Source organism: Gopherus evgoodei, unplaced genomic scaffold (assembly GCF_007399415.2).
Source record: "Gopherus evgoodei ecotype Sinaloan lineage unplaced genomic scaffold, rGopEvg1_v1.p scaffold_34_arrow_ctg1, whole genome shotgun sequence".
In the NCBI taxonomy this organism is placed as follows: domain Eukaryota; kingdom Metazoa; phylum Chordata; order Testudines; family Testudinidae; genus Gopherus; species Gopherus evgoodei.
In genome coordinates, this window is record NW_022060016.1 from 5,390,172 (window position 1) to 6,534,246 (window position 1,144,075).

Genomic DNA, 1,144,075 nt, shown 5'->3' on the forward strand with positions numbered 1-1,144,075 from the left:
CTGAGCTATCCTTTCCCCCAGCAGAATCATGTGCTGGTTCCCCGGAACGGACAGGGATGAGGCACTAGCAAACGGTCCTTGTTATCCTCCTCATTCAGCATGGGGTGCTGCCTTACTGCCTGCCACACAGATGAGTAGAGCCCCCGGGGGCCTCTGCATGGCTCCTCACCATGGCGGCTGGACATTCCTGGACTGATCTCCACATCACCCGCTATCTCTGAGAGCACAGGATCATCGCCCCCACCTTACAGAGGGGGAAGCTGAGACAGAAGCCTCCTGAGGCCACATGCAGAGCCAGCAGCAGGGCAGGGGTCTGGGTGAGGAAGGGGGTCAGGGCAGCCCAGCCACGTGGCACCTCCTGCAAGACGACAGGCAACTGGGACCATGTGCTGGGTGGGAGAGGGTGCAGGGCAGGGCAGCCCAGCCATATGGTTCCCCCACAGGATGATGGGCCACTAGGACCGAATGCTGGGGGCGGGGCAGCCCAGCCACATGGCTCCCCCTGCTAGATGACGGGACACTAGTGTTCGGCAGGGGGTCTGGGCAGCCCAGCCCAGCTGGCTCTTTTCACCACAGGGAAAGGCCAGTGACTGCACTTGCTGCTTCTGATTTAGCGACACAGCGGGCCTGGCCCCGCATGCCCTTAGCCCATTATTATTGTGGCTACTGCTGAAGTTTTGCTGACAATGCAAGTGGGGGGGGGGGGGGGAAGGGAAATGGTGATTTCCCCACAGCTCAGCTAAATGTGAGCAGAATTTCATGGGGAGAGGTAATGCCCTCCTCCAGCCCAGGCTCTCTCCCTGTCCAGCGTCAGAGGCCTGCTGCAAACACGGGGGTGGCAGAGCCCCTATAAAAAGGCAACAAAAACCTTTAATAATGGAAAGCATCAGGCAACTGAACCGTGAGGTCTCCACCAGCTCCCCTGACAGATAGGTTCTGAAACGGCCCCCAGGGGTTGCAATAGGAGACAATATTCACCCAGAGCCACTACAGGGTGACAGGAGGCACCAAGAAACTGACCCAAAAGCTGCTCTGTGGCTGGCCAGGGGCTTCTGGCCCATCCTAATAAGGGGGCAGCACTGCATAGCCCCCTCTCCCCTGGGGCCTACTGGTAACACTACACAATGGGCCTGGGGAGGAGATGGGGCCCTGCTGTGTGCTTGGGGGGGCTCTGTGGGGAGGGAGGCCCAGGGGCTTCATAACCCAAGGCCCCAGCAACCCTAAGGCTCTCATCCCCAGACTGGGGGGTGCACTGGGCAGCGCTGGGGAACCAAAGCCAGCTTAGCCCAACTCCTCCTGGTCCACCTGGACCCCCTTGTCCTTCCCATGCACATAGCACCCTCTGCTCCCAGGGCAGGAGGGGACGGGGGGCTGGCCGGGTCCAGCTCTAGGCTACCTGCTGCCTCCACCCCAGGAAACCAGCTGGGCTCCTCGTAAACCCCCACCCCTCCCAGTGGAGTCTCGTCCCAGGCGAAGAGTGGGGCAGAGGGATGGGGATGCGGCAGGGGAGGCCCAGAGATCAGTTGCTGCCCAGTGCTGCCCCCGGGACACGTCTCTACCTGAGAAGCCAGAATCCTTCTCTGACTCGCTGGCTGGCGGGTGGGGACCCGGGGACTTCCTGCTGCCCTCGCCCGCCATGTCCGGCTTCTCCAGCAGCCCCGTGCGCCCCTTGGAGCCGACGGTCGCCGCTGCTGTACCCCCCACCGCCATGCCTCTCTCCATGGGGGGCTGGCACGCCCTCTCTGTGGCGGGGGGCTTCTCCGCAGGCATCTCCGAGCCTGAAAGGGAAAAGCAGAGGATCAGGCGCCAAGGATGGGCTGCCCCAGCTTCCCACCCCCAGCTTCCTGCTGCTTGAGGGAACCTGAGATAGCAAGTCCCCTCACCCTGCCCCCACCTGCAGCACTGCATGGGGGCGGGGGGGGGCAGCCAGATGCTACCCAGCCGGCACTGACCCCTCTGTTCCAAGGGACTGGGGGAGGGAGGGGAGGAAATGCTTTTTGGGACATATGTATCCCTACCCTGCCCCTCCCAGCCACCATAGCCCCACACAGCCCCCCCCCGACTCCCTGCCACACCCCCTATCAACTCCCCGGCCCTCCCACCACAACCCCATCCGCCCCCCGGAGTGGGAGCACGGGCCGGTCCCTTCCGCAGCCACAGGAAAACCCACAACAGGTCTGTGCCCCCCTCACCCCACAGCCCCGCCCCGCTTCTCTGGCAAGTCCAAAGGCGCCCAGCCGCCTGCACCCCCCCCCGGAGAGAGACCGGGTCCGCGGCCCTCCCGCGCGCGTGCACCGACACGTGCGCGCTCCTGCCCGCCCCCCAGGTCAGGGGTGCGGCCCCGCAGCGCGTCCCCGCTCCCAGGGCAGCGGCCGCTCGCTCCCCTGTTACGTCACTAACCCGCCCCCGCCCGCGGGCAGGCCAAGCGGCGGCCGCGGGCTGGCGGCGGTGCACGTGCCCGGCCACGCGGGGCCCCACGCGCCGGCCGGGAGACACGCGGACCCCCGGGCGGGGAGGGGCAGGCGCGGCGCGCTCGGCTGCGCACGCTCGCGGACACGTGGTGGGGGCAGCGCGGCCGCGCAGTGACCGGGGGCGGGGGAGAGACACCTGTCCGCGGCCAGAGCCTCGTGCCCCGTCCCGCCGGCCTGCGAGCGTGAATTCAAGGGGAGCCGCGCTCCGGGGGGGGGAGGGGGGCAGCCCCAGTAGGGGCACGGGGCAGAGCCGGGGCTGGGGGCCGGGCAGAGCCCTGGCGGGGCTGGGACAAGGGACCAGGCAGAGCCCTGGCAGAGCTGGGATGAGGAGTCGGGCAGAGTCCTGCCACTGGGACAAGGGGCCAGGCAGGGTGCAGGGGAGCCAGGCAGAGCCCTGGCGGGGCTGGGACAAGGGGCCAGGCAGAGCCCTAGCAGAGCTGGGATGAGGAGTCGGGCAGAGTGCTGCCACTGGGACAAGGGGCCAGGCAGGGTGCAGGGGAGCCAGGCAGAGCCCTGGCGGGGCTGGGACAAGGGACCAGGCAGAGCCCTAGCAGAGCTGGGATGAGGAGTCGGGCAGAGTCCTGCCACTGGGACAAGGGGCCAGGCAGGGTGCAGGGGAGCCAGGCAGAGCCCTGGCAGAGCTGGGATGAGTGGTGGGGCAGGGGAGCCAGGCAGAGCCCTGGCAGAGCTGGGATGAGGAGTCGGGCAGGGCACAGGGGACCCAGGCAGAGCCCTGGTGGGGCTGGGACAAGGGGCCAGGCAGAGCCCTAGCAGAGCTGGGATGAGGACTCGGGCAGAGTCCTGCAACTGGGACAAGGGACCAGGCAGGGTGCAAGGGAGCCAGGCAGACCCCTGGCAGAGCTGGGTTGAGCGGTGGGGCAGGGGAGCCAGGCAGAGCCCTGGCAGAGCTGGGTTGAGCGGTTGGGCAGGGGAGCCAGGCAGAGCCCTAGCAGAGCTGGGATGAGCGGTTGGGCAGGGGAGCCAGGCAGAGCCCTGGCAGAGCTGGGATGAGGACTCGGGCAGGGCACAGGGGACCCACGCAGAGTCCTGGTGGGGCTGGGACAAGGGGCCAGGCAGAGTCCTGGCAGAGCTGGGATGAGGAGTCGGGCAGAGTCCTGCCACTGGGACAAGGGACCAGGCAGGGTGCAAGGGAGCCAGGCAGACCCCTAGCAGAGCTGGGTTAAGCGGTGGGGCAGGGGAGCCAGGCAGAGTCCTGGCAGAGCTGGGAGGAGGACTTGGGCAGGGCACAGGGGATCCAGGCAGAGCCCTAGCAGAGCTGGGTTAAGCGGTTGGGCAGGGGAGCCAGGCAGAGCCCTAGCAGAGCTGGGATGAGCGGTTGGGCAGGGGAGCCAGGCAGAGCCCTGGCAGAGCTGGGTTGAGCGGTGGGGCAGGGGAGCCAGACAGAGCCCTGGCAGAGCTGGGATGAGGACTCGGGCAGGGCACAGGGGACCCAGGCAGAGTCCTGGTGGGGCTGGGACAAGGGGCCAGGCAGAGCCCTAGCAGAGCTGGGATGAGGAGTCGGGCAGAGTGCTGCCACTGGGACAAGGGACCAGGCAGGGTGTAAGGGAGCCAGGCACACCCCTAGCAGAGCTGGGTTAAGCGGTTGGGCAGGGGAGCCAGGCAGAGCCCTGGCAGAGCTGGGATGAGCAGTGGGGCAGGGGAGCCAGGCAGAGCTGGGATGAGGAGTCGGGCAGAGTGCTGCCACTGGGACAAGGGACCAGGCAGGGTGTAAGGGAGCCAGGCAGAGTCCTGGTGGGGCTGGGATGAGCGGTGGCGCAGGGGAGCCAGGCAGAGCCCTGGCAGAGCTGGGATGAGCAGTGGGGCAGGGGAGCCAGGCAGAGTCCTGGCAGAGCTGGGATGAGCGGTGGCGCAGGGGAGCCAGGCAGAGTCCTGGCAGAGCTGGGATGAGCGGTTGGGCAGGGGAGCCAGGCAGAGCCCTGGCAGAGCTGGGTTGAGCGGTGGGGCAGGGGAGCCAGGCAGAGTCCAGGCAGAGCTGGGATGAGCGGTTGGGCAGGGGAGCCAGGCAGAGTCCTGCCAGTGCTGGGACAAGGGACCAGGAAGGGTGCAAGGGGGCCAGGCAGGACTGGGATGAGTGGTCAGGCAGGGCACAGGGGAGGCAGAGCAGAGCCCTGGAGGCGCTGGCCAGTGATGAAGGAGGTTCTGCACTGGTGGGCGAGGAAGCAGGGACACTTGATTTAAGAACTCCCCATGGTGGAGACCTGCCCATAGCTCAGGGGGTTACACTCACTGTGGTGGCTTTCCACGCTGAGGTTTCAGTCCAGGCATTGCAGCAAGCTGACCCTTTGCAACATGACCCACTATCAAATCTTGGGCTTATCGGTCCTTCCACACTGATTATCATCCCTTACCCATCTTCCTTGCTAAGCTCCATATGCTGAACTCCATGACCCCCTCAGTCCTTCCATCATCCTCATGGCTCCTCTCTGACCCTCTCCACTTTACCAACCTCCGCTGGGAATCATGGACACAGAACTGCACCAGGAGTTTAGCAGCGGTTGCACCAGAACCCACTCCAGAGGGAAACTAACCTCCCTGCTCCTGCTTGAGGATCCCATATTTGCCTTCCCAGATCATATTCACCCTCTGGGCTCACACGGCACTTGGCAAGCTCGCATTCAGCTGATTCTCCACCCCTCTGTCGGCAGGGGCCTGGCGCTCGCAGGCATCCCTAGGTCTCAACAGATGCGCCCCCCAGGCCATCACCACTTAGGCCAGGGCCCACATGTGCTAACAGGGACACAAACCCCCCATCAGACCTTTGATCATCTTCAGCCTCTCTTGGCCTGTTCCCATGTGGACAGGGAGCAGCCTGCCTAGGATTCAGAGAGGAGTTGGGGGTGCCCTCAGGGCCACTGCACGGCTAGAGTGGAGCCAACCAGACTGGCATCAGCCACCCCCAACCTGGCCAGAGAGAAAGGACTTGGCTTGGAGCTCAGTGACTGAGCTACCACTGCCAGCCATGGGGTGCTGAGGGGGCAGTGTCCACGGAAGGAAGTGTGGCCCAGTAGGGAGGGAACAAGGAGACTAGGGGCCAGGCCACTACTCTGCCACCATGAGCACTCGGTCACTTAGCCTTTGTGCCTCAATCCCCTCTGTGGGACAGGTGAGCAGCCCGGGGGCACAGGATACAACGTATTGGGAGTGGGCAGGCACTACCGTGATGGGAGGTCAGAGCAGGACCACTGGCACAGATTAAGGAAATGCAGCTGCAGAGTCAACTTCCAAACAATGGAGCAGAGTAAGCAGTAGGGCTGGCACGGGCTCTTCTGAGCTATCCCAGAGCAAGCAACAACCAGCAGCCCCACCCCCAAACACTGCAGCTACAAATCACAAAGGGAAACCATTGTGATCACCCTATCTGACCTGCCCTGGCACCCCACCCAATGCCCCAGCGGCTCAGGGGAATCCCTCGGCTTGCACCCTAGTTCAGCTTTGCACTGCGCTCATCCCCACGGGACCTGGGCACCTAACTGCCTTGGAGAGGCACGCTGCCAGGTGAACAACTGGAGAAGGGCAGCAACCCAAGGACATTGCTACTGGGCCTGGGAGGGGGTGTCTCCGACACTTCTGCAGGACATTTCACCAGCTGGACAGCCCAGGGTGGCACAGCCACTCACTGACTCCCACAGGGAAATCACCACCCATTTTCAGCCAGGGAGGTGAAGCCACTTGCCAAGGTCTCACACACTGGGGCAGATCTTCTGCAGCTTGGCACCCAGCACAGCCCACTGGGGGCAAACGCAGCCCAGCGAAGCTGTGATAAAGAAACCAGGAATCCCCTGCTCTGACCACAGGACCCCCTTCCCCCTGCCACTGACACTGTTGAAACATACAAGGTCCGGAGAGGGAAGGAGGCACAGACAAAACAAACGTGGATGAGAGAGCGTGCCTGGAGAAAGGCAGCTGATTTCCCGAGCAGAGAGCAAATCCACAGCAGGGCAAGCAGTGGGATCTGGCCCTGGCCATGATGGGCTGCAATAGCAGAGCCCCCACCCCACCACCCCACCTTCATACAGCAGCATCCACCCCCAGTCCCCAAGTGCCAGTCCCCAAAGGTGCCCTGCAGCCCCACTCTCCTTGGCATCCCAGTGCTCAGGCCTCAGCTGCATGGTGCAATCCTACCAGCAGCAACCCCCTGCCTCACAGCTGCCAGGTGTGGGAAGAGGGCCACCCACTCTACTCCAGCCCAGAGCCGCTGCCCTGAGCTCCGCCAGCCACACAGGGCTCCGGTGGCCGCTCTGCACAGACACGAGGGCGGCTGCTGAGTGAGCTGCGTCAGGTGCAGGGCCACGTGTGTGTGTTTACACCTTGCCTCCTCCAAGTGCTCCCAGCTCACGCCATTGCACTGCAAACACCTAGGAATGGGCAGGGCTGGGACTACCAGGGAGGGGCCTCAGCCAGTGCCCCAAGCGGGGTGCAATGAAGCTAAGGCAAGGGGAGCAGGCAGCCCCCAAGATGCCGGTAGGGGGTGGGGAAGGACATCCTCCTGGCCTCCCCGGGCTACTGCTGCCCCAGGCCTCAGCTAGGCCATAGGAACGGAGCTCACCCGCAAGCACCTTGCCCAGCCGGACCAGCCCAGCAGTCACTCCCGGGCTCCCCAGTCCCGCTGCCTTCACAACCCCTGCACCCCCACACAAAGGAGCATGTCCAGCCCGATGCAGCGTCTCCTAGGGGAGCCAGGCAGGTGGTGCCCTCCCTGAGACCAGATACCACCAAACCTAACCCAGGGACCGCAGCGCAGGCTGCGAGAGCAGGGAGGCCCAGCTGGCCCAGGTGCTAGGGGACAATGCCCACCGAGGACGCCCAAGGGTGCTGTAGCCTAGGTGCACCCACGCTCCCCAAGAGCCTATAGCCAGTGTGCTCAGACAGCAGCCACCTCACCTCATTCTACACCAGGGGTCGGCAACCTTTCAGAAGTGCTGCGCCGAATCTTCATTTATTCACTCTGATTTAAGGTTTCGGGTACCAGTCATACATTTTAACATTTTTAGAAGGTCTCTTTCTATAAGTCTATAATATATAACTAAACTATTGTTGTATGTAAAGTAAATAAGGTTTTTAAAATGTTTAAGAAGCCATCAGAGCCCCACAGAAGGTGGGGAACAGCATTTGCCCCACATCACAGCAGCCCATGTGGGGAGAGACCCACCTCTCCAGCCTGCCTCCCCCAAGCCACACTGCTACCTAGTCGGCTCTCCCCCAAACTCTGGACGACTGGGGAAGGCCACCCACAAAGGGATTTGGTGTCCAGCTTGCTCAGGGTGGGGGCTGTGGCTGGATGGGGGCAGTTTAAACTCCCTAGCTGTGAGGAATGGAGCTTAGAAAAGGAAGGGGTGGGGGGGCAGAGGAGCAGGGGGACATGCAGCCCAGAGGATTGTGGCACCTGAGGAGGTGAGGGCTGCAGAGCCCCCCAATCATGCCACAGGCTGTGCCCACCTCTGCCCCTTGCAGCCCACCCTGCAAGCTGCCTGGCTCTCCCCATGCCCACTCCAGCCCTCGCCAGCCCTTCAGTGGCACTGCTAGAGAAGGGCCCTTGTCCTGCTCAACCCATCCCTACTCCTGGCTCTGCTTCCCCGCCCCACCCAACCCGTGGGTCACTGCCCCTCCCCATGCTGGGAAGGATTCCAGGGCCAAGCCAAGGGACTGTTCACCCCGGCCAGCCAGGCGAGGGTCCCAGCCTGCAGTCTCAGCTAGACATGCTCTCAGGCACAGCTCTCATGGCCCCCAAAGCTGCTTCTTTCCACTGCCTGTTTAATCCTCTCCAGGGGCTTCCCAGTAGCCCAGCCCCAGCTGTCTGGAGACAGTCATGCAGCGGAAAGGCCCAGCTCTGTCCATGTGGGAAGGGTTGAGCCACACGTAGGGGAGGCTCTTCCTTCACCCCACTCCAAGGTACTGCACCTTTCAGACATGCAGGGATCCCAGTGCTGGCAACAAGCAGGCCCAGGTGGTCCCGGTGTAGGGACACCAGGGAATTCAAAGGGGCTGCAAGCTCCACTGGTGCTTCGCATACAGCCCCCTTGGGGAGAGAAAACTCAGCTTCCCATGTCCCAGTCAGGAGCCAGGGATCAAAGCTAGGCCCCACCTCCTCCCAGAGCTGGAAACAGAACCCAGGAGTCCTGAGTCCAAGCCCCTGCTCAAACCACCCCCACCCCCACCACCACACACACTCCCATCAGTAATGTCACTAGTTCATTCAAGCTCTGACAACATCCAGATCCATCACTGAACAGTGAGTGCGAGGACGTCTCTAGCTCAGGTTGGATCCACACAGAGCAGCCACCTTGTCTGACACATGCAGCAGCAGGCCAGCAGCCAGGCTATTCCAAAAGGTCCCGTGGCTCTCACCTCCCCCAGACACCGAGAGCTCTGCTCCTGCCCTTAACACTGGCACCCCCTGCCCTCGAATTTTGTCTAGGGGAGGCCAGGCTGGGAAGTTCCCGCTCTCTGGGCAATACAGCTGCCCAGTCCTTGTGGAGAGGAAAAGGACTGCAGGAGACAGGGACAGGGGCTCCACCTGCAGGTACCACAAACAGCAGCATCCTCCAAGGGGCTGCCCTGGAACCAATGCCAAGGGCCTCCCGAAGCCAGTCCATGCAAAGCCTGGAGAAGCAGCACGGCCCGGGGTGGAGGGTGGGACTGGGAGGCAAGGCTCCCAGGTACTGTCCCGACTCTTGGATCCTGCCCCCGTCCCTGGGATAATGCCCTCTGAGTGCCAGTCCTGGGGAAAGAAGTGCCCAGTGCAGCTGCTGCTGTGCACGGTGGGGGCTGGAGCAGAGGCTGTGCAATGCTAGACTTGGTGGCAAGGGCTTAGTTGCCACTTGGTTGGGCGAGTTTCATCCCCTCTGGGGGGTCACTGTCCCTGTCTAGGGCATGAGCTAGTGGTCATGGCAAAGGCAGAGGCTCCCCCAACTCCGCTGTCCAGTTTCACCACAGCTTGTGCTCCGGGGAGCAAATGGACTCCAACGACAACCCATCAACTACTGCACTGTCCTCTCAAGCCAGTGGCAATTGCTCCCACAGAGCGGCCGCGCCAGGGGCAAGCAGCCCCCCTGAAGTATCCAGTCATCTCTACACAAGTGGCACAATGGAGATATAACCCCATCCCAAGGCCAGACCTACAACCACAGCCTAGGAGCCAACACAACTCCCCCCACTGCCCAGTCCTTCCCACCTGCCTCATGGCAGCACACGGGAGATTTGGGGCCATGCAGAACGGAGCACACTCTGTAGCAGACTGGTCGGTGCAGACAGGGCAAAGCCTGTCCCATGGAATTCCCCAAAGCCCTCCAACCCCAACGGGCAATGGCCGCATTTCCCCAGAGCTGCAGCTTCCTCTGCCCAGCAGCAGGTCCCTGGTGGACAGTGTCTGTCTCTTCCCCGCATAGCAGATCAGCCATACTAACTGCCAGCTCCCAGAGCATCTCCAGCCTAGCACCTGCTGGGGGGTCGCTATGCAGACCACACAGTCAGTCCAGGGAAGGGGGTGTGTGTGTGGTTTGCAGTCTCATGGCCTGGTACCGAGCTGGTATAGGCTCCAGGCATGTCTGCTGGGAGAGTCACTCATGCACCTTGCACTCATTCCCCATATCAGCCAGACACTGACTTCCTCCCCACCCCATCAGCCCTCACTCCACACCTGTGTCCACCAACACCTCAGAGGCACTGAGGTGTCCAGCACGTGCCTTGGATTCCCGCTGGCCAAGGCATGTTCTGCATCCAGCTCATCACCTCTCCCAGGACACACATTCCCCAGTCACAAGCTGGGTTGTTCCCCGGAGGAGTTTGCCTGCCCCACAAGTCAGTCCTCAGGGGTCCCTGCCGGGCTGAGACTCAACCCCAGCAGCTCCCAGGAGATGCAAGAGGAGAGCGTTTACCCCAGCATTGACCTCCTGGGCCCTGGCTTGGGACACACAATGGCTGTCCCGGGAACACCCAGACCTACAGCAGGGAGAGGGGGCTGGGAATTCAGCCAGGCCCCAGGCCACTCACTCTCCCTGCACAGGAGCAGGCTTGGCACAGCCAGTATCCCCTGCACAGTACAGCCTGGCCGGTGTAGGGCACCCCAGGAGCAGGGGTAGGGCATTCTTCCTGGCAGCAGGTCCCCAGCTGAGCCTGGCCCTTAGCTGTATTCTGAGGAATCAGCCAGGGGCTGCAGGGCCTGGGTTACGCTGCACGACAGAGTCCCTCTGGAAAGGCATTCAGCACGCCCTCCCCCGTCCTTTCACCGTTTTACAGTGCGGGGGAGAATCTGACACCGCCCCAGCTCCACTGCCCCCACCCCCACCTGCCAGAGCCATGGCTAACCAGTGGCAATAGCACCCCCAGGACTCAGTAAAGGAGACTGAGCTGCCTTTGGATTGGGGTGTGAACGGGGGCAAAGCTTCCCTGCACCATGCAGCCAGCCCTGCATTGGACAGGGCCCTGGAAGTGAGGTCCTCAGCCAACCCAGAGGGAGGGGCCGCTCCCTCACTCACCCACCTCATAGCTCAGCCCCCCACACCACAAAGGGCATTTCAACCTACCAGTGGGTGCCCAGGGTCCGGCTCTGAACTGAACAAAGCAACAACCCCATGCGAGCCACCCTGCAATAGCCTCAGGCCAGCTTCCCATGGCCCCCCAGCAGGTAACCCCTGCCACACACACTCCCCATAAAGCAGCAAGTGGAAGTCCTAAAATGTCCCCAACGTCCCCATATCCCAGGGGGCACCAACATCCTGAGTCCCCCACTCCATATCCTAGGGCACCCCCACACCCACATATTGAGGGGGAAACCCACACACATGCACTCATCCTGAGTACCCCACCTCCACATTCAGGGAGAGCCCCATCCCAGGAGGAACCCAAGCATCTGAACAGGTGTTGGGGGTATGGGAGGGAGAATTACCCAGGGTGCTCTGGTATCTATTGCTCGCTCAGGAGGGCTAGAGTTCCCCAAGAACCAGGCCAGGGGGGAATCAGGTTCTGACACGGAGGGATTAGGGGGATTCCATGCAGAGTTGGGGGCCAGGAGCAGTTGGGGGAGTTTTGGGGGGCTAATCCCTGCCTCTGTCCCCAGGGAAGTTCAGAGGGGGCAGGGGGTTTGCAGGTTATGAGGGGTTCCAGGAGGCTCAGGGGTTCCCTGGGGAACAGGGAGGTCCCTAGGGTGTCAGTATCTACTTCTCACCCCACGGGAATTCAGAGGCCACGGGGGTTAGAGGTTTCGGGTCATTCCAGGGGACTAGGGTGGTTGCTGGGGCTGGTTGTACCTGCCTCTCACCCCTGGAGAATTCAGGGGACCCAGTGGGTATGTGTGGGTGGAGGATTGGGGGTTCTGGGGGCAGGGGGTCCCAGTGGGCTAATACCTACCTCTCACCCCAGGGGAGTTCAGGAGAGCCCAGGGGGTTTGAGGAGGGGAGGACCGAGGGGCTCCAGGCGAGTTGGGGGGGCAGTACCTGCCTCTTGCCCCAGGGGAGTTCAGAGGGACCCATGCGGTCAGGGGACAGAGGAATGGGGGGTCCCAGGAGGCAGGGGGGGTCAATTCCTACCTCTCGGCTCAGGGGTGGAAGAGTATTGACAGGCCCCAGGGGTTTAAGGGCAGAGGACTGCGGGGCCCCAGGAAGTTAGGGGCAGAGGACTGGGGGGCTCTGGGAGAGTTCAGGGACCTGGGGGGTTGGAAGTGGAGGACTGGGGGGCCCCAGGGGATCAGGAGCAGAGGACTGGGGAGTCCCCAGGGGAGTCTGGGGGGCCTAGGGGGTTGGGGGTGGAGGACTGGGTGGCTCCGGGGGGTCAGGGCAGAGGACTGGAGGACCCTGGGGAGTTTGGGGGGCTCCGAGGGGTCAGGGGCAGAGGACTGGGGGGGGTAGAGGAGTTCAGGGGACCCAGAAGGGCGAGGGTAGGGGCGGAGGACTGGGGGGTGGGCCCGGGAGATTTCGGTGGGCTCTGGAGGGTTGGAAACAGAGGACTGGGGGGCCCCAGGAGAGTTCCAGGGACACCAGGGGTTTGGGGTGGAGGACTAGGGGGCCCCAGGGGGCTGGAGGACTCGGGGGCCTGAGGGGGGTCGAGGAGTGGAGGTCCTTGGGGAGTCAGAAGCAGAGGACTAAGGGGCCCCAGGGGAGTTCAGTGGGCCTAGGCGATTGGGGGCGGAGGACTGGGAGGTGGACCCGGCGGATTTCAGGGGACTCTGGGGGGTTGGGAGCGGAGGACTGGGGGGCCCTGGGGGAATTTGTGGGGCTCCGGGGGGTAGAGAACGGAGAACTGGGGGAGTTCATGGTAGCCAGGGGTAGACGACGGGGGGGGAGCCTGGGGATCAGAGAACTAGGGGAGCTTGAGGTAGCCAGGGGGTCGAGGGCAGAGGACGGGGGGGAGAGGATGGGGGGAGGTCAGGGGGCCCGGGGGGTTGGAGGCGGAGAACCAGGGGGGTCCGGGGAGTTGGGAGCAGAGGACTGGGGGGTCAGAGGAGTTCAGGGGGCAGGGGCAGAGAACTGGGGGGCCCCGGGGAAGGTCAGGGGGTCCAGGGGGTTGGAGATGGAGAACTGGGGGGATCAGGGGGGTTGGGAGCAGAGGACTGGGGGAGTTCATGGTAGCTTGGGGTGGAGGACTGGGGGAGCTCAGAGTAGCCAGCGGTTGGGGGCAGAGGATTGGGGAGTCTAGGGGGTGGAGAACTGGGGGAGCCCGGGGGGCCCCGAAGGGTTGGGAGCGGAGGACTGGGAGGCCCCGGGGGAGGTCGGGGTAGCCGGGGGATTGGGAGCAGAGGACTGGAGGGTCTCGTGGGACATCGGGGAGCCCCGGGGGCAGAGAACTGGGGGGGCAGGGGAGGTCGGGGGCCCGGGGGTTGGAGACGGAGGACTGAGGGGCCCCACGGGGTTAGGAGCGGAGGACTGGGGGGCCATGGGGGAGACTGGGGTAGCCGGGGGTTGAGGGCAGAGGACTGGGAGGGCCCCGGGAGGTTGGGGGCGGAGGACTAGGGGGCCCTGGGGATTTGGGAGCAGAATACTGGGGGTCCCGGGGGAGGTCGGGGTAGCCAGGGGGTTGGGCACAGAGGACTAGGGGGGCTGGGGGAGATAGGAGGGTTCCGGGGGGTCGGGGACAGGGGCTTGGGGGGCCCAGAGGAGGTCAGGGGCCCCGGGGATCGGAGGCGGAGGACTAGGGGGCCCCGGGGGTTGGGAGCGAAGGACTGGGGAGGCCCGGGGGAGGTTGGGGAGACTCGGGAGAGTTGGGAGCAGAGGACTGTGAGGGCCGGGAGAGATCGGGGGTTCCCGAGGGTCGGGGGCAGAGGCTTGGGGGGGCCCAGAGGAGGTCAGGGGCCCCGGGGATTGGAGGCGCAGGACTGGGGGACCGGGGGAGGTCGGAGTAGCTGGGGGCTCGGTGGGGTCCCGGGGGGTCGAGGACAGAGGACTGGGGGGCTGGTGGAGGCTGGAGTAGCCGGGGGCTTGGGGGGGGTCGGCGGGGGTCCCGGGGGATCTGTACCTGCCTCGCACCCCGATTCTTCCGCCGCACAGACTCAGACACAAAGACTCCACTATGACTCCGCCCCTCGCTCACACTGACAGCGCCGGCAGCCAATTGGCACCTCCGCCGCGAAGGGGGCGGGGCGAACGGCGCGGCCCCGACGCCACGTGCGGAAGCGGAGCCTGGTGCGTGTCCACGTGAGGGGCGTGGAGAGAACGCGGAGACATGTGCGAGGGCGGGACTCGGGGAAGAAGGGGCGGGGCCTCTTGGTCATACTCCTGCGTGGGGGCCTGGCCCGTACTCACAGCGCTGTGGGGCGCCCGGGGGAGCCGTAGTATCGGTCCCCCCGGCATCCCCCAGGGCTCCGACTGGGCTGCCAGCCCCACCCCAGCAGTCCCTCCAGCACCCCCCAACTTGGGCTGCCAGCCCTGCCCCTCACCAGCCCCCAGCCTGGGCTGTTTGCCCTGTCCCCCAATAGACCCCCTCTCCTGCCCCTAGCAACCCTCCAACCCTGAGCTAGTGACCCTGTCCCCTAGCAGCCCCCCAATCTGGGCTGCTAGCCCTGCCCTCAGTAGCCCCCTTCTGCTCCCCAGCAGTAACCCACTCCTGACCCTGCCACCCCAAAAAGTGATGGAACCCCATCTGTACTAGAAAACCCTTTCCCCTCAGTGGCACTTCCTGGGGGCTAGTCTACACTGGCAACGTGTTGTCTTCGCAGCAGAGCGCAGCGCTCTAAAAAAAGCACCTCCTAAGCGAGAAAGTTGCAGCACTGTAAAGTGCCAGTGTAGACAAGCCCTAAGCCAGTATCACCAAGCTCAAGAATTCAGAAATCATGAATCAGGTCCCACAAATCATGAGTCTGGCATGAAAATTTAAGATTTTTTTTTTTTAACCAGTAATTCGCACGTGGCCTGGTTCTTTGCTTTCTGAGCATTAGTGCCATCTTCATGTCACATTTTCCAGCTTCTCCAGAATCAGGGATGCAGGACACTTTTCTCTTCAATGAGGTTCTGCTGTTATCCCCTGACTCCTGAAGTTGGGACTGCGTGAGCTACGCCAAGAACTGCTCAAGCCTCTAGAGAATTGGCAAGACTTCCCACCCCCACTTCTATCAGGGACCCATCTGCAAACCCCAAATCCAGATGTATACATCTAGGAACAAGGAATATCAGCCAGACCTACAGGATGGGGGAACCTATTCTGAGAAGCAGTGATTCTGAAAAAGACTTGGGGGTGATGGGGGAGAATCAGCTGAATGTGAACTCCCAGTGTGATATTGTGGGCAAAAGAGCTAATGCCCCTGGGATGCGTAAACAGGGGATTCAAATAAAAGCAGAAAAGTGATTTTACCTCTGTATTTGGCACTGGTCCAAGCGCTGCTGGAATTCTGGGTCCAGTTCTGGTGCCCACCCTTCAAGAAGCATGTTGATAAATCAGAGAAGAGTCATGAGAACGATTAAAAGATTAGAAAACCTGCCTTAGAGTGAGAGACTCAAAGAGCTCAACCTTGACAAAGAGCATTGATTTCAGGGGTGACTTGATCACAGTCTGTCAGTACCTACCTGGGGAACAAACATTTAATAACAGTCTCTTCAATCTAGCAGCAAAAGGTCTAACATGGTCCTATGGAAGCTGGAGCTAGACAAATTCAGATTGGAAATAAACCCTAATTTTTTCCTGATGAGGGTATTTAACCTTTGAAAAGGTTGCCAAGGGTCACGGTGGATTCTCCATCAGCAGCAATAAATCAAGGTTGAAGGACAAGATTTTTCTAAAGCTCTGCTCTAGGAATTCTTGTGGGGCAGTTCTCGGGCCTGTGCTCTCAGGGAGTCAGACCGGACGATCAAAAAGGTCACATCCAGCTTTATAATCTCTGAACCCCACCCCAACAGGGACCCACTGCAAGGTAAGGGCTGCATCCAAGCTGTGAGAACCCCACATTTAGCATCAGGGAAGTGATGCACCCTGAGAGTATGGCTACACTTGGAGATGTGCAGCACTGGGAGTTACAGCTGTGTAGGGAAAGCGCTACAGTGTGGCCACACTGACAGCTACCAGTGCTACAGTGTGGCCACATTTGCAGCATTTGCAGCGCTGTTGGGAGTGGTGCATTGTGGGCAGCTATCCCGGCGTTCAAGTGGCTGCAACGTGCTTTTCAAAAGAGGGGGGTGGGGTGGGGTGTGACAGGGAGCGTAGGGGAGACAGAGAGAGTAGATTTTTGGAGCTGACACTGTTCTCAGCTCCCTGCCTTGCAAGTTCTAAGGACTGGAAGATACACAGTGCCTACCTTCAATCATTTTAAAAGTTTTGACCTTTCACCCACCTGTCTCTTATTCACTAAATGCAAATTATGCACTCCTAAATAGTCTTTAGACCATATAAGCAGCTGCTCAACACTACCCCTCCCCTCTCTCCTCAAGCAAACAGCTGTGAACATTCCAAAGCAATTCCCCTGCCTCCGCTCGCTCGCTTGCTGGAGCAAAGAGCAGCTGTGTTTGTTTTTTAGCTAAGTAGCTATGGGGAGATCGGAGTTCAGCCATTCTTCCAGTTTGTTGTGGACAGGAATTCTGGGATACCTCCTAATACCCCGGAGGCCAATAACGGCGCTTTTGGTGGCTACACTTGATGACCAGTGCTGCATCACCAATGCTGGAATCACTACACCCCAAGCAAACCAGGTGTACAGCCAGTACTGCAACCAGGGAGTGGTTTGCAAGTGTGGACACAGAGTGAGTTGCAGCACTGTAACCCCATCACCAGCGCTGCAACTCTCCAGTGTAGCCAAGCCCTCAGATGAAGGGGAACATGAAGGTCGTGCAGTTCAGCTCCAGAAGACCAGGAGATGGCAGCGCACAAGCTGCCTGGCTAACCTCACTGCTGCCCTGGGACCTGGGTTGGGCCATTCTGTCTCCAGCTCCCCAGCGCAGCATTACAGTGCAGGTTTCCCCACCTCATAGCTCAGCCAGGGAATTGCCTCGCCAGCGCCGGGTAGCACAGCCCAGCTCTCAGATGATGGGAAGTGCCAGGCTGACAGTTAACCAGGGAGCCTTGACTCGGCCCCTTGTGCATCCCTGTGCTCTGGCACAGCTGCTTGCTGAGAGCAGAGCGCTGGGGAGCCTAAGGCCCTGGCTTGCACCCACACTCAGCAGGAATGGGCACTGCAGTGGGCACAGGCAGTAGCGTAGCTAGTGGGGTTCAAAGGCAGCAGCTGCTTCTCCCCAGGGCGGCAGACATGGAAGTGGTGCCTGCCGGCCGGCGCTGCCAACAACACAGCTGGAGGAGCCATGCAGAAGTGGCAGATGTGGCCGGAGGAGCAAGGGGGCCGGCTCCTCGGCTCAGGGCTTGGTGGCCAAGCGCTCCCCGCCCCCCCCTTGCTAATGCGGCGGGAGGCGAAAGGGCCCCTGCGCCTTTAAGGCCACCTGGCTGGCGAGCCCCGCATGGAGCACGCCCAACGCTGGATGCAGGCCGGGGACAGGCGATGACTCAGAACGGAAGGTGAGCGGGGAAGAGTCTGGTTGGGGGGCATGGCCAGAGGAGGACCCAATGGGGGCGTGGCCAGAAAAGGAGCCAAGGGAGGGTGCCTTTTTTATGTTTGCTCCCCCTACACTGAAAACCTGGCTACGCCACTGGGCACAGGCCCTCTGTCCTTGTCTCCCCTCCCCTTCAGCCTGCTTCTGTCCTCTACCACATGCCCCGGCTTCTGCTCCTTCCTGCTCATTCACCCCCAGCTCCTGCTCCTCTGCCCTACACATCCCCAGCTCCTTTCCCCTCCTCTTCTGCTTCATCCACTCCCCAGATCCTGCCCCCTCCCCCATCCCTCCTCCCCATCCACCTCATCATCTCCTGCTCTTCCCCCTCCCCTTCTGCCATATCCACCCCCTCCCAGCTCCTGCTCCCTCTCCCTCCGCACCATCCGTTCCTCAGCTCCTGCTCCCTCTTCCTTTGCCCTATCCAATCCACCAATTCGCCCCTGAATACCACCTCCTCCCTCTCAGGGGCTGGTCTAGATATAGGTAAACTAGCTAGCTGCCTGGGGCGATAGAGAGAGAGAGAGACGGGTTGTCCCCCTTAGGATGCCACCTGGTGTACAGAGATACCACTGAGCTCACCTGTTATGCCAGTCTGGGCACCCTTTTTACCATTCTTGCTGAGCCAGGTTATTAAGCCTCCTCCAGCACACACAGAGGCAGGGCCACACCCAACTGCAGAACGAAACAGACACTGAGATCAGTTCTGGGAAGGCTCAGCTTAAGGGACTTGCCCCAGCACTCAGGTGTCCACCTCCCCTGGAGTGCAGACCCAAAGGTATATTTTGAAATCCACCTCCTCCCTCAATATGGAGGAAGGTATGCACAGCCTCTTACCGCCCCCACATTATGAATTGCACAAACTGGCTTATATTATAAACAAGAAATAAGTTTATTAACTATAAAAAGTGGATTTTAAGTGGTTAAAGAGACAGCAAACAGAACAAAGCATATTACTAATCAAATAAAACAAAACACACCGGCTAAGCTTGTTTCACTAAAGAAATTGGTTACAAATAGTAATTTCTGACCCTAGATATTGTTGCTGGCAGATTACAGAAAGTCTTAAAAGGCAGCTGCACTCGCCTTCAGCTGGAAACGTCAGGTATTTCCACTCACAGACTGGACATCCTCTCAGTCTGGGTTCAACCCTTCTCCCCTCAGTTCTTGCTTCCAGGTGTTTTTCAGTGTCTCTTTGGATAGGGAAGAAGAGGAGAACCCCGATGATGTCACTTCCCTGCCTTGTATAGCTCTTGTGTATGGCAGGAACCCTTTGTCTCCCAATGGAAGAACACTGGCATCCAGTACAGGGTGACCCAGACCCATGTCTCTGCAGAGCTGTGGCAGCCATTACTCGTAGGCTGTCTGAAGAGTCTACAGGAAGACTAATCCCTTTCACAGTCCATTGTCCTTGCTAATGGGCCATTATCCCTGTCTGTCTTTTCTATTGTATCTGAAGGGCTAGTTGGGGGTGACCCCAAAGTAACACATTTGAAATACAGATACATAATCAATATTCCTAACATCGGATACAGAAATGATACAGGCATACAAATTGGATAATCACATTCAGTAAAGTATAACCTTTCCAATGATACCTTACAAGACCCATCTGGCATAAAGTATATCTCAGTTATGTCATATCCATATTATAAGCATATTTTCATAAAGAATATGGAGTGAAACATCACAGATAGATTAGATAAGACTCATGTGCATGCTGCTACCCTGAGCACAGAAGTACCTTCTGCCACTTATCATACAGGATTCGTAAAAGTAGCCTCTGCACAGCCAGGCATGAAGCACATAGAGGCTGTCAGAATTAATGGCAGGGAGCACCTTGGGTGGGAAGACACAGGTGCAGAAATTTCTGTGGTTAGGAGAAGTAATGTACAAGAAAATGACATGCTGCCAGGACAGATGGCAGAGCTTTTATTAGTAGGAAGTTACAAAATCCTTGTTCCTTTGGCTAAAGTGCACATAGAAACTGAGAATTTGGAAGCTGTATTATCTGTAGCATAGAATATTAGGGTTGGAAGAGACCTCAGGAGGGCATCTAGTCCAACCCCCTGCTCAAAGCAGGACCAATCTCAACTAAGGGTATGGCTACACTTACAGTTTTGCAGTGCTGGTAGTTACAGCTGTGTTAGTACAGCTGTGTAGGGCTGTACAGCGCTGCAGAGTGGCCACACTTACAGCAACCAGCGCTGCAGTGTGGCCACATTTACAGCACTTGCAGCGCTGTTGGGAGTGGTGCATTGTGGGCAGCTATCCCACAGAGCACCTCGTCCCATTTCGGCGCTGTGGCTTGTGGGAAGGGGAAGGAAGTGTGAGGGTCTTTCCGCTTCCTGTTCCAACGCCCCGTGGTGCTTTGCTACACATTCCGAGCAGTTTGGCGGCATTGTGATTCTACAGCGCTTTTTCTGCAATTTTTGTTATAAATGGAGCCTGAGCTGCTGACGACCTTGCTGATGAATGTTGCCAGCACATCACGCATGGCAGTGGAGCTATTCCTTCAGCTGCAAAGTGAGAATGAGAGTGAGGAGTCAGACGATGATATTGAATCGCCTGACGATGAAGACACTAAATTGCTTGTGGCAGTAACAGACGTGCTCAGCTCCGTGGAACGGCGCATTTGGGCTCGGGAAACCAGCACTCAGTGGTGGGATCACATCGTCCTGCAATCCTGGGATGACGAGCAGTGGCTGCAGAACTTTCGGATGAGAAAAGCCACTTTCATGGCACTGTGTGCTGAGCTCGTCCCTACCCTGCGCCGCAGGGACACTGAGATTGAGAGCTGCCCTGCCAGTGGAGAAAGTGGGTGGCTATTGCAATCTGGAAGCTGGCAACTCCAGACAGCTACCAATCGGTCGGGAACCAGTTTGGAGTGGGAAAGTCGACCATTGGAATGGTGCTGATGCAAGTTTGCACAGCCATTAATCGCACCCTGCTAAGAAGAACTGTGACTCTTGGGAACGTGCAGGACATTGTGGATGGCTTTGCAGAAATGGAGTTCCCTAACTGTGGAGGGGCAATAGATGGGATGCATATTCCTATTCTTCACCATCCCACCTGGCATCAGAGTACGTTAATCGCAAGGGGTATTTCTCCATGGTTCTGCAAGCGCTTGTGGATCACCGTGGGCATTTCACTGACATTTACTCAGGATGGCCTGGAAAGGTGCATGATGCATGCATCTTTAGGAACAGTTCCCTGTTCAGGAGGCTGAGGGCCGGGACTTTTTTCCCAGACCGCAAGATCACAGTAGGGGACGTCAAAATGCCCACTGTGATCCTTGGAGACCCCGCTTACCCCTTAATGCCATGGCTCATGAAACCATATACAGGGAAGCTTGACAGGAGCAAGGACCGGTTCAACTACAGGCTGAGCCGGTGCAGAATGACTGTGGAGTGTGCTTTTGGCCGTTTGAAAGCCCGCTGGAGGTGTCTTTATGGGAAGCTAGACTTGGGGGAAAGCAGCATCTCTGCTGTTATATCCGCGTGCTGAACCCTCCATAATATTTGTGAAGGGAAGGGTGAAAGATTCAGTGAGAAATGGACCTCCGAGGTTCGACGCCTAGAGGATGAGTTTGCTCAGCCAGAAAGCAGGGCTAATAGGGAGGCCCAGGAAAGGGCTTCAAGGATTAGGGATGCTTTAAGGGAGCAATTTGATGCTGAGAGCCAGCAGTAATGTTTGATGCATTTGATGTGCTTTGCTGTACCTTGGTGTACAATATTTACCACTTCCAGCAATAATATAACATAGTGAAAGAGAAAAAAAATCCTTTATTCAACATACAGTACATAAAAGGCAAGGGGGTTGGGGTGGTGGGCTGTACATTCACAGGTTTGAATATGTCCTATTTTGATCACTATTCAATGCCTGCTGCACTTCAGGATTACTATGCTGCAGGATAATGGGGGTGGAGTGAACAGGGTAAGAATTATACTTATCAGGGCTGGTAGGTGATCGTACAGGTGTTGGGGGCAGTTGGGGGTAATAAGAAACTGGCTGCTGGAGAAAGTTGTTTTGTGGAAATACTGGGGAAGAAGAAAGAGGGCTTTGGGAGGGCTGTGGGTTACAACGGTACATATTTGTCTGCATGGCTACGAGAGACTCGAAAGACTCAGTTTGGCGAGCCAGGAGGCTTATCATCTGCTTTGTGGGTTTTTTTGGCAGACAATTCCTTTCTCCTGCTTTCTGTTTACCTCCATTCATGTACACTCTGTCTCCATTCATACATTTTCTCTCTTCATTCCTGTGTCTTCCTACTTTCTCTGTTGTAGTGACTCATAACTGATTTGATCAATTCCTCTTTTGATTTTCTGGGATTTCGTCTCAAGTTCTGCAATCTACGTGAGGCCGGTGATCCGGCTGCATTAGTCAAGGTCACTAGAAAAAAGAGAGATAGAACCATGTAATACACAGAGGCTACATTGTTTATCATCACACAGTGAAGGACTTTTTAGACTTTTGGTAGCATCCTTCTCACATACCTCACATAACACAGAGAGGGCAGGGAAGCTAAGTCATGGTGAGCAATGGGGTGAGTGGTTTTCCCCCGATTTCCCCTTGGGAGTGGGAATTGACCAATGGGTCACTGGGGTTTATCTGCAATGGGTACAGGAGGTAGCTGGTGTCCTGAAGAGGGGACAGTAGTGAACAGGAAGGTGGTGAGCTGCTTGGGGGGGGGTTGGGCTTTGGTCCACGTTCACGCCGTCATGCTGGTGGGGGGGGGGAAGCACCGCAGTGCTGGATGCCTGCTTGGAGGGGGGTGCATAACACCGGAGCACACCGCGTGGCTGGCTACGTGCTGGGAGGTGGGGTGGGGAACACCGGAGTGCACCTCGGTGCTGGATGCCTGCTTGGAGGGGGGTGCATAACACCGGAGCACACCGTGTGGCTGGATACATGCTGGGAGGGGGAGTAGGGAACACCGTAGCGCACCGCGGTGCTGGATGCCTGCTTGGAGGGGGGTGCATAACACTGGAGTACACCGCGTGGCTGGATACGTGCTGGGAGGGGGGGTGGGGAACACCGGAGTGCACCGCGGTGCTGGATGCCTGCTTGGAGGGGGGTGCATAACACTGGAGCACACCGCATGGCTGGCTACGTGCTGGGGGGGGGGGTTAACAACAGAGCGCAATGGGCTGGGGAAACGCGAACCTGGCGCCCTGCACTCAAGTATCCCTAAATTCTCAACAGGGTTTCCTACTGCCAGACATATCACTGCTGCGTGTTACCTGGGAAGAGAGGGAGGGTCTTCTACAGCAATGTGGATACCGCCCTGGCCCCTATGCAGCTTGCCTGTGTGCAGCCATGGTCCCCCCACCCCTCGCTGCACAGTGGATCGGATGAGTTAGCCTGACCGGGACAAGGACGACGGTGGCTCTCCCGATCAACTTGAGAAAGCAAATTGCAAACGCTCTTGCTGCAACTTTTCAAGAGATTACCGAGGCAGATTACAGAGACATGATAGAGCAAATCAATGGGCTATTCCACGTTTAGGCATGCATGCAGGCAGCCATAACCAAAACCCTCCTCTCCCAAAACATAAAAATCTACTTACCCCGAGCACGATCCTCAGTTTCTTCCTCACCATCAACTTCCTGCTGCTGCGACTGGCTAGCCTCCTCCTGGCTTGAGAAGAGCTCCTGGCTGCATGTGTACTTGGACTCCGGGGTGTCTCCCTCCACGTCAGTAGCCTCACTGTCGCTGTCCTCTACAACCTCCCCCACTTCTCCCTGCTCTGAACTTTCCATCGTGCTCCTAGGATTGGCAGTGGGGTCACACCCAAGTATGGCATCCAGCTCCTGGTAAAAACGGCAGGTCGTGGGGGCAGCTCCTGAGCGGCGATTTCCCTCACGAGCTTTGCAGTAAGCACTCCTCAGCTCTTTTATTTTGACCCTGCATTGCAACGCATCCCATTCATGGCCCCTTCTCATCAAGGACTGCGATATCTGCCCATAGGTATCATAATTTCTCCTTCTGGAGCACAGCTGTGCTTGCACAGTCTCCTCTCCCCAAACACTTATGAGGTCCTGCAGCTCTGCATTGGTCCATGCTGGGGCTCGTTTGGTGCATGGAGGAATGGTCGCTGATTGATTGATTGATTAATTGCACTCCACACCTGGCTGAGCAAACAGGAAGGGGATTTTTAAAATTCCCAGGGCATTTAAAGGAGGGGTCAGGTGAGCCCAGGGCAGTAGAGTTTGCATGATTACCAGAGAGGCTTCTAAGGTATGCTGGGATACCTGCTTATGGCACAGAGGTCAATAAAAACGCTGGTGGGTGTCTACACTTGCTGACCAGCGCTGGATCACCAGCGCTGGATCCTCTACACCCGAGGCTCGACCGGGTGTACAGCCAGCGCTGCAACCAGGGAGTTGCAGCGCTGGCCGTGCTGTTCAAGTGTGTACACATCCTAAGTTGCAGCGCTGTAACCCCCTCACCAGCGCTGCAACTCTGTAGTGTAGCCAAGGCCTAAAGCATCCCAGCCAGGGCTTTGTCAAGCTGGGCATAAAAACCTCTAAGGATGGTGTGATAAATGAAAGGGGGAGGGAGATAGATCCCTTTTATGGACACCCAGCCAGCCAGTTAGCTATAAAAACCCTTTTAGTAGCTGTTCTCTACATGCTGTAAAGAGTTAAAAAGTCTCCTGCATAGGTAAAAGGAAGGGATTGGACACCTGACCAAAAGAGCCAATGGGAAGGCCAGAACTTTTTAAAATTGTGGAAAAACTTCTCCTTTGTCTGTCTGTGTTGTTCTCCCAGAGAGCAGAGACTGGGCTGGAACTATGCTGTGAGCTTGGGCCAGGTATGAAAACACATCAGATCTTACCTAGAAACTGCTCATTTGAAACCCCAAATATGTAAGGAGATCAGGAAATGCCCAGGAAGATGCGATTAGGTTTATTTCTTTTATTTCTTTGTGGCTTGTAGATTCCTCTGTGCTAACCCCAAATGCTTTTGTTTTGCTTGTAACCTTGAAGCTGGACCTCAAGAAGTTATTTTGATGCTTAATCCTTATAAGTGGTTCTTTTTAAAAACTAGCACTAGTCTGAGTTTTGAGATGTATTTTCTTTCTTTTTGTTTTTAATAAAATTTACCTTTTTAAGAACAGGATTGGGGTTTTGTGTCCTAAGAGGTTTGTGCACATGTTATTTAATTAGCTGGTGTGTTACCAGAATTGCCTGTTACTTTGGGGTATGCTCATTTATTACTCTTCGGGGGAGCGGGGGGTTCTGTAATTCTATCAATGTGCTGCCTGTGTCACTTGTGTTTTCATAGGGGCTCTACTTCTCCCTTGGGCAAGTCCCCTCCCAATGGAGCTACCCTGCAGGACCTAGGTTCTCCAGCGCTGGGTTCCTCCAGCCTCAGAATCAGATGAACTCACACACAAACACACATTAACAGAGCAAGTCAGAGTGGACTGGATCCATCAGCACTCTCAAGCTGACCCCTTATATGTCCCTGAGACTCAGTGGGCTGGATCAAGCAGCACTTCCACACTGCTACCCTTATATGCCATAGGTACCCCCCAAGAATAGAGGAAGCCTGAGCAGGCTGGGTCAAGCAGCACTTCCAAGCTGCCACCCTTATATGCCCCTGGACTCAGTAGTCTGGAGTCAAGCAGCACTTCCAAGCTGCCATCCTTGTATGTCCCTGGTTCAGCACGTCCCTATCCCCACTTTCACGTTACTATTGTTCTGGTAGTAACCCACTTGATGAGCAAACCCCACAGTATTTTGGGGCGCTGCGGGGATCTTTAGCTTAGGTAAGAGGAGTGTTGCTGCAGAGTAAATGGGGAAGCCAAAACAACAAAAGAGTAAAGTTCAGAGAGAGAGAGAGAGAGAGGGAAACAACCAGCTTAACTATAAAAGTTATTTATTGTATAATAGTGATAACCACAGGAGGAGCCTAAACAGACACAGCAGTTACATTATTACAGATTACAAAGGTCAGATATAGAAAACTAGACCTGATCAAACTAGTCAGAGTTAAAAAGTTATACCTGAGGTAGAGAAGAAAACACAGAAAGAGAGAGAGAGTGCTGGGGTCTCACCACTCCATGAAGCTTGAACTGGTCGGGGTTCCCAGGTGATGGTGGTAGCTCAAGGTCCTGAGTACTGGAGACAGGCAGAGCCCCCAGCACGATCAGTCAGGCGAAGACAAAGTCCCAGTGGAGCTAATGCCGAGTTTGGATCCAGGCACCAGAATCCTTAAATTGAGCTTGGGTAGGGGTTTTGTAGGGAAACAATAATGGCTCAAGGGAGAACACAAGATTCGTTTATGGGTAAACTGATGACTAGGGTGACCAGATGTCCCGAATTTATAGGGACAGTCCCGATTTTTGGGTCTTTTTCTTGTATAGGCTCCTATTACCCCACCCCCTGTCCCGATTTTTCACATTTGCTGTCTGGTCACCCTACTGATGACTCAAGGCCAGACAATAGGAGCTGATCACTCCTAGCTATGGGCAGTGTTCCTTCAAGGGAGCTCACAATGCAATTAGGCTGCTTCAGTATTTTGAATATCAGTGAAGGATTTATTACTAGAATTGGTCTGATAATTGCTGAGCTGGGTGTGTGCAGACCTGGGTTCACTGACATCTGAAGCAGAGATACCCCATGATGCAGTGTGTCCCTGCTTTTCTGGTCCCAGAGTTTAGTGTGGCTCTTGCCTTGCAATCTCTGTTCTTCATTCTGTATGCTAATAGAGATGCCTCCCTGTCCCAGCTCTGATGCAGATGAGGCTAGGGGAGTTGCCTTAATCCTGTCACCCTTGTCAGGAGGGGTTAAGGTGTGTCTCCCACAGCCTTTTCATTGCTTTCTGTACGTCTTTCTTCTGACTAGTTTTGGTTTAAGCAGAGGCTGCAGGGGGTGTGCGTGGGTGGGTATCCCCTTCAGACAGGCTGAATACTGCACCCTGGTTCCCGTTTTTTTATTTGTTTGTTTGCTTTTTCTTTCTCAGCTCTTCCCGGGAGGGGGAGTGAAAGGGCTTGAGGGTACCCCACAGGAAGAATTCCCAAGCGTGCCTTTCTGGGCTCTCAAAGGTGATTTTTGGCACTTGGGTGGTGGCAGCATCTACCCATTCAAGGTCAGAGAAAAGCTGTAACCTTGGGAGTTTAATACCAGCCTGAAGTGGCCAGTATTAATTTTTAGAATCCTTGCGGGCCCCTGTCATAAACAGATAGCTAAGGGTTAATGTCTCTTTCACCTGTAAAGGGTTAACAAACAGTGACCTGCAACACCTGACCAGAGGACCAGTCAGGAGACAAAATACTTTCAAATCTCGGTGGAGGGAAGCCTTTGTTTGTGTTTTATGGGTTTTGCTTTGTTCTCTCTGGGCTCTGAGAGTGACCACATGTACCTACAGGCTCTCTAATCTTCTATTCCAATTTTGTAAGTAGAAAGGCAGAAAGGCGGTATAGTCTTTTTATTTGTTTTCCTTTATGTGCAAATGTGTATTTGGCTGGAAGTATTTTAAATTGTATTTCTATTGGAGGAGGCTGTTTCTCCAATTTCTTAAGCTGACAGACCCTGTAACTTTTTACCATCTAAATTGCAGAGATAGAAAAAAGGTAAAAGTTTTTCTTTTTATTAAAAGCTTTGCTTTAAGACCTGTCTGATTTTTTTCTCCTAGTTAAGGCTCAAAGGAACTGAGTCTGTGTACACCAGGGAATTGGTGGGGAGAAGGGAAAGAGAGCAAGAGGAAGGAAGGAAGAAGGGGGATTCCCTTTGTTTAGATTCATGGAGCTTGAATCTGTATCTCTCTCCAGGAGCGCAGGGAGGGAACACCTGGAGGGGAGGAGGGGGAAGGGAAATGGTTTATTCCCCTTTGTTGTGAGACTCAAGGAATTTGGGTCTTGGGGTCCCCAGGGAAGGGTTTTTTTGGGGACCAAAGTGCCCCAAAACACTATATATTTTTGGGTAGTGGCAGCTTAACAAATCTAAGCTGGTAATTAAGCTTAGGGTAATTCATGCTAGTACCCAAATTTTGGACGCTAAGGTTCAGAATTGGGAATTATACTATGACAGCCCCACCTTCTGCACTCAGAGTGCCAGAGCGGGGGGAATCAGCCTTGACAGATGGAGATTCCATCGCCTCCCTAGGTAACCCATTCCAGTGCTTCACCACCATCCTATATAGTTTTCCTAATATCTAACCTAGACCTCCCCTACTGCCACTTGAGACCATTGCTCCTTGTTCTGTCCTCTGCCACCATTGAGAACATCCGAGCTGCATCCTCTTTGGAAACCCCCTTCAGGTAGTTGAAGGCTGCTATCAAATCCTCCCTCACTCTTCTCTTGTGCAGACTAAATAAGCCAAGTTCCCTCAGCCTCTCCTCGTAAATCATGTGCCCCAGCCCCCTAATCATTTTTGTTGCCCTCTGCTGGACTCTCTCTAATTTGTCCATATCTCTTCTATAGTGGGGGCCCCAAAACTGGATGGAATACTCAAGATGTGGCCTCACCTGTGCCAAATAGAAGGGAATAATCACTTCCCTCAATCTGCTGGCAATACTCCTACTAGTACAGCCCAATATGCCATTAGCCTTCTTGGCAACAAGGGCACACTGTTGACTCATATCCAGCTTCTCATCCACTGTAATCCCCAGGTCCTTTTCTGCAGAACTGCCGCTTAGCCAGTCAGTCCCCAGCCTGTAGCAGTGCCTGGGATTCTTCAATCTTAAGTGCAGGACTCGGCATTTGTCCTTGTTGAACCTCATCAGATTTCTTTTGGCCCAATCCTCCAATTTGTCTAGATCACTCTGGACCCTATCCCTACCCTCCAGCCTATCTACCTTTCCCCCATCTTAGTGTCATCCGTGAACTTGCTGAGGGTGCAATCCATTCCATCATCCAGATCATTAATGAAGATGTTGAACAAAAGCATCCCTAGGACAGACCACTGAGGCACTCTGCTTGACACCAGTCGCCAACTAGACATCAAGCCATTGATCACCATCTCTTGAGCCTGCCCATCAGTTCCCCGAGGGTGTCAAAGTCTGCTTTTCTAAAGTCCAGGGTCCATATTCTGCGGCTCTCCTATCTTCCTTTTGTCAGGATCCTGAACTCCACCATTTCAGGGTCACTGCTGCCTAGGTTGCCACCGACTTCTACTTCCCCTGCCAATTCTTCCCTCTTTGTAAGCAGCAGGTCAAGAGGAGCATGGCCCCTAGTTGGTTCCTTCAGCACTTGCACCAGGAAGGTGTCCCCAACACTCCAAAAACTTCCTGGATTGTCTGTGCATTGCTGTATTGCTCTCCCAGCAGATGTCAGGGTGATTGAAGTCCCCCATGAGAACCAGGGCCTGTGATTTGGAAACTTTTGTTAGTTGTCTGAAGAAAGCCTCGTCTACCTCATCCCCCTGGTTAGTGGTGGATGATAACCCTGTAGATTTATTACTTGGAAATTATTTCTTATGTGGAGCTCAGGCTGTCTAGGGGTCTGCCTGCAGCAAGGAGGAGTATTATGCTGAAACCCTGGAGGAAAAGGGTAAAGTCCCAGAAACTGCTGAGGGAATGGGAGTAACTCTTGATTCCTCTGCAGCAGTGGAAAACTGAATGCTTCCAGACATGCGAGAGGTTGAGACCAGCTCCTGCTCTGTAGCTAAAGGTGGCATCTCCTCCAGGCGGGATGGAAGTGTGTTGCCTGTCAGTGAGAAAACTGTCCAGGTTGGTAGCTGCCAGCAGAGTGCAGATAAGAAAGGGACAGACCCTACACTAGGGTGCCTAGGGAGACATGTCCTAGAGGGGAGCCCAGAGAAGGGTGATGGAATCATAGAGAGAACTGAGGAGGTCAGTGAGACACCTGCCCAGGCTGTTAGCTGTGAGCTCAGGGGATAGAGCCAACCCTAGAGAACACAGAGGTGTGTCTCTTAGAGGGGGTCCTAGAGGAGGAATCTGAGAAAGAATTAGTGGGAGTACAGGAAGGTCTCCTTACTGATTACATGGGGAGGGGGTTGCCCAGGACAGAAAGGCTGGTTCAGCATCTGTGTACCCAGGTACCCAATCTGTGGCTCAGGTTTTGAGAAGGAGCTATGTAATTGACCTCCCGGAAGGGACGAGTCACACAACTGACCTCTTGAGGATAGACAGAGGGGTAATGGAGAGTATCCCAACCCAGGTTCCACTTTTTCAGGACGCTGTTCCTGGTGTACTTGTGAAAACTAACTGTCTCTTTAAGGCAAGATGGAGATCTTACTGAAGAGTTGTTTGTGAAAATCCTAATGACCCATCAGACAAAGAGAAGGAGGGAATTTCATAGGCTGGTAAGATACAAATAGCAGCTGTAAAAGAGCTGCTGAGAAAAGACACCTCTTAGCTCAGAGAACACAGATCACAACAACCGTCTAGGGAAAGGGGGTGGGGAAAGTCCCAGTGCTGGAAGTGGAAATCATAAGGAACCCCCAAGAAGGGGGTGTAGATTTTTTTTGGATGGCATAGACCTGGAGATCAAATGCAGCTCCACAGAGGACCAGCCCAACATACAATGTCCCCTCACATCCTTACTTCACCAAAACCCCAAAGACTCACTTAAACTGAAAACCCTTACTGAAGGGGGACACTAGACAAAACACTGAAGGGGAAGACTGACCAGTAACCGAACACATGCTGAGGTTCAGGGAGGAGCTGAAAGGCACAATGGGTGTTGAAGAAACTAGACTGTCTAAACAGAAGGTGTGGTATGATAAAGAAACTTGGAAACACCTGCTTGTGATCAAAACTTCGGTGTTATTGTTATATCTCATGATACAAAGTTTGTTGTTAGTGATAAACCTTATGACAAAAAAATTGGTGCTGAGGAGTAACATGCATGATCATTGGGAAAAGCTTTTGGACGTGCTAGGAGTGGTATCACCTATAAGGATACTTACTGCTTCTCAGCTAATGCCTGTAAATAGGCTTGTTACAGCAGGGAAACCATAACAAACCTGGTCTGCTGTGTGGAAGGGGAAACTGAGGCACACCACATCATGGCATTAATGGCTAAATGCCACGATACCTGCACCAGATGTTTTCTGGCAACCCAGAAAAAGAAACTCAGAACTTTGCAACACCACCTGTGGGTGACACCACAATGTTTGGTAACACTTGGAAGTTGTATAGCCAAAACCTGAAGAGAACCTTAGGCACATACCTCCACATTAGTCAGTGACTTAACCCACCGGCAGTAAAGTAAGTGGGGAGGTATGATGCTCCACAACACGGAGTAACCGGGCGATGCTCTGGAACTACTCCATATGAGCCAGTCAGGACTCTGGGGGAGCCTCCTCTCTCTGAGCAGACTGTTGCCAAGTAAGCAGCTTACCCAGCTTCGATCTTCCTGGGTCTGACCTCGGCGCATTCAGCATCCCCTTCCACACCATGCACTTCCCGCAGCGAGTCCGCACAGGCAGGGCTCCTGGAGAAGCCAGAGGGCCCCGCACCCCAACTCTGCAGTCAGCAGTGACTCTTAGCCAGCCAGTAAAACAGAAGGTCGACAGGAACACAGCATAGAACAGAACTCCAGTCACTGACTTTCAGCAAAGTCCATCTTGGCGAGTCCTGGGCCAGACGCTCTGGACTCCTCCTCTTCCCGTCCCCCCATGCAGACTGCCCAGGTTCCAGCGACCCAACCTCAGACACCCCCGTTGCTCCTCTTCCTTGTCGTTGTCTCACTTCCCAGGCAGAGTCACCTGTTTGCATCCCCCTCCTGGCTCTCAGATTATGAAGGGCACTAGCCATAGCATATAGAGGCCTCACCTGCCCCAAGGGTGTCACAGGCAAAGTCACACACCCTTATTTCACCAGCGAGGCATTGGTGCAGCACACAGGGAAACTGAAGCGCACACAGTATTAATGTAACACTCACAGGCTCACCAGTAAGTCTCACATAGGCTCACATACAACATAACAAGGGAAAATCTCCACTTCATCCCATCTCTTCCCCCTTTGAGAGCAAACTGAGTGAGGTCACTTTAGCCAATGACCTAGGAAAGTTCAGCCCCCCCTCTCCAGAACAAAACATCAACTATAACATTTGCACTCCCCTTCACATGGCCCACCTCCACCTCATATTCCTTGAGGGAGAGACTCCACCTCAGGAGCTTGGCATTGGCCCCTTTCATCTGGTGCAGCCACGGGACGGTGAGTGGTCAGTGTACACAGTGAAGTGGTGTCCTAATAGATTCGGCTGCAGCCTTTTAAGAGCTCACCCTAAGGCCAGGCATTCCTTCTCTATGGCTGCACAGCCATGCTCCCAGGTCAGCAGCTTCCTGCTCAGGTACACGATGGGGTGTTTCTCTTCCTTTGCATCAGGGTGCATCGGCACCGTGCCCAGCCCTGTGTCTGAAGCATCGGTGAACACCATAAAGGGCCTGTCAAAGTCTGGGTTTCCCAGGACCGAGCCCTTGACCAGATCATCCTTCAGCGCACAGAGAGCCCTCTGGCACTGCCCGGTCCAGACCAGCTTGTCTGGCTTCCCCTTCTTGCATAACTCCATGATGGGAGCTGACACAGAAATACAGTGGGGCACAAACCGCCAGTAGTGCCCGGCCATCCCAATAATGGCATGGGCTTGTTTCTTAGTCTGGGGTAGAGGCCAATCTCTGATCGCCTCCACCTTGGCCAGCTCTGCCTTTAGGCAGCCGCTCCCCACCTTGTGGCACAGGTACAACATCTCTTCCATCCCACGTTGTGCTTGCCAGCTTTTACAATAAGCCCTGCATCCTGGAGGCAACCCAGCCCCCTCTTCACCTGGGATACACGTTCCTCCTGGCTCTAGTGAACGACACAAATATCATCAATGTACACAAGGGTAAAATTCTCCGTCGCCTTCAGTAACTGATCCACCTGGTGCTGGCATCTGACCGGTGCCTCCTTGAGGCCGAAAGGTAGGACCAGGGATTTGTACAGCCCCGAAGCAGTGACAAAAGCAGGTTTCAACCTGACGTCTGGATGCAAAGGCACCTGCCAGTACCCTTTGGTCAGAACCCTGGTAGTGGGATTCCCACCAACTTGTCTACAGGCACCAGACATGGTGATGGCACTGAGCTTCCGATAGGCCAGATAGAATCAGATTGACTCATTTTTTCTGGGGACCAGCACCACGGGAGAGGCCCTGGGGCTGGTGGATGGCTGGATCACCCCTAAAGCCAGCATGTCTCTGACTTCTCCCTCCAGGGCCTGGGCTGTGTTCCCAGTTACTCTGAATGGGCAACACCTGATGGGAGGGCTGGCTCCTATCTCCACCCAGTGGACAGCTTGGTTAGTGAGCCCAGATCTCTGCCTGCTGGGCAGGGGTTAGATTGTTAGAGAGGAATCTGGTGGCACCTTAAAGACTAACAGATTTATTTGGGCATAAGCTTCCATGAGTAAAAAAACACTTCTTCAGATGCATGGAGTGAAAATTACAGAGGCAGGCATAGATATACTGATACATGGAGAGAAGGGAGTAACCTCACAAGTAGAGAACCAGTGATGACAGGGCCAATTCAGTCAGGGTGGATGTGGTCCACTCCCAATAACAGATGAGGAGGTGTCAGTACCAAGAGAGAAAAAATTGCTTTTGTAGCCAGCCAGCCACTCCTAGTCCCTGTTCAAGATTAAATTAATGCTGTTAAGTTTGCAAATGAATTGTAGCTCAGCAGATTCTCTCTGAAGTCTGTTTCTGAAGGGTTTTTTTGTTTTTTTTAGAAGTGTTTTTTTACCCATGAAAGCTTATGACTAAATCAATCTGTTAGTCTTCAAGGTGCCACCGCCCCTGTTATTTTTGTGGATACAGACTAACACAGCTACTCCTCTGATACTGGTCAGAGGGATGTATTGATTCCAGCAAGGGGCCAGCTCCTGTCTCAGGGAAGAGACCCACCAGGGGCTCTTGACCCCTCTCCCACTGGCAACGCACGGCCAGTACCAGCCTCTCCCTGTCACAGTACGGCTCCATCATATTGACATGGTCCCCTCGGTGGCTGTGAGCCCGGTTGGGCAGTTCCATCATATCGTTCTCCTCATTCAGCCGATTGGCACCTTATAGACTAACAGACGTTTTGGAGCATGAGCTTTCGTGGGTGAATACCCACTTCCTCAGATGCATGTAATGGAAATATCCAGGGGCAGGTATATATATGTGTGCTAGCAAGCAAGCTAGAGATAACGAGGCTTGCCAATTACAGAACCAGTTTCTCCTCTCTTGGTTTTCACACCTCAACTGCTAGAACAGGGCCTCATCCTCCCTGATTGAACTGACCTCGTTATCTCTAGCTTGCTTGCTAGCACACATATATATACCTGCCCCTGGATATTTCCATTACATGCATCTGAGGAAGTGGGTATTCACCCACGAAAGCTCATGCTCCAAAACGTCTGTTAGTCTATAAGGTGCCACAGGATTCTTTGCTGCTTTTACAGATCCAGACTAACACGGCTACCCTCTGATACTTGACATCCCAGGCAGCTCGCAGCTTCTTCTTCCTCACTGGGATGACAACCATCACTTGGTCCCTGATGGCACAGGAGTGGGCACGTCCTGAGCGGTTGTACCAGACTTTCTGCCTCCCTTGGGCCCTGGCTAGGTTCTGCCTGGACAGACCCATGAGCTCAGCGAGTTTTCCATTCTCATTCATCCCTCACCAAGTCCAGGGTTCCCTTCACTCTATTCCCACACAGCAACTGCAAAGGAGAGAACCCCATGGATTCCTAGGGCCCTTCCCTGTACAAGAACAGGATAAATACTTATCCCAGTCCTGCAGATGCTGGCCCAGGAAAGTCTTCAGCATCATCTTCAGGGTGCCATTAAATCTCTCCACCAGCCCGTTGGACTGAGGGTGACACGCCGAGGCTCAGGAGTGCCAACCGCACACGTCTCCCACAAGCACTGGAGCCGGGTTCACATGAAGTTGGACTCCTGGTCTGTAAGGACCCACTTGGGGAAACCCACTCTGCTGAAAATGGTCAGCAGCATGTCTGCTACAGTGTCTGCCTCGATAGAGGACAGAACCACTGCCTTTGGGTAACGGGTACCAAGATTTATCCCCACCAGAATGTATTTTTTCCCCTGCCTGGGTCGCCTTGCTGAGGGGCCCCTCTATGTCCATGGCCACCTTCTGAAAAGCTCCTTTATGACAGGCAGGTGTCTCAAGGCTGCTTTACCCTTGTTCCAGGCCTTCCCCACCCTCTGGCAGGGGTTGCAGGACCTGCTGAACAGTGTCTCAGACTCTGGATCAGTAAAGGTTCTGTAGCAGCCTCTGCCTGATGCGCTGGATCCCCTGGTGTCCCAAGAGAGGGACATCATGGGCCAGGTACAGCAGCCTCCAGTGGTACTTCTGGGGGACTATCAGCTGCCTCTTGATCCTCCACGATTCCTCTTCCCCTGGGGGATCCCAATCCTAGTACAGGAAACTTTCCCTGCTGCAGCCTTCCCCATGCTGTAGCCAGCAAGTTTCTCAGGTCTCAGCTTCTCTAAGGAGGGATCCTTCTGCAGCTCAGCCTGGAATTCAGCAGCTGGAGAGGGAAGTGAAACCAGTTCCCTCTCACTGCCTGCAGTCACAGCCCTCCAGACTGGAGCACTGGGATTTGGGCTCTCTTGGTGAAGAGCCCCCATCTTGACCTTGGCCACCCTTTGACCAGGTGTCTCTGTCACCAGCAGCACCCTTTTAGCTGCTCCCCCTGCCCTGGGGCCTCTTGCACCTCTGGACAAGGCAGCCCTAGCTGGCAGCCATCCCGCCCTGACTGTGGTTCCCCACACTGAGCTGGGGTCTCCGATCCCCCCAGACTCAGCTTCACCCCTGCTGCTCCAGTGAGGACAGGCAGCGAGCCTGCTGCTTTGCTCACAGCATCAGAGCCAGCATGAGCCATCTCCCCCGTGTTCAGGGGAGTGGGGAGCATCTCTCTGTCCCACTCAGCTCCAGGGCCCTGGTTACAGACAGGCAGGGCAGCTGAGCTTAGCGACTCCTCCCCCGTGCCAGCCAGGTTATTTGCATTCACATTGACTGCTTGTCTCAGCCAATTGGTTCCCTGAATTCAAGCTTGTATCCTTGGCTGTTACAGGAGCAGGGCCTGGATCCTGTCCCACAGAGAGAGAGAGTCATCACAGCTGGTTGTGAGGTTCCCCTCTGGTGTTATCTGGACTGGTGATCTGCTAACACACCCAGGGTAAACACAACTAGCCCAGAGAGCACAAATCACAGCCCTCTGAGGGCACCTTTCCCAGCAGCTTTCCCATAACTGCTTTGTGTGTCTCACTTTCCTGAGGAAAACACCCCCCTCTCTGGCCGTTGGACCATCTGTATTCTGGCAAACTACCACCTGGCAATTTCCTGGTCCCAGCTCCTCTGATATCACAGGCATTGGAGTTGCATCTTGGTTTAAAGAGACTCAGTTACTTTCCAAAAACTTGTCAGAACTAGCATCCTGAAAAATTGGGATCTGGATTGGGTACCCTCCGCCACCCCTTTCTCTGTCCCTGAGAAGTCAGCGGTGTGACTGCTCCCCTCCAGGAGGTCAGGTACACAGTTTCTTCTCAAAACCTGAGTCACAGGCTGAGTGCCTGGGTGCACAGATGCTGACCCAGCCATCCTCCGAGTGTCCTGGGCATCCTGCCCCAAATGACTAGTGAGGGGACAATCCTGTACCCCCACTATTCCCTCCCCAGTTTCCTCCTCAGGGCCCCCTCCTAAGACACAGTTCTCTGTGCTCCTTAGGAAGGGTTCAGTTGCAAAAATCTGCCAGCTAACACCTGGGACAGTTTCCTTAATCACTGACAACACCTCTCCTGCCCTTGTGCCTGAAGGCATGTTACCTTCTGCTGGAAAGGAGTTAGTCTCAGCCCTTCCCTAGGTGGAAGCACCCTGCTTCCCTGTGTTACAGAATCACAGGAATCCTCACCCACCTCAATGGTTTCTGAGATCCCCTGTCCCTTCTGTGGGCTCTCCTCTGGGACACACTGCTCTATGCTCCCTAGAGCCCTCTGTCCCGACTCTCACCCTATCCTCTCCACCCATCCTGCTGCCTCATTCTCTTCACCCAACCCTCTGTCACGGAATCACCCGGCGATGCTCAGGAACTGCTCTGTCTGAAGCTAGTCAGGACTCTGGGGTAGCATGCCTCCTTGGGCACTTGCACTGTTGCCAGGGCAAGAAGCCTACACGGCTGTCCTGCGTCTGACCTCTGAGCATTCAGCACCCACATTCACTGTGCGTTTCCTGCAACGAGTCCACCTGTGCGGGGCTCCTGGGAAAACCTAAGGGCCCTGCACCCCAATGCTGTGGTCAGCAATGACTCTCAGCTGGCATTGTAAAAGGGAAGGTGTATTAGTCGACAGGAATACAGCATAGAACAGAGCTTGTTAGCACAGTTTCAACCAACTCCATCTTGGGGGAACCTTGGGCCAGATGCCGTGGACTTCCCCCTCCTCGAGTCCCCCACAGCAGACTGCCCTGGGCCCCGCTGCTGGCCTTCAACATGTCAGTTCCTTCCCCACTGGGCTTTGTCCTGCTTCCTGGGCAAAGTGTCACCAGGTCACGTCCCCCTCCTGGGTCTCAGGTTACCAAGGGAATAGGCCATCCCCTACATGCAGGCAGCTGGGCAGCCTCACCTGCCCGAAGGGCCTCAGAAAAAGTCTCACACCCAATTCCCACCACCTTGGCATTGGTGCAGTACACAGGGAAACTGAGGCACACAAAGTATTAATACAGGGCAGTAAGACTCACATGCAACATAAGGGGAAAAATTCCACTTCATCACATCTCTCCTCCCTCTGAGACCAAACTGAGCACGATCACTTTAGCCAGTGACTTGGGGAAGTTCAGGCCCCCCTCTGCATGACAAAGCATCAGCTATAATGTTGGCACTCCCTTAACACGGACCACCTCCATATTGTAATCCTGAAGGAGCAGACTCCACCTCAGGAGCTTGGCATTGGCCCCTTTCATCAGGTGTAGCCACATCAGGGGTGAGTAAAGCACATCCCAAATAGATACGGCTGCAGCTTTTTAAGGGCCCACACCATGGCCAGGCATTCCTTCTCTATGGCCCCATTGTTCTGTTCATACGGGGGCAATTTCTTGCTCAGGTACCCAATGGGGTGTTTCTCCCCCTTCTTGTCAACCTGCGTCAGCACTGCACCCTGCCCCATGTCTGAGGTGTCGGCGAACACCATAAAGGGCCTATCAAAGTCTGGGTTTACCGGCACTGGGCCCCTGACCAGAGCCTCTTTCAGAGCACGGAGAACCCTCTGGCACTGCTCAGTCCAGACTACCTTGTCTGACTTACCCTTCTTCCATAACTCCGTGATAGGAGTGGCAATGGAGCTAATGTCAGGCACAAACCTCCGGTAGCGCCCTGCCACCCCAATAAAGGTTTCTTAGTCTGGGCAGAGGCCAATCTCTGGTCACCTCCACCTTGGTTGGCTCCATCTTCAGGCAGCTGCTCCCCACCTTGTGGCCCAGGTACAATATCTCTGCCATCCCCACTTTGCAGTTCCCAGCTTATACAGTCAGTCAATCTTGCATCCTGGAGCTGGTTCAGCAGTTGTTTAACCTGGGACACATGTTCCTCTGAGGTCTGGCTAAAAACACAGATATCGTCAATTAACACCAGGGCAAAATTGTCCATCCTCTTGAGTAATTGATTCACCAGGCGCTGGAAGGTGGCAGGTACCCCCTTGAGGCCCGAAGGCAGGACCAGGAACTCAGAGCCCCAGAGGGGTGATAAAAGCAGATTTCAGCCTGGCATCTGGATCCAGCGACACTTGCCAGTAAGCCTTGGTGAGATCCATAGTAGCAAGGTAATGAGCACACACACACAGCTTATCTAGGAACTTGTCAGGTCTAAGCATGGGGTAGGCATTGAACACAGTGATTGCATTGAGCTTCCGGTAGTCTACAAGGCCCGTGGGCTGTTGAACTGCTGGATCACCCCTAAAGCCAGCATATCCTTGACCTCTGTCTCCAGGTCCTGGGCAGTTTTTCCCATGACTCTGAATGGAAAACACCTGATCGGAAGGTGGGCTCCTGTCTCCACTCTGTGGACAGCTCAGTTAGTGAGCTCAGGCCTGTTGGAAAACAGCCGCTAATAGGATTGCAACACCTCTCTGATCTCTGCCTGCTGGGCAGGGGTTAACTGGTCAGAGAGAGGAACTGATTCCATTGGGAGGCCAGCGCTTGTCTCAGGGAATAGATCCACCAGGGGATCATCCCCTTCTCCTCCCACTGGCCACACATGACCGGTACCAAATTCTCCCTGTCAAAGTATGGCTTCATCCTGCTGACATGGTACAATCAGTGGCTGTGAGAGTTCCACCACATAGCTCACCTCATTCAGCTGCTTGATGATCTTAAAGGGTCCATCCCAGGCAGCTTGTAGATTGTTTTTTCTCATAGGACTGAGAACCACCACCTGGTCTCCGGTGTCATAGGAGTGAGCATGCACTGTGTGCTCATACCAGATCATCTGCCACCCTTGGGCCCAGGCGAGATTCTCCCTGGCCAAGCCCATGAATTCAGCAAGCTTTTCCTGAAACCTCTGTACATATTCCACCACTTATTTTCCATTGGCGGAGCCCTTCCCATCCCATTCATCTCTCAGCACGGGTCCCCTCACTCTCCTCCCATACAGCAACTCAAAAGGGGAGAACCCTATAGATTCTCAGGGCACTTCCCTGTACACGAACAGGAGGTGGGATAAATACTTGTACCAGTCCTGTCAGTGTTAGTTCATAAATGTCTTCAGCATCATCTTCAGGGTCCCAATAAACTTCTCCACCACCCCATTGGAATGAGGGTGATAGGCCAAGGCTCAGGTGTGTCAAACCCCACACTTCTCCCACAAGCACTGGAGCAGGGTTGACATGAAATTGGACCCCTGGTCTAAGAGGACCTCCATGGGGAACCCCACTCTGCTGAAAACGATCAGCAGTACGTCTGCTACAGTGTCTGCCTCGATAGAGAACAAGGTCACTGCCTCAGGATAGTGAGTAGCGAAATCTACCTCCACCAGAACGTATTTCTTCCCTCGCCAGGTCGCCTTGCTCAGGGGACCCACTATGTCCATGGCCACCTTCTGAAAAGGCTCTTCTATGATGGGCAGGGGTCTTAAGGCTGCTTTACCCTTGTCCCAGACCTTCCACACCCTCTGACAGGGGTTGCAGGACCTGCCGTACTGCTGGACTGCACCAAAGATTCCAGGCCAGTAAAAGTTCTGTAACAGCCTCTGCCTGGTGCACTGGATTCCCTGGTGTCCCAAGAAAGGGACATTGTGGGCCAGGTACTGCAGCCTGCAGTGGCACATCTCGGGGACCACCAGCTGCCTCCTGATCCCCCACAGTTCCACAGTCCCTGGGGGAGCCCATTGCTGGCACAGAAATCCCTTCTCCCACCGGAATCTTTCCCTGCAGCCTTCCCAAGGGGTTTCGGCAGCTGTGGCCAGCAAGTTCCCTCAGCGTCTCTAAGAAGGGATCTTTTTCTGCAACTTGGCCTGGAATTCAGCAGCTGGGGAAGGAATAGGAACCTGCTCCCTCTCACTGGCTGGGACTGGGGTCACAGCTCCACCAAGCCCTGTCCTTGGTGGATACTAAACTGCTTAGGATAGTTAAGACCAAAGCAGACTGAAGAACTTCAAAAATATCTCACAAAACTAAGTGATTGGGCCACAAAATCGCAAATGAAATTTACTGTGGATAAATGTAAAGTAATGCACATTGGAAAAAATAACCCCAACTATATATACAATACGATGGGGGCTAATTTAGCTACAACTAATCAGGAAAAAGATCTTGGAGTCATTGTGGACAGTTCTCTGAAGATGTCCATGCAGTGTGCAGAGGCGGTCAAAAAAGCAAACAGGATGTTAGGAATCATTAAAAAGGGGATAGAGAATAAGAATGAGAATATATTATTGCCCTTATATAAATCCATGGTACGCCCACAACTCAAATACTGTGTACAGATGTGGTCTCCTCACCTCAAAAAAGATATACTGGCACTAGAAAAGGTTCAGAAAAGGGCAACTAAGATGATTAGGGGTTTGGAGAGGATCCCACATGAGGAAAGATTAAAGAGGCTAGGACTCTTCAGCTTGGAAAAGAGGAGACTAAGGGGGGATATGATAGAGGTATATACAATCATGAGTGATGTGGAGAAAGTGGATAAGGAAAAGTTATTTACTTATTCCCATAATACAAGAACTAGGGGTCACCAAATGAAATTAATAGGCAGTAGGTTTAAAACAAATAAAAGGAAGTTCTTCTTCAAGCAGCACAGTCAACCTGTCGAACTCCTTACCTGAGGAGGTTGTGAAGGCTGGACTATAACAGCGTTTAAAAGAGAACTGGATAAATTCATGGTGGTGAAGTCCATAAATAGCTATTAGCCAGGATGGGTAAGGAATGGTGTCCCTAGCCTCTGTTTGTCAGAGGATGGAGATGGGTGGCAGGAGAGAGATCACTTGATCATTACCTGTTAGCTTCACTCCCTCTGGGGCACCTGGCATTCGCCACTGTCGGTAGACAGATACTGGGCGAGATGGACCTTTGGTCTGACCCGGTACGACCATTCTTATGGTGGCTCCCTTCCTGCTGCGGTAGGGCCCCACGCCCCCCTGCAGGGTACCCTCCCCAGTGTCCTGGCAGAGTGACTCTAGCTGGCTCTGGTTAATGACTAGGGCACTTTGGGGTCCACCTGGCCAGTCCTCCAGGTGAGACTCCATCAGCACTTTGAGTGACAATGATGGTGCACCCTCGGCCCCTCATTTCAGATGTACCTTCGCCATAGGTATGTTAATTGGGGCCCACACATGCCAATCAGGGTCAGGTAGGTGTAGGGCCCCAACTGGTCCAGGGCCACCACCTTGGGCCAGGCCAGTGTCACCTCAGCGCCCGAGTCCCAGTACCCCTGGATCTTCTTCCCATCCACCTTCAGGAGAATGAAGCACATGCTCCTCAGGAGCTGCCCTGCACCCACCCTGTAGGTCTGAGAGCCTTGAAACTTGAGCATCAAGCCTCCTCAAGGAGCTGGCCTGAGAGACTCCTCCCTCTAGGGCCATTGCTCAACTGCCAGCCGCACCTGCCTGGGAAGCCTGTCCTTCTTCGGGCTGGGCCCCCACCCACTTAACCCTTAGATGAGGGCTTGGCTCACTCATCTTGTCCCGGAGTTTTTGGCATCAGACCCATCTGTGGCCCCTCTGCCTACAGTAATTACACCTCAGTTCCCATTGGTCCCCTGGGGCAGTCGGTCAGCTCTAGTACTGGCTGTCTCCCTCAGGAAGAGTTTATCCAAGTCCTCCTTGTGGGGGATTCTTGGTGACCCCCCTTCTGCAGCTTCTGGGAACCCATTCTATATCCTGACCTGCCGTCTACACTCATCAGCCAGCCACCCTGCGCTCTGCTGGTCCTTCGGCTTCTTGTCCACCAGCCACAGTCTCAGGTCAGGGGACTGTGCTCATGTAGTCGTTCCAGCCCCATCAGCTCAAATCCGTCCTCCCTGGTCAGGGTCCCGGCCCCAAGCCCCACTAGCGGATGCATTCCCCTGTCTGGGTTGCCAGTTCCAGGTAGGTCAACCACTGGGCCTTCTGCAAGCTCTGGAACCTTTTCCTGTATGTCTCAGGGGTCAGCTCAAACTTGAGCTTCAGGGCTTTTTTGAACAGTTCATAGTCCCCTGCTTCCATCGATCTGGCTATGGCCTTGGGGCCCAGTAAGGGGGTGAGATGCCAGAGCCTGTTGCAGGGTCAGTCTGGTTCAGATTGCAGGCCTGCTCAAAGGCAGTGAGGTAGGTGTCTATATCCTCCCCTTCCTTAAACTAGAGCAACAATTTTATATCAGGGTTCCCTGCGGGTTTGGCCAGCCTGGGCCCATCCCCCACTCACCCCGGCAAGGGTCCTTCTGCCTCTCAGCTCTGCCATTGCCAGTTCATGTTGCTTGTCTCTCATGGTCCTCCAGCTCTTTCAATCTCAGCTCCACCGATGGGGAACTCGGCCATGAAGACCCCCTGCTGGTTGGGGAGGTGGGTCCCCATGTTGCCAATTTAGCTACTTTGTCACTCGCTTTAGTGACTTTTGAGTTTCAGTAGCGAGAAAATAAGTGTCAGTGACCAGTGACAAATCTAGTAACTTCCACTGCCAATGACAGTGACATTCAGAGAAAGACATCACCAATATGTGTAGCCACAAAACCATTCACAAGCAGCTCAGTATTGTTATCCATTCCATGCTTTTCTTACTACATTCTGCTGCACACCAAGTCAATGTCGTTGTGTCTCAACTGAGCACGTCCTCAGAAGGAATCACATTCCAGAGCTTCTTGGGCTGAGATCACTATAATCTGCAAGCAAGGAACAGAAGTTTGTGGAGGCTAATTAAATACTTCGCTGAAACCAGGCACACTTTGGAGAAGGCAGCACATTTGACAGGGCTTGGTTTATTTTTTTGAAGAATGGCTACTTTTAAATCTGTTATTGAGCATCCAGGGAGATTGAAGTGTTCTCCTGCTGGCTTTTGTGTGTTACTATTCCTGACGTCTGATTTATGCCCATTTATTCTTTTACGTAGACTGTCCGGTTTGGCCAATGTACCTGGCAGAAGGGCATTGCTGCCCCCCAACTCTCACAGTCCTTGGGAGGCAGGCCAATCCTCACTTACAGACAGCCCCCAAATCTGAAGCAACTACACACCAGACCACAGAAACATTAAGACAAGAACCAAACCCTGTAACAAGCCCCGTTGCCTTCTCTGTTTGTCCCCATATCTACTTTAGTGATACCAGACGACCCAACCACACCATCAGAGGCTTATTCACCTGCACATCTACTAATGTAATATATGCCATCATGTGCCTGCAATGCCCCTCTGCCATGTACATTGGCCAAATTGGACAGTCTCTACATAAAAGGATAAATGGACACAGATCAGACATCAGAAATGGTAACACAGAAAAGCCAGTAGAAGATCATTTCAATCGCTCTGGACATTCTATAACAGATTTAAAAGTGGCCATTCAACAAAATACCTTCAACAACTGACTTCAGAGAGAAACTGCTGAGCTACAATTTATTTGCAAACTTAACACCATTAATTTGGGCTTGAATAGGGACTGGGAGTGGCTGGCTCATTACAAAAGCAATTTTCCCTCTCTTGGTATTGACACCTCATCAGTTATTGGGAGTGGGCTGCATCCACCCTAACTAAACTGGCCTTGTCAACACTGGTTCTCCACTCGTGAGGTAACTCCCTTCTCTTCATGTATAATAATTCCTGCATCTGTAATTTTCACTCCATGCACCTGAAGAAGTGGGTTTTTTACCCACGGAAGCTTATGCCCAAATAAATCTGTTAGTCTTTAAGGTGCCACCAGACTCCTCGTTGTTTTTGTGAATACAGACTAACATGGCTACCCCGCCTCTGATACTGAAAGGCAAAGGATTCCTGCCCTATGAAAACCCTATTTAAGGCAGGGGAGTAAGATAATCAGGATTCATTCTTTACTGAATGCTTGACCAGAATGACTGCTGGAAACATCTAAGAAACAAGACGAAGGGGAGAGGGGAGAGAAGAGATGAGCCCAGGCTGGAAAAGGTGTCTGGCCTGCAAAAGAAATGCCTAAAACAACATTTAGGGTGAGAAATTACTACTTGCGACCAGTTTCTTTAGTGTATTCGGCTGAGTTTGCATGTTTGTTTCAGTAATCTGCTTTGATCTGTTTGCTATCCCTTATAATCCCTTCAGATCTATCCTTTGTGGATAATACACGTTTTTGTTTTCTCTAAAATCAGTTTGTGGAATTTGTAATGGAGGGGAGGGGGCAAAAAGCTATGCATGTCTTCCTCAGTACTGAGGGAGGGATAGCTCAGTGGTTTGAGCATCGGCCTGCTAAACCCAGGGTTACGAGTTCAATCCTTGAGGGGGCCACTTAGGAATCTGGGGCAAAAATCAGTACTTGGTCCCGCTAGTGAGGGCAGGGGGCTGGACTCGATGACCTTTTGAGGTCCCTTCCAGTTCTAGGAGATTGGTATATCTCCAATTATTACTTTATTACTAGGGAGGTGGTGTTTTTCAGGAGCTTACAATGTACAGTTCCCTGTGCAATGCAAGACAATACAGTTTGGGGTTTGCACCCCAGAGGGGATGTGCACTCGAGTGCCAGGCAATCCCCTAGCTGAGTCTTTCCGTGCAGAGCTGATTTCAGTGTTTCTTTCTGCAGCTGGGGGTGTCCCTACCTGTGTGTGTTCTGGAGAAGGCTTGAGGGCCTGGCTCAGCAGGACAGCGTAAGGGAGCCCAGGAGGGTGTCAGGTACCCTGGCGGGGGGCCGAGGGGTGTAGCCTATCACAGCTGTGACTGCAAGAAGAGCCCCTGATGGCAGTATTTGAGAAACACTGTGCTAGGCACTGGTGGGCCTCAACTGGAGGACTGGGTCCAGTTCTATGCACCAGTTCAAGAAAGATGTCAACAAACTGGAGAGAAACCAGAGGAGGGCAACAAAAATGACAAAAGGTTTAGAAAACCTGAGCAGGGAGGACAGGTTAAAAACTGGGTGTGTTTCATGTTGAAAAGAGACTGAAAGGGGACCTGAGAACAGTCTTCAAATACGTTCAGGGCTGTTATAAAGAGGACAGAGATCAATTGTTCTCCACGTCCACTGAAGGTAGGAGAAGTAAGGGGCTTAAGCTTCAGCAAGGGAGCTTTAGGTCTGATATTACAGAAGATGTTTAACTCTAAGGATAGACAAGACATCCGTGGGAGGCTGGGGAATCCCCGTCACTGGAGGTTTTTAAGACCATGTTGGACAAACCCCTGTCAGGGAGGGTCTAGGTGTCGTCACAGTGGAGGGGGACTGGATTTGATCTCTCAGGGCCTGCTCCAGACTGGCATTTCTGGGATTCTAGATTAAGGCCACAGCACTGCACATGATGGGCAGCTATTCCTGAGCACAGGATGGCAGCATGGGAGACCACATGAAGAGGGACAGGGGGGCAGAGGTTGACAGTGGGATGGGGGGCTAAATTTGGTAAGAGGGGCAGGGCAACATGGCCTGACAGGTGAAGGCAGGGAGCTTGTGGGTTGGAGGGTGAATCAAATAGGCCAAAGCTGGGAATCTGGCAATTATTTCTTGTTAGGAAATGCAGCGAGAGGAAAAGTTTTCTAGAGCACAAGGGCTCTGGGTCCGGCTTCACCAGTGACTCCTTCTAGAGCCTTCAGCAAGTCACTCCAGCTCTGTAGCCCGGCCTGCTTTAACTGAGGAGCAACAGTCCTAAACTTCCCGGGGATTAGCAAAGGCACCAGTTCCTCCACTTCAGCAATGAAAATGGATAGACAAGCTTCCGAGCCAGGATTCCTGCCGCAGGAAGCAGAGGCCACCGGTCCAGCTGCACCCGACTACCTGTCCTGTGGCACTTGTGTTCCCTTGGCTGGCAAGGGCTTAGTTTCACCACTCTTCAGGGGCAGTAGAGCTTCTGGGCATGGCTGAGAAAAAAGCACCATGAGCACATACCTGGCTGCTGCTGTGGGTGCATCTGAGGACAAGACAGCCCCTCCGAGCCCCAGTGCAGATACTCAAGGGCTTCCCCTGCGAGTTAGTTCATTTTCCAGCTCAGTTCACTGCCGCAGATGCGGGGTGAGTTGGTGTTTGACATGCCAGCCCCTGAAATGCCATCTCCCTCTTCAAACAACCTCCCTGAGCACGATGTGAATGGCACATTCTCCATGGCTCCGTAGTCCTGAGATCTGCCCCACTGGGACAGTGGCTCTTCAGAGGGATACCTGCGGGGGCAGAACTGTATTTTCTGAATGTTTCAATTTATGTTCTTTCGGGCACGTGCGCTAGACTCCTGGAGCCTGGCTAGGGGTCCGAGATGCACGGGAAGCAGCAGCTGCTCATTTAATAAGGTCTCATTTAATAACAGCAGAAAACCTGGATGCCAGCACCAAGGCTATGAATTGAATCGACTGCTAAAACAATGCTCTCTCCTCCACACTCCCTTGGCAAAGGCACCTGCCCTCAGCAGCCCACTGAGCACCAAACGCCAACAGTGGGCTTGCAGGAGACACAGGCATGGGCGTGGACGGGAATGAGGCCTGTATGGAGTAAAGCAGAGCAAGCTTCCCAGGCAGCCGCTCCGAAAAGCCGTCACAGCACAGAGCTTCAGGCCACAGTGGCAACGCAGGGGCAGGCAGCACGCCCGTCTCACAAGCAGCAATCCGGTGCTGAAATAACAGAGGCCAGCAGCTGCAAAAAAGCTCCTCAGAAGTCACCCTCCACCCATCACTATTAGGCTTATGCTCAAGCCAGTGTCCCTAAAGCAGGCCAATGCATCTGCCCCGCAGATGGCTGTAATCAACCCCCCTGACAATTAAGGAGAGTGACCAGTGACAAGTGGCAGCGCAGCCCTTAGCCAATTCCCATGGTCCAAATGGAGCAGACACACACGCCAGGACAGGGCACATCACACCTGTTACTCACCCTTGGGCACTCTGAACATGGCTCTGCTCACCGCAGACGAGGTCCTGTCTCCTCAAGCAGGCACATCCACTGACTGAACTGCCTTGGACTCCTGCCAGCCCTGCAGAGCCAACCCAACAAACCAGCAAAGCCAGTGTGGCTCTCGGAGGGCAAGCTGGGTTGGCACGGCTTCAGCTGGCACCTCTGCCCTGGCATCACCCTCACCCAGCTATCAGGGGGCTCCCGGAGGCAGCTCAGCCTGCTCAGCCAGAACTGCATGCTGCAAGGTGATTTTTGAAAACAGGGTTCTGGATGCTGAAGTTAAAAATGTCGTTCCTGGCACTGATAACATGCCAGTCACCTGGCTTGACCCATTTCTGGGAGGTGCTCAGATGGGAGAGGTCTGAGAACATTAGCTAATTCTGGCTTGCATAAGGAATGGGACAGCTTTAAAATGTTCTCTGCATTACTTATCTTACCAAAACTCGGTGGCACGACCTCATTTGGACGCTGTGTGATCATCTCATTTTAGAGGACAGTGCAGAACTAGTGGGGAACAGAGAATGATCAAGGCCTGGAAAACTCTCAAATGAAGATACCAAAAGAAAAAACAAGCCACCCCAAACCCCCAAATTGTAACCTTGGAGGAGACAAGATAAATGTCTATAAAACAGTGACAGGTCCTGGAGAAGGTGCTTCTGTTCTTGCTGCCTCCTAACACAAGAACAAAGACCTTCCACTGAATTAGAAGGCGGCGCATTCAAAACCACCAAGGAAATAATTTTTCACACAACGTGTAATTAAACTGTGAAACTCATTGCCACAGGAAACCACTGAGGCTAAGAACTTAAGATTCAAAAAGGGACTGGACATTTATGGGAATTAACAAAAAACCCCATACATGCGGGTGGGATATTAAACCTTGGCTTCAGAGTTTAGAGACCAGGTTGAGACCTGAGAAGGAGATATTATTCCACCTCTGCTACTAGGGGTTCTCACACCTTTCTCTGAAGCAGCTGATGCTGGTGGCTGGGCTAGATGGGGCTCAGTTCTGATCCAGTCTGGCAAGTCCTATGTTCCCAGAGGAGCCTGCATCCAGGGCAGATGTGTAGAGAGATGAAAGAAGGAGGCAAGGTTTAACTTAACACCCATATGAATTTATTCAATCCAGAGTCCATAGTAGAGTGCAATGCTGAGAAATGGGACTTGTTCGGATAATCAGCTCTCTTTATGAAACAGAGACAACTCTGAGAAACTCCTTAATGTCCTAAACACCTGCACAATGGAACGGCGCTCACAATGATTACTGGATGAGTTTGACTTTAAATACAGAGATACGGGGGTTCTCTCCCATGGATACAGCACATCACATGAAGGTCACCAAATTCTCAATCCCTACCCGCCCCAAAGTTACTGGAATAGAAAATAAAAAGCTTTGGAGCCAGAGGACCATAGCAGCTTCCCCACTTCGCTTTCTGTCCAGTATCCAAAGGGGAGAGTGGAAAGTTAGGCTTTGTTTAAAAATTAAAGTTAGAGCAGGTTAGTCCTTTTTCTTGTCCTCTGCTGTTTTCTCCATCTGGGCCCCAGGGGAGCCATCGACCACGTTCTCCGTTACTGGTGCAGGGGAGCCATCAGCCAGGCCCTCCTTTATCACCCCCTGCATGCTTGTTGCCTCCCCATCGGGTAGCAGTGCAGGGGCACAGTCCGCTGGAGTGGTACCTTGTGTTAGCTGAGGGACTTGGCCCTCCCCACTTATCCCAAACTCGTTGACACGCGTCAGATCCACCCGGTAGATCCAGCGCTGATAGAGGTAAATGAAGAAGATGACATCTGTGGGAGGAGAGCAGAGCAGAGCGAGCGTAAACAGCAGGCAAACCCCAGGCCAGATGCACACCTCTGAACTGCCCAGTTCTCAGTACCCCGTGGCCTATAAGTGCCTCGTGAGCTGCTTGGCAAGAGACCCCAGGCATGAGTGACAGCATAGCTCAGCTGCAGCCCACAAGGGAGTTGCTGAGGCCCTGGGACAGAGAGGAGGAGGAAAACTCTTTTCTCATCCTGCATGGGGAACTCACAGGCCAGCTCATGGAGCCATCACTGGACTCCTGGAAGGCTCAGTGGGAGAAGGGCCATGCAGCTGCAATAAGACGAAGGAAGTGGGGTCTTAAGTGCTGGGTTCAGACACTGGTAGAGTCCCATCTAAGCCTGGGCAATCCCCAAACTGGCTGGGGAGACACACTGACATGCTGCACCCTCATCCCCAAGTAGCACAGCATGCTCCAAGCCTGTACGACACATTCGTAAAGGAGACGTGTTGCCATCCTTACAGACAATGGCAGGGAACGGGAGGCTGGCACTGAGCCCCTTACCGTCTCGCAGGCAGCCTATCCTGTACATCATGGGCATTTTGATCACAAAGGCAAAGAGGTCATCGATGAAGGTGTTGAGTGCTTTGTAGGTGAGCATCCTCCAGGGCAGGTGGGCTACTGATTTCAGTTTGTAGTTAATGAACAGCTGCGGAGTCATCGTAATGAAACCTGGTGGGAAAGGGGGAGAAATCAGGCCGTGGGCCACTAGGCTAACTCCGGCCAGTGTGCATCTGGGACAGGCTGGATGCCAACAGAGCTGACCTGGGCCATGGAGTTACATCCTGGCAGAAATGAGGGCAAACCTTGTGCACAGCAGCTCTGCCATAAAGCAGGCCCCAATCTCTACGGAGTTCGCTACACTCAGAGTCCCAAGAATAAATGGCTGAGGCAGAGGCGGGGAGGAGAGACCTTCTCCGCTATCTGAAATGGCAGAGCCACGCTTTTAGCAGCGAGGCCAATCAGCCACGGAACAAGCTACTGAAGGATGGGGTGCATTCCTCATGACTTGAGCCCAGGCTGATGTGCGCTAGTCCAACCACAAGCTGCTGGGCTGGACAGAATTCTCTGACCTGTGCTGGGCAGGTGATCAGACTGGATGAGCAGAGTGGTTCCTTATGGCCTTAAAATCTATTAAACACAAGAAGGCTGCTCAGGCACTGCAAGGAAGAAGGCTCCTGAGCCAGTAGTGGTGAGATTACATGAAGGGCCCGAGGCAGACAATGTTAAGAGCAGAACAGCGGGAGGCAGAGAGGAGGAGAGAGGCAGGCAGCCACAAGCCACCTGAAATCTGAAAGGAAAAGGGAACGGTAGCTTTGGGAGGCTGGTCAGCAGCAAAGCAAGCGAAAATAAAGGGAGTTTGGTTTTCAATGCAGGTCGAGTGTTCTGTGGGTAAATTGCAACACATTAGCTAAGGGAGGTCATGGCAGCCTTGCAGAGACCAGGAGACCGCAGGTCAGGATGGACTGATTTAAATCACCTATCAGGAAACCTTGATTTAAATCACTGGTTTTAATCTTGCTTTGCCATTGGCACTGTTTAGTTCTTTTCCTAAAGAACCTTCAATTCTCACTGGTTGGTAACAATTAAAACATGCTGATTTGCAACTAACTATACAGCCTTTACATTTCATTGGTGTTTCTATTGGCTAGCCTGGAGGATACACTGTATCTATACAAATTTTAATCAGTTATATAGCTTAACATATATTTATTCAGATTCTTAATAAAAGATTCTACATTTAGTCTTAACCAGGGGTTTTGCCAGCATAGCTATGCTGGCTAGGGAATGTGAGAGTTTCCCCACAGTCCTAGGGAACAGAGCTCTGCTGGCAAAACTTTGCAGTGTAGACTAAGCTTATGTGAAGAAGAGATCCCGCAAGCTTGGGAATAGCTTCTATGATCACAGCCTGCTTGGATTCCATCAGTTCATTTAGGCAGAAAAGGTTCCACCCGAGTTCAAACTAGCAAGGCTGGACTTTGACCTACACAGAAAAGGCAGTTGCCCAGCAATTCACCAGCACACACTGGCAACGCATGGGATACAGCAGGAAACAGAACCTCTCTGAAACAGAAGCTGAAGATTAACAGAGTCTGAAGTTGCTACAGTAGCTCCCCCAAGAGCAGGGAGTATGGCCAGAAACAGACAAGTGTTACTAAGTGAGGGACAGTGAAACCTAATCACTGCAGGCGAAGCCCATGGGGAACGTCAATACCCAGAGTCTGAAAGGAGATTGGAGGTGCCTACACAATACCGCAGGGCACACTTCAAAGTTGGGGTTAGGAGACAGGAACAAAGAAACAAGAAGACTGCAACCATCTGCTCTGGATTGTGAGAAAGAGCACGAGAGAGAGACATGAGAACATAGAACATAACAAGGGCAATACTAGGTCAGACCAAAGGTCCATCTAGCCCAGTATCCAGTCTTCTGACAGTGGCCAATGCCAGGTATTCCAGAGGGAATGAACAGAACAGGTAATCATCAACTGATCCATCCCATTGCCCATTCCCAACATCTGGCAAACAGAGGCGAGGGACACCATCCGTGCCCACCCTGGCTAATAGCCCTTGATAGAACTATCCTCCATGAATGTATCTAGATCTTTTTTGAGTTTTTATACTCTCAGCCTTCACAACATCCTCTGGCAAGAGTTCCACAGGTTGACTGTGCATTGTGTGAAGAAATATTTCTTTTTGTTTGAAACCTGCTGCCTATTAATTTCATTTGGTGACCCTCCTAGTTCTTGCTTTAAAAGGAATAAGTGAGACTTCCTTATTTGCTGTCTCCACACCCATCATGATTTTATAGATCTCTATCATATCCCCTTAATCGTTTCTTTTCCAAGCTGAAAACTCCCAGTCTTATTAATCTTGCCTCATGTAGAAGCTGTTCCATACTCCTAATTTTTGTTGTTCTTTTCTGTACACCTTTTCTAATTCCAATTAATCTTTTTTGAGATGGGGTGACCACATCTGCACGCAGTATTCAAGACATGGGTGTACCATGGATTTATATAGAGGCAATATAATATTTTCTCTCTTATTATCTATCCCTTTCTTAATGATTCCCAAACAGCAGATGTGAAGCCAGGCCCTTTGCATGCGATATCAGGAGCTGGAGGGCTCCTTACTGGTAAGTGCAACTCATTATCTCTTCTCCCTGCTGAAAGCTCATCCTAATTCCAGCCAGACACACGTGACCAGCCTCTAACACGTCCAGAGCACTATTCACAGCCTCCCCCAAGTGCGGGCGGACCCCAAAGCTGGGCGCGAGAGGCTGAGAGGGGGTCAGGAGGCCTCGGACGGGGCCCAGTGACTCCAGCAAACTCAGGCATCCAGAACGCTGTCTTGTGGGTGCTACTCACCGAACGTCAGAAGGAAGCCATAGAGCATGCTCAGGACCCACGAGTACCAGCCCTTGTGCTCCATGTACAGCAAGCTGTACACAGCGTAGCAGCCGAGCAAGGGGAAGAGAATCCACGAGAGATACCGGAATGCCATCTGGGGAGGCAATATTCAAAGGTGACCAATCAGCTGGGAGCCACACAGAATCCTGCTCAGGATCGGGGGGCAGGGTGTGTGTGTGTGTACAGGGGCCCACTAGTCACAGACCCACCTCTTTGCAGGCCTGCTGGTTCTCAAGCCCTGGCTTCACAGTGGGAGACTTTTTAGAAGGGGGTTTCTGAACAGTGCTTGGGGTCACAAGGTGCTGGACACATCCCATCTCACTCACTCGTTAGCGCATCACAGCAGGGCTGGAAGCAGGGTTCAGTCCTTTTTCCCCTTCTGCCACCACAGCCACCAAGGAGTGAGCATGCTCCATGCCCCTTGAACACCTGTTGCTCCACCTCTCAAAGACAGGAGAGCGGGGGGGGGGAAGGGGGTACAGCTACCAGGGGTTCTCAAACTGGAGGTCCCAACCCCTCAGGGGGTCACAAGGTAGCCACTGACAGCCCTTAGCCCCCATAAAATTATGCACCCCTTATTTTTAATGAGGGGGGGAAATCACCTTCAGAGGCTTGCTGTGTGAAAGGGGTCATCAATACAAGAAATTTGAAAGCCATTGAGCTACACTCATACACCGCCAACCTGGCTCTGGGGATCAGACCAGCAGAGTGGCCAAGAGACGCATCTTGGGCACTCTTTAGCAGTTCATGACTATGACATTTTGCTGAGATTCCCGGCCGCATGAGGGGGGGACTGCACCATCACACACACGTGGTTTAATGACAACTATGCCTCAGCACCTGCAGCCATGCCAGAAGGAAAAGATTGAAGGATGTAACTTGGGGCAGCAGGGCCTAGTGCAGCCACTGGGCCACACACTGAGCTGATGGAGGGGATACCATGGCTGCAGACAGGCACATGGAGGGCATGCGTCACTCAGGCAGATGCCAGGGGTCAGAGGTGAGATAGACTCAGGGGAGTGGCGAACTGGACACATGAAGACCCACGCGTCCATCCAGCAGAGAGGAGAGGAGGAACAGAACTCAGGGCAAACAAGCCAACACCTAGAATGTGCTGTGGGTTCAGCTCTCTTGCAGGGCCCAGTGTAGCCCAGCTTAGCAAGGGAGCTGCTGTCCTGCTGGGAGAGCAGCAGCTTCCCAAGGAATAAGCTAGAAAGGATGACCAGGGAAACACTATCCAGGGCACCTTTCCTCTTTTGGGAGCAGGATCCTAATGCAGGGTATACTTGGGTTCCCTTTCCCCGGTCAAGGGCTCCCATGTCCAGTGGTGTAGGAATCTAACCCACACTACCCCCACCTCCCAGAGGGATCCTACCACGCGCTGAAGGAAATCCCCTGCCAGGCATTGGACTTACATCATCGTAGACTTTGGTAGACGATTCTATATATGTTGATTTGTCTTTGAAGGTTAAACGTGGAAAAATCCCAGCAACTTTGTCGTCTCGATCCAGCTGTTTATCGACAAGAGCAGAAGTTAGAGGGGAGGCAGTACATAATAAAGGCCCCAAGGGGGCTCCTCCTGAAAAGACAGCCTAGCTGGGGGTGTGGATCTCACATTCTCTAGCTTTCTGCTTACTCTGGCAAGGTGGAGAACTGGGTTTTCTACACAGGGCACCCCTTCAGTCTAGCGTGTATGCGGCCCACAATGTATTACCTGGGCTGCAGGGGCCAGGGCAACAGCAGCCCTGGACCCCTGACTCAGTGGGGCCTGCATGGCTGCCCTGGACCCTAACCCTGTGCAGCTGCCCTGACTCTGGACTCCCACCATATGAGGTGGGCTGGCAGCCCTGCCCCCTCCCCACAAGGCAACGGGAAACCCAGCAGACCCTGGGCATATGGACTGGGCTTTAGCACACAGCTGTGGGCTAACTGGGCCATATGCAGCCTGCAGGCTGAGAACCACTGGTGTAGTGCAATGAGCCACGTGCTTACCCTGACATCCATGACTTTTGTGATTTTCCAGAGGTCTATGAGGAGCCCGATGAAGACGCTGACTTGAACCACAAAGTTAGTTTCATTGTCCAGGATGTAGAGAAGGACCACAAGTGACTGAAATACCCCGAAGAACACAGAGCGGACGGAGAGCCCCTCTAGAGACTGCCTGCTGTTCCAGAACTGGATATCTAGGGGCCAGAGAGAAGAGCATAGAGGGAGAACATCCTGAGCATAGGGGGCCCTTCAGGGGCAGCCAGAGCCCCACTGCAGGAAGGAGTTTCCAGCTTTCTCCTCTACCTTACGAAGGGAGCAGAGCACAGGTCTACTTGCTAATGCCTTTCACCTCCATGAGTGGGAGTGAGTTGTGTTTCCCAGCTGTATGAAGAAAATGGCCAGGCCAGCTCTGTGGGCCATGATGGCGGTTCGGAAGAACCTGGCCAGAAACCCATCCACTGTCAGCAGCAGACTGACTTTGCCCTCTCCATTATGTTGTGGATACAGACTCTCCTGTGGCCAGTAGGTGTGTGGCTAGTATGTGATCACGGGGTCATTATACAGACCGAACTCCCAGCAGCGTCAGAGGCATGAAGCTTGCTGCCCACAGACTTTGTAAGGGAAGCACTTGAAGTTTGCAGGCCCCCCCAATAGCTGAGGAGAGTCTTGTGAAACTGGTGGTTGGCAGAATGGAGAGAGTGCTCCTCCTGCCCTAAAGCACATGGGGGGTGGGGTGGGGAGAAGAAGACGGCAAGGAGCAGAGTGCAGAGAGTTATGGCAGGTAGCAGAGGGACAGGCCAGCTGAGTCACCCCTGTGGGGCCTCAGCAATTTATCACTAGAGAGCCTGGGCCCAAGTGAAAACAACTATGTTTTCCATTTAGTCGCATTCATGCTCTTCACCTGTCCCAGACGTTCTTCCTCTTACATTCATATTGCCCCCCACAACAGGGACATTGAACAACTCTGCGAGGCCAGTGCAGACCCAGGTTAAAAACCTTTCCTAAGAGAAGGGCTGGAGCCAAAAGGAGATCTTCACTACACAGCAGAACTTACCGTTTTTGAAGGCAAGAAACTCAAATATGCTGTGAACTATGGAAACGATAATGGTCAAAGCCAGTAGATATGGATTGGTCTCCAAAAGAGCAACCTGGAAAAGAAAAAGACGTGAAGGGCCTATCCTGCCCCTCCAGCCAGGCCCCACCCAAAGGGACCCAGAGAAGGCAATCCAGACAGAACTGAGGGTTTCAGGTGGACAAACAGGAGCACCCGCTTGTGGAAAAATAACCCAACCCAGAGATGCTTTAGTAGGAACAATTGGGGGAAGCACAAATGCCAACAGATTTCAGAGTCACAGGAAACAGGAAGTTAGATTACATCTAAGTGTGTGGGAGGTACTGTGGATAGTCTCCCAGGGACTGAGCAAAGCCCGCTGTGTCTGGCTTTCACTCCAGCCACTGTGGTGGTGGACTGTGACAGCTCAGAATAAAACTGCAATGAGTGGCACAAACATTATTTCCTGCACTAGTCTCAGAACTTATTTCTGTAAAAAGGGATACAGCATTAATAGGATTAATTTCTAAACTAAAGTGAAAAGCTTTTAAAATAAACTATGCACTTAAATTAAAATTACATGTGTACCTTTTGATGTAAGCCTTTTGTAAAACTGCATATACTGAACACTATGTCTCCTGAAAACAGTTAAAGGAGACCAGCGCTGCCCTGATTCCTCGTGCCCTTCCCTACACTCAGACATTGCTAGATTAGGAAATGCAGATCCCTGCCACCACGGGTCCCTTGGGGAAAGCACAGTGCCTGTCTCAGACTTCACCAACTGGCTGCAAATACTGCCCAGATTAACAGTGCTGTCCAGAGCACAGGGAGACTCTATACGAACAGCAGTGCTGATCTGAACCCCAGTTGGGCACAGAGGAAGTGGTGGGCTTTGCTAGGGAGGGCTGAGGTCGTGCTACAGGCCCAGATTCTGCTGCCAGCCTCACAAAGAAAAAGCTAAGGGATCACTTTCCATCCCAATTGACTTGTGTTTTCCAGTGATGGAGTTTGGGGGATGACACCCCATAGTAATGGCAATGCCCCAGGCAGCTGTTGATGGGGGGATGGGTTGCAGTGGCAGTCAGAGCCAGAGTTTAAGGCCATAAGAGAACAGTCTGACCTCATTTCCATCACAGGCCACCAATCCCCACACCAGAACCCGCACATTAGCCCAGAAACCAAAATGAGACCAAAGCATAACAGCCCATACGAGAATGGACAGGTAAAGAACAGGAGGAACTGAGGGACACAGTGCCCGAGGCCCCTGCAATAGCAGGGAAACAATCAAGTGAGATACACCCAACTAATCTTGACCCACTTGACAAGTGACCAGCACCCACACACAATAGAAGGCAGCAAACACCACCCCCCCAAAGTCCCTGCCAATCTGACCTGGGGCAAAAATTCCTTCCTGACCCCACATACAGCCATCAGTTCAACCCTGAGCATGAGTCAGAACCAACCAGCCAAGCACCTGACAGAGAGAATGCTCGGTGCCACCCCAGAGATCTGGAAACCCCTGCAACGTCTTATCTTCAGCTCTGATGCTTCAAAGGAGATAAGATAAAACCCTCCCAGAATACATTGAGGGGCAGGGGAATAAATCTGTCTGACCCCTGGCTGGCGGCCAACTGAAACCTCGAAGGATGAACTTTAGGAACATAGGACATAACCCCCCCAGGTTGCTGAGCCCTGTCCCCCTCCCTCCCATCCCAAACAACCCCATCAGACATTTGCTCTCAAATTTGTTCAGCTCTCTCTCAAAAATAATTGTTTGCTCTAGCAACACTGAACCTCACCCCTCTGATGTTTAGAAACCTTCTTCTAATTACCAGCCTGAATTTGTTTCTGGCCAGCTTATATCTACTTGTTCTTGTGCAAACACTGTCCTTTAGCTTAAAGAGCTCATCACCCTCTCCATGTTTACCCCCATGCTGTATTTACAGGGAGCAATCACATCGCCTCTCAGCCTTCTTTTCACTAGGCTAACAAACCAAGCTCTTTTGGTCTCCTCTCAGAAGGCAGGCCCTGCATTCCCGAGCAGTCTGGTAGCCCTTCTCGGCACCTGTCCCAGTTTGAATTAATCTTTCCTGATTACCAGAATTGCACACAGCCTTCCAAGTGAGGTCTAAACAGTACCTTGTACAATGACATTAGTACCTCTCTGGAGATACTGGAAGTGCCTCACCTATTATCCTAGCATCGCATTTGCCTTTTTCACAGCCACACCATACTGATTGGTGGCTCAGCCATCCTGCAATCGACCCATACATCCAAGCCTCTCCACACACCCACCCCCAGTTGCTTCTAATTGATGAACCCCCAGCTTGTAGCAGATTCTTATTATTAGCCGATAAGTGCATGACCTTGCACTCTGTATTGTTGAATTTCATCCCATTTCTGCCCCTCTAGTCTTCAAGGTCATCCCACTGCCAGCTCTCCAGAGCCCCATAGATCTAACAGCTGGGGGAGTCCCGGCCTGTCTTGAGCTAAGGAGACAAGATCCAAGAGTAAATCCTGTGACGGTTGACACCATTTCTACAGAGCACTCTTCAGAGCAGAATAGCACTGACTACACTGGCCTCGGTTTCCTTGGCAATAATATCCTGGGGCCTGTCCTGTTGTACCAGTCACAGGAGGCACCGATACAGCTTAAGGCTGAAGCCCTTCATACATCCCAGGCTGAGTTCATCCCGCCACACCGGAAGCACTGGCTGAGACCAGAGCGCTCAAAGCTGCCCTGTCCAGGCAAAGAGTGCTCAAAGAATCATCTCTCAGTCCTTGCTGAGGCCAGTTCAAGACTGGGCCTGTGCATACTTGGAGCACGTCCTGAAGCCACGGAGTGGCTGATTCTCTATCCCAGAAGAAGAAAGGAAGGTGTTGGGTAGAGAAGGCAGGAATCAAAGCAGGAAGCCAAGGGGACCTGGGCAAGCCCAACAGTTGCAGGGCCAGAAGGGAAGTGCTGGATCTTCCAGATTTATGCAGAATGCAGCAGCACGATCCAGACTCTGCTAGGATCTGATAGAAAAAGGAAATTGAAAAAGGGATCCCAGATGGTGGTGATGTGTGGGCCAGAGGAGAAGGATCAGGAGGGGGTAGGCCACTTGGGAATGTTCTGAAAAGTGCCTGAGCTACTTAGGGGCCTAAGATGCATTTTCAAAAGTGACTTTGCCATTTGCAAGGCTCCTAAGTCACTTAGACTTTTGAAACTCTTACCCCAGCAGCTCAGGTTTGGCTATGTGAAAATTAAGCTGACAGTATGAAATGAGGAGCTGTTGGAAAGTCAGGCCAAGACGGGGCTGGATGGAGGGGGATAGGCCAGGAGTGGAGAGGTACATTTGGGAATCATCCACACAGGAACAGCAGTTGAAGCTCTGCGAGTGGGTCAGAAAGGGTGGAGAGGTACAAGCCTAGGACCGAGGCTTGTGGGACCTCCGAGGAAAGTGGCAGAGAGAGGGACCCACCCAGAGGAGATTTGTCAAGGCTGTCTAACCTTTACAGAATCCTGCTCCTCATCCGATTGCTCGTACAAGTCCTCTCCCAGGAAGTTCCACAGAGACTTGGTGCTCTGTGCGGCATAGAGCTGCCAGCGCCACAGCGAGAGTGGGCAGAAGGAGAGGCGGAAAGGTAGCCGCTCCGCTGTCTCGTTGATGGGGAAGTAATCCTTCTGCAGGTTCCAGTAATCGTTGAAGTACAGGATGGGGTAGTAGTCACCACTGACCGCATCGAACTTCACATCTGCAGCAATGGGAGAGAGCGCAGAGACAGGCCTGAGAGAGCCAACAGGAACGGGATAGCACAAAGAAAGCTACCTTCACTCACTAAGACAGACAATGGAGACCCACCTCATCCTGCAACTACAAAAATCATCCTAGACCAGCACCAACAGAAACCCCAGACCAGCAACTGCTTCTGTACAGCTGGCTAGTACATGGAGCCTGAGCTACCCGGCCTTCCCTCGGGAGAAAGATGCCAGCTCCTACAGCACACAGGGCACTAAGCGACGACCAGAGTGCGAAGGAAGGGGTCTTGCTTTGCCACAGAGGGACGGGAGAGTATAGCACCTTTCTCTCGGTGCCCAGAGCTCAAACCCATTCCCTCTGTATATTACTGACCAAGTGCAGACTCAGGTATTGAAAGCAGTCTGACAGCATCCAATTAACACCCCCTGGAAATCAGGCCATTTGTAGGATTCCAGTATATCAAACTGGCTTCCAGAAAGTTTATGGTGCCAGCTATTTTCTTCAAAGAGCGTTTGTGATTTGAATCTCAAACTGATGGATAGCGCTGGTCTAACAACTCTGGAGATGGATGTTCATTTAGCCACAGAACAGCATGGAAAGCAGCAGGGAAAGTCTGCCACAAACATCTTTCCCTGATAGCGTAACAGAGTCCTTACTTAGGGGGCCACCTGGTGAGAGTTTACGCTCCATGACCTATTTGGTCCTGGGTTGCCAGTGAGACAGGCAACACGGGGCCCAATTACAAGGGTGAATTGGTTGGGGGTTTTGGGGTTTTTTTGTTTTGTTTTTTGCTGCGGAAGCCTGCCTCTTACACGCTGCACTGAAGCCATTAACTCACTTCCCATAAGCAAGCTTGGTAGAATTCAATTTGTTTTTTTCAAAATAACGTTGACAGCTATCAATGCTCATTTCTTTAAGTGTTTATCCAATTTTTACCTATTTATTTTTTCACAGTTGCAGGATATTATGGAGGGAGGAGTCTGACAATTATTTAAAGACAGACGTTGAGATTAAGGAAGTTAAAGGTCCCTAAAAAGGTGCTCTGCTCTAGCTCTGCTAATGCTGGCATTATAACACCCTCTTAAGCACGTTATGGTTGGACTCAAGTTTTCAAGCAGCATTTTTCTTACTTTGTCTACCTATCAATATCAATCATCATTGATGGAAATAGGTCTGTGGGGGGAGGGGGGGTGAAATCAGTGTTTACCAACATATACTGCTAAAACTCCAATCCTTCCAAGCCTACTCACAAGGCAATGAACAGACAGGAACAATTTACTTACTACCAACTTGGGAGAAATTTATACTACTGAACTACAGGGAAAGTCTCCAATATTCCATTCCCAAGCCCCTCAACTGCCCAATCCACAAGCATGCTGAAGAAATTAAGCTAGTCCAAAGCAGACATAACCAACTCCACTCGCATGCAACTACTACATTACAACAAGTGTCCCAGAGTGGGCAAATAACAGAGGGAAACTCTGCAGAGAGCTGAGATGAGAGGAGATGACAAGACCAGCTATAAGAACCAGACAGATAAGCTGTGAAGAGACGAGTTCTTGGAGCAAAAACACACATTCCAAAATGGCATCTCAGAGAACGGGAAGTGCTGGCAGATCCCAAGTTCTTACATTGGTCCAGAGGCGGTGGCACGCTACCCTTCACCCAGGGAGTATGATCGTCCACTATGTTGATGGTGAGATTAGGGTGCCAGTGTGAGATCACCTCCACAGGGCCAAAGTCTTCTGCTCTCTGCAACAAAAACACAAAGTCACATTTGTTACAGGATACTGGGGCATTTCATTGCTCTAGTGATAGCAAGAGGGCGCCACATATACAAATAACAGCCAGTGCAGCTCATTAGATTTGGTCCTGGGGAAAGAGAACACAGATAAAGGCACTGGACTTCCATAATGCAGCTAGAGAGACTATCTGACAGGGATGTAAGGACCTGAGGGGTTTAAGACCATGAAGGAGACAAAAGGGAAGACAGTTTCATCCAGATCTTGGGCAAACATGGGCAGATGTAGATAGATCCTAACTGTCAGAGTAGTTAAACACTGGAATAAATTGCCTAGGGAGGCTGTGGAATCTCCATCTCTGGAGATATTTAAGAGTAGGTTAGATAAATGTCTATTAGGGATGGTCTAGACAGTATTTGGTCCTGCCATGAGGGCAGGGGACTGGACTCGATGACCTCTCGAGGTCCCTTCCAGTCCTAGAGTCTATGAGTCTATTAGAGGAGATAAACTTACTCCTGGAGGAATTCTGCATCATCGCGCAATTCAGAATTTCCTTTTCCCCACAGAAATGAGCTGCAGTGCTAATAGCCATCACTAGGGGTCACTGGACTCTGCAGAGCCCAGCTCGCACATAGGAGAGGAGGGCAGGAGAGGGAGCTAGAGGGTTCCTGGCAGCTGCAGCTCCCAGCATGCCCTGGGAAGGAGAGGGCAGCATGTAGGAAGCACTGTGCAAACCTGGGACAGAGCATCAGGCTGTTTCTCCCTCTGGATCCCTGGGCTGAGGGGGGGGGGGGGGAAGGGCATGATTATGTAGTGTTATTTTGACAAAATTTGTAGACTTTTAAAAGATTGTGTGCAGAATTTTTAGTTTTAAACTAGGAGATTTTTTTACAATTTAAAACCCATAAGAACTCTGCTAGGTTTTAGGTAGCAAGGGTCTTCGTAATACTGCATCTGAGGAAGTGGGTATTCACCCACGAAAGCTCATGCTCCAAAACGTCTGTTAGTCTATAAGGTGCCACAGGATTCTTTGCTGCTTTTACAGATCCAGACCAACACGGCTACCCTCTGATACTTCGTAATACTAGTTACTAACCCTTCTAAAGGCACCACTTTGACAGGGCAGCTCCAGCCCAAACTGAAAATTTCTGAACCAGGTCAGAGTATGTGTCTGGGAGCTCACTTTACAGGCCTTTGGTTCCACGTCTCACTTCAGCCAATCAACCCCTTCAACTGTCCATCAGTTTTCCCCCTCCTATGGGCTTTTTTGGGTCTTGTGTTTTTGCCATCTTTGTATTCCTCCAGCCAGGAGGGAGCAAGAGATTAACACTAGTACATAATAATGACCAGACCAGGACAGGCCAATGGTCCACAGCCCACTATCCTGTCTTTCGACAGCAGAGGGAATGAACAGAACAGGGCAATTTACTGAGCAATCCATCCCAGGTTCTAGCAATCAGAAGTTTATGGACACTCTTTAACAGAGTTCTGCCTGGGACCCTTCTCCTCCTCAGTCACAGACTGCTGTCACAGGACTAGAGAGTTGAGGCGAAAAGGGGAGATCCACAGGAGAGGCAGTAGGAGAAGTGATATAGCAGCAGCACACACATAGGAGCAGGAAAAGGTAGTTGAAACAGAGTCAGAGTCCCCCAGTGCAATTGTCTGATAAAGGGGTGAAGGAAAACCTTGTATAAATACATCAGAGGGGGGACAAGGTAATGGTTCATTAAAGAGAAGGAACAAAGTACCACCCTGTGTAGGCAGAATTCCACAGAAACATCTCCGCAGTACCAAGGATCAAGGAGGGTGAACCAACAAACATCTACGGAACATTTTGGACTTATTCACTGCTGAGTCCAAATTCTACTTCCCACTGTTTGGGAAAAGCATTAACCCACAGCAAACAAAGGGATACACGGATGATTAAAAAAAATGATTTCTTAATTTAAATTATCAATCCACTTGTAGCAAAGCAGCTATTCCCAGGGCAACGATACCTGGGATACAGGAAATTCTGCAGATGTCCAAGTTGTGCTAGGGAGTTAAGATGTACTTTGAAATGTCTTTACCATGTGTTTTACAAGTCAATTTGCTTCACGGCCTCTCTGGGAAATGCTGTAGGCCAGTGTAATCGCTCCAACACCCCACCCCAGCAGAGATCCTGACCATTCATCCTATTTTCTCTCGAAGTGGAAGTTAGTACCTGACTGCAGCAAAGCCTAAACTTCTCTCCAAGCAAAGACGCATCTGGGTGTGGAAGCAGAGATGAGAGAAAAGCCAGGGCCTTGCTGAATAAGTAAAGCAGTTAGATACCTTTATCATTTCTGGATCTGCTTCTGTCTCCCCTGTCAGAAGATTCTTGGTTTTCTGGAACCGTCGACGTTTATATTTATTTATCACTAGAAGGAAAGAGACAGGCAGGCAGAGGTGAGTAATGCTGAATTCTTCCACTTATCAGTAACACTCTGCAGGAAGCAGCCGCCCAAAACAGATCCACTTTAAGCAGCATCTCCCTGCTTCTCCTGAGCTCATGATTTGGGACAAAGTGGACCACTGATCAGGTGAATGAAAAGCATCAGTCCTTGGCACTTCCTGAACATCCTTCATTCAAACTGGACATCTCGTGACCACCCCCCTCCACATAATAATCTTGTGACCGCCTGTGGGGTCACGACACCCAGTTTGAGAACACCTGCTTTAGATGTATACAAATATTTAAAAACCCTGTTCAAGGCTCACAGTAAATTAATATAAGAAAAGCATCCAGTGGAGACAGAATAGCTCCTTAAGAACATAAGAATGGGCATACTGCATCAGACTAAAGGTTCATCTAGCCCAATATCCTGTCTTCCAACAGTGGCCAATCCCAGGAAATGAACAGAACAGAGAACCATCAAGTAATCCATCCCGTCATCTATTCCCAGCTTATGTCAAACAGAGGCTAGGGACACCATCCCTGCCCATCCTGGCTAATAGCCATTTGAACCCTGTTATAGTCTTGGCCTTTACAACATCCTCCGGCAAACAGTTCCACAAACTGACTAGGTTGTGTGAAAAATATACTTCCTTTTGTTTGTTTTAAACCCGCTGCCTACTAATTTCATTTGGTGACCCCGGGTCTTGTGTTATAAGAAACAGTAAACAACACTTCCTTATTTAACTTTCTCCACACCAATCTTGATTTTATAGACCTGAATCATATCCCCCTTAGTCGTCTCTTTTCCGAGCTGAGAAGTGCCAGTCTTATTAATCTCTCCTCATACGGAAATCCTCTGACTCCCTGTATAACACAGGACTTCACCTAGTTACTCCGGCATCAAGCCCAACGGTTTGTCCGGCTAAAGTATACCTTCCAGAAAGGCAATCAGCTGGAGAATCTGCCCCTTCCCTTGGCAGTTTGCACCCATGGTTAATCACCTCACTGTTAAATTTGTGCCTTATTTCTAATAAAAGCGTTTGGCTTTATCTCAGTAGCAGCCTTGCATATTTCAAAGATGGTCTCTGCAAAAGCAACATTGGAGAGATTTCTATAAACCTCACTGAGATTATGCTCAGATGACATTCTACCAAGCTTCATGTTACATGACAAAAGACAGCCACATTCCCATCCTACGCAGCACAACACACTCCCTTTCCAACATAAAATTGCACCCACTCACTTCTGATTCATAGCACATTGCTCTTCTGTAACTCTCTAGGATCACCCCAAACTTCTTCACGACTTCTCAGAAATAAATTTCACTTACCATTCTCCAGAAACCAACGCCTAGGTCTGTTCATGCCCATCTGTTTGTTTTAAACACACAAACGTGTCCCTTTCCAAAGGGCATTTATTCAAATTTATATAATAAAAATAGAGACAGAGTTTAAAGCCAGAAGGGACCAACGATCTCTAGTCAGACCGTAAAAGGCCCTTGAATTAATTCCAATCTTGATTTTAAGAGAGTCAGTGATGGAGAATCCATGAAAACCTTGTGACTTTACTAAAAATAACTGGGGGGAGGGAATGGGAGTGTGCAGAGGAATGATTGCTGGAGCCCTATGGGGGGGAACCCCTCCGCCACAGGGAGGCACAGAGCCCCCGCTCCAGCCCACAACCGTGGTGCATAGTCCTGGCTCCAGCCCTGGGATGCACAAACAAGGGAAAGTCAAGTACAAGTAGAGAGGTTCTTTTGCCTCTGTATTTCCAACTGGTGTGACCACTGCTGGAATAGTGTGTCCAGTTCTGGTGCCCACAATTCAAGAAAGATATTGATAAATTGGAGAGAGGTCAGAAAAGAGCCATGAAAATGATTAAAGTATTAGAAAACCTGCCTTTTAGTGACAAACTCCAGGAGCTCACTATTCATCTTAACAAAGAAAAGATTAAGGGATGACTGGATTACAGTACCTACCTGGGAAACAAATATTTGATAATGAGATTTTCAGTCTAGCAGTCTAACATGATCAATATTTACGTGTTTGTCTAGCTGCCAGGGCAAATTGTCCCGATGTTTTGCACTCCGGTGCACAGGCGGAGGGGGCTCATGCCCCCAACTCAGCCCCGGCCCCACCCTGACTCTGCCCCCTCCCTGCCCCATTGGATCCCTCCTCAAATCCCCGCCCTGGCCCCGCCTCTTCCTCAAGCACTCCACATTCCTCCTCCTCCCACCTCCCTCCCAGGCTTGCGCAAATCAGCTGTATGGCGGCGCAGGCACTGGGAGAGAGGGGGGAGAAGCAGGATGCTCAGGGGAGGTGGAGATGAGCTAGTGTGGTGGGGGCGGGGAGCTGTCGGTGGGTGCTCAGCCCCCACCAATTCTTCCTATGCTCCAGCGGCTCTTTTTTTCTTTTAATTTTGTTCCACCGGCGCCCCCCCATGTCCCGATATTTCATGTCTCTCATCTGGTCACCCTAATCCAACGTCTGGAAGTTGAAGTTAGAAAAATTCAGATTGGAAAGAAGCTATACATTTTTTAACGGTGAGGATAACTACCCACTGGAACAACTAACAAAGGGTCATGGTACATTCTCCATCACTGGGAATTTTTAAAATCAAGGTTGAATATTTTTGAAAGTAAGAGATTTTCTACTTCAAAAGGAATAACGTTGGGAAAGTTCACTGGCCTGTGTTGTACAGGACATAACAGTAGTGGTCCTACTACAGACAAAAAGAAAGGGGCACGATCAAGTAAGTTTGAGAGCCACTGCGGTAGAATCACACCACAGCTTGCCACACAAAGGGTACATGTCACCAACACAGCACTATGGTAGCCTCTCAGTTAGTTCTTCCAGTATTAGAACACTTCTGTACTATGACACCAGTTATCACACACAGCTCAAGCACTATGTACATAATCAGACGGTCATGGAGTTTAAGGCCAGAAGTAGGGTGACCAGATGTCCCGATTTGATACGGACAGTCCCGATATTTGGGCCTTTTTCTTATATAGGCACCTATTACCCCCTTAATTTTTCTCACTTGTTGTCTGGTCACCCTAGCCAGAAGGCACCATCTGTATTCCCTATAAACTGCACACGTGGGCAGCTGCATGGGAGAGATTCAAGGGCCGCCCAGCTGACTAGCAGAGTCCCCACAGCCAGCTGCATGTGTTCAGGTGCCCCTCCCCCAACGCTGATTTCCCCAGCAGCCAGCTCACACTCTCCCCCCCACATCCCCATGTACCCCATCTCTGCAGAGCCGGGGACGGGAGACAACAGGGCTCATGACAGAGCAGGAGAGCTTTCCGTGTGTGTCTTAAAGAGACGGTGTACGGTTTTCCCCAGCAACCAGCACACACACACACCTCCCAACACATACTTGTATTATTGCTGCTGTTACTCCTTGGTACTTCCTGCAATGCACACGTATTCTCTGTAATTTTATTATTTCAAAGTGCGTTATTTTAGTGTTTTGACTGGTTTATACATTTCATAATTTTTATTTCTCTTTAAATTTGATTCTTTGAGTAGCGAGTTCTAAAATGCCTAACCTGTCGTGGTGGAGTAATTATCCCTATGGAAACTTTTTAAAAATATATACAGATTGTCTTTAGGTTTTTTGTTTCTACTGGTGGTGCACATCCGCACATACCTTGGTACACAACATTTATTCCGCACATGGACAGAAAAAGTTAGAGGGAACACTGGGGACCGCCACCTCAGAGTCTGACCTCCTATATATCACAGGCCACCAACAGTACCAGCAAACACACAGTAAACTCAACAGCCAACATTAGATCTAAGCATTACAGCTCACAGGAGACTAGACTATTTCATGCCACAGGCAGAGAACAGAAGGGACCGAGAGGCACCAGTGCCCAAGATCCCCACAACTGCAGGGAAATGATTATGTGAGATGCACCCAGATAATCTTGGCAAGTGACCAGCACCCACTGCTGCAGCAGACAAAAAACCCCAAGATCCCTGCTACACTGACCAGGGGGAAAATTCCTTCCCAACCCCATGTATGGCAACCAGTTCAACCCTGAGCACGTTGAGCAAAAACCAGCCAGCCCAGCACCTGAGAAAGAATGCTCGGTGCCACCTCAGAGCCCTGGCCCACCCCAGCCAACATCCCATCTCCAGCCATGACCATCCCTGATGCTTCAGAAGAAGGAAATCAAACATTGTTGAACCCCACCACTCATGCCAGCACGAGCTGTCTTACTTCGTGATGTGTGAACCGTAGCAAGTCTTCTGTACAAGTTCTTCTGTTTGGGATCCGGATGGAAGCCACTCTTCGTAAAAAACACATGGACATACATGGAGCCATTATGCTGCACGCTCTGAAATCACACACACCAACAGGACGGTTAGCCTCGTCATTCCCTGCACTGGAAAACCAGGAACGACATTGCCTAGGCTATGCAGAGCAGCAAGCAGCAAGAAGTGTTCTGTTCCTGTCAAGACACATTGCCTTCCTCTTCTGGATGGCACTAATAGTATCCGTTATGCTCCAGTGAGTCCACTAGCCAATCCAAAGTGATATGGCTACTCCCTGTGCAATGAAAAGGCTTAATACATACAGTCTGTACGAGGGGAACATCATGACAGCTGGATTTATAACTAGATTTACAGATCTCTACAATTCTAAACATAAAGCTTCATCACTACACAATCGTTGCTCTTTCCAGGAAAGTGTCACGCCCCCCTACTCCAGTCTGCTGTTTATTTATATTACTACAGTGCCAAGGAGCTCGTGTCATGGACCAGGACCCTGTTGCGCAAGGTGCTGTACAAACCTGGAACAAAAGACAGCCTTGCCCATAAATTAGCTCTGGGCATAATACGTATGAACACCGGGAATGGCTGCTCTTGGAATGCTATTTGTCTAATCATGAATGGCTAAAGAAGGTTTCCCATGCACTGTCTGGCTATAAGAAAGGCAGGAGCTCACTCTTAACCATACAGAGGCTGCAAAGTATTAAAGCTTTTGGGGTTACTCAAGAGATGAACCTGTGACAGATGAATAAGACTGTTCTGTATTACAGTAACACCATGGGGCCTGAGGGAGATGAAGCCCCATCGTGTGGGAGCCGTTCAGACATGGATGGTTTGAAAACGTGCAGCTTAATAGCAGACAAGACCAAGTGGGCATAAAAAAAAGAGAATGTGGGTGAGAAGTTGAGAACAGCGATGGAATCACGTGGCCCCACCACCTCAATGGCTCCCCTCGCAACCTGGCCCCACCACATCTTATCTTTGGCTCTACCCAAAGCCCAGCCCAGCCCACTTAGCGGCTCCAAGTAACTTTGGTGTTTTTTTTTTAATGTTTATAAGATTAAAAAGTAAAAGACGACCAAGCCAGGCCTTGGTAATCCCCAAGGGCCATTTGTCCGCCATTGCAGTGGTGAATGTCTTGCAGCAGCAGATTTTTAGGCGTGGTCTGGAGAAAGATTGGGTAGTGGCTTTACAGACCAATTTAGAGATGATGATCCATGCCTGCTTACGGCCCAGAAGCAAGCACTAAGGGAGCTACAGGCAGGCAGGCTATTGAGGCAGACACTGCAGGAGGAGTGGCAGGAGACCACTTGCTAGCAAACAGTAACAGCTAGGAGGAGGGCCCTGAAGAGTGACAGTATGCAGCTGAAGTCTGACACAAGGTGAAAGGGGGAGCTAGCGGAGCAAATGGAAGAGGGAGAGTAATATAGTCCAACTGATGTACCAGGAACACTTATCTGAACAGCGGCATTTTGAACTGGCCAGAGGTAGCAAGGAGCCAGAGTCAGGATGGGACATGAGGGGCCTGGGTGAGAGTTTTAGTCATATGGGCAGAGAGAGATGGCTGGGTTTGAATAAAAGAAGATCACAGAATCATAGACTATCAGGGTTGGAAGGGACCTCATGAGGTCACCTAATCCAACCTCCTGCTCAAAGCAGGATCAATTCCCAACTAAATCATCCCAGCCAGGGCTTTGTCAATCCTGACCTTAAAAACCACCTCCCTAGGTAATGTTCTAGACTTCACCATTACTGGCAGAGCAGCAGCTCGCCACCACCCAAAGACAGCACCCATTTGCAAATAAGAAAATGGGGCTGGTTTTGCAAGCTGACCAATGCTTTGTGCAGGTACACCTCAGCATCTGACTCCTGCTCTGGAACACAAGGACAGAAAGGACACTGCAGGCAGGGGAGTTTATTGCTGGCCAAATCAGGAGAGTGAAACTCAGGCCTGCAATACAATGCGAGCTACACCTTACTTATGGAAAGTTCAGTCACTCCATAAGATCCCTGAAGGCTGCAGAGGGAAAGCCTGCAAAGCCTTAGCCTAAGCATTTCAACTAAGGCTTTAAAAGGAGGAGGACAGAGCAAAAAAAGGGAGAAAAAAACTCATCTCCAAGTCAGTGCTCCATTCTATGGCCCAATATCCAGCGTCAGGAGAAAAACCACCTAGAAAGAGAGAAATCACAGTTATGTACTAACCTCAGGAATGTCTAACTCTGCATAGCGTTCATAGCACCCATCCGCATTCTCACCACTGGTCCAGTCACCATAGACAAGGTCCCGTTGCTCCCAAAACAGTGCTGAGGTGACATTAAAATCTGTAAAGTGCTCATGCTCTGAGATATAAACATGAAGATCCTGCAGGGAGAAGAGAGGAGGGTTGCTTCTGGCAGGCAGTTCAGCATGATGGTGACATCAAAATAGTGAAGGGAGGGTGTGTGAACGGGGATACTCCCAGGAGCAGATAGTCACCCCGGATGGAACTCCAACTGAAATGCTGTTTTACTTACCTGTGAAGTGCGGTTCTGCTCTGACAAGTGGCCCTTTTGTCTCAGCAGATGGCTCACAAGACAAAAGAGTTAGCACTGCTGGCTAACGTAAGTTTCTCCTGCTTTTGACTCCTGTTAACCATGCAGAGGCAGCACAGGAATGAGAGGGGAACCGGGAGTCTGTTGAGGCTCATGTGTCATCAGGATCTTTAGCTGCATGGCAGGACTTGGCAGTTAGCCTCTGTCATAGCTATGTGATCCACGCAGGGCAACACAGTTGCAAAAGTTTACATGACTGTACAATCTTTATTGCTGAGCCAGAAAGACCCCAGCTTGACTCTCAGATCCCACGATGAGTTTGCAAGGAAAATAGCTCTATATCTGTAAACTGAGCAGGTTAGCTATGCAATCACTAAGGGCTTGTCTACATGGAAAAGTTATACCAGTATAAGCTAAGGTCTGAATACAAACAGCTATAGTTATACTGGTATAACTCCCTGTGCAGACACATTCATATTCCCATAGAACAGGGCCTTTTTTAATTTAGCTTATGTTGCTTGGGAAAGGGTTTAAACTAAACTGAAAAAACCCACTCTTATTCTGGAATAAGAATGTCTGCACAGGGAGTTACATGGGTATAGTTACACTGGTTTAATTATAGCTGTACAACTGCAAACACTTTCCTAAGCAGACAAGCCTTAAGGGATTTTACACAAAGCACTTCAGTGTAGATGCTACCTTCATTGACAGGAGGGATTCTTCCATCGGTGCATGCAATCCACTTCCCCCAGGAGGTGGTATTTAGGCTAGAATTCTTCCATCAACCTGGCACTGTCTACACTGGAGTTAGGCTACATCTACACAGCACACCTTACAATGGCACGGCTGTGCTGCTGCAGCCGTGCCATTACCAGATGCGCTGTGTGGCTGTTCTTCATCATCGTGAGAGTGCTCTCTCGGTGACAAAATAAAACCACCCATAACGAGGGGCAGCAGCTTCGTCACCGGGAGTAGCACTGTCCATACCAGCTCCTTTTGTTGTTAAAACTTTTGTTCTTTGGGGGTGTTTTTACACACCCTCAGCAGCAAAAGTTTTAGCAACGAGAGTGCTAGTGTAGACATAGCCTTATGTTGGTATAGCTATGCCTCTCAGGGTGTGGATTTGTCACACCCCAAGACACTTAGCCACACCGATGTAAAATTCTAGTGTAGACAAGGCCTAAGATAGAGAACGTGGAATAAGTTCTGTGATGTGACAAATCCATCTATGCTCTGAGGCCACAGTGCCACTCAGAAGAACTGCTGCAAATCTACATGCTTATGACACTGTCCAACAACAGACTTCAAAACGCGAGAGTCAACCTACAGCGGGAAATGCACTAGTGTTATCTGGTCCCTTTTAAAGTTAAAAAAACGGAGACAATGAATGAGCACCTTGCTTCAGCTGCATCATGGAGTAGAGGGTTAGGGGCAGGGCACCACATAGTCGATGTCAAGCTGGGACAACCTCCATGGCAAACACCTCCCTCCACTCATCTCCCTGGGTCTCAGCTGCTGAACCATTCTCCAGTCAGCCTTGGTCACCACATGCACTTCCAGCTTCCCTGTTGCCAACTAGCCCCCAACTCTTGCATCTGATCCCTACAGCTTGGTCCCATGGAGCAGTGCAGGGAACACATGCTGGGATCCAGTCAACTCTCCACTCATGGGGAATGCTGCAGAGCAAAAGGTGGGTGCAGAAAGGATCCAACAGAGCAGGGAGACAGGACAAAACATCAGCACTCAGTCACAGCAAAACCAACTCTGCAACATCTTGGAAACATGCTAAGTTTGCAGATGCAGAACCGTGGAGTCCATAGGGTCCTGAGTGAATGGGGATTCACACCTTAGAGCTATTTCGTTGGCTCTCTGCAGCCCTGCACTGGCATCACAGAGGTAGTTTCTCCTTGTCTCAGTTTTAAGGTTATACGACTAGAAACATACATTTAAAAAAAAATGAGAGTTGAGAATCTGTGCCCAATTCTGCAGCAAGAGGCAAATACTCGGGGCCATGGTTAGAGGCATAGGCCTAGGAGACAAAAGACTGCAGCTTGACACTGGTCTGCCACAAGTTTCCCACATGACTTTTGACAAGTCCTCTTGGTGCTTTGTTTACCCAGTGTGAAAATGAGGGAGGAGGGGATGATGTGCGGGCAGGAAGTGAGTGCAGCTGCACAAAACCAGGGTGACATGCATGGTCAGTCAGCGGAAGAGAACGGTGAACCTGCAGTGTCCCAGCCCCACAGCAGAGCCTGTTGGCACAGACCCATTTGAGAAGTGCTGATCTGTGAGAAGCACGGAGCTCACAGGGAGCAAAGTCAGCTGGGTGAACATGTTACAAACTTTGCTGGACGTGCTCAGTGTGTGATGTCCAAACCCAGTGTACTCTGAAAAGAGGCAAGACACCGTTCCCTAGCAAGGGCTAGCCCAGCTTTCAAACCTCCACTACTTCAGCTCCAGGGCTGCTCGAATAAAGGCAACAGGAATCTGGCAGTGGCAGGTGAGGGTTCATTTCCCAGAATTCTGTTTTCACTTCCCTCCTCCTCAAGCTGTACAAACTTCAGAGCCTGAGCCCCCAAGTTTCCTAACCAGCACCTGGCTGATTGCTGGGGGAAGAATGTTTCCCTACCACGTCCTTCTCTGCGTCCCACCATGGATAGAAATTGGAAAGAACTCTTCCAGACTCCTATCCGTTAATGGAAGGAAGTTATTTCAGGTCTCAAAACCACTAGCCAGAAAATGGTGGTTTGGGGACCAGGGTGTTCCTTGCACACTCAGGACAAGATTCCTCCACTGGCTCCCATTTTTCCTCCCTTTAAACCTCTCACTCATTTCCCTCACCCCCACATGTTCTCCCTCTTCCCCACCTGTTATCTTCTCATTCCCACTTTACTCCTGGGGGAATTCTGCGCCACTGCACATGTGCAGAATTCATATCCCACAATTACTTGAATTCCCTTTGCTTTCTGACGGGGAAGCAAAGGGAAGCTACAAGAGCGGTCATGTAACCCACCCCAGCAGTATGTTTTGGGTGCCCAGGGAAGCCAGCAGAGAGGTAAATCACTGCAGGGCAGAGGGCAGGACTGGGGAAGACCCAGTTGGTGGCTCCTACCCTGTGCTGGGCTCAGCTGCTAGTCTCAGCTGGGCAGGACAGGACTTCCTCTTCCCCCACACAGCCTCCAGGGCTGGATCAGACCCACCCCCAGATTTCTCCCCAGTCTTCAAGAAGCTCTGCAAACACCTCCCCCAACATCCTTTTTGCACCCACTTGCTCGTCAGCTGCAGGGGGAGGGATCATAGTATGGGGAAGATGCTCCCCCATCCACCCAACCCCCATGCATCCAGACTCCTGCATACCCAGACCCTCCCTCCGAGTCTCACCCCCCCCCACACACCTAGATCCCCACTCCACTGAGCCCCACTCCCCCAGCATCTGGACCCCACACTGAACCCCTTACACCCAGACCCCCCTGCTGAGCTCTATTCCACACACCCCAGACCCCTCACCCACACTGAGCTCCAACTACCTTCACCTGGACCCCCCTGCAGAGTCCCATTACCCTTGCACCCAGATCCACCCCACACCCAGATCTCCCACTGAGCTGCCCACACCCAGATTGCCCCACACTGAACCCTCTCAACCCACACCTGGATCCCCCCCATGCTAAGCCCCTCCACACTGGGATCCTGCCAAGCTGAGCCTGCCTGCCCACACCTGGCACAGAGGGGCAGGGCTCTGGGGTATTTCTGAGGCAGCCATGGTCCTTGTGCTGCATCAGGGTCGGGTGCAGCCTCACCATTGAGTCCACGTCACCGGGGAGTTGCAGAGAGATCGCCCACCTCGATGCAGCCAGTGGCCTGTGGCCCCCAATGCCATGCTGGAGCCTCCACATTCATTTGACAAATAAAATTTGTAGAATTTAAAAATATCGTGTGCAGAATTTTTTTTTTTTTTTTTTTTGGGCACAGAATGCCCTCAGGAGTACCACTTCAATTCCCCATCTGAGAGCCAGGCCTGGGTTTTCCCGCTCCCTAGCTGCTGCCTAGCGTTCCTACAAGTGCTGCTCCCTTCAGCTCATCATCTAGCCCTCTGCAGCAGCTGCACTGCTTGCCCTGTTGGCTGTGACACCACCTCTCAGGCACACTGATACTCAAACTGTACTTCCCTCACAGGGACGATCCCAGTAGCTCCCACCTGGCCATGCCCAAGAGAGACAGGAAGGTATCTGGGCTAGTTTATATGCAGGAGAGGAAGGGGTTGCTAGGTTCCCTCTATGTTAACCTTCAGCACCAAGAAACAAGGCTGCTCAGGAAGGGCCCTTTACCCTGGGAGAAGTCCAATATGGAGAGAGAGGAGCAGTGACTATGTAGCAGGCTAGGAACTGGAGACACCCTTGGGAGTAGAAGAAAGGGAAATGAACTCCCGACCCCTAGATTCTATTTATGGCAAAATCCCAGTGGGACCTGGAACTAGGCTCACATAACTCAGCTGAGTTCACTCCAATCAGAATACACTGAAAAAATTGTCCTTGCCTTTGGAATTCATCAGCTGCACAAAGTTAAATGTACCAAAGCATGACCTCCCCCCTCCAGCCCACCAAAACAGCCCTTTCCTCCCAAACGCTTCCTAGAAACAGTCTCCTTAACATGTCCCCCTTCCCAGAATTAGTCCTCTCCCCTCCATTGCATCATTCGCTTTTTCAAGGTTATTTTCACACCCACAAGGACTAGAAGCCTTTTTTTTTTTTTAAAAGGAAAGCTGAGATTCTGGAAGACGTTTATGATACAGGGTAGATTCTGCAATTCTGTGCAACATAGGAGACCCATACTGCCCTTTTAAAGCATCTTGGGGATTTTGGCCTGTGTCAGGTACACTGACTAATTCAGTCTTCCCACCCCTGGGAGATGGTATCATTTTCCAAGTAGGGGCACTGAGGTGACATGACTTACGCACAGTTTAGTGCAGGGTTCATTTCCCAGAGTTCTAGTCTTAGTGCGCTGCCCCAAGCACTAATTACTGTCCTCCTAGGACAGGATGATACAGACACAGCCTGAGGCCATATTTGCCCTATCTCTGAGACTGGCCGTAACAACTGTCTGATATCCATGCAGTTGCAATGGCTACCCCTGCTCAGAATCTGGGTCAGCTAACAGGCCTGCTCCTTTCACCATTACCATTAAAGTGTCTTTAGGGAAAAGGTTGCGGCTCGGAACGCGGGGTGCTCCGCCAGCGCTACTCTGATCCTGTGGTGCCGGCCCACGACGGAACCAACTGCTGATGGCCCAGATGATGAAGATCCTATGGAAGAAAGAGGGGGAGTGAATTAACACTGACATTTTACCCAATCCTTTCTGACACAGCCAAATGCCCTCCTTAATCACATAACAGAAGCCCCACACCCCAAGCCTTCAACTGAAGTGCTGACAGATCTGCTAGGAGGACTGTGCTTGCTGTATGGCCAGCCAGCTCTGTAATGAAAAAGCTTTCACTGGTTTCTCTCAGCCACGTTGCTTTCTCAGACTTACAGCCTGTGGTTATGAGGCCCAGCCAAGGCAAACTGGTTCTGTGCCAGTTCACGGTTACAGACTCCTGCTGAGCAACACTATGAAAAACTGACTAGGTCTGTGCTGCAAATTAAAACCAAGTATGCTCAGTATGTGACATCGATACAAAGAGCTGAGAGAACACCCAGGGAGATGAACAGGCCATTTCACACCTTTGCAGGCCTCATATGGGTGTGCAGAACATGGACCCCTATGTTAGGCTCCAATATAGGGTCCCAAGTTTCTCCTGCCATTTGCTGTCTCTAGCTGGTAGATGTACTCTTCATAGCCCCTCTACCACCACTTTCCCTCCTCCCTCTAGCCCTTCTAGTTCTACCACAGAGAGGCTGGGCAGCATTGGTAGCTGAGAAAGAGCAAGATGTGCCCAGCAGGAGGCTCCCATATGCCCCAACCCCGCAGGTGCCCCATAGTCATAACCTCTTCACTGTCACCACCACTTCAAGAGAAAACCAAAGGAAATTCACAGCCAAACAACTAAAAAGCAGAACAGTAGTTGCCTTGTTTCCGACAAGATCCTGAACGAGGGGCTACATTTGTTTTCAGAAGTTTTAAGCTTAGCTTTTCTCCACATTCTAGAAGGGTACAAGGCAGCATTCACCAGGCAACCTGAGCTCTGCATTAACAAACCTCTTCAGCCATCCAAATAGTCCATGAAAAAGCCACATACGTGAGAGGTGCCCAATGAATTCTCACACTGTTTGACAGGGCAAGGCAATAGAGTAAGTGAGAATTTACTGGGATACACAGTCCACAGAAGTTGGCAGTGAAGTCAGCTTTTAGTTAAGTACCCCAAACCTAAACGCACCTATAGAAGGCTGTGCTGACACTTGAAAACAAACTATAGCGATACCAGGGACTGACAGAAGCCCTAATGACACAGAGAAATCTGCAGTACTGGATCCCTACCTAGTAGATTCCCAGATTCCAAGGCCAGAGGGGACCACTGTGATCAACTAGTCTGACCTCTTGTATAGCCTAAGCCAGAGAACTGCCCCAAGATAATTCCTTTTGAACTACAGACTATCAAACGCTACTCAGCCCTTTGAGCTGAGAGAGGGCATGCCAAGTAGTTATTACAATGGATTTTGTACACTTAACACTGAAACAGCTAACTATGCGTTGCACATTTCCAAGCGGAAAGTCCTTACTGCCAGCCCTTCTGCAAGCTAATTTGCCTTAATAAGTCGAAAAGTTCAAAGTTCCAATTCTTTCAAGGTTCAGTACCATAGAGGTATGCCAGTTACAATTCTAAGTGCCATAGCCAATAGTTACACCGAAGGCTTCGAAGGTAGGAATTTATTTTCTAGAGCAGTTAGCCACAAAAAACTTGCTAAAAATGTGTTAAAGAGACAGAACTAAAAGAGGCAGGACATTTCAGGCACTGAAGGTGCGTGCTGAAATTTGTGTCCTGCAAGTCTCGCATCTACTCTGAGTGCCACATTCCAAGCTCAACTTCGTTATCTGACCAGCCCAACTCAGCCCCCTCCGAGTCACTGGGCTGAATTCCCACATCCGCTCTGTTGAATGTAAACTTCCACCCTTTCCCCTCTAAGACTCTGCTCTACTCTCATCTCACCTGCTGTCCCCACCCTCGCTGCAACAGTGCAAGCCCCAGAGTACACCTACACCCTGATTAAAAAAAACAACCCACACCACCAAGTCTCAGAGCTCAGGTCAGTGGCTCAGGCTCATGGTCTCAAGCTGTGGGACTAAAAATAGTGTAGCCACACAGGCTGGAGCCTAGGCTCTGAGACCCTCTCCCCTTCTGGAGTTTTATAGCCCTGCAGCCCAAGCCCTTGAGCCCAATTCAGCTGATGTGTCAGTGACGGATGTGCCATAGGTCTTTTATCGCAGAGCAGACATACCCTCAGAGACCTTACTGTTCCACATGCCAGCCTGGCCCATGCATGGAACAATCCTCCAACTCTACTACCCCTATGACTAGACAGGTTTGTTCAAATCTCAGGATTTTTCAGGAAAGCAAAGTGGCCGAAGATTTAGCTCTCTCTCCTGGTTCAATGATTCTTTTTCCTGGCCCACTGGCAGGAAGCTGAGTTGTGATCACTCCCGATGAGAGTCTGCCAAAGCAGAAGAGAGTCAGAGCACCCCATGAAAGAGAAAGAACATGATCCTGGTGGTGTCAGGGAAAAAATAAATTCCTCCTTTTTGAGAACGTGGCATGGGGAGGTAGGTTATTCTGAGGAGGCTGGGTGCTTTGTAGAGGGAAGGCCAGGGCATGAAGGGCCTATGAGGCTAAAAAAGGGTGGGGTGGGGCAGATGGGGGAGAGCTCCTTAGAAAATGGTGGGCAGTAGAAATCACAGGGGAGTTTGGATTCTGCCGCCTCTGGTGGAGATCCTTAGTCTGCTGCCCACTATAGCCATGTCATTGCCACCTTAAGGTGACTCGGGGGGAGCACAACGCTACCATGTGCTGGATATGCAGAGACTCAAGGGCAGGGTGGAGAGCAAATCAAGTCCTCAAGCCTGTGGGTTGTAGTAGGACAAGTCAAAGCGCAGAGAATGTGTACAAGACAAAAAACAACAGCTGTGACCACAGCTCATCTTGCTGATCAGAATTGTCTCACTGGTGCCGCATGCTTCCCCATCGGTTTCTGGAATCTACCATGTTGTATAATGTCTGTCTTTGATTGTAACCTCTTTGGAGGCAGGAAGATTAATCGATTCCAAGGCCAGAAGGGACTATTGTGATCATCCAGTATGACCTTCTATATACCACAGGCCAGAAAACTGCCCCCAAACCATTGCTAGAACAGAGCTTTTAGAAAAACATCCTGATATTAAAATGGTCAGTGACGGAGATCCCCAACCCTTGGTAAATTGTTCCAGTGGTTAATTACTCTCACTGGCTCAATCTGAATTTGTCTAGCTTCAACTTCCAGTTATTGGATCACATTAGAGCCTATTATTAAATATTTGTTCCCCATGTAGGTATTTATAGACTAATCAAATTGCCCCTTAAGTCTCTCTTTATTAAGCTAAATAGATTCAGCTTGAGTCTCATTACAAGACAAGACATGTTTTCTAATCCTTGAATCATTCTCATGGCTCTTCTCTGACCCCTCTCTGATTTATCAACATCCTTCTTGCATTACAGACAACAGAACTGGACACAGGGTTCCAGCAGCAGTCACCAGTGTCAAATACAGACATAAAAGAACCTCTGCCCTACTTAAGATTCCTGTTTATGCATTCTAGGATTGCATTAGCTCAGGGGTCCCCAACTCGATGCCCACGGGTGCATCTTTATGTGCCCGTGTCCTGGCCCCTGGGAGAGCACCCGCCAAAATGCCGCCGAATTTCAGCGGCACTTCAGTGGGGACGCCTCTCGATGACGATGCTTGTCACCAACAAGTGATGTTATCGAGAGGCGTCGCTCCCAAATTTCGGGGGCGATGCCTCTCGGTGACGTCACTTGTCGACAGCAAGCAGCGTCATCGAGAGGCGTCATCGCCGAAATGCCCTCGAAATTCGACAGCATTTCAGTGGGTGCTCCACTGCCACAGTCGTCCTTCATCTGGCGCTCGCAAAAAGGCTGGGGACCACTGCATTAGCTCTTCTGGACACAGTGTCATACTAGGAGCTCATAGGAGCTGATCCTCCACCATCCCCAAACCTTTTTCAGAGTCAGTGCTTCCCAGGATAGAGTCCCCCATCCTGTAAGTATGGTCTAAGACTCATCAAGTCTAAGGGGAAAAACAATTGAAGACAGTTGGCAGTTTTTCAAAGAGACATTATTAAGGGCACAAGAGCAAACTACCCCACTGTGTAGGAAAGATAGGAAGTATGGCAAGAGACCAAACTGGCTTAACCAGGAGATGTTCAGTGATCTAAAACTCAAGAGTCGTACAAAAAGTGGAAATTTGGTCAAATTACAAAGGATGAATATAAACAAAACAACACACGTGTGTAGGGACAAAATTAGAAAAGCCAAGGCACAAAAGGAGATCAAACTAGCTAGGGACATAAAAGGAAACAAGAAAAACATTCTACAAATACATTAGAAGCAAAAGGAAGACCAAGGACAGAGTAGCCCTGTTACTCAATGAGGGGTGGGGGAGAGACAGTAACAAACAATGTGGAAATGGCAGAGGTGCTTAATGACTTCTTTGTTTTGGTGTTTACCAAGAAGGTTGGTGGCGACTGGACATCTAACAGTGAATGACAGTGAAAATGAGGTAGGATCAGAGGCTAAAATAGGGAAAGAACAAGTCAAAAATTACTTAGACAAGTTAGGAGTTTTCAAATCACCAGGGCCCGATGAAATGCATCCTAGAATTCTCAAGGAGACGACTGAGGAGATATCTGAGCCATTGGCAACTATTTTTGAAAAGTCATGGAAGAAGGGAGACAGTGCGGAAGACTGGAAAAGGGCAAATCTAGTGCCCATCTATAAAAAGGGAAATAAGGACAACTTGAAGAATTACAGAGCAGTCAGCTTAATCTCTGTACCAGGAAAGATAATGGAGCAAATAATTAAGCAATCAATTTGCAAACATCTAGAAGATAATAAGGTGATAAATAACAGTCAGCATGGATTTGTCAAGAACAAATCATGCCAAACAACCTGATAGATTTCTTTGACAGCGAAACAAGCCTTGGGGGGGGGGGGGGGGAGAAAGCGTTAGATGTGGTACATCTTTACTTTAGTAAGGCTTTTGATACTGTCTCACATGCTGTCTCATAAACAAACTAGGGAAATACAACCTAGATGGAGTTACTATTAGGTGGGTGCATTACTGCTTGGAAAATCGTTCTCAGAGAGTAGTTATCAGTGGTTCACAGTCATGCTGGAAGGGCATAACGAGTGGGGTCCTGTAAGGATCGGTCATGGGTCCAGTTCTGTTCAATATCTTCATCATTGATTTAGAAAATGGCATAGAGAGTACACTTATAAAGTCTGCGGACGATACCAAGCTGGGAGGGGCTGCAAGTGCTTTGGAGGATAAGGTTAAAATTCAAAATGATCTGGAGAAACTGGAGAAACAGTCTGAAGAAAATAGGATGAAATTCAATAAGGACAAATGCAAAGTACTCCACTTAGGAAGGAACAATCAGTTGCACACATACAAAATGGGAAATGAATGCCTAGGAAGGAGTACTGTGGAAAGGGATCTAGGGGTCATAGTTGATCACAAGCTAAATATGAGTCAGTGTAACACATTGTAAACAGGACATGAGAAGTAATTCTTCTGTTCTACTCCACGCTGATTAGGCCTCAACTGGAGTATTATGTCCAGTTTTGGGCAACACATTTCAGGAAAGATGTGGACAAATTGGAGAAAGTCCAGAGAAGAGGAACAAAAAATATTAAAGGTCTAGAAAATATGACCTATAATGGAAGATGGAAAAAATTGGGTTTGTTTAGTCTAGAGAAGAGAAGACTGAGAGGGGATATAACAGTTGTCAAGTACATAAATGGTTGTTACAAGGAGGATGGAGAAAAATTGTTGTTCTTAACTGCTGCGGATAGGACAAGCAGCAATGGGCTAAGACTGCAGCAACAGTGGTTATGCACTGTGATAAACTGCCTCGGGAAGTTGTGGAATCTCCAACATTAGGGATTTTTAAGAGCAGGTTGAACAAACACGAATCATAAGTGTGGCACCAGAACACACTAAGAACCATTGTGTTCTACACAGACAAGCACTTGCAGTTAAAAAAATACCAGCATATCGGAAAACTGTGCTCGATGAAGCAGTGCAAATTATCAATTTTGCCAAATCTTGACCACTTCAATTCAGGTTATTTAAAATTTTGTGTGAGGAAATGGGTCGTCAGCACAAAGCGCTTCTTTTACATACAGAAGCGAGGTGGCTATCCAGAGGAAAAGTGCTTGTGAGGCTTTTTGAGCTTCGCAGTGAACTACTGGTATTCTTCACTTCAGATAATTCAGGAGGAAAATTTAATGACTGTCTGACAAATTCCTCATGGCTAATGAGACTTGCGTATCTTGCAGATATTTTCGCAAAATTAAATGAGATTAATCTGTCGCTGAAAGGAAAGAATGTGACTATTTTTACTACAATGGATAAAATTTCATCGTTAAAGAAACTGGAATTCTGGGCATCTTCAGTAGAAGAGTAACTTTGACTGCTTCCCTACAGTCCATGACTTTCTGACTGAAATAAATTCTACAGTCCATGAAGTTTCCAACCTCATTTTACAGCACTTACATGACTTGTAGGCCTCTTTATTAGAATATTTTCCTACGACTACTGATGATAATGTTTGGGTTCAAAATCTGTTTGTAATTACAACCAAACCAGTCAGCTTTACCGCACACGATTATGAAAGCCTAATAGACTTAATTTCTGACTCTCATAGACTCATAGGTCAGAAGGGACCAATATGATCATCTAGTCTGACCTCCTGCACAAGGCAGGCCACAGAACCCTACCCGTCCACTTTTATTCTGATTTGAAACAAAAGTTTAAGGATTTCCTGCTGAATAATTTTTGGAGCAGCATATCAGAAGAGCACCCTAATGTGGCTAAACGTGCAGTTTGAGTGCTTCTTCCTTTTGCTACAACTTATTTGTGTGAGACAGGATTTTTGTATTATACTGCAACAAACCAAATATAGGAATAGACTTGATGCTACACCTGACATGAGGATTCAACTTTTGAGCATTATTCCTAATATTAAGCAAATCTGTGACAGAAAAACGCAGGAACACCAATCCCATTAAATCCAAATTTGTATCTTTGTTTATAAAAATAGATTTTCCCAGTAAAAATCTAATTTGTTTGGTGTTTGTGTATATATAAAATAGTTTTTTTTAAAACAGAACACTAATTTTGACTCTCGCACTTGATTTTTGTATTACTTTATACGCGCTTTCCAGTTAGAAATTGTTAGTTCAAGTTATTTTAAATTTCTATTTTTGCTTTGTTTTATAAAATAAAATGTATTTGAACATAAATAACGCAATTTTTATTTGAAAACCAAATGACTACAAAATAATAATATAAGCGTTCTGTAACAGGCTAAAAAGTGTTTCATGGCCAAAAAAGTTTGGAAAACGCTGGTCTAGATAATACTTAGTCCTGCTTTGAGTGCAGGGAATGGGATTAGATGACTTCTCGAGGTCCCTTCCAGTTCTATGATTCTATGACTTGTAGGCTCTAAAGCAGGGGTCCCCAAGCAGTGCCCGCGGGCGCCATGGCGCCCGCCGCGGAGTCTAACTGCACCCACGTACTGGCCACTGGACGAGCATCTGCTGAAATACTGCCAAAATTTGGTGGCATTTCAGCAGCAACACCTCTGGATGACGCTGCTTGCCACCGACAAAGAGCGTCATGCCGCTGGATGACACCACTTGTCAGGGGCATTTCGGTGGATGCCTGTCCGCTGCCACGGTCCTCCATGGCTCGTCGTCTGGCGCCCGCCAGACAAAACAGGTTTGGGACCCCTGCAAAGGTTTGCATTGTTTTGTTTTTGAGTGGAGTTATGTAACAACAACAAAAATCTACCTTTTAAAGTTGCACTTTCACAACGAAAAGATTGCATTACGGTACTTGTATGAGGTGAATTGAAAAATATCTTATTTTTACAGTGCAAATATTTTAATAAAAACAAAAAGTGATCACTGTACACTTTGTATTCTGTGTTGTAATTTAAATCAATATATTTTAAAATGTAGAAAAACATCCAAAAATAGTTAATACATTTCAATTGGTATTCTATTAATAGTGTAATTAAAACTGTGATTAATCGCAATTGCTTTTTTTGCATTAATCGTGTCAGTTAACTGCAATTAATTGACAGCCTATTTTCAATCTCGCCTCACACGGAAGCTGTTCCATGCCCCTAATCATTTTTGTTGCCCATCTCTGTATCTTTTTCAACTCTAATATCTCTTTTTAGCGATGGGGCAACTAGACTGGCAAACAGTATTCAAGACATAGGCATACCATGGATTAATATAGAGGCATTATAATATTTTCTGTTTTATTGTCTATTCCTTTACTAATAGTTCCTAACATTGTTAGCTTTTTTGACTGCAGCTGCACATTGAGATGTTTTCAGAGAACTAGCCACAATATCTCCAAGATCTCTTTCTTGAATGGTAACAGCTAATTTAGATCCCATCATTTTGCATGTATAGTTGGGATTAGATTTTCCAATATGCATTACTTTGCACTTAACATTGAATTTTACCTGCCATTTTGTTACCCAATCATTCAGTTTAGTGAGAGCCCTTTGTAACTCTTTGCAGTCTGCTTTGGACTGACGTATTTTGAGTAATTTTGTATCATCTGCAAATTTTACCACCTCACTGTTTACCCCTTTTTCCAGATCATTTATGAATATGTTGAAGAGCACTGGTTGCTGAACAGACCCTGCAGGACATTGCTTTTTACCTCTTTCCATTCTCAAAACTGACCATTTATTCCTACCCTTTGCTTCCTATCTTTTAACCAGTTAGCAATCCATTGGATCCCTCTTATCCCATGACTGCTTACTTTGCTTAAGAGCCTTTGGTGAGGTCCCTTGTCAAAGGCTTTCCGGAAGTCTAAATATACCATATCCACTGGATCCCCCTTGTCAACATGTTTTGATCTCTCTCAAAGAATTCTAATAGATTGGTGAGGCATGATTTCCATTTATAAAAGCAATATTGACTCTTCCCCCAACAAAGCATGTTCACCTGTATGTCTGATAATTCTGCTCTTCACTATAGTTTCGACCAATCTACCTGGTACAGAAGTTAGGTTTTACTGGCTGTAATTGCCAGGATCGCCTCTCCAGCTTGGAGTTTAATTTAAGACGACTGTTAGCTTGGGAACCTGTCTTAAATAGAGGACTGTTCCAGTATTGAATGAATGAAGTTAACTTAGAAACATGGCAAGGGCCTACACCAGCCTGGAATGCTTATCTAGTCTGTAAAAGACTTGCTCTGACTCTGGGGGCTGGGAGCTAAAGAGCATCAAGCTGTATGGGAATCTTTAACCTAAGCTATTTCAGTTCCTATGGGACTTTTATTTTATTTTTTCCCCTGTATTTCCAATGCTCCTGACTCTCCACGTTTCTTCATTACAATATTAGAGCCCACAACTCTCAATTCACACACAAACTGCTCTCATCACCACCAGCACCAGTGGTAGAAATCTCATCTGAAGCTGATCACGTATGTCAATTTTTAAAAAAAAATATTATCTCACAGTGGCCGTGCAAATGTGGTAGAGTAAAAAAAAATTATTTAACATCTGCAAAACCTCCAGCAACAATTTCTTTCAGGTTAACAATTAACCTGATTAATCCACATTCTTTCCACACACTGGCTGCTGTGAAGCTTTCCTGTTCCCAAGAAAACTGAGCAGATTTTGCTTGAACTGTCTGCAGCCATAGAAGCAAGACAATCTCTGAAGGAAATAGACACTTGGCTCTCTCCAGTCACATCTTGACTAGCATTGTTCACTCAGATTCTGGATGTCCTGGGACAACACTCTACTCAACTTTTACTTTATCTCCTCCTTCAGTGCTGCTGAAGGCTAGTTGAGAACACTAACATCTACTTAGAGAAGGGCACGATGCTCACTGCTCTAGTGGAGGAATCTCTTCAGACTCTGCTCAAAAGCTCTCACTTGATGCTGATTGTCACTGGAGAGACTAATACCTATATTTCCATTTTTGGTTATGAAATGGAGAAGCTGTGATGAGACATTCTGAAGTAGCTCAATGCCTCGCACTTCCAACTGACAACCAGGGCTGTGACCTGGGTACGTACAGAGACACGGCTATCTCCTTTCAGTAATGGATACACATGAGGTGCCTGTGCCAATACTAGATCATAGACTCATAGACTCATAGGTCAGAAGGGACCAACCTGATCATCTAGTCTGACCTCCTGCACAAGGCAGGCCACAGAACCCCACCCATCCAATTTTATAACAACCCCTATCCCAGGATCGAGTTATTGAAATCTTCAAAATTGGTTTGAAGACCTCAAGCTGCAGAGAAACCACCAGCAAGCGACCCGTGCCCCACGCTGCAGGGGAAGGCGAAAAACCTCCAGGGCCCCTGCCAATCCGCCCTGGAGGAAAATTCCTTCCCGACCCCAAATATGGCGATCAGCTAAACCCTGAGCATGTGGGCAAGAGTCACCAGCCAGCACCCAAGAAGGAATTCTCTGCAGTAACTCAGTTCCCATGCCATCCAACATCTCCCCGCAGATCATTGAGCAGACCTATCTGGTGGTAATCCAAGATCAATTGCCCAAATTAACAATCCTATCATAACATCCCCTCCATATACTTATCAAGCTTTGTCTTAAAGCCAGGAAAGTCTTTTGCCCCCACTACTTCCCTCGGAAGGCTGTTCCAGAACTTCACTCCCCTAATGGTTAGAAAACTTCGTCTAATTTCAAGTCTAAACTTCCTAATATCCAGTTTATACCCATTCGTCCTCGTGCCTACATTAGTACTAAACTTAAATAATTCCTCTCCCTCCCTAACGTTAACCCCCCTGATATATTTATATAGAGCAAGCATATCCCCCCGCAGCCTTCTTTTGGCCAGGCTAAACAAGCCAAGCTCTTTGAGTCTCCTTTCATAAGGCAGTTTTTCCATTCCTCGGATCATCCTTGTAGCCCGTCTCTGAACCTGTTCCAGTGTGAATTCATCCTTCTTGAACATGGGACACCAGAACTGCACACAGTATTCCAGATGGGGTCTCACCAACGCCTTGTATAACGGTACTAACACCTCCTTATCCTTGCAGGAAATACCCCGCCTGATGCATCCCAAAATCGCATTTGCTTTTTTAACAGCCGTATCACATTGGCGACTCATAGTCATCCTGCTATCAACCAGCACCCCAAGGTCCTTCTCCTCCTCCATCGTTTCCAACTGATGCGCCCCCAACGTATATCCAAAATTCTTATTATTAATTCCTAAATGCATAACCTTGCACTTTTCACTATTGTATTTCATCCTATTTCTATTACTCCAGTTTACAAGGTGGTTCAGATCTTCCTGAATAGTATCCCTGTCCTTCTCCGTGTTAGCAATACCCCCCAGCTTCGTGTCATCCGCAAACTTTATTAGCACATTCCCGCTCTTTGTGCCAAGGTCAGTAATAAAAAGGTTAAATAAGATCGGTCCCAAAACCGATCCTTGAGGGACTCCACTAGTGACCTCCTTCCAGCCTGACAATTCACCTTTCAATACGACCCTCTGGAGTCTCCCCTTTAACCAGTTCCTTATCCAACTTACAACTTTCATATTCATTCCCATCTTTTCCAATTTGACTAACAGTTCCCCGTGCGGAACCGTGTCGAACGCCTTACTGAAATCTAGGTAAATTATATCTACCGCATTTCCTTTATCTAAGTAATCCGTCACCTTCTCAAAGAAGGAGATCAGATTGGTTTGGCACGATCTACCTTTACTAAATCCGTGTTGCAATTCGTCCCAATTACCATTGACCTCTATGTCCTTGACTACTTTCTCCCTTAAAATTTTTTCCAAGACCTTGCATACTACAGATGTCAAGCTAACAGGCCTATAATTACCCGGATCACTTTTATTCCCTTTCTTAAAAATAGGCATTAGTCTCTCAACTGCAGTGCATGGTGGAGTGAAAAAGCTGAGCTCAGGTGGCTCTGCTCTTCTCCCTCCCACCTGAAGGAGCCCCAGATTAGTGTTAGGCATTGCAGTTAGGGGACTGCAGCATTCTATGCGATACGAGACTGGTGGCAGAGCTGGCGGGTGAAGCGTTGAACTGTGGGTGAAGTGCTGTCAGTATGCAGATGACCCCAACTTTATAGCTTTGTCTCAGACCAGAACATGTCTTGCTCTTGCAGCAGTGACTGGGCTGTGGGGTTTCTCAAGAGACCAGAGGAGCGGGAGTTTTTAGTTGGCAATGTTCCCTTGCTGAATGGCAGTTTTTAACATAGGATGGGATCTGTTGATGTTTTGTTACTAAATGTATTTGAAATAACTGTCATAGCACCTACAGCCAGGGGCAAGGGATTCAGAGGCCAAATTGAAATTAACATCAGGTTTTTAATATGTGATGAGCATAGGGCAGCTGGGGAATCAGCCAAGGCTCACCTGAACAAAACTCCTTTGATGACCTGCCAGGCATTGGGAGCTTGTTGCTGGGGCTGGTTCTGCTGCTGGGTCTCTGCAGTCGGGGCCCCCGCCACGGTTCCATTACTCGTTACCTGCTTTGGAGGGAGGAGCAGATACTGGCTGCTAAGCAGTGCACAGGGCAGCAGGTTATCTGCTTTTGCTGGTGGGAAACGGCCATATGTTGGGCAGGGCCAGGTGGCTCCCCCAGCTGGCTACGCAGGACAAGCCCCCAACCAGGGCCGCTGGGGGAGCCCAGAGCCCCAGTCTGGAAACAACACAGGGGCTCCCATGGATTCCAGGACTGAAGAACCTGGGCCATAACAGAAGGGACAGAGTGGTCCAGGGAGATGAACCCGGGCAGGAGAGGAGGCTAGAAGCTGAGTCAGGGCAGCCTGGCGAGGAAGGGGACTAAGGGGCTCAGGAAGCAGAGCATGGGGGGAAAGGGAGCAGGTGGGGAGCTGAGCCTAGGGATAAGTGAGGGTAAGGGGGGCCCAGCCGAGTGGAGCCGAGCCGAACACGACCAGGGCAGAGGAGGGAGGAAGCCACGGCCAAGGGAGAGCAGAGTCAGGCTGAGGTGGGGAGCTGAGAAGCCCTGGACCAGCGGGGAAAGGGGGGCCGAGGCGAGAGAGAGCGGAGCCCAGTGGGCAGGGGCGGGATGGGGTGGGAGCTGAGCCGCCCGGCCCGGTAGGGGAAGCGACGGAAGATCCAGGGAGGGATCCGAGCCCAGGGAGAGCGGAGCCCAGCGGGCAGGGGCGGGATGAGGTGGGGGCTGAGCCGCCCGGCCCGGCGGGGGAAGGGGCCGAGCCCGGGGAGAGCGGAGCCCAGCGGGCAGGGGCGGGATGAGGTGGGGCTGAGCCGCCCGGCCCGGCGGGGAAAGGGGTCGAGCCCGGGAAAAGCGGAGCGCAGCGGGCAGGGGCGGGATGAGTTGGGGGCTGAGCTGCCCGGCCCGGCGGGGGAAGGGGCCGAGGGGAGCCCAGCGGGCAGGAGCGGGATGAGGTGGGGGCTGAGCCGCCCGGCCCGGCGGGGGAAGGGGCCGAGCCCGGGGAAAGCGGAGCGCAGCGGGCAGGGGCGGGATGAGGTGGGGGCTGAGCCGCCCGGCCCGGCGGGGGAAGGGGCCGAGGGGAGCCCAGTGGGCAGGGGCGGGATGAGGTGGGGGCTGAGCCGCCCGGCCCGGCGGGGGAAGGGGCCGAGGGGAGCCCAGCGGGCAGGAGCGGGATGAGGTGGGGGCTGAGCCGCCCGGCCCGGCGGGGGAAGGGGCCGAGCCCGGGGAGAGCGGAGTCCAGTGGGCAGGGGCGGGATGAGGTGGGGGCTGAGCCGCCCGGCCCGGCGGGGGAAGGGGCCGAGCCCGGGGAAAGCGGAGCGCAGCGGGCAGGGGCGGGATGAGGTGGGGGCTGAGCCGCCCGGCCCGGCGGGGGAAGGGGCCGAGGGGAGCCCAGTGGGCAGGGGCGGGATGAGGTGGGGGCTGAGCCGCCCGGCCCGGCGGGGGAGGGGGCGGCAGGGCCCAGGGAGCGCAGCCGAACCCGTGGGGAGCGGTTATGGGGCCGGGGAACCGACACCGGCCCAGGAAGGGGAGGCTCCAGGGACCCGGCGACACGCCACAGCGCCGCTACCTGCTCCGGGCCGGAACCAGGAAGCGCCGCCTGCGTCTCCGGCGCCGCCATCTTGCTGCACCGATACCTGCGTTGATCTCGCGAGAAGCTGCTCCCGGGCCCGCCCCCTTTGGAGATCACATGATGATCTAGGCATGTGACCGTCCCTCGCCGAGGAGCCACGCCCACTTCCGGCAGCGAGTTTGAGCTGGGGCCGTGACGTAATGCGGGGGGAGGAGCTGAGCGGAGGGGAGCGGTGCTGAGCCAGAGGGGGCAACGGGGGGGCGGAATATAGTGAGGTCACGGGGGAGAGCTGAGCCGGGGGGAGCAGTGGGGTGGGGGGGAGCTGAGCTGAGGGAGTAGTGGGGGGAGCTGGGGCTGGGGGGGAGCTGAGCTGGGGGGAGTAGTGGGGTGGGGGGAGCTGAGCTGAGGGAGAAGTGGGGGGAGCTGGTGCTGGGGGGGAGTTGAGCTGGGGGGAGTAGTGGGGTGGGGGGAGCTGAGCCAGAGGGGGAGTAGTGGGGGAAGCTGGGGCTGAGGGGGAGCTGAGCTGGGGGAGTAGTGGGGTGGGGGGAGCTGAGCTGAGGGAGTAGTTGGGGGAGCTGGGGCTGAGGGGGAACTGAGCCAGGGGGAGTAGTGGGGTGGGGGGGAGCTGAGCTGAGGGAGTAGTTGGGGGAGCTGGTGCTGGGGGGAAATGAGCTGGGGGGAGTATTGGGGGGAGCTGGGGCTGAGGGGGAGCAGTGGGGGGAGCTGAGTCGGGGGGAGTAGTGGGAGAAGCTGAGGGAGCTGAGCCAGAGGGGGAGTTGTGGGGGGAGCTGGGGCTGTGGGGGAGCTGAGCAAGAGGGGGAGTAGTGGGGGGAGCTGGGGCTGAGGGAGAGCAGTGGGGGGAGCTGGGGCTGAGGGGGAGCTGAGCTGGGGGACCGTAGTTAGTGGGGGAGCTGAGTCGGAGGAGGCGTAATGGGCACGAGGGGATGGGGAGCTGAACTAGTGGTGAGGTGAGGGAGACGACAGTTTTAATCTCTTATTTTATGTGCCGTTAAATGTGTGTCTGCTGCTACAGCTAAAACCTGCAGTGTGAGGCCCCTAGTGCTGGATGCTGAATCCAGAGCGGGCTGTTCAGTCTCTGCACCTTGGCTTCCCATCCCCACACTGTGGATATAGCACTTCTCTATCTCACAATGGGGTTTTGAGGCTCTATGCAGAGGTGCTCATAGTACAGGGCTGTGGGTCAGATAAGGACCTTAGGTAAACAGGTTACATTGTTTTAAATCAAAGCCATTTAAATCACTGATTTTAACCATGATTTACATCAGCAAGCATGAAATCTTGATTTGAATAATCAATTTTAATCTTATTTTGTATTTGTAGTGTTCAGTTCTTTTTCAAAGGATAGGTTTAATCTCATAGGCCTGGTCTACACTGAGGAGGTGGGCTGTCGATGTAAGATACACAACTTCAGCTACAGGACTAGTGTACCTGAAGTCAATGTATCTTATTTTGACTTACCTGCCGTCCTGTTGGTGCAGGATCGATGGCCGCAGCTCCCCGTCGACTCCGCTTCCGCCTCTCGCCCTGGTGGAGTTCTGGAGTCGACAGGAGCGCATTTGGGGATTGATTTATTGCATCTAGATGAGACGCGATATTATGATCCCCAATAGATTGATCGCTACCCGCCAATCCAGTGGGTAGTGTGGACCTACTCATAGGCTCCTAACCGTTAAAACATAGAATCTTAGAATATCAGGGTTGGAAGGGACCTCAGAAGATCATCTAGTCCACCCCCCTGCTCAAAGCAGGACTAGCTATATCTGAACTAAGCATCTAGTCTTGCAAAAATAGTAAGTAATAGCAGAAAAGAAACGGGTTAGATTACCTTTTGTTTTAGCTTGGGAATTTTTCCTGTGCTAAAAGGGAGGTTTAGTCCTGTTTTTGTAACTTTAAAGTTTTGCCTAGAGGGGAAATTCTCTGTGTTTTTGAGTCTTTTGTTATTTAGTAAAGTACTTACCATCCTGATCTTAGAGGTGATTTTTTAACCTTTTCTTTAATTAAATTATTTTTTTTAAGAACCCGATTGATTCTTCATGGTTCTGAAGATCCAAAAGTTTGAGTCTATGTTCATCTGTACCAATTGGTGAGGATGTTATTTTCAAGCCTCCCCAGGAAAGGGGGTGTAGAAGCTTAGGGGGATATTTGGGGAAGGTAGGGCTCCAAGTGGCCCTCCCTGAATGTTTGCTTAAATCACTTGGTGGTGGCAGCGATACTAAGGCAAGGAAGGAATTTGTGCCTTGGGGAAATTTTAACTTAAGCTTTTAAAAATAAGCTTAGGGGATCTTTCATGCACATCTCCACATCTGTACCCCAGAGTTCAGAGTGGGGAAGGAACCCTGACATGGTGGCAGCACAGTGGGATCATTTTGAACTAAAAGCCCAGTAGGATTTTAAAAGAACAATCCCCCCCCTTTTTTTTTGTTGGCTGCTTGGAAAGCAGAGAGGGTTTTTTTATTTAAAGCTGTGAGCAGCTGGAGATTTTTTCCTCTGCCTGAGGACAGGGTAATTAACTTCCTACAAGGGAATTCACAACTGGTTTATTTTTTCTTTCTAACTTTCGAGTTAAGATAGGATGACAGAAAGTGACGTCCAGAAAAAACTGGAATTAGCCAGATTTGAAGCTGAGGAAAGAATAAAAGAACATAATAAACAAGTGGCCAGGGAAGAAGCTGCCCACAAGAGAGCTGTGGAGGCAGAGGAAACTACCCACAAAAGAAACTGCCCTGCACAGAAGAGTGGCTCTATAGACTGTGGCCGCTAGGCCACGCTGCCCTGCCCTGAAGGGCTGCTTTATAGACTGTGACCACTAAGCAATGCTACCCTGACCCTAGTGATGTAGACTGTCACAGTGGCTTTATAGACTCTGGCTGCTGGGCCCCACTGCCGTGCACCAAAGGGCTGCTTCATAGACTCCGGCCGCTAGGCTGCACTGGCCCACACTGAAGCTTTATAGACTGTGACCGGTAGGCCACTCTGCCCTGACCCTAGGGCATGGACCGTCACAAGTGGTAACAGCTAATTTAGACTCATCATTTTATATGTATAGTTGGGATTATGTTTTCCAATGTGCCTTACTCTGAATTTATCAACATTGAATTTCATCTGCCATTTTGTTGCCCATTTACCCAGTTCTGAGAGATCCTTTTGTAGCTCTTCGCAGTCTGCCTGGGACTTAACTATCTGGAGTAGTTTTATATCATCTGCAAATTTTGCCACCTCATTGTTTAGCCCTGTTTCCAGATCATTGATGAATATGTTGAATAGGACTGGAGCCAATATAGATCTCTGGGGGACACCGCTATTTACCTCTCTCCATTCTGAAAACTGACCATTTATTCCTACCCTTTGTTTCCTATCTTTTAACCAGTTGCCAATCCGTGAGAGCACCTTCTCTCTTATCCCATGACTGCTTATTTTGCTTAAGAGCCTTTGGTGAGAGACCTTGTCAAATGCTTTCTTAACATCTAAATACACTATATCCACTGAATCCCCCTTATCCACATGCTTGTTGACCCCCTCAACAATTCTAGTAGGTTGCTGAGGCATGATTTTCCTCTACTAAAACCATGTTACTCTTATCTAAAAATTATGTTCATCTATGCGTCTGACAATTTTGTTCTTTACTTGTAGTTTCAACCAGTTTTCCCAGTACTCGAGTCAGGTTTACAAGCCTGTAATTGCCGGAATCACCTCTGGAGCCCTTTTTAAAAATTGGCGTCACATTAGCTATCCTCCAGTCATCTGGTACAGACGCTGATTTAAATGATAGGTTATAGACTACAGTTAGTAGTCCTGCAATTTCACATTTGAGTTCCTTCAGAACTCTTGGGTGATACCATCTGGTCCTAGTGACTTATTACTGTTTAGTTTATCAATTTATTTCAAAACCTCCTCTAACGACACCTCAATCTGGGACAGCTTCTCAGATTTGTCATCTAAAAAGAATGGTTCCAGTTTGGGAATCACATCCTCAACTGTGAAGACCGATGCAAAGAATTCATTTAGTTTCTCTGCAATGGTTTTATCGTCCTTAAGTGCTCCTTTAGTATCTCAGTCATCCAGTGGCCCCATTAGCTGTTTAGCAGGCTTTCTGTTTCTGATGTACTTAAAAAAAAATTGCTATTACTTTTTGAGTCTTTGCCTAGCTGTTCTTCAAATTCTTTTTTGACCTTCCTAATTATATTTTTACAATTCACTTGCCAGAATTCATTCTCCTTTCTGTTTTCCTCACTAGGATTTAACTTCCACTTTTTTAAAGGATGCTGTTTTGCCTCTCACTGCTTCTTTTACTTTGTTGTTTAGCCACAATGGCTCTTTTTTGGTTCTCTTACTGTGTTTTTTTAATTTGGGGTAAATTGAGTCATTTAACTCGAGCCTCTATTATGCTGTCTTTAAAAAGTTTCCATGCAGCTTGCAGGAATTTCACTTTTGGTGCTGTTCCTTTTAATTTCTGTTTAACTAGCCTCCTAAAGTTTGAGTAGTTCCCCTTTCTGAAATTAAATGCTACAGTTTTGAGCCACTGTGGTGTTTTCCCCCATCACAGAAATGTTAAATTTAATTATATTATGGTCACTATTACCAAGCAGTCGAGCTATATTCACCTCTTGGACCTGATCCTGTGCTCCACTTAGGGCTAAATAAAAAATTGCCTCTCATGGGTTCCAGGATTAGATTTCCAGGAAGCAGTCATTTAAGGTGTCAAGAAACTTTATCTCTGCATCCCATCCTGAAGTGATATGTACTCAGTCTCTATGGGGATAGTTGAAATCCCCCATTATTACTGAGTTTTTTTTATTTGAAAAGCCTCTCTAATCTCCCTGAGTATTTCACAGTTACTATCACCACCCTGGTCAGGTGGTCGGTAATAGATCCCTACTGCTGTATTCTTATTATTGGATTAATTAAATTTATTAATTAAATAAAACTGCCTTAAATGTTCTGGATACATAAGAAAAAACTAAATTTATCAAAATATGTCTTACTTTTAAAAGTAACTGATTATTCACCAAGGGAAGTATGAGCTGTTGTTAGTGAACTGAACTGATTGTTTTTGGTCACTATGTCTCTCAAGATTTTAGATCTAGTTTTCATCTCCTCATATCTCATTTTTATCTGTTGACTGGGAGAGGAAAACAAGCTTTCCTGTTCTTTTTTAAGTTCCAGTCAGTTTCTCGACTTTGAATGAACTAGTCATTAAACTGAACTAGTTGAATAAAGTAAAGTGAGGAAAATATTCTCCATGCACTGCAGAAGTGCCTACCACTGTCCAAAGCTGGTTCAGCATATCAACAAACTTTGTTCCCAGCATAGGTGCCAACTTTCCCCAGTGCCAGTGTGTGCTAGCACCATTTGGTGCTCGCGCTGCCCCTGGCCCTGCTCTGGCCCCACCCCCATTCTAACCTCTTCCCCAAAATCTCCGCCCCCTCCCTGCCCCTATTGGACCCCTTCCCCCAAATCCCCACCTCGATCCCGCTTCTTCTCCAAGTGCGCTGTGTTCCCTGTCCTTCCCCCTCCCTCCCAGTGCTTGCCGTGTAAATCAACTATTCTGCCACGCAAGTGCTGGGAGCTGGGGGAAAAAGCAGGCACGCGATGAGCCCAGGGGAGGAGGCAGAGGCAGAGGTGAGCTGGAACAGTGGGGCAGGGAGCTGCTGGTGGGTACTAAGCACCCACCAGTTTTTCCCCATGGATGCTCCAGCCCTGGAGCACCCACAGAGTCGGCACCTATGGGTCCAAGTACTTAGCCAGGGACTCCCCCAATTCAGTGACTAGACTGTCTTTAGAACTTCGGCAGCAAACTTGTTGCTTAAATGATACTAGACCATAGAGAGTTTAGACCTTGATATACGTTGTCATAATTTCATTTCAGATAGGTTTATTTTAAAAAAGAATGATGTAATTAAATAAAAATCCATTATTTTTAAAAATGTTATTTGTATCCACCCTGACAGATGGCAGTCACTAATTTTTAATGGCTTCTGAACACTACCAAGTCCCCAAAGGTTCCCATGAGATTAGCAGGTGATTAGCCCTTCTGAATATGGTTCAGGTGCCTACAGTCTGGTAATTACAGCCTGTGGCTGTGATTTTTGGAGGGGGTGAGGGCTGACACACCCGTTGATTCAAACCAACTGGGGAGTGCTTAGCACCTCTTAGAAAAAGACACAGGATGTGATGTCAGTTTTCAAGATCATGTACCACTGCCTTACATAGCATTTTTGTGTGCTGCATGTGTGGGATCAACAAGCAGCCCCCCAGGTAAAGCAGAGGGTGATTCTCCCCACTGTCAGGCACGGTTGCAAGATGTTTTGGGTTAACCTACTTGCCTTTCAGCTCTGAACAAACAGGTATATATCCGTGCAAATAAGGGTCTGAAAATCTGGCTCAAGACCAAAATTTGCAAAAGTGGCCCCCAAGTTTAGGTATTTTACTCTTCGGTACAAAACTTGAAATGCTAGAATGTGATTATAGTCAGGCGGTGGCACCATTATAGAGACTAGTGGAGACTAGTTCACTGTTCAACTGTCAGTTTTTCTAAGTGCTCTAAAATCTATGTGCAGCTTTAGCTTTTCTTTACAAAACATGACATCTTCAGGAGGATCTAGAGTAGCATTAATCATAGGCACCGACTCTGTGGGTGTTCCGGGGCTGGAGCACCCGTGGGGAAAAACTGGTGGGTGCTCTGCACCCACCGGCAGCTCCCTGCCTCACCCAGCCCCAGCTCACTCTGCCTCCGCTCCGCTTCCTCCCGAGTGCATTGCTTCTCCCCTAGTTCCAGTGCTTGCTGCTGCAAAACAGCTGTTTCACGGCAGCAAGTGCTTGGAGGGAGGGGGAGCACAGTGTGCTGGGGAAGAGGCATGGCCAGGGTGGGGATTTGGGGAAGAAGTCCAGTAGGGGCAGGGATGGGGTGGAGTTGGGGCCGGGACTTTGGGAAAGAGGTTGGAATGGGGGCTGGGCAGGGGTGGAGTTGGGGCAGGGCCAAGGGGGTGCAAGCACCCACTGGAACTGGGAAAAGTTGTCACCTATGGCATTAATGGTCCAAACTTGAGGTCAGTTGAGCCAGGGGTTCCTAACATACAGCACCCCTAAAATAATCACGTGACATACAAATGTTACAGTTCTTATCCCTTTTTTTTGTCCACACTTGAGGTTCAAACTCCGGCTCTGATCCTTTCCAAACTGGAAAGTCTCCAATGGAGACTGATCTCAAATAATACACTGTATCCACTGCCCCTCTGAGGAAGCAACAGGCTAAAAGTTGGACTTCCACTGAAGCCCAAGCCATGCTGAGGAGCTAGTGTGAAAGTCATTTGCATGGGAACCAGAGGATGACTGGGGCTCTAAGTCAGGGTTCATGGGCAGCCTGACATCAGAGTCAGTGAGTGGCTGAAGGTGGCTTGCTGTGGCTATTGAACCTGCCCAGCACGCAGGTACTGTGTGAGTCCTGCCCTTCACAGCTCTCTGAGGGTGTGTGTTGTGCGTGTTAGTTACTCTCTGCCTCTGTTCTGCAGAAGCTCATTCTAGAAGTTTTGCTCTGAGAGCAAAGCTTCTAGGGTAAGAGATGATGTTTGAAAGTGCTCGAAAGTGCCCCGCCCCACTCCCAGATTTTGTATTACACATTTGGCCAAGGCAAACAGCATTAATTAGATGGGGAGTGAAAGATTCTAGGAAGCAGCAGCAGCATTCGGGGGCTGTAATTATGCCTTGTGCTCCTTCCTCATTTCCTGAACAATGGGACTGAGTGTGATCAAAGAAAACCAAGTAGCTGCAGTTCATCAATGTTGGCATGATCACAGGGGTTGCTGAGCAACAGAAAATGTACCCAGAATAGAGAGCCCTATTGTAATGACTGACGCAAGGTCAACATTGACTAATGTGGCACCTGGGTACTCTCCTCAGCCCAAACAGTAACTTATGTTCGTTGTGAAAAGTAAACACAACATAATTTGCAGCTTTCTACAATAATTCATCCAGTGTACACAAACCAGGGGGTCATGTCTCCGCATGGCCCCTAGAAATGTTGGAGCTTCTGGGAAAAAGGGGAAAAAAAGGCTGGCTGTCTAGGTTGCATGCAGGGTCTGGGAGTGGGGAGCAGCTTTCCCTTGCAATAATTAGCCCAGGGGATGGGGCACTCAGCCAGGATGACACCCAGTTCAAGTCTCCCCTCCTCCTGAGGTGGAGAAGGGATTTGAACAAGGGTCTAATCACTAGGCTATAGAATGATTTTAACTTTCTGGCCCAGTTAATATTGATTTATTCAATTTAATTAAAGTGGAACAACTTCATATGCGAGATTAAGAGAGGCCCATATTGGACTACCCTGTAGAGCTGTGTGGGCACTCACCTGAGGGGGTAGGTCACCGCTCAAATCTTTTTGCTTCATCAGGAGCAGGGGAGACTTGCCCTAGGGTCTCCCAAGTGCAGGGTGTGTCCCCTAGTCATTAAGCTAAAGGTTATAAGGAAGGGCCTCCTACAGCAGCCTTGCCCTGCAACCTTAACTCTGCCCTTTCCCTATTAACGGCCTTGTCATCACTAGATTTGACCTTGTATTAGTTACCTATGTCGTGTTCACTAATGCTACAGGGTAACAGGAGGTGTTCTTATGAGTGGCCTGCCTGACCCTGATCACTTCACCACCCCGTGCAAAGCTGCCCTGTGTTCCCACTCCTTGTCCTAAGGATCCCTCTGGAACATCTGCTCTTCAGTTCACAGGCATGGCTCCCACTGTTACAACACCTCTGGCCACAGACCATTGTACTCTTCTCTTTGCACAACCCACATAGGCCAGGTCTTTTGGGTGCAGGTGTCCCTCCTCTCACATTGCAGCATGACCACCTGCTGCAAGCAATCCCTGACCAGTCACTGCAGCCATCCCTAGTGCAGCAGGGGGCATTTGGAACAGCTGCAGAGAGAATATGCTCGGGGTCCCCCACATCAAGGGCACATTTCCTCTGCCTTGTTACAGGGCAGTGCTTGCAGGTGCCCACCTGCAGTACATTCCCTGTGGCTCAGAGCAAAGTGAAGGTTGCAGGGCAGGGCTGACGTACCAGGTGTGACAAAGTTGGGGATTTTTGTAGGGTTTTACATGAATAGTGTGTGCGTGCTTCGGTTTCCCTTTGTGCTACATGTTTAATGAGGTGGGGGGAGACGGTTTGTTGTTGCAGAGGACCAGGTGTGGCCTCGCCTAGCAGCTGGGACCCCGGCAGCCAGTTCTGGCCAGTGGGAAGATAATGGGCTGCGGAGAGAGGACCCCGGTGTCCTGACCAACCACTTCCAGCCAGAGGAGGAGAGAGGGCCCCAGCGACCTGTATACCTGGGATGGAAGACAAAGGACAGGGGAGGAGCGGTTGAGGCTGGTGATATAGCATGCTTGGCTGGAAGGAGGAGGCTTCTGGACTGGAGAGAGAGCAGCCAGTGCCCACCTGGAGGCTGGACACACCTAGGTGTACTGTGCTGAGGGATGCTAAGCCTGAGGGTCCAGAGAGTTTCCTGTGCTGTGTTCAGACATTCAATAAACCTCCTGTTTTACGCTGGCTGAGAGTCACTACGGTCTAGAGCTCAGGGTTGCATTATTCCCTCTGGGTATGGAGGCCCCGGGGTTCAGAGCAAGTGGACTCCTTGAAGGGGCCCATGGTGAGAGACAGGTGTGTGGTGCTTAGGGCTCAGAGAGGTGCGGATCCAGGAGGGAGAAGGGCTTACGGCTTAAATCCTGAGACAGAGTGGACCCCTGAGAAGGGCTGTTGCTCTGAAGGGGGTTCCTCCCAGGGACCGTACGGAGCCAAGAGAGCAGGCGGGGGGGGCAAGTGGGGCAATTTGCACCAGGCCCCGGGCCCCGCAGGGGCCTCCATGAGAATTTTCGGCGGGTCTTTGGCGGCAGGTCCTTCAGTGCCGCCAAACACACCCGGATCTAGTGAAGGACCTACTTCACTGCCCAAGACCTGGAGTTTCTTCCGCTCTGGGTCTTCATTGGCAATTCAGCGGCAAGGGCTTCTTCTGCTCCAGGTCTTCGGTGGCAGTTCGGCTCTGAATCCTCTGGGCGGCCCTGCGAGAGAGTGCACGAGTCCGTGACACCAGGACTCAGTGTCCCCTGGGTTTCAGTGGGTTCAGGCTGGGTGCATTTGACATTCCTGACAGGTATGAGATGCTGCCAGACAACTCTAACTCTGCATTAATGAAGTTTGGGCCAGTAAATTTTCAGAGGTGCTGAGAACCCATTGGCATCAGCTACTCAACACCTCCAAAAATCAGGCCCAAGATTTTTCAAGAGCGGCTTGCAAAACCTGAGACTGCAAACCGAGCAACCGCATGCGTTGCCTAAGGAGGTGGAGCAGCCCAGTTGTGCTCATTATAACCACACAAGCCATTCCTGGACCTCTTCTTCCTCCATTTAGCATCTGCTCTGGTTTGAACAAAAATTCATTCAGGGGAGTTACATGACCTGTGTGACGGAGGATGTCACCATATGAGCACAGTGGTCCCTTCTGGGCATAGAATCTATTAATATTTTGTGCCTTGTTTTAGATGGTAATGAATGCTTCAGGGCAGGGACTGTGTCTTCTGTGTGCTTGTACATAGCCCAGCCCCATGCTCTCTAATGCTTTCATACCATGGGTCATGTTTTAGTAGAGTTTCTCAGGGACCTCCCTGCCACGGCCCATTTGGTGACTCCCTATGGCAAGGGATTACTCTGGTAGAAAAGGAATAGTAGGAAACTGCTTGCATATTTTTAGATTCTTTTAATGCAAATTTGTAGCAGTGGAAACAAAATAGGAAGTTGTGGCCAGACCGTGTCACTTGCCACCTCTCCTGGCCGGAATGAATCACCTGCCTCCTCCCCTGGCCGAACTGTGCCACCTGCCTCCTCCCCTGGCCGGACCGTGTCACCTGCCACCTCCCCTGGCCGGACCGTGTCACCTGCCACCTCCCCTGTCCAGTCGGTGCCACCTCCCCTGGCTGAACTGTGCCACCTGCCTCCTCCCCTGTCCAGACTGTGCCACCTGCCTCCTCCACTGTTGGAATTGATTCACCTGCCACCTCCCCTGTCCAGTCGGTGCCACCTCCCCTGGCTGAACGGTGCCACCTGCCTCCTCCCCTGTCCAGACCGTGTCACCTGCCACCTCCCCTGGCTGAACTGTGCCACCTGCCTCCTCCCCTGTCCAGACTGTGCCACCTGCCTCCTCCACTGTTGGAATCGATTCACCTGCCACCTCCCCTGTCTGAACTGTGTCACCTGCCACCTCCCCTGGACTAGCAACAAGTGCTAAACTGACAACTTGTCCTCTGCAGTAGCCACTGACCTAGCACCTACTCAAAGCCAGTGAAAGGAATAAGGCCGGGCCGCTGGGCCCTTCCAGTAACTCACCAATGGGCTCCCCCAGGCCAATGAGATCAGAAATGCCAAGCAGGGACTGAAAGGCGGGTGCTGCAAGGTCCTGGGCATGGAAATGCTCTGGGTGCTTGCCACACTCACTGCCACCTCCCTGGCCCTTCTGCCAGCCCAGGCCCTCCTGTCCCCGGCCCGGACCCCCTCCGCTGGCCGCCCCCTCGCCAGTCCGGGCCCCCTGCGCTCCTGGCCTTGGCACCACGTGTCCGTCCCTTCTGGCCAAGCCGCTCTCTGCCGAGCAGCGGCCCCAGCTTCCGGAGGCCGGGGAAGAGCTGTCGGGTGTGGGGAGTCGGCGCCCCCCGCCCGGCCCTTCCCTGCCCTGAAGGTGGCCGGGAGCCCGGAAGCGCTGCCGAGCAGGGAGGCGAGATGCGGGCGGCTTAGGGGGCGACCCCAGCGTGAGGGCGGCGGAGAGCGGGCACTTGGCCGGCGAGAGCGCTGGGTAAGGCCAGGTTTGGCCTGAGCTTCCTCCCGCCCGGGGGGCGCTAGTCCCACAGAGCAGGGGGCGCTGGGCTAGCGGGAGGCGCTGGGGGCAGGAGGCGCTGCGGGGCGCGGGCGGGGGGCTCGGGGCGCAGGCAGGGGTTTTAGGGGCGTAGGATGGGGGCTCGGGGCGCTGCGGGGCGCGGGCAGGGGGCTCGGGGCAGGAGGGGCGCGGACAGGGGTTTTGGGGGCGTAGGATGGGGGCTCGGGGCTGGAGGGGCGCGGGCAGGGAGAAGGGGGCGCTGCGGGGCGCGGGCAGGGGGCTCGGGGCGCAGGCAGGGGTTTTAGGGGCGTAGGATGGGGGCTCGGGGCGCTGCGGGGCGCGGGCAGGGGGCTCGGGGCGCTGCGGGGCGCGGGCAGGGGCTTTGGGGGCGTAGGATGGGGGCTCGGGGCTGGAGGGGCGCGGGCAGAGAGAAGGGGGCGCTGCGGGGCGCGGGCAGAGGGCTCGGGGCAGGGGCTTTGGGGGCGTAGGATGGGGGCTCGGGGCTGGCGGGGCGCGGGCAGAGAGAAGGGGGCGCTGCGGGGCGCGGGCAGAGGGCTCGGGGCAGGGGCTTTGGGGGCGTAGGATGGGGGCTCGGGGCTGGAGGGGCGCGGGCAGGGAGAAGGGGGCGCTGCGGGGCGCGGGCAGGGGGCTCGGGGCGCTGCAGGGCGCAGGCAGAAGGCTCGGGGCAGGAGGGGCGCGGACAGGGGCTTTGGGGGCGTAGGATGGGGGCTCGGGGCTGGCGGGGCGCGGGCAGAGAGAAGGGGGCGCTGCGGGGCGCGGGCAGAGGGCTCGGGGCAGGGGCTTTGGGGGCGTAGGATGGGGGCTCGGGGCTGGCGGAGGTCCCCGGGCACTGGCCGGCCGGCCAGCTTCGCCAAGCCCAGCCGGAGCGGGCCGCCTTCCCCAGAGCGGGGCTTTCCCGTTTTACGGGGATGAGCTCACCGGGGCCTGTAGCCAATGAGGCGGCGGCAGCCGGCGGAGCTGGGGAATTCCAGAGCCGTCGCCTCCTCGCCGTCTCCCTTGACTGGGGCTTTGGGGGAGCGAGCCCAGCGCGGGGAGCCGAGCTCCAGGCCCCGCCATGCGGGACACCAGGGGACGGCAGCCGCGGCCGGAGGAGCTGCCTCTCCCGCGGGGTGAGGGGATGCGGGGTCGGCGCTGCAGGCGGGGGGGGAGGGAGCTGCGGGGCAGGGGCGGCTCCTGCCAGCGTTGGGGAGGGTCAGTGGGGATTGCAGCTTGGCCCAGGGGGACCCTTAGGCCTGGGGTGGGGGGCGAGCGACCCCTGTGGGGAAGCGGCCGGGAGGCGCCCCGGGGAGGGGAAGGCGCAGGGGCGACCCCCGGGGGATCGGGTTTGCTGTCCAGCGCAGCCTCCCCGGTATGAGCATCTGGGACCCGTCAATCGCTGCTTGGTGCCACCAGGCTGGCGCAGCCCCTTGCCCGCTTTGCCTGGCACAGCCCCTCGCCCGCTCTGCCTGGCGCCAGGGACCGGTCCCTAGCACTGGGCTCTCTGAGTCAGTGCTAGGGACTGGTCTGGGGTGAGGTCTCTCCTTGCTGTCTCTGCTCACAGCTGGAGCCTAGGGTGTTGCCTCCTTCTGGGCCAGGCGCTTGCGGGGCTCAATCTTTCTGGGATCTCCCTAAGCACCTGCCACAACAGCCGGGAGCCACCTGCTGATTCCTGCCAGGTGCTGTGTGGGGTGGCAGTGGGTGGAGCACAAGGCTGGTTGCTGTTGATTGATGGGGTAACAATGGGTCCTGTCTTTTTAGGTGCTGCTCTTCCAGACCCTGGCCTGGTCATGGCACATACAGCGCAGGCCTCTGGTAAGGGAGCTGCGATCTCAGATGAAGGTAATCCCCTTCCCCGCTAAAGCTGATATTGCTTCTGCCTTGGCTAGCGCTGTCCATGGTCCGAGCATGGAGCAAGGATGAGAGCATGAATCTGTCCAGCAGCCCCATCGCATGGACAGCATCATTGCCCCCATTTTACATATGGGTAAACTGAGGCACAGAGAGAGGCCAGGCCATTGGGGCGGGTGGCAAAGCCAAGTTAGAATCTAGGAGTCCATTCTCCTGGGCTTGTGCTCATTTATGCCAGCTGTACAGCCTCCCCGCTCCCACGTCTGTAGTCTCTTTCCGCCATGCCTGGCTTGGGCCTGTTGGTGCTGCTCCCTCTCCCTTGGCAGCAGGGTTTCACTCCCCAACCTGATCTCCCAAGGGGGCTTGTGAAAAACGTGCATTTCAGTCATGCCTCTACATTTCCTCCCACTCCCCTGCAGCAGGGAGAATTTTGCACAGCTGCAAGAGTGCTGAACTTCAGCACTGTCCCTTGTGCAGCTCTCTGACACAAGGCAGAATCTCTGCAGCGTTGCATGGACATCCGCCCCCCAATACCTCTCATCTGCGTTGGCACTTGCTGTTCAGCCCTCTGTCTCCTGGGGGTAGGGGCAGCTCTTGCTGGTTAAAGGCTCAGTTTGTACTTTCACTGCAGGCTGAGTGGTGCCAGCAATCCCACAGGGCTGAAACTGCCACATTGCTCCCATGTCCCTGGAGCAGACCGGTGCCCCTTGAAATAGGAGTATTCCCCAGCGTAGGGACCACCACCACAATGCTGTCATAACTATAAAGGGAAGGGTAACAACCCTCCTGTATACAATTCTATAAAATCCCTCCTGACCAGAGGCACCAAAATCCTTTTCCCCGTGAAGGGTTAAGAAGCTCAGGTAACCTGGCTGACGCCTGACCCAAAGGACCAATAAGGGGACAAGACACTTTCAAATCTTGGGGGGAGGGAAGGCTTTTGTTTGTGCTCTTTGTTTTGGGGGTTGTTCGCTCTTGGGACTAAGAGGGACAGGACATCAATCCATGTTCTCCAGATCTTTCTGCACAAGTCTCCCATATTTTAAACTTGTAAGTAACAGCCAGAACAAAGTAAGTCACCAAGCAAAATAAAATAAAATGTGCAAATTATGTCTAATTAAACTGAATACAGATAATGTCACCCTCAGAGATGCTTCAGTAAGTTTTTTCCTCAGACTGGACACGTTTCAGGCCTGGGCACAATTCTTTCCCCCGGTACAGCTCTTGTTCCAGCTGAGGTGGTAGCTAGGCAGGACCGCCCAGAGGGGGAAGCAAGTGGGGCAATTTGTCCCGGGCCCCGCAGGGGCCCCCATGAGAATATAGTATTCTATAATATTGCAGCTTTTTTTATGGAAGGGCCCCCCGAAACTGCTTTGCCCCAGGCCCCCTGAATCCTCTGGGCGGCCCTGTAGCTAGGGGATTCTTCATGATGGCTCTCCTCCTCCTTCGTTCTCTTCCACCCCTTTATATATCTTTTTCAGTGACAAGCTAAATTGTTTTTTTTCTTTCTAACTCTCGAGTTTAGCTGGCTTAGACCCAGAAAGGCTAAACACTGAATGCTATAAAAGTCTCTGTTAACTAAGCAGTCCCTAAGATGAGTGCATCCCAGTTTCAGTGAACTGCAAAGGGGGTGTGACCCAGCACAAAAAAGCAGGAAAATAAATACCAGTAATGCCGCTAATAAACTAGAGCTGGCCAGACTAAAAGCACAAAAAAATTTAAAAAATCATAAAAAACTGCTTGTATTAAAACTCACCAAAAAAAAAAGCTTATAAAAAAGTAGAGAAAGCCAACGAGGCTGCCCACAAAAGAGCTATAAAGGCAAAAACAGCCCAAAAGGCTGCCCACACGAGAGCTATAAAGGAGAAAGAAAAAAAGATGGAGGAGAAAAAAAAAAAGAGAAAGCATAACCTGAAGTTAGAGAGGGTAAGGGCTAGGCAAAATATACCAGCCAACCCTAGCAAACCCTCTCCAGGTACCACTTCCCATCCCAAAAAATTCCCCACCTACAAGGCAGGCAATGATTCCGAGGCCATCTTAAAAAATTTCAAAAAGGGCCTGCCTTGGGTACAGCATCTCTACAGACTGGTCCATGGTAGAGCTGAGGCCGCAGCTCAACGGACTCTTAACAAAGGTGGTGGCTAAAATGCCTAAGAAAAACATAAACTTTTTAAAAACAAAGAGCACAAACAAAAGCCTCCCCCCTACCCCCAGACTTAAAAGTATCTTGTCCCCCTATTGTCCTTTGGGTCAGGTGTCAGCCAGGTTACCTGAGCTTCTTAACCCTTTACAGGTAAAAGAATTTTTGTGTCTCTGGCCAGAAGGGATTTTATAGAATTGTATACAGTAGAGTTGTTACCCTTCCCTTTATAGTTATAACAAGCGCTCATACTTGTTCTCTGGGATCTGCTGTTGTATTGTCTCCAGCTGAGTGGGTGGCAGCCTTTACTCAGCCCTTCTAATGTGGGGAGGGGCTGGTTTGAGACGTAAACATTTAAACACCTGAATCAGAAACGCTCTTGCTTTCATTTCCTTTGCAGATGAGTTAGGTGAGTGGACTCTGGGAAACGGGGGTACAGCAACCTCAGGTAAGTGCAAATGCTCTAGGCCCATGCGAGTGCAGACCCAGTGCAAGGAACCCTGGCTGGAGCAAAGGGGGCAAATCTCATGTAAGTGTGGTCTGCAGGGGAAGGGACAATGCAAGGCAAATCCTGCAGTCCTGCCTCATGCACCTTCCCCATGAAATCAATTCCAGGACTTCAGCGTTGGGCCCAAAGAGCAAGTAAGGGAATTCCTGGGAAATGGGACCACATACAAGCCACTGCTTGCAGGGATGCCTCCTGCAGCATCCCAGGGATCCACCTGCATGCTTTCCAAACTGCTGCGGGGCCTGGCAGCCAGGAAAACAGTGAGGGTGCTACAAAGCTCACACAAGCTGAGAAGAGTGATCTCATCAGTTATCATTCCATACATCCAACTTCTACCACTAGGAAAACAGTGGGACGTCCGGGAATATGAGAGGCAAACAAGTACGTTAAGAATGCTTGGCCTTCACCTCCGCTCCTGGCTCCTCAGCCAGCTTTCTGGCCATGGGATGATATTTGTAGCCAAAAAGCCACTGCCCTGAGCAAATACCAGCTTCGTGCCCATGAGAGAGAAGAGGCAGTTCTTAACCCTGGCACAGGCTGTCTCTTTAAGGCAGGACCCACAATTAAGAGGGCTCTGTCAGAAACTGGGTTAGGACTTAAAAAAATTGATTGGTTAGTTTAAAAAAAAGGGAGTTAATAGTGTTCCTTGAACGGAGGCTCTGATCTAGTGGTAAAGCAGAGTGGAAGCTCTGGCGTTGTTCTCTCCTTACACTCTCTTAGGCCGATGCTTCTCCATATGGCCTGGTCCATACGCAGAGTTGCACCGGTTTAGCTGAAAGCATGCCACAAAGTGCAGTGTTTGTGTGGGGACGCTGATGTCAGGTTCCACCTGGTTTAGCTCGCAGTGATGCCAGCCATGTTCAGACTGAGAGTGGACGAGGGTCTGCACTCAGAGTTGCACCGATGTCTCTAACCTGATACAGCGTCACACCTTTACCTGAACTGGTGCGCCAGGGGCCTTTTTCATAGTCCAAGCGCAGAAGGAACCATTGAGATCATGTAGTCTGACCTCCTGTATACCAGAGGCTGCAGGGCGCCCTGAATGCTAGGGCTGCAGGGAGGTTGGGCAGACAGTTCTAGTGGGAGAGGTGCCTGAGTGTTAGGGCCATGAGGTGGGCAGGTGGGCAGGCCAGTCAATTGGGTGAAGGACCTGGGTGGTAGGGCTGTGGGCTGGCAGGCCTAGTTGGTAGGGCATCTGGGTGCTAGGGCTGTGGGGAGGGTGGGCCAATCAGGTGAGGCACCAGGGCTGCGTGGCGGGTGGGCTGATCAAGTGAGTTGTCTGTGCGCCAGGGCTGTGGGGAGGGTGGGCCCACTGGGCGAGGTGCGTGAGTGCTAGGACTGCTGTGAGGACGAGGCACCTGGGCGCCATGGCTGCGGGGAGGGTGGGTCCATCGGGCGAGGCACCAGGGCTACATGGAGGGTGGGCCCATCAAGCAAAGGGTTTGAGCACCAGGGCTGGGGAGGGGCCCATCAGGCAAGGTGCCTGAGTGACATGGCTGCTGGGAGGACAGGCTGATCAGGTCTTGCGCCCAGGCCCCAGGGCTGCGGGGAGGGCGAGGCACTTTGGCCCCAGAGGCCGGGCCAATTGGGTGAGGCACCTGCATGCTAGGGCTGCAGGGAGGGCAAGGCACCTGGGTGCCAAGGCTGCGGGGAGGGCAGGCCGATCGGGTGAGGTGCCCAATGGTAGGGCTGTAGGGGGGGCGGCAAGGCCCATCGGGTGAGGCACCTGGGCCTCAGGGCTGTGGGTAGGGCGGACCGACCTAATGCATGAGGTGAGTGAGTGAGGGGCAGGGATGCTTAGGCAAGTGCCGTGAAGCATCTTGGCCAGATTCCCTGCTGCTTGGCGCGTGAGCAGTCGCTGACTTCAGTATAAAGTGTCCAAGTGTTATTCTTCAGTCAGGACTGAGGTGTTTCTGAGAGACCTGCTCTAGCTCGAACAGGAATGAATTCATGGAAGCCCTGTGGCCCCTGTTACATGGGAGGTCAGACTGGATGTTCAGGATGGTCCCTTCTGACCTCACACTCTTGGTCTCTGTGAAGGCAGATGTGAAACGCTCCCAGAGTGGAGCAGGAGCACTCGTCTCTGGCGTAGCTGGCACTGGCCCTGCAGGGCAGCGACAAATCAAGCTCATTGCTTTTTGGTATCTCCTGTGTATGTCCACTCACTCATGCACGCACCAGAGTCAGCGCAGTACAAAGCTCTGAACCCTCCAGCCCTTGCCTGGGGATCTGCTGCCTTGTTTGCTGGGGCTGGCACAGTGGTGGCCCTGCAGTGGTACATGGCTCCTCTCAGAGGGTCCCTGTTCCTGTGTTTGCACATGGAGGCAGGACATTCAGAAGAATATCAGTTTAGGCCTGCCCTTTCCCTGGGTCTTGCTAGGGCAGTAGTAAGGATGGAGGTTGGCCCATCATGGCTCTCCTCCAGCCCGTTCTCCTGTCTCACTCTCTGGTTCTGTCCCCGTCCTGCAGAAATCATCGAAGAGTTAATTAAGGAGGATGGATTTCAGCCACAAGCCCCGCCCTTTCTCTCCAAGTCATCTCCCAAGGGCACAGCCAAGCTGGTGCCCAGGGGCTCAAACCCAGCCGTGCCCACTGGGATGCTGAGGCTAATGGAGCCGACAGGACCTAGCCCACTGCAAGGCGGCTTGGCCTCCTTTGGCAGCTCTCGTCCTGCCGCGGCTTGCGTCCTGCTACCAGACTCTCAACGTCCCCTGCTCTCACAGAGCCTCAGTAGCCTGCAGCTGACGCCCAGGCTGGTACCCAGGGGGACGACTCCACCCCCTGCCAGCCGGCACCACTGGGCTTCACCCATACGCTCACCAAAGGAGCAGTTGGAAGACATGCTGGAGCCTCCCACGCTAGTGATCACTGAACAGCCGAAGCAGCGGGGGATGCGTTTCCGCTATGAGTGCGAAGGCAGGTCAGCTGGCAGCATCCTGGGCGAGAGCAGCACGGAGGCCAGCAAGACCCTGCCAGCCATCGAGGTGAGTGTGAGGGAGGAGCAGGGGCCAGTCTCCTCACAGCAGGGAAAGGGGCTGGGGGAAGGCCAGGGGCAGCCTTGGCTGCCTGTGCCTCGTGGTGGGGGCAACTGTTCCTCTACCTGTCCATTAGTGCCCCCCTCAGAGGAGAGGCAGGGGCCGGGGACTTGCCCCACTCCCCTTGCTCTCTTCCTGGTTCTTGGCGCCCCACCAAGATTAGGGGAGGGATACCAAGGGCCCTGGCTGCTCCTGCTGAGTGCCCATGCTGCAGTCACAGCCCCGGCAGCAGTGCCGGCACCTGTGGGCTTGGAAGGGCCCTGTGACTGCCAAACCTCGCCTCTCTCTGCACAGTCCTGGCCAACCTAGCACCGCTGCTGGTGGTGGCGATCCGGGATCCTTCGTTCCCAGTGACCAGGCCTGCCCTCGGATGATCTCTGTGGGTTTTGTTGCCATTTCATGCTGCGGCAGTCAGGATCCCTGGCTGGAAAGTGGGCTGGGCAGCCCAGCGGGCGCAGGGTCGCTTGCAGCCTCTAAACTGCTGAAAGGAGCGGCTGTGCCTTGAGCTCTGCCCCCTGTGGAGGGGGGCAGGCAATTTACTGGGCAGGTTAATGACACATTGAACCCAGAGTCTGGTCTCTCACCCCCTTGGCGTAACGGGGGACTCCCACTGTGGCCTTGGCTCTGATCTCTTGCACTTTCCCCAGCTGCTGAACTGCCAGAAGATCCCTGAGGTGAAGGTGATTGCGTGCCTGGTGTGGAAGGACTGGCCCTACCGCATCCACCCTCACAGTCTCGTGGGGAAAGACTGCAACAACGGGCTCTGCGAGGTCACCCTGAGGCCCCAGGCCAACCCCAAACACAGGTACCAGCTCCCTGCTCGGCACAGGGACTCCAGGGCTGTCTCCGGGGAGGGGGCTGCCGCGGCCCCACATGCAGTGCAGCATCAGAGGAGCAGGCGTGGTAGCTCTTCTCCACACGTGACCGAGACCAGGCTGTGAGCTGGTGCTAACAGAGCTCACGTGGGGACAGGGCCTGCTGCTCATAACTGGGCGCTGCGCTCCCCCTCGCCCTCTCTGCGAGGCTGAAGGATTTTGAGGAGCTCACGCACAGGTAGTTTCAGGGTGGTAGTTACCCAGAGTGCTCCCCCTCCCCCACCATGTGATCAGCACCCAGTGTCCCCTTTGGGGCAGAGTGGGATATCTCAGGCCACATCAGTTGAGCTGCTCCAAACCTCCCCAGTACTAAGAACAGCCATACTGGGTTGGATCAAAGGTCCATCTGTGGCGGAGTCACGGGTCTGGTGCTCTGGCTCTGCTCCGTATAAAGTCAGACAGGACTCTGGGTAGACGCTGTCCAGGGCAAGGAGCCTCTTCAGTTACAGCCTTCCTGGTCTGACCTTGGACCATTCAGCATCCCTGTTCACACCGTACACTTCCCTTTGGTGAGTCCACCTGGACGGGACCCCTGGGGAAGCCAGAGGGTCCTGCACCCCCACTCCACAGTCAGCAGTGACTCTCAACCAGCATTATAAAACAGTTTATTATCGACAGGAACACAGCATAGAACAGAGCTTGTGGCTGAAGCCTGGGGCCCTGAACCCCACTACTCGGGGCAGAAGCGGAATCTTCAGCAGTGCGGCTTCGTAAGGGCCTCTGCGGCATGGGGCCCTCGGCAGTTGCGCTGCTTGTATCCCCTAATGCCGGTTCTGACTTTTCTATGCAGAAAACCAGTTCTTATGGCACAGATGGGCCATGGGATTTTTATAGCATGTTGGAGTGGGGCCTCAGAAAGAAAAAGGTTGAGAACTCCTGCTCTAGCAAACTGCCCCGGAGCTGTGTGTGTGTGTGTGTCGAGGGGGACTTCCTTTACTTCAGAGGAAGTTAATTAGACATCTGTTCAAGCTAAGGCAAAGTGAGGTGCCCTGACCTGATGCCAGAGAATCCGCATGAGGACTGCTCAGATCTCAGTGAGCCGTGTGCCCAAGAGAACACTGTGAGCACCACTGTCACTGCCATGCAGGCGTGTCCCTCCCTGACGTGGATGCCCTGATTCTGGGACAAGAGCGGCCTTGTCCTAGGGCAGCCACACCCAGAGCACCCTCTTGTGGCAGGCCATGGCACAAGTGCACCTGCCTCAGTTTCCCCTCTCAGGTAATCCAGTAGCTTCACTTCAGGCTTTTCTCGCTCAGTAATACCCCTCCTTGGGGCTGATTTATTACAACCCCCCCAACAGAAGTCCTATATTCCATTTCTCATACCCAGGAAGGTGTGTGTGGGGGGGAGGGGGAGCGGAGGGACACGACAACAGATATCCACAAGTCTCTGTCTCTGTTAAGGTGCAGGCCACTCCCTGGCAGGCTCTGGGCACCATAAGTGAGAGCCTAAGATAAGCAGTGTCCCTCCAATCTCCTGACCCTGATGGAAGGGTTGCTTTGGCTGAAAGGGGGGTGATGCCCAGGCCCTCCCTGGGCTGTGGTCCCAGGTGGTGGCACTTCCTGTGCAGAGCTGAGATTCCTCTCGTGTGGCACCTGGCAAAGCCTTGGCTGGTCCATGGTGGCTGGCCTTGACCCCAGCCCCAGCCTTGCCTGCCACGTCTCCAACACATCTCCCCTTTGGTTCCTGGCAGTTTTAACAACCTTGGTATCCAGTGTGTGAAGAAGAAAGAGATCGAGGCAGCCATAGAGAAGAAGCTGCAGCTGGGGATCGATCCATTTAAAGGTGCGTGGCCTCAAGGAGCCCTGCCCCCCTGCTAACCAGGCAACTCCATCGTGACGCGTTGTCAGTTTGGGAGCTGTGGGAACCATTGGACCCCTTTAACATCTCAGCTTGGCCGGCCTTTCCTGCACTGCTCTGTTGGTGACTCACAGCCTCTTCAGGCCTTGTGGCAACCACCATGACAGCAGGTGGCACCACACACCCAAACTGAGAGACCTGAGTGCCTTACTCAAAGACAGGCAGGAGCAACAGCCAGTTTCCCAGCTCCTCCCCCCTGCACCCTTGCTGGAGTATAAACCCCAAATTGCACCATCTTGCATTGCACAGGGATCTGTACAATGTAAGCTCATAAAGTTTGCCCTCCTCTCAATGTGGGAAGGATATGCACAATACGCTTGTGTTAACCAAGCTGAGATTGTTCCCTAGACATTTCACTCAAAGGTACACTGGTTTAGATAAAGCAAAAGCAAGTTTATTAACTACAAAAAGATAGATTGTAAGTGATAAGTGATAGCAAACAAATCAAATCGGATTACCTAGTAAATGAGCAAAACCTCAAACTAAGCCTAAAATACTAGAAAGATACTAGAAAAATTTAGTCAGTCCAGAAGTCCTGACCTGCTCCCCGCAGCGCACACGCACACACGCACACGGCCCTGCGCCTCTCCTTTGTTCTTGTTCCCTGGCAAACATCACCATGGTCATCTTCCTTAGACCTCCAGCTGCTCATAACATCTGGCTTCCTACAGAGGGCCTGGGTCCCCCTGGTCTTTAGCTGCTAGATACCAGATGTTCAGGCCATTGTCTGGTCCCTGGCCCCAGACAGGTAAGCGACAGTCACACTTGGATCTCTGTGTCTTTGCAAAGAATAAACACCCTTTCCCCCTGACCCAGTTAACTATGCAGCACATAGGACACACACTATTCATACAAACATTACGAAAAATTCCCACTTTGTCCCATCTCTTTCCCTTTGGGACTGAACTGACTGGGGTCACTTTAGCTGGTGACCTGGGGAAGTTCAGGTGCCTCTTTCCGTGACAAAGCATGTGCTCCCACTAACATGAATCATTTCCTAATCATAAGCTTAGAGGATCAGACTCCAGCTCAGAAGCTTGGCATTAGCCCTTTTCATTTGATGTAGCCACCAGGAAGGGCTTGCCAAAGTCTGGATTTACTCGGACCCTGGCTTAGAGCTCCCTTCAGTGAACAGAGGCCCCCCCGGGACTGCTTGGTCCAGACCACCTGGTCAGGCTTCTCCTTTTTTGCACAGTTTAGTGATGGGAGCTAAAGTGGAGTGCAAACCTCTGGCAGCACTCCACCATCCCAGTAAAGGCCTGGGCCTGTTTCTTGGTTTGGGGAGTGGGCCAATCTCTGATCGCTTCCACCTTGGCCGGTTCTGGCCTTATACGGTCGCTCCCCACCTTATGGCCATCCCTCTCAGTAATGAATCCACCAGGCGCTGGAAGGTGGGAGGCGCCTCCTTGAAGCTGAAAGGTAAGACCAAGATCTCAGAGAGTCCTATAGGGGTGATGAGAGCAGATTTCAGCCTGGGATCTGGGTCCAAAGGCACCTGCCAATAGCCCTTGGTGAGATCCATAGTAATGAGGTAGTGCTCCCTAATTTGTCTGGAATCTCGTCAGTCCTGAGCATAGAGTAGGCATGAGACATGCTGGTGGCATTAAGATTCTGATAGTCCATGCAGAATCTGATAGATCCGTCCTCACTACAGGTGAGGCCCATGGGCTGGTGGATGCTGGATCACACCGAGGGCCAGCATGTCCTTGACCTCTCTCTCCAGGGCCTGGGCTGTGTTCCCAGTGACTCTGAATGGGGGAACACCTGATGGGAGGTTTAGCTCCTGTCTCGACCCAGTGGACAGCTAGGTTAGTGAGCCCAGGTCTGCTAGAGAACAGCGGCTGGTAAGAACACAGCACCACTCTCCTCTCTGCCTGTTAGTCCCGGGTTAGCTGGTCAGAGAGAGGAATTGACTCCAGGAGGGAGGCTGGCTCTTTTCCCAGGGAAGAGATCTATCAGGGGATCATCCTTTTTCTCCCACTGCCCACACACAGCCATTACCAACCTCTCCCCGTCAAAGTACGGCTTCATCAGGTAGACCTAGTACACTGGCATCTCTTAGCCCGGTTGGACAGTTCCACCACATACTTCACCTCCCTCAGCTGCTTGATGAGCTTAAAGTGCCCAATCCAGGCAGCCTGGAGCTTATTCTTCTGCACTGGGATGAAAACCATCCCCTGGTACCATAGGAATGGACACATGCTCTGTGGTCATACCAGACCTTGTTTCGCTTGGGCCCTGGCTAAATTCTTCATGGCCAGACTCATCAGCTCAGTGAACCTTTCCCTAGAAAGATAGGACATTCTGCACCACCAGTTCTCCATCAGGGGAGGCCTTCCCCTCCCTCTCGTCCCTCATCAAGTCCAGGGGTACCCTCCCTCTCCTCCCATACAGCAGTTCTAAAGGGGAGAACCCTGTGGATTCCTGGGGCACTTCCCGGTACGCAAACAGCAGGTGGGGTAGGTACTTGTCCCAGATCTGTGGGTGCTGGTCCATAAACGTCCTCAGCATCATCTTCAAAGTCCCATTAAACTTCTCCACCACCACATTGGATTGAAGGTGGTATACAGAGGCCCCAGGTGTGCTGGACCCCACATTTCTCCCACAAGCACCGGAGCAGGGCAGACATGAAATTGGACCCCTGGTCTGTAACAACTCCACGGGGATCCCCACCCTGCTGAACATGGTCAGAAGCACATCTGCCATGGTGTCTACCTCAACAGAGGATAAGGTCACTGCCTTGGGGTAGTGTCCAAGTAGCGAAATCTACCACCAGCAGAATGTATTTCTTCCCTGACCAGGTCACCTAGCTGAGGGGACCCATTATGTCCATAGCTACCTTCTGAAAAGATTCCTCTGTGATGGGCAGGGATGTCAAGGCTGCTTTACCCTTATCCCAGGCCTTTCCCATCCTCTGGCTGGGATCACAGGACCTGCAGTACTGCTGGACTGCGTCACAGTCTCCGGCCAGTAAAAACTCTGCAGCAGCATTTGCTGGGTGCGCTGGATCTCCTGATGTGACAAGAGAGGGGCATTGTGGGTCATGTACAATAGCCTGTGGCGGTTCTTCTGGAGGACCACCAGCTGCCTCTTGATCCCCCACGGTTCCACTTTCCCCTGGGGAGCCCATTCCTAGTACAGGAATCCCATCTCCCACAGGAGTCTGTCCCTGCAGGGTTCCTTAAGGTGGTTTGCAGCATTATGGCCAACAGGGTCCTCAGCTTCTCTAAGGAAGGAAGGATCATTCTGCAGCTTAGTCTGAAATTCAGCTGCTGAAGAAGGGAGTGGAACCTGGCTTCACCTGCTGGCTGGGCCTGGGGAGACAGCCCTCGCCAGGGCCGGCTCCAGGCACCAGCTTATCAAGCAGGTGCTTGGGGTGGCCACTCTGGAGCTGGGCGGCACTTTCAGGTATTTGGCAGCAATTCAGCGGAGGGTCTCTCACTCCTGCTCAGAGCGAAGGACCTCCCGCTGAATTGCCGCAGATTGGGATTGTGGCTTTTTTTTTGGTTTTTTTTGGCTGCTTGGAGTGGCAAAACCCCTGGAGCCGGCCCTGGCCCTCGCTGCTGTGCCTCAGTTTCCCCACCTTGGGACAAAGCTCTTTCCCCAGTTGGAGGCTCCTGAAGCCCTTGCTGGGTAGTCTGCCTGGCACCAGGCCAGGGTGGCCTTCTCTGGGTAAGGACCAGGGCACTGTGGGTGCTGCCCGACCACTCCTCCAAATCATTCCCCATCAGCACCTCCAGTTGTTCCCACATCAGTTCCCAGACAGCTAGATCAGTCACACCTGGATCTCTGGGACTCTGCAAAGAATAAACAGCCTTCCTTGTCGCCCCCAGTTAACCATACAGCACATAGGGGAAGCCGAGACACACACAGTAGTCATGCAAAACATGAAAAGATCCCACTTTGTCACAAATCCATTTCAGAACAAAGAACTCAAGCCACACTTACAGGATGGGGGACTCTATCCTGGGAAGCAGTGACCCTGAAAAAGATAAGGGGGTCATGGTGGAGAATCAACTGAACATGAGCTCCCAGTGCAATGCTGTGGCCAGGAGGGCTAATGCGATCCTGAGATGTGTAAATGGCATATCGATTAGGAGGAGAGAGGTGATTTTACCTCTGTATTTGGCAATGGTGCAAATGCTGCTGGAATCCTGTGTCCAGTTCTGGTGCCCACAGTTCAAGAAGGATGTTGATAAATTGGAGAGGGGTCAGGGAAGAACCACAAGAATGATTAAAGGATTAGAAAACCTGCCTTTGAGTGATAGACTCAAGGAGCTCAGCCTGTTTAGCCTAACAAAGAGATGGTAAAGAGGTGACTTGATCACAGTCTATAAAAGTATCTACCAGGGGAACAAATATTTAATAATGGGCTCTTCAGTCTAGTGGGATCTGATGGCTGGAAGTTGAAGCTAGACAAATTCAGAGTGGAAATAAGGGGTATGTTTTTGTTTCCACAGTCTAGGTAATTAACCATTCATAGAATCACAGATATTAGGGTTGGAGGGGACCTCAGGAGATCATCTAGTCCAACCCCCTGCTCAGAGCAGGACTAATCCCCAAATGGACCCCTCAAGGATTGAGCTCACTACCCTGGGTCTAGCAGGCCAATGCTCAAACCACTGAGCTATCCCTGCCCCCTCTCCCTTAGAACAACATACCAAGGGGTGTGGTTGATTCTCCATCACTGGCCACATTTAAATCAAGATTTAGTGTTTTTCTGAATAATCTGCCCTAGGAATTACCTTGGGGCAGTTTTCCGGCCTCCTTTCTGCAGGAGGTTGGACTCAATGATCGTGATGGTCCCTTCTGGCCTTGGAATCTACGACTCTGACTCTGGGAGGTGGGACTTTAACCCCCCCCCCACATCTCACAAGAGTTGGTAGCACTGATTTTGTCCCTACCCATTGGCCATCATATGGGGTGGGAGCTGTGTGGGAGGAGGTCCCTGCTGGCTAGTGGGAATGCATCATTGGACCATTCTAGGCTAAAGATTGGTGCTGTTCGGTTCAACTTCCCCTGTGATGAGAGGGTGGCCGGAGGAGAGAGACTCCAGTCCCTAGCTGGCCTGGCTGTTTGCTCTTTGTTCTCTCATAATGTCAAGGGGTCCCAGTCATACACCAGGAACCAGAAAGTCCTGCCCCAAGGACCTTACAGCCTAAGTACAAGCCAAGAGGCAGCCTGTGGATACAAACAGACGGGAGAGCACAAGGAAATGGGGGTCTCTGCACACCCGCAGCCAAACTGGTGTCAGTTGTCTGTAGGCATCACGGCAGAGGAGGGATTTGCAGGAGGACAGTGAAGGAACTTTGGGAATGTGTACAGGGAGCTGCTCCCACGGGTGAGGGCAGCAGGTGAGAGAGTAGGAAGGGGTTTGTCTGAAGATGTCACCAGTGGGGGATGGAGGCTGGCGTCATGGGCTGGTAGGAGGTGAGCATCGACAGCTCAGCTGTGAATGATAGTTGTGGGGGACAGGCTGGGAAGGGCTTTGGTGAAGATGAGCAGTATGTTGGATGCCATAGAGCAGTGGTAGCCAGTGGAGGGATCCCAAGAGAGGGGTGATGGGGGCAAGGCGATGGGCTGGGAGAATGAGCTTTGCAGCAGCATTCTGCACGGCACAGAGCAGAGTGAGGATGCACCTATCAAGGCCAGAGAGAATGATGTTGCGGTGTTCAGGACGCGAGATGCTGAGAGCCTGGAGGAGTTTTAGCTCTGGAGGGATGGGAAAGCCCGGATCTTTGAGATGTTCTGCAGAAAGAATTGGCAAGACTTGGATGCGTCCTGGCTTGGGTCAGCTTGGGCATAGCCCTGGGATGGCTTTCCAGACTCTGTAAGGGTGCTTTCCTCCTGGAGCCTCAGGATGCAGAATGCTCTGTTCTCTCTCTGCAGCTGGCTCCCTGAAGAATCACCAAGAGGTGGACATGAACGTGGTGAGGATCTGCTTCCAGGCCTCGTACCAGGAGCCCTCAGGACAGATCCGGCACTTCAGCCCCGTCCTCTCCGAACCCATCTTTGACAAGAGTAAGTAGCTGGACTATGGCAGGGGAGCGTGGGGCGGAGTGGAGTGATGCAGGGGGCCATGGTGATGCCAGAGGAGGGAACGTGGCCGAGCCCACATTCCCTAGGATGACAGTGCTGGGCAGAGGGCAAGGTCAGCACTGCAGCCATGTCCTGGCACGTCTGGACACCCAGCCTAGGCAGGGGACTGCGGGGTGGTGAGGTGTTTCAGAGGGAAAAGGAAACTCACTGCAATAGCTCAACCTGCCCTGGCTGAGTGAGAGAAGTGTCACTAGGCCGGAGCCTGCACGGTCCTGGGCCCTGGCTGAGAGAACCAGGCTGGGCAGCCCAGTGCTGCGCAGGTTGTTTGTATTGCTGTGGTGTGTGTGTGCCAGGTAACCTCCTGCTGGACGGGCTGTTTGGGGCAGGGCTGGTACTGCAGCGGTGCCCTGCTGGGGGTGGGGAGCCCTGTGCCAGAAGGGCTGTTTGGGGCAGGGCTGGTATTGCAGCTGTGCCATGCAGGGGGTGGGCAGCCCTGTGCCAGACGGGCTGTTTGGGGCATGGCTGATATTGCAGCGGTGCCATGCAGGGGGTGGGCAGCCCTGTGCCAGACGGGCTGTTTGGGGCAGGGCTGATATTGCAGCGGTGCCATGCAGGGGGTGGGGAGCCCTGTGCCAGATGGGCTGTTTGGGGCATGGCTGGTATTGCAGAGGTGCCATGCAGGGGGTGGGCAGCCCTGTGCCGGACGGGCTGTTTGGGGCATGGCTGATATCGCAGCGGTGCCATGCAGGGGGTGGGCAGCCCTGTGCCGGACGGGCTGTTTGGGGCACGGCTGGTATTGCAGCGGTGCCATGCAGGGGGTGGGCAGCCCTGTGCCGGACGGGCTGTTTGGGGCATGGCTGATATTGCAGCGGTGCCATGCAGGGGGTTGGCAGCCCTGTGCCGGACGGGCTGTTTGGGGCATGGCTGATATTGCAGTGGTGCCATGCAGGGGGTGGGCAGCTCTGTGCTGGACGAGCTGTTTGGGGCACGGCTGGTATTGCAGCGGTGCCATGCAGGGGGTGGGCAGCCCTGTGCTGGACGGGCTGTTTGGGGCACGGCTGGTATTGCAGAGGTGCCATGCAGGGGGTGGGCAGCCCTGTGCTGGAGGGGCTGTTTGGGGCATGGCTGGTATTGCAGCGGTGCCATGCAGGGGGTGGGCAGCCCTGTGCTGGACGGGCTGTTTGGGGCAGGGCTGGTATTGCAGCGGTGCCATGCAGGGAGTGGGCAGCCCTGTGCTGGACGGGCTGTTTGGGGCATGGTTTCTGTTGCAGCGGTGCCATGCAGGGGTTGGGCAGCCCTGTGCTGGACAGGCTGTTTGGGGCAGGGCTGGTATTACAGCGGTGCCATGTAGGGCTGGGCAGCCCTGTGCTGGACGGGCTGTTTAGGACATGGCTGGTATTGCAGCCATGCCATGAGGGGGCTGGGCAGCTCTGTACTGGACGGGCTGTTTGGGGCGTGGTTTCTGTTGCAGCAGTGCCATGCAGGGGCTGGGCAGTCCTGTGCCAGACAGGCTGTTTGGGGCATGGTTTCTATTGCAGCGGTGCCATGCAGGGGCTGGGCAGCCCTGTGCCGGACGGGCTGTTTGGGGCATGGTTTCTATTGCAGCGGTGCCATGCAGGGGCTGGGCAGCCCTGTGCCGGACGGGCTGTTTGGGGCATGGTTTCTGTTGCAGCGGTGCCATGCAGGGGCTGGGCAGCCCTGTGCCGGACGGGCTGTTTGGGGCGTGGTTTCTGTTGCAGCGGTGCCATGCTTGGTGCTATATGGACCAGTAGGAAGAGGTGGTGTCGGCACTTGAGGGTCACAGTAGGGATGGGACATGTGGAGGGGCTGGGGGTGATGGTTAGTGCAATGTTTTACCTGGTGTATAGGATCTTTTCCCACTGGCCTGTGGATCTGGCCATCTCCCGCCGCCATGGCAGACGGGAACTCCTGGGGGGATCTGAACGAGGAGGAGGGAGTGGCTTACAGGCCAGTTCGTGGGCAGCCACTGGCCTATCCACTGGTGTGCATTAGTGCACTCTACTTGGAGGAATGGCAGCCTGCCTCCTGTGTGTCATGGGCCCTGCACTGCCAATGACTGAGGGAGGCTCTTGTGGGCATTTGGAGCCGGCTGCCAGCGCCGCGAGGCTGGGTGGCTGTGGGGGGCAACACAGTCTGTTTCCTGGCACAGGGCATCCCCACCTGGCTCCAGAGCTGATGCCACCCAGGTCAGGAAAATAACCAGAATGAATTTTAAAAAGTGTCAGCACAGCCCCATTGGCCTTTTCAGAGACTGCAGGTCCCCTGTGCCAGCTAGCCAGCCCTGCATGGTGGGGCAGGGGCAGGGATGGAGGGGGAATGCCCTGTGCCTGCCTGCCAGCCCTGCATTGTGAGGCAGGAGTAGAGGGGGGATCCCCCATGCCTGGCCAGCCCTGTGTGGCCGGGAAGGAATAGGAGGGTCCCTCGTGCCAGCCAGCTAGCCCTGCATGGTAGGGGATAGGACAGGGTGGCTCCCTGATGCCAGCTGGCCCCATGTGGCTGGGGAAGGCCGGAGCAGGGCGAGGAGATCTGTGCACTGGCTGAACTGAGTCTTGTCATCTGCAGAATCCACAAACACATCAGAGCTGCGGATCTGCCGGATGAACAAGGAGTGCGGGCCCTGCACGGGCGGGGAGGAGCTCTACCTGCTCTGCGATAAAGTCCAGAAAGGTAACGGAGGGGAAGCAGCTCCATAGGACTGGGGAGGTGGGAGTGGGTCAGCTAGAATGGGGGGGTGGGAGGAGGCATGGAGCTCTGGTAGACGGAGAAGGGAAATGGGGGGCAGATGGGCTGGTTCTGGAGCCCTGCTAGAGTGAGAGGTGAGGGGAGGTGATGGTGTGGGGCCTATGGGGGACACATGCTGACTCAAAAGTTTGTAGAGCTCAAGGCAGGAGGAGCCATTAGATTAGCCAGTCTGACCCAGCATCGCACAGGCCATTGCATTGTATGGAACTGCCCTGTGCTGAGCCCAAGGACATAGTTACCCCAAAGGGTTTCAGTCCTCGGACACTGCGCTACTAAGAGCCATGGCCAGAGGACTGGGGAGACCCAGGTGCCCCCAGTGTTCAGGCCCCTGCCACAGCAGAGAGTTGATTAGATGAAATGTGGCCAGCTGATCTACACCCGTCAGCTGGGAAAGGCGAAATGCCCCACAGTCCCGTCAGTCTGACCTGAGGGGAGGATTCCTGCCCTGCTCCAAACCTGGAGGTCAGCGTGACCCTGAGCAAGTGTGTGAGAGCCAGCAGCCAGACAAGTAGGCAGGGAGTTCTCTGTGCTACCATACTGCGAGGGCCTGGGGTCTCCTCCCATTGAGCTGGATCTGGGCCCCAATCTGTCCCCATCTCCTCCCACCCAACCCAGTCTCCTGGGGCACCCCCTTGCCTGCCAGTCACCCAGTCAGGTCTCCAGCCCTCACCCCGCATCCCCCGCAGAGGACATTGCCGTGGTCTTCCGGAGGGACGCATGGGAGAGCAAGGCAGACTTCTCGCAGGCCGACGTGCACCGGCAGATAGCCATCGTCTTCAAGACACCCCCGTACCAGCACCTGGACATCCTGGAGCCGGTGGAGGTGGAGGTGTATCTGCAGCGCCTGACAGACAGCGTCTGCAGCGAGCCCTTCCACTTCACCTACCTGCCCAAGGACCATGGTAACTGCCTCTCCACAAAGCCCTTCACAGCCCCTTGGGCAAAGGGGAGGTCGGGGAGGGCCCAGAGCAGCCCCTCAGGGGAAGTGGGGTCTGGGGAGCCCAGGGCAGTCCTTGCCAGACACAGCCCCTCATGGGTAGAGGGGTCGGGGGGCCCAGTGAAGCCCCTGCCAGTCACAGCACCTAGGGGGAGGGGGAGGACTCAGAGCAGCCCCCACTGGTCACAGTCCCTTGGGGAGAGGGGAGGTCAGGGGAGGGCCCAGAGGAGCTCCTACTGGTCACAGCCACTCAGGGGTAGGGAGAGTCAGAGAGGCCCAGCACAGCCCCTGCCAGTCACAAAACTGGGTGACTGGGCAATAAAATGGCAGATGAAATTTAATGTTGATAAATTCAAAGTAATGCACATTGGAAAGCATAATCCCAACTATACATATACAATGATGGGCTCTAAATTATCTGTTTCCACTCAAGAAAGAGATCTTGGAGTCATTGTGAATAGTTCTCTGAAATCATCCACTCAATGTGCTGCAGCAGTCAAAAAAAAAAGAACAGAATGTTGGGAATCAGCAAGAAAGGGATAGATAATAAGACAGAAAATATCATATTGCCTCTATATAAATCCACGGTACACCCACAGCTTGAATACTGCATGCAGATGTGGTCGCCCCATCTCAAAAGAGATATACTGAAATTGGAAAAGGTTACAAAAAGGGCAACAAAAATGATTAGGGGTATGGAACGGCTTCTGTATGAGGAGAGATTAATAAGACTGGGACTTTTCAGCTTGGAAAAGAGGCGATGGGGGATATGACAGAGGGCTATAAAATCATGAGTGGTAGAGAAAGTAAATAAGGAAATGTTATTTACTCATTCTCATAACACAAGAACAAGGGGCCACCAAATGAAATCAATAGGTAGCAAGTTTAAAACAAACACAAGAAAGTATTTTTCCCTCAGGGAAAGGGAGGTCGAGGGGCCCCCGCTGGTCACTGCCCCTCAGGGAAAGGGAGATCGAGGGGCCCCCACTGGTCACTGCGCCTCAGGGAAAGTGTGGTCAGAGGGGCCCAGAGCAGCCCCCGCTGGTCACTGCCCCTCTCTGGGAAAGGGAGGTCGGGGGGGCTCAGAGCAGCCCCCGCTGGTCACTGCCTCTCAGGGAAAGGGGGGTCAGAGGAGCCCAGAGCAGCCCCTGCTGGTCACTGCCCCTCTTTGGGAAAGGGAAGTCGGGGGGCCCCTGCTGGTCACTGCCCCTCTCTGGAAAAGGGGGGTCGGGGGGCTAAGAGCAGCCCCCGCTGGTCACAGCCCCTCAGAGAAAGGGAGGTTGGGGGGCCCAGAGCAGCCCCTGCTAGTCACTGCCCCTCAGGGAAAGGGGGGTCAGAGGAGCCCAGAGCAGCCCCTGCTGGTCACTGCCCCTCTCTGGGAAAGGGACGTCAGGGGGGGCCCCAGCTGGTCACAGCCCCTCAGAGAAAGGGAGGCCAGGGGGGCCCAGAGCAGCCCCCGTTGGTCACTGCCCCTCAGGATGGAGCAAGGCATGTGCCCAGCTGGTGCCAGGCAGGTTTTGGGAGCCCTTGGGCAGAGGTGTGTGGCAGTTTCCCGTGATTCAAGCCGTGCCCTCCTCTGCCTCAACTTCTGCAGACGCATATGGGGTGCACGTGAAGAGGAAGCGGGGGATGCCTGATGTCCTGGAGGAGCTCTCAGTGTCAGGTGGGTGTGCAGGCCTCACACCAGGGCAGGCTGGGGGGCTGCAGGGATCGGGCTACCCTGGCCATGGCCCTTGCAAGAAGCTCTTGGCTCCTGGGCCGGTTCTGCCCATGCCAGGGATGACTGATGACACCAGCCTGGGTGCTGGAGTTTCCGGTGGGATGGGATGAGGGGCTGGGTTTCCAGCTCTGCCTCTGGCTGGCTGGGGAGTCACTCCCCGCTGTGTGCCCCCATCTGCAGAACGGCACCAGGGATCTGACTCCTTGGCAGAGCACTTGAAAAGGTGGGATTTATTGCCTGCCGCGCACTGAGCTGATCTGTGAGGGTGGCTGCTGCCCCCACCCCTGCTCAGTATGGAGTCCTGATTCCCCACATACAGCCCTACTTGATGTGAGGGCCTGATCCCCAGCCCGTTCAGCATGACGGCCGATCCCCCCATCCACTCAGCTCAGCATAACAGCTGATCTCTCCCCATCCACACTACTCAGGGTGATGACATGATCCCTACTCCCATCCACACCGCTTAGCGTAACAACTGATCCTAGTCCCTCCACAGCCCAGCATAACAGCCAATCTCCCCCGATCCATACCACTCAATGTGACAGCCTGATCCCCCCACCATCGACACCGCTCAGAATGATGACCAGTCCCCCCCATCCACCCAGCCCAGCATAACAGCTGATCTCCTCCCATCCACATCACTCATGGCCGCTCCCCCCCGCATCGACAACACTCAGCATGACTGGTTGATCCCCCACATCCACACAGCTCAGTGTGACGGCCTGATCCCTCTCATCCACATGGCTCACAGAAAATCCCCCCCATCCACACCACTCAGCATGACTGGCTAATTCCCGCCCCCATCCACACAGCCCAGAATAACAGCCAATCTCTCCCCATCCACACCGCTCAACGTGATGGCCTGATCCCCCCACATCGACACCACTCAGCATGACGACCAATCCCTCCCATCCATACAGCCCAGTATAACAGCTGATCCCCCACATCCACACCACTCAGCATGACTGGCTGATCCCGCCCGCCCCCCATCCACACAGCCCAGCATAACAGCCGATCTCTCCCCATCCACACTGCTCAGCGTGACGGCTGATCCCCCACCATCCACACCGCTCAGCGTGATGGCTGATCCCCCCCATCCCGTTCAGAGTGACGGGTCAATGGAGTGCAGCCTTCAGGCTCCTGCTGTCTGAGGAGACAGGGGAATCCCGCAGGGGCTGCTCCCCCCAGGCTTGCTGCTGCAGTCCTAGGCGGCTTTTTGGCTCCTTCTGGTGCCCATTGTGGGGCCAGGCTGTGCCCATGCTAGGGCGCTGTGAGGTGCCTTCTCTTCTTGTCCTTTAGACCCCCACGGGATTGAAGCCAAGAAGAGGAAGAAGAAGCCAGGTTACATGGACCATTTCCTTGCGCCCCAGGCAGCAGGTCAGTTGTCTTGTGTCAGGACGTGGATTGGCATGTTGCTGGCTGGTGCCCCTGTGCAGTGACACCCCATATGGTGTATTTGTCTGGGTGTGTGTGTGCAGTGTTCCCTTCCTACATATGGGAGGGGTTCAGGGGTGCTATGACCCCCTCCACACTGGGTAGGGGGAAGGTGGGGGCATCCAGGGGTCACAGTGACTCCCTCTACATGGCAGGGGCAGGTTGGGGCATCTGGAGTTGGCATAATGACCTCCTCCACATGGGGGAAGATAGGTGGGAGCCTGAGGGGACACACTGATCCCCCATGTGGGGACCTGTGGGGCACAATGAATCCAACACATAGGGGGCTGTGGGGAGCCTCTTTTCATGGTGGCAACAATGTCAGGACCTCAGCTCCCAACTCCCAGTGGAGCCAATGTGAGCTGGGGTGCTCTGCCCTCCTGAGAATTAGCCCAAAGGCATCCTGAGCTGGGCTCCCACTGCTGGAACCCCCAAGACATTGCCCTCTGCCTCCCCAGACAGGCAGCACTGCAACCCAGCCGGCCAGCTCCGTCCCCAGGAGCCCTCCAATGATTGCACTCCCCTCGCTGGGGTCACTCCCCACTGTGACGGGATCCCTGGGGTGCAGCCTGGGACTGTGGGACCGCCGTGGCCTCTTAACTCTCCAGCCTGGGCTGTCTCTCACAATGCTTTGCTAGTGACAAGCAGCAAACCCCTCCAGATGCTGTGATCACTCAGCACAACCACATGTGGAGCCCCACACCCAGATAGATTGCATGAATCACACACAGAAAGGCAGCAGAACCAAATCCCCGCCAGCTCCCAGCCTTATAGCTCAGGAATACACTGTCTTGCACTGCTCAAGACGCTTTCTTGAGCAACGCAAGTGTATTAATTGGTTCACCACTTCATCAATGGAAAGTGGATATACACCAGTCTTCGTAAACCTGAGCAGATTTACCAAACACTTAAGGCAAATACATTGCTAAAGATATACAGTAATACAAGTTTATGACTACAAAAGATACATTTTAAGTGATTATAAGTGATAGGCAAAAAGTTAGTTACCAAAATAACATAAAATGTAAGCACACAGTCTAAACTCTCAACCCTATTAGCCTGAGCAACATCTACATTAAGCAGTTTTTCTCACCCCACTGGATATTGCAGTTCATAGTACACAGATTTCACCCTTAAAGCCTGGGCCAGTCTCCTCTGTTGGAGTCTTCAGTCTTCTGAGCATCCTTGTTGCTTGCAGCATAGGTAGGGGGAGGAGAAAAGGCCAAGCAGGTGCCACTATGTTCTGTTTTATCCCCTTAGTCCATATGCCTGGAGAACACAAGTCCAGGCATGTCTGATGGGCACTGCTGAGTCCCCAGGCAAGGTTGAGCAATTCACCTGGTATGGCCTTGTGTAAGGGAGTCATTGCATTGTAGCTTCCTTGCTGGACAATGGCTGGTGATATCTGTTCAGCCCACCCACCTGTGCATTGGTTACCTCCCTTGTCGTCGTCTCTGGAGAGCTGGTATCTGGGCACATCCCAAACCCACAGCATATTTTAGTGGAAACCATACAAGAAAATTCTTATAATTTTATATGCATTAATGATACACGCATTTAGATGGAACAGTGGGTTTCAGCAGATCTTAACTTTTCCCGTGACACCTCGCATGGCCTGCTTTATATGAAATATCGCAATTATGTGCAAATGATGAATATGAGAGGTTACAGGGTACGCCCCCGAGATATGGAGTGTCACATCCATGGACCAACCACGGGTATTGCCTCGCTCCAGCCCAGACTGCGGCTCGACATGCTGGCAAGGTGCAGGCTGTTCCCTTTGGGGGCCTGTCTGGCCACATCCCCACTGCCTCCCCACCTAGGCGGATGCCCGTCGCCTTTCCCTGTCATCCCAAGGCAGCCTGGGCACCACGCTGCATTCGTGGGCAAGCAGGGCTCTCTAGCTGACTGAGCCATTCCTGTTCTGATTGCAGAGGAAGGCTTTGCCCTCCACCCCAGCCTGGAGCACATCACGGTGCCTGAGCCCTTCGATTTATGCCTGGGCCCGGACTACGCCTCCTACAGCTGCCTGAACCAGAGGGACATGCTGCCCACCGCCTGCTCTCCCATGGAGCTGCCAGGCTGCCTTGGCGCAGAGTTCCTCTTGGACACCTACAGCTCCGCGCAGAGCAACCCTGCCCCATTCCTGGCACCTGGGGACAGTTCCACGGGCGACATTGAGGGTACGGCCAGTCTGGTTGGAAGTAACATGTTCCCCAGTCAGTACAAGGAAGCCTACGAGCGGGCATAGCTGTACACGAGGTTGGGAGACGTGTGAGGAGCAGTTGAGCCTCGTTTCAGACCTGCCCCGGCAGGGAGCCCCTTGTTCTGGCTGGGCAGGGCCTGGAGATGGGAGGACTGGGCCACCTGGTTGTTGGCAGAGCTTCCCGGGCCTCCCGGCAGCGAGCACAGACGAGACTGTCACTGCAGGGCCTACCTCCAGAAGACCAGCTGAGACTAAGGGGTGTGGAGAGAAAATGACAGCACTCCCCTCCCCTAAGACTGTGGGCCATGAGGAGTGTGGCTGCCTGGGAATGTTTCACCTGGAACTGGAGGGGTTCCATGTCCCAGCCTCCTCGCTGTCAGCATATTCACTCTGCAGTTCCCCTTTCTGAACTCCCTCCAGGGCTCAGGAGCTGGCTCGTTGGGGCAGGGCCTGGCCACAGGGGCTCTGCAGGGGCACTGTGCCCAGGGTTTGACTGCATAGGCTGCTGCAGGGGGTTCACGCTTTGCACTATATTTATAGGGGTTAGTTGTAGGCACCACTTCCCTGCCATAAATGAGGCCAACTCAGGGCAAAGGGGGGCGGGACAAATAGGGCGGCCACACAATCACTGTCTGGCCCCAAATCCTGGCCAATCAGGGCTGAAGAAATTTAAGGTCTGCTCCTCTTCCTGTTGTAGCCAATGGCCAGGCTCCCCTGGCCGGAGCGAGGACAGCTGGGCCATTGGCTTTGCTATTGATAAGGGGATGGTTCCAATATCTTCCTGAAGGCCATGTCTTGTGCAGGCTGGGTGCCCTCTCCGCAGCTGTCCCTGCAGCTGCTGACCTGAGGAGAGTGGGATTAGAGCGCAGCCTCACACCTGGCAGTGCTGAGATGCCAGCTGGAATGGAGCTGCTGGGGAACCAGGAGCCAGGACTCCTGGGGTCTCTCCCCGGCTCCACCACTGACTCATTCTGTGGCTCTGGGTAGGTCACTCACCTCTCTGTGCCTGTTTCCCAAGTTGTAAAATGAGGGTGCGTTGAGATGGATGGTAATAAAAACAATACAAATATGTCTCTACTGTCTCATCCTGAAACACTTTACGAGCCCATATACCACCTCTAGAAGGGGGGGGGGCATGTCGTTATCACTACAGTGCGTCCAGCTCTAGGATGCAACCCAGCAGACATCTCATAGCAACCAGCATGCCGCAACTGAGGGCAGGACACAAGATAACTGTGGGGTTGGGAGATATAGGGAGACCGAACAGAATTACTCAGGCTCTGGGCATTAATATTACTCATCTTACCTGTCCTCCACCCAAGCAGCACTGGTACTATACTGACACAGAGGACAGAGTGCCGCCCACATAGCAATGAGGCCTGATGCCGCCAGCTGTGAATGCTGAGAAGCTGGCAGCACCAGGTGCTAAGGCAGCAGGTTAAGTGCCCGAAGACCCTTTTGTAGCCTTGGCTAACTCTGTCCCCCCGTAGCAGCAACTTCACCTATAGAGATTTGTGCTGCTGCTGCCTGGGTGCTAACAGAGCAGCTCCTACTAGAGCATGTCCTGCAGGCTGCTAAGTTGCATCATTGCCAGCTGGGTGTATCATTCTGCTCGACATTAGCTAAGTGTTGTACTGTTAACTCTAGGTGGTTCTCCCCAGTCAGAGCCATTAGAGGGCCTACTCCCCATGTCCTGGGGAAACCTGTGCCCACAGCTACTCTCTGGGACAGGCCCGCAGGGAGCCTGTGACCGCCCCCACTTCTCAATGTCTCTCTAGCTGCTGCCTCACTGCTCAGGAGGCATCCAAGGGCCCCATGGCCTCTCCAGCTGCCATCCCATCACCCCCTTCTTGGGGTGCTGTTCTTGCTGCCTCGACTTCTTCCCCAGTTCCTCCTGGCCCCCTGCAGGTCTTTTGAGTCTTTGTCTATGTGGATCTCACTGATGGTGCACGTGTCTCAGCTTTGTGTGTACTGGGGCAGCGCTGGCCCCCTGCATCCGCTCCTACCCTCCACCTATGGGCAGAGTGGCTCACCTCCCACTTCCCTTTCTGGCTGTGGCAGTGAGATGTAGCACCGGGGTGTCCTTTGGCTGGTAGGTCTCAGTAGTGGCTAATGCTCTGCTTGCTGGAGCCGTGCATCCTCTGGCTCCTTCCAGAGGTCTCTAAGGCCACTCCATGATTCCATGGTATCTGGATGCTTGCTACCAGGAGGAAACCTTTTGAATATCAAGCCTAGTTCAGGCAGAGAAGGGTGGGTTGTGGGCTTCCCACTGACAAAGCATCTAGAACCACAGTTACTGTATGGTAAGTTCTCGCTCTTTACTCGAGTCCCTGTACATGTGGAGTCCACTCCAGCGACTAGCTAGTAGCTCCCAGACTAACCAGAGGAGGGTGTGAGGAGTCCTAGCTAGAACTGACTAAGGATTGCAGAGCTGCTCTCCCAAATCTGGCATCACAACTAGTAACCAGCCCCCCAGTGTAATTTGCGATGAAGGCGTGGGCTGTGCTCCATCTGTCTGCCCTCGAGGTCTCTGAGAGGAATACTTCTGAAGCGGTTGCCTGGGCTCTAGTAGAGGGGCCCTGCAGACTGAGGCCAGGGGCACGTCTGCTAGCTGGTTACAGATTGTTCTAACTGAAGGAGTGAGCTCTGAGAAGAGACGGCTGGATTAACCCATCGCTTGGCCCTAGACAAATGCACACTTCTGGGCTCCTGCTTTCTAATATGAACACCAACAAACAGCCGTATAGGACACTCTGCAGCCAAGCTCACCCGGTTGTGGATCTGCTGGGCCCGGCTCTTGTCTCACTGCTGTGGGTGCTGCTCACCATGTTGGGGGCGTAGCCTGGCCAAACCTGAGTGGTGCTACAACCCTGTCAGCCGGGTCGCAATGCCACTCACTTAGGTTTGGCCCACCCACCCCTGTCATGGTGAGCCTCACGCCCAGAAGCAGCAGGATGAGCAGCTGGTCTCAATGGATCCACAGCAAGGCCAGACCGGCCATGAGCAGCATCCTGTATAGCTGTTTGTTGGGCCAGCCCCTACCTGCCTGGGTGCCAGGCACATGTCTAGTTTGTCTATGTGTTAATCCGGCCCTGTGAAGAGTTGGCCTGACCTTCCGCAATGCTAAGAAATAAACAGGGTGATTTCCTGAATGGCTCCATGCTGCCTAGAGCCCTCCTTGATTACTTGAAATGAGGAGCTTGGATTCTCCCAGGTTCAACTGCAGCTTGGGGAAGAAAACGGTGAGGTGGATGGTTTGGTTTAAATGAAAAATCAGACACCACCTCGATGAGGTGCTTACGGTGGGGTCTCAGACCCATCTTCTCCCTGTGGATGACAGTATAATGGAGCTGTTATTAGTGCCTGACTCTCACAAAGCCTCCTAGCTGGGGTGACAGCCACCAGGAAGGTGGTTTAGAGAGTGAGATGGTGGCGATGGTACCCGGATAAGGGTCAAAGGGGGTTCCTACCAGGCTCCATAAGAACTACATTAAGGGTCCGGGAAAGGGGGGCTCACGGACCAGAGTTAGGTGTGGACCAGTCCTTTTAGAATGAAACAGCCGGACAGGAGAATTAGGGTGATGAGACAGCAAAATGAAAAATCGGGACAGGGAGTGGGGGGGGAGGAGGGAATAGGAGCCTATATAAGAAAAAGACCCAAAAATTGGGACTGTCCCTATAAAATCGGGACATCTGGTCACCCTAAGGAGAATACTGTACAGATTTGCACTGGAGCATGGCTAATGGTGAGGCTCAATAGCCTGAGGTGAAGGACGTAGTCCAAAATCTTGGCATCTAATGGGCTGACACTGTATTAGAAAGGAAGCCCAGACAGAAAATCTTTCCCGCTACACGATCAATCTATGGATCAGGGTGCTTCCTCCTCTCTATAAGGATTTTTTTTGTCTTCTGTAAAGCAGACCCTGGCTGTAGTGCACAATCAGCCAATCTTCAAGCCATGAGATGTAAAGAGGTTGGATCTGGAAGGAGAATTTGCCTCAGCTCCTCTGAGATAATACATCTGGCAGACTGGAGCCTTGCAGACAGTGCAGTAGGTCTGTGAAGCAACACTGATGCTACAAGTATTACTGTGGTCACATCCTACTTGATCTCTTTTTATGACGCTGAAGATCAGGGAAACGGGAGGAAAGGCATATAGAAGGCCTTGAGACTGGGATATGGGGGAAGCATTTAGGAGGGAACCTGGGCTGGTACCTGCTCTGGAGCAGAAGAGAGGGCATTTGTTGTTCTTGTTAGTGGCAAACAGGTCTACCACGGGGAAGCCCCCTCTGTGGAACACAGGCTTGAGAACAGAGACCACTGGTGGCTGGCGGAGTACTGTCATTGAGGTAATCCACCCGGTTGTTATTTGCTCCTAGTCGGTGAAGGGCCATGGAAATTTCCACAATTTGATTCTCTTCGCACAGAGCCCCCCACCTCCTCTCCCACCCAGACCTGTTGATATAATACATTGCAGCGGTGGTGTGTCTGTCAGGATCTGTACTGTGGTCCCTTCTGTGACGAAGTGGGACTGGTTTTAATGTTTCCTCTGAATACTGTGTTGGTGCCTCACCTCTGGCTGACCCTCTGTCGCCTGGCAACTAATGGCCAGGCCCTTCCTCCCAGCAAGGGGATGCTAAAGGTGTTGGAGATAGAGAGATCAGGTGACCTCCTGGCCCGGGAAAGAGACGAAGCTGAGAGAGGAGGGGCTGGAGGGGATTTGGCAGTCTGGAGCTGGCTGGGGACGAGGAGTGAGGGCAGACGTGGGGGTCTGCCTCGCTGGGCCCCAGAATGGATTTGGCCGAGGGGACTGGTTCTGTGTACCTACAAGCTCTGTTTTAGACCGTGTTCCTGTCATCGAATAAACCTCTGTTTTACTGGCTGGCTGAGAGTCACGTCTGACTGCAAAGTGGGGGTGCAGGACCCTGTGTCTTCCCCAGGACCCTGCTGGGGCAGGCTTGCTGTGGGAAGCGCACAGAGGGGCATATGCTGAATGCTCCAAGGAGAGTCCCAGGAGGTGAACACGTGTGAGCTTCTTGCCATGAAGATACTCTGCTCCAAGGGAGAGGAGGCTCCCCAAAGTCCTGACTGGCTTTGTGGGGAGCCATTCCAGAGCATTGCCCAGGGATTCCGTGACACCTTCCAGCACAGTATTTCTTGTGGTCTCAGGTGGGCTGCTGCTACTGCCAGGCATTTTGTGAATACTCCTGGGGTATAAACAGGCTGGACGGTCATACTCAGTATTGGTAGCTGTTGTCTCCCACTGGAAACTGGAGATATTTTCTGTGGGCTGAATGAATCACTGTGTGAAACAAGCATCCTGAAGGCTGAGGTGGCAGAGATTCTCTGTCCTCTATGCCCTAGTGTGGGGGACACATGGACATGCAGGACCCAGGCATGGACCCAATGGACAGTACTGGTCAAAAGATTGCAACCTCATGCATGCGAGATGCATGCGCACCATACTGGATCCAACTGGACAAAATATCTAGAAGAACTCCACTTCCTGCAAAGGACAATAGAACCTTGATTTTACAAACTCCAGCTTTGGGAACGACCAGTTTCCTGAACCCCTTTTCCTGACCAGGAAAAAAAATCCTCACATAACAAAAGTGATGTCGATGAAGACTAAGTCAATATCCCTTCACATTCTGATGCCTTCAGTGCACTGGAAATTGCTCTGCAGTGGCATGAAGGACTGGAAGAAAGCAATATAGTGCCCTACATCACAGATCCACAGGGTCTGGTCTAGGCCCCAACCTGTAATCAGTGACATGGAGTGACCCTTTTAGTGTGCTGGGCCCCCAGCATCCACACACTTCCACAGGGGTAGGACCGTGGACTCCATAACTGAAACTGGGCCTTTGGGTACCAGTGATCCCTGTGGTTCCCTGCTGCAAGTCCAGACTCTTGTGGGAGGCTTGTACAGTGCCCCTTCAGGACGCAATGCTCCCAGTAAGCATTTACGACACCAGGCGGCCTTTTCAAAAGAATGTAATCTAGTAGTCACCTGGCCTACAAATCTGATAGTCGTTAGAGGAAGCAAAAGTCAGGACAGAGTTCAGCCTGGCCAACATCAGGGCTCTACCCCAACAAGCTCCTGTAAGCTCCATTTTGGCCCTGTCTCTGTACCTCTGTGTTTGGTTCCACGTGTGTGTGCTGTAGGTATCTCTGAGCTCAGCTTTTAACATGGCCACCAACCACTTTTCCCCTTTGTTCTCCTGCTCGGAGCCCTTGCTCAGCTTCCCTGCAGAGAGGTGGGGGGAAATCTCCTTCCTCATGCCAGTTGGACACTCGCTAGGTGGAAATATCGTGGCCATTGGGGTTTCCATTTTCTCTTTGGCACTTTCATTCACACATGTAGACTTTATTCAGTTATGCCGCCCCAAGCACCCGCTTGGCGCGCTGTGGCTGGAGCCGCCCTGGGCCTGCTGTAACCATTGTGTGGGCACCGCTCACTGCACCAAAGGGCCGTGCCAAGGTCACCAGGGACCTTCTGGCCAGGGCTAAGCCATCCCCTGACCCAGCTTCACCCCCCCACACCGGGAGTTGTGCTTTGCCTCCCTCCGCACCGGCCCCTCCCTTCGCCCAGTCCCAGGCGCCCGCCCGTTCCCGCCACACGGCATCGGCGCCAGACCCCCAGAGCTACTGCGCCGCCGCCGCCGCCCAGCAGGGGTCAGTCACCTCAACCCCGCCAGCTGAGCCCAGCACGGCCCCACCCCGCGGGGCGGGGCCCAGCGGGGCAAGAGCAGCCATTGGCTGAGGAGATTTGTTCACGTGATCGGCAGCAGCGACACTCTCACTCCCCCGTTTCCGGTTCCGGGTCAATGACCGCGGCCCTCGGAGGTGAGTGGTTGGTGGCGCCGCTGGTAGGAAGCTTCCGTGCGGGGCAGGTGGGGGCCGGGGGGGGGGGGTGATGGGAGCTGGGCACGTGCCCCCCCATCTCCCCCGGGCAGGGCGGGGCGGGGGGGTGATGGGAGCTGGGCACGTTCCCCCCCCATCTCCCCCGGGCGGGGCGGGGGGTGATGGGAGTTGGGCACGTTTCCCCCCCATCTCCCCCGGGCAGGGCGGGGCGGGGCGGGGGGGTGATGGGAACTGGGCACGTGCCCCCCCATCACCCCCGGGCGGGGCGGGGGCGGGGGGTGTGATGGGAACTGGGCACGTGCCCCCCATCACCCCCGGGCAGGGCGGGGGCGGGAGGTGTGATGGGAGCTGGGCACGTTCCCCCCCATCTCCCCCGGGCGGGGGGTGTGTGATGGGAGCTGGGCACGTTTCCCCCCCCATTTCCCCCAGGGAGGGGCGGGTGTGGGCCAGGGGGGTGATGGGAGCTGGGCACGTTCCCCCCCCCCATCTCCCCCGGGCGGGGCGGGGGGTGTGATGGGAGCTGGGCACGTCCCCCCCCCCCCCATCTCCCCCGGGCGGGGCGGGGGGTGTGATGGGAGCTGGGCATGTTCCCCCCCCATCTCCCTCAGGTGGGGCGGGGCGGGGGGGTGTGATGGGAGCTGGGCACGTTTCCCCCCATCTCCCCCCGGGCGGGGTGGGTGTGGGCTGGGGGGGTTGATGGGAGCTGGGCACGTTCCCCCCCCATTTCCCTCAGGGAGGGGCGGGTGTGGGCCGGGGGGGGTGATGGGAGCTGGGCACGTTCCCCCCTATTTCCCCCAGGGAGGGGCGGATGTGGGCTGGGGGGGTTGATGGGAGCTGGGCACGTTCCTCTCTATCTCCCCCAGGCAGGGGGGGTGACGGTAGCTGGGTATGTTGCCCCCTCCCCCGGGTGGGGACCGAGGTGTGTGTGACAGTAGCTGTGCACATTCATATCTCCACCGGCCCCATGCGGGGGTGGGGGCCAGGGTTGATGGTAGTTGAGCAGGCTCTGGGGGTAATGGTACCTGGATATGTGTCCCCCTCACCCTCCCGGTGTCAGGCGAGTAGAGGATGGGGCTATCAGTAGCTGGGTATAATGATATAAATTGGGTTCTCAACCTTTTTCTGAGACTGTGTTTGCTCTCCCCCCGCTATAAAAACTCCACTGCTCACCTGTGTCACATCTGCTTTTCTGCATATAAAAACCAGGCTGGCATCAGGAGGTAGCAAGAAGGACAGTTCCCCAGGGTCCCAAACCAATTGCTAAGGCTTTGGCTTCAGCTTTCTGGGCCCCAGTGAGTATAATGCTCGCACTGCTTGGTGGACCCACTGAAACCTGCTCCCGCTCCCCCAGGGAGCCTCAGATGCCCTGATTGAGAACTGATGATATAAATAAAAGAATAAAGTAAGCTGAGTGAGTTCAGGCCACTGTGTGATGTGAATGGGGAGAAGGCTGAAAGTAATCTAGGTATGAGGTGGGATTTGATAGTAGCCTTCAACTACCTGAGGGGGTGTTCCAAAGAGGATGAAGCTCAGCTGTTCTTAGTGGTGGCAGATGACAGAACAAGAAGTAATGATCTCAAATTGCAGTGAGGGAGGTGTGGGCTGGATATTAGGAAAAACTATTTCACTGGGAAGGTGGTGAAGCACTGGAATGGGTTACCTAGGGAGGTGGTGGAATCTCCATCCTTAGAGGTTTTTAAGGCTCATCTTGACAAAGCCCTTGCTGGGATGATTTATCAGGGAGTTGGACTAGATGACCTCCTAAGGTCTCTTCCAACCCTAATCTTCTATGATCCTAAAATGTAAATGAATGTTTTGCTTCAGTTTTCAGTAAGGATTGTATCCTGGAAGATGTGCAGGAATGTGCCTGGGAGACTGTCCTGGAAAGCAGTTACCCCTGAAAAAAATGTGGGTGTTGTGGGAGCTAATCAGCTGACCTCACAGTGTGATATTATGGCCAAAAGAGCTATTGCATGCCAGGACTATATAGACAGAGGATTCTCAAGTAGGAGGAGGGAAGTTCTTTTACCCTATGTTTGGTGCTGATGTGACCATTGCTCTAATTCTGTGTCCAGGTCTGGTGCCCACAACTGAAGGATGTTGATAAATCAGCGAGGGGTCAGAGAAGTGCCACGAGAACAATTGAAGGATTAGAAAATATGCCTTATAGTGATAGGCTCAGGGAGCACAATTGATTTAGCATAACAAGGGGAAGGTTAAGGGGTGACTTGATCACAGTCTACAAGTGCTTACATGGGGAATGAATATTTAATACTGGGCTCTTCAGTCTAGCAGACAAAGCTATAACATCCAGGGGCTGGAAGTTGAAGCTAGATACATTGAGACTAGAAATAAGGCTTACATTTTTTAGTGAGATTAATTAGCCAGTGGAACAATTTATCAACGGTTGTGGATCTCCGTCACTGACAGTTATTAAATCAAGAGTGGCTGTTTTTCTAAAAGATCTGCTCTGGGAATTATTTTGGGGAAGTTCTCTGGCTTTTATTATATAGGATGTCAGATTGGATGGTCACAGTGGTCCTTTCTGTTGTTGGAATTTATGAATTAATAAAGATATTGAATAACATTGGTCCCAAGACCAATCTTTGAGGAACTCAACTAATAACCTTTCAGTTCATCTTTCAGCACAAGCTATTGTCTTCTCCCCTTAAGTCAGTTCCTTATCTGCCTTACAGTGCTTATCCTGATCTTCCCTAATTTAACTAATAATTTCCCATGTGGTATTGTATCATATGCTTTACCGAAGCCCAGGTATATTAAATCTACTGAACTTCTCTTATCTGAAAAATTGCTTATTCTCTCAGTGAAGGATATCTGATTAGTCTGGTGTGATCTACCTTTGGAAACCCGTATTGCATTACATCCCCATCCCCATTTACTTCTAGGAATTTAATTATTATTTACTTCACAATTCAAAGCCTTGCATTTTACTGAGGTCAGACTAACAGGTCTGCAATTGCCGAAGTGATTTTTTTTCCCCTTTCTCAAACATAGGCCCAATGTTAGCTGTTCCTTGGTGATATGGTTCAATGCCTACGTATGTATATTTATTAAAAATTCTTGCTACCAGATTAACTAGCTCATATGCCAGTTCTTACAGTATTCTGGGAGGGAAACTATCCAGTCTCACTGATTTGAGAGTATTAAGTTCTTTAAGTTCTTGTTCCACCTCAGATGTGATAATTAGCATTTCTAGACACTCATTTCCATCAGCTGTGCTGCTTTCGTGCACATGTTCCATGTTCTCCTCGTCACTGAAAACCCAGGCCAGTATACATTTAGTTTTTGGGCCGCACCTAGATTCTTTAGTCTTCTTCCCATCTGCACTGCATAGTGGCCCACCTCCTCCTTTCCTTATTTTCTTTTAATTTATATAACTAAGAAAGCGCTACTTATTTAGTTTAATGTCTTTGGCAGGAGCTAATTCAGCTTGACTTTCAGTAAGCCTCCCTTTATTCCTATGTTTTCTTACCTCCATGATGTAACTTTCTTTGCTTTATTAACCCCTTTTTCCATTCCCTAAAAGTTCTCCGCTTACTCCTAGTAACCTTTTTAAGGTGACTATTTATCCTGCTGGCTCTGGAGTCTTTCCCTTTCAAATTTTTTTCCCTTGTGATGCAAATTTCAGATAGTTTTCGATTAGGTGATTTGAAAAAATTCCAGGGCTCCTTCACATTTAAGTCCTTGAACTCCTCGGTTCTGTTGACTTTAACGAATTCCCTTAATTGCTCAAAAGTCTGCCCTTTTGAAATAAAAAATCATAGCTGATGACCTGGTTTTGATGACCTTTCCATTTAGTTTTAACTCAGTCAATTCGTGGTCACTTGTTTTACGTTATTTCTTACAACCAGCTCTTCTGTGATGTCCTCATTACTTACCAAAAACATGTCTAAAATTGCATCACCTCTTGTTGGTTCAGAGATGATTTGATGAAGAAAAACTGCTGTCATCACATCCAGCAATAAGTGGGCCTAGCTAGTAGCTTTTATTCTGTAATCTACAGTACAACCTTAGAGATATGAACACCAGAGTTACGAACTTACCGGACACCCTGTGGAACCGGAAGTAATCAGGCAACAGTGGAGACAAAGAGCAAAAAAACAAACACATACTGTTCTGCCTTGGGGTTTAGCCCTGGGGCTCAGGGCTTCAGCTGGTTGGGGCTGTGGAGTGGGGTGGCTCAGGGCTTCTGCCTCATAAGAACACTGAGGTGCACAGCTGTAGAGGGAGGAGCACTGGGACTCGGGGCTTCAGCCCAACAGGAAGCGGCGGGGCTTGGGGCTTTAGCTACAAGATGAGTGCTAGTTTCATCCCCAGTGTTCCCCCTGTAGCTAATGCCCCAAGCCCTGGCATCCCCCATGCTGAAACCAGGAGCAGAGCCACAGGGCTGAAGCCCCCAGCCCTAGTGCTCCCCCCAGGTCTAAGGCCCCGAGCCCTGGTGCTCCCCCAGGGCAGAAGCCCAGAGCCATGATCTTCTCCCCCCCCCCGCCGCCTGGAGCACTGACTCCATGCCCACCGTGGCTGAAGTCTGTAACATCTTGTTCAGAGTTATGGAACATTTCAGAGAGAGACCAAGGACAGGGTATGCATGTTAATCAAGGAGGCAGGAAAAATAATAACAAAAAATGTGGAAATGGCAGAAGTGCTAAATAACTTTTTTGTTCGTTATTGCCAAAATGTTTAGTAGTAATTGGACATCTAACTTAATGAATGCCAGTGAAAATGAGGTAAGATCAGAGGCTAAAATAGGGAAAGACCCAGCTAAAAATTGCTTAGACAAGTTAGATGTCTTCAAGTCACCAGGGCCTAATGAAATGCATCTAGAATACTCAAGGAGCTGACTGAGGAGATATCTGAGCCTTTGGTGATTATCTTTGAAAAGTCATGAAAGACTGGAGAGATTCCAGAGGAGTGGAAGAGGGCAAATATAGTGCTAAACTAATAAAAGGGGACCAAGGACAACCGATGGAATTGCAGACCAGTCAACTTAACTTCAGTAAGATAATGGATAGTGGAGCAAATAATTGATTTGAAGACACCTAGAAGCTAGTAAGGTGATAAGTTAACAGCATGGATTTGTAAAGAAAAAAATTGTGTCAAGCCAACCTGAAAGCTTTCTTTGAGAGGGTAACACGCCTTGTGCATGGGGTGAGGAGAGCGGTAGCTGTGGTACATCTTGACTTTAGTAAGGCTTTTGATACTGTCTCGCATGACCTTCTCATAAACAAACTAGGGAATTACAACCTAGATGAAGCTACTGTAAGGTGGTTGCACAGCTGGTTGGAAAACCATTCCCAGAGAGTAATTATCGGTGGTTCACAGTCAAGCTGGAAGGGCATAATGAGTGGGGACCCGCAGGGATCACTTCTGGGTCCAGTTCTGTTCAGTATCTTCATCAGTGATTTAGATAATGGCATAGAGAATACACTTATAAAGTTTGCGGACGATACCAAGGCTGGGAGGGGCTGCAAGTGCTTTGGAGGATAGGAATAAAATTTTAAATGATCTGGACAAACTAAAGAAATGGTTTGAAGTAAATAGGGTAGAATTCAGTAAGGACAAATGCAAAGTACTCCACCTAGGAAGGAACAATCAGTTGCACACAGACAAAATGGGAAATGACTGCTTAGGAAAGAGTACTGCGGAGAGGAATCTGGGGGTCATAGTGGACCATAAGCTAAATATGAGTGAACAGTATAACACTGTTGCAAAACAAGAAAATGTTATTCTAGGATGTATTAGTAGGATTGTTGTAAGCAAGACACGAAAAGTAATTCTTTTGCTCTACTCTGCGCGGATTAGGCCTCAGCTGGAGTACTATGTCTAGTTCTGGGTGGAACATTTCGGGAAAGATGTGGACAAATGGAGAAAGCCAGAGAACAGCAACAAAAATTATTAAAGTTCTAGAAAACATGACCTATGAGGGAACAATGGAAAAATTGGGTTTGTTTAGTCTGGAGAAGAGAAGACTGAGAGGGGACATAACAGTTTTCAAGTACATAAAAGGTTGTTACAAAGTTGAGGGAGAAAAATTGTTCTCATTAACCTCTGAGGATAGGAGAAGAAGCAATGGGTTTAAATTGCAGCAAGGGCAGCTTAGGTTTAACATTAGTAGAGCCCTACGCAGATACGAAATTTATATCTGGAAGCGACTCTCACGTTCCTGGACAGGAGTCCCTCCATGCAGTGGTGCGTGTTTCCTGACCAGGAGCACTTGCGCACACACAGCGTGAGCTGAGACAGCTGCCGGTGAGCCTGATGCCCACCCGGTGGGCGGGGCTAGGGGCAGTACAGCCACAATGGAGGAGCTGCCTGGACTGGCCACTAGCTCCTGCGAGCGGCAGCCCAACCTGCTGCTGCTGCCACCGCTGCAGTTCCTGGTCGAGCCCTGCAGCTCCACAGATATAACATTTGTATCCACGCAGGGCTCTAGACCGTGTTTCTCAGATGTTGCCACTGTGGCCGCAGGCTTTTCTTGCAGCCACAGCATCCTGTGGTGGGGGTAGGGTGGCCACAAGGAGGGGTTGGGCCCCTACCCCCAGCCTGAGGCACAGATGCTGGATGAGCAGACAACCGGTGTGAGTTCTTCACCTTTCTGGGGGTGGTGGGGCTCAGGTTTCCAGCTTCAGCACTGGTGTGGCTGGCGGCAGGTTCTGGCTGTGCGGCAGTGGGCTCCAGCCCTGGGCTCTGAGTGTGGGGCTTCGGGCTCTAGGTTTTGGCTGCCAGGGCTGAGTAAGTCTGCTGTGAAAAGTGATATTTGTATGTTTGTTAATGTCACTTTTCACTGTCTCCCAGCTAGCTAACAAGTCTGCTGCTGTGAAAAGTGATATTAACAAACATACAAAGCAGACTTAGGAGGTAGCAAGTCTTAAAAAACCAAACACATGACCTCAAAGGCAAAGGAAACAACCAAAAGAAGAAAAGACAAGATTGTGCAGAGCACCCTATTTGGGTTTCTACTCTAAAGAATAGAGACAAGTGTGTGGTGTTTTGAATCTGCCAAAAAAAACCCCAACAATCCTACATAAATAAATTACAATGATTTGGACATGGACACGTGCATATTTATTTGTTTTTTCCCTAAAGTTAAGTATTTTAGGAAAAATCGTCAAAGCGGCCACCAGCAAGAGTTGGTGGCCGCACTCTGAGGCCACCAAAAAATGTGTTTTGAGAACCCCTGCAAGACATTGGGAAAAACTTCCTGTCACTGTGGTTAAGCACTGGAATAAATTGCCGAGGGAGGTTGTGGAATCTCCATCATTGGGGATTTTTAAGAGCAGGTTAGACAAACACCTGTCAGGGATGGTCTGTATCAGTGGTTCCCAATCTATTTACCATTGTGGGCCACATGCAGCCCATAATGTGTTATGTGAGCCACATCCAATGCTACCTGTATGGCCCTAAGGATGTCACATGGGCTGCAGCTATGTGCTTATTGGGCCGCAAGGGGCCAGCGGGCTGCAGGTTGAGAACCACTGGTCTAGGTAATACTTAATCCTCCCTTTCAGTCCTACGGTTCTATGAAATTTGAGTGTGATTGTATGACTGGGTTGCTTTTAATAGGGTAGGGGACAAGGCTCAGCAGCCCTGGTGCTCTCTTCTGATTTGTGTGTCACGTTCCTAAAAGCTCGTGCATCAGGGCTTCGGCCAGCTGCCTGCTGGGGTCAGGAAGGGATTTTGTTTTCTTCAAAGTATTCTGGGCTTTTTTTTTGGTCTGCTACCTCTGATTCCTCAGGCATGGCTCTAGGTGGAGAGGGGATATTGGGTGAGGATGGCAATGAGCACTGTCTCAAGTGCTTGGCTGGCTGGTTCTTGCTTACAGGCTCGGGGTCTCCCTGGTTGCCATATGTGACGTGCAGGAAAAATTTTCTCCCAGGTCAGAGTGGCAGGAACCTTGGGTTTTTTTCATCTTCCTCTGCAGCATGTGGTGCTTGTCGCTTGCCAGGATTATCTGGGTGTATCTCACATAATCATTTCCCTGCCATTGTGGGGGCCCCTCAGTCCCTCCTGTTCTCTGCCTGTGGCATGTAATAGTCTCGTCTCCTGTGGGCTGCAATGCTTAGGTTTCATTTCGGTTGTTGGGTTTTGTGGTGTTGGTGGCCTGTGACACAGGAGGTCTGACTAGATCATCTGGTGGTCCCTTCTGATCTTAAGCTCTATGGGTGCTGCTGCCCCTCCCACCAGTTTGGTGGGGGATGCAGGGTGCTGATGTCGGCACCGTCTCCCTGGTGTGGGGCGGGGCATAGGAGGTTGCCAGTGTGGGAGGGAATGGGGGGGTGCTGGTGTCTGGGCACTGCCCCCTAGTGTAGGATGAGATGGGTGCTGCTGCTGTCTAGGTAAAAGCTACTCAGCTTTAACTTTTGCCTATCCTGTGCCCTTTCCATGCAGGAGCTTGTCAACTTCTTCAAAGAGAAGCAAGATGTGATGTAGCCGCCGCCGCTCTTGGATTGGGAATATTCCTTCAGTAGGTCCATTAACAGTGAGGAAAGCCTTCTGCCCTTAACCTCAGGCTGGAGATGGCAAACTTGGAGCTGACAGAGCCGGGCTCTTGGGGGCGGGGGTCCCTAGTAAGCTTGGAGTAGAAGTAGCAGCAAAGTCTGCTGAGCCAAAGGAGCTCCTGGCTAGCCTAACTCTCCTCATGTCTTGGCTGTGATACTGAATATGAATGTGTGGGTCAGGGCCCGTAGTAGAGACCTTTTCCCTGCAGAGTGGGAAGAACTCCTAGGCCAGGGTGGGGGCAGCCCAGCTCCTGTTTTGTGCTGGGGTCAGTGAGGTGATTCGAGTGAACCTGTGCTGAGGGCAGAGCTGCTCCTGCACACAGTGTGTCCCCTTGAGGGAGGGACCCCCATTCCCCCACGTGGACCCCTGGCCTTTGCTCTGTTTGTTGTAGCCCTGTGGTGTTCCTGCCCAGGTCACTGACCTGGAGTGTTCTCTTTGTTCAGGCTCCTCTTCCCTTGGCTCATGGGCTGTGCTGACTGAGCACGCGGCTGCTGTTCCCAAGTCTCCACGCTGTTGTTCTGTGAGTATCGCCCTCCTCCAGCTTGTGACCTCTCTGAGGTGTCTCTTGAGATTAGCCTCCTTCGGCGGGGCACTCAGAGTATCTCTGTGGAAGGGCTGGGTAACTGTTCTGGGGGGGAATTTGTGGGAGGTGTGAAGTAGACTGGAAGGGAGCTAATGGGGCTTTTCAGTCCTTTGACGCCAGCCAAGGGCTCTTGAGGCTTGTCCTGATGTGAGCACAGCCCATGTCTGCAGGGTATCTTTGGGATGCTCGTGATGCAAGCACCAGTCTGGCTTGGCCATCCTTCCTTTGAAGGCTGAGAGCCAGTGGCAGCCCTGGGATCAATTCCTGCCCCATCACAGACATCCTGTGTGATTCTGGGCAAGTCACTTCATCTCTCTGGGCCTCAATTCCCCTCTGTGCAGTGGGGGTAATAGTCCTGCCCTGCCTCACTGGGGCATGTGGATAAGTACACGAAAGACTGAAATGCTTAGATGCCATGGTGATTTGGGGTGGGGGGGGCGCGCGGGGGAGGGTGGCAGAGAGGTACCCTGACCGCGTAGGTGTTCCTGCTGCCCTGCTCACTCCCTCTTGTGGTGTATTTCCTTTGAATTAGCTGTCCCTGTGCTAAGATGTTTTTCTCCTTTCATTTCCCGCCTGTCTCTCTAATCTCTATGCATTGTCTTGCACCAGTAACCTCACTACTGTAATATCCTTCCAGCCTAACTGGCCAGCCTCAAAGCCAAGAGGCTGTTTTTCACCTGCTCAGGCACAGACCAAATAGACCCCTTGCTGTAGTAATTGCCAGATGCTGGGACTGGAGGACAGGGGATGGATCGCTCCATAATTCTGTTCTGTTCATTCCCTCTGAAACGCTGGCACTGGCCACTCTCGGAAGACAGGATATTGGGCTAGATGGACCATTGGTCTGACCCAGTCTGGTTATTCTTATGTTCAGCCCACTTCTCTAGGATGCTCCGACTCTCCTATTCATGGCCCTTGCCTGATGCTCTCCTCTGTACTCTTCTGCCTAAGACTTTGTGTTCCTGGAGTCTCTCAGGGCAGGTGCAGTGTAGGAGATTTTAACAGCCTCTCATTCCTGGTCCTGGAACGAGGAGAGCAACATGATGCTCTTCTGCCCTAGAATACTTAGCCTGGTCTACGCTCCAAACTTACATTGGTATAACTGTGCATCTGACAAAGTGGGTATTCACCCACGAAAGCTCATGCTCCAATATGTCTGTTAGTCTATAAGGTGCCACAGGACTCTTTGCTGTGTTGCTCTGGAGTATGGAAAATCCACACCCCTGAGTGACGCAGTTATACTGACCAACCTTCTGGTGTAGACAGCACTATATCGATGGCAGGGCTTCTCCTGTCAACGTAGCTACTGCCTCTTGTAGTATTTTCACTAAGTGCTTCAGCAGCACAGCTGCACCAGTGTAGGTGTAGACAAGCCCTTAATGTCTTGAACCCTGTGACTGGCTCCCTGGGGCTGAGGCTTGGGGGAGTATTTGATTGCAGCCATTGGCGATGGCTGTGGCATCCACTGCAGTGTTCTGCAACCATGTTTGTTCCTGGCTTAACACATAACGCCCAGTCACTGTGCTTGCTGGTGTCTGTGCGCAGAGTGGAGTCTGCGTGTCTATCCTCAGCTGTGTGCACACATCCTAGAGGGCCCCCCAGTCTCTGGGAGTGCTGAGAGGTGGTTGGTTTTACTCAGTTCTGTATTCCCTCCCTTTGACAGCTTTCAGAGAGCAGGATGTGGCACGAAGCCCGGAAACATGAGCGCAAGCTCCGTGGGATGATGGTCGATTATAAGAAACGAGCTGAGCGGCGGAGAGAATACTATGAAAAAATAGTGAGTGTCCCTGCACAGTCCTGGCCCCGCCCCTGCCGTCCCGATCTGTGGCCCTTGCTTTTGGGTTGGGTAGCGCTCCCATTGCTTTCTCTTCGCATGTCTGGCTTTATGCAGCTTTATATATTGCTGCTCAGTTGCAAAGCATGCACAGGAAGTGTCCAAGGTGTGTGTCTGCTACTGCTGGGACCTTCGGCCCTTCCTCATTTCTGTGACTTCACTCTTGCATTAAGTTTTTGCCTTTAACGGTGGTTAGGCCAGGACAGGTAGTGCCAACTCTGTTTGTCTCAGGCTAGAGGCACCTCTGTACTGTGGGGTTTTGCTGTAGATCAGGTGACTACAAACCAAATTATAGTGTCTCGCAGGGAAAAATTAAACAGTTGAGTCTCTGAAAGTATCGGCTTTCCCTGTGCAGAGTGTGGGCCTGCGCTCTGAGCTCCGGCAATATTCATTGTGCCTCCCTCCAAAGCCGAGGAAGGAGAAATGGAATGAGGCCTTGTGGCAGCCACTCCTATTGCTTTGGAAGCTCAGTCCTCCCCTGACAGCTGCAGTCCCCCTTTTCCTAAGTGAATTGATACATGTTGAATCCCATACCAACATCTGACTTCCTGAGCAATGGCTGCTTCAGGATGCAGAACTGTCCCAGAGGTGCTGTGACCGCAGAGCAACATGCCTGCTGTTCCAAGGAGAGAGATGCAGAGTTGTGATGCTGACTTGGGGGCTGTGTGGTTGTCATGGTTTATTGGCCTGCTGTGCTCTTGTGAGGTATTACGTAGACTTGAATTCTTGCAGGCTCAGTTTCCTTTCTGGAAGAACAGCAGGATTACAGGAAACATGCCACATGCAGGAGTGCCTGATCTGCGGCATGACTCTTTGGCCTGCTTCCCTGGGGTGTGTCCCTCTCTAAAATGCAGTCCTGCTCTGAGCCATGGTTAACACCATATCAAGTCTGCTCAGTTTACATGTAAAGTGGCTTTTTTCCTAGCTGCCAGCATCACAGAATTCATCTGGGATCTGTGAGCAAACCCTGATTCTTTTGTTGCACAGCAACACCAGTAACAAAGGTTCTGCAGGCCAAGCTGGGTCTGCTGTACTGCGTGTGCAGTCCCGTAGCCTTTCCTGAATGTGCTTAAGTGCAGCTGCCTGCCACGTAGGAAGCAAACTGGGTGACACATACGAAGGAATTAAATCCAGCTCCTTCCGTCTCAGCTGTGCTGGCTCTGCAGGGCTAAGAGCAGTGAGAATTGTTGTCACTAATGGCATCATGCTTGCCCATGATAAGCACATGAAGCAGATTCGAGTAAGCAGGGACTGCTTCTGTTTTTGCTGTTCGGTGTAGCTTGGCATTTTAACTACTGCTGCCTGAGATCCCCAGGAAGTGTTTAACACCCCCTTTCACATGGTACTGTCAGACTCTCTGCTCTGGAGGGATTTTACTTGTAGCTTTAATGAATCCTCAGACATCTTACAATGGCTTTGGACTCAGCCATTCAGTGTCTGCATAACTTGGTGCCTTGCTCAAACTGACCAGATTCCGTAAAATGCCTGCTTTATACATCTCGGTGTTTGTGCTTCTTCCAGAAAAAGGACCCAGCTCAGTTCCTCCAAGTGCATGGCCGGGCGTGTAAGGTCCACTTGGATTCTGCCGTTGCTCTTGCAGCTGAAAGTCCTGTCAACATGTGAGTAGCTTGAGAGGGCCCTGCCTGCTAGCTCTGCACTGACAGGCTGGGAGCATAGTGAAGCAGATGGGGATTGTGGCTGGAAGGCCCTCGAAGGGGCACCATCAACTTGTTCTCCCTTCGGTGCGGCTGTTGTATTACTAGTGGGATCCCCTAAGGTGACCGAGTGAAGGAGAAGAGGGGGAAGGTCTGGAGTGTTCCTGTTTGTCTGCTTTTGTGGGTGGTCCGTGATGCTGGGTCCCTTCTGTGGTCAGTTCCTTCCCCTCATGTTCACACAACACTTAGAAATCTCTTTAAAAAGTGGGAAGAAGTGGCTGTAAATCCCCCAGAATTGGTGGGAGGCTTGAGGCCCGTTGCACCTGAAGCTCCTTTTCTGTCTGCACTTCAGGCTGACTGTCCCTTGAGCATGCTGCCTGCCAGCACAACTACGCAAAGATCAGTGTTGGCTTGCCAGGAGCATGCCATCTTGTGAGTACAGTTCTGCACCCTAGGGAGTGACACACACACACACACACACACACACACACACACACACACACACACACACACACACACACACACACACACACACACACACACACACACACACACACACACACACACACACACACACACACACACACACACACACACACACACACACACACACACCCCTCCCTCCCTCCCTCCCTCCCTCCCTCCCTCCCTCCTCAGGGCATATGATCAGCAACTCAGCACAGGGATCTTGGGTCCAATCCCCAGGAGCAGTGGAGCCTGTGGAAATGGCTCCCTGTAATATGTCAAGGTACATGAGTAGGGCCCTGCCAAATTCACAGCTGTGAAAAACACATCACGGACTGTAACATTTGATCTCCACTGTGAAATCTGGTCTTTTGTGTACTTTTACCCTATATTATACAGGGGAGACCGGCATTTCTCAAAGTGGGGGTCCTGAACCAAAATGTGGATTGGGGAGTGAGGGGGTTTGAAAGGTTATTCGAAGGGAGTGGCAATAACGACCCTTACTTCTGCACTTCCTTCAGAGCTGAGTGGAAAGAAACAGCGGCTGCTGGCCAGGCGCCCAGCTCTGAAGGCAGCACCACCAGCAGCGGCACAGAAGTAAGGGTGGCAGTGGGCGGCTGCTGGCTGAGGGCCCAGCTCTGAAGGCAGCACCACCAGCAGCGGCACAGAAGTAAGGGTGGCAGTGGGCGGCTGCTGGCTGAGGGCCCAGCTCTGAAGGCAGCAGCTAAGAAGTAAGGGTAGCAATACCATGCCATACCATTCTCACTTCTGCGCTGCTTCTGGGCTCCTGGCCAGCAGCTGCCACTTTCTGGCTGACCAGTTCTGAAGGCAGTGCCGCCAGCCGCTGCAGCACAGAAGTAAGGTTGGCAATACCACAACCCCCCTACAATAACCTTGCAATGCCCCCAGTACCCTCTTTTGGGTCAGGACCCCTACAGTTACAGCATCGTGAAATTTCAGATTTAAATATTTATGATTTTTAAAATTCCGTGACCATGAAATTGACCAAAATGGATCATGAATTTGGTAGGACCCTGGCAAAGCAAGGCCTTAGCCAGACCTCTCTGTGGAGCTGGGGTCCTGCTTCAGGTTTGTGTTGGGGATGGGAGACCACAGGGAACTGTTCTCTCTGGCACAGGCTGACTATGGGACAGTGGTTTGAGGGGAGACTGTCCAGGCTCAGACCCTCCCTCTTCAGGGCTCCTTCTGACTCTTTATCCTCCCTGAGGCCAGGTGGCCTCTTTTCAAACTGAAGCAAGTTCAAAGATGTTGCCCATTCCCACTGCTCCCCAGGAGTGGGGCAAGTGCTGGATAGAGGCACCTCTGAAACCATGCTCTGCCTGGCGTTTACCTTTAGAACAGTGGTCCCCAACCTTTTCGTCTGGTGGGTGCCAGACGAAGGACCACTGCGGCTGTGGAGCATCCGCCGAATTTCGGCGGCAACGCTTCTTGATGACGCTGCTTGCCATCGACAAGCGTCGTCATCGAGAGGCGTCCCCGCCGAAATGCCTCTGAAATTCTGCCGCGTTTCAGCAGGTGCTCTCCCGGGGGCCAGGACCTGGGCGCTCACGGGCACCGCGTTGGGGGCCACTGCTTTAGAAGAAGCAGGAACATCCAGTCAGCTCTTCCCCACGCTTGTGGGGCACTCGTTGATGGGTGGGCAGTCAGCTGGACTGGCTGCATTCTTTGCTCTTCATTGGAGGGCTGGGCATGTCAGATCTTTCTGTCAGCTGCCAAGTCTGAGTGAAATACCCGGGAACAAGGAGTTCTAAGGTGTTTGGCTCCTCCTCCCTCCCCTCCTGAGTGCTCAGTTTTCACGAGTGTTTTCCAGCAGATTGAGTACGCTGTGTGGACAATTCCTAATGTAGTTATTGAGCAGAGACCCCTCCCCTGCACCTTATTTTAAAGGACCCCACAGGCCCCAGGATTTTCCTTTGGCAGCACCTCTGAGGAGATACCCGTTACACGTAACAAGTTCACTTGTCGTCCTCCCCACTGGGGGGTAAGTAAAGTACAAAAGTCCAAGTGCACCAGTGTTTTTATGCTGGACCATTTCCCCTTCTGAGGTGAAGAACAAGACTCTCAAAGGGAGGGCGCTAAGGCTCAGGGTAACAGGTGGCCGCTGAATTAAGGGGGGAGAGATAGCTCAGTGGTTTGAGCATTGGCCTGCTAAACCTGGGGTTGTGAGTTCAATCCTTGAGGGGGCCACTTAGGGATCTGGGGCAAAAATCAGTACTTGGTCCTGCTAGTGAAGGCAGGGGGTTGGACTTGAAGACCTTTCAAGGTCCCTTCCAGTTATTATTAAATTAATTTAGGTGGAATAAATGGGTCAAAGAATCAAAGGTGGTCACGTGACCTGGTCAGAATGTTAAACAAGGTTCAGGGTTTGGTATGCGGAGACCTCAGCCTGCTCAGTGCCATGGCAAACATACAGTTAAAAATCCCTGTAGCCTTTTATTACAGATAAGAACAAGTAGAAACAATTGAAGCATTTGAAATGTAAAGTATTGAGGCTTTTATTGCAACAGCATCTCTTGTTTTCTTTCCCTTTAGCTGGAGACCATTTTTAGAAGGGGAAAAAACCCTTGTGGGATAGTCTGTTAGATGAAATCAAATATAAATCTTTTTTGGGGAAAAGAGAAAAGACGGGCTGGAGCTGTTGTTGTTAAGGTTTAATCCTGTTTCCTAGAAGACAAGACAAATACTGTTAGAAAAACACAGGCACACCGCATCATCCTATCAGCCCCTTTAAGACCTGGCAAACTTGTACCAGCATCAGGCTATGTAGGGCCTTTCCTTTAGTTGCCTGTCTGATCACAGGCTTACAGCGGTGTTTGCAAAATACACCTCTACCCTGATATAACGCGACCCAGTATAACAACAAATTCGGATATAACGTGGTAAAGCAGTGCGGCGGGGGGGCTGCGCACTCCAGCGGATCAAAGCAGATTCGATAGAACGTGGTTTCACCTATAATGCAGTAAGATTTTTTGACTCCTGAGGACAGCGTTATATCGGTGTAGAGGTGTATACAGTCTTCGCCTACTAAGCCAGATCCTTATTAAACAGAAGGCACAGAGAGAGGGATAGGACAGAGAAGGACAAGGGTGCACAAGGAGGTGCGGGATAACAATCTCATATCCCTGATAGTGTTTTGGGATTTAGCTGGTGGAGGTGGTACTGTCATCCGAGTCCCTCTCTCTGGTCTGGTCTGGGATTAGAATTCTCTTGGGATTAGAATGCCCAAGGCTCAGCGGTGGTATGGTGGATACCAGTGTTTCAGGAGGTGGTGGGGGTAGCAGCCATCGCTCCTCGATTTAGTCACCCAGCATTGTTCTTGTTGGTTTTTTTTCCCACCCAAAGTCATTCCTTTTGAGGACCCCAAGACGGAGTGATGGAAGGAATAGTACACCCCTTCGTTATCTTGTTCATCAGTTTGGCTTTGTTGTTGGCACACCAGTGTGGGGTTATTGATTTCTGGTCCCACACGTTTTTGTTTACCTGACATGATGTCCATCTCACATACTTGAGTTCTATCAGGAGGCCTTTCTATTTAGACTCATTTTGTTTTCTCTGTCTCACTTTGGCACCACTGACAGTTATTGTTCTAGATTATTGTGACATTTGATGAAGTTTTAGCCACTTTCCCACAATTAGGCTTATCCTTGGGGTAGGCCGACTAGACACCGATTGTCACTGCGAACTGGCTCTGGCTAAGAGTGTGTCCCATTGTGTACCATGCAGCAGAGCCAGTGCACAGACGTCACAGGACTGAACTGCATTGGATCTAGACTGACTTCCTCAGCACGTCTGGCTTTCTCTTCATAGCAGTTTGTCTTGCCGGCAGGTCTGTCATTTGTACCCAGTTGAGGTGCCAAATGACCTTGGTTTGTCTGTTGCTCTCTTGCCTGCAGGATGCCCTGGCAAGGGGATACGAACAACATGATTGACCGGTTTGATGTGCGAGCTCACCTGGACTACATTCCCATGTACACCCCACCACTGCTCAACCCAATGTAAGCCATTTCCATGGAGTACTGCTTGGGAGCTCTTCTCCGGAAGCCCCCAACCTCTTCCTTTCTAGCAGGGCATAGAATGCTGGGTGATCAGTGCAGGCCAGTGGGATTTGGGAGCATTCTGTGTTGTTGCTGTTGGTATCCTTTAGGGCATAGGGTTGGTAAATGTAACCTGACCCCTGACTTTTCAGACTGTCCAACACCGATGGTGATGGGGAGCTGCAGTGGGTTCTCCAAGGGTGGATCTGCTTCACATGGCTCTTGAAGGACCATGTGGCACTGGGTTTCCATGTTTCTGATCGGTTCTGGGTTAAGTGTGCTTAGCTTCCAAGTAAAACGACTGTCTCCTCCATCCTCCCTCCATCTACCTGCTCTGTAGACCTGAGTCCTACCGAGGTCTCTTTTCACATGTCATTGCTATAATGTTCCCTCAAAGAAATAAGGGGACCAGGGCAGCTCCCTGGGCTTGCCCAGGTATGACTGGTGGGAACAAAGCAAGCAGGACTGCTGTGGTTGAAGAAAGGATCGGATTCAGCTCCCTTAGCTCTGTTGGCTCTGCCGCACTAAGGAAAGCCAAAATTCATTGATGGCGGGAGGCCCTAAAGCCAGCTGAGACTGGTTCACACATGGAGCAGAGCTAAGTAGAAAGCTCCATTTACAGAGTCCATTTTGGAACAGAACTTCACTAAATGGGGTTTTTCCCTTGAACAACTGATCTCTGGTACTTGCAGCTCTGACCCTGGCATTAAAGGGAGCTGGGATCTACCTTAGTTTAAAAATTTGATAAGAATTGCCAAGGCAGATGACTCTGGAATCTGCCAGATGAAAGGAGCAGGCTCCGTCCCTGCACAACTCTGCCCATGTGGCTCCCTGCTTCCCATCCTGGTGTAGAGAGAGCTGCATTGGGTGGACTGGGCTGGAGGTGGTTTATTTGGCAAATGGCCAGTAGACTTCTAGATGGGTTCCCTTCCTGCCCATCCCTCCATCTGCCACTCCTCCCATCCGGATTTCAGACTTTGCAAAGTCTGTAACAAGGCCTGCAGAAACAGCTTCAATAGCTAAATTTCACTAGCCAGCTCTCCCCTCTCAGAGCTTGTCGTTACTGAACTTAATGTTTCTAAGCCAAGTCAGCTGTAAGTGAGGACGACCCTGCATGTCTCCCAAGCACCCCAGATTTCCCAGAACTCCAGGCATGTTGTCACCCGTGAAACTTTAGGCCAACTGGGTTTCAGGGGAGGTAGAGTTGCACCAAGTTTGTAAAGGAGAGCTGGCTTCTGCCTTGCCTATGGAAACTCCCGTGTAATCGTGCAACCTCCTGCTGAACTCTGTTAATAGCCCAGGGAAGTCATTGATGCACGGGGACAGCCACCAAGGGGTTAATGTTGCACTGTTTGAAAAATGGAGTTAGCAGAATGCTGCCGCAATTGCTGTAGGGTCCAATTTCCATAAATGCTTTGCTGAGATGTGACGTGGGAGCCTGAATCTCACAGGAAGTGACTTGTGGAAATGGACCATGGGCTGCTAAGTCACTGAGATGCTTCTGAGCCAGTCACCTTTTAGTTCTGTCCCGTCTGCCCAGTCGTCTCCTGGTGCCAGTGTGTGTTCTTCCTTCTCAGCTCTCCTGAGCAGGAGTCGGACGAGAGGAAATGTAACTACGAGCGCTACAGGGGTCTGGTGCAGAACGACTTCGCTGGCAGTAAGTGTCTGTTGGAGACCACTGTCCACTGGGGCACGGAGACATCCCTGGGGGTGATGCTGTGAAGAGAAGCTGGCTCTGGTGAGAGGTATCAGCTGGCAACAGCAGGGCATGGTTCCTGACACCGCTCTGTGAACTTCTGCTCTGCTGTGCTCTCCCAGGAGCCCCCCTGGAAGGGAGGGAGGGACCCTCCTTCATGGCCCATTCGGCTCTTGGGTTCTCTGCCAAGAATAACACTGAGGGGGCAGTTAGTGCACATTTGGTAACTTGCACATCACCCAGCCCTTCACCTTGGAGTCCACAAGCAGTCATCAGCTGGTAACAGCTTTTAGCCGCTCCTGGGCCAGGCTGCATTCCAACCAATGGCTTCTAGGATTCAGGATCAGCAATCCATCCCCGTTCCCCTATGCTCTCCCGGCTCTCGAGGCAGGGATCCTGCTCTGCCCGTGTGGTTTGATGATGCATACAGGAGAGGCTCCCTCTTACCTGTATCACCTCTAATGAGCCCCGACGCTCAGCTATAATCAAGGCCTGTTGGCTTGGGTGTTTGCCCTCAAGCTGGCATGTAACTCTCTTGTCTGTCTGTCTGTCTGAAGTCTCGGAGGAGCAGTGTCTCTATCAGATCTATATTGATGAGCTCTATGGGGGACTCCAGAAGCCCAATGAGGATGAGAAAAAGAAGTGAGTATGGGGGCTCGGTGCTGGTCCCCAGTGGCGTGCGTGCTGAGCTGCCCCTCTAGGCATGCTTTGGAGGAGACAGAAGTGAATGTATTTGTGCCCCAAGTTGGATCAGAATGAACAGCCACTGCCCTCTGAGCCCCATCTCCCCGGGCCTGTGGGGAATCAGTCCTTCCTTCCTGTCCTGCCTCGAAATTAGGCTTTCCAGAGAGTGTGGGAGAGGCTGATACGTGATGCTGCAGAGGAAGTCCTCCCCTCCTCTTCCTGAATAATAAAGCTGCTGGACGGGAGTAGCACCGGGGACAATTCCTTCCGGGCCCTGCGGTGCTCAGCTTGTCCTGAAGCCGGAGACTGGGTTATTTCTGCCTCGGTGCCAGTAGTCCGACTAGTCAGACTGCATGTGTAGCACCACCAACGTGGTGGCTGCTGGCCAAAGCCCTGCGGGAGGGCCCTGCCCAGCGTTTGGGAGAGCTGGAATGTGAAAAAAGGCAGCCCTTTTCCCCTGGGCCTCCTCGCCTGGTGCCTTAGCATGGCTTCAGGGGAGGGCAAGGTGATTCACTTAGGTGTCTGGGGCCAGGGGAGGCCTTCGGTGCCCAGGGGTCTTTCTGTAGTGGTTCTCCGTTAACTACGCTTTGGGTTTTCAAATGTAACCGGGGCAACAGGGGGGTCAACAGAGCAGCCCACTGAGAGCAGAGGAGGCTGGTGCTGCAAGACTCCAGGGACCTCGGGTGGGTGCCCCGGGCCCTTGCCCTGGCAGCACACGTTCACAGACAGTGTTTGTGCCCAGGCTCGCAGAGAAGAAGGCCTCGATTGGCTACACATATGAGGACAGCACCGTAGCTGAGCTTGAGAACTCCTTGGAGAAGCGGGGAGACGAGGAGGACTCTGAGGAGGACAGCAACACGGATGAGGACGAAGTCATTCCGGATATCGGTGTGTCTCGCTTGCCCAGGCAGTCCTGCCTCGGGATATCGCCTGTCCAGGCTGTGCTTGGGCAGCCCCATTGCCCCACCCCACATGCACAGACCGACTTTCCCAGGCTTGTGCTTACAAATTCATCCTTCTGGTGCCAACTCCCCAGTGTGTTGGGCACATGCCTGTTTTACGTGGTGCCTGGGTGTATCTCTAGGGGAGGGGTGTAGGGGAGCAGTGTGTTGCAGTGCAGTTGTTCTGGGGAGTCCTGGCTAACATGGGGAACCCCAGCTAACCCTTCCCAGTCGCCTCCTCCCTTTGTGCATCGGTGGTGTTTGCAGGAGCCTAGGGTGGTGGCTGGGGTTGTGTGCTCCCCCCTCCCCCCAGCAGACCTTCTCTGCTGCTGCTTTGGGGATTGTAAATAGCTCCTGGGGAATAGGAATCTGGTGGCTGACCTCAAAGCCCCGGGTTGGGCGGGAGCTGCTGTCCCTGCTTCCCCAGCTGAGCTCAGGTAGAGCTGCTGCCATGTGTTCCAATGGGGAGGGTGAGAGGGGCTGCTCCCCAGCTCCACCCCCTCAATCCTGTGAGCAGTAGGTGGAGGACCATGCTAGGGAGGGGGCATGTTCACTGAGCACAGCACCAGAAATGGGCCTCCTGAGAGGCCCAAGAAAGTCCTGTGGCCCCCAGTTTCAAACCTCAGCTGCACTGTGGTACAGCAGATACTCCAGCAACACCCCAGGTGGCCCTGGGGCAGCTGGAGAGCAGCCCAGCTCTGCTGTCTGCCCCGAGTGCTGGCGAGGTCTGCAGGCACTCTGACGCCAGTACTCTGCTTGCAGATGTGGAAGTTGATGTGGATGAGTTAAATCAGGAGCAGGTGGCTGACCTGAATAAACAGGCGACCACGTACGGGATGGCTGAGGGGGACTTCGTCAGGTAAGGCCCACATGTGAGTCAGGGCTCAGAGCCAAGCTCCAGGCGCACCACCTCATCTCAGAGAGCTTCAGATGCTCTGGGGGGTTGGATTTCCGTAGTCACGAGCCACATAGGGGAGCTGTGGCTACTGCGGGCTGTAGCGGGCAGATGTCCCCACTGTGGGTTGGTGTGGGGGCTCCCCTGGCAGCAGGTCCTTGGCAGCCCTGGCTTATGTGAAGCTGCTGCTGCCCCTCTGCCCACATGCACTAGGAAGGTTGCTTTGGGGCAGATGTGTGCAGCTGTCTGGATGCTGTAGATATTGGCCAGAGGCTGGTGCAGCCTCAGGGCAGCCTCGTGTGTTTGGCTTGGCTGGCTGCCTGCTGCATCAGCTACGATACGTGTGAAGGGCCAGCCCTCGGTGGGGAGGAGCATCCAGCTCTGGCATCAGCACTGCTCCCATCGAGGGGCAAAACATCAGACCCAGGTGGCAGGAGAGCCAGGGAGATGTGCAGGATTAAACGCAGCTCCTCTCTTCACTGTTGCACCTGGGGCAGCAGTGGCTGCTTAGTTAATTTTAGTGTAAGACCCTTTGGATGGCACCTGTCCTGCTTTCCAGGGGCAGCCCAGACGCTGCTGCTGCTGCTGCATGGGCTGCTCCAACGTGGAGCTTCCTCCTGTGTGCCAGTGGCACCCTGGTACCGATGGCACTGTTCAGCTGTAGGCCCAGCTTAGCCCTTGACTCTTCCATTGAAGGCCCAAGCGCTCTGGTAGCAGCCTCTGTGCTAGAAGCAGATGCTGGGGCTGCGTCAGGGTGGGGGCAGAGCAGAGGCTCTTGTTTGCCATCACTTGTTGTGGCAGTGAAGTCCCTTTGTCACAGCGCACCCATGCCCCCGCGCTGTGTACCTCCATCCAGGGGCTGGGCAGGGCAGGCTCTGCGAGCGCTGGAAACAGCCACACTTAGCCAGCTCTCTTTCCTTTTCCGGAAGGATGCTGCGGAAGGACAAAGAGGAGGCAGAAGCCATTAAACACGCCAAAGCCCTTGAGGAGGAGAAAGCCATGTACTCGGTAAGGCGCAGCCCTGGGGAGGGCTGTCCCAGCCAGGCCTCTTCCCGGCCCTGCTCTGATCTGTCTGTATTTCCCAAGCCTGGCAAAGCTCCTTTCTCCATGGGTCAGCAGTGCCCTCTGGAGACCTCTTATGCTTTCCAAGTAGGCCCTGCTTCCCGAGGGTTAGCAGTGGGACGCAGAGGAGGTTTTAAAAGACCTGGCCATGTTAGCTAGGGCTCCCCACAGCTGGCCTGCACCGTGGCTGGGGCAGCTCAGCCCAGAGGAGCTGGATGGGGCAGACTCTCGTTTCCCACCTCCTAGTACTGGGATAGAGCAATGGAAGTGCTGAGCCTTGGGCTGGGAGTTCCTGGCAGGCTTTCCTCCACCACTCAGTGCTGGGCCTTTCTCATCTAGGGCCGTCGCTCTCGCAGACAGAGGAGGGAGTTTAGAGAGAAGCGCTTAAAAGGAAGAAAAATCAGCCCTCCCAGGTAAGGCAGTGACAACATAACGACCCCCTGCAGCAAACTAGTCAGCCAGAGGAGGCTGGTGAGCAACGGTGCTGGGGCGGGGCCTCTGGCACTGGCTGTCCTGGGCAAAAGGGCTCTTGTCTCCCGTGTCTGGCCCCTGCTGCACTGTCAGGGCAGCTCCCCCGACCCTGAACACTCCTGCTGGAATCGTGGTTATTTCAAACAACCGGCTCTGAAAAGGCTCCGTCCACATGGATTCTGCTAGTGCAAGCTTGCCAAGGGGCCAGGAGGTGTGATGCTTTCTTTGGCCAGGGGTCTGTGTGTAAGGTAGGGACTCTCTTGCTCTCTCACGAATTTATAAGTCAGTGATCTGGTAAATTCCCTAGCTCTGTCCCTTAAGGCCTCGGGGCGGCTGGCTTAGCTCCAGATGTTCCATGTGCTCTCCTTGTCTGGACTCTTCTCCTCTGAACCCCTTTAGGAGGGAGGCTGGTGTCACCGTTCCTTTGTGGGTCACAACTGAGAATACCAAACAGAGGACAAACTGCTGAGAAATAGGGCAGACACCCCTCAAAACTGGTGGTTATTCTCCTATAAGATATATCAAACCAGCAACAAAAGGAAACTTCTATTTCACCATTTTCACCACACTGACTAACAAGAAGTCAGAAAAGCAGTCTCCTTAGCCATTCCAGTCCTTGTATCACCATCAAAAACACTGGACTTAATGAGTGGTTATTCAAAACCAATTTCATCAAACAAAGGGTTCTTTACCCAATAATCATGCTGTTGCCAATCCTTTAATACCTAAAATCTAAAGGTTTATTTATAAACAGGAATGTGAGAATTAAAATTGGTTAAAGGAATCAAGTACATACAGTAATTGCAAAGTTCCTGAATCAGGCTTGTAGCGATGATGGAATAAAGTGCTGGCTTAAGTCAAGTCTCTGGCTGCTTCCAAATCATTGGAAGGTCCTCGAACCCTTGATTAGAATGCTCCCATTAGTATGAGTTCATAGTCCATGGGTCTGAGCAGGCTAGAGGCAAAATGGAGATGTTTCTAGGGCCTTTCATAGCTTCTGCCAAGTGAAGGGAAACCCATTGTTCTCATTGTGGAAAATTACAGGGAACAAGATGGTGTTTGGAGTCACATGGGCAAGTCACATGTCTGTGCATGCTTTGCTTCGTCATAGTAAAGGCTGTCACAGGAGGCATCTTCCCTTGTGAGTTAAAGCAGCAAAGAGTCCTGTGGCACCTTATAGACTAACAGACGTATGGGAGCATGAGCTTTCGTGGGTGAATACCCACTTCGTCGGATGACATGCATACATTTACAAGCATTTTTTGTCATGCCACGCCTCTGGCTCAAGACTGTTGAGGTTTTGGCATTTTAGGGTTAACTTGTGGCTTCCATTAGCAAGATGAAGTTTTTTCCTTCCTCCCTGTCCTGAAGGGTCAAAATCTGACCTCTTTTGTGTAACAGAAACCATTGGCTGACTAGGTGTGTCCTCTTTGCTAACAGCTATGGTATGGGCAAGCCTTTCTCCTCGCGGCACCCCCCCCCCCCCCCCCCCCCCGTCAGACAGGTAATTTGCATCAACACATTTTCAGATTCTTAACCATTACTAATTGCAAGACTGGATTCTGTCCTAAAGAGATACCATCCATTTTCACTAGCATGTCAGACTCAAGGTTCTTTTGTCCTTCCATTACCAACTTCTGCTTCCACACAGAATCAGATGTCAAGTCCACTAAGACTTTTTAAAAGTCATATCTGAAGTGTCTAGGAGGGAAAGTTTGCCTGCCATCCCCTGTGTTCTCAAGAGATTACAGAGCAGGACAGCTGTGGAGTTGATTCAGCTACTCAGTCCTCCCTCTGAACTTGAGTCACAGACTGTTCATTCACAGAATCGGTATCAGAGGGGGTTGCGTGTTAGTCTGGATCTGTAAAAAGCAGCAGAGTCCTGTGGCATCTTAGACTAACAGTTAGCCTATAAGGTGCCACAGGACTCTGTCGCTTTTTACAGAATCAGTATGGAGACATTCATGTTCCAACAACGTCGTCTTCCCGAAGCTGGTCAAGCACAGCCACTTGGTCTTTGTCATAGGGCCATTCAAATTCCCTGACAATTTTCATTCCATCTGACGCCTTCTCTAAGTTATTCACACTGGGTTTTTCTAAAGCAAAGTCAGTGGATCTGTTTTCAACAGAAAAATTCTGGCTGTTAGGAACTGAAACAAATCTCTCAACAAACTGTTGCCTTCTACGGACAGAAATTCATCCTGATGTACCTCAATTAATTCACTTCCACACCCCTCAGTTACAGCAAACTGCATTGCAAAAACAACCATGAGGATTCCTCTCCTTAGGAGCTTCTTTAAGCAACAATTCACGTTTATCTTGCTCCACAGAAGCATTGCACTGCGGAGCCACAACCAAACTCCTTCTGATTGTCCCTTACACTCGGTCACCTCTGGCCCATTAGGATTTTTACACAACACCTTTTAGGCAAGCTGCTGGACTCCATAGTTAGAGGCATTCTCCTTCCCTTTGCAGCTTTCCTCGGTGGCAACACACAGGTTACCAGGCTCAACACACACTAGCTTAGTTACAAGTTTCCACACTGTCAGTGGGTAACGCAGTTCAATCACTTTCATGCTCTCCTTATGCCCTGGCTGTGATATCAACCCAATTAAACAAAGTTGTCATATCTTTACCCAGCAACACACTAGCAACAGGCAAAATAGAAGCACCAAAATCGTCTGGTCCCAGGGACTAACTGGATGTGACCTAGTTGCAATGTCATTCTCCCCAGCAGACACAAACTTAGGAAACTTCCTTCCTGGGCTTTAGTTAAATCCAGAACTGATTCTGATCCAACTGATAATTTTTCAACCATCATAGGCCGACAGGCTTCTTCTGTCCTCTCACTCTATGTGATGCACAGTGGTTCTCAGCCTGCAGGGACGCATGCAGCACAGTTAGTGCACAGCTGTGGCCCAGCTCAGCTGTGTGCTAAAGGCCAGCCCGCATGCCGGGAGTCTGCTGGGTTCTCTACTGCCCAGCGCGGAGAGGTCTGGCCGGGCTGCCCTGCAGGGCCATGGCTCCCAGCCCCACCCCTCGTGAGCCCTGAGGCTGCCGCTGCCCTTCCACCCAGCCAACGCAGCCCAGATAACACATTGTAGGCCGCAGCTGGTACCTCGGTGTTCTCCTCTCCATGCAGAGCCAGTACAGGCCGTGTGCACCAGGGTTACCTTCCCTCTCTGGGAGAGGGCTCTGCTCCATTCAGTAGATGAGGTCTGTGGGGGGCTGTGACCCTAGTGGGGCGGGTTAAACCCAAGAGGAGTAGCTCTGCCCTGCGTCCTGCAATGAGTGGGGCACTGGGGAGAGTGAGCGGCATGGCTGTGCTGCCAGCTGGTCACACTGCAGGGCACCTGGCTGCTGGTCATGTGGCAGGCTGTGCTTGGATCTCTCCATGGTCATTGCCACAGGCTCTCCATAACGTGTTCTCTCTTTGCAGCTATGCGAGGAGAGACAGCCCCACATACGATCCCTACAAACGGTGAGTGCCTGTAGCTGCTGGGCATGGCAGGAGTGGTTTGCTCTGCCTCTGCTACTCCTGGGGTAGAGGCCACTGCAGCGACAGTCTCTGGGGATTCTTGTAGTTGACAGATTCTGGCTGTTTCTGAGGGACCCTTGGGCTGGGGGAAGGTCACCCCCTGCTGGAGCAGGTGCTGCAGTACATGCTGGGTCTGCTGCCGCCCTAGGAAGGTCCAGCAGGGGTCCAGAAACTGCACCTACCCCAGTGTGCTGTCCCTCTGGGGGAGCTTTTGGTAAATTCCACCTCCCACAGTGAAGCAGCCCATCTGTTCTCCCTTTATTCACAGGTCACCTTCAGAATCCAGCTCCGAATCCCGCTCGCTCTCTCGCTCGCCTTCCCCAGGCCAAGAAGAGAAGATCACGTTCATCACCAGCTTTGGGGGCAGTGACGAGGAAGCAGCTGCTGCTCAAGCTGGAGGAGTCCCTGGGAAAGCTGTCTCCCTTGGCAAGCCGCGCTCCACCCAAGTGCATCAGGGCAGCGCTGCAGCAGGTCATAGCGCCTCCTCCCGGTCGGTAACTCCCTCGTCTGGCTCGCTTTCCCAAACCTTAACACCAGAGACTCAGCAGGGGCTAACGGCCCATCTACGTGATCGGCCTGCACCCTCTGTGCCCCCGATGGGCACCAAGCCAAGCTGCCCCTGTTTGGAGACCCTGTCCAGTGAGAGCTCTAGGCATCCAGTCCTTTCCAGCTGCCATTTCATTGTCAGCCCTGCCCGTGGGTTGGCCAAGTGCTGTGTGGGGTGGCCAGTTGCGGGCACTCTCCAGGAGACTGAGCAAGAGGCCTGTTTGGGTAAACAGTGCCTGGAAGGCCCTGAGTAGCCAGATCCTTGACCTGTGAGAGGAACTCTGTGGAGGAGCCTGTCCTGAGGCCCAGGGAAGGGACCTGGCATGTCAGTGAGGGGGAGAGATTCTAGGACATGGGGGATCTTGGCAGCTGGAAAGGGGCAGCTCTCCTACTTGCCCACAATATCCCTTCCTCTCCTCTCCTTGCATTTTCTCCCCCCTCCCCCGAGTTGCCGTACTTCTTGCCCCTTTTCTCAGTGCACTGGCCTGTCCCAGCTCTCTCTCCAGAGGAGCAGGGCACATGAGTGCAGGCTGAGAGCTCACAAGATTGTCAAGGGCCTTGTATGCACCGTATAGACCAAGCTAGCGCCTGGCCTCGGGTCCGTGGCTGCATCATTGCCATTGTGTGTCTGTGGCTAACTAGCTTGAGCGGGAGGCTCCACGCGCACCCCGTTGCACAGTGCTTGGCCAAGGCTGTGTAGGGAGATGGAGCTGCAGACACTCTGCAGAGCCCCTGGGTGGTGCCCTCAAGTGGAACTGCATGTCCTGGCGTCTGGGCTGGGACTGCCTAACATTACTGCCCCTCTCACTGCCCCCCTGCAGCATTGCCAAGAGCCAGAATCCCAGTTTGCCCCAGTAGCTCTGCCCCATGGGAGAGTCGTCACATGTTGGAGCCTTCCTGTGGCCCATGTGGCAGGATGGTGATGGTCCACTCCCCCAGCCCTCAGAACTGCTAAGCCACTTGTCTGTCTTAGGCAGTGAGGCCATGGGAGGGGGCTGTGAGAAGAGCCCAGCGTTCCCGTCGGTGTTTCTCAGAACCACTTCACTCCTAACTCACTGTGCCAGCCAGAGCTGAGCCCGGTGTGGCGCCTGTAACTTGCTGGAGGCCTCGTTGGAGGACCCAGGCCTGGGCACGGTCTCAGCCCTTAAGGGGAGGGGCATGATAAGACTTCAGGCTTTTCCCCAGCATTGTGGTAGAATGGTGTAACCAAACCCACATTGAGCCAGGGCTGACTAGCCTGTACCATTACAATTGGGTTTCCCCTGCGTGCTCTAGGACCATGGAAATCACTGCTAGCCCTGTCCTCCGCAGGGTCTTCTGGGGCAGATGGGAAAGACCAGAATGGACTTTCTAGCCTAATGAGCCTTCGCAGCCTCTGGCTGCACGAATGCCTTGGCCTCACCATTCTCCCTGCAGCCTACCTTTGAGGGTCCTCAGTGGGGAATGGATGGTGGAGGATTCTGGTAATGGAAGGACAGACATGAGTTACTGAGCCCTTAGCCCCTCCTCTTGGAGGGCGCCCCCTGTCAGTGAGCCCTGGACACCCCCAGATGCTCTCTCACTGTGCACGAGGGAATTGGGCAGCAGGCAGTTGCATTGCAGCCACTGATGTGCGAGCCCTGCCCCTGGGGACTGAAGTGGAGACGCTAGCCACCAGGGGGTGATGGTGCAGAGTAGGTGGGGCTGGTCCACAGGGTTCTCTTCGCAGCTGAAGCATAGGGACGCTGCTGGGGGAGCAGGGGCCACTGAACATGCTGAGAGTCATTTGGGGCACTGCTGTCTGTTTCTTAGCCCTCTCCTGGGCCAGCATGCAAGGATCCTGGCAGCAGTGAGGTGGAGGGTTTCTGATGCCTTTGTGTGGCCCCGCAGCCCACTTGCCATTGTCTCCTGGCTCTGAGGAGCTGCTATATTGAGAGTGGCTCGGATCTGGCCTGGGGGAAGAGCTGGTAACAATCATCACAACATGCTTGTTTCTCCTTCATGCCAAGCCCTGCTTCTTGGCGCTGGCTGTGCTAGCTGGGGGCAGAGACCAGGGGCTGAGTCTGAGCTACTTAAGGGTAGGGCAGGGATCTTGGCGCGCTGTGGTTCTTTGGCACCCCGTGTCACGTCTCTGCCCTCTGTGAATGGCTTGCGTTGTCTCTGTCCTCTATAGGAGACACTCCTCCTCCTCTTCCTCATCCCCATCCTCCTCGTCCTCTTCGAGCTCCCGCTCCAGCTCCCGCTCCCACCGAGCTGGTGGGCACCACCACCGGTCCAGCCGATACCGCCGCTCCCACAGCCGACGGTATTCCCGCTCCCGCAGCAGGAGCCGGCGCTACTCCGGAGGGGGCTCACGGGATGGCCGCCGGCGCTCCAGATCACACTCAGCTGATCGGGGCCGCCGGTACAGCTCCCGTCGCAGGTCCAGGTACGTCCCACCCGGAGCTGTGCAGTCAGCCGGGTGGGGGATTGCAGGAATTTCCAAGCATGGCTTGTTCATCCTTCAATGGGGCCCCGTGCTGCTGCAGCCTGCAGGAAGGCGCCTCTGGAGGCCGAGGTAGGGATTGGCTGGGTGGGGGTGAGATGGCAGCTTTACACTCTGGGTTCCTCCTCCCTTCTCTGTACCTCGAGGAACTGCTGCAGCCCTGGCCAGAGGCCACTGACCCTCTGGATGGGGCTATGGTAGACAACGTCACTTCCCACAGTTATCCGCAGCTGTGGAATTGGCAACCCTAATGCCATGCTACTGCTCCACTTCCAGTGGGAGGGAGGCTAGCATGCACGGTGGCGTAGGGAAGGCCTGGAAGCCTGCGTTCCCTGGCTATGTCCTTTGCACTTTTAGGAGCCATTCCCGGTCCGGGGAGCGCTATCGCCGGAGTGGCCGAGCAGGGAGACACTGGAGTAGCAGTCGGAGCAGCAGGAGTGCCAGCGATTCACGAAGCCGCAGCAGATCAGCTTCTCCAGCAAGAGAGAAACTGCTGAGGCCTGCAGCTTCCCCAGCCGTGGGGGAGAAACTGAAAAAGTTAGTGAGTGGAGTCCACTCTGTTCTAGCTCTTCCCCTGGCCTCCCTTCTGCATGCTGTGTTTGGCCTTGAGCCCTGCAGCAGAAGGGGCTTCCCCTGCCCCTGCCCTGGGGAGCGCTGGCACCCAGCAGTGTGGGTACGTGAAGGAGACTTAATGCTGAGCTCTGTGTGAGCTGCCTGGTCTTCCCGTGTCTGATGGGGGAGGTTAGTGCTGGGCCTCTCTCTCCCAGACAAGGACATGGCGTCCCATCTGCTCCACAGTGCTTCTGATCACAGCTCTTTTCCCTCTCTAGGGCTGACACTGCTGGTGGTAAAGAGACAGGAGCTGCCAAAGTCAGTAAGAATTTAACCTCACCTGTTTAATTCACATCACTGCAGAACAAACTAAGGGACCCTGTAGTTCACGGGAGTGAGGAGATGCAGGGACTTGTCTGAATGAAGGGCTCCTTGACTGCGTTTGAAACCCAAGTCCCCTATCCCTGGGCTGGAAATCCTGAGCCCTCTCCTCAAGGTGCAGGCCTGCCAAGCCCAGTAGCTCCTTAGAACTGAGAATGGATGGCAGCCGTCATAGGCAAGTGCCAACAACCCTGCCTCCGGGCAAGGGGGTTAACGGAGGAGTCTCAGCTCTGAGTGACAGGTGGGGATGGGTTTCGGGTCACTGTCCCTTTTGCTGAATTCCTGGGAATAGAAGACACCTTCCCTGCTCCTGGCTCCACAAAGACCCTGGTCCGCTGGGTAGTAGCCAGTCCATAGTGTAGGGGGGTGGGGCTGGCCTGTAAGGGGGCTAACCCTGATCCCCTACCTTGAGTGACCCCTGTAAGTGGATGAACCTGTGTCCTCTATTGCACTGACTAAGCTAGAATGCAAGAGTGCCAAGATTTGGGATCATTGCTGTCCCTGAAAACCAGCCTGGTGCCTCAGACCCCCTGGCGGCTTCACACCCACCCCTCCCTTGCCAGCTGCGGTCTCCAGACCCTGCTGGTCTGGGGCTTGGGCTGCTCTGCAGCGAGTGCCTCGTGACTGTGCTCCTGCTGCCTGCCTGGGTGCAGGTGCACAAAGCAGTAAACAAAGTGCCGCCAATAGGAGCTTTGGGAGACTCATTGAGGGGAGAAGGTGCTTTGAGCTGCCAAGGGGGCTGGGGCCAGGACACGCCCTCCCTTCCCAGTTGTTCGGTTCCTGGAACAAACCTCCTGGTGTTTTCGGACTCCGGGCCTCGCAGCTGTGGGATCCCTGTGTCATTCTGGGTCCTGCTGCCCGTTCCTGGGCGGTAGGTTGGAGTGGCTTGACCCAGGGTTAGGCTCCTGATCTAAAGCATGGCCCTCCCAGCCTGCATGGCCCTGACTCCAGATGAAGCCTCTAGGAAGGAGTTCCAAACATGGAGGGAGAGGTGCTGGATTGGAAGCAGGGGGCCCTGCTGTACTCTGCAAGGCCATTTCATGGCCAAGTCAGCCCGCAGCGCAGAGAGGCGCTTTGTGTTCTGTTGACCCTTGTGTCCTTGAGATCCCGAAGAGGAAGGGAAAGCAGGCTCACTGCATTCCTACCTAGGATCCAGGTGCGCACCGGCTCTCCAGGAATGGGCAGCAGGTTGTTGGCTTCCCTCCATGTGTCTGGGAAGGAGTGGCAACCAATGAACTCCTGATGGTCTAGATCCCAAGACTGGGTCCCTAGGGAAGCAAGGCGCCTGTGTGGGGGGTGTGCAGTGGGATCTTCTGCAGAGCAAGGGAGGGCGTGCCCTAGGGGTTACCCTGGCATCTCTCTGCCTGCCGCTCTGCAGGTCATCTCCAAGCCATCACTACCATGGGGAGCCTTTGTGTGACGCTTAGGGCTCGGGCTGTCCGATGGATGCTGTCTGTCAGAAAGGAACGAGCGAGGGGTGTATATAGGCCAGGCACCTTCTTGGTATGATTTGAATGTGGGGAGCTGGTTCTAGCCCCAAGGCAATTGTCAAACATGTTTTCTTGTCTGCTTAATATGCTGGGCTAATCGATCAAATTTGCTAAAGCGCTGGGGAAATGTCAATCCACATGACTGACAGCCAACAACAGCAATCCACACCCTCAGTCTTGGTGGACTAACTTCTTGCATTCAGAGAGAAAGTCTTGGGGATGAGCTTCTGCACTTCCGCCAGTGGGCTAATGGAGGTGAAGTCCTGGCCAGCCTGGCCCTCCGTGAATGGAGCTGGGCTAGGGAGGCCAGGGCTCCCCAGCACTGCAGGTGTTAGACACATTCTTTCTTGGCTTGAATCCCTGCAAGAGATCAGTGCTGTCCCCAGAAACATGGAGCTGCTGCACGGGTTCACTCTGATCCTGCCTGTGATAACTCTTGGTGCCAATGGTCAGGAGAGCGCTAGGCTGAGCATAGCAGTAATGTAGCAGGAGTCTAGTATCCAGCTGCCCCACTGTGGGTTGATCTGGCTTGCCATAGGAGCACTTTCAGGGCCCTACCCTGAAGGACTGCAGTAGTCCCATGCTACTGGCAGATTGGGGAGGGCTTGTCAAAGCCTGGGTGCACTTTTGTGGCAGTGGCATCCTGAGTGCCGGAGGGCTAACCTGTCTGTAACCTGTAACTTAAGGCATGTTAAAGCTGCCCAGGTCACATGCTGGGCAGACTGAATTTCCATGTGGGGTTGGAGGGTGTTAAATCAGAGGAGTGCTCCAGGGCTTGGCTTCCTTTGCTCCAGGGAGCCCAAACTGTGGCACCAAGGCTGCTAGCTGGCCATGAGTTCCAGGGTCTCCCTTAGCTGGGATTGAAAGCTGCACACTCTAGCAGCCCCTGGAGTATTGCTGGTGCTGGTCTCCCCCTGGCTGCATGAACAGACGTGGCTGGCTGGGCTGATTTCCTCCAGTCCCCAAGCCCTTTTTGTGGCTGTTAGAGGAGCAGCAGCCTCTGCCCAGCTCCCATCTGCGCTAGAACCAACTGGAGAGTGGCCCTTGGCCCCTCCTTTGGGTGCCACTGGGTGCCTTTGAGTGGGTCCCTGCTGGCCTAAGTTGAGTTGCATATTCTGACCAGTGAAGCCTCTCGTTTCTGGCTGCCTGTCCACAGGGCCGTTCCCCAGACCTGAGAGGCCCAGCTTGGCACGCAGCCTGAGAGTGCTCCCAGAAAAAGGCAGAAAAGTACATTGTCCTCCCTCTCACCCACCTTGGAGTGATGTAACTGCAGTGTCCAGTCAGGCCAGGGACCCAGGCACCATTGCAGGCAGCTCCAAGGAGAGCCCTCTTCAGTGCACTGCTGCAGCCAAGAGAACAAACCAGGGGCTAGGGTGCAAAGGATGGGATAGAGATTAACGGGTGCAGACTGTGCAGCACGGGTCACCCCATGTCGCACAGGACACCCTAGAACAGGAGGTTCAGAAGAGAGGGGGGACTTGATCACAGTCTACAAGTACCTGTGTGGGGAACAAATATTTAATAACTGGCTCTTCCATCTAGCAGCGAAAGGCCTAACACAGTCCGATGGCTGGACGTTGAAGCTAGACAAATTCAGATGGGAACTGTGAGAGTCATTATCCATTGGAGCAACTTACTAGCATTCATGGTGGATTCTCCATCACTGGCAACCTTTAAATCAAGATTGGATGGTTTTCCAAAAGCTCTGCCCTAGGAATTATTTTTGGGCCGTTCCCTGGCCTGGGTTATACACACTGGTCCCTTCTGGCCTTGGAATCTACAAATCTGTAACAATGGTCAAAACTCTTGGCTGGAGGGAGGGAAAAGATTTGGCTTTATTCCCTTAGGGTATGTCTACACACTGCAGTTGGAAGTGGGATTGCAGCATGTGTAGATACGCCTGAGGTGGATTTGATCTAGCTCCCTTGGTCCCTAGAAGCAGCTGGCCTATGCCTCCACCCCTTCCGCTGTGACTTCAGTGCCATTGTTACTCAAGCTAGCTTGGATCAAATTCAGTAAAAGCTAGCTCGAAGATGTCTACAATCTCACGTCTTGGCTATAGGGTAGACCTTCCTCTAGAGGAGGTGAATAAGAAGCGACAGGAGAAAGTCTGTGAATTACTGACTGGTCGAGAAGGGAGATTGGGAGCATTTCCCTGCCTCACAGCACAGGAAGGGAACGTTCCATGAAATTAGAAGGTGAAAATTCCAAACTGATGAGGACATCCACAGACTGTCTCATATTTTATTCAGAAGGAACTCATTGACACAGGATATTGCTGTGGCCAAAAACCTGGCAAGATGCAATGAGGGACTGGCTGTTTCTGTGGCTGACAAGAATATCCTGAGTTACTCTAGTCAATGCAACACAGAACATTGGAAGTGGGGGAAGACTCTCCTCCTTCAGGGTCTAACCCAGTCTGTAGGTGTCAAGGATCAGGATGAGACCTGCCGGGGCAGGTTGCTCCCCCATCTGTCTGGTGCAGGGTTTCCTGTCTCTTCCTCTGAGGCATCTGGTGTAGGAGATGCCCTCCTCAGCAAGAGTGCGTCCGGATCTGATCCCGTCTGGCAGTGCCAATGTCCCTGTGCCTTCCCTTAACATGTCTCTGTTTAACTTTCCTTGTAGCCAAAGCTGACTCCGCAGGAGAAGCTGAAGTTGCGAATGCAGAAGGCTCTCAACAGGCAGTGTAAGCAGGACTGGTTTCATCATGCAGTTCACTTGCCGCTTTGGCCTGGCCTTGTGGCAGCTGCTTAAAATCTCTCTCTATCTCTCTCAGTTAAAGCTGACAAAAAGGCAGCACAAGAGAAGATGATGCAACAGGAACATGAAAGGCAGGTACGTGACCCAGCTGCACCTTGACATGGATCAGTCTCTCTGCCTCTAACCACTGGGTTGCACCACTACTCCCATTTCACACCCCTGAGTGGAGTGTCCGGCCATTTGGAATGGCCTCTCCCTGCAGACCCCGCTGCCTGGTTAGGAGCGCTCATGAATGTGTTACCCAAGAGCAGAGGTAACATCCACAGCGGTGGTCCAGGGGCGCAATAGGCAGGAGTGGGGAGTGAAGTCAGGGGAGCACTGCTGTGCTGAGGGGAGTGTGTGTGTTTTGGGGTTCACTCTGAGCTTGGGAGGCTGTGCCTCAGCTGAGCTTTGAAGGGCTCTGCCCACAGAATGAATGTGTAGCAGCTGCCTCTTGGGGCCACCTCGCTGCCTGTGCATGCCACGTGGCGGTTGGCTGATCCGTGCCTCTCTCTTTCAGGAGCGAGAAGACGAGCTGCGAGCCATGGCCCGGAAGATCCGAATGAAGTAAACTCTCTTCCTTCCCCTGTTGTGCTCTGGGCGTGTTCTCTGCAGGTTGGGCACTAATCCCTCTTGTTTTCCTGCAGGGAGAGAGAGAGGCGAGAGAAGGAACGGGAAGAATGGGAAAGGCAGTACAGCAGGCAGAGCCGCTCCCCATCCCCACGATACAGTGAGTACCCACTGCTTGGCACCGCCCTGGCAAATGACTCCTGTGCTGTCAGAGAGTGGGGGCAGGGAGTGGGATGGGTTCGGTCACAGAGACCCCCTTGGGACTGTCACCTCGTGCTGAAATTACCTCTGAGCCCGTTTCCCCTGCCAGCTTGGGCCGCCAGAACTCTGCCTTGTGGAGCCAGACATGTTAGCCTGCTGCAATACAGACCCAGGGTCTGGACCAGGCCCCCAAAGCTGCCGGCTTTAAGTGAAAACCACTCAGCAGGTTACTGGTCTCCAGCACCCAGTTCTCAGTGGGATCCGTTTTACTCTGTAAAAAAGTTTATACAGGGTAAACCCATAAATTGTCTGCCCTTTATATCACTGATGGAGAGAGATGCACAGCTGTTTGCTCCCCCAAGCATTAATCACTTACTCTGGGTTTACTAATAAACAAAAGTGATTTTATTAAGTATAAAAAGTAGGATTCAAGTGATTTCAAGTAATAACAGACAAGTAAGTCATCAAGCAAAATAAAGCAAAAATATGCAAGTCTAAGTGCAATACATTAAGAAACTGACTACAGGTAAATCTCACCTTCAGAGATGTTCCAGTAAGCTTCTTTCACAGATTAGACTCCTTCCTAGTCTGGGCCTAATCCTTTCCCTGGTACAGCCCTTGTTAGTTCCAGCTCAGCTGGTAACTAGGGGTTTTCTCATGACTGGCCTCTTTGTTCTGCTACACCCCCTTTCATAGCTTTGGCACAAGGTGGGAATCTTTTGTCTCTCTGGGTCCCCACCCCTCCTTCTAAATGGAAAAGTACCAGATTTAAGATGGATTTTAGTATCCTGTGACATGGTCACACATCCTGTGAGACCCCCAACCTCCATTCTTCCAGGGCTGGCCCACACGTACACAGGAAGGTTTGCAGGTAAACAGAGCCATTTACAGGTCATTGATTCTGAAGCGCCTTAATGGCTTCCCTGTAATATGTTTACATCAGTAATACAAGTTTATAGCGTAGTCTCCTAACTCCAGACAGAGAAATAATACATGCAGACAAATAGGATGAACACACTGAGTAGATCATAAGCTTTGTAATGATACCTTACAAGAGACGTTTTGCATAAAGCATATTCTGTTTACATCATATTCACGAATTCATGAGCATATTTTCATAAAGCATATGGAGCCCAGCGTCACAGGGAGCAGCTGTGGTTTGAGGGCTGGCTGTCTGCAGAACTGGGGAGAGAGCTGCTCCTCGCTCCAGCATTTACTGTGATGGTGTTGCAGTGGCCGCGGGCTAGGCTGGGAGGTGACTATGCTACATGTGTCCAGCAGATGTCACTTTTCATCCTCAGCCTGTGCTCTGGATACTGGCTGGGTTCCCAGAGATTAGGGCCTAAATCTTCAGAAATGGCCAGTGATTTTGAGGCCAGTGGGAGACCCCTCCCCCCTACTCCCAGTACCCTCGAGGTCAGTCTCCTGCAGTCCCTCAGAGCAGCTTCTTCAGAGGTCCAGGTGTGTGTGTGAGGGGGAAGCATGATGTGTGGTGTTCTGGGGGAACAGTGCCATTTGAGTAACTTCCAGCCTCACTAATGGCTCGTGCCCCTGGAGAGCCAGCACCCCAGTGGGAGTTGGCTGTATCCAGGGCTTCCCTTTTCGCCAGGGGTTAAGAACATAAGAATGGCTAGACTGGGTCAGACTAAAGGTCCGTCTCCCAGTGTCCTGTCTTCCAACAATGGCCGATGCCAGGTGCCCCAGAGGGCAGAGCTAAATCAAGATTAATAAAAACAATCAATATTTTTTATATGTGAGAGTTTAAAAGTGGAATTAGCTTGTTCTGTTTCCATCTGACTAGTAGGACTGCGAGAGTTAGGTTACCTTCCCCTGCTTGGAGGGTCAGGCCTGTACCATTCAGTATGTCCTTTCCCCAGAGCAGTTGGCTGATCTCCCTATCAGCCAACTGCTTCCCGGTTAGTCTCCAGTTGCTGAACTGGATGGCTCATGCTTGACTCCGCCATTTGCTAACTGTTAAGAGAATTTCAGAGCTTACATAGCATTTTTTCTACTAAGATGTGTCACTCTTAAAATGCTCATCTGTTCTGAGAGAGAGGGGGGCAGGGCATTGTTAACATCCGTTCTGAAGTCACATGGGAGCTTCTGGGAATCCCACCCTGAGATGCCTAAATATAGGCTTCAGGGTCTCAACTTAGGCCTCTACTTCTGAAAATATTGGCCGATGTATTTAAAAAAGGAAAAGGTCTTTGAGATGTGTTGCTCATGTCAATTCCAATTAGGTGCGTGCCTGGCAGCCGGAAGATTTTTCCCTGGCGGTATCCATTGGGTTGGCCTGGGCGTCCCCTGGGGTTGCACCTTTATGGCACTCAATATAGGGCCCTGCCAACCTGCCATCCCCTAAGTTCCTACTTACTGCTAGTGACGGTTAGCCAGAACCTCTAACTCTTGCTTTGGCAAGTGCCTCCAATCTTGCAGTGTCTTTTTGTAAATTGTGACTATAGTTATCCTACTTGTTGTGGTAAGTTAGATCATTAGGTAGTTTGCTAAGTTTCATTTTGGGAGTACCCCTCTCCCCCAATGCTCTCCTGGCATCGGGGCATGCCTCAGTCCCTGGGTTTTAAAGCCTGCGAGGACTGTGGCAAGTCTGTGCCCAGGAGCAACCCACACACTTTGTGTCTGAAGTGTTTGCGGGAGCACCATCAAGAGCTCTGCAAGATTTGCAGGGGAGTTCGCCCCAGAACCCTTAAAGACTAGGACCAGTGTCTCAAGATCCTCCTTATGGAGGCTGCGCGCCACGCTCAGTCGGACCCCGGCTGGGCAGAGCCGACCCTAACACCTGGTGCGGAGTGCGCTGGCGCCGAGGAAGAACTCTGAGAGACCCTCTGCACCACCCTGGCTCTGTCCACAAGGCCTCGCCACAGGGAGGCACCGATCTCAGTCTCCGGTGCCCCAAAAGAAGAGGAGGCTGGAGAGGAGATGCTCTCTTCCAGCTGAGCTCAAGGAGCAGTTGGCTGAGAGACCCGCGTCACGCCACGCCACTTTGGCCCCGCCACCAACCAGGGTCACACCGACTCCTGCCCCCACAGGGATCCAGTCGAGTCCGGACCCTCATTGCTCACCAGCCAGCCACAGCTGAGAGCTGCAGCTCCCCTCCACACCAGAGGGGTGTTAGGTGGCAAGGGACCTGCTGGAGCTTACAGCACCGTCCTCCCCTCCAAGGAGAGACAAATCACCAGGGCCAGTTCGACCTTCGGTGCTGTCGAGGGACAAGCCATCACCATTCTGCATTGCCCTGCCACTTATTAAAACTATCAGTGAGGCCACTAAGACCTTGTGGCAGACCCTGGCGCCTCTGCCTCCCATGGCAAAGAGGAATAAGCAAAGGTACTTTGTTCCCTCAAAGAGAGATGAGCACCTTTATACGCACTCTCCGTCAGATTCCCTGGTAGGGGACACGGCTAACCAGCATGAGCACCAGGGCTATCGGGCGCTCCCAAAAAAACTGGAAGGTGAAGAAATTAGACCTGTTTGGCAGGAAGGTCTATTGAATGTGGGGGTTGCAGCTCCGCATTTCAAATCAACAGGCCATCGTCAATGGATACAGCTACAACACCTGCGGAGTGATGGCCAAATTTGAGGAGCTGCTGCCACAGGACTTCTGCGCAGAGCTTTCTGTGCTGGTGGAAGATGGCAAGCTCATCACTCGAGCCACCCACACCATGGCAACAGGGGGTAGCCATGATGAGGAACTCCTGGCTGCAAGTCTTTGGTGTCCCCTACGAGGTCCAGCAGACTATCCAGGATCTTCCCTTTGAAGGCTCGGCCTGTTTTTCAGAAAAGACAGACGCAAGGCTCCATAGCTTGAAGGACTCGAGGGCCACACCCCAGTCCTTTGGCCTGATACCCTCACTATACAGCGGGAACATTTCAGGCCACAACCTCCATCGTGGTTCTACCAGCCACAGAACAGACAGGATGGCTCTTGGAGGAACAGGAATGGCAGGAAGAGGCCGTACCCTTCCCCACACCAGGGCTACGGCCAGTCAAAGCCGTCTTCAGGCCAGAAGACGACCTTTTGAAGGCACGCTCAAGGACGGCGCACCAGCATGGACACTGGATCCACCCCACCTTACCTTCTTGAACAGATTGTCCCCTTTCTACCCTGCATGGACCCGTATTACGTCGGACCACTAGGGGCTCCACATGATAGGAAGGGGATACTCCCTCCAGTTCTTGGCCCTTCTACCCCCCTTCCCTGTCCCTCTTCAGGGGCCCTTCTCAAAAGCAACACCTCATACAGGAGGTGCATTCGCTCCTATTACTGGGGGCAGTGGAAGAGGTTCCTCAGGAGCTGAAGGGCAAGGGCTTTTATTTCTGGTATTTCATAATACCAAAAGCCAAAGGCAGCCAATTTTTGCATGGTCTCCATTCTCCCTTCATTGGATCCAGGGGGCTGGTATGCCACCCTCAACTTGAAGGACGCGTACTTTTACATCGTAATCACAGTCCCACAGGAGGTACCTCAGATGTGTGGTGAACCACAATCACTACAGTTCACGGTCCTCCAGTTCGGCCCCTCAGCAGCGCCTTGAGTGTTTACCAAGTGCATGGCAGTCGTGGCCACGTTCCTGCACAGGCGACAGGGTGTTTCCATACCTCAACGACTGTCTGATCAAGGGCTGCTCCAGAGAGCAAGTGGAGGCGCAAGTCGGGTTCATAACAGCAGCTTTCGACGAACTAGGCCTTCTCCTGAATGTGCAAAAGTCAACTCTGTCCCTGGTCCAGCGGATCGAGTTCATAGGGGCGTTATTGGACTCCATGAAGGCCAGGGGATACCTCCCGGAATCGCAGTTCCAGGCCCTGGGCAACACTATTTGAAATCTCAGGCAGTTCCCTACCACAACTGCAAGGAATTGCCTAAAGCTTCTGGGACATGTGGCTGCTTGTACCTATGTAGTACAGCACGCCAGGTTCAGACTCCAGCCGCTCCAATTGTGGCTGGCCTCGGTATATTGGCCAGTTCGGGACAATCTGGACAAGGTCGTCACCCTGCCTCGTCTGGCCCTTGACTCCTTCCTGTGGTGGTTCGACCCCAGATGGTATGTGTGGGAGTTACCTTCACCAGACCTGAGCCATCTCTTTTGTTGGTGACAGATGCATCAGCCTTGGGGTGGGGTGCACATGTGGGAGACCTCAAGACACAAGGTCTCTGGTCTCAGGCGGAGCTCACTGTCCACGTCAGCTTAAGAGAGCTGAGAGCACTCTGCCTAGCATGCCAGACATTCCAAGTTTATCTGGAAGGGAAATGTGTATTGGTTATGACAGACAACACCACAGCCATGTTTTATATAAACAATCGGGGGTGCACGCTCCTCTCCCCTCTGCCAGGAAGCTGTGGGACTTCTGCATAGCTCATTCGATACAGCTGGAAGCATTGTACCTCCCCGGAGTACAGAACGAGTCAGTGGACTATCTCAGCAGGTCGTTCCACAGCCACAAGTGATCCTTGCACCTGGATGTTCTGAACTCCCATCTTTCAGCAGTGGGGGTTTCCCCAGATAGACCAGTTTGCCACATAATGTAACAAGAAAAATCAGTTCTGCTTCTTCCTGAACCACAGCCCAGGCTCCATTGTGGGCACGTTCCTCCTTTCATGGGAGGGTCACCTCTTGTATGTGTTCCCTCCCATCCCTCTCGTTCACAAGATGCGCCTCAAAGTTCAGAAGGACAATGCCTCAGTCATATTGATAGTTCTAGCCTGGTCCTGTCAACATTGATACACATCTGTCCTGGAAATGTCCATGGAAGCCCTAGTCACCTTGCTGCTCTTCCCAGATTTTATAATTCAGGATCCAGGTCATCTCCAGCACCCAAACCATGAAGCGTTGCATCTCACGATGTGGAAGCTCCATGGCTGAGTCCAGTGGACCTGGTCAGACAAGTCCTCCTTGGCAGTAGGAAACCTTCCACGAGGGCTACTACCTGGCCAAGTGGAAGAAATTTTCAATCTGGTCAGCGCAACCCTGTCTGTCTCCAATGCTCGTGTCCATTCCCCTAATACTGGACTCTCTGCTCCACCTCAAATAAGGGTTGTCCATGTCGTCAATAAAGGTTCACTTGGCTGCCATTTCTGCCTTCCATCCAGGTGCAGAGGGACAATCATCTTTTGCCAACCCCATGGTCAGTCATTTCCTGAAAGGTCTCAACAGGCTGTATCTGCACATCTGACAGCCAGTCCCAGCCTAGGACCTCAATCTGGTCCTTTCCAGACTAACGGGGCCACCTTTTGAATCGCTGGTGACATGTTCTCTATTGTACGTCTCATACAAGGTGGCATTTCAGGTAGCAATAACATCAGCCAGGAGGGTGTCTGAACTTAGGGCCTTAACATCAGAGCCTCCTTACACTGTGTTCTATAAGGACAAGGTTCAGCTCAGGCCTCATCCGGGTTTCCTTCCCGAGATTGTCTCCCAGTTTCATGTCAACCAGGACATTTTTCTCCCAGTTTTCTATCCTAAGCCGCACTCAAGCAGCAGGAAGCAGAAATTTCACTCACCAGAGGTTTGGCGGACATTGGCATTTTACATTGAGCGAATGAAACCGTTCCAAAAGTCACATTCAACTGTTTGTTGCCGTAGTGGACAGAATGAATGGGCTTCCAGTGTTCTCCCAGAGGGTCTTGTCATGCATCTGGGAGTGCAATGGCCTGGCAAAGGTACCTGCCCCTCTGCTTACAGCACACTCCACCAGGCCACAGGCCTCATCAGCAGTGTTCCTGGCACATGTTCCAACCCAGGAAATATGCAGAGCAGTGACATGGTCATCATTACACACTTTCACCTTGCATTTAGAGTTACCCAGCAGGCCCGAGACAATGCAACCTTTGGTAGAGCGGCGCTTCAGTCAGCGAACCTTTGAACTCTGACCCCACCTCCAAAATTTAGGCTTGGGATTCACCTAATTGGAATTGACATGAGTAAGCACTCAAAGAAGAAAAAACAGTTACCAAGCTTCTTGTAACTATTGTTCTTCGAGAACTTACTCATGTTCATTCCAATACCCACCCTCCTACCCCTCTGTCAAAGTAGCCGGCAAGAAGGAACTGAGGGGGTGGCGGGGTGGCATGGCCCTATATTGAGTGCCATGAAGGTGCAACCCCAGGGGGTGCCCAGGCCGACCCGACGGATACTGCTGGGGAAAAATCTTCTGGTGGCCGTGCCCACAGCGAGCGCACACCTAATTGGAACCAATATGAGCAACCCATCTCAAAAAACACTGCTAAGAAGTGTTTAATGAAACTGCCACCATCGCCTGCAGTGCTGCAGACACTTACCTGCCTGTTCACCTTGCAGGGTCAGATCTGTACTGTTCAGTACGTCCTTTCCCCAGAGCAGTGGGTGGAATCCCTGCATTTCGCAGTTAGTTCACTATAAATCAGCCTCCCCGAGCCTAAAGCTGCTGGAAAGGGCTGTCCCACTCTCCAGAGCAACCAGGTTATCCTTCTCCTGCCCACCAAGCAGCTGCCCTGTGGGCACAATAGCATCTCCTAAGCCCGTGCCTGCCAGTGCAGAGGCTTCATCTCCAAGTTGTAACCCTTGCCCTTTGCTTTGCAGGTCGGGAATATGGTTCCTCCAGGAGGTAGGTTCAGTCTCTTTTCACCTGGGATGGGGTAACCAGCTGCCTGCAGCTCCAGCCGTGCCCATGGGGGAGCTGTGAGGGCAGCCAGTCCTGCGCCTTGGGGCAGGTGGGCACAGGGAACCCATGACACTCAGGATCCTGTCCTCATAGACCTGGCGTGTCCTGCTGGCCTGTGGCACTCAACGGGCTCCTCCAGTCACTGCCTCATGCTGCTGGCCCTGCTCACACCCTTGGCTGTTCAGCTGCATGCAGAGGCAGGGAGTGTCCTGCCCCTGCAGCGGGGGGGGGGGGGGGCAGGACTGGCTGTGTTGAAGGCAGGCTCGGGTGCACCTGGCCAGCGGTGTCCATGACAGCTTGGCTGCTGCGTGCAGAGCAGTCGTGCCTGGGCAGGAGAAGTGAGAGGAGCTGAGCCCAGGAGGGAGCCGTCACTGTGGTGCTGCTTGACTGAGGCAGGCAGCGGTTTCAGAGTGGCCCAGTCCCTGTCTCACCTCTGACTCCCTCCTGCTGAACCCAAACACAGTGAGGCCTGTGTCAGACTTTTTCATGACCAGAGAGATTGATGTAGCTCTGATGCCCCTTATAGGGAACTGGGGGGAGTGCTGTGTGGCTGCTAGTGAGCAGCTGGGGACCCTCCTTGCCCCAGGGCTGCCCCGGCTGCACATTCCCCTCCTTGCTTTAACCAGCCTGTCTTCTCCCTTTGCAGGCGTTCACGCTCCCGGTCCAGAAGCCCTCACTACCGCCATTAGAGCATGGGTCCCAGCGCAGCACTGGTCTCTGCCCCCTTGTGGTGCGATCGGCTCAGCAGGCCCTGCCAGCCCTGCTGTGTAGCAAAGCTGTACATTGCAGTTCTGTTTTTAAGATGCCAGTATCGGATAATAATAAAAAATCCGCCTTAGTCCTTGCAGGAGCCTTAAACTGGGCAGCTGGGCCAAGGCCTCAACTCTGTCTCCCCTTTGTGTCTGCAAGGACCTGCACCCAGGGTAACTGCAGAGCTTTCCTGTGACACGGGACGGGGGAGGGGTGGAGCTGAGCATTTTGACTTTGGGAGGAGGGGAGTGGGTCTGCAGTGTAAGGGAATTGGGGCTAGGGGTCAGTATCTGGAAGCCGTACCCTTCCCCCTGGAATGGCTGTGGCCTGCCCCTGCAGGCAGCAGGGACACGGGAGGAATGAGGCTTGGAGCACACAGGGTGGCTTAGGCTGTGGCTTTCCTAAGGAAATGCCAGTTCCCTCCACCCCTGGGCCCTCTCTGCTAGATAGGCTAGTGGGTGCCCTTAGGGGATGCAGGCCCAGAGTGCTGAGAGGGGAGGCTCCTTCTGGGGTGTTAGAGGGCTTATTCCTTTACCCTCTCACTTCCCTGGTCCTTCTCGTGTGAACAGAGAGCAACAATACCCAGAGTCCGAAGGTGCAAACAATTTGATGTTTATTAGGGTGAACTTCCAGCAAGCTTAAATCAAAGTTCCTTTTTCCTTATTTTCATATCCCGCCTTAGTTCCTGTTTGCCCCTAACTTATATAGTAATAATCTCAGCTAGACCTTAACCAATCATTTTACTGAAATTTACCTAACAAATCCTAACATTGTAACATGATTAACTAACCCAGGGGTGGCCAACCTGAGACGGAGCCACAATTTACCAATGTACATTGCCAAAGAGCCCCAGTAATATATCAGCAGCTCCCCATCCCCTGCTGGTAGCCCCGTCAGTCAGCACCTACTCCCATCAGCTGTTTCATGTGCACAGGATGCTGGGGAGGAGCGAGGGCAGGGAAGAGGCAGGGGCTTTGGGGGAAGGGTAGAGTGGGGGGCAGAGCAGGGGGTTTTTGCAGTGAGTGCCCCCCAGCACATTGGAAAGTCAGCATCTATAGCTCCAGCCCTGGAGTCAGTGCCGAGGTAAGGAGCCACATCGTAACCTCAGAAGAGCCGCATGTGGCTCCGGAGCCTCAGGTTGGCCCCCCCTGAGCTAAACCACCTTAATTAGTTCATACCCAGCAAAATTAATTCTACAGCAGACAAATAATGCAAATAAACCATAGCAGAGTGGGGACTATAATGACAAAACAACACAGAAGTGAGGATTTCACAGCTACATCTATAAAGACATGAGGGTTTCCTAACTGTCTATTGATAAGTGAGTTCTTACCAAACAGAAAACTATCAAACGAAATTTCTTTTTACATCTCCTAGGCTCTTCCCTTTCTCTGGAGGTGATAGATCGGCTCACTGCTCTAACAGCCCCCCTTGCCTTATTTCAATATGACTGGTTTGAAATGTGTGCGGATGTGACCGTTCGCTTCCCAGCTTATGGCTGTTCCCACTGCTTAGCCAAAGGCCTTAGCTTAAGAGCAGGGCATCAGACTGTCACAGTGAGAGAAGGCCCTTAGGCAGGCAGACAGTGACTTTGAGTCTTTCTTTTATACTTCTATAACTAGCTACATGATAAACATACACCTACGGTCTTAAACTACAGGCCTTGCAGACAGGCCTGACTATCCATATCCTAACATGGGGCAGTAGCTCTCCATGCACTAGCCTGGGCCTTTTCTCCAGAAGGTTCTGTTCCAGTTGGGTATGGACCTCTGGCTACGAAACCTGTACGTGGCAGGTGCGAGTAGGGTTTAAACTGATGGAGGTGTTAAACCAGAACAACTTATGCATGCGTGCAGATCAGAATCCCAACCAAGTGCCTGATCTGGTACCTGCAGCGTGCTATTACCTAGCTCTTTAAATGCCACTACGCCACTGCGAGGAGGCTGGGTAACAAAACAAGAAGAATTGCAATTCATAGAACTGGGGGACTGGATGGGACTTCGAGTGGTCATCTAGGCCAGTCCCATAAGTATTATCTAGACCAACCCTGACAGGTTCTAACCTGTTCTTAAATGCCTCCAATGACAGAGATTCCACAACCTGCTTTGGTCATTTATTCCAGTGCTTAACTGCCCTAAGAGGAAGTTTTCCCTAATGTCCAACCTAAACTGCCCTGGCTTCAATTTAAAGCCATGGCTGCTTCTCTCCTCCTCAGAGGTTAACAAGAACAATTTTTCTCCCGCCTCTTTGTAACAACCTTTTATGTACTTGAAATCTGTTACGTCCCCTCTTTCTTTCAAGACTAAGCAAACCCAATTTTTTCAATCTTCCCACATAGGTCACGTTTTCTAGGCCGTGGCTCCGAACCTTTCCAGACAACTGTACCCCTTCCAGGTGTCTGATTTGTCTTGTGTACCCCCAAGTTTCACCTCACTTAAAAACTACTTGCTTACAAAGTCAGACATAGCAATACAGAAGTGTCACCACACTATTACTGAAAAATGGCTTCCTTTCTCATTTTTACGATATAATTATAAAATAAATCAATTGGAATATAAATGTACATTTCAGTGTATAGTACATAGTATAAACAAGTCATTGGCTGTATGAAATTTTAGTGTGTGCTGACTTTGCTAGTGCTTTTTACGTAGCCTGTTCAACTAGGCAAATAGCTAGATGAGTTGCTGTACCCCCTGGTAAACATCTGAGTACCCCAGGAGCACACGTAGCCCTGGTTGAGAATCACTGTTCTAGACCTTTGATCAGCTTGTTGCTCTTCTCTTCACTTTCTCCAATTTGTCCACATCTTTCCTGAAATGTGGCACCCAGAACTGGATACTCCAGCTGAGGCCTAATCAGCAGAGTAGCAGAATTACTTCTCGTGTGTTGCTTACAACACTCCTGCTAATTTGAGCTGATTGGTATTAGTGAAACCTGCAGGAATGATTTGCATGCTTAGGATATTAAAGATCAATGGTTGTAACCTATTTAGGAGGAGGAATAAAATGAGCAAAAGGGGAGGGGAGCTTGATTGTCAAAAGGGCATTACCTGTTGGAGACACTGATAACAGAAGGTGGTGATGGTGAATGCTTATGGATCAACGGCTAACATAAAGCATGAGATGGGGTATGAGTTGGTGTCTGCAACAGCCCACCATACACTAGGGAACAGGCTGACTGGCTCCTTACACATCTATCTAGAAAATGTAGGGAAAAAACAGATCCTGGGAGACTTCAAGTGACATGCTGGAGGTCTCATGCTGCCTGTATTAAAACATCCTTGTGTTTTGGGGGTGGGGGGGGCAGGGCTTGCTGCTTGGCCCCTCTTGCTATTTAACATCTTTATTAATGACCTGGAACAATTAAATTATCACTGAAAAAGTTTGCGGATATCAAAATTGGGGGAGTGGTAAATGAAGAGGACAGGTCACTGGTTCAGAGCAAGCTGGATTGCTTGATAAACTGGGTGCAAGGAAACAGTGCGTTTTAATACGGGCCATCCCTACAGGATGGGGGACTAGCCTGGGAAGCAGTAACACTGAAAGTGTGTTTTTGGGGATGGAGGAAATGCTGGATAATCAGCTGAACTGAACTCCCAGACTAATGCTGTGGCTGAAAGAACTAATGTGACTCTGGGATGCATAAGTAGGGGACCCTCCAGCAGGAGCAGAGAGGTTCTTTTACCTCTATTTGGCACTGGTGCCAACGCTGCCAGAACCCTGCGTCCAGTTCGCATGTCTGCAACTCAAGAAGGATGTTGATAAATTGCATAGGGTTCAGAGAAGAGCCATGAGAATGACTAAAGGATTAGGAAACCTGCCTTATAATGAGACTCAAGGAGCTGAATCTATTTAGCTTAACAAAGAGAAGGGTAAGGGGCAACTTGATCATAATTTGTAAGACCTCCGTTGGTTCTTAATTCAGACATTACCAGTCAAACCATCCAGTTACTCAACTGTAAGTCAGACTTCAAGTCTCACAAATGAAATGAGGCCAGAGGGAAGGAGAAGAAATGTTACAATTGTGGTAGAAGCATGTGTAACAAACAAGAGGAGTTGGAAATGCTCGTGTGAGAGAAATTCTGACGTGGTGTAACTGAAACTGGCTGGAATATTAAAATCACTGGCTGCAGCTCCGGTAGGAGGCTGAAGGGGAATAGCTAGCCTCTTACATTATTTATCATACACACCACTTTTGGGTTATCTGAAAACCTTTTCAGTGATGGTTTTTATGTTCTCTTCCAGGGCCTTAATAAAAATATTCAACAGCACAGGGCCAAGAACTGGTCCCGGAGGGACTCCACTGGAAATGGACCCACTTGATGAGGATTCCCTGTTTACAGTTACATTTTGAGACCGTTAGCCAGTTTTTAATCCATTTAATGTGGGCCATGTTCATTTTATGTTGCTCTGGGGTTTTTTTAATCAAAATGTGTGGTACCAAATCAGATGTTTAACAGACATCTAAGTATATTTCGTCTCCCTGAGTACCTTTATCAACCAAACTTGTAATCTCATCCAAAAAAAAAAAGATGGTTAGTTTGACAGGATCTGTTTTCCATAAACCCATGTTGATAAATTGTTTGCTGGTGGCAGAGAACAGGAGGCGCTGAGGTGCACAGTGCCTGAGGCATTTGCAAGGGTCTTTGAGATGTACCCAGAAAACCCCAGCAAGTAAGCTGCACTGCTCACTTCAGAAGGCGGCAAAAAACCCCAACCCTGCCAATCTGACTTGGGAGGAAAATTCTTTCCTAACCTCATATATGGTGATTAGTTAGACCCTAAGCATGTGAGCAAGAACCAGCCAGCCAAATGCCTGAGAGGGGAAAGTAACAGTACCTAGCATCCCGCCCCGTATCCCATCGCCACTTGTGGCCATCCCCAATGCTTCCAAGGAAAGAGACAAACCAATAACACCATCACAAGCCCATGCCGACTACACTGGGGGAAAAATCCCTGACTCCCAGTAAAACTAGACTAGATCCAGAAAGTGATGAGAGAGGTCTGGGAAACTTGCCTTACACTGAGGGCTTGTCTACATCAGAAAGTTGCAGCGCTGGTGAGGGAGTTACAGCGCTGCAACTTTGAAGGTGTACACATCTGCAGGGCACCACCAGCGCTGCAACTCCCTGTTTGCAGCGCTGGCCGTACTCCCGTTTTGTCTCGGGTGTAGAGGATCCAGCGCTGGTAATCCAATGTAGACACTTACCAGGGCTTTTCTTGACCTCCGTGGAAGGAGGAAGCCTCTGGTAATCAAGCTGGTCTCCTTTCCCGGTTTGCTCTCTCGTTCCCGGAACCCCGAGCAAGCAGGTCTCCTTCCCTGCGGTTTGCAGGGTGGTTCGGGGAACGCGAGAGCAAACCGCGGCGAAGCTGGTCTCCTTTCCCGGTTTGCTCTCGCGTTCCCGGAACCCCGAGCAAGCAGGTCTCCTTCCCTGCGGTTTGCTGGGTGGCTCCGGGAACGCGAGAGCAAACCGCGGCGAAGCTGGTCTCCTTTCCCGGTTTGCTCTCTCGTTCCCGGAACCCCGAGCAAGCAGGTCTCCTTCCCTGCGGTTTGCTGGGTGGCTCCGGGAACGCGAGAGCAAACCGCGGCGAAGCTGGTCTCCTTTCCCGGTTTGCTCTCTCATTCCCGGAACCCCGAGCAAGAAGGTCTCCTTCCCTGCGGTTTGCAGGGTGGTTCGGGGAACGCGAGAGCAAACCGCGGCGAAGCTGGTCTCCTTTCCCGGTTTGCTCTCGCGTTCCCGGAACCCCCCTTGAAGCCGCCCAACAGCGCTGCAGTGTGGCCACATCTAACACCACTTGCAGCGCTGGTTGCTGTAAGTGTGGCCACTCTGCAGCGCTGGCCCTATACAGCTGTACTAATACAGCTGTAACAACCAGCGCTGCAAAATTTTAGCTGTAGACATGGCCTGAGACTTGAAGGAGCACAATATCTGTATTTTAAAAGAGACCATTAAATGGTGGCTGGATCATGATCTATAAGTATCCACATAGGCAGAAGTTATAAGATACTAGAGGGCTCTTTAATGTCACAGATACAGGCAGACTAAGACCCAATGGCTAGGAGTGCAGACCAGTGGATTGGAACAGGATAATTAATTTACTAAAGGTTGTAGTGGATTCTCCAGCACTTAGAATATCAGGGTTGGAAGGGACCTCAGAAGATCATCTAGTCCAACCCCCTGCTCAAAGCAGGACCAATCCCCAGACAGATTTTTTACCTCCATTCCCTAAATGGCCCCCTCAAGGATTGAGCTCACAACCCTGGGTTTAGCAGGCGAGCTCAGTCCCAAGTTTGGAATGCAGGAATCTTGCCGTGATCCCCTATGGTTTAAAAACATTAAAATTTTTAAACTCTTCCGTTTTAGCAGAAACATCCAGTGCATGTGCTTACCAAGCAATCCCAAGAGCCAGCTACAGCTACCAACAACCAGTCCTCCATGATAGGGTTGTTCTCCCCTATTCACAACACATCTATGGCTCACTATGCTGAAGCTGGGAGGACACCATAGAAGTGTCCAGCAAACAAAATGGGGCCAAGATGCCTGGCTTGTCTCATTTTCACAATTCACTTGAAGCACAAATATTCCCCAGGCAAATGCCAAGCACAAACTCCAGCTGCTCAGTGCCTGGGGGGGAGGGCCCTTGTTTTAGGGGCCTGATCTTCAGGGTCCTCGGCAGGTTCTGAAAATCAGGTCTATCTAAGACATCTCCCATTGGATTTCCAAGGAGTGCAAATGGAACCTTTAGTCACTACTGAAAACCTTGGCCAATTATCTCATTTCCAGGTCAGAGGGGTGAGCCCCATGGCAGGTTCCAGAGGAGAGACTGAAATCCCTGCTCCACTGATGCCAATTCACAAAGTGCATTAGCTTGCCAACTTTCATCTCAAACAGCTAGGCTCGACCGCTCTGCCCCGTCAGGCCAATAATCCATGCAGCCACGATAACTTTCAGCCTCCCCCTGCAAGCCAGCAGGGTCCTCTTGTCCTTCTAAACTGGCCAAAAGGAACCAGGGAGATCAGATATTAACTACAATCTGAAAAATTTGAGCTGGAAAATCCTATTGCATCTAGTGAGCTGCCCCTCCGCCCATGCCCGATGGCGCTCTGCAGACTTCTACCAGCTTCCCAGGAGACCAGTGCACAGCCTGAGACCTTGCTCCTGGCTCAGCTTCATCCCATTACTTTTCAGCCTCACCTCAATCACAGTCCAAACAAGGGCGGACACATTTTCTAACGCTGCCTAGGCCACCACAGTGGCACAGGCCTCACCTCTGTACATCCCAGCTCTGTTCTGCACCCTGCCCCACACTATGTTCTACAGAGGCCCAGGGGGCTGGCAGTTCAAATCTTACAGCAGCAGAAACTGGGAGACTTTGGTTTTACTGCTGCAATATCCTTCCCTCCTTCATGAATCCCACACTGGGCTGTGTGTCTAGACAGAAGGGAGGAGAGGGGTGCAGCAGTGATAGAAACCTGAGGAGCCTTGTCTTTTTTCCGCAATTTGAATAAGTGCTCATAGTTACTCACAGGCATGCCAGGTGCTCACCTACCCACCCAGACTGGTAACCTTCAGTGAGCAGATTTGGTGATCATGAGCTATTTGCAGAATGATCACTTTGGCCTCTGTGCTCCAAAGTGGTGGAAACTTTTCGGGGTTCTATTCAATGGGGCCAAGTGGATTATGAGATATCACGTTTCTATAACTAGCAGTTAAAAGAAACAGAGATGAGTAGTGTCAAATGGATGCTGCTCCATGCACCCCCACCCCCAAGCTCATTTCCACTCCAATTCAGGGCCATCTCCAGAGCAGCACAAATGGGTGGAGGAGAAGCATCACTTTCCAGCTATGATGCTGGGGCCTGCAGATTCACCTCCACTCTGAAAGGTGAAGTAAGGACTCTGCAAGCTGTACCCAAGTGTGTTTTTATTAGAAAGCAGGACAGGTGGGAGGCAGGGTGCCTGTGGCAGTCACAGCTCGAAGGTGTAGGAGATGATGTCCGAGCAGCGGAGCAGCGCCTCCCTGTGCACACCCAGCGGGGTCTGCAGGTCAGACACCTGGAAGTTCAAGATGTCGATGTCTGAGGCGTCGAAGAAGGCCGAGACGTTGACTCTTTCGTACATTGTGAAGTGGATGGTGTGGCCAACCATGGCAATCAGGCTGCGCAGGTACTGCTCCCGCAGAGCCACGCGGGCCTGCTGCTCCCGCTCCAGATCTGCCTCATTCCCACAGCCCATAGTGGAGATGCTGATGGGGCTCAGAGCCTGGTACCGAGCGGAGTTGGGGTCAAAGCCACGGCTTGTGCCATCCGGCCCATGCGGCAGGCGGATCACGCTGACTGACACCTTCATGGCAGGCTCCTGGGGGCAAAGGCAGCAACACATCATCTGGCAGCACAAGTCCCTGTGCTAGAGCAGTGGTTCCCAAACTGGGGTTCATGAACCCCTGGAGGTTTGTGAAATGCTACAGGGGGTTCTCGGGAAAAAAATCCCTAATGGCGGACAGAGCTGTCCCTAGGGACCCCGGGCAGCAGGGGACCAGCAGCCCGGAGCCCCTGGACTTTCGAGAGATAAGCAGATCAAATCAAGCATCTCTATCATGCTGAGGAGATTGAAACTCCAAGACTCCTTATAAGAAACAGAAAGGGAGGTGAATATTTTTTGCTGTTTTTTAAATTAAATAGGCAGCTAGGATTGTTTTTTAAATTATTACGAAGAACAAGTTTAAGCTTTGTTGTAACGTGCCCTGTTTGCCTGGACTGCTCAAGACCTGAATGCTTGTATAGGAGGAACTCTTTTGAGTTGGCTTCTTAAATATCTTCCTGCTGTTTCACATCTGATACTCCTTGATGAAACATGGGAGCCTTGTGTTATAACAGGCTTATTCAAAGTGATACAAGCTAGAAAAGTGAGAGCTTGGAAGAGTGTTGCCGTTTTTATAATGTAATAAAAATACTGTAATGATACATAATAATAATAAATAGTGTGTAATAAGCATGTCATAAAACAAATTTTATATTTCCAAGATCACTGCTTTTACAATTTATACTCAGGTAAAGCAGAAAATCCCGGGAAATATTAATTTTTAAGAGGGGGTTCGCGAGACTTGACATGCTAATGAAAGGGGTTCATTGGCTGTTAAAGTTTGGGAACGACTATTCCAGAGCAATGCCTTCCAAAAACTAGGGATGTAAATAGTGGTTAAAAAATATAACTGTGTAACCGATTACAATTTTATCGGTTAAATGTTTAACCAGGGAACTAGCAGTGCGGGGGGTGCTGCAGCACCCTCATGTTTCACACAGGGCCCTACCGCCCGCGCCCAGGGATGTCCTGAACTCCAGCTAGCAGCAGACGATAACTGTTAACTGAAATCAGTAAGACTCATGCTTTTCAGTGAACTGGCTAAATAAACTTTTACATCACTACCACAGACCTGCCTAGGCAGGGCGGCCAGAGATACCTGGGCCCCTGGCTGCCACCCTCTCCTCTCCTCTCCTCCCCCCAAAGATACCCCTGCCTAGCAACCCCCCTGCATCACCCAACTTCACCCCCCAAAAAATACTCCCCCCTACACCACACCTGGATACACTCAGCCCCTGGCTGCCACCTACCCCTCTCCTCCCCCCAGAGATACCCCTACCAGCAACCCCCCTGCATTACCCAACTTCACCCCCCCAAAAAAATACCCCCCACCTGGATACACTCAGCCCCTGGCTGCCACCCTCCCCCCAGCTCCTCCTGAGATACCCCCAGGAGCAACCCACCCCCCAAAAAACCATTCCCCAGCTCCCACCCCTACCCAGCTCCCTCCGGAGAGACCCCACCACTCTACCTCCGATACACACAGAGCCCCAGACCCCAACCACTGCCCCCTAGTCCCGCCCTATAGCGCCTCCCCCCACCACCACTCCGGCTCCCCCTGCTGGCCCCCAGCCCTGATACCCACCCCCCAGGCGCCACCGCCCCGAGATCTCCCCGCCGGCCCCCATCCCGATCCCCCCCGCACAGCGTCACCCCGAGCTCCCCGTGAGGTGCCCCCGTTCGCGCCGCAACCAGCCCGAGTCAGACCCGAAGGCTCCGGCCCGGCCTCACCCCGCAGCCCGCTGGCGGCTGCCGGAGATCGATGGGCTCGGTGCGGCAGCGAGCAGCGCCCGGCCGGGAACAGGAACCGCCCGCCTGGTTCCGCCCCGCGCCGGGCCGCCCCCGGCATGGCCCCTGCCCCCCGACACCCGCCCCCCCCCCGCTCCGCAGCCCCCCCTGCCCGGACACCTGACCCCCCTCCGCTCCGCAGCCCCACCTGCCCCCTCCCGCCTCTGCCCGGACACCTGACCCCCCCCCGCTCCGCAGCCCCCCCTGCCCGGACACCTGACCCCCCTCCGCTCCGCAGCCCCCCCTGCCTGGACACCTGACCCCCCCCCGCTCCGCAGCCCCCCCTGCCCGGACACCTGACCCCCCCCCCCCGCTCCGCAGCCCCACCTGCCCGGACACCTGACCCCCCCCCCGCTCCGCAGCCCCCCCTGCCCGGACACCTGACCCCCCCCCGCTCCGCAGCCCCCCCTGCCCGGACACCTGACCCCCCCCCCGCTCCGCAGCCCCCCCTGCCCGGACACCTGACCCCCCCTCCGCTCTGCAGCCCCACCTGCCCCCTCCCGCCTCTGCCCGGACACCTGACCCCCCCCCCGCTCCGCAGCCCCACCTGCCCGGACACCTGACCCCCCCTCCGCTCCGCAGCCCCCCCTGCCCGGACACCCGCCCCCCTCCGCTCCGCAGCCCCCCCTGCCCGGACACCTGACCCCCCCTCCGCTCTGCAGCCCCACCTGCCCCCTCCCGCCTCTGCCCGGACACCTGACCCCCCTCCGCTCCGCAGCCCCCCCTGCCTGGACACCTGACCCCCCCCGCTCCGCAGCCCCCCCTGCCCGGACACCTGACCCCCCCCCCGCTCCGCAGCCCCACCTGCCCGGACACCTGACCCCCCCTCCGCTCCGCAGCCCCCCCTGCCCGGACACCTGACCCCCCCCCGCTCCGCAGCCCCCCCTGCCCGGACACCTGACCCCCCCCCGCTCCGCAGCCCCCCCTGCCCGGACACCTGACCCCCCCTCCGCTCTGCAGCCCCACCTGCCCCCTCCCGCCTCTGCCCGGACACCTGACCCCCCCCCCGCTCCGCAGCCCCACCTGACCCCCCCTCCGCTCCGCAGCCCCCCCGCCTCTGCCCGGACACCTGACCCCCCCCTCCGCAGCCCCACCTGCGCCCCCCGCCTCTGCCCGGACTCCTGACCCCCCCCTCCGCTCCGCAGCCCCACCTGCCCCCCCCCGCCTCTGCCCGGACAAATGATCCCCCCCGCTCCGCAGTCCCACTGCCCCACCGCCTCTGCCCGGACACCTGACCCCCCCTCCGCTCCGCAGCCCCACCTGCCTGCCCCACCGCCTCTGCCCGGACACCTGACCCCCCCCTCCGCTCCGCAGCCCCACCTGCCCCCCCCCGCCTCTGCCCGGACAAATGACCCCCCCCCCCGCTCCGCAGTCCCACTGCCCCACCGCCTCTGCCCGGACACCTGACCCCCCTCCGCAGCCTCACCTGCCCTGGAGCAGCCTCCATGCTGGGCTCCCAGCCTCAGACATAGCTCCTTCTGTTACTAACTCTTTTGCTAAAACATAGTGCTCAGCTGGGGAGAGCAATACGCTTTCTTACAGAAGACTGGGAGCATCTATTTTAGCAGTCAAGCATTATATTTATTGCACAATAATTAGTAATGCACTTGCACAAATTAAGTGAAAAGGAATGTCTGTGCAACAACTGCAAAAGTATCTAAACGAGGTATATTTGTTAAAGAACTGGAAAAATCAGACCAAAAGCATAGATTCTGTTATAGAAGACTTGGTCCCTATTACAACTGAAGACAAACTAAGTTAATCTGTGTATTACATGTGGGTACAAGATAAATGTAAAACAAACAAGCATTTTATGTTAACCAAATCAGCTGTTTAAGGATGCATCCCACAGACCAAAGGTACCAGAAGAGATCAGTTTCAGAGTGGTAGTCGTGTTAGTCTGTATCAGCAAAAACAATGAGGAGTCCTTGTGGCAACTTAGAGACTAACACATTTATTTGGGCATAAGCTTTCGTGGGCTAGAAACCACTTCATCAGATGCATGGAGTGGAAAATACAGCAGCAGGTTAAATACATGAAAAGATGGGAGTTGCCTTACCAAGTGTGAGGTCAGCCTAATGAGACAATTCAATTAACAGTAAAATACCAAGGGCGGGGGGGGTATAACTTTTGTAGTAGTATTGAGAGGGGCCCCTTTCAAACAGTTGACAAGAAGGTGTGAGTAACAGTAGGGGGAAATTAGTATGGGGGAAATTAGATTTAGGTTTTGTAATGACCCAACCACTCCCAGTCTTTATTCAGACCTAATGTGATGGTGTCCCATTTGCAAATTAATTCCAGTTCTGCAGTTTCATGTTGGAGTCTGTTTTTGAAGATTTTTTGTTGAACAATTGCCACTTTTAGGTCGGTTATTGAGTGTCCAGGGAGACTGAAGTGTTCTACTCGTTTTTGAATGTTATAATTCCTGATATCAGATTTGTGTCCATTTATTCTTTTGCATAGAGACTATATGGTTTGGCCAATGTACGTGGCAGAGGGGCATTGCTGGCACATGATGGCATAATCACATTGTTAGATGTGCAGGTGAACTAGCCCCTGATGGTGTGGCTGATGTGGTTAGATCTTATAATGGTGTCCCTTGAATAGATACATGGACAGAGTTGGCACCAGGGTTCATTGCAGGGTTTGATTCCTGGGTTGGTGTTTTTGTTGTGTGGTATGTAGTTGCTGGTGAGTATATGCTTTAGGTTAGGGGTTTGTATGCAGGTGAGGACTGGCCTGTTTCCCAGGGTCTCTGAGAGTGAAGGATCATCCTTCAGGATAGGTTGTATATTCCTGATGATGCACTGGAGAGGTTTTAGTTGGGGGTTGTAGGTGATGCTAGTGGCATTCTCTTACTTTCTTTGTTGTAGTAGGTGACTTCTGGGTACCCTTCTGGCTCTGTCAGTCTGTTTCTTCACTTCACCAGGTGAGTATTGCAGTTATAAGAACTCTTGATAGAGATCCTGTAGGTGTTTGTCTCTGTCTGAGTGATCGGAGCAAATGAGATTGTATCTTAGAGCTTGGCTGTAGACAGTGGATCATGTGATGTGGTCTTGATTAAAGCTGGAGGCATGTAGGTAAGTATAGTGGTCAGTAGGTTTCTAGTATAGGGTGGTGTTTATGTGACCATCGCTTATTAGCACTGTAATGTCTAGGAAGTGGATCTCTTCTGTGGACTGGTCCAGGCTGAGGTTGATGGTGGGGTGGAAATTGTTGAAATCCTGGTGGAATTCCTCAAGGGCCTCCTTCCCATGGGTCCATATGATGAAGATGTCATCAGTGTAGCGCAAGTAGAGTAGGGGACAAGAGCTGAGGAAGTGTTGTTCTAAGTCAGCCATAAAAATGTTGGCATACTGTGGGGCCATATGGATACCCATAGCTGTCCCACTGACTTGAAGGTATATATTGTCCCCAAATCTGAAATAGTTGTGGGTGAGGATAAAGTCCAGCCACCAGGTTTGCTGTGATAGTATTGGGGATGCTATTCCTGATGGCTTGTAGTCCATCTTTGTGTGGAATGTTTGTGTAGAGAGACCAGCACACAGAGAAGAAATCCCCAGGTATCAGGAACAGAAAAATGAAAGTGCTTTATAAATAACCAACTGGTCAACTACACCTCAGTCTACCATATATGGACAATTAAGTAGGAAATCAGCTAGAAACCACTAGCTGGATCATGTCCAACTGCCATTTAAACTGTATATTATTAAGCAAAGTAAGTTCACGTGCCTGTGGTTTTAAATCTTTATCCCAGAAATATGTACGAATTTGGCTACTGTGTGAAAACAACTGTGTTATTGCTGTACACTTTTACAATGTACATAACATTGCTAAACGCTTTAACCAAACAAGTAAAAATTAACAAATTAATGACAGCAAACAACATGAAGGCAAGGAAAAAAACAATTGGTAAAACAGTTATTTGTGCTATTTATGGAAGTTCCGTAGTAAATACCATAACCAGCCCATTGGGGAACATTAAAAAAGGAAAATCACCTTATCTTATTAGTAATAAACAGCTCACTGGCATTGCCCTCAGTGTATAGCAAAAACACAGTGGTAAACTCGCAATATGTCTAATTATGTAGACAAATGCCCAGTCAGTACCAGTCATAATTTGGGGTCAGTGACACGGAATAACATATGCCTCAGTCAGGATGCAAAACAATCTCATTCAGTGTCGGGTCATTAATATTAAATTGTGGCATAGCAATAAATTAGTTACTGTCCATTCAGTAGATTATCTGGAAGACAACATCTACAGGAAACAACTGGATTTAAGTCAACCACTGATGTCTCACAGAGCAATGCAAACCTAAAGAGCATCGCACCATGGCTTGATATGCCAAGAACGTTCTTGACTTTGCAACTCCAGTGTGGCCACAATAATTCAGGCCAATCCAATCGAACAGAGAAGATAGCTGCTCCTGTCCAGGAAAGATTACCAAATGGTAACAACAAGTAGTAAGGGTAAAGCCTATAACATGGATGGAAAGTGCTGTGTAGTAACTAATCACAAGAAATTTATATATGAAGGCCTCATTTGTGATATCGCTACTCCAAATGTTTTGTTTTACTCCTCATATGCACAGCATGGTGGGACACACTGTAATAGTGCCTATCCCAGTATTTTAGAACAACTATAAAGCTACATTCCTCAGTCAACGTCCCAGACCTAACATCCTCAGGCTCACCGCAAGGCACTAAAAACAATTGGAAAGTAAGAGTCTGCGTGATATTAGGACCATGCTTTGTTAACAGTAAATCTGGCCAAGTACCTATGGTCTTCTTGGGTGATTCAACTGAGGTTTGTGGTACCAGCTCCCTCGCCAGAGTTAGTGCAGCATGCAGAGAGAACACACATGCAGACAACAACTGACAACACGCAGCACTTTCCCTGAGGTCTCTCTCAATTATAGACTCATAGACTTTAAGGTCAGAAGGGACCGTTATGATCTTCTAGAAGTCCTAAACTTGTGGTTTAAAGACTTCAAGGTGCAGAGAATCCTCCAGCAAGTGACCTGTGCCCCACGCTTCAGAGGAAAGTGAAAAAAACCCAGGGCCTCTGCCAATGTTCCCTGGAGGAAAATTCCTTCCTGACCCCAAATATGGCGATCAGCTAAACCCTAAGCATGTGGGCAAGACTCACCAGCCAGACACCCAGGGAAGAATTCTCTGTAGTAACTCAGATCCCACCCCATCTAACATCCCATCACAGATCACTGGGCATATTTACCGCTAATAGTCAAAGATCAATTAATTGCCAGAATTAGGCTTTCCCATCATACCATCCCTTCCATAAACTTATCAAGCTTAGTCTTGAAGCCAGATATGTCTTTTGCCCCCACTACTCCCCTTGGAAGTCTGTTCCAGAACTTCACTCCTCTGATGGTTAGAAACCTTCGTCTAATTTCGAGTCTAAACTTCCTGATAGCCAGTTTATATCCATTTGTTCTTGTGTCCACATTGGTACTGAGCTTAAATAATTCCTCTCCCTCCCTGGTATTTATCCCCCTGATGTATTTATAGAGAGCAATCGTATCTCCCCTCAGCCTTCTTTTGGTTAGGCTAAACAAGCCAAGCTCTTTGAGTCTCCTTTCATAAGACAGGTTTTCCATTCCTCGGATCATCATAGTAGCCCTTCTCTGTACCTGTTCCAGTTTGAATTCATCCTTCTTAAACATGGGAGACCAGAACTGCACACAGTATTCCAGATGAGGTCTCACCAGTGCCTTGTATAACGGTACTAACATCTTCTTATCACTACTGGAAATTCCTCACCTGATGCATCCCAAAACCGTATTAGCTTTTTTCACAGACATATCACATTGGCGGCTCATAGACATCCTGTGATCAACCAATATGCCGAGGTCTTTCTCCTCCTCTGTTATTTCCAACTGATGCGTCCCCAGTTTATAACAAAAATTCTTCTTATGAATCCCTAAATGCACTTTTCACTGTTAAATTTCATCCTATTACTATTACTCCAGTTTACAAGGTCATCCAGATCTTCCTGTAGGATATCCTGGTGTCCCTCTCTATATTGGAAATACCTCCCAGCTTTGTGTCATGCACAGACTTTATTAGCACATTCCCACTTTTTGTGCCAAGGTCAGTAGCAAAAAGATTTAATAAGATTAGTCCCAAAACCAGTCCCTGAGAAACTCCACTAGTAACCTCCTTCCAGCCTGACAGTTCACCTTTCAGTATGACCCATTGTAGTCTCCCTTTAACCAGTTCCTTATCCACCTTTCAATTTTCATATTGATCCACATCTTTTCCAATTTAGCTAATAATTCCCCATGTGGAACTGTGTCAAATACCTTACTGAAATCGAGGTAAATTAGATCCACTGCGTTTCCTTTGTCTAAAAAATATGTTACCTTCTCAAAGAAGGAGATCAGGTTGGTTTGGCATGATCTACCTTTTGTAAAACCATATTGTATTTTGTCCCAATTACCATTGACCTCAATGTCCTTAACTACTTTCTCCTTCAAATTTTTTTCCAAGACCTTGCATACTACAGATGTCAAACTAACAGGCCTGTAGTTACCTGGATCACCTTTTCCCCCCTTTCTTAAAAATAGGAACTATGTTGGCAATTCTCCAGTCATATGGTACAAACTCTGAGTTTGCAGATTCATTAAAAATTCTTGCTAATGGGCTTGCAATTTCATGTGCCAGTTCCTTTAATAATCTTGGATGAAGATTATCTGGGCCCCCCTGATTTAGTCCCATTAAACTGTTCCAGTTTGGCTTCTACCTCGGATGTGGTAATATCTACCTCCATATCCTCATTCCCATTTGTCATCCTTCCGTTATTCCTAAGCTCCTCATTAGCCTCATTAAGACTGAGGCAAAGTATTGGTTTAGATATTGGGCCATGCCTAGGTTATCCTTAACCTCCACTCCATCCTCAGTGCTTAGCGGTCCCACTTCTTCTTTCTTTGTTTTCTTCTTATTTATGTGGCTATAGAACCTTTTACTATTGGTTTTAATTCCCTTTGCAAGGTCCAACTCTACATGGCTTTTGGACTTTCTCACTTTATCCCTACATGTTCTGGCCTCAATAAAGTAGATTTTCTTGCTAATCCCTCCCAACTTCCACTCCTTGTAGGCTTTCTGCTTTTTCTTAATCACCTCTCTGAGATGCTTGCTCATCCAGCTTGGTCTACAATTCCTGCCTATGAATTTTTTCCCCTTTCTTGGGATGCAGGTTTCTGATGGTTTCTGCAACTTTGACTTGAAGTAATTCCAGGCTTTCTCCACCTTTAGATCCCCAAGTCCTTCAGTCCAATCCACTTCCCTAACTAATTTCCTTAATTTTTAAAGTGAGCCCTTTTGAAATCAAAAACCCTAGTCACAGGTCTATTTTTGTTTATCCTTCCATCTAGTTTAAACTGAATTAGCTCATGATCGCTCAAACTAAGGTTGTCCCCTACAACTATTTCTTCTGTGAGGTCCTCACTACTCACCAAAACCAAATCTAAAATTGCATCCCCTCTTGCTGGTTCAGTAACTACTTGATGAAGGAATCCATCAGCTATCGCATCTAGGAAAACCTGAGCCCTATTATTATTACTAGTACTTGTCCTCCAGTCTATATCTGGGAAGTTAAAGTCTCCCATGATCACACAATTTCCATTAGTATTTACTTTAAATATAAATAAAACATTAAAGAGGTCTCTATCCATATCCAGATCAGATCCCAGCGGTCTGTAGCACACCCCAAGCACTATCTCAGCAGGAGCTCTAGCAGCTTTCTTCTCCAATGTGATTTTTCCCAGACAGACTCTGTCTTATCCATTCCATCACTTCTTATTTCTTTACAGTTAACCTCAACATTGATGTACAATGCTACTCCACCACCTTTGCCTTTATTTCTGTCTTTCCTAAACAGCACATACCCTTCAATACCTGTACTCCAGTCATGACTACTATTCCACCATGTTTCTGTTATTCGTATAATATCCAGTTTCGCTTCCTGTACCAGTAACTCTAGTTCTCCGTTTTGTTACCTAGGCTCCTCGCATTGGTGTACAAACATCTTAATTTATACCGTTTGGCTTCACTCGCATTTTTTACCCAATTAGGCTCAGACGTTCTACTGCCAGTATCACCTATTAGAATTGTATCTACACTACCCTTCCTCCGTATGTCCATTCTCCTATCCATGACAGTATCCTTTCTTTCTTGCTTTGTTTTCTGCCCTCTCAATGTTAAAATCTGGTGTGGAAATTACCTGGATATCTCCCAACCATCTCCGTCCAGTACCTAGTTTAAAGCTTTCTTAATCAGTTGCACCAGCCTCCATCCTAGAAGTCTATTTCCCTCAGGTGAAGTCCATCCTCTGTCCATGAATGCCTCCCAGTGGCCATACACCCTAAAGCCCTCCTTATAGCACCATTGCCTGAGCCATCTGTTGATCACCATAATTTGTCACTCCTTTGTTGCCTTTCTCTAGGAACAGGCAGAATCCTTTAATAGGCAGCAGGTTTAAAACAAATAAAAAGAAGTTCTTCACACAGCGCACAGTCAACTTGTGGAACTCCTTACCTGAGGAGGTTGTGAAGGCTGGACTATAACAGTGTTTAAAAGAGAACTGGATAAATTTCTGGTGGTTAAGTTCATAATGGCTATTAGCCAGGATGGGTAAAGAATGGTGTCCCTAGCCTCTGTTTGTCAAAGGATGGAGATGGATGGCAGGAGAGAGATCACTTGATCATTACCTGTTAGGTTCACTCCCTCTGGGACAGCTGGCATTGGCCACTGTCGGTAGACAGATACTGGGCTAGATGGACCTTTGGTCTGACCCAGTACAGCAGTTCTTATGTTCTTATTATATAATCCCACTGAAGATCACCTGAGCCTCGATTTCCTTAAGCATCTTCCCCAGTCTGGCATAGTCTCTCTTGATATGTTCCAGCGAGAATCTAGCCGGATCATTTGTTCCCACATAAAAGAAAATCAGTGGATTCTTTCCCGCTCCTGTTAGGATCCTCTTCAGCCTCAGGTCCACATCCCGTATCTTAGCACTGTGCAGACAGCACAGCATTCTGTTCTCTGGTTTTGTGTTAGTATTTTATAATTAGAAAGAGAAAAATCTGAGGTTTTGTGTTAGTATTTTATAATTAGAAAGAGAAAAATCTCAGGGCATGTTAAATTAATAATAGATAACTGGAGAGAAAGTGGAGCAAAATTGTGGAGTATTTTATATCCATCATTGATATTTGTAGAGACATCGGTCACACGTTACGCATTCGATAATATGAGAGAAAACCACCAAGATCTGAGGGAATTCTATATTGATACTAAATAACTAAGGGGAAAGGGAATTTATATGACTGTCCAATATATAAACAGAAAGTAATAGTTTCCCCCCGCCACCAATCATTCACATGGGTAGTAGGGCGCCCTTTGAGGAGCAACTTTAAGAAGGCAAGGGGGAGTGGGGGCTGGAGCAGTCAGGAGGCACTGCCCTGCTCCTGTTCACACCCACTGGGCTAAGAGTCACAAAGGTGGTGGTGACATCTCCTCTCGCTGGGTATTGCCTGGGACCCTAGCCCGTGGGCAAGCTCAGAGGTTTGCCCCAGACGTCCTGGGTGACCTTAGTCTCTCTGTGCCCTGGTTCCCCTCCTATACAATGGGGTAAGAACTCCACCTGACAGGGGTTTGATGTGGCTAAATATGCTAATGGTTGTGAGGTGAGAAGGCTCTACAAGGCCCAAAGAGGTTTGCAACTGGGGAGCCAGGTGGGATGGGAGAAGGGGGATTTCTACACAGAAGGGGATGGGGAAGGTGAGCTCTGCAGGGGTTGAGGGGCTGGGGCAGGAGGATGCCTGGGTGGGAAGGGAGTTGAATAGAATTTGCTGCTGTTTCTCCTTTTCCACCGCTGCAGGAATCTCCAGGTGGGGTGTGAACAAGAGCAAGGCGGAAGCTCCTGTCCCAGCTTTTTCTTTAAGCTGTTCTGGCTGAATACCCCAGGCCCAATCCAGCTCCCACTGAAGCCTGTGGCTAATCTCCCTGTGTGATGCCAGGGCTGCAGCCAGCTGGCGGGGGCTGAGGAGGTCGAATGGGGGCTTGTTTTCCCCCTGTGCCGGCTCTCCCTGCTCCCCGCCGGCAGACTCCAGCTCTGCCTCTCCCATCACTTTTGTTTGTGTCTGAGGAGCTGAAGGTGCCTTGGGGACCCCTTCCTGGCTCCATGGCCAATAGCAGCATGTTGACCTTTGCTGGTTCCAAAGTGCCTTGCGCTCCCCGCTCAGCTGGTAGAAGGAGGAGGGGGTGTCTGGGGGTCAGGCAGGCAGTGGGGTGCAAAGACGGACCTGGAGCTGGGCAGGGGCTGCAGACAGGACTCTGGGGGAGGGGCAGAGAGCTCTGAGGGGTCGGGGCAATGGGATGGGGGAGGGAAGGCGGGTGTAGCTGAAAATCCGTGTGCTGGTGAGGTAGTGGAGGGAGATGCAGGGGCTTTGCGGCTGGGGATGTGTCTGCTGAATGAACCAATTCCGCCGCTCTGCTGGGAGCCTTTGGTCAGCACCTTTGCTCCAGCACAGGCGTGGGGATGGGGTGAGTGGGGGATGGGGCCTTGGACAATGGGCAGGGCTAAGGATGTTTGGTTTTGTGCGATCAGAAAGTTGGCAACTCTAGTGCTAATCATCAGCGGTGAGCAAAGGAACTGCCAGGGCTGCACCCCAACCAGCGAGAGAGCAAGGAAGCAGGGGGGGTGTCCCATTTGTTCCCTCTCCATGGCCCACCAAGAGATGCCTCCCAGCGCCTCCTTCCAGGGATGTGCCCTTCAGTGCTGGGGAGCTCGGGTGGGATTAGTTCTTCAAGAGGATCAAAGGACATTAGCAGTTCCTGCTCCAAAGCACCAAGAGAAGTATTATTGGCTAGCAGCCAAGAACCTGCAATTTCTGCCCCCTTGTTTTTTCTCCACCAGAGCCCCCTGCCCCATCTCGGGCACCAGCTCCTCTCCCAGGGGATCCCGCACCCAGCTGGTGCCCAGGTTCTGCCCAGGCAGGCTCCCAACAGGGTACGCTCAGACATGTGGGCCCCAACTACAAATCTTACTCCAATTTTACCGTGCAGGGGTGTACGGTGACCAGATGTCCCGATTTTTGGGTCTTTTTCTTCTATAGGCTCCTATTACCCCCACACCCTGTCCCGATTTTTCACACTTGCTGTCTGGTCACCCTACAGGGGCAGCACCAGCATGTTCCTGGTGGGCAGGCTGAGGTGCGTGTGTGTGTGGGGGGCTGAGCTGAGCCTTAGCCCTCCCTCACCACAATGCCTCACCCCTGAACCTCTTCCTTGGCCCACTTGGAGGACAGTTCGGGGTGCTGCCTTGGGGTCGGGAGCAGGGAGAGAGAAACAGGAAGCAGCGACCGCAGGGGGCAGTGCCCAGGAGTGGGTCAGTCCAGGTCACTGTGGGCCGCCCCGGTCCGGATCCTCCACCTGCTCTTGGTGGTGCAGCCCGGCCCGTGGGGACATGGTCCCCACCCGGCTTATTCCTGTGCCACTTCTGGAGCTCGGCGCCCACCAGCGACTGCCGTTCTCTCTACTCTTGGAGAGCAGCAGCTGCTATGGGGTGGAGGAAGGGCTAAGACAAATTTTGGGGTGGCCTGAGCCCCCGCAAGTTGGTCCCCAGCACCGCCCCTGCCCCAACACCCCCAAACTGCCTGCTTTTCATGTGCAATAAGTAGGGCCCTACGGAATTCACGGCCATGAAAAACGCGTCATGGACTGTTCGTGAAATCTGGTCTTTTAGCCTACACTATACAGATGTCAAGGGGGAGACCAGCGTAGCTCAAATTGGAGGTCCTGACCCAAAAGGAAGTTGCAGGAGGGGGTCTCTCCCCTGGCCCTGCCTGGAGTGGGCCCCGGCCACCCCCTGCCACATCTCCCCCCACGCGTCTCCCCCACTGCACCGCTGCATCCCTGCCTGAGAGAAAGAGGCGGCTCTCCGGTGCCTGCTTGTGCTGCGGGTGTATACCCTACACTACGCCAGCTCCTGGCATCAACTGCTGTCTGCTGCCCCAGGGTCCTCGTGCCCCCCACTCACTAATGGCAGGGCAGGCTGCCCTTACCCTGCCCTTCCGCCTTAGCCCTGAGCCTGTCCAACGCCCCAAACCCTCATCCCCAGCCCTCGACAGAGCCCTCATCCCCCCACATCCTGATCCTCTGCACCAGCCCTGAGCCCCCTCCTGCATCATGAACCCCTCATCCTCAGCACCAACCCTCATCCCCCCGCACCCCAATCCTCTGCCCCAGCCCTGAGGCCCCTGCATCATGAACCCCGCATCCTCAGCCCCAATCCTCATCCCCCCACACCCTAATCCTCTGCCCCAACCGTGAAGCCCCTCCTGCATCATGAACGCCTCATCCCCAGCCCCAACCCTCATCCCCCCACAATCTAATCCTCTGCCCCAGCTCTGAGCCCCCTACTGCATCATGAACCCCTCATTCCCCCCACAATCTAATCCTTTGCCCCAGCCCTGAGCCCCCTACTGCATCATGAACCCCTCATCCCCCTGCACCCTAATCCTCTGCCCCAGCCCTGAGGCCCCTTCTGCATCATGAACCCTGCATCCTCAGCTGCACAGCTCTCACCGCTGTACCCCCTCCTATCCCCAAACTCCCTCCCAGGGCATGCACCCCCTCTCCCTTCCCACACACCCCTGCCCCCAAACTCCAGAGCCTGCATCCCTCACCCCTTCTACCCCCCAACCCCTAGCCCAGAGCCTGCACCCAAACTCCATCCCAGAGCCTGCACCCCTCCTGCATGCTAATCCCCAGGCCAGGATCTGCACCCCAGATCTCCCCCCAACCCAAACTCCCTCCCAGAGCCTTAGGCAGGTGGGGGGCGGAGTTTTGGGGGGGCAGGTTCTAGGCACCACCAAAATTTCTACAAATCTGCCACTCATGGCATCTTTTACTTCCCTCCAAACCAGAACCCCCCACAGGACCCCTGCCCCTGCTGGTGCTGAGCGGGAGGGTCTTGTGGCTCAGCAGCAGAGAGCCCATTTGGGAAGGTTCCCCCAGGGAAGGCTGGAAATCAGGGTTCCTGTCACCAGAATAAAGTCCCCAGGAAGGATCGACTAAGTCTGGTACGAGGGATTATTTTATTAGCAGAACCACGGCCATCGGCTACGCGGCACCCAGGACACAAAGTGCTTACAAGGGGAACAAATTCCTCTGGCGGAGGGGGTACAGGGAGGGCGCCCCCTAGGCAAGCTGGGAAGCTGGGAGGTGGGTGACAGCAGGAAGCCTGGGCCTCAAGGCTGAGACTCACCAACTCATCACAGCAGTGGCTGCACAAAGCACCACCAGCTCCTGGATCTCTGCACCCCCCTCCCTGCTGCAGCCCTGGTGGGGGAGTCACTGCAGCCCCCGCCGCCAGGGGGCTGTCTGGTCACTGCAGGGCACGGGCGGGGGGCGGGGAAGCTTTCTTCTTGCGCTCTAATTGGTCAGGGCTCTGTCTCCGCTTCCTATTGGATGTGTCGGGGGGCGGAGCTTCCCAGGGCGGGGTTCGGAGGCGGGGGCGCCCCGAGGCGGCTCTCGAGCAGCACGTGGGGCGGACTGGAGCGAGAGAGGGTAAAGGGGGGGGGGGGGCCCCCCCGCTTAAATACACCCCTGCCCCCTCCCCACGTGCCTTCACCCCCCTCTTCTAGCCCCTGCCCCCAGTACCTCCCATCCCCCTCCTCTTCTACCCACCCCCAATACCTCCTATCCCCTCATCTCTTCTAGCCCCCTGCCCCAAATTCCTGACATCCTCCCCCCGTCTAGCCCCTGCCCCCAATAACTACCATCCCCCTCCTCTTCTACCCACCCCCAATACCTCCCATCCCCCCCTTCTAGCGCCCTGCCCCAAATTCCTGACATCCTCCCCCCTCTTCTAGCCCCTGCCCCCAATAACTACCATCCCCCCCTTCTAGCCCCAACCCCAAATTCCTGACATCCTTCCCCCGTCTAGCCCCTGCCCCCAATAACTACCATCTTCCCCCTCTTCTACCCACCCCCGCACCTCCCATCCCCCTCCTCTTCTATCCCCCAGCCCCAAATTCCTGACATCCTCCCCCCTCTTCTACCCACCCCTCCACCTCCCATCCCCCTCCTCTTCTAGCCCCCAGCCCCAAATTCCTGACATCCTCCCCCCTCTTCTAGCCCCTGCCCCCAATAACTACCATCCTCCCCCTCTTCTACCCACCCCCAATAGCTCCCATCCCCCTCCTCTTCTAGCCCCCTGCCCCAAATTCCTGACATCCTCCCCCCTCTTCTAGCCCCTGCCCCTAATAGCTACCATCCTCCCCCTCTTCTACCCACCCCCAATACCTCCCATCCCCCACCTCCTCTAGCCCCCAGCCCCAAATTCCTGACATCCTCCCCCCTCTTCTACCCCCAACACCTCCTATTCTCTCCCCTCTTCTAGTCCCTGCCCCCATATTCCTCCCCCCTATTCTACCCACCTGCTCCCAAATACCTCCCATCCTCCCCCTCTTCTAGCCCCCACCCCAAATACCTCCCATTCTCCCTTTCTTCTACCCACCTGCCCCAATACCTCCCAGCTCTCCTCTCCCAGCCCCCCTCTTCTAGCCCCCTTCTTCAAATACCTTCCACCCTCCTTCTCTTCTAGTCCCCTGCCCCCCAAATACCTCCCATGGCTTCTCTTCTAGCCCCCCCCCCCAAATATCTCCCATCCTCCCCCTCTTCTTGCCTCTTGCCCCCAATACTTACCACCCTACCCCCCTCTGCCCAAATACCTCCCATCCGCCTTGTCTTCTGGTGATTTCGCCCTCGATCCAGCGCTAGTCCCGGTGGGAGTGCCTGGACTCAGAAGGGAAGGATCCCCAGCCTGAGCCCGGCTCTCCAGGTTGTGCCTCCTGGCCAGGGGGTGCTGCTGTGCAGGTGGCAGCTGATGAGCATGAGTTGGGCCTGAGCAAATATCAGGGCAAGATTAGGCCAGTCCGGAGTCCTGGGTGCATCATGGCATTGGGCTCTGCTCCCCTTGCTGTGTCTCTGCCCCACCTGAAGTGACAGGGGTGAGGCTCCCCTCCCTGAGAGGCAGGGGCATTGGTATGGGGCCCTATCCCCAGGAGTGGCAGCAGGCCCTCTCTTCTCTGGTACGGCAGGGCTGACAGCCCTTGCAGGGGCCATACTACCCCCAGCAGCTGGGGTGTGTCTTCTGGGGTGTGGGCAGGTACTCTCCCCCTCCTGTCACACACAGCTCTCAGAGGGATGGGCTTGGCCAGGCCCCCTGAAGCAGTAGGGCTGGGAGTCAGCACCCAGTGAAGCTGAGGCAGTTCCCCCACACTCAGACTCTCGGTGGGCTCTGGCTCTCGGCAGACTCAGGCAGCGTCAGTCACATCCCGAGTAGCTCCCCCCTTGCAGCCATGGGCTCAGGCAGTATTGTCACCTCAGTTACGCTCGGGTTACATTTTTTTGAGCTTTTCTTGCTAACCCCAAGAATAATAATTTCCTTTCGGGTGCAAGGTCAGGTCCTGCTGGGGTCTTGTGACTCTGGGAGCTGGGGGCCTCTGCCATCCCCCCTGGTGGTTTGGGGACAGGCCGGGCACATCGCAGGGAGCTCCCAGTAAGTTTAACCAGGCGAGACAGATTTGGACCCTGTTAGTAAGTGGGGAGAGCCGTGATGGGGGCGGGTGTGTGGCTGCAGGTTGTGGGGAAAGCTGGACATCATGGCATAGTGTGGGGCTGGTAGAAAGGGCTGGGGTTGGATGGATGGTGTGGCATAGTGGAGGGTGAGGGTGAGGCTGGGGGTGTGGCTGGCTGGATAGCATGGCCTAGCCTGGGGATACAGGGGGTGGCTGGAGAGCTTAGTATGGGGTGGGCAGTGAGGCCGGGGTGCAGTGAGTTTAGCTGGAGAGACTCATGCCTGCATTTCCCCCTACCCTGTGCCAATATCCATCCCTGGTGTCAGTCCCCCTGCAGAGCCCTTGTCTGGGCCCATTCCGCCCTGTGTCCCCTGTGAGTGGCTGTTCCTGAGAACGTGTGCCAGAAACCCCAGGGCACTGCTCACTGCATCCAGTGCTCCCCGGCCAGCTGCTCCATATGGAGACGGGGAACCCAGGTGAGTGTGAAGGTCACGCTGAGCAGAGCAGCACTGGGCAGTTGGCCCCATAAAGCCAGGTGGGGACCCCAGAACCCCCAGCCTGTGCTGATAATGCTGAGCAACAAAGATCTTTAATCTCTAGAGAGTTAGTGGCTAAATGGGGAGTAGAACCCAGGCATCCTGGTTCTCAGCCCTCCCCTTGACCTCCTGCTGTAAGCACTAGACCCCCCCCCCCCAAGCGCCTCTGAGAACTGGGGAATAGAACCCCAGAGTCCTGGTTCCCAGCCCCCTGTCCCCCGCTCTAACCACTAGACTCCCCTCCCCTCCCAAACCGGAGAATAGAACCCAGGGGTCCTACCTTGTGCAGGGAATGCTGTGGTGCTCCCTAAAGCGACCGCTCCTCCTGCCTCTTGGGACTGGCAGCACTTTCTCTCTTGTCCTGTAGCCTCAGAGCAGTGGCTAGAGGCCTATTTCCTGAGACCTCAGGTCACAGGCAAGAGCCTGGTGTCCCCAGGCAGCCCTGTCTGGCCCCACTGGGCCCAGTCCTGGGGGTTCCCCTAACTCTTCTCCCCCAGCCGTGCCCAGGCCTGGGCATCCCTGTCTGGTCCCATCGGTGCTTCCCATGCCACGTGCCCCTCCAACCCTATTGCGTCGCTCTGAACCCTGCCCTCTCCCAGGCCTTCTCCTCTGGCCTCTCATGCCACATGCTTCTGTGCCCTGCTCATGATTTCCCCCCTCCCGGCTCTCCATGGTGCCACCCCCCAAACTGTGTGCCCGGTCTGACCCCGTCGCGCTGCTCCCCCCAGCTCCCTGCGTGCCCGGTCTGACCCCGTCGCGCTGCTCCCCCCAGCTCCCTGCGTGCCCGGTCTGACCCCGTCGCGCTGCTCCCCCCAGCTCCCTGCGTGCCCGGTCTGACCCCGTCGCGCTGCTCCCCCCAGCTCCCTGCGTGCCCGGTCTGACCCCGTCGCGCTGCTCCCCCCAGCTCCCTGCGTGCCCGGTCTGACCCCGTCGCGCTGCTCCCCCCAGCTCCCCGCGTGCCCGGTCTGACCCTGTTGCGCTGCTCCCCCCGGTGTGCTCAGTCCCTCTGCTGCTGCCCCCCATGTGCCCAGTCTGACTCTGTTGCACTGCCCCCCCCGTGTGCCCGGTCTGACCCCCACCTGGCATAAGGGGGTTACACTGACACCCATCCCCGCAGTGTCTGGGCAGAGTTCTTCGATGCCCAGGGACCAGATCTGCTCTCTTCACACTCCCCATCCCCCTGCTGCAGAAAATGTGATCTCCCACGTGCATCGTTGTGCGGCCCTCACCAGCGACACCTTCGACCGGCTCCTTGCAGGGGATCCGCAGTACTGGAGCTGTAAGAGCAGTGTGGCAGCCTTCATCCTGGAGCGAGGTGAGGCGCATCTGGCAAGGCCAGGCACTGCCAGCCCCCCCACTACCCCACAAGGCTGGATGGCTGCAGGAGAAGCTCACCCTTCCCCTTGAAGGAACCGGTTGAGCAGATGCATCCAGGCGGCAGATGGCCTGCAGGGGTCTGACCCAGGCTGCACTGTGGTGTGTGTTGATCAGAGGTGGCGCTCTCCCCGGCAGGAGAGAAGCACTCAGCCCTGTGGGGTGGGAGGTTGGGGTCTATGGACTGGGGAGAATCCTCCGCAGGTGAAAGAACAAATGGGTGGCTGATCATAGATGGGTTGGTGCGTTCCCTGGTGCTTTGAGCCAGGTCTCCTGGGTTCTATCCCCAGTTTTCAGAAGGGAGTGTCATTTAAGGGTCGGAGCCAGGAATATAAGCTAGGAAACCTGCCCGCTTCCTTCTCCCAAATTCTAAGTGATGCAGAAGTCCCAGAACCAGGAATAGAACCCAGGAGTCCTGGCTCCCAGTCCCCTCCCCTCTTTAACCATTAGAGCCCACTCCCCTCCCTGAGCTGGGGCTAGAACCCAGGAGTCCTGGCTCCCAGCCCCCTCCCCTCTTTAACCATTAGAGCCCACTCCCCTCTCTGAGCTGGGGCTAGAACCCAGGAGTCCTGGCTCCCAGTCCCCCAGCTCTGATCACTGAACTGGAGGAGTCACAGTAGTTTGAGGCTGGGGCAGTGATGAGGGCAGGTAACCCCTGGCCCCACTGCCTCCACCCTCCCTCCTCAGTCTTTGTCCTCCTGGTGCCCCAGCGCTGTGGTTTAACCCTGCCCTGCAGAGGTGATGGACACGCAGCAGGATTGGAGGGAGAGCTTTGAGCTGGTGGCGCTGGGCACTGGCGATACCTGCTACGGTGGCTGGCTGGATTTCAGAGGCTGGCGGCTCCAGGACATGCACGGCCTGGTGGTGGCTCGCCGGGCACTGCAGAGGTGAGATGTGCTCTGGTCACTGAGCTGCAATGTGAGGCTGGCTGGACGGGCTAGAGATGGGGAGGGGCCAATGGGGTCTGGAGGAGCCAGCCCATAACAGTCAGGGAGGGGCCCGATTCTCCTTATCGAGGCTGGAGCCTAGTAGTTATAATAGGAGACACTCTCCCATAGCAGGAATCAGACCCTAACTCCCAGCCCCCCTGCACTAACTACTAGACCCACTCCCCTCCCAGAGCTGGGTATAGAACCCAGGAGTCCTGCCTCCTAGCTCCCCTTCTGTAACCCACTGTATGGACAGGATGGACGAGTCCTTGGGGGAGGAGATGAATTTAGGGTGTTCTGTGGGCTGGAGAAGTTGAGGTGACGAGTGCTGGGTTTGAAATTGATGGGGGGCAGCGAATGGGATCTAGTCGTATGTCCAACTGAGGGGGTTTTATGGGTGGATGTGAAGGTTGGGGAGATCAGTCCGGTCCTGTGGGGGTGGGGGCAGGGGTCCAAGCTCTTGTGGGACCAGTCCTGGCGGTGATGGGGGATCTCTGCTTCCCTCCCCGGCCCAGCAGGTACCTATACAAACAGCTTCTGCTGTGGTGCAGCGTGAAGGAGCCGGTGGACCGGGAGAAATGCATCTTCCAGCCCTCATCAGAGCAGGGGCTGCTGGCCCTCAAGCCGAAGGTCTTTGTGCACCTGTATCTGAGCTGTGTGCCCACAGGGGCCTCCGAGAACTTACCGTGAGTCTGGGGGCTGGAGGGCAATGCTGGGGAGTGCCAGGGGACACAGGTGTGGGGTGGCATTGCTGTGGGAGGGTGAGCTGGAGGGTTAGAGCTGGGGATCCACAGTGTGGTGATGGAGGCAGAGGAGTGGGAGGGAGCTAGGGGGCAGGGTGCTGCCATGGTGTAGAGGAGCATGGCAGAGATGGGGAGTAGTACTAGGCTGTGGCGGGGGCCAGGGCAGTGAGGTGGAGCTGAGGGGCAGTGGGGTGTCAGGGAGGTGCTGGGGGTGTGGTGCTGAGGATGGTGGGGATCTGCTATGGGGCAGATGTGTGGGTTCATGCTGGGGGCTGCTGTCATGGGGCTGGGGCCTGTTCGTCTTTTTTCTCCCTAGAAATCAGCCCTTTTTCTAGTGGCTGATAAACCCCAAGTTGCCCCCAACCCAATGGCCCTGTCCCCTGCCCCCCTCTGACCCGCCGTGCCTGTCCCCCCACCCCACTCACTGCAGCATCCCGTTCCCTGGGAGGAAGCCCTTGGGCAGCCTCTACGTCCATGCCAAGGGCGTGCTGACGCCCGTCTCCAGCTGCCCTGCAAGCCTGCTGGCCGCCTGCGTCTGCTGCGCCTCCGGCAGCGACAAGCTGAGCCGCTGGAGCGTGCTGGGCCTGCAGGGGGCGCTCCTCAGCCACTTCATGGAGCCGCTGTACCTCTCCAGCATCATCCTAGGTGAGAACTGAGGCTGCTGTGGGCAGCGGGGCTGAGTGGGGGGTGCTGTGCTGCAGGGGGCTCAGTGGGGAGGTGTAATGCATGGGGGGGGCATCAGTAACAGTGCCAGGCTGCAGGGAGTGGTGTGAGGGGCTAGTGGGGAGCACAGTCGTGCAGGGGGGTTCAGTAGGGGCACTGTGCTGCAGGGAGCAGAGCATGGAGGGGGCTTGATGGAGGCACTGTGCTGGGAGAGTGGAGGGGTGTGCTCGGGAGAGGATCTGTGGAGTGGGGGCCCAGCAAGGGGCGCTGTGCCGCAGGGAGAGAGGGGACAGGGTCCCAGCAGGGGGCGCTCTCCCTGCACAGCACTGACGCCAGCGTGGCACAAGGGGGCGCTGTGCCACAGGGAGAGAGGGGACAGGGTCCCAGCAGGGGGTGCTCTCCCTGCACAGCACTGATGCCAGCATGGCACAAGGGGGCGCTGTGCCACAGGGAGAGAGGGGACGGGCCCGGCAGGGGGCGCTCCCCCTGCACAACGCTGATGCCAGTGTGGCACAAGGGGGTGCTGTGCCACTGGGTGGGGGGCTCAGCAAGGGGCGCTGTGCCACAGGGAGAGAGGGGACAGGGTCCCGGCAGGGGGCGCTCCCCCTGCACAGCGCTGACGCCAGCGTGGCACAAGGGGGCGCTGTGCCGCTGGGCAGGGGGCTCAGCAAGGGGCGCTGTGCCACAGGGAGAGAGGGGACAGGCCCGGCAGGGGGCGCTCTCCCTGCACAGCACTGATGCCAGCGTGGCACAAGGTGGCGCTGTGCCACAGGGAGAGAGGGGACAGGGTCCCGGCAGGGGGCGCTCCCCCTGCACAACGCTGATGCCAGCGTGGCACAAGGGGGCGCTGTGCCACAGGGAGAGAGGGGACAGAGACTCAGCAGGGGGCGCTCTCCCTGCACAGTGCTGATGCCAGCGTGGCACAAGGTGGTGCTGTGCTGCAGCGAGGGAGGGGACAGAGGCCCGGCAGGGGGCGCTCTCCCTGCACAGTGCTGATGCCAGTGTGGCACAAGGGGGTGCTGTGCCACAGGGAGAGGGGACGGGCCCGGCAGGGGGCGCTCCCCCTGCACAGCGCTGACGCCAGCGTGGCACAAAGGGGCGCTGTGCCACAGGGAGGGAGGGGACAGAGACTCAGCAGGGGGCGCTCTCCCTGCACAGTGCTGACGCCAGCATGGCACAAGGTGGTGCTGTGCTGCAGCGAGGGAGGGGACAGAGGCCCGGCAGGGGGCGCTCTCCCTGCACAGTGCTGATGCCAGTGTGGCACAAGGGGGTGCTGTGCCACAGGGAGCAGGGCAGGGGAGCTCAATGCCTTGGAAGGGGCCACACAGCAATGGCCTCACAGCTGCTTCTGCCTCTCTCCTCCCCCTGCCCAGCGGACCCCAGCCCCACCCAGCCTGCCCTGAACTGGGTCATCAACGAGCGGCTGCAGCTGGGCCCCGAGGCCGACCTGCCAGCCCCCTATGCCCAGCACCAGGTCTGCTTCTTCCTGGGACCCCACGTCGGCCCCCTTAGCTCCAGCGCCGAGTGCAGCAGGCTGAGCCTCAACTGGTGCCGTGGGGACGCAGCCCCAGAGCTGGTGGACGGCACCACTGGGCTGCCTGTGCCGAAGTGAGTGGTGGGGTGAGGATCACGGTGCGGGGGTGGGAATTAATCTCTGGGTCCCCTGAGTCCCCTGACTGGTCCTCTAGTGCCAGCAGGATTGGGGATGCTGGGGAATGATCCCCAGTGGATGGGGGTGGGGGTTGTACCCCAGGGGCTCCCACGTGAACACAGTGCTTGGGCTCCCCCCCAGATGGTGCCTCTGCCTCCTGCAGTGCCCCCATCTAAGCCCCCCTCCCTGGTGCTGGGGGTCTCCGGAAATGAGCACTGGAGCCTGGTTCACCCTCCAGTGTGGCTGTAGCTGGGTGTTCGCCCAGAGCCGCCCCAGCCCAGTGGCCTGTGTGTGACACGAGCGAGTGTCTCCGTTCCTTATGGCAGAGAACAGTCAAGGTGCCGGTAGTAACTGGCCCCTCTGTGGCTGGCTGTGGATGGGTTTGGCAGGTGGCGGGGCACTGGGGCCGAGGTGTGTCTGTCCCCAGTCTGTGGATAAAGCCGGGTCACTAGCACCCAAGGCTGTTAATCAGCAGCTGGAGCTGCCTTTGCCCCCTCTATCTGAGCATCTCCTTCACACCCTCCCCTCCAGAAACCCCGCCGCGGAGGACCAGGTCTTCCCCAGCCAGATCTGCAAAGCCGCCATGCTGCGATACTTCAGGGAGGTGGCGCAGCAGATGAACAGGAATGCCCTGCTGGCACTGCCCACTTACCACCAAGCCAAGGTTGGGTGCTACGGGGGGCAGGGATGGGGAAGGGGGCATGTTATATGAGGTGAGGGCTGCCAAGTGTGGAAGGGAAGACACTGGAGGGTGGGTGTGTGGCTATGTCAGGAAGAATGGTAGGATTCTGGACTCCTGGGTTCTGCTCCCAGCTGTGGGAGTGGGGAGAGGGGTATAGTGGTTAGGAGAAGGGAGATGGGGACTAAGGGGCAGAACTCCTGGGTTCTGTTCCCATCTGCCACTGACTCTGCATGTGACTTTAGTCAGATCACTTCCCCAGTTTATGCCTCAGTCCCCGTTCTGGTCCATTCCCCCGCCCCCAGCTCCGGCTCTGTAACGTGGGGCTGATTCTCACCCCCGTCTGACTGCGAGGCCTAAACCCTTTTGCTCGAGTCCTTTAGCCCCGCCATGCCCCGCCCAGTTCACAGTGTGCCTCTTTCTCCCTCTTTAGAGCCAGGCTGAGTCTTACCAGAGCGCCAAGGAACAGCTCTTCGCTCACCTGACCTCCCAAGGGCTTGGCAAGTGGCCTCAGAAGCACCTGGTGGACAACTTCACCGGTTAGGCAGTGAAATAGCCCCAGGGGGGTGTGGCCACCTGCCTCCTGGAAATGCCCCTGGGCTGGGGGGGAAGGAATAAAATCCAGAGACTGTTGCAAATTTCGGGAGTTGGGGTTAGGGCTTTTAAACTCTGTTTGCCATGCTGCGTGGGGAAGGGGCAAATGCCCACTTTTCATTTGATTTTTCTTTGAATTGCGAGGGCTGTCGATTGCCCGGAGTGCTCCTGCTGGTTCAGCCCTCTTGGCGCAGAGCAGCTGCCAATCTGCTTTCACGGATGGGTTAGTGCCGGTGCATTTAGCCCAGAATTTCTCCCTCTGTGTCAGCCTTGTCCAGTGGTTAATTACAATCCTGTTACCTAGATTGAGCTGCTTTTAGTCTCACTCACTCTCGGGCAGATTTTCCAGCCCTGGAATCATTCTCGTGGCTCTTCGAGCCCTCTCCAGTGTGTCCACAGCCTGTCTGAAGTGTGTCCATCAGACCTGGACATGTGCCCCAGGCTGCGTGGAGAGGTCCCACCCCCTGTCCTTGCTCCTACAGGATCCCCCTTGGCTGTTCACCCTCTGAGCCCCGATGGTGCCCGAGTGCACCTGTGCAATGGTCTGCTGCCAGACGCAGCGCAATCCGGTTGCTGCCTGTGGCATGCCAGGCTGCAGCCCCACCCCGAGACGGCTGCATGCGTGCGATTGTGGGCCCTTACTGGCTGGCCGGCCTGTGTAGCTGCCTGCACTGGTCGGAGTGAAGCGTGAGCCCTCGCATTGAATATTATGCAGCTGCTTTCTGTGCTCAGAGGGTTTGGCCTGGCTCCTGAAATCAATAGGAAGGGGGGCATGGTACCCTGGGGCAGTATGTGTGGGTGCGTGGCTGTATGCTGGGGGAGGGAGGGGACACACCAATAAGTGGTACGTGCCTAAATACTTTCAATCGGAGGGTCGTGGCCCTTACACAATCAGATGCTTTGGACGACGGTTGTACTCAGCTGCCACGGCCACACCAGGAACTAAATCCATGACACCGTCCCGTCTCTCTCTGCTCCCTGGATAAATTAAAGGCTCCCGAGTGGCCAAGCAGAGATCCTGGCCCCTCAGGACTGTGCCTTGGTTAGCTTTATGCTTTGGACTCCTGTCTGGCTTCCCGTTCCACAGCTGTGCATGGCTCGCTTCACTGGCCCGTTTATTTTAACCTTTCGTTCTGCTCCAAAGCTGTTTGAGTCACTGCAGTCTGGCCTTAAGAAACACAAGAACCTCAAGGAGCGAGCTGGAGCCTGCCGGGTGGGATGCAGGCAGGAGGGAGCATGGCCCAGGGGTTGGAGCACTGGACACCTGATTCTGTTCCTAATGCAACGCCTGGGCCTGCTGGGGGACCATGGGTGAGTCGTTTCCATGCTCCTTGCCTCAGTTTCCCCATCTGTAAACTAGAGACAAGGCTGCTGACCAGCTTTGCAAAGTGCTTTGAGCTGGACTGATGCACAGCTGTAGCTGAGAGCTAGGAATCAATGGTAGGTGGAGCCTTTAATTTATAAGGTACCAGCAAGCCCTGCAATCTCAGCAGTGTTAAATACTGGGAATAAATTGCTGGCCCTTGCCAGCATGTGCCGTTTCTGGGCCCTACGACCTACTGCCAGTGGTGGCTGGTGACAGTCGAGCCCTGGCAGACAAGCTCATGTTCAGAGCATTAATGTTATTTCAGAGGCTATAAGATAAATACCAAGAACAGTTTTTCCATGGAGTCCATTAATCCAGCTGCCCGTTCCAGCCCTTCCTCACCAACACCCATCACTTCCAGCCCCATCAAACACACATCTCTTAAATCCCCCATGCCTCAGGACAGGGAACGTCTGGCTCTCTTCGTCCCTCCGCAGGAGCTCTCGGGGGAGGGATCCATTCTCGTTCTGAGCTGTTCCAATGGTTCCCTACCCACCATGTTACAAACCTGCATCTCATTTCCCAGCTGAGACTCCCCAGTCACGGGTTCTCTCTCTGCATTAGCAAGACGCCGGCTGTCAGAAATCACCTGCTGCTGCAGGTCCTGTGACACCCACATTGCTTCACCTTTCAAGTTTCGACCCAAGCTTGAATTTTCAAGCTACCCTTCCAGCCATACTCAGCCTTGAGCCTGGGGCGGGAGGAGGAGAAATTCAAGCACTCATGCTCTGCCTGCAATGACATTTGTGAAGAGACACAAATTGGGTGCGGGAATATCATTCGTTGACACACTTCACATGCTCGGAGTTTAGCTGATCGCCATATTTGGGGTCGGGAAGGAATTTTCCTCCAGGGCAGATTGGCAGAGGCCCTGGGGTTTTTTCACCTTCCTCTGCAGTGTGGGGCACGGGTCATTTGCTGGAGGATTCTCTGCACCTTGAAGTCTTTAAACCATGATTTGAGGCCGTCAGTAGCTCAGACATAGGTTAGGGGTTTGTTACAGGAGTGGGTGGGTGAGATTCTGTGGCCTGCATTGTGCAGGAGGTCAGACTAGATCATAATGGTGCCTTCTGACCTTAAAGTCTCTGAGTCTGATTCTTTCAGGGCTTTGGAGTTTCACAGGGCTCCTCGTCAGGCCAGCTGCAGAAGAGCTCACTGCAGCCCCACAGCAGTCTCTCATCAGCACAAGTTGGTCCACTGAACCATGTTCCCTCCCGTACCTTGTCTATCTAATGCCCCAGGACCAACCCAGCTATGCCAATGCTGTTGCCTGAGCCGGCAAGACAATTTCACCCCCCTCCCTCAATTCAATTTCACACCAACTACATGAAGAACTACAGTCCAGGGCCATGTCAGATTCATCCCTCAGATGAACCAAGACACTAAACAGATCTATGCTCCTGTGAAGGCTGCGTTAAGAGGAGATGCAGACTATGGAGCACCTTGAGAAGATTCCTGCTTGTCCTGGGCATCGGAGCCTAGGTCCTCGCTCCTTGGGCTGCATAGCTGCATTTCCTTAACAAGAAGCCACCTCCAACTCCAACCAGGAAGGTGCTGCGCTGTGCGTACTCCAGCATTCAGGGATTCCTTCCCGGATGGTTTGGAGCATCATTTCTACCCCAAGATCTCCCCCCACACACATCACCAACCCCGTCTCGCTCAACAGCATCGCTCCCTGGGTGGGGCTAGCTCATTTTTCCTACAGGAGCTGTGAGCCAGCTGGAGCTGGAATTGGTGCTTCCTTCAGCTGCTGCCCCGTGACACCCAAAGGGTTAATTTAGAGGGCGCTGATTTAGACTCCAGGATGGACTGGTTGATTTCCAGCATCTTTATGGTTCCGACCCATGTTTCTTTCGGAAAGAAATATGAGTCGATAGCCCTTTGAGACATTTTATAAATATGACCAAACAAATCAAATCACTAAGGCTGAACCGATATAAACACTATGACACTAACTATGGGTTGAACACAGTTGTCAAGCTACGGGCAAATCAGTAAATCAGTCAGCAAATGATATTGCATTCGAATCAAGACATTGGTTTAGTCGAAGGATCAGAATAACACAACAGATAATCCACATTCATAAATCCTAAAAACAGTCATCCAAGGAGTGGCTGCCTGTTCAGATATAAACCCCTGTCAGAAAAGTTCATCCAGGCTGTGCAATCCACACTGAACTGGCTGAATAGTTCAATTATTGAAACCAAATGATTTCATGTTTAAACTACAATCTCAAAGCCAATTAAAGCTTCATCCTTAGATTGCACAAATGTGTGGGTAATCTTGTTCCTTCCCCCTCCAACACAAATACAGACCTTAGTGAGGCTTTAATAAGCAGAAGTTTAACGGTTCTCACTGAGCCGTTCATACCTGACAGCTTGGTTTCTTTAGATGCTTTCACAGGATGAGGAACGCACAGTCAATGATTTTGTAGGGCAGAGTATTAGGAGTAGTTAGATTTGGGGAACTATTCTTTCCCTGTGCAGATCTGATAGGTGATCAACACAGATGCATGTGAAATACACATTGGAGACACACACTGTGGCCCAATCTAATTAGAATGAGCAGACTTTGGGCTAACCTCAGTTTGGAAAAGTCTCCCGTAACTCAGAAGTTTTCTTAATATAGCGGTTGTTACCAACCATAGCATGGACGTGTGTCCGCCAAAGGTAGCAAAAAGGAAAGAAAAGCCCGGTTTTGAGGCGGCTTCCAAAGCTTGGCCTCAGACTTTAACAGCCGGCCTCCTCGAAAGGAAAAAGGGTCCCTGCTCTCCTCAAAATAACTGGTTGCAAAACTTTTTAACAGAAAAAACTACCCACTGCATCATGCATCCATCACCATTCTTAAAAACAAACGTGGACATTTCATGACAGATGTCACCTCTCGTATGCAAATAAATAAAACCTGAACTTAGCATAATACAGCTGTCAAAACAACAAATATGCCTTTTTGGGCCTTATGGTGAAAATGAGCATGTGAGACAGGGTGGGGGAGAGCAAGCGACTGAGGAGGGGAAGGAATGGAGTGGATGGGCCAGGAAAGAAGCAAAAATAAACTAAGAAATAAAATCTCTACATCCCCTATAAACCTGAACTAAATTTTGTCAAAGTTACATGACCAAACAGCCTGCAGTAAAGAGAGAAAACCTGCATCTCAAAGAGGTAAAAGACACTTTCGGTTTCATATAAAGGCACGTTCCAGAGCAGGGTAAATGTGATGATTCTGAACTAGGACAAGATTCTCCCACTGCGGTCACCTCTGACCTATTCAAACCCGTTTCACTCAGCACTGTCTCATTATTACGGAGTTGTGTTATTTAAGAAAATTTTATCATCATCATCCTAATGGGAAAAAAACAGCGAGCCTTTCCTTCGGCAAATAATCCTAACTCAGCAGGAAAATGACCAGAAGTGGCTTTGGAAATCGAGCCAAACTGGGATTTAATCTCATAATGCTCATGTCATGTTTGGGATTAATTGAATTCCCCTTTCCGGTTGGTGACTCTTTAATCTGCAGCCCTAATGAGTCCGATTTCAGATCACAGAAATTAAAGTGTGAGCCCCAAGCACAGAGACCTGAGAACACTGCATCCACAGGCGCCGGCTTCCAACTGTCCTGGGGGGGCGCAAAACCCCCACTCAAACCCAGACGCTGTCCCCCACTCCACCCCTTCCCGGAATGCCTCACCCTCCCGCCTCTTCCCCATCTCTTTCCGCTTCCTCCTCTGAGTGAGCCCTGTCCCTGCTCCTTCCCTTCCCTCTCAGTGCCTCCTGCATGCTGCAGAACAGCTGATCCGTGGTGGGAGGGGAGCTGGAGGGAGGGAGAGGAGTTGATCGGTGGTGCCATTGGCAGGTAGGAGGTGCTGGGAGAAGGTGGGGAGCTGGCTGCTGGTGAGTCCTAAGCACCTGCTAATTTTTATCCATGGGTACTCCGGCCCTGGAGCACCCATGGAGTCAGCACCTATGACTGCATCATATGACGCTTGAGAGGTGGAGGGCAGGATGTGAAGAAAATAAACTCCACGGTGGCTCTGACAGATGGTAACATTGCTGTGGTGATGGGGAAGGTGGGGATCTAGTTCAGGTGTCACAGAGACTGAAACAACACTTTTCTTCCTGTCCCTGTGTCACGGAGTTCCCGGGCGATGCTCTGGAACTGCTCCCCACAAAGCCAGTCAGGACTTTGGGGAGCCTCCTCTCCCTAGGAGCAGACTGTCTTCAGGGCAAGAAGCTCACGCTGCTTCACCTCCTGGGTCTCTCCTTGGAGTATTCAGCATATGCCCCTCCGTGCACTTCCCACAGCCCAGGCAGGGTCCTGGGGAAGCCAAAGGGTCCTGCACCCCTACTTCACGGTCAGACATGACTCTCAGCCAGCCAGTAAAACAGAGGTTTATTTGATGACAGAAACATGGTCTAAAACAGAGCTTGTAGGTACCGCGAGCCGGACCCCTCGGCCGGGTCCATTCTGAGGCCCAATGAGCCAGACAACCCCGTCTGGCCTCACTTCTAGTCCCCAGCCAGCTCCAAACTGAAAAATCCCTCCAGCCCCTCTTTTCTGGCCTTTTCCGGGCCAGGACGTCACCTCATCTCTTTGTCTTCAACACCTTCAGTTGGTACTTTGCAGAGGAGGGGCTCAGGCCCTCAGTTGCTAGGAGACAAGAGTGCCAGGCATTTATGCTCACTGGCCCTTTGCTCTGCAGCAATCACACACCCTTATCCCACCACCTAGATACTTAAGAACTGCATAGGGGAAACTGAGGCACCCACATAGTCTTCAGAGAAAACATTAAGAACATTCCCAGTTTGTCACTCCCTGGTCCTGCTCTTTGTTATATTTAAAAATATTTTAAAAGATAAAAAAAAGGTACACAAAAGAACTGCTGTTCAGCTCCAGGCGGTGCAAGTGGGAATGAGACACCCTGTCCCAAGAGGGGAACTTGGTGGCTCTAAAGCAATGGGAGGAATAGTAGAAATGAGATATGATGGGTTTCTTTAGACTAGGAAAATGATGGCGGGTAGGTCAGGTCAAGAGGAAACATGCTGAGTAACCCCAGCCATTACAAATGGGCTATGCCTTTATTGCAGGAAGTTTTGGGTTTTTACGACGGGATATTTAACTCAAACCAGCTATGGCCATGGAAAATCCTTGTGGAGATCCATGTAGTTAGTTGAGGTCATCCTTATCTCTCCCACCTGTGGCTGATGGACATTCCTGGTAGGACTCATAGGACAAAGCAGTTGATAGAAAGGACTGTGGGCTACACCCTGAAGAAGGGCAAGCTGCAAAAGGCAACAGTGGGCAACTTATCTGGGGGACCTGCGAGTGACACAAATGGTGCAAACAGCCTTAAAGGTCACTATGTGGTACTGAAGAAAAACAATCTCTTGTCAGCTCTAGACAAGGTTTTGGGGGGATTCTCTGTTGACAAAGAGCTGAGCTCTCATGGAAGTGTTTCAAACCACACTAGAACAGTGATGAGCTGCCAAAATCTTAGGAACCGGTTCCCTACCGGGTCTTTGACGGCATGGCTCTGGCGGGTGAAGGACCCGCCGCCGAAGACCTGGTAGGGAACCGCCCGGCGAGTACACCTCCCACCCATGTCCTGCCCCCAACTGCCCCCTCAGAAACCGCAACCCATAATCCCCCCTGTTCCTTGTCTCCTCACCACTCCTTCCCGAGATACCCAACCCTAACTGCTCCCCAGGACTCCACCCCCTGCCCAACTCGCCCTGCTCCCTGTCCTCTGACTGCCCCGACCCCATCCACCAACACCCTGACAGATCCCCAGAACTCCCACGTGGCGCCTACCCAACCCCCCCTTCCCCATCCCCATCCCCTGACTGCCCTCCAAGAGCCTCTGCCCCATCCAACCCTCCCCCCCCCAGCTCGCTGTCCCTGCCTTATCCAACCCCCTCAACCCTGGCCTCTTACCCCCGATGGGGCCAGGCTGGAGCTGCGCCACGCAGCCAGAGTCGGGGCTGGGGACCAGAGTCAGGGCCCGACCGGGGCCGGAGCCAGAGCCGCGCCACGTAGCCGCAGTTGGGGCCTGGCCCGAGCGGGAGACTCGCGGCCGGAGTCGGACCCGGGGCCAGAGTCAGGGCTTGGGCCGTGGCCCGGCCTGGAGCTGCGCCACGTGGCCAGAGTTGGGCCGTGCGGTGCCTGGAGCCCTCCTCGCTCCCCATCCCCGCCCCAGTTCACCTGCAGGAAACCCTGCTTCCCGCGAATCAGCTGATTTGTGGGAAGCAGGGGAGAGGGAGGAGAAGCCGGGGGGAGCGTCAGAGGAGGAGGCGGAGCTAAGTGAGCTGGGGCCAGGGGCAGGCAGGGAGCTGCCACAGATTTTGTTAAATTTAAAAGCCTTTTTCGAACCAGGACAACTGGTTCTAAAAGGGCCTCTAAATTTAACAGCTGGTTCCCGTGAACTGGTGGGAACCGGCTTCAGCTCCCACTGCACTAGAAGCACCTACATGTTCTCTGTCCTATGTGGCTCTTCTGATATGCAATAAGGAGTAAATGCAGAAGGAAAGTTTCACTGCCCTCCCAGCATTCATAGGGGCTCTATGTGTAAAAGGGTTTGCACTCAGACTGAAGGTTTGACTACACTCCCAGCATTCATAGGGCCTCTCTCCTGTGTGGAGTCTCTCCTGTTTAACAAGGCCATTGTGGCAACTGAAGTTTTTCCCACACTCAAGGCACGTGTTGTTTGTCTCTCCTCTGGGAATTCTCTGCTTTCTTTGAGGTCCTTTTGTGTTCCCTGACAATTACGGATTTATCCACTTTCTCCCCTGCTTGGTTTCCTGGCTGTCTTCCTGGCCTGTGCTGACTTTCCCAGGTTTCCCCCTGCTCGTGACTCCTGGACACATCCCCTTTAGATCTTTGTGATAATGTTCTGTTCAGTTCCACTTGCTCGGCATCTTCCTGCGGAGAATTCTGTTCTGCATCCTCACTCACCATCCCACCACCTGCTGGGAAACCGAGAGAGAAAAGCCTCAGAAGCAGGGACAGAAAAGAGGAGAACAAACCAAAATAAGAGCTTCAGAGCTGAGGAAATAAATCAGGAACTGATCTGAGAGCGACAGGAAGACTCAGGAAAAAGCAACAACAGGAAATGTGGAAATGGCGGAAGTGCTAAATGCTTTTTTTTGTTTCAGTTTTCATGAAAAATGTAGCAGCAATTGAACACAGTGAACACCAGTGAAAATGAGGTCGGATCTGAGGCTACAATAAGGAAAGAACAAGTTAAAAATGATGTAGACAAGTTAGGTGTCTTTAGGTCACTAGGGCTGGATGAAATCCGTCCTAGAATACCCAAGGAGCAGACTGAGGAAATATCTGAGCCATTAGCAATTGTGTTTGAAACCTCATGGAAGACGGATGAGATTCCAGAGGACTAGAAGAGGACAAATATAGGGCAGGCCTGCAATTAAAATGCTGCACTGGCACAGTTGTGCTGCTGTAGTGCTTCAATTAAGATGCTCTAAGTCAACAGGAGAGAGCTTTCCCAGTAGCTAATCCCCTTCCCCAAGAGGCACTAGCTATGTCACCTGGAGGAAACCTGTTGACATAGCACTGTCTACGTGAAGAGTTAGGTGGGTGTAACTGTGTCACGCAGGGGTGCGGTATTTCACCTCCTGAGCAATGTAGTTATACCGATAACTGTAGTGTAGACCAGACCAGAGTGCCAATCTATAGAAACAAGAATAAGGACAATCCGGGGAATTACAGACCAATCCGTTTAACTTCAGTACCTGGAAAGATAATGAAGCAAATAATCAAGCAGTCAGTTTGCAAACACTTAGAAGATAATAAGGTGATAAGTAATAGTCAACATGGATTTGTCAAGAACAAATCATGTCAAACCAACTTAGTCAGTTTGTGGAATTCATATCTTCCTCCACATTGTGGGAGGGAGCGAATTTCATGAGCTGATGCTGTACAGTTTTCTGTGCAGTGCAAGACAACACAGTTTTGGGTTTGCACCCCAGAGGGGGCGTGTATTTGAGTGCTGGGCAATTCCTGAGCTGAGTCATCCCACACAGAGCTGATGTCAGTGTCTGTGTCTTTCTGCAGCTGGGTGTGGCCCTACCTGCAAGTGTGCTAGAGGAGGCTTGAGGGTCTGGCTCGGCAAGGCAGTGTAAGGGAACCCAGATGGGTGGAACCAGTGGGCTCAGGGGTACTCCAGTACATCAAGTGGCACCCCGAGGGGGGACAACCTGTCACAAGAGGGGTTAGGTTGGACATTAGGAAAATCTTCCTAACTGTCAGGGCAGTTAAGCACTGGAACAAGTTACCTAGGCAGGTTGTGAAATCTCTGTCATCGGAGGTGTTTAAGAGTGGGTTGGACAAACACCTGTCAGGTTTGGTCTAGATAATACTTAGTCCTACCATGAGTGCAGGGGACTGGACTAGATGACTGATCGAGGGCCCTTCCAGTCCTACACTTCTATGATTCCCTCAAACTCTTCCAACTAAGGGAGAGAAGAGGGGAGCAATTTTCCCTCCACATCCCATGCAAATACTCAGGATGAAGGGAGGTGAGGGAGGGAGCTACTGACATAAATCAGTCGGGGTGGGTAAGAACCCATGAGCCATCTCTGCCTGGAGGATATGACACCTACTGAAGACAATCCTAAACTCAGAGAGCTCACAAGGTCTTTGTAGGGAATCCCAGCTGTTTCCGTCAGGTACTGACAGTTTTTGAGTTGGCTGAATGATTCCTGTCCTGTGCTGCTGCCTCTCAGGGTCTCTCTTTCTCCTGAGCCCTGGAGATCTGGGACCCATGGCTCCTCCTCCCATTCCAGCTGGGAGATCACAACAGGTTTGGAAACAGGAAACCCTGCCCAGGGGAAAGGAAACAATGGAGATCAAGTAAACTCTTGAGACATTTGTCACAAAAAATTTCCTTTGTTTTAACCCTGGTCCGTTGTAAAGCCATAAAATCCCAGGAACAGATGCCCAGGTGCTCAAAAGTGCAAAGCTCTCTGCTTATGAGGGATTTAACTATCCTCATCTGTGCTGGGAACACACACAGCCAGATGCTCACCCTGAAAGAGGCCCCTAAGACACAGAGAAGGTAACTCTACATGCCAGATGGTGAGGACTCTAGGAAGACGGACATTGCCCCAGAACTGCTTCTGACTGAGATGGAAAGAGGCTAAACGACAATGGGTGAGGCATAGGTAAGGGTACAGCTCTGTCATGGAGGTTACAGAATCCGTGACTTTCTGGGACCTCTGTGACAACTTCCGCAGAGGCAGGGCTGGGGCAGCTGGCAGCCCCGGACAGCGGCCCCAGGGCTGAAGCAGCAGCTGGGATTGGGTCAGCCCTGCGGGAGCTGGTGCAGTGGTGGGGCTGGAGCAGCTGCTGGCAGTCATCCCCAGGGAGCAGAGACCATGGAGCCTCTGGAGCAGCTGGCCACCAGTCAGCCCCGGGATTACCAGAGCAGCTTGCCAGTGGTCAGCCCCGGGGCCACCAAAGAAGTTGGCTGGTGGGCTGACCCTGGAACAGCAGCCACAGGGTTGAAGCAGCCGCTGGAGTTGGCTCAGCCCCTGCTGCAGGAGCAGTGGCGGGGTTGGACAGCTGCTGGGGGTCAGCCCTCAGCAGTGCTCCAACTGTTAGTCACTGCCCCCAGGGTATTTTTAGTAAAAGTCACGGGCTTCCATGAATGTTAGTTTATTATCCACAACCTGTCCCTGACTTTCACTAAAACTGCTCAGGACAGAATTTGAACCTTAGTCCCATGGAAGCACATGAAAAGATGGGAGTTGCCTTACCAAGTGGGGGGTCAATGCTAATGAGGCCAATTCAATTAGGGTGGATGTGGCAACTGTTAGGGATGGGCCACATCCACCCTAACTGAATTGGCCTCATTAGCACTCACCTTCCACTTGGGAGTTGCCTTACCATCTTTTCATGTGCTGTATATTTATAGCTGCCTACTTGTTTTCACTCCATGCATCTGATGAAGTGGGTTATGAAGTGGGTTATAGCCCATGAAAGCTTATGCCCAAATAAATTTGTTCGTTTCTAAGGTGCCACAAGGACTCCTCATTGTTTTAACTGTGGTATGTAACCTATCACTTAAACTAGCCTTTGTATCAGATGACTGGACGATAGCTAAATAATGCTGATTTTTCGGAAAGGCTCCAAAGGCAATCCTGGCAATTACCTGCTGATAAGTCTAACTTCAGCACCAGGCAAATTGGTTGAAAGTATAGTAAAGAACAGAAATATCAGACACATAGAAGAACATGATATATTGGGGAAGAGTCAACACAGCTCTTGTAAAGGGAAATCATACCTCACCAATCTATTAGAAGTCTATGAGGTTGTCAGCAAGCACGTGGACAAGGGTGATACCTGGACTTTCACAAAGCCTTTGACAAGCTCCCACTCCAAGCTAGCCCGACCATTGGTCTGACCCAATATGGCCATTCTTATGTTCTTATGAAGAAGGCTGTCACTGCACACCACTGATCCAGACTCCCAAAGGTGTCTGCATTCAGCCTGACTTGCTGGGTAAGCATGGTTGATATATAGGGTATTGTACCCGGAGCCTGGTCTAGGAACTGGAAAACTGTAATTCCACTCCAGAAGATAGACTCATAGACTTTAAGGTCAGAAGGGACCGTTATGATCCTCTACTCTGACCTCCTGCACAATGCAGGCCACAGAATCTCACCCACCCACTCCTGTAACAAACCCCTAACCTATGTCTGAGTTATTGAAGTTCTCAAATCGTGGTTTAAAGACCTCAAGATGCACAAAATCCTCCAGCAAGTGACCCGTACCCCATGCTGCAGAGGAAGGCGAAAAACCTCCAGGGCCTCTGCCAATCTGCCCTGGAGGAAAATTCCTTCCCGACCCCAAATATGGCGATCAGTTAAACCCTGAGCATATGGGCAAGACTCACCAGCCAGACACCCAGGAAAGAATTCTCTGTAGTAACTCAGGCCTTGGCTACACTTGGAGGTCTGTAGTGCTGGGAGTTACAGCTGTCTTCGTACAGCTGTGTAGGGAAAGCGCTGGAGTGTGGCCACACTGACAGCTACCAGTGCTGCAGTGTGGCCACATTTGCAGCTGTGTTGGGAGTGGTGCAGTATGGGCAGCTATCCCACAGAACACCTCGTCCCATTTTGGCGCCGTGGGTTGTGGGAAGGGGACGGAAGGATGCGGGTCATTCTGCTTCCTGTCCCAACGCCCCGTGATGCATCGCTTTGCATCCCAGCAGTCCCTGTTTTTCCATCCACGTTTGGCGCTATTGTGACTCTCCCAACGGTTTCTGTGCAGCGTGATTTCTGTGGGAAATGGAGCTCAAACTGCTGAGGACTTTGCTGATGAGTTGTCACCAGCACATCACGTTTGGCAGTTGAGCTATTCCTTAAGCTCCAAAGTGATGAGGAGTCCGACGATGATTGCGAGTCGCCTGACACGTACGACATGACATTGCTTGTGGCTTTCATGGAAATGCTCAGCACCGTGGAACGCTGCTTTTGGGCTCGGGAAACAAGCACTGAGTGGTGGGATCACATCGTCATGGAAGTCTGGGATGACGAGCAATGGCTGCAGAACTTTTGGATGAGAAAAGCCACTTTCATGGGACTGTGTGCTGAGCTCGCCCCCACCCTGTGGTGCAAGGACACGAGATTGAGAGCTGCCCTGCCAGTGGAGAAGCGGGTGGCTATTGCAATCTGGAAGTTGGCAACTCCAGACAGCTACAGATCTGTCGGGAACCAATTTGGAGTGGGAAAGTTGACCGTCAGAGTCATTTTGATGCAAGTTTTCAGGGCCATTAATCGCATCCTGCTAAGAAGAACCGTGACTCTGGGGAACGTGCAGGACATTGTGGATGGCTTTGCACAAATGGGTTTCCCTAACTGTGGAGGGGCAATAGATGGGACGCATATTCCTATTCTAGCACCACCCCACCTAGCATCCGAGTACATTTATTGGTGCTTGTGGCTCACCGTGGGCGTTTCATTGACATTAACACAGGCTGGCCTGGAAAGGTGCATGCTGCATGCATCTTTCGGAACACTGGCCTGTTCAGGAAGCTGCAGACTGGGACTTTTTTCCCAGACCAGAAGATCACAGTAGGGGACGTTGAAATGCCCATTGTGATCCTTGGAGACCCCACTTATCCGTTAATGCCTTGGCTCATGAAACCATATACAGGGAAGCTTGACAGGAGCAAGGAACAGTTCAACTACAGGCTGAGCTGGTGCCGAATGACTGTGGAATGTGCTTTTGGCTGTTTAAAAGGGCGCTGGCAATCTCTGTATGGGAAGCTAGACTTGGGGGAAAGCAGCATCCCTGCGGTTATATCCGCGTGCTGTACCCTCCATAATATTTGTGAAGGGAAGGGTGAAACATTCAGTCAGGCATGGACCTCTGAGGTTCAACGCCTGGAGGCTGAATTTGCACAGTCAGAGAGCAGGGCTACTAGAGAGGCCCAACACAGGGCTTCAATGAGCAGGGATTTCTTGAGGGACGAATTTGAGGCTGAAAACCAACAGTAATGTTTGGTGCCTTGCATGGGAATGAAGTGCAGTGGTTCCACTGTTAGTAGGAATCTGTTTTTCCTAAGCTGATTTGCAGTGCCTGTTTCTTTCCTGGGCTAAGGTATCTTTGACTTTCTGCAATAATAAAGACTGTTTTCAAAGCCAAGAATTCATTTATTGAAAAGAAAATAACTTTATTGACAGACGCACAACATTTTGGGAACCTAAAAGGGCAGAGGGGTGGGGTGGGGAACTGTACAGTCACAGGTTTGAATATGTCCTGTCTGGAGTGCTGTGCAATGACTGCTGCACTTCAGGATGCCTGTACTGCATGGTGAGGGGGGTTGAGTGCAGAGGGTAAGGGTCGTAGTTCTTAGGGCCGGTTGGTGAATGTACAGGTGTTGGAGGCAGAGGATAAGGGTCGTAGTTCTCAGGGCTGGTTGGTGAACGTACAGGTGTTGGAGGCAGCTGGTGGAGGTAAGACCTTGATGCTGGGGAAGGGGGTTTGGAGCTGACATTGGGGCACAAGGGAAAGAGCTTTGGGATGGGGCGGGGTGGTAGTGCTCTGCCTGCATGGCTACGAGCGCCTGGATAGAGTCCGCTTGGCGCGCCAGGATGCTTATCAGCTGCTTTTTGCTTTTCTTCCTGGCCGCTGCATTTCTCTGGCGGATCCTGCTTTCCCTTTCCCTCCAGTCCTGCAGTTTTTTATTCTCTCTGGCAGAGTGATCTATAACTGTCTGCAGCTCGTCTTTGCTTTTTCGCGGCTTCTTCCGCAGGTTATGGAGTCTTTGAGCTGCTGTTGACACGGGCAGCTGAGAACTCAAGGTCGCTTGTGGAAGGAAAAAAAGGCAACAGTTAACAGAGGCAGCTTTGTTTATATCTCAGACAGTTATTCCCACACAGTGAAGGAGTTTACAGTCTTCACTTTAGCATAATTTTCTCATACCAAGTAGAGTGCACATAACCCACAGGAGCCCTGAAATGGTGAGTAAGGGGGCCTGATTGCTTCAGGGCTGTGCTGGGGTTTCTGTGCATTGGGGAAAGCAAACAGCTGTGGGGGGCACCTACACTGAACACTCTCCCAACATTTCCCACAGAAGTTAATCGTGGAAGATATCTCGCTGCTTCGGGTCACCTGGGAAGGGGGACTGATTGCTTCAGGACTGTGCTGGGGTTTCTGTGCATTGGGGAAAGCAAACAGCTGTGGGGGGCACCTACACTGAACACTCTCCCAACATTTTCCACAGGAGTTAATCCTGGAAGATATCTCGCTGCTGCGGGTCACCTGGGAAGAGCGGGAGGGTCTTCTACAGCAATGCGGATTCCGCCCTGGGCCCTTTGCAGCTTGCCTGTGTGCAGCAATGGTCCCCCCACCCCTCGTGGCACAGTGGCGCGGACGCGTTAGCTTGACTGGGACAAGGACCACAGTGGCTCTCCCTATAAACTTGTGCAAGTGCATTGCCCACGCTCTGGCTGAAACTTTTGAAGAGATTACCGAGGCCGATTACTGTGACATGATAGACCACATCAATGGGCTATTCCACATCTAGGCATGCATGCATGCGGCTATAACCCTCCCTCCTCTCCCGAAACATTTCCATCCTGAAAATAAAAGCTGCTTACTGGGAACCCGCTCCTCTGCTTGTCCTTCACCAAGTACCGGCTGCTGTGACTGGCTACCTTCCTCCTGGCTTGAGAAGAGCTCCTGGCTGCATGCCTCCTGGGACTCCGGGGTGTCTCCCCCCATCCCAGTACCCTCACTCTCGGTTTCCTCCTTCCCCCCACCTCCGTCTCCACCTCTCCCCCTCGCTCTGAAGTGACCATTGTGGTCCTCGGATTGGCGGTGGGGTCACCCCCAAGTATCACTTCCAGCTCTTTGTAAAAACGGCAGGTCGTAGGGGCAGCACCAGAGTGGCAGTTTCCCTCATGGGATTTGCAATAGGCACTCCACAGCTCCTTCACTTTAATCCTGCACTGCAGTGCGTCCCGGTCATGGCCCCTTTCCAGCATGGCCCTTGATATCTGCCCATAGGTATCGTAATTCCTACGGCTGGAGTGCAGCTGGGACTGCACAGCTTCCTCCCTCCAAACACTGATGAGGTCCAGCAATTCGCCATTGCTCCATGCTGGGGCTCGTTTGGCGCGTGGAGGCATGGTCACCTGGAGAGATTCACTGACTGCACTCCACACCTGGCTGAGCAAACAGGAAGGGGATTTTTAAAATTCCCGGGGCATTTAAAGGGTGGGTCACCGGAGGCCAGGGCAGAAGAGTTCGAACTGATGAGCAGAGTGGCTGAACAGGCATTCTGGGATACCTCCGAATACCTCTGGAGGCCAATTACAGCACTTTTGGTGGCCACGCTGGCAGAGCAGCGCTGCATCAGCAGTGCTATAGTCGTTATTCCCCAGGCCGAGGTGGAGTACAACCAGCGCTGTAGCCCGGAAGATACAGCGCTGTAGGTGCCTTGCAAGTGTGGACGGTGAGTAAGTTGCAGTGCTGTAAACCCACCACCAGCGCTGCAACTCTCCAGTGTAGCCAAGGCCTTGATCCCACCCCATCTAACATCCCATCACAGACCACTGGGCATACTTACCTGCTGATAATCAAAGATGGAAAGACCAGAGGCCTAACACCTGAGGGGGGTACTCGGAGAGAACAGGAAGGGAATAGAGATACAGCTAGCCCTGTTACTCACTCTGACACCCACTTCCCTTCCCCCCACTGCTGCCAGCTCTCCCCAGCTCCTGGGACCCCAGGAACATCCACTTGTGTTTTCTTCTCTACTCCTATTGTCCTCAGTGCTTCTATCTACCAGTTCCCTCAAATTTCTGGCTCCCCAACCACTTTCCAACCCCCCTTCCCATTGTCCCAAGTGTTCTTTGCTCCAGAGTCCCAGGAGCTCCTGCCAAAAAAAAGTATTCCTCCTCCCCCTTCCCTTGCTAGCACCCCCTTTCCTGGAGCAGCTACCATCCTCTATTCTCACTATCACCAACCCTCCCAGCTCCTTGAGATCCTGGTCCAGCACTGTCCTATTGCTCCCAGCCGATCACTGTATCCCAACTCCTTACAGTACCTACTGCATGGAATCCCCCCTTCCCACTGTCCCCAGATCTCTTGGCTCACTGGTGAGGTTTGCCCCAAGCCTCCCTGCACCCCAGCCTGCCACCATTCAGCCCCTCCCCTAACAGCACCTAGTAGCCTGAGTAATGGCCCAGGATCCCCTTGTGCAGGACATTCTACGAACACTGAAGGAAAGGACAGGCCCTGCCCCAGAGCATTGGCAATTTAAGACTAAGATGAGAGACAGATGGACACAGATCGATGCAGGTGGGGAAGGAAACAATGAGATGTGTGGGTCACTCTGCTAGGCAGTGCTCTTAGCACACCAACATCCTAGCCATTGTTATATTTTGATAGGCACCATGGAAAAGGTGAGTTGTGGGGAGGGATGGGAAGGAGGACAAGGAGGAAGCTTGGGGGATACTTTTGAGGAGCTCCTCCCAAGCATGAGGAGCAGTGGCGAAGGCACAAAGGGGCTTGTTTGAAATGTTAACAAGTGGGTGATGGAATATGGCACCATGGTCCGGTAAGAGGTCAAAGTCAGCACTGTGACCTTTGGTCTTAAAAGTTAAGATTAGCAGCTTATGTTTGATTCAATAGAGGCAGGGGAGCCAGTGGAGAGACTCAAAGGAAGGGCTATGTCATGCATTGTCAGTGTCTTATATGCACCATCCTTTATACAGTCTCTCTCGGGAGCACCTCTCCACTGCATCAGGGACCAAACCTCCCATGTCCACAGACTTGTTGGTCTGGGGGAGTGTGGGCTCTTAAGCCCACCCACCCCGACCTTGGCTTGAAAGCCTGAGCTCCAGCCCAAATCCAGCCCCTGAGCTCCAGACCTGTAATGTGTAGATGTAGCTTTCTTTGAGGCCATCTCCCACAGCTTTACTATTCAGAGACCAGGCCTCCTGGTGGCAACACCCATTTTTCTCATTGTGGCTCTCCAGGGAGTCCAAATGATTTCAAATTCCTGCTAATCACTCGCTCACTGCAGGAGGAGATGTAAGCAGTAGGTATTGACAGCATCACAAGAAGAACCTGGCCTTTATTAAACAACTGGAATAAGGAACGGAAGGGTCATTAGGTTAGTCTGATGAAACAAAACAAATCAAAATGTATGTTGGTAGAATCATCTGCCCAGCTTTTCCAAATCCTCCTCAATTTCATCTCACTCCCCTGTTTCAGTCCCTGTGGTCTCCTGGGCAGCAGCAAACTCCTATTCACACCCAGTCCCTTTATCCCAGGTTGCACTTCCTTTGTGTTCCCATGTTCTGCTTCCCTTATCTCCTAGTCATTACATATTAGTGTCCAGTTGTTGTTATTGCAGTTCAGGGTGACTGCACCTGTATTCCCTATCTGTGATCCACCAAGGGCACCCACACTCAGGCTTCGAGCTCCCCAGCTGTCACCTCTCTTGGGCAGTGACACACGTCTCACTGCCTCCTGACAAGGGTATTTCCAGGCTGCGCTATCCCCTGCCTAGGCTCTGAATTCCCCAGCAAGACATACTGCCCTAGCAGGCCTGCCTTGCCTTCCCTTCAGAGATAGTAACTATGTAATTGTACACGGATCTGTCTAAGCAAGCGCATTAATTCTTAAGGAGAAAGCAATACAGAGAAAATATTTATTAAAACGGTAAAAGAACTTACATGGCTGCTAATAAGCTCACCAGAGATCAATCGCTGCAACTCCAACAAGCTCTGTGGCTGGTAAGCATTTCTTCATGCAGACAAAGGGTTTATCCTGGGGTGGGCAAACTACGGCCCACGGGTCGCATCCAGCCCACCAGCTGTTTTAATGCGGCCCTCGAGCTCCCACTCTGGTATTCCAGCTGAGGAGCAGGGTTGGGGGCTGTTCTGTGCAGCTCCCGGAAGCAGCAGCATGTTCCTGCTCCGGCTCCTACACGTCGGGGCAGCCAGGGGGTGCCGCTTCACATGCTGTCAGTGCCCCAAGTGCCGCCCCCATTGACCAGGAACCTCGGCCAGTGGGAGCTGCTGGGGCGGTGCTTGTGGACAGGGCAGTGAGCACCAGAGCCACTGGTGCCTCCACGTAGGAGCTGGAGGAGGGACATGCTGCTGTTTCTGGGAGCTGCTTGAGGTAAGTGCCACCCCAAGTCTGCACCCCACACACCAACCCCCTGCCTCAGCCCTGATCCTCTCCTGCCCTCCAAACGCCTTGGTCCCAGACCGGAGCACCTTCCTACACCTCAAACCCCTCATCCCCAGCCCCACCCCAAAGCGTGCACCCCCAGAGGGAGCCTTCACCTCCCCCATGCCCCAACCCCCTGCCCCAGCCCTGATTCTCCTTCCACCCTCTGAACCCGTCAGTCCCAGCCCAGAGCACCCTCCTACACCCCAACCCCTCAGCCCCACCCCAGAGCCCACACCCCCAGATGGAGCCTTCACACCCTGCCCCTGCACTCCACCCCCCGCCCCACCCCGAAACCTCCCACCGCACCCTGAACTCCTCATTTCTGGCCTCACCCCGAAGCCCTCACCCCCAGCCAGAGCTCTCACCCCCTCTCGCACCCCAGCTCCAATTTAATGAGCATTTATGGCCCGCCATACAATTTCTTTACCCAGATGTGGGCCTCGGGCCAAAAGTTTGCCCACTCCATGTTTATCGTTTGGTTACAAACTCAGAAGATGCACTCTCAATTTTATGGGGCCATAAGTGCTGGAACTAGGGATGCTGGGGGTGCTGCCGCACCTCCTGCCTTGCAGTGGTTTCCATCATATGTAGGGTTCACAGTTTGGTTTGATGACGCAGCAGCCCCACTACATAAATTGTTCCAGTGCCCCTGTACGGGCCCTCAGTAGGCCAAAGTCTCTCCCACTAAGGATTGGGCCCCTCTTGGACCAGCGTTCCTGTGTTCTCGATGAGAAAGAAGGGCATGAGTCAGTTTAAATTCAGGCTATTGATCCAAACAGCCTTTCTGCATCTGTTGGTCTCTGGAGAACCCAGTTTGCATTCTATATGTGAGCCTCTGCAGGTGATGGTGTTTTTCTGGTGGTGTTACAATATGAATAAATTTGCCTGAGCACTGCTCTTGCCTGGAGGAACTACCCTTTCTCATTGTAACCCTTCTGCCCGTCTGAGTTGACAGCAACAAGGGCTGGGTTCAGTATCTAACGGTTCCGTTTCAATAATGCAATGCAAAACCGGCTTGGGTCCCCACCCAGTGACCTGGGACAATTACATACCACCCCCCTGGGCACCTCTAAGAGGCAATGCTTCCCCTCTTGCAAGCAGAGAGTCTGAGTGTAGCAAAAGCCTTTTAATAAAGGAGGGAAACAATGCAGCATTATGTTGGGGAAACACCACAAACTGGATTCATAACACAAACCATGAGCAAAAGACCCACTCCCAAGTAAGTTTGGCAATGTCCTTTTCCCCTCAGGGTCTTAAGTCCAACAACCCAAAAGATCACCCCAAAGTCCCAAAAGTCTAACACTCCAAAAGTCTCTTGAGTCCAGCAACCCAAAAATCACCCAAAAGTCCAACAACCCCAAAGTCTCTGTCCCTAGTCAGTGCAGCTCCAGTGTTCAAAAGTTTATCTGCAGAGTTTTACCTCCCAGACAGGGGGGCGGGGGTAGAGGTGTTAAGGGGCACCTTAACACGGTCCAAGGCCAACTGCCCCACCTTTCCATGGGGGTTCTGCTGCAGCCTTTAATGCAAGCCACTCCAATCATCCCACAAACTGCTCTGCCAGCTGCTCAGCAACATATCTTCAGGCCCCCTCCCAGCACTCAGTGATTTCAGCTTGAAGTAGTGAAGCCTCAGTGCTGGAGCACCATTGGCCCAAAGTAAATTCAGCTCAGCAGCCTGTAACTACTCTTCTAAAATCAGACCCTGAAGTTCTTTTCCACAACTCACCACCGGATGTCAGGGTAGAGCTCATCCTGACTCTGCTTACATCAGAGCAATAGTCCCTGTTCCGCATGGATACATAAACAATTCATGCAATAGACTCCAAAGACATTGAATTTCATTCAATAAGGTGTGACCAGGATATTGCAGGAAATTGCTATGCCTGTCACAGCTAGGTCTTCCATTGTCTCTTCAGGGCGCTCCATTTGTATGTGGGCAGTTCTTGATAATGCATGTATAACAATCTAGACAAGCCTACATTACTGAGTCATTCGTTCCCATGTCCCAGAAGAGGAATTAACTCCTTCACACCCAGAGCATGACAATGCAAAGTGAGAGTGGAAGCAGACTCATACATATTTTCATTTAAATAAATAAATAAATAAAATACTACCAAACCGTCCCACTTTCTCCACAAGGTGATGTGGTCAAAGCAAAGGGCTAGGATAATGAATCATAAAATCATAGAAATGTAGGCCTGGGAAGGACCTCCAGAGGTCATCTGGTCCAGTGGTTCTCAAATTAGGGCCACTGCTTGTTCAGGGAAAGCCCCTGGTGGGCTAGGCCGGTCTGTTTACCTGCTGCGTCCACAGATTCGGCCGATCGCGGCTCCCACTGGCCACAGTTCGCCACTCTAGGCCAATGGGGGCTGCAGGAAGTGGCGCGGGCTGAGGGATGTGCTGGCTGCCCTTCCTGCCAATTGGCCTGCTGATCCTACTTAAACCAGCACCAGGAACCGGAAGCTGTCTGAATAACTGGGATTCACCCTGCTCTGGATTGAGTATCTTGTGGCTCTCATACTCACTCCCCTGGCTTGACTTCCGGGGGCCCTGACCTGGCTTGGCTCCTGGCATCTGAGCTGTGGTTCTTTCTGATTTGTCGCCTGCCTTTGACTCCCTGGTATCCTGAGTTCGACTGATGCTGGTTACCAACTTGTGGTTCTGAACTCTGGTTTGTCTCCTACCTCTGATTTCCCAGGATCCTGACCCAGCTAGCTCTTGGCTCCTGACTGTGGACCCCAGCTCTGACCACTAGGTCTGGTTGTCCATGACCCAGGCCTGACATCAGTACAACAATAACTGGATGAAGTTCTATAGCCTGTGTTATACAAGTCAGACTAGATAACCTAACAGTCCACCCTGGCCTTAAAATCTGTAAATCTGGACTAGATATTGGAATACCAGCATTTCTCCGCATGCCCTTCAGCTGTGTGCACTGTGTCAGCGGCAACGATAGGTGAATGGTGGAGGGATTAGAGGAGCAGCTTGACAGAGTTGTGACTGTGATAAAGGACAGGTGTATGTCAACCCCGAGGGAACGGGGGTGCCTCATTTAAGTGCTGATTATTGTAGGTTGTGTCAGTAAAGGGGCACAGGGATTAAATAAATTAAGGGAGATATACCTATCTCCTAGAACTGAATGGGACCCCAAAGGGTCATTGAGTCCAGCCCCCTGCCTTCACTAGCAGGACCAAGTACTGATTTTGCCCCAGATCCCTAAATGGCCCCCTCAAGAACTGAGCTCACAATCCTGGGTTTAGCAGGCCAGTGCTCAAACGACTGAACTATCCCTCCTCCCCTGTCAGCAGTTTGGTGGCATATACACAAGGGTGAAGAGGTGGCAACATTTTGCAAGTCTAAGCTGGTTCGTGTGGATTGGGCTCACTGGTTCAGTGCAGGCCAGGTGTAGGAAACTTCCATTCACTACACCAGACCCAAACCCAAGTTTGACCTTTGCAAAGAAGAGGTGTTAGACTGTGCTATGCTGCTCCCGTGCTCTGTTCCCAGAGTGCTCTGTGGCGTGGAGGGCAGAGTGCTTGTATATGTGTCATTGGCACATGGGGATGTTGCAGAAACAGGATGTTGCAGAAACAGGGCAGGGCTGGCTGGAGTTGCACGGTGAGGGCGTGAACCTTATCTCTTCATTTCTCCTTCTAAGAACTGAGGGGACAAGAATCCTCACCCAGCGAGGTCACATTCTCATAGTTCTCCTGCATGACGTCTCTGTGGAGGGCTTTCTGAGCGGGGTCCAGCAGAGCCCATTCTTCCCTGGTGAAATACACAGCCACCTCCTCGAAGGTCACCGGCCACTGAAAGAGCAAGGGTCCCCCACTCAGTGCCTGCTGCCCAGTGACAACCCCCTATCACAGGAGGAAAGGTCCAGTCTTATAGAAGCTCTGGGAGGTGGGCCGTCAGCAGAGTGCCACCCCTACCCCACTCACAGCAGCCAGGAGACATGGGGGCGGGGAGAGACCCCCTCACCCCTCCCAGAAGACAGAGGGGGTGGAGGTCTTTGCATTCCTCACACACCTACTAGCCAGAGGCAGATGAGAGGTGCCAACTTTCTAATTTCCCCAGGGTGGCTTGATCCCTGCTTCACCCCAGACTCTGCCCCCACTTCACCTCTTCCCCCAAAGCCCCACCACTGCCTCGTCTCTTCCCAACCCGCCTCTTCCAGGGCCTGCTTCCAGCCCCGTTCCACCCCCTCCACCAAGCATGCCCTGCCCTTGTTCTGCCTCTTCCTGCCCCAGCTCCTCCCCCTCCACTGACCAGCTGATCCTCGGTGGGTAGGAGGTGCTGGGAGCCGGAGGGAGGGGGGCTGATCAGTGGGGCTGCTGGTGGGTGCTAAGCACCCATTGTTTTTTTCCTGTGGCTGCTCCAGTCCCGGAGCACCCACAAAGTCGGCACCTATGAGGCAGATACAGGAAACAGAGCTGCTAGCATGGTGCAGGGACAGCTCCCTGGTAGGAATCTCAACCCCCTTCCCATTGCCATCAGCCGGATGTGAGGGGACGGGTTATCTCCCCTACACCTCACTGATGGGGGTCCCCTTCATATCTCACAGCAGCCCCTGGTTAGTAAATTCACATGCCAGCACTTAGAGGCTGGGGAGTTTTCCCAGTGCAGTCCAGGGGGTTCTTTCCTGTTCCACAGTTCAGGGCTTCTGTACCCCCAAACAGGGGCACTGAGACAATTTTTATAGTGTGGGTGCTGAGAGCCACTGAACCAAACTGTAAGAAACTATTTCAAGCCAGGGGGCACTACCCCACCCCCAGCACCCCCTAGTTCCAGCACCTATGTCCCCAAAGCTCATGGGTCTGTTCCTAGGACCCAGCCCTCAGGTCAAATCATTCCCAGCAGGTTTGTCACACCCTGTCCCCTCCCTTTCTCCACCTCTCCCACCTCCAGGCCACACTGCCCAGCAGATCCCGTCTGCTCTGTATTCTCCTCTGTCTCACACAGGAGCCCACCAGCAACACCCTGATCATCCCTACCTGAACTGGCTCCACAGCCGCCATTTCCCTTCCCTGTCGCCCGGGAAGAGGGGATGAGCAGGAGCGAAACATGGATGTTATTCCGCAGCCTGTCAGGACAAAAAGGGCAAGTGGGCAGATTGCAGAAAAGGTTTTATTTCAATTTACTTCACGATTCCCCATAGGCTCTTTCCCTGCAGAGCTGTTCTCGACTCTGCCATGTAGGACAAATGCTTGGTCACTTTATCACAAAGCAGGCCTGGCCCCCTCTCACCAGCACTAAACCCGCTGAGACATTTTTAAACCCTCCCAGGAACAAAGTCTCTGAACCAAATGCTGATCTCATTTGTCCCTATGTTAATCTGGAGTCACTCCTTGTACTTCCCTCCAGTGACTCTGGATTAACATTAGTTTCAGTGAAACAAGGCTTTGGAGCGATGAGGACAGAATCCTTTTAAACAGGTCACATCTGGCGTAAGGACTCAGGGCAACAGTTTTCCCTCCAAAATGTGAAGTTCCTGCAGTACAAAATGTGAAGTGCAGCAGTGCAGCAAAAGTTGTGATGATTGTAACAGAGCTGGTAATTTCCTTGGTAAATGTTGCTGAATGAAGTAAGCATCTTTGGAGACCATTGCATGAAATGCAGAGGTTCTGTATTATTGTGGGCCAGATAGATCAAAGGACTATATTGAACAAGGTGGCTGACAAGAATGGTCTTTGGGGACAAGATGTGTGAACTGGATTTCCTGGGAAATATCTTGAATGCAAATCCCCCACCCCAGTTTATGCAAAATCCCAGCCTTCTGAAGCTATGCCCTGAGGAGTGGGCCTTCATCTGCTGGCCACCTGTTATTTGAGGCCAAGATCAAAGGCCAAATCTGTATAGAGGCAAGACTGAACTATTTGTGGTTGTTCTGGTTCTAGTTAAGGCTGTTATGAACTTGTAACAACAACAAAAAAGCTTTGTGGAGTTTGAGGGCCTTGCTCCTACTACAGCCCCTGCTGGAGCTGGGGGCAGGGGTCGATTTCTGGTAAACTTATGAGCATGCATGTAGGTTTTTATTGTTTTTACACTGCTGATAGCCTCCGGAGACAACGCAAAGTGCAGACACTGGCCTGTGTAGGCAGTGGTGGCTTGCTGGGGATATCACAATGTAGGCAGGGAGCTGTGCAGGCAGGAAACACTGTGTTCAGGAGGAAAAGAAACACTGGACACTGCATTAGAGAGGTGATGGCTGGGAGCCAGAAGCCTAAAAGTGGGTGCCCTTGGTGGACCATGCAGTGGAGATACATGTGCAGTTGCCCTGAACTGTGAAAGTGATTTCATATCAGTATTTGCTAAAAGGATAGAACATTAGCTCCCCACCTGCTGGCCACTCACGCAGGGAGCACTGGGTGATGCTTTTTTAACAGGAGAATGGAGGGTGTGAAATTTCCATGCCGTCACTGGCTAACAGTGGCCACTGATCCACCCCAGAGGTGGTTGCATCTCAGCACTGGGGAAAGCAAACCTTCATGGAGACCATTTGTCATAAGATTTTGGGGATACTTGTGGCTAGTCATAGGGTGTAAGGCCAGAAGAGATCAGTAGATCACCTGGCTTGACACCCTGTATATCACAGACCACCAGCACCAGGCAGCACTATCACACTAACCCAGAGACTGAAATCAGACCCCAGCATAACATCCCACGGGAAAATTAACTATTATGTTCCAGGGACACACTAGGAGGGAGTGAGGACCGTCGATGTCTGAGCCCTCTACAATGGCAGGGAGATGATTCAATGAGATACACAAAGACAATCCTGGTGATTGACCAGCACCCAACACTGCAGAGGAAGGTGAAACCCCCAGGGTCACTGCCAGTCTGTCCTGGGGGCAGAGCCGGTGCAAGGAAGTTTTGCGCCTTAGGCGAAACTTCCATCTTGCACCACCCCCCCCAGCTAATCCCGCCCCTCTGCATCAGCTAACCCAGCCCTCCTACCCAGGGAGCCTCCCCCCCCCGCAGCAGCTACCTGCCTCTGCAGCTAGCCCCACCCGGGGAGACCCCCCCCCACTCCGCGACAGCTAACCCCGCCCGGGGAGACCCCACCTCACAGAAGCTAACCCAGCCTGGGGAGCCCCCCCTGAGGCAGCTAACCCCACCTGGGGAGACTCTCCATCCCTGCAGAAGCTAACTCTGCCCGGGGAGCCCCGCCCTCTGTGTCAGCTAACCCTGCCTGGGGAGATTCCCCCTCCGCCATGGAAGCTAACCCCACCTGGGGAGATTCCAATCCGCCACGGAAGCTAACCCCGCCCAGGGAGCCCCCTCTCTGTGGCAGCTAACATTGCCTGGGGAGACCCCCCCCGCAGCAGCTAGCCCCACCTGGGGAACCCCCCCCTCCCCTGCGGCAGCTAACGCCGCCTAGGGAACCTGCCCCAGCTCACTTCGGCTCTGCCTCCTCCGCTGAGCACGCTGGCGCTGCTCTAATTCTCCTCCCCTCCCAGGCGTGCAGGACCGATTGGAGGAGACTTAGAGCGGGGGCTGTGTGCTCAGCAGAGGAGGCAGAGTGGAGGTGATCTGGGGCAGGGAGCGGTTCCCCTGTGCGCTCCCCACTGTTACTGTGGGCCCCCCACCCCAGCTCACCTCCACTCCACCTCCTCGTCTGGGCGGGCCTTTAGGTGCCCCCAACCACTAGACACCCTAGGCGGCCACCTAGTTTGCCTAAATGGTTGCACCAGCCCTGCCTGGGGGAAATTCCTCCCTGACCCCAGATCAGAGCCTGAGTACAAGAACCAGCCAGCCAAGCATTTGAGAGAGAGAACCCTCCCCAGTGCCACCTCAGAGGCCTGGGCCTCTCATTCAGTGTCCCATCTCCAAACATGGCTGTCTCTTACAAAAATCAAATCCCATGGAGGAAACTAGAACGAAACATTAACTGTGGCAAGTCATGGGAAGTAAAATTAGGCAGGGAGGCCGAAAATGAATCTGAAGAACAATTGGCAAAAGACACACAAACTAAGAGCAATTGTTTTTAATGCACATCAGAAGCAGGAAGCAGCCAATGAGTGGGGCCACTGGACTATCAAGGTGCTGCAGAACACTCAAGAAAGACAAGCCTATGGAGGAGGAGCTAAATGAATTATTTGCATAAGACTTCACTGCAGAGAATGTGATGGAGATTTTCACACGTGAGCCATTCTTTTTAGGTGACAAATCTGAGGAATTGCTCCAGACTAAGGTATCAACAGGAGGTTTTGGAAGAAATTGATGAACTAAACAGTAATAAATCACCAGGGCAAGATTATATTCAATCAAGAGTTTTGAAGGAACTCAAATAAGAAATTTCAAAACTACTAAGTGTGGTATGTTACTTACTGCTTAAATCAGCCTCTGTACCAGATGAGTAGAGGATAGCTAATGTAATGCCGATTTTTAAAAAGGCTCCAGAGAGGATCCTGTCAATTACAGGCCACTAAACCTACTTTAGTACCAGACAAGTTGATTGAAACTCTAGTAAAGAACAGAATGATCAGACACATAGAAGAATATGTTAGGAAAGAATTATCACGGCTTTTGTAAAGGAAAATCATGCCTCACTAATCTATTAGAATTCTTTGAGGGGGTCAACAAACATGTGGACAGGGTGATCCAGTAGATATAGTGTACTTGAACTTTCAGAAAGCATTTGACAAGATCCCTCACCAAAGGGTCTTAAGCAAAGTAGGCAGTTCTGGGACAAGTGGGAAGGGATCAGTAATTGGTTAAAAGATGGGGGGCGGGAAGGTAGGAATAAATGTTCATTTTTCAAAGTGGAGTAAGGTAAATAGTGGTGTCCACCAATGCTATGTACTGGGTCCTGTGCTGTTCAACATATTAATAAGTGATCTGGAAAAAGAGGTAAAGAGTGAGGTGGCAAAGTTTGCAGATGATACAAAATTACTCAAGATGGTTAAATCCAAAGTTGACTTTGAAGAGACACAAAAGTATTTCACAAAAGTGGATGAATGGGCAACACAATGGCAGATGAAATTCAATGTTGATAAATTCAAAGTAATGCACATTGGAAAACATAATTCCAACTATACATATAAAATGATGGGGTCTAAATGAGCTGTTTCCACTCAAGAAAGAGATCTTGGAGTCACTGTGGATAGTTCTCTGAAAACCTCCACTCAATGTGCAGCGGGAGTCAAAAAAGCAAACAGAATGTTAGGAATTATTAGAAAAGGGATAGATAAGACAGTAAATATCATAATGCCACTATATAAATCCACAGTACGCCCACATCTTGAATACTGTGTATACTTCTAGTCACCCCATCTCAGAAAAAGATATATTAGAATTGGAAAAGTACAGAGAAAGACAACAAAAATGATTATGGGTATGGAACAGCTTCTATATGAGGAGAGAATAAAAAGACTGGGACTTTCATCTTAGAAAAGTGATGACAAAGGGGAGATATGTTGAAGATATATAAAATTATGAATGGTGTGGAGAAAGTGAAGAAGGAACTGTTATACACCCCTTCACATAACATAAGAACCAAGGGCACCCAACAAAATTAATAGACAGCAGGTTTAAAACAAACATACGGAAGTACATCTTCACAAAGCACACAGTCGACCTGTGAAACACATTGCCAGAGGGTGTTGTGAAGGCCAGAAGTATGAATGGGTTCAAAAAAGAATTAGGTAAGTTCCTCGACGATAGGTCCATCAATGGCTATTGGCCAAGATGGTCAGGGACCCAACCCCATGTTGTGAGTGTCCATAAACCTCTGACTGCCAGAACCTGGGACTGGAGAACAGGGGATGGATCAGTCAAAAAATTGCCCTGTTCTGTTCATTCCCTTAAAGCATCTGGCCCTAGCCACTGTCATAAGACCACATACTGCGTTAGATGGACCATTGGTCTGACCCAGTATAGTCATTCTTATGTTAAAGGAAGGAGACCAAAAAAAAAAAAAGACTTTACTGGGGGGAATCCCTTCCTAACCCCTGCAGGTGATTGGCTGAAGCCCCGAAGCATGAGATTTTAGGAACATAAGACAAACTGGATTGGAGCCCCAGGGCTGCCAAGCCCTACCCCCTTTCATCAGAAGCAACCTGAAATACAATCCTACTCATAAATTTGTCAAGCTCTCTCTTAAAACTAATTAAGTCCACCACCTGCCCCTGAGGAGAGTGAATCAAGGTTGGTCATGGGGAATTGAATCCCCCAGCAAATTCCAGCAGGGAGAATGACTCAGGTTCCATTGAAAACATGAGCTGTTGCTGTAATTAAAAGGCCTTGGGAATACCTCCAACATGGAGAGGATTTTTTACCTGATATTTCATAATTATATAGAAAATGGCAAAATCTGAGGTTCCGTATGAATGTTCAGTAATTAAAGAAAGAAGGGTGGAAATGGAGGTATTTTGAATCAATCTTCACAAATAAGAAAGGAAAGTGGGAATATGAGAGGAATTGTATGTTAATAGGTCACAACAGGAATAGAAGCAAAATTTGAATTAATTTTCTTATCAGTATTTTATCAATAGAGAGAAACCCCCCCCAACATTTGCTATGCAATCCTTGAAATGTTCAAGAATTTGAGGAAATGGCAAAATCTCAGGAGATTTTAATGTTAACATTTTATAATGAGAGAGAGAGAGAAATATCACAGCAGATATTAAATGAGTATTAGATAACTAGAGAGAGAATGAGGCAAGGCTTTAAGGTATTTTATAGCAATCTTGGGGAGTTTTATGTCAAAATTGGGGAGAAGTGGGTCAAAAACTAAATATTTGATAATAGGGAGAAACAATAAAATCCGAGGGCATTTTACATTCATATTCAACAATGAGAGAGAAAAGTGGGAACACTTGAAATGATTTTATATGACTGTTTGTAACCAAACACCGCCCTATCCCCGTCACACACACATTCACAGGATGAACAGGGAGTCCTTTGAAAAGCTGCTTGAAGAGGACAAGGCAGGGGAATATGGAGAAGGATGGCTTCCTGGCAGCATGGAAGGGGCAGCATCAGGGGACGAGCAGGTGACTGGTGGGAGCTGCATTAGGCAGTTGAGGGGGGCAGTTGTTGGGACTGGGTAACCTGAGGCTGGGTGGGAAGTCTCCACTGGGGACTCTAGTTCCTCCCTTCTCCTTCTGTGCATCTTTCATGCCCGATGGCTGTCAGAGAATGGCCACCATATCCCACCCCATCCCACGCCCGCGGCGGCTCCAGGCACCAGCGCACCAAGTGCGTGCCTGGGGTGGCATGCCGTGGGGGGCACCCTGACAGTCCCTGCGAGGGCGGCACTCAGGCACTCTTTGGCGGCATGCCTGCAGTCCCGCGGATCGGCAGCAATTCGGCGGTGAGTACACTGAAGCCGCGGGACAGGGGACCTCCTGCAAGCAAGCCGCTGAAGGCAGCCTTCCTGCCGTGCTTGGGATGGCAAAAAAGCTAAAGTCGCCCCTGCCCACCCCACAGGCAGCCGGATCTCGAGGCTCTCCCAAGCAGCACCCACTAACCCCCTTCCCATCTGGGGAATGACACAGGACAACAATTTCCTGCCTAAACAAGGACAATCTGCTGCAAAGAAAATGGGCAGGGAAATATCCAAAATCTGAGGAGATTTGAAATTGACACTGGAATTACAGAGAAAATGGGGCAGACTCTAATAGAAAAGGGGTCAGTCATTTGAGAACAAAGTGCACGGGGGGAAATCTACATGGATTTTACCTCCATATTCAATAATTAGAGCGAAATGGGGGAGAATTGGAGAGAATTTTCATCAGTATTTGGGAGGAAAATGGCCAATTCTGAGGTGATTTCATCCTCCTTTGTCCCTGCTATCCTATGTTCTCTTCTCCTCTCGCTGTAATTTCCTGACTACAGAGAGATAGTTAAATCTACGTCTCTCTCCCCTCTCCCTTCAATCTCTGTTTTATTTTGCCTCTCTTCCCTTCCTCACAATTCCACTCCCAAACTCAAAGGGGGAAACCCACTGGAGACAGGTCTCCTTGCTCCCCCCCTCCATTCCAGTTTTGCTCCTGGAGCAGATCCTGACAAGAGCTGAGAGCCACAGTGTCACTGTTGTTAACACAGCTCCAATGACTCCCGCAGGAGCATTAGCAACAAGGGAGCAGATTCTGAGGCCGTGAAATGTGACATTCCAGGAGCATTTGTGCCTGTCCAGTCCCCAGCTCTTTCACTGAGGTTTCACTCCATCACCTGGTGTCCCCAGCTCAGCGGTTGAAGTCAGCAGAGCCGGGAGCTGCCCTAGGGGGCTGGTTCCAGCCAGGGAAAGTCCCCACCTACTGCTGGGCTGAGGGTACGTTGATGGGGCATCATGCCGTGGTGCGGGAGAGGCAGCAGGGGCCTGTGCTCTTGCAGCCATTAGAGACAGGAGTTGCTGGAACAGTTCTCTCTGTTGGGCTCTGTCCTCCTCCCTTAGCCGCCGTTCCTGTTCCAGGAACTGCTTTGCAAGTGCCTGCTCCCTGGCTGAAACGCTCGCCTCCAGCTGGATGGCGAGCCTCAGCCTCTCCACCTGCCTCTCAGCACGTCGTTGTTCCAGTCTTTCATCCCTCTGCTTCTGGTAGTGCACCTGCTGCTCTATCCGCTGAAGAACATGGGCCATGACTTCGTCAGGGAAACGCTTTCTTTTGGACCGGTCTGCGAGGGTACGCTGGGCCAGGGATGGAGTTCCTGAAGAACAGCAGGCCATGTAGCTTGAGGGTCCTGAAACAGGACAAGGAAGAGAGGGTTAGTGTCTAAACTAGCTCGGCGGAGGAGACAGAATCAATAACTGAGGAATCCCAAGGACATTAAATGTAACAGTTCTGAAGTGAACCTACCCATATTGTGAGGGGGACACTTCAGTCCTCACACTGTCTCTTGACACAGCCTTGTTAATCACAGTGACAGATATGTAGAAGCAAAAGTTTAAAATTAACACCTTTACTCTGCTTCATAAAAAACTTTGTCACTTATTGCAGTATGGGGGAGGGGTGTATAGCGCCCTCGCTGCAAAAGGCTTTTTCTGTCGTTTCAGACCTTTCCTATTTCAGAAGGCATAACAGTTCTTCTGGTGCCCTCATGGCAGAGAGAGATGTTATTCCAAGCTGCTGGAGGGAAACCTGTAGTGTAAGCAGCAGAAGTATTAAAATTGGCAATTAATCTTTGTTTATTAGTAGGTAAATATGCCCAGTGGTCTGTGATGGGACGTTAGATGCGGTGGGATCTGAATTACTACAGAGAATTCTTTCCTGGGTGCTGGCTGGTGAGTCTTGCCCACATGCTCAGGGTTTAACTGATTGCCATATTTGGGCTCGGGAAGGAATTTTCCTCCAGGGCAGATTGGCAGAGGCCCTGGAGGTTTTTCGCCTTCCTCTGCAGCATGGGGCATGGGTCACTTGCTGGAGGATTCTCTGCACCTTGAGGTCTTTAAACCACGATTTGAGGACTTCAATAAATCAGACATAGGTTAGGGGTTTGTTACAGGAGTGGGTGGGTGAGATTCTGTGGCCTGCATTGTGCAGGAGGCCAGACTAGATGATCATTATGGTCCCTTCTGACCTTAAAGTCTATGAGTCTATGTAAGTGATGGGGGAGGGATTGGGGAGAGGGGCCTGGAAAATTCGCTCTTCCACGCAGTGTGACAAACTCTAGAATTCCTGCTTCAGGAGAGGTTTGGAGCTATGAGTAGCTAGGATTGGGTCAGAATCTATGAAGGAATTAACATGATGCTGTGTTAGCTCACACATGGCTTATCCTGTTAGTACTGTATGCAAAATTTTCTGAAATCTGCAACTTTACTCCACCCTTGCCTGGATTATCTCTAATGGAAATGGACTAGATTTGGTCATACAGAATACTGTTTCCCAAATACACACACACTCAGTTCGTTGTTTGTTGACAGGCAGCTGCATAAACCTAGGAGTGATTACAGAGTGGCAAATTACTAATTACTGAAAGGAAAACAAGAATGACCATGGCAAATTGCTGTGACTTAAAATAACCATTACAGCTGCTGTGTGGAAGTTGGAAATTCCAAGCCCCCACTGTGAACTCCACGTGATGGGGGAGAGGAAGGGGGGGATGCCTATGGACTGTAATACAATCTGCCGTTACTAGCCAAACACTGGTAGCTCAGGGTAGCTTACTGGTTTTGCATTGCTTCTTAAAGCAGAAATCGCTCCCATTACTGTAATAATACACTTTGAATTGGAACCATACACTTACCGGCGGGTTCTAGGGCTGCTTCTGTCTCCACCGGGTTGTTGGCAGCAGACTGTTCTTCAGAGGCAGGAGGATCAAACAGCTCTTCTGAGTGGGGACTGAGAATTTGGTGTTGAGCCTGATCCACCGCCTGCTCTGGAACTGGCTGCATTAAAAAAGTCACTTCATGATTCTGGCTGGGAACCTGCTGCTGCCTGGATTTGGGGGACAGCAGGGCACCATCCCCACTCACCAGGTCATCATGAAGCACAGTTGGCTCTGTGCTGGGCACAGAGCTCAGGACCCGGTCAAAGTCATCATAAAATGGGCATGTCATTGGTGAGTTGCCCAAGGAGCAATTCTTATCCCTGGTCTTCCTGTATTCTCTCTTTAGCCTTTTAATCCGCCCTGCACTGGTCACTTGTCCGGAAAATCTGCAGAGCTGCCAGCTTTTTAGATATCTGCTGGTACAGGTGGTCATTTATGGTGCTTTTGCTGAAATCCACAGTTTTACTGGCCTCACACCACAAATTCACCAAAATCTGGCTGTGCTCAAGTGACCAGGAAGCAGCTCGCTTTATAAAAGGCTTGAATGGATCAGTCTCCATTGCACACCCTGGAGGATTTCTGATCCTGTGCTTGCAGATCAGTGCTCAGAAGACAACTGGTTAACTCTGACTTGCTGCCATTCGCAAGGGGGGGCTTCCGTTTGCAATAGAGTGCATTTCAGATTGCTAGCATAGAGAGGACTAAGGAAGTTGTCCCTATGAACTCCGGGATACATACACAGACTCCCAGAACCTGAATCAAGCCAGGGTCATGTCTACACTGCAAAGCAATAGGGCTCAGACTCCCAACCCTTCAGGGTCCTGGGACCCTGGATTCAAGCTCAGGGTTAGCACAATTGCAGTGTGGAAGCCAGTGGGCTTTGCATTGAGCCTGAGGTTTATATTGCAGTGTAGAGACAGCCTTGGTCACTTTCCTGTTCCCAGGGCATTCACTCTCCTGTAGCTGGATTAGCTCCTACAAGGGCTAACAGGAGCCAAAAGCTGTGGTGTGTGTGTCAGTAACGCAGCAGCTCTGGGACTCACAGATGCAGGAGGAGGAGCAGAGATGGGGACTAGTTCCCTCTGGAGAAAGTCCCTGTCAGTGTGTGTGGCACGCTGCAGCCCAACCCAGGCTGGTATTGAAGGAGACATGAAGAGGCTGGAACAGCTGGGAGCAGGGGGTGCTGGCAGGGAGGAAGCAGAAATAACAAGACACCGAGCAGCTCCTGGCTGTGAGTGCTCTGTGAAACACAAGGTGCTGCTACCTCCAGTGTGACCAGGGAGCCCTGGCTGAGCAGCTGCTGCTTTCCCAGCCAGGTCTGTGCTGGGGAGAGACCTTCCTTAAAGTTCTTCCTGTGCCCAGCTGAGGTGGGGATTTTCTCCAGCTGGAAACACCCCCCTGGGCAGCCCCAGGCTCTGCCAACACCAATCCCTGAGCCGGAGACACCAGCTAATTGAGAGAGACTTGGGGAAAGGGCTGGAGATGGGCTGGAAAATGACTTTCAGAGTTCACAGCCTTTGGGAATCTGCTTCCTTGTTAACGTGCCTGGATTGTAGGTGCCTTGACAGCAATGAAATTGCCTTCAGTCTGCGTCCAGCTGCAGTCAGGATATGCCCAAGGGGCACTGGCCCTAGCTGCCCTGAGTCTCAGACATAGGCTGGCCCACTCTAGCCCCAGCCTGAGCCACGGGGGAAGAGTGGGAAGCAGGAAGGGATCTCGGGGCAGAGTTTGGGCAGGGACATGCCTGATTGCTTGGGGAGAATGGTACAGGAACACCCAGAGTTCTCCAGTAACTATATAAATACCTCCTTCAGAGATGGTACAGGAATGCACTGACCCCTCATAAGACAAGGCTGGGATGAGAGGACAATGGATGGGGATGTTTTGTTTGAACTTGCGTACAAGGTGTAGGGTTGGTAACTAGCCACGTCTGGCGTGGAACATGTAACTTGTCTGTATCAGTGTATAAAAGGAGAAGTCATAGGAGGGGCATCTTTGTCCAGCCAACGGGGCAGCGTCCTGGTGCCCTGACTGAGCTGGTACCATGGTCAGGGGCATATGTGTGTTAGTGCACCTGTAACCGTGGAGCCAGGATGCTGGTATCCTGCTTTGCCGACAATAAACCTGGCCCAGTGCCTTTGTCTCTGAACTGTGCCTATGGTCTTTCCTTATGAGTAACACCGAGAGCTGCTGCTGAATGAACACGCAGCATGCCTGCGAGCGCAGCTGACATCGGGGCTCCAAGAACCGTAACAAAGCGGCTGCAGCAACAACCCTGGGAAGCCTGCTCAATAACATCCGAAGCCGCTGGCCTCCCTCGGCCATTACTGCCAGCAGAATCTACTTCCTGCTGAAAATGGGGCTGTGAAAGGAGGCAGAGGGGGCAAATCGGAAGGGAGGGAGGGGGAAGAATTTGTGCAGGGCAGGCAAGCTGAATGCATTGGTGGGTCAAAATGTGGAGGCATGGGAAATGGAGGGGCAAAGTCAGGGCCAGGGAGTAGACATGGGGTTAAGAAAAGGGGAGGTTCCTGGCAGCCAGTGACAGAAGGCATGCCTGGGAGAGGGAGGGGTTAGGGGATAACAGTTACCTCACAATGCAGGGAGCTTTCTGAAGTGTTTGCACTCAGTGTGTGGAGGCAGAAGGATGTTCTATCTCCGTACCCACTCTCCAAAGCTGTGTTCCCGAAGGCACAGTGCATCCCTAGGCCTAGACGAGGCAGCTGATCCCGGTCTGAAATGATGTATGGAGCTGCTGAAGGAGACTGGAAGCAGTGACATATTGTTTACACACACAAACAAAGACAGACCATCACACCACAGACACACCCACCACAGACACACACCCACCACAGACAGACACAGATACATGTGCATGCATGCACACGTGCACACACACACACACATACACAAAGACAGATGGACACACCACACCACACACACACACACACTACCCCACCCAGACAGACACAGATACATGCACACACACCCACACCCACACAGATACACACCAGAGACAGAGACAGTGAGAGAGAGAGACACCCACGGACACACACGTACACAGCACACCACACACAGACACATCACAGACACATACACCACACCACACACATGCACACAGACACACCACATCACACACACTAGACACAGATATAACACACAGAGACATACCACACCACACACACCACATCACCACCCCACAGACACACACCCCACAGACAGACAGACACACAGAGACACCACACATGTGCACACAACACACAGACACGCACAACACGCCGCACACAGAGACCCACACACCACACCACACCCATGCACACAACACAACACACACAATAACAATTTGTAATCTTCATATGTGTTTTTGGTGTTGAAACATGAGCATCCTCAGTGCCAGCGAGGGAGCAAATGGCACAGGGGAGCAGTTTCTTAGTTACTGTTATTTCTATTCCCTTGGCCCAAGAAGCCCTAGTCGCACAGCCCAGGACCTGCTGTGCTAAGCATGGTACAGGCCCAGCCCTGAAGAACTGACCCCCCAGGCACACACAGGGTGGGGGGAGGGGCAGCAATGTGATGGCAGCAACTGGCATGTTAGTGCCAGTGGTGGGTTAGCCATTGGGCCAATGCTGCCCATGGTCAGGGACCAGGGGCGGCTCCAGGCACCAGCACACTAAGCATGTGCCTGGGGTGGCAAGCCATGGGGGGTGCTCTGCCGGTTGCCGCGAGGGCGGCAGGCAGGTTGCCTTCAGTGGCATGCCTGCGGAGGGTCCGCTGGTCCTGCTGATTCGGTGGACCTCTCGCAGGCTGCTGCCGAATCCGCGGGACCGGGGACCTCCTGCAGGCACGCTGCTGAATCCGTGGGTCTGGGGACCTCCCGCAGGCACGCTGCTGAATCCGTGGGTCTGGGGACCTCCCGCAGGCACGCTGCTGAATCCGTGGGACTGGGGACTTCCCGCAGGCAAGCCGCCAAAGGCAGCCTGCCTGCCATAGCTTGGGGCAGCAAAATACCTAGAGCCACCCCTGTCAGGGACCCTGGTCAATTGGGGAGCCCCGGAAAAATGGGCACCCCCCATGCCCCAACCTGCTCAGCACGCCTGGCACTCCGGCCGGGGAGTGGCAGGAGTGCCGGGCAGGCAGAGTGGGGAAAGCCCCTATGCCCTGACCCCACTCCCCAGCAGGAGTGGGGGGAGGACAGGGGTGACTGCAGGAGGAAAGGGTGAGGAGAGGCCCCCACTTGCTCTGGCCCAGGGCCCCACCAACATCTAATCTGCTCCTGGTTAGTGCTACCGTTTTTTTGGGGGGGGGGTTAATTAGCTAAAGGGGAGGGAGAGGGACACTGAAGCGAAGGGCTGATGGGGACAGGGATGGGGAGTAGAAGAGGAAGAGTCAATATGTGCACTCTTCTCTACAAGGAGCAGGTCAAACTCCAGAGATCTACAATGCTCTGAACATAAGAACGGGCATACTGGGACAGACCAATGGTCCATCTAGCCCAGTAACTAGACACCGAGCCATTGACCACTACCTGTTGAGCATGACGATGTAGCAAGCTTTCTATTCACCTCATCCAATCCATACTTCTTTAACTTGCTGGCAAGAATACTGTGGGAGACTGTATCAAAAGCTTTGCTAAAGTCAAAGTATATCACGTCCATTGCTTTCCCCATATCCACAGAGCCCGTGATCTCATCATAGAAGGCAATCAAGTTGGTCAGGCACGACTTGCCCTTGATGAATCCATGTTGACTGTTCCTGATCACCTTCCTCTCCTCCAAGTGCTTCAAAATGGATTCCTTGAGGACCTGCTCCATGATTTTTCTGGGGACTGAGGTGAGGCTGACCAATCTGTAGTTCCCCAGATTCTCCTTCTTCCCTTTGTTTAAGATGGGCACTATATTTGCCTTTTTCTAATCGTCTGGGACCTCTCCCGATTGCCACAAGTTTTCAGAAATAATGGCCAATGGCTCTGCAACCACATCAGCCAACTTCCTCAGCACCCTCGGATGAATTGCATCTGGCCCCAGGGACTTGTGCATGTCCAGCCGGAGGCTGTGTTGGGCAGACGAGGAGAGGTTGCTAGCACGGCAAAGCAGTGTAAAAGGCATCCCAGGTTGGAGAATTGAGGGCACACAGCTGTCCGCCAGTCTAGATTTTACCCTAGGTAATGTCACAGTCACTCAGAGCATGGTGGGTCCCATCCCTTCAGGGTTGAGTTGTTGCTTTTACACTGGAAAAGAAATTTCCTTTCTCTGACTCCTCTCCATGGGGTGCTGGCTCTGCTGAGTCAGGCTGGCTCAGCTCTCACCCCTGGCTGGGTCAGGGGGAGGGGTCTCTGTGGGTTCCTGGCTCTGAGCCCTGTCCTTGGGCTCAGATACCCAGGAGAATTATGGGAAGCAGCCTTCAACTACCTGAAAGGGGGGTTCCAAAGAGGATGGAGCTCGACTGTTCTTTGTTAAGGTGACCAGACAGCAAGTGTAAAAAATCAGGACAGGGGGTGGGGGGTAATAGGTGCCTATATAAGAAAAAGACCCCAAAATTGGGACTGTCCCTATAAAATTGGGAAATTCCCCATCTTAGTGGTGGCAAATGACAGAACAAGGAGCAATGGTCTCAAGTTGCGGTGAGGGAGGTCTAGGTTGGATATTAGGACACACTATTTCACTAGGAGGGTGGTGAAGTACTGGAATGGGTTACCTAGGGAGGTGGTGGAATCTCCATCCTTAGAGGTTTTTAAGGTCAGGCTTGGCAAAGCCCTGGCTGGGATGATTCAGTTGGGGTTGGTCCTGCTTTGAGCAGGAGATAGGACTAGATACCTCCTCAGGTCCCTTCCAGCCCTGATATTCTATGATTCTATGATTTATGAGGTGGCGGGGGGGACTCACTAGGATTTCCAAGGGCAGGAGGAGAGGGTGCTGTCACTTGCTGACAGACGCTCACACGGGATCCCCAGTGATGGGCTCTCAGCTGAGTCTCTCCAAACCCTCTTTATAGCATTAGCCCAGCCCCTCCCCTGGCCCCACTGACCTGTGGGGAGGGGTCAGAGCAGGATGGGGATGGCAGGCAGGCTGGCAGCTGCTGGTCTGGGCCAGAGTGAGGAGCTCTGGGACTGGGGTGTGCATGGTTTGCTGCAGAGCTTGGCACCAGCCCTGAATATGAACCTGTTTCCTGAGCTGGCCTGGCCATACCACTGGGGGCCCTGGGGAGAGACAGAACACTGGTGCTGATGGCCCAGACTTGGCGTCATGGAGGCCACAGGCCTGGCCCTGTGGAACCATGTCAGGCCTTGAGGCCTGACCCAGTAATGGGGCTCACACCTGGGGGACCAGTTAGAGCAGGGGTTGGCAACCTTTCAGAAGTAGTGTGCCGGGTCTTCATTTATTCACTCTAATTTAAGGTTTCGCGTGCCAGTAATACATTTTAACGTTTTTAGAAGGTCTCTTTCTATGTCTATAATATATAACTAAACGATTGTTGTATGTAAATTAAATAAGGTTTTAAAAATGTTTAAGAAGCTTGATTTAAAATTAAATTAAAATGCAGAGTCCTCCAGACCAGTGGCCAGGACGGACCCAGGCAGTGTGAGTGCCACTGAAAATCAGCTTGTGTGCCGCCTTTGGCACCCGTGCCATAGGTTGCCTACCCCTGCCCTAGAGAGAGCTAGAGCAAATGAACTCCACTTAAATTCTGAATAAGAGCATCTGCATGGGGGTTTAATGCAGTTTAACTAAACCACTTTAAAAGTTAATTGGGATTAATTTTCTTGAATGTCTCCATGTAGAACTGTAGGTTCATGTTTTCTAGCTTCTTTTTACAGCCATAAGGGTGAGGAACTTGCTTTTATTTAAAAAGGAAAACTGAGGTTTCCATTTAATCCCATAATTCCAGGAGCTGGAGTGTTAAGAAAAACATTAAATATTGCAACACTCATAATAAAATTCCACAAACTGGCAACACTGTGTAGTCCTGCTGCTATGTGCTCCTAGCTATTGAGGGGTTATTGTGACTAAGGGTTCATCATGTTTGGGACCATTAATGTTAGGTTGTGGGGCCCAGTTGGGCAGTTTGTACCTTGGGGATTTATTTCTAACTAGCCAGTTCCCCCAGCATGGGGCTGGATCAGAGCCTGAGACCCCTATAAGGAAAAAACCCTGTAGCCCAGTGCCCTGAGCCCCCCAAACCATACTGAAGTTTCATTTCTGGCTGATGCTGGAGAATTGAAGCCCTGGCTCTCTGGTCTCTGTTTTTAGCTAAGGCTGGCATGAGATTCCCTGCTGGGTGGGGTTGTCAGGGTGTTGTTGTGATTTAGGGGAACAGAACCAGAGTGGGAGATTTTTTTTTCCTGTTGAGAAACCAGTCCTTTCCTTATGCTGACTTTTAAAACAATCTGTTGTGAGGGTGGTCACAGGGATATTACATGGGTGCTAATGGCAGGGGAGGTGTCCGTGAGACAGTCTGTCTGTTACAGTCAGCTCCATAGGAGGAAGAAATTCACGAAACCCTGACCTAGAGTCAAAAAGCAAGACAAATTTGCACAGTTGCATTTATAGCTTTGACCAGTAGATGGCGGCATTAATGCGTGTCTGGAAAAAATAGCCAAGGGGTGTGGGTGGGTGGGTGAGTGTGTGTGTGTGTGTGTGTGTGTGTGTGTGTAGATAATATCATTTATTGGACAAGCTTCTGTTGGTAGGAGAGAAGTTTATGAACTTGCACAGAGCTGTTCTTCAGGTCTGGGCATGGAAACACATGGAAGCAATAGGTAAGGTGGAGTTTTGCAATGGGATTGTTGCAAAGCCCCATCTAGTGAGTAGGTAGGTGCCCTCACCAGGAAAAGGCTGAAGAGGTCAGATATGAAACATTACCAGGGGTTTCTTCTTATCTCTGCTCCCCTATTTTAAGAATTGTGCGTTGTTTATAAACCCCACAATGGACCCTGGTACCACCATCAACGTTGCCAGATGTGAAATGCAGCTAACTGTGTGTCACTGAAGGCCCATCTCAGGGGGGCATGTGTCCTTCCAGTGGTGGGAAAGACCCCTTCATCCTACACAGGTTAGCCCTGACTGCATTTTGCCTTATTATTTATATAAAAGCATCCTCGGGTGAAGGGGCATAACCACATGGGGGGCAGGTGGGAAAATCTTGACTGTGGGGGAGGGGAGAATCACAGCCTCCCTATCACAACACAGTGAGTGTCTGGCTAGTTTTGAACCCAATGGCAGGAGTTTGGGGGCCTCTCTCCTGCCCTGTGAGTGCCATGGGGCTGAGAACAAGACGTATGCTGATGGGGGGGTGCCCTGGTAGGGACCAGCAGGTAGTTCCCCTAGTGTGGGGTGGGGAATCCTCACACAGCATGGGGCCCAGGGGATTTCCCAGTAGGGCAGAGCATCTGAGCCAGACACCAATTCCCAGATTGGGGGGAGGTTCCCCCTCTGGAGTGAGGTGCAGGGTCATTGGGGGGATATCAAGGTCCCATTTGCCTGGCCTGCCAGGGTCACTGATGTTCATCCATCTGCCAAAGTCTAGCAGTGTTTGGGGTTCCCTTGCAGCCCCAGCTCCCGGAGCCCTGGGATCTGGGTGACACGAACTCACAGATCGTGCCCACTCTTGGTCCTGTGCGATCTGTGTGTGTGTGGGGGGGTGCCCCTTTCAGTGCGACAGCCCTTCTCAGGGGTCCACTCTCTCTTGGGCTCAGGCCCCTCCACCTCCTGGAGCCGCACCTCTCGGAGGCTTAGCGCACCTGTTTCTAGTCCCCTCGGAGTCCACTCGCTCTGGACCCCCTCCCCCGAAGGGGGTGATGCAACCTGTTCTCTAGACCGGAGTGACTCTTAGCCAGCGTAAAACAGGAGGGTTTATTGAGCGTTGAATACAGCACAGGAAACTCTCAGGGCCTCAGGCCTGGCCTCCCTCAGCACAGCACATCTAAGTCTCCTCTGCATCCAGGTGGGCTCTGCCTGATCCCTCTCTCCAGCCCAGAGACCCCCTGCTTCTCAGCTGGGCATCTGATATCACCGGCCCCAAGCCCCGCCTCTGTCCATTGTCTTCGATCCAGGTAAATAGGGTCGTAAACAGGGTCGCCTAAGCCTCCTCTCCTCTCTTCTGTCCTCTGGCCCCCTTTGGCTGGAACCAGCTGGTCAGGTCACTGGGGTCCTCTTTACAGCCCATTGTTCTCCCACTGGCCAGAACCGGCTGTGACTCCTGAGCTGGGCCTCTGGGTCACCAGTCGCTGAGGTATCCGTCCTCCAGGTCATTGGCTGGGGTCCCAGGTTCCCTCACTGGTCCTCTGTAGCAACAAACTCCCTCTCCCCTCACCTCGTTAAACCAGCAACACCCAGGGAAACTGAGTCCCACACCCTCTGAATGCAAACCATTGGAAAACAAGGAAAAAACAAGAAAATCCCCCACTTCGTCATACTGGGCTGTCCCTGCTTTTAGTTAAACAGCCCTAGAGTTTGGGAAGAGAAGTGGAAACGGGGGCCCCCAGGAGGCTCTGATGCTGAAAGAGCAGAGGGATTCCATCCTGCTTCTCACTGGTCACAGGTCCTGGAGCCTCTGCACTAGGCATCCTGCCGAGATGGGTTGACCTTTCTGTGGCCTGCTAGGGGCGCTCACCCTCTGGGCGGCAGGACTCCTGGCTAGTTACCTGCAGAGCTGCAATTGGAAGAGAGAGCAGACAGCAGTGATGGGGACAGTGCACAGTGAGATAGCAAAAACTACCATGCAGCCAACAGGACTCACCCCAGAGGGGCTGCATCTGAGCACCAGGTGAGGGGTTCCTGTGTAAACAGCCCCTATGCCCCACCCCAGAGGTGGCGGCATCTGAGCACCAGACGAGGGGTTCCTGTGTAAACAGCCCCTATTTCCTACCCCAGCGGCTGCTGCATCTCAGCACCAGACAAGGGGCCCCTGTATAAACAGACTCTATCACAGAGGGTTGCTGGATCAGGCCCAGAGTCCCAGCAGTTAATTGGAGCTGCTTGTCAAGTGGGGATTTTTGCCAAGTCCCACAGACTACGGAACGATTCCCACAGACTAGAGCCAGGCATGTGCGCCACACAGCTCCACTAGGCCTGGCTACCACTGGTCATAGTCACACCCCATCCCCCCCAGCAGCCCTGGGCTCCCAGCCAGACTCAGGGTGCTCAGCCCAGCTCTGTCTGGTTTCTCGCTGCACAGCGGCTGGTTTCAGCCTCTTGTGTTTTTAGCACGGTTCTGGGAAAGGTAACCATGGCTCTGTAGCTGGCTCCTCATTTCCTGGTGCTTGGTGTCCCCACCAAGGGTATTAATACATGATGTGTGGCTAGGTATTAATACATGATGTGTGGCTGCCATCGGCGTCTACACCGCAAGGGAGATGCTCTCAGTTCCTGCACACGTTGCCAAGTGTAGCAGCATCACACACTGTGTAATAGCCAGGCAGGGGAGAGCGGCGCGGCCGGAGACTGCCCACTTCTCCAACCCCCACGGCTCCAGCACACAGTCATTACATTACTCTAGTTGTTATTGCTAGGTCCTGGTCTGTGGGGAGGTTGCTTCTGATGATGAGGTTGGAGGGTTGTTTGAAGGCCGGAGGAGGGGGTTCAGGAAAGATTGCTTTCAGGATGGGGTCCCTGTTAAGTATGGGATGTCATTGTTTGATTATACCCTGTATGAGAGCCTATGTGGGGTGACAGGTGACAACTCGGGATGTGTGGTTGGAGGGAGCTTCATTTCCATATTGAATCAGGTTCTCTCAAGGTATTTCGGTGACTCATTCGATGGGGTGAGTTGGGTATCGTCAGACGTCACCGGTGTGGTGCTCTGCTCTGTTCAATGTTGATAACAGTCGGCTGCGTGCGTGTGTTCCCTCTGTGTGCTGCCCTGGCTCTGCGTAGATCGCTGACGTAGCAAACCTCGAGAGAACCTCCAATGACCACAGACTCCGATAAGGTACGAAGGCACCCGGCCAGGTTTATTGTCAAACGACACACAGTCTCTAGCTCCCCAGATCAGATGTCTTCGGTTCTGCTAGTACATATGTGCTTCCTGACAATGGACGCAGCTCAGTCAGTGGCAGGAATCTCCACTGGCACCTTTACTGGACAAAGATACCTCCTCAGGTGCGGATTCTTATAAACAGGCACAAACAAATTACACATCACTCCTGACATACTGAGGTACAACCCCTCTGTGAGTTGGGGTGCTGCCTCTCTGCTGGTACATGTTGGTTCGAACAAACAACTCTATCCACCATATTATCCTTTTGACTCTGTCTTTTAAGATGGGTCAGCCTGTTCCTCATGATCTCTGTGGAATGTGTTCGTACCAGACTACTCTGGTGACATCCTGGGACATGTTTAGCCTATTTGTGCTTTAGATATGTGTATACGTCCAATTAGCAGCCTTCTTCTTGCCAACTTCTGTCAGCAGGGCCTGCCTCTGGCTCACAGCTTAACTCTGCTTTATGTTAGCAAAGTCTTGACCATTATTTTAGTTCAGGCCTCATACCAGGCCTCATACTTAGGCCTCATACCAGGCCTCTGATATAAGGGTTTATGTTTCAGGGCCTCATCTCACGACATTGGGTACCATGGACATTGCATCCCTGAGGCTGGCGGAGGGAGTGGGGGTATATGGGTGCCACCACCAGCATGGCAAACCTGAGGCTGGCAAGGGTGGTGGTGGGTGGAGTCAGCCCGTTGCTGCTGCCACTTGATCCCTGATGGAGGGGCAGGCCTGGTGTCACCACCACCGGATCGCTTAGGCCAGCGTGGGGATGGGGGGGCAGCCAGATGAAGCCACCAATGGATCCATGGTTCTGGCTGGTGGATGGCCAGGTGCTGCCGCTGCCTCTACTGGATCCCTGAGGCCAGCGAGGGGGCAGGGGAGAGCTGGGTGTCGCCCCCACAGGGATTTGTTCAGAGGGGACACAGATGGGTTGTAGGTGGGTGTTACTGCCACTACATCCCTCTGTGTGTGTGTGATGTGTGAATCCTTGGAGGAAGGGTGCTCAGATTCTGCTGCCATTAGATCCCTGAGGCTGGGCGCGGGGGGGGGGGGGGGCATGGGGTCACCATGATGGGATCCCTGAGTATGTCAGGGAGGGTAGGAGTCATCTGGTGGTTGCCTCCACCACTTGGATCCCTGAAGCCACGTGGGGGAGCCATATTCAGGTGACTCCCACTCCCAAAGGACCAGTCACTCGCCATAGGTCAATTGCACCTTAGATCTCACACCAAAGAGAACACTTATAGCCAATCCTGTAATAAACTACCTAAAGACTGATTCACAGGAAGGGGAATCAAGCAGTGATTTACAAGGTTAAAGCAAGTGAACACACCCCCACCCACACACAAATGAGTTCCACGCTTAAATTTCCAAAAGTAATAGAAGCTTCTGTGACAGGCAAAGTCTATGTGTCCTTCAGGGCTAACCCAGGCCAAGCCCTGGGGGCCTCTTGCTTGTTCCCGGGAGAGCCCTGTGGTTCAGTGGATACTAGTTTCTATCTGCAGATGTCTGCATCCACAGATAGAAATTTGTGTCTGTGCAGGGCTCTACTGAGGGAGGAGGTCAGACTGAGTGACACAGGGTCAGAGCTTTGAGCTCTGGCTACCTCAAATGGGCTCTGCTATAACCGTCATTTCTCTGTGCTCACCAAGGGCTTCCTGCACTGGGGGCCAGTCGACTGATAAACCTATGTGTGTGACAGCACTGGCTGTGTGTCCCTGCACATTCTGGTGGAGAGGTGTGTTGCTCCCTATGATTGCACAAATCTCCCTCAGGGGTCTGTCTCAGTGGGACTCCCTGAACGGAGCTCATGGGGTGGTGCAGAGGGGCTGACGGCCCAGAGGTCCAGCCTAAGGAGGCGGTGAGGCCATGTAGCTTACGCTGGAGAAAGAGTAGAGAGGGTCTGGCACACTGACGGGTTCCTCCCAGGGACTGTTACAGAGCTGGGGCCATAGCCCCGATCCTGTGGATCTGTGAGAAAAGTTTATAAAGCAGAGTCAGAAGAATTCCCCAACCCTGCAGGAAGCTGCTCCAGGCATTAGTTCTCCTCATCCAAAATCTGCACCTTATTCCCAGCCTGCATCAGTCTGGCTTCAGCAGTGGGTCTGGCTCTGCCTTTGCCCCTGGGGGAGCACAGAGCCCTGTGCTCTCTGAAATCTCCTCCCTGGGCAGGTATCCAGAGGTTGGGATCACGGTTCATCTGACCCTCCGGGCGGAGACACTGAATCCAATGAGCTGCTTCAGCCTCTCCCTGCCCGGTAGGTTCCCAGCCCACAAATCCTTCTTGTAGCTTTTCTCTGACCCCTCTCCACTTGTCCCAGTGAGGACACCCAAGCTGGGCCCAGGGCCCAGGAACAGTCTCTCCCCGACCATGCTGAGTTCCCTTTGCTGATCCAGCCCTGCTGTGCGCTCGCCCCCTTAGCCACAGCCCTGCGCTGGGAGCCCCTGGCCAATGGGTCACCTTGACCTCAGCGTGCCCCCCATGGCTGGGCTCATCATCCATGACTTGCTGTAGATGCAGGCAGGCTCCTTTGCCCACCCAGCAGGGGCTGGTGCTGTCGGAGGGGAACAGGCTCCTTGAGCCCAGCCCTTGGGCCTATCTGGCTGTGGCAAGTGCAGCTCCAGAAAGCAGCCCTGGGCTGCCCCTTCGTCTCGGGATCCTCAGCAGGAACTGATTGGGAAGGGGGCTGAGGAGACAGGGGGCTGGCAGGGGATGGAAACTATGGCAGGGGGTGCTGGCTCCCCTCCCTCTCTGCTCCTGCCAATGCCTCCTCCCTCTGCTTCTTCCTCCCCTCCCCCCACCTCTTTTCCCAATTTGGACTGGGGCTTGCTCCCCCCAGTCTGGGCAGAGCTCTTGGTTGGGGAGTCTGTGCCACAGGCAGCGCCTGGGCTGCTTCGGGGCTGTTCCTGACCATGCTGCTCTCTGGCCAGGCTCCGGCTGTGCCACTGGCCCCCCAGTGCCCCAGCACCATCCGGGTCCCGGAGGCTGCTTGCCAGCCAGACCAGGGGCAGGTACTTGTGCACCTCGATGGCTGGGCTGCGGCGGTTGGGGTCGAGGGTCAGTAGCCGCCGGAACATCTCCTGGGCGGCGGTGCTGAAAGCCCTCCAGGGCGCCGGCGCCTCCCCTGGCACTGTGCTGTTCTGCCAGGCGCCAAACTCCTCAAACTGGGGATCGGCGCTGACAGCCACGTCCCAGGGGAAGCAGCCGGTGCAGATGCAGAAGAGCAGCACCCCGAAGGCCCACACGTCCAGGCTGGCGTCCAGCTCCAGCGTCTCCGAGGCCTCGAGCAGGCAGAGCTCGGGCGGTGCGTAGGGCAGAGTGCCCGACATGGCGCAGACGGGCGTGCCCTCCAGCCGCGTCAGCCCGAAGTCGCCCAGCTTCACCCGCCGGCACTCGCAGTCGAAGAGCAGCACATTGTCCAGCTTGATGTCCCGGTGCACCAGGGCTTTGCCGTGCATGAAGTCCAGGGCCTCAGCCAGCTGCGCTGCGCAGCGCTTCACCTGGGCCTCTGGGAGACCCACCTGTGGGGGCACGGGGGTTACACAAGGGCAGCCCTGGCCTCCCACCAACAGCGCTCCCTCTGGGGACCTCCCCACACAGCGCCCCACCAGGGACCTCCCCCACACAGTGCTCCAGCGCCCTCTCCTGAGAACTTCCCCACACAGCACACAGTGCCCCCTCTGGAGACCTCCCCTGCACAGTGCCCCCTCTGGGGACCTCCCCACACAGTGCCCCAGCGTGCTCTCTGGAGACCTCCCCCACATAGCTCAAAACGTCTCCTCTGGAGACCTCCTCCACACAGCGCCCCCTCTGTGGCCTCCCCACATTCTGGAGACTTCCCCTACACAGCTCACAGTGCCCCCTCTGGGGATCTTCCCACACAGAGCCCAACGAGGGACCTCCCCCACACAGTGCCCCACGAGGGACCTCCCCCACACAGTGCCCCAGTGCCCCCTCTGGAGACCTCCCCTGTATAGCACCCCAGCATCCCCTTTGGTAACTTCCCCCACACAGCACCACAGAGCCCCCTCCAGAAACCTCCCCTGCACAGCACCCCAGCGCCCCCTCAGGGGACCTCCCCACACAGTGCCCCACCAGGGACCTCGCCCACACAGTGCCCAGCATCCCCTCCAGATACCTCTCCTGCACAGTGCCCCAGCACCCACTCTGGATACCTCCCCACACAGTGTCCCACCAGGGACCTCCCCCAGACAGTGCACAGTGCCCCCTCTGGAGACCTCTCCTGCATAGTGCCCCAGCGACCCCTCTGGAGACCTCCCCCATACAGTGCCACAGCATCCTCTCTGGGGACCTCCCTGCACAGTCCCCCAGCGCTCCCTCTGAGGACCTCCCCCACACAATGCCCCAGTTGCCCCACCAGGGACTTCCCCACATAGCACCCCAGCACCGCCTCTGGGATTCCCCACCCAGTGCCCCAGCACCCCCTCTGGGGACCTCCCCTGCATCCTAGCACCCCTTCTTAGGACCTCCCCACACAGCGCTCCCTCTGGAGACCTCCCTGTCACAGTGCCCCTTACCCCCACAGCACCCTATGCTCCCTCCATCCCCACTCCCTCAGCACCCCAAAGTGCCCTGTACTGTAACCCCACAGCACACCAGTGTCCCCTCCAGCATCTCTCATGCTGCACCCCAGGTCCCAAGGCCTCCTGCTGAGAACCCATCCTGCATCCCTTGCTCCCCCGCCCCGAGATCCCAGCCTACCAATCCCTGCTTCCCAGGAACCCTAAGACCTTGTACCACAGCAACCCTGTCCACTGAGCCCCCAGCCACGTACTCCTGAGACCCCCAGCACTGATCCCCCATCCTCCACTCCCCAGCTCCCTGCTTCACAGGCCCCCACTGAGACCCAGTGCCCCATGCCCCTGCTCGGAGCTCCCCATCCCATCCCCTGCTCAATGGCCTTGCTGACTTCTGATGCCCCATCCCCTGATCACCACTCCCCAGAACCCCCTGCCACCCTGTCTCATGCCAGCATACCCCATCATGCACGATGGCACACAGGTCCCCAGCGGGCGCGAGTTCCTGGGCAAAGGCAAAATGGGTGGGGCTCTCGAAGGCAATGGGCAGAGTGTGCAGGAAACCGGCATGGGCAGACAGGCAGAGCGCAATGCAGTACTCCCGCAGGAATTCCCGCCGCTCCGTCCTCTCCTTCGGCATCAGCTTCAACGCCAGGGCCATGCCTGGGTACAAAGGGAGGGTCAGTGTGTCCTAGCAGTGGCCAGGACGTGGGTACAAAGCGGGGTCAGTGTGTACCAGCAGGGGGTGGGACCTGGGCACAAAGCAGGGGGGTCATTGTGGTCCAGCATGGGGCAGAGCCTGGGTACAAAGTGGGGGTCAGTGTGTCTCAGCTGGGGTCAGGGTCTCGATAAAAGGGGGCGGTGAATGTGTCCCAGCAGAGGAGGGACTGGGTGAAAAGGAGGGTGTCAGTATGCCCCAGCAGCGGGTGGGGCCTGGGTACAAAGGGGGGGGTGTCAGTGTGCCCCAGCAGGGGATGGAGCCTGGGTACAAAGGGGGGGTCAGTGTGCCCCTGCAGGGGATGAAGCCTGGGTATAAATGGGGGGGTTGGTCTGTCTCAGCAGGGGGCAGGGCCTGGGTACAAAGAGGGGGTCAGAGTGTGTCAGCAGGGGGTGTAGCTTGGGTACAAAGAGGGGGTCGGTCTGTCTCAATAGGGGGTGGGCCTTGGGCACAAAGGGGGGGGTTGGTGTGTCTGAGCAGGGGGCGGGGCCTGGGCACAAAAGCGGGGGTCAGTCTGCCCCAGCAGGGGCAGAATGGTATCTGGATGCAAAGGTGATCAGTGTGTCCCTGCAGGGGGCAGAGACTGGGTACAAACTGGGGGTTGGTGTGCTCCAGGAGGGGCAGGGCCTGGTGCAAAGTGGGGGTCAGTGTGTCCCAACAGGATGCGGGGCCTGGTACAAAGTGGAGGTCAGTGTGTCTCAGCAGGGGGCAATGCTTGGGCACAAACAGAGGGGATGGAGGAGCCCCATAGGTGGGCTCAGAGAGTCCCATTGTGTCAGTAGGTTCTGGGTGTAGAGGGCCCCGAGTGGGATCATTCCCTTCTGCGGCTGCCCCTCACTTCACTGACTGCTCCCCCGGACCCCTGTGAGTTGGCAGTGGGTGCCCGAGTGGGTGGCATGGGGCCGTTGGTGCCTGTGCCAGGAGCAGTGAGCAAAAGGGAGCCGGCTACTTTGAAGTAAGTGGTGTCAGAGACCAACTGGGTGAATCCCTGAGTTCCTGCCCCACTCCCTGCAGCTAGGGTGACCAGATGTCCCAATTTTATAGGGACAGTCCTGATTTTTGGGTCTTTTTCTTGTATAGGCTCCTATTACCCGCCACCCCCTGTCCTGATTTTTCACATTTGCTGTCTGGTCACCCTACCTGCAACACCGGCCCCCTAGTATCCCCTGGGGCTAAAACTGACTGCTAGGGAGAGCGCCCCCTACTGAGCCCTTGCCCCCTGCAGCACAGCGCCTCGTGCTGCCCCACTGGGGCCAGCACTGACTGCTAGGGAGAGCGCCCCCTACTGAGCCCTCACCCCCTGCAGCACAGCGCCTCGTAGTGCCCACTGGGGCCAGCACTGACTGCTAGGGAGAGCGCCCCCTACTGAGCCCTCACCCCCTGCAGCACAGTGCCTCGTAGTGCCCACTGGGGCCAGCACTGACTGCTAGGGAGAGCGCCCCCTACTGAGCCCTCACTCCCTGCAGCACAGTGCCTCGTAGTGCCCACTGGGGCCAGCACTGACTGCTAGGGAGAGCGCCCCCTACTGAGCCCTCGCTCCCTGCAGCACAGCGCCTCGTAGTGCCCACTGGGGCCAGCACTGACTGCTAGGGAGAGCGCCCCTACTGAGCCCTCGCCCCCTGCAGCACAGCGCCTCGTAGTGCCCACTGGGGCCAGCACTGACTGCTAGGGAGAGCGCCCCTACTGAGCCCTCGCCCCCTGCAGCACAGCGCCTCGTAGTGCCCCACTGGGGCCAGCACTGAGTGCTAGGGAGAGCGCCCCCTACTGAGCCCTCGCTCCCTGCAGCACAGCGCCTCGTAGTGCCCCACTGGAGCCAGCACTGACTGCTAGGGAGAGCGCCCCCTACTGAGCCCTCGCTCCCTGCAGCACAGCGCCTCGTAGTGCCCCACTGGAGCCAGCACTGACTGGGAGGGGACAGAGCTCTCTGCCGAGTCCCCACCCTGCTCCCTGCAGGCCTCCAATGCAGGCTGCGGCTACTCAAGCCTGGCCCACCCAGGAGCAGCTGGCGCTGCCCTCACCTCGCTCCCGGTGCTCTGCCAGCAGCACATTGCCGTAGGTGCCGCTGCCCAGCTCCTTGATGATGGTGTATTGATCCTGCATCTCCAGCTGGGGCAGGCTGCGCGAGGTCACCTCCATCAGCCTCTCCAGGAACTCTGCGTTGTCCTCCACCTCAGGGAGCTCCATGCCACGTGCTGCCCGTGCCTGAGTGGGGAAGGCAGCGCCGGTCAGAGGAGAGCTTACCCCTCCCCCCGCGGGACACCCACTGCACCTGCCTCCTGTCGCCTAGAGCCAAGGGAGGGCAGTGGGGCTCCTGGGTTAGAGTTGGGGGGGAAGGGCTGGGACACCTGGGTTCTATCACAGCTCCGGGAGGGAGTGAGGTCTGGTGGTTAGGGGAGTGTGGGAGCCAGGACTCCTGGGTTCTATTTCTGGCTCTGTCCCAGCTGAGCTGAGTGAATTCCCTTCAGCTCTCAATTTCCCTGCTCTGGGAAGTGCTCAGATATTTGCAGGCCTGAGCTGAGAGGAGTGAAATAAACCCAGTGACGGATCAGCTCTTCTCATTGCTGTTGAGGCCCCCGGCCCCAGCACTCCGCTTCTGGCCGTTCCCCTGGGGCCTGCTGCTATTGATTAGTAATACAGCTAGCTGGGAGGGGAGCCCTGGCCAGACTGCATGGTAGGGGGCTGCCCCACTTGCTGCCACCCCTTGCTGCTGAGGGATGCGTGTCTGCACATGGAGTGCTGCTGACTCAGATTTATGGGTCCAGAATCCCACCCAGCTAGCTCAAGCGTGGGGCGGGGGGGCACTGAGATGGGCAGGGCTGGGTGGTTCTAGGGGGCACTGAGATGGGCAGGGCTGGGTGGTTTTAGGGAGCACTGAGAGGGGCAGGGCTGGGTGGTTCTAGAGCAGGGGCACTGAGAGGGGCAGGGCCGGGTGGTTCTAGTGCGGGGGGGGGCACTGAGAGGGGCGGGGTGGTTCTACCGGGGGGGGCATTGGGAGGTGCAGGGGTTGAGTGATTTGCTCCCCAGCTCATGGGATGTGGAAACTGTGCAGAGTGCTGCTGTTGGGGAGCAAAGGCTGGGGTGCCCTGGACCACATCCATGACCAGGCCTGTGCCTGGCAAAGTCCTCACTGAGTGTCCCTCTGTCCCCCCTCCATGGCAGGCCCCTTATCCCCTCAGCATGTGGGACCCCCTGCCCCTCCCCGCCCAGACAGCCTGGGGTGTCAGTGTGGGTGGCATCAGTCCTGCTGTCTGAGAGTTAGATGAGGAAGACTGGGGTCTAGATGTTAGAGCAGGGAGGGCTGGGAGTCAGGACTCCTGACTGCTAAATTCCCTCTAAGCTGCATGGCCACCAAGGACTGTGCAGGTGCACAGCAGGCAGAGGCGCCTCTCCCCTGGCCACTGCCTCAGCTGCCACAGCGGGAAGAGGAGCTCTCCCCCAGCCCTGGGCTGCTGAGGCGAGAGAGGGCTAGGGGGAGTCCTCCCTCCCCGCTGCAGCCTGGGGCAGCCTGCACCCCAAACCTCTCATCCCCAGTCCCATCCCAGAGCCCACACCCTCAGCCCCCTGCACTCTGACCCCCTTCTCCAGCCCTGAGCCCTCTCCCACTCTCCGAACCCCTCAGCCCCACCCCCCATCACATATCACTCCATAGTGGTGCACAAAGCAAAGTTCATTCCGCACATGGATGTAAAAAATTAGAGGGAACATTGCTGGGTTCTACCCCTGGCTGTGGGAGGAGATTGGGGTCTAGTGGGTGCTAGGGGTTGGGGCTGGGAACTTGGGCTCTTTCCACAGCTCTGGGAAGTAGGGGTGAGGTCTAATGGTTAGAGCAGGGGGCTGGGCCCTGCCCCTGGTAGCCAAGCCCCCAATGCTGTTGCTGCCCCACACAGGGCTGATGGGAGGAAGTCATGCCCACAGGGGAAATGCAGCATGGGGTGGGGGCAGGAGGGAAGGCTGGTGCCTCTTTGTGCACAAGCCCTGCTGCCTGCCCAGCAAAGGTCACCTGTGAGTTTGGGGTAGATGCTTCCTGCTGATCTGGCCCCGGTCCTGATCCCATTCACCATGCGTCCCTGGCCCCGCGGAGGAGACTGTCCCCCGCTGTGGATCTGAGCCCAGGCCCCAACCAGGGCGATCGCCTCCCTAGGTCTGGGACTGTCCCCACCCAGACAGGGGCTCCCTCTGCCTGCCAGGCTGCTGGATTTTCCTGTCTGTTACCCAGTACTCGGTAATGCTCATTGTGACTGGCCTGTGTTCCCAGGACCTCCTGCTGGAGCTGGCATCTCCGAGTGTGACTCGTGTGGGCAGCCCTGGAACCTCTCTAACACCGCAGGGGTTACAGAGCAGGAGCTGCGCCCGCCTGCGGGCCTCGCCCCAGTCCTCTCCCCTGTCCCTCCGCCTGTCTGTCTGTCTGTCTCACCCGCTGCAAAACAAGGGCTTCCCAAAGCAGAAAAGCAAATCCTACCCGAGCGACCAGGGCTGGATGCACAAAGGACTCAGCGGTGCAGCGCCTGGTGCCTCGCCTCCGGTGGATTTCACAGACCAGAGCTCCTCGGCCCTTTCCCTCTGAGGCAGTGTGGTGCCCAGCTCAGCTGGGCTTTGTCGGCCGGGACCCCTGTCCTGGAGCTGAGTGCTGAGCCAGGTCAGCCCTGTCTCATGAAAACCCCCAAAGAGAGCCCCCTGATTACAGCCCCTAGCCCAGTGGGTAGCACCCTTGGCTGGGAGAGGGGAGAGCTAGGTTAAAATCCCACCGCTGCCGTGCAGATCTCCTGTATCCCAGTAAGTGCCCCAGCCACTAGGCCACATAGTCAAACTTGCTGGCTCTGTAATTATTTAAGTCTTTACACTATAGACCAGCTTCAACAGTAGAAACTAAGGGCAAGTCTATGCTACAAAATTTAAGTTGACCTAATTTACATAGATGTAGAAGCATTGCAGTAATTCGGTTGTTTTTTCACGTCCACACTATTCTCCTTGTGTCGGTGGTGCGCGTCCTCACCAGGAGCGCTTGCCTTTAACTGTCAGCCTGGAGCATTGCAGGACGGCTTCGGAAAGGTGGCAACAGGCGATCTCAGTAACAGAGCGTCAATGCTGACACTGTGTCGACGTAACTCCACTGACCCAAACGCTACGCCGCTCGTGGGGGAGGAGTTATTAAGTTAGTGTAGCAGGCCAGTGGCTCTCAAGCTTTCCAGGCGACCGTACCCCTTTCAGGAGTCTGACCGTACCCCCGTTTCACCTCACTTGAAAGCTACTTGCTTACAAAATGAGATATAAAATTACAGAAGTGTCCCAGCACACAAGTACTGAAAAATGGCAGATTTTCTCATTTTACCATATAATTATGAAATAAAGGAATCGGAATATAAACACTGTACTTACATTTCAGTGTATAGTATATAGAGCAATATAAACAAGCCATTGACTGAATGAAATTTTGGTTTGTACTGACTCTGCTAGTGCTTTTTATGTAGACTGTTGTGAAACTAAATGAGTTGCTGCACCCCCTGGAAGACCTCTGTGTATCCCCAGGGGTACACGTATCTCAAACGCGGCAGTGGGGCACTTACATCAGTGGGAGCTACACTAGTTAGTGCCGACGTTACAGAGTTAGGTCGATGTAAGTTGCCTCAGTTTGACCTAATGGTGCAGACCAGGCCTAAGGGCTTGTCCACACTGACAGCAGTGCAGCTGTGTCACTGTAGAGCTTAGTGAAGACGTGAAGAGCTTCTCCCATCAGCGTAGGGATTCCACCTCCCGCAGAGGCAGCAGCTATGTGGACAGGAGAAGCCCTCCCATCGACATAGCGCTGTCTCCAGGGGGGTTTCGGTCGGTATAACTGCGTTGCTCAGGGATGTAGATCTACCCCTGAGCGACGTAGTTTGTAGAGCAGACCAAGGCGAAGGTTATGTCTACAGCGGCACTGCTATAGCGATGAGAGGGGTTCTCCTGTCAGCGTATTCCGCGGGAGGCGGCAGCTAGATGGATGGAAGATTCCCCCCCTCCCCGACCTATCGCTGTCTGCCCCAGGGATCAGGCTGGCTTAAGGATGCTGCTCAGGGGGTTGGATTTTTCTCACCCCTCAGCAATGTAGTGATGCCAATGTAAGTTCCCAGTACAGACCAGCCCTGAGAGAGATGCTGCTGGAACAATCTGTAGCCCAGTGATCAGCTCTGAGCAGCTGAGAGAGGAGCCTATTCAAATCTGGGGAGGATGTGGATTCATCTCTCCTCATATACACTGTCTGTCCCCCCCACATACTCACACACTTTCTCCACACATCTATCTATCTATCTATCTATCTATCCCCCCCAGCACTACAGTCAGGGAGGGACTCTAGATTTACCAGCATGCTGGCTGCTGTGAGGTTTAGTTGATGGAAAAAGACCGTTAGCTCTGTGCTGCAGGATCGGGGCCATGAAGACGCAATGGCAGTGCAGGGCTCTAGAATTCACAGACCCTCATGGGGGAATGGAACCAGCGCCCCACCAGGGCTGGGTGGTGGTGCTGTGTCACGCCCTCCAGCACTCTGTGCACCTTTGCCATAGAGTGAGCCTAGCCCTGTGCCAGCCTAGCAGGGAGTTGGGAGTAGCCAGCACCCATTGGGTGCTAAGGCACCCTCCTCTGCTGATGCGAGAACTGGCAACAATGTGGCGTCCAACCCTGGCTCTCTGAGCCCCCACAGAGACCTGGGGACATTGCAGCATCACTCCCCGCATGCCCTGTCCTGCAGCATGTGAGGGGAAAGCATTTCTGCTCCCTGGGCGGGAGGAGCCAGCTGATGCACCTGTAGCCTGAGATGGATACCAGCACCCGTTCCCCCAGCTTAGACAGCATGATGGCATTCGCAAGCAGCTCCCCAGGGCTGTGGGACAGGGTGTGTATGGGGATAGATAGATAGATAGATAGATAGATAGATAGATAGATAGATAGATAGAGTGGGTTATGGGGATAGATAGAGGGGGCGTGGGGATAGATAGATAGATAGATAGATTAGATGATGGATGGATGATGGTGTTTGAAGGTCTTTCTCTCACCCTAGTGTCCACACTGGGCCTGGCTGGTGTCTCTCAGGAGGTGCCGTGCAGGGATCCTTTTGCTGGCATGCACCCAGGGACCATGTCGGTGAGCTCCGTATGCAGGGACTCTGTGCTGCTGGGTCTCCGTGTCTCTCCCTTCACTGGGCCAAGCCGCGAGCCACCGGCTAGCTGTGCAGTCCCCAGGAGCTGGAGCTGTGACTCAGACTTTCCCTGCTCTGGCCCGCGCTCTCTGTCCCCGGGGCTGTTCTGCGCTGGGATAATCTCTCCCGCTCGCGGAGAACATGTGTCATTGACTCAAACACAATTCATGCCGACTTCCAAACATAGGCAGGGAGGCTGGCGCTGAACAGCCCTGACAACAATGAACCCAGCATTGCTGCCCTGTGCAGGGATCCAGCCCCAGCCCCCTCCCCACAGCCCTCAGCAACACTCCTCAGCTCCCCGCAGCTGAAGGGCGAGGGCAACCGGAGAGAGAGTGATAGATCAGAGAGCACTGTGCTGGGGACAGACAGACAGCATAGAGCTCTGTGCTGTAGATAGATAGATAGATAGATAGATAGATAGATAGATAGATAGATAGATAGAGGGGGTGTATGGGGATAGATAGATAGATAGATAGATAGATAGATAGATAGATAGATAGAGGGGGTGTATGGGGATAGATAGATAGATAGATAGATAGATAGATAGATAGATAGATAGATAGATAGATAGAGGGGGTGTATGGGGATAGATAGATAGATAGATAGATAGATAGATAGATAGATAGATAGAGGGGGTGTATGGGGATAGATAGATAGATAGATAGATAGAGGGGGTGTATGGGGATAGATAGATAGATAGATAGATAGATGGGTTGTATGAGGATAGATAGATAGATAGATAGATAGATAGATAGATAGAGGGGGTGTATGAGGATAGATAGATAGATAGATAGATAGATAGATAGAGGGGGTGTATGAGGATAGATAGATAGATAGATAGATAGATAGATAGATGGGTTGTATGAGGATAGATAGATAGATAGATAGATAGATAGATAGATAGATAGATGGGGTGTATGAGGATAGATAGATAGATAGATAGATAGATAGATAGATAGATAGATAGATAGAGGGGGTGTATGGGGATAGATAGAGGGGGTGTATGGGGATAGATAGATAGATAGAGGGAGTGTATCAGGATAGATAGAGGGGGTGTATGGGGATAGATAGATAGATAGAGGGAGTGTATCAGGATAGATAGCTAGATTAGATAGATACGCTCAGGGTGGCCATAGTTAGAGAGTGATGCGTCTGGGGAAAGAAGAACAGGTGCACGAGCAGGCTGGCTCTGCTGGGCCTATGCTGAATCCCATGGCAGGGAGTCCATGGAAGTGAAGTTGCTGAGAGAAGGAGTGAATTGAATGAAATCATGGAGCATAGACAGCATGATCCCTGTGAGGGGAGCTGAATGCCTGTTCTCACTTGGGGCTGCCCTGGCCGGGGGGGGGGGCACTTCTGTTCTGGCCTGGCAGAGACCACCCCCTAGAGCTGGCTAGATGTGCTTCAGTATCAATTACCCCCCAAGAAAGCCAGCCTGGGGGCGCTGGGAGTGCCAGAGCACCCAGGAACTGTGACAGGCAGGGGAGAGCCGCACGGCACAGGGGCTCAGCCGCATGGCCTGCACCAGCTGTCTGCAGCACGCCGGGCAGAGCCATGGCAGGCAGACAGCTGGAGCTCATCCATCTGCGTGGGTGGGCAGGGAGGTGTTTGTGGTATGTGTGTGGGTGCTGGCTTGTGCCCTGTGTGGGCATTTGTTTGTGGTAGCTCTGCGGGGTGGCATTTGTGTGTTTGGGGCTGCGTGGGGGGGGGGGACTGTATGTGTGTGAGGGTTTATATGAATGTGTAGGATGGGAGTATATGTATATATATATATATATATGTGGCGTATATTTATGTATATGGGTGGGTGTATATGTAGGGGGTGTATATGAGAGGGGGCTGGTGTGTATATGTGTGTAGGGGTGTATGTGTAGAGGGCTTCTGTGTATATGTGGAGGATGGTGTATAAGTGGAGGAGTGTATATGTGGGAGTGTAAGTGTGTGGGGGCTGTGTGTATATGTGTGTGTGGGATGTATATGTGTGGGTGGGTGTAGTCATTTGTGTGTATATGGGGTATATATGTGTTTGTGGGGATGTATATAGAGCAGCTTGTGTGTATATGTTGGGCTAGGGCTATATGTGGGTTGTATTGGTGTGGAGGTGTATATGTGTGGGGCAGGTGCATATGTAGGGTGTGTATATGTGTGGAGTTTATATGTGTTTGTGGGACTATGTATACATGTATATGTGTGGGGTGTGTGCATATGGGGGTATATAGGTGGGGTTGTATGTGCATGAGGGATGTATGTACACAAGTGTATATGTGGGGTGGTGTAGTGTGTGGGGTGAACGTGTCTTTGGCCGTGTATGTGGGGGGGGTATGTCTGTGGTGGGGGGTGGGGTATGCATGTGTGCAGGGGGGTAACTATGTGGGGGGAGGTATGTGTGTGAGGAGTATACTGTGTAGAAGGAGGTACATGTGGGGGTTGCAGTGTGTGGAGGGATGTACATGTGGGGGGTTATAGAGTGAGGAGGGAGAGAGGTATGTGAGAGGTATGGTATATGGCAGGAGCTACGTGTGTGAGGGGTACAGTGTGTGGAAGAAGGAACGTATGTGAGGGTGCAGTGCATGGAGGGAGGTATGTGTGTGAGGGGCATTCTGTGTGGAGGGAGGTACGTGTGTGGGGGTAAAGTGTGTGGAAGAAGGTAAGTGGGGTGCATAATGTATGGAGGAAGTAACACATGTGAGGGGCATAGTGGGTGGAGAGAGGTACGATTGTGGGGGGTACAGTCACGTGGGGGGATATAGTGTGTGGCTAGAGGTACATGTCCGAGGGGTACAGTGTGTGGAGAAAGGTTCTTGTGTGAGGGGTATAGTGGGTGGAGAGAGGAAAATATGTGAGTGGTATAGTGTATGGAGGCAAGTACGTTTGTGAGGGGTACAGCTTGTGGTGGGAGGTATGTAGGGGATATAGTGTATGGAGGGAGGTATGAGTATGAGGGATACAGGGCATGGTGGGAGGTACAAGTGGGAGGGGTACAGTGTATGTAGGGAGGTACATGTGTGAGTGGTATAGTGTATGGAAGGAGGTACGTGTGTGAGGGGTATAGTGTGTTGAGGGAGGTACATGTGTGAGGGGTATAGTGTATGGAGGCAGGTACATGTGCGAGGGGTACAGTGTGTGGAGGGAGGGGTATAGTGGGAGGGGTATAGTGAGTGGAGGGAGGTAAGTGGGGAGTATAATGTGTGGCAGGAGCTACATGTGTGTGGGGTACAGTGTGTGGAGGAAGGTACTTGTGTGAGGGGTATAGTGTGTGGAGGGAGGAAAATATGTGAGTGGTATAGTGTATGGAGGCAGGTACATGTGTGATGGGTATAGCGTGTGGTAGGAGGTATGTAGGGGTATAGTGTATGGAGGGAGGTACGAGTATGAGGGATACAGGGCATGGTGGGAGGTACAAGTGGGAGGGGTACAGTGTATGTAGGTATGTGTGTGAGGGGTACAGTGTATGGAAGAAGGTACATGTGTGAGGGATATAGTGTATGAAGGCAGGTACATGTGCGAAGGATACAGTGTGTGGTACAAATGGGAGGGGTATAGTGTGTGGAGGGATGTACGTATGTGAGGGGTGCAGTGTGTGGAGGGAGGTATGTGTGTGGGAGGTATAGTGTATAGAGGGAGGTACATGTCTGAGGGGTACAGTGTGTGGAAGGAGGTATGAGTGTGGGGGGTACAGTGTATGTAGGGAGATACATGTGTGAGGGGTACAGTTGTGGAGGGAGGTACATGTGTGAGGGTTATAGTGTATGGAAGGAGGTATGAGGGTGGGGGGTACAGTGTGTGGAGGGATGTGCCAGTGTGGGGGGTATAGTGTATGTAGGGAGGTATGTGTGTGAGGGGTACAGTTTATGGAGGGAGGTACATGTGTGGGGAGTACAGTGTGTGGAGGAAGGTACGTGTGTGAGGAGTATAGTGTGTGGAGGGAGGTAAGTGGGGATATAATGTGTGGCAGGAGCTACATGTGTGTGGCGTGCAGTGTGTGGAGAGAGATATAGGGGGTATAATGTTTGGAGGGAGGTACGTGTGTGGGGGGGAGATACATATGTGAGGGGTATAGTTTGTGGAGGGGGCTGTGTTTGTGAGGGGTGTGGTTTGTGGAGGGGGCTATGTGTGTGAGGGTCATAGTGTGTGGAAGGAACATATGAACATAAGAATTGCCCTACTGGGTCAGACTAAGGGTCCATCTAGCCCAGTGTCCTGTCTTCTGACAGTGGCTAGTGCCAGGTGCCCCAGAGGGAATGAACAGACCAGGTAATCATCAAGTGATCGATCCTTTGCTGCTCATTCCCAGCTTCTGGGAAACAGAAGCTAGGGACACCATTCCTACTCATCCTGGCTAATAGCCATTGATGGACTTATCCTCCATGGATTTATCTAGTTCTTTTTTGAACCCTGTTATGGTCTTGGCCTTCACAACATCCTCTGGCAAAGAGTTCCACACGTTGATTGTGCATTGTGTGAAGAAAAACTTCCTTTTGTTTGTTTTAAACCTACTGCTTCCTGTTTCTGATGTATTTTTAAAAACATTGCTATTACTTTTTGAGTATTTGTCTAACTGTTCCTCAAATTCTTTTTTGGTCTTCCTAATTGTATTTTTACAGTTCATTTGCCAGTGTTTATACTCCTTTCTATTTTCCTCATTAGGATTTAACTTCCACTTTTTAAAAGATGCCTTTTTGCCTTTTTGCCTCTCACTGCTTGTTGTTTAACCACAGTGGCCCTTTTTTGGTTCTCTTACTGTGTTTTTTAATTTGGGGTATACATTTAAGTTGAGCCTCTATTATGGTGTCTTGCAGAGATTTCACTTTTGGCACTGTACCTTTTAATTTCTGTTTAACTAACCTCCTGATTTTTGTGTAGTTACCTTGAAATTAAATGCTACAGTGTTGAGCTGCTGTGGTGTTTTTCCGGCCACAGGGATATTAAATTTAATTATACTATAGTCACTATTACTAAGCAGTCCAGCTTAGGACTAAATCAAGAATTGCCTCTCCTCTGCTCCAAGAAGCAGTCATTTAAGGTGTCAAGAAACTTTATCTCTGCATCCTGTTCTGAGGTGACAGGTACCCAGTCAATATGGGGATAATGGGAAGTCCCCCATTATTATTACTGAGTTTTTTATTTTAATAGCCTCTCTAATCTCCCTGAGCATTTCACAGTCACTACCACCATCTTAGTCGGTAATATTCTTACCGCTGTCCTTACTGCTATATTCTTATTATTAGAGCATGGCATTTCTATCTATAGAGATTCTATGGCACAGTTTGATTCATTTACGATTTTTACTTCATTTGATTCTACGCTTCCTTTCACATACAGTGCCACTCCCCCGTCAGCACGACCTGTTCTATCCTTCCGATATGTTTTGTACTCTGGTATTACTGTATCCCATTGATTATCCTCATTCCCCCAAGTTTCTGTGATGCCTATTATATCAATATCCTCATTTAATGGAAGGCACTCTGGTTCACTCATTTTATTATTTAGACTTCTAGCATTGGTGCATAAGCACTTTTTATTTGATTGTTTCTGATCAGACCCTACCTGTATTTTATTATTTTCCATCCTCTCATCCTCACTAGGACATAGAGATTCTCTATTAATAGATCTTCCCCTAAGGGATGTCCGAAACCCGTGCTCCTCTGCACCTGTTGGCTTTCCCCCAGCCCTTAGTTTAAAAACTGCTCTATGACCTTTTTAACGTTAAGCACCAGTAATCTGGTTCCATTTTGGTTTAGGTGGAGCCCATCCTTCCTGTATAGGCTCCCCCTTTCGCCAAAGTTTCCCCTGTTCCTAATAAATCTAAACCCCTCCTCTCTACACCATTGTTTCATCCATGCATTGAGACTCTGCAGTTCTGCCTGTCTAACTGGCCCTGTGTGTGGAACTGGGATCATCTCAGAGAATGTGACCATGGAGGTCCTGAAGTTCAATTTCTTACTTAGCAGCCTAAATTTGGCCTCCAGGATCTCTCTCCTATCCTTCTCTAGCTCATTGGTATCTATATGTACCACGACCACCGGCTCCTCCCCAGCACTACACATAAGTCTATCTAGATGTCTTGAGAGATCTGCAACCTTCGCACCAGGCAGGCAAGTCACCATGCAGTTCTCCCGGTCATCGCAAACCAAGCTATGTTTCTAATGATCGAATTGCCCATTACTAATACCTGTCTCTTCCTAATAACTGGAGTTCCCTCCCCAAGAGAGGTATCCTCAATGTAAGAGGATACCATGACATCAGGAAGGAGGGTCCCAACTATGGGATTGTTTCCCTCTGCTCCAGTTGGATGTACTTCTTCCCCGAGACTTTCATCCTCTTCAACAGCACAGAGGCTGTCAGACTGGGGGTGGGACCATTCTACTGTGTTCCGGAAAGTCTCATCTATGTACCTCTCTGTCTCCCTCAGCTCCTCCAGTTCAGCCACTCTGGTCTTCAAAGCCCGTACATGGTTTTTGAGAGCCAGGAGCTCTTTGCCTAGCAGGCCGCTAGGCTCAGCACACACACGGTCAGCACATGGTCCCCCAAACAAACAAACAGAGCATAGGGTATATTTCAGAGACGCAGCAAGCACACCACAAACATGGATGCACACACTATATACATGTATGAAGGGTACTGTGTGTGTGGGGAGTTACGGGTGTGGTGGGCACAGTGTGTGGAGGGAGATATGTGTGAGGTTACAGTGTGTGGAGGTATGTGTGTGAGGGGTATAGTGTGTGGAGGTAGGCATGGGGGTATGGCGTGTGGAGGGACGTATGTGTGTGAGGGGTATAGTGTGTGGAGGGAGGTACATTTGGAGGGGTATAGTGTGTGGAAGGAGGTACGTGTACATGGGCAGTATGTAGGTGTGTGGGGAGGTATATGTCTGAGTATAGTGTGTGGAGGAAGGTACATGTGCGTGGGGGGTATGTATGTCTGGAGGGAGGTACATGAGCATGGAGGTATCTAAGTGTGGGAGGAGGTGTTAGGTGGTCATTTATGTGTGTGAGAAGTTCATGTGGGATAGGTATAGTGTATGGAAGGAGGTCAGTTTATCTATGTGTGGGGGTATGACGTTATTGACATGAACTGTGACCACATAGATCATTGTTGCAGCCAAGGTCCTACAGTTGCACCAAATATTGGGCAAAGGAGGTCAGGTAAGGTGTCTACGAAAAGGTTATGATTTGCTGGCTATCATTATGCTATCTGTATGCATGTATCTTTTTTGTATTTAAAGTTATAAGTATTGGCGCTATACCTCTTTCAAACATGGGCTCCTGGGGTAGCACCCACGAGGTAATCAGCCAGATATGCCATGTAAGATATCTGCACAAATGTTATAATTTGCCAGATATGAGAATCTTGTTTATATGTTTGTATCGCCTTTGTATTATGAGTTGTAGATACGTCTGTATGTCTGTATTTCAAGCTATGCTTCTGGGTGACACCCCAGACAGTTTGGTGTCAGCACTGCCTAGCCTGCTTGATGGCCCATTAAGGACCATCCGCTACACAATTGACCCATTGAGAGAAGGCAGATACATCTTGTGACTCAAAAAGGCAGGCAGGGACATGCCTATGGAGAGAACTCGAAGACTTCCAAGCCATGTGCTGGGCAGCTTGTGTTTGAAACAAAGGAAGCACAGACCGCATGGCAAGAGACTATAAAAGGCCCTGGAAACCCCTCCATTTTGTCTTCAATCCCGCTTCTGACCTCCGTATATCTAAACTGGGATATATCATGTTTGTACTCCAGAGACTAGATTGGTTTAAATCATCAGTAATCCCATCAAGCCTGAAACAAGTCTGAACTAAGAACTTTGCAATTATTGTATGTATTTGATTCCATTTAACCAATTTTAACTCTCCTCTATATTTTTCCTTTTATGAATAAACCTTTAGATTTTAGATTCTAAAGGATTGGGAACAGCATGATTTGTGGGTAAGATCTGACTGGTATATTGACCTGGGTCTGGGGCTTGGTCCTTTGGGATTGGCAGAACCTTTTTTCTTTTACTGGGGTATTGGTTTTCATAACCATTCATCCCCATAAGGATGAGTCTGCGCTACAGCCTTAGCTAACAGCCAGTTGGCTTTTAACTCATGAGGTAGAGGCTCTTGCGCTAAGCTCCCGAGGTCCCAGGTTCGATCCTGCCGCTGATGACCAGGGTCTGTCGGTGCTTGCATGTGTTGGGCCTTTGCAGGGAGTTTGTGTTAGGGCTGCGTGGGTGGGTCAATGCTGGGTGTGTATATTTGCGTGTGTGTTGGGTGGGTCATCATTCCCATCTCTGCAGTACGGTATCTAGCGCTGTCACACACAGGCCCTGTGAGGATGTGGGCTCCATCTTTGTGGCCTCACACCTTAGGCACTGCTATCATACTTTTTGTATCATTTGAAAACTAATAACTCACACTGGTCAGTAATATCCTGGTGGAATGTGTGTAGCAACATTACTTGAAAAGTTCTGAATCCCCCTGCAGAGTCTTGTTAGGACATGTTCAAACCCAGCCAGCAGTCTGTCTGTCCTATAGACACATCCCACTGCCCAGCTCTGTCCCCAACCCGGTCTCTCTATCTGTGGCATGGAGACATCCTCCTGTTCCATTCTGTCCCCAGCCCCGTCTGTCTGTCTTTCCCATGGAACATCCCCGTGCCCTGCTCTGACCCCAGCACCGCCTGTCTGTCTGTCCCATGTTCACATCCTCCTGCCCTGCTGTGTCCATAGCGCTGTCTGTCTGTCCCATGGACACATCCCCCTGCACTGCTACATCCCCAGTCCTGTGTGACGAAGTGGGACAGTTCTTAATGTTTCCTCTGAATAGTGTAGGGGTGCCTCAGTTTCCCCTATGCATTTCTTAAGTCTCTAGGTGGTGGGATAAAGGCCAGTGTGCATAAATGGCTGACACTCTGTCTTCTGACAACTAATGGCCGAGGCCCTTCTCTCCTGCAAGATGATAGTGTTGGGTCTAAACTTTTGGTGAACTTTGGAGCCAAAACACACCCAGACTGGCCGTCTCTGCATAATCCTTTCTGAACCCTTTATCGAACAAAGCACTGACCTGCAAACTACTCATGACACCCCCTTTATCAAGTAGCCATTAGCCTTTATCTCTATGCATTTACTTGTTAAACTTGCTTTTCCTGTAAAATCTTGATTGATTATGCATGACCACTATCTTTTATTAATCACTTTGTTTACTTCTGTGTATAAATATTGATGCTCACCCCTAATAAAGGGGCCACACTTATTCTAAAGCTTTTGGGTTAGTGTGAGCCCGTTGATCAACGCATTTGTGTCTGGTCTCTGACAGAATTGTGTGCCCATAGCCTCCCGCACGAACTCGGGTGCTGGAGAGGTGAGTAAGGACTTGCTTTATTACCTAACAATTTGGGGGCTCGTCCGGGATACCTTCTGGTGCGGTACCTCTGTCCAGTGGTCAGACCACTCATATATGAATTGGCAAGGCGCCACAGGAGATTTCTCCCAGCCAATTCAATATTGAGGGGTCGTGTATTGGACAGCAGGGTAAATGCCAGTTGGAGGGCTCCTGTCAGACACCATGGGTCAAGGGACTAGCGTGCCTCTTGAGAGTCCGTTGGGGATTGTAAATAAGTTATGGAACGAAGGGAAACTCCCAGTACAGACAGGAATGTCTAGGAAGAAATTGTACACACTATGTGTAAGGAATTGGACTGGGTATACCGCGGTATTGGCCGACCCGGAGATAAGGTGGCCTTCGTATGGCTCTTTCGAAGAGGCTGCCTTAAGAGGAGTAAAGAGCCAGATCGAAAAAGACCATCCGGGACAGTTATGTTACTGGTTTTGTTGGGACACAGCAGCAGAGCTGTGGAAATCTTTAAAAATTATGGCAGTCAGGTACTCTCCCGAGAGTGAACCCCCTCCAGGTTATTTCGATGAAGGGTGTAGACCACGGCGTGTTTTGACTCGTCAGCTGGTCCCCTCTGCACCTGCCCCTATTCCTCCGCAGGGGGACTCTCTCCTTGTAGCAGAGGGGAATCTGCAGGATACCAGATTGGAATTTGTGCAGAAGGATGAGGAGGAAATGGAGGGGCAAACCTCGGGAGGAGTAGTTACTAGGCTTATGTCCAAGCAGGTACGGCAGGGTGCATGCCCCCCCCCCCCGAGGAAAGTATAGTTAGAGAGATGCCTTTACAGGTGCATGATCAACCTTATATGGGCAATGATGGACGGTTGCAACATGCTAGTATTGTGGAATATAAAGGATGGCTAGAATGGGACTTGAAAGAGTGGGGACAGTTGTCAGGGTCTTTTGGGGAAAATCCCCGAAAGATCATAGAACTTCTAGACAGATTGTTTTTAAGTTATAATCCTACTTATACGGATGTGGATCAGTTGTTAAGTAGAGAGAAAAAGGAAGAATATAAGCTGATGGCTTTAGCTTTTCACGGCGGTGTTCGAGGCAAAGGCCGTGGCCGTGGCAGGGGATTCCAGGGTGCCCGAGGAAGAGGGTCCTGGCGACCCCAGCCATCAGGAAATTGTTTTCAGTGCGGACAGCCTGGTCACTTTAAACGTGAATGCCCCTGGGGACGCCCAGAGGGTCTGGTTGCATCCGCAGATGCTTACACAAGTGAGGAATACACCCCTGCACCACCAGCTCAGCCAATTCCCCAGGCCTGGATCAACTACGGGAAACAGCAGCAGCTGCAGCAAACTCAGCCTCCTCAATGACGGTACCCCGGGGGCGAAGGCAAACAATGTGATGGTCTTATTTCCTTAATGTCTTTAGCCGGCTCCTTTCTCACTTTCTCCCCTCCCAGCAAAGAGCCTCGTTTAACCCTTTCAGTCCAGGGACTGCCTGTCTCTTTCCTCATTGATACTGGGGCTACTTTCTCTCTTTTAAATCATGCCCCCTCTCCCTGGCTATCCTCTGAGGTTAAAACTGCGACTGGGGTGGAGGGCAACCCACAGCCTCTGGAACTCACTTTGCCTTTGAATGTTGTTTATGCTGATAAATGTTTTCCTCACCGTTTTCTTTTTTCCCCAGCTTGTCCGATCCCTTTGATGGGCCGGGATTTACTCTGTAAGCTTGAGGCTACTTTAACCTGCACTCCTGAAGGGGTAGGATTATTGATGACAGTGTTAGGAGATTCGGCCCCTACTCAGGGTAATTGGGAAACACCCCTCTCTCTCTCCCCTGACCTCACTGACTTGCCTTCAACCCTCTGGGGAATTTCTGACACTGATGTTGGCCTGCTCCTTTCGGCAGAACCCGTAAGGATTCAGGTGAAGCCTTCCTTAACCCCCCCGTCAGTCCCTCAATACCCCCTGTCGCTGGAAGCCCGGGAGGGCATCCGCCCCATTATCAAGGGATTCATTGCACAAAAGCTAGTCCGCCCTCAGCGCACTCCCTGTAACACCCCTATACTGCCTGTCAAAAAGCCTCCTAAAAAGAACGGAGACCCTGTTCGTTGGCGCTTTGTACAGGATCTACGAGTTGTTAATCAGTATGTGGTCCCTCTTCATGCAGTAGTCCCTGACCCAGCTACTATCATCAGCCAAATCCCCTGGGATGCTGAGTGGTTCACTGTTATTGACTTAAAATCAGCTTTTTTCAGCATTCCTGTGCACCCAGACTCTCAGTATCTCTTTGGTTTCACCTGGGAGGGACAAAGTTATGTCTGGCAACGACTTCCTCAAGGCTACAGAGACAGCCCCACGATTTTCAGCCAGTGCCTCCGCCACGACTTGGAAGGTTTCACCAGTCCGCAGGGATCCACATTGGTCCTATACGTAGATGACATCCTATTAGATAATCGCGAAGAAGCTGCCCTCCGCATCGATGGTAAGGCACTTTTATTATACCTACACACCAGAGGCCACAAGGTAGACCCTAAAAAGATTCAGTGGGTCTCACAGAAGGTCCGATATCTGGGCTTCCTGTTAACCCCAGAGGGAAAACAGATGGACCCAGCCCGCATAAAGACTATTCAAAACTGCCCTCTACCGAACACCAAGAAACAACTTCGAGGTTTCTTAGGATTAATTGGCTTCTGTCGCCCCTGGTTGCCATCCTGCGGGGAGTTAAGCAAACCGCTCCACCGACTCACTGCTAACCTTGCTCCTGACCCTTTGCAGTGGTCCCCGGACACTATTAAAGCCTTTCAGTTACTCAAGGACAGTGTGGCCTCCTCCATGTCTCTCCGCCCCCCCAATTACAGCAAACCCTTTCACCTTTTTGTCCACGAGAGGGGTGGAATTGCTAGTGGTGTCCTTACCCAGCTGAGCGGGCCCCACCATTTCCCGCTTGCTTTTTACTCTCAGCAAATCGACCCTGTCGCTCAGGAAACCCCATCCTGCACCCGGACTCTGGCAGCAGCTGCCCTGCTGATCACAAAGGCAAAGAGCCTAACCCTGGGTCATTTTACCACGGTTTGGACCTCTCATGCCTTGTCAGCCCTTCTGCGTAGGGGCACAACCCAAGTCTTTTCGGCCCATCGTCAGCAACAGCTAGAGGCCAAACTCTTAGAAGACACTAACCTAATTTTTGAAAGGTGTGGACCCCTTAATCCAGCTACCTTGCTTCCTGACCTGCCAGTCCCCCAGGACCAGCACGACTGTGTGGAAGTAGTTTCCAGCATCTTACAGATAAGGGACAACCTGTTTGACGTGCCACTGGACAATCCCGATTGCATCCTCTTCTCGGACGAAAGCTCCTTCTATGTTAATGGCAAGCGTTTCACTGGTTATGCTGGACATTCAAGAGGCCACCTCACTGCCAGGCAACTGGGGAGCCCAAGCCGCTGAACTCTATGCCCTGGCCCGAGCTTGCCAGTTGGCCGCTAGTAAGACCGTTACCATTTTTACTGATAGCAAATATGCTTTTGGAGTTGTGCATTGTCATATCCACCTCTGGAAGTTTCGAGGTTTCCAGACAGCTGCCGGTAAACCCATTCAGCACCTCCCCCTCATCCACAAACTTTTGGACGCCCTCCAAAACCCTCTGTCCTGGCTGTAGTTCACTGCCGGGCCCATACTAAAGATAGTAGCCCCGTTACCCGTGGGAATGCCCTGGCTGACGCCTCCGCCAAGAAGGCTGCCACCTTACCTTTAGCCATGCCCACATTGGCTATTGCAACCTCCTCCTTTACTCCACCGCACCCCGTACCAGTACCCGCTGCTGAACTACAATCGTGGGAGAGCCTCGGGGCCACTCTGGTCAAAGGGACCTGGCTTATGCCAGATGGCCGAGCCTGCCTCCCTCGCTCCACATACCCCGTGGCAGTTCGCTGGCACCATGATAAAGGGGGTCACTACGGCACGCACGCCCTCGTGGACACTCGCTCGCTTTTGGTATGCTCCAGGCATTCAACCCTATTGCCTATCAATAGTGAAAGCATGCAGCACATGTCAGCGTAATGGACCTGCTCCGCCTCTTAACAAAATTAAGGGTGGAAGACCTCCGCCTGCTGCTCCATTTCAACATCTTCAAATTGACTTTGCAGATATGCCAAAGGCTTTTGGGAAAAAGCACCTCCTTGTTTTGGTTTGCCCTCTGACTTCCTGGGTCGAAGCTTTTCCTACTGCTAATTGTACTGCTGCCACAGTGGCGAAGATTCTCCTTAGAGATATTGTACCCCGTTTTGGCATCCCTCTTGTGCTCGACTCAGATCGCGGACCTCACTTTACTGGTCATGTCCTTGGCCGTTTAGAACAAGGACTGGGCATTTCACACTCCTTTCATACACCCTACCACCCCCAGTCTAGCGGGAAAGTTGAGCGTATGAATAGGAAACTTAAGTTTACATTGGCTAAATACTGTCAGGAAACAGGATTAAAGTGGCCTCAGGTACTTCCCTTGGTCCTGTTTCACCTTCGTACTCGCCCAACCCGCGCATTGGGATTATCCCCCTTTGAACTGCTCTATGGACACCCCCCTTTCAAAGGCGGGGCGCTACCACGTGCTGATGTTTCACTATTGGGAGGGGATCATATGACCGCGTGTCAGTTTCTCTCCCTACAGGCTCGCCTCCGTACCCTTTGGAAAGCCTCGCAGTTTTCCCAGACCGTGCGGCTGGAGGAACAAATCCACCCGTTCCAACCAGGGGACTTCGTCTGGGCCAAAAAGTTCCTTCGTGACGACACCCTCCAGCCAAGGTTTACTGGACCCACCAGGTTCTTTTGACAACCCAGACTGCAGTGTTCCTGAAAGGACGCAAATCTTGGATCCACCACTCCCACGTCAAGCCAGCCGTAGTGGACCACAGTGACGGACCAGCAGCTCTTGTCACCACTGAGGACACTGCCTTCGACCAGTGGACCAGCTTACCTCTCTCAGACATTAGACTTAAATTAACTCGGAAAAAATGAGAGGACCCTTTATTCTGACAACTGTATGTTTTTTATGCTTTTTTAGTTTATTTTCTGCTTATGAAGATAATGCTTTTATTAGATATTCCCACGAGGTTAAAACTCGTATTTTAGAAAATAGAAGTAATTGCTGGGTATGTACTCAATTTCCAGTAAATGCAGCACAGGGACTCCCCTTCACACCCATTCCCCTAACCACTGCTAATATGACTTGGATGCCACCGACTAGAATAAAAGATCCAGTCCAACCCAATCTTACATGGGACAAAACAGAAGTGCTAATTAACAAATATCTCAGGGTAACCAATCAAACAGGATCACTGTGTTTTGTTAAAGAAAAAGGGTCAACTTTTGTGGGAACAAGTAAATGCAACATATATTTTAATGGCACCGCCTTCTCGCATCTCCCTCACTCCCCCTCATTTTCCCCACGTTCGTAACATTCGTGAAACTGACAGAGATATTAATCTCCGTGATGGTTTGTCCTGGCAGCGGTGGGCTGGTCACACTAGCTTGAAGGGTGCTATCATCCGTCTACAGGGACTATTAGAATCTTTGACCAATGAAACTGCAACCCTATTTGAAAATCAGGCCGGGAAAATGTCCCAGCTGCGCCAGTTAGCTTTGCAAAACAGAATGGCTTTAGATATGATGTTAGCAGCCCAGGGAGGAACTTGCGCCCTCATAAATGAAGAATGCTGTGTTTTTGTAAATGACACCTACTCTGACACTTTTCAACGTACCAAACACCTAAGGGAAATGGCTAAAAACTACTCCTCTGGCCAGCCACCTTATGATTGGTGGGGAGCCTTATGGAATTGGCTGCCTGGACTTGGGTGGGTTAAAAACCTCTTGGTGGGTGTTGTTGGGGCCATAGTAGTCCTTATAATACTGTGTTGCTGTATTCAGTGTGTCCCCTCCCTCATAAACTCATGTAAGTCAGTTTATTCTTTTCCCACTTCAGCTAAAAGCCTTACTCTCTTCGAATTGGCCCAGGCTGAAATTGCCAAGCGGCCCTTGAGATCTTGAAATAGGGTGTAGCTTTTTGATTAATAGTTATCTCAAAGCTACAAATGGAGGAATGTTGGGTCTAAACTTTTGGTGAACTTTGGAGCCAAAACACACCCAGACTGGCCGTCTCTGCATAATCCTTTCTGAACCCTTTATCGAACAAAGCACTGACCTGCAAACTACTCATGACACCCCCTTTATCAAGTAGCCATTAGCCTTTATCTCTATGCATTTACTTGTTAAACTTGCTTTTCCTGTAAAATCTTGATTGATTATGCATGACCATTATCTTTTATTAATCACTTTGTTTACTTCTGTGTATAAATATTGATGCTCACCCCTAATAAAGGGGCCACACTTATTCTAAAGCTTTTGGGTTAGTGTGAGCCCGTTGATCAACGCATTTGTGTCTGGTCTCTGACAGAATTGTGTGCCCATAGCCTCCCGCACGAACTCGGGTGCTGGAGAGGTGAGTAAGGACTTGCTTTATTACCTAACAATAGCTAAAGGTGTTGGAGAACAAAGGAATCAGGTGACCTCTTGGCCCGGGAAAGGAGAAAGCCCAAAGGAGAAGGGGCTGGAGGGTGAGTCAGTTTGGGGCTGGCTGGGGACGTGGAGTGAGTGAAGATGTGGGTGTCTGGCTCACTGCCCCCCAAAATGGATTCGGCTGAGGGGTCCTGCTCTCTGTACCCACAAGCTCTGTTTTAGACTGTGTTCCTGTCATCTAACAAACCTGTTTTACTGGCTGGCTAAGAGTCACATCTGACAGCAAAGTAGGGGTGCAGGACACTCTGGCTTCTGACCTGCCTGGGTGGACTCGCTGTGGGAAGCGCATGGAGGGGCAAGGATGGTGAATGCTCCAAGGTCAGACCCAGGAAGGTGCAAGTCTTGTGAGCTTCTTGCCCTGAAGACAGTCTGCTCACAGACAGGAGACTTCACCAGAGTCCTGACTGACTTTGTGGGGAGCAATTCCAGAGCATCACCCAGGAACTCTGTGATACCCCATCTGTCTGTCTGTCCTGCATGGGCGACAGGTGAACCTCCACTCTGGGGAGGCTAGCCTGCTGGCCCTGCCCCTTCTGCCTGAGATACCCCCCCCCCACATGCTGGAGCCCCAAAACCTACCCCCATAACTGGAGGAGCCCTGATACCCCCTCAACCATAGATGCCTCAGCTCACCCACACCAGCCCCCCCGTGCCATCCCCCCCAGACCCAGGCCGAGTGCCATGCCAGGCCACTCCCAACACCAGGCCTGGCAGAGCCACACCCTCCAGAGTGTCAGGCCGGGCGAGCCCAGCACCAGGCTGAGTCGAGCCACCGTCCTCTGCTCCGGGTGGTGGGCCAAGCCACTCTCCCCCACCTCCCTCCAGAGCGCTGAGCTGAGCCATTCCTCCCCGCCCCCTGGCTGAGCACCAGGCAGAGCTGCCCTCCACCTGAGTGCCAGGCAGAGCCAGCAGCCTCTGGCCCTAGGGTGACCAGGTGTCCAATTTTCGATCAGAACACCTGGTCAAAAGGGACCCTGGTGGCTCTGGTCAGCACCACTAAATGCAGCAGGTCTGGCTCCTAGGTGGTGGGGAGGGGGGGCCACAGGGCTTCACACACTACTCCCGGCTCTGCACTCCCATTGGCCAGGAACAGGACAGGCAGGAAGCCTGTCTTGGCCCCCCAGCTGCGCTGCTAACCGGAGCTGCCCGAAGTAAGCCTGCACCCCAACCCCGAGCCCCCTCCCACACCCTGAACCCCTCTGTCTCACCGCCCAGCCTGGAGCCCCCGCCTGCACCCCAAGCCCCTCCTTTCTGGCCTCACCCTAGAGCCTGCACCCCAGTTTAGAGCCCTCACTGCTTCCTGCATGCCAGCCCAGAGAGCGTGGGGGAGAGCGAGCCACTGAGGGAGGGGGAATGTAGTGAGTGGGGGAGCAGGGCCTGTGGGAAGGGGTGCAGAAGGGGGCATGACCTCGGGGAAGGAGCAGGGCTAGGGTGTTTGGTTTCATGCGATTAGAAAGTTGGCAACCCTAGCCGGCCCCCCCCCGAGCCGGCGGCCCCAGTGCCCAGAGCAGCTGCCTCACTTCCCCACCAGACCCCGCGATCGCCACTTGCTTGAAGCCTCCCTCCTCCCTCCTGCCCCCAAGGAAAAGCAACCTCGGGGGGAGGGGATGTGGAGTGCAGGTAGGCAGGTGGCAGCAGCAGCAGAGGGTGGATGCGGGGGGCCTCGGGGAAGGTGTGGGGCCACTGCATCCCAGGTGTCCCTCGGGAGGCGACTGCACCAGGGAAGACTTGGCCTTCCCAGGCCTATTGTACCCGCCACCCAAGGTCCCATGGACGTGTCCTTTGAGCCCTCTGGTCAGCTAACAAACATGGGCAAGGGTTGATCAACAGAGCCGAGTGCCATGTGGACCGGACTCCGGAGCAGGGCCAGAATCCACCCCCTCGCCTTGTAGGGTTGCCAGTTTTGGTTGGACGTATTCCTGGAGGTTTGATCACATGACACAATCTTTCATTAAAGATTAACCCATAGGCGCCGACTCCATGGGTGCTGCCGGTGATCAGCTCGGAGGGAGGGGGAGGAAACCAGAAAGTCGGTGCCTCTGGATTAACCTTTAAATCCTGGAGACTCCAAGACAATCCTGAAGGGTTGGCAACCCTATAGCTGCAGAGCCAGGGCCCAGAGCCCCTGAGGGCTCCCCTCTGAGGAAGGGGCTTGCTGAAAGGATTAATCTGCTTGGGAACAGCATAAGTTAGGATGCCGACCCTGAAACTGTTTCCTCCAGCCTTGGGCTGCCAAAGGACCCTGGGAGCCACACACAACCCTTCCCTCACTTGGCACATGGGAGGACCCAGGCTCTAGGGCTGCCCGGGTGGGGCAAGTGGAGCAATTTACCAAAGGCCTCGGGCCCCACAGGGGCCCCGAGAGCCCTGGCCCGGCAGCGGTCTGGGTCTTTGGCGGCGTTTCAGCGGGGGGGGTGGGGGTGAGGCCTTCAGTGCTGCCAAAGACACGGAGTTACTGAATGGCCCTCTGCCGCCGAAATGCTGCCGAAGATCCGGACCACTGCCGGATGAGTACAAGCACCGCAGCTCCTCCGCTTTGCCCCAGGCCCCCTGAATCCTCTGGGCGGCTCTGCCCGGCTCTCAGCAGAGCCTGGCAATCCCCATGTCCCCCTTTCCTGCAGGACATCTCCTGGGGCTGGGGGTAGGGAAAGGATCATATCAAAAGTGAGGGGCAAAAACTGATGGCGTGACGCTGCCAGCCAGAGCTAGTACCGGGCAGAACAAACTGCCCCCACGCTCCCAGAGCCTCGCCGGTGCCTCTCAATCCCGACCCGCAGCCCCGGGCTGCCTGGTGCCCCACAGGCCCCTGCTACAGCTCACAGCTGAGCCTCTCTACGTGGAATGCGGGGGTCTATTTCGGGAGGCGTCTATCCTGGCAGTGCTCTTGGCAGCACAAGGGTAGTGTGTCCTGCCAACAGAGTATGATTGTATTGAACTCCAATGTCTAGTTGTTAGGGGAGAAGGGGCTCAGACCCTACACTGCAGTGGTCTTCTAGCAATAGCCTGATAAACTGGAAGCCAAGATTACTGGGGTCTATCCTTGGCTCTGGAAGGGGAGTGGGGTCAAGTAGTTAGAGAAGGGGGCTGGAAGCCAGGACTCTGGGGTTCTATCTCTGGTTCTGAAAAGGAAGTGGGGTTTACAGTGGATGCTTGGGGAGAGAGAGGGTTTCACCTGCAGTAGAGATAGGGCCCACTCCATGCTCCCAGAAGGGCCTGAAAACTGTGCATCCTTAGGATGGGCCTGTGTCCATCCAGCCTGGGGCTCCTTGTTCCCTTCCCATCTGATCCATCACCACCCCTGCCAGCTGCTCAGGGGCTCAGTGGAGAGGAATTAATACTTGACAGTGCATTAGCAGCACCTGGGCTTGGCTGGAGGCTGAAGAGGAAAGGTCAGGCAGCTGCGTCCCAGCAAAGACTTCCGTGCGGCTGCCCTTGTTTGCATAGCCAGCTAATGTGTTTACTCCCTGAGAGAAGATTGATGGCTGGGGATGGAGGGTGGGAAAGTTACCAGCCCCACCAGAATGACAGAGAGGGAGAAACTCACCGCAATTACCCACCACCCGCTTCCTCTGCTCTAACTTTCCAGCCCCCATTGCCCTGCAGAGCTAGGATGGAACCCAGGAGTCCTACTGCCTGTATATAACCAGTTCTTTCCTGCTCAGCCCTGGGTGGGGCGGGAGAATGTAGGTGTCAGTCCCCTGGGGAGGAGGTGATGGCATTTGCTGCTGAGCTTGCCAGGAGATGTTGGAGAGAGTGCAGTGGCCAGGGATGGTGGAGTATAAATAGCCACGTGGAGCTGAAAATAAGTCCCGAGTGGTCAGGCTGTGTGAGGGGTTTGGCTCGGGCATCAGTGCACCAGTGTTGTGCAGCTGCTACTCCTGGGTGACCCTTGCATGGGGTCATGAGGAGCAGGGGCGGCTCTAGATATTTTGCCGCTCCAAGCACGGCAGGCAGGCTGCCTTCGGCAGCTTGCCTGTGGGAGGTCCCCGGCCCGCGGATTCAGCAGCACACCTGCGGGAGGTCTGCCAAAGCTGAAGGACCAGCGGACCCTCCGCAGGCATGCTGCCAAAGGTAACCTGCCTGCCACCCTCGCGGCGACTGGCAGAGCGCCCTGTGGCTTGCTGCCCCAGGCACGCACTTGGCGTGCTGGTGCCTGGAGCTGCCTCTGATGAGAAGGGGCTGGGGGGGACAGTGACCCCGGGGGGCTAGTACAGGCTCCCAGCCCCCCTGCTCTAACCAACCAGGCCCCATTCAATCTGGGGGAGTAGGCTGGCACAGGGGGGCTGGTGGATGGGGCATGATCCAAAGGGGACTGGTGGGGGTGTGGCAATGTGGGAATTTTCTATAATGTTTTATGTGGCCTATGTGTGCCTCAGTTTCCCTTATGTGTGACAAGGCATGGCTACCCAGTGGGGGGAAAGGGGTCGCTGTGTGTGTGTGTGTGTGTCCTCTCCCTGTCTGGGTGGAACAAGGAGTTTTGTTAGGTGGAACGAAGAGGCTCGTTAGGGAATGGTTTGAAACTGACCCAGATGAGCCCAGGGCCAGAGACACAATGTCAGCTCCAGTGACTCCTGGCTCAGCGCTCTCAGGAGGGAAGCTGGGCACAGACCCCAGCCAGAGAACAAGGGACGGAGAGGTGGGGGGATATGAGTTAGCTTCTGGAAGATCCTTGGAGCTCTGCCCCCCGGGAACTGGCTTAGGCCTGATCTATGCTAGGAAATTAGTTCAGGACAACTATGTCTCTCAGGGGTGTGGCAACTCCACCCCACTCAGCGACACAGGCAACTCGACTGACTGAACCCCATGTAGCCATTGCTAGGTTAACAGGAGAATTCTCTTCTCGGGGGAGTGGATTGATGACACTGAGGGGAGAACTCTGCCTGTCAGTGTGGGCAGTGTCTTGACCGACACCAACGATTTAAGTGCAGACAAACCCTAAGGAAGAAAGACCCAGACCCTGAAAAAGGCGTTCCCCATAGCTGCCAACTCTGTGGGTGCTCCGGGGCTGGAGCACCCATGGAAAAAGATAGGGGGTCCTCAGCACCCACCAGCCACAGCTGTTTGGCGGTGCCCCCAATCAGCTGTTTGGTGGCTGGGGAAGGGGCTGAGGGGAGAGCGGAGAGCAGTTAGCGGGTGGAGGCCTCAGGGAGGGGGCGGGGAAGGGGTGGAAAGAGGTGGAGTGAGGGCAGGGCCTCGGGGAGGAAGGTGAAGTGGAGGAGGGACGTTGGGGGAGGAGTGGGGCCTCGGGCCAGAGCAGGGGTGGAGCATCCCATGAGGAAAGGAAAAAGGTAGCTCGGGCTGCCCTAAGGACTCCCTGTGCTGCGTGCCACGAGCTAACAAACCTGACTGCCCATTGTAATAGGGGCCTGGGCCAGCGACTTGGGCACCGAACCCAGGGCTTGAGACATCTCACTTTATACAATAGACCCTCCCAGCGCCTCCAGCCGAGCCCCTGCCCCACTCCCTGCAACACTGGCCCCCTAGCACCACCCTGGGCATTGGGGCCAGCACTGACTGCCGGGGACAGTGCCCCCTACTGATCCCCCTCCTTGCTCCCTGCAGCACTGGCCCCCTAGTGCCGCCCTGGGCATTGGGGCCGGCACTGACTGCCGGGGAGAGCGCCACCTGCTCATTGCACAGTGGGGTTGGCTGGAGCTGGCTGCCATGGGGCTCCGGGCGAAGGAGGGGGTAGGGGCGGGCAGGGGGCGATTGTCCAGAGCTTGGTTTTACTCCAATTCAGAACAAGCCCAAATTTCTCGATATTTTTTGAGACTCGACAAGCCCCGAAAATGCTGGTTGGTTCTGTTATGATGGAGGTAGAGGGCCACTGAACAGGGCTGTGAACTCAACACTGGCGGGGGCGGCAGGGGGCTTTGCACCAGGCTAGTCTAAGCCAGGCTGGTGATTTGGGGCCCCAGCCCCACCAAGAGCTGCTCTGCCTGGCTCCTCGCCCTGCAGCACCGCGACCCCTGGGGACAGTCACGGGGCAGGGGCCAGAGCCAGCAACAGGTGGCAGCTCCGGGGGCTGCGGGGGAGGAGTGGGATTAGCTGCCAACCAGCTTTCATAATGGGGTCAGAGATCAGGACGTGACAGGACTTGAGCAGCATGGGGGTGGGCATGTTGGGCCCTGCAGCATGGGCTGGGGGGAAGGGAGGGGTCCCTGCAGCTGAAGGCAGAGTGTCTGGGGCACCTGGCATTGGCCACTCCAAAGACAGGATAGTGGGTTAGATGCCCAGTGCGGCCGTTCTTATGTTATGCTCTGGGTGTGGGTTCCCTGCCCTCCAATATGGACCCGACTGAGGGGGTCCTGTTGTCTGTACCTACAAGCTCTGTTTTGGACGGTGCTCCTGTCGCCTAATAAACCTTCTGTTTTACTGGCTGGCTGAGAGTCAGGGTGAATCGCAGGAAGTGGGGGGTGCAGGGCCCTGACTCCCCTACACTCTGTGACACTGCTGTCTCCCCAGCCCCCCCTCCTCAGGGCACAGGGTCAGCTCCCACCCCAGCCCCTCTCCCCTCCTTGGGGCTCAGGGTCAGTTCCCTCCCCAGCACCCCTCTTGGAACACAGGGTCAGCTCCCTCTCCCCTACACGGGGCACAGGGTCCTGTCCTTCCCCAGATCCCCTCCCCTCCTCAGGGCACAGGGTCAGCTCCCTCCCTGGACACAGGGTCCTGTCCTTCTGCAGCTCCCCTCTCCACCTCCTCAGGGCTCAGGGTCAGCTCTGTCCCAAGCACCCTTCCCTCCTCAAGGTGCAGGGTCAGCTCCCTCCCTAGAGCCCCCGCTCCCAGACCTGTGGAGGTCAGGAGCTGCAGAGGGTGCCAAGAAGGGGAGGAAATGGCTCCCAGACACGTTGTCCCCCCTTCCCTGACTGTAGGGCCCCAACCACTCCCTCAGGTTGGGCAGGGGAGCTGTGCACGGGGGCATCTCCATGAATGGGGAACCCTTGGGTGGAGGAGCTGCCCCATCTGCACCAGAACAAAAAGAGGCTGCCCGTCCAGCCCCCAACTCCAGGACACATGGTCACAGCCCGGAGATGCTGGGAGACGTTACACTGGCCCAGTGTCGGCAGGGACACCAGCCAGTTGTGAGGGAATGGGGACAGCTGCTGAGAGCTGGGGGCTTGGAGCCAGGACCAGGGCCGGCTCCAGGCCCCAGCGCGCCAAGCGTGTGCTTGGGGCGGCAAGCTGCGGGGGGCGCTCTGCAGGTTGCTGGGAGGGAGGCAGGCGGCTCCGGCGGACCTCCCACAGGCATGCCTGCGGAGGGTCCGCTGGTCCCACGGCTCTGGTGGAGCATCCGCAGGCGTGCCTGCGGGAGGTCCACCGGAGCCACGGGACGGGCGAGCGGCAAAGTGCCCCCCGTGGCGTGCTGCCACGCTTGGGGCAGCGAAATGGCTAGATCCGGCCCTGGCCAGGACTCCTGGGTTCTATCCCCAGCCCCGGGAGGGACTGACTGTGATGAGTGGGCTGTGTGCTGTCATGCAGACAGTTGCCATCTACTGGTCGAAGCCGGGACTCCCAAAGCCTGCAGAAGCTCGCTGTCTCTGGGCCAGTTCTGGAGGCAGCAACTTCCCTCCTTAGGGCATTGCTGTGCCTGGCCCCTGCGGACCCCTCTGCCCACAGCTCTCAGGAACTGGGCTGTTCCCAGTGCGTCAGCCTGTGGACCGGCTGGGGTGAGGCCTGCGCCGGGTGCTTGTTGAGGCCTGGGCCCACCTGTGCAGTGCTGAGCAAATGGCAGACACAGGCAGACACAGGGCAGTCGGTCATCCAGCTGATTCAGCTCTTTATTCACATCTGCCCAGCTTGCGATGGCGTGTGGCACATGGGGCTCTCCCGCTCCTGCCTATCCATGCAGTACGGACTCATCCGGGGGAGACAGTCGTGTATCCCGGCCCCCGAGAGTGGGTGCAGCCCCACCCCGGTGATGGCGGGGTTTATCAGGGATGGCTCCCTTGGTCGCAATTGGAGCAATGGTCCAGGAGACCCATGCTCCAAGCGGGGCCTGCCAGGGCGAGCTGCCCCACTGCTAGTGAGACATGAGCGCCAGTCTGTGCCAGCTTTGTGCTGCAGCTCACAGAGTGTGATGCCCAGTGGGAGGGGAATTCCCCGGGCACTCACCAAGCCATGCCCCTGCACAGCCGACAGAATCCCCGGGCTGGGCGGGCAGGGATGGGGAGCCTGGTAGCAGATAGGAAAGGCCTGGCGGCAGGGGGGATGCACTGAAAGCTCAGGGGCTGGGGGAATCAATGGGAGGCCGTGGAAGAGCTGTGGCCAGCTCAGTTGTCCTGTGGGATGAAGAGAGCAGGGGCGGTTAGGGAACACTGCCCATGGCCTCGGGCGAGGGCTGCAGGGAGCGCCAGGTACCTCACCCAACTGTGTGCTTCTTTCAGCCCCAGCCTCATCCCTTCACTGACACAGCCAGTGACTACAGCCACTCCCTGCCTGGACCCAGGAGTCCTGGCTCCCAGCCTTCCTGCTAGCCACCTGGATCCCACTCCCTTCCCAGAGCTGGGACAGAACCCAGGAGTCCTGGCTCCCAGTCCCCCTGCTCTAACCCACTGGACCCCACCCCGCTCCCAGAGCTGGGATAGAACCCAGAAGTTGTGGGGCTCCCTGTATCTCCCTCTCCCTGGGTGTGGGCATGCACCTGGCAAACCACGCTGATGTCCTCCCTGTGGGTGCAGTCGTGGTAGCTCCAGAAGCGGTGGGCACAGTTCTGCAAGGTCTTCTCGGTGCCTTTGCAGCGGATGTCGTCCAGCCAGATTTTCCCTGTACCCTGGCCAAAGCGGGGCCGGTCCTGCAGCTTTGGGGCCAGTGGCTCGGCTGGACCACAGCCCAGCTCCCGGCAGACCACTTGGGCGTTGGTCTCCGACCAGTCGTCGTCACACACGGTGCCCCACACTCCATCATACCGCACCTCCAGCCGCCCAGAGCACTTGCTTGGGCCGTTCACCAGCTGCAGTGCGAAGGGCTCTGCGAGGAAGAGGGGTCATCTGGGTCGGTGTCCCAATGCATGCTGGGAAGGCCTGGCCTGGCTGGTGAAGGGGGCTTGCCTGGCACTGACCCCCACATCGCAGGGGCGCCAGTGCTGTGCTGTCTGTGCCCTGTGTGCCCAACCAGGAGGGGCAGCTGTTGCCAGGCTCAGCTGGGGCCACAGCACACGGTGCTCCATGGGCAAGGAGGCTGGGGATGTGCCTGCTTCAAAGGGACCAGCTTGGCACTCAGGTGGCAAAGCGCAGCCAGCCCTGCCTGACCTGACCTGGGCCTCTGGCAGGGGGTGAGGGCCTGGTGCCAGCGCTGCTTTCTCACCTTGGCACATGACTCCGGTGTCCCGATGGTGGGGGCAGTGTCGCCCCTCCCAGGCTTGGGCTTGGCACTGGGTCAGTGAGGCCTCCCGCCCGGTGCACTCCAGCTGGCCCAGCAGGACAGGTGCTGAGCTCCGACTCAACTTGCTGCAGTGGTGGGTGACATACCGCGGGCTCCCACAGCCCAGCTCCCGGCAGAGCACCTTGGCGTCAGTCAGGTCCCAGCCCAACCCACACACGGCACCCCAGCGGCCATCATAGTAAATCTCCACCTGCCCACTGCAGCGCGTGTTGTTGCCCACCAACCGGACAGGTGGCTTTGGGAGTTCTGCAGCTAGAGATGGGAGAAGAGAGATAAATGAGGATCAGGGAGAGATCAGGGGCTGCAGAAAGCAATGTACAGAGCTGGGAAAGACCCAGGAGTCCTAGCGTCCAGCCCCCTGCTCTAACCACTAGACTCCACTCCCCTTGTAAAGTCTGAGGACTTTTTTCTGCAGCAGTATTAGGAGAGCAGCAGCCATGAGCCAAGAAGCAGAAAGTCACATCCTCACATTGCATCTAAGCAACATTAAAACAATGTAGTAGTGGGCTGTTAAGAAGGCTCCTGTCCTAATAGTACCCACCATTACCAGATAAAGAAACAGATCTTAAGATGTTTAAAGAAAACATCTAGCTTGCATTTGGTCTGGCAAGAAACCACTTATCAACACTTGTGGGTGTGAAATCTCTACTTCTTTATAGCTTTGCCTTTATGGTCCCCACTTCTCTCTTGCTTATCTGTATGGTCTCTGTCTGGTTTGTTGATTGGTTCTGTCTGTTGCATAATTAATTTTACAAGATTTAAATCAGCTATGGTGGTGGGGGGATGACTGGTTAAAGAATTGATTCATAATGGGCTAGGACTGTGAAAAATACTGTCATGTAGTACTTTAGTTTAAAATGATCGGTTAAGGTATAACAAAGCAGGACTCAAGTTTCACTATATAAACTGGGATCCAAAAGGAAGTTCTTTGGAATCAACTCCAGAACACAGCACCAAGATCAAAGCTGCCAGACCTCCACACCCTGCCAACCACACTGTGCAGAAGCTAGAGTCGCCAGATGACCTGATCCTGACTGGCCAGCAGAAAAATTTCATCTGCCTTATTGGAAGTGATGAGCATTGTATGCTTAGCCTGTGTATTCTGTGTTAGTCACTATTAATAAATAGAGGTTAAGGATATTACTGTGTAAGGCTCTTTTCCTGGAAGGCCCCACAAACCCACAGACGATTACTCCCTGAGCCCTAGGAACTGGGTAAGGGAAGGTGTCTTTCTCCCAGAGTCCTAGGAACAGGTCGTGATGCCTAAAACAGCCAGGTTACACCTTGAGCTCTAGGAACTGGGAAAAGGTGGGTGCCCTAGAGTGTAGAGGTAACAGTCTCCCAGAGCCAGGAATAGAACCCAGGAGATCTGACTCCCAGCCCCGCAACCCACAAGAGCCCCCTCCTGTCCAGAGCTGGCAATGGAACCAAGGAGTCCTGGCTCCCAGCCCTGTTGGGGATGTATCAGTAGTGGATGGTGTGTGCGGACGCTGACCCTGCGACATGAGGGCATTTTCCCTTCATAACCTTGCCCCATGGCACATGACTGGGAGCAGAGCCCAGGCCCTGCTTGTCCCACCCTCCGGACCTGTCAGGTCCCCTCCGCGCTCCCCGGGCAGACTGTGCAGTGCTCACCCAGCAAGGCCGCTCAGTCAGAACTGAGCCCCCACATTGGGACCCCAGGCATCCTCCCGTCCCTTCTCTAGGGCAGGGATCTCCAGGCTGGCTCACCTTGACAACGGGCCCCCGCGTCCTCATCATGCTGGCAGAGGTCCCCTGGATCCGTGTATGAGCAGTTCCCCAGAGCTGCCTCTGTCCCCTGGCACTGCACGTCCATCATCAGGACAGGGTCCGACTCGGAGCCCGGGCCAAACACTTTACTAGTCAATGATTTCAAGGCCGGCCCGCATCCCAGCTGCCTGCACACCACGGCCACGTCATTCAGGTCCCAGCCATCGTCACACACGGTGCCCCAGCGCCCGTCCAGCCGTACCTCCACCCGCCCGGCACAGTGGTGGGGGCCACCTACCAGCCTCACCTCTGGCAAAGAAAACACAGCTGCTAAGACACCTGCTCCGGGTCTGCGCGGGAAGACCTCAGGGGCTGCAGGCCCAGCTCAGCACGAGGCATTGCCAGCGAGTGCAGAACAGGGCAGAATGGGCTTTCCCGCAATATTAACCCTGTGTCCGCACCTCCCTCCTGCCACATGCTGCACAGACAGGTCACTGAGCCCCAGGAAATGGCGCAGCATCAGTGCCCCTGCTTTGCAGAGGGGAAACTGAGGCACAGAGACAGGAAGTGACTTACTCCAGGTCACACAGTGAGCCTTGTGCAGAGCAGGGAATAGAACCTGCCCCCCTGGCTAGACACAGGGACAGAACCTGTCCCCCTCCCCTTGCTATAACCATCAGACATTGGGACCAAGACAAGGGTGGATCCGGATTCCTGGCTCCCCATCCTGTCCCTTATCCATAAGCTTGTTCTCCTCCCCATTACCCCCTGCTCCCATTTCTACTCTGCAGCATGTGCATTAAACACCCTGAGCTTCCAGTTGGCCATGTGGTCACTAGGGAAAGATGGGTAGTCTCCCCTCGAGATTGCCCAGCCCCCTGCAGAGCACACGGCTCCTGGGGTGACGGGGTGGTGCCCCTCCTGTGGCGCCAGGACTGGCAGCTGGAGGGGAGAGACCCTGGCTCCCTTGAGCAAGGTGTGCATGTCCCTGCCTGCCCCTACTCATTTGCACACACACTGGGAGGGCCATCATGTGCCCTGTGCTGCCCAGCCTGGACAGTCTTCATGTGCCATGCTCACAGCACATGGTCCGTGTGCTGTGTGAGGGCAGGGATGCAATGGGGGCCCAGGTCAGTGTGACAACAAGCAGGTTCCCCTTGGAGAGAGGGGCCACCCTGACTTGGAGGACAGGGGCTAGATTAAGTGTGAACACACAAGGGGCTGGCAGTTTCTTGCTAAGAGTTGCAGGGGAATAAGGGGTGTCAGGGCAGAAGAAGGTGGTAAATAGCTGGGGTTTCTGCTCCCTTTGATCTAACCCAGTGGGGCTGGCAGATCCCAGCGCTGACCGAGACAGCAGCATAGGGTGAAATCAGAGCTGGTAGGAGAAAAAGGTGACAGGGTCTTTCCAGGGGAACGTGCTCCATTGCAATGAGTCACAGCTCACATAGGGGCAGCTCTTAGTGCCTTGCTCCCCTTCTGGGCTTGACCCAGGCAGCCGCCTTGCTCCCGTTGCAGGCTGGAATCTGCGCTCGGTCAGTCTCCTCGCTCCTGTTGCATTCTGTGACCCAACCTGCCTTAATACCGTTGCGCTCTGGGACCTGTGCTTCGGCAGCTGACTCTCCAAAGGGCGGCCGTGGTCACCTCTGCTCAGGCCCCAGCCATGATGCCAGAGGGGTTGGGATCCTGGCCTGGGCTCTTGCAAAGGGCACCCCCCTGGGGGCCAGACATACATACCTGAGGAGGAAGAGGAGACTCCCAAGTCAGCAGCTGGGGAGAGACAAGGGAGAAACTGTCAGGAGCAGAGAGGGGCCCGTGTACCCTAAAGCTTTCCAGCCCCAAGGCACCTGCAGGAAAGTGGGGCAGGGTGAGACAGAGCCCAGAGCAGTTAGATCCAGACACGGCAGACACATGCTGGGACCCCGGAGAATGGGGGAACCCCAGACCGGCTGCCCATCAGCTGTTCTGCCTTGCTCCTCTCCCCAGTGCACAGACCAGCCCCATGAGGGCACTGCCTGGCCCCACCAGCAAACAGACTGAGGCTCTCTCCCTGTGGGGGGACTCAGCAGGGTGGGGCTCAGCCACATTCCCTAGTGGGGGGAGAACAGACAAGCTGGTTGTACCCCCACCAGGGATACACCCTAGATGCAGGGGCTGCCGAGCTGGCATCTCCCCCCGATGGGGTATCTTCCACACCAGAGGGGCCCTCACCAAAGCAGAGCAAGAGGCACAGCCGCAGATCCATGGCTTCCCCGGGGTGAGCAGCTCTGTCCTGCTGTGATCCGGTGCCAAGAGCTCCTCTCACCCCCCCAGCCTGGGAAGCCCCTTTTAAGGGCTGGCACAGGACTGACAGGTCAGCATGGGAGGAACTGGATTGAGGGGCCGGCCCATGGACTGGTCACAAGATCATTTCCTGGCACCCCATGGCACTGGGCACAGCACGTGTCCCAGGCCTGTGGGGAAGGAGGGCAGGGGAGAGACACTGAGGTCAATGTTGCCTGCAAATGAACCTGCTGATGTGGCAATGGATGGTCAGTGCTGCAGGGAGCAGGGCAGGACCGCAGTGGGGGGCACTCTCCCTTTACAGGCAGTGCTGGCCCCAGTGCTGGCCCTGGCTTGGGGAGGGGAGTGGGGTCTGGTGGTTAGAGCAGGGGGTCTGGGAGCAGGGACTTCAGAGGCACTTCCCTACTCTGTGACTGTCCTGAGTTCCATGGCACTGGCCCAACTTTCTGACTGCTTCCCCTTCTGATTCTGGCTGGAATCTCTGCAGCTGGCTTCACTTCCTTCTCTGGCTGAGCTGGCTCTTTGGGTCGGATGGGGGGCTCCCCCCACCATGGCAGCTGGGTGAGTGGGGAGCCTGACCCAAAAGGGGCCCTATGCCTGACTGTCTTCCCCTCCCAGCAGAGAGATCATGGGGGCAGCATGGACACCAGCGCCAGAGATGCTCCCCCTCCACCCCGAGACAGGACAGCATAAAGGGGGGCAATCGGCTTGGAGCTCGGACTGTGAAGGGAGAACATCCTCTACTAGCCGCTCCCCTCCCTGCAGCATAGGCCCCCTAGCTCTGCTCTGAGGCATTGGGGTGAGAGGAAGGTGCCCCCTGCCACACTCCCTGCAGCTCCATCTAATAAGGGGGGCCTAGGAGGCCTGCCTCAGTTGTAGGCTTGAAAGTGGGGAAAAGAGCATGAAATGTCACACACCACTGCTGGGGAAGGGTCCCAAGGGACCCAGCCGCTGGCTGAGTTCAGACAAACTGGTCTCCAACTGTCCAGCTGTAACTCAAGGCCGATGTTGTGCTCGTGCCTGGTGAACGAGGTGTGACTGTTGCATGGATGCTATGGCTGTCCCTTTGTAACCTGAGATCCAGGAGAGGGATGTGACCAGGTGACTCTTGGCCTGGGAAGGGAGACAAAGGCCGGAGAAGAAGCAACGGGCACGGCAGGGGCCAGGCAGCTGGAAGCCGGTCAGTCTCAGCTAGCTTGGGGCACGGGAGGAGGGCCAGAGTCCCGCTCTGGGCTCCCCTCTCTCAAAGATGGACTTGGCTGAAAGTCACTGATTCTGTGCTAACAAGTTCTGTTCTATGCTGTGTTCTTGTGGACTCATAAACCTTTTGTTTTACTGTCTGGCTGAGAGTCACGTCTGACTGCGCAGTTGGGGTGCAGGGCCCTCTGGCTTCTCCAGGGCCCGACCCAGGCGGACTCGCTGTGGGAAGCACACAGCGTGGAAGGGGATGCTGAATGCTCCGAGATCAGACCCAGGAAGGCCGAAGCTGGGTAAGCTTCTTGCCCTGGTGTGACGTTATGTAATTTAGTATCTCATTGAAAGGTGATAGGGCCAGAAAGAGTTAATTACCTCACAGACTGACCTGACCCATGGGCGAACTTTAGGGACTGGTTAGGAAGATATGTAAATAAATAGAGCTTTGAAATGCAAGTCTGCATTGTTAGAGATAGAAGGGTAGGTGTTTGCTCAGGTCTTGTGATCAGGAGCGGCGCCAGGGTTTTTGGAGCCCTAGGCGCAGGGCCGGCTCGCCGGTGACCTCCCGCAGGCGTTCCTGTGGACGGTCCGCTGGTCCCGTGGCTCCTGTGGACCTGCCGCAGGCATGCCTGTGGATGCTCCACCAGAGCCGTGGGACCAGCGGACCGTCCGCAGGAAAGCCTGCAGGAGGTCCACCGGAGCAGTCTGCCGCCCTCCCAAATCCGGTGCCCTAGGCGACCACCTAGATTGCCTAAATGGAAGTGCCAGCCCTGCTTGTGATGTAAGCAAACAAGTCTTGTCTATTGCTATAGCTTTGATTCAGAGATCAAAAAAGAAGTATTAGTATTTAGGAAGACACTTGAGGGAAAGAGTATTATTGTCTATGTGTCTCTTTGAAGGTTGAGGTAACCTGTATCTAAACTGTTTAATGGATAAATCATCCTGTGCTAATTGCCATAATGTTTAGAAGAAGAAAAGTTAATTTTATTGTTTTCTGAGGCCAAAAGTCTGCTGAAAATGTATAAAAACCTTGGGACTTGATCTTTCTTCATCTCAGACCTGCTTTGGGTTTCAAGAGAGGGAAAGGATTGAGCCATAAGAATTGAGATCCCCAGTCACTGACAGGAGTCACCCTGAATATGGACATTGGACTATAACCTGTGGACTATTTCTAAAAGGACTTTTGGCAACTATAAGCTCATCTCTGCTATGTATCTGAACCACAAGAATTGAATTCAAGTCTGTCTGTATATTGATCTTTTAACCAACTTTCTCTTTTCTTTTTTAATAAATGTTGGCTTAGTTAAGCAGGATTGGCTCTAAGCGTGTATTTTGGGTAGGATCTATGTGTGTGGTTGACCTGGGTGTGTGGTTGACCCTTTGCAGTTGGAAGAACCTTTTCTTTTATATGATGAGATAATATTTTCAGTAATCATCATCATATCTGACATGTGTGTCTGGATGGAGGCCTGAGGCTGGGCACTTTAAGGGAACTGCCTTGTTTGGACTTCCAAGTAACCAGTGAGGAACTACAGACGCTGTTTTGTGCTGGATTGGTTAATCTAAGTATTGGAATATCCACCAGCGTTAGGGGTTTATCAGCCCCATTCTGTTTGCAGTTCATCCTGACTGAGTGACCTCAGCTGGCTCCCCGGCAACATCGTCACACCTCGCGACAGTTTGCTCAGAGAGAGGAGGCTCCCCCAGAGTCCTGACTGGCTTCGTAGGGAGTAGTTCCAAAGCATCGTCAGGTGACTCCATGACATGAGGGCAGTGTGGGACCAGAACCAATGAACAAAAGTGGGAGATGTGCAGCACCTGGGCCTCCTCGCTCAACAGAGGGACTGGGCACTTCCACCCACCATCCGCTTGCAGGCATCTTAGAAGACAACTTTGGAGGAGGGATCCAGCTGGGAGATGGGTTGATCAGAAGGAGGTCGCTCCCCCCGCCTGGCTGTCCCCCAGCTCCTGGGACCCCGAGACTCCCTGGGACACACTTGGCCTGTTGTTCTGAGCTCAAGAGAGATGTCCTGACAGACCAGGCCAGGGTGAGGGACCCACTCGCAGCACCACTTCCACCAGCCCCCACGAGGGAGGTGAGTCGGGTTCCTGCTGACACCCTTCTCTCTTGTCATGGGTCCTGTGCCTGCCTGCCATGTTGTGTCTCTACCTTGGCCTTCCCCTGCTGCCTTGGGTCAGTGAGTGTCTGGCTGGGCCAGCCTGGGCTGCATCTTCTGGTGTGTGGATCTCTCCTGCTTCCAAACCAGGCCATGCAGAACCTAGGCATCTCCAACCCAGCAAGGTGAGCTCTTCCCCTGGGATGGCCAGCAGGGGCAGGAAGCTCCCCTCCCCCAGCTGCAGGGCAGGGCTCCTTTTCATGTAGGCCTGGGGGCTGCATCCCAATGGGGCTGCTGCATGACCTTGTCCCTGGCCAGAGCCTGGGGTGGGGGTGGGGGTGTGCAGTGCCCAGGGGATTGGGAGAAGAGCCCAGGGGTTGGGCGGGGGGTTGCAATGCTCAAGGGATGGGGGGCAAAAGTACAGGGGTTGATGGGGGTGGGGCACAGAGCCAAGGGATGTGGTGGGGAGCAGAGCCCAGGGGATGGAGCACAGCATAGGCGCCGACTCCATGAGTGCTCCGGGCTGGAGCACCCCCGGGGAAAAATGAGTGGGTGCTTTACGCTCACTGGCAGCCAAGCTGCCCTCACTCCCCATCCCACCTCCTCCCTGGAGCACGCCGCCTCCTCAGCATATCTCCCAGTGCTTCCCAACGGGATGGTGACAACAGCTGGCGGCCTTAGCATGCTGCAGGAGGGAGGGGGCTGAGGGGGGGAAGAGGTGGGGCCGGGGCGGGGATTTGGGGAAGGAGTTAGAATAGAGCCAGGGAGGGGGCAGAGTTGAGGTGGGGATGGTGTTGGAATGGGGGCAGGACAGTGGTGGGAAGAGGCTGGGCCTCATAGATGGGACGGAGTGGGGCGGGGCTGGGGCAGAGGGGGGCTCGAGCACCCAGGGGAAAGAGGGAAGTCTGCATCTATGGGGCACAGAGCCCAGGGGATGCGTTGGGGTGCAGAGCCCAGGGGATCAGTGGGAGTGTGTGCAGAGTTCAGGGGATGGGGTGTGGCACAGTGCCCAGGGACTGGGGTGCAGAGCCAAAGGGGTGGGGCACAGAGCCCAGTGGATGGGGTGGGAGGAGCCAGGGCATCTGTTCACCCTTCATATTGCAGCCCATCACCCAAAGCTTCACCTGGCCCCAGGGGGTGATGAAGTGGGAATTTTCTGTGTTATTTTTATGACTTCTGTGTGTGCCTCAGGTTCCCTCTGTGGTTTGTATCACTACCCAGCGGGGGCACAGGGGTAACGCTGCTCTTGGAGCCGAGCAGGAGCGAGGCCCCTCGCTGGCTGGGTGGCATGACTGGGTCGCTAAAGAACTGAAACCCAAATCAGCAGAGGGCCCAGAGAGCCAAGGGAAGCCCCAGTGCTGATCACGGGACACTCACGTCTCCCTGGCCTGCTGTGAACTCAGCCCGGCCCTGCCTGGCTCCAAAGGGCTGAGTGGGGCAGGCGATGGCTCAGAGCTGCCTTTGGGGAGAGGCTCCGGGTTCACCTGGGATTGACAAGAACACCAAGAGCTCAAGCCTGGACAATGGTTCATAGATTCATAGACTCTAGGACTGGAAGGGACCTCGAGAGGTCATCGAGTCCAGTCCCCTGCCCTCATGGCAGGACCAAATACTGTCTAGACTATCCCTGATAGATATTTATCTAACCTACTCTTAAATATCTCCAGAGTTGGAGATTCCACAACCTCCCTAGGCAATTTATTCCAGTGTTTAACTACCCTGACAGTTAGGAACTTTTTCCTAATGTCCAACGTAAATCTCCCTTGCTTCAGTTTAAGCCCATTGCTTCTTGTTCTATCATTAGAGGCTAAGGTGAACAAGTTTTCTCCCTCCTTCTGATGACACCCTTTTAGATACCTGAAAACTGCTATCATATCCCCTCTCAGTCTTCTCTTTTCCAAACTCAATAAACCCAATTCTTTCAGCCTTCCTTCATAGGTCATGTTCTCAAGACCTTTAATCATTCTTGTTGCTCTTCTCTGGACCCTCTCCAATTTCTCCACATCTTTCTTGAAATGTGGTGCCCAGAACTGGACACAATACTCCAGTTGAGGCCTAACCAGAGCAGAGTAGAGCAGAAGAATGACTTCTCGTGTCTTGTTTACAATACACCTGTTAATGCATCCCAGAATCACGTTTGCTTTTTTTGCAACAGTATCACACTGTTGACTCATATTTAGCTTGTGGTCCACTATGACCCCTAGATCTCTTCCTGCCATATTCCTTCCTAGACAGTCTCTTCCCATTCTATATGTGTGAAACTGATTATTCCTTCCTAAGTGGAGCACTTTGCATTTGTCTTTATTGAACTTCATCCGGTTTACCTCAGACCATTTCTCCAGTTTGTCCAGATCATTTTGAATTTTGACCCTGTCCTCCAAAGCAGTTGCAATCCCTCCCAGTTTGGTATCGTCCGCAAACTTAATAAGTGTACTTTCTATGCCAACATCTAAGTCGTTGATGAAGATATTGAACAGAGCCGGTCCCAAAACAGACCCCTGCGGAACCCCACTTGTTATACCTTTCCAGCAGGATTGGGAGCCATTAATAACTACTCTCTGAGTATGGTTATCCAGCCAGTTATGCACCCACCTTATAGTAGCCCCATCTAAATTGTATTTGCCTAGTTTATCGATAAGGATATCATGCTAGACCGTATCAAATGCCTTACTAAAGTCTAGGTATACCACATCCACCGCTTCTCCCTTATCCACAAGGCTCGTTATCCTATCAAAGAAAGCTATCAGATTGGTTTGACACAATTTGTTCTTTACAAATCCATGCTGGCTATTCCCTATCACCTTACCACCTTCCAAGTGTTTGCAGATGATTTCTTTAATTACTTGCCCCATTATCTTCCCTGGCACAGAAGTTAAAGTAACTGGTCTGTAGTTTCCTGGGTTGTTTTTATTTCCCTTTTTATAGATGGGCACTATATTTGCCCTTTTCCAGTCTTCTGGAATCTCTCCCGTCTCCCATGACTTTCCAAAGATAATAGCTAGAGGCTCAGATACCTCCTCTATTAACTCCTTAGGGCTTAACCCTGCCTCTCCATGCCAGCCCTGGGCTGCGGGACGCTGTGGCCAGGTGACTATTAGCCCTGCTCTCTATGCCAAGGCTGCTGGCAGAGCCGTAACTAAGGATTTTTGTGCCTGAGGCAAGGATCGGGACGGCATGTCCGGCTCTTCGGCGTGCCTGGGGCGGCAAGCCACGGGGGGGCGCTCTGCCGGTCACTGCGAGGGCGGCAGGCAGGCTGCCTTTGGCAGCACGCCTGCGGAGGGTCCGCTGGTCCTGCAGCTTCGGCGGAACTCCCGCAGGTGTCCCGCCGAATCCGCGGGACCGGGAACCTCCCACAGGCAAAGGCAGCCTGCCTGCTGTGCTTGGGGCGGCAAAATACCTAGAGCCGCCCCTGCCCTCCAGACCCCTCTGCCCAGAGCTTTTAGGATCCCAAAACTGCCCAGAGCTTTTAGGATCTGGGCTGTTCCCAGTGCGACAGCCTGTGGACCGGCTGGGGTGAGGCCTGCGCCGGGCGCTGGGTGAGGCCTGGGCCCACCTGTGCAGCACTTGGCAGACGCAGGCAGACACGGGGCAGTCGGTCATCCAGTGGATTCAGCTCTTTACTCGCATCTGCTCAGTTTGGGATGGCGTATGGCACGCAGGGCTCTACCCTTCCCTGCTCCTGCCTGTCCATGCAGCATGGACCCTTCTGGGGAGGCAGTCATGTATCCCGGCCCCCGAGGGGGGGTGCAGCCCTACCCCGGCGATGGCGGGCTTTATCAGAGTGGCTGCCTTGGCCATAGTTGGAGCAATGGCCCAGGAAACGCGCGTTCTAAGCAGGGCCAGCCAGGGCGAGCTGCCCCGCTGCTAGTGAGACGGCACTGCCTGGCCCCACCAGCACCCAGACTGAGGCCCTCTCCCTGTGGGGGGACTCGGCAGGGCAGGGCTCAGCCACATCCCCTGTTGAGGGGAGAAACAGACGAGTTCATTGTACCCCCACCAGGGAGGAAGGGGACATGACTGGGAGCAGAGCTCTCCAGGCCGGCTCACCTTGACAATGGGCCCCTGCGTCCTCATCATGCTGGCAGAGGTCCCCTGGATCCTCATACGGGCAGCTCCCCAGCACCGCCCTGTCCCCTGGCACTGCACGTTTGTCATCAGGATCGAGTGTGACTCGTTGCCCTGGCTGAACACTTTACCACTCAGCGCTTCCATGGCCTGCCCGCAGCCCAGCTGCCTGCACACCACGGCCACGTCGCCCAGGTCCCAGCTGTCATCACACACGGTGCCACAGGGCCCATCCAGATGCACCTCCACCCACCCGGCGCAGCGGTGGGGGCCACCTACCAGCCTCACCTCTGGCAAAGCAAACACAGCTGCTGGGACGCCTGCTCTGAGGCTGTGCGGGGAGACCTCAGGGCCTGCAGGGACTGAAGGCCCAGCTCAGCGCAAGGCATTGCCAGCGAGTGCAGAACAGGGCAGAATGGGTTTTTCCACGACAAACCCATTTCCCTGGGCCCTTCCCGCACCTCCCTCCCACCACATGCTGCACAGACAGGTCACACACACTGAGCCTTGTGCAGAGCAGGGAATAGAACCTGCCCGCCCCACACCACTCCCTGGCCAGAGACAGGGAGAGAACCAGGCCCCCTCCCCCTGCTCCTGGCCCCCTTTCCTTGCTATAACCATCAGACATCGGGACCAAGACAAGCGTGTATCCGGATTCCTGGCTCCCCATCCTGTCCCTTATCCATAAGCTCATTCTCCTCCGCAGTATCCCTTGCTCCCATTTCCACTCAGCAGCATGTGCATCAAACCCAGGATGCAGGGGCTTACACATGCAGAGAGGCCCTCACTGAATCAGAGCAAGAGGCACAGCCCCAGATCCATGGCTCGCCTGGGGCGAGCAGCTCCATCCTGCCATGATCCAGTGCCAAGAGCTTCTCTCACCCCACCAGCCCAGGAAGCCCCTTTTAAGGGCTGGCACAGGACTGCCAGGTCAGTATGGGAGGAACCGGAGTGAGGGGCCGGCCCATGGACTGGACACAAGATCGTTTCCTGGCACCATGGCACTGGGCTCAGCCTGTGTCCCAGGGCTGGTGGGGGGAGGAGGGCAGGGGAGTGACACTGCGGTCAATAGTGTTGTCTGCAAATGAACCTGCTAATGTGGCCAGTGCTGCAGGGAGCAGGGCAGGAGCTCAGTGGGGGGCACTCTCCCTGTACAGGCAGTGCTGGCCCCAGTGCTAGCCCTGTCTCTGGGATGGGAGTGGGGTGTAGTGGTTAGAACAGGGGGGGGGGCTGAGAATTGAGACTCATGCCAACAGTTCCCAGGTGCCCTGCCTGGCTTGCCAAGCCCCTCTTGCCCTCTGCCAGGTGGACCAGAACCACCCTTGTAGCCCCAGCACACACCCTGAGAGGGGCCTGCTGCTTCCAAACGAGGCCATGCAGAACCTAGGTGTGACAAAGTGGGACTGTTCTTAATGTTTCCTCTGAATACTGTGTGGGTGCCTCAGTTTCTCCTATGCATTTCTTAAGTCTCCAGTGTGCATAAATGGCTGGCCCTCTGTATCCTGGCAACAAATGGCTGGGGCCCTTCCCCCGGCAAGGAAATAGCTAAAGGTGAACAAAGAGATCAGGTGATCTCCTGGCCCGGGAAAGAGATAGGGGCCAGAAAGGAGGGGCTGAAGGCGTAATCTGGTGTGCTGGATCACATATGTGCAGGCTGCCATATGCCCCAACAGTTTCATGCCATGTTGTGGGAAATCAGTGAAGGTTTTCGATAATGTTCATGAGTGCTTGGAAACGAAGCTCAGGCAGGAATGTCCTGGCCTGTGTGGAGTCCAAGAGAGCTCCTATGAATTCTATTCTCTGCATCGGGGCTAGTGTGGATTTGGGCACATTCAATATGAGGCCCAGCCTGCGGAAGGTGGCCCGAGCCAGACACACATGCTCTGTGGCCTGTGCTTGCGACTCGGCCTTGATGAGCCAGTCGTCCAGGTATGGGAATACTTGCACCTGATGTTTGCGGAGGAAGGGTGCCACGACTGATACCAGTCAGGTCTGTGTTTTTGGGGAACTAGGGCACAGTATCCAGCCTGTCTGACTCATGAAAAAAACCCTGCTCTACCAGTCTCTGCTTAAACCAAAACCCATCAGAGAAAAGACTTGCAGAGAGCAGTGAAAGGTGTTGGGAGACATACCTAGACCCTTCCTGACAAGGGTGACAAGATTAAGGCATCTCAATTGGCATACAGAATGAAGAACAGAGACAACTCCCCTAGCCTCATCTGCATGAAAGATGGGACAGGGAGGCATCTCAATTTGCATACAGAATGGAGAACAGAGAACCGCACTGAATTCTGGGACCAGAAAAGCACTGCATCTTGGGAATCTCTGCTCCAGATGTTAATGAACCCATGGCTGCACACACCCAGCTCAGCAATTATCAGACCAATTCTAGTAATAAATCTTTGATTGATATTCAAAATACTGAAGCAGCCTAATTGCATTGGGAGCTCCCTGGAAGAAAACCCCACCCATAGCCAAGAGTGATCAGGTAGAGAGGAAAACAGAGAGAGAGAAAGAAGGGGATCTCACCGTTCCCAGGTGATGGTGGTAGCTCAGGTTCCCAAGGGCAGGAGACAGGTAGAGCCCCAGCACGATCAGTCAGGAGATGGAGTCCCAGTGGAACTGATGCAGAGCTTGGGTCTATGCATCAGAACATTTACTGGAGGGTGAGTGGGGATTTTTGTAAAGAAAATACAATGGTTCAAGGGAGAACACTAGATTTGTTTATAGGTAAACTGATGACTCAAGGGTTTTCTTTAGGTTAGGCAATAGGAGCTGATCTGGCGAGGAGGAGGAAGAGGCCCGTGGGACTGGGTCTTCCTGCCGAACCACTGACAGTGCTGGGGGCCTGACCCTGAGTCTGATGATTGGTCCAAGGAGTCCAAAAGGGCCATTGTACTGGGACCTGCCACTGGGGTGGCCAGGAGACCGCCGGTGCTAATGAGTCCACAACTCTGCAGTGCTGGGAGTGGGAGCGGCACTGGCTGCGTCAAGAGACAGAAGACTTGGACGAGTACTCAGTGCCTGACACGGGGGTGGTGGGGAAGGGGCAAAGTGTGATGGTTCTGGGGAGCGGTACCAGGGTGATGGTGAGCGGTGCCATAACATTATGGGCTTGCTGCAATGGTGAACCAGGGACGCTGCGGCCATCGGTGTCAAAACCGGTGCCGGAGCCATATGCAGCGCCGCCACAGATGCTGCAGCCAGTTCTCATCAGTGCCGCCGATGGTGCCTGAGCTTGCGGTGCTGGAGTTCGCACCTGCGAGGCTGGGGTCTGCGCCGTCATGGCAGTAAGGCCCCATGCGGCCTTGCAGGTGTCCGGCATGGAGGGGAGGTCGAGATCTTCCTTCAAATCCTCCCGAGTCAGGGAGTTCACCAGCACCAGACAGGTCTCCGGTTGGGGGCAGAGTCAACGATGCTGGGTCTTGAGGTCGAGACCATGGGTGTCCCACCACAGGACACACCCTACTGGAATCCTCTCGCGGCTTCTTGACGGGGGAATGACCCCTGTTCACCTTATTTTTCTTAGGCAGCACTGGGGACTGTGAGCAGTGCTGCCTGGTAACACTGGGCTTGTGAGCAGGGGAGCGGTGCCAGTGCTTCCTGGAGGAGTCCTTTCTTGGTGCCAGGACACCAAGGCCGGGGCCCTGTGCACCAATGATGCCGGTGCCATTTCCGGTGCCGACTGGGAGCGAAGGGCCGATTCCATCAGGAGGAGCTTTCAGTGATATCCCGCTCTCTTAGTCCTGGGTCTGACGCTCCTGCAAATTGGGCACTTGTCTGTCTGATACTGTCTCCTAGGCATTTGAGACAAGGAGCACGCGGATCGTCTGTGGGCATAGGTTTGGCACACCTCTTGCACGACTGAAACTCCTGTGACCGAGGCAGGCCCAGGTGCTGGGGAAACTGGGGTGGGGAAAAGCCCCCCAAAGTCAGCCCAACTTACTAGAAACTACTATATAACTAACTAGTAACTATCTACAACTAAGAAAAGGGACCCATTAGGTAGGCACTGGCGAATGCAAGAGACTGAGCTGCTCCAATGACCGTCATTGGCGGTAAGAAGGAACTGAGCAGGCAGTGGGTTGGCAGGGACCTATATACACCGTTATGAAGGCGCCACTCCAGGGGTATCCACAGCCGACCCGACGGGTACCGCTAGGGGAAAAACCTTATGACGATCATGCACGCGGTGCTCGCACACCTATTGGAATGCACATGAGCAATCACTCAAGAACACAGCACCTCCCACTGACAGGTCCGAACCGTCTCTGCAACAGCCTGTTTGGAGTTCACTCCCTGTCAATTAATCACAGTTAACTCACGCCAATAACTGAAAAAATGGTGATTAAACTAATTAAATCACAGTTTTAATCACACTGTTAAACAATAGAATACCAATTGAAATGCATTAAATATTTTGGATGTTTTTCTCTGTTTTCAGATATATTGATTTCAGTTACAACACAGAATACAATGTGTACAGTGCTCACTTTATATTATTACAGTTAAAGTTGTTTCTTCTGGCATGTTACAGGAATGGGGGTGCCGGTAAATGAAAAATGCCAGTTAACTAAGAGGGAGGGAGTTTGGGGGTAGGAGAGAGTGCGGGGTTGGGGGTTGGGTTGCGGAACTGGATGTGGAGCATGGACTCGGGAGGAAGTTTGGGTGTGGGAAGGGGCTTGGGACAGGCAGTTGGGGAGCAGGATGGAGTGCGGGCTGCCGGATCTGGGGGCACTCACCACAAGTGGATCTCCATAAGTGGCAACTTATCCTGGCTGCTCCTAGGTGGAAGAGTGGCAGGGGGCTTGGCGCGCTCCCTCTGCCCGCAGGTGCCTCTCCCACAGCTCCCACTGGCCATGGTTCCCAGCCAATGGGAGCTGTGAAGCTGGCACTGGAGGGTGAGGGAGAACACAGAGCCGCCTGACGTGCCTCCACTTATGAGTAGGCAGAGCCTGGGACAGGTCACTGCTTGCGGGGAGCCATCTGAGGTGAGTGGCCCCCAGATCCAACACCCCACACTCCCTCCTATGTACTAAGCCCCCTCCCCCACCAAAAGTCCCTCTCAGAGCCTGCGCTCCACGCCCCCTCCTGCACTCCATCCGCCAGCCTGACTGTAAATCGGCATTTCAATGAAAATCAGAAATGCCAATTTATAGAGCTTTCTGGTTGGTGAAGTGCCGGAAAAAACAGCTTTTACTGTATTTTCGATTACAAATATTTGCACTGTAAAAATGGTAAACAAAACAATATTTTGCAATTCACGTCATACAAGTACTGTGGTGCAATCTCTTTTTGTGAAAGTGCAACTTACAGATGTAGATTTTTGTTTGCTACAGAACTGCACTAAAAAAACAAACTAAAACAAAATTGGAAAACTTTGAGCCTACACATCCTCTCAGTCTTACTTGTTCAGGCAATCGCTCAGACAAACAAGTTTGTTTACATTTCCGGGAGATAATGCTGCCTGCTTCTTATTTGCAATGTCACCCGAAAGTGAGAAGAGGCGTTCACATGGCACTTTTGTAGGTGGCAATGTAAGATATTTATGTGCCAGATATGCTAAATATTCACATGCCCCTTCCTGCTTCAGCCACCATTCCAGACAACATGCTATCATGGTGATGATGTTCGTTAAAAAAATATATATGTTAATTTAATTTGTGACTGAAATCCTTGGCGGGAGAATTGTGTATCTCCTGCTATGTATTTTACCTGCATTCTGCCATATCATTCATGTTACAGCAGTCTCGGATGATGACTCAGCACATGTTGTGTATTTTAAGAACACTATCACTGCAGATTTGACAAAATACAAAGAAAGTACCTGTAACACTTTGTACTCTTGAGGGATAAGCCAGCACCCCCGTGTTCATCTTTATACAGTGGTTGTGTGGCATCCAGGGTTGGGTATCTTTGGAAGGCTTATAAGGAACTGAGCATTGTTGTTATAGTGATGTTATATAATTGTTGTTGCAGTAATGTTATAGGTTATAATTTCATGTCTGTACTTATGAGGCTGAAAATATATCGTCATGGCTTAAAATAAACCCAGGTAAAAAATTCTCCAAGAGCGGAGCGGCAGTTCACACCTCATCAAGGCATGTATGGGACAAACCCAGTCCAGCCTCACAGGAACAAAGAACACTGGCCTAGGTAGCAACAAAAGGATCTGTTGTACTTTCGAGTGAGTCACCCCCCTTCCTTTGGTCAGTTTGGGACTGCAGTGAAGTAATGCTCACCTGACTCTGAAGCGGGGGGCAAAGCCAAGAGGGAAGAAAGAACATGATAAAAGGGAGAGACATTTTCCATGGTCTTTTTTCTCTTTTCCACCTACATCTACAGACACCACTATCATCATCAAGTGACTGAAGCGCTGATCAAAGAGGGGAGCCTGGCTGAAGAGCACCATCCAGCCTGTGGTGAGAAGCATCTGAGTTTGTAAGGGCATTGAAAGTTAAGATCAGCTTAGAATGGGTTTTCCTTCTATTTCATTTGACCAAATACGACTTGTTATGCTTTGACTTATAATCACTTAAAATCTATCTGTGAGGGTTTACTCCCCTGGTTGCTGGGCGGTACAGCTCAATGGCCAGAGTCTCTAGGGTCGCCCCTGGCTGCGGGCGGTATGGCCCAATGACCAGAGTCTATAGGATCGCCGCTGGTTGCAGGGCAGAACGGCCCAATGGCCCCAACGACAAGGTAGGACCTTGCCAGTGGCTCAGCGGGGGGGGGTCCTACCGAAACACGCTGAGGCTTACCGGGGGCAAGGTACCGTCTGTCACCCCCCCGGTCGGTTCCTACCAGCATGAGAGTTGGAGTCTCTCGTGAGTCTCTAGGTTCTCCGCGGGTCTCCAGGTCTGTCGCCTCCTCGGGCTCCTCCCGCAGCAGGGCTTCATGCTGGACAGGAGAAGCTTCAGTTCCCCGCAACTTCAAGGGTGATGGCTGGTCCTCCGCAGGAGCTTCCCGGGTGGGTCCTTCCCGTGTGGCCGCCAGCCCAGACTGAGCTGAGTTCCCTCCTTTCATACTCTCAGAGCACTTGGAGCATGCCACTACAAACGGGACTTCCTCTGTCAGAGCTACTGGTTTGACGCTGCTGGGGCTAGTGCGGGACGGGTCGGCCCTGTCACACTATCTTTATAGTTAATAAATCTGTTTGTTTATTGTAGCTGAAGCAGTATGTTTGGTTTGAAGCATGTCAGAGGCTCTTCTTGGGATAAGAAGCCTGGCACATACCAATTTCTTTGTTAAATTGACAAACTCATGTAAGCCTGCAGTGTCCAGTGGGCATTACTGCAAGACGGAGGTTCCTAGGGTTGTATCTGGGACCGGCGATATTGGCTAGCGTAATTCAGTTGCACAATCCAAGGAGCAGCTCACATGCCAGAGGCTGTGCGTGAACAGCCCAGGAGTGGGGGTTCTCACAGCACAGCAGGGTAAGTGGCTCCCAGAGTCAAGGATTGGAGTGATCTAGTACATCACTGATCCAGATAACACCAGTGGGGAACATCACAGAACCAATGTGAGATTTCTAAAGCTAGCTACAGCACTTGACCCAAGGGTTAAGAATCTGAAGTGCCTTCCAAAATCTGAGGGCTTGGCTACACTGGAGAGTTGCACCGCTGTAAACCCACCACCAGCGCTGCAACTTACTCACCGTCCACACTTGCAAGGCACATACAGCGCTGCATCTCCCTGGCTGCAGCGCTGGTTGTACTGCTCTGCCTCAGGTATAAAAATTGCAGCGCTGGTGATGCAGCGCTGCTCCGCAAGTGTGGCCACCAAAAGTGCTGTAATTGGCCTCCGAGGTATTCGGAGGTATCCCAGAATGCCTGTTCAGCCACTCTGCTCATCAGTTCGCACTCTACTGCCCTGGCCTCAGGTGACCTGCCCTTTAAATGCCCCAGGAATTTTAAAAATCCCCTTCCTGTTTGCTCAGCCAGGTGTGGAGTGCAATCAATCAGTGAATCTTTCCAGGTGACCATGCCTCCATGCGCCAAATGAGCCCCAGCATGGCGCAATGGCGAGTAGATGGACCTCATCAGTGTTTGGGGGGAGGAAGCTGTGCAGTCACAGCTGTGCCCCTGCTGTAGGAATTACGATACCTATGGGCAGATCTCAAGGGCCATGCTGGAAAGGGGCCATGACCGGGACACGGTGCACTGCAGGGTTAAAGTAAAGGAGCTGTGGAGTGCCTATTGCAAAGCCCGCGAGGGAAACCGCCGCTCAGGTTCTGCCCCCACGACCTGCCATTTTTACAAGGAGCTGGACGCGATACTTGGGGGTGACCCCACTGCCAATCCGACAACCACGATGGACAGTTCAGAGAGGAGAGAGGAGGAGGAGGGGGAGGGGGGAGGAAACCAAGAGCGAGGGTACTGGGGTGGGGGGAGATACCCTGGAGTCCCAGGAGGCATGCAGCCAGGAGCTCTTCTCAAGCCAGCGGGAAGGTAGCCAGTCACAGCAGCCGGTACTTGGTGAAGGACAAACAGAGGAGCGGGTTCCCGGTAAGCAGCTTTTATTTTCAGGATGGAAATGTTTCGGGAGAGGAGGGAGGGTTATGGCTGCATGCATGCATGCCTAGATGTGGAATAGCCCATTGATGTGGTCTCACGTCGTGGTAATCGGCCTCGGTAATCTCTTCAAAAGTTTCAGCCAGAGCGTGGGCAATGCGCTTGCGCAAGTTTATAGGGAGAGCCACTGTGGTCCTTGTCCCAGTCAGGCTAACGCGTCTGCGCCACTGTGCCACGAGGGGTGGGGGGACCATTGCTGTAAACAGGCAAGCTGCAAAGGGCCCAGGGCGGAATCCGCATTGCTGTAGAAGACCCTCCCGCTCTTCCCAGGTGACACGCAGCAGCGAGATATCTTCCAGGATAAACTCCTGTGGAAATGTTGGGATAGTGTTCAGTGTAGGTCCCCCTGCAGCTGTTTGCTTTCCCCAACACACAGAAACCCCAGTACAGCCCTGAACCAATCAGTCCCCCTTCCCAGGTGACCTGCAGCAGCGAGATATCTTCCAGGATTAATTAACTCCTGCGCCCATTCCCCCTTACTCACCATTTCTTCCCTGCTGTGGGTTCTGTGTGCTCTATTTGGTATGTGGAAAGTATGCTAAAGTGAGACTGTAAACTCCTTCACTGTGATTATACACAATGCTGCCTCTCTGTTAAATGTTTCAATTTTTGTCTTTCTAATAACAGGGTCCTTGAATACTCGACTGGCCATATCGGAGACTGCTGAGAGGCTACAAAACCTGAGGAAGAAGACACGAAAAAGTAAAGAAGCTATGGTGAAAGCAGTTATGAATCAGTCTGCCAGAGAGAGTAAAAAACTGCAGGACTGGAGGGAAAAAATGCAGCACTGGAGGGAAAGAGAAAGCAGGAGAAAGGCAGTGGCTAAGAAGAAAAGCACGAAGCAGCTGATAAGCATCTTGGTGCGCCAAATGGACTGTATCCAGTCACTCGTAGCCATGCAGGCAGAGCACTACCGTGCTGTGCCCCCACCCCCAGTCCCAAAGCTCTTTCCCTTGTGCCCCAATGTCAGCTCAAAACCCTCTTCTCCAGCATCCAGGTTCTTACCACCACCAGCTGCCCCCAACACCTGTACGTTCACCTACCAGCCCTGAGAACTACGACCCTTACCCTCTGCACTCAACCCCCATCACCATGCAGCATTTTCATCCTGAAGTGCAGCAGTCATTGCACAGCACTCCAGGCAGAACATATTCAAACCTCTGACTGTACAGTTCACCACCCCACCCCCCTGCCCTTTTAGTTATTTTCTTTTCAATAAACGAATTCTTGGCTTTTAAAACAGTTTTTTTAATTGCAGAAAGTGAAAGATACTAGCCCAGGAAAAAGACAGGCACTGCAAATCATTGTAACCACTGCACTTCACTCCCGTGCAAGGCACCAAACATTACTGCTGGCTTTCAGCCTCAAATTCCTCCCTCAAGGCATCCCTAATCCTTGTAGCCCTGTGCTGGGCCTCTCTAGTAGCCCTGCTCTCTGGCTGTGCAAATTCAGCCTCCAAGCGTTGAACCTCGGAGGTCCATTCCTGACTGAATGTTTCACCCTTCCCTTCACAAATATTATGGAGGGTACAGCACGCAGCTATAACTGTGGGGATGCTGCTTTCTCCCCAAGTCTAGCTTCCCATAAAGAGATCTCCAGCGTCCTTTTAAATGGCTAAAAGCACACTCCACAGTCATTCGGCACCGGCTCAGCCTGTAGTTGAACCAGTCCTTGCTCCTGTCAAGCTTCCCTGTATATGGTTTCATGAGCCAAGGCATTAACGCGTAAGTGGGGTCTCCAAGGATCACAATGGGCATTTCGACGTCCCCTACTGTGATCTTCCAGTCTGTGAAAAAAGTCCCGGCCTGCAGCTTCCTGAACAGGCCAGTGTTCCGAAAGATCCGTGCATCATGCACCTTTCCAGGCCAGCCTGTGTTAATGTCAATGAAACGCCCATGGTGATCCACAAGCGCCTGGAGAACCATAGAGAAATACCCCTTCTGATTAATGTACTCGGATGCTAGGTGGGGTGATGCCAGAATAGGAATATGCGTCCCATCTGTTGCCCCTCCACAGTTAGGGAAACCCATTTGTGCAAAGCCATCCACAATGTCCTGCACGTTCCCCAGAGTCACGGTGGTTCTTCTTAGCAGGATGCGATTAATGGCCCTGCAAACTTGCATCAACACGATTCCAATGGTCGACTTTCCCACTCCAAACTGGTTCCCGACCGATTGGTAGCTGTCTGGAGTTGCCAGCTTCCAGATTGCAATAGCCACCCGCTTCTCCACTGGCAGGGCAGCTCTCAATCTTGTGTCCTTGTGCCGCAGAGTGGGGGCGAGCTCAGCACACAGTCCCATGAAAGTGGCTTTTCTCATCCGAAAGTTCTGCAGCCAGTCATCCCAGACTCCCATGACGATGTGATCCCGCCACTCAGTGCTTGTTTCCCGAGCCGCAAAGCGGCGTTCCACGGTGCTGAGTATGTCTGTGAATGCCAAAAGCAATTTCATGTCGTACGCGTCAGGCGACTCGCTATCATCTCAGACTCCTCATCACTTTGGATCTTAAGGAATAGCTCAACTGCCAAACATGATGTGCTGGCGAGACTCGTCAGCATACTCCTCAGCAGTTTGGGCTCCATTTCCCACAGAAATCTTGCTGCACAGAAACCGCTGAAAGAGGCAAGATGGCGCCAAACATGGATGGAAAAACAGGGATTGCTGGGATGTGAAGTGATGCATCACAGGGCGTTGGGACAGGAAGCAGAATGACCCGCACCCTCTGCCCCCTTCCCACAACCCACGGTGCCAGAATGGGAAAAGATGCTCTGTGGGATAGCTGCCCATAATGCACCACTCCCAACACCGCTGCAAATGCTGCAAATGTGGCCACACTGCAGCGCTGGTAGCTGTCAATGTGGCCAACTGCAGTGCTTTCCCTACACAGCTGTATGAAGACAGCTGTAACTCCCAGTGCTGCACACCTGCAAGTGTAGCCAAACCCCAGGTTGTTAGCTGCCAGCAGGTCGCAGCTGAACTAGAGGCAAAGCCAGCTCTAGGGAGCATACAACAATGTGTCCCAAAGGAGAGCCCACGGAAGGGGCAGGGATCTCAGAAACCACTGAGGTGGGTGAGGATTCCTGTGACTCTGTAACACAGGGAAGCAGGGTGCTTCCAAGTAGGGGAGGGGCTGAGACTAGCTCCTTTCCAGCAGAAGGTAACATGCCCTCAGGTGCAGGGGCAGGAGAGGTGGTGTCAGTGATTAAGGAAACTGTCCCAGCTGTTAATTGGCAGAGTTTTGCCACTGAACAAGAGACAGAACCCTTCCTTGGGAGAACAGAGAACTGTGTCTTAGGAGGGGGCCCAGAGGAGGAAACTAGGGAAGGAATAGTGGGGGTACAGGAATGTCTCCTCACTAGTCATTTGGGGCAGGATGCCCAGGACACTCGGAGGATGGCTGGGCCAGGCTTTGTGCACCCAGGCACTCATCCTGTGACCCAGGTTTTGAGAAGGAACTGTGTACCAGACCTCTTGGAGAGGAGCAGTCACACAGCTGACTTCTCAGGGACAGAGAAAGAGGTGGCGGAGGGTACCCAATCCCGGTCCCAATTTTTCAGGATGCAATTCTGACAAGTTTGTGTAAAGTAACTGTGTCTCTTATAATCAAGATGCAGCTCCAACACCTGTGATAGCAGAGTTGAGACTAGGAGATTGTCAGGTGGCAATTTGTTAGAACCCAAATGACCCAACTGGCAGAGAGGGGGGTGTTTTCCCCCAGGCTGGTGAGATATAAAGAGCAGTTATGGGAAAGCTGCTGGGAAAAGGTGCATCTGATCGAAGGGTAAACACACCTAGCCCAGAGAGCACAGATCACAGCCCTTAGGGGGCAAAGAAGGTCTCAGTGCTGAGACAGGAAAAACACCGGGTAACCCCAAAAAGGGAGCTAGATTTTTTGCATATGTACAGCTCTGGGGTTAGGAGACAGCTCCCCAAAGGGCCAGCCAATGTGCAAGGGGGCAGTTCACACCTCATCAAGGCATGTATGGGACAAACCCAGCCCAGCCTCACAGGAACAAAGGATGCTGGCCTAGGCAGCGACAAAGGATCTGTTGAACTCTTGAGTCACCACCCTTCCTTTGGTCAGTTTGGGACTGCGATGAGCTAATGCTCACCTGATTCTGAAGTTGGGAGCGGGGGCAAGAGGGAAGAAAGGACATGATAAAAGGGAGAGAGATTTGCCATGCTCTTCCTCTCACTTCCACCTACATCTACAGACACCACCACCAAGCAACTGAAGCGCTGATCAAAGGGGAGGGCCTGGCTGAAGGGCAACCAGGCAGCCTGTGGTGAGAAGCATCTAAGTTTGTAAAGACGCTGAAAGTGTTAAGAGCAGCTTAGAATGTGTTTTGCTTTTATTTCGTTTGACCAAACCGATTTGTTATGCTTTGATTTATAATCAGTTAAAAATCTATCTTTTTAGTTAATAAATTTGTTTGTTTGTTCTACCTGAAGCAGATCTTTTGGTTTGGAGTGTGCCAGAGACTCCCCTTGGGACAACAAGCTGCTACATTTACATTTCTTTGTTAAATTGACAAACTTATATAAGCTTGTAGCGTCCAGTGGGCATAACTGGACACTGCAAGATGGAGGTTCCTAGGGCAGTATCTGGGACCGGAGATATTGGCTATTGTCATTCGGTTGCACAATCCAAGGAGCAGCTGCCATGCCAGAGGCTGTGCATGAACAGCCCAGGAGTGGGGGTTCCCACAGCAGAGCAGGGTAAGGCTGGTTCCCAGAGTCAAGGATTGGCGTGACTTAGCAGATCACCAGTCCGGATGACACCAGAGGGGAATGTCACAGGGGTCTGTCTTTCAGTGGGGGGCAGTGCATCTCAGTGGGAGGGTCTGTCTGTCATGGGGGGCAGTGCAGGTGGGGGGGGTCTGCTCTCAGCAGGGGGGCAGTGCAGGCTGGGGGTGAGTTCAGGCTGGGGGGGTCTGCTCTCAGAGGGGAGCAGTGCAAGGGGTGTGTTTCTCAGCAAGGGGGCAGTGCAGGAGGGAGGTCTATCTCTCAGCAAGGGGGGAGAGTACAGGTAGCGGGGGTCTGTCTTTCACCAGGAAGGCAGTGCAGGCTGGGGGTCAGTTCAGGCTGGGGGATGTCTGTTTCTCAGCAAGGGGCCAGTGCAGACCGGAGGCCCGGGGGTCTGTCTGTCAGCTGGGGGGAAGGGGCAGTGCAGGCCAGAGGGGTCTGTCTCTCAGCGTTGAGGGGGGGGAAGTGCAGGACGGGCAGGGTTGTCTCTCAGTGTGGGGTTAGTTCAGGCCAGGGAGGGGGCCTATCTCTCAGCAGGGGGGCATCAGTGCATGCCGAGGGGGCACCTGCCTATCAGCGAGTGGGGGGAGCAGCACAGGGCAGGGAGGGTTATCTCTCAGTGCGGGTTTAGTTCAGGCTGGGGAGGGGGTCTGTCTCTCAGCAAGGGGGGCAGTGCAGGACAGGGGGGGATTGTTTCTCAGTGAGGGGTTAGTTTGGGCCAGGGAGGGGGTCTGTCTGTTAGTGGGGGGTTAGTTCAGGCCGGGGAGGGGGGTCTGTCTCTCAGTGGGGAGGTTAGTTTGGGCAGGGGAGGGGGGGTCTGTCTGTCAGTGGGAGAATAGTTCAGACCGGGGAGGGGGGTCTCTCAGTGCGGGGTTAGTTCGGGCCAGGGAAGGGGTGTCTGTCTCTCAGTGAGGGTTTAGTTCAGGCCGGGGAGGGGGGTCTGTCTCTCAGTGGGGGGTTAGTTTGGGCAGGGGAGGGGGGGTCTGTCTGTCAGTGGGAGAATAGTTCAGACCGGGGAGGGGGGGTCTGTCTGTCAGTGAGGGGTTAGTTCAGGCTGGGGGGAGGTCTGTCTGTCAGTGGGGGGTTAGTTCGGGCCAGGAAAGGGGGGGGTCTGTCTGTCAGTGGTGGGTCAGTTTGGGCTGGGGGGGGCTGTCTGTCAGTGTGGGGTAAGTTTGGGCCAGGGAAGGGGTCTGTCTCTTATTGGGGGGTTAGTTCAGGCCACGGAAGCGGGGGGTCTGTCTGTCAGTGGTGGGTCAGTTCGGGCCGGGAGTGGGGGTCTCTGTGTCAGTGGGGGGTTAGACTGGGCCAGGGAGGGGGGTCTGTCAGTGGGGGATTAGTTTCGGCCAGGAGGAGGGGGTCTGTCAGTGGGGGGTTATTTCGGGCCGGGGAGGGGGGGGTCTGTCTCTCAGTGGGGGGTTAGTTTGGGCTGGGGAGGGGGCGTCTGTCTGTCAGTGGGGGAATAGTTCAGACCGGGGGGGGGGTCTGTCTCTCAGTGCGGGGTTAGTTCGGCCTGGGGAGGGGGCTCTGCCTCTCAGTGGGGAGTTGGTTCGGGCCGATGAGGGGGGGTCTGTCTGTCAGTGGGGGGTTAGTTAGGACCAGGGAAGGGGGGGTCTGTCTGTCAGTGGGGGGTTAGTTTGGGCCAGGGAAGGGGGGGGTCTGTCTGTCAGTGGGGGGTTAGTTCAGGCCGATGGGGGGGGGTCTGTCTGTCAGTGGGGGGTTAGTTCGGGCCGATGAGGGGGTCTGTCTTTTAGTGTGGCTCTTTGGTAGGCAGGTATCAGGTGAGGCTGTTAGTGGGGGGTGCAGGGCCCTGCCTATGCCACGCTGGAGGGGGGGGCTGGCTCTGCCCCCGAAGCACCTGGCTGGGCAGCTCCACTACCAGCTGCTGTAAAGCCCCCGCCAGCTCGGCCAGGCTGCCAGCAATGGCGCCCAGCAGGGGGCGCTCCTGCCGCTGGGTATGGACGAGGGCACGCAGGTCCCCCCGCAGCGCCCGCACCACCTGGATCAGTTCCCGCAGCTGAGGGGATTCGTAGCCTGGCTCCCGGCAATCCCCCCTGACTGCCCCCAGCCCTGCAGCTGGTATGGGGGCTCTTGTCTCCCACACCATAGTCACTGCCCCCTTGGCAAGGGGCAGAGCAGGGGGGGTGCTGGCCCGAAGGGGGGTGGTGTGGGGAGCAGTGGCCAGGGATGGGAGGGCCCAGGTTGAGGGCATGGTTGGGGGGAAGGCAGTGGCTGGGAGGGCATGGGTGGCAGAGTGTGGCATCTCCAGGACAGGTCCCTGAGGCTGGTCTGGCGCGGGGGCAGCATCTGTAGGATGGGACACAAGGAAGCCACCTGTAAAGCTCCATACTGGAGAGACACCCGCCCACACCCCCCGCACGCCACCACGGGGCCTGACCACCAGCCACTCATCCACTGACAACAGCCTTGTCTGCTACTGCACACACCAAGGCAGCTCTGGGAGGGGAGTGAGATTTAATGGTTAGAGCCAGAGGAGGGGGAGCTGGAAGCCAGGACTCCTGGGTTCTGTCCCAACTCTGGGAAGGGGCATGAGTTACAGTGGGTTAGGGTGGGAGAGGGCATGCTGGCCCAGACTCCTGGGTTTTCTCCCCAGCTTAGGCACTGACTCACTCATGAGTCTGTGCCTCAGTTTATCCACCTACAAAGGTGAATAGTATTTTCCCCTCTGTAAAGGCCTGGGGATCCCAGAAGTGGGACGATATTGGGTGGGTGTCACTGCGGTGAAGGATGAGTTATTGGAGGGCCAGTCTAGGGAGGATGCTGCTAGAAGGGCCTGGTAGAAACCCCATGACACACAAATATGCTGGCATTTCCAGTCAGCCTTGGCTGTCCACACACTCTCTGGCCCAGGCCTTTGGACTCCCCTTCCTTGGACCCACCCCTACCTGTCTGTGCAGCCGGGGTGCCTGGGAGCCAGGGCGTTGCAGGTGTCTTGGCACAACCTGTCCCATTAACTGCTGGGCTGGCATACTGTGTCCGAATACCAGGAAGCTCGCCCTGGGGCTGGGAGGGAGAGGCCGGGCCTATATGGGTGCTGTGGGTCTCATTCTGCAGCTGGGTGGTTGTGGGGTGTGGGGGAGCTGGGCCCATCCGGGCGCGGTGGGTCTCATCCTGTGGCTGGGTGGTTATGGGGGGGGAGGGAGCTGGGTCCATCCAGGCGCTGTGGGTCTCGTCCTGAGGCTGAGTGGTTGTGGAGTGGAAGGGAGCTGGGTCCATCCAGGCGCTGTGGGTCTCAGGCTGGGTGGTTGTGGGGTGGGAGGGAGCTGGGCCCATCCGGGCGCTGTGGGTCTCGTCCTGAGGCTGGGTGGTTGTGGGATGGGAGGGAGCTGGGCCCATCCGGGCGCTGTGGGTCTCGTCCTGAGGCTGGGTGGTTGTGGGGTGGGAGGGAGCTGGGCCCATCTGGGCGCTGTGGGTCTCGTCCTGAGGCTGGGTGGTTGTGGGGTGGGAAGGAGCTGGGCCTGTCCGGGCGCTGTGGGTCTCGTCCTGAGGCTGGGTGGTCGTGGGGTGGGAGGGAGCTTGGCCCATCCGGGCACTGTGGGTCTCGTCCTGAGGCTGGGTGGTTGTGGGGTGGGAGGGAGCTGGGCCCATCCAGGGGCGGTGGGTCTCGTCCTGAGGCTGGGTGGTTGTGGGGTGGGAGGGAGCTGGGTCCATCCGGGCACTGTGGGTCTCGTCCTGAGGCTGAGTGGTTGTGGGGTGGGAGGGAGCTGGGCCCACCTGGGCACGGTGGGTCTCGTCCTGAGACTGGGTGGTTGTGGGGTGGGAGGGAGCTGGGCCCACCCGGGCACGGTGGGTCTCGTCCTGAGGCTGGGTGGTTGTGGGGTCAGAGGAAGCTGGGCCCATCCGGGTGCTGTGGGTCTCGTCCTGAGGCTGGGTGGTTGTGAGGTGGGAGGGAGCTGGGCCCATCTGGGCTCTGTGGGTCTCGTCCTGAGGCTGGGTGGTTGTGGGGTCAGAGAGAGCTGGGCCCAGCCGGGTGCTGTGGGTCTCGTCCTGAGGCTGGGTGGTTGTGGGGTGGGAGGGAGCTGTCCGGGCGCTGTGGGTCTCGTCCTGAGGCTGGGTGGTTGTGGGGTCGGAGGGAGCTGGGCCCATCCGAGTGGTGTGGGTCTGGCTAGGAAGCTGGGTGGTTGGGTAGGAGGGAGAGGTGGGGGCCAGGCCTGGCCACATGCTGTGGGCCATGTTCAGAGACTGGGTGGTTGCTGGAATGGGGAAGCTTGGGTCTGTTTGGGCTCTGTGGGTCATTGTGAGGATGTGGGTGATATTAGGGGAGACAAGGCCCATCTGGGTGCTGTGGGGCTGGCTGGAAAGGGGAGTGGTTGTGGGGATGGGGGAGGCTAGGCTGGTCCAGGCTCTCTGGGGCTGGCTGGGATGGTGCGTGGTTGTGAGGATGGGGGTAGGGGAGGCCAGGTACATCCGGGTGCTGTGGGGCTGGCCAGGAGGATGGGTGGTTGTGGAGGTAGAGGTAGGGGAGGCTGGGCCAGTCCAGGTGCTGTGGGGCTGGCTGGGAGGAGGGGTGGGAGTAGGGGAGGCTGAGCTGGTCCAGATGCTGTAGGACTGGCCAGGAGGGGGGGTGGTTGTGAGGGTGGAGGAGGCTGGGTCCATCCAGGCGCTGTTGGGCTGGCTAGGAGGCTGGGTTGCGGAGGCCACAGTCGTTAGGGTGCTGTCCCCAGGCTGGCGTGGGGGACGAGGCATGTGGGGGTCAGTTCGGGCCCCAGCGCGGACCCTGAGGGTGGGGGTGGCCACAGGAGCTTGGAGCTGGACGGCGTCTATGTAAGGAAAGAGACAGACACATGGATGCAGGTTTCCAGAGCACTCTGGGGACAACTGGATCTTTCCAGCCCTGCCCCGCCCCAGTGGGCTCTGCCCCATGACACCTCCCAGCCTGTCCCACACCACCCAGCAGGGGCAGAATGCACTGACCCTCCCCGGCATTATGCCAGGACGCCAGGGTTCATACCCTGCCCCACTGACTGTAACAACCAACAGGCCCCCTTCAACACCTCCCCCGATGACCACTGTCCTGCACCACAGCCCAACTGGTGCAACCCTGGGCATTGGGGCTGCTGGCAACAGCGCCCCCTACGGAGCCCCCCACTCCCGGCAGCACTGAACCCCTAGCGCTGCCCTGGGCATTGGGGCCAGCACAGACACCCTCTCCCATAGACCCCGAGGGCAGGCCCTGGCCACAGCATGCCGCGCAGTGACACTGGTACCTGTGCGTGTCTGCAATGGTTTGGGGCGAGGCCGCCGGTTCTTCGGGACGAGGCGCTGCACCCCCAGGGCTCCAGGCCGTTCTGGACGGAGCCCATCCTTGGGCCTGTTCACACGCATGGCAGCATCTGGCACAGCCTGGGCTGTGGGGACAAAGCCGCACAGCTGGAAGGCAGGTAATGCTCTCCATGCAGAACCCCCCCCCACTCTGATCCCCCTGCCATCTGCAGCCCCAGGGGCTGGGTCCAGATGGTAGGGTCCCGCAGGGACGTGCATAGACACCAGGCCGGCACCGGCACAGTGAGCCGCTCTCTGGGCCCTGCCAGCTCCACAGGGTGGGGGACAGAGAACAGGGCCCCGCTGCTCCAACCAATGGAGACTCCCCTCCTCTGCCTACAGTGCAGGGCCTCTGACACAGAGCTGTGGTGCCAAATCCCTCCTGCTCCCCACACCGTACAGCCCAGCCCCAGCTTAGTCTGCTCAGGCCTGCCCCACACAGCCCAGCCCACCCCGGCACTGCCCCAGATCAGTCTGCTCAGGCCTGCCCCACACTGCCCAGCCCACCCCGGCACTGCCCCAGCTCAGTCTGCTCAGGCCTGCCCCACACCGTCCAGCCCACCCTGGCACTGCCCCAGCTCAGTCTGCTCAGCCCTACCCCACACCATCAAGCCCACCCCACCCTGTCCTTGCTCAGTCAGCTCAGCCCTACCCCACACCACCCAGCCCACCCCGGTGCTGTCCCTCCTCAGTCTGCTCAGCCCTACCCCACACCACCCAGCCCACCCCGGCACTGTCCCTGCTCAGTCTGCCCAGCCCTACCCCACACTGGCCACCCCATCCCAGCACTGTCCCTCCTCAATCTGCCCAGCCCTACCCCACACTGGCCACCCTATCCCGGCACTGTCCCTCCTCAGTCTGCCCAGCCCTACCCCACACTGCTCAGCCCACCCTAGCACTGCCCTTGCTCAGTCTGCCCAGCCCTACCCCACACCACCCAGCCCACCCCGGCGCTGTCCCAGCTCAGTCTGCCCAGCCTGGCCCCGCACCCTCCACCCAAACCCAGCTGTGCCCCAGCTCAGTCTGCCCAGCCCGCCCCACACTGCCCAGAGCAGCACTAAGATCCATGGCCCTGTATTTGAAAGGCTGAAATAAACTGAACTATAGAAAGTTAAAGTCTCTTGTAAATCCCCTGTTAACAAGAACATAAGAACAGCCATACTGGGTCAGCTCAGTGGTCAACCTAACACACCCATTGCACAACACACTGCCCCACACCACCCAGCGCAGCACTCACACTGTCTGTCTATCCCAGGGGTCAGCAACCTTTCAGCAGCCATGTGCCAAGTCTTCATGTATACACTCTAATTTAAGGTTTTGGGTGCCGGTAATACATTTTAATATTTTTTAGAAGGTCTCTCTATAAGTCTATAATATATAACCAAACTACTGTTATATGTAAAGTAAACAAGGTTTTCAAAATGTTTCAGAAGCTTTATTTAAAATTAAATTAAAATGCAGATCTTATTAGTTTAGTGTGATCCCTGCCCGTGCTTTTCCTTGTTGAGTTTTCCAATGTCTGGTGGCACATATTTGGATCCTTTAAGCTGCACACAGGCTTCTGAGTTATAAGTCGATAAGCGGTGGGCAGGAGGTCAGTGGCTGGAACCCCAGATCGGTAGCTGAGGTGAGTGGAGCTGGGGGCTGCTAGGGCTGAGCAGGGCCTGAAGCCTGGACCCTGTCCGGCAGGGGGCCTGAGGTGGAACTCCAACTGCAAGCAAGGTGAGTGGGGCTGCAGTGGGGACCCCGGCTGGTAAGGGGCCAGCAGCCGGAACCCCAGAGTGGCAGTGGGCTGAGCGGGTCAGCCCACCCAGCTCTGGGGTTTCAGGGTTGGGCTGAGCGTCTCCGCCCACCCCCGCTCTGGGGTTTCAGCCGCCGGCTCCCGCCAGCTGGGGTCACAGCCCATTGCCAGTCTAGGGTTCCTTCCCCCAGGCCAGCAGAGGGTGATGAGTTGGACCGGCAGTGGGACCCCGGCTGGCAGGAGCCGGCAGTGGAAACCCCAGAGTGGTGGCAGGCTGAGCGGCTCAGTACGCCGCCACTCTGGGGTTTCAGCTGGCGGCTCCTGCCAGCTGGGGTCACAGCTCACTGCCAGTCTAGGGTTCCTTCCCCCAGGCCAGCAGTGGGTGCTGAGTGGGACCGGCGGTGGGATGCCGGCTGGCAAGGGGCTAGCAGCAGGAACCTCAGAGCGGCGGCGGACTGAGCGGCTCAGCCCACTCTGCGCGCCAGAAAAAATCGGCTCGCGTGCCACCTTTGGCATGTGTGCCGTAGGTTGCCGACCCCTGGTCTATCCCCATACAATCTATCTATCCCTATGCACTCCCTCTCTCTGTATGCACACCCTCTATCTATCTATCCCCATACACCTAACTATCATCTATCTATCTCCTTTGTAGCCTATGTTAATTAGAAATTAGGGTTTGGCCTAACTCTTTCCTCAAGGTCCTACTCCAGCCCTATCGCTTCCTGCCCACACTCCACCCTTGCCCTGCGTCTTCCCGCCCAGTTCCACCCCCGCCCCCGAGCGTGCCCCATCCCCGTGCTTCCCCCTCCCTCCCAGTGCCTCCTGCACACTGTGGAACAGCTGATCGTGGCATGCAGGAGGCCAGCTGATTACGGCGTGCAGTAGGCACTGGGAGGGAAGCTGATCAGTGGGGCCACCAGCAGACAGGAGGCACTGGGGGGGAAGGGCGGGCGCGGGCTGCGGTGGGTGCTAAGCACCCACTAACTTCTTTTCATGGGTTCTCCAGCCCTGGAGCACCCATAGAGTTGGCACCTATGAAAGAAACAGAATAGCAGTTAACTTCCAAAGGGCACCACTAGGTCCCAGGGTTACGCGGCTGCACTTCACTCTGTCGTCAGTGGTACACCCACCCATCTTTGGGTGCGAGTATAACGGCTGTGCTGCTATGTGGCAATCACATGCCGTCTTTACTGAAAAGGAAAACGATCAGTTAAGCGAAGTCTAGTTTTATCCCTCCAAAGTGCTGCCGTGTGGCTTTCTACTGACCATGGCTTGTCAGCTCTCCAGAGGCTCGATCCTGAAAACCAAGCTGGGTTTCACTGCACCTTTATCCCTAACAATTTGATATTAACAGTAATTGGGAACATTTCAATGTAAAGATTACAAAAGTTTGCGCCCCATTAACCCACATTCCCCATACACCTCATCTGTCCAGCCATCCGTCCCCACGTGCACGCCCCAATAACAACACTGCTCCTCCACTCTGCCCTCTCCATCCCTAGATCTCACAGCACTTTACAGGGAGGTGGGCAGCCACTGCCTAGCCCCGGCCCATGGGGAAGGGGGCTGGGAGATAGGTCAGGCAGGGGACTGGGGTGGGCAGAGGGCCAGGGCGAGGATGAGGGCATAACCCAGCCCTGGTTCATTGCCCTGGGGCTGGATGGTGGCCCTCCAGGGGCTGAGGCCCAGCCCAAAGGGGCGTCATCCACAGCACTAGCTGGCCCCTGGCTGGTCGCTTTGGCAATAAGGCTGGCACTGTTCGAGCTGAAGGCATCCCCTACAGAGGGAGAGGAGATAGGGAGGGTCTCCCGGAAGATGTGCTGGGGAGATCTGGACAGACAGCAGTGGAAAAAACAGGTGCTCCTGCTGCTGGGTGCCCAGCCAGCAGCAGAGGGACAGCCTGGCGGCAGGGATTGCAGGGCTGGCTGGGGTGTTTGGACTGCAGGGGTGGAATGAGGGGCAGACGGGGGGGCTGAGGACTGGCTGGGTGGGGCAGGATGGGGGGGCAGATGGGGAGCTGTGGGCTCCCTGGATTAGACGGGTGGAATGAGGGGGCAGATAGGGGGCTGAGGGCTGGCTGGGGCAGGATGGGAAGCTGTGGGTTGGTTGGACTTCAGGGGTGGAATGAGGGGCAGATGGGGAGCTGAGGGCTGGCTTGGCGGGAGAGGGTGGGAGGCGAGCAGATGGGGGCTTGGCTAGGTGGGTGGGTGGGATGGGGGACAGATGAGGGGCTGAGGGCTGGCTAGGTAGGTGGGGTGAGATGGGGGCAGATGGGATGCTGAGGGCTGGCTGGACTGGAGGGGTGGACTGGAGGGGCAGATGTGGAGCTGAAAGCTGGCTGGGCAGGAGAGGGTAGGATGGGGGGCAGATGAGGGACTGAGGGCTGGCTAGGTGGGTGGGGTGGAACAGGGGGACAGATGGGGGCTAGGGGCTGGCTGGGGCAGGATGGGGAGCTGTGGGTTGGCTGGACTGGAGGGGTGGACTGGAGGGGCAGATGTGGAGCTGAGGGCTGGCTGGCCAGGTGGGGGAGGGATGGGGGGCAGATGGGGGCTGAGGGTTGGCTGGGTGGGTGGGGGTGGGGTCGGGCAGATGGGGGGCTGAGGGCTGGCTGGGTGGGTGGGGTGGGATGGGGGATAGATGGGGGGCTGAGGGCTGGGTGGGTGGGTGGGGTGGGGTGGGATGGGGGACAGATGGGGGGCTGAGGGCTGGCTGGGTGGGTGGGGTGGAACAGGGGGACAGATGGGGGCTGGGGGCTGGCTGGGGCAGGATGGGGAGCTGTGGGTTGGCTGGACTGGAAGGGTGGACTGGAGGGGCAGATGTGGAGCTGAGGGCTGGCTGGTCAGGTAGGGGAGGGATGGGGGGCAGATGGGGGCTGAGGGTTGGCTGGGTGGGTGGGGGTGGGGTTGGGCAGATGGGGGGCTGAGGGCTGGCTGGGTGGATGGGGTAGGATGGGGGATAGATGGGGGGCTGAGGGCTGGCTGGGTGGGTGGGGTGGGATGGGGGACAGATGGGGGGCTGAGGGCTGACTGGGTGGGTGGGGACGGGTTGGGGCCGGACTAAGGGCTAGTGTGCCAAGGCAGGAGTTGCCTGCGTGGCAGTACCCTACTGGGCTAGGGAGGGCTGCCGGGGTGCGGGGGGGAGAGGAAGCTGCTCAGGGGGCAGAGCAGGAGAGAGGAAACCACGGGTGGTTCCTTCAGAAGCACGGTTCCTTCAAGGGAGCCCTGGCTTGGCCATCTGGACAACATCCTGCTACCCTAAGGCCTGCCCCACACCAGGCGTCGCTGTCAATCCCGGCTGAGGTGCAGGAATCCCTGCAGGGCGGCCCAGGCTCTCCCAGGAGTCTCTCAACTGGGCTCACTGGGCAGAGCTCGCCGGCTGGAGCAGGAGAGCTGGAGCCCAGAGGTTCAGTCTCGGAGGCGGTAAGGCCAGTGTGGCTGACCCTGGAGGAAGAATGGGACCCCTTGGGGGACTGACACACTGATGGGTTCCTTCAAGGGACTGTCTAATGCAGGATCCTGACTCAGGATCAAGGACAGATAGGTTGGGAGCTAGCAGGGGGATGGCTTTGGCAGGGGATGGGGCAGGTTGAAGGCTGGACTAGGTTGTGGGTTGGGGACTGGGTGGCCAGGAATGGGGAGGCTGGCTGGGGAGAGTAGTCCCCACCGCTCACTCACCTGGTAGCACTGCCTGTGGGGATACCTGGGCTGGTGCTTGTGTCGCCTCCTGTGCCGCTGAAGGAGGCCGGGGTCGGGGCTTCTGCATCCGTGGTTTCTGTGTCCGTGGCTTCTGCATTCGTGGCTTCTGCATTTGTGGCTGTGGGGCCATGGGCTTGGCAAAGCGCTGCCTCACATGGGCCAACTCGTCTGTGAAAGAGATGGGAGAGATCCTAGCAACCTAAGGGGGTTGGCACAAAAACACTCCCAGAGATATACACACACTGTGCACGCTATACACAGACACACTGCATGCAGATACAGCACTGTGCAAAAACACCACTGCACATGCACAATTCACACTGCACCCACATGCACACCCTGCACACAAGCTCCACTGCGCAAATGTGCATTGCACGCACACACCCACATTGCTGCACACATGCAGATTGCACACTGCATGTGCACACATACACTGCACAAACTGCTGCACACACATTGCACATGCATGCATACGCTGTACACACACACATACGCTGTGCACATGCACATTGCACACACACGCACCGCTGCACACACAGACTGTACACTGCATGCACATGCATACACGGCACACATGCACATTGCACACACACACAGTATGCATACACACAGTCACTACTGCACACATGCACCGTATGCACACACACACTGCACACACAGATTGTACACTGCACACACATGCATACACTGCACGCACACACAATGTACACATACACACACACTCACCACTGCACACATGCACCGTATGCACACACACATGCTGCATGCACATACACATGTGCACACATTATGCACATTCATGGACAGCGCACACGGTAAGATGTGCAGAGGTCAAATATGCCTAGAATAGCTTGGTAAAGCTATACGCTCCCCTGCCCCTTTGATCAGGTGCTCTCCCTCTGTTCTCCTAGCAAGCGAACTGAAGAAGGTTGCTCATCCCATCTCTTGCTCACAATCTGTGGGCAAGCAGGATCTGAATGAGCTCTGCCCTATCCTCTAGCGATGAACTAAAAGATCTGAGGAACAGGCTGTATTTGTATAGACACGCCTCCTCTGCCTAGGCGCTCAGCAGACAGCTGCTTGCCCAAAGTGATCCATCTGAGCGGTTAAGGGTTAGAAAGTCTTGGACACGGGGCACCAATCTGCTGTTATCCTTATTGCAGGAGCAAAGGGCAGCAGGCCTGTACTTAGCCTGCCCTGACTGAGAGGGTCTCCCTAATCTCCTCACTAAGCAGGCACAGTGATGCCAAACCTCAGGGGAAAGCAACAGGGGCTGGAATAGGGGTTTCTAGTTGGGGTTCATTAGTTACTGTTTGATCCATCTCCAGGGTGTAAAGAGAGCATCGATCGGGCTCCGTGGAGAGGCCTGGCTTCTGCTCAGCGCTCACTACAGCGGGACCTGGGGCTGAGCCGGTCTCTGAGCCTTGGAGCAGGTGTTGGGACAGTGGTGTGGTGAAAGCAAGGCAGAGGCTGCAGCAGCGAGGTTCCTCGCTGTCCTGGGAAATCCCTACAGACAGGGCATCAGACCACAGCACTGCAGCTAGCGGCAGGGCCGGTGCAGGGATGTTTTGCGCCCCTAGGCGAAACTTCCACCTTGCGCCCTCTCCCGTTCCCGAGCTCCCGTCCTGAGGCTGCCTCGGTCGCTGCCAAAGAAAATGGCACCCCCCAAATCCTAGCGCCCTAGGCGACTGCCTAGGTCGCCTAAACGGCTGCACCGGCCCTGGCTAGTGGCAGTGATAGAAGCGCAGTAACAGAGGTATTGCCCAGCCCCCCTTCAGGGGCAGGAGCTGAACCCTGTGAGTGCCCCCCCGAATTCTGGGAGTTCACCCACCTCAGACAACCACCGCAAGTGGGGTGCAGTGCAGGGGGAGGGGAGTGGCGTATTAAAGGGACACTTGTCCATCGGAGTTTCACACTGCAAGGTGGGAAACTGAGGCAAAGGACACTGCCGGGCGGGTATTCTGCTTACTGATTGCTTACTTGGGAGTCACTGTTGTGATATCTTCTCAAATTAATGCTGGGTTCCTTTTGCCTTTTCTTAGAAGTTTTCTCTGCTATACTGAACGCAGACTCAGAGCTTGCGAGGGGGAAGCATTGCGTCTTGGAGGCACCTGGGGAGGTGGTAACTTTTCCCAGATTTCTGGGTGGGGGCTAGATATTGAACCCGGCCCTTGTTGCTGCCACCACTAGCTGGCAGCCGGGTTACTCGCCTTTTAGACATGTTGGCTAAGGAATTTCCATGAGCCCAGGAGTAGGAGATGTGATGGTTAAACCGAATTTACATCCTGCTCAGTGATCAAGCAAGTCTGGCAGCCACCTGGGGCAGAGCTTCTCTCCCTCTGCCCAACTAGAGAGACCCGCCAAGGCTGAACACACAAGGGAACCCCGGCTGTCAGGGGTAAGTCAAGCGTTAGAGAGGAGTGTAAAAAAACCCTCGAAAGAGCTCATGCACCCCACGAAGTGGGTATTCACCCACGAAAGCTCATGCTCCAAAACGTCTGTTAGTCTATAAGGTGCCACAGGATTCTTTGCTGCTTTTACAGATCCAGACTAACACGGCTACCCCTCTGATACCATGCGCCCAGACAGCTGAACGGCTCCACGAGCAAACTAGCTGAACTCCAGTGTACAGACACATATCTCATGCCCAGCTAGCCACTGTTCCTTTGTGTGCCTTACAAACCCCATCGACAGCTCTCCTTGGGCAAACCCTTGGTCATGTTCTGTCACACGGTCACAGGCCAGAGAACTGCCCCCAATGGATTCCTGTTTGCACTGCAATAAAGTGCCTCTTGCTCTCCATTCAGTATGGGCATGTCCAGGCTGGGCCCTGCATTCAGAGGCCTGATCCCGGGTTTTGTTTCTAGTTGGGCGTCCTGCTCTAGAAGTGTGATGAGGGGTCCAGTCCAGGGAGGGGAAGGGAATAATGCCAGATCTTGGCTCCAACCCTGGGTATAACTTTGGAATTAGGGTGACCAGCGTTCCGATTTTATAGGGATAGTCATGATTTTTGGGTCTTTTTCTTATCTAGGCTCCTATTACCCCCCAACCCCCATCCCGATTTTTCACATTTGCTGTCTGGTCACCCTGTGTGGAATATTAAAAGAAACTGCTTAACAGAGTGATCCCAATGAACCGTCAGGCTAATTCTGATTTACATGGAATGAAGCAAACCCTCTGGCTCACTGCAGCGTGGAAGAAACGTGCCACACACTGGCACCATCTACTGATGGAAGCAGCAGAGAAACCAAGAGAGATAAAATCCAAGTTCTGGTGGGCAAGAGCTCAGTACAAGAGAAGAGAGATTCTGCCGCCCCCCTCCCCCTGCACACACTTTACCTGTACACACCACACCAGCGTCCTCCGCATGCTGGCAGTCGTGCACGCCCCATGGTGCAGCCAGACACCGGCTCAGCGCCGACTCATTGCCCTGGCACCGCACGTTGTCCAGCCAGATGGGACCGCTGCCCTCACCAAAAAAGGCCCCCCTGGGAGCAGAGAGTGGGTCCCCGCAGCCAAGCTCCCGGCACACCACAGCCGCGCCTGGCAGTGCCCACATGTCATCGCACACTGTGCCCCAGCGGCCCTGGTGGAAAACCTCCAGCCGGCCGGAGCAGGAACTGGTGCCACCCACCAGCCGCAGCACAGGACCCCCTGGAGAGAAAGCAGAGATCAGCACACTTGGGAAGAGAGCAGGGATCAGTGCCCCCCACCCCGGGAAGAGAGCAGGGATCTCAGGGGGTAGTTTGTCTAGGGGTAGGTAGTTCTGGGGAGGAGATAGCTCTCGGGGGTAGTTGGTCCTAGGGGGCTTGGTAGCTTTGGGAGGTAGGAAGTTGGTGGGGGGGGAAGGTAGTTCTTTGTGGGATAGTTCTGGGAGGGGAAGGTAGCTCTGGGGAAGTAAGTAGTTCTGCAGGGCGGGGGGTAGGGGGGTGTAGCTCTGAAAGATAGTTTTTCTTAGGGTGGTAAGTAGCTCTGTGAGGTAGGTGGTTCGGAGGGGGAGGTAGCTCTGAGGGGTAGTTGGTTGTGGGGGTTAGTAGTTCTGGGCAGGAGGTAGTTCTGAGGGACAGTAGATCGGGGGTAGGTAGTTCTGGGGGGGAGATAGCTTGGGGCAGGGGTAGCTCTGGGAGGTAGTAGGTTGGTGGGGAGGTAGTTCTGGCGCGAAGGTAGCTCTGGGCGGGGAAGTAGCTCTGGGCAGGAGGTAGTTCTGAGGAGTAGAATATTGAGGGAAGGTAGTTCTGGGGGGAGGTAGCTTTGGGGAGAAAGTAGCTCAGTGGGATAGTTGGTCTTGGGGGGGGTCAGTAGTTCTGGGCAGGTGGTAGCTCTGGGAGGTAGTAGGTTGGTGGGGAGGTAGTTCTGGCACGAAGGTAGCTCGGGGTGGGGGTAGCTCTGGGCAGGAGCTAGTTCTGGGCAGGAGGTAGCTTGGTAGTTTGGGGGGGGCGGAGGGGAGGTAGCTCGGTGGGACAGTTGGTCCTGGGGGAGAGGTAGCTCTGGGAGGTAGGTAGTTCTGGGTGGGGAGGTAGCTCTGGGCAGGAGGTAGTTCTGAGGAGTAGAATATCGAGGGGAGGTAGTTCTGGGGGGAGGTAACTCTGGGGAAGTAGGTAGTTTAGGGTGGAGTGTAGCTCTGGACAGGGAAGTAGTTCTGGGGATTAGTTTGTTGGGGGAGTGGTAGCTCTGGGGGGGTGGTAGTTGGTCCTAGGTGGATAGGTAGCTCCTGGGAGGGATAGCTTTGGGAGGATAGGTTGGTCCTAGGCGGATAGGTAGCTCTGGCGGGAGGTAGTTCTGGGGAGTACTTTGTTGGGGGGAGGTAGTTCTGGGGAGAGATAACTCTAGGGAAGTAGGTAGTTAGGGGTGGGGCATAGCTCTGGGGGGAGGTAGTTCTGGGGAGTAATTTGTTGGGGGGGGTGATAGCTCTGGGGGGGGTAGCTCTGAGGGGTAATTGGTCCTAGGCGAGTAGGTAGCTCCTGGGGGGGGGGTAGGTAGCTCTGGGGAGGAGGTAGTTCTGAGTGGAAGTAACTCTGGGGAAGTAGGTAGTTCGGGTGGGGTGTAGCTTTGGGGGGAGGTAGTTCTAGGGAAGTAGCTCTGGGGGATAGGTAGCTCTGGGGGCAGGTAGCTCTGGGGAGGAGGTAGTTCTGAATGGAGGTAACTCTGGGGAAGTAGGTAGTTCGGGATGGGGCATAGCTCTGGGGGGAGGTAGTTCTGGGGAGTAGTTTGTTGGGGGGGTGGTAGCTCTGGGGGAGGGGTAGCTCTGAGGGGTAATTGGTCCTAGGCGGGAAGGTAACTCCTGTGGGAGGGGAGGGATACCTCTGGGGGTTACCTGTGCAGATGACGCTGGCGTCCTCGTTGTGCTGGCAGTTGGTGCGCCCCCAGGGCCGTGCCCGGCACTGCCACAGGGACATCTCCTTCCCACTGCAGCCCACGTCATCCAGCCAGATGGGGCCAGTGCCAGTCCCAAAATGCGCCCCCCTGGGGGCAGCCTGAACTGCACCACAGCCCAGCTCCCGGCACACCACGGCACCCTCCAGCAGCCCCCAGCCGTCATCACACACTGAGCCCCACTGTCTCCCGTGAAGCACCTCCAGACGCCCAGCGCAGCTGTGGGGGCCCCCCACGAGCCGCAGGGGGGCGCTGCCTGCAGGGCAGATTATAGGTCACCAGGGGATGGGGATCACAGAAGGGTCCCATAGACCAGACTAAGAGGCTGGGGGCTCTCTGTAGAGGGAGGGGCACCACAGGCTAGGCTGTGGCATGGAGGGTCTTTGAAAGGGAAGGGAGCCCAAATGCCCAGGCTGATGGGTGGGAGCAAGTCTCTGACAGGGTCATGGCTCTGGCACACTTGGTGACATCAGGGCGGACAGAAGGGGAAGCTCATAGATTCATATATCCCAAGGCCAGAAGGGACCACTTTCATCATCTAGTCTGACCTCCTGCATAGCACAGGCCAGAGAACACCCTCCAAATAATTCCTCGAGCAGATCATTTACAAAAACACCCAATCTTGAGTCAAAAATTGTCCATGATGGAGAATCCACAACCACCCATGGTAAATTGTTCCAACACTTCATTACTCTCACTGTTAAAATGTATATCTTAGTTCCAGTCTGAATCATGTTAGACCTTCCTCTGCAAGACTGAAGAGCCCATTATTAAATATTTGTTCCCCATGTAGATATCTATAGACTGCTCATTCTCCCTTAACCTTCTCTTTGTGATGCTAAATAGATCGAACTCCTTGAGTCTATCACTCTGAGGCAGGTTTCCTAACTCTTCAATCATTGTTGTGGCTCTTCTTTGATCCCTCTCCAATTTTATCAACATCCTTCTTTAATTGTGGGCACCAAAACTGGACACAGGATCACAGTAGTGGTTGCATCAGTGCCAACTATAGAGGTAAAATACCTTTCTACTGCTACTTGAGATTCCCCTCCACCCCTGCATCTCATTAGCCCTTTTGTCCACAGCTTTGTGCTGGAAGCTCATGTTCGGCAAATTATAGAACATCAGGATTGGAAGGGACTTCAGGAGATCATCTAGTCCAACCCCCTGCTCAAAGCAGGGCCAATCCCCAGATAGATTTTTGCCCCAGATTCCCTAAATGGCCCCTTCAAGGACTTAACTCACAACCCTAGGTTTAGCAGGCCAATGATCAAACCACTGAGCCTGGAGGTCCACACGAGAGGTCCACTTCCTAGACACCACGGTGCAAATAAGTGATGGTCAGATTAACACCACCCTATACCGGTTCATTCACCTGCACATCCACCAATGTAATATACGCCATCATATACCAGCAATGACCCTCTGCTACGTACACCAGCCAAACTGGACAGTCTCTATGGAAAAGGATAAATGGACACAAATCAGATATTAGGAATGGCAATATACAAAAACTTGTAGGAGAACACTTCAACCTCCCTGGCCACACAATAGCAGACCTTAAAAAGGTGGCCATCCTGCAGCAAAAAAACTTCAGGACCAGACTTCAAAGAAAAACTGCTGAGCTTCAGTTCATCTGCAAATTTGACACCATCAGCTCAGGATTAAACAAACTGTGAATGGCTAGCCAACTACAAAACCAGTTTCTCCTCTCTTGTTTTTCACACCTCATCTGCTAGAAGAGGGCCTCATCTTCCCTGACTAAACTAACCTCGTTATCTCTAGCCTGCTTCTTGATTGCATATATTTATATATATACCTGCCCCTGGAAATTTCCACTGCATGCATCCGACAAAGTGGGTATTCACCCACAAAAGCTCATGCTCCAAAACGTCTGTTAGTCTATAATGTGCCACAAGACTCTTTACTGCTTTTACAAACCACTGAGCTATCCCTCCACCATGAACTCCAAATTTCTTTCAGAGTCAGTGCTTCCCAGGAGAGAGTTCACCATGTAAATATGGTCTGCATTCTTTGTTCCTAGATTAATATATTTACATTCATACATATTAAAATGCATCTTGTTGCTTGCACCCAGTTTATCAACTCATTCAGATCGCTCTGTATCTGTGACCTGTCCCCTTCAATATTTACCACTCCCCCAATATATGTGCCATTTGCAAACTTTATCAGTGATGATTTTATGTTTTCTTCCAGGTCATTGATAAAAATGTTAAGGAGCATAGGGCCAAGACCTGAACCTAGTGAGATTCCACTAGAAACACTGTTGCTTGTTGATGATTCCCTGTTTACAGTTACATTTTGAGACCTATCAGCTAGCCAGGTTTTAATCCATTTAATGTGTGCCATGTTAATTTCACATTGTTTTGTTTCATTCTAGTTGGTCGTAGAATCATAGAAGATTAGGATTGGAAGAGCCCTCAGGAGGGCATCTAGTCCAACCCCCTGCTCAAAGCAGGACCGACACCAACTAAATCATCCCAGCCAGGGCTTTGTCAAGCCTGACCTTAAAAACCTTTAAGGATGAAGCTTCCACTACCTCCCTAGGTAACCCATTCCAGTGCTTCACCACCCTCCTAGTGAAACAGTATTTCCTAATATCCAACCTAGACTTCCCCCATTGCAACTTGAGACCATTGCTCCTTATTCTGTCATCTGCCACCACTGAGAACAGCCGAGCTCCAGTCTCTTTGGAACCCCTGTTCAGGTACTTGAAGACTGCTATCAAATCCCCCCTCACTCTTCTCTTCTGCAAACTAAACAAGCCCAGTTCCCTCAGCCTCTCCTCATAAGTCGTGTGCCCAGTCCTCTAATCATTTTCATTGCCCTCCGCTGGATTCTCTCCAGTTTGTCCACATCCTTTCTGTAGTGGGGGGCCCAAAACTGGACACAATACTCCAGATGTGGCCTCACCAGTGCTGAATAGTGGGGAATAATCACTTCCCTCCATCTGCTGGAAATACTCCTACTAATACAGCCCAATATGCTGTTATCCTACTTGGCAACAAGGGCACACTGCTGACTCATATTCAGCTTCTCATTCACTGTAATCCCCAGGTCTTTTCTGCAGAACTGCTGCTTAGTCAGTCGGTCCTCAGCCTGTAGCGGTGCATGGGATTCTTCCGTCCTAAGTGCAGGACTCTACATTTGTCCTTGTTGAACCTCATCAGATTTCTTTTGGCTCAATCTTCCAATTGGTCTAGGTCACTCTGAACCCTATCCCTACCCTCCAGCATATCTACCTCTCCGCCCATATTAGTGTCATCTGCGAACTTGCTGAGGGTGCAATCCATCCCGTCATCCAGATAATTAATAAAGATGTTGAACAAAACCAGCCCCATGACCGACCCCTGGGACACTCCGCTTGATACCAGCTGCCAACTAGACATCAAGCCATTGATCACACTTGTTGAGCTGACAATCTAGCCAGCTTTCTCTCCACCTTATAGTCCATTGATCCAATCCATATTTTTTTAACTTGCTGGCAAGAATACTGTGGGAGACAGTATCAAAAGCTTTGCTAAAGTCAAAGTATATCACGTCCACTGCTTTCTCCATATTCACAGAGCCAGTTACCTTATCAAAGAAGGCAATCATGCTGGTCAGGCATGACTTGCCCTTGGTGAATCCACGTTGACTGTTCCTGATTACCTTCCTCTCCTCCAAGTGCTTCAAAATGGTTTCCTTGAGGACCTGCTCCCTGATTTTTCTAGGGACTGAGGTGAGGCTCCTTCTTCTCTTTTTTAAAGATAGGCAATATATTTGCCTTTTTCCAATCGTCTGGGACCTCCCCCGATCACCATGAGTTTTCCAAAATAATGGCCAATGGCTCTGCAATTATATCAGCCAATTCCTTCAGCACCCTCGGATGCATTAGATCCGGACCCATGGACATGTGCATGTCCAGCTTTTCTAAATAGTCCTTAACCTGTTCTGTCACCACTTGCAGCTGCTCACCTACTCCCCATACTGTACTGCCCAGTGCAGCAGTCTGGGAACTGACTTTGTCTGTGAAGACCGAGGCAAAAAAAGCATTGAGTACTTCAGCGTTTTCCCCATCATCTGTCACTAGGTTGCCTCCCCCATTCATTAAGAGTCCCACACTTTCCCTGACCTTTTTCTTGTTGCTAACATACCTGTAGAAACCCTTCTTGTTACCTTTCACATCGCTTGCTAGCTGCAACCCCAGTTGTGTTTTGGCCTTCCTAATTACAGTCCTGCATGCTTGAGCAATATTTTTATACTCCTCCCTAGTCATCTGTCCAAGTTTCCACTTCTTGTAAGCTTCCTTTTTGTGTTTAAGCTCAGCGAAGATTTCACTGTTAAGCCAAGCTGGTTGCCTGCCATATTTGCTATTCTTTCTGCACATTGGGATGGTTTGTTCCTGTGCCCTCAATAAGGCTTCTTTAAAATACAGCCAGCTCTCCAGGACTCCTTTCCCCCTCATGCTAACCTTCCAGGGGATCCTGCCCATCAGATCCCTAAGGGAGTCAAAGTCTGCTTTTCTGAAGTTCAGGGTCCGTATTCTGCTGCTCTCCTTTCTTCCATTGGTCAGGATCCAGAACTTGACTATCTCATGGTCACTGCTGCCCAGGTTGCCACCCACTTCTACTTCACCTACCAATTGTTCCCTGTTTGTGAGCAGCAGGTCAAGAGCAGCACGGCCCCTAGTTAGTCCCTCCAGCACTTGCACCAGGAAAGTGTCCCCAACACTCTCCAAAAACTTCCTGGATTGTCTGTGCCTTGCTGTATTGCTCTCCCAGCAGATGTCAGGGTGATTGAAGTCCCTCATGAGAATCAGGGCCTGTGATCTGGAAACTTCTGTTATTTGTCTGAAGAAAGCCTCGTCTACCTCATCCCCCTGGACGGGTGGTCTATAGCAGGCGCCCGCCATGACATTATCCTTGTTGCTCTTGCCTCTACTGCTCCCGCCACAAGTGCTGGCTGCCACAGCTCCCATTGGCCGGGAACCAAAGCCAATGAGAGCTGTGTGGGCTGGGCATGCAGACACGGGCAGCATGTGGCGCAGAGACTCCCCACCCCTCTGCAGCCTAGGACCTGCAGAGGGCCCATGCCAGTGGAAGCTGGGGAACACCCCACCCCAAGGTAAGCACCCCCCGCACTCGCCAACCCCCTGCCCCTAGCCCTCTCCCACACACCCAAACTACTGCTGCTGGCCCAGGGGCTGCCCAGCTCAGGCAGCCCCTCAGCCAGCACCAGCTGATTCAGAAGTCACGGAGGTCACAGAAAGTCACGGAATCCATGACTTCCGTGACAGACTCACAGCCTTAGTCATGAGATAAGTATCAGGGGGTAGCCGTGTTAGTCTGTATCCACAAAAACAACAAGGAGTCTGGGGACAACTTAAAGACTAACAGATGAGATAAGAAGCAGAAAGACACATTCCCTCTAAATCATGTCAAAGCAAAGTAATATTGGGCTTTTAAAGAGGTGCCCCTGTCCTAATAGTACCCACCATCACCAGATAAAGAAATGCTTAAAGAAAACGTTGTTTGATGCATTCTGTCTGACAAGGAACCACTTATCAACAGTTGTGGGTGTGAAATCTCGACTTCTTGATTGTTTCACCTTTATGTTCCCCACTTCTTTATTGTTTATCTGTATGGTCTCTCTCTGGTTCTTTGATTGTTTCTGTCTGTTGCATAACTCATTTTGCAAGATTTAAATCAATTAAGGTGTTGAGGAATGACTGGTTAAAGAATTGTTTTGTAATGGGCTAGGATTGTGAAAAATACTATTTCGTAGTACTTTAGTTTAAAACAATTGGTTAAGGTATAGCTAAGCAGGACTCAAGTTTAACTATATAATCTGGGATCCCAACTCCAAAAGGAAAGTTCTTTAGAACCTAACTCCAGGACACAGCCCAAGATCAGAGCTGCCGGACCTCAACACCCTGCCAACCACACTGCACAGGAAGCTAGAGCCCTGGACGACCTGATCCTGACTGGCCATCAGGAAAATTTCATCTGCCTTATTGGGAGTGGTGAGCACTGTATGCTTAGCCTGTGTATTCTGTGTTAACTTTTAAGGATATTACTGTATAAGGCTCTTTCACAGCAAACCCGCAGATTACTCCCTGAGCCTTAGGAATGGGGTATGGGTGCCCTGAGCCCTAGGAACTGGATAAGGGTAGGTGCCTTTTGCCCAGAGCCCTAGGAACTAAATCAACCAGGTTACGTCTTGAACCCATGGAAGGGTAAAGGTGGGGTGTCCTAGAGTGTGCGGGTAACAGTTCATAGACATGCTCAAGTGTAAAATTCCCCCATGTTGGCTGCAGCACTCTCTGAGTTAGGAAATTGTCATCTACAATATTCTGAAATTCCTATGACATTTTGATCCCGGCAGCGTGAGACCTCCAGGATAGGTCACTCCGATTGGAGGTTTTTCTCAAAGCTCTGCTCTAAGAATTATTTGGTGGACGTTCTCAGACCTGTGTTATGCAGAAGGTCAGACTAGTCATTATCACAATGGTCCCTTCTGGCCTTGGAATTGAAAAGAATTGAAGTCCCCAAGGATGCAGCTTTTCTTCCACACACTGTAGATCAGTGACTCAGAAACAAGCAATGCCACTTTTGAGGTAGGGTGTCTTCCTTCCCTGTTTGCCCACTCAAGGCCTCCTACATAGGCTCTAACCCTTGATTTTAACATTCCAGTCCTGCGGCTCATCCCACCAGGGGTCAGTAATACAGCTAGCACCAATCAATGCTCATAAACAAGCAATTCCACTTCCCCTGGGATGAAGCCCCAGGAAGTTGGGGAGATGGAATGGAGGGAGTCATGTGCCAAGGATTGGAGGGTCAATAGGAGTAGGGGTTCCCTGGAGGGGAACTGGCTTGTCTGATACTCACTGTGCTCTGGTGTGGTGGAAGCCGGCCTGGCTGTGCTCTGTGCTGGGGGTCTGTGGTCCCCAAGGGCCGGCTGCACCGAGGGCTCGGTGGTGATGACAGGCAGGAAGCGGTGGGCTGTGGGCACAGCATGGTCAGACAGAGACACAGAGACATGGCCACCTGGAGAGTGTGACCTTTGTGGCTGGCACTGCTCCTTCCTGGGCCCAATGGGCACTGAAATGGAACAGGCCATATCACCTGCACATACCCAGAGCCCCAGCCACACCACGCTGTAGCAGGACACAGGGCCTTCTAGGGGCATCTGCTCCACTCTGGCCCAAGGCGGGGACTGGCTGGCTCAGGGGGTGGGGAATGGGACATGGGGCCTGTCCCCTATAGGGGTGCCCATTCCACTCCGGCCCAAGGGTGGGGACTAGCTGGCTCAGGGGGCAGGGAATGGGACATAGGGCCTGTCCCCTCTATGGGGAACCAGCTCCCATCTGGCCCCAGGTTAGGAATGGCTGGCTCAGGGTGGGGAATGGGACATGGGGCCTGTTCCCTCTATGGGGCACCAGCCCCCATCCGGCCCCAGGTTAGGAATGGCTGGCTCAGGAGGTAGGGAATGGGCCTGTCCCCTCTATGGGGTGCCAGCTCCCATCCAGCCCCAGGTTAGGAATGGTGGGCTCAGGGTGTGGGGAATGGGACATGGGGCCTGTCCCCTCTATGGGGCGCCGGCTCCAACTGTACCAGGGCCAGATACCACCTGGCACCGCTGAGTTTTTCCCAGCTGCCACGTCACACACTCCGGCTGGCCCCACCTGAGCACACAGCGCTGGCATCCTCCTCATGGCTGCAGACATGCTGGCGCCAGCCCCGGTGGTGGCAGTGGCGCAGATGTTGCTCTGAGCCCTGGCACCGCACCTCATTGAGCCAGATGGGGCCAGTGCCCTCTCCAAACCAGGCGCCCACCGGGGCAGAGAGTGCAGTGCCGCAGCCCAGCTGCCTGCACACCACGGCTGCGTCGGTCAGGTCCCACTCGTCGTCACACACTGAGCCCCAGCGGCCCTTGTAGTTGATCTCCACACGCCCCACGCACTCACTGGGGCCCCCCGCCAGACGCAGCAGGAATGGGCCTGCAGGGATGGCACAGCCTGTCAGACCCACAACCCCTCTCTCATGGCCCCTCTGCCCCATTGGGCCATCCCCTCTCCATCCAGCCCCACTTCTTCCTCCCAGGATCCCAGCCCCTCCCAGGCCACTCTGCTTCATGAGACTGCTCTCCCCTAGCCCTACCCCTACCCCTCCCTCCCAGGCTCCCACTCCATAATGGGGCTGTTCCTCCCTGGGCCCATCACCCCATGGGTCACTCCACCCTGCTGAGCCCACCCCCATGATCCTTCACTCACCTGTGAACGTTCAGCCCCTTTGTGCCTCCACCCCACTGCAACCCTCCATACCCCACTGCAACCTTTCACCCCACAGCAACCCTTTACACCCCCTGCAGCCTTTCACCCCACAGCAACCTTTCACCCCACAGCAACCCTTCACACCCCCTGCAGCCTTTCACCCCACAGCAACCCTTTACACCCCCTGCAGCCTTTCACCCCACTGCAACCTTTCACCCCACAGCAACCCTTCACACCCCTGTTCACCCCACTGCAACCTTTCACCCCACAGCAACCCTTCACACCCCCTGCAGCCTTTCACCCCACAGCAACCCTTTACACCCCCTGCAGCCTTTCACCCCACTGCAACTTTTCACCCCACAGCAACCCTTCACACCCCCTGCAACCTTTCACGCTCCAACTCTCCACAGCACTGTGACCTTTCACCCCACTGCAACACTTCACACCCCCCCCCCGCGACCCTTCATATACCTGCCCCACATGGGCTGCAGTTGTGGTTGCCCGGACCCATCCCCATCACATCAGAAACCCTAGAGCCAACGAGAGCTGGAGGTGCAGAGGGGACCCCCAGAGACAGTGCCAGGCTGTGCTAGGATGAGACAGGCAGGGGTGGATGCACCCACGGCCAGGGACACACTGGCCAGGCCTACACGCAGAGTTTGCTGGCACAACTGTTGGGCGAGGTGTGAAGACGTGTCACTCCACCCAACATGGCTCTGTCAGCAGGGCCCAGAGCGGTACCTGCAAGACAGAGCTTGCATCGTCAAGGAGACTCAGCTGGGCTGGGCCAAGCACTGATCTGTGAGCTGCATCCACACCAGGCCCGCACAGGTCCTATGTAGTCCCAAGCCCCACCTCCCTCGACACACACAGGTTCACACACACAGGGATAGGGGCACCCACACATAGGGGCTCACACAGGGACACATACAGGGGAACGAGCACACACACACATACAGAGGGATACAGACAAAGGGGTGCACACACACACACAGAGCCAGATAGTGACATACACACACACAGAGCCAACAGCAACACATACACAAGGACATGCACACACACACAGGGGTGCGCGCTCACACCACACAGAGCTGACAGGGACACATACACAGAGACATGCACACACAGAGGAAAGTGCATACAGACCCACAATACGCAGTTACCTGTGTAGTGAAATTCCAGGAACCCAACTGAAAAACAAGAGCGTAGCAGGTGAGCAGAGCCCAGCAGATGGCCAATCTCCTGCCCAGTGGGTCAGGGAGTCAGGACTGTCCAGTGTGGGGGCCTGGCTGGGTGTGGGGGAGCAGCCAGTCTGAGTCCCCCACCAAGGAAGGACCAGCATAAGCAGCACTTAGATTAGGGGTAGGCAACCTATGGCACACGTGCCGAAGGCGACACTCACACTGCCCGGGTCCTGGCCACCGGTCCAGGGGACTCTTGCATTTTAATTTAATTTGAAATGAAGCTTCTTAAATATTTTCAAAACCTTATTTACTTTACCCACAACAATAGTTTATATATTATAGACTTACAGAAAGATAACTTCTAAAATCATTAAAATGTATTACTGGCACGCGAAACCTTAGAGTGAATAAATGAAGACTCGGAGTCAGCACACCACTTCTGAAAGGTTGCCGACCCCTAACTTAGATAAACACTGCAAATGCCTGCAAACCGAGTGAGCCCTGGAGTGCCAGGCATCTAGATCTCCCTGCCTGGGATTTTGAAACTGAGTGTCCCCTGCCCAGTGCTCAGCACCCCCTGCCCAGCGTTCAGCACCAGCTTCCAAGTGCTCAGCAACCTCTGCCTGGTGCTCGGTGCCCCCTGCAGCCTTCAGCATCCGGGAGTTCTGACACTGCCTGAGCTGGGACCCTGGGGCTAGGCAGGGGCTGGGCTTCCCTGGTGCCTGAGCCTTGCCCCCAAAGCAGCTGGTACTCACCAAGGAGGAGCAGGGGCAGCCACATGGTGGCTGCTGGGGAGAAGCCCTGGGGCCAGGTCTGCAGTGTGTCAGGAAGGGCTGTTTCATGGAGCAGGACTGGCCAGGCCAGGGGATGACTCAGCCTGGCCCCAGTCTATAAGCAGGGAGTCTTGTAACGCCCACAACTCAGGGTGGTGACCTTGGAGTCAGGGAAGCCAGAGGCCGCAGGGGACCCTGTGCACAGGAGTAGGCAAGCATGACATCAGGGATGCTGGACTGGGCAAGCCCTGCCAGGCATGTGTCCCAGTACAGAGAGCAGCATCCTTCAGCCAGGCCACTGGCAGGCAATGGGTTAATGAGCAGCAACAGAAACAGCTGCAACAGCTGGGCTCACGTGTGTGCAACGCAAACCAACGTCCAGGGCCACACACACCCAGCCATCCCCGACCTGCACACCCATGTGTGTGCAAATATATATGCAAAGGGATGCACACGCACAGACACACACAGGTGCTGACATACATGTGTATACACACTGACACACACACAGTCAATTCGTACACATGCCGAGACACACGCACATATTCTCAGTCATTCACACACATACACACACTGACATACTCATACGCACACAGCTGGCCTCATGCCCTGGGTGCTGTCCCGTGTTGTCAGGACTAAGGGGTGTGATGGGATGGGGAGGAGGGGTCCTTTCCTGCCATGGGGGCAGTGTGGGGCCGTGGCCTGGCTGATGCTCATCTCCCCCGCAGCCCTGGGGATGTCCTGGCTGCATGGTCTCAGCCGGGGGCGAGTCATAGAAAGACTGAGTCAGCGCTGTGCGAGCCAGGCTGGCCTGCAGCCCGCAGTGCCGCAGGCAGAGGGACGGCACAGCCCAGTTCTCTGGGACCCTGCCTGTAGACATGGGGCAGCCCTGGGGACCCTGTCCACCTGGCACCCCATGCCAGGCACTGCCCCTGCCCAGCCAGCTGCACCGCAGGGCAGATGGAGCTCCATGGCCTGGCTGGTCCTCAGCCTCATCGCTGCTGAGGGCTGTGTTTCCAGGATACTGGCAACCATAGCAACTTGTGTTGTCATACAAGCAAACATCCCACTCTAAACAGCAGCTGCCTGGCCCGCCGTGGATGGAAGACTGCCAAGGAACAGGCAGGCGGCTGCAAGGAGCAGGCAGGAGCTCTCTCCCCTCGCAGTCGGTGCCCCAGGGCAGCACTAGGGGGCCTGTCCTGCAGAAAGTGGGGTGCTCAGTAGGGGGTGCTCTCCCGACAGTCAGCGCTGGCCCCCAATGCACACTAGGATGGGAGGAAGGAATATTTGCTGTTGTAAGAGCACGTCTGGAGAGTCTGGAAATCGAGAGACAGCTCCCAGTGGCCTTTCCCTGCAGTGACTCTCCTGACGACCCCCCCAGGCTGCGTAGATCCCCTTCTTGTGTGTTCCTGCTGGCTGGCTGGCTGCCAGGGGAGCTGTTCCTGGCCCGTGGGGATGGGAGATAGATGGAGCTACAGTATCTGCAATGGCAAGATTTATTCACACACATGCTCGGACATATATGTACCCACCGATGGCTGGTAGCCTGCGTAACTGCAGCAAGGTCCCATGGCCCCGGGGTGAGACAGCATGAGCTCAGGGTGCTTGGACAGGGGCTGCCAGACCGCAGGGGCGACTGAAAGCTCCCGAGTCCTCATTCTCCTGGCTACAGCAATGCAATCCTCAGCCAGGCCCAGGAATTTGCTCATGGCAAACAATGGCCAAATGACTCCATCACACAGCCAAGCAGGTGCTGGGGAGAGCCCACTCTGGGACAGGAGAGACACTCCTCCGCAGCCCTGCTCTAATGCTGGGGTTCCACCCTCCACCCCTGGGGCAATGCCTGCATCTCCACCCCAGGGGCAGGACTTCCCCAGTCTCCAAGCTCAAGTTCCCTTTTGCTCTGTTCCATGTCAGGGTTGCCTATCCTATATCCCCTTCCCCAGAGCAGTCACCAGAGAGTCTGTGATCCCCACCCACCACAGTCACAATCGGGTCTGTGATCTATCCCCCCAAACCCCCCAGCGATCGCAGTCACAGTCACAATCACAATCGGGTCTGTGATCTCCTCCTCCCCACCCGCAACAGTCACAATCACATCCGGCCAGTCTTGTCCAGCTGAAGCTCCAGCAAGGGACTCATTCAAAACAGGCTGTTTCCAGTCAAGGAAGAGGTGGCACTGCTGTCCTGGGAGCAAAGGCCGGGGCTGCCGCACCCCAAACCCCATGTCCATGGAGCAGAGGGACTCCTGGGCATGAGGATGGATGCGGCCCGCCAGCCCTTGGCCAGAATTGCTCCCTACAAGTCATTCCCCTGACCCCGCAGAAGGGGAGCAGGGGGTGCTAGAGCTCCTTGCTGAATTCCTGCAGGATGGTGTAGCCCAGCCAGCTGTGCCCGCCAGTGGGGTGGTAGCCACTGCTCTCAAAGAGGCTGATGGCAGCCTTGGTGACCACAGGAGGGTAGAGCACCACGCGCTCGTAGCCCTGCGCCCGGGCCTGGGCCTCCAGGAAGGCCAGCAGGCGGCGCCCCACGCCGGAGCGCCGGTACCAGCGGCTGACAGCCAAGCGCCTCAGCTCAGCCATACGGGTCACCCCCTGCAGGCAGGGCTGCAGCGCCACGCAGCCGCACACGTCGTCGCCGTCGTACACCGCCACCCAGATCCCACGCTGCCCCGAGCGGTAGTATGTGCCCAGGCAGCCAAGGTCCGGCGAGCGCCGCAGCAGCAGCTTGAGGGCCAGGATGGTGAGGAGCACGGGCCCCAGGAGCGCCGCTACAAAGGAGTTGAGCAGGAAGCGGAGGCCGCTGCTCACCACGGCCAGGAGCAGCAGCGCCAGGGGCCGTGTCAGGACATACAGGATCAGCCGATTCTCCGTGTCCTTGAACCCATCCTGGGGGGAAAGGGCATGTCAGCAGGGCCTGGCACAAGGACAGCACAGCCAAGACAAGCGGGGAGGTGGGGGAGAGAGTGCAGCGTAGGGTCAGGCTGTAATGTCAGGTTCGTCACAGGCAGCAGCTTTCCCTGAGGGATGTGACCCCACCTAAAAGGGCACCGCAGCCACAGGGGGTGGTATTGAGGGCAGGGCAGGGTGCAACACAGGGCCTCAATCCCATGCATTTCTCACAGGTACTGCACACAGAGCACAAAGGCCAGGGGTAGAGGGAAAGGAGCAGCTGGCAGGACTCCTGGGTTCTAGCTCTGTACCTTGGAGACCAGCAGGGTCTAGTGCTCACAGCAGAAAATGGCAGGTAAAAGGCAGGTCTTGCGCTGACCTTGTGTGACTTCAAGGATCGGTTGCCTCAGCTCTCTGTGCCTCAGTTTCCTCCATGAATAATGGTATTCACAGTGACCTGCTACACCAAACTAGGGGCAGGGGGACATGCAAGATCATTAACTAGCTTTGAGATCCTCACAGGGCAGGTGCTAAAGGCAGGCAGAGGGTTAGAGCTTGGACGGACAGACAGACAGCTCCAAGGTCGGACAGACAGGCACTGACTGGCCCCTCCCCAGACCTTTAGCAGCTCCAGAACCATCTGCTCCTCATCTTCCTGCATCTCACGGATGACGAGCTGGCTAGGGTCCAGCATGGGCATCACGTCTGGCGGGAGTGAGAGCACCTGTAAGGCAAGAGACAAGGCTGAGTGCTGGAGCCTTCTCTTTTCCCTCACAGGTCTGGTGAGAGAATGGCTCACTCTCCCAGCATTGAGAGCAGGGCCTGCTGAGCCAGCTCTGCCCCCAGGCCGGTGCCACCCATCACTGCACTAGACTGCAGCACAGAGAAGAGCTGGGCAGGCCCAGGAGGCTGAATCCACAGGGTGTTCCCAGGCAAGAGCAGAGACAGCACCCCCTAGAGGGGAAAGGCCCCATGTCCCCTTCCCCCACACCCGAGCCAGCCATTCCCTGCCCTGGGGCCAGGTGGGAGCCAGCGCCCCCTAGAGGGGGAAGGGCCCCATGTCCCATTGCCCCCCACCCAAGCAAGCCATTCCCTGCCCTGGGGCCGGGTGGGAGCCAGCGCCCCCTAGAGGGGGAAGGGCCCCATGTCCCATTCCCCCCCACCCGAGCCAGCTGCTCCCTGCCATGGGGCCAGGTGGGAGCCAGCACCCCCTAGAGGGGGAAGGGCCCCATGTCCCATTCCCCCCCACCCGAGCCAGCCGTTCCCTGCCCTGGGGCTGGGTGGGAGCCAGCGCCCCCTAGAGGGGGAAGGGCCCCATGTCCCATTCCCCACCCCTGAGCCAGCCATTCCCTGCCCTGGGGCCGGGTGGGAGCCAGCGCCCCCTAGAGGGGGAAGGGCCCCATGTCCCATTGCCCCCCCACCCGAGCCAGCCGTTCCCTGCCCTGGGACCGGGTGGGAGCCAGCGCCCCCTAGAAGGGGAAGGGCCCCATGTCCCATTGCCCCCCACCCGAGCCAGCCATTCCCTGCCCTGGGGCCGGGTGGGAGCCAGCGCCCCCTAGAGGGGGAAGGGCCCCATGTCCCATTGCCCCCCACCCGAGCCAGCCGTTCCCTGCCCTGGAGCCGGGTGGGAGCCAGCGCCCCCTAGAGGGGGAAAGGCCCCATGTCCCATTGCCCCCCACCCGAGCCAGCCATTCCCTGCCCTGGGGCCAGGTGGGAGCCAGCGCCCCCTAGAGGGGGAAGGGCCCCATGTCCCATTCCCCACCCGTGAGCCAGCCGTTCCCTGCCCTGGGGCCGGGTGGGAGCCAGCGCCCCCTAGAGGGGGAAGGGCCCATGTCTCCTTCCCCCCCACCCGAGCCAGCCATTCCCTGCCCTGGGGCCGGGTGGGAGCCAGCGCCCCCTAGAGGGGGAAGGGCCCATGTCTCCTTCCCCCCCACCCGAGCCAGCCGTTCCCTGCCCTGGGGCCGGGTGGGAGCCAGCGCCCCCTAGAGGGGAAAGGGCCCATGTCTCCTTCCCCCCCACCCGAGCCAGCCGTTCCCTGCCCTGGGGCCGGGTGGGAGCCAGCGCCCCCTAGAGGGGGAAGGGCCCCATGTCCCATTCCCCACCCGTGAGCCAGCCGTTCCCTGCCCTGGGGCCGGGTGGGAGCCAGCGCCCCCTAGAGGGGGAAGGGCCCATGTCTCCTTCCCCCCCACCCGAGCCAGCCATTCCCTGCCCTGGGGCCGGGTGGGAGCCAGCGCCCCCTAGAGGGGGAAGGGCCCATGTCTCCTTCCCCCCCACCCGAGCCAGCCGTTCCCTGCCCTGGGGCCGGGTGGGAGCCAGCGCCCCCTAGAGGGGAAAGGGCCCATGTCTCCTTCCCCCCCACCCGAGCCAGCCGTTCCCTGCCCTGGGGCCGGGTGGGAGCCAGCGCCCCCTAGAGGGGAAAGGCCCCATGTCCCAGGTGGCAGAGGGGTCAGCGAGACAAGGTGAGGCAGAGGCAGCTCTCAGCACTGCTGTGACCTTTGCTCCCCTGCTGCTGTCCTGCCAGAGGAGCCCCCTCACAGCGAGAGCTCCCCCCACCCCAGGGCCCTACAGATAATGGCTATGCCCCTCCCCCCTTTAAAGGGAATGGGACTGCCTATCCCTGCCACCACTGCCCATCACCCCTTTAAAGGGAATGGGACTGCCTATCCCTGCCCCTCCCCCCAGTAAAGGAAGTGGGATTGCCCGCCCCTCTGCAACCGCTCCCCCATTAAAGGAATGGGACTGCCCGCCCCTCCTCCCCCCCAGAACAGAATGGTACAGTCCTCCTCCCAGAGACTGCAGCCGCTGCAGCACAGGTGATGGAGCGCCCCGGCAGCCCACAATGAATAATGGAACCTCCCACCACCCACGCCACCCCCAACCCCCACGCCGCTGTGAGCAGTGGACCCGCTCCACGCTCTCAGAGCCTCACCCCAGCCCCGTGCGCAGCCAGCTGCAGCCTCGCTCCTCCTGCGCAGTACGCATGCGCCGCAGCTCACGCCTCTGAGTCTTCCCCCACCCGCCCTGGCACTACCTGGCAACCGTTGCTAAGGTAGCAAGTGCGGCCTAGCGGGCCGCATAGGGCCTGCCTCGCAGTGAGGGGGCGCGAAGAGGCCGAGTCCCGCAGGAGGACAGTGGGGTGTGTGCAGGGATGGGGGCTCCTTCTGGGGGAATCACCAAATGGGCGCCAATCCCTGGGGGGGCATGGCCCTGACCTACAGCACTGTTGTGAGGGCTCTTGCGATGGCCTCCGCAGAGCCAGGCTCCTGCCACGCTCGCCTGCGTGTTGGGACAGGATGCCGGGACTGCCCCTTCCGCTTGCCCGATCTGCTGCCTGCAGCCATGACCAGGCCATCAGCACCACCGCTCGCCTGGGGCGGGAAGGCCCTGCCCAGCCTGCTCCAGAGACCTCCCTGCAAACCGCCGTCAGCCAGCCTGGGTCCTTGTGGATGGATGCGCCCTGGGGCACCACCCAGCGCCCCAGCCGGCAAGGGAGCAAACTGGGCTGTACTCAGTGATCCACCCGGCAGGCCGAGCCAGACCCCTTCACCCATGAGTGAGGGGCGGGCCAAGCCTGACCCAGTGACACATGAGTGAGGGGACAAGCCGAGCCAGACCCCTTGACCCCTGAGTGAGGGGGTGGGCCAAGCCTGACCCAGTGACACATGAGTGAGGGGACAAGCCGAGCCAGACCCCTTCACCCATGAGTGAGGGGCGGGCCAAGCCTGACCCAGTGACACATGAGTGAGGGGACAAGCCGAGCCAGACCCCTTGACCCCTGAGTGAGGGGGTGGGCCAAGCCTGACCCAGTGACCCATGAGTGAGGGGACAAGCCGAGCCAGACCCCTTGACCCCTGAGTGAGGGGGCAGACCGACACAGACCTAGTGATCTGGCCAAGCCGAACCTGGTGGCTATTGAGCGAGGGGGTGAGCCAGCCTGGACCCAGTGGGACCTGGTGACCAATGAGTGAGAGGGCGAGCCACTCTGGATCCAGTGACCCGGTGTGAGGCTGACCCAGATCTAACAACCGATGACTGAGGCAAGCTAGACCCACTGCGTGAGCTGAGCCAGACCCAGTGACCGAGAGGGGACAAGCTAAGCCAAACCCAATGAGTGAGCTGAGCTGCACCTAGTGAGCCAAACCAGATCTGGTGACCAGTGAGCAAGAGACAAGCTGAGCTGGACCCAGTGACCCAACAGGCAGGCCCCACCCTACACACAGTCAGGAGTCAAATGTACAGTGCAAGATATGGGGGGGGGGGGGCAAAGGGGCCTTTACTGAGCCCCACCCCTCTCTCTGCAGTACAGGCCCCCAAGCACCATCCTGGAGCATTGATTGACCGACCAGCACTGATTGCTGCAGCAAAGCCTCGCAGCCCCCAGCACAAGAATTATCTGATGAACACTCTTCAGGGCCGGCAGGTCCCTGGGCCCCTCTCCCCCAGCTGCTCCAGCACAGGGACCCATCTCTGCGTCTGAACACATACTGATCTGTCTCGTGCACCCACAGCTGCCAGGCTGACCCTGCAGGCACCCACCAACCACAGCCAGGCTAGGAACGGGGGCTGCAGCTGTGGTGGCAGCAGGAGGGCACCATCTACCAGCTGGGCCCAGCTCTCATGCAGCCCTGTGTGGTACCTGCTGACTCAGCCCTCGTGAGAGGGGAGTGGAGGTGAGGCTGCGTCCTCACCATGCATTGAACAAACCAAACAGAGGCATTTTTGAAGCAGTCATTTATTTGCCTTCTAGTCTGAAGGAGCCACACCCCCTGGGGCAGCGCCAGGCGCCAGCATACACGGTGAGCTCTGGAAGAGACTGGAGGTGCTCTGCCTACAGAGGAGGCCAGGGCTTCAGGAAGCAGGTATTACCTGGTTGCCAGGACAGGGATACAGGAGGTGGCAGTTGCTCTCATGCCAGCCTTCTGCCTGCCAGAGCCATGGGAACCCCCCACCCCTGTGGAGTGGCAAGTGCCAGCTGCTCCCCTCACCTGGTGATTGCAGAGCTCCCACCTTTTATTCATGCACTCAGCCTCCCAGCCCTGAGTGCTGGCCCCGACCCACAACAGTGAAAATGCCACAGCCAGGGAGGGACATGCTCAGCGCCACCCAGCCAAGAAAACCCAGCCGTCCTAGCTCCCAAACCATTCTCCGTCCTGCCCTCCCCACATACACTTAAACCACTAGACCCCACTCCCCTCCCAGAGCCAGGGACGGAACCCAGGAATCCTGGTTCTCAGGCCTGTGCTTCAACTATTAAACAGGAGTATGTCACTGTCCTTAGGCCTGACACGGAGGAGTGTCAGGAAATGGCAATGGATGAGGGCCCTGCTCAGGTCACCCCGCTGACCCCACCAAGGGGTGGGCAAAGGGCTCCTTTTGTGTCAGGCCCTGCCCTTCCTAGATCACAGCGCTGCTGGGCAATCCTGTCCCAGCACAGTTGATGCCACTGTCGCTCAGACTGCGGCACAGACACCAGCCCTGCAACCCAGGAGGCTGCAGCCAGGATAGCAAGGGCGAAGCAGAGTTAGGCTGCCTGCACGAGTTCCACAGCTTGCTGCCCATGCTGGTTGTTATGTGGGGGCATTCCACTGTCTCCGGGCTGCATGGGCAGGACAATGGGGGTGGAGGACGCCCACTGGGAGCAAGAGCTCTGGCAGATCCTGTGATGCCAACCCAAGCTGCACACCCTCTGGCTAGCATCTGTGGCCAGGTGCTCAGAAGGTGTGAACCAGCTGCACGCTGGGCACTGTTTGCACAATCTGGATGGAGGACAGTTCCTGTGGGGGTGGCACTGGACTTGGCAGCAGCTGTACCATCTGGGTGCTGGTGGTAGAGGGCTGCCCACCAGGTGGCCCCCCCCGCACCACACCACTGCCAGAGCTCACATTCTCGAGCACTTGCAGGGTTTGCTCACCAGGCGCACTGCGAATGATGAAGAGCTTCTGCCCTGAGGATGGTGCCAGACCCCCCACCCCACTGTCTGGGGGCAGCTCCTGCAGGTTCTCCACCTCCTGCACACAGAGTCGGGTCTGCTCACCATCAGCACCACGCAGCACCAGCACGCTCTGCACCCCCTCCTCTGTCTGAAGTGTCTCCAGATGCACACCTACCTCGCCACCCGACCCCAGCAGCTCCTCCCCTGGCCCACTCTGCACCACCAGCAGGTCCTGGCTCTCCTGCAGGCCCGGCACCTCTGGCACAGAACCCACGGTGCCCGGAAGTGCTGAGGAGCAAGGCAGGGGCTGCTCCTCACCCCCTGTTGGGGGAGGCTGCGCCAGGGTTTGCAGCTGCATGCTGCCTAGTTCTGGGGGCTGAGGCAGAGCCTGCATGCTGGATGCCTCAACAGGAGGTGGTGGCAGGGCCTGCAGCTGGATGCTGGCCACCTCCTGAGGCTGAGCCTGGATCCGGACACCAGACACCTCTGCAGGGGGCTGCTCAGCCACGTTCTGCAGCACGATGATGTTCTGCCCAGCTGGGAGGACTGGTGCCCGCTGTGTGCCTGGCAGCCCCTGGATCTGCACACTGGGCAATGCTGGCCCACCTCCCGGCACCAGGATAATGTTCTGGGGGTTGCCAGGCGCTGCCGGCTTCCTAGCCTTGCTCTGCTGGCGCGGGGCAGGGTTGCTTGGTGCCACAGGGCTGCTGGGCACCAGTGTGAAATTAGGAGTGTTCTGGAGGATGGGCACTTTCTGCTGCGTGGGCACCAGCTGCGGGCTGGGCAGAAGCAGCAGTTTCTGGGGGCTCTGCTGGATGCTGGGGATGAGCTGCAGCCCCTGAGCCGTCTGCACCAGCAGGAAGGTTTGTGAGTTGGGGGCACTGGGGGCGGTGCCCACCTCCAGGTTGAGGGTGGCCTGCAGGTTGGGCACAATGTGCACCTCCTGGGTGGCAGGTGGGGCAGGAAGACCTGGGGCCGGGCCCTCCCCCTTGGCCTCGGTGGCATGGGTGCGCAGGTGGCGCTGCAGGTAGGAGGCCATGACGAAGCCCTTGGCACAGATGGAGCACTTGAAGGGGCGCTCGCTGGAGTGCGTGCGCTGGTGGAGCTGCAAGTTGGAGGAGTGGGTGAAGCTCTTGCCACACTCCTGGCAGCTGTAAGGGCGCTCGCCCGTGTGGGTGCGCTGGTGCTGCCGCAGGTTGGAGGTCTGGGTGAAGGCTTTGCCGCACACCAGGCAGGCGAAGGGGCGCTCACCTGTGTGCAGCTGGCGGTGCCGCCGCAGGCACGAGGTGTTCTTGAAAGCCTTGCCGCAGTCGGCACAGCCATAGGGCCGCTCGCCTGTGTGCAGGCGCAAGTGGTACTGGTAATGCGACGACCACTTGAAGGTGAGGCCGCACTCGGCACACTTGAAGGCGCGCAGGCCGGTGTGCACACGCTGGTGGATGGACAGCAGTGAGGAGCGCTTGAAGGCCTTGCCACACTCCGAACACTTATAGGGGCGCTCGCCGGTGTGGTCGCGCAGGTGGTAGCGCAGCCCCGATGAGCCTTTGAAGGCCTTGCCGCACTCCGTGCACTTGTAGGGGCGCTCAGCCACCTCGGGAGGCACGGGAGGCGGGACCGGCTCAGCTACGGTCTGGGGACATGTGACCTCGGCCTCAGCCTGGATGAGCTGCTGCTCGGCTGGGTGGCTGCGCTGGTGCCCCAGCAGACTGGAGAGCTGCACAAATGTCTTCTCGCAGATGGAGCACTTGTAGGGGCGCTCACCCACATGGCTGTGCTGGTGGCGTGCCAGGCCTGAGGCATTCCTGAAGGCCTTGCCACAGGTAGGGCAGGAGTAGAGTGGCGGGATGGGCGGCTCAGCAGGTGCAGCAGGGGTCAGGTGGCTCTGCTGGTGGCCCAGCAGCACCTCCTCGCTGGGGAAGGTCAGCTCGCATTCCCCACACTTCCACAGCATCTCCACCGTCTCTACTGGCTCAGCCGGAGCCAGAAAGAGCTCGGCCGGTGTGCAGGCCAGCTCCGCCTCGCCATAGGGTGTCAGCGGCTTGGCCGCGTGTGTCTGCAGGTGTTTCTGCAGGTAGGCGTCCGAGATGAAGGCCTTGCCGCAGGCCTGGCACTTGTGGGCCCGGCCCCCGGCGTGGGTGCGCTGGTGCAACAGCAGATTGGAGGAGTGGGTGAAGGTCTTGGGGCACTCGGTACACTGGTAGGGTCGCTCGCCTGTGTGGATGCGCTGGTGCTGCCGCAGGTTGGTGGACTGTGTGAAGGCCTTCCCGCAGGCGGCGCAGACGTAGGGACGCTCACCCGTGTGGATGTTGCGGTGGCGTCGTAGGCTAGATGAGTTCTTAAAGGCCTTCTCACACAACGTGCATTTGTAGGGGCGCTCGCCTGTGTGCTGGCGCACATGGTACTGGTAGTGTGATGACCACTTGAAGGCCATGCCACACAGAGCACACTTGAAGGCGCGCAGGCCCGTATGAACGCTCTGGTGGATCTGCAGCAGCGACGAGCGTTTGAAGGCCTTGCCGCAGTCAGCACACTTGTAGGGGCGCTCGCCTGTGTGGCTGCGCTGGTGATAAAGCAGTGCTGACGAACCCTTGAAGGCCTTGGGGCACTCGGAGCACTTGTAGGGGCGCTCACCCGTGTGCGTGCGCTGGTGGTGAATCAGCCGCGATGACCACTTGAACACCTTGCCACACTCCAGACACTCATACTGGTGGTCGCTGGTGCCTGGCTGTGGCATTGGTGCTGGCTGCATCTCCGTCATCTCCAGCTGCTGGGCTCCCACCATCTCAAGCCTACAGGGAAAGAGGGGGCAGGTCAGCAGAACAACAACAACCAGGCCAGAGCCCGCAGTTACCCACAGCCCACATCTACCCAGAGCCCACTGCTAGCCAGAGCAAGGCCAGAACTCACACCTTCCCAGAGCCCACTGCCGGCCAGGCCAGGCCAGAATCTGCAGCTACCCAGAGTCTGTAGCCCACCAGAGACTGTCGCCACCCAGAGCCAGCCACGATGGCAGGGTAACTCCAGATCAGTCTTGGGGAACTGAGATCAGAATCCTGATCCCCCAGCAATCAGGGGATGACTCCACTTTATTCTGGAATACAAAGCGGGGGGATTTGTCTTCTAATTATGAACTTCATGGTTCACAATAACCCCTTGGTTGCTGGGACTCTCTGCAGCATTCTTTCAAAGCAGGCTTAGTAAAGGAATCAGTCTTTCACCCACTGCTCTGGCTCCCACCTGCTTACCACGCAACCGAGTACAGCCTGCTGTTACCTGAGTGGATGCTGACCCCACTTTGGGAGTACTAGCCAAGATGCGTCCTGCTGCTGCGTTGGTGACAGCCTAGCTCCCTGGGAGCACAGCCTTGAAATGCAGCTGCCTCTGGTCTGGGATGTGGTGGCTGTTAACAGATCCAGCAGTGATTTCTGAGATCCAAGCAGGATTTTGGCTGGAAACTTGCTAGATGTCACAAAGCTGAACCACATCCCCACTCATCCCTGTCACTGGGACTGGCACGTCCTGTCCTGACTCATGCTCCGCTGCTCTGTCATGCTGTTAATGAGATTCAAAGGCCCAGGAAGACCACTGTGATCATCTAGTCTGACCTCCTGCATAGCACATGCCAGAGACCTGTCCCAAACTAATACCTAGAGCAGAGCTTTTAGAGAAATATCAAATCCGGATTTAAAAATTGTCAGCAATGGAGAATGCATCAAAACCCTTGGTAAATTGTTCTAAGGGTTAATTAATTTCACCTATAAATTTATACCTTATTTCCAGTCTGAATTTGTGCAGCTTCAACTTCCATTCATTGGCTCATGTTCTACCTTTCATTGCTAGATTGAGAGCCCATTATTAAATATTTGGTTCCCACATAGGTACTTATAGACTGTAATCAGGTTACCATTTAACCTTCTCTTGTTAAGGTAAATAGATTGAGCTCCTTGAGTCTAACACTCTGAGGCAGCTTTTCTATCATTCTCCTGGCTCTTCTCTGAGCCCTCTCCAACTCATTAACCTCCTTCTTCAGTTACAGGCACCAGGACTAGACATAGGATCACAGCAGTGGTTCCACTAGTGCTACATAAAGAAAGAAAATAACCTCTCTGCTTCCCCCTGCAATGCTCTAGCTATTCCAGCACAGGGTCCCATTGGCCTCCCCTTGCTGCAGCAACATGCAGGGAGCTCGTGTGAAGAGCTATTTGCCCCCCACCTCCTCAGTGTTACACAACCCTGTCCCCCAGGTACAGCCCTCTCTAGTTATACAGCCTTCCCTGGGTACAGCCTCCCCTCTCCCCCCAAGTAGAGCTCTCCCAGCATTACACAGCCCCCTCCTCCCATCAGTAGAGCCCCCATGCCACACAGCCCTCCAGGTACAGTTCTCCCGCCCATGAGTACAGCCCCCACTCTGTGTTACACAGAACCCCTGGGTACAGCCCCTCCATCAACACAGCCCCTCCCCCCATGCAACACAGCCCCCCAGGTACAGTTCTCCCCCCCATGAGTACAGCCCTCACCATGTTACACAGCCTCCCATGGGTACTGCCTGCTCCCCACATGAGTACAGCTCCCCACATGAGTACAGCCCCTCAGCATTACACAAGCCCCCTCCCCCATGAGTACAGCCCCCAGGTACAGTTCTTCCACTCATGAGTACAACCCCCCCTCCGTGTTAGACAGAACGCCTGGGTACTGCCCACTCCCCACATGAGTACAGCCCCCCCATCAACACAGCCCCCCAGGTACAGTTCTCCCCCCCATTAGTACAGCCCCCCCTCTGTGTTACACAGCCCCCTTGGGTACAGCCCCCCAGCCTCCTCCGCCCCATGAGTACAGCCGCCCCTCCGTGTTACACAGCAACCTTGGGTACAGCCCCCCCATGAATACAGCCCCCCCTCCCTGGGTTACACAGCCCCCTTGGGTACAGCCCCCCCTCCCTGGGTTACACAGCCCCCTTGGGTACAGCCCCCCCATGAGTACAGACCCCCCCGGGTTACACGGCCCCCTTGGGTACAGCCCCCCCGTGAGCACAGCCCCCCCTCCCTGGGTTACACAGCCCCCTTGGGTACAGCCCCCCCATGAGTACAGACCCCCCCGGGTTACACGGCCCCCTTGGGTACAGCCCCCCCATGAGCACAGCCCCCCCTCCCTGGGTTACACGGCCCCCTTGGGTACAGCCCCCCCATGAGTACAGCCCCCCCTCCCTGGGAACAGCCCCCATAACGTTTCTCTGGCAGACACCCTCCCCCCACTGTCTGGAGGGCAGTAAATAAGGAGACAGCTGCCCCCTGGGGGAAGGGCCTACAGCACCTCCCCTTTAACGGCAGCACCGCCTGCCCCTTTAACCCCCACGCCGCCCTTGGGCCCCAACCAGCCTCGGGCCGCACTGCATCTTTAAGAGCCTTTCGCCCCGCCCCTTGGCACAAGCCAGCAGACACACAATCGGCGTCGCGCGCCTGCCCCTTTAAGAGCGGCCCCGCCCCTTTGAACACAGCGCCCGGCGCCGCCCCTCCCTCTAGGCCCTGCAATCTCACCTGCGGAGGGGAGGGGCTGTTCGCCCGCCTCGCTGCCTCGTGCCCGGGCCCCTTCCCAGCGGGGGGGAGGGCAGCCGCCTGGCGGGGGGAGCGAGGGGGCGGGGCCGCTCCTGCCTCCCAACGGCCGCCGGCGCGAGACACCCAACCTTTACCGCGCGCACACTAACCGCCGGGCCGCGCGCGGGCCCTGCCCTCTCCGCTCGCGCCCATTGGCCGGCTACCTTCGCGCGGGGCAGCCTGGTAGACGGAGTCCGTTAGACGGCCCGAACGAGGCGGGCGGCCATATTGGGTGAGGGCAGCTGGGGGCGGGGCTAGTCCGAGCCTGGGATGGAGAGAGAAGCCCCGCCTCGCGGTGGGGTGACGTCATCGCCCGTTGTGGACGTCACCACGCAGTGATGTAAGGCCTCCCACACCCACCGAGGGATGACGTCAGGGTGAAGGTAGCCAGGGTGACTGGCAGGGAGGGGCTGCGGGGGGTCCAGGTGGAGCATCATGGGACTTGCCCGCCAATGACCCCATGTGGTGACCCCTGACCCTGCGGTGACCCCGCCAGCTCGGCCCTGAGGCGCTTCAGCTCCTGCCCCCACTTGGGCCTGGCGGGTGGGTCCCACCAGCCGCCGTCTGGGGGCACCAGGCAGCTCCATCCCCCGGCGCAGGAGGCTCAGCAGTGTCGCCCCTCGGGCAGCCTGGGCCCGGCCCCACTGGAGCCTGCTGCCCGCCCCGGGCGGGAGGGAGTCTCCCGGAGGCGGAGCTGCGGCGGCAGCGCCAAGGGCTCTGCAGCTGGGGACGGGGTGTCTGGGCCCGACGTTGGGTCACGTCGCTGCTGCCCGGGCTCCAGGTGCCGTTTGCCTGGCCCCCGAGGGCGGCAGGGCCCGGAGAGAGTGCGGCTCGTACACCAGCCTGTGCTTCACCGGCGGAGAACCCAGGTGGCCTGGCTCCCAGCCCCTCCCCAGGGTTCCTGCCCCTTAGGTGACATGCCGCTGGGCACTTGGGGTACTGCCCCCGCAGGGTGTGACCGTATTGAACCGGTCGTGATCCACATGACCATAGACTCCCAGGACTGAACTGGCCCCTCTTCTCCCCTCCCCTCCCTCAGGCCTTGCATTGCCCCCTTGCTGCTCCAGCTCCTTGGCCACACATGTGTCAGCTCACTGAGGCCTGTCCCCTCAGCTCCTCCATGCCTAGGGGCTCCCCACTGTCTGCCTTGGGACCTTCCTATCACACACATGGCACCAGGGATCCTAGTTCGGTGGGACAGGCACCTCAGCCCATATGCTGCCATGACCCCCACTGGCAATGGTGGGGGTTCTTCTGAGGAACCACAGCTTGTCAACCTCCCCAACACTCCAGTGCCCAGGGGACAGATCTTGCACCCCCTGTCCCTTGCTGACTGAGTCCCAGTACCAGCTGGGCAGGGTATAGGGCACACAGCAAGCAGTTCCCCCTCCAACCTGCAGGGGGCAATGGGAGGCAGCAATGAACACATACCCAGCCCCCCCGCCCTACACACCAACCCCTCCACAGCCAGCTGTGTGCACACACAGTTCTACACACACAGAGCTATGCACACTTACAGCCCCCCAGTCAGCTACACACAACTCTACACACACATACACGCAGCTCAGCTATGCACATTCACACACAGCTATGCACATGTACACACAGCTGTGCAGACACACAGCTCTACACTCGCGCGTTACTGTCATGTATACACTGGCAAGGTGTCCTGCAGTGGCTGAGGCACATGAGTACCAATCTCAGGGCAGACTGTTAAGAAACAGGGCTGTGATTTCTATACTTAATTTCACAAGCCAAATATCCAGTGTGAACTCCTCAAGCACTATATAGCCTGAGCGTGGAGTCACAGACAGTACCCTTGGGTTCTTCAAGCTGTCTTGCTGCCCAGATGTCTTACCTCTGTGATAGATAGGCCCAAAGATCACAGCAATATTCAGGTTACTCCCAAAGGACCATCACTTACCTCAGCTTAGGCAGCGAGTTATATGGCCCCAGGGTGCCCCTGCTCCACCAATATTCAGGAACATGGGCCTGGCTCCACCAATGTTTGGGCTTATATTTAATCAGAGGATGGACTGGGGCAACCACCCTGGACCCTGTGCTTTGGGGGCTCCACACTTCAGGGGCACGCAGGGTCCTGGGCGGCCTGTGGGATTAGCGGCGGGCCTAGTGATGGCAGCAGCGAGCAACCCGGCCCCAGCCCAACCCGCCTCTTCCCGCCCCTGCTCTGCCCCACCCTGCCTCCGCTCCACCCCTTTCCCCAAAAGCCCCTGCCCTGCCCCTTCATACCCCTGCTCTGCCCCCTCCCCACCCCCATTCTACCCCTTCCCCCAAATCCCCACCCCGCCTCTTTTTGTCTTCTGCCTCTGAGCAACACCAGGAGCCGGTGAGGTGGGGCAGAGCGAGCTGGGGCCAGGTCACTTGCTGCTGCCGGTGCTAGGCTTCCCGCTAACTCCCCAGGCCGCCCTGGACCCCACGTCCCTCTGAAGCGCAGGGCTCCCAAAAGCACGGGGCCCAGGGCGTTTGCCCTGGTCCATCCTATGGATGGGACAGCTCTGCTTGCACCCGTTCTGGGCACCACCAGAAATTACTGCCCATGTACCACAGGTCAATTGCACCTTATATCTCACACCAGAAACTGATTGTAGCCAGTCCTGTAATAAACTAAAGATATATTTTATAGGAAAAGGAAATCAGAGTTATTTACAAGGTTAAAGCAGGTACACAAATGAGTTTCTGTCTTAAGTTTCAAAAAGTAATAGAAGCTTCTATGACAAGCAAGCTCCGTGTGTCCTTCAGGGGTAACCCGGGCCAAGCCCTGGGGATCTTTTACTTGTGCTCATTGATCCTTGCCCTTCAGGCAATGTCTCCACAGCAGTTAGGCACCTGGGGCTGGCCCATGCCAGCAGACTTGGACTGTGGGGCCGTTTCATTGCTTTGTGAACTTCCTGGCTCAGGCGGGAGGCCTAGTTCTGGGGTCTTCTCGCCTCACAGAGTCCAAGAACCCAGACTCCAGTCCGAGCCCAGAAGTCCACACAGCAATGAAACAGCCCTGCAGCCTAAGCCCCTAGAGACCAAGTCAGGTGGCACGGGCCAGCCATGAGTGTCTAGTTGCTGTGTACACATACTCTCAAAGTCCAAGCAGCACACATTTCCTCCTTGTTAGGGCTTTGTATTCTCTCCCTCTTGCTTTGAGCTGCAAATTCAGTTGATGAAATTCGCTTGCTATCTCCTCTTTGCGAGGTGAGGGAGCAAACAACAAAGTCTTTTGTCCTCTGATATTGCACAATAGTTCCTCTGGTGTTGATGGGCCTTCTTGTTGGACAGGGGATAACACCTCCTGTTGGGAACTAGTATTTCAAACTGGTTAATGCTCCTCTCCTGGCTGGAGATTTACAGTTACAGAGCAAACGCTTCAATATAATCTTATACCGTGGGATACAGCTGTTATAAATGCAATTCATGCATGCAACAACTCACAAGCATTTCACAAAGTCTAAGCACTAAACACATTCTTATAACTCTGATATCTATTTTAACAACACTAACACACAGAGGAGCCAGACTGGTTCCAGCGATGGGTCTGTCGGCTTTCAGTCAAGACCTAGGGGCCTTGGCATGAGCGGACGCCTGGTCTGCCAGTGTCACAAACACACGTAGAGTTATGCACACACATACGGAGCCTGGCAGACCAGTGGCCAGCATGCTGATCCCTGGAATGGTGATGAGAGATCTCACCCACACAGCTAAATTTGTTGCATATGAAGCAACACCCCTCCTCCACCCCCCGCCCCCCTGTTACACAACAGCCCTCTGGCTGCCCTCCAGCCACGGCAGGAGTGCACCAAGGGCATGGCTGGGCCCTACGACCAGTGGGCCCATGCTGTAGCTGGGGTGGAGTGGGGTGCAAGGCTCAGCCCCTTCAGGGAGCTGCAATGACACATCAAAAGGACCTCGGTTTTGCCTCATCTCATATTCCCATATGTCATTGCACTAAAGCCAGCAGTGACTGTGAGGGGGGAGCGTCCCCAACAGACCCCCTGCCCTGCTCCCTGGGGGGCTGGATTGTCCCTCCGCACTGTGACCCAACTAGGCCCTGCTGCACTAATGAACCGTGCAGCCCAGGCGGTAACAAGGATGCATCTGCCCCCTGCTGCACACAGGTGCTGCCCTGGTGAATTGCTCCAGGTGGGGCAGCACTGGGCTGGCTGCTCCCATGGGACAGGCTGCAAGGGGGGCAGGGGTCAGGATGGTGCGGCAGGGCCCCCACTACAGAGCTGCCCTGGACCAGCTGGAGCTCTGTCAGCTTCCCTGGGGAGCCAGTACTTGGGGCCATGGACCCAGGCATCCTAGTGGGCTGGAGTAGGGCAGCTGGGCACAGATTGCAACTGCCAGTGGGATCTGCAGGGGCCTTATGGGGTTAGCAGCATGAACATGCTGTAGGTCACTGTGGGTGACTCCATGTGGGAGGGATCCTGTCGCTCCCCGAGGAGGGGAGAGGGGTCACTGCTGTCCCTGCCAGCAACTGGAAACCGCTCCGGAGACGTCCCCTGCCCAGGGTGGCTGGCATAGGCTGGCGCAGCCAGGGACCAGAGGCCTAGAGACAAAGAAAAGGTGTCTGCTGTGAAAGGGTGAATGCATCCTGAGCGAGGGGCCATCAGACAGACCTGACCTTGGGCCAAGGTGGGAGCTGCACTGCTGGATCCCTGCCAGAGCCTCGGCAGGCGGTGGGAAGTTCTGCTCCGAGCAGGGTCTGGTGAGAGCTGTCTGTTCTCTGGGAGGTGTTTCTCAGACGTCTGTATTCTGCTGGCTGCTCCCCAGACACCACTGCCATTGCTGGGCGAGTGGCAAGCAGGTGCAGCCTAAACCCCTGCTCTGGAGGGCGTGAGACGTGGGACCCTGCCCAGAGAGAGCCCTGAGACCGGAGGGGCTTTTCTGGAGCAGACCATGGAAGGGCGCTCAAAGGTGCAGTTACCCAGAAATTGTGTCGGAAGGCCTGAGTTGGCAGGGTCTGTGCTCTGCCCTGCCTTTTTGACACGCTTCTGGCCGACAGCCTGTTTTTCTGCTCAGCACTGAGCTGTTTAGAAGCTCAATCCCAGCAGGAATCGACACCCCAGGGAGCATGTGCAGCGAGGAAGCGTGGCCCATTCAAGACAAGCCGCATTTAATAGTCACCTGGACCCAGCATGGGAAAGTCATTATCACAGCCTGGGGAATCTGCACTGCAGACAGTCACTATGGGAAGGAGCATTTGCCCCCCTGGCTCCTCACCTGCCCCCTGGCTCTGCCTCCTTGGGATCCACCTTGGCTCTGTCTCTGTCCCTGTGTGTCCAACAAGTCCAAGCTCCTCACATCCTGGGTTTCTCTGGCACCTGATAAACAGCCACTGACACCTCCGGCCTCTTCCCCCAGTTGTTGTCCGGCTTCCCCGACATTGGCTCCAGCTGTGTGTGCTGATTCCAGCCAGGCGTTGTGTCACAGATCTGCAGGATCAGCTTCTAAACATCCGCAGGAGGAGCCACTTCAGCTTGCCAGACCCCCAGGAGGAGCCACTGTCATAAACAGATAGCTAAGGGTTAATGTCTCTTTCACCTGAAACACCTGACCAGAGAACCAATCAGGAAACCGGATTTTTTTTCAACTTTGGGTGGAGGGAATTGTGTGTCTTCATCTAAGTCTACATCTAAAATTTTGCAGCGCTGGTTGTTACAGCTGTATTAGTACAGCTGTATAGGGCCAGCGCTGCAGAGTGGCCACACTTACAGCAACCAGCGCTGCAAGTGGTGTTAGATGTGGCCACACTGCAGCGCTGTTGGGCGGCTTCAAGGGGGGTTCCGGGACCGAGAGAGCAAACCGGGAAAGGAAACCAGCTTCGCTGCGGTTTGCTCTCTCGGTCCCGGAGCCACCCAGCAAACCGCAGGGAAGGAGACCTGCTTGCTCAGGGTTCCGGGACCGAGAGAGCAAACCGGGAACGCCGCGGTTTGCTCTCTCGGTCCCGGAGCCACCCAGCAAACCGCAGGGAAGGAGACCTGCTTGCTCGGGGTTCCGGGACCGAGAGAGCAAACCGCGGCGAAGCTGGTTTCCTTTCCCGGTTTGCTCTCTCGGTCCCGGAACCCCGAGCAAGCAGGTCTCCTTCCCTGCGGTTTGCTGGGTGGCTCCGGGACCGAGAGAGCAAACCGCGGCGTTCCCGGTTTGCTCTCTCGGTCCCGGAACCCCGAGCAAGCAGGTCTCCTTCCCTGCGGTTTGCTGGGTGGCTCCGGGACCGAGAGAGCAAACCGCGGCGTTCCCGGTTTGCTCTCTCGGTCCCGGAACCCCGAGCAAGCAGGTCTCCTTCCCTGCGGTTTGCTGGGTGGCTCCGGGACCGAGAGAGCAAACCGGGAAAGGAAACCAGCTTGATTACCAGAGGCTTCCTCCTTCCACGGAGGTCAAGAAAAGCGCTGGTAACTGTCTACATTGGATTACCAGCGCTGGATCACCAGCGCTGGATCCTCTACACCCGAGACAAAACGGGAGTACGGCCAGCGCTGCAAACAGGGAGTTGCAGCGCTGGTGGTGCCCTGCAGATGTGTACACCTTCAAAGTTGCAGCGCTGTAACTCCCTCACCAGCGCTGCAACTTTCTGATGTAGACAAGCCCTGAGTCTTTTGTCTGTCTGCCTGCTGTCTCTGAGCTTTGGAGAAGTAGCTCTGTTTTCTAATCTTCTGTTTCTAAGTGTAAGGACAAAGAGATCAGATAGTAAGTTATATGGTTTCTTTTCTTTGGTATTTGCATGAATATAAGTGCTGAAGTGCTTTAATTTGTATTCTTTTTGAATAAGGCTGTTTATTCAATATTCTTTTAAGCAATTGACCCTGTGTTGTATCATCTTAATACAGAGAGAACATTTGTATTTTTTCTTTCTTTTTTATATAAAGCTTTCTTTTAAGACCTGTTGGAGTTTTTCTTTACTTCAGGGAAATTGAGTCTGTACTCACCAGGGAATTGGTGGGAGGAAGAAATCAGGGGAGGTCTGTGTGTGTTGAATTGGCTAGCCTGATTTTGCATTCCCTCTGGGGAATAGGAAGGTCCTTTTTGTTTCCAGGATTGGAAACGGAGAGGGCAAGTTACTCTGTTTGGATTCACAGAGCTTGTGTCTGTGTATCTCTCCAGGAGCACCTGGAGGGGGGAAGGGAAACAGGATTATTTCCCTTTGTTGTGAGACTCAAGGGATTTGGGTCTTGGGGTCCCCAGGGAAGGTTTTTCAGGGGGACCAGAGTGCCCCAAAACACTCTAATTTTTTGGGTGGTGGCAGCAAGTACCAGGTCCAAGCTGGTAACTAAGCTTGGAGGCTTTCATGCTAACCCCCATATTTTGGACGCTAAGGTCCAAATCTGGGAATAAGGTTATAACAGCCACAGAGCGTCACCATCTGGGTCTACACTCCGAAGTCAGGTCGCCCCAGCTCCATGGCTCAGGGTGTGAGAAATCCACACTCCTGTGGGGCACAGGTAAGCCGACCTAACCCCCAGTACAGACAACGCTAGGTCCATGGGAGAGTTTGTCCATCCACCTAGCTACCACCTCTCGGGGAGAGGGATTGCGGAGAGTCCCCTACTGCTGTAGTGAGGGGCTACACTGCAGCAGTGAAGACATAGCCTGAGCCTCTGGCCTCCCTCCCTCCTGCTTCACCCTGCGAGCTCTGCCCAGGGAGTGCCGCTGAGCCAGACTCCTGGGAGAGCCTTGTCCGCGCTGCAGGAATTCATGCACCCACACAGATTTACAGTGCTACCAAGTGGCATCCAGGCTATTAAGTCCTTAACTTAACACAGAGAGCTGAGGTTCAAGCAGAGCCCATTCTGGCCCACCTGATCTGTAGTGAAGTGTTCAGGATCTGTGTGTCTCTCTGACTTCCTAAGTCGTTCCCAAGTGAGAGCCCCAAGCTTTCTTCCAGACCCAGAATCCCACACTTAGTCTCAGCCCCAGTCCTCTGTTCTCCAGTTGGGGTCTGTGCCCAGCTTCCCTGCTCAAAGTGTCATTCCAGGACTCAGAATCATAGAATATCAGGGTTGGAAGAGACCTCAGGAGGACATCTAGTCCAACCCCCTGCTCAAAGCAGGACCAACCCCAACTAAATCATCCTAGCCCAGGGCCTTAAATACCTCTAAGGAAGGAGATTCCACCACCTTCCTAGATAACCCATTCAAGTGCTTCACCACCCCTCCTAGTGAAATAGTGTTTCCTAATATCCAGCCTACACCTCCCACACTGCAACTTAAGACCATTGCTCCTTGTTCGGTCATCTGCCACCACTGAGAACAGCCGAGCTCCATCCTCTTTGGAACCCACTTTCAGGTAGTTGAAGGCTGCCATCAAATCCTCCCCCACTTTTCTCTTCTGCAGACTAAATGAGCCCAGTTCCTGCAGCCTCCCCTCGTAAGTCATGTGCCCAGTCTCCTAATCATTTTTGTTGCCCTCCGCTGGACTCTCTCCTGTTTGTCCACATCCTTTCTGTAGTGGGGGACCCCAAACTGGACGCAATACCCCAGATGTGGCCTCACCAGTGCTGAATAGCGGGGAATAATCACTTCCCTTGATCTGCTGGCAATGCTACTAGTGCAGCCCAATATGCCTTTAGCCTTCTTGGCAACAAGCGCACACTGCTGACTCATATCAAGTTTCTTGTCCACTGTAATCCCCTTTTCTGCAGAACTACTGCTTAGCCAGTTGGTCCCCAGCCGGTAGCAGTGCATGGGATTCTTCCATCCTAAGTGCCAGACTCTGCACTTGTTCTTGTTGAACCTCATCAGATTTCTTTTGGCCCAATCCTCCAATTTGTCTAGGTCACTCTGAACCCCTATCCCTACCCTCCAGTTTATCTACCTGTCCCTTCAATTTAGTGTCATCAGCGAACATGCTGAGGGTGAAATCCATCCCATCATTAATGAAGATGTTGAACAAAACCTGCCCTAGGACCGACCCTTGGAGCACTGTGCTTGATACCGGCTGCCAATTAGACATTGAGCCATTGATCACTGCCTGTTGAGCCTGACGATCTAACCAGCTTTCTATCTACCTTATAGTCCATTCATCCAATCCATACTTTTTTGACTTGCAAGAATACTGTGGGAGACCGTAATCAAAGGCTTTGCTAAAGTCAAGATATGTCACGTCCTCTGCTTTCCCCATATACACACAGCCAGTTGTCTCATCATAGAAGGCAATCAGGTTGGTCAGGCATGACTTGCCCTTGGTGAATCCATGTTGACTGTTCCTGATCACCTTCTTCTCCTCCAAGTGCTTCCAAATGGATTCCTTGAGTCATTGGAGCTGGCATTGTCTCTCTGGTCCCCTTGCTAATCTGGGTCCATTTCAGCCAATTCCTTAATGACTCAATTCATTGACTGTTCCTGATCACCTTCTTCTCCTCCAAGTGCTTCCAAATGGATTCCTTGAGTCATTGGAGCTGGCATTGTCTCTCTGGTCCCCTTGCTAATCTGGGTCCATTTCAGCCAATTCCTTAATGACTCAATTCATTGCACCCAGACTGGGAGGTGACACACACACACGCCAGTGTCTTTTAGCCTGTCCTGAGAGCAAGCTTGAACCTGTGTCCCCCCACTGAGTAGCCATGCAAAGATTGGGGGGAAACTGAGGCACACAGCTGACTAATAAAAATATTACAAAAAATTCCAAATTCATCACATCTTGTTAATGTGTTTGGTCCCAACCCAGAGAACGCCCATGACACTCAGCTTGAGCTAGGCCAGTCCCACTCCACAAGGAGAAATCAACCCATACCCAGCCAGTGAGGAGCCATGCACTGGGAGTGGGGAAACTGAGTCATGCATCGTGTTATACGGAACGTCAGACTAGATTATCACAATGGTTGCACCTGGCCTTGGAATCTATGATTCTGTGATTAGTTTTCATAAAAATATTGCAAAAAATAAATCCCTCATTCTTCACAGGGGACCAGGAAATAGAGCAGGGAGGGAGAAGTGCTGCTGGAAGCCAGGACTCCTGAGTTCTGTCCCTTGTGCTGGGAGAGCAGTGGGGTTTAGTGGGTTAGAGCAGGGGCTGGGAGCCAGGACTCCTGAGTTCTATCCCTTATGCTGGGAGAGCAGTGGGGTTTAGTGGGTTAGAGCAGGGGCTAGGAGCCAGGACTCCTGGGTTCTGTTCCTGGTGCTGGGAGGGGAGTGGGGTTTAGTGGGTTAGAGCAGGCAGCTAGAAGCCAGGACTCCTGGGTTCTGTTCAAGTGATGGACTCTGTAGCCGTCCCTTTATGGGCCTCAATTTTCCCACCATGGCTGGGCTGCAGAGTGCAGTGGCTCCTGCTGCTCTCCATCTGCCATGGCCCCCAGTGTGGGCAGGAGGCACTGGGTGGCAGAAGCTCCAGCCCCCTGACTATAACAGGGTTCAAAAAAGAACTAGGATAGGTCCATCAATGGCTATTAGCCAGGATGGGCAGGGATGGTGTCCCTAGCCTCTGTGTGCCAGAAGCTGGTAATGGGCGACGGGATGGATCACTTGATGATTCTCTATTCTGTTCATTCCCTCTGGGGCAGCTGGCGCTGTCCACTGTCAGCAGACAGGATACTGGGCTAGAGGGACCTTTGATCTGACCCAGTATGGCGGTTCTTATGTCCCTTGTGTCATGGACTCATAGATCATGCCCACTCTTGGCCCTGTGCGGTCCGTGGAGGGTGCCTCTTTCAGTGTGACAGCCCTTTTCTCCCCCATAGGAGACAAGGAAAAACAAGAAACTCCCCCACTTCGTCACACCCTGGACGTAACCAGCTTCATGCAGTGGGATTCCATGACATACATGGCTCTGTGCTGCTGGGCGCTGATAAATCCAGGACACAGTCAGTGATTTATGGGCTGTGCCAGGGCCAGACCTCCATAGGGCTGAGCAGGGAAGCTGGCTTGCTGCCAGGAGCAGAATTAGAAATGGCTGGCACAGGGTCGGGGGAGTCGTAACGCAGCTGGACGCTGCACAGCCAGGGAGCACAGAGTGAGGAAGGGGGAGGTGTGGGGGTTTGGTGCCCCTCAATCCCAACCTGCAGCCCCTTGGCCCCTTCTAGCCTTGGGCTTCACTCCAGGCAGTGCCCCTCAGTCCCAACCCACAGCCCCTGCTATCCCAGCCCTGGGCTCCCCCTCAAGTTCTCTGCCGATGCCCCTCATTTCCGACCCCCAGCACCTGCTGCGGCAGCTCCCCACCGCAGCCCTGGGTCCCTTGGCTGATCTCTCGCTGTCATGCCTTGAGCCTGCAGGTAGTGACGTGTCTCAGCGATAAACAGAAGTAGTTTGGGCCGGGGCTGGCAGGAGAGTCGATCTGCCTGGAGCAGAGCAGGCGGGGGCACGGGGTGTTGGCTCTGCACCTGACTTCCCTTTAATCACTGACTCAAGGCAGGGACGGGGATTAGCCAGTGCTCCCTGGAGGGACAGTAAGTCTAGCCCAGTAAACAGGGATGGGGGTCAATGGCCCTGGGGCGGGTGATGGGATTCAAGGGACAGCCCGTCCTGCTGGGATGCAGCCAGCCAGGGAGCCCAGTGCACCACGCTGCCATGGTGCTGTGTGTAACCCCTCAGCCTGTGGGCCCCCTACCCACATGAACACCACACACCAGGGTGTTGGTGCCCGCTGCCCAGCAGGGAAGCACTGGGCCCCATGAGGCAGAACTGTGGTTACACAGGCAGAGCCAGAGCCATCACATCTGTGCCACAGGAGAGAAAGGATACAGGGTCCTGAACTGTGCCCAGGGCTCTGGAAGTTCGAGATGCCCAAACCCCCACAGCCAGAGCCTTCTCATCCCCTCCACGGGGAAGGTGAGAGGGGGAAGGGGGCACTGCCCCTTTTGTGGGACCCTGGCCATGCCTGTTACCCAGAGAGAGGCGTGCTGCTTGCTGAGCCCTGGCCCAATGCAGTCTGGTGGCAGGGAGTTCCCCAGGTTCAGTGGGTGTTGTCTGAAATCAGCTTCCCTGGGAGCAGCCTGAAATGCATGGCTCTGTTTTACTGCTTACCCCAGCTCTGTATCACCACCTGCCCACGGAGCCATGCGCCGAGCAGCACTGCCTAGAGAGCTGCCCAGGGGCCTGTCTCTGAGCAGGGACATTTAGTGCAGAGACAGGGAGGGGTCTGAGGAGGTCAAATGACCCCCCAACCCACCAGGTGAATGACTCTGTATCAGCCCCAGAGACCCACAGCTTCAGCAGCAGAGGGACAGCAGCTAGGCATGGCCAGCCTTTCCCACAGCAGCTGCAAGACCTCTTGTGTGTCATTCCCAGGGGGCTTAAAGCACAATGGTAATGCAACATTATTTAAATGTGGCCTGAAGAGCTTCCCACCAGGCATCCTCAGCAACGCCTGGGCTCTGGCCCTCCAGCACGGTCTGCAAGCTGCGGGACTGACTGCACAAGCTGGCAGCAGCAGGAGACTTATCCAGGATGGGTGGGGATGGGCCATGAGGGGCAGGTGCTCGGGGTGCTCAAGGCTCTCCCCCTCATTAGGGGCTCCCCCAGGGCAGTGTCTATTGCTGCTGCTGCTGCTCCAAGGGTGTTGGCGTGAGCCTGGCTCTTCACCATGTTCATGGCCAGTGATTATTTCGGCTGCTGCCCCCTTTTCCCTGCGCCGGCGAAAGACGGGAAATGGTGGATTTTTAACACGTATTTTGGCCAAGCCCAGGGGATTTTCACTGGCAGAAAAGGCACTGCTGGAGCCAGGGGCTTTCTTTGCCAGATAGCAAAGGCCTGCAGCAAACTGGAGGGGGGTGGAGGGTGACAAGAAAGAAATCTTTTAGAACAGATGGAAGGTGTAAGGCAGAATAAATACAGGGTGCTCCCCATTGCTCCTAGCCAGGCATCCTGCAGTGCCCTGGCACCTGCTGTTCACCAGTTTCTGCTCAGGACAGGACAGGACTTGACCCTCTCATGCTGGCACCACCTCAGCCTGGCCACCGTGGCCCCTGGGATGGTTCTTGGGGTGCCCAGGGCTGGGTGTCACCATGTTACCCCCTGTTGCCTCCAGCCACAGACTTGCTGGTGCTTAGTCGGGTGTCAGCTCCCTGATCCCTCCAGCCTGGCAGCCATTTGGCCAGCCTACCCTTTGCCTCGTGGGTGAGCAACAGCTGGGCCTGAGTCCCTCAGAAAACCTCCCGCTGTGGGGTGCTGCCCTCTCTCCAATGCTGCAGCCCCCATGGGACCGGGGCACACACCAGCGTGTCCAGATCCGCTGCAGCCCCTTGCACAACACCCTGCCCTGAGCTCTGGTTCCAGAGAGCACACGGGGACGTTTAGTCCCAGCGAGGCCAGTGAGGAAGGACAGTGGCAACAGAAGGGTTCCACATAAAACAAAAGCAACACACGCTGTCTGGAGCCAGCCCTAAAGCCACCTGCCCAGGCGAATCTGGCTGCAGGATGCGCCTCTCACCCGGACGTCCGCGGCGTTTTCAGCCAAGATAGACAGAGTTCCAGAGTGTACCCACACTGCCCGCTTCTGCCCAGATGCAGAACAAAGGCGGGTCTTTCTGCCTTCTACTTATACCTCAAAGTTCATCCTCTATCCTCCGAGTCTGGATAGCCCCCTTCGCTTATTGTCAGACATGTTGATGCCCTGTTGATTTCACCAGTGCACAGACTGGGTGCTGGGTTCCCCTCCCCCCTGCACACAGATTTGGTGCTGAGTCCTCCCCCATGCCCCATGCACAGACTGGGTCCCATGCACAGACTGGGTGCTGAGCCCCCCCCCCCATGCACAGACTGAGTGCTGAGTCCCAGCCCCCATGCACAGACTGGGTGCTGGTTACCCTCTGAGCATGTGCTAAGTGCTGGATTCCCCCTGCAAAGAGACTGGATGCTGGGTTCCCCCCTGCCCATGCATAGATTGGATGCCCCTCAGTCCCAACCTGCAGCCTCCAGCTGCCCCAGCTTTGGGGTCCTCGCCATGTCTTGGACCCATTTGCAGTACGGAAGCTGCCGGGGGAGCCCCCCTCCCCAGTTATATTTAGTGGCTGTGTGCAGCCGCATGCCTTGGCTACTTGTTGACAGTTTCCAATTACAGCTGCGCCCGGAGGTTCGTGTCTTGAGGCCTTTGGCATCTGGAGTAAGCCACAGGCCGCATTCCGGAAACACAGCCAGGATGCAGGGTGCAAGGCCAGCCCCGCTCCTGTGCAGGATGTGGACCATGGGGCTCAGTCCCGATGCCCCATAGCCTCCGTAGGAGCTGACCCCACTGCCCATGCAGCCCCACCATAGGGAGTCTCAGACCATACCCAGCCTCACCCCATGCACCTTCACTGCAAGGTGCTTAGTCCTTGCCCTCCTGCCCCATACGGCCCCAGGTCTCAGTCCCTGCCTGTCTGCCCCATACGGCCCCGGGTCTCAGTCCTTGCCCTCCTGCCCCATACTGCCCTGGGTCTCAGTCCTTGCCCTCCTGCCCCATACGGCCCCAGGTCTCAGTACCTGCCTGTCTGCCCCATACGGCCCCGGGTCTCAGTCCCTGCCTGTCTGCCCCATGTCTCAGTCCTTGCCCTCCTGCCCCATACAGTCCCAGGTCTCAGTCCCTCCCCTCCTGCCCCATACAGCCGTGGGTCTCAGTCCCTGCCTGTCTGCCCCATACGGCCCCGGGTCTCAGTCCCTGCCTGCCTTCCCCATACGGCCCCGGGTCTCAGTCCCTGCCTGCCTTCCTCATACTGCCCCGGGTCTCAGTCCCTGCCTGTCTGCCCCATACGGCCCCGGGTCTCAGTCCCTGCCTGTCTGCCCCATACTGCCCCGGGTCTCAGTCCCTGCCTGTCTGCCCCATACTGCCCCAGGTCTCAGTCCCTGCCTGCCTTCCCCATACAGCCCCGGGTCTCAGTCCCTGCCTGCCTTCCTCATACTGCCCCGGGTCTCAGTCCCTGCCTGTCTGCCCCATACTGCCCCGGGTCTCAGTCCCTGCCTGCCTTCCCCATACGGCCCCGGGTCTCAGTCCCTGCCTGCCTTCCCCATACTGCCCCAGGTCTCAGTCCCTGCCTGTCTGCCCCATACTGCCCCGGGTCTCAGTCCCTGCCTGTCTGCCCCATACTGCCCCGGCTCTCAGTCCCTGCCTGCCTTCCCCATACGGCCCCGGGTCTCAGTCCCTGCCTGCCTTCCCCATACAGCCCCAGGTCTCAGTCCCTGCCTGTCTTCCCCATACTGCCCTGTGTCTCGGCCCCTGCCCTCCTGCCCCATACGGCCCCAGGTCTCAGCCCCTGCCCTCCTGCCTTCCTGCCCCATATGGCCCCAGGTCTCAGCCCCTGCCCTCCTGCCCCATACAGTCCCAGGTCTCAGTCCCTGCCCTCCTGCCCCATACATTCCCATAGTGGGCAGCTGGCTCAGCTTAGAGAGTTCATGGCAGCTGAGTGAGGCCAATAACATCAGCCTGGGGCCTGTGGGACGAATCCAGCAGCTGAGGAGCGAGGATGGGACATGGGTCTGATCTGGGGCTTTGTGGGTCATGGGGGGCGGTGTCAGGCAGGTAGCCCCATTGCTCTGGTATGGTGAAGGAAGCTCCGAGCCGTTAATGTTAGGATTGTGCTTTTATTACCCCTCCTCCGCTCACGCCTTCTCTGCAATCCCCCAGGCCAGGCTCCCAGCACCAGCCTCTGGCCATGGTCCCTGCTAAGCAATGTGTCCTGCAAGTCCTTGGTCCCTGCGTCCCCTTGGCCATGGCAGGTGCCTGTGCCTGGCGGCAGTGCCCATGGGCCTGGGGCTCAGCGGCAATGGCTGCTCCTCAGCAGAGTCCTGTCCGCACGGGCAGCGCCCGGCTCCTTGGGCTCCAGCCAGGGGCACTTGACGTGGGCCATGGCAATGCTGGCTGGACTGCGCTGGATGGGGTCGGGGTGCAGCAGCCCTCGCAGCATCTCCCGGGCCTCGTAGGTGAAGCGCCCCCAGTGGGGTGGGCGCGGGCGGATGCGGGGGCTGCGATGCCAGCGCTCAAAGTCCCGGTAGTGCCGGTCGGCAGCCGTGTGCCAGGGGAAGAAGCCAGTCAGCACGCAGAAAAGCAGCACGCCCAGCGCCCAGGCATCCAGGCTGGGCTGGGCCGGCAGGCGGGCCGAGGGCCCCAAGTGGCACAGCTCGGGTGCTGTGTAGGGCAGGTTCTCAGGCAGGGCCTCGATGGCAGTGCCCCGTGGGCAGCTCAACCCGAAGTCGGTCAGCTTGACACGCCGGCACTCAGGGTCGAGCAGCAGCACGTTCTCAGGCTTGACATCGCGGTGAACCAGCCCCTTGGCCCCCATGAACTCCAGGGCGCTGGCGAGCTGCAGAGCACAGCGCTTGACCTGCAGCTCTGCGATCCCCAACCCCACCTAGGGAGAGAGGTTACACACAGTGCCCTGGAGGGGAAGGGCTCCGGATCCTACTGCCCACCTCCAGGCCAGCCAGCCCCCACCCTGGGGCGGATGGGAGCGGCCTCCTCAGTGCGGAAAGACCCCTGTCCCATTCCCCGTGCCTGCCCTGGGCTGGATCTGAGTTGGTGCCCCCTAGAGGGGAAAGGTCCCATGTCCCAATCCCCATCCCTTGAGCCAGCCGGTGCTGGGTGGGAGCTGGCGCCCCCTAGAGGGGAAAGGCCCCATGTCGCATTCTCTGCCCCCTGAGCCAGCCAGTCCCCATCCTGGGGCCAGGTGGGAGCTGGCGCCCCCTAGAGGGGAAAGGCCCCATGTCGCATTCTCTGCGCCCTGAGCCAGCCAGTCCCCATCCTGGGGCCGGGTGGGAGCTGGCGCCCCCTAGAGGGGACAGGCCCCATGTCCCATTCCCTGCCCCCTGAGCCAGCCAGCCCCCTGCCCTGGGGCCAGATGGGAGCTGGCGCCCCCTAGAGGGGAAAGGCCCCATGTCCCATTCTCTGCCCCCTGAGCCAGCCAGTCCCCATCCTGGGGCCGGGTGGGAGCTGGCGCCCCCTAGAGGGGACAGGCCCCATGTCCCATTCCCTGCCCCCTGAGCCAGCCAGCCCCCTGCCCTGGGGCCGGATGGGAGCTGGCGCCCCCTAGAGGGGACAGGCCCCATGTCCCATTCCCTGCCCCCTGAGCCAGCCAGTCCCCATCCTGGGGCCGGATGGGAGCTGGCGACCCCTAGAGGGGACAGGCCCCATGTCCCATTCCCTGCCCCCTGAGCCAGCCAGCCCCCTGCCCTGGGGCCAGATGGGAGCTGGCGCCCCCTAGAGGGGACAGGCCCCATGTCCCATTCTCTGCCCCCTGAGCCAGCCAGCCCCCTGCCCTGGGGCCGGATGGGAGCTGGCGCCCCCTAGAGGGGACAGGCCCCATGTCCCATTCCCTGCCCCCTGAGCCAGCCAGTCCCCATCCTGGGGCCGGATGGGAGCTGGCGCCCCCTAGAGGGGACAGGCCCCATGTCCCATTCCCTGCCCCCTGAGCCAGCCAGTCCCCATCCTGGGGCCGGATGGGAGCTGGCGCCCCCTAGAGGGGACAGGCCCCATGTCCCATTCCCTGCCCCCTGAGCCAGCCAGTCCCCATCCTGGGGCCGGATGGGAGCTGGCGCCCCCTAGAGGGGACAGGCCCCATGTCCCATTCCCTGCCCCCTGAGCCAGCCAGTCCCCATCCTGGGGCCGGGTGGGAGCTGGCGCCCCCTAGAGGGGACAGGCCCCATGTCCCATTCCCTGCCCCCTGAGCCAGTCAGTCCCCATCCTGGGGCCGGATGGGAGCTGGCGCCCCCTAGAGGGGACAGGCCCCATGTCCCATTCCCTGCCCCCTGAGCCAGTCAGTCCCCATCCTGGGGCCGGATGGGAGCTGGCGCCCCCTAGAGGGGACAGGCCCCATGTCCCATGCCCGTCCCCAATGTGGCTGCGTCGGAGGCTCCGGCTCATAGTACCTGTGGCTGCAGCAGGGAGAAGAGGTCCCTTGCAGGGGCAAGCTCCTGCGCGAAGACATAGTGGTGCCTGGTCTGGAAGGCGATGCCCAGGGCGCTGGCGATGCAGGGGTGGGCGGCCAGGCTCAGCGCGATGCAGTACTCGCTCAGGAAGTCCCGCAGCTCAGTGTCCCGCTTCTCAATGAACTTCAATGCCATCGGGCTGCCTGGCGGGGAAGGACATGGGGAGGGGTCAGGGCTACTGTCCCGCCCCCACACCAGATCATACCCCTCCCCCATGCTGGATTAGACCCTTCCCCTGCATTGGATCAGACCCACATATTCTCTGCCCCCCTATCTTGTGCATCAGCCCTCCCCCCACATTCTAGCTCAGCCCACCCCACCCCCCCGCCCCATGCTGCTCTGTGGGGACAAGGGCTGTCAGGCTGTAGGATCCCAAGGCCCAGCAGCTAGCCGGGGTGTGGAGTCTGGGGACAGAGGGGCACAGTGCTCCATGTCTGGCCCTGGACAGGGCTCCCCCTCCCCAGCCGGTGCCCGTCAGTTGGTGGGTGTGGTGCTGGCGCTGCTAGGGGAACAGGAGCAGTGGGACTCTGTGGGAGGTGGGGCCACATGGACACAGACTGCCCCCCCCCGCCAGCCCTGGCAGCCCAGGCCCTACCTTGCCGCTGGTGCACAGCCAGCAGTACGTGGCCATAGGAGCCACTGCCCAGCTCCCTCAGGATGGTGTATGACTGGGTGACCTCCAGCCAGGGCAGGTTCTGTGCTGTCAGCTCCATCATCTCCTCCAGCTGCTGCTCCGCTTCCCACGGTGTGGGCAGGGCCATGGCTGCGGGATGGGGAGGGATGGGGTTGACACCGCCAGGAGCAGTGTCCAGATGACCGCCCGGGGACACGGACATCACCAGCCCAGCACTGAGATCCAGCCTGCATTGGCACCTTTGCTTTGCCGTGCTGGCCTCAGGGCTGCCCACGTAGGGTGACCAGGTGTCTGATTTTTGACCGGAACACTTGGTCGAAAAGGGAACCTGGTGGCTCTGGTCAGCACCACTGACTGGGTCATTGACTGTCCAGTTGGCAGCAGGGCCTCAGAGGAGGGGCAGGGCATGGGGCAGGGCAAGAGTGTTCAGTTTTGTGCAAGTAGAAAGTTGGCAATCCTATGCCCATACCATGCCCAGCTGGCTAAAGCACCCTGCTCTGTTTGGGGACGGCTGCGAATTCCATCTGGGTGCCTGAACCCCTGCACAGCGGACAAGCCTCCCCCAGGGCTCTGGCTCAGTTGGACGCTCTGGGCAGAGCTCACAGGGTGGAGCAGGAGGCTGGAGCCCAGGGGCTCAGTCTTGGAGGCGGTGAGGCCATGTGGCCTGCCCTGAAGGGAGAGTGAGACCCCTCGGGGGTTTGGCACTCAGGCTTCCTCCAAGAGATAATTTAAAAGCTGGGACCTGCTTCTGTGGATCCATGACAGCTGCTTATACAGGGCTCCCTCATCCAGTGCTGAGATGCGACTGCCTCTGGGGAGGGGCACGGGGGCTGTTTGTACAGGGACCCCTTGCCTGGTGCTGAGCTGTAGCCACCTCTGTGGTGGGGTGCAGGGGCTGTTTCACACAAGGTTACATCCCATGGAATAACGGCCCCTCCCAAGCCCTTTGGGGCCTGACAGCAGCTTCTCTATCCCTCTCTGCATGGGCCAAGTCATGGCTTCCTGTAGCTGGCCAGTTGCGGACCAAGGGGACATAGCCCCTGCACTGGGCTCTCCTTCCAGCCTGTGGAGGCTGGGCAGACTCCAGGTCCCACTGATGCTCTGCCTTGGCGGAAGAGCAGCTCCCTTGCTTTAGTGACACCTCTCCCTGCCCCGCTGAGCCTGAACTTCCCCAGGCACCTCTACAACCCTGGGTTCCGGGGCCAAATTCATACCGGCAGCAAACCTTATATAACTTGCAAGTGAAGGCAAGGCCTTAATCAGAGGCATCCCAGGAGTCCTGGCTTCCAGCCCTCCTGCTCTAAACACTAGACCCCACTCCCCTCCCAGAGTTGGGAATAGAACCCAGGAGTCCTGGCTGCTACCTGGACTTGCTCAGGTGAGGAAGTGGCCCTGGTGTCAGAGCCCCCCCCGCAACAAGTGCAGTGAATGTGGGACCAGAAGCCATGGACGCCCCTTGGCATCTTCAGGCTGGGAGCTGCCAGCAGCAAGAGAGGGGCAGCATCGAGAGGCAAAGCCACCTAGATGAATCAGTGACGCCCGTGGGCTTGGCGGGCACCAGGCTGCAGAGGGGCCAGATGGAGAGGGACCCCGCTTACCTGCCTCCAGGAGCCGGAACCCCACAGTTTGCACAGGAGAACTGCTGATTCCAGCCCTCTATCTTCCTGTCTGTCTGTCTGCTGGCCTGGGATGAGCCTTTTATCCCATCCACTCTGAGCTGAAAAGGGTCCCGTGGTGGCTGGCAGGTCCCAGCTGGCAGTGTGAGCCAAGGGTCAGGTGCGGTCAGTACCGGGGGCTGACACTCGCTGGGCCGGGATTAGTAGGCACTTATCTGGGTTATTTTTACCAGCTGGCACTGGATACTCCAGCCAGCCAGCCCCCACTTTCATTTACTCTTCCCCTCCCTCTGGCCCCCCACTACCTTCTGTTCAGGATTAGCTTGTCCCAGGTGTTCCTGGAAAGTCAGCTCCCGATGGCAGGGGAGCCCCCCACCCTGGAACCCCACTGGGGAGCTGGGTAATGGGGAGCACGGCAGAGACCCTGCTGGAGTCAAGCTCCAGGGAACAGCTTACCCCCAACAGAGCCCATAGCACTTTCTACCACTGTACACAGGGATCCCTTGCCTGGCACTGAGATACAGTCACCTCTGGGGTGTGGCATGGGAGCTGTTTATACAGGGAATGCTTGTCCGGCACTGAGATTCAGCCACCTCTGGGGTGTGGCATGGGAGCTGTTTATACAGGGAATGCTTGTCCGGCACTGAGATTCAGCCACCTCTGGGGTGGGTGTGGGAGTGGTGGACTAGCATCCGGACAGGCTACATGGGCACAGGGAGGTGAAGATGGGGACATTTCTGAAGAAGGAAGGTAGCTGGGATTGTCAAGGACGCGAGGTTCTTGCCGAGACATCAGAGAATATGTCCCTCCCCACCCTGCTCTGTGGGGACCCCACAAACAGTCTGGGCCTGTGGTGTTACTTTTGGTAAGACAGATATGAGGCCACACGGGGGCACTGGGGGTAAGCACTGACTGCTGGGAATTGCCCCTGGCCAGCCCCCCATCCCAACACTGGGTTGCCCTGGTAGGATCTACCAAGGGGGCTGGGAGCCAGGACTCCTGGGTTCTATCCCCGGCCCTGCTGGTACAAGCTGCCACCCCTTTACCTTCCCCATGCCCCCTGCAGCTCCTGCTCTGCCTGCCAGGCATGCTTCCTGCTGGAGACTCTGGCTTGTGGGGGGCAGCATGGGGGGCCTTGCCAGTCTGGGGAACTGCAGAGGTTGGGGTTGGCAGGGGAAGCTCTGGGACGCTCATGAGCAACTGAGCCCTCCCCCAACCAGGGTGAAGTCCCGGGGGGCTGCTCCCACCTCCCTCGGTTGTTTGCCTGAGTCTCTGGGTGGGGGGAGGGCAAGGGAGGCCTGGGGGCAGGGCAGGGACGGCTCAGGTGGGCAACAGAATCTTCCTGTTCCCAGAACCATGGCAACATGGCCACAACAAAGACCTATTCTGGGATCCCCTCGGGGGCTCTGTGCTTGTGTCATGGCGACGGCCCCAGATACAGCGTGTGGCATCTGCTCCGGGCGGGTGGTGGCAGGGACAGCATGTGACTCCCCCATCACCAGCCCCCCACCTTTTGAGCCACACACAACCTCCTCAGCACGGGGCCTTCCCCTTGGGAACAGGTTGGCTCGGGGGCACCATGCCCGGTGGTAACAAGGCCAGACTGGGCCGCACTTCGCAGGCACCAGATGCCAATGAAGAGGGGGCTCCTGACCTGGTGAGGCATGGCCACCCCGCCCCCCGCCAGCTCCCAGGCATGACAACTAGGGCCACGCTCCAGCTCTCTGCCCTACGGACACCAAACCACCTTGAGGTAGCAGGGACTTTATACAGGGACCCCTTCCCTGGTGCTGAGATGCAGCCACCTCTGGGCTGGGGCAGCTGTTTATACCAGGACCCCTCGCCTGGTCCTGAGATGCAGCCACCTCTGGAGTGGGGCAGCTGTGCATACAGGGACCCCTCGCCTGGCGCTGAGATGCAGCTGTGAAGGTTTGTCCAGGCCCCACATTTCACTCCCAAACTCCAGGGGAAAACGCCTTCCACAACAGTCAGAGTCCTTAATGTTAGTTTTTCAACACCAGCCATCAGGCCCAAGAGGAGCAGCCTGGGCCAGCAGCGACTGTGAGGGGCGAGTGCCCTGTGACAAAGGTGGGAATTGTCGTAGCATTTTATGAACTGTCTGTGTGACTCTGTACTGCTCTCCTTGGACAGTATTCAAGACAGAGAGCCGTCAGGAGGACTGGCTGGGCTGGTGTGGGCCCTGGGAAGGCAGAGCCGGGCTGGCATGGTGCCGGAGAAGACAGAGTTGGGTTGGCTGGGCTGGTGAGGCACCAGGGAAGGCAGAGCCAGTTTGGCATGGTGCCAGGGAAGGCAGAGCTGGGCTGGCTCCGCTGGCATGGCATCAGGGAAGGCAGAATGGGGTTGGTGTGGCGCCAGGGAAGGCAGAGCTGCGTTGGCTGGGCTGGCATGGTGCCAGGGAAGGCAGAGCTGGGTTGGTGTGGTGCCAGGGAAGGCAGAGGTAGGTTGGCGTGGTGCCAGGGAGAGCAGAGGTGGGTTGGTGTGGCACCAGAAAAGGCAGAGCTGGGTTGGCGTGGCACCAGGGAATGCAGAGCTGGGCTGGCTGGGTTGGCGTGGCACCAGGGAAGGCAGAGGCGGGTTGGTGTGGCACCAGAAAAGGCAGAGCTGGGTTGGCTTGGCACCAGGGAAGGCAGAGCTGGGCTGGCTGGGCTGGCATGGTGCCAGGGAAGGCAGAGCTGGGTTGGTGTGGTGCCAGGGAAGGCAGAGGTAGGTTGGCGTGGTGCCAGGGAGAGCAGAGGCGGGTTGGTGTGGCACCAGAAAAGGCAGAGCTGGGTTGGCATGGCACCAGGGAAGGCAGAGCTGGGCTGGCTGGGTTGGCGTGGCACCAGGGAAGGCAGAGGTGGGTTGGCTGGGCTGGCATGGTGCCAGGGAAGGCAGAGACAGGTTGGTGTGGTGCCAGAGAAGGCAGAGCCGGGTTGGCGCGGCACCAGGGAAGGCAGAGCTGGGCTGGCTGGGTTGGTGTGGCACCAGGGAAGGCAGAGCCAGGCTGGCTGAGTGTCCTGAGCAGAATCTCAAAGGTGGAGAAGAAGTTCCTGTTTGTTTCATGCTCACAGACCCATAACAAAATAGTAAAGGGGGGAGGGGAGAAGAGTGTGTAACAGGGAAAGTGCTCGGACAGGACGTAGGTCAGTTCCCAGCTCTCTCCCAGGTTTGTGGGTGAGATCTAGGGCAGGTCTCTGTTGGACAAAGGACAGTCCTTTGCTCCTCACAATAATCTGTATCCATGGGAGAGAAGGGCTGATTCCCTCCTTGTGAATCTCAGCAGATCCCTGGGAAGTAGCCAGTGCTCTTCTCTGAGGATCTTCTCCTGGGCCTCACAGGAATCTGATGCTCTCACTCCCCAAGCTGGCCTGGGGCCTTGGAGTTATGGGAATAAAGGGAAACAAGAAGACTTTTTATCAATACATTAGAAGCAAGAGGAAGACTAAGGACAGGGTAGGCCCACTGCTCAATGAGGAGGGGGTAACAGTAACGGGAGACTTGGAAATGGCAGAGATGATTAATGACTTCTTTGTTTCGGTCTTCACTGAGAAGTCTGAAGGAATGTCTAGTATAGTGAATGCTTACGGGAAGAGGGTAGGTTTAGAAGAGAAAATAAGGAAAGAGCAAGTAAAAAATCACTTAGAAAAGTTAGATGCCTGCAAGTCACCAGGGCCTGATGAAATGCATCCTAGAATACTCAAGGAGTTAATAGAGGAGGTATCTGAGCCTCTAGCTATTATCTTTGGGAAATCATGGGAGACGGGGGAGATTCCAGAAGACTGGAAGGGGGCAAATATAGTGCCCATCTATAAAAGGGGAAATAAAAACAACCCAGGAAACTACAGACCAGTTAGTTTAACTTCTGTGCCAGGGAAGATAATGGAGCAGGTAATCAAAGAAATCATCTGCAAACACTTGGAAGGTGGTAAGGTGATAGGGAATAGCCAGCATGGATTTGTAAAGAACAAATCGTGTCAAACGAATCTGATAACGTTCTTTGATAGGATAACGAGCCTTGTGGATAAGGGAGAAGCGGTGGATGTGATATACCTAGACTTTAGTAAGGCATTTGATACAGTTTCGCATGATATTCTTATAGATAAGCTAGGAAAGTACAATTTAGATGGGGCTACTATAAGGTGGGTGCATAACTGGCTGGATAACCGTACTCAGAGAGTAGTTGTTAATGGCTCCCAATCCTGCTGGAAAGGTATAACAAGTGGGGTTCCGCAGGGGTCTGTTTTGGGACCGGTTCTGTTCAATATCTTCATCAACGATTTAGATGTTGGCATAGAAAGTATGCTTATTAAGTTTGCGGATGATACCAAACTGGGAGGGATTGCAACTGCTCTGGAGGACAGGGTCAAAATTCAAAATGATCTGGACAAGTTGGAGAAATGGTCTGAGGTAAACAGGATGAAGTTCAATAAAGATAAATGCAAAGTGCTCCACTTAGGAAGGAACAATCAGTTTCAGACATACAGAATGGGAAGAGACTGTCTAGGAAGGAGTATGGCAGAAAGAGATCTAGGGGTCATAGTGGACCACAAGCTTAATATGAGTGAACAGTGTGATACTGTTGCAAAAAAAGCAAACATGATTCTGGGATGCATTAACAGGTGTGTTGTAAACAAGACACGAGAAGTCATTCTTCCGCTTTACTCTGCGCTGGTTAGGCCTCAACTGGAGTATTGTGTCCAGTTCTGGGCACCACATTTCAAGAAAGATGTGGAGAAATTGGAGAGGGTCCAGAGAAGAGCAACAAGAATGATTAAAGGTCTTGAGAACATGACCTATGAAAAAGGCTGAAGGAATTGGGTTTATTTAGTTTGGAAAAGAGAAGACTGAGAGGGGACCTGATATCAGTTTTCAGGTATCTAAAAGGGTGTCATCAGGAGGAGGGAGAAAACTTGTTCACCTTAGCCTCCAATGATAGAACAAGAAGCAATGGGCTTAAACTGCAGCAAGGGAGATTTAGGTTGGACGTTAGGAAAAAGTTCCTAACTGTCAGGGTAGTTAAACACTGGAATAGATTGCCTAGGGAAGTTGTGGAATCTCCATCGCTGGAGATATTTAAGAGTAGGTTAGATAAATGTCTATCAGGGATGGTCTAGACAGTATTTGGTCCTGCCATGAGGGCAGGGGACTGGACTCGATGACCTCTCGAGGTCCCTTCCAGTCCTAGAGTCTATGAGTCTATGAGTTAGTACTCAACAGAACCAGGCAGAGCTGTGTTGTCGAGCACCAGCGCCTTCCCTCTGTCCCTGAAGGAGGCAGGGCCCCAACACTGCACTGCCCTGACTGCCCTGACCAAGGGTGGCCCAATGCGTTCTCGGGTAGCAGGACACAATGGAAACTTGTGTCACCCAGTCCCTCATTTCCAGACCTCCCCAGGGTTACGGTAAAATTCCTGTCGCCTCTCCCCATTGTGCTCAATTCCCTGATGTGCTGGAGTTCGTGCTGGGGGTTGCTGTCAGCAGGCTCTTCAGCATGGCATCCATGGACCAGAGGCCTTCCTGCTCCTGGGACAGAGGAGTAGGTTGATGATCTACCTGCCTATGCCCCATGCTTTATACTCCATGCAGGGAAGCGCACAGGAACTGTTCCGGATCTAATGGCAGCTTCAGAAGACTGTGTATGAGACTTGCAGTTGGAAGGTCAGATTGGCACTGCTATGGATATGGACGTTTGAGGAATAGGGCATAGGAGTGTTGTACCAATAAAATAAAAACCAACAGGATCTTTTAAAAGAGGATGAGGCAAAATGCCACATTTACTGTGAATACAAAAAGAAGCAAAGTAAACAAGTAATCATAAATATCCTATCCCATGTACTCACATAAAATACCAAAAGAAGCAAAGCAAGTAGACACTTATATTTACTACATTCCATTCACTCTCACACATACACATACAAGTTCTACAAAGTAGTTATAGTTACCAGCCTAGAGGTTGCTCGTGCCAAGTTACTGGCCAGGTAACCTGGGCACGAGGGCGGAGCTGAGCCTTTGTCAGAGGAGCATCCAATGCTCCTGGAGGGTGGTTGCGGAACCAGACTCAAAGTCCTTAGTCTTTTAGGGTCTATTTTTATAGGAGTTTATTTCTATGCCAGTCTATGGAGGTGGCTTCATCATGCTGAATGGCACATCCATGATGGCTCTGTGATAGCTGCCAGATGTTATCTTGTTCTTTGGTTCTCCCATCCTTGGGGCTGTTGGGTGGATTCCAGTCTGCCCTCCAGGGGTCATCCGGTTATTGCCACTTAGCGCATTCTTCAGCCGATTGATACTAAACTTGTAACTCTTAGGCTGGTACTCTTAACTATTCATCTTCTATTCACACACAACATCCATTCCTGAGCTTTATTTCAACATATATCTTTTTTGACTTTAACCACTCTTAGGGTGTAACAAAACTGCTTAACCCCCTGACCATCTAGCATACATAACAAGCAAGATAAAGAACACGAGAAGGGTGGGAGTCTCTGTGTGCTGTTCCGAGGAACAGTTGTACCTGCAAGGTCTTATCTTTTCTGAGATCAGACTCTCTGTCCCAGGATGTGCTGACCAATTAGCAGTTTGGCCTTGTAAACTGCTCACAGGGAGAAGAAGAAAAAGGCCTTCTAATTAACAATACTTTGGGATCGCTAAATTATGGGGGCAGGGGTGGTTACATTCAATCTATCTACCATACATCTCCTTATGGCATTAATAGAGAAATCATACAGAAATCCTTTGGTATAGTCCAACATAATCCCCCTTTTGACACTATGATTTGCAATCGGCAGCGTCACTTTTTATGCAGTCTATTTAGGAGAAGATATGGGAGGCAATATGAGTTTGTGACTCCAATTTAGCATACATTCTTTTCATGCAGCAACACATCCCACACATTGCAATTAAACAAATACAATTCAATACCAAAACAACTAGCAAGGGATGCAGCATTACCGATAGTATGCCAGTGGTGGTTGGGAACCATCCAGAAAAGAAATCATACCAGTAGTACGTTGTTATTTGTTTTTCTGCGGTTGCAATTCTTAACATGTCCCCATTTGCATGTATGATATGAATAGTTCGATTTCTCATCTGGTCATTTGTTTGTTCTAAGAACTGTATTACTGCCTTGCTTTTTATTAAACTGTCTGTGAGTTCCTGCCATTTGACCCCAAGATTAACAGAATGCTCAGTCAGCTCGGCGTTCAAGGTTGAGGTAAGTAATATGTGTGGTTTCTAGTAAACACAATACTTATATTACATCTACATTCATCTACTGGGGGACTACTAATGCTTCCATCTTCCCAGAATACTTCCTCCCAACAGTTAATGCATACACATTGTCCATTATACAATACTTTGGTGTCATTGTCCATTTCATCCCACATACATGATCCTAACGAAGCATCTTTACTACAGGGCTCTGGGGCAACAGATAAGGTTAGGCACACCCACTTTTGAGGGGTCCATTCGGTACACACTCTATTGTCCAATAACTTTCCTTCCTCCCCAGCCCACTGACTTGAGGTCTGGGGCAACCAGAACGAGCCCATGTGCAATATGGGGAGTGGGCTAACCTTCCATACCTTTGCCTCCAGGGCTCGCTGGTGTGCAATTTTAACAATAATTTCTCCACTCAGTAGGTCTGGTCTCACCGTACTGGAGACATACTGCATCCATTCATATTGATAGGTATCAAACAATGATTTTTTTTCTTTGTTTTAATAGATGCATTAAAACCTCTGTGACAGTGTACCCCATAAGGCTTTATGGGGGGGTGCTTATAAATGTATGTATAATATAACTGGAATAGGGTTTTGCCACATATGCCGTGTAACACATCTATGTAAAGATTTCGGTCTACTATATCTATTCACCCTATTTGTACACATATATCATTTTGTACTTGAGGTTTAGAACATTGGTTGTATACTTGCTTGGTTTCTAAGTCAGCTTTGTGAGGCATTTGGTCAGCTTCTTTAGGAAGGAATTCGCAAGTACCCGATCAGGAAGCACTTGGGGAACAATGCATCTTGGAATGCTCCAGTCTGTATATGAAGTCTTCCTGGAGATATACAAGATACCATGTGGACAGTGGCCACCGCCTGTAAAGACTGTGAGTCATGCATGGACATGTGACTTGCCCAGGGGACTCCAGAACTCCATCTTGGAGCTGGACTTTGCATAGGAGAGAGGAGTGGGGTCTCCACCCACAAGAGAAAGTCTGTTTAAACCCATGGGAGACCCCTCCATTGGGTCTTCAGCTGGCTAAAGAGGGAGCCTCTCCACCCCCCAGGATACTTGGAAGAAACTGGAACAAAGGAGTGTGAGTGATTGCTGGACCCAGGCTAAAAGGAGATTAGTCTGTAAAAGGGAGCATTCTGGAACTGGTGAGGATCTTACCTGTATTCAGTTTGTTTAGACATAGATTTGCACATTTTATTTTATTTTGGTTGGTGACTTACATTGTTCTGTCTGTTACTACTTGGAACCACTTACATCCCACTTTCTGTATTTAATAAAATCACTTTTTACTTATTAATTAACTCAGAGTATGTGTTAATACCTGGGGGAGCAAACAACTGTGCATCTCTCTCTATCAGTGTTATAGAGGACAAACAATTTATGAGTTTACTCTGCATAAGCTTTATACAGAGTAAAATGGATTTATTTGGGTTTAAACTCCTTTGGGAGTTGGGCATCTGAGTGCTAAAGACAAGCACACTTCTGTGAGCTGTTTTCAGGTAAACCTGCAGCTTTGGGGAAAGTAATTCAGACCCTGGGTCTGGGCTGGAGCAGACGGGAGTGTCTGGCTCAGCAGGGCAGGGTGTTGGAGTCCTGAGCTGGCAGGGGAAACAGGAGCAGAGGTATTCGGGAGGGACAATTTGTGCGTCCTCATCCAGGCTGTCAATACTGGGAGTGAAAAAGGCGTACACTTGGGCTGTACCTTTGAAACATTTAATTGTGTCCAATCCATAGCAATTTTTACTTCTACTAGAAGGAGGCTTACAAAACTTTTACTGGGGTAGTCTGGATTTTGAACAATGCAGGTTTTGTCATATGTATTGGGGGTATTCCTCATAAATGCTTGTTCTTTTTCCCATTTCTAGTCACATCCATCGGGGAATGTCAGGGCTGGTGTGTGTCTCGGACAGTATACGACAATTACTGTCACAAGGGTCCCTGTTTTCACAAATCGCTCCCATATGTATGGGAACGAGGGGTAATCTGAGATCATGGTGGTGTCCTCCATATACCCTTCTGTTCGTACGCCTACCATCCAATGCCTTCCTTGTTCTTCAGGGACAGAAACATTTACTTGTAACCTTAACTCTCCCTCCCTGACATATACATGAGTTTCCCCTAAAGGTAACAGTGTGAGTTTAGTACTTAAATCAACCCACCTTAGGTGAATATTTGAGTCTTGCAGCGGAGTCCATGATGTGCTGTCTGTTTCTGAGTTATTGTGTATCAATAAAGTGGTGAGGATTGTTCTACCTTGTCCCAGATATCCTGGAGCATGGCTGTCATTGTTGAGGGTAGGCGTAGATGTATTGCAGCCCATCATTATCTCTGAAATCAGTTGTGTTCTCACCACAACAAGGAAGGTGAACAGTTTTAATCCATCTCCTGAGCTGCCACGGCTGGTGCAGGTTTGTTCTCCATTCCATTTGGAACATTGCCCTGCTCTTTCCTCACTGCCCCTACGAAAAACCGAAGGTATATTCGGGACTGGTTGTGCAGTGAGTACCCGGAGCAAGGGGAGTAACAGTAACACAATCCTGTGCCTAATAATCCTGTGAGGATGACAAAAACACACCACGTCCACGGGTCCTGGTACGTGATTGGCATCAGGGCATTGTGTCTGAAAATATAATCATAATAGAATTAGTTCATGCAAACAGCTTGATTTGTGAAATGTGAATGGAGGGCAGGGACTTGGGAAGCAAGAGAAGAGGATCAAACACATTCTAAATGTGGGTCAGGATTATCTCCACCTTCAGAGATGTCCCGAGAAGTAAATGGCTTTTTCTTCCATGAGGGAATGGGGTCTAAAGGTCCCACGCTGGAGCTTTGCGAGTTGCCCTGATTTGTGTGTCTCACATGGATCCATTGCTACATGGCATAAGGAGAATCCCAGGGTGGGTGAGATAATGTAGGATTGTGGCTCTGGATGTGTCTCCGCTCCTTGTTCCCCTAGCTGATACCTGAGGCTCAGAGAGGAGACCACTGGGTCAGTGAGCCAGACCCTTGCTGATTCCTTGCTCCCCATAGAAGCAGAGAAAGGAGGGGGGTTTGCCCAATGCCATTGCCAGTCAGGAAGCAGAATGTCCCAAGCTGGGAACTGGGTAAGGGACACAGTGAACTCCAAAACCACTATGGACCACCTGTGCCCACCTCACGCCTCTGGACTCAGCCAGGGAATGACAGAGTGTCTGGACCTCAGCCACTGTTCCAAAGAAGCCCATTGTCACTGACCCAAGTTACGGCTACTTGATACACAAGTAGAAAATTAAAGTCTCCTCTTTGCATTTCTGCAGTGAGAACATCCAAACCCTCAAACACCCCATAATACAGTGCCCTAGAATTGGAGTCCAAGGTGAAATGGGGGATCTCAACAACATCACAAAGGAGGCCTTGGAAGGGCTCCTGGATCGACAAGTGCAACTACAGAATGCTGCTCTGCAGACTCCACGTGAGAGAGACTGCTCTCCCAGGAGATGTCAGGGTGATTGATGCCCCCATGAGAAACAGGGCCTGTGATCTGGAAACTTCTGTTAGTTGTCTGAAGAAAGCCTCATCTACCTCATCCCCTTGGTCTGGTGGTCTATAGCAGGCGCCCACCACGACATTACCCTTGTTGCTCTTGCCTCTAAACTTAACCGAAAAACACTCAACAGGCTTTTTTCCAGTTTCATATTGGAGCTCTGAGCAATCATACTGCTCTCTTACATACAATGCAACTCCTGTTCCTTTTCTCTCCCACTTGTCCTTCCTGAACAGTTTATACCCTTCCATGACAGTGCTCCAGTCATGTGAGTTACCCCACCAAGTTTCTGTTACTCCAATCACAACATAGTTCCTTGACTGTGCCAGGATTTCCAGTTCTTCCTGCTTGTTTCCCAGGCTTCCTACGTTCATGTACAGGCACCTAAGATAACTAATCGATTGCCCTACTTTCTCAGTATGAATCAGGAGGCCTCCCCTGTTGCACCCTCCTCCTGGTGTTTCCTCTCGGTATCCCACTTCCCCACTTACCTCAGGGCCAGGAGAGGCGCCAGGGTTTTTGGCGCCCTAGGCAGGGGTCCTTCCACACTCCTGGTCTTCGGGGTACTTCAGCGATGGGTCCCGGAGCGAGTGAAGGACCCGCCGCTGCCAAATTGCAGCCAAGGGCCGCAAAATGCTGCCCTCCCAAATCCTGGCGCCCTAGCGGTTGCCTAAATGGAAGCGCTGGCCCTGCTCAGGGCTTAGGTCTCCATCCCCCGACAAACCTAATTTAAAGCCCTCACCATTGGGTTAGCAAGTCTGCCTGCAAAGATGCTTTTCCCTCTTTTCCTTAGGTGGATCCCATCTCTTCCTAGAAATCCTTCTTCCTGGAACAACATCCCACGGTCGAATCCAAAGCCCTTTCTCCAACACCACCTGCACAACCACGCATTTACCTCCACAATTTGATGGTCCGTAACTGGGCCTTTTCCTTCAACAGGGAGGATGGATGGGAACACGACTTGTGCCTCAAACTCCTTTATCCTTCTTCCCAGAGCCACGTAGTCTGCAGTGACCTGCTCAAGATCATTCTTGGCAGTACCATTGGTGCCCACGTGGAGAAGCAGGAAGGGGTAGTGGTCCGAGGTCTTGATCAGTCTCTGCAAACACTCCATCACATCCTGAATTCTAGCTTCAGGCAAGCAGCACACTTCTGGAGTTTCTCAGTCTGGATGGCAGATGGATGACTCTGTCCTCCTTAGGAGTTCCCGACCACCACCACCTGTCTCCTTCTCCAGGGAGTGGTGGTTGTGGACCCCCCATTCCTAGAACAATGCATCCCATGCCTTCCGGTTGATGGGGTCTTCTCATCCCTTTCCTCGGATGACTTTTCCAAACCATTCTCCATTGTAGTACCTGTGCAGAGAGCTTGAAAATGGTTTCTTACCTCTATGCACATTGGGGGTACATGGGTTCTAATTTTTCTTCTTCTGGAGGTCATATGCTGCCAATTTTCTTCCCCGTTCTGCATGGCTCACTCTGATTCTTCAGCATGCTGTGCCTGCAGTACCAAACGCTGACTTCTAGCCAGAAAGTCTTCATTTTCTCTGATGCAGCACAGGGTTGATACTGGAGTCTCTAGTTCTTTAACCTTCTCTTCCAATATGGAGACCAGCTTGCACTTTGTACACTGTGATGGCTGGATCACAGAAACCCTCTTAGGAGCTGCCACCTGATGTGCCCTGACTGGTTAGAGCCAGACTCACTAGCCTGCTGCAAACCCAGACCCAGGTCTGAATCACGTCCCCTAACAGCTGTAGGCTTACCTGAAAGCAGCTGACAGAAGTGTTCTTGTCTTTAACACTCAGATGCCCAGCTCCCAATGGGGACTAAACCCAAACAAATCTGTTTTACCCTGTATAAAGCTTATCCAGGGTAAACTCATAAATTGTTCACCCTCTATAACACTGATAGAGGTATGCACAGCTGTTTGCCCACCCAGTATTAACACATACTTTGAGTTAATTAATAAGTAAAAAGTGATTTTATTAAATACAGAAAGTAGGATTTAAGGGGTTCCAAGTAGTAACAGACAGAACAAAGTGAATTACCAAGCAAAATAAAATAAAACACACAAATCTATGTCTAATCAAACTGAATACAGATAATCTCACTCTCAGAGATGAGTCAGTAAGTTTTTTTTCCTCAGACTAGACATCTTCCAGGCCTGGGCACAATTCTTTTGCCTAGTACAGCTCTTGTTCCAGCTCAGGTGGTAGCTAGGGGATTCTTCATGATGGCTCCCTCCTTTGTTCTGTTCCAGCCACTTATATATCTTATATATAAGGCAGGAATCCTTTGTCCCTGTGGGTTCCCACCCCTCCTTCTCAGTGGAAAAGCACCAGGTTAAAGATGGATTCCAGTTCAGGTGACATGATCACATGTCACTGTAAGATCCCAAGCCTTCAGTCCTCCCAGCCTGACTCACAGGAAGGCCTGCCTGCAAGCAAGCAGAGCCATCTACAGCCAATTGTCCTGGTTGATGGGAGCCATCAAGATTCCAAACCGCCATTAATTGCCCACACTTTACATAATTACAATAGGCCCTCAGAATTATAGTTCATATTTCTAGTTTTAGATACAAGAGTGGTACATTTATAGAAATAGGATGAACACACTCAGTAGATTATCAGCTTTGCAATGATACCTTACAAGAGACCTTTTGCGTGATGCATATTCCAGTTACATTATATTTATTCGTTAGCATATTTGTATAAAATTATATAGACTGCAACGTCACAGGAACATCCTGTGCAGGTCACAGCAGCTGATCGCACACTATCCATATTGTCTTCCTTCTAAGAGCCTCTTCAGATGTTGTATTTACTGCTCACAGAAGCCTGAAAGGCAAAAAAACTCTGTGGGAACTCCCCCAGGTGAACTCCCAGGCAAACTCCCTCTGTTTGCCTCTCCTTTGTTTGCCTCCCCATCTCTGATTTTTCATCTTTTTCAAACGTGGACACCAAAACTGGATGTTGTATTCCCATATCAGTCTCACTGATGCTGTGTCACCTCGCTGACCTACTCACCGCTCTGCTCATATGTCTAAGGATGGCTTTAGCCCTGTTCACCACAGCATCACCCTGGGCACTCATGTTGAACGGCTTGCCCAGTATGCCCCCCCCCAGGGCCGGTTCAAGGATATTTTGTGCCCTAGGTGAAACTGACACCTTGTGCCCCCCACCCCTCACCCTGGAGCTTCGCTTATTATAAACTTTCAAAAATGAATACTGCATAATGTGGCATTGTTCATTAGAATTAATACACATTCGGCTTGAAAATTTATTAATTTCATTATTTAGTCTACATATATAATGAAAATAAATGAATAACCTGGCAGGGTGTGGGGCTGGCTGGCTTCGGGCACGGGGGTTGCGGCAGAGGCTCGCTGGAGACAGGGGAGTGTGGGGCTGGCTGGAGGCAGGGAAGGAGGTATGGCAGGGGCTGGCTGGAGAGAGGGGAGTGTGGGGCTGGCTGGAGATAGGGCAGGGGATTGCGGCACGGGCTGGCTGGAGACAGGCAGTGTGGGGCTGACTTTGGGCAGAGGGGTGCGGCAGGAGTTGGTTGGAGACAAGAGGTGTGGGGCTGGCTGCAGGCAGGGCAGGGGGTGCAGCAGGGGCTGGCTGCAGGTAGGGCAGGGGGTACAGCAGGGGTGGCTGGAGACAGGGGGTGTGGGGCTGGCTGTGGGTACGTCAGGGGGTGCAGCAGTGGCTGGCTGCAGGCAGGGCAGGGAGTGCGGGGCTGGCTGTGGGTAGGGCAGGGGGTGCAGCAGGGGTTGGCTGCGGGCAGGGCAGGAAGTGCAGCAGGGGTTGGCTGTGGGCAGGGCAGGGGGTGTGGGGCTGGCTGTGGGGGTGGGGGTGTGGTGCCCCAGACCTCTGTGGAGGGGGTGGGAGTGGGAGGACCCCAGGCCTCCATGGGAGCTGGGGGAGGGGGTGCCAGGCTTCCGTGGGGGCGGGGCTGGCTTGGGGGGCAGGGGGAACTACCCCCCAGAATTCCCCGGCGGCGCGGCAGGGGCTGGGTCTCTGCACTTCCCCCCGCCAGTGAGTGCAGGCCCGGCCCTGCTGCAGAGCTCAGAAGAGTAGGGACGGGGATGGGGCAGAGCAGGAGCACGGCCCCTGGGGCAGAGCCAGAGCAGCAGGGAGCAGGGCAGCACCCCCGGCAGCCAGAGGAGGAATGACATCACCTCCCGGCCGGCCGGAGCTGATCAAAGCCTCGACGCCCCTCACACAGCATTGGGAAGAGGGTTACACGTTTAGCTGGCACCGAGTGAGCTTCCCAGACAGTTTGGGGGCACCGCTTTTTGGCGCCCTCAAATCTTGGCACCCTAGGTGGCTGCTTAGTTTGCCTAATGGTTACACTGTCCCTGTGTGTACCTAAACTGCCCTGTCTTTTTCTCCTAGGGCCTTGTCCTATTTGCTCAGCCTGGCCCCTTCCTGGCTTGTCCCTGACTTTAAGGGATTATCCAAGCCCCTCTCAGGCCTGCTTTTCTTGGGGTCATCCTGCACCTGGGACAGAGGTGGAGGTTGATGATCTACCTGCACATGGTGAGCATGGTGCAGGACAATGCTCAGGACATACAATTGCAGCTCCAGATCCAGGGCCAGCTTCTGTTTACTGGCAGGAGACTCTGTATGAGACCCTGCAGGTTGGGGACTGAGATAGGCACTAACAAGGGCATGGAAGTTTGGGGAATAGAGCATAGGCCACTGCTGGGCTGGGAGAGCAGGGACCTGGGGAGCAAGAGCTTTGTAAATGTGGGTCAGGCTTCTCCCCACTTCAGAGAGGGGGAACGTGAGGCACCATGTGGGAGTGGAACCTGGCTGATTTGGCTGAGTGTTTGAATAATCACTACAGCAAAAATATAAACGCTATTAAGTGTCAGAACATTCATGATGATATTGGAGAGTTCATGCCTGACCAGAAAAGGCATAGCCTATGGGGGGAGAGATAGCTCAGTGGTTTGAGCATTGGCCTGCTAACCCCAGGATGGTAAACTCAATCCTTGTGGGGGCCATCTAGAGAACTGGCGTAAAAATCTGTCTGGGGTTGGTCCTGCTTTGAGCAGGTGGTTGGACTAGATACCTCCTGAGGTTCCTTCCAACCCTGATATTCTATGATAAACCAGTACACCCTCTGCCACCTTGCTGGTCTTGGAGACAGGGGTATGTCTCACAGACCGGGGTTGGGGCAGAGTGATAATTTTTGCAGGGGGGGCCACTCCACAAATTTTGGTAAGTCATTACATGTCACATATTTTTACTATATTAATGGAGGGGGTGCGGGGTCTGGGAGGGAGTTTGGTGCAGGAGGGGGCTAGGAAGGGGGACACGGGGTAAATACTCTGCAGCGTTGGTGCTAGGAAGGGGGACGCGGGTAAATGCTCAGTGGTGTCAGAGCTGGGAGCGGAACACTGGGGAACAGACTCTATATGCATATAGAGATAAGCCTGGCTGGTGTGAAGGGTTTTGGGATGTGCTTGTTTGGAAACTAACCCCCAAAAACATCATAGTGTCTGTGCTTCGGACTTCTGGTCTTTTGCTGCATGCTGTCTGCGTGACAAGAACCAGGGAAGTGGAAGGGTTGAGGGAAAGCCCTCTAATAATGGGGCCGTGGTTTTTTGTTTTTTTGACCGTGACCCATCCATGACTTTTACTAAAAATATAATTAAATTGTAGCCTTAGCTATATTTATTGTATTGCCATGGGGTGGGCGGAGAAAGAATCCCCCACTTTGCTTTCTATCTGCTGGGATTTGCAACATTGTGGAATGCTTCTCTATCACTCTTTCATAAATGATTTTACTTTAAATCAATACAAAAATAAATGAAGAAGCTGGATCTGGCTGATGCAGGGTAGGCTGATGTCGTGTTTTGGGGACATTTACCAATACTGGCTCTGACTTGGTTTGTGGCGGGGGAAGCCCTTGATATTTTAGAAATATTGGAAAACCTAGTAATTTTCCAGGCAAGTGGTGAGATCCCATCAAAGTTTGCAGAGGAGCTGTCATAAACAGATAGTTAAGGGTTAATGTCTCTTTTACCTGTAAAGGGTTAACAAACAGGGACCCAAACACCTGACCAGAGGACCAATCAGGAAACAAGATACTTTCAAATCTAGGTGGAGGGAAGCCTTTGTTTGTAGTTTTTGGGTTTTGCTTTGTTCTCTCTAGGCTCTGAGAGTGACCACACATACCTACAGGCTCTCTAATCTTCTGTTCCAATTTTGTAAGTACAAAAGTAGAATGACAGTTTAGTCTTTTTAATTGTTTTTCTGTATTTGCAACTGTGTATCTGGCTGGTAGAGTTTTAATGTGTATTTGGGTGAAAGTACTTTAAATTGTATTTCTGCTGGAGAAAGCTTTCTTTCTATTGTCTATAAGCTGAAAAACCCTGTAACTTTTTACCATCTAAATTGCAGAGATAGACCTTTTATTTTTGCTTTTTTTTAATTAAAAGTTTTGCTTTTAAGATCTGTCTGATTTTTTCCCCCTTGTTGAGGCTCAAGGGAATTGAGTCTGTACTTAACAGGGCAGGAGAAGGTGGGGGAAGGGTGGAATCCCTTTGTTTTAGATTCACGGAGCTTGAATCTGGATTGCCTCTGGGGGAAGGTATCATTCCTCTCTGTGTGGTGATTCAAGGAATTGAATCACGGTGATCTCCTAGTGTACCCAGGGCGGGAAAGATCTGGGAGGAGGTAAAGAGGGGGGAGGGAATGATTTATTTCCCTTTGTTGTGAAACTCAAGGAATTTGGGTCTTGGGGTCCCCAGGGAAGGTTTAGGGAGACCAGAGTTTATCAGGTACTCAGAATCCTGATTGGTGGCAGCCTATCAGATCTAAGCTGGTAATTAAGCTTAGGGGAATTCATGCTAGTACCCATATTTTGGACGCTAAGGTCCAGATTTGGGAATTATACTATGACAGGAGCTATTCAGGGAAATGGTGCGTGAACAACACATCAGTGAGTGCAATGGTGTAGTAAGCTACCAGGGACAGGGGGAGGGGAGCCTACAAAATTCTCTCTATCCAGAAATCAGAAAAAGTGATCTAGAATTCATGCTCCATGAAAAACGTCCAAACATCACCTTCCAGGAGAGGAAGGAAATCAGGACAAAAATTAACAAACGTTTGGATTAGAATGCAGTCTTCTGCAGGCAGCAGAGTGGATTCTCCCCAACCCTCCTTCCGAGCCAGGCAACAGAAAAGTCAAGATGACCCAGGGCAAAATAATGCCTGCTGCACAACGCACCATCGAAAGTTGCCTTCCAAAGAGTTAAGGAGAAGCCAGGATAAAAAGGGATTCAAAATTCACATTGTTCCTGCTAGGTGGGGTAACAATTTGCTACCCAAAAATATGCATCTGAAGCATTAGATCAACGTATCCAATATAACTAAAAGCTCAGCCAGCCCCACCCCAACACACCTGCATCCGATGCACAGACTGGGGGAGGATTTAAAAGGGAGCAGAACAGCTCACTTGTGGGCAGACCAGGCAAGAGGAAGACCTCTACCTTGTAGGTCCTGAGGGAAGACAGGATCTCCCCTTCTGCAGCTGCCTGAGGGAATGGGGGACCTGTCTCGGTCATACCCGGAGAGGGAGGCTAATCTCCCCCATGCCTACTAACCAGCTGTTGGGTGTTGATTCCCTGGATTTTGTTTATGGACTACCCTGGAAGGGGAGAAGCTTGAAACTGACCTGGCTGGAGGGCCAAGTCCTGAGATGAGGCAGCTGCAACTCCAAAAGGGAGAGAGCTGCCTAGAAAGTTAGCCCTTTCAATGCACCAACTGTAAAAATGGCTGGTTGGGACTGTCCTCTATTGGTCCTTACTGAATACAGTCAAGTCATGATCACTGGCCCCAGGGCAACCACTAACATCCAGTCCAGAGATCTGTTCATCTTTCTCCACCACAATGAGGCCCACAATATAGTCGCCCCTAGTTGGAGCCAAAACTTTGTGTTAGAAAAGTATCTATAATTTTTTTTTAATTTCCAAGGATAATTTACCACTGGCTACGTGAGACCTCCCCGATCTGTCTCCCAATAGAAAGTCCCGCGGGCTAACCCAACTGTCTTCCTACAAGTCACAGACTGGTGCTAAAGGAGAAACATTCCCTGCTTCCTGGTTTGGATTCAGTGAATTGTACTAGCCCCACACTGGTTCCCCTGCTGGGCTGTGTTAGCTGCTGATTGACCCCTGTCCATTTGAGGTCCTGGGGTTGTCTATAACCAAGAACTTTAAACAGGCAATGACATGTCTAATGTCAAGTGCAATGGAGCTCACCGCTTTTATCCTCTTTCCCCTTCCTCTATGGGTTGTAACCAATGACACTAACTTTCCAGTCGTCATACACATTGTCCCACCAGGTTTCCCAGTTCTATCCACTTTCCGCTCCTCCAGCTAGGCAGAGCAAGCAGGAGCGGCTCCAGGCACCAGCAAGCCACTGGTAGTGATCTGTCGGTAGCTGCGAGAGCGGCAGACAGGCTGCCTTCGATGGCTTGCCTGCAGAAGGTCCACTGGTCCCGTGGCTTCGGCGGACCTCCTGGACCTCCGCGGGACCAACGGACCCTCCGGCAGGCAGGCTGCCTTCGGTGGCTTGCCTGCGTGCTTGAGGCGGCAAAATGCCTAGAGCCGGCCCTGAGAGCAAGGCTGGCTGGGCTGGACTCACTGCCGGGAGCCACGGAGAGAGACAGGGATCGTGGCTGCCCAAGTCCCAGGCTGGGACTTGTGGAGGTCCCGGGCCTGCCCCTGTGGAATGGTGTGGTCCTTGGGGCCTGGCACACTAACAGGGTGACTCCCAGTAGGCTGGTAACAGGACAGGCTCTGTGACCGCTCCCTACTGAGCCTCCCCTGCTACCCACAGCACAGACCCACAAGCGCCACACTGGGACATTGGGGACCTGAGAAGTTTATGGAACTCCAATAGTGGGGTGCAGGATATGCTGGGCCTAAGCTACACCATCAGTCAGACAGACGTGGTGCTGGGTTCCCCCTGCGCAGAGACTGGGTGCTGAGTAGGGTGACCAGGTGTCCAGTTTTCAACCAGAACACCCGGTCGAAAAGGGATCCTGGTGGTGCCGGTCTGCACTGCCGATTGGGCTGTTAAAAGTCCTGTTGGCGGTGCTGGGAAGCTGAGGCAGGCAAGTCCCTACCTATCCTGGCAATGCGGTGCACCCCGGAATCAGCCAGCAGGTCAGGCTTCCAGGTGAGGGGGGGCATGGGACTCAGTGCGCTCCCCCACCCTGAACACCAGCTCTGCACTGCCATTGGCCAGGAACCACAGCCAATAGGAGATGTGGGGGCGGCGCGTGCAGGCGAGAGCAGCACGCAGAGCCACCTCCCCCGCCTAGGAGCCAGACCTGCTAGCTGCTTCTGGGGTGCAGCATGGAGTCAGGACAGGCCTCCCCGCTGCGCTGCTGACCGGGAACTGCCAGAGGTAAGCCCATGCTTCAACCCCCTGCCACAGCTGTGAGCCCCCGCAAACCTGGAGCCTCTCCTGCACCCCAAACCGCTCATCTCTGGCCCCACCCCAGAGCCTGCACCCCCAGAGGGATCCCTCACCCTCCCCTGCACCTCAACCCCCTGCCTCAGCCCGAAGCCTCCTCCTGCACCCTAAATCCTAGACTCATAGAATATCAGGGTTGGAAGGGACCTCAGGAGGTCATCTAGTCCAACCCCCTGCTCAAACAGGACCAACCCCAACCAAACCCCTCATTTCTGGTCCCACCCCAGGGCCCGCACCCCCAATCAGAACCCTCACCCCCTTCCACACTTCATCCTAGTGAAAGTGAGCGAGGGTGGGGGAGAGCGAGCAGGGCCGGCTCTAGGGCTTTTGACGCCCCAAGCAGCCAAAAAAAAAAAAAAAAAAGCCACAATCGCAATCTGCGACAATTCAGTGGGAGGTCCTTCGCTCCGAGCAGGAGTGAGGGACCCTCCGCCGAATTGCCGCTGAATACCTGAAAGTGCCACCCTGCTCCCGAGTGGCCGCCCCAAGCAACTGCTTGATAAGCTGGTGCCTGGAGCTGGCCCTGAGAGCCAGCCACTGAGGGAGGGGAAATGTAGTGGGGGGGGCCGGGTTTTGGGGAAGGGGCGTGGTGTTGTAACAACCAGGCAAGGTACTAACTTCAACAGGACTTTATTTTTAAAGTGGACATCTCTTTACCCAGCTGTTGCTGCACCCTCTGTAACTCTCACCCAGCCTCCTCAAGTCCTCCCACATCCTTCCTGTTTCCTGTCCTTTCAGACTCCCAACAGCCAGTGCTCCCAGTTCTAATAATTACATGCAGCATCTAAACGCCACATTCCCTCCTCTCTTAAGAAACTTTCCTAATTAAAATAAACATTGTTATTCTAACCACAGGAACAAATAGGACACAAGACACTGTACTGCTGGCAGAAGTATTACACTGAAAACATTGTAGATACTTCATAGACTCATAGGTCAGAAGGGACCAATCTGATCATCTAGTCTGACCTCCTGCACAAGGCAGGCCACAGAACCCCACCCATCCAATTTTATAACAACCCCTATCCAAGGACCGAGTTACTGAAATCCTCAAAATTGGTTTGAAGACCTCAAGCTGCAGAGAAACCACCAGCAAGCGACCCGTGCCCCACGCTGCAGGGGAAGGCGAAAAACCTCCAGGGCCCCTGCCAATCCGCCCTGGAGGAAAATTCCTTCCCGACCTCAAATATGGCGATCAGCAAAACCCTGAGCATGTGGGCAAGAGTCACCAGCCAGCACCCAAGAAGGAATTCTCTGCAGTAACTCAGTTCCCATTCCATCCAACATCTCCCCGCAGACCATTGAGCAGACCTATCTGGTGGTAATCCAAGATCAATTGCCCAAATTAACGATCCTATCATAACATCCCCTCCATATACTTATCAAGCTTTGTCTTAAAGCCAGGAAAGTCTTTTGCCCCCACTACTTCCCTTGGAAGGCTGTTCCAGAACTTCACTCCCCTAATGGTTAGAAACCTTCGTCTAATTTCAAGTCTAAACTTCCTAATATCCAGTTTATACCCATTCGTCCTTGTGCTTACATTAGTACTAAACTTAAATAATTCCTCTCCCTCCCTAACGTTACATAATATAGTCTCTAGTAGTGACGAAGCGGGAATGTTCTTGATGTGTTATTTGAATGCTGAGTGGGGAGTATTGACCTGGGAAGGTTGCAGGGGAGTTTTGCTGGGACGGCCTGCATTGGGGAAGGGAGGATACCTGGACATGTAACATGAGAACCCAGGAGGGGGGTTGGAGGCCATGTAACACCTCTGCTGGGGAACCAGACAAAGGACACAAAGGCTGGGGGAGGAGCCAGGGGGAGGCTGAGTGAGAGGCTGGAGGGAGTTTCAGTTTGGAGCAGGCTGGGAAAAGAGGGGCGGCCCGACCAACAGGGCTGTGGCCTCCCTGGGGCCACCAGAAGGACCTAACTAAAGGGGGTCCTGTTGTCTGTATTGGCAAGACCTGTTTTTGACTGTGTTCCTGTCATCTAAATAAACCTTCTGTTTTACTAGCTGGCTGAGAGTCACGGTGAATCGCAGGAAGCCGGGGTGCAAGGCCTTGTCCCCGCCCACACACTCCGTGACACTAGTCCAGACAGGTGGTCATGTGGGTCTGACAGGTCATCTCTCAAGCCCCAGTTCCAGTGCAATGTCTTGTTGTGTTGGTACTGCGGTGAAGTCATCCAGTGCAGACTGGGTGTTGGCATAATCTCCTCTTGGTGCATAAGCAGGTGCAAGATAAGACACATTCCATACCCACCTATCAGAAATTCAATAGCCATAAGATCCCTTCTTCTCTATGATTTTAAGAGGAGCTGCAAATTTATGGTCCCCTTTGCATAAAATTCCAGGCTTTTGTATTCTAACGAAGGAGCCACATTCAAACTTTGGTTCCTTAGCAACCCGCCGCTTGTCTGTGAAAGCCTTAGACTTTGCTTGGTTCTGTTCAACTGTTTTTCTCACATCATCCTCAGTCAGGGCATGAGATCGTGCCTTTAACAATCCAGCAATGTTCAGTTTAGTATTCATCTGTTTCCCATGCTGTAACTCTGCAGGTGATCTTTGTGTTGTGGCATGTCGTGTAGCCCGGTATGCTTGCAAGAAATCAGTAGTGAAGGGTATCCGCAATCAACCTTCCAGTTTAGCTGTTTGCAAACTCTCTTTCAAACTTCTGTTAAACCGTTCAATTTCCCCATTGGCTGGAGGGTAATATAGGGATGATCTTCTGTGTAAAATGTTCCTCTGCGCTAGAAAAGTTCCAAACTCCAGGGAAGTAAATTGACTACCATTATCGGAAACCAGTTCTTTGGGGTTACCTTCCCTGCTAAAAACTGAAGAGAGGAACTTAATTACTGTAGCAGAAAAGATTTGTGATGTAAACGCTACCTCAGGCCATTTACTGAAATAGTCTATTAAAGTGATAGCATAACGGCAGTCGATTGGAGCAGTATCAAAAGGTCCCACAATGTCAATCGCCACTTTTTCCCATGCAGATTCAGGAAGAGGAACAGGCTGTAATGGAGGGGTACATGTCACTGCTGTCTTATCATGCATTTGACAAATGACACTGGATTTTATGAGTCCTTCAGTTTGAGAGTCCATCCCTGGCCACCAATACAGATCCCGTAGTTGTTGTTTGGTTCGGACAATTCTTTGATGAGTATCGTGGGCCAGATGTATGAGTTTTGACTGTAATTCTTCTGGCACAAAGAGCCGGTGTGTACCTTGTAGCACACAGCCATCAAGCAAAAAAAGTTCATCATGAACTCTAAAGTAAGGCAGCAAAACTGGGTCAGGGTTTTTAGGTTTATTGGGCCATCTCTTTGTCAGAAATTCCTGTAGTTTTTGTTGAATTGGACACGCTGAACAAGGAGATTGGAATTGTTCTCTTGTAACTGCAGTAAGAGTGCTTGTGATAAGCATAATTACTACATCCTTATCCTCCGGTGGACCATCTGGTGAAGGCAAAGGCAGGTGAGAAAGGCAATCAGCTATATTTCAGGTTTATATTCCAGTTCATAATTGAGAGTAGTCTTGCAGACCATCTAGCAATATGGTATCCTGCTCTTCCCAGTCCTTTTGTGGTGAGCAACGTCATCAAAGGGCGGTGGTCTGTGCGCAACTTGTAACGTGCGGCCCCACAGGTAAGTTCTCCATTTTTCAGCAGCCCAGACACAAGCAAATGCTTCTTTTTTGACTGTAGAATATTTTCTCTCACCATTACTTAGTGTCCTTGAAGCAAATGAACAGTCCTCTCTGTGTTGTCCTCATGAAGTTGTGAGAGAACAGCCCAAAGTCCATAATCAGAAGCATCAGTAGTTACAATTGTGGTCAATGCAGGACTGAATAGTGCAAGTACTGGACTATGTACAATCAAGTCTTTCACTGTTTCGAAACTACCTTGTGCATCAGTTGTCCACACTAAGGTTGAACTTCTCCGTAGTAATTCCCATAATGGTTCAATGACAGAAGCATAATTCGGAATGAATTTTGCATACCAGAAGGTAAGACCCAAGAAGGAATGTAAGGTTTGCAAATCTGTTAGAGGAGGGGCAGTTGAAATTGCCAGGATATGATCTGGATCAGGTTTTAGTCCAGCCTGTGAAATTATATGCCCCAGAAAGAAGAGTTCAGTTTGTCTAAATTTGCATTTGGACCTATTGAGCTTGAGGTCTGCTGTGCTGATGCAGTTTAGTACAGACTGCAAGTTATTGTCATGTTCCTCAGAAGTATTTTCAAACATGATAATATCATCCAGATAGTACTGAACTCCACGTTGAATCTTCAGTAACAATGACATCGTTTTTTGGAAGGCACTTGGGGCAGATGTGAGACTGTATGGAATATGTTTAAGACGGAATAGCTCTCACATGTAATAAATGCTCGGAGGTCTCTGCTATCTTCATGCAACATAGCCTGGTGGTATGTGCTCTGCAAATCAAGAGTAGAAAACATCTTTGCTCCACGGAGTTCTGCAAATACTTCTTTTATGTGAGGAAGAGGATGGCTGTCAATCCCAATGGCTTTATTTGGCTTCAGCTGTAGCTGACTCAATCTGAGTGGCAATGGCAGCAAAGAGTCCTGTGGCACCTTATAGACTAACAGACGTATTGGAGCATGAGCTTTCGTAGGTGAATACCCACTTCGTCGGATGCATGTAGTGGAAATTTCCAGGGGCAGGAATATATATGCAAGCAAGAAGCCAGCTAGAGATAACGAGATTAGTTCAGTCAGGGAGGATGAGGCCCTCTTCTAGCAGTTGATGTGTGAAAACCAAGGGAAGAGAAACTGCTTTTGTAGTTGGCTAGCCATTCACAGTCTTTGTTTAATCCTGAGCTGATGGTGTCAAATTTGCAGATGAACTGAAGCTCAGCAGTTTCTCATTGAAGTCTGTTCCTGAAGTTTTTTGCTGCAGAATGGCTACCTTTAAATCTGCTATTGTGTGTCCAGGGAGATTGAAGTGTTCTCCTACAGGTTTTTGTATATTGCCATTCCTAATATCTCATTTGTGTCCATTTATCCTTTTCCATAGGGACTGTCCAGTTTGGCCAATGTACATAGCAGAGGGGCATTGCTGGCATATGATGGCATATATTACATTGGTGGACGTGCAGGTGAATGAACCGATGATGGTGTGGCTGATCTGGTTAGGTCCTGTGATGGTGTCACTGGTGTAGATATGTGGGCAGAGTTTGCTTCGAGGTTTGTTGCATGGATTGGTTCCTGAGTTAGAGTTACTATGGTGCAGTGTGCAGTTACTGGTGAGAATATGCTTCAGGTTGGCAGATTGTCTGTGAGCGAGGACTGGCCTGCCACCCAAGGGCTGTGAAAGTGGAGGATCATTGTCCAGGATGGGTTGTAGATCCCTGATGATGCGTTGGAGGGGTTTTAGCTGGGGACTGTATGTGATGGCCAGTGGAGTCCTGCTGGTTTCTTTCTTGGGTTTGTCTTGCAGTAGGAGGCTTCTGGGTACATGTCTGGCTCTGTTGATCTGTTTCCTTATTTCCTCGTGCAGGTATTGTAGTTTTGAGAATGCTTGGTGAAGATTTTGTAGGTGTTGGTCTCTGTCTGAGGGGTTGGAGCAGATGCAGTTGTACCTCAGTGCTTGGCTGTAGACAATGGATCGTGTGGTGTGCCCGGGATGGAAGCTGGAGGCATGAAGGTAGGCATAGCGGTCGGTAGGTTTTTTGATATAGGGAGGTGTTAATGTGACCATCACTTATTTGCACTGTAGTGTCTAGGAAGTGAACCTCCTGTGTCGATTGGTCCAGGCTTAGGTTGATGGTGGGGTGGAAGCTGTTGAAATCGTGGTGGAATTTTTCATGAGTCTCCTTCCTATGGGTCCAGATGATGAAGATGTCATCAATGTAGCGTAGGTAGAGAAGGGATGTGAGTGGACGAGAGCTGAGGAAACGTTGTTCCAGGTCAGCCATAAAAATGTTGGCATATTATGGGGCCATGCAGGTGCCCATAGTGGTGCCACCGATCTGGAGATATATATTGTCATCAAATTTGAAATAGTTGTGTGTGAGGATAAAGGCACAGAGCTCAGCAACCAGTAGTTCTGTGGCATCATCAGGCATACTGTTCCTGACAGCTTGTATTCCATCTGTGTGTGGGATGTTTGTGTAGAGAGCCTCTACATCCATGGTGGCTAGGATGGTGTTTTCTGGAAGGTCACCAATGCATTGTAGTTTCCTCAGGAAATCAGTGGTGTCACGGAGATAGCTGGGAGTGCTGGTGGCATAGGGTCTGAGTGGAGAGTTCACATATCCAGACAGTTCTTCAGTGAGTGTGCCAATGTCCGAGATGATAGGGTGTCCAGGATTTCCAGGTTTGTGGATCTTCAGTAGTAGATAGAATAACCCTGGTTGGGGCCCTAAGGGTATGTTGATTTGTTCTGGTGTTAGTGTAGGGAGTGTCCTGAGTAGGTGGTGCAGTTTCTTAGTGTATTCCTCAGTGGGATCTGAGGGAAGTGGCCTGTAGAATTTGGTATTGGAGAGTTGTCTGGCGGCCTCCTTTTGGTAGTCAGACCTGTTCGTGATGACAACAGCACCTCCTTTATCAGCCTCTTTGATTATAATGTCAGGGTGGTTTCTGAGGCTGTGGATGGCATTGCGTTCTGCACGACTTTAAGTTATGAAGCAAGCAATGTTGTTTTTCCACCATTTCTGCCTGTGCACGTCGGCGGAAGCATTCTATGAGTAGCAATGGTTATTGCTTTTTCTAGTGTAAACTGTGGTTCTAGAAGTAAGCGTTCTCTTACACGATGCATGGTTGTTTTCTCAATGAGTTTGTCTCTAATCATCTCATCTGCCATATTCCCAAAGTCACAAGTTACAATCAGACTCCTCAGGGAAGCAATATACTGCATTATAGTCTCCCCTGGTTTCTGCTCACGCTGGCGAAATCTGTAGCGATTAGCTACTACATTCACTTTTGGCACAAAAAAGTTCTTTAATGCAGTGAGTGCAGTCTCATATTTATCATCTGCAAGGGGAAAAGTGTAAAATATACGCTGCCCTTCTGCTCCAAGGCAGCGGACTAGCAGAGCACGCTTTCTTACTTCAGAAAACTCTGTAGCACTGATTACAAGCAGATATGTCTCAGACATATGGACCCAGGCAGTAAAAGCAATTGGAGGCTCACCTGGGCTTTGCAGAAAGGGTGCAGGTGGCTTCAGAGGCAGAAGATCCATCCTCGTTCCCAAAATGTTGCAACAACCAGGCACGGTACTAACAAACTTCAACAGGGCTTTATTTTTAAAGTGAAAACCTCTTTACCAAGCTGCTGCTGCACCCTCTGTAACTCTCACCCAGCCTCCTCTACTACTCCCCCCTCCTTCCTGTTCCCTGTCCTTTCAGACTCCCAAAAGCCAGTGCTCCCAGTTCTAATAATTACAAGCAGCATCTTAACACCACACATGGCTACGATATTTGGTTTTTTGTGATTAGAAATCAGCAACTTTAGTGCTGGGATCCCCCTGTTGTCAGGGACTGGGTGCTGGGTCCCGTCCCCATCCCCCTCTGCTGTGCAGAGACTGGGTGCTGGGTCCCATCCCCCCGCCCCTACTGTGCAGAGACTGGGTGCTGGGTTCCACCACCCCTGCACAGAGATTGGGTGCTGGGTTTCCCCCCACTTCCCACTGCACAAAGACTGGGTGCTGGGTCATCCTGCCCCCCCTCCACCCACCTCTGTGCAGAGACTGGGTGATGGGTCCCCCCGTGCTGTGCAGAGACTGGGTGCTGAGTTCACCCCTCCCCTGCTGCACAGGGTCTGGGCCCCCCCTAGGATGACCAGACAGCAAATGTGAAAAATTGGGATGGGAGTGGGGGGTAATAGGAGCTTATATAAGAAAAAGACCGAAAAATCGGGACTGTCCCTATAAAATCGGGACATCTGATCACCCTAGTCCTCTGTCCGCCCCCCGGCCCCACCCCGCCCCGCCCCGCCTGTGCTAAGGTGCTGAAATGGGCGTTGCCGGGGCACAGCAACACCTAGTGGCCGCTGGAGGAAGCACAGAATCAGAGGGGGAGGGATAGCTCAGGGGTTTGAGCATTAGCCTACTAAACCCAGGGTTGTGAGTTCAATCCCTGAGGGGGCCATTAAGGGAACTGGGGTAAAAATCTGGGGATGGTCCTGCTTGGAGCAGGGGGTTGGACTAGATGACCTCCTGAGGTCCCTTCTAACCCTAATAGTCTATAGTCTATGAGATGTGGCAGACAACAGGGGGTGGCTTACAAGCTATGAAATAGCAAAACAAGCGAGGGGCAATGTAGAGAATGGTCCCTGTCCCCTTCTCACTGTCCTTCTCCCAGGTCACAAGGGAGGCGTCCCCCCTGTGACAGGGGCAGCAGGCCACGTGTCTGGGCTACACTGCCCTTTCTGTGCATCTGTCTGTTTAGCTTTGTAATAATATGGGGCATTTGTAGAGCACACACTACAGTGTGCACCGGGCACGGGCAGGGCTGGGCAGACAGCCAGGCCAGGCACACCGTGCACCGGGTACAGGTAGGGCTGGGCAGACACCCAGGCCAAGCACAGCGTCCACTGGGCACAGGCAGGGCAGACACCCAGGCCAGGCACAGTGTGCACCGGGCACAGGCAGGGCTGGGCAGACACCCAGACCAGGAACAGCGTGCACCAGGCACAGGCAGGGCAGACACTCAGGCCAGGCACAGTGTGCACCGGGCACAGGCAGGGCTGGGCAGACACCCAGGCCAAGCACAGTGTGCACCGGGCACAGGCAGGGCTGGGCAGACACCCAGGCCAAGCACAGCGTACACCGGGCACAGGCAGGGCAGACACCTAGGCCAGGCACAGTGTGCACCGGGCACAGGCAGGGCAGGGCAGACACCCAGGCCAAGCACAGCGTACACCGGGCACAGGCAGGGCAGACACCTAGGCCAGGCACAGTGTGCACCGGGCACAGGCAGGGCAGACACCCAGGCCAGGCACAGTGTGCACCGGGCACAGGCAGGGCAGACACCCAGGCCAGGCACAGTGTGCACCGGGCACAGGCCGGGCTGGGCAGACACCCAGGCCAGGCACAGTGTGCACCGGGCACAGGCAGGGCAGACACCCAGGCTAAGCACAGCGTGCACCGGGCACAGGCAGGGCAAACACCCAGGCCAGGCACAGCGTGCACCGGGCACAGGCAGGGCTGGGCAGACACCCAGGCCAGGCACAGCGTGCACCGGGCACAGGCAGGGCAGACACCGAGGCCAGGCACAGTGTGCACCGGGCACAGGCAGGGCAGACACCCAGGCCAGGCACAGTGTGCACCGGGCACAGGCAGGGCTGGGCAGACACCCAGGCCAGGCACAGTGTGCACCGGGCACAGGCAGGGCTGGGCAGACACCCAGGCCAGGCACAGTGTGCACCGGGCACAGGCAGGGCTGGGCAGACACCCAGGCCAGGCACAGTGTGCACCGGGCACAGGCAGGGCAGACACTCAGGCCAGGCACAGTGTGCACCGGGCACAGGCAGGGCTGGGCAGACACCCAGGCCAGGCACAGCATGCATTGGGCACAGGCAGGGCTGGGCAGACACCCAGGCCTGGCACAGCATGAACTGGGCAGGTCAGGGCTGGGCAGACACACACTGTGCAAGGCACTGCTAAGATCTCATCTGGAATCCTGTGTGCAGTTCTGGTCCCCCGTGTGCAAGACAGATGGATTCAGATGGGACCAGGTGCAGAGAAGGGCTGCTAGAGTGGTTGGGGGATGGAGGTCGGTCATAGGAGAGGAGCCTGGAAGAGCTTGGCTGGTTTAAATGGCAAAGTGCAGGCTGAGAAGGGATCTGGTTGCTCTGTTTGAATCCATCGGGGGAACCCCAGGGAGGGAGAAGAGCTACTGAAACCAAAGGACAATGCTGGAACAAGAGCAAGTGGGGATAAACTGGCCAGGAGTCACCTTAGACCGGAAATGAGAAGGTTTCTACCCCTCACAGGAGGGCAGTTCTGGGACAGCCTCCCTGTAAGAAGAGGGTGATGGACACCCTGACTGATTTTCAAGTGGCGTTTGGTAAGTTTACAGGGGGCTGATATGAAGGGTTGGCTGCGATAGCAGGGACTGGCAGGGCCGGATTATGACACTGTAAGGCCCTAAACTATATCAAGTGTAAGAGGCCCCATATCATAAAAAACAATGAATTTATTATTTTCACAGAAAGGACGTTGAATATATAAACACGAAAGCTCTCTATCTGCATATATACAAAGGTGAAGTTGTAGAAATAGAATAATAATCTTCATTTTCAGCAGCCCTCTCTAACGATGACATCTTGACAAAAATAAATTTTAGACAAATTATTTGAACTAATTTCATATGTAAGTAAAGTAGAAGTAAACAATACAATATAAAAATACAAAATAAAAAACCCAGTAAATAATACAATTTACTAGAAGAATTCTCAGGAAATTTTTCTTCTCTGTTGGGGCATCTAAATATGGAATTCCTTGTCTGAACACGTAATGAGACTCTTACAGGGTATAAAATGGCAATAGAGGATACAAGAGGCAATAGAAGATATAGGATACGGATAACCAGGGCTGGCTCCAGGGGTTTTGCCGCCCCAAGAAGCCAAAAAAAACCCCCCAAAAACCAAAAAGCTGCAATCGCAATCTGTGGCAATTCAGTGGGAGGTCCTTTGCTCGGAGCGGGAGTGAGGGACCCTCCGCCGAATTGCCGCCAAATACCTGAAAGTGCCGCCCCGGAGTTGCCACCCCAAGCACCTGCTTGATAAGCTGGTGCCTGGAGCCGGCCCTGCGGATAACCCACAAGCTTAAAGCTCAACTATTTGTTATATTGATATGAATTCCACCCAGGTAATACGCAACCCATCAGAAAATTGTATCCAGGTTGTATTTTTCCAATAAATTGATTTGTTTTGTTTTTATAGAAGGTTATGCTGAATTACCTAATATCGGTACTAAAATTAGTAGCAGAATACTGGTTTTATTAAAACCAGTAAATATTTAATTTTATATGATAAATATTGAGATTTATATATCTATACAACAACAAATAATATTTTATTAATATATATATGCCAAAAACTTGTGTTACTTTACCAGGATATTTCTGTGAAAGTTAGTGCTATTTTGTCTATGTTCTCACAAGACAAGATATATCATTTTTTTTAAACCACGAATAAGGAAAATTACCCCTCTTTCCATATGAATAAATGAAAATATGTTTGATTAATTTTTTTAGGGAAATACAAAGTTTATCCAGACTATATATAAAATATATTTACAAATGCTTATGCTGATTTTCACTACAGAACAACAAAATTTTGGGACAACAAGCTATACCTGCGAAAGAGAAAGAAAGACTTTACCAGAAAAAAACAGACTGGTAATCTCTAGACAGGCATTGAGAAAGTGAGAAAAACTAGCCTATATTCAAGCAACTACAATTAATATTAGAGGCTTTAATAGCCTATAAATCACATATGCACATAGTGTGAAATAACTTGCTCACCAAGTACTCAGAATATTTTGATATATAGATTCATAGATTCTAGGACTAGAAGGGGCCTCAAGAGGTCATTGAGTCCAGGCCCCAGCCCTCATGGCAGGACCAAATACTGTCTAGACCATCCCGGATAGACATTTATCTAACCTACTCTTAAATATCTCCAGAGATGGAGATTCCACAACCTCCCTAGGCAATTTATTCCAGTGTTTAACCACCCTGACAGTTAGGAACTTTTTCCTAATGTCCAACTTAAACCTCCCTTGTTGCAGTTTAAGCCCATTGCTTCTTGCTCTATCCTTAAGAGGCTAAAGTGAACACGTTTTCTCCCTCCTCCTGATGACACCCTTTTAGATACCTGAAAACTGCTATCATGTCCCCTCTCAGTCTTCTCTTTTCCAAACTAAACAAACCCAATTCTTTCAGCCTTCCTTCATAGGTCATGTTCTCTAGACCTTTAATCATTCTTGTTCCTCTTCTCTAGACCCTCTTCCTTCACTTCTCTCAAAGCCCTCATTTATCCTTTCATCAGCACACACTGATATTTACAGTGTAGGTTCCTGAAACTGGTGGAGGGAAGCCAACACAAATTTATCCTCCTCAAGATCCACTCGACCCAAGTCCATAAGACGAGCACCTGCAAACTCAGTCATGTGAAGCATGGATAGCGCATGAAGCAGAAAGTGGCATGCACACTAAAATACACAAAGGTACGTACGTACAGATCAAAAGAAGAAAGAACACACTGACACACAAGTATGAACTTGGCAGGATTGCTTCACAACACTGCCATCTCTGACCTCATATTTTTCCCGATTTTATTGGCAGTGCAATTATTTATTTATTTAAATAAACTATGAAGGCACGGTCAGAATTTTACTAGTAGCAGCTGGTCAACAAAACGCTGCTTTAGGAGACTGATAGCAGACTTACTCGTAGAAATACTAATTGTACTAGTGCAGTTATCGTTTTTTTCTCAGCCCTGGCCTCCTGCCTGTCACTAATGAACAATTGATGAAGGATAAGAGTATGGATAAGGTATGTGTAGCCAGATGTGTATATTTGTCATATTTGAACAAAAATGTCTATATTTAGAGACGTATTGGAGCATGAGCTTTCGTGAGTGAATACCCACTTGGTCGGATGCATCCGACCAAGTGGTTATTCACCCATGAAAGCTCATGCTCCAATACGTCTGTGGCAGTAAGGTGCCACAGGACTCTTTGCTGCTTTTACAGATCCAGACTAACATGGCTACCCCTCTGATATATTTAGAGAGAATCTTCTTTCCGTATCTCCTTTATTTATCAATCAATTTTGATAAAATATGAAATGGCGTAGTCCGTTTTTTATTTTTTAGAGGCCCCTCATATTGCGAGGTCCTAAACTGCAGCTTAGTTAGCTTATATCTTAATCCGGCACTGGGACCGAACTCCATGACCCAGGAGGTCTCGTTCAGGCCTGTGTTCCTAGGCTCACACTAGGAGACCACAGGGATCCCTCTGGCCTGGGAATAAATGAATTGCTGACTGGGGTGGGAGTGGGAAGGCGCTAGGGAAGAAACTCACCAGCTGTCTCTTTGGATCAGGAGGCAGCTCGATCACCCTCCTAGCTGACGTTATGGCTATGATACAAACAGTTCCCATGGAGAGACGATGTCAGGAACATTCTTCCAAGGGCTAAAGCGAGGCCCCATTAACTGGGTTAGACCCACATAAAGGTCCCAAGTAGGAGGCAGATCCCTGCTGGGAGGGTGGGTACTGACGAGATCCTTCAAGAGCCTTTAACCACAGCGTGGCCAGACACAGGGGTTCTGGACCGTGGGGCAGGAATTGCTGCTAGAAGCTCCATGGCTGAGGAAGAGGAGAGCTTCTGGGGTTTGAGATATAAGAGAGACTCCAGTATGGGCTGCCCTGGAGCTGCGTTTCATCTGCATTCATGGGGAGAGTTGCAGCCTCCTGGTAGCGTCCTGGAGTTCAGTGCTGCTTCTCGCACCCTGCAGCACAGTCCAGCTCTGATGCAGGTAGATTCCCACAGTCCAGGCTGCGAGATGGAGCGGGACCGAGTCTGGGTGCTGGATGCAACCCCTCTTTGGAGTGAGATGGCCTGGAGGCAGGGAGCTTCCTGAATCCCACTGGTGTCTGGCCCAGGAAGGGCTACTAATATTAACTAGGAGGGTGATTGAACTGCCTTCTGACCCAAAGAGACAGCTGACTATCTTCTTCCCCAGGCCTCCCTCCCGGCCTGGAGAGGCTCCAGGGCAGAGATTCATAGATTCCAGGGTCAGAAGGACCCTTGTGACCATCTACCTTTCTCTACATTAGGGTGTAAAATGGCTCAGAACCTATTGTGCCAGACCTAACCTACATGCCTATGCCCTGGGGCAGAGGGTGGGATGTGGATTTGGGCTAGGGTTGGGGTTAGGTTAAGATTTAGGGATACCGCTAGGGCTGGGTTAGGATTAAGTTTAAGATTCTGTCCAGGGCAGTTTTAGTAAAAGTCAGGGACAGATCATGAGCAATAACCCAAAAAATCACGGAAGCCTGTTACCTGTCCCTGACTTTTACTAAAGATACCCGGGGGGATGAGGAGGACAAATAGACTACTGCCAGGGGTTTGCAATGGGCATGTCAGACAGTATAAAAGTGCCAAATAAAGAGGTAAAATAACCACTCTACGCCTACTCAAGATTCCCCTTTATGCATCCCAGGATCACATTAGCCTTCTTGACCACAGTGTGGCACTGAGAGCTCATGTTCATCACCACTCGCACCACATCTTTGCCAGTCGCTGCTTTCCAGCATAGAGTCCTCCCTCCTGTAAGTATGGCCTGCATTCTTTGTTACTAGACCTTTACACTGAGCCATATGAAAATGCAGATTGTTTGCTTGCGCCTATGTTACAAAGTGTTCCAGACTGCTTTGAACTAGTGACTTGTCCTCTTCATTATTTACCACTCCCCCAATTTGTGTGTCATCTGCAAACTTCATCAATGATGACTTCATGTTTTCTTCCAGGTCACTGATAAAAATGCTAAAAAATGAAGAGCCAGAAACTTGTGAGACCTCCCACTAGAAACAGACTCGCTCAATGATTCCCCATTCACAATTCTATTTTGAGACCTATCAATTAGCTGCCTTTTAATCCACTGTATGTGTGCCATGTTAATTTTATATTGTTCTAGATTTAAATCAAAATGGGCTGTACCAAGTCAAAGGCCTTAGAGCTGTGTAAGTATATTACATCAATACTATTACTTCTATCAATCAAACTTGTAATTGCAACAAAAATGATACCAAGTTAGTTTGACAGGATCTATTTTCCATCAAGCCATATTGATTGGCATCAATTTCATTACCCTTGTTTAATTCTTCATTAATCAAATCCTATATCAACCTCTTTCTTATCTACCTGGGGATCTGTCAGAATGACAGGCATATAATTACCCAAGTCATCTTTTACCCTTTTTAAATATTGTCACAACATTAGCTTTCTTCCAGTCTTCTGGCACTTTCACACTGCTCCAGGACTTACTGAAAACCAACATTAATGGTCCAGGAAGCTCCTCAGCCAGCTCTTTTAAAACTCTTGGATGTCAGTTACCTGGACCTGCTGATTTTAAATATCTAATTTTAGTAGTTGCTGTTTAACATCCTCCTGAGAGACTAGTGGAATGGGAAGAGTGTTGTCATATAATATGACTTCATTATCTGTTTTTATAGCTAGGCTTAGGGAAAGGCTAGAATTAGGGTGAAGGGCAGTTTTCACATTAGATTTAAGGATAGTTGTCTAAATTGAATGTATTTCCAATATAAAGTTCACAACATTGTTTAGTTTATTATTTTAAATAGATTTGCCTTAAATGGTGAGACTTAGCCACCATTTGCAGATAGCAAACACACTCCCCCCACAACCATACTTTCTAACACACACCTAGTACATCTACTAACGTGTAAACAGTCTCACTAACTCTCTTACTCCCATTTGACCAGTCCTGGCTCCCTGCCCTTTACGAGTCAGTTCTGATGTTGTCATGCAACTCCCATCTCTTCACTGGATCTGCTGCTGCTCAGGGTTTGTACAGGGTGTAGGGGAATGGGAGCAACCAGATCCCCCTGGAGCTAACACTAAGCAATGAACAAGGCTTCACATCCAACCCTCTTGTCTATATTAGGGTGTGGAATGGGTCAGGGCCCACAGTGCCAAACTTAACCTACATCCTCGTGTCCATATCCTGAGGAGCTAGGGCTGGGGCTGGGTTATAGTTATGGATATGATTTTGTCACGGTAAAATTAAACAAAGTCATGGTACAGTCACGGGAAAATACAAAATGAGGGTCTGGTGATGGTGGGGCTGAAGCCAAAACCAGAGCCCCGCTGCCCAGCGCTGAAGCTCAAGCCCGAGTGGGGCTGAAGCTGACTGAAAATATCACAGAGATCTGCAACCAAATCAGATCCTTAGTTGTGGTTAGGTCTCGGATATGGTGACCAGATGTCCCAATTTGATAGGGACAAGCTTGATTTTGCAGTCTTTTTCTTATATAGGCTCCTATTACCCCCCATCCCACCCTCCCGATTTTTCACACTTGCTGTCTGGTCACCCTAGTCTCGGCTGAGCATTCGAATGGGGTTAGGGTTAGTGTGAGGGTCAGGGCGAGGTGCAGGGTTAAGGCCAGTTAGTTCTGGGTTAGCTGGATAAACGAATGGGTTTCCAGCAGAAAACGTCCCAAACCTTTTCTAGATTATTGAATAGATTTTGGCTGAAAGGACCAGATTTGGCCAACACTCGGTGACAGCACCCGTGACAGCACTCTCACCCCCACCCGCCGCGCACAGGCTAACGCACCCCCCGGCACACCCACTAATACACGTGCGTGCACAATGCACAACCCCACCCGCGGCACACCCACCAATACACGTGCGTGCACAATGCACAACCCCACCCCCGGCACACCCACTAATACACGTGCGTGCACAATGCACAACCCCACCCCCGGTACACCCACTAATACACGTGCGTGCACAATGCACAACCCCACCCCCGGTACACCCACTAATACACGTGCGTGCACAATGCACAACCCCACCCGCGGCACACCCACCAATACACGTGCGTGCACAATGCACAACCCCACCCCCGGCACACCCACTAGTACACGTGCCTGCACAGTGCACAACCCCGGCACACGCGTACACAGACCCACAAACACCGCCCCAGTCCCGCCTCCCGCCCCCTCTGTCCTCTGCCCACCGAGTCCTGCTGCACCCGGTCCCCGCCCCGCCAGCTCAGACCCCGGAGCGTCCCCCGGCCCAGGGCGGCCACGGCCCCCCCCGCACGCGCGGTGCACGCTGGGACAGCGAGGCATTGTCCTGCCCCGGCTCCCGGCCGCGGCGCGCGCGGTGCATTGTGGGGGAGGAGCCTCGGTGCCCGGGCCCCCGGGCTCGGGAGGGAGCTCGGCAGGTAGCGGGGGGGCCGGGCCCGTCGCCCGGAGGGGGGCACGGGGGGCATCGGGGAGCCGGACCCATTGCCCGGGGGGGGCCGTCGCCCGGAGGGGGGCACGGGGGGTATCGGGGGGGCCGGGCCCATTGCCGGGCGGGGACACGGGGGGGGATCGGGGGGGCCGGACCCATTGCCCGGAAGGGGATTCGGGGGGCCGGGTCCGTTTCCCGGAGGGGCACGGGGGGCATCGGGGAGCCGGGCCCGTTGCCCGGAGGGGGACACGGGGGGCGTCGGGAGGCCGGGCCCATTGCCCGGAGGGGGACACAGGGGGCGTCGGGCGGCCGGGCCCATTGCCCGGGGGGGGACACAGGGGGCGTCGGGCGGCCGGGCCCATTGCCCGGAGGGGAGCACGGGGGGCATTGGGGGGCCGGGCCCGTTGCCCGGAGGGGAGCACGGGGGGCATTGGGGGGCCGGGCCCGTTGCCCGGAGGGAGGCACGGGGGGCATTGGGAGGCTGAGACCCGGCAGCAGGAGGGGGCCGGGCCGGGCAGGCTGGTTCGGGGTCGACAGGAGGCTGCTTTCCCCCAGTGCCCAGCTGACGCTGGCTTGTATCCCCTGTAGCAGTGGCGGTGGCTCCCCACGCCCACCCTCCGCCCGCAGGGCCATGGGGGACCTGGGTCTGGGCCAGGAGTTCCACACGTGGCATCAGTTCAGCAGCTTCTTCGATGACTGGTGCGAGAAGCACAAGGTGCTATTCATCATCGCCAGCCTCAAGCCGCTGATCTCGCTGCGCCAGAACCCGCTGCACTACCAGCCCAGCCTGGCCGCCACCCTGCGCTTCCGCTTCGTCCGCCTCATCTGCAAGCACAGCGGCACCTACGTGGGCCAGAGCACCGTGCAGCGCAACCGGCTGTGAGTGGGACGCCCTGGGGCTCGCTGTGGGGCCGTGCCCCCCCCACCCGCCCCCAACAAGTCCACACTCTGCAGCATTTAGGTTCTGCTGGCAGATCTTTCCCTCGCTGTCCTGACTCTGCTGTTACATGGCGCTCTGCTCTCCCCCGGGTGTGGCTGGGGGCCTGTCATGTTCCCCCGGCTGTGGTGGCAGAGGGGCCCTGCCTGGGGGAGCTGCCATTAGCCTTGCTGGGGGATTGCTGGGCATTACTGGGTTGCATTTGGCTTGGCAAGGAGGTTTCCAGGCTGGGCCATGTCCAGTGTTAAATGTGCCAGTGATGGGGCTCCCCCGCATGTCCTGGAGGTAGCAGTTTGCTGCCTGAGCACCTCTCCCTGGTTTTGTGCTCTGTGGCACCCAGCAACAACGCCCTGTGGGGCCACGGCCACTCTCCATTTAGTCCCCCCAGATCAAGGGATGGGTTGGGCACAAGGTGGCAAGGTGAGCGGCTTGCCAGAGTGACTTCCACTGCCCATATCACTGGCAGCAGTGGGTGATCTCTTTATCTGCTTCAGGCTCACCCCTTCTGCCAGACCCTAGAGACTGTCCCCACCCCCCATTCCCTCCCACATGGCTGCCCCATGCTGACCGCTCCGTTTCCCCTCCCCAGCAGCGAGAAGATTGACTGCCCGGCCTCCATCACGCTGCGACTGGGCCCCAAGAAGGACCGTCTGGTGGTGATTGAGGCCAGCCTGGAGCACAACCACAAGTTGTCAGAGGTGGAGTTTGCTCACTACTTCAAGCGTCACCAGCTCGAGGCCAGCATGGGGCTGCCCATCCGCATTACCAACAGTGTGTCCAAGAGGTTCCTGGCACCCGACCTGATCTGGAACCTGGAGGACTACAGCAAGGCCAAGGACAAGGGCATGTGCGAGCTGCTGAGCCAGTTGGACGGCCTCTTCAAGAGCGACCCGGGCGCCAAGGTCAAGCTGGTCTTCCAAGAGGATGTGGCCGTGCTCAACAGCATCTTCCTGGCCACGTCGCACATGCGGGGCCTGGTGCAGCGCTTCCCTCGCTGCCTCTACATGGACAAGGCGGCCTGCGTCAACAGCGAGTTCGAGCTCTACTCGGTGCTTTGCCAGGATGGCAATGGGCGGGGACGCGAGTGCGCCTATTGTGTGGCCCGCCGAGGCGTGCCCGATCTGGTCATCTTCATTGTGGCCTCCCTGGTGCAGAGCGCGCCTGATATCAAGCTGAAGGTGAAGTGCCTGACCGTGGGGGCGGGCATTACGGACGTGGACGCGGTGGAGGAGGTGCTGCCTTGTACCCGTGTGCAGATCTGCCGGCTGCAGGTGCTGGAGGCACTGTACCGCAAGGCGCGCGAGCTGGCCGTGCCCAAGGAGGACAAGGTGCGCAACCTGCTGCACAACATGGCCAATGCCAGCTCGCCCCGCGTCTACAGCCAGTACCTGAGTGACCTGGAGGACGTGGCACCGCTGCCCTTCCTGCAGTACTACCTGGAGCACTGGCACCACAACAAGGGCATGTGGGCAGAGTGCTGGGCCTTCGAGCGCAACTGCGACTGCCCTTTCCTGGAGCACATGAGCTTCCACCAGCAGAAGCTGTGCTCGGTACTGAGCCCGCCCCTGGGGCTGGCGGCCTGCGTGCGGGGGCTGCTGGAGCTTCAGGTGCTGCGGGTGGAGATGGCAGCGCTGAATGAAGAGCGGGTGTCGGAGCTGTACCGCGCCGTGTGCCCGCCCGACAGCGCTGCGCTCATCGCCGAGGAGCTTGGCCTGGCCAAACACGCCAACTACCACGTCAAGGAGGTGCCCGAGGGCTTCCTGCTGGATGGCGGCATCTGCTCCTTCCTGGTGAGCCGCGACCTGACCGTCTGCTCCTGTTCCATATATGTCTCAAGCCGCCGGCCCTGCCGCCATCTCTTCGCCACCCGCCTCTGGACTGGGCAGCCCCTCTACGACCCCGGCTTGCTGCATGCCCCATTGGGCAGTGAGGGACAGGACACCTAGCGCCAGGGGTGCTGCCCAGACTGGCATCTCCTAGTGCTGGGGCATGGCATGGTCCCACTTGGCTGCCTCCTAGTGCTGGGGGTGCTGCACAGACTGGCACCTTCTAGCACAGGGTTGCTGTACCCCCTGCCAGGCACTACTGGGGCCAGCCACTTCCTAACCCCTGGATGCCACGTGGACTGACACAGCCTCAGAGCTGCTCCCACAGCGCTGCTCTGGGGGTGGAGAGGAGGAGGTGCCTGGGGGCAGAGGAGTGAACTACCTGCCAACACGTCCAGGGTACAGGACTGCGGGGGACGTGTGGGATGGGCAAGTCCCCATGGCACAAGGCTGGGGGTGCATGGCCTCAGGACAGTGAGAAGGGACGTGGGGGTGCCTGAGAGGGTCAGGGAATGGAGGGTGGGTCTGGTTGTGCAGGTGACTCTTTATAAACTTCCCATCAATAAAATGCCTTTGGGAAAGTGCTGTCTGTGACACGACCCAGCCAGGGGTGGGGTGGAGGCGCCCTGCTCTGCCCTCAGAGCCCCGCCCCTGCCCAGCAAGTCCCAGGGAGACAGACTTCGGGGAGAGAGGGGTTCCCTCCGCAGGGGCAGGGCACCTCAGCTGGGATCTACAGTGCCGCTGGCCAGCGTTGTGAAAGCTGTCGGGTTTGTTACTCAGCTGCACACAGCACAGACTGTCCTTAGCTCAGAACAGAGAGTTGGAGGTTCAAGCAGAGACCATTCTGGTCAGCCCAGAGCTCAACTGAGCTATAGGGAACTCCATTGTTCCAGCTCTATCTCCCCCCGTCTGACCGCCTTGATCTGTTCCCAGGGGAGAGTCCCGATTTCTTCCAGCAGCCAGCCCTTATCTCCCACCTCCCCAGTCTGTGCCCAGCTTCCCTGCAGAGATCGGGGGAATCCATCCCCCTCTGGGGTGTTGGGTGCTAGGTGTCCATGTCCTGGGCACTGGGTTTGCCACTGTCTGCACGGGCGATTGGCCTTTCAGTGACGCATCCCGGCTCAGACAGCTGGGTGCCATTCCTACCTATGTTTCTTAGAGCATGTCTGCACTGCAGTTGGACACCCACGGCTGGCCTGTGCCAGCTGACTCCGGCTACCTGCCTGTTCAATTGCAGTGTAGGCTTCTGGGCTGGGGTGAGCTCTGAGCTGCTCTCACCCTGCAGGGTCACAGAGCCTGTTTGCCAGCCTGAGCCTGGAAGTCTGCGCTGCAGTTCAACAGCTGAGTCAGCTGGCAGGGGACAGCCGTGGGTGTCTAGTGTGGACATACCCTTAGCGGGCCCTGAGAGCAAACAATCCCCACCATAATAATGTGACAGAGAGGGGAAACTGAGGCCCACATTGGGGTCAGATATTACAGGACATTCCCACTTCGTCCCAGGGACCTCACCATGGCCCCTGTCCAGCGAGAGGCCAGCCCCTCATTCTGCCAGTGGGGACAGCCTGGTAGCCCTTCAGTGTACCCCATGGATGAGCTCTGAACTCTCGTCATCGCAACTTGGACCCAGGCTTTGCTGTGGTCCCAGAGTGCCCTGGGGCCTGCAGAGGGAGCAGGAGCAAGGAGTGGGACCCTCAGCCAAGTGCTGCCCTGGCCTTACGGGGGACCCTGGGAATATCAGTTCCTCTGCCTCAGGGAAGAGCTGGGCCGCAGTCAAGCAGGGAGGGCAGCAAGGGCGACCTTCCACCCTCATCCTGGATGCCAGCCCCACCTCACCCGGCAAGGGCAGGTGGGTTCTGGTCACAGTATTGGCCCTCTTCCCTTTGAGGGTGGTGGTACCCAAGTGGAGAGCCCCTGCCCACGGGGCCTGCTCTGTGTGTGGCCAGGGAGGGGAACGAGAGGAGCCCCATTTGCCAGAGGTGGAGTGGGATGGGAACAGGTTACGTGGTCACTATCACAGTGAACTTGCACCCCTCTCACCCCAAGATCTGCAAGTACCACTGAATCGTGACACAAGCCCAACTGTCCCAGTGTCCCCTACCCCACTAGATAACCACTCCCATTCCACAGCCAGGAACAGAACCCAGGAGTCCTGACCCAACCTCCCCCCCCCCCGCTATAACTGACAGCAATGAGTGCAAAGCAATTGTGTTATAGGGACAATTAAAAGTGGGGACTAGTCACCCCTGGGAGGTGTCCTGCTGGGCTCTCTTCTCGGCCCATGGCTGGGCAGTGGCTGTATTGAGGAGCTGGAAGGAAACATAGGCCCACTGCTAGTGAAGCATTCAGGTGAGACCGTGCGGAAGTGGTGAGTAATGCCAGGGACACACAGAACTGCAGAGCGAGCTGCACCGTTGGTACAGTGCGTGCATCCAAACAGCATGCTCCTCAGTATGGCCAGGGGCAAGGGCACACCTCTAGGAACCAAGAGGAGGGGTCACGTGCCAGATGTGGGGCCTGTGTCCTGGAGAGCAGGTACGCCGGAAAGGGCGTCAGGGTCCCATTGGAATTGAACTGCCCAAGGCTCCCAGCGTGGGGCTATGGCTAAGAGAGTGAGTGCGTGGCTGGGCTGGATCAGCCTGGGGAGGGGATCGTGTTAGTGAGACTGGTACTGGGTACGGTGTATATTCATAGTTTCATGCAATTTAAGGTCAAATGGGCTCATCCGCACTGATCTGCATGGCTCAGGTGTTACACTGCACGCAGACGCCCCTGGACCAAGCCCAGGGACTTCAGTCAGATGAAAGCATTTCAGTCCTCAAGGCACTGATTTCTGTGTCAGGCAGAGAGGCGAGACCGAGGGCGATGGCAGGGAATTGATCAGGTGAGATCTGCCCAACTCTATCCCAGCAGGTAATCCCTGCCTCAGGGTGTAGAGGAGGGTGAAACCTCCCAAAGTCCCTGCCAGTCTGATCTGGCAGGAAATTCCCAGTGGATCCCAAACCAGGTGACCCACGTATGAGAGTGAGATAGCAGCCAGGCAGCTAGACAGCGGATATCCTCACTGCAAACAGGACAGGGACAAGTGGGACAGGGTTGGAGAAGAGCTACAAGAAGGAGCATCTGGGAACCTGCCGAGCAGGTAGAGACTGAAGGATCTGAGAGGACTCAAGTGTCTCTGTGTCTCTGAGTACCTGCCTGGGGAGGAGATTTCAGAGAGCAGGGGTCTCTGTGCTCCCCCAGCAAAGGCAGAGCCTGGCTGGAGCTGATGCTGGATAATCCCTGGACTAGAAATAGGAGGTCATTGTTTACCAGGGAGGGGAACTGACAGAACAACTGGCCTGGAATGTGGGATTCTGCATCCCTGGCAGTCAGTACATCTGGACCACATGTATTTGCTGTAGCCCGGTCAGAGGTCAGTAGGCAGAGCTCACTGGTTGGGTTTGCCCAACCTGGGTGATGCGGAAACCAGACTGGGCCCCTTCTGGCCTATTAACTAAAGACACTCACAGGCTGTGTCTAACACCGCAGACTTTGGTCCATGCACGTTACACAAGGCGTACAACTGCTAAAGTTTGTATATTTGTCGGGCGTGTGCGTACTTGGCTCCTTGTGTTGGTGCTGTATACCCCACAGGAGTGCTTGTGTCGCTACATAGTGTGGTGCACCACGGGCAGGTATCCCACTGTCCGGCACAATGCCTTTTGGGAAATTTTCACAATGTATTGTGGGACTGATGCAACTTGCCCAGGGATCTGAGAACTAGGGGGTCAAGTTCCCAGCTTGCAACTTTCTCCATCCATATCCCATCATTTTTTTGTCTTTTTTTTAAATCCCCAACCCCTTGTGTCACTCTTCTGTCTCTGCCATCTGTGAGAGAAGGATGGAGCCTGCAGCACTCTGCACTGTTCTCATGAACATTGCAAATACAGGAAGTACAGTTCTGTATGTTCAGACCTGCAGGAAGAACCACAACAATGGGAGACATGAGATTTCTTCGAGGACACTGCTGAGAGACAGCAACAAACCGTTCAGCATTGTCTTTGGCAGTCACACTGGAGCACTGCTTCCAGGCCCAAGAAATGAGCACTGACTGGTGGCATCACATTGTAATGCAGGTTGGGACGATGAGCAGTGGCTGCAGAACTTTCAGATGTGAAAGGCCACGATCCTGGGTCTATGTGCTGAGCCTGCCCCAGCCCTCCAGTGCAGAGACACCAGAATGAGCGCTGCACTGACAATGGAGAAGTGTGTGGAGATCACACTCTGGGCGCTTGCAATGCAGGATTGTTGCCAGTCAGTAGGAATCATTCTGGAGTTGGAAAATCCACTGTGGGAGTGTGATGGGCCTTGGGGCCCTGCCACACCCATCCCAGAAAAGGAGCAGTAGAGGAGTCCTCCAAGCAAGGTACTGGTTTAAAGACGCACCCACCCAGGAAAGGAGGTGGCTGCTACGCCATTCCATGGGGCCATTGTCATGCAGCATGTGGGATTGTTACTTGCCTCCTGCGGTGCAGAACTGTAGCTCTCAGCAAGGTGCAGGACACACCGGATGGATTTACAGCACAGGGTTCCCAAACTGCGGTGGGGCAATAAACAACATGCATATCCCTATTTTGGCACCAGCCCGCCTCGTTACAGAGGACATCAACAGAAAGGGCTTTTTTATGATCATGCAAGTGTTGGGTGGATCACCAGGGATGCTCCACTGACGTCAGTGTAGGCTGGTCAGGGATGGTGCATGACACGTATGTCTTTAAGAACACAGGACTGTGCAGAAAGCTGCAAGTAGGGACTTTCTTTCCTGACTGGCAGATTACCGTTGGCGATCTTGATATGCCAATAGTGATCCTGGGGGACCAGCCTGTAGGGGAGAGAGAGCCTGAAGTCCTGGGCCTGGTATAAGATTTAAGGCCTGAAGCAGAGGCTGAGAATCAAAGTTAGGCCCTGTGTTAAAGCAGCTGCTTACAAGTTTAATGTATGACCTTTGCAAAAATATTGCTAGCGTTGCTAAAATACAGGCCCCCCCGGAGAAGTGACAGATACGGGGTATGTGTGAAAACACACTCCAGATGATTAGACCAGGGCCATCCTGAGCTAACACCAGACAAGATGTTTTGCCCCAGGCATCTGGAGCATGATACAAGGGGAGGTAGCAAGCAGATGTCATGAACCAGGGAGAGTTATTTGTCTCAGTCGATAAATGTTGGGGTGCCTCGCTTTCAGGGCTCGCGTTAGGACAGTTTACCTGATTCTCCCGAATTGGGCCCTGTGCCCCTAAGAGGGCCCCGCAACGTCCCTAAGGACCCTCCGCCGACATGCTGCCGAAAGCACTGGCAGCCAGTTGAGCTGCCGCCGAAGTCCCGCTGCTGTCTTCGGTGGCAGCTCTTTTGAATCAGGCCCCACAGTGCCTAAAGCCAGCCCTGCTCGCTTTATCTCTTTGTGCGGCTTGGGGGACAGCAGAAATTCTTGTGACTGACTGACTTGCTCTTTGCCACAAGGAACTCGTGTTAGCACAGCTGTAGCTCTTATGGGGCACTAGGATTGTGTCTTGAGGGCACTAAACCCAGCCGAGTGCCTTTGTCACAGAGCAGTGCTGGTAATCGTTCTTGAATAACACTGAGGTCTGTGGAATTAGAAAGGGGCAGTTTATGCTTGCATTGAGAACACTGGCCTTTTTTTAAGGCAAAGACATGGAGCAGCTGTAACAACTCAAAGCAGCCCTGGACTGTGTCACCACAGCAACACTTCAGCCTTCTGCATTTGACAACACAGACTAGCCCTAGCTCATGAAGCTGTACAACAGCCACATCGACAGCACCAAGGAAGGGTTCAACTTCTTCTGGGGTCAGCAGTTGCAGAATAACAGCTGAATGTGCTTTCGGTAGACAGACAGGGCACTGGCATTGTTTACTCAGAAGGTTGGATCTCTGTGCAAAAAATATCCCCCTGGGTTACAGCTGCCTGCTGTGTCCTGTGAGGTAAAGGGGGGAAACTGCTGGCAGGGAGAAGATTGAACAGCCAGATGCAAGAGCCAGTACAAGAGCCCAGTGTTGGGGGAGGTTCTGAAAGAGCACTGTAATGGTCAGCCACAGCAGTGTTCCGGGTGGAGTGTTCTTGGGCCTGGTGCTTTGCTAGGACCTGAATTGTGCTTGCTGGACATGTAGAGATGTGGCTAGGTGCCTTCCTGGAGCTGTGAACTCCTAGACTATCAGGGTTGGAAGGGACCTCAGGAGGTCATCTAGTCCAACCCTCTGCTCAAATCAGGACCAATCCCCAGACAGCTTTTTTTTTTTTTTTTTTTTTTAACCCTAGTTCCCTAAATGGCCCTCTCAAGGACTGAGCTCACAACCCTGGGTTTAGCAGGCCAATGCTCAAACCACTGAGGTATCCCTCCTCCCCTTGATGGTGCTTGCTGTATGTGCCCAAGTCCTGCTTGCTTTCAGGGCCGCTCTGCATTCTGCAGTACGTATCATGAACTAATAAAGATAATTTGATTCTCCAAAATTAGAACTAGAGGGTAAAAAACAGTGCAGAAACTCAATGGGCAAAGAAACCCGCAGGCCATGTTATACCCATTTTTAATATAACTTTATGGGGTGAAAATGTAAAATTAGAAAAGAAGTAAACATTGCTGTCCATTTGAGTGCAGCCCGTTGTGGGTCTACATACAGCAGCTGTGCCTCTCGCAGATTAGCAACTGTGAAGCCGTGGTTTTTCTCTTGTCCCCTGGCATGGAGTAGTAGGGGTAAGGATGCAGCCGGTGGTGCCCCATGGTATGGTGAAAGGTGTGGGGAGCAGTGACTATGGAGGTCTCCAAGGACTGCAAAGGGCGGAGAGTCTGGGATTGTTGGACCCGTAGGTCCGCCAGGATCTGCAGTGTTTGGTTTGCTACCTACCTGAGAAGTCCCATTATGTCCTGGTGCAGCTCCCTCCCATTGTCTTGCTGGCACTCCTGGGCCCTTTTTCTGTCTGCTCTTTCCTTCTCCAGGCTGTCTGCCAAGTGGGCCATCCAGGACCCTTGTTCACAGTCCAAGACAGCAGTGGCTGCAGGGTCTCAGTGAATGTGTCCTTGCTAGTCGTCTTCTTCCTTTGCCTCAAGGATGCAATGGCAGCAGCTGTGATGAAAACACTCACTGTACCCCTGGATTTACAGTCACAAGGGAACTATACGTTTCCAACCTCCCTTCTCTTATTCCTATAAATCCTTTTAACAAGACATACCTATTGAAGCGCTCCAAAGCTGAAGTGTCGGCACAGGACCATTCTGCAGCCCCAGCCTGGTGAGTATGAGAGTGGGGGCGGGGAGGATTTTCTCTGGCAGATGATGTAAAATTTTGGTCCCTATTCCACAGGTACGAGTACAGGGCAATGGCACTGAATATTGGCACTGTTTTCCACAGGCGGTGGTGAGTTTAGCTGATCTCTCACTCCTGAGCACAGAGATCTCAGCTGCTGCTGGTGTCCTGAAGCCACCCAGGCCTGTATGCCATAGCGTGTGTACTGCGATGGTGCCAGTCGAACGCATTGCATAGTGGCATGGGATAGTGTCCTACTGTGGGGGAAGAAATAAGGCAGCCCTCTCTAGAAACCTTTGAGAGAGGATTGCAGAGAATCTGCATGAATCTTTCCTGGAGATCTCTCAGGAGGATCCAAGGGACATAAAGCGTTCCTCGTGCCTCTGCCTCCAACCCAACAGGAGAATGAAAAGCAGATGCCAGCCCTATCTCTGTTTGTTGCACCACTACCTCTTCTTATAAGAGTCAAACAAGGAAACATTGATACATGTATCTGGTTAACTGGGAGAAGTCCTGGCCACCGTCTTTAAATTTAAACACTGTAAGGGAAAATGCATGCACATGCTTCCCTGCGTTCCCCTCCCCTCAGCCGTGCTTGATTGGCTAGACTGTGGTCCTGGCTTGCAGTTTGCCTGGAGTCCTCCGCTGCGTCTCCCCCTCCCTCGCTCTTCTCTGTAGAGGTCTCTGTCTCAGGCTCCTCCAAAGTAACCCCAGCCTGCTGGTGAGTCTCCACCATGGTTCCCTACAGAAGTGGTAGGTGGGCAGCATCAGATCGACTGTTGACCTCGCTGGCCTTGTATCGATGGCAAAATTCCTTTGCTTTCATGTTGTACTGCTGCTGAGCCCTGTTGTACCCCTGTGCAATCTGGGTGTAGATGTCCACATTTCTACAGCTGGTCCATAGCTGTGTATGCATAGTCTCTTCTCCCCACAGGCCCAAGAGATCCACTATCTCCTGTCTGCTCCAGGCAGGAGTATGGAGCTGGTGTAATTTACCTCTGGCATGTCTCATTGTGCAGCTGCACGTAACAAGGGTGAGCTGAGAAGTGTGCTTGCCAAGCTGGGCTATCAGGAAAAGGCATTTCAAAACTGGGGGTGGGGGATGGCTTCTGGTCTCTGTGAGCCCATGTCCTGGGCAGTGGAGTTCACAGTTGTGACCAGGGCAGTCACTTTCACAGGGAATTGGACATGGTGGGACAGCTGCTGGAGGACTGTTGGGTTCAACATGTGTCATGTAGTGTGCACGTTCGCACTGCATCAGCCTCAGCAGGTCTGCTCCACGCTGTTTGGGGACGTGGGTTGGCTGCTTACTGTATTGGGGCACACACATTGGCGGGGGACACGGACTGTAGATGCATGCACAAATGGTTGACATAAGTCATCTTCTGTCAACCTATCTTCATAGTGTAGACCATGCCTCAGAGGGCACATGCACTTCCTCACTCCACCCAGCATTGCATAGCTATGGGGTGTCTTCTGTCCAGCCTCAGTGCCCGTATTCCCCAGATGAGAGATTACAAACCAGCTGATCTCTACCCTCAGGTTTTATGTTAGTCTCTAAATCCCAACTGTCTTTGGGCCTTTCCCATAGGTCCTTGGCACCGTGTGCTGCATTCCCAGCATGGCTATACACTTGCTGTGTTGTCACACCTTACAGCAGTGCCCAGATGGGGACTATATAGAGCTCCTGGTGTGAGCCCTGCAGCTGGACTGGGGGAACGAGCTTTCTACCGACTAGCCCTGCTCTCCCCAAAGCACTGGGCCAGGGTCACAACTTTTCAGCCAGCCCAGTCCATAGATGCTATGTCCGCTCTGTGCAGAGATGGTGGTGTCAGCCAGAACACACACCATTACCCCTGTGTGGTGCTGCATCCACACTAGGACTGGCCTCTCTTTACCAGACAGGGCGGGTAAAAGCTCTGCAGGCTGTGGGCAGAGGCTTCCAACTCCCTAGAGACCCTCCTGCAGCCTTCCTCACCCTGACACTGCTCCCTAGAGTGTGAGGGGGCTGCAGTGCATTGTGGGAGCCAGGGGGCTTGCATAACAGCTGCAATACATTTAGGGACTTGCGGGGGGGGGAGGGAGTTGGGTGAGGGGTGCAGCAGTGCATTCTGGGAACTGGAGCTGGGTGACAGCTTACAGTGTATCCTGGATACTGGCAGGAGGAAGGGGGGGGGGGGCTGCAGTGCATTGTGGACACGGGGGGCTGGGTGAGGGTCGTAGTGCATTGTGGGGAGGGTTGAGGGTGCAGTGCATTGTGGGAACCGGGGGCAGGGTGAGGGCCGCAGTGCATTATGGGGAGGGTTGAGGGTGCAGTGCATTGTGGGAAGCGGGGCAGGGTGCGGGCCGCAGTCCATTGTGGGGAGGGTTGAGGGTGCAGTGCATTGTGGGAAGCGGGGCAGGGTGAGGGCGCAGTGCATTGTGGGGAGGGTTGAGGCTGCAGTGCATTGTGGGAAGCGGGGACTGGCTCGCTAGTGCCGTTGGGGGGGAGGTGAGGGCTGCGGTGCATTGTGGGAAGCGGGGGCTGGATCGCTAGTGCCGTTGGGGGGGGAGGTGAGGGCTGCGGTGCATTGTGGGAAGCGGGGGCTGGATCGCTAGTGCCGTTGGGGGCCGTCGGGGGGAGGTGAGGGCTGCGGTGCATTGTGGGAAGCGGGGGCTGGGTGCTCTGGTCCCTGCTATTGCTGCTTGTGGAGCATCCTGGTGCTGGTGAGCTGGGCGGGACCCGGGGCTGGCCGGGGCGGGGGTTGACCTGCGCGCGGGGCTGGTGCTCAGCACAGGACCTGATGCTCGGGGCTGTCGGTGGGTCCCATCCCAGCTCGGTGCAGGGCTCGGGGTTGCAGGGCTGGGCTGTGGGTTTGGGAATCGATGGGGCTGGGCGAGCAGCGTGGGGTGGGGTAGTGCAGCGCAGGGGGTGGCCAGCTGGGGGGGGGTGGCAGGGTGTGTGCGAGAGCTGGCTGAGGAGCTCGCTGGACCCTTCGTGTTGGTTTTTAATACGTCCTGGAGCTCTGGGATAGTTCAGAAGGCTGGAAGAAAGCTAACGTCGTGCCAGTATTTAAAAAGGGGGTAACCTGGGTAGTTATAGGCTGTCAGCCTGACATCAATTCCAGGCAAGATAATGGAGCGGCTGATACAGGACTCGATCAGTAAAGAAGGGTTCTATAATTAATGACAATCAACATGAAACATTAACTTGATTTTTTTGGATGAGATTGCAAGTTTGGTTGATATAGGTAATAAAGTTGATGTAATAGACTTAGATTTCTGTAGAGGGTTTGACTTGGTACCACATGACATTTTGATTAAAAAACTAGAATATAAAATTAACACAACCCATGTTGAATGGATAAAACTGGTTCATAGGTCTCAAAGTGTAATTGTAAACGGGGAATGGTCATGTGTTGGGTGTGATTCCCGCGGGTGCGGCATGACCACTTTTTGGCCCTATGCTGTTTAACATTTTTATCAACAACTTAGAACAGGGGGTCACAAAGTTATTACATGGGGGGTTGCGAGCTGTCAACCTCCACCCCAAATCCTGCTTTGCCTCCAGCATTTATAATGGTGTTAAATATATATATAAAAAAAATTCAATTTATAAGGGAGTTGCACTCAGAGACTTGCTGTGTGAAAGGGGTCACCAGTAAAAAAGTTTGAGAGCCACTGACCTAGAAGAAAACATAAAATATCGCTCATAAAGTTTGCAGATGATACAAAAATTGGGGGAATGGCAAATAATGAAGAGGACAGGTCACTGATACAGAATGATCTGGTTCGCTTGGTAAACTTGGCACAAGCAAACGATGTGTGTTTTAATACAGCTAAATGTAAATGTGTACAGCTAGGGACAAAGAATGCAGCTCATATTTACACGGTGAACTCTCTCCTGGGAAGCAGTGACTCTGAAAAAGATTTAGGGATCATGGTGTATAGTCAGGTGAATATGAGCTACCAGTGTGACACTGTGGCTGAAAGAGCTAGTGCAGTCCTGGGAAGCATAAATGGGAGTCTTGAGTCAGAGTAGAGAGTATTTTACGCCTATATTTGGCTCTAGTGTCCAGGTCTGGTGTCCACCATTCAAGAAGGATATTGATCAGTTGTGGAGGGTTCAGAGAAAAGCCACATGGATGATTAAAAGATTGGAAAATTTGCCTTATAATGGGAGACTCGGGGAGCGCAAACTATTTAGTTTAACAAAGAGAAGGTTAAGGGGGGATAATCACAGACTAAAGTACCTAGATGGGGAACAAATAGCTAATAATGGGCTCTTCAGTCTAGCAGAGGAAGGTCTAACACGATCCAATGGATGGAAATTGAAGCTAGACAAATTCAGACTGGAAATAAGGTGTAAATTTTAACTGAGGTTAATGAACCATTGGAAGAATTTACCAAGGGTCCTGGTGGATTCTCCATCACTGGCCATTTTTGACTCAAGATTGAATGTTTTTGGAAAATATCTGCCCTAGGAATTGTTTTGGGGCAGGTCTTTGGTCTATGTTATAGAGGAGGTCAGATTAGATGAACACAGTGGTCTTTTCTGTATTTGGAATCTATGGTGTGGGGGAGGGACCGTGTGCACAACACAGAGGGATATGATATGGGAGGTTGTGACACACAAGGGCTGTGTGTGAGATACAAGGTGTGTGTGACATGAGGGTGTGACACTTAAAGGGGGCTGAATTTGTGTGTCAGGAGCATACAGTCGGGGCCTCATGTATGACTCAGGGTGTCTGACAAGGTGTGTGACACAGTGGAGGCTGTGGCTGTGAAACATGGGAGTGTGACACACAATGGGGCAGTGCGATTGGACATGGGGGGATGGGAAGTTCACCATGACATGAAGTAGCTGTAGGGTACCTGAGAGCATTGCACCATAGAAACTTCACACAAGCGGTGAAATGGCAGCCCTTGGCCAGTACAGTCTGTGAAACTGCCAGAGCTGCTAGATTCTCTGTGGAATCTCATGGGGTGGGGTTAGTTCCAGAAAACCTGAGATGCCATCAGCACAGAGCTCAGCCTATGGAAACAATGACAAGTGTTGCCTGCCCTCCTGTATAACACAGTCTGAGAGTTCAGCCAATCACCCTCCTCTGCTGGGCCCAATAACTTGTATCTGACTAAAGCAGCTTCCAGAAGAGCGTTCAGCCTGGACCTAAATCCAGCGAGCGAGGGGAAGCCACCCTCATCTGCCTTATTTCTGGTTGGAATTGGTCTGACTTTAGCTTCCCATGTCACTCTTGTTCTGTCTTTTCTCTGCTACAGTAAAGGGCCCTTCCAGCACCTGGGATTGTCTCTCTGGGATGTGTAACCAAGTCGTCTTTCAACCTTCTTCTTGAGCAGCTAAACAGCCTGGGCTCTTTCTGTATCTCTGGCAGGCATTTTCTCCAGCCCATGAATCATTTTTGGGGTGGTTTTTTTTGGCTTTTCTCTGTACCCTCAACAATTATTCAACATCCTTTATAAACGTGGACACCAGAACAGCACGCAGGAGTCCAGGACCTGCCCCACCAACGCCGTACCCAGAGGGAAAATTGCCTCCTACCTCCCTATCCGGCCAAAGGTCACTTTAGCCCGTCTTGCCACAGCATTGCCTTAGGAGTTCCTGTTGAGGTGTTTGTCCCCTATGCCCTAAATCCCTTTCTGCATCCTGCTTTCTAGGGTCCAAACCCTGTGTGGTCAGTGTGACCTGCATCCCTTGTCCCTAGAGGTATGACCTTGCGTCAGGCTGCATTGAACACACTGTTTGAATGGGCCCAGCTGACCAAGCTGTGCAGCTCGCCCAGTCTGGCTGCCCTGGCCTCGTCGCTAATTACCGCTCGGCTGGTCTGTGTGTCAGCCATAAATGCTCTTCTCAGCTGGGAGTTTGTATTTCCTGCCTGATCACTGATGAAAATGAAGACTAGCGTCAGGCTGAAAGCTGGTCCCTGCAGAGCCCACTCGCTGGGGGGCCCATGGATGACTGCGCTCAGAGAGTTGTCACGTAGTCAGCTGCTGACCTGCTGAACTTGTGTGTTTGTGTGTGTGTGAGAGACAGACAATAGGCATGTGTGAGAACAGGCTGCTGGTGTGGGGTGCCCCACGAACTGAGGGGTTTGTGAAGCTGCATGGGAACATGATTCATACACAGTGGGGGTTTGATACATACCCCAGCTCCCTCCTGCCCCTCCCTTCCTCAGTGTCACACCAGAGCTGCCCTGAGGCTTAGGGATCAGATACTGGGGAGTCACAAAAGTTACCGGGGGGCAGCACTGGTTGGGCTGAACAGCAGGGGCACATGCCCAGAGGACGCGGGCTGGGGGGCTGAGTCTGTGCAGCTGTGAGCCCCTTCCTGGTTCCCCTCTGCTCCGTCCCTGGTCAGGAGGCTGTCTGAGGGGTGCCTGTCATGCTGTGGGTCTCCAGCACTGAGCTCTGTCCCCTGCTCATCCTGGTGCTGACCCCAGCTGTCCCCAGCAGGCCCAGGCTCCCCGCGGGATGGAGGAGGACAAGCTGCAGGAGAAGGAGTTCTTCTCATGGGAGGAGTTCAGCGCCTTCTTCGACGCCTGGTGCGAGCGCAGGAAGGTCCTGTTCTTTGTCAAGAATTCGGTGCCGCTCAGCAAGTGCAAGTGGGCAACGGCGCCCCCACGGCCCGATGTGGTGGAGGCCCTCAAGTACAGCTCCGTGCGCCTGGTCTGCAAGGACTTTCGTGGCTCCAGCAAGCCCGAGCAGGGGTGAGGACCCACTGTGGGCGGAGCATGGGGGGTGGGCAGTTCGGTAGAGGGGCAGCTCACGCAGAAGGGCTGGGGGAGGCACAGGGACACAGCTATGCAGGATGGTTCAGTGGCAAACTGGGCATGTACCATGTCCCCTGTGGGACCCCTGTGCATCGTGGTGTCCAGCAGAGCTCACCTACAAAGCAGAGTTTAACTGGGCCAGGGCTTGGAGCCCATATTCTTGCTGTGTGGGTCTCAGGAGGGGGCACTCTCCCCAGCAGTTAGTGCTGGTCCCAATGCCCAGGTGGTACTAGGGGGCCTGTGCTGTGGAGAGCAAGAAGTGGGGCTCGGGGAGGGACTCAGATGAGGGCACTGTCCCCTGGCAGTAAGTGTTGACCCCAATGCCCAGGGCAGCACTAGGGGGCCTGTGCTGAAGGGAGCTGAGTGGCTGATCCAGATGTAAAATTGGAGTCTTCCTCGCTCGTAATTCAAACGATTGCATGGAGAGTTCCCTTAAGAGCTGGGGTGAGAACCCAGGTATCCTGCTGAAATGCTGAGATGGCTAGTCTGTCTCCCTACAGCCCCCATTTCTGTTCTCTGTATGACTCTGCTTCTTGATCTCAACTGTTGTGCATTGATTCAGTGTGACTCATGTCCCGTCCCAGAAGCAGCTGCATCACAATACCAGGCAAGGAATCCTGTAAAAAGAGCCTCCATACCCCAGGCACAGGATCCCTCTCTAGCCTTTTCCTATATCCCATTGGGGCTGAGAGGTGTGTGGCTGAAGGGACAGATGAGTGGCTGTGGTCAGTGCATGTTGCCCTAGGCAGGAGCACGGTCTGATGTGGGTGAAGCTGTGATAGGGCAAAGCTTACATCACTTGGCATTGCCAGACTGGCTCAGCCCCAGGCTGCCTAGCTCCATATCCGAGGGTGGCAGCACCTGCTGCTGCCGAGAGAGCTGCCTGAATCCCTGCAGTGGGGAGTGCTGGCGTAGCCTGCCCCAGGGAACTCCCCCTGGCTCCTGTCAATCTGTGGCTGGCTGGGAGGTGGTTTATCTCCCTGCCCCGTTGCAGGGGGCTTTAATCCTGATTCTAATATTTAATAACAGTCCCCAGCTCTTATCTATTCCTTTCCCTCACAGAGCTCACAGCCCTTTACCCATTGTACAGAGGGGAAACCGAGGCATGGAGAAGGGACAGGACTTGCTCAAGGGTACACAAAAGGCAGAGCTAGGAACGGAGCCCAGCTTTTCTGTGTCCTAGTGCAGAGCTCTCTCCAGTAGGCCACACTGCCTTAGTAATGCTGGATGTTCTTGTTATCCAGACAAAGGCCCAGCCCATCTCTGAGCCCTGCTCAGGTGGCCCAGCGCTTCTTTGTGGCAGTGAGTTCCCCAGGCCTATAGCACTGTGGGGAAGGGATTTCTGCCTGTCTCATTGCCCATGTTCCTGGTTCCTGCGTGATGAGCGAGGGGAGCAGAGGTACCTGTCTCTGTCCCAATCGATGCTGTGGGTCCCTCTGTCCCATCCTCTCCATGCAGTAACCTGCTTGGGCTCTTCAGCCCCTCAGTTGGGAGCCCCCCTCCCAGCACAATAGCTGAGTTCCAGCTGGAGTGGCTCAGGGGTCTCCCCAGGAGACCTGCAATGGGGTGCCCTCACCCCAGGGCAGCGAGCTGGTGAGCTAGGCCCCCAATACTAGAGCTAGCGGTGGCTCCATGCACACAGGTGTATGCTGGCCAGGCCCCTCTGCAGCCCCACACTGGTACCCACCAGGCAGACATGGGGTGAGCATATGCCCCGCTCTGCCACCTCCCACAGCTGCCTCCTGGCCCATGGGGGAGGCATGTGCTGGGGTCCCAGGCTGCTCAGCCTCTCTCTCTGCCCACAGGGGGCAGCACAAGGGCTGCTGTGCCAGCATTGTGCTGAAGATGAGCCCCAAGAAGGACCGGCTTATCGTCACTGAGTGCCAGCTGGCCCACAACCACGCCCTGTGCCCCATCGAGTTTGCCTACTACTTCAAGAAGGGCTACCTGATGGCCAACTCGTGCTTGCCGGTGCGCACCACCAACAAGATTTCCAAGCAGTTTGTGGGAGGGCCAGACGTGCGGCGCCTGCTCTCCTACTGCAAGAGCCGTGACCACGGGGTGCTGGACGTGCTGACTGTGCTGGACGGGCTATTCGCCAGCGACCCCAACGCCAAGGTCAAGCTGGTCTTCATGGAGGACAAGGTCATCGTCCAGACCATCTTCTTCCTGAGCTCGCGCATGATGGCGCTGAGCCGGCGCTTCCCACTCATGCTGTTCTTCGACCGCATGGTGGGGCTGAACGAGGAGTTTGACCTGTATTCGGTGCTGTGCGTAGACGGGGCGGGGCGCGGTCGTGAGGTGGCCTACTGCCTCACGCAGCGGGAGACGCCCGACCTGCTGCGCTTCACGCTGGCCTCGCTGGTGCAGAGCGTGCCTGAGGTCAAGCTGCAGGTGCGGTGCATCACGCTGGGCGTGGAGATCGCCCACCTGGAGGCGGTGAAGGAACTGCTGCCCAATGCCCGCGTGCAGATCTGCCGCTCCCAGGTGCTGGAGACGCTCTTCAGCAAGGCGCAGGAGCTGGGTGCCGCCGAAGACGAGCGCATCTGGCCCCTGCTCTGCCGGCTGGCTGCAGCCAAGTCACCGGCCGCCTACCAGCAGGCGGCGCAGGAGATGAAGGTCATTCTCCCCCAGCGCTTTGTGCGCTACTTCCAGCGCCATTGGCAGCCGCGCAGCGAGATGTGGGTGCAGTTCTGGGCCTTTGAGACGGCCCGCAACGTCAACGCCTGCGAGCTGCTCAAGCAGCACCAGCGCCGGCTGCTGGCAGCCCTCAGCCCCTCGCCCACTGTGGCCCAGTGCATGCTGGACCTGCTGGCCATGCAGGTGGGCAGCGAGGCCCATGAGCTGGACGAGGGAGAGCTGGCCACGCACTACCGTGCCATCTGCAAACCGGAGCCGGCTGGCCTGATTGAGGAAGAGCTGGGCTTTGCACGGCACGGCCGCTACCGCTTCCAGGAGACGGCTGAGGGCTACCTACTCCACGATGGCCTGTCCAAATTCGCCATGGATCAGGCCCTGACGCGCTGCTCCTGCTCCATCTACACCTCCAGCCTGCTGCCCTGCCGCCACCTCTTTGCCACGCGACTGCGCACTGGGCTGGCGCTCTTCGACCCTGGCCTGCTGCACAGGAACCAAGCAGCACTGCTGGGCGCATGCTAGGGCCATGGGGCAGGGACCCCAGCTGCTCTGGGTGCTTACTGTGTAAGTCAGGGGGCCAGGCACTGGTGCGGGGCCGGATGCACATCTGCAGCTCACACAGCAGGGGAAAAGTCAGCCCATTGCCACAATGGGGGTGCCCCGCGATGACGTCAGGATGGATGGGATACCTGGGTGCTGGTCCTATTTGACTTGTTTTCACAAAGAAGAGAAAGTGGTCGGTGCTGCTGTCCCATAGCTCAGAGCACCTGCAGCCCAGGCTGGGTAGAGATCCCAAGGTGTCTGCGTACTCATGGTGGGATGGGCACTGCTGGCCCATAGCTGAGAGCACCCAGAGTCTGCTGGCACAGGTCGGTGGATGGATGCTGTCGTATGGGGTGTGACGCTCTGGGGTGTCTGTGCTGGCAGAGGCAGGTGGGTGGATGATACCTTGCGGGGTGTGACACTCTGGGGTGTCTGCACAGGCAGAGGTGGGTGAGTGGATGATGACATGCGGGGTGTGATGCTCTGGAGTGTCTCCACTGGCAGAGGCAGGCGGGCAGATGGTGCCATGTGGGCTGTGACTCTGGACTGTCTGTGCTGACAGTAGATGTCCCGATATTTGAGGCATTTTCTTATATAGAAGACTATTACCCCCCACCCTGTCCTGATTTTTCACACTTGCTGTCTGGTCACCCTAGCTGACAGTGGTGGGTGGGCAGATGGTGCCATGCGGGGTGTGATGCTCTGGAGTGTCTGTGCTGGCAGGAGCGGGTGGATGTTGCCATGTGAGATGTTACACTCTGAGGTGTCTGTGCTGGCCGAGGCAGGTGGGTGGTGCCATGCAAAGTGTGATGCTCTAGGGATGTTTGTGCTGTCAGAGATGAATCTGTGGATGATGCGATGTGACGCTGTCTTTGTACAGAGAATACACTTTATTCAATAAACGTATATTTTCCTTTTTGACCCTTCCTGGCTTACAGCTCCTCCCTCAATTCCCTCATGCTCTGATGGCTCTGTAGTTTCCTTCAGAGCCAAATCTGGGACTGCCTTGCCTAGTGCCCATTGCTGTGGTGCCAGGGCTCTTGAGTCAACTGGTGCCAGGCCTCCACCCCTCTCCAGCTGCTGGCTCTTCTCATAGTCTTAATATTCATTGCTTGAAAAAGTCTGTCTCTAGCGGCCTAGGTGTGTGGAAAAGATCTCAGAGTGCCCATAACATAACCAGTGTAGGGACATCTGCCTGGGCAGCTGGAGAGTCTGGCCCCACTCAGCTAGGGGAAGTGTGACCTGCCCCGCTCAGCTCCACTCCAGGATGTGCTAACTCTGCTGATCAGTGCCAATGCTGATTTCGATGTCAGCTCTGGCAACTGATTCATGCCATGGGACAGTGGCAGGATCATGTCCTGGCAGTGACACAGGCCACTGCTCTGTCACCCCCAGGAAGAAGGAGCCAGCAGAGTCCCTGGCACCTTCAGTGTCCACTGAGGGCCTGAGCCTGAAAAGCCACACATTAATGGGCTAGACCTCTGCCCTGGGCAGCATGCGCAGGCGGCTTGGCCTGGTGCTAGCCCCGGGCAGAGTGGGAGGGAAGCAGCCCTGTGGCTAAGGGGTTCCCAGGCAACAACATGGGGATTCCAGGAGCTGGGTAAATGGGCCATGCAGGGTGGGGCAGGGATGTGATAGCGCACCATGGGGAGGTGCCCCAGGGGTGGGGGCAGGGATGCTATAGGGCACCATGGGGGAGGTGCCCCAGGGGTGGGGGCAGGGATGCTATAGGGCACCATGGGGAGGTGCCCCAGGGGTGGGGGCAGGGATGCTATAGGGCACCATGGGGGAGGTGCCCCAGGGGTGGGGGAAGGGATGCTATAGGGCACCATGGGGGAGTGCCCCAGGGGTGGGGGCAGGGGTAAGAAGGCCAGGCTGTAGATTGGGCGGGTGGGGGTTGGACACTGGCAGGAGTGAGACTACATTTCCCAGCATGCCCCTGGGTAGGTGAGCCAGCAGGCGTGAGGCTGAATTTCCCAGCATGCCCCTGGGTCTGTTTCCCGAGCCCGGAGAGAGTGCCGCTACCAAGACTACATTTCCCAGCGGGCGTAGCGTTCTAGTTTTTGCATTGCGCGCGCGGCGCATGTCGGCTGTTGTGACGTCAGGAGCTCGGTGCCTGTCGGAACGCGGCGGGTTGGATTTTCCCCGCGAAAGGGCGGTGGGCGGCGCGAGCCCCGGGTTGGAATTGGGCGGGAGGCCCGCAGGTAGCCGCGCGCCCCTTCCCGGAGTGGGGACTGTTGGGGACAGAACGTTGGAGGCCAACGACCGCGCGCGGCCCCTGTGGGGCAGAAATGGCGGGAAAAGGGGCTGCCCCTCCCCCTCTCAGCCCCCCGCTCCGGCAGCCCCGCGCCCGCACCTGGCCCTCAGTCCAGCCACCTGCTCCCCCACTGCCAGGCCGGTCCAGTGAATCCAGCCCCTAGCAATGACCCTGGTGCTTCCCAGCCCCCTCTGCGCCATGCCCTGGCCCCTGGCCCGGGCTGAGCAGGGGGAAAGGGGCTCAGGGCCTAGGCAGGTGGCTTCACCTTCCTGTCTGTGCTGCAGGCTCAGGCTTGCCCTGCTCTGCCCCAGGTTCAGGGCCTGGGCCAGCTGGGGGGCCTCTCACCTCTGTCCCCTTTTCTGCCCGCAGCTGGAGCCGCCATGCTGGAGGGGCACTGAGCGATCGCTGCTGTTTGCCTCAGCTGACGTGCCAGAAGGGCCTTGCATTTGCCTGGCCTGCAGCGACAGCTGCCCCCAACCCCCCCACAATGCAGCGCCCCATCACGTAAGTAATGCCCCCCAGGGGGCTGGAGCCTCGGCACCCCCTTGCTGCCCCACAGGGGAGCAGGGAATGGGAGAGGCTGGTTGTTCCTTGCCAGCCGCCTGCCCTCGTGCCTCCATCCCTGTGGCAGCAGAGCCCGCCTGTGCTTCCCTGCCCCCAGTGGCATGTCTCAGCCCCCTGGGGAAGGCACAGGCCCTGCCTGCACTGTTTGGTGTGTTGCCTTTCAGAGCTGAGGCTGGTCCCTGGGTCTCCTGGCCTGTCTCTCTTGCTGTTAGCCTGTGCTCAGCGCTGTGAGCACGAGTCCCTGAGTGTCTCAGAGCGCCTGCCCTGTAGCATGGCCCTGCAGAGAGTTCCTGCCCCACAGAGCTCTGGCCACATGTGCCCCCTGCAAGGTTATAACACGGCTTGCAGCTAAGTGAAGCATAGACAAGAGCTGCTTCTTAGCGTGTGTGGGATGATGCAGTGAGCCCACGGATGGGGCAATGCAGCAGTTGTTCTGGGTATTGCTGGAGCACTCCAGGCCCTTCTGTTGGACCTCCATGCAGTTAGAGAGCCTGGGGCTGCCAATGCAGGGCTTTCTCATTGTACTGCAGCTTGTTGCCTGGATGACTAAATATATTAGGTGACTAGTGGGAGCCTTGATGGACTCCTGTGCTGGGCTAAAGGGAATTCCTTTCCCCAAGAGTCTGTCTAGTCTACCCATGCGGAGGTGTTAGTCAGGCATTTCTGTTGTTGCTTTGGCCAGGTCATTTTTCCAGCCCATGAAGGCTGTGAAAGAGGAGGAGAAGATTGGACTGCCAGCAGAGGAGGATTCAACCAGCCAGTGAGTTACTGCCGGGCTCCATTACGCACCATGGGGGACAGTTGGGGCAGGGTCTCGCTGGCGTTGGTTCCGGGGCCATCCTCTCTGACTCACAGCTTCGTTACAGGCTGTCAGAGGCAGCTGCAATGCAGAGAAATGGCCTGAGCCTCTGCTTGGACTCCCCAGTGAAATCTGCCAAGAGGCCCCTGCGCCGGGTCTTGGAGAGTGACAGTGACGAGGAGGAGGCCGTGCTGACAGCCCGAGCAGAGATGGAGCCCACACAGGACAAAAGCTTAGAGAGAACCAGCAGCAAGCAGGTATCTTCTGCGCACCTCCTATCTCTCCCCTGGAACTCCCATGGAGCTAGCCTGGGATCCTGCATCCCCCCAGCACCAACTGGAGTGTAGGCTGCTCCATGTTACCCTTCACTGGGTCTGCACCAGCCCAATGCCTCCTCCATGCCTCGCCTTAGTGCCCTTCACTCCAGCGAGGCCCTGGGCTCCCCCTTGAATATGCCCCCAATGCTAGTCCTGTAGTGTGTCCTGGGCAGAGTGCCTTCTGCTGCTTGGAGAGGTATATATAGTACAGTGTCCTGTGTGCTGCTACAGAGACCTGCCCGTGTGTGCACCCTCCTTCCACTTGGAGCTCTCCTGAAGATGGCTGTTTTGCCCGCTGTATCCCTCACAAGCCTCCTTGGAACCCCTGCCCGACTTTCTTCCAGGAACCTGCTGAAAGGGCCCATGCTGGTCCCTCTCCTGGGGCTGAGTGCTGCTCCCACCCCAACTTGCCCAGTGCTAGTGATACAGCCAGGTGGGCTGTGGTTTGTGCTCCATGTCTCTTTCCTGCCTGTAGCACTCTTGGGGAATTGTCTTTCAGGAGCCTATGCAAACTCCTCAGTCTGATATCTCTGCGGATAGCCTCTCCCCAAGCAGTAGCCACTCTGCTGGAGACAGCCCGGCCCTTTCTGACTCCCCTGCCATCAGCCATGCTGGCATCCCCAGACGCAGGACCGGTAAGGACCCTGCCCAGATGTGATCATGCCCTCACTCTCTCCTTGGGCACCCTTTCCGAGTGGCAGGCCTCTACCTGCACTCTCCCAGAGTGGGCCTCCATAGTTCAGCCCATTTTAGGATGGATCACCTGGCTACCAGGCCCTTTTTTCCACTGTCAGGGTTCCTGAGCTGGTGTCTCAGGCCCCATGCAATCAGGCTCCTAGCTCTCCAGCCATTGCTTTTCTTGCACAGAGACGTGCATCTCTCTCCCATCTGACCAGTGTTTTTCCAGGCTGCACACATGATCCCTGCCTGCCCTGTGTTGTTCCCAGCAAATCAGTCTAACCAATGTCTGTGTTTTGCTTGCTCTTCGAAGGCTATGAACAATGTAATTGCCAGCAGTTAATATGTTGTGCTCTCCTTGGGCCATGCTTTGTTGATCTCTCCTCGTTAAATCCCATCCACACTGTTCATTTGCCTTTTCTCCCTTGGGCCCAGACAGGGACCTGCCCATGTGTTGGGGTCCTGGACTCCAGAAGATGTTTTTCTGGTTGCTATTCTCCCTTCCCTTTTGGCTTTCTGCTGGCTTGGGCGTCTGTCTTTCTGAACTCTAAGTCTTGGGGAAGGTTGGAGCTGGTAGAACAATGTAGAGTGAGACACGTCGGTGCCTCTCTGCAGCACAGTTGTGTTTATGGCTGCCACATTCCCTCTGCCCACCAAGTCACTCAGGCCTCAGCGTTAACAAGGGGCCTGATCTTGGGTACCTAGCTGTGCTCCATTCTCAGAGGGGCTAAGCACCCAAGCTCCACTGAAGTCAGCTGGAGAATTGAGGGTCAGGCAGGGTACCTAAAGCTAGAGGGGCCTCTGGATGAGTTTGGCCTCACTGGGCGCTGTAGGTGACTGTGCTGGCCTGGCATGCTCTCTGTAACCCAGTGCTGCTCCTGCTTCTGCACCCCGGCACTTGTGCACCTCTGGACTCCACACCCCTCCTTTTCCCACAACTTGTCCTGGTCCAAAGACTCGGGGCTGGCTCCAGAGACCCCTCCCAGTAGTTTGCAGGAGGCTGACTCTAATCTCTGCTCCTCAGCTCGCAAGCAGATCCCCAAACGCAAAATAGAGCTGTCAACTAGCAGGGAGAACAACAGGCATGAGGAGCCGAGTGCCAAGAGATGCCGGGAAGAGCAAGGTAAGAGTGTGCCAGCAGTTGCTCTGGGAATGCAGAGTCTCCCTTCCCTTCTCTGGATATCTCCTGCTGCTTCCCGAGTGACATCCCCAAGGTGATCTGTGTGTCCTGGCTGGGGGCTCATTTGCTTGGCCTTTTCCCAGGGGTGCTCAAGACCTGAGTGCTCCCCTGACGCAGGGGCCTGTGTTGCACTACCATACCTGCAACCAGGAGGTGGCAGTATTGAGCTTGCTGTAGGCATCCTGTGTAGAGCAGTGACTCCCAACTTTTCCAGACTAGTATATCCCTTTCAGGAGTCTGATTTGTCTTGTGTACCCCCAAGTTTCACCTCACTTAAAAACTATTTCCTTACAAAATCAGACATAGAAATACAAAAGTGTCCCAGCACACTATTACTGGAAAATGGCTTACTTTCTCATTCTTACCATATAATTATAAAATAAATCAATTGGAATACAAACATTGTACTTACATTTCAATGTATAGTATATAGAGAAAAATAAACAAGTAATTGTATGAAATTTTAGTACTGATTTTGCTTGTGCTTTTTATGTAGCCTGTTGTGAAACTAGGCAATTATCCAGATGAGTTGATGTATTCCCTGGAAGACCTCTGCATACCCCCAGGGGTATGTGTATCCCTGGTTGAGAACCACTGTTGTAGAACCCATCCTCCTTGGGACAGGCTCTCACCCCTCATCCCCAGCTGCATGGATCAGTCAGGTGCCTAAGTATGGGGTCCCTCACTGCACCCTGTGTGCCTGATCGGCTGTGGGCTTCTGTTCTGCTGCAGGCCCAGGAGATGAGGCAGGCAGGGGAGTAAAGGAAGAAGCAGCCATGGAAATGCAAGAGATGAAAGAACTGGCTGAAGTTAATGGCACTTTGGAGGAGAGGACTGTGAACAAGGGAGAAGAGGAGTGCGCTGGAGGGGGAGCCCAGGGGAAGCTTGAGCCACCCAAGCCCAGCAGAGCCATCTCCAGCTTCTTTGGTGAGTGTGGGGGCAGTGTAGCCCCGCTGGTTCAGGGACCGCTGGGCTGGGGTGGGGGCTGGGCGTGGGGAGCTGCTTTCTAGCACGAGGCATAATCCATCACTTGTGTGTGGGGTCAGGCTGTCCCCAACTGAGCTGCCATGTAGGAAACCACCTCGTAAATGTGGGCAGCAAGGCTCAGCGACACTGTTCTTGGCACTTTCCAGAGCAGAGCTGCGCTCAGGTGGAAGGTCACCTCCCAATAGGTGGGAGAACAGTCCTGGCCCAGGATGGACAAACCCAGGGAGGGGACCAGAAGCCATCCTGGCCCCCAGCATGGGAGGGGCATGGGAGCTGGGTGGATCTGGAGATTGGTGTGGAGAGCTGATGTGTGCAGATCCTGGGGAGGGGGGCCTAGCTTTAAAGGCAGTGGGGCTCCCCTGTGGGTATCTTGCAGGCAAGTGGGCCTGCTCTCCCCCAATGAATAAAGTGCTGTGTGGACCTTTACATCCCACATAGCCCCCAAGAAGGTGCCAGAGGCAAAGGCAGGGAAGGCAGATGAACATGCAGCAGTGGAGATACCACCTCCCCCAACTGGCTCAGCCACAGTGAGCAGCAATGGGAGTGATGGCACAGCTGGCAGGTAGGGAGCTGTGGACATGGAGCATCTCCTGTGCCTGGCGCTACACCCCACCCATGCAGTGGGGGAACAAGCACACTGTTGGCCAGTACCTATGTGGGATTACATTCCTAGCGAGGGCAGCAGCCTCTCCCAGGCAAGCATGGCCCTTTTTGGGGGTGGCAGGAGGCAGCATCAGTTTACGCCGCCCCCCCCGCCCCCCGTGAGGTACAGTTCCTGCAAGGGCAGCGCATCCCAGCCAACATACGCCCTGGGCTGCACCCAGGCCTATGTGCACACAGAGTGTCCTGTGACAGTGCAGCTTCTCCCATGCATGCATTGCTGCAGCTGGGTGCCTGTCTCATCCATGCGATAATGGTGCCTGTTGCTACCTGTGCTGGGCTCCCCTCGCTGGGGGTGCTAGTGCAAGCAAATTGTTGGGAGACTCTCAGAAACACTAGTGCAGTGGGGCCTGTGTACTGGACTTGGTGGCTTCCTATCTCTCTTTGGCTTTGTGATCCCTCCAGTTTCTCCAAGCCAGTTGTGCCGCTGGACCCCATGGAGTACAATCCTTCAAAGAGCAGCTACCACCCTGTCCAGGATGCCTGCTGGGGACATGGTCAGAGGTGAGGGGGCCATGAAGAGGGCAGTGCAGAGCTGCAGTGTGAGTCTTGGGTGTGGAGCCTCAAGTCTGTTGGCCTGGCCCGAGGCTCTGAGTTTCAGTGCTATACTTGCAGTTGAAGATACAGCAAGTTCCTTGGGAGCTGTGTGGGGGGCTGCAGGACTAGGTGATGGGCCTAGGAACATGCAGTGAGCTGGCAGGAGAGCAGGCAATAGAACCCAGGAGTCCTGGCTCCCAGCTGTCCCTGCTCCAACCACTAGAACCCATTCCCCTGCCAGGGTCAGGAATAGAACCCAGGAGTCGTGGCTCCTGCCACTCTGCTCTCCCCACTAGCCCATGGTCACAGGGAGAGGAAATGTGCTGGGGTGGTGTTTCTGACAGACCTGTGTCTGTCTCTGCAGGGTCCCCTACCTGGCTGTGGCTCGGACCTTTGAGCGGATTGAGGAGGTGTCTGCCCGGTAAGGCCCTGCTGTGCTGCTTCTGCCTGGACTGCTAGGTTGTGTTAGCGATGGGTGATGCCCTTTCCTCATTCTGTGTGTGTGTTCCAGGCTGAAGAACATTGAGACCCTGAGCAACCTCTTCCGCTCAGTGGTCGCCCTGTCACCATCTGACATTCTGCCCTGCATCTACCTCTGTCTGAACCGCCTGGGCCCTGCCTACAAGGGGCTGGAGCTGGGCATCGGCGAGACCATCCTCATGAAGGCTGTTGCACAGGCAACGGGTAGGGACCAGGCAGGAGGCCCCTGGCTATGCTATGGCCTTCATCCCTGCTGACTCTGGGTGTCAGGTGTGTGGCTCCTGGGCAGTGGGACCCTGGCTTTCTACCCACTTATAGGCATGGTGGCGCTGGCATAGGGTGTGCCCACTTTGAATTACCACAGTAGCCGATAGCGTCTGAGGGCCAAGATTGTCTTCCTGTGACTAGTGAGCATTCCCTCTCCCAAAGTGCATGACTCCAGGTGCTGGTCTCTGTGTGTCTTCAGGCTCAGTCTCCCCTTGGGGTACTAGGGCTGAGCAGCCCAGATTTTCCCAGCATGCACTGCTACATGCACAGGCAGCACTGTGGTTGCAGGTGCACTGACTTGAGTGTTGGGAGAGACACTGGAGTGTGTAACAGGTTTGGGGTGTCACAGCCTGGGTGAGAAATCCCTGCTGTATTTGCAGTCTGGACAGGCCAAGCTGCCACCTCAAATGTGGGGGCTGGCCCCAAAAGACAGGGGCCCAAGAGGCTGCCCCCATCTCCTAGCACTGCCTGCGTAGCCAGGGTCTGGCCGTTGCCTGCTTTGGGCCCACCCAGAAGGAAATAGCCTTCAGCCCCCAGCAGTGGGGGGATCTGGGCCTTAAGCCTCACAGTGCAATAGCTGATATGCCCCTCCCTGGTGCCTGGGCACCCTGACTTGCACTGAGCAGCAGGCCCTCTCATTTGGGGAATGGCAAAGGGGTGGGGGACGCTGGTCAGGCCAGCCATGTCCTGAGGGCACTGTGGTGTGCTGGGTAAGCTGCCAGCTTGGGAACCTCCCTCCCTCCCTGTTGCCTGCAGGCCGCCAGCTGGATCAGATCAAAGCCGAGGCCCAGGAAAAGGGGGATTTGGGCTTAGTAGCTGAGAGCAGCCGCAGCAACCAGCGCACCATGTTCACGCCACCCAAGCTGAGTGCTGCCGGGGTCTTCAGCAAGCTACAAGAGATTGCCAGGATGACAGGCAGTGCTGTGAGTGGGATGGGGCTGTTCACATAGGTGGAGCTGGTGGGCTTGGCCTGTCTGACCTGGCTCAGCGTCCCTCTGGCAGGGCTGTAGCCAGCTCAGCCCTGGGCATGCAGAGTGCTCAAGCTTTTCACAGCTACTGGCTGCCTAGAGAGGCTGGCTCCCAAGAGGGGTGGAGAAGTGCCCCAGGTGTTCCTGGCCCTGCCAAGGCCTCTGGCTCTAGGGCTGGCATGGCCACCTCTTGGCTGGCTCCTCAGGATGACAGGACTTTCTGCGCCATGACTCCCATGCTAGGGTGTTGGCCTGCAGCCCCCTGTACTAAACATGGAAGGGGTGGTGCGGGGAGGGGTGGTTTACATTTGTGATGCAGCCCTTCCCCAAGGACCTAAGCTACTGCATGGGGCCAGGTTGGCCTGGGGGGAGGGCCTGGGGGCACTGGGAGTGGAGACCATGTGAGAGCAGAAGACAAGGCAGGGGGTGCAGCAGACAGCCAGGCTGGTGGATGCTGCAGCCCCCTCCTGGCCCAGTGTGTGTTTTGGCCCGGGCTTGGCTCAGCTGGGCTGTCTGTCCTTCTCTCCCCCCCGGTCCCCCCCACCAGTCCATGAACAAGAAGATCGACATCATCAAAGGACTGTTTGTGGCCTGCCGGCACTCGGAAGCTCGCTACATCACTCGGTGAGTCATGCTATCCCTCCTGCATCCCAGGGCCTGGCAAGGCCTGTGTCAGTATCACCATGCTACTCTTCCAGCCAGAACTGCTCTCACGCTCTGCCATGGCTCTGCCAGAACCTTCCAGTCCAGCCCTGAGTTCCCCACAGCTCTCCTGCTGCCTCTCAATCCTGACTTGCAGCATGCTGCTATTCCCAGCCCGGGGCTCTGCCCAGCTCTAGCTCTGCCGGTGCCCCTCAATCCCCACCTGCAGCCCCCTGCTGTCTCAGCCCTGGGCCCCCTCCTGTCTTCCCCCCTGCCTAGCTCTGCCTGGGCTCCTCAATCCTGACCTGCAGCCCCCTGCTGACCCAGCCCTGGGCTTCGCACTCTGAGCCCAGCTCTGCTGGGGTCCTCAATCCCCATCCACAGCCCACTGCTATCCCAGCTCTCAGCTCCCGTCCACCTCCCTGCCAGTTCAGCCAGTGCTCCTCAATCCTGACCCACAGCCTTATGATGTCTCTCTGTCTTTCCTTGTGTATTCCAGGTCCCTGGGTGGGAAGCTTCGGATTGGGCTGGCAGAACAGTCAGTGCTTTCAGCCATTGCCCATGCTGTGTCTCTTACTCCCCCGGGACAAGGTGAGTCCATGGGGTAGGGCACTGTGGGGCTGGGTGCCCTGGTGGGAGTTGTAAGTGAATGGGAAGTGATGTGTACTTCTCTTGCAGGGTTTCCTCCAGAGGTGCTGGATGCTGGCCAGAGCAAATCTGCAGAGGCACGCAAAGCCTGGCTGGAGGAGCAGACCCAGATCCTCAAGCAGACCTTCTGGTGAGTGCTGCCTTTGCCCATACCAGGGTGGGCGCAGAGCCACAGCCACGCAGAGTTCCTTGTGCTAGGGCAGCTGCCAGAGCATGACCAGCAAGACTCCCAGCCTTCCATCTCTGTCTTCAGGACCTCCCAGAGGTGGGGATAGGGGCTGGGAATCATGCCCTGGGGATGGCATGCAGGGTGGCCTGGGAGTCTGGCTGTCTGGGGGTTCTGCTGCTGTTAAGGCATTGAGTAGTCAGCATGGCCTTGCCTTGAGAGCTCGTCTGTATCTCCAGCACTGTTGGTCTGGAGGCTGTAGCAGGGCAATGTCCTCCTGCCCTTGCAGTGTAGTGTAAGATCTGTTGTCTCGGGGCTCATGCTGAGGATCAGTCCTTCCTTCTTCCCAAGATCACCACATGCTGCCACCCTGCCCTGATCCCTGCCGGCTGGTTCCCCGGGGCAGAGGCAGTGCCCAAAGAGCAGCATTCTTCCATCTCTGTATTGCCTTGGGCTGACAAATTCCTTTGAATCCCTCCTGGAAGCTGGGCTCTTCCTGGGGTAGTGCTGGCTGGCGGGTGATGGGCATGGGATCCACACACATCCTTGGCTGGTAGGGTCTGTTCCAGGGAGTGCCAGCCGGTGTCCGAATTCCCTCCAGAAGCGCTAAGTGCACCATCTCCTTTGGCTTTCAGTGCTGAGGGGTGTGTGGCTGCACGTGGGGCTCTCTCTGGGGATGGGTTGCATCCTGCTGCATTGTGCTCCCAGCTCCTTTTAGAATACCTTTAGCTCCTGTGTAATTGGCAGCTCACGCACCACTTTGATCATCTGTATGTGAAAACTGCACTCTCTTGTGGCTCTTTCACCATCTCCCAGTGGGTCTGTCCTTGTGAGGGGAGACCAGTGCTGCTTTGTCAGAGGGTCCCATTGTGAGCTTGATATATGAAACGCACCCTATTGTGGACTTGAATCCACTCACTGTCGAGAGGTTACGCTCTGCTCCAGTGCTGCTGCGTGTTCATTCTCCCGTGGTGCCAACTGGAACCTCATTTTATCCATTCAGAGGAAACCCACGGTGAGCCCTGCTCCATAGCCCCCTCCCCTGGGAGCTTCTCCCCTGCACCTGCCTTGCAGTGTAGTTTGTGTTTGTTACCTGGCTGCTTTGAGTGGCATGCAGTACTTCTGCAATGTGGTTCCTTGGTGTGCTGACTCACTGCTCTGGATGCCTTTGCGTTGGGGGTAGCTGCTTCCACAAACAAACCTGGGCTCCGCTGTTCACTTTCTCTTGTTTTCTCTTTATCCATGCAGAACGACTGGCACTTGAGCTTGCTTCCTGGCTGTTAGGGGAGCACAGATAAATTGGTCCCCAGCTAGCCTAGTTAGCATTCTCACCTTGCTCTGCAGCACAGAGCTTGGCTCCCAGTGTGATGTGACATGTATGAATGGCTGTGTGTGGTGGTTTCCATCCTCCTTCTGGAAGGCAATATCAATGCTCTGCTGATTGGGAAGAATGCTTCTTGCCCTAGGGAGGGGAGTGCACAGCATCTGTAACCCCAAGGGAAATAACTGAACAGCTCCAGCTGATGCTGGCTCTAGGACCGCGGTTCTCAAACTGAGGGTTGGGACCCCTCAGGGGATCGTTAGGTTATTATATGCGGGGTCTTGAGCTGTCAGCCTCCACCCCAAACTCCGCTTGCCCTCCAGCATTTATAATGGTGTTAAATATATAAAAATTTTTTTTAATTTATAAGGGGAGTCGCACTCAGAGGCTTGCTATGTGAAAAGGGTCCCCAGTACAAAAGTTTGAGAACCACTGCTCTAGGGTGCATTCTCTGTGATGCTCCAGGAGAGAGAACGACAAAGCAGGGAGTCTTCAGAGATGCATGAGCCTGGTGGCCTGTCCCAGAAGGGCTGCCCCAGGCTGTCGCAGTTCAGGGCTGTCTCACAGTGGTTTCCAAGGGCACTGGGTGAGATAAGGGAAGTTGTCTCAGAAGCACCATCACCCAGCCATCCAGAGAACTCTGACCCCAGCTCCGGTGGGCTGGAGCTGTGTGAGGTCCTGGTGCTTCCCCATGGGACAGAGTGCGTGGAGTGAGCGAAATGGAGACTGGCAAGAGGCCTCATCTGTGTTTGTGTTTCAGTGAGTTGCCTAGCTATGACATCATAGTCCCCATCCTGCTGGAGCATGGAGTGGAGAGCCTGCCACAGCACTGCAAGATCACCCCAGGTACCGTCAGCTCCCTGGCACCAGAGGCCCCCACCTAGCACCTCCTGCACCTGCATGGCCTCCTGCACCATGGCATAGCCTCCCCGCCCTTCCCATCTGCACCCCTCCTTCTGTGTAATGGGCCTGTTTCAATTGTACTGTGACAAGGCCAGGCGCTATGATAGTGTGCAGTGCCAATTTGGATTGGGGAGGGGCTGGGTCAGAGTCAGTGTGTACTCTGGGTCAGCACGCAGTTGGCATGTGGTGAGTGAGTCAGACAGACTGCTGTGGGGCAGTGCCCAGTGTTGTGCTGTCGGGGAGCAGGACAGACCTACTGTGCTGTGGGGCAGGGCCCGGCGTGATGTGTATGTGCAGGGCCCACCTGGCATGGGGGGATGTGCACAGACTGCTGTGGGGCAGTGCCCAGTGCTGTGATGTGTGTGCAGTGCCTTGTGCAGGGGGTCCAGCTCCTGGCCATGTCCCCTGGATGCTGCTGCCATCCACGTGCTGATGATTCTGATACCCCAGTGCATGGCCTCCCTAGGGATCCCGCTGAAGCCTATGCTGGCCCAGCCCACCAAGGGCATTGGGGAGGTGCTGAAGCGCTTTGAGGAGGCTGCCTTCACCTGCGAGTACAAGTATGATGGAGAGCGAGCCCAGGTAACCATGCCATATCCAAAAACCATGGGGGGCCCCCCCCTCCCTCCACAGCCTCCACTGTGTCTCATTGTGCCCCCTCCCCTGCCCAGATCCACATTTTGGAGAATGGGGATGTGCACATCTACAGCCGCAACCAGGAGGACAACACTTCCAAATACCCTGACATCATCAGCCGCATTCCCAAGGTAAGGGAGTGGGGACATACAGTGCTGGGGGGTGCCAACAGGCAGGAACACTTAAGGGGTAGGTGTCGTGTTCCCCCACCCAGCAGCAAGAAATGGAAGGAGGTGGGGCAGGGATACAGGCTGGGGGCTGCAGTGCTATTGGCACCATGAGCCAGCCCTGTCCTTCCATGCATTGACACCCCCGTGCAGGTGAAGAAGGACAGTGTGCAGTCATGTATCCTGGATGCTGAGGCCGTGGCCTGGGACCCTGAGAAGAGGCAGATTCAACCCTTCCAGATCCTGACCACGCGGAAGCGCAAGGTGAGGAGCAGTTCCTGCGGAGAGGGGTGTGGGGCTGGTCCCTGGGTGGGCAGGTGAAGCGGGGAAGAGAGTAGAGCTGGTGGCACAGAGAGCAGGGCTCATAGGGAGGGGCAGTAACCTCTGCTGCTGGCTGTTTCCTCAGGACGTGGAAGCTGCTGAGATCAAAGTGCAGGTGTGTCTGTATGCCTTCGACATTCTGTACCTCAATGGGGAGGTGAGTGTCCTGCCTCTGCTCCCTAACCCCCTTGGCCTCACCCCTACTGTCTGCACCTCACTGCAACCCACCCCCCACATGCTATCTGCTCCATCCTTTATGTCCCACTTGCCTGTGACCGAGTACGGTGCCCCTCTGTCCCTGCAGTCCCTAGTGAAGGAACCATTCTCCAGGCGCCGTCAGCTGCTGCACGAGTCTTTTGTGGAGACGGAGGGGGAGTTCCTGTTTGCCACCTCCATGGATACCTGCAGCCTGGACGAGATCTCTGAATTTCTTGACCAGTCCATCAAAGGTGAACTGTAGGGGGTGGGGATGCACTGCCCTGCCTGTTAGGGAGACTGGATTAAGCACTGGCAATGGGTGAGGGGAGATGGGGCATGCCACTCTGCCTGCCAGGCTTTGGTAACCAGCCTCTCTCGCAGACTCCTGCGAGGGCCTCATGGTCAAGACCTTGGAGGTGGATGCCACGTACGAGATCGCCAAGAGATCCCACAAGTGGCTGAAGGTGAGAAAGCCTTGCTGGTGGAGTGGGGACCACATGTCCCACTTCGCTGGCGGTCAAGTCAGTGGCACACAGCACAGGAAGCTCTTAGTGTAACAGAGAGAGGAAGGCTCAAGTAGAGCCCATTTTGGTCAGCCCTGAGTCCAGCCAACCTGTGGTGAACGACCTTTTCAGGCTCTGTCTTTTCCATAGTAAGTTCCCGGGAGAGAGCAAGATAAGCTTTTTCCAGAGCCCACGCTTATCCCTTCTGGTCACCTCCTAGTTTCTTGCTGAGCTTGTCAATCTAAGAGTCATTAGAGCTGAGCCTCCAGTCCTTCCACGCATTGAGACACCTCCCCCACCCCGTCCAGGTGAAGAAGGGCTCAGTAGGCTGATGCTGTTAAGGCAGGTCAGTTTCTCAGCCAGTGGCACACAAGTGAGTGATGTGGCCAACATCATATGTGACCACCATAGGCAACCCTAGCCCAATGGATCAGGCACCCATTTTGCAGCTGGGTGAACTTGAGGTGGCCTTTCAGAGTGAGATTGAGTGCAACTCAACCCTTCAGGTTTGTAGTTGAGCACCTTAACCACTCAGCCACCACCCCTCTATTGCTACTCCACTGGGGTTTCAGGCATTGGGGAGGTGACATGCTGTTCCAGATGGGGAGGGGGGCACCAAGAAGCTCTGGCAGCGGGAAGGGGACAGGCTATCCCACAATGTGGAGTGGGGGGCCTGTTGCTCTGACTTGGCAGTGGGGAGAGGCATTGGAGTGAGTTGGAGGCAGCTAATCATATTCTGGGCCCCTGGATGCTGCCTGGTGCCAAGGCACATCCATCTAGGACAATGGCAGCAGGGCAAGGAGCCTTAGCTCTGGGGACACAGATTGGCATCAACTGAGAGATCCACATCCTGCCTCCTTCAGTTGCACTTGCTCCAGCCAGAGCTCCCTCTCCCATGACATGGGAACAGCAAACTATCATTGCATGGAAGTGGCTTTGCATTATGCTGCTGCCCTGGGGCTGCATGTGAGCTGTTGACCCCTGGAGGAGAGTTCTGTTCTCCACCCTTTTGAACCAGCCAGCTCTTAGAGGAGAAAGGCCCTGTATCCCACATATGCTGTTGCTGAGGCTGGCTCTCCTGTTGCAGCTGAAGAAGGATTACCTGGAAGGTGTTGGTGACACTCTGGACTTGGTGGTGATTGGTGCCTATCTGGGCAAGGGCAAGCGAGTAGGCATGTATGGTGGCTTCCTGCTGGCTTGCTATGATGAGGAGAGTGAGGAATACCAGAGCATCTGCAAGGTAGGGAGCGTGGGCTCTTCGCACAGGGCTGGGAACCTTCAGGCTGGTATTGCCACAGGGGCCCCTGGGAGTTGGGCTTCCATGCTGTTCTGTGCCCTATGGATGGGGCTGTGATTTGGGATTACACTAAGCACTCTTTGTGAGAATGGAGAGCAGCCCTGCCCTCTCTAGTGTCCCCCTTCTGGGCTGCTGCTTGTGGGCTGCAGCAGGGGAAGAAAAGCAGCTCCCTCCCTGGGTTAAGGGGATGGCTGTTGGATGCAGTGTGCCAGGCCCATCTGAGGGCAGTGGAACAGGCTAGAGGGAAGAGAATGGCTCTCATGGCGGGGGGAACCCCAGTGGGCCAAGAGTGGGAGAGGTGGGTATGCCAGGGAGAGTAAGGGTGAGCAGGAGCATGCTGGGGCTGGGAGGTGGGAGTAAGCAGGCCGGGGATGAGTGGACTTGGAGTGGGGGGTTGTGCAGGAGGTGCAAGTGAGCATGCTGAGGCGGAATGAGAGTGTGGGGTCATGCAGGGGGGCACATGCAGGGAGCAGTGGTGAGCAGATTTGGTGGAGAGGGGTTGTGTGCAGTTGAGTGGCAGGGGTGAGCAGGCTTGGGGGAGGAGGGTCATGTGCAGGGGTGGCGGTGAGCAGCTTTGGCACAGGGATCTCGTGTGTGGTGAAGTGAGATGGGGCAGTGAGCAGGCCAGGGCTGTTGTAACAGTGACCCCTGCTCTCTCCACCAGATCGGGACTGGCTTCACAGAGGAGAGCCTGGAAAAGCATTACAGCTTCCTGAAGGTAGGAGGCTTTGCCCAGAGCTAGCTTGCAGGGCTGTTCACAGGGAGCTCCCCCATTGCTAGCTCAGCCCAGCTGCTGGGTGCTCTTGAGGGACATGAACATTTGCCCTCTTGAGCCCTGGCTCCCTGCCCTGAGCCTGCTTCTCAGAACCCCCCGTTGGTTGCTAGAGGTAACCCCCAGGCTCCAGGAAGCTCTTTAACCTCTCTGCGTGCAGTGACTTGTCCAGAGGCACTTAACTAATCAGTGGCAGAGCCCTGGGTGGAACCCAGTTCTGGTTCCCAGCCCCCTCCTCTAACCATCAGACCCTACTTCCCTCCCAGAGCTGGGGCTAAAACCCAGGAGTCCTGGCTCCCAGGGCACAAGGTCTCTTGCAGTTTTGTGTAGCAGCTGTTTTGGAGTGTGCCTGGAGTTAGATGCGCACCTCCAACAAACAGCCAGGCCTGTAACCCTTCCCTTCTTACTGTGGCAGGACCATGTGCTAGAGAAGCCACGGCCCTATTACCGCTGGGACAGCAGCACTGAGCCGAACCACTGGCTGGCAGCTGTGCAGGTGTGGGAAGTGAAGTGTGCTGACCTGTCCATCTCGCCTGTGCACAAGGCAGCTATAGGCCTGGTGAGTCTGGGGCAGGGCCTGTAGTGGGAGGAGGGACAGGCGGGGCAGAACCTGCAATCAGCCTGCAGTATGGGACCAGCCTCGGACCTTCCCTAATGGACCATCTGGGGCTGCTGTCCCTGCACTGGGAGGAGTGGAACCCCTCATCATTAATCCTGGGCTGCTGGCCCAGTCAGTTCATAGCACCCCTGTGACCCTGGGCTGTACCCTTTCCCTCGCAGCTTGGGTACACCCTCCCAACCTTTGCCCAGGTGGCCCCATCCATGTCTCACAAACCCTTCCTGGCCCTCAGGTGGATGAGGAGAAAGGCATCTCCCTGCGCTTTCCCCGGTTCCTGCGTGTGCGTGATGACAAGAAGCCTGAGGAAGCCACCACCAGTTCCCAGGTAGCACATGGGGCAGTCTGCAGAGCACCTTCCTGTCTCCTCAGCTGGACGTGAGGCTGCTGCTCTGCAGGGAACTAGTGCCAGAGGCCTGTGCCCAGGGAAGCTCTAGACTGGTATGCAGATGGCACACAGAAGGAGGATGCCCATCATCCTTTCCTTCACAAGCAGTGCCTGGGGGTGACCTCTGGGACAAAGGCTGGGCACAGCAGAAATTGCTCACTATGCAGTGTTGACTGACACCGTGCTAGGGGTGCTTCGCTACAGGGAGTGCAGGTGTACAGTAAGGGGCATGAGCCCCTCAATGTTGGCCATACTGCTCCAGCATGGCACCAAGGGGCTCTTTCCAAGATGCTATGCTGATGCCCTTACAGCACTTTAACCCAGTAGTGTGCTGATCCCAGCATCCTGGCTAAATCCCTCCTATGGCCAGGCTGTGCCAGGGCTGAGCTCTCCTCAGGCATGGGGCTGTTCCTCCCACCAGCAGGGCACATCGCTCAGCTTGGCATGGGCCTATAGATTGTTACTGGCCTTGTCTCAGGGGCAGCAGGACTTGGCTGAGCTTCTCTGGTGAGTTGATGGGCACAGTTCCATATGTGGGGGTAGCAATGGAGATGAAATGTCTCTGAGTTAAGCCTGCCTCCTTCTCTAAGCCATGTCATTGGCACTGGATGGGGCAGGGTTGGCAGCTTCCATCCCTCTCTCTTGGCTGCAGGTGGCTGAGCTCTACAGGCGGCAGCAGCAGATTCAGAACCAGCAGCTTGTGGAGAAGGCTGAGGAGGAGGAGGACTTCTACTAGTGCTGGTGTGGGGAGCCCAGGAGGGGTAGGAGAACCCCTGTGGCTGCCAGGGCATGGATGAGGAGTGCCATAGGCTCCCTGCCTCTGGCACCATTCCCTAGGTGCAGAGTCCCTGGAGGGAAGGGAAATGCTGGCCTAAGGCAGCGGTATCTGTTCAGTTGTAATGAGCACTGTTGTATACAATAAACCTTTATCTCCTTAGCCACCCAGCCTTTGTGCAGACACTGTCAGCCCTGTGATGCAATGGGGAGCTCTGCTTTGAGCAGTGATGGCAGAAATGGGGTGGTGAAGTCAGCTCCCTTAAGGCTGAGGGCAGTGGGAGCCCCAACCCCTAGGGAAGAGGGGGTGCTCTCACACACAGCGCACAGCCTGAATGCAGGAACAGCCTTTATTGGCTTTTATGCTCTATAAAGTAAGCTACAAAAAAGGTCTATCTATACAAGTGGTTTTGTACATGTCTCTGCCTGTGTCTCACATGCACCCTCACTGTACCTCTCTAGCACCCCCCACACCTTTCTTACACATCCCTTCTCTGCCACACCAGCACCCCCTTCCTGCAACATCCCTCCCTAGAGGCAGGGCAGGCTGGCACAGGCAATGCCGGTGCTTGGAGAGCGGACATGCCTGGCAGCCTGGTCTCCCTCACAGGTCCATGTCACCCAGCATTCCCCACACGTCTAGATACTGCTTCTCTAACCCAGAGTATCGTCTAGTTTACTATCCCCTGTACCCCCCTCTACTGCCTGGAGGCCAGGCCTGAAGCTCTGTATCCTTCAGAGCCCCTCTCCCTCTGACTTACAGGCCATGCTGTAGACCTGGGGTGGAGTTTGGGCTCGGAGCCTCTGGCTCCGGGCCTTGTAGACCTCAATGAGCAAGTCCTTGACATACTGGATCTCTCGCTCAATGGAGTCTGCCTTCTCCTTGAGCTCACGGTTCCTGGCCTCCAGGCCCTGGCACTCATCATCCAGTGCCTCATACTCAGCTCGCTTCCGCTGCCGGTACCGCAGTGCTGCTGTCTTGTTCTGGTCCCGCTTCTTTTGCTTACGATCCCCCTTTTGCTGGGGCAGGGCTAGCCCACAGGGGGCTGCTGGATGCTCCAAGGGGCTTTGCCTGCTGCGCTTGGCTGCTGGGCTACTGGCACACTCCTCCAGCAGGCCCTGGCCAGGGCACTCCCCAGGCACCCCTGCCCCATACAGGCTGAGGAGCTCCAGGCAGCCCGAGTCAAGGGTCTGCAGTGGTGTGGGATTGTCAGAGCTGAAGGGTGGGTAGGATCCTGCTGGCCCACTCCCATCCCCAAAGGGGAAGTGGAAGGCAGGCTGGTGTGAAGGTGGTGTGCTGGGAGCTACCTGGTCCAGGCCCAGCCCAGGGGATAGTGACTCCTCCAGGAAGTAGTCCTCCATCTGCTCCAGCTCTTTCTTCAGGAGGGAGGCCATGGCCTCCAGGTCGGGCAGCGGGGGTGAGGGCAGCGATGGGTCCCCCGACTCCATCAGGAGAGAGGAGAAGTCCACCCTCTCCGTCATCCAGTCTGAGAAGCCATCGCCTGTGTGGAGAGAGCAGGCTTAGAGGCTGCAGGGGGAGCCCTGTCAGGAACAGAGCAGCACCAAGCATGCTGCCCTCAACTTGGAATGAAGGGAAGGCTAGGTAGGCAGGTACGGGGCCTAGCCAAGCCCCTTTAGGCTTTACAGCTTGCCTTCTGCTGACCTGGCCTCACAGCCTGTCCTAGGAGCCAGGTAACCCATGGGCATTGAGACACCTGAGCAAACATCCTAACCTCTCAGCAACCCCATCTCCATCGATGGGGAAGGGCTGGGATCTCCCAGCCTGGCATATGAGAGGATTCTAATGTCCTAATAAGGCATCCATGAGACAAACTCACTGAGGCAGCACACTCAGTATCCCTCATCTTCCTCCCCACCCCCAGTACTTCCCACTCCTGCCAGTACTATACCTGCCAGCATCATTGCCTCCGTGCCATGGGCATAGCGCCCATCCGTGGCCCCTGGCATGGGCTCATAGTGGCCAGGGATCTTGAGGAACTCGGCCCTCCAGGAGAGGGCACTAGCTGGGAGCGGAGTCTTCTCCCGGTCCAGGGTCAGTGCTGCCAGCATTGACATGGTGGGGCAGCTGTGGGTTCACACAGGCCACAGCGCAATAGGGCAAGGGGCCAGAGCGTGATGGACAGGGGCCGTGATTCCTGCTGGCAAGAACGGTGGCAGGTAGGGAGATGGGGGCAGAGCAGGAAGACCTATGGGGGAGAGAAGAGAGGGTGAGCAGGGCCCCTGGCATGGGGTAGGGCGCCCCTACATCCATGAGGGGGTTCAATCCCTCCCCCGCATCTTCTGCACAGCAGCACCCCATAACAACGAAGGGACAACCCTGTCCCACTTCCCTCCACTCATCAAACCACATCGCCTTGCCTGGCCTGGGGGGGCTCAGCTCCTGCCCCTTCGCACAGGCTCAAGGCCCAGGCAGGACTAGGATACCGCCCCGTCCACTCTACCCGTGGGGTGGGAGGAGCGAGTCCATGGGGAGACACCTCCAGGCGTGATCCCAGCAGCGCCCCCCGTGGGAGCCAACCACCCCGACCCCCGGAGACACCCTGCGTGCACTGGACGTGCAACAGTGCGCGCGCCCCCAGAGGGCCCTGGCCCCACCAACGCCCCCGTGTCCCCCGCGGGGCTGCACGCGCCCCGCCGCCCCCCGCGGCTGCAGGCGGGCACACGCCCCAGGGTCCCCGTGCCCCCCCGCGGGGCTGCAGGCGGGCACGCGCCCCGCCGCCCCCCAGGGTCCCCGTGCCCCCCCCGCGGGGCTGCACGCGCCCCGCCGCCCCCCGCGGCTGCAGGCGGGCACACGCCCCAGGGTCCCCGTGCCCCCCCCGCGGGGCTGCAGGCGGGCACGCGCCCCGCCGCCCCCCAGGGTCCCCGTGCCCCCCCGCGGGGCTGCAGGCGGGCACGCGCCCCGCCGCCCCCGGGGCTGCAGGCGGGCACACGCCCCAGGGTCCCCGTGCCCCCCCGCGGGCACGCGCCCCGCCGCCCCCAGGGTCCCCGTGCCCCCCCGCGGGCACGCGCCCCGCCGCCCCCCAGGGTCCCCGTGCCCCCCCCGCGGGGCTGCACGCGGGCACGCGCCCCGGGGGTCCCAGCCCTGCTGTCTCCGCGCCGGGGCAGCACTCACTCCATGGTGGCGGCGGGGGGCGGCGGCGGCGCGGCGCGGCGCTGCGCACGCTGGTCCGGGGTCGGGCAGGGCTAGAGAGCCATGGCGCGCGGCGCTGGGTGCTGGGTCTGGCTGTGCGGAGAGAGACGGAGTGAGGGGGCGGCGAGGCGGGGCCGCTATATATACCGCCTCCCCCCGCCCCTCGGCCGCATTACCGCCCGTGTCCCTCCGCCCCGCCGGCGGGGCCGTGCAGCCCCCGGCCCCCTCCCCCAAAGCCCGCCCCCCCCCCGCGCTGTGCCTCAGGGCTGCGCGGCTGCGGCTCCCCGGCACCCCCTGCAGCGCCCCCAGGGCGGGAGCGAGGGGCTTATTTTGCGGGAGGGGGGCAGGACCCAGCGGGCGGTGACTGGCCCGATTGCAGCAGGGTTGCATCAGCTGTGGGGAGAAAGGGGGGGGGGGGCAGCGCTCGCCGCTGATTGGCCGCGGTGCGCCGGGAGCGAGGGAGCGATTGGCTGCAGGGAAAACTGGCCGGACCCCCCCCCCCCCAGCTGCTCGGTGTTGTCAGACGTCACCTGAGACAAAGTGTCTGTCTGGTCCCCAACCCCCCCCCCCCTTCCACCAGTGAGCCCCTCTTACCCAGCTCCCCCGAGCAGCCCCCAAACCTCATCTCCCTGCGCACCCAGTTCCCCTCAGCACCTCTCCGGGGCACCCTGTGCTCCCCACCCAGCACCACTCCCCAGGCAGCCAGCCAGCATCCCCCACCCCCCGGGATGAGCACACTGTACCCCCCAAACTCCAGCACCCACAGTCTGCCCTCTCTGGCTCAGCAGGGTTCTGAGCTGAGGCCAGCATCTGCTCTGTGTTGCCCTTGCCCCTATCCCAGTGGGCAGCAGGGCCTGCCAGCCAGCCTTGGGCAACCCTGCCCTGCAGCTCTGCCAGGAGCTACCCTGCTCGGTGCTCCTGGCCAGCCAGGTGCAGGGCTGGGGAGGGACACCAGGAGCATCCAGCACTGGAGCCCCCATACGGGGCATAGGCTGGGTGCGTGGCTGGGGGCCTCCCTCAGGTCCTGGGCAAAGCCTGTGACCTGAACCAGGGCATCATGACTCCAGGCAAATACCAGGCTCAGGCTCCCACCAAGGATAGGGCTGGGGCTTGCCTGCATGTCCCACCCCACCCCGGGCTGATTCTGGTCTGTGGACTCTCGCATCCAGGGGAACAAAAGTCCAGCTGAGCCTGCTGTGTGATAACACTGATTAGTGCCAGGAGATGGGGACATGGATTAGTGCAAACCATTCTCCTCAGCACACCCCAGCAGCGTGGGGAGAGTGCAATGGGTGAGAAATGAGACATAGGATCAGGGCATCAATGGGTGTGTCAGAAACTAGATCTAATTGGTGGGCAAAATACCAAGTTCCACCTGCCCCGCCTTGGGGGTCTGCAGGAAAAGACTTTGAGGGGGGATCAAAATGGTGAAATGTGGTCTGCAAGGAGGGAGTTTCCCTATCCCAGCTGCCCCCTATCTCCTGGGACCCCAGGATCTACTATGGCACCACTGCATCTTCATCATCCTGATCCCAAGAGACACGTCCTGACTGTGCTCCCACTAACATCACCACTGGCATGCCAGCGGCAAAATCCTGATCCCTCACTAGGGATCTGAGAGTTGCGTACCTGCTGACACCCTCCACCCATCCGGTGTCACTTTTCTTCCCCACTCCCTTCAGGCTTTTCTCCTCACTCCTCTCTTCTCCCTGAAAGGGCTGTTAGTGCCATTTTTGGTATAACCCTTGCGGGAGGGGGTCCCTATGAAAACTCTCCTGCTAACAGGAAGGAGAACGGGGCTGTGGGCACCCTGACAGCCCGACTGGTGCTGTGCTTCCCTTCCCTTCTGCGCTGTATCCTGAGGAACAGGTTAAGCAGGTCATCAGTGCCTGTTTTTGCTGGAAGACCAGGCAGGCCCAGGCCTCTCTGCTCTCACCCCATTTATTCCAATGAAACTAACCCACCTTCACCTCATCCCCCCCCCCCACCCATGCAGGGGGAAGAATTGGGGGAGCAGAGCAGCCCTGGCCATGCTGCCACCTGCTCAGTCTGGCTCAAACCGGCTTCCCTGGCCCCAAGCTGGTGCCGTGGCCCTTGTCCCCTGGCTCTTTCTACCATGGATCAATAGCCCAAAGGTCGCTGTGTGGCATCAGCACAGGAGGAAGCAGGGACATCCCTCCCTCCCCTGACTCTTCCCCCTGGCTCCTGCCCTGCATCCCGCCCCCGCCTGACTAAGCCTGGTGGTGCCCAGCCCAGAGCGAGGTGCCTGCTGGAGTGGGGGGAGCTGTTACTGCAGGTGTTGGGGAAGTTAGGCAGTGCAGAGTTGGGCTGGGGGGTTGACACTGCCTCCCCCCATGAGCTGCAGGGTCAGGATGTGCCTCCTAAGCAGTGGAGCAGGTACAGGAAGGTCTCTCTGGCTCTGTGTCCAGGGTCACCTCTGGGTTTCGTACCCCCTTCTTCCCTTGCCGGGCTTAGCCTGGACCCTGTGGGAGGAGACAGGCTGGCAACCCTTAGGGATGGGTGTGGGGCTGAACTGGACCTTCAGCCACCCCCCCCCCCCAGCCGGCCCTGCTCCCCTCACATCAAGACACGGGAAACAGGTGGATGCTTATTGGCCCTGGCGTGGAGCCCAGCCAGACTAGATGCGGCCCCTGCCCCAGAGCCACCCGGCACCACACTGCAGCACTCTGGTCCCTGTTGAGCAGAACACCTGTCCCTCGGGTGTATTGTGTTGCCAAATAACAGCTCCGTATCCACAGCAACCTGCTGGTATCCAAGTGTGAACTCTGGGTGGGGCAGGTTGCCATGGAGACCTCCCTAGGGGGTTCGGGAGCTAACAGGAGCCTGCTCCTCACCCTTCCTTCTCAGGTGCCATAGGACCAGCACATCAAGGGCCTGGAAAAGTCACAGGGGGCCCCAGTGATTGCTCCAGCATGCACCAGGCTCACAGCATCTCCCCCCTCCACCGCCATGGGGGTGGGTGGGGGCTAGTGGGTTAGAGCAGGAGGCCTGGGATCCAGAATGCCTGGGGTCTGTTCCCAGCTCTGGGATGGAGTAGGGTCTAATAGTTAGAGCCAGGAGGGACTGAGAGCCCGGACACCTGGGTTCTCTCCCTGGCTGGGGCACTCTAGTGGAGCTGCTGTCCCGTTAGACTGTGAACTCTGGTGGGCAGGGGCCGTCTCTTGTGTATCCGTTCTGCCTGTCCCAACAGCAGCACAGAGGAGACCTTCTTGCCCCCTCCTTCCTCAGATCTAGGGGGACACCTGCCCCCCACCTCCTTCAATGAGGGGCCAACCCCACCAAGGCCAGCTCCAGCTTTTTTGCTGCTCCAAGCAGCCAAAAAAAAAAGCCGCGATCAGCAGCAGATTTACCGCACTGCTTCATTCTTCGGCAGCAATTCAGCAGCCGGTCCTTCCATACAAGAGGGACTGAGGGACCCGCCGCCGAATTGCTGCCGAAGACCCAGACGTGCTACCCCTTTCCATTGGCCGCCCCAAGCACCTGCTTCCTGCACTGATGCCTGGAGCTGGCCCTGATCCCAACACCCCCAATATGGGCCCCATGGAGGGATAAATCAAGTGATGGCTCGATCCCAGCTGGCAGTAACGGCCCACCCCCATCCCCCCACCTGGCCTGCTGCAGGGCGGTATCTGGGAGTGGCTCGAAGCACCTGCTCCTGGAGCCCTGCAATGGCCTGAAGATGCTGGCTGGCATCATGCTGGCTCAGGATGGAGCTGGGTACTGCGGCCCCATGGTGCCGAGACAGCCCCACAGCCTCCTGCTGGCTGAACATTCAGGGCGGGTGATGGTGCTGGGGGGCAGATGCACACTTCCCATCCCCCTTCCCTCCCTCCTGTGCCAGGCACCAGGTGGGTGAGGGGTATTGGTCACATGCAAACACAGGCGATGGATGTGGAGGGTATTTATGGCCCCTCCCGCAGAGGCCCATCTTACTCATTAAATCAGGTGGGGCCCACTGCAGGCCCTGCCCATGGGGTGGGGGGTTACGTGTTGGCCAGCCATTCCCATCACTCCTGGGACTTGACCAAGCTGCATCACAGTCCCCCTGGGTTGAACTAGGGCCAGCAGCAATGGAGTGGCTCTGCCCCAACCGATGCTCACCCCTCTGCTGAGCTGTGCCATGTCCCATTGGTACTGTAGCCATAGCAACTGCCACAATCTCCACAGCAGCCCCCACCTGGTTTCCATGGAGGCAGCATCGCCTAGGAGGGTTTAGGGACAAAAGAGGAGTTGGCAGCTGAGCCTGGGGAGCGAGTGGCAGAGCCCAGCTCTGCACCCCCAACAGCTCAGCTCGCCAAATGAGATCGCCCCTGCAGAGACACCAGACCACCGCCTGGCTCCACAGCGATCACCCCCTCATCTCCTGGGCAAGAGAGGGGCTGGGTGATGCATGCCACCTCTGCAGTGTCATGGCCTGGACCAGGGTAGCCATTTGTGATGGTTAGGGGCCCTGTCACTATCTGCTACCCCTGTGAAATCTCTTTTAATTCCGGACACAAATACAAGCAGATTTCTCCCACTTAGAACATTTATTACTGTAACAAGGTCCTGCTGTCCGGGATCCATCGGGGATGGCCTGTGACCAACCAGCCCCTTGGGGATGACCCCTGGAGTGTGCCAGACCATGCCATGAGGCAGGCCTACGGCCTCCAGGACTCCCAGACTGGGCCTTTGGGTGATCTCCCGCTGTGCGCAGCCCAGCCAGATATCGGCAGGAGGCTGCCCCTCCATGGCGTAATCAGTGATCAGTGCCCACAGCATGGAATCTGACCGTCTTTGGGTTAGCTGAGGTGAGGGCTCCTGGTGATGGAAGCCAGGGCGTTGCCATGTCCTGCTCCCTGAGCTCTATTCCCCCTCCCCTCCGTCCCAACAGAGCCACTGCATGTGCCTATGTGACTCCTGCTCTTATCACGGGCTCCTGTCCCCTCCAGGCCACAATCTCTGCTGCCAGCCATGCAGCGTTCACATGGTCAGAGCCAGTCCTTGGCTCAGCCAGGCTTCTGCTGTCTCTCTGGATCCTCCCTTGGTACGTGCTGATCCCAGCCAGCTCTTGCTGGCTCAGAGCTGCTGCCACGGCCAGTTGTGCCCCCGCCCCGTCACACAAGCCCCCTGCCCCAGGAGAAGCCCTGGAATCCTTCTGCATACTCCCCAACCTGGCCTGTTGGTCACCAATATCACAGCGAGTTCCCGCTTCCCTCACTGGGTAACGAGAGAAACATTCTGGGCACATTTCAAAAAGCAGCATCCAGTTCTCATCCTGAAACCAGATTTAACCCTTCGTTATTCTTCATGTGTCCAACCAGCGCAGGCCGAGGGGCTCAGAAACGTCTGTTGAAGCCACTGCCCACACCTGCTATCATCCTTGGCTATAACCTGACAATTAGTGGGTTAATTAGCACTGGCGCCAGTTCTTGCCTGCCGGGCAGCCCCTGCCTATACCTGCTTCTCCGGGGAGCGGGTTGGTTTGTTTCTATGGATCCACAAAGGGACTTACAGAGCACCACAGCCTCTATTCCCCTAACTTTTGAGCACTGAGAACGTCAGCAGACCAACGATGGGATCCAGGCAGCCTGCGCTGGGGGTGCAGTCACTGGGGGGAAGTCTCTTCAGTGTGACAACCTTTCTGGGGTCCACTCTCTCTTGGAGGTTAAGCCCCTCCACCTCCTGGAACCGCACCTCTCTGAGTCTTGGTCTGCCTGCCTTTCGCCGTGGCCCCCTCAGGGAGTCCACTCACTCTGGATCCCCAGGGCTTCCACTCCTAGAGGGAATAATGCAACCCTGTTCTCTAGACCAGAGTGACTCGCAGCCAGTGTAAAACAGGAGGGTTTATTGAGCATCTGAACACAGCATAGGAGACTCTCAGGGCCCTCAGGCCTGGCCTCCCTCAGCACAGTACATCTAAGTTGGGGGGAGGGATAGCTCAGTGGTTTGAGCATTGGCCTGTGTGATGAAGCGGGAATATTCATAAAGTTTTCTCTGAATACTGTGTGGGTGCCTCAGTTTCTCCTATGCAGTTCTCAAGTATCTAGGTGGTGGGAGAAGGGTGTGTGATTGTTGCAGAGCCCTAGAGGGCAGATGTGATGCTGTCTAGACAGAAAATGGCTGACACTCTGTCTCCTGGCAACTAATGACCTGGGTCCCTCCTCTACAAAGGTGCCAGCTGAAGGTGTTGGAGAACAAAGAGATCAGGTGACCTCCTGGCCCGGGAAAGAGACAAAGCTCAGAGGAGGAAGGGCTGGAGAGTTTCAATTTGGGGCTGGCGGGGGAACGAGGAGTGAGGGCAGACGTGGGTGTCTGGCTCACTGCCCCCCAAAATGGACCCGGCTGGGGGGTCCTGTTCTCTGTACCTACAAGCTCTGTTTTAGACCATGTTCCTGTCATCTAATAAACCTCTGTTTTACTGGCTGGCTGAGTCATGTCTGACTGTGATGTCGGGATACAGGACCCTCTGGCTTCCCCAGGACCCCACCTGGGCGGACTTGCTGTAGGAAATGCACAGAGGGGCAGAGGATGCTGAATGCTCCAAGGTCAGACTCAGGAAGGTGAAGCCGTGTGAACTTCTTGCCCTGAAGACAGTCTGCTCACAGAGAGGGGATTTTACCAGAGTCCTGACTGACTTTGTAAGGAGCAGTTCCAGAGCAGTGCCCGGGGACTCCGTGACAATTGATGTTACCGGTGGGATGTACTGCACCCCATGGATGGTGCTTCTTGCAGTAAATGACTGGGGAGCAGTAAAACGAAGGGGGGGATAACGAGGACCAGGCGTGCTGAAGGCTCAGAGAGGGACGGTTTCAGGGCGTGATTAATCCCTGGGAGTATGTGACCAGCAAGAAGGACTTCTGCAGTAACAGGGTTCCCCTGGGGATTGCAGTGAGCAGTCCCGGGGCGGAGGAGTCTGCAGCTTGACCATGGCAAACAGGCGGTGACCTGGAGAAGGGCTGGCACACTAGAGATTCTTCCTGGAAACCATGTGGGAGCTAAGAGCACACAGGCCTGCGAGTCCAAAGCAACTTGGGAACAGCGGAGTGATGGCCTATCACCATCTCCTCAAGAAGGACATTGTAACCCTGTGCAAAAAGAGAGGGTTATGCATTGGGAAGTTCACCAAGGCCCAGTTAATCGTGCTGCTGGAGGAAAGGACCACTCTAAGGAGCAGATTCCTGACCCAGATGGGGCTACAAGAGGATCTGGGAGCAGTGGTAGCGGTAGCCAGGCATCCCCAAGAATCTGGTCCCCAACCAAATGGGGGTCTTCACGATCGGGTTCCCCATCAGGGGGTCAGACACAGATGGGATTGGAGGTGAGTCTGAGAGAGCGAGAGGACTGTGAGAGACAGCAAGAGCCTGAGAAAGAGCTGAAGGAGAAGCATCAGCAGCATGGACTGGCGATGGTGGAGTGGAGAGGCATAGGGGACTTCCCAGGGGTGAGTAAGGATAGACCCCAGGCTGCCAGTTCCACAGGGAACCTCAATACTAAATTTCTGCCCCTGGTTAAGGAGGAAGGGGATGTGGATGCCCACTTCACTGCCCTTGAGCATGCTGGCGATTTGAACCAGTGGGACCCTGAGGAAAAGCCCCGGAATCTAGCTCCCCTGCTAGGTCCCAAGGCCATAGATGCTGTCAGCCAGATGGGTGAGGTGGTGGATAGGTTTCCACCCTGGCCCTGGTCTATATGTCTGCTTGGAGTCTTCTGGGCTCAGGCCCTTCAGACCCCCAAGTGGGAGCAGAAGGTGGTGGTCAATGGGGAGACCTGCCTAGGGTGGCAAGACCCTGGGACAGAAAGACCTGTTGTCAGGCCCCGGGTGATGCAGTCTCAGATGCTGAGGGGTTGTGTGATCTGGGTGAAGGTCCCCAGGATGAAGCCCCTCACCCTGCCTATGGCCCAGATCCCTGTGCAGACCCAGGAGGGGTCGGGCTGGCTGGTAGTTGGGGTTCTCCAGGATATCGGCTGGGAGGCCCTGTTGGGGGGTGACTGTCTCCCCATGGGACAGGATCCAGGCCCCGCTCCTGTAACGAACGAGGGTTTGAATTCAAATCCAGGGAACCAATTGGCTAGGATGGAAATGGTCAGTGAAAATGCAAATGACCTGACTGGCACGGGGGGGGAGGAGCTGCAGGGCTCAGGATACCTGCCTATCTGTAACCAGACCCCTGGGGCTGAGTGGGACCGGAGAGATGCTCCCTGCCCCCCTGCACACCAGAGAGGGGGCTCACACTGGCTCTGTTGCTCTGGCCAAAGCAGTGAGCTCGCTGCCTACCCCCACTGGGACAGAAAGGGCAGTGCTGAGCATGGTGGGAGCTCAGACCCCAGCAGAGTGGGGGGACACATAGGCAGGGCAGGTAGGTTGCCAATTAGGTTTGCCAGGGGTTGTGAGTTCAATCCTTTAGGGATCGGGGGTGGGAGGAGTTGGGGATTGGTCCTGTTTTGAGCAGGGGGTTGGACTACATGACTTCCTGAGGTCCCTTCCAACCCTGATATTCTATGATTCTAAGTTTCCCCTGAATCATAGAATATCAGGGTTGGAAGGGACCTCAGGAGGTCATCTAGTCCAATCCCCTGCTCAAAGCAGGACCAACCTCAACTAAATCATCCCGGCTTTGCCAAGCTGGGCCTTAAAAATCTCTAAGGATGGAGATTCCACTACCTCCCTAGGGAACCCATTCCAGTGCTTCACCACCCTCCTAGTGAAATAGTGTTTCCTAATATCCAACCTAGACCTCCCCCACTGCAACTTGAGACCATTGCTCCTTGTTCTGTCATCTGCCATCCAGGTAAGTGCTGCCTGCTCTCCCTCTCAAGGCCAGAGACCCTGTACTTTCCAGCTGGGCATTGGATATCACAAGGCCCCAACAGCTCCTCCCCTGCCCTTTGTCTTCTGTCCCTGGTAAACAGGTCGCTAGGGCCTTGCTCTCTTTTCAGTGCTTTGTTCCCCTCTGGCTAGAATTGGTTGGTCACGTCACTGGGGTCCTCTCTCCTCAGCTCATTGTCCTCCCACTGGCCAGAAATGGCTGACTGCCAAGCTGGGGTGGGTCTCTTTGTCTCCAGGTCACCAGTTGTTAGGGTTCCCTATCTCCAGGCTGTTGTCCGGGGGTCCCAGCTGCTAGGTGAGGTCACACCTGGTTCTCTGCAACAACAAACTCTCTCCCACCACCTCGTTACACATGCAACACACAGGGAAACTGAAGCGCGCACACACTCTTCACATAAAACACTATACAAATCCCCAACTTCATCACACGTCTATGTCTCAGGGTCAAGCTAAGTTTTCAGATCCGGGCAGTAGCTCTGAAGTGCTTAATTGCATCAATCTCCCTGCTCCCAGCAGTTCCGCTCTGGTTTTGTGTGGGTAACTCGGAGTGTGTGAGCCAAGGGTACTGTTATGGTCACGGCACACACAGAGGCATTAGAGCAAACAGAACGACTCTGGCTGGAAGGTGGCAGCATAACACGGCTTTCTGTCTTAGTATCCAGAACAGTGGAACAGAGGATGACAAAGCAGGCTGCTCCCTATGGCAGAGAGGCCCAACTCAGCCCACCTTGTCTAGGCTGCTCTCTGCAGAGCCAGATCCACTTTTCCAGCAGGACCAGGAAAAAACCTCTCAAATATACAGTGACAGCCACAATTTGAATGCAGTTTTCACTACATCACAAGCACCTGAGTGTAGCTATGTGGTGTTACTGTGTGCAGGTCACTGGGCACGTGTGTGTGTGTCACTGTGTGTGGGTGATGTGGGGGGAGGCAGGAGTGTGTCTGGGAGAGGGGAGTTCAGACCTGTCCCCGTGGACTCTGTGCAGGGTCTGTGGGTCCCATTCTTGCTGTGGGTCAATTTCTCTCTTGTGTTCAGAGTTACGGATCATGCCAAGGTCCCCACACCCCATCGTTATTCAGCGCCCAAATGGGAGCTGCAGGAATGACTCCTCCCATCTCTGCCCTGAACCACATCAGGGGCTCGAGTCCTGCTTCCCTGTCTGACACTAGCTGGGCCAGGTGTGCTCCAGAGTATGTCTACGCAGCCCATAGCAGCGAGCTTCCCAGGCTGGACCCGCAGCCTTGGGCTCCTGGCGTTGGGATTTCCTCCGAGACCTCTTTCTACTCAGTGTCCCAAGAGCTCAGTTCGACTCCAGGCTTCAACCCTCAGGGATCTTTGTTTGGCATGTGGCAGTGCCACTTGGTTGATCAGAGTCAAATGCAGGTAGGTGGATGCAGGACACTTCACAGCTCCAAAGTGACACAGAAACCCCCTCCCTTCATATACACGGCACATCTCATCGCATTTACTGTACACCACATCACAGGTTTTGGGATTGGCTTGGGATCTCCATTCTGGGATTGGCTTGGTTACTTTGCAGGGACATTCCTGTGCTGCATGACCTGTCCACGCATTGTCCACGCTTGTCTTCCCCTCATCTCTACACCCCTAACTCAGCTTGTCCATGGTAATCTTGTTTGTAGTAAATGGTTCCCGGGGTCTTCTCCCTCTTATCTTAGCTGGCTCACACATTCTGTCTTTTAGCCTGTGGACCTATTGACTTACCTTATGTATCACAAACGTCCTGTTTTCAGCCTGATGACTTGTTTACCTCCGTAATCCTGTCTTCCAAGAAAGGAGGCCTCCCCACATGTGTTTAAACACTCAGGTCAGTCCAGGCCTACCAGCACGTAGGACTCATGCTCTGCACAGAAATAACTGTAGACAGTGGAGCTTGGGCTGGAGCTCAGACTCTGGAGGGTGGGGGGTTGGGGGCGTTTCCAAAGCAAGAGGTCCAGTCTGACCCACAGCATCAAAGCTCTAGCTCCACAGCTATTTGAATGCCATAGGGTGAGCCCCACTGAGCCTGAGTCTGTTGACACAGGCTGGGGGGCTCAATGCACTGGGCTGCTACATTCCGTGAGGGGCTAGATGCTCTGGGGTCATTGGCCCAGGATCTCTGGCTTGGTTTCCTGAGATTCACTGGTTCATGTTTGAGGGGGGAGGAGCTCTGGCTGGGGTCTGAGGGCTATGGGGTCACCAGCTTAGTCTGTGGGGACCTCTGCAGGGAGTGGAGCAAGGGTGGACGTTGGACTGGCTGCTCATGGAGAAAGAAGCTGCCAGACTGGGGTGGGGGGCAGCTGCCTCACAGCAACGGGAGGGGTCTCAGGTGTAGGTGGCCTTACAAGGGTCACACACAGGCTCCCCAGGCCAGAGGGGACTCTCCATACTCAGCTGCTTCTACAGGGATTGCACCCTGTAGAAAACCTGTGGGATTGCTGGGATGCAGTTGCCTCTGGGGTGGGTCACAGGGGTTGTTTGCCCCCCAGTTTTCAGTGGCTTTCAGTCTGCTTTTGCAGGGGCTCTGACTGCACTGCATCCCTGAGGAGCTCAGTGTCGTAGATCCCAAGGCCAGCAGGGATCGTTGGGTCCATCCAGGATCTACAGCACCCAGGCCCGAGAACCCCGCAGTGCTCCCTTTCCCTGGCCTGTCTCTCTTGGCCCAGCTAGAGCGGAGCTGTCAGAGACGTCCCTTGGCCCCAGGCTGCCCCTGCTCTCTGGCACACAGCCTGTGCTGTTCGGAAAGCAGCAATGCAAGTAGGGGCAGGAGTGCAGCATGGAAGGGACTGGGGGTTCACACTCTCCCCTGCTGGCCGGGTGTCACGGCAGAGAGTGGCGGACGGGGAGAGGACAGGACAAGATGCACCCGCCCCTGGTGTGGAAATGAGAAGTCCCAGATTCGCACAGACACAGGAGCGTCACTTCTGCCTCAACCCCCTGGCACAGACACCACACAGGATCCCCTGATGGCCCTCAGTCTCTGGCTGTGTCCGCTCGGTGAGTGTGCAGCCAACGCACACCTTCACAGGGGTTGGGGGAGCTGTGCATGTCCGTGTGTCTGTGTCCCTGTGTGTGTTTGTGTATGTGTGTCTGTGTGTACACTGTGTGTGCAGGCATGTCCGTGTGTGTGTGTCCCCGTGTGTGTGTCCCTGCATGTTTGTGTCTGTGTGTCTGTGTGTACACTGTGTGTGCATGCATGTCCGTGTGTGTGTGTGTCCCCGTGTGTGTGTCCCTGCGTGTTTGTGTATGTGTCTGTGTGTAAACTGTCTGTGCGTGCATGTCCTTGTGCGCGTATGTACATGTTTGCATCCCTGCATATGTTTGTGTGTGCGCGCATGTCCCTGTGTGTGTGTCCCTGCGTGTTTGTGTCTGTGTGTCTGTGTGTACACTGTGTGTGTATGCATGTCTGTGTGCGCGCGTGCGTGTCTCCGTGTGTGTGTCCCTGCGTGTTTGTGTATGTGTCTGTGCGTAAACTGTCTGTGCATGCATGTCCTTGTGCGTGCATGTGCATGTTTGCATCCCTGCATATGTGTGTGTGCACATGTCCCTGTGTGTGTCCGTGTGTCCCTGTGTGTGTTTGTATCCCTGTGTTTGTGTGTACACTCTGTGTGTATGCATGTCCCTGTGTGTGCGTCCCTGTGTCTGTGTGCATCTTTGTGTCTCCCTGTGTGTGTGTGCATGTCCCTGTGTGTGTACACTGTGTGTGTGTGCATGCCCATGTGTGCATGTTTGTGTGTCCTTGTATGTGTGTGCATGTCCCTGTGTGTGTGTGTGTGTGTGCGCGCGCGAGTGAGCACCTGTGAATTCCTGCGCGTCCCTTCATGTCTGTGTGTGTCAGTTCTCCATGTATGTGTGGGAGAACCTGGGGGACTTGGAGTGATGGGAAAGATCCATGTGGTACGACAGTATCCTATTCTGCCTGGGGACAGAGAGCAAAAGGGGGAGTGTGTGAGGTGAGATAAATAGAGGAGGTGTCTGGGGAGATAGATAGATTAGATAGAGGGGGTGTATGGGGATGGATAGATAGAGGAGGTGTATGGGGATAGATGTAGCCGTGTGGATCCCAGGATGTTAGCGAGATGAGGTGGGTGAGGTAATGTCTTTGATTGGACCAGCATCTATTGGTGAAAGAGACAAGGATTTGCGCTTACAGAGCTCTCCTTCAGGACTGGGAGATGTACTCCCAGCGTCACAGCTAAATACAAGGTGGAGCAGATTGTTTACCATAAAGAGTTAACCCAGGTTGCCAGGGACCATTTGAGGTTACTAGGCCCATTAACACACCTCCGGTCATGGGACCAAAAGTTATGAAGCCGACTTTGCTAGGCTCCAGAAATCATGGTCTTCATAAAGATACTGGATTTATGACTTATTCCAACAATCTGTAACCTATAACCTGCCTTTTGTCCAATGACTGCAGGGTGCTAACGGGCCACTTCACCCCGTGTGGTCCCTTACAAACTGTGTGTCTCCTTCTGCAACACAAGCTGCTGCACCTTGCGTTTAGCTGCGACACTCAGTTCCTTTCCCAGCCCTGCAGAAGAGCTCTGTGGGGCCCGAAAGCTTGTCTCTCTCCCTAGCAGCAGTCGGTCTACTACAAGGTACGAGCTCCCTCACCTTGTCTCTCCGATAGCTAGAGTAATGCAATGACTGTGTGCTGGAGCCGTGGGGGTTGGAGAAGTGGGCAGTCTCTGGCCGCGCCGCTCTCCCCTCCCTGGCTATTACACAGTGTGTGGTGCTGCTACACAAGGCAACGTGTGCAGGAACTGAGAGCGGCTCCCTTGCGGTGTAGACGCCCGTGGTGGCCACACGTGTATTAATACCTAGCAGTGCTGTGGGGACACCAAGCACCAGGGAATGAAGAAGCAGCTGCAGAGCCATGGTTACCTTCCCCAGAACCACGCTAAAAACGCAAGAGGCTGAAACCAGCTGCTGTGCAGCAAGAAACCAGACAGAGCTGGGCTGAGCACCCAGAGGGTATGGCTACACTTGCAGCCGTACAGCGCTGCCGCCGGAGCGCTCCCTTTGAAGTGCGAGTGTAGTCGCGGCCCTGCAGGTCCTCCACCTCCCCGTGGGGATTAGCTTACAGCGCTGGGAGCCGCGCTTCCAGCGCTGGGGCACTGTTTACACTGGCGCTTTACAATGCTGTAACTTGCTGCACTCAGGGGGGTGTTTTTTCAACCTCTGAGCGAGAAAGTTGCAGCGCTGTAAAGGGCCAGTGTAGCCAAGGCCTTAGTCTGGCTGGGAGCTCAGGGCTGCTGGGGGGGATGGGATGTGACTATGATCAGTGGTAGCCAGGCGTAGTGGAGCTGCGCGACGCACACGCCTGGCTCTAGTCTGGGGGAAGTGTACTGTCGCCTGTGGGACTTGGCAAAAATTCCCACTTGACAAGCAGCTCCAATTAACTGCTGGGATTCTGGGTCTGGGTTTATTTATACAGGGGCCCCTTGTCTGGTGCTGAGATGCAGCTGCTTCTGGAGTGGGGTGTGGGGGATGGTTATACAGGGACCCCCTCAACTACCACCAAGAAGCAACTGCCTCTGGGGTGGGGTGCAGGCAGTATTTATACAGGGACCCCTCCTCCAGCACTGAGATGTGGCCATGTCTGAGGCAGGCATGGGTGTTGGTTATACAGGGACTTCTTGTCTGGTGCTGAGATGCAGCTGCCTCTGGGATGGGTCACAGAGGCAGTTTATACAAGGAACCCTCACCCGGGTCTAAGATGCAGCCACCTCTGGGGTGGGGCACAGGGGCTGTTTACACAGGGACCCCCTCACCTAGTGCTCAGATGCAGCAAGTTGACTGCATGGCAGCTCTCACTGTGCCCTGTCTCCATCACTGCTGTCTGCTCTCTCTTCCAGCCCTGGCTCTGCAGGTCACTAGCCAGGAGTCCTGCCGCCCGGAGGGTGAGTTCCCCGGCAGGCCATAGAAAAGCCAACCCGTCTCGGCAGGATGCTGAGTGCGAAGCCCCCAGGGTCCATGGCCAGTGAGAAGCAGGATGGGATCCTTCCACTTTCCCAGAACCAGAGCCTCCTGGGGCTCCTGCTTCCAGCTTCTCTTCCCAAACCCCAGGGCTGGGACCTGACTTTGTTTAACCAAAAGCCGGGACAACCCAGATCCCAGGGCTCCAGGAGCTGGAGCTGCAAGGGAAGCCCAAACACTGCTAGACTTAGGCGGGTTCCTGAACATTGGTGACCCTGCCAGACCAAGCAAAGGGAACCCCGATCTCCCCCCCCCCCCCCCCCGCAGTGAACCTGCACCTCACTCCAGAGGGGAAACCTCCCCCTCCCCCGATCTAGGAATCGGTGTCTGGCTCAGATGCTCTGCCCCGCTGGGAAATCCCCTGGGCCCCAAGCTGTGTGTGGGGTTCCCCTCCCCCACCAGGGGATCTACCTGCTTGTCACCACCAGGGCAGCCCCCTATCAGCATACGCCTTGTCAGTCAGCCCCAGGGCACTCACAGGGCAGGAGAGAGGCCCTGAAATCCTGCGATTGGCTTCAAAACTAGCCAGACACTCACTGATGTTGTGATGGGGAGGCTGTGAATCTCCCTTCCCCACATTTGGGATCTCCCCATCGCCCTCCATGTGGTGTCTGCCCCTCCCCAACATTCGGGGTCTCTCCATCACCCTCTATGTGGTCTCTGCCCCTCCCCCACATTTGAGGTCGCCCCACCTCCCCATGTGGTCTCTGCCTCTCCTTCACATTTGGGGTCTCCCCATCCCCCCCATGTGGTCTCTGCCCCTCCCCCACATTTGGGGTCTCCCCATCCCCCCCATGTGGTCTCTGCCCCTCCCCCTGTTCAAGGTCTCCCCATCTGCCCCCCCCATATGGTTTATGCCCCTCCACCCGAGGATATGCCCCCTTTCCGACAGCTGCTTTGGGTCTGTCTATTCTGCAGGTGTGCGCAGTGATTGCAGCTCATGCAGACATACCTGAGCCAGCTAGCTCGGGTCCCCGGTCCCTGGTAAGAGCTCCCCAGGCTCACCTGTCTGGATGCGCACTCTGTGCTATGGGAGCTAGCTAGGCCGGGTACATCTACACCAGCTGCAACTGAGATACTAGTCTGACTCTGGTTTCTCTGTAGCTCCCTGGCCAGGCTCTCACCCCTGCTTCTCCCCCCAGGATCCCTGCCAGCTCCCCAGCTCTCTCTGAACGTGTCCCTGGCCCATGTTGGGGACATGGTTACCTTTCGGTGTCTGGTCCCAGGAGAGTCCCCCATGACCCGCGTTATCTTCTGCGAGGATGGGCAGGAAGCTGCAAGTCAAGCGATCACCCCGGGCGATTCTCTTACGACTTCACACATCATGTCTCTGGCCTCGGGGGATGCCGGGGATTTCTCTTGCTGGTACCAGCACAGGGGTGACAATAATGAGCTGGTTAATTCCAACCTGAGCACCCCCAAGACCCTGAGTGTGACAGGTGAGGCCCTGAGCCCCTGGCCTGCCCCACCCACAGCAGCTGGGCAGAGACAACTCTGACCCCACTGCTGGGACACAAACCAGTTGCTGTGCCAAGCTCAGAGGGCTCCAGGGCCACTGGGGTGTCTGGGCAGGAGCCCCCATCTCACCCCTCCTGTGGGACAGCGACTCTCTGCCACCCCCCCATTGCTGTGGAGCTGGCTGGGCCGATACAGTCCAGAACAGCCCAGGGTTCCCCAGAGCATCCCGTGGTGCCCGAAAGGTTGGCTGAGCAGTGACTGCCTGGACTGGCTGGGCCCTTTCACAAGCAGGGCCCAAGGTTCTGTGCCAGCTGCTGCTGAGCCCCATGGACCCTGCCCCCAGGCCTGACCGGTCCGCCAGTGTGAGCCAGTGGCTCTGCATGTGGGGCTGTAACTGCTCCTGTGCCCTGCGGCTCGGCACAGAGGGGACCTGGACACTCTCTCCTCACTGGGTTTACGCAGCAAACCCACTAGTCCCAGCGAGAGTCTCCCCCAGGCTGTGCAGCGCCCCCAGGAGCTCGTCTCTGGCTGTGTGGCCCTGGAGGGGCGGCTCTAGCAGGCTCCAGGGCCAGAAGCCCCAACTGGCAGAGGGGCAGCCCCTTTCCCTGCAGTCCCTGAGCCGGCTCAGGCACGACTCATGCTTGGTGCATTGTTCCTGCTGTCAGCCTAGGCTGGCACAGGGCCTTCTCCCTGCCAGCTCTCAGGGGTGGCTGGGCGAGGCTGGGGGTGGCAGAGGGATGCTGCTGTGTCAGAGGATCAGCTGTGCCAGAGTCCTGGAGGGCGGGTGGCTGCTGCCTCTTCCCTTGGAGGCAATTGGCTTGTTCTGTGCAGGTTGGGGGCAGAGCTGGCTTCTCTGGGGGCACCCTGGGCCCTGCCTGCCCAGCCTGGCTCTCTCACTGGGGGTCAGTGTCAGCTCCCCAGCCAGAGCCTGGACCCACAGTGGGCACTGCCAGGCAGAGAGGGGGCTGAGGGGCAGGAAGGGTTGTGGGCAGGCAAAGGGTGGGAACCACAGGACCCAGATATTGGGACACAGGGGTCTGGTGAACCTGAGGGACCCAGGGAGAGCCAGGAGCCCCTGTCCCTGCTCTCCACGCCCTACAGCGCTCAGCAACACAGAGCCGTGGGAGCCACTGGTCGCCTCTGCTGGTCCTTTCCCAAACTCTGCCCAGGGCTGGTGCTGCCAACGACCTGGGCACTGGGCTGGGGGGGCTGGTATTAGGGGTGGGGCCCGGGGGCGGGGCTGGGGGGGGCTGGTATTAGGAGAGGGGCCTGGCTTGTATTAGGAGGGGCTTGGGGGCTGGGCTGGGAGGGGGCTGGCTATTATAAGGGGCAGCTCTGCTAGCCAGTGGCAAGGTTCATTGCTGGCTCTTATTATTGCCAAGATCCCTGCCTGGCTGTAAGGGGGCAGGGGAGTGTTGGGGGCCCATAGTTTGGGGATTCCCTTCACTCCCTCTGGTGTTGTCTGGCTCCATCCCCAGAGGTGGGACCCGGGGCCACATAGATTCATAGACTCTAGCACTGGAAGGGCCCTCAAGAGGTCGAGTCCAGTCCCTTGCCCTCATGGCAGGACCAAATACTGTCTAGCCCATCCCTGATAGATATTTATCTAACCTACTCTTAAATATCTCCAGAGATGGAGATTCCACAACCTCCCTATGCAATTTATTCCTAGGTGTCGCAGCCCTGGCCCCTCTGGGTCCCTCCAAACCTTACTGCAAATGTTCCTAGATGCTGAACCTGTCCAGGATGGAGGCGACCCTGCCAGCCCAGGTACCCGCGCCTGACAATTAGTGATGTTCTCAGCCCCCAAAGCCCCTCGTGCTCACTGAGGGTCTGCCCCGGCCCTGGGGGGGTGGGGTGAAGCTTAATTTCCAGCTGATTACCCATGTTTAGGGAGGAAACTGAGAGGCAGAGGCATTGAGCAACACAGTCATTGTCAGAGCTGGGGTGAGAACCCAGGAGTCCTGGCTCCCGGCCCCCTCACTGCCCTGTTGGAGCCCAGTAATTGAACCCTGGAGTCCTGGCTCCCAGCCCTCCTGTGCTCAGAAATGGGAGGCCGACCCCTCATCCCATTGTGTGGGCTGGTATTGCTGTCTAGTGGTGAGCCCAGCTGGGGTGGGCTAGTGGCCCGGGGCCAGCTCTGGCCAACTCTTTCAGGGCTGAGAGCGCAGGACCACCCAAGCTAGCCTGTATATCAGGGTCTGTGCGTGGTCCTGGCCCCGGGCCATTCCTGGGCAAGGATCTCACTGCCTGTCTCCTGGGTGCTCTGTTCCAGCCTGGGATCTGTACCTGATCCTGGGCATCTTGGTGCCCTGCGCCCTGCTGCTGGGGCTGCTCGGGGGTAAGTGACGGGCAGGGGGGGCTCAGAGGAGAGAGGGGCAGAGATGTGCTCCCGGTGCCTGTGCGTGGCTAGCTCTGGGTGGCGTGCTGAGCCCTCCCGCTGGAGCCACGGCTGAGTCCTGGTGCCCAGGACACTGGGGACAGACAGACAGACTGGAGAGAGGGGCTCAGGGATGAAAACCACGTGCCCACATATGGGCAGTGGAGCCCTCTGGCTCGGGGTGCCAGCCATCCCCTAGCTGGGGAGGGAGTGGGAGGGGCTGGCAGCAGGTTTGAACACAGCCACAGCTTGGTGGGGGAAGGGATGGCTGTGTACGGTTCATAGTGACGTTCTCCCTCTCCTTTCCAGTGGCATCATCCAGGTGAAGACCCAGGTAGGTGGGTGATTGTAGAGCATTGCCCTGGTACTGTGCCCCAGGGTGTCCCTTGCAGCAGGAATTGGGGGGGGGATTTCGGTGACTTGTCCAAACTGCCCGTGATCCCCCCCAACAGACGAGAAGGGAAGGCCCCGTGCGGGCACGGGGTCCTGTCTGTAGCCAGCCCACAGTGCGCTCAGCTCCCCAGTCCCATGGCTGTTTGGCCCTCTGCCCTCCCCGGCTGCAGCCATCCAAGCTGCTGTGTGGCTCCTGGGGTGGGGTTTGGGGTGCACTGGCCACACCCCGCGGGGAGCAGGTCCACAGAGGGTCTTGGGAGGGGCTTGCTGAGCCAGCTGTGCTCATCCTCTGCAGGGAGCCAGGCCCCAGTGGCGGTGAGGCTGGCGTCAGTGATCCTTACGGTGGCTATGGTGGTGGTGGACACCCTGAGGAGCAGCTGCACTGTGAGGACCCACCAGGCTCCCCCAGCCTGGTGTGGGGAGGACGGGCACCAAAAGCCGGGTCCTTCCCATTTGCAGATCTCGCCATCCTTGCCTGATGGAGACAGGCCCCCTTCCCCTACAGTGACCGTCCACACCACACCCTGTGTGGGGGTCCCCGTGTGCGTCCATAGGCTGAAGAGGGTGGGGTGGCACCGGATCCATGTGCAGAGCTGGGCCTGACACAGAAAGGGATCAGGGGGAATGGGTGGGGGAAGGACCCCAGTGGGAGCTGTGGGTGGGGGTGTCTGGGAGCTCCCCACACTGGGTATGGAAGAGTGTGGTGGGGCTCTGGGAACTCCCCATACTGGAGATGGAGAAGTGTGGGGAGTCTCGGGGCTCCCCTCACCGGGGATGGAGGAGTGGGGGGAGGTTTGGGAGTTCCTCGCATTGAGGATGGAGGAATAGGGGGGTGTTTCGGGGCTTCCCACACTAGGGATGGAGGAGTGGGAGGGGCCTGGGGGGTCCCCACACTGGGGATGGAGGAGATTGGGGGAGGTCTGGGAGATCCCCACACTGGGGATGGAGGAGTGGGGGGGGGTGTCTTGGAGCTCCCCGCACTGGGGATGGAGGAGTGGGGGGAGTCTCAGGGCTCCCTGTACTCAGGGGTGGCAGGTGTCTGGGGCAGGAGCTGTGGGACCTACCCAGTCATGTGCTCCAATCTCACTCCAGCCCCATCTCTCTCTCTCAGATGCTGCCATTGGCTAGTTCTGCAGCCCCAGGGTAAATTCTGCCCCCCCCTCACGTTGGGGGGCTCTGGGCTGGGTGACTCTGGAAGGGGCAGGTGTGGAGTGAGGCTTAGGGCCATGGGCTTGCCCCACTGCGGCAGGAGCTGATCCTGTCCCAGCGATACTGAGGGTGTGTGACCCTAGTGCTGTGTGGCTGAGCACCTGGCCTGGGGGAACCCTGCTGCTATGGGGCTGAGTGTGGGGGGCTGCCCACCTGGGCAGGGACTCAACAATGGCATTTGCTAACCCCTCTGCTCCTAGGCTGGGTGAAGCCTGGCACCTCCTGGGCAGAGGGGCATGCCCAAGCCACGGGCCCCATGGGCAGAGCAGCCTGAATTGACCCCATCGGCCTCTTTTTCAGATGCTGCCCCCCCCCAAGAACGAGGATGCGGTGACATATGTGGTGCTGAGATGAGCCTGCGCTGCTGCCCTGCCCATACGAGGAGCCTGGTAAGTGGGGCCCAGCACTGGGGGGTGAAGGGAGTGTGGGGTGTGTGTCTGCACAACTGGCACTCCCGCCCCCCGCATGTTTGTGGGGCACAGGGGCCAGCAGGGGGCGCTAGGGGCTAATGGTGGCATGCACAGCTGACACACACTCAGCATGGCATTGTGGCACAGGGGCCAGCAGGGGGCACTGGAGTGTATTTGGTGTGCTGGGGAGCTGGGACCTGTGGAATTCCCTGCTGTTGGATGAGGTTACAGGAGCAGGTCGATCTTACTGGCTCCTGCAGCCTGACCAGGGAACGTGGCCTTCTGCCTCAGCTCAGTATCTGCTGGGGGGGGTCAGGGAGATGTCCCCATATTGCTGGGTGTGTTCCAGCCTCCATGCCTCCAGCATGAGACGCTGGCCAAGACCCAAGACCAACCAGACAGAACCTTGCTGTGATCTGTGGGAGGTGATGTGGACCTAAGGTGGGGCAGTGAGATCGAGGGTGGCAGGGCTGGGTGCTCCGGAGCGGGGACATCTGGGCTGGGTGCCCTGGATCAGCGGTGGCAGGGCTGGGGGCTGGGTGTTCAGGATCAGCAGTGGCAAGAATGTGTGCTGTGTGCCCTGGATCGGGGGCAGCAAGGCTGGGTGCTGGGGGCCCTGGATTGGGGGCGGTAGGGCTGGGTCCCTAGATCGGAGGTGGTAGGTTTGGGTGCTGGGTTCCCCGGATCGGGGGCAGTAGGGCTGGGGTGTGGGTACCCCAGATTGGGGGTGGTAGGGCTGGGGGCTGCAGTGTTTGTGGCTGAGATCGATCCCGTTTTTTCTCCCCAGGACGCAGAGGGGACGTCTCATGCCCGAGGGGCACCAGGACTCATGGGCGCAATGGCTGATGCTGGGGGGCAGAGAGGGTGCTGGCTGGGTATGGGGACCACGCTGGAGCCTGGGAGTTGGGTGGAGGCATCTGGTGCTGCTGGCATCCCCAGGAAAGCCAATCTGAGCCTTTGTTCACCTCTCAAGCAAGGCGTGTTCCTAGCATGATCCCCAACCCCAGGGCTGGGCTCTGAACACTGCTCAGCCACCCCAGGAGTGGAGCAGGCACCTGCCCTGCTGCCCCTTGGAGCTGAGGGCAGCTGGCTGGGTGTGACCCACTCCCAGGTTCACCCCACAGCCTCTCCCCCATCAGTGCCCTCTCATAGCCCCAGCAGCCTGAGAGCCAGGCACTTCGGACCCAGCCAGGTAGCAATGGCCGGGGCCGCTGGGTTAATAAAACAAGCCTCGTCCTGCTGCAATGACCAAACCAACCAGGCTCAGGGTGCTGCCTCCCTGCATCTGTCTGTATCTGGGGGCTTAGCTCACTCCCTGCAGCACAGCGCCCCCTACTGATCCCCCCCACTCCCTGCAGCACAGTGCCCCCTGCTGACCCCATCCCGCTCCCTGCAGCACAGCGCCCCCTACTGATCCCCCCCACTCCCTGCAGCACAGCGCCCCCCTACTGATCCCCCCCACTCCCTGCAGCACAGTGCCCCCTGCTGACCCCATCCCGCTCCCTGCAGCACAGCGCCCCCTACTGAGCCACCCCGCTCCCTGCAGCACAGCGCCCCCTACTGATCCCCCCCGCTCCCTGCAGCACAGTGCCCCCTGCTGACCCCATCCCGCTCCCTGCAGCACAGCGCCGCCTACTGATCTCCCCCCATCCCTGCAGTACTGCACCCCTACTGAGCTGGCCTGCTCCCTGCAGCACAGTGCCCCCTACTGAGCCCCCCTGCTCCCTGCAGCACAGTGCCCCCTACTGAGCCACCCCGCTCCCTGCAGCACAGCGCCCCCTACTGAGCCTCCCTGCAGCACAGAGCTCCCTACTGAGCCCCCCCCGCTCCCTGCAGCACAGCGCTCCCTACTGAGCCACCCCGCTCCCTGCAGTACTGCGACCTTTCATGTCACCCGCCTGCTGTTGAGCTGGCTCAGGCTTCCTCTTTGTTTTATCCTCCATTTTCAGGAAAATGAGACCAACCTTTAAAAATGAATAGACCCAACTCTGTCTCTATGAGTTACTCAAGTGATGACGAGTGCTGGCCCCATGGAGTGCCTGGGGCTGGCTCCATGGGGTGCCTTGTTCTGGGGCTGGCCTCACAGGGGGGAGTGCCTTGGGGCTGGCCTCAGACAGGGTACCTGAGGCTGGCCCCTGTGGGGGGGGCTGGGGTTTCCCCCATGGGGTGGTTGGGGCTGGCCCTAGGGAGTGGCTGGGGCTGCCCCCATAGGGGGTCCCTAGACTGGCCCCGGAGTGGGGCTGGTGCCAGGGTGTATGGGTGGGGGAGATTCCCCAGCCTTGGAGTCTGTAACTCAGGACAGGACATCTGCCTGAAAGAGCCGCAGGAGCTCTGGGCTGGGTGCAGGGATCGCTGGGGGGTTCCCAAACCCAGCTCTCCCTAAGCCCCAGCTTTGGCTGCATGGGGATTCCCAAACTCCTGCCCACTCGGTGCAGGTGCAGTGTGGCCTGGTCACCCATCTGCCCCTTAACCTCAGAGCGCCCAACGAACCTGAGGCAGAGCCCCGCAGGGCCAAGCCAATGGGCGTGCGTGGGTGGGGGGCTAGCCCAGAGGAGACTGATGGCCAGGAAGCTTTGGTTTGGGATGCAGGCGAGTGAGGTCAGGAAGACCTTCCAGAGGGCTGGACAGCGTGGGACAGCACAGAGCCCAGCTGGGGTCCGATCACACCACCACTGAAGGAGCTGTGATGAAGCAGGGGGTTTTCTTGGTTTTTCACTGGTTTGCATGCAGAGGGTGTGGGACTCAGTTTCCCTGTGTGTTACTGGTTTAACGAGGTGGTGGGAGAGGGAGTTTGTTGTTATAAAGGGCCAGCGAATGGCCTGGGGAATGGATATCCCAGTGACTGGTCACCTGGAGGCCCAGCTCAGGAGTCACAGAAAGAGAGAGAGAGAGAGAGAGAAAAAATGAATGGTAATTAGCTCCCTTTTATGGACACCCAGCCAGCCAGTTAGCTGTAAAATCCCTTTTGGTGGCTGTTCTCTGCTTGCTTTACCTGTAAAGGGTTAACAAAGTTTCCAGGTAAAGGAAAAGGAGTGGGCACCTGACCAAAAGAGCCAATGGGAGGTTACAACTTTTTAAAATGGGAAAATACCTTCCCTTTTGTTTATTGTTCTCCAGAGAAGGAGACACAGGAGACAATTCATCTTCCAGACCTAGAAGAAATTATTGGACTGGAAATGTTTAAACAGACGTGCAACCCTTCTGCCCCTCTGAGTTGGCAGCAACAAGGGCCGGGTTCAGTATCCAGGGGTTCCGTTTCAATAACCCAATGCCAAACCAGCTTGAGCCCCCACCCAGTGACCTGGGAAAATCTTACACACACCCCTAGGCGCCTCAAAGAGGCAATGCTTCCCCTCTCGCAAGCACAGAGTCTCGGTGTAGCAGAAAAGGTTTAATACATGAGATAAACAACAAACACTAAATTGGGAAAACACCTCAACTAGAGTTCATAGACCAAACCGTGAGCAAAGACCCACCCCAGGAAATTGGGCTGTGTCCTCTTTCCTGGGCTCTTGAGTCCAGCAACCCCCAAATCACCTACAGTCCCAAAAGTCCCACAATCCAAAAGTCTCTGTCCTGGGTCAGTGCAGCCCCAAAGTTCGAGAGTCTATCTGCAGAGGTCCCTCCCCCCAGCCTGGGTAGAAAGGGGCACCTTACGTGGTCCGGTCCAACTGCCCTGCCTCTCCGTGGTTTCTGCTCCCACCTTCTCCATGAACTGCTCCACTTTACCAGCCGCTCCACTCTGCTCCTCCAGCCGTCCTCAGAAACTGCTCCGCTCCACCAGCTGCTCTGCTCCACCAGCTGTCCCGTGAGCTGCTCCAGTTGTCCCTGCAAACTGCTCGGCTCTGCGGGCCACTCCACCCATCTCACAGCTACTCCACTCTGCCAGCCGCTCTGCTCCGCCAGCTGTTCCGTGATCCGCTCCAGCCGTCCCCACAAACTGCTCCACTCCGCCAGCTGCTCTGTTCCACAGTATAGCTTCAGGCTCCCCCACTAGTTAGCACCGTATTCAGTGCTCTCAGCTCAGTAATTTCAGCTCTTTAGTGATTTAAGCTCATAGTAAGGGAGCCCCAGTGCTAGTGCACCATTCGCCAAAAGGGAGTTCAGCTCAGTAACCTGTATCCAGATTCTTAAGGGAATAAAAAATCAACTCTGATATTCTACAGTGGAGAGAGGAGAATGCACAGTCTGGAATAGAACCCAGGAATCCTGACTCCTCCCACCCACTCCCAGCTCTAACCATTAGCCCCTGGAAATAGAACCCAGGAGGCCTGATTCCCTCTTTTGCACAAGTCACATCTCTGCTCTGTACCTCAGTTTCCCCATCTGAACAAATGGGGATGACATTTACCTTTTTCCAGGGCCAGGACTGTGAAATAGGCTTTAAGGAGTTGGAGGCTATTTTATCCTCGGCCACAAGGAGGAGCCAGCCGTGGAGAGAGCGGAATACCTTGCCTGCTTTGAGCAGTGCCCCCAGCCAGGGTGTACCTTCAGGCCAGTCCCAACTAACCCAGCTCCCACCATACACCAACGTCCCTCCCCTGCGTGACCCTTGTTCTCTGCAGGGCCCAGCACCCTGCACAACCTGCAGGGCAGGCTGGGGAGTTGGCCAAGGGAGCTGCCTGTAAAACCAAGGTTTTCCTGCATGTGTGTGAGTGCACACAAATTTGACATGTACACGCATGTGAGTGCATGCAGATGCATGAACACGCACACGCCTGTGCATGATTGTTTCTGCACTCAGGAGCCTGGAGCCACCAAGGTGAGCCCCAGTGACTGGTAGCCCATTGTACTGCAGCCAGACACCAGCTGCCTTTGCTTGCTAACTTCCAGCCTGGCACATGTCCCCCGCTCTGCCCTGCACAACTGTATGCTGCTGAAACCAGCCAAGGCCCAGGGGCGAGTGGGGGGATGCTCTGCCCGGTGCTGCCACCCCAGGCTGCTAGGGGAAGGTGGGGTGTGAGGAATAGTGAATAACTCACCAATATTTGGAGAGTTTCACACACTGTTGGGGGACAGCGCCAGCTCAGACAGCCAGGGGGATCCCAGGGGCTGGGGTATGGAAACACAGAGTTTATATTATTAATGGTTCTATTATACTAGCCCCACGAGCCCCAGAGGACTCAGGGCCCTGTTGTGCCAGGCATGGCTCAGAGCTAACTCAAATGAGAGGCCCTGAGCCAATAGGGCATCCTCCCTAGTTACACCCCTCCCCACATACCCTACCCTTGGCTGGTCCCCGTCACCCAAGGTCCTCAAAACTTTGCACAGGTAACATCACCCCCATTATAGAGACTGGGAAATTGAGGCACAGGGGCATACCTAGGGTCCTACAATGAGAGAGATGGGGCTAGAGCCCAGGAGTCCTGACTCCCAGCCCCCTTCTCTAACCCACTTGAACCTCCAGGAGAAAAGCTCCATGTTCTATTCCCAACCAGTCCAATTTATCTGGACCCTCCTGCCTTGCGTGGAAGTGACCACTGGGCAACTGCTCCAGGGGCTGCACCCCACTGCAGAGCTCACGGTGCAGTGCCTTGCAGCAGCTGTCAGCCGGAGCGTTTGGGAACAACTCACTCTCAGCCCTTGTTATTCAGTTATTGTTGTTTGCATTGCACTAGCGCCTGGGAGCCCACTCATAGTCCTGGACCCTATGGTGCTTGGTGTTGCACATCGTTTATTAGGTGTATTATGGTAGCACTTAGGAGCCCCACTCATGCCCCAGGACCCTTGGTGCTAGGCACTGCATAGCATGTATTACAGGAGTGCCTAGGAGCGCCTGTCATGGCCAACTAAAAGTCAACTTCCAGTAAATGAAATAAGGAAGTTTGATAGAACTTTTATTGTCAATGATGGGGATTCCACATGTCCTGTTCTCTATGGCTGTGACTCTTCATCTGGGCAGCACCTAGCTTGACTAGGCCCTCCTGATCTCAGTGATTGTGTGTCTGGGTAGCGCCTGGCCTGATGGGGCCCCAATCCCAGCAACTCTGTGTCTGGGCAGTGCCTGACACAACGGGGCCCCAATCTTAGCGAGTCTGTGCTGGGCAGCACCCAGTGTGAAGGAGCCCAGTGTGACGTTGCACTCCATAATGTTTTATGGAAATATGTTCATGAGTGTAAATATGCTTTATGAAAAGGTCTCTTGTAAGGTATCTTTACAAAACTTATAATCTACTGAGAGTGTTCATCCTATTTGTATTAATGTATCATTCTTGTATCTGAAACTAGGAATGTGTAAAAAGAACAAGGCGTACTTGTGGCACCTTAGAGACTAACAAATTTATTTGAGCATGAGCTTTCATGGGCTAAAGCCCACTTCATGAGATGCACGTATATATGTATGCAGCATAACTCTGAGGTCCTATTGTAATTATGCAAACTGTGAGCCATTTATGGTGGTTTAGTATCTTCATGGCTCCCATTGAGTAGGGCAATTGACTGTAGATGTATCTGTACCTGCAAGCCTCCACTGTATACGTGCGGGCCTGTCCTGGAAGAATGGAGGGGGGCTCACAGGACATGTGAACATGTCACATGATACTGGAATCCATCTGAAACCTGGTGCTTTTCCTTTAGAAGGAGAGGTGGGAACCCAGAGAGAGACAAAGGATTCCCACCTTGTGCTAAAGCTGTAAAAGGGGGTGGAACAGAACAAAGGGGGCTGCCACTCATGGGAAATCCCCTAGTTACCACCTGAGCTGGAATTAACAAGGACTGTACCAGGGGAAAGGATTGGGCCTAGACTAGGAAGGAGTCTAGTCTGTGAAAGAAGCTTATTGGAACATCTCTGAGGGCGAGATTTATCTGTATTCAGTTTGTTAATGTATTAGGCTTAGACTTGCATGTTTTGTTTTATTTTGCTTGGTAACTTACTTTGTTTTGCCTGTTATTACTTGGAACCACTTAAATCCTACTTTTTATACTTAATAAAAGCACTTTTTTAATTAATTAATCCAGAAGAAGTGATAGCAAACGGGGCAGGTGACCAGCTTGGCTTAACAGTGAAATCGTCGGTGAGCTTAAACTCAAAAAGGAAGCTTACAAGAAGTGGAAATTTGGACAGATGACTAGGGAGGGGTATAAAAATATTGCTAGAGCATGCAAGGGTGTAATCAGGAAGGCCAAGGCACAACTGGAGTTGCAGCTAGCAAGGGATGTGAAGGGTAACAAGAAGGGTTTCTACAGATATGTTAGCAACAAGAAAAAGGTCAGGGAAAGTGTGGGACACTTACTGAATGGGGGAGGCAACATAGTGACAGATGATGTGGAAAAAGCTGAAGTACTCAATGCTTTTTTTGCCTCAGTCTTCACAGACAAGGTCATCTCCCAGACTGCTGCACTGGGCAACACAGTATGGGGAGGAGGTGAACAGCCCTCAGGGGTGAAAGAACAGGTTAAGGACTATGCAGAAAAGCTGGACATGCACAAGTCCATGGCTCCAGATCTAATGCATCCAAAGGTTCTGAGGGAGTTGGCTGATGTGATTGCAGAGCCACTGGCCCTTATCTTTGAAAAATTGTGGCTACTGGGGGAGGTCCCAGATGATTGGAAAAAGGCAAATTAGTGTCCATCTTTAAAAAAGGGAAGAAAGAGAACCCGGGGAACTACAGACCGGTCAGCCTCACCTCAGTCCCCAGAAAAATCATGGAGCAGGTCCTCAGGGAATCCATTTTGAAGCACTTGGAGGAGAGGAAGGTGATCAGGAACAGTCAAAATGGATTCAGCAAGGTCAAGCCATGCCTGACCAACCTGATTGCCTTCTATGATGAGATAAATGGCTCTGTGGATATGGGGAAAGCGGTGGATGTGGTATAGCTTGACTTTAGCAGAGCTTTTGATATGGTTTCCTACAGTATTTTTGCCAGCAACTTAATGAAGTACGGATTGGATGAATGGATTATAAGGTGGATAGAAAGCTGGCTAAATTGTCAGGCTCAATGGATGGTGATCAATGGCTCAATGTCTAGTTGGCAGCCGATATCAAGCGGAGTGCCCCAGAGGTCGGTCCTGAGGCCAATTTTCTGCAGTTTTTTTGCTGCAGGATGGCTATCTTTAAATCTGCTATTGTGTGTCCAGGAAGATTGAAGTGTTCTCCTACAATATATATTGCAATATACAAAAACCTGTAGGAGAACACTTCAGTCTCCTGCATCCTGCAGCAAAAAAACTTCAGGACCAGACTTCAAAGAGAAACTGCTGAGCTTCAGTTCATCTGCAGATTTGACACCATCAGCTCAGGATTAAACAAAGACTGTGAATGGCGTGCCAACTACAAAAGCAGTTTCTCCTCCTTTGGTTTTCACACCTCAACAGCTCGGAGAGGGCCTCATCCTCCCTGATTGAACTAACCTCGTTATCTCTAGCCTGCTTCTTGCTTGCATATATATGCCTGCCCCTGGAAATTTCCACTACATGCATCCGATGAAGTGGGTATTCACCCACGAAAGCTCATGCTCCAATCCGTCTGTTAGTCTATAAGGTGCCACAGGACTCTTTGCTGCTTTTACAGAACAAGAAGTAATGATCTCAAGCTGCAGTGGGGGAGGTTAGGTTGGATATTAGGAAACACTATTTCACTAGGAGGGTGGTGAAGCACTAGAATGGGTTACGTAGGGAGGTGGTGGAATCTCCATCCTTAGAGGTATTTAAGGCCTGGCTTGATGCCCTGGCTGGGATGATTTAGTTGAGGTTGGTCCTGCTCTGAGCAGAGGATTGGACTAGATGACCTCCTGAGGTCCCTTCCAACCCAGATAGTCTATGATTAATACCTAGGGGAGCAAACATCTGTGCATCTCTCTCTATCAGTGTTATAGAGGGCAGACAATTTATGAGTTTACCCTGTATAAGCTTTATACAATGTAAAATGGATTTATTTGGGGTTTGGATCCCATTGGGAGCTGGGTATCTGGGTGCTGGTGACAGGAGTACTTGCCGAGCTATTTTTAATTAAGTCTGCAGATTTGGGAGTTGTGGTTCAGACCCTAGGTCTGTGTTGCAGCAGGATAGTGTGTCTGGGTCACAAGGCAGGGTTCCAGAGTCCCAAGCTGGCAGGGGAAACTGGCTCAGAGGTAGTTTCAGCACTTCAGGTGACAGTCCCAAGGGGGTCTCTGTGACCGAACCTGTCACACCCAGATCTCAGTGACTGCTCCTATCCTGTGTTCACATTCACACTTTACAAAGCATATATTAAAAGAACTCCTTACAGCTAACGTCAATTTCCAAGTTTTGTTGGTCTGGCTTTTGTACTCTGATCAAGTCATTGGGGCAAAACTCTGAACAGCAAACTAGCACTTTTTGAAGGAACTCATTTAAATGTGTCTTTTTATGTTTTATTTTATTATTGTAAAACCCCTTCCTTGCCCATGCTGATGTGTCTGAATTTTCACTAGGAAGCACCTCTGGTCACTGTTGCTTTTTTCATGTTAGCAAAAAAAAAAAAAAAAAATCCCTGGCTGGAGGCAGAAGACTTTCTCTTAATTTACAGCATCTCCCTTATGGCTTGTGGTCTGACTGAGGGTTTGTGTTTTTAACCCTGCTGTGTCAGCGTTTATCTTTATGTTAGAACAGATGCCTCTCATTGTAAAAGTTGTATAATTTCTTTACAGAATTTTTTCCTGTTAGCAAACGAGTTAAGAAAAGTCTCTGTTCCTTCAGGGCCAGTGTTTCTCTTACATCTTCACACTGTGTGAAGGGGGTGGGGGTGGGGGGCTCTTGTTGTAAAATGTAAAATGCCAGAGCACACCGATAGCTGATGAAGGTTGGCAAAGGACAGAGCTCCCCCCACACTTGCATCCTCCCAACCCCTGCACCCCAGCACTGCTCTGAGAATGCCCTCAAATTTCCCCTCACTGCCCCAACCCCCACCCATTGCCCAGCTCTGAGTCTGGGCTGGTTGTCACCAGCACGGCCCTGGCCGAGTGAGTGGGTCAATGGGTCACAGCTGGAGCGGGTTAGTTTATCAAAGGCAGATGCAGGCACCAGCCGGGGCTGGGAGAGGAGGATTTGCCTCTCCCTGCACTCTGGGTGGGTGGGACAGAAACAATGTGCAGCTGGGCAGCTGTGAAATCCCCTTGTTAACATGCAGCTCTGGGAGGGGCCCACCTGGCAATTCCCTAAGGGAAGAGTGACTCCGATGGACACCCAGTGCAAGCCAGGGAGATGCCGTCCAGCAGGAGGCTCCTGGCTTGGGCTCAGTCACCCTGGCCCTGTGCATGGCAGCCCCAAGTAACGCCTTCCCCCCAGGTAGCCTCAGGCTGTGCCCCCCGGGGCTGGGGGAGAACCGAACACTCAGGGAAACCCCCAGAATCTTTTCCTTCTTGTGGAAAAACTTCTGCTCTGATTTATTGATTTACTGCAAATAGCGGAGCATGTCTGAAAGGCAGCTGCAGAGGGCATCCAGGAGGCAGATACAGGGTCCCTGCGCAGGGCAGGGGGGAGTTCAGTGCAGAGTGTGGGCACGGCAAGGGTAGTTCATTTGGTAAAATAGCTGCATCCATATCTGACCCCCTCCATCTGTACACAGAAGGGGGAAGCAGAGAGCACTAATTCCTAGCTGTTATAGAGACATCGCCTCTGTGGTTTTCAAAGAGGGAGTAAATAACATTTCCCCCTTTTACAGATGGGGAAACTGAAGCAGAGCTTTGCCTGCAAAGCCAGGATTACAAGTCAGGTTACCAGTGTCCTACTGTAGCACCTTCCCCACAAGCCCCCTTGACCGCTCAAGCACTTCCCCCTTCTCCTCTCAGTGCAGCCTCTTCCTCAGTGTGTGTAATAATCTTTCTGTTCCTAGTTCTCGCCCTGCTTCACTTTCAGGCTGATTCACTTCCCCTTTATTTACAAGGGAAGATCACAGTGATCATGCACCGGGGAGGGACGCACCGACCAGGGGGATCTTTGGTTCACGGCCACTAGCACAGAGAAGTGCTGTGATCTGAAGCGGGAGTCCCGGCAGTCTCCACCTCTCACTCCGGTCTCATGGACTGCACAGCGGTCACCCAGCTCAGCCCCGGTCGCTGCAAGGAAATGGCCCCTGTTCTGAATCATAGAATTGTAGGACTGGAAGGTACATCGAGAGGTCAGCTAGTCCATTCCCCTGCACTCATGGCAGCCCTAAGTATTATCTAGACCATCCCTGACATTCTCTAACCTGCTCTTAAAAATCTCCATTGACAGAAATTCCACAACTCTTGTCCCTTGTCCAAACTTCTCTGGGACCCTAGGTTCATCCTTGCCAAGGAATGTTTGATTTAGCGATTGCTCTTTCTCTCGCTTACTCGCTTCCCGCTCACAAGAACAACTCTCACTCCTTCTCCAGCAAAAAGCAGCGCCCCGCTCAGAGCAATGGAACAACGGTGTGCCCACGATCCCACGCGCACGCATGCGCAGAAGGAAAGTGAGAGCGCTGTGTGACATAAGACAGTGTTAAGATATTAAGAAATCAGGCTATTTAGTACTAGCAGACAGAGCAGAACTAGATCCAGTGGCTGGAAGGGAGACAAATTCAGACTGGAAAAATGAGGCCTGGTAACTGCGTAATCCTTATGCAGCAACAAGGGCCAGGGTCAATATTTAAGCGTTCCTCTGAACATGACAAAACAGAACCGGCTCAGCCCCCCACCCAGTAATCTGGGGAAACTAAACCCCACCCCGGGCACCTGGAAGAGGCCATAATTCCCCACTTACAGCCCTGAGTCTGTGTGTAACAAAAGAAAATCAGTATAGAAAGGGAGTGGGACCCCAGCATTTGTTTGGGAACACACTGCAGGCACGATTCAAAAGCCTGTAAACCACAAGTGACTACCTGCCCCCAGTATCATGGGCAGTGTCCTTTGCCTCAGTGTCACACCTTGTGGTGTGAAACTTCGGTGGACGAATATCCCTTTAACATGCCACTCCCCTTTTCCGTCCACTGGATCCCACTTGCAGCTGCTTGTGTGAAGCTATCAAAGTCCCTGAATTCAGGGGTGCATTCATGTGGGTCCTCGCCCCACCCCTAAAGGGGAGGGTTGTGCAATGCCACGGGCGCTGCCATTATCTCTGCTGCCACTTGCCACTCACTGGGGCCTCTGCCACCTTTCCCCCTGCTCACCACTGCTAGCGCTGCCATCTGTAGAATTCCACCGTCTGCGGGTTCCCTGCTTAGCCTACCTGTGAATGATTTCACCAGGCCATGATTTCACCTCACCTCCCCTCTGTGTTATCTGTCATTGCACCCCATCCCTGCAGGGGGCCTAAGTCTTAGCCCCATAAACCTGTTCACCAGCCATTTCAGCTCTAGGAATCACTGAGCAGAAACAAAGACCCTCCACCAAGTCCGATGGGCTCCAACTCTAAACACTAAAGGGGCAAGCAGGACAGAAACCACTTAAAACAGAGCCAAAAACATCAACCTCCTACTGCTCTGACTGTCTCATGGATTTGGCATCACTACTCCCTGCTTAGCTAGCGATGTTACACTTAGGGTGACTCCCGCGATCAGCAGCTGTTTTTGTGATCACCTAGGCAGAGTGGGCGTGTCAGTGCAAATACAGTCTGCTCCGGAGGTCTTTTCCCCTGGTTCATCACTAGATGTTATGGGAGAGCTCATTCAGACCCTGGTTACTGCTGTTTTCCAGGAAGGGCAATTACCAGTGGGACAACTTTCCACATGATAGAGAATCCAGCACAGTCCTAGGTGTCCATGGCTCAGGACTTAGGGGTCAAGGTGCTGGAAAGCACGTATTATGGAAGTGCCTAGGAGCACCAGTCATGGCAGAGGACCCATGGCTCTAAGCGGCGTACAGCATGTATTACGGGTGTGCCTAGGAACCCCAGTCATAGCCCAGGACCCATTGCATCAGGTGCTGCACAAAACACATTAGAGGAGTGCCTAGGAGCCCAGTTATGACCCAAGATCCATGGGTCTAGACACAGCTGTAACAAAGCGGCCTTTGGTGGGACACTACTGAGACTATCAATTCAGGACAAATTGCTTAGAGCATGGCAGTCACAGCCCAAAACTGGGGGTCCTTCACTACTAAGGCACACCAAACCAGCCAGAAAGAGAGGACTTCGGTTTTACCCCACTGGATAACCAGAAATTATACAAGGAATTCCCTCAGATACTCCAATTCCCTTGTATCACCACCAGCACCATTCCTTATGGGGATGAATGGTTATGAAAACCAATACCCCAGTAAAAGAAAAAAGGTTCTCCTGATCCCAAAGGACCAAGGCCCAGACCCAAGTCAATATACAAGTCATATCTTACCCACAAATCACACTGTTGCCAATTCTTTAGAATCTAAAATCTAAAGGTTTATTCATAAAAAGAAAGAAATATAGATGAGAGTTAAAATTGGTTAAATAGAATCAAACACATACAACAATTGCAAAGTTCTTAGTTCAGGCTTGTTGGGTTTACTGCTGATTTAAATGTAAGCGGGGGAATGGTCCCGCTATTCTGGCCAACTTTCCTGGCTGCTGCACTACCCCGATGAAGTGGGCTAGCGAAAGGATCTGAGTCCTTGCTGCCACTTCCTTTACCCAGAGGCCTCCCTGCCCTTGAGGACTCCCCTTCCACTCTCCTGTCTGGCAGACTCCTCGTAACCCCGACAAAGCTGGGACCAGGATTCCTGGGGAGGCTCAACCCCCAACCCTGCTGTGGTCACCCAGGACAGGGGCTAGGGTGTCCCCACTCCGGGGTACTCTCTTTGCACTGCGCACCTCCCTGACCCACTGGTCACATCATACAATTTAAAGCAAATACAAGTTATTTAATTAACAATTAATTTTAAAAAAGAATAAGGATAAATGGGAAAGGTTAAAGGAAAACACATCACCCTGCTCTGTGGCAGAGACCATCACAAACAATGTCTCTGGACATCAGGGCACTTCACAGTCTGTTCCTTGTAGGTCCCAGGCCTCCTTCTCAGGCCCTGGCTGTGCTGCAGGGACGCTGCGGGTCAGACAGTTGCTCTGGTGGTGGCCACGCTCTCTCAGGCTCTGCGTGGCAGGACCCTTCTCCCCAGTGTCACCCCTGCTCTGTCAGGGTTATGATCCCCCTCCAAGTCTGGCCTGTAGAGCCTCTTGGCTGAGGCGTCTCTCTGTGCTGGGCCCACTGCCCAGGGTCCCCCTCGCTCTCCCCAGCTGCTCACGCACCCAGCTCCGGACTGCTCCAGCCCCAGCTCCAGCTCCACTATGCCTCAGTGCCGCTGCTGCTGCTGCTCTGCCTTCAGCTCCCTGGGCTGCTTCTCTGGCCTCTCTGGCTGCAGTTGCTACAACTCTGCTCCCAGGGCAGGTCTGCTCTGCAGGCTGCTTCTGTGAATCTCTCGCAGCTCTCACCTGCTTCCTGGGCTGCTTGTCTGGCCTCTCTGGCTCTGGTTCCTGCAGCTCCCCTCCCAGGGCAGGTCTCTCTGGGCCGTGCTCTGGCTTTTTGGGCTGCAGCTCTGCTTCCAGCAGCTTAGCTTGGGCCCCTACTCTCGCCTTAGCTCAGCCCCACTCTGTCTGCCCCAGGCAATTCCAGCTCACACGGAGGAAGACGGGACCCACCTTGGCCTTCTGTCTCTTTGATTAGCCTGCCCGCCCTGTCAATCAGGCTGACCTGGAGCATTGGCCTCTCACCATTGTTCCTGGGGACTGTCAGTCTCACGGTCCTGATTTGCCATCGATCCCTCCCCTTTTAGTGCTGGGAGCTAGCAAGCAAAAGATCCCCACTGAATGTTAGTAAGGGGATAACAGTCCTCAAGATCCATTGTCAGTTAAGTGTTTCTTGACTGGGCACTAAATCTGAAGAGTCCCTTCCTAATAAACTGGCCAAATGCTTCCCTGGTGCTACTTAGAATCAAACAGATTGAGATACAAGTACAGAGCCAATATTCATCACTTCAAATACAAAAATGATACATACATACAGACAGCGTATTTATAACCAGCAAATTACAACCTTTTCATTGACACCTTACTTGACCTCCTTTATACAAGATTTGGTGCAACTATAGGACCTTGGTTGCAACAATGATCTATATGGTAACATTTCATGTTAATAACATCACAGTGGCACATCATGTATTATGGGAGTATCTAGGAGCCCCAGTCATGGCCCAGGGCCCATGGCGCTAGGCTCTGCACAGCAGGTATATCCTGAATGCCTAAGGTGCCCAGTCATGTCCCAGGCCCCATGGCGCTAGGTTCAGCACAGCACATATTACGGGAGTGCCTAGGAGCACCAGTCATGGCCCAGGGCCCACGGCGCTAGGTGCTGCACAGCTCATACTACGGGAGTGCCAAGGAGCCCAGTTAAGGCCCAGGACTCATGGCACAAGGCGTGGCAGAGCACATATTATGGGAGTGCCAAGCAGCCCCAGTCATGGTCTCGGCCCCATGGCGCTAGGCTCTGCACAGCAGTTTTTTTGGGACTGCTTAGGAGCCCACTCATGGCCCAGGACATTTGGCGCTAGGTGCTGCACAGCGCGTATTACAGGCGTGCCTAGGAGCCCAGTCATGGCCCAGACCTCATGTCACTAGGTGCTGCTCAGCACGTATTATATCAGCCAAGGTTTGGGTGAGCAGTTCTGCCAGCACCATGCAAGGAGCATGGGCAGTGCTTGGGCGAGCAGAGATGCCAGCCTCGTGCAGCGAGGCTCAGGGAGGCGGCTTGGGCCAGCCCTGTTTAGGGGAGAGAGAGGGTTTGAGTTAGTCCTGTTTGGAGTCGGGGGAGAAAAGGGCTCAGGCCAGCCGTGTTTGGGGGAGAGAGAGGGTTTGGGTTAGTCCTGTTTGGAGTCGGGGGAGAAAAGGGCTCAGGCCAGCCGTGTTTGAGGGAGAAAGAGGGTTTAGGTTAGTCCTGTTTGGAGTTGGGGGAGAAAAGGGCTCAGGCCAGCCATGTTTGGGGGAGAAAGAGGGTTTGGGTTAGTCCTGTTTGGAGTCGGGGGAGAAAAGGGCTCAGGCCAGCCGTGTTTGGGGGAGAGAGAGGGTTTGGGTTAGTTCTGTTTGGAGTCGGGGGAGAAAAGGGCTCAGGCCAGCCGTGTTTGAGGGAGAAAGAGGGTTTAGGTTAGTCCTGTTTGGAGTTGGGGGAGAAAAGGGCTCAGGCCAGCCGTGTTTGAGGGAGAAAGAGGGTTTAGGTTAGTCCTGTTTGGAGTTGGGGGAGAAAAGGGCTCAGGCCAGCCGTGTTTGGGGGAGAAAGAGGGTTTGGGTTAGTCCTGTTTGGAGTCAGGGGAGAAAAGGGCTCAGGCCAGCCGTGTTTGAGGGAGAAAGAGGGTTTAGGTTAGTCCTGTTTGGAGTTGGGGGAGAAAAGGGCTCAGGCCAGCCGTGTTTGGGGGAGAGAGAGGGTTTGGGTTAGTCCTGTTTGGAGTCGGGGGAGAAAAGGGCTCAGGCCAGCCCTGTTTGGGGGAGAAAGAGGGTTTGGGTTAGTCCTGTTTGGAGTGGGGAGAGAAGAGGGCTCAGGCCAGCCCTGTTTCTGAGAGGGGGTTGGGAGGAGAGGAGGGTTCAGGCCAGCCCCGTGCCGTGTCCCCCTAAGTTAAGTCCCTTAAAGTCCCTCACAGAGAAGCACCCATCCACCCCACGTGGGGGATTTGAATCGGCACCAGCACAGCCGTTGAAAGTGAGGGCCATGGGGAGCGAACGGTGAAGGAAAAGGCCTCAGCACGCTGAGCGCCGGTGCCGTAGCCCCCTGGGTACAGTGAGGGGAGATTCAGACTCTGCAGCAAGCACAATGTGCTAATCCTGAGCCACAGTCCAGAGTGGGGCCCAGGGAGCCAGTAGGGGCGCGTGCTCAGGGCGTCCTGAAACCAGCCCCTCCCCCACAGACATTTCCCATGTTCCTTAACTGGTTTAGGTGCAGCGCTAGGAAATGGGGTGTGTGAGGGGGAGTCAAAGCAGTAAGGTTCAGTGCTCCTCTGGGGGAGAGGGGGCAGCTGACTCACTCTCCCTGCCTGCAGCCAAGTGATTTACCCCTCTAGGGTGGTCTGAGCCTCTCTCCCTGTCTCCCCATGAGCTGGGATCTGGGGGGCAGCCTGCTCTGTGGAGGGGAGGGGGGAGGGCTAAGCCCCTCTCCCTAACCCTCCCCCGCCCCAGTGAGCTGGGATCTAGCAGGGGAGCCTGAAGGTAACACAGATTTCTACCCTGGAAATTCGGGAACGGAATAGTTCAGATACGCGTCGCCCTGTGTGGGGCAGCTTTGCATCGGCTCCCTGACACTCCAGCCTGTCTGCCCAGCTCGCCAACGCCTCAGGGCTCTGCCAGCCTCAACCTTGCCTAGCATGTAACATTCAGTGAACCCCACTTCCTGAGGGCCCCCGCGATGTCTCCCTGCAGTGTCCAGCCCCATTCACGGGACCCTCCCAGCCCTTGGCCTCCAAGGAGACACAGCCCATCCCTGCCTTGTGCTTTTCCCCACAGTCTATGTACAGCGCAGAGCTGGTTTGGTGAGAAGTGGGCTGACAAGAGCTCTGGCCCTGTGGCTCTGGCCAGCAGTGGGGAACAAAATGGGGGTTTGCCTCTGTGTAGCTCTTCCCAAAGTTCCTCCCCACTGGTTCACGAGACAGGAAGGCTGCTGGGGTGGGGGGAGGCAGCCTCCATCCCTTGGTGAGAATTGAGGGCCCCCCTCCCCTACATGCTCACTGCTGGCTTTGTTTAACTCACATGGAAACACTCTTTCCATTGTCTTTGGTCCCACCTTGCTTCTCTGACATGAGAGATGCAGGCAAGCCAGTGAAACCCCATTGCTTTGGCCAGCACTGGCTGGGCTGCCAAGCACATCTGAGGAGCATATTTCCAGCACGTGTCTGTAATTCTTCATACACCGTCCGTCCGTCCCTCACACAATGATCTCAGTGAGCAGCGTGTTACCGGTTTGCACAGGACACCTCCCGGCTCTTTGGAGATACTGATTGTGACAACAGCGAGCTGAGCCATGAACATCAGGCTTGGTGCGAGTTATGGTCGGGTGGCCCCTCTGCCAGCTGTCCGTGAGGGGCTCCCCGGGTAACAGCCTGGCACAGATGGGCTCCCAGGTGTCACAGGGTGGGGGTGGAGGGCAGCGCAGAGCCTGTGGGCAGGGGCCGGGCCAGCCTCTCAGTGGGGTGGAGGAACAGAGGCAGGGGAGGGGAAGCTGGTAGAGAGGCAGGACTGGGTGTGAATGTGGCACAAGGGCCACGTGGCTCCGAAGTCAGTTGAAAAAAATGGAATAGAACAGATGGGGGGGGGAGGGGCTGCTGGCAAATGATGGCAGGTTGGGTTGTGCCATAATGACCCGCCCATCTCCCGACCAGGACCCGACTGACAGGAGCAGGGTCCGCCCCTCCCACCCCATCAGGGCCTGACTGGCAGGAGCTGCTATGATGAAGTGGGAATTTTCTGTAATATTTTTGCAAACTGGGTCAGTGCCTCAGTTTCTCCTATATTTTGCATGGTTTCCCAGTGAGTGTGTGCATGAAGGTCTAAAGACACAGTGTGTGTGTGTGTGTGTGTGTGTGTGTGTGTGTGTGTGTGTGTGTGTGTGTGTGAGAGAGAGAGAGAGAGAGAGAGTGAGAGAGAGAGAGAGAGAGATCTCCCAGTCTGGGAGGAATGAATAGAATCGCAAATCAGCTGGGGGCCAAAGAGAGAATGTAGCAGTGCCAATGACTCCTGCATTGACGCTCTCAGCAGGAAAGCTGGGCACAGAGCGGGAGAACAAAGGATGGGGAAGTGGGGGGATACGTGTCGGCTGCTGGAGGAAGAGCTCTTGCACCTGGGAACTGAACAAGGCAGTCAGACAGAGAGAGACAGAGCCTGAACATGGGGTTTGCTCTGGCTCAGCTGGGCTCGGGGCTGACTAGAACGGGCTCCTCTGGACCCTTCCTCTCTCTCTTCACCACCCCAAGCAGGGCCGGCTCTAGCCATTTCGCCGCCCCAAGCACAGCGGCACGCCGCGGGGAGCCCTCTGCCACTTGCCTGTCCCGCGGCTCTGGTGGACCTCCCGCAGGCATGCCTGCGGATGCTCCACCAGAGCCGCAGGACCAGCGGACCCTCCCCAGGTACGCCTGTGGGAGGTCCACCGGAACCGTCTACCGCCCTCCCGGCAATTGGCAGAGCGCCCCCTGCAACATGCCGCCCCAAGCATGTGCTTGGCGCGCTGGGGCCTGAAGCCAGCCCTGGCCCCCAAGGGCTCCCTGTGCTGCATGCCAGAGCCTAACAAACCCAACTGCTTTGAAAACGCTGCCGGGAGTCACTGTCAAACCCAGCTGAGGTGCAGGAATCCCTGCTGGGCGCCAAGGCTCTCCCAGGTGTCCCTCAGCTGGACGCACTGGGCAGAGTTGGCAGGAAGGAGGAGGAGGCTGCAGTCCAGGGATCAGTCTCAGCGGTGGTGAGGCTGAAGGACAAGTGGGACCCCTCTGGGGCTGGCACACTGAAGGGCTCCTCCAAGGGACGGTTCCAAAGCTGGGGGCATAGCCCTGATCCTGGGGCTCTGTGACAGCTGTTTCCATCCCCTTTGCTCCCCCTGTTCCCCGGGCCAATATGCCAAATCACCAGCTGGAACATGGGGTATTGCCCAGGAACGAGGAGCAGGCTGGCCCCATGCAGGGAAGTGAGGGGGGGCCTCAGGCCGCTCCATGTGGGCAGGCAGCAGAGGGGCTCAGACCAGCCCTCCGCAGGCTGGCACAGGCGGGAGGCAGGGAGGGGTCGGACAGGACCTGTGGAGTGTCCCATTTTCCCTTAGGGAAACTATGGTCATGTTAGTAGCAGGGCACAGCACAGAAGTAGTGAGACTAGCCAACAAGTGAGGAAAAGAGATATTGTCACTGCTAGTGACCCTGCTGGGGGGAATGGGGGTGGCTGGAAGCAGGACTCCTGGGTTCAAGCCCCACTCTGGGAGGGTAGTGGGGTCTAGTGGTTAGAGCGGGGAGGGCTGGGAGCCAGGACTCATGGGTTCTAGTCCCACTCTGGGAGGGGAGTGGGGCCTAGTGGTTACAATGTCAGGGGATACAAGATGGCCTCAGAGGCAGCTCCCACACCGTGACTCTGCTACGGTCTTCAAGCTGGTTTCACTTCCTCCTCCTACCCTGAGACGGCGCTTTGGATGTGAAGGGAACTTCCTCTAAACCCAGCCTGGCGGTGGGGCTGACCACATAGGACCCTGTTCCTGACCTCCCCATCCCTAGCTTTGGGGTCTAGTGGTTAGAGAAGTGGGGTGTAGGGGGGAAGAGTCTACTCCCTGCTCTGCACAAGGCTCACTGTGTGACCTGGGGTAAGCTGTGTCCTGTCATCGTGCCTCAGTTTCCTCTCTGTAAAGCAGGAGCACTGATGCTGTGCCATTTCCTGGGGCTCAGTTACCTGTCTGTGCTGCATGTGGCGGGAGGGAGGTGCGGGAGAAGGGCCCAGGGTTGATACTGCAGGAAAAACCATTTTGCCCTGTTCTGCACTCGCTGGCAATGCCTTGCGCTGAGCTGGGCCTTCAGTCCCTGCAGCCCCTGGGTTCTCCCCGCACAGCCCAGAGCAGGCGTCCCAGCAGCTGTGTTTGCTTTGCCAGAGGTGAGGCTGGTAGGTGGTCCCCACCGCTGCAGTGGGGAGGTGGAGGGTGCATCTGGATGAGCGCTGGGACATTGTGTGTGATGATGGCTGGGAGATGGCTGATGTGGCCATGGTGTGCAGGCAGCTGGGCTGTGGGCAGGCTCTGGACGCATTGAGTGGCAGGGTATTCGGCCCAGGCCCCAAGTCAGGCCCTGCCCTAATGATGGATGTGCAATGCCAGGGGAGAGAGGCAGCGCTGGGGAGCTGCCAGGCCAGGAGAGTGAGACAAGCAGGGCCTGGGCTCTGTTCCCTGTCACACACCAAGGGGCAGGGTTATGAAGGGAAAATGCCCTCACACAGTAGGGTCAGTGTGCACACACACCATCCACTACTGCTACATCCCCAGCAGGGCCAGGAGTCAGGACTCCTGGGTTCCATCCCTGGCTCTGGGAGGGGAGTGGTGTCTAGTGGTCGAGGGTGGGGTGGGGTGGAAGGAGCTAATAGCCAGGGCGACCTTAGAGGCAGCTCATCATCCCGTGACTTTGTCCCCAGCCCTAAGGCGCCAACCCAGTTCCCTGGTTCCTTCCCCTTCAGATTCTGGCTGGAGTCTCCACAGATGGTTTTGGTTCCTCTTCTGGCTGAGCTGGTGGGTGTGGTGTTAGTGACCCTACAGCAGGGAGTTCTTGGGGGCAGAGCAGTCAGCTGGCCCCTGAGTGGGACACCATCCCCCTGTAGCTCAACATGGCAGGAGGGGTCTGATCCCTGGGCAGCTTCTAGCTCATGGGTGGATCCTGCTGCCTGAGAGCTCAAAGGCTGATGGGGATGAGGCAGGGAGGCAGGGGCAGGTCTGCCTGTGGGGGAGCTGTTACTGCCCAAGCTCCTGTGGGGTGCAGGACCACAGGGTTCACAGGCCATCGGCTTGGCTACCCCCGCCCCATCCTCCCTCAAGCCAGAACGGATGGGCAGGGGGTAGGGGGTGGGGTCTATATGGCTGTACTGGAAATGGGGAGGGGGCTCCCAGACACCGGTACGGGGGGAGGCAGCAGATGAGGTCTTTGCCCCAGAGAGAGTTCAGGATGGGGGGCAGTGGGGGATGGAACATTGGGGTCAGCACTGACTGTGAGGTCAGAGCACCCCTTACTGAGCCCCCCAGCTCCATGCAGCACAGGGTGAGGACCAGGGCAGAGCAGCCGATGGGCAGCCGATGGGCAGTCAGCCTGGGCCTGAGGGTGTGTTGGGGTGGTGATGGGCCCCAAGACGGGCTCACACAGTATGTGTGACTGATCCTGATGCTGTCTCTGCCTCAGAGGGCTCTGGAGTGCAGGACTGTCTGTCCCCTCAGCCTTGGACTTCCTTGCTATAATTCTACTGATGTCCCTCAATCCTAACTCATAGCCTCCTGCTATTCCACCCCTGGGCTCCTACCCATAGCTCTGATGATGTCCCTCAATCCTGACCCACAGCCTCCCCACTACATGAACGTGTGACGTTGTGCAGTCTATATGGTTTTATAAAAATTTAATAATAAGTGAATATAAAGTAACTGAGATATGCTTCATGCAAAAGGTCTCTTGTAAGGTATTATTACAAAGCTTATAATCTACTGAGTGTAATCATCCTATTTGTATAAATGTACAGCTCTTGTATCTGAAACTAGAAATATGAAATATAACTCTGAGGGCCTATTATAATTATGTAAAGTGTGGGCCATTAATGGTGGTTTGGAATCTTGATGACTCCCATTAATTAAGACCATTGTCTGCAAATGGCTGTGTTTTACCAATAAGTCTTCCTGTATACCTGTGTGCTGGCAAGTGGGTAATGAAGTCTTGCAGTGACATGTGATCATGTCACCTGAACTGGAATCCATCTTTAACCTGGTGTCTTTCCATTGAGAAGGAGGGGGTGGGAACTCAGAGAGGGATAAAAGGATTCCTGCCTTATGCAAAAGATACATAAAGGGGTGGAAGAGAACAAAGGTAGAGAGGAGCCATCATGAAGAATTCCCTAGCTACCACTTAAGCTGGAACAAAAGCTGTACCAGGGGAAAGAATTGTGCCCAGGCCTGGAAGGTGTCCAGTCAGAGGAAAAAACTTATTGAGTCATCTCTGAGGGTGAGATTATCTGTATTCAGTTTGATTAGACATAGATTTGCGCATTTTATTTTATTTTGCTTGGTGACTTACTTTGTTCTGTCTGTCACTACTTGGATCCACTTAAATCCTACTTTCTGTATTTAATAAAATCACTTTTTACTTATTAATTAACTCAGAGTATGTATTAATGCCTGGGGGAGCAAACAACTGTGAATCTCTCTCTATCAATGTTATAGAGGGCAAACAATTTATGAGTTTACCCTGCATAAGCTTTATACAGGGTAAAAAGGATTTATTTGGGTTTAGACCCCATTGGGAGTTGGGCATCTGAGCACTAAAGACAAGCACATTTCTGTGAGCTGTTTGCAGGTAAACCTGCACCTTTGAGGCAAGTAATTCAGACCCTGGGTCTTTGTTGGAGCAGATGGGAGTGTCTGGCTCAGCAAGACAGGGTGCTGGGGTCCTGAGCTGGCAGGGAAAATAGAAGCAGGAGTAGTCTTGGCACATCAGTTGGCAGCTCCCAAGGGGGTTTCTGTGATCCAACCTGTCACAGAATGCTCTGGATTATTACCCTTACGCAAACAGACAGGTGGCCACAGTTTCTGCACTGATACCCAGGCACATGGTCTATTGTCCATGTCCCAGCAGGCACCTCGCTCATGGCTACAGAGGGAACCCTTCCTTCTATGTATTTCCCCCTTTTCCTCTTGTGACGTTGCACTCCATATGCTTTATAAAAACATACTTATTAGTGTGAATATAATGTAACTGGAATATGCTTTATGCAAAAGGTCTTTTGTAAGGTATCATTACAAAGCTTATGATCTACTCAGTGTGTTCATCCTATTTGTCTGCATGTATTATTTCTATGTCTGGAGTTAGGAGAATAAGATATAAACTTGTATTACTGATGTAAACATATTAAGTGGAAGCCATTAAAGGTGCTTCAGAATCATTGATCTGTAAATGGCTCTGTTTACTTGCAAATCAGTCCCGGAAGAATGGAGGCTGGAGTATCACAGGACATGTGAACATGTCACCTGATACTGGAATCCATCTTGTACCTAGTGCTTTTCCATTTAGAAGGAGGGGTGGGGACCCAGAGAGACAAAGGATTCCCGCCTTTGCCAAAGCTGTAAAAGGGGGTGGAGCAGGACAAGGGAGGTCCCAGTCATGAGAAAGCCCCTGTTTATGACCTAAGATGTCTGCTGGAACTAACAAGGACTGTACCATGGGAAAGGATTGGGCCCAGAGTAGGAAGGGTCTAATCTGTGAAAGAAGCTTATTGGAACATCTCTGAGGGTGAGATATTACCTGTAGTCAGTTTCTTAATGTATTAGGCTTAGACTTGTGTGTTTTTGCTTTATTTAGCTTGCTGACTTACTTTGTTCTGTCTGTTATGACTTGAAACCACTTAAATCCTACTTTTTATACTTCATAAAATCACTTTTGTTTATTATTATACCCAGAGTAAGTGATTAAAACCCGGGGAGCAAATGGGCTCTTGAGACCAGACTGGCTGAACTGGCGGAGATAAGGGAGACAGAGAGGCACACAGAGGAGACTTTGAGGGACACAGTAGAATGGTGCCAGTCTGACACTCTGCTGTTGAGGAGGATGAAAGTCTCGGGGAAGGAGAACATCAAACTGGAGCAGAGGGAAACAATCCCATAGTTGGGATCCTCCTTCTCAATGATGTTAAGGTGCCTTCCTGCACTAAGGTTACTGCTCTGGGGATGGGGACCCGAGTTATTAGAAAGAGACAGGTAGTAGTGATGGGAGATTCACTTATTAGAGATTATTAGAAATACGGATGCAGATGTGTTGGGTTTGAGATGATTGAGAGACATGGATGGTGAATTGCCTGCTGGGTGCGAAGGTAGCAGATCCCTCAAGATATCCAGATAGACTTATGTGCAGCACTGGGGAACAGTCAGTGGTTGTACATGTAACAGCAATTTTTTTTAAGTACATCAGAAGTGGGAAGCCTGCCAAACAAACACTGCAACTACTGGACAATGTTAGGAACCATTAGGAAAGGGAGTAATAACAAGACAGAAAATATCATAATGCCACTATAGAAATCCATGGTATGCCCACACCTTGAATACTGTGTGCAGTTCTAGTTGCTCCATCTCAAAAAAGCTGTATTAGAATTGGAAAAGGTACAGAGAAGGGCAACAAAAATGAATTAGGGGCATGGAACAGCTTCCATACGAAGAGAGATTAAAAAGACTGGGACTGTTCAGCTTAGAAAAAAGACAGCCTAGGGGAGATATGATAAAGGTCTATAAAATCATGATTGGTGTGGAGAAAGTGAGTAAGGAATTGTTATTTACCCCTTTGCATAATACAAGAACCAAGGGGGTTACCCAATTAAATTGATAGGCAGCAGGTTTAAAACAAACAAAGGAAATACTTCTTCACACAATCTACAGTCAACCTGTGCAACTCGTTGCCAGGAGATGCTGTGAAGGCCAAAAGTATAAATGGGTTAAAAAAGAATTAGATGAGTTCATGGAGGATAGGTCCATAGATGGCTATTGGCCAAGATGGTCCAGGATGCAACCCCATGCTCTGGGTTCCCTAAACCGCTGTCTGCCAGAGGCTGGGACGGGACAACAGGGAATGGATCACTCAATAAATTGCCCTGTTCTGTTCATTCCCTCTGAAGCACCTGGCACAAGGCACTGTCAGAAGACAGGATACTGGGCTAGATGGACCATTGGTCTGACCCAGTATGGCTGTTCTTATGTTCTTAAATATATTGCAGGGATTTACCTTATCTGTCACATTGGGAACTACAGATTTACCCTGCTTGTGAGTTTAATTGTGGGAAGTAGGTGAATGTTCCTAAACTGTTACAATAACCTGTAACAATGAAAGTTGATAGAAGCGGTACGAAAAGGAGACAAAGACGGGATTAGTTCAAACAAAAGGGCTACAGATGCCACCGAAGAACTGCGACTTAATGCACCTGCGCTTACGTAATTGCTACAGGGGGAGGAAGGAGAAGGAGGCAGGGGAAACGGGGGATTGCTAGTCAGTGAGAAAAGTTCTCATGGATATAAAGAAACAGACTGCTTGTTTTAGGTGTGCTTGATTTGAGTCAATTTCCCTGCACCGCTTTGAGATCTCAAATAAACTTGGTTTGCTTCTCCACCCTGGTGTGTTTATTGGCGCGGCACACCAGGCGACGGACCCCCCCGCTGTTGGTTGGCCTCAGGCAGTTATCTGCCGGCAACAGCAGCATCACTGCTGAATAAGGTAAGGGAGGGACTGGAAATCAATGGACCAAAATTGGTGTGTAAGAAACTAGGCCTAATTGGTGAACAAAATAATGACTGGATGGGCTTGTAACAAGGGACAATATTTTGGATAAACCTGCCTGAAGTAAGTTAAACCTTACTGAAAGAATTTGAATACCTTGGGATCCATTGTATTCCAATGCAATTGTTTTATGTTGGTGTAGAACTGTACAACTTTTCAAGGAGACGTGACTAATGTAAACCTTGGGGGAATGTTAAGCACTTCAAAGAACTGGCTGGGACAATACACGTGAAGTGGGTTTCCTGGGAGGCATATGGAGGGGCGGTGGGTGAACGTGTCCTTGGGGAAAGCCAACTCCCAGCCCCACCCCCCTGCCCAAGGCTCCACCCTGCCCCTTCTGCCTCCCTCCCCTGCTGGAGCCTGGAGCACACACAACTCCCGCAAGGCCGCTGACCTCCCTGCACACCCTCATCCCCAGCCCTGGTACCAGTGCCCCCAGCATTGGGCAGCATGGCGTGGCACCAGCCCCAGGGTCTTGTGCGCACTGGTCCCAGCCTGCCTGTCCCGCCTCTAGGCCACAGAAGAGTGGGAAGGGAACAGGAAGCAGGCAGGAGGGGGAGCTGGGGGTGGAGCATGGGTGGGGCCATGTCAGGCTGTTTGGGAAGACACAGCCTTCCCCTGCCTATGCTACCTGCCGCCCATGGGCACATGGGAGGCCCTTTGAAGCTATGCCCTGGGGAGAAAAGCCCTCTCTCTGCTGATTACCTGCACCTGGAAACTCCAGAGCCAAGACCCCTGAACTGTATAAAGGATGGACAAATCTAGCTGAGTCGGTTTGGAACTTGTGACCACAGAAGCGATTCCTTGGTGGGTTTGAAGGACTAATCACCAGCTGGAGCCCACGCTGGAGTTGGGGTGATCTCAGGAAAGATTACTAGCATGTGTGTAGGTTCTGTTATTGTTTTAACATGTTTTCTTTGTAATGTTTTTACACTGTGAGTTAATGTGCTTGCTTAGAAAGAGCTGGGTGCTAACTTATCAGTGTGCAATGACACTGCTGTTAGTCTCTGAAGAGAAGGCAAAAAGCAGCAAAGACAGCCTGGAAACACCCCAGTCCGGAGGAAGGGAGACAAGGGAGATCACAGGTGGGGAGCTGGAGCCTTGACTAGGTGCCCTTGCTGGACAATAGAGAGGGGAACACAGGTGCAGTTGCCCTAAATTTTGACAGGGCGATTCCAACCGCTACCTTCTTCTGCCTGTTTGGAGCTTTCAAAAGGAGACTTTGGAGACTAAACTGGCAGAACAGACCCCTGGGATTGACAGCTGCTGCTTTGCTCCAGAGACTCTGTCTTCATTGGTGAGCTTCAGTCACTGCGATGTCCAGGCCAGCATGTCAGTGAGGGCACCTGGCCATCAGCACTGGACCATCAAGGACCCAGCCTCGTGCACATGAGATCCTATCCCTCCTGTGCTCCTTTCCACCCTCGCTATCTTCCTCCCGTCCTCCCCCTCTCTCTCAGAGCCTGCACCCCCAGCTGGAACCCTGACCCGCCTCCCCCAACCCCCAGCCTGGTGAAAACGAGAGATTGAGTGAGGATGAGGAGAGTGAGTGACAGAGGGACGGGGGATGGAGTGAGCAGGGGCGGGGCCTCAGAGATGGGGTGGGGCAGGGGTGGGGCCTCAGAGGGGGCAAAGGGGGTGGGGCAAGAGTGTTTCTTTTTGTGCAAGTAGAAAGTTGGCAACCCCAGGAGAGTCTCCTCCTGCCCCATCAGTAAGAGCTCAGGTCCTGCACTGGAGGGGGGGTGTCGGAGCCCCCCAAACTTGGAGTTGTTTTTGATGTTCACAGTTGGGTCTCTGGGTGTTCTTGTTATTCAGACAAACACCTAACTTTCCTATGAGCCCTCCCCAGCCCTGACCCAGCGCTGCCTTGTGGCAATGAGTTCCCCAGGCCTATAACACCATGGGGAGGGATTTCCTGGGGTCAGTGTGGATTTTCCCTTCTTTTTCTCATGGCTCGTCCCCCTGGTTCCTGCTCCGTGAGAATCACCTGATCTCCCATTTCTGTCTCAGTCGAAGTTGTGGGTCCCTCTTTCCTATCCCCCATATTCCTCCTCCCTACATTAATCAGCCCCAGATGTTCAGTCCCCCCACAGAGGAGCCCCCGCCACCCCAGCTCTAACCATCCTCACCCCCTGGCCCTGACCCCTCAGCTCTGCTGGAGACTATTGCAGATGGGAGCTCGGCACTGGGGGTTGAGGGGAAGCACGGTTCACCGTCTCCAGGGGGCACCCCACGGCTCTATCCAAAGGCAGGGCAGGTTCTCACTGGGCTCCAGTCCGGCCCTCGTGCACCCAGCGCTGTGCCAGTGACCCTGCTACACACTGAGCCCTGGTTTCCATGGAGCTGCCCATGGGCCTGTCCCTGTGCTGTGACAGTTCGTGCAGACTCAGGGGATGAGGGTGAGGGGTTCACACGGCTCTCCCCAGCCCCAGGGCAACCGACCATTTTCCAGCCTCCTGGCTCCCTGCCATTGTGCTGCCCATCCCCCAGTCTGCTCCAGTCCCTGGACTCCCTCATTAGCTCTGTGTCATCTACACCGGTCTCCCCCTCCCCTGCTCGCCCTGCTCAGCGGGGGAATAAATGTGTGAAACACCCACCCCAGGACGGGCCCAGCCCGTATCTCCCTGCTGCTGAGTGGAGAGTCACCACCGGGAGCTCCTCTTTGGCCCTGTCCACACCAGGCCAGTAGCCGCGGTTGGAGGCTGGGCAGCTAAGACATTAACTAGCTTGGCTGTAAATCCTCGTGCAGGCCGCGCAGAGCCCTTTAAACATGTGTGAGCTGGGCATGGCCAGGCCCGAGGGGCAGCACACATGGTGCAGGGTGAGTTGTCAGAGCGCTGCCTGCACCAGGCTTTGGAATGGACTTGGTGGGGTGTCAGAGCGAACACCTCTGAATAGCCGCGCGCCCTGACAGCTGCACACCTCAGCTACACAGACGGGCACCGGCTCTATTCAGATTGGGGGTAAAGCTCATATTAGCCTTTGTCTCCATGGGAACGGTCTCAGTTCTTGTTAGTTTTGTCATCTACTTCCTGTGCAGGGGCAAGACCATATCAGCAGTGAGGACCTCGGTAGCCGAACCCAGCACCCGCCTCCATCAGCTCTCAGTTCAGTTTCGGCAGCTCTCTTGGGACAGCAGACCAATGAATTATGAAGCATTTTTACCAACGAAAGATGCTAGGCAGACGGCGATCACATAGGTAACAAATGCTTCCCCTTTCCACTGAGATCGCCATGGAGGGGCATAGACCAAATATCCACCTTGAGGCCTTCAGGAGCTCGCCGGAGACTGAGCCGCAATCTGCAATCCTTCCGGGATTTGCCAAGATGATAACATGGGAATGTGGTTTGGGCATAAACTCAGGTGTGAATGGACCTGCTCTAGGTTCACAGGGGTGGTGGGGGGAGGCCAGTGCAGTGATGCCCCTCCCCTGGCAAGACAAGGGCTGTGTGTACACCACAACTGCAGCAATGGCACAGCTCAGCGCTGTGGCTACGCCGTTGTGGTGTCATGATGCAGAAGGGGCTTTGCCGTCGCCGTAGTTAATCCACCTCTGTCATAAACAGATAGCTAAGGGTTAATGTCTCTTTCACCTGAAACACCTGACCAGAGGACCAATCAGGAAACCGGATTTTTTCAACTTTGGGTGGAGGGAAGTTTGTGTCTGAGTCTTTGTTTTCTGTCTGCCTGCTTTCTCTGAGCTTTGGAGAAGTAGTTCTGTTTTCTAATCTTCTGTGTCTAAGTGTAAGGACAAAGAGATCAGATAGTAAGTTATATGGTTTCTTTTCTTTGGTATTTGCATGAATATAAGTGCTGGAATGCTTTGATTTGTATCCTTTTTGAATAAGGCTGTTTATTCAATATTCTTTTAAGCAATCGACCCTGTGTTGTGTCATCTTAATACAGAGAGACCATTTGTATTTTTTCTTTCTTTTTTATATAAAGCTTTCTTTTAAGATCTGTTGGAGTTTTTCTTTACTTCAGGGAAATTGAGTCTGTACTCACCAGGGAATTGGTGGGAGGAAGAAATCAGGGGAGATCGGTGTGTGTTGAATTGGCTAGCCTGATTTTGCATTCCCTCTGGGGGAATAGGAAAGTCCTTTTTGTTTCCAGGACCGGGAACGGAGAGGGGGAGTCACTCTGTTTGGATTCACAGAGCTTGTGTCTGTGTATCTCTCCAGGAGCACCTGGAGGGGGGGAGGGAAAAAGGATTATTTCCCTTTGTTGTGAGACTCAAGGGATTTGGGTCTTGGGGTCCCCAGGGAAGGTTTTTCAGGGGGACCAGAGTGCTCCAAAACACTCTAATTTTTTGGGTGGTGGCAGCAAGTACCAGGTCCAAGCTGGTAATTAAGCTTGGAGGTTTTCATGCTAACCCCCATATTTTGGACGCTAAGGTCCAAATCTGGGACTAAGGTTATAACAACCTCTCCAAGTGGTGGTAGCCAGGCCAATGGGAGAATTCTTCATTCCACCTTCTGGTGTCTACACCAAGGCTTAGATCGGAATAATCACATCTCCAGGGGTCTGAATTTTTCACACCCCTGAGCGATGTAGCTGGGTTGACCTAAGCTTTAGGTGTAGATCAGGCCAAGCCTCAGCCTCGTTCAACTGAAGTAAGGGTGTCCACACAGCCCTCAGCATCACTTTAACTGCACAGGCTGATCCTCGCACTCACAGGCACAGTCACACCCGTGCGCCTACCCCCTGTCCACCAGGCGTTCGTGGATCAGTTCTGCTGACTCCCTGTGAACCAGTTCCAGGAACAGCCCCTCCACCCCATGTGTCCCAGAATCAGCTGTTCCAAGAGGGGTTTGTTTGCTCAGCATGTTTTGGGAACACTCATTTCACAATCCAATGATATAAATAAAGCCACAGTGCAGGGCATGAGGGTCACTTCTCCTCTGTGGGCTCAGTCGCACACACTCATTGGGTCACTGCAGGGGGTGCAGAGGGAGGGGTCTCTGCAGTGAGAGGCCTGTCACACCTCCTGCCCCCTTGGGTCCCTGCTCCCTTGGGTGCCTGCCCCATCTCCCCAGCCTCCCAGCCTGTGACCATCACACGGAGCTCAGCCTGCCACTCTCACAAGGACAATCGCCTAACCTAACGCCTGGCCACGCTGCCCCACAAGGACTGTGCTATGAACATGGGGTTTCCTGGGTGCCTCCTGCTCCCAGCTAGGCACCCCCTTGGCAGGAGCTCGGCTGCCTGCACTGGAACTGGGAACATAAGGATCTTCATCCTCCTGGCCTGGCTTTGGGGTGAGTGGCCTTTTCCCTTTTTTTCTGGCTTTGAATAGCCCTGGGGGCAACCTGTGATTCTCCAGCCCCACCCATGAGACACGGCATAGCTGTGTCCTGGGAGAACAGACTCCTGGGGTCTATTCCTGAGAAGGGAGTGGGGGCTTGTGGTTAGAGCAGAGGGGCGGGAGTCAAGACTTCTGGGGTCTATTGCTGCCTTGGGAAAGGGAGTAGAGTCTAGCAGTTAGAGTAGGGGGGTGGTACCAAGATCTATCTAGCTGCATGTACAATTTTACAATACAATTAGTTTCACTTTTGTTAAGTGTTAAAAGAGTAAAAAGAAACTGGCATGTCTCTGAATCCTGGAGGTGTTTCCCAGCCGCCCTTCGTTGGTGTCTTTAGGAACACGGGACACAGGGCTGGAAGGGCATGTTATAGAATCCCAGTCACACATTTATCAAGCGCCATCTTCACGTGAGTTAGCGCTTTCTCCCCTCACCCATTAGGAGGCTGTTCTGGAACCTTCTTTTTATTTCCAGCCTAAGGTGTCTCCTGGCCAGTTTATCTGCACTTTTTCTTAGGGCAACACTGTCCTTTGGCTTCAGTAGCTTTTCTCCCTCCCTGGTGTTCCCCCAGTGGATTCATACCGAGCAATCAGATCCCTGCTCAGCCTCTGCTGTGCCAGCTAAACCATCCGAGCTCTTCCAGGCTCCTCTTGTATGACCAGCCTCCATCCCTCAACCACCCTAGCAGCCCTTCTCTGCACCTAGTCCCATCTCAATCCATCTGTCTTGCATGCGGGTGGCCAGAACTGCACACAGTATTCCCCGAATGACCTAACTCCTGTCCTGCTCTTACCATGTTTGTTCAGTGTTTGAGGCTCCATTTCTTAACTATTATTATTAACTATTAAATATATTAAATATTAAATTATTAAATATTAACTATTATTTATTATGCAAACACAAGAATTCATGTTATGGCAGCACTGTATGCCAAGCTCAAGGCCCTGTGGTGCTGGACTCTGCACTGGCAGGGCGACAGGCAGTGTCTGCCTCCAAGAGCTCAGTCTAAATGAAGACAATAGAGAGGGGCAACAGGGGTACACAGAGGGGATATGATAGCAGCTGTTGCGAATGGAGCCCTGGTCTCATCACTCCCAGCCCAGTGCCCCTCGGCACTGCTGCTGTGCTTGGTGCTGTACAACGCACAACCAGAGACAGCCACTGGGCTCACAGTCAGCCATGAAATGTGCTGTCCCCAGACACAGCCCGTCTCAGACTCAGGTAGGCACTGACAGAACCTGGAGAACAAAGACAAGTTAACAGTAAAATCTCAGCTCCCTCTCAGCACCCACCAGCACTTCCAGAGGGCCAGCAATCCACTTTGTAAGCCCCAATATAGAGATGATGGTTCTGTCGCTGGACGCTAAAAAAAGAGCTCATCACTGAGAAAGTTTGCAGATGACACAGCTGGGGGGTGTAAATAGTGAAGAGGACAGGCTGAGAGATCCAGATGCTTGGTAAACTGGGTGCAAGCAAACATGCATTTTAATACAGCGACATGCAAATGTATACATCTAGGGACCAAAAACATGGGCTATACTTACAAGATGAACTCTCTCCTGGGAAGCAGTGCCCCTGATAAAGATTTGGGGGTCACAGTGGATAATCAGCTGAACACAAGCTCCCGGTGAGATACTGTGGCCAAAAGAGCTGCTGTGATCCTGCGATGCACAAACAGGGGAATCTCTAGTAGGAGCAGATAGTTTATTTTACTTCCGCATTTGGCACTGATGTGATCAATGCTGGAATCCTGTGTCCAGTTCTGGTGTCCCCCATTCAAGAAAGATGTTGATGAGTTGGAGAGGGCTTAGAGAAGAGCCATGAGAATGAGTAAAGGACTAGAAAACCTACTTAATCTGTTTAGCTTAACAAAGAGAAGGTTAAGGGGTGACTTGATCACAGTCTGTAAATATCTACACGGGGAACAAGTGTTTCAGAATGGCAGGGTCACCCGGGGGTGGGGCAAGTGGGGTAATTTGCCCCAGTCCCCCTGCCATGCCTCCGCTTTCTCCCGTCCCCCGGCGCCTCAATGCACCACGTCAGGAGCATCCCTGGACAGCGCTGCAGCGGCGTGGCTCCGGCGGGGCCGGAGCTCCTCTGGCTGAGTCAGAACTGCGTGGTAAGGGGGTGGGGCTGTGAGCTCCAGTCTCACCGAAGCCATGCTGCTGCAGCGCTGTCCAGGGGCCAGGGCATCTCCTGGACATGGCGTGCTGAGGCTCCGAGAGAGGGGAGAGGTGGCGGTAACCCAGGAGTGGCCCTGGACAGCGCTGCTGGAGGGGGGGCGGTCAGGGGACGGGGAATGGGGGGTTGGATTGTGGACGTTTTGGAGGTCTGTCAGGACTCGGTGGGGGAGGTGAATAGGGGTCAGGGCAGTTAGGGGATGAGGGGGTTGGGGGACATGGGGTTCTGGAGTGGTGGTTGTGGGGGCAGTGAGGGGACAAGGAGCAGGATGGGTCAGAGATTCTGAGGGGTGGCAATCGGGGGGTAGGAAGTGGGTGGGGGTTGGATGGGGTCAGGGCCAGGCTGTTTGAGGAGGCACAATCTTTCCTACCCTAAAGCTCATTCAGCAGTTTGAGGCTTGCAGACAGCTATTTAACACGAAGAGCCAAGCTGTTATCTTTTCCCTTAGGGCTACTGTCCTTTTCACTTCTCAAATGCCAAATTATAGTCTACATTTAATTTCAGTGCCATAGGGAGATCCATGTCAGGGGAGGGTAGCTTCATTTAAAAGTAGCCATTTTAGATTAACAGTGATAAAGCCAAGAGAGCCATGGGGGAGGAAGCACATGATAAGAGCAATATTATATACCACCTACCTCCTTCCCAACCATACCAAGGGAGACCCCCCTCCCCTGCATTCCCTGAGGCTCCAGAAGGGTTAATTCAGTGGTTCTCAAACTTTTGTACTGGTGATCCCTTTTACATAGCAAACTTCTTAGTGTGACCCCCCCATAAATTAATAACACTTTTTTATATATTTAACACGATTATAAATGCTGGAGGCAAAGTGGGGTTTGAGGTGGAGGCTGACAGCTTGCAACCCCCAGTAATAACTTCATGACCCCCTATGGGGTCCTGACCCCCAGTTTGAGAACCCCTGGGTTAATTTAATTTTACCACCCTGTGTCCATTCACATGCATGTGCTATTTTGAGCATTTCAGTTTTGACAACACAGGGTCATCCCAGATTCTGGAACAAGCTCAAATGCTCAGTTCATGGAGTAGGTACATAAACTATACTAAAGGCAAACCCACAGTAAACGTCTCCAGTTTGTGAGGGAGCCAGTCTCTAGGAAACAGATAAATTCATGGAGGTTAAGTCCATTAATGGTGTCAAGGTTTTCCCCCCCACTTTGAACTTTAGAGTACATATGTGGGGACCTGCATGAACACTTCTAAGCTTAATTACTAGCTTAGATCTGGTAACACTGCCACCACCCAGAATTTCAGTGTCTGGGGCACTTTCTGTCCCCCCAAACTTTTCCCCTCCCTGGGTTGCCTTGAGAGGCTTCACCAATTCCCTGGTGAAAACAGATCCAAACCCCTTGGATCTTAAAACAAGGAGGAATTAACCATCCCCCCTCCTTTCCCCCACCAGTCCCTGGTGAGTCCAGATCCAATCCCCTTGGATCTTAAAACAAAGAAAAATCAATCAGATTCTTAAAATAGAAAACTTTTAATTAAAGAAAGATAAAAATCATCTCTGTAAAATCAGGATGGAAAATGTTTTACAGGGTAATCAGATTCCTATAGACCAGAGGGACCCCCCCTAGCCTTAGGTTCAAAGTTACAGCAAACTGAGGTAAAATCCTTCCAGCAAAAGAAACATTTACAAGTTGAGGAAACAAAAATAAGACTAACATGCCTTGCCTGGCTAATTACTTACAAGTCTGAAACATGAGAGACTGATTCAGAAAGATTTGGAGAGCCTGGATGGACGTCTGGTCCCTCTTAGTCCCAAGAGCAAACAACCCCCAAAACAAAGAGCACAAACAAAGACTTCCCTCCACCAAGATTTGAAAGTATCTTGTCCCCCTATTGGTCCTCTGGTCAGGTGTCAGCCAGGTTTACTGAGCTTCTTAACCCGTTACAGGTAAAAGAGACATTAACCCTTAACTATCTGTTTATGACAAATGGCTATTAGCCAGGATGGGTAAGGAATGGTGTTTCTAGCCTCTGTTTGTCAGAGGGTGGAAATGGGTGGCAGGAGAGAGATCACTTGATTACCTGTTAGGTTCACTCCTTCTGGGGTACTTGGCATTGGCCGCTGTCAGTAGATAGGATAATGGGCTGGATGAACCTTTGGTCTGATCCAGTATGGCCATTCTTATGTTTTTATGTTCTGACTTAAATGAACCCAAAGTTATGGAGACAGATATGAATCAAGGAAGCCAGCAGAGTATCAGAAACCTGGAAAAATCTCTGACTGGATAGGCTGAGACGTTTGGTCACAAGCTGAAGTGGTTCAAAAGTTTTGGATTTTTTTTAAGCAAATTTTTTTTAATTGTTTCTTTAAACAATCAAACACAGCAAGCAGCAAATATTTGGCCTCACGGTTCTGAAACCCCAAACCATGTTCAGGCTTTGGCAGACTAATTTCAGTTTTTCAATAAAAAAAACCCAAACACAATAAATTTTGAAGGAAAGCAAACGTCTGTGATTTTTTCTGGTTTTTAAAACCTCTAGTTTTTAATCCAAAAAAAGTTTTGATGGAAAATATTTGTCTGACCCTTTTAATGAGTTTTAGTGCCTTTTAGCACTAGCTGATGCTGAGAACCAGCGATACCTTGTAAAGGTGACTTGAAAAGAAGTTTTCTCAAAACTGGGTTTGTGCAGATGTGGAAGGTTTTTAGATGTTTATTTTATCCAGGGCTGCCTGGGGGCAGGGGGCAGCAAGTGGGGCAATTTGCCCTGGTCCCCACAGGGCCCCCATGAGAATATAGTATTCGATAGTATTTTTATGGAAGGGGCCCCCAAAATTGCTTTGTCCCAGACCGCCTGAATCCTCTGGGTGACCCTGCATAATGGGCTCTTCAATCTAGCAGAGAAAGGGGGAACAGGATCCAGTGGTTGGAGTTAAAGCTGAGCAAATTCAGACTGAAATGAGGCTGTCATAAACAGATAGTTAAGGGTTAATGCCTCTTTTACCTGTAAAGGGTTAAGAAGTTCACCTAGCCTACCTGACACCAGACCAGAAGAACCAATGGGGGAACAAGATGTTTCAAAAGGAAGGAGGGAATTTTCCTTTGTTTAGAGTCAGTTTCAGCTTCAGCCGGAGAGGAAAAGATCAAGGAACCAGCCTCTTATCAGAGTAGTAAGTTTTAGAAAAGAATAAATAGGTTTATGTTTATTTTCTTTTTGTAACTTGTGTTCGCATTAGAGGAATAATCAAATTTGGGTATTCTTATGTGTACTAAGGTTTTTGCCCAGGGAACATCCTGTGTTTTAAATCTGTTGTCTGTGAGATCAGCTTGTATGCTGTCTCCCAGAGGTTTTTTCTTTTACCTTTCTTTTCTTTAATTAAAAGTCTTCTTTTTAAGAACCTGATTGATTTTTCCCTGTTGTTAAGATCCAAGGGGACTGGATCTGGACTCACCAGGAATTGGTGGGGGAAAGGAGGGGGGATGGTTAAATTCTCCTTGTAATAAGATCCAAGGGGTTGGATTGGTGTTCACCAGGAAATTCGTGAAGGAGTCTCTCAAGACTACCCAGGGAAGGGAGTTAGTCCTTGGGAGTAGTGGCAGCCTATTGATCTAAGCTGGTAATTAAGCTTAAGAGGTTCACATGCAGGTCCCCACATATATACTCTAAGGTTCAGAGCAGGGGTAAAACCTATGACAGAGGCATTTACCAAGGATCGTGTGGATGCTTCATCATTTTTGACAACTTTTAACTCAAGATAGGATGTTTTTCTAAACATTCTAGGAATGATTTCAGGGCAGGTCTCTGGCCTGTGCTATACAGGACTCAGACTAGATGACCAAAGTGGTCCCTTTTGACCTAGGAATCTATGAATCTGTAAAACCCCCGAGTCAGGGTATGGCTACACTTGCAGCTGTACAGCGCTGGCAGTTACAGCTGTCTTCGTACAGCTGTGTAGGGAAAGCGCTGCAGTGTGGCCACACTGACAGCTACCAGCACTGCAGTGTGGCCACATTTGCAGCATTTGCAGCGCTGTTGGGAGTGGCTGAACAGGCATTCTGGGATACCTCCGAATACCTCTGGAGGCCAATTACAGCACTTTTGGTGGCCACACTGGCGGAGCAGCACTGCATCACCAGCGCTGCAATCGTTATACCCCAGGCAGAGCAGGAGTACAGCCAGCGCTGTAGCCAGGGAGATGCAGCGCTGTATGTGCCTTGCAAGTGTGGACGGTGAGTAGTTGCAGCGCTGTAAACCCACCACCAGTGCTGCAACTCTCCAGTGTAGCCAAGCCCTCAGACTGAAACTTTCTATCATGCTATCAGACTGTGCTGGGTGTGCGGGGCTGGGGCAGGTTTGTGGAGCCCCTGGACTCTCACAAAGCTGCAGAAACACTTTGCATTCAAAGTTTCTCCCTTTATCTGAGAGCAGCACTGCTGGGCCACCGAGTCTGGTGAAGAATTCATTCACTAGAACGAATGTATTACATTGATTCATTGTGTACTTATTAGCCTCAGTCAAATCCAAACCGATTATCAGCTCACCCACAATCCTGGCTTCTTGCTCGAATTCCAGTGTTTCTATTTTCAAACCCAATTTCCCCCATTTTTGGAAGGATGCACACTCCCCAGTCATGTCTACACTGCGCACAGAGCCAGCTGTGGGGGTGTGAATTGCAGAGTGCGCCAAAGAGCTGCACTTGGACTGATCTGTGTGGATGCTGCTGGCGCGAATTGAAGGTTCCTAATTTGAGTTAACACCCTGTGAAAGAGGACTAGGGTAACTATGGTAACAGCCCCTCCGTAAACTGGGCCGGCAGGGGGAGTTCACATGTTGTAACTGCCCCCCCATACACACACGCTGGGCGGGGCAGGGGAAGGTCACACACTGTAACTATCCTGCCCTCCCTCCCTCCACCCACACACATACACACTGAGGAGAGCGCTAGGCTGGGCCAGACCTGGGAGGAGCAGGGCATTATGCTCCTGTCCCAGATGTGGTCTGGCTACAGAACTTGCTCGTCCACCCCAGCTGTGTTCATCCTTAAATCCTTTAATGCCCTGCCAGGTACGGCTGAGGTTCGGCTCCCTAAGGGATGTTACACACAGCGCCTCCCAGTGGCTGAGCAGAGCACTACAGGTTAACATCCCAGTCCATCTCCCCCATTAAGTTCCATGTTCCTGCCATTTAGTCACACTGTCACACTGGCTGTGAAGTTCAGGATGGATCAGTCTGTCCAGTGTCTCTGAACCACTGTGGGCCCCTAACGGCAGAAGGCCAACGTGTAGCAGCTTGGCCATTTGGCTGGCCGCTAGTTACAACAACCGACTGGGGTTGTTCTGGAATCCTTGAGTCGGCATCGTCTCGTTCAGCATCCACCGCCTGTTGGGTTTGCTCTGTGGATGGTGTCTGTTGAACTCCCCCTGTCGGTTTTGGTCACTGTGATCTGGGCGCTGAATTCTTTTCCTTGATGACAGCTGGAGCCATCCATCCTTTTTCTCTATCCAGTTTGAGGTGAACACGATCAGTGGGTTCCAGACCCGGCAGGTCTCAAGCTGAGTGATGGCCCTTGTAAAGGTGTCTGTCGTGTAGGGGCCAGCTGCCCCCACTGGCACTGGGTGGGTTGTTTGGCTGCCCTCACCCCATGCCAGGAGAGAGGGGAGGGGTCAAGGAGCAGTTGGGACTCTGGGACTGAGAGAGCCTCTAGCCAATCGTAGCCAGTGCCCAAAGTCAGTCTGACTGACCAGGCAGCCAGGCCAATCAGGGAGCCCAGCTGAGGTCCCGGCCTCCGTGCATGCTGGGGAAGGAGACAGCGAGAGCAGCCCCCAGGGAGGAGCTGGGGCGGAGCCAGGGGGAGAAAAGCCGTGTGAGAGGGTGGGAGGGGCTGAGTAAAGACCGAGCCACATATGTGGGGGCTGGTGAGGGGGGCAGGGCTGGGGCCAGCAAGTGGGAGGTGGGTCAGTAAGGGGCCGGGGCCAGGGATGGTGAGGGGCGGGTCAGGGACACTGAGAGGGTGGGGCCAGCAAGGGGGAGGGGTCAGGGTCGATGGGAGGTTGGGGCAGGGCCCAGGGTGAGGGTTGGGGAGGGGGGCAGGGTGAGAGTCATGGGGGGCCGGGCCAGGGTTGGTCGGAGGGCAGGGCGATGGTCAGTGAGGCAGGCAGGGTGAGTGTCAGTGTGAGGGGGTGGGGACAGGGTGACTGAGGGAGTGGAGCCAGGGTCAGCTAGGGAGGTGGGGCTGGGGTCAGTGTTGGGAGCAGGGCCAGTGAATGTGACCAGGAACAGTGTGGGGACAGGGCCAGGATTGCTGAGGGGGGTGGGTCACAGGTCAGTGAGGGGCGGGGTCAGGGACACTGAGAGGGTGAGGCCAGCAAGGGGATGGGGTGAGGGATGGCTCAGTGGTTTGAGCATTGGCCTGCTAAACCCAGGGTTGTAAATTCAATCCTTGAGGGGGCTAGTTGGGGATTGGTCCTGCTTTGAGCAGGGGGTTGGACTAGATGATCTCCTGAGGTCCCTTCCAACCCTAATAATCTATGAGCTGCTTAGTGTATTCTGTAGCCTGCTAGCAAGTTTTCTCACAGTTTCAGGCTGTTTCTGAGAGAGATAAATTTGTGTGCCCTTTTTAAGAGCTTAGGTGTGGATACAGCTACTACCCCAGTTAGGGGAATGTTACTCATTGGGAATCTATCTAGTAGCCAGGCAGGAGCACCCCAGCTCGCAGATGGACCAGACATGGATAAGAGGAGAAGCTGGGGAGGAGGAGGTACTGTGGTGAGGGGACAAGATAATTTGGAAGCCTCTTTGCCATTGTCTCCAGTGTTCAGGTTCAGTCCTGGGTTCTTACGAGCTGCTGTGAGGTCCCACAAGAGCGAGGATGTCACGGATTCACAGGACTTGTGCTCTCTCTTGGCTCTGGAAGGTCCCTAGGAGGAGCCCCCTTGAGTGCGACAGCCCTTCTCGGGGGTCCACTCTCCCTCAGGGGTTAAGCCATTGTGCATGTTGGCTGGGATTTGTCCCTCTTAGCCTGGGTGTTCTCTCTCCTGGCTTCAGGGGTATTATGATAACAAGCTTTAACTCTCTAGCTTCTGTTTAAACCTTCTAAGACTAGGGAGTTTATAGTGGTGGAGCTGCAGTGATGCAGTGGTGCTGCTGTAAGCTCTCTAAGGTAATCACTCTGAGCTGACGGGAGAGCTCTCCAGTTGGCTTAACTACTCCAGCCCTGTGAGCGGCAGTAGCTATGTCGATGGGAGAGCTTCTTCCGCCCACATAGTGCGGTCCACACCGGTGCTTAGGTCGGTGTAACTTACATCGCTCAGGGGGTGGCTTTTTCATACTCCTGAGCAACGTAAGTTACACAGCAGCAAATGCTGGTGTAAACATTACCTAAGCTAGTTTCATGTTTTTCAAGTTGCTCCTGCCTTTGGTTCTGTTGTTTGACTCATTCAGACTGGTTTGCTATTTGAATAGCTGGGGTTAAAGTTACATCTCTCTTCAGTTGTAGCTGCTGTGAAAGGATTTTATCTGTTAACCCAATAACCAGCTTGTCTGTGATATTTTCAAACTTTGCATTCCCAAAATCACAGTTTTCAGCCTATCTATGCGGAGCTCTTATAAAACATTCCAAACTTTTCCCTGGGTCTCGAGTTCTCTGGTGAAAACAAGCTCTTCCATAAGCCACGTTTCTCTGAGATATAAAGTATGCAGCAAACATAGCCAGTCCCCTTTCATAGTCACCTTTGTGACTGTCTTCAGTAACATGAAAGGATTTAAAGATATGCTCTGCTGGCTTCCTGTAGCCGACATTAAAGAAGATACCTGCATCTCTCCAGTGTCTTTGTGCAGGCTTGGCAGCAATGTGAAATCTTGTTTCCAGTGCGTCCATGGTGAGGTTTGTGAAAGCTGAAGTTCTCTGGGGCACTGAAGAGTGGCCTGGTGACGAGATCCTGCAACCTTTGTAGCTTTGTTCTATTTCTGTTCTTAGTTTACTCCAGACACTGTCGTGTTTTTCTGTACCAGACATGGACTGGTCACAGACTTTGCTTTTACAGACCACAATCCTTTAATGCTCTGCCAGATATGGCTGAGGTTAGCTTTAAAAAAGGTATTTTACACAAATCACCACCTACTGGCTGAGCTGTATAATACAGTTTAGCACTGCATTACACAGCGTGTGGGGCTGTCACAGTTCAGGTCGGGGGGAAGCCAGGCCTGAGGAGAGCAGGGTGTGAGGGTCCTTCGGAGGTGCAGGCAGTGTGAAAGCAGGTGGCTCGGTTTGGAAGAGCTGGTGCAGTGTCACTGGTTCTGATGTCGCTCACCAGGTCTTGTCTTTTGCTGGCTACTTAGGGCTCTTCTGCACTGGAAACATTACAGTGGCACAGTGGCAGCTCTGCAGCTACAGCACTTCTGTGTAGATGCTACCGACTCTGACAAGAGGGGCAGGAGGGTCTGTCCATCGCCCTGAGAGGCAGTGGATAGATCACTGAAATACAACATGCAGCTGAATCTTTTCTCTCAGTGAATCCAGCGATGGCAGGGGAGAGCTCACTTACATCAGCCAGTGTTTGGAAATCCCCGTGGTGACCAGCCATGGAGACAGAGACTTACCTCATCTCTTTGTTTTCTTTCAGCTTCCATGACAGGATTCCCCATGACAGGTAAATACAAACATAGGCAGAGGGTGGGGGTCTGTCTGTATGTGTAGGGTGCATGCGGCAGTGTGCAGCTTTCTCATAAATTGGGATGAGGAAGGGCAGAGTTAAGGTTATTTAATCTAGTCATCCAATAGTAGGAGTAAAGACCTGGGTTCAAATCCTGCCTCCACCAGACTTAGCCCACCAGTGAATTGTTAACAAAGCAGGCTGTGTGGCAGAGTGCGCAGAGCGCAGGGCATCCTGGCTGTTGGATACTGGTGGAAATCCCCAGCCATCCAGCGTCTGAAGGGCTCATGCTTGCCCAGTAAGGCCAATTGAAATTTGGGCTCTGGCAGCGGCTGGCTGAGCCACGTCAGTCTGGGGTGATCCCAGATTTACCCTGGGGTATGATCTGACCCAACAGATATTTTTGCCTTTAGTTATTGTTAGAGCTGTTTCAGCTCAGCTCTGGCTGTGGCTGGGTGAGTGGCCCCATCTCTGCAAAGGGCAACTGGAGGTGCTGTGTACCTACACTGGGGTGCGGCGATGCTAGCTGGGGCCTGCGGGAGGTGGGGGTGTGGTACCAGGAGATGGGCTGCCATGGTGCTGTCACCACAGGACAGTGCTCAGTTCAGCACAGGGCCGGCCCTGTCTGTCTGGACGTTGTGGCATATAGAGGAGCTGAGTCAGCCCTAGTCAGGGCCAGTGGAGGCTTTGGGGGAGCAGAACTACAGCCCTGTGAGGCTGCTGCTGTTGGCTCTGGTCAGGCAGGGTCATCGGGATGCAGACGGGGAGGGAGCCCAGGCAGGGGGCAAAGGGCAGTTCAGTCTCCTGACCAGTTATGCCCTTTGCCCCTCGGCTGGGAGCCGCTCAGACTGAGAGCTGGCCTGGCCTGCACACACCTGTCCTGTCATGGAGGGGAATTAACCCCAGCCGCTCATTTCACATTTTGGGCATCAGAGAGCTGCTGTGGCTGCGACTTCCACTCACTACCTGCTTGGACCCAGGGCCCCAGACGTGAAAGCCCAGTGCCTGTTCCCTCAACACCAGCCACTGCCCCTGCTTGAGCTGGGGCCAAATGGGAACCGGTGCCCTCCGGAGGAAAAGCTCCAGGTCTCCTTCCCCCCGTGTACTGCATCAGCTCATCCCCCTCGCACAGACTGTACTGGAACTGGCATCCCCTGCGGGGAAAGACCCTGTGTCCCATTCTCCACCCGAGTCAGCCATTCCCCCATGCCTGGGGCTGGATCAGAGCTGGAGACCTCCAGAAAGGAACTCCCCAGTGTCCTATTCTCAGTCCCCCTGAGCCAGCCAGTCTGCCACACAGGGACTGAATGGGAGCCAGAGTAAACAACAGGGGACAAGCCCCATATTCCTTTCCTCTAGCCTATCCCTGAGTGTTTATTCCCTTGGGGTGTTTGCAGAAGCTGGCATCCCAGAACTAACTCAGCTCCGACTGGTGAACGGCCCGAGTCGCTGTGCTGGGAGGGTCGAGGTGCTTCACAACCAGCAGTGGGGAACTGTGTGTGATGATGGCTGGGACATAACTGATGCTGGAGTCGTGTGCAGGCTGCTGGGCTGTGGGAAGGCATCATCAGCCCCAGGAGAGGCTCGATTTGGGCAAGGATCAGACCCTATCTGGCTGGATGACGTCAACTGCGCAGGGACAGAAGCTGCCCTCTCCAGTTGCAGTGCTCGGCCTTGGGGAGAGAATGACTGTACCCACGGAGAAGATGCCGGTGTTGTGTGCTCAGGTAACCTTCATCTACCACCATACATGTTACAGGGAGCAGAGTGGGAAGATCGTTACAGGGCATTGTCCCCTCACAGGCAGTGCTGACCCCAGCACGGTGCTTGGGGCCTGTGCTTCAGGGAGCAATATGGCGGCTCCAGTAGGGAGCGCTCTCCTCTCAGTCTGTACTGACCCTAATTCCCCTGTGCGGTTCTATGGGCCTGTGCTGCAGGGAGCGGTGTGGGGGCTCAGTAGGGGACACTCATGGTTTCTCCTTGAAGTAAGTGCTGGCCCAAGTGCCCTAGTGTGGTGCTGCAGGGCCTATGCTGCAGTTAGAGGGGTGTCAGTAGGGGGCGCTCTCCCTTTGCAGTTGTGTTGGGCCTAATACCCCAGTGCGGTGCCATGGGGAAGCCTTGTCTGTGCCCACTAGGGGACTGCTCCCCAACTGCCTCAGCCACAGGCCACACAAGCCATGCCCTCTAGGCCTTGTGGGGGCGGGGGTCTTCTCTCTCCAGGTTGGCAATAAGCACATTTCGCTCCTCAGCCCTCCGAGCGTCCTCCTGCAGAATCCAGTCCTTGTCCCGCTTGGCATTCACAGCAGTCACAGATCTGCTGCTCCCAAAGGAACAGGGTCCCAAGGTGACCAGCTCCACCTCTCCTCTCTACCCCAATCAACACACAGCCCTAGATCCCAAGGACAGGTGATTTCACAGAGTGTAGAGATTCGAGGGGCAGTAAGGAGAAGGGTTGGAAAGAAATGGTTCCATGGCCAATAAAATCATACCACGCTGACTAGAGCCTAGACCAGCGGTAGTCAACCTATGGCACGGGTGCCGAAGGCGGCACGTGAGCTGATTTTCAGAGGTACTCACACTGCCTGAATCCTGGCCACCAGTCCGGGGGGCTCTGCATTTTAATTTAATTTTAAATGAAGTTTCTTAAGCATTTTAAAAAACCTTATTTACTTTACATACAACAACAGTTTAGTTATATATTATAGACATAGAAAGAGACCTTCTAAAAACGTAAACATGTATGACTGGCATGTGAAACCTTAAATTAGAGTGAATAAATGAAGATTCGGCACACCACTTCTGAAGGGTTGCCGATCCTTGGCCTAGACTCATTGAACGAGATACTTTTCTGTCTGGCAGAGCAATGCTCACCCCACAGTCCTTTCAGGGTTTTACTCCAGACCTGGCTGTGATCTCCTGTTTCTGAGACAAACGCTGTCAGCTGCCTCCTGGGTGAAAGGGAGGTCTTGTCCCCTCTCCTCTTTCTTTGTAGGTACAGACCATTGTCTCTTCCCAGAGCAGGTCTGTCTTTGGAGACTTGTGCTGAGGGTCCTTTGTCTTTGTAAATTCTCAGGCCCCCACTGGGCCCAGACAGGGAATACAGCCTGTCTCCACAGCTCTGCTTTGTTCTATGTGCTGATTGGCTCAGCCAAAGGGATTGCCATGGCACAGGTGACAAGCTTCATTTCAACACTTCTGGGCATCATATTCTAAATTTTACATGTCTCGTCAACTGTGTCCCATACAAACATCTTGCTCCCATTAGGTCGACCAGCCGGCTGCTGGCTCTTCCTAGAGACCTCACATACCACCTACTGGGAGTTATTGTGCATATATCTCACCCAGGGGATCCCTGTATAACTCTAGGCATCCCTGTGCCCTCTGCCAGTTGGCGTCTAATTACCTCTGGGCCAGACTCCTCTGTGACACACTTGGGACCTGGGTAACTGTAGCTCCCACTGGTTGAATTTGGTGTCAATGGAGGCTGCAGCCACTCACTCAAACGAAAAATCCAGGGCCAATTTCTCAAGAGTCCAGTTCCTAATCACTGTGTTCCCGTGGATTTGCATATCAGGGGATAAGTCCTGAAGTTGTAACTTCCCCAAAAGCTGGACACAGGAGATGCAATTCTTCCTCACTTCCTGTCCTACACAGCCTATTTATTTCCCTGTCCTGTTTCTCAGCTTCTCTGTCCTACCCCAGAAGTGGCTGCATGTCAGCGGGGGGAGTCTTCTTCTTTTGTGTATGTCACAAGTCGATATCTATGTAACCCTTCTGTCAGTGACATCGGAAGCGACCAGGGCTGGCTTCAATATCTAGGAGTTGCTTTCCAGCAACATAACACAGATCCGGCTTGAGCATCCACCCAGTAACCTGGTACAAGTACACACCACCCCCTGGGTGCTTCTACAAGGGAAAGCTTCTCCTCTTGCAAGCACAGTGTCTCAGTGCAGAAAAGAAACTTTTTTATAAAAGGGTGGAAGCCCCCCGGCATTAACTTGGGAAAACGCCACAAACAGGATTAGAAACATAAAATCATGAGCAAAACACCTGCCCCGGAGTATTTTGGGCAGTGTCTTTTGCCTCAGGTTCTTGAATCCAGTAACTAAAAGTTCCTTTAAGGTGCCCCTCCCTTCTCCCTCCACCGCACCCCACTCACTGTGGCTGTCCTTGGTTAGTGAAGACCCAGAGTTCAGAGGTGCACCTGTGTGAGTTCAGCTCCCACCATGGGGGCGGGGAGGAGAGCGCCTGGCTGATTTTCTGTCTGAGTGCTTGCTCTGGTGGCAGCTGCCCTGCTAGCCACTCACCACTCTGCTCACCCTCACCTGCTGCTCCCGGCCTCTACACTGTGACCTCTGCAGGTCGCTCTCTTGAGGCGCCACACAGTTGTCAGTGACTGTCAGCTCTTAATGGGGAAAGCTCAGTGCTGAAGCAGGCCGGGCAGAAACAGTCTTGCAACAGGTGATTTCAGATCCAGTGATCACTGAAACTGAAAGGACTCCTAATGGAGCCTTAATTAACTGTATCTTTGAAGAGTGGTGAGGGGCAGATTGAACCATGCCTAGACCTCTTACACAGAGCCCACATCACTTAGCAGGGACACCCATCTCCACCCCCTCTCACTCTTGATAGGAGTTTGGTATCTGAGCCCCCTGGTTTGTGAGTTCAGTTCAGTTGTGGGTGACCCCCTCAGTCAGGGCAGGCTAAGCACAGTTCTGCTGCCCTTTACTCAGACAATCTGGACAATAACTTTTAACTGCCCCCAGATTCTAAAATGTCATTAAAATTAATGTTTAAAATTAAATATACACAAGTTAAGAGGGAAGGTACTGCACATCTGGACTCAGGCTTGAGTTATGAGGGATTACAGGTATTGGTTACAAGGATCATGAGATACACATGGATCACATAACCAGCATAGACCCAGATTGGGGTGCGGGACTTTTTAAAGCGTCACCCATGGAATGTATTAAGAGTCCAAGTGAGTATCAGTGTAGCGAATAAGTAAATGGGTGGGATGCGTCCCTTGGTTCATCAGGGAAGGAAGTGGATTATTCCCCTGGTCGACGGTCTAGATTACTCAACGTGGTATAGATGGTGTCCCGTGATGTGTTCCGCATAGATGTCTCTGGACCACCTGATGGTGTTGGACACCATGAGCTGTCTCATAAGTCGGGTGTAGCGTCGTACAGTGATTTTTAAACACCAGACAACATAGCTCTGTCTGCTAGATACCTAGGCAGAGTGGGAGTGTTCATGTAAACACAGTCTGGTCCTAAAGCCTTTCCCCCTCCCCAGCTCATCACAAGCTGTCAGGGGAGAGCTCATTCAGACCTTGCTTACCTGTAGCTTGTTCAACCATCTGACTGTGTATCCTCAAGCTCCAGTCTTCTAACGTGGCTCTGCTCCACCACCTGTGACTGTCTGTATTGGTGCTCCACAGGCACACTGAGAAGATCAGGTTAAGCCACGTTTCTGCACTGCAGCAATTCCTCTGGCCTAGTCCAGGATCTGTGTCCCAGGTTGTAAATGGGCAAATTACAAGTTAGGGCTTCTGAAAATCCATCAGCATGGCAGTCTCTATCCCAGTGTGAGGACACAGCTGTCAGCCCAGCTCTGCCATCATTCATCTGAGACTGGTACTGGGCTGGCAGCACTAGACACGAGTGCAGCAATGGCTGCCAGAAAACAATGTTACCAAGTCAGTCATGGCAAGTCAGGAGGAACCGCAGGGGCAGGTGTTTGCTTCAGGAGGGGGTCGATCTACTTGTAGGAAGTGTGCATTGCCTCTGCACTGGTCGGAATCATTGTCAGCCTTGTGAGCAGCAGGTTCCTGCCAGGCTTCAGTGTGCTCCAGGCAATTCTAAGGGGGATGGACTCTGGGTGAGGTTTTCAGGGAGCTATGGAGCCAACTCACATAAATGCAATTCTGATGTCAGGCTAAGGCAATCACTAATGACACGGGTGACTGTGTTCAGCTCCCAATCACTAAGATTCTTATGTCAGCGTCTGCCCCGCAGCACTGCACAGTATCGCACTGGAGCGAATACCAGCGCCAGGTGTAAGGGTGTAAATCTGCTCCCCAGGACGTTCCTGCTAGCAGTGCGGGGGGTGATCTTTTTAAGTGCTCTAGTGGGAGCAGTAGGTCAGAGTGCCATCCAGTCTGCCTACTTAGGTGACAGCCTAATTAGGTGAGAGCTGGCTGGGAGGGGAGTGGACAAACTTCAACATTGCCCAAGTGATTAGCCTGGTCAGTGGTGGGGAGACCCTGACAGGCAGTTGCTGTGTGCAGAGACTGGACAGAGGCGCTACATTCCCCAGCGACACGAGAGATCAGATGCACAGGAACCTCCCTGAGCGTTTCTCCCTTTGGGTGTTTGCAGATGCTGGCATCTCAGCAGTGGTTCAGCTCCGACTGGCGAATGGCCCGAGTCGCTGCGCTGGGAGGGTCGAAGTGCTTCACAACCATCAGTGGGGAACCGTGTGTGATGACAGCTGGGACTTACAGGATGCCGCAGTCGTGTGCAGGCAGCTGGGCTGTGGGACGGCGTTATCAGCCCCAGGAGGGGGTCACTTTGGGCAAGGATCTGACCCTATTTGGCTGGATGATGTGAACTGTGCAGGGACAGAAGTTGCCCTCTCCAGTTGCAGCGCTCGGCCTTGGGGGGAGAATAACTGTAACCACAGAGAAGATGCCGGTGTTGTGTGCTCAGGTAACTTGCATCCATTACATCACTGTGGGTGGTGCAGGGATTGGGATGGGAAGCTTTCAGCACAGCTCTGCTGTCTGAGTCAGCGCTGACCCCAGTATAGTGCTAAGGGCCTGTACTGCAGGGAGCCGTTTCGGGGTCACAGTAAGTGTCGCTCTTCCTGTAGTGTCAGTAGTGACCCCATTTCCATACACAATTCTACAGGCCTGCGCTGCAGGGAGCAGGATGGGGGCTCAGTAGAGGGTGCTCTGCCCTCGCAATCAGTGCTGGCCCCAGTGCCCCAGCACAGCACTTAGGGCCTGCGTTGGAGGGAGAAGTACATGTGCCTCTGTGGGAGACCCTGTGTGGTTAAGCAGCCTCTGTAGTGCCTCTGTGGTGAAGCACTGGAATGGGTTCCCTAGGGAGGTGATAGACACTTAATCCTTAGAGGTTTTTAAGGACCGGCTTGATAAACCCTTGGCGGGATGATTTAGTTGGGGTTGGTCCTGTTGACCTCCTTAGGTCTCTTTGAACCCTAATATTCTATGATTCTATGACCCTCCCCATTGCTGACCGCGCCGATCCCCCCTGCCCCACTACAGCACAACGGGGCCCCGGGTAACCATAGATCCCATTTGTGGGATTTGAAGTTGAATGGATCCTGCAGCCACTCAGAGATCCCTTTATGAAGTGTGGGGTTCCTATCACCATCACTCTGGGTGATTTCCATCTCAGCTAATTACCCCTGAACCTATAATATGTCCCACTGCTGTGACTGGAGTGAGGGATCTTCCTCACTTCTTCTCTTACACAGCCCATGAGTTTCTGTGCCCTGTCTCTCTCTACCTTATTCAACCCCACAGGTGGCTGCATGGTAGTGGCGGGGAGTAGGGCTGTCAAGTTACTCAAAAAATAATAGTGATTAATTATGAGAGAAATAATTAATCATGATTAATCACAAAGTTAATCACCCCTTTATACAATAATAGAATACCATTTATTTCAATTTTTTGGGATGTTTTCTACATTTTCAAATATATTGATTTCAATTACAACACAGAATACAAAGTGCACAGTGATCACTTTATATTTATTTTTGATTACAAATGTTTTCACTGTAAAAAAAGAAACACAACAAATAGTATTTTCAATTCACTTCATACAAGTACTGTAGTGCCAGCTCCTTATCAGGAAAGTTGAACTTACAAATGTAGAATGATTTGCAAATAATAACTGGAATAAAAAATAAAACGATGTAAAATTTTAGATCTTACAAGTCCACTCATCTAGTTCAGCTAATTGCTCAGATAGACAAGTTTGTTTACCTTTGCAGGAGATAATGCTGCTTTTTTACAATGTTACCTGGAAGTGAGAACAGGCATTCACACAGCACTGTTGTAGCTGGTGTAGCAAAATATTTAAGTGCCAGTTATGCTAAATGTTCATATTCTATTCTATGATTCTATGTCCCTTCATGCTTCAACCACCATTCCAGAGGACACGTGTCCATGCTGATGAAGGGTTCTGCTCGACAACGATCCAAAGCAGTAGAGACCGACAGATGGTCATTTTCATCATCTGAGTCAGATGCCACCGGCAGAAGGTTGATTTTCTTTTTTAGTGGTTCAGGTTCTGTAGTTTCCACACTGGAGTGTTGCTCTTTTAAGACTTCTGAAAGCCTGCTCCACACCTTGTCCCTCTCAGGTTTTGGAAGGCACTTCAGATTCTTAAATCTTGGGTCCAGTGCTGTAACTAGCTTTAGAAATGGTAACTAGCTTTAGAAATCTCACATTGGTACTTTCTTTGCGTTTTGTGAAATTTGCAGTGAAAGTGTTCTTAAAATGAACAACATGTGCCGAGTCATCATCCAAGACTACTGTAACATGAAAGATATGGCAGAATGCAGATGAAATACATAGCAGGAGATACACAATTCTCCTCCAAGGGTTTCAGTCACAAATTAAATCAACACATTGCTTTTTTAACAAGCATTATCAGCATGGAAGCATGTTGTCTGGAATAGTGGCCGAGGCATAAAGGGGCATGTGAATATTTAGCATATCTGGCACGTAAATGCCTTGCAATGCAACCTGCAAAAGTGCCATGCAAATGCCTCGTCTCACTTTCGGGTAACACTGCAAATAAGAAGCAGGCAGCATTATCTCCTGTAAATGTAAACAAACTTGTTTGTCTGAGCGATTGACTTAGCAAGAAGTAAGACTGAGAAGATGTGTATAAGATCTAAGTTTTACATTGTTTTTTTTCCTTTTGAGTGCAGTTATGTAACAAAATAAATCTATATTTGTCAGTTGCACTTTCACAATAAAGAGTTTGCACTACAGTACTTTTATGAGGTGAATTGAAAAAATACTATTTCTTTTACTATTTTTACAGTGCAAATATTTGTAATCCAAAATACCTTAAAAGCTGTTTTTTCCGGCACTTTACCAGCTGGAAAACTCTATATATCGGCATTTCTGATCATAGAATATCAGGATTAGAAGGGAACTCAGGAGGTCATCTAGTCCAACTCCTTGCTCAAAGCAGGACCAATTCCCAAATAAATCATCCCAGCCAGGGCTTTGTCAAGCTTGACCTTAAAAACCTCTAAGGAAGGAGATCCACCACCTCCCTAGGTAACCCATTCCAGTGCTTTGCCACTCTCCTAGTGAAAATGTTTTTCCTAATATCCAACTTGAACCTCCCCCACTGCAACTTGATACCATTACTCCTTGTTCTGTCATCTGGTACCACCGAGAACAGTCTAGATCCATCCATTCCGCTTTGGAACCCCCTTTCAGGTAGTTGAAAGCAGCTATCAAATCCTTCCTCATTCTTCTCTTCCGCAGACTAAATAATCCCAGTTCCCTCTGCCTCTCCTCAGAAGTCATGTGCCCCAGCCCCCTAATCATTTTTGTTGTCCTCCGCTGGACTCTTTCCAATTTTTCCAAATCCTTCTTGTAGTATGGGGCCCAAAACTGGACATAGTACTCCGGATGAGGCCTCACCAATGTCGAATAGAGGGGAACGATCACTTCCCTCGATCTGCTGACAATGCTCCTACTTATACTGCCCAAAATGCTGTTAGCCTTCTTGGCAACAAGGACACACTGTTGACTCATATCCAGCTTCTCATCCATTGTAACCCCTAGGTCTGTTTCTGCAGAACTGCTGCCTAGCCACTTGGTCCCTAGTCTGTAGCAGTGCATGGGATTATTCTGTCCTGAGTGCAGAACTCTGCACTTGTCTTTGTTGAACCTCATTGGGTTTCTTTTGGCCTAATCCTCTAATTTGTTTAGGTCCCTCTGTATCCTATCCCTACTCTCCAGGGTATCTACCACTCCTTCCAGTTTAGTGTCATCTGCAAACTTGCTGAAGGTGCAGTCCACACCATTCTCCAGATCATTAATGAAGATATTGAACAAAACTGGCCCCAGGACCGACCCTTGGGGCATTCCGCTTGAAACCGGCTGCCAACTTGACTTGGACCTGTTGATCACTAACCGTTGAGCCCAACAATCTAGCCAGGTTTCTATCCACCTTATAGTCTTTATACATCTTCACTGAAATGCCAGTTTATAGTCCGGTTCGTGCGTGGCTGGCTGGCAGGGTGTTGAGGTGCAGGAGGGAGTGTGGATCACGGGAGGGACTCTGGGTGTGGGAGGAGGCTTAGTAGGCGGGAGGCAGTGCGGAGTGTAGGATCCGAGGGCCAGTCACCTTGGATGGCTCCACGCAAGCGACGCCCCATCCCGGGCTCCGGCTACTCCTCAGTGGAGGCGCATCAGGCAGCTCTGCGTGCTGCCCTCCAGTGCCAGCTGCACAGCTCCCATTGGCTGGCAACCGCAGCCAATAAGAGCTGTGGGGGTGGTGCCTGCAGGAGGAAGGAGTGCGCCAAGCTGCCTGCCACGTCTCCCCCACCTAAGAGCAGAGGAGACAAGTTGTCACTTGCGGGGAGCCACCCTAGGTGAGTGGCCCCCGGATCTGGCATCCCACATTCCATCCCACACCCCAACTGCCTGCCCTGAGACCCCTCCTGTAGTCAAACTTCATCCCAGAGGCCGTGCTCCACACACCTCCTGGCCCCAGCCCCCAGCCCTGCACCTGCTCCTGCACCTAAACTCCATCCCTCTTAGTTAACCAGCATTTTTCATTTACTGGCTGTCATAGTATAATTCCCAATTTCTGAACCTTAGCGTCCAAAATATGGGTACTAGCATGAATTCCCCTAACCTTAATTACCATCTTAGATCTGATAAGCTGCCACCAATCAGGACTTAGAGTAGAGTGCCTGATAAACTCTGGTCTCCCCCAAAACCTTCCCTGGGGACCCCCAAGACCCAAATTCCTTGAGTCTCACAACAAAGGGGAATAAACCATTTCCCTTCCCCCTCCTCCCCTCCAAGTGTTCCCTCCCTGCGCTCCTGGAGAGATATACAGATTCAAGCTCCGTGAATCTAAACAAAGGGATTCCCCCTTCTCGTTTCTTCCTCCCAGATCTTTCCCACCCTAGGTACACTAGGAGATCACCGTGATTCAAACTCCTTGAATCACAACACAGAGAAATCAGGTGGGTTCCCCCCCCTTTCTCTCCCCCTCCCTTCTCCTTCCCTGTTAAGTACAGACTCAATTCCCTTGAGCCTCAACAAGGGGAAAAGCAGGTCTTAAAAGCAAAACTTTTAATAAAAGAAAAAAAGAATAAAGCAAAATCGCTGTAAATTCAAGATGGAATATTACAGGGTCTGTCAGCTTCTTGAAACTGGAGAAAAAAGCCTCCTCCAGCAAAAATACAATTTAAAATACTTGTAGCCAAATACACATTAGACCCCTACCAGCCAGATACACATTTGCAACAAAAGCAAAAACAATTAAAAAGACTAAACTGCCTTTCTACCTTTTGTACTTACTAAATTGGGATAGAAGATTAGAGAGCCTGTAGGTACGTGTGGTCACTCTCAGAGCCCAGAAAGAACAAAGCAAAACCCATAAAACACAAACAAAGGCTTCCCTCCACCGAGATTTGAAAGTATCCTGTCTCCTGATTGGTCCCCTGGTCATGTGTTTGGTTCCCTGTTTGTTAACCCTTTACAGGCAAAAGAGACATTAACCCTTAACTCTCTGTTTATGACACTGGCACCCTCCATTCCCCCAATATACGGGATAAAACAACTTTAACTGTAATAATATAAAGTGAGAACTGTACACATTGTATTCTGTGTTGTAACTGAAATCAATATATTTGAAAACATAGACAAACATCCAAAATATTCAATACATTTCAATTGGTATTCTATTGTTTAACAGTGCGATTAAAACTGCGATTAATTGAAATAATTTTTTTTAATCACAATTTTTTGAGTTAATCTTATGAGTTAACTGATTAATTGACAGAGAGTGAATCCCTAACAGGCTGTTGCAGAGGCTGTTCAGACCCATCAGTGGGAGGCCCTAAATTCATCAGTGACACTAGTGATCAGATGCACAGGAACCTCCCTGAGTGTTTATTCCCTTGCGGTGTTTGAACATTCAGGCATTTCAGAAGTGGCTCAGCTCCGACTGGTGAACGGCCCGAGTCGCTGCGCTGGGAGAGTCGAGGTGCTTCACAACCAGCAGTGGGGAACCGTGTGTGATGACAACTGGGACATAATTGATGCTGGAATCGTGTGCAAGCAGCTGGGATGTGGGATAGCGCTATCAGCCCCAGGAGCGGGTCGATTTGGGCGAGGATCTGACCATATCTGGCTGGATGATGTTCAGTGCAAAGGGACAGAAATTGGCCTTTCTGAATGCAGGGCTCGGCCTTGGGGAGACAATAACTGTCGCCACGGAGAAGATGCTGGTGTTATTTGCACAGGTAACCCTCATCCATCACTGTGCCTGTTGCAGGGAGCAGTGTGGGAAGCTCCTTATAGGGCCTTGTCCCCTCACAGCCAGTGCTGACCCCAGCATGGTGCTTGGTTCCTGTGCTTCAGGGAGCAATATGGCGGTTCCAGTAGGGAGTGCTCTCCTCTCAGTTTGTACTGACCCTAATTGCTCTGTGCGGTTCTATGGGCCTGTGCTGCAGGGAGCGGTGTGGGGGCTCAGTAGGGGACACTCATGGTTTCTCCTTGAAGTAAGTGCTGGCCCAAGTGCCCTAGTGTGGTGCTGCAGGGCCTGTGCTGCAGTTAGAGGGGTGTCAGTAGGGGGCGCTCTCCCTTTGCAGTTGTGCTGGCCCTAATGCCCTAGTGTGGTGCTATGGGCCCCTAGCATGAGGAAGCCTTGTCTGTGCCTGCTGGGGGACAGCTCTCTGACTCCCTTGGCCACAGACCATACAAGCCATGCCCTCTAGGCCTTGTGTTGGGGGGTGACTCTCTCCAGGTGGCAATAGGCACACTTCACTCCTCGGCCCTTCTGCAGTACCCAGATCCTGTGGTCCTGGGCATTCAGAGGAGTCACAGGTCTGATACACCCAAAGGAACATGGTCCCAAGGGGACCAGCTCCACCTCTCATTTCTCCCTCAGTCAAGACACAGTTCCAGATCTCTTCATAGTGATACCAAAGACAAGTGATTTCACAGAGCTGTCAGGGGAGAGCTCATTCTGACCTCGCGCACCTCTAGCTTGTTCAGCCACCTGACTGTGCATCCTCAAGTCTTCTAACGGGGCTCTGCTCCACCACCACCTGTCTGTATTGCTGCCCCACAGGCACAGTGAGAAGGTTGGGCTAAGCAAAATCTCTGCATTGCAGCAGTCGCTGTGGCCAGTCCAGTCAGAGGCCCATTAAACCTAGTCCAGGATCTGTGTCCCTGGTTGTAAATGGGCAGATAGAAGTCAGGGGTTCTGAAAATCCATCAGCACGCCAGTCTCTCTATCTTAGAGTTGCTGCCCCTCTGTGAGGATGCAGCTGTCAGCCCAGCTCTGCCATCATTCATCTGAGACTGGTACTGGGCTGGCAGCACTAGACATAAGGGCAGCAATGGCTGCCAGAAAACGATGTTACCAAGTCAGTCATGGCAAGTCTGCAGGAACCGCAGGGGCAGGTGTTTGCTTTGGGAGGGGCCCGATCTGCTTGTAGGAAGTGTGCATTGCCTTTGCGCTGGTTGGAACCATTGTCAGCCTGGTGTGCAGCAGGTTCCTGCCAGGCGTCCCTGCGCTCCAGGCAGTTCTAAGGGGAGTTGTCTCTGGGTGACGTTTTCAGGGAGCTATAGCACCAACACATGTAAATTCAATGCTGATGTCAGGCTAAGGCAGCCACTAATGACACAAGTGACTATGTTCAGCTCCCAATCACCGAGATGCTTATGCCAGCGTCTGCCCCCCAGCACTGCACAGTATCACACTGGAGCAAATACCAGCGCCAGGAGTGAGGGTGTAAATCTGCTTCCCAGGAGGCTCCTGCCAGCAATGCGGGGGGTGATCTTTTTAAGTGCTCTAGTGGGAGCAGTAGGTCAGACTGCTGTCCAGTCTGCCTAACTAGGTGACAGCCTAGCTAGGTGACAGCCATAGGTGCCAACTCCGTTGGTGCTCCAGGGTGCCCCCCGGCCCAGCTTACCTCTGCCTCCTCCCCTGAGCGCACCGCATGCTTGCTTTTTCTCCCCTAGCTCCCAGTGCTTGCGCTGCAATACAGCTGTTTTTTTTCAGCTGGAAGGGAGGGGGGCGGGGAGAGAACGCAGCTTGCTTGGGAAAGAGGTGGGGCCAGGGTGGGGATTTGGGGAAGGGGTCCAATACGGGCAGGGAGGGTGTGGAGTTGGGGCAGGGACTTTGGGGAAGGGGTTGGATTGGGGGCGGGACAGGAGCGCGTAAAGAGTGGAGTCAGCCCAAGGGCCGAGGGGTGTGAGCACCCACTGGCGCCCTGGAAAGTTGGTGCCTATGGTAACAGCTGGCTGGGAGAGGAGTGGACAAACTTCAGCATTGCCCAAGTGATTAGTCTGGTCAGCGGTGGGGAGATCCTGACAGGCAGTTGCTGTGTGCAGAGACTGGTCAGATCCGCCAGCAGGAGATGCTATGTTCCCCTGTAACAAGAGAGATCAGATGCACAGGATGCTCCCTGAGTGTTTCTTCCCTGGGGTGTTTGCAGACACTGAAATCTCAGAAGTGGCTCAGATCCGACTGGTGAACAGCAGGAGTCGCTGTGCTGGGAGAGTCGAGGTGTTTCACAACCAGCAGTGGGGAACCGTGTGTGATGACAGCTGGGACTTACAGGATGCTGGAGTCGTATGCAGGCAGCTGGACTGTGGGACGGCGTTATCAGCCCCAGGAGGGGCTCGATTTGGGCGAGGGTCAGACCAAGTCTGGCTGGATGACATCAACTGCGCAGGGACAGAAGTTGCTCTCTCCAATTGCAGGGCTCGGCCTTGGGGAGAGAATAACTGTACCCATGGAGAAGATGCTGGTGTTGTGTGCTCAGGTAACTTGCATCCATCATGTCACTGTGGGTGGTGCAGGGATCAGGCTGGGAAGCTTTCAGCAGAGACCCAGCTCTCCTGTCTGAGTCAGTACTAACCCCATTGCTCCAGCATGGTACTAAGGGCCTGCACTGATGGTAGAGGAGTGTCAGTAGGGGGAACTCTCCATTTCCAGTTGTGCTGGCCCTAATGTCCCAATGCAGTGCCATGGGCCCCTAGCATGAGGAAGCCTTGTCTGTGCCTGCTGGGGGCAGCTCCCCGACTCCCTCGGCTGCAAACCACACAAGCCATTCCCTCTAGGCCTTGGGGAGGGGGTGACCTCTCTCCAGGTTGGCAGTAGGCATACTTCACCCCTCAGGCCTCCGAGCGTCCCTCTGAAGCACCCAGTCCTTCTCTGGCTGGGCATTCACAGCAGTCACAAATCTGCTGCTCCCAAGGGACTATGGTCCCAAGGTAACCAGGTCCTCCTCCCATCTCTGCCCCCATCAATACATAGCTCTGGATCCCTTCATAGTCACACCAAAGACAAGAGATTTCACAGAGTGTAGAGGTTTGAGGGGTAGGAAGGAGAAGGCTTGGAAAGAAATTGTTCCATGGCCAATGAAATCATATCACGTTGACTAGAGCCTAGACTCACTGAACAAGATACTTTTCTGTCTGGTAGAGCAACGCTCACCCCACAGTCCTTCCAGGTTTTACTCCAGGCTTAGCTATGAACTTGTTCCTGAGACAAACACTATCAGCTGCCTCCTGGGTGAAAGGGAGCTCTTGTCCCCTCTCCTCTTTCTTTGTAGGTACAGACCATTGTCTCTTTCCAGAGCAGGTCTCTCTTCACAGACTTGTGCTGTGGGTCCTTTGTCTTTGTAAGTTCTCAGGCCTCTATTGGGCCCAGACCGTGAGTATAGCCTGTCTCCAGCTGTGCTTTGTTCTATGTTGTGTTTGGCTCAGCCAAAGGGATTGCCATGGCGCAGGTGACAAGCTTCACTTCAACACCTCTGGAGCCTCATATTCTCCATTTTACATCTCTCCTCAACTATGTCCCATCCAAATATCTTGCCCCCGTTAGGTCGACCAGTGGGCTGCTGGCCCTTGATAGAGACCTCACATGCCACCTTTGGTGAGTTATTGTGCATATATCTCTCCCAGGGTATCCCTGTATAACTCTCGGCATCCCTGTGCCCTCTGCCAGTTGGCGATTAGTTATCTCGGGGCCAGTCTCCCTCTGCGGCGCAATGGGAACCTGGGGAACTGCAGCTTCCAGTGGTTGGATTTAGTGTCAACGGAGCCTGGAGCTACTCACTCAAACTAAAAATCGAGGGCCAATTTCTCAAGAGTCTGGTTCCTAATCACTGTGTTCCAACAGATTTGCATTTCAGGGAATTAGTCCTGAAGTTGTAACTTCCCCAAGAGCTGGACACAGGAGATGCAATTCTTCCTCACTTCCTGTCCTACACAGCCTACATATTTCGCTGTCCTGTTTCTCAGCTTCTCTGTCCTACCCCAGAAGTGGCTGCATGTCAGTGGGGGGAGTCTTCTTCTTTTGTGCATGTCACAAGTCGATATTTATGTAACCCTTCTGCCAGTGGTGTCGGAAGCAACCAGGGCCAGTTTCCTTTTCAGCAATATAACACAGATGCGGCTTGAGCATCCACCCAGTAACCTGGTACAATTACAACACCCCCCCCGTCCCCCCACGTGCTTCTACAAGGGAAAGCTTCTCATCTTGCAAGAAAAGAAACTTTTTTTATAAAAGGGTTGAATCTTCCTGGCATTAACTTGGGAAAACGCCACATCAGGATTTATAAACATAAAACCATGAGCAAAACACCTACGCCGGAGTATTTTGGGCAGTGTCTTTTGCCTCAGTTTCTTGAGTCCAGCAACCAAAAGCTCCTTTAAGATGCCCCTCCGTTCTCCCTCCACCGCACCCCACTCACTGTGCTTGTCCTTGGTCAGTGAAGAGCCAGAGTTCAGAGGTGCACCTGTGTGAGCTCAGCTCCCACCATGGGGGTGGGGAGGAGAGCGCCTGGCTTGCTCTGCTGTCTGGGTGCTTGCTCTGGTGGCAGCTGCCCTGCCAGCCACTCACCACTCTGCTCACCCTCACCTGCTGCTGCCCCCGGCCTCTCTACTGTGACCTCTGCAGGTCGCTCTCTGGAGGCTCCACCCAGCTCTCAGTGACTGTCAGCTCTTAGTGGGGAACCCCCAGTGCTGAAGCAGCTGGGCAGAAACACTGTCTCACAGCAGGTGATTTCAGGTCTAGTGATCACTTAAACCAAAAAACCTCCTAACGAAGCCTTCATTAACTCTATCTTTGAAGAGTGATGAGGGGCAGATTGAACCATGCTTAGACTGCTTACACAGAGCCCACACCCCTCAGCAGGAAAACTAATCTCCACCCCCTGTCACTCTTGATAGTGGTCTGGTGTCTGAGCTCCCTAGTTAGTGAGTTCAGTTCAGTTGTGGGTGACCCCCTCCGTCAGGGCAGGCTAAGCACAGTTCTGCTGCCCTTTACTCAGACAATCAGGACAACAACATTTTGTTGTATTCAACAACTTGTATTCAAGTACTACAGTGATTTGTAACCAGCAGCAGCCAACGCATCTCTGTCAGCAGGATACCTAGGCAGAGTAGGTGTGTTTGTAAACACAGTCTGGTCCTGAAGCCTTTCCCCCTCCCCAGCTCATCACTAGCTGTCAGGGGAGAGCTCATTCCCACCTTGCTTACCTCTGTCTCAGGGTGGGCAAACTTTTTGGCCCGAGGGCCATATCTGGATGGGGAAATTTCATGCAGGGCCATAAATGCAGGGCTAGGGCAGGGGGCTTGGTGCTGGAGGAATGTGAAGTATATCAGGACGTTCAGGGCAGTGGGTTGGGGCGCAGGAGGGGCGTGGATTCAGAGGGGGCTCAGGGCAGGAGCTGGGATGCAGGAGGGTGTCAGGGTGCGGCAGGGCTTGGGACAGGCGGTTGGGGTGCAGGAGGGTTGCGGGGTGTGGCAGAGGGCTGAGGGCAGGGGGTGGGGTGCAGGAGGAATGTGGATGCAGGGTGTGGGCTCTGGCTGGGGGCCACTTACCTGGAGTGGCTCTGGGGTGTCAGCGGCACGCACTAGAGCCACGGCAGGCTCCCTGCTTGCCCTGGCTCCGTGCCGTGATGCGCTGCTCCCGCAAGTGGCCGGCACCATGTCCCTGCAGCCCCTGGAGGAGGGCAGAGGGCTTCGTGCACTGCCCTCGGCTGTGGTACCTCCCCCAATGCTTCCATTGGCCGTGCTTCCCTGTTTCTGGTATATGGGTCCTGTGCGGGGTGGTGCCTACAGGCGAGGGCAGCGCATGGAGCCATCTGTCATCCCCCTCGCACCTAGGGGCCGCAGGGACATGATGCTGGCTGCTTCTGGTAGAGTCACGGGGCCCCTGGCACTATGACGATGGAAATCCTGTGGGCTGGACCCAAGCTCTGATGGGCCAGATCCGGCCCGCGGGCCGTAGTTTGCCCACCCAAGCTCTAGCTTGTTCAGCCATTGGACTGTGCATCCTCAAGGTCCAGTCTTCTAACGGGGCTCTGCTCCACCACGTGTGACTGTCTGAATTGCTGCCCCACAGGCACACTGAGAAGATCAGGCTAAGCCACATTTCTGCATTGCAGCAGTGCCTGCGGCCAGTCCAGTCAGGGGCCTAATAAGACTAGTCCAGGATCTGCTTCCCTATTTGTAAAGGGGCAGATACACGTTAGGATTCTGAAAATCCATCTTTTTAAGTGCTCTAGTGGGAGCAGTTGGTCAGACTGCCGTCCAGTCTGCCTAGTTAGGTGACAGCTGGCTGGGAGGGGAGTGGACAAACTTCAGCATTAGTCTGGTCAGTGGTGGGGAGCCCTTGACAGGCAGTTTCAGTGTGCAGAGACAGGTCAGATCCGTCGGCAGGAGATGCTACGTTCCCCAGCGACAGGAGAGATCAGATGCACAGAAACCTCCCTGAGTGTTAATTCCCTTGGGTGTTTGCAGACGCTGGCATCTCAGAAGTGGCTCAGCTCCGACTGGTGAACGGCCCAAGTCTCTGCGCTGGGAGGGTCGAGGTGCTTCACAACCAGCAGTGGGGAACTGTGTGTGATGACAACTGGGACTTACAGGATGCCGGAGTTGTATGCAGGCAGCTGGACTGTGGGACGGCGTTATCAGCCCCAGGAAGGGCTCGATTTGGGCAAGGGTCAGACCGTATCTGGCTGGATAATGTCAACTGCACAGAGACAGAAGCTGCCCTCTCTGATTGCAGGGCTCGGCCTTGGGGAGAGAATGACTGTACCCACGGAGAAGATGCCGGTGTTGTGTGCTCAGGTAATTTGCATCCATTATATCACTGTGGGTGGTGCAGGGATCGAGCTGGGAAGTTTTCAGCACAGACCCAGCTCTCCTTTCTCAGTCAGCGCTGACCCCGGTGCCCCAGCATGGTGCTAAGGGCCTGTACTGCAGGTAGGGGGGTGTCAATAGGGGGCGCTCTCCATTTGCAGATGTGCTGGCCCCAATGCTCCAGTGCAGTGTCATGGGCCCCTACCATGAGGAAGCCTTGTCTGTGCCTGCTGAGGGGCAGCTCCCTAACTCCCTTGGCCAAAGGCCACACAAGCAAATGCCCTCTAGACCTTGGTGACCGCTGTCGAGGTTGGCAATACACACACTTCACCCCTTGGCCCTCCTAGTGTCCCCCTGCAGTACCTTTTCCTGCTTCTGCTGGGCATTCACAGCAGTCACAGATCTGCTGCTCCCAATGGAAGAGGGTCCCAAGGTAACCAGCTCCACCTCCCATCTCTGACCTAATCAACACACAGCTCTAGACCCCTTCTAGATCTCGATCTAGACTGTTTTCAGTAGTACTAGATGACAGAACAAGGAGTAATGGTCTAAGGTTGCAGAGGGGGGAGTTTAGGTTGGATATTAGGAAAAACGTTTTCACTAGGAGGGTGGTGAAGTACTGGAATGGGTTTCCTAGGGAGGTGGTGGAATCTCCTTCCTTAGAGGTTTTTAAGTTCAGGCTTGACAAAGCCCTGGCTGGGATGATTTAGTTAGGGTTGGCCCTGCTTTGAGCAGGGGGTTGGACTAGATGATCTCCTGAGGTCCCTTTCAACCCTGATATTCTATGATTCTATAGTCACAGCAAGTACAAGTGATTTCACAGAGTGTAGAGATTCGAGGGGTTGCAAGGAGAAGGGTTGGAAAGAAATGGTTCCATGGACAATAAAATCATACCACGCTGACTAGAGCCTAGACTCTGAACGAGATACTTTTCTGTTTGTTAGAGCAACGCTCACCCCACAGTCCTTCCAGGGTTTTACTCCAGGCTTGGCTGTGATCTCCTGTTCCTAAGACAAACGCTGTCAGCCACCTCCTGGGTGAAAGGGAGCTCTTGTCCCCTCTCCTCTTTCTTTGTAGGTACAGACCATTGTCTGTTCCTGAGTCCAGCAACCAAAAGTTCCTTTAATGTGCACCTCCCTTCTCCCTCCACCGCACTCTAATGACAGTGGTTTTCCTTGGTTAATGAAGGCCGAGATTTCTTCTTCAAGTGCTGTAACTGTGGGTGCTCCACTCCAGGTGACGGTGATTTGCAGTATTGTTGACCAGAGATCTTTGGTAGCAATGCCTTGTCGGGACGCAAGCTGTCAGCTGCTGTCTTGTGGCGTCATTAGGGTCTGTCTGAGTGCGCTTGTCCTGCATCCCACCCCAGTTCCTTCTCAATCATCCTTGGCTGAAGACGGAACTCGGGCAGTACTGAACTGCTTTCCTGCTAACTGAAGAAAAAAATAGAAATAGTTAGATAGAAATATCCCAGTTCTTTCCCTTTCTTTAGAATAGTTTGTTAGTTTAACTCCCCCACTTTTTCTTTCACGTTCATCTCCCGTTGAGACTCTGCCCCCCAGGCATTCATAGTTCCATGATGCTGGGTGTCACGGAGTTTGGGGGAGACAAGGCCCTGCACCCCTGGTTTCCTGTGATTCACCATGACTCTCAGCCAGTCAGTAAAACAGAAGGTTTATTTAGATGACAGGAACACAGACCAAGACAGGTCTTGCAGGTACAGACAACAGTACCCCCTCAGTTAGGTCCATCTTTGGGGGCAGGGAGGCCAGACTATCTCTGCCCCTCACCCCACGTCCCCAGCCAGCTACAAACTGAAACTGTCCAGCGCCTCGTCTCCCTTTGTCCCTTTCCTGGGCCAGGAGGTCACCTGATCGCTTTGTTCTCCAACAACTTCAGCTGGTATCTTTGTAGAGGAGAGGCCCAGGCCATTAATTGCCAGGAGACAGAGTGTCTGCCATTCTCTGTCTAGACAGCATCACATCTGCCCTCTAAGGTTCTGCAATAATCACACCCCCTTCTCCCACCACTTAGATACTTAAGAACTGCATAGGGGAAACTGAGGCAGCTACACAGTATTCAGAGAAAACATTATGAACATTCCCACTTTGTCACATCGGGGTCCTCGTGGTTCAAGAAATGTGGCTCCTGCAAGGAGCTTATTCTGCAGTCTGACGGACACTCACTGTGCATGAAGTGTTTTGGCGAGACTGTACCAGTCTGAAATCCAGGGCTCGCTGTGACAGGGACTTGCAGCTGAAAATGCTCCTTATGGAGAAATCTCTGCAGCCGCCAACGGACACGGGCACAAGTAAACCCTCTCCCTCACGGTCCCCTGCTAGGTCGGAACCTACCAGGAGTGCAGCTTCACCCTCTCAAGCGAAGAGGCAGGAAGGCCGAACTTCTCCGCACAGAGACCTTCAGAAGGGTAAAGGATCTCCAGCGAAATCTCTCCCCCCAGTGCTGACAGTGCCCAAAACCAGCGCTTCTGACCTCCCCAGCGGCTCACACAGGGTGCAGAAGCAGAGAGCCGACTTACCACATCGGGAAGCTCTCCTTGGCACCGGCCCCGCCGGCACCGAGGATGGACCCAGTAGCGGTGGAACGTTCCACCCCAGTTCCGACAAGAACGTCGGCACCAAGCCTGACCATCACCCCTGCAGCAGATGCGGAACCCGTGCAGAGCACCTATAAACAGCTGGCGGTGCCCACTAAAGCTGAACAATAATTGCTGCGGATATCGGCTCACACTCCACACCCCGCGGCACTGCAGCCCATGGAGCAACAACAATTTTAAAATCAAGCTGACATCTCCATGGCCCCAGAGCCTGACTCTCCACTCCTAGACACCGAGCGCTCACTCTTTGAACAGCCCCTTTCGCCGCCTGACCTGGCCACCCTCACTGACAGTGAGTGACATGCAGCAGCAGGCAGAGTTCTCCCCTCCTGATTTTCCTCCCCCACCAGAGCCATATCTATCTCAAGGCATGTCACTCAACAAGAACTAGCCTCAGTTTTCCTACTTTGTCTCCCCATGGGCGGGGCCCCACTTTTCCTACCCTATGCATTGGCCTCAGCGGTACCCTTAATCAGCCCTTGCTGCCACTCCTCCTCATGGACGCTTCACCAGACCGCATGTCTGTTCTGCACCTCTATCTCCACCTCCATCTACATCTAGAGCTCCTGAACCCCCCCTCGAAGGTGTGGGCTATGAACCTTTCCCTGAATCACTTGCTCCTAACTCGCCATCAGCTGCAGATGAAGTTCTCATGCCTCCACCTCCACAGAATGTGGACGATTTTAAGCAATTCCATGAACTTTTCAAGAGGGTGGCACTCAACCAGGACATTCCTTTAGAGGAAGTCCAGGAGACACAACACAGACTCCTGAAAATCCTCTAACCCTCTGCGCCCTCAGACATCGTGCTACCCATAAATGAAGCCCTCCTGGAACCAGCTGACACTCTATGGCAGACCTCTGCCTCCATTCCACCAACATGCAAAAAGGCTGCACGTAAATATTATGTACCTGCTAAGGAGGTAGATTTCTTATTTTCCCACCCACAACCCAACTCTCTTGTGGTGGATGCAGCGACACATAGAATAAAACAGCCACAGTACTGGCCCACTCTGCAAGACAAGGACCTCAAACGGTTTGACCTCCTGGGCCACAAAGTTTATACCTCCTTCACTCTGCAATTCAGAATTGCAAATTACTCCGCTCTCCTCTCAAGCTATGACTACGACAACTACAACAAGCTGTTTGATTTTATCTCCCATATCCCAGAGAACAGAAGAGCAGACTTTAAATCAGTCCTTGTCGAAGGTCATCTGGTGTCCAGGACAGTGCTACAAGCATCCCTGGACATGGCAGAATCAGCAGCCTGCACTACCGCCACTGCGGTGGTGATGCGCAGGTCTTTGTGGCTGTCTGCATCTGGTATCCCCAAAGATCTGCAGATGAAAGTGGAGGACCTTCCCTTTGATATAACACAGATATGGTTTGAGCACCCACCCAGTAACCTGGGACAATTACACACCACCCCCTGGGTGCCCTACGAGGCAAAGCTTCCTCTCTTGGAAGGACAAGGTCTAAGTGCAGAAAAGAAACTTTTTGATAAAAGGAGGGAAACCCCCCCAGCATTAACTAGGGAAAATGCCAAACAGGATTTATAAACATAAAACCATGAGCAAAACACCTCCCCCAGAGTATGTTGGGCAGTGTCTTTTGCCTCAGGTTCTTAAGTCCAGCAGCCAAAAGTTCCTTTAAGTTGCCCCTCCCTTCTCCCTCCATCGCACCCCACTCACAGTGGTTGTCTTTGGTTAGTGAAGACCCAGGGTTCAGAGGTGCACCTGTGTGAGTTCAGCTCCCACCATGGGGCAGGGAGGAGAGCGCCTGGCTCGCTCTGCTGTCTGGGTGCCTGCTCTGGTAGCAGCTGCCCTGTGAGCCACTCAACACTCTGCTCGCCCTCACCTTCTGCTGCCCCCGGCCTCTACACTGTGACCTCTGCAGGTCGCTCTCTTGAGGCTCCAACCAACTCTCAGTGACTGTCAGCTCTTAGTGGGGAAACCTTAGTGCTGAAGCAGACTGGGCAGAAACACTGTCTCACAGTAGGTGATTTCAGCTCTAGTGATCACTTAAACCAAAAAGACTCCTAACGGAGCCTTAGAATCATGGAATCATAGAATATTAGGGTTAGAAGGGACCTCAAGAGGTCATCTAGTCCAATCCCCTGCTCAAAGCAAGACCATCACCAACTAAATCATCCCAGCCAGGGCTTTGTCAAGCTGGGCTTTAAAAGCCTCTAATGATGGAGATTCCACTACCTCCCTAGGTAACCCATTCCAGTGCTTCACCACCCTCCTAGTGAAATAGTGTTTCCTAATATCCAACCTAGATCTCCCCCACTGCAACTTGAGACCATTGCTCCTTGTTCTGTCATCTGCCACTGCTGAGAACAGCCAAGATCCATCCTCTTTGGAACCACCCTTCAGGTAGTTGAAGGCTGCTATCAAATCCCCCCTCACTCTTCTCTTCTGCAAAGTAAATAACCCCAGTTCCCTCATCCTCTCCTCGTAAGTCATGTGCCCCAGCCCTGTAATCATTTTCATTTCCCTCCTCTGAGACTCTCTCCAATTTGTCCACTTTTCTTCTGTAGTGTGGGGCCCAAAACTGGATGCAGTACTCCAGATGTGGCCTCACCAGTGCCGAATAGAGAGGAATAATCACTTCCTTCCATCTGCTGGCAAGGTTCCTACTAATACAGCAAAATATGCCATTGGCCTTCTCGGCAACAAGGGCACACTTCTGACTCATATCCAGCTTCTCATCCACTGTAATTCACAGGTCCTTTTCTGCAGAACTGCTGCTTAGCCAGTCGGCCCCCAGTCTGTATCAGTGCATGGGATTCTTCCATCCTAAGTTCAGGACTCTGCACTTGTCCTTGTTGAACCTCATAAGATTTCTTTTGGCCCAATCCTCTAATTTGTGTAGGTCCCTCTGTATCCTATCCCTACCCTCCAGCATATCTACCTCTCCCACTTCAGTTTACTGTGATCTGCGAACTTCCTAAGGGTGCAATCCATAACATCATCCAGATCATTAATAAAAATGTTGAACAAAACCTGCCCCAGGATCGACCCCTTTGGCACTCTGCTTGATACCAGCTGCCAACTAGACATCAAGCCATTGATCACTACCTGTCGAGCCCAACAATTTAGCCAGATTTGTACCCACTGTGGCAAGGCACCTTCTCAGTCTCCCCAGCCTCCGCAGCTTTTAGCCCTGGCAAGACAGGCTTGAGTAATATGGTCCCCTTTGGGGCACCGGAGGAGTCTGTTCCTTCTCTTTACCAGTCCTTTTTAGCTTATTTTTCTCTCTTGTGGGAGGGAATGCAGCCTCTCCTCCTGGTGAGGCTCCCTGTCTTGCTGCTCCTAACCTCCTGGCAGCAGGGCTTCCTCTCTCCCCCTCTCCTTCCTCCCAGGGGAGAGTTTAAAAAGGTCTCAGGCAACCCTTAGTTGGAATCAGCTGATCCTAATTCACCTCAGGTAGCTCCCTCTCAGCTGATTCTAATTGATACTTTGGTAACCCCTTCTCAGCTGAACCTGATTGACCTGTAGTTACTCCCCAGTTGATAGGGAGGAGGGCCTTTTAACCCTCTGAGACTGATTTCTACCCCCACCCCCCTTGCAGCTGTCTGTCTTGAGTTTATCACACCACCTTATAGTCCATTCATCCAATCCATACTTTTTTAACTTGTTGGCAAGAATACTGTGGGAGACCGTATCAAAAGCTTTGCTAAAGGCAAGATATATCACATCCACCGCTTTCCCCATATCCACAGAGCCAGTTATCTCATCATAGAAGACAATCAGGTTGGTCAGGCATGACTTGCCGTTGGTGAATTCATGTTGTCTGTTCCTGATCACCTCCCTCTCCTCCAAGTGCTTCAAAATGGATTCCTTGAGGACCTGCTCCATGATTTTGCCAGGACTGAAGTGAGTCTGACTGGTCTATAGGTCCCCGGGTTCTCTTTTTTAAATATGAGCACTATATTTGCCTTTTTTCCAATTGTCTGGGACCACACCTGATCGCCACGAATTTTCAGAGATAATGGCCAATGGCTCTGCAATCAGTCACCCAACTCCCTCAGCTCCCTTGGATGCATTATATATGGACCCATGGACTTGTGCATGTACAACTTTTCTAGATAGTAATTAACCTGTTCTTTCACCGCTGCTCACTTTTCCCCCATGCTGTGTTGCCCAGTGCAGCAGTCTGGGAGCTCCCCTTGTCTGTGAAGACTGAGGCAAAAAAAGCATTGAGTACTTCAGGTTTTTCCACATCATGTGTGACTATGTTGCCCTCCCCACACTTTCCCCGACCTTCTTCTTATTGCTAACATACCTGCAGAAACCCTTCTTGTTACCCTTCACATCCCTTTCTAGCTGCAACTCCAGTTGTGCCTTGGCCTTCCTGATTACACCCCTGTATGCTCAAGCAATATTTTTATAGTCTTCCCTAGTCAACAGTCCAAATTTCCACTTCTTGTAAGCTTCCTTCTTGAGTTTAAGCTCACTGAAGATTTCACTGTTAAGCCAAGCTGATTACCTGCCATATTTGCTATTCTTTCTGCACTTTGGGATGGTTTGCTCCTGTGCCCTCAGTAAGGCTGCTTTAAAATACAGGCAGCAGTTCTGGACTCCTTGCCCCTTAATATTAGCCTTCCAGGGGATCAGTTCACAAAGGGACTGCTTTCTGAAATCCAGGGTCCGTATTTTTCTAGTCTCTTGTAGACGGCCGGACTCACCCCTGCAGCACCTCCTGCTGGTCTCTCAGGGAATTAGCTCATTCCAGCGTCCGGAGCGCCCTCTGCAGGCCGGTGATCCACCTTCCAGCTTCTGGCCTCCATGTCCCTCCCAGGACCCCAGTGCCCCTTTAACTGGGTCTCCCCCTCCCAGGGGGACCCCCACCCCACTATCCACACTTTGCCTCAGTATTGGCTACTGCCCAGTTTCCATCTAGCCCCCGTTCACTGAGGCAGACTGCAGTATCAGCCACTCATCATAGGCAAAGGGGTTTGGACCTGCTGCCTTTGGGCTACCCCTGGGCTGCCCCCTGCAACCCCCACTACCTCTTGGCCTTATTCTAGGCCGCAGCCTGTGGCTTTCCAGGCAGGAGCTCCCCAGCTCCTCTGCCTTTCCCCAGCCCTTCTCCACTCTAGGTACCTTGTCTAGCTCCCTGCAGCCAGGCCCTTCTCCCTCTACAGGCAGAGGGAGACTCTCCTGAGCTCCTGGCTCCCAGCCTCTTTATAGGGCCAGCTGGGCTCTGATTGGGATCTGGCCACAGCTAAGCCTGCTTTCTCCCAATCAGCCCAGGCTTCTTGCCCCAGATACAGCCCTCTCCTGGGCTGTTTTAAGCCCTGGCAGGCAGGAGTGAGTAACCACCCCACTACATCTCCTTTCTTCCTTTTCTCAGGATCCTGAACTCAACCATCTCATGGTCCCTGCTGCCTAGGTGGCTCTCCACTTCTACTTCCCCTACCAATTTTTCCCTCTTTGTAAGCAGCAGGTCAAGAGGAGCATGGCCCCTAGTCGGTTCCTCCAGCACTTCTACCAGGAAGTTGTCCCCAACACTCTCCAAAAACTTCCTAGATTGTCTGTGGACTGCTGTATTGCTCTCCCAGCAGATGGCAGGGTGATTGAAGTTCCCCATTAGAACCAGGTCTGCGATCTGGAGACTTCACTTAGTTGTCCTTAGTTAACTTGATCTTTGAAGAATGTTGAGGGGCAGATTAAACCATGCCTAAACCTCTTACACAGAGCCCACACCCCTCAGCAGGAACACCCATCTCCACCCCCTCTCACTCTTGATAGGGGTCTGGTGTCTGAGCTCCCTGGTTAGTGGGTTCAGTTCAGTTGTGGGTGACTCCCTCAGTCCAGCCAGGCTAAGCACAGATCTGCTGCCCTTTACTCAGACAATCAGGACAACAACATTTCACTACCCCTTCATTCAAGTACTACAGTGATTTGTAACCCAGCATTAGCCAACACAGCTCTGTCTGCTGGATACTAGGCAGAATGGGTGTGTTTAAGTAAACACAATCTGGTCCTGAAGCCTTTTCCCCGCCCCAGCTCATCACTAGCTATCAGGGGAGAGCTCATTCCCACCTTGCTTACATCCTCGAGGTCCAGTCTTCTAACAGGGCTCTGCTCCACCACATGTGTGACTATATGTATTGCTGCCCCATAGGCACAGTGAGAAGATCAGGCTTACCCAAATCTCTCTATTGTATCAATTCCTTTGGCCAGTCCAGTCAGGGGCCTGTTAAAAGTAGCCCAGGATCTTCATCTCAGGTTGCAAATAGGCAGATAGAAGTTAGGGCTTCTGAAATCCATCAGTACGCCAGTCTCTGTATCCCTGAGTTGCTGCCCCTGTGTGAGGACACAGCTGTCAGCCCAGTTCTGCCATCATTCATCTGAGACTGGTACTGGGCTGGCAGCAGCACTAGACATGAGTGCAGCAAGGGCTGCCACACAACAATGTTGCTAAGTCAGTTTTGGCAAGTGAGGAGGAGCTGCAGGGGCAGGTGTTTGCTTCAGGAGAAGACGATCTGCTTGTAGGAAGTGTGCATTGCCTTTGCGCTGGTCGAAATCATTCTCAGCCTGGTGCGCAGCAGATTCCTCCAGATGTCCCTGGGCTCCAGGCAGTTCTAAGGGGGATGGACTCTGGGTGACGATTTCAGGGAGCTATGGAGCCAACACATGTAAATTCGATGCTGATGTCAGGCTAAGGCAACCACCAATGACACGGGTGACTGTGTTCAGCTCCCAATCACCAAGATGCTAATGCCAGCGTCTGCCCCGCAGCACTGCACAGTATCGCACTGGAGCGAATACCCGCACCAGGAGTGAGAGTGTAAATCTGCCCCCCACGAGGTTCCTGCCAGCAGTGCGGGGGGTGATCTTTTAAAGGGCTCTAGTGGGAGCAGTAGGACAGATTGCCGTCCAGTCTGCCTAACTAGGTGAGAGCTGGCTGGGAGGGGAGTGGACAGATTTCAACATTGCCCAAGCGATTAGCCTCGTCACTGGTGGGGAGCCCTTGACAGGAAGTTGCTGTGTGCAGAGACCTGTTAGATCGGTCGGTGGGAGGCGCTAACTTCCCCAGTGATATGAGATATCAGATGCACAGGAACTTCCCTGAGTGTTTCTTCTCTTGGGTGTTTGCAGACGCTGGCATCTCAGAAGTGGCTCAGCTCAGACTGGTGAACAGCAGGAGTCAGTGCGCTGGGAGGGTCGAGGTGCTTCACAACCAGCAGTGGGGAACTCTGTGTGATGACGGCTGGGACTTACAGGATGCCAGAGTCGTGTGCAGGCAGCTGGGCTGTGGGACAGCATTATCAGCCCCAGGAGGGGCTCGATTTGGGCAAGGATCAGACCGTATCTGGCTGGATGACGTTCAATGCGCTGGGACAGAAGTTGCCCTCTCCGATTGCAGGGCTCGGCCTTGGGGAGAGAATAACTGTAACCACGGAGAAGATGCCGGTGTTGTGTGCTCAGGTAACTTGCATCCATTACATCAGTGTGGGTGGTCAGGGATCAGGCTGGGAAGCTTTCAGCATAGACCCAGCTCTCCTGTCTGAGCCCTGGTCTACACGGCGGGGGGCAGGGAGGTTGTTCAACCTAAATTACACAAGTTCAGCTATGCGAATAGCATAGTTGAAGTCGGAGTATCTTTGGGTATGTCTACACTATGGGATTATTCCGATTTTACATAAACTGGTTTTGTAAAACAGATTGTATAAAGTCGAGTGCATGTGGCCACACAAAGCACAATAATTCGGTGGTGTGCGTCCATGTACCGAGGCTAGCGTCGATTTCTGGAGCGTTGCACTGTGGGTAGCTATCCCATAGTTCCCGCAGTCTCCCCTGCCCATTGGAATTCTGGGTTGAGATCGCAATGCATGATGGTGCAAAAACAGTGTTGTGGGTGATTCTGGGTAAATGTCGTCACTCAATCCTTCCTCCGTGAAAGCTACGGCAATGGATTGCCCTGGCAGACGCCATAGCATGGCAACCATGAAGCCCATTTAGCCTTTTGTCACTGTCACCGTATGTGTACTGGATGCTGCTGACAGAGGCGGTACTGCAGTGCTACACAGCAGCATTCATTTGCCTTTGCAAGGTAGCAGAGATGGTTACCATCCCTATTGTACCGTCTGCCATGCCATTGTAAATTGGTGATGAGATGATGGTTATCAGTCGTTCTGTACCGTCTGCTGCTGTCATGGGTGCTCCTGGCTGGCCTTTGCTGAGGTCGGCCAGGGGTGCAAAGACAAAAATGGGAGTGACTCCCCGGGTCATTCCCTCTTTTATGTTTTATCTAAAAATAGAGTCAGTCCTGCCTAGAATATGGGGCAAGTGTACCAGAGAACCAGAGCGCACAGCCACTCTGTCAGATCCCACAGAAATAATGAGCTGCATGCCATTCTAGGGGGTGCCCCTGCAACAACCCCACCTGTTGCTTCCCTCCTCCCCCAATCCTCCTGGGCTACTGTTGCAGTGTCCCCCCCTTTTGTGTGATGAAGTAATAAAGAATGCAGGAATAAGAAACACTGACTTTTTAGTGAGATAAAATGAGGGGGAGGAAGCCTCCAGTTCCTGTGATAGTCCAGGCAGGACATTAAACGGTGGTGCGGGGAGAGGAGCCTAGCCTCCCGCTGCTATGATAGTCCAGGCAGTACAGAATCTTTTCTTTAGACATGAAAGCGAGGGGGCTGATGGAGCTCAGCCCCCAGTTGCTATGATGAAGACAGTTACCAGCTATTCTGTACCATCTGCCGGGAGTGACCGGGAGTCATTCCTATTTTTACCCAGGCGCCCCCGGCCAACCTCACTGAGGCCAACCAGGAGCACTCACTGGGTGATGAGGACGGCTATCAGTCTTTTTGTACTGTACCGTCTACCACCGGGGAGGGGAGGGTAGAGGATGCTGCTGTTCAGTGCCACAGCACTGCGTCTATCAGCAGCATGCAGTAGACATACGGTGACATTGAAAAAAGTCAAATGATTTTTTTCCCTTTTCTTTCACGGGCGAGGGGGAGGGAGGGTAAATTGACGAGATATACCCTGAACCATCCCGGACAATGTGTTTGACCCTACAGGCATTGGGAGCTCAGCCAAGAATGCAAATACTTTTCAGAGACTGCGGGGACTGTGGGATAGCTGGAGTCCTCAGTACCCCCTCCCTCCCTCCATGAGCATCCATTTGATTCTTTGGCTTTCCGTTACACTTGTCACACAGCACTGTGCTGTGGCCTCTGTCTATCATAGCCTGGAGATTTTTTCAAATGCTTTGTCATTTCGTCTTCTGTAACGGAGCTGTGACAGAACAGATTTGTCTCCCCATACAGTGATCAGATCCAGTATTTCCCATATGGTCCATGCTGGAGCTCTTTTTGGATTTGGGACTGCATTGCCACCCGTGCTGATCAGAGCTCCACGTTGGGCAAACAGGAAATGAAATTCAGAAGTTCGCGGGACTTTTCCTGTCTACCTGGCCAGTGAATTCGAGTTCAGATGGCTTTCCAGAGCGGTCACAATGGTGCACTGTGGGATACCGTCTGGAGGCCAATACTGTCGATTTGCGGCCACACTAACCCTAATCCGACATGGCAATACCAATTTCAGCGCTACTCCTCTCATCAGGGAGGAGTACAGAAACTGGTCTAAAGAGCCCCTTATATCGATATAAAGGGCCTCATTGTGTGGACGGGTGCAGGGTTAAATCAGTTTAACGCTGCTAAATTCAGTTTAAACGCATAGTGTAGACCAGGCCTTAGGTCGACTTACCTGGCCGTGAGGCTCCCCCGTCGACTCTGCTTCCTCCTCTCACGAGCTGGAGTTCCAGAGTCGACGGGGAGTGCCATCGGGGATTGATTTTATCGCATCTACACTAGACACGACAAATTGATCCCCGATATATGGATCACTACCTGCCGATTCAGGATCACTCTTGATGGGGGTCTGGTGTCTGAGCCCCCTGATTAGTGAGTTCAGTTCAGTTGTGGGTGACCCCCTCAGTCAGGGCAGGCTAAGTACAGTTCTGCTGCCCTTTACTCAGATAATCAGGATAACAACATTTCACTACCCCTGCATTCAAGTGCTACAGTGATTTGTAACCCAGAACCAGCCAACACAGCTCTGTCTGCTGGGTACCTAGGCAGAGTGGCTGTGTTCTTGTAAACACAGTCTGGTCCTGAAACCTTTGCTCCTCCAAGTTCATCACTAGCTATCAGGGGAGAGCATGTTCCCACCTTGCTTACCTCTAGCTTGTTCAGCCATCTGACTGTGCATCCTCAAGGCCCAGTCTTCTAGGTGGGCTCTGCTCCCCCACGTGTGACCATCTGTATTGCTGCCCCATAAGCACACTGAGAAGATCAGGCTAAGCCACATTTCTGCACTGCAGCAGTGCCTCCGGCCAGTCCAATTAGGGGCCCATAAACCTAGCCCAGGATCTGCATCCTAGGGTTGTAAATGGGCAGATACACATTAGGGCTTCTGAAAATGCATCAGCACCAGTCTCTCTATCCCAGAGTTGGTGCCCCTCAGTGAGGACTGAGACTGGAACTGGGCTGGGAGCACTAGACAGGAGCGCAGCAATGGCTGCCACAAAACGATGTTGCCAAGTCAGTCGTGGCAAGTGAGGAGGGACTGCAGGGGCAGGTGTTTGCTTCAGGAGGGGGCCGATCTGCTTGTAGGAAGTGTGCATTGCCTCTGCACTAGTCGGAACCATTGTCAGCCTGGTACACAGCAGGTTCCTGCCAGGTGTCACTGGGCTTCAGGTAGTTCTAAGCGGGATGGACTCTGGGTGACGATTTCAGGGAGCTATGGAGCCAACACATGTAAATTCGATGCTGATGTCAGGCTAAGGCAACCACCAATGACATGGGTGACTGTGTTCAGCTGCCAATCACTGAGATGCTTATGCCAGTGTCTGCCCAACAGCACTGCACAGTATCTCACTGGAGCAAATACCAGCACCAGGAGTGTGGGTGTAAATCTGCTCCCTAGGAAGCTCCTGCCAGCAGTGCGGGGGGTGATTTTTTAAAGTGCTCTCGTGGGAGCAGTAGGTCAGACTGCCGTCCAGTCTGCCTAACTAGGTGAGAGCTGGCTGGAAGGGGAGTGGACAGACTTCAACATTGCACAAGTGATTAGCCTGGTCACTTGTGGGGAGCCCGTGACAGGCAGTTGCTATGTACAGAGACCGGTCAGATCTGTTGACAGGAGAGGCTACATTCCCCAGCGACATAAGAGATCAGATGCACAGGAACCTCCCTGAGTGTTTATTCCCTTGGGTGTTTGCAGACGCTGGCATCTCAGAAGTGGCTCAGCTCAGACTGGTGAACAGTAAGAGTCACTGCGCTGGGAGGATCGAGGTGCTTCACAACCAGCAGTGGGGAACTGTGTGTGATGACAGCTGGGACTTGCAGGATGCTGGAGTCGTATGCAGGCAGCTGGGCTGTGGGACGGCGTTATCAGCACCCAGAGAGGCTCGATTTGGGCAAGGATCTGATCGTATCTGGATGGATAACGTGAACTGCACCGGGACAGAAGTTGCCCTCTCTGATTGCAGGGCTCGGCCTTGGGGAGTGAATAACTGTACCCATGGAGAAGATGCCGGTGTTGTGTGCTCAGGTAACTTGCATCCATTACGTCACTGTGGGTGGTACAGGGATCGGGCTGGGAAGCTTTCAGCACAAACACAGCTCTCCTGTCTGAGTCAGCGCTGACCTCGGTGCCCAACATGGTGTTAAGGGCCTGTACTGCAGGTAGGGGGTGTGTGAGTTGAGGGCGCTCTCCATTTTCAGTTGTGCTGACTTTAATGCCCCAGTGCAGTGCCATGAACCTCTAGCATGAGGAAGCCTTGTCTGTGCCTGCTGGGGGCAGCTCCCGGACTCCCTCGGCCACAGGCCACACAAGCCGTTCGCTCTAGGCCTTGTGGAGGGGGGTGACCGCTGTCGAGGTTGGCAATATGCTCGCCTCACCCCTCGACTCTCTGAGTGTCCTCCTGCAGCACCCATTCCTTGTCTCGCTAGGCATCACAGTAGTCACAGATCTGCTCACAAAGGACCACAGTCCCAAGGTGACCAGCTCCATCTCCCATCACTGCCCCAATCAACACACAACCCTACATCCCTTCATAGTCACACCAAGGACAAGTGATTTCACAGAGTGTAGAGATTCGAGGGGTAGCAAGGAGAAGGGTTGGAAAGAAATGGTTCCATGGCCCATAAAATCATACCACGCTGACTAGAGCCTAGACTCATTGAAGAAGATACTTTTCTGTCTGTTTGAGCAATGCTCATCCCCAGTTCTTTCAGGGTTTTACTTCAGGCTTGGTTGTGATCTCCTGTTCCTGACAAAAATGCTGTCAGATGCCTCCTGGGTGAAAGGGAGCTCTTGTCCCCTCTCCTCTTTCTTTGTAGGTACAGACCATTGTCTCTTCCCAGAGGGGGTCTCTCTTTGGAGACTTGTGCTGAGGGACCTTTGTCTTTGTAAATTCTCAGGCCCCTACTGGGCCCAGACAGTGAATATAGCCTGTCTCCACAGCTGGGCTTTGGTCTGTGATTATCTCAGCTGAAGGGATTGCCATGGCATAGGTGACAAACTTCACTTCAACACTTCTGGAGCGTCGTATTCTACATTTTTTTCATCTGTCTTCAACTATGTCCCATACAAACATCTTGCTCCCATTAGATGGACCAACAGCCTTCTGGCTTTTGGTAGAGACCTCACTTGCCACGTTTGGTGAGCTATTGTGCAGGTATCTCACCCAGGGGATCCCTGTATAACTCTAGGCATCCCTGTGCCTTCTGCCTGTTGGCGTTGTGAAGCAAGGGGATTCTTTCCTCCAAGAATCAAGCAGCACAGACAATACTGAAGAGGTTTATTCATGGCACCGGGAAGACTGAGAAACAGCTTCAAAAGTATGATCTTACTGTGACCAGTTATATACATTTTCTTATTAATCCATTTGCATTTATTATGTAGTTACAGAGACAGACATTGTTTCAGAGAGAGAGAGAGGGAGGGAAAGAACACTTAACATGATAATGACAGGAACAGAACATATGCACAGAAACCATCCTGATTACATCAATTATTTATGCCTAACCTGAAGGCGAAGGGGTGGGGTGGGGGTAGAGGTAGGGGTGAGTGTTCACTTGATATCTGGAGAGCCGTGGAGGGTTTGTACTGTTCTTCCTTACTGAGAGGCCGAGATACTGGGCGGACATCTGACCATTTTAAGTTTTCAAGTGTTTACATCTGCCATTGTCCCTGGGCCTGCTTGTCAGTTATGTGGGTTTCTGCCTCAGCTGCTAACTGAATTTTTAACTCTTGCCTACCAGTTCCCTCCTGTTTGACAAATCGAACTCCCAGGTGGGATGTAGTCAATACTTAAATGCTTTAGTTTACATGATCTGTCTTAGGGTTACCTAAGGGAGGTGGGTGAAGGGAGGAAGAGGGGAGTTGGGGGAAGGGGGCAAAGGTAGGAAGCTTAGTGAGATTTTTAAGCATGTGTCTAAAGTTGTTATGGTATAAATCCCCACTCTGAACCTTAGAGTCCAAAAGATGGGGTACCAGCATGAATTCCTCTAAGCTTAATTACCAGCTTAGATCCTGTAGTGTTGCCGCCAACCAGGACTTGGAGTGCCTGGTACACTCTGGTTCCCCCGAAACCTTCCCTGGGGACCCTAAGACCCAGACCCCCTGGATCTTAACACAAGGAAAGTAAACCCTTTTCCCCACCGTTGCCTCTCCCAGGCTTTCCCTCCCTGGGTTACCCTGGAAGATCACTGTGATTCAACTCCTTGAATCTTAAAGCAAAGAGAAATGCACCTTCCCCCCTTTTCTTTTCCCCTCCCCAAGAGGTAATACAGATTCAAGCTCCGTGAATCTAAAACAGAGGAAATTCCACCTTTCCCCCTCCCTTCTCTCTCCCTGTCTCCCACCAATTCCCTGGTGAGTACAGACTCAATTCCCTTGAGGCTCAACAAGGGGAAAAAAATCCATCAGGTCTAAAAAAAGAAAAGTTTTTAATAAAAGAAAGAAAAAAGTAAAAGTTGTCTCTGTAATTTAGAGGGTAAATGTTACAGGGTCTTTCAGCTTATAGACACTAGAGAGAAGCCGTCTCCCCAGCACAAATACAAATTAAAATCCTTCCAGCAAAATACACATTTGCAAATAAAGAAAACAATCAAAAAGACTAAACCGCCTTCTACTGGTACTTACTATTTGAATAGAAAATTAGAGAGCCTGTAGGTATGTCTGGTCACTCTCAGAACCCAGAGAGAACAACAGACAAACAAACAACACAAAACAAAGACTTCCCTCCACCGAGATTTGAAAGTATCTTGTTTTCTGATTGGTCCTCTGATCAGGTGGTCCAGGTTCACTGCTTGTAACCCTTTACAGGTAAAAGAGACATTAACCCTTAACTATCTGTTTATGACAAAAGGACCCACACATGACAACAGAGGTTAGTAAAACAAATATAGAAGCACAAGAGTTTGTATTTGTACAAGAGTTTACCAGGAGTTGGGGTTGTAAGATGCGTTACGAACAGGATCCTTCAGTTGAGTGATGGTTTTATTGGAGAATTGAACTTGGATGCGGCCTTTAGTGATGCTGTTATGAACGGAGGCAGACGCAGAAGCAGTGGCCAGGACTACTTTGAGTAGTAGCTTCTTGGCCAGTTGAACCGGTATGTTGCCCAGGTATAGGTTGTCATACCACCGAGGAGGCTTTGTCATTCCAGTGAACACACGGCCATGGAGGTACATGAGTCAGTAAATCTGCAGGCACATTCTGAACCGACCGGGAGCATGGCTTCACCCTCTGTGGAGCAGAGGCAAGAAGCTCTGGAGCTGCCTATGGACCAGGGCAGTAAACCCTCTCCCACATGCTCCCCTGCCAAGGCAGAACCGACCGGGAGTCCAGCTTCACCCTCTCACGTGAAGAGGCAGGAAGCCCTAATGTCTCCTCTCAGAGACACTCAAGAGGGTAAAGGATCTCCTGCAGGGTCTTTACCCTTGGTGCTGTCAGCACGGAGAGCAGGCAACTCTGACCGCCCCTGCACTTTACAGGCAACTCTCATGGGGCTCTAAAGCAGGGACCCGACTTCCTGCAGTGGGAAGCTCTCCTCGGCACCGGTTTCCCCAGCACCGACAACGGACCCGGTGCCGACAACGAGTTCCACCTCTGGCACTGAGTCTGCCTGCTACCCCCAGCAGATTCAGACCCCCGCAGGGCTCTCACAAACAGCTCTTGGCTCCTGCAAAAGTGAAACTAAAATCACTCCGGGCTGCCGCTCAGACTTGACGCTCTGCAGCACACCAACCTAGGGAGCAGCAACAATGCCTGCATCAGCAGGATATCTCTGTGGTCCCTGAGCCTGACTCTTTGCTCTGGGATAGGGAGCACTCACTGTCTGAACAGCAGCTCTTCCCACGTGACCTGGATACTTTCACTGATCATGAGAATGGCACACAGCAGCAGGCAGAGTTCTCCTTGCCTGAGTCCTCCCCCCCACACCAGAGCCATACATACCCCAAGACATGGGGCATCATAAGAATCAGCCTCAGTTTCCCTACTTTGTCCCCCAGTGGCTGGGACCCATTTTTTTCCTACCCGGTGCTGTGGCCTCTGTGCTACCCGTGGTCGGCTCCTGCCACCAGTTCTCCCTGCACCCCTTCTACCAGACCGCAAGCAACTCCTATGCCTATATCCCCAGCTCTATCAACATCTAGAGCTCCTGAACCCCCTCCTGAAGACATGGGCTATGACCCCTTCCCTGTTTTACTGGCTCCTGCCTCACCATCAGCCGCAGAAGTCGCCCTTATGCCTCCACCTCCACAAAATGTGGACGACTTTATGCAATTCCAGGAACTTTTTAAGAGAATGGCACTCAGCCAGGACATCCCTTTGAAGGAAGTCCAGGAGACACAACATAGGCTTCTCAAAATCCTCCAACCCTCTGCACCTTCAAAGATAGCACTACCCATAGAGAAAGCTCTCCTAGAACCAGCTGGTACTCTCTCGCAGACCACACCTCCATTCACCAACATGCGAGAAAGCTCAACATAAATACTACGTGCCTGCGAGGGACATCGATTTCTTATTTTCCCACCCACAACCCAATTCTATTGTGGTTGATGCAGAGATGCACAGAACAAAGCAGCCACACTACCGGCCCACTCTGCAGGACAAGGACCTCAAACGTCTTGACCTCCCAGACCGCAAGGTTTATACTCTTCTACTTTGCAATTTAGAATTGCAAATTTATTCTACTCTCCTTGCAAGCTATGACCATGACAACTACAACAAGCTCTTCGATTTGCCTCCCATATACAGGAGGAGAGGAGAGCGGACTTCCAGTTAGTCTTCGCCAAAGATCAGTTGGTGTCTAGGATGGCACTACAAGCATCCATGGACATGACTGATCCAGCCGCCCACACCACTGCAGTGGTGATGTGCTGGTCTTCTTGGCTCTCGGCATCCGGTATCCCCAAAGATTTGCAGTCCAATGTGGAGAGTTTCCCCTTTGACAAAGAAAACCTCTTTTCAAAACAAAACAAAACAAAAAACAGATGAAATCTTTCACACTATGAAAGACTCTAGAGCCACTTTGCGCACATTGGGCACATACCTGTCCCTCTCCAGGAAACAAGGGTATCAACCTTACCAAAGGCCCAGCACACAACAATATCACCGACCCCAGTCCAGACCATATGACACTGGGAAAAACTACAGCAGACCTCCTAGACGCAGGCAAAACCAGGCGCAACCAATTTCTTCCCACCATTGGGTAACAAACAATTTTGAAGAGCTGGTCGGGGGAATATGCAACCACACCTTGACTCTGCCGCCTATTTTCCCATTTGGCTACCGCCTCCAGACTTTCCACCATGTCTGGCAACAGATCACGCAGGACTGCTGGGTCCTGGAAATAGCTCAGTCAGGTTACTCCATCCCTTTCCTATTTTCCTTGCCCATCCTTTCCCCTTCCCTGTCCCTCTTATGGACCCCTCTCACGAGCACCTTCTCTGCGTGGAGGTGGCTCATCTTCTCCACCTAGATGCAGTTGAACATGTGCTGATGCAACATCGGGGAAAAGGATTCTACTCCCAAAAGAAAGGTGGGGAGTGGAGACCTACATTGGACCTACACCAACTGAACAAGTTTGTACATGTACAAAAATTCAAGATGGTCACATTGGGCACAATAATACCCGCATTGCACAAGGGGACTGGTTCACAGCCTTCACCCTACAAAATGCCTATTTCCATATATGCATTAATCGAACCCAGCAGACATAGTTTCTGCATAACACTAACTCTGCCACTGAATGTATTGGCCTCCCTACATTGGTAGACAAAACAAGAGAACATATGCACGGACATTCCCTTCCATCCACACTCCCCAGTACTCATGCTGACCATGGTTGCTTCCCAGATAGATCGTGGAACGCACTTAGGCGACCACAAAACACGGGGCCGCTGGTCCCTATCAGAGACGCATCTGCACATCAATCTCCTTGAACTCCAAGCTGTCAGGCAGGGAGGAGCACAATCTCACTCCCTATGCACAACAGCCATTAAACTATGGAATTGGTGCATACATCATCACATAAAAGTCACCGATTCCTACCTGCCCACGTGTCACAACACTACTGCCGACACACTCAGCAGACACTTCTCCGAGAAACACAAATGGGAATTACATCCCTTGATACCCTGACAGCTCTCCTCCCAAAACTGCAAATGCCATCTATTTTGTTCCAGAGCGGGACTCTGAAACGCACCTCATTCCTTGGAACAACTCCCTCATGTACGCTTTTCCACTGATTCCACTCATACACAGGGTTCTACGCAACATCACAGAGGACAAAGCCCAGGTCATACTTATTGCCTCAGCTTGGCCCAAGCAGACATGGTATCCTTACCTGCTATAGTGTCCATCCATCCTCCCTGTCCTCTCCCCGACAGACCACATCTCCTCTCCCAGAACTGCGGTTGGCTTCTTCATCCACAGCGCTGGAAACTTCATCTGATGGTGTTGTTCTTTCATGGTTTCAATCCCACAAATTAGCCTGCTCAGAACAGATCTGACGTCCTCCTGAACAGTAGAAGGGATTCCACTCCTAAGACTTACCTACGAAAGTGGAAATTCTTCTCCATCTGGTGCTTCCACAGATGCCTAATACTGCAACCCTCCCTGACATCTTATAGTATCTTTTCGAACTAAAACAGGGTGGGTTTTTACTCAGTTTTATCAGAGTACACCTCACAGCCCTTACCACCTTCCATGACACTCTGGACGGCTATTCGCTTTCGCATGCCCCACCATGAAATGCTTCCTCTCGGGCCTGCAAAATCTCTACCCTGAGATTCATTCACTAGTAGTCTCCTGGAGTCTCAACCTAGTTCTCTGCGCTCTTATGAAACCCCTTTCCGAGCCCCTGGCCACCTCATCGCTGCTCCACGTCTCCAGGAAAGTGGTTTTCTTGATTGCCATAACATCAACAAGAAGGGTTGGTGAAATAAGCGCCCTGATGACCTACCCTCCCTACACCATTTTCTCTAAACACAAGCTTACCATACAGACCCGCCCCAAATTCCTCCCCAAGGTGGTGTCTACCTTCCACCTTAACCAGGCAATACACTTACCTGTATTCCATGCCAACCCTCACATGACTCCACAGGAAGCTGTATCACATAGCCTCGACGCCCAACGGGCTCGTGCAGTCTATCTTGACAGAACTAAACCATTTCGTGAATCCCCTAGACTTTTGTTTCTACTAGCAAGAGATCAAAGGGTGATGCTGTCTCTAAGCAAAGACTCTCCAAGTGGATCTCTGCCTGCATCAGATCCTGCTATCAGACCCAGAATGTTCAACCACCAGAGGGTGTTAGGACTCATTTTACTACAGCAATGTCAACATCCATTGCCTTCCCCCACAGACATATGCAAGGCGGCCATGTGGACACTTGACCACTCATTTGCCAAACATTATGCTATCACATGGGATACCACGGCAGACACTATAGTCGGCCATACAGTGCTGTCTACCTTTGTTCCTCATACAACTCCAAAATCCCACCAACCATCGTGGGTACTGCTTCACATTCACCTAGAGTGGAGCACCCACAGGGACAGCACTCGAAGAAGAAGAGAAAATTACTCACCTTGCAGTAACTGAAGTTCTTCGAGATGTGTGTCCCTGTGGGTGCTCCACTCCCCGCCCTCCGCCACTCAACTTTGGAGTACTAGTATGATTTCTCCATGGTAGAGAAGGAACTGAGGAGGGTGCAGGGCGCACACGCTCAGGAAGATTCCAACGAAATGGGAGATACCAACTGAGGCACTGCTACTGAAAATCTCTGATCAACGGCGCCGGGACGCACCGTCACCTAGAGAGGAGCACTCACAGAGACACACATCTCAAAGAACTTCAGTTACTGCAAGGTGAGTAACTTTTTTCTCTTTTACTGTCCTTTATTCACATAATCTGGATGACAACACTTCATTACTCCTTCCCCAATAACAGAAAGACTGGGGATCCCACAGTAACCAAAATGATCATTTGGGCAAGCAATCCATTATGCTAGGCAGCGTGAGTGTGCCCATGCAAACAAGATTAGCCCTTGAAGTCCTTTTCCACAGCTCACCACCCACTATTAGAATAGAGCTCATTCTGACTCTGTTTACGTCTGAGCCCCTTGGTTAGTGGGTTCAGTTCAGTTGTGGGTGACCCCCTCAGTCAGGGCAGGCTAAGCACAGTTCTGCTGCTCTTTACTGAGACAATCAGGATAACAACATTTCACTACCCCTGCATTCAAGTACTACAGTGATTTGTAACCCAGAACCAGCCAACACAGCTCTGTCTGCTGGGTACCTAGGCAGAGTGGGTGTGTTCATGTAAATACCATCTGCTCCTGAAGCCTTTCCACCATCCCCAGCTCATCACTAGCTATCAGGGGAGAGCTCATTCGTACCATGCTTACCTCTAGCTTGTTCAGCCATCTGACTGTGCATCCTTTAGATCCAGCCTTCTAAATGGGCTCTCCTCCACCATGTGTGACTGTCTGTATTGCTACCTTACAGGCACAGTGAGAAGATTGGGCTAAGCGAAATCTCTGCATTGCAGCAGTCCCTGTGGCCAAACCAGTCAGAGGCTCGTTAAACCTAGCCCAGGATCTGCGTCCCAGGTTGTAAATGGGCAAATACAAGTTAGGGCTTCTGAAAATCCAGTCCAGCTCTGCCATCATTCATCTGAGACTGGTACTGGGCTGGCAGCACTAGACACGAGGGCAGCAACGGCTGCCACAAAGTGATGTAGACAAGTCAGTTGTGGCAAGTCAGCAGGAACTGCAGGAGCAGGTGTTTGCTTCAGGAGGGGACCAATCTGCTTGTAGGAAGTGTGCATTGCTTCTGCACTGGTCGGAATCATTGTCAGCCTGGTGTGCAGCAGGTTCCTGCCAGGCGTCCCTGTGCTCCAGGCAGTTCTAAGGGGGATGGACTCTGGGTGACGTTTTCAGGGAGCTATGGAGCCAACTGTTATAACCTTATTCCCAGATTTGGACCTTAGCGTCCAAAATATGGGGGTTAGCATGAAAACCTCCAAGCTTAGTTACCAGCTTGGACCTGGTACTTGCTGCCACCACCCAAAAAATTAGAGTGTTTTGGGGCACTCTGGTCCCCCCGAAAAACCTTTCCTGGGGACCCCAAGACCCAAATCCCTTGAGTCTCACAACAAAGGGAAATAATCCTTTTTCCCTTCCCCCCCTCCAGATGCTCCTGGAGAGATACACAGACACAAGCTCTGTGAATCCAAACAGAGTAACTTGCCCTCTCCGTTTCCAATCCTGGAAACAAAAAGTACTTTCCTATTTCCCCAGAGGGAATGCCAAGTCAGGCTAGCAATCCAACACACAGATCTCCCTTGATTTCTTCCTCCCACCAATTCCCTGGTGAGTACAGACTCAATTTTCCTGAAGTAAAGAAAAACTCCAACAGGTCTTAAAAGAAAGCTTTATATAAAAAGAAAGAAAAAATACAAATAGTCTCTCTGTATACAGATGACACAATACAGGGCAATTTCTTAAAAGAATATTGAATAAACAGCCTTATTCAACAAGAATACAAATCAAAGCACTCCAGCACTTATATTCATGCAAATACCAAAGAAAAGAAACCATATAACTTACTATCTGATCTCTTTGTCCTTACACTTAGAAACAGAAGATTAGAAAATAGAACTACTTCTCCAAAGCTCAGAGACAGCAGGCAGACAGACAAAAGACTCAGACACACAATTCCCTCCACCCAAAGTCAAAAAAATCCGGCCTCCTGATTGGTTCTCTGGTCAGGTGTTTCAGGTGAAAGAGACATTAACCCTTAGCTATCTGTTTATGACACGCCCCCCAAATTGCAGACAGTGGGGAAGCTCACTGGCGGCAATTTCCTTCTAGAATTTGAAAATAACCAGGTTAATACAACACCTGCACCTTACATATACTACTAAGTATATAACTAACAGACATTTACATTTTAAGAACACTTTTTAACTACTGGATTCTGGGAAACTCTCACGGGAGAGTGCATCAGCAACTTTGTTAGAAGCTCCTGTGATGTGTTGAATTTCAAAATCAAAATCTTGGAGAGCTAAACTCCAACGAAGAAGTTTCTTGTTGTTCCCCTTGGCAGTATGAAGCCACTTTAGTGCAGCATGGTCAGTTTGTAGTTGGAACCGCCGTCCCCAAACATATGGGCGTAGCTTTTCCAGGGCGTACACAATGGCATAGCATTCCTTTTCACTGACTGACCAGTGACTTTCCCTCTCAGACAGTTTCTTGCTGAGGAACACGACAGGATGGAAGTTGTGATCTGTTGCTTTCTGCATGAGCACTGCTCCTATACCACGCTCAGATGCATCCGTGGTTACTAGGAATGGCTTGTCAAAGTCCGGGGCCCTGAGCACAGGGTCAGACATGAGCATCGCCTTAAGTTGGGTAAAGGCCTTTTGACACTCATCAGTCCACTTAACTGCATTTGGCTGGGTCTTTTTGGTCAGGTCGTTCAATGGGGCAGCGATTTGGCTGTAGTGTGGTACAAATCGCCTGTAGTATCCGGCCAAGCCTAAGAAGGATTGGACTTGCTTTTTGGACCGTGGGACAGGCCACTTTTGGATAGCATCCACCTTGGCCTGTAGGGGGTTTATGGTTCCTCGACCCACCTGGTGCCCCAGGTAAGTCACTCTGTTTTGGCCTATTTGACACTTTTTGGCCTTAACAGTTAGTCCTGCCTGCCTGATGCGCTCAAAGACCTTTTCCAGGTGTAGTAGGTGTTCGGGCCAGGAGTCTGAAAAAATGGCCACATCATCGAGGTAGGCAACTGCAAATTCTCCCAGTCCAGCTAGTAGACCATGTACCAGCCTCTGGAAGGTGGCGGGTGCATTTCGAAGGCCGAAAGGAAGGACATTGAATTCATACACCCCCGCATGGGTGACGAATGCTGACCTCTCCTTGGCAGGTTCATCTAGCGGTACTTGCCAGTACCCCTTGGTTAAGTCTATTGTAGAGATGAACTGGGCACGTCCCAACTTCTCCAGTAGCTCATCAGTACGTGGCATTGGATAGTTGTCCGGACGAGTTACAGCATTTAGCTTACGGTAGTCCACGCAAAAGCGTATTTCCCCATCTGGTTTGGGTACCAGAACCACTGGAGATGCCCATGCACTGGTAGATGAGCGGATTATACCCATCTGTAGCATGTTCTGGATCTCCCGTTCTATAGCAGCTTGGGCATGAGGAGACACTCGGTAGGGTGGGGTTCTGATTGGGTGAGCATTACCTGTATCAATGGAGTGGTATGCCCGTTCAGTCCGTCCTGGGGTGGCTGAGAACAATGCGGCGAAGCTAGTGCACAGCTCCTTGATTTGTTGCCGCTGCAGACGTTCCAGGGTGGTTGAGAGGTTCACCTCTTCCACGCCACCGTCTTTTTTCCCGTCGTAGTAGACACCGTCAGGCCACTCAGCATCATCTCCCTGGACTGTAAACTGACAAACCTGTAAGTCTCTGGAATAGAAAGGCTTGAGAGAATTAACATGGTACACTTTAGGCTTTAGGGAGGAATTGGGAAATGCTATGAGGTAGTTTACAGCTCCCAGGCTCTCTTGGACCGTGAATGGCCCTTCCCATGATGCTTCCATCTTATGGGCCTGTTGCGCCTTCAAGACCATAACCTGGTCTCCTACCTTGAAGGAACGTTCTCTGGCATGTCTGTCATACCAGGCCTTTTGCTCTTCCTGAGCATCCTTTAGGTTCTCTCTAGCAAGGGCTAAAGAGTGTCAGAGGGTGCTTTGTAGGTTGCTTACAAAGTCCAGAATGTTAGTTCCTGGAGAAGGCGTAAACCCCTCCCATTGCTGCTTCACCAACTGTAATGGCCCCTTAACCTCGTGACCATACACAAGTTCAAATGGTGAAAACCCTAAACTGGGATGTGGTACAGCCCTGTAGGCAAACAGCAACTGCTGCAACACTAGGTCCCAATTATTGGAGAATTCGTTGATGAATTTTCGTATCATGGCCCTCAAAGTTCCATTGAACCTTTCCACCAGGCCATTGGTTTGATGGTGGTACGGGGTGGCAACCAAGTGGTTCACCCCATGAGTTTCCCACAGTTTTTCCATGGTCCCTGCCAGGAAATTAGACCCTGAATCTGTAAGGATGTCAGAGGGCCAACCTACCCTGGCAAAGATGTCTGTTAGGGCCAGGCACACAGTGTTAGCCCTGGTGTTGCCTAGAGCTACTGCTTCTGGCCATCGGGTAGCAAAGTCCACTAAAGTCAGTACGTACTGCTTTCCTCTGGGCGTCTTTTTTGGAAAAGGGCCCAGAATATCCACAGCTACTCGCTGAAATGGGACCTCAATTATGGGGAGTGGCTGGAGAGGGGCCTTGACCTGGTCTTGAGGCTTTCCCACTCTTTGGCATACCTCACAAGACCGGACATACTTGGCAACATCCTTGCCCATCCCCTCCCAGTGGAAGGACTTCCCCAACCGGTCCTTGGTTCTGTTCACCCCAGCATGGCCACTGGGATGATCATGGGCTAAGCTTAAGAGCTTCCCCCGGTACTTAGTTGGAACCACCAACTGTTTTTTCAGCTGCCATTCTTCCCGGTGTCCACCAGAAAGAATTTCCTTGTATAAAAGTCCTTGGTCTATAACAAACCGGGATCGATTAGAAGAGCTGAGAGGCGGTGGGGTGCTCCGTGCCGCCGCCCAAGCTTTCTGAAGGCTGTCATCCGCTTCCTGCTCAGTCTGGAACTGTTGCCTTGAGGCTGGGGTCACCAGTTCTTCCTCAGACTGTGGACTTGGGCTTGGTCCCTCTGGAAGCGATGTAGGTGATGGGGTTGTTTCTGTTGCTGGTGAACCACTCTCCGCTGGTGCACCTGAGGGTATTTCAGGCTCTGGCTGAGCCTTTTGGGTATGGCTGTCTGTTGTTTCTGCCAGTTCTGGCTCACTGGCGCCCACTGGCGTTGAGTTTGAAGATGTGGTTGCACTTGCTGGTGCTGGTTGCTGTTCCAGTTCTGGGCCTGGGACTGGAGATGCTGTGGCTGTTTCAGTGGTAGGCATGGAATCCGGGTCCACTACCTCTGTCTGGGTCTCTGGTAACACAGACGGGGCCTCTGTGGACGGCTCAGGAACAGGAATGGGTCTGGAAGCTTGCCTGGTTTGGCTACGGGTAACCATTCCCACTCTCTTGGCCCGCCTCACCTGGTTGGCCAAGTCTTCCCCCAGTAGCATGGGGATAGGATAATTGTCATAGACTGCAAAAGTCCACATTCCTGACCAGCCTTTGTACTGGACAGGTAGTTGAGCTGTAGGCAAGTCTACAGCTTGTGACATGAAGGGGTAAATTGTAACTTTGGCCTTTGGGTTGATGAATTTGGGGTCAACGAAGGATTGGTGGATAGCTGACACTTGTGCCCCCGTGTCTCTCCACGCAGTAACCTTCTTTCCGCCCACTCTCAAATTTTCCCTTCGCTCCAAGGGTATTTGAGAGGCATCTGGGCCTGGGGATCTTTGGTGTGATGGTGGTGTAATGAATTGCACTCGCATGGTGTTCTTTGGACAGTTGGCCTTGATATGTCCCAGTTCATTACACTTAAAGCATCTTCCATCTGATGGGTCACTGGGCCGAGGTGAGTTACTGGAGACTGGTGAGGTTGAAGGGTAGGGTATCTGTGGCTTTACTTGGGCGGTATGTGGGGTCTTTGGCTGTCCTCGGTTGTAGGGTTTATGGTCTGTGTGCCCCCTGGGGTAATCGTTCCCCTTGACAGTAGCTTTCTTGCTTTCTGCCAGTTCCATCCATTTGGCTCCAATCTCCCCCGCCTCAGCGATATCTTTGGGATTTCTATCTTGTATGTACCGTGTGATGTCTTCAGGAACACCATCCAAGAACTGCTCCATTTGTATGAGGAGGTTCAGTTCTTCCAAGGTTTGAATGTTGTTTCCTGTTAACCAGGCCTCATAGTTTTTTGCAATGTAGTAGGCGTGTTTGGGAAATGACACCTCTGGTTTCCACTTTTGGGTTCTGAAACGCCGACGGGCATGATCTGGGGTTATCCCCATCCTGTATCTGGCCTTGGTTTGAAAAAGTTTATAGTCATTCATTTGCAGCTTAGGCATTTCAGCTGCCACCTCTGCTAAAGGTCCACTGAGGTGTGGCCTTAATTCTACCATGTACTGGTCTTCGGGGATGCTGTACCCAAGACAGGCTCTTTCAAAATTTTCCAAGAAGGCCTCGGTGTCATCACCTGCCTTGTAGGTGGGAAATTTTCTGTGCTGTGGAGCAATAATTGGTGCCGGGTTGTTAGGGTTGGCTGGCACATACAGCCCAGCTTTTGCCAAGTCCAGTTCATGTTTTCTCTGTTTTTCCTTCTCTTCATTCTCTTTTTGTTGTTTTTCCATTTCTTTTTGGTGTTTTTCCATTTCTTTTTGGTGTTTTTCCATTTCTTTTTGGTGTTTTTCCATGTCTCGGCGGTGGGCCGCCTCATCTTCTGCTTGTTTCCTTCGGTAGGCCACCTCTTCTTCTTCTAGTTTTCTTTTGTGTGCTGCCTCTTGGGCTGCCTGTTCTCTTTGGAAGGCTGCCAGTTTCATGTTTTCTTCCTTTTCTTTTATCTCCATCTGTCGCCTGTGTTCAGCTTCTTTGAATTGGTCTTCGGCCTCCATTTTTGTCCTGGTAGACATGGTTCCTGTTTTCTTGTGTTGGGGTGCCCTCCGGTGTTTCTCTTTTGAACTGCAGGCTCTGTTGCCTCCTGAAGTCTGCCTAGCAACAGTGCCTTTAGCTAATCTTCAATGTTAAGTAAACCTGAAAAACCACTTTATTTGCATGCATATAAGTGTTGGTACTTGCCTCCTAATGGGAGGGCTATTGCATGACAAAAGACTGGTGGTAGCCCTTAACGACTTCTTGCTTAACATGCAAGGCACACACTGCCAGAGAGAGCAGAAAAAAAAATTCTCTCTGGTTCCCTTTTAAAACCAAACTGTTTCTCTCTGCTAAAAAGCCCTTAGCAGAGAAAAGAAAAATATAATATTCCTACTGGCTTCTGGATTCTGTCTATCTCCCACCAGCTGCCACTCATGTTATAACCTTATTCCCAGATTTGGACCTTAGCGTCCAAAATATGGGGGTTAGCATGAAAACCTCCAAGCTTAGTTACCAGCTTGGACCTGGTACTTGCTGCCACCACCCAAAAAATTAGAGTGTTTTGGGGCACTCTGGTCCCCCCGAAAAACCTTTCCTGGGGACCCCAAGACCCAAATCCCTTGAGTCTCACAACAAAGGGAAATAATCCTTTTTCCCTTCCCCCCCTCCAGATGCTCCTGGAGAGATACACAGACACAAGCTCTGTGAATCCAAACAGAGTAACTTGCCCTCTCCGTTTCCAATCCTGGAAACAAAAAGTACTTTCCTATTTCCCCAGAGGGAATGCCAAGTCAGGCTAGCAATCCAACACACAGATCTCCCTTGATTTCTTCCTCCCACCAATCCCCTGGTGAGTACAGACTCAATTTTCCTGAAGTAAAGAAAAACTCCAACAGGTCTTAAAAGAAAGCTTTATATAAAAAGAAAGAAAAAATACAAATAGTCTCTCTGTATACAGATGACACAATACAGGGCAATTTCTTAAAAGAATATTGAATAAACAGCCTTATTCAACAAGAATACAAATCAAAGCACTCCAGCACTTATATTCATGCAAATACCAAAGAAAAGAAACCATAGAACTTACTATCTGATCTCTTTGTCCTTACACTTAGAAACAGAAGATTAGAAAATAGAACTACTTCTCCAAAGCTCAGAGACAGCAGGCAGACAGACAAAAGACTCAGACACACAATTCCCTCCACCCAAAGTCGAAAAAATCCGGCCTCCTGATTGGTTCTCTGGTCAGGTGTTTCAGGTGAAAGAGACATTAACCCTTAGCTATCTGTTTATGACACCAACACATGTAAATTCGATGCTTATGTCAGGCTAAGGCAACCACCAATGACACGGGTGACTGTGTTCAGCTCCCAGTCACCAAGATGCTTATGCCAGTGTCTGCCCAACAGCACTGCACAGTACCACACTGGAGCAAACACCAGCGCCAGGAGTGAGGGTGTGAATCTGCTCCCCAGGAGGTTCCTGCCAGCAGTGCAGGGGGTGATCTTTTTAAGTGCTCTAGTGGGAGCAGTAGGTCAGACTGCCGTCCAGTCTGCCTAACTAGGTGAGAGCTGGCTGGGAGGGGAGTGGACAAACATTGCCCAAGTGATTAGCCTGGTCAGTGGTGAGGAGTCCTTGACAGGCAGTTGCTGCGTGTAGAGACCTGTCAGATTGGTCAGCGGGAGGTGCTACATTCCCCAGCGACACGAGAGATCAGATACACAGGAATCTCCCTGAGTGTTTCTTCCCTTGGGTGTTTGCAGACGCTGGCATCTCAGAAGTGGCTCAGCTCTAACTGGTGAACAGCCCGAGTCGCTGTGCTGGGATAGTTGAGGTGCTTCACAACCAGAAGTGGGGAACTGTGTGTGATGACAGCTGGGACTTACAGGATGCCAGAGTTGTGTGTAGGCAGCTGGGCTGTGGGACGGCATTATCAGCCCCAGGAGGGACTCGATTTGGACAAGGATCAGACCGTATCTGGCTGGATGATGTCAACTGCACAGGGACAGAAGTTGCCCTCTCCGATTGCAGGGCTCAGCCTTGGGGAGAGAATAACTTTACCCATGGAGAAGATGCCAGTGTTGTGTGCTCAGGTAACCTGCATCCATGACATCACTGTGGGTAGTGCAGGGATCGGGCTGGGAAGCTTTCAGCAAGACCCAGCTTTCCTGTCTGAGTCAGCACTGACCCCAGTGCCCCAGCATGGTGCTAAGTGCCTGTACTTCTGGGTGCCATTTCAAGTTCACAGTTTGCCATGGTATCAGTGCTGACCCCATTTTCCCCACACAGTTCTACATACCTGTGCTGCAGGGAGCGGTATGGGGGCTCAGTGAGAGACTCTCCCTGCTACAGCACAATGGCGTGCTGGGTAATCATACATCCCATTTGTGAGATTTGGGGTTGAATGGATCCTGCAGCCACTCAGGGATCCCTTTATGAAGTGTGGGGTTCCTATCCATGTCACTCTGGGTGATTTAGATCTCAGCTAATTACCCATGAACTTGTAATATGCCCCGCTGCTGTGACTGGAGACAGGGTTCTTCCTCACTTCCTCTCCTATACAGCTCATGAGTTTCTGTGACCTGTCTCTCATCTACCCTGTCCTACCCCACAGGTTGCTGCATGAGAGTGGTGGGCAGTAGGGCTGTCAAGTTATTAAAAAGATAATTGTAATTAATTGTGAGATAAAAAATGAATCATGATTAATTGCATAATTTATCATGCCTTTACACAATAATAGAATGCCATTTATTTTATTTTTGGGACGTTTTCTACATTTTCAAATACATTGATATAAATTACAACAAAGAATACAAAGCATAGATTGTTCACTTCATATTTATTTTTGATTACAAATATTTGCACTGTAAAAAAGAAAACAAATATTATTTTCAGTTCATCTCATACAAGTACTGTAGTGCAATCTCTTTGACAGGAAAGTTGAACTTAAAAATGTGGAACGATTTACAAATAATAACCGCAATCAAGAATAAAACAATGTAAAATTTTAGATCCTACAAGTCCACTCCGTCCTACATCTCAATCAGCCAATCGCTCAGACAGACAAGTTTGTTTACCTTTGCAGGAAATAATGCTGTTTGCTTTTTGTTTACAATGTTACCCGAAAGTGAGAACAGGCATTCCCATGGCACTGTTGTAGCTGGTGTAGCAAAATATTTATGTGCCAGATGCGGTAAAAATTCATATGTCCCTTCATGCTTTGACTACCATTCCAGAGAACATGCATCCATGCTGATGATGGGTTCTGCTCAGTAACGATCCAAAGCAGTGCAGACTGACAAATGTTCATTTTCATCATCTGAGTCAGATGCCACCAGCAGAAGGTTGATTTTCTCTTTTGGTGGTTCAGGTTCTGTAGTTTCCACATTGGAGTGTTGCTCTTTTAAGACTTCTGAAAGCCTGCTCCACGCCGTCTGCCTCTCAGATTTTGAAAGGCACTTCAGATTCTTAAATCTTGGTTCTGTGATATTCCTCTGTGGTGTTATCTGGACCGGTTATGTGCTAGGTCACTCCAATCCTTGACTCTGGGAGCCAGCTTTACCCTGCTTTGCTGTGAGAACCCCTACTCCTGGGCTGTTCACGCACAGCCTCTGACATGTAATCTGCTCCTTGGATTGTGCAACCGAATGACACTAGCCAACATCACAGCGGGTAGGTCAGTCTTTGGTAATCCCATGGTGGGCTGGTTTCTCAAGGGCTTGGACAGACTTTATTCCCAGATACAACAGCCCATTCCTCAGTGGGCCCTCAACCTGGTCCTGTCCACGCACATAGGGCCCCCTTTCAGGCCCATGGCGACCTGCCTTCTGTCCTACCTTTGCTGGAAGGTGGCCTTTTTGGTGACCATAACCTTGTCCAGAACAGTAACTGAGCTCAGAGCTCTGACTTCTGAGCCCCTCATATGGTCTTTTATAAAGACAAGGTGCATCTATGCCCTCACCCCGTGTTTCTGCCAAAGGTAGTCTCCCAGTTTCATGTGAACCAGAACATATTTTTACCTGTGTTCTTTCCTAAGCCACATGCCAGTAACAGAGATCACATGTTCCATTCTCTGGACATCAGGTGTGCCCTAGCATTCTACATTGAGCGCACAAAACCATTTTGTAAGTCACCACCGCTCTTTATTGCAATCGCAGAAAGGCTGAAGGGGCTTCCGATCTCATCCCAGCGCATTTCATCATGGATCACATCCTTTATCAGGATTTGCTAAGACCTGGCTAAAATTCCAGCCCCTCCGCTTACAGTGCACTGCACAAGAGGGCAGGCATCATCCGCAGCATTCCTGGCGCAGGTCCCTATCCAGGAAATATGCAAGGCAGCAACGTGGTCCTTTGTCCACACTTTCACGTCTAGTGGGAGCAGTAGCCTAATTAGGTGACAGCCCAACTAGGTGACAGCTGTCTGGGAGGGGAGTGGAGAAACTTCAACGCTGGCCATGTGATTAGCCTGGTCAGTGGTGGGGAACCCTTGACAGGCAGTTGCTGTGTGCAGAGACCAGTCAGATCTGTCAGCGGAAGGGGCTATGTTTCCTGTGCAACTGATCTCTCTTGTCGCTGGGGAAGTCCCTGAGAGTTTCTTCCCTTGGGTGTTTGCAGACGCTGGCATCTCAGAAGTGGCTCAGCTCCGACTGGTGAACAGCAGGAGTCACTGTGCTGGGAGGGTCGAGGTGCTTCACAACCATCGGTGGGGAACCGTGTGTGATGACAGCTGGGACTTACAGGATGCTGGAGTCGTATGCAGGCAGCTGGACTGTGGGACGGCGTTATCAGCCCCAGGAGGGGCTCGATTTGGGCGAGGGTCAGACCGTATCTGGCTGGATGATGTCAACTGCACAGGGACAGAAGTTGCTCTCTCCGATTGCAGGGCTCTGCCTTGGGGAGAGAATAACTGTACCCACGGAGAAGATGCCGGTGTTGTGTGCTCAGGTAACTTGCATCCATGACATCACTGTGGGTAGTTCAGGGATCAGGCTGGGAAACTTTCAGCACAAACCCAGCTCTCCTGTCTGAGTCAGCGCTGACCCCAGTGCCCCAGCATGGTGCTAAGGGCCTGTATTGCAGGTAGGGGAGTGTCAGTAGGGGGCGCTCTCCATTTGTAGTTTTGCTGGCCCTAATACCCCAGTGCGGAGCCATGGGCCCCTAGCATGAGGAAGCCTTGTCTGTGCCTGCTGGGGGGCAGCTCCTTGACTCCCTCGGGCACAGGCCACACAAGCCGTGCCCTCTAGGCCTTGGGGAGGGGGGTGACCCAAGGTGACCAGCTCCACCTCCCATCTCTGCCCAATCAACACACAGCTCTAGATCCCTTCATAGTCACACCAAGGACACGTGATTTCACAGAGTGTAGAGATTCGAGGGGTAGGAAGGAGAGGGCTTGGAAAGAAATGGTTCTTCTTCGAGTGATTGCTCATGTGTATTCCACAGTAGGTGTGCGTGCTCGCCACGTGCTTCGGTGCTGGAACTTTTTCTCTTAGCACTACCCGTAGTGGGGGATCCCCGCTGCGACCTCTCGAATGGCACCTCTATATCGCGCTATAAGGGGAGCTGCACACTCCCCCCACCCTCAATTCCTTCTTGCCGCCAGCGAAGGTAGTCAGAACTTGTACTCCAGCTTTGCTGTAGTGTCTTCCTTAGTAGTACGATCTTCAACTATTACTAGTTTCTCAGTTAGTAGCCTGGCTTGGGGCATGCCCCGAGCCCCAGGTTTCAAATCGTGTGATTGCTGTCACAATTCCATGCCCAGAAGCAATCCACTCTCCGAGTGTCTTCGCTGTCTGAGCGAGACTCATATAAGTGAGTGCTATAAAATTTGTAAGTCCTTCAAACCCCGGACTAAGCGCGAGCAAGAGATTCAACTGCGGGCTCTGCTTACGGAGTCGGCTCTGGCCCTGGCACTGGTGCACCGACCCAACCTGGCGCCGGGCACAACGTCCTTGGTTCAGAGTGAGGCCCCATCCGCCAGTCGGCACCACTCCCCCTCCAAGAAGCAAGGCAAGACCCAGTGGCACCAGGAAAAGGACAGGGGTGAGGCCGGACCTGAGTTGGGCAGCCTGCAATCCCCCTCGGGACCCAGACCTACGACTCACGTGGAGCAGAGTAGTCCGGCCCCGTCAGCACGTGCCTCCCTGACAATGCGGATTCCATCGACACCGGAGGCAGCTCAGGCAGCGCATGACATCCTCATCATGCTGGTACCGAGCAGGCCACCCGAGTTGGGGCCCCAGTCCTGAGGAAAGCTGCTGCCGGGCACCTGCGAGCCCTCACCGGCCAGGTCACAGGTTGAGGTCTCTGCGCGATCCGCGGGACCTTCCCGTAGCCTGCGTCACGTTTCTACTCCGTTGTCAGGATCGCCTGGGAGTGAGTTGCTGGAGTCTTCCTTGGTCACAGGGGCCGCAGGCGCCAGGACAGAAAGCATCGACGCTTCTCGTCCAGCCACAGTGATAGCAGGTTGCGACGCCATCGACACCGCTGATCTTACTACGGCACGCTCCATGCTCGGAGTGCCTCCCGGCAGTCACCAGCACCAACGCCTCATAGCCGCGGTTGCCGACAGGAGTCCAGAGAGAGCACTTCCGACGTCTATGTGTCATCGTCGTCGAGGTCTAAATCCCGGGGTCGGACCCAAAATGAACAGCACCGATCGAGTTGCTCCTATGGCACCATGTGATCCTCGGTCACATCAGTCTCTTCTCCCAGCTGTCCTTCCCCAGGCTGTACAATCCCTCAGGAACGTATAACCCTGGTTGGGCCTCAGCCAGCACAGTGGCAAGGGGCACCATGGCAAGGACAGTGGTGCTGCCGGGGCCCCGCTCCGTGGCTGGGGCATCCCAAGCGCCCTCAGTGTTTCTGCCTTGGCACCGAGACCAGTAATCAGGCGCCGAACCACTGGCACCGCACCCGGACCCGGACATGGCATGCTGTCACGGAGTCACCGGGCGATGCTCTGGAACTGCTCCCCACCAAGCCAGTCAGGACTTTGGGGAGCCTCCTCTCCCTTGGAGCAGACTTGTTCAGGGCACGAAGCTCACACAGCTTCACCTCCTGGGTCTCTCCTTGGAGCATTCAGCATCCTCTGCCCCTCCGTGCGCTTCCCACAGTGAGTCCACCCCAGCGGGGTCCTGGGGAAGCCACCGGGTCCTGCACCCCCACTTTGCAGTCAGACGTGACTCTCAGCCAGCCAGTAAAACGGAGGTTTATTCGATGACAGGAACAGGGTCTAAAACAGAGCTTGTAGATACAGCGAACCGGACCCCTCGGCTGGGTCCATTCTGGGGGGCAGTGAGCCAGACCCCCAGGTCTGCCCTCCACCCTTGACCCCAGCCAGCTCCAGACTAACAACCTCCCCAGCCCCTCCTCTCTGCTCAGCCCCTTTCCCGGGCCAGGAGGTCACCTGATCCCTTTGTCTCCAACATCTTCAGCTGGCAACTTTTCAGAGGAGGGGCCCAGGCCATCAGTTGCTAAGAGACAGAGTGTCAGGCATTTAGGTGCACTGGCCCTTTGCTCTGCCAGATACTTAAGAACTGCCTAGGGGACACTGAGGCACCAACACAGTATTCAGAGAAAACATTAAGAACTTTCCCAGTTCGTCACACATGCGACCTACCGGCACCGCATGATGCCGTAGGTGCGGTACCAGATGTCTTGATGGCACCAGATGAGTCCATAGCAGCGCTGCCTCCTCCTTCTCAGGAAGACTTCAAAGCTCATCAGGAGCTTCTCCGGCGTGTAGCCACCAACCTCCAGCTCCAGGCGGAGGAGATGGAGGAACCGGTGGACAATTTGTTTAATGTCCTGTCCTCCTCGGCACCAGGCCTCATGGCTCTATCGCTTCACCAAGGGGTAGTCAATATTTCATTCGCTCTATGGCAAACTCCGGCCTGTCTGCCGCCCATTTCTAAGAAGGCAGAGAGGAAGTATTTTGTGCCAACAAGGGGGCATCAGTTTCTCTACACTCACCCTGCCCCGAACTCACTGGTGGTGGAATCGGTTAACCACCGTGAAAGACACGGTCAGCCCGCGCCCACCCCCAAGGACTAGGATGCTAGGAGGCTAGATACTTTTGGAAAAAAGGTTTATTCGCCTGTGAGTTTCAAGCTCAGGGTGGCAAACCATCAGGCACTTCTGAGCAGCTATGACTTTAACTTGTGGGGGTCTCTGCCTAAATTCGAACTATCTCTCCAAAAGAAGGACAGGAAGGAATTCTGGACTCTAGTCGATGAGAGTGTGACAGCGGCGAAAGCAGCGCTCCAGGTGGCCTCGGATGCGGCTGACACAGCGGCACGTTTGACAGCCTCGGCTATCTCCATGCGACGGGTGTCGTGGCTTTCGCTGTCGGGGCTGTCCGTGGAATCCCAGTCCTTGATGTAAGACCTGCTGTTCGACGGCAAAGCATTATTTGCAGACCAAATGGATACGTGTCTGCATGGGATGAAAGACTCCCGCACCACCTTGCAGACTCTCGGCCTGTATGTTCCGCCAGCCAAGGATGAACCTAGGCCGCAGCTCTAGGATCCCCCCATAAGAAGCAGATATGAGCCCCCGCCAAAAAGGCCTAGGGACCAGAGGCGCAGATCACAGCGCCAGTCCCATTTGGCCCCAAACCCCGGCCCCTCGAAGGGCAAGAGGCAAGGGAAGAGGCATTTTTGACTTGTTGCGGGGGGCCACCTGGCCTGTTGGCGGGGAAACCCCCCAGTTAATAAAGTTAATAAAGTCCATGGGGACCCGGAACACTCCCTCCTTCTAAATCAGGAGGTGACGTGCCTCCTTGACCTAGGCGTGGTGGAGAGGGTACCTCGGGTATTCCAGGGCAAAGGGTTTTACTCCCGGTATTTCCTGATCCCGAAGGCGAAAGGCGGTCTCAGGCCCATCCTTGACCTACGGAATCTCAATCAGTTTCTGATTTGCTGCAAATTCTGTATGGTGTCCCTGGCCTCTATTATTCCGTCCCTGGACCCGGGGGATTGGTTCGCATCCCTGGACCTCCAGGATGCGTACTTCCATATCCACATTTTCGAGGGTCACAGGCACTTCCTCTGCTTCCTGGTAGAGAAAGACCATTACCAGTTTACGGTCCTTCCCTTTGGCCTTTCCACAGTCCGCAGGGTTTTTACCAAATGCTTGATGGTGGTTGCAGCCCACCTCAGGAGGAACAGGCTGCAGATCTTCCCTTACTTTGGATGACTGGCTGCTCAAGGGCAAGTCTCGGTCTAAGGTGCAGGTGCAGATGGAATTCCTGCTAGATACCCGCATGAGTCTAGGCCTAGTGGTGAACAAGGAAAAGTCCACGTTAGTCCCGGTTCAGTGCATACACTTCTTAGGAGCGCTGTTAGACTCCCTGGTAGCCATGGCCTTCCTCCCCCAGGACAGGTTTGAGACGCTCAAAGGTCTCATCACCTCGGTCATGGCCTTTCCAGTGACCACAGCATGGGTGTGCCTTCAAATCCTACGCCCTATGGCAGCATGCACCACCGTGGTGCGACATGCCAGGCTCAGGATGAGGCCCCTCCAACTCTGTTTGGCCTCTCAGTATTCCCAGGCCAGGGATGGCCTAGACAAGGTCGTCACGTTGCCACCCAATGTAGTAGTCGACCTGCAATGGTGGTCCCTCCCGAGCAACATACTTCAGGGTATCCCCTTCTGGGAACCCCCTCCCTCATGAGATCAGTGAAATCCTTGCTGATCTTAAACGCAAAAAAGAAGCTTACAAGAAGTGGAAGATTGGACAAATGACCAGGGAGGAGTATAAAAATATTGCTCAGGCATGCAGGAGTGAAATCAGGAAGGCCAAATCACACTTGGAGTTGCAGCTAGCAAGAGATGTTAAGAGTAACAAGAAGGGTTTCTTCAGGTATGTTAGCAACAAGAAGAAAGTCAAGGAAAGTGTGGGCCCCTTACTGAATGAGAGAGGCAACCTAGTGACAGAGGATGTGGAAAAAGCTAATGTACTCAATGCTGTTTTTGCCTCTGTCTTCACAAACAAGGTCAGCTCCCAGACTGCTGCACTGGGCAGCACAGTATGGGGAGAAGGTGACCAGCCCTCTGTGGAGAAAGAAGAGGTTCAAGACTATTTAGAAAAACTGGACGAGCACAAGTCCATGGGGCCGGATGCGCTGCATCCGAGGGTGCTAAAGGAGTTGGCGCATGTGATTGCAGAGCCATTGGCCATTATCTCTGAAAACTCATGGCGAACGGGGGAGGTCGTGATCCACAGGGAGTAGCTCAAACCTCCAAAGTTCCTGGCCAGGGGCAGGCCATTAGCACAGCAAGAGAGGGGTGTGGCAGTGACATCACAAAGGCCTTTTGCAGGACCTCAGACTATTGGTCAAAGGTGGTGGGGAGATGGTGACCTCACAGAGAGATGCTGACATCAGCCAGGCAGGACAGGGGCGAGGGGCCAGGGAAACCTCAGAGACCCCTGTGGCTTTGCTTCAGCAAGTCTCCTTCTCCAGGTCTCTCTTTGATAATCCCGCCTAGGGCACCATAAATCCTAAGGACGGCCTTGGAGGTCCCAGATGATTGGAAAAAGGCTAATGTAGTGCCCATCTTTTAAAAAGGGAAGAAAGAGGATTCGGGGAACTACAGGCCAGTGAGCCTCACCTCAGTCCCTGGAAAAATCATGGGGCAGGTCCTCCGGGAATCAATTCTGAAGCACTTAGAGGAGAGGAAAGTGATCAGGAACAGTTAGCATGGATTCACCAAGGGCAAGTCATGCCTGACTAACCTAATTGCCTTCTATGAAGAGATAACTGGTCTGTGGATGAGGGGAAAGCAGTGGATGTGTTATTCCTTGACTTTAGCAAAGCTTTTGGTACGGTCTCCCACAGTATTCTTGCCAGCAAGTTAAAGGAGTATGGGCTGGATGAATGGACTATAAGGTGGATAGAAAGCTGGCTAGATTGCCGGGCTCAACGGGTAGTGATCAACGGCTCCATGTCTAATTGGCAGCCAGTTTCAAGCGGAGTGCCCCAAAGGTCAGTCCTGGGGCCATTTTTTTCAATATCTTCATTAATGATCTGGAGGATGGCGTGGACTGCACTCTCAGCAAGTTCGCAGATGACATTAAACTGGGAGGAGGGGTAGATACGCTGGAGAGTAGGGATAGGATACAGAGGGACCTAGACAGATTAGAGGACTGGGCCAAAAGAAACCTGATGAGGGTCAACAAGGACAAGTGCAGAGTCCTGCACTTAGGACGGAAGAATCCCATTCACTGTTACAGACTAGGGATCAAATGGCTAGGAAGCAGCCCTGCAGAAAAGAACCTAGGGGTTACAGTGGACGAGAAGCTGGATATGAGTCAACAGTGTGCCCTTGTTGCCAAGAAGGCTAATGTCATTTTGGACTGTATAAGTAGGGGCATTGCCAGCAGATCGAGGGATGTGATCATTCCCCTCTACTCGACATTGATGAGGCCTCAGCTGCGTCCAGTTTTGGGCCCCACACTACAAGAAGGATGTGGAAATATTGGAAAGAGTCCAGCAGAGGGCAACAAAAATGATTAGGGGGCTGGAGTACATGACTTATGAGGAGAGGCTGAGGGAACTGGGATTGTTTAGTCTGCAGAAGAGAAGAATGAGCGAGGGTTTGATAGCTGCTTTCAACTACCTGAAAGGGGGTTCCAAAGAGGATGGATCTAGACTGTTCTCAGTGGTACCAGATGACAGAACAAGGAGTAATGGTCTCAAGTTGCAGTGGGAGAGGTTTAGGTTGGATATTAAGAAAAACTTTTTCACTCGGAGTGGTGAAGCACTGGAATGGGTTACCTAGGGAGGTGGTGGAATCTCCTTCCTTAGAGGTTTTTAAGGTCAGGCTTGGCAAAGCCCTGACTGGGATGATTTAGTTGGTGTTGGTTCTGCTTTGAGCAGGGGGTTGGACTAGATACCCCTTCCAACCCTGATATTCTATATATTCTATGATCTGGTGTCAGATGCCTCGGACCTGGGATGGGGAACCCATATGGGGAGCTTCAAAACCCAGGGCAGATGGTCGCCCTCGGAATTGCATCTGCACATAAATGTCGGAGCTGAGGGCAGTACGCCTGGCGTGTGTAGCCTTCAGCCAGCACCTAAGGGGGAAGCTGGTCAGGGTTCTCATGGACAATATGACTGCGGTGTATTATACCAACAGACAAGGGGGTACGCGTTCCGTGGCCTTGTGCCAGGAAGCCAAGCTCCTGTGGGAGTTCTGTATAGCCCACAACATCCATCTGAGGGCTTTTCACCTACCTGGCAGGAGCAATACGCTCACAAATCGCCTAAGCAGGTTCTTTTCCCAGCAACACAAATGGTTTCTAAACAGGGAGGTGGCCAGGCAGCTCTTCCTACAGTGGGGCACTCCCTGGGTAGATCTATTTGCCACCGTCCAGAATTGCCTATGCCCACGATTCTGCTCCAGGGCGGGAGAGGGCGAAGGGGCGATATCGGATGCGTTCCTAATCCCATGGTCTGGCCGCCTGTTCTACGCCTTCCTGCCCTTCCCCCTGTTAGGCAGGGTCCTACAGAAGGCAAAGGCAAATGGGGCTCGGATTATCTTCACAGCCCCAGATTGAGCCTGTCAACATTGGTACGGGATCCTACTGCAGCTTTTAGTGTCCCCCCCCGTGCAGGCTGCCGCTCTGACCGGACCTCCTCTCCAAGGAGGGAGGACGTCTCCTCCACCCCGACCTGGCCGTGCTCCACTTGACAACATGGCTGCTCCGTGGCTGAATGAGGAGGAGGGGAGGTGTTCGGAGGAGGTTAGACAAATCCTGCTCGAGAGCAGGAAACTGTCCATACGTCAAACCTACCTCGCCAAATGGTATCGGTTCTCCATGTGGGCAAGGGAGAGGGGTTCTTCCTCTTCCTCCGTGTCTATCCAGCTCATCCTCGATTACCTCCTGTCCCTTAGGACCCAAGGGCTGGTGCTCTCCTCGGTCAGGGTGCAGTGGCCATTTCGGCTTTCCACCTCCCGGTGCAGGGCCACTGTTTTCACACCACATGACCTCTTGGTTCCTCAAAGGGCTGGATCGGGCATTCCCTTACACTAGACCCCCAGTCCCGCTCTGGGACCTGAATCTAGTGCTCTCCCACCTCACAGGGACTCCATTTGAGCCCTTGGCCATGTGTTTTTGGTCGCACTTATCGTATGAGGTGGCATTTCTGGTAGCTATCACCTCAGCCCAGCGGGTCTTGGAGCTTGGGGCCCTGACCTCCGAACCCCCATATATGGTCTTCCATAGGGATAAGGTCCAGTTCCACCTGCACCCAGCTTTTCTGCCAAAGGTAGTCTTGGCTTTTCACACGGATCAGGATGTCTTCCTCCCAGTCCTCTGTCCTAAGCCCCATGCCTCTAATGAGGAACGACGCCTGCACTTGCTAGGTGTGCATAGAGCGTTGACCTTTTACTTAGACCGAATCAGGCCAGTCAGTAAATCCCCTCAACATTTCATTGCTTATGCCGCGCGCATGAGGAGGCGACCAGTATCCACCCAGCGGATCTCCCACTGGTTCACCTCATGCATACGCACTTGTTATGACCTGGCAGGGATTCCTCCGCCTTCTATAGCTAAGGCTCACTCAACGAGAGCTCAGGCCTCATCCGCTGCCTATCTGGCTTACGTTCCTATTCAGGACATCTTCAGGGCTGCTACATGGTCCTCTGTCCAAACCTTCTCATCGCACTATGCGATCGTCTCCCAAACGCAGGATGATGCAAGGTTTGGAAGGGCGCTGCTCCGCCCCGGTAACCTTTAAACTCCTACCTGCCTCCATCAGGTATAGCTTGGAGTCACCTACGGTAGAATACACATGAGCAATGACTCAAAGAAGAAAGGACAGTTACCTGTTCCGTAACTGGCGTTCGAGATGTGTTGCTCAGGTGTATTCCACATCCTGCCCTCCTTCCCATCTGTCGGAGTTGTCTGGCAAGAAGGAACTGAGGGTGGGGGGAGTGCGCAGCTCCTCTTATAGCGCGATATAGAGGCACCACTCCAGAGGTTGCACCGGGGCTCCCCCACTATGGGTACTGCTAAGGGAAAAACTTCCAGCACTGGTGCACGTGGTGAGCACGCACACCTACTGCGGAATACATCTGAGCAACACATCTCGAAGAACGCCAGTTACGGAACAGGTAACTGTCCTTTCCATGGCCAATAAAATCATACCACGCTGACTAGAGCCTAGACTCATTGAAAGAAATACTTTTCTGTCTCGTAGAACAATGCTTACCCCACAGTCCTTCCAGGGTTTTACTCCAGGCTTGGCTGTGATCTCCTGTTCCTGAGATAAATGCTGTCAGCCGCCTCCTGGGTGAAAGGGAGCTCTTGCCCCCTCTCCTCTTTCTTTGTAAGTACAGACCATTGTCTCTTCCCAGAGGGGGTCTCTCTTTGGAGACTTGTGCTGAGGGTCCTTTGTCTTTGTAAATTCTCAGGCTCCCACTGGGCACAGACAGTGAGTATAGCCTGTCTCCATGGCTGGGCTTTGTTCTATGTGCTGATTGGCTCAGCTGAAGGGATTGCCATGGCGCAGGTGAAAAGCTTCACTTCAACACTTTTGGAGCCTCATATTCTATGTTTTACAGCTCTCTTCAGCTATGTCCCATACAAACATCTTGCCTCCATTAGGTTTTCCAGCGAGCTGCTGGCTCTTGTTAGAGACCTCACATACCACCTTTGGTGAGCTATTGTGCATATATCTCACCTGGGGATCCCTGTATAATTCTAGGCATCCCTGTGCCTCTGTCAGTTGGCATCTAGTTAACTCTGGGCCAGACTCCTCTGTGGCACAATGGAGACATAGGTAACTGCAGTTTCCATTGGTTGGAGTTGGTGTCAATGCAGCCTGCAGCCGCTCACTCAAATTTAAAATCCAGGGCCAGTTTCTCAAGAGTCTGGTTCCTAAGCACTGTGTTCCGGTGGATTTGCATTTCAGGGAATTTGTCTTGAAGTCCTAACTTCCCAAAGAGCAGGACACAGGAGACCCAATTCTTCCTCAGTTCCTGTACTACACAGCTTACATATTTCAATGTCCTGTTTCTCAGCTGCCTTGACCTGCCCCAGAAGTGGCTGCATGTCAGTGGGGGGAGTCTTCTTCTTTTGGGTATGTCACAAGTTGATATCTATGTCTCAGTGCAGAAAAGAAACTTTTTAATAAGAGGAAGGAAGCCCCTGGCATTAACTTGGGAAATCGCCAGAAACAAGATTTATAAACATGAAACCATGAGCAAAACACCTCCGTGAGAATACATTAGGCAGTGTCTTTTGCCTCAGATTCTCGAGTCCAGCAACCAAAATTTCCTTTAAGATGCCACTCCCTTCTCCCTCCACCGCACCCCACTCACAGCAGTTGTCCTTGGTTAGCGAAGACCCAGAGTTTAGAGGTGCACCTGTGTGAGTTCAGCTCCCACCATGGGGGCAGAGAGGAGAGCTCCTAGCTGATATGGTGGCAGCAACCTGCCATCCACTCACCTCTCCACTCGCCCTCACCTTCTGCTGCCCCCGGCCTCTCTACTGTGACCTCTGCAGGTCGCTCTCTTGAAGCTCCTCCCAGCTCTTAGTGACTGTCAGCTCTAAGTGAGGAAACCTCACTACTGAAGCAGGCTGGGCAAAAACACTGTTTCACAGCAGGCGATTTCAGCTCTGGTGATCACTGAAACCAAAATTCTCCTAATAGAGTCTTAATTAACCTCATTTATCTGAGACTGGAACTGGGCTGGCAGCACTAGACATGAGTGCAGCAATGGCTGCCACAAAACGATGTTGCCAAGTCAGATGTGGCAAGTCAGCAGGAACTGCAGGGGCAGGTGTTTGCTTCAGGAGGAGGCCGATCTGCTTGTAGGAAGTGTGCGTTGCCTCTGCACTGGTCGGAACCATTGTCAGCCTGGTGCACAGCAGGTTCCTGCCTGCCATCCCTGTGCTCCAGGCAGTTCTAAGGGGGATGGATTCTGGGTGAGGTTTTCAGGGATCTATGGAGCCAACACATGTAAATTCGAGGCAACCATTAATGACATGGGAGATTGTGTTCAGCTCCCAATCACCAAGATGCTTATGTCAGCGTCTGCCCCACCACACTTCACAGTATTGCACTGGAGCAAATATCAGCGGCTGGAGTGAGGGTGTAAATCTGCTCCCCAAGAGGTTCCTGCCAGCAGTGCAGGGGGTGATCTTTTTAAGTGCTCTCGTGGGAGCAGTAGGTCAGACTGCCGTCCAGTCTGCCTAATTAGATGACAGCCTAACTAGGTGAGAGCTGGCTGGGAGAGGAGTGAACAAACTTCAACATTGCCCAAGTGATTAGCCTGGTCAGTGGTGAGGAGCCCTCGATAGGTAGTGGCTGTGTACAGAGACCAATCAGAGCTGTCAGCAAGAGGCGCTAGGTTCCCCAGCGACACGAGAGATCAGATGCACAGGAACCTCCCTGAGTGTTTCTTCCCTTGGGTATTTGCAGATGCTGACATCTCAGAAGTAGCTCAGCTCCGACTGGTGAATAGCAGGAGTCACTGCGCTGGGAGGGTTGAGATGCTTCACAACCGTCAGTGGGGAACCGTGTGTGATGACAGCTGGGACTTACAGGATGCCAGAGTCGTATGCAGGCAGCTGGGCTGCGGGACGGCATTATCAGCCCCAGGAGGAGCTCGATTTGGGCGAGGGTCGGACCGTATCTGGCTGGATAACGTGAACTGCACAGGGACAGAAGCTGCCCTCTCTGATTGCAGGACTCGGCCTTGGGGAGAGAATAACTGCAACCACGGAGAAGATGCCGGTGTTGTGTGTTCAGGTAACTTGCACCCATCACGTCACTGTGGGTGGTGCAGGGATTGAGCTGGGAAGCTGTGCTGTCTGAGCCCTGGTCTACGATGGTGTGGGGGGGATGTCAAACTAAGTTACGGAACTTTGGCTACGCGAATAGCTTAGCTGAAGTCGGCGTGTATTAGGTCGACTTAACTGGCCGTGAGGACAGGATCGAGTCGACCGCTACCGCTCCCCCATTGACTCCGCTTCTGCCTCTCGCGAGCTGGAGTTCCAGAGTCGATGGGGAGTGCTATTGGGGATCGATTTTATCGCGTCTACACTAAACATGAGAAATCGATCCCCGATAGATCGATCACTACCCCCCGATGCAACAGGTAGTGAAGATCTGCCCTGAGTCAGCACTGACCCTAGTGCCCCAGCATGGTGTTAAAGGCCTGTATTGCAGGTAGAAGGTGTCTGTAGGGGGCGCTCTCCATCTGCAGTTATGATGGCCCTGATGCCCCACCGCAGTGCCATGGGCTCCTAGAAATAGGAAACCTTGTCTGTGCCTGCTGTGGGATAGCTCCCTAACTCCCTCGGCCACAGGCCACACAAGCTGTGCCTTCTAAGCCTTTGGGAGAAGGGTGACCTCTCTCCAGGTTGGCAATAGGCACACTGCACCCCTCGGTCATCTGAGCGTTCCCCTGAAGCACTCAGTCCCAGTCACACTGGGCATTCACAGCGGACACAGATCTGCTGCTCCCAAAGGAACAGAGTCCCAAGGTGACCAGCTCCACCTCCCATCTCTGCCCCAATCAATACGCAGCTCTAGATCCCTTCACAGTCACACTAAGGACAAGTGATTTCACAAAGTAGAGATTCGAGGGGTAGCAAGGAGAACGGTTGGAAAGAAATAGTTCTATGGCCAATTAAATTATATCACATTGACTAGAGCCTAGACTCGTTGAATGAGATACTTTTCTGTCTGGTAGAGCAACGCACAGTCCTTCAAGGGTTTTACTCCAGGCTTCGCTATGATCTCCTGTTCCTGAGACAAACACTATCAGCTGCCTCCTGGGTGGAAGGGAGCTCTTGTCCTCTCTCCTCTTTCTTTGTAGGCACAGACCATTGTCTCTTCCAGAGGAGGTCTGTCTTTGGAGACTTGTGCTGACGGTTCTCGGTCTTTGTAAATCCTCATGCCCTCAGTGGGCCCAGGAGGTGAATACAGCCTGTCTCCACAGCTGTGCATTGTTCTATGTGCTGATTGGCCCAACTGAAGGGATTGCCATGGAGCAGATGAAAAGCTTCACTTCCACATTTCTGGAGCCTCATATGCTACATTTTACATCTCTCTTCAACTTTGTCCTAAACATCTTGCTCCCATTAAGTTGACTGTTGGACTGCTGGCACATGGTGGAGACTTCACGTGCCTCCTTTGGTGAGCTATTGTGCATATAGGCTCATAGACTCATAGACTTTAAGGCCAGAAGGGACCATTATGATCATCTAGTCTGACCTCCTGCACAACGCAGGCCACAGAATCTCACCCACCCACTTCTGTAACAAACCCCTGACCTATGTCTGAGCTTTTGAAATCCTCAACTTGTGGTTTAAAGACTTCAAGGTGCAGAGAATCCTCCAGCAAGTGAGCCATGCCCCACGCTGCAGAGGAAGGCGAAACCCCCTCAGGGCCTCTACCAATCTGCCCTGGAGGAAAATTCCTTCCTGACTCCATATATGGCGATCAGCTAAACCCTGAGCATGTGGGCAAGACTCACCAGCCAGATACCCAGGAAAGAATTCCCTATAGTAACTCAGATCCCACCCTATCTAGTGTCCCATCATAGGCCTTGGGCATATTTGCCGCTAATAGTCAAAGATCAATTAATTGCCAAAATTAGGCTACCCCATCATACCATCCCCTCCATAAACCTATCAAGCTTAGTGTTGAAGCCAGATATGTCTTTTGCCTCCACTACTCCCCTTGGAAGGCTGTTCCAGAACTTCACTCCTCTGATGGTTAGAAACCTTCATCTAATTTCAAGTCTAAACTTCCTGATGGCCAGTTTATATCCATTTGTTCTTGTGTCCACATTGGTACTGAGCTTAAATAATTCCTCTCCCTCCCTGGTATTTATTCCTCTGATATATTTATAAAGGGCAATCATATCTTTCCTCAGCCTTGTTTTGCTTAGGCTAAACAAGCCAAGCTCTTTTTGAGCATTGGCCTGCTAAACCCAGGGCTATGAGTTCAATCCTTGAGGAGGCCATTTAGGGATCGGGGGAGAAAAAAAAACTGTCAGGGACAGTACTTGGTCCTGCTAGTGAAGGCAGGGGACTGGACTCGATGACCTTTCAAGGTCCGTTCCAGTTCTATGACATAGGATAGGAGTCTCCTTTCATAAGACAAGTTTTCCATTCCTCGGATCATCCTAGTAGCCCGTCTCTGAACCTGTTCCAGTTTGAATTCATCCTTCTTAAACATGGGAGACCAGAACTGCACACAGTATTCCACATGAGGTCTCACTAGTGCCTTGTATAATGGTACTAACATCTCCTTATCACTACTGGAAATGCCTCTCCTGATGCATCCCAAGACTGCATTACCTTTTTTTCACAGCCATATCACATTAACGCCTCATAGTCATCCTGTGATCAACCAATACTCCAAGGTCCTTCTCCTCCTCTGTTACTTCCAACTGATGCGTCCCCAGTTTATGACAAAGATTCTTGTTATTAATTCCTAAATGAATGACCTTGCACTTTTCACTACTAAATTTCATCCTATTACTATTACTCCAGTTAACAAGGTCACCCAGATCATCCTGTATGATATGCCAGTCCCTCTCTGTATTGGCAATACCTCCCAGCTTTGTGTCATCAGCAAACTTTATTAGCACATTCCCACTTTTTGTGCCAAGGTCAGTAATAAAAAGATTAAATAAGATTGGTCCCAAAACCGATCCTGAGGAACTCCACTAGTAACCTCCTTCCAGCCTGACAGTTCACCTTTCAGTATGACCCGTTGTAGTCTCCCCTTTAACCAGTTCCTTATCCACCTTTCAGTTTTCATATTGATCCCCATCTTTTCCAATTTAGCTAATAATTCCCCATTTGGAACTGTATCAAATGCCTTACTGAAATTGAGGTAAAGTAGATCCGCTGCATTTCCTTTGTCTAAAAGATCTGTTATCTTCTCAAAGAAGGAGCTCAAGTTGGTTTGGCACAATCTGCCTTTTGTAAAACCACGTTGTATTTTGTCCCAATTACCATTGTTCTCAATGTCCTTAACTACTTTCTCCTTCATATTTTTTTCCAAGACCTTGCCTACTACAGATGTCAAACTTACAGGCCTGTAGTTACCCAGATCACTTCTGTTCCCTTTCTTAAAAATAGAAACTATGTTAGCTATTCTCCAGTCATACGGTACAGCCCCTGAGTTTACCGATTCATTAAAAATTCTTGCTAATGGGCTTTCAATTTCATGTGCCAGTTCCTTTAATATTCTTGGATGAAGATTATGTGGGCCTCCCCGATTTAGTCCCATGAAGCTGTTCAAGTTTGGCTTCTACCTCGGATGTGATAATATCCACCTCCATATCCTCATTCCCATTTGTCATCCTACCATTATTCCTAAGCTCCTCATTAGCCTCATTAAAGACTGAGGCAACGTATTTGTTTAGATACTGGGCCATGCCTAAATTATCCTTAGCCTCCACTCCATCCTCAGTGTTTAGTGGTCCCACTTCTTCTTTCTTTGTTTTCTTCTTATTTATCTGGCTACAGAACATTTTACTATTGGTTTTAATTCCCTTTGCAAGGTCCAACTCTACATGGCTTTTGGCCTTTCTCAGTTTATCCCTACATGTTTTGACCTCAATAAAGTAGCTTTCCTTGCTGATCCCTCCCATCTTCCAATCCTTGTAGGCTTTCTGCTTTTCTTAATCACCTCTCTGAGATGCTTGCTCATCCAGCTTGGTCTACAACTCCTGCCTATGATTTTTTCCCCTTTTTTGGGGATTCAGGCTTCTGATAGTTTCTGCAACCATGACTTGAAGTAATTCCAGGCCTCCTCCGCCTTTAGATCCACAAGTTCTTCAGCCCAATCCACTTCCTTAACTAATTTCCTTAATTTTTTTAAAGTGAGCCCTTTTGAAATCAAAAACCCTAGTCACAGATCTATTTTTGTTTCTCCTTCCATTTAGTTTGAACTGAATTAGCTCATGATCGCTCGAACCAAGGTCATCCCCTACAACCAGTTCTATGAGCTTCTCACTACTCACCAAAACCAAATCTAAAATTGCATCTCCTCTTGTTGGTTCAGGAATTACTTGGTGAAGGAATCCATCAGCTATCACATCCAGGAAAAGCTGAGCCCTCTTATTATTACTACTAGCACTTGTCCTCCAGTCTATATCTGGGAAGTTAATCTCCCATAATCACACAATCCCCACTAGTATTTACTACACTGAAAATATTAAAGAGGTCTCTAACCTTATCCAGATCGGATCCTGGCAGTCTGTAGCACACCCCAAGCACTATCCCAGGTGATGCTCCAATAGCTTTCTTCCCCAATGTAATGTTTGCCCAGATAGACTCTGTCTTATCCATTCCATCCCTTCTTATTTCTTTACAGTCTACCTCATCATTGATACACAATGCTACTCCACCACCTTTGTCTTTATGTCTGTCTTTTCTAAACAGCACAGACCCTTCAATACCTGTACTCCAGTCATGACTACTATTCCACCATGTTTCTGTTATCCCTATAATATCTGGTTTTGCTTCCTGCACCAGTAGCTCTAGTTCCTCCATTTTGTTACCTGGGATCCTCTCATTAGTGTATAAACATCTTAATTTTTGCTGTTTGGCTTCTTTCACATTCTTTACCCAATTAGGCACAGACATTCTACCACCAGTATCATCTATTAGACTGGTATCTACACTACCCTTCCTCTTTATGTCCATTCTCCTACCCACGGCAGTATCCTTTCTTACTTCATTTTCTTCCCTCTCAATGTCAGAATCCGGCGTGGAGATTACCTGGATATCTCCCAACCATCTCCCCCAGATTCCTAGTTTAAAGCTCTCTTTATCAGTTGTGCCAGTCTTCATCCTAGAAGTCTATTTCCCGCCCTACTCAGGTGAAGTCCATCCTGAGAGAACAGTCTTCTGTCCATGAATGCTTCCCAATGGCCTTACATCTGAAAGCCTTCCTTATAGCACCACTGCCTGAGCCATCTGTTGATCATCATAATCTTGTCATACCTTTGTTGCCCTTCTCTAGGAACAGGCAGAATCCCACTGAAGATAACCTGAGCCTCGATTTTCTTAAGCATCTTCCCCAGTCTGGCATAGTCTCCATTGTTACGTTCCAGCGAGAATCTAGCTGTATCATTTGTTCCCACATGAAGGACAATCAGTGGATTCTTTCCCGCTCCCATTAGGATCCTCTTCAGCCTCAGGCCCACATCCCGTATCTTAGCACTTGGCAGACAGCACACCCTTCTGTTCTCTGGATCAACTCCGGTTACAGGCCTGTCTGTTCTTCTCAGTAAGGAGTCCCCAGTCACACAGACTTGCCTTTTCCTAGTGATGGTGCGATTCTCCAGTCTATCCCCTGTTCCCTCTGGCTGCAAGTCCTCTTGATTCCTATTGTCCCTTGCAATCCTCTGCAACCCATCCTGTATCCTCCTAGGGCTCATATTTGGTGTTGTTATCTCCATTGACTCTTCCTATAGGACTAGTTGCTCTTTTCTTCTTCCTTGCCCTCTCACCTTCAGTGACCACCTGCTGTGCCTCTTCTTCATTTTCCAACTCCGCAAACCTGTTCCTGAGCTCTATTTCTCCTTCACTAGCCCATCTTTTCCTCTTCCTGGTTGTCTTAGGCCTGGGCTACACTAGCGGGGGGCGGGGGGGGGAGTTCAAACTAAGATATGCAACTTCAGCTACAGTATTCACGTAGCTGAAGTCGAAGTATCTTAGTTTGACTTACCTGGCCGGCCTCACGGTGGCAAGTCGACTGCCGCGGTTCCCCCGTCGACTCCACTTATTCCTTCTGCCGAGGTGGAGTACGGGCGTCGATTAGCCAATCGATTTATCGCATCCAGACGAGAGGTGATAAATCGGTCCCCGATACATCAAACTCTACCCGCTGTGTGGACGTACCCTTAGTCACATGCTTCCAGTCCACTTTCCTCACCCAGCAGTCTCCCCTCAGTGTTCTTTGGTCCTGCTTCCATCTGCAAGTCTGAGCTTTTCCCTTCAGCGTTCTCATTTGTTTGCTCCATCGTCCACTCGAAGCCCTTTCTAAACTCAACCACCTGCATCTCCAATCCTCGGATCTTTTCTTCCATCAGCTCTATCAGACGGCATTTCATGCAGACAAAACTCTTTTCGGGTACCCTCTGCAGGATCATGTACATGCCGCAGCTTCCGCATCCAGTCATCTTCATTGTGTCTTCCACTGCTTGGGTCACTACCACTGCCACCTCTGTATCTTTCATAGCCTTCTCACCTAAGTCCTCTTAGTGCGGGAAACACAAACAAAACCAAAACACCACCACCCACGGCAAAACAAACCCCCAACGAGCAAGAAAACACTGCCAGACCACCACACACTCCCTTCACTAGCCTGTCTGTTCCTCTGCATGGCTTTCTTAGTCTTTCCTGCAAGCTCCCCTTGCAAACTCCAGCTCAAACTCCCCTGTTTACAGCTCTGTTTGCTGGCTCCTCTGCCGTTGCAGCTGTCTATGTCTATATCTCACCCAGGGGATCCCTGTATAACTCTAGGCATCCCTGTGCCCTCTGCCAGTTGGTGTCTACTTATCTCTTGGCCAGACTCCTCTGCAGCACAGTGGGGACCTGGATAACTGCAGCTTCCACTGGTTGGATTTGGTGTCAACGGAGCCTGCAGCCACTCACTCAAACAAAAAATCCAGGGCCAATTTCTCAAGATTCTGGTTCCTAATCACCGTATTCATTCCGGTGGATTTGCATTTCAGGGAATTAGTCTCCAAGAGCTGGACACAGGAGATGCAATTCTCCCTCACTTCCTGTCTTCCTGTCTTATGCAGCCTACATATTTCACTGTCCTGTTTCTCAGCTGCCCTGTCCTGCCTCAGAAGTGGCTGCATGTCAGTGGGGGGAGTCTTCTTCTTTATGTCACAATTCGATATCTATGTAACCCTACTGCCAGTGGCGTTGGAAGCGACCAGGGCCAGATTGAATAGCTAGGGATTCCTTTCCAGCAATACAACACAGAGAACCCACCCAGTAACCTGGGACAATTACACACCACCCCCAGGTGCTTCTACAAGGGAAAGTTTCCCCTCTTGCATGCACAGAATCTCAGTGCAGAAAAGAAACTTTTAATAAATGGAGGGAAGTCCCGCGGCATTAACTTGGGAAAACGCCACAAACAGGATTTATAAACATAAAAACATGAGCTAAACTCCTCCCCCAGAGTATGTTGAGCAGTGTCTTTTGCCTCAGGTTCTTGAGTCCAGCAACCAAAAATTCTTTAAGTGCCCCTCCCTTCTCCCTCCACCGCACCCCACTCACAGCAGTTGTCCTTGGTTAGTGAAGACCCAGAGTTCAGAGGTGCACCTGTGTGAGCTCAGCTCCCACCATGGGGGCGGAGAGGAGAGCGCCTGGCTCGCTCTGCTGTCTGGGTGCTTGCTCTGGTGGCAGCTGCCCTGCCAGCCACTCACCACTCTGCTGGCCCTCACCTGCTGCTGCCCCCGGCCTCTACACTGTGACCTCTGCAGGTCACTCTCTGGAGGCTCCACTCAGCTCTCAGTGACTGTCAGCTCTTAGTGGGGAACCCTCAGTGCTGAAGCAGACTGGGCAGAAACACTGTCTCCTAGCAGGTGATTTCAGCTCTAGTGATCACTGAAACCAAAAAGACTCCTAATGGAGTCTTAATTAACTCTATCTTTGAAGACTGGTGACGGGCAGATTGAACCATGCCTAGACCTCTTACACAGAGCCCACACCCCTCAGCAGGAACATCCATCTCCACCCCCTCTCACTCTTGATAGGGGTCTGGTGTCTGAGCTCCCTGGTTAGTGAGTTCAGTTCAGTTGTGGGTGACTCCCTCAGTCAGGGCAGGTTAATCCCAGTTCTGCTGCCCTTTACTCAGACAATCAGGACAACAACATTTTACTACCCTGCATTCAAGTACTACAGTGATTTGTAACCCAGAACGAGCCAACACAGCTCTGTCGGCAGGATATCTAGGCAGAGTGGCTGTCTTTATGTAAACACAGTCTGGTCCTGAAGCCTTTTCTCCTCCCCAGCCCCAGCCCGTCACTAGCTATCAGGGGAGAGCTCATTCTGTCCTTGCTTACCCCTAGCTTGTTCAGCCATCAGACGGTGCATCCTCAAGGTCCAGTCTTCTAACGGGGCTCTACTCCACCACATGTGACTGTCTGTTTTGCTGCCCCACAGGCACACTGAGAAGATCAGGCTCAGCCACATTTCTGCATTGCAGCAGTGCCTGCGGCCAGTCCAGTCAGGAGCCCATTAAGCCTAGCCCAGGATCTGGACTAGTAAACTGGCAGATACATGTTAGGGCTTCTGAAAATGCATCAGCACGTCAATCTCTCTATCCTAGAGTTGCTGCCCCTCTGTGAGGACACAGCTGAGAGCCCAGCTCTGCCATCATTCATCTGAGACTGGTACTGGGCTGGCAGCAGCACTAGACATGAGTGCAGCAATGGCTGCCTCAAAACAATGTTGCTAAGTCAGTTTTGGCAAGTGAGGAGGAGCTGCAGGGGCAGGTGTTTGCTTCAGGAGAAGACGATCTGCTTGTAGGAAGTGTGCATTGCCTCTGCACTGGTCAGAACCATTCTCAGCCTGGTGCGCAGCAGATTCCTCCAGATGTTCCTGGGCTCCAGGCAGTTCTAAGGGGGATGGACTCTGGGTGACAATTTCAGGGAGCTATGGAGCCAACAGATGTAAATTCAATGCTGTCAGGCTAAGGCAACCACCAATGACACAGGTGACTGTGTTCAGCTGCCAATCACCAAGATGCTTATGTCAGCGTTTGCCACGCAGCACTGCACAGTATCGCACTAGAGCGAATTCCAGTGCCAGGAGTGAGAGTGTAAATCTGCTTCCCCAGGAGGTTCCTGCCAGCAGTGCAGGGGGTAATCTAGGGGAGCAGTAGGTCAGACTACCCTCCAGTCTGCCTAATTAGGTGAGAGCTGACTGGGAGGGGAGTGGACAAACTTCAACATTGCCCAAGTGATTCGCCTGGTCAGTGGTGGGGAGCCCTTGACAGGCAGTTGCTGTGTGCAGAGACTAGTCAAATTCGTCTGTAGGAGGTGCTAAGTTCCCCAGTGACACGAGAGATCAGATACACAGGAACCTCCCTGAGTGTTTATTCCCTTGGGTGTTTGCAGACGCTGGCATCTCAGAAGTGGCTCAGATCCGACTGGTGAACAGTAGAAGTCACTGCGCTGGGAGGGTCGAGGTGCTTCGCAACCAGCAGTGGGGAACCGTGTGTGATGACAGCTGGGACTTACAGGATGCTGAAGTCGTGTGCAGGCAGCTGGGCTGTGGGACGGCGTTATCAGCACCAAGAGAGGCTCGATTTGGGCAAGGATCTGATCATATCTGGCTGGATAACGTAAACTGCACCGGGACAGAAATTGCCCTCTCAGATTGCAGGGCTCGGCTTTGGGGAGAGAATAACTGTACCCATGGAGAAGATGCCGGTGTTGTGTGCTCAGGTAACTTGCATCCATCACATCACTGTGGGTGGTGCAGGGATTGGGCTGGGAAGCTTTCAGCACAAACCCAGCTCTCCTGTCTGAGTCAGCGCTAACCCCAGTGTCCAACATGGTGTTAAGGGCCTGTACTGCAGGTAGGGGATGTGTGAGTTGGGAGTGCTCTCCATTTGCAGTTGTGCTGGCTCTAATGCCCCAGTGCAGTGCCATGGGCCCCTAGCATGAGGAAGCCTTGTCTGTGCCTGCTGGGGGCAGCTCCCCGACTCCCTCGGCCATAGGGCACACAAGCCATTCTCTCTAGGCTTTGTGGAGGGGTGTGACCACTGTCAAGGTTGGCAATATGCTCGCTTCACCCCTTGGCTCTCTGAGTGTCCTGCTGTAGCACCCAGTCCCTGTCTCGCTGGGCATCACATCAGTCACAGTTCTGCTCACAAAGGACCACGGTCCCACCTCCCATCTCTGCCCCAATCAACACACAACCATACATCCCTTCATAGTCACACCAAGGACAAGTAATTTCACAGAGTGTAGAGATTTCAGGGGGAAAGAAATGGTTCCATGGCCCATAAAATCATACCATGATTACTAGACCCTTGACTCACTGAACAAGATACTTTTCTGTCTGGTAGAGCAACGCTCACCCCACAGTTCTTCCAGGGTTTTACTCCAGGCTTGGCTATGATCTCTTCTTCCTGAGACAAACACTATCAGCTGCTTCCTGCGTGAAAGGGAGCTCTTGTCCTCTCTCCTCTTTCTTTGTAGGTACAGACCATTGGCTCTTCCCAGAGAAGGTCTCTCTTCAGAGACTTGTGCTTTGAGTCCTTTGTCTTTCTAAGTTCTCAGGCCACACTGGGCCCAGACAGTGAATACAGCCTGTCTCCACGGCTGTGCTTTGGTCTGTGATTATCTCAGCATGATAATGACAGAAAAAGAACAAAGCATAGAAACCATCCTGATTACATCAATTATTTATGACTACCCTGGAGGTGAAGGCGAAGGGGTGGGGTGGGGGTGAGTGTTCACTGATATTTGCAGAGCCGTGGAGGGTTTGTACTGTTCTGCGTTACTGAGAGGCCGAGTTACTGGGTGGACATCTGACCATGCAAGTTATCAAGTGTTTACAGCTGCCATTGTCCTTGGGCCTGCTTGTTAGTTACCTGGGTTTCTGCCTCAGCTGCTAACTGAATTTTTAACTCTTGCCTACCAGTGTCTACTTATCTCTGAGCCAGACTCCTCTTTGGCACAACGGGGTCCTGGGTAACTGCAGCTTCCACTGTTGGATTTGGTGGTGTCAACGGAGCCTGTAGCCGCTCACTCAAACTAAAAATCCAGGGCCAATTTCTCAAGGGTCCGGTTCCTAATCACTGTGTTCTGGTGAATTTGCATTTCAGGGAATTAGTCCTGAAGTTGTAACTTCCTCAAGAGCTGGACACAGGAGACGCAATTCTTCCTCACTTCCTGTCCTACACAGCTTACATATTTCCCTGTCCTGTTTCTCAGCTGCCCTGTCCTACCCTAGAAGTGGCTGCATGTCAGTGGGGGGAGTCTTCTTCCTTTGTGTATGTCACAATTCGATATCTATGTAGCCCTTCTGCCAGTGGCATTGGAAGCGACCATGGCCAGGTTCAATATCTAGAGGTTCCTTTCCAGCAATATAACACAGATCCGGCTTGAGCACCCACTCAGTAACCTGGGACAAGTACACATCCACCCTATGGGTGCTTCTATGAGGCAAAGCTTCCTCTCTTGCAAGCACAGATTCTTTTTTAATAAAAGGAGAGAAGTCCCCCGGCATTACCTTGGGAAAAAGCAACAAACAGGATTTATAAACATAAAACCATGAGCAAAACACCTACCCCAGAGTATGTTGAGCAGTGTCTTTTGCCTCAGGCTCTTGAGTCCAGCAACCAAAAGATCCTTTAAGTGGCCGCTCCCTTCTCCCTCCACCGCACCCCACTCACAGTGGTTGTCTTTGGTTAGTGAAGACCCAGAATTCAGAGGTGCACCTGTGTGAGCTCAGCTCCCAGCATGGGGTGGGAAGGAGAGCGCCTGGCTCACTCTGCTGTCTGGGTGCTTCCTCTGGTGGCAGCTGCCCTGCCAGCCACTCACCACTCTGCTCACCCTCACCTTCTGCTGCCCCCGGCCTCTCTAGTGTGACCTCTGCAGGTCGCTCACCTGAAGCTCCACCCAGCTCTCAGTGACTGTCAGCTCTTAGTGGGGAACCCTCAGTGCTGAAGCAGACTGGGCAGAAACATTGTCTCACAGCCGGTGATTTCAGCTCTAGTGATCACTGAAACCAAAAAGACTCCTAATGGAGCCTTAATTAACTCTATCTTTGAAGACTGGTGACGGGCAGATTAAACCATGCCTAGACCTCTTACACAAAGCCCACACCCCTCAGCAAGGACACCCATCTCCACCCCCTCTCAGTCTTGATGGGGGTCTGGTGTCTGTGTAACATGTCTATCCATCAGAGTTGGCAGTAACAAGGGCCGGGTTCAGTATCTAGGGGTTCCGTTTCAATAATGCAATACAAAACCAGCTTGAGCTCCCACCCAGTGACCTGGGATGATTAAATACCACCCCTCTGGGAGCCTATAAGAGGCAATGCTTCCCCTCTTGCAAGCACAGAGTCTGAGTGTAGCAAAAACCTTTTAATAAATGAGGGAAACAATGCAGCATTACATTGGGGAAACGCCACAAACAGGATTCATAGCACAAACCATGAGCAAAAGACCCACCCCTAAGTAAGTTTGGCAGTGTCCTTTTCCTCTCAGGGTCTTAAGTCCAGCAACCCAACTGTCACCCCACCCACAGTTTCTGACCTTGGTCAGTGAAGCCTCCCAGAGTTCAGAAGTTCATCTGTAGAGTTTGCCTCCCCCTGCCTTGGTGGAAGTGGGGGAAGAACGGGGGCCATCTTGCATGCTCCGCTGCTCGAGCTGACAGCTGACTGCCATGCCTCTCTGTGGGGTTCTCCTGCAATCTTCACCACCAGCTGCTCCGCTTTGCCAACCGTGCCTCTCCACTATCCGCTCCGCTCTGCCAGCCACCCTGCCATCTGTGCTGCCAGCCGTGCCTCTCCACTAGCCAGCCTGCTAGCCACTCACCAACTTGTCTTCAGCCCCCCCCCCTTCACACAGCACTCAGCAATCTCAGCTCTTTAGTGATTTTAGTTGGTAGTAGGGGAGCCTCAGTGCTTATACACCACTAGCCCAAAGTAAGTCAAATGTTTAGACCCAGGTGTCATGGTACAATTCCCCACTCTGAACCTTAGTGTCCAAAAGATGGGGTACCAGCATGAATTTCTCTAAGCTCAGTTACCAGCTTTGTACTTGTAGCCCTGCCATCAACCAGGAATTCCAGTGCCTGGTACACTCTGGTCCCCCTCAAAACCTTGCCCGGGGACCTCCAAGACCCAGTCCCTCTGGATCTTAACACAAAGAAAGTAAATCCTTTCCTTCACCATTGCCTCTCCCAGGCTTCCCCTCCCCGGGTTACCCTGGAAGATCACTGTGATTCAAACTCCTTGAATCTTTAATCAGAAAGGAAAATTCACCTTCCCCCCTCCTTCTTTCTCCCCCTCCCAGACTCTCCCTGAGAGAGAAAGTAATCCTAACACAGAGAGAAATTAACCTTTCTCTCCCCCTTCCCTCCTTTCTCCCCACCAATTCCCTGGTGGATCCAGACCCAGTCCCCTGGGGTCTCACCAGAATAAAAAAAAATCAGGTTCTTAAACAAGAAAAGCTTTTAATTAAAGAGGGAAAAACAGTAAACATTATCTTTGTAAATTTAAGATGGAATATGGTACAGGATCTTTCAGCTGTAGACTCTGGGAATACCCTCCCAGCCTAAGTATACAAGTACAAATTAAAATCCTTTCAGCAAAATACAAATTTGAACTCCTTCCAGCCAAATACACATTTGAACTCTTCCCACCCAAATACACATTTGCAAATAAAGAAAATAAACATAAGCCTAACTTGCCTTATCTACCTAGTACTCGCTATTCTGAACTTATAAGAGCCTGTATCGGAGAGATTGGAGAGAAACTAGTTGCAGTTCTGGTCCCTCAGAGCCCCCAGAGTAAACAACCAAAATCTAACAGCACACACACAAACTTCCCTCCTTCAAGATTTGAAAGTATCCTGTCCCCTGATTGGTCCTCTGGTCAGGTGACAGCCTGGCTCACTGATCTTTTTAACCCTTTACAGGCAAAAGAGAGATGAAGTACTCCTGTTCTATTAACTCTTACTTATCTGTTTATGACACCAGGTATGAGTGATTTCAGCTCTATGACATGTAACAAAACTCTTAATGAAGCCAACATTAGCTCTTTTGTTGCACAATGGAGAGAAGAGAAGTGTTTAGAGCTCTCTCAAAAGGGGCCCATACTAGCAGATACACATATCTATCCACAGTTTCTCTCAGTTCAATGGGTTTTGGAATCCATGTCCCTTACCTGGCAAGTGCTACTCAGTTGAGGGCGAATCCTACCATTATAAAATGCCAAGTACAGTTCTACTGTCCTTGATTCACATAACCTGGATAACAACCCTTCATTACTCCTGCCCCAGTAACAAAAAGACTGGGGATCCCACAGTAACCAAAGTGACCATTTGGACAAGCCATCCATCTGGCTAGGCAGGGTGACTGTGCCCATGCAAAGATCAGCCCCTGAAGTCCTTTTCCACAGCTTACCACTAGCTATCAGGATAGACCTCATTCTGACTCTGTTTACATCTGAGCCCCCTGGTTAGTGAGTTCAGTTCAGTTGTGGGTGATCCCCTCAGTCAGGGCAGGTTAAGCCCAGTTCTGCTGCCCTTTACTCAGACAATCAGGACAATAACATTTCACTACCCCTGCATTCAACTACTACAGTGATTTGTAACCCAGAACCAGCCAACACAGCTCTGTCGGCAGGATACCTAGGCAGAGTGGCTCTGTTTTGTAAATACAGTCTGCTCCTAAAGCCATTCCCCATCCCCAGCTCATGCACCACCATGTGTGACTGTCTGAATTGCTGCCCCACAGGCACACTGAGAAGATCAGGCTAAGTCAAATCTCTGCATTGCAGCTGTCCCTGTGGCCAGTCGAGTCAGGGACCCATTAAGCCGAGTCCAGGATCTGCGTCCCTGGTTGTAAATGAGCAGATACAAGTTAAGGCTTCTGAAATCCATCAGCATGCCAGTCTCTCTATCCCAGAGTTGCTGCCCCTCTGTGAGGACACAGCTGTCAGCCCAGCTCTGCCATCATTCATCTGAGACTGGTACTGGGCCGGCAGCACTAGACACGAGTGCAGCAATGGCTGCCAGAAAACGATGTTGTCAAGTCAGTTGTGGCAAGTCAGAAGGAACTGCAGGGGCAGGTGTTTGCTTCAGGACGGGCCCGATCTGCTTGTAGGAAGTGTGCATTGCCTCTGCACTGGTCGGAACCACTGTCAGCCTGGTGCGCAGCAGGTTCCTACCAGGCATCCCTGCGCTCCAGGCAGATCTATGGGGGATGGACTCTGAGTGACGTTTTCAGGGAGCTATGGAGCTAACACATGTAAATTCCATGTTGATGTCAGGCTAAGGCAATCACTAATGACATAGGTGACTGTGTTCAGCTGCCAATCACCAAGATGCTAATGCCAGCGTCTGCCCCGCAGCACTGCACAGTATCGCACTGGGGAGAACACCAGGATTCAGGGTGTAAATCTGCTTCCCAGGAGGTTCCTGCCATGGCGGTGATCTTTTTAAGTGCTCTAGTGGGAGCAGTAGGTCAGACTGCCTAACTAGGTGAGATCTGGCTGGGAGGGGAGTGGGCAAACTTCAGCATTGCCCAAGTGATTAGCCTGGTCAGTGGTGAGGAGCCCTTGACAGGCAGTTGCTGTGTGCAGAGACCTGTCAGATTGGTCGGTGGGAGGCGCTACGTTCCCCACTGACACAACATCAGATGCACAGGATCCTCCCTGAGTGTTTATTCTCTTGGGTGTTTGCAGGCGCTGGCATCTCAGAAGTGGCTCAGATCCGACTGGTGAACAGCCCGAGTCGCTGTGCTGGGAGGGTTGAGGTGCTTCACAACCAGAAGTGGGGAACCGTGTGTGATGACAGCTGGGACTTACAGGATGCCGGAGTCGTGTGCAGGCAGCTGGCCTGTGGGACGGCGTTATCAGCACCAGGAGGGGCTCGATTTGGACAAGGGTCTGACCAAATCTGGCTGGATGACGTAAACTGCACAGGGACAGAATTTGCCCTCTCCAGTTGTGGGGCTCAGCCTTGGGGAAACAATAACTGTAACCATGAAGAAGATGCCAGTGTTGTGTGCTCAGGTAACTTGCATCCATGACATCACTGTGGGTGGTGCAGGGATCAGGCTAGGAAACTTTCAGCACAGACCCAGCTCTCCTGTCTGAGTCAGCACTGACCCCAGTGCCCCAGCATGGTGCTAAGGGCCTGTACTGTAAGAAGCTGTTTTGGGTTCACAGTTTCCCATGGTATCAGCGCTGACCCCATTTTCCCCATGCAGTTCTACATGTCTGTGCTGCAGGGAGCAGGATGGGGGCTCATTAGGGGGCGCTCTCCCCTCGCAGTCAGTGCTAGGCCAGTGCCCAAGCACAGCACTTAGGGTCTGTGCTGCAGGGTGCAGTACGTGTGGCTCTGTGAGAAACCCTCCCCGCTAAAGCACAATGGGGCGTTGGGTAGCCATAGATCCCATTTGTGGCATTTGGGGTTGAATTAATCCTGCAGCCACTCAGGGATCCCTTTATGAAATGCAGGGTTCCTATCCACGTCGCTCTGGGTGATTTACATCTCAGCTAATTACCCATGAACTTGTAATATGCCCCACTGCTGTGACTGGAGACAGGATTCTTCCTCACTTCCTCTCCTACACAGCTCATGAGTTTCTGTGCCCAGTCTCTGATCTACCCTGTTCCACCCCACAGGTGGCTGCATGGTAGTGGTGGGCAGTAGGGCTGTCAAGTTATTAAAAACGTAATCATGATTTATTGTGAGATAAAAAATTAATCATGAATAATTGTACAATTAATAGCACCTTTACAGAATAATAGAATACTATTTATTTCAATTTTTTGAGATGTTTTCTACATTTTCAAATATATTGATATCAATTACAATAAAGAATACAAAGCATAGATTGCTCACTTCATATTTATTTTTGATTACAAATATTTGCACTGTGAAAAAGAAACAGAACAAATATTATTTTCAGTTCACCTCATACAAGTACTGTAGTGCAATCTCTTTATCAGGAAAGTTGAACTTAAAAATGTAGATTTACATTTACAAATTTAAAATGATTTACAAATAATAACCACAATCAAGAATAAAACAATGTAAAATTTTAGATCCTACAAGTCCACTCAGTCCTACATCTCATTCAGCCTATCGCTCAGACAGACAAGTTTGTTTACCTTTACAGGAGAAATGCTGCTTGCTTTTTGTTTACAATGTTACCTGAAAGTGAGAACAGGCATTCTTCTTCGAGTGATTGCTCACATCCATTCCAGTTAGGTGTGCGCGCTGCGCGTGCACGTTTGTCGGAAACTTTTTACCCTAGGAACTCCAGTGGGCCGGCAGGTCGCCCCCTAGAGTGGCGCCGCCATGGCGCTTGATATATACCCCTGCCGGCCCACCCGCTCCTCAGTTCCTTCTTACCGCCGTGTTGGTCATTGGAACTGTGGAGCGTGGCATTGCTGTCCTCCACATCCCTAGCTCTCCTTCGTTTTACGGTTCATAGTTGTAGTTAGTAGTAAATAGTTGTAAAGTATAGTCAGTTAATTGTTGTATTGTAAATAGTTGTAAATATTTGTTAGCGGGTTTGGGCTGTAGCCCTTCCCGGCACCCGGCACTGGACCCATGCCTGGTTCGCCGGGCTTCAAACAATGAGCGGCCTGTAAGAAGCCGATGCCGACCAGCGATCCCCACGATGCGTGCCTAAAGTGCCTGGGGGAATCGCACATTTCGGACAAGTACCGCATTTTCAAGGCTTTTAAGCCTAGGACAAAAAAGGAGAGGGACCAGAGATTAAGGACTCTCTTTATGGAAACGGCACTCAACCCGGTAACTTCGCAGACCGTCGCCTCTACACCGGCACCGGACCGCGCCGGCACCAGAAAGACACCCCGGCACCGTCCTTCCCCAGCACCGGGACCCGAAGTAAGACCCTCGAAGTCTGCGACTCCATCCAGGCAGACTTGAGTGGAGCACCCGGCACCTACCTCGGCCGCGGCATCACCAGCAGGGATCCCGTCGACTCCGGGCCCTGAGGGTCCGTTGAGTCCGGTCCCTTCTACCTCCCCCATAAGATCTGGAGTTGAGCTATTGGTCCCATCGACGCCGGAGACTTTTGCTTCGGCACGGGACCTGATCGCTCTTACAGAGCCAACCCAGCCTCAACCCCCGGTATCCCCAGTGCAGGTTGTGTCCAGAGGCAAGCCGACGATGAGAGCGCCTTCTCAGGACTCACGATCGCTGTCGAGGCCCCGTCGCCGTGGACGCTCTCGCTCCTGGCGCCACTCGCAGTCCCGGCACCGCTCCCCTCGGCGATACCGGTTGCACTCGTGGCGCCGGTCATCCTCCAAACAGTCCCGGTCTGGTTCAAGTCACCGCTACCGGCACCGGGACTCTAGGAGCCGTTCCCATCGGCGATCAACTCCCCGGTCGACCTCCCGGCACCGAGCTGGTGGCAGGTCCCGGTCGACCTCCCGGCACCGCGTCGGTGGCAGGTCCCGGTCCCGATCCCGGCACCGAGTCGGAGGCAGGTACCGGTCCCGATCCCGGCACCGAGTCGAAGGCAGGCCCCGGTCCCAATCCCGGCATGATTCCCGGTACCAGTCCCCGGCACCGAGAACATCTTCGGCGTCAGGACTAAGGGATCCCTACCAGCCGCGTTCGGCCCCTCCATGGCCTTCCAGACAGCCGTCTGTGTCGTCACAGGCAGACAGTGTTTATGCGCTGGACACAGACAGACACGTGGCCTTTTTTCAGGACCCTCCTCCGCAGGACCAGGGACCGCAGCAGTGGGGGTTCTGGACACCCTGGGCGTACCACCAAGCCCAGGGCCCCCAGCAACTTCCTCCTAGGCCTGCGACGGCTGAGCACAGGGGGCTGGAGGCATCGCTGTCTCGCCCCCCTCCCTCTCCGGACGGGGAGGACAGGCCCAAACAGCAGGACCCTGAGCTCCCTCCGGAGTCAGAGGCGCGGGTTCCCCCATGGACGCTCTCTTGCCAGGGGTCTCCTCATCGTCCTCTCCCGATGAGGCAGTGGCAGGCACATCTTCCACCAGCCCTCCCCCACTCGACCTCAGGGCGCACCAGGACCTCCTCAGGCGCGTAGCGCAGAACTTAAACCTGCAAGCTGAGGAGGTCTCCGAGATCGAAGATCCTGTGGTGAGCATCCTCTCCTCAGATGCTCCCACCAAGGTCGCCCTGCCCTTTATTCGGACTATCCAGGCCAACGCCAATACGATCTGGCAGTCGCCGGCCTCCATCCCTCCTGCTGCATGAGGCGTGGAGCGTAAGTACATGGCTCCCTCCAGGGGCTATGAGTACCTCCATGTTCACCCGATACCGTGCTCCCTCGTAGTGCAGTCGGTGAACGAGAGGGAGCGTCATGGACAAGAGGCCCCAGCACCCAAGTCCAAGGAGGCGAGGCGTATGGACCTCATCGGCCGCAAGGTCTATTTGGCGGGGGCCCTTCAGCTCAGGGTTTCCAACCAACAAGCCCTCCTTAGCTGCTACACTTTTAACTCCTGGGTGGCAGCGGATAAGTTTAAGGAGCTGTTGCCACAGGAGGCGTGTCAAGAATTTGCGGCAATTCTTGACGAGGGCAAGAAGGTTGCAAGAACCTCGTTGCAGGCATCCTTGGACGCAGCAGACTCGGCCGCTCGAACCCTCGCCTCAGGGGTTACAATGCACCGCATCTCCTGGCTTCAGGTTTCTGGCCTTCCACCGGAGCTCCAATATACCATCCAGGACCTCCCGTTCGAAGGTCAGGGACTGTTCTCGGAGAAGACAGACCCCAGACTAAAAAGTCTGAAGAACAATCGGGTCATCATGCGGTCCCTTGGGATGCACACGCCCGGGACACAATGCAGACCCTTCCGGCCGCAACAACAGCAGCAGCCCCAGCCATACCCCCAGTTCCGCCAGCGGCAAGACCTCAATAGGCGCCGTGGCAGGAATGGCAGGCGCAGACAGTCGGGCAACCAAGGGGGGCAGAACCAGAGCTCCTCCAAAGTCCTACCTGGGCCCAAACCTTCGTTTTGAAGGTGCGCCCGAGGGCGCGGTACCAGTTTCCCCCACAGATCCTTCCCTCCTGTTTTCCAACCGCCTTTCGTTTTTCCTCCAGGCGTGGATCCAAATAACATCCGACCGCTGGGTCTTACGCATTGTGCAGATGGGATACCGTCTGCAGTTTACATCTTACCCTCCCTCCCGCCCCCCCACCCTCGTCCCTCTTCAGGGACCTCTCTCACGAGCAATTCCTCCGCCAGGAGGTGCAGACGCTCCTCGACAAAGAAGCCATAGAGGCGGTTCCGGAGAACGAGAAGGCCAAGGGGTTTTATTCCCGCTACTTCCTGATCCCCAAGGCCAAGGGAGGCCTCAGACCTATCCTCGACCTGCGGGAATTCAACAAACATATGGAGGTTCCGCACGGTATCCCTGGGGACCATTATCCCATCTCTGGATCCTGGAGACTGGTACGCCACCCTCGACATGCAGGACGCTTACTTTCATATCGCCATATTGCCACAATACAGATGTTTCCTTCGGTTCGTGGTCGACCGCCATCATTACCAATTTGCGGTCCTCCCGTTTGGCCTCTCCATGGCCCCGAGGGTATTCACCAAATGCATGGCCGTCGTCATTGCATATCTTCGGCGCAGTCGCATTCACGTGTTCCCTTACCTCGACGACTGGCTGATTGGAGGCACATCAGAGCTGCAGGTCTGCAACCACGTCCGCAGGATCAGCGGCCTCTTTACTACCTTGGGCCTCATTATCAATATGGACAAGTCCACTCTGCTCCCCACGCAGAGGATAGAGTTCATCGGGGCCGTTCTGGACTCCACCTTGGCCAGGGCCCTTCTGCCATTGCCCAGGTTCCAGTCACTGTCGGCCATCATTCAATGCTTGCAGGCGGCCCCCCTGACCTCTATAAGGACATGCCTAACCCTCTTAGGCCACATGGCTGCCTGCACATTTGTGACAGGTTATGCGCGGCTCCGCATGAGGCCCCTCCAATCTTGGCTCATCGCGCAGTACCAGCGGACCAGACATTCGCTGGACACAGTTGTCACCATCCCCCAGGGGGTATTGGATTCCCTCCGGTGGTGGCTAGACCAGTCCGTCTTGTGTGCAGGGCTCCCGTTTCATCCGCCCCAACCCTCGGTATCCCTAACAACGGATGCCTCAGACCTGGGCTGAGGGGCCCACCTGGGAACCCTGAGGACACAGGGCCTGTGGTCCCCTCGGGAAGTGGACCTCCACATCAACATACGGGAGTTGAGAGCGGTCCGTCTTGCTTGTCAAGCATTCTCCCATCAGCTTCGAGGTCGTTGGGTCGCGGTGTTCACCGACAACACGACGACCATGTACTATATCAACAAACAGGGCGGCACGAGATGCTCTCCCCTATGTCAGGAGGTGATGCGGCTCTGGGACTTTTATATAGCCCGCTCCATTCACCTCACGGCTTCCTTCCTCCCCGGAGTACGGAACACGCTGGCGGACCACCTGAGCAGATCCTTCCTCTCACACAAGTGGTCCCTTCGCCCGGACGTCGCCCTCTCAGTCTTCCAGAGGTGGGGTTGTCCCCGGGTGGACCTCTTCGCGTCCAGGGGGAACAGGAAATGCCAGGCGTTCTGCTCCTTTCAGGGCCGGGAGCCCGGGTCGGTAGCGGACGCCTTCCTTATCCCATGGACGACCCACTTGTTCTATGCGTTCCCTCCGTTCCTGCTGGTCCACAAGGTCCTTCTGAAGGTGCGCAGGGACAGGGCCCGTGTGATTATGATAGCTCCAGCTTGGCCCAGGCAACATTGGTACCCCATGTTGCTGGACCTGGCCATAGCCGACCCAGTCCCCCTGCCCCTTCACCCGGACCTGATCACCCAGGACCACGGCAGACTCTGTCACCCGGACCTCCAGTCGCTGCACCTTGCGGCTTGGCTCCTGCGTGGCTGAACGGATCCGAATTACGCTGCTCTACCCCGGTACGTGAAGTACTCCTGGGCAGCAGGAAGCCTTCCACCAGAGTGACGTACTCGGCCAAGTGGAAGCGTTTCTCTTGTTGGTGCACGGAGAGGGGTTTCCTCCCTATGGAGGTTTCTGTCACCAATATTTTGGACTACATCTGGTCCCTCAAGCAACAGGGCCTGGCGATATCGTCCCTTCGGGTTCACCTGGCGGCTATCTCCACTTTTCATCCGGGTGGGGATGGCCGCTCGATTTTCTCTCACCCAACGGTGACTAGATTCCTGAAGGGACTAGAACATCTTTACTCCAACGTCCGACCCCCTGCCCCTACCTGGGATCTCAACCTGGTTCTGGCTCGGCTCATGGGACCTCCTTTTGAGCCGTTAGCGACTTGTTCCCTGCTCTATCTTTCCTGGAAGACTGCCTTTCTAGTGGCCATCACCTCAGCTAGACAGGTGTCGGAACTCCGGGCCCTCACGGTAGATCCCCCGTATACAGTCTTCCATAAAGATAAGGTACAGCTGAGACCACACCCTGCCTTTCTCCCCAAGGTGGTCTCAGCCTTTCACGTCAACCAGGAGATCTTCCTCCCCGTCTTTTTCCCGAAGCCTCATTCGTCACGCAGGGAGCAACAACTCCACTCGCTTGATGTCCGTCGGGCTCTCGCGTTTTATGTGGACAGAACCAAACCGTTCCGCAAATCCCCCCAGCTTTTCATGGCAGTAGTGGACCGAATTAAGGGGCTTCCCATTTCCTCACAGAGGTTATCCTCGTGGGTAACGTCCTGTATCAGGACCTGCTATGACTTGGCTCACGTCCCTACGGGCCGTGTGACTGAGCACTCTACCAGGGCGCAGGCGTCGTCGCTGGCTTTCCTCGCCCACGTACCCATCCAAGAGATCTGTCGGGCAGCGACCTGGTCATCGGTCCACACCTTTGCTTCCCACTACGCCCTGGTCCAGCAGTCCAGAGATGATGCGGCCTTCGGCTCTGCAGTGCTTCTCCATGCCGCGACTTCTCACTCCGACCCCACCGCCTAGGTAAGGCTTGGGATTCACCTAACTGGAATGGATATGAGCAATCAGTCGAAGAAGAAAAGACGGTTACTCACCTTTGTAACTGTTGTTCTTCGAGATGTGTTGCTCATATCCATTCCACACCCGCCCTCCTTCCCCACTGTCGGAGTAGCCGGCAAGAAGGAACTGAGGAGCGGGTGGGCCGGCAGGGGTATATATCAAGCGCCATGGCGGCGCCACTCTAGGGGGCGACCTGCTGGCCCACTGGAGTTGCTAGGGTAAAAAGTTTCCGACGAACGTGCACGCGCGACGCGCACACCTAACTGGAATGGATATGAGCAATCACTCGAAGAACAACAGTTGCAAAGGTGAGTAACCGTCTTTTCACATGGCACTGTTGTAGCTGGTGTAGCAAAGTATTTATGCTGATGATGGGTTCTGCTCAGTAACGATCCAAAGCAGTGCAGACCGACAAATGTTCATTTTCATCATCTGAGTCAGATGCCACCAGCAGAAGATTGATTTTCTTTTTCGGTGGTTCAGGTTCTGTAGTTTCCACATTGGAGTGTTCCTCTTTTAAGACTTCTGAAAGCCTGCTCCACACCTCGTCCCTCTCAGATTTTGAAAGACACTTCAGATTCTTAAACCTTGGGTCGAATGCTGTCGCTAGCTTTAGAAATCTCACATTGGTTCTGTGACGTTCCCCTCTGGTGTTATCCAGACTGGTGATCTGCTAGCTCACGCCAATCCTTGACTCTGGGAGCCAGTCTTACCCTGCTGTGCTGTGAGAACCCCCACTCCTGGGCTGTTCACGCACAGCTTCTGGCATGTAAGCTGCTCCTTGGATTGTGCAACCGATTGAGACTAGCCAATATTGCTGGTCCCAGACACAACCCTAGGAACCTCTGTCTTGCAGTGTCCAATTATCTCTGCTGGATGCTGCAAGCTTATATGAATTGATCAGTTTAACAAATAAATTGGTATGTACCAGGCTTGTTATCCCAAGGGGAGTCTCTGACATGCTTCAGATCAAACACACTGCTTCAGGTAGAACAAACAAACTGAGTTATTAACTATGAAGATAGATTTTAAGTGATTATAAGTCAAAGCATAATAAGTCAGATTTTGTCAGATGAAATGAAAGCAAAACACAGTAAAAGCTGTTTTTTCCGGCACTTCACCAAGCTCTATAAATCGGTGTTTCTGATCTTCACTGAAATGCCCGTTTATAGTCCGGAGGCGTGATGCCGCCAGGGTGCTGGGGTGCAGGAAGGGGTATGGAGTGCAGGCTCTGGGAGGGACTTTGGGTGTGGGAGGGGTCTTAGTACGCGGGAGGGGGTGCGATTTGTAAGATCCATGGGCCACTCACCTTGGATGGCTCCCCATAAGCGGCGACCTGTCCTGGGCTCTGGCTACTCCTAAGCAGAGGCAGGCCAGGTAGGTCTGCATTCTGCTGTCCCCCGTCCGCCCCATGCTGGCTGCACAGCTCCCATTGGCTGGCAACCGTGGCCAATGGGAGCTGCGGGGTGGCACCTGAGGGCAGATATAGTGCACCAAACCTCCCGCCGCGCCTCCACCTATGAGCAGCCAGGAAAAGTTGATACTTGTGGGGAGTCACCCGAGGGAAGTGCCCCCGGATCCGGCACCCCGCACTCGATACCGTGCCCCAACTGCCTGCTCTGAGCCCCCTCCCGGACCCAAGCATCCTCCCAGAGCCTGTACTCCACACCCCGTCACGTGCCCCAACCCTCAGCCCCACACTCCCTCCCGCACCCAAACTCCCTGCCTCTTAGTTAACTGCATTTTCATTTACCAGCACCTCCCGTAGCCTGAACGTGCCAGATAAAACAGCTTAACTGTAATAATATAAAGTGAGAACTATACGCCTTGTATTCTGTGTTGTAATTGAAATCAATATTTTTTAAAACATAGAAAAACATGCAAAATATTTAATAAATTTCAATTGATATTCTATTGTTTAACAGTGCGATTAAAACTGCAATTAATCGTGACTGATTTTTTTAAACATGATTTTTTTTTTTTAGTTAATCACGTAAGTTAACTGTGATTAATTGACAGGGAGTGAACCCCTAACAGGCTGTTGCAGAGGCTGTTGAGACCTATCAGTGGGAGGCGCTATGTTCTTCCTTGCGTGATTTCTCATGTTCATACCAATAGGTGTGTGCGCACTGCATGCACCATCGTCAGAAGGTTTTTCCCTAGCGGTACCCATTGGGTTGACTGCGGAGACCCCTGGAGTGGCGCCTTTATGGAGGTGTATATAAATCCCTGCTGACCTGCCATGTGCTCAGTTCCTTCTTACCACCAGCGATGGTCGTTGGAGCAGCTGAGTCTCTTGCATTTGCAAGTGCCTACCTAGTGGGTCCCTTTTCTTAGTTGTAGATAGTTACTAGTTAGTTATACAGTAGTTTCTAGTAAGTTGGGCTGACTTTGGGGGGCTTTCCCCCACCCCAGTTTCCCCAGCACCTGGGCCTGCCTCGGTCACAGGAGTTTCAGTCGTGCGAGAGGTGTGCCAAACCTATGCCCACAGACGATCCGCGTGCTCCTTGTCTCAAATGCCTAGGAGACAGTATCAGACAGACAAGTGCCCAATTTGCAGGAGCTTCAGACCCAGGACTAAGAGAGCGGGACTATCACTGAAAGCTCCTCCTGATGGAATTGGCCCTTCGCTCCCAGCCAGCATCAGAAATGAGACTGGCATCATCAGTGCGCAGTACCCTGGCCTTGGTGCGGGATATGCCGGTACCAGGAAAGGACTCTTCCAAGAAGCACAGGTACTGCTGCCCTGCTTGTAAGGCCAGTGTTACCAGGCGGCACCGCTCACAGTGCCCGGTGCTGCGGAAGAAAAAGAAGGCGGGCAGGGCGTTGATTCCAGTGGAGTGCGACCTGTGGCGGGACACCCACAGTCTGGACCTAAAGACCTGGCACTATTGACTCTGGCCCCAACTGGAAGCCCATCAAATCCGGTGCTGGCAGACTCCCCGACTCGGAAGGATTTCGAGGAAGAGCTCAACCTCCCCTCCACACTGGACACCTACAAGGCAGCATGGGACCTTACTGCCATGGTGGCGCAGTCCCTGGCCCCACAAGTGTGAGCTCTGGTACCGCAAGCTCAGACACTGTCTGCAGCACTGATGACGGCACCGGCTGCAGCATCTGTGGCAGTGCCGCATAGAGCTCCGGCACTGGTTGCAGCACTGATGGCGGCAGCGCTTCTGGTTCATCATTGCGGCAAGCCCATGATGTTACAGCACCGCTCATCATCACCTCGGTACTGCTCCCCAGCACTGTTGTGCTCCACCCCCCTGTGGTCGGGCACTGAATACTCATCTGAGTGAGACGCTGAGTCTTCTGAGTCTCGAAGCAGCCAGTACTGCTCCCACTCCTGGCACCGGTCCTGGCACCGCAGAGCTGGGGACTCATCGGCACCGACAGTCTGCTGGCCACCCCAGTGGCAGGGCCCAGTACAATGGCCCTTTTGGACTCCTTTGGATGGGGCAGGAATAATAGGAGGCGCCCGCCACAGTCTTCCTCAGGCCAAGGCCAGGATTTGGCCAAACAGCCCCTAGGCCCGAAGCCAAACTTTTAAAGATGAGCCCTAGGACAGAGCAACAGTATTGAATTTCGATCCTTACCATCCCTTTGTGAATTGATTCACCTGCTTCTACCAGGCTTGGTCCCAGATCAGTTCAGATCCCTGGGTCCTGAGCATGGTACAGATCAGATATTCTATACAATTCTGTTCTGGTGGCTGCGGGAGGAGTACCCTTTGCAGTGGGAGTAGCCTTTCCCAAACCTCAGCTTACACTATCGCTAGTCATGGACGCACTGGCGCTCAGTTGGGGAGCGCATCTGGGCAATATAAGAACCCAAGGGCTATGGTCCCACACAGAACTATTGCTGCATATCAATGTAAGGGAGCTGAGGGCGGTTCATCTTCCATGCCAAGTGTTCCAGGCCCTTCTTCAGGGCGCATGTGTGTCGGTGGTGACAGACAAGATTGCAGTGATGTTCTATATAAACAAACAGGGTCGTGCTTGTTCCTCTCCCCTGAGCTAAGAAGCCTTCAAGCTGTGGGACTTTCACATGGCCCAATCAATACACCTAGAGGGTCGCACCTTCCGGGAACGCAAAACGAGGTAGCCAATTGCCTCAGCCGCTTGTTTCACAGTGAGGAATGGTCCTTCAGGCCGGACATCACACACTCGATTTTCCAGAGGTGAGGCTTTCTCCACATAGACCTGTTCAAGACGCAGAGCAACTGGAAGTGCCAGTGGTTCTGTTCTTTCCTGAACCACAGCCCAGGCTCCATCTCAGATGCCTTTCACCTTTCATGGACGAGTCACCTGCTGTATGGGTTCCTGCCCTTCCCTCTCATACATAGAGTCCTCCTCAAGACTCACCAGGACAGGGCTTCCTTTATCCTCATAACGCCGGCGTGGCCCCTCCAGCACTGGTTCACCATGCCGATGAAACTCTCTGTGGACAGACCAGTAGCCCTTCCTGTGTGTCTGAACCTCATCACACAGGAACACAATCACATTTAACACCCCAATCTGGAGTTCCTCCACTTCATGGAATGGAAATTCCATGGCTGAACCCTCATGAGCTTCAGTGTTTGGACCCAGTGAGGGAGGTCCTGCTGTGAAGCAGGAAACCCTCCACTCATGACATGTACCTTTCAAAGTGGAAGTGCTTTTCCATCTGATCTCTGCAGAGGGGCACCGAACCACAGCTAGCACCAATTCCCCTACCTGTTATACCTCCAGCAGCAGGGGTAGGCAATATCATCCCTCAGGGCACACGTGGTGGTCGTTTCAGCCTTCCATCCGGGGGCAGCGAGTAGGTCAGTCTTTGGCAATCCCGTGGTAGGCTGGTTCTCAAGGGCTTGAACAGACTTTATCCCCAGGTACAATGACACGTTCGCCAGTGGTACCTCAACCTGGTCCTGTCCAGGCCCATGGCGACCTGCCCTCTGTCCTACCTGGAAGGTGGCCTTTCTAGTGGCCATAACCTCATCCAGAAGGGGAATCCAAGCTCAGAGTGCTGACTTCCGAGCCCCCCATACGGTCTTTTATAGAGACAAGGAACAGCTATGCCCTCACCTCGCGTTTCTGCCAAAGGTAGTCTCTCAGTTTCATAAGAACCAGGACATATTTTTAACCTGTGTTCTTCCCTAAGGCACATGCCGGTAACAGAGAACATATGTTCCATTACCTGGACGTGAGGCATGCCCTAGCATTCTACATTGAGCGCACAAAGCCATTTCGTAAGTCACCACAGCTCTTTATTGCAATCGCAGAAAGGCTGAAGGGGCTTCCGATCTCACCCCAGTGCATTTCATCATGGATCACATCCTGTATCAGGACTTGCTACGACCTGGCTAAAATTCCAGCCCCTTCACTTACGGTGCACAGCACAAGAGCGCAGTCTTCATCCGAAGCATTCCTGGCGCAGTTTCCTATCAAGGAAATATGCAAGGCAGCAATGTTGACCTCTATCCACACCTTCACGTCACACTACGCCATTACCCAACAGGCAAGGGACGATGCAGCCTTTGGCAGGGCAGTTCTGCATTCCTCAACCAGGTGAACTCCGACTCCTCCCCCAGGGAAACTGCTTGGGGATGTACATGAGCAATCACTCGAAGAAGAAAAATGGTTACCTACCTCTCCTAACTGTTGTTCTTCAAGATGTGTTGCTCATGTGTATTCCAAATCCCACCTGCCTCCCCTCTGTCAGTGTATTCTGGCAGGAAGGAACTGAACAGGCAGCGGGTCGGCAAGGATCTATATACACCACCAGGTGCCACTCCAGGAGTCTCCATAGCCGACAGGACCTTCCAGCGATCGTGCATGCAGCGTGTGAATGCCTATTGGAATGGACATGTGCAACAGATCTCGAAGAACAACAGTTACGAGAGGTAGGTAATCTTTTTTTCATCAGCATCACTAGTGATCAGCTGTACAGAAACCTCCCTGAGTGTTTATTCCCTTGGGTATTTGTAGATGCTGGCATCTCAGAAGTGGTTCAGCTCCGACTGGTGAACGGCCCAAGTCTCTGTGCTGGGAGGGTCGAGGTGCTTCACAACCAGCTGTGGGGAACCGTGTGTGATGACAGCTGGGACTTACAGGATGCCAGAGTCGTGTGCAGGCAGCTGGCCTGTGGGACAGCATTATCAGCCCCACGAGGGGCTCAATTTGGACGAGGGTCAGACCATATCTGGCTGGATTACGTCAAGTGCAGAGGGACAGAAGCTGCCCTCACTGATTGCAGGGCTCAGCCTTGGGGAGAGAATAACTGTACTCACGGAGAAGACGCCGGTGTTGTGTGCTCAGGTAACCATCTACCAATGTGCGTGTTACCGGGAGCAGGGTGGGAAGCTCATTATGGGGCATTCTCCCGTCACAGCCAATGCTGACCCCAGCACGGTGCTTGTGGCCTGTGCTTCAAGAAGCAATATGGGGGTTCCAGTAGGGAGCGCTCTCCTCTCCGTCTGTGCTGACCCTAATCACCCGGTGTGATTCTATGGGCCTGTGCTTCAGGGAGCGTTGTGGGGGCTTAAGAGAGAGTGCTCAGGCTCTCTCGTTGAAGTCAGTGCTATCCCCAGTGCCCTAGTGCGGTGCTAGGGGGCCTGTGCTCCATGGAGGGAAGTGTCAGAATGGGGCCCTCACCATGTTGAGCTTTGCTGGCCCTAATGCCTCAATGCAGCACAATGAGCCCCTAGCATGAGGAAGCCTTGTCTGTGCCCGCTGGGGCAGCTCCCCAACTCCCTCGGACACTGTCCACACGAGGCGTGCCCTCTAGGCCTTGTGGGGGAGAGGATGTGACCTCTCTCCTGGTTGGCAATAGGCACACTTCACCTCTAGGTTCTCTGAGCATCCTCCTGCAGCACCCAGGCCCTGTCACACTGGGCATTCACAGCAGTCACAGATCTGCTGCTCCCAAAGGAACAGGGTCCCAAGGTGACCAGCTCCACCTCCCATTTCTGCCCCAATCGACACACAGCTCTAGATACCATCATAGTCACACTAAGTACAAGTGATTTAACAGAGTGTAGAGATTCGAGGCGTAGCAAGGAGAAGGGTTGGAAATAAATGGTTCCCTGGCCAATAGAATCATACCAGGTTGACTAGAGCCTGGACTCATTGAACAAGATACTTTTCTGTCTGGTAGAGAAACACTCACCCCACAGTCCTTCCAGGTTTTACTCCAGGGTTGGTTGTGATCTCCTATTCCTGACAGAAATGCTCTCAACTGCCTCCTGCATGAAAGGGAGCTCTTGTCCCCTTTCCTCTTTCTTTGTAGGTACAGACCATTGTCTCTTCTCAGAGGAGGTCTCTCTTCAGAGAGTTGCGTTGAGGGTCCTTTGTCTTGGAATTTTTTTTTCTAAATATGGAGATATACCTATCTCATAGAACTGGAAGGGACCTTGAAAGGTCATTAAGTCCACTCCCCTGTCTTCACAACAGAACCAAGTACTGTCCCTGACAGATTTTTTGCCCCCGATCCCTAAATGGCCCCCTTAAAGATTGAACTCACAACCTGAGTTCAGCAGGGAATGCACAAACCACTGAGCTTTCCCTCTCCCCAGTGTCAGGCTTTCACTGGTCCCAGACAGTGAATATAGCCTTTTTCCACGGCTGTGTTTTGTTCTGTGTGCTGATTTGCTCAGCTGAAGGGATTGCCATGGCACAGGTGACAAGCTTCACTTCAACACTTCTGGAGCATCCCCCGCATTAACTTGGGAAAATGCCAGAAAAAGGATTTATAAACATAAAACCATGAGTAAAACACCTCCCCCAGAGTATGTTGGGCAGTGTCTTTTGCCTCAGGATCTTAAGACCAGCAGCCAAAGGATCCTTTAACATACCTCTCCCTTCACCGCTTTCCACTCACTGTGGTTGTCCTTGGTTAGTGAAGATCCAGAGTTCAGAGGTGCACCTGTGTGAGTTCAGCTCCCACCATGGGGGTGGGGAGGAGAGCGCCTGGCTGATCTGCTGTCTGGGTGCTTGCTCTGGTGGCAGCTGCCCTACCAGCCACTCACCGCTCTGCTCACCCTCACCTTCTGCTGCCCCTGGCCTCTACACTGTGACCTTTGCAGGTCATTCTCTTGAGTCTCCATCCAGCTCTCAGTGACTGTCAGCTGCTAGTGGGGAAACCTCAGTGCTGAAGCAGGCTGGGCAGAAACACTGTCTCACCACAGGTGATTTCAACTCTAGTGATCACTTAAACCAAAAAAACTCCTAATGGAGCCTTAGAATCATAGAATATCAGGATTGGAAGGGAACTCTGTATGTATCTAGTCCAATCCCCTGCTCAAAGAAGGAACAACACCAACTAAATCATCCCAGCTAATGGAACCTTATTTAACTCTATCTTTTGAAAGATGCATACTTTCATATCTCCATTATCCTGGCCCACAGACATTTTCTTCATTTCGTGGTCAGCGGCCAGCACTACTAGTTCATGGTGCTGCCGTTTGGGCTTTTGGTGCCTCTCCGGGTATTCACGAAGTGTATGGTGGTCATGGCAGCCTTCCTCGGAAAACTTCAGGTGCATGTATTCCTGTACCTGGATGCCTGGCTCATCAAGGCCGAGTCGCAAGCCCAGGCTGCAGAGCATGTGTCTCTGGCTCAGGCCACTTTCCACAGGCTGGGCCTCATATTGAATGTGCCCAAATCCATACTAACCCCGATGCATAGAAAAAAATTCATAGGAGCTCTCTTGGACTCCACATAGGCCAGGGCGTTCCTGCCTGAGCTGTGCTTCCAAGCACTCATGGACATTATCGAAAACCTTCGCCGATTTCCCACAACCACGGCCAGAAATTGCATTAAACTGTTGGGACATATGGTGGCCTGCACACCAGGTTACGCCTTCACTCCCTCTGGGTGTGGTTGGTGCGAGTATACAGGCCTGGCAGGGACCCAGTGGACAGGATACTTATCTTCCCTGCTCTCATTCTCGAGTCTCTCCACTGGTAGCTGCAGCCACAAGTGGTCTGTGTGGGAGTACCCTTTGCCAAACCCCAACCTACGCTATCGCTAGTCACGGACGCTTCGGCGCTCAGTTGGGGAGCGCACCTGGGCAATATCAGAACCCACGGCCTATGGTTCCATGCAGAACTATCGCTGCATATCAATGTAAGGGAACTGAGGGCAGTTCATCTGGCATGCCAAGTGTTCCAGGCCCGCCTTCAAGGTGCATGTGTCTCGGTGGTGACTGACAACACGGCAGTGATGTTCTATATAAACAAACAGGGTAGTGCTTGCTCCTCTCCCCTATGCCAGGAAGCCCTCGAGCTGTGGGACTTTTGCATGGCCTACTCGATACACCTAGAGGCGTCGCACCTTCCAGGAGCACAAAACGAGCTACCTCAGCCACTCGTTTCACAGTCACCTCAGGCCAGACATCGCACACTCGATTTTTGAGAGGTGGGGCTTTTCCCACATAGATCTCTGCGCTACGCAGAGCAACAGGAAATGCCAGCAGTTCTTCTCTTTCCTGAACCACAGCAGAGTCTCCATCGCGGACGCCTTTTGCCTTTCATGGACAAGTCACCTGCAGTACACAGAGTCCTCCTCAAGACTCACCAGCACGGGGCTTCCTTTAGCCTCACAGTGCCAGCGTGGCCCCGTCAGCTCTGGTTCACCATGCTGATGAACCTCTTTGTGGACAGACCAGCTGCCTTGCCTGTGTGCCTGAGCCTCATCACACAGGACCACAACCACCTACAACACCCCAACCTGGAGTTCCTCCACCTCATGGAGCAGAAATTCCATGGCTGAACCCTCTTGAGCTTCAGTGTTTGGACCCAATGAGGGAGGTCCTGCTGTGAAGTGGGAAACTTTCTACTTGTGCCACGTACCTGGCAAAGTGGAAGTGCTTTTCCAGCTGGTCTCTGCAGAGGGTCACCGAACTGCAGCTAGCACCAGTTCCCCTTGTTTTGAACTACCTGTTATACCTCCAGCAGCAGGGGTTGGCAATATCATCTCTCAGGGTACACCTGGCTGCCATTTCGGCCTTCCACCCAGGGGCAGTGGGTAGGTCAGTCTTTGACAATCCCATTGTGAGCTGGTTTCTCAAGGGCTTGGACAGACTTTATCCCCAGGTACAATGGCCCATTCCCCAGTGGGACCTCAACCTGGTCCTGTCCACGCACATGGGGCCCCCTTTCGAGCACATGGCGACCTGCCCTCTGTCCTACCTTTCCTGGAAGGTGGCCTTTCTGGTGGCCATAACCTCAGCCAGAAGGGTATCCAAGCGCAGACTGCTGACTTCCGAGCCCCCGTATATAGTCTTTTATAAAGGCAAGATGCGGCTACACCCTCACCCCGCGTTTCTGCCAAAGGTTTTCTCCCAGTTTCACGTGAATCAGGACATATTTTTACCTGTGTTGTTTCCTAAGCCACATATCAGTAAGAGAGAGTGCATGCTCCATTCTCTGCATGTCAGGTGTGCCCTAGCATTCTACATTGAGCGCACAAAGCCATTTCGTAAGTCACCACCGCTCTTTATTGCAATCGCAGAAAGGCTGAAGGGGCTTCCGATCTCGTCCCTGCGCATTTCATCATGGATTCCGTCCTGTGTCAGGCCTTGCTACGACCTGGCTAAAATTCCAGCCCCTTTGCTTACGCTGCACTGCACAAGAGTGCAGGCGTCATCCGCAGCATTCCTGACGCAGGTCCCTATCCAGGAAATATGCAAGGCAGCAACGTGGTCCTCTAGCTACACCTTCACGTCACACTACGCCATTACCCAACAGGCAAGGGACAATGTAGCCTTTGGCAGGACAGTCCTGCATTACTCAACCAGGTGAACTCCAACCCCTCCCCAGGGAAACTGCTTGGGGATGCACATGAGCGATCACTCGAAGAAGAACAGCAGTTACCTACCTCTCTTAATTCTTGTTCTTCGAGATGTGTTGCTCATGTCCATTCCAAATCCCACCTGCCTCCCCTCTGTCAGAGGATTCCAGCAGGAAGAAACTGAGCAGGCAGTGGGTCAGCAGGGACCTATGTACACTGCCATGAAGGCGCCCCTCCAGGGTTCTCCATAGCTGACACCACTGGTACCACTAGGAAAAAACCTTCCGACGATTGTACACGCAGCGTGTACACACCTATTGGAATGGACATGAGCAACACATCTCGAAGAACAACAGTTACGAGAGGTAGGTAACATTTTTTCATCAGCATCACTAGTGATCGGATGTAAAGGAACCTCCTTGAAGGTTTGTTCCCTTGGGTGTCTGCAGATGCTGGCGTTTCAGAAGTAGCTCAGCTCCGACTGGTGAACGGCCCAAGTCGCTGTGCTGGGAGGGTCGAGGTACTTCACAACCATCAGTGGGGAACAGTGTGTGATGACAGCTGGGACTTACAGGATGCCAGAGTCGTATGCAGGCAGCTGGGCTGTGGGACGGTGTTATCAGCCCCAGGAATGGCTCGATTTGGACGAGGGTCAGACCATATCTGGCTGGATTATGTCAACTGCACAGGAACAGAAGCTGCCCTCACCGATTGTAGGGCTCAGCCTTGGGGAGAGAATAACTGTACTCACGGAGAAGATGCCGGTGTTGTGTGCTCAGGTAACCTTCATCTACCACCCTGCCTGTTGCAGGGAGCAGGGTGGGAAGCTCATTATGGGGTATTGTCCCTCTCACAGCCAGTGCTGACCCCAGCATGGTGCTTGGGGCCTGTGCTTCAGGGAGCAATATGGTGGTTCCAGTAGGGAGCGCTCTCCTCTCAGTGTGTGCTGACCCTAATTTCCGTGTGCAGCTCTATGAGCCTATGCTGCAGGGAGTGGTGTGGGGGCTCAGTAGGGACACTCATGCTCTCCCATTGAGTCATTGCTGGCCCCAGTGCCCTAGTGCGGTGCTAGGGTGCCTGTGCTGCAGGTAGGGGGGTCTCAGTAGGGGGCGCTCTCCATTTGGAGCTTTGCTGGCCCTAATGGCCCGGTGCAGTTCCATGGGCCCCTAGCATGTGCAAGCCTTGTCTGTGCCCGCTAGAGGCAGCTCCCCAACTCCCTTAGACACTGTCCACACAAGCTGTGCCCTCTAGGCCTTGTGGTGGGGGGGGGTGACCTCTTTCCAGGTTGGCTATAGGCACAGTTCACCCCCCAGACCTCCAAGTGTTCCCCTGCAACACCCAGTCCCTGTCTCGGGTATTCACAGCAGTCACAGATCTGCTGGTCAACAAAGGACCAGTGTCCCAACGTGACCAGCTCCACCTCCCATCTCTGCCCCAATCAGCACGCAGCTCTAGATCCCTTCATAGTCACACCAAGTAAAAGTGATTTCACAGAGTGTAGAGATTTGAGAGGTAGCAAGGAGAAGGGTTGGAAAGAAATGGTTCCATGGCCAATAAAATCATACCACGCTGACTAAAGCCTAGACTCATTGAACGAGATACTTTTCTGTCTGGTAGAGCAATGCTCACCCCACAGTCCTTCCAGGGTTTTACTCCAGGGTTGTTTTTGATCTCCTGTTCCTTACAGAAATGCTGTCAACTGCCTCCTTGGTGAAAAGGAGCTCTTGTCCTCTCTCTTGTGGGTACAGACCATTGTCTTTTCTCAGAGGAGGTCTCTCTTCAGTGACTTGTGCTGAGGGTCCTTTGTCTTGGAATGTTGTTTTTTTTTAAATATGGAGATATACCTATCTCATAGAACTGGAAGAGACCTTGAAGGATCGTTATGTCCAGTTGCCTGCCTTCACAGCAGGAGCAAGTACTGATTTTTGCCCCAGATCCCTAGCTGGCCCCCCTCAAGGATTGAACTCACAACCACTGAGCTATCTATCCCTCCATTCTCAGGCTCCTCCTGGGCTCAGACAGTGAATATAGCCTATCTCCACGGCTGTGCTTTGTTCTATGTGCTGATTGGCTCAGCCGAAGGGATTGTCATGGCACAGGTGACAAGCTTCACTTCAGCATTTCTGGAGTGTCCCCAGCATTAACATGGGAAAATGCCAGAAACAGGATTTATAAACATAAAACCATGAGCAAAACACCTCCCCCATAGTACGTTGGGCAGTGTTTTTTGCCTGAGGATCTTAAGTCCAGCAACCAAAAGATCCTTTAACATGTCCCTCCCTTCTCCCTCCACTGCACCCCACTCACAGTGGTTGTCCTTGGTTAGTGAAGACCCAGAGTACAGAAGTGCACCTGTGTGAGCTCAGCTCCCACTATGCGGGCAGGGAGAAGAGCGCCTGGCTCACTCTGCTGTCTGGGTACTTGCTCTGGTGCAAGCTGCCCTGACAGCCACTCACCACTCTGCTCACCCTCACCTTCTGCTGCCCCCGGCCTCTACACTGTGACCTCTGCAGGTCGCTCTCACCCAGCTCTCAGTGACTGTCAGCTCTTAATGGGGAACCCTCAGTGCTGAAGCAGCTGGGCAGAAACACTGTTTCACAGCAGGTGATTTCAGCTCTAGTGATCACTTAAACCAAAAAGACTCCTAATGGAGCCTTAGAATCATGGAATATCAGGGTTGGAAGGCACCTCTGTATGTATCTAGTCCAATCCCCTGCTCAAAGAAGGACCAACACCAAGTAAATCATCCCAGCTAATGGAACCTTATTTAACTCTATCTTTGAAGAGTGGTGAGGGGCAGATTGAACCATGCTTAGACCTCTTACACAGAGCCCACACCCCTCAGCAGGAACATCCATCTCCACTCGCTCTCATTCTCGATAGGGGTCTGGTGTCTGAACCCCCTGGTAAGTGACTTCAGACCCCCACAGTCAGGGCAGGCTAAGCACAGTTCTGCTGCCCTTTACTCAGACAATCAGGACAACAACATTTCACTACCCCTGCATTCAAGTACTACAGTGATTTGTAACTCAGCGCCAGTCAACACAGCTCTGTCTGCTGGATACCTAGGCAGAGTGGGTGTGTTCTTGTAAACACAGGCTGGTCCTGAAGCCTTTTCCTCTCCCCAGCTTGTCACTAGCTGTCAGGGGAGAGGTCAATCCCACCTTGTTTACCTCTGTCTCAGGGGTGGGCAAACTTTCTGGCCTGAGGGCCACATCTGGGGGGATCAGGGAAGGGGGATGGGATGTAGGAGGGAGTGCAGAGTGCGGGAGGAGGCTTAGAGCAGGGTGTGGGTGCAGGAGGGGTGCGAGGTGCAGGAGGGGGCTGGGATGCAGGCAGGGTGAGGTGGGGGTTCATGGTGTGGGCTCCGGCTGGGGGCTGCTTACCTGGAGTGGCTCCAGGGTGTCAGCGGTGCGCACCAGGGCCAGGGCAGGCTCCCTGCTTGCCCTGGCTCCGCGCCACGTTGCACCGCTCCTGGGAGTTGTCAGCACCACGTCCCTGTGGTCCCTGGAGGAGAGCAGAGGGCTCCACGCGCTGCCCTTGCCTGCATGGTCCTCCCCTGACTCTCCCACAGGACAGAATTCCCCGTTCCTGGCCAATGGGAGCTGTGGGGGGCAGTGCCTACTGGCAAGGGCAGCGTGTGGAGCCCTCTGTCCCCCGCCCCACCCCCAGGGGTTGCAGGGACTTGGTGCCGGCCACTTATGGGAGTGTTGTGGGGCCAGTAGCGCCACGGGGGTGGCAATCCCATGGGCTGGATCCAAAGCTCTGACAGGCCGGGCTCAGCCCATGAGATGTAGTTTTCCTACCCCCACTCCCGCTTGTTTAGCCATCTGACTGTGCATCCTCAAGGTCCAGTCTTCCAACGGGGCTCTGGTCCACCACCTGTGACTGTCTGTATTGCTGCCCCACAGGCACACTGAGAAGATCGGGCTCAGCCACGTTTCTGCACTGCAGCAGTGCCTCTGGCCAGTCCAGTCAGGGGCCCATTAAGCCTAGCCCAGGATCTGTGTCCCAGGTTGTAAATGGCCAGATATGAGTTAGGGGTTCTGAAAAGCCATCAGCACGCCAGTCTCTCTATCCCAGAGTTGCTGCCCCTCTGTGAGGACACAGCTGTCAGCCCAGCTCTGCCATCATTCATCTGAGACTGGTACTAGGCTGGCAGCACTAGACATGAGTGCAGCAATGGCTGTCACAAAACGTTGTTGCCAAGTCAGTCGTGGCAAGTAAGGAAGAACTATAGGGGCAGGTGTTTGCTTCAGGAGGCAGTCGATCTGCTTGTAGGAAGTGTGCATTGTCTCTGCACTGGCAGTTCTAGGGGGGAGGACTCTGGGTGAGGTTTTCAGGGAGCAATGGAATTCGATACTGATGTCAGGCTAAGGCAACCACTAATGACACGGGTGACTGTGTTCAGCTCCCAATCACCAAGATGCTTATGCCAGTGTCTGCCCCGCAGCACTGCACAGTATCGCACTGGAGTAAATACCAGCGCCAGGTGTAAGGGTGTGAATCTGCTCCCCAGGAGGTTCCTGCCAGCAGTGCAGGGGGGGTGATCTTTTTAAGTGCTCTAGTGGGAGCCATAGGTCAGACTGCTGTCCAGTCTGCCTAACTAGGTGAGAGCTGGCTGGGAGGGGAGTGGACAAACTTCAACATTGCCCAAGTGATTAGCCTGGTCAGTGGTGGGAGCCCTTCACAGGCAGTTGCTGTGTGCATAAACTGGAAAGAGGTACTACGTTCCCCAGCGACACGAGATATCAGATGCACAGGAACCTCCCTGAGTGTTTATTCCCTTGGGTGTTTGCAGACGCTGGCATCTCAGAACTGACTCAGGTCCGACTGGTGAACAGCCCAAGTCACTGCGCTGGGAGGGTCGAGGTGCTTTACAACCATCAGTGGGGAACAGTGTGTGATGACAGCTGGGACTTACAGGATACCGCAGTCGTGTGCAGGCAGCTGGGCTGTGGGACGGCGTTATCAGCCCCACGAGGGGCTCGATTTGGGCGAGGATCAGACCATATCTGGCTGGATGACGTCAACTGCACAGGGACAGAAGTTGCCCTCTCTGATTGCAGGGCTCGGCCTTGGGGAGACAGTAACTGTACCCACGGAGAAGATGCCAGTGTTGTGTGTTCAGGTAACTTGCATTGATCACGTGACTGTGGGTGGTGCAGGGATCGGGCTGGGAAGAGAGACCCAGCTCTGCTGTCTGAGTCAGCGCTGAACCCAGTGCCCCATGGTGCTAAGGGCCTTTACTGCTGGGAGCCGTTTCGTGGCCACAGTAAGTGTCACTCTTCCCATGGTGTCACTGCTGACTCCATTTTCCCCACACAGTTCTACATGCCTATGCTGCAGGGAGCAGGATGGAGGCTTAATAGGGTGCACTCTCCCCTCACAGTCAGTGCTGGCCCCAGTGCCCCAGGACACCACTTAGGGCCTGCACTGCAGGGAGCAGTACGTGCGCCTCAGTGAGAGACCCTCTCCGTCGCTGATCACTCTGATCCCCCTGCCTTGCTACAGCACAATGGGACACTGGGTAACCGTACATCCCATTTGTGGGGTTTGGGGTTGAATGGATCCTGAAACCACTCAGGGATCCCTTTATGAAGTGTGAAGTCCTATCACTGTCAGTCCTGGTGATTTACATCTCAGCTAATTACCCCTGAACCTGTAATGTCCCCACAGCTGTGAAGTTCTTCCTCACTTCCTCTCCTACACAGCTCATCAGTTTCCGTGCACTGTCTCTCATCTACCCTGTTCCACTCCACAAGTGGCTGCATGGTAGTGGTGGGCAGGAGGGCTGTCAAGTTATTAAAAAAGTAATCGTGATTAATTGTGAGATAAAAAATTAATCATGAATAATTGCACATTTCATCACACCTTTACAGAATAATAGAATACCATTTATTTCAATTTTTTGGGATGTTTTCTCCATTTTCAAATATATTGTTTTCAATTACAATACAGAATACAAAGTGTACAGTGCTCACTTTATATTTATTTTTAAGTACAAATATTTGCACTGTAAAAAATAAACACAAGAAATATTATTTTCAATTCACCTCATACAAGTACTGTAGTGAAATCTCTTTATCAGAAAAGTTGAACTTACAAATGTAGAATAATTTCCAAATAATAACTGCAATCAAAAATAAAACAATGTAAAATATTAGATCCTACAAATCCACTCAGTCCTACATCTTGTTTAGCCAATGACTCAGACAGACAAGTTTGTTTACCTTTGCAGGAAATAATGCTGCTTGCTTTTTGTTTACAATGTTACCCGAAAGTGAGAACAGGCATTCACATGGCACTGTTGTAGCTGGTGTAGCAAAATACGTATGTGCCAGATGTGGCAAAAAATCATGTCTCTTGATGCTTCGACTACCATTCCAGAGAACGTGTTTCCATGCTGATGGTGGGTTCTGCTCACTAATGATTCAAAGCAGTGCAGACCGACAAATGTTCATTTTCATCATCTGAGTCAGATGCCACCAGCAGAAGGTTGATTTTCTTTTTTTGGCGGTTCAGGTTCTGTAGTTTCCTCATTGGAGTGTTGCTTCTGACTTCTGAAAGCCTGCTCCACACCTCGTCCCTCTCACTTCAGATTCTTAACCCTTGGGTCGAGTGCTGTAGCTAGGTTTAGAAATCTCAGTTTGGTACTGTGACGTTCCCCTGTGGTGTTATCTGGATCGGTGATGTGCTAGGTCACTCCAATCCTTGACTCTGGGAGCCAGCCTTACCCTGCTCTGCTGTGAGAACCCCCACTCCTGGGCTGTTCACGCACAGCCTCTGACATGGAAGCTGCTCCTTGGATTGTGCAACCGAATGACACTAGCCAATATCTCCGGTCCCAGGTAAAACCCTGGGAACCTCCATCTTGCAGTGTCCAGTTATCCCCACTGGAAGCTGCAAGCTTATATGAGTTCATCAGTTTAACAAAGAAATTGGTAAGTACCAGGCTTGTAATCCCGAGGGGAGTCTCTGACACACTTCAAACCAAATGCACTGCTTCAGGTATAACAATCAAACCAATTTATTAACTATAAAGATAGATCATACATGATTATAAGTCAAAGCATAACAAGTCGGATTTGGTCAAATGAAATAGAAGGTAAACCCATTCTAAGCTGATCTGAACACTTTCAATGCCCTTACAAACTTAGATGCTTCTCACCACCAGCTAGCTGGTTGCCCTTCAGCCAGGCTTTCCCCTTTGATCAGCGCTTTAGTCGCTTGGTGTGGTGTCTGTAGATGTAGGTGGAAGAGAGAGGAAGAGCATGGCAAATATATCTCTCTTTTATCATGTTCTTTCTTCCCTCTTGGCTTTGCCCCCCGCTTCAGAGTCAGGTGAGCATTACCTCGTCGCAGTCCCAAACTGACCAAAGGAAGGGGGGGTGACTCACTCGAGAGTGGAACACATCCTTTTGTTGCTGCCTAGGCCGGTGTCCTTTGCTGCTGTGAGGCTGGGCAAGGTTTGTCCCATAGATGCCTTGATGAGGTGTGAACTGCCCCTCTGCTCTTAGAGAGTTTTTGCCTGGGCTTATTTTAAGCCATGAGGATACATTTTCAGCCTCATAACTATATACATGAATTTATAACCTATAACATTACTATAACATTACTGCAACAACAATTACTATAATATCACTATAACAACATGCATTATGAGCCTTCTGAATACACCCAATATGACAAACTTTGCATTGGATAACGCACAATCATTTTTTAAGGATGAACATGGGGCTGCCGTGTGATCCTGTGAGGTACAGAGCATCACAGATACCTTCTTTGTGTTTGGTCAAATCTGCAGTGAAAATGTTCTTAAAATGCACATCATGTACTATCATCATGCAAGACTACTGTAACATGGAAGATATGGCAGAATTCAGGTAAAATACACAGCAGGAAATACACAATTGTCCACCCAAGGATTTCAGTCACAAATTAAATTAACATATTGCTTTTGTCAAGCATCATTAGCATGGTAGTATGTTGTCTGGAATGGTGTCGGAAGCATAAAGGGGCATGTGAATGTTTAGCATATCTGGCACGTAAATACCTTGCAACGCAACCTACAAAAGTGCCATGCAAACGCCTCTTCTGATTTTCGGGTGACACTGCAGATAAGAAGCAGGCAGCATTATCTCCGGTAATTGTAAATAAACTTGTTTGTCTGAGCAATTGGCTGAACAAGAAGTAAGACTGAGAGGATGTGTAGGCTCTACATTTTCCATTTTTTTCCCTGAGTGCAGTTATGTAACAAAAAAAATGTACATTTGTAAGTTGCACTTTTACAATAAAGAGATTGCACCACAGTACTTGTATGAGGGGAATTGCAAAATACTATTTCTTTTACCATTTTTACAGTGTAATCCAAAATACAGTAAAAGCTGTTTTTTCTGACACTTCACCAACAGGAAAGCTCCATAAATCGGCATTTCTGATCTTCATTGAAATGCTGGTTTATAGTCCAGTTGATGTGCGGCTGGCAGGGTGTTAGGGCACAGGAGCGGCGTGGAGCACGGGCTCTGGGGGGGACTTTGGGTGTGGGAGGGAGCTTAGTATGCGGGAAGGGTTTGGGGTGTAAAATCCAGAGGCCGCTCACTTCGGATGGCTCCCCGGAAGTGGCAAATTGTCCCAGGATTCAGATGCTCCACAGCGGAGGTGCATCAGGCAGCTCTGCATTCTGCGCCCCCCCTGCTCCCCCTGACTCCCTGAACAGCTCCCATTGGCTGGCAACCATGGCCAATGGGAGCTACGGGGGTGGCTCCTGTGGGTGGAGGGAGTGTGCCAAGCTGCCTGCCGCACCTCCACCTAGGAGAAGTCGGGACAAACTTCCGCTTGCATGGAGTTGCCCAAGGTGAATGGCCCCTGGATCTGGCACCGCACACCCCAAATGTCTGCCCCGAGCCCCCTCCCGCACACAGCTTCCTCCCAGAACCCGTGCTCCACATCCCGAGCCCTGCATCCCCTTTGGCACCCAAACTCCGTCCCTCTTAGTTACCTGGCATTTTTCATTTACCAGCAACCCCCATCCCTCCAACATGCTGGATAAAAGGACTTTATCTGTAATAATATTAGGTGAGAACTGTACACGTTGTATTCTGTGTTGTAACTGAAATCAAAATATTTGAAACCATAGAAAAATGTTAAATATTTAATAAATTTTAATTGGTATTCTATTGTTTAACAGTTCAATTAAAATTGCAATTAAGCCTGATTAATTTTTTTAATCATGGTTAATTTTTTGAGTTAATCGCAAGAGTTAACTGCAATTAATTGACAGGGAGTGTACCCCAAACAGGCTTTGCAGAGGCTGTTCAGATCTGTCCCCCAGCATCACTAGTGATCAGATGCACAGGAACCTCCCTGAGTGCTTTTTCCCTTGGGGTGTTTGCAGACTCTGGCATCTCAGAAGTGGCTCAGCTCCGACTGGTGAATGGCCCCAGTCGCTGTGCTGGGAGAGTTGAGGTGTTTCACAAGCAGCAGTGGGGAACCGTGTGTGATGACAGCTGGGACATAACTGATGCTGGAGTTGTATGCAGGCAGCTGGGCTGTGGGACGGCGCTGTTAGCTCCTACCGGGGCTCACTTTGGGCAAGGATCTGACCATATCTGGCTGGATGATGTCAACTGCACAAGCACAGAAGCTGCCCTCTCTGATTGCAGGGCTCGGCATTGGGGAGATAATAACTGTACCCATGGAGAAGATGCCGGTGTTGTGTGCTCAGGTAACTCTCACCCTCCATTGCATAGTTGATGCTGCAGAGAGCCTGTTGGGAAACTCAAGAGAGCATGCTTTCCTGTCTGAGTTCGTGCAGACCTCTGTGCCCCACCACTATGTTATGGGCCTCTACTGCAGAGAGGGGTATGTGTGCTGTGTGGAGAGGCCTTCATCTCTGATTGTTCTAGTTTGTAGAAAATTGATAAGGGAAGCAATAAGAAATCTATGGCCAGCAGAGTTAATGGCAACAAGAAAGAGTTTTTAATATATATTAAGAAACAAAAGAATCCTGACAATGATATCGGTCCATGCTTAGTTGGAAATGGTAGAAATATCAATAACAATGGAGAAAGAACAGATTTGTTCAATAAATATTTCATTTCTATATTTGGGAAAAACAGATCATATAGTCTCACCATTTGGTGATGATAACACTCTGTTCATTCCACTAATATATCAGGAGGATATTAAACAGAAGCTATGTAAGTTAGATAGTTTAAAATCAGCAGGTCCAGGTAATTTGCATTTAAGGGTTTTAAAACAGCCGAATAAAGAGCATGCTGGACCGTTGATGTTGATTTTCAATACATCTTGGAGTGCTAGGAAAGCTCCAGCAGCCTTGAAGAAAGCTCATGTTGTGCCAATTTTTAAAAAGTGACATTGATCTCAGGCAAGGCAATGGGGCGACTGATATGGGAGTCGATCAATAAAGAATTAAAGGAGGGTAATGCAATTAATGCAAATGAACACGGTCTTGTCAAACTAACTCAATATCTTTTTTTGATGAGATTACCAGTTTGGTTGAGAAAAGTAATAGTGAAGATGAAATATACTTAGAGTTCTGTAAAAGCAGCAAAGAGTCCTGTGGCACCTTATAGACTAACAGACGTATTGGAGCATGAGCTTTCGTGGGTGAATACCCACTTCATTGGCATCCGACGAAGTGGGTATTCACCCACGAAAGCTCATGCTCCAATACGTCTGTTAGTCTCTAAGGTGCCACAGGACTCTTTGCTGCGTAAGCATTGGAACAATTTTCTAAACCATCTGCTCTAGGAATTGTTTCAGAGCAGTTCGATCTCGTGAGATTAGAAAGTTGGCAACCCTGCCCTCTTGCCACGGCTCAATGGGAACAGTGTTCCCTACGCTTTCCGTGTCCAACACTGCTGAGTGCTCACTAACTGTAAAGCAAGTCAGGCTGCCTCCTCTCCTCCCCCGCCATGTGCCCATTCTGCTCTTGCTAAATGAGGAGTGTTGCCTGATTGTTGCATTAGCCATAGTGGGGCCTTGAGGGGTGTTTCTGGGAGGAGGAGGAATTGATTACGCAAGTCAAGTGTTTCTTTGGTGCAATCTGGTTTATTTACAAAGTCCTGTTTCCCTGAACACAGTAGAAACAAGCAACAGCTGGCAGTTCCCTTGCTTTCAATTTCCAGAGCCTGCCTCTCCAGCCAGTCCTATGTCTCAAGGTGTTACGCTTCCTGTGTCACTAGAGATCAGATGCACAGGAACCTGCCTGAGTGTTTATTCCCTTGGGTGTTTGCAGACGCTGGCATCTCAGAAGTGGCTCCGCTCCGACTGGTGAATGGCCCTAGTCGCTGCGCTGGGAGAGTCGAGGTGCTTCACAACCAGCAGTGGGGAACTGTGTGTGATGGCAGCTGGGGCTTGTCCGAGGCTGAAGTTGTGTGCAGGCAGCTGGGCTGTGGGACGGCGTTATCAGCACCACGTGGGGCTCGGTTTGGACAAGGATCTGACCGTGTGTGGCTGGATGAGGTTCAGTGCACAGGGGCAGAAGCTGCCCTCACCGAATGCAGGGCTAAGCCTTGGGGAGAGCATGGCTGTAACCCTGGAGAAGATGCTGGTGTTGTGTGCTCAGGTAACAAACAGGATGGCAGGAGCCTGTGCTGCTGGAAGTGGGGTGGGGGCTCTGCAGAGGGTGCTAACACTGAGACTCAGCCTAGGTGTGTTGGTATGTGTGTGTGTTTCTGGGTTTGTATGTGATTGTCTATGTACCTGTGGCAGTGTTTGTGCAGGTCTGTGTGTGGAGGGGTGTGCACGGGACAGTCTATGAATATTTGCATACATGTGCAGCAGTGCGTCTGCATGTGGCTGTGTGTTTGAGGCAATGTGTGGGTGTGCACAGGGACATATGGGGTTGTGCATAGGATTCTCTGTGTGTGTGTCTGCTTGTGTGGCATTGCGTGTAGGGGGGTACAGTGTGCATGTGTGTTTGTGAGTGTGTGTGCACACACATGGATGGAGTAATATAGAAATGGCTCCTCTCTGCTCTGTGCAGACACACACACCCATCCGCATGTGGTTCTGTGTATCTGGGCGCCTGGTGGCTGGGAACAGCCTCTCATGCCCTGTGCTTTGTGTTTCAGATCAGGGCCAGCTGAGGCTGCGGCTGACGAGTGGCCCAAGCCCCTGCTCTGGGCGAGTGGAGGTGCTGATTAACAACACCTGGGGTGCCGTTTGTGATGCCGGCTGGGGCCTACCAGAGGCGGGGGTGGTGTGCAAGCAGCTGGGCTGTGGCACGGTGCTGTCAGCCCCAGGGCTTGCTCAGTTCGGCCACGGGGCTGGCGACGTCTGGCTGGAGGGCGTGAGCTGCTCGGGTCAGGAGTCTCTCATCAGCGAGTGCCAGCTGAGCTGGCTGGGTCCTGGGCTGTGTGGCCATGGCTCCGAGGCCAGTGTGGTGTGTGCCGGGCAGGCCGGTGAGTGCCCAGTGCTGTAGCCATGCCCATGTTCCTGCAGACACGGGGTGGGCGGGAGTGATGCCTTGGCCATGCCAGGGGGAGGCCGGTCTCCGGGGGGCAGTGCCAGGGCTTCTGCCCACCACACTGAGGTTACTGGCTGTCTCTGAAGTTCCCACAGCCCTGCTCATCCAGGGGGCACCACTCTTGAGTCTCTGAGCAGCCTCCTCCACCACAAGGCTCCCTCTCCTGCCAGCCCTGGCTCTGGTGCTGGAGGCTGTTACCCCTGCAGGCAGACCCAGAGCACAGATCTGAGGGGCAGAGAGCCTGAGGGTCTGGGGGAGGAGTCTGGGGGGCAGGGCCTGAGGGAGCAGCTGGGGAGGGGCCTCTGGGAGCTAGTATCCCCAACACCCTCTGTAACCTATCCCTCCCGCCCCCCACTCCCTGGGTGCAGTAGTCAGAGCTCCCTCCAGCCCCACGTGCGTGACCTGTGTTGATGCGTAACCTGTGTTCAGGCAGGAGTCTGAGCTGGGACCCATAAGCCACCCCCAGCAAAGGGACCTGCACAGCTCCACAAGCTGCCCTCCTCTTCAGAGCCTCTGGCAGGGGGACGGGTCACTGGCCAAGGTCCTGAGGGGGTGGAGTCAGCTCTGTGTGGGCTGTGGGATGGGGCAGGGAGGTGGGGCTGTGGAGTGGGGGTCAGAGTCGGCCCCATAGGGGCTGTGGGGAGGGAGTCAGCTATGGGCAGTGGCGGATTATCCAATGGATCTTCTGGAGCCTGTGCCCAGGGGCCCCAGCCAATTGGGGGGCCCCGGAAAAATGAGTGCCCCACCCCCAGCAGAAATCTGCCACGGGGCAACAGAAGCCCAGAGCCATAGCAGAAGTGCCAGGTGAGAGGGGCGGGGGAAGCCCCCATGCCCTGAGTTCAATCCCCGGCAGAAACACCAGGTAGGATAGGGGAAGCCCCAGCTTGGGTGACCAGGTGTTCAGTTTTTGGCCGAAACACCTGCTCCAAAAGAGATCCTGGTGGCTACGGTCAGCACTGCTGACCAGGCCATTGACTGCCCGGTTGGTGTCGCCATGCAGCAGGGCTGGCAGGCTCCCTGCGGTTCCCGGGAAGAAGTCAGCATGTCCTGTCTCTGGCTCCTACATGTAGGGCAGGCAGGGGGCTCAGCATTCTACCCCCACCCCAAGCACTGCCTCCGCAGCTCCCATTGGCTGGGAACCATGGCCAATGGGAGATGCAGGTCCAGTGCCTGTGGACCAGGCAGCATGCAGAGCCTCCTGGCCGCGTCTCCATGTAGGAGCTAGAGGGGGGACATGCTGCTGCTTCCAGGAGCTGCTTGAGGTAAGCGCTGCCTGGAGCCTGCACTCCTGACTCCCTCTCGGGCCCCAACCCCCAGCCCCTGCCCCAGCCCTGATCCCCCTCCCAGCCTCAGAACCTCTCGGTCCCAGCCCGGGACACCCTCCTACACTCCAAGCCCCTCATCCCCAGCCCCAGCCCAGAGGCACCCCCAGCTGGAGCCCTCACTCTCCTCCGCTGTGCGCCAACTCCCTGCTCCAGCCCTGATCCCCTCCCACCCTCTGAACCCCTCAGTCCCAGCCTTCCCCTCCTACACCCCAACCTCCTACACTCCTACAGCCTTACCCCAGAGCCCACACCCCCAGCTGGAGCCTGCACTCCCCCTTGTACTCCAACCCTCTGCCCCAGTCCAGAGCCCTCTACTGCCCTCTGAACCCCTGAGCCCAAGCCCAGAGCCCCCACCTTCACCCCAAATCCCTCATCCTGGGCCACACATCAGAGCCTGCACCCCCAGCCACAGCCCATACCCACCCTGCCCCTCCGAGCACCCCAGCCGCCTGAGCCAGCCAGGTGAAAATTAGCAAGTGAGTGAGGGTGGGGAGAGCGAGCGATGGAGGGGAGGAGGATGGAGTGAGTGGGGGCGGAGCCTCAGAGAAGGGGCGGGGCAGGGGGCAGGGCAAGGGTGTTCAGTTTTGTGGGAGTAGGAAGTTGGCCCCAGGACTGGAGGAGTGCTCGCTCCCCACTGCAGCCCCGGTGCTGTGGCGGGGGGGGGGGACAGAGCTTCTCCAGCCTTTGTGCTGCAGTTGGGGGGAGGGCAGAGAGGAGCACATGGATTGTGGGGCCGCAGTGGGGGTGGAATGGATCAGGACTGTGGGTGGAACATGGGCAGGGCTGCAGAGGAAGGGGCAGAACAGGATGGGGCCCTGGGCGGGGTTGCAGGTGGAAGAGGTAGGGAGGGGCCCCCACTTGCTCTGACCCAGGGTGCCAGGAAACCTTAACCTGCCTCTGGCTGTGGGGGGACCTGTAGGGTAGAGTGATCATATTTCCCAAAGGGAAAACGGAACATCACATGGGGCTAGCCAAGCCCTGCCCACCACTGTGCCGCTCACCCGAGTTCTGCCAGCCTCCTCATGCCAGGCGGGGCTGGCGTTGCTACTCATCAAGCCCTGCCTCCCCCCACCCGACTCCTGCCTCTCCCCCTGCATGGAGCTGGCATTGCCACCTGCCCCCCAATGTTCCTCTGCATCCCACTTTGTGACAAATGCCCACTATTGCCAAAAAAGTCTGGATGGCTGGGACTGGGCTTATAAAAGGGACTGTCCTGGCAAAAACGGGATGTATGGTCACCCTACTGTGCATGGGGGACAGAGTCGGGCCCAGGGGGGTTATGGGGCAGGGGAGGGAGTCAGCCTTGGCGGGGGGCTGTGGGTGGAGATGGAGTCGGTCTCAGGGGCTGTGGGGCAGAGATGGGGCACAGCTCATTATCTGCCTTTCTCCCCAGGCCTTGGGATACTGTACTATGTGCTCCTCGGCCTGGGTGCCCTCGTGGTGCTGATCTGTGTGGCCCTGCTCTGCTGGAGGATGTGTCGGAAGAGAGCCGCTGGGTACCCCCTGGGTAAGAGCCCTGGACCCCCGCAGGGGAGTGGAAGTGGGGGCTGGGACATGGGCTTGCCTGCCGTCCTGACCTAGGAATCCAGCCCCAGCTGCAGCCCAGTATCCCTGAGCTGCAGCCCAGTGCCCTATCCAAGCCCTGGGCTGCCTCCCTGCATGGGGACCTTCTGCTCTCACAGCTGCTGGGGTCTCTGCTCTAACTGCCATGCACAGGCCCCCTGTCCCGGCCTGCGGGTGCCCCGTCCCTACAGCCCTGCCCTGGCAGTGGGGTCCCATTCACGAGGTGCCCTGGCATGCTGGGTGAGGGGGCCTGGGGGTGGCTAGCATTGCCAGGCGTCGGTTTTTTGACTGGAAGAGTTAAAAGTCCAGTCTGTGGCGCAGCAGGGCTAAGGCAGGCCTCCTCCCTGCCCTGGATCTGTGCAGCTCCCTGGAAGTGGCCGCCATGTCCCTGTGACCCCTAAGCACAGGGGTGATCAGGGAAATTCCACATGCTGCCCCTGCCCCCAGCGCTGGCTCCGCAGCTCTCATTGGCCGGGAACCAAGGTCTATGGGAGATGTGGGGGCAGTGCCTGCTGGCGCAGGCAGCATGCCCCGTTCAGAGCCACCTGGTGGCTGCACCTCTGCCTCAGGGCCTGACATGCCGGCCGCTTCCAGGAGCAGTGTGGAGCTTGCCTTAAGCCTGCTGCACTTCCAGCCGGGAGCTGCCTGAGGTAAGCACTGCCTGGCCGGAGCCTGAACCCCGAACCTCCTGTTCCAAGTCAAACCTCTCTCCCCGAGCTTGTACCCACACCCCAACCCCTTGCCCCAAGTCGGACACCCTCCTGCACCCTAACTCCCTCCAAGACCCCGCAGCCCCTCCCACACATCAACCCCCTACCCCAGCCCTGAGCCCCCTCCCACATTCCAAATCCCTTGGCCCCAGCCTGGAGCCCCCTCCTGCACCTCAAACCCCTCATCCCCAGCCCCACCCCAGAGCCCACATACCCAGTCAGTGCCCTCACCCACTCCCACACCTCAACCCCTTGCCCCAGCCTGGAGCCCCCTCCCACACTCTGAACCTTTCATTTCTGGCCCCACCCCAGAGCCTACACCCCAGCTGGAACCCTCACGCCCTCCCGCATCCCAACCCCCTGTCCCAGCCCAGTGAAATTGAGTGAGGGTGTGGGAGAGCAAGCGATGGAGGGAGAGGGGCTGGAGGGAAGGGGAGCCTCAGAGAAGGGGCAGGCACGGGGCCTCAAGGCAGGGGGTGGGGCAAGGATGTTTGGGGGTTGTGCAATTAGAAAGTTGGCAGCCCTAGCCTGGGTTCTTCATCCTGTCCTCTTGCTTGCAGGCCATGTGCACATGGAGGAGCTGTGGGCTCCAGGGACCCCGGCCTGGCCCCAAGAAGCAACAAATCTAGAGCCTGCCAAGGACCTTGACAGCAAGATGACCCAGCAGTGCTGTGAAAGCCGCATGCCAGCCGGGCTGGGCTGGGCTCAGCCTGCAGTGAGAGACGAGCCGGTGGGATCCTGCGCAGAGCAGCCCTAGAGCTGCCAGCTGCCTGGGCTGTGGGAACTCTGCTGGGGCTTGTCTGGGGGCTGGGGCTGCTGGCTGGAGGTCTCAGCTCCCCCATTACCTGGGAATGTTCAAGGTAGCATGTGAGCAGTGGTTGCTGCCTGTAAAGTACTGAGTCATGCATGGACATGTGACATGCCCATGTGACTCCAAACTCCATCTTGCTGCTGTGATTTTCCACAGTGAGAACAAAAGGATGTCCTTCCACATGGCAGAGGCTATAAAAGGCCCTGGAAACCCCTCCATTTTGTCTTCAGTCCTGCTTCTGACCTCTGGAGGAACCTTGCTACAAACTGAAGCTCTGAACGAAGGGCTGGATGACCCATTCCAGCCGTGGATGTATTCCAGAGACTTGATTTAAACCTGCAGTTTATTCCATCACTGCTACAAGCCTGAACCAAGAACTTTGCCATTATTATATGTAATTGATTCCATTTAACCAGTTTTAACCCTTATCTATATTTCTTTCTTTTTATGAATAAACCTTTAGATTTTAGATTCTAAAGGTTTGGCAACAGTGTGATTTGTGGGTATGATCTGACTTGTATATTGACCTGGGTCTGGGGCTTGATTCTTTGGGATCAGGAGAATCTTTTTTCTTTTACTGGGGTATTGGTTTTCATAACCATTCAGCCCCATAGCAAGTGGCACTAGTGGTAATACTGGGAAACTGGAGTGTCTAAGGGAATTGCTTGTGTGACTTATGGTTAGCCAGTGGGGTGAGACCGAAGTCTTCTCTGTTTGGCTGGTTTGGTGCCTTAATAGTAAAGGACCCCCAGCCTTGGGCTCTAACTGCCCTGCTCTAAGCAGTTTGTCCTGAATTGACACTCTCAGTTGTGTCCCGCTAGAGGCAGCATGTTACAGATTCTCTTTTAAAAATGTTTTGTTTGTAAAACTGCTCTGTAAATGACAGCGGGGAAACATGCTGCTTCAAATATGCCACATGCTCCTCTCTCTCCTTACTAGTTACTCATTCGTCCACGTTGACACAGGGCTTCTGTCTTTTTAAATTTCACTTCTTATTGAAACACGCACTTATGTAAATATGGGTCATTTGTAGTGACATTTCCCCTACACTTTAAATGTTCAGAAAGTCTTAAGATAAAATATTCTTTTGCTGATGGGAGAGAAAGGCCAATCTGTACCTTCATGCAGTTACAGAATTATTGCTTCTCTTTTTTATTGTAAATGTTGGGGCAGGGTATTATATTAACCCCCAAGATCTTCATACTTTACAAAGGATATCCTGTACGTTTGTGTTTTAAATTAAAAGTCTCCTTACAGCTAAAGCGGGTATGGTCTAATTTACCAATAAATATCAAAAGCTATAAAAATACGTTACTTTAAGTTAATGGAATAAGGGAAATTGGTTTAAAGGTTAGTCATAACTTTCATGAGGGGCTTTCTACCCTTTTTAAAGACAAATGCTAAAGGTTTTATGTAAAAAGAGGTAATTTAATTCCTGGTATAAAAGTCAAAAGAAATAATGATGTCTGCTAAATGTACATACCTTTGGGAAATAAAGAAATCTACACACATGCACCTTTTCATTGATGTTTTAAAAGTTTATTTGTTAAAATTTTACTTGGTTTAATAGCATTTAGATTTTTAAAAAAGTTAGGCAAGAGAAATGGTGTGGAGGAGAACTAGCATCCTTATCTCTGATAAAATGTGTTATCAACTTTTATATACGCTGGTATTCTTTTAAGTGAGACTGTTTATGTTTTGTATATAGTGTGTAAATCTAAAGCTTTTTTGCAGTTTACAAGTAATACGTTTTTAGAGCAGGTTTCGTTTAGGCAACACTTTAAAAAGCAAGCGAACACAATTGGTTTAGAGGCAGGTCTGTTTCTACAAGAGCTTATGTACCGTGCTTCTTGTTTCATTCGTTAAAGACTGGCTCAGCAAAAGAGGAGAATGTTTTATCAATAACTGTGCCTCTTGGCACATCCTGATTGGTTCAGGAAAATGAAATTCTATGATGTCTAAAGAAGAGCCTCTGATTGGCTATTCTTTAGCCCATAAAGTGCGTGTGCCCTCCAGGCCTTCCGGTGTCCTCGCAGATCTGTTCTACAGCTCATGCTTATGGTGTGGCCGGTGATGCAGCTGCGTGGTGGCCAGCTCCCCAGTCCCCGACAATGCCAAGGCTAAGCCGGTGGCCCTGCCACCCTCTGGTGTTCAGGCAGCAGGGACATCCTGGCTGGCTCCCCTCACCCCCACTTGTAGGGAGTTTTGAGGCACCTGCTGCTAGAAGAAGGGAGCCTTGTCTGTACCCACTGTGGGTCAGCTCCCTGGCTCCACCAGTCTCTGGCGTCTCAAGCATGGTTCTCTCTCTACAGGCTGGTGATAGGCACCCAGAACCCTTGTGCCCTCTGGGCATCCGCTGGCAGTAGCACTCACAGCATTACTAGCTCTGCCTTTCCCAAAGGATCAGAGCACCCAGCAGGCCAGTTCCACCTCCCCCACTGCCCAGCACATGGCCCTTAGAGACGTCTCTAGTGAAAACAAGAGGAAGTTTATTTAACAAAGAGCAGAGATTCCAGTAATGGCAGGTAGCACAGGCGCCAACCCCGCGGGTGCTCTGGGGCTGGAGCACCCACGGGGAGAAAAAAAGTGGTTGCTCAGCACCCATCGGCAGCCCTGTGGATCAGCACCTGCCACCCCCCCCACAGCGCCTCCCACCTGCCAGCAGCCCCACAGATCACTCCTCCCCTTCCCCCCCTCCATGCCTCCAGCACATTGGGGATCAGCTGTTCAGTGGTGTGCTGGAAGTGCTGGGAGGGAGGGGGTGGAAAAAGATGGGGCAGAGGTGGGGGCTTGAGGGAAAGGGTGGAGTGGGGAGCGGGGCCTGGTGTGGAGTGGGGGTGGGAAGATGGGTTTGGGGGAGGGAGTGGAGTGGGCGTGGGCCCTGGAATGGAGTGGGGACACGGCCTGGGGGTGGATCGGGGATGAGAAGATGTGGGGGGCTTGGGGGAAGGGGTAGAGTGGGGGCTGAACATCCCCCGGGAACAGAGGATGTCGGTGCCTATGGCAGATAGAGAGAAGTATTGGAAACAAAGGGATACGTATCGAATGAAATCAGAACCCGCTCCTAGAACCTAGTATTGCTCACGGCGTTTTTCAGCCTAGTGGGCTGAAATCCTTTTTTCATGAAACCAGCCGTGCTCTCAGCTTGTCCCCTTAGTAAAGGATGCAGCGTGTAGCTCTACCTAGTTATAGCCCAGCAATCCATCGTCTTCCCTTGGAAACAGGACCCCTCCTGCTGGTTCATGTCTTCCTGCCACTTCCCTCTCTGGATGGTCTCACAACCCCTTGGTCAGCATTCACTTCAGCGGGTGCCCACTGCGAACCATACAATACTCCCTGGCCTGAAAGAGAGCTGTTTTTCGCCATTTGGTGACCGTCCCCACGTCACAGACCATAACACCTTACCTATTACTCGTACATACATCTGACAGTGAGCACCGTGACACAGGCTTTCCTGTGGTGACACTTTCCAACCATTGAATCATGTTATACCCTTCTCTGCTAATTTGAAAAGCCCATTATTAAATATGTGTTTCCCATGCAGGTATTTATAGACTGTGATCAAATCTTCCCTTAACCTTATCTTTCGTAAGCTAACTAGATTGAGCTCCCTGATTCTATCACAATGAGGCAGACTTTCCAATCTTTTAATCATTCTTGTGGCTCTTCTCTACCCCCTCTCCAATTTATCCACATATTTCTCGAATTGTGGACCCCAGAACTGGACACAGGATTCCAGCAGCAGTCACATCAGTGCCAAATACAGATGTAAAATAACCTCCCTGCTCCTATGCAAGATTCCCTTGTTCATACATCCCAGAATCACATTCGCCCTTTTGACCACAATGTCACAATGGTAGCTCTTGTCCAGCTGATTATCCACCACAACCCCCAAATCTTTTCCACAGTCACTGCTTCCCAGCAGAGAGTCTCCCAGCCTGTAAATATGGCCTGAGTTCTTTGTTCCTAGATGTATATTTACATTTAGCCATGTTAAAACACAGATTGTTTGCTTGTGCCAAGTTTACCAATCAATCCAGATCACTCTGTATCAGTGACCTGCCCTCTTCATTATTTACCACTCCCCCAATTTTGTGTCATTTGCAACCTTTATCAGTGATGATTTTATGTTTTCTTCCAGTTCATTGATAAAAACATTAAGCTGATCCTTGCAGGATCCCATTGGAAACACATGATTCCCTGTTTATGGTTACATTTTGAGACCTATTAGTTAGCCAGTTTTTAATCCATTTAATGTGTTTCATGTTAATTGTATGCAGTATTGTTGTAGCCATGTTGGTCCTGGGATATTAGAGAGACAAGGTGTGTGAGGTAATATCTGTTAGTGGACCAACGTCTAAGCTTTTGAGTTTACACTGACCTCTTCTTCAGGTCTGGGAAATGGACTCAGAGTGTCACAGCTAAATAAAAGGTGGAACAGATAAATCTTTTATACTTATTCTAGGGATCATTTGAGATGTTAATTTTATATCATTCTAATGTTTTAATTAAAATGTTGGTCTGTAATAGACGTCAGGAAGATGTTTGCCTTAAGTATATTACGTCAATACTGTTACCTTTGTCAACCTGTAGCCTTTTATTTTATTTAAAGTGAATTTTGTAATGTGGTATTATAACCCCATGGGTTCGGCTCAGGTGGCTACAGATCCAAGCTTAATAGAGTAAAAGTCACCAATGCTACTTGCTTCCGATTTAGAGTCTCTAGGAACACATAAAGACCAGGGTAGTGACCACATGTACATTCACATGTACAAAGTCTTGTCTGTTTTACAAATTTTATTAAAGTTACAATTAAAGTTATGATTACCCAACCATATAGAAAGTCTATACACCCCTATGCACAAGTCACAAATGTAGTTCTACTCACTCCTAAACAACAGTGTTAGGGTCTGATGGGTCTCTCATGGATTGATCATCAGTAGATGAATGATTCCTGCTGGAGTTTCCCATGGGGAGCTCAATTTTTCTGTTCTGGGCATCCTCTTTTATGATGTGATTCTGTCTATACCTGCATTCGGCGCATGTCCAAAAAAGTGTCAACCCTCTTTTTTTCTTATTAATCTGATGTCCCCTAGAAAGGTAAGGGACCCCGATTTCTCTTGTAGACTCTCTTTATTCTCATTATCACTGACACACAACCTGTATCATATGACACATGTTGGAAACAGATGTGCCTTTACAAAATTTTTATGATTTAAAATTAATCTTCCAGCTATTTTTTTTGCAATATTACTACTTGGTAACTGTTTTCCCATAACCGTAGGGCATCAGTTAGTCTTTGATCACTTACTTATGTCAGCATTTGTTAGCTCCAATGCCTAAAAGAGCTAAGCTAAAATCTTTCAGGCCTCGGCCTACAGGCCTTGCATTTCAACCCTACTTACTTAGATACCGAATACATGATTATTCCCTCTACATACTGATCAATCTCTCATTTCTATAGTCCTACATATTACATGCCAGTATACAGCAATGATTAATACAGTTGTGCACATAATGAGGATACTATGTACAATAATTCATTCCTTTCATTCAATTTGCATCCCTCTTGGTGCAGTGAATACTTTACGTGAGTTGCTACTGTCCAAAATTTCAGGCAGTGCTTGGTTTGCCTTGTGTTAAGTTACTACACAGAACTGTTACTTTTTGTCATAGAGCACACATTCCATAAGAGATCTTCGTTTGGTTAGCTGCACTGGGCATGATACCAGTGTTGCGTTGCCATTGGTACCTTCCCAGCTGGCCACACAGTGGGGTCTTTACTTCAAACACATCATACGCACAGACCCATTGATGCCCCTTTTGAGAGCAACAAGCAATCTGTGGGACTTTCCAGCTTTGGGCATTTTGGTGATACACCACCAGCAAAGGGATTTGTATACATATCTTATAGATGGGTGGTCTATGGAATGGACAGCTAATTGATCAAACACCTCCTTATTTGTATGGCCAAGTAATGATTATGTGAACAAGACATATAAGGATTGTAAAATGTCACAGGTTTTTCTTAACATGTGTCATGATTTGGAGGTGGTGTCTCAGATCCCAAGTTTCTAACTCAACTAAATGTTATTTTTTTTTATATTTGGTTTGGTATTTGATTTTCTCTCCTCCATGTTGATCCCTGATTAATTTGGGTACGTTTCTCTTAGGGCATGTCTACACTTACAGAGTTCTTGCACTGTAAGTTTCACCGGTGATAGGGAACCAATGAAAGTAAAGCCCTGGTTTGTGTACTCACTCACTTCCTCAGGCATCAGAGAGTGTTTACACTACCAGCACTTCCATCGCGGATGAAAGCAGCGCTGTAGGGCAACTATCCCACAATGCAGCTCTCTCGATAGGTATTGTGGGGCGTGGGGGTGAGCAAAAGGCATTCTGGGCCCCTGCTCAGTGCCCTGTGCTGCCCTGCTTCATGTCTCAGGAGCCCCATTACTTCCTGGTTTCTTTGTGTATTTTTTTTTAAACCTCCTGCTGTTTGGCTGCTTTCCCCACCATACCTAAAAACAAAGGGAAAAGGAGCTTCAAATTTCCTGAGGTTTACAGGGGGAGGGGTGGATGTCTCTGCATCAGAGCAGCAGAGATGCTGGAACTGTGGGATATCCTCCGGAGGCCAAAGGGACATCCTAGGAGTAAACACTCCTAGAACGTGTCTTCACTTTCACAACAGCACAAAAAGAACAGTGGTAGGGGCTGTATGCCTTTCATGAAGACGGTTTTCTGTCTGCGGTGAAACTTCTGAGTTTCGCCACAAAAAGTCATTAACAAGTGTAGACGCTACCGTGGTTTTAGCGCAAAAAAGAGACTTTTTGCACTTTGGTAAGTGTAGACATACCCGTAGTTCCAAGATTGTCAGATATAATGAATAGTATCTATTGCATATTCATTGTATAATGAACAAATATCTTCTTTTCCAAGTTAATGCTTTTTTTCCTGATCATTTATTGTATTTTATCAATTTTCATCTTCTTTTGAGCGTCATTAAACAATTTGGTTATTTCATACATATTATACACTGTATTTCATTTTTCAGTTGCTGAACCATAAATTCCCTTTAATGTGGGGTCAATTACTTTTGTTAGCTTTTTCCTGACTCTCATAATTGATATGTCTTTTGACTCTTTTAACAAGAACCTTATTTCAAATGAGCACTTTTGTACTAAATAAATCCGGGACAGTGTTTAAAACTTCAAAAAGGGTTAATTCCTTCTTTTCTTCTAGAAACATAAAGGCTGGTTTGTATCTTAATACCTACACTGGTAATAGTCTGTACTTCTTGTTGATAAGCAGTCATCTTATCAATGAGAAGTATTGAAAAGGAAGATGCAACATTAGTATCCTTACACTACTAAATTCACTCATTTACCAATTAGATAAATTTAATACAACAGGGATATGAATAAATTGTACTCGATTGATAAATACCCCTGGTACAGACGTAGCTGTGAGACCACTAACAGGGCCTTCTTGTAGAACTGGACTTTTCACAGGGTTCTGTGAATCCTAATCCTTTTTGATGACTATGGCTTGTACCTTTATTTTAATATATTTATTAATAACTTTTCCACTATCCAATGACTTAATTTGGATACGAGCTTCATATTCTCCTTTATTTTCATTATTTAGGTTACATATGACATTGCACCTGTCCCAACCCTCTCTCAACTCATTGGGCTTTGTAACCATGTTCCCTGCCTAATGAGTGCCATTCAGTTGAGAGTGAGTCCCTCCATTGGGGTATGCCAGGTACAGTTCTGCTGCCCTCGGTTCACACAACACTGGCCAAGCAGTCCCGTCATGCTGAGCACCTAGGCAGGGTGGATGTGTCCATGCAACAAGATCAGCTTTTGAAGTCTTTTTCCACAACTCACCACTAGATGTCAGGGGAGAGCTCATTCAGACTCTGTTTACGTCAGGGGTCGGCAACCTTTCAGAAGCGGTGTGCCCAGTCTTCACTTATTCACTCTAATTTAAGGTTTCGCGTGCCACTCATACATTTTAACATTTTTAGAAGGTCTCTTTCTATAAGTCTATAATATATACACACAACAATAGTTTAGTTAAAGTAAATAAGGTTTTTAAAATGTTTAAGAAGCTTCATTTAAAATTAAATTAAAATGCAGAGCCCCCCGGACTGGCGGCCTGGACCTGGGCAGTGTGAGTGCCACTGAAAATCAGCTCATGTGCCGCCTTTGGCACTCGTGTCATAGGTTGCCTACCCCTGGTGTAGACCACAGTTAAAATAGTTTGGGCTAACACCGAGGGAAAGGGTAAGGTCTCAGGAATCGCTGAGAGAATGGGAGAGAGTCTCCTTGATTCCTCTATAGCAGGAGGAAGTCACATGCTTCCAGGTGGGAGGTTGGTTGAGACCAGCTCCTGCACTGCAGATGGAGGCAACACCACCTCAGAAAGCGATGGGGGTTTAGTGCCTGCCAGGGAGAGAATTGTCCAGGTTATCTGCCAGCAGGTTGGAGATGAACCAGAGACAGACCCCACTCTAGGGAGCATAGGGAGATATGTCCCAGAGGGGAGCCCAGAGAAGGGTGAAGGAATCTCAGGAACCACTGAGGTGGGTGAGGGTTCCTGTGACTCTGTAACACAGGGAAGTAGGGTTCTTCCCAGTATGGGAGAGGCTGAGAATAGCTCCTTTCCAGCAGAAGGCATCAGACCCTCAGGATTAGGGGTCAGAGAGGTGTTGTCAGTGATTAAGGAAACTATCTCAGTTGTTAGCTGGCATAGTTTTGCAGCTGAATAGGGATGGGCCCCTTCCTAGGCAGCACAGAGAGATGTGTCTTAGAAGTGGGCCCAGAGGAGGAAACTGGGGAAGGAATAGTGGGGGTACAGGAATGTCTCCTCACTGGTCACTTGGGAGAGGATACCCAGGACCGAATGGGTGAATCAGCAACTGATGAGCCTGTGACCCAGGTTCAGAGAGGGAACTGTGAACCGACCTCTTGGAGGGGAGCAGTCACACAGCTGACTTCTCAGGGACAGAGAAAGGGGAGGCAGAGGGTACCGCAGTCCTGGTCCCAGTTTGTCTGGATGCTAGTTCTGATGAGTTTTTGTAAAGTAACTGTGTCTCTTTAAACTGATGCAGCTCCAATACCTGTAATAATGGAGGAGTTGAGACCAGAAAATTGCCAAGCGGTAGTCTGTGAGAATGCAAATAACCCAACTAATAGAGGTGTGGGGCAGGAGGTGTCTTCCCCCAGGCTGGTGAGACACAGAAAGAAGCTGTGGAAAAACTGCTGGGAAAGAGTGCATCAGATCAGAGGGTAAACAAACTTCGCTCAGAGAACACTGATCACAGTCCATCAAAGAACACTTAACTCACAATGGAAGATGCCCATCTACAACAAATAGACTTTCCTGTGAACATTATATCTGGAGTACAGGTAATGGCTTCTGCTATGACTAAACGAAAACGTGCATGGACATGTGACTTGCCCATGTGCCGTAATGACCTGCGCCCTCCCTCACCCCTCCCATCAGGGCCTGACTGGCAGGATCCGCTGCGATGAAGTTGGAATTTTCTATAATATTTTTACAAACTGGGTCAGTGCCTCAGTTTCTCCTATAGTTTGCATAGCTGCCCAGTATGGGTGTGGGAAGGTCTAAGGACAATGTGTGTGTGTGTGTGTGTGTGTGTGTGTGTGTGTGTGTGTGAGAGATTTCCCAGTCTGGGAGGAAAGAATAGAATCCCAGATCAGCCAGGGGGCCAAAGAGACAATGTGGCAGTGCCAATGATTGATGCTCTCAGCAGGAAAGCTGGGCACAGACCCCAGCGGGAGAACAAAGGATGGGGAAGTGGGGGGATACGTGTTGGCTGCTGGAGGAAGAGCTCTCGCACCTGGGAACTGAACAAGGCAGTCAGACAGAGAGAAACAGAGCCCCAAAATGGGTTCACTCTGGCTCAGTTGGGCTCAGGGCTGACCAGAACCAGCTCCTCTGGACCTTCCTCTCGCTGTGCTGCCCCAAGGGCTCCCTGTGCTGCGTGCCAGAGCCTAACAAACCCGACTGCTTTGATACTGCCGGGAGTCACTGTCAATCCAGGCTGAGGTGCAGGAATCTCTGCTGGGCGCCAAGGCTCTCCCAGGTGTCCCTCAGCTGGACGCACTGGGCAGAGTTGGCAGGGAGGAGAAGGAGGCTGCAGCCCAGGGATCAGTCTCAGCGGTGGTGAGGCTGAAGGATGAGTGGGACCCCTCTGGGGCTGGCACACCGAAGGGTTCCTCCAAGGGACGGTTCCAAAGCTGGGGGCGTAGCCCTGATCCTGGGGCTCTGTGACAGCTGTTTCCATCCCCTTTGCTCCCCCAGTCCCCCAGGCCAAGTTTCCAGATCACTGGCAGAAGCATGGGGTATTGATCAGAAACGAGGAGCAGGCTGGCCCTGTGCACAGGAGCGTGAAGGGGGGGCTCAGGCAGCTCCCTGAGGGTGGGCAGCAGAGGGGCCCAGGCTGGCCCTGCACGTGGAGGGAGGGCAGAGGGGAACCTCAGGCTGGCACAGGCAGGAGGCAGGGAGGGTTTGGGCAGGCCCTGTGGGGTGTCCCATTTCCCCTTAGGGAAAATATGGTCATGCTAGTAGCAGGGCACAGTGCAGAAGTAGTGAGACCAGCCAACAAGAGAGGAAAAGAGACATTGTCACTGCTAGTGATCTCCATGGGGGGAGGAGGGGCTGGGAGCCAGGACTCCTGGGTTCTAGCCTCACTCTGGGAGGGGAGTGGGGTCTCATGATTACAATGTGCAGGGATACAGGATAGCCTCAGAGGCAGCTCCCACCGCGTGACTCTGGTACAGTCTCCACAGCTGGTTTCGCTTCCTTCTCCTAGGCTGAGCTGGCACTTTGGGTGTGAAGGAGACTTACCCTAAACCCAGCCTGGGGGTGGGGCTGACCTCATAGGGCCCTTGTTCCTGACCCCCCATCCCTAGCTCTGGGACAGGTGGGGTCTAGTGGTTACAGCAGGGATGTGGGGAGTCAGAGTCTACTCCCTGCTCTGCACAAGGCTCACTGTGTGACCTGGCGTAAGTCGTGTCCTGTCTCTGTGCCTCAGTTTCCCCTGCTGGCACGGCGTGCTCAGGGAGGAGACGAGGCAGGGGTGAGCTTCAATTGACTTAGGCTCCGCAAGCCTGGGAGGAGGGAGAAGTGAAGCAGCGACGGGGTGCTCATGCTCGTGCACGGAGCAGGGATAAGCTGGGGCGGGGGGGTGTCTGAGGGTGGAGGGTGGGGAGCTGCCGCAAGGGGAGTGCCTCAGGGCATGCGAGGGGGAGTTGCCGCTGGGCGGTCGCTCGGGGTGGGGAGGCACGGTGGGGGGCAAATTGGAAGTTTTGCCTAGGACGCGAAACATCCTTGCACCGGCCCTGGCTGTGTCTACACCACAACCACAGCAGTGGCACAGCTCAGCTCTGCGGCTGTGCCACTATAGTTTTGTGATGCAGATGCTACAGCAATGGAAGGGGCTTTGCCGTCTCCGTAGTTAATCCACCCCTCCAGGTGGCAGTAGCCAGGCCATGGGAGAATTCTTCGTTCCACTTTCTGGTGCCTACCCCAGAGCTTAGATCGGCTTAATACCGTCTCCAGGGGTCTGAATTTTTCACACCTCTGAGTGATGTAGCTGGGTCGATCTAAGGTTTAGGTGTAGATTAGGCCAAGCCTCAGCTTCCTTCAGCTAGAGTAAGGGCATTCACACAGCCCTCAGCATCGCTTTAACTGCACGGGCTGATCCTCGCACTCGCAGTCAAACCCATGCACCTGTCCCATGTCTACCAGGCCTCCGTGGATCAGTTCTGCTGACTCCCTGTGACTCAGCTTCAGGAACAGCTCCTGTGCCCCCTCTGCACCATATGTCCCAGAATCAGCTGTGCCAAGAGGGGTTTGTTTGCTCAGCATGTTTCGGGAACACTTATTTCACAATCCAGTGATATAAATAAAGCCACAGTGCAGGGCATGAGGGTCACTTCTCCTCTGTGGGCTCAGTCACACACACCCACTGGGTCACTGCATGGGGTGCAGAGGGAGGGGTCTCTGCAGTGAGAGGCCTGTCATATCCCCTGGCCCTTTGGGTCCCTGCCCCATCTCCCCAGCCTCCCAGCCTGTGACCATCACACGGAGCTCAGCCTGTCTCTCTCACAAGGACGATCGCCTGCCCTAACGCCTGGCCACGCTGCCCCACAAGGACTGTGCTATGAACATGGGGTTTCCTGGGTGCCTCCTGCTCCCAGCTAGGCACCCCCTTGGCAGGAGCTCGGCTGCCTGCGCAGGAGCCGGGAACACAAGGATCCCCATCCTCCTGGCCTGGCTTTGGGGTGAGTGGCCTTTTCCTTTTTCTCTGGCTTTGAATAGCCTTGGGGGCACCCTGCAATTCTCCAGCCCCACCTGTCAGACACGGCATAGCTGTGTCCTGGGAGCCAGAATGCCTGGGCTCTATTCTTGCCTTGGGAAGGGGAGTGGGGGCCAGCGGTTAGAGCAGGAGGGCTGGGAGTCACAACTCCTGGGGTCTATTCCTGCCTTAGGAAGGCGAGTGGGGTCTAGTGATTTGAGCAGGGTGTGGAACCAGGAGCCATAAATCAATCTAACTGCATGTACGATATTACAATACAATTAGTTTAACTTTTGTTAAGAGTAAAAAGAAACTGGCATGTCTCTGAATCCTGGCGGTGTTTCCCAGCGGCCCTTGGCTGGTCTCTTTAGGAACACAGGACACAAGGCTGGAAGGGCATGTTATAGAATCCCAGTCACACACTTATCAAGTGCCATCTTCACATGCATCTGAGGAAGTGAGGTTTTTTACTATGAAAGCTTATTCAAAGAAATCTGTTAGTCTTTAAGGTGCCATTGGACTCCTTGTTATTTTTGTGGATACAGACTAACACAGATACCCCTGATACATCTTCAGATGAGTTAGCACGTTCTCCCCTCACCCACTAGGAGGCTGTTCCAGAATCACCTTCTCATTTTCAGTCTAATATGACTCCTGGACAGTTTATCCCCATGTCTTCTTGGGCCAACACTGTCATTTGGCTTCAGTAGCTCTTCTCCCTCCCCGGCATTCCCCAAATCGATTCATGCAGAGCAATCAGATCCCTTCTTAGCCTGTGCTGTGCCAGCTAAACCAGCCAACCTCTTCCAGGCCCCTCTCGTACGACCAGCCTCCATCCCCCAACCACCCTAGCAGCCCTTCTCTGGACCTGGTTCAGTCTGAATCCATCTGTCTTGAATGTGGGTGACCAGAACTGCACACAGGATTCCCCGAATGACATAACTCCTGTCTTGCTCTTACTGTGTTTGTTCAGTGTTTGAGGATCCATATCTTAACCATTATTCATTATGCAAACACAAGAATTCATGTTATGACAGCACTGTATGCTGAGATCAAGGCTCTGTGGTGCTGGGCTCTGCACTGGCAGGGCGACAGGCAGCCTCTATCCCCAAGAGCTCAGTCTAAATGGAGAGGATAGAGAGGGGCAATTGGGGCACAAAGAGGGGATCTGATAGCAGTTGTTGGGAACGGAGCCCTGGTCTCATCACTCCCAGCCTAGTGCCCCTCAGCACTTCCACTGTGCTTGGTGCCGTACAACACACAACCAGAGACAGCCACTGGGCTCACAGTCAGCCATGAAATGTGCTGTCCCCAGACACAGCCTGTCTCAGACTCAGGTAGGCACTGACAGAACCTGGAGAACAAAGACAAGATAACAGTAAAATCTCAGCTCCCTCTCAGCACCCACCAGCATTTCCAGAGGGCCAGCAATTCATTTTGTAAGCCCCAATATAGAGAGATGACGGCCCCGTTGCTGGACACTAAATGAAGAGAAAGTTTTCAGATGACTGTAATGATGCTGCTTTTGGCGGGACACTTCTGAGAGTATCAGTTCAGGACAAATTGCTTAGAGCAGGGCAGTCACAGCCTAAGGCTGGGCGTCCTTCACTGCTAAGGCACACCAAACCAGCCAGCCAGAGAGGACTTTGGTTTTACCCCACTGGCTAATCATAATTCACACAAGCGATTCCCGTAGACACTCCAGTTTCCCAGTACCACCACCAGGGCCCCACTCTTTATGGGGACAAATGGTTATGAAAACCAATGTCCCAGTAAAAGAAAAACAGTTCTCCCGATCCCAAAGAACCAAGCCCCAGACCCAGGTCAATATATAAGTCAGATCTTACCCACAAATCACACTGTTGCCAATCCTTCAGCATCTAAAATCGAAAGGTTTAGTCATAAAAAGAAAGAAATATAGCTGAGAGTTAAAATTGGTTAAATGGAATCAATTACATATGGTAATGGCAAAGTTCTTGGTTTAAGCTTGTAGTAGTGATAGAATAAACTGCTACAAACCAAGTCTCTGAGTACAACCACAACTGGGATGGGTCTTTCAGTCCTTTTTTCAGAGCTTCAGTTTGTAGCAAAGCTCCTCCAGAGGTCAGAAGCAGGATTGAAGACAAAATGGAGGGGTTTTCAGGGCCTTTTATATTTTCTGCCCATGGAAGGACACCCCTCTGTTCTTACTGTGGAAAATCACAGCAGCAAGATGGACGCTGGAGTCAAATGGGCAAGTCACATGTCCATGCGTGACTCTGTTATTTACAGGCAGACACCATTGTTTACATGTTAGTTTGAACATTCCCAGGAAAGCTCAGATGTAGATTGGCATCTCCCAAAGTTCATTGTTAGTTAAATGTTTCTTGATTGGGCATTTACTGAGAATAGTCCTTTCTCAAGAAGCTGACCAAATACATCACTGAGGCTACTTAGAATCAAAACACATTGAGATACAATTACGTAGCCAATATTCATAACGTCAACTACAAAAATGATACACACATACAGACAGCATAATCATAACCAGCAAATCATAATCTTCCCATAGACACCTTACATGACAATCTTTGTACAATGTTTGATGAAAATATATAACAGTGGTTGCAACAATGATCTATACGGTTACAGTTTATGTCAGTAATGTCACAATGACACAGTTGAGGGAGTGGAAATAATGAAGAGGACAGGTTGAGAGATCTGGGCATTTTGGAAACTGGGTGCAAGCAAACAATATGCATTTTAATACAGCAACAGGCAAATATATACATCTAGGGACCAAGAACACAGTCCATAGTTACATACTTACACTCTCTCCCGGGAAGCAGTGCCCCTGAAAAAAATTTGGGGGTCACAGTGGATAATCAGCTGAACACAAGCTCCCAGTAAGAAACTGTGGCCAAAAGCGCCGCTGTGATCCTGCGACGCACAAACAGGGGAATCTCTAGTAGGAGCAGAGAGTTTATTTTACCTCTGCATTCGCACTGGCGTGATCAATGCTGGAATCCTGTGTCCAGTTCTGGTGTCCCCAATTCAAGAAAGATGTTGATGAGTTGGAGAGGGTTCAGAAAAGAGCCGCGAGAATGAGTAAAGGACTAGAAAACCTATTTAATCTGTTTCACTTAACAAAGAGAAGGTTAATGGGTGACTTGATCACAGTCTTTGAGTATCTACACGGGCTCAGGGAACAAGTATTTCATAATGGGCTCTTCAATCTAGCAGAGAAAGGGGGAACAGGATCCAATAGCTGGAGCTGAAGCCAGACAAATTCAGCCTGGAATAAGGCATTTACCAAGGATCGTGGTGGATTCTTCATCACTTTTTGACAACTTTTAACTCAACATTGGATGTTTTTCTAAACATTCTAGGAGTTATTTCAGGGCAGGTCTCTGGCCTGTGCTATACAGGACTCAGACTAGATGACCACAGTGATCCCTTTTGACCTAGGAATCTATGAATCTGTAAACGCCCCGAGTCAGACTGAAACTTTCTATCATCCTATCAGAGTGTGCTGGGTGTGTGGGACTGGGGCAGGTTTGTGGAGCCCCTGGACTCTCACAAAGCTGCAGAAACACTTTGCATTCAAAGTTTCTCCCTTGATCTGAAAGCAGCATTGCTGGGGTCCCAAGTCTGGTGAAAAATTCATTCACTAGAACAAATGTATTACATTGATTCATTCTGTACCTATTAGCCTCAGTGAAATCCAAACCAATTATTATCTCACTCACAATCTTGGCTTCTTGCTTGAATTCCAGTGCTCCTATTTTCAAACCCAATTTCCCCCATTTTTGGAAGGATGCATATGCCCCAGTCAGGGGCCATGTCTACACTGTGCATAGAACCTGCTGCGGGGGTGTGAATTGCAGCGTGTACTAAAAAGCTGCACTCGGATTGATCTGTGTGCACGCTGATGGCGTGAACTGAAGGTTCCTAATTTGAGTTAACGTCCCGTGAAAGAGGACTAGGGTAACTATGGTAACAACCCCTCCGTACACTGGGCCGGCAGGGGGAGTTCACATGTTGTAACTGCCCCCCCATACACACACGCTGGGCGGGGCAGGGGAAGGTCACACACTGTAAATATCCTGCCCTCCCTCCCCCAACCCACACACATACACACTGAGGAGAGCGCTAGGCCGGGCCAGACCTGGGAGGAGCAGGGCATCATGCTCCTGTCCCAGGTGTGGTCTGGCTACAGAACTTGCTCATCCACCCCAGCTGTGTTCATCCTTAGATCCTTTAATGCCCTGCCAGGTACGGCTGAGGTTCGGCTCCCTAAGGGATGTTACACACAGCGCCTCCCAGTGGCTGAGCAGAGCACTACAGGTTAACATCCCAGTCCATCTCCCCCATTAAGTTCCATGTTCCTGCCATTTATTCACACTGTCACGCTGGCTGTGAAGTTCAGGACAGATCAGTCTGTCCAGTGTCTCTGAATCACCCTAGGCTCCTAACTGAAAAATGCCAATGTGTAGCAGCTTGGCCATCTGGCTGGCCCCTAATTACAACCAGGGACGGCTCTAGGCATTTTGCCGTCCCAAGCATGGCAGGCAGGCTGCCTTTGGCAGCTTGCCTGTGGGATGTCCCCGGTCCCGCGGATTCAGCGACAGCCTGTGGGAGGTCCCCAGTCCCGCGGATTCAACGACAGCCTGCGGGAGGTCCACCGAAGCCGCGGGACCACCAGACACTCTGCAGGTATGCCGCCAAAGGCAGCCTGCCTGCCGCCCTCGTGGAGACTGGCAGAGCGCCCCCCATGGCTTGCCTCCCCAAGCACACGCTTGGCGTGCTGGGGTCTGGAGCCGCCCCGGTTACAACAACTGACTGGTGGTGTTCTGGAATCCTTGAATCGTCTTCTCATTCTGCATCCGCCGTCTGTCGGGTTTGCTCTGTGGATGGTGTCTGTTGAACTCCCCCTGTTGGTCTCGGTCACTGTGATCCAGGCGCTGAATTCTCTTCCTTGATGACAGCTGGAGCCGTCCATCCTTTTTTTCCATCCAATTTCAGGTGAACACGGTCAGTGGGTTCCAGACCCGGCAGGTCTCAAGCTGAGTGATGGCCCTTGTAAATGTGTCTGTCGTGTAGGGGCCAGCTGCCCCCACTGGCACTGGGTGGGTTGTTTGGCTGCCCTCACTCCATGCCAGGGAGAGGGGAGGGGTCAAGGAGCAGTTGGGACTCTGGGACTGAGAGAGCTTCTAGCCAATCAGAGAACTCCAGTCTAGGGCCAATGGATAGTAGCCAGTGCCCCAAGTCAGTCTGACTGACCAGGCAGCCAGGCCAATCAGGGAGCCCGGCTGAGGTCCCGGCCTCCATGCATGCTGGGGAAGGAGACAGCGAGAGCAACCCCAGGGAGGAGCTGGGGCGGAGCCAGGGGGAGAAAAGCCATGTGAGAGGGTGGGAGGGGCTGAGTAAAGACCGGGCCACATATGTGGGGGCTGGTGAGGGGGGCAAGGCTGGGGCCAGCAAGTGGGAGGAGGGTCAGTAAGGGGCCGGGGCCAGGGATGGTGAGGGGTGCGGTCAGGGACATTGAGAGGGTGGGGCCAGCAAGGGGGAGGGGTGAGGATTGATGAGGGGCTGGGGGCGGGGCAGGAAGTGGGGCCAGTGAGCATGGTGAGACTTGGTGACAGGGGCAGGGTGATAATCCATGGGAGGGCCAGGACAGGGTCAGTGGGGAGGGTGGGGTGAGGGTTGGTGAGGGGGGCAGGGCCTGTGAGTGGGGTAAGTGCTGGCGAGTGGGGTGAGAGGCAGGGGGGCGGCAGGGCCAGGATCAGTCAGTCAGGGCCGCCCAGAGGATTGAGTGGGCCTGGGGTCTTCGGTGGTGGGGGGGCCCTGCTTCGGCGGTAATTTGGCGACGGGGGGTCCTTGCGCTCCGGGACCCACCACCAAATTGCCCCGAAGACCCGTGGTGGGGGCCCCCCCACTGCTGAATTACCGCTGAAGACCCGGCACTTCGGCGGTGGGTCCCACTTCAGTGGTAATTTGGCGGTGGTGGGGTCCTTCTGCCCCAGGGCGGAAGGACCCCCCGCTGCCGAAGACCCAAAGCGGAAGAAGCTCCGGGGGCCTGGGCCCCGCAAGAGTTTTCTGGGGCCCCCAGAGCGAGTGAAGGACCCCCCTCCAGGGGCCCTGAAAATCTTTCGTGGGGGCCCCTGCAGGGCCCAGGGCAAATTGCCCCACTTGCCCCCCTCCCCACCCCCTGGGCGGCCCTGCAGTCAGGAGGTGGGGTGAGGAGTGGTGAGTGGGGCAAGGTTCACTTAGAAGGGTAGGGGGTGGGATGAGAGTTTGTGAGGGGATAGGGCCCCACCATGACACGTTGATAGGCCCAGCCTGGCAGAGCCCCATGGAGGGGAGCGAACCCAGCAGCAGAGACAGGGACTGCAGGGGGGAACTGGAGGATCATGACCTTGCTGTGAGGGAGCAGGAGACAGGCAGAGACCCAGTGAGGGGGAGTGAGTGGGCAGCCGCGAGGGCCCAGAAACTGCCCCGCCCCACACATACTACCCTGAGACCTGCCATGCAGGGAACCGTGAGTACCCCGGCCTGGGGCGTTTCAGACAGCCCCTGAGCTGGCCAGATGGCTGCAGCCAGCTCTGCAGGGGCTTGTCTGATCTGATCCTGTGGCAAGGCCCCTGCATTAGCCATGCAGAGTCTGGACAAAGGTGACCCCACCTTGCAGTGGAGGCCATGGCTCAGAGGACGGGTTTTTCTTTTCTCGATTTCTCTCCTTTTCAGCTGACCCTTGGCTACAGGGGCTGAGCAGCCTGCTGCCCTGGTGAGTACTTGGCGGGGCATTCACCGGTGTGGGAGAAGCGGGTCTTTGTCACTCACAAAAGCTACTGGGGAACAACATTTAGTGACCCACGGAGCTCTCTCTCGGGGGAGAAGATGTGGGGCTAGCGCAAAAAGAGAAAAAAGGGGAGAAGTCTGGACACTGCTGTAATAATTTGTGTGGAACTTCGAGGGAAGCCATAAGCTGGGGGATGGGACATCGCCCCTCATCACACTCGTTCTGGGGCTTGCAAACCAAAGAGTCAAATTTCAGCACCCCAGAGAAGAGACTGTTACTGCTGAAAGTGTGTTGGTTTGTAAGTGTACACACAGAGTAAATAGTTCACATCCGGGTGTAGGCTGTAGTGGGATGATTTGTTTAGTATATTTTAAAATCTTTCAGCTGCTTAGTGTATTCTGTAGCCTGCTAACAAGTTTTCTCCCAGTTTCAGGCTGTTCCTGAGAGAGAGAGAAATCTGTTGTATTTGAGTTGGCGTTTTGTGTGTGTGTGCCCTTTTTAAGAGCTTAGGTGTGGATACAGCTACTACCCCAGTTAGGGGAATGTTACTCATTGGGAATCTATCTAGTAGCCAGGCAGGAGCACCCCAGCTCGCAGATGGACCCAACATGGATAAGAGGAGAAGCTGGGGAGGAGGAGGTACTGTGGTGAGGGGACAAGGCAATTTGGAAGCCCCTTGGCCATAGTCTCCTGTGTTCAGGTTCAGTCCTGAGGCTTCACGAGCAGCTGTGAGGTCCCACAAGGAGAATGTCATGGACTCACAGGACTCGTACTCTCTCTTGGCTCTGTACGGTCCTTGGGAGGAACTCCTTCAGTGCGACAGCCCTTCTCGAGGGTCCACTCTCCCTCAGGGGTTAAGCTGTAGGCCTCTCCACCTCCTGGAACCGCACCTCTCTGAGCCCTCAGCATGTCTGTCTCTCATGGTGGAACCCCTGAGGGAGTCTATGCGCTCTGGATTTCCTCTCAGAGGGAATAATGCAACCCTGATCTCTAGACCAGAGTGACTTTCAACCAGTGTAAAACAGGAGGGATTACTGAATGTCTGAACACAGCACAGGCAGTTCTTAGAGCCCTTGCACCTGGCAACCCTCAGCACAATACATCTAGGTCTCTCCTGCATCCAGGCTGGCTTTGGCTGCTCTCTCCGCAGTCCAGAAGCTCCCTCCTTCCAGCTGGGCATCTGATATCACCGTCTCCCAAGCTCCACCTGTGTCCTTTGTCTTCTATCCCAGGTAAAGAGGCCACCTGGGCCTCCTCTTCTCTCAGCCTTTCCTCTCCTCTCGTCTGTCCTTTGTTTCCCCTCTGACTGCATCGGGGTCCTCTCTCTGCAGCCCACTGTCCTCCCACTGGCCAGAACCAGCTGTGACTCCCGAGCTAGGCCTCCTGGTGACCAAGTCACCAGTCATTGGGGTATCCATTCTCCAGGCCATTCGCAAGCCCTCCGCCCCCCTCGCTCCTTCCTGGCAGGGTCACCAGGGCAGCTTGGGAGGAAAATTCTAACTACAGGGGAATCCCCGCTTACTTGTCATAACAAAAAAAGAAAAAAGATTCACCCAGCTGAATGGGTGGCAGGATCCAAAAGAACCCAGACCTGTCCATCAGAACCTGTAAGCGGATTGCCATTAGAGGAGGTAATCAGGTGGAGAGGGGCGCTACGCTAGTGTCCCATCTCTTCCTACAGACAGTGAACCGGGCCCAGCCTGTTCCTTTGGGTAATGGCGGGGTTGGTGAGAGATGGGTTGCTTCTTGTCTCACTGAGATATCTTAGGGTGGGGTAGGGTCCCATTTTACAGTACCCCTGCCCCTAATGCAATTAAAATAAGATCAGTTTAGCCTTCTTATCTGATTTGGCGATTCTCTTCTTGTCTGGCCCCTTTGGAGGTAGGTCCTTTTCCAAAGTTGGACCAGTCGTTCTGAGTTGTCTTCGCATCAGGAGTTGTGCTGGACTATATCTAGCGCTGCTATTGGTGTTTATCTGTAACTCAGAAGAGCAAGGTGCTGTAGGATTTTCTTGGCTGGCTGTACAGCTCTTTCAGCTTCTCCGTTCACTTGGGTAATGTGGGAGGCTCATGATAAGATCAAAATCATATTTCGTATGGAATGTCAAATTCTACTGTGGTCCGTTGTCTGTCACTAGTAGCTCTGGAATACCAAAGTGAGCAAAAATGCACTTCAGTTTCTCGATAACACTGTGACATGTCTTTCAAGTACATTATCTCTATATACCTGGAAAAATAGTCCACAATGACCGGATAATGATGGCCTCTGAATTTCCATAAATCTGCAGCTAGTCTCTTCAAGGTCTCTCTGGTGGGAGTGTCTGTACACTGTATGGTTCAGCATTGTCTCTTAACTTGATTTATACTGGATCTCCTTTCAAAAGCCCAATATCATAAGAATATAACCGGATAAGAGCAATGGTCCATCTAGCCCAGTATTCTGTCTTCTAACAGTGGCCAGTGCCAATTGCTTCAGAGGGAATGAACAGAACAGGCAATCATCAAGTGATCCATCCTCTGTCGTCCACTCCCAGCTTCTGGCAAAAAGAGGCTAGGGACACTCAGAGCATGGTGCTGCATCCCTTCCCATCCTGGCTAATAGCCATGGATGGACCTATCCTCCATGAATTTCTCTAGTTCTTTTTTGGACCCTGTTATAGTGTTGGCCTTTACAACATCCCCTGGCAAAGAGTTCCATAGGTTGACCTTGTGTTATATCATCAAATCCTCCAGTGAGTTCTTCCACTTTTCTCATTAGGCCCATTCCGGCTGCCATACTGAATCTGAGAAGGTTGTTGGTCTATGGTTCTTTGATCACCTGCACTGTGAATGCAAAGCTTTTGTCTTAGTAAGTTGTTTCTGTGGTGAACTGGCCCATGCAGTTCAGAATATCTCCAGGGCTAGTCACAGCTGTGTCAGGTGACTTCAGCTCTGGGAGGGATTGAAGGGGAATGTAAGTCCCTTCTGAAATGCCTGAGACATCAGCTCCTGAATCAATTTGCTAGGCAATTGTCTTGCCATGAACATTCAGTTTCACTCTCCAGGCAGGCTCTATGTCATTGCAAGTGGCGGATCCCAGAAACAAAGGCTCTTGATTGTCTGTAATCTGAGTCAGCTCCCAAACTATTTTGGTGCTGCAAGCAGCTGCAAAATGTCCATATTTCATGTGTCGCTGGCTGGACATGCATCTTCTCTTGGGCTAGGACTTTTTCCTTGAGCATGTAGGCCGGGATTTGTCTCTCTTAGCCTGGGTGTTCTCTCTCCTGGCTTCAAGGGTATTATGATAATAAGCTTTAACACTCTAGCATCTGTTTAAACCTTCTAAGACTACAGCTACACTAAATTGTTTACAGTGGTGGAGCTGCAGCGATGCAGTGGTGCTGCTGTAAGCTCTCTAATATAACCACTCTGAACTGATGAGAGAGCTCTCCAGTCGGCTTAACTACTCCAGCCCCGTGAGCGATGGTAGCTACGTCTGTGAGAGAGCGTCTTTTGCCCACATAGCGCTGTCCACACTGGTGCTTAGGTCAGTGTAACTTACATCGCTCGAGGGGGTTTTTCAGAACCCTGAACGACATAAGTTATACTGCAGCAAATGCTGGTGTAAACATTGCCTAAGCTAGTTTCATGTTTTTCAAGTTGCTCCTGCCTTTGGTTCTGTTTGACTAATTCAGACTGGTTTGCTATTTGAACAGCTGTGGCTAGAGTTAAATCTCTCTTCAGTTGTAGCGGCTGTGAAAGGTTTTTATCTGTTAACCCAATAACCAGCTTGTCTGTGACATTTTCAAGCTTTGCATTCCCAAAATCACAGTTTTCAGCCTATCTGTGCAGAGCTCTTATAAAACATTCCAAACTTTCCCCGGGTTTTTGAGTTCTCTCGTGAAAACAAGCTCTCCCATAAGCTGCGTTTCTCTGAGATATAAAGTATGCAGCAAACATAGCCAGAGGCCTTTCATAGTCACCTTTGTGACTGTCTTCAGTAACATGAAAGGATTTAAAGATATGCTCTGCCTCCTTCCCGTAGCCGACACTAAAGAAGATTCCTGCATCTCTCCAGTGTCTTGTGCAGCTTGGCAGCAATGTGAAATCTTGGTTCCAGTGCGTCCATGGTGAAGTTTGTGAAAGCTGAAGTTCTCTGGGGCACTGAAGAGTGGCCTGGTGACGAGATCCTGCAACCTTTGTAGCTTTGCTCTATTTCTGTTCTTAGTTTACTCCAGACACTGTCGTGTTTTTCTGTACCAGACATGGACTGCTCACAGACTTTGCTTTTACAGACCACAATCCTTTAATGCTCTGCCAGATATGGCTGAGGTTAGCTTTAAAAAAGGTATTTTACACACATCGCCACCTAGTGGCTGAGCAGTATAATGCAGTTTAGCACTGCATTACACAGCGTGTGGGGCTGTCACACTCCAGGTCGGAGGGAAGACAGGCCTGAGGGGAGCAGGGTGTAGGGGGTCTTGAAACATTTCTGCACTGGAAAGATTGGCACAGTGGCAGCTGTGCCGCTATTGCACTTCTGTGTAGATGAGGCCGACGCGACAGGAGGGGCTCTCCCATTGGTGCAGGCAATCCACCTCCCTGAAAGGCAGAGATAGATAGAAATACAACATGCAGCTGAGTCTTTTCTCTCAGTTAGGGTGACCAGACCTCCCGATAAAATTGGGACTGTCCTGGTATTCAGCTGTTTGTCCTGCGTCCCAACGGATGTATGGCTGGGATGCCAATTGTCCCGATATTTTGTTCTTGCCACCTGGTCACCTAAACTCTCAATGCATCAAGAGATGGCAGGGGAGAGCTCACTCAGGCCACTGCTTACATCAGCCAATGTTTGGAGATCCCCAAGGTGACCAGCCCTGGAGACAGAGACTTACCTCATCTCTTTACTTTCTTTCAGCTTCCATGACAGGATTCCCCATGACAGGTAAATACAAACATAAGGAGAGCGTGGGGGGGTCTGTCCATATGTGTGGGGTGCATGCTGCAGTGTGCGGGTATCTCATAATTTGGGGCGAGGAAGGGCAGAGTTAAGGTTATTTAATCTAGTCGTTCAAGTGTAGGACTGGAGAGCTGGGTTCAAATCCTGCCTCCTCCAGACTCACCCCATGGTCTCAGTTCATCACTTCCTCAGTTTCCCTACCAGTGAATTGTCGACAAGGTGGGCTGTGTGGCAGAGTGAGCAGAGCACAGGGCATCCTGGCTGTTGGGTACTTGTGGAAATGCCTGAGCCTTTCAGCATTTCAAGGGCTCACCCTTGCCCAGTAAGGCTGATTGAAATTTCAGCTCTGGCAGCGGCTGTCCGAGCCACATCAGTCTGAGGTGGCCCCAGATTTACCCTGGGATATGATCTGCCCCAACAGACATTTTTGTCTTTTAGTTATTGTTAGAGCTGTTTCAGCTCAGCTCTGGCTGTGGCTGGTGAGTGGCCCCACCCCTGCAAAGGGCAAGGGGAGGTGCTGTGCTTACACTGGGGCACCGTGACACCAGCTGGGGCCTGTGAGAGGTGGGGGTGGAGTAGCAGGAACTGGGCTACTGTGGCACCCTCAGGACCAGGACAGGGCTTGGTTCAGCCCGGGACCAGCCCTGCCTGTCTGGACACTGTGGAATATGGAGGAGCCGAGTCAGCCCCAGTCAGCGCCAGTGGAGTCTTTGAGGAGCAGAACTACAGCCCTGTGAGGCTGCTGCTGTTGGCTCTGGTCAGGCAGGGGCGTAGGAGTGCAGACAGGCAGGGAACCCAGGCAGGGACAAAGGGCAGTTCAGTCTCCTGACCAGTTTTGCCCTTTGCCCCTTGGCTGGGAGCCGCTCAGACTGAGGGCTGGCTTGGTCTGCACACACCTGTCCTGTCATGGAGGGGAATTAACCCCAGCAGCTCATTTTACATTTTGGGCATCAGAGAGCTGCAGTGGCTGCGACTTCCACTCACTACCAGCTTGGACCCAGGGCCCAGACGTGAAAGCAGAGTGCCTGTTCCCCCATGCCAGCCACTGCCCCTCCCTCAGCTGGGGCCAAATGGGAACTGGTGCCCTCTGGGGAAAAAGCCCCAGGTCTCCTTCCCCCCGTGTACTGCATCAGCTTGTCCCTCTCGCACAGACTGTACTGGAGCCAGAGTACCTTGGGGGGAAAGACCCTGTATCCCATTCTCCATCCCACGAGTCAGCCATTCCCCCAGCTCTGGGGCTGGGTCAGAGCTGGTGACCTCCATTGAGGAACCCCGCCGTGTCCCATTTCCAGCTTCCCTAAGCCAGCCAGTCTGCCACACTGGGACTGAATGGGAGCCAGAGTAAACAATGGGGAAAAGCCCCATATTCCTTTCCTCTAGCCCGTTTATTCCCTTGGGGTATTTGCAGACTCAGGCAGCCCAGAATTAAGTCAGCTCCGACTGGTGAACAGCCCGAGTCGCTGTGCTGGGAGAGTCGAGGTGCTTCACAACCAGTTGTGGGGAACCGTGTGTGATGACTACTGGGATTTAACTGATGCTGGAGTCGTGTGCAGGCAGCTGGGCTGTGGGACAGCGTTATCAGCCCCAGGCGGAGATCGATTTGGGCGAGGATCAGACCATATCTGGCTGGATAACGTTCACTGCACAGGGACAGAAGCTGACCTCTCCGATTGCAGGACTCAGCCTTGGGGAGACAATAACTGTAACCATGGAGAAGATGCTGGTGTTGTGTGCTCAGGTAACTCTCATCTACCACCATGCATGTTGCAGGGAGTAGGGTGGGAAGCTCATTATGGGGTATTGTCCCCTCACAACCAGTGCTGATCCCAGCATGGTGCTTGGGACCTGTGCTTCAGAGAGCAATATGGTGGTTCCAATAGGGGGCACTCTCCTCTCACATGCTGTGCTAACCCTAATTCTCCTGAGTGCTTCAATGGGCCTATGCAGCAGGGAGCAGGGTGGGAGCTCAGTAAAGGGCACTCTCCCCTTGAAGTCAGTGCTGGGGCCAGTGCCCTAGTGCAGTGCCAAGGGGCTTGTGCTGAAGGTAGGGGGATGGGGTGTCAGTAGGGGGCGCTTCCCCTTGTAGTTGTGCTGACACCAATGCCCCAGTGCAGTGCTATAGGCCCCTGGCATGAGAAAGCTTGGTCTGTGCCTACTGGGGTTCAGCTCCCCAACTCTCGTGGCTGCAGGCCACACATGTCATGCCCTCTAGGCCACACGGGATGGCCTCTCTCCAGGTTGGCAATAGGCACATTCCACCTGCAGCCCTCCACTTGTCTCCTTGCAGCACCCAGCCCCTGTCCCATTGGGCACTCAAAGCAGTGACAGATCTGCTGCTCCCAAAAGAACATGGTCCCAAAGTGACCAGCTCCACCTCCCATCTCTGCCCAAATCAATGCACAGCTCTAGATACCTTCATAGTCACACCAAGGACAAGTGATTTCACAGAGTGTAGAGATTCGAGGGGTAGCAAGGAGAAGGGCTGGAAAGAAATGGTTCCATGGCCCATAAAATCATATCACGCTGACTAAAGCCTAGACTCACTGAACGAGATACTTTTCTGTCTGGTAGAGCAATGCTCACCCTACAGTCCTTCCAGGTTTTACTCCAGGCTTGGCTGTGATCTCCTCTTCCTGAGACAAACGCTGTCAGCCGCCTCCTCGGTGAAAGGGAGCTCTTGCCCTCTCTCCTCTTTCTTTGTAGGTACAGACCATTGTGTCTTCCCAGAGGAGGTCTCTCTTCAAAGACTTGTGCTGAGGGTCCTTTATCTTTGCAAATTCTCAGGTTCCCACTGGGCCCAGACAGTGAATACAGTGAAAAACGTCATATTCTACATTTTACTTCTCTCTTCAACTATGTCGCATGCAAACATATTGCACGCATATGGGCGACCAGCGGGCTGCTGGCTTTTGGTAGAGACCTCACATGCCACCCGCTAGCCACTCACCACTCTGCTGGCCCTCACTTTCTGCTGCCCCGGGCCTCTCTACTGTGACCTCTGCAGGTCGCTCTCTTGAGGCTCCACCCAGCTCTCAGTGACTGTCAGCTGCTAGTGGGGAACCCTCAGTGCTGAAGCAGCTGGGCAGAAACACTGTCTCACAGCAGGTGATTTCAGCTCTAGTGATCACTGAAACCAAAAAGACTCCTAATGGAGCCTTAATTAACTATCTTTGATGAGTGGTGAGGGGCAGATTAAACCATGCCTAGACCTCTTACACAGAGCCCACACCCCTCAGCAGGAACACCCATCTCCACCCCCTCTCACTCTTGATAGGGGTCTGGTGTCTGAGCTCCCTGGTTAGTGGGTTCAGTTCAGTTGTGGGTGACTCCCTCAGTCCAGCCAGGCTAAGCACAGATCTGCTGCCCTTTACTCAGACAATCAGGACAACAACATTTCACTACCCCTTCATTCAAGTACTACAGTGATTTGTAACCCAGCATTAGCCAACACAGCTCTGTCTGCTGGATACTAGGCAGAATGGGTGTGTTTAAGTAAACGCAATCTGGTCCTGAAGCCTTTTCCCCGCCCCAGCTCATCACTAGCTATCAGGGGAGAGCTCATTCCCACCTTGCTTACATCCTCGAGGTCCAGTCTTCTAACAGGGCTCTGCTCCACCACATGTGTGACTATATGTATTGCTGCCCCATAGGCACAGTGAGAAGATCAGGCTTACCCAAATCTCTCTATTGTATCAATTCCTTTGGCCAGTCCAGTCAGGGGCCTGTTAAAAGTAGCCCAGGATCTTCATCTCAGGTTGCAAATAGGCAGATAGAAGTTAGGGCTTCTGAAATCCATCAGTACGCCAGTCTCTGTATCCCTGAGTTGCTGCCCCTGTGTGAGGACACAGCTGTCAGCCCAGTTCTGCCATCATTCATCTGAGACTGGTACTGTGCTGACAGCACTAGACATGAGTGCAGCAATGGCTGTCACAAAATGATGTTGCCAATTCAGTCATGGCGAGTGAGGAGCAACCGCAGGGGCAGGTGTTTGCTTCAGGATGGGGCCGACCTGCTTGTAGGAAGTGTGCATTGCCTCTGCGCTGGTTGGAACCATTGTCAGCCTGGTGCACAGCAGGTTCCTGCCAGGCGTCCCTGGGCTCCAGGCAGTTCTATGGGGGATGGATTCTGGGTGACGTTCTCAGGGAGCTATGGAGCGAACACATGTAAATTCAATGCTGATGTCAGGCTAAGGCAACCACTAATGACTCGGGTGACTGTGTTCAGCTCCCAATCACAAAAGATGCTTTTGCCAGTGTCTGGCCCGCAGCGCTGCACAGTATCGCACTGAAGAGGATATCAGCTCCAGAAGTGAGGGTGTAAATCTGATTCCTAGGAGGTTCCCGCCAGCTTCTGCATCAGGGAAGTGCAGAGGGTGATTTTTTCATTGTGTTCTAATGGGAGCAGTAGGACAGACTGCTGTCCAGTCTGCTAAACTAGGTGACAGCTGGCTGGAAGGGTAGTGAACAAACTTCAACATTGCCCAAGTGATTAGCCTGGTCAGAGGTAGGGAGCCCTTGACAGGGAGTCGCTGTGTGCAAGGACCGGTCAGACCAGTCAGCAGGAGGTGCTACATTCCCCAGCAACAGGAGAGATCAGATGCACAGGAACCTCCTTCAGTATTTATTGCCTTGGGTGTTTGCAGATTCCAGAATCTCAGAAGTGGCTCAGCTCCGACTTGTGAATGGTTCGAGTCGCTGCGCTGGGAGAGTTGAAGTATTTCATAACAAGAAGTGGGGAACCGTGTGTGATGACAGCTGGGACTTACAGGATGCTGGAGTCGCGTGCAGGCAGCTGGGCTGTGGGACGGCGCTATCAGCCCCCATCAGGGCTCACTTTGGGCGTGGATCTGACCATATCTGGCTAGATAATGTCAACTGCACAGGGACAGAAGTTTCCCTCTCCGATTGCAGGGCTAGGCCTTGGGGAGAGAATAACTGTACCCACGGAGAAGATGCCGGTGTCGAGTGCTCAGGTAACCTTCATCCATCATATCACTGTGGGTGGTGCAGGGATCGGGCTGGGAAGCTTTCAGCACAGACCCAGCTCTCCTGTCTGAGTCAGCGCCGACCCCAGTGCCCCAGCATGGGGCTAAGGACTTCTAGTGCTGGGAGCCGTTTTGGGGTCACAGTAAGTGTCGCTCTTCCCATGGGGTCAGTGCTGACCCCATTTCACGACATAGTTCTACATGCCTGTGCTACAGGGAGCGGGATGGGGGCTCAGTAGGGGGCGCTCTCCTCTCGCAGTCAGTGCTGAGCCAGTGCCCCAGCACAGCATTTAGGACCTGCGCTTCAGGGAGCAGTACGTACGCCTTTGTGAGAGACCCTCCCCGTCGCTGACAGCTGTGATCCCCCTGCCCCACTACAGCACAATGGGGCGCTGGGTAACTGTGGATCCCATTTGTGGGATTTGGGGTTGAATGGATCCTGTAGCCACTCAGGGATCCCTTTATGAAGTGGGGGGTTCCTATCCCAGTCACTCCGGTGATTTCCATCTCAGCTAATTACCTCTGAACCTGTAATTTGCCCCAGTGTTGTGACTGGAGACAGGGTTCCTCCTCACTTTTTCTCCTGCAGAGCCCATGAGTTTCTGTGCCCTGTCTCTCATCTACCCTATTCCACCCCACAGGTAGCTGCATGGTAGTGGTGGGGAGTAGGGCTGTTAAGTTATTAAAAATTAATTGCTATTAATTGTGAGATTAAAGTTTAATCATGATTAATCATGCAATTAATTGCTCCATTACACAACAATAAATATTTGCACTGTAAAAAAGAAACAAAAGAAATAGTATTTTCAATTCACCTCATACAAGTACTGTAGTGCCAGCTCTTTATCAGAGAAGCTGAACTTACAAATGGAGAATTATTTACAAATAATAATTGCAATAAAAAATAAAACAATGTAAAATTTTAGATCCTACAAATCCACTTAGTCCTATATCTCATTCAGCTAAATGCTCAGAGAGACAAGTTTGTTTACATTTACAGGAGATAATGCTGCTTGCTTCTTGTTTACAATGTTATCTGAAAGTGAGAACAGGCATTCACATGGCACTGTTGTAGCTGGTGTAGCAAAATATTTATGTGCTTGATCAGCTAAAAATTCATATGTCCCCTCATGCTTTGACCACTATTCCAGAGGACATGTGTCCATACTGATAATGGGTTCTGTTTGATAAGAATCCAAAGCAGTGCAGACTGACAAATGTTCATTTTCATCATCTGAGTCGGATGACACCAGCAGAAGGCTGATTATCTTTTTTGGTAGTTCAAGTTCTGTTGTTTCCGCATTGAGTATTCCTCTTTTAGGACTTCTGAAAGCCTGCTCCACACCTTGTCCCTCTCAGATTTTGGAAGGCACTTCAGACTCTTAAACCTTAGGTCGAGTGCTATAGCTAGCTTTAGAAATCTCACACTGGGACCTTCTTTGTATTTTGTCAAATCTGCAGTGAAAGTGTTCTTAAAATGAACAACATGTGCTGGGTCATCATCTGAGACTACTGTAACATGAAAGATATGGCAGAATGCAGGTAAAATACATAGCAGGAGATACACAAGGATTTCAGTTACAAATTGTTAACAAATTACTTTTTTAACGAGCATCATAGAATCATAGAATATTAGGGTTAGAAGAGATCTCAGGAGGTCATTTAGTCCAATCCCCTGCTCAAAGCGGGACCATCACCAACTAAATCATCCCAGCCAGGGCTTTGTCAAGCCAGGCCTTAAAAACCTTTAAGGATGGAGATTCCACCATCTCCCTAGGTAACCCATTCCAGTGCTTCACCAACATGCTTCATCAGCATGGAAGCATGTTGTCTGGAATGGTGGCTGAAGCGTGAAGCGGCATATGAATATTTAACATATGTGGCACGGAAATATCTTGCAATGCCACCTGCAAAAGTGCCATGCGAACGCCTCTTCTCACTTTCGGGTGACATCGCAAATAAGAAGCAGGCAGGATTGTCTCCCAAAAATGTAAACAAACTTGTTTGTCTGAGAGATTGGCTGAACAAGAAGTAAGTGTGCAGTTATTTAACAAAAAATAATATAATCTATATTTGTAAGTTTCACTTTCACAATAAAGAGATTGCACTACAGTACATGTATGAGGTGAACTGAAAAATACTATTTCTTTTACCATTTTACAGTGCTAATATTTGTAATCCAAAATAAGTAAAAGCTGTTTTATCCGACACTTCACTAACAGGAAAGCTCTATAAATCGGCATTTCTGATCTTCATTGAAATACCGGTTTATAGTCCAGTTGGCATGGGGCTGGAGGGGGCTCTGGGAGGTACTTTGAATGTGGGAGGGGGCTTAGTACACAGGAGGGGTTGCAGGGTGTTGGATCCAGGGGCCGCTCACCTCAGATGACTCCCCACAAATGGCGATTTCTACCGGGCTCCAGCTACTCCTAAGTGGAGGAGGTGCATCAGGCAGTTCTAGGTGCTGCCCCCACCCAGTGCCAGCTGCACAGCTCCCATTGGCTGGGAACCTAGCTGCCCTGTTCCACCCCAGAAGTGGCTGCATGGCAGTAGTGGGGAATAGGGCTGTTAAGTGACAAAAAATGTATTATGATTAATCATGCAATTAATCGCACCTTTGCACAATAATAGCCTACCATTTATTTTAATTTTGGGGGGATGTTTTCTCCATTTTCAAATATATTGAATTCAATTATATACATAATACATAGCAGGAGATACACAATTCTCCCCCAAGGATTTCAGTCACAAATTAAATTAACACATTATCACCACGATGGCCGAAGCATGAAGGGGCATATGAATGGTTAGCGTATCCAGCATGTAAATAACTTCCAATACTAGCTGCAAAAGTGCCATGCCAACGCCTGTTCTAACTTTCTGGGGACATTGTAAATAAGAAGCAGGCAGCATTAAATCTCATTTATGTAAACAAACTTGTTTGTCTTAGCGATTGGCTGAAGAAGAAGTAGGAGTGAGTGGACATGTAGGCTCTAAGTTTTACATTGTTAAATGCAGTTATGCAAGAAAAACAAAATCTACATTTGTATTTTGCACTTACACAGGAAAGAGATTGCAGTACAGTACTTTTATGAGATGAATTGAAAAATACAATTTCTTTTATCATATTTACAGTGCAGATATTTGTAAACCAAACATCTCTCTTCAACATCTTGCCCCCATTAGGTCGACCAGCAGGCTCTGGCTTTAGGTAGAAACCTGATATGCCACCTCTAGCGAACTATTGTGCATATTTCTCAGCCAGGGGATCCTCATAAAACTCTAGCCATCCCTGTGTCCTCTGCCAGTTGGCATCTAGTTATCTCTGGGCCAGATGCCTTTGTGGCACATTGGGGACCTGGGTAACTGCAACTTTCACTGGTTGGATCTGGTGTCAATGGAGCCTGCAGCTGCTCATTCAAACTAAAAATCGAGGGCCAATTTCTCAAGAGTCCGGTTCCTAATCACTGTGTTCTGACGGATTTGCATTTCAATGAATTAATCCTGAAGTTGTAACTTCCCCAAGAGCTGGACACATGAGACACAATTCTTCCTCACTTCCTGTCCTGTTTCTCATCTGCCCTGTCTTACCCCAGAAGTGGCTGCATGTCAGTGGGGGGAGTCTTCTTCTTTTGGACATGTCACAAGTTGATATCTATGTAACCCTTCTGCCAGTGGAGTTGGCAGCAACCAGAGGTGGTTTTAATATCTAGGGGCTCATTTCCAGCAATACAACACAGATCTGGCTTGAGCCACCACCCCAATAACCTGAGACAATTACACAGCACCCCTGGGTGCTTCTAAGAGGCACAGCTTCCCCTCTTGCAAGGATAGTCTCAATGCAGAAAATATTTTGGAGCATGAGCTTTCGTGGGTGAATGTGGGAGACCATATCAAAAGCTTTGCTAAAGTCAAGGAATAACACATCCACCACTTTTCCCATATTCACAGAACCCTTTATCTCATCATAAAAGGCAGTCAGGCTGGTCAGGCATGATTTGCTCTTGGTGAATCCATATTGACTGTTCCTGATCAGTCTGATGTTAGGCTGAGGCAACTGCTAATGATATGGGTGGCTGTGCTGAGATCACTGAGATGCTTATGCCAGTGTCTGCCCCCTAGCACTGCACAGTATCCTATGTAGCGAATACCAGCGGTAGGAATGAGGGTGTAAATCTGCTCCCCAGGAAGTTCCTGTCAGCTTCTGATTTAAAGCAATGTGAGGGGTGATCACAGTCTGCAGTCCAGTTTCCCTAACTAGGTGAGAGCTGGCTGGGAGGGGAGTGGAAAAATTTCAACATTGCCCAAGTGATTAGCCTGGTCAGCGGTGGGGAACCCTCTACAGGCAGTTGCTGTGTGAAGAGAGCGGTTAGACCCATCAACAGAAGACTGCACTCCAAAATAAAACAGTGTAAATATTTAGAGCCTAGTGTCCACCCAGTCCAACATCCTATTCAGCCAGTTGCTCAGACAAACAAGTTTGTTTACATTTGTAGGAGATAATACTGCCTGCTTTTTCTTTATAGTGTCACTGGAATGTGAGAACAGGTGTTCTCATCGCATTGTTGTAACTGGTGTCACAAGATATTTACGTGCCAGATGCGCTAAAGATTCATATGTCCCTTCAGGCTTCAACCACCATTTCAGAGGACATATGTCCATGTTGATGACAGGTTCTGCTCGGTAACGATCCAAAGCAGTGCAAACGGACAAATGCTCATTTTCATCATCTGAGTCAGATGCCACCAGCAGAAGGTTGATTTTCTTTTTGATGGTTCAGGTTCTGTAGTTTCCGCATTGGAGTGTTGCTCTCTTAAGACTTCTGAAAGTCTGCTCCACACCTCGTCCCTCTCAGGTTTTGGAAAGCACTTCAGATTCTGAAGTGCTGTAGCTATCTTTAGTAATCTCAGATTAGTAACTTCTTTGTGTTTTTCCAAATCTGCATAAGTGTTCTTAAAACGAACACATGCTGAGACATCATCCGAGACTGTTATAACATGAAATGTATGGCAGAATGTGGGTAAAACACAGAGCAGGAGACTTACAATTCTCCCCCAAGGATTTCAGTCATAAATTAAATTACCACACCACTTTTTTAACAGCATCATCAGCATGGAAGCATGTCATCTAAAATGGTGGCGGAAACATGAAGGGGCACATGAATGTTTACCATATCCGGCATGTAAATACCTTGCAATGCCGGCTATAAAAATGCCATTCCAATGCCTCTTCTCACTTTCAGGTGACATTGTAAATAAGAAGCAGGCAAGATTATCTCCCATAAATTTAAACAACATTGTTTGTCTTTGCAATTGGCTGAATGAGAAAAAGGACTGAGTGGATGTGTAGTCTCTAAGTTTTGGAGATTTTTTTTAAAATTCAACCTTTTACTATTGTCGGAGAAAAACTCAGTTCTCGCTTTTAGTTTGGGTGCAGCAAAATCAAATACTTTATTATTTCTCAAGCAATATTAATTGAGGGAGGGAGTGCCCTAGGACACTGGGTTGCCCCAGTCCCGGATAGGTCTCTCCACCGGTAAACAATTACAGCAAGCATTTATACCTTTGTTACAGACAATAGCAAGCAATATTACAGACAATGATGAGCAACAGATGCATTTTGTTTATGCATAGGGCCATCCTACTATCTTATCTTTCTCAGCTTCTGGGCGCCAGCCTACATATTTAATTATCAGTGCAAGGTCGTAATAACTTCTCACACAGTTCTTTTCTGCTCGCTTCACACAATCCTCGCTTCTACAAGGCTCACGACATTAGGGTTACAGCTGGCCTATCTCTTGTTAACAAACTGACATGCATTAAGATCCCCTAGAAATCCTTGTCAATTCTTTCCCTTCTTCCACACTATACAGAGATTGCCCTACAGTACTTGTAGGAGGTGAATTGAAAAATATTATTTCTTTTATTATTTTTGTAGTGCAAATATTTGTAATCCAAAATAATAATATAAAGTGACCACTTTACCCTGTGTTTTCTTTGTTGTAATTGAAATCACTATATTTGAAAATGTAGAAAAACATCCCAAATAGTTAATAAATTTCAATTGGTATTCTATTAACAGTGCGATTGAAACTGAGATTAATCATGATTCATATTTTAACTTATGAGTCCTTTTTTTGAGTTAGTCACACGAGTTAACTGCAATTAATTGACAGCCCTAGCGAAGAGTGAACCCCTGACAGGCAGTTGCAGAGGCTGTTCAGCCAAGTAAGTGTGAGGTGCTACGTTCCCCAGTGTCACTAGTGATCAGATGCACAGGAACCTCCCTAAATATTTATTCTTTGGGGTGTTTGCAGATACTGGCATTTCAGAAGTGGCTCAGCTCCGACTGGTGAACGGCCCAAGTCGCTGTGCTGGGAGAGTCGAGGTGCTTCACAACCAGCAGTGGGGAACCGTGTGTGACGATGAGTGGAACCTACAGGATGCCGCAGTCGTGTGCAGGCAGCTGGGCTGTGGGACAGCGTTATCAGCCCCAGGAGGAGCTCGATTTGGGCGAGGGTCAGACCGAATCTGGCTGGATGACGTTCACTGCACAGGGACAGAAGCTGCCCTCACTGAGTGCAGGGCTCAGCCTTGGGGAGACAATAACTGTAACCATGGAGAAGATGCCGGTGTTGTGTGCTCAGGTAAGCTTCTTCCACCGCACTGCATGTTGCAGGGAGCACAGTGGGAAGCTCATTATGGGGTATTGTCCTCTCACAGCCAGAGCTGACCCCAGCATGGTCCTTGGGGCCTGTGCTTCAATCAACAATATGGTGGGTCTAGTAAGGAGCACTCTCCTCTCAGAGGCTGTGCTGACCCTAATTCCCCTGTGCGGTTCTACAGGCCGCTTCTGGGGCGCAGTGCAGAGCAGGGGCGGCTCGAGGCCCCAGCACGCCAACCATCTTGCCCCCATTAGGTCGACCAGTGGGCTGCTGGCTCTTGGTAGAGACCTCAAATACCACCATTGGTGAGCTATTGTGCATATATCTCACCCAGGGGATCCCTGTATAACTCTAGGCATACCTGTGCCCTCTGCCAGTTGGAGTCTACTTATCTCTGGGCCAGACTCCTCTGCAGGATGGTGGTGGGCTGGGTAACTGTAGCTTCAACTGGTTGGTTTTAGTGTCAACGGGGCCTGCAGCTGCTCACTTAAACTAAAAAGCCAGGGCCAGTTTCTCAAGAGTCTGTTCTGAATCACAGTGTTCCAGCAGATTTGCATCTCAGGAATTGAGCCCTAAAGTTGTAACTTCCCCACAGGCTGGACAGAAGAGAGGCAATTCTTCCTCACTTCCTGTCCTACACAGCCTACATATTTTCCTGTCCTGATTCTCAGCTGCCCTGTCCTACCCTAGAAATGTCTGCATGTCAGTGAGGGGAGTCTTCTTTTTTTATTTTAAAGGATATTTTAAATCAGTATTTTAAAAAATCCTTATTGAGGTTGCAGGAACAAACTATCCCGATATGTAGTAAGAATAGTAGATATGGCAGGCGTCCATCTTGGCTTAACAGTGAAATCCTTGCTGATCTTAAACACTAAAATGAAGCTTACAAGAAGTGGAAGATTGGACAAATGACCAGGAAGGAGTATAAGAATATTGCTCGGGCATGCAGGAGTGAAATCAGGAAAGCCAAATCACACTTGGAGTTGCAGGTAGCAAGGGATGTTAAGAGTAACAAGAAGGGTTTCTACAGGGATAGCAACAAGAAGAAAATCAAGGAAAGTGTGGGCACCTTACTGAATGAGGGAGGCAACCCAGTGGCAGAGGATGTGGAAAGAGTGAATGTACTGGATGCTTTTTTTGCCTCAATTTTCACAAACAAGGTCAGTTCCCAGACTGCTGCACTGGGCAACACAGCATGAGGAGGAGGTGACCAGCCCTCTGTGGAGAAAGAAGTCGTTCGGGACTATTTAGAAAAGCTGGACAAGCACAAGTCCATGAAACTGGATGCGCTACCTCTGAGGGTGCTAAAGGAAATGGTGGATGTTATTGCAGAGCCATTGGCCATTATCTTTGAAACCTCATGGTGATCGGGGGAGGTCCCGAATGAGTGGAAAAAGACCAATGTAGTGCCCCTCTTTAAAAAAGGGAAGAAGGAGGATCCAGGGAACTACAAGCCAGTGAGCGTCACCTCAGTCCCTGGAAAAATCATGGAGCAGGTCCTCAAGGAATCAATTCTGAAGCACTTAGGGGAGAGGAAAGTGATCAGGAACAGTGAACCTGGATTCACCAAGGGCAAGTCATGCCTGACTAACCTAATTGCCTTCTATGAGGAGATTATTGGGTCTGTGAATGAGGGGAAAGCAGTGGATGTGTTATTCCTTAACTTTAGCAAAGCTTTTGATATGGTCTCCCACAGTATTCTTGCCAGCAAGTTAAAGAAGTATGGGCTGGATGATTGGACTATAAGATGGATAGAAAACTGGCTAGATCATCGGGCTCAACAGGTAGTGATCAACGGCTCCACGTCTAGTTGGCAGCTGGTATCAAGCGGAGTGCCCCAGAGGTTGGTCCTGGGGCCAGTTTTGTTCAATATCTTCATTAGTGATGTGGAGGATGGCGTGGACTGCACTCTCAGCAAGGTTGCAGATCATACTAAACTGAGAGGAGTGGTAGATATGCTGGAGGGTAGGGATAGGATAGAGAGGGACCTAGACAAATTAGAGGACTGAGCCAAAAGAAACCTGATGAGGTTCAAGAAGGACAAGTGCAGAGCCCTGCATTTAGGACGGAAGAATCCTATTCACTGGTACAGACGAAGGACCGAATGGCTAGGCAGCAGTTCTGCAGAAAAGGACCTAGTGTTTAAGTGGATGAGAAGCTGGATATGAATCGACAGTGTGCCCTTGTTGCGAAGAAGGCTAATGGCATTTTGGGCTGTATAAATAGGGGCATTGCCAGCAGATCTAGGGACATGAGCATTCCCCTCTATTCAACATTGGTGAGGCCTCGTCTGGAGTACTGTGTCCAGTTTTGGGCCCCACACTACAAGAAGGATGTGGAAAAAATTGAAAGAGTCTAGCGGAGAGCAACAAAAGTGATTAGGGCGCTGGAGCACATGACTTATGAGGAAAGGCTGAGGGAACTGGGATTGTTTAGTGCGCAGAAGAGAAGAATGAGGGGGGATTTGATAGCTGCTTTCAACTACCTGAAAGGGGGTTCCAAAGAGAATGGATCTAGCCTGTTCTCAGTGGTAGCAGATGACAGAACAAGGAGCAATTGTCTCAAGTTGCAGTGGGGAGGTCTAGGTTGGATATTAGGAAACACTATTTCATTAGGAAGGTGGTGAAGCACTGGAATGGGTTACCTAGGGAGGTGGTGAAATCTCCTTCCTTACAGGTTTTTAAGGTCAGGCTTGACAAAGCCCTGCCTGGGATGATTTAGTTGGGGATTGGTCCTGCTTTGAGCAGGGGGTTGGACTAGATGACCTCCTGAGGTCCCTTCCAACTCTGATATTCTATGATTCTATGAGTTTGTATATGTCACAATTAAATCTCTATGCAACCGTTCTGCCAGTGGAGTTGGCAGTGACCAGGGCCGAGTTCAATATCTAGGGGTTCCTTTCCAGCAATACAACACAGATCCGGCTTGAACATCCACCCAGTAACCTAAGACAAGTACACACCCGTTGGTGCTCTATGGGACAAAGTTTTCCCCTCTTGAGAGCACAGAGTCTTAGTGCAGAAGAGAAACTTTTTAATAAAAGGAGAGAAGGCCCCTGGCATTAACTTTGGAAAATGCTGGAAACAGATTAAACCATGAGCAAAGATCTATCCCAGAGTATGTTGAGCAATGTGTTTTGCTTCAGGATCTTGAGTCGAGCAACCAAAAGTTCCTTTAAGGTGCCCCTCCCTTCTCCCTCCACTGCACCCCATTCACAGTGGTTGTCCTTGGTTAGTGAAGACCCAGAGTTCAGAGATGCACCTGTGTGAGTTCAGCTCCCACCATGGGACAGGGAGGAAAGCACCTGGCTCGCTCTGCTGTCTGAGTGCTTGCTTTGGTGGCAGCTGCCCTGCCAGCCACTCACCACTCTGCTCATTCTCACCTTCTGCTGCCTCTGGCCTCTCTTCTGTGATCTCTTCAGGTCACTCTCTTGAGTCTCCACCCATCTCTCAGTGACTGTCAGCTCTTAGGGTATGTCCACACTATGAAATTAGGTCCATTTTATAGAAGTGGATTTTTAAAAATAGATTTTATACAGTCGATTGTGTATGTCCCCACTAAGTGCATTAAATTGGCGGAGTGTGTCCTCACTACTGTGGCAAGCATCAACTCACGGAGTGGTGCCCTGTGGGAAGCTATCCCACAGTTCCCACAGTCTCCACTGCCCATTGGAATTCTGGGTTAAGTTTCCGGTGCCTGACGGGGGAAAAACATTGTCGCAGATGGTTTTGGATACATGTTGTCAGTCTCCCCTCACTCCCTCCTTCCGTGAAAGCAACTGCAGACAATTATTTTGTGTCTTTTCTCCTTGGTTACCCATGCTGACACCATAGCTCAGTAAGCATGGAGCCCGCTCAGCTCACCACTGGTGTTGCGAGCATTGTAAATACCATGCATATTATACTGCAGTATGTGTAGATCCTGGCTAAGAGACGGCAGCACAAGGATGATTGTGAGGAGGACATGGACATTGACGTTCCTGAAAGCACGAGATGTGGCAGTCGGGACATCATGGCTGCAGTGGGGCTGGTTGATACAGTGGAACCCTGATTCTGGGCCCGGCAAACAAGCACAGACTGGTGGAAATGCATCGTGTTGCAGATATGGGATGATTCCCAGTGAGTGCGAAACTTTTGCGTGCGTAAGGCCACTTTCCTGAAACTCTGTGAGTTGCTTTCCCCCGCCTTGAAGCACAGGAATACGAAGATGAGAGCTGCCAGGACAGTTGAGAAGCGAGTGGCAATAAATCTGTGGAAGCTTGCAACGCCTGACTGCTACCGGTCAGTCAGGAATCAATTTGGAGTTGGCAAATCTATTGTGGGGACTGCTGTGATTCAAGTAGCCAGTGCAATCCCTGACATTCTGTTATCAAGGGCAGTGACTCTGGGAAATGTGCAGGTCATAGTGGCTGGCTTTGCTGCAATGGGTTTCCCTAACAGTGGTGGGGCAATAGACGGAACGTGTATCCCTATCTTGGTACCAGGCCACCTTGCCAACCAGTACATAAACCACAAGTGATACTTCTCAATGGTGCTGCAAACACTGTGAATCAAAAGGGATGTTTCTCCGACATCAAAGTGGGATGGTGGGAAAGTTGCATGACACTTACATCTTTAGGAACTCTGGGCTGTTTGAGCAGTTGGAAGAAGGGACTTTCTTCCCAGACCAGAAAATTACTGTTGGGGATGTTGAAATGCCAATAGTTATCCCTGAAGACCCAGCCTACCCCTTGCTCCCATGTCTCATGAAGCCGTACACGGGCAGCCTGGACCGTAGTAAGAAGCAGTTCAACTACAGACTGAGCAATTGCAGAATGGTGGTAGAATGGGCCTTTGGATGTTTAAAAGCGTGCTGGCGCTGTTTGCTGACTAGGTTAGACCTCAGCACAAGCAATATTCCAATTCTTATTACTGCTTGCTGTATGCTCCATAATATCTGTGAGAATAAGGGGGAGATGTTTATGGTAGGGTGGGAGGTTGAGGCAAATTGCCTGGCAGCCAATTTTGAACAGCCAGACACCAGGGCAATTAGAAGAGCACAGGTAGGTGCGCTGTGCATCAAGGAGGCTTTGAAAACCAGTTTAATGACTGGCTAGGCTACAGTGTGACAGTTGTGTGTGTTTCTCCTTGATGCAAGCCTGCCCCCTTCGTTAATTTTAATTCCCTGTGAGCCAACTACCTTCCCCACTTCAATCACAGCTGGCAAAGGAAATAAAGTCACTATTGTTTTGAAACAACGCATTCTTCCTTTATTAATTAAAAAAGAGTGAGATAACTGATAAGATAGCCCGGGTGGGGTAGGTTGGGGTTGGGGAGGAGGGGTGGAGGGAAGGACATTGCTTATTGTAGCCACACTACATATCAAAACTGTTTGAATGACAGCCTTCTGCTGCTTGGGCCATCCTTTCGAGTGGAGAGGCTGGGTGCCCAGAGCCTCCCCCTGCCCCTGCATTCTTGGGCATCTGGGTGAGTAGGATATGGAACTTGGGGAGAAGTTGTACAGTGAATGCAGCAGCGGTCAGAGCTCTTGTTGACTTTCCTGCAGCTCCACCAGACGTCTGAGCATGTCCATTTGCTCCCCCATTAGCCTCAGCATTGCATCCTGCCTCGTTTCATCATGCTCACTTAATGCTTTCCTGGATTCTGCCACTGAATGTCTCCATGCATTCAGTTCTGCCCTATCAGTGCACGAGCACTACATGAGCTTGGAAAACATCATCGCGAGAGAGTTTTTTTCATCTTCTAATCTGCGATAACCTCAGGGACGGAGATGATGAGGGGAGCATAGAAACATTTGCACCTGTGAAGGGATAAAAAGAGAGAGTAAAATTTAAGGTGATACATTTTTGAGAACAAAAGGGAGACTCTTTCACAGTGAATCAAGCAATTCACAGCGGACAGCACATGTGATTTAGGTACAAGGTCACATTTTGCCTTTTATATGGAGCGCCTGCTGGTATGGTGACACATCACACATGGCTGGGCAACAGAATTTGGTTTCCAGGCAGCCATGGTAAACCAAAGGGTACGCGGGTTTGGCTTCTAATGCCTTCATAACATGTGAGAATGTTTTCAAACTGCAGCGCCCTCCTTTCCCATAGCAAGCAATGCAGGTTGGGTTTGCCATTTAAAAGGAGGGGCTGTGGTTTTCAGGTGGAATTGCAGCACACACCTTCCCCCACCCCTCCGTTTGGCTATTTGGGACGATCCCTTCCCCTCGCCGCGTGACTGTTCTCAGGGATGATCCCTTTTAGCCAAGCACAAGCATCCCAGTATGAACGAGGTCCTTTTACTGCTCCCTTACAAAAATTCCCCTATTTCAACCAGGTGACCATGAATGATATCACTCTCCTGAGTCTAACACAGAAAGGTATAGACTGAATGTTCCTTGAATGAGAGCAAAACCCAGGACCATTGACTGCCATGCTTTGTGCTGCAGTGATTCCAGACTACTTGCTACTGGCTTGGCGTGGTAAAGTGTCCTACCGCGAAGGATGAAATAAGGCAGTCCTCCCCAGAAACCTTCTGCAAAGGCTTTCAGAGTACCTCCAGGAGAGCTTCATGGAGATGTCCCTGGAGGATTCCTGCTCCATCCCCAGACACGTTAACAGACTTTTCCAATAGCTGTACTGGCTGCAGATGCATCCCAAGTCTTCAGGGAAAATCAAACATTAAACACAATTGCTTTTAAACTCTGTGTGTAGGTACAAATGTGCACTCACCCGAGGTGCCTTCTCCGCATTCAGGGTTGGGGATCCTGCATTGGGTGGGTATTAGCTCCAGGGTGATGAAAAGGTCCTGGCTACCGGGGAGAACAGATTCACAGCTTGCCTGTGGCACATTCTCCTTTTCCTCCTCTTCCTCATCCACAAAATCCTCCTCCCTGTTGTGTGAGACTCCCCTCTTGCAGGTGTCCACAGACAGTGGTGGGATAGTGGTAGGGTCCCCCCCTAGAATGCCAAGCAGCTGATCATAGAAGCAGCATATATGGGGCTCTGACCCAGTACGATCATTTGCCTCCTTTGTCTTTTGGTAGGCTTGCCTGAGCTCCTTGACTTTCATGCGGCACTGCTGTGTGTCCCTGTTGTAGCCTCTGTTCATCATGCCCTGTGCGATTTTGCATATATATTATCATTTCTTCTTTTTGATCAGAGTTCTTCCTGCACAGATTCTTCTCCCCATACAGCAATCAGATTCAGTGTCTCTCATTCACTCCATGCTGGAGCTCGTTTGCTATTCTGGGGAGACTGCATGGTCACCTGCGCTGCTGAGATTGCCACGCTGACCAAATAGGAGATGAAATTCAAAATTTCATGGGGCTTTTCCTGTGTACATGGCTAGAGCATTGGAGTTGAAAGAGCTGTCCAGAGCGGTCATATTGGAGCACTCTGGGATAGCTCCTGGAGGCCAATAACGTTGATTTGCATCTGCACAACCCCAAATTCAACCCAGCAAGGTCGATTTTAGCGCTACTCCCCCCTGGAGAGGAGTAAAGAAGCCGATTTTAAGAGCCCTTTAGGTTGCTGAAATGAGGTTGCTTGTGTAGACAAACTTACAAAATAGACCTAACTGTCAGGGGAGAGCTCATTCAGACCTTGCTTACCTCTAGCTTGTTCAGCCACCTGACTGTGCATCCTCAAGGTCCAGTCTTCTAACGGGGATCTCGTCCATGACGTGTGACTGTCTGTATTGCTGCCCCACAGGCACACTGAGAAGACTGGGTTAAGCCACATATAGGCATTGTAGCAATTCCTTTGGCCAGTTCAGTCAGGGGACCATTAAGCCTAATCTAGGATCTGAGTCCCAGGTTGGAAATAGGCAGTTACAAGTTAGAGCTTCTGAAATCCATCAGCATGGCAGTCTCTGTATTCGTCAGGATGTCAGTCTCTGTATTCCTCAGGATGCCAGTCTCTCTATCCCAGAGTTGCTGCCCCTCTGTGAGGACACAGCTGTCAGCCCAGGTCTGCCATCAGTCATCTGAGACAGGTACTGGGCTGGAATCACTAGACTAGTCGTGGCAAATGAGGAGGGACCGCAGGGGCAGGTGTTTGCTTCAGGAGGGGGCCAATCTGCTTGTAGGAAGTGTGCATTGCCTCTGCACTGGTCGGAACCATTGTCAGCCTGGTGCACGTCAGTTTCCTGCCAGCCGCCACTGTGCTCCAGGCAGTTCTAAGGGGGATGGACTCTGGGTGACGTTTCAGGGAGCTATAGCACCAACACATGTAAATTTGTTGCTGATATCAGGCTAAGGCAACCACTAATGACACGGATGACTGTGTTCAGCTCCCAATCACCAAGATGCTTATGTCAGCGTCTGCCCCACTTGGCCTCCTCTGTACAAATCCTGGTGCAACCATAGGACTCTGGTTGCAACAATGATCTACATAGTCACAGTCCATGTCAATAACACCACAATCAGCGCCAGGAATGAGGGTGTAAATCTGTTCCCCGGGAGATTCCTGCCAGCAGTGCGGGGGGTGATCTTTTTCATTAAGTGCTCTAGTGGGAGCAGTGTGACAGACTGCCATCCAGTCTGCCTAACTAGCTGAGAGCTGGCTGGGAGGGTAGTGAACAAACTTCAGAATTGCCCAAGTGATTAGCCTGGTCAGTGGTGGGGAGCCCTTGACAGGCAGTGGCTGTGTGCAGAGACTGGTCAGACCAGTCAGCACAAGGTGCTACATTCCCCAGTGACAGGAGAAATCAGATGCACAGGAACCCCCCTGAGTGTTTATTCCCTTGTGTGTTTACAGACTCTGGCATCTCAGAAGTGGCTCAGCTCCGACTGGTGAATGGTTCGAGTCGCTGCGCTGGGAGAGTCGAGGTGTTTCATAACAAGAAGTGGGGAACGGTGTGTGATGATGGCTGGGACTTACAGGATGCTGGAGTCGTGTGCAGGCAGCTGGGCTGTGGGATGGCGTTATCAGCCCCACGAGTGGCTCGATTTGGGCAAGGATCTGACCATATTTGGCTGAATAATGTCAACTGCACAGGGACAGAAGCTTCCCTCTCCAATTGCAGGGCTCGGCCTGTGGGAGACAATAACTGTACCCACGGAGAAGATGCTGGTGTCGAGTGCTCAGGTAACCTTCATCCATCAGGTTACTGTGGGTGGTGCAGGGATCGGGCTGGGAAGCTTTCAGCACAGACCCAGCTCTCCTGTCTGAGTCAAGGCTGACTCCAGTGCCCGAGCATGGGGTTAAGGGCCTGTACTGCAGGGAGCCGGTTCAGGGTCACAGTAAGTGTCGCTCTTCCCATGGTATCAGTGCTGACCCCATTTCCCCCAAACAGTTCTTCATGCCTGTGCTGCAGAGAGCAGGCCAGGGGCTCAGTAGAGAGCACTCTTCCCTCTAAGTCAGTGCTGGTTCCACTGCCCCCAGCACAGCACCTAGGGCCTGCACTGCAGGCAGCAGTACGTGTGCCCCTGTGAGAGACCCTCCCCGTCGCTGATAGCTTTGAGCCCCCTGCCCCGCTACAGCACAACGGGGCGCTGGGTAACCGTAAACCCCATTTGTGGGATTTGGAATTGAATGAAACCTGCAACCACTCAGGGATCCCTTTATGAAGTGTGGAGTTCCTATCCCCGTCACTCCAGGTGATTTACATCTCAGCTAATTACCTCTGAACCTGGAATATCCCCCACTGCTGTGAATGGAGTGAGGGATCTTCCTCACTTCCTCTCCTACACAGCCCATGAGTTTCTGTGCCCTGTCTCTCATCTACCCTGTTCCACCCCACAGGTGGTTACATGGTAGAGGTGGGGAGTAGGGCTGTCAAGTTATTAAAAATTAATTGTGATTAATTGTGAGATTAAAGATTAATCACGCAGTTAATTGCTCCATTACACAATAACGGAAAACTGTTATTTCAATTTTTTTGGGATGTTTTCTACATTTTCTACTTTGATTTCAATTACAACTTAGAATTCAAAGTGTACAGTGCTCACTTTATATTTAAGTACAAATATTTATACTGTAAAAAAGAACCAAAAGAAACGGTATTTTCAATTCACCTCATGCAAGTACTATAGTGCCAGCTCTTTATCCTGAAATTTGAACTTACAAATGTAGAAGTATTTACAAATAATAACTGCAATCAATAATAAAAGAATGTAAAATTTTAGATCCTACAAGTCCACTCAGTCCTATATCTCGTTCAGCTAAACGCTCAGAGAGACAAGTTTGTTTCCATTTGCAGGAGATAATGCTGCTTGCTTCTTGTTTACAATGTTACCTGAAAGTGAGAACAGGCATTTACATGGCACTGTTGTAGCCAGCGTTGCAAAATATTTATGTGCCAAATCTACTAAAAATTCCTATGTCCCTTCATGCTTTGACCACTATTCCAGAGGACATGTGTCCATGCTGATGATGGTTTCTGCTCGATAACAATCTAAAGCAGTGCAGACCGACAAATGTTTGTTTTCATCATCTGAGTCTGATGCCACCAGCAGAAGGTTGATTTTCTTTTTTGGTGGTTCAGGTGCTATAGTTTCTGCATTGGACTGTTGCTCTTTTAAGACTTCTGAAAGCTTGCTCCACACCTCATCCTTCTCAGATTTTGGAAGGCACTTCAGATTCTTAAACCTTGGGTCGAGTGCTATGGCTAGCTTTAGAGATTTCTCATTGGTACCTTCTTTGTGTTTTGCGAAACTGCAGTGAAAGTGTACTTAAAAAGAACAACATGTGTTGGGTAATCATCTGAGACTACTGTAACATGAAAGATATGGCAGAAGGCAGGTAAAATACATAGCAGGAAATACACAATTTGCCCCACAAGGATTTCAGTTACAAATTAAATGAACACATTACTTTTTTAAATGAGCATCATAGAATCATAGAATATTAAGTGTGGAAGAGACATCAGGAGGTCATCTAGTCCAATCCCCTACTCAAAGCAGGACCAACCAAATCATCCCAGCCAAGGTTTTGTCAAGCCAGGCATTAAAAGCCTTTAAGGATGGAGATTCCACCACCTCCCTAGGTAACCCATTCCAGTGATTCATCAACATGCTTCATCGGCATGGAAGCATGTTGTCTGGAATGGTGGCCAAAGCACAAAGGGGCCTGTAACGGTGTTGGGACTCACCACCACAGTGCCTCCCACTGGTGACTCCGGGAATTAGCTCAGTCCAGTAGAGCGCCCCCTCCCGGTGGTGTCCCATGCATCGTCTGGCCCACAGTTTGCTTGTCTGGACCCATGGTGCTCCCAACTTTGTAGCATCCTCTTCGAGGCACTGCCCTCCAGCAGTCCCCTTAATCCATGCTCAGCTGGGGGCGGGGAGTCAGTCAGCTGTCTCTCTGCACCCTGGCCAATGTGGGCAACTGCACCCCAAAGTCACACCCCTCTTGGCAGGTGTTGGTGCAGCCCTAGATGCCCGTCAGCGGGGTGTAAGGCAAGGGGGAAGGGGGGACCCAGGCCCGCCCACTACTCTGGGTCCCAACCCAGGGACCCTCTAGTGGCAGCCATCCTGCCCTCCTTCTCGCCCTCCATCTCTGCATGTCTCTGGGCCATTTCCCCTTCGGCCCGTCGCACCAGCTAGGCCCTTCCCCTCAGGGCCTGCAGCCTAGCAGACACCAGACTGGAGTTCCCTTCTGTTCCCCAGGGCCTGCCCAGCACTGTGCTGTCCTTGGTGCTAGTCTCTCAGTTCTGGAAACAGACCTTCCCCTCTTGGAAGGCCTGGGACAGAATGCCTCTCCTCTCCCTGAGCAGCTTTTTTATAGGGCTGAGCCTGGCCCTGATTGGCTGCCTCCAATCTGGGCCCTGATTGTCTCCCAGTAAGTCCTTCGCAGATTGGCTTCCCGCCTGCGCAGACGCACTGGCCTGCTGCAGCCTAAATCCTCAGGGAGTGGGGCAGCTGCCCCACTACAGGGCATATGAATATTTAGCATGTGTGGCACGTAAATACCTTGCAATGCCACCTGAAAAAGTGCCAAGTGAACGCATCTTCTCACTTTCGGGTGACATTGCAAATAAGAAGCAGGCAGCATTATCTCTCGTATATGTAAACAAACTTGTTTGTCTCAGAGATTGGCTGAACAAGAAGTAAGTGTGCAGTTATTTAACAAAAAATAATATAATCTACATTTGTAAGTTTCACTTTCACAATAAAGAGATTGCACTACAGTACATGTATGAGGTGAACTGAGAAATACTATTTCTTTTACCATTTTACAGTGCTAATATTTGTAATCCAAAATAAGTAAAAGCTGTTTTATCCGACACTTCACCAACTGGAAAGCTCTATAAATCAGCATTTCTGATCTTCATTAAAATGCCAGTTCATAGTCCGGTTGGCACGGGGCTGGCAGGAGGTTGGGGCACAGAAGGGGGTGCAGAGCAAGGGCTCTGGGAGGGACTTTGAGTGTAGGAGGGTGCTTAGTACACGGGAGGGGGTGCAGGGTGTTGGATCCAGGGGCCACTCACCTCGAATGGCTCACCACAAGTGGTGACCTGTCCCAGGCTCCAGCTACTCCTAAGTGGAGGAGGTGCGTCAGGCGGCTCTGCGTGCTGCCCCCACCCAGTGCCAGCTGCACAGCTCCCATTGGCTGGGAACCATGGCCAATGGGAGCTGCGAGGGCAGTGCCTGCGGGTGGAGGGAGTGCGCCAAGCTGCCTGCTGCACCTCCATCTGGGAACAGCTGGGACAAGTTGCTGCTTCCAGGGAGCTGCCCGAGGTGAGTGTCCCCCAGATCCAGCACCCCGCACTCCATCTCACACCCCAACTGCCTGCCCCAAGCTCTCTCCTGCACCCAAACTGTCTCCCAAAGCCCGTGATACACACCCCTTCCCGCGCCCCAACCGCCAGCTCCGCACTCCCTCCCTCTTAGTTAACTGGCATTTAATGCCGGATAAAACAGCCTTGACTGTAATAATATAAAGGGAGAACTGTACACATTGTATTCTGTGTTGTAACTGAAATCAATATATTTGGAAACATAGAAAAACATCCAAAACATTTACTATATTTCAATTGGTATTCTATTTTTTAACAGTGTGATTAAAACTGCATTTAATGGTGATTAATTTTTTTATCACAATTAATTTTTTGAATTAATTGCGTGAGTTAACTGCGATAAATTGACAGGGAGTGAACCCCTAACAGGCTGTTGCAAAGACTGTTCAGACCCATCAGTGAGAGGTGCTATGTTCCCCAGAATCACTCATGATCAGATGCACAGGAACCTCCCTGAGTGTTCATTCCCTTGGGGTGTTTCCAGCCTCTGGCATCTCCGAAGTGGCTCAGCTCCGACTGATGAATGGCCCAAGTCGCTGCGCTGGGAGAGTCGAGGTCCTTCACAACCAGCAGTGGGGAACTGTGTGTGATGACAACTGGGACATAACTCATGCTGGAGTTGTGTGCAGGCAGCTGGGCTGTGGCACGGCATTATCAGCCCCCGGGAGAGCTCGATTTGGGCGAGGATCAGACCGTATCTGGCTGGATGACATTCACTGCACAGGGACAGAAGCTGCCCTCTCTGATTGCAGGACTCAGCCTTGGGGAGACAATAACTGTAACCATGGAGAAGATGCCAGTGTTGTGTGCTCAGGTAACTTTCATCTATCTCCCTGCCTGTTGGTTCCAGTAGGGAGCACTCTTCTCTCAGTCTGTGCTGACCTTAATTCCCCTGTGTGGTTCTATGGCCTGTGCTGCAGGGAGCAGTGTGGGGGCTCAGTAGGGGATGCTCACGCTCTCCTCTTGATGTAAGTGCTGGCCCCAATGCCCTAGTGTGGTGCTAGGGGGCCTGTGCTGCGAGTAGGGGGTGTCAGTAGGGGGCTGTAATGAAGGTAGACTCCCGGCACGGTGCCTCCTGCTGGTCATCTTGGGAATTAGCCCTTCGGCCTTTGGAGCACCCTCTGTTGGTCGATGTCTCACTTGCCTCAGGCTCCTGTGTCTCTACCAGACCCCGGTGTCCCATACCCTGGGGTTCTACCCACTCCAGTACCCCCACACACTGGGTATCCCCTCCTGGGGGAACCCCCACCCTTTACACCCACCTTCCTCAGTGGCTACTGCCAGTCATCATCTAGCCTCCGCTCACTGGGGCAAACCGCAGTCTGTAAAAGGTCACTCACCATTGGCAAGAGGGTTAGCCCAGCTACCTCTGTTTAACTCCGGGCTGCAGCCTCTGCAACTCCAGTACCTGTTCTGGCCTTTAAACATGCCCAAAGCCTGGGAATTTGCCAGGCTGGAGCTCCCCAGCTCCTCTTGCCTTTCCCCAGCTCTGTTCTATTCTGTTCTGTTCCCTGAGTTATCAGTCCTTCTCTCTCCAAAGCTGGAGAGAGACTGCCCCAGCTCCTAGCTCACAGCCCTTTTATAGGGCCAGCTGTCACCTAATTGCACGTGGCCGCTGTGGCTGCCTTCCCAATCAGCCTGTATTTATTGGCTCTCAGCCCCAGCCCTCCCCAAGGGCTGGCTTTTAATCCTTTCAGGGCCAGAGCAGGATGACTGCCCTGCCTCAGGGGCGCTCTCCATTTGCAGTTGCGCTGGCCCTAATGACTAATGCCGGAAACAGGTAAAACCATGATCAAAACACCTATCCCAGGGTATGCTGGGAAGTGGCTCTCCTCCACCACGTGTGACTGTCTGTATTGCTGCCCCACAGGCACACTGAGAAGATCGGGCTCAGCCAAATCTCTGCATTGCAGCAGTGCCTCTGGCCAGTCCATTAAGGGGCCCATTAAGCCTAGCCCAGGATCTGCGTCCTAGGTTGTAAATGGGCCAGTACAAGTTAGGGCTTCTGAAATTCATCAACAAGCCAGTCTCTGTATCCCTGAGTTGCTGCCCCTGTATGAGGACACAGCTGTCAGCCCAGCTCTGCCATCATTCATCTAAGACTGGTACTGGGCTGGCAGCACTAGACACGAGGGCAGCAATGGCTGCCACAAAACGATGTTACAAAGTGAGTCGTGACAAGTCAGCAGGAACCACAGGAACAGGTGTTTGCTTCAGGAGGGGGCCGATCTGCTTGTAGGAAGTGTGCATTGCCTCTGCACTGGTCGGAACCATTGTCAGCCTGGTGCACAGCAGGTTCCTGCCAGGCGTCCCTGTGCTCCAGGCAGTTCTAAGGGGGATGGACTTTGGGTGACATTTTCAGGGAGCTATGGAGTCAACACATGTAAATTCGATGCTGATGTCAGGCTAAGGCAACCACTAATGACACGGGTGACTGTGTTCAGTTCCCAATCACCAAGATGCTTATGTTAGCGTCTGCCCCACAGCACTGCACAGATTCGCACTAAAGCGAATACCAGCGCCAGGTGTCAGGGTGTAAATCTGCTCCCCAGGAGGTTCCTATCAGCAGTGCGGGGGGTGATCTTTTTAAGTGCTCTAGTGGGAGCAGTAGGACAGACTGCCATCCAGTCTGCCTAACTAGGTGAGAGCTGGCTGGGAGGGGAGTTAACAAACTTCAACGTTGCCCAAGTGATTAACCTGGTCAGTGGTGGGGAGCCCTTGACAGGCAGTGCCTCTGTGCAGAGACTGGTCAGACCCGTCAGCGGGAGGCACTACATTCCCCAGAGACAGAAGAGATCAAAGGTCCAGGAACCTCCCTGAGTGTTTATTCTCTTGGGTGTTTGCAGAGTCCGGCATCTCAGAAATGACTCCGCTGCAACTCGTGAACGGTTCGCATCGCTGCGCTGGGAGAGTCGAGGTGTTTCACAACCAGCAGTGGGGAACCGTGTGTGATGACAGCTGGGACTTACAGGATGCTGGAGTTGTGTGCAGGCAGCTGAGCTGTGGGACAGCGTTATCAGCCCCCACTAGGGCTCACTTTGGACAAGGATCTGACCATATTTGGCTGAATAATGTCAACTGCACAGGGAGAGAAGTTGCCCTCTCCGATTGCAGGGCTCAGCCTTGGGGAGAGAATAATTGTACCCATGAAGAAGATGCCGGTGTCGAGTGCTCAGGTAACTTGCATCCATCACGTCACTGTGGGTGGTGCAGGGATTGGGTGGGAAGCTTTCAGCACAGACCCAGCTCTCCTGTCTGACTCAGCACTGACCCCAGTGCCCCAGCATGGTTCTAAGGGCTTGTACTGCAGGGAGCCGGTTCGGGGTCACAATAAGTGTCGCTCTTCCCATGGTGTCAGTGCTGACCCCATTTCCCCCACACAGTTCTACAGGCCTCGGCTGCAGGGAGCAGAATGGGGGCTCAGTAGGGGGCACTCTCCCCTCGCAGTCAGTGCTGAGTGCAGTGCCCCAGCACAGCACTTAGGGCCTGCGCTGCAGGGAGCAGTACGTACGCCTCAGCGAGAGACCCTCCACGTCGCTGATTGCTCTGATTGCCCTGCCCTGCTACAGCACAATGGGGCTCTGTGCAACCGTAGATCCCGTTTGTGGGATTTGGGATCAAATGGAGCCTGAAGACACTCAGGGGTCCCTTCATGTGGGTTTCCTACCCCTGCCACTCTGGGTAATTTCCATCTCAGCTACCTCTGAACCTGTAATATCCTCTGCTGTGACTGGAGATAGGTTTCTTCCTCATTTCTTCTCCTACACAGCCCATGAGTTTCTGTGTCTGATTTCTCAGCTGCCCTGTTCCACCCCAGAAGCGGCTGCATGGCAGTAGTGGGGAGCAGGGCTGTTAAGTGAAAAAAAATGTTTTGTGATTAATCATGCAATTAATCGCACCTTTGCACAATAATAGACTACCATTTATTTTAATTTTGGGGGGATGTTTTCTCCATTTTCAAATATATTGAATTCAATTACAATACACAATACATAGCAGGAGATACACAATTCTCCCCCAAGGATTTCAGCCACAAATTAACACATTATCACCATGATGGCCGAAGCATGAGGGGGCATATGAATGGTGAGCGTATCCAGCACGTAAATAACTTCCTATACCAGCTGCAAAAGTGCCATGCCAACGCCTGTTCTAACTTTCTGGGGACATTGTAAATAAGAAGCAGGCAGCATTAAATCCCATTTATGTAAACAAACTTGTTTGTCTGAGCGATTGGCTGAACAAGAAGTAGGAGTGAGTGGGCATGAAGGCTCTAAGTTTTACATTGTTAAATGCAGTTATGCAAGAAAAACAAAATCTATATTTGTATTTTGCACTTACACAGGAAAGAGATTGCACTACAGTACTTTTATGAGGTGAATTGAAAAATACGATTTCTTTTATCATGTTTACAGTGCAGATATTTGTAAACCAAAATAATAATAAAAAGTGAGCACTGTACACTTTGTATTCTGTGTTGTAATTGAAATCAATATGCTGGAAAATGTAGAAAAACATCCAAAATATTTAATAAATTTCAATTGGAATTCTATTGTTTAACAGTGCAATTATGTGATGGGGTCAGGACTCACCACCGCTGGCACCTCCTGCTGGTTGCTCTAGGGATTAGCTCTTGTCAGCTACCAAGTGCCCTCTGTGTGTGGTGTCTCACCCGTTGTCTGCTCTGCTGGTTTGGGAACCACGTTGCTTCCCGCTAAGTGGTGTCCTCTTTAGGACACTGCCCTCTGGCAGTGGCCACTACTCCACTCTCACCCCCTTCCAGGGGATTGTGTGTGTGTGTGGGGTTAACGACAGCCGTGCACTTCCTTCAGTGGCCAACCACAACCCCAAAGTCTAGCCTCTCACCTCAGGGGCAAGTTGCAGTCTGTCTCCACAGTCCTCCATGGCCAGGTGCAGTGCAAGGGAGGGACCCAGGCCGACTTGTTACCCTGGATCCTGACCCAGGGACCCTCTAGTGGCAGCCTCTCTCTGCCCTCTTTCTCTTCCCTCTTGTCCGCCTATCTTCCCTGGGCCACTTCCTCTTTGGCCCTGTGCACCTTGTCAACCCTTTTTAGCAGGGGCTGCAGACTGGAAGGTAACAAGATCAGAGCTCTCTTCTGCTTCCTGGAACCTCCCCAGCACTGCTCTTCTAAGGTGCTACGTTCTTTCCTCAGGCACCAGTCCTTCTCCCTTGCTAGTCAGGGAGAGACTGCCTTCTTCTTTGCTAGGCAGCATTTATATAAGACCCAGCCTGACCGTGATTGACTGCCTCTTCCTTGGCCCTGATTGGCTCTCCACAGGCCTTCACTGATTGGCTGCTGGTTTGTGCAGCCTCTCTGGTCTATCCCAGACCTTTTCCTCATGGAGTGGGGCAAGCGCCCCACTACAGATTAAAACTGTGATTCATTTTTTAAATTGTGATTAACTTTTTTGTGTTGATCGCGTGAGTTATCTGCGATTAATCGACAGCCCTAGTTTGAAATAAAATATTTCAGGTATTCTGCACTTTCTGAGAATGACATTTTCCTCGAACCTCCTTTAGCTTTTCTGTTTCTGGTGTTGACGCTCACTTACTTCCTCACTGCTGGAGAAACACAGGCCCAGCACCAGACACAATCCGTAACTGCCGACAGTGGCGGGGGGGGTGTGTGTGAACATGCTAGGTATAAGTCAAGCAGCAGCTCGGGGGTGGGGATGGGGGGCATGTGACCCTGCACCCAGATGGATCAGGTATCATGGGGTAGCTGTGTTAGTCTGTATCCACAAAAACAACAAGGAGTCTGGTGGCACCTTAAAGACTGACAGATTTCTTTGGGCATAATAAAATTATGCCCAAATAAATCTGTTAGACTTTAAAGTGCCACCAGACTCCAGACTGATCAGCTACTCTGAGACTGAGTTAACTATGATTAATTGACAGCCCTAGTGGGGAGTGAACCCCTAACGGGCAGTTGCAGAGGTTATTCAGACCCGTCATTGGGAGATGCTACGTCCCCTAGCATCGCTAGTGATCAGATGCACAGGAATCTCCCTGAGTGTTTATTCCCTTGGGGCTTTGCAGATTCAGGCGTTTCAGAAGTGGCTCAGCTCCGATTGGTGAACGGCCCAAGTCCCTGTGCTGGGAGAGTCGAGGTGCTTCACAACCGTCAGTGGGGAACCGTGTGTGATGATAGCTGGGACATAACTCATGCTGGAGTTGTGTGCAGGCAGCTGGGCTGTGGGACAGCGCTATCAGCCCCAGGCAGAGCTCAATTTGGGCCAGGATCTGACCATATCTGGTTGGATGATGTTCACTGCACAGGGACAGAAGTTGCCCTCTCCGATTGCAGGGCTCGGCCTTGGGGAGAGAATAACTGTAACCATGGAGAAGATGCCGGTGTTGTGTGCTCAGGTAACTTGCATCCATCATGTCACTGTGGGTGGTGCAGGGATCGGGCTGGGAAGCTTTTGGCAGAGACCCAGCTCTCATAAGTCAGTGCTAACCCCATTTCCCCTCCACAGTTCTCCATGCCTGCGCTGCAGGGAGCGGGATGGGGCCTCAGTAGGGGGTGTTCTCCCCTCGCAGTCAGTGCTGGCCCCAGTGCCCCAGCGCAGCACTTAGGGCCTGCGTTGCAGGGAGCAGTATGTGCGCCTCAGTGAGAGACCCTCCACGTCGCTGATCGCCCTGATCTCCCTGTCTCACTACAGCACAATGGGACGCTGGGTAACGAAGATCCCATTTGTGGGATTTAGGGTCGAATGGAGCCTGCAGCTGCTCAAGGGCAGTAGAAACCTGGGACCCCTTTATGAAGTATGGGGCTCCTATCCCCATCACTCCAGGTGATTTCCAACTCAGCTAATTACTCCTGAACCTGTAATATCCCCCACTGCTGTAACTGGAGACAAGGTTCTTCCTCACTTCCTCTCCTACACTCATGAGTTTCTGTGCCTGGTTTCTCAGCTGCCCTGTTTCACTCCAGAGGTGGCTGCATGTCAGTGGTGGGGAGTAAACAGGCAGTTGCAGAGGCTCTTCAGACCTCTCAATGAGAGCCGCTACATTCCCCAGGGTCACTAGTGATCAGATGCACAGGAATCTCCCTGAGTGTTTATTCCTTTGGGGCATTTGCAGACTCAGACATTCCAGAGTTGACTCCACTCCGACTGGTGAACGGTCCGAGTCGCTGCGCTGGGAGGGTCGAGGTGCTTCACAACCAGCTCTGGGGAACCGTGTGTGATAACGGCTGGGACATAACTGATGCTGGAGTCGTGTGCAAGCAGCTGGGCTGTGGGACGGTGTTATCAGCCCCAGGTGGAGCTCGATTTGGGCCAGGGTCAGACCGAATCTGGCTGGATGACGTTCACTGCACAGGGACAGAATCTGCCCTCTCCAGTTGCAGGACTCGGCCTTGGGGAGACAATAACTGTAACCATGGAGAAGATGCTGGTGTTGTGTGCTCAGGTAACCCTCCATGATGTTACTGTGGCTGGTGCAGGGATTGGGCTGGGAATCTTTCAGCACAGACCCAGCTCTCCTGTCTGAGCCAGCGCTGATCCTAATTCCCCAAGATGGTGCTCTTCCCATGGTGTTGGTGCTGATCTCATATCCCCTGCACGCTTCTACGTCCCTGAGATGCAGGGAGTGGCATGGAGGTTCAGTAGGGGCACTCTACCCTCCCAGTCAGTGCAGATCCCAATAGTCCAGTGTGGTGCTAACGTCATGTGCTGCAGGGAGCAGCTCAGGGACCACCATCAGAGCTGGATATCAGTGGTGGTGATTCAGCCGAGGACAGGCAGTTGCTGTGTGTGGAACCCATTCAGATCCCTCATTGGAAGGTGCTATGTTCCCCAGCATCTGTAGCAACCAGAGGCAGAGGAACTTCCCTGAGTGTTTATTTCCTTGGGTGTTTGAAGGCTCAGGCATCTCAGAAGTATCTTTGCTCCAGCAAGTGAATGGCCACAATCGCTGCGCTGGGAGAGTTGAGGTGTTTCATAACCAGTAGTGGGGTACTGGGTGTGATGGCAGCTGGGACTTACATGATTCTTGAGTTGTGTGCTTGGCTGTGGGACGGTGTTATCAGTGCCACATGGGGCTTGGTTTGGACAAGGATCTGACCATCCCTGGCTGGTTGATGTTAACTGCAGAGGGGCAGAAGCTTCTTTCTCCAAATGCAGGGCTAGGCCTTGGGGAGACCATAACTACAATTATGCGGAAGATGCCAGTGTTGTGTGCTCAGGTAACTCCAACCTCCATTACACTGTTGATGCTGCAGAGAGCCTGTTGATAAGCTCAACAGAGCATGTTTTCCTGTCTAAGGCCTGGTCTACACTAGGGGGCGAGGTCGATGTAAGATATGCAACTTCAGCTACAGGAATAGCATAGCTGAAGTCGATGTTTCTTATTTTGACTTACTTCTCGTCCTCATGGCACGGGATTGATGTCTGTGGCTCCCCCTGTCGACTTCGCTACCACTACTTGCCCTGGTGGAATTCCGAAGTCAACGGGAGCATGTTCGGGGATCCTTCTATCACGTCTAGATGAGACGTGATAGATCGATCCCCGATAAACCGATCGCTACCCGCAGATCTGGCGGGTAGTGTAGACATACTCTAAGTTAGTGCTGACCCCAATGCCTCAGCACTTTGCTATGGGTCTCTACTGCAGAGATGGGTATGTGTGCTGTGGTGAGAGGCCTTCATCTCTGCTTGATTGTTCTAGTTTTTAGAAAATTGATAAGGGAAGCAAAGGGACACAATAAGAACTCTATGGCCAGCAAAGTTAACGGCAACAAGAAGGAGTTTTTAAATTATATTAAGACCCAAAAGTATCCTGACAATGATATCGGTCCATGCTTAGATGGAAATGGTAGAAATATCAATAATAATGCAGGAAGAGCAGAAGTGTTCAATAAATATTTCTGTTTTGTATTTGGGAAAAACAGATCATATAGTCTCACCCTATGGTGATGATAACACTCTGTTCATTCCTCTAGTGTATCAGGAGGATGTTAAACAAAAGCTGCAGAAGTTAGATCCTTTAAAATCAGCAGGTCCAGATAACTTGCATCCAAGGATTTTAAAGCAGATGTGTAAGGAGCATGCTGGACCGTTAATGTTGATTTTCAATAACTCTTGGAGTGCTAGGAAAGTCCTAGCAGCCTGGAAGAAGGCTAATGTTGTGCCAGTTTTTAACAAGGGTAAAAGGGATAACTCAGCTAATTACAGGTCTGTCAGCCTGACATTAACCCCAGGCAAGACAATGGAGTGACTGATATAGGAGTCGATCAATAAAGAATTAAAGAAGGGTAATGTAATTGAACATGGGTTTATAGAAATTATTTTCAATTATTTTTGCTGTCCGTTGGCCACTTTTTAATCCATTGGATCTGGGCTATGTTGGTTCTGAACAGTGTTAATGTTTCTTATCAGAATGTCTAACTTCTTAAAGAGTCGAAGTATGTGCAACCTTCTGGCAGGTGGAGCTGGCAGCAAGGGTCAGGGTCCGTACAAAACAGAAGAAACACAATACAAAACAAAAGAAAACAGAACTGGCTCAAGCCCACACCAATTGGGGAAAATTAAACATCACCCTGGGCACCTCGCAAAGGTAATATTTGCCAACTTGCAAGCATTCACTCTGCCTATAGCAAAGAAAATATCTAATAAAAAGGCAAAAGGAACCCGTGTTAATTTGGGAAAACACCATAACCACCATTTGCAAGCATATGACCACGAGTAAACACCCACCCCAGAGTATGTTGGGCAAGTGTCCTTTGCCTCATTCAGATTGTGCTTACATATAATGCATAAATACTGTTATATTTATCCACCTAACCTGTAATCCTGCTTCTTCCCAAAGGCAAAACAGGAATATTCATCTCCCATGTCTGCCTTTTCTGCATCCTTATTGACAATTTTGCCGTCCCTGCCATACATCGGATCTAGGCCATTCCTAAGATTTCTGTTTGTTCCCAATACATTACAAATACTACTTTTTACTGTAGTTACTCCTTTCTGATCTGCGTCATTAGCTAATTTTCAGGGTCAAGTGGATTGTTTCTGTTCAACGGAGAGATTTAAGATTCTGTAGCTAAGTGGGCAGACGTGATCCTGCGATGTATAAGTCGGAGAATATCAAGTAAGAGGAGGGAGACAGTTATTGACATTGCTGGATTTCTGCAACACAGTCCTGGTTATTTACAAAGCATGTACAAAGTCCTGTCTCGCTGAAAACAGCAGAAATCAAACAAAAGGAGAGAGTTTCATTGCTCACAGTTCAAAGTCTCTTTCAGCCCATCCTGACCCCAAAGCTCTTAGCATTTTTCAGACGGTCACATGATCAGCGATTCTCTGGCTCTGTCTGGGCTTCTTTGCTCCTTCTCTGAATCATTCTCTGTAACTTAAAACTAAGATAAAGATTCAGCATCGGCCCCATCTGTTGGTATTGGTGCTGTCTGCACGGATCGCTAGAGCTTTCCCCTCGCCCCTGCCAGTTAAATGAGAATTTAAAACAATAACTCCTAGGAACCCAGGTACTCTGCCATCCACACAGGTTTCCTTGTCACTCTGCATGCTGGAGTCCTATATTCACTCATGGAGACATCAGTCTTAGTTGGATCTAGATTATCAGTGAGTTCAGGGTTCATGCCCTCTCGGTGAGGCCTATCCGTTGTGGACAGGCTGTCTGTAGAAGATGGCAATGTGCTGAGATAAGTTGCATGCTCTTGCTTTTGGTATCAGCAAGGATAAGTTGTTCAGCTTTTAACGACCACGTAAAGTCCCCTCCAAAAGGAGTAAGTTTGGGATTCTTTTCCAGGATGCTTTTTTCCAGTCATATAGCCGCTGCTGCAGCTTCTGTCCTTCCTGCACGGACATTCCATTCTCCTCTCTCCTGGCATCTCGCGTCTGGCACGCTCCCTTCCGGCTCATCTTTTCCTCCACCTGCTGCAATGCTGTCCTCGGGCACTGAGATACGACCAGGGTTACGCTACACAATTACTTCGGTATAACCACGTTGCTCAGGGCTGTGAAAAATCCACACCCCTGAGTGACGTAGTTATACTGACCTTAACTCCCCATGTAGAAAGTGCTATGCTGGCAGGAGAGCGTCTCCCGTGGACACAGCTCCCCACCTCCATTTGAAATATCTCAAGGTCCACAAATGAAAAAAGTTTGAAACCCCCTGGCTTAGAGCATCTTAATCAGAAGTGTTATGACAGCAGCTGTGCTGATGCAAGTTTATAGTGTCACCTGCCCTAAACTGCAGTGTATCTCTGACATATACAGGTGCAGGGGGCCTGGCCAGGTCTTGCTGCTGAACATCAAGTCACTGAGAAGCCTGGTGGGAAGCAGCCCGGGGTGTACTAGCTATATTCCTGTGGGAAGTTGGTGTGTTTCGGTTGGAGCTCTGCTGACTAACTGGCGGAGTGCTCCACCACTGTTAGGGCCCTGGGCTGGGACCCAGTGGAGCATGGTGGGCACAGGTCCCCCTACTCCAGCCACCCCTTCCCCTCAGGTGGTGGCCCATTGGCTCTGACCACAAAGCCTAACACCTCCCTCCCCCATGAATAAGGGCAACTCTATTGACTCTGGCCATTGGGCCACACAGCCCTGAGGGAGAGGGCACCCATATCAATCCTTACCATTAAGTTTTCTACCCCTGAGAGTGAGGGCAGCCGAATTGACTTTGACCACTAAGCTGTACAGTCCTGGAGGCAAAGGCAATTATATCGGCTCTAGCCATTTGGCCTCACTGCCCTGAGACAGAGTGCGGCTCAGAGGATGGGGTGCACTCACCCCACACTGGATGGGGTTCCCTCACCCCATCACAGGTGACTTGATCACAGGCTATAAGTACCTATATAGGAAACAAACTATCCAGCTGAGAAAGGTACAGTACGATCCAATGGCTGGAAGTTTAAGCAGTACAAATTCAGACTGGAAATATAAAGGCATACATTTGTAATGGTGAGAGTAATTAAGCACTGGAACAATTTTCCAAGCATCGTGATGGATTCTCCATCGCTGGCAATTTTTGAATCAAGACTGGACGTTTTTCTAAACCATCTGCTCTAGGAATTGTTTCAGGGCAGTTCAGTCTTGTGAGATTAGAAAGTTGGCAACCCTGCCCTCTTGCCACGGCTCAATGGGAACAGTATTCCCTACGCTTTCCATGCCCTACTCTGCTGAGTGCTCACTAACTGTAAAGCAAGTCAGGCTCCACCCTCCCTGCCGTGTTTGCTCTCTGCTCTTGCTAAATGAGGAGCGTTGCCTGATTGTTGCATTAGTCATAGTGGGGCCTTGAGGGGTGTTTCTGGGAAGAGGAGGAATTGATTACGCAAGTCAAGTGTTTCTTTGGTGCAATCTGGTTTATTTACAAAGTCCTGTTTCCCTGAACACAGTAGAAACAAGCAACAGCTGGCAGTTCCCTTGCTTTCAATTTCCAGAGCCTGCCTCTCCAGCCAGTCCTGTGTCTCAAGGCGCTACGTTCCCTGTGTCACTAGAGATCAGATGCACAGGAACCTGCCTGAGTGTTTATTCCCTTGGGTGTTTGCAGGCTCAAGCATCTCAGAAGTGGCTCTGCTCCGACTGGTGAATGGCCCTAGTCGCTGTGCTGGGAGAGTCGAGATGCTTCACAACCAGCAGTGGGGAACTGTGTGTGATGGCAGCTGGGGCTTGTCCGAGGCTGAAGTTGTGTGCAGGCAGCTGGGCTGTGGGATGGTGTTATCAGCACCATGTGGGGCTCGGTTTGGACAAGGATCTGCCCGTGTGTGGCTGGATGAGGTTCAGTGCACAGGGGCAGAAGCTGTCCTCACCGAATGCAGGGCTAAGCCTTGGGGAGAGCATGGCTGTAACCCTGGAGAAGATGCCAGTGTTGTGTGCTCAGGTAACAAACAGGGTGGCAGGAGCCTGTGCTGTGGGAAGTGGAGCGGGGTCTCTGCAGAGGGTGCTAAACCTGGCAGTCAGCCTAGGTGTGTTGGTGTGTGTGTGCATTTCGGGTTTTGTGTGTGGTTGTCTCTGTACCTGTTTCTGGCAGTGTCAGGATTCCCTCTCCACTCTGAACTCTGGGCTACAGATGTGGGGACCCACGTGAAAGACCCTCTAAGCTCATATTCTACCAGCTTAGGTTAAAAACTTCCCCAAGGCACAAATTCCTTTCCTTGTCCTTGGACAGCATTGCTGCCACCACCAAGTGATTTAACCAAAAATTCAGGGACGGGTCACTGGAATCCCTGTTCCCCCAAAATATCCCCCCAAGCCCCTTCACTCCCTTGCCTGGGGAGGCTTGAGAATGATATACCATGTAAGCACAGACCAGACCCTTTATCTTTAGGGCACTAAAATCAATCAGGTTCTTAAAAGAAGAACTTTATTATAAAGAAAGAAGTAAAAGAATCACACCTACAAAATCAGAATGGAAGGAACTATACAGGGTAATAAAAGGATTTAAAACACAGAGGACTCCCCACTGGACTCAACTTCACAGTTACAAAAACAGAAATAAAACTACCTCTTAGCATAGGGAATATTCACAAGGTAAAACAAAAGATAACCTAACGCATTTCCTTGCCTTACTTACAATTTTTGTAATCTTAGATGGTTCATTTCAGGTAGGTTTTCAGATGTTGTACCTGCATGGTCTCTCTCTCCATCTGGAGAGGGAACAAACAAAGAGAGCACAAGCAACCCCCACCCCATTTGAAAGTATTTTCTTTACTTATTGGTCCTTCTGGTCAGGTGCCAACAAGGTTATTTGAGCTTCTTAACCCCTTACAGGTGAAGTGATTCAGTATAGCTGCCCAGGAGGAATTTTATGCTACTCTTTCCTTTATATTTATGACAGGCAGTGTTTGTGCAGGTGTGTGTGTGAAGGGGTGCGCACGGGACAGTCTATGAATATTTGCATACATATGCGGCAGTGCGTGTGCGTGTGGCAGTGTGTGTGTTTGAGGCAATGTGTGGGTGTGCACAGGGACATATGGGGGTTGTGCATGTGTGTGTCAGCTTTTGTGGCATTGCGTGTAGGGGGGTGCAGTGTGTGTGTTTATGAGTGAGTGTGCACACACAGGGGTGGGGTGATATAAAAATGGCTCCTCTCTGCTCTGTGCAGAACCCCCTATCCCCCCACATGCGGTGCTGTGTATCCAGGCACCTGGCAGCTGGGAACAGCCTCTCATGCCCTGTGCTTTGTGTTTCAGATCAGGGCCAGCTGAGGCTGCGGCTGACGAGTGGCCCAAGCCCCTGCTCCGGGCTAGTGGAGGTGCTGATTAACAACACCTGGAGTGCCGTGTGTGATGCCGGCTGGGGCCTGCCGGAGGCGGAGGTGGTGTGCAAGCAGCTGGGCTGTGGCACGGCGCTGTCAGCCCCAGGGCTTGCTCAGTTTGGCCACGGGGCTGGCGACGTCTGGCTGGAGGGCGTGAGCTGCTCGGGTCAGGAGTCTCTCATCAGCGAGTGCCAGCTGAGCCGGCTGGGTCCTGGGCTGTGTGGCCGTGGCTCCGAGGCCAGCGTGGTGTGTGCCGGGCAGGCCGGTGAGTGACCAGTGTCGTAGCCATGCCCATGTTCCTGCATTCAGGGTGGGTGGGAGTGACACCTTGGTTGTCCCAGCAGTTACCACAGCCTTGCTCAGCCTGAAGCACCACTCCTGGGTCTCTGAGCAGCCTTCTTCACCACGGGGCTCCCTCTCCTGCCAGCCCTGGCTCTGGTGCTGGAAGCTGTTATCCCTGCAGGCAAATCCAGAACACAGATCTAGGGGGCAGAGAACCTGTGGGGTCTGGAGTCAGCTCTGTGTGAGACTGTGGGATGGGGCAGAGAGGTAACCTCAGGGTGGGTCTGTGGGAGTGGGGGTCAGAGTTGGCCCCATAGGGGCTGTGGGGCAGAGGAGAGAGTCAGCCATGGGCAGTGGTGGATTATCCAATGGGCCTTCTGGGGCCCGCGCCCAGGGGTCCCAGCCAATTGGGGGCCCCAGAAAAATGAGTGCCCCACCCCCAGCAGAAATCCGCCGTGGGGCAACAGAAGCCCAGAGCCCTAGCAGAAGCACCAGGTGAGAGGGCTGGGGAAAGCCGCCGTGCCCTGAGTTCAGTCCCCAGCAGAATCCACCATGGCAGGTGGGTGGAATGGGGGAATCCCCAGCTTGGGTGACCAGGTGTTCAGTTTTTGACCGGAACATCTGGTCAAAAAGAGATCCTGGTGGCTACGGTCAGCACTGCTAACTGGGCCATTGACTGTCCAGTTGGCGTCGCTGTGCAGCAGGGCTGGCAGGCTCCCTGCGGCTCCCAGGAAGCAGCTGGCATGTCCCCTTTCCAGCTTCTGAACGTAGGGCAGCCAGGGGGCTCCACACGCTACCCCTGCCCCAAGCACTGCCTCCGCAGCTCCCATTGTCCAGGAACCAAGGGCAATGGGAGCTGCAGGGCTGGTGTCTGTGGACCGAGCAGCATGCAGAGCCACCTGGCCACACCTCCGCGTAGGAGCTGGAGGGGGGACATGCCGCTGCTTCTGGGAGCAGCTTGAGGAAAGTGCCACCCGGATCCTGCACCCTGACCCCCTCCCAGGCCCCAACCCCCTGCCCCAGCCCCAGTCCTGATCCCCTTCCTGGCCTCTGAACCGCTTGATCCCAGCCTAGAGCATCCTTCTACACCCCAAACCCCTCATCCCCAGCTGCACCCCAGAGCCCACACCCCTAGTCGGAGCCCTCATCTCCCTCACCATGCCCCAACTCCCTGCCCCAGCCCTGATCCCCCTCCCACCATCCAAACCTCTCGGTCCCAGCCCAGAGAATCCTCCTACACCCAAACCCCTCATCCCCAGCCTCACCCCAGAACCTGCACCGCCAGCCAGATCCCTCACATCCTCCGTACCCCAACCCCCTGTCCCCGCCCAGAGCCCTCTCCCACCCTCTGAACCTCTGAGCCCAAGCACAGAGCCCCCTCCTGCACCCGAAACCCCTCATCTGCAGCACCACCCCAGAGCCCAGACTCCCAGCTGGAGCCTGCACCCCTTCCCACACCCCAACCCCTTGCCTCAGCCTAGAGCTCCTACCTGCACCCTAAATCCCTCATCCCTGACCACATCAGAGTCTGCACCCTCAGCAAGAGCCCGTACCCCTCCTCCCCAGCCCCCTGAGCAAGCCCGGTGAAAATGAGTGAGTGAGTGAGGGTGGGGAGAGCGAGTGATGGAGGGGGGAAGGAGAGTGAGCAGGGGCAGGGCCTCAGAGGAGGAGCGGGGCAGGGGGCAGGGCCTCAGAGGAGGAGCGGGGCAGGGGGCAGGGCAAGGGTGTTCAGTTTTGTGGGAGTAGGAAGTAGGCAACTGCTGCGGACCCAGGACTGGAGGAGTGCTAGCTCCCCACTGCAGCCCCGGGACTGTGGCTGGGGGGACAGAGCTTCTCCGGCCTTGGGGCTGCAGTGCAGAGGGGGGGCAGTGAGGAGCAAATGGATTGTGAAATGCATTGTGGGGCTGCAGTGGGGGTGGAATGGGTCAGGACTGTGGGTGGAACATGGGCAGGGCTGCAGGGGATGGGGCCGTGTGTGGGGTTGCAGGATGAAGAGGTAGGGAGGGGCCCCCACTTGCTCTGGCTCAGGGTACCAGGAAACATTAATCTGCCTCTGGCTCTGTGTGTGTGTGTGTGTGAGGAGGGTGCTGTGGGGTAGGGTGACCATATTTCCCATAGGGAAAACAGAACACTACATGGGGCTAGCCCAAGCCCTCCTCCCCCACACTGTGCAGGGCTGGTCCAAGCCACTCACCCGAGTCTTGCCTTCCCCCTCATGCCAGGCTGGGGCTGGAGTCGCTACTCACCCGAGCCCTGCCTGCCCCCCACCCGACCCCTGCCTCTCCCCCTGCATGGAGCTGGCATTGCCACCTGCCCCCAACGTTCCTCTGCACCCCACTTTTTGATAAATGCCCTTGTTTGCTGAAAAGATCGGGATGGCTGGGACAGGGCTTAAAACAGGGACTGTCCTGGCCAAAACAGGATGTATGGTCACCCTACTGTGCGGGGGACAGAGTCGGGCCCTGGGGGGTTATGGGGCAGGGGAGGGAGTCAGCCTTGGCAGGGGGCTGTGGGTGGGGAGGAAGTCTGTCTCAGGGGTTGTCGGGCAGAGATGGGCAGAGCTCATTGTCTGGCTCTCTCCTCAGGTCCTGGGCTACTTTGCTCTGTGCTTCTTGGTCTGGGTGCCCTCGTGGTGCTGATCTGCGGCATCCTGCTCTGCTGGAGGATGTGTCGGGACAGAGCCGCTGGGAACCCCCTGAGTAAGAGCCCTGGAACCCCACAGGGGAGGAGAAGTGGGGGCTGAGACAAGGGCTGCCCTGCCGTTCTGATCCAGGAATCCTGCCCCAGCTGCAGCCCAGTATGTCCTGGGTTGCCTTCCTGCATGGAAACTTTCTGCTCTCACAGCTGCTGGGGTCTGTGCTATAACTGCCATGCACAGGACCACTGTCCTGGCCCGCGGGTGTCCCGTCCCTACAGCCCTGCCCTGGCAATGGGGTCGCATTCACAAAGCACCCTGGCATGCTGAGTGGGTGGGGGCCGGGGGTGGCTAGGGTTGCCAGGCATCGATTTTTTGACTGGAACTCCTGGTCAAAAAGGGACCCTGGTGGCTCCAGTCAGCACTGCTGGCCCGGTCATTAAAAGTCCATTTGGTGATGCAGCAGGGCTAAGGCAGGCTCCTTTCCTGCCCTGGATCTGTGCAGCTCCCTGGAAGTGGCCGCCATGTCCCTGCGACCCCTAGTCACGGGGTGATCAGGGAAGCTCTGCATGCTGCTCCTGCCCCCAGCACTGGCTCAGCAGCTCTCATTGGCCAGGAACCAAGATCTATGGGACATGCCACCTGCTTCCAGGATCAGTGTGGACCCAGGACAGGCAGGGAGCCTGCCTTAAGCCTGCTGCGCTGCCAACTGGGAGCTGCCTGGCTGGAGCCCACACCCTGAACCCCCTGCCCTAGGTCAAAAACCCCTCCTGCACCCTGCCTCCCAGAGCCTGCACCCACATCTCAACTCCTTGCACCAGGTCGCAACCCCCTCCTGCACCTTAACTCCCTCCCAGAGCCCGCACCTCAACCCCTCCCCAGGTCAAAACCCTCAAAACCCTCTCACGCACCCACACCTACACCCCAACTCCTTGCCCCAGGTCGCAATACCCTCCTGTGCCTTAACTCCCTCCCAGACCCCACACCTCAACCCCCTGCCTCAGTTCAAAAACCCCTCCTGCACTCTCCCTTCCAGATCCCGCACCCCCACCCCAACCCCCTGCCCAAGATCGGAACCCCCTCCCGCATCTTAACTCCCTCCCAGACCCAGCACCTCCAGCTGCACCCAACCCCCCTATCCAAGCCCTGAGCCCCCTCCCGCACTCCAAATCCCTTAGCCCCAGTCTGGAGCCCCCTCTTGCACCTCAAACCCCTCATCCCCAGCCCCACACCAGAGCCCACACCTCCAGCCAGAGCCCTCATCCACTCCCACACCCCAGCCCCCTGCCCCAGACTGGAGCCCCCTCTCACACCCTGAACCTCTCATTTCTGCCCACACCCCCAGCTGGAACCCTCACCTCCTCCTGCACTGCAACCCCCTGCCCAAGCCCCATGAAAGTGAGTGGGGGAGGGGAGAGCAAGCGATGGAGGGAGGGTGGCTGGAGGGAGGGAAGGGGTGGCGCCTCAGAGAAGGGGCAAGGGTGGGACTTCAGGGCAGAGGGTGGGGAAAGAGTGTTCAGTTTTGTGCAGTTAGAAAGTTGGCAACCCTAACCTGGGCACTTCACCCTGTTCTCTTGCTTGCAGGCCACATGCCCCTGGAGGAGCTGGGGGCTCCAAGGACCCCGGCCCAGCCCCAGGCAGCAGAAAATCCAAAGCCCCCTGAGGAGCCCGACAGCGATATGACCTGGCTGGTGAGGGAAGACGCTGTGCTGTGAGAGCCGCATGCCGGCTGAGCTGGGCTGGGCTGGGCTCAGCCTGCAGTGAGACGGGCCAGTGGGATCCTGCCCAGAGCAGCCCCATTACCATCCCCAACTGCTTTGGAAACCTCCTCTGCTCCATCCTCCCTCCCCCAAAGCTTTCCCTGGTGCAGGTCCCACGCCCATCCCTGAGCAGCCTGTGCACAGCCATGCAGACGGCATGTGGTGCACCCTGCAGAACCATTGTCAGGTGCACAGAGACAGCCGGTTCCTTCCCCACAAAGCAACCACCCCCACATGCAGATGAGCTATGGGGAGAGACTGACTATGGGTGTCTGTCTGTGCCCAATGTGCCAGGCCCTGTCTGTCTGTGCCTGCTGCTCCAGGCCCTGTCTGTCTATTTGTGCCTGATGTGCCAGGCCCTGTCTGTCTGTGCCTGCTGCTCCAGGCCCTGTCTGTTTGTGCCCGATGCCCCCTGAGCTTAGGGTGCTATGCCCAGTCTGTCTGTGCCCAGTGCACTCTGAGCTTGGGGAGCCAAACCCCATCTGTTTGTCTGTGCCCAATGCACTCTGAGCTCAGGGCACCAGGCCCATCTGTCAGTGCAGCAGCCAGCCCAGGCCCCCAGTAAATGATCGTTACTGTTTCTAGTATGTAGATAAGGTGCAGAACTAAGTGCAGCCGCATGGCGGTGCCTTGCTTATTGGAAAGGAATGGGCCGGGTTACAGATCCAGAGAGCTCCCCTCTAACCTTCCCACCACCACCCTGTCCTTGTACTGCATAAACACCCGGCAGTGATATTACACAGCTAGACTCGAGACAGGAGCTGCGTCCAGGCACCAGCCCAGTTGTGCATTTCACTGCAATGTGCAGGTCAGCCTAAATCATCATGATGGTCCCTTCTGGCCTTAACGTCTATAGCTCTATGGAATTGTGTGTATAATGATAATGTAGCACTATCAGCAAGTCATCCTCTTCATTCCCTGGGAGGTGAAATTAGCAGAGCCCTGGGTGGATACAAAATTTGTATCCGCATCCAAGCCGCAATCCGCAAAAATGATCCAGGGTTCCCCGGGGCTATAAAGCAGATATCTGTGAGCGTACATTAGGTACGTTCGTCTTTCCACAAGGGACCTGTTCAGTTGGCTTTGCCTCTTTTAGACAACACTGGTGAGACACTTAGTGGATGCTTCAAAAGTCCATTGGCCTCTCCCTAGGTAAGGTTACCGTAGTTCAGGTTCCCCCAAGGAGGACACTATTGTGGGGGAAAGGCGGGATCTAGGGGGAAGAGGAGGGAGTACCTGGGGGTGCTGGGGGGATGTTTGGAGGGTACTGGAGGGGTGTGTGTGTACTGGGAGGGGTACCTGGGGGAATGTTGGAGGGGGGTACTGCAGCATCACTCTTGAGCCTCCGCCCTCTGGCAGCCCCTTCCCCTTGAACTCCATCCCTCACACCACCCCTTCCCCCAGAGCCCCTGTTCTTGTTCTGCTCCTTCCCCTGGGCCCCCTGCCCTCCTGCCATGCCTTCTCCCTGAGCCCCCGCCCTTGCGCCACCCCTTCCCCTCAAACTTAAAAAGCAAACTAACATTGTTCTTTAAAGAGTTTCTTTAAACATTTAGAAAGCTACGATGGGCCTTTTGCCGCTTTTTAAAACCGTAAACCCCTTCTTTACATGAGGGTTTTGTATAATATTGCTATGCCACAGGAACTTACTTCTTCGCAATATACATTCCTGAAAGCTATTTTTACAGGGTTTTTTCTTACTATGCAAGTCATTTAGACAAAAAATTACTATAATCTTTATTTAAGTTGTGTCGCAGGGATGCTAATTATTTAGTTGTGGAAATGAAATGCACTTATGTATTTCCTGCTCTTGGCATTTGTTTAGGCTGTGAAAACATGCTTACATTATTTTAAAAATTGGTGCTAATCTAGCTTTCAAACACTTTCGTTCAGTTCTGATTTTACTTAATTTTAAGCCTGTGATTACAAATTCTTTTGTTGCAAAAATCAAGATTTTGTAAAGAAGGGAGTGGATGCGTGGGACATGTTTATTTGGATAACAGGGGCAGAAGGGGCCAATTTTATGTCCCTTATTTGTGCAATTACAAAAGTATGACTTCTCTTTAAAAAATATTATTTTTTGATTGTAAAACTGCTCTGTAAATGACAGCGGGGAAACATGCTGCTTCAAATATGCCACGTGCTCCTCTCTCTCCTTACTAATTACTCATTGGTTTATGTCGACACAGGGCTTCTGTCCTTTTACACTTCACTTCTTATTGAAACAGGCACTTATGTAAATATGGGTCATCTATAGTGACATTTCCCTCTGCACTTTAAATGTTCAGAAAGTCTTAAGATAAATTATTCTTTTACTGACAGGAGAGAAAGGCCAATCTGTACCTCCCTCCTTCATGCAGTTACAGAATTATTGCTTCTCTTTTTTATGGTAAATGTCGGGGCAGGGTATTCTATTGACCCAAATTTTTTTCATACTTTACAAAGGATATTCTGTACGTTTGTGTTTTAAAAAGTTTAAATTAAAAGTCTCCGTGTAGCTAAAGTCAATATGGTCTAATTTCCAATAAATATCAAAGGCTATAAAAATACATTACTTTAAGTTAATGGAATAAGGGAAACTGGAATAAAGGTTAGTCATAACTTTCATGAGGGGCTTTCTATCCTTTTTAAAGACAAATGCTAGAGGTTTTATGTAAAAAGAGGTAATTTAATTCTTGGTATAAAAGTCAAAAGAAATAATGATGTCTGCTGAATGTACATACCTTTGGGAAATAAAGAAATCTACACACATGCACCTTTTCATTGATGTTTTAAAAGTTTATTTGTTAAAACTTTACTTGATTTAATAGCGTTTAGATTTTTTAAAAAGTTAGGCAAGAGAAATGGTGTGGAGGAGAACTAGCATGGTAACACATGGTAAAATGTGTTATCAACTGTTTTATATACGCTGGTTTTCTTTTAAGTGAGACTGTGTTTTGTGTATAGTGTGTAAATCTAAAACTTTCTTTGCAGTTTACAAGTAATACGTTTTTAGAGCAGGTTTTGTTTAGGCAACACTTTAAAAAGCAAGCGAACACAATTGGTTTAGAGTCAGGTCTGTTTCTACAAGAGCTTATGTACTGTGCTTGTTGTTTTGTTCGTTAAAGACCGGCTCAGGAGAAGAGGGGAATGTTTTATCAATAACTGCACCTCTTGGCACATCTTGATTGGTTCAGGAAAATGAAATTCTATGACGTCTAAAGAAGAGCCTCTGATTGGCTATTCTTTAGCCCATAAAGTGCATGTGCCCTCCAGGCCTTCCGGTGTCCTCGCAGATCTGTTCTACCGCTCATGCTTATGGTGTGGCTGGTGACGCAGCTGCGTGGTGGCCAGCTCCCCAGTTCCCGACACTGCCAAGGCTAAGCCGGTGGCCCTGCCACCCTCTGGTGTTCAGGCAGCAGGGACATCCTGGCTGGCTCCCCTCACCTCCGCTTGCTGGGAGTTTTGAGGCACCTGCTGCTAGAAGAAGGGAGCCTTGTCTGTGCCCACTGCAGGTCAGCTCCCTGGCTCCACCAGTCTCTGGCGTCTCAAGCATGGTTCTCTCTCTACAGGCTGGTGATAGGCACCCAGAACCCGTGTGCCCTCTGGGCATCCCCTGGCAGTGGCACTCACAGCGTTCCTAGCTCTGCCCTTCCCAAAGGATCAGAGCACCCAGCAGGCCAGTTCCACCTCCCCCACTGCCCAGCACATGGCCCTTAGAGACGTCTCTAGTGAAAACAAGAGGAAGTTTATTTAACAAAGAGCAGAGATTCCAGTAATGGCAGGTAGCACAGGCGCCAACCCCGCGGGTGCTCTGGGGCTGGAGCACCTATTGGGAGAAAAAAAGTGGGTGCTTGGCACCCATCGGCAGCTCCTTGGATCAGCACCTCCCACTCCCCTCACAGCACCTCCCACCTGCCAGCAGCCCCACCGATCACTCCTCCCCTCCCCCCGCCCATGCCTCCAGCGCACTGTGGATCAGCTGTTCAGTGGTGTGCTGGAGGTGCTGGGGGGGAGAGGGTGGGAAGAGGTGGGGCTTGGGGGAAGGGATGGAGTGGGGGCAGGGCCTGGGACAGAGCAGGGGCAGGGCCTGGAATGGAGGGGGGGTGGGAAGATGTGGGGGTTTTGGGGGGTGGAGTCGAGTGGGGGCAGGGCCTGGGGTAGAGCAGGGTGGGAAGATGTGGGAAAAGGTAGAGTGGGAGCAGGGCCTGGGGCAGAGCTGGGGTTGAAAATCCCCCGGGAACAGAGGAAGTCTGCCTATGGCAGATAGAGAGAAGTATTGGAAACAAAGGGATACGTATCGAATGAAATCAGAACACGCTCCTAGAACCTAGTATTGTTCACGGCGTTTTTCAGCCTAGTGGGCTGGGATCCTTTTTTCATGAAACGAGCCATGCTCTCAGCTTTTCCCCTTAGTAAAGGATGCAGCGTGTAGCTCTACCTAGTTATAGCCCAGCAATCCATCGTCTTCTCTTGGAAACAGGACCCCTCCTGCTGGTTCATGTCTTCCTGCCAGTTCCCACTCTGGATGGTCTCACAACCCCTTGGTCAGCATTTGGCTCAGTGGGTGCCCACTGCGAACCATACAATACTCCCTGGACATGTAGCCTGACAGATAGATAAACCCCCCTGGCCTGAAAGAAAGCTGTGTCTCGCCGTTTGATGACCGTCCCCATGTTCCAGACCTTAAGAACACGCTGTTTGGTGTAGATCCATAATACCTTACCTATTACCTGTACATACATCTCACAGTGAGCACCGTGACACAGGCTTTCCCTATGGTGATACTCTTTGGTGAACTATGCAGATCCAGATCCAGGGGCTGAGCAGATCCAGGGGCCGGCATGAGCCGGGGGTCTGCTGTTTACCCTGTGCCCAGGGCTCTAACCTGGCTCTGCAGCTCCCCCCACACTGCTCCTTTTCAGCTCAACTCGAGTCCTGAGCCTGGACACCAGAAAGCTCCTTGCCAAGGGTTTCCGTAAGGCCCAGGCTGCCCCCACCCCAAGGTGCCTGCTACTCTCCATGCTGGTGATGGGGAGCAGGCCAAATGTGACCCAGGCTCTGACTTTCATTGGGTGTTCAGAACTGGTGCTCTGGGATGTCAGGAGCCCATGCTGCTAAAACCCGATCCTCTCTTGCAGCAGAGCAGCTGTGTAGGCACCGGGTCCAGACCCTCTGGCTTTCATGGAGCATTGCTCTCTGGCACAGGGCCTGCGTGTGCTAAACTTCTCCAGTGATTGGTCACCTAATTGTGTCTGTCACCAGGGGGCTAGCAGTGAGCCCAGATGTGCCGAAATGCATGGCACTCAGCCAGCGAGGGATTCCCAAATCCGGGAACAGAGAGGTTCCCCTTCACAGAGGGGTTCCCAAGCCCGGGGATCTCTTTGTAACTCTGTGTGAGGCCCTGATGGAGCAGTGGAGTTTCTTGCTGGGTGGGTGGGTGTCCTGGGGCTCTGTCCAGCTGAGAGCCCTGTTTTCCCTGCGGAAGTGCTGAGCGTTGTGGCTGACCTTCCGTGGTGTTCTGTGTGTGGAGGGGGCTCAGGGTAGGATGGCAGGAATGCATTGCTGGCATGCGGGCTGTGTGTGTGGGTGGGTGGGAGGGGTCTGCGCTAACATCCCCACTGCAGCTAGGCTATGGGTGGTTCTGGAGCCTGGGTGTGTTTCAGCGGAGGAAGGCGTTCACAGGGGGTATCCAGCAGGGAACAGGTGCATGGACATACACTTGGATTATCATGTCCTCTCGAGGGGCAGCTAGGCCCAGGGAGAGGGCAGCCCCTCTTGCACTCCCATGGCAGGAGAGGGCTCCCCTCCAGGTGTGGACCAGCCCAAGGGGAAACCTAAAGCTCTATTGCATAGAGCCATGGTCCTCCTGCTGCCTGCCTTAAGGTGCAGGCCATTCCTGGCATTCGCTGGTGTGTGACTGTCACTGGGGTGTCCCTTGGCTGTGCTGTGCCAGGGGGTGGAGCCTGTGGGAAAGGCATTTGTGTCTGTGTGACCGGGCAGTTCAGCTCACCCCCACTTCTGCTCAGCCACGCCGCCCTCCTTCCTGTGCATGGAATGGATCACAAGTCCTGGCGGCGTTTTGGAAGGATTTTTAAGTGTAGAAGCTGCAGCTGTGTGTCCAGCGTCCTGGAGGGGCAGCGCTGGGTGCGTGCAGCCCCATGCAGATGGTGCAGGTTGAGTGAAATGATGTATTTGTAGAGGAGTGAGAGTCCCACCCTCCCGGGACAATCCATGTCACTTGGCTTGTCTGTGTGTTTTGGGCAGAGGCTGTCTAGTCCCTGCCAGTTTCAGAGCTGCCATGTGTGGGCCTGGCTGTGTCCCCAGGCTAGCCTGGGCCAGTGGAACCCTAACAGGGAGTTCTTTGAGCCTGGCTGTGTGGGGCGCCTCTGGCTCTCCATTCATTGTGTAGGTGCGTTGGGCACCTAACTCAGGCTGTGAGCATCTCTGTAATTTTTTTAGCAGCCACCGAACTCCTTGAGAGCAGCTAGCCCTTTCACAGAATCATAGAATATCAGGGTTGGAAGGGACCTCAGGAGGTCATCTAGTCCACCCTCTGCACAAAGCAGGACCAATCCCCAACTAAATCATCCCAGCCAGGGCTTTGTCAAGCCTGACCTTAAAAACCTCTAAGGATGGAGATTCCACCACTTCCCTAGGTAACCCATTCCAGGGCTTCACCACCCTCCTAGTGAAATAGTGTTTTCTAATATCCAACCTAGACCTCCCCACTGCAACTTGAGACCATTGCTCCTTGTTCTGTCATCTGCCGCCAATGAGAACAGCCGAGCTCCATCCTTTCTTCTGCAAACTAGATAAGCCCAATTCCCTCAGCCTCTCCTCATAAATCATGTGTCCCAGCCTCCTAATCATTTTCATTGTCCTCCACTGGACTCTCTCTAATTTGTCCACATCCTTTCTGTAGTGTGGGGCCAGATGCTGAATGGAGGGGAATAATCACTTCCCTCGATCTGCTGGCAATGCTCCTACTTATAAAGTCATTAGCCTTCTTGGCAACCAGGGCACCCTGTTGACTCTTATTCAGCTTCTCATCCACTGTAACCCCTAGGTCCTTTTCTGCAGAACTGCCACTTAGCCCGTCAGTCTCCAGCCTGTAGCAGTGCATGGGATTCTTCTGTCCTACGTGCAGGACTCTGCACTTGTCCTTGTTGAACCTCATCAGATTTCTTTTGGCTCAATCCCACATGCTGGCACCCAGGCAGTGTGAAGGAGGAAGCACGGGGGCTCAGAACCCCACATCCAACTCTGAGCTCCTGTGCTTCCTTCTTCACACTGCCTGGGTGCCAGCATGTGGGACCTGAGAGCACAGGCAGACAAGCGTCCTGTCGCAATCCGTGTTCCTGGACACCAATTGCCCTTGTATTCTATGATTCTATGATTTTATCTGCTGGCTATGGGTGACCAGATTGTGAGCCTCAGCAGCAGAGCATTTAAGGCACCCAGAGTTACAGGGCAGGCGGTGACACAACCCCTCACCCCCAGAACATGACCGAGCATAAGGGCCTCAGTCTATGTAGCAGTTGCCGAGAAAGTTCAGGGGGATATCAGAGGGCCGAGGGATCTTTAATCCAGAAGACACGGACAGAGCAAGCTGCAGTGGCTGGCGGCTACAGCTGAACACATTCACGGGGGCAATCGGATATGCAATGGGCCCCAGGAGACTAGGGCCAAGCTGACCCGGGCGCCTGGTGGAATGAAGGGGCGTGGGAGGCAGTGCTGGCAGAGGACACTCATGCCAGGCAATGCTCCTGGCACTGGTCCATCCCGCTAGGCCGAAGCCATGCCCTTCCATGGTCTGGGTGAACCACTGCAGACAGTTGTCCCTACTAACTCAGCCCAGCTGCCTGTGGTTCCATGCTCTGCTTTATTCCTGTGGTTCATTCCTAGTGTGCATCCCATGGGAACGCCTCCGGCAACCCCCCCATCCGGTCCTGGTAGATCCTGTCGAAGGCTTCGCTCTGTGCCACCGTGAAATGGTTCTTCCAGTCCCCACAGATGCCTGTGAAATCGAGAGAGGCATCAACTCAGGATTTGCACCATGGCCATTGAGGGGGTTGGATCAGTGTGTCTCTCCCTTCACCCTGTGCATCAAGGGAGGCTTGCTCACAGGAGGAGGACCTGAGCCCACCCCGCTCCCAGCAAACACTCCGGGCTCTGGCTTATCCCTCTTGAGGGCTGCAGTGGGCTTACCAGAGCCTGGCTCCCCACCGATGGGGTCAACCTTGTTGGGCTGGCTCACAGCAGCTCCCCTCACTGTCACTACTGGGGGGCCCAGACTTGCCACACCGAGCAGCTTGGGGGGCAGTGCCCCAGGGCACCCATCTCCTCACCCTTCCTCAGGAAAGTGCCCTTGTCCTGATCCATGATGTCCATCGGGAGCAGCGTTGAGTTGCACATCTTGTTCTCTTTCATGGCCTTGAAAGAGGCGTTCTCCACCACCGAGTTGATAGCTCCATCATCCAGCTCCTGCTCCAGAAACTGGCAGAGTCGCTGCACACTGCCCCTCAGGTCCTGGGGGGAAAACAACAGCCTCAGTAACCATGGCACGGCTTGGCAGAGCCCCCCGTGCTGCCCTGGGCAGGTGATGACTAGGGTTGTCAATCCTCCCAATTTTGCCAGGAGTCTCCCAAAATCGGGCTCTAACTCCCGGAGGCTAAGGAAGCCAAACCAGGAGATTTTAGGCCGCTAAAAGTCCAGCAGTGCAGTGGGGCAAGGCAGTCTCCCTGCCTGCCATAGCCCTGCGCCACTCCTGGAAGCGGTGACATGTCCCTGCACCCACGGGGGACGGGGGGTAATGGGGTCTCCACGTACTGCCTGTGCCCTGAGCGCCAACTCTGTAGCTCCCATTGGTCGGGAACTACACCAATGGGAGCTGTGGAGGTGGTGCCTACAGAGTGCAGAGCCCCCTGCCCTGCCAAGGGCCCGCAGGGACATGCTGGCTGCTTCCAGGTGCAGCACAGGCCAGGGCAGGCAGGGAGCCTGCTTTGCCCCACTGCCTCCAAACCAGGAGACACCCGAGGTAAATGCCGCCTGGCTGGACCCTGCACCCCCTCCTGCATCCCAACTCTCTGTCCCAATCTGGAGCCCGCCCCTGCACCCACCTCCCTCCCAGAGCCCATATGCCTCACCCCCTCCCACACCCCAAGTCCCTCCCCCAGCCCTGAGCCCCCTCCAGCACCCAAATTCCCTCCTAGAGCTTGCACCCTGCATCCCCTCTTGCACCCCAATGCTCTGCCCCAGGCACAGCCTGGACCTCCCCTCACACTCTGGACCCCTTGGCCCAAGCCCAGAGGCCTCACCCTCACCCCCTCCCGTACCCCAATCTGCTGACTCCTGATTTACATCATGCTGAAGTAGGGGAATCGGCTTCATTGACTCCAGTTCAGTTACTCCTGATTTACCCCAGCCAGGGAGCTGGCCAATTGACTCCAGTGGATCCATGCCGGTCTACAACAGAGGGGATGTGGCTGGGTCACTTTACCTGCTGCAGCTCCTCGTAAGAGATGAAGAAGAAATTCTCTTTGCCCTTCATTTCCATCCAGCCTCTGACATGATCAAACCAGGACCCGTGGGGCACTGCAGAGGCAGAGAGCAGAGCGGGGTGGGGCTGTGAGTGTCAGCCAGAGAGTCAGCACAGAGGGGACTCTCGTGTGGGCAGAGAATGCTCCTGCTAGGATGTAAGAAGACACCCCAATGGAGACTCCTAGAAACGTGGGGCTGGAAGGACCCTCAAGAGGTCATCACGTCCATCCCTCTGCGCCAAGGCAGGGCCGAGTCACCCTAGATCAGCCCTGGCAGGGGTTTGTTCAACTTGTTCTTGGAAATCTCCAGTGACGGGATCCCACAACCTCCATAGGTCACCTGTTCCAGAGCTGAGCTACCCTTAAGAACATAAGAATGGCCATACTGGGTCACACCAAAGGTCCATCCAGCCCAGTGTCCTGTCTGCTGACCGTGGCCAATGCCAAGTGCCCCAGAGGGAGTGAACCTAACAGGCAATGATCAAGTGATCTCTCTCCTGCCATCCATCTCCATCCTCTGACAAACAGAGGCTAGGGACACCATTCCTTACCCATCCTGGCTAATAGCCATTTATGGACTTAACCTCCATGAATTTTTCCAGTTCTCTTTTAAACCCCATTATAGTCCTAACCTTCACAACGTCCTCAGGCAAGGAGTTCCACAGGATGACTGTGCGTTTTTTGAAGAAGAACTTCCTTTTATTTGTTTTAAACCTGCTGCCTATTAATTTCATTTGGTGGCCCCTAGTTCTTATATTATGGGAACAAGTAAATAACTTTTCCTTATTCACTTTCTCTACACCCTTGGAAAGTTTGTCCTACTATCTAACCTACATCTCCCTTGTCCTCCCCTGGGTGAACATGGAGAACAATTAATCCCCATCCTGTTTACTGCAACCTTTCCTGTATTTGCAGACTGTTCTACGATCCCCCTCAGCTCCCTCCTCTCTGGACTAAACACGCCCTATTCTTCCAACCTCTCCTCATAGATCAGGGTTGCCAAACCTCTTAGAAGTTTTGGTGCTCTTCTCTGGCCTCTCCCCAGTTTCTCCCCGTCTTTCCTGAAAACACAGTCCCCCAGTTGAGGCCTCACCAGTGCCTAGAGTGGGGCAATGTCCTGGCAGACCAACACTCCTGTTAACACCCCCCAGAACAATAGCAGCCTTTTGTGCAGCTGTCCCATTGCTGACTTACTCTGAATTTGAGAGCCACTCTAACCCACAGACCCTTTGCAGCAGTGCCACCCCCTAGCCAGTTATTCCCCGCTATGTAGCTGTGCGATTAGGTTGACATGGGTGATGGACTCACTGCTCGCGTCACCCTAATGGGAGGAGACTAAAGAGCCCTAATACCATGACCCCCAGCCCTGGGACACAATGGAGAGACCCCCCAGTGATTGGCTAGGGGCAGGAACTGGGACTGGAGAGCTCTGGTGAATACCTCCACCCCCAACACACACACACCACTGCCCAAGGCTGTAGAGTGATGGGATTGTGGAATTATTGGGATGGCGATGTGGGGCAGACTGCGTCTGTGGCTGGCCAGGCTTGGATCAGGTATTGAACCTCCCAAGTCCCGAGGCGTACCAGGCCCTGAAGCCGCACTCACCGTCCCCACTAAGAAAGTCCCCCAGGAACTGCTCGAAGGACTCGGGGTCCTCGTATGAGCTGCACATCTTGGAGAAATAGAAATAGGAGACCAGGACATCCTTGGGATTGCGGAGTGTGTAGATCACCTGGAGGGGAGTGCAGGCAGGTGTCAGACCATGACATAGGCTGAGGGGCGAAGGGTAGGGACTGGTACAGGAAATGCTCTCCTACAGGTCAGGGAGCCCCCGAAGTGCTCTGCAGAGCAGAGCTGCCAGCATCACTCTCCTGGTCTGACTGTCCATGGGTGTCCAGCCATTGGCCCCAGAGCCAGGTAAACACTTGTGGCTCCACAGGGGCAGGGTTAAAGCACTTGGAATTCAGGGACAATCTTAAGGCTGTCCTTTGCTGCACATGCCCCAAACCCTACTCTCTATGTGTGACACTCTGTGCCCCAAAGAGACACTCTGCATCCATATTCACCATGGTGATAGGAGTAGGATAGGTTTTGTACAAAGCATGCCTTGTAGGGTGTCATTCTAAAAGTCTTAATCAGTAGAATATTAATATCCTGTTAAATGTTATGTGCAATGGTTGTATGTGAAGTTATGAAGTTTGGCTATGTATGTGCTACTGGAATATGTTGTGAGGTTGGGGACACCCACAAGCCGCATTTGAGGTAGAACAATAAAAAGGCCAAACAACGCTGAGGGCCTATTGAGGAAATACATAATATATTACCCCAGGAACTGTGTAGAATAAAAACCTCTCAGAGATAGCACCACACAATGGGAACTGCTTGACCCAGGTCACAGCAAAAGAGCTTTCCAGCAAGTTGGAAGAAGATATAAAAGGGGGAAGTGACATCATGACTGAACCTCACTCTCCCTGCAACACAACATCTGAGAATACCAGAGAAAAAGACTGAATTGGGGGGCAAAGTGCTGGTGCCAGGCAGGAAAGAAGAAAGCCCTGTCTGTGCAGGAAACATTGCTTGTACTATGGAACAAGGTGAGACACTGCTTGATTCAAATCCTATTTAGTATATTAGGCTTAGATTGCATTTTTGGTGTATTTCTTACGGTAACTATCTTTGATCTTTTTGCTATCATTTATAATCACTTAAAATCTATCTTTCTGTGGTTGATAAATCAATTTTATATTTTTCACCTAAAACAGCGTGGTTTAAGTGATGTGCTTGGGGAAAAATCTCAGCTCAGTTAACAACGGGGGAGGGGGCAGACTGGATAAGAACTAATATATTGTTCAAGTTTTTGACCAGATCCTAGGCAGGGGAGTACTTTGGCTGAAGCCTCTCTATTGTTGGCCGGTACAGCATTCATGAGCACAGCTGGGTGTGACCACTGCCTGTGGATGTTGCTGGGAGTGCAAGCTTGGAGGGCTTGGCAGCTTGACACAACATCACCGCGTGAGAGGGAACCCAGATTGGTAGAACAGAGGGCTCAGCTGTACTCCAGCTCCAGGTGGCACCCTGCAGGGGACCTGTCACTATGGATCTGCACCTTAGCCCCTTCCCCTCCCCAGCTCTGCATCATAACTCTGACCCCTCCCCCAGCTCTGCATGAGAACCGACCCTCCCTTCCCCCCCCCCAGTTCTGTACTGTAACCCCCATGCGCAGCCTGCCTGGCCCACCTTGGCCCTGGAGCCAATGAAGGATGTGGGGAAGAGGTGGACGGGGAGGTGGCAGGTCAGCAGGCGGGGTCGGGGGTAGCTCAATGCAGACTCCAGCCCCAGGCGGGTAGTGAACCAGGGCACGCGGGTGGAGTTGAGGACGGTTCGGTTCCAGGCTGGGTCCCCGCCGCTGCGGATCAGGCTCAAGATCTCGATCATCCACACTGTGCCTGGGGGACAGGGGGCTCGATCACAGGCACCTTGCAGGATGTGGAGCTGTCTCTGGGCACAGCGTGCCTCCCTGGTTCAGTGGGGCCCACAGGGCTGAGCCCCACCAGTGAACCTATAACCATCCCAGCCTTCTCCTATAGCCCTCCCCTATAGCCCTCCTCCCCTATAGCCACCCAAGGCTCCTCACCCCACCCCCTATAGCCACCTCAGTGCCCTCTAGCCATCCCCAACCCCCAATAGACACCCCAGACACACTCAGCCCTCCCCATTCCCTCCCTGATAGCTGCATGGGCCACATCCAGCCCTCCCCACACCCCACATAACGGGGTTCCAGGATAACAGGGCCCTCTCCCACCACCCTGACCTGGGATGATCCCCCATCCATGCCTGCAGCGCCCTACCTGATTTGGGGTAAGTGACGTTGAAAACATCATCGTCCTGCACCTGGAACTCCTTGTGGGCGAAGCGCAGGCTCCACTCAGAGTTATATGCAGGTGGGAACTTGATGCCCTGGTATGTGATGTACTCCACTGCCATTGTCTGGCCTCACAGAGCCTGAGATGACCAGCCCTGCAGGGAGACATAGGAGCCTATCACCATGCACAAGGGCCTGCAGATCTACCTCCTGGCCAGACCTGTGCACCCTGCCGATGGGCATTGGGCCTGCGTCAACCTAACTGCAGGCCCATTGCTCCCTCCTCCTGCTTCACTGCCTGGGCAGCTCTGGTATGCAGCCCTGTAGTGGGGCAGCACCCCATCCTGTAGGGGTTAAAAGCAGCCCTGGAGAGGGCTGCAGCTGGGAAAAGGAGTGAAAGCAGCTGAGGGAGTAGCTGATCACAGGTGTGGCCAGCCCAATCAGGCCACAGCTGGCCCTATAAAGGGGCTATGAGCCAGGAGCTAGAGGAGTCTGACTCTGGTGCTGGAGTGGGAAGGGTTAGCTGCCTGGGAGCAAGGTACAGATGCTCCCTGACCTCTGCAAACATTCTATAAGTGGAATGTTATGTACGTTGGGAATGTATACCCCACAATTACACCAAAAAAAGAAAGGAGGGGAAAAAAAGAACAAGAAAAAGCTTATGGAACTTTTTCCATAAGTCTGGATTTGCGTAAGTCGGGTTTGCATAAGCAGGGAGTGTCTGTACCTGAAGAAGAGCAGTGCTGGGGAAAGGCAAGAGGAACTCCAGCCTGATAAAATCCCAGGCTGCAGGCCTTGTTCAAGGCCCACAAAGGTACTGGGGCTGAGAAGGGCAGCCCGAAGATAGGCAGAGGCAGCAGATCCAACCCCCTTGCCAATGATGAGTGGCCATTGCAGACTGCAGTCTGCCCCAGTGAGTGGGGGCTGGATGATGACTGGCAGTAGCCACTGAGGCGAGGTGGGGACAGGGAGTTGGGTGTTCCCCTGGGAGGGGAGACTCAGAGTGTGGGGGTACTGCTGGGGCAGAACCCCAAGGTAAAGGGCACTGGGGTCTGTGAGGGACACAGGGCCTAAGGCAGGCAAGACACCAGCCAGAAGGAGGTGCTCCAGAGCTGGGAAAGAGCTAATTCCCAGATGACCAGCAGGAGGCGCTGCACTGCTGAGTCGTCGCTTTGCTAATTCCCATGGGCATCTCCTACCCATTCCTGAGTCTGTCTCGCCACTGCAGTGGGTGCCCCATGCACATCTCCCTGCTGGGCCCCCCTCCCCCTGGTTACCCTCTGCCCGGTCCCCTTCCTGCTGGGCACCCCTCCCAGAGAAGAGCTTTCCTCCTGGCAGGGATTAATGGCTCACTGCATTGGAGAGTGCTTACTCCAGCCCTGCCAGGCCCCTGGTTATAGCCTCCCTCCCCCTGCAAACCATGTACTCACCTGCCCAGATGGCTCTGCCTGGGGGTACGGGAGGCAGCAGTCAGAGTGTGAGGTTTCTGGGAGCTCAGGGGATCGACCTCCGCCAGGGAAGAGAGGCCAGACCAGGAGCTCTCTCTGCAGCACTCCAAGCCCTGGCCTGGCACAGCTCTTGGAGATGTGGGGACGAAGGTCTGCCACGGGGAGGGATCAGGGAGCCAGGCCCTGCCCAGCCCCAGAGGCCGATGATTTCCAGGAGAGACAAAGTCCAGGTGGTCAGCCCCTTCCGGAGCAAGAGGCAGAGACACACATAGGGACAGAGTCCTCACCCCATTCTCAGCCTATGCACCACAGTTTGCCCACTAAACCAGCTGAGGGGGTGGGTGGGGTGTGTGGGGATGGGGATTGATAGCTAGAAGGGGTGTGTGGGGAGAGAGAGATAAGATGGAGCGTAGGGACACAGTCAGAGGGAGATGGCAATAGACAGACAAACATAGACAGGAGCTGCTGCTGCTGTGGCTGTGGTGGAGGGCTGCTGTTTCCATTCGGAGCTAGCAGGAAGCGCCGGGAGAAGATGGGCACAGAGCGTTCTCTGTGTACTCAAAGGGGTTTCAACGGTGATTCTTCTCAGGGGACTCGGCAGGACATCCCAGACCACACTGAACAGGTTATTGTTGTAACAGTGAGAGACCAAGGATTGGTTACCCCTGTAACCCTCATTGGCCCTGGGACACCCCTGTATCGACACAGCTGGCCCCAGTCCAAGAGCCGGCTCCCCCTCTCTCAGACCCCTTTATGCTGGCAGAGGCACTGAAGCAGCCCTGGGTGTCCGGTGCTAAATTAGGAACCTGTCACTTGCTCCCCAGCTGGGGTGAGTCTGAGAGAAGCAGGGGAGGATCCGGATGCTGCAGAGGGAGGGACGAGCCAGGCATGGCACAAGCAGCTGGCAGTGCCAAGCTGGAGAGCAGCGAGGCCAGGTAGAGCCCAGACACCTCTGCCCCACTCTCATCTGCACCATGCCTCTACCTTCAGCTCTCCTAGTGTGGTTTTGCTGCTGGTGTTAGAACAGCTGTCTGCAGCCATAGGGCAGAGTGAGAGGGGCTAAGGGCTGGATTTTCAAGGGTATTTTGGTGGCCAGAGATGCAGATAGGTGCCTTGCGAGATTTTCAAAAGCACCTTGGCACAACTTGGCACTGTTCTGCATCTTCAGGTGCCTAAAAATCATGCCCAAGGTGCTTTGTTTTGTTTGTGTAAGGTCTGTGTAGGGTCTTCGCCACATGCAGGTGTGAGTGTGCACACATCCAGCACCTGGCACCACAAGCACACAGCCACTAGTGCTACTGCCAAGTAAGTATTAAATAACAATAAATGAACCTTGTTCAAAGGGTGGAATCGGGAGCCCTAGCCTGTCCCTGAGCATGAAGGCTTCTCCAAGTGTGGAGGAGACAGAGAAAAAGGGGACCTCTGGCTGTGAGCAGTGGTGGATTAGCCTCTGGGCCAACAGAGCCCCCGGAAAAAATCCGCCATCAAGCAGTGGAAGCCTGAATCCCTGACCACCTGGCAGGCAGGGCAGGGGGAGCCCCACACCCCGATCCCACTTGGGAAGGGCCACAGGCAGAAGGGATCGGGAGGGGCCCCACTTGCTCTGGCCTAGGACCCCAGGGAAACTTCATCTGCCTCTGGATGTGGGGGCCAGGATCTCCGGAAGGGCTCAGCACAGAAGGAGCCCTGTGGATAAAGCCATACCTGTGAGTGCTGAGCCCTTCTGGAGATCCGGGTCTCTCTCTCGTCAATTCTGCTGCCCCACCAGTGAACTTGGCTGGCCATGCCCAGGAACCTGTCTGGGAGCCCCAAGGATGAACTAGCTGCTGCGTCTGGAGCACAGCCATTCCCCAGGTTCTGGTCCATCCCACCGCCCGCCTCCCAGATCCTTGGGAGAACCAGCCCCTTGAGACACTTAGTACAATGCTGGTGATGGGGAGCCTCTGCCTCCCTGCAGCCAGAGTCTGGGCATCATCAGAAGCCACTGCCAAAATTCACGCTTCTTACAGCGAGGAAACAAGCACCAGCGATACGGCTTGGCCCTCAGCACAGCCAGGGACGAACTTGGCAAGGGAGAGAGGCTGAAAAGTTGTTTCACCAGGCACCCAAAGGTGCAGTGTCCAGCCCAGATTGTCCCAGTGTTGTGCAGAGAAAGCATGTTTCTGTGAAACACTCCAGGAAGTGCAGCCGGTGGGGTCTTTAAACAGCCTTGTTATTGTTTAATTCTGCTGCTGGCAGCTGTGCAGGAAGCCAGGGGAGGTGCCCGAAAAGCAAGGACTTCACCTAGAATCTGCTCAGCCCAGAGCAGCAAACCACAGCGCATGCAATAGCACAGCATTGCTCAGGCCTGCGCTGCACTACAACCCCCACAATCCCTGGCATAGACTCAGTTATGCCTGCACGCCTTTGTCAGTGTCCTTAATGGTGTAAGGGGTGGGGGTGTAGCTATGGTGGCAGAGCAATGCCCTCTGTCAGCTCAGGCTGCATTTCCACTGGCGTGTGTTGCCGGCTTAGCTATACCATCCAAGGCTGGGTAGTGGAGACAAGCCCTCCGACTGTAAACAGGGAGAATACGCTCCCCCAGCCTATAGAGCCCCTCCTGCCGGGGCTGGTGAGTCATGGATGCTGGGCTCCCCGGAGGGACGTAGGCGCTGTGACGTTGAGGGTTGCAATGCCGGCCTTTTAGGTGCCTAGAAAATCACAGGCACACACTGCGATTCCCCAAGGCTAGTTCGGCACTTGTGCTCCCTGTGCAATGTCGGGGGAGAGATGGCAGCTGGGAATGGGATCCCCAAAGCCAGCACCCGGAGCGGCTCCCTGCCTACGCCAGGCACAGGGAGATGCTGATGAGAGGGGTGTGAGCTAAGCCCTGACTGTCTCCCTGCGTTCAATGCCTGAGTCCAGGCTGCAGGGAGGGGCCTAGTGCAGTGCCCCTTGGCTATGCTGTGCCCTCCCTCCCTCCCAGTCTGGTCAGGTCCCCTTTCAGGATCTCGAAGGCCCAACAGTGTCATGATGGATCTCACAAGACACTGGTGGCAGCAGGCATGATGGTGAAACTTCCTCCTTCCAGTCTGCTGTCCCCGCAGTCCAGTGCGCCACCCCCCCTCCCCTAAGTACACACTGGCGGGCCGTGGGCGGCTGCCCCATCCCATTGGCACAAATCCATCAGGCACATTTTGGTGATTTTTAATCCCATTTCCAGAATCTCTGGGCACATTGTCAGGCCAGCCAGGACATCGTACCTCAGCCCTTCTCAGGGATACAAACCAGACCGTCTGCCACCCTCCCACCTGGTTGTCTTTCATAAACTGGGGCTGAGATGGCCTTTCCCTCCTCAGATAGCTCAATGCAGGAGCCTTGGCAAAGCCAGCCTGGCATGAGGGGTGTGCCCCACCCTATGCCCAGCCCCTGACTGGAGGGGAAACATGGGTATGGCCAGAATGCACTGTGTTGTGGCTGTTCTTTGCTCCCCGGCAGCCACAGGGGGAGCAGAATGTGAGTTAGAGCCACCTCAAGGCTGTTCTACAGGGACCAGGCAAGGGAGCACGAAGATGGCTTAGAGCAGTGGTTCCCAACCAGGATACGTGTACTCCTGAGCAGGAGCGGCTCCAGGCACCAGTGCTCCAAGCGCGTGCCTGGGGCAGCAAGCCAAGCACCTGCGGCAGGTCCACCGAAGCCGCGGGACCAGCGGACCCTCCATGCTTGGGGCGGCAAAATGTCTAGAACCGCCCCTGCCCCTGGGGATACTCAGAGGTCTTCTGGGAGGGTATATCAACTCATCTAGACATTTGCCTAGTTTTACAACAGGCTAAGTAAAAAGCACTGGTGAAGCCAGTACAAATTAAAATTTCATACAGACAATGACTTGTTTATATTGCTCCATATACTATACACTGAAATGTAAGTACAATATTTATATTCCAATTGATTTATTTTATAATTATATGGTAAAAAGGAGAAAGTCAGCCATTTTCCAGTAATGGTATGCTGGGACACTTTTCATAGATTATTAGGGACCTCAGAAGATCATCTAGTCCAACCCCCTGCTCAAACCAGGACCAAGCCCCAAATTTCCCCCTCAAGGATTGAACTCATAGCCCTAGGTTTAGCTAAGTCTAATTTTGTAAGCAAGTAGTTTTTAAGCGAGATGAAACCTGGGGGTATGCAAGACAAATCCAACTCCTGAAAGGGGTATAGTAGTCAGGAAAGATGGAGAGACACTGGCTTAGAGCCCCTGTGACAAACTAGGAATGTTCTTAATGTTTTCTCTGAATACTGTGTTGGTGCCTCAGTGTCCCCTATGCAGTTCTCAAGTATGGGAGGAATAGCTCAGTGGTTTGAGCATTGGCCTGCTAAATCCAGGGTTGTGAGTTCAATCCTTGAAGGGAACGTGTTGGGATCTGGGGATTGGTCCTGCTTTGAGCAGGGGGGTTGGACTAGATGACCTCCTGAGGTCCCTTCTGTCATGGTATAATTCCCCAGTCTGAACCTTAGCATCCGAAAGATGGGGTACCAGCATAAATTCCTCTAAGCTCAGTTACCAGCTTAGTACCTGTAGTGCTGCCACCAACCAGGAATTCCAGTGCCTGATACACTCTGGTCCCCCAAAACCTTGCCTGGGGATGCCCCAGACCCTCTGGATCTTAACACAAGGAAAGTAAACCCATTGCCTCTCCCTGGGTTACTCCTGGAAGATGACTGTGATTCAAACTCCTTAAAACAGAGAGGAAAATTCACCTTTCCCTCTCCCTGAGAGAGAAAGTAATCCTAACACAGAGAGAAAATAACCTTTCTCCCCACCAATTCCCTGGTGAATCCAGACCCAGTCCCCTGGGGTCTCACCAGAATAAAAAAACAATCAGGTTCTTAAACAAGAAAAGCTTTTAATTAAAGAAAGAAAAAACAATAAAAATTATCTTTGTAAATTTAAGATGGAATATGTTACAGGGTCTTTCAGCTATAGACACTGGGAATACCCTCCCAGCCTAAGTATACAAGTACAAATTAAAATCCTTACAGCCAAATACACATTTGAACTCCTCCCAGCCAAATACACATTTGCAAATAAAGAAAACAAACATAAGCCTAACTCACCTTATCTACCTAGTACTCACTCTTCTGGACATATAAGAGACTGTATCAAAGAGATTGGAGAGAAACCTGGTTGCACGTCTGGTCCCTCTGAGCCCCCAGAGTGAACAACAACCAAAAACTAACAGCACACACAAAAACTTCCCTCCCTCAAGATTTGGAAGTATCCTGTCCCCTGATTGGTCCTCTGGTCAGGTGACAGCCAGGCTCACTGATCTTTTTAACCCTTTACAGGCAAAAGAGACATGAAGTACTCCTGTTCTATTAACACTTAACTATCTATCACACCTTCCAACCCTGATATTCTATGATTCAGTACTGAAATTCTCGGACCAAATTTGTTATTGTGGGCTTCAGTGGTGCAATGGGTTAGTGCACAGTATTTATAGAGCAGTGCTGAATAGAATATTTTTAAGGGGGGAGGGATAGCTCAGTGGTTTGGGCATTGGCCTGCTAAACCCAGGGTTGTGAATTCAATCCTTGAGGGGGCCACTTAGGAATCTAGGGCAAAAATCAGTACTTGGTCCTGCTAATGAAGGCAGGGGTTTGAACTCAATGACTTTTCAAGGTCCCTTCCAGTTCTAGGAGATTGGTATATCTCTAAATATTAAATATCTAGCAGAGCAAAGGGCCAGTGCATCTAAATGCCTGACACTCTGTCTCCTAGCAACTGATGGCCTGGGCCCCTTGTCCCCTGCCAATTGAAGGTCTTGGAGACAAAGAGGTCAGGGGACCTCCTGGCCCCAGAAAGGAGCTGAGGAGGGGCTGGATGGGGTTTTCAGTCTGGAGCTGGCTGGGGACAAGGAGTGAGGGCAGACATGGGGGTCTGGCTCACTGCCCCCCAGAATGGACCCAGCCAAGGGGTCTGGTTCGCTGTATCTACAAGCTCTGTTTTAGACTGTGTTTCTGTCATCGAATAAACCTCTCTTCTACTGGCTGGCTGAGAGTCACGTCTGACTGCAAAGTGGGGGTGCAGGACTCCATGGTTCCCCAGGACCCTGCTGGGGTGGACTCGCTGTGGGAAGTGCACGGAGGTGCAGAGGATGCTGAATGCTCCAAGGAGAGACCCAGGAGGTGAAGACGTGTGAGCTTCTTGCCCTGAAGACAGTCTGCTCCTAGGGAGAGGAGACTCCCCAAAGTCCTGACTGGCTTTGTGGGGAGCAGTTCCAGAGCATCGCCCGGGGACTCTGTGACACTGCCCCTCCCTTTGTGCCTTCCTCAAGTGCAGAATCACTGAGGGTCAAGGCATGGAGCCAGGCTGCCCTTCATCCAAGAAACCTGCCTCCACTGGACCCCATAAGCACGTATCCACCAGCAAAGCCCCTCTGCATTTCTCAGCTTTTGGATCAGGCCTTTCCCCTCTTTGTGACAGCCCAGTCGCTGGGGTGTGAGACATTCTCAAGCACTTTCCCCAGTACTCAGCTGTCTTGCCGTGCCCCAGGGTGGGCAGATGCCTTGTCAGAGCTTCTGCTGATGGCTTCTGCCACAAATAACCCAGCCAGGCAGAAGAGCAGCTACAGCCATTAAAGGAGCCCCCGAGAGAGAGAGACAGTGCTGGGCACAGAGGCCTGGCAGTCTGGTTGATGTTTAAAGGTTTCTCTCTCCTTCAGCTTGTTTTTCCCACGAGGGCAGGACTTTTCTATCCATCTGCATGCCTGGCAAGCTGCAGAACTGGCAGGGTCGTCCCCACCACAGCCAGCTTGGAAGTGCCACCAGGCCAGGGAGATGGGTGTGGCTGTTACTGGATTCTTTAGAACGCGTTGGTCTGACTGGTTCCTGTTTGACTTGGCCGCCCTGAAAACAGCTGGGAAATGTGATCTCTTCATTAAAGACCCAGCGCCCTGCCTTTAAGTATGGGCTGGGTCAGCTCACCGTTGTTAGGCCTGAATAAAGATATAGCAGACAAAACCAGGTATGCCAACCTGACCAAAGCCAGGCTAATAGAGGTTTCTGGGAAACCTTTGACTGGAAAAATACTGAGAAGCAGCATGTCTCACGAAGCACTGGGAAAAAGTGAGATAAAGGAGGGGCTGCATTCCTGGCATAGCACCAGCTGTGCTGTGTTAGGGACTGTTCCTTTGAAGAACTGATAAGAAACCCCAGCCTCCCTGTTCATGGGTGGCAAGTTTGTAGAAATTTTGGTGGTGCACAGGACCAGCCCCCCCAAACTCTGCCCCCATTTGCCTAAAGCTCTGGGAGGGGTTTGGGGGGGGAAGTCTGGGGTGCAGGTCCTGGGCTGGGGACTAGGGTGCAGGAGGAGTACAGGGTGCAGGCTTTGGGATAGAGTTTGGGTGCTGGGTGCAGGCTCTGGGCTGGGGCAGGGGGTGGTGTGCAGGAGGGGGTGAGGGGTGCAGACTTTGAGACGGGGTTTGGGTGCAGGCTCTGGGCTGGGGGTAAGGATGTAGGATGGGGTGGGGGTGCAAGCTCTGGGAGGGAGTTTGGGGATAGAAGGGAGTGCAGGAGTGAGGGATGTGGGGCTGAAGATGAGGGATTCATGATGCAAGATGGGGCTCAGGGCGGGGGCAGAGGATCAGGGTGTGGGGGGATGAGGGCTCCGGCTGGGGCTGAGGATTAGGGTGTGGGGTGAGGGCTGTGGGGCTGTGGATGAGGGGTTCGTGATGTGGGGGGGCTCAGGGCTGGGGCAGGGGATCAGGGTGCGGGAGGATGAGGGCTCTGGCTGGGGCTGAGGATCAGGGTGCGGGAGGATGAGGGCTCTGGCTGGGGCTGAGGATCAGGGTGCGGAGGGCTGAAGGTTGGGGCTGCGGATGAGGGGTTCATGCTGCAGGGGGTCTCAGAGCTGGGGCTGAGGATTAGGATGCAGGGGGATGAGGGCTCTGTCTGGGAATGAGGATTAGGGTGCAGGGGGATGAGGGCTCAGGGCTGGAGCAGAGAATTAGAGTGGGGGGGGATGAGGGTCTGGGGTGTTGGAGAGGCTCAGGACTAGGGCAGAAGCACAGGGTAAGTGCAGCCTGCCTTGCCATTAGTGAATGGCGGGCGCTAGGATCCTGGGGCAGCAGACAGCAGTTCTGCCGGGAGCCGAGCAGGCAGGGGAGAGACCCGCGCTGCTTTTTGTCAGGCAGGGGCGTGGTGGGGGGGACACACGGGGTGGTAGGCGGGGGCTGGGACCTACTCCAAGCAGGAATGCGGCGGGCGGGGAGAGGCCCACGGGGGCCGGGGCCGATCCAGGCAGGGCCGGGGCAGAGACCCAGCTCCAAATACTGCTGGAGCAGGGCACCCGGCCCTGAATATTGCTAGAGCCTGGGCACCTCGAGCCCATATAACCTGCCGCCTATGTCCCTGTTTTCACTCCTTGGTTCAGTTCTCCGTCTGTTTTTAACTCTCCTACATTCCTAACTTCTGGTGCTTGTTAAGATGTTGTTAATCACCTAATGCTGTAAAACATGTATACTAAAAGTTTCTAGTTGTTAGAAGAAGGGGGTGGGTTGCTCCAGTGAATAATCTATGACGGGATGGAACTGTCTATATAGGCTTATACTAAGATGTAAAGAGGGGGCTGGTTCTCTCTGGAGACGAGCTGCTCTCTATTGATGCGTGCACTTGTCAATAAAGAGCTTTTGATTGGACCATGCTGGTGTTGCCTGTCTCTCTCGCAGTCAGACAACGAACCTCGCCATCTGGGTTCGAGTCCCTGACACCGTCCCTTCCTCAGACTCTCCCAGCCCACTGTTCCTCCAGGAGGAAAGAAGCCGGTACAAATTACCGGGGCCCGGCGATCCGGAAGGGGGCCCAGGGCCAGCTTCCCTGGCTTTGTTGGCCCTGTTTAGCCGGTCTGCCCTTGCGAGGGGGCCTGAACATTTTTTTTCACCAGGGCCCGAACCCGCTCTCGGTGGCCCTGCTTGAGATGCCTGTTATTTCTAAGGTTAAAAAATAAGGAAGGACACCTCCCCGAACTCCCCCTTTATAACACAGCAACAAAACCTTGGCAGGCTCCTGGGGGAATGGCCCTGCAGGAGGAAGTGAAAATCATTCCCTTTGTTTTTAACTCAACTTTAAAGAGGCAGCAGATGTTTCTCTTTGCAGGTCTCCTGGAAGCTTCGTCTCTCCCCAGGCCAAGGGGCATTCTGGGCCACAACCAAATGAAGGGCGACCGGCTTTACACAGAGATTGGCTGTCTCTCGTCTTCAGTCCCCAGCTGTCGGGCCAGGGGCTGGGGTCGCCCGGTGCTGTTCCCAGGTCAGATTGGATGGTTACAATAGGCCTTTGGGCCTCACAATTTAGTGCTCAGGCTGGGCAAAGACAGCCAGAACTGGTGACTAGGGATCTCTGTTTGGGGCTGCCTCACCCCACAGACAGGGCCACAGCCACAAAGCCAAGCTCACTTCAGCATTCCTGCGAGTATATCCCCAGGCAGCTGTGAGGATGCCTCCCAGCCTGGGCAGATAGGCATGCGCTAGCATGATAAATACAGCAGTGCAGTCCCTGAGTCCTGGGCAATGGCTCAGGCCACATACCCAGTGGTGGCTGGTTCTTCCTGCAGCACAGACCTCTGTGGCCACACAGTGGGTAATTCAAGCAGAGCTAGCACGTGTCTGTTCACTTGGGCTGGGAAGGAGAGTCACCCACAGCCCCCTTGTCTGTCCCACTAGGTCATTTCTTTGTGTTCTCCAGATAGGCTGCGTGGGCAGTGTAGGATGGGCTGTGGTCTCCTTGTTCGATCCGCACTTTAATGATGGACTTCTTCTGGTTGGACATGGTGGCTGTCACCCGGATCTCCTGGTTGGTCACTGTCAGCTTGCCATCCTTGGCATCAGTGAGCCTCATTTTCTGGAAGGACTCGCACTTATAGGGAGGGTCATGGCTATACATGTAGCGGTAGAGGTGATCCATACTGTAGAAGTGCTTCCTGCCAGTGAAGAGCTCGAGGGCAAATTCGATGTCATAGAGAAAGCGGTCAAAGGGGTTGGAGAACATGATGGCCAGTGTGAAGGCGTCAGACTCGTAGCTCAGCACTCCGACGCTCCCGCGGGCCGTGTATCTTGTTTTCACAAACAGGAAGCTCTCCGAGGAGCCGGGGCAGATCTGGGGCACAGGGTTTACCATGGCCCAACCACTGAAACAGTAAGTCCTGGAGGAAAAACATCATGGGCTTCCTTCATTACACAACATCCCAAACAATAATTAAAAACTCCATCCCAGCAGCAGGGCAATTCTGACTCTAGGGGCTGGGCTGGGTCACAACCCAGCCGCTCTTCTGCAGAGAGGACACACAGGTCGCTGGACAAGAGAGCACATTCCCACCTCGGCTAGCCCCCAGGGCAGCGGGGTCTTTCCTGCATGACCAATGCACAAGGTGGTACCAGTTCCTGTCTGGTAAAACGTTATGTGGTCATGCACAATATATTGTTAATTACAGTTTAGAGGCCATACACAGTCAGACAGACATATCATACAGCTGCATAGGAGCATGTGTATGTGTGTGTACATGCGGGTATGTGGAGATGGTGAACTAAATACACTGAACACCTTTACAATTAATCATACGCCTATCGCCATGTCACCTGCCCCTAGTCCATCTCCTTGGGACTTATTCTCCAATCTCCCAAGTGGCTTCCAACAGCTGTTCCCTCTCAAATCAACTGGCTGGGGAAATGTTTCACCACACCCTGAAAAAATGTGTTTTTTTCCCCCTAAAATACCCTCAGCCCTAGTCCTGGACACACAAAATATCCTGGCTTGAAGGTCCAATACACTCTTGTGCCCCTGCAGGGATAGACACTTCAAATTTAACCCAGAGGGCAGGGGGATTTGTGGTGACCCAATGGGACATACAGCATTGACCTAATATACAGGAATGGATGGATAGGGGATGGATAGACAGACAGAGAGACAGGTATTCAGCAGCAGACACATACCCCACGCCCTGGCACATCTGTATAGACACCAGCGGCAGGATGACTTGGGAAGCTGCGTGGAGGGGGCTACGGGAACCTGCTTACCCGGGGTACTCGAGGGTCACATCTCTGGTGTTGTTGGTTATCTGGATGCCCACACAACGGCCTGCAGCCACGTCCTGAACCAGTTTTTCAACGTTAGTCATCTCGCAGCAATGAGGGATTGTTCAGCAGCAGCTGCCGCAGAGCACCACCAGCTCCTCTCTGGGCAGAGCCGACTCACTGCCCTCCCAGGCCCAGGCCTAGCACCAGATCCTAGCGCCGGCTGTGTGTGCTTCCTCCTAGCTGAGGTGGAGACCACGCTTTGCCTGTAGGGGCAGGGCTGTGAACAGGCAGGATGTGAGGAGGCAGGAAGTCTGGGCAGGGGCTAATCTGCAAAGGAAATCCTGGCTAATCAATCTCGGGGAGAGTCAACACAATAGTTGTGGAGGCTTATTGCCAGTTCTCGACAATCAGTTTGTCCTGCTCCTTACAGGGATCTACATGACCTGTACCAGTGCAGGACGGGGGCCCGGGGCACCTCTGTTGGCAGCTGAATGGGCTGCCATGGGCACACAAAGCAAACCCAGTGCTGGAGGGGCACAGGGAATGAGATGGCCGTACCAGGATCCTGTGTGCAGAAAAGGACAAGAATGCTCCAGGAGCTGGAAAAGCTCTCGTACAAAGACAGCTTGGAAAGCCGGGAATTGTTACCTTAGATGGGATGGAGGAGAGAGGACAGGAAAGTAGATCCATAAATAATGAAGGGTCAGCAGAGAGATGATTGGGAGCTTCTGGTCTCCCTGTCTCATCACAGAGGAAGGGGACTCTTAACACCACTAAAAGGTGGGAAATTCAAAACCGAGAAAAGGAAATATTTTATCACATGACATGCAATTTTCCAGTGGAACTCACTGTCACAGGAAGTCATTGAGACCAAGAATTTAGCAAAATGAGATTAGAGGAAGTGTCATTCAGCGGCTAGCACATTGGATAGGAACTCAGGAGTCCTAGGCTGTGCTCCCGGCTCTGACACTGGCCTGCTGGGTGACCTTGGGAGAGTCATTTTGCCACTCTGTTCTTCAGTTTCCTCCACTGTGCAATGGCGAAAGTATCCCTCTGTCCATCCCCATATACACCTCTCTACCCATCTGCCCACCCCTCCCCATACTGATCCATCCAGAATCCATCACTGTAACAGTGGCACAGTGGCTCAGCCCTCCACGTGGGCTGGTAACTTGGCCCCTCTCTCATTGGGTGCTGTGAGACTGTAACTCACTGTGGGACCCTGAGGTGGAGCAGGCCGTGGCCCTGTGAAGCAGCAGTAGTTGTAAGGACTGTTTATCCAGTTTATCTGCATGTATCATTTTTGTATCTGAAGCTGGGAATATTGACCATGTCTTTGTATTTCAAATGTGCTGCATTAGGTAAGGCCAAACAATGTTAGTGGCTTATTGAGGAAATGCACACAAGCATAAGGATTACCCCAGGAACTGTGCAATGGAAACCTCTCAGAGATAGCTTGACACAAGGGGAACTGTTTGACTCTTGGGAAAGCCAAGGCAACTTGTGCCTTAAGAATTTGCCAGCCTGTTTATCGCTCAGGATGAGAATTTGCTAATTTATATTTTACCTATCTAGTGTGTTAAGCTCAGTTTATGACTTTTGTTTATTTACTAAGATAATCTGTTTTCTTCTGTTTGCTATCCCTTTAACCACTTAAAATCTATCTGTAGTAGGAAGAAGGTCTGAAACATAAGAGCATGTATCAGAGGCCTGGCATAGGGCCTGAGGCCTGGGCTAAAGTAGTCAAAACTTTGCTGATAATAAGCAAAGGTAAATTGAGAGCAAGAGGCAGGCCCTGCTAACAGAATTTGGCAAGCACAGGGCTTATATAGCAAAAAAACATACTCTTAAGAGATGCTAGGCACAAAGCACTCATGCAAGCACATTCCAGAAAGGTGGTACCAGAACACCCCGATAAACACATTCTCTAAAGATAACAGGAACATGCTGACACATCTTAAGGATAAGGTCAGGATAACAGCATGATGAATAGAGATGTTTTGATCAAAACTACAGGTACAAGGCAATGGGTGGCTCCCTGATACATCAAGGGTGATATGTAACTTGTTTATATTGGTGTATAAAGATGTATCTCAGAGGAAGTGTCTTTGCCCAGCCAAGGGGGCAGTAGAAAGTCCTGCCAGTGACTGAGCTGAGTCCATTGTCATGGGCATACATGTGCTAGTGTATCTCTAGACATTGACCCGGAGAGCTGGGACCGTGCTTTGCTGACAATAAACCTGACCAAGCACCTTAATGGATTTTGTGGTCATTGGGCAGTTTGCTCGAGATCTGCTGTGCCAGCTATCTGCACAGAGCTGGGACCACACACACACACACACACACACACACACACACACACACACACACACACACACACACACACACGAACATCTGACAAAACTACATTTCATAGTTGTTAAACTTATTTTGTTTATTATTAAGCCCAGTTTATGTAATTTCTAAATGTCAGGGGCAAGAAGTCGTGCACATCTGTCTTCATACTGAGGAAGGGGGCAGATTTTTATGAGCTTGCACTATGCAAGACAGTATTATTTTGGGTTTACCTCCCAAAAGGGGTGTGCATGTGAGTGCTAGGGGAGTCCTATCACACACAGCTAACTTCAGTCTGTGTCTACAGCTGGGTGTGGCCCTATCTGTTTGTGTGTGCTGCAAGAGGCCAGCGAGCCTAATTCAGCAAAGCAGGGAGAGGGACCCAGGCTGGTCAAGCAGGAGAGTCTCAGTGAACTCCCAGTACATCAGGTAGCATCGCAGAAGGAGGGTTGAACCCATCACAGTGGTGCAGTGAGCAGGGTGGAAGCATGCTTCCAGGTGTGGGAGAGGCAGAGTCAGGCCTCTGCGTAACTGAAAGTCACAGGTCCCCAGGACTGGGGGCAGAAGGGATGATTTCAATGTCTGAGGACATTATCCCAGGTATTAGCTGTCAGGAATTTGCAGCTAAGCGAAAGACTGACCCTTCTTAGAGAGCATAAGGAAGTGTGGCCTAGAGGGAACTCCAGAAAGGGGAGGGGGAGTTTTTCGAAGAGAACGGGAAACTGTATAGGGAGGCTCCCATGGGAAGGAATAGTTGGTTGTACCAGCCAGCACTGGGGGGAATTAATGCTGCAGGTAACTTGGGGGTTTGGAGGACTTATGGCAGGCTAAGAAGGAATTTCTATTGGCCAGGAATACAGACTGATGTGAGAGATCATTGCAGGTTTTGTGTGTATGTCAGGAGAGGAAAAAACCTGTAGGCCCCCAGAGGGCTCCCCTGCTTCATAGAATATCAGGGTTGGAAGGGACCTCAGGAGGTTCTAGTCCAGCCCCCTGCTCAAAGCAGGACCAGTCCCCAAACAACGCCCTATCTTCCCTTACCTGTCATACAGAAGGCATTCCTGAGGCTGATAATGGACATTGTGGGTCCAATGCCGTGCCCTACTCGGAGAGGGAAGAAGTATATCTTAGTGGTGGTGGATTTTGCCACTAGATATTCTAAGGCAGATGCTCTGTCCAATATAGAAGTGGAGACAGTGGTAAGTGTTCACTATAGTCAGCAGAGTTGGCTTCCCTAAGGGAATTTTGTCTGATCGGGGGGCGAACTTTATGTCGCAGTTGTTCAACGAGCTATGGAAAGAGTGTGGCGTGACACAACTTAAGACTGCCCCTATCACCCCCCAGGCCAGTAGGTTGGTGGAAAGGTTCAGTGGGACCCTAAAATCTGTGATGGGAATGTATGCCAAGAAAAGAGGCCACAGTTGGGATGAGTTCTTGCCATTCCTGTTATATGTTTACAGGGAGATACCCCAAGAGTCCATGGGGTTTTCTCCATTTGACTTTCTATATGGAAGAAAAGTGAGGGGATCCCTTGATCTCATTAAGGACACGTGGGAAGGGTGTCATGAGGTGAGGGAAGAACCAATGACTGAGTATGTTCAGAGGTTCAGGAGGGAGTTAAAGGACATGATGGAAATGGTCCAAAACAATCTCCAAGACAGCCGGGCCAAACAAAAGGTATAGTGTGATAAAAATACTTGTAAATGCTATTTTGGCAGAGGAGACTTGGTGATGGTACTCAATCCTGTGACAGGGTTCAAAATGCAAAACTCCTAGGAGGGGCCCTTAGAGGTGGTAGAAGTGGCAAATGAGGACATGTATCAAGTTAAAAAGCCCCTCAATGATACTGTTCCCCAGCTAATACTGTGTGTGAACTGGCTCAAAGCCTACCATAGTAGAAAGGCTGGAGTAAACACAATCTGTTGTGCCAGAGGGGAAACTGAGGCACACTCGCTCACTGATTTGATGAATGAATGATGAGATGGGTCAACTCTGGAAAATATGGAAATCTGTAATAAATTAACACCAGTTGAAAGGTGGGGAGGTGTTGTAAGTGCTGCAAAGGTAAAGCAAGGTATTTTCCAACTAGCCAGGGAAAATGCACTTGCTGTCCCATAGAATCCTCACAAAAGGGCCACAGTCCCTTCCCCCCTTCCAGGCCTTGCAGGCCCACTGGTAAGGTGAAAGATCAAATTCATACAGAGATACAAAATATGTTGGGCCTGGGAGTAATTAGTGAATCTGACCACTCGTGGGCATCCCCTGTGGTCTTAGTCCCCAAAAGGGATGGCGCTGTAAGATTTTTTATGGACTATAGAAAACCTAATGCTGTTATTGTAACAGATGCATTCCCCATGCCAAGAACTGATGATATGCTGGATTTGCTGAACCAAGCCAAATACCTCAGTACTTTTGATTTAACCAGAGTTACTGGCAGATCCCTCTGCAGGAAAAGGCACAACAGAAATCTGCTTTTGTCACTGATATACAGCTCTATGAATTCACAATGTTACCTTTTGGTTTGGTAAATGTTGGTGCAACCTTCCAGAGATTGGTCAACAAAGTGTTCAATGGTTTACAGACCTATGCAAGGGCATACAAAGATAACATCACTGTATTCAGCAACACCTGGGACCACAAGGAGCACCTGGGGGTTCTGCTGTGAGAACTCAAGGAGGTTGGTCTAACCATAAAACCCTCCAAGTAGAAGATAGGAGCAGCCAAAGTCCCTTATCTAGGACATTGGGTCAGGGGAGCGGGGCAAATATCCTCCGACTCTCTTAAGGTGGAAGCCATTGTCAAGTGGCCTGTGCCCCAAACGAAAAGGCAGGTTCAATCCTTTATAGGCTTGGCAAACTATTACAGGAGGTTTTTGTGTGTGTGGCCGGGGGTGGGGTGGGGGGGTATCATCATAAACAGACAGCTAAGGGTAGCATAAAATCCCTCCTCTACCTGTAAAGGGTTAATCAGTTCAATGAACCTAGTTGGCATCTGACCAGAAGGACCAGTGGGGAAAGAAGATACTTTCAAATCTGGGGGTAGGAGAGGCTTTGTTTTGTGCTCTGTGGGTGTTGTGTGTTCTCTCTGAGACAACTGAGAGAGACCAAGCAAGTAATCCAGCTCCTACTGAAACGACACATCTAATATTACAGAAATAGCAAGTAATAGGAAGGAAATGTGTTAGATCATCTTTTGTTTTAGCTTGTAAATTTTCCCTGTGCTAAGAGGGAGGTTTATCCCTGTGTTTTTGTAACTTTAAAGTGTTGCCTAGAGGGGAATCCTCTGTGCTTTGAATCTGACTGCCCTGTAAAATTACCTTCCATCCTGATTTTACAGAGATGCTTCTTTTATTTTTTCTTCATAATAAAGTTCTGCTTTTAAGAATCTGATTGGGTTTTTAGTGTCCTAAGACCCAAGGGTCTGGTCTGTGCTCACTTTGGTTACTTATTTAGTTGGTGTATTATTCTCAAGCCTCCCCAGGAGAGAGGGTAAAGGGGTTTGGGAGGATATTTTGGGGAAACAGGAACTCCAAGTGGTCCTTTTCCTAAATCTTTGTCTAACTCACTTGGTGGTGGCAGCATACCGTCCGAGGGCAAGGAAGAATTTGTATCTTGGGGAAGTTTTTAACCTAAGCTGGTAGAAATAAGCATAGGGGGTCTTTCATGAGGGTCCCCACATCTGTATCCTAGAGTTTAGAGTGGGGTGGGAACTCTGATAGGGGGTTAAGCAACATTGTATCCCCAATCACAGACATATAAAAAGCACCAGCCTACTCAGGTGATTTGGTCAGAGGCGTGCCAGAAGGGTTTTTGATTAGGTAAAGGTACACTTGTCTGCAGAGCCTGTGCTGGCCAGCCCTAACTTTGATACAATTTTTGTATGGTGCACTGATACATCTGACATTGGGTTGGGTGCTGTACTGAGGCAAACAGGGGAGGACAGCAAGAAGCACCCCATTGCCTTCCTAAGCAAAAAGAGGTGACTCAGTCAGCTGCGGGAATTTCTGTTTTCCCCCAGGCTACACAAAGGGTTAAGGTGAGGTACCCCAATTTTTATAGACTGAGACAAACAACTCTCATATCACCTTATGAGTTTCATGACATCTGCTTGTTTCATCCCCTGGTATCATGCTCTGGGTGTCTCTGGCACAACATCCCTGTTTACTACTACTAGCAGACCCTCTTTTCTGGTGGTAGGTCCCTGGGCTAATCATCTGGAATGTGTCTCACACATACCCAATATCTGTTGCTTCTTAGGAGGGCCTGTGTTTTAGCCACACTAGCAATACTTTTGCCAAAGTCATATGATGAACTTTTAAACATCTACTTCAATATATGGCCTAACTTTGGCTCCCAGCCTCTGGTTCAGGGCTGATTTGCACCAGGCCCAGCACTCTCTTTCTCCTACACACAATGTGTAACTTTGGGAGCGCACTTTCTGTGTAAGGTGAATGTAACAACTCTGCACAAGATGATTTACTGGAGACTGGTATTGTAGTCCACCTTTCCCTGGGACTATATTCTAATTGGCTTTTAGCAATACACCAGACTGATATTGGTTATTTGGTCTCTTGAATATATTTCATAACAAACAAAGTTTGACCAAGCAATTGACTGTACAATTTATCAACAACGAGTAACAGAAGCTGGTCCTAAGAAACTCATACAAAATGCTATTAGCCTTCTTGGCAATGAGGGCACACTGTTGTATGTAAATTGTATGCTGGTGATGACTTTCAGTGCTCTTATTTCATCAGCTAATAGTGCACAGAAAATTAGAGTTTGGTGGATTTCAGATTCATTAATGGAAATCTAAAATAGTTTCAGTGTGTGTGTGTGTGTGTGTGTGTGTGTGTGTGTGTGTGTGTGTGTGTGTGTGTGTGTGTGTGGCAGGGGGGCGGTTTAAAAAAAGCCCAGAGCCCCCTTCCACACTCAGGGCCGGCTTTAGATCTATTCCACCAATTCCCCCGAATCGGGCCCCACGCCTAAGAGGGCCCCGCGCCCAGTGAGAACCCCTTCCCTGGCTAGAGGTGCCTTTTTAATTTTTACTCACCTGGCAGCACTCCGGGTTTTCAGCGGCACTTCGGCGGCGGGTCCTTCAGTGCTGCCGAAGACCTGGAACAAGTGAAGGACCCACCACCAAAGTGCCGCCGAAGACTCGGACCACCGCCCGGCGAGTACAAGCCCCATGTGTTTTTTTTTTTTAAGTCATCCCTGCCGGGGCCCCATCGAAACTCTTCGAATTGGGCCCCGCACTTCCTAAAGCCGGCCCTGTTCACACTCTGAAATCTTTGCCCACTGCCCAGCCCAGAGCCCCCTCCCACACTCTGAACCCCTCATCCCCGGCCCCCCTCCAGAGCCCGCACCCACAGCCCAGAGCCCTCCCACACACCACGCCCGCCCCAGTCCAGAGCCTCCTCCTGCACTCTGAACCCCTCATTTCTGCCCCACCCCGGAACCTACCCCCACAGTCTCTGCCCAAAGCCCATACCCCCTCCCGCAAACCAACCCCCTGCACCAGCCCAGAGCCCTCTCCCACATTCCATGATAACAGTTTTCAAGTACATAAAAGGTTGTTACAAGAAGGAGGGAGAAAAATTGTTCATCTTAACCTCTGAGGATAGGACAAGATGCAATTGGCTTAAATTGCAGCAAGGCCGGTTTAGGTTGGACATTAGAAAAAACTTCCTGTCAGAGTGGTTAAGCACTGGAATAAATTGCCTAGGGAGGTTGTGGAATCTCCATCATTGGGGATTTTTAAGAGCAGGTTAGACAAACACCTGTCAGGGATGGTCTAGATAATACTTAGTCCTGCCTTGAGTGCAGGGGACTGGACTAGATGATCTTTCGAGGTCCCTTCCAGTTCTATGATTCTATGATTCTATTATATGGAGGGGTTTGAGGGAGGATATTGAGGTGGTTTCGTGGCTGTTTACAGGGAGCTCTCCCAGATGGGCAGGGCAGCAAGGGAAAAGCATAAAGGGGCTGGGTTGAGAATTTAACAAGCGGTGGCAGTGGCTGGCATCAGTGAGCCTATCTGAGTCTGGAGTTAACCTTTTGATACTGAAAGAGAGATGCTAGGTTGGGCGAGGACGGGCTGTGAAGGGCCTTGAAAGCGAAGACAAGTAGTTTATGTTTGATACGACAGAGAAGGGGGAGCTAGTGGAGGGTAGGATTGCTACTGTCTAATCGCACAAACCCAAACACCTTTGCTCTGACCCTTCCCTGAGGTCATTTCCTTGCCCCACCCCTTCTCTGAGGCTCCGCCCCCACTCACTCCATTCTCTCTCCATCACTCGAGCAGCCACTGCTTTTGTTAGTGCATCTGTCTGTCTGTGTTGGGAATCACCCTCCTAGCTGCTGGGCAGGCACATCCTCAAGGTCAGAGTGAGATGTGGGACTAAAATGAGTCATGCCTCGGGTATAAGATACACTTGAGAAGAATGGGATGGAGCAGAGCGGTTTGGATCTCAAGTTCATCAAGATAGGGGGAGTTCTGATTTGTGCCTCCATCAAAGGGAGTAGGCATTAGCTGAGCAGAATAACAAGAACAGAGAAATTGGGGCTCCCATAATTCCCCCCTACCACATGCTCTTTACATGAAAATATGTTGTCTTTCCTTTCACCATTAGGTGTCAGTAATGCTTTCCACTTTAACCCAAAGAAACAGCAGCTGAGTTAAGTTTGCCATTAGTTTTGTGCATTCCTCCCTTTTGATATCACAACTGGAAAAGGCATCACAGCAGTCAAAGTTCAGTCCCCTGGCATGCTAGATGAAGAGATTCACAACATGATCTGTCTGTCTCTTCTCTGCTTACTGTACTGTAACTCATCTATGGGAAAGAACAAGACCTGTGTATGTCCCATTTCTGCTCTTTCTCCAAATTATACCAGTGTGAGCAGTCAGCTTGCAGGAGAGAGAGGCTAATATTGGAGGAAATGGTTAAGCAGACATTGCTTTGATGGGAAAATTGTGAAAAGCTAAAAGACTTTCGATATTTCATCACCTGATAATTAAGCATATCCACTTGCCAACACAATTGCACAAAAACTTCCCGGTAATAAAATACCTTATGAACTTTTAATGGATCATTTGGTGGAATACTGGGGGACCAAAGAATCTCTTTTCAAGCAAAAACATAGAGAGAAGATTTGGAAGATGATATGCATATGCAAAAGCCAAGAAGAAAACAGAGGAGCAAAAAAGGCCAGGCCAATTGTTCTGGGCGGTCATAGAGAGCACCCTCCACGCCTGGGGCAGGGGGTTAGGGTGCAGGAGAGGGTGCAGGGTGTGGGCTCCAGCTGCGTGGCACTTACCCTAGGAGACTCCAGGAAGTGACCGGCATGTCCGGCTCCTAGGTTCAGGGGCAGCTAGGCAGCTCCACACGTTGTCCCTTCCTGCAGGTACTGCCCCCGTAGCTCCCATTGGCTGCAGTTCTCAGCCAATCGGAGCTGTGGAGTTGGCATCAAGGCAGGGGCAGTGCACAAAGACCCTGTGGGTGCCCCTGTGCCTAGGAGTCGGACCTGGTGGCTGCTTCTGGGAGCCACATGGAGCCAGGTAAGGAGCCAGCCTTAGCCCAGCTGCACCACCAACTGAACTTTGGCTTGGGGAGGGGATAGCTCAGTGGTTTGAGCACTGGCCTACTAAACTCAGGGTTGTAAGTTTAATCCTTGAGGGGGCCATTTAGGGAACTGGGATAAAAATCTGTCTGGGGGTTGGACTAGATGACCTCCTGAGGTCTCTTCCAACCCCGATATTCTATTCTATGAGTCTATTAAAATTTCCCCGGTGATTTTCAATAGCCATTGAGAGATCAAGGCTGATTCTGGGAAATTCCTGACCAATCTGTGAGGGATGCACAGAGAGGGTAGAGTATAGGTGCTGGGGATGCTGCAGCACCTTGTCTTGAAATGGTTTCTATCATATATAGGGTTTACAGTTTGGTTCAATGGCTCTTAGCATCCCCACTATAAAAATTGTTTCAGCAGCCCTGGGTAGGGTATGAATTAGAGTATAAGACCTGACTGTCCTCTCAATTGCACAGCAGATCAGGAGTAATTCACTGGAGTCACACTGTGGTAAAACTGCTGCCAGTGTGATCAGTATCCAGCTCATTGTCTGTAATGACACAATCTCATGCTATATTGTCTGTAGGATTCTGCCTCATTCAATGCACACGATGGACAATGCTTGGGGAACAGGAAGGTGAACATTTGGGGGCAAACTATATTTGTATCTTCTGAAGTATAAAATTAGAGTAAATCCAAATGGATCCATGAAATACTCAAATACTATTGCAGCTTGGTAAAGGTTATATGCACGGGACAGCTCAAGATTGGATTCCTGGCTTGACAGAGGAGCTAGAGTTTCCTGTAGTATTTAAAATCACTGTGGATGCAAATTTGTGGGCAGGTAACAAGTCTGGGGACTTGGAGGAAATTGCATGGACTGATTTGGCCGGGATCAAGAGGACTGGCAAACAAAACACTGAGAACTACATAAAATGACCACCCTGCTGTCAGGAGAAAGGTGGTTCTCGCTGACACTCGATCCAAGCACTGACAGGAGACTGTGACCAAGAGGAACAGGATCTGCAGAGGGGACCTGAAGAATCTCTGGAACCTACCAGGGTCCCCAGATGGAATATGGTGACAGCTGGGAAGCTAGGCATGTGTATCAGCGGTTTATTGTTTTTGAGATCTGTTTTCTCTGGAATGCTTTTGTTCTGCATAAATAGTGCTTTGCCATAGGGAGGCTGGTTGATCACTGGTTAACCCTGTCATTGCCCTAGGAGAACAGAACTACAGAAGCTGGACTGAAGTCAGGCCTCCAGGGTTAATCACATGGAATTGCAGGGAGTCTACTACCTAAAACACAGATTTGAAGAGAAAGGGATGTAGGGCCCAGCCCTGAGAAAGGTGATGTTTAGAGGCCTGAGACATAAGTGTAATGCCCTCCAGGAGACCACAAGGGAGTCCCAGGTGTAGTTACCTGAGGAATGTACAGATACTAAGGCCAGAAGGGGCCACTGTGTTCATTTAGTTTGACCTCTTGTATAACCCAAGCCAGAGAATTTCAACAAATAATCCCTAGAGCAGACCTCTTAGATGTGACACTTCTGCCAGTCAGAGTCAGAAACAACCAAAGCCAGATTCAAAATCTAGGGGTTCCTTTTCAACAATGCAACACAAAACTGGCTCGAGCCCCCAATGAGTAACCTGGGACAATTACGTACCATCAGTATGTAATTGGATTTGTGACCATACATCTAAGATGATCATAATATAATTTCTTGTAATAAGTTACTACACAGCACTGTTACATTCTGTCACAGCCCACACATTCCATAAGAGATCTTCTTTCGGTTAGCTACACTGGGCATGATATCAGTGTTGCGTTGTCATTGGTACCTTTCCAGCAGGCCACACAGTGGGGTCTTTACCTCAAACACATTATACGCACAGATCCATTGATGCCCCTTTTGAGAGCAACAAGCAATCTGTGGGACTTTCCATGTTTGGGCATTTTGGTGATACACCACCAGCAAAGGGATTTGCATACATTACTGATAGATGGGTGGTCTATGGAATGGACAGCTAATTGATCAAACACCTCCTTATTTGTATGGCCGAGCAATGATAATGTGAATGAGACATATAAGGATTGTAAAATGTCACAGGTTTTGCTTAAATAAACATGTCATGATTTGGAGGTGGTGTCACAGATCCCAAGTTTCTAATTGAACCAAATGTTATTTTTTTTTATATTTGGTTTGGCATTTGACTTTCTCTCCTCCATTTTTTTTAATACAATGTGGACAATGCCAATTCAAAATTTGTTGATCTCTGATTAATTTGGGTAATTTCTCTTAGTTCCAAGAATTATCAGGTATAATCAATATATCTATTACATATTCATCTTATAATGAACAAATAATTTCTTTTCCAAGTTAATGCTTTTTTTTCTGATCATTATTAAATTTTATCGATTGATTAATCTTCTGAGTTTCATTAAACAATTTGGTTATTTTATGCATATTACACACTGTATATCATTTTTCACTTGCTAAGCCATAAATTCCCTTCAACATGGGGTCAATTACTTTTGTAAGCATTTTCCTGACTCACATAATTGATATGCTTTATGATTCTTTTAACATGAACCTTATTTCAAATTAGCACTTTTGTACTAAATAAACCTGAGTAGTAATAGACTCGATAGTATTCATCACCATGTAGTTTTGACAGGTTTCCATGCCCCTTTTAGGGCTTATGTCCCACATTCCCACCCCCCGCTTCCGTTGGCGTGAAAGTGTGGCACTGTCAGCCATTTTGAAAAAAGTGTGTGTGTATGTGTTTGACTAGGGGAAGTGTTGTGTATGTTTGTGCTTGGGTACATGGAGAGAAAAAGGTTGAAAAAAGGAGTGTGAGAGAGTGTTAAGAGGAAAAAATAAAGTTTGAATAAGGTTTAGAGGAAAAAAAAGGAAATTTGAAAGAAGAGAGGTAAGTTATTGAAGAAAAGAGACTGGTTATGAAAGAATAGAAAGATTTTTGCTTTTAAAGGGTTAGTTTGAAAAAAGAGAGATTTTTAGTGAGTTTAAGTAAGGAGAGATGATGGTAAAGAATAGAAAATTGAGATAAATGTAAAAAGTGTATTAAATATTAGGGTGGGTTAAGAAAAAAGTTAAATAATATTGAAAACTAGGTTTATAAAGGGAATTTACTAAGGCAAATCCTGTTTGGTAAGCACATGATAAAAGAGCATTGAAACTATTCAATACCAATGTAGGTTAAGAGAAAAGCATTTCTGCAGCAGAGCCTGTTTGGTAAGCACAGGGTAAAAAAGAGAAAAAAAAAGAGCCCCCTTTGCAAATGGCAAAGATAGACAGCACATGGTGGAATCAAAAAGAGAGGGGGAAAATGATGTTGGTGCCAAAGTGTGGCGCCGACGGCCATTTTGAAAAAATGTGTGTGTGTATGTGTTTGACTAGGGGAAGTGTTGTGTATGTTTGTGCTTGGGTATATGGAGAGAAAAAGGTTGGAAAAAAGTGTGAGAGAGTGTTAAGAGGAAAAAAGAAAGTTTGAGTAAGATTTAGAGAAAAAAAGGAAATCTGAAAGAAGAGAGGTAAGTTATTGAAGAAAAGAGGCTGGTTATGAAAGAACAGAAAGATAGAACTTTAAAAAAAGGAAATATTTGTTTTTGAAGGGCTAGTTTAAGAAAAAAGTTAAATAATATTGAAAACTAGGTTGAAAAAGTTCTGCAAAATATCCCTAAGAGGGACCTTGTTTTGTTACAGCTCAGGCAATACTTCTTTTTCATAATAAACTTTACAAAAACATAATGCTTCAAATATATGGGAAGGAAAATAAACTTCTCTCTAATCCACTGGATTACAAAATAAGAGGGATATAAACTAGCTGTTACTAAGGTTCTGTGGTTTTCACTCTGGCGTGTTTTCTGCATGCCCTCTTTTTAATTAAAACACGCATGTAAAAATGTTAAATAAAGGGCTCTGTCTTTATATAGGCTTGCTTTTAAAATGCATATTCCTCTACAAAACTTAATAAAACTTTCACTTGTATGTGTTAAAAAACAGGAAAAAGAAGCAGCCTTCTTATCTCTGATCTACTGGTTTACAGAGGCTGTTTTTGCTGACTGCTGCTGTGCTGCAAAAGCCTGCTGTCCTTACTAAAAAATGACCAGTGCTAGCCTAAAACCTAGGGGAAAACTTTTATAAACAGGCTTTCTGTGTTTTTAAGCCTGGGTTGTTTCTGCGGACTTGCATGTTATTGAAACACCTATGCCTAAGGGGCTAAATGAAGGTTATGGGTCTTCAGGTAGGCTTGTCTTCTCAACTGTTTGTTCCTTCCGAGCCTTTCACCTCTCTTTGTTAAAATGCAGGTAAAGAAGCAATCTTCTTCTCTCTGATCCAATTGTTGGTGTCACTAGGCATAAATCTAGGCCTCAGTGAACCAAAGCTCCTCCATGTTGAACTCTACTTGATCTAGAAAGCTAGCAGCTGTGAAATTAAATGTGTAACAGTAAGTTCTCAGTTGCAGCACAGCTAAAACCGGTCTAAAGCAGTGCTGATAAGGCCTGTGCACCTTTAGCAGACGGACAAGATAACTTGCAGAAGGAAAACTTACTAACGAGCTGCCGCGGCCAAGATTACTTAATGCACCCGCGCTTATGTAACTGCTACAGGAGGAGGAAGGAGGAGGAGGAGAGTGGGGGGAAGAAAGAGAAAAAAAAACTTATAAAAAGGGAAAAGCCGCTTGTGTAGTGGTGCATGATTTGAGGCGTTCGTCTCCTTGCACGGCTTTGAGATCTCAAATAAACTTTGCTTGCTTCTCCACCCTGGTGTGTGTTCATTGGCGCTTCGCACTCTGGGCAACAAACCACTGTTGCTTGCCTCGGGCACCCTCTGTGCCTGCAACACAATGGTTAACAAAATAAGGGGTATATAAACTGTCTGTTACTAAAAATCAGGGGTTTTAAATCTGGGGTGCTTCTGAGTGCTCTTTTACATTTTAATGAAACACTTATGCCGAGGGGGCTAAATAAAAAAAAGTGTCTTCAGGTAGCCTGTTTTTCAAAAGGGTCTTCTTTTCTAATCCACTACCTTCAAAAGGCTATTTCAAGTGGTTCACACTAAAAACCTTGTGGGGGGGTGGACTTTTTCTTAGTAAGGGTTTTGTGGGTTTAGGTCTGGGATGCTTCTGCATGCTCTTTTTTTAATTGAAACACCCCTACAAATAAAGAATGTGTCTTCAGGTAGGTTTGTTATTTCATGTGTTTATTTAATACGTTAAGAAGAGGGGGTTTTAGACATTACTTCAAAAAGCACGTTTTGAAATGGTTTATAGCATGTGTTGTTCAGCTTTTGTTACAGGGTCCTAGTTGTTTAGATAAGAGCAGGGCAGGGCTTTGCTGCAGCTTCACAGTTTTTACTAAAAAATAAACAGTGCTAGTCTAAAACCTAGGGGGAAAACCTTTTTCTTGGTCACTATACATTACTTTTATAACCCTAGACTGTTTGTGCATGCTCCTTTTTTATTCAAACACCTATACCAAAGGACTGTGTCTTCACTGTTATTTTTTTATTACAACACATACAAAAGGGTTGTGTTTTAGGTTTGTCTTTACGAGTCATTATCCCTTTGCAAAACTTAAGGTAACTTTATCTTGTATTTGTTTAAAAAGTTTGGGTCAGAAGCATCCTTCTCTGTGATCCACTGACTCATAGACGGTGTTTTTGCTGACAGCTGATTTTCTGCAGCTTCACATTGTTTTTACTAAAAAATGCCCATTGCTAGCCTAAAACCTAGGGGAAAACTTTCATAAACAGGCTTTCTGTGTTTTTAAGCCTGGGTTGTTTCTGCGAACTTACATGTTATTGAAACACCTATGCCTAAGGGGCTAAATGAAGGTTATGGGTCTTCAGGTAGGCTTGTCTTTTCAAGTGTTTTATTCCTTTACAAGCTTTTCACCTCTGTTTGTTAAAAAGTGGGGAATGAAACAAACTTCTCTCTGATCCACTGGTTTACAAAATAAGGGGTATATAAACAGTCTGTTACTAAAAACCTGGGGTTTTAAGCCCAGGATGCTTCTGCCTGCTCTTTTTTTTATTACAACACATACAAAAGGGACGTGGTTTAGGTTTGTCTTTTTAAGTCATTATCCCTTTGCAAAACGTAATGTAACTTTAACTTGTGTTTGTTAAAAAGTTTGGGTCAGAAGCAGCCTTCTTATCTCTGATCCACTAACTCACAGAGGCTGCTTTGCTAACAGGCACTTTGCTTCTTTGTCTTTCTAATCCACTGGTTTACAAAATCAGGGGTTTCTAAACTGTTTGTTACTAAAAACCTGGGGTGCTTCTGCCTGCTCTTTTCTATTGAAACACTTATGTCAAGGGGGGTAAATAAAGAAATGTGTCTTCATTTAGGCATGTCTTTTCAAGTGTTTATTCCCTTAAAAGCCTTTCACCTCTCTTTGTTAAAAATTGAGGAGAGAAGCAACTTTCTTCTTTTCTCTAATCCACTGCTTTACAAAATAAGGGGACTATAAACCGTCTGTTACTAAAAACCTGGGGCTTTAAACCTAGGGTGCTTCTGCATAATTTTTATTACAACACATATAAAAGCGATGTGTTTTAGGTTTTTCAGTCATTATCCCTTTACAAAACTCAATGTAATTTTAACTTGTGTTTGTTAAAAAGTTTGAAAAAGAAGCAGCCTTCTTATCTCTGATCCACTGACTCACAGAGACTGCTTTGCTAACAGGCGCTTTGCTGAACCTTCACATTGTTTTTACTAAAACATAACCCATTAGTTTAAAACCTAGGGAAAAACTTTTAAAAATTGCTTGTTACTAAAAGCTTATGGTTTTAACTTTCATAAAAATCCCTCTGCCTGCTCTTTTTCATTGAAACACGTATGCCAAGGGAGTTAAATAAAGAAATGTGTCTTCAGGCTGCTTGGTTTTCACTAAAAACCTTGGGGGAAACTTTTTTTAGTAAGGGTTTTGTGGGTTTGGGTCTGGGGTGCTTCTGCCTGCTCTTTTTTTATTACAACACATACAAAAGGGTTGTGTTTTAGCTTTGTCTTTTCGAGTCACTATCCCGTTGCAAAACTTAAGGTAACTTTAGCCTGTGTTTGTTAAAAAGCAGGTAAAGAAGCAAACTCCTTTTCTCTGATCCACTGACTCACAGAGGCTGCTTTGCTAACAGGAGCTTTGCTGCAGCTTCACATAGTTTTTACTAAAAAAATAACCCGTTAGTTTAAAACCTAGGGGAAAAGCTTTAAAAAATGGTGTGTTACTAAAAGCTTATGGATTTAACTTTTATTAAAATAACCCTGTAAAAGGGCTACATGGTGGAAAAATGCTGGGGGGTCTGTTTCTTTAGATAAGAATAAAACAGTTAAAAGGAAGGGAGGAGAGAGAAAAGTGGCAAGGGGTGGGGGGAAGAAGGGGGTTGGCTCTTGTTTAAAATCTTGGGACTCTAGGATTGGTTCAGGAAAATGAATTCTATGACTCTGTTGTAAAACCACCTCTGATTGGGCCGATCCAAAGGCAGCGATAACAAGTCTGAGAGGGTCTGAACCAGAAAAGTTGCCTCATTCTACAGAAAGACTGCAAAGGTAAAAATTCTCTCTCTCTCTCTCTCTCTCTCTTTGACTCAACTGTGTGCTGTCTATCTTTGCCCTTTGCAAAGGGGGCTCTTTTTTTTTTAATCTACACTGGTATTGAATAGTTTCAATGCTTTTTTATTCACTTTTTTACCCTGTGCTTACCAAACAGGTCCTGCCTTTGTAAATTCTCTTTTTAAACTTAGTTTTTAATCATTTTAAATGCTTTTTTCTTAGTACCCCTTTATAGTTTTTGGCCGTGTGCTTACAAAACAGGTTTTGCTTTAGTAAATTACCCTTTTAAACCTAGTTTTTAATGTTTTTAATGCTTTTTTCTTAACCTATATTGGTTTCAATAGTTTCAATGCCTTATTATTTACTCTTTTTACCCTGGGCTCCCAAACAGGTTTTGCGTTTCCCTTTTTCAACCTAGTTTTCAATATTATTTAACTTTTTTCTTAAACTAGCCCTTCAAAAACAAATATTTCCTTTTTTTAAAGTTCTATCTTTCTGTTCTTTCATAACCAGCCTCTTTTCTTCAATAACTTACCTCTCTTCTTTCAAATTTCCTTTTTTTCCTCTAAACCTTACTCAAACTTTCTTTTTTCCTCTTAACACTCTCTCACAGTCTTTTTTCAACCTTTTTCTCTCCATGTACCCAAGCACAAACATACACAACACTTCCCCTAGTCAAACACATACACACACACATTTTTTCAAAACGGCTGAGGGCGCCACACTTTCGTGCCAACGGAAACAGGAGGTGGGAAGGCGGGACATAAGCCCTAAAAGGGGTATGGAAATCTGTCAAAACTACATGGTGATGAATATTATCGAGTCTATTACTACTAACCTGTGATAGTGTTTAAAACTTTAAAAGGGATTAATTCTTTCTTTTCTTCTGGAAACATAAAGGTTGGTTTATATCTTAATACCTAAATTGGTAATAGTCTGTACTTGTTGTTGATAAGCAGTAAACTTACCTATGAAAAGGAAGATGCAACCTTAATATCCTTACAATACTAAATTCACTCATTTACCAATTAGATAAAATTAATACAACGGGGATATGAATAAACTGTACTCAATTGAGTAATACCTCTGGTATAGATGAAGCTATGAGACCACTAACAGGGCCTTCTTGTAGAACTGGACATTTCACAGGGTTCTGTGAATCCTAATCCTTTTTCATGACTATTGCTTGTACCTTTACTTTAATATATTTATTAATAACTTTTCCACTATCCAATGACTTAATTTGGATACAAGCTTCATATTCTCCTTTATTTTCATTATTTAGGTTACATATGACCAATGCTCCATTTTTCTACTGAGCTTTGACATTTGGTTTTGTTTTTCCATAATCCGTATGGGATTCCATTCCTTTTTGGTGAAGATTTACCTTCCCTTGTAATATGATTTATATCCTCCCACCTGGATTCCTTAATTAAGGGAGGGTTTTTTTTTCCAATTTACAAAATACATTTGCTCATTTGCTTTTATGTTATATTTAAGAACAAGTTTCTTACCTGCATGCAGGGGTGTAATCAGGAAGGCCAAAACACAACAGGAGTTGCAGCTAGCAAGGGATGTGAAGGGTAATAAGAAGGGTTTCTATAGGTACGTTAGCAACAGAGAAAAAGGTCAGGGAACACTTGGGCCCCTTTATGAATGGGGGAGGCAAAATAGTGACAGACAATGTGGGAAAAGCTAATGTACTCAATGCTTTTTTTTGCCTTGGTCTTCACAGACCAGGGGAGCTCCCAGACTGCTACTCTGGGCAGCACAGTATGGGGAGGAGGTGAGCAACCCTCAATGGTGAAAGAACTGGTTAAGGACTATTTAGAAAAGCTGGACATGCACAAGTCCATGGGGCCAGATCTAATGCATCCGAGGATGCTGAGGGAGTTGGCTGATGTGACTGCAGAGCCATTGGCCATTTTCTTTGAAAATCTGTGGCGATTGGGGGAGGTCCTGGATGATTGGAAAAAAGTGCCCATCTTTAAAAAAGGGAAGAAGGAGAAGAAGGAGAACCCAGGGAACTACAGCATCACCTCAGTCCCTGGAAAAATCATGGATCAGGTCCTCAAGGAATCCATTTTGAAGCAGTTGGAAGAGAGGAAGGTGATCAGGAACAGTCAATATGGATTCACCAAGGGCAAGTCATGCCTGACCAACCTGATTGCCTTCTATGATGAGATAACTGGCTCTGTGAATATGGGGAAAGCAGTGGATGTGATATATCTTGACTTTAGCAAAGCTTTTGATACAGTCTCCCACAATATTCTTGCCAGTAAGTTAAAAAGGTATGGGCTCGATGAATGCACTATAAGATGTTTAGAAAGACAGTTAGATTATCAGGCTCATTGGGTAGTGATCAATGGCCTGATGTCTAGTTGGCAGCTAATATCAAGTAGAGTGCCAAAGAGGTTGGTCCTGGGGCTGGTTTTGTTTGACATTATTAATGGTCTGGATGATGGGATAGATTGCACCCTCAGCAAGTTTGCGGATGACACTAAGCTGGGGGGAGAGGTAGATACACTGGAGGGTAGGGATAGGGTCCAGAGTGACCTAGACAAACTGGAAGATTGAGCCAAAAGAAATCTGATGAGATTCAACAAGAACAAGTCCAGAGTCCTGCACTTAGGATGGAAGAATCCCAGGCATTGCTACATGCTGGGGACCGAGTGCCTAAGCGGCAGTTCTGCAGACAAGAACCTGGGGATTACAGTGGATGAGAAGCTGGATTAAGTTAGCAGTGTGCCCTTGTTACCAAGCAGGTTAATGGCATATTGGGCTGCATTAATTGGAGCATTGCCAGCAGATCGAAGGAAGTGATTATTCCCCTCTGTTCGGCACTGGTGAGGCCACATCTGGAGCATTTTATCCAGTTTTGGTCCCCCCACTACAGAAATGATGTGAACAAATTGGAGAGAGTCCAGCAGAGGGCAACAAAAATGATCAGAGGGCTGAGGCACGTGACTTATGAGGAGAGGCAGAGGCAACTGGGCTTAGATGAGTGAGGGGGAACTTGATAGCAGCCTTCAGCTACCTGAAGGAGGGTTTCAAAGAGGATGGAGTTCAGCTGTTCTCAGTGGTGGCAGCAGATGACAGAACAAGGAGCAATGATCTCGAGTTGCAGTGGGGGAGGCAGGGCCGGCGCTTCCAATTAGGTGACCTAGGCAATCACCTAAGGCGCCAGGATTATTGGGGGGCAGCATTTTGCCGGGGGGGTAGCAGGCGGCTCCGGTTGATCTTCCGTAGGCGTTCCTGCGGACGGTCCGCTGGTCCTGCGGCTCTGGTGGACCTTCCGCAGGCATGCCTGCGGCAGCTCCACCAGAGCCATGGGACCAGCGGACCCTCTGCAGGAACGCCTGTGGCAGGTCCACCGGAGCTGCGGGACCAGCGCACAGGGCGGCGAAATGGCCGTGCGACTAGGGCGCCAAAAACACTGACGCCAGTCCTGGGGAAAGGTTTAGGCTGGATATTAGGAAACACTATTTCACTAGGAGGGTGGCGAAGCGCTGGAATGGGTTACCTAGGGAGGTGGTGGAATCTCTGTTCTAAGAGGTTTTTAGGGCCTGATTTGACAAAGCCCTGGCTGGGATGATTTAGTTGGTGTTGGTCCTTCTTTGAGCAGGGGGTTGGACTAGATGACCTCCTGAGGTCTCTTCCAACCCTAATATATGATACTATTACCCTTTTAACCTTTTGATAAAATTTGTTATGAGTGATTGGAAGAAATATTTGACCAATTTTTTTTTTTTAATAATGCACGTATCTTCCTTTAAGATTTTTTTTTGGTGTGTGTGCGGGGGAACTTTCAGTAGAATATCTTTGCACAATACAAATTTTCACTTATCCTTCAATACTAGATGTAATCCCAGTCTGTACAAACCTGATGTATGACTCTGCTCCATATGTATTTTCAAAGTTGTACTATTATTCCATGTTGAAAACAGTGTTTTATCCCATGACTTAGTTATAAATTGTACTTGTGCTGGTTGATAATTCCATTCAAAGAAAATTTCAGTTGAAGAGCGTTCATCTTTCAATCCTTCATGTGATTGTATTTGTTCTTGTGCCCAGATCACTGTTATCTTTGCATCCTGAGACTCAATTGGCAAGTTTGAGTTCAGTTCCAACATAAAATCCTGATTTGTCTTGACTATTCTTGTTTCTTGTTGTACTGGAACTGTCTGTTCGGTTTGAAGTGCAGTGTTAAGGCAGTAATACAGTATCATTGTTGTTAAGTCATGCATTTTTCTTTCTTTTCCCAATCTCTCTGATCCTTTACTTCCTCTTTCGTTGTTAACATCTCTGGTTCCTCTGCCTGTGGAAAAATATTTCTTTTCTGGCACAGCTTTAATTCTATTAACATGATAGAATTTATTTACATTTTTTTTGTTTCTGATTCTGTATACAGAGGCCCTGAATCTATTCATAATATAGTGTTTCCAAGTTCATTGGTTACATAAATTGTGTTCTGGTATAGCGTATGACCACCTGATCTCCAATTTTCCAAGCATTCTCTCTTTGACCTTTATTAAAATAACCTTTTACCTTCCGTTTGGATTTTCCCAATTTAACAGCTACCTGCAAGAGAACCTGAATCAAATGTTTTTGTAAGGCTTGCAGATAAGTTTCCAGTTTGACTCCCTCTATCTATGTGCCACTGGCATGCCACAGAAGATGCTTTGGAATTCACATGGTTTGCTCAGTCATAACCTCAAAGGGTATATGATCTCTGGAGGCAGCAAGAGTTTCCCTGAATGCCATTAAAATGAGTGGAATCAGAGTATTTCAATTGCATCCGCTACCATCTACCAGTTTCTGGGCATTAGTTTGATGGTGCAATTTGTTCTCTCTAGCATCCCTAATGATTGAGGTCTGTATGGAATGTACAATTTTTGTTGCATTCCCAACTTCTGTAAACATCTTTGGAACACTTGGCCAGTAAAATGTGTTCCTCTGTCTGATTCTACCCTAGCGGAGAGTTTCCAGTGAGAAAAGTCGATGAGATAAGCTCTTACAGCTGCTCGGTGCTGCTGTTCGTGGAGCTCCAGTGTCAGCTGCACAAGCAGAGAGCAGCCTACTAAGTCAGCAGACCTTGATGTGACTAATTAACAGAGACCACAGGCTCGGTTTGGTAGCAAAGGTTTATTGTCGACGAAGTACGGTCCTAGTGCCCTTGCTTCACGGTTACAAGTACCTGAACACATGTATGCCCACGCCAATGGTACCAGTTCGGTTTTGTAGCCTCATAGGCTTTAAGGCCAGAGGGGACCATCGTGATCATCTCTGACTTTCTGCATATCACAGGCTACAGAACGTCACCCATTCACTCCTGTACCAGACCCCTAACCTCTGGCTGAGTTACTGAAGTCCTCAAATCATGAATTAAAGACTTCAAGTTACAGGGAATCCACCATTTACACTCTTTTAAACCTGCAAGTGACCCATGCCCCAGTCAATGCACCAGTATGCTGCCCCCTTGGCTGACCAAAGATGCCCCACCTATGACTTCCTTTTTTCTACCCTTGATACAAACAAGTTACGTGTTCCATGCCAGATGTGGCTAGTTACCAACCCTCCACCTTGTACCAGTGAGTTCAAACAAACATCCCCATCCATTGTCCTGTCATCCCATCCTTATTTTATGAAGGGTGGGTGCATTCCTGTACCATCTCTGAAAGAGGGGTCTATGTATGTAGTTACTTGAGAACTCTGGGCGTTCCTGTACCATACACCTCAGTCAGGAACAGGCTTACGTGGTTAGCCAATACCTGGTGTGTTGCTATTCTGCCAAGGCCAGGCCTACTCTGGTTCACAGCCTCTGGTTCACACTGCTAGTTATGCCTATGGATCCAGCAAGGACTACCCCTGTCTTTCCAAGCTCCCTTTGTACATGAGTTTTTCTGTTTCCTGCATCATTTTTCTCCTTTTCTGCACACAGGACCCAGGTGTAGCTGCCACATTGATTTCGATAATAGCATGAACATATTCACCATCCCATTCTCTATGTCTGTCCAGGACCAGGTTTGCTTTGTCCCTGTAACTGCCTATTGGGCTGCCTGCAGAGATGCCTGGGCTCCCATCCTGCACTATATGGGTGGTGTAAGGAGCAGGAGCAGTGGATTGCCAGAAAACAATTTCTATTTCTCGAATATGAGGACCCTCCCTCTCCTTGGTTAGACAGGGCTTCCTTTTGCAGAAAGCCCGATGACTAGAGATTTTCACATCCTGCCACTGTCGTTTATAGACCCTGCTCCACAGACAAAGTGTGCGCTGCACCTCAGCTAGCAAGAAGCACACACTGCTGGTGCTGGTCCTGAAGGTTTGGCTGGGGCCTGGGAGGGCAGTGAGTTGGCTCTGCCCAGAGAGGGGCTGGTGGTGCTCTGCAGGAGCTGCTGCTGAACGATCCCTCATTGCTGCAAGATGATTAACGTTGGAGAGCTGATTGCGCCCATGGGTGCAGGCCGGTGTGTGGGCATCCAGATAACCAACAACACCAGAGATGTGACCCTCGAGTACCCCAGGTGAGCAGGTTCCCATAGCCCCATCCATGTGGCTTCCCAAGTCAGCCTGCAGCTGGTATCTATACAGATGTGCCAGGGTGTGGGGTATGTGTCTGCTACTGAATATCTGTCTGTCTATCCGTCCCCATACACCCCATCTATCTATCTATCTATCTATCTATCTATCTATCTATCTATCTATCTATCTATCTATCTATCTATCTATACCTCCTCTCTCTCCCCTACATATTGGATGAGTGATATACGTTCCTTTGGGTCACCACAAATCCTGCTGCCCTCTGGGCTGAATTTGCTGTTTCTAGCCCTGCAGAGGCACAAGATCGTAATGGACCTTCCAGTCAGGACATTTTATGTAATGTGTCCAGGACTAGGATTAGGGGAGTTTAGAGGGAAATCACACTTTTGTGTGGGCGGGAGGGGATTTGAGAGGAAACGGCTGCTGGAAACCTCTTGGGAGGTCGGAAAGTCTGAATAAGTCCCAGGGAGATGGACTGGGGGCAGGTGACATGGCGATAGGCCTATGATGTAATATAAAGGTGTTCAGTGTATTTATTTCACATTGATAACCACCTCCACATAGATGTATGTATGTGTCTGTCATGTACACTCACATGTATACACTCACACATAGTCACACAAACATGTACACTCTTGTACACGTGTACTCACACACTCATACACAGCCGTATGATGTGTGTGTCTGTCTGTGCATGGCTCTGAACCCTTTAGTTAATAACATAATGTGCAGGACTATGTAACGCTTTCAGCGTTGCCAGATTTCTACTGCATTAAAAGTCCAAAGTCATTTAAACACTAGCCCCAAAGTAGCCCAATATATTTATTGAAACAAAGGGTTTTTTTAATTAACCCATTGGTCTGTACATCAAATAACACAGAAAGCTTCTGTTAGATACCCAGTACAGATCTGATTAAAAAAAAGTCTACAAGCCCCAGCTGGATTTCATCCACATTAGCAACAAAACTGTGTGATAACAAACAAATTCAAAATCAAAACCCCGAGGGGAATTTTGACAGGAAGGTCACTCCACCAACCAGCCCCCACCTCAACCATATTAAATTCCCCTTGACAGATCATTACACACCCAGCCCAGATGAGACCCCCTACAAAACTGTGACAGTCAGTGACTCCCATGCCCAGCTCTGTCATGTTCAGCCCCAGAGGATCAGCTCTGGCTTCTTCCCCTGCCTTAGATCCAGCCTGGCTGCTGCTATCTCCCAGGCTGGAGGGCTCCACCCTTGCCCAATCCTGGAGCCTGCAGGAAGCTGTTGGGCTCCAGCACCTCAGTCCAGGCTCTGTAGCAGGCACTCCCACCCGGCAGGCTGCAGCTGTGTGAGCAGGGAGCAGGGCAGAGAGGGAGGCAGAACCCAGGTCAGGTCACAGAGTGGGGGCCAGCCCTGCCTGCTTACCTTATCTCCACTACCTTGTGCCTTGGTCATGCAGGAAAGACACCTCTGCCCTGGGGGTTGGCTGAGGTGGGGTTGTGCTCTCTTGTCCAGCTACCTGTGTGTCCTCCCTGCAGAAGAGCGGCTGGGCTGTGACCCACCCCAGCCCCTAGGGTCAGGATTCCCCTGCTGCTGGGATGGAATTATTAATTATTGTTCGGGATGTTGTGTAATGAGGAACCCCATGGTGTTTTCCTCTAGGACTTACTGTTTCAGTGGCCGGGCCATGATAGAGCCTGTGTCCCACATCCCCCCTGGCTCTTCGGGGAGCAGCGTGTTTGTGAAAACAAGCTACACAGCCCGTGGGAGTGTCGGGGTGCTGAGCTACGAGTCCGACATCTTCACCCTGGCCATCATGTTCTCCAACCCCTTCGACCGTGTACTCTACAGCTCTGAGTTTGCCATCCAGATCTTCACTGGCAGGAAGCACTTCCACAGCATGGAGCACCTCTACAACTATATGTACAGCAACGGCCCTCCCTATATATGCAAGTCCTACCAGAAAGTGAAGCTCGAGGTCACGGATGGCCAACTGGAGGTGATCAATGAGGAGATCCAGGTGAAGGCCAACATGTCCAGCAAAGATAAGTCCGTTATTCAAGTGCAGATTGAGCAAAAAGATCCCTGTCCGCCCTACACTGCCAAGCCAGCTGACCCAAGCCCACGGAAATGCCCCAATGTGCCAGACAAGGGGGCTGCTGGTGGGAAATAGTGACTCTCTTTCTCCTAGCTTGAGTAGACAGCGATGTGCTAGGTTGGCTCGAGTTAGTCACTAAAAATGGCCAGAGTGGTGTGGGTGGTGGGAGGAGCTAGTCACCCAAGTGTACTCTCACCTGACCTCCTGACCCCCATGCCACAGTGTCCATACTGCTATTTTTAGTGACTAGGGCATGTCTTTCTACCCAAGCTGGGCAGTATCCAGGCATCCAGGGTTTTGTCATCATTTTATAAAAAAACTGTTGTTTCTTACTTATTTTTTAACCTCAGAAATAACAGATGTTGGCATATGAAGACCTGAAGTTTAAGCATTTATCATGGTGATAAAACTCCCAGAAAGCTTTGCAAAAAGTAATGCTAAAAAAGATAACATAGAATTATTAGCAAATAAGAGCTAAACTTCTTGTAACTGGAAATATGTTTAAGAGCATGGCCTTGTGGTATAGCTGTATAAGGTTGTTTTTAATTGCATGTGTGCTTGCTAGGTAAAATAGAATTGGCTAAGCAACTTAAATAAAAGTTATCCGAAAGAAAGGGATAAGTCAATAAGATCATAACATAAGAATGGCCATACTGGATCTGCCCAATGGTCCATCTAGCCCAGTGCAAGATGCTTCAGAGGGAATGAACAGAACAGGGCAGTTTTGAGTGATTCATCCCCTGTTGTCCAGTCCCAGCTTTTGGCAGTCAGAGGTTTAGGGATACCCGGAGCATGGGGTTGTGTCCCGGACCATCTTGACTAGTAGGTATGATGGGTTCCCCCCAGGGTGCAACCTGGAACTGGGGTACCACTGAGCCTGCCTGATCCACCAGCCTGGGCTCCCTTACACTGTTCTGCTGAGACAGGCCCCCAAGTCCCTTCCAGCACACACACAAGTAGGGACACACCCAGCTGCAGCAATACACAGACACTGAGATCAGCTCTGCATGGGAAGGCTTAAGCTAAGGAACTGCCCAGCACTCAGGCGAACACTCCCCTCTGGAGGGTAAACCCAAAATTATACTGTCTTGCGCTGCACAGGGAACTGTACAGCGTAAGCTCATGAAATTCATCCCCTTCTTCAATGTGCAGAGGAATATACACAGCTTTCTGCTTCTGGTTATGATTTCCACACACTGGCTTTAGACAAAACAAAATACGTTTATTGACAACAAAAGATAGATTTGAAGTGATTATAAGGGATAGCAAACAGATCAAAGCAGATTACATAGCAAATACACAAAAACACAGTCTAAGCTTAATAAACTAAAAAGATGGGATATAAGTAGCAAACCAACTTCAGGACCAGACTTCAAAGAGAAACTGCTGAGCTTCAGTTCATCTGCAAATTTGACACCATCAGCTCAGGATTAAACAAAGACTGTGAATGGCTTGCCAATTACAGAACCAGTTTCTCCTCCCTTGGTTTTCACACCCCAACTGCTAGAACAGGGCCTCATCCTCCCTGATTGAACTACCTCATTTTCTCTAGCTTGCCTGCATATATATACCTGCCCCTGGAAATTTCCACTACATGCATCTGACAAAGGGGGTATTCACCCACGAAAGCTCATGCTCCAAAATGTCTGTTAGTCTATAAGGTGTCACAGGACTCTTTGCTGCTTTTACTTCCCTGTTTGCTTTCTCTGAACCATTCATGGTTTTATAGACCTCTTTGATACTCCAGCGGCAGTCTGTACCCTGTATTCACACCTTTCACACTGTTGTAATAATCTTTGTACAAAATTTGAAAACTCATAACTCACTGGTCAATATTTTCCTCATGGGTGAATATGATGTTGCGGGAGGCTATCCCCAGCCCCTCCCCCTCTGTCCGAGGCCCCACCCTTCTGCCACCCTCCTTTGCTGGAGTCTGGAGCACACCCCCCCAGCCCTCTCATGCACCCCCAGTTCCAGGTAGGCGGCCTGGCTGGAGCATCCCCAGCCCCAGTGCAGGGCAGGTGATGCGACTAGAGCACTCCCAGCCCTGGAGCCCTGGGCAGACACCATGGTCCCAGCACCGGGAGGATGGGCGGCATGGTGTGGTATGGCCTTAGCCCAGGGGGTCTTGTGTGCACTGCAGACCCCAGCCTGCCATGGAAGGGAACAGCAGGCAGGAGGGAGCTTGGGAGTGGAGCATGGGTGGGGCCATGCCAGGCTGTTTAGGGAGTCACAGCCTTCCCCTGCCTATGATACCTGCCACCCATGATTGTCCTGATAAAATGTGAGTAGCAACATTGTATGTAAAGTTATAAGATTCCATTGCGTGATGTTAATAAGAAATATTCCAAGTCTAGGGAGCAGCCAAAAAATTCTACATCTTAGAAATAAATAGCTTGGCATTTCCATCCACACAGTCTTTTTGTCTCCTGAACCTCAGCTGGAGATGCTTCAAAGAAGAGAAAGGACAATAAGAAGGAAGGGCAGATGGCCCAGATCATTCTTCCTTTTCTCTCTGCCCACAGCACCCAGGACACCTGGAGAACAAAGGGAGCAGCATTTGACCAAGGGAGGGATCTTGACTGAAAGTTCAGTCAGTAGAACTGCTGGAACATGTGGTGAGAGTGCTTGCTTTGAATTCATTCGAGTTTGTTAAGTTAGGCATTAGTTGCATTTTCCTTTTATTTTTCTTGTAACCAATTCTGACTTGTGTCTCATTACTTGTGTTCACTTAAAGGCTATCCTTTCGCAGCTAATAAACTTGTTTTATTGTTTAATCTAAACCAGCGTGTTTGCATTGAAGGGTTTGGGGAAACTCCATTTGGGATAACAGGATTTATGCATATCATTTTCTATTAATAAATGCCGGACTTTCTATGAGCATGTATTGTCCAGGAGAGTGCGCGGCAGTACAAGACGCACATACCTGGGAAAAGTTTGGGACTGGGAGTTTCCTTGTGTCCCTGCGCAGTGTAATTCGTGAGTGGTTGGCTGCAGCACTCACACAATAGCAGTGTAAAAGGCTACTGTAGGTTAGAGAGGTGAGGAGACACAGCAGTTCATCAGTCCAGATTGTATCCTAGGTATGTCACAATCCCCCCCCCCCATTGTCTCTTTTTATCCTGGGTATATCCTCCGTTGTCTCTTTTCCTCTCACTGAAGCTGTTCCATATCCCTAATCATTTTTGTTGCCCTTTCCCATTTCCAACTTATGTTTTCTGTGATGGGACGGCCACCTCTGCCCGCAGTATTCAAGCTGTGGGTGTACCATGGATTTATAGAGCGGCAATGTGATATTTTCTATCTTATTATCTATCCCTTTGTAATGATTCCCAACATTTTGTTACCATTTTTGATTGCAGCTGCACACTAAGCGGATGCTTTCAGAGAATTATCCAGGAGGACTCTAAGATCTCTTTTTTGAATGGTAACAGCTAATTTAGACCCCACATTTTTTTTTGTATATGTGGGATTATGCTTTCCAGTGTGCATTACTTTTCACTTATCAACACTGAATTATGTTTGCCTAGTCACTCAGTTTTGTGAGATTCCTTTGCAACTCTTTGCAGTCCGCTTTGGATTTAGAACAACAGGGTTGAAAGGGACCTCAGGAGGTCATCTAGTCCAATCCCCTGCTCAAAGCAGGACCAATCCCCAGACAGATTTTTGCCCCAGATCCCTAAATGGTCCCCTCAAGGATTGAGCTCACAACCCTGGGTTTAGGAGGCCAATGCTCAAACCACTGAGCTATCCCTCCCAAGATTTAATTATCTTGAATAATTTAGTATCAACTGCAAACTTTACCAACTCACTTTCACCCCTTTGCCTAGATCAGGGTTTCTCAAACTTCATTGCACCGTGACGCCCTTTTGATAACAAAAATTACTACATGACCCCAAGAGCGGGGACCAAACCCTGAACCCACCTGAGCCCTGCCGTTCCTGGCAGGGGGCCAAAGCCCAGGCCCCACAGCCCAGGGTGGAGGGGGGCCCAAAGCCTGAGCCCATTGCCCCATGTAGGGAGGCCGCAGTCCAAGGGCTTTAGCCCCAGGGGTCCTATAATCTGAGCCCCACCACTCGGGGCTGAAGCTCCTACCCTTTGTTTCGTATCTTTTAACCACTTACCAGCCCATGAGAGGACATTTCTGTTACTTTGTTTAAGAGTTTTTGTTGAGTCACTTTGTCAAAGGCTTTCTAACAGTTCAAGTACACTGTACCCATTGGATCACCCTTGTCTACATGTTTGTAGGCCCCCTCAAAGAATTCTAATAGATTGGTGAGGCATGATTGCCCTTTAAAAAGTTGAGTTGATTCTTCCCCAACATATTGTGTTTATCTATGTGTGTGACAATTTTGTTCTTTACTATAGTTTCCAATCACATTGTTTGGTACTCAAATTAGGCTTACTGGACCGTAATTGCCAGGATCACCTCTGGAGCCATTTTAAAAGGTAGGTGTTACATTAGCTACCCATCTGGACAGAGGCTGATTTATGGGGCAGGTTACATACCATAGTTAGCAGTTCTGGAATTTCATATTTGAGTTCCTTCAGCATTCTGGGACAGTTCCAGAGATCTGTCACCTAAAAAGAATGGCTGAAGTGTTGGAATCTCTCTCACATCCTCTGCAGTGATGACCAGTGCAAAAAAATAAAAAAAATCATTTAGCTTCATTGCAATGGACTTTTTCTTCCTTGATTGCTCCTTTAGCACCTCCACCATCCAGTGGCCCCACTGATTGTTTGCAGGCTTCCCACTTCTGATGTACTTAACAAAAAAATTGTTCTTAGTTTTTGTGTCTTTAGCTGGTTGCCCTACACATTCTTTTTTTGGCCTTCCTAATTATACTCTTACACTTGACTTGCCAGAGCTTATGCTCCTTTCTGTTTTTCTCAGTAGGATTTGACGTCCAATTTTTGAAGGATGTCTTTTTGCCTCTAACCATTTCTTGTACATAGTTGTTTACTCCTGGTGGCATTTTTTTTGGTCCTCTTTTTGTATTTTTTTATTTGGAGTATACACATCGTTGAGCCTCTATTATGGCATTTTAAAATAGTCTGCAGGTGTTTGTCCCTTGTGATTGTCCCTTTTAATTTCCATTTAACTAGTTTCCTCATTTTTGTGTAGTTCCCCTTTTTGAAGTTAAATGCTACTAGTATGGGATCCTTTTATATTTCCCCCTTCTACAGGTATGTTAAATTTAATTATATTATGGTTGCTATTACTGAGTGATATAGTGACCTCTTGGACCAGATCCTGTGCTCTACTTAGCACTAAATCAAGAATTGCCTCTCTCCTTGTGAGATCCAGGACTAATTGCTCCAAGAAGCAGTCATTAATGATGCCAAGAAATTTTATCCCTGTATCCTGTCCTGAGGTGACATATACCCAGTCATAGAACATCAAGGTTAGAAAGGACCTGAGGAGAGCTAGTCTAACCCCCTGCTGAAAGCAGGACCAATCTCCCAAGCAGATTTTTGCCTCAGATCCTTAAATGGCCCCCTTCAAGAATTAAACTCCCAACCCTGGGTTTAGCAGGCCAATGCTCAAATCACTGAACTATTCCTTCCCCCCATCAGTATGGGGATAGTTGATATCCCCCATTATTATTGGGTTTCCTGCTTTTGCAGCCTCTCTAATCTCCCTGAGCTTTTCACAGTCACCGTAAGCATCCTGGTCAGGTGGTTGGTAGAAGATTCCAATCGCTATTCTCTTACCAAGAATGGAATTTCTCTCCATAGATTCTATGTTACTGTTTGATTCATTTAAGATTTTTACTATATTTAACTCTATGCTTACTTCATGTATAGTGAGTGTCATTCCCCCACCAGGGTGACCTACTCTGTCATTCCTACATATTTTGTACACTGATATTACTATGTGCCATTCACTATCATCATTCCACCAAATTTTTGTGATGCCTATTGTACCAGTATCCTCATTTCATACCAGGCACTCAAGTTCACCCATCCTAGCATTTAAACTTCTAGAATTTGTAACCAAGCACTTATAACATTGGTCAATATTTAGTTGTCTGCCTTCCCGTGCTGTAATTGGATGGGACTCTTCTTCATTTGACTTGTTTTTCGGTACTTTGTCAACTTCTATCCTCTCCTCTTTACTGGGATACAGAGAGTCCCCGTTAATAAATCCTCCCCTAAGGGATGTCTCTGTCCAAACTATGTGCTTCTCTGCACCTGTCTGCTTTCTCCCAGCCCTTAGTGTAAAAGCTCTTTTACGACCTTTTTAATTTTACATACCGAGAGTCTTGTTCCACTTTGGCTTAGGTGGAGCCCATCCTTCCTGTACAGGTTCCTTCTTTTCCAAAAGGTTACCCAGTTCCTAATAAACCTCAATCCCTCCTCCCTATGCACTTGTCTCATCCACGCTTTGATACCCTGCAGATCTGCCCATCTAACTGGCCCTGCGCGTGGAACTGGAAGCATTTCAGAGAATGCTCCCACAGAGATCCTGGACTTTAATCTCTCACCTAGCAGCCTAAATTTGGCCTCCAGGACTTCTCTCCTACTTTCCCCTATGTTACTGGTACATATCATGTACCATGACATTATAAACACATTGCAAAAAGGGGGAAAACAATAAAAAGGCAGAGCAGGTTGGGCTAATAATGTGAAATCACAAAACACAAGTAAAGCAGTGGCAAAGCAGAGGTTTATTCTAGCTGCTTATAGATATAAGTGGATCTTGCAACACACCCAGCACATCTGTCAGTAGGCACTTTTGGCACATAAGAAATAGATGAGATTCAAAACCATACTGATAGTGGAATGCTAAGAAATGGGAAGTACCAGAACACCTGATTGTAAAGAAATAGAAATAAACTTGGCCAGTGAGAGTGGGATGATGAAGTCCTTTATAAATATATAATTGACCAGAGGAGCATTTTATTTGCATGGGACACAAAGTCGAAGAAATGCTTCTGGGGTTCTGCTTGTTCTTTGTGTAACTCAGAGGCAGAGGACAAAACTAAACAGGAAAAGAAGACAAAAGCATTCAAGCAGCTGCTTGATGGTTCTAAAAACAAAAAAAGCTTCCTCTTGCAGTTTATAAAACACAAGAGATAAGATCAGTAAAAATTTCAGCCACAGCAAACTTAGAAAACCCAGTAGGGCGTTACAAGGTCAAAGAGAAGTTGAGAGAGTTATGAAACAAACAGCTATGGTAAAGCAGGAACCTTCCACAAATTATGCAAAATGTGGATAGGTAACCTCTTATGAAAACAACTGAAATATCGTACTGCAGTATGTAGTGTATTAAAATGCTTTGCTTTTTCTCTTTCAATCTAACACCTCATTATTATGTATCTGTGTCTAAATTCAGTCATTTATTTTTACTTAGAGACCACTTTAATGTTGGATTTTTGTGTATTAAGACTAATTTAGCAATTACCGGCTACTAAAACTATTCTGCTGTATTCTAAAAGGAACTGGCTTTAGGGTTGTAATTATCTTGTAGTGTATTTTTTAAAATGTGCAATTGTATTGTGCACTGTTAAATCTTGGTGAAAATTTATTATGTAATGGCTAACTTGTTCTGTTGATTAAATGTACATGCTTCTTAAAACTATGAATTATGTTAAATCTACTCTGTGTGTGTTACACACTCATTTCCTGTCGTTGAATTATCTGAGTGAAAATCACCACCTGATATGAAAAAGGGACTTTTTTAATGTAATATTATACTATGTTAAATAATTTGTCACTTAGAAGACTAAAATAACTGTTAATTTGGCTAGCTATATTTCAAGTATAAATGTGTCTTATTCATAACAATCTGTATCTAAATGTTTCTTTTTCTCTACCTCTTCCTTTGGTCTAAAAAAACCCCCAAACATGTCAATTCTTTTGCAAAACCAAATGTGCAAAAGAGGGGGGATGGTGATGGACACTACTCTTTAAGCCCTCGTCCAGACTAACCCGCGGCATCGGCGGGTTAAAATCGATTGCTCGGGGATCGATATATCGCGTCTAGTCTGGACACGATGTATCGATCCCCGAGCGCGCTTACATCGATTCCGGAACTCCATCAATCCGAACGGAGTTCCGGAATCGACACGGAGAGCCGCGGACATCGATGGAGCGCCGTCCAGACTGGTGAGTACCTCGATTTTAGAAATTCGACTTCAGCTACGTTATTCTCGTAGCTGAAGTTGCGTATCTAAAATCGATTTTAATTCCTAGTCTGGACGTGGCCTAAGTGTAAGTAGTCTGCTCTACTAGCAAGTCACAGTGGTAAAAACACAATACATCAAAATCAGGGGCAGGAAGAAAAAAAAAACCTGCTACAAGACTCACTTTTAAAATCTTACAAATCAAATTAATCTCAGCAAGGAAGAAACTTTAAAAAAAGAGCATCAAAGGAATTACCAAAATGCTAAACTTAAGTTAAAATTTTTTTTACTATAAAGAAGTTCAGTAAAACTAATTATTTTAACCTTGCAAAATCCAAATGTCAATCTTGTAATATAGTTTCTAAGGAACAAAATATTAACTTTGTTGCTAAGCCTAAACTCCTGCCTTCTTTCTATGTGCACAGCAGTGCTCAGGAGGTGAGGAAAACAACAGTAAAATGAAAATAAAGTTTTGTTTCATTTAAAATTTGTTTAATTTCTTTTTTTGGGAGAGGGTTCTTCCTCTTTCTCTCACTTTTTTTTTAAATTTTCCTGCCTTTTCCAGTAAAGAGAAAAAAAAGGAAGAAAAATATAAAGAAGTGAGAGAAAGTAAAATTTTTAAAAAAAGTATTTTCACACTTTCCCATGGGAAGAAGTCAGAAAGCAGAAGGGCAGAAGAAACCGAAAACCAAACAGAAAAACAAACACTCTCTTACCTCCAAGCAAGAACAATTTTTTCTGAAAGGAAATGAATTTTCTCATTTCATTTTTTTCTTTTGGTCACAAAAACACACGTCAACAGTGAACATTTCTCCTTTTTCAAAGAGCTTCTTCAAAAGCTATTTTTTCTTTAAGATACATCTTTGCCCAATTCTTCTGGTAGAACTGTGGCTCTGAGAACAATTCTCCATTCAGCCCATGGTCTCAACCTGCTGCTGCCCAGCTGCAGGCTCCATTCATCCCAATTCCTTTGTGAGCAGGATGCCAGGTGGCCCAGATGGGACAGACACTGTGAAGCCCATTTTCCAAGGTGAGGAGCCGCTGAGCAGCCATCAGACACTGTGGTGCAACACGGACACAAGAAGTGCCTCTTTTTCTGAGACAACCAGTCCTGAGGTGCTGAATCCCTGCAGCTCCTGTTGCCTCTAGATGGAGCGGAGAGATCTGACACTCCCAAGAACCCAAGTGTTTTGAGCACAGTCACATCAAAGCAGGATGCACAGGTGGCCTGGGTTACAGAATAGAAACACATGTTGCAGTCCCAACACACACACACACACACACACACACACACACACACACACACACACACACACACACACACACACACACACACACACACACACACACAAATGAAGCAAGACACACAAGTAAGTTGTCCGTCATCATGGTATCTCAGTACCTCTCAACATCAAATCTCTTTATCCTCAAACAGCCCTGGCAGGGGTGCCTCAGACTCCTCTACCTTGGATCCCGAGGACTTGCAGGGATTCCCAGGAGCGGGGCTCCCTTCCTATGGGCACTCTGGCTAGCAGGAGACCTCAGCCAGTTGAGTGTAGAGCCATGCTTTGCTCAGCAAAACACCTAGCACAATGTGTTGTCCTGTGAGAATAACTGGAGAGGAAGCTGTAACAGCACCAGAGATTTCTATATGTTTTTATTGCATGTTTGTTGTTTGAATGCAAGTATTAGAGTTAACTAAAGATTAACAGAATTGTTGATATCCTTTTGTAAGAGTTAGATAAGAGGGCTCAAACACAGAAGATAGGGAGCCCAGCAAAGCCAACACATTGTAGGTTATGCATCCCAGGAGGGATTCGTATGGAGTTTCTAAAAGTTCTATTGATGAATTTTTAAAATTCAGTTCATTCCATGTGGCCCATGTGTCTCAGATGGGTCAGTTATTCATCTGATGCAGGAAGCACAACCATTTCTCTTCAGTCTTTTGTTCTGGTTTTGGAGACCGTATGTGTTTTCGCAGTCAAAGCGATAAATTGCATTTTTTGGGATGCCACCATGACGGTTCTAAGCAGATGACTGTCTCTATTAACTTCAGACACCTCAGAATATGTTCTTAGTACCATGGCTATGGGAAGTTAGTTGATGTAGGCCCGGAAATAACTCCTGCATCAATTTTCTAATATCAGATCAGTAAAGAAAATACCTATATTTTCAATGTTTATATTTATATTCATTATAACCCTTATAATGACTAATGGAGAAACTCAAGATTCCCTTTTACACACACACCAGCTCTGGTGACCCTTCCTGGAGTTCTTGTGGGCTTTATAAAGCTCCCTACCAGCGTGACATAATCTAGAAAGTTCTCAGAAGACATGGCAGAATCTAGAAAGTCTCCTGGTTCTAGATTCATGATTCTCCATGGGCCTGTGTCCATCTGTCACCCCAGAGGTGGCTGCAGTCCCCACTGGACAACATTATCACTGTGGATATTTTCTATTTCCGTTTTTGTTACATCTGTAAATGTGATGGCATCCTTTGACCTGAAAAGCCCTATTGAACTCTCCAGCCTTTGTTCTTCATCTTTTTATCATTGTCATCATCAATCATCATCGTCATCGTCATCATCACTGCTGTATCTACCCTGTCAGATGACGGCCTCTCCTCAATTAACAATCTGGCATCCTCCTTGAGTGGCCCAGTTTAAAAGTTGCTTCTCCTTTCCCATTTGGCTGTGGAACCTTCATGGTCAACACAGCCAAGGTCACAACAGGATAACGTCAATGTATCCTGCACCTCTCCCACCTGCTCATTTCCCATTTCCCACACTGCCTGGGGAGGGGACAGAGTTGTGATAGCAACAGACCAAAAGCATGGCCAAGATGAGACTGCGCGATGATGAGGGATTTGTGGTGACCCCCAAGCAGAAACCTCAGAAGGTCACTAAAAGCAGCACTCAAACCCCTGAGCCACCCCTTCTCCCTGAGCCCCTACACCACTGCTTCCCTGAGGCCCCGCCCTCATGCGACCCCTTCTTCCAAAGGCCCCACCTCCATGCTGCCCCTTACCTCTGATCCCTCACCCTTGCACTGCTCCTTACCATGAGCCGACCCTCCACTCATTCCTCTCTTCCCCCTCCCCCCCCAGTCCTCTTATGACCAGTAAAAAGTGCGAGGCCCCTGGCCCCCTGACCTCCCCTGTTCCGGTACCCCTGATCCAGAGTCCGTTCAGCACCACCGGGGCCAGCTCTCCTGCCTTCTAGGGGACCTTCCCCTCCCAGCTACATTGGACTGCAGCTGCTGAGCTCTGGGTTATCCCCGATCTAGTGCGGCCCCCATGGTGAAGAGGTGCAGGTGAACCCAGCCCTGGGCTCTGACAGGCAGAATGTCCAACAGCTACTTCCTCGCAGCAACATCCAGCATGCCCTGCTGTATTCAGTCCTCTGGTTTCAGACTACATGGTGCATTGCACATATGAGCTGCAGTTCTTGCAGTTGTATGCATGTTAAGCACGGTGCATATTATTGGCAGCAGGACCACTGGGGGGCAGGGGCAAAAGGGGCAGTTTACCCCATATCCTTGTTTGAGGGGCCCCCAAACCAAGTGACATTGTGACCTGGCACATGGAGGTTGCGATGCCACTCAGGATGGACCCATCAAGCTTGCTCTGCAAGCCAGAGGGGCTAAGAGTACTGTGGACTCAGTGGGGTGATGTGTGGGGCCCAGAGGCTGAAGCAGGGATGGATCATAGGGGTTGATGGTGATACCTGGGATCTCCTCGGCTCACACCATACATGTGCATGTGTCATAACATTTTTTCCCAGATCTGGACCTTAGCGTCCAAAGTATGGGTGTTAGCATGAAAACCTCCAAGCTTAGGTACCAGCTTGGACCTGGTAAAGCTGCCACCAGCCAGGAATTATACAGTGCCTAGCTCACTGTGGTCTCCCCAAAACCTTCCCTGGGGGACCCCCAGACTCAGATTCCTTGAGTCTCACAACAAAGGGAAATAACCTCCTCCCCTTGTTTCCTTGTTACTTCCTCCCAGGCTCCCCTCCCTGGACGACCCTAGGAGATTCCCTGCTTCCAGTCCTGGAAACACCAGTACCGAGAGAGCTAATCGCTCTCCCCCCCTCACCCAGAGGGTATGCAAAGTCAGGCTTAGTAAATCTAACACAAAGAGATTTTCCCCCTGACTTCTTTCTCCCACCAATTCCCTGGTGAGCTGCAGACTCAATTCCCTGGAGTCTCCACTAAAGAAAAACTCCAACAGGTCTTAAAAAGAAAGAAAAAGACATTAAAAATAGTCTCTGTAATAAGATGACAATATACAGGGTCAATTGCTTAAAAAAAAGTGAATAAACAGCCTTATCCAAAAAGAATACAATTTAAAACACTCCAGCAACTACACACATGTAAATAAAAAGAAAACAATATAAACCTTTTGTCTTACTATCCTTGTACTTACAACTTGGAAACAGAAGATTAGAAAGCCAGGAGATAGAAAAATCACTCTCAGAGCCGAGAGGGTCAGACCCAAGACAAAGAACACCCAAAACTTCCCTCCACCCAGATTTGAAAAAGTCTTGTTTCCTGATTGGTCCTCTGGTCAGGTGTTTCAGGTTCCCTGTGTTAACCCTTTACAGGTAAAAGAACATTAACCCTTAGCTATCTGTTTATGACAGCATGCCATAGGGGCATTTCTGATCTGAGCAAAGCAGCCTCTGTGTCCAAGAGAGAATAAACTGAAAGTGAAAGAGGTTTGTCACAGTTACGGGAATCCAGTTACGCTGCTGGGAAAATATTTTGTCATCCTTGAAAATCTATCACTTCGCTGCAATCTGCGTCAGTGGGGTCTGAGTGATGAGTTGGGGAATCCTTTGGGAGCACACTGGCTTTCCATAGACATGCCCACTCTGCCCAGCTGCTCAGCAGGTGGAGCTGCTTTGTGTTGTGTATTTGGTTGTCATGGTTTTTGTTCCTGTGGCAACTGAGTTAGATTATTAGGAGATAGCCCAGCAAGCTTCGGCTGGTTAGGTGAGCTCCGTGTCTTTAAATAAATGATAGCTTTGTTAGCTATCTGCTCTCTGGCTTCAAGTGATTTCTTCCTAAACCGGTTGCCCCCAAGGATATAACACTTTGCTCTGGTGACCTATTTTGGCCGGTGTTGATTACCAGTCACCGTAGTGCAGGGCTAATTACGTGTTGTTATTTCTACTGCATGAGTAAAGGGCAGCAGAACCATGCTTAGCCGGCCCTGAATCAGGCAGTCACCCTCAACTGAACTGCACTTGCTAAGCAAGAGATACGGATGCTACAGGCCAATGCTAGAGAAAGAAAGTGCTGACAAATGTTTTTGTCTAGTTGTTGCCGGCAGATAACTGCCTGAGGCCAAGCAACAGCGGGGGGGGTCCGTCGCCTGGTGTGCCGCGCCAATAAACATACCAGGGTGGAGAAGCAAACCAAGTTTATTTGAGATCTCAAAGCAGTGCAGGGAGACTGACTCAGATCAAGCACACCTAAAACAAGCAGTCTGTTCCTTTATATCCATGAGAACTTTTCTCACTGACTAGCAATCCCCCGTTTCCCCTCCCTCCTCCTCCTTCCTCTCCCTGTAGCAATTACGTAAGCGCAGGTGCATTAAGTAATCTTGGCCGTGGCAGCTTGTTAGTAAGTTTTCCTTCTGCAAGTTATCTTGTCCTTCTGCTAAAGGTGCACAGGCCTCATTATTTCTGCTTTAGACCAGTTAGAACTGTTGCAACTGATAACGGCTGTTACACCTGGCCTTTTAGGTCGATTAAAGTTCAGACTTGGAGGGACTCTTGTCTGCTGAGGCCTAAAACCAGGAAGGCTCCATACTCTTGTGGCCTTCCACCCTCCCGAGTTACGTAGGGTTATGCTTAGTGACACCAACATAGTGATGTGGCTTTTGTCAGCGTTCTCTTTCTTTCTGCTGTTTAAAAGCACATGTGATTAAGTTCAGGTGAGAGTCCTTGTTTGGTTTGATGATTGCTAGAGCTGAGATCATTGATAACTTTATTTTTATGTGCTGACACTTAGGTGTGCCCTGAGGCAGTGTTTTAGGGAATGAGTTTGTCTAGCCTGTGTTAGTAGTGTGGTCCTGTGCTAACTGCTGAAATCACTGAGAGCTCAGTTAAATGGTGGGACCTCAAGACAAAGCATTGCCGGAGGTGCGACAGAGCAGCAACGGCCCAGTGGCTAATGGCAGCAGAGCAAATGGCAGAGCCATGGCTACAATGGCAGCAGCTGGCAGCAAGGCTGACTGAATGGCAGCAACTGTGAGCCAGTTGCAGCAGTGGCCACTGTAGCTGAGGTGTTGCTCTATGCCTCTGGAGTTGGAGGTGAACTCGTGTGAATTTGCCTCTGAACTCTGAGTCCTCACTGAGCAAGGGCAGGAACTGTGAGGTGGGTGCAGCAGAGGGAGAGGGAACTGATTTGTTAAAGGAACATTTGTTTGCCAGACTTTCACACAACAAGGTGAGAAACTGAGGCAAAGGACACTGCGAAGTGTGCTCTGGGTGGGGGGTATTTGCTCATGGGTCATATGCCTTTGAATGGTGGTTGTGGTGTTTTCTAGATTAATGCTGGGTTCCTTTTCCCACTGAGTGCTTGCAAGACGGGAAGCATTGCCTCTTGGAGGCACCCAAGATGGGAGCTTGAACCTGTTCTGTTTTGTATTGTTAAGAGAAACCCTGAGCTTAGCCCTTGTTGCTGCTGACTCCTGGCAGAAGGTTACATCCGGTTACATCCAGTTTCTTCTCCCGTGTTTGTTTTGGTTTAAAGAAACGTTCTTGCTGTTTGCCAGACCTCTCACAGCTACTGTGCTGCCCTTTTCTTGCAGACCACAGCCCCTGTCTCCAGGCTGACAAGAAGGGAGGAAATGGAGAATTCTATTGGGGCTGCGAGATCAGGGCCACCAAAAACTGCTGTGTAAATAAAGTTAGACGGAAAGGCCTGGGGCCCCAGTGAACATGCGTGTACCAGGCTCCATATTTCTCTCGATGGACCTGCCTGTCTTTGGCCCATAGACTTAGGTCTGATCTGATGATTTCCATACCCGATGAAAAGTTTTTTACAGCATCGTCTCAGCCCTGTCTCCGCTCTGTCCTCTCCCACCAGAGAAAAACAGACAGACAGACAGACAGACAAAGGGAAAGTTTTTTCCCAATTTTAAAAAGTTCTAGCCTTCCCATTGGCTCTTTTTGTCAGGTGCCCACTCCCTTACTTTTACCTATGCCAGGAGACTTTTTTAACCCTTTACAGGCAAAGCAAGTAGAGAACAACTACCAAGAGGGATTTTATAGCTAACTGACTGTCTGGGTGCCATAAAAGGGAGCTACTCTCCCCTTTGTTTATCGCAGAGCTCCTCCAAAAACTTTTCAGTGACACTAGGTTATATCAGGGCCAATCGGGAGGGGGACAGGAGGATCATTTAGACTTTGGACTTTAAGGTCAGAAGGGACCATTATGATCATCTAGTCTGACCTCCTGCACAATGCAGGCCACAGAATCTCGCCCACCCACTCCTGTAACAAACCCCTGACTTATGTCTGAGTTATTGAAGTTCTCAAATCGTGGTTTGAAGACCTCAAGCTGAAGAGAATCCTCCAGCAAGTGACCCGTGCCCCACGCTGCAGAGGAAGGCAAAAAACCTCCAGGGCCTCTGCCAATCTGCCCTGGAGGAAAATTCCTTCCCAACCCCAAATATGGTGATCAGTTAAACCCTGAGTATGTGGGCAAGACTCACCAGCCAGCACTCAGGAAAGAATTCTCTGTAGTAACTCAGATCCCACCCCATCTAACATCCCATCACAGACCACTGGGCATACTTACCTGCTGATAATCAAAGATCAATTTGGTCTGGGCCTCAAGCTCAAAGGGAGCCTCAAATTTAGACACTTGTTAATTTTTTTGGCATTTGGTAAGTTTTGCAATTTGGTTTTAAGCGCCTCCCTATCGGACCAAAATGTGACACACTCTCTCAGCTTAGAGCTGCAAATTAAACAAATAAGAGATGCGATTTGGTAAAAGACATAATATTTTTGTTAACTGATATAGATTTTGTCATATTAAAGAGTTTAAAATGTTAATAAATATGAATAAAATATATTGGTTCTGATTGCACAAGATTAGACCATGATGAACGTGTCCTCTCAGATTTGCTGATTATATAAACAAACCATTAGTAGTGGCTGGTGCTAGATCAAGTGTGTTGTTAGGCAAGAGTTAAAAATTCAGTTAGCAGCTGAGACAGAAACCCAGGTAACTAACAAGCAGAAATACCAGAAGCTCAAGGACAATGGCAGTTGTAACACTTGATAACTTACATGGTCAGATGTCCACCCAGTAATTCCGCCTCTCAGTAAGGAAGAACAATACAAACCCTTCACAGCTCCCCAGATACCTGTGAACACTCACCTCCACCCCCACCCTTTCACCTTAAGGATAGTCACAGATAATTGATGTAATCAGAATAATTTCTATGTGTATGTCCTGCTCCTGTTATTATCAATATTAGGTGTCCTTTCTCTCTCTGAAACAATGTTTGTTTCTGTAAGTACAAGGTAAATGCAAATGGATTGATAAGAAATTTATATAACTTGTCACTGTAACATCATACTTTTGAAGCTGTTCATCAGTCTTCCCAATGCCGTGAATAAACATCTTCAGTATTGTCTGTGCCTGCCTGATTCTTGAGGAAAAGAATCCCCTTACTTCACAGTGTGTTGAAAGGTAGAGAATTGTTACATTTTAGTGTCTTTATTGTTTTACATCTAGTTGACTAAGGAATTATTTATGTCTGAGAATTCCTCACTATTATCTTCATATGATAACTAAAAGAGATGACTGGTTGGTTGGTTGAGTCCTAGCTTGGTAGCTTGTCCATCATCATAGGCTTTTGTAGTCTATAGGCCCAGAGCCAAGGTAAAAATTTGTGAGAATAATCTTGTATAGTGAGTTTCATGAGGACACATGTTTGAAATTTTTGGACAGTATCCCTCTGTCTGTATCCGTGTCTGTGTTTACTATATATATGTCATCCCTTTGTCTTCAGCGTGCTTGAGTTTTGATTCAGTGAAAAGGATAACAACCTGTCTGACTGTTTCATTTTGTGTTCTTAATTAGTATCCCTTCATTTTAAGTCTTTTCAGCATTTGTGTACATGTTTACAGTGGAAGATTTCAAATGTAGATAAGATACTTATTTACAGCAGAATATTTCAAGTGTGGATAGGCTACCTATCCACCCGATAGATCACTATGAAAAGGAGATTTGAAAGTGGTGAAAGCAAGAGACAGTGAAAACAATTGAGTGAAGCAGCAGCTAAGAGCTCAAAGCCAATAACTTCATTTCTCAAACCACTGGAAAACACACCTTACCCAGCAAACAATGCTACAGATAATGAAAACTCCGAAACTGCAACAGGTGATATTTCAATGTCAATACCTGAACATGAGGACAGTAGTCAAGAAGGAGATGTGCCAACAGTAACAGATGCAGCAGAATATCCTGTGTATGATCAAGCAGCAGGAAGATGGAGATCTTATGCAGCAAGAGCAATTCATGAGTACTATAGGTTTGATTGTGACTGACATTGGAATTATCGACAAGAGCAATGCTGCCCAAATTAGTTGTTTTGAAATTCCAAATGACATTCCACAAGATGCTGATAATCCTGCTTTCCCTGCTCATCTGCTGACAAAAACTCTTCCAAATGGTGAGACCTGCACAAGAGACTGATTATGCTGGAGTACGGAAAAACAATTTCTGTACTGTGCACCCTGCTTTATTTTGAACAGAAGTGCTGCAAATGCATCAGTTTTCTCTGACCAATCAAGAGGGAGCATCAACAGAGGTTGGAGGAAGTTGAAAGACCGAATACCATCAAATGAGAGTTCAACATCACACAAAGAAAACTATGTTGCATGGAAATCAGCCAGTAGGGCAGCATCAGCTGAAAGTTCAGTTGAGAATTTTCTCCTGACTGAACTCTCTTTACAGAAACTAGTCACTGGAAAAAACTGTTGAGCGCATCCTGAATGTCATCCATTTTCTTTCTGAGCGTTCCAATCAACGTATTGGAGATCGTGCAAATGCAAACTTTCTAGGTATAGTTGAGCTCCTCAGCAAATAGGACCCACTTTTATCAGAGCATGTTAAACGTGTTCGTCAATCACGAGAGAGTCAAAAGCGCATGCAAGTCCATTATCTCTCCACCCGTGTAGATAAATCCCTGTATTAAACTATTTTCATACAACTTTGTATCGGATCCCTATGTAGAAAAACTTATAGAAAACTTTGTGTTAAGCCTTGGTATAATGTTATAGCCCCTAAGGATAGTTCAAGTAGAAAAAACATGTCTTTTTGCTAGAATTAGAATAAGATCTCCCCCCACAACTCCCTTAATAAATTGCCTTTTTGAATGAACGAGGTGTGAATGAGGAAGGTGGGAAGGCAGCACCTCCAGACAGTTGCAACCCTTGCAGAGGGGGTGGAAGCCAGACCCAAGGACAAGAAAACCTGTCAAGTGGGCTCATTAAAGACGAGCAGACATATTGATGGCCTCCAGGGTTAGAAACAAGCACCTTCTTTTGGAAACACCCTCTTTGCAGCATTGGGACAACACCCAGAAGAAAGCAGGACAAAGGACCAATGGACACAGACACAGATTTTGAATCTGGTACAGATTTGCATAAGAGGGAAGCTACTATAAAGGTGAGGTGTCTTGCAGAGGACCCCGGGTCTCGTCTTGTCAACGTGGGAGCATCGATCTGGATCGACAGAAACCTGGCTCCACCCCCTCTCCCATCTAACTCCCCTGGCCAGTGCAGTTAAGGGGAGCAACTAGTTGGTAACAACAACAAGATGGAGTGTGCTTGTGTGTGTGTGTGTGTGTGTGTGTGTGTCTGTGAGCTAAGATCAAGTGTGAGTAGTCTTTTGGCCTATCCAAGGCCGTGATCAAGTGTCTTGATGTTTTTGGTCTTTTAATCTCAAGACGAAAACCTTGTCTGTGTCTCTGGGACCTTGAAATAAAAATATTATCTAAGTTATATATATATATATATATGCATAAGATACAGTGTTAATGAATACATGTATTACTAATAAATGTGGCTTTTTGCCTTATTCCTCCTGAAAAGATCCTGTACAGTACTTTAAATATAACATACGCATGGAACAAAATGAGTTTGTTGAGCTATGTGGATCATTTGTACACACAACAATTCTTGATGAGATTCAAAATGCCAAATATTTTTCAATCATTGTTGATGCTACTCCAGATTGTTCTTAGAAGGAGCAGACTACTATGGTTCTTCAGTATGTTAAGATTGTAAACAACTCAAAATTTTCAGTTGAAGAAAGATTTATTTTGTTTGATAATTTCACGAGAATAACTGGAAAAGAAATTGCTGCTGTGGTACTAGCAATTCTAGAAGGTTTTAAGTTAGATTTTCAAGTCTGCATTGGACAAGCCTATGATAATGGATCTAATATGGCTGGGAAGTACAAAGGTGTACAAGCAGTTCTGCTTGAACAAAATTCAAATTTTATTTTCTCCAGCTGAGGAAACCACACATTAAACCTTGTAGGTGTTGACTGTGCCAAATCATGCAAGGAGGCAATTACTTACTTTGGAACTGTTCAGCAAATGTGCAATCTCTTCAGTAGCAGTCCACAAAGGTGGGAAATTCTGAAGCAATATCTTCCTGTTTCACTGCATGGGATGTCCCAAACTAGATGATCTGCACGGATTGATGGTGTTCAACCATAAGAATGGCCATATTGGGTCAGACTAAAGGTCCATCCAGCCCAGTATCCTATCTTCTGACAGTGGCCAATGCGAAGTGCCCCAGAGGGAGTGGAGATAACAGGTAATGATCAAGTGATCTCTCTCCTGCCATCCTTCTCCACCCTCTGACAAACAGAGGCTAGCGACACCATTCCTTACCCATCCTGGCTAATAGCCATTAATGGACTTAACCTCCATGAATTTATCTAATTCTCTTTTAAACCCTGCTATAGTCCTAGCCTTCACAACCTCCTCAGACAAGGAGTTCCACAGGTTGACTGTGCACTTTGTGAAGAACTTCCTTTTGTTTGTTTTAAACCTGCTGCTCATTAATTTAATTTGGTGGCCCCTAGTTCTTATATTATGGGAACAAGTAAATAACTTTTCCTTATTCACTTTCTCCACATCACTCATGATTTTATACATCTCTATCATATCCTCCCTTAGTCTCCTCTTTTCCAAGCTGAAAATAATCTCTCCTCATATGGGACCCATTCCAAACCTCTAATCATTTTAGTTGCCCTTCTCTGAACCTTTTCTAATGCCAGTATATCTTTTTTGAGATGAGGAGACCACATCTGTACGCAGTATTCAAGATGTGGGCATACCATGGATTTATATAAGGGCAATAAGATATTCTCTGTCTTATTCTCTATCCCTTCTTTAATGATTCCTAACATCCTGTTTGCTTTTTTGGCTGCTGCTGCACACTGCGTGGACGTCTTCAGAGAACTATCCACAATGACTCCAAGATCTCTTTTCTGGTTAGCTGTAGCTAAATTAGCCCCCATCACACTGTATGTATAGTTGAGGTTATTTTTTCCAATGTGCATTACTTTATATTTATCTACATTAAATTTCATTTGCCATTTTGTTGCCCAATCACTTAGTTTTCTGAGATCTTTTTGAAGTTCTTAACAGTTTGCTTTGGTTTTAACTATCTTGAGCCGTTTAGTATCATCTGCAAACTTTGTCACCTCACTGTTTACCCCTTTCTCCAGATCATTTTTGAATAAGTTGAATAGGATTGGTCTGAGGACTGACCCTTGGGGAACACCACTAGTTACCTCTCTCTGTTCTGAAAATTTACCATTTATTCCTACCCTTTGTTCCCTGTCTTTTAACCAGTTCTCAATCCATGAAAGGACCTTCCCTCTTATCCCATGGCAAGTTAATTTGGAAGAACTTTTGGTGAGGGACCTTGTCAAAGGCTTTCAGGAAATCTAAGTACACTATGTCTACTGGATCCCACTTGTCCACACATTTGTTGACCCCTTCAAAGAACTCTGATAGATTAGTAAGACATGATTTCCCTTTACAGAAACCATATTGAATTTTGCCCAACAATTTATGTTCTTCTATGTGTCTGATAATTTTATTCTTTATTATTGTTTCAACTAGTTTGCCCGGTACTGACATTAGACTTACCGGTCTGTAATTGCCGGGATCACCTCTAGAGTCCTTTTTAAATATTGGGGTTACATTAACTATCTTCCAGTCATTGGATGCAGAAGCCGATTTAAAGGACAGGTTACAAACCATAGTTAATAGTTCCGCAATTTCACATTTGAGTTCTTTCAGAACTCTTGGGTGAATGCCATCTGGTCCCGGTGACTTGTTACTGTTAAGTTTCTCAATTAATTCCAAAACCTCCTCTAGTGACACTTCAATCTGTGACAATTCCTCAGATTTGTCACCTACAAAAGCCAGCTCAGGTTTGGGAATCTCCCTAACATCCTCAGCCCCGTGAAGACTGAAGCAAAGAATTCATTTAGTTTCTCTACAATGACTTTATCATCTTTAAGCGCTCATTTTGTATCTCGATCATCAAGGGACCCCACTGGTTGTTTAGCAGGCTTCCTGCGTCTGATGTACTTAAAAAACATTTTGTTATTACCTTTTGAATTTTTGGCTATCTGTTCTTCAAACTCCTTTTTGGCTTTTCTTATTACATTTTTACACTCAATTTGGCAGTGTTTATGCTCCTTTCTATTTACCTCACTAGGATTTGACTCCCACTTTTTAGAAGATGCTTTTTTATCTCTCACTGCTTCTTTTACATGGTTGTTAAGCCACCGTGGCTCTTTTTTAGTTCTTTTACTGTGTTTTTTAATTTGGGGTATACATTTAAGTTGGGCCTCTATTATGATGTATTTGAAAAGTGTCCATGCAGCTTGCAGGGATTTCACTCTAGTCACTGTACCTTTTAATTTCTGTTTAACTAACCTCCTCATTTTTACATAGTTCCCCTTTCTGAAATTAAATGCCACAGTGTTGGGCTGCTGAGGTGTTCTTCCCACCACAGGAAAGTTAAATGTTATTATATTATGGTCACTATTACCAAGTGGTCCTGTTGTAGTTACCTCTTGGACCAGCTCCTGTGCTCCACTCAGGACTAAATCAAGAATTGCCTCTTCCCTTGTGGGTTCCCAAAGCTACTCCATGACGCCGTCATTTAAAGTATTAAGAAATTTTGTCTTTGCATTTCATCTTGAGCTGACATGTACCCAGCCATTATGGGAATAATTGAAATCCCCCACTACTATTGAGTTCTTAATTTTGATAGCCTCTCTAATCTCCCTTAGCATTTCACCGTCACTATCACTGTCCTGGTCAGGTGGTTAATAATAGATCCCTAATGTTATATTCTTATTAGAGCATGGAATTACTATCCATAGAGATTCTGCGGAACATGTGGATTCATTTAAGGTTTTTACTTCATTTGATTCTACATTTTCTTTCACATATAGTGCCACTCACTTCCTCCCGCACAACCTGTTCTGTCCTTCCGATATATTTTGTACCCCGGAATGATTGTATACCATTGATTGTCCTCACTCCACCAGGTTTCTGTGATGCCTATTATATCAATATCCTCTAACACGAGGCACTCTAGTTCACTCATCTTATTATTTAGGCTTCTAGCATTTGTGTACAAGCACTTTAAAAACTATTTATTTGTCTGCCCTTTTCTGATGTGTCAGATTCTTTTTTATGTGAATGTTTCTCATCTGATCTGGCCCTTACATTATCCTCTTCCATCCGCTTCTCCTGACTAAAACCTAGAGAATCTACTGATCTACTAAATCCGATGCTGAGCAACATTATAGGGTCAATGTCTTCCTTGTCATCATTGATTCTATTCAATCAGTCTTACACATCACTTTGAGTCACCGCTACTAATTTGTACTCTTTTGGGGTTTCTTTGGCAGTTCAACAGACTGAGTAATGAAGATCTGTTTTCTGCAGCTGAACTATTTCAGGAACAGTACAACAAAGAAATCTCAAAAGATCTCAGTGATGAGGTCATCTTCCTCAGACAGATATATTCCACAAACTTTATATTGGATTGCAAACCAAAGGAATTGCTTCAAGAAATACTCAAACTTGAACTCTCTGGGGTGTTTCCTAATATCATCAATTGCATTGTGTATTTTTGTGAGTTTGCCTGCATCAGTGGCTTCAGGTGAACACACCTTCAACATGTTGAAGCTGGTAAAGAACTATCAGTGTTCAACTATGGGACAAGAGCGTTTGAATGGGCTCGCCAGGCTAAATGTCAATGGTGACATTGCACAAAAGCTAGATTTTTTCCTCAATAATTAGTGCATTTGCTAAAAAATAGATTAAAAAATATTCAGATTATGTCTCACTCTTTTTTTGGTGCCTTATTTTGTTTTCATGTGTCATCATTTTTTATTTTTATCATGGCTAGGGGCCTCAAAAGCTGGAATCAGCCCAGGCCTCTCTCGACCTCAGAGAGGGCCTGGGTTATGTGTCTGCATTTGGGGTGCAAATGGCTTGATGAGGAAGCAAACCGACCTAAATTGTAATGCCTGACAGACCTTCGCTCAAGCCACTTCAATTAATATCCACAGCCAACATGTAAACATCCTGGTGATTCCTATCCTGGTTTTTCAGGGTTTGCAATAAAGATAAATATTCCCAGCAGCAGTTATTGAATTCCTGTAACTGGTAGCGACACATTTCAGTTTCACATTTATGGGCTGTGGATACTGATTAACTCCTCAATCATTATGGCCTTTGCCCAGGAACCATTAGGGCATCTGTTCTCCTATCTCCCACATCAGTGCCTCAGCAAGAAGCATTTCTCCCTTGCCTTCATGTCACTCAGGGATTGACTCACTTCTTGCTCAGTCCTCCTCAGACTTTTCCACTTTATTATTTCCCTTCTTTCCTCTTCCCTCCCCCCCCCCCCCCCCCGGCCCCAGGGCATTTGCTACAGCTGCTCACTTCTAAATGCTGATGCTGCTTACTACTACTCCAAAGAGGGCTTTACCTTTCCTTGGCATCCAGAGAGATTTCTGGCGGAACTATTCTGAACAATCGGTGGTGAAGACAAGTCACAGACATCAGAGAAATGTAGGCCTGGAAGGGATCTCGTGAGGTCATCTAGCCCATCCTCCATGCTGAGGCAGGACCCTATAAACCTAGACCATCCCTGGCAGGGGTTTGTCCAACCTGTTTCTTTAACCTCCAGCGATGGGAATCCCACAGCCTCCCTAAGTCACCTGTTCCAGAACTTAGCTACCCTTAGAGCTAGGGAGTTTTTCCTCATACCTAACCTGAATCTCCCTGGCTGCAGATTAAGCCCATTCTTTCTTGATCTATCTCCTATGGACATGGAGAGCAATTGCTCAGTGTCTCCTTTATAACATACCTTAACATATTTGCAGACTGCTATCAGGTCCTGCTCAGCCTTCTCTTCACTAGAGAAAACAAGCCCTGTCCTTTCAACCTTTCCTCACAGGTCAGGTTTGCTAAATCTCAGAGCAGAGCTCAGGAGCAGAGGAGGGGCACACCTGGTCTGCAGGCTGCCATCACAGTGCCTGCCATCGTGCGGTCCTGGGGTGCTGCATTACCTTTTAGTGACAGAATAGAGCAAGGGGAGGAGAACTGAGACAAAATGGGAAATGTATCCACAAGGTTTCTTTGGCTCCAGACAGGCCCTAGTACCCTCCAGCACATTCTCTGTGTTTCATGTGGAGCTGTGTAGGGGAACCCTTGAGGCCAATTCAGCAGTGCAAGAGACACCGGAGTGCAAGTTGTGTGTTCAGGTGTGGTGCAGAGTGGTACATATCACAGAACCCCGTGCATTACTTCCAGCCACAAAGCATTCTGGGTAATTGTTGTGAGAGCTCACCTGCAGCTCAGAGGAGCTGTGAGGCAGGGGTCAGACCTGTCACCCCTCCTACCATGCCCCAGACTTCAGCTCCCACCATTTCCACACGGACATTGCAGCAAGACAAATTCTGACTGGAAACAGGCACAAATGCACAACAGGGAGGGCGGTTAAGCATTGGGTCACAGGCCCAAGGGACATGGGGGGTTCTCCAGCACTGGAATCTTTACACCAAGACTCCAGCTTTGATCAGCAGAGGAAAACTGAAAAGAGAGAAAAATGAAAAATGACACTCCCCCCCCCCCCTCAAACCAGGGCATCCTTCGTTCTCCTGCATCCTGGGGCAGGCAGGAAAAACAACAAGGACATTTCAAAATGTTTCTAAAGACATTTAATCAAATATGCCAAATGTCTTTCCATTTTGGAGTTGCAGCTGGTTTCCCCCTTTGGCCAGCTCTAGATAACACCCGTTTCCTTGCCCTTTTAGAAAGGAAGAGGTTTTGCATAAGTTTTGCCTTAATGTTCCAGACAAACACCACAGGGTTCTGGAGGATGGGAGGTGGAGTCCTCCAGGCAGCAGCCAGATCTCCCATGGAGACTCCCTTTGCCCTTGGGCTTACTTCCTGATAGTGCGTGGGAGTTTAAATTGCTCATTGTTGAAGGCCAGCTTCCTCAAATGTTCTGAGTACTCAGCAGAAGCAGCGAGAACCCTGTGTGAGGAGGAACTCAGCTGAGACGCACTAAAAAATCCCTGTGCGCACCGCTGAGCTACAGAGATGAGCAAGAGCGAAGCCATCGAAGAGATTCTTAAAGGTGTGGATCATTCAAGATGTGTGGGAGTTGAGATAACCAACAAAACGACCATGACCCTCGCAACCCCAAGGTACGTGGGATTGTTTTATCCAGAATGCTCATTTCCAGATGCTCTCTCTCAACATCTAGAGCAGTGTGTATTTCTCTCGGTAGCTTCCCCAAACGTCAGCTCCCATCTAATTTCTTTTTACAAAGCCTCTTTATTTTGTGTAGCTCACAAGCTTGTCTCTGTCACCTCACCCACCTTGTCTCTCTAAAGTAGGTGGGACTGGGAGCTGCTTGGGTGGAAAGGGCACAAGACTGAAGAAAGTGGTACTTAAAAAGGGAAGGCCTTCATCCAGCAGGGGCCTGAAAACAAATGATTGAATGAAAAAGGAAGCGTAAAGAGGAGGCAGGGGCTTTGTGTATATCCACCACGGGCAGGGTGCCTTGTGCCACTTTGACATATTCTACTTACAATTTTTGTGTGTATAAATAAAGATATTGAGCAGGTGCTACCATAGCAAATGCCAGATAGTGTCAGGGCAAAGATCTTCAAGTGAAAGTCCACAGGGAATGGCTGTTTAAGGGAAAAGATCTTTGAATCTACAAATATCAGCCAGACCTGGTGAGACATTCCTGGCTAAATGCAGACACTAGAAGCTGACTTGTTGTTCAGCAGCGCCAAGGTGGGCTAACCCAAGGGGACGGAATTTCCTGCTCCATGCATGGAGTACAATCAGCCTGTTAACTCTGGGGATCAAACGTCATGTCTGCTTTGCTAACAGCTAGTGATTATAGTAATCCCACGCCTGAGGATGCAACATAACAGGTCAATTTCCCATCTCCCCACAGCGTTTTCTGTTACAGCGGTCACACCTTCAGTCCTGTCCCACCATCCATTGGCCCCCAGAGCAGGGAGACCTGTGTGTTTGTGAAAAGGAACTTCAGCACTTGGGGGGTTGCAGGAGTCTTCACCTATGAGTCAGACAGATTCTCATTTATCGCCATGTTCTCCAACCCCTGGGACAACAACCTGAACGAACTTGAGTACGGACTGGAAATCTTTGAAGGCAAAAAGAACTTCAGGGAAAATGAGCTGAAATTAAAGTACCAAGAAATGCGCAACTCCAAGAGTCAAACGAAAACATACGTAAGCGAGAAACTTGGCAGAAATTCGACAGCTCTTCATGTTATGCTAGGCCAGTTTAAAATTTCTGGCACCATGTCCAACCACAGCAAATCTGTCTTTAAGATACTGATTGAAGAAATTGATTCCCCTCCAGCCTACTCTCCAGCATTTAACGAGCCACAATCTTTATTTCAGAAACCTAAGCAATAAAATCCCCACAAATGATTGAATTGCCTCATGATGCAGTTCAAATGAGCAGGAAATCTCCTCCTCCTTTTGAATCCTTTCAACATGCTGCAGAATTCAGGCCGCTTTTCCCCTGTTTGGGAACTTCTCATGAATAAACATAGATTTGCAAATTGTTTTCATGTACAACTTTGAATGAAGATTTTTTCCCCGTTTGTCTACTTATGTTGCATTTTAATCATTTTTTTAATTCCCAGTTGCTACCAGTTATGCTCGCTCCTTAGCTGTCAAAAATTCTGTCTGCTTTTATCCCAAATAACAGTTTGAAAAGAACATTTTCCAACAAAAATATTTTAGACTAAATCCCATTTTTGGTGGGAAAATTATTCTGATAAACAAGTTTTAATTTGTGGTGTTGCAATGGTTTGACAGACTCATCAAAACTAGAGCAGGGGCTTGTTAGGTTATAAGGCTCAGTATTGATCAAAAAAAATAATGGAAACAAAGAGAGATTTGCTAGGGGGTGTGTTTTTAGTAATGGCTGTTTTGTCTGTATGTTGCAAAAGATAAAAAACTTATGATCCTAGGCTGGGCTTTTCCCATGTCAATAAAAGAAATTGAAATAGAAGTGAAAAGCCTAAATCAAGGGAGATTGCACATCTGCATTCCTTTGATGATGATGATTGTGCTCATTAAAATGTTTTGCAGTTGGTTCCCTTTACTTTTGTGCTTTTCTTGACAAACAGAGGCAGGTTTTATATTTTTTAAATGGAGAAGACTCAAACTGCCAGCCCTGGGTTAAACGGCTCCGTCCCTCAGTAGATTTCTAGCATTGAGTGAGTGAGAGATCGGCGTGGGGTTAGGCATGGAACAGGGGCGGTGGGTATTAGCCAGGTTGTGTTTGTGATGACTTGTGCTGTGCAGTGAAGGGAGCAGGGCAGAGCAGGGTCCAGCCTCCAGGGGCTATTGTCTGGTATTGTGAGATAGTTCTGGAGCTGCTCTTTTTGAGCAGTGAAACAATCCAGATGGGAAAGAGCCCCCCCTGGGAATGAGATCCTGACATGCACAGCTGCCTACTGGGGATGTGGCCCAGCAGTTTGGGTCCTTGGCTACTGCTCCAGGGACAGTTGGGGAGACTTGGAGCTGCAAGCCAGGTGTTCTGGCTGGGGGGGGGACACACACAGCAGGAGGCACCATGATGGTGTGTGTGTGTGTGGGAAGGGGGGGAATGAAGCCTCTAATATCCTGGGACTGGCTTCCCTAGGGGTTGTTGGTGCACAAGAGCCTGCAGCCTCCAAGCTTCTTGGCTGAATTGGTGGGAGGGACGAAACCTACAAATCTGCACCAGCTCACAGGACACCAGGCTGACCAGAGATAGGGGGTGGAGGTAATGGGAGCCTATATGAGAAAAAGTCCCAAATATCGGGACTGTCCCTATAAAATCAGGACATCTGGTCACCCTATCCTAGAAACACCCCACAGCCCTGCCCCTAGGATATGGCCCTGCCACTCAATGCTTGGCAATTGCCAGGAGCCCCCCGCTGTCTCCTGGGTCCGTCAGAGAATTGAGTCTCCTGGGTGTCTTGGGTCTCCCGTCCTCCTGTCTCTAAGGGAATTGCCACACCTCCTGTTTGGATAGCTCAGCCCCTGCTTGCCTGCTCTGGGGGCTGGAGGGGTGGGGGGCTTTGTGAGCCATCCCAGCAGAGCCAGGACAGGAAGGCAGCAGCAAACAAAGGACCCTATGCTAGGGTGGTGTTGCTGGGGCCCAACCAGAACTGCAAGTCTGGGAGCTATTGTTACAGACTCTCTGCACACTCAGGTGGGTCATATTTCCAAGCTTTTCTCCTGAACTAAAAAGGCTTGGAAAATGCCATCCAATTGTCATCCCCTGGTTTCAGGAGATGAGCCCTGGCGCAGGTGTCTGTGCCTTTCTCCAGCGGTGGAGAGGGCCAAATTCAAAACAGGCACGCAAGGCTGCTCAGGTGTGAGAGGTAACGGCAATACCCAGCATGCCTGCAGCATGCCAGAGCAGGGTGCAGCCCGTGCTATTTCTATAGCACATGGGTAACCAGGAGAGGGGCACGGTGGGGCTGGTGTGGTCTGAGTTGGTGGCAAAACTACTGTCTTAGAGAGAAGGAGCGAAATGAGCATCGCCCCGAGTGGATGGGCAGCTCTGGGGCACAGCACAGGATCTGGGTCTGTACCTGGGAATGGTCCAGAGCTAGGAGCTTTTCAGTCAGTGCTAAACCCCTCCCAGTGAGTTACCCCAAGCAGCTCAGCACCAGCCAGCCTGGGGCCTGCGCTGAGAGCCAGCGTGAAAAGCAGCTTCTAGGGCGGTAGCGTGTTGGGTTTTTGACCCCAGAGCGCCCCCTGCTGTCAGCACAGGATGCTGGTTTGCTGGCATTTCATGGATGGGGAAGGATCGCCCAGCACACCCCAAAGGCTGTGAGGAATTGGGCTGCCTGCCCTCAATGGAGCTAAGGAGAGTCACCATCTGAGGGTCCCCCATGGCATTATTTGGGGGTGGGGGGAGGAAGAAGTGAAATCTGTACAGCTCAAGGCCAGAAGGGGCCACTGTGATCATCTAGTTTGAGTTCCTGTTCGTCCCAGGCCAGAGACCTGCTCCACATAATGGCAGCAATTCCCAGCTCACAGGACCCCCCGTGAACGTGCTGGGGCCAAGGGCAGCCAGCTTTAGAAATAGGCTCTGACTTGAGGCACAAAACAGCAGGTACAAGCCTCCAGGGCAGCATGTTTCTAAGAGTCCAGTGGAGGGCAACAAAAATGATTAGGGGGCTGGAACACATGACTTACGAGGAGAGGCTGATGGAACTGGGATTATTCTGTCTGCAGAGGAGAAGAATGAGGGGGAATTTGATAGCTGCTTTCACTACCTGAAGGGAGTTCCAAAGAGGCTGGTTCTAGACTGTGGTGGCAGATGATAGAACAAGGAGTAATGATCTCAAGTTGCAATGGGGGAGGTTTAGGTTGGATATTAGGAAAACACATTTTCACTATGAGGGTGGTGAAGCGTTGGATTGGGTTACCTTGGGAGGTGATGGAATCTCCTTCCTTAGTGGTTTTTAAGGTCAGGCTTGACAAAGCCCTGGCTGGGATGATTTAGTTGGGGTTGGTCCTGCTTTGAGTAGGGGGTTGGACTAGATGACCTCCTGAGGTCCCTTCCAACCCTGATAGTCTATGATCCCCCTTCCCACCAGCAGCACAGCAGCCCTTCTCAGTGCCCCACCCCAAGAGCAACCTCTGTCTCGGGCACTGAGTAGCTGCATGCTGCCTCTAATGTTAACAGCTGTGTGACCACAACGAACAGCACTAACAACTTGCATTGCCAGCCTTACACTTCAGAGTCAACAGACATTGAGCTGAATGGGGCTGGTTCACACCCCTCTGGAAAGTCAGGCTGGCTGCAGACTCAGGCACCGTCACTGCATCAGGGCATCCTCATGTCAGTGCTGCCAATTCTCAGGAGCTGATTGTGAGTCTGGTACTATTTTTTGTATATCTGAAAGCCCAAGCCCTTGGCAACATGAGCATAAGCCAGAAGGGTTTTTTTTTTTAAAGGTTTGTAGCCCTCCTGGTCGCAAAGAAAAGCTTCAAAATGTGACCCTTAAAGGCTCAGAAGACACCAAATAAAAAGAATTCTGGGTTTTTTAACTGAATGATTTTTAAGCCAATCCCATGATTTTAGGGTCCCAGATCATGACGTTCAAAGTCCTGGGAGTGGCAATGCTCATTGTTGGTTTGGGGCGTTTGTTTGCCCTGTGTGGAATATTAATTCGAATGGACCCCCTGGTTTTGGGATGGGGGAAGCTCTCATTTAGTTATGCCTCACCAGGGTTTGCAAACAGGCTCAAACCCTGGGCAGCTGGCTCATTTCCATGTGGTCTACTGGCTAATGCAGAGGGCCCTATACAACCCAGCACTGCTGTAGACCTGCAGTGAATGGGTGACTCCGACTTGACCCTGGAGGATTTGAGATCAGAATCCAGTCCAATGGATGAGCGGGCTGGAGCACATGATTTATGGGGAGAGGCTGAGGGACCTGGGATAATTTAGTCTGCAGAAGAGAAGAATGAGGAAGGATTTGATAGCTGCTTTCAACTACCTGAAAGGGGGTTCCAAAGAGGATGGATCTAGACTGTTCCCAGTGGTAGCAGATGACAGACCAAGGCCTTGGCTACACTCACACTTTACAGCGCTGCAACTGGGGTGTGAAAAAACACCCCCCTGAGCGCTGCAAGATACAGCGCTGTAAAGCGTCAGTGTAATCAGGGCAGCAGCGCTGGGAGCTCGACTCCCAGCGCTGCAAGCTACAACCGTAAGGGATGTGGTTTACATGCAGCGCTGGGAGAGCTCTCTCCCAGTGCTGCTGCTCCGACTACACTCACACTTCAAAGCGCTGCCGCGGCAGTGCTTTGAAATTCCAAATGTAGCCGTACCCCAAGGAGCAATAGTCTCAAGTTGCAATGGGGGAAGTCTAGGCTGGATATTAGGCAACACTATTTCACTGGGAAGGTGGTGAAGCACTGGAATGGGTTACCTAGGCAGGTGGTGGAATCTCCTTCCTTAGAGGTTTTTAAGGCCAGGCTGGACAAAGCCCTGGCTGGGATGATTTAGTTGGGGTTGGTCCTGCTTTGAGCAGGAGGTTAGACTAGGTGACCTCCTAAGGTCCCTTCCAACACTACTATTCTGATTTAGGCCACGTTTATCTGTTAGGGTGAGCTCCAACCTGACTCCTAGGCTCACCGTGCCCCCCCACCCCCCATGCCTATGATGCTGCAGTTCCATTGGTGGCGAAGAGGCATGGTTGGGAACAATTAGCATCTTTTGGGTTAGAACTGCTGCCATTACAAGCAGCAGCCAGGCCAGAAGGGGCCCTGCCTGTGGCTGACTCCATGGAAACCTGTGACACAAGGAAGGTCAGCCACCAACAGGCACAAAGACCAAACGGATGCACTGCCTCTGTCATTTTATGCTGGAGCCCACTTGTGCATATCACAAAGCCCCTGTACAGTGCCCTGCTGTTCAGGAGTGGCCTAGCACTGCAGGAGAGAGAGGAGGGCTGTGGGTCAGGATTGTGGCAATGCTGGGGAGGAACCAGCGACGATTCTGGCTTTTTTGCTGCCCCAAGCAAAAAAACAACAACCAAACAAACAAAACGTGTGAGGCGGCCAGAGGGGAGAAGCAACAACAACAACAAAAACGTTCAGGGCGGTCAGAGCCAGGGTGCAAACTTTCAATGCCATTTACTTGGTGGCTCATGGCTGCTTCCCCTGGCCGTGCTGGCTAGCAGGACTCCCTGCGTGGCAGACATGCCCCAGGCAGTGGAGTGTGTGCCCTGGCTAGCAGGGGGAGGGGGAGAGAGAGAGAGAGAGAAGGGGGACAGCCAGGGCTTCCTTCAGCCGGGGCAATCGTCACTCGGCCCCTCCCGCCGTGCCGCCTGCCAGGAGGGCTTCACGCCGCTCCCGCCTGCAGGTGAATTAAAGGTCGGCGGGGAGGGAAGGATGCAGGCCGCTGGGCTTTCTGCAGACCTGGCACCAGCTGGGGCAGATGGAGCGAGCAGCCCGCTCCCAGCAGGGTGCTCCCCTCCTCCATGCTGCCGCCTCCTACAGGGCGGCTGGAGCGGTGAACTAGGGGAAAAAAGGGTGGCTGTGCCACCCTAGGATTGGGTGGAACGCCGGCCCTTAGAATCTGCTGTCCCAAGCATGAGCTTGCTCGGCTGGTGCCTGGAGCCGGTCCTGGGAGGGACGGACCCAGGGCTGGGAGAGGGTTATGGGGCACCTCAGGGCTAGAGAGGCAGGGGTTGTGGGTTGGGACATCAGCATTGCTCCGGGAAGTGGATTAGGTAATACCCACCTGTTCTCTCCCTTTCCCTGCCCTACCCCCTCCTCCACAAGCACCAAACTGGGCCCACATTTACAAACCAGTGGCTCTGGGGCAGGTAGCAGATCCCCCTGGGATAACAGGAGTGACTGGCGAGCTGTGATCAGGCCCGGCCCACAGAGCAGAGATGAGACAGAGACACAGTTAAATAACTGTCCTGTAATTAGTGTTGAGGAGCTGAGTAGGGGTCCCCCACCCTTCCCTACAGTAGCAATACAAAAGGGGGACCCGAGGCAGCGAGAGTCTGCACAGAGTCCCATGGCTTCGGTGCTGGGAGTTTAGTGTGGAGCCAGGAACCTCCAGGCCAGCACAGGTGCAAAGTGAGTCTGGGTGCAGGGGGTTGCTGGCCCCCAGTGTGACCTTTTCTGGGAAAGGTCCTTCCCCAGCCTCCCCCTGCTGATGGGCAGGCAGAGCCGCCGGGCCACAGGAACCAGAACGGAGCTTAGCAACAGCTGGAGCCCAGAGATGCTGCCCGGCAGTCGCCCTGTGCCCCGAGAAGCAGGCAGACCCAGCAGTCTAGTTAGAAGACACCTGGTTCTCCCCAAGGCTGGCTGGGCCCATCCCCTCCACCCCACGCTCCTTCCTGGCTGCAGGTGATGCAGGACCTGCCCAGGAACTTGAAATGTCCCATGACCACTTAAATAATTACCTGTGCCCGGAGGCTGCCCTACCCCAACCTTCCTGAGGGAGGGCGTGGCCCCCTGGCATGCTGGGATAGTGTTCCCACCCAGGCCCTGCAGATGCCAGCTGTGGATGGGCAGCCCCGCCAAGGCCAGGCCCCTGCAGGGGAGGGTTAGTGTTTGCAATCTATAGGCATTGGGTGTGGCGCGTGCTGATCCAAACATACCCGCTACAGAGCGAACACAGTGCCCTCAGACCATGGGCCACACACTGCCACCCCACCGGGCCACACCTCACTGCCTAAAACAGAGCAGGGCACGGCCACCACAGCACAGGGATACAGCACCCAGCAACAGGCTGCAGCTGTCAGGTGAACCCCCTGGGCACCATGTGGGTGAACTGGTCTATCTGAAGAGCCAAGTGCTGCCACTTCCCCTGTGAGGTCACATCCCTTATGCACCCCACAGAGGCTGGAGGGGTGCGTGTGCAACAGAACATCCCATCGCCAGCAATAGGGCAAGTTACTCCTCCCAGCAGCAGGTTCGAGGTGGGTCTAGCTCACCAACCTGTACCTCCTAGCATTCATCCACCCCTCAGCTGCCCCATGGGGACAGTGCCCCTTGCTGGGGAACCCCACCAGGCCGCTGCACCTACCTCTGCTCGCTGCCCCTCACCCCAGCAACTGGCTCTCGCAGGGTATCTTGCAGCAGGCTGGCAGGGCACACCCAGCCTCTCTCTTAGTCCATAGTGCACAGCATGATGGATCCCTAGGCACCATTGTAATGAACGTGATACTGTATTTGCTCCGCCGAGCTCCCTGCTGCGTGGCACGACTCATGGGCAGCGAGATTCCCTGCTGCTGGGGGCGCAGAGCAAGGAGTCATCTCCTCACAGGCAGAGCACCAGCAGCATGACTCCCACCCACCATGCAGGAGCTGCGTGACAGAGCACCTTCACCTCAGCTGCAGCCCTTTGAATTAGGGAGGGGTCTGTTCTGGACTGCCCCCCCAGGCTCTTCCCATGCTAGCAGTAACCTTCCCCCCACTGAACCCCAAAGTACAGCCATGGAGGAACTGCTGGCTGAGAGGTGCAATCAGCATCCCCAGGAGAACCTGGCTCACCCAACACCCTGCTCCCCTGGGGTGGGAGGCTGTAAATCCTTCCACTACTGCACACGTGGCTTCGCTGGTCCCATCTCACACATCCTTTCCCTTTCTCCACTGGTGGTTCCTCTGAGAAGCCTTCACTACAGGAACACACCCCATCTGAGCAGAGAAAGGGGTACTGCGCGCAGGGGGAAGGGAGCAGATAAAGGGCACCTGCCTCCTCATCGACCCTGCTCTAATGGGGAGCTGCATGCCAGGGGAGGGGGGCATACTGTGTGCCTCGGGGGAGCTAAGGTCAGGAAAGGGCCTGAGTTGGGTTCCCTGAGGGTCTCCTCAGAAGTCCTGGAGAGGCAGATGGATCAGGAGCTCTTACAGCCCCAGATGGGATAAGGCTACTAGGGCATTAACCAGGGGACTCCCCGCCCAGCACCCTGTAGGCATAAGTTAAATGGGTGCAGGAAACGGGGCCGATCCATGCTGTCCCTGCAGGAGGACTGGCCATTTGAGGAACTGGCTCCACATCTCCTAAGCTCAGTGGTTTGAGCATTGGCCTGCTAAACCCAGGGTTGTGAGTTCAATCCTTGAGGGGGCCACTTAAGGACCTGGGGCAAAATCAGCACTTAGTCCTGCTAGTGAAGGCAATGGGCTGGACTCAATGACCCTTTGGGGTCCCTTCCAGCTCTATGAGATAGGTATATCTCCATATTTCTATTTCAACTCTGAGAACAGGGCACGGACCCCACAGCCCCATCTACATTCCCTCAGCGCTAGCAGGATTTGAACCCAGGCCCTGCTCTACCAACCCCAGACATCTACAGCTGGAACTGAAGGAGGCAGTCCCTTAGCTGCAGCAGTAGTAGGCATTTATCCTCATGCCCCACATGGCTCCTGGGAGCACCCCACACAGTGGGTAGACCTGCACATGACGGTGTGATTGCAGCAAGCACACCTGCACAAGCAATGGCGGTGGTGGGGACACCTCCTGCCATCTACTCCACACACAGCCAGGCCTGCTGGCTCTGGATCCACACTCAAGGGCCAGCAGCACCCAATGGCTGCAACTGAACCTCGTCCTCACTAGCAAATTGGGTCCTGCCAGGACAGGACTTGAAGTGGCCAAGGTGACTGACACGATGCCTGGTGTAACCCAGCGCAGACGGGAACACCTATTACTGGAGCTCCAGCAGGGTGATACTTCCATGGACTGGTGCTACCGCAGGAAAGCCCTCCCCAGGGCCAGGTACTGTCCACAGGCAGCCTAGGCCCTCTGTAACAAAAGGCAGTGCAATGCTGGGCACATATGGCACTGCAACAGCCACTTCTCAGCTCTCGTGTGGGTCACCCAGGTGCCAGGTTCTCAGTTCGGCTAGAAGGGCCCCCTAACCTCCCACCAGCTGCACATCTCTGCAGTCTGGCACAGCAGGCATCTTTAATCCCTGCCTTCCCAGGGCAGAGGGGCCAGGAACCAGCCCGGCAACAGGGGCCTCATTCAATCCCCCCTTCGTAGCTTCTTGTGTCTCAAACAGGAAATTGGAGTGCACCCCTCGCTTTGTGTGCTGGTGCTTCTGGATGATGTTTACAGGAGCCCCTGCTGCCCTGCACCCCCCACCCCGGTTCCCACTGTTACTGAGATAGGGAAACGCAGGCTGCCTGTCCCACTGTTCCTGGCACTTGCGGGGGTTTTATCCAGACTTTCTGTAGACACCTATTTAACCCAAGTATGGAGAAGCGGCAGACCCGACCCCCACTCAGAGCTGAGAACTCCCCTGCACTGACTCTCCAATCCCCAACGGAGCTCTCCAGCCCAGCACAGCAGACAGCACATGGGGGTGCACCTGGCACCAGCTAGCAGCGAAGTGGCTCTGGGCTGTAATTCACACTGTAGGCCATTCTGGCACGTGCGCACACAGCGCAGGCTCAGAGAACCCGATCTGGATCTAGTATAAGTTGTTTTCTTATTGCGACACCAAGAGGGGGCAAAAAGGTTTGAGCTGATCCCGTTACCTCCTCTTCTGTCTGTGGAGCGATGGGGGAGACTCGGTCACATGCACATCCCAGTGCCCACGGGCTGGGGGTGCCAGATGCGAGGAGGGGCTGCGGCCCAGCCCTCGCTCTGTGGGTTCAGTTCTGGCTTGACTTCCCAGTCCCCATTGCAGTGGGGGAGCGAGCACAAGCTCCACTAGCTGGAGGGAGCTGGGAGCCCTGTCGCTGACCGAAAAGGAACCTGCTTTCCTATCCCCTTTGGGGCTCACCCAGGAGACCAGAGAGCCCCTTCCAGCTACACGGGGAGTTGCTAGCTTGTGACCCCCTGGCAGGGACTATGCTATCCAAGGAGAGGAGCCCTGGGTCACAGGAATGCTGGCTGTGCCCAGCCTGTGTGATGACCCTGTCAGGAGGCTGCCATGGGGCGATGGCACAGAGGTGGGGCTCACAAACCCCTTTCCAGCCGGGGAGCACAGAGGAGCCCCCTGCTCAGCATTCACCAAACTGCAGCTCCTTGCAGGGAGGGGGAGCTCCCCCCAGCTGGATCTAGCACTGCCCTGCTGAGCAGACGGGTAGTGCCCAAGGGGGTTTCCCTGCTCTTCGGACCTGATTTCTCTCTCCGCAGCCCAGCCCCCATGACAGGCACAGGCAAACCCCAGCATGTACTGCTTCACCCTGATGCACGAGGGACTGCAGTGCATGTTGGGAGATGTAGCCTCCATGGGCCCCCTGGCCGGCTCAGTGCCCGCTGGCAGCTGTCTCCCATGAAGGCCCAGCCAGAGTGGCACCCACTGGGAGTTGCATGCAGCCTGGGCCGCACTCCCCGGCGGGGCATGCTGGAGCAGGAACTGGGTCAGCCGTCGCGGTGCACACGCTGGTGCTGCAGCAGGTTGGAGGGATGGGCGAAGCCCTTGTCGCAGACACTGCATTTGTAGGGGGTCTCGCCCGTATGCACCTTCTCGTGTACCGTCAGGTAAGCCAGGTCCTTGAAGAACTTGTCGCAGAAGCTGCACTTGTAGGGGCGCTCCTCACTGTGTACCCGGTGGTGCTGCAGCAGCAGCGAGGGCCGGGCGAAGGCCTTCTGGCACACCTCGCACTTGTAGGGCCGCTCGCCCGTGTGCGAGCGCTCGTGGATCACCAGGTAGGAAGACTGCTTGAAGGCCTTGCCGCAGGTCTTGCAGACGAAGGGGCGCTCGCCGGTGTGCACCCGCTCGTGCGAGGAGAGGGCGTTGGACTGCTTGAAGCCCTTGCCGCAGATGGGGCAGACGAAGGGCCGGTCACCAGTGTGAACCCGCTCGTGCACCTTGAGGCTGTGGCCGTAGGTGAACTTCTTGCCGCAGACGCCGCAGACGTGGGGCTTGTCGTCGCAGTGCTGGCGCTGATGCAGCAGCAGCGAGTTGGAGGTGGGGAAGTCCTTCCCGCAGTCGCCGCATTTGAAGGGCTTCTCGGTGCAGTGGGTGAGCATGTGGCGCTGCAGCTCGTAGGGCGTCTTGAAGCTCTTGTCGCAGCAGGCGCACTGGTAGGGGCGCTCGCCGGTGTGAATGCGCCGGTGCTCCTGGAGGTTGGACGAGCGCTTGAACTTCTTGCCGCACATCTCGCAGTGGAAGGGCCGCTCCTCGGTGTGCACCAGCCGGTGGCTCTTGAAATCTGAGTGGCGCTTGAAGGAGGCCTCGCAGAGGTCGCAGTGGAAGGGCCGCTCCTCGTTGTGCACCACCTCGTGGCTGAACAGCTCCCAGGCCCGCTTGAAGGTCTTCTCGCACACGCTGCATGCGAAGGGCTTGTCGTCCACGATGACTTCCCGGATCTCCAGCTGGGAGCCTGCCCGCCTCAGGTGCGGTGGCAGCACCACCCCCTCGTCCAGCTCGCCCGCCGTGCTGCCCAGCACCAGCTTGGCTGTAGAGTAGATCCCGTGCTCATCGATCAGCTGCACAAAGTCTGGCTTGGGGCGGGCAGTGCCGGGCCCAGCCAGCCTGGGGGAGCCGAACCTCTCTTCCTCCTCCCCCCATTCCTGTGCTAGGCCCTGCCCCTCCTCCTCCTCCCGCTTCAATGCCAGGCCCTGCCCCTCCTCCTCCTCCCTCTTCAATGCCAAGCCCTGCTCCTCCTCCTCCCCCTCTGGTGCTGGGTCCTGCCCCTCCTCCCCACTGCACTGGCGGAGTGGAAGGGATGGCCGCATGTTGCCAGGCCTCGCCTCATGGCCATTCTCCAAGGGTCTTTTCTTTCTCCGGAAGTTGCTGGCTTGGCCTCGCAGCAGCCGCAGCCTTTTGCCCTGGGAGGGCCCTGGCTCCTGGGAAGTGGCTGGCTGCCCCCTGTCCTGGCTTGGGGACACAGTGACCTGGCCAGGGGACAGCTTCATGTACAGCCGGTGCTTCCGCCGGAACGGCCTGCAGGGCTGTGGCTCCCCTGGAACCGGGGGCTGGAGGAGCTCCCGGCATAGAGGGGACACCACCTCCTCTTCTCCCCCGTTCTGGTTCTGGTCTGTCACATCAGTGTCCTGAGGGGTGGCAGGACTATGCCTCCCTTGGCACCGGCTGGGTGGGCAAAGAAGGGGAGAACTCCCGGGTCGCCCTGGAGAGCTCCCCACCATCGCTGGATCCTGCACACTTCCGCTCTGCTCCCAGGCCCCATCCTCCTTCTCCGACCAGCCCGCCTGGACCATCCGGATACAGCTCAGCGGAGATGGGGCCTTGCTGGCAGGAGAAGCCGGATCATCCTCCATGACTGTGGGTGCCAGCCCCCGTTCCAGGCAGGATCCTCTACAAGAGAGCAGTATGGAGAGTTAAGAGCCTGGCACTGCCACCTTCACCCTGGCAAGGCCCATTACCCACTGCCCTAGCACTACCCACCCAGGCCTGCCTCCCCCTCTGCCCAGCTCCCTGCCCAATCTCCAGGCACCTATCCCAGTGAGAAAGGGCTTTTCCATTGCTCACCTGCAGCAGTTACCATGCTAATCAGCTCACCAGAAGCAAAGAGGGAACAAGGGCAGCACCTGCACCAGCCGGACACGTGGAGGGGAGGGAAGTGCATAGTGAATGATGGAGGGAGGGGAGTGTACAGGGCATGGTCCTTTCCCCCATCCCAAATCTGCCCTTACCCGTGTCTATGCCATTCCCACACGATGTCTTGCCATCACCTTGGGCGAGTGCAGTAGCTCAGACACGGGCACAACCGTTCCAGGTGCAGGAGGGTGAAAACCAAACCTAGGTGGGTGAGCACAGAGACAGGGATGGGAGTGGAGAACAAGGAGCGGGACAGGAGGGGATGCAGGGCATGGTCAGGATGACATGTGGCTCACATCCACATAATTTTCCCCCTCCCCAGGGGCTCCTGGGTTCCCCTGCCCCCCACCTCATGTGTGTGGGTGTCCCCACCCCATGGTCCCCTAGAGGAAGTATCCAGGAGAGGACAGGGCTCTCAGGACAGGGTGACTGCGCCAGGGATTAGCACTCTGTCCTGGATAACTGGAGGCCTCAGCTGTGGGGGCAGTCTGTGTCCACGCTCACTCTGGTAGGACCCATCAGCCTCAGCGACTCTCTGGGGGGTAGGGGGGGAGCAGGCAGCAAGGAGCTGTCCTGTTGCATGGACCAGGCAAGACCCAATGAGCTCGCCCAGCCAACCCCCTGCCAGATGGCTGAGCCTGCTGCCCAAGGCACCACATCACTCCCTGGCAGGGAGCCTGCAGGACCACGCCCAAGGCTGCCAGAGGCAGAGCGACCTTCTGCATTCGAAGAGGGAGGGGAGGGGGAAAAGGTGTGGGGGGGCAAGACTCTGCCTCCCAGAGAGGAGCCCCAAGGTCCTGCCATGACCACACCTGGCCAGTGCGGAGGAGCTGGTTCTGACCAGCAGAGGCCAGGAGGTTCACAGCTCACTCATACTGAATGACAGGCAAAAGATACCCAATGCCCTGTGCAGGGCATGATCCGACGCCACTCCTCCTGCACCCACTGGCTCAGGAGCTTGGGGGGGCCTGCATCCCTCTATCTGGGGGCACCCACACCCCTGGAAAGGTCCTGCAACAGCAGGAAAGGATCCTGCTAAAGCATTTCAGGGCCAGGCTCAGTTCACATGACACCAAGCATGATAGTATGGACCTGCGTCACCCCTGCCCCAACCATCGCCTCTGCGGCCTCCTCAGCGGCACAAGGACAGACAACAAGGGCTGTCTCCATGCAGAGTTGTGCCTGTTCAACCATAAGAATGGCCATGCTGGGTCTGACCAAAGGTCCATCTACCCCACTATCCTGCCCTCCAACAGTGGCCAATGCCAGATGCCCCAGAGGAAATGAACAGAACAGGGCAATTCTTGAGTGATCCATCCCCTATCATCCACTCTCAGCTTATGGCAATCAGAGGTTTAGGGACACTCTGAGCATGGGGTTGCATCCCTGCCCATGTTGGCTAATAGCCACTGATGGGCCATTAAGCTTCTCTAATTTATTTTTGAACCCAGTTATACTTTTGGCCTTCATAACATCCCCTGGCAATGAGTTCCAGAGGCTGACTGTGCACTGCATGAAGAAATACTTCCCTACATCTGTTTTAAACCTGCTGTCTATTAATTTCATTGGATGATGCCTAGTTCTTGTGCTATGCGAAGGGGTAAATAACACTGGTCCATTCACTTTCTTCACACCATTCATAATTTTACAGACTTCTATTGCATCTCCCCTTAATTGCTTCATTTCTAAGATGAATATTCCCAGTTTTTTTTAAATCTCCCCTAATATGGAAGCTGTTACTTACTTCTAATCACTGTTGTTACCCTTCTCGGTACCCATTCTAAAATGTCTTTTTTGAGATGGGGCAGTCAGAACTGCATGCAGTATTCAGGTTGTGGGCGTACCATGGATTTATACAGCGGCATTATGATATTGTCTGTCTTATTACCAATCCTTTCCTAATGATTTATAACAGGGTCTCAAACTCAAATGACCATGAGGGCCACATGAGAACTAGTACATTGACCCAAGGGCCGCATCACTGACACCTCCCCCCCACCGTCCTCGGCCCTGCACCCACTACACCCCTTCCATGAGACCCCGCCCCTGCCCCGCCTCTTCCCTGCCCCCATTCCAACCCCTTCCCCGAAATCCCCACCCGAAATCTGCCCCTTCCCTGTCCCCAAGGGGTGCAGGAGAGGTGTGGGGTGGAGCAGGGGCTCAGGGCAGGGAGTTGGGGTGTGGGCTGCAGGAGGGGTCAGGAGTGTGGCAGGGGGTCAGGGCAGGGGATCAAGGTGCAGGAGGGGGTGCAGCAGGGGGCTCAGGGAAGTGGGTTGGGGTGCAGGAGCAGTGTGGTTTGTGGCAGGGGGTTCAGGGCAGGGGGTCGGGTGCAGGGTGCGGCAGAAGCTCAGGGAAGGGGGTTGGGGTACAGGAGGGGTGCGGGGTGCAGCAGGGGGCTCAGAGTGCAGGGTATGGTAGGGGGTCGGGGTGTGGGGTGCAGCAGGGGGCTCAGGGCAGGGAGTTGGGGTGTGGGCTGCAGGAGGGGTCAGGAGTGTGGCAGGGGGTCAGGGCAGGGGGTCGGGGCAGGGTGCGGCAGGAGCTCAGGGAAGGGGGTTGGGGTACAGGAAGGGTGCGGGGTGCAGCAGGGAGCTCAGAGTGCAGGGTATGGTAGGGGGTCAGGGTGCAGTGGGTTGGGGTGCAGGAGGGGTGTGGCAGGGGTTGGGGTTCAGGGTGCAGCAAGGGGCTCAGGGCAGGGGGTTCGACTGCAGGATGGGATCAGGGAGCGGGCTCTGGCCTGGCACGCACTGGGAATGGGGAACCGTGGCCAATAGGAGCTGCTGGGGACGGTGCCATCAACACACACACACCCCCTGCACCTCTCCTCCCCTAGGTTCCTTCTGTTTCCTGGCGTGGAGCAGGAGCAGGAGCAGGGCAGGCAGGGAGCCTGCCCTGCCCTGCCCCCAGTGTGCGCCAGGCCGGAGCTGCTCTAGGTAAACGCTGGGGGAGGGTGGGGGAGCCACGAGGAGCTCAGAGGCCGCAGAAAATAACCTTGCAGCTGCATATAGCCCGTGGGCCGCGTGTTTGAGACCCCTAATTTATAACATTGTCAGCTTTTTTGACTGCTGCTATACACTGAGCGGATGTTTTCAGAGAACTATCCATGGTGATTCCAAGATCTCTTTCTTGAGTGGTAATAGCTAATTGAGATCCTACCACTTTGAATATATTGTCACAATTAAGTGTTACAATGTGTATTACTTTGCATTTATCAACACTGAATTTCCATCTGCCATTTTGTTGCCCAGTCACCTCATTTTGTGAGCTCCCTTGGTAACTCTTCGCAGTCAGCTTTGGACTTAACTATCTTGAGTAATTTTGTACCGTCTGGAATCTTTAAAAGGTCACTGCTTACCCCTTTTTCCAGATAATGTATGAATATGTTGAACAGCACTGGTCCCAGTACAGAGCTGCTATTTACCTCCCTCCACTGTGAAAACTGACCATTTATTCCTACCCTTTGTTTCCTATCTTTTAACCAGTTACTGATCCGTAAGAGGACCTTCTCACCTGTCCCAGAACTGCTTATTTTGCTTAAGAGCCTTTGCTGAGGGACCTTGGCAAAGGCTTTCTAAAAGTCCAAAGTACACAATATCCACTGGATCAGCCATGTGCACGTCTGCTGACTCCCTCAAAGAATTCTAATAATTTGGTGAGGCATGATTTCCCTTTACAAAAGCTGTGCTGACACTTCCCAATCTCTGAGTCTGATAATTCTGTTCTTTACTATAGTTTCAACCAATGTGTCTGGTACTGAAGTCGGGCTTACTAGCCTACAATTGCCAGGATCGACTCTGGAGTTTTTTTTTTTTAAAAAAAGTAGGATTACACTGGCTATCCTCCCGTCATCTGGTAGGCTGATTTAAGCGACAGGTTATATAACACAGTATTTCTGCAATTTCATATTTGAATTCCTTCAGAACTCTTGGTTGACTAAACAATAGTAAGCTCTCAGGAGGAGATGGTAATTTATCAATTTGTTCCAAACCCTCCTCTATCGACACCTCAATCTGGGACAGTTCTTCAGATTTCTCACCTAAAAAGAATGACTCAGGTGTGGGAATCTCCCTCGCATCCTCTGCAGTGAAGACTGATGCAAAGAATTCATGTAGCTTCTCCTCAACAACCTCTATTTTCCTTGAACACTCCTTTAGCACCTTGATCATCCAGAAGCCCCAATGATTGTTTGGCAGGCTTCCTGCTTCTGATGTACTTACAATTTCTTTTGTGTTGTTAGTTGCTCTCTTTTGTTAGTTGTTCTTCAAATTCTTTTTTGGCCTGCCTCATTATACTTTTACACTCAACTTGCCAGCGTTTATGCTCCTAGTTTCCTCAATAGGATTTGGCTTCCAATTTTTAAAAAGACATCTTTGTTGCTTCTAACTCCCTCTTTTACTCTGTTGTTTAGCCATGGTGGCATTTTTTGGTCCTCTTACTGTTCTCTCTCTTTAAACTATTATTTGGGGGTATACATATAATTTAAGTCCCTATTATGGGATTGGTAAAAAAGAGTTTCCATGCAGCTTGCAGGCATGTTACTCTTGTGATTGTTCCTTTTAATTTCTGTTTAACAAGCCTCTTCATTTTTGTGTCGTTCCCCTTTTTGCAGTTAAATGCTACGACATAGGTTTCCTTGGTATTTTTTCCCCTACAAGGATGTGAAATTCAATTACACTCTGGTGGCGATTACCAAGTGGTTCAGCTATATTTATCTCTTGGACCAGATCCTGTGCACCACTTAGGACTAAATCAAGAATTGCCTCTCTTTGGGTGGGTTACAGGACTAACTGCTCCGAGAAGCAGTCATTCATGGTGTCTAGAAACTTTATCTGTGCATCCCAATCTGAGGTGACATGTACACAGACAATATGGGGATAATTTAAATCCCCCATTATTATTGAGTTTTCTGTTTCTGTAGATTCTCTAATTTCCCTCAGCATTTCTCAATCTCCTTTACCACCTCAGTCACGTGTCGGTTGCATATTCCTACTGTTATTAGTTAAGCATGGAATTTCTATCCATAGAGTCTCTATGGTTCTGTTTGATTGATTTAAGATTTTTACTATATTTGACTCTTTGCTTTCTTTCACATATTTTACCACTCCCTCACCAGCATGGCCTACTCTGTCATTCTTACATATTTTGTACCCTGCTATTCCTGTGTCCCATTGATTATCATCTTTCCACCACCTTTCAGTGATGCCTTGTTATATCAATACCCTCATTTAATATGAGGCATCCAAGCTCACCCATCTTCATACTTAGATTTCTTGCATTTGTATACAAGCTCTTATCAAATTTGTATTTAGCTCTCTGCTTTCATGTGGTGTAATTGGATAGGACTCTTTCATTTGACTGTTTATCTTTGGTTCCTACCTGTATTTATCAACTTCTATCTTCACCTGTCTACTAGAATATAGAGTATCCTCTAATAAAGCCTGAAGTAAAGGTCGTGTCTGTCTGAACTGCATGCTTCTGCACATCAGCACTGCCACTGCAAACCCGTTCAGTTAAACTGGCGCCTAAGGCCCTACTGGACACAAGTCACCCCCACAGGTTGGTTTGGGCCAATCCCCCTGCAAGCCAGGATCATGGTTATAGCAACAAGAGACCCTCCATGCAGCCCCCAGCACCACGCCAGCTAGCTATACCTACTGAGCTGAGGGGTGCAGGCGGTCACCCCGATGGGCAGGCAACTGACCTGCAGCACTGACATCGAAAACAGTGATATGAGGTGCCTGAAGCAATCTGCAGGTCGACACTGACTCTGTCCCAATGCAGAGAAGGCTGATCCACCCCCTATAGGGTGCACACAGTGGCTTCTTCCTTCTCAGAGGGTGCACACTGTGGTCTCCCCCATCCTTATCCCATGCCCCTACATAGGGCGTGTGCACACAGACACAATGGTCTCTCCCACCTCACCCCCGATAGGGCACACAGACACAATGGTCTCCCCCATCAAGCACGCGCGCGCGCACACACACACACACACACACAGGTCTCTCCCCATAGGTTACATTTACAGACAATGGTCTCTCCCATCCCCACGGCATAGAGCACACACACCAGTCACCCCCATCTGGTACATTCACACAATGGTCTCCCCCATCCCTATGCTATAGAGTGCATACACACACACTGTTCGCCCCCATCTCCCCCATAGGGTACATTCACAGACAATGGTTTCCCCTATCCCCAGGGCATAGAGCGTGTGTGCGTGCACACACACGATGGTTTTCACCAAGTTAACCCATCAAGAGTCCTGTTTAAACCTCATTTCATCAAGTCTTGGCCAATATCCACAGATATTACACCACAGGTCTTTGGGATCTCTTGGAGATGCTCATCTCACATCGGTTGTCTCCCTTGGTTTGGGTTAACTCAGATCCCACTTCTGGGGCAACTGTGTGACACCTCTCTCCACCCCTTTTTGGGTACCCAACTTGGGTCTTAATGTTCTTCACACCGGGCCCTACCATCCACAAACTCATCACCCAGTTGGCCTGCCCTACAAGCACCTTAGGTTTCATGCTCACTGACCACCTTTTAAGCTCACGGGGACAGATCCCACAGAGTTGTTTCAACCTAACAGGTTATATAAATCCTCCAGCGTAGTGATGTAAGAACAGCCCTACGGGGTCAGATCAACGGTCCGTCTAGCCCAGTATCCCGGTCCACTGCCAGAGGCTTTAGAGGGAATGAACAGAACAGAGCAATTATTGAGTGATTTGTCCTCTGTCGTCCAGTCCAGACTTCTGGAGGTGAGAGGTTTAGGGTACCCAGAGCATGGGGTTGTGTCCCTGACCATCTTGATAGACACTGATAGACATAGCCTCCATCAACTCCTCTAATTCTTTTTCTGAATCCAGTTATAATTTTGGCCTTCACAACATCCCTTGGCGATGAGTTGCACAGACTGACTGTGCATTGTGTGAAGAAGTATTTCCTTATGTTTGTTTTAAACCTGCTGCCTTTTAATTTCATCAGGAGACTCCTGGTTCTTGTGTTATGTGAAGGGGAAAATAACACTTCCTTCACACCACTCATGATTTTACAGACCTCTGTCATTACCCCCATTAGTCGTGTCTGTTCTAAGCTGAACAGTCTGTCTTTTTAATCTCTCCTCATATAGAAGTTCTTCCATACCCTCATCATTTTTGCTGCCCTTCTCTGCACTTTTTCCAGTTCTAATATCTTTTTTGATGCCTGCACCTTTCTAGCTCATTTGCAGAGATTCTCCCATCAGGGTAGTGGCTTCCAAACACATCACCACCCTGGATCTTTTGCACATAGTAAAGGCTTTTCCTAGAAGCTCTGGGTGTTGATTCAAATGTAAGCAACAAAGCCCCCAGTATCAACTCCATCCATCTGGCTGTATGCCTCTTACAGCTTGGGACCAAGTAACAGGGTCAGACAGTGAAGCCAGTCCACAAGGTCAACCAGGTTCAAACTGCAAGCCTTCTCAATGGCAGCTATATCCCACCTCCCTGCAAACTGGGGTAATTTGGTATCTAGACTCCTTGCAGACCTGGCTTCCCATGGTCTCTCCCCACCTACCCCTCTATGGGACCTTGTACTTCTACCTGGCCAGTTCACGCTGGTGCTGCTCCTCCTCATGTTTTTACTGTTTCTAATCAATCAAGCTCACTCCTTTTCATGGTCCTTTAGTGTCTGTTCCTTTAGCTGAAGCTTCCTCACTTCCAGCTCCAACTTCCACTGTTCCAACTCTGGCAATGGGGAGTCAGGTCGTGAGGACACCCTCCTACTGCCTCTGTTGCCCTCAGACTCTCTCAGGACTCCGCCTGGGCGTGGACCCTGGCTCAATCACCCTTCTCCAGCCAAGCAATGAGCTGGGCCTTGTTTAACTTCCCAACATTTAACCCTCTTTCCGTACATGGTTCTTCCTAGGGAGGTGGATATACACCACTGTCTTGCCTTTTCTTTTGACTAATCTTGTTTTGACTGCTGCAAGTCACTTACTGCAAAATATTACTGGTGCATTCAGTACCTCACTGTTACCACCACGCCCATGGGATCTGTGTTATACCCCAAATTTTGAACAGCCCCTTGGAGGAACCCCATCAGCATGCCCCACCCCCAAGGGATCTCACTCTTCCCTAAGGGTAGGCCACACAGCCTCAATGCCTGAGCCTCTGGGCTGCAGCCTGCCTTCTTCACCCTGTGAGCTCTGCCCAGCAAGTCTCAGTGAGACAGAGTCCTGTTCAGAGACGTTTTGCCCTCTTCAGGGATTAATGCACCTCATCAAGGATTTTCAATGACACCAGGCAGCCCTTTCAAAACAGAGCAGGGTTTATTAGCCAGCTGGAACACAGCAGGGTAGTTCTTAGGTTAGCACAGAGAAGCAAAGATGAAGACAGAGTTCAAACTGGCCAAGGCCAGGGCTCCACCCAGCCAAGCTGCTAGAATCCATTTTGGCTCTCTCTCTCTGTCCGTCCGTCTCAGGCGACAGTGTCTCTCTCTCTCTCCAAAGACCAGCTCTTATAATAGTCACTTCATACCTCCCTCTTTGTTCTCCAGCTCAGAGTCTTTCTTTGGTCTGCTTCCTTCCTTTTGGCTGTTGGTTGCTAGGCATGCAAGTCCCTGCTATTCGGATTTCCACTGTTTTCAGGGTCCTCCACTAATTCTGGATTGGTTTCAGCCAGTCCTTTTACAACCCACTGATACCATCCCAGACAATAGTTACCTGACCCAATGTCTTCTGTCGTGTCTCCTGCTCTGACCCTAAAGCAGCTTTTTAACCCTTTACATTCCATGCACAGCAATGCAGAACACAGAGAGAAACTGAGGCACACACAAAAATCATACAAATATTAGCAAAATTCCCACATTTGTCACACCCTACAGAAGTGGGGGGGGGAGGAGGATTCTCCGAAGGACATGCTGAAGGAGTGATTAGAGAGGTAGGAGAACTAGGAGAGGACAGAGTCACAGAAGCCCAAGTAGGACTAGATTGCAAGAAAAATACATGGTCAACTGTGTCAAAGGTCAGCAGCTGGCTAGAGAAGAAGGATGGGGATGGAGCAGTGACTCTTGAGATTTGGCTAGACAGATCACTGCAGGCTTTGGTGAAAGCTGTGTCAATGTAGTGTTGGGAGTGGAAGCCGGATTGGAGGGGGGTCTAGAATGGAATTGGAGGAAAGGAATTGAGAGAAGAATGGGCTCAAGGACTTTTGTTTTGTTTTAAAATGGGAACCTACATGTGGAACAAACATTTAACAACAGGCTCATGAATCTAGGAGAGAAACCTTGAACACGACTCAATGGCTGGAAGCTGAAGCCAGACAGATTCAGCCTGAAAAGAAGGTGTAAATGTACCATGGGGAAGGTGACGAGGCATTAGAAGGAGGTACCTGGGGTCGTGGCAGAGTCTCCATCACTTACCATTTCTGAACCCGGACAGGCTGCTCCGGGGATCAGTGTGGGGCAGTTCTCTGGGCTGTGCTGGCTTATGGGGAGGGTCCCTTCTACCCTGGGATCTGGGACATCCACACTGGTCTTCCCGCCACATCTACGCCCACTCCATAGGGTTCACACAATGGTCTCCCCCATCTCCTCCTTGCCCCCCCATTACTATCCCCATCTGCTACCCCATCTCCACCCCCACAGGGTGCATAAGATAGTCTGCTCCCCAGCCCCTTCCTGGCCCCCCATGCACAGTGGTCTCCCCCCATCTGCAACCACATCCCCCCCAGGGTGCACACAATAGTATATCCCATCTCCATCCACTCCCCGCCCCAATCACTCTCAACGCATCATCCCCCCAAGATAATGGTCTCCCCCATCCTCCCCGGGCGCACAAATGGTCTCGCCCGCCCGCTGTGCGCATGGAGCGCGGACGAGCCCACTCTCTCCCGGGGAGGGGTGTTTATCCCCGGGGGCAGTGGGGAACTCACCGGGCCACCACCAGCTCGCTCCCCTCTACCCTTCACATCCGGCCAGTGTCTCAGCAAAATGGCTCCCCCGCTCCGCCGACCGCCCAACCAGCCCTTCCCCCCAGCAACACTTCCGAGAGTCGGCACCCGTGCCCACGTGACTAGGGGCAGCCCCGCTTCCGGCGCCAGGGAGCTGGAGGGAGCTTCGCTCCCCGGCTCGCTCTGCGCCTGAGAGCGGAGCTCGACTCGCTGGGGGGCGGCTGTGCACATGCGCAGTAGCCGCCCCGTCCCTGGGCTGGGCAGTGAGCCTAAGCGGGCAGGACGCTGGGGGAGGGGCGTGATCAGCCCCCGTGCCCGGCTGCACCGCGACTGAGCGCTAACCGGAGCCCAGCTGGTGATGAGCGGTAATCAGTGTCTGTCTGGTGACGATAAACGGCCACCGATCACCAGTAGCTGATGATCAACTGTAACAGCCCCATCGGCCAGTCCCCAGCCATCACTCCCCGATCAACAGCCAGTCCCCAACAGTCAGTAACCGACAACCAACCGCAAACAGCCCCAACGGCCAGTCCCCAACCATCACTAATCGATCATCAATGGCCAGTCCCCAACAGTCAGTAACGAACAACCAACCGCTAACAGCCCCAGGTGCCAGTCCCCAACCATCGCTAACCCATCAACGGCCAGTCCCCAACAGTCAGTAACCAACAACCAACTGTAACAGCCCCAACGGCCAGTCCCCAACCATCACTAATCGATCATCAATGGCCAGTCCCCAACAGTCAGTAACGAACAACCAACCGCTAACAGCCCCAGGTGCCAGTCCCCAACCATCGCTAACCCATCAACGGCCAGTCCCCAACAGTCAGTAACCAACAACCAACTGTAACAGCCCCAACGGCCAGTCCCCAGCCATCACTAACCGATCATCAACAGCCAGTCCCCAACAGTCAGCGATCATCAATGGCCAGTCCCCAACAGTCAGTAACGAACAACCAACCGCTAACAGCCCCAGGTGCCAGTCCCCAACCATCGCTAACCCATCAACGGCCAGTCCCCAACAGTCAGTAACCAACAACCAACTGTAACAGCCCCAACGGCCAGTCCCCAGCCATCACTAACCGATCATCAACAGCCAGTCCCCAACAGTCAGTAACCGACAACCAACTGTAACAGCCCCATCGGCCAGTCCCCAACCATCGCTAACCGATCAACGGCCAGTCCCCAACGGCCAGTCCCCTGCTATCACTAACCGATCAACGGCCAGTCCTCAACAGTCAGTAACCAACAACCAACCGCTAACAGCCCCAACAGCCAGTCCCCAACCATCACTAACCAACAACCAACCGCTAACAGCCCCAGGGGCCAGTCCCCAACCATCGCTAACCGATCAACGGCCAGTCCCCAACAGTCAGTAACCAACAACCAACTGTAACAGCCCCATCGGCCAGTCCCCAACCATCACTAACCAACAACCAACCGCAAACAGCCCCAACGGCCAGTCCCCAACCATCGCTAACCAACAACCAACCGCTAACAGCCCCAACGGCCAGTCCCCTGCCATCACTAACCAACAACCAACCGCAAACAGCCCCAGGGGCCAGTCCCCAACCATCACTAACCAACAACCAACCGCAAACAGCCCCAACGGCCAGTCTCCAACCATCACTAACCAACAACCAACCGCTAACAGCCCCAACGGCCAGTCCCCAACCATCACTAACCGATCAACGGCCAGTCCCCAACAGTCAGTAACCAACAACCAACCGCAAACAGCCCCAACGGCCAGTCCCCAACCATCGCTAACCGATCAACGGCCAGTCCCCAACAGTCAGTAACCAACAACCAACCGCAAACAGCCCCAACGGCCAGTCCCCAACGGCCAGTCCCCAGCCATCACTAACCAACAACCAACCACAAACAGCCCCAGGGGCCAGTCCCCAACCATCGCTAACCGATCAACGGCCAGTCCCCAACGGCCAGTCCCCAATGGCCAGTCCCCTGCTATCACTAACCGATCAATGGCCAGTCCCCAACCATCACTCCCCGATCAACGGCCAGTCCCCAACAGTCAGTAACCAACAACCAACAGCTAACAGCCCCAACGGCCAGTTCCCAACGGCCAGTCCCCAGCCATCACTCCCCGATCAACGGCCAGTCCCCTGCCATCACTCCCCGATCAACGGCCAGTCCCCAACCATCACTCCCCGATCAACGGCCAGTCCCCAACAGTTAGTAACCAACAACCAACTGCTAACAGCCCCAACGGCCAGTCCCCAACGGCCAGTCCCCAACCATCACTTCCCGATCAACGGCCAGTCCCCAACAGTCAGTAACCAACAACCAACCGCTAACAGCCCCAACGGCCAGTCCCCAACGGCCAGTCCCTTGCCATCACTCCCCGATCAACGGCCAGTCCCCTGCCATCACTCCCCGATCAACGGCCAGTCCCCAACCATCACTCCCCGATCAACGGCCAGTCCCCAACAGTCAGTAACCAACAACCAACCGCTAACAGCCCCAACGGCCAGTCCCCAACGGCCAGTCCCCAGCCATCACTCCCCGATCAACGGCCAGTCCCCAACAGTCAGTAACCAACAACCAACCGCTAACAGCCCCAACGGCCAGTCCCCAATGGCCAGTCCCCAACCATCACTCCCCGATCAACGGCCAGTCCCCAACAGTCAGTAACCAACAACCAACCGCTAACAGTCCCAACAGCCAGTCCCCAACGGCCAGTCCCCTGCCATCACTAACCGATCAACGGCCAGTCCCCAACCATCACTAACCAACAACCAACCGCAAACAGCCCCAGGGGCCAGTCCCCAACCATCGCTAACCGATCAACGGCCAGTCCCCAACAGTCAGTAACCAACAACCAACCACTAACAGCCCCAACGGCCAGTCCCCAACAGTCAGTAACCAACAACCAACCGCAAACAGCCCCAGGGGCCAGTCCCCAACCATCGCTAACCGATCAACGGCCAGTCCCCAACAGTCAGTAACCAACAACCAACCGCTAACAGCCCCAACGGCCAGTCCCCAACCATCGCTAACCGATCATCAACAGCCAGTCCCCAACAGTCAGTAACCAACAACCAACCGCTAACGGCCCCAACAGGCAGTCCCCAGCCATCACTAACCGATCATCAACAGCCAGTCCCCAACAGTCAGTAACCAACAACCAACTGCTAACAGCCTCAACAGCCACTCCCCAACCATCAGTAACCGACAACCAACTGAAACAGCCCGAACGGCCAATCCCCAACGATCACTAACTGATCGCCAACAGCCCTGTTGGTGTCACTCTGGCATAACCCTAGGTAACTCGGAAAGGTGATAGACCACAAGTGTCAATGAAGCCCTTCTGCTGTAGGCCTTAATGAACCAATGTTCCTCCATGTTAAACACTTTGTGTAACCTAGTGTAACCTAATGTACTAATAGCTGCAAAAATGTAGTATTGTTAGCTTTTGATTGTAATAGCCAGTTCTCTGCTGTAACACATTGAAGCTAGGCTAGAGCACGTTCAAGGTCGTTTTAAGATACTGTATACATGTCTCAGCAGCAGAGAGGGGGAAGTCAAAAGATTGACTGAAAAAGGATACTGCAGCTGGATGGGAAAGTACAGGGGAGTGAAAGATCAGCTAGTCAGCAAGAAAGTTTTGTAGTAAACAACTGGGATATAAAAGGAAGAAACTGCTCGTTTTAGGTGTGCAGGATCTGAGATTGTTATTTCTCCCTGGCACCTTATTTGAGCTCAAATAAATTTGGTTGTTTGCTTCTCCACCCTAGTGTGTTTATTGGTGCTTAAGCACTCTAGGCAACGAACCACTGTTGCTTGCCTCTGGCACTGCTGTGTCTGCAACAGCCCCAACAGCTAGTCCCAAGCAATCAGTAACCAACAACAAACAGCACCAACAGCCAATCTCAGCCATCACTAACTGATCACCAACAGCCCCAACGGCCAATCCCAAGCAATCAGTAACCGACAACCAACTGAAACAGCCCCAACGGCCAGTCCCCAACCATCACTAATTGATCACTAAGCCCCAACGGCCAGTCCCCAGCCATCACTAATTGATCACTAACAGCCCCAACGGCTAGTCCCAAGCAATCAGTAACTGACAACCAACAATGCCAACGGCCAATCTCAACCATCACTAACTGATCACCAACAGCCCCAACGGCCCGTGCCAAGCAATCCATAACCGACAACCAGCTATAACAGCCCCAACGGCCAGTCCTCAACCATCACTAACCGATCACTGACAGCCCCAATGGCCAGTTCCCAACCATCACTAACCGATCACTGACAGCCTCAACTGCCAGTCCCCTGCAATCAGTAACCGACAACCAACCACTTACAGCCTCAATGGCAAGTCCCCAGCAATCAGTAAGTGATCACCAACCACTAACAACCCCAATGGCCAGTCCCCAACCATCACTAACCGATCACTAACAGCCCCAAGCAATCAGTAACCGACAACCAACTATAACAGCCTCAACGGCCAGTCCCCAACCATCACTAACTGATCACCAACAGCCCCAATGGCCAGTGCCAAGCAATCCGTAACCGACAACCAGCTATAACAGCCCCAACAGCCAGTCCCCAGCCATCACAAACCGATCACTGACAGCCCCAATGGCCAGTTCCCAGCAATCAGTAACCGACAACCAAGCGCTAACAGCCCCAATGGCCAGTCCCCAGCAATCAGTAAGTGATCACCAACCACTGAAAGCCCCAACGGCCCATCCCCAACCATCACTAAGAGCCCCAGTGGCCACTCCCCAGCAATCAGTACCCAACAACCAACTGCCCCAATGGCCAGGCCCAAGCAATCAGTAATCAATCACCACCTGCAACAGCCTCAACGGCCAATCCCCAAACATCATTAATCGATCACTAACAGCCCCAGTGGCCAGTCCCCAACGATCAATAACCAACAACCAACCACTAACAGCCCCAACAGCCACTCCCCAGCCATCAGTAACCTATTGTCAACCAATAACAGCTCCAATGGCCATTCCCAGCAATCAGTAACTGATGACCAACCGCTAACAGTCCCAATGGCCAGTACCCAATCACTACTAACAGATCACTAACAGCCCCAATGGCCAGTCTCCAACCATCACTAACCGACCACTAAGAGCCCGAACAGCGAGTCCCCAACAATCAGTAACCGACAACCAACCACTAACAGCCCCAATAGCCAATCCCCAACCATCAGTAACCGATTGTCAACAAATAACAGCCCCAATGGCCAGTCCTCAGCAATCAGTAACCGATCACCAACCGCTAACAGCCCCAGTTCCCAACATTCAGGAACCCATCACGAACCACTAACAACCCCAGGGGCCAATCCCCAGCAATCAGTAGCCAATCATCAACCACTAACAGCCCCTATCAGTAACCAACCCTTTATAGGTCACCAATAATTTGCTGTACATTACAGCAATCAGCCATCCATTGTAATCAGCAATCAATTTGAGCTATCGGTAATCAACCTCCTGTCACAAATTTATAATAGCTATCAAGAATCATTTAATCATCAAGAATCAGCCACTATCTAATCAACAGCAATCAATAATTAACCAGAGTAATCAGTGATGTGCCCCATCACAGCACTTAGTGACTGATAATAGTAACCATTATCAACTAGAGTCAGGAGTAATCAATCATCCATCATAACAAACAATAATCGGTAATAGTAATAATCAATTACAATAATCAGTATTACATCACAGCAATCAGCAAGCAATCATTTTAATAGTCAGTTATAATAATCACTAAACAGCGATCCAGCTTATTAGTGAACAATCAATAATTGAGCATTACTAGGTTATAAAAGCAATGATCAATATAAATAATCAGCAATCAATAAGAAAAAATCAGTAATTGTTTAATTACTGATCAAAATAATTGCTAGTAAACAATAATCAGAAAGCAATTAGCATAGCAATCTATAACTGGATAGCTATAATAGTTAGCTGTAGGTATCAGTATTAATAATAACTGATCAGAATTGGTAGTAAGCAAACAGTAATCCACAGTAACCAATAACCAGCAGCAATAGCCAATCTTAGTAAAGGAGACTGATAATCAGTGTGGGCTGGATTCACAAAGGGACATAGGCACCTAATTGCCACTTTAAGCAACTAAATCCCCGAATCAGGCCACACTGAGAGTCACCAAACCTCTGCTCAGCTGCTCCTGAACCCTAAAGGTGCCTTAACTCACCTAGCACCTGAATTTTTCCAGTAAAAATTCCCTAGGTACCTATGTTCCTGCTTCTGAGGCTGCGCACTGCAGCTCCATGCCAGGTGTCTGGATGCCTAAGTCCAAGTGCAATGCACGAACTGGCCTGGAGGCTTGGTCTGGTAAGCATGCTCAGAGCTTGCCTACCAGATTGGGCCCATTTAGCTAAGTTAACACAAAACAACTACAGGGAAGGGGGTAGAGGCCCTTGCTTGTAACTTTTAGCCCAGTGGCTAGGATACTCCCCTTAGGCATGGGAGATCCCTAGTTCAACTCCCCTTTCCACCTGAGAGGGGGAAGGAGAATTGGGATCTGCCACCTTCTACATGGGTATTGTAATTACTGAGCTTGAGAATACTCTTATGTGGGGAAAAAAACCCAATCAGTCCTACTGAAGCTGTGCCACTGTGGAGAAATAATTTAAAAGGTCATCAGAGCAGAGTGTCTGGATCCCAGGTCTGCCACCTCCCCGTTGAGTGTACCAACCACTAGGCTACACAGTCATTCTTATGCTTGTTTTCTCTCTAGCCCAATGTGTTTTCCATTGTTTATACACCCTGGAACAGCTTCAATATGAGAGAGTGAAAGAATCCCCTTTCTGAGCAGTGCCACACTGAAATTCCTTTGTGAATCTATCCCCAAATATAATTGATAATTGTCCAGTTAATAATCAGCAGAAAATAAGTGTTTATCTTAGTATGAATGATAAGTGGATTTGTGTGACATTCTGTACCTCAAAGTAGCACCCTGGAATCTCCATATTCACCATGGTGATATGGTTATGATATGTTTTTTACAAAGTAAACCTCGTAAGGTATCATTTTAAAAGTCTTGATTTGTTGAACATTAATAACCTGTTGGATTATATGAATTAACATGGTCTGTGAAGTTATGAAGTATTTCTATATGTGTTACTGAAATAGGTTGTGAAGTTGGGAACACCCACAAGCAGCCTTTCAGTTACAACAAAGGAGGAACCATCAAGACACGCTTGGGGTAGTTCAGTGGTTTGAGCATTGGCCTGCTAAACCCAGGGTTGTGAGCCCAATCCTTGAAGGGGCCTTTAGGGATCGGTCCTGCTTTGAGTAGGTGGTTGGACTATATGACCTCCTGAGGTCCCTTCCAACCCTAATAATCTATGAATAGCCAGACAGTGTTGATGGCTCATCAACACCCCTCAGAAAAATAACTCACTATCCCAGAGACCTTTTAGAAAAGGCACATATGCAATGGAGACTGCTTGACCAATGGGGACTGCCTGATCCCCACTTCAGAGCAAAGATCTTTCCAGCAAACTGGGGGAGTATAAAAGAGGGTGTGACTGGGGTCCCAGGGGAGTCACACTGAGATTGCTCAGTTAGGGCAAATTGCAAAGAAAGGGGCAAAGAATCCCCCAAACTGATGGTTATTGTCAGCAATTAAATACTGGTGGTTATTGCCAGCAATAAAAACAGCTTCCACAATGCTTTACTGGTTACCCAGAAGGCAAAAATACAGTTCCTTTAAAGCAACCCAGCTGTGTGCTTTTCCATCCAGACAGCCAAGTCAGATATGAGGATTATTGGAAAACCTTGTTCATCATATAAAAAGTTGTACCAATCCTAAAGGATCAGATGCATTACCTCCCAGGTCAATGAATATTTCAGATCTTACCCTAATACACACTTACAGCCAATTCTTATTAACTAAGATTTATTAAAAAAGAAAAAGGAGAGAGAGAGTATTGGTTAAAAGATAATGATGGAGACTTGAATAGAGTCCTTAGGTCAGTTTCACAGTAGAGATGGTGAGCTTTAGGGTTGCAATGAGTCCTTTTCGGAATCAGTTCATCAATTTATAAATCCAATGTCCAAATATTTAATATCAGGGTGGTCCAGATGGGACCTCAATCTTATGACTCAAACTTCCCCTGAATGAAGCTTAAGCTTTTGATCTCTGAATCAATAGCTAGGAAATGTGTTTACATGGTTAACAGTAACAAGACATAAGTAAACACATACGATTAGTTTTACCTCTAATTCTCTTACAATGCAGGTTTGCATTTCAAAGCCTTAGTTCAAGTAACATGGCTGTTAACTATTTATAAGGAATGGTCCTAATTACCATTTATATTCTTCTCTAAAATGTCTCTAAAGGCTGAATTTGGGACAATTAGCTTGCTAGTTGTGTAACCCTTTCTGGGCTGTGTCACAGAGTGGAAGAGACATCATCACTTGGCCTTTCTCCCCTCCCACAAATCAGTACCTGGAAGAATGTCTGTCAGATAAAGACTTTGAACTGGGGAAGAGTGGTCCCAGACTGGAAAGGGAGTCCAGTCTGTGTACTGAGGAACTGTAATGGGGTTGTACCATCAGTCAGGGTGAGAACAGCTGTTCAATTCAACTCTTGCTCAGACTAAAAGTTTAGGATTTAGAAACCATGTTTACTTTTTATGTTTTTAAGGTAACTATCTCTGACCTTTGTGCCTAATACTTAAAATCTATCTTTCTGCAGTTAATAAACTTATTTTTGTGTTTTATCCTTACTAACAAGTTTGTTTAAAGTGCTTGGGGAATGTGCTCAGATTGTAAAGGCTGGTGCATGTCCACTATCCTTTGATGAAGTGGCAAACTAATTAATGAGCGTGCATTGTTCAAGAGAAGGTCTTGAGCAAGGTAAGATGGTATATTTCTCGGGTGTAAGGCTGTGGCTAGGGGGATTTGTTGATGTCTTCCTGTGTATAGGTCATGAGAGGCTGTGAGAGCCTGCATGTAACTTTGGCTTTCACATGCTAATGGCTGTGTGAGAGTGAAGCCTGAAGGAGTTGCTTGTCACTAGCAGAGCAGTATGAGAGGTACACTGATCCAGAAAGTAAAAGGGGACACAGCAGACCCACAGTCCATATTGTACCCCATGGGTGTCACAACAGCCCATGCAGGAAACTAGGCTATGGCACTGAAAGAATTGATTACAGATGTCACATGCCCGTTCATTATGTGTGCTGATCTGAGTAGTCCCAGGAGATTGTGGGGAAGTAAGGAAAAGGATAACAGTGGAAAATACGTACAGAAATTCCTTCAAGAGAATAACTTAGTGACATTAAATGAAGGAGTCCTACCAGGTTCAATATGGCAGACAGAAGTTTCTTATGTCTGGAACTGGGAAGAACTTCTAGCACCATAGCAAGTGAATGCAGCAGGGAAAAGTACAGAGAGGAAGGACTGGGTAGTGACCACTTCCTAATATTAATTATAGATCAAGGAAATACTGAAGGCAAGAATAATATCCCCACTAAATAGGCAATTCAGAAATTCTTAAGAAGTAAAAGTGAGGAATATGTGAATGAGCAATGCATCAATGAAGATACTGAGGAATTCTGTAGTAATGTTACGAAGGGAATCAGAAAGATAGCCAGCCATGGGTGGTGGGTATAATAGGCCAGAGCAGGCTCAGCCTTCCCTGGTGCTGCCGTGGCCACTGAACCCCTGGTTGTGGGGTTTTGGGGGGAAGTTTTTGATTTATTATGTCCTATGCAGGTTCCAGGGTGGCTGAGGAGGTGGTACATGCTATTTAGCTTCCTGGATTCATCAGTCATGATTGATGAACCCAGGAACCTGAGTAGCACATACTGCCTCCACAGCCACCCCAGAACCTGCATGAGGCTTATCAAAAGCTTCTTCTGGAGAAAAGCCTGAGAGACGCTTTCTGCGGGTGGCTTGGGGTCTGGGGAGAGGAGGTGCAGCACGATGAGGCTGCAGCTGGCCCTGGACTCCTCTGAGCAGGTGGGGGCTGTGTATGAGGGGCAGGGAGTGGGGCCAGTGAGCATGGTGAGAGTTGGTGAGGGGGGCAGGCGAGAGTCCATGAGAGGGGAAGCAGCATAGGCAGGGGCAGGAGAAGGCCCCAGAACATGGCTTCTGTATCTTTTTTATACCCTCAGTCCATGTGCTTGGGAAACCAAAGTCCAGGCAAGTCTGGGGCATTGCTGAGTTCCCAGGCAAGGTTGAGCAATTCCCCTGGTGTAGCCTTATGCAGGTCAGTAAATTGAATTGTAGCTCCCTTGCTGGGCAATGGCTCTTGATGGTTGATTGACACCTGCCTGGTTACTTTCCTTGTTGTTGCCTCTGGGGAGCTAATACCTGTCTGATTCCCCAATTTACAACATGTTTTAGTGACAATAATATAACACAATTCTCATAACTTCATATACATTAATGATATACATATATGGATAGAGAAATGACTTTCAGCGGGTCATAACCTTTCCCCTGATACCTTACAAGACATGCTTCATATGTAAGATCACAATTATATGAAAATGGGGAATGTGGGGGTTCCAGGATGCTCCCCAAGGTATAGAATGTCACAGGGGAGCTTGAGGCTTTGGCCAGCCCCAGGCTCCTCCAGTTGGTGGGGTCCTCCAGGCAAGAGGGGACTCCTCCAGCTGAGAGAGGTGTCTTGGGGCTCCTCCAGGGGAGGGGTCTGGAGACTCCGGTGTAGTGTGAAAAATTGCTACCTGTAGGAATTTGCTACCCTTAGAAGCAGCAAAGAATCCTGTGGCACCTTATAGACTAACAGACATTTTGGAGCATGAGCTTTCGTGGGTGAATACCCGCTTCTTCAGATGCATGTGAAGTGGGTATTCAGCCACGAAAGCTCATGCTCCAAAACGTCTGTTAGTCTATAAGGTGCCACAGGATTCTTTGCTGCTTTTACAGATCCAGACTAACACGGCTACCCCCTCTGATACTTGCTACCCTTAGAAGTAACTCATATGTAAGAAATTGTAAGAAATGCTAGCTGATGTAGCAAATGTCTATAGATAGCAGTTTCTCACACTATGCCCGCCACAGGGGAGGGGACAGGGAGGAGGTCTCAGGGCTCCAGCCATGGGAATGGGATGGAAGAGGTGGATCCTGGGCTAGCGTCCCCAAAGGGGCACTCCACTCATCGCTCATGCAGCCAGGTGGCTCCAGCTTCCTTCTGAAAACCTCCAGTGAAGGAGATTCCACAACCTTCCTAGGCAGCCTGTTCCATTGTCACAGTTATTTTGTGTGGTGAGTGCTTTGAGGATGGTTTCTATGAATCCCAATATTTCTTCAGTAAGAGTGCCATGGCCAGCTATGATGGGTCTGCCTGGGTTGCTCTGTTTGTGTATCTTGGGAAGCATGTAGAACAGGGGTGGGCAAGCGCAATAAAGGAACACTTGTCCAACTCAAGCTGCATTTTTTTCAATGGATAAAGGGGCTAAGACGTTGCAAGAGATTGCCTCAGATTTTGTGCGAGCAGATGAAAACTTAGACTGGCCTAGTTTCCCAATTAATTGTGATGTACAGTCACTAGAGCGGAAACTGTGTGCGTGCCACACTGAGTGGTAAGCAAACACTCCCTCACTGGCAAAAACTTTTTCAGCTTCTGTGTCTTGCCTCAGAAAAAATCCTGAAACACTTGGTGTTAAACGTTTACTTTTACTGGCATCTCTGTTTTTCTTGCCTTGAAGGTGCTGGGTAATGTCACTTCGACCGCCGTTGGCAATGGAGGAATGTGCTCCACATGTTTCACATAGGACTTTGCTGTTGTCCAGTGTTGATCTGTCTTTTTTTAAAAACTTGAACTGTTTTTGGAGGTCTTCATTATAATTACACAGATGTTTCCTAGACATTTTTCTAGCAAAAAATGACCACACACAAACTACGGCAGGCAGTCTATTTGGCTCAGGGAGACTCTTAGCTAAAACAAAATGTGCAATAGAAACCCTTCCTATTTCACGCTGTCTCAACACTCAGGCTCTCAAGCGAGGCAAACATTGGAGCTGGGAAGAGACCATCACGCTGTTTTCAGCCTGCAGCTGCAGCTCAGCTAACCAGAAAAAAATCAGCGTTTACTAATTAGAGCACTGCCACTAACCCCCATCAGAGAGTGGGGACTGCTGCCCGGGGGACAGTTCTGAAGGCAGCGTTTCCTGCACACATCAGGGCAAATGTCCAGTTTTAGTGAAAGAAGTAGGGAAGGCCAGAACAGAGCTGAAAAAGGGGCCTGTCCCGGCCAAAACAGGACATATAGTCACCCTAACACGGAGGAGGTGAGAGTGGAGCATTTCAAGGAGCAGGGAGACATTGACACCTTGTGGAAGGCTTTGGGAATTACAAGAACTCAGAAAATGGCAAAAAAACCCATCTTTCAGCTGTCAATATGCTACTAAGGCAAAGAGAAGGGGGAATAATGTGGTTGTTTCCCAACATCATCCACTGTGAAATGTGCAAGAGGGCTCATATCTGGACACAGCTGCCATCTCTGTGTCTAGCTGTGTAATATTACCACAAGGTGTTTATACAGCACAAAGAGCATCTCTCTTTGGTGTAGGATTATACCGCATTTGTTGATTTTATACCTTTATATACTTTCGGGAGGCATTAATGTTAATAGCATAAGAGGGGGTGTATTGCAATAAGGTACAGGTTACATTATTAATCACTGGAATAATTTCTATACAGGTGAAATTTCCTGTGGCAGAACAAACTCTTTGGGTATTCATTTAATTATTCACCAATTGGGTAACCAAAAAACAATAAGGGCCTCTTTCATGTAACATAGTACAAATTCCAGGAACAGCCATCATACTACTTCACTGTGGAACCCATCAATTTCAATTACAGATTCTTGGGATTCATTTGTAGTGATATGATAGATTTCTATTTCCACTGACCCATTTATTCTCCACTCAATTGTTTGCTTATATGGGATATCCTGAACTTAATTTTTTTTCCAAACAATCTTTAAATAAATCACTAAAGTGTGAGGGCCTTGGCCACTGGTTTTTATCAGATATATGGCATTGTCTGTATTTGGATGTATTACAGGGGTAATAATGTAATGGAGGAGATGACAGAGGAAGTGGCAACAAGGTGCCTTTAGTACTTGTCCTTTACAATCCAGTTAGGTAGGGCAATACATGCTGAGGGATTTATCTGAACCACAGGGCGCAGCCTGTAGAATAAACCCCAAAATCTAATCAATACCACATTCCCAAGCATGGGTCCCACAAATTTCTTCCTGCCAGTGTATAATTCTTTGTTTCTTCACCGGGGTCAGTTCTTAACGTCCTTTTTGGTCAGGAATTCCTGGACTTCGGCAATTTCGGTGGAACGAGTGTTCCTTCTTTCATGAAGCAATCGTGGTTCAGCATCCTACAGCGGAGAGGTTACCAACACATCACCCTGTAATCGTTTTGCTTCTTCTAGAAAAATCCAAAGGCACAGTAGGTCTGGACAAGGGAGAGGTTACTAGCACTTCACCTTGTCCTTTTTCCCTGCTGTCCAGAAGGCACAGCAGAACTAGAAGGAGAAATATGCTGATCATCAGTCAGAGAATCCTCCCAAGATGGAGAGGTCTTTTTGCGGTGAGAATCATGGGTCCAGGCAGGTAGTCCTTGGCACTTCATGGCAGTGTTGGTGGTTAACAGGACTCGGACAGGGCCTTTCCATCGTGAAGCCAGAGCAGTCTTTCGCTGATGGACCTTTGCATAGATTCAGCCTCCTGGTTCCAGGGAGTGGCAGGGCTGCTAGGGTCTTTGGGTAGCGCTTCTTTACCTGTGAGAAAAGAAACCTAACACATTTAATAATGCCTGGCAGTGTTTTGCAGATCTCATTGCTGTTTTGGCTCATTCAGGCTCCCCCCTTTTCTTGGTTGTCAGCCAAGTCTTAGCTGTGAGCAGTGTCCTTGAATGGGGCCAGTCTCTTATCTTTAGACTGAGCATACTAGCTCTTTTTTCCCCCCAGTTAATTCGGTCTGTTCTTTTTCCTTCTCCCCTTCTTGGCTTCTTTTAACCTACAAAGGAAACTTCCACTCTTCACTCATACACCTTTTCCCAGCCATGAACACATAAACATTGCCATAATATAGTATATTAGTCTTATTATTCAATGTATGCTACATATACCCTTCCAGTAAAATAACTTTATTACAGAGCTTTGGAGCAACCAGCCAGGACAAGCACACCCACTTTTGAGGAGTCCACTCAGTACAACCTCTGGTGTCCAATAGCTTCCCACCCTCCCCAGCCCTCTGGCTAGAAATCTGAGGTAGCCAGAAGGATCCCATGTGCAATATGGGGAGTGGGTTAACTTTTCATGTCCTTGCTTCCAAAAACTGTTGGTATGCAAATTTTAATAACAATTTTTTTTCAGTTAAAAGATCTGGCCAATGAAGTTTCTTTTTCCTACTGAAGCAAATGTATTAGACTTTAGTATATCACATTTTCTTGATTTATCAAGACACTTTGTGTTTCAAGTTGAATAAAACAAGTATCTGCATTTTAATTTAATCCTTCTGTTTGATTTTAAACTAGACTATCCTATAAAAATATTAAATACAACAATTCTGGCCACGAGACAAACACCACAAGACAGGACATAGAATACAGAACATAATTCCTATTGTGCCAGTAAATGCATGGTAGGTTGAATGCTGTTCAGCTGGCATCAGTTTTCTCTGATTATCTGAAAGATAAAAACACAGAGATCTACCCCTTCTGGGTAGTCAATCATTGATTTCAGGCAAAACAGAGGAATTACCTCATATTTTCTTGTATTTGTTTCATAGGCAGTCCAGGTTTCAGTGGCTCCTACCTTATCAGTTAGATAATTTGCATTAATACAGATGCTTTCTGGCTTGCTTCTGGATCCAAAGCTATCCACAGCTTAAAGATTCTTACTTTAAAAGGGACATAATTCACTTTATCAGAATTTTGATTGCCTTTTACTTCTAACTCCTGCTTTCAAACACACAAAGATCTGATTCCTATAGTGCCCCTTAGAGCCTAACAGGGTTTTAATTACATATCACTGTATACATTTCTTTAGCCAAATGATTGCAATCAAATAATTTCTTGCCTGGATTTATTTACAAAACATTTCAAAGATACCAAGAACTTTCCTCTTTAGCATTTTCACAAAGTTCAACTGCTGTTCCCTCCAGCAACTAGAGTTAATTTCTCACTCTTTCCTTAAATCACTTGCTTGTCTCTCAGTGGCCACTTTTATCAACTCAAATCACCATTTCAAGTATTGTCCTGGGTATCTGAAATCCCCATGCTTATACTTACTTACTCCTTCTTTCCACTATGCCCTCAAAATTTTCCAACCTGTTTTCCAATCTCTCTATCTGTCATATGCCTGCCTGGGCCCGATCCTGCTTTCCTTGCTGAACTGTCCCTTCCATGGGCACTAGCTTATTCCATTACCAGTTTAGCTAGGAGGGTGGGCTTCTCACCCTTCCTGGTCTCTCTCCTTAAACATTCTTACTCATAAGGCTACCAGAGTCCTCCCTCGTGAGGCTTGCCACCTGGGCAAAAACGCATGGCCCATTGGCGTTTAACTATTCAATTTCCTTTTGTGGTAAACACACTGCTGTTATGGCGTATGCTGAGCACAATTAGTTAAATTTTGACAAGTCACTGAAGGACCAGTACTTGCTTAGCCAGTGCTTCCTTTTCTACCTGGAAGTCCTTTCTCAAGGCTTGCAACTTGCGCTAGGCGTAGGTTTGAGTTGCTGCCTGGTTCATGATCCATGCTCTTAATTGGTCAATTCTAGTTATCAAGTACACGTCTTCCCTTTTCTCCAACTTCTCTATTTCTCTATTGCCCAATCCTGCTACGACTAGGGGTAGATCCACCTGCCACCCTTCCTGGTCAGCTAGGGTGGAGAGAGGAATTTTAAACTCCTCTGCAGTTCTCAGACTTACTGTGGCTGAATGGGCACACCTTTAATCATGCAATCCTCAACAATACCAAGCAAAGCAAACATAAAATAACAAGGGCAACACAAATAGATGGTGTAAATTCTGCAGGGCTCCTCCATTCTCAATTGCCCACCAAAATGTGACAAATTTCCATTATCAAGCTATCCCTCGTGTCAGGTGATCAGGCTGACACTACAGGATCATTGGGAGAAGATAAAGAAAACACACCATATAACTGAATTTTAAAGCTTCATTAATAAAATAATAAAACAACAACAGACATTGTTGGGAGCACTCTCATATCACTCAGGAAAAACATTAATGCCCCAAGCCCTAAGCCACTTTCATGCTTACAGAGGTACGTCCAGACTGGCCACGTCTGTGTATAATGTTCAGAGAAGGGAGAGAGGTGGACAGGAGATTATCCTATATACAGCTTGCCCAGAATTTCCAACATGCATCCCCTCTTGGGAGGGCTGTTTTTTTACACCCTGGAAACTCCTGTGGTGTGTCTTTCAGAGATTCCAGTCCAGGCCAGCTGCCTGTGGCTTCTTCAGCGTCACCAAGCCACACTGGCTCCAGGGTCGCAAAGGCACACTGTTGGATCTCATTGGACAGTTAACCTTTGCAAATGTAATATCAGTCCTGTAACTTGTATTGCCTTTGGTTTGCCTCTGTCTATATTTTTCCACAGCCAGCTGGGGCTGAAAGCAGTTTTTCTTTGTACTTAGCATGGTCTGCATTGATTCTTGACTTTGAACACAGAGCAACTTTCTCTTTGTCTCTGGGCCAAGCTGAATTTCAAATTAACCCGTTCCTTTCCTCAGTAGACAAATTGCTCACATTGTGTCAGAGGCTTTTTGGTGATTAAAAGCTCCTCTTACATGTATAATCTTATCTAGATTGAAGGTATCGTCTAGTGGGCATTGTTTAGATGGATTTTCATGCATGTAAAGATTCAAATTTTCTAAATATCTGCAGGTTTTAGGACTATAATGTACGTACATGTAATATGCTGGGGTACCCTTAGGGTGTGAGAAGAAATGCTTAGACTGTCCCCCACCCATTTTCCAATCATACCCATAGGGGGGATGCCCTGTCTGCACTAGCGGCACATAAACTAAGGGTCTCTCCCTACAGGGTACTCACACAGAAGAGGCTAACGAGGATAGCCATGACCCTCCTATGCCTCCCTTCAGCAAAAAGCATTGGCTAGTCTCAGAGAGACGGCACCGCTTACTCTCGTTGTGTCTAGTGAGATGGTCAGACTGTCAGCAGCTCACATGGAAAGGAAGGGAGCGGGGAAGATGGGTTCACACGCTCGTAGACTCAGGTAGCTTCCTCACGATGATGCCAGGCCAAGTCAGCCCACCGTGAGTCGGATCTTCTACAGATAATCTAGTTATCGGGCTTTCGTTAGAGTAGTTCTGGTCATGAGCTTTTGCTTCGCAGAGTACTCTGGGCGTCTTCCGGTAACAGTCATTCACACTGGTGTACACACACTTACTCACCAAGGCCTTTATTTCTAAATACCACGATGCATCTGTAGCTTACATCCGGACTCAATACACATGAGGCAGTAACAACCCCTCTTGAGGCGGTAAAAACCCCTCAGCACTGGTGCACCTAATGCATTTCCCTTATGCATTAACCTTATTGGGGGTGGCCAAACTAACAGTTCCCCGACACTGCATACAGCTACCTTGTTGAAGGTGGCAAAACTAAGTCCCCAGTACCACTTCAAACTAACCTTATTGGGAGCGGCAAAACAGTTCCCCAGCATCGCTCTGCATCTGATCCTGCTGACAGTCAGTAAGTTCAGATGGCATAAGCCCAACAAAGACAGATGGCTCCACGGACAGACCTCCGATACCCCAACAGAGATTTCAAAATCTCATACCTCTCTTGTGGTGCCATGGGGTTCGAAGGGAAACAATCTGTAGCAGCTGCTTGTGTCTCAGTAGGCGTTGGCATCCTGGACGAGCCCCTATACTGTCGGAGAAAAACTTAGTTCTCACTTTTTAGTTGGGTACAGCAAAGTCAGATACCTTATTTTCTCTTTACAATTGTATAGGGGGAAGGAGTGCCCTAGGACACAGGGTTGCTCCAGTCCTACGCAGGTCTCTCTACAGGCAAACAATTACAGCAAGCATTTATACTTTTTGTTACCTACAATAATAAGCAACAGCTGCATTTGTTTATACATGGGCCATCTTGATATCTTATTTTTCTCACTTCTATAGAGATGCCTGTGGAAGAAGGGAAAGAATTGACAAGGATTTGTAGGGGATCTTAATGCATGTCAGTCTGTTAGCAAGAATTAGGCCAGCTGTGACCCTAATGACGTGCTATTTGTAGAAACCAGGATAGTGTGAGGCGAGTAGGAAAGAACTGTGTGAGAACTTTTCACTACCTTGCACTGATAATCAAATACGTAGACTGGCGCCCAGAAGTGAGGAAAATAAGACAGCAGGATAGCCCATGTATAAACAAAATGCAGCTGTTGCTCATTATTGTTTGTATTATTGCTTGTTATTGTCTGTAACAAAGGTATAAATGCTTGCTGTAATTGTTTACCTGTTGAGAGATCTGTGCGGGACTGGGGCGACCCAGTGTCCTAGGGCGCTCCCTCCCTCTGTTGCAATTGCTGGAGAAATAATAAAGTATTTGATTTTGCTGCACCCAAACAAAAAGCGAGAACTGAGTTTTTCTCCGACATGCCAGTCTACGTTCCTCATTATTGACACAAGGTCGCAACAACTTCTCCCATAGTTCTTTTTCACTCCCCTCACACACTCTTGCTTCTACAAATCTTGCGTTAGTAGGGTCATAGCTAGCCTGAGTCTTGCTCACAGAGACTGTCATGCATTGAAATCTCTGTCAGTTCTTGCTCTACTTCCACAATAGGAAGGAGAGGGACACTAGTAACTCCGGGGACTTCCTTCCCCAATTTACCTAGTGAGGCTACACCAGCAGCACCTTGCCTATGGGACCCCAGAACACCCTGGGATTTGGTTGAAGGCTGCAACCTAATTACCAGTCATCCTCCCTCTTGTGGGACCTCACAGCTGCTCGTGAGACCTCAGGACCAAACCTGAACACTGAAGACTATGGCAAAGGGGCTTCCACATTGCCTTGGCGCCTCAGCACAGTATCTCCTCCCCAGCTTCTCCTCTTAGCCATGTCAGAGCCATCTGTGAGCTGGAGTGCTCCTGCCTGGCTACTAGATAGATAGATTCCCACTAAGTAACATCCCCCTAATTGGCGTAGTCGGTTTATCAACATCTAAGCTGTTAAAAAGGGCACACACACAAAATGCCAACTCAAATACAACAGATTGATCTCTCTCAGGAACAGCCTGAAACTGGGAGAAAACTTGTTAGCAGGTTTCAGAATATACTAAGCAGCTGAAAGGTTTTAAAATATACTAACACCATCGTCACACTGTGACCTACATGCGGATGGGAAGCATGTTGAACTATTTACTCTGTATGTACACATACAAACCAACACACTTTTAACAGTAACAGTCTTTTTTCTGGGTGCTGAAATTTGGCTCTTTGGTTGCTAGTGCCAGAAAGGGGTGTGATGAGGGCGATATCCCATTCCCTGGTTTATGGCTTCCTATGACGTTCCACAGAAATTATCATAGCAGTGTCCAGACCCCCTTTTTTTCTCTTTTTGTGCTAGCCCCACATCTTCTCCCCCGAGAGAGAGCCTAGTTTGGAAGGTCACTAGATGTTGTTACCCAGTAGCTTTCGTGAGTGACGAAGATCCATCTCCCACACTGGTGAATGCCCTGGCCGAGTACTCACGGAGGGATTGGGCCACTCAGCCCCTAAGGTCAAGTGTCAATTGAAAAGGAGAGAAATCAAGAAAAGAAAAACCCGTCCTCCTCTGAGCCACGGACTCCCTGGTCTTCTGTGAGGTGGGGCTACCTTAGTCCAGGCGATGCATGGCTAATGCAGCGGCCTTGCCTCAGGACCAGATCAGAGAAGTCTCTGCAAAGCTGGCTGCAGTCATCAACGTGGCTCAGGGGCTGCTAGAAACCCCCCAGGCCAGGGTCGTCATGGCTCCCTGTATGGGGGAGCGGCAGTTTCTGGGATACCACAGCTCAGCCCTCTTTGCTGCCCACTCAGTCCCCCTTGCTGGGTCTCTGCCTATCTCCTACTCCCTCACAGCCAGGTCGTGATCCTCCAGATCCACCCTGCAGCCCCTGTCTCTGCTGCTAGGTTTGCTGTCCTCCATGGGGTCCTGCCAGGCTGGACCCATCAATGTGTCATGGTGGGGCCCTATCCCCTCACAAACCCTCATCCCAGCCCTCACCCTCCTCACTGAACATCACCCCACTCACCACTCCTCACCCCGCCTCCGGACTGAGCCTGGCCCTATCGCCCCCCTGCCTCTAACCCTACTCGCTGACACTTACCCCGCTGACAGACCCTGCCCCCCTCATCAACCCCGGCTCCAGCCTCCCTCACCAACCCTCGCTGCACTCCCGCCCACTGACCCTGGTCCAATCCCTCACCTTCCTAACTGAACCTCGCCCCACTCACCACTCCTCACCCCACCTCCTGACTGATCCTGGCCCTATCGTCCCCCTGCCTCTCCCCACTCGCAGGCCTTGACACTTTCCCCACTCACAGGCCCTGCCCCCCTCACTAACTCTCACCCTTCCCCTCTCATGGACTCTCGCCTGCCCCCCTCACCAACTCTCACCATGCTCACTGGCCCCACTCCCTGCCCTGCCATCAACCCTTACCCCTCCCCCTTGCTGGCTTAACCCACCGAATGTCCCTGACCCCATCCGTAACTGACCCCAGGGTGGTTCAGAGACACTGGACAGACTGATCTGTCCTGAACTTCACAGCCAGCCTGACAGTGTGAATAAATGGCAGGAACATGGAACTTAATGGGGGAGATGGACTGGGATGTTAAACTGTAGTGCTCCGCTCAGCCACTGGGAGGCGCTGTGTGTAATATCCCTTATGGAGCCATACTTGGCGGGGCACTAAAGCATCTAAGGATGAACGGAGCTGGAGTGGACGAGCAAGTTCTGTAGTCAGACCACATCTGGAATAGGAGCATGACACCCTCTTCCCCGCAGGTTTGGCTAGGCCATGCACTGTCCCCAGTGTGTGTGTGTATGGGGGGGAGGGAGCAATTACAGTGTTTGAATTCCCCCTGCCCACCCATGTTATTTTTTTTACTATAGTACCATAATCCTCTTTCAAACAGCACGTTAACTCGAATTAGGAAACTTGAGCTCACGCTAGCAACGTTCACACAGGGCAGTCCGAGTGCAGCCCTTTGGTGCGCTCTGCAATTCACGCCCCCGCAGTACTCTCTGTGTGCAATGTAGACGTGCCCCATGACTGGGGAGTGTGTACCCTTACAAAAATGGGGGAAATTGGGTTTGAAAATTGAAGCACTGGAATTCGAGCAAGAAGCCAGGATCACGTGTGAGCTAATAACGGTTATTTCATTGGGAGAGGTAGATACAATGGAGAGTAGGCATAGGGTCCAGAGTGACCTAGAAAAACTGGAGAATTGGGCCAAAAGAAATCTGTTGTGGTTCAGCAAAGACAAATGCAGAGTCCTGCACTTAGGACGGAAGAATCCCAGGCACCGCTACAGGCTGGGGACCGACTGGCTAAGTGGCAGTTCTGCAAAAAAGGACCTGGGAATTACAGTGGATGAGAAGATGGAAACCAGGGCTCAGTGTGTAGCAGGGTCACTGGCACAGTGCTGGGTGCACGAGGGCTGGGATGGGTCCCCGTGAGAACCTGCCCTGACTTTGGATAGAGCCGTGGGGTGCCCCCTGGAGATGGTGAACAGTGCACCCCTCTCCCTCCCAGTGCTTAACTCTCATCTGCAATAGTCTCCAGCAGAGCTGAGGGGTCAGGGATGGGGGGTGAGAATGGTTACATCTGGGGGAGGGGACTCTTCTGTGGTGGGACTGAACAGCTGGTGCTGTTTACTGTAGGGAGGGGGCAAGGCTGGGGAATGGGACTGAGGGACCCACAGTGTCAGCTGGGTCAGATATGGGAGATTGGGTGCTTACCATGAGGCAGAGAAGGGGAAATCCACACTGACCCTCGGTCCATGCAAATCATCTGGCTCCTGCATATAACCCTGGGGTCAGGCTGGGGCAGCTGCACTGGGGGCTGAATCAGACTGTCCCAAACCCCACCCTGGGGAAGCTGCTCCACTCTCTCTCTTCCCTTCCTGTGACATCAGCCAGGCTGCTTTGGCTGGCTCAGCCCCTCAGGAAGCATCTTTCCTCCTGGTCTGTGCCAGGTGTGTGACCCCACCTAGGGCCACGCTGCTCCGAGCTCACAGTGTGTGGTGGAGGGTCGTAGAGCCAGGGAAATCTGTCTGGGAATCCTGAGCCATGTCACTGAGGGGTGCAGGCTGCTAGCAAAGCTACCACCTCGTAGGGCTCCTCAGGCTCCACTGCCCGATTGACACAGGCTTCGGTTCCTCTGCAACCCCCACTCCAGTTCAACGTCCCCACAGGCTGAGTATTTGGAGCTGGGAGCCATCCTCATTCTGGGTGTCCTTTCATGCCTCGCAGTGATGGCAGCTGGACTCTCTCCACCAAGGGAGGCGGTAACAGGAGTGGAGTGATGTAGGATAGAACCGGAGCCTGCACTGACAGGGGAAAGCAGAGTTGAAAGAGAGAAGCTGGCATGGGGAGCAGGAGCCCATGCGCCAAATTGCAGTACCACCCACTGGCCCAGCTGCTCCTGTGCTACATGCAGGGGAGGGGCTCTGCTTACTACCCCCCCATTGGTGCCAAGCATCCTGCCCCCCTTTCTCGCAGAGTGTGGCTAGAGTGTGATTGGCTGTTTCGGAGCTGGGGGATGGGACTGGCTGTTTGGGGTTGGTCACACTGGGAAAGGACTAGTATCAGCTTGGGGTCATGGTGACCCTAACACAGTCCTTTGGTGGTATCAGTAGCTCTTTTTGTTTGGACTAATCCATTCTTTGCCTACTTTCCCTACCCCTTCTACAACTTTCATTGTTACAGGCTAGTGTAACATTTTAGGAAATTCACCTACTTCCCATATAAGCTCACAATGAAGATAAATCTGTAGTTCCCAATATCACAGATATGGCAATTTCCTGTAGTATCCTTTAGAACATAAGAAGGCCATACTGGGTTAGATCAATTGTGTATCTAGCCCAGGATCCTGTCTTCCGATATTGACGGGTTCCTGATACTTCAAATGGAATAAACAGAACAGGACAATTATCAGGTGATCCATCCTCTGTCATCCAGTCCAAGCTTCTTGCATTCTGAGGTTAACGCTACCCACAGCTTGGCATTGCATCCCTGACCATCTTAGCTACTAGCCATTTATGGACCTGTCCTCCAGGAACTTCTCTAGTTCTTTTTTGAACCCTGTTATAGTTCTGACCTTCACAATATCTCGTGGGAAAGAGATCCCCAGGTTCACTGTGCATTGTGTAAAGAAACACTTCCTTTTGTCTGTTTTAAACCTGCTGCCTATTAATTTCATTTGGTGACCCCTCATTCTTGTATTATGAGAGTTAACAAGGAGTATCCCCTGGCAATGAGTTCCACAGGTTAACTGTGCATTTTGTGTGAAGTAGTACTTTCTTAGGTTTATTTAAATGTGCTGCCTATTAATTCTATTGAGTAACCCTTGTTTCTTGTGTTATGTGAAGGGGTAAATTACTCTTCCTTACTCACTTTCTTCACATCATTCAGGATTTTATTGACTTCTATCCTATCCTCCCTGAGCCATCATTTTTCTCAGACAAACAGTTTCAGTGTTTTTATTCTCTCCTCATAGGCAAGTGTAAGCAGAGTCAGGATGAGCTCTACCCTGACATCTGGTGATGAATTGTGGCAAGTGTGGGAAAGAACTTCAGGGGCTGATCTTGTTTGCACAGGCACAACCACCCAGCCTAGCATGAGCCCACAGCAGCATCTGAAATGGCCACTTTGGCTGCTGTGGAATCCCCAGTTTCTTTTATTGGGGCAGGAAGAATAAAGTGTTGCTATCCTGGCTATGTGAATCAAGGACAATGGAGCTGTTTGATGACAGAGGGACTCACCATCAACTAAATAACACCAGCTATACAAGGGACATGGATTCCAGCTCCCAGTACAGTGGACTTGTACTTGATGGTGTGGATGCCTTTGAAGCCTTGAAAGACCAATTGTATTTTCTCCTCTCTACACTAAGCAATATCAGAGCTAATTTTAGTTCCATTAGGAGTCTAGTTATAGGCTGCTGAGTTGAATGCACTGTGGGCCAATGGTGCATCTGCACTGAGGCTCTTCTACTAGAAGCTGAAATCACTGAAGAGCTGAAATTGCTGAGTTCTGGGGGTGGGGGTGGGGGCTGAAGATATGTTGCTGAGCAGCTGGCAGAGCAGAGCAGTTCACGGAACGGTTCACGGGATGGCTGGCGGAGTGGCTTATGGTGAAGGCTGCAGCAGAACCCCATGGAGAGGCAGGGCGGTTGGCCTTGGATATATAAGGTGCTCCGTAACAGTGCTGTGCCCCCTTCTCCCCCCGCCAAGTCTGGGAGGTAAAACTCTGCAGATACATTTTTGAACTTTGGGGCTGCACTGACAGAGACTTTTGAGTTGCTGGACTTAAGACCCTGAGGGGAAAAGGATACTGCCAGACTTACTTGGGGGTGGGTCTTTTGCTCAAGGTTTGTGTTATGAACCATGTTTGTGGTGTTTCCCCAACGTAATGCTGCATTGTTTCCCTCCTTTATTAAAAGGATTTTGCTACACTCAGACTCTGTGCTTGCGAGAGGGGAAGCATTGCCTCTTAGAGGCGCCCAGGGGGGTGGTATGTAATTGTCCCAGGTCACTGAGTGGGGGCTTGAGCCGGTTTTGCGTTGCATTATGGAAACGGAACCCCTAGATACTGAACCCGGCCCTTGTTGCTGCCAACTGAGATGGGCAGAAGGGTTACACAAGCATACATCTAATCATTTTTGTTGCCCTTCTCTGTACCTTTTCCAATTCAAATATATCTTTTTTGAGATGTGGCAACCAGAATTGAACTCAATATTCAAGGTGCAGGCATACCAGGAATTCATATAGGGGCATTATGATATTTTCTGTCTTATTATCTACCCCTTTCCTAACATTTCCTAACATTTGTTAGCTTTTTTGACTGCTGTTCACAATGACTCCATGATCTTTTTCTTGAGTCATAACAGCTAATTTAGACTCCTTCATTTTGTGTGTATAGTTGGGATTATGTTTTCCGAAGTGTATTACTTTGCATATATCAACATTGAATTTAATGTACCATGTGGTTGCCCAGTCATCCAGAATAATGATATCCCTTTGTAACTCCTAACACTCAGCTTTGGACTTAACTATCTTGAGTAAATTTGTATCATCTGAAAATTTTGTCACCTCACTATTCACCCCTTTTCCCAACTATTTATGAAAATGTTGACCAGCACAGGTCCCAGTACAGATCCCTGGGGCACACAACTCTCCATTGTGAAAACTGACCATTATGCCTACCCTTTGTGATGCATGGAATTGCTAGAAAGGGTTAAACAGCTTTCAGGCTGAATGGCCCAAAGCCCACCTTTAAAGTCATGTTAGACAGGTATGGGAATGATAATTAGGGCCATTCATGCTAAATAGGCTAGAACTTTGAAATGGAAACCTATCTTGTTAGAAGTAATAGTAATTGTGTATATCTTAGATGCTACTCATAAACAGACAGTTCCTGCCTGTCATTATAACTATTGATTCAGAGATCAAAAGGGAATATTAACATCTGGATGAATCTTGGGTAAAATAATGTCATTGTCTATAGTCTCTTTGAAGTCTATAATAGACTGCCTAATGGATAAATTGTCCTATGTTAATTTGTGTAATTAATTACTGATGGTGTTTAGAAAGGAAAAGGTTCTATCAAAATGCTGTTGTTTAACCAGGACTATGTGGTTAAGTGGTTGCTAGAACACTGTATAAAAAGACCCTTGAGTCCTGATTCTGTCACCTCAGATCTGATTAGGCTTCATTACGGGAAGTCAGAGTCACAAGACTGAGATCCCAGTTTTGCTGTTACACCCTGAATATGAGATTTGGACATTGGTCTATGACCTATGAATGGAATTCTAAAGGAACTCTTTGCAACTACAGAACTCACCATCTCTGCTGTGAAACTGAACGTGAATGAATTGAACTCAGGTCTGTCTGTATATTGGTCTTTTAAACATACTCTCCCTTTTGTGTTTTAATAAATTTTAGTTTAGTTAATAAGAATTGGCTGTAGCGTGTATTTGGGTAAGATCTGAAACATTCATTAACCTGGGAGGTAATGTGTCCGATCCTTTGGGATTGGTAGAATCTTTTCTTATATGATGAAATAAGATTTACAGAAATTTTCATCATATTTGACGTGTGTACCTGGATGGAGGCCTGAGGCTGGGTCATTTTAAGGGAACTGTGTTGTTTGGACTTCTGAGTAACTAGTAAGGTAATAAAGAAGCTCTTTTACACTGGCTTGTTAAATCTAAGTATTGGAATATCCGTCAGTTTATGGGGATTGTCTTCTCCATTCTTTGCAATTCACCCTAATTGAGTTACCATAGCTGGCTCCCTACTAGGACCCCGGTCATGCCTTTGTTTCCAGTCTTTTAACCAGTTACTGATTCTGAGAGAACCTTCATTTTTATCCCATGCCTGCTTTGTTTACTTAACTGCCTTTGGTGAGGGACCTTGTCAAAGGTTTATGAAAGTCCAAGCATTCTGGTACCAGTGGATCACCCTTGTCCATGTGTTTGCTGACTCCCTCAAAGTATTCTTACAGATTGGTGAAGCACGATTTCCCTTTTCAAAGGCCATGTTGACTCTTCCCCACCATGTTTGTGGGGGAGGGATAGCTCAGTGGTTTGAGCATTGGCCTGCTAAACCATTGATCTCTGGTTAAGAGATCAATCCTTGAGGGGGCCATTTAGGGAACTGGGGTAAAAATCTGTCTGGGGATTATTCCTGCTTTGAGCAGGGGGTTGGACTAGATGACCTCCTGAGGTCCCTTCCTGATATCCTATGTTGTGGTGACACAGTAACTCATATTCTTCATAGTGATATTATTATACTCCACTCTAGCTTGATGTTCTCATTCGCTGAGACTTTCATCCTCCTCAAAAACAAAGAGGGTTTCAGACTGGGGCTGGGACCTCTCTGCTTTATGCTGGAAGGTCTCCTCTATCTACTTCTTTCTCTCCCTTAGCTCCTCCAGTTCAGCCACTCTGGCCTCAAGAGCCTACACTAGGTTTTTGAGGGATAAGAGTTGCTTGCACCAAGGACACACGTACCACCAGGCAGGTCATTGTACATGATGAATTCAGCGCAGGAAACTGGAGAGCTCCCTCTCCGCTGCTGGACATCTGCCTGCATTGTTTTGATTCTTGCAGGATTTTGTTGGTTTCTTTGTTCTTTGGAGGAGTTATTGGTCTATGTTTACAATATGTTTGCCAGATGTATCTGACTCTCACATGACTTCATAGAACTCCTGTTTGCTGACCCCAAAGCAGTCCACACTAGAAACTTCAGTCAAGGAAGTACACAGCAAGCAAACTAACAGACAACAAACTCACCCCAAGAGTCATGTAGTCTCTCCTTCCCCTGGATAACTCCCTCACAAAACTCCTGTTTGCTGCTCCTGGTTGCTAGCTCCTCTGTCACTTTTAGCCCCTGTTAGCCCTGCCCCCCTGTCAATGGATCCTCGAGAGATTAGAGTTCAAGGGATGGCAGGTGGGAGGCTCTTTAGGAAGTTCTCAGCCTTGCCTGGCAGTTTTTTTCTTGAAAAAACGTATTGAATTAAATATCTTTGGCATCCATTGTATGAAATGCAAAGGTTAGGTATTGTTGTGGGCCTGGGGGATGAAAGGACACATTGAATCATGTGGCAGACAAGAATGGTCCTTTGGGACAATATGTGTGAAGTGGATTTCCTGGGAAATATCTAAGGGGAGGCAAATGCAAATTGCTTCCCCCCATGCACTTCTGTTAAGCCAAAACCCAGTGAGGGCCCACTGTCTGCTGATCACGTGTTCCTAGGGTCTGAAAATCAGAAGCAAAGGTGGATAGGTCTGGAGCAACAGAATATAGTCAGCCATTTTATTAATGATCTGGAGGATGGTGTGAATTGCACCCTCAGCAAGTTTGCAGATGACACTAAACTGGGGAGAGAGGTAGATACGCTGGAGGGTAGGGATAGGATACAGAGGGACCAAGACAAATTGGAGGATTGGGCCAAAAGACATCTGATGAGGTTCAACAAGGACAAGTGCAGAGTCCTGCACTTAGGACAGAAGAATCCTATTCACTGTTACAGACTAGGGACTGAGTGGCTAGGCAGCAGTTCTGCCGAAAAGGACCTGAGGATTAAAGCGGATGAGAAGCTGGATATGAGTCAGCAGTGTGCCCTCGTTGCCAAGAAGGCTAACGGCATATTGGGCTGCATCAGCAGGAGCATTGCCAGCAGATCGAGGGAAGTGATTATTACCCTCTATTCAGCACTGGTGAGGCCACAACCAGAGTATTACATTCAGTTTTGGACCCCCCACCACAGAAGCGATGTGGACAAATTGGAGAGAGTCCAGTGGAGAGCAATGAAAATGATTAGGGGCTGGGGCACATGACTTACAAGGAGAGGGTGAGGGAACTGGGCTTGTTTAGTTTGCAGAAGAGAAGTGTGAGAGTGGCTTTGATAGCAGCCTTCAACTTTCTGAAGGGAGGTTCCAAAAAGGATGGAGTTCGGCTGTTCTCAGTGGTGGCAGATGACAGAACAAGGAGCAATGGTCTCAAGTTGCAGTGGGGGAGGTCTAGGTTGGATATTAGGAAACACTATTTCACTAGGAGGGTGGTGAAGCACTGGAATGGGTTACCTAGGGAGGTGATGGAATCTCCATCCTTAGAGGTTTTTAAGGTCAGGCTTGACAAAGCCTTGGCTGGGATGATTTAGTTGGGGTTGGTCCTGCTTTGAGCAGGGGGTAGGACTAGATGACCTCCTGAGGTCTCTTCCAACCCTGATATTCTATGATTCTATGATTTTGTTGTTTTTTTTTCTACAGTTGCTTTTAATTTATTTTTCTGCATAAGCTACTACTTTGTATGTGATGTAAAATACACAGCTGTAAACACCTAACACTAGTACATACAGTAAGCTACTCCTTCACATAGACTTTCTATGACTCAATGTGCAGTGGCATCCTTGTCATAATACCACTGACAATGAAACTCATCACATGGAGAGTAAATATTTAATAATGAGCTCTTCTATCTTGCAGAGAAAAGTCTAACAAGATCCAGTGGCTGGAAGTTGAAGCTAGACAAATTCAGACTGGAAATACAGTGTACATTTTTAATGGTGATGGGAAGTAACCACTGGAACAATTTACCAAGGGTCGTGGTGGGTTCATCACTGGCTCACAGCCTCACCGCCTCTGGCAATTTTTAAATCAAGATTGGATATTTTTCTAAACAATCTGCTGGAGGATTTATTCTAGGTCAGTTCTCTGGCCTGTATTATACAGCAGGGGTGTGGGTGTGTGTGGCGGGGCTCAGACTAGGTGATCAGAGTGCTTCCTTCTGGCTTTGGAATCTATGAGTCTCTGCACAGGGAGTAATCTCATTGAATGATCTCCCCAGGCAGCTCCAGCCGGCCCATCTTACGCTGTCGCCTGGGTCTAGACTCCCCTGCTTCTGTTGCAGCACAATCTGGGGGCGGCTCTCAGAGAGCATCGTCTGCTCCTCCAGCTGGGACATCTCCTTGTCTGGTTCTGAAGGGGACTCTGTTTCTGCTGATGGGGGTGCTGGCCCCTGTGTCTGGGGACAGGGTCCCTTTGGTCAGCAGCTCCTCCAGCTGCACGTCACCTGCAAAGGAGGGGACCGGTTCATAGAATCATAGAATATGAGGGTTGGAAGGGACCTCAGGAGGTCATCTAGTCCAACCCCCTGCTCAAAGAGGGACCAAGCCCCAGACAGATTTTTGCCCCAATCCCTAAATGGCCCCCTCAAGGATTGAAACCCTGGGTTTAGCAGGCCAATGCTCAAACCACTGAGCTATCCCTCCCCCCAAACACACCAGAGCCCGGTGCCCCCTAGATTGCCCTCCCCCAGGGATAAAAGGGCACTATGTTATTGGGCCCTTTCCCCCAGGGCAGGGCCTTAGGGCTGGGCCATCCACACTGTGGGACCATGGACTCAAACACAGCTGGGCAGCACTGCCAGCAATGGAGCAGGGACCGCGCTGCGGCCAGTGGAGGGAGTGCGAACTGCCTGAGAGCAGTAGGCTGTTCTCCCAGAGAGCAGTGCAGTAGTTGAGCCCTGGGCTGGGACTTGGGGGGCCTGGGTTCCACCCCAGCTCTGTCCCCTGCTGTGGGGGCCTGAGTGACTCCTGTCCCCTGCTGGTCCTGTAAATTGACTGGGGTCAGCAGTGACTGCGAGAAGACAACACCAACCCTGCTACCTGCAGCACAGGCCCACAGCACCAAACTGGGGCTTTGGAGCCATCCCTGATGCCAAGGAGACAGCGCTCCGTGAAGCACAGGCCCACTAGTGCCACACTGCAGCATTGGGGCAGCACTGGCTGCAGGGGAACAGAGCTCCCTGCAGAATGATCAACACCCCTCCCTGCAAATCAGCTCATGTAGTGCTATGTAGGAGGTGACATGGAGGAGGGTTACCTGAGCACACAGCACCGGCATCTTCTCCATGGTTACAGTTATTGTCTCCCCAAGGCCGAGCCCTGCATTCGGTGAGGGCAGCTTCTGTCCCTGTGCAGTGAACATCATCCAGCCAGATACGGTCAGATCCTTTCCCAAACTGAGCCCCTCCTGGGACTGATAACGCTGTCCCACAGCCCAGCTGCCTGCACACGACTCTGGCATCCTGTAAGTCCCAGTTGTGATCACACACGGTTCCCCACTGCTGGTTGTGAAGCACCTCGACTCTCCCAGCGCAGCGATTCGGGCCATTCACCAGTCGGATCAGAGCCTTACTGGGAAAGGCTGAATCTGCAAACATGCCAAGGGAATAAACACTCAGAGATTCTTCTGCATCTGATCACTAGTGATGCTGGGGAATGAGCGTCTCCCACTGATGGATCTAGCACCATGTCAGATGTGAGACGGATAAAGATTACCTGCGCATCCCATGCTAGCATCTTCCCCATGGTTAGAGTGTTAGAGGTTCGAAGGCTAATTCCCTGAGTGTAAAGTAGTCTGGAAAAAATGGTTTTAAGAGCCCAGCTCTTGAGAAAATGTCTCTACATTTCTATTCCCCATGAGTACCCCTAGGGCCAGCCTGACTCCAAACCCATCTAGTGGGATCTGTGGCCACACAGAGCCCCATTCTGCTGCTGTGGGGCAGGAGGATCTGGGATGAATCAGATGGAAAAATACCTGTCACAGCTCCACTCTGTGGCCCTGTGCTCCAAACATACATTGCCCTCTGCCACTGCACTGGGGCACTGGGGATACCCTGAGAGGGAAGAGCACAGTCTACTCACTCACCCACCCCGCTCCCTGCAGCACCACTTCCTCAATCCCTTCTTGGCATGGCAGGGTCATTAGTGCTTCAAAGGTGAGAGCCTCTCCTGCTGAGCTGCTCACTGCAATATCTGGTGCACGAGACTTGAACAGAACAACTAGGGAAGAAAGCCCCCTTCTGACTCACCTGCATCCCTCCTGAGCACATGGCTGCTTGTAAGAGTTCTGGCCACTGGGGTGAGCACGGACTTGGAGGGGATAGAGCCTCCTGCAGGGACAACCACATCCTCCCTGCAGCACAGAACCCACTAGTGGCTGGTAAGTGGTGACATGGGTGAGGGTTACCTGAGCACACAACACCGGCATCTTTTCCATGAGTAAACTTATTGTCAGCCCAAGGCCGAGCCCTGCATTCCGTGAGAAAAGCTTCCATCCCTGTGCAGGTAACCTCATCCAGCCAGATGGGGTCAGATCCTCTCCCAAAGTGAGCCCCGCCTAGGGCTGATAACGCCGTCCCACAGCCCAGCTGCCTGCACACGACTCCAGCATCCTGTAAGTCCCAGCCGCCATCACACACGGTTCCCCACTGATGGTAATGAAGCACCTCGACTCTCCCAGCACAGCGATTGGGGCCGTTCACCAGCCGGAGACGAGGTGCTTCTGTAATGGGGAAAGATACAGTTACCCACTGGCCAAATGTGCAGGGAGATTTGAGTGCACCTGGTCACTATGGACCCTGGGGAATGTAGTGCCTCCCACTGATGAATCAAGTGCCATGTACAAAATGAGATGGATAAAGGTTACCTGAGAGCCCGACGTGGCATCTTCTCCCTGGTTGCATTGTTAGAGGTTTAAGGACTGGTAATCTGAGTCTAAAATCACCTTGAATGATGGGGTTAAGAGTCTGACACTTAACAAAGGGACCCTGGGTTTCTAGTCCCTGTAAGGAGTGCAGACTCTGTCTCACACCAAATCCCACCAGCAGGATCTGTGACCATACAGTGCCCCATTGTGCTGTAGTGATGCAGGGGAATCACCACTGATGTAGATGGGAAAACACTTTTTGCTCCCCGCACACCCTGCCCCATGCACACAGCGCCCTGAGCACCACACAGCAGCAATATCAGTGTGCGAAGCGCCTCCTGATTTGACAGCACTGTGCCCCTAGTACTATGCCGAGGCACTGGGGAGCAATGGCTGCAAGAGATTCTCCAAGCACAGCCATGGAGTCTTGATCTTTGGTCTGAGACAAATGGAAGATACCCCTCCCTACAGACTGACACGCTTCTCTACTGGCCTGCTCGCAATTCTCTTGGGCACTGGGGTCAGCACTCTGTAGCCCTGACTGAGCTCTCAGGGGGCTGAGAGCAGTGAGCAGGGGTTTGGCCTTGGTCAGAACAGGAGGTGCAGGGGGCTGGCCTCCCCAAGCTGAAGCTTCCCCCACTGTCCATGCAAGTGTAGAGAAACACCAACATCCCTCCATGCAGCACAGAGCTGCGTTCAGCAAGTAGGATGTGATATAAATAGGGGTTACCTGAGCACACAACACTGGCATCTTCTTTGTGGCTACACTTATGGTCTCCCCAAGGCCGAGCCCTGCAATCGGAGAGGGCAGTTTCTGTCCCTGTGCAGTGAACATTGTCCAGCCAGATAGGGCCAGATCCTTCCCCAAAGCGAGCCTCGGCCGGGGCTGATAACGCCGTCCCACAGCCCAGCTGCCTGCACACGACTCCGGCATTCTGTAAGTCCCAGCTGTCATCACACACGGTTCCCCACTGCTGGTTGTGGAGCACCTCGACTCTCCCATCGCAGCGACTCAAACCGTTCACCAGTTGGATCAGAGCCACGTCTGGAAGGGCTGAATCTACAAACAGCCCCACGAAAGAAACACTCAGGGAGATTCCTGTGCAGCAGATCACTAGTGATACTGGGGAATATAGCCACAGCTACTGATGAAGTTAGCTCCACAGGGGATGTGAGATGGATAAAGATTACACAGGCGTGGATGTTCCGCCGGGCAGTACAGGATACCAGTGACACTCTGGTATGTGGACTTCAAAGATTTAGAGGTGACAGCTCCATATTCAGACCAGGCCAGGCTCTGCAGAACCACTCTCCTAATTGCTTGCTGTCACCGGGGGGTCGTTACTGGCTCTGAGGGGAGAGCACCATTACTGAACCATCACTGCACTGTGTGCAGCACAGAACCCCCGAGGCGATGCCTCTGCATTGAGATTTGAAAGGAGAAAGAGGGAAGAGCGCCCCCTGCTGACTCACATGCATCCCTTCAGCCTGCAATATGTCACTTTGTAAGAGGCTTGGGCACCGGGGCCAGCAATGAGTCAGGGGCCAGCTCTCCCACTACAGAGCCACCCACATGCCTCCCCTAATGTACATCACCCACCAGCAATGCAACGGGTCACTGGAGCTGGCCTGAGAGGGGAGAAAGCCCCCACCCAACTAGTCTCCTTGCAAGGGTATATGCTTTATTGCATTAAGCACAATAACTCTGGGGTCTGTTGAGTTAAAAAGACAATTGTTTCTGTGCGACTGAGGAGGGGTAAGCTAGTGTGATCCCTCTGGTTCTCAGCCATTTGGAGCTTGACCTTGGGGAGGGGACCCATTGGCTGGCTGAGCCCTATTCAGCATCTCCTCAAAGAGTGAGACTGGATTCTCTAGACACCAGCAGAGAAGAAAGGACTTTGGGTAAATAATCTGTATGGAAACTGACTCAGGGCCTTTTTCCCAGCCCAGCAAATGGACAGGACTTCCAATGCATGGAGTGCCCCAATCCCTAGGGAAGAGTCGGAAGAAGGTGGCCTGCTGATCCCCCATAGGATTGAGTTCTTATTTGGAGCAAATGGCGTGATGAACTTGGAGCCACAGGAAAACCCCTGGGTAGGGGGTGAAGGACAGTTCCTGCCCGAACCCATATTGCAGCTGGGGTGACCTCTGGTTAATTTATTAGCATGAGTATAAGCTCCTTTATTTGTTTTAATATGTTTTCTCTCTAATTATTTTATTTAAGAATAAATGTGTTTGCTTCTAAAGAACTGTGGGGTAACTTAACTGTGGGCAATAATGCTGTTATTAGTCTCTGAAGAGAAGGTAAGCAGGCCTTCAGGGGGAGGGATAGCTCAGTGGTTTGAACATTGGGCTGCTAAACCCAGGGTTATGAGTTCAATCCTTGAGGGGGTCATTTAGGGATTTTGGGATTTAGTTAGGAATTGGTCCTGCTTTGAGCAGGGTGTTGAACTAGATGACCTCCTGAGGTCCCTTCCAACCCTGATATTCTATGACCTCCTTCAGGCTGTCTTGCTGGGGAAAGTCATGATATAAACAGGAGCTTTGCAGCCTGGAAATACCCCAGTAAGAAGGGAGAAAGATGTGACTTTCTGGCCAAGAGCCATGATGGCTACAAAGCCGGAAGTCTGAGAGCGGATGCTGTTGCTAGACTAAGGAAAGGGAATACACGTGTAACTGCCCTGACCTGTGACAAGACTGCACCATCCCTCCCTGCAGCACGGTGCACATATTGCTATGTAGAAGGTGACATGGAGGAGGGTTACCTGAGCACACAACACCAGCATCTTCTCCATGGTGACAGTTATTGTCTCCCCAGGGTCGAGCCCTGCATCTGAAGAGGGTAACTTCTGTCCCTGTGCAGCTGACCTCATCCAGCCAGATGGGATCAGATCCTTGCCCAAATAGAGCTCCGCCTGGGACTGATAATGCTGTCCCACAGCCCAGCTGCCTGCACACAACTCCAGCATCCCACAAGTCCCAGCTGTCATCACACACGGTTCCCCACTGCTGGTTATGAAGCACCTCGACTCTCCCAGCGCAGTGATTGGGGCCATTCACCAATCGGAGCTGAGCCCTGTCAGGAACGACTGGACCTGCAAACGCCCCAAGGAAAGAAACATTCAGTAAGATTCTTCTAAATCTGATCACTAATAATTCTGGCTATGTTTTAGTCATGGGTATTTTTAGTAAAAGTCATGGACAGGTCACCAGCAGTAAACAAAAATTCATGGCCTGTGACCTGTCCAAGACTTGTACCATATACCTCTGACTAAATCTTGGGTGCGGGGATGGCCTGGGGGTGCTGCAAGTGCTGCAAGAGGGGTTGGCAAGACTGGCAGGCTCCCTACCTGACTACAAACGACGCCCCAGAAGTGGCGACATCCCTCAGCTCCTAGGAAGAGGCACAGCCAGGGGATCTCTGTGCACAACCTCCACCTCCAACAGCAGTTCCACAGCTCCCATTGGCTGCAGGGGCGATGCCTGTGAGTGGAGGCCATGCACAGCGCCGCCTGTCCATGCCTCCGCCTAGGAGCTAAGGGACATGTCACTGCTTTCGGGGAGCGCCCTGAGGTAAGCGCTGCCCATAGTCCTCACCCACTCCCACACCCCAACCCCTACCCTCTCCCACACCCGGTTACTGCTGGGCAAGGGGGGGGGCAGTGGCCAAGACTGCCCAGCAGCAACCGGTGTGGCTGGCCCAGGGAATGCCTGAGCTGCTCAAGTGGCCTCCGGGCCAGCTGCACTGGCCGCTGCAGAACTCATCAGGAATCATTGGTTTAAAAGCTCAATGCTTGATCAAGTTTCCCCAAATTTCTAGTCCCTTGAGCACCTGAAGGACCGGCCTGACTCCACATCCACCTAATGGGATCTGTGGCCACACAGAGCTCCATTGTGCTGTAGTTGGTTAGAAGGATATGGGTTGACTCAGAGAAGAAAATATTTGTCACAGAACCCCTACTACTCATTCTGTCCCCCACACAGATTGTCCTTTCCCACCACACTGGAGTCACTAATGGCAGAAAAGGAAAAGCAGAACCTACTCAGTCACCCACCCCATGTCCTGCAGCACCACTCCCTCAGTCGCTCACTGACATACCAGGGTCAGTATTGTCTTAGAAGGGAAAGAATCACCTGCTGGATAACTCACTGCAGCATTTGCAGCACGGAAAGGTGCTGAGATTTCAATGGAGCAAAAAGGAAGACAGCCTCCTTCTGTCTCACCCACATCCTTCCTGCCAGCACGTCTCCTTGTGACAATTTTGGTCCTGGGCTGAGCACTGACTCAGAAAGGACAGAGCCTCCTGGAGAGACACCAACCTCCTCCCTGCAGCACAGTGCCCACGAATGCCATGTAGGAGGGTTAAGTAGCCAATTAGTTCATTCTGTCATTCATTTATCTTTGTATTAGCTAGTGTTATGGTCAACTCGTGTTATTTCAGATGCACTCACTGGGGGATAAATAGATTTAAGTTGAAGCTCTAGATTGCAATAAGATTATAAAATTAACAAACATTTAGGAGTGATGAGTGTGTAGTCGGTGTGTAAGTAAAGCATGGCAGTAATGTGAGACCTACAGGCTGAGACGTGTAAGATTTCAGTTTAGTCACACCAGGCATCAGATGTAAGGAATCTTAACCTAAGAATAGTCCTAAGCCAGTAAAGTTTACAAGATTTCTGGAAATGTGCCAATAGGCTATTGTAGCCATGGGGGTGTGGCTATGTACCTGTTGGTGTGTGGAACCAGGAGGTCCATGGCCATCCTGCCAGAAACAGACGAGAGGGACAGAAACAGGGAGTATAAAAGGTGGGTCCTGCAGCTCAGTTGGGCTGGAGTTGCCAAGGGAGACATATGCTTCTCCCTCGCTGTAGGAGTGGGATGCTGAGGAGGACCTCGGCTACCCTAAGATTGTTCCTGAGCTTCCAGAGCACCCCACCATTGCAGACACCGAGGAACTTGTGGGACTATTTACAGCGGTGTACCCTGGGAGACATTGGATGACTCCAGGATACAGATACACCCTGAAAGGAGGGTAGAAAGTAGCCCAGGCGCAGCTGACTCTTGTTTGGCTGCATTGCTGCCTGGATCCAGGTCAGCATGTTGCAGCTGGATTGCCCAGACCCAATGGGGAACACTCTGTTGCTGTTAGGGCCCTGGGCTCAGACCAGATGGAGTCAGGTGGGCCCAGCTCCCCCTACATCCTGCCACCCCACCCCAGGGGCAGCCTCTCCATCATATTCCAGGAGGCCTGTGTGAGTCTAAAAACCACCAGAGCTCAGGCGCTAGATCCTTTATAGTTCTGCCATGGCAAGGACTGAGCCCCTAGACTGCTTGGTGACCTGCCATGCCTAAGGGCTGAACCCCTGGACTGCTTGGTGCCCTGCCATAGAATATTAGGGTTGGAAGGGACTTCATAAGGTCATCTAGTCCAACACCCTGCTCAAAGCAGGACCAATCCTCAACTAAATCCCAAATCACCCCCTCAAGGATTGAATTAACAACCTTGGGTTTAGCAGCCCAATGCTTAAACCACTGAGCTATCCCCCCAGCCTGAGGGCTGAGCTCCTAGACTATTTACCCCTCTGCCCTGCATAAGGGCCTGGACTCCTAGATTTGTCACAGCTCTGCCTTCCCTGGAGGTCAGAACCCTCTAAACTGTTTGGTGCCCACCCTGTCGGAGAACCTGGGCTCCTAGACTGATTGCTGCTTTGCTGCCCGAGGCCTGGGCTCCTAGACTATTGATTGCTCTGCCCTGCTTGAGGGCCAGAGCCCTAAACTGTTTGGGGCTCCACGTGCCTGGGGGCTTGAGCCCAGAAGCTGATTAATACCCAGCTCACCTCAGAGGCCTAGGTATCAGAGACAGCTAATTTCCCCTTTATCAGATTGCTTTTCTAGGAACGAGATAGTGAGGGGGTGTGGCCTCCCCTCAAGTTACACGCACACCTACAGTCCTGTTCTGGAAATATGTTGTAAGGTGTCCATCTAGATTGTATAGACCTCAAGACACCTGATTGTGGGGTGAGGGGGTGTCCTGCTTTGACTGCAGGTTACCATGGACATGTGTTGTGGGTAGATGCTAATCAGAATAAGGGGAACAAAACAAGCAGCCTATGAAAAATGGGGCACCCCAACATTCATGGGGTGTGGAAATATAAAGAAAGAAAGAAGGGTTGATGCCCTCATGCATATACATAAGGTGTAGGTGTGGTCATAACAACAGACTAAATAAGGTTCTATGATTGGGCTCCAGGGGGAAGACCCTTGGGAAGATCAAAGGGAGGACCCCAGCAGGAACTATCTTTCTAACAATAGCCAGCAGGAAAGAGATCCCCCCGACTCTATGAGATCTTCGTGTATGCGAGCATCAGTATAGCATTGGCCTGTGCATGATTCTTAGGCTGTTGATCTTAAAATTGGAGCAATGGGAGCCAGATCCACCATGATTTAACACAGAATCATTCATTCAATTTAAATAAAACACTACAGACACCTGAGCACACAACACTGGCATCTTCTCCGTGATTACACTTATTGTCTGCCCAGGGCCTAGCCCTGCATTCGGAGAGGGCAGCTTCTGTCCCTGTGCAGTGCACATCATCCAGCCAGATGGGATCAGATCCTTGCCCAAACTGAGCCCCGCCTGGGGCTGATAATGCCGTCCCACAGCCCAGCTGCCTGTACACGACTCCAGCATCCTGTAAATCCCAGTCGTGATCACACACGGTTCCCCGCTGCTGGTTGTGAAGCACCTCGACCCTCCCAGCACAGCGACTGGGGCCATTCACCAGCTGGAGCTCCTGTACGTCTGTAATGAGGAAAGATACAAACACCACACTCGTTAAACGCTCAGGGAGATTCCTTTGCATCTGATCACTATTGACACTGGGGAATGTAGTACCTCCCATAGATGGATCAAGTGCCATGTACAATATGAGATGGATAAAGATTATACCTGACATGGCATCTTCTCCATGGCTGCAGGGTTAGAGATTTAAGGGATACTAACAAGATTCTAAAATCACCTCACATGATGGAGGTTAAGGGTTTGATTGTTACCAAAGGGACCCTCTTCGTGATTAGCCGCAGGCTCCATTTGACCTCAAATCTCACCAGGGGGATCTATGGCCACACGGCGCCCCATTGTGCGGTAGTGATGGAGAAGGATCACTGCTAACTCAGATGAGAAAACACTTTTTGCCATGGGTTAAATTCTTATAGAGTATTTCCTGGATCCCTCCCTCCCCTAACATGCTATAAAAACTTGGGAGGTAGGGTGTGAAAATATTTACTGGAACTCCATTCACAACAGCTCTGGCTGATTTAAGCCCTGTTTTTCGCTCCAGGGTGCCCCATGAGCACAGCGCCCTGGAATTTCACACAGTGGCAATATCAGAGTGGAGTGTCCCCTGATTTGCCAGCAATGTGTGCCTAGTACGATGCTGAGGCATTGAGGTCATTATGGACTGGAGAGGAGAGATTCCTCTAATGAGACCCTAATGCACTATCCTGCTTCCCGCATGCCAGTGCCCCCAGTACAGCTATGGAGTCCTGACCTTTGAAAGGAGTCCAGTGGAAAAATCCCCCCTGCCGACAGACTGACACACATCCTTCCTGCCAACACAGGCCTTCTTGCAAATCTCTTGGGCACGGCATCAGAGAGGAGCTTGCCCCTTAACGAGCCACCCAGCACCTCCCTAATGTGCATAACTTAATAGCAAAGCAATTGGCCACTGAGGTCAGCACTGACTCAGATGAATGAGGACCCCCAGAGAGACACCAACAACCCTCTCTGCACCACTGCTCCCCATCCTGCCAGGTCTGATACAATGTTAATGAGACTTACCTGAGCACACAACACTGGCATCTTGTGTGTGGTTACAGTTATGGTCTCCCCAAGGTCTAATGTTGCATTTGGAGAGGGCTACTTCTGTCCCTATGCAGTGAACGTCATCCAGCCAGATAGCATTAGATCCTTGTCCAAAGCGAGCCCCAACTAGGGCTGATAATGGCATCCCGCAGCCAACCTGCCTGCATACAACTCTGGCATCATATAAGTCCCAGCTGTCATCACATATACTTCTCCAGTGCTGGTTATAAAACACCTCAACTCTCCCAGCGCAGCGACTGGGGCCATTCACCAGTCGGATTGGAGCCGTCCCAGGATCAGCTGGTCCTGCAAACACTCCCAGGGAAGAAACACACAAAGAAATTCCTGTGCACCAGATCACGAATTATGCTGGAGAAGGTAGCCCCACCTACTGATCGATTTAGTGCTGTGTAGGATGTGAACTGGATAAGGATTACCTGAGAGCCCAATACTGGAATCTCCTCTGTGTTAAAAGTCCAACCGTTGATTACCTGAGTCTAAAACCTGCAAGGACAGGTTTAAGATCCCAGCTCTTGATTAACTGACCCAAAGTTTATAAACCTCGTGAGTGTCTCTAGGGCCAAGCTGACTCCAAATCTATCCAGTGGGATCTGTGGCCACGCCATACCCTGTTGTGTTGCAGTGGGGCAGGGTGATCTGCGATGATTCAGATGGGAAACACCTGCCACAGCTCCACACTACACTCCTCACTCCATACACACATTGTCCTCTCCCTACGTACTGGACCATTGGAGTCACCAATGACAGAGAGGGAAGAACACCCCCCACTCAGTCACCAACCCCACTCCCTTTGGTACAGCAACTCCAGCACCACACTCTGGCAGGGCCGGCTCCAGGCCACAGCGTGCCAAGCGCATGCTTGGGGCTGCATGCCGAGGAGGGCACTCTGCCGGTTGCTGGGAGGGCGGCAGGCGGCTCTGGTGGAGCTGCCGCAGGCGTGGCTGCGGACGGTCTGCTGGTCCCGCGGCCCCGGTGGACCTACCGCAGAAACGCCTGCGGGAGGTCCACCGGAGCCACGGGACCTGCAAGCGGCAGAGCGCCCCCTGCGGCGTGCCACCGTGCTTGGGGTGACGAAATTGCTAGAGCCGGCCCTGCACTCTGGTTTTTTAGTCATCAGTGATTCAGAACAGAGAGGACTGTCTATGGATGCCCCCTTTCCCCAGCAGTACAGGATACCAGCACCACTCTGGGTGCATAAGTCACTAAAGATTGAGAGGTGAGAACTCCATGTTCAGAGTCACCCAGACCAGTCTCTGCAGCACAAGTTCCCCAATGGCTATCTGGCATCATGGGCTCCTTGCTGATTCTGAGAGAAGAGCACCACTGCTGAACCACCCAGTGCACCGTCTGCAGCTCACAGTCTGCTGCATTGAGACTTCAAGTGAGCAAGAGGGAAGAGCGCCTCCTGCTGACTCACACCCATCCCTTTGGCCAGGACATGTCCCCGTATGGAGCCACCCTCACACCTCCCCTAACATACATCACCCATTAGCAACCCAACTGGTTACTGGGTCAGCACTTACTCAGAGGGGAGAAAGTCCCCTAGAAAGACCCTATGATAGTCCTGCAATATCCCACATATGCCTTACTGAAGTAAGTTGAATACCTTTGGGATCCACTAAGTTAAAAAGGCAATTGCTTCTGCGTGGCTGTGAGATTATTTGTAACTCATGTAGGAGGAGGGGGTAAGCTAGTGTGAGCCCTCTGGTTCTCAGCCATTTGGAGCTTGACCCTGGGGAAGGGACCCATTGGTTGGCTGATCACCCATTCACCATCTCTTCCAAGGGTGAGACTGGATTCTCTAGCAGACCAGAAATGAGTTTGGGATAAATAATCTGTATTTAAACTGACTCAGGATCTCCTTCCTGACCCAGCAAATGGACAGGAACTCCAATGCCTAGGAAAGATTTGGAAGAAGGTGGTCTGCTGAGGCCGCAGAGGTCTGAGTTCTTGTTCAGGGCACAGGTGTGACGAACTTGTAACCACAGGAAAACCCCAGGGTGGGGGCTGAAGGACAGCTCCTGCCCGAGCCCATGTTGGAGTGATCTCTGCTTAGTTTATTAGCATGAGTGTAGGCTCTTGTATTAGTTTTAATATGTTTTCTCTCTAATTCTTTTACTTTAAGTATAAATTATGGGCAATAATGTTGTATTAGTCTCTGAAGAGAAGGCAAGAAGACCTCTTCAGGTGGTCTTGCTGGGGAAAGTCATGGTATAAACAGGGGCTGTGCAACCTGGAAATATCCCAGTGTGAAGGGAGAGAGACATGGCTCTCTGCCCAAGAGTGGTGATGGCCGCGAAACCAGAATCCTGAAAGGAGGTGTCCTTGGTGGATCCTGGAGAGGGAATACAGGTGTAACTACCCTGAACTGTGACAATACCAACATCCCTCCCTGTAGCACAGCACTCCCTGGGGAATGTAGAGGCTGTTCCTTATGGGCAGTGTGTGAGTTTTGTGGGCATCCAAGCGGTCAGCCAACAGCGTAGAGCAGCATTAGAGGAGCTGGCAAACAGAGCTAACACAGTCTGAGTGGGAGTTTGTTAGGGAAGTTTGGTGAAAGGAGTGTGGTGTTCTGGGCTTGTTTTGGTGTTTTTTTTCCTGTTATGAGTTTAAGCAGGAAGTCTATTCCATGTACAGAGGCAGCAGTGGTAGTGATCCAAGTAATGGAAGATGTGGAAGCTACAGAATATACACTATGCTAGAGAGAGTAGCTGAAAAAGTGTAATTTGTATGAAGTGACACCAGTTGGAGCTGATGGAAGAGAAGATGAGAGGTTTGGAGGTGTAGGTGGAAACAATGGTTGAGTTTCAAAGGGCAGATGATGGAGCAAAGGCAAGGGGAGGCTGAAGGGAAAAGTCAAGACTTGCATATGAAAGCTGGGCTGAAGAACTCTGAGGTGAGACTGCTGGGTGAGGAAAGTGACCATTGAAAGCATGGGACTATGAGAACCAGGCAGAGGAAAAGACGGGTTAGTGAAGGAGAAATAGAGCTCAGGACCAGGTCTGTTGAGTTAGGAAATGAAGAAGAGGCATGGCAGGCAGCAACAGAAGATGGGACGGGAAGGAAAAGAAAAGTGTGGCTAGTCCTATAAGAACTGGGGAAGAGTCAATGGCTATAGCTAGAGTTTGGAGCCCCAGAAGGATACAAGATGACTCACAGAAGATTGCAAGGGAGACCCAAAGACAAGAGGCCTTGCAGCCAGAAAGGACCGGAGGAAGGCCGGAAAATCACACCATCACCAGGAAGAGGCATGTCTATGTGACTGGTGACTCCCTACTAAGGAGAACAGACGGGTCTGTCACCAGAATTGATCTGGAGAACACCTGGGTGTGCTGTCTGATGGGAGCAAAGATGTGGACCAGAGGCTGAAGAGGATCCTAATGGAAGCTGGAAAGAATCAATTGATTGTCCTTCACGTGGGAACAAATGATACTGTGATTCTCACTGGAATGCATCAAGGGAAACTATGCCAGGCTGAGAGAGACCCAAGGAAATGGAGGCTCAGGAGCTCTTCAGTGGGATTCTACCTGTCCCTAGATGAGGAGAGTGAAGGCGAGACAAAATGATGATGATCAACAGATGGCTCAGGCAGTGGTGCGATAAGGAGAGTTTGGGATTTTTGACCACTGGGAGGCATTCACGGACAGAGGACTTTTCTCTCAGGATGGACTCCACCTGCGTAGGGAAGGAAACAGGCTTATGGGATGGAGGTTGGCACAGCTGATTAAAAGATCTTTAAACTAGGAACTCAGGGAAGATGCTCATGTAATCACCATGCCTGATTCTAACATTGAGCGGGAGGAAAATCAAATAAGAGAAGATAGAGTAATGGAGAAAGAAAGAACATTGTGTAGCGAATGGACATTAAGAGCATTAGGTGCTGATACCCTTGATATTAACAGTCAGGTAGGCCATACTGGCGGTAGAATGACTGTACCTAAGTAGGTGAGGAACCTGGGCAATGCCAGGCAGAAAGAAGGAAGATGTCTGCACACCTATGCATGGAGTCTGGGTATCAAAAGGGAGAAACTAGAACTACTGGTGCAGGAAGTGAAACCAGATATTATAAAGATAACAGAAACATGATGGAGTAGTACAGGTATTGAGTCCAGGTATTGAAGGGTATGTGCTGTTCAGGGAAGACAGAAATCAAGGTAAAGGTGATAGAATAGCTGTATATATATTAATGATGAGGTAGACTGGAAAGAAATTAGAAGTGATGGAATGGATAAGGCAGAGTTTGTTTGGGTCAAAATCACTTTGAGGGAAAATCTACTAGAGGTATCCCTGTGATAGTGCTTGGGGTATGTTACAGACCCCCAGGATCCAATTTGGATACAGATAGAGAGCTCTTTAATGTTTTTAATTAAATAAATACTACTTGGAATTGAGAGATTATTAGAGACTTTAGCTTCCCAGGTATAGATTGCTACTACTACTAATAACAATAATAGAATGCTACTAATAATAGTCGGGCCCAGATTTTCCTGGACATGATAGCTGACAGATATCTTCACAAATAGTCACCAAACCAACAAGAAGTGATGCGATTTTAGACTGGGTATTGGTGAGTAGTGAGGTTCTCAGAGAAGAACCGTTTGTAGGGGACAACCTTAGTTTGAATGATTATGACCTAATTCAGTTTAAACTAAACAGAAGGGTAAATAAAAACAGATCTGCACCTGGGGTCCTTCATGTCAAAAGGGCTAACTTTAAAAAATTAAGGGAATTAGTTAGGGAAGTGGATTGAACTGAAAAAATTAAGGATCTGAAGCCTGCATATCAAGCAAGAGGAAAAATTTTGTAGGGAATGGTTGCAGATCTAGCTGGATGAGCAAGCATTTCAAACAAGTGGTTAAGAGAAAGGAGAAAGCCCAGAAGGAATAGAAGATGGGATGGATCAGCAAGGCAAGCTACCTCTCAGATGTCAGAAAATACAGGGAAAAATTGAGAATGGCCAAAAGCCAAGCAGAGTTGCACCTTGCAAAGGAAATTAAAACCAATAGTAGCAGGTTCTATAGCCTTATAAATAAAAGAAAAGAAGTGGGTCTGGTACAGGAGTGGGTTGGTCAGGTTCCACGGCCTGTAAGGTGCAGGAAGTCATACTAGATGATCATGATAGTCCCTTCTGGCCTTAAAGTCTATGAGTCTATGACATGGATGAGGGTTACCTGAGCACTTGACACCGGCATCTTCCACGTGGTTACACGTATTGTCTCCCCAAGGCCTAGCCCTGCATTCAGAGAGGGCAGCTTCTGTCCCCGTGCAGTTAGTCTCATCCAGCCAGATGTTGTCAGATCCTTGCCCAAACCAGGCCTCCCCTGGGGCTGATAACGCCATCCCACAGCCCAGCTGCCTACACACGACAGTGGCATCATGTAAGTCCCAACTGTCGTCACACACGGTTCCCCACTGCTGGTTATGAAGCACCTCGACTCTCCCGGTGCATCGATTTGGGCCGTTCACCAGTCGGAGCGGAGCTGGATCTGGAATGGCTGAACCTGCAAACAACCCAAAGGGAGAAACACTCAGAGAGATTTCTGAACATCTGATTACTAGTGATGCTGCGGAATATATAGCCTCCCACAGCCCTTGGCAAGCTGTTCCAACAGTTAATAATCCTCATCATTACAAATTTGCACTTTATTTGTAATCTAAATTTGTCTCTCTTCAACTTCCAGCCATCAGATCTTATTAATCACTTGCCTGTAAGATTGAAGAGCCCTTTATTATCACATTTCTGTTCCCCATGATGGTAATTATAGACTGATCAAATGTCCCCATCATTTTCTCTTTGTTAAACTAAACAGACTGAGCTCCTCTGTTTTACAAGGCAGGTTTTCTAATCCTCTGATCATTCTCACGGTTCTTCTCTGAACCTTCTTACATTTATCAGTATTGTTCTTGAGTTGTAGCACTAGAACTGGACACAGGATTCCATCAACGGTCACACCAGTGCCAACTACAGAGGTAGAATAACCTCTCTACAGTTACTGGAGTTTCCCCATGTATGCATCCCAGGATTGCATTAGCCCTTTTGGTCACAGTGTCAGACTGGGAGTTCCTGTTCAGCTGATTATGCACCCCCCACCCTCAGAAATCTAGACAGACAACATGGGTGAGGTAATGTCTTTTATTTGCCCAGCTTCAGCTGGTGAGAGAGACAAGCTTTGGTGTTCACACAGAACTCTTCTTCAGGTCTGGGCTCTGTGTGGTTGGAAAGCTTGTCTTTCTCACCAAGAGAAGTTGGTCCAATAAATTACATTTTCTCACCCACCTTGTCTCTCTCGTATCCTGGGACCGACATGGCTGTAACTACACCACATAGGAAAATGGCATATATCTAAGCAGAGCACATCAAAGCTATTCCCCTAACTAACCAAACCTCTCATCTCCTCAAAATAAGACACCAATTGAGTCTAACTAGAACTTACTGGTCACAGAGCGCACACAGTGCTGTAGTTGGGTGAAGGGATCAGAGTGAGCAGAGGTGGGAGAGGGGCTCTCACAGTGACGTATGCACCTCAGCCTGCAGCATGGTATCCTGGCACCACATGGTGGGATTGGGATCAGCACTGACTCTGAGAGAGGGAAGCCCCCTCCTGTGGTCCCCAAACTGCACCCTGCAGCAAGGCCCTTAGACGTGAGCTGAGGCCTTGTGATTATGCATAAATCTGCAGGGAGAGCAGCCTCTGCTGAGCCCCAGCCCCACTCCCTGCAAATGCAATAAACACTCAGAGAGATTTCTGTGCATCTGATCACAAGTGATGCTGATCAATGTGTCGCCTACCACTGATGGGTGTGACTGGCCTTCTCCCACAGCCACTGCATGTCAAGGGTTCAGTCCCCTCCACTGACATGCTGCCACTTCAGAGTCGGACAGGGCAGCTGAGAATCAGGGCTCAGAAATATGGTGACTGTGCATGACAGGAAGTAGGGGAAAATGTTCATCCAGTTAGAGCTTTGGGGGGCGTTACAGGTTCAGGGCTAATTATCTGTGGTGCAAATTGTCCAGCATGGTTGAGCTATTAGCCCAACTCTTGACAAAGTGACCTGGGTTTCCAGTCCCCAGGAGCAGCTGCAAGCTCTGTTTGACACCAAATCCCACAGCTGGGATCCATGCTTACCCAGCGTCCCATTGTGCCAGAAGGGTGTGGGATCGGGGGATCAGAGCGGAGAGAGGGCCTCTCATTGTGCCTCACACACCACCCTCTGCAGTGCATGCTATCTAGCTCCACTCTGTGGAATTGTGAGCATCACGGACTGTGAGGCGAGAGCCCCATACCCTGAAGCACAGACCTTTTATCAGCCAGCAGGAGGACTGGGTTCATCCCAGACAACTAGGGAAAAGCACCCCTTACTGTGTGCCCAACCTTCTCCCTTCAGTACAGGTCCATAGCACTGCACTGGAGCATGGGAACTCAGACAGGGAACCAGAGGTTGCGCTGAAAGCTTCCTAATCCAGTCCCTTCATCATCCAACTTGACGCAAGAGATGAGGCTTACCTGAGCACTCAACACCAGCATCTTCCACCTGGTCACACTTATTGTCTCCCCAAGGCCTAGGCCTGCATTTGGAAAGGGCAGCATCTGTCCCTGTGCAGTTTACCTCATCTCATCTAGTCAGTTCCCTGTTCAAATTGGGACCGAGGTGGGACTGATAACGTCGTCCCACAGCCCAGCTACCTGCACATGACTCTGACCTCAGTTAAACTTCAGATGTCATCACACACGGTTCCCCACTGCTGGTCGTGAAGAACCTCGACTCCCAGCGCAGTGACTCTGGCCATTCACCAGTTGGAGCTGAGTTAGTTCTGGGATGCCTGAGTCTGCAAACACCCCATGGGGATAAACACTCAGTGATGGGCTAGAGGAAAGGAATATAGTTTGCTCTGGCTCCCATTCACTCCCAGTGTGGCAGACTGGCTGGCTTAGGGGGGCTGAGACTAGCACACTGGTGGGTTCCCCTGTGGCAGTCACCAGCTCTGATCCAGCCCCAGAGCTGGGGAAATGGCTGACTCATGGGATAGAGAATGGGACACAGGGTCTTTCCCCCCAAGGGACTCTGGCTCCAGTACAGTCTGTGCAAGGGGGATGAGCTGATGCAGTACGTTGGGGGAAGGAAACCTGGGGCTTTTCCCCGGAGGGCACCAGTTTCTGTTTGGCCCCAGCTGAAGGAGGGGCAGTGGCTGGCATGCAGGGAACAGGCACAGGGAGTTCTGGGGCCCTGGGTCCAAGCTGGTTGTGAGTGGAAGTCGCAGCCACTGCAGCTCTCTGATGCCAAAAATTTGAATTGAGCTGTTGGGGTTAATCCCTCTCCATGACAGGACAGGTGTGTGCAGGCCAGGCCAGCCCTCAGTCTGAGCGGCTCCCAGCCAAGGGGCAAAGGACAAAACTGGTCAGGAGACTGAACTGCCCTTTGCCCCTGCCTGTGCTCCCTCCCCGTTTGCTCCCCGATGCCCCTGCCTGACCAGAACCAACAGCAGCAGCCTCACAGGCCTGTAGTTCTGCTCCCTCAAAGCCTCCACTGGCCCTGACTGGGGCTGACTCGGCTCCTCCATATTCCACAGCGTCCAGACAGACAGGGCTGGCCCCGTGCTGAACTGAGCACCCTCCTGTGGTGACAGCACCACGTCAGCCCAACTCCTGGCACCCCACCCCCACCTCCCGCAAGCCCCAGCTGGTGTCACGGTGCCCCGGTGCAAAGGTCGGGGCCATGCGCTAGTTGCAGCTAGAGGTGAGCTGAAATGAGTCTAGCAATAGCCAAAGGTAAAAATATCTGTTGGGGCAGATCATACCCCAGACTGAAGTGGCCCAGCCAGGAACTGACAGAGCTCAAATGTCGCTCAGACTTGCTGAGCAAGGGTGAGCCTTTGAGATGCTGGGTGGCCTGGGTATTTGTACTGGGGCCCAAAAGCCAGGATGCCCTGTGCTCTACCTTGTTAACAATTCACTGGGGGGGGGGGGGGGGAAACTGAGACACATGGCAAGGAAGTGACAGGCTGAGACCATAGGGTGAGTTAGGACTTGAACCCAGGCCTCCAGTTCTATATTTGCACCACTAGATTAAATAATCTTATCTCTGCCCTTCCCCACCTCAATTTATGAGATAGCTGCACACTGCAGTATGTACCCCCCACACATGGACAAACCCCCCCACCCTCTGCCTATGTTGATATTTACCTGCCATGGAGAATCCTGTCACGGAAGCTGAAAGAAAGCAAAGACATGAGGTAAGTCTCTGTCCCTCTGGCTGGACGTTTCAGGAATCTCCAAACACTGGCTGATGTAAGCAGTGGCCTCAGCTGCACGTCATATTTCAATGACTCTAGCTCCTGACTCCCAGAGGGTGGATTTCCTGCACCGACAGGAGAGCCCCTGATGTTAGTACTGGTAGCATCTATACGGAAGCGCTACAGCTACCGAGTTGCCACTGTAATGTTTCAAGTGTGGATGAGCCCTAAGTAGCTGGCAAAAGAGAAGACCTGGTGAGCGACGTCAGAACCAGTGACACTGCACCAACCCTTCCAAACCGAGCCACCTGCGCCTCCGAAGGACCCCCACACCCTGCTCCCCTCCAGCCTGGCTTCCCCCAACGTGGAGTGTGATAGCCCCACACGCTGTGTAATGCAGTGCTAAACTGTATTATACTGCTCAGCCACTAGGTGGTGAGGTGTGTAAAATACCTTTTTTAAAGCTAACCTCAGCCATATCTGGCAGAGCATTAAAGGACCCTGATGTGTAAAAGCAAACTCTGTGACCAGTCCATGTCTGGTACAGAAAAACATGACAGTGTCTGGGAGTAAACAAAGAACAAAAACAGAAGGAACAAAGCTACAAAGGTTGCAGGATCTCGTCACCAGGCCACTCTTCAGTGCCCCAGAGAACTTCAGCTTTCACAAACCTCACCATGGACGCACTGGAACCAAGATTTCACATTGCTGCCAAGCTGCACAAAGACACTGGAGAGCTTTAGTATCGGCTACGGGAAGGAGGCAGAGCATATCTTTAAATCCTTTCACGTTCCTGAAGCAGTCACAAAGGTGACTATGAAAGGCCTCTGGCTATGTTTGCTGCATACTTTATATCTCAGAGAAATGCGGCTTATGGAAGAGCTTGTTTTCACCAGATAACTCAAAAACCCGGGGAAAGTTTTGAATGTTTTATAAAAGCTCCACATAGATAGGCTAAAAACTGTGATTTTGGGAATGCAAAGTCTGAAAATATCACAGACAAGCTGATTACTGGGCTAACAGATAAAATCCTTTCACAGCAGCTACAACTGAAGAGAGATTTAACTCTAGCCCCAGCTGTTCAAACAGCAAACCAGTCTGAATTAGTCAAACAACAGAACCAAAGGCAGGAGCAACTTGAAAAACATGAAACTAGCTTAGGCAATGTCTACACTAGCACTTGCTGCAGTATAACTTATATCAGAGGGCAGCCGTGTTAGTCTGGATCTGTAAAAGCAGCAAAGAATCCTGTGGCACCTTATAGACTAACAGACGTTTTGGAGCATGAGCTTTCGTGGGTGAATACCCACTTCCTCAGATGCATGTAATGGAAATATCCAGGGGCAGGTATATATATGTGTGCTAGCAAGCAAGCTAGAGATAACGAGGTCAGTTCAATCAGGGAGGATGAGGCCCTGTTCTAGCAGTTGAGGTGTGAAAACCAAGAGAGGAGAAACTGCTTCTGTAATTGGCAAGCCATTCACAGTCTTTGTTCAATCCTGAGCTGATGGTGTCAAATTTGCAGATGAACTGAAGCTCAGCAGTTTCTCTTTGAAGTCTGGTCCTGAAGTTTTTTTGCTGCAGGATGGCCACCTTAAGGTCTGCTATAGTGTGGCCAGGGAGGTTGAAGTGCTCTCCTACAGGTTTTTGTATATTGCCATTCCTAATGTCTGATTTGTGTCCATTTATCCTTTTCCGTAGAGACTGTCCAGTTTGGCCGATGTACATAGCAGAGGGGCATAGCTGGCATATGATGGCGTATATTACATTGGTGGATGTGCAGGTGAATGAACCAGTGATGGTGTGGCTGATCTGGTTAGGTCCTGTGATGGTGATGGTAAACATCACAGGACCTAACCAGATCAGCCACACCATCACTGGTTCATTCACCTGCACATCCACCAATGTAATATACGCCATCATATGCCAGCTATGCCCCTCTGCTATGTACATCGGCCAAACTGGACAGTCTCTACGGAAAAGGATAAATGGACACAAATCAGACATTAGGAATGGCAATATACAAAAACCTGTAGGAGAGCACTTCAACCTCCCTGGCCACACTATAGCAGACCTTAAGGTGGCCATCCTGCAGCAAAAAAACTTCAGGACCAGACTTCAAAGAGAAACTGCTGAGCTTCAGTTCATCTGCAAATTTGACACCATCAGCTCAGGATTGAACAAAGACTGTGAATGGCTTGCCAATTACAGAAGCAGTTTCTCCTCTCTTGGTTTTCACACCTCAGCTGCTAGAACAGGGCCTCATCCTCCCTGATTGAACTGACCTCGTTATCTCTAGCTTGCTTGCTAGCACACATATATATACCTGCCCCTGGATATTTCCATTACATGCATCTGAGGAAGTGGGTATTCACCCACGAAAGCTCATGCTCCAAAACGTCTGTTAGTCTATAAGGTGCCACAGGATTCTTTGCTGCTAGTATAACTTATGTTGCTCAGGGGTCTGAAAAAGCCCCCCATCCCACCCGAGCAATGTAAGTTACATTGATCTAAGCACCGGTGTGGACAGCGCTATGTGGGCAGAAGAAGCTCTCCCACTGATGTAGCTACTGCCGCTCACGGGGTTGGAGTAGTTAAGCCAACTGGAGAGCTTTCCCGTCAGCTCAGAGTGATTACATTAGAGAGCTTACAGCAGCACCACTGCATCGCTGCAACTCCTCTGCTATAAACTCTCTAGTGTAGCTGTAGCCTTAGAAGCTATAAACAGATATTTGAATGGTAAAACCCCTGAGGCCAGGAGACAGAACACCAGACTAGGAGGGAAAAATCCCGGCCTACATGCACAGAGAAAATGCCCTAGCCCAAAAGGTGATGCATGTCCAGCCAGAGGCACACGGTGTAATATTTGCATGAAATATGGACATTTTGCAGCTGTTTGCAGCACCAAAATAGTTATGGAGCTGACTCAGATTACAGACAATCAAGAGCTGTTGTTTCTGGGATCCATCACGTGTGATGACATAGAGCCTGGCTGAAGAGTGAAACTGAATATTCATGGAAAGACAATTGACTAGCAAATTGACTCAGAAGCTGATGTCTCAGGCATCTCAGAAAGGACTAACAATCCCCTTCAACCCCTCCCAGAGCTGAAGTCACCTGACACAGCTGTGACTAGCCCTGGAGATATTCTGAACTGCATGGGCCAGTTCACCACAGAAACAACTTACTAAGACTAAAGCTTTGCATTCAGAGTGCATAGGATCAAAGAACCACAGATCAATGATCTCAGCCGCAGTATGGCAGCTGGATAGGCTTAGTGAGAAAGGTGGAAGAACTCACTGGATGATTTGATGATATAACACAAAGTCAGCCTGTGGAACTGTTTGACAGGGGGTGTTGTGAAGGCCCAAACTCTAATAGGATTCAAAAAAAGAACTAGAGAAGTTCATGAGGGGATAGGTCCATCAATGACTATTAGCCAGGATGGGAAGGGATGCAACTGCTCTGAGGGTCCTTAGCCTCTTTTTGCCAGAAGCTTGGAGTGGACTACAGGGGATGGATCACTTGATGATTGCCTGTTCTGTTCATTCCCTCTGAAGCATCTGGCATTGGCCACTACTGGAAGACGGGATCCTGGGCTAGATGGACGATTGCTCTGATCCATTATGGCTGTTCTTATGTTCTTGTGATGTTGGGCTTTTGAAAAGAGATCCAGTAAAAATCAATTTAAGAGACAATGCTGAACTATACAGTGTACAAACACTTCTGCTAGAGAGACCTTGAAGAGACTAGCTGCAGATTTATGGAAATTCAGCGGCTGTCATTACCCGGTTATCATGGACTATTTTTCCAGGTATATAGAAAAGTACTTGAAAGACATGTCACAGTTCTTTCCTGTGGCTGGTGTAAAGCAGCAACTACAATTTCACCTGAAATTAATTGAGTCAAATGGCTACATCAGGAGAAGCAGAATTTATTACAGTAACGCCTCCTTCATATTTATCAATTGGGCAGTAGGTAGTGATATGTTCGACGGTTTGTTGTGGGGAACCACATTCACACACTGGGCAGTCCTTGATTTTCCATTTGTGCATTAGATATCCGCATATACTATGTCTGGTTCAAATTCCATTCAGAGTTATCAAAGATGACCATGGAAGGTCAAACCCAGGGACCTTGTGTGTGGGATCTGGCAGAATGTGCTTCTTTTTAAGAGTTGTTTAGTACAATCTGCTTTCCAAGCCTCCTTCTGATCATAGTCTGATTGTATGAGGCTAAAGGAACGTTCCCAGAAAGGCTTGCGGGACTAAGGATGTTGTGGGGTGGGGGAGGATGGCATTGTTAAAGTCTTGGTGAAAGGAAGACATCTGTTTTCCTGGATTCACTGTACTTCATGGAGTGTTGCAGCAGTTCAGTGTATTGGCAGGGGAGCGATGTTAGACAGGACAGGTAGCCATGGTGTTGGAGTGGACTTAAGGGTTCCTGTGATGCATCATATCACTGTATTTAGCTGGGTATTGTGGCAAATTGCCGGTACTGTTATGCTGGGTCTCGCGCTTTCTCTTCCTTGGGGAAGGTTCAGGGCGCCATTGCTTGCCTCTGAATCGGTATTTTAATTACCCCACTAGTGTCCTTGAGGAGGGGAGTGGAGAGGGAGGGACCTGGGCCTGCTCTCTTCTCCAGGTCCCAACCCAGGGATCCTGAGGTTTGTGGTGAACCACTTGAACTAGCGGTTCCTTCCCCTGGGCTACTTCCCTCTCCTGCCCTTCAGCTTGTGAAGGGGCTTCTTGCCCTCCTTCCACATAAGCCAGGTGCACCTTACCTAGGGTTTTTTTGGATTTCTCAGCCCACGGCAGCACTCCTCCAAACTTTCCTTTTGGTCTCTCTTCAAAACTGTTCTCTGCTCCAACTCCTTCAAACTGTTCTCTGCTCCAGCCAAACCTTCCTGCTCCAACTCCCACACTGGCTGACTGAAGCAGGGGTTTTATTCACATGACTGACTGCTGGTGCTCTAATTGGCTTCAGGTGCTCTAGTTAATCTATAGCAAACCTTCCTCTCCTTGCAGGGAATAAGGCTCCCTGCTAACACTCTCCTACTGCCCTCTGGCCACGCTGTAGCACAGTATCCACAAGTCTTGTATGGCTGCATCTGCTCCATTCTGGTGCACAATATTCAGCTACTGAATCTACAAGTGTTCTTGCAGATGTTCGCAACACTGATGCTAATGCACCTCAGATTGCACTGCTACTTCCTGGATTATGTTGGCTCTTGTTTTTATCTTTGTAGCTACCTTCTCGAAGGAATGGAAGGTGCCAGTGCGGTCAAGTTTCACTCTGAGATATGTTGGAGTGTAATCATGTTGCACATTTTCGCCACAGAAAGCTACTTTCACATAGGTTTTCGCACTCTTATAATCAAGATGAAATGCATTTACTATTGTTTTTCTAGGGTTTGGTTTGAGCTTCCATTTCTGGAAATACTGGTCCATATTTTGGAGTCCCTCAGTTATTTCTTTCTCAATGTCATGGAGGTTTGATGTTTGGATCGTCATGGCAAGATTATCTGCATATCTAAATTTTTGTGATTTAGTTGGAGGCATGTCACTTACGTAAATATTAAAAAGTGTTGGCACAAGTAAAGAACCTTGTGGTAGCCCTTTGTTTATGATATGTCTTGACCTTGTCTTATTACCCAGGTACACCTGTAGGCATCTGTTACTCAGCATGGTCCACAGCAAGAGAAGTGTTTGGTAGCAAGGTATAATTTTAGCAAGTCCTAGGATTATCGAGAGACTGAAGTGAACTTTTGCTTTCTTTGGTATTCCAGAGCAACAGACCGCAATTCACTGCAGCAGAATTTGTCATTCCAAACTAAATATGATTTTAATGTTATCATGAGCCACCCACATTACCCAAAGCAAATGCAGGGGCTGCTGAGAGAGCTGGACAGACAGCCAAGAAAATCCTACAGCAGGAAGATACATTCCTCGGTCTACTGAGTTACAGATTAACACCAATAGCAGCTGCTGGATATAGTCCAGCAAAACTCCTGATGGGAAGAAAACGCAGAATGACTGGTGCAACTCTTGAAAAGAACCAAAGGGGCCAAACATGAAATGAGTCACCAAATAAGATAAAAAATGCTAAACTGAGTTTATTGTAATGGCATTGGGGTGAGGAATTGTTAAATGGGACCCTACCCCACCCTAAGTTATCTCCATGGGAAGCCACCCATCTCTCACCAACCCCACCATTACCCAGAGGAACAGGCTGGGCATGGTGCACTGTCTGTGGGAAGGGGAGGGACACTAGTAACTCCAGGGGATTTCCTTCCCTCAATTTACCTAACGAGGCTACACCAGCAGCACCTTGCCTATGGGACCCCAGAACACCCTGGGATTTGGTTGAAGCCTGCAACCCACTTACTCATCATCCTCCCTCTTGTGGGACCTCACAGCTGCTCGTGAGACCTCAGGACTGAACCTGAACAGTGGAAACTATTGCACAGGGGCTTCCAAATTGCCTTGTCCCCTCACCACAGTACCTCCTTCCCAGCTTCTCCTCTTATCCATGTCGGGTCCATCTGCGACCTGGAGTGCTCCCGCTCAGCTACTAGATAGATTCCCAATAAGTACCATTCCCCTAACTGGGGTAGTAGCTTTTAAGCTATTAAAAAGGGCACACACACAAAACGCCAAGTCAAATACAGCAGATTTATCTCTCTCAGGTATAGCCTGAAAATGGGAGAAAACTTTTTAGCAGGCTACAGAATACACTAAGCAGCTGAAAGATTTTAAAATATACTAAACAAATCATCACACTGCGGCCTCTACCTGGATGGGAAGCACACTGAACTATTTACTCTGTGTGTACACTTACAAACCAACACACTTTCAGCAGTCACAGTCTCTTCTCTGGGGTGCTGTGATTTGGCTGTTTGGTTTGCTAGCGCCAGAAGGGGGTGTGATGTCTCATCCACTGGGTTATGGTTTCCCTTGATGTTCTACACAAATTATTGCAGCAGTGTCCAGACCTCCTCCCATTTTTTTTTCTTTTTGTGCCAGCGGAGGGGTCACAAACTCCCGCCTGCGGGCCATAAGCTGTCCGAGGACCTCCCCACTGCGGAATGGGGAGGAGAGACTCAGGCAGCCAGGCTGCTGGCAATGTTCACTACAGGTGCCGTCCTCTATAGCTCCCATTGGCTGGAGGAGAGGGACAGAGATACCACCATTAGTTGCCGGGCAACGTCAGCCATGGAGGCAGCATCACTTTTTCCCACAATGAATATAAACAGGTCAAAATACTAAACACAACTGTCTGATGAACACCTTGCTGCAATCCTGAAGGTTTCAGCTGCTCAGTCACTGAGGCCAAATATCAGCAAACTGACAGAACTGAAGCATTGCCAGGTGTCTGGCAAAGACTTAAAACTCGGAGAAGTACTTGTGGCTTCTTAGAGACGAACAAATTTATTCAGGCATAAGCTTTAATGGGTTTTAGCCTATGTGTGTGGGCGGGGAGGTAGGAGGCAGTTACACTGTGTGAATTCCCCTGCTCACCCATGGTTTGTATTTTTTTTGCCATGGTGACCATAGTCCTCTCTCAAATGGGATGTTAACTCAAATTAGGAACCTTCAATTCAAGCCAGCAGCATCTGCACATGGCAGTCAGAGTGCAGCTCTTTAGTGTGCTCTGCAATTTACACCCCCACAGCTGGCTCTTGGCAGAGTGAATCCTTCCAAAAATAGGGGAAATAGGCTTTGAAAATAGGACCACTGGAATTCAGTCAAGAAGCCAGGATTGTGGGTGAGTTAATAATTGGTTTGGATTTCACTGAGGCTAATAAGTATGTAATGAATCAGTGTAATGATAGTGAATGAATTCTTCACCAGACTCGGGGGCCCAGCAGTGCTGCTCTCAGATCAAGGGAGAAAATCTGAACTTTCTCAGTGATGAGCTCTTCTTTCACAGCCCAGTGACAGAGCCATCGTCTCTATATGTGGGCTCACAAAGTCAGTTGCTGGCCCTCTGGAGATGCTGGTGGATGCTGAGAGGGAGCTGAGATTTGTAATATTAACTTGTCTTTGTCCTCCAAGCTCCATCAGTGTTGGCCTGAGTCTGAGAAGGGCTGCGTCTGTGGACAGCACATTTCATGGCTGAATGTGGCCCCAGTGGCTGTCTTTGGTTGTGCGTTGTACAGCACCAAGCACAACAGCAGTGCTGAGGGGCACTAGGCTGGGAGTGATGAGACCTGGGCTCCATTCCCAACAGCTGCTATCACATCCCCTCTCTGTGTCCCTATTGCCTCTCTCTATCCTCTCCATTTAGACTGAGCTCTTGAGGGCAGAGACTGCCTGTCGCCCTGCCAGAGCAAAGCTCAGCACCACAGGGCCTTGAGCTCGGCATACAGTGCTGCTGTAACATGAATTCTTGTGTTTGCATAATAAATAATAATTAATATTTAATAATTTAATAATATTTGATATATTTAATAGTTAATAATAATAATTAAGAAATAGAGCCTCAAACACTGAACAAACATGGTAAGAGCAGGACAGGAGTTAGGTCATTCAGGGAATCCTATGTGCAGTTCTGGTCACCCACATGCAAGACAGATGGACTGAGAGGGGACTACGTGTAGAGAAGGGCTGCCAGGGTGGTTGGAGGATGGAAGCTGGTCGTATGAGAGGAGCCTGGAAGAGCTTGGCTGGTTTATTTGGCACAGCAGAGGCTGAGCAGGGATCTAGTTGCTCTGTATGAATCCATTGTGGGAATGCCAGGGAGGAAGAATTGCTACTGAAGCCAAACGACAGGCATAATACCCTTCTTGGGTGCTGGCTGGTGAGTCTTGCCCACATGCTCAGGATTTAGCTGATCGCCATATTTGGGGTCGGGAAGGAATTTTCCTCCAGGGCGGATTGGCAGGGGCCCTGGAGGTTTTTCGCCTTCCCCTGCAGCGTGGGGCACGGGTCGCTTGCTGGTGGATTCTCTGCAGCTTGAGGTCTTCAAACCAATGTTGAGGATTTCAATAACTCGGTCCTGGGTTAGGGGTTGTTATAAAATTGGATGGGTGGGGTTCTGTGGCCTGCCTTGTGCAGGAGGTCAGACTAGATGATCATATTGGTCCCTTCTGACCTATGAGTCTATGAGTCTATGTTGGCCCAAGAAGAAATGGGAATAAACTGTCCAGGAGTCACAATAGGCTGGAAATGAGAAGAAGGTTCTGGAACAGCCTCCTAATGGGTGAAGGGAGAACGCGCTAACTCACATGAAGATGGCGCTTGATAAGTGTGTGACTGGGATTCTATAACATGCCCTGTGTCCCATGTTCCTAAAGAGACCAACCAAGGGTGGCTGGGAAACACTTCCAGGAGTCAGAGACATGCCAGTTTCGTTTTACTCTTTTAACACTTAACAAAAGTTTAACTAATTTTTTTGTAAAATTGTATGTGCAGCTAGATAGATCCTGGTACCACCCCCTACTCTAACTGCTAGACGCCACTCCCCTTCCCAAGTCAGGAATAGACCCCAGGAGTCCTTGCTCCCAGGACACAGCTCTGCCCTGTCTGACGGGTGGGGCTGGGGAATCACAGGTTGCCCCTAGGGCTATTCAAAGCCAGAGCAAAGGGAAAACGCCACTCACCCCAAAGCCAGGCCAGGAGGATGGGGATCCTTGTGTTCCTGGCTCCAGTGCAGGCAGCCGAGCTCCTGCCAAGGAGGTGCCTGGCTGGGAGCAGGAGGTACCCGGGAAACCCCATGCTCCTAGCTCAGCCCTTGTGGGGCAGTGTGGCCAGGGGTTAGGGCAGGCGATCGTCCTTCTGAGAGTGGCAGGCTGAGCTCCGTGTGATGGTCACAGGCTGGGAGGCTGGGGAGATGGGGCAGGCACCCAAGGGGGCAGGGACCCAAGGGAACAGGGGGTGTGACAGACCTCTCATTGCAGAGACCCCTCCCTCTGCACTCCCCTGCAATGACCCAGTGGGTGTGTGTGACTGAGCACACAGAGGAGAAGTGACCCTTGAACTCTGTGCTGTGCTGTGCTCTGTGCTGTGGTTTTATTTATATCATTGGATTGTGAAATATGTGTTCCCGGAATATGCTGGGCAAACAAACCCCTCTTGGCACAGCTGGTTCTGGGACACATGGGGCTGAGGGGCTGTTCCTGGAGCTGGTTTACAGGGAGTCAGCAGAACTGATCTACGGAGGCCTGGTGGACACGGGGCAGGTGCACGGGTTGGACTGAGTGTGCGAACAGGAGCCCATGCAGTTAAAGTGAGCTGAGGGCCATGTGGACGCCCTTACTCCAGTTGAGTGAGGCTGAGGCTTGGTCTTATCGACACGTAAAGCTTAGGTTCACCCAGCTTGGAGGGATGGATTAACTATGGCAATGGCGAAGCCCCTTTCATTGCTGTAGAATCTGCATCATGACACCACAGCAGTGTAGCTGCAGCAGTGATCTGTGCCACTACTGCAGTTGTGGTGTAGACACAGCACTTGTCTGCCCAGAGAAGGGATATCACTGCACTGGCCTCTCCCCATGGGGACACACCCGTGTACCTAGAGCAGGTCCATTTGCACCTGAGATTATGCCCAAGCCATGTTCCCATGTTATCATCTTCGCAAATCCTGAAAGGATGCTACCTCCTTGCAGATCGAGCATTACGCCGCTGAGTCTCTGGCTAGCTCCTGAAGGCTCGGGGTGGATGTTTGGTCTATGCCCATCCTTGGCGATCTCAGTGGAACAGGGAAGTGTTTGGCATCTAGGTGATCACTCTCTGCTTAGCAGATCTCATTGGTAAACACGCTTCATAATTCATTGGTCTCCTGTCCTGAAACTGAACTGAGAGCTGATGGAGGTGGGTGCTGGGTTCGGCTTCCAAGGTCCTCATTGTTGATATGATCTTGCCCCTGCACATGGAGCAGCTGACAAAAGTGACAAGAACTGAGAATATTCCCATAGGAAAATGGCTAATATGAGCTTTATACCCTAATCTGAGATAGAGTCAGTGCCTATCTGTGTAGCTGAGACGTGCAGCTGCCAGGGGTGCGGCTGTTCAGAGGTATTCACTCTGACACCCCTCCCAGCCCGTTCCAAAGCCTGGTGCAGACAGCGCTCTGACAACTCACCCTGCACCGCGTGTGCTTCCCCCGGGCCTGGCCATGCCCAGATCATACATGTTTAAAGGGCTCTGCACGGCGTGCATGAGGGTTTACAGCTGGGCTAGTTAACATCTTAGCTGCCCAGCCTCCAACTGCGCCTACTGGCCTGGTGTGGACAGGGCCTGTCATAAACGGACAGTTAAGAGTTAATGGAATAGAAGTACTTCCTATCTCTTTTGCCTGTAAAGGGTTAACAAGATCAGTGAGCCTGGCTATCACCTGACCAGAGGACCAATCAGGGGACAAGATACTTTCAAATCTTGAGGGAGGGAAGTTTGTGTGTGTGCTGTTAGTTTTTGGTGGTTGTTCACTCTGGGGGCTCAGAGTGACCAGACGTGCAAGCAGGTTTCTCTCCAATCTCTCTGATACAGGCTCTTATATGTCCAGAATAGTGAGTACTAGGTAGATAAAGCGAGTTAGGCTTATTTTTTTTTCTTTATTTGCAAATGTGTATTTGGCTGGAAGGAGTTCAAATTTGTATTTTGCTGAAAGGATTTTAATTTGTACTTGTATACTTAGGCTGGGAGGGTATTCCCAGTGTGTATAGCTGAAAGACCCTGTACCTATTCCATTTTAAATTTACAAAGATAATTTTTACTGTTTTTCTCTCTTTAATTAAAAGTTTTTCTTGTTTAAGAACCTGATTGTTTTTTTTTTATTCTGGTGAGACCCCAGGGGACTGGGTCTGGATCCACCAGGGAACTAGTGGAGAGAAAGGAGGGAAGGGGGAGAGAGGTTAATTTTCTCTCTGTGTTAGGATTACTTTCTCTCTCAGGGAGAGTCTAGGAGGGGGAGAGAGAAGGAGGGGGGAAGGTGGATTTTCCTCTCTGTTTTAAGCTTCAGGGAGTTTGAATCACAGTGATCTTCCAGGGTAACCCAGGGAGAGGAAGCCTGGGAGAGGCAACGGTGAGGGAAAGGGTTTACTTTCTTTGTGTTAAGATCCAGAGGGACTGGGTCTTGGGGGTCCTCGGGCAAGGTTTTGGGGGGGACCAGAGTGTACCAGGCACTGGAATTCCTGGTTGGGGGCAGCGCTACAAGTACTAAGCTGGTAATTGAGCTTAGAGGAATTCATGCAGGTACCCCATCTTTTGGACACTAAGGTTCAGAGTAGGGAATTATACCATGACAGGGCCAAAGAGCAGCCCCGAGTGGTGACTCTCCACCTGGCAGCAGGGAGATATGGGACAGGTGTACGGGTTGGACAGAGTGTGCAAAGATCAGCCCATGAAGTTAAAGCTACGGTGAGGGCCGTGTGGACACCCTTACTCCAGTTGAAGGGAGCTGAGGCTTGGTCTGGTTGACACTTAGGTCGACCCAGCTACATCCCTCAGCGGGGTGAAAAATTCAGACCCCTGGAGACATGAATAAGCTGATTTAAGCCCTGGTGTAGACACCAGAAGGTGGAACGAAGAATTCTCCCATCGGCCTGGCTACTGCTGCTTTGAGGGGTGGATTAACTATGGCAATGGTAAAGCCTCTTCCATTGCTGTAGTGTCTGCATCACGACACCACAGCAGTGTAGCAGCAGTGCTGAGCTGTGCCACTGCTGCAGTTGTAGTGTAGACACAGCCCTTGTCTGCCCAGGGAAGGGGCATCACTGCACTGGTCTCACCTTGTTGGGACATTCCCGTGTACCTAGAGTAGGCCCATTCATACTTGAGCTTATGCCCAAGCCAAGTTCCCACATCATCATCTCTGCAAGCCCCAAAAAGATGCAGCATCCTTGCAGATCAAGTGTCATGCGGTTCAGTCTCTGGTGAGCTTCTGAAGGGGCTCGGGATGGATGTTTGGTCTATGCCCGTCCTTGGCGATCTCAGCAGAACAAGGAAGTGTTTGGCATCTAGGTGATCACTGTCTGACTAGCATTTTTCATTGGTAAACACGCTTCGTAATTCATTGGTCTCCTATCCCAAGCTCACACACGTTTAAAAATCTCCGCTTGGCCTGCATGAGGGTTTACAGCCAGGCTAGTTAACTTCTTAGCTGCCCAGCCTCCAACTGTGGCTACTGGCCTGATGTGGACAGGGCCAAAGAGGAGCCCCAGTGGTGACTCTCCCCCTAGCAGCGGGGAGATATGGGCTTGAGCCTGCCCTGGGGTGGGTGTTTCACACATTTATTCCCCTGCTGGGAGCAGAGTGAGTAGGGGAGGGGGAGACCGGTGCAGAGGACACAGAGCTACCAAGGGAGTCCAGGAACAGGAGCCAGCTGGGGGATGGGCAGCACAATGGCAGGGAGCCAGGAGGCTGGAAAATGGTCGGTTGCCCTGGGGCTGGGGGGAGCCGTGTGAACCCCTCACCCTCATCCCCTGAGTCTGCACGAACTGTCACAGCACAGGGACAGGCCCATGGGCAGCTCCATGGAAACCAGGGCTCAGTGTGTAGCAGGGTCACTGGCACAACGCTGGGTGCACGAGGGCCGGACTGGGGCCCAGTGAGAATCTGCCCTATGTTTGGATAGAGCCGTGGGGTGCCCCCTGGAGATGGTGAAAAGTGTGCCCCCCTCCCCCCGAGTGCTGAGCTCCCATCTGCAAAAGTGTCCACCAGAGCTGAGGGGTCAGGGCCAGGGGGTGAGGATAGTTAGAGCTGGGGGAGGGAGCTCCTCTGTGGTAGGACTGAACAGCTGAGGCTGGTTACTATAGTGATGGGGCAGGTCTGGGGGATGGGACAGAGGCACTCACAGAGTTGGGGGGACCAGGGCTGGCCCACAAAATTTTGGCACCTGAGACTGGAAGCCATTCCCCCTCACTTTGGCTAAAACTTTGAAAGGTCTCAATTCTGCCTTCTTCCTGTTCTACTCTTCTCATGGTACTGCTCTGCTACCTACCTCAACAAAGGAGAACTAACAACTTAAAGTGCCTTATTCAAAAGTGTTAAGTAACACTTAACTTTCAAACACCTGAACAGCAAGTGTAACTTGTCTTGTCTGCATAGTAAACACTGGCATTTTTATCTGTTTGAATAATCAAAGTGGTGCTTTCTGTGCCTTTTTGGTTGCAAAGATTTGAGTTGCTTCCTGAAGGTCCACAGTCTGGGCCAGCTCATGCTCCAGTGAGATGGTTGCAAGGCCGACCAGCCTCTCTTGTGTCATTGTGGAGCATAGATGTTTTTTATTAACTTCAGCTTTGAGAAGCTGCATTCTCCACTGGCAACTGTTACAGGAAGTGTTAGAAGTATGCACAGAGCAACAAAAGCATTTGGAAAGAGGGTGGTTATCGTATTTCATAGAATCACAGAATCATAGAATATCAGGGTTGGAAGGGACCTCAGGAGGTCATCTAGTCCAAGCCCCTGCTCAAAGCAGGAACAGTTACCAACTAAATCATCCCAGCCAGGGCTTTGTCAAGCCTGACCTTAAAAATCTCTAAGGAAGGAGATTCCACCATCTCCCGAGGTAACCCATTCCAGTGCTTCACCACCCTTCTAGTGAAAAAGTTTTTCCTAATATCCAACCTAAACCTCCCCCACTGCAACGAGAGATCATTACTCTTTGTTCTGTCATCTGCTACCACTGAGAACAGTCTAGATCCATTCTCTTTGGAACCCCCTTTCAGGTAGTTGAAAGCAGCTATCAAATCCCCCTCCTCATTCTTCTCTTCTGCAGACTAAACAATCCCAGTTCCCTCAGCCTCTCCTCAAAAGTCATGTGCTCCAGCCCCCTAATCATTTTTATTGTCCTCCGCTGGACTCTTTCCAATTTTTCCACATCCTTCTAGTAGCGTGGGGCCCAAAACTGGACACAGTACTCCAGATGAGACCTCACCAATGTTGAATAGAGGGGAATGATCACGTCCCTCGATTTGCTGGCAATGCCCCTAATTATACAGTCCAAAATGCCATTAGTCTTCTTGGCAACAAGGGCACACTGTTGACTCATATCCAGCTTCTCGTCCACTGTAACCCCTAGGTCCTTTTCTGCAGAACTGCTGCCTAGCCATTCGGTCCCTAGTCTGTAACACTGAATGGGAGTCTTCTGTCCTAAGTGCAGGACTCTGCACTTGTCCTTGTTTAACCTCATCAAGTTTCTTTTGGCCCAATCCTCTAATTTGTCTACATCCCTCTATATCCTATCCCTACCCTCCATTGTATCTACTGCTCCTCCCAATTTAGCGTAATCTATAAACTTGCCATCCTCCAGATCATTAATGAAGGTATTGACCAAAACCAGCCCCAAGACCGACCCTTGGGGCACTATGCTTGATACCAGCTGCCAACTAGACATGGAGCCACTGATCACTACCTGTTGAGCCTGACGATCTAGCCAGCTTTCTATCCGCCGTATAGTCCATTCATCCAGCCCATACTTCTTTAACTTGCCAACAAGAATACTGTGGGAGACCGTATCAAAAGCTTTGCTAAAGTCAGGGAATAACAAATCCACTGCTTTCCCATAATCCATAGAGCCAATTATCTCATCATAGAAGGCAACTAGGTTAGTTGGGCATGACTTGCCCTTGGTGAATCCATGCTGACTGTTCCCGATCATTTTCCTCTCCTCAAAGTACTTCAGTATTTACTCCTTGAGGACCTGCTTCATGATTTTTCCAGGAACTGAGGTGAGGCTGACTGGCCTGTAGTTCCCTGGATCCTCCTTCTTCCCTTTTCAAAACATGGACACCACATTAGCCTTTTTCCAATCATCCAGGATCTGCCTGGATTGCCATGAGTTTTCAAAGATAATGGCCAATGGCTCTGCAATCACATCCACCAACTTCCTTAGCACCCTCGGATGCAGTGCATCTGGCCCCATGGACTTGTGCTCGTCAAGCTTTTCTAAATAGTCCCAAACGACTTCTTTCTCCACAGAGGGCTGGTCATCTCCTCCCCATGCTGTGCTGCCAAGTTCAGCACTCTGGGAGCTGACCTTGTTCGTGAAGGCAGAGGCCAAAAAAGCAAGAGGGGAGGATGAGCAGCGAGTTATCTTAGGTGCCTATACGCAAATGCAAGAAGCCTGGGAAACAAGCAGGGAGAATTGGAAGTCCTGGCACAGTCAAGGAATTATGATATGACTGGACTAACAGAGACTTGGTGGGATAACTCATATGACTGGAGTACTGTCATCGGTGGATATAAACTTTTCAGGAAGGACAGGCAGGGCAGAAAATGTGGGGAAGTTGCTTTGTATGTAAGAGAGCAGTATCACTACTCAGAGCTCCAGTATGAAACTGCAGAAAAACCTGAGAGTCTCTGGATTAAGTTTAGAAGTGTGAGCAACAGGAGTGAAGTTGTGGTGGGAATCTGCTATAGATCACCAGACCAGGGGGATGAGGTGGATGAGACTTTCTTCTAGTAACAAACAGAAGTTACTAGATCACAGGCCCTGGTTCTCATGGGGTCTTCAATCATCCCAATATCTGCTGGGAGAGTAATACAGAGGTGCACAGTCAATCCAGGAAGTTTTTGGAAACTGTAGGGGACAATTTCCCGGAGCAAATGCTGGAGGAACCAGATAGGGGCAGAGCTCTTCTAGACCTGCTGCTCACAATCAGGGAAGAATTAGCAGGGAAAGCAAAAGTGGATGGGAACCTGGGAGGCAGTGACCATGAGATGATCGAGTTCAGGATCCTGACACAAGAAAGAAAGAAGAGTAGCAAAATATGGACCCTGGACTTAAGAAAAGCAGACTTTGACTCCCTTAGGGAACTGATGGGCAGGATCCCCTGGGAAGCTAATATGAGGTGTCACGGAGTGTGGGGAGTCCAGTCCTGCACCCCTTTTCCTGGGACCCACAGTTACTCTCAGCCAGCCAGTAAAACAGAAGGTTTATTGGACAACAGGAACACAGGTTACAGCAAAGCTTGCAGGCACAGTCAGGATCCCTCCATCGAGTCCTTCTGGGCTTTCAGGGTGCTTGGATCCTAGCCAGGATACCCTGAATTCTGCCCACACAGCCCCAAGCCCAAACTCAAACTGCTTCCCTCCTGCCACTCCCTTCCTTTGTCCCCCTTCCCGGGCAAAGCTGTTGACCTTTCCCCTCCCTTACCTAGCTCAGGTTACAGGCTCCAGTATCGTCCATCCCCTAAAGTCCTCCCCTGCTCTCCCATTCCCCACACAGACAGCCCCTACTCCATCACATGAGGGGGCAAGGAGTCCAGCAGAGCTGGCTGTATTTTAAAGAAGTCTTATTGAGGTTGCAGGAACATACCATCCCAATGTGTAGAAAGAATAGTAAATATGGCAGGTGACCAGCTTGGCTTAGCAGTGAAATGCTTGCTGGTCTTAAACACAAAAAACAATTTAAAGAAGAGGAAGATTGGACAAATGACCAGGGAGGAGTATAAAAATATTGCTCAGGCATGCGGGAATGAAATCAGGAAGACCAAATCACACTCGGAGTTGCAGCTAGCAAAGGATGTTAAGAGTAACAAGAAGGGCTTCTTCAGATATGTTAGCAACAAGAAGGTCAAGTAAAGTGTGGGCCCCTTACTTAATGAGGGAGGAAACCTAGTGACAGAGGATGTGGAAAAAGAGTAAATTTGTATCATCTGTAAACTTTGCCACCTCACTATTCACCCCCTTTTCCCAACCATTTATGAAAATGTTGACCAGCAGAAGTCCTAGTACGGATCATTGGGGGACACAGCTATTTACCACTCTTCACTGAGAAAAATAACTATTTATTCCTACACTTTTGTCACTCATGGAATGACTAGAAAGGGTTAAACAGCTTTCAGGATGAATGGCCCAAAGCTCACCGTAGACAAGTATGGGAATGAGAATTAGGGCGATTCATGCTAAATAGGCTAGAACTTTGAAATGCAAACCTATCTTGTTAGAAGTAATATTCATTGTGTGTATCTTAGATGCTACCCAGAAACAGACAGTTCTTGCCTGTCACTATAACTATTGATTCAGAGATCAAAATGGAATATTAACATTTGGATGAATCTTGGGTAAAATAATGTCATTGTCTATATGTCTCTTTGAGGTCTGTAATAGACTGCCTAATGGATAAATTGCCCTGTTAATTTGTGTAACTAATTACTGATGGTATTTAGAAAGGAAAAGGTTATATCAAAATGCTGTTGTTTAACCAGGCCTGTGTGGTCAAGTGGTTGCTAGAACACTGTATAAAAAGCCCTTGAGTCCTGATTCTGTCATCCCAAATCTGTTTACGTTTCATCAGAGGAAGTTTGAGTCACAAGACTGAGGTCCCAGTTACCCTTAGTTAATAAAGGATGGCTGTAGCGTATATTTGGGTAAGATCTGAAACATTCATTAACATTCATTAACCTGGGAGGTAATATGTCCTGTCCTTTGGGATTGGTAGAACCTTTTCCTTTATATGATTAAATAAGATTTAGAGAAATTTTCATCATATTTGATGTGGGTTCCTGGATGGAGTCCTGAGGCTGGATCACTTTAAAGGAACTGTGTTGTTTGGACTTCTGAGTAACAGTAAGGTAATAAAGAAACTGTTTTATGCTGCTTTGGTGAATTTAAGTATTGGAATATCCACCAGCTTTATGGGGATTGTCTGCCCCATTCTTTGCAGTTCTCCCTGATTGACTGACCACAGCTGGCTCCCCACTAGGACCCCGGTTACACCTTGTATTTATAAAGTTTCATCCAGTTATTAATATGTCTGTTTCCTTCTGTTTGGAATAAAAGTCTATTTACAGAAACAACTCATCTTTACTAGTTTGCAGCGTATGGTAGCTGGGGCTGACATCATTCATAGATAATAGCAATAGGTGCATTTGCAATGTTATAGTAGTACACACATGGCACTCATTACAAAGTTCATACTGGGGTGCAAAAAAAATCAATGTCAGGCACACCACACAATAGCAACACAAATTACTGTGACTTGTTATTAAAACAATGTTTCAATGCCTCTCTGAGCCCTATAGCTCCCCACTGAGCGATTCTTACAGTCCTGGGATCTGACTGCTCAAATCAACAGACAGCCGTCCTACCTCCACTCTCCGCCCTGGTGAAAACATTTCCCCCTTTGATTCACAGATAGTATGAAGCGCACAGCAGGCAGCTATCACTACTGGGCTATTTATTTTCATTGGGGTCTAACCTAGTGAGTAGTCAGAGCCACTGGACTTTCAAGCAGCCAAAGGCACATTCAACTGTTATTCTGCCCCTGATGAGCCTGTAGTTGAAGTGCTCCTTGCTGCTGTTGATGTGGCCAGGATATGCCTTCATGAACCACGGGATTAAGGGGTAAACTGGTTCTCCCAGGATCACTGCTGGCATTTCAACATCCCTAATGGTATCCTCTTGTCTGGAAAAAAGTCCCTATTGCAGCTTTCTGAACAGGCCTGTGTTCTTAAAGATGCTTGTGTCATGCACCTTCCCTGACCACCCCACATTGATGTCAGTAAAACGTTCATGGTGACCCACCAGCACTTGCAATACCATAGAAAAGTAGTCCTTTCTGTTGATGAAGGCAAGGTGGTCTAGTGCCAAAATAGCGATATGCATGTCAGCTATCACCCCACCGCAGTTCGGGAACCCCGTTGCTGAAAAACCACCCAGTATGTCCTGCACATTTCCCAGAATCACAGTCCCTCATAGCAGGACACGATTAATGGCCCTGCACACTTGATCACAGCAACCCCTAAGGTGGATTTCCCAACTTCAGAATGGTTCCTGACTGATCAGTAGTAATCTGGCGTTGCAGGCTTCCCACAGCAATTACCACTTGCTTCTCCACTGTCAGTGCAGCTCTGATTTCGGTGTTGCTGTGCCAGAGGGCTGGAGCGAGCTCTGCACACAATTCCAGGAATGTGGCCTTGTGCATCCAAAAGTTCTGCAGCCACAGCTGGTTATCCTATACCTGCATAAGAACATGATCCCACCAGTCAGTGCTTCTTTCTCAGGCCCAGAACCGGTGTTCCATTGTTTGCAGCTGCTCTGTGACTGCCAATGATAAACGTGAATTGTTTCTTTCCATGACGCATGGCAAGCCAATCTGCAAGGAACTGTCATATTCCGCATGGCTCTGGAAATAGTGCAGGATTAGGCATGTTGTGCTCACAATGCTCATCACAATAGTGCAGATCTGTGCAGGATCCAGTCTTCTCACAGAGATGGCGGATGTGCAGGCTTGTGGGGCTTTTGAAAAGAGGTGTGAAACATTATGGGATGCAGATAAAATATTGGATGGAGAACACTGCATCATGGGACATTGAAATCATGTTCCCAGTCACCTCTCAGACCCTTCCCAAAACACCTTGTGCTAGATGGTGGTAAGTTGCACAGTGGGTGCACTGCTCTGTGTGTCGATGCAAGTACTATTAGTGAGGAGGCACATCGATGACACAAGGAGTGTAGTATGGATATGCAAAAGTGATTTAATTACTGTGGCAACTGTACACTGAGGTAACTTAGGTTGACTTAATTTTCTAATGTAGACTTCTCCTCCTTCTTCTTTCTCCAGCCTGGCCAGTTCTAGCTTTGCAGTTGTTTCGCTGGCAGTCATATTCATGCTTTACTGTTTCTATTTCCCTTGCCCAAAATAAGCAGATGTAAAACACCAAACTGAAACTTCTCTTTGACTGTTCCCAGCCACTGCACTTGAGACTCACTTCAAATTGCTCTACCAGTGCTTAAAGTGTAAACCTTATTCAAAATAACAAGCTGTGCATAACCCCTAGTTTGCCGCACCGTTGTGACATCCCGGGGAACAATCTAGGCTGGTGGGGGGTTATGTCACCCCAGCTTTGCAGCCTGGAGTGCCCTTTACAATTCCTTGTTGTTGTAGCCTCCAGTCTGGACTGCTCACAAACAGCCCCCAACACACAAGTTGTTCCCAGCTATGTCTGTGTGGGCTGCAGCTAGCCAGCCATGCCTTGGCTCCTATCAGCATTAAAGATTACCCCAGGGTGACCCCCATGCACTCCCAGTCCCAGATTTTCCCCCCAGAAACATGTCCTGTACTGCCCAGCCAGTGCAAGTATATTGAGTCCGTTATTCTTTTAAGGGAATAATATGCACACAACTTGTTACCCCAAATGGAGTTACTCAGATGCTTCAATTTGATCCCACTGGATTAGATAAAACAATAAAACAAGTTTATTAACTACAAAGAGAGAGATTTTAAGTGAGCGCAAGGAATGAGGCATAAAAGCCAGAAATGGTTACAAGAAAAATAAAGATAAAACACTTACTGGTGCCTAATGCAACTAACTGTATCAGAGTCAAAGCAAAGAGTTCTCACCGCATGCTTTCAGCAGATTACTGAACAAACTCTGAGGTCATGACCCCCTGTCCCAGAATCCAATGACCGTCTTCCTTTGTTTTTTTAGGTGCAATGCCAGAGACAGACCGGGACAGAGAGGGGGTGCCTTGGTGTGTCTGCCCCTTCTCGTTATAGTCCTCTCTGATCTTGGGAAGCATTTCCAGCTGGGAGCTGGGTGACAGGGAGTCTATGTGGAAGGGAGCTCCATGCTGTTACTTTGCTAAGATGCAGATTTTTGCACCTGCCCCTTTCTTGCCAAAAAATGGCTACTTAGCGAGTCCTGGCCCATCAGCCGTGTTTACGTCTGGCTGAAGTGTCAGCTTGCCCTTTGGCTCCAAGGAACTAGTTTGGCCACTCCCCAGACCACTCTGGAAAACATGCTTTTAGTCATGGTCTCAGCTTACATTTATAACTCACACCTAGTGCCGCTGCGAGCCTTTTGCCATGATATTCTCAATCAGCAAACTAGGAGTTTTTAAATGATACCTCACCAGGCATACCTTGTACAGAGATTATTACAGTACAGGTATGTTCTGTCACACTCACCCTCCAGCTCTGCTCCCTCCCGCCATCCTGAACACTGCCCAGTGTCCTTGCAGCCTCTCCACCCAGCATGGGAATGAAGCTTCTGCCTGGCAGAGTAGTGTTTGCAAGAGACCCTCCAATAACAAAGCAGCCTATGCAGCCCCAGCCCTAAGGGGAGACCCTACAATAACAAAGCAGTGTGTGCAGCTCAGCCCTATGGACAGACCCTACAATAACAAAGAAGTGTGTGCCGTTCAGCCCCATTGTGAGACCCCCTACAATAACAAAACAGTGTGTGCAGCTCAGCTCTATGAACAGACCCTACAATAACAAAACAGTGTGTGCAGCTCAGCCCTATGGACAGACCCTACAATAACAAAACAGTGTGTGCAGCTCAGCCCTATGGACAGACCCTAAATTAACAAAGCAGTGTATGCCGTTCAGCCCTATGGACAGACCCTACAATAACAAAGCAGTGTGTGCCGTTCAGCCCCATTGTGAGACCCCCTACAATAACAAAACAGTGTGTGCAGCTCAGCCCTATGGACAGACCCTACAATAACAAAGCAGTGTGTGCAGCTCGGCCCTATGGACAAACCCTCCAATAACAAAGCAGCCTATGCAGCCCAGCCCTAAGGGGAGACCCACAACTGTGGTCCCATATGCAGTGCCCGTGGGTGCCATGGCACCCACCGGGGCATTTATGTGCGCTCACCTAGTGCCCAGCAGGGGAGAGAAGCCGCGACCCTGCGCCTGCCGGGGACAGAGAACTCCGGGGCTGCAGGCTGTGGGCACCAGTGTTCTCTGTCTCTGGCAGGCGCGGGGCTGCAGCTTCTCTCCAGCTTCTCTGGGGCTGCAGGCTGCGGGTGCCGGTGTTCTTGGTCCCCGGCAGGCGCGGGGCTGCGGCGTAAGCCGGAGAGAAGTCGGGGCCCCGTGCCTGCCAGGGATAGAGAATTCCAGGGCTGCAGGCTTTGTTCTATGTTAAAATAAGAATAATAAATATATTTGGACCAGCAGTTCAACAATGTTTAACTTTTTTAAAATAAATAAGATGAAAACTGTTTATGATATTTATTTTGTAAAAACTCCTTAATTTTTCTTACAAGTAGATAAAAAAAAGCAAATTCACATGGTAAGGTGAAAGAGTAATTGCAGAATAATTTAATTAATACCTTTTACATGTAAAATTACCCTTTTTATCTTATGGATTCATATATTATGAATATTAAATATGATGTTTTTCATATTATTTAATGTACAAATACAAAATAACCCTTGAAAAATTGTTTGCACTCACCACACTCTTCTGAAAACATGAATGTGCTATTGGCCACAAAAAGGTTGGGGACCACTGCCCTACAATAACAAAGCAGTGTGTGCAGCTCAGCCCTATGGACAGACCCTACAATAACAAAGCAGTGGGTGCAGCTCAGCCCTATTGTGAGACCCCCTACAATAACAAAACAGTGGGTGCAGCTCAGCCCTAAGGAGAGACCCTACAATAACAAAGCAGTGTGTGCAGTACAGCTCTAAGGAGAGACCCTACAATAACAAATCTGTATGCGTTGCCCCTCTCTTAAGCCAGGCCACTGGAAGGTACTGGAAAAGTTTGGGAAATTGTCCCCATTTGGGGCCTCTGTGTGTGGTGGGAGCTGATTCTCAACTCTCAAGACCAGGCCTTTTCTGGGACTCATCCAGCCAGCAGCTGAGGCCGTCCTGCCCTGGCAGCCCCTCAACACCCCTCTCCAACCCCCAAGCCTATACAAACTGGGTCTCCCCCATTCCCCACACACACTCAGCGCTGAATAGGCTGTGCAGGCCTGGCCCAGGGATGGGAGGGAGCCAGTCACACAGGGGGCTCTCGGCTTCCTGCAAGGCCCCTCCTTTGGGTCTCTGCCATGCCATGTCCCTCCTTGGGGCCACACTGGGGACAGAAAGGGACCCAGACCTGGTGGGGGTGAGGGGGGCTTCAATCTGTGCAAAGGGATCTGCTGGCCCTTCATAGGGTGAAGCCTGACATCTCCACAGTGCCCCCTTTGCCAGGCGAGCAGCTCCAAGCAGTGACTACAGAGTAGGGTGACCACATTTCCCTACTCTGAAAACGGGACACTGGGTAAGAGATGGCCAGTGCTCAGGGGAGTTTACAGTATGCAAAAAAGATAAGTCCATTTCATATATTTTATATCTATGTTCATATATTTTATTTAAAACTCAGTAGTTACTGGGATTGTTCCTTGCCTTGCCATTCTTCAGCGTGCGTAGCTGCTTGATACCCGTTGTATTTCTCTGATGATGCTGTTTGGCTGAGGGTTTGCTCGCCTTTCAGGAACTTGTTGTAGAATGCAGTGCAGTCTAGAGCAGGGGTCAGCAACCTTTCAGAAGTGGTGTGCCGAGTCTTCATTTATTCACTCTGATTTAAGGTTTTGCGTGCTAGTAATACATTTTAATGTTTTTAGAAGGTCTCTTTCTATAAGTCTAGAATATGTAACTAAACTATTGCTGTATGTAAAGTAAATAAGGTTTTAAAAATGTTTAAGAAGCTTCATTTAAAATTAAACTAAAATGCAGAGCCCCCTGGACCAGTGGCCAGGACCTGGGCAGTGAGAGGGCCACTGAAAATCAGCTCACGTGCCGCCTTCGGCACATGTGCCATAGGTTGCCTACCCCTGGTCTAGAGAAAAGTTAACTCGCACACACAAGGTAGCCTACGTGGTGGAGATATTCAGATGTGATTTTTCAGGAGACCACACATCATTCATAATTGCAAAGACACATTCAACAGGCACTGTAGTACCAGGCAGACACAGCACAAATTCCACAGCCTTGGCTAGATCTGTGTATTGTACTGCATTATGGTCAATCTCTCTCGAAAAATCTTTTGCCACCTTTCGGTGATGGGCGTTCTCTGAGGGTTCCAGTCTGAAGGAGAACTGGAGACAATTGATTTGGCGCTAGACCACTTGTCAAAGAGACGATTCTCATCCAACATATATAAGGTGGGAATTCTGATGTGGCATGCAGCGAGGCTGACTTGCATTTGCTCTCACTGTGGCATATTCCTTAGCAAAGCCCACTCAAACTTTTTGGTGCAGTCAAAGGTAGGTCTCCAGTGCTCTCAGTCTCTAAGTAGGATAGGCCTGTTGTGTAAAAATTGTCAACTACATTGTAAAACTCCTTTTCTTTCATTTGCCTGCATTCTACAAAAGCGTGCAGCAGGTTCTTCACTTCTGTGGTGACAAATCTTTCTCCAAGCCTCTCCGATAAGTTAACATGAAGGGAATGTATTTGCAGTGCCACTTCTGTCACTGACAAATCATTTTTCTCTATCATCTCCATTATGTTTTGAGACATGGCAGTTTGTTTGCTGACAAATAGAAGACACAGTTGAGTGGCAGGAGCATCGAAGAGCATCTGGAACAGTGATGGGCATTTATCTTGAGAAAGAAAATACGCTTTAAGCCCATCAAAATTGACAAAATCCTGTGTTGCTGGTCTCAATGAGAGGAATTGTGTGCTGCCATGCTCTAGTAATTTGGTATACTCAATTTCAATAAATCCACAGAAGTCTTTCAGCTCTTCAGCATGCTCTGTGTAGATATGAAAGTATCTGTAACAAACTTTCCAGCACAGATCTCTACATCAAAAGGAAGGCAATCAGTCTGGAGTTATGCACAACATGTGCACCGCACCCAGTACTGAAGATCTCTTTTCCTAAGTTGGGCTGGAGATTTCACCACAAATTGTTTTTCCCATGTCTGGCACCCCTAAAGTTAGTGTTGACTTCTCAATCACTTGCTGGATGAATGCACACTGCAAATCTTATGTTTCCCTGGGTACAGATGAATAGTCAGTAATTTTTGTGCAAACTCCACCCAGTGGGAGAAAATACCATATAAGAATAGGAAGTAGTTTTTGCTCTTTTTTGTCCAATACTTCCACACTAAGCGCAATAAAGGAACACCTGTCCAATCCAAGCTGCATTTTTTCAATGGATAAAGGGGCTAAGACGTTGCAAGAGATTGCCTCAGATTTTGTGCGAGCAGATGAAAACGTAGACTAGCCTAGTTTCCTAATTAATTATGATGTACAGTCACTAGAGTGGAAACTGTGTCCGTGCCGTACTGAATGGTAAGCAAACACTCCCTCACTGGCAAAAACGTATTCAGCTTCTGTGTCTTGCCTCAGAAAAAAATCCTGAAATACTTGGTGTTAAACACTTACTTTTACCAGCATCTCTGTGTTTCTTGCTTTGAAGGTGCTGGGTAATATCATTTCAACCATTGGCAATGGATGAATGTGCTCCACATGTCTCACATACAACTTTGCTGTTGTCCAGTGTTGAAGTGTCTTTTTTTAAAAACTTGAGCTGTTTTTGGAGGTCTTCATTACAATTACACAGATGTTTCCTAGACATTTTTATAGAGAAAGATGACCACACACAAACTATTGATTCTTCTAAGGACACAGGTATGCACAAGCCCCCCACCCGACAAAAAAGGAACAAAAGCATCACCTGGCAATATCCTGTGACTGGGGGCAGCATTGCCTTCACAGCTGGGCAATGGAGAGCATCAGCTGCTTGCCGGCCTGCCTGGCTCTGAAGACAGCACCCCCGCCAGCAGCAGCACAGAAGTAAGAGTAGCATGGTGGTATTGCCACCCTTACTTGTAACACAACGAGCCCTTGTCAAAGGAGAACATGTGTGTAAATGAACTGTGTGTGCTCCTTGTAGGGATGTTTTGGATACATGATGTCAGTCTGCCTCCAGCTGGGACCCTGCTCCTGACAGCCCCTGTTTTGCTGAACCAATTTCTTGCTATGAGCCAAGCTATTCTCCAAGTCGAAGGGTTTACACCAGAGATCTCTATAGCCTGGTAAATCCACTACTGAAACACGAGGGTAGAATTGATTTGCAAGTGTTCCTTCACAAGGCTTTCTCGGAACTTTGGCCCAGCCCAGCATCTGGGCACAGCCCTCTGACTCTACGGCAGGCAGCCTGTTTGGCTCAGGGAAACTCTTAGCTAAAACAAAATGTGCAATTAAAAACCCTTCCTATTTCACACTGTCTCCATACTCAGGCTCCCAGGTGAGGCAAACAATGGAGCTGGGAAGAGACCATCACGCTGCTTTCAGCCTGCAGCTGCAACTCAGCTAACTGGAAAAAATCAGCATTTACAAATCAGAGCATTGCCACTAACCCCCATCGGATTACCTGCATGCGGCATCCTTCAACCCTGCTGATGCCGATACTCCATTTAGCCATGATCTGTGCCCACCACTTTCTATTTTCTCGTTGCTGACCTTGCACTGAGCCGATGGGAAAATTAATTTAGTGATTCTGTACAGCCTCCAGTTAAATTGCTCAAAGCATTTTATTCTGAGCCTCACAGTAAGGGAGGCTCAGACTTTAAGGCAGCGCAGAAGTAAGGGTGGCAATACCATGTCACCTTTACTTCTCTGCTCCGCCCTGCAGCCAGCAAGTGGGGCTGCTTCCCAGGGGTCAGTTCTGAAATTAGCTCTGCCTGTCAGCAGCAAATTTCTCTGCTGCCGCTGGCGGGCATTGCTGCCTTCAGAGCTTATCCCCCTGGCAGAAACCACATCTCTCTACTGTCCACTCTGTCACCCTACTCTCTGTGCGTCCTATCAGTCATGACTGCACTCACAGAACTCAGGGAGGAATGCACCAAAGTAATGTGTGCAGCACACTCATTTTACCAGAACACCAGGCTGCTCGGGAAGGGATTATACATCTCTGAGGTACAATCCTCTAAGTAAACTCCTCACTATCCTGTAATGCAAGCAGTGAACAGCTGTCCTAGGTTGACCCAGACATAAGAACTGCCTGTAGTGTCCAGTGGAGATCAGGGACTGCTGCCCGGGGGCACAGCTCTGAAGGCAGCGCTGCCTTCACAAAACAGGGCAAATGTCCAGTTTTAGTAGAAAAAGTAGAGACGGCCTGAACAGAGCTGAAAAAGGGGCCTGTCCCTGCCAAAACAGGACATATGGTCACCCTACTACAGAGGGGGTGAGAGTGGGTCGCTTTGAGGAGTGGGGAGCCATTGACACCTTGTGGAAGCTTTTGGGAATTACAAGAAATCAGAAAGGTTTCAGCTGCCAATATGCTATAAATGCAAAGAGAAGGGGGAATAATGTGGTTGTTCCCCAACATCTTCCCCTGGGAAATGTGCAACGAGTCTTGTGTCTGGACGCAGCTGCTGTCTCCGTGTCTAGCTGTGTAATATTACCACAGGGTATTTATACAGCACAAGGATGGGGTGGGGGAGGGAAGGTTAGAGACAAGCTCTTTGTATCTGTATCTGTACCCTGGCTCATCTCTTTCCATTAAGCGAGGCACCATTATGCAGCTGCACTCAGTTCTGCACTTTATCTACACACTAGAAGCTGTAATGATCATGTACTGGGGGCCCGGGCTGACTAGTGCACAGACAGATGGGGTCTGGTGGCCTGAGCTCATAGGGCATTGGGCACAGAGAGAGGAGACAGGTCCTGGAGCCCCGAGACCAGGGTGTATTGGGCACAGACAGACAGACAGGGCCTGGTTCCCTGAGCTCAGGGTGCAATGGGCACAGACAGGACCTGGTGCCCTGGAATCAGGCTGTATTAAGCACAGACAGATGAGAACACCAGGCTTTACCAAGGCCTGGCGCATCAGACACAGGCAGACACCTGTAGTCAGTCTCTTCCCATAGCTCAGTTTAAATATTGGGATGGTTGTTGCATGGGGAAGGAGCCGGCTGACCCTGTGCACCTGACAATGGTTCTGCAGGGTGCACCACATGCTGTCTGCATGGCTGGGCACAGGCTGCTCAGGGATGGGCATGGGAGCTGCTGGGAGCTACACCAGGGAAAGCTGGGGGTAGGGCGGCACAGGGAGTTTTCCAAGTCAGCTGGGGGGACAATGGTGCCAGGGACCCCCCAGCCCCCAGATGAGCCCCATCAGCGTCCCCACAGTCCAGGCAGCTGGCAGCTCTGGGGCTGCTCTGAGCAGGATCCCACCAGCCCGTCTCTCAATGCAGGTTGAGCCCAGCCCAGCCTGGCTGGCATGTGGCTGTCACAGCACCACGTCTTCCCTCACCAGCCAGGTCATCTCGCTGTCGGGCTCCTCGGAGGGCTCTGGATTTGCCTCTCCCTGGGGCTGGGGTGGGGCCCCTGGAGCCCCCAGCTCCTCCAGGTGCACATGGCCTGCAAGCAAGAGGACAGGATGAAGCACTCGGGCCACTGACCTTTGCCCCCAGTCCAACCTCACCCAGGTGCCAGGGCGCCTTGTGAATGGGACTCCACTGTGGGCTTGCCAACTTTTGAATAGCACAAAGCTGAATAACCCTGTCCCTCCAAGGCTCTGCCCCCACTCACTCCATGACCCCTCCCTCAATTGCTCGCTCTCCCACACTGTCGCACACTTTCACCTGTCTGGAGCAGGGGGTTGGGGTGCAGGAGGCGGTGTGGGATCCGGCTGGGGCTTTGGGACGGGGCTGGGGATGAGGGGTATGGGGTGTAGGAGGGGGCTGGGGCAGGGGGTTGGGATGTGTGGGGGATACGGGCTCTAGGAGGGAGTTTAGGTGTGGGAGCAGGTTGGAGAAGAGGGTGAGGGTCTGGGAGGGGGTTAAGGGTTCGAGGTTCTGGCACCACTTACTGTGGCTCCCAGGAACCAGCCACCAGGTCCTTGTGGAACCTAGGTGCATGGGTGGCCGGGGAGCCTCCGTGCGCTGCCTTTGCATCTGCAGGCAATGCTCTCACAACTCCCACTGGGTAGGCATGGAGCCTGCCATAGCTCTGGGCCTCTGCTGTGCCATTGACTGGAGCTGCCATGGTTGTTTTTCAAACGGGCCTTCTGGTCAAAAACTGGATGTCCGGCAACCCTGCACCACTGCCAGGGCAGGGCTTTTGGGGTGGGGCACCTGCAGGCCAGGACACTGGGTCTGTGCATGGCAGCCAGAGCAGGGATCCAAGTAACTGTGAGAGCAGCAGGTCTCCATGCAGGGGGGGCAGCTCAGGGGCACTGGGCTCCAGCTGGTGCTGGACTCCTGGGTCAGGCCAGCAGCCCTCATCCCAGCCCCGCTTCCTTGCAGACTGTGCTCGGGATCCAAGGCTCTTACCCAGGGGGTTTCCAGCGGCTCTCTCCCGCCGCATCCTCCAGCAGAGCAGGACCCCGCAGATCAGCACCACGACAGCACCCAGGCCGAGGAGCAGGGACCAGAGCAGCCCAGAGCCTGGGGAGAGAGCCAGGCAGTGAGCTGTGCCCCCCCCACAGGCCTGCCACAACCATGGGGCTGACCCTGCCTCTGCCCCACAGCCCCTGAGACCGACTCTCTCCCCACCTACAGCCCCCTGCCAAGGCTGACTCCATCCCCTCCTGCACAACCCCTCATGGCCCAACTCTGTCCCCAGCCCACAGGACCCCCCACAGCTGACTCCCTCCCCTGTATCACAGTCCCTATGGGTCTGACTCTGTCCCACCCTCCACAGCGTCCACCCTGAGGTGACCTCCCTGCCCCACCCCACAGCCCCACCTGGGATTGAGTTTCTTGCCTTCAGAACCTTGGCTGGCCAACCCCACCCCCTCTGCCACAGGGCCCGGGGAGGAGGGCGGATTGTGGGGCAGTGCAGGGCCTGTGCTGGGGGTGGCTAAGGGGTAGGGTTGCCAACTGTCTAATCACACAAACCCAAACACCCTTGCCCCACCCCTGTCCCCTGACCCTTCCCCAAGGCCATGCCCCTTCTCAGTCCATCCCCTCTCCCAACCCTTGTTGGCTCTCCCCCACCCTCAGTCACTTTCACCAGGCTGAGACAGGGAGTTGGTGCGGGAGGGGATGTGGGCTCTGGGAGGGAGTTTGGGTGCAGGAGAGGGCTCAGGGCTGGGGCAGGGAGTTGGGGTATGGGAGGAGGCTCAGGGCTGGGCTGTCCCCAGGGACCATTCCCAGCCCAAGAAGTCCGGGGGAGGGGGATGTGTTAGAGAGGGTTGGGGGCACTAGCTCCCAGAGGCCTCTTTTCAGCTTCTCCCACAGGCTCTGTCCCTCATACTCCTTCTCAGGGCCTGCCCCCCCCCCAGACTCCTCCCCTAGGCCCCACAGGCTCTCTGCCCCCCAGATCTGTGCTCTGGGTCTGCCTGCAGGGGTAGCAGCCTCCAGCACCAGAGCCAGGGCTGGCAGGAGAGGGAGCCCCGTGGCAGAGGAGGCTGCTCAGAGACCCAGGAGTGGTGCTCCAGTCTGAGCAGGGCTGTGAGAACCTCTGGGACAGCCAGTAATCTTGGTGTGGTGGGCAGGAGCCCTGGTGCTGCCCTCCTGGAGACCGGCCTCCTCCTGGCATGGTCAGGGCATCACTCCTGCCTACCCCGTGTCTGCAGGGACAAGGGCATGGCTACAGCACTGGGCACTCACCGGCCTGCCCGGCACACACCACGCTGGCCTCGGAGCCACGGCCACACAGCCCAGGACCCAGCCGGCTCAGCTGGCACTCGCTGATGAGAGACTCCTGACCCGAGCAGCTCACGCCCTCCAGCCAGACGTCGCCGGCCCCATGGCCGAACTGAGCAAGCCCTGGGGCTGATAGCGCCGTGCCACAGCCCAGCTGCTTGCACACCACCCCTGCCTCCGGCAGGCCCCAGCCGGCATCACACACGGCACTCCAGGTGTTGTTAATCAGCACCTCCACTCGCCCGGAACAGGGACTTGGGCCACTCGTCAGCCGCAGCCTCAGCTGGCCCTGATCTGAAACACAAATCACAGGGCGTGAGAGGCTGTTCCCTGCCGCCAGGCGCCTGGATACCCAGCACAGCTCGCGGATGGGGTGTGAGTGTCTGCACAGAGCAGAGAGGAGCCATTTCTATATCACTCTACCTGCGTGTATGTGTGCGTGCGCTCCCTCACTCACACACACTGCACCCCCTATACGATATGCAGCTATACAAGCAGACACACACACACAGAGTCCCATGCACAATTGCTCTATGACTCTGTGCACATATATACATATTGCCTCAAATACACATACATACTGCACCCCCTTACACACTCTGCTGAACAAGCAGACACACACACAGAGTCCCATGCACAACCCCCATACGTCCTTATGCACACATACACATTGCCTCAAATACACACACTGTCACATGCACACATACTGCCGTTAGGGTTGCCAACTGTCTAATCACAAAACCCCAAACACTCTTGCCCCCTGTCCCGCCCCCTTCTCCAAGGCCCCGCCCTGCTCACTCCATCCTCCCTCCCTCTGTTGCTCGCTGTCCCTCACCCTCGCTTTCATCTGGTTGGGGCAGGTGGTTGGGGTGCAGGAGGGGGTGCAGTGTGCAGGCTCCGGGAGGGAGTTTGGGTGTGGGAGGAGGCTTAGGGCTGGGGCAGGCAGTTGGAGTGCAGGAGGGGGATGGGAGCTGTGGCCAATGAGAGCTGCGGAGTCAGTGCTCAGGATGGGGCAGTGTGCAGACACCACCTGGCCATCCCTGCGCCTAGCAGCCAGAGGGATGTGCTGGTCACATCCGGGAGCCATGCAGAGCCAGGGCAGGTAGGCTGCCTGCCTTAGCCCTGCTGTGCCACTGGACTTTTAGTGCCTAAAATCTCCTGGATTGGTTTCAGTAGCCTCTGGGAGATCGAGGCCGATTCCAGGAGACTCCCAATCAATCTGGGAGGGTTGGCAACCCTAACGGCCACACGTGTATGCAAATATTCATAGACTGTCCCGTGCACACCCCTTCACACACATAGACACACACACACACACATGCTGCCACAAACAGGTACAGAGACAATCACACACAAACCCTGAAATGCACACACACACCAACACACGTAGGCTGACTCCCAGGGTTAGCACCCTCTGCAGAGCCCCCACCCCACTTCCAGCAGCACAGGCTTCTACCGCCCTTGGTGTTACCTGAGCACACAACACTGGCATCTTCTCCGGGGTTACAGTCATGCTCTCCCCAAGGCTTAGCCCTGCATTTGGTGAGGGCAGCTTCTGCCCCTGTGCACTGAACCTCATCTAGCCACACACGATCAGATCCTTGCCCAAAGTGAGCCCCACGTGGTGCTGATAACGCCGTCCCGCAGCCCAGCTGCCTGCACACAACTTCAGCCTCAGACAAGTCCCAGCTGCCATCACACACAGTTCCCCACTGCTGGTTGTGAAGCACCTCGACTCTTCCAGCACAGCGATTTGTGCCGTTCACCAGTCGGAGTGGAGCCACTTCTGAGATGCCAGCGTCTGCAAACACCCAAGGCAGTAAAGACTCAGGGAGGTTCCTGTGCATCTGATCTCTAGTGACACAGGGAACGTAGCGCCTTGAGACACAGGACTGGCTGGAGAGGTAAACTGGAAATTGAGAGCAAGGAAAATGCTGGCTGCTTTTTGTTTTTTACTGTGTTCTGGGAAACAGGACTTTGTAAACAAACCAGATTGCACCAAAGAAACACTTGACTTGTGAAATCAACTTCTCTTCATTCCAGAAACACCTGTCAAGGCCCCACTATGGCAACAAACGGGCAACACTCCTGCTTTAGGAAGAGCAGAGTGGGCACATGGCAGTGGGGGTGGCACCCTGACTTGCTTTACAGTTAGTGGACACTCAACAGTGCTGGATATGAAAAGTGTAGGGAACACTGTTCCCATTGAGACATGGCAAGAGGTGTCTGCAGCATCCCTCAAATCAAAGACCAGGGTGAACAGCACTTTGAACACCTGCTGCAATGTGTAGAAAGACACTCTGCATTGCTCTGGGGGGATCAGTCTATGGATAGCCTGCAGGGGTCTCCTGCTGCCCTGAGAAAAAACACCTCTGGAGTTTCTAAGAATGATCAGTGATAATTTTCTAACATAACAACATGGCCCCTGACAGGCTGGGCCTGCAGGAGACTGACGGATATAGGAGAATTTATCACAGAATTACAAATGAGAAGGTGCAGAGGTGCAAGTGATCCGGATCTGATTACACTGGCTTTGTGCAAACACAAAACTGCCCTGACAGCGATGATGGGATGTATCAGATGTTTGCTGTCCCCTGCTGGAGGCCTCACCACTTCAGCACACCCTGCCCTAACAGGCTGCCCTGCTGGAAGAGAAGAGCACTGATTTCAGACCTCTAGGGGTTGCCTCGAGGGGTCTTCCACAATCAGCTGCAGGCAGAATCAGTGAGAGCTGGTCCCTCGGCACCTAGAAGCATGGGGAGCAGACAGAGATCAGGGCCCAGCAGGCCAGATGAAAAGGCCTGTACTTCTACTGGCCCATTCTGGTCAAGCTGTGACAGGGAGGGCCAGTGGGCCAGTTTCCCAAAGCTGAAAATAATTATGAGCAAAATTGATTGAGAGGAAAAGTTTAAACCCAAACTGTGAACAATAATTGGGAAATGTTTAAGATGCCCGATAACCTGACAACTCCACAATCACAGAAGACTGATTCATTGCTTAAAAAAATATCCTGGTTAAGAAGAGAAGCAATGCAGCAACAAATAATAATAATGATGATTAATAATTAACACAATATCTAACAAACAGAAAATGAGGAAAGCTGAAAGCAATGGCTATACATTAGCAGTAAGGAGATGCAGACAGTTGATAAGGGAACCTAAAGTATCAGTGTGTAAGCAGAGTCAGGATGAGCTCTACCCTGACATCTGGTGGTGAATTGTGGTGAGTTGTGGAAAAGAACTTCAGGGGCTGATCTTATTTGCATAGGCACACCCACCCAGCCTAGCATGAGCCCACGGCAGCCCCTGAAGTGGTCACTTTAGCTGCTGTGGGAACCCCAGTTTCTCTGTTACTGGGACAGGAAGAATAAAGTGTTGTACCCTGATTATGTGAATCAAGGACAATGAAAATGTTTTATGACAGAGGGACTCGCCATTAACTAAGTAGCTCTCGCTAGACAAGGGACATGGGTTCCAATGCCTAGTGAATGGAGGAAGGTTGGGGATAGCTATTTGTGTTTGAGAGTGTGTCCCTTTAAGGGCCTGAAACACCCATTGTACCTTCTTTCTTTGCCACTGTTGAATGGCAGAGCTAATTCTACTTAAAAGTCTAGTTACAGACTGCTTTGCTGAACTCACTTTGGGCCAATGGTGTAGCAGTAGTGGGGCTCTCCTACTACAAACTGGAATCACTAAAGAGCTAAAATTACTAAGAGCTGAGATCACTGAGTGCTGTGTTAACTAGTGAGGGGAGCCTGAAGATATATTACTAAGTGACTGGTAGAGCAGAGCAGTTTGTAGGGTGGTTAGAGTATCCCACAGGATGGTGAGTGGAGTGAAGAGGGGCAGAATGGAGCAGTTCGTGGGATGGCTGGTGGAGTGGAGTGGCTCATGGTGAAGGCAGCAGCAAAACCCTACAGAGAGGTGGGCAGTCGACCTCGGACCATGTAAGGTGCCCCTTAACACCCCATGTGCCCCTTCACCCCCAATTTCCACCTAGGCTGGAGGAGTAAAACTCTGCAGATAAACTTTTGAACTTTGGGGCTGCACTGACCAGGGGCAGAGAATTTTGGATTGTTGGACTTAAGACCCTGAGGGGAAAAGGACACTGCCAAACTTACTTGGGGGTGGCTCTTTTGCTCATGGTTTGTGTTATGAATCCTGTTTGTGGTGTTTCCCCAACATAATGCTGCATTGTTTCCCTCCTTTATGAAACTGATTTTGCTACACTCAGACTCTGTGCTTGCGAGAGGGGAAGTATTGCCTCTTAGAGGCTCCTGGGGAGTGGTATGTAATGTCCCAGGTCACTGGGTGGGGGCTCAATGCCGGTTTTGCATTGCGTTATTGAAATGGAACCCCTAGATACTGAACCCAGCTCAGAGGGGCAGAACGGTTACAAGTGTATATAATCTATGGCCAGCACACTTCAGTATGGTTATGCTGGGGCTGGTGGGGGTTGCAGCGTTAGTTGGGATAGTTCAGAGTGGTCACTAGGGGCACAGAGCAAAGAGGTAAGAGTATCTGTGTGTAACCAGGAACTGAAAACAGCCCTGGGTCTCTGTCATCTCTACAGGGTGTGAGGGGTGGAATCGAAGAAAAGCCCAACAGATCACAGACCACCCCCTCAGGAAGGGGAAAGCAGCAAAGGAAAACAGCCCAGCTGGTTGGCCAGCCCAGCCAAAAGCTGCAGAGGTACCAGCCAAGCAGACGGAGAGGAGGCCTAAATGCACAGAGGACCCAGGGAGACGGGCTGTGGTGAGTCCAGGCTGCAGCAGGGAGTGAGGGTGGGTGACTAAGGGATACAGAAGCTAAGATGAGGGTTTCCAACATTGTATTTAAAAATACAGGCCAGACCTCAGATGTCCCCAGTCTTGGCTTGAGCCCTTGGGGGCAAGTCCCTTTTTTACCCCACCTCCCACTTCCTAGGGCTTCTCTCTCTCCAGCTCTGGATGCTGCAGAGAACCCAGGGGCTCAGGTGCTGGGTCAGCAGCTGCTGCAGGTGGGCGCCAGCAGCCGAGTTGGAGGCTGCAGTTGCTGGTCTTTGCCTGCTGCAGGGCTGTGCACCCTACAGGGGATGTTAGCAGAGACTGTGCGAGTAGGGAGGCTACTTCTTGGGAGTACTGACCACCCCTGCCAGACAGAACCCCTTCCTGAGCCTGGCCCTTCAGTGCTACTCCAGGGCACACAGCCCCGTCCACTTCCCCTGCCAGAGGGAGCCTGCGCCGGGGCCGTGCTCAAGGGCTGGAGTCAGCAGGGGGCCCTGTCCAGCCGGGGGCCAGTATTCACAGGTGCCTTTTTCCACTCCTCTCTGGCCCCTGGCCCCTGAGCGCAGCCCCATCTGCTTTCTCTGAGAAGCACTGAAGGGTCGGGGTGGGGGAGTGGAAAGATGCACCCATGAGTACTAGCCCCTGCTGTTGAAATACAGGATAAAGGTGCCCTGTGCTGACTCAGTACGGGACAGGCAAATTTCTGTTTAAATAAGGGACATCCGTTATAATACGAGACTGTTGGCAACCCTAGATGAGACCCACAGCAACATCTGCCTGCTTCCTTACTGGGCCACATCCCCTTACGCTACACAAAGGCAACACAGAAAAAGGGGAGGGGTCTATAGTCTGGTAAAACAGCAGAAACGGCTCCATCTGACGCAGCCTTTTCCAAACGCCAACCCTGCAGAATGTGATTGACAGCACCCTGTGGGGTGGCCACTCTGGGTAGGCAGATTACAGAAGTTCTCTCAGGTGTAAATCTTTCTGAGCTCAGCAATCAGAGGAGAAACAAGGGAATGCCCTGCACTGTACAATGGACCTGCAGCAGAATCATTGGTCCTCCCAGAAGCCTCATGGCTGCTCAGATGAAACTGTTCAAGACAGTGAAAGAAGAACTGGATGAACATTTCATGCCACGCTGCACTGTGGTGTCTGAGCAGGTACGATTTCACTTATGCCAGCCAGAGAACGGGGAGCCAGAGAATGAGTTATAAGAGCCCAGTAGAACCTAATCAAACCCTGTGAGTATGAGGAGGTGAGCGGAGAACGTATCAGAGACAGGCTCGTGGAATGGCTGAAGGTAAGCCAACTATCAGAATGACCCCAAAATGATCCCAACCAGAAAGTGGCTGGCCTGAGTTCCAGAGAGTTCAGGAAAAGGAAGATGAATAGAAAGCTCAGCAGAAAAGGGACTACGACAGGGGCACAGATTCAAATCCTTGTGAATACCAAATCCTGGTGATTGCATTGGGGTGGAAGATTCTTGAGAAAAGGAGGCAGCACTGGGGTGAGAAAAGGAGGCAGTGCTGGGACCCCCTCAATCCTTCTTTGTCAGGGAATCATCTGTTGGAACCAGTGTCACAGCTTGGTAGCTTTCCCGGGGTCTTCTTTCAAGTGTGTGGGCTGGATACCCATACCTGTCCATATTTACTATCCATATAGTGACAATCCCAGAGGAAATGTCTCTCTTGGCTGACTCACAAGAACCGTCCCAGGCTTCCTCAGCTGACGGATCCGCTTTTAACAAGCTGGTCTCTATTCGGGGGTCTTCCTCCTGCCGAGTTGAGACTCGGGTGGCCATCAATCTCCGGGTCAGGTCTGAGGTAACGCCCAAGCCCCCAGACAAATGTCCTGGCCCTCCAGATTTAGTCTGGTGTGTACTTCCTCTGACTGGTTTATCTCTTCCCCACAACTCATCATTCGTGTGAGATTGCTCCACACTTTCGGCATCCACAAGTGTCACAGGCTGGTGTCACTGTACCCATTCCTTCCGCCAGCCAGGAGGACTTGGGCGAACTGCCCGAGGGTTACAGCCTCTGCCACCTGGGCTCCAGACCTCTTGTTGGGCTCCAGCCACCTCCAAGCATAAGCTCTGAGGCACTGGGCTACTGTCCTCGATCTAGCCCCGATGGGGTACCACTCATGATGGGACCACTGTTGGTATGTTTCTGGGCTAATACCGGTCTGGTCAAGGATGGCTGCATTCACCTTGACATAATTCAAGGCATCCTGGTGATCCAATTTTCGGTAAGCGAGCTGGGCTGGCCCCATCAGGTATGGGGCTAGAAGGGTAGCCCAGTGTTCTGGAGGTCACTGAGTGGCCATGGAAGGCCCCATCTTGGCAAGCTGCAGTGGGAGGCCAGACAGCATGGACGGACCCTGGGTTGGATTCTGTTGGAGTGACAGTCAAAGCCCCTCCAGGCCATAGTAACATTGCCATCTGCTGAACTAGCCTTTCCTGCTGGGCCTGTGGCTGCATGGACAGTTCACTCATCAATTGCTGTCGCTAGTGAGCGATTGGTTGCAACAGCTCCGCCTGGTGTGTTGTTGCTGAGGTGTAACCACTCAAGTAACCACTGCGAGACTTTATCAGACTCCACTTCTAATTCTAAGATTCTCCCATGCTAACGCACTACAACAAATGGGGAAAACCCATCCCTCTGTCAGGTTTCCTAGTGCAAGCCTATCAGCAGGCTTTGATTGGTGCCCACGTTCTGCACCATGTGTGATGGGGTGGGGGAACCACAACCAGTGCAGGGTGAGTGCACCCCATACTCTGAGCTGCCCTCTGCCTCAGCACTGTGTGGCCAAATGGCTATAGTTGATATAACTGCCTCTGCTGCTGGGATGGTATGGCCTAGTGGTCAGAGTCAATTAGTCTGCCCTTGTTCTCAGGGGTAGAAAACCAAAAGGTATGGGCCGATACAGATGCCCTCTCCCTCAGGACTGCCCATGTCTCAGGGCTGTGTGGCCCAATGGCCAGAGTCAGCAGAGTTGCCCTCACTAGCAGGGCAGTAGAGTCACCCTAATCTTCAGGGCAGTAAGGCCTTGCAGTCAGTGCCAATGGGCCTCCATCTGTGGTGTGCGTATGTGGCAGTCAGGGTAGGGGGTCCCAGGCCCACCCTGCTCCACTGGGTCCCAGCCCAGTGCCCTACCAGTGATGGAGTTCTCCACAGAGTCAGTGGGGCTCCAACCAAAACACACCAACTTCCCACAGGAGTATAGCTAGTTCCCCCCGGGCTACTTCCTACCATGTCTCTAGGAGCTGCCGTCGAGATCTCCAGGCTTCTCGGTGCATGTGGTTCCCAGTGACTCTGATCCCTTTTGGACGTCCGCATGCACTTGGGCATATCTCTGGGTCTCGGTGCCTCCAGCATCCACAGTCAGGGGTTCCAGCTGCTCCTGGTCAGGAGCCAACAAAGAGCGTCTTTCCTCCTCGGTGGTCAGCCCAAGCTGAGCCTGGCTGCTCCCTTTTATACTAGTGCTGCACCTGGACAATGGCCCAGTAGGGACGCGGGGATGTGACTTCCTCAGCTCACAGCAGGGAGTTAACCCTTCCCCTTCTAGTACAGGGTGAGTACACGTTCCCAAAGCATGTGGTGCTGCAGTGCCTGAAGGGTAGAAGGACTGAAACAGCTATGACTGCACTGATGAAACAGGTAGGGTTGCAATTCATCCCACCAGGCTGCGTCTGCAGTTATGAGGAGAACGAATTTGTATCACAGTTACTACACGAGGTTTGCTGAGAACTCCAGATAATCAAGGTGAGTACCAGTGTTGCCTATCCTGTGAGTAAAGAGGCAGTGGAGAGAGTAAACCACACCATTGGTTCCATTCTTACAGCCTGAGTCGATGAAGACCAACAAGACTGGGAAATGAAGGTATCATTTGTTATGTTAGCACAGCCATCAATCAACTATCCCTTACTTTGCTTCTGGGATAATTTGTGGACCCTGCAAACTCAGGCTTCCCAGTGACTTGATTTTCAGCAGCAAGAACTGGCCAGGCCCCTGGCACCCATACAGGTCAAAGATTCAGTGGACTGTTAGGGCAGGTCGACGCTACAAACTTGGGTCAGCTGCTGTAGCTCTTCTGATGAAGATGCTCTAAGCTGGGGGTTTCGAACTTTTTTCGTTTGCGGACCTTGAAATATTTCGAATGGAAGTGGAAATCTCAGATATAGTCTGTGGACCCCAAAGGTTTCAAGAACCACAGGCTGAAAATCACGGTTCTGTGGTAACAACAACCTTTTGTTGACCCCTTAGGCAACACGTGGGGCCCGCGGACCACAGATTGAAAACCACTGCTCTAAGCCAAGGGGAGAGCTCTTTGGTCAGCTTATTAACTCCATTTCCATGAGAGACGGTAGCTGTGTCCACGGGAGACACTCTCCTGCCAACATAGGACTTTCTACATGGGGAGTTGAAGTCGGTATAACTACGTCACTCAGGGGTGTGGATTTTTCACAGCCCTGAGCAACATAGTTATACCAAAGTAATTGTGTAGCGTAATCCTGGCCGTATCTCAGTGCCCGAGGACAGCATTCCAGCAGGTGGAGGAAAAGGATGAGCCGGAAGGGAGCATGCCAGACGCGAGATGCCAGGAGAGAGGAGAATGGAACGCTCGTGCAGGAAGGACAGAAGCTGCAGCAGCAGCTGCATGACTGGAAAAAGCATCCTGGAAAAGAATCCCAAACTTACTCCTTTTTGGAGGGGCTTTACATGGTCACTAAAAGCTGATACCAAAAGCAAGAGCATGCAGCTTACTTCAGCACATTGCCATCTTCTACAGACAGCCTGTCCACAACAGATAGGCCTCACTGAGAGGGCATGAACCCTGAACTCATTGATAATCTAGAGCCATCTAATACTGATGTCTCCATGAGTGAATATAGGACTCCAGCATGCAGAGTGACAAGGAAACCTGTGTGGATGGCAGAGTACCTGGGTTCCTAGGAGTTATTGTTTTAAATTCTCATTTAACTGGCAGGGGGGAGGGGAAAGCTCTAGTGATCGGTGCAGACAGCACCAATACCAACAGGTGGGGCCGATGCTGAATCTTTATCTTAGTCTTAAGCTACAGAGAATGATTCAGAGAAGGAGCAAAGAAGCCCAGACAGAGCCAGAGAATCGCTGATCATGTGACCTTCTGAAAAATGCTAAGAGTTTTGGGGTCAGGGTGGGCTGAAAAAAGACTTTGAACTGTGAGCAATGAAACTCTCTCCTTTTGTTTGATTTCTGCTGTATTCAGCAAGACGGGACTTTGTACATGCTTTGTAAATAACCAGGACTACGTTGCAGAAATCCAGCAATGTCAATAACTGTCTCCCTCCTCTTACTTGATATTCTCCCACTTATACATCGCAGGATCACGTCTGCCCACTTAGCTACAGAATCTTAAATCTCTCCTTTGAACAGAAACAATCCACTTGACACTGAAAATTAGCTAACGACTCAGATCAAAAAGGAGTAACTACAGTAAAAAGTAGTATTTGTAATGTATTGGGAACAAACAGAAATCCCAGGAATGGCCTAGATCCGACACATGGCAGGGACAGTAAAATTGTCAGTAAGGATGCAGAAAAGGCAGACATGAGAGATGAATATTCCTGTTTTGCCTTTGGGAAGAAGCAGGATCACAGGTTCGGTTGATAAATATAACAGTATTTATGTACTATACTTAAGCACAATCTGAATGAGGCAAAGGACACTTGCCCAACATACTCTGGGGTGGGTATTTGCTCATGGTCATATGTTTTCAAATGGTGCTTGTGGTGTTCTCCCAAATTAATGCAGGTTCCTTTCGCTTTTTTATTAGATATTTTCTTTGCTATAGGTAGAGTCAGTGCTTGCAAGTTGGCAAATATTGCCTTTGCGAGGTGCACGAGACGATGTTTAATTTTCCCAGATCAGTGGGTGGGGGCTCGAGACAGTTCTGTTTTGCTTTGTTTTGTATTGTGTTTCTTCTGTTTTATATGGACCCTGACCCTTGCTGACGGCTCCACCTGCCAGAAAGTTGCACATACTTAGACTCTGTAAGGAGATTCACATTCTGATAAGAAACATTAACACTGTACAGAACCAACATAGCCCAGACAAATGGATTAAAAAGTGGCTAACGGACAGCACTCAAAAATAATTGTAAATGGGGAATCATCATCCCAGGGGCGGTGTTTCTAGTAAGGTCTCACAGGGATCTGGTCTTGATCCAGTGCTATTCAATATCTTTATCAGTGATCTAGAAGAAAATATCAATTCATTGTTGGTAAAGTCTGCAGGAGATAGAAAGATTAGTGGAGCAGTAAATAATGATGAGGCCAGGTCCTTTCTACACAGCAACCTGGGTCACTTCGTAAGTTGGACTCATTTGAACAACATGTATTGTGATGGGACAAGGCCAGATGGCTACAGTAAAGTACTGAGGAACAGGTATGTTAGCCCCAGGCTAAACAAATCCCTGGTTCCATGGTAACCAAATGGCAGTTACTCCAGTTTAATCAAGGCACCTAGGGCCAATTAAGATCTTTCTAGAAGGCAGTGGAGATAGTTACATTGATTAGTACACCTGCAGTCAATCAAGGCAGGCTAATCAGGGCACCTGGGTTTAAAAAGGAGCTACTCCAGTCAGGCGAGGAGGAGTCAGAGGAGAGGAAGCACGTGTGAGGAGCTGGGAGCAAGAGATGCAAGGAGCTGAGACTGAGAGGGTGTGCTACTGGAGGATTGAGGAATTATCAGACAATCAAGCATTATCAGACACCAGGAGGAAGGTCCTGTGATGAGGATAGAAGGTGTTTGGAGGAGGCCATGGGGAAGTAGCCCAGGGAGTTGTAGCTGTCATGCAGCTGTTACAGGAGGCACTATAGACAGCTGCGATCCACAGGGCCCTGAGTTGGAACCCAGAGTAGAGGGCGGGCCCGGGTTCCCCTCAAACCTCGCAACTCCTGATCAGACACAGGAGGAGTTGACCCAGACTGTGGGTTCCACTAGAGGGGAAGATCACTGATGTGAGCAAATCCACCAATAAGAGCAGGACCCACGAAGGTAAAGGAGGAACTTTGTCACAGTATTTAAACACAGACAAGTGTGAGGTCACACATCTAGGAACAAAGGTCCATGTCTTCAAGGGTATTTAGGTGCCTAAGTCCCATTGACTGCACTAGGAGGTGGCTGCCTTAGTTCCTTTTGGGATATAGGACAAAGAATGTAGGTCACGTGTACAGTACAGGGTACTCTAATGTGGAAAGGAATGACTCCGCAAAGAATTCAGTGGTCATGGTAAAAATCAGGTGAACATGAGCTCTCTGCTCGGTGCTGTAGCTAGGAGGGCCACTGCAATCCCAGGATGTATAAACTGGAGAATGATGTTGAGTAGGATCAGGGAAGTGGTATCACCTTGGTATATGGCATTAGCGAGACCATTACTGGATATTGTATCCAGCTCTGGTGACCACTCTTCAAATGGGATGGTGACTAATTGGAAAGGGTTCAGAAAAGAGCACCAACTAGGTTATGAGTTCTGGAAAATCTGCATCACAATGAAAAAAACGTAGGAATCTCTGTCATAGAATCATAGAAGATGAGGGTTGGAAGAGACCTCAGGAGGTCATCTAGTCCACCTCCCTGCTCAAAGCAGGACCAACACCAGCTAAATCATCCCAGCCAGGGCTTTGTCAAGCTGGGCCTTAAAAACCTCTAAGGAAGGAGATTCCACCACCTCCCTAGGTAACCCATTCCAGTGCTTCACCACCTTCCTAGTGAAATTTGCAAATGAATTTTAGTTTTGCAGTTTTTCTTTGAAGTCTGTTTCTGAAGTTTTTTTGGTTCAGGTATGTCTACTTTTAAATCTGTTATAGAATGTCTATAGAAGACTGAAGTGTTCTCCTACTGGCTTTTGTATATTGCCATTCCTGATATCCTGATGTCTTCTTCTTCATTTTCAAATTTGACACCGTTAATTAGTATTTGAATAGGGACTGGGAGTGGCTGGCTCACTACAAAAGCCGCTTTCCCTCTCCTGGAATTGACACCTTCTCATCAGTTATTGGGAGTGGACTACATCCACCCTGATGGAATTGGCCCTGTCAACACTGGTTCTCCACTTGTGAGGTAACTCCCTTCTCTTCATGTGTCAGTATATAATGCCTGAATCTGTAATTTTCACTCCATGCATCTGAAGAAGTGGATTTTTTACGCACAAAACCTTATGCCCAAATAAATCTGTTAGTCTTTAACGTGCCACCGGATGCCTTATTGTCCTCTTGATACCAGCTGCCAACTAGACATTGAGCTGTTGATCACTACCCGTTGAGCCTGGCGATCTAGACAGCCTTCTTTTATCCACCTTTTAGTCCATTCATCCTATTTAGTTTAATTTAGAGAAAGTTAAGAGATGACTTGATTACACTCTATCAGAACCTATTGGAGGACATAGAGGGCTTTCAAATCTAGCAGGCAAAACAGAATGAGATCCAGTGGCTGAAGCTAGATATATTCAGAAATATCAGGGCATTGATATCAGTGAGCTTAACCAATTACTGGAACAATATATCTAGGGACACATGAGATTCTCTGGCATTTTAAGTCTATACAGGAAGATGAAGACTGGGCTTCTTTCTTCAAAATCTGTGATAACTCAAACAGAAGTTGTGTCCTTGGCGCAAGAGAGATTCTCTCGCTGAGTTTTGCTGATGGCCAGACTCAATGCTCAAAATGTTCCCTTCCAGCCAGGGCCGGCTCCAGGCCCCAGCGTGCCAAGCGCGTGCTTAGGGCAGCATCCCGCGGGAGGTGCTCTGCTGGTTGCCAGGAGGGCGGCAGGCAGCTCCGGTGGACCTCCCGCAGGCGTGCCTGCAGAGGGTCCGCTGGTCCCTTGGCTCGATGGAGCTTCCGCAGGCACGCCTGCGGGAGGTCCACCAGAGCCACGGGACCAGTGCACCCTCCGCAGGGACGCCTGCGGGAGGTCCACCGGAGCCGTGGGATCGGCGAGCAGCAGAGCGTCCCCCCACGGCATGCCGCTGTTCTTGGGGCGGCGAAATGGCTAGAGCCGGCCCTGCTTCCAGCCTTAAACTCTGTTAGTCTGAACAGGCTCCACACACAGAGACTGCATGAGAATAGGAGAACAGGATCTCTCCTCACCATTGAAATGAAGTCACCTCTTGGGTAGGGCCAGGCAGCTGAGAAACAGGACAGGGAAATATGGCCCAGCTGTTTAGAACAGGAAGTGAGAAAGCAGCCTGAATCCAATCATAGCTGTCAAAGAACATAACAGGTTCAGGATTAATTAACTAAGATGCAAATTGGCCACAAGAATGGGGATACCAGACCGACTCTTGACAAGGTGACCCTCATTTCTAGTCCATGTAATTGTCTACGGACTCAATTTAACACCATACCAAACCAGTGCAGCCTGTGATTACACAGTGCCCCATTGTGCCATAGCAGGGCAGGGGATCATAGATTCATCGACTCCAAGGCTAGAACGTACCTTTTTGAGTATCTAGTCTGATCCTAGAGCAGAGCTTTTACAGAAACATCCATTCTTGACTCAACCACCACCACCCATGGTTATTTGTGCCGTGGTTAATTACCCTCACCATTCTAAATGCATGCCTCATTTCCATTCTGAATACGTCTAGCTTCAACTTTCAGCCATTAGATGCTGTTCTACCTTTCTCACCTAGATTGAAGAGCCCAGTATTAAATATTTGTTCCCCAGGTAGATTCTTGTAGACTGTGATCAAGTCACCTTTTACTCTTCTCTTTGTTAATAGATTGAGCTCCTTGAGCTGTCACTGTAAGACAGGTTTTCTTATCCTTTAATCATTCTTGTGGCTCTTCTATGACCCTCTCCAATTTATCAACATCCTTCCTGGATTGTGGGCACCAGAACTGAATAGAGTATTCCTGCAATGGCCACAGCAGTGTCAAATATAGAGGTAAAATATTCTCTCTGCTCCTGCTCATGACTCCTCTCTTTATACATCCCAGGACTGCATTAGCCCTTTTGACCACAGAGTCTCAGTGGGAGCTCATGCTGGATTGTCTACCTCAACCTGGAAATCTGTTTCTGAGTCACTGTTTCCCAGGATATAATCCCCCATCGTGTAAACATGATCTGCATTCTTTGTTCCTAGATGTAGATATCTACATTTAAATGTACATTGTTTGCTTGCATCTAGTTTACCAAGCAATCCAGATCAGGCTGAATCAGTGACCTGTGCACTTCATTATTTACCACTCCCCCAATTTTTGTATCATCTGTAAATTTTAACACCTATGATTTTATATTTTATTTTAAGACCCTGATAAAAATGTTAAATATCGTAGGTCCAAGAACCACTCCCTGCCACGTGTGTCATGTTAATTTTATATGTTACAGTTTTTTTTAATCAAAATGTTGTGCGGTACCTTACAGAAGTCTCAGTCTATTTCATCCACACTATTACCTTTATCAATCAAATTGGTAACCTCATCCAAAAAAAAAAAATCAGGTTAGTTTGACAAGATCTATTTCCCATAAACCCATGTTCATTTCCATTAATTACATTACCCTCCTTTAAGTCTTTATTGTTCGACTCTCATATCAGCCACTCCATTATCTTGCCTGGGATTGATGTTAGGCTGACAGGCCGGTAGTTACCCGAGTTATCCCTTTTATCCTTCTTAAAAATTGGCACAACATTAGCTTTCTTCCAGGCTGCTGGAGCTTTCCTAGCACTCCAAGACTTACTGAAAATCAAGAATAACAGTCCAGCATGCTCCCTACTTGGCTGTTTTAAAATCCTTGGGTGTAAATTATCCAGATCTGCTGATTTTAAACTATCTTTCGTGGCTTCTGTGTAACATCCTCCTGATACATTAGTGGAATGAACAGAGCATTACCATCACCATATGGTGAGACTATATGATCTCTTTTTCCCAAATACAGAACAAAAATATTTATTGAATACTTCTGTTCTTTCTGCATTGTTATTGATATTTCTACCATTACCATCTAAGCATGGACTGATATCATTGTCAGGATTCTTTTGGTTCTTAATATATCTTAAAAGCACCTTCTTGTTGCCATTAACTCTGCTGGTCATAGATTTTTTATTCTGTCTCTTTGCTTCCCTTATCAATTTTCTACTAACTAGAACAATCAAATGGGGGTGAAAGCCTCTCCACACAGCACACATACCCCTCTCTGCAGTAGTGGTGAGGCTCTGGGGTCAGCTCTAACTCAGACAGGAAAGCATGCTCTATTTAGCTTCCCAATAGGCTCTCTGCAGCATCAACAGTGCAAGGGAAAGCAAGAGTTACCTAAGCATACAACACTAGCATCTTCTGCATAATTGAAGTTATGGTCTCTCCAAGGCCTAGCCTTGCATTTGAAGATGGCAGCTTCTGTCCCTGTGCAGTTAATATCATCCAGCCAGGGACAGTTAGATCCATGTCCAACCAAGCCCCAAATGGAGCTGATAATAGGTCCCACTGCTCAGCACACAACTCCAGCATCATCTAAGTCCCAATTGCCATCACACCCAGTTCCTCACTTCTGGTTATGAAACACTTCGACTCTCCCAGTGCAACGAGTGTGGCCATTCACTAGCTGGAGCAAAGACACTTCTGAGATGCCTGAGTCTTCAAACACTGAAGGGAATAAACACTCTGAGAGATTCCTGTGCCTCTGATTGCTAGAGATGCTGGGGAATGTAGCACTGGGGGGTCTGAATGGGCTCCACACACAGCAATTGCCTGTCCTGGTCTGAATCACCACCACTGACATCCAGCCCTCATGGTAGTCCCTGAGCTGCTCCCTGCAGCACAGGCCCTTAGCACCACACTGGAGTGTTGGGGTCAGCACTGACTGTGAGGGCAGAGTACCCCCTGCTGAGTCCCCCTCCCCCTCCCTGCATCATGGTGATGGATGTGGGTTACCTGAGCACATAACACCGCCATCTTTTCTGTGGTGAAAGTTATGGTTTCCCCAAGGCTTAGCCCTGCATTCACTGAGGGAAGCTTCTGATCCTCTGCAGTGAACATCATCCAGTCAGATGGGATCAGACTCTCACCAAAATCAAGCTCTGCCAGGGCTGATAACGCCATCCCACAGCCCAGCTGTCTGCACAGGACGGCAGTGTCAGGTAACTGCCAGTTATCATCACATATGGTTCCCCCCTGCTGATTGTGAAGCACCTCAACTCTCCCAGTACAGGGATTTGGGCTATTCACCAGCTGGAGTGGATCAAAACCTAGACTGACTGAGCCTGCAAACACCCCAAGGGAATAATGATTCAGAGAGATTCCTGTGCCTCTGATCGCTAGTGACGCTGGGGAACTTATCACCTCCCACTGACAGGTCTGAACAGCCTCTAAACACAGCACCTGCCTATCAAGGACTCACTCCCCACCCCTGACATGCAGCCACCTCTGGGATGGAACAGGGCAGCTGAGAGAACAGGCACAGAAACTCATGAGCTGCGTAGGAGAGGGAGTGAGGAAGAACCGTGTCTCCAGTCACTGCTCTAGGGGATGTTACAGGTTCAGGAGTAATTAGCTGAGATGGAAATCACCCGGAGTGACGGGGGGAGGAGCCCCACACTTCATAAAGGGATCCCAGGTTTCTACTGCCTCTGAGTGGCTGCAGGCTCCATTCGACCCCAAATCCTGCAAATGGGATCTATGGTTACCCAGCGCCCCATTGTTCTGTAGTGGGACAGGGAGATCAGAGCGATCTGCGACAGGGAGGGTCTCTCACTGAGGCACATGTACTGCTTCCTGCAGCGCAGGCCCTGAGTGCTGTGCTGGGGCACTGGGCTCAGCAATAACTGTGAGGGAAGAGCACCCCCTACTGAGCCCCCATTCTACTCGCTGCAGCACAGGCAAGGTAAATGGGGTCAGCACTGATACCACGGGAAGAGAGACACTTACTGTGACCCCGAACTGGATCCCTGCAGTACAGGCCTTAGTACCATGCTGGGGCACTGGGGTCAGCACTGACTCAGACAGGCGAGCTGGGTTTGTGCTGAAAGCTTCCCAGCCCGATCCCTGCACCACCCACAGTGAAGTGATGGAGGAGGGTTACCTGAGCACACAACACTGGCATCTTCTCCATGGTGACAGTTATTGTGTCCCCAAGGCTGAGCACTGCATTTGGCGAGGGCAGCTTCTGTCCCTGTGCACTGAACATCATCCAGCCAGATATGGTCAGATCCTCGCCCAAACTGAGCTCTCCCAGGGGCTGATAACACTGTCCCACAGCCCAGCTGCCTGCAAACGACTTCAGCATCCATCATGTCCCAGCTGTCATCACACACGGTTCCCCACTGCTGGTTGTGAAACACCTCAACTCTCCCAGCGCAGCGACTCGAACCATCAACCAGTCGGATTGAAGCCTGCTCTGGAAAGGGTGAGTCTGCAAATGTGCCAAAGGAATAAACACTCAGGGAAATTCCTTTTCCTCTGATCACTAGTGACATTGGGGAACATATCACTTTGGATCTGATCAGTCTCTACACACACCAATTGCCTGACACGTGTTCATTTCCCCCTACTAATATACAGCCACCTCTGGAGTGTGAAGGGGCAGCTGAGAGACAGGCCATGAAAACACATGGGCTGTGTAGGCGAGGAAGTGAGGAAGAACCCCATCTCCAGTCACAGCAGTGAGGTATGTCACAGGTTCAGGGGTAATTAGCAGAAATTAAAATCACTATGATGGGGATAGGAGCCCCACACTTCATAAAAGGACCCAGGGTTTATATTGCCTCTGAGCAGCTGCAGGCTCCATTTGACTCCAAATCCCACAAATGGGATCTACAGTTACCCAGCGCCCCACTGTGCTGTAGTGGGGCAGGGGGATCAGAGCGATCAGTGATGGGGAGAGTCTATCACTGAGGCGCACGTATTGCTCCCTGCAGCGCAGGCCCTAAGTGCTGTGCTGGGGCACTGGGCTCAGCACTGACTGTAAGGGGAGAGTGCCCCCTACTGAGGCCCCATCCTGCTCCCCACAACACCCACAGTGATGGAGGAGGGTTACCTGAGCACACAACACTGGCATCTTCTCCGTGGTTACAGTTATGGATTCCCCAAGGCCGAGCCCTGCAGTAGGAGAGGGCAGCTTCTGTCCCTGTGCAGTGAAGGTTATCCAGCCAGATGGGATCAGTGCCTCGTCCAAATCGAGCCCCTCCTGGGGCTGATAACGCCGTCCCACAGCCCAGCTGCCTGCACACGACTCTGGCCTCAGCTAAATCCCAGCTGTCATCACACACGGTTCCCCACAGCTGGCTGTGAAGCACCTCGACTCTCCCAGCGCAGCGATTCGGGCCATTCACCAGTCGGAGCTGAGTCTTTGAAATGCCTGAGTCTGCAAATGCCCCAAGGGAATAAACACTCACTGCATCTGATCACTAGTGACCCTGGGGAAAGTAGCACCTCCCACTCATGGCTGTGAACAGCTTGTGCAACTGCCTGTCAGGGTTTCACTCCCCACCACTGACATTCAGCCACCTCTGGAGTAGGACAGGGCAGCTGAGAGACCAGGCCCAGAAACTCGGGCTGTGCAGGAGAGAGAGTGAGGAAGAGCCCTGTCTGCAGTCACAGATTTGGGGATATTACAGGTTCAAAGGTAATTAGCTGACATGGAAATCACCCAGAGTGTGGGAGGGAGGAGCCCCACACTTCGTAAAGGGATCCCAGGTTTCTACTGCCCCTGAACAGCTGCAGTCTCCATTCAACCCCAAATCCCACAAATGGGATCAATGGTTACCCAGCGTCCCATTGTGCTGTAGTGGGGCAGGGGGATCAGAGTGATCAGCAATGGGGAAGGTCTCTCACAGAAGTGCACGTACAGCGCAGGCCCTAAGTGCTGTGCTGGGGCACTGGGGCCAGCCCTGCCTGCAAGGGAAGGGCATTATTATTGAAACCATCACCCTCCCTCCTACAGCCGTCACCACCCTGGAACACTGGGGTCAGCACAAGGGGGAAAGGCCCCTTGTGTGGTCCCCAAACTGCTCCCTACAGCACAGTCCCTTCACCCACATGGAGGTTAGCACTGACTGCAAGGGCAGAGCAGTCCCTCAGGAGCCCGCACGCTGACCCTACAGCACGGGCCTCTAGCACAGTGAGGTTACATTGGGCTCTGAACTGGCTGCTCCCTACTGATCTCCAACCCCACTCCCTGCAGCATCCACCGGGATGGAGGAGGGTTACCTGAGCACACAACACCAGCATCTTCTCCATGGTGACAGTTATAGTTTCCCCAAGGCCGAGCCCTGCAATCGGAGAGGGCAGCTTCTGTTCCTATGCAGTGAACGTCATCCAGCCATATGGGGTCAGATCCTCGCCCAAAGTGAGCCGCACCTGGGGCTGATAATGCTGTCCCACAGCCCAGCTGCCTGCACACAACGTTGGCATCCTGTAGGTTCCAGTCATCATCACACACAGTTCCCCACTGCTGGTTGTGAAGCACCTCGACTCTCCCAGCGCAGCGACTCGGGCCGTTCACCAGGCGGAGCGAAGTCTTCTCTGAATTGCTTGAGTCTGCAAATACCCCAATGGAAAAAACACTCAGGTAGGTTCCTGTACATCTGATTGCTACTAATGCTTGGGAACTTAGCACCTCCCACTGACAGATCTGAACAGCCTCTAAACAGAGCGCCTGCCTGCCAAGGACTTACTCCTCACCTCTGATATGCAGCCACCTCTGGACTGGAACAAGGCAGCTGAGAGACAGGACACAGAAATTCATGGGCTGTGTAGGAGAGGAACTGAGGAAGAACCCTGTCTCCAGTCACAGCTGTGGGGGATGTTACAAGTTCAGGCAAATTAGTTGAGATGTAAATCACACGGAGTAACAGGGGTAGGAACCCCACACTTCATAAAGGGATCCCTGAGCTGCTGCAGGATCCATTCAACCCCAAATCCCACAAACGGGATCTACGGTTACCCAGCGCCCCATTGTGCTGTAATGGGGCAGGGGGATCAAAGCGATCAGAGACAGGGAGGGTCTCTCACTGAGGCGTACGTACTGCTCCCTGCAGCGCAGGTCCTAAATGCTGTGCTGGGGCACTGGCTCAGCACTGACTCTGAGAGGAGAGCGCCCCCTACTGAGCCCCCATCCCGTTCCCTGCAGCACAGGCCTGTAGAACTGTGTGGGGAAATGGGGTCAGTGCTGACACCATGAGAAGAGCAACATTTTCTGTGATCCCCAATGGGCTCCCTGCAGTACAGGCCCTTAGCACCATGCTAGGGCACTGAGGTCAGCGCTGACTCAGACAGGAGAGCTGGGTCTGTGCTGAAAGCTTCCCAGCCCGATCCCTGCACCACCCACAGTGATGTGATGGAGGAGGGTTACCTGAGCACACAACACCAGCATCTTCTTCATGGGTGCAGTTACTGTCTCCCCAGGGCCTAGCCCTGCATTGGGAGAGGGCAGCTTCTGTCCCTGTGCAGTTGACATTACCCAGCCAGATATGGTCAGATCCTCGCCCAAAGTGAACTCCAGCAGGAGTTGATAACGCCATCCCACAGTCCAGCTGCCTGCACACGACTCCAGCATCCTGTAGATCCCAGCTGTCATTACACACAGTTCCCCACTTCTTGTTATGAAACACCTCGACTCTCCCAGCGCAGCGACTCGAACTGTTCACCAGTCGCAGCTGAGTCACTTCAGAGATGCCGGAGTCTGCAAACACCCAAGGGAATAAGCACTCAGGGAGGTTCCTGTGCATCTGATCTCTCGTGTCACTGGGGAATGGAGGGTCTCCCGCCGATGGGTCTGACCAGTCTCTGCACACAGCAACTGCCTGTCAAGGGCCCCCCACCACTGAGCAGGCTAATCACTTGGGTAATGTTGAAGTCTGTTCATTCCCCTCCCAGCCAGCTGTCACCTAGTTAGGCAGACTGGACAGCAGTCTGTCCTCCTGCTCCCACTAGAGCACTTAATGAAAAAGATCACCCCCCGCACTGCTGGCAGGAACCTCCTGGGGAGCAGATTTACACTCTCACTCCTGGCACTGGTATTCGCTCCAGTGCGATACTGTGCAGTGCTGTGGGGCAGATGCTGGCATAAGTATCTTGGTGATTGGCAGCTGAACACAGTCACTCCTGTTATTAATGTTTGCCTTAGTCTGACATCAGCATTGAATTTACATGTATTGGCACCACAGCTCACTGAAAACGTCACCCAGAGTCCAGGAACAAACTATTCCAATGTGTAGTAAGAATAGTACATATGGCAGGTGACCTGCTTGGCTTAACAGTGAAATCCTTGCTGATCTTAAACACAAAAAAGAAGCTTACAAGAAGTGGAAGACTGGACAAATAACCAGGAAGAAGTACAAAATATTGCTCAAGCATGCGGGAGTGAAATCAGGAAGGCCAAATCACAACTGGAGTTGCAGTTAGCAAGGGATGTGAAGGATAACAAAAAGCGTTTCTAAAGGTATGTTAGCAACAAGAAGGTCAGGGAAAGTGTGAGCCCCTTAATGAATGGGGAAGGCAACCTAGTGAAAGAGGATGTGGAAAAAGCTAATGTACTCAATGCTTTTTTAGCCTCTGTCTTCACAAACAAGGCCAGTTCCCAGACTACTGCACTGGGCAGCAGAGCAAGGGGAGAAGGTGACCAGCCCTCTGTGGAGAAAGAAATGGTTCAGGGCTATTTAGAAAAGCTGGACGAGCACAAGTCCATGGGGCCGGATGCGCTGCATCCCAGAGTGCTAAAGGAATTGGCAGGTGTGACTGGAAAGCCATTGGCCATTATCTTTGAAAACTCATGGCGATTGAGAGAGGTCCCAGATGACTGGAAAAAGGCTACTGTAGTGCCCATCTTTAAAAAAGCAAAGAAGGAGGATCTGGGGAACTACAGGCCATCAGCCTCGCCTCAGCCCTGGAAAAATCATGGAGCAGGTCCTCAAAGAATCAATTTTGAAGCACTTCGAGGAGAGGAAAGTGACCAGGAACAGTCAGCACGAATTCACCAAGGGCAAGTCATGCCTGACTAACCTAATTGCCTTCTATGATAAGATAACTGGCTGGGTGGAAGAAGGGAAAGCAATGAACATGTTATTCCTTGACTTCAACAAAGCTTTTGATATGGGGGCTGCAGGAAGCTGCACGGACTGAGGGATGTGCTGGCCGCCGCTTCCCACAGCCCCCCTTGGCCTGGAGTGGTGAACCGCAGCCAGTGGGAGCAGCAATTGGTTGAACCTGCGGACGCTGCAGGTAAACAAACTGTCCCAGCCAGCCAGCGGATTTCCCTGACGGGTTGTGTGCCAAAGGTTGCCAATCCCTGAACTAGAGATGAGTAAGGTTGGAATGAGCTCTCCCCTGACAGCGAGTGATGAGCTGAGGAGGGGAAAAAGCTTCAGGACCAGACACTATTTATATGAACTCATCCATTCTGCCTAGGTATCCAGCAGACAGCTGTGTTGGCTGGTGTTGGGTTACAAATCACTGTAGTACTTGAATGCAAGGGTAGTGAAATGTTGTTGTCCTGATTGTCTGAGTAAAGGGCAGCAGAACTGTGCTTAGCCTGCCCTGACTGAGGGGGTCACCCACAACTGAACTGAACTCACTAACTAGGGAGCTCAGACACCAGACCACTATCAAGAGTGACAGGGGGTGGAGATTAGTTTTCCTGCTGAGGGGTGTGGGCTCTGTGTAAGCAGTCTAAGCATGGTTCAATCTGCCCCTCATCACTCTTCAAAGATAGAGTTAATGAAGGCTTCGTTAGGAGGTTTTTTGGTTTAAGTGATCACTAGACCTGAAATCACCTGCTGTACAGTGTTTCTGCCCAGCTGCTTCAGCACTGAGGTTTCCCCACTAAGAGCTGACAGTCACTGAGAGCTGGGTGGAGCTTCAAGAGAGTGATCTGCAGAGGTCACAGTAGAGAGGCCAGGGGCAGCAGAAGGTGAGGGCGAGCAGAGTAGTGAGCGGCTGGCAGGGCAGCTGCCACCAGAGCAAGCAGTCAGACAGCAGAGCAAGCCAGGCTCTCTCCTCATGGTGGGAACTGAACTCACACAGGTGCACCTCTGAACTCTGGGTCTTCATTGACCAAGGATAATCACTGTAAGTGGGATGTGGTGGAGAAAGAAGGAAGAGGCATCTTAAAGAACTTTCGCTTGCTGAATTCTAGAATCTGAGGCAAGGTACTGCCTAGTGTACTCTGAGATAGGTGTTTTGCTCATGGTTTTATCTATTTCCAGTGTTTTCCCAGGTTAATGCTGGGTTTTATTTAAAAGTTTCTTTTCTGCACTGAGACTCTGTGCTTCCAAGAGGGTAAGCTTTGCCTTGTAGAAGCACCCAGGGGGAGGTGTGTAATTGTTCCAGGTTACTGGGTGGGTGCTCAAACAAGTTCTGTGGTATTGCTGAAAAGGACCCTAGAATCCTAGATATTGAATCCAGCCCTGGTCGCTGCCAACTCCACCTGACAGAAGGATTACCTAGATATAGACTTGTGAAATACGCAAAAGAAGACGACTCCCCCCACTGAGATGCAGCCACTTCTGGGCTAGGACCAGGCAGCTGAGAAACAGGACAGGGAAATATTTAGGCTGTGTAGGACAGGAAGTGTCCTATGCCTGGCTGTTGGGGAAGTTACAGGCTCAGGGCTAATTTCCTGAGATGCAAATCCACCAGAACACAGTGATTGGGAACTGGACTCTTGAGAAATTGGCCTTGGATTTTTAGTTTGAGTGAGTGGCTGCAGGCTCCATTGACACCAAATCCAACTAGTGGAAGTTATAGTTACCCAGCCCCCCTTTGTGCTGCAGAGGGGTCTGGCCCAGGGATAACTAAAAGCCAACTGGCAGAGGGCACAGGGATACTTAGATTTATACCAGGATCCCCTGGGTGAGATATATGCACAATAGCTCACCAAAGGTGGCATATGAGGTCAACCTAATGGGAGAAAGATGTTTGGATGGGACATAGTTGAAGAGAGATGTAAAATGTGGAATATGAGGCTCCAGAAGTGTTGAAGTGAAGCCTGTCACCTGTGCCATGGCAATCCCTTCGGCTGAGCCAATCATCACATAAAACAAAGCACAGCCATGGAGACAGGCTATACTCACAGTCTGGGCCCAGTGTGGGCCTGAGAATTTACAAAGACAAAGACCCCCAGGATAAGTCTTTGAAGAGAGACCTCCTCTGGGAAGAGATAATGGTCTGTATCTACAAAGAAAGAGGAGAGGGGACAAGAGCTCCCTTTCACCCAGGAGGCAGCTGACAGCGTTTGTCTCAGGAACAGGAGATCACAGCCAAGCCTGGAGTAAAACCCTGGAAGGACTGTGGGGTGAGTGTTGCTCTACCAGACAGAAAAGTATCTCATTCAATGAATCTAGGCTGTAGTCAGCGTGATGTGATTTTATTGGCCATGGAACCATTTCTTTCCAACCCTTCTCCTTTCAACCCCTCGAATCTCTACACTCTGTGAAATCACTTGTCCTTGTCAATATGAAGTGAACTAGGGATGTGCGTTGATTGGGGCAGAGATGGGAGGTGGAACTGGTCCGCTGGGGGCCCTGTTCCTTTGGGAGCAGCAGATCTGTGACTGCTGTGAATGGCCAGTGGGACTTGGGCTGGGAGCTGCAGGGGGACACTTGGAGGGCTGGGAGCTGGAGTGTGCCTATTGCCAACCTGGAGAGAGGCCACCCCACGAGGCTTAGAGGGAACGGCTTGTGTGGCCTGTGGCCGAGAGAGTTGGAGAACTGCCCTGCAGCGGGCACAGACAAGGCTTCCTCATACTAGGGGCCCATGGCAGCGTACTGGGGCATTAGGACCAGCACAACTGCAAGGGGAGAGCACCCCCTACTGACACCCAGCCCTCCTCCCTGCAGCACAGGCCCCTCATCCCCGCACAGGGGCACAGGGGCCAGCACTGACTTCAAGGGGAGAGTGCCCCCTACTGAGCCCCCATGCCGCTCCCTGCAGCACAGGCCTGTAGATCTGCACAGGGGAATTAGGGTCACTAGGGCGTGTGAGAGGAGAGCACACCCTTCTGGAACCTCCATATAGCTCCCTGAAGCATAGGCCCTAAGCACCATGCTGGGGTTAGTAATGGCTGTGAGGGGACAATGCCTTATAATGAGCTTCCCACACTGCTCCCTGCAACAGGCACAGTGATGGATGAGGGTTACCTGTGCAAATAACACCAGCATCTTCTCCGTGGTGACAGTTATTGTCTCCCCAAGGCCGAGCCCTGCATTCAGAAAGGCCAATTTCTGTCCCTTTGCACTGAACATCATCCAGCCAGATACGGTCAGATCCTCGCCCAAATCGACCCGCTCCTGGGGCTGATAGCGCTATCCCACATCCCAGCTGCTTGCACACGATTCCAGCATCAATTATGTCCCAGTTGTCATCACACACGGTTCCCCACTGCTGGTTGTGAAGCACCTCGACTCTCCCAGCGCAGCGACTCGGGCCATTCACCAGTCGGAGCTGAGCCACTTCTGAGATGCCTGAGCCTGCAAACACCCCAAGGGAATAACACTCAGGGAGGTTCCTGTGCATCTAATCAGTGGTGATGCCGGGGAAAGTAGCACCTCCCACTGATGGGTCTGAACAGCCTCCACACACAGCTACCACCTATCAGGGTCTCACTCTCCACCACTGATATGCAGCCACCACTAGTGTGCATCTGAGAAACAGGGAAGACAAATCGGGCCCAGTTATTTAGGCAGGACAGGGGGAAGAATTCTGCATCCAGTCAGAATGGTGCCAAATGTTAAAGGTTCATGGCTCATCAGCTAAGATGCTAATTGGCAGGGGCAATGAGTTTAGGAGCCTGATGCTTGACAAAGTGATCCAAGGTCCCTACTCCTTGAGAATGGCTGCAGGCTCCATCTGACACTGAATCTGATCAGTGGGATTCATAGAGTCCCAAGGCCCAAAGTGCCCACTGTGACCACCTAGTCTGCCCTCCTGTGTAGCATTGGCCAAAGACCTGCCCCAGAGTAATTCCTAGGGAAGATCTTTCAGAAACGTCCAATCTTGATTTAAAAATTGCCAGTGAGGGAGGATCCCCCACAGCCCTTAGTAAGATGTTCCAACAGCTATGAATCCTCATCGATACAAATTTGCACTTTATCTGTAATCTAAATTTATCTCTCATGAACTTCCAGGCATTGGATCTTATTAATCACTTGCCTGTAAGACTGAAGTGTCCTTTATTATCACATTTCTGTTCCCCATGATGGTAATTACAGACTGTGCTCAAGTGACCCCTTCACCTTCTCTTTGTTAAACTAAACACACTGAGCTGCTTGGGTCTTTCACCACAAGGTAGGTTTTCTAATCCTTTGATCATTCTCATGGCTCTTTGCTGAACCTTCTTAAATTTATCAACATCCTTCTTGAATTGCGGGCACCAGAACTGGACACAAGATTCCAGCAGTGTTCACACCAGCACCAACTGCAGAGGTAAAATAACCTCTCTACAGCTACTCGAGATTCTCCTGTGTGTGCATTCCAGGATTGCATTAGTCATTTTGGTCACAGAGTCACACTGGGAGCTCCTGTTCAGATGATTATCCACCCCCAAATCTTTCTCAGAGTTACTGCTTCCCAGGAAAGAGTCCCCCCTCCTGTAAGTATGGCCTGCATAATGTGTTTTTAGATGTATATTTTTACATTCGGTCATGTTAAAAGGCATCTTGTTTGCTTGCACCCAGATTACCTAGTGATTGAGATCACTCTGTGTCAGTGACCTGTCCTCTTCACTATTTACCAGTCTCTCAAATTTTGTGTCATCTGCAAACTTCTAAGTGATGTTTTTATGTTTTCCTCCAGTCCCTTGATAAAATTGTTAAATAGTGTAGAGGCAAGAAGTGATCCTGCAGGACCCCAGTCAAAGACATTTGCCTGATGATGATTCCCCGTTCACAATTACATTTTGAGACCAGGAGGTTGGCCAGTTTTTAATTGATTTATCGTGTACAATGTCAATTTTGCATTGTTCTCGTGCAGTACCAAGTCGAATGCCTTACAGGAATCTAGAGCAGTAGAGGGCAAACTACGGCCCGCAGGCAAGATCCAGCCCCTCAGGGCTTCGGATCTGGCCTGTGGGATTGCCACCCCCGTGGCGCCGTGGGTACCGTGCTGCTCCTAGAAGCGGCCAGGTGAGGCTAGGGGGTCAGAGGGCTCCGTGCGCAACCCTCACCTGTGGGTTCCACACCCAAAGCTCCCATTGGCCACAGTTCCCCATTCCCAGGAGCGGTGTGGGCCCAGGGCAGGCAGGGAGCCTGCCTTAGTGCTGCCACGCCGCTGGCACTCTGAAGCGACTCCAGGTAAATGGTGCCGGGCCAGAGCCCACACTCAGAACCCCTTCTACATCCTGCACCCAACCCCCTGTGCTGATCCCCCTGCTGCATCCCACACCCCACCTGTACTCCAACTCCCTCTCCTGACAAGCTTTGGAGCTCACACAGAGCTCTTCTTCAGGTCTGGGCTTGGTGTGGTTGGAAAGCCTGTCTCTTTCACCAACAGAAGTTGGTCCAATAAAAGACATTCCCTCACCCACCTCGTCTCTCTCGTACCCTGGGACTGACATGGCTGCAACTACACTGCATAGAAAAATGGCAGATGTCTAAGCACATCAAGGCTATTCCCTCCCATCTCATCAGGATAAGTCACCAAGTGAGTCTCACTAGAACTCACTTGGTGAGTCACAGAGCGCCCACAGTGCTGTAGTTGGGTGGGGGAATCAGAGTGAGCAGAGGTGGAAGAGGGGCTCGCACAGTAACGTATACACCTCAGCCTGCAGCACGGTCCCCTAGCAGCACGTGGGGGCGTTGGGATCAGCACTGACTCTAAGTGAGGGCAGTCCCCTCCTGTGGCCCCCACACTGCTCTCTGCAGCAAGGCCCTTAGAGGTGACCTGGGGCCTTGTGGTTACACATACATCTGCAGAGAGAGCAGCCTCCGCTGAGCCCCAGCCCCACTCCCTGCAGCACAGCCTTTTGCGTCAGGTGGTGCATTAGGGTCAGGACTCACTGTGAGAGGAGAGCGCCCCAATGAATCCCCGAACTGCTTTTCACAAGGATATGACGAAGGAGGGGTACCTGAGCACACCACACTGGCATCTTCTCTGTGGTGACAATTATGATCCCCCCAAGGCTTAGCCCTGCATTCAGAGAGGGAAGCTTCAGTTCCTGTGCAGTCAACCTCATCCAGCCAAATTGGCCCAGATCCTTGTCCAAATCGAGCCCATCCTGGGGCTGATAACGCCGTCCCACAGCCCAGCTGCTTGCACACGACTCCGGCATCGGTTATGTTCCAGCCATCATCACACACGGTTCCCCACTGCTGGTTATGAATCACCTCGACTCTCCCAGCGCAGCGACTTGGGCTGTTCAGCAATCGCACCTGAGCCAGATGTGGAAGGGCTGAGTCTGCAAACACCCCAAGGGAGTAGTCAGAGAGATTCCTGTGCATCTTATCACTAGCAATGCTGGGAAACGCAACACTTCCCACTAACAGGTCTAAACAGCCTCAGCACACAGTAACTGACTATCAAGGGCTCACTTCCCACCACAGACATGCTTCTACTTCTGGGGTGGAACAGTGCAGCCGAGAGACAGGCTACGGAAAGCTGGCTCAGTAGTTTAGGGAAGAAGTGGGGAAGAATTATGTCTCTCTCAGAGACTGCAGGTCTGAAACTTATACCTACGAGATTGCCCAACTAGAGCTTAATGTGTCACTGCAGCCAATGGCCCACCAGCAGAGGCCACACCTGCTGACTCATCATGGTCAGGTAACTAGCAGCAGACTGTTGATTGGACACCTCCAGGTATAAGGATTCCTGTTCCTTTCTTACCCCTTATCTGAACAACCTGTTACTAGGCCGGCTGCTGGCCAGACCCTGAGACTTGCCCAAGTTCCTGATTCTTGTTTCTGACTCCTGCTTCCTTGCCCAGTTACTGTTCCTTGCTCCCGACGCTTGTTGCCTAGCCCAGGGAGTGGTGTATGTCTCACAGGGAAACAGCACAGCCTGAAGCACAGCCCCCCAGCACCTCACTAGGACACTAGCAGAGACTGTGCTGAAAGCTTCCCAGACTGTTCCAGGCAGCAGTCCCAGTGATGGGACTGAGGAGGGTTACCTGAGCACACAACACCGGCATCTTCTCCATGGTGACAGTTATTGTTTCCCCAAGGCCGAGCCCTGCATTCGGTGAGGGCAGCTTCTGTCCCTGTGCAGTTAATGTCGTCCAGCCAGATGGTGTCAGATCCTCTCCCAAAGTGAGCCCCCCCTAGGGCTGATAACGCTGTCCCACAGCCCAGCTCTCTGCACACAACTCCAGCATCAGTTAAGTCCCAGCCATCATCACACACCGTTCCCCACTGATGGTTGTGAAGCACCTCGACTCTCCCAGCACAGCGATTGGGGCCGTTCACCAGTTGGAGAGGACCTGGGTCTGGAATGTTTGAGTCTGCAAATGGAATAAAAACTCAAGAAGATTCCTGTACATCTGATCACAAGCGATGCTGATGACTATATCATCTACCACTGATGGGAATGACTGGCCTCCTCACACAGCCACTGCATGTCAAGGGTTCAGTCCCCACCACTGACATGCTGCCACTTTGGGATGGGACAGGGCAGCTGAGAGTCAGGGCACAGAAATGTGGTGACTGTGTATGACAGGAAGTAGGGGGAAATGTTTGCCTAGTCAGAGCTGTGGGGGACATTACAGGTTCAGGGCTAATTATCTGTGGTGCAGATTATCCAGCATGCTTGAGCTAGAAGCCCAAAAAAGTGACCTGGGTTTGTAGTCCCCAGGAGCGGCTGCAAGCTCAGTTTGACACCAAGTCCCACAGCTAGGATCCATGCTTACCCAGCGTCCCTTTGTGCCAGGGAGGGATGGGGGATCAAAGCAATCAGAGTGGGGAGAGGGTCTCTCACTGTGCCCCACACACCACCCTCTGCCGCGCATGCTCCCTAGCTCAGCTCTGGGGAATTGTGAGTGCCACTGACTGTGTGAAGAGAACCCCATACCCTGCAGCACAGACCTTTTGTCAGACCGCGGGAAGACTGGGGTGAGCCTAGACTGCTAGAGGAGAGCACCCTCTACTGTGTTCCCAACCTGCTCCCTTCAATATAGGCCCATAGCACAATGCTGTGGCACAGGAACTCAGACGGGGAAGCAAGGACTGCGCTGAAAGCTTCCCAATCCACTCCCTGCAGCACCCACTATGACAGAAGAGATGAGGCTTACCTGAGCACACAACACCAGCATCTTCCACGTGATTACAATTATGCTCTCCCCAAGGCCTAGCCCTGCATTCGGAGAGGGCAGCTTCTGTCCCTGTGCAGTTTACCTCATGCAGCCAGATACGGTCAGTTCCCTGTCCAAACCGAGACTCACGTGGTGCTGATAATGCAGTCCCACAGCCCAGCTGCCTGCACACGACTCTGGCCTCAGTTAAATCCCAGCTGTCATCACACACGGTTCCCCACTGGTGGTTGTGAAGCACCTCGACTCTCCCAGCGCAGCGACTTGGGCCATTCACAAGTCGGAGTGGAACCACTGCTGAAATGCCTGAGTCTGCAAACACCCCAAGGAAATAAACGTTCAGGGAGGCTCCTGTGCATGTGATCACTAGTGACACTGGAGAATGTAGTGCTTCTCACTTACAGGTCCACGCAACAGATACCCATCAAGGGCTCACTCCCCACCACTGACATGCTGCCACTTCTGGGGTGAATCAGGACAGCTGAGAAGCATGCTAGGCAAAGTTGGCCCAGCTGTTTATGCAGGAAATGGGAAAGAATTAGGCATCTCCCATGCACTACAGGTCTCAAACCCAGGTCTCCGAGGATGCCGAACTACAGCCTTACCTGTCACATCATGGTGAAATGAGGAATAGTAGTAATGGCCCACAAGCAGAGGCCCACCCACCATGGGTAGGTGAATAGAAGCAAACTGCTGATTGGACACCTCCAGGTGTAAAGCTTCCTGTTCCCATCCTACCCCTTGTCTGAGCAACTCGTTGTTAAGGCTGCTGTTGGCCAGACCTCAGAGACCAGGTTCCTGCTTCCTCGCCCGGTTCCTGCTCCTTGCTCCCGTTACCACCCCGGGTTCCTGGCTCCTGCTGCCTGGCCCTGTGCCTGCTCCTTGCTCCCATTACTGCCCCTTGTTCCTGCTTCCTCACCCTAACTCCAGAGACCAGCTCTGACTGTGGCTTGACCTTGGACAAGTCTTCAGATTCTGTTTTTGGCTTTCATATTTTCTGTGATTTCCAATGGTGATCCTGATGCCACCTTGTCTTTGACCACTAGGCCACACCACCGTGTTACTGGCCCTGACAGTGTCCGATCCCATCTACGCCAAGGGTAACATTAGCTAAGTTGCCAATTTTCTGGGACATTGGGGTCAGGAGCCTGTTGCTTGGCAAAGTGACCACAGTTCCCAGGGAACAGCTAAAGGCTCCAGCTGACTGTGAATCTGACTGTTGTCACCAATGGCCACAAAGTGCCAGACTGTGCCATAGCTTAGCACTGGGACTGGAGCGAGCAGAGATGGGGAAGGTCTCTCACAGGGACACATACACCTCTCCCTGCAGCACAGCCCCCCAGCACCTCACTGAGACCTTAGAATCAGCACTGGCTTAGACAGGAAAACAGGGACAGTGCTGAAAGCTTCCCACCCTGTTCCAGACAGCAGTCCCATGATGGGACTTAGAAGGGTTACCTGAGCACACAACACCGGCATCTTCTCCATGGTGACAGTTATTTTTTCCCCAAGGCCGAGCCCTGCATTCGGTGAGGGCAGCTTCTGTCCCTGTGCAGTTAACCTCGTCCATCCAGATGGTGTCAGAACCTCTCCCAAAGGGAGCCCCTCCTGGGGCTGATAACGCTGTCCCACAGCCCAGCTGCCTGCACACGACTCCAGCATCAGTTAAGTCCCAGCTGTCATCACACACAGTTCCCCACTGGTGGTTGTGAAGCACTTCGACTCTCCCAGCACAGCGATTGGGGCCATTCACCAGTTGGAGAGGACCTGGGTCTGGAATGATCGAGTCTGCAAATGCAATAAACACTCAAGAAAATTCCTGTACATCTGATCACAAGCGATGCTGATGACTGTGCATGACAGGAAGTAGGGGGAAATGTTTGTCCAGTTAGAGTTTTGGGGAACATTACAGGTTAAGGGGTAATTATCTGTGGTGCAAATTATCAATCATGGTTGAGCTATTAGTCCAACTCTTGACAAAGTGACCTGGGTTTGTAGGCCCCAGGAGTGGCGGCAAGCTCAGTTTGACACCAAGTCCCACAGCTGGGATCCATGCTTACTCAGCACCCCATTGTGTCAGGGAGGGGTGGGGGATCAGAGCGATCAGAGTGGGGAGAGGGCCTCTCACTGTGCCCCACACACCACCCTCTGCAGCGTGTGCTCCCTAGCTCAGCTCTGGGGAATTGTGAGCATCACGGACTGTGAGGAGAGAGCCCCATACCCTGAATCACAGACCTTTTATCAGCCAGCAGGAGGACTGAGGTGAGCCCAGACTGATAGGGGAGAGCACCCTCTACTGTGTTCCCAACCTGGTCCCTTCAGCACAGGCCCATAGCGCAGTGCTGGGGCACAGGAACTCAGACGGGGAAGCAGGGACTGCGCTGAAAGCTTCCCAATCCACTCGCTGCAGCACCCACCGTGACAGAAGAGATGAGGCTTACCTGAGCACACAACACCAGCATCTTCTCCGTGGTTACAGTTATGCTCTCCCCAAGGCCTAGCTCTGCATTCGGAGAGGGCGACTTCTGTCCCTGTGCAGTTTACCTCATGCAGCCAGATAGGGTCAGTTCCCTGTCCAAACCGAGACCCACGTGGGGCTGATAATGCCGTTCCACAGCCCAGATGCCTGCACACGACTCTGGCTTCAGTTAAATCCCAGCTGTCATCACACACAGTTCCCCACTGCTGGTTGTGAAGCACCTCGACTCTCCCAGCACAGCGACTTGGGCCATTCACCAGTCGGAGCCGAGTTAGTTCTGGGATGCCTGAGTCTGCAAATATCCCAAGGGAATAAACACTCAGGGATGGGCTAGAGGAAAGGAATATGGGGTTTTTCTCCTACCATTTACTCTGGCTCCCATTCAGTCTCAGTATGGCAGACTGGCTGGCTCAGTGGGGCTGGGAATGGGACACTGTGGGGTTCCTTTCGGGAGGTCACCAGCTCTGATCCAGCTTCAGGCAGGGGGGAATGGCTGACTCGTGGGATGGAGAATTGGAAACAGCGTCTTTCCCCTGAGGGACACTGGCCAGTACAGTCTGTGTGAGGGGGATGAGCTGACGCAGTGCACTGGGGGAAGGAGACCTGGAGCTTTTCCCCTGGAGGGCACCAGTTCTCATTTGACCCCCGCTCAGGCCGGGGCAGTGGCTGGTGTGGGGGGAACAGGCACTGGGCTTTCACGTCTGGGGCCCTGGGTCCAAGCTGGAAGTGAGTGGAAGTCGCAGCCACTGCAGCTCTCTGATGCCCAAAATGTGAAATGAGCTGCTGGGGTTAATTCCCCTCCATGACAGGACAGGTGTGTGCAGACCAGGCCGGCCCTCAGTCTGAGCGGCTCCCAGCCGAGGGGCAAAGGGCGTAACTGGTCAGGAGACTGAACTGCCCTTTGTCCCTGCCTGGGTTCCCTGCCTGTCTGCACTCCTACGCCCCTGCCTGAACAGAGCCAACAGCAGCAACTCTGAAGGACTGTAGTTCTGCTCCTCCAAAGCCTCCACTGGCCCTGACTGGGGCTGACTCAGCTCCTCTATATTCCACAGCGTCCAGTCAGACAGGGTCGGCCCTGTGCTGAACTGAGCACTCTCCTGTGGTGACAGTCCGCCTTGCTAACAATTCATTGGTGGGGAAAACTGAGGCATGTAGTGAGGCTGAATCCACAGTGTGAATCTGGCAAAGGCAGGAGTTGAACCCAGATCTCCAGTTCTACATTTGAACCACTAGTTTAAATAATCTTAACTCTGCCCTTCCCCACCCCATATTTATGAGATAGCTGCACACAGAGCTGCACCCTGCAACATGCACCCACACCCCCCCCCGCACCCTCTGTCTATGTTCTTATTTACCTGCCATGGGGAGTCCTGTCATAGAAGCTGAAAGAAAGCAAAGACATGATGTAAGTCTCTATCTCTGACTGGACACTTCAGGGATCTCCAAACACTGGCTGAGGTAAGCAGTGGCCTGAGTGAGCTCTCCCCTACCATCTGTTGATGCATTGGGAGAAAAGGTCTCAGCTGCAAGTCATATTTCAGTGACCCTAGTTACTGACTCTCAGGGAGGTGGATTGCCTGCACTAATGGGAGAACCTCCCCCATCGGCATTGGTAGCAACTATACTGTAATGTTTCCAGTGCATATGAGCCCTAAGTAGCTGGCAAAATACAAGAGTGTGACAACTCCACAAGCCCTGTGATGGGATGCAAAAGTGTATTGTGCTTCTCAGTCACTAGGTGGTAATGTGTGTAAAATACCTTATTTTAAGCCAGAGGTGCGAAAACTACAGCCTGCAGGCCACATCCAGCCCATGGGACCCTCGTGCCAGCCCCTGAGGTCCTGGCCCGGGAGGCTCGACTCCGCCTCCTCCCCTACTGTTCCCCGTCCCCTGCAGCCTCAACTCGCCCCGCCGGCAGCACAATGCTCTGGGTGGTGGGGCTGCGAGTTCTTGGGCAGCGCAGCTGCAGAACCCAGCCTCACCCGGTGCTTTGTCCTTCGTGGTGGCATGACCAGCCTCCAGTGCTCCGGGCAGCATTGTAAAGGGGCAGGGAGCAGGGGGGTTTGGATAGAGGGCAGGGCAGTTCAGGCTGGTGGGCAGGGGGTATGGGTGTGGATAGGGGTCGGGGCAGTCAGAGAGCAGGGAACAGGGGGGTTGCTTGGGGGCAGGGGTCCCAGAGGGCAGTCAAGAAGGAGGGGTGGCGTTGGATGGGGCAGCGGGGGGCAGTCAGGGGCAGGCGTTCCAGGGGCAGTCAGAGAACAGGGAGAAAAGGTGGTTGGATGGGGCAGGGGTGCCGGGGGGGCAGTGAGGAATGTGAGGAGGGGATGGATGTGACAGCGGGAGGCAGTCAGGGGTGGGGGTTCTGGGGGCGGTCAGGGGAGAGGAAGCGGGTGTGTGTGTGGGCAGGAGTCCCAGGGGGGCCGTCAGGGTGTGAGAAGGGGGGGGCAGATAGGGGGTGGGGGCTGGGCTATGCCTGGCTGTTTGAGGAGGCACAGCCTCTGCTTACTGGCCCTCCATACAATTTCCGCAACCCAATATGGCCCTCAGTCCAAAAAGTTTGCCTGCCCCTGTTTTAAGCTGATCTCAGCCATGCCTGGCAGAGCATTAAAGGATCGTGGTGTGTAAAAGCAAGCTCTGTGACCAGTCCATGTTTGGTATAGAAGAACATGACATGGTGTGTGGAACAAATTAAGAACATAAACAGAAGGAACAAAGCTACAAAGGATCTTGTCACCACGCCACTCTTCAGTGCCCCAGAGAACTTCAGCTTTCACAAACTTCACCATGGACGCACTGGAAAGAAGATTTCACATTCCTGCCAAGCTACACAAGGAAACTGGACACGTGCAGGTATCATCTTCAATGTTGGCTATGGGAAGGAGGCAGAGCATATCTTTAAATCCTTTGACTTTACTGAAAATGGTCACAAAGGTGACTATGAAAGGGGTCTGGCTATGTTCTATGCATACTTTATACCTCAGAGAAATGCAGCTTATGAGGAAGCTTCTTTCCACTGGAAAACTCAAGAACCAGAGGAAAGTTTTGAATGTTTTATAAAAGCTCCACATATATTGGGTGAAAACTGTGATTTTGGGGATGCAAAGGTTGAAAATAACCCAGTAACCAGCCTATGTGTGCTAACAGATAAAAAAATTTCACAGCAGCTACATCTGAAGAGAGATTTAACTCTAGCCACAGCTATTCAAATAGCAAACCAGTCTGAATTAGTCAAACAACAAAACAAAAGGCAGGAGCAAATTGATAAACCAGAAACTAATTATGGCTTAGCTTAGGCAATGTCTACAGTAGCTCTTCTTGTGGTATAACTTATGGTGCTTAGGGGTGTGAACCCCACCGAGCAATGTAAGTTACACCAACCTAAGCATCGTGTGGACAGCGCTATGTGGGCAGAAGAAGCTGTCCCACAGACACAGCTACTGCGGCTAATGGGGCTGGAGTTGTTAAGCCAACTGGAAAGCTCTCCTGTCAGCTCAGAGTGGTTACATTAAAGAGTTTGGCACAGCTGCCTTGCTGCAGCTCTGCTGCTGTAAACTCTCTAATGTAGCTCTTAGAAGCTATAAACAGATAGTTGAGTATTAAAGGTCATTACCATAAAAGGCCTGAGGCAGGGAGAGAGAATGCCCAGGCTAAGAGGGACAGCCTGCATACACTAGGTGTGGAAAAGGTCCCATCCCAAAAGACGATACATGTCCAGCCAGAGGCACATGGTGTAATATTTGCATGAAATATAGACATTTTGCAGCTGTTTGCAGCACCACAGCAGTTATGGAGCTGACTCAGATTACAGACAATCAAGAGCCGTTGTTTCTGGGATCCATCACTTGTGATGACATAGAGCCTGGCTGAAGAGTGAAACTGAATGTTCATGGCAAGACAATTGACTGTAAAACTCACTCAGGAGCTAATGTTTCAGGCATCTCAGAAGGGACTTACAATCCCCTTCAACATCTCTGTGATAGGGTGGGGTGTTCCTGTCTAGCGCCGGTGAGTGCACCCCAGTCTTCAAGCTGTCTGTTGTCTCAAGACAATGTGGCCCACTGGATAACGTCATTAGAGTTGCCCTTGTCAGTACGGTACTGAGGCCCAGTGACCTGAGCCCATAGGATTGCCCTGAGCTGCAGGACAGAAAGGTCCAGTGGCCTGAGACAATAAGATTTGCCCTGGTCCATGGGATGGTAAAGCCTTATGGCTGGAGTCAATGGGTTTGTCCTAATTCTCAGGGCAGGAAGGCTTATTGGCCGGAGTGGGGATTGGGCTGCCTCCCAGAGGTGAGTGGTGGCCATTGTAGGAGGACCTTGGCCCTCTCTGCTCCACTGGGTCCCAGGACATTGGTAGTGGCGAGTAGGCTCGCTGCTTAGTCACTGGGGATCCGCTTGATACACGCTGACTGCTGTAGGGACAATGGCTAGTCCTTCCCTGGGCTACTTCCTACTGTGACTCCTGCAGTCTTGGTCTAGACATCCTCTGGGTCTCTGGTCTCCCTATGCTGTGCTGCTCCCAGTGGCTCCTACCTCCAAGTGGTGTCCTCAGGTACCTGAGCATCTGCCTGGGTCTCAGTACCTCTGGGTCCCGCAGTCTGGGGCTTTGAGAGCTCCCGGGCTGGAGCCTGGGGTGTGAGTCCTTCCTCTCCAGCGGTCTGCCCTGACTGAGCAGTGCTGTTCCCTTTTATACACTTGGTGCATGCCTGGTAGGGACATGGGGGCGTGGCCTCCTCCACCCACAGTGAGAAATTAACCCTTCCTCGGCCAGTTCGGGGTGAGTGCACCCTTTCACATCCTCCCATAGCTGAAGTCACCTGAGGGCTGTGCCTAGCCCTGGAAGTACTCTTAAATGCATGGGCCAGTTCACCACAGAAACAACTTACTAAGACAAAAGCTTTGCATTCAGAGTGCATTTGATCAAAGAACCACAGACCATCAACCTTCTCAGCAGCAGCCTGTCAGCCACGATGGGCCTAGTGAGAAAGGTGGAAGAACTCACTGGAGGATTTGATCACATAACACAAAATCAACTTGCGGAACTCTTTGCCAGAGGATGTTGTGAAGGACCAAACTATAACAGGGTTCAAAAGAGAACTAGAGAAGTTCATGGAGGATAGGTCCATCCAGGGCTATTAGCCAGGATGGGCAGGGATGGTATCCATAGTCTCTTTTTGCCAGAGGCCGGGAATGAGTGACAAGGGATGGATCACCCAATGATTACCTGTTCTGTTCATTCCCACAGGGGCACCTGGCACTGGCCGCTGTTGGAAGATAAGATACCAGGCTATATGGATCATTGCTCTTATCCAGTATGGCTGTTCTTATGGGCTTATGATATTGGGCTTTCGAAAGGAGTTCCAGTACAAATCAAGTTAAGAGACATTGCTGAACCGTACAGTGTACAAATATTTCTACCAGAGAGACCTTGCAGAGACTAGCTGCAGATTTATGGAAATTCAGAGGTCATCATTACCCAGTCATCATGGACTATTTTTCTAAGTATATAGAGATAATGTACTTGAAAGACATGTCACAGTGTTATGGAGAAACTGAAGTGCATTTTTGCTCACTTTGGTATTTCAGAGCAATTAGTGACAGACAACAGACCACAATTCACTGCAGCAGAATTTGTCATTCCAAACTAAATATGATTTTGATCTTATTGTGAGCCTCCCACATTAACCCAAGTGCACAGAGCAGCTGAGAGAGCTGTACAAACAGCCAAGAAAATTCTACATCAGGAAGACCCATTCCTTGCTCTTATGAGTTACAGATCAACACTGATAGCAGCTGCTGGATATAGTCCCGCATAACTCTTGATGGGAAAACAACTCAGAACGACTGGTCCAAATTTGGAAAAGAACCTATCTCCAAAGGTGCTAGACATGAAGAGATTCAACAAATCTGATAAAAAGGCCAAACTGAGCTTATTGTAAAGGTATTAGGGGCGGGGTATTGTAAAATGGGACCCTACTCCACCCTAAGTTATCTCGTTAAGAAGCAATCCGTCTCTCACCAACCCTACTGTTGCCCTGAGGAACAGGCTAGGCATGATGCACTCTCTTTGGGAAGGAGCGAGACACTAGTAACTCCAGGGGACCTTCTTCCCCCAAGTTACCTAGAAATTTACCTACTGAGAGCCCAGAACATCCTGGGATTGGGTTTAAGGCTGCAACCCAATTACCAGATTGAGGGAAGTGATTATTCCCCTCTGTTCAGCACTGGTGAGGCCACATGTGGGATATTGTGTCCAGTTTTGGGGCCCCCACTACAGAAAGGATGTGGACAAATTGGAAAGAGTCCAGTGGAGGTCAACGGAAATGATTGGGGGCTGGGGCATATGATTTATGAGGAAAGGCTGAGGAAACAGGTCTTATTTAGTCTGCAGGAGAGAAGAGTGTGTGTGTGTTGAGATTTGATAGCAGCCTTCAACTACCTGAAGGCGGGTTCCAAAGAGGATGGAGCTCAGCTGTTCTCAGTGGTGGCAGATGATAGAACAAGGAGCAATGGTCTCAAGTTGCAGTGGGAGGTCTAGATTGGATATTAGGAAATATATTTTACTAGTAGGGTGGTGAAGCACTGGAATGGGTTACCTCGGGAGGTGGTGGAATCTCCATCCTTAGAGATTTTTAAGGCCTGGCTTCACAAAGCCCCGGCTGGGATGATTTAGTTGGTGTTGGTTCTGCTTTGAGCAGAGGGTTGGATTACATGACCTCCTGTGTTCTCTTACAACCCTAATCTTCTATGATTCTATGATCCATTATGGCTAATAAGTATGTAATGAGCCAACGTGCTACGTTCATTCTAGTGAATGAATTCTTTACAAGACTTGGAAACCCAGTGGGGTCCCAGTGGTGCTCCTCTCAAATCAAGGGAGAAACTTTGAATGCAAAGTATTTCAGCACCTTTGTGAGATCCTATGGGCTCCACTAAACCTGCCCCAGCCCCACACACCCAGCACAGTGTGGTAGGATGGTAGAAAGTTTCAGTCTGACTTGGGTTTTACAAGTTAATAGATTCCTAGGTCAAAAGGGACCACTGTGATCATCTGAGTCCTGTATAGCACAGGCCAGAGACCTGCCCTGAAATCATTCCTACAGCAGATTGTTTAGAAAAACATCCAATCACGAGTTAAAAGCTGACAGTGATGGAAAATCCACCACGACCCTTGATAAACGAGTCATTTCCAGCCTCAATTTGTCTAGCTTCAACTTCCAGGTATTGGAAGTTTCTCTGCTAGATTGAAGAGCCCATTATGAAATACTTGTTCCCTGAGTAGATACTCGCAGACTGTGATCAAGTCATCTCCTAACCTTCTCTTTGTTAAGATCGAGCTCTTTGAATCCATCATTATAAAGCAGGTTTTCTAGTCCTTTCCTCATTCTCATGGCTCTTCTCTGAGCCCTCTCAACCTCTTTCTTGAACTGGGGACACCAGAACTGGACACAGGATTCCAGCATCGGTCACACCAGTGCCAAATGTGGAGGTAAAATAGGCTATCTGCTTGTCCGAGAAATTCCCTTGGTCACACATCCTATGATCACAGCAGATCTTTTGGTCACAGTGTCACACTGGGAGCTCATGTTCATCCACCGTGACCCCAAACCTTTTTCACAGTAATTGCTTCCCAGGAGAGAGTTCAACATGTAAGTATGGCACATGTTCTTGGTCCCTAGATGTATACATTTGCATGAAGCTCTATTAAAATGCATGTTGTTTGCTTGCACCCAGTTTACAAAGCGCCCAGGTCTCTCAGCCAAAGACCTGTCCTCTTCATTATTTACCACTCCCCCAATTGTGTCGTCAGCAAACTTTCTCAATGATGTGCTCTTCTTTTAGTGTCCGGCAACAAAGCCATCATCTCTTTATTTGGGCTAACAAAGTGAATTGCTGGCCCTCTGGAAATGCTGATGGATGCTGAGAGGGAGCTGAAATTTTAATATTAACTTGTCCTTGTCCCACAGGCTCTGTCAGTGCCTACCTGAGTCTGAGACGGGCTGTGTCTGGGGACAGCAGATTTCATGGCTGACTGTGAGCCCAGTGGCTAGCTCTGGTTGTGTGTTGTACAGCACCAAGCATAGTGGTAGTGATGAGGGGCACTGGGCAGGGACTGATGAGACCAGGGCTCCGTTCCCAACAGCTGCTATCACATCCCCTCTGTGTGTCCCTACTGTCTGTCTCTATTCTCTCCATTTAGACTCTTGGGGGCAGAGACTGCCTGTCACCCTGCCAGTGCAGAGCCCAGTACCACAGGGTCTTGAGCTCGGCATACAGTGCTGCCATGAATTCTTGTGTTTGCATAATAAATAATACTTAAGAAATGAAGCATCAAACTCTGAACAAACACAGTGAGAAGAGGACAGGAGTTAGGTCATTTGGGGCAATCATTTGGAATCCTGTGCGCAGTTCTGGTCAGCTGCATGCAAGACAGATGGATTCAGATGGGACCAGGCGCAGATAAGGGCTGCTAGGATGGTCGGAGCATGGAGGCTGGTCAGACAAGAGAGGCTTGGCCAGTTTAGCTGGCACAGTAGAGGCTGAGCAGGGATCTGGTTGCTCTGTATGAATCCATCATGGGAACCCAAGAGAGTGAGAAGAGCTACTCATGGAATCATAGAAACATAGAAGATTAGGGCTGAAGAGACCTCAGGAGGTCATCTAGTCCAGACCCCTGTTCAAAGCAGGATTAATTCCAAATAAAGCCAAAGGAAATTGTTGGCCGAAGAACAAGTGGGGATTAACTGACCAGGAGACAAGTTAGGCTGGAAATGAGAAGAAGGGTCAGGAACTGCCTCCTAATGGGTGAGGGGAGAACGTGCTAACTCATGTGAAGATGGCGCTTGATAATTGTGTGACTAGGATTATATGACACACTCTGTGTCCCGTGTTCCTAAAGAGACCAACCCAGGGTGGCTGGGAAACACCTCCAGGATTCAGAGACATTCCAGTTTCTTTTTACTCTTTTAACACTTAACAGAAGTTAAATAAATTGTATTGTAAAATCGTACATCCAGCTAGATAGATCCTGGTATAACCTCCCCACCCCGCTCTATCCACTAGACCCCATTCTCCTTCCCAAGGCAGCAATTTACCCCAGATGTCCTGGCTCCCAGTCCCTCTGCTCTATCCACTAGACCCCATTCCACTTCCCAAGATAGACTAGACCCCAGGAGTCCTGGCACCCAGGACACAGCTATGCCGTGTCTGATGGGGGGGGGCTAGAGATTCGCAGGATGCCCCCAGGGCTATTCAAAGCCAGAACAAAGAGAAAAGGCCACTCACCCCAAAGCCAGGCCAGGAGGATGGGGATCCTTGTGCTCCCGGCTCCAGCGCAGGCAGCTGAGCTCCTGCCAAGGGGGAGCAGGAGGCACCCGAGAAACCCCATGTTCATAGCACAGTCCTTGTGGGGCAGCGTGGCCAGGAGTTAGGGCAGGCGATTGTCCTTGTGAGAGAGGCAGGCTGAGCTCGGTGTGATGGTCACAGGCTGGGAGGCTGGGGAGATGGGGCAGGCACCCAAGGGGGCAGGGACCCAAGGGGATAGGGGGTGTGACAGACTTCTCACTGCAGAGACCCTTCCCTCTGCACCCCCCCTGCAGTGAGTGTGACTGAGCCCACAGAGGAGAAGTGACCCTTGTGTCCTGCGCTGTGGCTTTATTGAAATCATTGGATTGTGAAATATGTGTTCCTGGAAAATGCTGAGCAAACAAACCCCCTTGGAACAGCTGGTTCTGGGACACATGGGGCAGAGGGGCTGTTCCTGGAGCTGGTTTACAGGGAGTCAGCAGAACTGAGTCATGGAGGCCTGGTGTACACGGGGCAGGTGCAGGGGTTGGACTGAGTGCGTGAGCATGAGCCCATGCAGTTAAAGCGACACTGAGGGCCATGTGGACTCCCTTACTCCAGTTGAACGAGGCTGATGCTTGGTCTGGTCGACACGTAAAGCTTAGGTTCACCCAGCTTGGAGGGATGGATTAACTATGGCAATGGCAAAGCCCCTTCCATTGCTGTAGAATCTGCATCACGACACCACAGCGGCGTAGCGGCAGCACTGATCTGTGCTACTACTGCGGTTGTGGTGTAGACACAGCTTTTGTCTGCCCAGGGATGGGGCATCACTGCACTGGCCCCTCCCCATGGGGACATCCCCGTGTACCTAGAGCAGGTCCATTCGCACCTGAGATTATGCCCAAGCCACATTCCCATATTATCATCTCAGCAAATCCTGAAAGGATCCTGCATCCTTGCATATCGAGCATTACGCGGCTCAGTCTCTGGCTAGCTCCTGAAGGTTTGGGCTGGATGTTTGGTCTATGCCCATCCTTGGATATCTCAGGGGAACAGGGAAGTGTTTGGCATCTAGGAGATCACTGTCTGCCTAGCAGATTTCATTGGTAAACACACTTCATAATTCATTGGGCTTCCTGTCCTGAAACTAAACTGAGAGTTGATGGATGTGAGTGCTGGGTTCGGCTTCCAAGATCCTCATGGCTGATATGATCTTGCCCCTGCACACGGAGCAGCTGACAAAAGTGACAAGAACTGAGAACATTCCCATGGGACAAGGGCTAATATGAGCTTTACTCCCAATCTGAATGGAGCTGGTGCCCGTCTGTGTAGCCGAGGCATGCGGCTGCCAGGGCGCGCGGCTATTCAGAGGTGTTCGCTCTGACACCCCACCAAGCCCGTTCCAAAGCCTGGTGCAAGCAGTGCTCTGACAACTCACCCTGAACTGCGTGTGCTTCCCCCAGGCCTGGCCACGCCCAGCTCACACACGTGCTCTGCGTGGCCTGCACGAGGGTTTACAGCCAGGCTAGTTAACGTCTTAGCTGCCCAGCCTCCAGCCGCGCCTACTGCCCTGCTGTGGATAGGGCCAAAGAGGAGCCCCCAGTGGTGACTCTCCCTCTGGCAGCAGGGAGATACGGGACTGGGCCTATCCTAGGGTGGGTGTTTCACACATTTATTCCCTCGCTGAGCAGGGTGAGCGGGGGAGGGTGAGACTGGTGCAGATGACACAGAGCTACCGAGGGAGTCCAGGGATGGGAGCAGGCTGGGGGATGGGCAGCACAATGGGAGGGAGCCAGGAGGCTGGTAAATGGTCAGGTGCCCTGAGGCTGGGGGGAGCCGTGTGAACCCCTCACCCTCATCCCCTGAGTCTGCACGAACTTTCACAGCACTGGGACAGGCGCCATGGAAACCCGAGGGTTTAGTGCATAGCAGGGACACTGGCACAGCACTGGGTGCATGAGGGCCGGGATGGGGCCCCGTGAGAACCTGCCCTGTCTTTGGATAGAGCCGTGGGGCGACCCACTGGAGATGGTGAACAGTGCGCCCCCCTCTCCCCACCAGTGCCGAGCTCCCATCTGCAATAGTCTCCAGCAGAGCTGAAGGGTCAGGGCTGGGGGGTGAGGATGGTTAGAACTGGGGAAGGGGGATCTTCTGTGGTAGGACTGAACAGCTGGGGCTGGTTACTGTAGGGAGGGGGCAGGTCTGTGGGATGGGCCAGAAGGACCTGCAGCATTGGCTGGGACAGAAATGGGAGCTCGTGTGCTTCCCATGAGGCAGAGAAGGGGAGATCCACACTGACCCTAGGTCCCTGCAAACCAGCTGGCTCCTGCATATAACCCAGGGGTGCACCGAGGGCTGAATCAGACTGTCCCAAACCCCAGCCTGGGGGAGCCACTCCACTATCTCTTCCCTCCCTGTGTGACATGGGCCAGGCTGGCTCGGCTGGCTCTGCCCCTCAGGAGGCATCTTTCCTCCTGGTCTGTGCCAGGTATGTGACCCCAACCAGGGCCGCGCTGCCCAGAGCTCACAGTGTGTGTGTGTGAGGCAGGTCCTCAAGGGGTGCAGGCTTCTTGCAAAGCTGCTGCCTCATAGGGCTCCCCAGGCTCCGCTACCCCATCAACACAGGCTCCAGCTCCCCTCCCCACCCCGCCCCAGTTACACCTCCTCACTGACTGAGTGTTTGGAGCTGTGAGCCAGCCCCATTCTGGGCAACCCCCACTCCTGGCAGTGATGGCGGGTGGGGTCCCTCCACCAAGGGAGGCAGTAACTGGAGTGGGGTGGCATAGGACAGAGCCGGAGCCTGTGTAGACGGGGAATGGAGAGGAGCCAGCATGGGGAGCAGGAGATCTTGCACAGTTTTGCAGTGCCACCCACTGACTAAGCTGCTCCTCTGCTGCATGGAGGGGAGGGGCTCAGCCCCACACTGCCCAGCTCTGCTTATTGCCCCCCATTGGGTGTGTGCATCCATCCATTCTCTGAGCTGTGGAGATGGCCAGAACGTGATTGGCTGTTTGGGAGCTGGGGGGATGGAATTGGCTGTTTGGGGTCTGTCTGGCCAGGAATGGCCAGTATCAGCTTGGGGTCTGTCACGGACTCACAGATCGTGCCCACTTTTGGTCCCGTGAGGTCCATGGGGGGTGCCCCTTCCAGTGCGACAGCCCTTTTCGGGAGTTCACTCTCTCTTGGGGTCAGGCCCCTCCACCTTCTGGAGCCGCACCTCTCTGAGCCTTAGCACATCTGTCTCTCACCGTGGGCCCCCTCAGGGAGTCCATGTGCTCTGGACCCCTGGGGCCTCCTCAGTCCTAAAGGGGATGATGCCCCCTGTTCTCTAGACCAGAGTGACTCTCAGCCAGCATAAAACAGGAGGGATTATTGAGAGTTGAACACAGCATAGGAAACTCCCAGGGTCTCAAGCCTGGCCTCCCTCAGCACAGCACATCCCAGTCTCCCTGCATCCAGGTGGGCTCTGCCTGCTCCCCCTCTCCAGCCCAGAGCCCCCCTGCTTCCCAGCTGGGCCTCCGATATCCCCGGCCCCAAACCCCCTCTGTCCATTGTCTTCTTTCCAGGTAAACAGGGTAGTAAACAGGGTGGCCTGGGCCTTCTCTCCTCTCAGCCCTCCTCTGGCTCCTCTGGCTGGAACCAGCTGGTCAGGTCACCGGGGTCCTCTCTTTACAGTCCATTGTCCTCCCACTGGTCAGAACCAGCTGTGACTCCTGCGCTGCATCTCCGGGTCACCAGGTCACCAGTCACTGGGGTCTCCATCCTCCAGGCCATTGCCTGGGGTCCCAAGTTCCCTCTCCAGTCCTCTGTAACAACAAACTCCCTCTCCTTCACCTCGTTTAACCAGTAACACCCGGGGACACTGAGTCCCACCCCCTGTTCATGCAACCCACTAGAAAACACAGAAAACCCAAGAAAACCCCCTGCTTTGTCACAGGGTCACACAAATGATGGAGGGTCCCAGTAGGGAGGAAGCTGAGGAAGGGCCATGCAGAGACACAAGAAGGGGGCTTCCTATAGGGGACTGGGCAATCTTGGATGTATTTCTATGGCAGCCTCCTGCCCAGCCACAAGCTAGGGGTTAGATGCAGGGCTTGCCGAGGGAGGGTCTCCGGCCTGTGCTATGTAGGAGGTCAGACTGGATGGTTACAAGAGTCCCTGCTGGCCTTGCAATCTAGAAATGTGACTCTTGCAAAATGGTTCAGGAAAAGAGCAGAGAGATAGGGGGAGGATGGGAGGAAGATGGTGAGGGCTGGAAAGGAGCACAGGAGGGAAGGGAAGACAGGGCAGGATCTCATGTGCATGCAGCTGGGGTCTTCATGATCCAGCTTTGAGGATGGTTTTCTTCACTGGAGTACTGGTCTGGACATCCCAGTGAGTGAGTCTCACCAGCAAAGTCAGAGTCTCTGGAGTGAAGCAGAAGCTGTCAACCTTTCCCCAGGGAATCTCAGGGGTCTGCTCTGCCATTTTGGTACCCAAAATCTCCCTTTTTAAAGCTCCAAACAGGCAAAGGTAGCGGGTGGAATAATCCTGTCACAGTTCATGACAACTGCACCTGTATTCCCCTCTCTATTGCCCAGCAAGGGCACCCAGTCAAGGCTCCAGCTCCCCAGCTGTCAACTCCCTTGTCTCCCTCCGTCCTGACTGGGGTGTTTCCAGGCTGCCTTTGCTGCTTTTCGCCTTCTATTCAGAGACTAACAGCAGTGTCATTGCACACAGATAAGTTAGCACTCAGCTCTTTCAAAGCAAGCACATTAACTCACAGGGTAAAAGCATTACAGAGAAAGCATGTTAAACCAATAACAGAACCTACACACATGCTAGTAATCCTCCCTGAGATCACCCCAAATGCAGCATGGGCTCTGGCAGGTGATTAGTCTTTCAAATCCACCAAGGAATCGCTTCTGTGGTCACAAGTTCCTAGCAGACTCAGCTCAGAACTAGCACGGTCATGAAAAGTTTAGACCATCCTTTCTACAGTTCAGTTGGATAGTTGGATCTGGGGTTCCCAGGTGCAGGTAATCAGCAGAGAGAGGGTTTTTCTCCCCAGCGCATAGCTTCAAAAGGCCTCCCATGTGCCTGCTGTGAAACCCACTTCACACATATTGTTATAGCCAGTTCTTTGAAGTGCTTAACATTTGCCCAAGGTTTACTTTAGTCACGTCTCCTAGAAAAGTTACATATAATTCTACAACATATGAAACAATTGCATTTGGAATACAATGGACCCCAAAGGTATTAAAATTAATTCAATAAGCTGTAACTTACTTCAGGCAGGTTTATCCAGGATATTGCCCATGTTACAAGCCCATCCAGTCATTATTTCATTCACCAATTAGGCCCAATTTCTGACATACCAACTTTGGTCCATTGATTTCCAGTCCCTACTCTTCCCTTATTCATCAGTCACAAGGCTAACACAGATATTTGGTGGCATCAGTAGATATTTTTGTTTAGACTAATCCAGTCTTTGTCTCCTTTTCCTACCCTGTCCTAGCAATCTTTCCCAAATCTGAACCTTAGAGTCCAGAAAATGAGATACTAGCATGAATTTCCCTAAGCTTAATTACCAGCTTAGATTTGATAGGCTGCCACCACCCAAAATTATAGTGTTTTGGGGCACTCTGACCTCCCCAACCTTCCCTGGGGACCCCAAGAACCCAGATCCCCTCAGTTCTTAAAACAAGGAGAAATAAACCATTCCCCCACCTCTCCCCCTCCCAGAATTTCCCTCCCTGGGCTATTCTGAGATACTGATCTAACCTCTTAAATCACCATACAGAGAAGCATCTCCCTTCCCTTCCTCAAAGAGGCAAACAGATTCAAGGAAAACAGAGAGAGATTTTATCACTCCCTATCTCCCCCACCAGTCGTGGGGAGTTATCCCAATCCCCTGGGATAAAACAAGGGAAACAGAGAAAAACCAATCAATCAGGTTCTCTAAAAAGAAATCTTTTAATAAAAGAAAGGAAAAGGTAAAGAATTATCTTTGTAACTTCAAGATGTAAATATTACAGGGTCTTATAGCTTACAGACACCAGAAAGAGACTTTCCCACCTGTACCAATACAAATCAAAATATTCCTACACATATAAAAGTTAACCAGCCAGATCCACAATTGCAAATAGAGTTAAAACAATTAAAAAGCCTAAACCACCTGTTTTACTTACTCTATGAAAAGAAACTTAGAGAGCCTGTAGTAATGTCTGGTCTCTCTCAGACCCTCCTAGAGAAGAACAAAGAACAAAGAACTCACACCCAAACTTCCCTCCACTCAGTTTTGAAAGTATTTTGTCTCCTGATTGGTCCTCTGGTCAGGTGTTTCAGGTCACGGTTTGTTAACCCTTTTATAGGTGAAAGAGACATTAACCCTTAGCTATCTGTTTATGACATACCCCTTCTACCAACTTTCATTGTTATTGGTTATCAGTGAACACTGATGCAACAAATTCATTTAGCTTCTCCACAATGGCCTTGTGTTCCTTGAGTGCTCCTTTAGCATCTCAATCATTCAATGTTCCCACTGCTTATTTGGCAGACTTGCACTTCTGATGTATTTAATTTTGTCGTTGTTGTTACATGTACCATCAGCAGCTCCTCCTCAGCACTACAGATAATTCTGTCTCGATGTCTTGTACATCCAAAACCTTCACATTTGGCCCATAATTCACCATGTGATTCTCTCAGTTGTCACAAACCCAACTATCTGTATTTCTAATAATCAAATCCCCCATTACTGTTGCCTGTCTCTACCTAATAACTAGGGGCCCTTCCCTCGGAGGGGTATCCTTAGTGTGGGAGGACACATTGAGATCTGAAAGGAGGGTCTCAACTAAAAAATTCTTTCCCTCGGCTCCAGCTTGATGTTCTTCTTCTCTGAGACTCTGGAGTAACTGAGATTGAGATCTGGTTCCTTGTTCCATTATGCAGCTAAATCCCACAGCATTTCTGGTGTAAATAATTTGCAATAAAAAAACTATCAGAGCTAATTTCTAAAATGAACTAGGATGAATTTGGGGATTAGACCAATTCTGAAATCAGAATGAAGAACTTCCTGCAAGTGCCTGTGTTGCTGACTGCAGATTTACTTACTCTTCCCCTGAGCTGGTGTAAATTGGCATACTTCCATGGGTCTCACTGCATCTGTGCTGCTTTACACCATCTGGGGATCTGGACTATTGATTCCAATAAGGCAACACTGCTTTGTGCCACTTGTGGTTGTAATTTGTCTGTCTTTGATCTCTCTGTGTTTCATTTTCAGACTCAGGCTCTCCCACCTGCTCCTTCTCCTTTATATACAAGGGGAAATCATACTCTTCATGCACTAGAGAGGGAAGCCAAGACCACCACCAACTATGACAATGATGGCCAGTGGAGGTTCTGCTCACCCAAGGGTGGGTAATTGCAGTGTCCACCTCCTGCACCATTCACCTGAGTCACGCAGTAGTCATTCTGCTGGGCAGTAATGCCTAGAAAGCAGCCGCACTTGGTGCCAGGAAACAGTCCCAGGGCCAAAACCTTTGGCCATACTTTTCTGGGACTCTAGTTAATTGTTTCCCTCTTTCACACTCCTGCTCTCTTTCCACTTGCAAGAATAATGTTTACTTTTTCATGTGCAAAAATACACCCCCGCTCAGCACAAGTAAACAGCGATGGTCCCACAGTCTTATACACTAATGTCCCAGCTGTACATGTGCATGTATGCACAGACATGAGCGGAATGAGAGAGAGAGAGAGAACACAGGATGGGTGTCATGCATTAATACTAGCAGACAAAGGCAGAACCAGCTGCAATGGCTGAAAGCTGAAGCTAGACAAAGTAGACTGGAACATAAATGTAGACTTGTAATGGTGGAGATAATTAATTCCTGGAACAATTTTTTACATGATGGAGAATCCAGTACATACCTAGGTGTCTCGATATGGTGACTGGACAGCTTTCTAAAAGATCTCATGGATTCAAAACTGGTTAAAAGACAGGGAACAAAGGGTAGGAATTAATGGTAAATTCTCAGAATGGAGAGGGCTAACTAGTGGTGTTCCCCAAGGGTCAGTCTTTGGACCAGTCCTATTCAACTTATTCATAAATGATCTGGAGAAAGGGGTAAACAGTGAGGTGACAAAGTTTGCAGATGATACTAAACTGCTCAAGATAGTTAAGACCAACGCAGAGTGTGAAAAAACTTCAAAAATGAAAAAACTTCAAAAAGATCTCACAAAACTAAGTGATTGGGCAACAAAATGACAAATGAAATTTAATGTGGATAAATGTAAAGTAATTCACATTGGAGAAAATAACCCCAACATACATACAATATGATGGGGGCTAATTTAGTTACGATGAGTCAGGAAAAAGATCTTGGTGTCATCGTGGATAGTTCTCTGAAGATGTCCACGCAGTGTGCAGAGGCAGTCAAAAAAGCAAAGAGGCTGTTAAGAATCTTTAAAAAGGGGATAAAGAATAAGACTGAGAATATATTATTGCGCTTATATAAATCGATGGTACGCCCACATCTCAAATACTGCATACAGATGTGGTGTCCTCATCTCAAAAAAGATATACTGGTACTAGAAAAGGTTCAGAAAAGGGCAACTAAAATGATTAGGTGTTTGGAACGGGTCCCATATGAAGAGAGATTAAAGAGGCTAGGACTCTTCAGCTTGGAAAAGAGGATACTAAGGGGGGGATATGATAGAGGTATATAAAATCATGAGTGATGTGGAGAAAGTGGATAAGGAAAAGTTATTTACTTATTCCCATAATACAAGAACTAGGGGTCACCAAATGAAATTAATAGGCAGCAGGTTTAAAACAAATAAAAGGAAAAGCAGCAAAGAATCCTGTGGCACCTTATAGACTAACAGACTTTTTGGAGCATGAGCTTTCGTGGGTGAATACCCACTTCCTCAGATGCATGTAGTGGAAATTTCCAGGGGCAGGTATATATATGCTAGCAAGCAAGCTAGGGGTAATGAGGTCAGTTCAATCAGGGAGGATGAGGCCCTGTTCTAGCAGTTGAGGTGTGAAAACCAAGAGAGGAGAAACTGGTTCTGTAGTTGGCAAGCCATTCACAGTCTTTGTTCAATCCTGAGCTGATGGTGTCAAATTTGCAGATGAACTGAAGCTCAGCAGTTTCTCTTTGAAGTCTGGTCCTGAAGTTTTTTTGCTGCAGGATGACCACCTTAAGGTCTGCTATAGTGTGGCCAGGGAGATTGAAGTGCTCTCCTACAGGTTTTTGTATATTGCCATTCCTAATGTCTGATTTATGTCCATTTATCCTTTTCCGTAGAGACTGTCCAGTTTGGCCGATGTACATAGCAGAGGGCCATTGCTGGCATATGATGGCGTATATTACATTGGTGGATGTGCAGGTGAATGAACCAGTGATGGTGTGGCTGATCTGGTTAGGTCCTGTGATGGTGTCGCTGGTGTAGATATGTGGGCAGAGTTGGCATCGAGGTTTGTTGCATGGATTGGTTCCTGAGCTAGAGTTATTATGGTGCGGTGTGCAGTTACTGGTGAGAATATGTTTCAGGTTGGCAGGTTGTCTGTGGGCGAGGACTGGCCTGCCACCCAAGGCCTGTGAAAGTGTGGGATCATTGTCCAGGATGGGTTGTAGATCCGTGACACCACTGATTTCCTTTCCAGAAAACACCATCCTAGCCACCATGGATGTAGAGGCTCTCTACACAAACATCCCATGCACAGATGGAATACAAGCTGTCAGGAACACTATTCCTGATGATGCCACAGCACAACTGGCTGCTGAGCTCTGTGCCTTTATACTTACACACAACTATTTCAAATTTGATGACAATATATATCTCCAGATCAGTGGCACTGCTATGGGCACCCGCATGGCCCCACAATATGCCAATATCTTTATGGCCGACCTGGAACAATGCTTCCTCAGCTCTTGTCCACTCATGCCCCTTCTCTACCTACGCTACATTGATGACATCTTCATCATCTGGACCCATGGGAAGGAGACTCTGGAAAAATTCCACCATGATTTCAACAGCTTCCACCACCATCAACCTCAGCCTGGATCAATCTACACGGGAGGTCCACTTTCTTGACACCACGGTGCAAATAAGTGATGGTCACATTACCACCACCCTATATCGAAAACCTACCGATCACTATGCCTACCTCCATGCCTCCAGCTTCCATCCCGGACACATCACATGATCCATTGTCTACAGCCAAGCACTGAGGTACAACCGCATCTGCTCTAACCCCTCAGACAGAGACCAACACTTACAAAATCTCCATCAACCATTCTCAAAACTACAATACCTGCACGAGGAAATAAGGAAACAGATCAACAGAGCCAGACGTGTACCCAGAAGCCTCCTACTGCAAGACAAACCCAAGAAAGAAACCAACAGGACTCCACTGGCCATCACATACAGCCCCCAGCTAAAACCCCTCCAACGCAACATCAAGGATCTACAACCCATCCTGGACAATGATCCCACACTTTCACAGGCCTTGGGTGGCAGGCCAGTCCTCGCCCACAGACAACCTACCAACCTGAAACATATTCTCACCAGTAACTGCACACCGCACCATAATAACTCTAGCTCAGGAACCAATCCATGCAACAAACCTCGATGCCAACTCTGCCCACATATCTACATCAGCGACACCATCACAGGACCTAACCAGATCAGCCACACCATCACTGGTTCATTCACCTGCACATCCACCAATGTAATATACGCCATCATATGCCAGCAATGGCCCCCTGCTATGTACATCGGCCAAACTGGACAGTCTCTACGGAAAAGGATAAATGGACACAAATCAGACATTAGGAATGGCAATATACAAAAACCTGTAGGAGAGCACTTCAATCTCCCTGGCCACACTATAGCAGACCTTAAGGTGGTCATCCTGCAGCAAAAAAACTTCAGGACCAGACTTCAAAGAGAAACTGCTGAGCTTCAGTTCATCTGCAAATTTGACACCATCAGCTCAGGATTGAACAAAGACTGTGAATGGCTTGCCAACTACAGAACCAGTTTCTCCTCTCTTGGTTTTCACACCTCAACTGCTAGAACAGGGCCTCATCCTCCCTGACTGAACTGACCTCGTTATCCCTAGCTTGCTTGCTAGCATTTATATACCTGCCCCTGGAAATTTCCACTACATGCATCTGAGGAAGTGGGTATTCACCCACGAAAGCTCATGCTCCAAAAAGTCTGTTAGTCTATAAGGTGCCACAGGATTCTTTGCTGCTTTTACAGATCCAGACTAACACGGCTACCCCTCTGATAAATAAAAGGAAGGTCTTCTTCACGCAATGCACAGTCAACTTGTGGAACTCCTTATCTGAGGAGGTTGTGAAGGCTATGACTATAACAGCGTTTAAAAGAGAACTGGATAAATTCATGGTGGTTAAGTCCATTAATGACTATTAGCCAGACTGGGTAAGGAATAGTGTCCCTAGTCTCTGTTTGCCAGAGGGTGGAGATGGATGGCAGGAGAGAGATTACTTGATCATTGCTTGTTAGGTTCACTCCGTCTGGGGCCTGGCATTGGCCACTGTCGGTAGACAGATACTGGGCTAGATGGACCTTTGATCTGACCCAGTACGGCTGTTCTTATGTTCTTATCTGTTCTAGCTATTACAATTTATTAGCTGGATGCAGGGATTCCTGAATGTAAATCAGTTAAGCAGGAGGTCAGGCTAATCAAACTGGTCTTTTGGCACCTTAAAATTTATGAACCTACAAAGATTTTTTTTTGATGCACCTGAGTTTGATTTGGCTACATTATTCCGGAAAGGAAAAGGAGGGGTTAATGTTTTCCATTGTAAATTTATGCTGACAAAAGCTTCAGCCCCCAGCATTATGTGTCGTGTACATGCTACACAGTGGGTAGGAGGTAATTTAGGAAGTTTCAGAGAGTTTGTAATAATCAAGGGTAGGTGACTTTCCATGGGACATGAACATCTCAGTCACAGAGGCATGTCTGAATCTCCCAGCCTAGGCGGGTACAATCATTCCTATCATTAACTGTGATATCGCTGTGCTATTACACCATCTGCAGCATATTTAATGGGGAGCAAATAGTACACATTTTAGAGGTAAGACTGGATGGGGTGCATGTGGGAGGGGCTGTAGGGTGGGGGAGTCATGTGGGGGAGAGTCAACAGGTTTGTGAATGGAAAATAGGAAGCAAACCCTGTGAAAATACAGAAAATGTAAACAGACAAAAAAAAGAGAGGAGTGGGGAAAAGCAAGAGAGAACTTTAGCTGGCTGCTGATAAACCTATTCTAGCAGCAGGGAGGGCCAGGGCAGGAGGAAAAGGCACATCTTCAGAGACTGGAGAATGTCAGGATCCTCAGGGTTTATTTTTAAATTTTGCCAGTTTCTGTCCCTTCTTTGCAGCAGTTACTAGGGCTCTGGTCTGGGATTAAGGACACCTGGGGTTTACTTATCTCAGGTAATTACTTGCTTTATAAACCAGGGTAAGTCATTTTGTTTCCCTGTGCCTCATTTTTCCCTCCAGTCCTTCATTTGGTTCATCTATTTTAACTTTGAGCTCTCTGAGCCATCACCTGTCTATCAATCTGCGTCTGGGCAGCGCCTGGCACAACGGGGCCTGGATCTCGTAGAGGTCTGGGCAGCACCCGGCACAACGGTGCCCACTGGGATCCTGATCTAATTCAGGGTCTGTGCAGCACTGGACATAAAGGGAGTCCTGACCTTGGTTAGGGTTGTGGATCGCCTGGTACAATGGAGACCTGATCTCAGTTTGATGCTAATAATAAATAAGGCTACGATTTGGTCACAGAAGTCATGGAATTAGTGACTTCAGCCCCCAACGCCTAGGGTTTAGGGTCCCCCACCACCCCGGCAGCTGGGAACTGTGGGGCCAAGCTCCCAGCTGCAGAGGGCTACAGGGGTGCTCCGCATCTCCGAGCTGGGGTGGGGGGGAAGGAGTGCCCCAGAGCCCACAAGCAGCAGGGGTGCCCAGGAGCACGGAGCCACCATGGGTGGCAGGGGTACCCCAGAGCTCCCAGCCACTGCAGGGCACCAGTGTGCACCAGTGCTCTGAGCCGCCGCAGGCCCCCCTGGGTGTTGTGGGGAGCTTGTAGCTCCCCATGTTGTCATGCATATTTTTAGCAAAAGTCATGGATAGGTCACAGGCGTCAATGAATTTTCTTTATTGCCCGTGACTTTTACTAAAAATATGCATTACAAAATCTTAGCCTTTATAATAAATACTGGGATCAGAATCTGGGTGGAATCCAACTGCAGTCATTGAGGTGGCTCCAAAGTCTCATTGCCTCTTCTCCTGCTTCAGCTGCATCAGGCAGGAGACAATACCCACTGGTGGTCCCGGTCATAGCTGTCAGTAGTGGAGCACCAGAATGGGCCATGCAGATCATCAAGGACAGTTAGAAGCAGGGAAGCATTTGCACTTGTAGGTTTTCCACAGATGCTGCTGGAATCTGTGAGAGACAGGAACACCTACTGGTACCATGGCCAGCATCATGGCGAGAGCTCAGTTAGGAGGGCAATTAGAGGGTTTTGATTCTAAAGACAAGTTCTTCTCATTGAGCTGCCCTCGTGTAAACTGGAGGAGAATTTGTCCCCATGGGAGGAAAGTGTTAAGCCTAAAGCAGAGCCAGAGCATTCAGTGTTGTTTGGAGACACCAGTACTTTACAAGCACTCTTGTGGCCAGGGATAAAAATCCAGGCCAGGAGTCTCAAAAGTGATGACTGATTTTGGGTGACCTCTCAAGAGGCCTAACGCTTGGTACTTGTTGAAGATCAGGCTCTTTTAAAGTGCTGAGCAACTGGCCCTTTAAGGTGTCACAAGTTGGGTGCCCAAAGTCATGTGATTGGCTCCAGGGTATTTTGTTTGCTTTGTTGCTATTTTACTGTGGTTGGGGATGCATTTCACTCTTTGCTGCTATTTAAAATAAGGGCTCTTTTCATGCTGTCTCTTTGCTCCCTTCCTCCCCAGTGCTGTCTTTGTTCACCCCCCCATTGAAGGCACCACCTTCCTCCTGCACCAGGCAGACAGGGCTGTGTGCACAGGGCAGTCGCTGCTCAGTAACAAGGGACGATGGTGGCAGTCATGGGATCAGGGGAGTGGGCAATAGCCCTGAGGAAGGAGGGGAATCTGGACTCCTAGAGTAGAGTGAGTCTGGGAGTGCAGATTGAAAATCTCTGTTTCTGAGGATCCAACCTAAAGGGTGGGATGCTCCAGGGGATGCTGGGGTCAGGACAGCTGGGAAGAGAGTGGCTATGACTGCAACAATAAGGATAAGCCACAGTGTTTGAAGGAAACTCAGGAGGCATCTAGTCCAACCCCCTGCTCAAAGCAGGACTAATCACCAGACAGATTTTTGTCCCAGATCCCTAAATGGCCGCCTCAAAGACTGAACTCACAACCCTGGGTTTAGCAGGCTAATACTCAAACTGCAGCTGCCCAAGGTCCTTCTGCCACTATGCATGGTTAGTGAACTGAAACACAGGACCTTCCCTAGCCCAGCTGGCCTGCTATGCCCTGGGCTGTGCCTTCCTCTTTCCTCTCCGGTGCTGCCTGTTCCCTGGTGGATCTCGCGAGTCTTCCCTTGTGAATCCTTGTAGAACTGTTTGATTTGCTCCATCTCTTCTTCCTGTGTTGGTTACATTTCACTGTTCCCCATGGCCCCTTCATTTCAGACAGTATCTTCTTCCACTCCAGCAAACCCACTGTCCCCAGGTCATTTCTCTTCAATAGATGGTCACTGACTCCTGGTGACCCCTGTTGCCCTGGTCTGGTGTAGACATGTCCCAGCTCATGGGGGAGGCTCATCCAGAGAGGCTTTCCCTGGTACAGTACCTGCATAATAACCCAGAATCCATCCATTGCACAGACAGACTCCCTGAGCCCTCCCACCATGGCATGAGTGGGAGGGAAAATGAGGGGATGGGGGGCAAGAGAGGAGCAGGGGGTGACATGGGGGTAGAGAGAGAATAGGGCCCTGCCATGGGGGGACGGGACACACAGCCTCTGGCATGAGGGTCACAGCCCTTCCTATGGTTACAGCCCCTCCATACAGTGGGGGCAAGGGGGTATTACAGCACTGGGAAAAGTCACATTGTGAGCAGCCAGCAAAGGAGATGGGAGGTGGATCCCAACTGACACATCACTCCCTGGTTACTGATTTCCTTGAGGTGGGGGATGGAGGTGCCCAGATGTCCCTATTTTATAGGGACAGTCCTGATATTTGGGCCTTTTTCTTATATAGGTGCCTATTACCCCCCACCTCTGCCACGATTTGTCATACTTGCTATTTGGTCACCAGAGCCCAGCTGATGAAGCCTGTTTCTCCCCCCGCCCCTGCAGCTAGCACCAGTTCTGATCCACCCCAATTTGTAGAGGACTGGCTAGGTGAGGGGGGGGGGGATTTTGTACACATGAAAAAGAGTCAATTTATGAATTTGCCATCATGTCAGTTTGATTTTCAAACTGAAATCAAACTAGGTTTGCCAATATATAACAGAACCCAATAGGATCATCCCTTTTTTGAGTCCAGGGAGCATTAACTTACTAATTTTATGCTGGGTTATTTTCCAGTCAATTTTTAACTTGAACAGTATTTTTCTACTCAGGACTCTTGCTCATTCTTAACCAACCAACAAATGATTCATTTACCCAGAACCAATCAGCTGTTCACCACACAAATGTAGAAGCAACCAATTGTGAGTACCATACAGTTTTGCAAGCAATCATCACCCTAGAGCTGAGCTCAGCAGTTATATCAAGGAACAATGAAAATTACCAAGTTTTCTTATTACATTTACTTATGATCATATATTTTCCATTCCTAATACGTTTATCACACGTCCAAGGATGCACTTGTCTTTAACACACCTTTTAAGAGGGTGGCTGCTATTCTTTGAGTGGACTTATCCTTATCCAAAGGGGACAAGTTTGCAATATTAAAAGCAATTGCTTAAAACAATTCTTTTCAGTCTCTTTCAATTTGCTTGGACTTACATCAGACATGTGGTTACTTGAGGTCTCTCTAGTGAGTGTAGACTCAGCAAGATACCTATAGTTATTTATATTGCAGAACAGAAGGGGAAATACAAACTTTTGCAATGAAACCTCACCACTTCTTATCCTTTTAATGCTGGGATGGGGCTAAATCCTTTTCACATGGCTAATCCGAGCATCAATTGCATTTAGGATTCTGCAGCTTCTTGTGTTGCATTCAGTCAATTCTCTTGAACACGTGGTGACTGCCCCCAGGGAAAGGGACCCTGCTCCATTGCCAGGAGTGAGGGAAGGGCAGCATCTGTTGGAGTGAAGCAGAAATATCAAATAAATACTAAGAATTTGCCTTTCACTAAACCTGTCACTCTGAGGCTCTTAAGAGCCGGGAAGGAAACCCAGGAGTCCTGTCTCCCAGCGCCTCCAGTTTCAGCACATAGTGACACAGATGCATAAACTTCTCCCCTGAGGCCCTAGGGCTTCCATGAGGCCCCCAAGCCTGGGTCCTGGCACCATGTGTGGGTGTGGGGGGGTCTGGGTGTATGTGTGTGGGTGTCCCTGGCCTGGGTCCTGACATCATGGGGGGCAGGCTCCCAGCTTGCATCTGGCACACTGGGTGGGCAGGGAGATTCTCCAGCCTGGGTCTGGGCATGGTGTGTGGGATTCCCTGGCTGGATCCTGGTATCCTGTGGAGGTGGGGCTTATCCCCTAGTCCTGGCATTCTGTGTGTGTGTATGTTAGGGTGACCAGATTACATGAACAAAATATTGGGATGCATTGGGAGGGGGTCCAGAGCGCTGCCGAAGCACCAAACAAAAAAAAAAGCCAAGCCAGAATATTGGGACAAATGGTGTCCCGGCCATTCATCTGTCACGACGTGGGACAAACAACTAACAACTGAATATTGGGACAGTCCCGATTTTATCAGGACATCTGGTCACCCTAGTTTGTGTGTGTGGAGGGGGTCCCCCACCTGAGTTCTGGCTTCCTCTGTGTGTGTGTAGGGGGGTTTCCCATCTGGGTCCTGTTGTGTGTGAGTGGGGTCTCCCTAGCAGGGTGTCCAGATGTCCTGATTTTTATAGGTACAGTCCTGATAGTTAGGGCTTTGTCTTATATAGGCACCTATTGCCCCAACCCCCTGTCTGGATTTTTCAAACTTGCTATCTGAGTCCTGGTCATGTGTGTGTGTGTGGGGGGGGGTGTGGCTCCCTCCCCTAGATCCTGGCACTAGGGGGTGGAGGGGGCTTTCCAGCCTGCGTCCTGGTCGGGACCTTTCTGGCATGTCTCCTGGTGATGGCGGTGGGACAGGAAAGGGCTTCCTGGCCTCGGTTCTGGGCCTGGCAATATGTGTGTGCATTGTGGGGGTGGGGTGCTACCAGACTTGGATTCTGTAGTTGTGTGTAGAGGCTCCCTGGCCAGAATCTTGGTGTCATGGAGAGGTGAGAGGCTCCCTGGTTTGGATTCTGGTGTCGTGGTGTTGGAGGTGGCTCCCCTACCAGGGTCCTGGTGTTCCCCTCCTGGCTGCCTTGCCTAGGCCCCAAGGCTCTGTTGTGGGGATCCCCAGCCTGGGTCCCAGTATCTGGTGAGGTCCTTCAGAAAGGCTCTGGGGAATGGGGAATTTATGGGGTTAGAGATACACCCCAGGAAGGAGACACCCCATCACCCTGGCCTGCATGAAAAGGGACTCCCCCCATCCCTGGAAGGTGGGGTGGAGACATTGCTCATCCTGGATGTTCCCCCATGCCAGCACGAGGCTCCGTGTCCCCAACTGACCCAAACACCCTGATTCGGGGAAGGAACATTCCCACTGCAGTGGGGGGTGAGACCCTGTGGCCAAGCCCCGTCCTGCCTTGTGGGAAGCCCCACATCTCTGGCTGGAGAGTGAGACCTCCCTCTGGACTCTGGGGAGAGGTCCCTGTTAGACAATTCTATGGGAGTCCCAGCCCTAAAACAGGAACCCAATCCCTTCCTCTTTCCGGGGCGTAGGGTCTTTGCTAGAGACCCCACTGAAGGTCTCAGGCCCCCTTGCAGCCATCCTCTAGGCCAGGCTTCCCCAGCAGCCTTTGCAGATGTAGCCCCATGGATGGGGTGGCCTGGGAACTGCCCCCTCGTGCTCCTGGACCAGAGCTGGGGACCCAACAGGAGCTGCAAGCAGCTGCCCCAGGAATAACCCATCCCTTCCCCAAGTCAGCATCTGAGGAGTGGTGAATTGAGTGGGATGAATAGGGGAGAAGCAGGGCTGTGTGGGGCAGCCAGAGAATTTTTTTTTCCTTGCTCCCTTCTGGTTGTGCAGAGATTGCCCAAGGGCACAAACATTAAGGTTTAACAAGGGTCTTTTGGTTAAACAATAGGATTCCAGCTGTGAGTCAGCTACACCAGCAGAACACAATTGCATATCAAAGGGTTTTCTTTTGTTTTAATTTAAACGTGAAAGATTAGGCAGAAGAAGTTAAAACCAAGGGGAAAATCTCCTCCTCTTTGCTAGCTATTTGCATTTTCACTGACACTCCCACTATGAGCCTTCTGGCTTGTGGGGTTCAAAGCTTTGACTGGTACTGAAACTGGGTCTGAATTTTCTCCTAAGGGGATACAATCATTCTCCACAAAGATGTTAGAGCTGATATCCTGGAGACCCCAACTACCAGCCTCCCCGATCCATCCTGTGTCTGCCCAGGGATCTGAGCCATAGGCAAGGCAAAGGGCTCAACATTTGGAACCTTAACCCTGGTTACGCTGCCCTTCAGCATTTGATTGGGTTGCACCACACAAATCTGACAAGGGTTCTCTCAGTCCCAGAATCTCTCCTTCCCATTGACCGCCACCTTGTGCTCCCATTGGGAGTCAGAGGTGGCTGAGCCTAGGAGGGTACAACAGGACATGTGCATCGTTGCCTGACATGGGAGCCCATCTGTCACCACTCCCTGTGCCTCTGAGGAGATGGCTGTGTGACTGCTTTCCTCTGACAGGTCCATCACATTTCACTCTCAGAGCCTGCCTTCTTGGATGGGCAGAGGATGACCCAGCCTCTCTGTCCCAGGAAAACCTTGTTTCATCAAGCTTTGGACATTTTGCCCACTGTGCCCTGTTTTCCTACAAACATTTGTTGTTAAGTGCTGAGGAAGGTTGTTGCTGCTGCAGCAGCTTTGTTATTGTTCTTAGATCCCCAGTGTCAGCTGTGCTAGCAGATGTGCGGCATGTTCATTCAGCAGCAGCCCTCAGTGTTACTCATAAGGAAAGACCACTGGCACGGTTTGGTGATGAAGGCACTTGGCCAGGTTTATTGCCCTCAAGGCACAGTTCTAGCATCCTGGCTGTATGGTTACAGGTACACGAACACATGAGTGCCCATTGGCAAGGAGCAGTTCAGTCAGCAGGGAGAGTCAGTGCTATCCCTCCGGCCACATAAAGGGTTAAGGTAAAGTACCTTGACATTTATAGACTGGAGTAAACCCCTTACGTGTCCCAAGGCATCTGTTTGTTACCTGCCCTTGCTCCTGATATCTTGGACAAAACATCTCTATTCATTATTCTGGCAAGCCACATTATCTTGTACTAGAATAGGATGTAACTGTAGTAGCAGGAATATATTTATGTAATTATCTAGTGCCTAGTACACTAGCAACAACTTGCCAAGTTCATGTACCAGACAGTGAACTTGTAAACTTCTTCTTTGATAAGTGGCCTGACAGTGGTTCACAGCCTCTGGTTCAGGCCTCAGCTTTTGCACCAGGCCCAGCACTCCTGGCTCTCTCTTTCTACTACATTCCCCTGCTTCCTTCAGTCAATTGATGTCAGTGCCATTTTGTGGGCCTGGGAATGTTGGGGCTGGGACTTTGACTGAGCGGTGTAGTTTTAAATTCATTTTCAAAAACGGAGATAGGCCCTATTACAGTCTATTCCACAGTGCTATGTAAGAAGGAGTAAACCTTTAATATAACATAAAAGAAAAGACTATAAAAATTAAACTAAATGAATTCTAAATCCAGGTCTATGCAAACACTTTGATGGTATTTAACTTTCGTGATACTTGGTTGTGTCTGGTGGAAACCTGTTGAAATTGTTTTGTTAGCTTTAACATTTTGCAACATAGCCAGACATATATAGTATTATATTTTTGACATTTTTATATAACATTTTATAACTATATTTAATGTTTAATAAACATAGCTAGACATATATATTATTATATTTTTGACATTTGCTATATAACATTTTATAACTATATTTTAATGTTTAATAAACATAGACAGACATATTATATTTTTGACATTTTGATATAACATTTTATAACTATATTTTAATATTTAATAAAGGTGCAAACAAGTTTGTAAAAAGCCAAAAAGAAATTAACATTTTCTTAATATTACCTTTGCATTAATGTTGAGGTTTCCCCTTACATTTTTTTTCATTCGAATAACAAAAAACTGGGATTAATCAAAGAGAATTATTTTTGTTCGTAACTGCATTATTTTTGAAGGCAAAAATATATTACATATCTTTATAACTGAAGTCTTCTTGAACGTTGCAAATTTTTTTATTGGTATTTTGATGGTTATACCCCAGCCGTATCAAAATAGGTGGTTCCCGTTACATTAAAAAAATTATAAACCTGTTGAAATAAAAAAAAGAGTCATGTGACTTACATAACATACAACACAGGACCACATACATGACATATAGAACAAACCTACATTTAAAAAAAATGCTATGAAATGGAAATAAGAAAAGCCCATATTTCAAATATTAGTCAGTGGTTAGGATTAGAGGCAGAGTTAACGTTTGTGTTGCTTGGCAACCATATATTCAAGAAAGTTAGGAATATACCCAGCTATTGCATTCCTGCAGGATTGAAATAATTAATTTACTGGGTTTATTTAAAGTAAAGTTTTTACCTTGTTTTCTCTTTATTTGTTGTTTTGTGTTTAGTTGCTGCATCTTTTTCACTAGTGGAAGTTTCTGTAATAACTATAACTTTTAAAACAAAGAGAGAGCAGAAGTGATAGGGCAGCGAAGAGCAACCTAGGAAGGGAAGGTGACCTGAGTCAAGATAAGTTATCTCTGTCAAGTTATCAAAGTATAGATAGCAACAGCAAATTTAGCAAACTGAGAGAGGATATAAAGTAAAACTTAACTCATATGTAAAACTATTTGAGAAAGAAGGTTATATTATTAGTTCTGAGTGAGGAATGGGGGCTCTGTGGGTTAAAGCAGGGGGATGGGAATCCATACCCCTGATTTTATCCTGGCTCTGAAAATAGGGTGGGGGTTGTTACAGGCTCTTGCAAAACCTAAATTTCTCTCTTCAGTCTCTGTTGCTTTTGTCTGCATGCCAAATAGATTGCAGTATTGCCCTTCTCTGCTGTGGTTAACCATTTCTGAGCAACTCCATGCATTAATGTATCAGTCCCAGATGTTAACTCACTCACTCTGTTTTTCACTTTGAAATTCTTTTTTACCCATCCCCCTGTGATCAAATCACAGCCCGTCTTCTAATGGGCTCTGTCAACTCTTCTATTTTCTCCATTATCTGATTTACCAATTTAGTGGAAATTTTGTTTGCTACTTCTCCTTCCTGTGCACTTACATTTCCTGTTCAAACAGGCACCAGACTAGGGGCAGGTCACACGGATGGGTTTATTAGTCTATTGGCCCCCGGCATAGGAAGCCTTGGTGAGCACAAAGAAATGAAGGTTACAACAGAGCCCGTTTTGGGTAGCCAGAACCCAGAGCTCTGTCCCTGTGTCGCTCAGTCAGACCTCCTCCATCTTCAGGTGTGCCCCAGCTGCCTCCAGCTGCCTAAACCCTCACCTCACATCCCTCTCCCAGTCCTTTGTTCTCCACCTGGGGAAATGCTGCTCAGTATCCTGCAGAGACATGGGGCAATCTATAGGCATTGGGTTCCTAAGCACCAAAGACCTGGTCACTGGATTTGTCATTGTTGCCGTGGATTCACCTCTGCTATGGGGTCAGCCTCAGCCAGGCCCTTTCCAATGACCCACTTAGTCCCAGACAGGTAGGCAAGGTTCACACCTGTGTCTTAGCTTGCCCCGGAGCAAGCAGTCCCTTTCCACTCACTAGGCACCAATGAAGCACACAGGGGAAACAGAGGTACAAACCAGATTCAGACAAATATTACAGAAAATTCCCACTTTGGGAATTCCCACACCCCTAATCCTGTTTAAGAATCATTAAGCAAAAACCAAGATCTCCCCATTGATTATTAGCAGCTACAACTTAAAAAACAAAAACAAAAACAGGAAAAGAGTAAAAAAACTTTCCAAATCCCTACAAGGATTAGACACACCAGTACCCCTGCTTAGCAAATGAGGCTGAGCTTCGGGTGTCCCCATCAGTTACAGCATATTAAGTACAGTTCTGTTGGCCTTTCATTGTACAACAAGAATAACAGGATTTCATGGCCCCTGCACCCAAGACTTAAGCGAATTTTAACCAAAAAGATGTCAAATTGATTAACTTGGCATGTTAGGTATGTCCGTGCAAATATGGTGCGCTGCTGAGGTCTTCCCCCATTTCATAGATAGATGGTAGGGTACAGGCTTACACGGGGTGTGGCACGGCACCTCCTTCTTCTCACCAGGCTCAGCATTTCTCCCTTTCACAGTGGAGGACATGGAGCAAGTTAGTCCTACTCTGGAGAGCTTTTGTTTCCCACTTGGGCTTTATTTTTCAGTATTTACAAGGTGGATCTCAAGGTAGGTCCAAGCAGGTCAGAAGCCTCAGGGTCAAAGGATTAGCTCTGACAACTTGGCTACAGTAGTCACACAAGCAGGTGTGACCTGATTTGCATGTCTGTAGTCCCTAGTGAGGTGCCAGGATCCATCTGGTTCTTAAAAGGCCAAACAGTGAACTTGACTGTTGACGTACAGCTATCAAGAACTCCCTGTTCCATTAAGGACTGAACAGTTCTAGCTATGTAGGGTTTGGCCTAGTCTGGGTAAGAATATTGTTTTGTGCTGGTGTGACTCCTCCATTCACAAAGATAGTGATTGGCATGAGTCCACAGTCATGCTGTGTTTGGCAACAGTATCAGCATGACTGAAAAGTAAGGCCTGTAGTTTTTGTTGGCCTGCGTGTTCAGCCACTGCTTTGTCCAGGTTGTACCTACTGATTCCTCCACCGGGGCTACCATGCCATATTCAGGCATGATTATTGGCAGATGATCCAGTTCCTGAGCTGTAGTAACACAGAACAACTGGTGAGTCAAATCCACAATACATCCCTGCTCACATAGGAATTAAGATCCAAATAAGCTATTCCTTGGGTCGGTTAATTTGAGCAAGGCAAAAGTATGAACTTTGTGTATGCTGCCCACCTGTATTTCTACTGGCTTAGTAAGCATGATGGTAACTTGGTTACCAACAAAGGTTGCTAGGATTTTAGTTTGCCCTCCTGACAAAAGAGAGGATCTAGAATCCTTGTAATGGACAATGCTAGTTGATGCCCTGGTATGAACAATACAATGAATATGGCTGCCCCCTACCACTGCAGATATTGTGGGTCTCCCACTTGTCTCCCTGCCTCAAGTGGCTATGACGCTGCCTGGGGCCTGTTGTTGCTATGCAAGTTCAGGATTTTCCATTGGTTATTCCTCATGACCTTCCTCCATTTCTTCAGGACAGCTAACCCTGCAGAAGGGGAAGCTGTGTGTGAGAGATGAGAAAATGAGACAACAGGGTGGTCTGAGTGTATCGGGACTCCTATCACTAGGTCAGTCAAATGCATCTGGAGCTCTCAAATATCTTGGTGTTTAGCCTTAAGGGCCTACTGCATGGCCTTGAACATTGACACGACTAAGTCCTCATCCACCCCCCCTGCCCCTAGGGGGAGGGGCAGTGGAACTGCTGGGCCCATATGGCTATATCTCACCAGGATCTCAGATTTCATTTGGGGGTAGTCTGTAGCATATTCCACTGCCATGTCGTAGTAGGCCTTCTGGGCCTCCCCATTCAGGAAAGGGGGGAGGATACCAGCCTAATGGTCTTTGGGCCACGCCTCGCAGATGACCGTTCTTTCAAACATGAGGTGATACTCCTCAGTGTTGTCTTCGGTTGTCATCTTTTGTAGATAACTGTTGGCCCTTTGGGATTGGGTCCCAACATGGCCACATGCCAGAACAGTCAAGCCTTTCAGTTGTTCCACTACCTCTTGTAGCATAGCTCAGTCTCGGGCTTCCTGGTTCATCAGCAGTTGATTTGTCTCCTGTTGTATCCATACAGATTCCTGCTTAACGGCCACCTTGACTCCAGTAGCCTCGTGTTGTACCACCCTGATCTACACTGATACCAGAGAAACTCCATTTTAGGGTCCCCAGATTCCATTTTATATTCCTGGCTTTCATTTTAAGTAAGCAAGAGTCACTTCACCATTAGACGGAAGTTGCAGGTCACAAAGCATTGGTGGGGAAACTGAATTGTCAGGAAAAAGGATGGTAACAGCAGATCATGAGGAAAATAAAGGTGGCAGTTAGAAACAAGGCTAAAAATTGACCTGGCAGTTGGCTGGAAAAGATAAGGAAATAGATAGTTGGCAGGTGTCCAAGAAAGATTGGACAGAAAGATATTAGCAGAAGCGTCTAGAACGTTCTGACAGAATAGTATAAAAGTCATCAGGTAATTGACAGCTGCTGGTGGAGAAAGGTTGGGTTAGATGTGGACGGTTTGAGAGTCAAAGCAGAAGAGACAGTGCTGAGAAGAACAAAGATGAGAGTGTACAGTGGCACAGAAGGAGAGAGAGAAAGCACAAGAGAGACAGTGCAGTGTAGTCTAGTGGTGAGAGGTGAGGGGCCCGGCTTACCATCCCTACTCCCAGCCCCACAGCTAGCCTCACCCTATGTGCTGATGGGATGCTCAAAGCCACACTCTGCCCTGGGGTCTAGCAGAGGGGATGCCCAGCCAGGGATGAGAGAATTGATGGGTGAATTGTCCACTGAGGGGGGAGCAGCAGCATCTGTTGATTTGGGGCAGAGGCAAGGGGGAACCCTGCCCCCACGGGGAGCTGCAGAGCAGTGTGGCCTTTCCCAGGGGAATGCTCCCATTCTGGAGACACACACAGAAGTCGGGACCCAGTGGCCACAGAACTGACACCTTCCCCAGCTGTTAAAATCCATTAATCCCCTGGAGATTATGCTGACCATAAAGGCCGAGCCATGGGGGAAGGCCCCAATTGCTGAGTAATTATTTCTGCCTCTTCACTTCCTCTGGGTGCCCGTTTCACGCCTCCCCCACCCACCCACAACCTGATAAGACTTTTGTTTTAATTCTACAGATGGAAATGACACCATTTGGCTTGAAATGTCACCTGCTCCAGCCATCTGAAGGACCATGGAGACAGGTACCGGAGCTGGGATGGGGTCTCTGTGGACTCACAGATTAAAGTGGCACCTTATAGGTTTGAGGGAAACAGAGGTGGGATTCCTGCTTCTAGAGTAAGCTTCAGAGCAGGGAATCCTTTTGCACAAGGATGCTCCTATGGACTGCTTCTGATCTAGGGACACACAGAGGAGTCAGGCTCAGTGGGCTGCCGAGATGGCACCTTCCTTATAAGAGTTGAATTAGATAGATAGATAGATAGATAGATAGATAGATAGATAGATAGATAGATAGATAGATAAGGGGAAATGGATCAGAAACCGGCCTTCACCCCACTGCCGTCATGAGGTGACTCCAGATTGGCACTACAGGAGCTGAGATCAGAACCCAGCCATGATAGTTCCAAGAAGTCCACAGACCTGTGCTGTCACTGGATTCATTACCCAGGGGATGTTAGACAAGAGGCACATGAATACCCCAGAGCTGGGCACAGAGGGACAGAATGACAGACAGACAGACTGAGTGGCCGGGGGTTTGTGTGTCACCCATTGAAGTCCTATGTCTTTGTGTATGCAGAGCTCTATCCCAAACCCTCCATCTTTGTGAGCCCTGGAGTGGTGATGGCCGTGGAGGGAGCTCTGACCATCCAGTGCAAGTGTCGGTGCCAGGGCATGAGGGTTATTCTGTACAAAGGAGGAGACTCCACATCGCTGTGATACATGAACAATGCTGGGGATGTGGCTGAGTTTCCCATCAACAACGTGACACAGCAGGACAGTGGGAGCTACGCCTGCCGTTCTGGCAGCACATCACGACCCTTTATCTGGTCGGATCCCAGCGACCCCATAGAGCTGGTGATGAGAGGTGAGGGGCCCAGCTCAATGTCCTCGCTCCCCACCCCACATCCCAGCCCAGCCTTCACAGAGTCTATGCCCCCAAGAGGAGGCTCAGAGACAGGCTTTGCCCTGGGGCTTTACAGAAGGGATGCCCAGCTGAAGATCAGGGAATTGACAGGTGAGTTGCCCAGCTAGCAGGGAGCAGCAGCAGCTGTTGATCTGGGGCCAAGAGAAGGGGGAACTCTGCCCACAGGGGCCTGCAGAGCAGTGAGGCCCTTCCCGGAGGGATGCTCCCACTCTGGGGATGCACAGAGGAGTTGGGGCCAGTAGCTGCAGAAGTGGCACCTTCCTGAGCTGATAAAATCCACTAATCCTGCTTGAGGTTACAGTGACCATAAAAGGGGGGAGATGAGGGAGAGTGGCCCAATTGCTGAGTCATTTCCCCCACCTATTCATTCTCCCAGCATGCCCATTTCATCCTCCACTCCAACAAAATCTCTTTCTAATCTCATAGGTAGAAATGACCCCACGGGGCTTGAAATATCACCAGCTCCATCCTGCCCAGGGACCACATGGACAGGTACTGGGAATCTCAGATTCAAGGAGCACCTTTAGATTTAGGGTAGAGGGGCTAGCTGCAGAGCAGGGAGGTCTTTCCTAAGGGGATACTTCCCCAGGCTTCCCCTGATCTAAGGCTGTACAGAGGAGGGTACCCAGCCAGCAGCTGCCTTATCAGAATTGTGTTCATTACATAGATAGATAGATGGATAATGTATCAGAATCCGGCCCTCACCCCATTGCACTTAGTGGATTTCTCTCGATTTACCCTGGGGGAGATGAGATCAGAAACCAGGACCACCAGTTCCAAGAATTCCACAGACCTGTGTTGTCACTGGATTTATTACCCAGGAGCATTAGACAAGGGGAAGTACCAGAATATCCCTCTGTGGCCACAGAGGGACAGAATGGCAGACTGAGGGGCAGGGTTTGTGTCTCCCCCTTTGAAGTCCTGTGTCTTTGTGCATGCAGAGCTCTATCCAAACCCCCCCATCTCTGTGAGCCCCAGGGGGAATGATGGCCCTGGGAGGAGCTGTGACCATCCTCTGAAAGAGTAAGTGCCAGGGCATAAGGGTTGTTCTGTACAAAACAGGAGATTCTAACTCCTCTAAAATACATACATAACCCTTCTGCCAGCTGCTGCAGAGGGCAGCAACCTCTGGCTTCAATATACAGGGGTTCCTCTCAAAATTACAACACAAAATTGGATTGAGTTCCCACCCAGAAATCTGGGAAAAGTAAACAGCATCCCTGGGTGTTTCTAAGAAGCAATACTTCCCATCTTGCAAGCACTGAATCTGTGTGCAACAGAACAATAATTAAAAAAAGTTATTAAGGGGAGAAGGAAGAATGGCATTAATTTGAAAAAACATGACAACAATGACTCAAACGTATGCAAACAATAAGTAAAGCCCGGACCCCTGGAGCAGTGGCTTTGCCTCTGTTTCTCACTTTGTGAAAGCCGAGTGGACAAATGTTCCATTAACACACCACTCCCCTTTCTGTCCATGACACCACACTCTTGGTTTGTTGTTGACCATCAGTGAAGTCCTAGATTCTAGGGGTGCCTTCAGGTGCATTCACCTCCAGCCTTATTGGAGGAATGCAGGGAAAATCAAACGATGCCTCTGTGCACTACTGTCACTGCCCACTCTGCCACTGCACACTCCTGTCATCTTCTGAAGTTTCTGCACTGGGCCCAGCCCTAAATGATTTCAGCTTAAATACCATGTACGACCAAATAGGCACAAATAACCTCTTTCAGCTCTACTGGCCTTTGGCACCCCTACCTCCTGCTTACTGAATGCAGTTAACTTGAGAGCGACCCCCTCATTCAGGGTATACAAGGCCAGTTCTGCTCCCCTGGATTCACAAAAGGATAACAACACTTTATTACCCCTGCTCCCTCATTAACAAAGTGATTTGCAATCCAACACCAGACAAAAGTGATCATTTGGACAAAGCAGCCCCATCATGCTGATCACCTAGGCAGAGTGGGCATGTCTATTCAAACATGGGGGGAATAGCTCAGTGGTTTGAACATTGGCCTCCTAAACCCAGGGTTGTGAGTTGAATCCTTGAGGGGGCCATTTGGGCATCTGGGGCAAAAATCTGGGGATTGGTCCTGCTTTGAGCAGGGTGTTGGACTAGATGACCTCCTGAGGTCCCTTCCAACCCTGATATTCTATTGTTCTGTGGTCATTCCTGATGTCTTCTCCCCCAGCTCCTTGCTAGATGTTGGCAAAGCTCATTCAGGGCCTGCTTACATAAGAAACTATAACTGTAAATTCACATAAACAGACTGAATGCTCTGCTCAATGCCTTCAAATGCATCACACATCCAATGAGGCTAAGAACATTTCTTACCTCTGTGTCCAAGACTAAAGTGAATTTTAACCCAAAAGACACCAAACTGATCACTTTGGCAAAGCAGATCTGTCTGCTGATGCCTTAGACAAAGTAGGTGTGTCTATGCAAACAAAGTCTCCTGCTGAGATGATGGCTCTGGGGAGAGCCAGCAGTTCATGGATAAATGGCAAGGGACATGGTCAAACAAGGAGAACACTGGGGACATGGACCAGTTTCCTATCAGCAATGTGCCAGAGGGCAGCAGCGGAAACTACATCTGATGTTTGGACTGCACATCAAAGTCCTTCATCTGGTCAGATCCCAGTGACCCTGGGGGAGTTGCTGGTGAGAGGTGAAGGCCCGGTTTAGCATCCCTGCTCCTATCCTCCCAGCTAGCCTGAGTCTCAGGGGTCTATGTGCTGATGGGATGCTCAAAGCCAGGCTCTGCCCTGGTGTCTTGCACAGGGGATGCCCAGCCAAGCAAGAGGTAGTTGATGGGTGAGTTGCCCAATTAAGAGGGAGCAATAGCTGTAGATGTTGGTTTTGGGAAGAGGAAAGGGGGAACCCTTCCTCCCTCGGGGAGCTGCAGATCTTCCCAGGGGGATGCTCCTTCTCTAGGGACACACAGAGAAGTCAGGGCCCAGTGACTGCAGCACCAGCACCCTCCCCAGCTGATAATGTTCACTAGCCCCCCTGGATATTACAGTGACCATAAATCCTGAGCTGTGGGAGGAGAGTCCCAGTTGCTGGATTATTGTTTCCACTTTGTCACTCCCCCTGGATGCCCATTTCACCTTCTTCCCCAACAGACTCTGATTCTAATCCCACAGGTGGAAACAACTCTAGTGGGTTTGAAACATCATTGACTCCATCCAGCCCAGGGACCACACATACAGGTAAAGTGGGGCCTCAATGAGGACTTTGTGGAATCGCAGATTAATGGGATACCTTATAGATTTGAGGGCAGGAGGAGGGAGAATCCCTGCCCCCAGGGAGAGTTGCAGAGCGGGAGGCCTTTCATAGGGGGATGCTTTCCTTGTCTGCCCCTGATCTGGGGATGCATAGAGGAGTCGGGACTCAGGGGCTGCGCAGCCAGCTCCTGCCTTGTCAGAGCTGCATTCATTAGATAAATAGATAGAGCCGGGGCAATGACTCAGAATCCATCTCTGACCCCACTGCAATCAGAGGGTAACTCCAGATTTATCCTGGTAGAACTGAGATCAGAATCCAACCCAGATACTTCCAAGAACTCCACAGACCTGTGCTGTTCCTGGGTTTATTATGCAGGGAACATTAGACAAGGTGAGGCAGCTGAATGCCCTAGGGCTGGGCACAGAGGGATCATATTTAGTTGGTATTGGTCCTGATTTAGTTGGTGTTGGTCCTGCTTTGAGTAGGGAATTGCACTAGAATCTCCTGAGGTCTCTTCCAACCCTAATATTCTATGATTCTATGATTCTATGAAATGACAGACAGACAGACTGAGGAGCAAGGTATATGTCTCCCCCATAGAAGTCCTGTGTCTTTGTGCATGCAGAGCTCTATCCCAAACCCTCCATCTGTGTGAGCCCCAGGGGAGTAATGGCCATGGTGGGGGGCACTGTGATCATCCAGTGTGAGTGTAGGTACCAGGGGCTGGGGGTTGTTCTGTACAAAAGAGGAGATCACACCATGCTGCAGCACATAGAAAATGCTGGGGACATGACTAAGTTTCTCATCTGCAATGTTACACAGGATGACAGCAGGAGCTACACCTGCTGTTATAGCAGCACATCACAAGCCTTCATCTGGTCAGATCCCAGTGATCCTGTGCAGCTGGTGGTCAGAGGTGAGGGCCCTGGTTTGGAGTCCCCACTCTCAGCCTCACACCGAGTCCAGCCTTCACAGAGTCTGTGTCCCAAGGGGATGCTCAGAGCCAGGATTTGCCCTGGGGCCTTATGGAGGGGATGCCCAGCAAGGGATCAGGAAATCAGTGGATTTGTCTTGCAGCCAGGGGAAACAGCAGCAGCAGCAGTTGTTGATGTAAGGCAGAGGGAAGGGGGAACCCTGCCCCCAGGGCAGGCTGCGGAACAGTGAGGCATTTCTCAGGGGAATGCTTCCTATCAGAGGATGCCCAGAGAAGTCACAGCCAGCAGCTCCAGAACCAGTCCCTTCCCCAGCTGCTACAATCCACTAACCCCCTGGAGGTTATAGTGACCATAAAGGCTGAGTCAAATGGGGAGGGGCGCAACTGCTGAGTTGCTTTTTCCACCTCTTCACTCCCCCAGGTGCCTATTTCACCCCCTGCCCTGACAGGCTCTCATTCTAATCCTACAGGTGGAAAAATCCTCACTGGGCTTTAAACATCACCATATCCAATCAGCCTAGGGACCACACAGACAGGTACCTGAATGGGAAAATCATGCCTCATGAATGTACTATAATTCTTTGAGGGGGCCCACAAGTATGTGGCCAAGGGTGATCCAGGGAGTATAGTGTAATTAGATTTTGAGAAAGTCTTTCACAAGGTCCCTTACCAAAGGCTCTTAAGCAAAGTAAGTTCTCATCGGATAAGAGGGGAGGTCCTCTCCTGGATCAGTAACTGGTTAAAAGATAGGAAACAAAGAATAGGAATAAATGGAGAGAGGTAAATAGTGATGTCCCCCAGCGGTCTGTACTGGGATCAGTATTATTCAACATACTCATAACTGATTTGGGAAAAGGGGTAAAAAGTGAGGTGGCAAAATTTGCAGATGACACAAAGCTACTCAAGATAGTTAAGTCCCAAGCAGACCATTAAGAGTTACAGGGATTTCACAAAACTGGGTGACTGGGCAACAAAATGGCAGATGAAATTCAGTGTTGATAAATGCAAAGTAATGCTCATCAGAAAACATAATCCCAACTGTACATATAAAATGGTGGGGTCTAAATTAGCTGTTATCATTCAAGAGAGAGATTGTGGAGTTGTTGTGGATAGTTCTTTGAAAATATCCTCACAATGTGCAGTGTCAGTCAAACATGTGAACAGAATGTTGGGAATCATTAAGAAAGGGATAGCTAATAAGACATAAAATATAAATCCATGGTACACCCACATCTTGAATACTGCGTGCAGATGTGGTTGCCTCATGTCGAAAAAGTTATGTTGGAATTGGAAAAGATACAGAAAAGGGCAACAAAAATGATTAGGAGGCATGGAACAGCTTCCACATGAGAGAAGATTAATGAGACTGGGACTTTTCAGCTTGGAAAAGAGACAACTAAGGGGGGATATGGTAGAGGTCTGTAAAATCATGACTGGTGTGGAAAAAGTAAATAAGGAAGTGTTATTTATTCCTTCTCATAACACAAGAACCGGGGGTCACCAAATTAAATGAATAGGCAGCAGGTTTAAAACAAATAAAAGGAAGTATTTCGTCACACAATGCACAGTCAACCTGTGGAACTCTTTGCCAGATGATGTTGTGAAGGCCAAGACTATAACAGGGTTCAAAAAAGAACTAGATAAATTCATGGAGGATAGGTCCATCCATGACTATTAGCCAAGATGGGCAAGGATGGTGTCCCTAGCTTCTGTTTGCCAGAAGTTGGGAATGGGTGACAGGGGATGGATCACTTGATGATTCCCTGTTCTGTTCATTCCCTCTGGGGCACCTGGCATTGGCCACTGTCAGAAGACAGGATACTGGGCTAGATAGACCTTTGTTCTTACATAGTATGGCCACTCTTATGCTCTTATGGGATGGAGACTCTGTGGAATCACAGATTAAAGGGGAACTCTAGATCTGAGGGAGGAGGAGGTGGGATCCCTGACCCCAGGGTTAGCTGCAGAGCAGAAAGGTCTTTCAGGTCTGCTCCTGTTCTGGGGACGCACAGAGAAGTTGGGGCTCAGAGGCTGCCCAGCTGGCCTCTTCCATCTATCCTTCATTAAAGAGCTAGATAGGTAGCAAGATCAAGGGGTAATGGATCAGAATCTGGCCCCCACCCCATTGCTGTCAGGGGGTAACTCTAGATTGACCCTGGAGAAGCTGAGTTCAGAATCCAGCCCTGACACTTCCAAGAACTACACAGCCCTATGCTGTCCTTTCACAGTCCTAACGAGGAGCCTGGATTTCACCTGGGGCAACATCCTCCGTCTGGGCCTGGGCACCGGTGTCCTGCTGGCCCTGGTGCTGATCATGGCTGCAGCTAGTTACTGCTGGAAGGAGACTCCAGGTGATGTGACCGCCCTCTCTTATCCCTGCCCCTACCCTAGGACAGCCCCCACCGCCCATGTCTGCCAGGCCCCTGCTGAACATGGGGGTACTTCATTTAGACATAACTCCTGGACAGCTCCTGCACCACCTGTCAGCAGTGGGAGGAGTCAGACCAGGGTGACCGCTGCTCATGCTCGGGCTGCCATGAAGGGTCTGTGATGTCCAGAGATCCCCCTTCCCACTGTGAGTTGGAGTCACCCCAATGCCTGGCCCTACCCTATTCTGAATGCTCCACGTGGGTAGGTCAGGGGAGGGGGAAGTGCACACAGACACTAGGTCTCTTTCCAGCCAGCAGCTCCCACCTCCCCAGCCCCTGGAAACCTACCTAGTCTGGACATTCCGGATGGCTTGTCCTCCCCTCCCCCTAATCCCATCCCAGGGAGGGGGCTTGGGCCCCTGGGGTGACACTGGCCCCTCTAACCTGCCGTCTCTCTGTGTTCACAGGAAAGCCTGGATCCAGTCGTGCAGAGGCAAAGATGTCCTCAGGGGAAGAGCCCTATCTGCTTGGAGAGCTCCACAGGGCAGAAAAGCCACTCTCCTTTCCCCCAGGAAATCTCTGCTTCAGAGAATCTCACATTTATTCCATGGTGCTCCCGATTCGACGGCTGGACTTCTGTGAGAAAACCCGAGCCCTGGCTCCGAGCACACCAGCCCCTGTCGCACCAGCTAAAGGAACACCTGCCAGGGCCCCAGGTGCGTGGGGAAGTGGGGCCGTAGCATGGCCCAGTGCAGGGAAGGTACTGCTTATTTCTGTGGGAAGCCCAGGGTGAGGTGTGGGGGGCTGGGCGCTGTATAGGGCCCCCTTGTCATAGTATAATTCCCAATTCTGGACCTTAGCATCCAAAATATGGGTACTAGCATGAGTTTCCCTAAGCTTAATTACCAGCTTAGGTCTGATATGCTGCCACTAATCAGGAATTTTCCAGGGTCTGATACCCTCTGGTCCCCCCAAAACCTTCCCTGGGGACCCCAAGACCCAGATTCCCTGAGTCTCACAACAAAGGGGAATAAACCATTCCCTTCCCCCTCTCTTCTTCCTCCCAGCTCCTTCCCACCCTGGGAACACTAGGAGATCACCTGATTCAACTTTTTGAATCACCACACCGAGAGGAGTGTTACCTTCCCCCTCACCCAGAGGCACTACAGTTTCAAGCTGTGTGAATTTAACACAAAGAGAAAATTTATCCTTCCCTTCTCCCCACCAATTTCCTGGTGAGTACAGACACAATTCCCTTGACGCTTAACTAGGAGAAAAAAAAATCAAACAGGTCTTAAAAAGCAAAACTTTTAATAAAAAAGAAAGAAAAAAGTAAAAGGTTTATCTCTGCACTTTAGATGGTAAACAGTTACAGGGTCTTTCAACTTATAAACAATAGAAAGAAACTTTCTCCAGCAGAAACACAATTTAAGCTACTTCCAGCAAGTACACATATGTAAATGAAAAAAAAAAACAATTTAAAAGACTATGATGGCCTTTTCTTACTCACAATTCTGAATAGATAAGAGACTGTAGCAGGGAGATTGGCAGAAACCTGTTTGCACCTCTAGTCCCGTCCAGGACCCATAGAGAACAAAGCCAAACCCAAAACCCACAAACAAAGGCTTCCCTCCACGAGATTTGAAAGTATCTTGTCTCCTGATTGGTCCTCTGGTCAGGTGTTTGCAGGTCACTGTTTGTTAACCCTTTATAGGTGAAAGAGACATTAACCCTTAACTATCTGTTTATGACACTCCTCAATAAATAACCCCTTCTCTGCCGGATTCCCAGCTCCTCCTGCTGGAGGCCGCTCCCCCAGCTGGAGCCCTCACAAACATCTCAAACCCTTCACTGCCTGAGCCATCTGTTGATCATCATATGTCAGATTGAGGGATGCCTTCATGGGTGAGGGCTCCAGCTGTGGGAAGCAGCCTCCAGCAGGAGTTTGAACAATTCAGGCCTGACATATGACATATGGCATCCCCCATATGAAGGGGTCTAGGGCTGTGCATTGATCAGGGCGGTGACTGGAAGTGAAACTGATCAGCTGGGAGCCCTGTTCCTTTGGGAGCAGCAGATCTGTGACTGCTGTGAATGCCCCTTGGGACAGGAGCTGGGAGCTGCAGGGGGACGCTCGGAGGACTGGGTGCTGGAGTGTGCCTATTGCCACCTCGCGAGATCTAGAGGGCATTTTAAAGCATCTATCGCTATGGTAACATACATTCATTCAGCGCCTCAGACTTCAGCCACTGGAAGTTCATTGAATTTGAACTCCATTGAATACAGTGGGTGCAGAATTGAACTTGTATAAGTAGTTGTAGGGGGGAGGGATAACTCAGTGGTTTGAGCATTGGCCTACTAGGCCCAAGGTTGTGAGTTCAATTCTTGAGGGGGCCACTTAGGGATCTGAGGCAAAATCATTATTTGGTCCTGCTAGTGAAGGCTAGGGGCTGGACTTGATGACTTTTCAGGGTCCCTTCCAGTTCTATGAAATAGGTATAACTTTAAGTCCGAGTGAAAACAGAAGGAAAGACTTGTAGTGAGAAAGAACAGAAAGAGGAAGGTCAGAGAATTGCACCAACAACAGGAAGAGGCAGGTCTACATGACTGGAGATGGCCTCCTAAGAACAGATCTGATCCAGGGAACAGAAGAGTGTGCTGTCTGCTGCAAGCTAACATATGGGATATGGACCTGAGGATGAAGAGGATTCTAATGGAAGCAGGAAAGAATCCTTCATGTGGGAAAGAATCCACTGACTGTCCTTCATGGGTTAGCCTTCTTGGCAACAAAGGCACACTGTTGACTTATATCCAGCTTCTCGTCCACTGTAACCCCATAAAGTGTCCTTTGTTGCCAAGAAGGCTAACGGCATTTTGGGCTGTATAAGTAGGGGCATTGCCAGCAGATTGAGGGATGTCATCATTCCCCTCTATTCGACATTGGTAAGGCCTCATCTGGAGTACTGTGTCCATTTTTGGGCCCCACACTACAAGAAGGATGTGAAAAAATTGGAAAGAGTCCAGCGGAGGGCAACAAAAATGATTAGGGGGCTGGAGAACATAACTTATGAGGAGAGGCTGAGGAAACTGGGATTGTTTAGTCTGCGGAAGAGAAGAATGAGAGGGGATTTGATAGCTGTTTTCAACTACCTGAAAGGGGATTCCAAAGAGGATGGATCTAGTCTGTTCTCAGTGGTAACTGAAGACAGAAAAAGGAGTAATGGCCTCAAGTTGCAGTGGGGGAGGTTTACGTTGGATATTAGGAAAAACTTTTTCACTCAGAGAGTGGTGAAGCACTGGAATGGGTTACCTAGGGAGATCGTAGAATCTCCTTCCTTAGAGGTTTTTAAGGTCAGGCTTGACAAAGTCCTGGCCGGGAGGATTTAGTTGGGAATTGGTCCTGCTTTGAGCAGGGGGTTGGAGCAGATGACCTCTTGAGGTCCCTTCCAACCCTGATATTCTATGATTCTATGATTCTAAGATCTGCTAGTCTCTTTTCATCAACACACTGACAATCATCAATCTCTCTTGTATTCACCGTTCTTGTCCCCCAAAACATTTCCCCCAAACATTATGCAACCAGCCACCCCCCCAGAGAAACAGAAGTCAATATAAATTAACCTTTTTCTTCCTGGACTCTTCCTGAAAAAGAAAAACAAAAAGAAAACTATGTGTTTAACACTGTACTTCCAGTTTAGTCTCCATAGCATATGTAAATAATGTAATAACCAAAACCAAGACACAGTCTGGTAATTTATAAAATATTGTAAGTACAGAAAAATGCATGAATCAAAGCCAATGGTACTTGTATACCATGCCAGAGTCGTAGATTCCAATGCAGAAGAAACCATTGTGATTATATATCCTGAATCCTGGGTAAGATAGGCCAGCTGAGGGAGACACAAGGAAATGGATGCTCAGGTGATCTTCAATGGGATTGTACCTGTCCCTAGAGGAGGAAAACATGTGGGAACAAATGATACTGCTACATTCTCACTGGAATACATCTGGGAGGAGAGTGAAGGCAAGACAAGCATATGATGATCAACAGATGGCTCAGGCAGTGAAGGGTTTGAGATGGGAATGCTCCCATTCTGGAGACACTTCAGGCCTCCACCTGCTCCCCACTGGGGATATGATGTGAGAAGATGAGGGAGGGGCCGTTAGTGCTTCCTTAGCCAGAGATGTTCAAACACTAGGAGGCATGCATGAACTGAGGACAATTCTCATGGGATTGACTCCACCTGAATAGGGAGGGAAATAGATGTCTGGGATGGAGGTTGTCACAACTGATTAAAAGAGCCTTAAATTAGGAATTCATAGGAGACAGTTGGGAGATGCTCATGGAATCTCCACACCTGATTCTAACATTGAGGGGGAGGAAAATCAAGTAAGAGAGGACAGAGCAATGGAGAAAGGAAGAACAGAGAGCAGTAGAATGAACATCAAGAGGAAAGATAGTGCTGATACCCATGACATTAACAGTCAGGTAGGCAAGACTTGCAGTAGAATGACTGTACCTAATCAGGTGAGGAATCTGTGTGAAATTAAAACCAATAGTAAAAGGTTCTATAATCATATAAATAATTTAAAAAAAAATCAAAGAAAGAACTGGTACCACCAAGCACTGATGATGGGGTGGCGGGGAGACTAAAGATAATCTAGCTGCAATTCCAAGTGTGATTTGGCCTTCCTGAATGCACTCCTGCATGCCTGAACAATATTTTTATACTCCTCCCTGGTCATTTGTCCAATCTTCCACTTCTTGTAAGCTTCTTTTTTGCGTTTAAGATCAGCAAGGATTTCACTGTTAAGCCAAGCTGGTCACCTGCCATATTTACTATTCTTCCTACACATCAGGATGTTTTTCTCCTGCAACCTCAATAAGGATTCTTTAACATACAGCCAGCTCTCCTGGACTCCTTTCCCCATCATGTTATTTTCCCAGGGTATCCTGCCCATCAGCTCCCTGAGGGAGTCAAAGTCTGCTTTTCTGAAGTCCAGGGTCCGTATTCTGCTGCTCTCCTTTTTTCCCTGTGTTAGGATCCTGAACTCAACCATTTCATGGTCACTGCCTCCCAAGTTCCCTTCCACTTTTGCTTCCCCTACTAACTCTTCTCTGTTGTAATCAGCAGGTCAAGAAGAGCTCTGCCCCTAGGTGGTTCCTCCAGCTCTTGGACCAGGAAATAGTCCCCTACACTTTCCCAAAACTTCCTGGATTGTCTGTGCACCGCTGTATTGCTCTCCCAACAGATATCAGGGTGATTAAAGTCTCCCATGAGAACCAGGGCCTGCGATCTAGTAACTTCTGCTAGGTGCCGGAAGAAAGCCTCATCCACCTCATCCCCCTGATTTGGTGGTGTATAGTAGACTCCCACCAAGACATCACCCTTGTTGCTCACATTTCTAAATTTAATCCAGAGACTCTCAGGTTTTTCTGCAGTTTCATACCGGAGCTCGGAGCAGTCATATTGCTCTCTTTCATACAATGCAACTCCCCACCTTTTCTGCCCTGCCTGTCCTTTCTGAACAGTTTATATCCATCCATGACAGTACTCCAATCATGTGAGTTATCCCACCAAGTCTCTGTTATTCCAATCACATCATAGTTCCTTGACTGTGCCAGGACTTTCAGTTCTCCCTGCTTGTTTCCCATGCTTCTTGCATTTGTGTATAGGCAGTTAAGATAACTTGCTGATTGTCCCACTTTCTCGGTCTGAGACAGGAGTCCTCCCCTCTTGCACTCTCCTGCTCCTGCTTCCTCCCGGTATCCCATTTCCCCACTTACCTCAGGACTTTGGTCTCCTTTCCCCGGTGAACCTAGTTTAAAGCCCTCCTCACTAGGTTAGCCAGCCTGCTCGCGAAGATGTTCTTTCTTCTCTTCGTTAGGTGGAGCCCGTCTCTGCCTAGCACTCCTCCTTCTTGGAACACCATCCCATGGTCAAAGTATCCAAAGTCTTCTCTCCAACTCCACCTGAGTAGCCATTCGTTGATTTCCACAATTTGATGATCCCTACCCAGGCCTTTTCCCTGCACAGGGAGGATGGACGAGAACACCACTTGCGCCTCAGACTCCTTTATCCTTCTTCCCAGAGCAACATAGTCTGCACTGATCCACTCAAGGTTATTCTTGGCAGTATCATTGGTGCCTATGTGAAGAAGTAGGAAGGGGTAGCGATCTGAGGGCTTGATGAGTCTCGGCAGTCTCTCCTTCACATTGTGAATCCTAGCTCCTGGCAAGCAGCAGACCTCTTGGTTTTCTCAGTCGGGGCGGCAGATGGATGAATCAGTCCCCTGAGGATGGTGTCCCCAACCACCACCACCCTCCTCCTTCTCTTCGGAGTGGTGGTTGTGGAACCCCCATCCCTAGGACAGAGCATCTTGTGCCTTCCAATTGGTGGAGTCTCCTTCTGCTTCCTTCTCTCAGATGTACCATCTAGTCCACTCTCCGCATTAGTACCTGTGGTCTGTAGCCGGGAGAGTCAGACTGCTGATCCCTGGTGGGCACAGACAAGGCTTGATCATGCTAGGGGCAGCTGGTAGTGAAGTGCTTCACAGCCCTGGGTGCCCCCAGGAACCATCAAGGATCCCCAGAACCTCCAGCCTCCTCTTCCCTGCCATTCCTCTCAGCATATGGGGGCTCTCCCCTGCCATTCCCAGTAGACTTCTCTTGTTGCTCCGTATCAGGCTGAGCGATGGCTCTTTTCTTCATGATGCAGGTGAAGATTGGGGCAGACATCAGGAGGAGCAGGACCAGGGTGGAGCGCAGGATCCAAACCCAGAGCAGAACAGCAGGCGCTGGAATGTGGGAGAGAGCAGGGTGAGAGGTCATGCGCCATGGGGCTGAGTGTGGGAGCAAATGCACAAGACAAGTCCCACTCCCTGCCTGGCTGGGGGGCATTTCACCCAGCAATGACACATCCTGGACAAGCAGGGCCGGCTCTAGCTTTTTTGCTGCCCCAGTGGAAAAAAAAAAGGCGGACGGACTGCCAAAGCAAAAAAAACCAAAAAACAAAAGAATGACAGCCACAGGGAGCTCGTGGAGGGCAGTCAAGGCGGCTCACAGGGGGCTGAAGGGCAGCACCCGCCCACTCCCTCCGCCCGTGGGCAGCCAGGCGCTGCAGCCAGCTCGCAGCCGGGCAAGAGGGGCTCCCCTCTCCGGCCTTGGGGTGCCTCTCCCAGCCGGGCAGACTCCAAGGGGGTCAACACAGGCAGCACTGGCTGGGGTCTGCGACCTCTGCGTGGGGCCGGCATTGCAGCGAGGCTTGGCACAGTGCAAACGGCGCTGGGATCAGTGGGCCCCCCCCCCGCTGCCCACCGGGCCACCACAGAACCCTCCCTCCCTCCAGTGTCCCCTGGGCCATCGCAGAACCCTCCCTCCTTCCAGTGCCCAGGGGCTGCAGGAGGTGGTGGCTCAGCCTCTCCTTTAAAGGCAGCTCGGCCAGGCCAGGCTCAGAGTGGCACGGGAGGCGGAGGCCGGTGCAGGTGGTGGGGAGTGGTGCATCTCGGGGAGCCCGGCGGCACGATTTGCGGCGGGGATCGCTAGTTCCTGCCCACCCCCGGCCAGGGTCCGTGTCCCTGCAGGGCTGGACTGGCCTCCCCAAGACTGGCCAGAATGCCGCCCCTTACAATGTGTCACCCCAGGCACGTGCTTTCTCATCTGGTGCCTGTAGCCGGCCCTGTGGACAAGCCAGGGGGAGGCTGCTCCTGCAAGGATCTTCCTCACTGCTGCCTCTTTGCCCCCTCACCTCCGGTGTCCAGCCCTAGCACCTGGTCAGCTCCCTGCTCTGCACCCTTGGGGCCTCTTCTGAGACATGCTGACAACTGGAATCTGGGTTGATACATTGGGACTGAACTGGGGACCTCTGGAGCTGAAAACATCAGCTGCTATTTCATGAACTAAAGAACTAAGGCTCTGAAGTCATCGGCTGTAACAAGCTACAGTCTCTGTGGCTAGGCAGCGAGGGAAACTTGTAACACTCTCACTGGTGGGTTAGGCTGTCACCCTGGGGCTGCTCCCAATTAGGACAGGCCAAAAGTATCTAATCTCAGTGCAAGGGTTCCCCCTTCTTACAGAGAAATCACACAGAGCTAAAGAAAACTGGTTACCTTTGGCAGATGCTTCCCCTCCAGAGTTGTTGGCCCCAGGTATATCTGTAGGGTAGATGTACTGCAGATCATAGTTCCTTTCAATGATCTGAAACCCGTATTTAAATCAGAAGCAAAATGTCAGTAATTACCACGGAATTACGTGGGCATGAAAGCAATAGATCAGGGTTTCTTTCTAAGACACCACCTTTGTAAAATCACCCCATAAATCTTAGATTCTGTTCTTCAATTTCTGACTTAAGGGTCATTAACATGACACAAAATTTCAGGTGTATATGCCCAAACCCCCTACACAAACTGAAACGTTGTGTCATGTCAATGTATTAAACCAAACAACTAAGCTAATGATATATAAACATATTCCCCCCACCCCGGGTGTGCACGGTAGGGGGGAAGTGCTCGGGGGGATGGCCTGGGGGAGCACTGCAAGTACTAGGGGGCAGCCCAGGAGGTGCCATGAGTGCTTGGGAGGTGGCCTAGGAGGTGCTGCAGGTGCATGAGGGGGCCTGCAGATGCTTGGGGGGGCAGTCCGGGGGGCACCATGAGTGCTGGGGGGTGGTCCGGGGGACCCACAGGTGGGAGCAACCTGGGACCCCCGCTGGTGATGGAGGAGACAAGTTGGCAGGGGTGGCAGACTCCCTACCATGCATCTCAGAAGTGGTGACATGTCCCTCCCTAAGCTCCTAGCTCTGCACAGTGCCAGCTCTGCAGCTCCCAATGGCTGGGAACTGCAGCTAATAGGAGCTGTGGGGGCGGTGTCTGCCCGCAAAGGAAACACACAGAGCTAGGAGCTGAGAGAGGGAGGGACATGTTGTCCCTTCTTGGTAGCCCCCACAAAGTAAGCCTAGAGCCCTCACCCCCTTGCGAGCCACAACCCCCAGCCCTGAGCCCCCTCCACCCCCAAACTCCTGCTGCTGCTGGGGGTGGAGGGCACAGTGACCCAAGACTGCCCCAGCAGCAGTCGGTGAGGCTGGCCCAAGAGCTGCCTGAGGTCGAGCTCGGGCAGTCCTGGAGCCAGCAGTACCAGTCTCTGCAGAAGTCACAGAGGTGACTTCCATGACCTCCATGACAATCTCACAGCCTTATCTATGACATGTCTTAGATGTTGGGTTCTGAGGTGTATTGAAAATGATGGCAGAATTGAGGGCTATCACTTTAATTTGTAAAGGAGTTCCTACTACTGCTTGTAGGCTCGTGGGCTCTGAGGGAAGTCATGTGATCTGTGTCAGTCTGGATTGTAAGGGCCAGCCCGGACTAAAGTCGTGTGAGGTGTGTCTCACTGCCTTAGGGAGCAGCCTGCTTTGCCTCTCTCTGGTTTTGGTGGTGTCATTCTGAATTCTAAGAAATAAAGTTGTAATATGCTTTAACCTTCCAACAATACTGATGTTTTTATCTAACTTCTCTATGTATATGCTGGTAACATAACAGAGCAATTACCCACTTGATGGCCGGGCTGTAGGGGAGGAGGCGTAGGACATGATGTCATATGGCTTCGGAAGTTTATGGTTTAGGCAGGGACACCATCTGCCTCCACTTCTAAAGATTCATGGCCATGCTTTCTCTGAAGTACTTTGACAATTTCACAGTACTGTCCGTGGAGTTTCATCCAGTCAGGATTGCTTAGGTCATCTTTTTATGACAGATTATTTACCCAATATAGTAAACATCATGAGAAATTGGAAGAAATCCAGAAGAATCATTCCCTTAGGGAACTGATGGGCAGGATCCCCTGGGAGGCTAATATGAGGGGACAAGCAGTCCAGGACAGCTGGCTGTATTTTAAGGAAGCCATATTGAGGGCACAGGAACAAATCATCCCAATGTGCAGAAAGAATAGCAAATATGGCAGGCGACCAGCTTGGCTTAACAGTGAAATCTCTGCTGAGCTTAAACTCAAAAAAGAAATTTACAAGAAGTGGAAATTTGGACAGATGACTAGGGAGGAGTATAAAAATATTGCTTGAGCATGCAGGGATATAATCAGGAAGGCCAAGGCACAACTGGAGTTGCAGCTAGCAAGGGATGTGAAGGATAACAAAAAGAGTTTCTAAAGGTATGTTAGCAACAAGAAGAAGAAGAGGGAAAGTGTGGGACCCTTACTGAATGGGGGAGGTGTTATGCAGACAAAACTACACAGGATTGTTTTAGGGGACAAGGCAAAGATGCCATGTTTATTATGATAACAATTTGATCTATAACCGCTTTCTAATACCTAACACTTACACACACACACACCCTAAATGTTCTGCAGCTGCTGGATAATTTCCAGTGCTAACGTAGCTTGAGGTCGTGGCTTGATTTCACAGCTTGGAATCGTAGCTTGTGGTGGCTAATTGACCAGGATAGGCAGGCACGAGGAGGGGTTGGGTCTCTGTTGGGTGTGCACTGATGCCTTTCCATGTTGGCAGCAGACCATTACCCCTCAAAGTCTTAAATCTTACCCATCTTTTTTTATAGGCTTTTGTTTGAAACAAGAGTCTATAGGTCTTGCTGTGTGATGCTGCCTCTGGGTTCGGTGTGATTGATCACCCGTCAGTTGCAGACCTGACGTTCAGCCTTGGACCTGGCTTTCTTTTTTTTTCAATTGTACCTTTGTTTTTTTTCTTTTTAGGGTGGACTCTTCTTCCTTTGTCAGGACTGGTGTCTGCATCTTCAGCCATTGGTGTTTGAACTTTATTTCATCAGGATGGGCTGGATCTGGAGGTTGATTCCATCATCCATACATACCTCATGCACAAGTCTAAACTGAACTAATAAGATTACAGCAGGACTTTGCAGAATGAAGGTTGCAGCAGGCTTTCATAAAATGGAATAAGTGTTGCAAAATGGAGTTTGAATTACGATATGGACAAGTGTAAGGAATGACGAGCAGTGAGCAGAAGTTACAATATTGAAACAGTGCAAGTTTCAGTGATTTAGGCAGCAGTTGGATTGAAAGTGAAACTTAGAAGGGGAGCTGGCTGTACAGCTGTGACTCTTAACAAGCAGCTTAACTGAGCTGAGCAGCAGGGGACTTTTCTAATGAGTGCGAAATGGGGGAGCACAACAAGCGGCTTAATTGTCAATTAACCAGTTATTGGGGTAACCTGGTTTTATGAATGAATATTGTTTGGTTCATAAAACTTTACTTACGAAGTTACATTAATAAAGTGAACAATTAAAAACAATTTCATTCATCAGTTCTACAGAGGCAACCTAGTGACACATGATATGGAAAAAGCTGAAGTATTGAATGCTTTTTTTTTGCCTCGGTCTTCACAGACAAGGTCAGCTCCTAGTCTGTGGCACTGGGCAACACAGTATAGAGAGGAGATGAGCAGCCCTCAGTGGTGAAAAAACAGGTTAAGGAGTGGTGGAATCTCCTTCCTTAGAGGTTTTCAAGGTCAGGCTTGACAAAGTCCTGGCTGGGATGATTTAGTTGAGGATTGGTCCTGCTTTGAGCAGGGGGTTGGACTAGATGACCTCCTGAGATCCCTTCCAACCCTGATATTCTATGATATGTAGAAAAGCTGGACTTGCACAAGTCCATGGGTCCAGATCTAATGCATCCAAGGGTGCTGAGGGAGTTGGCTGATGTGACTGCAGAGCCATTGGCCTTTACCTTTGAAAATTCATGACAATCAGGGGAGGTCCACGATGATTGGAAAAAGGCAAATATAGTGCCCATAATTAAAAGAGGGAAGAAAGAGAACCTGCGAAACTACAGATCAGTCAGCCTCACTTCAGTCCCCAGCAAAATCATGGAGCAGGTCCTTAAGGAATCCATTTGGAAGCACTTGGAGGAGAGGAAGGTGATCAGGAACAGTCAACATGGATTCAGCAAGGGCAAGTCGTGCCTGACCAACCTGATTGCCTTCTGTGATGAGATCACTGGCTCTCTGGATATGGGAAAAGTGGTGGATGTGATCTATCTTGACTTCAGCAAAGCTTTTCATACGATCTTCCACAGTATTCATGCCAGCAAGCTAAAGAAGTATGGGCTGAATGAATGGACATAAGGTGGATAGAAATCTGCCTAAATTGTCGGGCTCAACGAGTAGTGATCAATGGCTCGATGTATAGTTGGCAGCCAGTATCAAGCGAAGTGCCCCAAGGGTCAGTCCTTGGGCTGGTTTTGTTCAACATCTTTATTAATGATCTGGATGATGGGAGGAATTGCACCCTCAGCAACTTCACAGATGTTACTAAGCTGGGGGGAGAGGAAGATACACTGGAGGGTAGGGATAGGGTCCAGAGTGACCTAGACAAATTGGAGGATTAGGCCAAAAGAAATCTGATGAGGTTCAACAAGGACAAATGCAGAGTCCTGCACTTAAGAAGGAAGAATCCCATGCACAGATAAAGGCTGGGGACTGACTGGCTAAGCAGCAGTTCTGCAGAAAAGGACTTGGGGATTACTGTGGATGAGAAGCTGGATATGAATCAGCAGTGTGCCCTTGTTGCCAAGAAGGCCAACGGCATATTGGGCTGTATTAGTAGTAGTATTGCCAGCAGATGGAGGGAAGTGATTATTCCCCTCTATTTGATACTTGTGAGGCTACACCTGGAGTACTGCATCCAGTTTTGGTGCCCCCAATACAGAAGGGATGTGGACAAATTGGAAAGAGTCCAGCAGAGGGCAATGAAAATGATTAGGGGGCTGGAGCACATGACTTATGAGGAGAGGCTGAGGGAACTGGGATTATTTAGTCTGTAGAAGAAAGAGTGAGGGGGGATTTGATAGCAGCCTTCAACTACTTGAAGGAGGATCCAAAAAGGATGGAGCTCGGCTGTTCTCAGTGGTGGCAGATGACAGAACAAGAAGCAATGGTCTCAAGTTGCAGTGGGGGAGGTCTAGGTTGGATATTAGGAAACACTATTTTACTAGGAGGGTAGTGAAGCACTGGAATGGGTTACCTAGGGAGGTGGTGGAATTTCCATCCTTAGAGGTTTTTAAGGCCAAGCTTGACAAAGCCCTGGCTGGGTTGATTTATTTGGTGCTGGTCCTGCTTTGGACTAGATGACCTCCTGAGGTCTCTTCCAACCCTAATATTCTATGATTCTTTGAATTTATAACTGTACATTGCTGGCTGTCTACTGGAAGTCCCAAAATATCAATCAGCCTACATGGATCATGTCACTTTGTGGAAAATGATCATAAGATCTTCTGATCATGAACAGAGTGAATATTTAAACAACAAAATTGTTGAGCTCTTGATAAAAGGTCTAAGCTAAAAATCTATTAAAATTTGAAAACCAAAAATATGTAAAAAAATTTCAGAACTGGAGCAGAATTCTGCAACTTAATTATTAACACACACATTCAAGCACCCAATTTGACTTTTTACACTAGTGAACATACATAGATGCTTAGTGAACATACATAGATGAACATACATACATGCTAGTGTATGTATACATACATACATACTAGTGTATATGAACATACATACATAATAGTAAACATATATAGATGCTCTTTTTACACTAGTGAACATAGAAGCTGCCGCCGAATTGCTGCCGCCGTGAAAACAGGTGTGCTGCCCTAACGGCACACGGATTGACCCCACCGTCCGCAGTGGCAATTCGGCCCGCTGCTTGAGGTGGCAAAACCACATGGCCTGCCGCCCCTTGCAGATTGCTGCCCCAAGCACCTGCTTGGAATGCTGGTGCCTGGAGCTGGCCCTGCTCACAGGATCCCACAAATTGTAGAGTCATCACATGTGACTGTTTGAAATCATTGTATGGGGACACCAAGAAAATGAATGATCAAATAAATAACAGAACATCTTGTGCCATATACAGACTAGAGGGCTCCAGCAGCTCACCACCCATTACTGTTACTCAGAAAGTAGAAAATGGACCAGCTTCTCAGTTGGTCTGAATCAGTAGAGTTCCACCAAAGTCCAGCCAAAGAAAGATGAACTCGGAGCCCAAATATCCACAAGGTGCTGGCTGCCCTCAGCTCCAGCTGGGCCTACTGAGATTTGCAGCTGCTCAGCTCCTTGCTTGATTAGTCCTTTACGCTTTAAAGCATGTGACCAGGAAAACCACTGGTAAACTAAGGGAGTCACTGAAAAACTGAAGCCGATTTGAGAAACCCTAATGTGGTGAATTCACAGGCTATGCAAGTGGTGGTGTGAACTGGACATTAGGAATACATCGTCCAGAAAACAGATGCTAGTCAGAACCCTAGTGAACTGGGTCCCAAAACTCCTATTGACGTCAATGGGCTTCGGATCAGACCGTGAGTAATAGATATGCCTTTTTCACCTTGTGCCTGGGCTCACAAAGTGAAATATACAAAACCTAAATTTATTCCATATGGTACTGGGCAGAAACATATATATAAGGGGCTAACTCTGCTCTCACTGAAATCAATGGAAGCTTTTCTCTTGCATTCAAAGGAATTAGAATCGAGTTGGTCCTAGGACTGAAATATTTTAGCTTTATCTATTAATAGATTTGTGGACATTTAAGGCCAGAAAGAACTTTTTATAGAATCATAGGATTGGAAGGGACCTCAGGAGGTAATCTAGTCCAACTCCCTGCTCAAAGCAGGACCAAGCCCCAGATTTGTACCCCAGTTCCCCAACTGGCCCCCTCAGGGGTTGAACTCACAGCCCTGGGTTTAACAGGCTAGTGCTCAAACCACTGAGCTACTCCTCCCCCTATAAATGAACCTCCTGCATAAGAGAAGTGATTTCTGTATCTCAAGCCCACAACGTCTGTTGTGCTAGAACATGTCTTTTAGAAAGACACATCCAGTCTTGCTTTAGAGACTTCAAGCCATGGAGAATTGCCCACATATTAAACGAATTCCTGGCCTGAGCACCTGTTCCTTTACCATGGAGTCTCTAATGAAATAAGCCCTGGAACATAAATGAGAGAGATGGGGCAAAGCTGCAATATTCAGAGACAGATTTTGAACTTCCTCTTTCCCAATGGCAAGAAATGATGGAAGGGTTTTTAACCCAGGGTTTGACCAAGCTCTTTAGATAGGGGTGAACTGCAGAATATGGATCTGGATAATGGGTATTGTGACAGACCCAAACCAATGGGGTATGGGAGTCTGGTCCTATTGGCATCCAGCGGGGGTGGGCGGGCAAAGCCCGCCCACTTCTAAAGGACATCCCCCCAGCCTAAGGGGAGGACCCACAGGTCTGGGACACCAAATAATTGCGGGGGACAACTAATGAAAAAAACAGGATCGGGAGTGAGGTCATAGGGCTAAACGAAGGGAACCCGATGGGGACACCGAGCAGAGAACCCCGGACAACGCCCACTGCTCCTTGAAGGCGTCAAGGGAGCCAGTGGACGCCGCCCAGAGGAACTCTGCCCGGATGCGTGAGCAGACGGAGGAACGGAAATAGGCCCTACAGTCGCAGGAAATCCCGTCGGCCAACCTCCTCTCCCTGGTGTTGTAGATGGTCAGTCTGGCCAGGGCCAAGAGGAGGTTGAGAAGGAGATCCCGCGACTTCGTGGGGCCACGGATGGGGAGCGTGTAGATAAAAAGGTGAGGGGAAAAGTGCAACCAAAAACGCAGGAAAATATTCAGGAGGAGCCGGAACAGGGGCTGCAACCTGGCGCACTCCAAATAAACATGCGCCAAGGTCTCCTTCTCACCACAGAAAGGGCAGGTGCTAGGGACAGATGTGAACCGCTCCAAGTACACGCCCGTGCTCACGGCTCCGTGAAGGAGCCGCCAACTGATATCCCCGGCGGGCCTCAGGACCAGGGCAGAGTACAAGCTGGACCACCGGGGCTCCTCACCCTCGAGAGGCGGCAGGAGGTCCCGCCATTTGGTATCGGGGCGGGACGCGAGGGTGAGGTAGTGAAGGGTATGGAGCACGAGCGAATACAGATGTTTCCGTGGCGCGGTCTGGAACAAAACCGGCTGCAGATCATGCAGCCGGCTGGCAGTGAAAGGGTGAGGTGGCCGATTGGGTCCATGGGGCAGGGGCCCGATAAAAATGTCCACGGGGCCTGGGGTGGAGGGTGGGCGGGGCGTGCCCTCTCGCAGGACCCGGTCGAGGTAAGCCCGAGCAGCGGGCAGTAAAGCGGCCTTCACCTCCTGAAGTACGCGTTGGGGAGTACGAGGTCTGGAGAGCCCTATGCGCTGAGCGAGCGTCAGGGGATCCAGCCAGTCTCCCCGGTCGTAGTCCAGGAGGTCTCCGACCCTGGTGACTCCCGCCGAGACCAACCTCTGGCACACCGTGGGGGACTACGCCACCTGCACACGAAGCTGGGGATTGTGGAGCAGGGGCTCCGCGAGGAGGTCAACCCCCACGGTGGCCACCACGGACCTGGTCGTTGAAAAGAGCTTCCAGGTCCGGAGGAGGTCTTGGTAGAAGACCGGCAGCCCGGAGAGGTCTCGAGGAAGACCTCTCGGATGGAGGTAAAAAAGCTGCCGGTCGTATCGGAGCCCTCGGAAGCGGTGGAGGAAGGCGTGCGCCAATACGCTCCACGCCGGACTACCCGCACCAAACAGGAGCCTCTGCAGGGCCTGGAGGCGGAAGACATGGACCTGAGCGCGTAAGCACTTCAGGCCCTGCCCCCCACTCCTCCAGGGGCAGGTGGAGGACCCCTGCAGAGACCCAGTGCGTCCCTGGCCAAAAGAACTCCAGAATCACAGTCCGGAGGTTGGCCAGGAAACCCGGGGCCGGGACCAGGGTGTTGAGTCGGTACCAGAGCATGGACAGGACTAGTTGATTAAGCACCAGTGCCCTCCCCCGAAGGGAGAGGCACCGGAGTAGTCCTGTCCATTTCCGGAGCCGCTCCGTCACCCTGCCCTGCAAATCCTGCCAGTTCTCCGGCGGAGACGGATGCGTGGCAGAAAGGTAAATGCCGAGATAGAGCAGCGGACCCGCGCTCCACCTGATGGCCTGAAGCGCAGGTGGGAGGGAGCTCGCCTGCCACCCGTCCCCGACCACCAGACCAGAGCTCTTGACCCAGTTGACCCGGGCGGAGGAGGCCGAGTACACAGCCTGGCAAGCCTCCACCCGCGCCAAGTCGCCCGGGTCCTGGACCACGAGGAGCACATCATCGGCGTATGCCGACAGGACCAGCTGCAGCCCCAGCTCCCGAAGCACCAACCCCGTCAACCTCTTGTGGAGGAGACAGAGGAAGGGCTCGATCGCCAGAGTGTACAGCTGGCCCGAGAGGGGGCACCCCTGCCGCACTCCCCGCCCGAAGCTGACCGGCTCGGTCAGGGTCCAGTTGAGCCTGACCAGACACTCCGCAGAAGCGTACAGCACCTGGAGAAAACCCACAAACTGGGGTCCGAAGCCGAACGCTCGCAGAGTGCCCAGGAGATACCCGTGATCCATCCGGTCGAACGCCTTCTCCTGATCCAGGGACAAGAGGGCGAACGACAGACCATCCCTACACCCCAATTCCAGAAGGTCCCCGACCAGAGACAAGTTATCAAAGATGGTGCGGCCCGGGACGGTGTAGGTCTGGTCTGGATGGACCACGTCCGCCAGGACGGACCCTAGCCGCATCGAGATGGCCTTCGCAACAATTTTGTAGTCCGTGCTGAGGAGCGAGACGGGACGCCAATTCCGTAAGTCACGGAGGTCCCCCCTCTTCGGCAATAAGGCCAGCACGGCTCGCCTGCACGAGAGAGGGAGGACCCCGCTCTGCAAAGCCTCGGCCCAGACGGTGACCAAGTCTGGGCCGAGGACGTCCCAGAACACGCGGTAGAACTCCACGGTCAACCCGTCCAAGCCCGGAGATTTATTGGTGGGCATGTGACGGAGGGCCTCCGAGAACTCGGCCACAGTGAGAGGCAGCTCTAGCCGGTCCCGGTCGCCCGTGCTGACCGTCGGGAGCCCGTCCCAGAGCACTCTGCAAGCGTTAGGATCGGTCGGATCCGGGGAGAAAAGAGTGGCATAGAAGGCCCTGGCCCTCTGGCACATCTCCGCCCGATCCGTGAGGGGGGTGCCGTCCTCCGCCAGGAGGCAGGTGACGTGCTTCTTGGCCCCCCTCCTTTTCTCCAGGGCGTAGAAGAAGCGGGAGCCGCGATCCATCTCCCGAAGGAGGTGGATGCGGGATCGAACAAAAGCACCCCGGGCCCGATGGTCTTCGAGGGCCCGGAGCTCCTCCCGCTTCTCCCGGCACGCTCCGCAGAGGGATGGATCCTCGGGGTTGACGGCCAGACGCCTCTCCAGCTCCAAGACCTCCCGCTCCAACTGCCCTATCGCCGCATCCCTCCGTCGGCTGGCGCCCCGGGTGTAGTCACGGCAGAAGAGCCGGGCGCGCACCTTCCCTAGATCCCACCACCGCCGCGCCAAGGAAAAGGCGCGCCTCTGCCCTCGCCAGGCCAGCCAGAACTCCCGGAAGGACGCCACAAAGCCCGCATCCTCCAGCAAACCATTATTAAAGTGCCAATAGGCCGGCCCCGGCCTCTCCGCGCAGAGAGAGGCCGTCACGGTGGCAAGGTGGTGATCCAAAAAGGGGGCCGGCCGAACGCTGGAGGAGTGGGCCTGTGAAAGGTGGAAACGTGACAGGTAAATACGGTCCAGCCGGGAGTGGCACGACCGATGGGCCTCCACCCGGACGAAGGTGAACGTCGAGACGTCGTCTGGGTGGTGGTCACGCCAGACGTCCACCAGGGAGTGGCGGTCGACAATCTCCCGGAGGACGTCCGCAGCTGCCGGGCACTGCTCAGTCCCCGAACGGTCCCGTTCCTCGAGGGTGGTGTTAAAATCCCCTCCCAGGACCAGGCATTCACGAGGATCCAGGGAGCCAAGGAAGGCGGACGCCTGCTGATAAAAATGTAGCCTCTCCGGGGCCGATGTCGGGGCGTAAACGTTGACGAGATTAACTACAAGCCCCTCCACACGGACCCGGAGGTGCAGCAGGCGACCCGGCACAGCCTCGGCGACCCCTAGCAACTCAGGCCGTAGGTCGGGGGAGAACAGGGTCGCCACTCCAGCCGCGCAGATAGAGAAGTGGCTAAAGTAGGCCTCGTCCCCCCACTCCAGCCGCCAGCTAGCTTCAGCGGCAGGATCCGTATGGGTCTCCTGCAGGAAAACCACAGAGTACCCCCCCTCCCGGAGGAAGGAGAGCACCTGGCTCCTGCGGAGACCCATCCTACAGCCTCAGGTGTTTAAGGTGGCAAGGATGATCAGCGCCATGAGGAGGGCTGGGGGTGATCCTCGCTGGCAGACACGCCCACGGCCTCCGGCAGGCCGCGCAGCAATCCGTGACCAACCCCGAAGGTGAGTAAGGAGTCACGGAAGACACGGACCCGCCGGTAGGCCGCGGCGGTCTGCTTCCCGGTCCTCTTACCCTCCCCCATGAGGGCCCTCGCGGCCCGGAGGACCTGATGGAAATCCCCCCACCGCTGGAGCGCAAGATGGACTTTGTTCCGGGAGCCACGGACGTCCTCGAGGAACTCCCGCAGCTCCTCCCTCAGCGCATGGGGCGGTGGGGTCACTGATCGATGACTGGCCCCCAGTGGGGCCCCCGTCACAGCCCCGTGGCCCACCGAGGCGGGTAGGCAGGGGGCAGATCCCCAACGTGGCAGCAGATGGACCGACGCCACACGACCCGCCCTGCTCCCAGAATCAAGAAGGGGCGGTGGAAGGGGAACAGCAGCCCCTGGGCGGTCGGGACAGGAAAGAACTAGTGAACCCGCTCCCTGGGAGGGATTGCCAGGGGCGGCACTGGCATCACAGGAAGTGGGGGGGATAAGGACAGAGCCAACAGGAGTAGGGCGGGGATCAGGGAGAGAATCCGGGAAGGAGGTAGAGGCAGGATCCGGAGCCCCCATAGGTGAGACGCCGGAAGGTGGCTCCTCCTGGCCAGGCTCAAGGATCTGGGAAGTGGGCAGGGGACCCCTAACGATGCCGGGCTCAGCCACTGTGGCACGTGCGGCAGCCCCGGCATCCAGAGAGAGATGGTGGTCAATGGGGTCCCCGCTGGGGAAGGAGGGCGGGTCCTCCACACCAAAGAGGGACACCCCCTGGGAAGCGGGGCTCGGCAGCAAGGCACTGGCCATCGCCCCAAGGGGCTCGGCGGCCATCAGAGTGCCACCCGCAGCCAGGTCTATAGAACATTCCAGGGGACCCTCAGAGGTGGGAGCAGAAACAGCGGGTAGGGGAAGGGAACCCAGGGACAGGGGGGATGTAGTGAGGTTGCCCAGATCGAGGCCCGCCGGCAGAGGGTCGTCCTCCCCCTGCGTGACCGGGGTCAAGCCCAGGGCCTCGATCTCCGCGTAGATGGGAGGGAGATCACCGTCCACCACCCCAGGGCCCTCCCTGCCAGCACCCGAGGCGATACCCACCGCAGCACTCCCAGAGGCGCCAAGTGGGAAGGGGGCGAGAGAGGATCCCTCAGGGGCTTCCACGGGAAGGGACCCCGGAGGAGGGGCGGTGTTACCTTCCGGTGCTGCCACAGCATCCCCAGCCAGCTCCACACAACGGGAGTCATCAGGGGGCAAGGCGGAAGACTCGACATCGGCGCCCCCCTTCCTGCTCTTCCGGGGGGCCTCCGAATCCGAAGTATGTAAAGAAACTCGAGCCTTCCGCTTGCCCCGCTTCCCCTGCACTAAGGACCAGCCCTCCATGGCATCATCCGGGGGCTGGCTAACAGGGGTCGGCTCGGGGGGTAAGGGCAATGGCTCAGGGACTCGGGGAGGCAGTGGTGGGACAGCAGAAACCGGGGAGGATTCCCCCTGGGACGAGCCCTCTCCCACGGCCGGCGGTAGCCCCGCCACACCCTCCTCCACAGAGGTGGACCAAGAAGGAGGAGGAGGGGCAGCTTCGGGTGCCGGGCAGCTAGGAGGACCGGCGATGACAGGGCCGGTGCCTTGCCGGGGCTCGGGGGTCCCGGACGCTCCTCCGTGCTGGGCCAAGGGACAGTCCCTCCGGACGTGCCCCATCGCCCGGCAGAGGTAGCACCGGGCCTCCCCCGTTGAGTAATGCATCCGGTAGTGGGCTCCCCGGTAAGGGACCAGAAAGGACCCCTCGAGCGCCTCTCCGCCACGCGCCGCCGGCGGCAGTTGAAGCTGCACTTGCCGGCGGAACGAGAGAACATGACGCAGGGCGGGGTCCTTGCAGCCCAAGGGGAGAGGGCTGATGACAGAGATGGGGCGTCCCAGGGCAGAAAGGGCAGGCAGCAGGGCAGCATTGGGCAGGAAGGGAGGGACGGAGGTCAAGATCAAGCGGACCCCCAGGTCGTCTAACGGCTCCAGGGGGACGAACACGCCCCCCACCGCCAGGCCTGTCTCTACCGCTTCCTGGGCGGCGGCCTCCGATGCCAGGAAGAAGACCACCTTCCCGTACATTTTGGAGGCCGCCACGATGGCCGTGGGCCCCACCACCCTCGCCAACGCCCGCACGTAGGTCTCCACGTGGGGCGAGGCGGGCACCAGGAGGCAACGGACGCCGTGCTTCCTGGTCAAAGTGGGAAAGGGGCCCCGGCCGCTGTAGATGTTGGCGGAAGCAGCGGTCGGAGGAGCAGCAGCAGGCGGGGGGGCCGCCGCCACCTGGGCATATGCCCTGGGGGCTGGGGGAGGGACACCTGCAGAGCTGGTGGTGGAGGGAATAGCGGGGAGGGATGCCGCAGCCGGTAGTGGGGCTGCGGCAGCGGGGGCAGTCTCCGCCATGGAGGGCCTGGCCTTTCTAGCGGGGCCCTTACCCTTCTTCCCACCCCGACCCTTCCCACCGGCTGGGGGGGCTCCCCCCGAATCAGAAGGGGCGAGAGAAGTGGCAGCAACGGAGGTCTCCCCAGTACTCGCCGCCGCCGGTGCCCCAGCGGGGGCGGTGGTAGGTGGATCGGCAGCGGCGGTCGAGGTAGAGGCTTGGGCAGTGGACACGGGGGCAGGTGGAGGAGGGGTAGTGGGAGCATCGCGAGGGGTCTCCCCCGCCGCATCCCCCGCCATAACGAGGGCGGGGAGGGGGACAAACAGCGAGGGGAGGGGAGGGAGAGGAGGCGGCTACCCCTCCCTGCTAGGCTGCAGGCAGGGGAGGAGGGCGCCAGAAGGGGAAGGCTAAAAGGGGCGTAGGGAGCAACCAAGGACTAAGGGTGGGATTGTTGCAGGGCACCAACGCAGAGGGGGGTTCCGGCTCCTCCAGTTGCACTAGGGGAGCGGGGGGGCAACGGCAGAGGGGGGAGTGCAGTGAACAAGGGGAAACCAAATGGGGAAGGGCACAAGTGCCTGAGAGGGGGCGTGGGCGCATGGGGGGGAACCGATCAGGGCTGGGGGAGCACAGGGTGGGGGAAAAGGGCAAGCTGAGATTGGGGTAGAGGGACCACGGGGACAGCTACAGGGCCGGGGCAGAAGTATCAGGCAGCAGAGGGAAATAGGTGGGGTGGACAAATGTGGCAAAGGGGAGGGGGTCAGTCCAGTATGAGGGGGGAGGTGGTGCACCCACAGGCACTTGTGCCAAGAAGTCAATGGTTGGCTGCTGCTGCTGCAGGCCCAAATGGTGGAAGTGGGCGTGGTGAGCCAGGCGAGCAGCTCAGTCCCAGAGGCAGGAGTCCAAAGCAGAAGGAAAACAGCCAGCGGGGGTGGTGGAGGGGGCAACGAAGGCGGTGGGGGCGAAGGGGGACATGGATGGACTGGGGACAGGCTCCACGCCACACCCCCGGTGCCCCAGCGGACACAGTCCAAACCCCCACCACAAGAGCACAGTTTGAAAAAGACTCAGTCCAGAAAAGCCCCCTCCACAGTGGTCTTCATACTGTCTCCAGCAGCGGGTGGTCCTCTTCTCCTTCCTCTCCTCCTCCGGGCACCAACAGCTCCCCAGCAACAACCACAGTAGGCCCAGCAGCTCCAGGTGGTGGTGGTCTGGCGTCCAGGCAGGAGGGACCCCTCTCAGAGGGTGGTGGTCTCAGCAACAAGAGCTGGGGTCCCTTACTCCCCTCTTCTCTGGGAAGCAGGCCAGCAGCCCCCCCCAAGGGGCTGTAGGTGGAATAACAGCAGTAACTGAGGTGAAGGGGGGGGGAACCACCAGCCAGCCAGCAAACAGACAGCAGAGAGAGGGGTGGGTGGTGGTGTCTAGCCCAGCCAGGGAAGCAGCAGGAGCAGGAACAGCAGCAGAAACAGCAGCAGCGAGGGCCCAGCACCCAGCAGGAACAGCAGCAGCAGCAGCAGCAGCAGCCCTCTCTCTCCTTCCTCTACAGCAGAGTGGTAAAAGGAAGAATCAGTACTGGCCCCAGGAGAAGCAGGCTTCTGCTCCCTGAGGGACCAGAGCAGGGGCTGCACTAGAGTAATCAGGAACCTGCTGGAATCAATTAAGGCAGACAGGCTGATTAGAACTCCTGCAGCCAATCAAGGCAGGCTAATCAGGGCACCTGGATTTAAAAAGGAGCTCACTCTAGTCAGGTGAGGGAGAACCAGAGGAGAGGAAGTGTGTGTGAGGAGCTGGGAGCAAGAGACGTGTGTTACTGGAGGACTAAGGAGTACAAGCGTTATCAAACACCAGGAGGAAGGTCCTATGGTGAGGATAAAGAAGATGTTTGGAGGAGGCCATGGGGAAGTAGCCCAGGGAGTTGTAGCTGTCATGCAGCTGTTACAGGAGGCACTATAGACATCTGCAATTCACAGGGCCCTGGGCTGGAACCTGGAGTAGAGGGCAGGCCTAGGTTCCCCCTAAACCTCCCAACTCCTGATCAGACACAGGAAGAGTTGATCCAGACTGTGGGGAAGATCACTGAGGTGAGCAAATCTGCCAATAAGCGCAGGACCCACCAAGGTAGAGGAGGAACATTTGTCACAGTATCCAGATATGCAACCACAAGTAGTTTATAATTTAGCACCATTTCCTGCTGTGCATGTGCCCAGGAGAGTTTTCAAAGGGTCACAACCCGGTTAGTTTACCCCCATCTGATCTGAACAAGCAAAATCCATATAGACATTCCTGATGATGTAGCTGACAAATTTCTCATTTAAGGATTTATCAGTTTTTTGAATAGGTTAAACCTGTTCTTTGCCTGCATAAAACTGAGAAAGGCCTGGAGGAATCTTGTTCAACCGTTAAATAAAATAAAACATAACAATTGGTGTTGAGCTGGAGTTCAGACATGGAGAGTTCAGCACAAAAGATGGAAGTTTTGAAACTTTTACTCTAACTGCCACTGGCTTCTCCCACCGCACCCCTGATCCCTACCCCCTGCATGCTAAGCAGCCCTCCCTTCATTCAGTGTGTTACCTGGTGCACTCAGGTACCAGTGGACACTGGGAAGAAAAGTCTTCTCCTGGTTCCTGTCGTCCTTGTGCTGATAGAGGCAGGAATATTCCCCTGCTCTGTCTGGAGACGCTGGCTGGGCTGACTCAACGATGAATTTGTTTCTGTCCTTGGGCAGCATTAAAATTTCCTTGCCATCCTTACAGAAGATGACACGCGTCGCTAAGGTGTCCATAGGGATGAGGCACATCAGTATGATGGTGTCCCCTTGAGGGATGGGGCCCTTGTCCAGGATAAGTGTCAGAGAAGGGAGGTCACCTAGGTGGGGAGGAAATGTCATTTGGTGAAACGGCTCCTCTCTCACGGAGCTGATGTTTGAATTACAGCAGAGACTAGCCAGGCACTTGTGTGTCACCCTGGATTGGGCCCATCTCAGCCTAGGACTTTATGTGACTGGGAACAAGGGTCTCCCTCTCACCAGCCAGATTTGTAAATTCAAACTCAGCTGCCCCACATAGCTCAGCAGGAGCTGCCCCCTCCTGCTTTACACTCCATCTGTTCCCACTGGCTCCTCTGCTTTTATCCCCCTTGGGCCAGCTCCTCATCAATGGTAAATCAGCAAAGCTGTCCCGACTCCAGCAGGGCTATGTCTGTTTACTCCAGAGGCTTCACTTAGGGAAGGGGACTGGTAGGACATGCCCTGGGAAAGCAGCTGGGTGGAGTCACTAGCCTTCGTTGATGATTTATCCCCACCTGCAGCCATGTCCTGAGGGGCTGGTTCTCTCTGCCGGGCACTTTGGGTGCATCCACACTGCAATCCCAAGTTGTAGCTGCAGTACGTGGAACAGACTCATATTGGCTTTGGTCACACTAGCTCGAGTAACCATAGAAGTGAATCCATGGCAGGATGTGGTAACTGCTTCAAGGTGAACCCAATGTCTCAGGCTGCCGTGCTTTCACTGTTGTTATCTGAACTAGCCCAGGTGTGTCTACACATGCTCTAGTCACACCTCTGATTGCAGTGTGGACGTGCCTTGAGTGTGGTCACTGCCATCTGTAAAAAGAGCGAGGGAAACGAGCTCATCCCCTGGTGCGTAGCCCAAGGTGGTGGCCATCATGTAAGCAGGGCTCATTCGGGATCAAACTGCTGTGGGCTCCAATGCTCAGAAGAAGTTTGCTTTTATCAGAGGAAATGTGGGACCCTCTGGGGCATGTGTGTCCCCCCTCTCAGCCATTCCATGGAGGGTGTGTGTGGGAGGTCTGGGACAGGTCCAGCGAGAGAACTTCAGCTCAAGATACAAAAGCTCACGCCTTGCGTTTCAAGGAACCCTGGGTCTGAAACCCAGCTGAGCCCCCATCTACACACCGGTCATCATAGGCAGAACTCCAGGGACTTCCAGAGCTAAAACCATGAGCGAGTGAAGCTCTGACATACTCACACCCTCTATGGACCAGGCACGGAGTGGGACATGTATGCCCCAAGCAGGGCATTACTGAATTGGTACAAATTACACTGCTTTGCCACTTACAACCATTCATTTATTTTCAGATCAATTTACACCTGATCCCGTTAACCTATGCTCCCATTTACACTCCCATTGGATTCGGGCCCCCAGCACTCATCCCGTGGGTGTGACGCTGCTCCCCTTGAAGTCAGAAGGAGTCTGGTCCAATGAATCAGCATCTGGCTTTTTTTACAGCCAGTGGCGATATTCAAAATGTCCCCATGAGTCCTGATTCCTGGTGCTCTGCTTTACCCGCCGGAACACAGGGCCTGCTTCTCATTTCCACTAAAGCCCCGTCCACTGGTAAAGTGAGTGTGAATTTACACCCTCCTTTAGCATCTGTACACTGCCTCGACAGGCCTCAGTGTGCCTGAGGATCAGGCCCCTCTGGTCTATAATTATCATTGTTACACAGCACCGATACTCACTGGAAGAGCTGCAGATTTCCTGGCCTGCAGCCAGCGCCCCTGTGCAATGAAATATAAATTCCCATCGTTAGTGCAGCCAGGTCAGTTGGGAGCTTATCAGAGCTACACAAATTTAAAATACATGGAGCTTTAGCTCCCATGGCAATGAGCACATGGGGCACCCCCCCGTCTCGCTCTGCTGAGAGTCTCTGGTGGGAATCCCGTCCCCAGGCTGGTTTCCTCCACTACAAATTTGTTCTGTCCTTCGTCAGTTCTGCCATCTTCCTAGCCAAGCAACTGCACCTCTCCCCTCGGATCAATAGCCAGGCCAGCAACCCCAGCCCTTTATTCACCCTCCTCAGACTTTCCCACTTCTGCCTCCTCTTCTCCCTGCACAGGGTCTCACTAAGGTATTTAGAGGGAAAGCTGGCACAATATGACACGTCCTTCCCCACCTCCCCGCTTCCTTCCTCCTCCTATCCTACAGCTCTCTCCTCCTTCTCCCATCACAGACACAGAAGTTTCTCATCTACTCATCTTATCCCAGCTCCTAATCGCCCTTGTGCCCACACTCATCCCCTCCCTCCTTCTTCTGCTTCATCTCTCACTCTTTTCTGGCTCGTTCCTCTCGCAGTACAAACACTCGTTAATCTCTCCCAATAACCCATCTCTTGGCCCTACACTTGGAAGGAATCTTCATAAACATCCACAAAGCTACCTCAGTATCCTCCAGATCCTGCCATGGACCTCTCCATTGTCACGCTGCCTACAACAGACCTGACAATGGTGAGGCTGCTGGTGAACTGTGACCCTATCATCTCACTGGGTCCATCTACACTGCAGCTGGGTGAGAGCTTCCCAGCACGAGGGCATGGACACACGCTAGCTCTGCTCAAACTAGACTTACAAAGAAAAAAAGAATCTAAGTTAATATAAAAATATTAATCCTGCTGTCAGTACTAAAACTCATCTTTATGGGTTACATGGCTGCAAATAGAACATATTTGATGGCGTTTGCCTCTAAATCAAAGCCAGCAGCACAAATATGAGATGGAATGAAGCATTGAAATCATTTTACAGTTGATAAACATTGTGATTATCTAGTCTGATGCTCAGAACAGTCCAGAGAAGTTCCCTGAAATGATTCCTAGAGCAGACCTGTTAGAAAAACATCCAATCTTGATTTAAAAATTGTCAGCAATGGAGAATCTGTTGCAACTCTTGGTAATGCATGCCTGTGGAAATTGGTGGAGCTGTGGAAACTAAAAAGAGGAGACCTTGAACATACCTCCTAGAACAGAGGTTCTCAAACGGGGGGGTCAGGACCCCTGAGGGGGTCGAGAATTTATTACATGGGTGGTCGCAAGCCTCCACCCCAAACCCCGCTTTGTCTCCAGCATTTATAATTGTGTTAAATATATAAAAAAGTGCTTTTACTTTATAGGGCGTTTTGCACTCAGAGGCTTGCTATGTGAAAGGCATCACCAGTACAAGTTTGAGAACCATTGTCCTAGAAATAATTAAGTGATTCATTAGCAGTTCTCAGTCTTCCCTTAAAGGAAAGCTAAACCCAGCTAATTGTGTCCATACTCACAGAGCAGGCAGAGGCCAGTGGCAGGACCATTGGGAGAAGCGGCGAGAATTGCAGCAGCCCCTCAGGGATTCGGCAGGAGGGAAGGCCTGTCTGTCTCTGCTCCTCTCAGGGAGAGATGTTTCCGTGGCTCTCTGATCTGACCTCTCCCCTTCTGATCTTCAGGAAGCATAGAAGCTGCAGGTGCTCTCTGATCTGCAACGTGCTCCCCAAGGTTCAGAGAGAAGAAAAGCCACAGCCCGTGTGAGAGACGGGGCCGTGACTGCTACCAGCCTCGCTGCGGCCAAAGGGACGCTGCTCTCCCAGCTCTTCTGTGACAGGCCTTACGCTGAACATTGTGCTTTTAAGACTGAAATCAGACCTGAGCCAGGGTCACAGAAGAGACGAATGGCAGCTGTGTGGTCACTTCTCCAGAGTTCAACTTGGAGATGTGTCCCTGCTTAAAGCTGAATTTGGCACCTTCTTTAAACCCCTATGAAAAGTCAGAGTGGTCTGAAAATTGATAAATCAGGTCAGGGAATGGTGTAGAGTTTGTGAGGAAATTGGAAGTGCATTTAAGAAGACATTACTCAGATAGCATCCGCTCCAAAGCTGCAAAGTTCTTCCAGCATCCGCTAGACAAAAATTGTCAAAACCTTGAGACTAGGGAGGGTCTGTGCTGGTGAGAACTTCTACTGACATCCAGGGCCAAGCTCTCACTGGCAGCTGTCAGATCAAGCCCTTTCTTTGTAACTCAGCAGAAGCGTTCAGTGTCCCTTCAACTTCAGTGACGTTTCACTTATGCTTAAATACCACACCCTGGGCAGCGTTTCTTATTGGCACTGCACCGTGGGTTTAGCCACACATCCTTGTGTTTACAAGTTATTGAAGTCCTCTCCAGTGGCTTGCCTATAGATTTAAAGCCTTTATGTGAAATGAGTATACCATCACAAATGCAAAATGACTGAAGGCTGCATGGAAACTATTTAAAAACACCACAATAGAGGCTCAAATTATATGTATACAGCAAATTTAAAAAAAAAACAAACATAGTAAGACCACTAGAAAAGTGCCACCAGGGCCAAACAATAAAGTAAAAGAAATGGGTAGAGGCAAAAAGGCATACTTTAAAAATTGGAAGTTAAATCCTACTCAAGAAAATAGAAAGGAGCATAAACACTGGCAAGTCAAGTGTAAAAGTATAATTAGATAGGCCAATAAAGCATCTGAAGAGCAACTAACCAAAGATTAAAAAACTAGCAGCAATTTAGATTCCTACATCTGAGTAATTAATTTTAGGGGATAAATCTGAGGGCCTGTCCCAGACTGAAGAGTCTATACAGGAGGTATTGGAACAAACTGACAAATTAAACAGTAACAAATCAAGAGGACCAAATGGTTCATGCAAGAGTTCTGAAGGAACTCAAATGTGAAATTTCAGAACTACTAACTGTGATGTGTAACCTAACATTTAAATCAGCTTCTGGACCAGATGACTAGAGGATAACTAATGTGATGCCATTTAAAAGAAAAAAGGCTCCAGAGCCAATCCTGGCAATTACAGGCAGGTAAGCCTAAATTCAGTACCAGGGAAATTGGTTGAAACTATAGTAAAGAACAGAATTGTGAGACAAATAGACAAACATGATTTGTTGGAGAAGCGCCAACATGGCTTTTGCAAAGGGAAATCATGCCTGATTAGTCTATTAGAATTCTTTGAGGGGTCAAGAAAAATGTGTACAAGGGTGAACCAGTGGAGATAATGTACTTGGAGTTTCAGAAAACCTTTGATAAGGTCCCTTAGCAAAGGTACTTAAGCAAAGTGAGCGGTCATGGGATAAGAGGGAAAGTCCTCTCATGGATCAGTAACTGGTGAAAATATAGGAAACAAAGGGTAGGAATGAATGGTCAGTTTTCAGAATGGAGAGACATAAATAGAGGAGTTCCCCAGGGACTGGTACTGGGACCAGTGCTGTTCAACAAATTCATAAATGATCTAGAAAAGGGGGTGAACTGTGAGGTGGCATAATTTGCAGACAGTACAAAATTACTTCAGATAGTTAAGTCCAAAGCAGACCACAAGGCGTTACAAAGGGGTCTCACAAACCTGGAAAACTAATCCCAACTATACATACAAGATAATGGAATCTAAATTAGCTGTTACCGCTCAAGAAAATGATCTTGGAGACATTGTGGATAGTTCTCTGAAAACATCTGCTCAGTGTGCAGCAGCAGACAAAAATGTGCACAGAATGCTGAGAACCAGTAGGAAACAAATGGAAAATATCATAATGCCTGTATATAAATCCATGGTTCGCTTGCATATTGAATAATGTGTGCAGTTCTGGTCATCCCATCTCTTAAAAATATTTTAGAATTGGAAAAAGTACAAAAAAAGGACAAGAAAAATTCTTAAGAGTGTAGAGAGATTAGTAAAACTTCTACATGGGGAGAGATTAGTAAAACTTGGACTTTTCAGATTAGAAAAGAGATGACTAAGAAGGGATATGGTAAAGGTTGATAAAATCATGACTGATGTGGAGAAAGTGAATAAGGAAATGTTATTTATTCCTTCAAATGGCACCAGAACCAGCGTCCACTCAATGAAATTAATAGGCAACAGGTTAAAAACAAACTAAAGGAAGTACTTCTTCACACAGCACACAGTCCATGAGTGGAATTCGTTGTAGGGCGTGTTGTGAAGGCCAAAAGTATAATGGCATTGAAAGAATCATTAGATAAGTTCCTGGAGGACTGGTCTAGCAATATGAGCCAAGATGGTCAGGGATGCAACCTGATTCTCTGTGTCTCCCTAGCTTCTGACTTCCAGCAGCTGGGAGTAGACCAGGGGTCTCAAACACAGGGCCCACAGGCCGCATGCAGCCTGCGAGGTTATTTTCTGCAGCCCACAAGCTCTTTGCAGACCCCTGGCCGTCCCCCAGTGTTGACCTAGAGAGGCTCTGGCCCGGCGCACACCGGGGGGGTGGGGGCAGGGCAGGGCAGGCTCCCTGCCTGCCTACCTGCCCAGCCCACGCGTGGCTCCAGGAAGCAGAAAGAACGTGGGGGAAGAGAGTCGCAGAGGTGTATCTTGATGTTGCTTCAGGCACTGCCCCCAGCAGCTGCCATTGACCGCGGTTCCCTGTTCCCAGCCAATGAGATGCTGGGGGTGGTGCCTGAAGCAACATCAAGACACACCCCTGCGTCCTGCTCCCCCACGTTCCAGACACTTCCCGGAGCGATGCAGGGGTAGGGCAGGCTCCCTGCCTCCCTGCCCTGCCCCCAGTGCATGCCGGGCCAGAACCCCAAGTCCCTCCTGTAGTTGAACCCCTTGCCCTGAGACCCATGCCACACTCTGCTCCCCGACCCCCTGCCACACTCCTTCTGCACCCCAACCCAGTGCCCTGACCCCCTGCCACACACCTCATCCCTCCTGCACCCCACACCCCAACTCCCTGCCCTGAGCCCCCTGCCACACCCCTCCTCCACTCTGATCCCCTGCCCTGACCCCCTGCCACACCCCTCATTGCTCTTGCACCCCACACCCCTCCTGCTCCCCCTGGGGGCAGGGAGGGGGCGGAGTTGGGGTGGGGATTTCGGGGAAGGGGTTGGAATGGGGGCATGGAAGGGGTGGAGGGGGGGTGGGGATGAGGGCTGTGGGGGGAGGTGTCAGTAATGCGGCCCTCGGGCCAATGTACTAGTCTTCATGTGGCTCTCGTGGTCATATGAGTTTGAGACCCCTGGAGCAGATGGCAGGGGATGGACCACTCACAAATTGCCTGCTCTTTTCACTCCTTCTGAGGCTCCTGGCACTGACCTCTGCCAGAAGACAGGACACTGGGCTAGATGGAGCATTGTTCTGACCTAGTATGGCCTTTCTTATGTTCTGACGTTCACCTCAGGCTGCGGAAGGTGTCAGTCCTTCCAAACCCACAACTAGATTTTCCCTGAGGTTACCAATTTGTAACTGTTTCATAACCAGAACCTAGACTGGGCAGATCAGCCTGTTTCTTTATGCAGATTGGGCCTTTGATTTCAGATTCCTGTAGCAGGTAATCATCACATAATCATTTTCTCCTCAGCGCGTAGACACCCCTTTCCCACCCCTCACCATCTGCTGACCCTAGTGCCCATTATACAATATAGCCACCTGTTATAACCTCTGGTTCCCTATGCCTTGGGATTATGTATCTCTTGCCATCGCCAAGCTTCACAAGTGGAAATTTTACTTGTGTCTTCCCCCACTGTTCTACCTTAATCCCAGCCTCCAGTCCCCAGGAGTGGGATACTCGCTGACAAATACGGTAGGTGCTCTTCAGAGCGCGGGCAGGAACAGACAGTCACCACAACGCTACTCTGGGCTTGTTTAACAAACTCTAACTTTATCACTTCCACGTAAAGCCAGGAATGAACTCAGTGATTGTCCATCTAGAAGTGCCCTCTTTACCCTCTTGAACACGGGAAAGTCTCACTGCAGATCGTCTTTCTCAGAAACTCCTGGATCTTACGTCCTCAGAACTTGGTCTTGGTGCTGCCTTCTCAGTTGCCTGGACCATACCGCCCCTAATGGACTAGTCTCTGGTATCTTGAGCATCCATTCCTGGCGCCTTCACCCAGGCACCAGAAAAAAGCCCACCTCTAGCCATCAACCCTCAACTCACTCTTTGCACATTCCTCACCCACCTGCTGGAACTCACATAAACATGGCATGGGAGCTCCTAGCAACACAATGGGCCTTTCCAGGGTCCTCACATGTTAAATTGCTGTCTTGTATCCAAACCAGGTTTTACTCCCCACAGCTTCACCCCCAACAACATGAATTCACCATGTTATTTGTCCATAGGGCTTGTCATTTCTATGGCTGAGCTGCAGCAGCCCTGGATTTTATGCGCAGGCCTCCAGGGTGGGAACTTCAGCCAGGAAGGTTCTGCTGTAACTAGAACAACGGGCTGTGACGTGAAGCCCGGCCTCAGCCACACCCAAGGAGAGTCTGAGCTTCCCCTGTGTCATCGATTGACCCAAACGTTGGTTCTTGCTGGCTGGTAAACAGGCTCCATCACTGTCTCCTTCCTGGCTCTGCTTAGGCTGGCAGTGAGTGTGGGGCTCACGCAGGCTTGTGGGGCACTGGGAATCCTGTGGGGAAGTGAAAGGGAATCCCAGTGACCAGCTCAAATGCAGCTGCCCTGCACTCCTTCCCGGTATCTCCCTGACCACTGGGCAGGGGAGCATTCCCCAGCAATGGGCTGGTGACAGCCCTGGACATCCTGTGTTATTCACCTGTTCTCATATCTGCACGGAGAGCTGGGGTAGTTCCTTGCCTTGGAGCCCCCCTGCTCAGATGCTGCTCACTCCTCAGTCTGAACCTCTGGTTCTTGGGGTTATAAAATGCTGGGGAAGGGCAGGGGATCAGGCTCCAGGTGAGTGAGATCTGGGACCAGGCAAGGGGACCCAGTGAGGTGTCCCAGCACAGACCTTGGTAGCAGGTGGAAGAGATGGAGGCTCTGAGTTGGCAGGGAGGCTGGGTTAGATCCTGCACCCCTGGCCAGTTCCTGCACTGGCTTTGTGGGGAGAACAACTAGGGTGACCAGATGTCCCGATTTTATTGGGACAGTCCCGATATTTGGGGCTTTGTCTTCTATAGGGGTGTATTACCCCCCTACTCCTGTCCCGATTTTTCATATTTGCTGTCTGGTCACCCTACACAACCCTCATCCCACGTGGGACTATTCACAGAGTGTCACCCTTACCCAGTGCTAAGGAGCCATCTGAGTGTCTCGCACTGGAAAGCGACCTTTTCCTACCACGGCATACGTCACAGCCACATCTCCATCCATTTTGGGCTGCTGGGACGTCAATACATTTACACGGTTAAACATTTACACCCTGTTTCCAGTCTGAATTTGACTACAAGGGAGCACCAGGGCAGGAGCCCTGAGCAGGGCCCCAGGATGCGGCAAAGGTGAAGGAGAGGAATGGCCCCTCCTTAGAGCTGGGGCAGGGGAGTGCCATGCTCAGGAGGGTGCTGGAGCATGGGTCTTAATTTTAACGTGTGCCTCAGTCTTATTGGAATCAATGGGATGGACGCAGGCGCTTGGAGTCCCCCATACGATCAAGCGCTCCCCTCAGCTGGGGCTTCCGGGGACGAGACAAGCCATGGGTCAGTCAGGGAAACTCCCCCAGCTGAGCTGGGATGTCATCAGAGACTCACAGACAAACCCTTCTCTTATTTTCTCTTCCCTTCTCTTATTATGTATGGGGCCAGATCCCCAGCTGGTGTAAATCAGCATCACTCTATTGCTGTCACAGGCGTGAGACTGATTTACACTCTCTGGGGATTTGGTTCATTGACATCAATGGAGCTACAGCTGATTTACACCAGTGGCGGATCTGATCCCATTGACTCCAGTGGAGCTACAGTGAAATGAAACTGACTGGAGGAGTAAACTCAGATTCTTCAATTCTTCCCTCCTTCCTGCCAAGATGGTCACTATTTATCTCCTGGCGCTGGGATCACCCCGCGGTGACCCTCACTACTGGCCAGGCCTGAGGTGCTGACACTGGGATCAGCCCAGGGGATTCCCAGATTTATCTGTAACTCCTGGTGCCTGTTTCCATGGGAAAGTTCGGCCCAAACCCGGCAAACTATGAGCACCGGCACGGCGACTCACCTGGTCAGCGCGGGCTCCGGTGACCACGGTATCTGGGGGAGAGAACCGAGGTCAGTGCATCCTCACAAGCCACCCCACACTCCGGAGAGACGCTGCCCCACATCCCCCAGGGACACAGATCCATCCCTGACCCCATCTGGACCCACTGAGGAGAGACAGCGGGCAGCTCCAAGCACCAACACACCTAGAGCGTGCCTGGGGCGGTAAGCCACGAGGGGCACTCTGCTGGTTGCCACGAGGGCGACAGGCAGGCTGCCTTCAGCGGCATGCCTGCGGAGGGTCCGCTGGTCCTGCGGCTTCGGTGGACCTCCCACAGGCATGCCACCGAATCCATGGGACCGGGTACCTCCCTGCCTGTCATGCTTGGGGCGGCAAAATACCTAGAGCCATCCCTGCACCAGACACAGCAGTGTGAGCCCTAACAGGCTGACTGGCCTAATGGACACTGGGTACCCAGCCTGCTGCCCATGTTGGATAGGGCGGCCATGTGTCTGGTTTTCGACTGGAACACCCAGTAGAAAAGGGTCCCTAGTGGCTCCAGTCAGCACCATTGACCAGGATATTAAAAGTCCTGTCAGTGGCACAGCAGGGCTAACAAAGGCTCCCTACCTGCCCTGGCTCCGCGCAGCTCCTGGAGGCAGTGGCATGTCCCCCCCTCCGACTCCTACAGGTAGGGACAGCCAGGGGGCTCCTCACGCTGCCCCTGCCCCAAGTGCTAGCTCTGCAGCTCCCATTGGCTGAGAACTGCAGCCAATGGGATTTGCAGGGAAGGCACCTGCAGACTGGGCAGCACGCTAACCCGCCTGGAAGTGCCTCTACATAAGAGCTGGGGGAAGGACATGCCACTGCTTCCAGGATCTGCTTGAGATAAACACCACCCGGAACCTGCAATCCTGTCCCCCACCACGTGGCAACCCCCTGCCCCAGCCCTGATCCCCCTGCTATCCTTTGAACCTCTTGGCCACAGTGCGGAGCACCCTTCTGCACCCAAACCCCTCATCCTCTGCCCCACTCCAGAGCCCACACCCTCAGCCGGAGCCTTCACACACTCCCTGCACCCCAACCCCCTGCCCCAACCTGAAGCCTCCTCCCACACCCTCAACTCCTCATTTCTGGCCCCACCCCAGAACCCGCACTCCCAGCCCAGAACCTGTTCCCTCTCTCACACACCAATCCCCTGCCTCAGCCTGGAGCCCCCTCCCATACTCTGAACCCCTCAGTTCCACCACCCAGCCTGGAGCCCCCTCCTGCAACCCCAAACCCTCATCGCCGGCCCCAGCCCAGAGCCCATATGCCCAGGCAAAGGCTTCATCTCTTCTTACATACCAATCCACTGCCTCAGCCCGGAGACTCCCCCTCCACCCTGAACTCCTCATTTCTCGCCCCACCCAAGAGCCTGCACCCCCCAGCCAGAGCCCTCGTCCGCTCCCACACCCCAACCCCCTGAGTCAGCCCGGTGAAAATGAGCTAGTGAGTGAGGGCAGGGAGAGCGACAGAGGGAGGGGGGATGGACTGCACAGTGGCGGAGCCTCAGAGAAGGGGTGGGGCCCAGATAATAGGGCAATGCTGTTTGTTCCTGTTATGTGTCTCCTTTCTCCCCATGCAGGGAGGTGTCTGCCCAGGCCCCTGAAGCCACCCTGCAGTTTGTGGCAGACGCTGCCAGGGCTCCAGCCAGTCTCATCCCTGCCCATGGCCGGGGGCTCCCATCACCTCGTCATTGGGCTGGCCAGAGGCTGAGGCAACAGGGAGAACAGTCCCCATCAGGGCAGGATTTTCTGGCCTGGCTACCCAGGTCCCCTTCTGGCCCCAACACCCCAGACTCTGAAGCAGGCCAACAGATAGACAAAAGATGGAAGCCGAACTCCCACCAGGGCAGTGCCAGAACAACAGGCTCTTACACTGGATCTGATCTTCAGAGTCTGGGCTGCTCCGCTCTGGGCCAAGATCCCTGTGTGGAATGAGAGTTGTGTCAGTCCCACGTGCAGCACCTGGCGCTCTGGCCAGGGCCCTGCTGCCATTAGTGATGGGGGAAGGAGGGCAGCAGCACTATCACCCTCACATGGGGCGGAGAGGGGGGGGATGAGGCTTCCAGATTAGGGTTAGGCCCCCGCAGAATCCCAGGAGAATTTGCATTGTGGGTAGCCGGGGCTACAGCCCAGGTCAGCTCCCCAGGATAGAGTCCCAGGCAGAGCAGCAATGATTCCCCCCAGACCTGGGCATCACCTGGGGAGCAGCCCCAGAACGGAGCTGGGGGTCAGGGCGAGGTTCCCTCCTACCTGTGAGTCCTGCAGCGCGACACAACTACTGAGAGAAAGAAAACAGTGTTAGGAGAGTTCAGTACACGTCACAACCTGGGGCGACTGTCAGGACAGAGCCACCTTGGCGGAGTGCACCTCTGCCTCTGATGTGCTGCACCCCCCCATTGCACCTACCCACAGAGCCCTGCAGCCGCAGATCCATGGAGGCAGCACAGTGCAGTGGTTAGTGCAGGGGACAGCTACTCAGAGACCTCAGCGCTGGGTGATCTCAGACCAGTCAGTTCAGCTCCCCTGCCTCAGCTGGGTTACAGCCTGCAGACTTGCCCTTCACTGCCATTGGAGTGGGATTTAACATGTCAGAGCGATACTCTGGAACAGCCGCCCACCCCAGCTCATGCTCCACCCCTCCGGCACCTACCTGTCCCAATGAGAAAACAGCCCAGCAGGCCCAGAGCCAGGCTGGCCGTGAGGGCGAGTCCCACAATGGATCCCAGTCCTAAAAACCATTGGATCAGCCGGGAAGAGAGAGAAAAGCAGGGGATTAGGCTGGCGCAGAGGAGCCCAGGGACTGACATGGGTGGGGCTGGGAGCATCCAGAACACAAAAGGGATCCAGGATGAAGGGTGAGCCCCAGGGGTTGGGACAGGGATCCAGGATGGCGGGGGGGGGGAAGCCCCTGGGGCAGGGATCCAGAATCAGAAGGGTGAGCCCCAGAGGCCTAGCACACTTGAACCAAGATCCCTCCTCCCTTTATGGGGTCTCATTGATTAGATTTCTTATAGGGCATCAGATTACTCCATCCCTGGTTCTGCTTTGATTCACGGTTTCCACAGGCCTCCCTGTGCTAACTTCCCCCTTTAGAAGAGGAATATCACAGCCCTCTTTCTGGGCTCTGAGCTGACATCTTGGGGGAGGGTTCCCCTCCTGGGGGTCCGGAGTCCCACAACCCTCCTTCCTGGAGCTGCGTGGGATCGTTGAGGCCAACTTCAACCCTCGCTCAGCTTCTCTGCACCTGTCCCTTTTAACCTTGGCAGCCACCTAGAGTGACCAGATAGCAAGTGTGAAAAATCAGGACATTTTTTTTTCCTGGGGCGGGGGGAGTATATTGGCCTATATAAAACAAAGCACCTAACTCCCGCTGAAATCCCTGGGTCATTAGCGACCACCTAGCACCTATGCAGATAACCCCTTGAGCGCAGCTTCAGTTACAGCAGGGAAAGAGTGTTTCTGTCAGTGTAGCTAACATTGTTTGTGGACATGGTGTTTCTCCACAGGGAGAACAACTGCTTCCCTCGGTGTACGCTGTGTGTACACTCGGAGACTATGGTGGTAACGGTTCTGTAGTGTAGCCAGAGCCACACTTTCATTTTCCCATTCAGTGATTTCGCCAGAGTTTGGAGATGTTTTGAAAAGTTACAGAGCAGAAAAAAAGAGAAAAATAAAAAGGTAAAAATGAAAACAAAAAATCACCCCGGTCATCATTCATTCTGCTGCCCTGAGGGGCAAACATTGGGGAATGGGGAGGCAAGGCCAGGGGAAATTTTTTTCAAAAAAAGTTGTGATTTTTGAAAATAGAAATAAAAATAATTCCATTGGGAATGAAACATTTTTGGCTATTTTTGAAAGTTCTCATTTAAAGTAAAATAAAAATATAAAAATTAACATTTTTCAGCAACTTATTTTAGATTAAATCCTATTATTTTGTGGAATGTTTTTCGGGTGAAATATTTCCAGCAACTCTAGTTTGACCTCGGTTAGTTTGCAGCTTTGTTTTCTGAACTGCAGCAAAGCATGTGCATGAGCACCTGAATCGCAGCCAAACTGACAAGGATCACACCTGCCACTAGCACCTGGGCAGCAGCCACACTACGGGCTCAATGGTTCTTCTATTTTCCTGCTACGCCCCCAAAAACCATTCACCCTGGGACAGAGGCAAGCATGGAAAAAGTCAGCACAAGAGATGAAAGTTTCCCAGAGTGAGGAGTGACTGACGACAGGAGGTTATAACAGAAATTGATTTCCCAGATTCACCCTTGTGTGATGCCAGCTTGACACCAGTGCAACACCACTGATTGCAATAGATGACTGCAATGGAGTGATGCCGACGGCAATCCGTGGGGGCGCAGAGGGGAGCTGGGCCCCTCGACTATAGCTGGGGCCGTGTTAACAGCCACTATCTGAATCCTCATCACTTGGGCTGAGATTCTGTGCCGGGGCCACACAGGGCACCAGCTCATTTCCTCTTTGCCACTCTGCCCAGCAGGGTCTTCACCCCTTGTTAACACTAGCTGAGAGCATTACCGGCCATGTGCAGATACCAGGGCTCATCAGGGAGCAGATAGTGGCATGTGGGGCTGCCTGGACATTTTACATTCCTCAGACAGAGGCGAGCCCCTGTAGCTGCCTGCTCACCCAGGCACCTGTGGCAGGGTAAAGTATCCCCACTGAGACCGGCATGTGCTCCCCTATCATCCCAGCCCAGCCCTCCCACTTGCCTACAGGGAAATCCCACAGCATGGAGCAAAACCATTTACCTTGGGGTGATGTGCCCCCTCCAGAGCCATCGCCACCTGTGGGGCAGATATACAGCGATCACACATCACTTCAAACAGCCAAAAGCCTCACACAAAGGAGGGGTAGAACAACCTCAAGAAAGTTTTTCTCAACTTTTTGATTCACTGAAACATTTGAAAAAAAAATTGTTTTCAAGTCAATCTGAAACAAGTTTCCCCACCCTTGGATTTTTTGAAATAGCCAGTGAACAAAAAAAAATAAAAATCAGCTAGTCTTGCTGCTCTGTTCTGTACTTGTATTGCATGAAGGTTTTAGTAAAGTAAAGTAGACCATGATGACCCTAAACCTGCAGAATATCTGATGGTTTGTCCATTTTCACACTCTGCCCTTCAGAGAAGATCATGATATTTTGTCTTTTAATTAGTGTGAAAAACCTGGTTTTCCACACCATGAAACTCAACGGTGGCCTAGAGTCATTAAAAATATTGTTAAATTCCCCCAGGGACAGAGATCTCACCTGGGAAATGTCAGGGAAGGAGACGGAAGTTTTCATAGAATCATAGAATCATAGACTTTAAGGTCAGAAAGGACCATTATGATCATCTAGTCTGGCCTCCTGCACAACGCAGGCCACAGAATCTCACCCACTCACTCCTGTATCAAACCTGTGTCTGAGCCATTGAAGTCCTCAGATCATGGTTTAAAGACTTCAAGATGCAGAGAGTCTTCCAGCAAGTGACCCGTGCCCCACGCTGCAGATGAAGGCGGAAAACCCCTAGGGCCTCTGCCAATCTGCCCTGGAGGAAAATTCCTTCCGGACCCAATATAGTGATCAGCTAAACCCTGAGCATGTGGGAAGCCTCACCAGTCAGACACCCAGGAAAGAATTCTCTGTAGTAACTCAGATCCTGAAACATCTAACATCCCATCACAGGCCATTGGGCATATTTACCACTAATAGTCAAAGATCAATTAATTGCCATACTTAGGCTATCCCATTATACCATCCACTCCATAAACTTATCAAGCTTAATCTTGAAGCCAGATATGTCTTTTGCCTCCACTACTCCCCTTGGAAGGCTGTTCCAGAACTTCACTCCTCTAATGGTTAGAAACCTTCGTATAATTTCAAGTCTAAACTTCCTGATGGCCAGTTTATATCCTTTTGTTCTTGTGTCCACATTGGTACTGAGCTTAAATAATTCCTCTCCCTCCCTGGTATTTATCCCTCTGATATATTTATAGAGAGCAATCATATCTCCGCTCAGCCTTCTTTTGGTTAGGCTAAACAAGCCAAGCTCTTTGAGTCTCCTTTCATAAGACAGGTTTTCCATTCCTCGGATCATCCTAGTAGTCCTTCTCTGTACCTGTTCTAGTTTGAATTCATCTTTCTTATACATGGGAGACCAGAACTGCACACAGTATTCCAGATGACGTCTCACCAGTGCCTTGTATAATGGTATTAACATCTCCTTATTTCTACTGAAAATATCTCACCTGATGCATCCCAAGACGGCATTAGTTTTTTCACGGCCACATCACATTGGCGGCTCCTAGTCAACCTGTAATCAACCAATATTCCAAGCTCCTTCTCCTCCTCTGTTACTTCCAACTGATGCCTCCCCAGCTTATAACAATAATTCTTGTTATTAATCCCTAAATGCATGACCTTGCACTTTTCACTATTAAATTTCATCCTATTACTATTACTCCAGTTTACAAGGTCATCCAGATCTTCCTGTATGATATCCCTGTCCTTCTCTGTATTGGCAATACCTCCCAGCTTCGTGTCATCCGCAAACTTTATTAGCACATTCCCACTTTTTGTGCCAAGGTCGGTAATAAAAAGATTAAATAAGATTGGTCCCAAAATTGATTCCTGAGGAACTCCACTAATAACTTCCCTTCAGCCTGACAGTTCACTTTTCAGTAGGACCCATTGTAGTCTCCCCTTTAACCAGTTCCTTATCAATTTTCATATTGATCCCCATCTTTTCTAATATAGCTAATAATTCCCTATGTGGAACCATATCAAATCCCTTACTGAAATCGAGGTAAATTAGATCCACTGCGTTTCCTTTGTCTAAAACATCTGTTGCCCTCTCAAAGAAGGAGATCAGGTTGGTTTGGCACAATCTACCTCTTGTAAAACCATGTTGTATTTTGTCCCAATTACCATTGACCTCAATGTCCTTAACTACTTTCTCCTTCAATTTTTTTCCCCAAGACCTTGCATACTACAGATGTCAAACTAACAGGCCTGTGGTTACCCAGATCACCTTTTTCCCCCTTTCTTAAAGATAGGAACTATGTTAGCAATTCTCCAGTCATATGGTACAACCCCTGAGTTTACAGATTCATTAAAAATTCTGGCTTTCAATTTCATGTGCCAGTTCCTTTAATATTCTTGGATGAAGATAATCTGCCCTCCCTCCTTCCCCCTCGATTTAGTCCCATTAACTCTAGATATCATGGTTTACCGCAGCCTGTCCTAGCTCCATGACATCTCTGCACGAAGCCCACCATTAGTGCAGTGCATTACCGGCCATGTGCAGGTACCGGAGATCACTGGGGAGAGGATTGTTCTCCTGGCTATTGTCATCCTTGAGTTGGTAGAGGCAGTAAAAGGCCCCTGCGCTCTCCTTGGACACTGTGTAGGGTGAGTCGTAGACAAGCGTGTGACCTCCCTTGGGCAGGACAGAAATCTCCTTCCCATCTTTGCAGAAGACAATGCGGGTCACTGGGATGCCACAAGGGACTAAACACGATAGCATGGCCGTGTCCCCTTGATGAGCTGACAGCCTGTCCAGGAACAGCCGTGGGGCAGGGAGAGTGCCTGGGGAACAAACACACCAGTGTTAAACACCTGGGGCCAGATCCCCCACTGGTGTCAATCAGCAAAGCTCCATTCACTCCTTTGGAGTGAGGTCGATTGACACCAGCTGGGGATCTGGCTCCATTGACTCCAATGAAGCAATGCTGATTTACACCAGCTGGGATCTGGCCCCTTGGTGGTGTCACTCCCTGAGGCTGCGGTGTCTGGAGGAAGAGTCAGGATGCACTGGGAGTGTGCAGAGATTTTAGCCTTTACTTGCCCCACTTTGGGGACCGATGCCCCAGTGTATGCTTCCCTTCTATGCCAGTGCGGTGCTATAGATTAGAAGGGTTCGGCCAGGAGATAGGCAGAGGGGTGGAGATTGAAATTTGCTCTCATTTGAGATTGGAATTGGATGCCCCTGTGTGTATCAGCAGCTTTGTGCTGCCATGTGAACCCACATCAATGGACCATTTCTGGTGGGATGGCAGACGCTGGGGTCACCGGAATAACACACAATGGCTAGAGCATCCCAGGGAGCTTGTCCCATTGGGGATGTAAAGGGTATGATGGGATGGGAGGTGTGAGTGTTACAGTAAAAGTGTTTCCAGGCTGTGTGCAAGGAAAAGCAGCTACCATCACCCCAAATAGCCTGTCTCTCCACCCACACTGGTATAAATCAGGAGTAACTCCCCTCAAGTAAATGGAGTCCCACCCGAGAGAGGGGAGTCAGGCCCCAAGACACTTACACTGATGCTGCACCGACACCAATACTCTGAGTCCTCAGGGTCAGGGTCCAGCTCTGGTCTAAGGAGGACATGCACTCACTTACACCAGTGGTTGAATTCAGTCCCCACTGAATACCAAATGGGTGCGATTTCCACTGCTCAGCAAGGTTAGATCTATCACCGCTCACTGGACACCTCATGTGTCACAGTGCTGGCTGCACGGTCACTGGATTTGGCCCTCAGTGGTTTACATTAGGTGCTGAAACTTGATGGGACAAATTCTCAGTTGGTGTAAATGGATGCAGCTCCTTTGACTTCAATAGAGATGAACTGGTTTACACCAACAGAGGATTTGGTCTGATCTTGTTCCGAATGAAGTTACAAGGAATTCTACCACAGGAAGCAGATTTGGGCTTTGTGTGTCAGAGTTAAAAATGGAACCCAGGAGTCCTGACCTCCCAGTGATCTGCTCTAACCCACTAGACCCACTCCCCTCGCCAGGTCCTGACTCCTAGCCCCACTGCACTCATTATTAGGCACCTTCTCTTCTTCTAATGTAGCCGACACTCACCTGGAGAGCTACACATTTCCTGGCTTGCAGCAAGCGAACCTTTTAAATAAAATACAAATTCCTGTTAGTAGTGCAGCCAGATGTGCGGAAGAACACTTAATTCAGTTTAAAATCAATGGACAGTCTCCCAGCAAGGCAACATACTGACACAGGCTGGTGACAGCTGTGGAATCCCCTCCTTTAAATCTCTCCTGTGCAATAAACTGCATTTGTTAATCAGACTCTTCCAACTAATCCCTCTCTCTTGCAATGGCTTCTCACCCACAGAGCTGCACTGCTGAGTAAAGGGGTCCCTAGACCCATGGATTCTCAGGCCAGAAGAGACCATTGTGATCATCTGGCTCTAACCTCCTGCAAAGGACTGTCCAGAGAACCTGACAAGGTGATTCATGCATCTAGCCAAGAACCTGTGTTCGAGCTAGACAGCATCTCTTAGAGAGGCATCCACTCCTCATGTAATAACTCCAGGTGACAGAGAATCAAACTGCTTCCCTTGTTAATCTTCTTCAGTGGTAGATGAGCCACCCTCCCTACATGGGCCTTATTCCAGTTGGAATTAGTCTGTCTTCACTTACCAGCTGTTGGCTCTCTTTCAGCCTTTGTCTGCTCGATTAAGAAAATCTACCTCTGCTGTCAGAAATCTCCCTGCAGAGGCGATTATGTGCTGTGATCAAGTCACCTTTTAACCTTCTCTCCCATCAGCTAACCAAACTGAGCTCAGGCAGCCTCTCAGTGTCAGGCAGTTGTTCCAGACCTTGCATCATTCCTATAGCTCTTCCCCGAACTCTCGCCTTTCCCCCGCTTGTGGATCAGATAAATGAGTGATTTAAAATGGCCCTGGCAACACTCAGTGCTGGGTCCGTACTAGGGCGAGGGCCTGCGATTGCACAGACATTGCAGCTGTTAAAATATGTGGATTTTGCCTGAAGGATTGAAAGTGCTTTAAATCCCCTGATATAGAAAACAATAAGCAGGGAAAAGTAAGAGTGTGTGGCAGTGCTAGGAAGGTACTGGGGACCAGGGGTGTGGGGGGTGGGGTGGGGGGCTGGCACAGGCCTCTGTGGGGTCTAGGACAGCGATGCCAGTCTAACAGCCCATCTGGAACATGCCTCTGGGGACTAATTAAGCAAACAATACTCTGCCTGTCTCCTCTCAGCCTTCTCCTAAAGCCCGACCCTGCCCGTTGTGCCCATACTCACAGAGAAGCCATAGGCCCAGCAGCAGGATCATGGGGACAAGTCGTGATAACCCCACAGTCTGGCAATGCCACAGAGGCATCTGCCTCTCGGGGAGCCAGGCGCCGTCTCTCAGGTTCTGCTCCTTAGTATCTCAGTGAGAGAAATGCCGTGACTCTCTGATCTGGCCTCTCAGCTGCTGATCTGCAGGGAGCAGAGAAGCCATAGGTGCTTTCTGATCTGCCACGTGCTCCCTAAGGTTCAGAGAGAAGAAAAGCCACAGACGCTGTGGCTGAGATGGGGCTGTCTGTTACCAACCTCACAACGGCCGGGGACCTCGCTCTCTGGTGAGAGGGAGAGGTTGCTTGCACAGCTCGTCACTCATGGGTTGGGCAGATTCTCTGTTGTTCCCAGATGCTGAGGATTAGGGGGTTGATCAGACCAGACCCTCTGAGTCCAACTCCCCACCTTTGGGGTTTGACAATAGATCAGACCAGCCCATCTGAACCCAAATCTTCACCTTTGGGCTTGATACTGGACTAGACCAGCCCCTCTGAGCCCAACCTCCAGGCTAGCCCAGAGTGAGAATTACAGAGCAATAGTGGCTTCTCCATAGTTATTGCAGCAACAAAGATTCTGTTTAAAGCAGAATTTTAAACTTTGCCTAAAATCCGCAGAACAAGTCAAATCCACCTAAGAAGTGGAAGCCTGGGTGAGTGGCTGAGGCAGAGCGTGTGAAGGAAATCTGAGGCCCTCTGAGAAAGAGGTTCTCCAGACAGAACCACTAAAAATGGAGCTGTTTCCAAAATAACAACATTATAGTACAGTTAGTTGTTGAAAAGTCCCCAAAGGAGTCGGGCACCCCTTACTCCTGGGCTTTCACAACAGTCAGTGCCTCAGATGTTCAAGCCCCTTTGGAAATTCCTCCCCTAATGTCCTGCTGTCAGAAATGGCAGCCATCTTTACTAAGGACAGCTTCCCTTTCACATCAGAAGGGTATAGCGACATGGCACCTATTTCTCTAGAGGGAAGCCTGTGACTTTAATGCCATTAGAAAGAAAGCCTGAAGCTGTCCAGGGGGAAGATGGTTGCCATGACACTACAGCTTCGAAATGTGAAATTTAAGTTGCCCCTAGTAAAAATGGCTCCCATTTCTGTTTGTTACCAATAAGATTGAAGTTACAGGCTGCCTTCAGGGAAAATGGCTACTATGTCGTTGAGTACTGTGGATGTGAAAGGGAGGTAGCCCCTAGTAAAAGGTGTCTGCCATTTTCCATTGTTTCCGCTAGGATTGGAGACGTAGGCTGCCCTCTGGGTAATGGTTATCATTTCCCTAAAGCCTTGGGAGGCTGCCCATGGCACAGATGTCCGATTTCCTCGTTGTTTTCAAATGGAAGTGAAGCCATAGGCTGACCTCAGAGAAGATGGCTCCCGATGTCCCTGATGTGGCAGAGAGGTTGCCCCAAGTAAAAGTGGCCACTCTTTCTTATTGTGGCTGGCAAGATTGAAGACTGTGGCTTCAATTCCCTTAGAAACAATGGGAAATGGTGACCATCTTTACTTGGGGCACCCTCCCTGTCATACCCCAAGGGGTCACTGATATGGCAGTGTCAGACTCATTGGAAACAATGGGAAGTGGTGGCCATCCTCATAACGATGGCCTCCATTTCCCCCATGCATGAGCCCCATCTGTTCCTGCGCTCTCCCCCAACTAATTCATCCCATTCTCCAGTTTGTTCCATTTCCCCAGCAGGGCTCTTCGGGGCTCTCACTGCACCCTCTCCCCACACTGCGCCCATGCCCTGGGAGAGGCCCCTGTTGAGCGTTGTGCCTTCATCTAATTGGCAGGATGCTGGATCCAGAACACCCCATGTCTCATCTCTCTCTGTGTGTGGACAACGCTATGCCCAGCTGCCCATGGGCAGATCACAATGGGGGTGCCGGGATATCACTTGGGGTGTGTGGCTGAGTCAAATGACTGTCCCCATAACATGTGCTGTGTCTGTTTCTGGATGATGTTCCCAGGTGGCTTCCACAGGGCCCAGCCCACGGTTATAAATAGGATTCTCAGAATTCAATTTTTATTATAATTTCATCAGATAATGTCAATATCGATTTTAAAGGTTTTTTTTTAACATTTCTTATCAATTTAAATGTTCGCTATTGGTTAAAATCATGGGTTTTCGGCAACATTTTTATGTTTATTGATTTGTATTTCACAGTAGAGAAAATTACAATGGGGGTCAGACAATAATTATTTAATGACAGTAGACATTGAGATTCAAAAGGTTAAAGCTTTATAACCATTAAAACACAAATTGTCAGAATTCTATGTCAAAATATACACAGTAAACACCCTTAAATCAGCCTCTAATCATGTCTCATACAGCATTTCTCTTACTTTGCTAAACTGCAAGTTTCTATTATTATTGATGGAAATATTTTCTCGTGGGTTTGGGTATGTGCTGGGAAATTCATGTTTGCTGACATCAAATCCGCCCAAGCCTAGTTCTATACAGAGCCCCGCACTGCCTGTGAGACGAGCAGAGAGACTGGGCCGTGGTTACTGGCTGTGGTCGCTGTTCCCAGCACAGGAGTCTCTCCCCCCAACCCTGTCTCCACAACCCGGCAGTATTTATAGACACGCAGCCCCAGAGCAATGCTGCTCTTGTGGTGCAATGACCTCCCTGTCACTCGTCTGCTGTGCTCATTTCTGTCTTGGGGATGGTCACTGTGCTGCATTCTCAGCAAGGCTGAGGAGCTGGAAGAATAACCCCTAGTCCAGCCCCTGGTAGAGCAGGTGACAGTGCATATTGTTCCAGGCCTGTCCTGACACAGAGTAAAACACCAGACTGCAGCTTATTTTCTGTAACCACTTTGAACCATTTCATATTTAGGCAACAAATATTTCATACTCTTTACAGCTTAAACTTGTAGAATATTCCTGTAATGCACAGCAGAGGGAGATTCAGGGGGCTGTATGGAACAGGGCTCATACTTAAATGTCTGCCCCTATGCTATAACAACCAAGGGTAAAAATCATGGCCTCTGGGGAACAGTGTGTGTGCAGGGGGCGTGGGGGTGGAGGGGTCCAGAGAGTTCAGCTGTTGTGACAATTCCAGTTAGCACTGTGAGCTCACAGCGCTCCCTTTGGTCTGTGCGGTACCGGGGCAGGGCCCACAGCTGTGGCCTGCTGGATCTGGCTCCCTCACCCCAAGCTGGGCTCAGCAGGAGTGAAAATTAAACCCTTATTAAGCAAATATGTCTCTGCTCAAACACAGGGGCTGGATCCTGGCCTGTTGACACATGTGTGACCCCAGGGTAAGGCTGCTTCAGGCCATGGGGTTCTTCTGGATTTACACACACACACTGGTGTGACTGAAGAGCAGGGCAGTTTGAGGAGATGGGCCATGCTCACCAGAGCCAGCCCAGGACACAGACAGAGAACAGGAGCTGGTCCAGCCACCGGCCTGGGAAGAGGGGGAAATGGGTGGATCTGGAGTTAAGCTAACGCTCATAGCCCATGGCAGGGGACTGCTTGGTGTCCCACATTTTCAGGGAAGCCCCTCCCCCACAAAGTCTGATCAATGAGTTACTTCCCCTGAGTCTCCTGGACACGTTTCTGCACAAAGGCATAACACACAGACCTCTCTGTAATCCCAGCCAACCCTCCAACCTGCCCAGGATAGGGGGGACACCCAGAGCCATCGGTCACCTCTTCTTCCTCTTCTTCTCTGCCATTCCACCAAGAGCCTTCCGGATCATACAGATTGATGGGTCTTTTCCTCAGGATGCGGGTGATGATTGGGGCAGATGCCAGCAGGAGCAGGACCAGGGCAGAGTGGAGGATCCAGACCCAGAGCAGGATAGCAGGCCCTGGGACAGGGATAGAGCAGAGTTAGCAGTCTGAAGGTGGAGGTGAACTTGCAACATGAGTCCTGCTGACAGCCTATCTGGAGGGGCCTCTGCCGAGCGCTGGCCCTTCTGCACATGGGACATTGCACCTGGCCATGGTACGTTGGGGAGCCTGTGAATGTCCCACAAGCCCAGTTGTTTAGAGGCCTCATGTCTGGCTCCTAACCCCGCAGGGATCTCGCTCAGCACTGGTTCTTTGCCACCCTGTACTCAGCACCAAGGCAGGTGCTTCTGGGATTGGCCCCTCGTCTGTGCCATGGAGCTATTTCAAAGGAGCAGCACTGACACCATGGTCTAGGGATACCATGTTTCAAGTTCCCAAATACAGGACACTACTGGGGGAAGAGGGAGCTGAAGAGGGAGGGAAGGGACAAAGTTTCTTTCTGCTTTGAATGGGGCGGGGGCAGGGCCCCACAGCAGGCATAGCATCGCCTTCAGAACAGCACAGAAATAAGGGAGGACCAAAAGAGAGGAAAATACGGACGTATGGTAACCCTACCAAGGCCTGCTGCTGACCGGCGCTGGGCAGGATCACAGCTTGGCAGCCACTGACTCCCTGGTCAGATGTTTGTGGCTGATGCTGCGTCAGAGACCACATGAACCTGACATTGATGGGCTCCTCACCAGGCCCCTATCCAGGCCATCGCTAGGGGGTCTGCGATAGGAGAACTGGTTAGTTCTTTTATCTCCTGTCTCTGCTGCCTGTGGAATCTGAACACCCATCTCTGCCCCCGCCAGGCTCTGCACAGCAGTGACCCCCAACATCATTGGGTAAGAGCCCAGCTCCCTCCATACCTCCAGCTACAGCACGGGGACATGGCACTCCCCACCCTCCTGGGGAGCAGATGGTGGCATGTGGGGCTTCCTAGAAATTTTACATTCCTCAGACAGAGGTGAGCCCCTGTAGCCGCCTGCTCACCCAGGCACCTTTGGCAGGGTAAAGTATCCCCACTGAGACCGGCATGTGCTCCCTATCATCCCAGCCCAGCCCTCCCACTTGCCTACAGGGAAATCCCACAGCATGGAGCAAAACCATTTACCTTGGGGTGATGTGCCCCCTCCAGAGCCATCGCCACCTGTGGGATAGATACACAGCGATCACACATCACTTCAAACAGCCAAAAGCCTCACACAAAGGAGGGGTAGAAGAACAACCTCAAGCAGGTTTTTCGAAACTTTTTTTATTCACTGAAAATGTTGAAAAAAAAATTATTTTCAAGTCAATCTAAAACAAGTTTCCCCACCCCCGGATTTTTTGAAATAGCCAGTGAGCCAAAAAAATCAGCTGGTCTTGCTGCTCTGTTCCGTACTTGTATTTCATGATGGTCTTAGTAAAGTAAACCATGATGACAATAAACCTGCTGAATATGTGTGTGATGGTTTGTCCATTTTCATACTCTGCCCCTCAGAGAAGATCATGATATATTGTCTTTTAATTAGTGTGAAAAACCTGCTCTTCCTCACCATGATAAGAGGATGGTTTTTCCTCACTAAAAACATGTAACCATTGCCCCAGGGACAGAGTTCTCACCTGTGAAATAACCGAGAAGGAGAGGGAAGTTTTACATCTTAACTCTAGATATCACAGTGTGTCCCCAGCCAGTCCCAGTCCCCTGACCCTCCGCACCAAGGCCACAATTAGTGCAGTGCATTACCGGCCACGTGCAGGTACCAGGGGTCACTGGGAGAGAATTGTTTTCCTGGTTATTGTCATCCTTGAGTTGGTAGAGGCAGTAAAAGGCCCCTGCGCTCTCGTTGGACACTGTGTAGGGTGAGTCGTAGACTTGCGTGTTTCCTCCCTTGGGCAGGACAGAAATCTCCTTCCCATCTTTGCAGAAGACAATGCGGGTCACTGGGATGCTACAAGGGACTAAACATGACAGCATGGCCGTGTCCCCGTGGTGGGCAGACAGCCTGTCCAGGAACAGCCGTGGGGCGGGGAGAGTGCCTGGGGAGCAAACACACCAGTGTTAAACACTTAGGGCAAGATTCCCCGCTGGTGTCAATCAGGAAAGCTCCATTCACTCCATTGGAGCAGGGACAATTTACACCAGATGGAGATCTGACCCACAAGCCCTCCAATCCCTGCTGTGCTTACAGGAACCAGTCACTCACCGGGAGAGCTGCAGATTTCCTGGCTCGAGACAAGGGAGCCTGTGAAATAAACACAAAGGGGTCTCAGTGCAGGAGGGGAGGTGGAACGGGGAATTAAAGTGACTGGAGCTGGAAGTAGAGGTGCTTCCTCTAAAGGAAAGTGAGAGTCTCTGGCCTTTGCGGGCTCAGGCAAATCTAGAAGCAGCCAGTAGAGAGAAATTCAGTCCCAGAATAACGATGGGTCCCGTTCCACCCCTGGGTTTATCCCCTCCCCAGGTTGGAATGAATTTGCCAGTAAGCTCCCTGGAGCCAATTTCCTCTCACCACAGGAGGGATTTTCACAAGCACAAAGTGCAGCTCTGTGTCCTGTTCCCAGTGTGAACTGGCCCGAGGATCCCAGCTAGGAATCTGCCCCTGTTGGAGCAATGGAGCCAGGTGCATTTACGCTAGCCGGGGATCTGGCCCACAGTCTATAACTTGTTATTTGCCTGGGGAGAAGTCCAGGGTTAGCTAGTATGTTTCAGTCTGAGTGTGGATAAGGAACAGCTCCTTGTACCAGCATGTAGAGCTCGCTGGACCGCAGACCCATGGCTTAAGGCTGGCGTGAGCATGCCAGAGACTAGCTGGAGATGGATTAGGCCAATAGCCAATCCTGACCCCATGCTGTGTTATGGGCCAGATCCTGCACTATTGGGGTCGCTGAGAGCTTTATTGGGGTCATTGCAGTGGAAGCAGGGTCAGGGCCGACATGTCCATGGCCCTGATCCTGCAGGTCGATGATCAGTCCCTTCCATTCGCATGGCCATCCCTTGACTTGAAAGGACTCTGGATAGGATCAGGCCCATGAGCATATACATGCTGGGGAAATGCAGCTAGGGGAGTAAGTGGGATGCTGAACGCAGGTTTGTTTCCTGATCTTCAGCTCTTTAGCTTGGCATATTTTGCATTCACCATAAATATCAGCAAAGAGCAATTCACAGAACACCCTGTGCAGCAGGCAAAGCTGGTATCCCCATTGTATGGAGAGGCTAAGTGCCTGGCCTAAGGTCACCCAAGAAGTTTGGGGCAGAGCAGGGAATTCATCCCTCATCTTTAAAGTCCCAGTCGTGGACCAGCCTTCCAGTACTGTTAATGATCATAATAATTAATTATAATTGTTATTTTAGTTAATTTAAACTGGGGGGTTTCAAATCTCAGGTAAATTCCATCATTACCCTATAAAATCTAATCACATTTGGCTGTATATGTGGCAGTTCTGCTGTTTGCACCTCTGTGCGAGGTGAACATGTAGCATTTTCCCTCCCTGGATGTCATCTGTAGTTTAAGTTTCATCAAACAAAACATCTATAATCTTGAACCAGTGATTCTGTGCATGTCAATATTTACACCTGAATCTGAGTGTGCAAAACAGCATCCCAGTGTGCAAATGGGGATCCACTTCTGTGTCCAGCCCAGCTGGTTTTCAGGGGCTAGTTCCTTTCGTGTGTGCAGAGAATGGGATAGTGCAAATCCGAGGTGTTCATTGGCAGGGATGGGAGCCCCAATATTGTGCCCACAGATATCTGCGCTCCCATGTGACACGCTGTGGGTTTGAAGGTGGCAAACACACCCACAAGCTGGCAGCCTCGGGGTGTGAGTGCAGGGTGGTGTGTGTGGGCTCAGGACCAGGGTGCAGCCCTTGGAAAATGACAGAGCATTTTGGGGTGACGCAATGACCTCATTGCTGAGGTTCAGCACTGGAATCTAACCAGCGATTTCCATAGTCCTTATCCCTGAGTCAGGTGGTGCTAATTAAATATGTAATTGCTATTCTTAAATCTCTCAGAAGCTTTGGTGTGAGGTGGCAAGCTCTGATCCCGTCCCATGCAGTGTTGGTACTTTCAGGTCCACACAGCATATCACCAGAGGGCTTGGCACCTCACAGGATTGGACACTAATTAAGCAAACGATTCTCTGCCCCATGATCTCACCCTTCCAGCTAAACCCTGCCAGTGCTGGCCATACTCACAGAGAAGCCAGAGGCCTGGGTTCAGGATGCTCAGGGGACGCGGTGATAACAGCATGGTCTGGCGATGCTGCAGGGAAAGCCGGTCTCTGTCTGCTCCTCGGAGTCTCAGTGAGAGACGCCTCTGTGGCTGTCTGATCTAACCTCTCCCCTTCTGATCTGCAAGAAGCAGGGAGCAGAGAAGCGGCAGGCACTCTCTAGTCTGTATCTTGGCCATAAGATTAAGGTATGAAAAGCCACAGACTCTCTGTTAACATGGGGCTGTGTCTGCTATGGGCCTGGCTGCGGCCAGGGGGACACTTGCTCCCTTGTGCAGTTGGAAGCTGCTCTGAGCTCTTCTCTCATGGGTGCTGGGCAGGCTCTCTGCTGTTCCCAAGCTCTGAGCTTTGGGGTTTGGGTAATGGATCAGACCAGCTCTTCTAAGCCCAGTTCCCAGCCTTTGGCATCTGACTCTGGATCAGACCAGCCCCTCTGAGCTGAACTCCCAGCATTTCAACTTTCATACACACTGATTTTTTCTGTATCAGATCCCACAACCTCAGAGAACCCCAAAGACCGGGAGCTGCATTTAGAAAGACTGGTCGGATCCAGGATCAGATCCCTGCAGTAATAACTGGGCCTACCAATTTATTCTAATATGGGCCCAACCTTTGAGAAAGAGGATAAAATTTTATGTAGCACCACAAGACAGGCTGATGGGAAAAGCTGAAAGGGGGAGACAGGAAGACTGAATTAGACCCAATAAAAAGGCCTAGTGATATAATTCAAGGACTGTATTAAGATCATGCTTGATAAGCTGGAGACATGTGGGATGGGAAATGAATTAATCAAAATTGGTGTGTCGGAAGTCAGGCCTGATGGATAAGAATATGAGAATGGCCATACTGGGTGAGACTTATGGTCCATCTAGCCCAGTATAATATCTTCCAACAGTGGCCAATGTCAGGTTCTTCAAAGGGAATGAACAGGCAATCAACGTGTGATCTATATCCTGCCGTCCACTCCCAGCTTCTGGCAAGAAGAGGCTAGGAACACTCAGCGCATGGGATTGCATCTCAAACTATCTTGGCCAATAGCCATTCATAGACCTATCCTCCAGAAATGTGTTTGTTTGTTTTTTTGGTGGGGGTGGGGGTTTGAACTCTGTTATAATTTTGGCTTCTACAACATTCCCCTGGCAACAAGTTCCAAAGATTGACTGTGCATTGTATGAAGAAATACTTCCTTTTGTTTGTTTTAAACTTGCTGCCTATTAATTTCATTGGGTGATTCTTGGTTCTTGTGTTACATAAGGAATAAATAACACTTCCTTATTCACTTTCACCTCATCATTCACAATTTTATAGACCTCTATCATATCCCATTTTACTTGTCTCTTTTCCAAGATGAAAAGTCCCAGTCTTTTTAATCTCTATGCATATGGAAACTTTTCCATACCTTTATTCAATTTTGTTGCCCTTCTCTGCACCTTTTCCAGTTCTAATAGATCTTTTTTGAGATGGAGCGACCAGAACTGCATACAGTATTCAAGGTGTGGGCATACCATGGATTTATACAGTGGCATTATGATATTTTCTGTCTTGCTAGCTATCCCTTTCCTAATGGTTTCTGACGTTCTGTTTAAGCTTTTTTGACAGCCGCTGCACATTATGCGGATGTTTTCAAAGAGCTATCCACAATGACTCCAAGATCTCTTTCTTGAGTGATCACAGCTAATATAGACCCCATCATTTTGCATGTAGAGTTGTGATTGTGTTTTCCCATGTGCATTATCTACAGAGGTGACATATAACTGGCTTGTGGAGGAGAACAAATGAAATGTTCGAGGGGGGTCATGTGTCCCCCCCCATTTCTCAGCACCGATGGGGATGCCTAGCAATGAGGAGGGAGCACTCCCCCGGCAGCGGCGCTCTCCCAGTGTCCATGCAGAGCGAGGAGGGAGGAAGCACCAGGGTGATGCTGCTGACTGATCCCCTCCCCTCTACATGGGGCAGCTTCCTCTGTTGCTGGAGTTCCACACCCTGCCTCTGCCTCTACCCCCTGACTCAGCACATGGTGCTCAAAGCAGGCAGCATCCCAGGGACTCCAGCAGCAGGGAAGGAGAAGCAGCAGCTGTGAAAGGGGGAGGAACAAGGCCTAATTGGTGAACAAAACAATGAGGGGGTGGGATATGCTGCCCATCACACACTTTGGGGATCTTTTAAAGAAAGGGTGGCAGGGGAGAATCAAGCTGTTTGTCAGCCACAATGTTGTCTGACAGAAGAACTGGAAGGAGCAAGGTTCACTGCTACGGCTCCTCACACGGGGGGGCCAAAGCGGTGTATTAATTTTGATGGAATATATGGGCCCAAAGCGTTAACATGTTGATGTGACCCTGTCACTGTTTAATATTGGAGAGTGGCTGAGCCATGTTAACTCCTTGAACTCTTTGGGACCTTTTGCCGGATCAAACCAGCCCCTGTGAGCCCAACTCCCAGGCCATAGGCTGCAATATTGGCTCACGTTAGCTCCCCTGGGCTGAGCGCTGAGGCTGTGGGATTTGATACTGGAGAGGTGTCTCTTTCCAGACCCAGCTGCAGCTCAAGCACCAGCCATTTGGGGCCAGTCCCCACAATGAGCTCCACTCAGGTGCCTCCCTGGGAGCAGATCACTGTGTTAGTCCTGTGTCTATGGGGCAGCTCAAATAATGGCAGTGAGAATGTTTTGATCACTGGGGAATGTGCGTTTTTCCATTTTCCTCCCACTCCAAAGCAGATCAGTTGGTTTTGCTCAAACTTTTATCTCTGGGCAGCGACCTAGCCTGGTAATTTTCACTCCCACAGGCGAACTCTGAGTGAAGCTACAAACACCTGAAAAAAAGATTTACAGCAAAGCTGCTTTGGAAGCTACTCCTGCTGTGGATTCTGAGTGCACCACATCGCACCTGACTGTGCAGTGTGGGAAAGTCACCGTCACCGTGTCCATAATCAGGGCAGCTGGGGTTATAATACACTGGCAGGACTGCATAAAGATGTGCCCCTAGATTGCAGCAAAGCAAGTCTAATGGGGATTCATTTCTGAAGAGGCAGCACCTGACCCAGATGGATGTCTAAGGGGAGAGGGAGGGAGGGAGAGTGGAGAGAGAGCAGAATATTTTGATATCTTTAATAGAACATACACATACAGCAGATGTTACTTCTTATAAATGCATCTAACCAACTGCCATCTAATGGCAGACGGTTCGACTGAGTTGACATTGTATCAAAGACAGGGACTCTCAGAGTTATGGCACCTGCTTTAGCTGAGAGGTGGGTTCTTTGCTTTGATTTTGGGTGGGGGCTCATGTTTTGTAAATAAATAGAAATTTTGGGCTGGGTGTTAACAGGGGAGATGCTAAGAAATTTTTACTGTAGGATCAAAATATGGATTATAAAACCAGAGTTATTTTCATGATGCTGTTTTGGTAGCAGTCACCAGGTAATGACACTACATAGTCTGAGAAGATCTTTTGCATGCAAGCTGTACACAATCATTGAGGACGTGCTATATTGTTGTCAGCTTTGTGATGCACATTACTTTGGGGTGAGCTGTGGAAAGTGGCAGGAGAGTTTGCCCTTTGCCTTCATCTTTCTACGTATTTGATTGTTGGAGAGAAGCTGGTCCCTGGAAACCAGGCACTGGTGTTGAGCTGAGATCCCTGAAAGAAGGGTTTGTCTGTGTGCCATTTATGGCCATCTCTGTTCCAGGACTGGTGCATAGAGTGTAACTAAACAAGCTGCACTAAGGCTTCATCCAAAGTCAACATCTCTGAATTCTCCTCCAATGAGAAACCGATCTGCATGGCCCCGAGACCTGCCATCACTTTCCAAAGGGCCACACTATGATGAAACCTCAGAGGCCAACTGGGAACACAGTGCCCCGAATATGGAGCAATCACAGTTGGGTCACTCTTGGGTCAAATCCTGATCCCGTTGAAGTCAAGGACAAAACTTCTGTTGATTTTAGTGGTGCCAAGATTTACCCCCTAGCTTTGTAGTTAGATTTCGTGCTGACTAATAGCAATGCTCTCACCAGAACCCCTCCCGATGGTGTTTAGTTGTTACAGCGTTTTGTCAGCTGCAGATTGTTGGACACCGGGAGGTGCTGGAGTCACTTTGGAGGTCTCCTCTGAACTGGCAGGACAGGGAGTTCAAGTTTTGTTTTAAAAAAACCAGGCCCCTTGGTTAAAGGGTTTTCAGATCCCAATCATTGTGTTAATCTTTGAAAGACACACACAGGGGACACTGCACTTTACACACATTGATTGCCAGGGCAAAACCACACACCAGCAGTAACAGCTGCACTGCCAAGTGTGTTTCGTTTCAAGACTGAGGTTCTCTAGTGGAAGAGGCCTGAGAATGTGAATCCAGAATCCGAGAGGCACCAGCAGAGCTGTGGGTGGGTGGGAGCCCAGGGTTAGGACAGCAGGAAGAAGAGTTTCAGGATTGAGAAGAGAAAATATAACGTGAGAAGAAACTGCAGGAAGAAAGATCAAAGCCACAAGCCACCTATAAATAATCCCAGCCTGAACTGTGGTCAGGAAGTGAGCTCATGGGACCCTAGAGACACGTGCTGCTGGTGCAATGCACAAACTCTGAGACCCGGCCACAGGCTGCCCCTGGGCTGTGGTCACTGTATTACCAGAGGCATCTCCAGTGCAGAAGCTGCTCTGCCCACCCCTAAGGGCCTGGCTTCACTAGCAGCTCGTAACCCTTAGCACCACGATGCTGAGGAGTAATTTTAACAATGCAGACCCGGAGCAAAGCTGCTCCCAAGACACAGAGACCTTCCCATCACCCCTCTGCTGCGGCTTCTTCTACCTCAGGGACTCAGCATGGCCGGGCGGTTGGAGAGTGGCCCCTCCATCCCTCGCACTGTGTCCCAGCCAATGCTGATGCCCTGGAGCCATTGCACAGAGTCACTAGGCCAGACTGCCCCCTATGGGGTGCTTTGCCCTACACCTGCCAGCCCCAGAGTGACCCTAAAGCAGGTGCGACTGGTCCCAGCCTGCTCTTTCACCTGCCCCATTCCAGCTGCTGGGATAAGGGGCGTGGCCTGATGCAAGGGAGTGTAGCCAGGACTTTCCTGAGCCCAGCCAATCCCTCGCTGCTGTGTCAGCCCCAGCTTATGGGATGGCTGGTGTGAGTCAATGCTCATCTGGGTCTGGGGGGTGTGGGCACAGTCTGTAGGGAACAGATCAGCCTCTGGCTAACCAGGCACAGAAAGGAGCTCCAGACCCCAGCTGCTCTGCAGGACTATGAGACTTGGACCCCTCAGCATGGGGTGTTGCTGCTGTTGGCTGATCTATTGGTTAGCTATTGATCAGATTATTAACATGGATTCCCCCGCTAGCACTCTGTGATTTGGTAGATTCCTGACCCAGGACATTATGACAGTCACTGCTTTGGGAGCCCCATGGGGCATGACAACGATGCTCGCACTCAGAGAAGACTCTCCGTAACTGGAAAAGTTTTATCACTACAGTGATTGGTCCAATACATAAAACAACCCAAACATATCAAGGGATGTAATACAGCCCAGTAAGGACCACCCGCCCCACTGCAGGTGTATACTCGCTCTGTCCTTGGGGAGAGCTCTGAGAGTGGAGACAGATCCTGGTCCGATGATGGCGTGTCGATGTACCTGAGACCAGATGTTTCATAGGCCATGATGGTGCTCATGCATCTGTGTGCATAGCCCTTCCCTCATTTGCCATAGCTTCACTTCCTCCCCCTCATTGTATCATGGTGGCCTTATCCTATAGGTTAAGCAGTTTATACTCATTAACATATGCATTAGTTGCATTACTGTGAGTACCTGCAGTTGAACATCTGCTGATATTCCCCTCCAAAAATACCCTAAACTGGCACAAACTACTCCTACACCGCCCTCCCCTGGGGTAGCCCTTACACATGCAGTCATGGGCCTGTTCAGTGCCTAGCAGGTTGAGTGGGGCCCCCACAATCAACCCCACCTCATGTCAAGTGCTGTCTCATGTCAAGTGCTGATGCAAAGAGCAGCCAGAGGAAGCCACTGGTAGCCTCCACAGCAAGTGTGGTTGGTCACCCAGCACCCAGGCACTTCGCCAGCACCCCTGAGAGCCACTTATCTATTTTTAACCTTTCTTTCTTTAATTAAAAGCTTTCTTTTTAAGAACCTGATTGATTTTTCCTTGCTTTAAGATCCAAGGGGATTGGATCTGGACTCACCAGGAATTGGTGGGGGAAAGGAGTGGAGGATGGTTAAATCCTCCTTGTGTTAAGATCTAAGGGGTTGGATTTGTGTTAACCAAGAACTTGGTGAAAAAGCCTCTCAAGGCTGCCCCAGGAGGGGAAGGTTTTGGGGGGACAGGAAGTGTTCCAGACACTGAAATTTCTGGATGGTGGCAGTGTTACCAGATCTAAGCTAGTAATTAAGCTTAGAAGTGTCCATGCAGGTCCCCACATCTGTACCCTAAAGTTCAGAGTAGGGGAGGAACCTTGACAGCTTAAGACAAGGCCCTGCCCATTCCCTGCATTGGGGTGGGTCAGGCCTATTACTCCAGCGAGACTGGTGGCCCGTGCTGTGGGTTCTTTTCTACTTCCTCCCCCGAGCAGGCACACAGCCCAACTCAAATTTTAAACCAGAGCTAATTAACCTCTTATCTGCTAGAGGAAATATTCCACAAAGCTCATCCCTAGTGACATCACTAAGGATATTGATGGGTGTGTGGGACTTTCCACACCCAGCCCATACTAATGCTGAGCTGTGATGCGGAAGGGCTGGGAGGACAAACTGATTCTGGTGGGTGGGGAGATGAGATGGTTTTCGAGTACCCAGAACCGTGAATCTTCTTGTTACTGCCCATCCCTCCACCCCCCGCCTCTGGCGTGCAAAGTCTTGCTTGTGTCCGGCTCCCTGATACCACCAGCCTGCCAGATGTTCAGGCCCTCTTGTCTGGGTGACACCTTGCAGGTTAACAGTAGGTGCAACCCAGACCCTGAGTCCCTGTGAATCATTCCCTGGTGATACCTACCCCCTGCACTGACTACTCACAGAAATTCCAGAGCCTCTGCCCCTCACAGGAGCAGTGTACCCCAATTTACTGGTTTTACCTTAACCCCCAATGCCTGTAAATCACACTGTGCCTGTGAGCACTGACAATAAAACCCAGACAGGTTTATTTAAGAAAGGATACAGATTTAGCTAGAAACAAGAGAAAGTGATGTCAACAAATGGCTACACTAGAGAATAAAATCATAAACCACAAACCCGGGTCTAAACAGATTAAGTTACCTTTCCTAGCTGATAAAGCAGGTTCCCCACACCTGAATGGGCCATTACCAAGACATATTCTCCCCTGGTGACTAATTTCTACTCCAAGTCTGTTCCTTAAATATTACACTGCTCTACAGCCAAAATGCTTCTGAAAAACATGTAGTCCAACTTTACTAATTCTGGGTCACCGAGAACGAAAATGATGGATGCTTAAAATTGTTGATTGGCTCTAGTTTTCAAGATATGCTATTGGGTCAGTATATACAACCCTTGACTTGGGAATGGCGGAGGATAAGTGAGTTATAAAGGGAAGGGATCTCAATTTAAACCAGAAATGACTAAAATACATCTTTGACTGGATCTATGAATAAATCTATGACTGGGTTTGGACAGTACTTGCTTTTTAGGCAAAACAATGAATGATGCAATCTGAAGCTGGTATTGCGTCATACATGCTGTGAATTGCATCATGTTATTCCTAGAAGTCATGGATGATGCAATCATAACGAAGCTTACATCACTCTGCTGAACAAATTGCCCTCTATCAGCTCTAGAAATCATACAGTGTCGTGCTCTCTTATTTGTCAGTGTTTGATTTTGCAAAGGGACACATTTCTGTTTAGCCAAAGTGAGCAGAGATGCCTCGTACTTGTGTGAACAGTGCAGATAACTTCTGCTATGTTTGTGGTGAAGTGACTTTTGCATCACAAAGCGCAGTATAAACACTCTGGTTAAGAAAGCCTATCACCTTTATTTTGGCTGCAAAATTGGAGATCAGGACAAGAGGTGGGCCCCACACATATGCTGCAACACTTGTGCAACAAATCTTCACCAGTGGTTGAACAGGAAAAGGAAATCTATGCCTTCTGCAGTGCAATGATTTGGAGAGAGCCAACAGATCATACCAGCAATTGTTACTTCTGCGTGGTACCTCCAGTTGGGAAAGGTGTGTCAAAAAAGAAAAAGTGGACTGCGCATTATCCAAAGATTCCATCAGCTATATGCCCAGTACCCCACGGAGAAGGACTGCCGGTTCCTGATGCACCAGAATCATTCTCACTTGAGTCAGACAAGGAAGAGGAAGAAGATGAAACTTCTGGTCCTGAACCATCAATGTCACAGGACCCACATTTTCTCCCATCCTCCTCCTCTGAACCACACCTCATAACACAAGGTGAACTGAATGACCTTGTCAGGGATTTGGAACTACCCAAGAGTAAGGCAGAGCTGTTGGGCTCCAGACTACAGCAGTGGAATCTCCTGGCAGGCTATCAGGGCAAATGGAGCCCATCAATGCTTGCAGACTATTGCTGGACAGTGACAAGAGATGCTCCATTTAATGAATACAAGAGACAAGCCAAGAAGCGCAGACCAGACATTGAATAGGACTAAACTATGTACATAATAGTTTTTTGCCTTTTGTTTCATAATGAATTTTATTTATATAACCCTTTTGCTGATTTTTAAAGTGTTACATAAACAGGACAGGTAAAATATTATCATGTAAAGCAACCATAAACACATGAAAAGACCTAGGTTTACAATTTATGATTAAAACTCTACTATCTACACAATATACATAGACATAAAATGTAAAAACTTAAATATCTTAGAAACAGTAGCCAGTTGTTTTAATTGTCATATTTGAATTCAGCACATCAAAATACATAATAAATATCACATTTTATCTCTGAAGCAGACGACTTCTCAAAAATTGTAGATCAGTGTTATCGACCATGGCACTCCTATCTTTTGCACCGCTTCCCTGGATAGAGTCCCCCATTCTGTAAGTATGGCCGACATTCCTTGTTCCTAGATGCATGCATTTACATTTAGCCATATTAAATACATATTGTTTGCTTGTACCCAGCTTGCCTAACGATCCAGAATTTGCTTTGTATTAGTTACCTGTGCTCGTGGTTATTTACACCTCATCCTATTTTTTCTGTGATGATTTTACCGTTTTTTTCCTGATTATTAATAAAAATGTTAAATAGTTTAGAGCCAAGAACTGATCTCTGTGGGACCCCACTGGAAACACCCGCTCAGTGCAAGATTTCTGAAGGAACTCAAATGGGAAATTGCAGAACTACTAACTGTAGTATGTAACCTATTGCTTAAATCAGACTCTGTACCAGATGTTTGGAGCTTAGTTAATGTAACTCTGATTTTTTAAAAAGATTTCAAAGGTGATCCTGGCAATTACAGGCTGGTAAACCTAACTTCAGTACAAGAGAAGTAGGTTGAAACTACAGTAGAGAACAGAATTATCAGACACATAGATGAACATGAATTGTTGAGAAAGAGTCAACATGGCATTTGTAAAGGGAAATCATGCCTCACCAATCTATTAGAATTCTTTGAGGGGGTCAACAAAGATGTGCACAAAGGTAATTCAGTAGATATAGTGTACTTGGAGTTTCAGAAAACCTTTTACAAGGTCCCACACCAAAGTCTATTAAGCAACGTAAGTGGTCATGAGATAAGAGGGAAGGACAAGTGTAGGAATAAATGGTCAGTTTTCAGAATGGAGAGACATAAATAGAGCTGTTCCCGAGGGATCGGTATGGGGACAAGTACTGTTCAACCTATTCATAAATGATCTGGAAAAGGGGTAAACTCTGAAGTGGCAAAGTTTGTATATGATACAAAATTTCTCAAGATAGTGTGACAAAGCGCAGAGCCTGTATTGATGGGTCACATGCTTCCTGGCGGATACAGTGGCCTCAGAACCTCACTAAGGCCATCAATATGACCTCCCTTTCCCAGTATGGCGGCACAGGTTAGAGCTTATTGAGCTATTTTCATCACAGGCCGGTGTGGCAAGTGGAATACCCACAGTCTCTGTCACTCCTTAGAGACCCGTCGGCACAGTTTGGTCTCCTGCCTGCACCAAAGTCTGTTTCCCCTCTCCCAGGGATCCCTGTAGATCATTGGGGGGGAACCTAGGGACCCTAATGATAGCAGCTGTTGGCAGCTTCCTCCTACACTGATGCTGCTTTGATTCCCTGGGCCACTTCCCCGTGCTCCCCTTTTCCAAGCATCACCCTTACCTCAGAGTTCAGTAATGCTTCCTCTCCTCCAGCTCCTTTCACCTGGGCTTCTCTCAAGAGAACTGGCAGGGATAGCTTTTAAAGCAGTATAAGTGGGACCGTAATTGGTTCCAGCTGTCTCCATTAGCCTAACAGCCCTAACTGACCCTTTTTCAGTTAATTGAGGTCCGGTGCCGGCATTAGCCTAACAACCGTAACTGGTTAAATTAGTGTCAGGTGTCTTGATTGTCCTGGAGCAGCCCTTGTTTGGCTATTCAGGGAACAGGGCTCTGCTCATTCTGAGGCTGATATACCTGCCTTCCACCACCCTCCTATATCCTTCTGGCCTGAGTCTGTCACTATAGTTAAATCCGAAGCAGACTGCAAAGAGTTACAAAGGGATCTCACAAATATGGGTGAATGGGCAACAAAATGCTAAATGAAATTCAACGTTAATAAATGCAAAGTAATAGACAATAGAAAACATAATTACAACAACATGAGCAAAATGGTGGGATCAAAATTAGCTGTTACCACTCAAGAAAGAGATCTTGGAATCAATACAAGTTCTCTGAAAACATCTGCTCAGTGTGCAGTGGCAGTCAAAAAAGCTAACAAAATATCTAGAACAATTAGGAAAGAAATAGATAATAAGACAGAAATTATTATAATGCCACTATATGAATATAATAAATAATATGGAATACTCAAGGACATGGAAACTCAAAAATATCACTGTATAAATGCATGGTACACCCACATCTTAAATACTGCATGGAGTTCTGGTAATTTTATGTCAAGAAGATAAATTAGAATTGGGAAAAGGATACAGAAGGACAACAAAAATGAGTAGGGGTATGGGATAGCTTCTATGTGAGCAGAGATTAAAGATTTGGACTGTTCAGTTTAGAAAAGAGATGACTATGGGGGATACGATACAGGAGTATACAGTTATTAATGGTGTGGAGGAAGTGAATAGGGAAGTGTTATTTACCTGTTCACATAACACAAAAACCCAGTGAAATGTATTGCCATCAGGTATAAAAAAAAAGAAATACTTCTTCACACAATGCACCATCAACCTGTGGAACTTGTTGCCAGGGATGTCGTGAAAGCCAAAAGTATAATGGGGTTCAGAAAACACTTAAGTTCCTGGAGGACAGGTCTTTTAATGGCTATTAGCCAAGATGGCCTGTGGCACAACCCCATGTTCTGGGAGCCTTTAAATCACTGACTGCCAGATGTTGGGACTGGAAGACTGAGGATCACTTGATAATTTCCCTGTTTTGTTCATTCTTTGTGAAGGATCTGGCACCAGCCACTGTCAGGTGACAGGATACTGAGCTAGATGGACCATTTATCTGACACAGTGTGGCCATTCTGACATTCTTATATTTAACCTCCTTTAATACTAGCCACTCCATTATCTTTCTGGGAAGCTAGGTCAGACTGACTGGGCTATAATTATCTGGGTCATCCTGTTTACACTTTTAATATATTGGTAAAACATTAGCTTTCCAATGCTAAAGTCCTATGCCCAGCCAATCCCTGGCCTTTGTATGACCTCCAGCCAAAGGGAGAATGGTACAGAGACTAAATCCTGGTGTTACCAGCATAGTCCCCATTTTCCGTGTGAAGCCAGTGTCCTAGGTCCCCTTCATATGAACCCCTGGTGCATGCTGGGTTTTCATTCCTTCCTTCTACAGTTCTGGTTGTTCTACAGCCACAGAGTTTGCCTGAGCCATATGCCTGGGCTGAGCAGGACTCGGTCACTGTGACAGGGACACATGGCTCCTGAGGACATGGGCTAAGGGTATGCAGTGAAGTGGCCAGTGGAGTGAGAGCTCATACTACCAGAGCAGGCTGAGAGCTAAGAATAGATGTTAATGATCCTTGTGGATCATTTCATGATAAATTCACCCCCCCCACACACACAATTCCTGCCCTGGCAGTGGTGCATGTGAAGGGCTGTGGAAGGCAGAGATGCTGAGACAGACACCAGCTCACACTAACAACATGCCCTTGTGTTTCCTGTCTCAGGGGACAACTGGAGCTTGTGAGAAAATGGGGGAAATTGTCAAGAGGAATTTGCCCTTTTCTTGGGAATGGATTTAGAAATTCACTAATTTTGGCTTAGTGGGACTGAGCCTGTCACAGGGAGATTCCTATGGGAAACCAGTGGGTCCAGCACTCCCCAATGCAGAGACCAAATGGGGGTCGGGGGATGGTGAACGTTTCCATTCTCATCTCATGAGGGAGGGACCCTCTGGCCACAGACAGATCAGGGCCTCCCTCAGACACGCTACAAGAGCCCAGAGCCTGTCTGGGCCGGAAGAAGGAGGGACCTGGGGCACAGAGCCCCGGTGGCTGCTCATCAGAGACCTAGACTAGATGGTGCTGTAGGATACTCAGGCTGAGTCCCTGGCTCTTGATCCCTCCATGATCCTGCTGTGGCTGCTCTGTGAGTGTGCAGTGAGCTCTCTGCCTAGGGGATTGGGGTGCGGCAGGTTTATGGCTCTGCCTGTGCTGGGGGGACATGGGGAACAGCTGAGGGGGTAAGTTATGGTAAAAATGGTTTAAACAAACAGCTGCATGTGGATATTATACTGAGAACCAAACAGTTATTTCATGTTGGGTTTAAAAGCTGGTTTGAAATTCATAGGCCAAAGTTCCTTACCAATATCTCAGAGAATATTTAATGCTCAGAACATTGTTTTGATAACTAGCTATTTTATTTAATATTTAATGCCCCTGTGTGTGTGTACTGTACTCACATGTATACTACACCCTGTGGCTGAAATTTTCAAAGCTGCCTATGAGATTTGAACACCTTGTTCAAATTCATGGCAGCTGAGGATCCAGATCACCCACAGCTCGGAAAGTCTGAGCCGATGAGCAGATTTTTAATAGTACATAGATTGGACCTGCATTAAAAGGATGATATTGAGGTTACAAACCAGGAAATGACAGGATTAGAACTGGCTGTGCGGAGCTCATTTCAGGACAAAGAGTCAAAGCTGATTAGAAAAGTAGAGACAGTGAGAAACTGTTGTGAAGATCATTAATGTTCCTGTTCTTTGTTTTCAGCAGCTTTCATGGTAAGGAGTGTTTTATTATTAGAACAAATTTCTTAAACATTAATGGAAATTTTAATCCAGACTTTGTAAGATTCCCACCTGGGACTTCCCATTGATAGTCATGGTGAGACCCAGGGCACATAGATGGATCTGATTGTGGGATCGTAGCCTATGATTGTTGCAACATCATCCTGAGATGGGATTTCCTGGCTTGTCTTGGCTTAATGATTAATATTTATGTCACCTCAGTGTAGCTGTGTGTATAGTTACGGCTGCTATGTCTGTCACTCACCCCTCTGCTGTCTGGTGCAGGTGCTGGGGTCACAGGCCAGGAGCCCTGCAACTCCCCAGGTGAGTGAGAGCACAAGAAGGGGAGACATAGAAAGGAGTGAAACCCCCAGACAATAGCAACGGGAGGGCAGCTGGGGAGGTGTAGGAGGGGGATGGGTGGGGAATGTCTCTTGCATGAATCCTGTCTGAAATCCTGCTAATCGCACTGTAAATGGAACTTCTCAGTGACAGAGCATAAACATTACTGGAAATGAAACATATTTTGGCCAGATCCTCAGCAGGTATAAATCAGCATAGCTCTGTCGAGTCCAGTGGAGCAGGGCTGATTCACACAAGCCGGGGACATGGCCCAGTATCACTAAGATACATGTTTAACAAACTCTCCATTTGTAAATCTTGACAGACTTGGTGCTAATAGAGGAGTGTATTGATGAGACCAGGGCACTGCACTAGAACGAATTTATCTTAAATCTCCTGTGTTACACTGTATTTATTTTAATTCCAGTGTAAAGAGAAACAGCTATTCCCATCAGCCAAGCGTACTTCTCGCTAATTCATCACTAATGCTTAGTTCCCTGCCTGGCTTCACCTCCACTGCAGAGCTAACTTGAGTTATCAGCACTCAGTGACTCCTCCCGAGTTAGCCGAGCTTGTGCGAGAACAGTCACGCTGCTGTGCCCACACAGATTCTGCGCTCCCTCGAGTGTGGGGCTACGTACAGCTTCTTGGGGCACGGTGCACGGCTCTGAGAGCTGCAGGAAAGTGACCTGCTCTATGAATTCTTTGCCAGTCTATCGTTTCTGGGCACACTAGGTGAACTATGGGAAGACACTGGAGGACTAGTGGTACTCGAGTGGTGCTAGCCTGAGTCCACGCTACAGTGGTTGTGGTAACAGCTGAAGCTTTGTGCTCACACATTTTAGCATCTACCCCTATTGGGCTGGCCAGCTCACCACACTTGAGTTAAGAGATTTCTTTGTGAACAGGACTCATGTTATAATTCAAGTTAACGCTACAGTGAAGACAAGCCCTTAGTCTCCTCTCAGAGGCATGGTTTAGAGCAGATCTACACACTGTATAAACCCCCCCACAGCAGTGAGTCTCAGATCCCAGCTCAAGTGACTTGGGCTTGTGGGTCTTGTGCTACATTGCTAAAAATAGCAATGTAGACATTCCTGCCTTGGCTGAGCTCCAGCCAAAGCGGGAGTTTCTACACTTCAATGTTTAGCCCCCTAGCGTGACCCTATGAGTCTGAGTCAGTTGCCCTGTACTCTGACACTTGGTGTCATGTTGAGTTTTTGCCATGTAGATATACCCTTAGTCTCTCTTTCTTGTTGCAGGTCACTTCCCTTCTCCTAAACTGTCTCTGAGCAACTCCTCAGCTCAGGTGGGGGACTTTGTTTCAGCTCAGTGTTTCCTTCTGCCCAACAATGCCCGACATCCCCTCCCACCCCTGCGACAAGGAGGGGCCCAACCTGGACTGGCTGAAGAAGCTGTGACATGGCCGGGGCCCTGGGGAGGAGGTCGCCATGACACGCTGGCTGCAGAGGGAGCCTTCCCCCAGGCTGGCTCAGTGGCTACAGGGGGGCTGGTTCTCTCTGCCTCCCCCCCATGGATGTAATAAAGGTTTTGACTTATGGAAAAAAAAAAAATTTAGCTACTCTAGTTGTTTTCTGTCAGGATGGCAAAGAAATAACAATCCAAAAGGCCATGCCAGGCCTGTTACTGTATCAACATGACATCTCTGTGCGGAGCTCAGGCCAGTTTAGATGTATGTACCAGTACAGGAGTGACCAGAACCAGGTGAAAAATTCTCGCCTCAGTCTCCCCCGGACCTTGAATGTACCAGGTGAGTTGTTGGACCCCAACACAATGTGAGGAGGGGGAAGGGAGCAGCTGGCTGGTGTCAGGCATTTTATAATTGTGTTGGCTTGTGACATGGGAACCTGTTAATTGCGAGGCAGATAGTGAGCCGTGCTCACTGCCAAAGTGGTGAGGGTTGCACACAGCCTAGGAGGTTTGTTAACCCATTTTCCAGCCCCACCCCTTGACCTGTTTGTCTTCTCATCCACTCACCATGTTTTGAGTTTGGAGCACGGACTGACCTTTTTCATGTCTGTAATACTTCCAGCACAATGAGACCCAACATGGATCTGGCCTTCAGGTGCTAGTGCATTATTATTAATTAATATTATTACACCAGCTGGGGATCTGGCCCATTGACTCCAATGGAGTGACACTGATTTACACCAGATGGGGGAGCTGGTCCATTGACACAAGTGAAGTGACCCTGATTTACACCAGCTCTTTGAGGTCAAAATTCCCCCAGAATGATCAGCTCTGGGAGTTATTGTGTATCTGATTCACTGTGTCTTCAGATGTGGCTGAAAGGTGCCGAAATGTTGTGATTCTTTGTGTGTTTATTTACCAGACAGGAGCGTTCACTCCAGTGACACTGATCACAGCAATAGCGGCAGCTCTGAGAAAAAATCAATTCCTGATGGTAAATAATTTGTATTCACTAATGACCAGATTCTCAACTCATTGGAGGCAGTGGGAAGATTTCCACTGAGCGTTTTGGGCTGAATGTGAGGAACTAATTTGGCATGTCTCCAACATGATGAAGGAGAAGGGGGAGTCCTTGAGGAGCGCCAGCTGAGTGCCTCCCTCCATTCTGTCCCACAGCAGAAGTTTGGGGGAGTTCAGGGAAGACAGGGGTGGCCAGGACTGCAGGAGCCTGTTGGCTTTTCTCCCCACAGCAACTTCTGCCTCTGATCCCGCAGCTCCCAGGCCTAGCATGAGGGGTGAGCTGCAGAGGAGAACTATTAGGAATTCCATCCACACTTTTTTCCAAAATTGATTTTTTGACCAAAATTTGACTTTCCTTGGAAATTTCTTTTCTTTTCTTTTTGGTCAGTAAACTGAAAAGTGAAAACATTTCAGTCTTTGGCTGACAATTTGTTGTTTTTCAGTGATTTTTCTGACTCCCTGAAAACAAAACAATTTTCTTCCAGTGTTTTGTGAAAAATTGAAATTTTCCCACCAAAATTGTTGACAAAAGTAAACTTTGTTTTTTTTCATTTTCATCAAAACTTTTCCACAGAAAAAAAATCAAACCGTTTTCTAACCAGCTCTATGGCCTAAGTTTTCGGGCCTGCTCCTACCCAGCTGACCTTCCCACCAGCCAGGGCAGCTCCAGAGCATTGCCCCTCTAAAGACCCCTCACTCTGTGGAAATAGCAATGAAAGCTGGCCTAGGAGCTGCGTCCAGTGCTTCTCCAGCTCAGTCCTTCCCCCTACCAGCCAGGAAGCCTTTGTCAGGAATATAATCATAGTGTCAGAAATGTGGGGCTGGAAGGGACCTTGAAAGGTCACCTGGTCCAGCTCCCTGTGCTGAGGCAGGGCCAAGTCAGCCTAAACCATCCCTGACAGGGGTTTGTCTGACCTGTTCTTTAAAACCTCCCATGTGAGGTATTTCACAGCTTCCCTTGGAAGCCTGTTCCAGAGCTCAACTCTCCTTAGAGTTGCAAGGTGGATCTACCAATCTTGCCTCAGGAGCCATGGTCCAAGGCCCAGAATATGCAGCACTGGCCATGGGTCTGTGCAGCTGTCTGCATTCAGCATTCCTGCCCCCAGGCAGTAGCTCCTAGCTTCTTCCCGTCTCCCCTCATTCTGCCCCTCCTGGAGAATGGCCAAGGGGGTGCTGGTTCTGGGAACGACAGCCCCTGCTGTGTAATTCTGTAGATCTCCATCCCAGTGCATTAGTTTCCCTGTGTCCACTCTGCTCTGAATATGCCCCGTGTCTCTGACATACCCTAGCTCTCTCTGGGTATGGTAACTCTTAGGTCTCTGTCATTCCCTTTCTCTTGCGGTGGCTTTGCTGTCAGGAGTTAGCCTGGGCAGGAGGAGGGAGCACAAACAGGCCCGTGTGGGCTCAGCCATGGCTGGGACTGTCCTAGCCCTTACCCAGGAGTGACACACAGCCAGCAAGACCGCTGGTGTTGGGAGACCTGCAGCATGAACTCTTCAGTGTCAGCTCCCACAGGATTGTTCACATTCGTCTGGTTTTCCCAGGAGGACAATTGGGCCCAGAGGCCATCTGGGGAATCACGGGGCTCTCTGTCCTGTGTCTGGCTCCACTGATTTATCTGCTGGTGAAGAAAGGTAGGTGATAGGGACCTCAGCCCGAGGCTGTGAGTGGACAGTGGCCATGCTAGGGAGAGACAAAGGGGAGCATTTTCCAATGAGCCTATGTAATGAAGGCAGCTACGTTCAATGCTTTCGATGGGATTCAGGCATCTAGGTCACTCTGGTGCTTTCAGAAATGCTGCCCCAAATGCCTAGGAGGTGGTTTCAAAATCTGCTAAGGAAAGTAGAAGCCGAAGTCCTTACAGTGGGCGTGAGCTCCCTATTCCCATGGGCACTTTGGCAAATACCACCCCTAGTCCGTCCTGGTCCCCAAAGGAGGGATGGATACATCATACAGGGGCAGCTGCTCACAGAAGCCTGCTCGGCTCCAGGGGGCAAGTTGAGTGAGCTTTGTTAAGGCCGAGATTGCCAAAACTTCCCTGGGGATTTGGATACACTAATTTCACAGATAGGCCTATGAATCCCTTCGGCAACTATGAAAAACCCACCCTAACCATAACGCAGAGACCAGCCCCTGGCCACAACATTGCAGATCCCATCTCTTGGTCAGACAGGGAGGGACGGACAGCTGGGACCCTGATAACTGTAATTTTCTTCTTTTTTTTTCAGTTGCATCTAAACGGAGATGTCCAAGGTAGGAAGGAGGATACCTTAGCCTGGGATTGTTGTGAGTCTGGACGTGTCCCCAGAGTGTGATACAGGGAGGTGCCGTTGGGGGGTGGGGAGTGGAATTGAGTTCTCAGCTGCCCTGGTATGTTTCCAGGTGAGCGGGACAGGGACTGAATGTGGGTAGGTCACCTGAGGATCCACTGGGATTGCCCAGCCTCTCTCTTGGGGTCAGTGTCTAAAGCAGTCTGAGAAATACCTGCTGGGAAGAGAGGCTTGTGCGTCATTCAGTGCTTAGTGGCAGTGTGTGCACCACAAACACAGAGCAATACCCACCCACACTGACACGTTTCACACTTGCTTTCGACAGGGAACAGCTCCCAAACAGCGGCACTGAGAACACACCAACAGACGAACAGATCCACTGTAAGTACCTGTTCTTCCTCCTTACTACTTGTGTGTGGGTAAGGCCTGCTGCAACTCCACCAGAGAGGTCCTTTGGGGCCATCTGCCTGTCCCAAGTCAGGATAAAGGAGGAGGGTTGGGCGTGGGGCTAGCAACTCCACCTCGTAAAAAATCAACCTGCTACAGAAACGCCAACAATAGAGACAACGGAGACTTTTACCCTGGAAAAAGAACGGTCTTCAACTCGAAGATGTATGACGCTGGGTAGTAAAAGCCATGAGGAAACCACTAAGCTGATTACCCTTCTTGCAACCAGGAGGATTACCATAGGCACATGAAACATGAGGACCATGTACGAGTCAGGAAAGATGGCGCAGGTTGCAGAAAAGATGAGGAGCAACAACCTGATCCTATTAGGCATTAGCGAGACAAGATGGACTCAAGCGGAACAGAGATGACTGTTGACAGGAGAGCTGTTGCTGTATTCAGGACATGAAGAGAGCGACGCACCCCACACACAGGGAGTAGGCGTCATGTTGTCCAAGCAGGCACAGAGAGCACTGATTGGTTGGGAGGCACATGGTCCCAGGATCATCACAGCATCCTTCAGAACTAAAATGAAGAGGATTAAGATGAATGTTGTTCAGTGCTACGCTCCAACTAATGACAGCGAAGAGGAGGACAAAGATTATTTTTACAAGACTCCAGAAAATATTAGAGATTCTCCCAGACAAAGACATCGTCATCCTTATGGGACACTTTAATGGCAAAATTGGACCTGACAACACAAGATACGAAGAAGTCATGGGGACCCAAGCTCTGGGAGAGATGAGTGAGAATGGAGAGAGATTTGTGGATCTGTGTGCACTTAACAACCTGGTCATAGGAGGTAGCATCTTTCCTCACAAGCGGATCCACAAGAGTACCTGGGTATCACCAGCAGGCATAACAGAAAATCAGATCAATCATGTCTGCATTAACAAGAAGTTCAGAAGATCCTTGCAGGATGTTAGAGTTAGAGGAGCAGACACGGCGTCCGACCATTACTTAGTGGTGGCCAGATTGAAGCTGAAGCTGAAAAAGAACTGGATAGACGCGTCAGACAGAAGAGTGAAGTACAACGTCAGCCTTCTGAAGGACCATAAGACCAAGGAAGATTTTGGAATGACACTGAAGAATAAGTTTTCAGTATTACAGGATCGGTCTGAGGAAGAGGAAGACAGTGTACTAAACAGATAGCAGAAAGTGAGAGAGACACTTAGGTCAGTATGCCAGGAAGTGCTTGGAATTAAGAAACACCAGCAGAAAGAGTGGATCACAGCAGAGACCTTGATCAAGATAGAAGACAGAAAGAAGAAGAAAGCAGCAGTCAATAACAGCAGGACTAGAGCAGCTAAGGCCAAAGCTCAAAAAGAGTATGCTGAAGCCCATAGATCAGTGAAGAGGAATATCAGGAAGGACAAGAGAGAGTATGTGGATGAACTGGCAGCAGAAGTGGAGCAGGCAGCATACAGCGGTAATATGAAACAGCTGTATGATACTACTAAGCGACTGTCTGGAAAGTGCAGCAAGCCAGAATGTCCCGTTAAAGACAAGAAGGGAAAGTCTATAACGGGAATAGAAAAACAAATGAACAGATGGGTGGAGCACTTTGAGGAACTCCTGAACAGACCAGCACCACCAAATCCACCGGATATCAACCCAGCCAACGAGGACCTCCCAATTAATTGTGATAAACCAACCAGAGATGAGATCAGAAAAGCCATCACCATGATGAAGAATAGGAAGGCGGCTGGACCTGATGACATCCCAGCAGAGGCCCTGAAAGCAGACCTGGATGCTTCAGTGGAAATGCTGTACCCCCTCTTTGAGAAGATATGGGAAGAAGAAGTGATTCCGGTAGACTGGAAAGAGGGATATCTCATCAAAATCCCCAAGAAAGGAGATCTTAGCAACTGTGCCAATTATAGAGGAATCACACTCCTGTCGGTGCCAGGGAAGGTCTTCAACCGAGTCCTCTCAGAGTTAATGAAGGATGAAGCAGTTTCTCTTTGAAGTCTGGTCCTGAAGTTTTTTTGCTGCAGGATGGCCATCTGCTGAGCTTCAGTTCATCTGCAAATTTGACACCATCAGCTCAGGATTGAACAAAGACTGTGAATGGCTTGCCAACTACAGAACCAGTTTCTCCTCTCTTGGTTTTCACACCTCAACTGCTAGAACAGGGCCTCATCCTCCCTGATTGAACTGACCTCGTTATCTCTAGCTTGCTTGCTAGCATATATATACCTGCCCCTGGAAATTTCCACTACATGCATCTGAGGAAGTGGGTATTCACCCACGAAAGCTCATGCTCCAAAACGTCTGTTAGTCTATAAGGTGCCACAGGACTCTTTGCTGCTCTAAGTATGTGGAACAACTACTGACCTGGAGAGGAGCAGGTTTCTTGGTTTGTGAAATTAACACCTTTAAAATAAATGCACAATAGATTGATTTTAGTATTAGGTCAATGTACAGGGTCAGATTTTGATCTTAGCTGCTTGTGTCACCTACTGACTCCAACCCTTGATTCACACAAAGGTCCCAGTCCTGGTTTCACTGAGGTTCGGTGTGAATAGAGAGATTTGTTCCATGGGAGCTCATTGCAGAATCAAGGCCTTAGCATACAGCTAGGCTGCGTGTTCCCTTTATAATAGTTAAATTCTTGTGTAATTCCTTCCATTCTCTTTTTTGAAAAACGGAACTACTCTGAAATGGCTTCATATCAGATGGAGGACTGGTCACCTCAGATGTTGCAGCTTCTGAAGTTCCACTGCATATGAGTTCTCCATGTGAATATTAGTCAATTATACGTGGTTTTATTGCCCAGAATTTTTTTTTTCTGTGCTCACATAAATAGTTTTAATGGGCTTTGCTCAAACAATGAAAACTAAACATTTTCCTTCTGGGCTGTGAATAAGCATAGACGTTTGTATTGAAAAGGAGACTTTTTTTTTCAGAAATTCAGAGCATATCAAAATAGGACTTTTTAATGTTATGGGTTTTTTTAAAAATGAAATCAGAACAGAATCTCGTTTACTGCATCTTTCACTATTAACAAAAGTCCTGATTCTGCTCCCTTTAAACTCAACAGCTAAACTCAGAATGCTCGCTAGCTAGACTACTTAAAGTGTGTAAAAGGAAAATACTTGTGCATATTAAATAACACAATTTAGCTATAACAATCTAATATTAATTCAAATTATTTAAATAAGTGCTATCCAATATTTTTCTTATCTGACAACTAAAACAGATCAGACAATTCATTGCAAATAATTAACCTGTTTCACTGTGACATTTTTCTTAAACCACAAATACAATTGAACTCAGCCACCCCTCTACCAGCTGTGACTCCTGCTCCTTACATCTTGAATTATTTGAGTGGATTTCATGTTCTCCACTGGGTTTTTATGATCCAGGAATCACTTTTATATTCCTAATGCAATGTAAGCTCTAGGACTGACACAACATTAAATGACTAAAAATATCTCTTTTATTTAAAGTTCCTTAACTGTCCAAAGTACGTTCATTTTCCATAGCAGTTAATTCTTAACAGTGATATGTTAGCTAAGCAAATGGCATTTATTTAGGTCCAGGTTCTACTCTCAATTACACAGGTATAAATCAATCTGATATATAAATACATCTACTGAGGCTGATGGAGTTATCCTGCATTTACAATGGTGCCATTAAGAGGAAGAATTTGTTCTTTAACATATCATTGTTTTTTCAAGTAAGGCTGAGATTTTCAGAGCTGCCTAAAAGATCTCAAAGCCTAATTCCTATTAAAACTAATGGGAACTGGACGTCTAATTCCCTTAGGTGGCTTGGAAAATCTCAGTTTTACTGTCTAATTAGACCTGTCATTAAATTGTTTCTGGTTACTTAAGGGAACAACTCTTTACAATTCTGTCCTCAGTCTCGTCTTAAAATGAAATGCAGAATATCTGTAATATACTCACAACAAAGCCAGAGAATCAGCAGCAGAATCATTGAGAGAGTCAGGAAGAACTTAGCCTTGAAATTTCTGCGGTGCCTTCTGCTGCTTTGGGTGTGGGTTGGGAGACCAGCTCTGGGTCTCTGCTCTAAGTGTCCTTCTGCCCAGTGGGTTTCATAGACAATCAGACACAGTTGCTCTCATCTGAAATGCAATGTGCTCTTGAGTTGCAAGTACAGGAGACCCTGCTGTCGCTTGGCTCAGAGCCTTCCTTTACTCCTCGGGTTCAAACAGCAGTCAGGTTGGTGATGCTTTCTCCTGTGGCTTGTGTCACTGCTCTCTGTATATAAAAAGTGTTTACTTCATTCTGCTCTGCCAGCCCCCAGCCCTTACTTCCTACAAGAAAAGTTAAGATGCCCTTGATCTGCACCTCAGACAATAGTAATGGATGGTCTAGAATCAGTTGTACCTGCTGAATGGCCAAATAGGCAAACAGACATTTCAGAAAACTCAAATCTTTAGGTGATGTGCTTTTAAGTGGGTGTATAGGGCATGTTTTAAGGTCACTGCTCTGTCGCACTCCCTAGCATTCATTAGACCATAAGAAAGTCTTTCACCATGTTTGAAGTAAGCAGGTTAAATAACCTCCCTTATACCACTGTAAACTCAAGTAGTCACCACTACACTAATATCAGTGGAAAAAAGAGGGGTAACATCACAACGCTCAGCAGAGTGACTCAGGATTTATGCTAGTGTATGGGAGAGTAGAATTTGATTGAGAATGTTTGTCCATGGTTCTAGTAGATAACAAATACAGCGGTGAGGCTAAAAGCTAAGGGGCTGATAAGGCTGCAGAGACTGCACAGATTTTATGTGTCAGATTTTATGGCAGATGATGGGCAAGTTCCTAACCGTAGAACATCTTTAGGGGGAACAATTAGTGGGGGGAAATTGGGAAATATTGTGAACTAGCTGGAGATTCTTAACATCCTCCAGAAGTTTGAGAAGAATTGGGGGGCACAAAATGAGTTACTGATAAAACTGGCTGAAATTAATCAGAATTTTGAATTTAAGTGGAAAAGCAGAAATGAAAATTTAATAAAATATGTGTGACTTCCCCCCCATTTTTGAACATTTCTAGATAGTCACCCTGGGTAGATTTTGTCCCTGATATCTGCTAGCCAAATCATCATCCAGATCTCAGTTTGAAGTGCAGATTTTCTCTTGGATTAAGCTTGATTGTGGATGGTAAAACACTGAAATTGCTAGAAGAACCAGGCCCTGACTTTGTGCCTAACACTGAACTTTAGTTTCATTTCACCTATCTGCAGCTGTATCAGTGATGTGGTGTTTTCCTGATTTTAACTGAGTTGCACATTAATTCAAGTGAATTGTAAATAGTTATAGTCAGCACTTCTTAACCTTCCCAAAATATAAACAGTGAATGCTAACTTAATAAGATTAGTGTTAGAGATGGTTGAAAGTTTACAACCAAAAATAATTTCTCATCCGAAAATATACTTTTATTAACACAGACATTTTCCACTGTAAAATGTCAAATTCAATGACATTTTTCAGTTTTCCATCAGGAAAGTCTAAATGAAAACTTATATTTGGATTTAGTTAATTTTTTTCATGTTGACTCAACATTTCAAAATTTTTTTTTAAAAGATGAAATATTTTGTTAAAATATATAGAAAAAAATCATTTCATTGTTTCCAAATTGATTTTTTTTTTGCCACTTTTCTTTCCACACATACTTTTCACTTAGGACAAAAGCAAATGTAAAAAAAATGTGATTTCTTATTATATAACTATTTTGTTTTCTGACCAACTTTAGTTAATAATCAAAACAAGTCATTCAGGAACTTTTGAAAAATTAGCTACCATTAAAATACAAATAAATTAAAATGCATCTGTATGCAATAAAAACCCAAACATGTAGATCATGAAATATGTATCTATATAATCAGTTTGTGAAAGTGGGGAGAACTGCGGTTCAGCACATCCAAGAGTTTTCAAAGAGTTGGCGGAGAGCTCGTTGGAATGTTAATATTGATTTTCAGTAATTGTTGGAACACTGGGGAAGTTCCAAAAGACTGGGAAAAAGCTAATGTGCCAATGTGCCAATATTAAAAAGAGGTAAATGGGATGAGCTTGGTTGTTATAGGCCTGTCAGTCTAACATCCTGGGCAAGATAATGGAGATGCTGATATGGGACTCAATAACGATTTAAAGGAGGACAATATAACCGACGCCTTGCAATGTGCGTTTATGGAAAATAGATCCTGTGAAACTAACCTGAAATATTTTTGATCAGATTACAAATTTGTTTAATAAAGGTAATAGTATTGTTATAACATACCCAGCAGTTATAAGGCATTTGACTTGGCACTGCATGACATTTTGATTAAGAAACTAGAATGATTCAAAATTAACATGTCACACATTAAATGGAATAATAACCTACAGGGAACTGATCACTTAATGATTACCTGTTCTGTTCATTCTCTTTGAGCAGGGTGACCAGACAGCAAATATGAAAAATCTGGACAAGGGATGGGGGGTAATAGGATCCTATATAAAAAAAGACCCAAAAATTGGGACTGTCCCTATAAAATCGAGACATCTGGTCACCCTACCTCTGGGGCACCTGGCATTGGCCACTGTCAGAAGACAAGATACTGGGCTAGATGGACCTTTGGTCTGACCCAATATGGCCATTCTTATGTTTGCATATGACAGAGATTTAGGAGCAAAGATTGCAGGCCATATTTACAGGAAGCAGTGACTCTGAAAAGGACTTTGGTTTATAGTGGATAATCAGGTGAACATGAGCTCCCATTGTGACTGTGGAGCCAGAAGAGCTTATGAGATCCTGGGATGCATAAACAGAAGAATCCTAAGAAGGAGCAGAGGTTATTTTAGCTCTGCGTCTGGCACTGGTGTGCCCACTGCTGGAATACTGTGTTCTGTTCTTCAACAGTGGAAGAAGGATGTTGATAAATTGGAGAGGGGTTAGAAATGAGCCATGAGAATGAGTAAACGGTTAGAAAATTTATCTTATAGTGATAAACTCAAGGAGCTCAGTCTACTTAGATTAACAAACAGAACTTGATCACAGTCCATAGGTCCCTACACGGGGAACAAAAATTTGATAATAAGATGTTCAATCTAGCAGAAAATGGTATAGCGAGATCCAATGGCTGGAAGTTGAAGCCAGATAAACTCAGATGGGAAATAAGGTGTAAATCACGATGAGGGTGATTAACCATTGGAACAACTTACCAAGTGTCGTTGTGGATTCTCCATCCCTGGAAATTTTAAAATCAAGATTTTCTAAAAGATCTACTCTAGTTCAAACAGGAATTATTTTGTGTTATACAGGAGGTCAGACTAGTGGATCACAGTGGTTTCTTCTGGCCTCGTCCTATGAATGCACACTGCAAGACTTTTTCCCTTAGAAAGACTAAGTAGTTTACCTAGTTCAGGACAGTGGTGTAAGCAGGGCCAGATTTAGGAAGTGCAGGGCCCAATTCGAACATTTTCGGCGGGGCCCTGGCAGGGATGACTTAAAAAAAAATGGAAAAAAAAGCCTTTCATTTCTTTCATGTATTATTTACTTTCCGTAACTATATAAATAATACAATTATATATTATGTACATTGCATCATATATGCTGTTGATTGGTTATTAATGACTGCCGTTTCACATGTGTGGGTCCCAGCTGCTCCCTGCCCCCCTCATTGAAGCAGGTGTGCAGGGTTACTGCCCTGGGAACTGCAGGGCACAAGTGGACATGGGGCTGGCTGGAGGCAGGGTCTGGCTGCAGGCAGGGCAAGGGGTGTGGGGCTGGTTGGAGATAGGGGGTGTGTGGGGCGGGCTGGCTTCAGGCAGGGCTGCGGGGGGATGCAGCAGAGGTTGGCAGGGCTGGAGACAGAGGAGTGTGAGCCTGGCTGGCTTCAGGCAGGGGGGTGAAGCAGGGGTTGGCTGGAGACAGAGCAGGGTGTGCAGGGCTGGTGCAGGCAGCAGTGTGTGTGGGGCTGGCTGGCTTTGGGCAGGGCCATAGGGGTGTGTGGCAGGGGTTGACTGGAGACATGGCAGGGGGGTTGACAGGGACTGACTGTGGGCACGGGGTGCAGAGCTGGCTGCAGGCAGGGGGAGCGAGGCTGGTGGAGGGTAGGGGATGCGGCAGAGGCAGTTGGAGCCCCAGCCCTTTAAATAGCCCCCAAGCTCCCTGCTATCCCAGGGCTTTGGGGCTATTTAAAGGTCCCGGGGCTCCCCAGCTTCTACCCCACCCTGGACCTTTTAAATAGCTGCCGGAGCCCTGGGGAATGCATGGGGGTGGCTGGGCTCTGGCGGCTATTTAAAGGACCGGGGTGGCAGAGGCAAGCAGCTGGAACCCTGACCCTTTAAATAGCCCCCGGAGTCCCTCACTGCCCCAGGGCTCTGGAGGCTATTTAAAGGCTCAGAGCTCCAGCCGGGAGAGCAGGGCCACGGGGCTTGCCGCGCTCCAGCCAGAGCTCCAGCCAGGAGAGCGGGGCCTCGGGGCTTGCCGCGCTCCGGCCAGAGCTCCAGCCGGGAGAGCGGGACTTGCCACCCTCCGATGGGACTTCAGCCAGGAGAGCGGGGCCGCGGAGCTTGCTGCGCTCCAGTCAGGGCTCCAGCCGGGGCCGCGGGGCTTGCCACGTTCCCTCTTGCACTTCGCTCAAGGGAGAGGGACCACGGAAGACCCCTGAGCAGATCACAGCCAGGGACCCAGGGTAAGTTTAAAAAAAAAAGTGTCTAAGGTGCAGGGCCCGATTCCTGGGAATCGGGCGAATCGGCCTAAAGCTGGCCCTGGGTGTAAGTCCCCAGGGGTGCCCATTGAGAAGTGGCCAATTCAGTGGACAGGCCACACCTGAGGGGAATTAACTCCTTTAGGCAACTGGGGCTGATGCTGGAGCCCAGCTGAGAAGGAAGAGGCAGGGCTGCTATGAAGCCAGGAAATTAGCAGCAGAAAAGGGCTGCCGAGAGGAAGCCTGGAGCCACTCTCTGGGCATTAGAGAGGGAAAGGAAGAAACCCGGGGGAGAGGAGAAGCCCTGGGCTCCAGGCCCTGAAGGAAGGGTTTATCCAGAAGGATGGTGTAGCAGAATCCTGAGAGAGGCAGAGCAGGAAAAGACTCAGAGAAATGGTAGCAAGATTTGGGAGAAAGCAGATCTTGGCCATTGATTACAGGTCGGTGAACCCAGGTTTCCCTTGCAGCTAGAAGTGACATGGTCTCAAAGACTGTGACACTTTGAGATCCCAGAAGGGAGAAAACTCACTTGGCTGGAGGACGAAGCCTGAAGAGGGAGCAACTGAGACAGAGCACCCTGAGTGACAAAGAGAGAGAGAGAGTGAAGGATGAGTGACGGAGAAAGGGGACGGGGCATCAGACCCGGTGGAGCTAGAGCAGCCAGGAGGAGATGCCCGAGCAGTGACTAAAGAACCCCCTTGTCACGCCTTGTTCTTGTGCTATAAGAGAGAGAAGAGGAGAGTCAGCCGGCCACCTTGCAGTGTGGGAAAGCCAGGCTAACTCAGCTGAGCTAATGTGGCTGAAAGCCAGGCCCATCCTGACGCAGCCCCAGAGCTCATCAGCTAACCAAGCTCAACTCATTTTGCTTCACCCAAGCCAAACTGAATGTGCTTGGCTGTTTCAGCAGAAGTAGCAGTGAGCTCCTACTCCTACTCCAGCTACCAACACCGTGCAAGGCCCACTATGGGCCTGGATCTCCTCTGACCCTGGTACGACCCCTTTGGCCAGGGAAAGTAAAAACATGCATCAATGCTGCCTTCATGGGAGCAAATCATTTGGCAGGGTAAGTTGCAGAGGGCAGCCCTTGCTGGCTGCAGCTTGTAGAATCTAGATACAAATGTGGTGACTGTCAATATCTCTGAGCCGAGTGGTGGTTTTGGAGAGGTGATGTAACCCTGTCTCTGACCGTACAGTAACTCGCAGTCACAGACCCAGCCAGAGAAACCACAGGATGTGGTTAGAGGAACAAGAGTCAGCAAAGATCATTTATTTCCTCTCTGGCCATGCTCTACATCAATCCACCCTCCCTCAACTTCCTTATTTAGCAGCAGTGCAGTAATGTTATGTACAGTGCTGACTTTGTTCTGTGTTTCTTCCATTAGCTAGCGAAATCTGTTCCCTCGTTTCCTTCAAATTGCTCCTTAAAACACCTTGTGTTCCTGGAGGCCTGTAAATCTTCCAGCCCATCTCAGGAGTTTTAACAAACATTTCAGTAGGAAATATCCTCTTAGGGATATTTAAATCAGTGGGCAGTGGGTGCAATATAGTACCAACAGACTAGTGGGAATGAATACACGAGGTGCACACAAATGGGATTCTGGCTCACTGACTTTATACATGTGCTGCCAACTTACATGAGCCATGTGATATTCTGGGGTGTCTCTTCAAACCCCAGCTCCTGGAGTCCGGTGATTATTACAAGAGCAGCTCAGCTTTCTTATTTTAGTGCTCATGATCATGCTGAGCTGCTCAGCCAGAATGCTGCAGGCTTTGAAATATGATCTGTGCCCTCCATTATTTGTGAAACACATATGTGTGTGTGGGGGGGGGCACACTGCCTCTGAATAAACTGCAAGTAAACCCAGGATTAGTAGAACTCCATTTAGCAGACCCTGAATTTGTTAACCTAGGGCTTGAGCCTCTACACTCATGTGTAATGACAGGTCAGGAACTGTTGAACCCTGAGTATCAACCTGGGGCTCCAGCATCTACACTACATTACGTGGGCCCAAGCTCAACCACCCTATCCCAGACTTCCTAAAGCCCTGCTAAACTGTGGCTGTTCGTGGTGCAGTGTGGGGAAATGTGACTGGCCACCAATCTTAGCTGCCCAGAGGAAAAAGCGAGTCAGCCTGTGGGATTGGGGGGTACTTTTAGTGGACTCCCAAATCATGAGTCCAGTGGGGCTGTGACTACACTGCAGTGCAAAGCAATAGGGCTCCGCCTCGGACCCTCCACCCCTTTGGGGTTCTGAGACCCTTGGTCCAAGCCCTGGGTTAGCACGATATGTGTGTAAATAGAAGGGAGGTTAGACTTGAGCCTGAATTCGAACCATTGCAGCATACTCACTAACACCTCGATCCAGCAAATGCCGGCACCAGTTAGTAACTTGATTCATAAGAGTAGCCCCTCTAAAGCCAATGGACTCCAGAAGAAAAGTACCAGTTATTTGTTCGCAGGAAATTTTGTTGGGTTTTGAATGAAAAGACAAAGACAAAAACTGATTAATTTATTTATTTATTGGCTTTTGAAAACCATTTTCAGTATTGGTAAAAATGTTTGTTTTTCGAATATGAAAAAAAAAATACCGAAGCCTGAAAGATATCACTGAAAGAAAAACAAACAAACAAGCAAGCAAGCAAACAAACAAACAAAAACAAACAAAATCAACCGAACATTTTTTGGTTTCTGTTTTTTTGGTTAAAAAATAGTAGATTTTTGACCAAAATGAAAACTTTCCATTTGAATTTTGTTTGTAACATTTTATTTATTTTATTTTCAATAAACAAATATTTGAATAGATTCTATAAAACACCTTTGCCGGATTTCTCACCACAGCTGACAGTGGATTTGACCTGGGAAGGAAACGTGTAGCTAGAGAAGAAGGCGGAGCTATTCGAGCCTATCTAGATAAGAAGATTCTAGGACTGAGTATCACTCTGAAGCCTAGAATGTGTGTTGAGTCAGTGTGATGCAATGGGAACCGCTACAAGCATGGTGGAGAGCTCTTTCTCTTCAGAATATCACCAGGTTCAGTTGTTCCTGGGATTCGCCATCTGTTCCTGTCCATTTTTTTAAGTTCTCAGTCATTCTTAGTTTTACAAGTTACACCCGTATGACAGTACGAGCTTTCACCCAATAAGTGAGTTAACAGGCTAACTCCCAGAGCCTCTTTGAAAATCTAAGTGTTAAGAAATGCAATATTCCCTAGAAATTATTGCATCCATATGACCCCCACTCCCAACACTGTAGTATCTGAGCCTTCACAATTTTGAATGCTTTTATCTTCGCCACACCTCTGTGAGGCAGGACAAGGTAAAAAAAATCTGTTTTGGTAAAAATTGTCAATCTGGGAAAACTAAAAAAAAATTTTTAATAGGCGTTTTTAGAAAAAACACAACAATTTCACCTAAAAAAAAACCAGTTTCCTTCTTTTTGTTGTAAAAGCAGAAAATGTTGACATAAATTCTGCAAAAAGTTTTTTGTTTTTGTCAAAAATCCATTTTTCACTGAAAAAGTGTTGATGAAAAAGTTTGATCATTCTACTGATTATTCTGTGCTGGAATTTTCCAGGCTTGGTTCCAAGTCAGAAGATGCTTTTCCTTTTTCTTTCGTTTTGTTAGAAAGTTCCTAGCAAAATCTCTTCAGCTGTTTTTATGATCCACAATGGGGAAAAAAAGGTAAGTTTCCTCTTTTAGAACAACGAGGTCCCCTTTCTTTGCTCTTTAGATAGAGGAGAATAAAATTGCCTTGATCAAGCTTGAAATGAAACTGGGGTGGAAATAATAGGATATGAGTGGAAGGGTGGTTTTGAAGAGCTACTGCAACTGTGTGGACATAAGCTGACTGTACAATAACCCACATTCAGAACCTCAGCCATGGAAGCTGCAGGATATGGTCACAGGGAAATGAACGTGGACAAGAGTCAGGGAAAGAATTTATTGCCTCTGGAACCAACTTCCCTTTCCATCAAGACTCTTCTCCCATCAAATCCCCCTTCCTCACACTTCCTAGCTTAACAACAGAGATAGTATTTGTTCTTACGGCACAGGAGGACATGTTAAAATGTTAACCCCACCAAGAAGGGGTTAAATGAAACAAGCACTAGGGAATATACCCATTAATCACCTCTACCCGCCCTCAAACAAACAAACTTTACTCTCAACTCCCTTGGTCCATCACTCTGACATTGTTGCCACTCACTCGTTCCTGATCCTTCACCTCCCCATAGGGGTCCAGATCCCCAGCCAATGTACATGGCTGTGACTCCATGGAAGTCCACAGAGCTAAACTTGGTTTACATTGACTGAGAATCTGGCCCTGCCTGCTAAATCTCTAATCTGGCAAACATGCTTAATTTTACCAATGTGAAGTTGATTTCAGTGGAAATATTTACAGTGGTAAATGAAGCATGCACATATTGAGTGCTGTGTTTGCAGGATCAGGGCCTTACATTATAATCTCCTACAGGCAAGCACCTTGTCTAAATACTGTTTGTATGTGTAATTACCCAGGATCATTTTCCTGCATACCATCTATGATGAGCTCTGTAATTGCTCCACAACTCATTAATATTGTCCTCTTATTCAGGGCGTTATTTTTGCTTGAAATACTTTGCCAGCATCTAAATTAAACTGCAAACATTTTTGTTTCCTTTACTTTTGAATTGAAATTTGTTTTTGCTTCAGTTTTTGAAAGTTGAACAATTTTTGAGATTTCTGAGTTTAGAATTGTTTTTCCTTCCCCCTTTTTTGGCAACTGAATAAACAGAATGAATGACAGGAAGAAACAGGAAAAAACTGAATTGAAATGAAAATTTGATTTTGTTTCAATTTGAAATTTTCTCATGAAACATTTCAAATGAAACACTTCAAATGAACATTTTTGTTTGAATTTTTTTAATGGGGAAAAAACAGGTTCCCTTACCATTTCTAACCCTTGGTCTGGCAATTCCTACTAGTTTATACTGAAAGACATTTGTGACATTAACATGTAAATTACATATGCTTTACATATTAGATTAGTATATTACTTCAAATGAACTGATAGTGCCATTTTCATATGCTACAGTCCATTTATACATACCAGAGATTTTTGTTTTGAAATTGTATTATCTATACATATGTAAGGGGGCTGTTGGCCCCTTAGTGAAACTAAAAGGAAGGGGGTTGGGTCAGCTGTCTCCCAATGCCAGGAGAAATGAGAAGGGCTGAAGAGGAGTCAGGGTCAAGTGGTTGAGGCAGACCAGCCACACCAACGGGGAGTCAAGGCTGAACTACACCACACGGCCAGAGCCAGGGAGTGGCTTCCTGCTGTGCTGCAGCTAATGCCAAAGCTGAGCCCAGTTAGCAGCTGTGGAGAGTGAGGGTGGACCCTGAGCAGACTGGGCCCAGACACAAGGTCCTTGCAGGCCAGACCTGGGGGTGGGGAGTGTTAACTGGAGGAAAGGGCCTATAGTGAGGGGACGTGTCCTGCCACCTAGAGCCTGAGAGTGGCTGGACACCATCAGAGCAAGTGTCTGACCCATGGTATCCCTGCTACACTGCCCTGGGGAGGCCCTGGATGTGTGAGGAACAGACTGTGACCTTGTCTCATATCCCAGAGACGACTGTTTGTGGTGTTCGCTACGCCCCCAGGGTGGGGTCCCTGGTTCCTTTAACCTCTTCCATTTTCCCTTATTATTCTTACAGTTGCGATTTCATAAATTGTATTTGGTTTGAACTTAATCTAGTGATCAGTGGGTCAGGGAAGTGAGGAGAAAGTACCCCAGAGTGGGGACACCCTCATCTCTGCCCTAAGTATCCAATATAAGAGAGGAGGGTCAAGCATCCCAGGAATCCTGGGACCAGCCTTGTCAGGGTTACAAAGACTCTGCTGCATGGGATAGTGGAGGGGGAGTCCTTGATGTCAGGCAGGCTCTGGGTGAAGAGTGGGAGCGAGGACTCAGATCCTTTCACTACCCGATTCCGTTAGGGTAACGCAGAAGCCAGGAAAGTTCCCCACAATAGCAGGACCATTCTCTTGCTGACATATATGAAACACACTTGCTCTTTCCACATAGGCATGGAACCTCACTGCCATTTAAGAAATCAGACAGGTTAAATCTGTGTCACTCTTTCTTTCTTCAATCAACAAATTGACAAATTCTGTTGTTCTGTTTATTAGATATTTCTCCATAATCTCTGTGTCCTCTTCTTTCCTGTTATGCTGGGGCCCACACACAGAAATCAATCTCTCAAACACTTTTCTTCCAAACCCTTCATTTAAGGGCATGCTGATCTGTGAGAAAATGAGAGGCAATCAGCCAATACAACACCAGCTGCATTTAGCATCTCATAGAGCCACCTGGACAGATATCTCAGGCAGTTTGTTACTGCTCTAAGCTACACTTGACTGTTGCATAGTGCTGGTTGAGAAATATTTTTTTTCTGCAAAAAATATTCATTTTTATTGATAAACTCATAACCAGACAACTGAAAAAAAGCTTCAGTTTTTAATAACACCCCCAAAATTAATCAAAAATGAAATTTATCATCAGTTTTTTCCCTCCATTTTTTGATACATTTTGTATCGAAAAATGTTGACTAGTTGTACTGTCCTGCTTCCAGGGGATGCCTGGGTGTATATTTCTTTTTCACTGGGAATTCTTCTATATAGCTTATGCCCATTTAGCTCCAGCTGTAAGTGATTGGGAGTGTTAGACAGTAATTCAAATGTGTAGCTGCTCCCTGGAAGCAGACTCTAGCGCATAGCGGAGTTGGTCAGGGAGTTTGACAGAGTTGAATAAAACTGAAATAATCCTCATTCCTCAAATGCCCAGTTTGCTCCTGCTCCCCATCCCTGCTCTGACTCATACAAAACTCTATTTGGCTTTGGCCAGCAGGGGGAATTTCAGCCTAGAGAAAGTTCTAGTGTCAACAGGATTTGATGAAGAAGTTTCATTCCAGAGGAGTGTGACTCACTTACCAAGCTCAGAAGGGGATAAGATAGTGACATCTCATTGCTTGCGATGAAGTGTAGAATAAAACACATTCTGCACTGAACTGGGATTTAACATTCATACCCCTCACCTGCCACTTCTTTGTCTGCTGGTTCCTTTAAATAGAACATGTATGTGTAAACAGAAAACTACCAGGGCTGCTCTCCTTTTGAAAACCTATTTGAAAGCTGACGGTTAGAGAGACAGCCAAGCAGCCATTTGGAAACTGATAATAAGTAATACAACCCAAAGGTGAATGTCATACATGGAAATAACACTTGCTGTCTATGTATAGCTGAAGATCCCAAAGTACCTCACACATCATAGTTTATGCAGCTTCAGCAGCCTTGTCATTAGCAGAGACACTTTAACACCGGTGGTATGTCCCATGCTATCCAGCAAGTTAATCCCCAAAGTCTTTACTCCTGCTCTAACCACTTTTCCTTCCAGAGCTGAGCCTAGTATCAGGAGTCCTGACTCCCCATCCACCTTGTGCTAACCCCAAAATCACAACCACCAATCAGAGCAAGAGACAGAACCCAGGAGTTCTGATACCTAGGCAATCTTGTTCTAATCCCTAGCATGGTCTCCCCTCCCTAAGACAGGAACAGAACCAAGGACTCCTGACTCCCAGTCCCCCTGATTCTAGGTAGTGCAGGATGCAAAGCCCCTATCCCAAACAGCTCATAGTGCAAAGTTAAATGTTTTGCTGTGTAGTGGAAGGCACTCTACAAACAGACCAAAAAAGACAGTCTCTGCCCCAAGACCTTCCAAGTGCAATACAAATCAGGGGCTATTATTTTAAATAATGTTTTTCACTGTCACTATCACTAAGGTAATAGAAATAGGAGTGAAGTGGGTGCTGGATTTACATTAGGTTTGAAACTCCTCAAAGCTCTACAATATGGAAAGAACTATTGGGCATGGATTTGAGATAAACTGTATTTTAGTTTTTACATGAACTCAAATATCCCCAGTATCTCCGCCTCTCCCAATATTAGAAATGTTGTAAACTAGAGATGAGACACACAACACATGGTGGGAGGGACTTTCACAGGCACTGAAGGGGGTCAGGCCCAGACCATCAAAAGTATTGTCAAAGATTCATGGATTTCGAGGCCCAATACTATTGTGCTCAGTCTGGCCTCCTATGTAGCACAGGCCAGAGATCTGCCCCACTCTAATTCCCAGAACAGATATTCCCACTGATCTGAGTGGAAATGAGGATCTTAAATATCTTTGAGGATTACAATAAGGGCCTTAGCCACTCCACTCCCCTTGAAATTGACTCCCAAAGGGAGCAGTGTGTTCAGTTCATACAGCCAAGAGCCTGGCTGGGTGTATAGAAGCACAGCCTTATTTTGTAGTAATTGAGGGCCAGTTCTCTGATACCCTCACCCACGCTGAGTAGTACCTTGCTCTGGGAATCATCTGTTTGAAATCAAGGAGATATCTGTGGATCACAGTACCGCTCAGAACTAGGGGTCTCCCAAAGAAGTGAACAGGCAGCAGGTTTAAAACAAAAGGAAGTATTTCTTCACACAACGACAGTCAACTTGTGGAATTCATTGCCAGGGGATGTTGTGTAGGCCAAAAGTGTAACCGGGTTAAAAAAAATAGAGAAGTTGATGGAGGATAGGTCTATCAATGACTATTAGCTAAGATGGTCAGGGATGCAACCTCATGCTCTGATTGTCTCTAAACCTCCAACTGCTAAATGCTGAGACAGGACAACAGGGGATGGATCAATCGATAAATTGCCCTGTTCTGTTCATTCCCTCTGAACAGGAGTGGTGCCAGGATTTTTGGCACCCTAGGCGGGGGTCCTTCCGCGCTCCCAGTCTTCAGGGTACTTCAGTGGCGGTTCTCGGAGCGAGTGAAGGATCCATCACAGAATTGCTGCTGAAGACCCAGAGCACGGAAGGACCCTCTGCCTCCGAATTGCCGCTGAGGGTGGCAAAATGCCCCCCCCCCCAAATCCTGGTGCCCTAGGCGACCGCCTAGGTCACCTAAATGGAAGCGCCCGCTCTGCCTCTGAAGCATCTTGCACAAGCCGCTATTGGAAGACACGATTCAGGGCTAGATGGACCTTTGATTTGAGCCAGTATGGCTGTTCTTATGTACTTACCATCTCATGGAAACATCCAATAGATGAAGCATCTGGAAAAAGAATACTGTATTTGTAAACACTGTTATTAGCTATGGAATCTGTAAGTTAAACATTGTCACAGCTTAACAAGTCTATTTAGTCCCTTCTAACTATGCAAGTGACGCCAAGATTTTCAGCGGACATAAAAGGCATGAAATATTTCTAATCTTTTTTTTTTAAGTATTTAAATAGAAAGTTAACTAAATGCAAGTTCAGACACACACCTCCTCTGTGCTGCAAATACAAACAGGGCTGCTTGGAATTGGTTCCTACATCAAGCCTGATTTTTGCTAGATTCAAAGTCATTAAGGCTCAAATTTTCAAAGGTGTCCAAGCCACTTAGGAGCCAAAGTCCCATCCACTCTCAGAAGGAATTAACCTCTTAAATCACATAGGTGTTCTTTGGAAAAAAAATCAACCCCTTATCTGATTATGAAATCAGTTGTGATTTCATAGGCTATGGTCTTTGTAAAGCCCTTAGGAAAAGGCCTTGATCCAAAACCAAAACATCTTACCAAGTACATATGAAAGGAACAAACACAGGCAGGCTGGAGCCTGGTGAGTTAAGGTTGTTTGCATACCTGGACTGTCCATTTCCAAACTTTGTATTTAAGTGCCAGGTAGTGGACCTGCTTTCCCTCTCTGTTACTCTGAAGTAAACACTGATTTCAATAACACTACTCTGGGTTACACCAGGGTAGATGAAAGGAGACTCAGATTTGCTGACAAGCTCTCAACACAACTCCATCTAAAACTCCTTGTGCATGGCAATGTTTTTATTTTAAGGTGGCTAAGTGAGGCGAGCCTGGCTTCTGCTACATCCCAGAAATTGAGTGACATGCACATATTCATTAATGATCTGGAGGATGGCGTGAACTGCACTCTCAGCAAGTTTGCAGATGACACTAAACTGGGAGGAGTAGTAGACATGCAGGAGGGTCAGGATAGGATACAGAAGGACCTAGATAAATTAGAGGATTGGGTCAAAAGAAACCTGATGAGATTCAACAAGGACAAATGCAGAGTCCTGCACTTAGGACGGAAGAATCCCATGCACTACTACAGACTAGGGACGAAGAAAAGGACCTAGGGGTTACAGTGGACAAGAAGCTGGATATGAGTTGACAGTGTGCCCTTGTTGCCAAGAAGGATAACAGCATTTTGGGCTGTATAAGTATGGGCATTGCCAGCAGATCGAGGGACATGATCATTCCCCTCTATTCGACATTGGTGAGGCCTCATCTGGAGTACTGTGTCCAGTTTTGGGCCCCACACTACAAAAAAGATGTGGAAAAATTGGAGAAAGTCCAGCGGAGGGCAACAAAAATGATTAAGTGGCTGGAGCACATGACTTATAAGGAGAGGCTGAGGGAACTGGAGTTGTTTAGTCTGCAGGAGAGAAGGATGAGGGGGGATTTGATAGCTGCTTTCAACTACCTGAAAGGTGGTTCCAAAGAGGATGGATCTAGACTGTTCTTAGTGGTAGCAGATGACAGAACAAGGAGTAATGGTCTAAAGTTGTAGTGCAGGAGATTTAGGTTGGATATTAGGAAAACCTTTTTCACTAGGAGGGTGGTGAAGCACTGGAATGGATTACCTATGGAGTTGGTGGAATCTCCTTCCTTAGAGGTTTTTAAGATCGGGCTTGACAAAGCCCTGGCTGGGATGATTTAGTTGGTGTTGGTCCTGCTTTGAGCAGGGGGTTGGACTAGATGACCTCCTGAGGTCCCTTCCAACCCTGATATTCTATGATTCTATGATTCTTTGCCCCTGTTCTGAGCCTTTTGTACTGCCTCAGCAGAGCAAAGCAGGCAGGAGCTGGATGTAAACGCCACACTAAGGATTTCCTAGGCAGAGTCACTTTTCTGAGCAGAAAGGTAATTTCAGACCAGGCCAGAGCCACTGTCAGGAGGAGAACAAGAGCAGAAAGAGACAGATATAAAAATAAAGACAGCTCCTTTGTGGCTTTGCCACAAACCCCAAGCATGGTGCCCATTTTGCTTTGTGGGTTCCACCTGTTCCAGGGTGAGGAAGTAGTCTGTGGTTGCTGGGGCAGTGTGCTTCCCCAAGTGTACTGGCTCAGCTGTGCTGGTTTAGAGGCCATGGCTTCACCAACTTCTGTACTATGTTCTGCCCACTTCCTGGACACACCCATACACAGGAGGGTAAGCAGTAGCTGCCCTCTCCTTGGGATGCTGGTAGAACACACCTTGGAGTCAAGAATGCTTTAGATTCTGTTGCTTCCTTCCATGTGCGTGTCAATGAGCCCCCAGAGCTGCACTGTCACAGAACAACTCTGATCATTCCAGCATCAAACAAGGGGAAGTAACAACCGAAGCTGGCAGAGGTGTGTTGGATTGTGGTTCAGGGAAACAGGTTAGGAGGACGGGAACAAGTGTCTGCCACATGCGATTTCAGAGACTTCAGATAATGCAATGTAAAATTATGAGGCAAGATCCCTGGCTGGTATAAATTGGTGTCACTCCATTGGAATCGATGGGCCAGATCCCAAGCCAGTGTAAATCAGTGTCACTCCATTGGAATCAATGGGCCAGATCCCCAGCTGGTGTAAATCAGTGTCACTCCATTGGAATCAATGGACCAGATCCACACATGGTGTAAATCGGTGTCACTCTATTGCCATCAATGGTCCAGATCCCCAGCTGGTGTAAATCAACCCCGCTCCCCTGGTGTCAATGGCACTATGCTGATTCACACCCTCTGACAAGCTGTGCGGCAGTGTCCATGTGACAGGAATAAATAGACATGGTCCAGTGGCACCAATGACAGGACAAGTTTAGTGATGCTGAGAGATGAGACTGTCCTAAGTGTAAATGATCTGCCTGGAATTTGTGAAGAACCTTCAGGAATTAGATCCACTGTCAATGGATCGTAGACTCTTCAGGGCCTGACTCCTTTGTGAAGATGAGACGTAGGCTCTGAAATCAGCTGGAAGCTGTGACGCTGAGCACAGAAACACCTCAATAGCTTTAAACTCCTGGGTCTCTGTCCCTTATGCTCCTTTGGTAATCCCGGCCCAAGATGACAGTGCAGAGGGTAATGGATCACTTACCGAGCCGAGGTGCAGAGAGGGTAGGTTCGTGCTTCTGTTGCAGATGAAGTGTAGAATAAGGAGTGATCTCCAGGGCTCTGGGGTTCAGAGATTCATAGTTCTCTATATTCTTGTCTTTGCCCTGGGGCCCCTGGAAATAAAACGTGCATATTAACATGAAGCTGGCGTCTTTCTGAGACAGCTGAGATTTAATGGCAGAGCCCAGCTGTTCTGTGGAGTGAGCAATAATTCATCATTAATAAACACAACAGGGGACTTTCCAAACTGCACTAATAACTGGCACACTAATTGTATAGGGAAGTTGAGCAAATTGTATCTGCCTAGAGCTTTTTGGCTTTTCTTTCTTTACTTTGCAGAGTGCTTACAAACTACTCGTGTCATTTACAGATTGACTCCACTCAGAAACATTCAGTAAATTTCACAAGTGAGCCAAGGGCAGTCTTTGGAGTGCTGGCAGGAGCGGTCCAGAGTTGGGGTTTGAACTTCAGTTTCATAGCTGGTCACTCACGTCACTGCTAAGCTGAATCCACAGACTTACTGTGTGTCCTTGGTCAAGTTGCTTAGTGTCTCCATGACTCAGGTGGGTGCCCATCTGTATAATGGAGGTAACAGCATTGCCCTCCCTCACAGGTGGGTTATGGGGATAAAAATATTAGTGACTGTGCAGTGCTTTGAGACCTATTGATGAAAAGCAGTATATAAAAGCTTATTATTATTATTATTATTATTATCCACTTTCAACATCCAGCATGAGTATTTGACACTGAACCTGTGTATTTAGGACTCTATCCACAGTCTGAGTGACTCACGCTGGCCAGTGTCAGAGCTGTAGGATTGCAGGGATACAAAATGACATGGACATAGTGAAAATGAACTGAAATCCTGACATTTTCATCTTATTTATTTTTCATTATTTGACAAGCTCTACTGTGTATTGCAATTTCTTTCCGAGGATCTCACAGCTCTATCCAAACCAGAATTATTAAGTCTGAATATCCCTGGAGTTATCATATGTTACAGTATATTAATATACACACTATAAAAAGACATGGATTGAGATACAGAAAGGTGACATATTCCATAGCACCTATCAAGTTAATAGCAGAGCCATAAATAGAACACAAGAGTCCTCATTTCCTGTTTCGGTACTAGCTGTTAGACCAAATTTCCACCCAGAGTCCTGACTCCTCTCTTTAATCACTAGACCCCATTCCCCCTGTAGAGCTGGGGATAGAAGCCATGAGCTCTGACTTCTAGCTCCTTTCCCTCTGCTCTAACCCACTACATCCCACTCCCCACCTAGAGCTGGGAACACAACCCAGGCGGTCATGATTTCCAAACCCTCCTCCTCTGAACTCTAGATGTCTCTCCCCTTCCAGAATTGGGAGCAGAACCCAGGAGCAGAGCTGGGTGAATAAGGGATTCTTCTGATTCATAAGTAGTTCCAAAGTATCAAAAAAAAATTTAATTTTGGATTGAATTAAACCCACCATTTTTTTTGGGGGGGCGGGTATTTTTTGATTAATCAAAACATTTGAAAACAATTTCTAATCAAAGCATTTTGGTCATGTCCACCCTGCTCTGACCTCTAAAGACCCCTCCCTTTTCAAAGCAGGGAATAGAACCCAGGAGTTCTGTCTCTGTTCCCACCTCTGCTGTAGCCGCTAGACCAGGGGTGGCCAACCTGAGCCTGAGAAGGAGCCACAATTTACCAATGTACATTGCCAAAGACTCCAGTAATACGTCAGCAGCCCCCATCAGCTCCCCCTCTCCAGCCCCCAGCATCTCCTGCCCACTGGCAGCCCTGCCAATCGGCGCCTCCCCAATCCTCCTGCCTTCTGCAATCAGCTGTTTTGCATGTGCAGGAGGCTCTGGGGGACGGAGGGAGGCGCCAGGGCATGGAAGGATCGAAGGAAGGGCCAGAGGCCTTGGGGGAAGGGGTGGAGTGGGGACAGGGCCTAGGGCAGAGCAGGGGGTTGAGGAGAGAGCACCCCCTGTCACACTGGAAAATTAGTGTCTGTAGCTCCAGCCCCAGAGTCAGCACCTATGCAAGTAGCTACATATTAATCACTGAAGAGCCGCATTAGGCTCCGGAGCCGCAGGTTGGCCACCCCTGCACTAGACCCTCTTACAGTGAACATATGGGGCATGAACTACTTGAGCTCATGGTTTAAACCAGTGGTTCCCAAACTTTTCAGGGTCATGCCCCTGTTTACCTAGGGTGACCAGATAGCAAATGTGAAAAACAGGGATGGACGTGGGGGCAATATGCATAAGAAAAAGTCCTGAATAGGACTGTCCCTATAAAATCAGGACATTTGCTCACCCTACACTTACTCTTGTCCACACTGTCCTGGAGCTAGGGCCAGGAGCAGGGCTAGAGGTATGCGAGAGCCATGGCCAGGGGCTGAGGCTGGGAGAGGGACCAGAAAAGGGGTCGGGAGCTGGACTGGAGCAGAGCTGGAAGCAAAGCAGGGCTGGGTGGCATTCCTTCCCCAGTTCCTGTGGGGGCTGGCCTGGGCCCCGCTGCACCTGCCTGAACATTGCTCTGAACCCCCATAGGGGGGCACACCTCCGAGTTTGGAGACCTCTGGTCTTTCCACTAACCTCAGTGCACTTTGGATCAGACCCTAAGTCACAAAAGTTAAAATAAGGAGCTAATTTAAAGTGTTTTCTGCTACTAGCACTAAGATATTGTGTGCCAGGGATGGGGTGAGGTGTTGGCCAATTGCTACATCTTCTTGAGTTTCTAACATGTGAGAACAGATATTGGGAGAGGATTCTTAGACTTTAAGGCAGGGGTGAGGAATGTTTTTCTCTCATAGGCTATTGACCCACAGAAAAAAGTCAATCATGGCCCACTCACCTGCCAGTGGGCACAGAGGCTCGGGGCTCCCCCCCTCATAGGGCAAGAACTGGGGCTCCAGCCCCGTGGAGGGGGGGCATGGAGGCAGTAGTGCTAGAACAATTTTTACAGTTGGAGTGCTGAAAGCCAGTAGTCCCCAAACATTTTACCTGGCACCACCCCCATGTCCATGGCCCCTCTCCCTAAAGCTGGGGCCAAACCTGGTCTGTGGCTCTGGGAGGGGGGAGGCGGCACACAGACAGGGGAAGGGGGCTGAGGCTGGGATCACAGCTGGGGATGGGAGCAGAGCCCTGGGTATGGGGCCAGCATCTGAGACCCTGCATGATGCACCCTCCCCCTCGCACTGCTAATTACCATCTTCCTGCGCAGAGGCTCAGGGCTTACCCCCTTGCGCCTCCAGCTCCGCGGGGGGTGGGGGGAAGGAGGGGGAATGCACTACTGGCTGGATGAAATTTAGCAATAGCCAGGATATGACCCAGGGGCCATAGGTTCTCCATCTCTGTTTCAAGAAAGGACTATCGTGATCATCCCCTCTGACCTCCTGCACATCGCAGGCCACAGAACCTCACCCACCCACTCCTATACCAGAACCCTAACCTCTGGCTGAGTTACTGAAGTCCTCAAGTTATGATTTAAAGACTTCAGGTTATAGAGAATCCACCATTTACACTAGTTTAAACCTGCAAGTGACCTTCTGCCCAATGGGAGCTGTGGGAAGCGGTGGCCTGGCTTCTTCCTGCAGCTCCCATTGGCTGAAAATGGCGAATCGTGGCCACCGGAAGCTGCAAGCGGCCGTACTTGCAGACACTCACGTAAAGAAAGGGTTTCGTGGCCCACCAAGGGCTTACCCTGAAAGAGCTGTGAACCAAGTTTGGGAACCCCTGGACTAGATGACTTCCTGAGGTCTCTTCCAACCCTAATCTTCTATAATTCTATGGGTACGTCTACACTACGGGATTATTCCTATTTCACATAAACCGATTTTATAAAACAGATTGTATAAAGTCGAGTGCACGCAGCTACACTGAGCACATTAATTCGGCAGTGTGCGCCCATGGTCTGAGGCTAGCGTCGATTTCCGGAGCGTTGCACTGTGGATAGCTAATCCGTAGCTATCCCATAGTTCCCGCAGTCTCCCCTACCCCTTAGAATTTTGGGTTGAGAGCCCAGTGGTTGATGGGGCAAAAATCATTGTCGCGGGAGGTTCTGTCGTCAGTCATTCCTTCCTCCGGGAAAGCAACGGCAGACAATCATTTCGCGCCCTTTTTCCCTGGATTGCCCTGGCAGATGCCATAGCACGGCAACCATGGAGCCCGTTCAGCTTTTTTTTTTACAGTCACCGTATGTGTACTGGATGCCGCGGACAGAGGCAATACTCCAGCGCTACACAGCAGCATTCATTTGCTTTTGCATGATAGCAGAGATGGTTTCCAGTTGTTCTGTACTGTCTGCTGCCAGTGTAATTTGGCAATGAGATGACGGTTATCTGTCCTTCTGTGCTGTCTGCTGCTATCATGGGTGCCCCTGGCTGAGATTGGCCAGGGGTGCAAAAGCAAAACTGGGAATGACTCCCTAAGTCAATCCTTCCTTTATGGTTTCTAAAAATAGAGTCAGTCCTGCCTAGAATATGGGGCAAATGTACTAGAGAAGCAGTGTATCAGAGAGTACAGCTGCTCTGTGTCAGATTCTGCAGAAATGATGAGCTACATGCTATTCACGGGGGGTGCCCCTGCAACAACCCCACCCATTGCTTCCCTTCTTCCCCAACCTTCCTGGGCTACTGTGGCAGTGTCCCCCCCATTTGTGTCATGAAGTAATAAAGAATGCAGGAATAAGAAACACTGAGTTTTTAGTGACATAAAATGAGGGGGAGGCAGCCTCCCGGTGCTATGACAGTCCAGGCAGGACATTAAGCGGTGTGGGGGAGAGGAACTCAGCATCCCACTGCTGTGATAGTCCAGGCAGTACAGAATCTTTTCTTTTCACATGAAAGGGAGGGGGCTGATGGAGCTCAGCCCCCAGTTGCTATGATGAAGATGGTTACCAGCCGTTCTGTACCATCTAGTGAGAAAGACCGGGAGTCATTCCTATTTTCACCCAGGAGCCCCCGGCCAGCCTCACCTGAAACCAGCCAGGAGCACTCACGGGTTGATAAGAAGGACGGTTACCAGTCCTACTGCACCGTCTACCACCGGGGAGGGGAGAGGAGCAGATACTGCTCTTCACTGCCGCAGCATCGCGTCTACCAGCAGCATTCAGTAGACATACGGTGACATTGAAAGAAGTCAAGAAATGATTTCTTTCCCTTTTCTTTCACGGGGGGGAGCTATTCCCTGAACCACGCCGGACAATGTGTTTGAACCTATAGGCATTGGGAGCTCAGTCAAGAATGCAAATACTTTTCAGAGACTGCTGGGGACTGTGGGATAGCTGGAGTCCTCAGTACCCCCTCCCTCCCTCCATGAGCGTCCATTTGAGTCTCTAGCTTCCCGTTATGCTTGTCATGCAGCACTGTGTAGCCTGTAGATTTTTTTTCCAAATGCTTTGGCATTTCATCTTCTGTAATAGAGCTTTGATAGAACAGATTTGTCTCCCCATACAGCAATCAGATTCAATATCTCCTGTACGGTCCATGCTGGAGCTCTTTTTGGATTTGGGACTGCATTGCCACCCGTGCTGATCAGAGCTCCACGCTGGGCAAACAGGAAATGAAAATCAAAATTTCGCTGGGCTTTTCCTGTTTACCTGGCCACGGCATCCGAGCTGAGATTGCTCTCCAGTGCGGTTACAGTGATGCACTGTGGGATACCGCCCAGAGGCCAATACTGTCGATTTGTGGCCACACTAACCCTAATCCGATATGGTAATACCGATTTTAGCACTACTCCTCTCGTTGGGGAGGAGTACAGAAACCGATTTAAAGAGCCCTTTATATCGATATAAAGGGCCTCGTAGTGTGGACGGGTACAGCATTAAATGGGTTTAACACTGCTAAAATCGATTTAAATGCGTAGTGTAGACCAGGCCTATGATCTTGGCCAATAGCCATTGATGGACCTATCCTACATGGACTTATCTGGTTCTTTTTTTTTAACCCAGTTACTCATTTGGCCATCACAACATCCCGAATTCAACAAGTTAGTTGTGTATTGCGTGAAAAAATATTTCCTCTTTGTATTAAACCCACTGTCTATTAATTGGTGACCACTGATTTATTCTAATGTTGGAAAAGGTCAATAAAACTTCTCTTTTCACTTTTTCACACCTTTCATGATTTTGTAGACCTCTATCCTATCCCGGGTCAGTTGTCTCTTTTCACTTACTGTGTAATGGGAACATCCTGCAGAGGATACATCTGAAAAATAAATTAATGCATTTATAGCAATTTTTATTTTCAGGTCAAATAGCATCTGAGCTTTAAACATCTCTTCAGTCCCTGAAGTATGTGTGAGCAGTGCTGAAAGACTCAGGCATCACAGGCATACTGTTAAAAATTCTTTTCAGTACTTAAACTCTGAGCTGAATAAATAGCCAAATAAACAATAAATTTACCATTTGAGGTGTACATATGGGAGAGGTGATTTGGGGTCACTTTTATTAGGAGAGCATTTGTTTCAGGAAAACTACATAAGAACATAAGAGTGGCCATACCGGCTCAGACCAAAGGTCCATCTAGACCAGTATCTTGTCTTCTGACAGTGGTCAATGCCAGGTGCCCCAGAGGGAATGAACAGAGCAGATAATCATCAAGTGATCAATCTCCTGTCATCCATTCCAAGCTTCTGGAAAACAGAGGCTAGGGACACCATCCCTGCCCATCCTGGCTAACAGCCATTGATGGACCTATCCTCCATGAATTTATCTAGGTCTTTTTTGAACCCTCTTATAGTCTTGGCCTTCACAATGTTTGTTTCACAGTGGATTCTTCATCACTGGCAATTTTAAAATCAAGATTGCATGTTTTTTTCTAAAAGAACTGCTCTAGGAACCTTTGCTATGCAGGAGACCAGGGTGGATGATCACAATGGTTCCTTCTAGCCTCAGAATCTATGAATCTCTGAACAGAAAGAAGAGGGCTAGGTAATGAGCTACTGTACCATCTGCTTTTCAGCAGAAATCTCAGCTTTCAGCCACTGCTCCTACACTTGCAACGTACTCATAGATTCATAGACTTTAAGGTCAGAGGGGACCATTATGATCATCTAGTCTGACCTCCTCTGCACAATGCAGGCCATAGAATCTCACCCACCCACTCCTGTAACAAACTCCTAACCTATGTCTGAGTTATTGAAGTCCTCAAATTGTGGTTTGAAGACCTCAAGCTGCAGAGAATCCTCCAGCAAGTGACCCGTGCCCCATGCTCCAGAAGAAGGCGAAAAACCTCCAGGGCCTCTGCCAATCCCCGACCCCAAATATGGAAATCAGTTAAACCCTGAGCATGTGGGCAAGGCTCACCAACAGCACCCGGGAAAGAATTCTCTGTAGTAACTCAGATCCTACCCCATCTAACATCCCATCCCAGACCACTGGGCATACTGTGACTCCCAGATATATTGATCCTCCGATCTATGGTTAGAAATTTGTTGATAATAAGAAAAATAGTTTATACTGCTGGCTGATATTACAGGGTCCCGGGTCTGTGAATTAATTAACAAACTGCACTCATTTCCCCCATGTTTTGTCTTGAAAATCCCAGTATAATAGATGAATCAATAGATCAAAGGAGTTTAAACTTCATACCAATAAGCTTCCCTGCTGCAGTATGGTTGGTGCTCTCCTTTGCATATTGCTCCCTATAGAAAATGAGAGAAATGTGGAAAGTCACCTGTATTGACTGTGTTAAAACAAGAGCTGCTTGGGCTAACCTCCCAGCCACCAATGTGATACTCATAGTGAATGTGATTATGTCTCCCTCTAATGGTCGCTCCCAGAAATTACAACAGCTTGCTACTGATTTAAGATAATAGATTTTCCTATAGTTCAAATGGACAGGATTATTCCACTGGCACTGCAGGGCACAAACCCCACTGGTGAGCATGGTATATCAAGATGTCTACAGCAGGTCATGTAAATGCCTCTGATCTGTAGTGGAGGATGGACCTGGAATTCAAACCCAGGGCTGGACTTCAGTTTCACAAATGGCTCAGATCTATTTAATAGAGCAAAGCAAGGCCATGGATCCAAATGCATCCAGAATTTTGGGTGACCCAGACCTGAATTTTGAGGCCCAGGCCTGTTTAGCTTTAAAATCTTCAGAACTGAATTTAAGAATATGCGAAAAAAAGGAATTACCTTGGCCTAGTTTGTGGCCACATAGAGCAACTCAAACTCAATCAGCCCTCTTAGCAGTTGGACCATGACACAATAGGCAAGGCCTTATTTTCCTGCAGTTAGCGATGGGACTGAAAAGGAGCTGCCTTGCACAGGTGATTTTTGGGCTCATGTACCTGCTGGAAACTTTAAAGCCAGTTTCCCAACTGCTGATAAAGTGCTTTTCTTCAGCAGATCTCAAAGTGACTTACAAAGGATGTCAGGATCATTAGCCCCATTGTATAGATGGGGAAACTGAGGCACATAGCAGGGAAATGACTAACCCAGCAGCAGAACCAGGAACAGACCCCCATAGGGTCTAAGTCCCAAGCCAGCCTGCTATCTACTAGGCCATACTGCCTCTTGTTAGCACAGAGCTACATGCTACATGACCAAAGGCTGCTATTTCTGAGGGCACTCTAGCTAGGTAGGGACATTCACAGAGGGATTCACGTGTTTCTACTGCCAGATTGCCAGTGGGGTTGATACTTGACTGTCAGGGTGGTTAGGCACCAGAATAAATTGCCTAGGGAAGTTCTGGAATCTCCATCACTGGAGGTTTCTGAAAGTGGGCTAGACAAACACCTGTCAGGGATGGTCTAAATGTTGCTGGTCCTGCCATGAGTGCAGAGAACTGGACCTGATGACCTTTCAAGATCCCTTCCAGTTCTGTGATTCTATGATTTATAACTTCTCATCTTTGCTTTTCAGTCATAATCAGCATCTGCATCTCACAGCACATTCATCTTTAGAGCAGTATAATTCTAAATCAAATACTATATTCCTGTCACTACTAAGAGATAATCCCCTTACCTTCGGTTTTTACACTGATGTGCAGCTGAAAAGACAGAGAAATTGTTAGTGAAACATCCTAAATGACTCGCCACAACATTAGTAAAGAAAAAAGTTAGCATAAAGCAAACTAGGTATGGGTTAAGGAGGCAGGATCTGGTGTTGGGTTGTGGATTAGGTTAAGGCTAGGACTCAGGGTGCAAGTTTCAGGTCACTCCAGACAGTGTTGTGAATTTGCACTGCCAAAATTTCATCAGCTGTTCTCACAAGAATTTAGTCCAAAATAGCACACATTTCACAAGAGCAATTGGGCTTGTGAAATGTCTGATCTCTGGGGCCACATCCAAGGCAGATCCCCCTTTCCCCAAATTGAAGCTGTAGGGAAAAGATCTAGGGTGCTAATTTGCAAGAAAGTTCCTTCACTGCATTGTTGCAGTCCATGCAGATTGTAGCCAGTCAGTATGTCACCCATCCCTGGAATTTAGCTTTATTCACAAAGTGATAAAATCCAGCCCAAATCCCCTCCCTGATCATATTTGCTCCCAGGCTTCCTCTTCAAGGGCCACTCAACTCACACCCTCGGTCACCTCTTTCTACAGTCATTTGCAATTCCCTTCTCTCCAGTTGGATAAGTCCTCTGGAACAGTGCGTCAGAGAGATGCATTAATGTTTTCTAGCAGACTTTTCACCTGCTAATCAGTGGAATTTTCAGGCAAACGCTGAATTGGGGATGGATTCACATTTGAGGTTCTGACTCTGGCCTTTCTCTAAAAGAAACACATGCTGCACACATTTAGCAGTGATTCTATTCGGGCTCTCTGCTCCTGTCTGAGAAAATTATGGAAACTGGGAATTTCTTCTGGAGTTTGTCTTATCTACTTTATAATAGGTATAGGTGCTTACATACCTTTGCTTGTTAGTAGAAACAGAACGAAGCACAGACCCAGAGTGGTGGGAACTGCAATTCCAAGTATTATTTGCAGTCCTAGAAAGCAACATGAATATTTATAGAATACAATAACATTAGATAAGAAATAAAGGGAAAGGGAAGCTAGAATACTTTGAAGAGGGCTGGCCCTTTGACAGCCAGACTAAAAATAAGTAGCTGATATAACAGAGATGTCTGTCACAGGCCACTCACTGAATGACACAATGGATTTTTAGGGTTGGTTCCATGGGAACTTTCAATATTTCAGAATTTGTTTTCATTCCAAACTGAAACAAACCCCAACATTTTAAAAATCCCTGAAAAATGAAAATTACTAAAACGTTGATTCTGAAATATTGATTTTTTTTTGATAATGTCAAATCATTTTGTTTCAACAGGGTAAAATGTTTCACTTTGGTGATGTTGAAACATTATAATATATTAAATATTACATATACTATTAAATATAAGTAATATGCCTAAATATATTGTTAATGTTTATTCATAATTATAACATATTTTTATATTTTTAAAAATATATAATTTGAAAGTCAAAATGAATCATTTGGATTTCTTCCCTTGAAAAATTTCATCAAACTTGACACATTTCCATGTAATGTTCTGATTTTAGCAGAACTGTTCCATATTTTTTTTCAACCAGCTCCATTTTTTTTGCCGTTCTCATTTGCTAATATTTTGAAATATGTGACCCTCGCTATGTGCTATTGAGTACAGAAAAGAAAAACAAAAACAAAAAGCAAACCCACCAGTTAAAGTTTGACTTTGCCATCAGTAGTCACCAGAAGGCCAGTGATTTATCATTGGTTTCCATCCAATCTACAAACTGCAATGTCCAGCTAAAAGGAGATAACCTTAGCTACAACTGCTACTACATCTGACCCTGGTTCTGACAGGCACTTAGTATAGGTTGATGTTTACATTGTAACCTGGCAAAGTCGAGCAGAAGGTCTAAGGAGAGTTCAAAAGAGACTGCAGTATGAGCACCTTGTGTGCACCATTGAGTAGACATAACTGCAGCAGTGTCATCCAGGTGTGTCTTAGCTGGAAGATTACCTGTGCATATTCTGGGCCCAGTTCAGATCAGCCCAGACCCAGCTGGAGGTCCTAGCATTGGAAATTCTGCTTGGGACAAAGGCTGTGGCAGCAGAAATTGGCTGCAAGTTCCTTTATTCTGGTTCAGAGTGACCCAGGAAGGCTCTGACTCAGACCTGCCGTCAGAACTCCTGCTGGCAGAGCTACCATGGAGCACCCTGATGGAAGCTGGGGGTTGGGGAAACACCATCTGCCCTCCCTTGAGGTGAATCTTGCTGGAGGACAAACAATCTCACTAGGAATGATGGTGATGGTGATTTATACCTCATTGCACCAGGCTAACTGGATGCAGCCCATGAAATGGAACGCAGGGTGAAGACCTCCTCTATCTATACTTTCAAGAAGCAGGGAGGTGAGTGAGAGGAAGAGATGGCAGCTCCCACAGGAAGGAGCTCTGCTTTTCTGTAATTCACATTCTAGAGCACCAAAGAAATCTCCAAATTCATGAGTGAATGAGGTGATTTACCATGGGGAGAGGTCGTCTCTGCATCACGGCTGTTGGAATTGCTGGTTTTGTCTGGGCAAAAATCACAAGAGAAGAAAGTGTTAATGAAAAAATAGGAAACTCTCTTAGATATGCTAACAGAGAGGAGGTCAGTTGTTTCCCATGTTAGCATAGGGGTGTGTGTGTCACAAATTAATATTTTGAAATGTAAAGGGTCCCTCAGAATTAGGCTTCACAGAATTATATTGTTTTGTTTAAAATTTGACCAATAATATCAATGATTATTTTAACCGTATATTTTTCTTTTTATCAATTTAAATTTTCACAGTTATGGGTTTTAAGTATTTCTTTTTCTATTTTATCATTTTAAATTTTCGTTGTTATAAGGGGGATCAGAGAATTATATAATGACAGTAGACATTGAGATTCAAATATTTGTAACTGTTAAAAGACAAATAGTCAATATCACATGTCAAAATATACAAAGTAAACATCCTTAAATCAAACCCTAATACATTCTCAAGCAGCATTTTTCTCTCTCTCTTTATCTGGTAATTTTGATTATCAATGAAAATTTTTTCTTCATTTGTTTGTCTGTGTATATGCAGTGACATCAATGTTTGCCAATATTTACTAATGAAAATCGAATCCTTCCATCCTAATCTAATCCTATTCATAGAGGTGGTTAGCACTTGTAATGACCTATTCATGGGATTTTGAAATTTATTTTACATTCCTATTTGGAACAAAAATAAATACATATTTTTAAAATTTCCTATAAACTGTAAATTTTGACAAAAATGAATTTGGAAAAGGTTCATGTTGGAATTTTGAAAATTTGTTCCAGATTTTTTAAATTTTGGAATTTAATTTGGGAGTTTCAAAACTTTGTTTTGGAATTTATTTTATTTCATTTTTATATTATTTTCACATGATTTCATGACATTATGCAATAACATCCCCCACTGACAGGTCATAATGTGACATAATAGTTAAAATAGTCTATTGTTTGCATTTTATTTTATTTTAAAAATATTAAGAGCAGCTACTACTTAATATAGACTGGAGTATTTTATCTTCTTTTCTAGATCAAATTGTCCCATTTGAATTATAATTAAACAGTTTGAATTAATTCCAAAAATCTGAAAGGAATTTATGATTTTTTTTTGTTTTGATCCAAATAGGGATGAAAAAGAAATTTCAAAATGTTTTAATCCCATGAACTGATAATTCCATGTTTCAGGCTGCTCCATGAGGAACTTTTTACAATACATTCCAAAACAAACCAACAAACAAAACTCATTTAAAAAAATTCTATAGGAATTTTCATCAAATTTGACACATTTTGAAATATTTCAATTTAGGTGACAACAACATTTTCCATAAAAACAACAACAACAACAACAACAACATTTCAATGAAAAATCTGACCAGCTCTATTCCCTCAGCACTACATGCCATAGCTGTTCAGAGCCCCCCTCGTGGAAGTGATGTATTCCAGGGATTAGCAGCCCTGAATTCCAACAGGGCCACTCAGAGGATTCCGTGGACCTGGGGTCTTCGGCGGCAAGTGGCCCTTCCATTCCAGGACCCACTGCCGAAGTGCCCCGAAGACCTGAGGCGAGGGCCCCCCACCGGCGAATTACCGCCAAAGCAGGATCCGCCGCCAAAGTGCGGCTGGGTCTTTGGCGGTAATTCGGTGGCGGTGAGTCCCCGCCGCGGGTCTTCGGGGCACTTTGGTGGTGAGTCTCAGAATAGAAGGACCCCTCTCTGCAAAATTACCGCCGAAGACCCGGCTGCACTTTGGTGGCTGGTCCTGCTTCGGTTGTAATTCGCCAGTGGGGGTTCCTTCCGTCCAAAAGCAGAAGGACCCTCTGCTGGCAAAGACTAGGAGCGGAAGAAGTTCCAGGGGCCTGGGACCTGCGAGAGTTTTCCGGGGCCCCTGGAGCAAGTGAAGGACTCCGCTCCAGGGGCCCAAAAAAACTCTTGGGTGCCCCTGCGGGGCCCGGGGCCTGGGGAAAATTGCCCCTCTTGCCACCACCTTTGGGAGGCCCTGGATTCCAACCCTAGCTTTGCTACAGATCTGATCTGTGACTTTGAGCAAGTCACTGCCTTTCTCTGTGCCTTGGTTTCTCAACAACACTCATTGCTGTGTTTGAAGTGCTTTGAGATCTATAGACAGAAAATGCTGAACAAGAGCTAAGTGTAATTAAAGATGTTTCCATATTCAATATTCCACTTCTGTGGTCCTAATTCTGCCATTAGTGATGGCCCTTGAAATAATGCATGAATATGGGCAAATAACAGGACATATTATCCATCAAATATTTCCCTTAAAATACTTCACAAAAATTGTTTTTTAAATAATTGGATAATTACATTTGGTCTGCCCTTTTCACAGATGGTTCATCTCCCATTATTGGAGAATCTAAGTAATTTTGCATTTAGCCTGATGACACATTCATGGTAGAATATAGGATGCTATTATTACCCCCATTTTTACTGAGGCATCAGATGGATTAAAACATTTGCAATGTGGGAGTTGAACATGTTGGGTTTGAACTACTAACCACTGCTTTAGAACTATACTTCCCCAGGAAATACTCTAGCTAATATATTTCAAATGCTATGTCAGAAAAATATCACAAAAGTAATTATTCAATCCGTTCTGTAGGTTTCAACCCTTTTCTGAAGCACTCAGCATTGTCTATTGCTGAAGAGGAGATCCCAGAGAACATGGACATTTCTGTCCTAGTCATTCAAAGTAGCTGGGTGGGGACTGAGAAATATTCATTGTCAGAAACTCCCATTCATTTCATGGCAATTAAGGGTTCCTAGTACCACACTGAGTTCCTCTGAGGAGCAGGTACTTGCTGTGCTCCAGTTCTGAAACTCTCATGGGCCAGCACTGCAATGTTAAGTGTCCCCATTGAAAGGGCTACTCTCTGGAGCAGGAGTTGCAGGAATGGGCCCTGTGTTACCATAAGATGCTACTAAACAAAATATTTGCTCATTTCTAATACCAAACAATGGGAGCATTTTTATCCTCCATGCAATGGACGCCTCCTCACCTGTGACATGCAGGTAGCGGGCGATGCTGAGGTGAGAACTCCGTACTTCGTTATGAAGCGCCTTGTGCTGATACCCACAGGAAAAGTTGCCTGAACTCTGCTCAGCCACATGATTGCCAGGGAAATTCTCCTTTGAGTTTCCCTGGCACAGCTGGTTTCCTGGCCATTACCTTGCCATCCTTGCAAAGGAAAGCAAAGCTCATGTGGGAATTCATGGGGGTTAGACACAACAAAAGAACAGTGTGGCCCACATAAGCCAATGACTTGTCCAGGAACAGGCTGGGAGCAGGAAGATCCCCTGGAAAAGGTATGTAAGCACCTATACCTATTATAAACATAAAACACCCAACATGATTAGGGCCCATTCCAGTTCCTGTGGAACAGAAAGTGCCCAGCCCAACTTGGGGCCCAGATTGGGCCTGTAGGGATAGATTTTAAAAAGCACTGAGCATGCAGGACTTGATATGAAATGTTTGAGATCTGGAGGTGTTCAGTGCTAGAGCTGAGTGAATAATTGATCATCGGGGAGCAAACTGAATAATATGGGAGGAGCGGTTCATTTCAAATGGAAAGAAAAAAAAAAGAGAAAAAATCATTTGGGATTGAATGAAACATTTTGTTCAACTCAAAACATTTTTTTTTTCATTTGGAGTCTTTTTTTTGGTGTTTTTCACCCTTTTATTTAAAAAACCACCATCAACTAAATTTTGAAACAAAATGCCATTTCAAACTGAGAAGATGAAATGAACTGTTTTGATAGTTTCCTTTTTCTCATTTTTCAGCTGAAACTATTAATTGATTTTGACCTAAATTTGAAGATAGTTTCAGTGCACCAAAAATGTATTTTAAGAAGAATTTACTGTTTGCTGAAAAAAATCCACACAGTTGCATCCAAGCATCTTGGCCAACAAGCCTCTGCAGATTCCATGTACTTCATTTAGCGTTGTGGGCTCTCAGCAGATTTGAAGAACAGGGTCTTATTGGTGTGATGATTAGAGAAGGTGCTTAGAAACCACAGTAATGAGTATGGCATAAGAACCTATATAGACTAGAATAGAACAGAATAGCTGGCCACAAGGTTGCAAAATTGCCATCTTGAAATTTATGCCATTTGAGATGCTTTTTGGTGATTTTCAGGGATATTTGTTGATGCGTCTGGTCCCAGTTACATTATGCAAATCTACGGTAATTCCGCTGAAGTCAGGTCTCCATTGCCTGGTTCCTTATGTAGAAATTCACAACAGTGCCATGTAGCTATGAAGTTCTATCAAAACAGAAAGGCAGCTTTTTATACTCAGGTTTAGACTATAACACAAGATACAAGGTGGTGGAGGAGCAGAGCAAATGGATGTCAGTTGGGCCACTCTTTAATTACACAGGTGTCACTGTGATCAGAAAAGGATGGCACCAATGCAACTGGTAGCATGATCTGGCCCTAGTTTCATAGTGAACTCATGTCAGCTCTCACTCACCTGATGAGGAATTGCAGTTGGATACCTGCTTCTGCTAGGAGGTAAAACTCAAAGCTTTGGGAGAAAAAAAATAAAAACATTTTAGTGGAAAAATAATAATTTCTTCTTTTTTAACTTGAAAATGATTCATAGCTGCAGAATTTCTAAAGGTGCCAAAGAAGTTAATGCTGTGAATGAGGCTGAAGAGTCTTCCTTGGGATATTGCATGTTTGGCCTCCCTGGGGACAGCACTTTGATGCAATGGGGAAGTTAGTGTGTTCCAATGCCTGCATGAGCTTTTACTCCTGGAAAAGCCACCTAAGTTGGACAGGTCAAAGTGTAGGTGTTGCGTTTCATGGCACTTAAAGAAATTAGATAAAAACATAATGCTCTTGTTGCAAGGTTGCAATATAACATTATTTATTGCTTAGAATCCAGAACTTTAATACACAAGAACCAAACACAGAGAAAGACAGAGCAGGCTGCTCCCGAAGGGAAAGAGGCCCCCCAACTCACTCTACCTTACTCTAGGCTGGATCGCTATAAATTGCTAAAAGACCCAAATCACATGGTTCTCTACAGAGCTGTCTGCCTGGAAGCACGACCAGGAAACCCCTCTGAAATTTGAAGTGACAACCAATTTTAGAAGAGTTTTCAATTCATGACACTAGGAACCAGATGAAAATCAGCACACTGGTTCTCCAGAATGGTGGTTGAGCAAGAAACCAACAACTTATCTTGGTAAAAGAGTTAAGTTATAGAAACACAAGGGAACCATTCCAGCACACAGCCTGATAGACAAGGAAGCCACAGCCTTGTTCATGCCCTAATGGCATAGAACAGTTTCTGATCCAAGCTCTCTGTGCTGCAGTAGCATATAACAGTTCTGCCTAGGATAGGAGAATTTTACTTGTACTTTTCTTAAGGGGGAAACAAAGCCCAATACTTACAGGTCAGCCGCAGACACAGCGCTAGAATCATTGGTGGATTTAGCATTCACTCAATAGCCTGCAAATTCCACAGTGGCTTCTGCTTCCCAAGAGAAGGGATCTGCTCTGAATCCCCTCCAAGTCCTTGGGTCTTGAACAGAAGATGAGCACCAGCTTTTCTCCAGTCTCCACTCTGTCTGGGGCTCCTCGCAGCCTAGAAGCTGCCGTTACTCAGTGCTGTGGGTCATCTTCTCGTCTTGCAGGATTTAGGCCAATGGGAAGCCACGACTGGTCACTGCTGGGTTCTGCTTTGCTTCTTGAGGTTTAGATGCTCTCTTCACTGACCTTTCTCTTCTGCTCCTCAGGTTTAGATAGGGAACCAGCTGCAGTGGCTCTCTGGGCCTGACTCACTGTTCTCCTGCACCTGGTGCTGTACATGCATTAGGGAAAAGTACTACTAAAAGAGGATGGCAATGTTTCACACTCACTTTGTACTGATGATGGCACAAGGACCAGGGCATCGAAAAATCAGGCTTCCTGTTCCCAGCCCATCTCTGCTCATTCTGGTCTCGGTAAAGGAGAGGTTGCAGTCCCTTGCTGCTCTGAAACCCCTTTCTTTTGCTATGGTCAAGCCCTCAAATAAGTGGTGGCTGCTGTTTGCTGAGTGGTAAAATAGACAGAAAGCCACAGCCGCTTTCTGCTCTAGCATCTCCACTTCTCTGCTGTCTGTGAGAGCCAGAGAGGGACGCCGCTGTCTCAAGATGAGAATAGAGACAGCTTTTCACTATCAGAGATGGAGATAGGGGCTCCATGTGCTAGGGGTCAAATTTCCCCCACCCCAGGCTCAGGCACCACTTAGATACCATGCACATGGCCTGCCAGTATGGGGCACAGCTGTCGACGTGGGGGGATCTCATTGGTTCATATAGTGACACTATAATATTCTCATCATTCTCTTCTAGCATGTTATTTGTGAGTGCACATTGAACAGGGTCTTCACTGAGCTGTTCCCAGTGATGCCCAGGACTCTGGTTACAGCTAATCTAGCTCCCTGCAAGGGTATAAGTGGTTCCATCTTTTCTGTATGCTGCCTTGTTTCCCCTCAAGCATTGCCAGGCATCACCTCAATATTGAATTTATTTCCCATTAAGCTGCCCACTCCCTCAGCTCTGACAGGCCCTTCCAAAGTTCTGCACAATCTTCTCTGGACTTCGCTATTCTGCATAGAGTCACAGAGTTTCAGGTCAGAAGGAACCACCAGATTATCCATTTTGACCTTCTGTATGTCACAGGCCACCAGCACCACCCAGCACCTGCACACCAAACCCAACAAACAAAATCAGACTAAAATATGACAGCTTGCAGGAGACTAGACAATTGTACCTCACAGGCAAAGAATAGGAAGGCTTGAGGTGCACCAGTTCCTGAGGCCGTTGCAATAGCCAGGAAATGGTTAAGTGAGATACACTCAAATAATCTCAGCAAGCAACCCTCATTCCACACAGCAGAAAACGGGAACCTTCCCCTCCTTTTATCCAAGTTCCCTGGCAATCTGACTTGGGGAAAAATCTTTCCTGACCTCATGCATGGTGATCAGCTGGACCCTGAGCATGCGGTACCATCTGCACATTTTGCTACTTCACTCTTTGCTGCTCCCCTTTCCAAATAATTAATAAACCTAGTATACAACACAGAACCTAGTACAGAGCCTTAGCATCCCCCATTACCTTTAATTGACTATTCCTTTTCTTCCTCTCTCTTAGCCCATTTCTGTCCCATCACAGAACTATATCTGTCACCCAGTGAATACTTAGTTTCTTTACTTGCCATTTGTCAGAGACCTTGTCAAAGGCTATTGAAAGGTCAAATAAATTTTATTACGTGGTTCTCCTTTATCCACTTTTTAACTGACTTTTAAAAAATCCTAGTGGAGTCGAAAAGCACGTTTCCATTGCAGATCATACTGCCACCACTTGCTTAAGCGGATTTGTGGTCATTACTTCCATGTTCCATGCAGTCTCACTAACTGGAACATTCTAACTCCTGCCATTGAGCAAAGTCTTCTTAGCTCCCAAAATCTAAAGGTGGACGTTGATCTGTTCCAAGGGTTATGGCCTACTTAAGCACACTTACGCTAGCTGGTGCTCCAGTTAATATCTTACAGGATACAGGCCTGTAGGTTTCTTGCGTTACAGCTGAATATGATAAAAGGCAAGCCACTGAATATAATGTGGGAAACTTGCTCTACTGGCTACAAGGTCATTGGTCCAAAGGATGAAAATACCATTGATGCATCTCAGTATATCATTGGTTTCATGGTGCATTAGGCCAGAATTTCTTCATCAGCTCTTTCCCAGACCTGAAGAAGAGCTTACTCTGTAATTCAAAAGCTTGTCTCTTTCCTCAACAGCAGTTGGTGCAATAAAAAATATTACTCACCCACCTTATCTCTCGTGGGTAAATTGATCATCCTCTCTGTGCTTTAGGGAACCATCTATAAAATGGGGTGATAATAATCCTTCCCTGGTGTATCTTGTCTATTTAAGATTAAAAACTTATCACAACAGTGACTGTCTCTAATTATGTATCTGTACAGTGCCTAAGGGCTCTGATCGCAGCTGGGATCTTAAGGCCCTATCATAATTGTAATAATCATTGATTAGAATATTATAAATAAAACATAATTAAGCAGGAAATCATTGCTGCATAACATGTCAGACTTCCAGGGTCTTGTGCTGCTTTAAAAGCACAGTGTATAATTGCTTATCATGCCATGGGAATATACATCAGAACTGTCACCTGTAACAAAGGTCACATTTATAACACTTTGTGTTAACACTGTTGCTAGTGAAATCTTGTTCTCAGGAGCTTTGAAAAGTTTATTTGTCCCCTTACATTATGCTTAAATGATCCTGGGGGTTAGGTTGCCATAGATACAGTGCTCACTCCTGAGTGCCATAGCTATGCCATCCTAACTTTTAAATTTAAACTAGATCACAGCCGGTGTTTGCAACCCCACCCAAAGAGAAGGATATTTCGACGTATGTGGCCTCTTTCCAGGCAATGTAGACATGTAGGCAGGGTAGGTAGGTGTTTGGTAAAAGTTAGACTAAATTGTTTCTTCAATCGGAAATTAATGATCCATTGCACCTACCTGAGTGCCCGTCCTCCAAGGATGAGACAAGTGCTGCTGTTTCATACCGGGTCTGTGTGTCTGTCTGTCTGTCAGACAGCTCCTGGCTTTCAGCTGCTTTGCTGTACTCTGCCTTGTCAGCCCCTTCCTGGCCAGTGCCAAACAGCTCATCTTCATCCATGGCTGCAGCTTCTTCCTCCACTCCAGTGCCTGAAGTACCCCATGTATTGTAGGAGAGGGGTACGGTGTGTGTGTGGGGTGTCATAGCATGAACATAGCATCCAGTTCAGTACGCAGGGCATGTAGGTGGCTCCCGACTTCATGATGATCTGCATAACCTTGCACTGCCTCAGCTCCTTCCACATTGCCTGGCATTGGCCCTTGTCACTGGCGTCAGTACATGTACCTTTGCTCCCGCAGAGTTATTGTAGCTGGGCTTGCACATGCCCCTTACCCCACAGCCTCAGGGGACTGAGCTCCTCCCTCTTGGGCCACATGGCAGGAGGCCCCGTTGCAGCTGGTCTGTTAGGGAACAGAATGGACATAGCGCAAAGAACATGCCTGGTATTTAAAATCTCAGCTTTCTATCACTTGTGACCCCTGGGCAGTGAAGTCCCAAGGTGTTACCAGACAGGTCACCGCTAACAGGTCATTGCATTGTGGGACTGCAGCTGGAGGATGTTCAATAGAAGGTGTGGGGTGTGTGACAAATGTGGGGGGTTATCTGTACTGTTTTTATAAGTGATCTGTATCTGTCACTGTGGGATTGCCACCTAGTAGGTGCAGAAGGGCTAACATGCTGCTTCTGGGGAAGATCAGGAGTCATGAGGTGTGTATGTCATTTAGCTGCCTAGGGTGGTATGAATGGGTCACTGAGGACTGGCTGAAACTGACCCGTATCAATGGAGGGTCCAGAAAGACAATGGGAACCCCAGCACTGAACAATTGACATCCCATATGTGCTCAGCAGGGCTCTGCAGAAGGAGGACAATAGAGTGGAAGGTGATAGGGTCTGTGTTAAGAACTGGCCTCACTGAGACAAATGAGGTCCCCCCGGGATGGAAAGACAAAGAGAAAGAGCCAAAAAAGACTCCCTGGGTGGAGCCCTGGCATTGGCCAGTCTGACTCTGTCTTAGACTCTGCTTCTCGTGCTCACTTAGCCTGTGCATGATCCGGTTGGCTAATAAACCCTGCTCTGTTTTGTCAATGCTGCCTAGTGTCACTGCAAATGCTGCCTGGGGTGCATTGATCCCTGAAGAGTATAAACGTCTCTAGACAGAAGTCTGGCTCACTGGCAGAGCTCACGTTGTGAAGCAGGAGGGCTAGAGGCAGAGGCTCAGTCTCGGAAGCACTGAGGCCACGCAGCCTACCCTGAAGGAAGAATGGGACTCCTTGGGGGTCTGCCACATGGAAGGGGTTCCTCCAAGGGGCTGTTAAAAAGCCAGGGAATAGCACAGATCCAAGGGATGCTTGTCAGGGGCAAACAATCTAAGCAGTTTTAAGATGGAGCGTGGTAATTTTTTGAGTGGGATGGTGTGACAGGGTTACCTGCCTTGGCAGGGGACCCAGGGAGGGGGCAAAGTTTTGGGGGAACAGAGAGTGCCCCTGTCATAAACAGATAGTAGGAGTTAATAGAACAGAAGTACTTTATATCTCTTTTGCCTGTAAAAGGTTAACAAGATCAGTGAGCCTGGCTGTCACTTGACCAGAGGACCAATCAGGGGACAGGATACTTTCAAATCTTGAGGGAGGGAAGGCTTTGTGTGTGCTGTTAGAATTTGGTTGTTGTTCTCTCTGGGTTCTGAGAGTGACCAGACGTGCAACCAGGTTTCTCTCCAATCTCCCTGATACAGGTTCTTATAGATTCAAAATAGTGAGTACTAGGTAGATAAAGCGAGTTAGGCTTATGTTTGTTTTCTTTATTTGCAAATGTGTATTTGGCTGGGAGGAGCTCAAATGTGTATTTTGCTGAAAGGATTTTAATTTGTACTTGTATGCTTAGGTTGGGAGGGTATTCCCAGTGTCTATAGCTGAAAGACCCTGTACCTATTCCATTTTAAATTCACAAAGATGATTTTTACTGTTTTTCTCTCTTTAATTAAAAGTTTCTTGTTTAAGAATCTGATTGTTTTTTTATTCTGGTGAGACCCCAGGGGACTGGGTCTGGATTCACCAGGGACTTGGTGGGGAGAAAGGAGGGAAGGGGGAGAGAAAGGTTGATTTCTTTCTGTGTTAGGATTACTTTCTCTCTCAGGGAGAGTCTGGGAGGGAGAGAAAGAAGGAGGGTGGAAAGTGAATTTTCCTCTCTGTTTAAAGATTCAAGGAGTTTGAATCACAGTGATGTTCCAGGGTAACCCAGGGAGGGGAAGCCTGGGAGAGGCAACGGTGAGGGAAAGGGTTTACTTTCCTTGTGTTAAGATCCAGAGGGACTGGGTCTTGGGGTTCCCCAGGCAAGGTTTTGGGGGAACCAGAGTGTACCAGGCACTGGAATTCCTGGTTGGTGGCAGCGCTACGGGTACTAAGCTGGTAAATGAGCTTAGAGGAATTCATGCTGGTACCCCATCTTTTGGACGCTAAGGTTCAGAGTGGGGAATTATACCATGACAGCCTCAGACACTGAAATTTCTGGGTGGTGGCAGTATACCAGATCTAAGCTAATAATTAGGCTTAGAAGTGTCCATGCAGGTCCCCACATTTGTACCCTAAAGTTCAGAGTGGGGAAAGAAACCTTGACATGGTGAGCAGCGGTTTGGGATTTTTTAGGAACCAAAAGCCAGTGGGATTTCTTTTTCCTCTCCTTTCTAGCTGCTTGGAGAGCAGCCTGAGGGCAGAAGTGTTAAGTTTTTTTAACAAGGGTCTTTGTTAAGAGGACGCTTCAAGCTGTGAGCAAGCAGCCAGCAAAAGGCATTTACAAGCTCAATTGTTTTCTGTCTTTCTACCTTTCGGGTATAGCTAGTTAGAAGGTCTCTGTTAACAAAGCAGCCCTGAGCAAGTGCATCCCAGTTCAGTGAACTGCAGAGGGGTGTGGCCAGCACAAGAAAGCAGGAAAATAAGTACCAAGGAAGCAGTTAAACAGGAACTGGCTAGGCTAGACGCAGAAGAGAAAGCCAAAGAGGCTGACCACAGGAGAGCTATGGAGATGAAATAAAAAGAGACAGAAGAGAGGGGAAGAGAGAGAAAGCAGGCCCTGGACTTAGCAAAGGCTAAGCAGGATGTACCAGCCAACCCTAACATCCCTTCTCCAGGTACTGTTTCCCATCCCAGAAAATTCCCCACCTACAAGGCAGGTGATGATACTGAGGCCTTCTTAGAAAATTTTGAAAGGGCCTGCCATGGATACAGCATCTCTGAAAACCAGTGCATGATAGAGCTGAGGCCACTGCTCAGTGGACCCTTAGCAGAGGTGGCGGTTGAAATGCCTAAGGAACACATGAACAATTATGATCTTTTTCAAACCAAGGCCAGAATCAGAATGGGGCTAACACCTGAGCATGCCAGTTGGCAGTTCAGAGCCCTAAGGTGGAAACCAGAGGTGTCATTTACCTGACACACCTACCACATTGGAAAGAATTGGGATGCCTGGATATCAGGAGCAAATGCTAAATCTCTGGAAGAGCTGTCCTTCCTAATGCAAATTGAGCAGTTCTTAGAGGGTGTTCCTGAGGAAATAGAAAGGTACATCCTAGATGGGAAGACCAAAATTGTAACCGAGGCGAGGGAGATTGGAGCCAGATGGGTGGAAGTGGCAGAAAAGAAAAAAAACTACTAGCAAGGGGAGTGAATATCAGAGGGGGAAAACCGAAAATAAACCCTAACACCGCGGGCAACCCAAGACCCTGCCTACAACCCAAGAAAAGCCACAGACACCCTATTGTCCCACCTCACCTGTCTCCAGCAACCCACCTCAGCCCTGTGACCAATCAGCTGGGCAATGTTTTAAATGTAATGAACTGGGACATATAAAGGCCAGCTGCCCCAAGAACCACAACCGAGTGCAGTTCATTACAACACCATCACACCAAAGATCCCCAGGCCCAGATGCCTCTCAAATACCCTCGGAGCGAAGGGAAACCTTGAGAGTGGATGGAAAGAAGGTTATCACGTGGAGAGACACGGGAGTACAAGTTTCAGCTATCCACCAATCCTTAGTGGACCCCAAATTCATCAACCCAGAGGCTCCAGTGACAATTCACCCATTCATGTCAAAATCTGTACACTTGCCTACAGCTGAACTGCCTGTCCAGTACAAAGGCTGGTCAGGAATGTGGATTTTCGCAGTCTATGACAATTATCCCATCCCCATGCTACTGGGGGAAGACTTGGCCAACCAGGTGAAGCCGGCCAAGAGGGTGGGAGTGGTCACATGCAGCCAGGCCAAGCAAGCTTCCACACCCATCCCTGTTCCTGAGCCGTTCACAAGGGCCCCGTCTGTGTTAGCAGAGACCCAGACAGAGGTGGTGGAACCAGATCCCCTACCAATGACTACAACAGCCATAGTACATCCAGTCCCAGAACCAGAACTGGAAAAGCAACCAGCACCGGAACCGTTGCCAGCACTGACTCCAGTGCTTGCAAACCCACCTACAACTCCAACATCAGAGGGCACCAGCAGGCCTGAAATGGCAGAAGCAGCAGACAACCCTACCACAGAGGCTCAGCCAGAGCCTGAAATATCACCTAGTGCACCAGCAGAGAGTGGTTCACAATCAGTTAAAACAATCCCAGCACCTACATCGCTTCCAGACGGACCAAGCCCAAGTCCACAGTCTAAGGAGGAACTGATGTCTCCGGCCTCAAGGGAACAGTTCCAGGCTGAGCAGGAAGCAGATGACAGCCTTCAAAAAGCTTGGGAGGCAACACGGAGCACTTCACCACCTCTCAGCTCTACTAATCGATCCCGGTTTGTTGTAGAACAAGGACTTTTATACAAGGAGACTCTTTCTGGTGGACACCGGGAAGACTGGAGTCCTCAAAGACAGTTGGTAGTTCCAACTAAGTACTGGGTAAAGCTCTTGAGCTTACCTCATGATCATCCCAGTGGTCATTCTGGGGTGAATAGAACCAAGGACCAGTTGGGGAAGTCTTTCCACTGGGAGGGAATGGGCAAGGACTTTGCTAATTATGTCTGGTCTTGTGAGGTGTGCCAAAGAGTAGGAAAGCCCCAAGACCAGGTCAAAGCCCCTCTCCAGTCACTCCCCATAATTGAGGTCTCATTTCAGCGAGTAGCTGTGGATATTCTGGGTCCTTTCCCAAAAAAGACCCCCAGAGGAAAGCAGTACATACGACTTTCATGGACTTTGCTATCTGATGGTCGGAAGCAGTAGCTCTAAGCAACACCAGGGCTAAAACTGTGTGCCAGGCCTTAGCAGACATTTTTGCCAGGGTAGGTTGGCCCTCCGACATCCTTACTGATTCGGGAACTAATTTCCTGGCAGGAACAATGAAAAACCTGTGGGAAGCTCATGGGATGAACCACTTGGTTGCCACTGCTTACCACCATAAAACCAATGGCCTGGTGGAGAGGTTTAATGGAACTTTGGGGGCCATGATACATAAATTCGTAAATGAACACTCCAATGATTGGGACCTAGTGTTACAGCAGTTGCTTTTTGCCTACAGGGCTGTACCACATCCCAGTTTAGGGTTTTCACCATTCGAACTTGTGTATGGCCATGAGGTTAAGGGGCCATTACAGTTGGTAAAGCAGCAATGGGAGGGGTTTACACCTTCTCCAGGAACTAACATTCTAGACTTTGTAAGCAACCTACAAAGCACCCCACGACACTCTTTAGCCCTTGCTAAAGAAAACCTAAAGGATGCTCAGGAAGCGCAAAAGGCCTGGTATGATAAACATATCAGAGAGTGTTCCTTCAAAGTAGGGGACCAGGTTATGGTCTTGAAGGTGCAACAGGCCCATAAAATGGAAGTGTCATGGGAAGGGCCATTCACGGTCCAAGAGCGCCTGAGAGCTGTTAACTGTCTCATAGCATTCCCCACCTCAACCCTAAAGCCTAAAGTGTACCATGTTAATTCTTTCAAGCCCTTTTATTCCAGAGACTTAAAGGTTTGTCAGTTTACAGCCCTGGGAGCAGATGATGCTGAGTGGCCTGAAAGTGTCTACTACGAAGGAAAAAGTGATGGTGGCATGGAAGAGGTAAACCTCTCCACAAGCCTGGAACGTCTGCAGTGGCAGCAGATCAAGGAGCTGTGCACTAGCTTTGCCCCATTGTTCTCAGCCACCCCAGGACGGACTGAACGGGCATACCACTCCATTGACACAGGTAATGCTCACCCAATTAGAACACCACCCTACTGGGTGTCTCCTCATGCCCAAGCTGCTATAGAATGGGAAATCCAAAACATGCTACAGATGGGTATAATCCGCCCCTCTAACAGTGCATGGGCATCTCCTGTGGTTCTAGTTCCCAAACCAGATGGGGAAATATATTTTTGCGTGGACTACCGTAAGCTAAACGCTGTAACTCGTCCCGACAACTATCCAATGCCACGCACTGATGAGCTATTGAAAAAATTGGGACGTGCCCAGTTCATCTCTACAATAGACTTAACCAAGGGGTACTGGCAAGTACCGCTAGATGAACCCACCAAAGAAAGGTCAGCCTTCATCACCCATGCAGGAGTGTATGAATTTAATGTGCTTCCTTTTGGGCTGTGAAATGCACCCAGCACCTTCCAAAGACTTGTGGATGGTCTCCTAGCAGGATTGGGAGAATCTGCAGTTGTCTACCTCGATGACGTGGCCATTTTTTCTGATTCATGGGCAGAACACCTGGAACACTTGGAAAAAGTCTTCAAGCGCATCAGGCAGGCAGGACTAACTGTTAAGGCTAAAAAGTGTCAAATAGGCCAAAACAGAGTGACTTACCTTGGACACCAGGTGGGTCAAGGAACAATAACTCTCCTACAGGCCAAACTGGATGCTATCCAAAAGTGGCCTGTCCCAAAGTCAAAGAAACAGGTCCAATCCTTCTTAGGCTTGGCCGGATATTACAGGCAATTTGTACCACACTACAACCAAATCGCTGCCCCACTAACAAACCTGACCAGAAAGACACAGCCAAATACAGTTAAGTGGACTGATGAGTGTTAGAAGGCCTTTACCCAGCTTAAGGCAACACTCATGTCTGACCCTGTGCTAAGGGCCCCAGACTTTAACAACCCATTCCTTGTAACCTCAGATGCGTCTGAGCGTGGTGTAGGAGCAGTTTTAATGCAAAAAGGATCGGATCAAGAATTTCATCCTGTCATGTTTCTCAGCAAGAAACTGTCTGAGCGGGAAAGCCACTGGTCAGTCAGTGAAAAGGAATGCTATGCCATTGTGTATGCCCTGGAAAAGCTACGCCCATATGTTTGGGGACGGCGTTTCCAGCTATAAACTGACCATGCTGCGCTAAAGTGGCTTCATACTGCCAACGGAAACAACAAAAAACTGTTTCGATGGAGTTTAGCTCTCCAAGATTTTGATTTTGAAATTCAACACATTTCAGGGTCTTCTAACAAAAGTAGCTGATGCACTCTCCCGTGAAAATTTCCCAGAATCAACTGGTTAAAAATTGTCCTTGAAATGTGGAAAATCATGTAGTTTTACATACATAGTAGTATATGCAAAGGTGCATGTGTTTTATTAATCTGTTTATTTGAAAGTTCTAGGAAAAAATCACCGCCAGTGTGGTTCCACACTGTCTGAGATTTGGGGGGTGTGTCATAAACAGATAGTTAAGGGTTAATGTCTCTTTTACCTGTAAAGGGTTAAGAAGCTCAGTAAACCTGGCTGACAGCTGACCAGAGGACCAATGAGGGGACAAGATACTTTCAAATCTTGGTGGAGGGAAGTCTTTGTTTCTGCTCTTTGTTTTGGGGGATGTTCGCTCTCGGGAGTGAGAGGGACAGGACACCAATCCAGGCTCTCCAAATCTTTCTGAATCAGTCTCCCATGTTTCAAACTTGTAAGTAACTAGCCAGGCAAGGTGTGTGAGTCTAATTTTTTTTCTCAACTTGTAATTTTTTTTTTGTTGCAAGGATCTTACTTCTGTTTGCCATAACTTTGAACCTAAGGCTGGGGCGGAGGTCTGTCTGGTCCATATGAATTGATTACCCTGTAAAGTATTTTCCATCCTGATTTTACAGAGATAATTTTTACCTTTTCTTTCTTTAATTAAAATCTTTCTTTTTAAGAACCTGATTAATTTTTCCTTGTTTTAAGATCCAAGGGGATTGGATCTGAACTCACCAGGAATTGGTGGGGGGGGAAGAGGAGGGATGGTTAATTTCTTTTGGTTTTAAGATCCAAGGGGTTTGGATCTGTGTTCACCAGGGAATTGGTGAAGTCCCTCAAGGCAACCCAGGGAGGGGGCAAAGTTTTGGGGGGACAGGGAGTGCTCCAGACACTGAACTTCTGGATGGTGGTGGCAATACCAGATCTAAGCTAATAATTAGGCTTAGAAGTGTCCATGCAGATCCCCACATTTGTACCCTAAAGTTCAGAGGGGGGAAAAGAACCTTGACACGCAGATATTCCCACTTTTGCCCTCCCCAGCTCCTTATCCAATCAGTTTCTTCCACCTCTTGCTCTCAATACTTTCCCCTTGTTAACCTCCCCATCCTAGTCCCCTATGTAATAGGCATGAAGAAGATAATATTGATTACACTGCTCTACAGCCAAAATGCTTCTGAAATAAATGTAGTCTAACTTTACTAATTCTGGGTCACTGAGAACGAAAATGATGCTTAAAATTGTTGATTGGCTCTAGTTTTCAAGATATGCTATTGGGTCAGTATATACTACCTTTGACTTGGGAATGGCGGAGGATAAGTGAGTTATAAAGGGAAGGGATCTCAATTTAAACCAGAAATGACTAAAATACATCTTTGACTGGATCTATGAATAAATCTATGACTGGGTTTGGACAGTACTTGCTTTTTAGGCAAAACAATGAATGATGCAGTCTGAAGCTGGTATTGCGTCATACATGATATGAATTGCATCATGTTATTCCTAGAAGTCATGGATGATGCAATCATAACGAAGCTTACATCATTCTGCTGAACAAATTGCCCTAGATCAGCTCTAGAAATCATACAGTGTCATGCTCTCTTATTTGTCAGTGTTTGATTTTGCAAAGGGACACATTTCTGTTTAGCCAAAGTGAGCAGAGATGCCTCGTACTTGTGTGAACAGTGCAGATAACTTCTGCTATGTTTGTGGTGAAGTGAGTTTTGCATCACAAAAGCGCAGTATAACCACTCTGGTTAAGAAAGCCTATCACCTTTCTTTTGGCTGCAAAATTGGAGATCAGGATAAGAGGTGGGCCCCACACATATGCTGCAACACTTGTGCAACAAATCTTGGCCAGTGGTTGAACAGGAAAAGGAAATCTATGCCTTCTGCAGTGCCAATGATTTGGAGAGAGCCAACAGATCATACCAGCAATTGTTACTTCTGCATGGTACCTCCAGCTGGGAAAGGTGTGTCAAAGAAGAAAAAGTGGACTGTGCATTATCCAAACATTCCATCAGCTATACGCCCAGTACCCCACGGAGAAGGACTGCTGGTTCCTGATGCACAAGAATCATTCTCACTTGAGTCAAACAAGGAAGAGGAAGAGGATGAAACTTCTGGTCCTGAACCATCAATGTCACAGGACCCACACTTTATCCCATCCTCCTCCTCTGAACCACACCTCATAACACAAGGTGAACTGAATGACCTTGTCAGGGATTTGGAACTACCCAAAAGTAAGGCAGAGCTGTTGGGCTCCAGACTACAGCAGTGGAATCTCCTGGCAGGCTATCAGGGCAAATGGAGCCCATCAATGCTTGCAGACTATTGCTGGACAGTGACAAGAGATGCTCCATTTAATGAATACAAGAGACAAGCCAAGAAGCGCCGAGTAGACACTGAATAGGACTAAACTATGTACATAATAGTTTTTTGCCTTTTGTTTCATAATCATTTTTATTTATATAACCCTTTTGCTGATTTTTAAAGTGTTACATAAACAGGACAGGTGAAATATTATCATGTAAAGCAACCATAAACACATGAAAAGACCTAGGTTTACAATCTACTGTCTACACAATATACATAGACATAAAATGTAAAAACTTAAATATCTTAGAAACAGTAGCCAATCAGTTGTTTTAATTGTCATATTTGAATTCAGCACATCAAAATACATAATAAATAGCACATTTTATCTCTGAAGCAGACGACTTCTCAAAAATTGTAGACCAGAGTTTTATATGAAAATATTGACTATTGACTTACAGTCAAATATGTTACATTTTGTTACAAGGAATATAATCACTTGCCAAAAATTTACATCAAACTGTCCCCTGTGTTACCTCTTGCAGCATCCCTTTTTCTGTTTTCTAAAAGCAAAGAAAGTGAAAATATATGCACACTACAATAGTACAGTAGTTACCTACTACTTGCAACCCTAGAGTATAAGGCTATGTCTACACTATGGACCTCAGAACAACATAGCTCTAGCTGCACCACTGTAAGGTGTCCTGTGTAGCTGCTCAATGCCAGCAGGAGAGAGCTCTGCAGCCAGCATAATGAAACCGCCCCCAGTGAGCGATGGTAGCTATGTCAGGGGGAGAGTGTTTCCCGCCAACGTAGTGCTGTCCACACCAGTATTTTTGTCAGTAAAACTTGTGTCAGTCAGGGGGTGTTTTTTCACATCCTTGACAGACGAGTTTTGCTGACAAAAGTGCTAATGTAGACAAAGCCTAAAACTTGCACACAGTTGGCAATAAGAGGGAGGTTTTGTCTTTTTGTTTTTGGTTACACAGGAACTCAATATTATCCAAAGGAATTCACCTGGGAGGGCATGGAATTTGGAACAGGACAGATTCTAGGGGGCCGGGGCTGTAGCTGTTATCTCTGTTATCTCTTCTGTCTCTATATAACAAAAGGCAGGGTGAAGACAAAGAAAATAAGTGCATGACTGAGCTGTCCCTTTGTGAGGACATAAATTGTGTGAAATGGGTAGTTACCCAGCTTGTCTTGGCACCAGTTTACAAGTCAAATGCTGCAGTCCTGGCTCAGGGGAAATTCCTCTTGATGTCAGTCTCAATAAGGATTACAGGGGGTTGTCTTTGAATTAGGCAGACAACACCATCCGGCAGCTGGTTAAAAAGTGGCTGTCCCTACCCCAGAGAGCTCGTATACATTGCTCACAGGCATGATGGCGCCAACTTCCCCCACATGGGAGACCTCTGCAACATCGCGGTCATCACGCACGCCTTCCGCCTCCTGACGTGCCCGGACGTCATGGTAAAGAACGTCTCGACGACCGCCCTGCACGCTGTCATCGAGAAGCGAATTGGCAGACCTCCCTCCGACCAGGATGTAGCCACTTTCCTGAGTGGCTCCCTGGATGGTAAATTTGCCCGGGATGGGGGCGACATCGCCTCGCCGTGGTCCCGCGCCCGCAATGCCAAGCGCCGACTAGGAAAGTGACTGGGCTGCTGCTGGGCATGGAGCGAGGAATGGCAGGAGCTGGGAGTCCTGGTACCGCGGATCGAGACAGAAGGCAGCATCATAGTCAGCCCTGCAGCCAGAGGCGTGCAGGAGAGGTCACTGAAGGCCAATGTCCACGTGCTGTAAGTGGACACCCTGAGGAAAAAACCCAACCAGGGCAAGGCCTTAGAGGTGACCAGCAAGTGGGACTCCAGCAACCACTTTCTCCCTGCGGGTGGCTTCACCTGATTCGCCGACTGGCAGTTCATACACCGTGCCCGACTGAACTGCGTTCCACTCAATGGAGCCGTCCGCCACAGGAACCGGAACAAGTGCTGCAGGAAGTGTGGACACGCCATGGAGATCTTGCCCCATGTCCTGTACAGCTGCAGGCCCCACGCCAGAGCCTGGCAGCCGCGCCACAACGTATCCAAGACCGACTAGTGAAGGCCATCGTCCCGCACCTGGGAGAGATCACAGTCAACCACACCATCCCCGACACCAACAGCCCCCTGCACCCGGACATCGTTGTCAAGGACGAGGATTGGATAAAGATCATCCTCGTCGATGTGACAATCCCGTTTGAGAACAGGACCCTGGCCTTCCACGAAGCCCATGCCCATAAACTCAAAAAATACACTCCCTTGGCTGACACCCTGCGGACAAAGGGCTACAAAGTTTACACCGATACCCTGATTATTGGGGCACTGGGTGCCTGGGACCCCTGTAATGAACGTGTACTTAGGACCTGTGGGGTGGGCCATCGCTACACATGGCTCATGAGACGCCTAATGGTCTCGGACACTATTCGATGGTCTAGATAAATTTACATAGAGCACATCACTGGCCACCGCCAATACCAAGAGTGAGCCGGCATGACTTCGTGCACCCACAAGGGGAAAGAGACCTGTAAACCACCACTACTGGACTATATCCCCTGAGCCCTGAACCAAACGAACTGAACTCCACCATGTGAGGGTCATCCTGTCCCATTACCCGGCCCACTTATTTATACTCATGACTGCTTGTAACCTATTGTATGCGTGATGTACCCCTACTGCTGCCTGACTGTATCTTGATCCCACCCACCGTACACCCCGCATTGGGGACATAACATATACAGTCTGCAATGTGCTGTCCAGTACCAAAGTAATAACATCCCCCTATACTCTGTATGCTACCCCCAATGACCAATAACTGACGTTTCAAACTCTCTGTAACATCTATCTTTAAACATTCTCTAATAAACTTTTAAATCTGCTGTGTGAATATGGCTCAGTTTGGAAAAGTAGAATTAAGATTTTCATACCTGAGCAGAAACAATAATAAATGAGGAACGGGATGAGGATGAAGAGAGAAACAGTCACAATGGCAAGGAGAATGATGAACATTAGCACCAGTTTGGGCATGTCCAGGTATTCTTTGGAACAAGATAAAACAACATGCCCTGTAGTTAATGAAAATCTCTATCACATTTGTCCTGCTTTAGAAATGTCTTTTCATTTTAAACAGAGAGAATAATTCTAGGTGGCTTTGGGTTATCTGTGTTGGCTTTGCCCACAATTACAATTATTTGACAGCTGAAACAAAGAAGGCAGGTACGGGTTGTTAAGAAAACAAGGAGCACAGCATATAACAGCTTTTTCTTATATATTAATAATTATTATTTTTTACTACTATTATTGTTGTTGTTGTATAGCATAAAGGCCTCCAGCTGTGATAAGGACTGAATCAGGTCTTGTGCTATACAGTGACATAGCATGAGGCAGTACTGCCCTAAGTAGTCCATCATCTAAATAAACCACAATATATGACACATAATGTTGCATGTTCGTCCTATTTTTTAAATCAATTGGTGAATTATTTGCGGTGATCAGCTATAAAGTATCTCATGCCCTACATGAAGCAATGTTAGGGCATAATGAGGAAGGAGGGATGGGACCCAGCTGGCTCCAAATCCCACGAAGAACGAGTCACAAACTGTCAACATGCAGAGTTACTCAGGTTTAACACAAGGTATGGTTTTAAACTGATGGAAAAGACTGCGGCCTAGTCTACACCATGTCACTCAGGGGTGTGAAAAACCCATATCACAGAGCAGCGTAGTTAAGCCGACTCAAGTCCCCACATAGACAGTGCTAGGTCGATCAAAGAATTCAGTCTACATAGCAGCACTATAGCTGCAGCTTTTCCGGCATAGATAAGCCTTAAATGGCTTATTTCAGTTTAAACCAGACTTATTTCAATTTGATTTATGTCGATTTAATGGGAGATTTATGAAAACCTGGTTGAGTGATAGACTTTTTTGGGGAGGGGGCAAGGAGGTAGATGGAAGCGGTATCCCATAGTGGGTGCATATTTCCAGCAAAAAGTTGTTCTGTGCTCGAAGGGAAGAGTTAATATCCCAAACTGAACTTACCCGGTAAAGTGTGCAGTGAATCTGCAAAGGAATAAAAGACATTTCATTGGGTGCACACTGATTTCCAAACATGAGATTGGATCTGCACAAGTAGACCTTTAATCCAGGGTGCCCTGTTGAATTTTGCATGAGCACAGGAGTCCATCCCCACAACCACATGCAGGATTGTGTCTTTGGATTAACAAAGGCATTTTAAGAATACTGGGTGAATGGATGGAACATGCAAACACAAAGCTGGAAGGAGATCAAAACCCAAGGATGAATGACTGCCACTCACATGCTCTCAAGCATCAAACAAAGTCCCAAGGGCATGAGAGCGGGATCAGGTTACTAATGGTTTAGTGTGCTGTCATAAATCTCATATTTCCTACCTCCACACTGTTAGAGAGCTTATTTCTTTACTCTCCCACTTCCCTAGTCCTTCTAGCAGGAACAGAGAACAACATACCTGAAGTCTGAAGGTGCAAACAATTTAATGTTTATTGGGGTGAACTTCCAGCAAGCTTAAATTCAAGTTCCTTTTCCTTATTTTCAAATCCCAACTTACTTACTGTTTGCCCCTAATTTATACAGTAATATTCTTAGCTATACCTTAACCAATCATTCTACTAAAATTTACCTAACAAATCCTAACATATTGTAACATGATTAGCTAACCAATTATATCTCACCACCTTAATTAGTTTACAACCAGCAAAATTAATTATACAGCAGACAGAAACAATCACAGAACCAGACAGAGACCATGCAAATAAACAATAGCAAAGTAGGAACTATAATGACAAAACAGTACAGAAGTAAGGATTTCACAACTACATCTATACAGACATAAGGGTTTCCCAGCTGTGTCTATTGATAAATGAGTTCTTACCAGATGGAAAACTATTAAACTAAAATTTATTTTACATCTTCTAGGCTCTTCCCTTTCTCTGGAGGTGATAGATCAGATCACCTTCTTTACAGCCCCAGATTGCTTTATTTTAATATGGACTGTCACAGTGAGAGAAGGCCGTTAACAGATTCTTTTATATGTCTATAACTAGCTAAATGATAAATATATACCTAAAATTTTAAAGTATAGCCCTTTACAGACAGGCTTGAATATCTATATCCTAACACTCCACACCTTTTTTGCTCTTTTGAGATGCTTCTGTCCAGGTATCCCTGGAAAAGCATAGGACATATGGCAATACACTTTCTGATAGGGCTGGTATTTCTGGCAGTCCCATTCCCCTGGCCTCCGGGGCTACTTTCCCACTGATCTGGTAAGACTCCAAATGGTTTTTGAATGTTATAATACTTGATATCTGATTTGTGTCCATTTATTCTTTTACGTAGAGACTGTCCGGTTTGGCCAATGGACATGGCAGAGGGGAATTGCTGGCACATGATGGCATATATCCAATGTGATATATGTCATCATGTGCCAGCAATGCCCATATTCTGCTGTTCTCCTTTCTTCCTTGTGTCAGGATTCTGAATTCAACCGTCTTCTGGTCACTGCCAGTCAGCCTCACCTCAGTCCCTGAAAAACTCATGGAGCAGGTCATCAAAGAATCAATTCTGAAGCACTTAGAGGAGCGGAAAGTGATCATGAACAGTTAGCGTGGATTTACCAAGGGCAAGTCATGCCTCACTAACCTAATTGCCTTCTATGGCAAGATAACTGGTCTGTAGATGAGAGGAAAGCAATGGATGTGTTATTCCTTGACTTTTGCAATGCTTTTCATATGGTCTCCTACAGTATTCTTGCCAGCAAATTAAAGAAATATGGGCTGGATGAATGGACTGTAAGATGGATAGAAAGCTGGCTAGATCATCGGGCTCCACAGCTAGTGATCAATGGCTCCATGTCTAGTTGGCAGCTGGTATCAAGCAGAGATTACACTAAACTGGGAGGAGTGATAGATACGCTGGATGGTAGGGATAGGATACAGGGGACCTAGACAAATTAGAGGATTAGGCCTAAAGAAATCTGATGAGGTTCAACAAGGACAAGTGCAGAGTCCTGCACTTAGGATGGAATAATCCCATGCACTGCTCCAGACTAAGGTTAGGCAGCAGTTCTGCAGAAAAAGACCTAGGGGTTACAGTGAATGAGAAGCTGGATATGAGTCCACAGTGTGCCCTTTTTGCTAAGAAGGCTAACAACATTTTGGGAAGTATAAGTAGGAGCATTGCCAGTAGATCGAGGTACATGATCATTCCCCTCTATTTGGCATTACTGAGGCCTCATCTGGAGTATTGTGTCCAGTTTTGGGCCCCACACTACAAGAAGGATGTGGAAAAATTGGAAAGAGTCCAGAGGAGGGCAACAAAAATAATTAGGGGGCTGGAGCACATGACTTGTGAGGAGAGGCTGAGGAAATTGGGATTGTTTAGTCTGCAGAAGAGAAGAATGAGGGGGGATTTGATAGCTGCTTTCAACTACCTGAAAGGGGGGTTCCAAAGAGGATGGATCTAGACTGTTCTCAGCGGTAGCAGATGACAGAACAAGAAGTAATGGTCTCAAGTTGCAGTGGGGGAGGTTTAAGTTGGATATTAGGAAAAACTTTTTCGCTAAGAGGATGGTGAAACATTGGAATGGGTTACCTAGGAAAGTGGTGGAATCTCCTTCCTGAGAGATTTTAAAGGCTCGGCTTGACAAAGCCCTGGCTGGGATGATTTAGTTGGGGATTGGTCCTGCTTTGAGCAGGGGGTTGGACTAGATGACCTCCTGAGGTCCCTTCCAACCCTGATATTCTATTAGTCTTTGATTCTATGAAGAGAGCTGACTGCCACTAGGTCTCATCTCCCCAATGTGGTCCACGCTGGGCTCTCCCAGATTAGGATCCTTGTCTTACTGAGGCACTGGTAGTTGGGCTGAGCCAGTCCCACATGTTGCCCCTCAACTGTTGCTGTCTCCAGTGCCCCCAGAACCTTCCCATCCTAGCCCGATCCCACACCCGGCGCAGCTCACAGTGGCTCCCGCTCCTTTAGTTTGCTCTATGATTCAGAGAGCCCCTTTACTTCTTTCTTCGGTCAGTCTCCCTCCTCATTTGTTCCCTTTTCATCCCTTTCGCATGCCCCTAATTTTAAAGGCCATAAATCAAATTTCCCCAGGTTCCAGGCAGATTTAGTATCCACACTATTTAGAGTTGAAAACTATTTATATTACATACAGAAACTATAATGAAAAAAGAACAGGAGTACTTGCTACAGCCGACTTCATCAGATGCATAGAATGGAATATATAGTAAGAGAGGGCTGTAGCCCATGAAAGCTTATGTTCAAATCAATTTGTTAGTCTCTAAGGTGATATAAGTACTCCTGTTCTTTTTGCGGATATAGGCTAACACGGCTACTACTCTGAAACCTATAAAGAAAAATGTTATTTAGATTCTTCCTCTTCTGCATCCATCCTGTGCACTGAATCAAACAGGGTGTCTGTGGCTAATAAATGATGTGGAAAAAGGGGTAAACAGTGATATGGGAAAGTTTGCAGATGATACAAAATAATTCAAGATAGTTAAGTCCCAGGCAGACTGCAAAGAGTTACAAAGGAATCTCACAAAACTCAGTGACTTGGCAACTAAAAGGCAGATAAATTCAGTGTTGATAAATGCAAAGTAATGCACATGGAAAGCATAATCCCAACTATACATACAAAATGATGCAATCTAACTTAACTGTTACTACTCAAGAAAGAGATCTTGGAGTCATTGTGAATAGTTATCTGAAAACATCTGCTCAATATGCAGTGGCAGTCACAAAAAAACAACAACCCTCCCAAAAAAAACCCCAAAACCCTAATAGAATGTTAGGAACCATTAGGAAAGGGATAGATCATAAGATGGAAAATATCATAATGCCACTATATAAATCCATGGTCTGCCAATACCTAGAATACTGCATGCAGTTCTGGTTGCCCCATCTCAAAAAAGATATCTCTGGGTATGTCTACACTACGGGATTATTCCGATTTTACAGAAACTGGTTTTTTAAAACAGATTATATAAAGTCGAGTGCATGCGGCCACACTAAGCACATTAATTCGGTGGTGTGCGTCCATGTACTGAGGCTAGCGTGGATTTCTGGAGTGTTGCACTGTGGGTAGCTATCCCATAGCTATCCCATAGTTCCCACAGTCTCCCCCACCCATTGGAATTCTGGGCTGAGATCCGAATGAGAAAACAGTGTCGTGGGTGATTCTGGGTAAATGTCGTCACTCAATCCTTCCTCCGTGAAAGCAACGGCAGACAATTATTTCGCTCCCTTTTTCCCTGGATTGCCCTGGCAGACGCCATAGCATGGCAACCATGGAGCCCGTTTAGCATTTTGTCACTGTCACCGTATGTGTACTGGATGCTGCTGACAGAGGCGGTACTGCAGTGCTACACAGCAGCATTCATTTGCCTTTGCAAGGTAGCAGAGACAGTTATCAGCTATAGCACCATCTGCAATTGGAAATTGGTGATGAGATGATGGTTATCAGTCCTTTTGTACCATCTGCAGTTGGAAATTGGTGATGAGATGATGGTTATCAGACTCATAGACTCTAGGACTGGAAGGGACCTCGAGAGGTCATCGAGTCCAGTCCCCTGCCCTCATGGCAGGACCAAATACTGTCTAGACCATCCCTAATAGACATTTATCTAACCTACTCTTAAATATCTCCAGAGATGGAGATTCCACAACTTCCCTAGGCAATCTATTCCAGTGTCCAACCTAAATCTCCCTTGCTGCAGTTTAAGCCCATTGCTTCTTGTTCTATCATTGGAGGCTAAGGTGAACAAGTTTTCTCCCTCCTCCTGATGACACCCTTTTGTACCATTTGCAATTGGAAATTGGTGATGACATTTATTAGTCATTTTGCACCGTCTGCAATTGGAAATTGGCGATGACGGTTATCAGTCCTTTTGTACTGTCTGCTACTGACATAGGTGCTCTTGGCTGGCCTCGCTGAGGTCAGTCGGGGGCGCTTGGACAAAAATGGGAATGACTCCCCAGGTCATTCCCTTCTTTATGTTTTGTCTAAAAATAGTCACTCCTTCCTAGAATATGGGGCAAATGTACTAGAGAACCAGAGAGAACAGCCGCTCCGGGTCAGAGCCCCAGACATCCCACAGAAATGATGAGCTGCATGCCATTCTAGGGGGTGCCCCTCCAACAACCCCACTCGTTGCTTCCCTCCTCCCCCACCCCTCCTGGGCTACCATGGCAGTGTCCCCCCATTTGTGTGATGAAGTAATAAAAAATGCAGGAATAAGAAACACTGACTTTTAGTGAGATAAAATGGGGGGGAGGCAGCCTCCCGCTGTTATCATAGTCCAGGCAGTACAGAACATTCATTAGACATGAAGGTGGGGGGGGTGGATGGAGCCCAGCCTCCCGCTGCTATGATAGTCCAAGCAGTACAGAATCTTCATTAGACATGAAAGGGGGAGGGACTGATGGAGCTCAGTCTCCAGCTGCTATGATGAGGATGATTTTCAAGCCTTTTGCACCATCTGCCAGGAATGACCATGAGTCATTCCCATTTTTACGCAGGTGCCCTCGGCCGACCTCACCAAGGCCAGCCAGGAGCACTCACGGGATGATGAGGACAGTTTTCAATCCTTTTGTACCATCTGCCATTGGGGAGGGAAGAGGAGGGGATGCTGCTGTTCAGCACCCCATCTACCAGCAGCATGCAGTAGACATAGGGTGACATTGAAAAAAGGCAAGAAACGATTTTTTTCCCTTTTCTTTCAGGGGTGGGTGGAAGGGGGTAAATTGACGACATATACCCTGAACCACCTGCAACAATGTTTTTGACCCTTCATGCATTGGGAGCTCAGTCAAGAATGCAAATGCTTTTCGGAGACTGCGGGGACTGTGGGATAGCTGGAGTCCTCAGTCACCCCTCCCTCCCTCCGTGAGCGTCCATTTGATTTATTGGCTTTCCGTTTCGCTTGTCTTGCAGAACTGTGCTGAGTCCCTGCTCTGGCCTCTGTTTATCAGAGCCTGGAGATTTTTTCAAATGCTTTGTCATTTCGTCTTCTGTAATGGAGGTCTGATAGAAAAGATTTGTCTCCCCATACAACGATCAGATCCAATATCTCCCGTACGGTCCATGCTGGAGCTCTTTTTGGATTTGGGACTGCATGGCCACCCATGCTGATCAGAGCTCCACGCTGGGCAAACGGGAAATGAAATTCAAAAATTCGCGGGGCTTTTCCTGTCTACCTGGCCAGTGCATCCAAGTTCAGATTGCTTTCCAGAGCGGTCAGAATGGTGCACTGTGGGATAGCGCCCGGAGGTCAATATCGTCAAATTGTGGTCACACTAACTCTAATACGACATGGCAATACTGATTTCAGTGCTACTTCCCTCATTGGGGAGGAGTACAGAAATCGGTTTTAAGAGCCCTTTATATCGATATAAAGGGCTTCGTTGTGTGGATGGGTGCAGGGTTAATTTGGTTTCACACTGCAAAATTCGGTATAAACATGTAGTGTAGACCAGGCCTTAGAAATGGAAAAGGGACAGAGGAGGGCAACAATAATGAATAATGGTATGAAATGTCTTCCATATGATGAGAGATTAAAATGACTGGGACTGTTCATCTTGGAAAAGAGATGACTAAGGGCAGGTATGATAAAGGTCATTGCAATTATTAATGGTGTGGATAAAGTTTATAAGAAAGTGTTATTTACTCATTCACAAAACACAGGAACAAGGGATCACTCAATGAAATTAATAGGTAGCAAATTTAAAAGAAACAAAAGGAAGTATTTCTTCACACAATGCACAGTCAGCCTGTGGAACTCATTGCCTGGATATGTTATGAAACCAAAACTATAACTGGTTCAAAGACGAACCAGGTAAGTTCATGGAGGATAGGTTCATCAACAGTAATTAGACAAATTGGGCAGGGGTGCAACCCTATGATCTGGGTGTCCCTAACCCTCTGATGGCCAGATGCTGGGCCTGGATGATGGGGAATGGATCACTAGGTAATTGCCCTGTTCTGTTCATTCACTTTGAAGTATCTGGTACTGGCTATTGTTGGAAGAAAAGATACTCATCCAGATGGACCATTGGTCTGACCCAGTGTGGCAATTCTTATATTCTTATGGAAAAAAGAGTAAGTGAGCACCTCATTGACAATTGTATCATAATACAGACACACACGGGGGGCAGGGGAGATGAATTGATGTTGCCTGGGTCTTCATTTTCTTCATTTTCTAACTTATGAATGCTTAATGTTGTATCCTAAACAATGTTATTTTAAAGAAGAGAATGTTTTGTATATCATGTACATAATTTTTGTGTATAATTTCCTATGTTTTAATAAAAGGAAAATATAGAAACAAGTACTGCTGAGTATAACTGTAACTACCACCTGTGCTGACTAGGATTTGAACCTTGTACCTCCAGTACCAACATAGCTATCTGACTAACTACATTAGTAGATGAGGTAATATCTTGTAGTGGACCAACTTCTGTTGGTGATAGAGACAAAGCTCTGAGCTACACAGATCTCTTCTTGAGCTCAGGCTGTTATTGAGCTCTGTAAAAGCTTGTCTCTCAGACCAACAGAAGCTGGTCCAATAACAGATATTACCTCACCCACTTTGTCTCTCTAATATGCTGGAACTAACATGGTTACAACAACACTGCAAACATTAAGAAGTGTGAGAAGAGGGCTGTTATCTAGGAGATGGGCTGAGCTGCGGGGGTCATGTGGAAGGGTGACTGGGGAAGCCCAGGTTATCTCTGTTCCTCCCTCACAGCAGCAATCGAGCATTGCCAGGGCAACATTGCTGCTGCTGTGTGGGTCTAGCTTTTTTTAGGAAATTCACAGTCATTTACAACATTGTCAGGCTGCCAAAAATGTCCTGAACACAGGAGTAAAATGGTGATTTTGAGTCAGCCGAACCTGAACAGAATTTCCTGGAATACATAAAATGCATTTATCTAGCTCAAGGGCTCTCCCTGCTGAATTTTTATGGTCTGCTATAAACAGTAGAGGTGTGACTGTTTCTAAAACAATGTTGCAAGCATATTTTATAAAATTACATAACTCAAACATAGGACTCTCTACCAGCTCCCCATAACATTGGAAATAAAGAATTGTAAAACTGATGTTATAGAGAGAGCTATTTTCATTAAAGAGATGAACGCCACAGCATCTTCAGGGCCTTGAGAGAATGTTTATTTTTTCTTCCTTATTTTGGGGCTCTTTCATATACTGGTTTTTCAAACGTGTTACAAAATACATTAACTCACATGTTTTAACTGACATGAGGTTAAACAGGATTTTTGCCTATAGGGTGGGCAAGGAGAGCTATGTTTACAATTTAATGCTAGTTTGTTATGGATGTCTCCCTTGACCCACTAATAAACTTGAGTATTCTTGGCCATGTTATCATGTTCAATAGGATCCCAGCTAAATGTGTTATGTTTTCTGACAGGATGCTTTCCTCTCCATTCCAAATGAGCCCATTAAGAATTTCACAGGCTGAGGAGTGTGCCCCTTTTGTAAATATTTCTTCTGCCTGTTTAACTTTGGGCAGCTGCTTGTTTTGTGTGTAAAGGAGGGGCTGATAGTTATAACATTATTTTCCTTCAGATTGCAGCTAATTTTCTCTCACTTTGCGCTCTGCCATGCTTCCAGGGTCATGAATCTCTGCCATCAGGCCCCCCTGCCTGGCTTTAATTGATTCCAGCTCTGGTCTCTTAGGGTTTGACTATATGAAGTTAGTGCACAACAATCTGGCGTGTAAGTCAATGGTGTGTTATCTTGCTGTGAGTTAACTGGCTTGTGGACCCCAGCAAATGCACAAAAATATCTCTAGTGCACTTGATCTACTGCTGCATTCACATTGGTGCTATACTCATGCGTGTGAGTCACTAGGACTTGTGGAGGCAGGTCCCAGGACTCTCAATGCTGCCCTGAGCTGCGCTGCTCTATGGATATTTTGTATTGTGTATTGTTGGAGAACTGGTCTGTTCTTCTCAGGCCTCTGTGGGGGTGTGGTCTGAGCCCACCAAATGAGTAAAGAAAAATGTATCCTGGGTGCGGCCTTCATTGCAACTGGTGGAAAGGCAGGGGTCCGACTCTGGACAACCTGTTCCAGATGTTAATATCAATGCAAATCACATTTTGACAACAACAGGCAGTTATGGGCATGAGATACTACAAAAGACATTGTGACAGAGACTTGTTGCCCAAGGAAGGTGGCTGCATGCCCCACCAAGGAGATGGCACAGACTGAATACAGACATGGAACAGTGGTGATAGCTGATGCAGGTTTTAATAGATGTGGATTCCTTCTGTGCTCACCTGTGGCTCTGGAGCAGAGCCATAAGCTCAGAGTGGTGGGACCACACTGTCATGCAGACCTGAGATGCTCAGCAGTGAGTCCAAGACTTCTGCATGAGGAAAGACACTTCCATTCAGGTGTGTGAGGAGCTCCCCCAAATCACCAGCACAGGACACACAGGTGAGGGAGTCCATATAAGTGCAGAGGCAGGTTGCTGTTGCCATCTGGAAGCTGGCTATCCCAAACTGCTATAGGTCCATGGCTAATAAGTTTGGTATTGGCAAGTCAGCTGTTGGTACTCTAGGTGATGTACATTTGCAAGGCAATTATTGGTGTGGTTCACCCATGGGTGATGGAGATTCCTAATACCCCCAAATAATGGTTGGCTTTGAGCAAATGGGCTTCCTGAATTATACGAGGCTCATCAAACAGTGTCTCCTCTGCCCATCTCCTCCCACCCCCACCTGCCCAAGGTGCACATGAACATGTACACAAGAAAGGTCACTATTAGCTCAGTTAGCAGGGCTTGGCTGACCATAGAGAGCAAGGTTCATGAGCACCAATATGGGGCTTTCTTCCTGATCCTGTACATGGACAGGACCTCTGGTCCACTGAGGGCCCCAGTCCTTAATTGAGGACTGGAAGGACTTGGTCTAATGAGGCCACATAAGACTGAGCGATTACTTTGGGCTGAAACTGTGATGAATTTATGACCACAAAGGAATCCCCTTGGGTGGGGCTTTGAAGGACAGCTCCTGCCAGAATCCATGTTGGGGTTGGGGATGATTGCTGATAAGCTTCTTAGCATGTGTGTAAGTTATTTTATTATTTTAATATGTTATCTCTGTAGTGCTTTTTACCTTATGGATAAAGTACATACATCATGCTATGTGATACCTTATAATTGTAGCAATTACACCTGTTAACTATCTGAGAAGATAAAGCAAGCAGGCAATCTGTCTGTGCTGGGAAATACACAGGGAAGGTAGGGAACTGTGCAGCCTGAAAATAACCTAGTGAGACGAGACAGAGAGACGTGGGCTTCTGTCCAAGAGAGGTGACGGGTGGGGAGATAGAAGCTTGAGACTGGGTGTCCTTGCTGGGCTGCCAAGGGCAAATACAGGTGCAGTTGTCCTGAACTGTGACAGTCATAATTGACCATCCTCACAAAGGGACACAACTGTGACACGTTATTGATGAGGTATCATAAGGACAGCTTCCACTGTGTGCTGTGATTAACACAAACCATCTCTATCAATGGTGTGCCTGCAGTATGCAACTGAATCTATAAATATCAGATTTCTCTTTGTTTGTTCTAAGTCCACACTGAGACAGCCTCACTGGTACCTTGGGAAGTGTCTGTGGTGTTCTTAATCACCAGCTTCCATGACCAGTATATCATCCAATACCAAGTGCCAGGAATACCCTTTAATATCTTGTCATTTATTGTCTTCTAAACTAAACAGTTGTAGAGCTGTTATAACATTCTCAGTGGACCCAGAATGTTGTGACCTGCAAGCTAACGCATCTGAAATCCTCTGGTATTGTCCTCATGTTGTAGTTATTATGCATTGCTCATGAACCTCCATATTACTGTGTGAGCCCCAGTTTGTTGCAGTTCCTAGAGGTTTTGTCCTTAAACCAACAATCAGTTGCACTGTGAGACCGTTTTCCAAATGAAAGTACCCAGTCTTTGAGTTAGCACTGTCCATGTTGTGCTTTCCACTTGACTGCCAGTTTGTTTATTGCTCAAGTCACATGATGTGTTTGCAGCTCCAGGGCATCTTCAGTAGCAGATTCCATTGATACAGCAAGTTCTAGCACATGGTGTAGGGTCCAATCAGTCTCAGTCAATAACTGTTTTGGATTCCTTCATTTTGCTTATTGCACAATAACTCTCCAAACTGGCCATACTCTGTTAATATCCTTAAATCAGTCACATACTCAGGAATTGTTTCATTTGCTTTTTAATTTTGGTTTATAAAATCAGAAACACTCTGCAATTGCCAGTGACTTTGGCAAGAGGTGATTTTGGAGAATTTCCATCATCTCAGCCAATGTTCTGTTTGCTGGTTCAGCAGGAGCTGTCAGGCTACACAACAGGTTATAGGCATTAGTCCACATTACACTAAGTAAAACTGATCTATTTTGCTCAACATGTTATTAGCTATCACTGTAATGGAGGTCACATAGTCTGCGACTTTCTGGGACCTCCCAGACTTATTCCAGGGGAGGGCTGGAACAGCTGTCAGTGTTCTGCAATTAGCCCTGGTGCCACTCAACAGTGGTCTCTGGGCTGCTGGAACAGAAGCCAGGAGTCAACCTTGAGGCCGCTGAAGCAACTTGCCAGAGACCTGATGGACGGAGCAGCAGTCCCCGGCCCCTGGACCAGAGGACCCCAGGCTGAAGCAGTGAGCATCCTGGGGCTGGAACAGTGGTGGTCAGCCCCTACCGCAGGAGCAACAGTGGGGATGGAGCACCTGCTGGAGGTCAGCCCTTGGCAGTGCTCTGTTAGTCCCTCCACCCCTGGGGTATTTTTTAGTAAAACTCAGGGATAGACATTGGGCTTCTGTGAATTTTTCTTTATTGCCCAAACCTGTCCCTGACTTTTACTAAAAATACCTGTGACAGAATTGTAACTTTAGCTGTCATACTCTGTTCCACTCTCCCACCGCAGCTCAGTGGAGGACTGACTCACTTTATCAAAGAAATCAATTTTCCTCAAACAGCCAGACTTTTACAAACCTTTCCACCACCACCACCACCCCCCACCAACCCCGAATGATCTGTTTATCACAGTCTGAGTGACTGCAGTTTCCTTTTAGTCTAGGACTCTGCAGTTATTCTCTGTTCTGCAGTACACTGGGATTGGGCTTCCCTCCTTGTTACCAATCGTTGTGTCATCTGCTCCTTACAAAGACAAAACAATATAAAGAAACCACACAGGCACAACTGATTCCAAATACACAAGTTTACTAAATCTACACAAGCCCAGGTGTGTACATATTGCTGCTCTGACCAGTTTCTGGCAGCTTCTAGTTCATAGACTATGGTGACCATAAACAGAAGGCTTATAGACTATTTAAAGGGATATTGCTCTGTTTCTACAAACTTCACAACTGCTAAATAAAAACACTTCGCTTTTAAAAGGCTTTTGGTCAGTTTCATTGGTCACAGTTTCCTGAATGGAGGATCAAGCAGGTGCCCAGTCTAAGAATGGACTGAAGGGTGGTAATTGGATGGTATAGCAAAGTTACTATAGTCAGATCCCCATCTAAGTGTTAAAGACTCATGAGATTCCATCCTGAGATAGGTCAGAGCAAGAGGTGTCAGGGTGGGAGCTCTCAGAGGGACTGGAAAGGGGTCAGAGGTGCAACTGCCTTGTAGCTATGACAGTAAGTCCTGCATGGCTCTGTAGAGGGATGGGGAGTATTTTATATTCCCTTACCCTGCTGTGGAGCTACACAGGCCAGTCACAAGCCCTACATTAGTTATAAGTTTGGTGGGAGGGTGTCTCTAAGAGAAAAATAAATGTGTGAGACAGGATGGATTTTTCTCCCATTAACATCCACCCAGCAGCTCCCACTGTGACAGTTTTTGTCAGATTTTTTGAGGATTTTCATGCTGGATAAATGGCAGCTAAGCTCTTGAAAAACTTGAAAACCTAATTGTGGGAACTGATTTCTGTTGAAAATCTACAACACAAATATCCTTTCCTGAACAGCTTAGTCAAACAACAGTAGTTGTCAGAAGTAACGCAAAAAAAGCATTTGCTGTTGAAAGTAAGTAATTAAGATGGCAGCTCACAAAGTACAGAGTAAAAACTACAGTTCGAATTTTATTGGAGAGAAACTTGGTGTCATAGGTTCACAGCCATAAAATGAATATCCGTGCTGTTCTAGAGATGGCACCACAGAATTAATATAGAGGCAAAATGTAATTCAAATTCACTGATGGGAAATTTGACTTCAAAAATACAGTGGGATAAGTGAGTAGCAGTGCCACTTTAAACTCATTCATCTTCTCTTATAGAACAAATTCTCATTGTTGTTTCTTTGTGGGAATTTTTAAAGAATGGATAAACCTCTCCTGAGAATGAACAATCATTAAATGTGAACAACGCAGACATGTTAGTTACACTGAAAAAGGTCACCTGACTGTCTTGGTAACTAAGGTAAACTCCAATTTTCTTGGGCTTTTTTTGCACCATGACCCGGGTCCATGGATCAGTTCTTGCCCAGTAATCTCTCCCACTGCAACCCAGAGCCCAGAATCCCTCTTTAGGGGACAGGGAAAGTTTTCCTTTTCTCTGTATGGATTTTCTGGCCACTCCCAGGTCCCAGTCATTGCTGCTTCTGACATCGACCTCCCAATAGTGCTTTCCAGAGGAGAATCCTTCAGAGCCCAACATACACACAGTCGAATCAAACCTGTCTGGAGTTGATGGAACTTTTTGAGGTTGGGCTTCATGAATAAATTTCTTCTTATCCTCAGAAATGGAGAGATTGGGGTGGGCTGTGTCTGGATTAAGAGTGATGTCATCTGCAAAGAGAGAATTTAAGAAATTCTTATCTAATTGCAGTATAAACAGAAACATGGGAGATATGGCTTGTGGGCCAACTCCTGCTGTCCTTACTTAGGCAGAATGCCTACTGATAACTGACTCTATTCTGACAATTTGTTTACACTGAAATATTTCAGAGGTGTGATCTCTGATTGAGCATGACTCAAAAATGGAAGGGATCCTGGAATGTTTATCTTATTGATACTCAAATAGATTTTGCCAGATTCTGATATAAGTTACACTGGTTGAAGGAACTGAATGAGAAAGGTCTGACATGAAATGAAGTAGGGCCTCAGATTTCATCTCTGTGATAGCGATATGTTCTGTTTCTATTTTTTTAAAGTATGAACATGTTTTTTGATTACCAGGAGAGATGTGTATTTTGTTACCTGCATAGGTGCGAGCACTTCTCCACTCTGAAATCAAAGTGAGAAACAACAGACATTGAATTTAAAGAGGCACATACTGCTGATTTTCCACCATTGGGTAGCAGAAATGCCACAGGTTGAGGATAACTGAGGATGTCAGACACAATACAAAATGATTTACTTGTGCAGAAAAGCGAAAGTAAAGAAAGCTAATGGTACACACACACAGTGGTTATTGTACTGTTTTCATGTGGCTCTTGTGGAGTCACCAGGTCTGTTCCATGATTCACTCATTCCTCAGCTTCAGACAGAGACAGCAGATCACTAGGAAATAGGTGTGGTGAGGCTTGCAGTGCGGAGAATTGCATTGTCTCTCCCTGGAGCTGCTGGCTTCCCTGCTATAAGAGAGATGAAAATAGGCTGCAGCAGGAAGGGAGATAGGAGCCCCGCTTGGGAGAGGAGGCCGAGGTGAGCATGAATCAGCTATTTTGTGGCAAGCCTGGGAGGGAGGGGGGAGAAGCAGAGTGGCAGCAGCACACTCAGGGGAGCAGAGGCGAGCTATGGTGGTGCAAGGCAGAGGGATGGCAGCAGGAAGTAACCCGGGTGGAGGGTCAGAGGAAGCGCTGCCCCCCCAGCTCACCTCAGCCTCCTCCCCTGAGCGGGGCGCCGCTCCACTTCTTCCTCCCGGGTAAGCCTGGGAGGGAGGGGTAGGACAATAAATGCGGTGCACAGGGGGAGGACCCAGGGCCGGAGATTTGGGAAAGGGATTGGAATGGGGCGGGGAAGGGGTGGAGTTGGGGGGCCAGGGGGGCACGGGAAAATTTTTTTGCTTGGGGTAGCAAAAACTTGGAGCTGGCCCTAGACAAAATGTTGGGACTATCTCCTTTCAGAGACATGTAAGGACTGATTTGCGGTGAAATTCATCTCTGGACAGCAAGCAAGCACTAGGATTACGCAGCACAAGATACTCATGTATGCCCTAACAACAACAAAGATCATTCAGTTCTGGTATTTCTAGCTGTGAGAACTTCATTTCTATTTGCATCTCTTTTCCACCATGGAACTGAATTGGCTTTTATATTCAAAGAATCAGTGCACACTTACTCAGTTCTACTTTGAGTCCATCTGCAAAGAAAAAAAGATTTTCTTAATTGACACATCTTGTGAATTTCAGTTGGGTTAGCTAGCAGATATTATAGGGGTGTTAGTCTGTATCCACACAAACAAAACAAAGACTCTGGTGGCACCTTAAAGACTATCAGATTTATTTGGGCATAAGCTTTCGTGGGTTAAAAAACCCACTTCTTCAGATGCATGGAGTGAAACATCTGAAGAAGTGGGTTTTTTTATCCACGAAAGCTCATGCCCAAATAAATCTGTTAGTCTTTAAGATGTCACTGGACTCCTCGTTGTTCTAGCAGATATTATGCCTCTCCTGAAAAGCTTCTAATCTGACATCCCCCAGTAACTTCACTGCAAGAGTCCAAACCAGGCTCATCCCCCTACTGTAAAAATCACAAATAAAACCTGTCACTGAAATAAGAGAAATCCTGAGCATTGTCACAGCTTTAGAGATGCTCCCCACTACCTCTTTCTGGAGTCCAAACATAACACATGAGACTAATTAAAAGATTATTAGGAAAAAAAATTTTGAGCCTATACTTCTAACAGGGAACCTGCACAGCTCTTTATATATGTTTTAACAGTATATACAAATTAATAGAATTGTACTGAAGGAGAACCAATTCAAAGTTACTTTTTTTTTCAGTTTTGATAGTCTTCTCTTCTTGCAGTCATTTGTGAGCGTGTGTGCATGTAATGGGTTAACAAATACAAACATTACTTTTTAACAACTCCCAAAGCCTTCAGTATGAAACACCCCATATATCCCACTGTCAAACACACTCCCAACGGTTGTCCCTATGCCCAATACCCAACCAGACTTATCTCCCAGTCGTGACAGACCTCTGAATAAACCTCACCCCATGAAGAGGAAACCCCAAACCTTAGAATCATAGAATATCAGAGTTGGAAGGGACCTCAGGAGGTCATCTAGTCCAATCCCTTGCTCTAAGCAGGACCAATCCCAACTAAATGCTTCTCTTAGCATGGGAAATTCTATAGACTCCTTACCTTCCCATGGAAATTGCTCTCACAACCCATCACTTCCACCTGCTAGACCCTTTTCATTGACACACTGACAATCATCAATCTCTTCTGTCTTGATAGTTCCACATCTCCCACAAATATTATTCATCCAGACAGCCTCAAATCAAGAGAAGTCAGTGGGACTTAACCGTTTTCTTTCTGGAGAAAACCACGTGCTTAAAGCTGTATTTCCAGTTTTGTCCCCATAGCATACAGAAATAATGTAATATCCAGAACCAAGACAAAGTCTGGTCATTTAAAAAATACAATAAGTACAGAAATAGTACAAAGCAAGAATCAAAGCCAATGATACTTGGATACCAATGCCAGAAGAGACCACCGTGATTATATAGTCTGAACCCTGGGATAAGAAGGGCCACAGAACTTCTCTAAAATAATTCTTAGAGACCCTTGGTAAATTTTTCCAATGGTTAATTACTTTCAACATTAAAATGTACTTCTTATTTCCAGTCTGATTTTGCCTATCTTCCGCTTGTAGCCCTAGATCCATTTATACCTTCCTCTGCTAGATTGAAGAGCCCATTAGCAGAGAAAGGCATAACATGATCCAACGGAAGTTTTGCATTGCCTCTGTACTGGGATGTTCCCTCTTTGCAAAAAACAGCATCTTGAAGGATGGTCTAAACTGTTCTGGTATCAAGAGATCCTATGGATATTTCAGAATGCAGGCTATGTGGATGCCGAGCTATGCCCCCCTTGTCATGAATACACGCCTTGCACTGGCTCACAAAGAGAGTAATGTAGCAGCACCATACAAAAATTTCCCAGTGCAACTGCAAACCATTAGTACTTGGTTCAATTGTTTCTTTGTGGAAGATAATGTACTGAGAGCAGCATGACGAAGTTGCAGTGTGGCAGAGAATCTAACTAAATGGTTGTTTTTTCTGATTGAAGGAGTTACTATTCCCCAGCAGTATACAGCATTTAAAACACATAATATTTATCTACTCAAAATGATTTTCCCGATTAACAGCAAATACCATATCATGAACACATTGAAAACATGAAAAAATAAATGCATTATAAACGTATGTGAGTCTCCTCCATACATTCAAAGACATAATTACCAGAATGGGAGGCATGGTAAATTTCTAAGGTCCATAGTCTATGGTGATACAAAATCAGACTTTCAATTTTTGAGACACTATAAATAAAAATAGTCTAGGTGAATGAACCAATTTCCTGTGAGAGCAAGCCATCAACTGTTTTGCTTTGGGATAATAATATATTTGAAGGGTGATGAACTCTCTTTGGATTGAGGAAAGAAAATGCAATGAAGAAATATATGTTTTCATTTAAGACTATTCTTCTGGAGGATAGCAGCAGATGAGTAATCAAAGAGAACTTACCATTCTCCTTCTGGAGTTGTTCTGCAAAAGAAGAGTGTCATTTCAATGACAAATTGGATGAACAGATATTACCATACTTCACTGAAGAAGCTGTCACTGCAGACATACCCAATCATCAGCTTCCAGTTTTCTCATTCACGGCCTTTCTTACACACCTGATTCATCATCCAGAATCGGTAACAAATGTCAATATTGTACTCCATAACTCCATGAAACTAAGGCCTGTACTCTTCCAAAAGTGGAGAACCAGCCTTCAGCTCACCAAATCCTCTTTCCAAATGCCCTTCCCCACTCACACATCACCACAGATACATTATAAACAATGCCTTGAACCTTCAGTCAGTTCAGGGATCTATAATGATACACACTATCAAGAAACACTTTGCGCTCAATCTGATTAAGAATAAACACAAAAATCCAATAAATTCAAAAATGAAAGGAAACTTACCTTTCTCTTTCCAAACATTGTCTGAAAGTTGTACAAATCTTTCAACATGCAATATATATTGTAGCATCTCAATTTCCACTAATGGGTATATTCCGTGCCCTCCTCTACTTCCTTTGTAACATTTAGCATAGGTCTAACAGGAGCTGTAGGATCATACATAGTGGAGCTCTGCATGAACCTCTCCTTAAAAATAGCATTGTGGCTGTGTCAGCACATTGGATGTCTTGGTTTCTCTGCCTAAGCACGTACCCAGGGAATTGTGTGGCATTTTACCTCTATGACTAACTGGAGCTGACATCTCTGCTGCTCTGTCATCACTTATGTTTTTACTTTGCTAACTCAAGCAACAAAACTACCTAGATAAACAAATCTGAATCCTGGACTGTGAGAATGATTCTTTCTTGAATCAGGACCCTAAGGCCTATCTCGCAATTAGGACAGCAGCATGCACTTAATTGTATACAAAGTGGCTGGTGAGGAGGACTACCTCCCATTTCACCTTTAGTCCAGTTGTTACAGCACTCACTCAGGTTGTGAGAGAGCCAGACTTCACCATCTGGATGAGGTGGAGGAGAGATTGGAACTTGGGTTTCCCACCTCTCACCCGAGAATCATAATCACTGGGCTGAAGGTTATAAGAGGAGTCTGGAGCTGGAGCTAAAGAACAGTCACTGAGGAGGGAACATCCCAGTGTTCTCCTACAGGTTTTTGTATATTGCCATTCCTAATATCTGATTTGTGTCCATTTATACTTTTTCGTACGTAGCAGAAGGGCATTGCTGGCATATGATGGCAAATATTACATTGGTGGACGTGCAGGTGAATGAACCATTGATGGTGTGGCTGCTCTGGTTTAGTCCTGTGATGGTGTAACTGGTGTCCTAATCATGAATTAGGAATGGCAATATGCAAAAACCTGTAGGAGAACACTTCAGTCTCCCTGGACACACAATAGCAGATTTAAAGGTAGCCATCCTGCAGCAACAAAACTTCAGGACCAGACTTCAAAGAGAAACTGCTCAGCTTCAGTTCATCTGCAAATTTGACACCATCAGCTCAAGATTAAACAAAGACTGTGACTGGCTAGCCAACGACAAAAACAGTTTCTCCTCCCTTGATGTTCACACCTCAACTGTTAGAAGAGGGTCTCATCCTCCCTGATTGAACTAACCTTCTTATCTCCAGCCTGATTTTTTCTTGCGTATATATATATCTGCCTCTGGAAATTTCCACTACACGCATCTGACGAAGTGGGTATTCACCCACGAAAGCTCATGCTCCAATAGGTCTGTTAGTCTATAAGATGCCACAGAACTCTTTGCTCCTCTTATATGTTGTCAGCAGCAGACCCACACACATTCACTATCTCCAAGGGTGTGTTGTTACTTTCATTATTAAAGTCAATGGCAAATTGCAAATCATATAATTGATGACGCATTATCAGAACCTCACTCTGCCTATATTCAAAGACATATTATGACTGATTTAGGGTGAAATTCATCCCTGGAGAGAGAGAAGGATTAGACCTGTGCAGCACAATGTACAAACTATGCCCTATTTTGAAGGGCTAACTGGGATTTAAGTGATGAATGATGCATTCCACAGGGGAATAGGTGTGGTGAGGAAATAGGTGTGGTGAGACTTGCAGTGTGGAGAGGTGCATTGTCTCTCCCTGGAGCTGCTGGCTTCCTTGCTATGAGAGAGATGAAAATGGGTTGCAGCAAGAAGGGAGATAGAAGAGGAATACAAGAGAAAGCCCTGCTCTCTCCAAATAACCAAGAGAGGAGTGAGTTTAAGGGTGGTGAAAGGAAGAGTGGATGAGACATAAAAAATATCATTTCACAAAGATAACCAAAGTAATCAGATTTTTGTCTGATAATGATGTACCTGTACTTACTGATATTTCAGTTGTGCAACACCCTTCAAAGTCTAATTGATTTAGACCTGCCATCTCTGTGGGATTTGAGATACAGTGCCCTAACAAGGTATTTTTGCACCCGAGGCAAGAATATAAAATTGCGCCCTCCCCCAGGGCTGGTGCTTCAGCAGCAATTCGGCGGCAGGTCCCTCAGTCCCTCTCGGAGGGAAGGGCCTGCCACCGAATTGCCGCTGAAGAATGAATGAAGCGGAAGCGGCAGAGCTTTTGATTTGGGGGGGGGTTCTAACTCATGATTTTTAACTGGTTGGGTTGGTAATGTTGCTTCCAAGATGGTCTTTGGTTCTAGTCCAGATCCAAACCACAGAGGGACTCATAGGTTAAGAGAGGAGGGAGGTGCTGGATATCAGCAGTGGCCACTAGGGATCAGCATGTTCCTGAGAATGCTGGGAGTTCAGATTCGCAGGGCAGAATCAGAGGTGGCAGGTTTGTAGAAATGTTGGTGGTGCCCAGAACCAGCCTCCGCCCAAACTCCGCTCCCACCCACCCAAGGCTCTGGGAGTGAGTTTGGGTAAAGGAGGAGGTCTGGGGTGCAGACCCTAGGCTAGGGCAGAGAATTGGGGTGCAAGCTCTGAGAGAGAGTTTGGGGATCACAGGGGGTGTGGAGGGAGAAGGTGCAGGTTCTGGGAGGGATTTTGGGGATGGGAAGGGTGCAGAGGGATTGGGTGCAGGGCTGAGGGCTGTGGCTTGTGGCTGCAGATGAGAGGTTTGGAGTGTGGGGGGGCTCAGGATGAGCGTAGGGGTGAGGGCTCTCTCTGGGGCTGGGAATGGGAGGTTTGGGGTGTGGGAGAGGCTCAGGGTGAGAGTAGGAATGTAGGGGGTGAGGGCTCTGGTTGGGACTGGGAATAAGGTGTTTGGGGTGCTGGAGGAGCTCAGGGCTCAGGCAGAGGGTAAGGGTGTGGGGGGATGAGGGCTCTGGCTGGGACTGGGGATAAGGTGTTTGGGGTGCTGGAGGGGCTCAGGGTTCAGGCAGAGAGTTGAGGGTGCGGTGGGGATGAGGGCTCTGGCCGGGGTTTGAGATGAGGGGTTTGTGGTGTTGGAGAGGGTCAGGGCTTGGGCAGAGGGTTAGGGTGTGGGGGGATGAGGGCTCTGGCCGGGGTTGGAGATGAGGAGTTTGTGGTGTTGGAGAGGGTCAGGGCTTGGGCAGAGGGTTAGGGTGCGGGGGGATGAGGGCTCTGGCCGGGGTTGGAGATGAGATGCTTGGGATGCTGGAGGGGCTCAGGGCTAGGGTAGAGGGTTGAGGGTGTGTGGGGGGTAAAAAGCTCTGACTGGGGGTGTGGGGTCTGGGGTGGGGAAGGGCTGGGATGTGTTTGGGGTTGTGGAGGTAGAGCAAGAACTGACAGGGATTTCAATGCATGACAGTCTCTGTCAGCAAGAGTCAGGCTAACTGTAACCCTAATAATGCGAGATTTGTAGAAGCAAGGATTGTGTGAGGCGAGTGGAAAGAACTGTGGGAGAAGTTGTTGCGACCTTGTGTCGATAATAAGGAATATAGACTGGTATCTAAATAGAAATGAGAAAAATAAGATATCAAGATGGCCTATGTATAAACAAAATGCAGCTGTTGCTTATTATTGTATGTAACAAAAAGTATAAATGCTGCTGTAATTGTTTTCTTGGAGAGAGACATGCCTAGGACTGGGGCAACCCTGTGTCCTAGGGCACTCCCTCCCTCTATACAATTGTAAAGAGAAAATAAAGTATCTGACTTTGCTGCACCCAATCAAAATGTGAGAACTAAGTTTTTCTCTGACAGGGTGCATGCAGGCTGCTCCAGGACAAGAGCCATAGAGGAGGACTCCCCCCAGCCCTTTCCCTGCCTGCAGCAGAAAGCTTTGGGGGAGGAGCCCAGCTTTCCTGCTTCCCCAGCAGCACACTCACCCCCAATTCTGTCACTGCATGTGCTCCTAGGGCCCCTCTCAAGTCTAGGAATCTCCCTCGCCTCCCCTGTGGTGGGTGTCAGGGGGTGCTGCGTGCGCCTCCTGCCCTGCTGTTGCCCCTGACTGTAGCTTTAACTGGGGGTGAGGGATGGGGCTGCCTCCTTGTCCAACATGGGGCAGGAGTAGTGACTGTGGGTGGGGGGAGGGGCTGTGCTGCTGGAGGGTCCCATTGGAAAATAAAAGGGTCCGAGGGGGGAAGGGCAGGCTCAGAGTCTGTCTGCCCTAGCAGTTGATTGGGGTGGGGGGCACTAGGACCCTGCGGCAGCAGTTGCTGCAGATGAAAGACAGGGACTCTGCTCTGAGGCCTGGGAAGTGGAGGAGGAGCAAGTCGGGGTCGGGAGACACTGACTCGGGAGGAAAAAGGGCGGCAGGGGGGTGAAGGGGGAGATCACCTGGGTTATAAATATCTCCGTGCCAGCAGCTTTCTTTTTTTCTCTCCATCGCTTTCTGACTTTTATATTCAAAGAATCAATGCACACTTACTCAGTTCTACTTTGAGTCCATCTGCAAAGAAAAAAAAAGAATTTCTTAATTGACACACCTTGTGAATTTCAGTTGGGTTAACTAGCAGATATTAGAAGGGTGTTAGTCTGTATCAGCAAAAAAAATGAGGAGTCCGGTGGCACCTTAAAGACTAACAGATTTATTTGGGCATGAGCTTTCGTGGGTAAAAAAACCCACTTCTCCAGATGCTTCACTCCATGCACCTGAAGAAGTGGGTTTTTTACCCACGAAAGCTTATGCCCAAATAAATCTGTTAGTCTTTAAGATGTCACTGGACTCCTCGTTGTTCTAGCAGATATTATGCCTCTCCTGAAAAGCTTCTAATCTGACATCTCTCAGTAACTCCACTGCAAGAGTCCAAATCAGACTCATCCCCCTACTGTAAAAATCACAAATAAAACCTGTCACTGAAATAAAAGAAATTCTGAGCATTGTCATGGCTTTAGAGATGCTCCCCACTACTTCTTTCTGAAGTCCAAACACAACACATGAGACTAATTTAAAGATTATTAGGAAAAATATTTTTGATCCTATGCTTCTAACAGGGAACTTGCACAGCTCTTTATATATGTTTTAACAGTATATACAGATGAATAGAATTGTACTGAAGGAGAACCAATTCAAAGTTATAGCATTATAAATGTTATGTGAGTCTCCTCCATACATTCGAAGACATAATTACCAGAATAGGAGGCATGGCATTATCTAAGGTCTATAGTCTATGGTGATACAAAATCAAACTTTCAATTTTTGAGACACTATAAATAAAAATAGTCTAGGTGTGTCATGGTACAATTCCCCACTCTGAACCTTAGCGTCCAAAAGATGGGGTACCAGCATGAATTCCTCTAAGCTCAATTACCAGCTTAGTACCTGTAGCACTGCCACCAACCAGGAATTCCAGTGCCTGGTACACTCTGGTCCCCCCCAAAACTTTGCCCGGGGACCCCCAAGACCCAGTCCCTCTGGATCTTAACACAAGGAAAGTAAACCCTTTCCCTCTCCGTTGCCTCTCCCAGGCTTCCCCTCCCTGGGTTACCCTGGAAGATCACTGTGATTCAAACTCCTTGAATCACAAAACAGAGAGGACAATTCACCTTCCTCCCTCCTTCTCTTTCCCCCTCCCAGACTCTTCCTGAGAGAAAGTAATCCTGGCACAGAGAGAAATCAGCCTCTCTCTCCCTCTTACCTCCTTTCTCCCCACCAATTCCCTGGTGAATCCAGACCCAGTCCCCTGGGGTCTCACCAGAATAAAAAAACAATCAGGTTCTTAAACAAGAAAAGCTTTTAATTAAAGAAAGAAAAAACAGTAAAAATTATCTTTGTAAATTTTTAAAAAATGGAATAGGTACAGGGTCTTTCAGCTATAGACACTGGGAACACCCTCCCAGCCTAAGTATACAAAGTACAAATTAAAATCTTTTCAGCAAAATACCAATATGAACTCCTTTTAGCCAAATACACATTTGAACTTCTTCCAACCAAATACACATTTGAACTTCTTCCAAACAAATACACATTTGCAAATAAAGAAAACAACCATAAGCCTAACTCGCTTTATCTACCTAGTACTCACTAGTCTGAACTTATAAGAGCCTGTATTGGAGAGATTGGAGAGAAACTTGGTTGCACGTCTGACCCCTCCGAGCCCCCACAGTGAACAACAACCAAACACTAACAGCACAGCACAAAAACTTCCCTCCTTCAAGATTTGAAAGTATCCTGTCCTCTGATTGGTCCTCTGGTCAGGTGACAGCCAGGCTTACTGAACTTGTTACCCCTTTATGGTCAAAGAGATATAAAGTACTTCTGTGCTATTAACTTTTCTTATCTGTTTATGACAAGATGAATGAACCAACTTCCTGTGAGAGCAAGCCATCAACTGTTTTGCTTTGGGGATAATAATACAACTGAAGGGTGATGAACTCTCTTTGGATTGAGGAAAGAAAATGCAATGAAGAAATATATGTTTTCATTTAAGACTATTCTTCTGAAGGAGAGCAGCAGATGAGTAATCAAAGAGAACTTACCATTCTCCTTCTGGAGTTGTTCTGCAAAAGAAGAGCGTCATTTCAATGACAAATTGGGTGAACAGATATTACCATACTTCACTGAAGAAGCTGTCACTGCAGACATATCCAATCACCAGCTTCCAGTTTTCTCATTCACGGCCTTTCTTACACACCTGATCCATCATCCAGAATCGGTAACAACTGTCAATATTGTACTCCATAACTCCATGAAACTAAGGTCTGTGCTCTTCCAAAAGTGGAGAACCAGCCTTCAGCTCACCAAATCCTCTTTCCAAACGCCCTTCCCCACTCACAAATCACCACAGATACATTATAAACGATGCCTTTAACCCTCAGTCAGTTCAGGGATCTATAGTGATACACACTATCAAGAATCAGAGGGGTAGCCATGTTAGTCTGGATCTGTAAAAGCAGCAAAGAATATATATACCTGCCCCTGGAAATTTCCACTACATGCATCCGACAAAGTGGGTATTCACCCAGGAAAGCTCATGCTCCAAAACGTCTGTTAGTCTATAAGGTGCCACAGGATTCTTTGCTGCTTTTACACTATCAAGAAATACTTTGGACTCAATCTGATTAAGAATAAACACAAAAATCCAATAAACTAAAAAATGAAAGGAAGCTTACCTTTCTCTTTCCAAACTTTGTCTGAAAAACAGAAAAAAATAAAAATATAACTGAAAGTCATACAAATCTTTCAACATGCAATATATATTGTAGCATCTCAATTTCCACTAATGGGCATATTCCGTGCCCTCCTCTACTTCCTTTGTAACATTTAGCATAGGTCTAACAGGAGCTGTAGGTTCGTACATAGTGGAGCTCTGCATGAACCTCTCCTTAAAAATAGCATTGTGGCTGTGTCGGCACATTGGATGTCTTGGTTTCTCTGCCTAGGCACGTACCCAGGGAGTTGTGTGGCATTTTACCTCTATGACTAACTGGAGCTGACATCTCTGCTGCTCTGTCATCACTTATGTTTTTACTTTGCTAACTCGAGCAACAAAACTACCTAGATAAACAAATCTGAATCCTGGATTGTGAGAATGATTCTTTCTTGAATCAGGACCCTAAAGCCTATCTTGCAAGTTAAGACAGCAGCGTGCGCTTAACTGCATACATAGTGGCTGGTGAGGAGGACTACCTCCCATTTCACCTTTAGTCCAGTTGTTACAGCACTCACCCAGGTTGCGAGAGAGCCAAACTTCATCCTCTGCATGAGGTGGAGGAGAGATTGGAACTTGGGTTTCCTACCTCTCACCCGAGAATCATAATCACTGGGCTGAAGGTTATAAGAGGGGTCTGGAGCTGGAGCTAAAGAACACACACTGAAGATCATGGTGGGGCTCAAGAGGAGTCATGAAAGCTTGTGTTTGCATCCTATTCTCCTGTTCTGAGTTCCCTCTGCACTGGGATGTTCCCTCTTTGCAAAAAACAGCATCTTGAAGGATGGTCTAAACTGATCTGGTATCAAGAGATCCTACTTGTATTGCAGAAGGCAGGTCACGCGCATGCCGAGCTATAGACTCATAGACTTGAAGGTCAGAAGGAACCCCCCTTGAAGGATGTTCTAGACTATTCTGTTACCAAGAGACTCTCCTTGCACTAGGTCATGAAGAGGGCAATATAGCAGCACCATGCAAACATTCCCCACTGCAACATCAACCCCTAGTACTCAGTTCTATTGTTTCTTTGTGGAAGATAATGTACTGAGAGCAGAACAAAGAAGAGTGTGTTCGTGACAGTCAGAGCATGGCCAGATGTTTGTTTTTCCACCAGTCTCCAACTTCTGCATCAGTCCTGTGGAGCCAAGAGCAGCTGTTGTAGCTAGAGTAACCTTCAGGGAGGGGGCACTGGACTGGCTCAGCATGTGGGAAACTAAGAACTGGGGAAATGCAAAGCTGAGCCTCAAATCACATCATTTGTACATCATATTTGGCATTGAGTCTCATACTCCTTCACGGGAGCCAAAAAACAGGTGCATAAATTGGAGTTTCCCCAAATCACTAGAGGCCTTAATGTTCCTGAAAGTTGGATTCTGTCACATAGTAGACCATTTTTTTATCATTGAATCATTGAAATGTAGAGCTGAAAGGAACCTCAAGAGATCATCTAGTCCATCTCCCTGAGCTGAGTCAGGGCCAAGAAAACCTAGACCATCCCTGACAAGTGCTTGTCCAACCTGTTCTTAAAAACCTCCAATGATGGAAATTCCACAACCTCCTTTGATAGCCTACTCCAGAGCTTAACTAGCCTTGTAGTTAGAAAGTTTCTCCTAGTACGGAACCCGAATCTCCCTTGTGGCAGAATTGCTCATTGCTTCTTGTGCTACCTTCAGTGGACAGAGAGAACAATAGATTGTCCTTTTTATAAAAACCTCTAATATATTTCAACACTGTTATCAGCCTTCTTTTCTCGCGACTAAACCTGCTCAATTTTTTAAACTTTTCCTATTAGTTTTGTTGTTCTCTCCTGGACTCTCGCCAATGTGTCAACATTAATGCTGACAAAAAGGTTATACCGTGTGTGTATTTGAAGAAAGCAACTTTCTACAATTAGCAACCTAATCCAGCAAAATAGTTTGAAAATTAGCAACATTGATGCATCTCCAGTTCCAGAGGGATTCACTCTGTTAAAAGCTCAGCACTCCCATAAAGCACTTCCTTCTGCTGCAGTGGCACATATCTTTAACTTGCATACAAAATATCTATTTGCCTTCTCCTTACTCTTCTCTCCATATGACTGAGTGAGATTTGACCCGGCTGAAGGGCAAATCAGATTCTGGGAAACCAAATGCTAGAAGTCTAAATAATAAGATGGGTGAACTAGAATGCCTTGTGATAAAGGAGAATATTGATATAATAGGCATCACAGAAACCTGGTGGACTGAGAGCAATCAATGGGACACCATCATTCCGGGGTACAAAATATATCGGAAGGACAGAACAGGTCATGCAGGGGGAGGAGTGGCACTATATGTGAAAGAAAATGTAGATTCAAATGAAGTAAAAATCTTAAGAGAATCCACATATTCCATAGAATTGCTATGGATAGAAATTTCATGCTCTAAGAAAAATATAACAGTAGGGATCTATTATCGACTACCTGACCAGGACAGTAATAGTGATGATGAAATGCAAAGTGAAATTAGAGATGCTATCAAAATTAAGAACCCAATAATAGCGGGGGATTTCAATTATCCCCATATTGACTGGGAACATTTCACTTCAGGATGAAATGCAGAGATAAAATTTCTCAATACTTTAAATGACTGCTTCATGGAACAGCTGGTACGGGAACCCACAAGGGGAGAGGCAACTCCAGATTTAATCCTGAGTGGAACGCAGGAGCTGGTCAAAGAGGTAACTATATCAGGACCGCTTGGAAATAGTGACCATAATACAACAGCATTCAACATCCCTGTGGGGGAAAGAACACCTCAAAAGCCCAACACTGTGGCATTTAATTTCAAAAGAGAGAACTATACAAAAATGAGAGGGTTAGTTAAAGAAAAGTTAAAAGGTACAGTGACTAAAGTGAAATCCCTGCAAGTTGCATGGGCCCTTTTTAAAGACACATAATAGAGGCCCAACTTCAATGTATACCCCAAATTAAGAAACACAGTAAAAAAACTAAAAAACAGCCACCATGGCTTAACAACCATGTAAAAGAAGCAGTGAGAGATAAAAAGACTTCCTTTAAAAAGTGGAAGTCAAATCCTAGTGAGGAAAATAGAAAGGAGCACAAACACTGCCAGCTTAAATGCAAGAGTGTAATAAGAAAAGCCAAGGAGGAGTTTGAAGAACAGCTAGCCAAAAACTCCAAAGGTAATAACAAAATGCTTTTTAAGTACATCAGAAGCAGGAAGCCTGCTAAACAACCAGTGGGGTCCCTTGAAGATCGAAATACAAAAGGAGCACTTAAAGACTATAAAGTCATTACGGAGAAACTAAATGGATTCTTTGCTTCAGTCTTCACGGCTGAGGATGTTAGGGAGATTCCCAAACCTGAGCCGGCTTTTGTAGGTGACAAATCTGAGGAAGTGTCACAGATTGAATTGTCACTAGAGGAAGTTTTGGAATTAATTGATAAACTCAACATTAACAAGTCACCGGGACCAGATGACATTCACCCAAGAGTTCTGAAAGAACTCAAATGTGAAGTTGTGGAACTATTAAATAAGGTTTGTAACCTGTCCTTTAAATCGGCTTTGGTACCCAATGACTGGAAGTTAGCTAATGTAACGCCAATATTTAAAAAGGGCTCTAGAGGTGATCCTGTCAATTACAGAGCAGTAAGTCTAACATCAGTACCGGGCAAATTAGTTGAAACAATAGTTAAGAATAAAATTGTCAGACACATAGAAAAACATAAACTGTTGAGCAATAGTCAACATGGTTTCTGTAAAGGAAAATCGTGTCTTACTAATCTATTAGAGTTCTTTGAAGGGATCAACAAACATGTGGACAAGGGGGATTCAGTGGACATAGTGTACTTAGATTTCCAGAAAGCCCTTTGACAAGGTCCCTCACCAAAGGCTGTTATGTAAATTAAGTTGTCATGGGATAAAAGGGAAGGTCCTTTCATGGACTGAGAACTGGTTAAAAGACAGGGGACAAAGAGTAGGAATTAATGGTAAATTCTCAGAATGGAGAGGGGTAACTAGTGGTGTTCTCCAAGGGTCAGTCCTAGTACCAATCCTATTCAATTTATTCATAAATGATCTGGAGAAAGGGGTAAACAGTGAGGTGGCAAAGTTTGCAGATGATACTAAACTACTCAAGATAGTTAAGACCAAAGCAGATTGTGAAGAACTTCAAAAATATCTCACAAAACTAAGTGATTGGGCAACAAAATGGCAATGAAATTTAATGTGGATAAATGTAAAGTTATGCACATTGGAAAAAATAACCCCAACTATACATACAATATGATGGGGGCTAATTTAGCTACAACAAGTCAGGAAAAAGATCTTGGTGTCATCTTGGATAGTTCTCTGAAGATGTCCACGCAGTACCCAGAGGCAGTCAAAAAAGCAAACAGGATGTAGGGGATCATTAAAAAGGGGATAGAGAATAAGACTGAGAATATATTATTGCCCTTATATAAATCCATGGTACGCCCACATCTCGAATACTGTGTACAGATGTCGTCTCCTCACCTCAAAGAAGATATTCTAGCACTAGAAAAGGTTCAGAAAAGGGCAACTAAAATGATTAGGGGTTTGGAGAGGGTCCCATACAAGGAAAGATTAAAGAGGCTAGGCCTCTTCAGCTTGAGACTAAGGGGGGATATGATAGAGGTATATAGAATTATGAGTGATGTGGAGAAAGTGGATAAGGAAAAGTTATTTACTTATTCCCATAATACAAGAACTAAGGGTCACCAAATGAAATTAATAGGTAGCAGGTTTAAAACAAATAAAAGGAAGTTCTTCTTCACGCAGCGCACAGTCAACTTGTGGAACTCCTTACCTGAGGAGGTTGTGAAGGCTGGGACTATAACAGCGTTTAAAAGGGAACTGGATAAATTCATCGTGGTTAAGTCCATAAATAGCTATTAGCCAGGATGGGTAAGGAATGGTGTCCCTAGCCTCTGTTTGTCAGAGGATGGAGATGGGTGGCAGGAGAGAGATCACTTGATCATTGCCTGTTAGCTTCACTCCCTCTGGGGCACCTGGCATTGGCCACTGTCGGTAGACAGATACTGGACTAGATGGACCTTTGGTCTGACCCGGTACGGCTGTTCTTATCTTACCTTCTTCATTATGCTTTTCTTTCCCACCTATATGAAGAGAAAGAAAGAGAGAACATTTCTCATTGGTTAAACAGAAGTGCTTCTGTCAGAAACAAACAGTTAAGGGTTAATTCCTCTTTTACCTGTAAAGGGTTAAAAAGTTCACCTACTTAGCTGACACCTGACCGGAGAAACCAATGGGGGCAAAAGGTTTGGCCCAGAGGGACATCCTCTGTGTTTTGAGTCTGTTGTCTGTTCTGTAAGTGTGTGTGCAGGAGTCAAAGATCCAGGAATCAGCCAGCTAACATTTCTTAAAAGTAGTGAGTATTTAGAGAAGAAGCCTCTTAGATTATTTTATTTTATTTTGTGACTTCTTTTTGCATAAGAGGGAGAATCAAATTGAGTTTCTTGTGTGTAAGAAGCTGGGAGTTGGAGGAGTTCTCCAGCTGATGGAGCTGATAGTGATTTATGCTGGGCAGTAAATGCTGATGCTGCTGAGTCCTTCTTCCCACTGTGGTGCAGTACCGTTAGTTCAGCTGATCATTGCTCCCTTCTAGGTAGTGTAGGGGTGACCTCTCTGTGGCCGGCTATATCGGGACACTCTTGCCCATCTATACTGGTAGTTTGGAAGTATGCTACCCATGAGTTTCTGATACACTCATTCTGGGGCACAGAGTCCCTCCTAATTTGGAGGGTGTAAGGAGGCTGTCCTCTTCTCAGAGGCCCTGGGAGGGGCTTCTCCCTCTTCTAATGAGGGTATTACTCTTTATCTTCCTTCCATCTCCCATTAGAGTCCTTAGTTCTGGTCTCTGACAGTCTGGAGCTAGGAAGCGTCTGGCCAGGAGAGGCATGATTAGGGGGCTTCTGCTGATGTCCAGGGGGTTCAAATGGTCCAGGGTTGAATTAGAGCTTTGTTTACTACAGCATTAAGGCTCTTCGGAGCTTGAACATGTGGGATTGATGGATTTGATGTAGAAACTTGGAGGATACGTGTGATTCTCCAAGGCAATATCAGCATAAGTCTTGAGAATCACTCACTGAGAAGATCCAGGGGCAGGTCACGCAGGCTTTGAAGCTGGGATTCTTAGGCATTGTGGCGAGCCTGGCACTGCAGTGCCCCTTTGTGACAGGGGTGGGATGTGGTGTCGGCGCCTCTCCACTCTCAAGTTCCTGCACCCATCTCGCCATGGGCGGCCAATTGCGGCCTAGTAGCCTCCTTCCACACAATCACCCCTGGCCAACGAGATAGTGTGGCTTGTCGGCCAGACTCTGCGTACCTCGCACCAAGTATGCAGGTGGTGTGGTCCAATGGCCAGAGGCCACATAAATTGCTCCCTGCATGGGAGTAGTGCTGCCTAATGGCCAGAGTCTATGGAGACCCCCCCTCTCAAGCAGGGTAGTGTGGCCTAGTGGACAGAGTCCATACAATCCCTTCACAGTTCGGGGGTGAGGTGGTAGGGGGATCCGGGCCCGCCCTCTCCACCGGGTCCCAACCCAGGGCCCTGGTAGTGGCAAGGTCCCCTTGCCACCCGCTCGGCAGGGATCTGCCCACAACACACAGAGTGTCTAAGCGGCTTTACTGTCGTTTGCCTCTAATGTTCTCCTGGGTCACTTTCTACCATAAATGCCAGATTCTCTGCTATGGGGGGTCCTACGGTCTGTCCTCCTACTGTGGTGTCCTCCGTCAGGAACTCAGGGAGTGTCCTGGCTTGGCTGGCTTCCAGAATCTGGCACACAGGCTCTCCCTCCTCAGGAACCAGCAGCGTGCCTCCTTCTCCTCCGGCAGTCAGCCCAAACTGAGTGGTTCTACAGGCTTTTATACCTGTTCTCCAGTTGAAGCATGCCCAGCAGAGCAGGGCACGGCTTCCTCTGCTAGGAAAGAAGGGTTAACCCCTGCAGTACCAGTGTGGGGCCACTCTGCCCTGTTACAAACCCTCCCCCTTAAGACAGCCACCTGGGCCAACTGACCCATGAACCATTTCCTCCCGCTCTCTTCCCTGATTCAGGAAAAGAAATCTGCATTCCTATGAGCCTCTTTAGGCTGATATAACACGTGGAAGGAGTGGGATTTGAGGGACAAGAACCACTGCATGATTCATGTATTCGTTTCCTTCATGCTGTTAATCCATCTGAGGGGTGCGTGGTCCATTACCAAGGAGAAGGTAGTACCTCAGTGCCTTGACCACCCATTTAACCACAAGGGCCTCCCACTCTATGGTGGAATACTGGGTTTCTCGGGGGAATGGCTTGTAGCTTAGGTGCAAGACAGAGTGTTTTTCTCCCCCCACCTCTTGCGAGAGCACAGCACCCAGCCCTACCACTAAGGCATCGATCTGGAGGATAAAGGGCCTTGCGAAGTTGGGCTGTATCAGTATTGGCTCCCAGATCAATTATTCTCACAGGGCACAAAAGGTCTTCTGACCACTGGACATTCTGTGGCTGGGAGCGTCTCATCAAGTCTGTCAGGTGGGCGGCAAGCGTGACAAAGTTAGTCATAAACCAACAATAGTATCCATCCAGCCCTAAAAACTGCCATACTTGCCTTTTTGTTGTGGGTGTCAGACAGTTCCTCAAAGCTTCCACCTTGTCTACCAGAGGGCGGAGTTTCCCTTGGCCTACCGAATAGCCCAGGTAGGTCACTTCTTTTTGGCCCAAGTGACACTTGGCTGGGTTTGCAGTAAGGCCTGCTTTGCCCAGCACTCGTAACACCTCGGTGAGGTGCTAGAGATGTTCCTCCCAGTTAGCAGTGGAAACAACAATGTCGTTGATGCATGCTGCGGTGTACAAACTGTGGGGGCTCAGTACTTGATTCATGAGCTGCTGGAAGGTAGCCGCAGCACCATGTAACCCAAAAGGCATCATTGTAAATTGGTAGAGGCCGAAAGATGTTGGGAACGCTGTCTTTTCCCTGGAGGCGGGTGTCAACGGGATCTGCCAATATCCCTTGGCCAGGTCTAGGGTGGAGATGAATTTGGCCTTACCTAATCGCTCCAGCAGGTCATCCACCCAGGGCAAGGGATAGGCATCAAAATGAGAGACCACGTTCACCTTGCGAAAATCAGTACAGAACCTGACTATTCCATCTGGCTTGGGAACTAGTACTATTGGGCTCCTCTGTTCGCTATTTGACTCTTTGCCAACCCCCAGGGCCAATATCATCTTGAGCTCCTTCTTCACCGTCTCCCACATCTTCCTGGTGAGGGGGAGGTGGTTCTCCCTCACTCTGTGGCCAGGGATGGTGGCGATATGATGACTGGTCAATGTGGTCTTCCCTGGCTAGGCTGACAAGACTGTGAACCTGTTGAACTGGGTGGAGCTCCTGGAACTATAGCTGCTGCCCCTTGTTCCACCAGTTCACCAGCCAATGGCCCCAACTTGGGTTCTGGAGGAGGGTACAGGGCGATCATCAGGCCTTCCTGGACTCTCCAGGCCTTGAAGATGTGATAGACTTGAGTGTCCTTCCTTCGCCCCAACATCCAACCTTCATAGTCGACAGACCCTACTCATCTGGTCACCTCAAAGGGGCCCTGCCATTTTTCTAACAGCTTTGATTCGGAGGAAGATAGCAGCAAGAGGACATGGTCCCCAGACTCAAAACTTCTCATCTTTGCCCCTTCATTGTACTGAGCTTTTTGACTACGTTGGGCCTTCACCAGGTTCTCTCGTGCCAGGGCTCCCAACTCTTGGAGCCACTCCCGTAAGTGGAGAATATATTGAATGGATCCTCTGACCCAGATCTCCTGTTCTTCCCATGTTTCTTTCAGGAGGTCCAGGATCCCCTGAGGTTTCCTCCCGTAGAGGAGTTCAAAGGGTGAGAAGCCTGTGGATGCCTGTGGCACCTCTCGCATGGCGAAGAGGAGCCCTGGAGCAGCTTGTCCCGGTGCTGAGGGTTCTCATCTATGAACGTCCTCAGCATGGCTTTGAGGGTGCCATTAAATCTCTCTACCAACCCATCCGTCTGAGGGTGGTAGACAGAGGTCTTAAGGGCATGGGATATTCAACAGACGGCATTGCTCTGCCATCAACCTGGAAGTTACATTCATCTCTTCATCCTTTAATATCTCCCGTGGCAGACCAACCCGGGCAAAGATCTGCAGAAGCTCATTGGCGATGACTGGGGCTGTGGCCATCCGTAATGGTACGACCTCTGGGTACCACGTTGGATAGTTGACCACGACCACGGTGTACTTGTGGCCCAAGCTACTCTTCTCCAAGGGCCCTATCAATTCCAAGACTATCCACTCGAAGGGCATTGCAATCACCGACAAGGACACAAGGGCGGCTTTTGGTACGCCTTTCGAGACGGTCTTCTGGCATTCAGGGCAGAAGGCACAGTAGTCCCGCACCTCTTGATGGATGCCTGGCCAGAAGAACCCCTGGGCCATCCATTGCAGCGTTTTCTCCCTCCTCAGATGCCCCGCCCACGGTACCAAATGAGCCAAGTGGAGTAAGTTCCGCCAGAACCACCACAGGACCAAGAGTTGGCACAGATCTTCTTTCGTTTGTGGTTCCTGGACCACCTGATAGAGTAGGTCATTATGGATATCAAAGCGGGGTCCTTGCTGCCAGAGTTGGGGTGGTCTTACTCACCAGGGGTGCCCATCACCTGCTCCCAGGCCGGGCTGAGGATGGTGTCCTCCCTTTGTTCTTCCAGGAAGTCAGCATTTACATCCATCCAGCCATGGCCCTCTCCCGTCGGGGCCTTGGTAGGGGCTCGGCTCCCTTCATCTATCTCAGGATTCTCCAAGGGTCCTTCCAGGGGGTCGTCCAATGCTGGTTGGCCTAGTAATCAAGGCCTTATGGCCTGCCCCCCACTTTTCTTCACAGACCAGGTACCCCACCCTCACAGAAGGTCAGTGAAGGCTAGCCAGTCATGTCCCCAGGATCACTCAGTAAGCCAACTTTGGGGCCACCCCAACTAGACACTGTCCTTGGCGTTGAGTAGCCTTGAGCTACACCCGGATGGTGGGGTATGGCTTCACATCCCCATGAATACACTGCAGGTGGATGGGGGCCCCGGTGAGGCCAGTGGGCTCTACCAGCCCTGCATGGATGACTGTCTGGTTACATCCCGAGTCCACCGAGGCCTAGGTAGTCGTCCTGTCCACTCTCACTCATATGACGACCTTACTCGGCCCCCATGTCCAGGCATGGTGAACAGCAGCCCAGACCTGCCAATAATTACAATCCATGTATGGACACTCCCTCTGGAAATGCCCTATCTGTCCACCCTTGTAACACTGGTCCTGCTTCCCTTCTCGAGGTGGGTTGTTTTCAGGGTGCTCTGCCTCCCCGATGGGTCATCTTGGCTCCGCATGGAGTTCACCTCTGTTGGGTCCCTTACACTGTGAGTTGGTACAGTCCCCAATGGCTGGACATGCAAACAAGGGCTCTCTCCCCCAATCTTGCATGCCCCTTGTGCCGGGGTTGAGTTCCGTTCACCCGCATTCCCCTATTTGGAGCCGGCTTTCTCCTCTCCCTCCTCAGGAGCTAGCTGTGTGTCTCCTTCTCCTCCGGCGGTCAGCCCAGACTGAGTTGTTCTGCAGGCTTTTATATCTGTTCTCCAGTTGCAGCATGCCCAGCAGAGCTTCCAGTGCCTAGTTTCCTCTGCTAGGAAAGAAGAGTTAACCCCTGCGGTGCCGGTGCAGGGCCACTCTGTCCCATCACAGGCATGTTAAGGCCTGCAAATACTGGTAGTTAAGGACAACAGCAAGAAGTTCCTCAGATTGCTAAACACTATCTTACTACTGTCCAACTACTCATCTACTAAAAAACAACTATCTAAACTATACACAGAAAAAGATATATTTGAAACAGGAATGCTAACAAAGCTGTGGACACTGAGAGTCTCCATCTCAGACCACAAATGGTTAAAAAAGGAACCATAGAGACACAGTGCACAGTCCAGAGCAGAAGGAGGCACAGAGTGCAGGCACGGACCAACGAACACTGCTAATAAATAATTTTGGTGTCAAGCACTTGTGGGAGAAAAAAGTCAAGGGGGTTGGACTAGAGGACCTCCTGAGGTCCTTTCCAATGTTGATATTCTATGATTTTATGAAATACTTTTCTCTGTGCTGTGTCTCAACTCAAATTCCATCCTTGGTCAGAGAGTATTTTGAGAGTCATCTTTGAAAGGAATTGCTCAATACAGCTGGAATGAAAAAGTCCAAGACAGCTCCTTATCACCCACAAGGCTTTCCTCAGTCAGACAGGTTAACTTGAACCCTTTTGAATATATTGGGGACTTCACATCCAGAGCAGAAATCAAACTGGAATCAGCATGCTGCTTTTTTGGTGCATGTACACAATACCACAAAACACACTGCTCTTGGAGTTACATCATATCACCTGATATATGGATGAGAACTGAGCTAGCCCATAAATTTATGTTTTGGCACATGGAAGGCTGGGGGCAACAATGATAAACATCAGTATATTGAAAAATTGACAACAATTGAGGAATACCTATTGTATTGCTACCTCAGCAGCTCAAAGGAACTCAAATCAGACCAAGCACCGATATTATGCTATACTGCATTCCCCAAGCAGTGCTGCCAGGGAGCAGAATTGCTTTGTAAAAATCTGGGCACAGTTTCTCAGGACTGGAGAAGACTAGTAGAGAAGAGCCACTTGAGCTATCCCTTGACTATCAGTGAATCTAACTCAACCTGTGAAAAGGGTTTTAGGTGGGTGGACTATGCGGTGAGACACAGTTCTGAATGAGATCATATGTAGGTGGGTCATTAAGATGGATTGATCTTTGGCAATCTTATACCACTGAAGCTTTGGACAACCATGTGATCACTGGCCATGGAGAGGTATTTGTTGGTAACTGCACTTCATAATCTATGGGTCTTCCATCCTAATAATAATCCAGTATGAAGAGAGAGCTGATGAAACTGAGTCAATTCTGATGGAAGAAGCTCCAGGGTTCAGTTACGAATATCCTCATTGCTGATCTTTTCCTGACACTTGATATGAAGCAGCTGGCAAAAATAGCAAGAATCAAAAATGCCAATGTCTCGCTCTTCAGCCTTCCTAAGAGTCCATGTTTCACTACAGTAGAGTTGATATAACCTGGCCCTATAGATACATGAGAGTACACATCTTTTAAATATTCTTCAGCACTGTCTGTGACACTTCCCAAGTTTTGGAACTCCATCAGTTGGATATCTATTATGTCGGAGTTGTGGACTGACCAAATTCCTGATGTCTGATTTGGGTTGCTCAATTACTTATATGTAAGTTTATACAAATCTCTCTGTTTTTCACCTTTCCAGCCCTAGAAGACTGCTGAGTGCCTCTGTATTTTGGGAGGAGGGGGGGAAATGCCTATAAAGATGACAGGGACAATTTTATTTTAATATCCAAGAACCAGAAATTTCAGTACAACTGTTGGTGGGGGCTTGAGGCAGTTTTATTTAGCTTAGAAAGAGAAGTCTAGACAGAGTGAATTGAACCCTAGCTACTGCCATTGGCACCTGACAGAAAAGTTACATTTTATTTTGCATATATAACTGCTCCCTTAATGCAACATTTAAACACTCTCTAAACATGCAGTCCTCTGTTAATATCCTTAATTCAGCACATGTTCAGGAATGGTTTCATTTTTCTTTAGATTCCATTTATAAAAACAGAAACCAGTGCCTTTGGAAATAAGCGATATAACACAATTTCCACCATCTTAGCAATAGGGCTGGGCAAAAATGTTCAGTCAAAACATTTTTTGGTGAAACATGCAGGTTCAGCAACATTGAAACTTTTCATGAATTAATGTTGTTTTTTCTAAATTGTTTGTCAGAAAAAAATATTTTAAAAAATTCTGCAGAAATCAAAATGTTTCATTTTGACACTTTTTGGCGCTTTCTAAAGGAAATATTTCAATTTTTCAGTTCAGAACAATTTTTTATTTGAGATATTCTTTTAATATTTTTAAACAACAAATATAGAAATGGTCAAAACATTTAAAAAAAAAAAGTTTGTTTGAATTGTCAATGTGCCAAAAATCCATTATTCACACAGCTCCACACAGCAGGTGTTTTGTCTGTGGGTTTAATGAGAGTTCTTAGGCTAGGCAGCAGGTTATATATTTAAGACCCCACTAAACTCAGTAAAAACAACACCTTTCTCTCATCATACATATCATTAACCATTCTATACACTTCCAGTCTTTCAATATAGGGGACTGGCCCTCTACTGAGTCTTCAAACAATTCCATTTTCTCCCAACAGCCAGGCATTTTTAACCATTTTTTTCGTCCTCAATGAGCAGTTTTCATGCCCAGTGGCTCCAGTTTCCACTTACTTCCATTTTCACTAGGCCTGTCAAATATGGCATTGCCAAACCAAGAAGTTCAAAAATTACAACTAAACCCCTCAAAAATCATGTTATTGAAAACAAATAATAAAATCATGTTTTTGGCCTGTCTTCTAAACTTCCCCTACCACCACCAAAGTGTGGGTGAGAGTGATGCTAACTCTCATATATTTATAGTGAGTACGGTGATTTAGTTCCCTCCTGCAGGAACCTTTACCAGAATATCCAGCTGAGATCAGATTTCATACATTGGAGTAATGTGCTGCCTGAGTAAGCAGAGCTTCCAGATTCTCCCAAAAATCAAACTAATTAACTGTGTATTTCCTCCCAGCCTCACCTCAACTCATTTTATGCTTCCCAACTTCACAGCTTTCCCACCCCCTCATCACCTGTGCCCATTTACCACACATAATTTCTGCACTCTGAGCTTCACTTTTTCTCAGCTCCCCTGACCCAGCTATGCTCCTCCTATTCCTCCTACAGCTGTGCGTGTTCTATGTACGCTCAAGTATCAACCTCACTTGGAGTTCTTGGTCACAAATCCATTTTCAATTTAGCTCTAGTGCTGGGAACCATTTCGTGTTACAATCCTCCCACAACTTTACATTGAATAAACTGAATAAACTAATATTGCTATTGGGAAGGCCGTGTATGTTTCCTATTAATGTGATAGTCCAGATACCAGTTCAAACTTACGCTTTTTCTTCCTCTTTGAAGGCCAGACAGAATCTGCCCCTCACTCCCACAGGCCACACATTTCCTAATTAGCTACCTGTGAACTAATCTGGGTAGAAAGAAAATGCAGCAGAAAACAAATGACTCTTGCTTCCTGTTGAGCTATGACATTTGAAAGTAATTATACAGTATCGCCTCCTAGAGCATTATTCTGTTTGGTGACAATGTTCAGAAAGAACTTGGTCTGAAAGAAAAATCACAAATCATCTTTACCGTTTTCTCACAGACATTGTTTTGGACAAGATGCAATCCCCATGATAAAAAATTGTTACACACGCATTCCTTAGCCCCCATGGCCTAGACTTCACATTCTACCCTCCCCCCTGAGCCCTAGTCTGACCCCGCTCCCCTCACCAGAAACCCTGCAGACTCTCACAGCATGAAATACTACTGCAAAATCCACATCAAGCCTACAGAAACTCTGAGTCCCCACTTTCTCCCTGCCACTGGGATTCCAAACCGCATGATGAGGTACAAAAACTGTAACTAGTTCTACATCTGCTGCAGACCTCCACCACTCCCAAGAGTGCAGTGTTACTCAACCAGTGGGGGGCAAAATCTGATAATATTTTAACCAATGTCTGACAACACTAGCTGATAGTAACAGAATCACATTCAGCAAATTTGCACTTGCTTTCTTAACAGCAAATTTTTGGATGTATCTGCATAATAAAAAAAAAATGTTTTCAGTGTGTGCATATTTTTTTCCAGATATGGTGGATTGTTTAAGGGCATTTTCAAGAAATTATTAGAAAATGCATCTACTAATAAATAACACATCCCCATTAACTAATGTAGTGGGAAAGACTGAAGTACAAGCAGGATCAAAAATATCTGGGACTGTTTTTGTTGTATAACAATAGTTTTGCTTGTAACTGTTGAAAAGTCAATGTAATCTTACCTTTTTTCTCTTTATTTAAGCCTAGAAAAAACAAACAAAACATAGTGTGCCATGCAGCAAAGTGAAGAGGGAATGTGTGCAACAACATTTATAAAAATCATGTTTTTGGCCTGTCTTCTGATTTCTGAACGCTCCCTGCCATTACCAATGTGTGGGTGACAATCAGTGTTGCAGACTCTCATATACTAGTGAGTAAGGTGATTTAGTCCCCTCCTGAAGGAACACTTGCCAAAATATGCAGCTTAGATGAGATTTCTCATGTTGGTGTCAAGCGCATGATATAACAGACTAAGGTTAAATGTCACCATTAATTTAAATCAGCAGGAGGCAGTTCAATAAATTATTTAACAAAGACGGTTTACAATAGTAAATTAAACTTATCTAATGGGCATTTACACTGCCACGATTTACCCCACCCCTGAGTGTACTGTCCCCTGGATTCCAGAGTTCTAAACACTTGCTTGTGTGCGTGCACTTGGAGATCTTGAAGCTGCATACAGCACTCTGTTGGTTCTGTGTATCAGGCCAGGCAAAGCAACAAGCTACACAACCCCCTCTGAAAATTGGATTCTAATGATTCAGAGATCAAAAGGGAATATTAGCAATTAGATGAACCATGGAATAATAATATAATTGTCTTTATTTCTCTTTGAAGTTTGTAGTAAACTACCGATGAACCTTTGGATGGTTAATGGCCTTATGCTAATTAGTGCAATTAATTACCTGTGTATACACAGGAAATAGGACTTGACTGTTCAAAGCAGCAATGTACCTTACTAGTGCTTGTGTTACCTGCTGTCAACAGGTTATCACAACCTGCCACCGATCTATAGAAGAACTTTGGGACCTGATATTTTTTCATCTCAAGTCTGCTTGAACCTTATCAGAGGAGGTTTCAAGTCACCAGACTGAGGTCTCCAGGTGTGCTCTTGATTTCCCTGCAATTTCTCATGGAAGAATTTATACAGATTCTGCACATGGACTGCCTATACTGGGTTATAATTTATGGAATTGATTCTGAAAGAACTTTTTGCAGGTCAGCACTTCACCATCTCTATTATGAAACTGATCTAAGAACTTTATTCATATCTGTATGTATAATGATCTTTTAAACATAATCACTCTTTCTTTTCTTTTTAATAGATCTTAGTTTAGTTAATAAGAATTGGCTGTAAGCATGTGATTTGGGTAAAGTCTGAAATATTCATTGACCTGGTGGCTAATGTGTCCAGTCCCTTTGGATTGGTATAACTTTATATATGCCGAAAAGGATTTTAAGTAGTCCTCGCTATATTTGACTTGGCTGTCTGGGTGGCTTAGGGCTGGATTGCTTAAGGGAAATGTATTTTACAATTTCTTGGTAACCAGTAAGATGTTATAAAAGGTGTTTTGTTGCTGGGTGGTGAATCTAATTATTAGAATAAACCACCAGTTTTGGGAATCACCTAACCCATCTTCTGTGGTTTGTCTTGATTGTGGAATCTCAGTGAGGCCCCTCCAAGCACAATGGTCACACCACCTTGTATAATCCATGTTTTACACACAATGGAGAAACAAAGCCTCTTAGTTAACCTTGTATCATGGAATGTATTCCATCATCCAAATGGCCAGTGGTAGTGAGGTTTAATAAAATGCTTTAAATATAGCGAATATTTCTGAACAGAAGTCAGAGAAGCAGGTAACATATGGTACAGAACTGGATGATGGAGCACTCATCACACCAATTCAACTTCGGAAATCAATGCATAGAACAATACTTACCATTTCCCATCTTCGGCTTTTCTGAAAGAGAAAAACAACATATATATATTGTTTAATTCCAAAAGAGTTGTAAACAAGGCACTTATTCAGCATCTAAAATGTTTGCTATATGAAATGATCAATACTAACAAAAGTTATAGTACAGTAATGTTCTGACACATCACAAGCACCAGATGAATCAGTTTAAGGATCTCATGGTCTCAGACATTTTTTATTCACTATAAAAGCAGCAAAGAGTCCTGTGGCACCTTATAGACTAACAGACGTATTGGAACATGAGCTTTCATGGGTGAATATCCACTTCGTTGGATGTATTCACCCACGAAAGCTCATGCTCCAATACGTCTGTTAGTCTATAAGGTGCCACAGGATTCTTTGCTGCTTTTTACAGATCCAGACTAACACGGCTACCCCTCTGATACTTTTATTCACTATGTAAGTCTGAATTTCACAGGTGGAATTCCAAGAGTTTGGTGGAAGTTTAGTCCTGGGAATTTTTCAATCAGTATAGCATTTGCAAATTATTTGAATTCCTGAGGGTTCATTGGTTCTCTGAATGCATCGTCTGCTCTATATTAGTTTGTCTTTCAGGATAAAAAAAAAGATAGAAACATTCAGACGGGAAATAAGGTGTAAATTTTTAATCGTGAGAGTAATTAACCATTGGAAAAATTTAACAAGGGTCATGGTGAATTCACCACTGACCATTTTAAAATCAGGATTGGATGTTTTTCTAAAAGATCTGCTCTAAGAATTATTTATTATTACGGGGAAGTCTCTGGCCTGCTCTGTAGAGGAAGTCATCACGGATGACCGCAATGGTCCCTTCTGGCCTTATGATAGAGCATATGGAAATAAACTGAGACCATGTGTTAAACGTTCTCCACAAGAAACTCTGCAGTCTTCTGTAATGGCACATCTAAAGTTATCTGGCTGTCAACCAATTTTGGCACCTATAATTTCTCCAATATTTTCCCTAATCTAGTCTCAAGACAGTTCATAATTACTGGAATGAGGATAATCAATGGGACACAGTAATACCAGAGTACAAAATATATCTGAAGGATAGAACATGTCGTGCTGGTGGGAGAGTGGCACTATATGTGAAAGAAAGCATAGAATCAAATGAAGTAAAAATCTTAAAAGAACCAAACTGTACCATAGAATCTCTATGGATAGTAATTCAACGATCTAATATCAAGAATATAGCAGTAGGGATATATTACCAACCACCTGACCAGGATGATGATAATGACTGTCATAAACAGATGGTTAAGGGTTAATGCCTCTTTTACCTGTAAAGGGTTAAAAAGTTCACCTAGTCTAGCTAACACCTGACCAGAGGAACCAATGGGGGAACAAGATGTCTCAAAAGAAAGGAGGGAAGTTTTCCTTTGTTGAGAGTTTCAGTTTCAGTTTCAGCCAGAGTGAAAAAGATCAAGGAACCAGCCTCTGATCAGAGTAGTAAGTTTTAGAAAGGAATAAATAGGTTTATGTTTATTTCTTTGTAGCCTGTCTTATGCAAATTGAGGTAGAATCAAATTGGGTATTTGAGTATTTTTTTGTGTGTAATTAAATTTGTGCCCAGGGGAACAGCCTCTGTGTTTTGAATCTGTTGTCTGTGAGAGTAGCTGATATGTTAATCTCTCCCAGAGGGTTTTCTTTTACCTTTCTTTTCTCTAATTAAAAGCCTTTTTTCTTAATACCGGATTGATTTTTCCTTGTTTTTAGATCCAAAGGGATTGGATCTGGACTCACCAGGGATAGGTGGGGGGAAAGGAAGGGGGATGGTTAATTTCTCCTTGTTTTAAGATCCAAGGGGTTTGGATCTGTGTTCACCAAGGAATTGGTGAAGTCCCTCAAGACTACCCAGGGAAAAAGGGGGTACTTGGGGTGGTGACAGTGATACCAGATCTAAGCTAGTAATTAAGCTTAGAAGTGTCCATGCAGGTCCCCACATCTGTACCCTAAAGTTCAGAGTGGGGAAGGAACCTTGACAATGACTATGAAATGCTCAAGGAGGTTAGAGAGGCTTTTAAAATTAAAAACTCAATAATAATGGGGGATTTCAGCTATCCCCATATTGACTGGGTATGTGTTATCTCAGCACGGGATGCAGAAATAACATTTCTTGACACCTTAAATGACTGTTTCTTGGAGCAGCTAGTCCTGGAACCCACCAGAGGAGAGGCAATTCTTGATTTAGTCCTAAGTGGAGCACAGGATAAGGTCCAAGAGGTGAATCTAGCTGGACCGCTTGGTAATACTGATCATAATACAATTAATTTTAACATCCCTGTGGCAGGGAAAACACCACAGCAGCCCAGCATTGTAGCATTTAATTTCAGAGAGGGGGACCACACAAAAATGAGGAAGTTAATTCAAAAGAAATTAAAAGGTATAGCACCAAAAGTGAAATCCCTGCAAGCCACATGGAAACTTTTAAAGACACCATAACAGAGGCTCAACTTAAATGTATACCCCAAATTAAAAAACTTAGTAAGAGAACCAAATAAGTGCTACCGTGGCTAAACAACAAAGTAAAAGAAGCTGGGAAAGGCAAAAAGGCATCCTTTAAAAAGTGGAAGTTAAATCCTAGTGAGGAAAATAGAAAGAAGCATAAACTCTGGCAAATGAAGTATAAAAATATAATTAGGAAGGCCAAAAAAGAATGTGAAGAACAGCTAGCTAAAGACTCAAAAATTAATTGCAAAAAATGTTTTTAAGTACATCAGAAGCAGGAAGCTTGCTAAACAGCCAGTGGGGCCACTGGATGATTGAGATGCTCAAGGAGCACTCAGGGATGATATGGCCATTGAGGAGAAACTAAATGAATTCTTTGCATCAGTCTTAACAGCTGAGGATGTGAGGTTGATTCCCAAACCTGAGCCATTCTTTTTAGGTGACAAATGTGAGAAAGTATCAGTGTGGTAGCCATGTTAGTCTGGATCTGTGAAAAGCAAGAGAGAGTCCTATGGCACCTTTAAGACTAACAGATGTATTGGAGCATAAGCTTTCGCATGCGTCTGACTAAGTGGGGATTCACCCACGAAAGCTTATGCTCCAATACATCTGTTAGTCTATAAGGTGCCACAGGACTCTCTGTTGCTAAATGTGAGAAACTGTCCCAGGTTGAGGTGTCATTAGAGGAGGTTTTGAAACAAATTGAGAAATTAAACAGTAAGGCCTGGTATAAGATGTCTGATGTAAGTCATAAGGTCTAAACTAAAGTCAGGTCCTGCTGATATAAAGCAAAGATAGCAAGAGTCAGGCCATGAGCAAAAATCAGACCCTGTTATAAAGCAGATGCCTGCTTGCAGGCTCATTATCTGATACATGAACTTGGCAAGAACAGGGCTGGCATTGCAAAAATGGAAACACTCCTAAGAAATGCTAGGCACAGGACACTCACATAAACACATTCCAGAAGAGTGGTACCAGAACGCCTTGATACCAAGTTATGGTATAAACACACTCTCCGAAGACGATCCAGAGACACATTGATTGACCTATCCTAAAGATAAGGTCAAGAGGACTGAGTGATGGCTAGAGATGTTTCAACTGAACCAACATATACGAGATAAAGGGTGGTAACTAATCACATCAGAAGGGCAATATGCAACTTGTTTGTATCAGTTTATAAAGGAGGATCACAGAGCAGGTGTCTTTGTCTGGCCTAGGGGAGAGCGGAAAGTCCTGCCACTCACTGAGCAGGTCCATTGTAATGGGTGTACATCTCTTATTATCCCTGTAGAATCTATGGGGTGCATAGGTGCTGAGTTTCTAATCTGCCAAGGGGTGATCCTCCCCAGCTCCACCTAGGCCCCACACCCCCTTCACCCCTTCCCCTAAGGCCGAATCCCCGCCCTGCTTCTTCCCACCCCCGCTCTGCCCCATCCCACCTCTTCCTTCCCCCCCTGCCCCTTCCCCCTCCAGTTCTGCCCCTCCTCCTAGTGTGCTGCTCTCGTACTCCTCCCACCCTCCCTCCCAGCACCTCTTGATGCTGCAGAACAGCTGATGTATGGCAGGCAGTAGGAGCTGGAAGGGAAGGGGAGGTGCTGATCATCAGGGCCCACCTGCAGGCAGCAGGTGAGGTGCTGGGGGGAGTGGAAGGTTATGGTAGGGGTGCTGCTGATAGGTGCTCAGCACCCACCATTTTTTCCCCATGGGTGCTCTATCCCCGTAACACCCACAGAGTCAACACCTATGATGGGGAGCTATGACCATGCTTCATTGACAATAAACTTGGCCAAGTGCCTTTGCTACTGAACCAAGTCTGTGGTGTTCTTGGGCAGTTTGATCAAGGTCTACTGCGTCAGCTATCTGCGCAGAGCTGGGGCAGCACAGAGAGGGAACATACACACAACCAACAACTGACAACAACAGGTATGTGATACATTGTATAGGAGGACATTTTCATAATCATTTAGGCAAAATCACGGTAAAGACAAATAGAAATGTAAGCATCACAGCATTTTCCTAACCTGTTGGTGTATATAAATCTTGAATTCAATATTAAAGCATACATTTAAAACACAGTAGCAAGACTTATGCCTTATAAAAATAATCATTGTCTCTGTGAAGAAACTTGTTTTTAGAAATCATGCATTTTTTTCATTACCAAGTTAACACCTTGAAATATGACTTCCCTCAGCTCATCTGTGATGCACCACACCACAATAATGATAGTGAGATAGTGTATGTTGCCACACTATTAATAATTATGTTTATCAATAGACTTCCTTATCAATCAGAGGCAGGAACAGATACAGAGACAATTCTGAGTTAAGAAGAGAGAACTGATTGTCAACCACAAGCTGATCTACCACCCCATAGATCATCAAAAGTAAGTACACCAGCTCCTGATTTTCAGTAAAATAGTACTGTTAGGGTTCCTGCTCCACTCTGGACTTTAGAGTACAGATGAGGGGACCCGCATGAAAGACCCCCAAGCTTATTTTTACCAGTTTAGGTTAAAACTTCCCCAAGGCACACATTTTTCCTTGTACCTTGGATTAGGTAAACACTGCCACCACCAATTGATTTAAACAAAACCATAAGGGAAGGCCACTTGGAGCCCTATTTCCCCCCTAATATCCCCCCAAGCCCTACATCCCCTTTCCTGGGGAGGCTTGAGAATAAACAAGGTGAGTACAGACCAACCTTGGGATTTTTAGGAAACTAAAAACTATCAGTTTCTTTAAAAAAAACCAGAAATTTATTAGAAAGAAAAAAGGTAAAAGAAGCACCTCTGTAAAATTAGAATGGAAGATAATTTTATGGGCCAAATAGATTTAAAACACAGAGGATTTCCCTCTAGGCAAAACCTTAAAGTTACTAAAAGAAAAACCAGGAATATACCTTCCCCTCAGCACAGAGAAACTTACAAGCCAAAACAAAAGATAATCTAACGCATTTCCTTGCTAGTACTTACTAATTCTATAGGAGTTGGATTGCTTGCTTTCTTGATTTGCTTCTGACAAGATCCACACAGAACAGACAGAAAAAAGCATCCCCCTATTTGAAAGTATCTTGTCCCCTTATTGGTTAGATGCCAGCTAGGTTACTTGAGCTTCTTAACTCTTTACAGGTAAGAGGATTTTGTGCCTCTGGCCAGGAAGGATTTTACAGTACCGTATATAGAAAGGTGGTTACCCTTTCCTTCATATGGGCATAGCTTTTTTAGAGCATACACAATGGCGTAACATTATTTTTTTCTGATTGACCAGTGGCTTTTTTTTAGACAGTTTTTTTTGCTGAGAAACACAACAGGATGGAATTTTTTATTTTTATTTTATTTATTTATTTGTTTGTTTTGCATAAAAATTGCTTTTATACCACGCTTGGATGCATGTGTGGTTACTAGGAACTGTTTGTTAAAGTTTGGGGCCCTTAGCACAGGGTTAGACATGAGTGTTGTTTTAAGCTGGTTAAAGGCCTTTTGACACTTTTTAGTTTATTGAACTGCATTTGGCTGGTTTTCTTGGTTAGGTTTGTTAGTGGGGCAGCGATTTGTCTATAGTGCAGTATAAATTGCCTGTAATATTTGGCCAGGCGTAAGAAGGATTGGACCTGTTTGTTTTTTTACTTTGGGACAGGCCACTTTTGGATAGTATTTACATTGGCCTGTAGAAAGTTGATTTTTTTTGACCCACCTGGTGTTTAAGGTAAGTTACCTTGTTTAGGCCTATTTGATACTTTTTACCCTTGACAGTTAGTTTTGCCTTTTTTACGTGCTTGAAGACTTTTTGTAGATGCTTTAGGTGTTTTGCCCTTGAATTAGAAAAAATGGACACATTGTTAAGGAGGGCGATTGCATATTTTTTAAATTTTGCTAGGAGACCATTTACAAGTTTTTTGAAGGTGCCGAGTGCATTTTGCAGCCCGAAAGGGAGCACATTAATTTTATATAGCCTGACATGGATGATGAAGGCTGACTTATTTTTGGCAGATTTATTTAGCGGTACCTGCCAGCACTCCTTGGTTAAGTTTAAGGTAGAGATTAACTGGGCACGTCCCAGTTTTTTTTAATAGTTTATTTGTGCGTGGCATTGGATAGTTGTTTGGGCAAGTTACAGCATTTAGCTTACGGTAGTTACGCAAAAATGTATTTTTCCATTTGGTTTAGGAACTACAACCACTGGAGATGCCCATGCACTGTTAGAGGGGCAGATTACACCCATTTGTAGCATATTTTGGATTTTCCATTTTATAGCAGTTTTACCTTGAGGAGTAAGGTTGAGCTCTAATTGGGTGAGCAGTACCTGTGTTAATGGAGTGGTATGCCCATTCAGTCCATCCTGGGGTGGCTGAGAACATTGGTGAGAAGCTGGCGCACAGCTCCTTGATTTGCTGCTGCTGCATACGTTCAAGGGTTATGGAGAGGTTTACTGTTTTTACACCACCATTTCTTTTTTCTTTGTAGTAGACACCTTTAGGCCTCTTAGTGTCATTTCCTTGCTGGGCTATAAACTGACAAACCTTTAATTTTGGGGGGAATAAAGGGGCTTTAGAGAATTAACATTGTACACCTTAGGCTTTAGGTTTGAGGTAGGGGTTGCTAGGAGATAGTTAACAGCTCCCAGGTACTTTTGGACCGTGAATGGCCCTTCCCAGGACACTTCCATCTTATGGGCCTGGAGCGCCTTTAAGACCATGACCTGGTCTCCTACTTTGAAGGAACACTTTTTGGCATGTTTATTATACCAGGCTTTTTGCTTTTTTTGAGCATTTTTTTTAGTTTTTTTTAGCAAGGACTAAAGAGGTTTGGAGGGTGTTTTGGAGGTTGTTTAAAAAGTTTAGAATGTTAGTTTCTGGAGAAGTCATAAACTCCTTCCATTGCTGCTTCACCAACCATAATGGCCCCTTAACCTTGTGGCCATACACAAGTTTAAATGGTGAAAACCCTAAACTGGGATGTGGTACAGCTCTGTAACCAAAGAGCAACTGCTGCAACACTAGGTTTAATTATTGAAGTGCTTATTTATGAATGTACATATTATGGCCCCCAAGTTTTATTAAACTTTTCCACCAGGCCATTGGTTTGATGGTGGTAAGGGGTGGCAACCAAGTGATTTACCCCATGAGCTTTTAAAAGGCTTTGTATGGTTCCTGCAGGAAATTAGTTTTTGAATTTATAAGGATGTTAGAGGGCAAACCTACCATGGCAAAAATGTTTGTTAATGCCTGGCACACACTTTTAGCCCTGGTGTAGCTTAGAGCTACTGCTTCTGGCCATCGAGTGGCAAAATTTATGAAAGTCAGTATGGTACTGCTTTCCTCTGGGTGCCTTTTTTGGAAAAGGACCCAGAATATTCACAGCTACTTGCAGAACTAGAACTTTAATTATGGGGAGTGGTTGGAGAGGGGCTTTGACCTGGTCTTGAGGTTTTTCCACTCTTTGGCATACCTTACAAGACCAGACATAGACAGAAACATTTTTGCCCATCTCCTCCCAGTGGAAGGACTTGCCCAAACAGTCTTTGGTTTTGTTCACCCCAGCCTGACCACTAGAATGATTGTGGGCTGAGATCAAGAGCTTTACCCAGTACTTAGTTGGAACTACCAACTGTTTTTTGAAGATGCTAGTCTTTCTGGTGCGCAGAGTTCCTTGTATAAAAGTTATTTTTCTACCACAAAGAAGGAATCGATTAGAAGAGCAGAGAGGGGATGGGTTGCTCCGTGCCGCCATTCAAGCTCCCTGGAGGCTTTTATTTGCTTTATGTTTGGCCTGGAACTGTTCCCTTGATGCTGGAGACATCAGTTTCTCATTGGATTGTGGACTTGGGCTCAATCCCTCTGGAAGTGATGTAGGGGATGGGGCTGTTTCTGTTGACTGTGCACCAGTCTCCACTGGTGCACTATGTTGGGGCTTAGGCTCCAAGTTAGCCTTTTGCATAGGTTTATTTGCTGCTACCCGTGCAGGGTCTGTGGTGTCCTCTGGTGTTGGGGTTCCAGACAGAGTTGCAAGTGCTGGATTCAGTGCTGGCAATGGTTCTAGTGCTGGTTGTTCCGCTAATTCTGGTTCTGGGACTAGATTTGTCTGGGTCTCTGCGACTGGATCCACTACTGCAGCCGCAGACATAAGCATGGGGTCTAGTTCCATCACCTCAGTCTGGGTCTCAGGTAACACAGGATGGGCCCTTGTAAAAGGCTCAGGGACAGAGCTAGGTGTGAAGGTGAAGCCTGGCTGCGGGGACCATTCCCACCCTCTTGGCTAGCTTGACATGACTGGCCAAATCTTCCCCCAGCAGCATGGAAATGGGATAATTATCATAGACCGCAAAAGTCCACATTTATGCCCAGCCTTTGTATTGGACAGGCAACTTGGCTCTAGGCAAGTCAAAAGAGTTTGACTTGAAGGGATGACTCATCACTTGGACATCTGGGTTGATTAAGCTGGGGTCCACTAAGGACTGGTGAAGATCCACTTGTGCTTCAGTGTCCCTCCATGCTGTAACCTTCTTCTCGCCAACACTCGCAGTTTCCCTTCACTCTGAGAGTATCTGGGAGGCATTTGGGCCTGAGGACCTTTGGTGTGACCCCGGTGTTATGAACTGTAATCTGTTGGTGTTCTTGGGGCAGTTGGCCTTTACATGTCCCAGCTCATTACATTTAAAACGTCACCCAGCTGACTGGTCACTGGGGCGAGGTGGGTTGCTGGAGAATGGTGTGACAGAACGATAAGATGTCTGGGATTTTCCTCGGGATGTAGTTGGGGCCTTGGGCTGTGGCCTTGGGTGTGGCCTGAGGGTGTCCCTTCTGGTATCCACTCATACTGCAGCCGGGGTTGTTCCTCTCTGCTTCCTCCACCCATGTTATTCTGATTTGCCTTGCCTCTCTGGCAGTCTGGGACTGCTAGTATTGATCAGCATAAGAAGCAAGATTTTCTGCTGAGTCCATTTTTTTATCCCATAAACACTGTTTCATATTATCATTGGTCATATTCAGGAATTGTTCCTGAGTAATTAAATCACACATTCCTTTAAAGTTAGTTAAACCTCTGCCATTGACCCATTTATCTAACAGATCCTTTATTTGGTTTACATAAGCCACATTACTTAGTCCAGGCCCTCTCTTAAGATCTTTAAATTTTACTTGGTACATTTCAGGTATAACTTGAAATTGTTTTAAATCTCAATTCTTAAATTTAACACAGTCAGAAGCCTCCTCAATAGGCATCTTGTTAAATATGTCCAGAGCTCTTCCAGTCAATTTTTCTACCAGTGTGGTCATCTTGTGATCATCAGGAATTGCATGGAGTGTGCACAGTCTCTCAAAAGTGTGGAAATATTCAGCAATATTACTAGAATCATCATACTGTGGACATGGTCACTTCCATTTGTGGATTTTAGGGGAAGGATTGTTAGTGTTTTCCAGTAGACCCATTTTAACTCTTTCCAGATCTAAGCACTTCAGCGCTAACTCCGCCTCCAGGCGTTTTGCCTCTGCCTTCAAAAGGTGCTTCTTCACCTCCATCTCCAAGTGGGGCTTCTCTGCCTCCACCTCCAAGCATTTCACCTCCATCTCCGTCTCCAAGCGTTTTAAGGCTATTTGTCTGTCCTGATTTTTTATCTCTTTTCAGCTTCAAATTTAGCTAATTCTAGTTTTTGTTGGACATTGTGTTTTGCCAGCCTAGCTCCTGTTTGCCTAGCTTACCCGAGAGCTAGAAAGGAAAAAAAAACCTGCTTGTGAATTTTCTGGCTGTAAACTAACACCTCTGCCTCCAGGCAAACACAGAAAACTTCAGTTGTTCTCAGAAAAAAAAAAAAACCTTTGTTAAAAAACCTAACACCTCTGCCTCCAGGCAAAGAGAGAGAAAAAAAACTCCTTAGGTTTGTGCTTCTGGTTCAAACTGATTTCTGGTTCAAAATGATCTCACCTCTGCCACCATGTCAGGGTTCTCTCCCCACTCTGGACTTTAGGGTACAGATGTTGGGACGCACATGAAAGACCCCCTAAGCTTATTTTTTACCAGTTTAGGTTAAAAGTTCCCCAAGGCACACATTTTTCCTTGTACCTTGGATTAGGTAAACGCTGTCACCACCAAGTGATTTAAACAAACCTTTAGGGAGGGCCACTTGAAGCCCTATCTCCCCCTGAGTATCCCCCCAATCTCTATACCCCTCTTTCCTGAGAAGGCTTGAGAATAAACAAGATGAGCACAGACCAACCTTGGGATTTTTAGGACACTAAAAACCCAATCAGTTTCTTAAAAAAACCCAGAACTTTATCAGAAAGAAAAAGGGTAAAAGAAGCACCTCTGTAAAATTAGAATGGAAGATAATTTTATGGGCCAAATAGATTTAAAACACAGAGGATTTCCCTCTAGGCAAAACCTTAAAGTTACTAAAAGAAAAACCAGGAATACACCTTCCCCTCGGCACACAGAAAATTACAAGCCAAAATAAAAGATAATTTAATGCATTCCCTTGCTAGTATTTACTAATTCTATAGGAGTTGGATTGCTTGCTTTCTTGATTTGTCTCTGGCAAGATCTGCATGGAACAGATAGAACAAAGCCTTCCCCCACCCTCCCAGATTTAAAAGTATTTTGTCCCCTTATTGATCCTATTGGTCACATGCCAGCCAGGTTACTTGAGCTTCTTAACCCTGTACAGGTAAAAGGATTTTGTTCCTCTGGCCAGGAGGGATTTTATAGTACTGTATACAGAAAGGTGGTTACCCTTCCCTTTATATTTAAGAAAAGGACTTTATACAAATGCTCCAATGAGCATCAAGAGCACATTGGATGACAGTCATGGAATGAGTTGTCCCTGGCCACCAATATCAGTTGATTTAACTGTTGAGGTTGCAAAGTCTGCCATGCCAATTGAATTTTACAATTTGATGGTCTGGATTATTGGAGTGGCAGAGACATCAACACTGGCAGTCTATGTTGATCTTCCAGATGATGTGATCCTTAAACTCATAGCACTTTGCCAAGATTTTCTTTACTTTGCATCCAAAGGTCTATCCATAGAATCTTTATGGATAGATATTCCATGCTTGAATAATAAGAGTATAGCAGTAGGAATATCCTACAATCACCAGACTAGCATGGTGATGGTGACTGTGAAATGATCAGGGAGATTAGAGAGGCTACAAAAACAGAAAACCCAATAATTTACTTGGTACATTTCAGGTATAACTTGAAATTGTTTTAAATCTCAATTCTTAAATTTTTTCTCTCTCTTTGCCTGGAGGCAGAGGTGTTAGGTTTTTTAACAAAGGTTTTTTTTTTTCTGAGAACAACTGAAGTTTTCTGTCTTTGCCTGGAGGCAGAGGTGTTAGTTTACAGCCAGAAAATTCACAAGCAGGTTTTTTTTTCCTTTCTAGCTCTCGGGTAAGCTAGGCAAACAGGAGCTAGGCTGGCAAAACACAATGTCCAAACTGGGAGGGATTGCAACTGCTCTGGAGGACAGGGTCAAAATTCAAAATGATCTGGACAAATTGGAGAAATGGTCTGAGGTAAACAGGATGAAGTTCAATAAAGATAAATGCAAAGTGCTCCACTTAGGAAGGAACAATCAGTTTCACACATACAGAATGGGAAGAGACTGTCTAGGAAGGAGTATGGCAGAAAGAGATCTAGGGGTCATAGTGGACCACAAGCTTAATATGAGTGAACAGTGTGATACTGTTGCAAAAAAAGCAAACATGATTCTGGGATGCATTAACAGGTGTGTTGTAAACAAGACACGAGAAGTCATTCTTCCGCTTTACTCTGCGCTGGTTAGGCCTCAACTGGAGTATTGTGTCTAGTTCTGGGCACCGCATTTCAAGAAAGATGTGGAGAAATTGGAGAGGGTCCAGAGAAGAGCAACAAGAATGATTAAAGGTCTTGAGAACATGACCTATGAAGGAAGGCTGAAGGAATTGGGTTTGTTTAGTTTGGAAAAGAGAAGACTGAGAGGGGACCTGATAGCAGTTTTCAGGTATCTAAAAGGGTGTCATTAGGAGGAGGGAGAAAACTTGTTCACCTTAGCCTCCAATGATAGAACAAGAAGCAATGGGCTTAAACTGCAGCAAGGGAGATTTAGGTTGGACATTAGGAAAAAGTTCCTAACTGTCAGGGTAGTTAAACACTGGAATAGATTGCCTAGGGAAGTTGTGGAATCTCCATCGCTGGAGATATTTAAAAGTAGGTTAGATAAATGTCTATCAGGGATGGTCTAGACAGTATTTGGTCCTGCCATGAGGGCAGGGGACTGGACTCGATGACCTCTCGAGGTCCCTTCCAGTCCTAGAGTCTATGAGTCTATGAGTCTATAATATTTGATGATTTAAACTATCCCCTTATTGACTGGGTATATGTCATCTCAGGACAGGATGCAGAGATAAAATGTCTAGACACCATTAATGACCACTTCTTGGAGCAGCTACTCCTGGAACCCACATGGGGAGAGGCAATTATTAATTTAGTCTTAAGTGAACCACAGGTTCTGGTCCAAGAGGTGAAAATAGCTGAACTGCTCAGAAACATCATGCAATGATGTTTAACATCCTTGTGGGAGGGAAATGCCAAAGAAATGCACCACAATAGCATTTAACTTCAAAAAGAGAATTAAAAGGAACAGTCACAAGAGTGAAGTGCCTGCAAGCTGCATGGAAACTTTTTTTTTAAATATAATGGAGGCTCAAATTAAATGTTTACCCAAAATTAAAATAACAACAACAACAAACAGTAAAAGTACCAAAACAATGCCATCATGGCTAAACAGCATAATAATAATAATAATAATAATAATAATAATAATAATAATAGAATAAAAATGGTGCTTAGAAGTACAAAAAAAATCCTTTAAAACTTGGAAGCCAAATTCTAGTGAGGAAAATCAAAAGAGCATAAACTCTGGCAAGTCCAGTATAAAAGCATAATTAGGCAGGCTAAAAAAGAACTAGCAAAATACACAAAAACTAACAGCAATTTTTTAAAGAACATCAGAAGTAGGAAGCCTGTCAAATGATTAGTTGTGCCATTGGACAATCAACATGCTAAAGGAGCATCCAAGGAAGGAGATGATGTTGTGGAAAAGCTAAATGAATTGTTTGCATCAGTCTTTACTCCAGATAATGTGAGGAAGATTGCCACACCTGAGTCATAATTTTTAGGTGACAAATCTGAGGAACTGCCTCAGATTGAGAAGTCAAGAGAGGAGGTTTTGGAACAAATTGATAAATTAAACTGCAATAAGTCACCAGGACAAGATGGTATTCACCCTAGGGTTCTAAAGGAAGTCAAATATGAAACTGCAGAACTACTAACTGTGATATGAAACTATAATAAAGAACAGAATTATCAGACACACAGATTAACATGATCTGTTGGGCAACTGACAATATGTTTTTTTAAAAAGAAATCATGTGACCGTACCATGTTAGAATTCTTGGAGGGGCTCAACAAACATGTGAACAAGGGTGATACAGTGGATAGACTGTATTTGGACTTTCAGAAAACCTTTGATAAGATCCCTCACCAAAGGCTCTTAAGTATGTAAGCAGTCAGGGATAAGGAGGATGGTCCCCTCATGGATTAATAACTGGTTAAAGATAGGAAACAAAAGGTGTTAATAAATGGTCAGTTTTCACAATGAAGAGAGGTAAATAGCCAGGTCCCCTAAGGAGCTACACTGGGACCAGACCTGTGAAATATATTCATAAATGATTCGGAAAAGGGGATGAACAATGAGGTGGCAAAATCTGCAGATGATACAAAATTACTCAAGATAGGTAAGTCCAAAGCAGACAGCAAAAAGTTACAAAGGGACCTCAAAAAACAGGGTAACTTTTTCAGAGTTAACTGCAGATTTGAACCAAATTTGTGGTCCTCCAGGAGGGTTTCAGGCTTCCAGCCATCACCTCGCTCAGGCAGAAACCTTCACCTCTCTCCCACCAGACTGTGATTTCAAGCTTGTGGTCCCTTTGCACGTCACTGTGATTTCCTCAGCAGGTCTGCCCAGGGTCCAGCACCTGTGCTTCACCTGTCCACAGGCTACCACAATATATAGCAGTGACCGACCAGCCTTCACAAAGCAAAACACACTTGTTCTTAGGGTAAAAACATTACAGAGAATTACAGAAAAGTTTCTAGATGCATGCTAAAATCTTACCACAGGTCACCAATCTGTCTTATGGGGCCTCAGTAAACCAAAGTTGCTCTCCCCACCCTTGGACAGAAGGTCTTGTCTGTTTGCTGGATCAGACTGAAGGCCCTGTTTCTGTTGAAACTCAACCTTTGTATGCCCAAAGCCATTTCTTTGTCTGTTGGTCAAAACTCAGTTTGTCAGTATAGCGGAGTCTCTCCTGCAGGAGGTATCTCCCTGAAGGGGTTTGCAACCTGAGTTATTCACCTTCATCACCTCCCCCCACCTCATTGTTTTAGTTCCTGGCATTCCATACAATTCCTGGCTCTCAGTGATGCATAAAGAAATCATATGTTCATGCGATATGGTCCTCAAAGATATTGCCTGCAGTTGCAATATCTCTCACACTAACTTCCAGGAACTTCCTACAAAATGCTGCAGCCCACCAGCTTAGGGGGGGGAAAAAGTCAGCATTCATTCAGTGGTCTGCTTTGTGGGTTGGCTCTGTAATGAATACAGACAAATTCAAGGTGCTTATCCAGATATGCAAGGCCTCCACACAACTGTCTCAATTGTACACAAAGGTCCTTGGATACTAGGGTGATGGGTCTGGTATGGAACCCTGAACATGACAGACTAGAAATCTCCTCCCTGTCCATCACCATGACCAGCTGATCATTTCTATTCTCTACTGGAGCCATGAAAGTATCCACTAACAGAGGAAGTCTCCTGAGTTGATGAAAGAAAATTTCCATGGAAGCCAGCTCTAGGATATGGAACTCATAGTGACAGGAGAGAAGCATGAGCACAGACCCCACTAAATGTAAAACTCCATTCTTTGCCAGAGATTTTCCACAATAACTTCTTCATTCACATAGAGACACACAACAAACTCACTTACACCCCCAACACCTAAACATGCAGAATAAATTAATATCCCTAAAACCTAGTAATGCCACAGTGTGGGAAAGGAGGAAGAGAA

At 51.2% G+C, this 1,144,075-nt stretch overlaps 19 protein-coding genes across 44 annotated transcripts in view; 8 read left to right on the forward strand and 11 right to left on the reverse strand.

Annotated features, from left to right (window-relative positions):
* The window catches only part of LOC115641363 (CLOCK-interacting pacemaker-like), a 4,437-nt gene extending 2,439 nt beyond the window's left edge, over window positions 1–1,998 (reverse strand). Inside the window, 1 exon segment of the mRNA XM_030544448.1 lies at window positions 1,560–1,998. Within this exon segment, the coding sequence (XP_030400308.1) occupies window positions 1,560–1,908 (349 nt within the window). The 5' untranslated portion in view covers window positions 1,909–1,998.
* A 45,990-nt stretch (window positions 1,999–47,988) lies between these two features.
* On the reverse strand, window positions 47,989–89,257 carry CLPTM1 (CLPTM1 regulator of GABA type A receptor forward trafficking). 3 transcript variants are annotated; one of them, XM_030544387.1, is made up of 15 exons: window positions 89,151–89,257; window positions 87,520–87,635; window positions 75,053–75,176; window positions 69,602–69,707; window positions 69,460–69,515; window positions 67,294–67,411; window positions 62,961–63,046; window positions 60,537–60,657; window positions 58,656–58,900; window positions 55,166–55,259; window positions 54,115–54,305; window positions 53,538–53,633; window positions 52,081–52,216; window positions 49,220–49,387; window positions 47,989–48,683 (listed from the first exon to the last, which is right to left on the reverse strand). In XM_030544387.1, the coding sequence occupies exons 1-15, from the start codon at window positions 89,199–89,201 to the stop codon at window positions 48,394–48,396; spliced, it is 1,998 nt and encodes a 665-aa protein (XP_030400247.1). In that variant the 5' UTR covers window positions 89,202–89,257; the 3' UTR covers window positions 47,989–48,393. The 3 variants fall into 3 exon arrangements, with proteins under 3 accessions (XP_030400247.1, XP_030400249.1, XP_030400248.1); XM_030544389.1 differs by having other exon boundaries at window positions 87,520–87,632; window positions 89,151–89,250; XM_030544388.1 differs by lacking the exon at window positions 69,460–69,515 and having other exon boundaries at window positions 69,549–69,707.
* An 11,511-nt stretch (window positions 89,258–100,768) lies between these two features.
* Window positions 100,769–127,452, forward strand: RELB (RELB proto-oncogene, NF-kB subunit). Of its 7 annotated transcripts, none has more exons than XM_030544514.1 (12): window positions 100,769–100,993; window positions 102,773–102,853; window positions 105,403–105,450; window positions 107,980–108,494; window positions 109,193–109,350; window positions 111,114–111,205; window positions 117,170–117,301; window positions 119,903–120,007; window positions 120,769–120,984; window positions 122,614–122,682; window positions 124,039–124,116; window positions 126,108–127,452. In XM_030544514.1, the coding sequence occupies exons 2-12, from the start codon at window positions 102,802–102,804 to the stop codon at window positions 126,422–126,424; spliced, it is 1,782 nt and encodes a 593-aa protein (XP_030400374.1). In that variant the 5' UTR covers window positions 100,769–100,993; window positions 102,773–102,801; the 3' UTR covers window positions 126,425–127,452. The 7 variants fall into 7 exon arrangements, with proteins under 7 accessions (XP_030400374.1, XP_030400375.1, XP_030400376.1 ...); XM_030544515.1 differs by having other exon boundaries at window positions 102,773–102,826; XM_030544516.1 differs by having other exon boundaries at window positions 102,773–102,826; window positions 105,403–105,411.
* A 5,738-nt stretch (window positions 127,453–133,190) lies between these two features.
* On the forward strand, window positions 133,191–177,124 carry CLASRP (CLK4 associating serine/arginine rich protein). 3 transcript variants are annotated; one of them, XM_030544700.1, is made up of 23 exons: window positions 133,192–133,225; window positions 141,653–141,728; window positions 142,207–142,283; window positions 144,010–144,123; window positions 145,702–145,799; window positions 150,215–150,316; window positions 151,933–152,012; window positions 152,609–152,693; window positions 153,478–153,623; window positions 154,439–154,535; window positions 155,501–155,579; window positions 155,973–156,046; window positions 159,544–159,585; window positions 159,911–160,132; window positions 162,341–162,595; window positions 163,010–163,189; window positions 163,483–163,522; window positions 167,701–167,761; window positions 167,852–167,910; window positions 168,335–168,381; window positions 168,462–168,544; window positions 176,160–176,184; window positions 176,888–177,124. In XM_030544700.1, exons 4-23 carry the CDS (start codon window positions 144,025–144,027, stop codon window positions 176,928–176,930), a joined length of 1,917 nt encoding a protein of 638 aa, XP_030400560.1. In that variant the 5' UTR covers window positions 133,192–133,225; window positions 141,653–141,728; window positions 142,207–142,283; window positions 144,010–144,024; the 3' UTR covers window positions 176,931–177,124. The 3 variants fall into 3 exon arrangements, 2 of the variants coding, with proteins under 2 accessions (XP_030400561.1, XP_030400560.1); XR_003998081.1 differs by lacking the exons at window positions 168,462–168,544; window positions 176,160–176,184; window positions 176,888–177,124 and having other exon boundaries at window positions 133,191–133,225; window positions 163,483–163,526; window positions 168,335–168,367; XM_030544701.1 differs by lacking the exons at window positions 167,852–167,910; window positions 168,335–168,381; window positions 168,462–168,544; window positions 176,160–176,184; window positions 176,888–177,124 and having other exon boundaries at window positions 133,191–133,225; window positions 163,483–163,526; window positions 167,701–167,765.
* Window positions 177,125–184,898: 7,774 nt separating this feature from the next.
* GEMIN7 (gem nuclear organelle associated protein 7) lies at window positions 184,899–188,602 on the reverse strand. Of its 5 annotated transcripts, none has more exons than XM_030544542.1 (2): window positions 188,567–188,602; window positions 184,899–185,349 (listed from the first exon to the last, which is right to left on the reverse strand). In XM_030544542.1, exons 1-2 carry the CDS (start codon window positions 188,585–188,587, stop codon window positions 184,960–184,962), a joined length of 411 nt encoding a protein of 136 aa, XP_030400402.1. In that variant the 5' UTR covers window positions 188,588–188,602; the 3' UTR covers window positions 184,899–184,959. The 5 variants fall into 5 exon arrangements, with proteins under 5 accessions (XP_030400402.1, XP_030400403.1, XP_030400404.1 ...); XM_030544543.1 differs by lacking the exon at window positions 188,567–188,602 and adding an exon at window positions 187,084–187,159; XM_030544544.1 differs by lacking the exon at window positions 188,567–188,602 and adding an exon at window positions 187,060–187,138.
* Window positions 188,603–203,051: 14,449 nt separating this feature from the next.
* ADAD2 (adenosine deaminase domain containing 2) lies at window positions 203,052–209,879 on the forward strand. Its single transcript, XM_030544533.1, is given in 8 exon segments — window positions 203,052–203,224; window positions 204,474–204,599; window positions 205,395–205,545; window positions 206,103–206,273; window positions 206,761–206,975; window positions 208,367–208,601; window positions 209,176–209,308; window positions 209,757–209,879. Coding segments are annotated over 8 exon segments (1,173 nt in total). The 5' UTR covers window positions 203,052–203,205.
* A 46,899-nt stretch (window positions 209,880–256,778) lies between these two features.
* SBK3 (SH3 domain binding kinase family member 3) lies at window positions 256,779–266,706 on the reverse strand. The gene is made up of 5 exons (XM_030544362.1): window positions 266,471–266,706; window positions 261,458–261,641; window positions 259,182–259,384; window positions 256,985–257,704; window positions 256,779–256,853 (listed from the first exon to the last, which is right to left on the reverse strand). The coding sequence occupies exons 2-5, from the start codon at window positions 261,621–261,623 to the stop codon at window positions 256,779–256,781; spliced, it is 1,164 nt and encodes a 387-aa protein (XP_030400222.1). The 5' UTR covers window positions 261,624–261,641; window positions 266,471–266,706.
* A 24,070-nt stretch (window positions 266,707–290,776) lies between these two features.
* LOC115641316 lies at window positions 290,777–918,574 on the reverse strand. Its single transcript, XM_030544363.1, is given in 44 exon segments — window positions 290,777–290,791; window positions 291,154–291,479; window positions 291,816–292,145; window positions 293,625–293,933; window positions 295,359–295,391; window positions 295,833–295,990; window positions 300,593–300,699; window positions 303,263–303,570; window positions 310,042–310,180; window positions 318,454–318,629; window positions 319,502–321,376; window positions 321,824–321,964; window positions 327,294–327,482; window positions 330,654–330,958; window positions 332,610–332,943; window positions 340,366–340,651; window positions 361,565–361,591; window positions 760,835–760,854; window positions 834,738–835,061; window positions 835,887–836,195; window positions 837,061–837,405; window positions 839,111–839,421; window positions 841,967–841,979; window positions 842,837–843,143; window positions 843,228–843,244; window positions 844,190–844,500; window positions 849,393–849,729; window positions 851,740–851,849; window positions 851,851–852,000; window positions 852,002–852,036; window positions 884,688–885,028; window positions 886,206–886,535; window positions 902,565–902,894; window positions 903,519–903,845; window positions 904,691–905,020; window positions 905,835–906,164; window positions 910,618–910,947; window positions 913,542–913,845; window positions 914,341–914,360; window positions 914,580–914,909; window positions 915,696–916,025; window positions 917,172–917,501; window positions 918,155–918,484; window positions 918,556–918,574. Coding segments are annotated over 44 exon segments (11,622 nt in total). The 3' UTR covers window positions 290,777–290,782.
* Window positions 344,402–348,821, reverse strand: NAT14 (N-acetyltransferase 14 (putative)). 2 transcript variants are annotated; one of them, XM_030544539.1, is made up of 3 exons: window positions 348,740–348,821; window positions 346,430–346,534; window positions 344,402–345,807 (listed from the first exon to the last, which is right to left on the reverse strand). In XM_030544539.1, the coding sequence occupies exons 2-3, from the start codon at window positions 346,508–346,510 to the stop codon at window positions 345,262–345,264; spliced, it is 627 nt and encodes a 208-aa protein (XP_030400399.1). In that variant the 5' UTR covers window positions 346,511–346,534; window positions 348,740–348,821; the 3' UTR covers window positions 344,402–345,261. The 2 variants fall into 2 exon arrangements, with proteins under 2 accessions (XP_030400399.1, XP_030400400.1); XM_030544540.1 differs by lacking the exon at window positions 348,740–348,821 and adding an exon at window positions 348,304–348,372.
* Window positions 350,525–357,477, reverse strand: ZNF628 (zinc finger protein 628). 6 transcript variants are annotated; one of them, XM_030544522.1, is made up of 3 exons: window positions 357,277–357,369; window positions 355,016–355,294; window positions 350,525–354,531 (listed from the first exon to the last, which is right to left on the reverse strand). In XM_030544522.1, the coding sequence occupies exons 2-3, from the start codon at window positions 355,225–355,227 to the stop codon at window positions 351,522–351,524; spliced, it is 3,222 nt and encodes a 1,073-aa protein (XP_030400382.1). In that variant the 5' UTR covers window positions 355,228–355,294; window positions 357,277–357,369; the 3' UTR covers window positions 350,525–351,521. The 6 variants fall into 6 exon arrangements, with proteins under 6 accessions (XP_030400382.1, XP_030400383.1, XP_030400381.1 ...); XM_030544523.1 differs by lacking the exon at window positions 357,277–357,369 and adding an exon at window positions 356,260–356,490; XM_030544521.1 differs by lacking the exon at window positions 357,277–357,369 and adding an exon at window positions 355,512–356,239.
* On the reverse strand, window positions 372,812–377,486 carry LOC115641401 (serine/threonine-protein kinase SBK2-like). Its single transcript, XM_030544534.1, has 4 exons — window positions 377,400–377,486; window positions 375,763–375,930; window positions 375,108–375,310; window positions 372,812–373,594 (listed from the first exon to the last, which is right to left on the reverse strand). Exons 2-4 carry the CDS (start codon window positions 375,926–375,928, stop codon window positions 373,001–373,003), a joined length of 963 nt encoding a protein of 320 aa, XP_030400394.1. The 5' UTR covers window positions 375,929–375,930; window positions 377,400–377,486; the 3' UTR covers window positions 372,812–373,000.
* Window positions 427,279–435,564, forward strand: ZSWIM9 (zinc finger SWIM-type containing 9). 5 transcript variants are annotated; one of them, XM_030544529.1, is made up of 3 exons: window positions 427,279–427,314; window positions 431,139–431,395; window positions 433,264–435,564. In XM_030544529.1, exons 2-3 carry the CDS (start codon window positions 431,160–431,162, stop codon window positions 434,615–434,617), a joined length of 1,590 nt encoding a protein of 529 aa, XP_030400389.1. In that variant the 5' UTR covers window positions 427,279–427,314; window positions 431,139–431,159; the 3' UTR covers window positions 434,618–435,564. The 5 variants fall into 5 exon arrangements, with proteins under 5 accessions (XP_030400389.1, XP_030400391.1, XP_030400390.1 ...); XM_030544531.1 differs by having other exon boundaries at window positions 427,293–427,314; window positions 431,142–431,395; XM_030544530.1 differs by lacking the exon at window positions 427,279–427,314 and adding an exon at window positions 427,321–427,397.
* Window positions 436,718–453,851, forward strand: LIG1 (DNA ligase 1). Its single transcript, XM_030544526.1, has 27 exons — window positions 436,718–436,842; window positions 437,265–437,399; window positions 438,142–438,219; window positions 438,326–438,515; window positions 439,075–439,210; window positions 440,278–440,376; window positions 441,166–441,360; window positions 441,859–441,982; window positions 442,486–442,584; window positions 442,982–443,038; window positions 443,129–443,301; window positions 444,121–444,287; window positions 444,880–444,956; window positions 445,474–445,565; window positions 445,653–445,752; window positions 447,870–447,955; window positions 448,479–448,594; window positions 448,684–448,779; window positions 448,969–449,079; window positions 449,222–449,293; window positions 449,441–449,585; window positions 449,716–449,798; window positions 450,925–451,077; window positions 451,799–451,852; window positions 452,322–452,465; window positions 452,758–452,850; window positions 453,563–453,851. Exons 2-27 carry the CDS (start codon window positions 437,383–437,385, stop codon window positions 453,644–453,646), a joined length of 2,841 nt encoding a protein of 946 aa, XP_030400386.1. The 5' UTR covers window positions 436,718–436,842; window positions 437,265–437,382; the 3' UTR covers window positions 453,647–453,851.
* ATF5 (activating transcription factor 5) lies at window positions 454,017–456,981 on the reverse strand. Its single transcript, XM_030544535.1, has 3 exons — window positions 456,818–456,981; window positions 455,595–455,891; window positions 454,017–455,186 (listed from the first exon to the last, which is right to left on the reverse strand). The coding sequence occupies exons 2-3, from the start codon at window positions 455,758–455,760 to the stop codon at window positions 454,420–454,422; spliced, it is 933 nt and encodes a 310-aa protein (XP_030400395.1). The 5' UTR covers window positions 455,761–455,891; window positions 456,818–456,981; the 3' UTR covers window positions 454,017–454,419.
* On the forward strand, window positions 508,580–569,482 carry LOC115641397 (deleted in malignant brain tumors 1 protein-like). Its single transcript, XM_030544527.1, has 10 exons — window positions 508,580–508,646; window positions 519,457–519,483; window positions 520,884–521,213; window positions 525,870–526,199; window positions 531,703–532,026; window positions 534,229–534,558; window positions 538,547–538,876; window positions 548,617–548,946; window positions 552,754–553,083; window positions 569,429–569,482. The coding sequence occupies exons 2-10, from the start codon at window positions 519,462–519,464 to the stop codon at window positions 569,458–569,460; spliced, it is 2,358 nt and encodes a 785-aa protein (XP_030400387.1). The 5' UTR covers window positions 508,580–508,646; window positions 519,457–519,461; the 3' UTR covers window positions 569,461–569,482.
* On the forward strand, window positions 659,087–703,608 carry LOC115641394 (deleted in malignant brain tumors 1 protein-like). The gene is made up of 13 exons (XM_030544518.1): window positions 659,087–659,108; window positions 660,532–660,861; window positions 663,766–664,095; window positions 670,424–670,753; window positions 679,521–679,850; window positions 683,987–684,316; window positions 686,349–686,678; window positions 689,564–689,893; window positions 690,611–690,940; window positions 696,035–696,364; window positions 697,677–698,006; window positions 700,609–700,722; window positions 702,243–703,608. The coding sequence occupies exons 1-13, from the start codon at window positions 659,087–659,089 to the stop codon at window positions 702,371–702,373; spliced, it is 3,567 nt and encodes a 1,188-aa protein (XP_030400378.1). The 3' UTR covers window positions 702,374–703,608.
* Window positions 709,958–719,672, reverse strand: SULT2A1 (sulfotransferase family 2A member 1). The gene is made up of 7 exons (XM_030544536.1): window positions 717,232–719,672; window positions 715,788–715,956; window positions 715,177–715,385; window positions 713,545–713,671; window positions 711,897–711,991; window positions 710,746–710,926; window positions 709,958–710,414 (listed from the first exon to the last, which is right to left on the reverse strand). The coding sequence occupies exons 2-7, from the start codon at window positions 715,921–715,923 to the stop codon at window positions 710,299–710,301; spliced, it is 864 nt and encodes a 287-aa protein (XP_030400396.1). The 5' UTR covers window positions 715,924–715,956; window positions 717,232–719,672; the 3' UTR covers window positions 709,958–710,298.
* Window positions 745,637–757,182, forward strand: LOC115641405 (bryoporin-like). Of its 2 annotated transcripts, XM_030544537.1 has the most exons (4): window positions 745,637–745,771; window positions 752,022–752,298; window positions 753,964–754,321; window positions 756,840–757,182. In XM_030544537.1, exons 2-4 carry the CDS (start codon window positions 752,198–752,200, stop codon window positions 757,053–757,055), a joined length of 675 nt encoding a protein of 224 aa, XP_030400397.1. In that variant the 5' UTR covers window positions 745,637–745,771; window positions 752,022–752,197; the 3' UTR covers window positions 757,056–757,182. The 2 variants fall into 2 exon arrangements, with proteins under 2 accessions (XP_030400397.1, XP_030400398.1); XM_030544538.1 differs by lacking the exon at window positions 756,840–757,182 and having other exon boundaries at window positions 745,666–745,771; window positions 753,964–754,950.
* A 180,165-nt stretch (window positions 918,575–1,098,739) lies between the features above and the next one.
* LOC115641428 (E3 ubiquitin-protein ligase TRIM21-like) lies at window positions 1,098,740–1,117,020 on the reverse strand. The gene is made up of 9 exons (XM_030544586.1): window positions 1,116,963–1,117,020; window positions 1,116,814–1,116,840; window positions 1,111,684–1,111,704; window positions 1,111,051–1,111,071; window positions 1,109,000–1,109,020; window positions 1,104,193–1,104,213; window positions 1,101,779–1,101,799; window positions 1,100,696–1,100,722; window positions 1,098,740–1,100,284 (listed from the first exon to the last, which is right to left on the reverse strand). The coding sequence occupies exon 9, from the start codon at window positions 1,100,151–1,100,153 to the stop codon at window positions 1,099,755–1,099,757; it is 399 nt and encodes a 132-aa protein (XP_030400446.1). The 5' UTR covers window positions 1,100,154–1,100,284; window positions 1,100,696–1,100,722; window positions 1,101,779–1,101,799; window positions 1,104,193–1,104,213; window positions 1,109,000–1,109,020; window positions 1,111,051–1,111,071; window positions 1,111,684–1,111,704; window positions 1,116,814–1,116,840; window positions 1,116,963–1,117,020; the 3' UTR covers window positions 1,098,740–1,099,754.
* Between the last annotated feature and the right edge of the window lie 27,055 nt (window positions 1,117,021–1,144,075).

Coding starts and splice junctions, on each gene's coding strand:
- CLPTM1 (XM_030544387.1), bottom strand. CDS start 89,201: ATGGCGGCGCCGGAGACGCAGGCGGCGCTTCCTGGTTCCGGCCCGGAG. Junction 58,901..60,536: donor GCCACCGCCTCTGGACCAAT/GTAAGAACTTGG, acceptor CCATTGCTGCAG/ATGTGAAGTTCGATGCGGTC. Junction 48,684..49,219: donor GATAGGCTGCCTGCGAGACG/GTAAGGGGCTCA, acceptor CTCCTCCCACAG/ATGTCATCTTCTTCATTTAC.
- RELB (XM_030544510.1), top strand. CDS start 102,090: ATGCGGGACACCAGGGGACGGCAGCCGCGGCCGGAGGAGCTGCCTCTC. Junction 102,854..105,402: donor AGCTGCGATCTCAGATGAAG/GTAATCCCCTTC, acceptor TTTCCTTTGCAG/ATGAGTTAGGTGAGTGGACT. Junction 120,985..122,613: donor CTACCTGCCCAAGGACCATG/GTAACTGCCTCT, acceptor CAACTTCTGCAG/ACGCATATGGGGTGCACGTG.
- CLASRP (XM_030544700.1), top strand. CDS start 144,025: ATGTGGCACGAAGCCCGGAAACATGAGCGCAAGCTCCGTGGGATGATG. Junction 154,536..155,500: donor GCTGAGGGGGACTTCGTCAG/GTAAGGCCCACA, acceptor CTTTTCCGGAAG/GATGCTGCGGAAGGACAAAG. Junction 163,523..167,700: donor AAGAGACAGGAGCTGCCAAA/GTCAGTAAGAAT, acceptor CTTTCCTTGTAG/CCAAAGCTGACTCCGCAGGA.
- GEMIN7 (XM_030544542.1), bottom strand. CDS start 188,587: ATGGAGGCTGCTCCAGGGCAG. Junction 185,350..188,566: donor TGGAGGCTGCTCCAGGGCAG/GTGAGGCTGCGG, acceptor CTTTGCCCCCAG/GAGCCTGCCATGAAGGTGTC.
- SBK3 (XM_030544362.1), bottom strand. CDS start 261,623: ATGGAGCTCCCTGAGGTGGAGGACAACGCAGAGTTCCTGGAGAGGCTG. Junction 259,385..261,457: donor GGCAGAGCACCGGGAGCGAG/GTGAGGGCAGCG, acceptor CTTTGTACCCAG/GCATGGCCCTGGCGTTGAAG. Junction 257,705..259,181: donor GTGCCATCGTGCATGATGGG/GTATGCTGGCAT, acceptor GTGCCCCCACAG/GTGGGTCTCCCAGAGGCCCA.
- NAT14 (XM_030544539.1), bottom strand. CDS start 346,510: ATGCCCATGCTGGACCCTAGCCAGCTCGTCATCCGTGAGATGCAGGAA. Junction 345,808..346,429: donor TGGTTCTGGAGCTGCTAAAG/GTCTGGGGAGGG, acceptor CTTTCCCCCCAG/GATGGGTTCAAGGACACGGA.
- ZNF628 (XM_030544522.1), bottom strand. CDS start 355,227: ATGTGGTTCAGCTTTGTGACATCTAGCAAGTTTCCAGCCAAAATCCTG. Junction 354,532..355,015: donor TGGGGTCAGCATCCACTCAG/GTAACAGCAGGC, acceptor CTTTCCCTGTAG/GCTTGAGATGGTGGGAGCCC.
- LOC115641401 (XM_030544534.1), bottom strand. CDS start 375,928: ATGGCCCTGCCCACACCGTGGGAAGCGGAGCAGCAGCTGGAGGAGATG. Junction 375,311..375,762: donor GGCTGTGCACCAGCGGCAAG/GTAGGGCCTGGG, acceptor CTTCCCCGCCAG/GCAGCCCGATGGCATTGAAG. Junction 373,595..375,107: donor TCTCCCTGCTGCAGCCACAG/GTACTATGAGCC, acceptor CTCTCTCCCTAG/GTGGGGTTGGGGATCGCAGA.
- ZSWIM9 (XM_030544529.1), top strand. CDS start 431,160: ATGGAGGAGGACAAGCTGCAGGAGAAGGAGTTCTTCTCATGGGAGGAG. Junction 431,396..433,263: donor TCCAGCAAGCCCGAGCAGGG/GTGAGGACCCAC, acceptor CTCTGCCCACAG/GGGGCAGCACAAGGGCTGCT.
- LIG1 (XM_030544526.1), top strand. Junction 439,211..440,277: donor CATCCCCAGACGCAGGACCG/GTAAGGACCCTG, acceptor TCTGCTCCTCAG/CTCGCAAGCAGATCCCCAAA. Junction 443,302..444,120: donor GGCTGTTGCACAGGCAACGG/GTAGGGACCAGG, acceptor TGTTGCCTGCAG/GCCGCCAGCTGGATCAGATC.
- ATF5 (XM_030544535.1), bottom strand. CDS start 455,760: ATGTCAATGCTGGCAGCACTGACCCTGGACCGGGAGAAGACTCCGCTC. Junction 455,187..455,594: donor GGAGGCAATGATGCTGGCAG/GTATAGTACTGG, acceptor CTCTCCACACAG/GCGATGGCTTCTCAGACTGG.
- LOC115641397 (XM_030544527.1), top strand. CDS start 519,462: ATGACAGGATTCCCCATGACAG. Junction 521,214..525,869: donor TGCCGGTGTTGTGTGCTCAG/GTAACCTTCATC, acceptor GGGTGTTTGCAG/ATGCTGGCATCTCAGCAGTG. Junction 538,877..548,616: donor TGCCGGTGTTGTGTGCTCAG/GTAATTTGCATC, acceptor GGGTGTTTGCAG/ACGCTGGCATCTCAGAAGTG.
- LOC115641394 (XM_030544518.1), top strand. CDS start 659,087: ATGACAGGATTCCCCATGACAG. Junction 670,754..679,520: donor TGCCGGTGTTGTGTGCTCAG/GTAAGCTTCTTC, acceptor GTGTGTTTACAG/ACTCTGGCATCTCAGAAGTG. Junction 700,723..702,242: donor AGCCGCTGGGAACCCCCTGA/GTAAGAGCCCTG, acceptor TCTTGCTTGCAG/GCCACATGCCCCTGGAGGAG.
- SULT2A1 (XM_030544536.1), bottom strand. CDS start 715,923: ATGGCAGTGGAGTACATCACATACCAGGGCATCAAGTTCCCACCTGCA. Junction 715,386..715,787: donor CGTCACTTACCCCAAATCAG/GTAGGGCGCTGC, acceptor CCTGTCCCCCAG/GCACAGTGTGGATGATCGAG. Junction 713,672..715,176: donor TCATTGGCTCCAGGGCCAAG/GTGGGCCAGGCA, acceptor ACTCCCCTCCAG/GTGATCTACACACTCCGCAA.
- LOC115641405 (XM_030544537.1), top strand. CDS start 752,198: ATGATTAACGTTGGAGAGCTGATTGCGCCCATGGGTGCAGGCCGGTGT. Junction 752,299..753,963: donor GTGACCCTCGAGTACCCCAG/GTGAGCAGGTTC, acceptor GTTTTCCTCTAG/GACTTACTGTTTCAGTGGCC. Junction 754,322..756,839: donor TGATCAATGAGGAGATCCAG/GTGAAGGCCAAC, acceptor CCTGAACCTCAG/CTGGAGATGCTTCAAAGAAG.
- LOC115641428 (XM_030544586.1), bottom strand. CDS start 1,100,153: ATGTTGGGCTCTGAAGGATTCTCCTCTGGAAAGCACTATTGGGAGGTC.